We start from the raw sequence: 1,129,784 nt of genomic DNA, 5'->3' as shown, positions 1-1,129,784 counted from the left end.
GTAAAAAAAATGTTTTTTTATATTTTTGATACTTAATAGCGTGAGTGCTTCTTCCCTTATATTTCTCGGAACACAAATCTTCGTAAAGTTTTTGCCTAAAATCGGGGCTAACAAGATCCTTAGAATGGTACTAAACAAAAAAGTTGGAATAATTTCTTAGAAATATGTTATTATAACTATACGAATAATTTGAAAAAAGTTTATAATGGTCTACACGATATATAGAGGTATTATTTGAGGTAAAGGCCAGTCGTGATGCAGGGTACAAGCGTGTAACTGTAAAAGCGACAGATTGTAGGTTCGATTCCCACTCAAGGAAAATCAAATTATTAATATTTTCATTTCCTCGCTCTCGTAACGACTGTTCCGCCGTCGAGTTCCACAATTCAACATGCATTCCATGAATTCTGAAAGCTTTTTTCAGATTTCGGCGGATAGTGGGGAACGGAAGTGTCTTTATAGCCTATCCTGTTATGTACGGGAAACAGTGTAAAGCTGAAAAAAAAGTACATACAGAAAAAATATATACTTAACAAAAAAGTAGAGAGTGACTAAATATTTCTTGGAGATATTTATAAGTAAAAGAAAACAATGTTGGTTTTGGCACATTAACAGAGCGAGTAAACGAAAACATTAAATATTTAATTTCCCCGAGTAGGAATCGAACCTAAACCTGTCGCAATCACAGTCGCACGCTTGTACGAGTAACCCTGCGTCACGACTGATCTCAATAACTATAAACCATTAATATTCAATACTAAACAAATATTTGCGCCCGCCCATATTTTCATTAGGTCTGAGAATTTCAGTTTCACTATATAATAGAAAAGAAGTAACAAAACAAGTATAAAAATAATAAGTATGTATAATTCCCTTGTTTCACTCTCCAAAATAAAAGCTTCTCTATACATTAGGTGGAACAAAAGATGGAAGACGGTACGTTATGCTCTCGCAAGTTCGTAGCTGCGCCGCCGGCCGGCACTTTGTGGGTGTGCTTCATTCTACACTAGCTAGACATGGACCTAGACTTTCGATATCGATATATTTTTTATTAGCAATATATCAATTATTAGTTGAAAGTGGAATTAGGTATTTTTTGGGCAAATAATGGTCAGAAAAACGGTCTCTTCATTTGGGCGTGAAACAAAATGTTAATAAAGAAAACAAAGTGTCTCAAACTTTTATTTTTGTAGCAAAGGCTATTCCATATATGTTTTTAGCAGCTAGCTGTACTGTTAAAGCCTCACCCCGTGATAAAAATGATATCAACTAAATGATAAAAAAAGGTTGCAGTAGTCTTATATTCTAAAACAAAACTATTCATTTATAAATTTCAATAAATTATATTTATTTATATTTGTAACTTGAATTAGATATACACTTAAGATTATATTGAATTGTAAAATACATTAAAATCATTAATAGTGATAAGGTCGCCTTTGCATACTACTCTATGTCTTTTGTTTTACTATTTAGTTATGTGTTTGTTTATGTATGCAATAAAGAGTTTATCTATCTATATATCTAAAAATATACTCCATCATTTATTAGTATTGAAAAGAAATACTGCTTTTTTATATTTTTTTGTTATACAACGTTTGTTAATGTAATTCCGCATGTAGCAGAGTAGGCAGAGGGAGAGACACTTCGCTCCCGCCTTTCCTCCGAATTCTGGAGGCATTGCCTATTGAGTGGCGGAATTCAACGCCAGACACCCGAGCGAGAAAATGAAAATATTAAATACTTCATTTCCTCGAGTGCTCAAGTGGTTTAGCTTCAATTGCATTAATTTAAATACATATACCAACATATATAACGACAGAATAAATCAAAAGCTCTACAGCTGGGTAATCACTCGCCCCTCACTATCGCCCGCTCCTCCCTTCAGTCACTCTCGCCGGTCGGAGGCGTGCGGACATTTCTCTCGTTGCCGTAAAAACGCCATAAAGCAATTTCTACTTCCTTGTTTATCCGCACTGCTTAGTTATTGGAAAAACTGCTGTTAACCTTCTAGAAAAGGTAAGAAATCTTTTTTTATAACAAAAGGAAAGCTATGGTAAAAGCGCTCGGCAATTTTCAAGGACGTTTTATTCACTGTCTGCTCTACATTATGTACTATGTGTGTACATTGTACATATATGCGTTGAAACCAGCTTCCTAGTTATAGCAAAAATGAATGAGAGTAGGTATGTCGAGTATTTTTCACGAATGATTTTCGTTCAGATCATTTTAATTAGTGCAGTGTTTTTTTATCTAGTATATGACTTATAAGCCATATATACACATTATATGTATATATTTATATAAACTTGTATGTTTGTATATACTATTTTTACGTTTATGTAAATTTTTACCTATGCTTCAATACTTTCTTATAACATTTCATGAAACTGAATTAGCTACTATATAATAGATTGTATCAATTTTTGTGGGCTTTGCGATTACCATATTATGCTACTCAGTAAATATACGATAAAATCATGCAATTCTTATTTTCTGTTGACTTTAATGATAGCATAGATATGTACAAGTAACCTTTTAATATAATATAAAAACTTACTGTGGTTACTTCAGTGGTTAAGAAGCTGTAAGTGTATATAAAATTGTACATAGCGATTTCCCCCAATATTAAAAATCCAGTGGAAATTAATTATCTAAAAAGTTTTATTGATATTATAATTAAATTAAAATTATATTATCAGAGACATCTCTCCGGTTAAATAATTTCCATTGATGGATTACGTCGCACCACCGACACGCCCACCCGCGATCATCGAACCCCGTTGAAATCAGGTCATGTTCTCTGTTTACATTCATCTTATATTCTGTGAAATAATCTAAGCTATCAAAGCTTATATTTCTTTTGTTGTAATAATAGAGCAATATTCAATACTATTTTGGGTGTGTCTAGGGTAAAATAAAATGTTAAAACAAAAGTAGGAAGACATTGTATGCTTGTATATTCGCGTAAAGCATTACAAGTATGAAATCAATTATTATTATGCTTAAGATGTGTGAACATTCCTTAGATTCTGGATATTTATATATAATCAAAAAAATAATTCTAAAGAATATAATCAACATAACATATTATGTTGATTATATTCCTTAGAATTTGTGATATTTCATCACTCAGGAATCTAAACAAGAAGAATGCAGTAGCAGTTATTTGTGTCAGAACTGTTATCAGTTTCTTTATACAACCCCAATAAGAGATTATTATGCTGTGTACGTGACCTTCCTCTCGTATTATCGACTGTTCTTGCGGAGGTCATCTGAGACATCACATTTCATTTCTTGTCTTCAGGGATTTGTTTAAAAATTTTCGAATGCTTTTCCTCTCAATGTTCGTAAGTCACAATCGCTCTTTTTAAAAAAAAAACCTTTTAAAACTTTGCATTTTATAAATAATGTTAAATAAATAAGCTATAAAGGAAAGCATCTGAATTATGTAGTACCTAACGATTTTTATGTTTTAATATGTAATTGGACATAGGATTCAATATGTAAATATTATTGAAGGCCTTGGCGCATCGGCACAAGTGCGTGACTGTAAACTGGTTGTGGATTCAGTTCTTTGCCTTGTAGGTTCCTCTGCCTACCCCGCTATGTGCGGGATCCAGCGTGAAACTGATTTATAAATATTACGTGTATTAGTAGTGGGTCGGTTCCCTGTACAATAAAACAAAACTCAAAACGTCCAAATGTTTAAACCAAAATTAATTATTTTCCAAACAACCTAATTGTACCAGAAAAACGAAACAATACAAATCACAATTTTTATTTATACTCTGAGATTGAACTTTGGAATATAATGTAAATAATTTTCTCCATTGTTACGAATGTTATGCTTGAATAATTTAATTACGAGAGCTCTCACGTTTCACGTAGCTGGTTGCATGCAACCCACGCACCCAGTACTGTGGCGAACAAAGAAAAATATGCTGCAGCACGTATTCATTACTTCAATAGCGAAATGTATGTTAAACTAAATTCGTTTCAAGCTTAACCGTTCGAAATGGCTTTTCGTTGTAAAACTTCAAGTAAATCCTGGATAGATGTTTGTGGTTCTATTTTTTAAAGATCTTTTTAAAGGTTAGTAATACTTATAGCATATATAAGTTGAAAAGAAAAAAAAACGATCCCCTGTGGGACATTTTATATTATATTGCTGATAGTACGATACCATAATTATTATTATAGATAAAAAATGCTTTAGATATATATAACTTTGGATATGGCATTAAATGAACTTGGTTCTTATCTTCTGTGTGGTATATTCTAAACATATGTAACTAACTTTGCAAAAACAAGTTGTTTGTTACTTTACTACATGCTATACATTTTGTTTAATTATTTACAAATGATATAAAAATTTATCATGCTATAATAATATAAAAAAGTATTATATTATTCATATTTCTTAAATACGAGCATAGAGAATACGCTACGAGCTACGGTAGTGCTACGTCAAATGTCTATAATATTCTCTTACTTGAAGAGGCTTAAATATATAAAGAAATACATTGAAGTATTTTTATTGATTATGATAAAATATATATAAGAAAAGTTTATTAATTCCGTGCGATAAGTAGCGAATCGAGGAGTATTATGTATAATATTTACTTTTTCAACTACATAGTTCCATTACATCAAAGATTTTTATGGGGTGTTCATGGGATCTTTTATTTATATATTTTTTTATTTTTTCTTGAACAGATAAATATACCTTATTACATAGCGTATGTAACCTAGATTTGTCCACAGTATTCTTTAATGCCATTAATAGATTAAGCCTAACAAGTTAGACTTTAAGTAAATAGTTGCCTCATACTGAGACTTCATAGTAAATTAGATTTCCTTCATAATTTTACGAAGTGTACTTCGTAAAAAATACTACGTCAGTTTTTATTATATACGAGGATCGGCACTTTTCTTAAATCTACAATTGTTTTGTATAATGAACACGTTTTAGGCGTTTAAAAATTAATTATAAAATAATTATAAATAATATAATAAAATTAATAAAATAAAATAATAAAATTAATTATAAAATTTAAATATAAAATAAAATATAACTGTTAAATGTATATAAGTTTTAAATTGTTTTTATATAAAAAAAAAAAATACCTTGTGTGTTAGATCGTGTAACTGAAAGGTCATTTTGTATTTAACCCGACAGCAAAATATAGACATCAACATTGATAATAGTTAAATATTTGCTTACTACGTCTCGAATTCCACAATATAACATCAACCGATACTTTTAACTTATAGATAATTGACGGACAAATTGAATTTAATATTAGAGTTTTATCTGAAGTATAAGTAGTTGTATATTTTTGTTACAGATCCGGCAGCACCACCCCCACAGTGGAAAGTGTTTAGTGTTGTGTTGAACAAAAGATCAAAATGATAGACGATAGTTGAGCTTAAACGTTATATTTAAATTTTCATCGCCAAAATGTTTACAGAAGAGAAAATAATGATATCAAACAAGCACTAGAGGGCGCTACCGCTCCAAAACCACCTCCAAACTATCAATGTTAAATTACAGACTCGTCTCTACGCATTTCTTGAAGCAACCATAACTTTTCTAGACTCTCCGTACGTACTTACAGACAATAGTGCCGTACCAATATGTGCCGAGATCGAGATATGTCGGTGAAAAGTAGTGATATCATCAAATAAACACTTAGAGAACGCGTCGAGGCATCTAGTGTAGGTCTCCGGCAAGACGGCGCGCGTATTCGCCCCACCGTTTCGTTTTATTTCTTTCATTTTGTTTTACATCAAAGGATAAGCAATAGCCCAGTTTCATTGGTAGTCAATCACCGAGGGTCTCGGCCGGCTTCGGGACCCGGCGTTACACTGGCCAGTCAGAGCCGGCACAGCATTTCTAGGATCTTGGAGTCAATCGTAGGCGCTGCCAGATATTGCATTGTAAGTATTCTTCTTTCTCCGTTTATATAATATTTACTATAATGATGAGAGACTCCACGGAGCCTGTTGCCGACCTACATGTAATTGTTTGATGTAATACTCGACATCGTTTCTTATATCTCATTTGGAACACTGCCAACTACCTAATAAACAAAGGTGACTTCACTAAGAATATATGATGTTTCATTGAAGTGCTTCAGTGTCGGATGTAATTTAATTTCAGAACCACGTAACGGCCGATCGCTTTTGGAATTTGGGAAATTTAATTTCGAGTTAGAATTTAAAATCTGAGGCGAACATGGTTCTTTTGGAAATTAATCAGGTACTTGTAAAGACAAAGGCTGTGGGGTTTTCATTATTAGAATTTAATATTACTTAGTTATCTTAAACAATATATTATATACTAACTAAAGTTTATAATTTTTTTATTATATAATTAATATTTATATATAGCTTTATATACGCTTCGCTAAGAGGAGAGGTTACTGAAAAGAAGTAGTCATTTTCTGTAAAAAATACGGTGTTCTAGATATTTCAGTAGCCTTGCTTACTGTGTAGGTCCTTTTGTACAAAATGTGAGAACGCTTGGAACAAACATATAGATTGGTCACACTTAGAACTATTATTGGCTTTGAAAATGTTTAAAGTACACTCGTACAAGTTACTAGCGCTACACGACCATACCACATCAGACGATCACACGACATTGTATCATCCGCAAGAGGCTTAGATCGAGCACACTGTACTGACCTCACTATTCTAATACAAACACGCGGTAGGGCTACGGGCACGACTCTGAGTGCTCGAGCGAGGGCCGGGGTGTGATATCGGGGCTCGCGTGGCGTGCGCCCTGCTGCGAGAGCGAGAGGAGGAGAGAGGGAGACATGGCGGCGCCGGAGTGCGAGCGAGAGGCTCGCAAGCGCCGCGAGCGCCGAGACTCGGGCTGCGCGCACGAGCGCAAGGAGCGGAGGCCGCACAGCGAGGAGAGGACGCCGCCGCCTCCTCCGCCTCCGCCTCTGCACGACTACAACAGGCTCGAGGTGAGACACTTTAGTATTGCTTACTCAATCTAGATAAAACTGCCAAAAGTAATTGATATATCTAGAGTTACATAACTATTCAAACATTTTAATATTTTTTTAGTATAAGTACTCAATTTTGAAGTCCACGCAACAACCAAAAAAAAAACTCAGACCCCGAGGCTAGGATTACTTATAAATCAACTTTATTCTCAAAATTGTAGCTTAATATATTTTATAACTAAACCATTATTTATATTTTTTTTGTTATTTGTTTCAGTCTGAACGTCGAGCGGAGAGATTATCTCGAGCCAGACGTCCACAGTACGGCGGCAAGAGACGCAGAGCTACCGCGCGCCTCCCTCGCCAGCCTAAAGAGAACGACAGGCACACTGATGAGACTAGAAGCGGTACACCACCGCATTTTGAATACGTCGTGCAACAGAAACCTGAAAGTGAGCAGTTATTTTATATATTTTTTGTCTTTATAGACGTTTTAGTTTTCTTTTCTCTGCTCTGGTAGACAAAGGCGAGGAAATGATGAGACGAGGAAAAGTTAGTTTAAAATAACTTATATATTTCTATATTCAGTATGTGAAGAAACTGAGAGATCGTTCAACGTTGTTAGCGCGAGCATTCGCCATGAGGAGGCAGAACATGCGCGACGCGACGAAAGAAGTGAACCACCACGCCGCACTCAAACCAGCCCCAACCGACGTATTGAGAAACTTAGCAAAAAGGTAAAAAATATAATTATATTTAAAACAATTTATATGTCTTTTGGTTTCGTTGATTCAGAAGTTAATTTTTTTCTGTGCTCCAAGGAAGTTTATCCTTGGATATTAGATATTGATTTCAGCTTGTTTATAGAGATATCAACCTCCATAAACAAGTTCCTAAGACAAGACGATAGAAATATACTATAAGAGATGTGATTATTTCCTTTGTGGTTCTTACGTTTTAAGATATTAAGAGCGTTTAAAAAAAAGCTTTTCGCTTTTTGAAAGAGGACCGAGTATCAACAAACTCCGTTTTCAACACTATTTTTTTTTTCTTGCAACCTCCATTGTCAAATAGTATGAAGTCTTTTCAGCGTTATTGGACAATAGAAGAGGACTTAAATGAATTTTCCATCGAATTTATCCAGCTTCATTTTTCCTCGAAGCTATTAAAATATGTTCGATATATAATACATTTTGTTTAAACGATGCGATAATTATCTGTGGGTATTAGGTTACTAAGCTATGTCGCAATTATAACAATGATAATATTCGTATTTGATCGATCGGTGAAAGGGCATTGTGGGGTCATTTGAATGTACAAATATGGGCTTGTCACGAGCTCATATCAAACAGTCGTTTCAATAAAAATCGTTTTAAGTGCTAGTACCTAAATCAATAGCGTCATTGAGGATCACAGAGAATCAATTCTAGAAACATAAATAAATAAAACTAATTAAAAAAATCTCATCGTATATTTTATTTTTTATTTTTCATCATTACTTATTTATATATTAATTCTTTATAGCAAACCATACATTAAATTATATAACATAAATAATCACATGGTAATTTAAGTTTGTCTGTAATCTAATACGTCTAGAGAGAATTGATTGACTTGTGGTTGCAAGCTGATTATGCAACTTACATAACATGAGGGTAATTCGATACTTTTGCTTACATAAGTAGTATTTACATGCTACGTATATTTAGAGTACGTAGGTATATTTTTTTAGCTTCAGGTTGTATCCTGCACATAGCTGGGTAGGCGGAGGGAACGGCGAAGGGAGTCCTAGTGTTAAGACACTACAAATTCTAGAGGCATTGCGTGTTGAGTGGCATTACCAGAACAAGGAAATAAAAATATTACATATTTCGTCAGATATTATTTGTGCTATTCAAGAAATTCCGATATATTTTTTTAACAGGATAGAAATTGTATATATAAATACAATAGTCCCAATCGTTTCGAGAATCTTAAATATGATTAATACTTTCAAATTTTACAGAATCCATGCTGTTTACATCTTATTAATCATTAACATTCTCTATTTCTAGATAAATGTACTCAAGAAGAACATTGCTAAATACGAAACCGATTTCGAAGCTCAAAACGGGCATGCCATTACCCAGGGTGATCGTATGACGGACGTCCATCTGGTCCGGATGTATGAAACTGTTCGTCAGCTGCAAACCGAGAAGCGTTGTATCAAAGCGGATCCCGTTGAATATGCTTTGAAGGTGCAAGCGGAGAAATTGCAGAAAGAAAGAGATGATAAACTAGATGCGGCATTGAAGAGCGACAAACCTATGACAGAATTGGTACGGGATATAGAAGAGGTAAGCGTAATAACTAAGCTTCGTTATTTATTTTATATTAATTTTATTTATGTATGTTATAACTAGCTGCTGACCGAACAGTGCGGCCGATGCGTTGTGGCCTCATTGAAGTTAGGCTTTCTGAACTGTTGCGCATTGTTCATTGGGGAAGAAAGTAATCTAAAGTAAAAAACATGCCAAACTCAAATCTGCACAGCCGATCTATAGCTAACTTTAGAGCGGCCACGACTCATCGGCCGTACTATAACTTCATTTATGAGAACATTATGACTGCAGCTCCCACATAGTTATCTAAAATAATCACTAGGTGAGAAGTACTTTCATCTCACATACACTCGTATAATATTGTTATTAATTTAAAATTCAAAATTTCAATTAAATATTTTAAAATTCCAAGTGGGTAGAAGGCTGTCGACAAACAGGCGGCAGAGCTAACGTGCCGGAATCGAACTGGACACCATCGCAGCTAGCTGCAGAAAAGTCATGTGTACAAAGAGCACTCCTACGCTTAGAAGCAGCGCGTGGAAGACCTCCAGCACATTCGGAGGAGCGAGGTGCTGCAAGGCATTTGTATGAACGATACAGAGCTGTCAAACGAGCTTTGGCCAGCTTTAGACCGGACGCTGTAAGTATACAATTTTGAGTTCATATTATTTTCAGAATATCTATTTTCAGTTTGATAATTTTATAATAACATGTTGATTATGTTCAGAATATTGTAAGATAAAAATCGTAACATGTAATTAACAAGCGTTTACGATTTCAATTTCAAACCTTTACGGACGTGAACGGTTTTTTGGAATGTAAAGTTGCAGGATTTCGCCTTCATATTTAAAAGTGTGTATCATTTATGACACATTTAAGTTTACGAACTAGCTCTGACTGCAGGTACAATGGATTGTTTATACATATATAAGTGGAAGACATATTTATAGATACATCACTTCTTTCTCAACTTTTTACTAAATTCTAAACAATAATATTACACAAAGAATAAATTGTGTTAAAGTATTTCTTGTATATATTTCAGATTATTGGCGGCACCAACGGCGAGCTAGCTACCATCCACGAACACGAGACCATGCTGTTCAACACGAGCGTGGACAGCTCCAGCGACTCGCAAGAGAAACCTTCAGATTCTTCTCAGGTTGGATATATTATAAGTTTATTTTATGTAGTCTCTTATACGAAATTATATCTAACACGGTTATTATATCACGATGTATCCCGTTCTTAGCAATATAGGTAGAGGGAATGAAGTATCTTTACATTAGTGCCCATTAAGAAACTTCTATACCCCACTTTTCGCCGAATTCTCTATTATTCGCATTACTTGTAGAGTTGTGTAACTCGATGCTGCGCTTTGCCTCGTTACCAGAGTGAGGAAATGAAAATATTAAATATTTCACTCTCCCGAGTAGGAATTGAACCTACAAGCGTCGCGTTTACGGTCACATGCTAGTGCCCCTCTTCTGCCACGATTGCCTCTATTGTTTGATTATATTTAAACTATTTGCGATATTTGTAAGTATATACTTAACATATAAATATAATATTTTTTACTTATTTGTAATACATAATTTACAGGAAACCATAGACACTCCTCTCCAATCACCGCCAACGCGCGAGGGCGTGGAAGAGATGCCGTCTTCCACCTCGTCTGCCAAGTCTGCCACGACCAGCGAAGAAGCCCCCAACGAGGGCTTGCATTGTATGGGACTTGAAGATCTCACTAGAGCTCTGACAGAAGCTAAGATGCTTAAATATGTGAGTTTATGTTCCAATCATTATTTCTACCTTGATGCTGTATCTCGCATATAGCAGAGAAGGCAGAGAGAACTTAGTGTTCACACTTCGAGTTCACATTTCATGTTAAGTGACGGAACTCAACACTTTAAACAGAAGCGGGATATTGAAAATAATTAAATATAATCATTCACTCGAATGGGGATTCAACCCACAACCAACGTGCTCACAGTGAGGCGTTGTCTCACCGCACCATGATGGTGTCATTATTTGTTTATAATAACTTTATGATTGTATATTATAATTTGTATTTGGCGATGAATACATGTAAACCAATTATAATATGTGGGTATTTCGTTAAATATATCGTATAAAACGTATAAAAATTTGAACGTAACGAGACGGGAACCTCCGCGGCTGTTTGGAAACCGCCCAAGCACTCTAACCACCAAGTCATTTAATTGTTTTTATCAAACTACTTTTTTTGGCTAAGTTATTACACGGCTGGTTTCCAAAAGGTGCAGGTTCAAGAGTTACAAGTACGTTAGGTAGTAAGTATTTTAGATTTCCTAAAGTAATTTTAAAATAAAAAAAAAATCTTATCAGATTTTACGCCGAAGCATCAAGGAGTATGAAGTTAACTTTGAAATGCAGAACAGTAGAAAAGTCCAAAGAGACGACAAGAAAGGACACGAAGAAGAGTATCAACGGTACAAGACCATTAAAGCCAGAATAAAACTGCTCAACGCATTAATAAATAAACAAAAACATGCTTAAATTAACTATTTACAGTACATTTCCTTAGTATGCTTCTACATTTTTTTAGTTTTTTTTAGTTAGTTTCAAGCTGTATCCCACATATAATGAGGTAGGCAGTGGGAACCTAGTGTTAAGGCACTCTGTTCTCTTCGCGCACCGTCTAATTTTCGATGTGTGTGCTGAGTGACGGAATTTAACGTCCTCTTTAGCTTGTAATCAGGGCGAAGAAATGTATTTCTCCAAATAGGAATCAAACCCACAACCGTCGTATTTCCATACACTGTGCCGCTGTGCCACGATCTCTAATCATGCGATATATTTATTTACTTATTAATATTCTTCATGCAAATGATGTAACTTTATTTTATATTAGGTATATATAGATAGCCCTGTTGTATGTTATCTTTCAAAAATTTAGATAAAATAAGAGATATTTAATTTATATAAAACAAAAATCTGTAAGAATTGTTTTAATACAGCAATTTCAAATAGTTTTATTTGTAAAATTGTAGAAATTAATGTTTTTTATTGTAACAGTCGAAAGTTCTATTGCAATATCGATGCACCCATAGTGTAGATTATATAATAGTGAAATAAGATGGCAAAAATAAAATCATATTGTTTTTACTATGGAAAAATATGATTATGTATAACTCAAAAATACAACGAAATTATAATTCATCAAATTAGGATCAAAAATTGAAAAACATTTTTTGCCTAAAATTAAAAAAATACAAATATTCTTAATTGAACTGTAAATAGGTATAATTATTAATAATTATTACGTCTGTAGTATATACGTACTGTTATTATACTTACACCAAAGGTATATCTAAAGAAATTTTCCTTTCTTTTGTATTATTTTTTTTCTGGAGCGGACTACCTGCCCCCCCATTCCTATGCTATTGTACACTGCATGTTGTTATATAATATAACTAAAACCAGTAGATTTTAATACGAACGCGATTAAGAAAAATTATAATGTCATTGATGAGGACTTCTTATCTAGAGTTGTAGGTTCAAGGCTCGAGAAAAAAGGGGAAAAATGATAATAAATTATTACTTTTCCCTTTTACAAGAAAAATATGAAGATCATTAAAAAAATTTTCTATCTAAACAATTTTAGTTTAGAAACCATTTGTTCTTTAAAAATGGTCACCTGGTCAAGAAAATGTTTATATCCATCATTTAATGATATTAAGTATTATCTATGTAATATAGAAATACAGAAAAATACTTAATTATACGGAATTTGACGTGAGATAAAGCCTACATAGGTTTTAAATGATTTTAACTGACCAAAGTATATACGTGGATGTTTGTATGACAAGTGTATCGTACTTAGATCTCTACAATGAATCGGATTGCTTAAGCGTTTTTATTTATGTTTTAAATTTATGTCTTTAATTTTTTTTTTGTTATATTTAAAAAATATATTAAGTAGTTTTCCTAAAGATCTTATAAATATATTTAGGTGATCAATAATATTTTATTTGGAGAGGCCTATGTCCAGCAGTGGACGAGGACATGGCTGATGATGATGATGATGATGATGAATATTTAATTACGTATCTAATGTATAGATTAATAACATCATATAATTAAACTTTAACTTAAATATAAGGATAATATAAAGATGTGACATTCATTAAATACTTTTTAAATGTAAAGTAAATATATTTACACTTTTGGAGACTATGTGTGGTTGTAATACATTATTGAATGTACTGATACTTTTAAGGGTAGGTGTACTCTTGATAAAATGGTTTAAGAGCGGCGTTGAGTTTCGCCACTCAACACGCACTACCTCGAAAAATTGGATGTAAAGTGGGTCACTAAGGGTGTGTCTATCCTGCTAAATGCGGGATACTGCGTGAATATGATTGTAATAAGTGTACACTAATCCTTAATGGTTATATTTCATATACATATATCATATATGGTACGGCCGGTCTTCAGGAGTAACATCGCCTACGTCTAACAATAAGATCCAGTCCATACATCGCGTACCTTCTAAGCTAATAAGACTATGTTATATATAATTTACTATTTTATTTCACGTTAAATGTTTTTTCGTTGGGTTATATAATAAATAATATCGATACCCATATTTTTTTCTCTATAAGAGAAATGAAAATTTTAAATATGCCTAGTCATAAGAATTACCTGTGATTTTATAAATTATCGTATTGGATCTTGTACGACAAGACTTTGTTTTTAATCGATGTTGTAGTGTTTTTTTTGTAATATATTTTTAGTTTATTATATTAATTAATTTTATGGTAAACGGAATTTTCATATAATAGCATTATAATGTATCTGATTTCGCCGGCTGTAAATAAAAATATTCTTTTCCTGAGAAACAGTTTGTAGATCTATTGAATTTGACACTGATGAAATGTGAATTATATAAGGAATATTATAATATAATAATGATATATCAGTTACTCTCCATTTTCTACGTGTCGAGTTGTTGCCTGACTATAAAGTTGAAATACTTGTGTTATATTTATGAGAACTTTTAAATAGAATATGACTTGGTCTATTTTGTAGGAAGCAATACAAATAGATTTAATATTACTTAAAAATGTGAATGACTGATGAAAATACAATGCAATTTGCAATGCAATACAAATTTTGGCTTAGGCTAATCTCGTTATCAAAGTAGCGATTTTCGCACCGCCCGCTACTCACTTATTATATACAATACAGTTTTGGCTTAGTTGCTTAGAAATGTCCCTTCAATATTACATACTTACATACATTATAGATGAATAATCTATCATTTATTTTTTCACTTTTGAATATAATCATATTTGTAATTTAGCAAATGGCGGATTTGGACTCAATCCATGTATTAATTATACTGTAAGAGACAATTTTTTAAAGAACGATTGCATTTCATCAATTGTAATATATTTAAAATATACCTTAATATATACTGCAGTACCTATACTTAGTTAAAAAAAAACAGTATGTAGTGCTCCATCAATTTTATTAATGGATGTTCAAAATAAAATTATACAATAAATTTGTTATCTTTTATTTTCCATTTCTTTCTGCAGAGACAATATAAATTCTTATTTAAAAATAAAAATCAAAATTTGTTTCAAATACACATTTCAAAGTGACGGTAGCTATAAAAAAATATATTTCTAGGACATGCATTATGCGTTATATGTTAAAATGGAAAATCTAATATACATATAGTTAATAAAAGTAATTTGTAAATGTCCAATTCGTACTTTAACTAAAAAAATTGCCATAAAATATTGACATTTTTCTAAATATTAAAAAAGTATATAAAGTGCTTATGCAAGTTAATCGTTTCATTTTTACACTGAGAAATAGTAAAATGTACTTATTTTTATTATATTAATTTAATTCTTTTTTAGCAAAAATTGAATAGCTTAAAAATAAATACAATTAAATTAATTAATAAATGTATAAAACACAACATAGCTAAATAAAACAAAAACAAGTCAGCGCTCCGGTGGCGATGACGGTGTCGACATGTTTAAGGTCGCTTTAAGATAGTCCGGGGGCAGCATAAATGCTATGCGGACAGAGCCATCCATGAAAAAGGACTCTTCCCTATGAGCATGTGCCATTACGTGCTTCTTTGTCACTGTTTTTCGGAACACAGGCAGAACAGGATCCACTACTTCTTCACCATATTCTTCTATCGCGATGTTCACCATACCTTTAGGACGACAATCCACCGACGTCAGAAGCAACAAAACCACAGTGAAACGCCACATTATTTAATTCACTTCACATTAAATTTCTACTATTTAATTAATATTTAAGTATCGTAATGTCTTTGTGACTGCGCTCTCTTAGAGTTTCTAAGCTTATCGTTTCAACGCGATCTGTCGAGATGTCTGGAGAATTCCAGCCAATACGACGTTGATATTTGTAAATGAAATATGCTTTATGATAGCGATTGGTAGAAATTAATATATTATGTGTTATCAGTTCGTAATTGGAACTACGACGTTATATTGTCAAAATTATAATATACTTAATAGGGATAAGCGAAAGTTAGTTGAAAAACAAACAAACATTCTAAAGAGTAGAGTAAGAGTACCTAAGCCTTATCCTGAACTTTTATTTTAATTGTCATAGTTCCCCACTTATTGATGCTAGGTTTTAAATTTAAAAAACTATTTGTAAAAAATATCAAAACCTAATTGATTGATAATAATATTATTTGCTACTATCGCATATTCGAGCTCGAAGGAAAGCACTGCCGTAACATCCTTTTCTTAAACTATTTTGGCGTATTTTCGTGCCCGTATTTAAATCCTTCATTTAAAGCTTTTAAATGATCGTCTTTTAAAAGCTTTCGACACTGATTCACTCACGTACTCACTCACTAATCATCAAAATAGAACCAGTACTTTCCGTAGACTTAAACAGTTGATATTTGGTTGGTTTGGTATAGGGTTTAATGCCAACATAAAGTGAAAACTATCAAATATAGGAATATTGAAGAGCTGGAGTACCTTGTGACCCTGATGAAAAACTGTAACAGCCCCGCCAGGCTATTTTAGATACTACCTTTGCAAATTTATTGAACGTGTCGAGATTCTTCGTTTGATGTACAAAATTAAAGGTCGGGAGTATCTGAAGAATCATAAGAGCTGGGCTATGTCGCTTTAACAAAAAATGTCGCTTTAACAAAAAATATTCTTGAATTGAAATTGGAAAACCTAACATACCCATGATCTATAGTCACAAAATTTACATTCGCCAAAGAGAGAATCAAATCTATGTATATAATCATCACACGTACACTGTAACTGAACCATGATGGTGCTTATTAATTATTTAAATATGTTTTTATGTTATTTAGGTATTATTTACTGTCTGTTTGCACGAGAATTTCTACTTAAGCGCTTACACTGATAACCCCGGTGGTCGTAGACATTACTCTGGGGTCAGGTCGTTCTACAATATAGCGACTGTAATTCGCCACTTGAAGTACTCTATTCTGTAAGCACACGTCACACATTCATACGAATAGTGAATATTTTATATATATTTTTTTGTTTCATGCTGTATCCCGCACTTGACAGAGTAGGCAGAGGCAGAGGAGTTAAGTAGCGCAACTCAACACCGCGCTTTGTCTCTACACCATAGCGAACAAATGAACGTGGCGTTTACAGACAAATCTTTGTACCCCTGCGCCAAGATTGAAAATCATGTTGCTATTCCACATTTATGACTTGAGCAAATCAAAAAAACTGGACAAGCGCGAGTCAGGCTCGCCCGAGGGAACCGTACAAAAATTGGAGGTCTCGAGCTTTTTCTGAAATGAAGCTTAGCTTAGCCAGAGCCCTTTCATCTCCCACCTCACCTCACCTCACTATTATTTTTTTGTATTAAACCACAAATCTATAATTTTGAGTGTTTTCCTAAACCAGTATTACATGTATATGATAGCTGCCAAATTTCATAACTCTAAATCAATTGAACTCTATTTATTTATAGTGTCGTTTATTACGATATTATAAGTAAATGGGTTCCTTTTTTCCTAAACGATACGGAAACCTAAAAAGGAAAAAAATAGTGAAAATGTATATAATTTTAATTTATAACATAAATAATGAAATATGTAAGACGCGAATCTCAAGATAAGTTAATTTAGCCAGCCACCTTTTGTTTCCTTTTAATTTTTTTTTTAATTTACGTAACAATATTTGATGAATTAAGATAACTGTAGTGACATTTTTCATAGAGAAATGTCGATCGTTTTAAGAATAATCACATTTTATGAGTCAGCAGTCAACACCGTGTTAATATTATATATAACGACTAAGATCATGTAGAGCTTCAGTTGACATACGACTTCAGGGTACAAAAGACGTGGTTTCTGAGCAATTGTATAAAATACAACAAAATGATTTGGAAATCAATTATAATCGCATTCCTTGCAGTTGGTAAGTGTAAAATGTGTTTTTTTTTTACAATTTCATTTTAAATAAGTTACATGGATTGAAATTGTTAAAACAAATTGAAGTAATAACAGTTTTCTCAAAATATGTTTATTGTTATTGTAGTAAACGCTATATTTTTTTTAATTTCTCGAGCAAATTTGTTGACAATTAGGACTTAAATTACTTCAATCGGTCTAAGGAGGTAGGTAGGACTTAAATTACTTCAATTCGATCGGCTTTTTAATATTAACCTTGTAAGTATTATTAATTACGTACTAAAGGGCCAAAACATTTTTTTAAGTATATCAATGTATTGCAATCTATTTATGGGTCACTTTCATTCTCTGTTTGTTATTGAAAAAAATATATAAGTACCTTTAGAGTTAGAGGTCTTGGCGCAGGCCGACTTGACACAGGACACCAGCGTACGACTATGAATGTGACATGGTGTGGATTCCATTCCCACTCTAGGATATGAAATATTTTTTATTTTTCTCGATCTGGTTACGTAACCAAGCGCGGCGTTTAGCTGTGCTTACTATAAAACATATAATTCCAAATCGTATCGTATAGCAAAAATGTAAAATCCATAAAAACATATAATTTTAAAATGTTCAAAATATATTTTTGCCTCGAATTTGAATTAACGATCATAATGTGCAGTCATACACATATTACTGCCAAACGATAACATCAACAAGATACCTAGATACTAATCTCATTTCATCTTATTGTCTAATTTAGCGGACAACGTCTGGCTATAGGTAATTCACCTACGTACACTAAAGGGTCAAGTCTTCTAAATTCTAGACAAGCTATTTGAATAAAAAATAATTTGAATTGACTTTTGAATCATTAAATTATCAAAAAGCTCGGTAGGAAGTTTCTGACGAAACCTATTGCGTAAAAAATAAGATGGTACGGACTTCGATTTCAGCTCGAAGAATTTTTTCTACCATATTTTCTTTCTTCGTATCATCTACTTAAACAAAATTTGCTAAACACTAAATTTGCTGTCTCTACGGATAGGCTATTAAAATAATTTCAAACAATATTCAATTGAGTCCAACGTTGTTTATTTATATTTAATCTTCTAGTAATAATTTTTCTCAACTCTCAAGTAGGCCTGTAGTAGACCTGTCACTAGTAATCAACAAACACCCTGAAGGGTGAATTATTTAATATTGTGATAGCGACGACACTCTGCTACGTCCGAAACCACTTAATAAATCTATATTGGTACAACGGTCCATCTTAGCTCGTTCGGTGCATGGACCAGTCCCCTCTTCCTGTGCAACACTACAGACGATTTATCAATTTACCTCGACGACGACTAATATAATAATACCAATCCAAATGAGTTAAACAGACTATTTTACAATTGTTTCCTGGACCCTTTCTATTGTTATTTTTATATACTTATTTAATACTAGCGGCCCGCGTGAACTACGTTATTATTCATTTCTGTCTCCATGAGTACCTACGTCCTATAAGTGACGTCCGTGTAAAATTTGAGCCTCCTAGCATTTGTAGTAACGAAGTTTCATACAAACTTTCAACCCCAAATACAACCCCCTAGAAGTCGAATATTGCAAATTCCCGCCTTATCCTATAAATAACTCCTATGCAAAATTTGAGATTCCTAGCACATGTAGTTTCTAAGATTTTGTGATGAGTAAGTGACCTTTCGATTTTATTTTATACTAGGGATAATCGCGTTTTCGCTCGCTTAAAATTATTGTTATGTTATAGCCAAATTATACAAAATCTTTACATAAATTTATTTTTAATACTGTATAATTTCATATAAATCAGTTCAGCACTTTTTGCGCGACACTGGAAAAAACAGCCATCGTCACAAACTTTTAAATTTATATTAAGTAGGAACTACGGATGGTATTATAAATATTTTTTTATTGTTTTATATTTATAAATAATTGTTGGTAATAAGTATATATGTAAATGTCAAATGTCTCCCATTTTATAACGACACATCCCAAAAATTATTTAAAAAAAAAGCAATTTTTCGAAATTATTTACATTGGAATAAGTAAATATAATAATAAAAACATATTAAAAAGATACACCTTTGTAACCTCTCTATCTTAAGATTTCTAAGCTTTACGAGATTTATATAACGAAATAAACAACATAACATAATAATTAAGCGATTAACAAAAGCAATAACAAATATAATTATATTAACTAATAAATAAATAATAATTATTGATCACACAAACGATTGTTTGTTTTAGATAATCACTATATATAAAGGTTACAAGGTTGGTATTGTCGTATGTTTGCGAAGATAAACAATTGTTATTAAAAGTAGCTGATAAATCCGTTCCGATATATCCAATAAGTATAATTTAGCCTTTGAACTATTATTCTTTATGTAGTTATATCATCTATAATACCTATATTTAAAGTAATTATATATATTAATAATAAAAAAAATATTAATATAGTAAGAAGTATTTTTGTGAGTTAAGATAATGTTTTAGAGCAATATTTTGCTAAATAATTTAGAATTAAAACTAGCTAAATAACTTAGAATTAATAACTTAGAAATCTTTCGTGGTCAATCGTCCATTCTTGGACGTATGGGCGTAGGAACTGGGAGGGCCGGGTGGTTTGATGCCCATCCCAAAGTTTTTACTGATAAAAATTTATGCTGAAAAACTAAAATTATATAAAAATATTACTTTAAGGCTAAAGTCAGAGCCTTTTAGAAAATAATTCTAGGTAAGCACCTGCTGGGACTATTAGCGATTGTAAACTTCACGAGACATTCACAAATGAATCCAGATACGTTTGAGTAAATATTTTTGAATATTTGAATCATATTGTATTTATTCGATTATTCTGTTTGTTAAATTAGGTGTCCTCGCCGAGTACAAAATCAGTGAAGACCAACGCCAACAATTCAAGGAAATGCTTAAACAATCGTGTAAGAAATATGGCGCAGAAGACAAAGTAGATGCTGTGGAAGTAAGTTTTTATAATAATTAATTTTTGTTCTAATATTCATAATTATTTTTATGTTGTTTAATTGAATCATCGTCATAAATATATGTATAAGAATACTCTACAATTCTTGCTATATTCTTATTTATTATATTTTAACAAAATTCAATCTTCCATCTATATTAAACTAAGTATAATTTGAGAAAGCTACAGGTAAATATGAATAATATTCCTTAGTTCAAGGTTAACTGAATTCGAGACTTTCTTTCGCAATATAATCCCAGCCTTAGGAGCTTAAAGTTGTGCCACTCATGTTCTTAAAATTGTATGGAACGGGGAACTTTCGCTATCTACCGCTAGCAACCGTAGCAAAGCTACGCGGAAAAATCGTAAACGGAAAAAAAAATGGCGCTTGTACTAGTATTTGGTACTAAAACGAAATATTTCTCTAATAACAAAATGATATATCTTGAATGATACTTAATTCTTATAGTATACGCATTACATATTATACGTTTATTTTCAGGGACAAATCAGATCTTTCTTCGACTGTGTAAAGGGCTTGTTTGACGTTGAAACAATTAAGAAGGAAATTGAAGAAGCCAAGCCCAACGGTGCTCTTGATGAAGTTTTCAAAAAGTAAGTGAAATTTTCATTATATTTTAACCGTCCATTCCAAAACCTAGCATTTTTTATTTATCTAATTTTTTTTTGTTATTTTTAATTTAGTGTTATTATATGACTTTTGTGTTTTCAAAAATATTGTAAAGGTTTGTATATATTTCTCAAGGTATTGTGCAAAGTCACCACAACTGAAGGGCTGCCTGCACAGCCTCACAGCCAGCATCGCCCCCTGCGTGGACCCCAGCGTGAGGGAACACATCGGCGCCGCCGACAACGCCACCGACCAATTCATCGACTTCGTATGCTACAAGGACGGTGACAGAATTGCTTGTAAGTAACCCAATGTGTACCATTCCATACTTATTTACATAAGTATGGTTATTTAACATCTCTTCATAATTGAGCAATTCAAAAATGAATATGAATTCATTTTAAGCTTCTTAAACATAGACACCTAGCCCTTAACCCATATATAATCTCAGATACAACTTCAAAGTACTTGATTGACTGACTAGGTATAAAATAGTAATGTATACTTAGGTTAACTTAATTGCTTTTTCAGTGTTCATTGCGGAAGGCGGCCCTGAATGTTTCAAAGAGAAGGCCAGCTCTATCAACGAGTGCGCCACAAAGATCAAGGAAAGCGTTGGTGGTTTGGACGACGCCAAGAAATTGTCTTTAAATGTAAGTACTGTTTAAATTACTTTCTTAATACTTATCAGAATATGAATGTTTGTTTTTATCATAAGTAGCTAATTTTCGATTAAGCTCTCATACGTAAAAATGCTTTGAATTTAGATTTAAATAAATTAAACATATTTAAGTAGAAAGAAACCTTCGTTCTCCAATTTTCGCCCAAATTCTAGACACTGCGTAATCAGTAGGTGGGCCAAAATTGAAAATGTTGTTCTAGACGCCGAGAAAAATACGCCTGTTAAAAGTGCAACTCTCAATTTTTATATTTAAGTGTCTCATCACGATTTTCGATTTCGAACAGCGAGAATTTTGTATTTCTTATTTGATACTTTGTAGCAATTACACTAATAGTATCGATGTAAAAGTCAATAAATATTCTTGTAGGAAATTAAACGATCTACAAAAAAAGGTCTATTGTTTTTTTTTTTATTTGACTCACTTATAAATGATTCATTCATACCACAGCCGGAAAATGATAACAATAAAAACTATTTAGTCGACGAATCCTGCTCGCTGCGCAGATTTGATTTTAGGATTTACTTTTACTTTTGATTATTTTCTTCTCGAGTGAACAATGCGCAAAAATTCAGAAAACCTAACTTTAAAACGGCCACGACCCCCGTTATAGAGCACTACTATTGAAATTTAAGGCATTTATTTTTTAATTGCAGGACCAATGTGCGAAGTTCGACGAGCTTTCAGCTTGCATAGTGAAGGCATTGGAGGAGTGCAGCACGCCTACCCCAGGGAACATGGTGGAGTCGCTATTCCGATTTGTGCGCAAAACTACCCTCTGCAAGGTATAGTTATTATTTATATGTGTTATAGAAGTTTTTATTTTCCTCGGCATCAATTTATATTCCTGGTTAGATTTTTAAGTAGGTTTTTGAGATATAACTATTCATACATGAATCAACAGTGACTACCGCTTCTACAACTCCTCTTGGACGTTTTTCAAATTCTTTTTATTAAATTATGGTTTTGTCAGCACCAAGAAAACTGACCTAAAGTTTGAGGTCACTCAGTGTTTTAATCAGAAAAAAATTAAACAATTTCAATTTTCTTGCCTTTAATGTTTATGTATTTCATTTTTTCATTGCAGAACAAGTAAACAGCGCAAATATAACTGACAACTGTGAAGAACTGTCATTTAGTGCCATTTAAAGATCATGTACCATTATTAAAACATACAAAAATTTTAATTACAACTTTTATTAACTTACCTTCTGTAACTTACTACTAAGAACAAAAAATTCTGTACATTATAGGGAGAATTTAAATGTAATCGAACCCAAAATATTTTTTTGTAATGGACTTAAAAAGTTAGAACTAATGGCCAACTTTTAAGCAAAGTCCATTATTGTTTGTTATTTAAATCGGTTTATAAATAGAAAAATCAATATAAAAAAAAAAAATTTTAGCTTCACGCTGTATCCCGCACACAGTAGGGAGGAATCTAGTGTAAAGACACTTCGTTCCCCACTTTCCATCGAAATCTGGAGGCATTGCGTGTTGAGTGGCGGAACTTTGCAAACGCCACTCTTGGCCTCGACCAGAGCGAAGAAATGAAAATATAAATTTAAATTAATATTTCATTTCCTTGAGTGCCCCTGCGCCACTACAATAAAATTTCTATATGTCGCGCACCAATATTACCCGTCCTTAAGAAACTTACTGCTTGGACGATTTACCTAAATGGATATACCAGAAATAAAAAAACATCATAATAGAGGTAAGATTTGATTTAGAAATAAAACACATAATAACTTTTAACTCCCATTTTATAAAGCAACATACAATACAACGATCGCAATCGTTACTGCTAAACAGCTACACTCACGCTACAGTACTCGCTAAGTATAATATCATAGAAAAATAGCAAAATATCACTTCATACATTAAAATAATTATATTAATATATTAAAAAGAAATGTCAAGGAATGTTAAATTAGTTAATGTTTAATACAACGTAAACTTTAAGCGATATTTACTAGGCCGGTAGTATTATTATATGTACTAAAAAAAATATAATAAAAAAGTTTGGCAAAATATATTGACTATATAAACTTTTTTTCCATTTCAAGAGATTTCTTTCTTTGTCAATTTAATATTTAAAAAAAAATATTCAAAAACTAAAAGTATAAATATCTAAAGTAAATAAAGTTTAAAAATAACTGTTTAGAAAATAATATATAAACTTCAACTTTTTTAAAACCAAATGCCAAACTATTTTATACTATAAGTGCTATAGTCAAATCACAGAATGAATATAATATTATTAGATGTATATTTAGATTTATAATCTGTACTATTAATTATAAAATATATATTTTAAATTATATATAATGCTCAATACTTAACTAGCACTAGTAATTTAGTTAAAGTAATAGTCAAAACTAAGCTAAGCCTAATATCAATATGAAGTAATCTAAAACCACTACTTACATAAATATAAATGTCTTTCATATACTTTTAAAGCCTAACTGAGATATTAATAATATAACTGTAATGTCTGTCTGTTATATTTCACAACCCACTCAGGTGTGATTTAATCATAATTAATGCACCGGCCTAAAATAACGTTTTTTAATATATTACTTCACCAAAGTACGAGAAAACTTTTACTTGTTTTAGAAATAATAAAAGTTTATATAAGATTTAATTAAGAATACAAAAATTAAATAAAATTTAATACGATAAAGAAAGGTATAAATTTTTTAAAACAATATTTTTAATACATTAAAATTTGTGAAGTAATATACAATTAAAAAAATAAATATGTAATGGTAAATCTATACAAAATATAATAAAACAATCGGTTTAGCATCACACACACGTATATCGAATAGCTTTTATTAAAAATATCGATGCAATACTTATCTAATTCGGATGGAAGCGAACATTTGGCGAATTTGGCATATAAGAGTATTTGAATCATATAGAAGCAAATATATTTTTTTTTTTCAAAATGGACTTATTGATAGGGTTTTTGCATTAACAAGTGGTTATTTTATTTTCCACAAACAACTTAAAATTTCTCGATTATGGTGGATGTTGAAAAATTATAGAAATTAGAACGAAAACTGGTTTCCTTTAATTTTCCAAATATTGTTCTGATTGGAGATTGCTTTACTTGCTTCTATATGATTCATGTATTTATATATATGTATAAGGAAAAATTATATATTGATATTGTTATAGATATGTACTACTATGAATTTGACTCGGCCGTTCATGAAAATAGGAAAATCGAATATTTTTTTTTAATTTTTCGCACTAAATTATAATAATTTTAGTTACATTCAGTGAAGAGTTAAAATTTGAGTTTTTGTATATATGAAAGCATAACTGAGTGATGGACAATAAATGAAACCAGTATAAAGACATTAAAATATTATCAATTATATTGTAATTATATTTAAAAAAAAACTTTATTTTGAAATTAAAACTTCACTGAATGTTTCTTATATTTTCAATATAATATAATGAAAAAGTTTATAAGTAACTATTGAGAATATTAGTATTTTTTTAAACTGTTAAAAGCCGAGCCAAATATATGTAAAGCTGGTTACGCTTAAGCTTTCTAATACAATAACATCTTGTATCTTGCTAAATAATCTAAATATGTATTCAATTTTCATTTAGTTTCGACTGAAACAAAAATAGCTACAAAAATAGAAATATACTTAACTACTTTTATCTTTACAATAGCAAATTTTAGTAGATATTGAAGAATTTTGCTGAACTCCATGTTTCTTACATGATTTTAATGAAAATGGCAGATTGCTAACAAAATATAGGAGAATATAAAATATAATAAGCAAAGATATAAATACGTCATATAAATATAGGTACTAACTACTAATGGATATCAAAATTTGATTATTTCAAATTCAATCCTTTATTATAAGTTTAAGAACATAATAGATAAAGAATATAAATAATAAATTATAAATAAAAAATAATATTAACATATATTTTGACTAACAAGTCAGTATCGTACAATAGATTACTTTTGAACTAACTTATTATAAATATACATGTAATGGCAGTTCTGGCAAAATTGTTCAATGACCTTTGGCAAAGAGTAATGAAACAGAAGTACCGGAGCGTCACAAAGTACGTAGAGTTAGACGAAAAGAGCGAGCGCAAATAAACCCATTAATAGGGATTGAGTCAAAGCGTTGGCCGAATTTGGTAGACCCTTCATTGATTTTGGATCCTGGAATCAGAAAATATTTTTTTTATTTATTATTTTCTATAGCTTAATGTTGTTTCTAGCTTATTGCAGGGTAGGCAGAGAGAACCTACTGTCAAAACAGTCCGATGCCCACAAATCACTTAATTTTCGAGACATTGCGTACTGCGTATCGGAACTTAACGCCACGCTTTACTTCATTCTTCTCGTTACCAGAGCGGAAAAAAGAAAATAATTCCCTGTGATGGTCGAGTTTACAGTCAGACTCATGACGGCCTGGAATGTCCCTTAAGAAAGATATAATTTATTTTATTTAAGTACTATTTTGGGCCGTCAATCATGAAAAATCTGTATTTGGTAATTGTAACGATATAATATGCATATGAATTACCCTACAATTGTTAAAGAAAATAAATGAATATAAGTTTACGTCATAATGTAAGTCTTCAAGGACAATAAATATTTTTGGATAAGTAATACATTAAACAAAAACGTAGTATAAATATCGATGAATATTTATATAGTAGGTAAGTCCTAAACAATAGACTGCTTATGATGGAAGTCTAATTCGTTCATTTTCTTGGATTGAATGAAAAAATGTAATTATTAAAAATGAAATATACTACTAGGACTATAATATAAAAAATAACGACATGCGATACTATAGCGAAATAGTAAAAACAAAAAACTACCAACAATGCTTTAAGCACTTTTATAATATTGAAAACATATAACATAATTTCTTTTAATTTCTACTTATACGGTATTCTTAAGTAGGCTACTATTAAAAAAAAACAAAATAAAAAAGCTTTTATTAAAAATGTAACTAACTTCAATATCATTAATTAATTAATTGTGCATTGTTTTATAAAAAAAATAAACTACTAAAGCAAGTTCCTAAACTTACTGTATCCCTCCTCATATTGTCTTCTTCTACTTCCTAATAAAAATATTTATATAATTAATATTACTAATACATTTCCGTCCATTTTATTACAATAATACAATTAATATTTTTTTCTTCAACGAAAAAGAACTTCATAATATCCTATACATATTCATCGGAAACATTTGTCTAACGATATGTTAGAAATTAATTGAGATATGTTAGAAATTATTGTCGCATATTGCTATATGCGGGAATTGGCAGTCAAAGAATTCTAATGAACAAATACGATCTCGGAAATGATGTTTTAATAAAAAAACATAATTTCCGTTCGGAAATGTTAAAATGGAAAATTGTTCATTTTCAGAAAATTTAGTGTCAAGATAAAAACACTGCGTTCTCCGTTTTTCGATGGAATTCGCAACACTCTCAATAATGCATTGCATCACGCACTGTATGTACTGTGCGACTCGAACTCACAACCATCGCGCTTACACTTGAACATAGTCCTCTAATATTTAACTTATTATTATTACAACAATTTAGTCAACTTACAGACAATTCCTTGCACGGTGTAGATTTCCTCGCGTATTTGAATAGAGACTCTACGATGTTGGCCGAGGTGGGCGCGGAGCATGTTTCTAGGGCTCCAACTATGCATGTTTGCAGGTCGGCGAATTGTTTGCACTCTTTATCCTGTGAATATAAAGAGAAAATGACCTTTCTAACTTTTCTAGATAAATTAACGTAGCGGGATTAAAACCCCCGCCCCTTGGAAACCATCCAAGCGCTTTTACCACTGAGCCATACGTTGTCATCAAGCTATGTGTAGATAAATATGTTTTTGTTGTAAGGTTATTCCTTATTTTTAATTTCTTTTTTTTTATTTTAACACTTAAATAAACAAAATTCAATCGTAATAAGCCGTAGCTTTAATTGGCGAGATGTATATATTTACAGTAGTATTATAATTTTAATTTTTGACACCGCTTTATATTATGCAATCTGAATATGTCAATTATGTAAAAAGTCCTTGGTCAATATTTCAGAGTTATATGAAAAATGAAAAAAAAAAGGAAAAATATTCTATCTTACATAATGTATTGTTTTTATTTATAGTTTCATTTCAAAAAAAAAAGAATGCGCGCTTTACATGTACGCCTACGACTCATCTAATTGGCATTATATAATAAAAAATATATCACTTACATAATAACATAGCGTGCATATAAATAATATTATTTATTGTATAAACATTAGCCAGTTATGTGCATAACTTACTAATTGAATTAAATTCTGCTTCAATAATAACCGGTTATGTTCTCTGCCAGTTGACACGTAACTCGTAAGTCAATTAAGAAAAAATGGAAATTAATAGTTAGACATTGGATCTTGAAGGTTGTAGAAAAAAAAACCTTGAAAAATTAGATGTACCTGAGCAAGACGCTTGTGACATTTTATATTTATTAATCCTGATTGTTTTATGTATCGACTGCACTCAGTGTAGTTATTAAAATATATTTCGTCTCACAGAAATATGTATCAATTAAAAACAAAAAACATATTTTAATCTACAAAGAAAACCTTACTTAGGCCTTTATATTTATTAATTTTCATATCGATCTTGAGATACCGTTTTCATTCATGTAATTTATGAACGGAAACTACATCTCAAGATCGATGGCAGACTTGAGTGCGGTCTATAAATACGGGCCCTAGAGTTAAGAGGCTCCGTTTCCCACTTTTCGCCGAATGAAAATATAAAATGAGTAATTTCCTTGAGTGGGAATCAAACTCACTATCGTCGCGTTTATAGGCCCCTGTACCATTTCGCCACTACACATTATTAAAATAAATTTGAATACACTGAAAATAAAAAAAATGAATATATGCACACTAACCCCAAACTTAATTTCGGGAATGTTATCTAGCGACAACTTTTGGGTATCCACGTTCATCTCCGACACAAAGGTGCTGTTTAAACAATTTTCAATTTCCACCTTCTTCTCCTTGAAGCATTCCGGTCCGTTCTCCGATATGAATACTAATGGAAAAGAGAAATAAATCATAATTTATACTTATTTTTTTAAGGTCGAGTAAAATTTTATGTGGTACAATGTAATGGGAAAATATTATAAAGTTAAATTAATATCATTTTTTTTATTTTCTTTTCAATATTTTAAATTTTTTAACAAATTCACTGAAAACTGTAGAAAAAAATAAAATAAAAATATAATAATGAGTTATTAAATTAAAAAAACTTAAAAATAAAAAGTAATAACAGAAAAGACAACAATATATTGAGAAACCAGTGTTAAGAAACTTCAATCGCAACTATCTGCCTTTTATATTCAAAGAATGATAAGACACTCCGTCTTCCCACCTTCCATAGCGTGTTAAGTGGAACTCAACGCCGCCCTTTGGCCTTGATACTAGAGCCAAGAAATTAAAATAGTAATAAATAATAATCTTAATAGTAGTCACACTCTTGGGCCCCTGCGAAGGCCTCGACCACGAGGAATGTTCGAGTTAATTAGTGTCACTGCGCAACGATCGGAACAATAAAGTAGTTTCGAATCGTGTAATATGTACATATATTAGTTAATAGACTACATTCAAATTTCAATTCTTAGTATTGAATATTTATTATAATTGAAAATGTATTTCAAATTAATACTTTTGAAATACTTAAATAACTTTTCAAATCATCGTTTTTACATTTATAATAAAAAATATTTTTTATTTTTTTTTACTTTTTATATGGTCGTAGTGGATAGCAAGTTTAGTTTTCTAACAAAGGAACTAAATCACTATTTCTTATCTAATCTATGAATACTTAGTCTATTATTTTAGGTGCACCAAAAATCATTTTCGAAGATACCACATATACAGACATATGAGACATCGATTCACAATAAAGATATATTTAGTCGACCTCGTCCGACCCTCGCATAAATGGGACACATAAAGACAAAATAAAGGCAGAATTTATATAACATGGTACAAGGTAAGCCCATTGTGCTCTATTTCTCGAGTAATTTCCAACTATTTCCACAAAATGCGGTACTCACGTTTATATTCATACATTTTCTTTAGGTTTTCTCATAACTATAATTTAGTTAACTTCGACTGTTTCTTTTATCGTGAATATGTCGGAATATGCTGCTATTAGAATGAAAGAAACCTAGCTTTTTTCTTTTAATCCTGATTTTATTATGAAAGAAGCAAAATAATCTTTTTCAATATTCTATAATAGTTCCTCATAAATTGACACTTTTTAAATGAAATCTTTAGGTAAGTCTTAGGTTCTGTGATAAGTCTTTACAAAGAATACGTATTCACACTTAGTACATTGATTTCTTTCGCCACAAGATATATCTCTCAAGATCCACCTCTGTCAGGATGGCAAGTTGCGATCAAAATGCTATATGTTAAGTAGGTATAATATATAAATATTATTACAATTAAATATTCAGCCAAAAAAATTTTGAAAAGATTATCTATATATATAAAATCGAAAGGTCACTCACTCATCACGAAATCTCAGAAACTACATGTGCTAGGAATCTCAAATTTTGCATAGGAGTTATTTATAGGACGTAGGTGCTCGCTAATGCGGGAATTTGTAATATTCGACTTCTAAGGGGTTGTTTTTGGGATTTAAAGTTTGTATGAAACTTCGTTACTACAAATGCTAGGAGTCTGAAGTCACTTATAGGACGTAGGTACTCATGGAGACAGAAATTAATAATAACGTAGTTCACGCAGGCGAAGCCGCGAGCGGGCCGCTAGTAAATTATAAAAACTTACGGGCAATTCTATCGCCCTCCTTAAAACATATGAAGTCAGCCATTTGTTCGGTTATGTTATAAACAGTTCTAAGATTCTTTTGTTCTTCTACGGAGAAGCAAGTCTTGACTGTTTCCGTTAAGTTACGGAAACACGACTTAAATGACGGCGTTTTGTCACAGTATCTGAAATAGAAATTATTTTTAACATTTGTAAGCGGTATTCCACACTTAGGAAAAATTTATCTACTAGCGGGATTTGAACCCGCGCTTCATTAAAGTCCAACACATGCTAAGTTCAAATTTTTATACGTTTCGTTAATAAGTATTTTATATTTATACTCCCTTATGATTTATTACTTTTTGGGGCTTTAATTTACATAATGTTATTAAATTTGATACGCCAAATATTGATTGAAATATCATTGACGAGAAATATTATAAAATTTAAAATATAAACTTTCCCACATTTTATTGCAATAATCATTTCAACCATGTGTCAATGACACGTTTATCGTAATTAAATAAACCCCATCAAGTAAATTATTAAAGAAAAAAATAAGATAAAAGTTATATATAAAAAAATTATGTCTATACTTTATTTTTAGCGTTTCTTTTATTATATCTGAAGATTCTCTTTAATAAAGTACAATAATCTATGTCATATATAGATAATTTATAATAAGCTTGAGAGAGAGAATGCCGGAAAGCAGAGAATGTCGGAAAAACTACACTTTCCGCCCACATTCAAAACAATGAGTGTCATAACTCAACGCCGCGGTTTGCCTTCCTAGAGCGAGGAAATGAAAGTAATACATCCGTCCTCCCTCTCGAGTGGAGATCGAACCCATAATCATCCCTTAAATTCAGACGCTGTCCCATTGCGCAGTCTCTTAAATAACGTTATTTATGAGAATTAACTTCATAAGAATTAAATAATAATTTAGTTATCTTACTTCTTAAAGACTTCATCCACACGGCCGTTGGGCTTAGCATCTTCTATCTCTTTTTCTAACTGCAAAGGATCCACCAGCTCTTTCAAACATTCCATAAATCCTAAAAATGCTTTCTGTAACAATATTAAAAACTTAATATTAGAAACTTAATAAATTAGGTATCATGCGTATGAAACGTTCATATTAAGAATGGAATATTTTATAATATTAATTTATATAATAACTAAATCTACGTTGTTTGCGTAGTTGACATTACTTATTAATAAGAAATATGTAAATAAGTTTTAATAACATATAGATCGAAATAAAATAGAAATAACAACTGCCAAATCGACAATTTCCACAAACTGCGATTCCCACTTGAGGAAATTAAATATTTTATATTTTAATTTCTTCGCTCTGGTAACAATGCAAAGCGCGGCGTTGAGTTCCTCTTATCAACACGCAATGCCTCCAGTATTCGGTGGAAATTGGAACAGAGTGTCCTAACACTAGGTTTCCTCTGCCTATCCACAAACTTACAAAATAAAATAGGAATATCGATGAATCTCTAAAGGCTTCTCTACAAAACGAAAGAACCTGTTTTGCTCGTCTCTCAGTGAGTTAACAAGAATTTCACTTATATAGAAAATAATGGAATCTATTTTTTAGAATTTTGCAAGCATATTAAGGTATCATGTTTCTTCAGTAATGCGTCATTGTACTCTACTTTCCGCTAATATAGCATGTATTGCGTTTTTAGAAGTGAAAACGAATGCCGTATGTTATCTAACCAGACCGGGGTAAGACCTTCGTGATAAATTTGAATTTATATTATTGTTATCGGTTTACGTGAATTAAAATAGATAGTGCGTATACGCATGTACCTATGTATTATTACTAGCGGATGCGCGCAGCTTCGCTTGCGTATTTAGGGGGAATTCTAATAACCCATGAAACATGTGTTCAATGAAATATTTTTAAGTCTAAATTTCAAATTTTATAAAAATCGGTGGCGATTTAAAGATTTTTCCATACAAACTTTCAACCCCTTATTTGCACCCTTAGGCGGTGAATTCTAGAAAACCATGAAACACATGTTTAATTAAATATTTTTAAGAGTCTAAATATCAAATTTTATAAAATTCGGTGGCGATTTAAGAATTTTTCCATACAAACTTTCAACCCCTTATTTGCACCCTTAGGGGGAGAATTCTAGAAAACTATGAAACACGTATTCAATTAAATACTTTTAAAAATCTAAATTTCAAATTTTATACGAATCGGTGCCGATTTAAATTTTTTTCCATACAAACTTTGAACCCTTATTTCACCCCTTTAGGGTTAAAATTTTTCAAAATCCCTTCTTAGTGGATGTCCAGATTACGAAAGTAAAAATCTGTCCAAATTCCACGTTTCTACGCACAGCGGTTACGGCTGTGCGTGCGTCTTACCTCAGTCAGTGAGGACAAGTCCTTTTATATATATAGATTAATAAACTAAATAGGTATTTATATGGTTTTTTTTTTGTTAAAAAAATAACCTTTCTAGATGGGCGTAGGTATACAGTTAATTTATCTATTAATATATCCTAGTCTATACATTTCAGTTGTGAAATATATAGGACAAAACGGTCTTAAATAAAATACTCAAGGTAACTAACCTAACCTGACATGTAAGTATTTAAGAAAAACGTATTTGAAATAAATTTATTTTTAATAAAAAATCGATGAATTTAAATGTTTTCGCAAGTCTTAAAAGTTGAATAATATTTTTAAATATTAAAAATGAAACCTTAGTTATGTAGTGTAGTGGAAAAATGGATAATAAAAAATAAAATATATTATCCGGGACTTTTATTTGGGGTTTAGAAACGAATATAATTTTTATTACAATATATAAGCCAAAAAGACATAAATCGAATCGTCGTCTGAATTAAATAAGAATTATAAACGCTACAGGTTGTGGGTTCGATTGCCACTAGAAGTAATTAAATATTTAATATTTTCATATTTGCTCTGGTAACGAGGCAATGCCTCCAGAATTCGGCAAAAAGTTTGGAACGTGAAAAGTGTCTTAATGGTTAAGGAATGGTAAAGCTAAAAAAGTGACATTTTTGTTTCTTAAATGGTCCAAAAATCAACGTAATTTATCCATTATCTTCGTTGAAATAACACATTAATCTATATCGAAAATAGATTTATTTTTTTATCGCGGGAATTAAAAGTTGATAACATTTGCCCTTCACATATATTATGAGTAGATATTTTTAAAAACGATATTTAAGTATACATATAATAAATACTTTTACCTACAGAAAATTATTTCTTAGTGTAATAACTTTTTAAAAATAAAGAAATATTAGATATGTAAATAAGTTCACTCTGCTAGAACTTTCGAAATATATTTAAAAGTTGTAAAATAGGAAGTATTAAAACATTAAAATAAAAACATAAATTGCAAGGTTTACATTATACATATGTTTTCTTTAATTAAATCGAAACATAGTACAGCTATGCATAGTGTAACAATATCTAAAAATAATCATTTCTTATTTACACTTTTACAGTAGTCAACAATATATGAAATAGAACACACCTACAAGGAGAGGCACCAAATTACTTGACAGCACTAAGCTAACATACATTAACTTATTAATTGGCCTACTTGTATTGTGTAGACTAGACATCTCCATATATAGTATTTAATGAGAAAAATAATTAATTTGATCTACACATACCATAATTAATTGTAATTAATTACAATTGTCGTTGGCTAATTGAGATAATTATTACATTGACTAGCATTCTATGCTTAAAGTTAAAATTAAAAGAACTCCTGTCAAGTTTACCAAAATTTTGTTCGAAGGTGGATATTTGGACATAGCAAAAATAGAACAAAAACGTGGCTCTCAGGTAAAGTTCTCAGGTATGCCCTTGAAATCAATCTAAATTCATACTTTGTTTCGAATTTTTTTTTAAACTGTAATTTATAATTTTCTTCATCATCATTCATTATAGTTCCTTTAATGCATCGTTATGTCATATAATGATATTTGTGCATCTTAAACTATTTATAGAATGTAGAACGTAAAATATATATTTTTTGCAAATAAGAAAAAAAAAGTTGTTACTTTTGCGAAGATTTTTTTGCAGAAGAATTAAGAAACTTCTAACAAAATTATAAACTGTGACTGGAGGAAAAGAATAGAACTAAAACCTAATAACATATATCTTCTGATAACTGACGCGGTAAATGCAAGACGATAAAAAAAGGATAAATTATACATTTAAATAAGCCCAAAACTTCTTTAACTTTTAGATATACGAGTAATTCCCAAATATGAATAATATTCCATTTACCTATACGTAAATATATATTTATGTTGCATTTGGGATAATATGCTAAGGTCGTACAAAGCCAGTTCTGATGAGAGCATTTGGACCGGAGCCAACGCCACCCCACTAGGTTTATCTGAGAAGTGTAGGTACGAGTGTATACGTCGTTCATTTTGCAGACCTTTGTACTCTTTAATACTATATATTTTATTTTTACGTATTTTGAAACAATAACTATTGTTCTAGTTGACATTACAAATACATCAAATTCTGTATATTTCTAGACAGAAAAAAAAACATTTATTTTATTTTCCTTATATAGACGTTTAGGATTAAAAACATCGAAATCCTTTTACCTGAAGTAGCAGGAAAACCGTACTGTCTTGGAGGTATTTAAGAGTGTTAACGATCTTATTACAATACTTAAGGCAAATAAATGGGGAAGGAAAATTTATTAGTATTTAAAATTTTTGTATTGACGTCAATTACTAAGACAAGATATTTTTCTACTAATATTGTGTGAAACTTGGTATGTTTGGATATTTGTTAGCCAATCACGCTACGTCGACCTTCGATGAACGGATTTGGGAAGTCCATTAATTTATTTACACACGATATTTTTATTCTGTCAAATCATATAACGATTTAATTAAAAATATTATTTTCAGTATTTTTTAAATCTATATATATAAAATCGAAAGGTCACTCACTCATCACGAAATCTCAGAAACTACATGTGCTAGGAATCTAAAATTTTGCATAGGAGTTACTTATAGGACGTAGGTGCTCGCTAAGACGGAAATTTTCAATATTCGACTCCTAAGGGGTTGTTTTTGGGGTGGAAAGTTTGTATAAAACTTCGTTACTAATAAATGCTAGGGGTCTCAAATTTTGCATGGACGTCATTTATAAGACGTAGGTACTCATGGAGACAGAAATTAATAATAACATAGATCACGAGGGCGAAGCTGCGGGCGGGCCGCTAGTGTAATATAAAATTAAAATAATAAAAATCTGTTGAATAAATATAAATAAATACTTATATAAAATGTAGCATACGTATTTCGTCAAGTAAGTATCGAAGCAAAACAAATTGCGACATTAACGTGGCAAAACATAATGTCATCGACCTCTGGTCTGCTATGTATCTTACAAGCGAAACTTCTGTAGGTATTAGCAGTTCTCCATCGCGTAAATTATAATTTTTAAGTAAAAGTATGAATCCATCATGGCGCAGTTGTCAAGTTCTGATTGTAACGCGATGTTTGTGGGTTCAACCTCCTGGATGTTCAGTTCCATTGTTAAAACAAAGCGCGGCCTTTAGTTCCGCCGTTAACACACAATGCTTTGAAATCTGACGTGATCAGTGACATAAGATTATCACTGCCTAACCCGCTGTGCGTGATAGAACGTAAGGAAAGAAATTAACAAATATTAAAATAATATAATTATATGAACAAATTTATAATACAAAAAAACCTAATTTAAGCAATAAAAACCCAATTAGCCATTGTCTGCTATCGTTACAGTTAGCTTATATGACAGATCTATTATTATTTTTGTATTTATCGCAACAAAGAAAAGGCAGTATCAAACAGTACGCCAGGAAGTTAACGGTAAATTATTAGATAGTAGTAAAACATGGACTAACATTTTTATACTGTTAGTTTTAACGAGTGTTCCGTACGTATACGTAACGTAACAAAACAAAGTAATATAAGTTTATATTTAGTCTACCTGTAATAGAAGGTTCATTTAATAATTCACAACTTAAATATTACTATACTAATATACAAGAAACATACCTACAAAAAAGTCATACTTGTACTTTGGAACCGACATTCTTTGCGTAAATCAAAATTAATTTCGTAATACAAGGTTGATAAAACTGATTAAACTTTATCAAAATTGAGCCAAATTATAATCAATTCGACGAGATTACTTGTATTTTAACGATAAAATTATGCGTCATTTAAGCTGTTTATGTAGTTTACGATTACAAGGCTTACGATTTCCAGGAGCACCTATATGACTGTTTCTGTCTGCTTCACGTTGTATCCTGAACAAAGCAGGATAGTTCGATTGAATTTGGGAACCTAGTCTTGAGTCTCCGTTCGACACCTTAGTTCCCCACTTTCCGCCGAATTATGGAGGCATTGCCTGTTGAGTGGCGGAATTCAACGCCGCGCTTTCTTGACACCAGAGCGTAGAAATAAGAATATTAAATATTTCATTTCCTGGACTAGGAATAAAACCCAGAATCAGTCGTATTCAGAGTCGCACGCTTGTGCCCCTGTGCCATAAGTTGCCTCATAAGTTTGTTTAGAAAATTACCTTTTACACGTTGGAATTTCACTTTATTAGAAAAGGTAAGATCTAGTGGTTTCTTATATAAGGCTTCGCTAACGTAAGCATTTGTAAATTATGCAAGTAAATAGCAAAAACCCATAACGCGCATCCATCAAGTTAAATATCGTCATCTGAACTCGTTTGTAATAGACATTTAGAAAGTCTTCTATAACTTATAATATTAAAATGGTATTTTAATATAAGAAGTATAAATATTTTTATGGTAAAAAAATAATTATTATAAAATTTTAAATGACAAAACCCTTAAAAATCGTCCATCGACCATCTTTTTCTTAAAATTAAGTTAACTAATTAGTATTTGTTACAGAAACGAATATAACTGAAGCTAAAATATTGCCAAAAATGAGGAAGTCTCCCAAAGGTCAGTATGACGTACTTCAGCTTTAAGATTTGTATACTTATAGATATAGGTACATATCTCATATCTTACGTTGAACTTGACAAACGCCTGACCTAAAGACACTGCCTCGTAGAAAAAAGCTTAACCTTCAAAGTCTTTTACCTTAACTAAAAAATGTCGTCAACATGTCGACAACGAGTATGTGTAATGTGGTACAGTGATTCGTTGTAATCGCGGGAGGTGTGGGTTCGTTTCCATTCGGTTAAATATTTGTATTAATATTATTGCTTAACCGTCAAATGTCTTTATAAATGGATGAACAGTGGAAGACGGAGTGTTTTGATATAAGAAGGAGAAACGTAAAGCTAAAAAAGTAATACACACATACACGAAGTAAATATGTACACGTATTACCTACTACGTATGTATGTACGTGTTTGACAGGTTAAACTACGTTAATTTCTAATCTCACATTTAATATTCAGATTTAGTCTTGAGGTTTTGGTGTTAGTTTGTTTTTATAATGATATATAAATGATAATATAAATTTAATGTTAGCCAGTCGTGGCGCAACGATTGTAGGTTCGATTCCCACTCGGGGAAAATATTTAATAATTGCACGGGTAACGACGTAAAGTAAAAAAATTATCTATTGGATCATACAAATTAATGTGAGTAGGTCTATTTACAGCAGGTGGTCTTATATTGAAACAGACACGAGTTTTCCGCTGCCCGGGAAGACGAGAGGACAAAGCGTCTTGTGAATCACAATGACTTTACGAGGAAACAGCATTGAAAATTTATTTTTTGTCATGGCCTTAAGAAATAATGTCATACGGTAAGTGGTAGGTGTCATTATAACCGTAATGTACTTCCCCTAACGATGACACAATATAAGTTGGTAAAGGTTTTTATAATTTTTTGCTTAATAAGCCCACATCATGGATTTGTTGGATATGTACGTAAAAAAAAACAATTCGGAAGATAACTTCATATAATTTATGAGGCCATCGAAAAACAATTGGGAAATTTATAATAACACTCAATACTTAGTTGTAGTTTTAAACGAAACGAATAATGATTTAATAAAATATTTTTAATTTATGAAGCTGTCTTTCAAGAAAAGTGTCATCTAATTAATATAAAAATAGAAAGCTATTTTTTTTACTTTCACGCTGTATACCGAATACAGTAATATATGCAGAGCGAACCTTGGTAGACACTACGTTCCCTACTTTCCGTCCGTTGAGTGGCGGAACTCAACCCAGCGTTGAATATAAAATAATGAATATTTCTTTGAATATAAAAAGTGCAGAACAAATAATAAAAAATGAGAGTAGTTTCTCTATCTGCCACGCGAAATGCAGATGTGTGAAGAAAAAAGTTATTTAACCCGAAAACAATTAAAAAAATATCGATCTTGTATGGGGTTGTTTTTAACATTAAGCAGAATTTAAATTAATATATTTAATAATATTTAAAAATCAGAAGTTTGCATGTCGTCCTTACTCTTTAATATATCGAGTTACTGTTTCCTGGCCAAGATATAATTACACACTAACTTTGCATGTATAGAACACATGTCTTCAAAACTGAGAGTTCATTAAAACCGGTCCGATGACCCGTTTCCCAGCATTTGCCATTTTTATTAAAAAGAGCAAGTTCAATATAATTTTGGGCCAATACATGTTTTGGTATTTTAATGACTTATGAAGTATGCACAAAATACGTACATATAACATTTAAAAAAATAATGATATATCATAAAAGTAATATTTGTTTTTCGAGTTAATTAATCCAAGTAAGATCTTGTAAGGAGAATGTAAAATATACATAACTTTATGTTATTATATATATATATATATATATATATATATATATATATATATACATATAACATATATTACATACATATATTTAATTTTTCTATTTTACAGCTTCACGCTGTATTCCGTACATAGCACTACGGACTACGGACTAGTGGACTAGTGTTAAGACACTCCGCTTCCCTCCGAAGTCTGTATTGTGTGTTCAGTGGCGGAATTCAACGCCGCACTTTACCTCGACACCATAGCAGAGAAGTGAAAATATTTAAAATTTCAATTCTTCGAGTCCCTGCGCCACGCCTGTCCTTTAAATTTATAATAATAATTAATAAATAACTAAAGCCTAATATATTTCTTTGTCATTTTGAATAACCTGTAATTTACTGACAAGGCTATTTTACTTCTAAACTATTTTACTACTGAACCACCAACATATTTGTGATGCTTCTTTATTACATAAATCTTCTATAACTTCATCATTTCAAAAACTTACTTCTAAAAGTACTTCTTTAATTTAAAAAAAAAGCATTTTTTTTACTTTAAAGCTAATTCAGGTATAATTTACCAGTTCTTTAAAAGTATGCTATATCTTGAAGGTATTGGGACTTGTGGGAATCCCCGACTTTCAGTTTTGCAGACATAAGCCATTGCACAGGAAGTCACACAGATTTTGTCCCACTACACATAATCATAAAAATAACAATAAGAGTTTCAAAGCTTCTCTTCTAAGAAAGTTATGGTGTGCATAAACTTTAATTGGTTTTAAGAGTGTCGATTTAGATTATATCGTAATTTATTAGTAATTTTATCATTTTAAATATACATAACAAAAAGTTTATTATATCATTTTATATTTTACACATTTTTTACTTTTCTGCACTGAACTAGCTGGGTAAAAAGAAAAAACCTAATAACAGAATAGTCCATTCTCTATTTGCCTCTAAAATTTAAAACAAACATGTTCAAAGCCACAATTAATATTTTCATAGTAGTAGACTAATATTAATGAATACTTTAATTATCTCAAGTGATCCCAGGGTATAACATTCAATTAAAAAAATGAATTACTACCTTATTTTCCATATAACTGGTAACATGATGTTGATAATAAATGAATCATAAGATTAATAGATACAATAGCATGGAAGTGGAAAACTTGTTTGCAATTAAATGAACAAGAATACAAGAATCTAAGAAATAACATAAATGTTTTGTAAATTATATATTTCTAAATAAGTTTCTGTCAAGAAATACCATTGACTTGGGGTCAATGTTGAGATTCTATTATTTAATGCAAGCATACATATTTTTTTTTATTTATTTGACTTTGGTTTGCTAGTGGTTATTACCTTTTTAAATGAGTAATATTAAGAGTACAATATAGTAACAATAATATATGGCCCTTTCAAAGCAAACACAGCATGCATATATTAAATGAGCATCCATTTGAATTTATATACTTAATATAAAAGATACATTCTTACCTCCTTACATGAGTGATATAAGTGATGGCGGGAGATAGGAATTAGAATTAGAATTGGAGAGAGTAATTAACAATAGAATACCTTTAAAGTCAGTAGCAAATTATTGTACATTTATAATATGATAAATCACACATAATAAGCATTAAACATATATATTTTTCGTATAGTTTTTTATTTGTAAATCATTCTGAGGTAGTGATTGGATATTATTCATTATCAAATACTTATTTGAAAGTTGTCTTATGAAATATGACACATTTTAATTGCAGGAAATAACTATGCATGCACAAAACAATTAATGTGGTGTAATGCATTTTTTAACATTCTTGGATAAATAGACTCTTAAAACACAACACACTTGTGAGTTTGGTACCCATTTGGGGGAATTCAGTTTTATTGCCTCTCTGCCTGTTAACAACAGGATGGCATTAAGTTCTACCATTCAATATGCATTAGCTCTAAAATTAGGCATTAAGTCAGAAGCAGAGTATCTTAACACTCAGTTTACCCTGCTATGGGTTATAATGTAAAAAAAGAATAAAACATTTACCTCACTGGATTGATAGGCCTCAGGGCCACCATTATCTTCACATTTCTTCTTAAATACTTTCATAGACTTATTTGTCAGTTCTGTTACTTGTTTTTCATCAACTTTGCCTTGCAATTCAGGAGGCAAATTGTTTATGGCGTCCGAGAGTGATGGTTCACTTTGGGCCCAAGCCATTCCTAAAATAATTCGAAATATTTGAAATTATTTATTAATTGAGTCAATTTTATATTTTATTTTTTTAGTTAAGTAAATATTTATTTCATATAATATGAAATGTGCCTAATAAAACAAAGACCATTAAGTTTTTGTCTTAAATATCATTAATATTTACGTAAGAAAAATAAGTATCAACAATTATGTTAATGATATTTTTCTGTTGTACTTATATTTATACAATTATAAAAATAATGTCAGAAACAAAGTAAAAGTCACATTTTTTTTACTTTTATTTAATTGTTAATACAAACTTTATCAAATGAATCTGTTGTTAACGGAAGTAGCACTAGTTTTTTGAACTATGAACCTTTGGTATCTAAGTTGAATCAGTAATGGTTACGAAAATCATTGTCGCAGTATATCCGATTTTATTTTATATTTAAATTTTAATTGATATGTATATTTAAGCATTACCCCAATAATACATAGTTAAATTTAAAACACGTTTAAGTTCGATTATATTTTAATTTGACAAAAAAGAAACTTACCAATGCATACAACGAATATAATGTATTTTAGAGCCATGTTGTGATTTCTACAGGTCGGTTGCTGTAAATATTATACACACAAAATGGAAAAAACCAAAAGTAGCTAAACAAAAACCGGTTTCGTATTACATTAATGCACGAAATATAGAATACCGCGCGCGCGACCACTGCAGCACTTTCGAGTTACGACAGAACTGAATGATGACTAAGACTGAACAATAATTTCGATTCCGTTTAGCGAGTTAGCGACTGTTGAACGTTCGGCAACGTTTTCGTTCATTCTGTATTGCCATGTAGATTGCATTATTGTTTATTTGCTTATGGTAATATTGAATGAATCAAATTATATTTTTACACAAAAAATATGTTTCCATAATATTATATAACATAAGTTTTATTTAGCAGAAACAAGATTATTGTATTCTTGATTTTTATATACCGTAAAATTTTAATTCTAGCTTTTTACAATTACCGTTCTCTTATTGAACCTCTTTAAAATTTAGTATATAAGTCATAATATAATACAGTATTTCAACAGATTTATACATTGACATTTGATCTAAATTATGAGTATACATATAAATTTTATTTTAAAATTTTATTTAATAAGTTAATTTTTTTTCAAATAATAGCTTAAAACTAAGAAGAAACAATCTGTAAAAAAATAAAAATATGAAACCTTGGTGTCTAAAATACAATCAAATACATTATAGTGTATTTAATAATAATTTGTTTTTCATTTGGTTAGTTAATAAACATGGCTAAGAAAAAAAGAGATCAAAAAGTACAAAAGAATCTGCAAATAACCGATGCTTCTTTTGCACCACCGCCATATGAGAGAGTGTCACTTAAATCAAACACTGAATACTCTAAAAAACATAAATCTAAAAATACTCGTACCGATCCAAATCTTTGCAAATGCCATGATAATGGGCAGCCAAAAACTTGGCAGTCCATAGCTGATATGTATGGTGATCAAGATACTACTGAGGTTTGGAATAACAAAAAGCAAACACCTGTAACGGTATTTAAAACCTCACGGTGGAACAAAAAAGATAAAAATAAATATGCAAAAAAATCCAAAGGTATCTATTATAAGCAAAATGACAAACGAGAAAACGCTTTACATAGTGATAAAGTTATTAAGGACGAACATCCCATTATAGACATTAATTTAAAAAAAAATCAGAAATCAAAAAAGAAAAAAGCTTCGACTCACCCTGATGCAACCGGTGACTCTTGTGTTGGAGGACCTTGTAGGACAAGTTTAGCTTTAAACTACATTCCACAAAAAAGAGGAGAAAAACCAGTTAGTAAAAAGAAAAATGAAGTGAACAGGACGAATATTAATGTGCATAAAAAAGATCCCATGGAAGGCCAAGGTGATCGGACAGTTCCAAGTACCACAGAAAGGAAAGAGAGCAAATCGCGCCCATGTAATTTCCTAAGTAAATTAATAAACTTGGGGAGTACACACAAAGTCAATAGTAAAATACAAAATGAACTTATTAAAAGAGAACCAATGTTTGAAATGAAAGTTGATTCAGAAGAAATGCGCGTTTTGAACCCAAAAGAAGTAGAAATGAATGTAAAAAAATTTGGGACACTTGAACAAAAGCAATGCATTTGTCCTTCTCGGGTGTCTGCTTCAAAAAATGTATGCAATAGAGGTATCTGCGAACGAGCACTAATACAGAAGAATGGTAGATTCAAATGTAGGTGTGGTCAAAGACATTCGGTTGAATGCGAAGATACTACATGTGATTTAAAAAATAAGTCAATTAAAAAGAATAGACGAAAGTCTCCAAAATACGAGACCCAAAATAATCCCTTGCTTGAAGTAATGATAGATTCTAACATGAATGTTTTAAATTCGCATGAAATTAAAAATATATTGGCTGACGCTAACGATAAAATATGCCCAACTGGTGTTTGTAAGGTTGCTGCTAAGAAAAACATAAATTTAAATTGCAAATGTTTAAATAAAAAAATAATTCCTAATATCAAGGAATGTACGCTTCAAACTTGCCAGCGTCATAAAAAGTGTAAATTATCTTACTTATGCTCCCGCATATTTAGCAAGTCGGATAATTTATTAGATAATTATCAAAAGGCACCACGACGAAGGAGACGTACAAACTCATCGCGTGTGCCTAAAGAAATTAGAGGTATTGTTCCTTTATTAAAATTTGATTGATTATTTAGTTCTTCTGCATAATATTATTGTGTAGATATATGATTTCGTTTTACTATAACGAACATTCGAATACAATCTTTAACTTTAACTTATTTCATAAAATTCTTGATAATTGATAATTATTAGTATTCGTAGCGCAGTGGAACAATGTTCGTCTGTAAACGTGATATTTATGAGTTTGATGTCCGCTCGAGTAATTAATTATTTGTTCATCTCATCGCACAATGATGAGTCCGGTAATTAAGCAAGCAACGTTTTAGGCGGAAAGTGAAAACGAACTATCTTATAATATGATATGTTTATCTGGCATCTGCCTACTCTGCTACAACAACTGCTACAGGAATATCGTCAAATTTAAAAAAATATTTTGAAAACTTTTTCAAAATATGTATACTAGGTATACACTAGGTATACAGGTGGTCTGGCCTTACCATTTTGTCAAATTACAGATTGATTTCGATAATAAATTATCATGAAATCATCAACTTATAATTATTTTCCCAACATTGTTAATATGTTTTATTTGAGTCCAGCGATTGGTTGTGGGTTCAATCCCCACTCGAAAAAATTTAATGTTTATTGAAACTTATGTTTTTTTATTTCTTTCTCGTTTCAAGGCAAAGCGCGGCGTTGAGCTCCGCCACTCAACACGCAGTGACTGCAGAATGCGGCGGAAAGGGGTCAACGGTGTGTCTTAACATTAGGTTCTTTCTGCCTATTATGCTGTGTGCGGAATATAGCGTGAAGTTGATTTTTATTGAAATATATTTTATAAATATCCAGAATATATTATAAATTACTTATTATTTTATTTCATATTCATGGAAGAAGAAGATCAAATAGATATTTGCGAATGTAATAAATATAAAACGAGAGAAAGGAGAAAGTCTAAAAAAATTAAATCAAAGAGAGATAAAAAAGTTGTCAAAGAAAAAAAATATAAGAAGAAACCAAATCTTCACCGAAAAAAGATGAAACAACGAGAGCAAAGTTCACCAGTAATACAATGTATAATGAAATTCTTACGAAGGAGACGAAAACGATGCGAAAAGCAGATTGAGGAGAAAGAAAAAGAGTTCAAGGAAAGTGAAATGGAACTAGAAAAAATGCACCGGAAAGAGATTCGAAAGCAGCAAATGGCATTAAAAGAAGATGCTCATAACTGGAACTGTTTAACAAATTTACTATCTGGCCTTTTAAATTTATTGCTTAAATCAATAAAAAACATATTTTCAGCAATCTTCTCTATAATTTTTAACCCAATCGGAAGCTATGTCTACGTCAGAGAAAGAGTTACAAATCCCCACGTAACATTGAATAGGTTTGGCCAATGGCTAAGCAGAACGTGGTCAAATAAGACATCACAAATATCTCAAACAGTGAAGGAGTCCCACGCCCTGAGTGTAATTGCTGATCAAATTGAAGGTTTACCTGTGTACGAAACTCTATTTGCCAACAAAGGCAAAACTCCAAAGGAGAGAGCAGCATTTGAGAGACAAAAGCGTCTTAGAGAGAAAAGAGTAAGAAAAAGATATGATCAAGCTCTCTACGGATGCCGACATACGATTTTGACTACGTTGAGGAAGACTCCGTGTCTCTGGTTTTATTTCATCTGTCCAAACGTGTATCCACAGTGTCTTAGCTTAATAACCTTTATGAAAAACTTTTATTATTTAATTATATATATATTTGCTTTTATATGTTGGACGCCGTGTATCGTTTCTTTTGAACTGTGTCGGGCATGTTTGTGTTGTTTATTGTGCACATAGACTTTGTAAGTATTACTGTTGTCTTTGTAAAGTAAATTATAAACGTTATGTTTAATTTGTCTGTTCTTTCTTTTCCTGTATAATTTGAGCTCATTCACAAATAAGTCTTATTTATTACAAAATCCGAATAGGTCTAATTTATTAAAAATGTTGTACCTACAATTTTTTATTTACTCGTTACTACGTTAAATTAATTCCTCCAGATATAGGCTGTTAAGCTGTTAAGCTAAGCTGTTATGTATGGATACTTAATATCTTTACTTTCTAATAAGTAATCATGTTAAGAAATCAGTTGCAGCTTATTTGTTTTTAAGTACAGCATTGTACAATATCAGTTGTATGTTTCACTTGAGAACAGAATATTTTTTGATGAAACAAAAGTAAAAATATATGACAATGTTGTATAAAATTATATTGTAATAAGTAATCTTTCAGAAGCAAAAACATAATTTACAAATTTCAAAAGTAACAAAGAATGGACACCAAATTAGGAACGTGCAGGCCATACACATCATTTGCATACACTGTGTGAGCTGTAGTCGACAGAATTGCAGGCAATCAGGATAAAGTGGCCGTTTTCTTAGCATATGTTCGAAGAATTGGTTGCAGTCGTAGTCAGGACGTCTTCTTCTTTTACATTTGTTTTCCCGACACTTGCGGTACATTTTACATTTCTTTTTAATTTTATTGCACAAACATTTTAGAAATGTTATCATGCATTTGCACCTTTTATTCCGCTTGCATTTTCCACATTTGTGAGATGCACAAGAATGTTTTTTCATACAGTGTAAAAATTTCTTTCTCTTTGCTATACATCCTGATTTATATAAATTTGATTTGTTATGTAAATGGTCACACAAATATATTTTACATTTCCATAGTTTAAATGGTATATGTATGTATGTTTTATCAGGACGAGAACAAGATCGATGTCGTCGTGCTGTTAGTGTATTGCAAATTCGTGGATAGAGTGCGTGACGCTTGAGTGCGTTTCTATCCTTATTTGGATGAGATTGATTGTGATGAATATGAAAATTGTGTTTTTTAAATTGTGTAGAACAACTTATTTCTGCATTTCTTATAGGTTGTTCTAGTTGGAGATTTCTTAAATATTGACAAATTGGTTTAGTGTGATTTCTGATATACTTTTGGCAATATATTTTGGGTTTCCTTTTAATTAAAATGTCATCGTGCTTACAGCATGTAACAATATCTGAGCATACAACTTTGCAAGGTTCTCTTCGTCTTTTCAAAACAAAGTTATTTTCATTATAAATAGGAAGTCTGTTTTGTGTTGCCCCTAATTTTTGGTCTGAATACGATATTTTTTCATTTGTTCTATAGTATTTCGTACAACAATTTTCGTGTGGATTGCTATATGAACAATTTTGTATTGGGAAAACTGTTTCTAAAGGGATTTGGTAAGGCTCGTGTAACGCATGGATGTCATTATTGATTTTTCTTGCACAAATTAAATTTCTATGATCACAACATCTGGTCTGGATATGATTAGGACATTTGGCTACTTCATAATTTAAAAGTTGATTTATTGGTTGCTGGTTGGTATAAGAGCGTTTAATACAATTCTCAACATTTACATTACAGTTCTTGCTACTGTTTTTTATATTTATGTGTTCACATGATTTGTGACATACTTTATTAAGATTTTCAACATTGTTTAAAGAGTTTAATAGGGTCTTACTACACACATAATTTGATTTCTGTAAATATTGTTTTTCGTCTGTTCTTTTCCAATTATGACAAAATTGTACACCCACCTCATTTGTCTGCTTCATAACTTTAAGATGTTTACCTGGTTTAGTACATCTATCATGAACTTTTACAACGTGATGTTTCACAGGAACAATATTGATACTTTTTCGTCCATTCGCTGTAACGTTCTTTTTTTTAAGGGATTTTTGATTCAAGCAAGAATTAATTGATGCAGTACTTCTATTATTTCCTTCTGGAAAGTAGATTACTGGCACTCGCAAGCACATTAGATTGTGGACATGACCCTGAGACCGACATGATGTGGAAGAAATTCGATTATGAGAACATTGTAGCACAGGGTATAGTGTGTCTCCTTTGATAACTTTAGAATGAATGTCCGATCTATTACAGTGCATAATTATTTACCTCGGAACAAAGTCGACCATCGAAATTATAAATATTTTGCTGTATAAGGGTCATAATCAGAAAAAGTGTACTTTTTGTGTCTTTTCTTGTCCCGCTACTTTGAATGCGTTTTAAAAATACAATTTTAAAGATAATTTAAATATTTTGCCATTTACGATAAATTTATTTATTAACTTAAAGATTTTTGTAATATTTTAAATGTATTATGGCAAATAATAGTATTTTTTGTTAGTTGCAAAAAACTTTTCAAAATGCTTCCATACAATTTTTCGTGTCCCATTCACCACTTTACTTTTTAAAAATTGATTTGTTACGAATATTTATGGTTTTATTTGATTTCAGATATGTTTATATTACTTTACTTTATGCATAATATCAAATAGAACTATTTTTATTGATACATAATTTAATAAATAATATATATTAGTTAAGTAAATTTGTCCCAAAATATTGTCTTTTTCTTACTCAGGGTTAATAACGTACAATTAAATTATGAATGCAATTATTTTGGATGGTGTTTAATATAATTTTTTGTTGTGGCACCATAATTGTAAAAGTCAATACTGTCGTAGCTACAACAAGTAGTGTTCTCGCAGCAGTTGAGGGGTTCAAATGTTTTAGAGGGAATGCGTGAAATTACATCTCAGGGTTATAAACGGCTTTTATTTCGGTAAGTATTCTATAATTTCGTTTTCTTGTTTATGTTATTTGCTTCTTTTTACAAAATCTCAAAAAAGAACTTCAGTGCTTGCACATGCAACACGTGGCTTATGAGCAAATATTTAAAAAAGTTAGAATTTCTCAGACTTCATTCTCAATTTCGTTATATTTCGTTACGTAACGAAATTGAGAAAATATGAAGCCTAGTTCACAATTACGTTACCAATGTTTTCTTATATATGTTTATAATAATATTGTATCGAACCGGTGCTTGTATATGGAAGATATATATATAAGAAAAAAAAATTGCTGGCATATGAAAAAAAACTATTAGTGACTTTTCATAACGTAAAGTAACCAAAAATAATGATTTTTAAGTTTTTTGCTTGTTTGGTTGTTTGTCTATGTGTTTGTGCACGCTAATCTCAGAAACAGCTGAACCGATTTAGTTAAAAATATTTTTTTATTCTTCCTGAAATTAGTTGTGATTTTGTGATTATTATTTTTTGATAAATGTTTTTGTATTTTCAGTAAGCGTCATGGCTCCTATGTCAAATGCTGAAACACATAAAAGATATAGAGAACGTCTTAAAAAGACCAATCCTATTAAATATGAAGATATGGGGAATAAACACTTACAAAGAATTAAACTCAGTTCTCGTGATAACGACTCAAATTTTGATATATTTTAAAGTGAATTTAATTTTATCATTAACTTTGTGATCTTTAACCAGAAATATAAGTTTATTACGTTACGAACTACCATTATTATATTGTTAATATTGTCACTTTGTTATGTTTTCTTCTTACATTTATAATCTGTTAATTCAACGATTGAATCTTTAAAATTTTGATCTCTCATTAAATAAAAAAAAAACAATAGTTTTATTCATATAATATCCTTATTTTGTTGTGTATAATGCCTTATGTCATCAGTTTCGTAACAAACATTATCAGTATTGTTACTTATCAGTTACGTTACAAATTCGAAAATGTCCACTTTTCTGATTATGACCCATAAATCTTATTAAGCAAACAGTCTTGGATTTTTTGTGATTATCTTTATTATTTTATTTGATTATTTTTAATAATATCTTAATAACCATTACGGTAAATGGTGATGGTGAAACTCATCGAAATTTTTAAGTGAAACTTTTCAATCTTAGCGTCAAATTTGAAAATAAATTTTAGTAATCTTTACCAAAGTTATTCATTATATTTTAGAAATAATTTATAAGTAACACAACAGCTTAGTAACAAATAAAACTTAAAATGTCAATATAATTGTCATTTGAATTATATATTATTCGAACTCTTTGATAGGATAAGGCAAATCTCATATAAGTAATACGGTACGTCGTTCTTTCATAAATTTGTAGGTACAATTTCTCGTAATCCTAGTAATAATTAATTATTGTAATTCTAGTAATTATTAAGAAAGTTAATTTCTTAAATTTTAAAACTAATAATTAATAAGTAATTAGTAATAAATAAAAAAGCTTTTTTTATTGGGTTACTAAATCTTTTGATACATAGAAAACCAGCAAGCAAATAATTTATTACCCATTAAGTATTTCTTAATATTTTTTTAAGTATTTAAAACTTTTGCAAGATAAAGAGTTGCTATTCATTCATCAGTCGAGTAGCATTTTAAGTTTAGCTCAAACAAAATTCTGTCAAATATATATTCTGTTGATTATGGAGCATAGTGTGTTGAGTGGCGGAGCTCAACGCTGCTCTTTGCTTCTACACCAGAGAAAAGAAATGAAAATATAAATGTAAATAAATATTTCCTTTCATCGGGATCGAATCGTCGCGTTACAGCCCCACCCTTATGCCCCACACTTTGACGATATATAGGTGCATGAAAAGTTAAATAACATCAACTCAAGTTATTTATATACCATTTATTAAACTTATATTTTTTATGTTTACAACGCGTCATTGTTAATTGTATTATATAATTTTATCTAAAATTTTTTGCATCATAACTGTCGTATTTTGACTATTAAAGGTTGGCTGTGCAAATTTCTGAGAAAGGTTACTTAACGTCCCCGATTTTGTAACGGGAGCAGTTTCATTGTTTTTTCTTAAATCTTCTTCATTCATAACTTTTTCAATAAAATTCTCGAAATCCAATTTAGTTTTTTCTGCTTCATATTTTAACTGGTCCTCGTTTGCCTGATCGTGTCTTAGTACATCAATTGTTCTTTTATTTCCTTTAACTATGACACCGCCAGCGAGAGTTTTGATTTCGCTATTTAACATATTGAACATTTTCTTTAAATTGTTAATCAAATTACATGTAGCTGATGCAGTTTTTTCTAAAACGTCGTCAAATGAAAACACAAAAAATAATACTACAAGAATAATTATAACAACTACGAGAAGGGCAAAAGTGCATCCACAGCTGTGACATCCAGGAGAGCATCCGCTATGGAAGATATGAGAATGGCAACATTTGTTTACGCAGCAAAAGGCCATGCACATTGGAAGGATTGCAATGCACTGTAAACTCATTGAAATGTAGTTATGAATTGTTTGAATTGTCATACGTATGAGGTCTTCTGTGGCTAGTAATATAGTAATGATGATTCTCGATGCAGTTTGTAGAGTGCACACTATTGGCACGTACAAAAGGTAACACATATTTTCTTATTTTAAGCTTTTTTTTTATATTTTTTTAATTAATTTACATTATTAATATAATTTTAACGTTTTATTTTTGTACATTTAAATACATTTATACCTTTTTTATTTAAATTTTAATAAAAAAATTATAGAGTTTGTTTTGATTTCATTTAAAATGCCAAAATGACAGAGCACAGATGTACTAAAAATAAACGTTTTCGTTTTTTAATTCCACTGAAAGTATTACTGAGGAAATAATGTTCATTAAAAAGGATAAAATAAATTGGAAACTAAGTGTTTCAGTTTAGCTTCCTTATTGCTGCCTTTTAAAAAATCTTTAATATGTTGATTCTGAGTTATTTTATTTTTACTTATACTTGTGAGTAGGTTTTTAACACCTTTACTGCGGAACAGACTAATGTCGGCCCGTTCTATGACATGATCTTAAGCTGAATGAAAACATCACGGCAGGTCCCTTTTCGGCCTACGGTAAAAAGGGTGCATGTTGTGCTGCAGACTAGCTCAATACAATCAACAATCGTAGATAATGAAATAAAAATACTAATTGTACCAAAAATACAAACACACATTTTAAAACAAGTTCTAAGTTAATATATGCTCTTGTAGAAACAATGCTATGTCACATAGTTTAAAAATTGGTCTTTGTTTATTATTAATGTATGAACTATAAAAATTATATTGTAATTATGTTTAAATATATTATACACACTGATATATAATTAACAAACTACTTATTCTATGTATATATTTCTACCGTTTAGTTTATTTGACTTATAGTTGATGTGGGCTCATAATCTGGTGTAGAGACTGTGTTAATCAATTAACAATTTTAATTTTACGTATCTATTAAATATTTCTAAACTAAAATTATCAGGTGACAAAAATCCAATCACGGTGGCTATGAATTAAATTGTATATTTTCTCAAAAACAGTAAATATGACATTTAAAATATATAAACAAAAACATTTTAATTATTGTCATAAAACATAAGAAGGTAGGTCCATAAACGTTTTATTTCCACGCAAAAGTTGCATGAAACGTCCTTCTGTTGTAGTAGTGCTATATTCTGACATTGATTCTTCTGTAGATTCAGTATTTATAGAGAACGATGTTACTGCAATATCGTAAAAGCTTACATCGGACCCTGCCGTAGTCGATTCTTCTGTTGTGTTGACAGTACCATAATCACTAAAATCTTGGAATAATGATAAGGTTTCATTCAACATGATATCAGGTAAAGTTGTCGTGGTCTCGTCCGGATAATCCGTATCGTTTCTCGAACATTCTGTTATATCGCCAGGAGTGGGTACAAATCGGTGAACGACTGGTCTAGCTTTCGTGTAGCCTAGGCTGTAGAAGATTTTATCAAGGACGCCCGTTTCTCGGAATATGAAGAAGAGGATGGCTATGGCTATCGCTGACATTATACAGTCGCATGCACCACCTCTGTTGATGGGACATCCGCCACCTCCTCCACACATGAAACACTTCAACCTTGCAGTGAGAAGGAACACTACGCATATAGGTACCAAAGATATCATTTGCAACAAGAAAGAAATAAAATTATATAAAGTCTGTAGAACCATTCTTATAAGGTTTTCTATCATAAGAATAACTGTCATAAACACTCGAACTAACATCTGTATACCGCATATTGCGGTTTGAAGCACCGCGTGGACTGTTCGACACATTTTGGAACCTGAAACTATAAAAAAATGTTATAAAAACTTGTGCAAATTAGCAACTTGCAATTTATCAATTAATTCGTACCCCTTTTTAATAAATATCATATAGTTAATTTATTTGAATAGAAAATTTATGTATAAATACCACTACTTATGAAATGTCAATATAAAATAGTGTCAAAAATGTGTCATTTAATATTTTTAAATTTACATAAAAAATATCTTACATCATAGACATATAAAATTGCTTTTTGACTTCCAATTTCTTAAAACTATAATATAAAACTTTGGGATTATAAGTTAATCATTTTTAGCAGTAGTCCATAATCACAAAAGCTTTAGATTATTATTTATTGATACAATAATAAATAACTACACTTTAAACTTTTATTTTATGCTAGCAAGCCACTCGCGGCTTCGCCCGCTTGTACTACACAATTATTTATTTTTGAATTAGGTACTATCTTGATTTTTTTCAGCTTCACGCTGTGTCCAGCATATAGCAGGGTAGGCGCTGTTTATTTTATTTACTTAATTTAATAAGAAATAGAAATTATTTCATGCATATTTTCGTTTGCCACAAAGATATTGCCATATATAATCATTGCTACAATTTCACAACAAAAAGCTCTGTGTTGGAATCATTTAAATTTAAACGAGAAAGTAAAAAACAACAAAAAAAATCACCAAAAATCAAGTTAAAATATTTATTAACTAATAATAATGAATACACACAATAATTTAGTCAAACATTTGTTAGAATATCAAACGTGGTGCTATATATCCATCTTTCTTCCTCATCTTGTGTGCGAGTGAGACAAATATACAAGCAAGTTACAGCTTGTACGCCTGACGCATCATGAGGTCGAAGTAACAATCGTTGTCAATGGAGACGCTTATGCCGCTATAATAATTCATAAACTCTTCTAGTGTTATCTGAAAAAAATAACAAAATTAAACAAGTAAAAAAAAAGGTATTTTTGTATTTGCACTCCGATCAATGAATTCATTTTATTTCCCGGCTCTGGCAACACAGACACACGGACAGAGCGCGGCGTTGAGTACCGCCATTCGATCGATATACAATGACTCCAGAATTCGACGTAAAGTGGGAAACGGAAGTGTCTTAATGGAAATGGGGGTATTATAATAGGTATTAATTGTATGTATAAAAACAATAGTAATCAATATATATGATAAGAAAATTAGATATAATAATAATAAAGTAAAAAAACGGTGCGGGCCAAGTGTCTGTAGTGCTAAAATAAATAAAAAAATGGAAACGGAGTGTCTTATCACTAGGTTCCCAGGTATACTCTGCCTACCCTGCTTGAACAAATCAAACAAATCAATAAAAAAAATTACAGTACCAAAACAGCAAACAGCAAATGTACAAAATACAAACCTTCCCGTCCACAGAACCTTCAGTTTCAAAATTTGCGAGGAACTTGTTTAGGATGGAATCTGCTGACTCTTCGCCACTCATGTAACTAAAAAATTATAATGAAAAGAATAAAACCAATCTTGAACATATATGTTATAGGTAGTCTAGGTACCTACTCTGGAGACATTGTCTCGAAAATTAGGTGGAGCTTAGAGAGCGTATTGTCTTAACACTTCCGTCATAATGCGGGATATAGCGTGAAGTTGAATAAATATTTCTTTTTCTTAAATAAAAATATTCTTCATTCTTACCGGGGATGTGCAGTGGCAGAGTAAACACCGCGTATATCATCGATAGTGATCACTCCATCACCAGATTTGTCCAACTTCTTGAACGCTTGCTCTACTATAGCGCGACGTGATTCAGACATTGGCGGCTAAAACGAAATAATTCATTGATTAGTATAGAAATAATTTATAATTAAAAACAAATAAAGAAACGGATAGAAAAGAGCTGATAATCTTCAAACGTTTCTCTCTCTCTATATATCTCTATATACATATAAGAGTGACCTCCAATATAATTTTAAATAGTCTCACCCTGATCTGAATAAGGAACTCATTGAGGCTGATAGAACCGCTTTTGTCCGTATCGAACTTGTTAAACAGGTCTTCAGCTTCCTGAAACAATATGAATAATAACGATATTGGATTAAATATATAAATCAGCTTCACGCTGTATCCCTCACACAACAGGGGAACCTAGTGTCTAGACACTCCGTTCCCCACATTCCTGCCTACCCTACTATATATTGAACATATACAGTATATTGAACTGAATTACAACACATAATTATATTCCAATGTTACAAAACATAATTATATTCCAATGATTTAAGATTCGGGGATAAATGTATTAAAAATAATATACTCGTATATGGAGGTTTTATTTACAAATTAAATTTGATAAATAAATGGCAAACGAGTAGAGTGGTCTACCACTCTTTACTCTAGTAAAGAGTCTAGAAATAGGAAATAAATAAAATGTATTTATTTTATTGTATTAGGCCTTGTACTTACATCATTGCTCACTTCCAATCCTGTTTCTTTAATGCCGTTGACAAACTCTTCTTTATTGAGCTGCTTGCTGCCGTCATCGTCCATGCGGCGGAAAACTCTAAAGGAAAAATCACATTATCATATTTAGATACAATATTCTCAAGCCATTAATATAAGTTGTAAAATACATTATTATATAACACCACAGTGACAATATTATTTTTTATTCACAATTCAACAATTTTGAACTGTTTCCTATTCCATAAGAAAATCTGCTTGTAAAAATTATGTAGTACCTAATCAGATTTTGATTAAACTCGTTTAAATAACAAGATATTAAAAACATAGATTCTATAATCCCGATATTATTTAATATTTTATAGTCTTCTTTCTCTCTTTAAAGGTTAGAAGTAATAACAAAGGAACTAAATCTAACTATACGTTAACCCAAACAGCACATGTTTCATATTAACTTAATCTCACTTTACGAGTATGTAAACCTTCGAAACGTGACGTAATTAGCGTTCAAAATAACAAAAGAATATCTCGACGGTCCTAACATCAAAGAATCCTCCACAATGGCACTACTCTTAGAGCGAAAAGCGCTGAATAGTGTAGTATTCTTGCTTGACCCAATTAAATATACATAGTTGAGGCCAGTCGTGGTGCAGCGGCACTAGGGTGCGACTGTAAACACGACAGGTCGTGGATTCTCTCCGGCTTGGAGAAAAAAATAATTAAAAATTTCATTACATCTCTCTGGCAACGAAACAAAGCTTCTTAGTCCTTCCGTATATAGTAAACTACTAAGGAACGTTTATTCTAGCTAAACTATAATTTTGATGAATAACAATCAATAGTTTTCGCTGGACATATAAAATAGTATATATATGTATGTATGTGTGTAGTATGTTACATATTATTCGCTTGGTGAACTAAAAACAAAGTCCACGCAGTACTTTAATTAAGAGTGCTAATTAAAAACATACTATTAGTATAAACGATACAACGCGATAAATTTAATTGAATAAACACTTGCAAAGCGATCAAAAATCAGTTAGCGTTAAAAGTTAATGACAAAAATTAATATATCATTATTATAGAAAAGAAAATTACACAAAAAAAAATTATAACACAATAAATAATTGGGTTACTGATGTGAAAAATTATTGAGGAAACTAACTAACACTATGTAATTGTAACTTAACTGCAACTTAACTGTAACTTTACACTAGGTTCCCTCTGCCACTATATGCGGGATACAGCGTGTACCTAAAAACAGCTAACCTTCCAATGCCGACAATCCCTGAAGCACCACGGGACAAACACAAGAGGCGGAGTCTCTCTAACGGTTCGGTGGTATTGGCGAGGGCTCGGGTGCTCTTCTGAATAAGCTCTTCATCTACACGTGAAGACGCTGACTGGGGACGGTGCAGGGCTACTGTGGAAAATATAATTAAAATTAGGTTAACTTTACAAAGTTTCCATTACCGCCTTTAAATGTATATTTTATAGAAATATACCTAAGGAGATCAAAGTACAATAATTTAATAATAATAATAATAATAATAACTCTTTATTGTACACCCAAGAAAAGACCCAAAAATACAATAACATTATATAAATGTACAAAAGGCGGCCTTATTGCTTAATAGCAATTTCTGCCAGGCAACCTTAAGGCAGAGGACATAGCAAATTAAGATAGGGGTAGGGTGCAAAAAAAAAATATAATTAAGGGTATAAAATAAATAAGAATATATTTACCATAAATAACACATACAAAGCATACATAAATAAAATTTACTTTATAATTTACTTCTAAAATTAAATAATAATAAAAAATATAATAAACGTATAGATACAAATATTCCTATTAAAAAATATAATTATGTCATATCTCTCTGAATTTGAAAACGCAACAGCTTTCAGTTAACTCTATTTTCCCTGCAAAATTTACATACATTGCTGCACTATAAGAATCACTACAAAGAATCATTTTTACCTGTTTAATAATATAAACATAGGTACACCGAGGAAACCCTAAGGGTAAACCTACATATTTTATAGCACGAGTAAGCACACAGGCGCTCCTTTCTAACGTACACTTACTTACGCTTAAAAGTAAATTATCGCTTACACATGCAATGAAAAAAAAATTACCTAAGTACTATTGTACCAACATATATTAATCCGCTTAAAAGAAAAAATGTGTCTGTAAACGTTACAGGTTCTGGGGTCAATTCCCACTCAAGGAAACAAAATATTTAATATTTTCTTCGCTCTGGTATTCTTCTCAAAAATTTCGGCGTTCAACTCCGCCATTCAACAGAATTCGAGTACGTAATCTTATCATAAAGCACTCTCTGCCTACCCTGCTACATGCGGGATACAGCGTGAATCTGAGAAAAGAAAAAATATACTTGCTTTACTTTCACAAATAAAAAGTAAATAATTAACATATTGAATTTTGAGGCTCTTCCATCTAGTATATTTGACAGCCACACTACTTTTAACTTAACTAGACCATAAACTAATATTTATTAATATGTATGTAAATGTAAATATGTGAAGTCATGAAGTTGACTCATGAAAATGTTTGTAGCTTTTAAGTTCTGTTAAATGTAAAGCATTTAACAGAATTTTTTAAGCTATAATAATGGTAATAAACTGTAGTAATAAAATCGAAAGTTATTCTAATCGGTATGAACTTGATTTATTTTAACAGTACCCGTATATTAATATATACTTAGATCACTATACATTAATAAAAAATAGGTAGACTTATACTGCAGTTACACAATGGTAACAATATCTAAAATTATATCCTATAATAATATGCTAGTTCCCCTATTTGAGTTCTAAGAAACATTTTTTTACATAGCTTCAATAAATAAGAGGCATAACAACAACCTTCCTTTCGATTTTAAAAATTAATTATATTCAATTATAAGCCCCGTGTTAGAAAGCCATTAAAATATAATACCCGACATGAATACCTCACATGTTGACTGATCGATGTGCGGCAACCACCAATTTATCAATTATTTATTAATAATACCTTTATAAAATAAACAAATATACCCACAAATTTCATATAAAATAAACAGACATTCGTAAATACGAAATAAATACAAAATGTGGATAAAATATGACTAAAACGATTACAACTATAATAAACTAACTCACAATTAGAGGTTGTCTTCGATTTTCGATACATATTGGATATATTTGCAGGTTATACACGGTTCAGGAAGATGGAAACCATTTTAAGGAACAAAAGAAACACGTTCGCATCGTAGAGCGCGCTACGGACGACTGGCGGCTGACACACTCGCGGAATGGCCGACTGTCGTCTCGTAGCCCTTAACACGTAACTACGTAGCAGTCACTGACCCATGGAGCTAGTTTTCATAATTGAAAGATACTTAATGGAAATTTACCTTCGTAAGATTACCCTTATTAAAATAAACATAAATTAGTTTCGATATTTTTCTCGTAGTTTCTTTCATTTCATACATTTTTTGTCTAAATAGCGTTTTATTTTAAGATATAATTTTGGTATTGTTACTTTAAAGAATATTTGAGATTAATGTGGAACTAAAAAAAAAAAAAAACTAAATTGATTACTTAATTATAATACTTGCTCAGCTTAGAATTTTTCATTGTTAAACGATATCGCATATTAGCCCTTATGTAGGTCAAGTATATTGGCTTATTAAATTGGACTTCAAGGACAAGAAAACAACACAATCAATTAGCAAAACAAGGTCCATTATCAAATTTGTAATACGCAGAATAATGCAATTATGTACTGTTTTTTTTTTTTTTTTTTCAGGTTCACCCTGTAACCTGCATGCAGAAAGGTAGACAGAGGGAGCCTAGTATTTAGACACTGTGCTCCCGACTTTTCGCGCTTTGCCTCGACACTAGGACGAAAGAACGAAAATATAATTAAAATATTTAATTTCCTCAAGTGGGAATCGAACCCACAATCTGTCGCGTTAACAGTCACACGCTTGTGCCTAGCCTTCTGCCTGGGCTACGACTGGCCTCGTGACTATTTTTATATTAAACCTAAACTGAAATTTGGCACACGAATAGCTTTTAATGTAAGTTCTGATTCCTATAAACGAAATTACTTAACATTTTATCGATACAAGGCCTGTATTTTTCATTTATTGAATCTAACTGTGAAGACACAATAGAAATTACACATAAAAGTCAAAACAATCAAATCAAATCAGCTTCACGCTGTATCCCGTTTACAGGAGGGTAGGCAGACGGAATCTAGTGTTTAAACACTCCGTTCACCACACACCTAATATTCACAGGAGTAATAAAAACCAAAGTAAAGAAGAAAATTAAGAAACAGCTGCCACTAAGCCTGTGCGTAAAAACGAAAACTAACAAACTTTTTCATTATAAATTAATTTAGTTCGTGTAATAATTATAGTCTGTAAATCCCAGGATATTATTTCGTTTTATAAAGGATCTAAGAATTGTTTTCCATTTGCGTGTGGAAAGTCAGCCCGAATATAATTATCGACATGCAAGGGTAATATGATAGCGTCAACACTAACAAACTGTTAACATTTAATATAGCGACCAAATATTATTAAGTAATTTACTTAATATTATTACTTATTTAATATTATTACTTAAGAAATAATAGTATATTAATGAGAAATGGGAATATAAGCAGTAAAATTCCTCGTGAGAGCCTAACATATGGACCTTAATTGGTAGAACTAGAAACACGAAATAGACTGGTTTTCTAGGTCAATTACAAAGCTTTAAAATCGATATGACTTTATCAATATTAAATATGTAATGTTATATTATTAGAAAGTACATTATATACATTTAAATGTTTACTTAAATTAATTAAAAATTATAACTTTTGTTACTAAAAATATTTCGACTAAATTTAATATGGAGATATTATACCTATGTAGAATTGCATTGCAATTAACGAAATCGCCACTATACATACACATTTCTATATGTATTACTACAATTCAGCAGAGAGTTAGATAACAACTTAGTGCAAAATCACTCCATTCTCCGCTTTCCACCCGGAAACGGAACTAGTAGGCAGTACGTACAAACTTACTTTAAATTTAAACAAATAATTCTAGGTCTCAATTCCCGCGTTTACCCGCATTCCACCTCTACTTACATATCTAAACAATAATTTTACACACGTAAAACGGTATTTCTAATTTATGCAACACGGACACAGAAGTTCGTAGCGCATTTAAAATTGTACTCTACCGGAAGTATTGATTTTTAAAGCCAACCTTTATCCTTCAACTCTATCTGTACTCTATAGTAATTGGATGAGACATTTTAAATACAATGTATTTAGATAATTTTCATTTGTATTACTTTATCTACTTTTAATCTTTTAATTCAAGATGAATTGATGACTAGTGGAACTCTATTAAATAAAATAATTTAAATATGTGGGAAATCGAACCCGCAATCATCGTGTTTACAATCAGAGGATATCTCACAGAGCAATAACTATAATAACAATTAAGGCATTAAGTCCTCAGTCGTCTATTTTTTTATATAGCGTTTTTATGAGATGTAAGCCATTGTCCAAAAATTAATTTTAGCCTACATTTAGATAAAGATATGAAACTAGCAGAAAGAATATCCAAAATAGTAGTTATGTTTAGCCATAAAGAACATTTTAAATTTCTCTTTAAATTTCTGAACTTATTCCTTCAACTGTAAAAGGTTAAAATATGAAATGTGAACAATTAAAATATACTTATACGGTTAGATACTTACGTCCAACGTCCATTATATTCAAGTTGTTGTCCTTCTTATCGCCTTTGTTGATGTTAGGCGCGTCGCCGTAATTAAAGCAGGCTGTGAACAAAAATATTGTTAGTTAATGTTAATATAGAGTTTATAAATATGAAATACTTAGGTAAATTAAAATTGAATATATATTTTGTTAATTATAGTAAAAAATATGGTCGAACGAAAATAAATGGTCGAATTGTAAACGGAAATTAGGTACTTTAAGTATTAACCATTTTTGTATTACAGATATTTTTTATATTTTCCCACGATATGCTATATATTTGGGAGATTTTTAAAAGAGTTTTTATGAACATTTTTAATTTTTTAGTTTTTATTTACCAATAGTTTACCAATATTTGTTATTTTTAATTCCTACCAGAATATAGTTTATACCTATATCTTAAAGTTAGTGAAGAATTCATTTACATTTATATATTTTTTTACTTAACTACTTAATTATCAAATTTCATGTAAATAGTGGGCACTACGCAGTCGTTTATGTTGCTAGTTAACCTAATTCTAAATAAACGTCGAGGGAAATTAAAGTTAAACTAATTATGAAAAGTAAAGAAGTAAATATGTTACAGCTCTTGGGAATTTTCATTAACTGTATGTACGTATAACATAACAAATTTTTTACCTAAAATTATATCTTTAAATGCCTTTTATTATTAGGTAAATTAATACTCTACAACACAGTTCACGTTATATCACCAAAAATCTGGAAAAGTGTGTGATACCGGCCACACACCTCAGAAACACCACCTTTCAAGAACTATCCTTTTGAGGCAATGGCTCAGCACATTTAAGAAACATCCATGATATATTTGGATGAAGTCCAAAATGGAGTTACATAAGTCTTTGTATTACGATCTAAGGAGTTATGCAACTCGGCTTAGGACCCAGGAAGAAGTATATATTCAAACTTAGCTAGGATACGGCAAGAGTTACCTTTGTAATACCAAAATTATAAAACGAAGTATTTGTTTAGAAATGTAGAAGAAAAACGCCGTATTCTGAAAATAACAAGGTAATGTTGGGAATCTTCTCTCCATTCCCCACTTACCACCGAATTTTTGAGACATTTTATGATGGGTGGCGATTATTAGAGCGAAGAAATGGAAACAATTAAATACCTCGATTGGCAATCGAACCCACAAACTTCAAATTTACAGTCAGGCGTAATTCGATTCGCAATGAAATCTACACGAAAAAAAAAGAAAATCGACCATATCTATAAAATAAAATAAAACTTAAATATATTTTTAAGGTATATTAAAAATACAAAAAGCATACTTAATATACCTACTTAGTAAGAAATCAATATAAATATGTGACCTATAAAACTTTTATGGCGATTGTTTTGAATTATAAAATAGATTAATACGGCTGGCTACGTATGAGCTATTAGCCATCGATTGAGTTGTCATAATAATATACTCTACGCTCCCGCACGTATAAAACATTACCTATTCGGCAACACAGATTCGAATCTGTTATTGGGTGAGTTAGCACCATTACAAAAGACATACAAAATTATAACTTCACTATTAAATTACTAAAGGGCAGCATAATTATTAAGACCAAAGAGACCAAACCCACGTAATTATAGTTCATAAATACAAGAATTTACTCTGTGAAAACGGTAGCAGAAGTACAATAATATGCGGTATAATAAGCCGTCATCGTTTTTACACCTAAACGCGACGGAAAGCTAAAGGAAACGAGAAAAATATATTTCAATAATAATCAAACAGCTTCACGCTGTATCTCGCACACAGCAGGGTAGGCAGAGGGAACTTATTGTTAAGACACCCCGTTCCCCACTTTCTGCCAAATTCTGGAGGCATTCCGTGTTGATTGACAGAACTCAACGCCTTTGCTCGACACCAGAGCGAAGAAATGGAAATATAAACGTAAATAAATATTTCACTTCCTCGAGTGGGGATCGAACCCAAAACCGTCGCGTTTCAGTCACACCATAGTGCCACTACGCCATGACGGCCTCCAATATATTTTAATCTGTAAGTAATAACTCTACATTGCAATAAAACAAAATATATTTCAATTGAAAAATAAAAACAAACTGCCCTCAATAAAGATTAGCAATCAACCAAATGCAGCAACGGCAGATAGAATCTAGCAGTTGGTAAAGATAAAAGATCCATTGTTTCAATTGATGATTGGAGACACCAGTCACGGTCCACATGACTCAGGCCAAGCCCACGCCATAAACCATATTGGTTGATTGTTCACGCTTGAATTAAATATTTACATGTAAATGACTATAGGATGTCTATTTCACAAGGATATCGAAAATATGTTTTAAGATACACACTGTAACATTCATATAACAGGATATACAAAGCGAACCTAGTGTTAATACACTCCGTTTCTCACTTTCCGCCGATTTTAGAACATTTTCGCGTTAAGTGGCGGACATCAACGCCACACTTTATCTTGTAACCGAAGCGTGGAAAGGAAAATATTAAATAATTTATTTCCCCGAGCGAGAATCGAACCCACAACCGTTTGGCGTTTGGCGTTTAACACGCTGTGCCACAGCACTACGATAGTCATTAATTGGATCATTTAGTATTCTTAATAACTATACTCTTAAATTTCATTACGAATATAAAAACGATTTCAGGAAGCTGTAAATGTCGTATACGAGTATGTAACAATGTTACATAAAATTTTGCAGATAGTGCATGCGCGTTGGTCTCTAACAGAATAACTTATCTTAATTTTGACCGTAGAAAATCTAGAGTATGAATTCAATTAAGGACTTATTAAAAATAAATATGATGTAAGTATAGAATACCTATAGAATTGAAATATGTATCCAAAAAATACTGCAAATAAAATAAATAGAAGCAAAATAATTAATAGAATTTTAGAGTTAACCTTCCCCCAAACATGAATCAACGCTGCAAAAATTAATTTGGTATGTTAAAAAATTAAACATTAAAATTGGCTGATCTTTTAGTCTGGAGAAAAAAGCAGCTTTACCCTTTCCTCTGGGTAAGCAGAGGGAACCTAGTATTAAGATAATCCATCACTCAATTTTCTTGACTTTGCGAGTTTAGTGGCGGAACACAACTCCGCGCTTTGTCTAAACAGAATGCAAAAAGGAAAATAATTGAAATATAACCGCTTTTTCAAGTAAGAATCGAACCCACAGTCATGGCGATTACAACCAAACGTTGTCCCATAGCACTATGTCAGCCTCTAGTCTAGAGATAGATTTAGAGAGAGAACTATTATTTAGTTATTTTATGTATACACATTACCAACGGAATTGCTAGGAAGAAAATAAAGCTTTTTAGCTTAGATAACACGCAAATACACAAAACAGAACATAGTTATATATTACTTAATTTTATAGGTACGTTACCTAACCATACAGTTAAAAAAATAGCATTAACAAAGAAATTAGGCAAGTTAACAATCACTGCAAATCTTCAAATAAGTTAATAATAGTTAATATTTAATTACTAATTTACTAGAAAAATTTTAAGCACACATACGAAGTTAACAAACCCTGACGGACTTACCGTTTATTATTATTAGTTAATTTTTATAACGTATTTGCAAATACGAGAAGCCGCCTGCCGGTGCTCACTCCTGAGTCATTAATGATGGTTCACAATTGTCAAACACGGAACATCGATCGGTTCACTTAAATTATGTACCGGCTATCGTTGTATTGTTTTGTAAATTACAGTTATTTTAATTTCTATAGAAATTTGATAGAGCGTGAGATAGCGTAATTGATATGTATGTATCTACTAATAAAGCTTGTGAAATAAAGATAGAATAAGATAATTTATTTAAATAGTTATTTGCTTTAAAAGACACAGCCTCACTTTATACACTGCAATGCGTTGGTTTTACTGCTAGAGCATTATGACACAATGGCGGGGATAAACCAACCTTGCTCTCTTTTAGAATCGAATAAGATTTCCTCAAAATTTAATCTAGAAACTTACTTCACGCGTTAGCAATCATCTAAGTATACGTTAATTAAAATAATTAAGAAGAATATTATAAATATTTAATCTTCCGTATATTATATTAACGTTAAGAAATACTTTGAAGTTGTGCTCCACAGCGAGACTTTTTGCCTCTGAAAATATCTTAAATATTTTAAATTATATACTTTTGTGTTAAATATAATATTACGTACATGTACCTACATAAATATAATTACTAAAAAAACAGTTGTATGAGTTTCCCAAATTAATGAACATAATAAGAATTTTAATGATAAAGAACTCATTTCATATGAAGAAGAAATTTCATACGAGTATAAAAAAAATCAACGACGCTGTATCGTGCATATAGCAAGATAGGCAGAGGGAACTCAATATTAAAACGCTCTGTTCCTCACTATCCGTCAAGGCAGTGCGTGTAGAATGGGGCAGCTCACCGCCAAGCTTTAGCCTTGGTGCCTACTGCCTGAGCGCAGAAATTAAAATATTAATAAATAATAATTCATTCCCCTGAGTGTGGATCGAACCCAAAACGTCGTGTTACAGTCAAACGCTGGTGCCCCCGCGCTGCAACGGTCAGTCATATGAGTATAATATTTTTTTTAAATCCTATGATTAAATATTTTATAAGAAATAAAAAAACTTACCCCTAATATAAAAAAAACTACAATATGTCCTTGAATAACTAATGACATAGAATAAACGTGATTCTATATATCAACTTAGGTTTCATTATTGTTGTATTATTACGGCATAACTAATTATAATGAGTCACGAGACAGGCACACTTCGAATGTACCTACTTACTCCAATTATTATAGTCTATGTTAGAATTTTAAACAACTTACATATATGTGATAAAATATATCTTCAAGCAAATAACGAAAGAAGACAATGAAAGCTACATATTCCCAATATATTAAATCCTTTAAATATACATAATATATTTTTTATTGTTATATTTTATATTTTCAAACTCACCCGCCATTGAGGCGCTGCTCATCCTGCCCCGAGTAAAATCAATTTTGAAGTTATTCGTAATCTCCAAAATAAAAAATTACAAATGTGGTTTTCAATTTTTTACTATTCGAAGTAATGTATAAAAAACTGACAAATAAATGTCAGATAAACTGTTTTCTTTTTACCTGTTATTTGTTTTATTTTATTTGTAATAAACTAAAAAGATTCAAATGAAGGTCTATTTATTTCATGTTTGAAAGTAATAAAATTTCAGAACGTAGCCAGTATAGTCAACTTAAGAATTGAGATTTATTAGATTTGGTAGCTGTCACTGTCAAAGTCAATAATATGTGCTGAGTTTCAGTGCAATTCAAAACAAACTTAGCTGTTTTTTACTATACACAAATTTATAATATTTATTCTCTGCTCACCTAAAAAGAACAATTAAATATTTTTCTCAGATATAATGGCGCCTGGTAAAAAAGGAGCAACCCGTGGAAAACGGTCTAATCAACATGTTCAAAGAAACTATGCAGAAAGACTAAACGATTTAAGTATACAATCTTCAGATAGCAGTGATGATGGGACAGATGATTCTGAGGACGAAGGAGTCGAAGCGACATTTGCAGTAAGCATGTGGGACTTAAACCATTGCGATCCAAAAAAATGTTCCGGTCGTAAACTATTGCGACATAACCTTATGAAGAATTTAAAACTTGGACAAAAATTTCAAGGCCTAGTTTTATCTCCTGTAGGGACACAATGTGTTAGTCCAAATGACAAAGACATTATAGAGCAGTATGGATTAGCAGTAATAGACTGTTCATGGGCTAAAATTGATGAAACTCCTTTTGGTAGAATGAAATCTCCACATCCAAGGCTTTTACCATTTCTTGTTGCTGCTAATCCTATTAATTATGGAAAACCATATCAATTAAGTTGCGTTGAAGCTTTAGCAGCAGCAATGTTCATTACAGGGCATAAAAGGGAAGCAACTTTTTATCTATCAAAGTTTTCTTGGGGACATTCGTTCCTAGAATTAAATTCTGAAGCTTTGGATATGTATGCAAAATGTACAGACAGTAAAAGTGTACTCGAAGCGCAAAATAAATATTTGGAGAATGCAAGTAAAGAAACCGATACAAGAAAGATGTGGCCGTCAAGTGATTCTGACACTGAAAGTGAAAAAAGTCAGTAAAAATATTAACAACAAATTGATTATCTCCTTGAAACAGAAAAGAGAGAAATATAATGGAGTTATCTCTATTGCATTTTAGAATTCCTACACATAATTTAAAAAAAATTGAAGAACATTTATATAAAGATGAAACTTTCTTCAAAAAATACTGTACAGTATAATGTAAAATTAACACAAAATTCCCTCTGCCAACACTTAGGAATGCAATGCAAAGCAAAAAAACTTATTTGACTTTATAAGCACTTGGTTCAACGGCCATTAGAATGTGATGGACTGATTTATTTTATTTTTATTCAGAAAAGATGATATAAAAAAACATCATTATTGTTTAACATTTGCTATTGCATTTAAATAGTATTATTGCAATAATTTCCATCAGACTTAATAAAAGTAGCATCAAATTTTGTTTTCAAAAAGTGGTGTTAATCAATTTATGTAATTGCCTGTAAAAAGAAATATATTTATGCATGTTCATAAAAAAAAATTTTTTTTCTTTAACAGTAACTTACTATGTGTGAAATGTAAATAAATCTTTAAATATACGAAATTTTAATTAATTTATTCATACAAGAAATTAATAATTACAAATCGTTGTGCCATTAGCTCAAAGTGGTTTTAGTTAATCGCTTAAAAGCAGAAAGCCTGAATAACATCTTAAAAGGTTATCACTTATCTATTGGATTAAGAACCAGATGCAGAAGGCAGTATTACTTGAGACGGCATATATCAGTATGTTTCCAGAGACAGTAGCCACTAACAGCCTGGACCCTTATTCTAACATTGGAAGAGTATGCTTTTATTTTTTTATATTTTTAAATATAAATTAATGTAAAAGATATATTTATTTTTAAAATATATTTTTTACATTAATTTACATTTAAAAATGTAAAAATTATTGGTTTTATATAATAAAAGCATATAAAGAGCCAATTAATAACCTTGATTTCTATTATTTGCTATTTATTTTTTATATCTTGAACCTTATATTAAGAAATTTAGACATTGCGTGTTGAGTGGGATCAAACTCACAGCCACAGAACACATTTACTCACAGCCGTCACGTTTGCAGTCATAGTTTTAATATAATTCTTTTGCTGCCATCTATAAGTACAATGACTAAATTGCTCATTTTAGTTCTCACGATATTTATTAATTGAAAAGATGGCAGCGCTACCGCATCTATGGAAAGCTTTAAAGGAGTCATTTAGTTTATCTTCCAAATCATAGATGGCGCTACTATGACTTTGTTTTGAAATGACTTCACGAATGCAACGTGCTTAACTGCTTCGCTTGCCGCTTCCGTCCGTTATTTTAGTTTCCTATGAATGCTGGAGTGTGGGAGTTGTTTCGTCACGCACGGAGTTTTGTTCTGAACTCGCGATAAAACTAATTTATGACTTACTTTTAACTTACTTACGTGCGGTTACTGTGAAATAATAGTGTTGTGCTTTTTGTGTATGTTCTCTCATTGGAAAGTAACTTTACGGATAGAACTTTTAAACTTATAAGGTAAGTTTCGAGACTTAACTTTTGTGCAACCTGTCACGCAGGTGTCTCACTCTCAAGTCACTAACCTCCGAGATGAATAAATATATTTTACTTTCCAGATGCGTTGAAAAAAATATAGATTTATTTTTAAAAATAAATTGAAATTTTAAAACAATAAAAAATATTTTTTTAGACATTAATATCTAAAAAATAGTAAGCAATAAAAATAATAATCATTTAAATAAAAAAAAGACTTAACTACTACTGGCAGCTAAACATGTCATTGTTTTTTTAAAGCTTAGATAATAGTTTGAGATGCTTTATTAACACTATTATAGTATTTTTATTTGTAAATTTTTTGTAATTTCGTCGATTTTTGACGATTTAGGTATAAAATGTTTAACATTTTATAGCTGACAATGAAAGATATTAACTTATTTAAGACCTAATATGTATGTGGATTTGTCTTGTATTGTTATTGTTTGGTAAGAAGCAAGATTATTTTAAACGCTACATTTTTTTAAGTACACTAGATTCTAAAATCATATTTTTTTCATAAATTCGTTGGTATAAAATTTGTTGATGAGGCCAGTCCTGGCGCAGTGGCACAAAGTGTGTTGGGTTCGATCTCCACTCGAAGAAATTTTATATTTGTTGAAATTTATATTTACATTTCTTCGTTCTCGTGTCCAGACAAGCGCAACGTTGAGTTCCGCCGCTCATTCAATTCATTCGACTTAATTCATTCGTTGATTGCGATTTCATATTTTTATAAAGCCCTAAATATTACTTGTATTGTGTTTGTTCTTTGTAACTGTTGTTATTAATTACTACTTTACTCTTTGCATTTACTTAAAAATAATATTCATGATTAATTTTGTAGGTGTGTATTTCTTTGAGATGTCCTGTGCGTGTACAAATCCAAGTAACATGTACAAATAAACTTAAGTAATTTATTGGTGTTATGTATGTTATGTACGTCTATGTTGGAAAAGCAACAGCATGGGGTCTATTACTAAATTAAATAACGACTCCAACTGTTCGTGTTCTTCATGTATATTCAAAAGTGAATCGGATCGTCAATCAATAAGAAATTTACTTGCCCGAGGATCTAGAATTGATCGCCTTTATTATGGCAAATATATTCCACGCAGAGAGAAAAAGCTACTGAAAAGATTAGTAAGAACTAAAGCGGTGTACGATGACTTAAGAGCCCAAATTGTTTCTGATAGTACGCTTAGTACTAAAAGAAATAGACAGCCTGTGCCTAGGAATAGATTACTAGCAAAAACTTCGAGCGCATTATTACAATTAGCTAATATGAGAGATGAAAATGCGTTCAGTTCAAAAAATTTAAGTGAATGCTGTAGTTGTTGTAGTTGTTCTTCTAAAATTAACACCGATGATCAATTACCAAAAAGATATAAGCGCAAGCAGCCTTATATTGGTATGTCTAGCGATCGCCACAAAGCGGAGAGGGGTGTGTATGGCGGAAAGAGAGGAGTAAGATTTAAGACTAAGCATATACGATCGGATCCTTGTACTTGCACGTTTAAGTTGAGTGGTTTGCTAAAGAAGTATTCTAAGACGAAATTTAAAAGAAACCGTCCATCTTCGCCACTCCCTGCACCATTCGACTTATCAATGACAGATGAAAATATAAAGCCTAAACGAAGCTTATCGGCGACAGTGCACAAAAACATAAAACGTCAGAAAGAACTTGTGACAGACGCATTTTTGGAAGGTGTTAAAAAGTTAAGTGATTCCAAAACAAAAATACAAGAAAAATTAGAAATCAATGTGAAAAAATCTTTAGAAAAATTGAAGCAAACTATAGAAAAGACAACTAGTAAAAAACACAATAATCAAAAAGTCAACCCAGAAAAGGAGTGTGAATGTCCTGAAAAAGACTTACTGTCACAGATTAAAAAAGATTCCCTTATTAAATTTAAAGACGATTTAAGGAGGAAACAAATAATGAAAGAATTTGAATGTGAACCCGATTGTATCGAAGATACGTGTAAGCCAGAAGAATGCTACCTAAAACTTGGACAGAAGGAAATACGCAAACATAAGCCAAAATTGCGTAAGAATATTGATATTCAAAATGGAATGAATAAGCGTACAGAAATGGTAGGTAAAGCAAAGAAAATTCAAAGTCAACGACTAGAAGGAGCTGCAAGTTCTGGTAATTCTATAACCATAAAGACTAGACCTAAAAAACAAAGGCAAGCAGAAAAAAAAATTAAGAGAAATGTCGAAAATAATCAATCTATCAGAGAAAGAAATTCGAGACAGGCTGTTCGTATTGGATCTTCTTTCTCTTTCAATATCGAATTTTATAAAAATATAAATGCAGCAAATGACAAAATGCCTGCACCAGAATCAAGAGGGTCTCATTCGAGTAAACAATCTTTTCCAATAAAATATAGACAATATAAACCAAAAAAAATTAAAAACTCAAATAGGAAGCGTCGTAATCGGGGCTCACAGAGTGCGGTTAACGTAAAAAAGGCAAAGAAGAAGAGAACTAATTTAAAGAGATGTTTCTGTACTTTATCATTCAAAGGCAATAGAACTAATATCTTTAAAAATAAGGTAATTGATAGCACAAACTCACAAAGGCTAAAGCATACTCAAACTGATGCATATAACGAATACGTCGGTGATGGACTTTCAGAGTCTGAACATAGGAAAAAAAATTATAGAAAAGTAAAAAAGGCGGAAAGGAGTCAACAGGTTTTGCCAAGAGTATGTGATCCTGGTATTTGTATACCTGATCAATGCGATCCATTTAACTGCATAAAACTTATGACTATGAGACACGCAAAAGTCAAAAAACGCTCAGTCACATGTTTTTGTTCTAATAAAACTAAGTCGACTTCTAGTTTAACATCAAGGTTACCTACAACAACAAATTATGTACAGTCAGTTATTACATATACAAAAAGACCTAAAAATGTTAAAAAACAAGTAGTAGAGCCAAAATATATTAAAAAACATGTAGAAAAACCTAAAACTCCTCAAAAACCAATTATTGATGCTACTCGCCAAGCCGTCCGTATTGGATCTTCTTTCAGCTTTAATATCGAATTCTATAAGAATAAGTACCCTCTTTCTGAACAATCCACAATTCATCATAGCGTATCGATGAAACCAAAGCATAAAACAAAGGCTCAAAAAAAACAAATAATACAATACAAAATGATGTCAAAAAACCAAGAAACTTCTAGTCATCATATATCAAGAGCGGTGAAAAGTCGTAAGAACTATAAAAAACACGGATTGAAAAATGATCTTAAAAAATGTTTTTGTACATTAAAATTACAAGAAAATAATTTCTTAAAAAATAAAAAATATAAAAAAATAAGAAAAATGCACTCTACGGCAACTGCGACGGCAGAAAATTCATACTTCAATATTCTTATGATGAACAGAGGTACTAAGATGGACCAAAAGAGAATAAGGTTATTAGAGCCTTTTGAATGTGAACCTTTTGTGTGCGTTCCGGGAGAGTGTGATCCATATTTATGCTTAGAAAGAATAAAACAACGCCATGTACAACTGAAAGACGCCGGTGCGATTACTAAACCACATTTGAGAGAAGAAGGTTCAAGTACAATCCATTCGGAAATATCTTCTAAATTTATTCAGGTTCGACCTAAATTAAGATCAAAACATGAAAATACCTTTACAAGAGCAAAATTACAAAACGTGAAAAGACTAAAGTTTGATGAAAAAATTAGCAACGATTTGGGAGAAAAACAATCAGTAAATATAGGTTCATCGTTTAGTTTTAATATTGAATTTAAAAAAAATAGATTACCCACAACGCTACCTTCGTTACAATATTCTCCTAAAAGAAAAGCTTTGAAAAATAAGAATATCAATAATGAAATATTGAATATTTCCACTCATGACACACACATAGAAAAACCTAGAAGCCATCACAAATCTTCCATGATCCGCCCATTAATAAAGAGGTGTTTCTGTACACTGAACTTACAGAAAAAACATAAACGGCACTTATTGAATAATTTTTTCCCTAATGCAATAAGAAATAATGTTTATACAGTAAACAGAATCTTAACTGAGAAAACATGCCATCATTATAGTTATAATAGAAATAATGATAATGAAATGCATACAAACTATGTCTTTAAAAATAATAATATCATGTCAGTTAATAATCTTCATCCATTTCAATTAAAAGAGTCATCAAGTGTCATCAAAAAAATGTATAACAAGGGAACAATTAAATCTTTGCGTATGTTTCAATCTACGGTCCATATGTTGGAATCTGTAAAAATTAATTCAAAACAGATCTGCTTAAATAAAAACATGGCTCTAATTCCAAGAAAATCTTATCACGCACTTAGAAAATCCTACACTCCCAACCAATGTCAAGATATTCACCATTTTAATAATAGTGAAAACGCAGAAGAAATATCTATATTTTCGCCAGTATCAACTAAAATGCATAAAAACCATTTGTCACAATATTATAAAAAATGTTTTTGTACAATGAATATACATATAGAAAATAAATATAATCATAATAATCTGTACAATACAACATTTACCAATAAAAATCGCAGGAATTACATTCATCCTTACGAATGTGAACCAGGAATATGCGAACCAGGACAATGTGATCCGTATGAATGTATAAAGTGGATTATGAAAAGAGATAAAAGATATAAATCGATAGAAAATAATACTGGTAAAATTGTTAAGCATGCTGGTTCTAGTAATACTTATCCTTTTGCAAGTAAATCAACGAAAACTAGGAAAGAATTACTCTTAAGAAAGAATTTATCAGAAAATCGTAAGGAATTGCTTGACCGTAACAACAGCCGTGTCGTCCGTATTGGCTCTAATTTTAGTTTTGACATAGAGTTTTTTAAGAATTCTAAAATGTTAACAAATAATAATAACATTTATCAACGTACTTTGATGTCACCGTACTCACCAAAACTTAAAAATGAGTCATCAAGACCATTCAAAACTTTGGGAACAAGAATGAACGAACGCAATTATCGTAATATGCAATCACAATCACAACTAACTAGTGGAGCACATAAGGGGTCTGCTACCTTGCCTATGTTAAATAGATGTTTTTGCACTTTGAAACTACATAAAAAAGGAAAGATGTACAAAAAACTTGGACACACACAATATGAAAAGCCTACTCTTTTTTATGACCAAAACTTTAATAAAGTAAAAACTGTTAGTAAAAGTCAAAATACAAAAAAAAATAAGGCATTTACAGCGCCATATCGCCTCCAACCTTACGAATGCGAACCAAATATATGCGATCCAGATAACTGTGATCCATACCAATGTTTGGATATAATGAGAAGGAATAAGAGATATAAGCACGTTAAAAATTTGGGTGTCGATCCTGTAATTTTAAATAAAAATAAATCGGTATATAGTTTAACTACAAAAAATAAATCAAAAGGTTCCCAAGGAAGCCCATATCAAGCCCATATTCCAAAAACTCAACAAAAGTTAAGATTGGGTGGTGTTGAATCTAATTCTATTATTCCATCAAAACAAGCTGTACGTATTGGATCAAATTTTAGTTTTAATATAGAATTTTTTAAAGGTTCTTCTCTTGACGATCGAATTTTAAATGATAATCGCCATATAAAATATATTTCACATTCAAACAATGCGAAACAAGAATACAGTGTAAAGCCAACTAGAGTCCATGAAAAACCTTTAAAAGGTTTAAAACTACAATATCCAAAGCACAAAAAATCTCAAGCGCAAAATTTTGTTAAAAAAACTTCCTCGATGACATCTACTTTTGTAAAACGTTGCTTTTGCACCGCAAAGCTTCAGCGAAGTAACGATAAGAATATCGGTTTAAATTATAAAAAACATCCAAATACATCTTTTTTTACAAAATGTTTATGTTGGTTTAAAGCTCCCCGTTTAAAACAAAAAAACGAGAACATTAAGACTAGAACAAAGAGCATAATGACCGAATATAATACATTAACTACAGACCCCTTACTGCCTTACGAATGCGAGCCTGGTGTATGTATTCCCTATCAATGTGACCCACATAAATGTGATAAAATAATACAAGCTCGAAGAAAAGAAAACTATTTGTATAAGACGGGAAAACAAATTAAACCCATTTTACTACCATATGAATGTGAACCTCTAACTTGCATCCCAGGAGAATGTAACCCTATTGAGTGCTTACAAAGAATAAAGAAAAGAGAATATCAAACTAAGAACTTGGGAACGGTTGCTCGATATCATAAGTATACTACAAGTACAACAACTAGACCAAATACTAAGTCAAGAAATAAAATTAATCAAGTGCACATTAAAAATAATTTAGTTGCACCTAGCGCAACTACAAAGGAAATTTTGGCTTCGAGCGTACCTAATAAGCAAGTTGTAAGAATAGGATCGAAATTTAGTTTTGATATACAATTTTACAAAACTACAAATATACCAGCTTTAAAAGGCGATACGACAGATAAAGGTTTACGACAGATAAAATATAAACCAAAAACAATCACCAAGATACAGAAACCTCAACAAACTTCTGTTCCTCCTGTTATTACTCAGGTGCGTACTAAGCCTATGAACACTGAAGTACACAGTTCAGATCTAAAATCTTTTTATAAGAAATGTTTTTGCATTTTGAAACTAGACAAATTTAAAACCAAACCTAGACCCATAACAAAATCTCTTAAGACGGCTTATTCCAATACTGATAATAATTATTATAATAAACTGAACAAGCAGCAAAAACTACTACCTTATGAATGTGAACCTGGTGTTTGCATACCTGGAATGTGTGATCCGTATGAATGTATAAAACGAATAAATGAACGTAATATGAAAGAGTCCAAGCAACAGACAGAAAATATGTTACGTTCTAAACGAAGAGGAACCACACCAATGAGAAGAAAATCTGTTAAACTACAAATATCGAATTCAATGAAACAAAAAGAGAAACAAAATATTAAAAATTTTCAGAGTAATGATATCAACAAAAACGTTTGTCGTATAGGGTCAGAATTTAGTTTTAACATAGAATTTTTTAAAAATCGTGAGCAAAAACCCGACACACACATTAAAAAGGTTCTAGATAAAGAAAAACATGTTAATAAAATCAATCGAACATCAAATACTAAGTTAATGCGCAATTATGCATTACAATCCAATATACAGCATGAAAATCTTCATAACGTATCAATAGACTCTCCGTTAAAAAGGTGTTTTTGTACGTTAAGACTTAAAAAATTGCCATTTAAATATCGACACCATAAAAATAATTTGATGAAAATAAAACCATCACAAAGGTCCGTTATGTCAAATGTCACGCCTGCTAATTTAAACATATTAAATTCACCTGAAAAATATGAAGAACGTAAAAGAAAATCTCGAGATGCTACTTCCCAGGTAATAAGACAACGTTCTGATAAAAGTAATGGTATGAAAACTCAAAAACATAAAAAAAATATTCAAACAAATCTTATTAATAAGTTTTCAAAACAAAATAATCTTAAATCCAATAAAAGATCAATTGAAGCAAATGAATTTAAAAAACCTTCTAATAAGCAAGCCTTAAAAATAGGTTCAAATGTCAGTTTTCAAATAGATTTTTTTAAGCAAAGGTCACCCAAAACAAAATTTATGAATATCGATCACAATTATGATATTTCAAGGGAAAAGAGGGAGGGGGGCACCTCTAGTAAGCGACGCTATTCTAGTAGTCGAACTTCTCAAGTGAAAAGAATGCAGTCAATAACTAAAGGTTTGCAAGTAAATAAGGTTTTAAAGCGATGTTTCTGTACTTCAGAATTACAAGACAAGAAGTCAATGTCTATAAAGAAAAATATACCTAAATTAGGAATTCATCATTATCCGCAAGTTCTCGAAGTTAGAAGAGTATCGATTCAGAGACAACCAAAGCAAGTTGCACAACAAACAATGGCTCCTATCAGGACAGTTGCGACGCAGTCAAAGAATAAAGCAAAAAAGAAAAAAAGAATTAATAAACAACTTAACTGCTCTTTTTGTGGGCCTTGTGAACACGATAACAGTAATGAGATGGAAACTATTCTTCCTTATACGCCTAAAAAGTTCAATAGATCTAAGAGTAAAACGTTGCTTAATAAACAACAAATAGAAAGTTATCATAACGTTAACAAGAATGCTATAAACAAGAGATTAACCAGAAAAAAAAGTCATAAAGGGATCAATATTGTTAAGTATCCAAAGCACGACACAGATAAAAAAACTGTCTTCAACATGAAAAAATTTTTTTGTCAATGTTTACATTTATTAAGCACCAAAAAAGATGATATTCATCCAATTGAGAAGGTAACTGAAGATTTTGGTTTTTATAAAAATAGTATACCCGCTAATAAATCTAAAGAACTAACAATTGAAGATGCTTTAAAATTATGCCAAAACAAGCGTTGCCCTGTAAAAAAAGTAAAAGAAAATAAGCCATTTTTAAGTGCAAAATATTCTACATTTAACGATGATGACAAAAATTTAAGCTCTACACTAAGGACTAAAAAAAATGCGAATCAAATCAATACTAAAAGTGATTTTTTTCGAGAACAGACTAAAGATGATAAGACAGGGAAAGCTTTGTGTTTATTTTGCCAAAATAAAATGGAAGAACAGATTAACCGAAATAACTTGTCATCGCCCAGGCTGAACGTACGTTTTTTAGATTCTCTTGTTACATCACAGGTTGATTTTTTAGACAGAAAGAAAAGAATTAAAAAACATGTCAAATCAAATCACACTAAATCTCGAGTAAAGAAACGTTGCCGTTCTTGTGGTAGATTAATAAACACAGAAGAGGTACGAAAAGGAGCGGGTGATTATTCTGACACTAAAAGAAAACATCGTAAACGTAGTGAATCGCCTATTGATAAATTAAAACGTATTTTTAGATGTAAAAATTTTTGCAAAGTTCCTGACAACCAAAATACGCACAAACCTGCATTCGAAATGTTATTAAATTCGGATAATTATAATATTATAAATAAAGACGATGTTATGGGTAATTTTGTAAGTCTCAGTGTAGGTAAAAAACATAAAGAATCAAAAAGTAAAAAACACGGGGAGTCTTGTCGATGCTGTATATGTATGTCTAGAAAGAATAAACATATTTCATCAAAGCAAAGACATAATAAACCTCAACCATGTGTTTGTGGAAGCTTAATATGTGCGGAAAAGATTAAAAGTGTATTACCACCTCAAAATAAAAAAAGTCTTTGGAAACCTTGCGTATGTGGAAGTCCAATTTGCAATCGTGAATCTGCTGTTATGAAAGGGATTCCAGCGGACCCAGATCAAATAACGTGTCTTTGCCAAGAACTGGAAGATAAAGAAATTAAAAAACTCAAATCCAAAAAAGAAAAACAAGTATCTAAACAACTCAAGGCACGTTTTAAGCAACAACGTAAAGAAGACGAGATTCGCAGACGTAAACGTAAAGAAATAGACAAGGAAAGAGAGAAACAAATTAATAAAACATCAAGTGATGTAATTTTATTAGCTGAATCATTGATCGACATTAGTAAATTGGGTATTACCGCTTGTTCGGACATATTACGTGGAGTTGTCAGAGTTGCGTCCAATCCGAGACAGGCCATTCGTAGTCTTAAAGATATGAAGCGGAATCCAGAGCTGATTGCACGCAATCTAAATATCGCCATAAGTGACAGCGGTGTAGCGGGTACCATTAGACGAGTACGTCTTAGATGTCTGGCTATGAAAACAATGAAAAAACTAAAACGTCTACTAGAAAGTTTCGCTATAACCAAATTTTTATTGAACATAAATTCCAAGGATCCTAAAAAGCGAATTTTGAAGCCGAAGAGGCAGGTACGTCGCGGTGAACGTCTCGATTTTGGATGCAGCCTTTACATGAGCTCACTTAGAAAGAAGCCCTTCTTATGCCTTTACGATAAATGCCCTTGGCTTTATCCACACATTCTGAGTATTATTCAGTTATATAAACAGTTAAGAGATATGTTGTTGTTTTTACTGGCTGTTGTTTTTTGGAGCCCTTGTATTTTATGCACAGAACTGTGTAGAGCAATGACGTGTTGTTTATTATGCACAGGATAAACCTATGTTCATCATGTTGTATTATGTGAAATAAAGTGATATCTGTTGTTATATTTTATTTAATTGAACGTTTTGATAGTAGTTTGAAAGGTATTAGCCATTTGGTTATATTAACATCATTTGTTTTTTTAGTGTATACAGTGTATATAGATACATATCTACTACTGTGTGGTTACAAATGTGATTTCATACAAATTGAGTTCAATAATAAATGGTAAAAAATATAATGTCTTAAATTTAGGTATATTTGGTACAAATGGTATTTATCATGCAATTGTTCATTGATCATAAAAATGCACCCTATGGTTCAATGACCGAAGCCACGGAATTTCGGGGGTGGATTATAGTAGAACATTTATTAAAGTGACCCTTATATAAAAAGTATGCATGCATATTCATAAAACATATTACAAAGTAAATAAAAATATGTTTATTACAAAAAAATAAAATTATAAATAATTATATAGATAATACCGAATAGGCCAACTAGGTATTAAACGTATTATTTAGTGTTTGAAATTATAAAGACTACCCCTAATTGAAATTGAAGAAAATTGAAATTTTTGTGTATATTTTTAAAATCGTGAAATCTTTTCTCCAGCAAAAATTTGAAGCATAAATAACAAAATAATAATAAAAAATCTTGAAGAATAGAAATATATAAATGTATTCATAGGGAATAAATAATTAGGCACATAATAAAGTAGCATTAATTATTTAGTATGACCAAGAAAAAAGTTGGCTATCCAAAAATGAAGTCGGAACGAGACACAGTAAGTTGAAAGTGCGAAAACAAAAGAGAGGTATATCGACCAAACCCTCAAAAGTGAGAGGGAGCCGCCACCCTCTTTATAACTCAGAGGGGAGGACCCTTGCACGTACTACCCTTAGTACACCGTACCATACCGCATGCATTCACTATTGATCTGGGCTTTTTGGACCCATCTAATTTTGTTTTTGACCTATCAGTCCTCTTTTAGGGTTGTTCAGGAATACATTGAATAGTTTGTATAGTTTTGAATTTCAATGGATTTTTTTATTTGAAATAGATTTGTTTTATTTAGGTTCCTACTTATTTATAAAATATATGATTTGCCATTTTATTGATATTTGTATGTTTTGCCGTTAAATATACGGCAAAACCGTTTGAAAATGTTTGAAAATAATACAACAGCCTACTGTAATATTATATACAAAATATTATTATAATTAAATCACAATTAAGTAAACTGTTAGTGAACATGAGAGATTTCATTCACGTGGCGTCGGATCCCACAACAAATTCACAGATTTGTATAAATTTGCATATTGCCAGTACCCGCTATATAGTAACAGTGTACGCGTGACATTCTGGATTTACACTATTTTACATTAATATTCACACTACTATTAGTTATCTTATTTTTCCAAACTAAATATTGAAAATAAAAGTATATGTTTACACATAAAAAAAATCTAATATAATTTTGGAGGAAAGTGAAAAATCATGATTAATTATTATTTATTATTAATAATTATCACTTAATAGTAGAGTTTTTATTCAACAACCACGTACAAAATGTATTTATATTTAACACTAAAACCTTTATTAATTTATAAATCGTTCCCAACTCGGAAATCGATCTTGAGGTGTCATTTTCATTCATAAATTTTAATCTGTGAATGAAAACAACGACATCTTAAGATCGATCTCAGGGTTGTGAGCGGTTTTTATGTGTACATCAAGTCACTTTATAATAAATTTAAGCGTGTGTTAATTTTATTTCAGTTTAAATCGTACAAAATTAAATAATCTATAACAATAATGGTTTAATTATAAAACTAATTTAAAAAATCTTTCAAGTATTCGTATTTTTATATCCCCTATAAAGTTAACGAAAGTTGGCGTGATTCACTCAAATGAGTGAATGACAACACTTTGTTAAACTTGGGGGACTCGGAATTGGTGTTCGTTTTGCCATAACACTTAAGAATATTTGATTATTTTTAATTCACGCATCTCCTTCACTTTAAAAAGTAGGCAGAAAAATGAAATTACATACAACAATTCTCCAAATTCCATCTATTTACAGATTTGTTTAACTCATTTTAAGTAGAAAGATTCCGGAGGAACAGGTGAGTATATTAATTAAGTAACTCTGAAAGTAATAATTGTCGTAACCATGTTATTTCGACAAAAGAAACGTAATTAGTTACAATCGTACATCTCATTGCGAAAATCCCTTTTGCAATGTTTTATTGACAAAATTCAATTATCCTCGAATTATATATAAAATTTATACCATTTTACAGTAAAAACACTGAAAACGTTTGCGGTCGAGATGCCATGTACCGACTACCGACATGCGCGCAATGTACGGCGTTAAGAATTTATACCTACGGCTTATAACTCAATTAATATGGCTGTGTTCGTTCACAGTGAAATTCTGTTATAATTTTGCTTTCAATTAATTTAATTATTTATATAAATTGTGTAATTATACTGTTATACTTAGTTTTGTTATTTAAGTTTTTAGAGGAGCAGAGGGTTGTTTCTGTTGGTTATTTTAACTCAAATATTTAACCTACACTAATAGAAGAATAAGAAAGTCTGAAAGAACATGGGAATACAAAACAGACATTCCAATCTCGTAGCTTAACAAAAAAAACACAACCCATATTACAATTTCATTTTCGTAGCACAAGTTACCTACAGTTACGCATATATCTATTGCAAATATTGTTTTTATTTTATTTTATAGCTTAAAGCAGAATTTTAACTAGATCTCTTTTTAACATGTATTCTCTTATAGGTACATTCTTCTTCCTCCATTCTCTATTCAACGAGTAATTGAAGTTGTAGTCCTAACAACAGAAAAGAAGAATACTTGTCACTAAAAGTCTTCTCCGTGTCCATCATAGATAATTTAAACATGAATTGTTTTGTGTAGCAATAACGTCGCACGTCAGATGACTCTCGCCTAATACGTCCTCGGTCCACCCCATCACTTCGCTATATTTGAAAATGTCATTTGAATAATTTCTGCGGGGAATATTAATGGAGGCTCAATCCTTATTATAATGAAGTCTGGGAGGTTGATTAGTGACACTTCCACGCGTTGCCAGTAAATGGATTTGATGCGATAAAAAATTTAATCAAAGTTTAAATCTCACTAGAGATTTGGTACTTCAGGAGTAATCGTTGAATGGCTTAAGTAATTTTGCTGGCAATGTTGTTAATAACAAAAAGCTTTTAAAAAAATCTACTTTTAACAATAATAAATTACTAAATTACAACTACAATATTAACATAAAGCTAACATATTATTCTTGTAGTTCGAATTGAATAAGATTAACAATAACAATATAGCTATAAGATATATTGAAACAAAAACCATTTTCATTTATATAATTCCTAAAGGCTTAAGATAAGAAATACAAACCGACATTTGTATGCGAGCTGTAAGGTTCCAGATTTAATATTACCCAAAACGGCGTTGATGCGATAACTTCACTAAGTAGATGTGTAACTTACCAGATTTACTTAGTTTCTACAAATTGGAGCTTTGGGATGGAAGTAGCGGATTATAAATATTGTTCAGATTTTCTATACGTTTCTCCAAATTTAGCTTTAGTAGAACGTATAGTATATTTAAGTTTTTTTAATTTAAACAGGATCACTAAATTGAAATAATTTTTTAAAAAGATTTCATTATAAATAATGATATGGTCATAGCAATTTGTAGAGAGAACATAGTGAAGGATTTTTCCAATCTCTCTCCGCTTCAATTAAGTTTTCACTTAATTAATTAAGTTCTGTATAACTAAACTAGAGAGACGAAATATTTGTGTCAGTCAGATTTTAAAACAAACTTTATTTTTATTTAATGGAATAAAAGGGATATATTGCAATTTGATAGCGTCCACCAATCGTCAATTCAGTTTCTAAACACTATTCGTGTAAAAAAAAATAATAATATTAAAAATAGACTATAATTCTTGAAAATTAGACTACCATTAAGTAAAATTATCCCTTAACGAGTTGAGCTTTTAAGCATTTTGTTTTACGCCAACCAAAAACTTTCCTCCCCAAAAGAAACATAACTCTGAAGCGTTCCCGCCAAAACAGCCAACATGGCGGAGCGCGTCTTTTTACGACTTCCATGAAAATTATGGCCTTGTACGTACGTACGTTAACTTTTATACTTCGTGTAGATCCACATAGGGTGTTAAAGTTTTATTACTATAGACAAAAATATGCATCGCATTTTTTTTTATTTTCCCTTGTGCTTTACAAATTGATTAAAATATAAAAATGCTCACAATCTGGTGTGAAGGCCACGTAGCTCATAAGCTTAGAGTGAGCAAAAGGGCCGGTTCTATTCCTGCTAAGTTGAAATTAATAGTCATTTTATGTGTAAACTTGTAAATAAAGTTATTTATATGAATCAAAATTTCGGCCTGTATTTATAACACGCGCTCAAGTCTAAGATTGATCTTGATATGCCGTTCCCATCTCATCATCGTATTCATTAACCTTTAAGTATGGACGTCGGGTCTGACAGACCAGACAGTTCTACGAATTCTACAAATCGGCCACTTCTCGGTGACCTCCGCCACTGAGTCTCCCAGTACCTTTCGTATTAGTGACAAAATGAATGTAGATAGCAGTGGTTGTGTCTCTGGGTTCAAAACACGTGAGTATTTAACTTTCTAAACGCGGCCTGGGTCTGTCAGACCCGACGTCCATGTTTCCCATACATGAATGATTTCAAAAAGCCATATATTTTTATAATATTACAAAATATACTTTAATATTTTAATTGTATTATTTGTATTCAAATGCTTTTATTGTTATATATCATATATTATTTTGCTTTGTTTGTTATATATTTTAGTAATATAAATATTATTTACCTAAAAAAGATTCAATTTTTTTAGTTTTTATGAAAAAATGGAAAAAAATGATCGACCTAGCACGTCAGGGACAAAAATATCGGTACTTTATAATCAACATCAAACAAAAGAATTGGACGACGACATTTTATAAAGAAAATAGCACTTTATCAAATAAAAAGACGCGTTTCGTGTACTAAACTACTCTAAGAATTGAAAATGACTTTGACTCGCGTTTCGCGATCTGATCTATCATTTATTGAACATGAAGCTAAAAAAATAGTTTTGGGTTCTTGAAAAACATGTACACTTTGCCCCCAAAAGATATATAGAAAGACAACACATACTTATGTTGACTGCAATCGTCCTGTTAGCCTACAATGTTGAAAGCCATTGTGTATCGATGTTCAATAATACCTTATCTTGAGGTGTTGTCAAAATTTTTATTTTATACCATAAGATTTAATTTCTGTATTTTTTTTAATTGTTAGACTTTATATTTTGTTAAAAAAATACTTATTTTATTATCTGTCTTTTTTTTATAGTATTATTTTCTTAAGAGTCATCCCATGTGGCCAAAGACTGAAATTGTGACTTTAAGTTACTTAAATCGTTGTGATGCGTAAACTTTAATAAAAAGCGATTTTATTTATATTGATTTTGTTTGATTTGAGGCTATTCATGTAAACTAAAACATAAAATTGTCTTCTTCCTTTAAAAAACAGACGGAATATGACCAATAAATCCACTGGTCTGACAGACCCGACGTCCATATGTGTGTTATAAAAAAATCACGTCCATAGTTAAAGGTTAATGATGTATCATGAATGAAAACGGCAACTCAAAACCGATCGCAGATTTGAGAGCAATTTATAAAATGTAAGGTCTTACAATAACTTTCACATTTTCTTAAATTATTTAAGTAGCGTAATTCTCTTGCCAAAAACCACTTTTATATTTGTTATCTACACAGAGTCGTTAATAACACCTGTCTTCATATTTCACTCATTTCCTCGCTTAAAATGTTAATCGGGAAATACGTGACCATTAGCCGGTGAAAGTACTTTAGTCGACTAATGTTGTTTACAGACTATATCGATTGGATAATTTAATTTTGAGGTAATTTATGCGAAATCTAATATTTGGACTTGGATATATTTTCTTAACTTAACTGAATAAGTGAAATTTATTTAGTTGTTTATGAATATTTTCAAAAGATTTTTATCGTTATATGGGGAACGGAGTGTCTTATCACTAGGATCCCTCTGCCTACCCAACTGTTTGTGGGATACAGTATGACAATGAGCTTTGAATAGTGCTATAGAGCACCACACCTCCAAAACCTTCATCCTTGAAATATATATATATATGTATATTGCTTTACAAAATATGTATTTAGATGACCTTTAGACGACAACCACGTTGAACTTACACTTAAGGATTGTTTACACGCTACAAACATCGATTTTGTGATTCATTCGCGGTGTGGGTACTTGCGCCAACGGTCTCGATTCCCACAAATTGGATTTAGTTGTTTTTCTTTTATATTTCTCTTTATGCTGTTGCACTTTTTATTAGTGTTGGAGAGGAATTTACGCTTCAGTGTGGTTTTAACTACCTTTTTGAGTCGCAAGTAGATTAGTTATTTAGACGGAAAAATAATAGTGTCAATTGTAATTAAATAAGTCGCCAAGAAGGCTTCTTTTAACTATTTTAATTTAATAATAATCGTGTTGGATAAATATGAAAGAAATTGGATAAAATTTAACCTAAGCATGAAAACTTGATACGGGTAATGCAATTTATTATTTAACACAAATTGCATAATTGCATTTTGGTGAATAATTGCATCTGTAGCCACTTCTTATCAAAATAAAATGAACTACCAGAATACATGGATTATTTTACTAACTTATATTTACATAAAATAAGTGGAAAATGGAGAACGAAGTGACTTCATAATTAATTTAAAATTTTCTCTACTTACTGCGTAATAAAGAGAGATAGACGTGAAAAGATTATCTTGTTCCCCTAACACGTATTTAATTAAGAAACTATTTTTAATATTTAGACGTGTTTATGTGGGTTTATTCTACACTTATTTCAGTTGTCATCCGAGGAAAAACTGAAAGTAACAAGCTAAATAAAAGCTCACTTCACTCATGTGAAGCCATACAATGTCATTAATTTATTTTACTATAGAACTAACGCATAAGTATACTTGACGCTTTGTAAAGCTATATGTCGTATAATTAAAGGAGATTTTGCCGGTTCAAATTCCACTCGTGATTACTATATTTTGTTAAAGTATTAAATATTTCCTTGAACTCTTTTAGAGAGCGCCAAAAATTTAATTTTACAATCTAATATGTACCTAATTTTATTTATACAAGCGAACATAGTAGAAAGGAGTAAATGACCACTAACTTACTTCGTAAATTTCGTTTTATTATTTGTGAAATGCTTGAAACGCTAATTTCTAAAGCGTACTTAACACATCCATAAAAATAATTCCACTGAATTTATTTAATCCCGAAAATCAAAGTACTTATTTATAGTTCATTTCTATACACGCTCAACATAACCTCTAACTAACATCGAAAGCTATAAGCAAAATAGGTTAAAAACACAAAATTTGTATGCCAAACTACTTTAGCTAGTTCGAAAACTTCCGTGGAAAGTTATGAAATGAAATAGCTTTGAAATTTCTGCACGTTTATGAAAATCATGTTAGAATTTATTGGTTAGAAAACGTATGAGGTATAATGCTTCACCATGTTCAATTGTAAATGGTAGTGGCGAACAGATGGTGGCCTGTCTACCCACCAGATCGCTTTGACGTTGACAGCGTGACTAAAGATCCTGTTGAACTTGCACGTGCCAGTAATTGCTTGTGAAAAACTATTCAAACATTAGCTAACGAGAGCAGAGCAGGACATATCCTATGTAGAAGGGGGTTTATTAGGTATTATATAAAGAATAATGACCTACTCTAGATGAACTTGTAATATATTTACACTAACATACATAATTTATACCCTCTTTGTATGCATTATGGTTGCAAGTTTGTTTCCTGCTTTAAAGACTAAATTGTCGGTTGAATTAACAACTACGTACAAAAGTGAAAGCAAAACATTGAATGGTTACAATGGTAAATAATACCATCTCTATCAATAACCACATAAAAAACCAAGAGAAAGAGTTTCTCGCTCCGATAATAAGACTAAACGCACGTTTAGTTTCGTCGTTCTAAACGTTGAGTTCCGCCACTCAAGGCGCTATGTATTGAAAATTGTACGGAGAGTTTGGAACGGAGTGTGTTAACACTCTGCCTACCCTGCTATATGAATTATTTGATAATTTACCTAAACCGAAAAAAAACTTCTATAACCCATATTTATAGTAATACAAATAGGTACAAACTGTCGACATTGTACCGCAAAGTTTTTGTATTCCTTTGATTGATCATCTCAGCTCGATAATCTCGCGAACAAAACGAAAAGCAATCGCAACAGATTAAACTTGGATTGTGGTTGACGAGTTATCGTTTTATTTGTAGAACGTGAGATACGACTTCTTCGTTTAATATTTATGTAAATAAAAGAATATTTTTAATAGAATATCTTTATTATTAGAAAATAAATATTATTTTAATATTATATATTAGAGAAATCAGCTTTTTTTTTCTTATATTTATTACAGGCAGTCGTGGCGCAGCGGCACAAGGGTGTGACTGTAACGCGACGGTTGTGGGTTCGATCCCCACTCGAGGAAGCGAAATATTTATTTACATTTATATTTCCATTTCTTCGCTCTGGTGTCGAGGCAAAGCGAGGCGTTGAGTTCTGCCACTCAACACGTAATGCCTCCAGAATTCGGCAGAAAGTTGGGAACGGAGTGTCTTAACACCAGGTTCCCTCTGCCTACCCTGCTGTGTGCGGGATACAGCGTATTGCTGATACAGCTGATTTAATTTTTTTTTAATATTACATTAGTCACTGATATTAATATATTGGTCTGTCTAAACACGATAGTTGGTGGTTAGCATTTCATACCCTGCTATATGTTGAAGCTGAAAAAAAACGTTTTTTTAGCCGAAACCCGATGGTTTCGTTACCACTCAATGAGATTTGTTATGTTTCCCGCATAAAATATAAAAATTTGATCAATTATATTTTTTGTAAGTTCAAAAAGTTGATTTGATGGTAGTCTCATGTACCTACATATTTTACAATTTTATTTTTAGCTATAGAATAATCTTTAAAAAAATATAGTCAATTATATACTCGTATAAAAATAGATTATTATCATGAAGTTACCTATATACATTCGAATTTATGTAGTATAGAATAGATAGAAAATTTTATATGAGCACTCAAATAAAACTCACAATAAAAATATAATGGCTGTCATTAATTCGCTATATCGTTATTTCTCACGTAACAGAGAGTGGGGAAAGCAAAATAAACGTAATTATGCGTGACCCTCGTCCATATCCCTCTATGATTTCCATTATAAATTATTTATCAACAATTAAAGTTCAAGGATTAAAGCTTTGATGTTATTCAATATTTATATAATTTAAAAGAAACCAATTTTAATATATATACTTTAGAAATAATCAACTTCACGCTGTATCCCGCACTCAGCAGGTAGGTTAGGGAACCTACTGTTACACTTCGATCCCCATTTTACGTCAAATTCGGAGGCATTGCGTTTTCAAGGGTAGAACTTGGTGTTCTGCCTAGATACCAGAGCGAAGAAATGAAAATATGCTCGAGTGGGGATCGAACCCACAACCAATGGCGCTTACAGTCACACTCTAGTGACCTTGCTCCACGACTGGCCTCAGTCCTAGCCTGGTATATTACAAATAGTTTTTTTATTTTAAGTTATTATAAAAAAGCTATTACAATATTACCTACAAGTGTATTTCAGCTTTCCTAGTAATCATTTTAGAAAAAAAATGTACCGTCATCCCAAACATCGTTTTTTTCCGTACCATGAATAATCTCAGCCAAACATAGAACAAGTAACACTACATAAAAATGTCATAAATTTTTTCCACTATCAAGAGAGTGCTCCCACCAGAGCCGGAATTTTATTTGTAAATGGATTTTAAATTAAAACTAGGTTGGGGGATTGTCTAGCATTTGATTACGAGGGGTTTGTCTGGTAGCGATCATTGAAATCGAATATTGCACAGTCACTGACTGTGAAACGGTTGAACATCGGTTTTTAATAATATTTCGCCCACTTCCATTAATTAAAATAGCGTTTGATGCAGATATTTATGTATGTATGCACTTGTACAGTTATTAAAGTATCTTTTCATAATATCTGCTTCTATACATGTTTTTTCATAATTGGTTTGAGGTTCTTTTCATATATTTAATCTAACGTGCCTGTTAGAAATTGTATAAATATTTTATGTTATTTGAAACTTGCTTTTATTTATCACTAAGAGGAGCTACGAATCACTATATTATTTTTAACGCTAACTAACAATATGTTTTTTTTCTCTTTCCGGTTATTGGCAGCTAGCTATACTATATGAGTACAGTATCCATGTGAAATATACACATTTCTAACCGAATGTAAATCAGCTTCACGCTGTATCCCGCACACAGCAGGGTAAGCAGAGGGTACCTAGTGTTAAGACACCCACTTTCTGCCGAATTCTGGAGGTTTTGCGTGTTAAGTGGCAGAACTCAACGCCGCGTTTTGCCTCGACACCAGAGCGAAGAAATGGAAATATAAACGTAAATAAATATTTCACTTCTTTGAGTGGGGATCAAACCCACGACCGTTGCGTTACTGTTACACCCTTTTGCCGCTGTGCCACGACGCCTCTAACAGAATATCACTAATAAATACCTAATAAAGAAATAAACTTCCGTGACATCGATTGCTTACAAGCATACGAGATCGTCCGCAATTATCTTACGAAATAATATCGTAAAGCATAGCTAGTGCGTGTTCTAAGTTCTCACGCACAAATGCAATAAACTTTTATGTTAATGCTAACCGTTGGAATTGAGAGATTCATATTTGTAAGAACGTTAAGAATATCAATACGTCGAAGAGTATTTTTCAACGATAATGTTACTTTTTGTTAAACTTTGTATATTAACATTATAGCTCTATGGTTCGGATACTTATCTACTTCGTGGGAATGTCTATACTTATATAGAATATTGCTATCCAAATGGAAGAAGGTATATAATTGAATGTATCTTTATAATATCATCAATATCTCTTTATAGCTTTGAATTCAAATAAATAAAAGTGGAGAACGGAGTGTCTTAACATTAGGTTCCATCTGCCTACCCTCCAATTCGCGGGGTACAGCGTAACACTGTATTTTTTTAATTAAAGTAAATGATTAGAGACAGAAACATATAACAACACCCTATCCACACACAAAGTGCACAGAATTGCTTAATAACTATTAATTTACCACGACAACCTGAGTTCACTGAAGGACAAAGGGACGGGCACTGGGCACTGGGCACGGACATTGGGCACTGGGCATGGGCACAGTATTTACAAAGTGCGGACGAGCCGTATAGACGCGGTAACGACCAAACAACACATTCACCGCGTTAATTGCAACCATGACTCCGTGTAGCCGATATCACAATACATTAATAAACAATCAAATATAACCTCTATTCTATGTGTAGAAAGATCTATTTTTGTTTGAATTCATTAGTGTCCCCTGTGTAATTGCATGCACTTATTTGGTATGCCTAATATGTGATGTGAGACCACGAGTCAACTAATATTTCGACGCGACAGGGCAATCTACTGTGGATATTGTTAGCTAAATATAAAATAGCTCGTTCGTTTTGGCAATTTTTTTAATTTGTTTTACGTTTATGATTTTCTCGTTAGTTTAAAAAAAACTGTATATTAATTCAATTTATCTGTATATGAAGCTGATGTCATAGTCGTGAATTCGATTAACAATAGAAATTCGATTAACCGGACTAATTGTTAAAATCCGTATAAGTGAATATATAAAAGCAGTGGGCTTTGCGTATATGTTGTTCAAAATAATATGTGTTTATTAAAAACAACAAATATATAAATTAAAAGATATATATAGAATTATTAAGAGATTCTTTTTTCCATAAACGAGTACGAAAGACTACATGTTATAGTAGTCAGGGCTGGAGTTTCTACTATATAAAACAAGCCGTTTCTCTTTTCCTAGCGCAGTATACATTAGCACTTGTATAATCTCGTTGAGACCCCTTCCAGTCCTAGGCACAATTTATCTCTAATCTTGATATTTACTAAAACACCACATTACATAACCCTATAAGCAGCTGCTCCCAACCCTCATCAGCTTAAGCGAGGGTTCTCCAGTTCCGCTTGGATAACCACAGCCCCCTAGCACATATACTTACATAATTATGACTAGTAAAACTCATAGTTTTTCAAATATACGTTTTTTGTTTTAAAGCCGTAATTATGTCTACTATATTTTTTTTATTCATATATAAGCCTTTATTTTCTTAGTAGTAGTTAGAATATATTTTACTGTGTGAATAATAATTATGCAGACGGTATTTGGATTGATTGATTCGAGTAAGACATAAATATTCTTCAATGACACTTACAAACACCGTTGAAATAGTCATGCCTGAAGTGTTCAAATGGGATATTCATTTCTTTGTTCTTTGGTGAGGCGTTAAGTTCCGCTACTTAACACAGGTCCAGAATTATGCGGAAAGTGGAGAACGAAGTGTCTTACCACTAGGCTCCTTCTATCTGCTACCTTCGGAATACATTGAGAAGCTGAAAATTGAAAAGTCTGTGGTATACAAAAACACGAGCCTATAGATTAATGAGCGAATAATATTATAATGGAACGCTATAAACTTGCGCATATAATCCATTAACACATTTCAAACATTATCCCGGTATTTTAAATCTTCAACATACGGCCATTTCAGTCCTAATCCCCGCGATTCTTGTTTGGCCCTGGACAAAGGGCAGAATGGGGCCGGCAGATAAACGGATTAAAATTTTCCCAATTTATAGCTCTGCAGAATTAAAGTAACTTTCATATATTGGTGTGCTGTCCGTTTTAATACAACATTTAAGTAAATTATTATTTGTTGTGTGAAAATAAGCTTTTTTTCGCTTAAAAGCGGTTGACTTATGTAATATTCTTACACCGATATGATTATAGATATATTTGGTAATATAAATTAATTTGCGGTGTTGAGTTCCACTGCTCAACACACAATGCCTCCATAATTCGGTGGAAAGTGGGGAACAGAATTATCTTAACATTAGGTCCCCAGGTTTCCTCTTCAGGATACAGAGTAAAGCAAAAAAATATATATTGTCGGCATATAAAAAACTTAATGTTTTTGAAATTTTATCACATCTCTTATATTTTAACCGATCTAAATAAACAGATATTATCATTATTATGAAAAGAGGCTGAATGAGATCAATATGTAAATAATTTGACCATGTATAATTCCTGAATATTCATCGGAACATTCCACGATCCGTCCCTTAGAACCGCTCTCCCGTAGCGAACCCCACTAATTTCCTTTGAAACCTAGGCTTTCCGTACTCGTTTGTATGTAGGTACAAGTATCCGAAATGTAATGCGACGCTTGGTTGCGCCATTTGTACAAAATTACTTTACGGAACTCAATTTCAATGGATATCCCATTAGTTTCAACATTTGAATTATTTGTATACAAACTACATACGAGTATAATAAATTAATTTTCCTTCAATTCGCGTAAATTCGCTCAGTTTATTTATTATTGTCGTTTGGTCAAAAAGGTTTTAGAAGCTAGTATGGAGTAGAGTCTATCTAATAAGAGTATAATAAATATTACATTTATTTAATTGCATTATTCCTTACTTTTTATAACACTAATTAATACCTCCTCATTAAATTGTTGATACCTGTAAAATTTAATTAAAATTTACTTAGTTTTACTTACTAAATATTATTAATACACTAAGAAACCACTCCAATACAACACAAGTAAACTATCAAATATATCCAATATCGCAAAGCGAGAGTTTATCGAAGAGCTTCCTTAAGCTCCCACTGAATTGTATCAACAAAGTAACCTCATTAATTAAGCAATCATCCAAGTCTTTGACGTGGCTAGGTCCTAAGAGGTGCCTGGCATCCTTAATCACTATTAACAAGACTCTGATGAATTTTGAATAGATTACTCCTAAAATTCTCTTAAAGTCTTAATTTGTTCCTCCTTTCTGTACATATTGGGATTGACTTCAACTTCATATCTTGTTATGAGAAGTTATATCGGAATTTATTATCCTCTAACTAATACAATAGATTTAATAAGGTGTTTGTGTATAATATGGCTACACAATTTGTCTGTCGCAAAATTTATTTTTTCTATTTTATTTTTGGTGGTTTTAATCATAGAATTAAGGGGGGAGCGGAGTGTCTTAACACTATTCTCCCTCTGTCTACCTTTCTTCTTCTTCAGAGTGAAGCTGTAATTTTTCTATTATCCCTTAAATATATGTCGTATATCAAATATATGCAAAGCATCTAGAAAACTGTTTTTTTGTAGTTGAGATTGCAACTCTTTTAAATGTTTTTTTTTTGTTGAATTTAAAATTGAAGAAAACGGTGAAGTAAAAGAATCTATTCTTTGCTAAATTAATTACCACTCTATTGATTTACCACAAAGACCCCCAAAGTAGAATATACTCGTAGTTTTGGTTGAAATTTGGAAGTGTATGGACTTCTCTAATATGTATGTATATGAATATTGGATTAAGTTTGTTTGTTGCTTGTCTACAGTCTACGAGCTCGGTCTCGATTCTGTAGAGTTCCAGATACAGTGCGTGTGACGTGTGCACTAAGTCAGTGGTTACAGTGTTGCTAGTATCAATAGTTGTTCGTGTTTGATCTGTATTTAGGCAACAGAAAATAATATAATTAAACAAATTTTAGTTTATTGGTTTCTTAAAAAAATCGTTTTTAAGCTTTTAATATAGAATATTAAATAAAGAAGGAAAATATATTGGTTAATAAATACTATAAATATGCAATTCAGAAAAGTATGCAATTATTACACCATAAAGAAAATAATAATTTGAGTTTAAGCTCTCTAATTTGAAAAATGAAATAAAGTTAAAATCACATTATAAATTCATAATCGACTTTTATAATAATATTGAGGTATAATTTTTTCATCTTAAAATATAGGACCTTCGCGTGAATGGTAAGTCATTATTATGTGGGTACAGTAAATTATGAGAAACCTATAAAAACTACCTGAACCTGTTAATTTAAAATGCGGTTACACTACCTCTAGAAATAATGATTAAGAATATCTTATAGTTTTTATAAAAATGGATGCATATATAGATTCTCATATAAAAATAAAATATGGTGATATTTTATTTTTAATGAGACTCTATTTTAATATAATTTTATTCAAGATTTAAATAATTCTGCCGTCATGGCGCAGTGAAAGAGCATCTGATAGAAAATATGACGTTAAATGTATTTGTAATTACCCTGCACTAGCAAAATTTCAAAAATTTGGCGGATTGCGGTGAATGTGGCGATGACTTAAATTAAAAAACTAGTCATATTTCGTTATATATGTATAATTTTTACACAGCAGGTAGGCAGAACGCAGAGTATCTCCCCACTAGGTTCCCGAAAACCAAGTATGAAGATATTCAGACACGAGTTGATTATTCAAATATTATTTTACATATTTAATTACAAAAGCTTAAATTTGAGCTGATTTTACGATACTATTATTCTTTTTATTTACGTTTTAAATTATTATGGAAACATAAGAATGCTACAATAAAAAAAAATATCTCGTTCAACATCTGATACTTAACTCCAGCTAACCATTAATCTCGGTAATCAACGGTTAGAGCGCTACCTGCTTTAATTATTTTTAAACGAAACTTAAAAAATCTGTTTTGTAGGTAAAAAACCCAACGCATTAGTTGGATCGATTACATGACCGTCAGGCGAGGCACAAACTGGTTCCAATCCACTTGTTTTATATTTTTGTTATCTCTGTCTAATTCAGCGTACGTGATAGAGACAATAAATATACATTTCTAGGAATATATAATTGAAAATATAGTGTAAGCGCTAAAAATATAACAAACTTTGAAAGCTTAAATTTTGTCCTTATAAGATAAAATTGAAGCTTAATTTTATTTAAAAAAAATGCCTACACTTACTAGTACTTGGATATAGTATGAAATATATAAGCAAATTTCTAATTTCCAATAATTTTTACGTCGTCATATAGGTAAATATTCTTTCCTTGCAAAATAAAATTCTCATTACCGCGGTCGTTGTTTAAAATAACACTTCGATTGTTTTCCTCCGAAAACATAAAGGACCAGCCGGGTTATTTATAACGCGTTAGACCTCTGAGTTTTGGCTTTTTCGGCTCTGAATTTTTCTTGAGCTTTATTTGTAGAAATATAAGGTTTATATTCGATTAATTTATTTTAAATCTTTCGTTGGATCTGCCCTAAGGTAAGTCCCTTCCGAGGATAGAAAGTTTGGCATCGATAGCTTTATCGTGAAGTCGGGCATGCAAAAGTGCAAAGTATGTTTAACCTTTTTTGGAATGTTTCTATCTTATCTGTGGTAATATCAGATAGATGTTTTGATCGATATATTTTTAATCTATTATAATATATTTTTTTACGGTTAATTAGACATAAACTTACTAACTTACAATAATGATATTTTAAATTAATTATATTTTTTTATAAAAGTAAACTTACAAAAGGAAAAAAACAATTTCCAAACATCGCACGTATACAAATGAATATACGAAATTATTTCCCTAAAAAGTTGGTATAAATCTTCGGGCCTGAATGAGTAACGAGTCGATAAAGTTCTTGAGATGAATTGCCTACTTTTCATTGTGAATTTAACTTGAACGTGTATAGAATATTTTAAATTACAAAATTAATTATAATTTTATTTTAGGATTTTTAAATACAATACACTATTTACTCATTGTGTTGTCGGGAAATCCTATTCATCGTGTTCCAGTATAAGTAAATTCTAAATATTATTGAAAAAAGTTTAGACAATTTTACATATAAAATTAAATCACAGTGTCAGTTACTTCTTCATTTGCTTGAAGCCAGTACATACATCTATCATCTATGATCTAGCACGTACATTAAATATACTACTTACTAATAATAAATGTTAATATAATACATAATAATAAAAAAAAAACCATCTAACAAAACACTAATGAACTAAATAAACGAGATGAACATAAAATAAAGTGACAATAACTATATTCGTTTCAACTTTTTACTTTCATCAATGGAGCGCCTACTGGTCTACAATCATGTATATTATCTCAGCATCTCGCTATCTAAGGAATGATATATAAACCAGTTATCAAATATGCACGACCATCGACCGACGGGTTTAGAGCGAGCACTGGACCAACCACTTGAATGGTTCTCCATGCCTCCATGGGTAAATATTTGTATTACCATGTTTTCTATACAAACTTAGGTATTTATATTGCATAGTTTATTATGTAGTATATGATAATCTGCTATAAAAGTTGCATATTGTTTTTCCTTGTTTAGTTTGTGCATTCTTAGTTTGTATATCTTATATTGAGATTGGTTTCTTTATATTCTGTAAAGTAGCTATTATTATAAACACTAATATTTAAAATTTAGAATCGCTGTATTTCATTCTAATATGTTTTAAAAATGAGTAGTATAGAGAATACAAAAAAAATGAGTGAAATTTTATTCGTACTATTTCCACTCTTTAAAATAAATATTTAATGTCTTCAGAATTCGGTAAAAAAATAGGAACGGAGTGTCATAACACTAGATTCCCTCTACCTCTCTGCTGTGCGCAGGACTGTATCCCTAAACCCTCAAAAAATCATGCATAAACCTAATTCAAAGTGGACATATATGAAGATACAATCAATCGACTCACGATCGCTTGGGGCCGCCGCACACATGGCGCAGAACAACGCCGCAAACACCACAATCACACGTAAGCCCATTGTTAGTTCACAGTTAACTGTTAGTATTTACTCGATCAGCTTTATATATAATGGCCGTGTCTGCCCACGGCATCATTAGATCCATCTGAATCGGCCTTGACAATTGAATAATAACCTAGCTACCTCATTGTTGGTGTTTTGCTCTGGTTGGATCTGTAAATGTTTTATATATAGCTTCACGCTGTGTGCTTCCCACAACAAAGTAGGTAGAGGGAACCTAGTGTTAAGACACTCCGTTCCCCATTCTTCTTCCTCCTGGCATTAATCCCGGCTATTGCCAGGGTCTGCCCTCCTACTCAACCTACTCCACTTTGCACGGTCTTTTGCGTCCTCGGTGGTTAGACCATTGGCTCTCATGTCCTGCATCACGACATCCAGCCAGCGCTTCCTTGGGCGTCCAGGAGGTCTCACTCCAGGAACTGATATAGCAAGGCACTTGCATCCGACATAGTTCTTAGGCCGGCGCGTAACGTGGCCAAACCATCTCTGGCGGCGCTCTTGGAGCTTATCCGCTACGTCACGGACCCCAAGACTACCTCGAATGAATGTGTTGCGTATGCGGTCAGACCGCGTTACGCCGCACATCCACCTCAGCATCTTCATTTCCGTGACGTGAAGCTCCTGAGTGTGCCGAGATAGTGCCGGCCAACATTCGCTGCCGTATAAAAGAACCGGTCGGATGATGCTCTTGTATATCAGCCCCTTGAACTTGGGCGGTATTCTGCGGTCGCAGACCACACCAGTGACCTCCCGCCATTTGGCCCAGGCAGCGCTTATCCGCCCTTGGACATCGTGATCGATGCCTCCAGACTCGTGCATAACGGATCCAAGGTACCTGAACTTCTCCGACTTAACGGCTGGCTCAGGACCTATAAGGATGGTGCTCGAGTCCCGGCTCCCGCAGGCCATGTACTCTGTCTTCGACACATTTAGTTTAAGACCGCCGTTCTCAAGCGTACCCTTCCAGAGGTTCACTTTACGCTCCAGCGTCAGTCGGTTCTCGGCAATGAGTGCTATGTCGTCGGCATACATCATCAGCCATGGAGGCTGGTCCTGGATGTGAGCCGAGACAGTATCGAGCACTACATTGAATAAGAACGGACTAAGAGCCGAGCCCTGGTGAACCCCCACTGTAATCGGGAAGGGTCTAGTGTCGCCAACAGCAGTCCTAACCATAGAAGCGGAATCGTGGTACATGTCTCTGATAATCTCAATATAGGCCTCAGGGATCCCTTTGGATCGCAATGCCCACCAGATACACTGACGAGGCACACAGTCAAAGGCCTTCTGCAGATCTAAAAAGGCCACATGCAGAGCTCTCCTTTTTTCCCTGTATGCCTCCATCAAAGTTCTGAGGGCAAAAATGGCGTCCATGGTGCCCGATCATGGCTGAAATCCATATTGAGACTCAGAGATAGTACACTCTCGGCGGAGCCTGAGGTCGATCATGCGCTCGAAGAGCTTCATGGTATGACTCATAAGCTTAATGCCCCTATAACTACCAATAAATTTGTAAATAGGGGTAATGAAGCTAAGCCGCCACTGATGCGGCATCTTACCAGTGTTCAAGATATGGTTAAAAAGGTCAGTAAGCATGAGCACACCAAGAGAGCCCAACGATTTCCACGCTTCGATCGGAATGTCGTCAGGTCCCACCGCTTTTCCGTTCTTCATGCGTCCATTCCCCATTATCAGCATTATATAATGGCCTCAATATTTAAGATGGTTGGATGCAAAACTAAATTGATATTAAGTACAGATTAAAAGAAATTAATATTAATAGATAATTTTGAATTTATCGAAAAAAGTAATAGATGAACCTATCTAGCCGCAATGTAAGCAGAACCATTACTATGTTCTATTTATTATACAATCACCTAATAGTGGTACCAAGTATATGTGTATATTTTTTGTATTATAAAAAAAAACTGTTACAGTTAAATGTGTAAATTGATAACCCTGATTTAAAATAGAATACGCTCATTATATGGACATCTGTTCAGGTCCAGGAACCCCATAATCGTTGACAGTCGAAAGTTGTTAACCACTAGGTGGACCAATAAATTCAAATATATATTTACGTTTTCTGTAATATCAGTACTAAAAAAATGAATATATTTGTATTTCCTTAAGAATCATTAATTATAAACATACGAGTATATAAGGATAAATTTGTAACATAGTAATCTAAAAATGTTAACTGATATAATAAAATGGTTGTACGTTTTTCTACTTAGTGTAATATGTATAAATTTTTTATTTATTTAATTAATAGTTTATTTTTACCTATTATAAAATAAAATAGCCATTTACATAGATAAATTACCAATTTTCCACTCTAAAAACATGCACATTCGTTCATTAGACATTAAGCAAGTTTAAAGGGTAGCGAATACTGAATCGATATGCGTTGCTAACATCTTTTGTTGTTAGGGATCATCCCCTACTGGGCCTAAGCCACCCTAACGCGTACGAGAGGACTTTACAAAGCGGATATACATTTAGATATGCGTTTGTATTTGAATAGCAGTAGTTAATGTATAAATTGCAACTTATGTTTGTGTATATTCTGTTATAAACAGTAATGTGAAGTGAGCCAAGTTAAATGTTGAGTAATGCGTCGTTCTTGATTTCACCTACTAACCAATGGAGATCTATATGGGTGCCGAGTACTGATGTCCAGTCGGGATGAAATTCAAACTCTGAATTTCCTTCGATATTTTTTTACGTAGTAGTTTTAGTGTAGTCCTCCTTCTTTCAGTCCTTAGTCTTGTACTGGACTGGACGTAGGTATTTTATTTAGTGCCTGGTCGTAAAAATTTGGAGCTTTAAATTCTGAGTTTTTATTTCATTATAAAAAATATGATTTTCTTTTAAACAAACCAACTAAATAATTGAGTGATTTTTTGTCTCATCGAGGCAGAACTGATATCGATTAAACACAGTATCATAATAACATTCGATTCTAAGCTCAGCTAAATTTAAAAAAAAGAGTCTTATACAGATAACAAAATATTATTTAAAATGTAAATAAATAAAAAAATATGTTTATTAATGTAGGCGGCATTGTTCAATGCGAAAGGAACAATGAACTCATGTTTTCTACAATGTAAGGAATGTTTGTCGTTAACATTGTCTTGTACTAGTCTACTAGTCTACTAGTAAAATTGAGACCGGTTGTATCTCTTATCAGACTAGTTTTTATGTAAGTAATAAAATTTGATATTTTAATTTAATGATTGAAGTACGCGCTTACAAGTATATATTTTTATTATTAAAAATTAGGTAATATAAAGAATAATTTGTTTTTTAAAAAACTGTATTTTTTAAAATTTAATTTAAAGTTTATTTACATTGGTTTTGATATTGATACTTTTTGGTGGAATAATTTTTTTAACGATATGCGATTTAAAAAAGAATTAAAATATATTAAATTATTTTAAAATATATTCGATAATTTATTGACTCGGCTTGGTTGCTTACTGTAAAATAGTGCACCTGCAAAGCCGTATTTTATAGCTCGTATAGCTTATCTGTATAATAGAAAATAGATATTATTTATAGAAGCCACTCCATTTTAAAAATAATTGCTGAACACGTCTTACGAGTTTGTGTTTAACAAATTAGGTATCGAACTAGTTTCAGAACGGCTCTAGTAATTACAAGTAAGGCAATTATTTGCCGTTAATTAACAGTGCGTTCGTGGTAAATTTATTCCCTTTTTTTATCTACACGTATCTCATTTTCATGTTAAGTAGGAAAGCGACATACGAGTATCTACTTTATTAACTCTTTACTTATTTCAAAATATAATATACTAAATCAACTGACAATTTCTAAATGTACTAGGAATATATTTATTGAGGGTAGGTACTTGAAATATATGCTATATATTAATATTTAACATATATTTCAATTACCTAAGTCTATTTAATTGTTTAGTGGCGCAGGGGCACAAGCATTTAATTGTAAATGCAGACAGGTTGTGGGTTCGATTCCATTCGAAGAAATGAAATATTTAATATTTTCATTTCTTCGCTCTGCGGCGGGGTTGAGTTCCGCCAATCAACACTCAATGCCTCCAGAATTCAGCTGAAAGTGGGGAAATTGCAATTATTATAAATGCACTGCCCTTGATATTACTATAATTTTACCTTTTTAATTCAATAATATCACGATACTTCACGATTAAGTACGTCTATAGTACGTCGTATCGCCTCTGCAAAGAGGCAAGTAGTTTTCAGTTAAAACGCTAGCTGTGCCACTTTGCTTTGCTATGAACAGTTCCGTGAATAGCTCCTTTTACCTTTGAATATATCTTCCAAGACTGGTACTTGTTTAAATAGTTTTCCTTACGGTTTTGTAAAGATTTGTTTTTGAAAATAAAAACTATTTATTTGTTTTGTTTATATAGACATAAAACTATCATTATTAAATATTTCGTAGAGATTTATAATTGATTTTAAGGCTGTAAAAGACCCAGACAGATATTCTAAATTATTATAACATTAGCTTTAATTTATTGACACGGGTTATATGGAAAACAAGTCGTAATATTTTGAAAAATGTGAGCTAGTTTATCACCTCACTCCAGGGAAATGACGCAGAAACGTAAGTACAGTTTTATGAGAGCCCCGTGGCGAGGTGTTAGGCCACATTTCATACTAGTTTATACTACGTACTTTGTAATAGTGTTCTAACTACATAATTATTGTGTCTAACAAGGTTTTATATACACCAATTTCTTACTGAAACATTATTATTTTATGGTTTACTTAATAAAATTGAAAAATAACGTAACAATTAACATAAACAACCTGTTATAGAATAAAATTAGAATTTATTTTTATTCTTAAGATAATAACTTTAATTTTATGTATAATTTCAAGTAGACTATATAAGGCTATGATTAGAATAAATGTTTAAATTGTAGACAGAATAGGTTCGAACTATCTCTACAGGCGTTGCTGCGGGCGTTCTCCCTGTGAATTATAAATCCGAGGACCTTACGTTGAAAAACTTCCAATTGCCTTCCAATTTACGAGAGCTATAAATATTTTGTTTTCTCCCATTCAAAGTTGAAAGCCAACTTGCCTCATAATTCTGTCGTACGGTGGAAACTTCGTAAGTTAGAGTCGACGTGTTCATAGAACTTTTATACAGTTTTTATACATTTCAATTAGGTGCGTTCTCCATTTGTCTTATAGCTTTTCATAGCCAGCTCATTAATAAAGTATTGTTTAAAATTATCGCAATTTTATACCGCAGAATTCTGGAGGCGTTGCGTGTTAGGTGGTGTAACATAACGCCGTGCTTTGCCTTCTTATTGCAGTAAGAAAAATGAAAATATTAAATATTTCATGTCCTCGAGGAGGAATCGAACCTACAACCTGTCGCTTTAACCTTTTATATTTTCATTTCCTCGCTCTGGTGACGAGAAAGAGCGCGCAGCATTGAGTTCCACTCCACTCTAGGTTCCCAGGTTCCCTCTACCTACCCTGCTGTGTGCGGAATGCAACGTGGATATAAAAACGACAAAGCTACATTTTCCTTGGTCGGAAGCCAGCCTTACCAAGACGCGCTCAAAGGGGATGATTCACTTATTGAATAGGGAGATAATGGAATGAAACATATTTCAGAACTAAGTTTGTGTTCCTTCAAATACCTAAAGTTACAATAGATAATAGTATCCGACGTAACGTAAAGGAATTTCTTTGGGAACACCATAACCAAAATTGGATTAATGCACATAATAACTTGGCTCTTATGCTTTTGAAGGTAAACTAGTAGAGTTATTGTCGATTATAATTTTATTATAAAGTTATTTTGTTATTATTAGGTAAAAGGTATTTTTATTAATTTCAATTTAATAATAGGCAACTCTTTTTATTTACTTTGTAAATTTTCTTAAGTATTAGATTATTAAAGACATTTTTTTTCAATTTGATACTATTTATTCATTTAGAATAAAAATAAACTGCAGTAGAGTAGTTGTAATTTAACTAGTATTTTCATGCTGACAAAAAAGACTATAAAAAACCTTTAAAATTTCGTCAAAGATAAGATATGCGATAGCTTTAAACGTTGGTTTAAATATTTTCAAGCTAGGAAAGTAATAAAAAGTTCGATCGCACGAGTAGTTTTGGAGCAATATAACGGACGAATGAACACGGATATTTCGCTAATACTGTTACAGACAGCTCGCCAATATATATTTATTTTATTTTTTAGAGATGGTTTATTTAAATGTATTAGAATGGTGTTTAGAAGTTTAGAAAATTCAGCAAATTTGTAAAAATAATTAAATTTAGAATTTTGATTTTGGAACATTTATGAACTGTTAATAATATTATCTATTATTTTATTATCAGTCTTACCCGAAAAGACTAAGAAATGACACGATTTTTCTTTAGCTTCATGCTGTATCCTGCATATAGCAGGGTAGGCAGAGTAAATTAATGTTTTTTGTTAAATATTAGAACTTTTACACTACGGACGCGACCGTTTTTTGTAACTTTCGTTATTGTTCGTTTTTTGTACCAGCTGTAAATATTTTTTCTTTCATAATTCCTAAAAGAATCCACATATTTGAAAATAGAAATAATTCATTTCCCCATTGATAGTCTAAATAGTAAATATACGCTTACATATGTACAATACAAGATTATTTTTCTATCACGACTATGGAATAAATCCCAAAATAACTAAAAGCAGAGAGAGAGAGTCATTAACGATGTTAATCATAAATTTATCAATGGACCCCCAAAGTGCTCAGCGACGCCACACTGAGTATTTATGTCGCTACAATGAAGTAGTTGTGAAATAAATTACTAATGCATTATGTTACCTTACTAAATGTTGCTTAAATATTCTTTTGTTACAGATTTGAAGTACATTTCATTGGAAAGTTAATAAAAGGTGAGTTTAATCAGCATTTCCTTAATTTTCCTGCATTTTAATTATTAATTTTTAGTTTTTGCTTTTTTTCATAATCTATGCTTATTTGTATTATATATAAATATAACGTGAAAATAAATAAACATTCTAATAATATATTCTTATTTGAATGATACTGTACGTATATCTACATATATTTAAAAGCTCCAAGCGTTTCACGCTTTAAAAATCAAAACGATTTCGTAGAAGTAACACACTTAGCTAACATTTGTAGACAAGCATAGTACGAGTGTCATTTCTATATAAGTACGTGTCCTTACATAGTAGAGCTTGAGTTAGTGGTGAATCATTTAACACGACACTACATTTAACATTTTTTCAAGCATCACAGTTTTTCCTGTATATAGCAAGGTAAAACCTAGTTAGTTGAGACACTCCTTTCTCCGATTTACCCCCGAGTTTGCGACACTGATTGAATAACGGAAATCAACGTCGTTAGCCTTAACTTCTTCTTCTTCTTCTTCTTCCTGGCATTAATCCCGGCTATTTACCAGGGTCTGCCTTCCTACTCAACCTACTCTACTTTGCACGGTCTTTTGCGTCCTCGCTGGTTAGACCATTGGCTCTCAACGTCGTTAGCCTTACCATTGAAATAAAAATAATTCAATCTCTTGTATGTGGACTGAACTCCTACCATCGCGTTTGCAGTCAGATGTGGCCCCACTGCGCTACGACGGTCTCAAATATTTATAATTTTAATATAAATTAAATGTAGAGTTAAGTAAATCTTAATATTAGATATTAGTATTAATAATTATATCAAACAATTATAAATAACAAGGAATGTTTTCTTCTGACGAGTGTTGGAATTTTGCCATTTTTTCAATCCTGCCAGACTAGAGTTATTTAGTGTCGCTAAAGTTTACTAGCTTATTTACAAAACTATTTCATACTTTTTTCTTTATTTGCCTTAATTTATCCTATATTTCATGTCAATAGAGGCTAAATTGATATAAGTCCTTCCTAAGTAAGTTCATTCATGTAAACGACTTAAGCACTTAAGCCTAAGATAGACTATTAAAATTTAGTGTTTTTACCTTTATTTTTTATCTTTGGATGTTTTAAATTTACATCTCTCGACAAACTACAACTTTAGTAACTTACTAAAAATTTACAAAATATTTAAAGCAACGTGTATTATATGACAGAATATTAAGTAGGGTCCACTACTTACTTGTACTTACTACATCCTTACCCTCATATCATATAAAAATAAGGGTATTGCTTAACCCATAGGAAAAAAAAATACTGATTAAATATTCTAGTATATGTTTGTTAGAATACAATGGAAATGTAAGAACAAATTTTATAATTTTATCCACATTAAATATTTGAACATAGAAAAACTAAGTTTTAGTAAAAAAGCGAATTGAATATAGCCATGACTCTTAAATTAATTGGGTTGTCAAAAGCAAAACAAGGGTTTTAGAATGATTTTAAACTTTTTTTGCTCTTATTGTAAGATAAACGACTGGCCTTATCGAAGAGGGTGGCTCCATAATTAAAATTTAAATTCATGTCAGGCTTATAAATGTTCCTGGTTTCCAATACATTTAAGTGCTCGTAATTGAAATTTAGTGTTATATCATTTTTATGGTGAAATTTTAAAGTTGAAAATCGGAAATGCTGAATTGAATTCATAATCAATTTTATGAATTATATTTTCTGTTTAATTTAATTTTATAAATGAATCTAAAATTTATAAAACTTCACGCTGTATCCTGTCTCTTGTGCTGTCTAGTGTTAACACACTCCGTTTACATTAAAGTATTTCTTTTTCTCCGTTTCACCGAATTCTGGAGGCTTTGCGTGTTGAGTGGCGAAACTCAACGCTGCGCTTAGCCTCGTTACCAGAGCAAGAAAAAGAAAATACTAAATACTTCATTTCCTCGATTGAGAATCGAATCCACAACCTGTCGCGTTTTAAGTCGCTTTTTTGTGCCCGTGCGCTACGACCGGCTTAAACTAAATTACGGTATGCATATAAAATACAAGTAAAATTGTTATTAAACAGAAATTACAGAAAAAAATACTTTAACCACGAAAAAAGACTATATAAAAATACTTAAATATTAGAACTACATACATACTTATACGAGTATCAACCACACGTGAATGGAATAACTATTTTATGAAGGTTTAAAGATTACAATATAATATGCTATTCTTATATTCTTACTTGAAAATATTTACATATTATACTATGAAATATACTGGATTCGTAAAAATAAAAAAAAACTGTGAAAACCAGGCAACCCTTATTGCCGGGAAGAAGGAAGGCGACGTATAATTGCTCTGATTCATAGCTGTGTAGAGGTATCGATTAGCTTTTTGTGAGGCGTTTAAGACCCAACATGATAAATATCTAGAGCTGCACGTAGACTACGGCTTTAGTAAATTTTAGGATTCATATAAATTAAAATATTAAATGTTATCAAGAGTCGTATTGAATGAGTTTTAAAGATTACTTTTAATTTAGTTGATTTGAATACTATTAAGAAAATATTTTTGTTGGACCTTTAATGGTTAGTGGTTATCTAAGCAATTTAACAAAAAAAAATATTGAACATTTAACTTAGATTTGAACCTAAAGAAAATAAAAAAATACTGACATTTTCAAACCGGCTCTAAGTCCAGCTTTTTTATCAAAATACCACGAATACTTTAAAAAACCATTAAACTTTTTACGACGTTTAAAGATATTATGAAAACTAAAGTTTTCTAATACACTTGCCACCTAAAGATATTGAGTATCGGCTTCCACTTCCAGTAAGACTCATAACCATTGAATGGCGCAGACGTCGCACTCGCATACTCGGTGTTCGTGAGACGCATCCAAATAGCTCCTGTGAAGTAGACTAGGGTTCTCTATTGTAAACTTATTTAATCAGAGCAAACTGGAATCTACTTCTACAGCTGGTGAAATCTTTCTTTATATACTTGTTATAAAAGAAATATAAAATCAATATATTTCTTGATTTTTAAATACTTTTTAAACATTATTATCATTAGCATCATGGTGGATATTGGGGACTCATATAAATACTTAATCGAAGTCCGCAACTTTATTTGCATGGGCTTTAAGACGTAAAATGAAAGATTCCGTTTTCTCCATTTTCCCTTCCCTTACTGCTTTCCTCTATTCCATATCTTTAACCTTCCTTCATGCCAAATTTCAACTTTTAAAAGACCAGTGGTTTCGTTACGTTGTCTGTCAATCACTCAGTAACAGAAGAGAAGAGTAGAGTTTTATATATTTAGATATCATTATAGTACATGATGCATCAATGGAGGAATAATAATTTTAAATATACAAATATATGGTCAACTATTTTATAATTTACTTAAGTTCACCTTCATTACAGCTTCAGTTTCTCTGAAAAAATTAACACATAAAATACGAGATATTTTTACTACGAACAGTAGAATTCTCCTAATCGAATTACTTTCGTCTAATACGTCAATATTACTTAGCTCGGATTCACTGTGATACTTTGCAAACTTATTTAATCAGATAGTGCGACGTTAGAGTGGAAGCAGTTTCCTGTGATATTTTTCCAATAAAGCTCCAAGTATGAATTCTCAGAGGTCTTCTTGCTTTTATTTACTTTGGTAATTTTTATTCCAAAATTTTATTTACTGTCACAGCGTTGAGTTTCGCCACTCTACAAGCAATGCTTTCAAAACTCGACAGAATTATACATACCTATATTGGTTATCATTTTTATCCTACAAATAAATGTTGTTTTTAATATTATTTTAAATATAAACTGTTATAATTATATTTATAGCAACAAACATAATCTTGCCATATTTTTAGTATATTTAATATTATAATTTTCTTAGTAGCAGGTGGCAACCCTAGATCATTAAAGAATCCGTGTTCGTTACTTTTGAACGCGCGTCTCGGAACGACGCGACAAGGCGGGAATTATGATTAAAAGCGGTTAGCCAAGTGTTTAAAGTGGTTTACTCTAATAGATAAAAAATAATAATAAAATTGTCATCCTCTCTAGATAATATATAATATGTAAATCCAAATACTAATATAATAATTACATACAGTTGATTGGAGGTAAATGGAATTTAACGAGACTTCTCATATCACTGAGAGAAAAGTATGACTTAATAATATAACACAATAAAATCCCTAACGTTTACAGAGGTACTATTGAGAAAATAATTGAAGTTAAATAATTTGGGTCCAATCATTACAAGCCAGTCGTAGCATAGGGTCACAAACGTATGTGATGCGACAGGGTGTGGGTTCGATTTTCACTCAAGGAAAAAAATATTTAAATGTTTTCGTTCTGGTATTGAGGTAAAACACGGCGTTGAGTTTTGCCATTCAACAACAATGCTTCCAGAATTCGGCCGATAGTGGGATACAGAATAGACTTAATACGAACGGAGTGTCTTACCACTATGTTCCCTCCGCCTAACCTGCTTTGTTGAAACTAAAAAATATATCTTTAACACAAACGATATATAAAATGTAATAGTAATATTTGAATCACATAATTACAACATAAACATTCCGCTGTACTCCTTCGTATCTAGTCTCGTCAAAGAATTTGCAATTGTAATATGTTATCTAACTTCCTCCGCACGTTGAAAGCGATTTAAAGACTTTCTTATACATTCATACATATGTAGGTATAACAATAAAATGTTACATATGTAAGACTTGACTAAATAAAGACTAACTAAATATATTGCATAGAATGTAGTAATTTTGTATAGTTCGCCCATGACTTACAGAATCCACAACCCTTTGAAGTCAACGAGTCTATCATAAAATATATATTAATAAAAAACATAAGAAGTGTAATATAAAAAAATAATAAAATAAGAAAAGAAATTCGTTCTTACAATGTTTTTTTAATAGTTAACGTATAAAAAAAATCTCTACCATTTATAAAAAATCACTACTTTTCAAATCACTGTGATGACCTTATAATTTGTGGTTTATATCCTACATAAGAAACTTACATCTACTTTAAGTTTTGTTGAGTTTATATTAAATGCGTCTATAATATGTGGAAAAGGTTACGGGAGGTCTCCGGTTCCCAAAGACTTCCCAGGCACCGAACCGGAACCACCCCGCTATTGTAATAAATGTTTTTACAACAAGTGTAATGACCTCTATTTTTGTTAAAAAACATTTTATTATGTTTACTATTATATTATATTTACTAAAAATATAAAAATAATTTATATGAAGATATATAATTTTAAAGACATAGTATGTTTTAAGGAGTTTATTTTATTTAAAGAGAAACGAAAAAAAAATGTCGGTATTATAATCACGAATACTTTGAATATAATTCAACGCCAATTTCAGTTATATCAACTAATTTGAATTTTAAATGTTATTAATTAATTCACTTTTAACGACTATTGACAGACATTTAAAGACATCAATGCTAAGAAATCCGCTGGCAATTTTTTAAATTTATTTATTTAGCTTTACGTTGTAACCCGCACATTGCAGAGTAGGTAGGTAACCTAATGTTAAGTTTCCGTTTTCTACTTTCCGTCGAATTCTGGAGATATTGCGTCTCGTCCAGCATAGCCTCATTACCAATATAAAATATTTCATACCCACTAATTGAGAATAGAACCCTCAATCGTCTCATTTATATAATAGTCATACGCCTGCTCTAATTATGATAGAAAAATAAAAAAACGTAAAATTCAAAATAAATCGTAAAAGAATATGAAATTAATGAAGATGAAGATCCTAAAATAGCTAAGCAAACAATAAAGCTGATACACGACGTATTGTCTATGTAAAATACATAATATGTAAGTAGAGTACGAACAGTTTTATATTACAGAAACAAATTGTGTAATGGATTGAAACGAAATATATTGCTAAATCGAGTGTCTCGTCTCTTGTTAGAAAAGCAAGAGATTGTTTAGGAAATTTTTATTGTTACATTCGTATATATTTGAATAATTTTATAAAATCAGCCTTATATTTTTACGTCTAGTCTTCACTAAGGCACTTACCATATCGCTGTGTACTTTTCCAGTACATTAAATATTCCACGTGGCTATTTGTTGTATCCCTTACTCTGTTGGTCTATAAAATTAGTTCAAAATTGATTCCCCTATTTTAAGAAATTTTATTTTATACGTTAAACAGGTATGATATAATACTTAATACCTATTTAATTCCTTTTTTATTTTTAAACGCTTGTCTCGTTTTGGCAGGTTCATCTATATATATAAAATCGAAAGGTCACTCACTCATCACGAAATCTCAGAAACTACAAGTGCTAGGAATCTGAAATTTTGCATAGGAGTGACTTATAGGACGTAGGTGCTCGCTAAGACGGGAATTTGCAATATTCGACTTCTAAGGGGTTGTTTTTGGGGTCGAAAGTTTGTATGAAACTTCGTTACTACAAATGCTAGGAGTCTCAAATTTTGCATAACGTCACTAGGACGTAGTCATGGAGACAGAAATTAATAATAACATAGTTCACGCGGGTGAAACCGCGAGCGGGCCGCTAGTACTAAATATATGCAATAGGTAGTATTATGTAGCGTTATTCTAAACCATATAATAAATGATTGTATAGTAAAATATAAAAAAAAAACTTGCAAATATAAAATACTGAGTTTTAAATATCTATAACAAAAACAGCGTCTAACAGCTGAACGCGAAAAACAAACTTCGTAAAATGCATGAATGTACAATGAAGCTAAGTATTGTCAACAACATTCCTTACCGACGCGCGACGTGCACTCTCTGCATCTGCTCCTTCTTAGAATATAATGTGCTTCTGGTAAATACTGATATTGTAATATTACATTATTAAATGCAATTTTTTAATGCATTCTGTAAAAAGTTATTATTTGGCCTATATTTACGAAATAACTTTCAGTAAATTGAGGCTTTTACAATTAGATTTATGAGATGGCATTGTTCTTGAATGAAAAGCCAGAAAACAATTTCCAATATCGTTAAACATTAATTGGATAGTTTAATACAAATGGAATATTGAATGTCGTTTTCATATAAATTTGTCAAATAATAATTTAGCATATCTATGTATTTATATTATGTACCTTCTTACGTCAAAATTGGAAGTTAACTTAATGTTAACTAAGTTTTGATTTGAATTTAAATTTTACCTTTTAATCTAACTTCACCTTTTAACAATCTATTGTGAATGTGGCAGACTCGTATCTCGAATTGGAACGAATGAATAACTAATTCCAAGCTTAGACTACTAAATAGATATGAAAAGTTGAGTATAAATGTTTTCTAATTGAGAAACTTTTGTTTATAAATATTTGTAAATAATATAAAATTTAATGATACTTGTATATTATCATGTATGCTTTATCTAATCATATATATTTTACAAAAAGGTAATCTCAAAATCTTCAAGATGCTTCAAAAATGGAGAATTTATAGTAAGAAACTGAATTATACACCACATTCACCCATAATTCTCTTCAAACCCACAATAAATGTACCACTTATGTTTGAATAGTTTCCGAAATGCGTAATCCGATTATAAACTACGTACGAATCCCGCATATTTACCTAGTTACCTACAATTATATATCAAATAGAATCAAAACAAAGTGTATTCCACACTTTACCTAATTTGTAAATATATTTTTTTAATAAATTAATTTAATTTTGAGTGTAAATTGAAATTTACATATAAGTAGGTATTACAAAAATGTGTTAATAATATTGTTTTGTAATTTAAATCTTCCATTAGTATTCGATTCAAAATCTATAATACATATTAAAAATATTAAAAAATTAAGTAAAAAATATTGTAAAACATATATTACGTTTATAACAAAGCTGATTTCAACAAATCAGATTCGGTTGGGACTTTGGCGACGTTAAACCACTCATACAAAGTTATGTTCTCTTCCAGAGCTCTAAACTAGTTAGGAATGCCTGAACGTCTCCTCACCAGAGGTCGGGAATCCCACAAACTACTAACTTTATGGGACTTCTGAACAGATGTGACTTGTTTAAGGTTAACGGCGGGAAGGCCAAGGTAGTATCCTTTATAATTTATATCATATCACTCTCACCACAATGGGGACCGGAAGTGTCTTAACGGGAACAGAGTGTCTTAACACTGGGTTCCCAGATGCCCTCTCTGTACCCTGTTATGTACGGGATACATTGCGAAGTTTAGAAGAGAGAACGTTAGCCCTATATGCATACTTATATATTGGTTATTGGGTCTTTCAAACTAGATTTACTCGTACGTTACGACAATGACAATATACTGCTCCGAACTTTTATTTGCTGTGCATTCCATATGTCGTTATTGATCTTGCAATTCATACAAATATCTTCTATCTCTCTATTGAGCCCATCTTTATTATGTCGAAAATATAATATTTTATTGTAAGTAACTTTATGTTTTCATGATTTGCAAACGACCCTGCTCCAGCTTGTATTAAACCATTATTTATTTAGTAAACTGAATTGGGTTCGTGCTCTTTTACATATATACCTATACTAGTAGCCCCTGTGCGGATTCGCCCGCTTATTTCTTATTTAATATGATGTATGTATATTTAATGGTTAAAATTGGTTGGAACCTTTTAGTATATTTGTCAGGGATTCAGTGTGAAGCTAAAACAATATAAACTAATAATACAATAATTACTTTCATAAATATTTTATATGCTATATAAATATGTAACATATTTATTCTATAGCATTCTCTAAACGTTGCAAATTTTATAATTCAGTATAAACGTCTAATAAAACAGATCATATTCAATATTAAAATGCTGTTCCACTCGGATCTTACATGAATATTTATGAAGAAAACATTAAGCATTCATCTAATTACGCTATATCACTCAATTTTGCTGCTTTACATATTATTTAACCAAAGAAGTCAACATTCTTTGTGAATCTAAAGCAGAGATAAAACTGTCATAGAATAACTCAGAGAGAAATTTTTAAAAAAGTAATATTAATTTTAAAAGTTGTCATTTTATTACATTACATTACATTACATTTGTTGTATATGTTTGATTTCCAATCATCAAAGTGTGTGTCGAATTTAATTTCAATTTGATATACATAGGATAATGCTGATATGCAAAATTGACAATCTTTAATTTTAATTAATATGAAAAAAATACCAAAATTAAAAACGCGACAGGTTGTGAGTTGGACCTCGGTCTAGTATCGAGGAAAAGCGCTACGTTAAGTTCCGCCACTCAACCAGAATCCAGAATTAGACGGAAAGTGTGGAGCGGAATGTATTAACACTAGGCTCCCTCTACCTACCCCACTACATGCGCGAAGCTAATAAAATGAAATAATTAAAACTTCCATTACCGATTTCATCACTATAAAACTCAAGTCAAAACACAATTAGGCATATTCTCAACCCATCTCGGGTTCCAGTGAACTGGCGCGTCTGCATCATTCATTAGACTTAAGCCCAGTAGTTGGACTTTGGAGGCACCGCTTCTTGGCAAGCCGCTTACGTTCCGCCCGAAAATTTGCACAAACTTGAAAATTTAATGAACAAACCGAATGCGCTATCTCGAGAAATTACTTTTTCTCATTTAACTTTTTTTTCTGTGCATATTTGTTTTTGTTTGTTGAATTTAACTTGTTTCTCGGTTTGATGGGTTGGCGTGTAATCAACAACTGTGTGGACGCTTTTTATGTATTAATATGATATAATAATATTAATATATCTAATAATATATTTTACATCGTAATTCGGTTAATTTTAAGATCACTATTTTTATTTCTGTGTCCTGTTAAAATAGAGTTCATGAGTTCGATTCTTACAAAAGTAATTTATTTCGATATAAAGCAGCTATTATCGAACTCAACTATCAATTGTAACTTTATATAATTCTTAACAAATTATTACATCGGCAATAATATAAAAGAATATATATATGCACGAGAGGAATTATTTTAACCAGCCCGCACCTAAAACGTTCTAAAACAGATATAATAAACGAAATATTTAATAACATATAACCCTCCAGAAATATGAACATTAATAATCCATAAATAGAAATTCCAATATATTCCGTATATGTTACATACCGCTATATATCGAAACGTGGGTATGTCTGTCCGCCCACGCTACCTCGTAGTACTACAAAAAAGCTTTTACAATTTTAAGCTGCTTACTAACCGCTAAAGCGAGTTGGTTTGTTTATATTAAACCTGTACTATAACATAATGGTGCGAGTAATAAACCCAGCATTAGTTAGCGTCGGTCACGCAGCGTCGCGTGTAAAATTGAAATCGACGTATATAAATTATGGAATACTAGGAAAGTTGTAACTTATTTCATGTAACTTTTAGGTGATGTTTAGATTATGTTATTATGATTTATGTATTCATTTTTTATTGTAAATAGATTAATCGAATAACGTATAAAAAACTAATTCGTTATTCGAATAATTGTTTTTTGAATAAATACAATTATTTACTATTCGTGAATGATTATAGTAACGAATTTACTATAATACGTTTATATTTCAATTTCTTCGCTCTGGTGTCGAGGCAAAGCGCGGCGTTGAGTTCTGCCACTCAACACGCAATGCCTGCAGTATACGGCAGAAAGTGGGGGACGGAGTGTATTAGCATTAGGTTCCCTCTGTCTACACTGTTGTGTGCGTGAGGCTGATTTAATTTAATTTTAACGAATAATTCATTCGTTATACGAATATTTTTTGCCTAACTCTGCTACATACGTGGTGTACCACTTAATAAAATTTAAAAGCGCTAATTAAAATTTTGTTTTGTACTGTTATTAAAATACAAACATCAACATTTTTAATATAAGCTTATTAAGCTTATTACGCTCAATATGTCGGTCTAATGGCTATAAAGTTCCGCCGTTAATACATATTATATATTTTTAAAAACCTTTGCGAAAGCGAAAACAATTATTTTTTCATCTTTTATATTAAGATTTGATTCTGTAATTAAATTTATTGTTATCAATTTTAAGAAAGTTTCTCAATTATTGATTAAGAATATATTGTATTAATATGGTATGGTTCTTTAAATCTGGCGTTCCGAGCGTGCCAGTTGAGCACATATCACTTCGCCAATTGTATTAATAACAATGAGTAAGTTCAAGTCTCGCACAAAGGAAGTATTTACCTATAAAATTCGTATACATTTTTTTCTATGCGCTACTATCGAATATGTGTTACTAAAACGAGAAGCTTTCAAATTTAACTGACAATATTACCACGTCGGAATATTTAAAGTCGAATCACAACTGACTATTGTTGGCACGGTTCAAGGGCGAGACGCCGGCTGCCAAGGTCACTCCACGAAACCTGCGCTGGTAAAATGCTACTGTTTAAATTCATTGCTATTAAATAGGCACACAGTGAAACAGTGTCTGATTGTACACGTGATGGTTGTTGGTTCGATTCCCCTTGGGACAATAATTATATTAAAGTATGCACCATTTTCTCTTCTGTTAGATAAAGACAAAACGTTGCGGTAAGTTATCAATTAAAAAAATATTGATTATTGAGGATGGAGTGTGTTAACTTTTGATTCTCTTTGCTTTACTGGATTCATCTCTGAAATCTAAAAATTATTAATTATTTAAACATGAAGAAACTTAATTTAAAGTATATATTTTTTATCATTATATTGGCTTTGTTTGTTAAAATTACAATATTAGGTTGTTTTAATATCGACGTACAATATAGATACTAAAACCAAAATAATACCTCGTTCAATTAATTATATAATTTTATACTCGTACTCTGTGAATCATCATTTCAGTAATTTCTCACAATTAATGGGATAGAATACGATTATATTTAAGCTGTGAAGCCGCTTAAGAACAATTAAGCATTTCACGCTTGAGTCCCAGACACGTCGACAGCAGAATCTCAATATGTATCTGTGGATTTAATTGCTTATGTCGGGGATATTGTCGTTTAAATCCTTATTGTTTTCATTTTAATTTGACATATTAAAATCTTTTTTACGTTTTATAATTTATTTTATGAGGATTTTTTTATGTGGCAACATTGATTTAGTCTTAAACTTAAGTACTGGTAGGTACTAATGTTATAACTTTAAATTACTAGTGGTTATTTTATCTAATTAACAAAAAAAAAACCGGTCAACGGAGAGTACAATTGATAAAAGTTGTCAATCTTAAGTTGGAGGGCGTACGTATGCAATCGTTTTACATGAAATACAAATATTAATATTTTGTATATGAAATACTTATTTATAAATTTTCACTTTTCAGTTTTTCTCCTTATTTTATTGTAATTTCAACTTAATGCCCAAATTTCATAACTGTAGGTCCGCAGAAAGTAGGTATCCTATGCATTTAGTATGATTACGCGGCGAATTTCATACAAAAGGTAGCAAAAACGATGCATAAGTGCTTGTTTCTTTTGATTGTGTCGATTTAGAAGCTAAAGCTTTTTCTGTGCTTCTAATTTCAGCTCGGTACCTACACGCTATCTCAATACAAATGGTTTTGACGGACGGACAAACGTTTTTTATAAGTACTAATTTAAAAAACTTTACTTGGCGATCGTTAAACGAAAAAACCTTTACAGTTTCTACATAACTAATTATTTTTCAATGACTTTATCTCGCTCTTTATAATTTATTACCATTTTATAGTAATCAATCTAAGCAAACCATCATATTATATCAATTGCATCCTCTACGCGGGCTTCATCGATGGCTTCTTTTAATTAAACAACGACACACACCGATTGAGTAATAAATTATATGGCTTATTGACTTTAGACCCTACTGTGGTGTAACAGAGAATGAAATTAAATAAACTAAAGTAAAATGTTTTGCATAATCTGAACAGGTTTACGTTTCTACTTTTTTGTAGTCGGCATCTGCTTCGAGTTAACTTGATAGTCCACTATGTTTATATATATGAGCGAAGGCATCTATTGTTATTGAAAATATTCATTTTTTTTCTTTAAAAATATTTGAAATTGTATATTTATTATTTAATTGAATATTTGTTGTGTGTACGATACGTTGAAATTTCAAGGTATGTGGGTGATTCGCAATTGATTATTCTTACAGAAATTAATATATTAAAAAAAACGCGTCTGTCTCTTTTTGAAGACTGGTAAAGCAGCTGTAGGTCTTCTGGTGTTACGCGGGTTCTTGGACGGTGGTGGTTCTTATCATTAAATGACTCGTTTGCCGTGTTTTTTCCTTAAAAAATATATATTTCTTTCTCGTATTCGGTTATACAAAAGGCGTTATTCCGTGGCCCAACAGAGAAATGTCTCCAAAAGAGAAAAAAAAGCTACCCTCTCAGTCTACCCCGCATCATGTGAAGATGTGAAACAACCGCTGTGTGTGAATGCTATAATAACTACGATTTAAGAATATTAAAACCTTTAAGATAGCTCCTACAATACATATATATCTTCTATATATATAAAATCGAAAGGTCACTCACTCATCACGAAATCTCAGAAACTACAAGTGCTAGGAATCTCAAATTTTACATAGGAGTTACTTATAGGACGAAGGTGCTCGCTAAGACGGGAATTTGCAATATTCGACTTCTAAGGGGTTGTTTTTGGGGTCGAAAGTTTGTATGAAACTTCGTTACTACAAATGCTAGGAGTCTCAAATTTTACATGGACATCACTTATAGGTACTCATGGAGACAGAAATTAATAATAACATAGTTCACGCGGGTAAAACCGCGAGCGGGCCGCTAGTTATTTTATAAAAATATAGATTCTATATAATACATATAATGGGGTTCACTCCTTGATCGCATTACAGTTCATTCAAGTGTAGTAATATCCTGTTCCTAGGATAGACTTAAAGTTACCCGCTCGCTCACTTATTTTTTATGTAAATGTATATATATAAATAAAATACAAGTGTCCGTTTGTGATATGAAGGGAAAAGTGCTTTTAAAAACTATTTCTTTTAAAAATATATACAGATATTGCATGAATAAAATTGTGAATGTATGATCGCAGCGGAGTTTGCACCTGAGACTTTGCAAACAGCGCTTTTAAGTGCCTTAGCCAACTAGTTTTGCCCATTTTAATAAAGTTATTATAACTTTGTTGTTGTATTTTACTTTAATTTATGTACATATGTAAAAAAAACAATATACAAATAGAGTATTAATTCTGGTATCTATAAATATGACTAAACTATTGAAAATTCATAGAAGGCATCGCATCCCAATTTGGTAAAAGCACAGGTGGCAAGACAGCTGTGTAAATATATAAATGGAGATATTTCATATATTTTAATACATAAAATAACAACACAAACGCATTTGATGCTAACCATATTTGTTCTTAATGGGAAGTTACGATCTACAGCTTAGTATGTTGACCTATCCCCCCTGTCTTTTTTGCGCTGGTTCAATTATTTGACATTTAAAAATTATTTAAATAGTCAAAATAATTAAATATGGGCATTAAAATCGTAAAAGTAATAAAAAAATTTTTTTTTTTCTAAATTTCTGGACTAGTAATATTTAATTGTATTGGTCTTTCATCGCATCAGGGTGCATTCGCGCGCTTTAACTACTACTCCCAAGATAGAGTTACAAGTAACCAGTTTAGCTTAACCAGATCTAGAACTCAGATGCGCTTTATGCTGCTGACATTTCTTGCGTTATGTTGGCTTCATTAAAAACTTTGTTCTGAGTAAGAAGGCATCGCTTATTATAACTTATTCATGTTCAAGTTATTACTCAGTTTATATGAAATTAATTTGAAATTAATTGTAAATATGGAATTTTAATTTTTGAAAAGAATTTTATTAAACGTTGTTGTATGAAGAATATGAAAATATATTTTAGTTTGCTGAGACTAACGTTTAAGACTTTAAGTCTTGTTTAATATTAAAGTAACTTTAGCGTTGCAATTTTGTTCGGCACATCCTCTATAAAGATATACAAAGAAACTTATATTATATTATAATAATATTATTTTGAAATATACCTAAATAAACTAAGAGTAGTAGTGTACGAGAAAATTTTGCAAATAGATATAAGTAATTTTTATCTGCATCAAACAATTTAATTATAAACCTAAATATATTCAGGCATTTTTCTATTACAATATGAAAAAAAAAAATTAAAAAAACCACTTATTTAGCGTATTATTACCATGAGTAATAAAATTAGCGCCGAACTTAATAAAAATTCCAACACTACGAATCCTTAAACACTATGCATTCCCGACGATCCCAGTAATCTTAGAAAATACCCGGTATTTAGTTAGTAAATCTGTTTCTACCGCAGCTAACACAGCGTTAAACTAGGGTTTAGTATAGTGTAGTAATAGCGCTGTTTTAATTAAAACAGATCTCGAGGCATTCGCCACCTTATTTGTGGTTGAGACGGTCTTTGAAGACATCGCCTTTCTCTTTAATATAGCAATTTGTATGTCCTTTCTTCAATTTAGTACTAGTTGTGTCGAATATGATTATTTAATATTAGACAAAGTTGCATTTAATGCTGAAATAATTGTTGGACTGATGGTTTTTGTATGTATTATTCGATGAATTAAAAAAATATCTAATTTGATTAATTTAAGATCGTTTATATGTAACCTAAATTAACCTAAATAATCCTTAACCCAAACCCCCTACCCTAGAGTAGGACACATAAGACTAACTGTCTCTCGAATTCAACTAACAAATGACATTATAAACTTTAAAAAATAACTATACTTATATGATAATTTCATATTAAATAAAATAATTTAACGACCATCACAAATCTGTGCTTTAAAATATAATTATTTTTTCATTTGTGAATTAAATTGCAAATGAACACAACATTACATTGGTTCAATATAAAATTATATTTTTCCGCAGAAATTACATTCATGATGTAAATTTGATACTTCAGAATACTCGTTACCTCCACGAGTCCTATTCGAAATGATACTCGTTGACTTACTTTCCATTTTATTTTACTTTTAAAGTAAAATCGAGATTCCATGCTAAAAATGTCGTTTTATATATAAATGTACATCTTTGTAGGTACTGGTTGTTGATGTTACATTGCTTAATCTAAACATAGGTGTGGGTTCAAATATAACTCGAAAATATTCACTCGTTACTGAAAGAATTTACCTACTTTTTACTAGACTTTTGACTATTTCCCAAGATGGCAAAGGTATTAAAAAAATGAAAAACAAATCCTTAATGCAATATAGTACGTTCATTATATGAGAAACATAGTAGGTGCTTATATCAGCTGTTTGTAAATGATGTCATTCACGAAGTTATCTAATCGCCATCTCTCTATAAAGCGAGAGTAAATCCTCGCACTACTAGCCAAGCATACATCACACTCCCTCGCGCCATAAAAACAATAATAAAACGATGCTTTCGCTTTTAATTTTAAATGAACTTATACCGTGTATTAGTATATGATTGTTAAAGTTAAAAAAAATACGAATATTACTTGTGTTCTGTTTAATTTTTTTTGCTCTCATAATTTTGTTATAGTAGGAAATTAGTTGAAAAAGTTATGTAAGTGTGAAGAATTTATTATTAAAGTTTTTTGTCTCTATCGGGATTAGAATCTGTTGCCTTACAGGAGAATTTTGGTTTGTTTGGTATCAAATGACGCTACGTTAAAAATTTAAAAAAAAGAAAAAATCTAAAATGTATAACGAAGTATGGAGTTTTCTAAAATTACATGTCGACTGATACTGTCTTTTTAATGTGCAAAATTCGAGCGTCGCATAAAACTAAAACTTTGATACATAGTACAAAATAACTTTGTTCATTCTCATTATAAAATAACACATAATTATGCCTGCACTAGAGACACGTAATAATTAATTAAAACATAAATATAAACCAAATAATTATATTTTGTTACTTCTATATTCTATACCCTATTTCATATTCCTGTTTATAACAATTTATTAAATTTATAGCGCGCTAGTGTCTTAACAATAAACTAGTTATGAATTTCCCTGACAAAGTGTTCCTAACGAGGTCATGTCATACAGAGCCCGTGACGTGATGCTGCACCAACTAACCATATATCGCGTTGCCAATTACATTAGGTGTTACATAGCGTGTAATTTCTCAACTCATGATTGATGGATATCGAACCCTTGGCGACGTCCTTAACATCAATCTCTGACAGAGACTTTACGACAAATTTCCGCACTATTGTAAATATATCTATGTGTTTATATTTTAAAGTATACTTGACTTAGGTTAACACGTTTAGTGTTTCTTTTAGTCCAAGTCTACTATAAATATATGTACAAACGGGAATTGAACCTACAACCATCGAATTTATTATGACAGTCTCCACTACTTATATATTAAGTTTAATACACTTATGTAGCTCTAACGTAATAGCTATGACATATTTGCATAACGAGGTGAAGGGTATTCTGCTCCGCTAGCCAAGCATTTAACGTGATATTGTTAATTACTCATTTCCATACATAACTGTAACGCTTACGTTTTCTATGAACCTGATCATGGTCATAAGTGATAGTAGGAGCGTCGGTTAACTTTTAACAAAAAATAAACTTCACGCTGTATCCCGCATACAGCAGGTTAAGCAGAGGGAACCTAGTGTGAAGATATTCCGTTCCCCACTTTCTGCCGAATTGTAGAAGCATTGCGTGTTGAGCGGCGGAATTCAACGCCAGCAGAAATATAAACCTAAATATATATATATAATTTCCTCGAGTGGGGATCGAGATCGATCTGATCGATCGGGGAGAGCCCTACAAAATACTAGATTTTGCGTGGACGATATGTGTTTTATTTTTTTCCATTAAACAAATAGTACCGTTTAAAAAGTAATTGAGCTGCAAATAAATTTAACAGCCAGCGTGTTCGATCACGGCGTCCGCTCGTCGAGCTGACAGCGAAATCAATCAGGGCGACGCCACGTGTTTTTGTAGTTCAATCGGTTAGAACTGAGAGCATTCAGATAATTAAGAGTAAATTTTAATTCATATAGCCGCAGCTTTTAAAATGATTGCTGTGAATAAATTTATCAGTTATAAATAAAATAATTTGACTTTTTATGGTAGTTTTTACATGTGACATGCATATGTCAATATTATATTTCATAGTTATTATATGATTCTATCCCACATATAGCAGGGTAGGACCCTAGTGTCAAGACACTCTATTCTCAATAAGGCACTTTCGTTCCCGCAGATGTTTGGAGGCGTTGCGTGTTATGTAGTGGAACTCAACGCCGCGCTTTACCTCGTTACTAAAGCGAGGAACGCCCCTACGCCAATATTGGCCTCAAAGAAACCCTACATACTTAATTAGTTTTAATATAAATTGAGATAATTTAGTTTTAAACATTCAACGTTACATCATTTTAATCTATTCTATATGCAAATATTCCTACAAAATTAATACGCTTATAAACTTGTGTAATTACATAAAAAAGGGTAATAACTACATATATGCCTTATCTTATCATATAATCAAATTTAATGTAAATCAGTTTTGCCATCTCTGTGTGAATATCAAAAGAACAAATGCCATAAATATATAATCTTTTGCTGTAAATTTTGTTTAACCATCATAATATTCGATAAGTTTTATTTTAACGTCTATAACTAACTAATAATCGTGGGTGCCGACAACGTTGGCTCCCAGCAAATGCAGCAGATCCGTATCTCCCTACGACGAAGCAGCATTGTGCTTATGGGCAAGAACACCATGATGCGTAAAGCTATCAAAGACCATTTGGAGACCAACCCAGCACTTGAGAAATTGCTCCCTCATATTAAAGGAAATGTCGGCTTTGTGTTCACTCGTGGAGATCTCGTTGAGGTCCGTGATAAGCTTCTGGAGAACAAAGTGCGCGCTCCAGCCAGGCCTGGTGCAATCGCTCCATTGGCTGTGGTCATCCCGGCCCATAACACCGGTTTAGGTCCCGAAAAGACTGCTTTCTTCCAGGCTCTGTCCATCCCTACTAAGATTTCCAAGGGTACTATTGAAATCATCAATGATGTCCACATCTTGAAGCCTGGTGACAAAGTAGGAGCTTCTGAGGCCACTCTCCTTAACATGTTGAACATCTCTCCTTTCTCATACGGTCTTGTTGTTAAGCAAGTATATGACTCTGGTACCATCTTTGCCCCAGCCATTCTGGACATTAAGCCCGAGGATCTCCGTGCTAAGTTCCAAGAAGGTGTGGCAAACGTAGCTGCTCTTTCATTGGCCATCAGCTACCCAACAGTGGCTTCCGCCCCTCACTCCATCGCCAATGGATTCAAGAACCTGTTGACCATTGCTGCTGTCTCGGACGTTGAGTTCAAGGAAGCTAACACTATCAAGGAGTTTATTAAGGACCCAAGCAAATTCGTCGCTGCCGCTGCACCCGCCGCCGCAGCCGCTGCTCTAGCGGCCGCCGCCAAGGAAGAAGAGAAGAAACCCGAGAAGGAGGACTCTGAGAGCGACGACGACATGGGCTTCGGTCTCTTTGACTAAAACTACCATTGAAGTCAAGTTATTCATGCTTCACCATCTCATTATGGTGACAAGTTGTAAGGGGATGTTTGCAATGAAGGTACTCGCGCCGCCGGGTCTGGACACCCACATGGCGGCCATTTTGTATCTCTCATTGTGAATATACACTAACTATTATACTACTATTATAATTTTACTTATTCAGCTACTAATAACCAAATGAGATGTTTCTTAACACTCGCATTACAACACTAAATCAAAAGTCAAAAGTTAATTTCACTAGCTTTAGTCACAATTGCGAAATATTTATTTCTTAGTAAAAAGTCTTCCAATATTACTTTCTAAGAATTCTTACTAGCCCCAAATGTGGAAAAATTGTACAACTTTATAAACAAACCCCAACCATATTCGTGAACAGGTCCCATTCTAGCCGTGTGGTTTAAATTTAGTTCCCGCCCCTCATTCAGCGATATTCTGCTGAATTTTCCTCTCACCCTATTTTTTATTTCTTTCTCGGAATCCTTTTTAGGTGCTTTACGTCGAGATGTCTCTAAAGTAATTTAAATAGACTGCCTTGAAATAGTCTCTTATCAGTTTATTTGGTCTGTGAAATTGAATCGGGGAGTAAAATTGTAATATATTTACGATCTCATACATTATTGGGTGTTTGAAGTGATACAATATTATCATTATCTTTTATCGAAAATACTCAAGTCAACATTGTGGAATTGACACTCATAAGGTCCATTTAGTCATTTTTTTAACCGACTTCTGTAAGAAAAGGAGGTTATCAATTCGACTGTATTTTTTTTATTAGCGTAACGCTTTATTCCGTATTTGACAGAAGAATCTGAGAGAACTGGTATCAATACATTCTATTCGTATTTCTTCTTAATATAATACAACCCTGGCTTAACATAGTTTTTATATATATATATATATATATATATTTAGGTTAAACTCCTATTGTTTCTCACTACTGTGAATTAAAAGTTTTATCGTTTTATCCACTCAGCTTTACTTTCAATTACGTTCGCTAAGAAATCCAACACACCATAGTATCGGCTCAACGTGAAAGCTGAAGCTCGTTAGTTGATATGTGATTAATCAGGCAGCCGGATAGCCGGCGTCCCGTAGACAGGGATAATCCACCTCCCTAAGGTATTGTACGCTCTTTCTAAAATACACTAAGTAAATTAAAATACTTTATTTATATATTTAAGTGCATTTCAGTTCATGCTGTTAAATTGTTACTTAAAGAATTGCAATAGAAATTTTCCATTTATTTGTTTTGGTGTCGAGGCAGAGCGCAGCGTTAAATTCCGCAACTCAGTATGCAATGACTCTAGAATTGGCGAAAAATAGAGATAGAGAGTATATTAACACTATATTTCCTCTTCCCTGTTGTGTGCCAGATACAGCGTCAAGCTAAAAAAAGATTACTTATAAATATAGAGAAAATAATAAGGTAAAAAAAACCAGATGTAATTTTGTAAAGCACACCTGATTGACTCATTCTTTTTATCTGAAATTACATTTATTGCCGGAAATAGAGTCAACGATCGAATAACGTGATTCTACTTTTTTAATGAAAATATGCATAAATCTATATACGAGTACATATATTAAAACTTCATTGAAATCAGTAGGTGCAAGTACAATGTATGGAGGTATAACTGATTCATGTATTGCATGTTAAATGGCTGAACTTAACGCCTCCATTAACCTTATTACCAGAGCGAGGAAATGAAAATATTACATATTAATTTAATTCGAAATCGGAAATCGAACGCATAACCTACCGTATGTACAGTCGCACGCACCACGACTGGTCTCAAACAGTATAGTACAAGTGGAATTACATTCAAGGCAAAAGAACTTTAGCTTTGTACATGTCTACATGTGGATTTTCACATGTAGCGGTTAGCAATTTCCCTGGAACTTGTTCTGTAGAATTTGATACAGCCTCGTTTTTGCGCTACGAATCGGTGAAGTTTCTTAATTAAGACGAAGCCAACGTCCTTAATTGTCTTTATTGTAAAAAGAAGTTGTCTGTGTAATAATAATTTTGGAACCAATCATGCATTATATTTGTTAATATTCGTTTTTATATTTTTATTTTAATATTTACGAAATTTAAAAATTATAACGCTATTTTTTGCGCAAATGGCAGCATATTCATAAATATATATTGAAATAGCTGTTACCAAAATAGATAGGATATTCTTAATAAAAAATATTCCCGAGAATACTCCATGTTAAAAATAAATATGACAATTTTAATATAAAGACCGCTGTGACACAGCGTGTTACTGTAAATGTGATAGTTGTGAGTTCTATTTCCACTCGAGGGAATCAATTATTTAATATTTTCATTTCCTCACTTTGCTAACAGACATAGACACAGTGCGACGTTAACTTTCACCATTAAGAACACAATGTCTCAAAAAATCTGCGAAAAATGAAGAACGGAGTGTCTTAACACTAGGTTCCGCTTACCTTCCCTATACTATATGCAGCGTGAAACTAAGAAAACACTTTTTGATAAGCTATAGATTAAATATTATCACTTTATAACAATAATCGTTTTGGAACTTTGCCTATGATAGTAGTTGAAGCTTTTAAATGTATATACTACAAAGTATGGGAAACATGTCCAACCCCCCGCTGGGGCCCCTTGTCGGGGGTCCGGATGCTGGAGACGTGCACAACAGACTTTTCCATATAAATAGCACGACATTAATAATAATTATATTTTATGTGAACATGTTTTTCAAGTCAAGTTTGCTATTATTTTATAGTACTAAGAATTATTTGTGTTTAATAAATAATAATTCATATTGTCTACTTCTAATATTTAACAGTATAATAATATATGATTTCTTTCTTTCTATAATTTATGATTTCTTATCCCAATCTCCATATATTACAATTGTAGAAAATCTTAGGCCGTCGTGTTTCAGGGACACAATCGTGCGACAGTGCATTCAATTCCCGTTTGGGGGAATTCATTTCGTACGTACGTATTCTACGCTACGAAACAATACAAAGCGCGGCGTTGAATTCCGCCATTCAACACTGGACCTCTCGGAAATTGAGCGGAGAGTGGAGAATAGAGTGTTAACACTAAATACCCTCTATTAGGTAGAGGATAAGATATGGCATGATACTAACAAAAAAATACAGCCTGATAAATCTCACATATTTTAAATTATAAAGATATTTGATATACACTCGAAAATTGTGATTGTACCTCATGGGAAGCATAAACGTAAATATACATATCGAACGACGTCCGCAACGCGCCGTCTGTCCCAACATCATTCAAATTAAGCCCATAACTGAAGGGCCATGGAGTTACTGAATGTACGAAATTTTGGAACTGTTAATTAGTCTTTATATCTTTCAATCTAGATAGATTATTTTTTAATAATTTATTCTGATAATATGTTACAGAAGAAACATTGTATGTATTCTGTTAATTATTAGGATATTTCGCTGTTTTAAAAGATCCTACTTATAAAATCAAAAACATAAAGATAAATTTAAGCTGTCAATTAAATATTGTGTTTATTTAGAACAAACATATCTGACCGCATTTCCTTATTTTAGAATCGGCATTGTTCTAATGACTATCGATTTTAATATACTCGTAAATCAAACAACTCTATTTGTTTTTCACACAACTAAAACAATAAATTAATAGCGATAAATGACAAAGAAGGAAACTTCAATTAAAATGTAGACATTATCATTATTAAGTGTAGAGCGGAGTGTCTTAACACTAGGCAAGGCAAGGTATATTATGAGGAAATAATAGAATATAATTATATAAATGTATGTCCAAATATTAATATAATAAACATAAAGGCAGATTTTGCAGTGAAATTCAGCCTATTAGCCTTCAACCCTCAGATAGGTAATCGAAGTTGTACGGATTGTCTACGTGCCTACCATTACAATACGATTGATCCCGTATAGAGGTATTTACATTGTGTACTATACTATTTTATGTGTAACTTATTGCTATAGGAATTTTTAATATTTTTCAATTTTTTTTTCTTTCTTTTTGGCAAATGCCAAAGCGCGAGGTCATATTCGGACAGATATTTATCTTAAAAGGAAAAAAATGCGTAAACATGTTTAGGAAATGTATTAAAAAATTAAGTTATCGGGACTCGAACCCACGTCTCTTGAAAACCGTCCTTTCCCTCTGACTGCAAAACAATACGGTATAACAAGTTACGTCGATATTCTACACATATGATTACATTCGTATACACTTTTTTACTTAAAGTGTTAAGAAATTTTTAAGGGAAATTTTTATTTTATACACTATATTATTATTATTTAAGAAATTAGACATATTTATTAGTTAAAGATCTCAATTAATTTGTATCCTAAAGATATTCAAAGGTCTATAAATCTAAATCATAGTTCATAACGAAAATTTATAACTGTACTTTTGGTATTATGTAATTTATAATTTTTGTACTATTCAGGCAAAAAACAATTTTAGCAATGTTATGTATAATAGGAAAAATATAAAATCAAACTAGATAAAAATACAGTTTTAAACGTGACATACTTTATTGAAAGGTCAAGTTATTTTGTTTGTGCTAATCCTAAACATTTCGACCTTTTCAATTTATATTATTGGAAAGAGAACAATCGCTTTTCTATAGGATTAGATTAGGATAAACGCCTAAAGGTAAGCGTCCTCTTGCCCATATCAATTGTAGATGCCGTAGGTACAAGCACCATGTTCCTAATCGTGATTTGACTTAAGTTTAATTCTTATATACATACTATATATAATTATGTATTGAAAGCCCGGTACAAAATGCATCCAAAATTTGGCGGAAAGTGGGAAGCGGAGTGTCTTAACATTAAGCTCTCATATCTCAAATATTTGCAGAAAGTAGAGAACGGAGTGTTGAAACTATGGTCTTTGTGAGGGTAACTAAAAAATCTAAGTATATTTAAAACACACAAGTTTTCAAATCTCCATATGTCTACCCTGAAAATAAAGATTCCTGAGTAAATAACTATGACGTCATCCTTTTGTTCAGTCGGGACGAGGGAAGAAAAATATTTAAACCACCAGTAGGAAGCATTGTGCTTATTCTGAAAATAACGAAAATACGTTCGTTCTTCATGTACTATTCATCATCCAACTCCATCACAACTGCGGAAAAAGAAATATCAGTTTATAATATAAAATATTTTATTACTTCCAGTGGGAATCGAATCTACAACCTGTCGCTTTTTCAGTCCTTATGCCCCTGCGCCAAGATTGGGTTAATAATTTTGTGGTATTTAACATTGCTATTCATAAATTAAACCTTTTAAGTAAGTATATTATTTAAAAAACCCGCTTTCATGAAATCATTACAATTTCACTTTTTAATATTATAAAGCATAATATTCTATGATAAAGTTATTTAATAAAAAATCTCAGATCTAAATTCAGAATAAGCGCCCCGTATGAGTGTATGAATTATTCATAACTTGTCCGCGCTAACGAATACAGAGGCAGTTTTCAAGGGCGTCGTCGCACCCTAGAAGTTTTTCCAAATTATGGCCGTTGAAAATTTTAATTTTTTCTTTATTGATTTGATGAAAATTTCAACGTTGGACTTGATAAACGTTTGTATATGAAGTATAGATTATACAGTAAGTATAAGTGAGACTCTAACTGCGACGGGTTGTGAGATACCTATGCAAGGAATTAAAATATTTTATATTTTCATTTTTTAGTTCCGCATTTTAGTTCCGCTATTTAACATGCAATGGCTCCCATATTAGGCTCTGCCTAGTCTGCTGTCTGCGGGATACAATGACACCACGTTAAAAAAAAAGTATATAATATAGTTTTACCTTTCTATTGATTACTTGACAAATTATCTACAAAAGTTACGTTTTAAACATATATTAAATAATTGGATTGGATAATTTAAATAAAGAAGGCCAGTTTAATAATTTATTGGTTTCAAATACATACAAAATGGGGACTTATCGCGACATTAAATCAAGTTGATCCATTTCAATGTCCAAATCATCCAGAAAACTAATCAATAATGAACCCTTTTCGGCTTGTCATTCTCTATATAGGGAACATAAACAGGTTTTTATATTATATTAAAAACCTAATAAGGCTGTTTTAGGTGAAATCAAATGATAGAGACATTCTTACTTTATGCTTAGATCCCTTTCATATTGTATGTATCCCGATAATTTGTTATATCTTATATCGTACCTGTAATAACTTTGGATAAATATTTAATTTTAGATGAAATTCGAAGCTTAAGGGCTGTGTTTTCCTGCTGTGCTGCAGGGCTGTATCCAGTAGTAACATAACTTCGCTTTTTCTTGTAAAATGACTTACTTCTATTAGAAAAAATATATATTAGTTTATAGCGCGATACATGGATTGCTAATGCCTTAACGTTGCAATTTGCGAATTGATAAGAAAATATATTGTATGTAAATTCAACCTACAAATTATTTTATTTTACTTATTCTAGTTCGAAGCTAAGACATCGATGCTATCATTTCATGATGATGATGATGCTCATCGATTCGCACCACAAGGCTAACACGAATTTTAGCACCGTGAGGATAAAAATAATATTTTTTTTTGGAAATTAAATGATAAAATAAAATTACATAATAAAATGAAATAGGCAATTTTCTTGTAAGTCTACCTAGAGGCCACTTTTAGTCTTAACTATAGATACATTTCTAAGAAAAGTGGAGCGAAATAATTCTATGATTTCGTCCACCACTACAATTTGTGATGGTATTTTGTAGTCTTAAATTACTGTTATAAGAAGACTTAGAGAAGGCCACAATAAACAATTATTTACATTCTCTCTAACTTTGATTGTTTTGCTCTATCTTATTATAGTTTATACAGCGAAATGCTCTTAGTGCATCAAGAAGTACGACAGTTCCGTTGAAATTCTCCAATATATTACAATTACGACAGAAAAGGTCAAAAAATGTTTTTATTTTTTTAATATTGAAAATTTTAGGTTGCGCTAAACGTAAAAACATTTTGTTTCAAATAAAAACAATAAACAAATGGGCCTTTAAGTAGGTTTGAAACTATACATTTTAGTCTTGCACATTCAGACATTTCCAAAATATATTAGCTTAACGCCGCATCATGCATATAGCAGGGTAGGCAGAGGGAACCAGTAAAATTAAGACATTCCGTTCCCCTATTTCCAGACCTTACATGTGACGAAACCCAATGGGGATATATATATTTACCGTTATAATTATAATCAAGAAATGAACCGCAATCAGTATCTTAATCAAATTGAGCATTTAAATGTCACAAAAAAAGCAAAAGTCAAAGGGTAAAATGGTATCGATGTGGGTGAATTTTCCTTTTCCCAAATGGTCCCAGAGCCTCGAACGATGCGTAAAAGATGTTACGAAATTATTGGGTCCCGAGATATGTAGATTTCTTTCTTTTATCCTCCAAACGTTTTTTTTCATATTTATAATTTGAAACAGTTTTTATAAGATTTGTTGATCGTTAAGTTATATATTTTTTTATTAAAAAAAGGAAATATCAAAATTAAATGCTGTACTTACTTCAATTTAGTTCTTAAAAAACTATAATCTTAACTTACATAATATTTTAAAATGTTATATACATTTTAAAATATTATGTAAGTTATGAAAAGATAGAAAAACAGACGTTAATTGTAATAATAAAACTATTTTTTTATTTTACATTTTACATAAAGCTTATTTTAAATTCCGCTCAGAAAGTGAATGCAGTATCAACACTACTTAAAACTGATCCAGCTTCTGCAAATCAACTTTAACACTCCTTGAACTTCCGCCGTAAATAAAGTTTTAAGAGTTTTAATTGAAGGATTTTCCACAAGATTTCACGTTAATTAAAGTTTATTTTTAGATAAGAACCTAAACTCAATGAACGTAAATTGAGCTTTTATGATCCACATTACTCTCTCGTCCTTATACTACAATTTATAATCATTAAAAAAGTTTTCACCACTTCGTTTGTCACATATAGCAGGGTAAGCAGAAGGAACCTAGTGTTAAGAAAATGGGTAACGCAGTGGTTCCCCACTTTCTTTCGGCCCAAATCTCGAAGCATTGCTTGTTGAGTAGTGGAACTCAACGCCGCACCAGAGATATGAATATATTTACTAATTAAGAGGAGAGGAGAAATCAAACCCACAATCGTCGCGTTTATCGTCACACACTTGTGCTCCTGCAACACGATTTCAAAACAATTTCTTTTTTTTTCAATATCGTCTATTTTATGTAAAAAAAACCTTTTTATTCTTAAATTCTATTATATTTTAATAATACACCAAGTCAGTGTCAAGATATTTACCTCTACAAAGCCTTCTATATAGATATAAACTAAATTTACTTCAGTAAAAACTTTTTAATAAACCAATTTTTACGTCCTGACAATGTTTATGAAGAGCCAACCGACAATAAACAGGCACAACACTTTATGTTGCTTTTAATTAGTGGATGAAATAGGCATTCGTGCCATTTCGATCCTGCAGACAACACCACTCGTTTTACGGTCGGTAAAAGAGGATTACAATCGTAAAACCGGAAAAAGACAAACGCAACTATATCAGTATTCAACCCAGATGGAGGATATAGGCATTAAAGAGGACCACCGTTATGGAAATTGTCTTGAACGAATTCGAGATGGTCTTTTGGAGTCGAATTTTAATATATATTTTTCGTTAGTGTGGTATATTAGGTAAGTTGTAATTTAAGGCAATGTACTTTGTATATATACGTATCTAAATGTGTTTCCTTAAAATATAATAATAATAAGTAATATTTATGGAATGAATATTTTTTCTAACACATAATATAGCTTTTATTCTTTCTTTCTTCTTTCTTTTTCTTTATATTTTGTTCTTCACTTCACACTGAACTTCGTCAAAATTATATTTATTTAAAGCATGAGCTGTAAGGCTCATATAATAATAATAATAGTTGTTGCGACTTGATTGACGGCACTCAGACAATCTACCAATGTGGGAAAATATAAATACACGATTCCCCCAAAATGAGAATCGAACCTAGAACCTGTCTCACTACGCCACGATGGCAGCTAGTAGGAATTTACATAAGCTTATAACATATAATTCAGGTGATGTTAATTACTGAGATATTTAGTTTATTTGACACACGTAACATTCGCTTGTAGACTTTGTTTGCAAATGATCAATTTCAATCATTTTAATTACGTGTTATTGAATCACCATAACTGCTAAACAAGTTAGTAGGAATACAAACATTGAACGCGAAAATTCATATATACATAAAAATATGGGCTCTACATATAAGGTATATTTCAATTTCGAAATGTAGGTACACTCAACGCTCTAGTTGCTAAACAAATATAATATTTAGTTACTTTTATTAAATTGAATTCGATATATTCGTAGCTCTCACATTTTTCAAATATGTCTATATACATCTATGTATGTTTTAAAAACTCTTCCATTACAGAGTGGCTAACGTAGGTTGGTAAGATGAAATTCTAACCTATTGACAAAACGGAAAAACAATTTTCCATTTACGTGTTAAAGTGACCACTTGTATTATATATAAAACATAATAAAAAGTTTTTATGTCCAAAAGTTTTACGTTTATTTGAAAAGGTTAGTCGTTAGAGTCATTACGTGCTTGAGTTAAAAGCTAATTTTGAAGAAAGACGAGAGAAAGCTTTTAGAACAGTATTAGGTCTTATAGCCACATACAATTTAAACAGAAAACAAAGTTAAAAATAAAATAAAATAAAATAAAATAGCCTTTATTGCTGTTCTTTACAATTAATATATAACTTGCCTTTTCTAGAAACTAAATTGATTTTTAATAATTAATATCAATATTTTCAATAATAATAATCTAATTAATTTTATTTTATTTGTTTGTTTTTTTTTTTTGTTTATTCATCGGCAACTAGATACTTTTGTGAAACAGCTTGTCTGTCGACAAAGGCCTCCTCTAAAGAGTTCCATATTTTCCTGTCTTTTGCTAGACGGGTCCATACTGGACCAGCTATTTTTTTGATGTCATCTTCCCATCTTTTTGGTTGTCTGCCTTTATTTCTTTTGCTGTTTCTTGGGTACCATTCGGTTACTAACTTAGTCCATTTTTCTTTACTTTCCCTTAACATATGTCCAGTCCAACGCCATTTAAGCTGTCTGTAAGTTGTGTGTACATTTTTAAAATTTGTTTTCTTTTTAATTTCTCGTAAGTTCACTCTGTCTTTCCTTTTTATACCTAAAACACTCCGTTCCATTGCATTTTGGCAGACTTTTAATTTGCTTTCTTGTGCTTCTGTCAACGCCCATGTCTGGCAACCGTATAGTAAGCATGGCATAATGCATATTTCAAATATTTTCTTTTTTCCTTTCATTGGCATATCTTTATCCTTCATTATTTCCCTAAGAGACCAAAATCGTTTCCAAGAATTCGTTATTCTTCGTTCTAATTCCTTTTTCATGCAATCCTCTGTAGATATCAGTTGGCCCAAATATATATATTCTTTTACATATTCTATACTTTCGTTACTTACTATTATTTTTTCATTAGTTACAGTTTGTTGAGCGTTCGTCATAATTTTGGTTTTAATTAGATTCATTGTCAGTCCTGCCTTAGCGCTTTCATCAGATAGTTGCTGAAGCATTAACCCCAGAGTTCCAGCGTCCTCTGAGAACAAAATCAAATCATCTGCAAAACGTAGATTGTTTAGGTTTTCGCCATTTATATTTAGGCCTCTTTTGGTCCAGTTTAGGTTTCTGAAGATCATCTCCAGCACTGCTGAAAATAATTTGGGAGATATAGGGTCTCCTTGGCGTACACCCCTTCTTATAGGAAATTCTTTGCCCATAGAATCAAGTTGGACTTGTGCAGTGCTCGCTGTATAGACGTTTTTAATTATTCGTATGTATTTTTCTTGCACCCCTTGCTTTTTCAAAGCATCCCAAATATACTCGTGCTTCAGTGTATCGAATGCTTTATTAAAATCAACAAACCCTATGTAATACGTTTTATTATATTCTCTGTATTTCTGTAGTATTTGTCTTAGAGTGTGAATGTGATCTATAGTTGAGAATTTACTACGGAAACCAGCTTGTTCTTTAGGTTGATTTAAATCTAATGTGTTAGTAATTCTTTTAAGTATTATTTTTGAGAATATTTTATAAATATTGGACATTAGACTGATCGGCCTGTAGTTTCCTATATCGTCCTTGTCACCTTTCTTATGAAGCAGTATGATTGTGGATTTAGTCCAATCTTCCGGGATGGTTTCCGTTTGGAGAATCTCGTTGAAAAGTTCTGTAAGTCTTGATGCTAACACTGGTAATGCAGTTTTTAGTAGTTCATTTGTGATTAAATCTGATCCTGGTGCCTTATCTAGTTTTTGTGTTTGAATAGATTTTATTGTTTCTTCCTTTAAAATTGGTGTAATCTCCTCTTCATTTAATGACGTATCTTCCTTTATTACGTGTTCTCCATTATGGCTTTGATATAAATTTTGGTAGTATTCTGTAGCAATTTGTAGTATTTCTGGTCTATTGTTTGTTGTTTTACTATTTTTATTTTTCATATGTAGAATCCAGTCCTTTTTGTAATTCATTTCTTTTAGCGCCTTCTTTATTCCTCCTGTTTTTTCTATATGTCTCTTTAATGTCGCTAATCTTTTTGTTTTTCGTTCTTTTCTAAGTTGTTCGTTTATCTATTTGCTTAATTCTGCTATCTTGTGGCGATTATAATAATTTTTATTTCTCCCTTGTTGTAATAGTTCCTTCCGTTCTTGTAATAATTGCTTACTTATACATGATGTCGCTATCTTACTTGTCATGTTTACTTTCTTTGTTTCTGATTTTAGTTGTTTGATCAATCTGGTGTATTTATTTTGAGTCGATATATTTTCTTTTCCATTTTCCACTGCTTGCAAGGAGGTTTCGAGGTTGTTTAGAAGTATATTAATGTTACCAGTGCATTTGATGGCTTTCATATTGTTGTGAAATTGTCGTGCTTTTTTAGCACATGTCCCTGAGAGTTTTGCTCTAACCATTCTATGATCTGTGTTAAAATTAAAGTTGCTTAAAATAGACAGGTCTTCAAAAACTTTTACATCGTTAGACATAACATAGTCGATCTCGTTTTTATACCGCCCATTAGGAGATATCCATGTCCATTTCTTTGATACTTTCTTTTTGTAAAAACTGTTTAGGATGCTTAATTTATTTTCAATAGCAAAGGAAACTAATCGTGAGCCATTTTTACTTCTGTTGCCAAATCCATGGTTTCCTATAGTATATTCTTCTCCACTTTTTTGTTTTCCAATCTGTCCATTAAAATCCCCCATAACTATTATATTTTTGGAAACATTTGCAATAGTGAATTGTAGGTCTTCATAGAACTTTTCAATTTTTGCTATGTCTTCTCTTCTACTTGATTCTGTAGGCGAATACGCCTGTATAATAGACCATTCTTTCTCTCCCTCTCCATTTACAGGTAGTTGAATATTGAGGAGTGCAATCCGTTCTGAAATCCCTCTCAATTCCTTTATGTTTTTGGCAAAGTTTCTTTTTATCATAAAACCGACTCCGTATAATCCGGGCGTCTCCCCGATATGGTATAGTATATATGTTCCATGGTCTTCAATTCTTTCCCCGTATCTCCTCACTTCGCTAATACCAATGATATCCCATTTTATTTCATCTAATGCTAATTCTAGTTCTTGTAGTTTTTCGGTGGTTCCTAATGATCGACAGTTTATAGTTGCTATATATATACCGCTAAATTTATTTTTTCTGTTTTTATTTATCTTTAGAGGGTCGTGGTCATTTTCCCCCACGAGGACCAGTCGGCTTGGGGGAGGTATGTTGTTTCTATTGTTGCTGTTTTTATGCTGTTGTTTATTCCGGTTGCCGATGCCTATTTGCTATTGCCTATCGTCGACCGTATAGGAAGAGAGGGAGTTGGATCTGCCTCTCATTACATCAAAAGCGTTGCGCCTATTTTTTTGTGACGACGTCCAGGCTTGTAATTTTTTGGTTTGTGTATTATCCCGCGGCGGAGAAGATAAGTCTCTTTTTCTTTTTTCGTTGGTTGTATTATTTTCCTTTACTATTAGCTTGTCATGTTTAAGATACGCGAAATTTCCCTTCATTCTTTCCTCTTTCAATTTCGTTTGTAATATTTTCCTCTTCTCCAGAACTTCTTTAGAATAATCCTCTGCAATATATATGTTTTTGAGATTTTTCCGGGCTTTCATTATCTCATTTTTCTTCCATAAATTTACAAAAGAAAGTAAAACAGGTCTCGGTTTTCCGTCTGGGTATTTCTTACCGATGCGATAAATTTTGTTTATTTCAGAATCCTGAATGTTGATGCTTAAATCTTTATTGAATATCTTCCTTGCCGCTTGTATTAGTCCTGACTGAGAGTCTTCTTCCTCTTTTAATCCAAAAATAATAATGTTGTTTTGTCTCTTATCTCTTTTAAAATATTCCATCTCTTTTTCAAGGCTCATTATTTTTTCTTTTAAATTTTTGTTTTCCGCTATAATAGGCTCTATTTTATTATTAATTTTTTCCACAATTGAATTAGTTATAGACTCTTTCAATTCAGCCATCTGTTTCTCCATTTCGATTTTCATCTCTCCGAATAGAATTAGAAATTGATCCTCCATGTTTAAGTTTTAACTTTGCGTATAATGGAATACAGCGGTAGAGTGGTATTTTACGTTGGCAACACCGACGTAATTGATGAATGTCACTGACACGTCAAGTCCGTCAAGTCTATTTGACAGCGCCTAAAATCAAATGCAATGTGCTCTTATTTAATTATATCTCCTTATTTTCACGTTTATTGCACCAGATTTAATAGTTGTACAACTCCACAGCACGTATAATTGTGTCTTCCACTATTCACCGTGTCTAATTGCTCGTAAATTATTTTTAATCACAATAAGTTTGAGAGCTGCACTACAACGATGTTCACGCTTTGACAACAGGAACCGGAAAACAAAGTTATTTTCATATTAAATTCTCGTCTTGCCCTCGTTGTTATGTCAATGTCAATAATAAACTAAATGGTATGTATATTTTTTTTTTAATTACATGTAAAAAATATAGCTTATGTTTTATGATGAATATGGTATTTATAGTATGTTTGTAATTCGTATCTTATAAATATTGTAATTACGTATATCATATATATTCATAAGGATATCCTTTCTTGTGGTAATCTACACTCATCTATTAATATTGCATGGTAATAAAATTAATATTTTTCTTTAAAAAACATATGTATTTAGAATTTACATAGTAATAATATTTCAAACCAGCTCTAAATATCTTTCATTTCATCACTTTCGTTTATGTAAAATAGGAAAAATACACGAGCTCGCCATTCCGCTTATTCAAAAAGGAAATGCGAAACAGTGTGAAATATGGCGGGGTCTGAAACGTTTGATAATGCACTGGGGGACGGCCTGTCGGGGTAACTTTGTGGAATATTATTATCGTTTCAAAATACCTACTCTATTTTGATAACAGCTATCAGTGACGTTTCACCGTAAAATCGTTTCAGTTTTCAAGTTTCTCTCGTTATTATATGGCTATATTTAATGTACCTCTAAGAGAATATATTTTTAAATTAAAATTTGACATTTATTCGCTGTATTCCACAAATAGCAGGGTACGCAGAGGGAACATAGTGTTAAGAAACTCCGTTCCCGTTAAGACACTTCTGTTCCCCATTTTCCGCCGAATTTTTGAGGCATACTTATTGAGTGGCGGAACTCACGTGTTTTGTCTCGTATTTTATAGCCTCAAGTGGAAATCGAACTCACAACTTGTTGCCACGAACGGGATCAATCCGTACTCACTATATTTAATATTATTAAACTTTATTTTACAAAAAAGCAAATTACGTAAAAATGTCTTCTAAGTAGCCAATTCCTCTAATATATGCTATATACAAATATAGCTTATAGCCCAAAACAAAGGACAACAATGGTGGAAAGGGATAAAGACATTAGACATAGACATTGAAATATGCAAGTGATTGCCCTGCTCCTCTAATTAGAAACACAATTTTGTCCCCGGCGTCAGACCTTACGGTTATGGGTGAAAATCAAATAGCGGCCTAACTGCTTTAGATATAACGATTATCGTTCTATCTATCGGTTATAATTTATTTGACAAGATGAAAACTGTATTTGTAGTATATTTGGTTATGAGGTTCTTATGTACATGGAACTTTAAATTTATATTACTCTGAAAATAAAGGAAATTTGAGAAAAATTATATGCCTCGAGAACTTATCGGAAAGTGGCTTTAATTTTTTAAATGATATTTTAAGAAAATATTATTATTAATTTTATTGCGCAACGTCGAATTTTTTTATTTGTTCTTTATTTTACGGCTTTTAGACGTGCCAGTGGAGCACATTTACCTCACCAAAGTCACGTAGAACGAAGCAGGTTGGTTAGTTAAATATATAGGTATTACGAAAAGAAAATTAGAAAACTTAGGAAGACTAGATTCACGGCTTAAAAAAATGGTAGGTCTTATTAGTTGTGCCACAAACGTAGAGTTATGCCACTTAATACGTAACTGTCTTCATATTAGGTTCTCTATGCTACTATACCCTGCTATTTGAGGAATGCGGGGTAGAGCTGAAAGAAACTTCACAAAAAAAAAGCAAAATTGCACATACAATCGTACATCAGTGACACTTAGTACTATCTGACGTAACTACTAAAAACTTAATTAATCCACTAGTTAAACTTTCTAAGTATAAGCAAACAGTTTTTGGGTGTAATTTAATACTTCAAAACCTCACTAATTGTATACAAAACCAAGCATAATTATTCAGCTTGGAGAAGAAGACAAATAGGGTAAAACCCGGATAGTTGCCTCGGACGGATACATGCCTCAGTTTCAAATGCTCTATGTTAGACGTGTTGTCAGTGTTTCTTTTTGATCATAATAAGAAGCGTCCCTCGCGTAGGACTCGGTGCCGCATCAGCTGTCGAAGTAGGTGCACGAGTTTTGTCCTTGTGAGTAAAAATCTTCCGCGACGATACTTTGACGAGCGTCAGAATTATATTGGCAAGTAATCTCCGTTAAATATAATTATAACTAATTGCCGTTTCAGTAAAATAATTATTTCTTTGATTGCATTAGAGTTTAAATTGCACTGTAATAAACGTTTTGTTGTTAAATATGTTTTATTTATTTTGTAAATAAAAAGGGCAAGTATCCGTATCAAAAAGGATAGTTGCCTTACTGTCTTTTGCGGATTGTTGCCCTGGGGCAACTATCCGTAACTACACATTTTAACGAGCAAACAGGTTTTTTCCGAGTTATTTTTTTCATTTGGTTTTACCTTTTTTTCTTGGTGATATTTTTATTGGTCTTTACTATAGTTTATCTTAAATAAAATAAATTCTCAACAGCAAAATGCCTCGCAAGTATAAACGAAAGCCAGGCGTGGTGCCGCGCAACATCAGCTGGACAGAAGATACCTTAGCACTTGCGTTCGAAGATCTAAATAAAAAACAAAAAAGTATCAACGAAATATCCCGGATTTATGGCATATCCTCTCGAACCTTAAGAAATTCAAAATAGCAATATCAATTAGCAAATTCAAAAAAATGAAATACCAACAAAGAAGTTAAAGTTGATAATTATTGTGTAAAATGTTTTGAAAATTATAATTTAACTAAATCAAAATTAGATTGGATACAATGTGAGATGTGTCGAATGTGGTTGCATGAAACTTGTACAACATTCAAAAACCATTGCATGAGATGTGGCAAATTGAAAACCTTGGCTTCTGGTAATAATCAATACTAATGCCAAAGTTATTCCCATAATTATTTTTAATATTTAAGATAAATACTAATATTTATTTAATACTAATATTTAATACAAAATGGAAACTATCGGAATACGTGGCAGCGCTCTTGAAATCTTTCGCTCATATTTATCAAATCGCACGCAATGCACGAAAATCAACCAGTACGTTAGTGACAATACTGCAATCTGTTTTGGGGTACCACAGGGTAGTGTCCTTGGACCTACCTTGTTCATTTTATATATTAATACTTTATGTGCCACATCATTGCGTATGCAGATGATACTGCGCTTGTGGTTCATGGAAAAGATTGGAATGAGGCCAAACACTACGCTGAACATGCGGTCAGATGGATAACAGGCTGGTACAATGCTAATCTTTTAACTCTTAATATAGACAAAACCAAATACATCGCGTTCTCTCATCGCTCCCATTCCCAGCCGCCACCTGAGTTGTCGATTAGAGTACACACACATTTTTGCACTCTTCTGGATGACTGTAATTGTCCTAGCTTACCTCGCACTTCTAATATCAAATATCTTGGCCTTACGGTTGATTGCTACCTGAACTGGAAACTTCATATCAATCACATAACCGGCCGAATAAGAAAACTGATTCCTATTTTTAGGAAACTTACCTACTACTTACTAAACCTTACTTCTTGTTTATCATGCCCTTATTCAAAGTCTAGTCAGCTACTGCATCTGTGTATGGGGGGGTACAAGTAAAAACTCGTTGCTTCCCTTAGAACGTGCCCAAAGAGCCATACTAAAAGTCATGCTTGGAAAGCCCAGACGTTACAGTACCGACCTAGTTTATAGTAATAGCTCAGTCTTAACAGTTAGACAACTTTTCATAAAATCAGTTGTACTGCGGAAGCATAGGAGCACTCCTTTCAAGACCATCTGTAAGCGCAATAAGCCAAAGGTTTGTGATATCGAATGTTGCAAAACCAAGCTAGCTCGTTCTCACTTCTACGTCCTAAGCAGTCGCTTATACAATGATGTTAATAAAATTATCAACATTTACCCTTTGTCTTCTTCGAAATGTAAAGCAGTTATGAATACCTGGCTGCAGAAGTTGTCCTACTTGGATACGGAGAATCTTCTTCGTACCTAACTTACATTCATGACTCGTACATACATACACGTACATAAACACAAACACGCACACACGCACACACATTCACACACAAACACACATACACACACTTTTAACACGTGGTAATAATATAGAACCTAATTGTTTTTCTTTTCTTCTTTTTCAATAATTAATTTAAACCTTTTGTTATATCGCTTTATTTTTGCTTATGTCGACATAATAATATGTACCTAATTAATGAGTATTCTCACTTTTGTCATCGAAATAGTGTCTTAGGGGCAAAGATGCTGGCAGCTGTGACACAGTTTACACTAGTACGGCTGCCATCGCTCACCTCTACTAAATTGTTGTCTTGTTTTTTCCATATTCTAACGTAAATAGAGTGTATATGTAACATTTAATTACTGAATAAAGCATTTATTTATTTATTTAAAAAAAAAAAAAAAAAAAAAAATATTTTTTTAAATTAAAAAATTACATGTTCAAATTTAAAATTTTAAAACCTTAGTACTTTTAAGTGTTGTTTGGGTAATAATTATAAAGGATCTCAGTAAGTAATTAGAACTGAATACTTATTTAATAGATGCTATGCCAAAGTTAATTCTTATTTTTTTTGTTGTTCTTTTAAAATAAATAGTAATATTTTATTTTTATTTTTATACTTAATTACCATTTTGGAGTCTATTTTGTTGTAATTTTATAATTATATTGACTTTGATTAATACTTAATGAAAGATTGTGTTCAATAACAAAAAGTGATTATTTAAATTAATATAAGTTCGTTTTTATTTGAAAAAAAAATAGACAGGCAAGTATCCCCCGAACCATTTTTAACGTTAGGCTAGTATCCGCCATAGTAGGCAACTATCCCCTTTTTTAGAGGCCACATAAAACAGGCTGTACTCAAAATTAATAATATTTATATTTGAAAAAATTAGCTAAGTTAGAAGATTAATATACTATGTTTAAGAACACACATTGAATAGGTAATGTAGTGGTATACATTTCTAACAAAAGAGCTTTTTCAAAAAGTGTGGCAACTATCCGGGGTTTACCCTATATTTGACCTACTTATTAACGAGACAAAGCTTTCAACTTTAAACTCTAGGTAAAGATTATTTGACTTAGACAAAAGTAGTTAGACACCAAGTCAATTTTCTATTATAGGTAAATATTAAAAAATAATAAATAATGTATTTTTTTGTATACACTCAGATCTAAATGAAAATACCCAATATTACTTTTAATCACAAGGGAAATATTAAACAAAATTTCGACATTCTTGCGTAGACTTTGACTATAAAATTTGCTCGGGGGCTGTAATTACAACATTTGCCTGAAAGTATAATCAGCTCCAAAATTTCGCTACTTGCGGCGAGGTGAAATGTGAAATTTGGCTTTATAGTTGGATATATTCATAAATTACATAATTCGACGTCTGAGTGGCTTAGTGAAAAATCTGACAGGCTGAGCAGGCTTTGGTAGTGGGTTTATCTCCCATTCGCAGAAATGTTTTTAATAAGTTTTTATTTGATTTTTCGTATTAGTGTGTTAGTGAAATGAATATTACCATACCGTATGTACCATATGTACCATACCATACCATATGTGTAATTTGTATTAAGATTCCAGTTCTGATGTCATTAGATAAAATTAATATTATTGTTAATACAAAAGGGCAGCAGTAATAAAATGGCGAATTACATTTTTTTTTCCAACAATAGGTACACCATGAAAAAAAAGGTCACCCCAGTGTAGTCTTTTCACTACATTTTCCCTGCATATCCCGATGCGGGATAAAAATAAAGATAAAAACATACGTAATGTAACAAAGTCCGAATAATTTATTTAACATAGTATTGTTCATATAATTTAAACTTGCATGTGAATGTGTACTAGTTAATAATTCAGTGGTAAATAAATGGATAGTAAAGTTGAAAAGTTTATCGCTGTTTATACTATAAATTAATAGATATTGTATTTAGCTTATGTAGGGTAGGAAAAGGGCACCTGGGATCCTAATTAGACGTACTAAAACCTGTTAAGATGCTCCGTTCACATTAAGACACTGCCGTTCCCGACTTACAGCCGAATTTTTGAGGCATTGCTTGAGGAACTGAACTTCGTCTCGTTACCAGAGCAATGAAATGAAAATATTTAATATCTTATTAACCCGAGTGGGAATCGAACCCACAACTGTCGCGTTAACCTCGTAATCACTACACAATTAATGTATCAATCTATTTAAATTTCATTATTATGGCTCTATTTATTGTACTTCTGAATATATCATTTATTTATGCATTTAATAATTTAAATTTGTCTGCGGTTTGTATCATATATGTATAATTGCATCAAGTGACCGTTAGGGACTGTAAAGAGGTTTTTATTAATTATTGAGTGTAAATTTAAATAAAATTTTGCTTTACCCGTGTAATGTACCTATTATTATAATTAATTTTATTATTATTTACATTGTTGTTAGTTTGCTTATGGTTATACTCAATACTGCCTAGGAATTATCAGGCTTGTTTTTTTTTCAGCTTCCCGCATGTAGCCTAGTGGTAAGACACTACGCTCCCCACTTTTTTATGAAGGCATAGTGTATTAAGTGGCGGAACTCCGCGCTTCGTTCTATACTAAAGCGAAAAAATAAAAGAATATTATATATTTTATTTTCGGGAGTGGGAATAGAATAAGCAAATAAATTACATATTTAATTACATCTTCGTTTACATAATTCGACGTCTAAGTGGCTTAAATCTTCCAAATACAAATAATCGATTAATCTACCTGATACAAATCGTATTGGGAAGATTTATAGAAAGAATTCCCTACGTAAACACAATGTAGAGATTCGAGGTTCTATACAAATATTAATTTCCATTAACCTTATATTATATTATTCAAACTTATTTCCTTAATAAAACTGGCAATATTTATTTTTTGTGCATAAAAAAATATTTATTTTGATAGCATCCTTATTAAATATTTCGTTTATTTTCCCGGACTCTACAATTTGTTTACATTGAATCTCACGACTCGGTAATTAGCTAACATCCAGCCTGCTGTTTGTTCAGGATACTCAAAGCTAACAGTTTTCATTTCGCCCGTTTACCCTCCATTTTTATATAATTTATCTTCATAAAATTTTAAATTCCGAATTTTTATTTCCGAGGGGAGCGCCTTCAATGGGACTTTACTACTGCGTAGAGGTTTGACGACGCCGCTGAAACTTTTATGCAATTAACTTCTTTAAATTTTTTAAACATATAATAGTTTTAAATTTCACACTCTACTTTTTTGCCGAATTTTATTTACATATGTATTTCTTTAAATTTTCTATTTATATTTCAATTAAAAATATAGAGTAAAATTTGTTTGATCTGATTAAAGTGTTATTATTGTTATAAAATGGTTAAATATATGTTTATCTTTTTTATTTTTACAGGTACGGAGCTTAATAATTTATTTGGAATTTCGCTTGTAAGTACAATTGTTATAAGCTTCTACTATTATTTTCCACGTGTTTTTTTATAACCGTAAACTTCTATTATAGTTGTATTTTGTATAAAAATTTAAATATAATTATAAAGACTCATTTTAACCAACGTTACACAATAAAGAAAATTTCAGAGATATTACCAAAAAATCCACAATAAAAGTTAAACCTTAGCTTACAAAACCTATAATTACCAACATAAGAAAAAAAATACCCAATCATATATCAAAAGTTACTGGCGCAGTCGAAAATTACTTGACTTTTCGAAAATCCGTTAATAAGCTTCAGAGCAGACTGCGAAGAGCACTAAAATACCTCGTAGGTACTGTTGCTTCCCAAACAGCAATAAGTAAAAAGACCTACGTCCGAACAGCTGTAATGGACAGCCATGTTGGCTAGAGTTATTGCCTTCCATACATCCAAGAAAATAGGGAAAAGACATAAATAAACTTTTCAAATACGTAAAGTATAATTTATTTTTTAGACTTTTATACTATAATATTCAATCAATATTTCAACAGGCAAACAATCCGTTATTGGATTATTAACAAAAACATACATTTTTAATTTATTTAAGATTCCACATAGGTATAACTTTGTAAAGGATTCAATATTAATTATCATCAGTTTATCTTAAGACATTTATTTTACGTAGAATATCCTTACAAGACTGATCGAGCAATTAAAGTGCTCGTAAGGAAAAACATACATTAGGCCCTCTAAGAAAACATGATACCTTCCTTGTAACAAAATTAATCCAACCAAGGATAAATAAGCTCCACTTTGCTTCAATTACATGCAAATTGGTTACCATCGCAACTTCGCCGGGTTGAATGACACACTATTCCTGGTTGCCGTAAAGAATGAGTGCCCATAACTTTTTATAGGATCAGAATAAGGAGTTCGATCAAATTATTCAATGGCACGCAATTTGCTTAAATGTTTTTTTTTTTATTTTCGAAGATACCTTCATATCTCGATAGATATATATTAGTATACATAACGATAAGTGACTCAACTCTCCCTTTTTTTAATTGTTATATGACATTTTTTAGGCTGTATCCCGTACATAGCAGGGTGCCTACCCTGCTAGGTACGAAGAAGAAGTCTATGTAGAAGGAACTTGGTGTTACGACACTCCGATTTCTATCAGTGTCAGATGTCCCTGGTACCTATCCAACCCTAGGCAAAGTGCGGCAAGTAGAAATAAAAATATTTATAAATTCATTCCCTCGAATGGGAATTGAACCAACAACTGTCACGTTTACAGTCACACGCCTATGCTCCTGCGCCAAGCCGACCTCTATCATATTGATAAGTGACTCAACTCTCAGTTTTTTTTAATATTATATAACATTTCGTTAAATAAAGCTGCATCTAACGCTGCCTTGTTTAGTTATACAATGGGTCCACAGCTATTGAATTACGTTTGGCTGATTGTATGAATATTCCAACGTTACTACGTGGTGACGTCACCATGACGTCATTTACTGGACAACGTTATGTTTATTTATAAATGATGTTTTTTTTTATAAAAGTAGAGAGTATAGATATGAATTTCTAGATCTCTACAATTGTTTAAAAGAAAAGAAATAGTAAGATATTTATAGATATTTTAGGAGTTTGTTCAAAGACCTTATTAAACCTATGACCTGATACGATAATTTGTTCCGCCGTAAAGTACACACTATATGCGGGTTCCTTAACATGATGTAATTGCAGGATATGCTAATAATTGGCTAAAGACTTTAAAATGGCCAGTCTTGTTGACATTTCCCATACGACCTGGAATATTTGTTAACATAAGAAATTTTCTTATGTACTGTAAATTTTCTTGTAAAATGATAATAATATAAGTCAATATCGAAGAAAATATTTTACAATAATGAATATGAGATAGGATAGGAACGCGAAGGTTGTGGGTTTGATTCCCACTCGGAGAAATTAAATATTTTATATTTTAATTTTTTCACTCCGATAACTAGGCAAAAGCGCGACGTTCAGTTCCCCCCCTCAAAAATACCTCCAGAAAAAAGGCGAAAAGTGGGCAACGGAAGTGTCTTACACTAGAATATCCGGTCCTCATTGTCCCCCTGCCAAAAAAACCTAAAAAAAAACCAAATAACACGTAAAATACAGCAATATCACTTTCCAAATTTCCTAATAAACGCAATAAAATAATAAATCTCTATTTATTCTCATGAATACAAACAACGCTTATAAATCATTCAAAGACACAGAATAATGAAATTCTCTCAGCCGAATCATTTTGTCGCCTCCGAATACGTCCTCTCGAATTAAATGCTGTTGAATTCACGACCTCCTATAACGTTGTTTACAACGCTATAAAGTTATATATTTGGCGCCGTTACGCCGTTACTACCTACCGGTCAATTTCGTTATTCGTTAACTAGATGATAAAACACTTAAAATTAATTATGTTATATTATTTTATGAGTTTATGATTGATAATTTTGTTAAGCCCTTTCGATCTTTGTAACGTTATCCTTTTGGTAAGATGGTCGTAGAGCTGAAAAAACTGAATAGGCCAAATATAATTGTCTTTTTTCGAAAATTACAATGGGAAATAATGTTAACAACATCTTTTATTATTTATTTTATTTATGCAAATTTAAAAAAAAATATTGTAAAATGATTGTAATGTATATAATTTAAGTAGATTGTATATACATATCTATATAATGTTAAAACATTATCGTTACACACTACTAATATATTACGTAAATTTAATAACATATAACCAATTTAACAGCTGATAAATCTGAATTTTAAAACATAATATAATTTTACCACTTGTCTACTCCATAAATTTATTTAAATAATGATTCTCGTAAATATTGATGTCAAAGTATCAAGCGCTTGCAACGAGCTGTTGACTATTTTGTAATGTCTGACTAAATTGTTAGCTTTAAATACCTTTTATTATATAACTTTTAATTTTTGAAGAAAAATTAAAGAAATATCTCTTTCCTAAATTAATTAACAATAATGAGTCACTATGGCATTAGTTCTGCACTGTCATTACCTTACTGCTCTTTAAACAAATAATTTAATAATTATTTTTATAATTTAATAATAATAATTTAATAATTTAAATAAATTAATAATTTAACGAAATATTCTTTGAATAAAATTAATTATATGTCTGAATGGAAATTCATTTTCCAACTGCCATACTTATTTCAATATACTTTTAGACTTTCGTCCCGTATCTAAATATAACATTGGTAAGTACTTACCTTTAATAAATTTCCCAACTTAACCGTAATGACTACTTGAGCTGCCGAAATTCATGCTTCTAAGAGGGGACCTCTCAAGGATTATTTTATTGAGTATACTCAAAGAAACGTTACTTCTTAGAGGATTTATGTAGTGTATTAACAATGTAACTTTATCGAAAATATCCAAATTTATTATTTACCTATCGAATACATATATTATGCATACGAATTTATCACCGAAGACCAAATATTCTAAAGAAACAAAACAAAATTAAAATGTATCAACGAAAAAGCGACCCATTATTATCCGTAAACAAAAAGAAATACAATATTTTATAAAGTTTTGTATGGAAGTTGGACGATTTATTAGCTATGTAATTTTATGAAGGCCCATTCACTGTTCGCCTCAGTTACGCACACGTATTTGTTTTATGTTAGTAAATAATAAATATATATTTTTTATTATTTATAACAATTCTTTTTTTTTTTCATGAAAAGCTCAACTATAATTATTTGGCTTCTCGATTGTAGATTACTATATTTATAAACTAGCGGACCCGGACGCGGCTACGCCTGCTTGAAATATAAGAATATAATTTCTATTGAAATATAATTTCCATCTAGATGAAATGCTAAAAGTGACTATTATATTTATTTTCATAAGGATGAATATCAAAATGACGCGGTAACGCGGAACGCGGTCGCGTAGCGACGACGGTTGTTATTAACATGGCAGAATAAATTGCATGTCAAATTAGAAAGTATTTTAATTTATTAGTATATATATGTAATGTTATATTATATATGTGCCTATACAGGAACGGAGTATGTTAACACTAGGTTTCCATGTTCCCTTTGCCTACCCTGCTAAGTGCTTGATACAGTGTGAAGTTAAAAAAAAAAAAGTTATAAAATAATATTCCTTAAATAATAACTATAAAACAGCGCAATTTCCATGATTACACGTATCATGGGTATCATAAATAATAAAATATACCGCCGTCCCTTGACCTCTGTGTGAATGACGTATACTGAAATAAAATACGTATACTGAAATAAATAGATAGTAAAGCTTAAAATAGACATCTATACTATTATAATAAAGCGGAAGAGTTTGTTTGTTTGAACGCTAAGATCTCTGGATCTACTGGATCGATTTACTTTGTTTTTGTTTTGTATGAAAGCTGCATTCTTCAGAAGTGCTATAGGCTATATAACATTACATTATACATATAAACTAATATATTTTAAAGTACTTTCTAATTTGACATGCAATTTATTCTGCCATGTTAATAACAACCGTCGCGTCGCTATGCAAACGTTACCGCGACATTTTGATATTGATCCTTATGAAAATAAATATAATAGTCACTTTTGGCATTTTATCTAGATTGAAATTATAGTTTACTGTATAACATTCTAATAAATAATTAAGGAGATGTCACTAATTCGAAATGACCTAGCCTACGGGCACCATAGTATGACCGACGCGAACGGGCAGATGACGTTGACGGTTTTATAAATTTTCATACATTTTCGAACTATTGTTATTTTTTATGTAATTATTTGCTGTTTATAATTAATTTAAACTACACTTTGGTACTCTTCTTATTTTATTTGATATAGCCCGCTAAAATTATCCTATTTAATAGAGAGAAATGTTTAATTATTTCGTAGAGTCGATATCTATGTACGCACGCACGGAATACTTTAGGTACTTTTCCTAATATTAAGAAATACCTATCCTTTAGTTACTTTTAATCCTTTTGTTGGTTCATTTCAATAACTCAGATATTTTTTTCTAATAATATGTATCTACTTATTATTCTTTTTAATTATTCAGGCGTATATTTCCTTACTTAATTCTAATGAAAATTGAAAATAATTTCATGAATATATTTAATAAATATTCTTATAGTTGAAGCAGGCGTAGCCGCGTCCGGGTCCACTAGTATATTAATATACCTACTACTAATATTGACATAAATACAGACATACAGACAGATCGACTGGGGACAGCGTAAACTATTAATAGTCTCCATGCTACGTGCCATAGCGTAATTGGAGTCGGTCATGTACAAAGGTACATGAAATACGTGATATGAGGATAAGCTGATTACCCACCAAGTAAAGGACCAATAAATGGGCAAAACAAAAATACTTGTATTGCCAATTATTTTATAAAAATATATTTTATATGTTTTTATTACATATTATTGATGACGCAGTACAAATTTTATTTGTAGTAGATAATAGTTTTCTTTATATCTTACTTGTAGCTTGATCTAATCTGGTTGACAGTAACATTTTGAGGTATTCACAAGTAGTTTTTTTATTAAATCCGCTAGTGATAATAACACACAAACACGTTAACAAAGAAAAGAAATACAAAATAAAACTTAAAACTAAATGTATCATCTTTTATACTAGACGCTATATTAAAAAAAAACAACAGTTTTCATTTTTTTTTAGTTCACAAATTAATTAAACAAAGAAACATTTAAGTTACAATAAGTAAAGTTATAATAAAATAGTATAAAACACATAAAAAATAATATTACAAAATATACAAAACTTTAGTTTTATATTAGGAGTTTTCAATTGGTAAAAAAACATTTTTTTCGGGGTCTCATATCTTTACATCCGGTTCCTTCGTAAGTTCAGAAGACAAAGCTAATAAAGTAAAAATATTTGACAAGTAGCTTCTCTAATGTTATTTTGATATGTATTATAAATTCATAGCAAACAAGTCAACTACTCCTAACTTCAACATTATCTAAGTAATAATCTAACTTGTCCAACGTATATTAACTTCTTGCCTCACAAAATTGTTCTAAGTCACGTGGTTCAAATGCCGCCAGGAGCGCTCGGCACCTACGTAGATTAAGCATCTGTTGCAATTATAGGCTTTGGTATACATTTATCTTATTGTGGTAGTTAAATTGGCTTAAAAGTCCTTGTCTTGTGTTTAAGTATAAATTTGAGAAATTACCTGCTATTTTAAATTTAAAAAATAATTTAAATAGTAAAGGATAGAGTTAAATTACTCAGGCGAGAAAAAGGCTTTTTAAAAATTATTTATTTAATTTTATAAACAACCTTTCTGTTTTAAAGCAAGTTGAAGACAGAGAATCTTTATTAAAATTTTATATAATTCAAAACAGTTAAATCAGCAAAATACTACAACACTATTGTTCGATTCCGCGAGGTGCAAGTGCGGCGTCATGGGAATGTATCCTTATGCATTGTTAACTCCTCCCTCCTTAAGATGGAAGCTGGTCCTGCAGGTTCCTGAAGCGTCCTCGCTGCTGGTTTTCTCCGGGACTCTGGGAAAATGCTTGTAGATTTTCCAAAAATAACATTTATTATAGTGGTATATAATGATCATAGATCAGCTTGAAACAGCCAGGATAATAGACCAATTTATTTTCTCCTCTTCTTCTAGGGTTTGAATATTATATACAAGTTGATGTATATAATCGAGAGGTATATATTCTAAATCCTTCTTTTAGGTAAGAGTACTCTTCATTACCAAGTATAAGGGTTGGCATGAGGAATAATTAGGTTATATTTATGATTAGAAATGGAAGGAATTTCTAGGATGGAAATTAGGAAATGTTCTGTACTATATGCTTTCCTCATAATAGACACTTTGATTTATTTGAATAGGTTTAATGTTTACAAAATTAAAACTACATATATTTTTTATGAATTAATAAATTTCCTTATAATAATTAGTAGTATCTAACTACTATCGAAACTAAACCATATATAATACCATGATTAACTCTAGAAATAGTAAAAATATTTTTTTTTTTTGTTTTTTTATAAGTAAATCTAACTTATATTCTATTTTATTTCTATAAACCTTATATATCCTTTAAGATGAAGTATTCTCGCATACAACAAAATAAGTTCTTTAAAATAATTATATATTATTATATATAGTATTTATTTGTATGTAAAATTATTATATATAATATTTTTCTGTATATAGAACTATTATATATAATATTTATTCGTTATTAAGTAAGTAAAAGCAAGGTTAAACATATCATTTTGTATAATAGTTTTTCTTTAATTAATAAAATGTAAATAATAATAATATAATAAAATTCCATTATGTATGGGATCTAGGGTTATTTTGGCTCTTGTGTGGAACACGAGGGACCTGATGAGGCCTTCGTAGCAATTTATAACGAACTCTATTAGAGTTACAGTTAGGATGATTTTTTATAATCTCCGTTCTATTGTAAGGGTGCAAATTAATTATTTTATACGGACCTTTGAAATCTGGTATGGCTTCATCTCTGAGCGTCGTCTTAGCTACTTGCTCATAGACTGTTTCACCTACCTTATGTGGTTTTCTTATGTACTTCCTTAAAGATGATACAATTTTCTTCTCAGTATTATTTACTTTTACCAATATCCTAGTATTAGTTAATCTATTGTCTACTCTGTATTTCGAGCTGGGTGTTATTTTAGGGTTAAACTTTGAACTGGGCGTTATTTTAGGGTTAAACTGCCTAACTTGTCTGTCATTATCGTTATTTTTAATTAGTAAGCCTTTATTTTCGTTGTCTGGTTGGGAATGGTTAGTAGATACTAGATTATCAGGGTTGATTGTTATAATACTCATACTGTCAGTCTCAGTCTCTGACGGGATAATGTTTTGTCTGTCGTTGTCAGGCTCTATGTTATTATCGTTGTTATTACTAGATACAAGGGGTACCTGCGCTATGTTTACACTAGTTTGTGCACCTACGTCTTGGGATATACTGTCATTTATATTGTCGACTTTATTATTATTAGAATTTACGGTTGATAATGATTCTACATTATTATAAAATATTTCGTTCATAGGAAAGGCGTCGGCTTTTATATTTTGTTTGCCTTTATATATAACATTATATGGTCGTAATTTAAATGTACTTCTGTTACATATGGTTCGTCCTTCTGAATTGGTGTTAATGACTTTGGTTATAAATTTTCCATTTTTAACATTAATAATAGCAGCAGGGGATGTCAATCCCTTAGACCAAATATAATCGTCGTAGATATAAAATCCGTCAATATAATTTGTTTTTAACGTGATATGTTTTTCACACTTTGGTTCTATTTTTATAAGTTTCTTATTATAGTCGAAGTAAATAGGTATGTCGGCTGTCGCTGTATGTAATATTTTATTTTTCAAATTAATATTGCTAGATAATGATTTTAATAAATCTAGACCTATAAGTCCTTTGTATTTAGGGTCGAAATCAAAAATAAGGAATTTATGAAGAATGTCAGTATTAAAGATTGGGGGTAAGGGTAAATTCACTACATGACTATGCTGTGTTGTCGCATGGGCTGTTTTTATTTCAAATGGTTCATATTCTACAAGATTTTGAAAAATAGAATTAAATATAACTTCTGATGAAATAAGGGATCTAGAAGCTCCTGTGTCAATTAAAAACTTACCTTTAAATTCGGGAATTACTATGTAGGGTAAATGATCTTTATCATGATTATTTATTTTTACTGTCTCTTTACGTCTGGGTCTATGCCTAACGTAAAATCCTGCTGGTTACTTATTTCGTCATTAACTGGTTCATAAGTATCCTGCTCGTCTGGTATATGTATATTATCATAATAATACTCACCTGGGGTGTAGTGTTGGGAATACTCATTGAGTTGTTGCTCCTGTGGCTCGTCTGTGTAGAAGAGTTCCTCCACTGCGAACTGCGGCTTCTCTGGTTTATTTGTTGACCTCATAGTCACATCTGATATTTTTTGGGGTGGATTTATTTGCTGGTGAGGTATGTTACCTCTATGATTAATAAAAGGTCTATAATTACCTGGGGGTTGTCGGTTGGTTAATCTAAATTGTGAATTTGTAAATGGAATAAAGTTTCTATGATTTTCTTTAACCTTACTTTGGGGGTTTGACATATTAAAATTATTATTAAATCTATTGTATGTGAGCTTAGCTTCTTCTTGCCTAGCTTGTACAATGGCTAGTTCTAATGTGGTAGGCCTGGCTAGACGCACACCTATTGAAATTTGAAAGTCTAATTGGTTCGTATATTGCTCTATAACCATGTTTTCATAATATTCTTTGTTACTATGTTTACCTACGGACAAAAGGGTGTCAAGTATGTCTCGAAGGCGTTTCCCAAAAGTTTCCGCGTCTTCATTTTTATTACGTCGCGTTCGAGTTAGCTCTTGCATTAGTTGGATTTCGTTCCTACGTTCACCTAATCTTCTAATCAAAGCGCGTTTAATCGCGTCCCACGAGTCTAGAGACTCTTCGTATGCTATTGCATCTATTGCGGCTCCACTGAGTCTACTTTTTATCAAACACACAATAGCGGGGTGGTGTTTCGCTGCCCCCTCTATTAATTTCAATATATTATCTACTTCTCTAATATAAAAATTCAACGTTTTTGAATTACCATCGTAACGTGGCATAAAATCTGAAATTAACTTAAAACTAGAATTCTCGCAATTTTCAAAAGACATTTTATCTTTTAATCACGACTAACCTATTTAACAAAATAATTCAAACAAATAAAATATTTCAATTCAATATAATATTTATTAAAATAATATTTTATTATTTCATTTAATTATTTATTCATTATTTCATTTCATTTATTTATTATTTCATTTCATTTATTATTTCATTTATTTATTATTTCATTTCATTTATTATTTCATTTCATTTATTATTTCATTTATTTATTATAAACTTATTCAATAATAGTAAATGCCTATCGCGATTTGAGCTATATAGACAGATACAAAAATACGGAAGGAAATATAGCATAGGAACTTGGATAACAAAAGTACTCACCAAAGAAACCTCTGCATCTCCAACCGGGACTCAACTGCTTGGCAGAACCTCCGATGCTTAGGTGCTCCGCCGGTCTCGCCGTCGTAGATTCTTCTTAATAGATCGCGGTAATAACGATAGAAACCGTTCGCGGGCTTTAAGAGTTTGATTAAAGCCAAACACGCCGCGATCCTACCGACTGCGCCAGTTAAATTACTCAGGCGAGAAAAAGGCTTTTTAAAAATTATTTATTTAATTTTATAAACAACCTTTCTGTTTTAAAGCAAGTTGAAGACAGAGAATCTTTATTAAAATTTTATATAATTCAAAACAGTTAAATCAGCAAAATACTACAACACTATTGTTCGATTCCGCGAGGTGCAAGTGCGGCGTCATGGGAATGTATCCTTATGCATTGTTAACTATAGTCAGAACAATTAATTGTAAATCATTCTTTTTTCCTATTTTCGTCCATTTTGAAACGATCTGCGTGCCGTATAGCAAAATTTAACACCATGTTATATTTGATCAGACCGCAAAGTGACCGCTGATGGGCGTATTATATATCTTAGGTCTCCCAGCTCTCTCAGCATTGTCAGAAATGCGTGAGGATAAAAACATTATACTAATAAAAATATTAGCTCAAACACAAACATGCCCAAAATTAACATTATACAGAAGTACAAAAGTAAAAGTAATTGTATTCGATTGGGAAGAAATAAAGTTATTATCCCCGTTTTGTGTATGTTTTCGTATTATAACGACATTTATTTAGATGTTTTTTCCTTTTATTATTTTTAGTTATTTAAAAAATTACACATTCGTCCAAGACATATTAAACTTTACTTGTTAATTTCGACAAAATTGATCTTTTCCTAATCTAAAACAAATTGTGGGCGTGTTGCGCGTTGGTCCAAAACTAAAACTTACAAAATCGTTTCCAGAGTTGAAGTTTCCGAAGCGAATGGGTTTCGAAGCTACTTAATTAAAGAGTAAATTTTCGGTTGGAACTCGGCCAGTGTATCCTGAACTCTGACCAAACATCCTTTCATGCTGTACCTAGTAATTATCTTAGCCTACGATCCACTTATCTCCTGTCCGGACACGAATTAGGGGAGAATTTTGACTTCCAGTGGTTCCTTTTTTATTTTCTCGTTTTTTTATGTCCATTTTTTACCATTTCAGCGCACGTTTCGAATTACATTTGGTTTTAAAGAGTATCAACTTCGGAACTGACTTTTTAAGTTCAACTGCATTAACTTAATTTATACTAATTATATACATTGATTAATTGATGGATTTATAATATTAGACAGTCTTTTTTATTAAAGTTATCTAATTCCATGGAATAAAAAAGGTTTCTTTAATGAGCTGTGTAACACACAATTACAATATCTAGCATAACTGTCCTTCTGAACGTCGGCTATCTTTATTGAAAAACTTTTAATTTTATCATTTTTAATATCGAAGAAGGAATGTCATTTGAATAAGCAATTTAATTTTCTTTGCGAAATTGCGACCTAAAGACACTTTTCAATGTCCGCGCCGCATACCAGACGCTCGTTGCTAAGTCCTAACTTACTTTGCTACTGGCAATTTTGCCTTCTGTATTCTGAGGGTTGCCAGCCTATATTATATTTAACTTCACATTCAAACTAGGTTAATATTTAAACTTTTTACTATAAAATATTATTTTTATTTAGTATATTTCATATTTTTATATTTTAAAAATATACTGAAATGGTATAATTTCGTTAAAATGGCACTGGACGTTGTACAACCCTACTTAAGACATTCGTTCTTACCGCCTCACCGCGCCGGTGCACTGCCAACACTTTTGTTATTTCGCTTCCGAATGTAAAATGCAATATCGAGTGAATAATAAAATTTTGCATCGGAATTTATTGGTGAAATTGAAGATTTTATTAAACTCGAATACTTGGTATCGACAATTTTACGGTACATTTCATAATATAAAATGTTTTTAAATCTATTAATTATAACGACGCACCATGAAAATTAAATAAAAAAATAGAAACCTAGAAACAACTATTATAATATGTAAATAATATAAATAAGTGTGTAATATTTTATTCAAATATATCACCAACACTATTTCAACCTCTCCCAACCGACGATACATCTAGCCTAACAAATTCTCACAAATGTACGTTCAGCCTTCACAACGTATATAAACGTCATCTCCGTTAGAATACTTTCTGAGTATTATATATTGCGTGTAACGGCGTAACGGCGTAACGGTCCGTGGGTAGTTTGTCTCGGCCTTTGACTGTATACAGTGAGATTACAAAGGGATACATGTTTTCATACTTAGGCTTAATAAGTGGCTATTCACATTGAGGGTTACACAAAAAGGTTATTAGATAACGATTTTGTTAACAAATGTTCAATTTGTTGTATTATTGATTCTTTTCCATTTATTCCACGCCACGCTTACGCCAGTCGTGGCGCGGGGCACAAAGTGTGGCTGTAAACGTGACTGGTTGTGGGTTCGATCCTAACTCGAGGATATGAAATATTTATTTAAATTTATATTTCTATTTCTTCGCTATGATGTCGCGGCAAAGCGCGATGTTGAGATCTGCCATTCAAAACGGCGGAAAGTGGGGAACGGAGGGTCTTAAAACTAGGTTCCCTCTGCCTACCCTGCTGTGTGTTTGTAGGTATAATCAGAAAAGAGAAATTAAAATTATTAATTATCCCGAAAAAGGGTTAAACCCGTAACCATCGCGCTTACAGACATTGTTTCTCTCTGTGTGCCTCAATGATCTCATACAAAATTTCCCAATGCAAAAAGATCAGTAAACGAAATGATATTTCCTATTTTATCAAAATATTTACATCAAAAAAGTGGACGAGCCGTACAAATCAAGCAGATTTTGTCACTTAAGAATAAATCTGGCTAGCATTCACGCGTGTGTAACTAATGCCGCGGGCGTTTGATACCGAGTATAGGAATATAACCTTTATGACTTAGAAAATAAGATTTATCTCTTTTAAATTACTCAATATAAAAAAACTCAACATTTTCGATGGTTTATCGATAGATATTCGATGGTCCTAGAAAAAAGTAACGATATTGCCTATTTAGTTTATTATTATAACCATTAAACCTGCCGAATTCATCAGAAAATGTGGAACGAAGTGTCTCAACACTACGTTCCTTCTGCATATCTTACTGAGTGCAGGATACAGCGTTAAGCTGCAAAAACCTTACTTATTTCACTTCTCCAATTAAATAAGGATTTTGCCTGTAAGACTCAAAAATAAATTAATGTAAATTGACAAAGCGAGAGAGAGAGAGTAGACTTTTCTTGCTTATTACGAAATAAATCCATAATTTATTTCGTAATAGACAGAAATTAACAGGCGTTTAATTTAAATAAACACGCAGCGAACGTGTTAATCATACTGTTGCAGCCTTATTAGTTTTAGTCGGGTTAAATGTTGACTTTATACTAATTTAATTAGAAACTCTGTACGTTTGTTTTTGGTTACATAAATTGTAACACAGGCTTCTTCCATTCAACGTTTCCAACATCCCTATATGCAGAACAAGTAAAACAAATAAGTTAACTTTATTTTATTTTGAAATAAAAAAACTTTATTATCCTCAGTAGGAATCGAATCCGTATCCTTCGTTTGGACATTCAGATGCTGTCACAGCGTCAAGAGCTCTATTAATGACATGTTTAGAAGATCAAAAACATTTCCATTACTCACAGTAATATGAAGGAAGCTTAAGCCCTAGAAGTCTAGAGAGGTTCTTTTATTAATGGTCTGGGATTATGTAGAACATTGATTAATTTGTCTTATCATAAACAATATAGGTAAGTATGTACATGCATTATCTGTCCGTGTGTTGATTTACAACAGTTTGTAATTGTTGTTAAAGTTGGTGTACCAATAAATTATATTAAGCTCCAGCTTAGTTTATAATATATGTTTTTACTTATATGTCATTTTTCCCGACTGCTAAGGAAGGGTTATGTATTAATTAATTTTATTGGCTGTATGTTACATTTACACTGACATATAGGTACTAGTTATTACTTGACATATTTGCCATGTTCATGAGTTCACAATGTATTTTTTTACAATTTCACGCTGTATCCCGCATCCAGCAGGATAGGCAGAGGGAACCCAGTGTTGAGACATTCCATTCCCCACTTTACGCTGACTTGTGGAGGCATTGCCTCGACACCAGAGCGAAAAAATGAAAACATAAACTTAAATATTTCATTTCCACGAGCGGAGATCGAACCCACAACCATTCGCGTTTAAAGTCACACACTCGTGCCGCTTAATATATCCAGTACAAAAAAAACCTATAGCTTACCTATATGTAAGAAATTAATGAAAGAGGACTCCATTGCATACATATTAAACTATTCGTACTCAAAAGGGCAGTAAATCACAGCTAATCATGACCAGTTACACGCATTTATCAGTTCGTAATGGGTAGGCTTCAAGTTGGAGCACCGGATGCGGCCCCTGGTCCCTGGTCCCTGCCATATTTCCCGTCAAACCCGCTCGGCTCCTTGTTAGCGGCGTTTTGTGACTAATGTTTGTATAGGATATTGCTTTAAAGCAGTCAATTATCGCTTGTACGACCAAATTTTTGTTTGAACTTTTAACTGAAATAGGAGCTTTTTAAGTTTTTTTTGTTTTATGTTAGTATTGGACTGAACTGTATAAATATCATGATTACTTATATTCTTCGTTTTGAGTTGTAATTAATTGAATAATTAGTGTCTTGAATAAAAATTGGATTTTTAAATATTAAATACGTAATTATTTCACCTCTTGCAATGTGAGAAGTAACATTGAGAACAAAGTGACGCGACACTAGATTTTTTTAACTGCCTCATCCCTTGGGAAAGGATATTCCTATGATAATAAAAAACATCTGCCACTATTAGCAATAGACCTATAAATAAACATTTTCTTTCTTATTCTTTAAAAAATATTTTATTTGAAAGAGAGACGCAAATATGTCTATTTTCTAATAGGTACCTAACTGAGATGCATTAGAAATATGCGTATAAGAGAAACCAACAAGCAACGGAGGTTCCATCGAGCTGTTTACGGTAAAACCTTATAAAAAATATAACATGTATTTATTTGTCGTCTGCAATAACGGGTGTACACTGTAAAGGGTCCCGTGAAGAATGAAGAGCTTTTAATTATTTTACAGATTATTATTATTTGACTTTTACCAAAAAATACTTCGTCAATAAACATTATAGATATATACATATTTGTCTAGTTTAACTAAAAATAAATATTTTTTTATTAAGAGAAAAAAATATATATTAAACTTAAAGTAGCTTAACTGAATCACATTTTGGATTTAAATAGTGTTAGCGATTTTTTAAGTTCATTTTAACCACCCGTATTGTCAGAGCTTAACAGAGCTTTTTATTCGGGCTCTTCGCTTCTATTGAATTATAATTTACATATATGGAAGAGATTTATTTTGGTATGCTCCACGTTCAACTCTTTCGGAATTTACCAAGTAAATTTTATTATACTATTTTGTATATTGTGAGAGTTGGAGAAATAAATTTATCTTGCTATACTAGATACATATTATAAAATGTACATTGACCTAAAACCTTTTTTCTGTTATCAATTTTTTTATAATAAGAAAGAAAACGTTGGTACTGACATGCTGTAATTTGTCTTTGTTTGTTTGTAAATAAACAAAGAAAACAATTATAACTTTTTAAACTTTCTGTTTTTTATTAATATTGGATTGAACCATATAAATATATAATATTCCCTGTCCTAAGCTACAAAGTAAAGTCGTCCATAATTTTAAGCATAACATACTAAAGCAGTGAAACAGAACCTTTAAATAAATGTGATATAAACGCGTGCAGGTAAACGCCGACGCGACTGGTCGGTCCTCAGGCTTGCATTAACGGAAATTGCTTACCAAATTACTCCTTCTCCCTTTAAAGGAATCTACATCTTCCACCTTTTATATTACAGCTTCATTTGACAAATTGCAGTACATATAATGGCAACAGGACGTGCGTGTGTTTTTGCATTTAACAAAATAAAAAACAGAATGCACTAATAATGCACTAATAATGGAATTTTTGATAATAAATCTTGCTTTTATAGATAAGTTCAATACAAGTTTCATTAAGTAGTTACGCAAGTAATTGAGTTAAATTACATATAATTTACCGCCGCTTACTTCTCTGGTCAGAGCTATTAAGTCCGATGATTAAAGTGCCAATATAAATCACAAGATTACTAGGAATACTTTAATTTGTTGTATTAAATTATTTTTATCTTGTAACTTCGTTGAATTGAATAACTTTCTCATTTGCTACCACCTTGTATGTTATCGAGATTATCTATTTAAAGAGGCGTATGATATATTGCTACTATTTTTAAACGAGATTACATATTTATTTAATATATTTTTGTATGTTTTACATATTATTGCAATGTGTTTTTATTGATTTGAATTATAAAATAAATATTTAGTCCTTGCACGCGATGACTGCAGGTTCAAGTTCAAGAAGTGAAACTCTTTATTTGTTTTCACAAAATTAACTCGGCTACGTCATTATCGAGATGATAAAACTGTCTATAGGTTTAAACTGGCTCTATTTGTCATACCTACAGCACATTTATCACGTAATGTATCTAAAATTAATAAAGATATAATTTTAATTAACACTTGCCGTTCTTCACAGCTTTATTATAACTTACAACTTTAATTTAACATTGTCATACTGACAAAAGCATAATAATGTAAATTCCTCTGTTACCTCTTTAACTTTTGACTTACATAAAGTAACGTTTGAAACAACCGAAGGAAAATGGAAAAGCAAAGAAACTTAAGTCTCTCCAACTACAAACATGGTAGTTCCAACACAATTTCGAACGATTTACAACTAGTTCAAGTTTCTTCACGCTTTGTGCTGGAGCGTGCCACTAAGAGCTTCGTAAGGTATTTACGCCGGTTTCAAACTGGATGCAGTAATGAAATCACCAAATGAATAGATATTACTTGAATACTTTTTAAACAACAAGTTTTTGTTTTTATATAAATGAAGTTAATGTCACTAGTATTACCTACTTTGAAAGTAAGGATGTAATGTCGTAACACTGGGTAGTAGGTACCAGGCTGTGCAGTTCTTTTTTTAAAGACTAATGATCTTAAGTATAACCTTTAAAAGAAATACTTTCCCCACACAATATAAACTATATTTACTAGAATTATTCTTGATTTCTCAATATAAATCACTTTGAAAATAAAATTATTAAATCTCATATCTTCTTAAATTTCAATGACTTTTCATTAATTGTTCAAATTAACACAAAACATTGTTATTTTTTGGGCTTCTACTCACCTAGCATAATACATACTGGGTGGAAACGGTAAAGATAGCAAGCTGCTCTGCTCTATTATTTTATTAAATTCTATTTATAATATTTCTATGTTAATGCTATTAAGAGTGAGCAACCCTGAAAAGATTTCACTTGTAAGTAAATGGAATGTACCAGCGATACAAAGGACACTGTAAGTTCCACTTCAACAAATAAACACGAAGTTTAAAAGAGAAAAGTTAATTGTCTTGCAATAACTTCAGTGCAGACTTCCTATTGTCGTAGATTCCAGCTGATAGGTATGGCACTATTGTTTTCAGGTTTCTTTTCCAAGTCCTTTTAAGTATACGTACGAGTATTTCTAAAACTAGATTTAAATTGTATTTCTTTTTGAGAGAACATTACAATTTTGTATACCTATATACTAAATTGAACAGTAAGTATAGCGTACATTTACTTTACTGATTATATAACTTTATCAAATTTTCATTTGCTTGCAACAGCAACGAGCCAAATCACAGCGTTAAGTTGCACCATTTAACATACAATTCCTCAAGAATTTTCAGCAGAAAGCGGGAAATTGGGAAAGCAGAAAGTATTAATGGAGAACGAAGATATTTAGCACTAGGCTCCTTGGTTCTCTCTGCCTACCCTGCTATGTGCAGGATACAGTGAGAAGTTCAAATTAATTGGAAGGTTTATTTGTACACATAGGCAAAAGACAACTTTTGGCCGCCGAAGAGCCTCAAGCATGTATTAAATTACATTTTTTTAACAAATTATTATTAGAAGTGGTCCTTCAACGAGTTCACCGAATTCGAGCAGTAATGGAGAGCACTCGAAGGATAATCCGCGATCCAATTTGTCAGCCTCTTAAAATGGTCGCTTGTATTTCATGATTGCTATGACATATTATAATGATATATATACGTATATACTTTATCATATAACATAGCATGATGACATTTATATAGGTACTATATCTATATCTAAAGAGTAATATTTTTACTGTGCACCGTAGGCTGATTTTCACTTTATATTTATTTTTCTTGCTCGTTTGCTTGTTCTGAGCTCATTTAATGATACTAATCTGTTAAGCTAAGCTGAAAGAAACAAACCTATGGAAATTAGTACCATATGTTATTTGATTAATATTATTCAAATTGTTAAAAACTGTCAAACAGCCTTTATTTTATACTAGCGGACCCGAACGCGGCTACACCTGCTTGAAATATAAGAATATAATTTCTATAGAAATATAATTTCAATCTAGATGAAATGCTAAAAGTGACTATTATATTTATTTTCATAAGAATGAATATCAAAATGACGCGGTAACAAACGCGGTCGCGTAGCGACGACGGTTGTTATTAACATGGCAGAATAAATTGCATGTCAAATTAGAAAGTATTTTAATTTATTAGTATATATGTGTAATGTAATATTATATAGCCTATAGCACTTCTGAAGAATGCAGCTTTCATACAAAACAAAAACAAAGTAAATCGATCCAGTAGATCCAGAGATCTTAGCGTTCAAACAAACAAACAAACAAACAAACAAACAAACAAACAAACAAACAAACAAACAAACAAACAAACTCTTCCGCTTTATTATATTAGTATAGAAGTATAGATGTATATGCCTTGAACGAACTCCACACTTGTGATACATTATAAGGCTTTATATAACTTATTCATTTAACGATCGTAATGGAGAGCACTCAAAGGATAATTTGCGCCCAAATTTGTCAACCTCTTCGACCATGTCATGACAAAGCACTTGTGTACGACGTATGGTGCATGCTGTTACTAGTCAAGTGAAATAGTCTGAATGATTGTATGTATGTACGTATTGGAAATTAATGACAGGTGAATTAAAAAATATATATAATAGAAAAATATACGTTCTGTATTCTTAGAATGTGAGGAAAATTAGGATTTAGGCCCTATACACTAACTTTACTGTTCCGTCACGCTGTATCCTGTACACAGCAAGCTAGGCAGAGGAAACCTTGTATTAAGGAACACCGTTCCCTATTTTTCACCGAATTCTAGAGACATTGCATGTTGAATGGAGGAACTCAACGCCGCGCTTTCCCTCGTCACCAGTACAAAGAAATGACCTGTCCCGCTTACAGTCGCGCTTTTGTTCCTGCGCCACGATTCGCCTTATTTCACTGTTAACTAACTTTCCTGTTGCCTAACTTTGCTGTTGCCATTTAAACAATTTAGTTACAAACGGCGATGACATTAGAATCGAATTTAAATACAGTGTTTCGTATAAGTTAATAGAAATACTTATTATTATGGGTAAATATAATAAGTCAATAATAGTAAAAGCGTTTTCACTCACTTGACTTAAACACATGTCTAAAAAAAACTCTTACTAAATAAATATTGGTGATATGATGGTTTTTAAATCTTATAACATTATATAAAATATAAATGTTTCAACTATTATTTTTCAAGATGGATACTCTTAACAGTGATTTATCGGTATATCTTTCCGCTTCATCAACCTCTTCATACGGGTTCTCCTGGGATCCTTATGTTTTCTAAGTCATCTACTTCTATAGATATACTATTACTGCCTTGAGAGATTATCGAGATAGTTTTATTTTACCTGAGTGTGCAATTTAGCTATTTATTATAAAATACGACAAACGGTAAATCTTTCTTTTTAAAAAAACAAATTATTTATATTAAAAGTTTTTTTTTTAAATCCATTAAATTTGTCTATGTTTTATGACAGCAAAACAAACAAACACTGTCACATTAAGAAGCCATTTCATACCATAGCGGAAGTGCGTAACTTAAGAATGTATGTATGGTGTTAAATTATCTAATATAGCGTATTACTGACTTACTCTATACATATTACTTACTACCCGTATTACCTTTCAGCCCATTTACTAAATTTAGGTTAGTCATATCATAAGGGTAGGGCGGCCATATTGGTTTACTATTCAATACATTGTTTACTTGTATTTTTATTATCCGAACTGCATAAGTATTTTATTGATTAAGCATTTTTTTTATTATTACTATTAGCAATATTAAAGTTACATAAATTCATACTTACGATTCTTTTTAGGGTTCCGTTCTTTTTAAAGGAAATAGAAACCCTTATAAAATCACTCTGTCGTTATCTCTGACCAGGAAACCTGGTGTTAAGACAGTCCGATAATATTAAGAATTCTAAATGCATTGTATTGAGTAGTGAAATATTAAATGTTACATTTCCTCGAATGGGAATCGAACCCACACCTTGTCGCTTTTACTATCTCACGCTCGTGCTCATGCTTATAAATTAAAAAGTTTCATACAAATTATATTGTATAGATTAAAAAAAAATCTTACATCCTTGGTCCAACAAAAAATATATTTATTCAGTACATTTCCCTTATTAATACCAGCTTTCACATCACATCTGTCCAAGAGCTTTCATAAATAATTACGAGAAACGATATTTTATCATAAGCTAAATTAATAAGCGCCGCCGTTGTAGGGGAAACTCATAAACATAAACAACCAGTATATGAACACCTGTACCATAATAAGTGAGATTCTATGGCAACCCCCACTCGAAGGGAGAGTCTCACTTGACTCCTAGAGGAGCGATACAACGAACTCGGCCTGTAAGAAATCGATGTTGGGGACTCTACCTCTGAAACCTATTTATAATGTACGTATAGACAAACTGCTGCATAGAATTGAAATTTTAGTAATCTATAGGTATACAAGCTTACTATGGTTAATAAATATTAGGGCTATTTTTTTGCATCATCAGCTGGTGAACTGGAAGTAACTAAGAGTATGTCACAGCACATTATAAATCCCAAGATAGTTCTGCCCGTATACAATGAGCTTCTATGCCGAAATCATTAACATTATGAAATATAGAGTAGAATTCGTCAACAAATGGACTATCTAACAAAATAGTATTTTTTAATGCGAACCTGTAGTTCTTGAGATTAGCGCGTTCAACCAAACAAACTCTTCATAATATTAGTTTATAGCGTAGATAAAGTAATCTGAATTAAATATATATCTAATGAAATACATTATAAAAGAGAAAAACAGACGGAAGTAACAAACAGGGAACGGAAGTAACAAAATAAATAATAGCTTATCATTCCGCTTTCACAAAATATTATATTTGTATTGTATTGTCGATACGTTTAAAATAAAGTTAATAAAATAGATATTTAAATAGGAAAATTAAATAATATTATGGTTTTCATGAAAGTAACAATTGTATATTTACAAAAAGTAGACGTCTTACTTATTATTCTGTTTGTATTGTGAACTAAAATGTCATCATTAGAGTCCACACAATACTTAGATTTAAATATTGTAATTAAAGCGCTGCATAAGATACGTAAAAACAATTATTTTTAATGAGTATCACCCGTATGTACGTTGAAGTAAAGCAAATGGCGGTCGTGGAAATTGCATCAAAGGTTAAAAATAATGAATGACGCTGAAAGATGCAGTCTTAAACTCTTTGTGAGGATTTCTGGAGGTTTCACATCCTCTCATGTGTTCGAGATGTAATTTCAAATGTTTAATTGTTTATGAAAAATTCGGTAAAACCTAAAAAGGAGTTTAAGCAAGAAGTCGAGATCCTATTATATAAAAATGTTTCGTTGTCGCGGATGACTTATTGAAGTATCTATACGAAATTTCGGAGGAGTTAATTAATTTTTAAAGTACAATTGTGGCTGCTGATTTATTTAATTTTATTTTTCGATCATTACAAGCAGGGGGTTGCTGAGCAAAGCGAACCGGGGATAGAGCCCCCCAGATGTATATAATAGATAACGAAATTTATTATTAGCGACTAACACACGATTATTACAAATCAGATACAATATAATTCATTGCAAATTATAAAATATGTCAAATGAACAAAGAAAAATACCAATATAGGGTAAGCATACAGATAAATTTTGCACCTTTGTGTAGGCTGAACAAATTACATAGATGGTTGTACCAGTTTCTGTTGACCCACAAAAAGGCATGCGCTTCCTCAGTACTGTATCAATTTGCCCTATTATCCGGGGAACAGGAGGTCCAACGTAAATGGTCGGTATAGAATTGCTGTGATTCAGCATCGGACAATACATTGAATGGGGCGCCAAAGTACAATAGAATACGGATTCGGATATATCGGGATTTCAGATGGACGTTTTATTAGATATATTTTGACACTACAAATGAAACAATGAAACAAGCTGACTGTATGGCAAATAACATTTTAAATCATACATTATTAATTCTAGTTAGGTACGTGCAGCTTCACGCTGTATCCCGCACACAGCAGGGTAGGCAGCAACAGAGGAAACCTAGTGTTAAAACACTCAGTTCCCCACTTTCCGTCGATTTTTTTGAGGCATTACGTGTTCAATAGCGTGTGAATCAAACCCATTACCGTCGTGTTACAGTCACACCAGTTAATAAAATACGTACTTAATTAAAAAATAAACTGGTATTAACTACTACAATAACAAAAGCACAATGTTATTATTTACGAGATATTCAATTCATATTTATTCATATTGATGCAAATGAAATAATATTAAAGAATTTTCATTTAAACGAAATGAATTTCCCTTTGTACAGCTTATGGAACAAAACAAATTGATAATAAAACTTTTCATTCACGCTGTGCGTTTTTATTTTTCTGATCTCCGAATTAAATATGGTTCTGTTCTGATTCTTACCAGAATTCTTATTTATTAATCTCATAATAAATTTATTAAGTTAGAAGCTATATTTTATACTTTTATTTTAGTGACTAAATTAGGACTTTTGAGAGCTTTACCTCTTCGTTCTATACTTTTGACTTTATTTTTTCGATAAAGATTTCTACCATCTAACATCATCCTCATCCTCATGAAGTAAAATTGAACCTACAACCCTATCGTTTAAATACAGTTCAGTTCCAAGTCATGGTAACCTACAAAAGAAAAAACGCTTACAGAATATCATCTAGAATTTCCCATAACCCATTACTTGAAGACAGCACAAAAGAATTCATTGAATAGCGCCCCTTATGTTGGTTTAACGCCATGAAAAGTAACTAAGGTGAATGAATAGGATCCGATAAACCTCTTAGATCTATTCAGAAGAAATCTACTGTGTATGTTATATTTTTTGGTAGAAAATATTTCTAAAAAAGATTTTTTATAGATAAAAATTGTTATGCATTCAGATAACGTTTAGTTCTTGAAATGTTCGTATCATAATATCAATATTTAATATTAATTTGTGTTTTTATTTAAAATTCCATTATCTATTTATATATCGCATGCAATTAATGAAATTCAAATATTATCCTTATAATATCCACATCCTAATTTAACAGTTAAACTAAAGTAAATATGCACAAATATGCATTTATATGCATACAAATGCATACATTTAAATCATCGTACACAGTAGTCCCCAAAAAGATAGATTAATCTTATCACACTTTCAAAGGCATCAAACATTTCATCATGTTTGAAGTGGGCAGCTTCACACGAATATGAAAGCATTCCATTCAAGTTAACCAACAGTTTAGATTTCCATCGTTTCCACGTGGAATACGGATGCGGCGTACAATGAGGGCTCAAAATAACTGGTGTAGGGATAGGCATTGTGCGCGTCCTAGACGCTTCAGACCACTCAACGTCCCTCTTAATTAAGGGGGGCAATACTCAAATGCTCCTAGCGCGTCGAATAGCCCCATTCAGACATGTGCCGTCTGCGACGAGATAACGAACCTCTCCCGGTTATTACACTTCTGTTTCTTTTTTTATCTATGTTCGCAGCTCCACTTGTTTGCGATGACGGCTTGATTAAACAAGGCTGTATACAATTGTGTCATTGCTTCTTCAAATTGTTTTAAAAAAGTTACGCTTGTATTGTATTTTTTTTTTGTTTTTTTGCCGCCATCTCATTTGACGTAAGGCAAATAAAACATGGCTGCGGTCGTGATAATCGGATATTAACCGTGCATAACCTGAGATTGATGGTAAGGAAATAATATGTTATTTATATTTACCGCAGGTTGAGGACCGAAACGTAATTTGTATTCTTAACTAGTTATTTTGATGTTATATTATATGTATTTTTTGTATATTGTGATATCCACTTGAAATAAGTTATTTTCTCGTTTGTGCCTTAGTTTACTACTATTTTTTCACGTTTTTGTTCTTAAATATAAATTAACACATTTAGATTTAATTATTTTGTTTTATACATAGCAGTTAAATTGAATATTGTTTTTCATATCACTTAGGCATCCTACGTGTTAATGATTAAAGCGCTGTCATCTTATTTTATATGAACAAAATCAGATAACACACTCGCACATTAATAAATACTTTTCACTGTGATAATATTAAGAAATTTTTCATTAAGCTAAAACAAAATTTAAGAATTTGACACTCAATTAATCTAATGAAATCTGGTGTAACTTTTTACAAAATAAATTCAATGGGAAGAATTTAATATTTACTAGAGTTTCTTCCACTTAAAACATTTTATAGTATTATTACCATATTTGGATAAAAGACAGATCAATTCGAAATAGTTTAGACTTTACACCGTGTAGGTTCATACATAAATGTTTATACCACATTAAATTAACATGCTATATAACTAATAAAATTTTATGACCATCGCTCTAGACGTGATCCACTAAGGAGGAACATAAAAAGTTAAACTTACGACTGCCATATAAGTGGAAGACGTTTTTTCCAAGTTCAAAACTCTCCTTTTTTGCTTAATCGTCATTACTTTTAAATTACACTTAAATTTCATTCATACGGTTTGTAATTGCATAGCATCGAGCTAGATCTCGTTGTACCGTTAGCAGCCAATAGTTGAACGAGAATGCTGAACCAAGGCCGTAAAAACATCTACGCTTTTTACCCACAGTCGTTTCGTAAAGCCTTACTTACATACAAGTGCAATGTGGAGAGTTTATTGATCGAATAATAATGTCGCAATATAAATTATATTGGCATGCTTTTAATTTTAAGTAAGAATGCATTTTAAATCGAAATTATTGAGATGTATAGGAAGTGAACATGTCGATGAAATTCTGGAAATAATTTATTATGTAAATATTTTGTTAATTGAATTTTAAAGTATTTGCCTGGCCGAGGAATGAATAAAAAAATATATATTTTTTCTATATAAATATTTATTTAATGTGCGTAGTACTTTCAATGCCGAAGTATCTTAATACTAGGCTGTCTTTGCCTACCCAGCTACATGCGGGATACAGCGAGAAGCTAAAAAAGAACTTGTTTTTCTTGTTAAATTGAACGAAGAGAAAACAACTATTATAACCAAGTATAGCCTTGTGCGTATCATTATTAATAGGTAGGCACCTTTTATTACATCATTATCGCAGAAAAGCCCATCATTTAGGTTAAGATGGAGGAAAATAATAAAGACGTTTATTTAAAATCATGCCTTACCAGATCAGACCAGCTCTCATTATTTCGAACTCAAAGCAACTGCGGATGACTCTATCAAAGACCCTTTGACTATGAAGGCGTTGCGGAACAAAACATGATAAATGTTTTACACTTTCAGCAAATTTTGTAAGGAGATGACGGAAGGAAAATGTTTACTTTATTTACGGGAAAAATAAATAATTTTGCCAGAGAGGAAAATTAGACAGTATCTTATAAGTAAAATGAAAAGGTAGCTAGGTAACGTAATTAATTTAATATTGTATAATCAGCACAAAATATTTTTTGTTACTAAAAAAATTCAATGTTAAAATTAAAACTATGGTAAAAATTGCGTAATTATACTAAGCTTAAAATAACAGAAAAGTAGAAGATTATTTAAATAACTGAAGTAGATATAAAAAACTAAAAAGAAAACTTTATATATACTTATTACAAATATAATCAAAAGTTTTTGAATAAGCAAAGGGCAATAAATGTCTTTATAGTCAGTACGTCCATCAAATATCCAATTCCTTACACTGTAGTTGTGCCTGCTGCCTATAACTATGTAATGTGTTCCGGTCAATGACTCACCGCCTCTTCGCGTACAACCTCCGTAGTCCGTACTATTGACGTGAAATGGACACAGATGATTCATTATATTTTTTTCTTATACTAGATACCTATGTTTCATAAGTTTTTGATAAAAATGTATGCTTATTTTATTTATAACTTTATTTTCTATATATATTGCCCATGAGATGGTGGCGCAGGGGCTTTGTATGCTTGTGGGTTCGATTCCCACTCGAGGCAATTAAATTATTATTGTTTTCTATGGTCTCATTTTTACAGCAGTGTAAGGCTAATTTAAAAATAAAATAAATTAATTTCGAAATAGCACAAGTTAAATTAAGAATAATTTTGAGCAGATACAAATAATTGCAATATTCCATTTTTCTTGCGGATGTCAACATTGTTATACCTTATTGTTTGTTGTCTGTGTCTCATTTTCACTGGATTCATCTAGTTGTAATTGAATTGAGAATTTCATGACATATTCATATTGAAGTTATACAATTTATAAAAAACGTAGAGCGAGCTTTTTAATACCGAATATAATAATTATAATGTTAATCTTATAACAAAATGTAAAAAATATTTTCTTTACAAAGTTAACTAAGAATATCGCATAACCCATATTCTTTAGATCGATAGCATGGAAACTCACTTGTTTCTAATATTCTATTTTAAATTTCCCTATAGGTAAGTGGCACTGGCAGTTCGTCATTCACTGTAATCATAGTACGGCGACCCCACCGGTCGATGGGGTTTTGTTTTATTAATTTATGTACTCAGGTAATGCATTCATTGTGTAAGTTGCGAATATTTTATTTCTATTTATAGCTTTTTATAGCTTTCAAAGATGTGTTTTACAATGAAAAATTTGCTAATGTCACGTAAATTATGCTTTTTATATTTTTTTTATCCTTAGTTTTAGTGGTTTATATTCAAGAATTTTCAATAAATAAAAATAAAAAAATTATAAATTACTATTTATTTATGATATATGAGACAAAAAGCCTAGTGATAAATTATTCCTTTCTGTAGTTGCAGTCTATATAAAGGCATTTCATGCTGAGAAACAGAATATATGTATTTTATAATCATTTCGAGCATAAATGTTTTACTATGCGAGTAAAAAGTGTAAGCTTTGGCGTTAATTACTCCTATTTCCTAATATTACAAATTTTTTTTTTATTACTTTTGTATATACGCAATACCTCCAGAATTCGGGGGTAAATGGGGAAACGGAAGTGTCTTAACACTAGGATCCCAGGTTTCCCCTGCCTACTCTGGTATGCGCAGGATATAGCGTGAAGCTTAAAAAAATGTTGCATAGAAAAATGTCACCAAACTTACAAATATGGTTTTGTTTACCTTGAACAAAGTGCAGTGACTTCATCAGTTTGTACTACCACTCATACATACTTAACAGCTTGCATCGTTCTTTGTTTGCTCATCAAGCGTCTGATTAAACTTGCATTACAAAATGAAGTCAACACAAAAGGAAATTGAAGTTGAAGTACTATTGTTTTTTTTTATCTTTCTGTTTTTTTAATTACGGTACCACAAAGATCTCATTATAGGAAATTAACTCGCGGGAAATTTACCCATTTATCTGACCATTGATTGGTACATTTTCCATAAAATATATTTATTTTAATATTTTGAATACAGTGACGGAAATTAAAAGCGCTGTAATTAGATCACTTTTAATTAAATATAAACTGCTACTGCTTTTGATAGATCCTTTTGATGGAATTGGAAAATAATTAATTGTATTTTCAGTTTGATACATTTTAATTAATGCTATTGACGTTGAAACTGATGAATATCAGTGCTAACATTTTAAATAGTAATTTGGAATTTGTCTGTATTTCATAATCCGCATTTTTGAGTAAAGTCATTATTGTATACGAGGCCAGTCGTGGCGCAGGGGTGGTGTAACTGTAAATGCGTCAGGTTGTGGGCTCACCGGAATTCGACGAAAAGTGAGGAACGAAATGTCTTAATACTAGGCTTCCTCTACCTACCCTGCTACACTGAACTACCTACTACGTGAAGTTGAAGCTGTCACAAAATAAAAATAAATTCTGAAATCAATTGAATTATAGTAACCAAAGCCTCAATAAGTCAAATATCTTCGGGTAAAATCTATTATCCTCCATCTGCAATCTTCAAATGAATATATTACCTGTATTATTTTTATTATCTTATAAAAAAAATATGTCCACCGATTAAAATTTCGTTAAAATTTTCATAATCTGTGGTCATTTGTAAACGATGTCACGACGCGACGCAATAAACAGAGCACAAATAAAGCCGTCAAAATGCAATAAAACGTAACAGTCGGCGGCCATTAAAGCGGTAAGCGGATTTAATATTATAATTATTTAAACTTTTAACGACCCCCCCACCCCCCACTTGTGCTGCTCTTGATAAAATTAAAGTGGTCTAAACAAATTATTTCTTAATTTCAGATTTCATTACTTTATGATTAATTATTTTTTTTATGTTTTGAATTTAAGAGTTCATGAGTGTATACTGTTTTGTAAGTTACAGACAAAAAAATATTAATTGTAATTTTATGTTATTGAAAAATAATAAGTTAATTTAGCAAATATTTCCACGCAATTGTTTCGCAATTGTCTCGAGTTAAAGTTAAAGTTACATACTCTCGTTATATTGATAGGTGTACCTAACTATATGTATTAGAACTTGAAATAATAAGCAATTATTAAGCTTGCCTGCCTTATGTACTTACTGCTGTACAATCACATTTTAAAATGATTTTTTTAATATAAAATGTAATATTATTAGAAAAACTAATATAAACATTCTTTAGAGACTAACTCAATCGATTTTTCACCGGCGTCACAGTGTCGTTTAGATTATTAGATAAGACACTATGTGATGGATAGCACCTGTATAATGTGTATAAAAAACTTTATAGGCTAGCAGTAAATTATCTGGAAAATACAACTTTCTTTTATTATAAACTTAAACCTTATTTATAATATATTATAGATATTACGTTTTTTAGAGATTTACATTTAAAGTTCGATGAGTTGACTAAATAACCTTGGAAGTAAGGTGAACTGACACTAAGTTAAATCAAATAAAAATAAAGCGTTTTAAAGTTAGATTAAATAAAAGCCTCCATGTCAATATAAATAAGGTTTCTACAAGGTAATAAGATAGTAAATCACGCGGCGTGACAAACGATTTCTATTCCTCCCCGATTGGGTACAATACGTCAGGCTTACAGCCAGGCCTAGACCGAATTAGGATAATATCAACGATCTCCACACGCTTGCCACCCTATATGGGTTTGACAGATTGTGACTTGCCGAAATACATTTGATATCGACATAAGAAAGTATTATAACTGCCCATTTTGCTTAATAACAATTTTATTTCATCTTTCCAAGAATATAAATATTTTTAATATAATGTTGTTACCGTACAATCTCCTTTGTGTGTTTTCCATACAACGTGACATTGGCGAAGTGAATAGTGCTCAACTGGCACGCTCGAAACGCCATAAATAAAGAACCGAACCGAACCTATAATGTTGTTTTGTTTATTTTTATAAAATCGTTAAATATTGTTTTTTAAATAGTATTTAAAATATTTAGTCTTACTAATTGTATAATCGTCTTATAAAACAAGGTTAAAATTTCTAGTAAAAACCTAAAATGAAGCACGTGTAAATGATTCAACATAATTTTACTTATATTTACATAAAATTTGATCCCAACCGCTCATTTTACATTCGTCTAAAAACAATCATTAATTATATTCACAATCTTCCCTCTTTGTTCTCGTTAATTCTTGTGGATTTCTAGTTTCATTAAAGCATTACAAGGCAAAAATTTTCATCATTAATTTTGTTATAATAATATTTTCTAAATCATTATTTATTAATGAGCCCTCGTAGCGCAGTGCCACAAACGTAGACGCGACGGTTGTGGGTACGAATCCCACTCGGGGAAATGAATTACATACTTAATATTTTCATTTGCGTGCACTGGTAACAAGACGAAGCGCAAGTCAAAATTTGGCACGAAAATGGAAAAAGGAGCATATGCATATTGGTCTCATATTATCACGACTAAATCTAAAATAAAGCTTTAATAAAAAACTGTTTACTTGTTGCAGATAACAATGACTACATAACAGAAAAGAAGAACTTGCTGTATTAATATATAAGGTTAGTATATTAATAAAACAAAAGTATTGACAACTATATAGGTATATTTTTATACTTTTTTTACAGATTTTTATTATTGTGGCGCATCGGCACAGTGTGTAAACCCGGCAGTTGTGGATTCGAGACGCTACCCAAAAAATTGATTTGTATGAACTAAAACTGTTTAAAATGAGTCGCTTATTTTGAAACGACTTCGTGTAATTCGAGAAAATATTTTTTATAACAAAACCTATACTTCAGAGAAACCTATATTTTTTATTTCAGCTATCTTTCCTTCAGGCAACAGTTAATCATAGATAAAGTCTTACCCTCTTCATATTCTGACGCTCAAGTTCATACTCCTTTTTTAGTTTGGTAGGTATTTATAGACATTTTTTTCTTGTTTTTTTATTAAAGTGGTACGTTCGTTAACTCAAAAAAACCTTATTTTTTTATTTAATTCGACAATTTTATTTAATATTAAAAAATAGAAATATCACCCTACATAAAGACATTAAATCTCAATTCAAATAAAATGTATCTTTTGTAATACATATAGCGATATAAATGCGTATAAGATATAAGTACATATCAAATGCCCGACTTAGGGCGGGGATAGCCATTGAATCGGCAATTCCGAACACGTTTAATAGATAGCGCCATTAGCAATGGGAAACCATCACTTTTGGGGGACTTTTCTCCTTGTTCGTTTATTTTTTTCCTTTTTTTGTTAGCTTCACATTGTTTTTTGCATATAACAAGATAGCTATATAGATAGATAAGATAGGGTACATAGTGTTAAGACACTCCGTTTTTCAAGCACGGCCTAATTTTCGAATTTTCGGCCTAAGTCTCATGTTTATACATTAATGCTATGCATGTAATATATTTTCATATTTTTCTTCGGAAGTGTCGATATGAAATAAATTTATTATTTAAATTATTTATAAGAATTATTATTATTCGGTTGTTTTTATATAGGAGATAAAGGTATGGACGATACCATAATTTCTTATAAAAATTTTTTTTACAATTTATATTTGAAAAACAATTTTCAAGTATACCTACTTAATAGTAAGAAACGAAGAAGTATATCAATATCCGTAGTTTTAAATAAATCTTTGACACTCTACCTACAACCCTAGTAGATAGTAGCGAAAGCATTTTATTTTATTCCGCGAAATCGTTACTGATATCTATTTTAGCTCAATAATTTTCCGCTGTGATATTTTCCTTTTATAGTTTTATTTAGATTTTTGTAAAATCTATTCAATAGTAACTTGTATTTTTACTTAAATAAATAATAATTCTATTCTACTAATATCATAAATGTAAGAGTTTTTGAGAAACCTTAGATTAATAAAGCTTATACATCTGAATAACAAATATTTGACAATTTATGTACAGATTTTACATAATTATCGGGCGAAGCCTTGCGTGGGTCGATGGTAAACTATAGTGTTACAATCACTGATACTAAGCCTTTATTTTTATAATTTCCTCCAAAAAAATAAAAGAAAATTAATCTATCTAATTTGACAAATAAAATAAATATCTAAAGATATAACAATTTACAGAGAAGAGAAATATAATAATTAAATTTACTTTCGTTATTTTGTTACATATTATAAATTTCCCTTAAACTTTGAATTTATTTTATTCGCACGTTGCCAAAACCGAATTTTGACACCTCAATTTTACCGACAAAGTTTGTAAATGCCTGAAGCGTTCACTAAGCCACAAAATTTTCACGGGCAAGTTCAACATATTGCAAAAAAATATTCTAGTTTACCTTTAGTTTGCACAATATTTAATAAAAAAAAATAATCATCTATGTCTCTTCTCTACTTTTTATTAAATGATGAAATACTTATAAAAGAATCATATTCGTATCAAGTTAAAGAAAAAAAACTGTCTATCCGAAATATAGCAGTATATTCATGAAAACGACAAAAATACTAGACCCTTCAATAAAGGTGTTTCTCTATTACTGCCTAACGATAAAAAAAACTATTCTCCAGCTATCAAATAAATACATTGTAAACGGAAATTGCCACGCACTCCCATTAATTGCCGCCATTAATCTTGAACCTCGGCCGATTCCTGCTGAAATGGCCGAATTTTGCCGAAAACTCCCGATCTATATAAACACCGACAAATTAAATTGTACAAGGGATTAAGGGGTAGGGAATTCATCGACGTTCTAATCTCAGATTAGCTTGTGTTTGTTTAAGCTGTTTAGGCTTAAAGACACTGATATTTGACGTTTATTTTACAATTTTAAATTTTATGACATTTTTTATACTTTCATTTGAAACATTTCTTTAAATCAGGGCTTCTTAAACTTTTGTCATTCACGACCCCATTTATGATTGCGAGTTTCTTAACGACCCCGCATACAAATATAAAAGAAAAATAAATTAATATTTTTTGATGATTTATTTATTAGGTAACAATATACATATACATATGAAAATATATAGTTTTAGAATTCGTTTTAAAACATACAAAAATCTAAATTTAAAAATTGCACAAAAAATTATAAAGTTTTATTTATTATAGTTTCAAAACTAAAAGTGGATTCTGACCGTCTTAATTCGCTTGAATATATTCAAGTAGTTGCGTGGTAAGTATTAAATTAAAATATAAGAAAGAAATTTTATGAGATGGATGCGCCTGTTTTTTATTGCATAACAAATTAAATCTTGGTGGAATGTTTGAAACTGCTGGACGTAAGACCTCTTCAACATCTCTCTCTCGCGACCCCAGAATTTTGCTACGCGACCCCTTTTGGGGTCGCGACCCATAGTTTAAGAAACCCTGCTTTAAATGATATAAGATGACGAAGTGAAATGTAACTAAATTTCCTCCGTCACCTTCAAAACTGAAAAATAATTTAGCATTTTTTTTTTCAGTTGCTAGAAATCTATATGGCTGAGCTTTATGTAATTCACAATACTTTTTCGAAAACTACATAATTATTTTAAAGTAAAACAAGTTTTTCAACATAAAATCTAATGTTGGTTTTAGTATTTATGTCTGAGCTAATCTCATAAAGATTAACTGTTGCAAATTGATGCCTATTATAGCTTACCGTTATCGTACTCGGCTAATAGTAGAAATTGTATACTAAAACTTTACTACTGTTATAATAAAAATATTTAAAATCCGCTGCTGCTGCTACTGCATGCTGCATGCGGTATCCGTGACAGCAAGGTAGAAAGAGGGTATATTAAAGCACTCCGTCATTCATTCTTCGCCGAATTCTGGAGGTATTGCGTGTTTACTGGCGGAATTTAACTCGCGTTTCATTTCCTCGATTGGTGATCGAACCCACAACCAGTTACATTGACAGTCACAGTCTTGCGCCCCTACGCCACGACTGGCCTCGTAATAAAAATGTGTAAGTAAAGAACATGTATATTTTAATTTTACATTTTATTTACAGATGGGCAATCGAAGTTTATGGCGGACGAGGCGGCGTTGCTGTAGGTGAATGGCGAACAGGATGGCGCGATGGGCGCAGGCGGTCCTTGCCGCTCTAGCGCTCTCCACCGTGCACGCTTACCTCATCATCGTCCCGGATACAGCACCACCCGGACACATCGTTTTAGATGCAGCCGTATACAAACTGGGATCAGAACGAACTTACACTATCGACGTCCATAGAACTGCTAACTTTGTTCACCACATCTTGCGAGTCAACAGAACATCGGGTCTTGTAACTTTAAGAAAAAGATTGAGATGCGACGGTGTATTCTACCCCAATCTCTTCACGTTCTACGTAGACTCTACTTCCGAACGAATACGAGACATTGACTATTACAGTCTACCTATCAGAGTTTTAGTGGCTGGAGAAGATTGCAATCGGCGACATGCAGATTTGTATGATATTGATTTTGATCGAGTCTACGATCAGAATGACGCCGCTGTCCAGTATGAGGATGAACACCCTAGAGATAAACGAGAAGTATTTTTTTCGGAAAGTGTAGATTGGAGACTGTTAGAAGAAAATGAGTTGAGCTCTAGTCAATATAACGTATTATCCACGGCGTATCCATGGTCCAATGAGATGTTTGAAGACTTTGGAGCGATAAATAAAACAAGAAAGAAACGATCTCTATTAGTGCCGTTTGACATGGCCATAGATGTTAAAATTGCTGAAGCTAAACAATGGATTTCTGAGACTTACGCCAGCTTCGCAATTCCTACAACTGACCGATGGCAAGGAATTTGTTTAAAAAGATCTCAGTTTGTAAATTCTTTAACAGCTTTTCTACCTCGAACTGTTCAAAAAAAGTGTAGAGTTCAGTTTCTGGACGTGAGTGACCCGCGTTTCGTTATAGAAAATAGTCAAGGCGATTTAGTGGCAAGTGATGACGTGTGTATTCAAGAACCGATGTGGAAAGTGTCTGTTCTTTTTACGTTCAACTGTGAGCGGACTAACATTGTAGACTCTGATCATAGATTAAAAATAGTGTATCATCACCAAGAGCTGAATGATACCGATATAGCAAAACGTGTGAAGCGTGAATTACGAAATCAATCACCATATTTCGAGCAAGCACTTTACGTAGCATCCGTAGCCGAAGAACAAACTCCTGGAGTGATCGTCACAACCGTAAGGGCGCGGTATGTATACTTTTAACTTTGGCATTTTTTACCTCGTGTTATATATAAGTGCAGCTGTATACCACAAGCGTCAAATGCCGTTCCAGTCTTTAATCCAAATTGTACTAATCAATGAGTCATGAATGCCAAGGAAGTAACACCCCGATCGTAAACCATCTGCTTTGCTTTAATTGACTAAGCTGGCTCGTTGAGCTTTTATGATCTCATCTATTTTATGCGGTCCGGAAACAATGTAGTCGTGATGGATAACAATGGCGGAGGGTCATAAAGCTAAAATAACTCAATTACTATGAAGTTGACTCTAATCTAAAGCATTTCCTAACTATATTTTCTTTATAAAATCCATCTGTCATTTTCACAAAGCTTACACGAATTCTTTTTTCTGTTTTTATGGTTAAAAGTTTTAGCTTTGAAAACTTTTCAATTTCTTGTTTTTTCTTTAGTCTTTTATATGCATAGAACAAAAACTTTACATAACCATAATACAAATATTGTCAAGCCTTAATTTTATTCATAATTATCATTTCTATTAAGCTAATAATTGTGATAAAAAGGCACAAAGCAGGAAAGAAAGTTATTTATTTCTTCTTAAATAATTTATTAAATTATTCTCTGTGTAAATTATACATTTAATGTTGCCAACCTAAAATATTAATAATAATAATCCCATAGAGTTGCATTCGTTCCATGTAACATCGTGTGACATCTTTATTAAGTAGACAAGATCCGACAATTTAGTCAATTTCCTGGGTTCACCGCCGTGTGACTGGGTTTTCCTTTGCGGAGTTATTGCGCCGCCGCGCGCCGCCCATATAATTAGATGCGGTGGTGTAGGACTTGTATTCGCAGTTTTCTTCAGTTAATGCGGTTGTAACGTGTTTTTAAATGGAAACCTTTGCATATGCAACAGAAATGGGAATTTGAATTTAGTTGGTTTTCCGTATTCCTTAATTTTTTTCTTTGCTATGTTGTTTTTATTATCTTTATAATTTATAAATGCCTATATCTATCTTTACGATACATACATAAACATAAATCGCAATAAAGTATGATAATTTTCAGAACTTTTTGAAATGTAATCTACATATCCTTTCTCGAAAATCGCAAATTGGATTTTAATTTGCCTTATTCGAGATTGAAGGAAAATGCATTACTTTGAGCGCATATTCAGAAAGAAAGAGGCAACTGAAAGTTCCCTTTATCTGTTTGAAAAAGTAAAATTTTAATTAAAATGTTCATGCTGACCCATTTAGTGGATAAAAATTCATTAAAACAATACAAAGCTCTTTTTAAATTTATGATGATGCATTTTCATTAAATTTATTACATTTAACACATATATGTCCAACTTAAGAGCAACTTATTTAATTTTTAACAGTGATCCAGAAAACAGTCCAGTCACGTACTCTATGTCGAGTCTCTTGGACTCTAGATCAGCTGGCATGTTCGCGGTTGACACGAGGACTGGCGTTGTCACAACTCAGGCTCGCTTGGATAGAGAAAGGCTTGACGTTCACTACTTCAGAGTTGTCGCTCAGGATGATACGTTCCCACCGAGAAGCGGTACTACGACGCTTCAGGTAATTAATGTCGATTATTAAGTAGATGATATTTCATAAAAATATGAGTATAACATTATTTTAAAGTAAGTTTTACTTTAGAAAAAATATTTTATGGCCAGTCAGGAGAAAAAGTATTTCTAATCAACACGTGCCTGACTATACTTTTGTTCTACTGTAAATAAGAGAGAGAACTCTACTACTAAAATTCTTAAGTAGAGTTTAGTTCTACGACAAAATAAATATTAAATATATTGTTTAAATAATATTATAGATCAATGTATTGGACTGCAATGATCACGCACCTATTTTTGAGATGCAACAATATGAAGCAAGTGTGAGAGAAGGCGCCAGCACTGGCACCACGGTGCTGACTCTGAAAGCGACTGATCAAGATATAGGGAAGAATGCAGAGGTACGAAGATTAAACAATTTATTACTATGATATATTTAAACTATAGTTAGTATATATATAATACTTTTAGTAAAAGACCCATAAAAATATACAGTAGGTGCATCATATACTAATTGTTTTACTACTGCATCATAAATTATGGGCGTCAGCGTACAAGCACAGTCATTAACTTGTTTGACAACCAGTGTTGTTGGCTTGTTATCGCATAATAATTACTGAAAGGCTTGGAATAATAAAGATTCGTTCTTCATTGCATTGGTATTTATAGCTTCGCTGTCAGTAAGCGAAAGCAAATTTAATTTGCACATAGAGTAAAATGAGTTATGTTATTGATATAGAGAAACTTATATGGATGAATAAATCAAATGATTTTCTTTTTTATTTGAGTTGATTTACTCTCACATAGCAGAACTCAATATTTTATAATATTTTTACTGATACTATAAAAACTATAAAGTGTAAGCCCTTCGCGGCGCAGGGGCGTAAGCGTGGTGCTGTAAACGCGACGGTTGTGGGTTCGATTCCCACTCGGAGGAATGAAATATTTAATATTTCATTTTCTCGCTCTGACAAAAGCGCAGTGTTAGGTTCAGCAATAACACCGCTGTAAATATCTGATGGTGCTGCACCGCAAACATTGCGCTTTTAATAATGCAAGAAATAACACTGAAGACGAAAATAGGAACTTCTATTTCAATCTAAATGGGTCAAACTATGGCCACTCTCGATAATTGCCATTTACATATTTTCTTAAAAAAACCTTTTATCTTATGAAACAATATATAATTTATTATTATAAACTTTTTAGCACATACATATAACATTTATAAATAGTCTAGAAATCATGAGTTTTTTTACTTTGTAATCGACTTTTCTTAAAACGAGTAGGTACTTTGATTTGATTTTTTACATTTTTTAGGTACCTTGTGTATAACAAATTGTTTAACGTAACGGAATATTTCGAAAGTGAATGAATACTATATTCTATTTTATAAATGATCTAACATATGTCAATACTCAATTGTAATATCTACAATCGTTATTAATGTTAGTATATGTTACCACTAGAAAATTTAAAAAAAAACAACTTACAAAACAATATTATCACGTATTTGTTATCTATAGAAAATTTGTTTATTGTTTGCGATATTTTCGTCTTTAAAAATTATAAAAGAAATATTTATTTCAGGTCGAGTATTCCATAGACTCTGTGAAAGCGGAAACTTTGAATCCGGAAGATTTTAACGAATCTACAGAGACAGGTACAGAAGCTAACGCTCAAGACGTATTCAGAGTGGATGGTCGAAGTGGGGCGTTACTGACGCGATCATCTCTGGATAGGGAAAAGGTTTCAAGATACACTGTTATAGTAAAAGCTACGGATCAAGCAAGTCCGTTATCTGACAGACTGTCGAGCAGGTGAGTTTACTTTTTATCCGAATTCGTGATTCAAGTGTTTGTTTGTTTTTTTTATTTGTAACGGTAAACTACTACTAAAACTTTGAACATTGGATACATCACGGCGTATCGTACCACAGATACTTTACTAATACTTGTACATATTCATTTATATTTCTTGTAAATTATAAATTTAGGTAGGTAAAACTTAATTTAAACAAAGTCTTTTGTTTCACAGATTTATTTTAATTTATTTTTAAATCTATTTTTTGTTCTAGCGCAACAATTCATGTTAACATCTTGGACGACAATGACAACTATCCGCAGTTTAGTGAAAAGACCTACACAGTAAACGTCGACGAAGATATTACCGTCGCTGACAATCCTGTCATAGCCAGAATAAAGTAAGTTACCCCTCTTTTAAGGAAGATAATATAATCTAAGAGGTCCTCTAAAGCGCCTTAATAAAGCTAATAATTACATTTAATGTTTTTTAGCTTCATTCCGTATCCTGAAGCAGGGTAGGCAGAAGGAACCTGAGAACCTAGTATTAAGCACTTCCGTATGTCATTTTTAGCCTGATTTAATAATGTAAAATAGTTTAAACTTTAACATAGTTTTTTATATATACGGTACAGTTCGTATAAGCGTGCGGAACTAGAGCAATCTCGGTTAAAGCAATTAGAAGTCGATTACTGCCGCGCTATGTGTAAGAGTAAACAGTATAATTCAATATCAAAGTTGTTTGAATCCATTTTAAATGTTGTATTGCAGAAATACGCTGTAGGGGACTTCATTGAGACCATTTGTTGTTGTGAAAACTTTGAAATATTTTCTGATTCCTGATGTTTTAAACTTTTCTAAATAAATTTTCTGTTTTCTTGAAATATATAAAATGTATAGACAAGTTTACTAGTTTTTCTCGTGGTTTTGTCTGCACACTTTAAAATTATATTATTAACATTTGATATTATATTATTAACAATCTGTGGCGCAAATATCATATTAAAATTATAGCGTTTTATTACAAACAAATTGTTCATATTATTTTAAAGCAAAATATTATAAAAAAGAAGAAAGTATATTTACTTTTGAAAGAAAACTTAGTTTCAAGTCCATTAAAGCAGAAAAAGTAAATAATACTATCCAAATCAGTATAAAAATATGACTTATTCAATATGTAAATAATATAAGTTAAACTACAAAGCAAAGGAGATATGTTAGTCAATTTCTTTGCATCCTTTTAAACGTTAGAACGCCGTCTGCCTTTTCGTATTTATGGGTCTGGAATAAATTGTTGTTTATGGATATTGCGTTTTCCGATAGGTATGTGCTATGTGAAATATGTAGCTTAACATTTTTAGAAAAGTTTTGGTTCGTAGAAGTATTCTATTATTTAAATTATCTTGCCTTTTGTTATGAAAATTTAAATTTTATTATAATTATGTTTTTTAAATTATACTAGGTACATCTATTTAAACATTAATTGTAAAAAGAATACAGCAATACTAAAATTAAATTGTATATGTGTTTACAGAAGCTTTCAACAAAACTTACAAAAGTATAATGGATGGGTATACAATTAAAAAAGTTTTGAATTCGTTTCAAATACAATTGATTTCCAATTCGACCAAACTATTAGACAGTCGAGTAACTTTGTTAATTATATCACATTAGTTCTACTATTGTTGTTATTAAAATAGCTGAAACATGCAATGAAATGATAATAGAATACAAACAAAAGACTCTTATATTAATCACTAATTATAACTATCGTACTACGCCGAATTGAATTGTTTTATTCTTACTTATATAAATTCTACAATGTCTAGAAACGTATACCTCTCAGTTATTCTAGGTCGGTATGAAATCTATTTTAAGGGTGACTAGCCGTCGGGAACACTTTAAAGTTACGACAGCAGTTGTTTGGGTGTATGACGGCAACCAATTTCACTAATAGAAATATCGGATGGAAGTTCTATATTATTTAATATGATTGTATTTGATATTTTAGGAAGAGGCTACAAAATGTTTTTGTTTAAATGATTCTATTTTATAAGGGTTTTATAATAAGCTAGCAGGTTTACATATTTCTATAGAATAAAAAATGTTGAACGTCAGCTACTCAAATATACATAAAAAAGAATAAAAGTGAATAGTTTTATTACATGTTTTTTATGACATTTTGGGTCACTTAAAATATTTATGTCCATAATTTCGATAAAGGCTTTTGATTAGGAATCATAATCTTGAATATTATTTCATATTCTACATTACAATTATTTCTTATTCTATAATATATTTTTAGAGCAACGGACGCCGACGTAGGTGCAAATGCGGCAATACGGTACGCAATCATCGGCGGAAACACTCAGATGCAGTTTTCTATAGACAGTCTGAGTGGAGACGTTTCATTGGTGAAGCCTCTCGACTACGAGCAAGTGAGGAGTTACCGTCTGGTGGTAAGGGCTCAAGGTATGGTTTATTACGTTATCTTAAATGCTTAAATCTAATTTTTTTTTAATATGTTATAAATAGAATTTAGAAATATATTGTATATAATTATATATATTAAATATAATATATATTAATATTAAACTGTAAATAATAAAATCTATATCATGTTTTGTATTATAAATGTAATTGAAAATATACTTAGAATTATGTTTACTTTATTCGCGTATATGCATGTGTGATGCAAAAAGAAAAAAGGGTAACAGTACCAATGAACGGTATTTAATTAGGTACATAAATAACATTATTTATGTATATAGTATTCAGGACTATTACTCTATTAGCAACGTTTAATGATACGAAGAACCAGAACTTACTTACAGGTTTCTCCTTTTTTAAATTTACTAGTAAATAGCTAAAAGAAACTTTAAAGAACAACTGCTTTTTGCTTCCTTGCTAACCAGAATTTACATTCTGCGATGCACTGGCATGCGGTAGTATCCGGTGACATGTGACGTGACTTGAAAAACATTTATTTTATTTATTAAATAAAATTCCTTTTAATTTTCACGCTGTATCCCGCAGATAGTAGGGCAGGCAGAGAGAACCTAGTGTTACGACACTCTGTTCCCCTAAAATAAAAACGTATTTTTTGCTAAGCTAACTTAATCTTATTTTATTACTTTACATTTCTACAGTGACTCTTAGCTTAGTCCATCTCGTTCATAAATAATTTAGTGTGAGAATTACATTATTTATAAGCAGAGCTTCACACGGTACTGGCACTTGATACAACCAATGCGTTCTAACTGAACTACTATACTACTAGAATATAAGAAATATAATGAATATTTATGCTTTCACTATCTTTAAGTACTGCTTAAAGGATAGGATCATTTATACTGATAATTATTTGCATATTATAATTTTAAAGTTAATATACTAAGTGAGACGACTATATAGGGAATAAGTATATTTTTATTTAAATATTGATACATTTATTGAAATGATAAAACTTAGATTTTTATTTTTGCGCCTTATTTGTTTTTTTTTTATTTAAGACTTACTTTGACTCGACCTTACTGTACGTGACCTTACCCTGCTTTTAAAGTCAACCGAAAAAAACTTTTTGAATTATTAAAAGCAAATTATAATTATTCTAATGACCTATGTAACTTCGTTTCCGTGAACTATAAAACGTCAAATCTCACTCTTTTCCGTTTCCGTTGGAATTTCGAGAAATCCTCTCCTAGTGTAGACTGCGTTTTTTCTACTATACGTTGGCACTGAGTAACAGAAGAGTTGTATTTACTATAAAAATAAAGATTTATATTTTATCCCAATTCAGACGGTGGCAGCCCATCTCGTTCAAATACTACGCAGTTGTTAGTGAACGTGAAGGACGTGAACGACAACCCGCCGAGATTCTACACGTCGCTGTTCCAAGAGTCCGTCAGCGAGAGCGTGCAAGTTGGATATAGCGTTGTTAGGGTGAGTATTGGAAAAAGTTTAGATAGATTATATTTTTAAATAAAGGGTTTATTTATTCAATTTAATATTATGTAGTATAAAAAAATTATGTTTAGACACATATAGTATTAGTAGGTATATATTTTATTATTAAAAATATTTTTTAATTCTTAATTAATTCATAAAAAGATAACCAAATTTCAATACAATAAAAAACCTACTTATACATTTCTAGGTACAAGCCTACGACGCAGACGAAGGAGTCAACGCTGAACTAACCTACACGTTAACAGATAAAGATTATAATGGTAATAATGATTTACCAATCACGATCGACCCGCGTTCTGGATGGGTTTACACGTCGGCGCAATTGGATCGAGAAGTGCAATCGAAATATCAACTTCAGGTACATTTTTTATTATTTTTTTTATCTATCAACTTCAAGTATATTTTTTTAGCTTAACGCTGCATCCCACGCACTTGATAGGCAGAGGGAACCCATTTTTCACTGAGTTCTGGAGGAGTGGAAATCAAACCCACAACCCGTCGCACTTACAGTTATACGTTTGTGCCCTTGCGCTATGAGTGGCTTTTTTATTATATGGAAATATTACCTTCCAGTTCTTCTTCGTGAGCTCTCTAAGCTTAGCTCTGTCCAGCTAGACGATATAGTTATTCTATGGATTATTCGTGATTTTTAATTTAAAGATATATATATATATTATTTTTAAAAGGTTTTTAATTTAACAAACGGGGTGCCAAATAAGCCGTAAAATGCATCATACAATGACATGTAATGTAAATAAGGCACACTATACAATATCTCTGAATAACTGAAAACTGGACAGAATTTTTTTTCTTTGCCATGATGTTTTATGAGAGCGTAATTTAAGCCAAAAACCATACTACTTTTACGTTAGGCACTTCACCTTTGCCAAAAGGTCTACCAATATAAAGACAACAATTTCAAATGAATAGTAATTGTTTTGATGTGTTACTACACACAAAATGTACAAAACAGTTATATCATACCTTGCTCTATAATTGATTTAAGCTTAACGACCATTAAATATAAAAATTGTAACCAATTTATTAAATGAGAAGGGCTAATGATTGCGATTACATCGTATATGGTTTAACCCGTCGTGTATTGATCCGAGCGTCATTAGTCTAATAACGTAGATATACAAATGTGACGGACATTTTTAGAAATATATAATACCTTTTTTCAGTTTCCTTCTTTTTTTATTTATTCATTGTTAACATTATGTTGCTAATGGACGAATGGTATTTTTTCATTGATGGTTTTATAAATATCAATGTAAAAATCTTTATTTTGATATTAAAACGTAACACACCGTATAATGGTTATTATGAAGTTTTAAATAGTGGATATAATTGACATCAATTTAGAGGTGAACTACGAAATACCGATTGATATTTAAGAGATTTTTAATACGTACATACGTTTAGTATTAATTAGTGTTAAACTTGAAATGCTAAGAACCTTTCTTCCCATGTCAGGTGCAGTAAAAAAGACCATCTGGTCTTTTTTATTTACGCATACAAAACACAAAAGCCAATTTTTTATGATTTTACCAGGTAACAGCAACAGACAGTGGTTCACCACCCCGTTCAGCAACAGCGTCAGTCATAATAGTGGTGCAGGACGTCAACGACAACGACCCGGTGTTTTCGCCGCCGCAGTACGAGGTGGAGCTGGCCGAAGACGAGCCTCCCGGCACGCCGGTCGTGACGGTCACTGCGACGGACGCTGATGAGGATAATAGGTGAGATGGTCAATTTTATATAGATGATTTTTTTAGATTTACGTGTTGTAAGCGTCTTACGTTTCTAATTATATATGAGATAAATATTTGGATAGCTTGTATATAGCTGGACATTTCGTTTTGTTATTTTCTTCCTGTATACAGAACTAACTCAATACCACACTTTGGTTTATCAGATTAGGGAAATGAAAGTAATTATAATATGTTTATTGCACTGTAGCACGATTGTATAATTTCCTGATGTGCCTCCTTTCCTGTGATCGAAAATCTATAATTTCCTATTACTTTTACATTATAATAATTTATGAAATATTAACTAACTTCCTTTACAGGTTACACTATGAAATAACAGGAGGCAATACGCGTGGGAGATTTTCAATAACCTCGCAAAACGGCCGCGGTCTAATAACTGTGGCTCAGCCCTTGGATTTCAAACAGGAAAGGCGATACGTTCTCACCGTTACCGCCACAGACTCTGGAGGAAGGTCTGATACAGCGATGGTCCATATAAATATAACTGATGCCAATAATTATGCGCCGGTATTCGAAAATGCACCTTATACAGCTTCGGTAAGGTTCACTTTTGGAAATATAATATATTTTTCATTTTGTATCTTTATATCGATTTATTATGTGTAAAAGTTTAAATACATATAGATATAAAAACTTCCTTATATTCGTATTGGATGACGTGGATTTAGGTAATTAAAAATACATATTTCTTGCCAGGTCTTCGAAGATGCACCAGTCGGCACAACAGTGCTGGTAGTGTCAGCAACGGACAGCGACGTGGGAGTGAACGCACAAATAACTTACACACTTAGTTCAGAAATATCAAACGAAGCCGTCGCCCATCACGAACAGGAATTCCATATTAATCCACAAACTGGTGCTATAACTACTAATAGGTTATTGGACAGAGAAACTATGAGTGGTAAGTCATAGAATAATGTATTTTGTTGAAGTGAGTTGTCATAGTACTCGACAGGAGTATCTAATTACAGACATTATTGTTGTTAGTTCTATTCTCACTGGGAATTATATTTATAATTGATCTTTCTATTTATTTAATATCCTTAATGTAATGTTAGACACAGGGTTTGTGTTGAGGTCGGCGTCATCTCATACACAATATAGGTAAAAACGGAATAACATATAGCTAAGTTCTTGGGGCATATTGGAAAGAACTTAAAAATATTATAAATCTCCTCCATATTTTTTCCCACCACATATATACTTTGCTTCCATCAGAGAGAGTTTTGTCAATAACTTTAAGCTTTATTGCGAGGCGGAGTAATCATTGATAGCGGAACACTATGGTTTCTCCATATCCCTAGGACAAGCTCAGTGTAATCTTTGCATAAGTGCTCTCTAAAGTATTTCGTATTTGTATTTATTGAGCTTTAAAAATCTATTGTACCTAAATCTAACAACATTTTTCTCACAGGTTATCTTCTAACAGTGACAGCACGTGACAGCGGTATTCCGTCCCTCTCAGACACCACCGACGTAGAAATATCAGTGGTCGACGTGAATGATAACGAGCCGGTGTTCAAACAACAGTTGTATAGCGCTACGGTTGTGGAAGACGCTTTAGTTGGTAGGTTTTATTTTTTTTCGTCGATTCCTCTCATCAGAACTTCCTTTCGATTCAATGGTAGTTTTATATTTATTCGACGATCAAAACGTGCACATAAAACTCTATTAGAAATATTGGGTTAATAAAATAAACTAAATAATTATAGGTACATCAGTAACACAAGTGAGTGCAACAGATGCAGATGTAGGTCTAAATGGCAGAGTGCATTACGAACTCGAAACAAGAGATAGAGAAGAAGGTTCTTTCGTAATAGACCCCGCTTCAGGAGTGATAAGGACTAATAAAGCATTAGATAGGGAATCTGTGGCTATATACGATTTGAAGGCACTAGCGATTGATGGTGGTACGCCGCCGCAAAGTTCTACGGTATTTTTTTTTATTTTAAATATTATTCATATTCATAATTCTGTTTTCGGTTTTAGGCTGTAGTGACATACTGTCACAATTTGTAATGTTAACTCACCCACATTGGTTGTGGGTTCGACTCCCAATGGGGAAATAAATTATTGTCACAAATAATCAAATATGTATTTGAATTTATTAGTATTCCCATGTATTTTTTTACTAAAAATACTAATTACTTTCATAAATTTTAGGTAATAGTTCATATAAAAGTAGAAGATATCAATGATTCCCCGCCTGTATTTGAAAGTGATTGCCTAACTTTCTATATTCCTGAAAATAGTCCAATAGGGACGACTGTAGGAGAGATTTACGCTCACGATCCTGATGAAGGTGCCAACGCGGTGGTACATTATTCTATTAAAGGTACATTTTATTGTTATATATTTATTCTTAGTTTTTATCTTTACATATTCACTTCATGAGATTTGTAAGGAAAAAACGCACTACGTTTTTATAGACTTTTTTAAATATATTAAATAATTTTAAATGACACAATATAATTAGCTTATAAAAGCTTATTTATTCCTTTTTATAAATCTACCTAATTAATTGTATTTTCGGTTCGGTTCGGTTCTTTATTTATGGTGCTTCGAGCGTGAATTGTATTTTCTAAAAATTATATTTATACTATAAAAAATCTAAATACTGAACCATTTTAATATAAAAACAATATTCCGTAAGGCTGGAAAACGTTTTTATTTTTTTATAGACTTTTTTAAATATATTAAATAATTTTAAATGACACAATATAATTAGCTTATAAAAGCTTATTTATTCCTTTTTATAAATCTACCTAATTGATTGTATTTTCGGTTCGGTACGGTTCTTTATTTATGGCGCTTCGAGCGTGAATTGTATTTTCTAAAAATTATATTTATACTATAAAAAATCTAAATACTGAACCATTTTAATATAAAAACAATATTCCGTAAGGCTGGAAAACGTTTTTATTTTTTAATTAAAATCTTTTATTTTATAACAGGAGGAGATGATTCCAACAGCTTTTCACTAGAAACACGCCAAGGCTCAGATAAAGCTGAACTGGTAACCATGGTGGATCTCGACTACGAAAGCCCCAGAAAGAAATACGAATTAGTTATAAGAGCGGCAAGCCCGCCATTGTGGAATGACGTTAGAGTTGAAATTTTAGTCACCGATATGAACGATAATGCACCCATGATGAAGGATTTTCAGATTATTTTCAACAATTATAAAGACTGTTTTCCTGTTGGACCTTTTGGGAGGGTTCCAGCGTATGATGCTGATGTCACTGATAAGGTTAGTTTCGGAAAAAATATAGGCTGGGATAACCATAAATCATACGGTTTCTTGATTAATTGGGAATCATAGCTTTTTTTAATCTATTTTGTAAAACCGTAAACCATCACAGATTTTAGATGAACTGAATAATACTTGATATTAACTAAATAATATTAGATAAGTCTAGAGGTAAGCCTCTATTTAATAAGTTAATGTCTATTAATACAGTTAATACAACTAAATATTTTTTTATAATTTTAGCTACAATATCGTATCCTATCGGGTAACAACGCGAACTTGGTACTTCTGAACGAGACAACTGGTTCAATGACTTTGTCACCTCAACTGAACACAAATGTACCGAAATTAGCTACTATGGAAATATCTGTTACTGGTAAGTTACTGAAAGACACTGGAGTTTATTAAAATATAAATGTATTTTTTTTACCCTAATTAAATGGATACGAATAATGCTGGATTAACTTTTTTTGACCACAAAAACGGTTCCCAATACCAATACTATTAATAATAAAAAAAATAGTAGTTTATGTTTTAATATTAAAAAAAAATCATATTATCGACATTATATTATTTTTTAGACGGAGTAAACGAAGTTAAAGCAGTAATGCAACTCCTCGTGAGACTAATAACAGAGGAAATGCTGTTCAGTTCGATCACAGTTCGTCTAAACGATATGACTGCCGAACAATTTCTGTCCCCATTACTTGGGTTTTTTATTGATGGTCTAGCTGCTATTATACCGTGCCCGAAGGAAAATATTTATATTTTTAGTGTGCAAGTAAGTTATAAAGTAGTCGTTTTTTTTTGTATTATAATTTTGGGCTATGGTAATTTGCCAAAGAACTTTTAAGTAAAATGTAATCTGCCTTGACAATACTACCCAATATAAGAAAATAACCATTTTTACAATTTAAGTACAGCACTGGCATAAAAAGTCACTATTCAATATTACAAAATAATAATTGTCTGCAATTTCAGGACGACACAGACGTAACTGGCAACATATTAAACGTATCGTTCTCAGCTCGCCGACCGGAAGCGGAAATCGGTATCAACGGCGATACATCTCCATATTACTCGCCCACACACTTAAGAGAACGGGTTTATTTACATAGAGCTACGTTGGCTAGATTGGCTACAGTACAGGTACGGTATATATAATAACAATATTTATTAAATTAATATTTCATACTTAATATAACATTAATATATAACAAGATTCAGAAATATAATATAACATTAATAATGAAAATGAAAATTGTGTTTTTTTCAGGTCCTCCCTTTCGATGACAACATATGTGTACACGAACCCTGTCTAAACTTTGAGGAATGTTTAACGGTACTCAAATTTGGCAATGCCTCTGGTTTCATACACAGTGACTCTGTATTATTTCGTCCTATATATCCTGTTACTACATTCACTTGTCAATGTCCTCAAGGATTTACAGGTGAATATAACAATAGCCAAAAAGAATCGAATAATAATCAACATAGATACGAATATTGTACTTTCCGCCGAATTCCTTCCAAGAATTACGTGTTAGGTGGTGGAACAACGCCGGGCTTTTGGTACCAGAACGAAGAAATGAAAATTCATCATTTGATAAATTAATTTTATTTTTAGATTTAAAACTATTATATAAAATATTAAAATATTTTAAGAAAAAAAAATTAAGTCAATTTAAATTTCACTTTTAAGGTTCTCGAGACCACTATATGTGCGACACGGAAGTGGACTTATGTTATTCATCGCCATGTAAAAATAACGGCACTTGCATACGGCGGGAGAGTGGATACACTTGTGTTTGTGGGGCGGCTTACACAGGTAATAACTAAGATTATTGATTAATTCAAAACTAATTTCGAAATGATACTAATCGTACATTGAAAACTAATATTTACAAACTTTTTATTCTTTTGCATGACCCGATATAAGGAGAGCTTATATCTATTTATTATATAGAATAAAATAATAACGTTTGTTTTGAAAAGCAGTAAAACTTAAAAGTTATTTGTCTTCTAATTTCTCTGTATTGGTACAGGAACAAATTGCGAAACAATCCTACAAAAAGCAACGTGCGATACAAAAGGCGAAAACTCCATATGCCGCAGTGGGGCACAGTGTGTGACTCGACGTGAGGGCGGCATACTCTGTCAGGGGTGCTCAATAGATGCAGCTTACACTACTGATATGTGCGAATTGAAGGCTAGGAGCTTCCCTGCGACTTCCTTCTTGACTTTCCCTGGCTTAAAGAAACGACACCGTTTCCATTTGAAGCTTAAGTTAGTTTATTTTTCGCAGTATGTAAACTTATTGCTTGGTGCATAGTACTCTAAGTGAGGGTAGTTATAAATCACGCACCTACTCCATACTAAATAATAGTAATAATTAACAAAATTATATGTAAGTATCGTCTATCCTCTATGACGTCTGAATCAAGTTCATTACAATGTTACTAAGACATCATAACGTATCATATACTTTTATTTTTATACATCTTTCACAGTTCACACCAATGAAAGAAAGCTTAGTATCAAACACTCTGTTTTCCTTTTTTCTAATTTAACAATACTATCTCTAGATTCGCAACACAAGCCACCTCTGGGCTGTTACTCTACAACGGGCGATACAACGAGCGTCATGATTTCATAGCTTTAGAGATGATAAGCACAGGAGCAGGGCGCGGCGGGGGCACTGGGGTGAGGTTTACCTTCGCTCTTGGAGGGGGGAGGAGCGAGGTCACCGTGGAGGGGGCAGTGGGGGATGGGAACTGGCACACTGTGGAAGTGGAATATTATAACCGGGTGAGGGTAGTTGTTTATTTTTTTCCTTTTGTCTTACATATAAGAAGGTAGGGAGAGCGAACTTAGTGTTAAAACTTTCTTTTCAATTTTTGAGACATTGCGTGTTCAGTAGCTGCTGCAACGCTACAATGGATACGAACTATTCATTTAAATTTATCTTTTTTTTTTCTACAGACAGCAACAATGATATTGGATGGTTGCGACAAAGCTCTATCACTTGCGGGCGCAGCGGATTTCGGTGTAAAATATGCTTGCGCTAATTTTACAAGAAAAGTATTGCCTCCGCATTGTGATAATCCTACGGAAACTTGTCACAGGTAAGAAAGTATTTAAGTTAGTGATATATGTTATTTTAATAATATTATCTGTTACTTGGTGAAACTAATATTTGGTTTTAACTTTTTGGACCATTTTTATTTGATGGTTTTTTTTAAGTTCAAGAATCAAGCATACAAATATCGTGGATACAGCTAAGTTAGACTATGATGATGTCACTATTCTGAAACAATTTTACGGTAGCTTCTACGTTATAATTTTAAAAATTAAAAATTAATTTTTCTACTATATTTTAAGTTATCTTTTATTTTTTATAAACCTGAAAGCTTCTCTTGTACTATAATATGTATGGACAGTTTTTTATTTACCGCCAGATTCCTCGACTTAACCGGTCCATTGCAAGTGGGCGGTCTTCCGAACATTCCGAGCAGTTTCCAAGTAAAAAACAAGGATTTTGTTGGATGTATATCGGATTTATATATTGATTATAAATTCATTGACTTAAATAGGTGAGTTGTTAATAATTTACTCAGTCAAACTTCAGTGTCGTATGTAATTTGAACTGTTTAATCTCATACACTGAATTCATTCGCATTATAACATTACAGAAAACTAGTATAATATGTTTGTTTTAAATATACCCTAAATGGGTTTGAATTTGAATAACACCATCTCATTAGGTTAAATATTCCAATTAAGTACATCACGATGCTAGATCATACTATATTTTTGACAATAATTCATATATTTACTTCATTAGATAATTAGAAGATTCTTTAACTTTTTAACAGTTATGTAGCAGACAACGGTACTTTAGCCGGATGTCCAGAAAAACGATCTCAATGCAGTAGTGCACCCTGTTACAACAATGGTGAATGTATGGACCTTTGGGATACTTTCCTCTGCAAGTGTAATGAAGGATATACTGGCAAGGATTGTGCTGATTGTAAGTGTTTAGTTATTTTAAAAACATTATTATAATTAGTTAAAATCACTTTTGATTACAACAATTTAATAATATTATAGTACTACACGCAGCTTAACTCAATTTTTATATTATAAATATAAAGTAAACTGTGGGTAATCATAAAAAATATCAAAATACTAGTGGCCCAGTCGCGGATTCGCCCGCATACTACCTATTATATACTTTTATTATGCTGCATTTGCAACTGATTTATACATTCAATTATGGACAACTTATTTTCATAATTCTGAGAAAGTGCAAAGACATAAAAGCCGAAGGTTATCTTCATAAAAAATCTTTGTGTCCGCTTTATTATATTAGTAAAGATAAATTAATGGAACTCAATGCCATACTTTGTCAGTTTAGACATGAAAACTTCCCATATCTAAACATGGGAAGTTTTTATGATTCAATTATCAGTTCTGTACTAATACAGAAGTGATAATTGAATTTTTAACACCATCTCATGTAAAAATAATATTATTTTTAGCAACAACACCTCCATGGCGGTTTAGCGGCGATGGCATGCTGTCTTTCAACCCGCTACTCAGGCCGATACAACTGCCGTGGCTGAACGCACTATCAATAAGAACGAGGCAACAAGACGCCTTTCTAATGTCCGTACAAGTTGGACAAAATAGTTCGGTTGTTGTTAGTGTAAGTATTACATATAATTCATAAAATATTATGATAATAATAATTACATTTGAACGTTTTTTTTTGTATTTTGATGGAGTTTGTAAATATAGTTTCACGCTGTATCCCGCATGTAGCAGGTCAGGCAGAGCCCAGTGGAACTCGACGCGCATCGCTTCGCCACCAGAGTGAGGAAATGAAAATATTCAATATCTCATTGTTTCATTAAGAATTGAACCTACAGCCATCGTGATTACAATCATTCATTTGAGTTACGACAGCTTCTCTATTTATATCTCATCAAATGTATATTTAATAATTATAATTATTTTCCAAGTAAAATTGAAACATTTTGAAAAGGTTTTATCTAATCTATTGAATTTAGAACAATAATCCTTCAACTATATCTTTCTTTACAGCTAAAATCTGGCCTTCTCCACTATTCTTACAATGGAGAAACTATGTTTCTACCATCTACAACTTTAGCTGATGGACAATGGCATCGTATAGAAATAAGATGGCTAGGAACAGATATTTCAGTCAGTATCGACTATGGATTAAGAAATGCATTACTACCGATGCTAGCGAATAAAATACAGGGACAATATATTGGAAAAATTTTGATTGGTGGACTTGATACTACAGCGGGGTTGCTAGCTTCAGATGTTGGTTATTTTGAAGGTTGTATACAGGTATGTTTTGGGATGTTTTTCTTGTTTTTTTTTTGTATATTCGTTTACCTGATAGGGAGATAATATTCAAAAACAATCTGTTTTGCATTTTATAACTATTTAATATATTTATAAATTTACATTTTCATTTTAATTAAAATTTGTAACGAAAACATTCTGTGAAGTTTCATTATTTGAAATTTCAGTATATACAACATTTCTTTATTTAAATTATTTTATGTGGTTTACTTAAATATTTATATTATATTTAACAGGATGTCCGTGTAGGAACAGCACAATCTTTGCTAAATAGGCCGACGGTAAGAGAAAATGTAAGAGATGGATGTCAGTCGCGGGCCGACTGTATGCTGTCTATTTGTCCGCCGTTTGTGAGTAACGTTATTTGTTTTCAAATATACAATAAAGATAATTTCCTTTTAAAATATTTCAATCAAATCAATGTGTTCAAAATGCCAAACTCTGCACTTTGAATAAATTCTATATAAAAATGTAAGAAAATGTTTTACGTTGCCTACCCCAAAATTACACTGAAAAAATTTGGACATTTTTATATAATTTAGATATCTTTAACTGTTTCGAACTCTCGAACTCCTTTAAAGATTACATGGGTTCTGGTAAATCGTGTAACGAAAACATAAAAAAATCTACTTCAATTTCAACACATCCATCTTAAAATTATTTAATAACTTTGAAATAGTAAAACAAAAAAACAAATAAATGATTCCATTCTAGAGCAAATGCACGTCATCCTGGGACAGTACCCAATGTGTGTGCGAGCGCGGCCGCGTGGGCCCGCACTGCGCTCCTGTGTGCGATCTGCGCCCCTGTGGCGACGCGCGGTGCGTGCCCGACGATACCGATAAGGGTTATCATTGTGTGTGCCCACCCGGACATGTTATCAGCGGTAGGTTGATATGTTCTTATTTTAGTTCTTTTTATTTATTTTTCGATGGGAGGCGTGAAGCTATTTTTTCGCACTGTAAGGCTAATGTCGATGCTTTGCTTGATTAATTTTTCTAACATTATACACTCTACCCATGTTCCAGACGACACCTGCATACCGGAAGGTCACCAAGAGTGTCCTGGAGGATGGTGGGGCGCGAAGAAAGGGACGTGTGGGCCTTGCTCGTGCGCCGCGCCCGGCCTGCACCCGCACTGCGACGCGCGCACTGGGGACTGTAGGTGTAAGGTAGGAATGGATTTTATATGTCAATCACACGAAAAGACGCGTTAATAAAATTACAATATTTGAGATTTATGCAAAATTAATGTGGATGGATGAATGGTGGGATTTAAGTCATAGTGTACATTGATATATTTCAATTATTACGTTATCAAACATTTGTCTACAATTTAAAATAAACATTAAATTGTGTACTGAAAAGTTTAGTTAATTGAAAATATTTAATATTTAACAGTTTTTAAAAAATAAAATCTAATATCTAATCTCTAAAGAATCTAATATCTCATAAAAGTCATAATTAAAATTAAATTTAATTCCATTTTTAGGAGAACCATTATCAACCAGGGGGCTCAGAGGAATGCATCCCGTGCCAGTGCTACGCCGCGGGGTCCCTCAACGGGTCGTGCGCGCGCTCCGGACAGTGCCACTGCCGCAGCGGCGTCATCGGCCGCGCCTGCGACTCCTGCGCCAACCTGTACGCTGAGGTCACGCCTGCTGCCGGCTGTACAGGTATGATGAACGCTACCACTACTACCGTCACTATAACTAACACTATCACCACTACCATCAGTACTACAACCACTATCGCAATACTGCGGGCTGTAAAGGTATGATATACACCAGACGTAACGACTGTTACTAAACCTACCGACTGTAACGACTGCTACTAAATATTAGGATATTTAGCAGTTAGGCTGGTCCAAATATACGTCTTGAGTATACATTTTAAATATGTATCGATCATCACAATAATTAAGATTTCACTAAATAACCCATAGAAAAATTTATTACTGCAACATTCAAAACTTTTAGATGTTAAGATATGTTATCGTGATGATTTCTAATTTACGTACAATTTCCTTGCTAGTGATTTACGACGGATGCCCGAGATCGTTTGCGGGAGGAGTTTGGTGGCCGCAAACCAAATTTGGAATTGAAGCTGTAACTGACTGCCCTACAGGTAATTTTAAACATAAACTTTATATTTCAATTATTGTTATTATCTAAAAATCTATTCAATATCTTAAACAACCTAAATTACTTTATACTATAGGTATTTTTTTTTATTTAAGGTTCCAGTGGTAAAGCAACGCGTATGTGTGATGAAAGTCGAGTGATTCCTTGGAATGAACCGGATATGTTTAATTGTACAACTTCTACATTCTATCAATTAAGGAAACAAGTAAGAATTATGTTTTTTATATAACATCTATATAATAGGCCATCGTGGCACAGCGGCACAAACGCGACGATTGTGGGTTCGATCCCCACTCGAGGAAGTGAAGATATATTTACGTTTATTTTTCCATTTCATCGCTCTGATGTCGAGGTAAAGCGCGGCGTTGAGTTCTGCCACTCAACACGCAATGCCTTCAGAATTCGGCAGAAAGTGGGGAACGGTGTGATTTTCGAGACATGGCTTATAAATTGTGGAGCTTAACGCCGCGCTTTACATACCTAAATATATTATTTATACATTCGTCAACAGCTACATAAAATAGAAACGTCAGAGTTACAAGTGAACACATTCGTGGGTGTACGTTTGGCCGAGGATTTATCCTCCGCGTGTTCAAACACGCCCACTTTGTACGGAGCAGACGTGCTAGTTGCTGAGGGCATCTTGTTAGAGCTGATACAATATGAGCTGAAACAAGGCGGATTGAATTTAACTCATAGTCAGGATAAGGATTATGTTAGGGTATGTGTGTGTTTATTCAATATAATATAATAAAAAAATGATATTTATAAATTGTATTTTTTTATTAACCAACTTCTTAAAAGGAGTTTATGGGCTTGTGATTGTTGGAGTTGGATAATATTTGAATATGATGGTATATTTAGGCTATATTTAGGTTATGTATGTTTGTTTGTTCAAAACTTTCTCCAGAAGTTCATCAAGATGACGTCTTTGATTTAAATCAGATAAATTCCAACTTAGGAATCAATCGAAGTTCCAATATAATAGATTTTAATTTACGTACTCGTATATATAAACCTATTTTCAAAATCTAAAATTATAAAAAATTATTTGCACCATAAATACCTAATTATTATTGTAATTTTACATATTCATACAAATTTCAGAATATAATAAGAACATCAAACACAATACTAAATAACCAGTACAATAAAGAATGGAATCGCATAAAGGAGCTAACAGGACGGGGCGTGGAACACTTGTTGCAACAATTCGACAAATATATAGCAGTTTTAGCGGAAAGTCAACACGACACCTATACAAGCCCTTTTGAAATTGTTACATCGGATTTAGGTAATATATCGATAGTATTACTCTTTATATTAGATTTTTAGATAGATAGTATTAGTATTCTTCACTTTCTGTCCCATCTTCTCCGCTCTATTCTACCGCTCCTTTCCAAAGCGGGAAATTCAAGTAATATAATTTAAATATGAAAATTATTTCCAGTAATGATGGAACTCCAATCAGTTTTTCAGTAAATAAATGTATAAAGATAACTGAGATTATAATGTTGAAAGACGGATTTATACAATAGTTTTGTGAATCACTATATAATCTTAATAAATACTGAAATGTGTTATTTATTTTTAAATTAATTCTATATAAGTCTTAAATACTTTCAGTGATTGGTGTCGATATAGTAACAGCGGAATCGATATATGGCTTTGAACCTACCACCCTAAACCATTATGGGGAATCGTATACCACTGAGCGAGTCGTACTTCCTGATACATCATCTTTCATACATTCCCCATTACAAACACCAGGATATTATGGAATTAAAACAAAAACCAAGAAACCTTCAAGCCCTACTGTGTCCTTTCCAAAGTATAATAATTACGTAAAAAGTAAAAATAAGTTCGATAAATTCTCAAGAGTTCTTCTGCCATTGGATTTAATTGGTATTAGTAATGCTCAAGGTAAAGTTCTTAAATTAATTTTGTGGTAATCATAAGTAAGCACATATCTTTATTTATATATTTAAGAATGATTTAAACGCAATGTTATTATACAAAGATTTGTATATGCTTCTTGATATATATATAGTGTAACTAAAAACTAATATAAAATATAGGTTAAATGTTAAATCAACTTTAACTTTTCACAGAAAATCTAGAAACTAATTACGAATCACGCGCTGTCTTTTCCTATCTCCAATATTCAAGAAATACTTCTCAACTAATGCCTTTGCATATGGACGAATCGGTCAGTAGACGTTGGGGGGTCAATATAACTATAGGATCTCCGATATTACAAGTCGCCTTGTTTGTACCTGAATATGTATGGTATAGAGAGACTAAGGAGAGTGAGGAGGGTGAAAATGGTGATTTTGAAGGTAATATATTATAACTATTCATAGTATTTATTTTAAAGATTGATAACAATTAATGTTTTCATGTCGAATTACTGTAGGTAGATAAAAACAATATATGCCATAAGTTTAAATGAAAATTGTACTAATGACACAGAAAATGTGGATGTTTTCGATTTTTATTGGTTATATTTTATTCTGTCACAGCAGGAATTATATACAACAACAAAGGACAGAAACATTCCACTGAGAACCAAAACCCTAACGTTCATTCCAAACATCCGACATGGCCTCAAGCAGAGGATGAAAGTGCTAACGACAACCACGGCCCCGTAGTAATTCAACCCGCTTACAAAAAACAAGAAAAACCATACATAAATGATAATTACCAAGAGAACGATTCTTCGTACGTTGCTGAACGACAAGATAACTCGGAAGGCCCTAAAGTCATGGCGTTAGTAATGGATAATGATGTCAAAAGGGATAATTCAACTAAGGACATTGTAAAGAAAAAGTTGATATATAAAAGTTTAAATGGCGTTAGATTGAAGAAACCAATTAGATTGCAATTGTGGTTGGATATAAATAGGGAGACGTTCGGATCGAGAACTAACCCGCAATGTGTTCATTGGTCTACTTTGAGAGGGTATGCCACTTTTTTATTTTAATATAAATTTATCGAAATTCTTATAAAATTCTATTCAATCTGTCAATTAATCACCACATGAGTGTAACAGACTCATCTGACAATAAAAAAATCAAAAAAAATTAAAGTACAGGAAACATACTATTAAAATATATATATTTGTATCAATGTTATTAAAATGAGTAGCACTTAATACTCACGTTAGTTATTCAGCAATCCCAAAATAAAAGGAATAATTATATTTTACTTATTTTTAAAAATCGTATAAAAATTTGAATGTAGCGGGTTTCTTTAACTAAGTGTGGCATTAACACTTTAAAAACATTAAAAAATATATTTCATATATCTTACATTAAAGTTAAATAAAAGCATATCTCAAGACTATCTTAATATATGCGATTCCAAAGTTAAAAAAAATTAATAGCAATTGCATATTTACTTTCAGAATGGGAGAATGGTCCCGTGTTGGGTGCCACACTGAAATCGACTATGATTGGTCGCCGTATTCTAACGAACCTTTGCTTATCAATTGTACTTGCAATCATCTGTCTACATTCGCTGTTTTAGTCGACGATGTTGATATTGAGGTAAAGTTTATTTTATTTTTATCTGTTTTAAAAAATTGTAGGACTTATACAACCCAAAACGTGCCTATATTTAAATCTTTAAAAAATAAGTTATTTACAATTTATTGTAGAACCACCTGTAGTGGAATCTGTACAATAACACCACCAAAACCGACCACCGTTATTAGAGTAGAGGACCAGCAACAGTATATAATTTTATGCATAAACATTAGATTTACTGAGTTTTTGATTCATATGTAGAGCACAGCACAGCATATTTCAAGTGGAATTAAAAAAATACCTTTTTTTGTTCACAGTTTATTCCAGAACCTTCTCTTCTAGAATCAGTGACTTCGTACACTGGCTTCAGTATATCGCTGCCATTGTTAGTATGGACGTGGGTAGCACTGTGTATGATGCGAGGCGGCGCGGCGACAGTGTCCAATTCTATACATAAACATTTGATTTTCTGTGTATTTATGGCTGAAATGCTGTACTTGATTGCATTGAAAGCTAGGACTTCGTTGGTTCAGAATGAGGTGAGTCATTAGTTAAATCTTGTATATTCCTTTATTTTTTTAATTTATTAAATGGTTGATTTTCAAATTTATTTACGAAAATTTAAAGTACAAATACTAATGGAAGAGGTAAAATAATATTTTAACAAGAGTTAAGACAAAACACAAATTGCAAGTATATGTATGTATGCTACTATCTACTTTTTTGATTAGGCTATATTTTTTCCCAATTTTCCTTTAACTATTGAATATTGCTGTACCTATAATAAGATTAAAGCAGCGATGTATTTTACTTTTATATGATTAATCGTCCGCCTTGAAAATTAGGCGGAAAGTGGGTAACGGAGTATCTTCACACTAGGTTCCGTCTGTTAGCAGGGTGCTAGGTGCAAGTTCCGATTATTAGACTAAGTCTCCTTTCAATGTCTCTTTGACAACCACATTGCAGTTCGCGTGCAAGCTGACGGCGATGGGGCTGCACTACTGGTGGGTGTGCGCGCTGGCGTGGGCGGCGTGTGACGCGTGGCAGCTGCGGCGCCTAGTGCGTGAGCTACGCGACGTCAATCACGGCCCGCTGCTCACGCAGCTCGCGGTGGCCTATGCCGCGCCCGCCGTGCTGCTGGCGCTGGCCGCCGCCCACCACCAACACCAGTACGGGAACGCGCTCTTGTAAGTACACACGACACATCTTCATTTATCTTCACTTAAGAAGAGAATATAATTTTTAGAACATATTAAAGATACGACTGTAAGAAACTATAACTATAAAAGAAAAAAAACTACAATAATCCTCCCTTTCTCAGTTGCTGGGTAAGCTGCCACGAAGCGGTAGTATGGTGGGTAGTAATCCCGGCGGGCGTGTACGCGGCGGCCGCCGTAGTGTTTCTAGCGGGAGCGACGCGCGCCGCCTTCACTGTGCGCGATCATGTCATAGGATTTGGTAATTTAAGGTGAGAATTGTTTAAAATCCTTGGCTACGTTACCATAAGGAATAATGTAAACTTATCATCTTCTGTTGACTATTAATTTATATAATCTAGTTATATTGTAATCAGAAGCGATATTGTAGCAAATACATACTAGGTAATTAGTTACTTTATTATACTAACACTAGTAATCAGTATTAAACATCCATATACCGCTACATGTACTAAATATTACCAACATAACACACGCTCGTGTGTTTTTCATAAATAATCATTTCTAAATCCATAAAATACACACAAAACAGTTATTTCAGAATGCTACTAGCTGTCAGTATAATATGCCTCCCTCTCCTCTGCGTGGCGTGGGCGAGTGCCCTCATACTGGGCAGCGAGGCGGGCGACAGGCGGAACGTCCTAAGTTCAGTTCTGGCTGGTGCTGTAGCCTTACATGCTGCTGCAGCTTGCTTGGGATATATAGCTTTTAATATACGTGTACGGGATAATTTAAAAAGGTGAGTGTTATTCTAGTCAATTGTTTCGTATTTCAATGATTTATATGTAAAAAAAATGTTAAATTTAAATTAAATTTAGTTTTTTATTGTACTCAACCCTTTTTATTGTATTCTTAATTTCATCTTTAGGATTTCCCTAAGGCATCTTGTATTTGGGTCATCCTAAAGATGAAAAATTCGTTTTATATTATGTAAAATAAACAGCGAACTAGCTTATCTTTGGTTATATAGATGTGAAGATAAAAATAAATCTTATTTATGCCACATTGAAATATTTAAAAACGAAATATTTAGTAGATTTTTGTAATTAACTTCTCTGTATTTGTTATAGGACTATACTGAGATGTATGGGTAAGAAGGTGCCACTCGCAGACACTTCGGTCATAATCAGTACTAGCGCACAAAATTTATCACAAGTAAACAGGTAAATAGAAATACCGTATATAATTAAGACTGGTATGGTGCATTGCGACAGCCTCTGGCTCATGTGATGGTTGTGTGTTCGATTACCACTTAAGAAACTGTTTCTTTCCCATCTCTGACAAGATAAATAGCGGCGTTAAGTTCCGCCACTTGACAGGCAATGTAACGATCTCGAGTAGTGAACGAATTACTGTTTGACTTTGTGTGTAATAACAACTATTTTCCTGTTGTTAGATCCGCCTTAGCCTACCACAGCAGTACAGAACCTGGAAGACAGTTACGGAATATTGGCATATCCGCTTCATCTACCACATCTCGGTCCACGACCAAGACTAGTTCTAGTCCTTATAGGTTAGTTATTAGTATTATATTGATTTCGTACATATCTTTTAAATTCATTGTAATGCAGCTTTACAGCAACATGCAAGTATTTTATCGATTTATTTTATTACTATAAATATACTCTAAATAGCTAAACTCTATAGTATTTGAATTTTAAATGTAGCACGGTTAAAACCTAAATGATAGTGATTTTTCTTTGAATGATTAAATTATCCACTTGTTTCATTATATATAACAATTCTATTGTAAATCATAAAACTATTTTTTTTTTAATAAATTATGGAATATACATTTTGTAAATATATATAAAATTTAAATTTTAACTTTGCTTAACAGTCGTAGTGATGGCCAGCTTCGTCACACGAGCACTTCCACGTCCAACTACAACACCAGCGCGAGCGATATGCCGGCTTACTTGAGAGGATTTGATTCGTCTTTACGTACCAGAAAAGAGGGTAAATTATTGACAATTATTCGTATTAACTAAGTAGCTCTTTAGGGAAACCTTTTTAAAATATTGTAATTACCTTTATTTAACCCCTTCAAAATTTTATAATTGTTATTCCGTTGCCATGAAAATACCATATTAATTAAACAATTCTATAAACAATACATACAGATGAACAACATCGTCGTAAATCTCGCGCACAAACACAAGATGGCGCTGAGCCCGAAGGTACAGAGGCTACGGACAGCGAGAGCGACGCGTCTGCCAGGAGCCTCGACCTGGCGTCTAGCCATTCCTCTGACGATGAAGACACTTCACGGCGTTCCAGTCATCCACCATCTGCTCATCGTAAGGAATTTGTAATTGAATTAATAAATAATATCGTGTTTGACCTGTAATAAAATTATTAATATAATCTTTCTATATGTACAGGTGATAGAGGAACAAACAACGCGGGTAATAATTACTTACCCAACATTACTGAAGGCGCACCCCTAGCTATTTCATCAAGATGGCCGTCGCACGTTCGAGAAGGTAAAAAAAAACTACTAACGACCCAAACGCGACTTCGCCTACTTGAGCTTAGATATTATAACAAAATTAAACTAATTATACATAATTTGTAACCTGTGTTATTTTGATGTATAAGCTATATACTCTAAGGGTACATCTAAATCCGTTCATTTACTAATACCCTAATATAAAATGATAATTAACTTTCACATTTGTAATATTTTAAGGATAATCAATAAAAACAATTCGCAGATCAAAACCGGCCAGATCTCAACCGTTGGTCGCAAGAGACCGGTTCCGAAGAGGCTATGAACCCGGGACCAGCGACGCCTTCACCGAACCCACTTCCCAATCCCGATTTAACATCCGACGTTTATCAATTGAGTCGACATAGACTAAAACCATCGATTTTGGAAAACGTCCATGATACGTATGTGGCGAGTGTCGACGCGTCGAGATTACCGATTGATAATAGGTATGTTATTTGGTTTATTCTTTTTATATTAATATATAATCATATGTTAAATATATATTCGCAAATAAGAGTGATAGTTGAGGATTTGATTCCAATTTGGGAAAGTGTTTTTTAATATTTTTTATTTCGGGCTCTGGTAGGACAAGGTAGGCTATTAAATTCCTCTACATAACATGTTATGCCTCTACTTTGTATGTCTATGATGGAATCCGCACCCAACTAGAAGATCCATTTCCAAAGAGACAAATAAAATGTGTAATTTACCACTGCATTTTAAAAGAAAAATTTTAAGATAACAATAAATAAACCATAACAATATAATGTTTGTTATAAAGTATGAAATATTAATATTAACAAATATTACAACAGATATGGCGTCATGGAAGACGAGCTTATGTACGGTGTAATGCCAAATGAAACAGACAAACAAATGCCGTACGATCCCAATTATCCAATCTCCCCCACAATGTACCGACTACCAACAAACCCTTACGGTTCCAAAACTTATTTATCTTCAAGAACTTCAGATTATGGATACAGTCCCACTAAATATTTAAATCCCGATCCTAATGTATATGGATCCCGGGACTTCCGGGACTCTACGGTAACTCCCCGGGAACATGATGGCTACGGAAATCCCCGGGATTTCCGTGATTCCGGAATAGCTACGATGTTGAAAAATGATTATCAAAGAAAAATGGAGGGTTATGAATATAGTGATCGGATGTCGGACGGATCGGATAAACATCATCCGCATGATAAATACTTGTTCCCGTATACAGGTAGGTTTTGTAAATTTTTTTATTTTAAAGTCAATTTTGCAAATTTAATAAGTTTAGATTTTATTTTAATTTACTGTCTGATGTAAAAAAATCACAGGTTTTTTTTTCACCCACGTGTTGTCATTTGCACTTAGAGTGTTTTGAGTTCTTCATTTATTTCCTTTTGTTTTATTATAATTTAGGTGTGCTTTTAACTTAATTTCGCATATTATATGTATATTTTGCTTATTTTTGCTGTGTGTTTGCTTTAAATAGCGGAGGAAGATCACGCCAATGTACGGGCGACGCGATCCACACAACGTCCTAATAATGAACGTACAGGTAATATCTAGTAGGATATTGTTTTTCCATAATATTCCTTTCTTTTATGTACTATTTAGCTTTTCGTTTGAGTCAGTATTTTTTTGCTGTTGTTTCACTTTTTTGGTTCAATTGGTCTTCGACCAATTAAAACTTTTATTGTTTATCTGTATCTCTATGCCTACCATATAAAATTATTAAATAATTTACAATAAGTTTAAGGAAAGGCTTTTTGAAATCAATACGATTGTATAGTTGTTTAAAGACTCTCATAATGCTAATGTTGATCTTTTCAGGTGAAAACCAACAACAAATGGTAGCGCCATTAGCGAGTATGGGGGAGACGAGCGAGTAAGTGAACTTATTAATTTATAAATTTCTATCTAACTTCTATGTTTTCTCTTTACAATGATACGTTAACTGCCATGTAAGCTAGTCCTTGTATAACATGCAGAAGTCAGTCTTCAATGAGTGTCACATATAGGTATATAAAATTCTTCTACTAGAATAACTACTCTACTAGAATACTAGACTATTAAAAAGAATACCAATTATTGTTTCTAATATGAAAATGACTTTAGAAATAGTTTGGCAGTTAATGTGTTAGTGCCTTAATTTCTTCACTTTCTTTCTTTACAAAGCATGAAGAACTTATCTTGCATGCATTCAAAAAGAAGATGTCAGTTCTCATTACATCAATTTTATATCTTCTATATTTAATTAAAATTGAACTTGTTACATATTTCATATTTTTCACACCATTTATCTTTTCCTATTTATCTCATGAAATGATTTGTTTATCATGTTTATCTTCAAACTTGACTTTATATAAGCAAGATTACTGTAACGTGTCGGCCATTATTATATCACTTACATAATTGTTTTTACTATAAATTGTTAAAAATTAAACTTCTCATCTTCCCTTTTTTTCACACTCACTAATAATATAGAAATATTATTATACTATACTAACCTTATACATATTAAAATCTTCTATATGTAATTTGTATTAAAGATTATAATAACAAATATATCAGCGAAATACTAACAATACCGATTATCGCTGACTTACAAAACAACAATTAAGAATATTAAAGTTAAATTAACTTTTTAACATATACATTATACATAGATGGTGGCGGTTGTATGAGAAACACTCATTGTAAATCATCTTTTGCTTTGCTAACCGGTGATGCTGTCATCTCTCAACTTAGGGAAGAGGTAAATCATTATTTATTAGCATGAAATTATGCATATTTATTGTAGATATATATATTATGTACTCGGATTGATTAAGCACTTATCACTGTTAAATATTTTGGGATTCTTTATCAAAGTTGACGTTAATGGTGACAAAATGTACCTATAAGTAAGTGTTGTGTCACTCTATTTAAAAAAAATGTATTGTTAGTTGACGCGCTTACAGATTTCCTCTCTATAAGTATACACAATAAAAACGTAGTGGGTTGAAAAGTAAAATATTTTATAATTCATGCACACTCTGTGTGAGGTTACACTATGCCCTCGCTTCACCGACTCCAGCCTTTTGACTCCCGTCCAAAAACCAATGGAACAAGCTGAGTGACAGCGACTCAACGAGCGCGGCTAGTACAGACGAGCGCTTCTTCACTCCCGTACTCGCACTACAGTCCCGTACACTCACGTAACCTTATGGAGAGTGTGAATTGACATAACATTCCTGCAAGCTTCCACATTCGTTCGTTTTTTTATATGCGTTCAGCATATTGTCAATATAGAAATACGTTATGTTTCGCTGTGTTAAATATCGAAATTATTAAAGTAAATTCTCAAACGTAGAGGGAAACAAAGGTACGGTAAGGTACCTAAAGGTACCATTAAGAAAATACTTGAGATTAAATAAAAATGCTATATTGTTATATCTAATACTATATTATGCTATTTACGAATAAAATGGTGTAATCAAAGTCATTTTTAAAAGCTTGACAAAGAATCTTTCAAAAATTTCAAGATCATTTTCCATCTTCTTTCCATACTCCATACACATAAACCACATTCAATATTCATAAATGAATCCGAGTATATAATATATTATGCAAAAGAAGCAACGATTTTGTAGATAACATGCTTTTGAGCAATTAATTACATATTGTAGAATGTTAGACCCCATTATATCATAAATCAAAGGTAAGAAAGATAAAGTAGACAGTAAAATATATTTCAAAGTTGATAATATACTTTTAATTAAAAATGTACGTAGGGTAGATAATAAATTAAATAAATACCTATTGTATGCTTTACAACGTTTTTTTAATTTTATATTAATCTATATTATACTTAGTATAGTTTCTTAAGTTCTAGATATTTCTATATATAATCTGTTTTTTTTTTTAAATTTTTTAATAAATTAGTTATATTGAAGAATTGAAGTTTCTAGTACTAAACTTCAATTCTTATATATTCATTTAAACAAGAAAATTATTTCCACAGGAAATCTACTACTGAAGACGACGCAGAAACGAGGGTTTAAGACTACATAGTACAAGATTTCCAATGAATCTCAATTAGTTATTTAATTTATTTAATTTTTAATTGTAAAGTAATGCACATAATTATGTCATTAATTATTCCCGCAAGGCGCAAAGACTGTCACATCTCAATCTCAACGCTCACTGCCATAGAGTAAAATGACGGCTGTATTTTTAAATGTTTTTTGTCTATGCTTTAAATAGATTAAATGTTGCCATTACAAAAAATGGCACTTCTATATTAAGATGTCGATTTCACAAATAAATTTAGTTTTAGTAGTTTTTGAACCACCTCCACACTAACGGCTAACAATTTAATTTTATTTAGAATAAGATCTCAAGTGTTATTCAATTTCTATTATTTTTTGATGTATTATGTAAGTATATATATTTTAAACAAACTTATGACATTATGAAAGTCATTATTATATTATTATGACTATTTGAAAAATGCCTTTTCGTTACGTGCATAAACATCATATAAATGACTTAACTGGAACTTGAAATTTAGTCACTAATAGTTTACGTATCAATAGTGAAATGTACTTGAGCTAAACATTCATTATTGTGATTATACAATATTTAAAAAAATTAATAATGTCTATTAGTATAGTATAAATAGAATATTTTTGCAAATTAGACTGCTTTAGATAGTATAGCTTTTTATTATATTTCTTAAGTGACACCCAGAGTCAGTTGTACATAGAGTAAGTTAAATATAGATATGACATAGCTTATTATGAGATGTGAAATATTTTTTTATTAAATACCAAATCTTATTAAATGTACTAAGTAAATGTTCAGTAATCCCGTGTTTGTGTAAAATTCAAGTAATGAATTCTATTCAATTCATAGAGGTTATAGTATTTAGATTAATATTTGCATTGTAAATAGTTCGAGTACCTACTTACTGTCAAGAGTGTTGTGTGTTTGAGCGTTTTAACGAAGAGTCCACCTATTTTGTAAATAAATTGACTTTTACACTTTGTATTAATGTTAAGTTATATTTATAGGGAGTTGAAAGCTTTACTCGAATATCCCTTAATTTATGCCATATTTAAATGAGTTTTATATCTCCAACGTTTCTTGGATAATTTTTTTTTTCCTTTCTTTATGTTCATTAGTATAAATTAATAAATTAATCAGTTATGCATAATTGTGACATTAAATTACGATTAATATATATATGTCATTTGAATTTGAAAGAATTTTCCGGAATAAAAATAAAATTAACTAAGCACACGGAAATAATACATATTATGTATATTCTGCTTTGATGCTTATCACAAATATTTAAATTGCTATTTGGTAATTATAATTTTATTTAAAAATTGTATTACATTCCGCTTTGTGATAGATACTTTACACATTCCCTTTCAAATACTTTGTATAGACTATAGTAGCAGTACAAATGTAGCATCTGAACTGTTTTATATTAAAATAAAATGTTTTATTGCTGATTTATTGGTGTTTTATTTACATTTAAAAAAATATATCCATATTTTAGTTATAGTTTATTTATTAGCAAAGGAATCACGGCGAATTCGAAATCATAATATTAATTTATTGCCATCTTCAATTTAAAATAACTATAGGTACCTACAGAAAATTTAAGTAATAGATAATGCAAATTTGTCACATATCGTGTTTTTTTATTTCGCACATCCATATAAAAAATAAATAGGTAGATAGATATGTACTTATAGGCTACGTATACATTATCTTTGCTTGTTATTATTAATAGATTGTAAGTAATAAGTGTTCAGACCTTTGGCTTAAAATTTTAAAATTAACTAGAATCAAATATTAGGAAATCGCTCCCCCCTCAAATTAAATAAGATTATGGTAAAAAATAAATATTCAAACAAGCCAGCAAGTACATATAATTCAAAGTTACTCAAAATGAGTATAACATATTAATTTGTGTACATATTGCTTTAAACTTCTATCCAACTATTAAATATTCCAAAACTAGTGCTTAACTTACTTAATATAAAGGATATTAAACACCAAAGGCAGTAAATAACAGATAAAACTTTTAGCTATTTATTCATCAACATACATAATATCTACATTTGCACAAATGTTTAACTTATAGACGCATCAGTATAGTACTTAGGCTGACACAATAATACTTTAAGACATTTTGTTCCATAAATTATTGCACACTTTGTGCTGAATCGTAATATATTCGTTTACAATGTACGGCAATCATATAACACCTAATTTAAGTTAATATGGATATGAATTTACATATATATAATAAATTAGTGTGTATTTTTTTAAATATAAGGAAGCAAACTAATATTTACAAATTGAAATTTCATATAAAATAGACATCAACTTTCAAAAGATAATAATAAATGTTATTGAAATATTTTAGGCGACCATAAATGACTACTGACACTTTAAAAGATCATTTTACGTAATTAGTATTTATTAAAATATTGAAATAATTTTATGTAAACAGACAAACATGATTGGTCTTATATTTAATGAAACAACACAAGTTGTTTTTTAGTGAATGGTTGATAGGAAAAATATATTTACTTTATAAAGTGTCATTTATTATATACAGGCTATTTACCAATCAAAGCTTTCACAAATGTTGTATTAACATTTCATGGAATGTTTAAGCCTTATACAAAGTGACTACATACATACATGCATTATGTAAAATATGCATTAATTTGTTACTTTGTAACATTAAGAAATAGTAAATGATGAAATCTTAAATGCACTATATATGTAGTCAGTTAAGTTAGGACACTGTGATATGGTTAGACATTCATATCTATCGGTTACAAGTCTAAAAACACTCCAAAACAAAACAGTAAAAATATCTAGTTCTTAGCACGGCATAACCTTACAGTATATAATTTTATTTTAGCACAATGTCTAAGGATATTTTCCTATTTAATCAGCATTTTATTGAAACTTGATAATACAAAAAAAATACATACAGGGTATATAAAAGCATAATTAAACGAATTTAAATAAAAAATAGTGCTAAGAAGAAGATATTTTTGAGCAGTAGTAGTCAAAAAAACAGTATAGTTACATAAAATAAAACAAAAATTCAGAAATATTTAAGTCCAACACTTATTGAAAACTTGAAAGCTTAGTTGCTTGTTGGGTATATATTAATTAGCACTGCACTGGTTGCGGCAGGTGGTCGAGGTCAAGGTCTGGGCAGAGTGGTCCAGTGCTTTTGAACACTGAAAAATAAGAAATCATAAAATCAATTTTTTGATAACATATTATGAATTGCGGCCATCGTGGTTGAGTGGGATACATGTGCAGTATTTGTATCTAGATATATATTTCCAAGGTGAGTCTAGCCTTCAGTGGTCACATGGAAGTGATGATTGTCATACCAAAATTGAATTAATGTTAAAGTACCAAATGAAAACATTATTAGTTTCAAATTAACATAAAAACTTTTCAGTCTTCTCCTTATGTTATAAAAAAATTAATGGTACACTATTCTGCGATTCATCTAATCTTTTCTATGCCCATATTGACTTCTCTGTTAATACAATGGTTGAGAGTGCAATCCCTACTCAGGGGAATGAAAATAATTTAATTACAATCATTCTCTTAGAGTGGAGACTGAATCCACAACCACAGCATTTTCTTTAAGATGCTGTCCCACTGTACCACAATGGCCTAAGTATGAACTATGAATTATAGCAAAAACTGTACAGTATTTCATTAATGCCACTTCACCTTAAGTTATAAATAACGTAATATTATATTTTTTAAAAGTGATATTGAATAATGATAAAAAACTATATACTAGGATAATGAAATAAATGAATCGATATTTATATACTCACACTTAATTTCAAGTATAATTTTCTTCTTAAGTTACTGGTTGCCCATTTTGACTTTTGATGTCATGTAGATACCTACAATAAGGCCAAACAACCCTATGGCTGATCCAAAGATTTCTACAATTAGGATCTTTACGAAAAGGGCAGCATTGGCAGCATCGGCGAGAGCGGCACCTGAACCCACAATACCTACGGCGATACCGCAAAACAAGTTCACGAGTCCGACAGCCAGACCAGCACCGAACATCACATAGCCAGCCATCCAGTTTTGTTGCTTGATTGATATATCCAAGAATGGCTCTTTGTACTGTTCAAGCATACCAGATAACACGATAGCCGTAATTAGTCCATAAATGGCCACAGCTTCACAGAAAATAACAGAGATTAAATTCTTGGTCTTGATTCTTGGAGCTTTGACACCACCACCTACTATGCTCACTCCAGTTGTATGAATGCCCATCGCAGCGCCCACTACTGAGAAAGAGACCGCAAACGCAATGCCCAGGGTGCCCCACATGTAGGGGGATGTATTCTCGAGGAACCATCCGAAACTTATCTGCTCACCCTTTCCAGTCAGTAGATAGTATAACGAAAATATGGGTATGGCAAGCGACAACAGCAGCACAAACAGGTAAGTCAAGAAGTATCTCATCTTGGTGGTGTTTTTGAATCAATTGGAGTTCTTAAACCAGAGAATCCCAAAAGGGACGGCCTTTTTTTCTCCAATTTCTACCTTGACAGAAAACTCAAAACGGAGAAGTCTTGTGATCACAAGATGTCAGAGACAAGAAAAGTGTTGCCCTCGTACACATATCACATTATCCCCATAGAGATCAATAATGTGGAACCATAGAGGTGACAAATTGTTTCGAATATCTTCATAAAAAACTCGATTTTGTCACTAAAGTTCAAAATATAAAGTATTGCAGGTTTTTAATATTCTACATTGGATTCTCAGTATAATAAGATTAATTAATAAGTAACAAGGAGGCCAGTCGTGGTGCAAGGAAACAAGCGCGTGACTGTAAACGCAAGAGGTTATGAGTTCGATTCCCACTCCAGTGTCAAGGCAAAGCGCATCATGGAGTTCCGCTACTCAGCACGCAATGAATTCCCAGAATTCTGTGGAAAATGGGAAACGAAGTGACTTAACAGTAGGATCTCTCTGGCTACCATGTTATAAGTAGAACACACCATGAAACTAAAAAAATTACAAATATGATAATATTGTAATATTGCCGCAGAATATTAAAATTTTGTCATGTATGTGGAATTTGCGCAAAGTGGAGAACGGATAGGATATTATATATAATTTAAATCATAATACTTTTTTTGAGTAATTAAAAACTAAATTTAATACTGTACTGAAGAACACTTGAGTTCAATTTGAGCACTAGCTAACAAATAACAATGTTGCACGAGATAAAAATATAAGAATAGCAATTGGCAACTAAACTAACTTTGAAATTTGACAGTGACATTTGTATTTCTATTTTTAAAAACCATGGTTTTTGTCACTTTTGTGATAAATATTTGTGCAAATTAATCTAAATGTTCTTAAAAATGTAATCGTTGTAGCTCGTTTTATATACAAACACAGCTTTAACTGGAGGACATGACCAAATCTCACATGATTATACAATGGATTAGGCAACTAAATATGAGATCAATGAAGTCAAGGACTAAAAATGTTGTCTGCTTATGCCAGGTTTATTGTTCGTTATTCTTATTTTCTCCTCTTCACTATAGTTGTAACATCTACAGTCCTCACAGTCATTCCGCTAGTATGCCACGAGTTGCCTTCATTTTCCGACCCTGTAGTAGGTTTTGAAACTAGAGGAACAACTTTAGCTCACCGCTTTATTGCTTGGGATAACCTTATCGATGAGACAAGACCTTCCAAAAGGCTAGCTGTAAATCCTAAAGAAATAGAAGATCAGTTACGTATGAATGAATCCTATTATAACAATAAAATAAAACCAAGCAAAGCAAGATCTGGTCACAAACATACAAAAAAACAACATCATAAAAAGAAAAAAGTCAATAATAACACCTTTGCAAAGACTTTATACAGTTCACCAGATGCAAACACTACCTTAGATCATGTACATTGGGGATATGGCAAAAATGTTTCTATTGAGAATGAAGATGTAATATATATTAAAAATCACACCAGAAAGCAATGGAAATCACTTAAAAATATGGATAAGTATCCAGAGTTTACGCATCACAATTATGCTTCAGGTGTTTGTGGTGCACCAGCTGCAGACTATGCTCATTTGGTGGTTACTTCTACTCAAAATGAATCTATGCTTTCTTTTGAAAATGTAATTAAAATGTGTCAATTGCAGTCTTTGCTAATTGATTTGGGTGAGGAAGATTTCTATAATCTGTGCCAAAGGTCTGCTCACGCAGAAGATATTTGCTGCCCCATATGGAGTGTGCCAAACTATATAGCTTTAATATCTAGTAAGAACTCTTGTGAAAATTTAACTAGGGATGATGTTAAAAATGTGGTGAATATTTTAAAAAAATGTGCAGGATATTTTCATAATTTTACCCTAATGGCTTCATGTGAAAGGGACAGGTGTAGAGTTCCAAAATATTGCAGTCAGTATGATGCAGTTTACAATTTGTTATTTTATATAATAGACTCTGATGCCTTTGCTCCACCTATCTTTACTCAAAGTTTTGTAAAAAATGTTATGATATTTTTACCTTTGCCGACTAGCAGTACTATAATGCCATATTACATGAGATTGCAAGACTCTGACTTAATATATGACACACTTACTTTACCAGCTATGGATTTGGGCTTAAAAAATGCTTTATTTGACCTATGGATAATCGAAGATACCTGGTTAATAGGCCTCGGAGGCCTTTTCGTCTTTATGTGTGTCTGGATATATACTAAGTCATTACTCCTAACATTATTGCTGTTTACTGCTATCACTTATTCTATAGGTGTAGCATATTTTCTCTATATTTATGTTTTCAATTTGGAGTTTTTTCCATTTATGAATTTATTAGTGATAGTTGTGGTAATAGGAATTGGAGCTGATGATGCATTTCTTTATGTTAAAGTTTGGAAAATGATAAGTAAACAGTTGATTAGAGATAATGTAGTAAGTGATGAAAATGGACTGACTGATATTAAAAATATTTCGAGTGCAGGAGAAACAATACTTGTGCAGATATTGGAGGAAACCTTGAAGCACACTGTCGTACCTATCTTTGTTACTTCCTTGACTACTGCAGTAGCATTTTTTGCTTCTTATGTGAGTTACATTCCAGCCATTAATTGTTTTAGTGTTTTTGCAGGCACAGCAGTATTAGTTAACTTTATACTTATGGTAACTTGGTTACCAGTATCAGTATTTATATTAGATGTAAAACTATGTATAAATAAAAAAATCATGTTAGGCGCAATTAATAAGACTATTAATGAAATTGGTGAGGATATCAAGGTTATTCTTAACAGATTTATTATCACTTGTGTAATGAGGTTGCATATTTGTTTATTACTGATTTTGGGTGCTATTGGAATTGGCAGTTTTGTAGTGGTATTTTACTATCCTGGTCTTCAGCTGCCTGACTCCAAGCAATTTCAACTATTTCAAACGTCCCATCCTTTTGAACAGTATGATATTTACTACAGAGAAAAATTCCTGTTTGAAAGATTCAGCAATGATATAGGAATTGGAAGCAAAATGCCTCTCAGGTGGATATGGGGAATAAAAGCTATAGATAATGGTAATCACATGGACCCATTTTCAAAAGGTAAATTGATTCTAGATGATAAATTTAGTATATCAAATCCAAAATCTCAGGCTTGGTTATTAGAATTCTGCTCCAAAATAAAAACACAACCATTTTATCAGCAAATGATGGGTCCATTGTTACCGAATTGTTTTATTGAAAGTTTTAAAATGTACATGAGCCGTCGATGTATAGATAATATCGACAAGATAAACAGGACGCCTTGTTGCGAATCATCACAATTTCCATATAAGAAGGAAGTGTTTGACTTTTGTATTATTAAGGCAATGGAATCTCTTTATCAAACACCTCGTGAACTCTTCTTGCCAGGTGTTGCGGGGCCCAAATTTTTACGGACCGCTCATCCACCTAGCGTAGCAGCTTTGGTTGTGGAATTTGATAGTGTTGTACCATATTCAATGTCTTATAGGGAAATAAATGAGTTTTTCATTCAAGTCGAAAACTGGACAAGAAAGGAATTAGGTAATGCACCTTCGGGCTTGAAATGTGGGTGGTTCCTTTCAGATCTTCAATTTTATGATCTCCAAGGAACTTTAGCTAGTGGCACTGTGATAGCGATGATACTTTCAGCTGGTTTAGGGTTCATAGTCTTAATACCCTCGACGTTTAGTTGTATTGTTAGTTTTAGTGCACTATTAGCAATGATTTTTTCATCAACTGTTACAATAGCTATATTAGTTTTGAGTGGATGGAAGTTAAATATACTTGAGAGTGTTGCAATATCGACTTCGGCGGGATTGGCTGTAGATTTTAGTTTACATTATGCTCTAAGTTTTACAAATGCTAGCGGCACTAAATCTACTAGGGTTAAATTTGCTCTGTCGGCGTCATCAGGGCCAACTGCGGCCGCGGCGTTAACCACTGGTTTTGCTGGAATATTCTTACTACGCTCAAACCTCCTCCCGTATTACCAAATAGGCACATTTTTGGCATTAATTATGTCAGTTAGTTGGATCTATGCAACTTTTTTCCTTTGTGCGTTACTAAATACTTTCGGTCAAAAATCCTCTAGAGACACGCCGACGGAAGAGAGAAAATCAGTTTCGCGTGTAAGCTCTATTTGTTCTGTTGTTCCTAATTTAGAAAGTCATGAACTAGAGCATTTAGCAGATAGCAACCGAACAAACATCACCCACTCCCACAGCCCTTCTAGTATTAGTGCAACGACTGTTGTAATTCACGACGAGTATGAAAACTCGAATAAAATTGAGAAAAAACCATCTGTTGACTTAAATAACGACTGAAATCTTAGACTTAATAGTTTATTAAGCAGAGCAAAACGCTCATTTTTGAAGTATTATTTTCATTTTATTTTAACAGTATTATTTATATTGCTTTATATTTTCTATTTGTTACTTAACATTTTATGGTTAACTTTCAATATTTAAGAAATTAATTGAAATCTATGGAAAATCCAAAATTTAGAAATGTTTATCGTGACAATAACTATCAAATACTAGTTCACACGACAATACGATAGGAAGACCTAAACGAGCTTGGACACTGTTAACAAATGTGTTATGTTGTTTAATTCTGTAAGCCCGGCGTTTTCGTTCGATAGAGTGAGGCTATCTTGAGCCTTTAAGTAATTTAAGATAAGATTGATGTCAATTTGCACATATTATATATAATATTATTTTTAAAAAGTCCGGATAATTGTTTGTAGGGTAAATTATGTTGTACCATAGGGAGTGACATTGAATCTTGGATGACTTACGAAATTTTGTATAACGTATAATATATTATTAAGGAATTTACTATAAATAAATGTAACCTATTTAATTGTAAATATTACAAGTTTATTTAATAGCAAAATTGTTTATAATTCTTGACTTATGTGATAAACATACTTTCATTGTCACTCTCCCATGAGGTTGTTGTTCTTGCTAAATGACAGTGTAGGTACGCTCGAATGAAACTTAGATTTAAATTAATGGGAATCTTCAACTTAGCTATTAAGTGACGTTCACAAATGGGCCGAAAATGTTATACATATATTGTAAATTATGATATATTTTAATAATTCATTGCACAAATTGTATTATAACTGAAAGTATTTGTATGTAATAACTTAAAACAAAAAATCGATCCATGTGAAAAATTAATAAGATATTTTTGTTAGGACTATATTGTACCTAATTGTTATATATTTAAAACTGATCATATTGAAAATAATTAAATACTTATGTATTATTTGCATTTACAGTGTAAGAAAACTGTTATATTGATGTTAATATACGAGTATGTAGACACGGATCTTGTTCTTTAGTTTAATGTGTACTTAATTACTTCACAATATTTAAAAAGGTGTAAAAATAAAATGTTAATTTTTATAAAACTGTGTATTTATTCATACAATATATTTTCTTTGACCAAATGTAAGTTTTGAACGAACGGAACACATACAAATAAGTGCAGTTACGATAAGACTTAATTTGTCACCCAATAAATAATAGCATCAGCAAAAAATGTAACAAATAATAGATAAATAATACAGTTTATTGGATCGGCCACCTACTAGTGCATAAATAAATGCCTCAAACGCGTTACTCAGCAAATGTGTCGTTTCATACATAGTGATCGTCGATATACAGTCATTTTGAGTTCGTATTCGCTCGATCAGTTAACTTCTTAATATCCAGGCGAGTCACAAACTTGTAGTTGCAGTAAAATCGCAATATTTAGTTCCGATACATCTACTCAAAAATCCTAAAATGAAACACATTTTCAATTACATACTTCTTCCTTCAACTTAATGTTTATACTTATATTTTCATTTCTTCGCTCTGGTGTAGTGGCAAAGCGCGCTGTTAAGTTCCGTCACTCAACAAGCAATGCCTCCGGTTTTAGGCAGAAAGTAGGAAACGGAATGTCTTAACACTCCCTCTGCCTACCCTGCTGTGTGCGGCATAGCGTGAAACTGATTTTAAAAAACTTCTTTTTATCCAAGCAAGGAATATTTTGCTTTCTTAAATTTAAATAAGGCAATAAGATTTATCCTCATATTTCTTTCCTTATATTACCTATATTTCTCGTATTGATGTGTCTTAGGGCGTAGGCCTCCTCCAGCTGCTTCCATTGCTTTCTATCCGCCGCAATTCTATTCCAGTATGATCTCAGAGTTTGTCCAATGCACCAATTTCAAATCTCTTCGTGTGTATGATGTGAAACACAGGCGTCTTTTGTTCTGTTCATTTACTAGAATGAGTGGCCTAGTAAATATCTATATGTGATATACGGTTAAGATGAAAAGGACGACACTTGAATATATGTAGGTATATGATGACTAAAATCTTATATATGATGACTAAATCTTTTAATTATCTTATAAATCATAACATTAAATTTATGTAACTTAGAACAAATTACTTTTTATCTTGACCAATAATTTCATTTCCGAACGAAAGAAATTTTGACAATTAAACATGTTAAACGTCAATGCTGACATTTGACATTTGTTGTGATAGTATCTGGTGATTCATAGAAATTACAAACAACAATTACTTCGTTGTATTACTCATAATTAATATTATAATAAGTATTTTTTCTTAAATATTGTAACAAAAGTCACAAAAATGTTTTCCTCTAATCCAAATTATACGAAACTGAAAACTCATTTAAGATTAGCTATAAACAGACTAAAGTTATTGGAAAAGAAAAAAACTGAATTGGCTCAAAAAGCTCGGAAGGAAATTGCAGAATATATAGCTGCTGGTAAAAGTGAACGGGCAAAAATACGAGTTGAACATATAATAAGGTTTGTGATGCGTATTTATGCATAGATCAGTGCTTTTGCCGAAGTGACGCTTGTATTGAATTATCCATGTTCGTCACATAATTTATTTACGCAATATATATTAATGAAGTTATGATTTAATTTTTTTCATACATTCAGAGAAGATTATATGGTAGAAGCAATGGAAATTGTGGAAATGTACTGTGATTTGATATTGGCCCGCTTTGGACTAGTGACACAGATGAAAGAGCTGGATGAAGGCTTAAGTGAAGCAATATCTAGCTTAATATGGGTAGCTCCAAGGATGCATACGGATGTACAGGTAGACATTTTTATTGTATATTATTTTACATATATACAAATGTGTGATAAATCATTCAAATGCATCCTACAGGATTGTTTGCATACTATAGGGTCTCTCTCTACACTCTCAATTTCATATACTTCTCATATTCATATTACAATTCAGATTTTAAGCATTTTTTATCCTAGACCTTTTTTATCACTTGATTTGAAATGTAATTAAATTTCCACTAAAGATGTGTATTAGCCAGATATTAGCCCAGACAAACAGAAAGACAGACAAAGAATTTTGTGTTTTAGCAATGTGTAAATAACTGTATGCACTTGAAAAAATATAGTTATTTTCATATCACAGACAGAGACTTCAGTTTTATTAAAATGTCTAGATAAGTGTGTATCCAATTGTTATAATTATACTTATTTAAATTTTTTAGGAACTTAAAATTATATCAGATTTGCTGACATCAAAGTATGGCAAGATATATGCCGATGCATGCAGAAGTGAAAGTGTGAACACTATAAGTGACAAATTGAAACATAAAATGTCAGTGCAAAGTCCCCCAAAGATTCTAGTGGAGAGATATCTAATTGAAATTGCAAAGAATTACAATGTTGAGTACACACCTGATGAACAGGTCATGAGGGAGGAAGAAGGTAAGTAGTATTCCTTAGTTAGTGTAGACCTAGTTAACCGACTGCAAAATGTAAGAGCCCTTGTCTTTTTGAAAAAATCAACAAAAATAAAAAATATATATATTGGTGCAATTTAATCAAAAGTAGGATGATGGTTATATCTGCCTATATATATACACACCCAATGAACAGAGACAGACAATGTTTTAACTTATATAAATAATATTGACAAATTAGCACTTCTGTTCTTTTTAAAACTGTAAGTAGTTGTAAGAGCAGCAGAAGATATGAACAAGTGGATAATTATAATGCTTCTTCTTAAAGAAGTTCTAACAACAAATGATAATTTTGAATTGAAATTAAAAAGTAAAAAATAAAACACTGACTTCAAAACTGTACTTATATGTAAACAAAAACTATTGCCAAACTATTGTTATCAGCTATAAAAAAAATACAATAACAATACTAAGTACACCAAACAAAATATTAAAAAAACAACCTATTTTTACACCAACTGCAAAAATTAAACAGTGTAAACCTAAAATAAAATAACTCTAGGTGTTATTTCCAGGTCGAGACGCAATGCTGATAGATATAAATGGTCCACCGAACCCTCCTGGCTTTATCGGTTATCCTCCACCACCAATGGTGCAGATGCCTAACATGCCACCCCCACCACCTACTGTGACACCATTTAATTATCCTTCGGTTTGTATTTTTTCAATATACAGGGTGGAAATGTCTGGGCTCCTTTTACAGTAGTAGCATATAGGGAAAAATCTTTCAAACCTATACCTAAAAAAAATAATTAAGATATGTCAACAGTTAAGACAGGATTTTTTTTATTTCATGATGTTTATCCATTCTGTATTACGTGTGACGCAGTTACAAATAGATTATAATAACGTAAACGCTTACTACTACAAAAATACTACTAAAGGTTAAACAACTTTGAACTTTATCACCAATACCTAAAATTCGATTTCGGAATGAGGGGTTGATATGTTTTTGTTAAACTTAATTTTATAAAAATTCATGTACATGTCTGAAAAAGGTGCTAATTGTTTTTATGAAAATAATATTGATTGATTTATTAATAAAATTTTATGATAATAATGTATTGTCATATTGTCCAATTAATAAAGAATATAAACACAAATTCTCATCTAAATCAGTCTAGTTGTTAAGGAGACATAAGGTGATAATCATTCATACACCAGTATTATATATAATGTTATTTAACAGCTACCCTCTGGAGGTAAAGCCGGGGGTTTTATAGCGACTCCACCAGCTTACGGTGGACCGAGTCAACCTATGAACTATAAAGTACCTCCTGGTGTTGATTCAGCCTCTCTAAGCAATAGCTTTTTACAGGTAAATTCAATTCAAGGTTTTATTTTTAGTATTCACTAATAAATGTATTGTAGTTTAGTCTTAGTGTACAATTGAGTTTTTAAGTTTTATTTTCTTTTTCTTTACATTTTATTTGCTTATTTGCTTTTTACAGGTAATTTTATATACATATATTAGCTTGTATTTTATAATTTTGTTTAAGTATTGTAGTTTAGTTTTAGTGATTTATTTGAGATTTTAGATTTTTTTTATTTTCGAATATTTTATTTGCTTCTTTATGTAATATACATATGTACATTTATATTAATTAAAATAATAGAGACTCACACATATAACAATTTTACCGTTTTTGATTTTAAGTATTGCTATGTTTGTAAACATTAATAAAATAATTGATTTATATGGAAAGGTAATTACACAAGCCTAGGTTAAAGATAGTACTAATGTAGTTAATAATTAGTCACACATTTTGTACCTCCATTTTCAGGAGGAAATGAACAACTTGCCTCCTGCTTATGACAGCATTGCACATGATATGGTAAAAAAAATTTATTACTTAAACTTTTATTTTCATTACCGCTTGTCATAGTTTTTTTTATTTACTTATCTTTAGTTGCCTTAATTTTATTTCTTTAGTATATATTTTTAAAATTTTAATTTAGTTAAAATTTTATTTTATGTTAATATAAAATATACCTTTAATTGCCTTTTTGTATAAAGTATAAAAAATTATATATATTTCAATATTAAATTCTAAGTGTAATTAACCATTGTGATGCTAAAATTAGTGCATACTACAAAAATACAAGCTTGTCTTATTTGCTTAGTTAATGCTCCTTATCTTTCATAACTTAACTTCTGTTCTGAATGTCTTCCATCTATGATTGATTAAATTTAATAAACTTTTATATATAAAAAAGTAATCAAAGCAATAGCACTAAAATGATTGTGAGTGAAATAATGAATATACAATAAATAAGTTTTGTTTACAGCCAGCAGTACCAACGCCTCAGCCAAGATCTAAAGTTCCCAATGTTCCCAATTATTTCCCAGAGTTACCTGAGTTACCCTCTGTTCCCTCGGACCTGATATTACCCTCTGTACCCAATAGTAACACTTCTAATACAAATTCAACTGCAAACGATGCAAATGCCCCTGACGAAATTGATTTTGAAGATCTGAACCGACGTTTTGAGGAATTGAAGAAGAAGAAGTGATTTTTTTAAATGTTTTTTTCTTTACATGTATTATGGAATTCGTGTAATACACAAATCAAAACTCATTAAAATTGTATGATAATTTCCCACAAATATTTTTTTCAATTTCATTAGAGTACGATAGTGTATGAATGTTATTTATTTTATAACAATTTCTCATTAATACATAATAAAAAGTTGTTACTGATTTTTTTAATATTGTCATTATATTAATAATATTAGTTAGATTACATTTATTATGTATGTTTATTCATACATGTTTGAACACTGATAACTTAAAACTACCATTTTATTTACCTATTGTATACAAATTATGTAAAACAAGTTATTGTAAAAAATATTATATTGGAACTGTATAAATATTTATGAAATAATTAATATAGTATGGTTTAAGTATAGGGTGAAATGAAAGATTGTTTTAAAATTAAATTATATTCATTTTACTAAGGTCTGTTAACAATTAATTGTTCATATATAAATTAATGTTTAATATACTGTCCGATGTATAAGACTATTTATAAAATTAGAAATATTATTATTTTTTATTCAATAAATCACATCGTGAACAGCATGTTTTATTTCAATGCTAGCGAGATCAAATTTTGTGATACAAGGAAATTTAATAGAGAATATTTAATAAATTTGTATCATATAAAGTTAATATTGACAAAAACTACATATGAATTTCATAAACAGATGTTTATATAGGTTATTCACTCCGAAGTCATACTTTTACGCATCAAATTCGCAATTTTACACTTCAAATTCATCCTTTTACACATCGACTTCGCCATTTTAAACTTATACTTATCAATTTGATAATAAATTTGGCTTGGATGAATTTAAGGTAGTAATTTGAAGTTAAAAAGTACGAAAATCCTATATATAAAATATATTACTAATGATAAAAAAAGGTCAAAAACACACTATATTACAGAAAATTAGAAATATTTACCAAATAAAGGTGAAAGTAAAAAAATTAAATAACTTTTGACGAATTATCTCCATTAAAATATAAAAGTAAGCAGATTATATTGTAAGTTGTTGTTGGTTCACCCCATTCCCATTGACATTTTAAATAAAGCAACATTTATTGTAAGAGATAATCAGCCTTATCAACTATAAAACTAATTTCGAATTATAAATTCATAACAATCTCAGTATTTGCTGGGAACATGTTGATATTTTCTTGAAGTTGGGATCCATATTAAAAGTACCATTTTTAAGTTTATTATGTAGTTGTGTGTTTGATACTACTTTAGTTTGTATCACTAATTTGTTTGGTGACTCTGCCAGCAACGTGCCGAGCGCTACCAAGCCTCTGTAAATAGAAAAAAACTTAGAAATATATTAAAAGTTCATCTTTCTTTAATATTTTCCAAAAGAAAACAGTTAAGTCTTGAGTTAACTTTTGAGTCGCTTTTATCTTGTTAGAGCGAGAAAAAATCCGCGAGTGGGAACCGAACCTACAAACATTGCGTTTTAGTCAGTTAAGTTTTAGTTTTGCCGCTGCACCACAAACGCTTCAAAATATGAAAATATGTGGGAATAACAGGAAGCTGTTTAAACTCGAAACTCAACTACTCAGGAAAATGAATAATGCTTTCCCAATATGTAATGTTCAAATACTTGACATCGAAAATACCCAAAAGCCAACTGGTTTTCAAACTTGAGATGTATTTTAATACTATAGTATAATATAAACCACTACAATAAATTATAGAGCACAGTTACTGCAGACTTTTACAGTTACATAAAAGTTTTAGAAACAGTATAAATATTACCTGAAATATGCTTCGTTATCAGTAATTTTGTTCAACAAAATAATAACACACTCGGCAAGTTCCACACTGTCCGTCTGTTGCGCGAGCGCTACTGACAGATTGAGTAGGAGTGACGTTGCAGCAATCTGGAGTAAAAAAATATAATTCCGTATAGTCCAACAAAAATGTTTATTATAATTGTGAAGGCAGTGCATGATATACAGTATGGGCAATTCTGCGTCCTTTGTGTATAGTATCGTCGCGACTTTCGTCGTCGTACTAAAGTACATTAAATCAATAAATAAAATATTACACACACTACCATGCATTTGACAGTATTTACACTTTTATGTTTATAGAGTGGCATACACGTGGCTATGGCAACGCCAATTGGTTGTACAGTACTATTTAAAAGACACAACTACTATATATCCGTCTCGTGCTCTCACCTGTGTATTATTGTTCAACTGAGTGAGACAGATGATAGCGTGCACTAAGCTCTCCCTCGCGGCCAACACAAGCATTTCCCCTGGAAGGTCGCTGAACGCGTTCACTAACACACGCATTGCTAACATTTGGTTTGCTGGTAGATTATCTGAAGTTTTATTAGACATGGGAGTTAGTCACATTTTTCTTTAATCGATTTCTAATAAGGCGGTTCGGTATTCGATAAATATATACTATTTTAAATGTAAGTTTACTTAGAGTCGATATATATAATATATGTTGATATTAATTTATATGTAATACCTAAAACATTATTTTGTTCATCTTTACTGACTTATATTTTATTGAGATTATTTCATCAGGTCATAACAAGAATAAAATAATAATTTTTAATTAACAAACATTTTTTTTTATTTTATTACATACTATCGACCCCCTTGCGGCTTCGCCCGCTTTTACTACTGGATTATTCATATAATGTATGTTTGCAAAGCACTTAATATAATGTGAAAATTAATTAAACCCTAATGCAACCCGCATTTTCGTAGTTTCAATAAGGATTTTCCAATTGTTTTACACAGCAAGGATTTTTTAGTAGGTACCGTAATTTTAAATCTGTGCTACTAATCTTTTCAAGTACTTATTAAAATATATTTAAATGACTATTTTTAGATAGTTAAATGACTATTTTTAAACGGAAGAAATGCAGGCGAGCATTCTACCACTGAACCACCGATGCGTGTGAGGCAGGCGACGCGGCGGACGCATGGCGAGTGGCGAGCCGTTTCGCAGCAAGGATTTTTTGATATTGTAACAACTTCTAAAGTACTTATTAAAATGAAAAACAGTAAAGACAGTTTTGATCTACATTAAATGGCCAACGTAACTAATATACTTATTTATATGCTGAGACTAAGGGATAAGTAAAACTTGAGTCGATACTGCTGAAGTGTCAACGACGTGATGTGTCAACAATTAAATGCGTTTTTCTCTTAAACTATTCGCAATTTCGAAATTGTGTAAAAAGCAAATTTTATCTTCGTTTAACGTAGAAAATTAATAAAGTATTTTAAAGGATAAGGATTAATACCATTATGAAAAAATATCCCTCACAATAAAAAATATATTGAAATTATTATTTTTAGACAGAAATATGATCACTACACGTTATCCTTAAAAGATAAAAATATGCTCTCGCGGACTTTTTTGTAGATCTCATTGAGAGGAACAATACTCCAGTACATTTTTTTCATGTAGTACTTACCATTAAAGCAGCGCATGCGCGAAAGTATCTCAGCGGGTAGGACTTTATTCATATTTTTCGTATTTATGTTAATTTACATAAGAATGTACAAATAATAAACTATATATAAACCTTCTACGAAAAATACTCGACCTAATGGTGAAAACCGCAATAAAATCTGTTGGGTGGTTTAGAAGAAGAAGAGTTAGAAACAACAGACAGACACGAAAAGCGACTTTGTTTTATAAGATATAGGATAAAAAATATAACTCACCCGGAGTCAGTAAAGATAAAAGATATTTAACAAAGTCTGGCCCATATCCTGTATCAAATATTTGTCCATTGATTTCTTTCTTTCTAACTGCTAATCTAGTTATGTCTAGTACTGGGAAAATTATTTCTGAAAAGTAAAGAGATTATTAGAAAATATATAAATTTTAGAGATTTGAGACAGAGCGGGATTTGAACTCATTCCTCTTGGAAATTGTCTAAGCGCTCTGACCACTAAGCAATACATTCTCATCATACAGATATTTAAGGATATAAAGCATTATTACAACTTATTTATGTTGTTAGCAATTTTTATATGTATTTTAAGTTTGTTTAATTTTTTATAATGTAATTTATAGATTTTTATACATACCCTTTGGCCATTCTAACATTTTCTTTAGTAATGTAACTGTATCTGGGCTGAATGTAGTATTCTGCAATGTACAAAATTTAAATGCTTTAATAAATGGGGACACAAAGGGCTTTGCATCATAAATAACACATTTTAAGTTCTCAAAGTAACTCTACCCTCAGGTATAGTAGGTTACATCAAAACAGTAAACATATTGCAATACAGTCATCCTCCAGAAATTCCTGAGAATTATAGTGCGTCCATACAGACAAACATTTCATTTTTACAATATTAGTATATATACAAAATGTAGCTTACCATTTCACCTAATTTAACAATATTCTCTAATTGTTCTTCAGTGAAGGTGTTCAGCCCATCTCCAACTTTACTATTGAACTCTTTGAGCTTGTCAAGTATTGCTTTGAGGTTTGCTTGATCGAATCTGAAATAAACAATTTTATATAATATGTATTTAAAATTTTTGTACTTTTTTAATGTTATTTTTTAAACTTTATAATACATAGTAGATGGATAGAGAAAATCATGTCAAAATACTCCTTACTCCGTTTAGTCTGTCCTTGGTCTACCAAAGCGGGTAAGAGAAATGCCACAATTGCCAAGTTTAATGTATTATTTAAGAGGGTTCAATTTAAAGTCTTATTTTGAAATTACACATTTTTTTATGTTTATTAATATCCTCTAATTGTAAATAACACTCTAACGTTAAAATACTAAATCCTCCATAAAATTAAATTATATTTTAGTAAATTATCACCTACCTTATATAAGAATCATGAGGCACTAAAGGTTTTTCACTTTCATTGACGCTTGCACTAGCACTGGCTGTAGTGTATGCTCCAGAACCCGTGAAGGGATCGGTAGACGAGGGTGGAGGAAGCCCCGTCGCTGTCCCTGACCCCGGCACATAGCGGGACTCCCCCGTGAAAGGGTCTGCGTAGCTATGAAAATAAAAAAAAGGATTCGGCCCTCAATTGTACAGATATGCTATAACACTGCCTATTAAATGTATACAGTACAGTCAAAGAGTCATGGCCTCCCTGAAATTAAGTCTTCTGAACTGAGAAATATTATGTGTGACTGAGATATCATTAACTTTAGTAAACTGGTACATTGTTTGACATTAAAAAAAAAAGCACGAAACCTCTTATTTTTAATAAAATAAAAAACACTACAAGTTGGGGGTCATTTCTCACCCCAGGAAATGAAATATTTTATATTACTGGTATCGTAAAATGGGAAACGAATGTTCGATATGTGAGATAAAGACAAAAAAGGAAATTAAAACTTACCCATTGCTGGCAGCTGGTAAAGATTCCAATTTAGCATTATCAATAATAAAATTGGCTACTTTCTCTAAATATACTTGAGGTAGATCATGTCTGTAATAAAACACAATAAAAAGGACTTTATTAAATATTTATTGTATTTAATAAAAAGTCTTTTAGACATAGATTATCTGTATTATCATTTAATATCTGTAATAAAATACAGATAATAAATGATAATATTCAGATATCACTGACCAAAGTTTTAAATGGTAAAAACATTTCTTCCAAGTGAGAACTTAATTAAAATTTATATTAATAAAATATAGTTACTAACTTGTGAATAAAAGACTGTGCAGCCACCCAAGGGTCCTCAGTTTTGTTGAATGGTAATTTAAGTGGAGGGGCGCCATCTTTAATATCGACACTGAATACGAAATCATACTCCTGAAATGTAACCACTATTTATGTAATTTTATAAATGGAACTATACCTAAAACAGGTGCATCACTCAACATATTATGACTCTAAATAATGCAGTGCATGGGAAACAGACTGTCTTACACTAGGTTCCCCCTTCCTACTCTTTTATATCTTTTATATTGGCTACAAAATACGAACCTGCCCCTGATACATAGTTTTCCCCTCACTGGGAGGGTTAGCTCCCATAACATCCCCTATTTCACTCCAAGCATTCTGTGTGGCACTCCACGAATAGCATTTCACGTTGGTACCCCTGCGAACTAGTTTAGTTTGCCCATCGGATTTGCCTGGCTCTAGTAACGCTTCGGGACCTGGTAATCTGTGGAGTTTATTTATAATTGCAATGTTTAATATTATCTTTAATATATAAAATTTGAGGCCATCATGGCCCAGCGACTGGCGTGTGACTAAGCGCGACCGTTGTGTGTTCGATTCCCACTTGAGGGAATGATATATTTAATATTTTTACTTCTTTGCTCAAGTCACAAGACAAAGCAAGTGAGTTGATTTTAAGGTTTTTCTTAATTCTAATTATTATCTTCTCAAGTTATTTTTAGTTCAGAAAACCTTACATCAGGGCGGCCATGACTCGTCGACCACACTATATGTGTCTGGAAGAGTAAAGCTAGAAAAAAATACATACTCTGACAACTTAAATCCACCTATCTCTTGTTGATTGGCCGCCTGCATTTTTTGCACTTCTTCCTCAAATTGCTTGATAACAGATTCGTCTGCATATCTATTGGGATCTTTGGTAAATACTCTCACCAAGCCATCACTCGATCCTATTAAAATATACAGTTAAATATTAATTAATTGTAACTTATATAAAAGGTGTTTTGTTTCATATATCATGATTGTCATGTTTGGAGCGTTACGTTCATATGCATGTGCGTACAGTTGTGGGTTCAATATCTATTTGGTTGGTTATGGTTATGGTTTGCACCATAATGACCTCATAAATGTTATATCATGCAATATTCTTAATTAATTGAAATTAAATAAAACAATCGAATACACAATTTTACCAGTAACAATATCTCCATTGTCCAAGCAAGAGAGGCTCCAAACAGATTGTGCTGGAAGTCTCAATTCACATATACAATCACCGGCAGCCCAAATTCGTATGGAACCATCTTCCCCGCAGCTAGCAAAGCTGTGTGGTATACTTGGGTTTATTGCAATACTGGAAATGAAATTAAACATTAAAAAATATTTAAAACAGTTATCATTTATAAGTATATTCAAAAACTTTAGAGAAAGATGGAAAGGTACAGAAATTAATATAAGACACAGTCACATGCTCAAATATACAAACAATGAAATAAAATAATTTAATCACCTGTATATATAATTTGTGTGTCCATAATAAGTATTGAGACATTCTCCTTTGTTTGTCCAAAGCCTGATTGATGCATCATTAGAACAACTAAGGAATGTTTCTGCATTAGCAACAGCTAAGCCTCTTACACAATCTGTATGTCCTGGAATAATGAAAGATATTTAATTTTCTTTCTTCACATACCTCTTGTATGTTGGATAGTACATTTACACATTATTTTTATTGGATCCTATGCTTATAAATATATAGCAAGGTAGGCAGAGAGAATTATGTAATTGCCAAAACTTTATTACCCATATTTATAAACCACTGTCAAGTATGAAATTGATAATGAGATGCTATTTTAATAGTCTATAAATGAAAATAATGCTCTCAAGATTGATTTCAAAGTTGAAAGAAATATACAAATATGGGCCTGATTTCTGCTTTCTTCCTAAATTCAATGTTAATTGTGATAGAACTCAAGAATAAGAGTGGTCTTTCCAGAGCACAGACATAAAATTAATTAATATCAGAGCGGAGATCAAACCTGAAATGATAAAAATATTAATAATACACTGTTGTTACTTTACCTGTAAGTGAACTTATAAGGCCTCCATCTCTTCTCCATAGTCTTATAGTTTTATCTGCTGATGCTGTTGCATAAGTTCCATTTCCAAGTTCTAAGGCAGCCCAAACAGCAGCTTGATGTCCTTTAAGTATTATTGGTGCCAATTGAGGAGTATTTATATTCCATACTCGGGCTGTATTATCCCAACTTGAGCTAAAATTGAGATACTCATATAAGTCAGAAAAAAATAAGATATTAAGTATTTTCAAGGCAGTATTTAAATACAACAGTATAGAATGTAGTGTGTTTTTAAAATCAGATAATAATTTATCTATAAAGGGCAAACCTTATAAGGATACCAGAATCATGTCCAGGTGTCACACTGCACACAGTGTTCTCATGACCTTTTAAATTTATTTGGACAGCTCCGTCTTGCAGATTATAACCTAATATTGTGGTATCGTTGCTTCCTGTGATAACTAAGCCGTCAGGGAATGCTTCGCAAGGTGGTAGCCAACAGACACACGATACAAAATTGCTATGGCCTTTATATGTAACTACATTCACGAAATCCTTGACCCTGATATATAAACGTATTTAATCAATCTCATGTTATAAATATTATAATACTATAACATACTTTTATCTCTTGTAGTGATATACTAACCCCTCTGGGTGCCACAGTTTAGCGGTTCTGTCTCGAGACGCAGAAAGTATGCAAAATTCTTTAGTTTTTGCAACACATCGTACGTCCATAGAGTGACCACACAAAACAGTACTCAGTTTGTAATCAGGTACAGCCATTGCACACAATAAACCTTATTTTTAATATCGAGCAATTGCAAACAATCACAATTCACAACGAATGGTGTAACGTCATTTTGATTTTTGACGTTATTACAAAAATAAATTGTCATCTTTTAACACCGCGTTCAAATAATTTACATTAAACTTGATTCTTGTTTATGGATCTAATAACCTAATTTATAATATACCATTTATAATAATTTTGAGCAATAAACTGGTAATTCACCATAGATGTTACTAATGGACGAGCTATAAATGTGTGCTAGATAAACAAACAATTATATGAAACATTTTTTTTATATTTTCAAAGAATGCATGATAAGCATTAACTATAGCCAACATTCCGGATGCAGGGCGGGAAATTTATATTACTCAATATATTATGAATGTATTTTTATACAAATTATATATTTGAGTTGGATTTTTTGCTTATGCTTTTATGCTTACAAACATGTCATATTTAACTTAAGCATCGTGACTATGATATTGATAATGGAATACTACCCATAATGTCACTGTAGATATTATAATAGTATTATAATATAATAAGATTTGAATTTGTTAATGAAATATAACTATTAAAGATGAAAAAGTAAATATAATAATTATTTAAATGCAAAACTTCTGGTTCTTTTATGTTTCACCGGCAAAAGTTAAAAATATATACATCTACAAGCATTGATACCAACCAAAGTTAGCTATAGATGGAACGGGCGGGTGTACAATGTACATGAGTAGTGTAAAGATGGCGTCGACGGTGTGTGTGTCTAAGTGCCGACTCTTAGCTAAATTAGAAATAAATCGTAGTTTGTGTTTATCATCTATATTTAGAGATTTGTCTAATAGCAGGGTAAGTAACTAATATTTAGGCGTGGTTCTATAATTTTATTGAAATCATTTTCATATAAGATTGTCATATTTAGTAGATTTCGTTATGCACGTGTACATAAATAAATTGGTACGCGCTTAAGCATAGATATTTATTTTTAAGTATCTGTCAAATGTCATTTTACCGAATTTTGTGAACAAAAATTATAAAAATAAATCATTATATTAAAAGTACTTAGAAAACTAATATATTCAACACATTTAAGTTAAAAGTGATATTGAATAGTAAATGGGATTTTCAATCAATGTTATCAGTTTAAATTAGAATCATATAATCAGCTGTTTGTATTAAGATTCTGTGGTTATGTATACATTAGTGCAAATATATTTTCAATAAATAAATACACACTATATATAATTATATATAATATGTAATTTATAAGGTTTTATTGCTACTTTCCTTAAATATAATATTTTTATTATTTTATTAATTGTAATTATATTATAAAATATTATAGAGGTTTTAATGTTATGTGTTGTTAGTAAGTAATTTTAATATTTGTTAAACATTTGATATTTTATGTTGAATTTGATAAATTACTTTATGCTTTACTTTTATCATATTTTTGTTTTTGTGTATATACTAAATATTAATGATGAACATGTAAATGACATGGTAACATGTCATTTACATGTTCATCCTTTATTTCTTAAAGAAAACTTATCACATTGTCCAATTGAAATAAAGAACTTTTTGAATCCATTGCATTTGGATAAATAGAAATAAAACTTCAGTTTAGTCTTTTAATTATGGTGTAAAAATAAAACTTAAGAATTAATTATGTATTATATTTTGAGTACCTTCAAAATATATTCTTGCAATCCAAAATGTGATTGTCTTACAAATGAATCACTCAAATAAATTTTATTTAATGTTAGTCATGAGTTGGCACAGCAGATATAAGCTCATAATCACTCAATTGCCCAATTCACTATTTTATTAAATTCTTAAATGCTATGCTATGAAATAATTTGTTTTTATACTCATTTGAAAGAAATTTTAGTCAGAATTTTTAATCCAATTTCATAATTAGTCTTATAATATTGATCAAATTATATGGAGGATGTTTATAAGAATAAGCATTGGGCAATATAACTACTGTCAAAGTTAGATAAGTCATTTTATTAGTATAATAAAACAATTGAAATATGTATCTTATAGTGAATGATACAAGCAACAATTAAAATTTTTGTCTGGGACATAATTGATGTGGCATCATACATCATTGGGTGCAATGCAGTTGTTCATGCTTTTTTTTTGGTTCAATATGTTTAAATTATATTACATTTTACACTTCAAGACGAGATTAATAAAGACACCATTTTGTAATTCCGAAACTTAAAATAATTCGTATATATTTCAATAACATGTGGACCGGTAAATTGAAGTAAATTTGATAAACACGCGCGCCCTCGTAAGCGTCATGCTAAGCAGAGGAGTGACTATTATCGTATTTGTTCTTCGTAATATAATACGTTGACGTGACTATATCATTCTGCAAATACTAAAGTCTTTTCATGCTAATTTAAAAGATATGTAAAATATTATTCACGTTAGGTGTATGTTGTACGATATGCTCGCTTCTTTCATTACTGCTTAGTTTTCCATCTGAAAGAACAGTAATGTTAATATGTTAATATTGTACTTATGGGAGTGTCTACTGTGTGTGGATTTGGCTTTGAGAAGAAGCTTAGCTTAGCAGTATTTTTGAAGTAATCTTTTCATTTAAAGGTATTTGCAAATCGCGCTATATATCGAAATACGATTCTATATTAGTCTGAATTTAAATTATCAGTAATAATTATTAAAACAACATTGTTCTAAGAATCTACGATGACTCAAATGGGAAGTACAGTCCGCGAGGCATAAGCTGTCTTGTGTAATTGTGAGTGATAGTGTAGGTGAGCGACGACGGCTTGTAACGCGGTGCATCCCTTGCTTGGTTTAAACAGCAAGCATTAAAAGAACAAGATAAAAAATTTATCACTGGATTGAACCCACTATCAGTCGAGCTTACCGTCACACTTAGTGCCCCTGCGCCACGACTGGCCTCTGCATAATAGAACTATTCATTATTAACATAACACAAAAGAAAGGGAAAATTATGAGGATTCTAGTCTAGAGTGATATATTTATACTAGCGGACCCGGACGCGGCTACGCCTGCATGAAATATAAGAATATAATTTCTATAGAAATATAATTTCAATCTAGATGAAATGCTAAAAGTGACTATTATATTTATTTTCATAAGGATGAATATCAAAATGACGCGGTAAGGAACGCGGTCGCGTAGCGACGACGGTTGTTATTAACATGGCAGAATAAATTGCATGTCAAATTAGAAAGTATTTTAATTTATTAGTATATATGTGTAATGTAATGTTATATAGCCTATAGCACTTCTGAAGAATGCAGCTTTCATACAAAACAAAAACAAAGTAAATCGATCCAGTAGATCCAGAGATCTTAGCGTTCAAACAAACAAACAAACAAACAAACTCTTCCGCTTTATTATATTATAGTACATACATTTTTATTAAGGACTAATATTAAATATTTTTAAAGTTTTTTTTTCTATTGTCTCGTTACATTATCATATTTAAATACGTGACGTCGCTAACAGTACAGCAGGGTAGTTACGTCATATAAGGGATGCGCCGATACATATAAGGGATGATTCCTATACCTACTATCTGTATATATTATGTTACCGGCAATCTGTATAATTCGTTATTTTATAACACCTAGGCAATGTATAAAATACCTAAAAAGTGTAGGTAAGGTATGAAATATCATTTATTTTATACGTTGCCTAGGCATTCTATAAAATACCGAATGTGCAGGGGAATGAATGAGATTTTTTGCGAATGGGATTTTTTAAAATGGTACACATAAAATCAATTATTTTGCCTAGAATATAACAAAACATATTGATTAGGTATATAATTTACAAATTATTAAACAGATAATAATTAACATATGTTTTTTTCGACACATATATAAATGTGGTTTACTTTAAACAGGAATCGTGGTGTCGTCGGTGGCGGCCTTCACGTCGATCATTCTTCACAAGCGTATGTGTGTATGGATCCAAAGCTACACCTACAAAACTTGAATCTGATAAGTCTGACGGTAAGAGATAAATTAAAAGAAAATGTATATATAATTTATCATATTTAATATAAAGATTAAGAGACCATCACCAAGACTATAAATAATTATAATTTATATTCAAAAATTACTGTTAACTACATTACACATAATGTTTAATACTAGTAGATACACATATATGCGACTTAGTTAATGTACAGATAATAATTTAATAACATTTTTAAATATGTAGTCACAGATTGCAAGAAGGCGAAACTTTTTGGCTTTCTATGAAATTACTCCTATTTTAAAGACCTATTGCTATTTAAGCTATCAAAACAAGTTTCTAAAACTTCAAATTCTTCAAACACCATTTCTCCAAATTTTCCAGTAGTAATTTTACTTTGTTCGGAATTATCGTTGACATAGTAGAATTTTTTCTCGAAAGTAATATTTTCATTGGCTTGTTTATTTGTTTGATCGAGCTCTTTATCTTGTTCTATTAAGTTGTTTGGTTTATTTGTAGATTTTTCATCAAGCTCATTTGAGCTGTTTGCATCGTGCGTTATTAGCGAGTCATTTTTTCCTTCTAACTGGTGATTTTCTATTGTCATACTTGTCTTAAAATTTACAATTTCACATTCATTTTGTTGAAAGGGGGTTTTGACAATTCCTTTATTGTAACTTTCTAAACGACATATTTTATTTTTTACTGAGTTTTCATCATCATATAATAATGGAGGATCTTCTTTAGAATTTTGTTTTCTAAATTTATATCTAAGATTTTTAGCTTCATCTGTTCCTGTTAACTCTAGTCGACTGCTACAGCTATTAGATTTCACAAGTTTAAACTTAAAACCTGGAAAACCTTCCATACGTTTACTTTTATCCTGACTTTGGTTATTCCCAAATTCGGCAAAAGTTTCAGTCTCTGTTAACATTTGTTGATGTTTATTAGCAACTAAACAAGAACACTTTTCTCCCTTACATTTTGTTTGGCATGAGTAACAATCTCTGCTGCAGTTCTTTTGTAAGCTTTTAATCTCTTCCATTATGGCCTTAGTCATAGGACTCACTGCAGAGCTGGTTTTAGAATTCACGACCTTTCCACCATAGTAAGTTACAGAAGTACCACATTCTCTTATCTTCTTAAGAATATCTGGACTTACGTATTGACTTTCACAGCAAAAATCTTGACTTGCTGAATCACAAAGGTACTCGTCACTAGAACTATAAACATTATCTTTAAGAGTTTTATGGGAATATGGACTCAAACCATCTGTTTCGTATTCATTGTTAGAACTTAAATCGCCGCTGGACACTCCGCTCGATAGACTAGCGTTATCCCATTTTTTATTACCAAAGTTTGTGTCTATTGTCAACTGTCTGGTATTTTTTTTCCTACTACTGCCTTTACTGCTTTTTGTTTCTTCACTTAAATTTCTATACGATGTCGCCCGTTGTGTTAGACCAGTATTTTCTTCTAATAGTGGCGGATCATGAGTCATTGGACTTTTCATTTTTAATGTATCTTCAAATAAATTACGAACCTTTTTAACGGTGTCTGGATTAGGTAGCTCTTCTTCAATAATTTCTTTATTTACTCTTATGGGGTGGTAAAAAAAGTGTCTCCGTATCGCATTTTTTGATTTATCCACATGAGAAGAATACTCATTTTTCTTTAACAATGCCGGTGGTATTTTACACGTATCAGTGTTAGTGTTTTTTCTAGGAGCTGGTTCCACTTTCGTTCTTACTGGTTCAATAATGACAATATTGTTATTAACAAGTAATTCTTGAAAACTGTAATCCTGAAGATACTGTAACAACCCATCAAATTGGGCCTCCTTACGGTAATTAGCTATCATACTGTTTTTGAATAGTTCCGATTTCATTACTTTATATCTCACATGATCGAAATCGTCACAACCTTTGTCAAATCCTTTAGCTTTTATGAGTGTGGCTTGAGTTTTCTGATTTTTATTGTCATCACTGCTTAATTCTACTATTTCAATTTCAGGTGTGTCCCTACAAAGTTCTAATTCAACTTTCTTTATTTGTTTTTCAGGTCTCGGATTATCGTATATAGTACTAGTATTTTCTTTGATAATCTTTTCAACTGGCGGTTCTTCTATTTCTGAATCACTTTTAACTTTTTCAGTTTCATCTTTCCATAGGTTTAGCTTCTTTTGAGTTATTTTTTTAATGCTATCTACAATTTTTACATTTTCTAAAGTTTTAATTATACTATTGACTGAAACTTCCGAAACATTATCGATGTTCTTGATTTCTTCTTTAATATCTTGTTCTTCACAAATGATTTTGCTGTTGTCTATAATTTCATTTTTATCTATATCTTCTCGGTTATTACAATTTTCAGGCGATTTATCAATTAGCTTTGACCAATAGGTTTTGACTGAGTTGATTTTTTCTTGATATTCCATATCGGTCTTAATAGCATTGTTAAGTTTTTCTTTCACCGTATTTGTTTCAGGTTTAATATCTTTTGCATCTAGATTTTGGTCAAATTTTTGGTTACTTGATGCTAACTTAGATTTATCAGCATAATTGCTTAATGTATTTTGGCGTTTAGTTTTGGAATCTATGACTTGCAAAATCTGAGGTCGAGTCATGATGTCAGCCTTTTCAAACTCAAAGGTATTTTTCGAATAATCTTTACCGTCTTTTATAATAAGTCTCGGGGGTGGTCGAAGTAACTGTTGACAAAATGTGCCAGCGTCACAATGTACTGTGTTGAGTTTGGGTATAGTTTTCTTTACTACTTTTTTTAGTTTTATAGTTATGAAAGGCTCTTTTGTGATATTTTTTATCTCTGTATTTCTGTCAATCTCTTCTTCTTTGTCCGGAATATGTGCTGTTTTTGGAAGTTCAGGTTTCAATTTTGATTTACTATCGTGATCAGTATTTGTTTCTTCGCATTTAGGAACTATTTTTTTATTACAATCCAACAGCTGTTGATCTAGCTGTGGATCTATTACTATAGTTTGATGACCGCTAAGAGGTATTATCGCAATATTAGATTCAGCAGATGTTTTAAACGATTGCACTCTTGAAAGAAGTGAATGGTTTTTTATTTGTTCGCTAAATGACAAATTTCTAGTAGGCCTTTGAAGAGGTTTATTTACTTTATTTTCAACAGACGTAGGACTGGGAAGGCGGAAAATTTCATCGTCAGAAGGATTACGTTGACGAAGCGAGTAGTGCTTCTTTATTCCACACTTTGTTTTTTTATCTTTTACTGATTTGTTGATGTTATCATTTGAAAAAGATTTTAATATTTTTACTTCTGGCTTTAGTATTATTTTAGATGCAAGTTTCAAGCTTTCTGATTTCGTGATAATTTTATTATTTCTAATAGTACCTTCTATTTCATTTATTTCTCTTTCGTTTTGGTGATGATCTAAGTGATAAATGTTAGATTGACATTCATCAGCGTTAGAGCTTTCTATAGTAATTATAGATTTCAAATCGTCTTCAAGTTTAGAAAAATTTTGTATAAGTTGTGGTTCAGGTATTTCTGGTTGGTAACTGTTGCTTATATCGTTACAATTACTATCCAATTTTATGTTTATTTTATTCAAATGGCCATAATTTTCATTGCTTTTGGCAGATAATATTTCTCGAAAGTGTGTTTGCGCAACTTCGTATGTGTTTTCACAGGGTATGTCTTCAGGATCTTCTTTTCTTAACTGAGCATCTATTCGCTCAGATTTTCGTAAGCATTTACTTATGTTTATATCTGGTAAAGAATAATATTGATTCTCTACAAAAGTTGCTACAAAAGGTTCAGTCGTAATATTCTTTGTTGAAGTGCAGTAACTGTCTTTACTGTAATCATTACACCCTAAAAGTGTATTACTTACGTAATATTCTTTAGATTGTATAACGGTATTAGGAGAAACCTCTTTAGTGAATTTGGTTTTATTATTAGAAGAGTCTCTTTTAATATCAGCAAAAGTAGTTTTTTTATGAATAGGTGTATAAACTGGCTCTGGTTCAATACCCTTTTTGTCACTTATAAGAATGTTTGATTTAACTGAATTATTTTCTTGAAATTGTGAATCACAATATTCATCAATTTTTTCTGCTAATGAATTTGCTAAATATTCTAATTTGTGAGACTTGTCCGATGAAGCAATTGAAATGGATATATATGAAGTTATGCTGTCAGTTGGACTAGATATAGTTTCGTCGTTTTCAGATATAACAGATTGAATATCGCAATCTTTACTCAGTTTATCAGTATTATCACTGGTTGAATTTACATTTATGATAGGTTTTTCGTTTTCATTACTTTTGTTTGAAATTTCATCATACGTCGCTGTTTCGTTATTAGAATGCTTAGTTTGTTCGTCGCGAATAGAAGTACAACTGTGCACTAAAGATTTTGGACGATCTTCGATTTCGTTTTCACTATCGTGGTCGTCTGTTGTGATATATAATTCTTTGGAGTTATTTTGCGAAGTTATTGATCTTTCGGTTTCGGGCGAGCTATTATTGTAATTTTTTAAATGTGCTTCGAAATTGTAATGTTTTCTTACGTAATTAGAATCTAAGCTATCGATTTCACTTGGGTTATGAGAGTGTCCAATACTATCCTCAGAAAGATTTATATGTTTGGTATCTTCATTCAAATTTGGCCAACTTCCACCTATTGATTTCGAATTGCGACTTTCATTTCTTGAAACTGCGTCTTCATGGGTTATGTTGCTTTCTGTATTGTTTGGTAGATTTGGGGGCAATTCCTCTTCTGCAGTTTGTCTATTTATGTCTGCAAAGCAAGATACTGTGCTGTCTATATAAATTCCTTCTAATACTTCTTCTTTTGTCTGATATTTTGTCCGCCCGGTTAACCTGAAAATAATTAAAAACAGTAATATTATTAATAATATTTTATTTATGTAACCTAATATGTGTTAAGCATTTGCAAAATGTCCAAATTAAATTCACATATGTATTTTTTTTTTATTTTGTTGTAATTATGGTATATATTTCATTATTAACATTATGGTATATATTTGTTCCTGAAGTTTCATGTACTTAATTGAATATGTTAGGTTCTATTCTGTCTACTACATTATGAAAAAATAAGTAATCATACCTGTCTCTAAAACAAGGTTTGTCAAATAAACGAGCGCGCGGGATTAACTGCGACCTCTTTGTTTTAGGGTGATTTTGTATTTGCAGATCAGTAAAAGTTTCCTCTCTTATCACGGCCAGACTTCGGCTTCGACGTAAATTAGATCCTTCAGTTTCTTTATGCTTACATAGACGTCCGTAGCTACCACTAAATTCTGTATCGGAGTTTGAAAACCGATTTTGTAAAAATTCGTCTGCTGCCTTAGATCGTGTTAAGTGTTGATAAAATTCGTCCTGCGGAAGCTGAACGGGTACCTTGTAGTATTCTGCGAGTTTACTCTGATATTTCTCCTGTTTTTTATTTTTATTTTCACTATCTTTATATTTAGATTTCTTCTTTTTAGGACGTTCTTCTGAATTTCTTTTTATATCAAGAGTATTTCGTGGTTTATCAAATTCTAGTGTTTCTGTAGGATTTTCAAAATACTGTATATCAGCGACGGTGTTTGCTGCGGGTTTATCCTCTTGACTGGTTTTCCTTTCGACGAGATCTCGAAGGCGGCTTCGTGTGGAACTAGTAGAAGTTACGCTTTCTGGCCGTTTGATAGGATATTCTAAATTTGAAGATGACCTTCGGAAAAGACTTGTCTTGATAGATCCAAAGTCACAATCGTCTTGACAAGAAGCCGCTGAGAAATTTTGTGTCCTTATGCGGTCTACGTGATTCTGACTAGAATACGACGCGACCGAGTCCACCGAGTGTCTGCAACAGAGAAGAAAATATTTTAAAACATTTTTATTAATAATACTATACCAATATTAAATAGGATCGTAGTACCTAAAAGTAGTATTATACAATGTACATACATGTACTGGCAACAAGCCAGTACGCAGTGGACATTGACATCATATTCGTTTAACGTATTATTTACTCTAGCGAGAACATCTACGGGGCCGTTATATGTGGATTATTTTTTGTGAGCAAAATTTTCTACATTAGTTTTAATGCAATACAGTACTTTCTTTTCTTTTAGTTTTAATGAAACATACAATTACTAGATATAATGTACATAAAAAATAAGTGAAGGAGCACTAAATGAGTTTTAAAGTAGTCTAAACATTTGAGTCTCTGCCAAGATCGGCGCTTTGCCCCTAATGATTGTACATACATATACATATATTTTATTACAAGTACGTATGCTGATACATGTATATTATATATGTTATGTAAATTGTTTATCTATAACTTAATCATAATAATCATAACCAACAACGCAAGGAGACATCATTGACTGTATACGCGATAATTGTGGGAACCGTATTTACTTATGAAAATTGTTTCCGTTCCCATGCTCTGATAAGAGAAACTGGCGGCGTTGAGTTCTGCCAATCAACACGCAGTCTTTAATTTGAGTAGAAAGCGGAGAAGAGTATTTTAAATGTTAAATATGTTCTCTGCCTACGGGACATAATTATTAATTTAAACACGTTTATACGAAAAGAATTCTCCACAACCATCCGATACATGTTTTTACATGTGTACATGTTTTTGAACCCGAAAAAGGTTTTTTCATGGAAAATTGTCATTTAATATTAAAGAGACAAAGGGGATGCGGAAAGCGAGTTCATGGCTTTGGTAAGAATATTTCACATAAATATTCATTGCATTACCTATCCGCAGACACCATACTCACATACAATTATAACACATACAATTTGGCTTAATGGAAGAAATGAAATGAGGCAATATCTTTACTACAATTTTGATTGTAAACTAACATATAAATACACAAATTTCTGGATAAACAAGACACTTTAATAAATGAATAAATATTATAGTAAATAAGATTAGTTGTGCAGCGCAATGACTGTAACGATATAGTCAATACGTGCTATATGTTTAGTAAATCAGCTTCACGCTGTATCCCGCACACAGCCGGGTAGGCAGGGGGAACCTAGTGTTAAGACACTCCGTACCCAACTTTCTGCCAAATTATGGGGGCATTGCGTGTTGAGTGGCATAACTCAACGCCGCGCTCTGTCTCGACACCAGTGCGAAGACATTGAAATATAAACGTAAAAAAATATTTCGCTTTTTGGGAATCGCACCCACAACCGTCGCGTTACAGTCACACCCTTGTGCCGCTGCGCCACGACGGCATCTATAGGTATGTTTAATAAAAGCATTGTTTAAAATCTTTCCTTGGACAAAAAAATGTAATGTCCTATTTTATTCCGTTTCCCTTCTACATTCCAAACACCTTTGCCAGGGCTCTACTGAATTACCCAAGGAATTTACATACCAAAATTCAGACTTCTGCGTCCAGTAGTTTTAGGTGTGCAGTAGTCACTCAGAGACTAACTAGTAATTAATTTGATCTATAAGTATTAATTATATTAAAATTAAGAATTTATATATATTAAGATTCTTCTTCAATTTCATGTCAACTCAACCAGAAGGTGAAGAGATAAAATTCTGTGGCGATTTGTCGTAGTTTTAATTTTAGAGCGTGGAAATAGTTACGTATGGATCATGTCTTATTTCTGGCGCGGACAAATAAAAGTCACTTGGGTAAACATTTTGTGAACGCCCAGATAACAAACTGTTATTATACCGGCTGTCATTTCGGTTGGATTTGATTATGTTAGAAACTTAGAATTTCTGAGAAGATAAGCCTTTTGGTTCTTGGTCTAAGAAATTGTGTAGCTACAAATATGTTATTTTAATGATATTTTAATAAACACAATTTAAATGTAACGAATATGTAGTAGGACTTGCAATTTTAGTAAGTGTACATCCAAAAAGGAAAAAGGTAAAATCGCTAGCCAAATCGCAATAATCGCTTTCCGGCGTCGAATTATGTAAATTTGGTATAGTTACTTCTTGTCGGTTATTTTTTTCTTTTCATGAAAATATATAAAGAAGACAATTCAGGCAATATAAAATGAAATTAATATATTTACGAAATTTTATCTAAAAATAAGGACTATTTTGATCCATTGATAATAGAGAAAATCTATTCAGCGAGAAAATGGAAAACGGAAGTGGGATCGTAGTGTCTTAACACTGGGTCCCCAGGTTCCCTCTACCTACCCTGCTACTGTACGTACCTGTAGAACTGAAGTGAAGCTAAAAAATATATATATAAACAAAACATTTTCACTGTACGAAAATACGCAACTATTAGGTATTTTAGTGTAAGTATGTCTGACGTTGTTCTACAAACGGTTCTCAAGTACCTGTTTGTATTCTATAATTGCCGACAACGAGGTAAACGTTGCATTTTCATATTCATTGTGGATTTACTAGAAAACAATCTTTTTGAAAATAAGTAATATCAGGGTACGATTATTTAACTTATATTGACATGACGCCAATATAGCGTCGTCTTGACCTGGACACGATAGTTTTGCGTTGTAACTTTTAAAACAATATACCTATTATAAATTTATATAAATCAGGGATAAGTTGTCCTCAAATTAACAGTAATAACTGTAATTGACAGACAGACGTCTACAGGTTTGCACGTTACATATTATCTTTTTTAGCAGCATCCGAGTGGCCGCCTTTCTTTCGTGACAGTCTACTTGTCATGTTCACGCCGCATTTCATTCAATTACACACATCATCCACCGATAATGAATATGATTTAAACTTTTAATACTCACCTAATGAGGTAACGGACGCCTTATTCATGAGTTCTAATAACTATTATTATAGTTAATTAAATTTCTCTATCTTTCGTATATTAATAGGATATTCAAATAGGAAATACTTATCCTGATTTATTATTAATTTTAATTGTGTTTTCCTTATTGATTGTATTTATAGTTTTAAACAATGGTTTGTTTTTAAGATTAATTTATATAAAAAAACATCGAAGTATTAATTTACTTTTTTTGCGCAAACAACTTTTAAGATAAAATTCTAAACGTTACAGTAAACATCAAATGTTTTAAAAAAAATCAATATTTTAATTATTTCGTTATAAGTTATAACTGAACTATTTAGAGCGAATACATATATTTATTTACAGAAAAAATTACCGACTCAACAAAATTTTACAAATAGGGACTTCTGAAAACAGAATGAATCTCTTTGATCATTATTTCATCCATTTCTTTATTAATTTTATTTTGAATTATTATGCTATCTCAAACTTTCAACCACTGCAGCTGTCAAAGACTTCGATAGTTTGTCTAAGAACGTCTAGATTCTAGACTTTACTAATCTGAGCCATCAAAGGATAAATTTTCAAGTTGGAAGGGAAACTTCAGCTTCCAGTCTTCAACGTCCAGCTGCTATAATGTCTAAAATAAAAATGTTTATACTATAAATTCTATTTAGAAAATTTTAATTATTTGAAATAACATATGAAAATAAAACAAGACAATCATGTAAATTCATTGTCAGTTAATGTATTTTTTACTTATTTATGAATTTTATTAGCAAAATAATAAGAAAATTATTTATATTTTTATCTAAATACATACATAACGTTTTATTTTATGACTCGAAAACAATGATTACGAGCTATATACCTATGGCTATTATAATGGAAAAGAAAATTAATTACTATGACAAATTAGTAAATGTTTCACTTTTAACACAATATTCAAATGAAGCGTAAAAATACTATAAAACTAACCTTGACCTAATCAACTAGCGATTTTATAAAATGTACTGATTATTTAACTTAAATTATTAATAAGTATATAATTAATCATATTTATTAATATCATAAATATTTAATAATGTTATACCTATATCTTATTTTTTTATTTACTTCCAGGATTGTGTAAATGTTGTCGGTATACGTTAGGCGTGTTTACACGTAGTTATACTATTTTTATGTGCGAAAGTGAAAGACGCTGGAAAACGTCGAGAACATCACAAGACGGCGCGGACTATTAAATCTTATATATTGCTTGCAAAATAAACGGTAGTTTATGATTGAAAACTATTTGACGATGCAGCTATTAATGAATGATTATATGTTATTCTTATTTATTATAATATATAAATATAGATGTCTAAATATACGTACTTATATATATTTTAAATTTAAATTTATATAATTTAAAATTATTAGAAAATGTATAATATTCAATTAAATCTTTATCCTAATTACGATAAGATGTTAAGAAATTTAAAATATGAAAATAAATTAACTCTATGCTATACTTGTATTTCACAATTATTCTTAAAGAAGTCATTACTTTGAATGGACAGAAATACGTTTTTAACATAATATCTCGATGTTTGTGTAACATGTGGATATAATAATATTTAATGATGAAACTTATATAGATTTCGCACTTAATGCACGTTCGAAGTGTTTCGTAAAAATATTATTTTTAACACTCAGGTCATTTATTAAATATAAGGTTAAATTTCGTTAAAAAGATAATTTTTATAAATATATCAATTTATTTATCCAAAGACTTAATATAAATTCATCAAAAAATTATAATTAATTATTTCTTTTAAATATAAAAATAAATATGGCCGTCGTATCACAGTGGCACAAGCGAGTGGCTGTAAAAACGCAACGGTTTAGGGTTGTATTTCCACTCGAGGATATTAAATTTTTAAGATATTCATTTTCTCGATCTCGCAAAAAAAACAAAGAGTTCCGCCACTCAACACACAATGCCTCGAAAATTCGGCGGGAAGTGGAGAAAAGAATATTCTATGCTCGTAACACTATATTCGTTCCCTGTTCCCACCCTTCTATATGCAAGATACAGCGTAAAGCTGAATATAAAAAGAAAAAAAATATTATTACTAAATTCATTACATACGTTTCATTGCTTATCTTGTTTGTTAAAGATTATTTTGTTAAAGCTTAATAAGTTTCGTCAACATGAGGCATTTATTGGTATACATAAACACATATGTAATATAATATAATATAGTAAGCGCCACCTTCACCTCCTTTCGACGTTATTGAGTTCAGCTTTAATAACAAGTTTTAAGCCTAAATTGGAACATTTACAGCAGAGCTTTGAACTGGTCTAATTGGATTTTAATTATCAGCTGTCGATTTATCCCAGGTTGTCACTAATGTATGGAACTTTAGATAACGCTAATATCAATCTTATTATTATTAAACTCAATTTTATTAGTAATGTAATAATAGTCTAAACGCTTTGTGAAAATGCCTATACTCAGTTCTGCATTTTTGGTTTACTTTAAGGGTAGGTAAGTTATAGGATCCCCCTTTTGCCCGATCAAGGTGAAATACATAACTTTTTCAATATGCATTTTTCACCATATGAAAGGTGAACTCAAAACCATCGCGTACAGACTCTTCTCAACAGCGTCATAAAAGCGTCATAGATAAGATAATAATATCAACAGTCAAATAGACAAATTAGAAAACAATTTTACTTACCATTGTTATCTCAAGCACTGTATGACGTAAACTTTCATTATGACTTTAATATACACAGGTATCGTCACACTTGGTGATTTTTACATCGTCTATCTCATAAAAATATATACAAATTACGTTAGAGTAGCAGACTTTTAATAATTTTTGTTGTAATATAGATTAAGGCTATAATTACCATGTTGCAGATTGAATTTTGGGCAATAACTATTATGTGTCGTTTTCTAAATATTTTAGAATAATTATCCTATACTAAACTAAATTTACTAAACTACTTATCTTATTATAACTTGATGATTTTATTCTTAATTACAACTAGATAAACAAAATCGAAATTGATTAAAATTTCTAAAATAAAACAACACGCAAGCTTTTAATTTCAACTCTCTACGAGAAAGAAATGAGTTGATCGCTCTACCATTAGCTGCTATTGAATGTCTTTTGAAAACCAGTGCACGTCTTCCGCAATTTATTAGTAATGTTATTTTTTAATGCTAAAGGAAGGAAAAGATATCGGTATTTTTTGCACATAATAGTAATGATAATAATTAAAAAGAATTAATTAAATAAACTTCACGTTTTTGCCTCAACGCAAAAGCGAAGAAATGAAAACAAATTTAAATAAATATTTCATTTATTCGAGTGGAGATCGAACCCACAAGTAGTCGCTTTTACAATCACACCCTTATTATATAATATTTTTTAATTGTATTGTACGGAAGTTTGTACATATTCAATGTTAATGAATTTTTGATAACGATTATATTATATAGAAACGACATGAACCGGCATACTCTACATTGATAAAACACAGCCTTCCACTAAAGGGCACGTGATACAGACGGACCGTCAAATTTAATCGCCCGCATCAACGATTATTTATTGAATTGATCGGACAAATTCACAAGTGTGCTAAGGTCACAACAAATTTTAAATGGTAAACAAATTGAGATTGTTGTGGTTTTTTGTTATTGTTGTTTTTTTTTATTTTTCAATACAAATGAATTGCGGAACCTAATTATTTGTTATATAAGCTTGTATTCACAAAAACGAAGTTAAATGTTATAGATTAGATGTGTTTAGATGGTGTTGTACAGTAAGACTTAATAAACTTGCGAAGACTTTTGTTTACTTATCTGTTGAGTTTTGCAATAGTCATGAAGAAGCTAGTAATAAGAGTATTGATATATATTACTTTATTTATATATTACTGTTTTTGTCTATTTTATATATTTTACATACATTTAGACTACACTTTATATTCTCTCCATCAGATTTAAGCTCATAGTCGACACTTGCAGAAGGCTCTTTTGAATTTCATCAATTAAATTAGATTCTTTAAATAATCAGCTTCAACAAATTAATATGTTTAAATTGTAACAAAATTTTTTATTAATAATAATCCATAATGTAATAATTTATATACGACGCCGACCTCAGCTAACTGGGGCATATTAAAGATTGATTGACAATATTAGATTTTATGTAATAAATTTTCCATTACAAGTTAACATGACCTTGCTAATATACTGGGCATGTCGAGACATGAGCTACTTTTGTACTGAAAGTTTTATGATGGTTTTCTAGTATTTAGCATCACCGTGGTTTGCACAAGGTCTTTGCGAGTTCATCAATATCATCGATTGTCACGCTACTTGACGTCAATCGCAATTTATAAGACATTTGTTAGCTAAATTCATTTCTAGATGTTGCTATTCAGAACATAATAATTTTTACAATATAAATAGTTAATATTAAATGTAAATATTATTTCTTGAAGACAAATAGACCCAGTAAATTCATATGCCACATAAAGTTACTCATGTATTCTTACCAAATAAAAAATATACAAATTAATCATTTTTACATTTTTACGCATTTTCTTATCATATCATATTTTTCACTGTAGACAGAGAGAATCTTAAGATGTGGCTACACACGGAAATAATACATAAAAAACAAGACATTTCCCGGAGAGAAACCCGTTTCTGTTATTTAGACATATAATCTGTATTATTAATTAGCTATTTTTAAACGTTAATAAATTATTACCTTCAGATACAGACAAGTTACATAATTTCGAAATTTGTTAATTAATAAATTCCTTACATATAATATTAATAAACATCACCAAACCCTCCGTTGAACCACATCGCGGAAAGAGGTCAATATGGTCAATATGTCTTATAGAGGCTGAACGGAGAAAACTGAACAGTTCAACATTTTTATTGAGCACTAAATTCGACGCTACGTGAGCGGAGACCGCTTTCTTTAGCTCGAGACTCGAGCGTACCTGCATATTATATTGCTACGTTCGCCTTTAGCTTCCCGTCATGTTCGCTTTTATTACAAATATATTACTGTATAATATTACAGTGCACTTTTGTTGGGCGAAAAAGAACTTTCTTTTCATTTTAAAATTATATTGGAAACAGATATTTGGCTTTTTGTAAAAAAAAAATATTGCAATTACTTTTGAATTTCCTATATTATAAGGTGTAAAGGGATTGGTCACTACGTACTTTATTTCTCATCTATTTGCTTAGATGGTGTTTTCACATTGACGAGTGAAACTCAAATTAAGGAAACTGTTATTTGTAATTTATCAATTCAATTGCAATTTAAAGTAACAAAACTTGGAAAATTTTAACGCCAAGAGCTTTAAATGATGTGAATATGGAGTTCTGTTTTTTATCACTAAAGCTTTTTAAGCTCAGGGCTTAAAAGGCAAAACTTTTTTGATTCTTCAACAATTCTGATTAAACAGATATTTAAAGACATATATTATTCTTACCCTCGATTTTTTATATACCTACTCATAATTATGTGTGTTAAGTTTTAAAGTAATTATGTTATATATAAAGTTTGCAACTTTGCTGTAACTATTCTGTGGTTGATTTTGATAAATTAGACTTCAGCGGAACCGACTCCAAACTTTTTTCAATTTCGTAGCAATGTTTTGCATCTTTAAAACTTTTATTGATTGATTAATGACGAATGAATAAGGAACACGATTCGTTAAAGTGCGGCTAGAAAGTTATCATCAAGTCATTAATAACTTAAATCTTACCAACATTTAAATGTAACGCGTTATTATCAATATTATACGTAGCCAACTGAAATTATGCATATCCACAAATTATCATTAATTTACAACTAAATTAAAAATCATCTTCACGCTGTATCCCGCACACAGTAGGGTAGGCAGAGGAAAGATAGTGCTAAGACATGTCGTTCCCCAAGTTCCCGAATTTTTCCAGACATTGCATTTTGAATGGCGGAACTCAACGCCGGGCTTTTGCCTTGGTGCCAGAGCGAAGAAATGAAAATATTAACTAATAATAATTCATTTCCTCAAGTCTGGATCGAAACCCACAACCGTCGCGTTACAGTCACACCCTTGTGCCTCTGCACCATGACAGCATCATAAATTATAATTTAAATGATTTATCAAAAGACAACTAACTATAAATGAGAAAAACAGCATCAAATTCGGTTAGCTTATTCATCTATTCGGTTTTAGTTGAAACAGTCGTTGGCGATTGATAAGTAAACTGCTGAAAGTGTGTTAGTTTTTTAACCGCGCCCGTATCTGTCGTATCGAAAGTCAATTGTGTCATTGACCCAGACACCAGCTGTTCTTTATTTTTTTTATCATGTGTCGTTATTCTTATTGTTTTTAATTGTAAATACACACGTATTTTGTTTTTTCCTCTTAATTACGAATCGTATTTATAGATTTAATTGTTTTGTATTACAATTTTGAACTATATATTTTTTATTGAGACGCGATAGTCATAGTTTCGACTACCACTTGGGGAGGACGGAGTGATATTATTCATTCTATTATATGTTTAATTCTATTAGATAAACCAGAAGGAAGAAACTAGGAAGAAAAATTTTACCTACCTCATTTCATAATATTAAGCTTGTAATTTCAACGAATCTTATTTTGCGAGCCTGACCTCTAAGTGGTTTTCCTGTTAGGTTTACGAGATAATTTGCCGCGTGAAGTATCCTTGACACATATATATGTCATATGCCAAAATTTAACGAGCTCTTTAAAATATATTTTAAACATTCGAAATTAAAAAGTCCAATCGGAAAGGGTGTGGTTATTTTATTATGTAAGAAGGTTATTGAACTAAATTACAATACGTTATTTGAGTTTCGCGTTTAATTAAAATTGAAGTAAAAAGTATTTTTTGTGAATTTAAACTGTAAATACAGAGTGCTACTATATGTTATTTGGTAAAAAACCTTGAAGCCAGTTGCGGCGCAGGCACACAAACGTGTGGAAGTTAACGCAACAGATTGTGGGTTCGATTCCCACTCGAAGAAATACATATTTACTTTTTCATTTCTTCGCTCTAGTGTCGAGGCAAAGCAAAGAAAAGAAAATATTAAATATTCCAATTCCTCGAATAAGGCGGAAAGTAGGGCGCTTAGTGTTAGAACACTCCGTCTTAACATTAAGCCTACATGAGGGATGAAAAGAAAAAAATAATGTCAAATTATCTTAATTGTTTCAAAAATAGCATAATGTAAGTATCTCCTCTTCTCTGATAGATTGCTTATAAAGATTTTTATGTTAAGATCGTGTCTGTTTAAAGATGCACTCATCTTTCTTATCTCATCTCATAACACGTTACGTTCGAAGTGCGGTACTCGCACGTTGAGAACACAGATAAGCGATAAGCTTATCTTTTAATAACGTAACGAAAGTAGTTTTGTATAGAGTTTTTCTTTATAATATTAAAATATGTATTTATATTTCTTTAAATAAATATATTTTTTATATTTGTTTTTTTTTTTAAATTTAGTAATAACTATTATATGTTGTCTAAGAAATTGAAATAGGTTATTTTTGGTAATAATTTTACTGTAATTGATTTACAACGTACACGGTTAATATAGTGCTCTTTCAGGAAATTAAAAAAGCGTTCAAAGTAAATGCTTTAATATTTTACTAATAAAATTAAATATGTCAAATATTTTTTTTTGGAGCATTTATATAAGACATCCCTCTTACATATACAGACAATTTTTACTATACCTCTGTTACAATACATTACATAGAATTTTCGTCAGATTTCTTAGTAACTTTAAAAGTTTTTGTTAGGTTAAATTAACAATAAACTATATTAAGTCACATAATGTGAGTAATTTCGATACTTAAACGATAAAAATTAACACTACATGTTGCGTGACTGTATATATAATCTATACTTATTTATACATTACTTTTTACAGTGTTTGTATAGTGCAGTATTATTTTACCTTACAGTTTTATACTTTTTATGCTTGTTAACACACTTGACTATAATTTCACTATTACTTATATAATTCTTTATTGAAATTAAATTAAAAATATTGTTATTTTTCATATGTAAGTATAAACAAATAGAATCATATGTTTTCTATTTCTATGAATCTGAATTTTGAATATGTAATATGAGAAGAAATCTGAAGCTTCTCGAAACGTAATGATGCGTGAACGATTTGGAAACGCTCGATGAAACACCACTTGGTCTATTTATCCGTTCACTGTTACGTCTAGTCTGTCCGCGCGGGCTTTCAGCGTATCAGCAAATATTTGAATAAGCCTTTATGATTCATTGCTCTATCTAATCAGTATAGAACAAGAAGAAAAACACGTATATTTTGTCATTTAGTAGGGCTTCATCTAAAATCAGCTTCACGCTGTATCCCGCACTCAGCTGGGTAGTCAGAGGGAATCTAATGTTTAAACACTCCGTTTCTCATTTCCTGACGAATTCTGGAGCCATTGTGTGTTGAGTTGTGGAACTTAATGCCAAATTTGCCTTGGTACGACAGCGAAGAAATGAAAATATATAAAATATATTTTAATGTATATGTACGTAAACGGAAAATTTAGTATAACAGTTTCTTATAGAAAAGCTTTAAAGAGTGTAGGTCGTGCTATGATATCATTACCAACTTTTATTTACAAAACTAATCAAGGCACTATTACAAAATTGTATATAAGTGTAAAACGATTGGTAAACGCGCTATACTTTTTACCTTTTTTTCGACAATGTGCAATTGCACGGATTGAATTTCATATTTTTATAGTGTTAAAATACGTAACCTATTGCTAAATGTTCTTATAATTAAATAATTTTATGATTAAATAGTGGGGAACGGAGTGTCTTAACACTAGGTTCCCTATGACTACCCTGCTGTGTGCGAGATACAGCGTGAAGCTGTTTTTGTAATATAATACTTTGTATCACTTTTTTAAATGGTGGTGTTTGAGTAACTGACGATTTGAGTTCGCTAGTTATGCAAATGTTGCAGATTAGCAATTTTGTAATGTGGACATTACCTAGATCTCTTACATTTATAACGACTGTTAATCGTACAGTGTGGACCGTACGTAATGGACATTGTCGCGTGTTTATTGTGAATTAACTTATGCAATTTAATATAAAGTGGATAATAAGGTCATTTTTACTCTTATCGTAATACAGGCGTAGGAAAATATACCTTATTTGGCTACATTTCTATTTTGTTTTTTTCTGCGTCACGTTCTTCTGTATTCGGTACACAATAGGCTAGACAGAACGCAGGGTCAAGACAGTGGGTTCCTTATTTTCCGCCGAATTGTAGACGCATTGCGAATTGAGTGGCAAAACTCAACGTCGCGCTTTGCCTGGACTCCAGAGCGAAGAAATGAAAATATAAAAATTATTTCATTTCCTCGACTGGATATCGAACCCCAACTTGTTTACAGTCACGCACTCGTGCCCATGTGCCACTGGCCTCATATTAAAATGTTTACTTTTGATCACATGAAAAGTTATCTTATTATTGATTAAGAATTCATCGGAATCAGAAACCTGTTTTCTTCTTATAATTACTTATTAAAAGCTTAATTATACGGAACCATAATACTAGTGTAATATAAAAAGTCTTAAAATTATTACGTGATGTCAAAAAAAATAAATAAAATGACTTCATATTGTAATTACGGAAAAAAATACGAGGGCACGCACTTGCTAATTCTGACGTAAGTTTAAACAATAGTGGCTTTTATTTCGACCCTAATAAGGGCTATAACGTTAATAATGCTCATTAGCGTTTTGGCTCCAAGCCGTGGTTCCTGTCGCATTGTTTCCAACAGACCAGCGTCGATTATTATGTGTGATAAGATTACGTTGTCAAATGCATATTTGAATTTTGATTGTGGGACTCGTGTCGAACATGTTTAACATAGGTGGAAAAATAATTAAAGTATTTGTAGAGAAACTATTCGTAAAAAAAACTGTGTTATTATTATTTGGAAGGTTTTTTTTTGTAATATTATTGTATATTTTTCATATAGTATATATTATTACTATGTAAACAGCTAATGGATCAAATGATCAAGTCACGTTTTCTTTACATTAAGTATTAAGGAACATAATTATCCTTGTTCCATGACATCATTTTCAGAACAATCTTCTAAGATTCTTATATCAAGATTTTAATAAAAATAACGATAGTAAGATTTGTGCTACATAAATATAAAATAAAATAAACTTAATCTATAATTTAATAATTATAATGTTTTTCTGCGAAATACAACAATTGTTAAACAGCGATTAGAAAACGAGTAATCTCGTGAAAACGACAAAAAACAGAGAAACGTAATTATTTATCAATGTCAACGTGTAATAGGTATCACGGTACTCGAACAGTAATGAACTAATTAGACAAGAAGCGACTGTAACTTTAATTTGTATGCAGGAGTGGTAAAAGTATGTAACATGCGGCAGTAAAAGTAGGAGCCTAGCAACTATTAAGGAATGATTTGCATCTTGATTATGACGTATTCGTATCAAGATTGTTATGTAATTTTTTGTTATTAGCTTATTTTATTATAATAGCAGGAAGAGATACATTAGTGCGGGACACTCTGTTGTTTGCTAGAAAATTTAAATGATTCAAATGTATTTGTTCTCCAAATTCGGAGCTGAATCCACATTCCTCGTGGTTACTATAACCATATTACTATAACCATATTAACACCTAATTCTATATGAATCTCTGAAATATTGAAGAAAAACACGTATGTCTATATAGTATAAGCTTGTGATATCTGTTTGCTAACTTAACACGTACCCTTCACACACTTGACGTCACTCACGAAATTCAAGATGAAGTTAAGGACACGTCTTTCATAATTGCATTAGTGGATCTATAATAACAGCGAGATAATTATCGAGTGGAGTACATAATTGACTAGAATGTGTTAAGGCTGTTTACTTTGGTTCGTTTCGTATTGATAAAGCTTTGATAAAGCAATTAAATACTTAAGTGCTAGAAGTAAGTAAACATTGGTTATCGTGGGAACGCCTCAAGTTTCTAATCTTCTTATCAAGGAAATGGAAGTGTTACTCACGGTGTTGGAAATAAAAACTAGCTAACGTTTAGATGAGATGTCTTGAGCTATTAATCATTAAAGAATTGGCTATTATCTGAAAAACGCAAGCTGTTTTTATACGCACTTATGCATTTAACAAAGGTGAGGAAAACGATGTCAGCGGTAAATTGTAAAATGAAAGTTTGACCCATAACACGAGAAATACACCGGTGATAAATGCAGAGTATGCTATGTTATCAGTAGAGATAAGATATCCGAATGGGGTTCGAGAAAAAACTGTTAACAGATTTTACCAAAGCCAAATATTATTTAAACTCATGAAACATGTGTGTGTCGATAAACTTGTTTTACTTAATGCATGTTTGCCAAATTTATGTAAATTTAAAATGTTTATAGCGCTGAAACCGATATACATAAATTAGTTTTGCAGTATTTGTAGCATTCGCTTTCAAAATATATATACGACAATTTTTATTTTACGTTCTGTATACTCCACATATTCCAGTATTTTAAATAATAATTTAAGTTTTTTTTTTTCGCAAAATAAAATACATTTTTTTCGAAAGACCTCATTAGTAGATTTCCCTTAGTATACAGTTATATTGAAGGGTCGTTAGGTTGCCACGTTATGAACTCTTGCAATTGAACTCAAAGAAGAGCAAACTAATGCCGGTTGCCGAAACAAAAGAGTCTGCCTACAAAGGCTTGTTATCTATTGTTCAGATACTGCACGCGAAATCGTCTAGCAATTTACCCTCTATCCCGATTGTTAGCCTTTTTATTTATACAAATTATGTATTCATTATAAAAGTATGTGCTTCATATATTTATAAATTTAATATTGATAGAGGTGTTAATTCGTATGAATTTTTTAAATATATTTTTGTGAAATTCGTAAATAAATACAAAATGCAATATGTTTAAAATCATAAGTTCTATTTCGTGTTATTTTCATAATAACAAACTATTATAAATTTAATAAAATAATCCTGGTTAGAAAGTTAATATTTCATCATCTTATGCTAAGTTCAAAATAAGGATAATAAATATTATTATAAAGAGTACATATATACAATAATATATCTTAAATCCATATTTAACAAAATAAAAATATTATATTAATCTTACTATCGAGTAAGTCAAGACCGTCGATGAAGGCCGGATATAACATAAAATAAATTACCTTTAGAAACGAAGCCATTATGAGAAACACATGCACTTGTTTAATTGAACTGTTTTCACTTGGTCACACGCGTCGACGTCGAGTGTTACGGGCGGCGTGCGGCGTTGTGCGCGGAGGCTGTCGCGCGTCTGACAGGCTGCGCGGGCGCACGCGTCACGTGCGCGGCGGCGCTGGCGTGCCGGCCCCGTGCGGCCGCGGACGGAACTAACGGCACTTTTCACGCTTCAATAACCAGATATCAATGATTGCTATTCATTTTACTATTTTATGTAGCGCTGTTTAATAATAAATATAGAATTTGTAGTTATTGACATTTGCTTAATAAATAAAACTGTTTTATTTTAAATAAATGTTGCAATTTAAATCGAAGTTAAAGAATATTGTTGTCTATAAGGAAAGACTTAAGGACGAATGCGAATATCGCTTCGTCAGTGGAAATCTAAATATACTATTGTATATTGAATATTTGCAGATGTTGTGCCAATAAGCTCAATCGAGTCAAGTGTTAAACAGACCGTATTTGTTAATCCAATTATACGAGAATATTAATATAATAAAACTATTACAGAGATATTGTTAATTCTTTTTATATAGGACCTAGTTAGGTGTACATCGAATTCGAATTTCTACTTTAGATTAAACATTAAGATGTAATTGAGGTTATACGCTACCTGTATGAAATGCTGCAATGATAATTTAATATCGCGTGGACTAACGAATTTTCATAGTGCAATGAATAAATTGTTAGAGTAATCGAGTTTTTACTCATCTCTCGTTTTGTTTTAAAAACATCTTTAATGCGCTTGTATTAATTGTACGATTACTATAATAATAGTTTTATGTACAATAAAAGGTTACTTTTTTGTGAAATCATAAAATATGCATCCTTTTACAAGTTCATCCTTTCCTGTAGTGATCGTAGCCATTAACAATAAATTCGCAATATTTATTATTACACAATTTTTGGTAAAAAATAACTATTCTGGGAAGTTATACATGTATAGAAGATTTGTAAGAAGTAATAGTTAAAAGTTTCATTCAAATATACGTAGAAGATTGATATTTTTATGAGTGACTCTTATATATTTTATATATATATTCTATATTTGTATATTTAATAAATATGTTTCCGACTATTCGATTAGCAATAGACTTTGTTTGCTAGAGACAAGAGATGGACGGACGTAAGATGATTGTGTACTGAAAGTCACGTTTTCATTCTCTCCGTCACGCGGCTCACGATTGTTTATGACACTTATGAATATTTTTGTAGCCACAATGAAATAGCAAAAATAATTCTATATATAAATACGTCCATATATATATCGTTACAGCAAATAGTTATAGTCTTTCACCTTGGACGAAAAGACATGACAACATCATTAGATATACATGTCGAAATTATATACGACAAACGCTTGTTTAGTTGATAATTGCACACACACAGCAGGGTAGACAGAGGAAACCTAGTGTTAAGACACTCCTTTCCCAACTTTCCGCCGAATTCTGGAGGCATTGTGTGTTGAGAGTCATTTCCAAGGCTTCGTAATATTGTAAGGTTTTGTGATATGCATTATTACTGGGTTTAGGGGGTTGACTACTTAATTATGGGGTAAAACGTAAAGTCTGAAGTGCGTCGTATAATAAAAAGTTATGGTTGGGATTAAATATGTTGGTAAGGCCAGAAAAATACCTTATTAATTTTCATGAAAATTAATGACCGGATTAAATTTGTTTATAGGGTTTCGCGCTCTATCATTAAATTAGATTTGTGTAATTATTCTAAAATCTTGAAATAAAGCTTTGAAATATTACTATGTATCTGTACCTAGTTAAACATCTATGTTCTTTAGTTCCAGTTAATTTGGATTCTTTACCTCTAAAGGTAAAAACGGAACCTTTATAATCACTTTGTTGTCTGTCTGTCAAGACCATTTATCACGAGATCACTTGGAGGTATCAAGCGAAAATTGATATCATATATCGGTGCGTGTTTTTTCATATAATTAGTTAAATAGATTATGAATGTAATTACTTGCAAAGGTAAATAAACCAGTAACTACAGAAGGGAATGGGCCTCAAGAAAAGTTTTAGGGAAATTAGGGTTCTAGTTGTTTGTTATTCTGTTTGTTAAGCTCGAAACGTTGCCTTTGAACTGTTTAATGTTTTATTTGTTGAAATTTATCGATTTTTAAACAAAGGATTTTACGCGTAAATAAAATTTACATTTTCAGCGTTCATTCATACAATTTTCAATTTTATTGTTAAAATATGAACTTAAAAAATCTGGCACTATTGAATAATGTATAACGTTTTAATCATTATACAAAATCCATTTTCAACAGGATAAAATACTTAAAATGATTGGATAAAGTTACTACGACAAAATGTTTCGAATTTTGAAGCATTTTCCTCAATTTATATGACGTTATTTTGTTGATATAAATTCTGTTCCCTTGATTTAAAACATCATTTATGATCGTGAAATATTACATATTAATACATATATATATATTTTTTATATTTTATGTGTTTTTCCACACTTATGATATAAAAATATATATTACCTATATATCTACTATATAATTGTTATATTAAAATAACAAATAACTTAAATATATTTATACTTTGGAAATTGTAAAGCCAAATAAAATAAAAAAATCGTATTTTGGCAATAATCTCTTCTTAATAGACTCTACGTGTTTATTAGAAAAATATTAACAGTAAAATCTATAATTTTTCTTGTTTACTATCGTTTCATTTTGGTAGGTGCTATTATGGAAATTTTATTCATCACACATATAGATATAGATATATAGATAACTAATATACAATACTAAACAAGACGGGTATTAGTGTACAGCATGTTAAGCTTTACCCTAATGTTGTTTGACGAGCAAATCTGCGAAATCTCGGAAAATCTTAGCTAGTAGCTGATTGTTTACATGAGATTAAGTGACTGTCAGCTTTGCGAAGGTCGTCGCTGATGCGAGAAATAAGACAATGGACACTAAATTAATTGATAAATCTCCTTCGATAACAACGGTTTGTAATTACTTGCTATATGTACATATTGTCACGTAGGTATCAATATATTCAATGATGATTGTTTTTTTTCTCATAAGGTAAAAATATATTTTTATAATGTTAATAGATTTTTTGTATGTCTAGAATTATTTATTTTCTGGTTACGTTTTAAGACAATAATATTAAAGGGAGGAAGGAAGTATGTACTATTATAGAAAAAATATTATTTTTATTTATGAATAATTATTAATTCAAATATTTTTTCCAATATCAAGAATTGTAATTGTTTGGCCTCCATACATAATAAAGTACCAAGATATATCTAAAACCTTAATCAAAAGGTCAGTATGGCAGTCTTGAGTTAAGCCTTTGATAATATTGGTAGAGAATAAAAAAGCGGAAAATTAAGTTACATTTAGTTCTATTTGCGAGAGTGAGCTTCAGCTTTAAGGCCACCTCGTGGTTTTAATTTCTAGCCGCGTTAGGTCACAATGTCGCACGCGATTTTCTCTTTTAGTTCATTTTATTGTTTCCTACTAAACCCTCGCGGTGTTGCTAATTCTGTTGGTTTATCATTAGTGGTAAAAATTTTACCCAAACATACTCTTGTATAATTAAAATATTCATATTACAAATTAAAATGAAGTTAAAAATGCAAATTTTATAATTATCTTACGAGAATAGTAAAAATGAACATATTTTTTTATGTTGTCATAATTAATTGATCAGTAAACGAGTTAAAAATCTGTGTCTGTACACATTTTCATTGTTGTATGTAGGTTTAAATATTTACGGTTTTAATATAAAAATATATTTAAAAACATGAATTGGGGAAATACATTTATAATAGAGCTGGCTTAATTCATTTCTTTATTTATAGTTATTCGGCTTTTGAAGCTGGAGTATTAATTTGTTCTGCAATTATAGCAAAGATACATATTCAGTGAACGCAAATGTATGTAATTTCGGTTATTATGTGCATTCCATCGGTCGGCGTGGGCAAGTTGTTTCAATAGTGTTATTGTGCGAGCATCAAAGATATTTTTTCGCATTGATGAAATTTTCATCACGTACTTTTTAATACCTTTTCGTGTGTTGAAAATAATTTTGATAATTTTTAATCTAGATTTATAGAAAAAAATGAATTTATGTTAATATAATATTATAACTATATGATGATAATGATATTGCCATATATCATCAAATCATTATTAAAAATAATGATGACTGCTACTATTATTATGTGCCGCTTTTTTGTTTTCTAATATGTAGAGTTCCTAAATTTTTTATACATGCCTGTATAGAAGTATGAAGTATGTATATATGTATAGAGTGTATTTGTATAACTAAAAAATTACACATTTTTTAAGAAATGGTGCTTGTTGACCTTGCAACTGGTAGTGATAAAGAAATAAAAATAACTACAAAATAGGTGTGCTTAATACATAGAAGAACTATCATATTCCAAGAACAACACTACAATTTTAATTATTTATATTTAATTATATTATATTGTTATCTTATAGTAGCGTACTCGAAAAATGTTTAGAACTTTAGCAATACTGGAAACTATGCGTGACACGAACGTGACAATGTCGCGTGATCAGTGCTAATGAGGAGGGTATTTAAGGAATTTAAACGTAACACAGAATTAGCTAAGTGCGCAATTAAACACGTTGATGAAAACTTAATGTAGGTACATTGTGCAAAGTGAAGGATTTGTTAGTAGAGAAGTGATTATATACTATTTAATCACAAAAAAATATTTAAGTGCTTTCTTCATTAATGTCTTTTCGGAAATTGAAAGAAATTTATACATCTGATGACAATTATTTAAAAATGATTTTCCCAATATCAAGGAAAACAGAAAAAAAAATGTTTTATATTAGATTGTTAAAATTAAAAGCTTAATATTAAATCTGATTTTTATTTTAAAGAATATTACGTTATATTGGCCTTTTAACATAATTGCCTCGGCGCTCTTTACGAATGAAATGTACTGGAAACGATTTCAATAAAGCTTCTTTATAAAGCCTCTCAAGAAATATGACATAGGTGCTTACAAAAATAAGCGACAAAGCGTTTTGAGATAACGTGAAATGAAATTGTTATTTATATTATTATTAAAATGTTATGTTGACTTTATTTAGAATATTATTAATATCTGTTTACTTAACTTTACATATACCTATATATTATATAGGACAAACCTCCTAAATAAAAAATAGATATATTAAAAAGATATAAAAATTGTATACTTATCTATTAAACAATATATAATAAAATAATTTTCTTTTGTTTCAGGTAAATTAGCTTCATTATAACAAAGACCCTCTATTAAGTTCTTAAGCAGCATCTGGGTTAGGCTCTTGAGTAAGAATATTTTTATTTACTTAACGAGACGCCGGTAAGGCTGACCCTGATTGAACATCAAAGAAATCTTTCCTTGATTATATTGAATTTTATAAAACTTAAATATTATTAGTCTTGAAATTTTTATACTTAAAGCTTCTTTAGCAGATTTCTAAAGCTCTTAGCTGCTATCCCTCAAATAACAGTGTGGGAACAAGGAACCTATAGTTAAGACACTCCGCTCTCCACATTCCGTCCAATTTTCGATACATTGGGATTCAATGTCACGCTGTATCAGGTAATTCCTACTTCATTCTCCCGATTTGGACTCGAACCCCTATACTAGACAGATTTAATGTGGAAATCTTTATTCACATCTTTCACATAAGACTTCTTTGTGACAGCTTTATATAATGCCTTGAATGTCTCTATAGACGAAATACAAAGAGTAAAGGATGAATAGGATCCACATGAACAGTATCTCGCGTATGTACTTAATGCTAACAGCGTATGTGGACTTATCCACGTCATTATTATGAATGCAGTCTTAGGGGTATTGTGGTTTTAGAAATACACTCAAGTAGTTTTGTTTTTGAAGTTTTCTAAGTTTTGTAGAAATATATAATTTATAGTAATATATATTTTTTATTATTGCTCCTAAATGCTAAATATTAAATACAAAAATATATTAGTGATACATTTCAAATACTATAATGTTTAACAGAAGATAAATTTTAGGTATATTTCTGTATCGTAACTAATTTGTTTAGCATTGTTAATGTAGCCTTACACTTAACATTGAAAACTCGTAAAATGTCATTGGCAATTTGTATAAATCTTTGTTATGAAGTGTTGTTGTTTTTTTTTTCCATTTATTTTATAAAATGTCTACTTGTTTTATAAAATGTTTCAAAATACAGTTTAAACATTTATTTTGATTTGATTTAGCTGATTTTTATGTTATCTTAGAGACCATTGTGGTGCAGCGGAACACAGTTTCACTATAACCGCGACGGCTAGGAGTTCTATTTGCACTCGAGGAATGAATTAATCATTTCTTTGTCTTAGTAAGAGAAAATATACAATGAGTTCCCCTACTCAATATACAATATCTCGAATTTGGAGTACGAAGTGTCTTAATACTAGTTTCCTTCTGTCGTTATTAAAAATAAATCCTAAATTGACGAAAATAAGTTGAAATATTATTTTTAAATCTTATATTTATTTTTGAGAAACAGAGAAAAAGGCTAGCTTAGAATCGAGTGAAATTAAAAGCGACGTTAATCTCCACGGCAGTCACGTTCGTCACGTCCCGTAGATACGAGTACGTCCGGAAATTGTCGTAAAGTGGTCCGAGCGAATCTAATCATAGAGATGATTGGTTGTTACTCTTCGTCTGTATGTTTACAATGAGAGCCTGTGCTCAGGTCCAAGGTTTGCTTATAAGTTATAACACTATTTCTCTTAACGTAGATTGTCCTAATGTATGAATTATATTTATTTTTAGTAGTGTCGAAATGATAGCACGTTATTCTCAGATATATGTCACTAACTTTAAATGAGAAATTTTTAAAAAATATGGAAAATTGGGACGCTGCCCCTTTTCACTTAGGTATATAAAAATATTGTGTTAAGCGCCGGAGTTCAATTTGGACTTATTTCATGTGGGATTCGATCGCAACTAGATCCCATTTGTGCCATGACCAGTTTTGCAGTAATCGAAATATTTTTAATGAAATCAAAATAAAAAAATATCTTTGGAAATTCTCACGAAGAGATGACAAATAACAGATTCTTTTGTCGTCATGGCATAAATATTTTGAAGGTTAAAAGAAAAGATAATTTATACATTTGTCGTAGTATGGTACAAAATTACCTATTATTCATAATATGCAACTCACGATTTTCTTTCGTGACCGGAAAATTCTGTCACACGAGAATAAGCACTGGTTATATGATATTAGCAAAAATTAGACGTTTTATTTTATACTCAATATGTAAACTTATATATTTTAATAATATATTAACACTAGGGGTAAGTTATGTCTAATATTCTAAGGAAAAATGTATAAAACGAAAACATAAACTTAATTTATAGTTAATTACATACATATGTATACATTACTCCGTAACTACGTATACTTTATTAACATGTCAATTTTACGTACAAACATCCTAAGTTTGTCACAGCTAACCAGAACGTGTTCATCTTAAGCCTTAAAGTATTCATACGCGACAGACATTAATAGGTTAGCTTTCGCCCCCCCGGAATAGTTAATGTGTGATACTAAATTACGCTTTATGTTCTTGTTGTAAAGCTTACGTTTAAATAAGTAATATTTTAGAAAATTACTTCTTGAGTTTGTCGATATAAGAGTTTTTATGTTTGTTGAAAAAAATCAATATAAATATTATGGTTTTAAGGTAATGAATGAAAAATGCCAATAATAAACGCAAATTTTGTAATTTCCAACAAATTAAATTAACAAAAATAGTACAAGTACCTACGTACATTCCACTATAAAATTGAGATTCTTCACTTGATTTGAAAACGAAGGTTTGGTACTTTGAATATAATCTAAAGCTTAACTTGAGTAATCCCTTTTGAAGTTTACTTCAAGAAAGCAGATTTATAATATCAAAAGCCGTTATTAATCTTTGATAATAACTAACAATATATTGATGAAATTTATTTCTTAAGTACTAATTTATTTAGGACTACAGACAATGGGTGTGAATTATTATTAAGCAGTAATTATAATATACCTACTAGTAAAAAATTATATGAATTAATTGAAATGCTGTAACCATTTTTTTAAGAATGTAAACGCATTAGTTCTTGAACCTGCAAGCACATTTTAACTCCTGTTACGATTAAAATTTTATACGTTTCTAAATATTATCCCTTTCTTAGAGTGTGAATAACATTTTAAAAAGTTGAATGTTGTCACCCTATTGTTATTATTTTATTAAACTGAATATCAAGACAGCCAATTATTTTCTTGGAAGTAAGTTATATCTTCCTTAATTGAAACATTCAAAATATTTTATACTGAAGCAAAGTTTTTAAGTCTCATCCAGTTCGTTTACATCGAAATTTCAAATGCCAGCGTTGAGTGTTTGCGAAGAACTAAGCACAGACAAAATTATATCAAACGAATCTCTTCCATAAACATCACAAGTGAAAAGTATAGCGATAATTGAGAGATTTTGTTTCAAAACAATTTCAACGCATTTAGGATATTTTTTAATATGAATTATTGTAGTATATATTTGAGTTTGTGTATTTTAATTATTAAGACACTATCATCATCAGCGCAGATCAGAGCACATGCGCGCGACTGTAAGCGCAACGGTTGTGGGTTCGATTTCCACTCGGGTTACTCATACAATATTTTTTTTTTTGCATTTCTTCGCTTTGGTGTGATGGCATGAGGATGATGGAATGAGGCAAAGCCCAAATGCCACAAGAATTCGGAGGAAAATGAAAAAACAGAAGTGTGTTAAAAGCGAAGGGAGTGCCTTAGCACTAAGTTCCCAGGTTCACTCCGTCTACGTTGCATACCGGAAGATACAGCATAAAACTAAATAAGAAAATTCAACCATTCGGCAGAAAAGTAAAAATTGAGTGATAATCTTAATAAGAAGTTGAAATAGTATGATGATAAATTACATAATTAAAGAAAATAAATTGTATGAATATATTTTTACAATGAAAGAATCTTCTTGGTCTATAATATGTTCTATATGTATTATAATATATATGTACGACGTGCAAGGTCGTCGTCAATTGACAACAGAATTAAGCCAATTAATCTTATTGAGTTTGGTCGTTCCTACTGCATAATTACAATAGGTCGACGTGCGTTGACAATGTACATAATTATATATGTAATTGGTTTCTAAGCAACCACTACGTTGGTATATTAGATATATAATGCCTATTTATTATGTTATATGTCGTAAATGTCGAGAAAATTAGAAAAAAAGACAAGTTTAATATGCAAATATTGACTTTAATTTTCGTAATTTTTATATATGAATAATATTTTTCACTGGCAGTAAAGGAAGCTTTAAAAATTAAGTATATTTTACGTTATGTCAAGAATTGCGTCTTAATTTTGAAGTAGGACGACAAATTGAGTTATTTTTCCATCAATTTTACCTTTAACGTTCAAACTGATCGCTATCAACATCTTGAGTTTTATGAAAACACTCAGGGCCACTCGTCGTCTCCGAAGGTTTATATAGAATTTTCCTCGTAGCGAAGGTCAATCAATTATAAAAAAAACGTTTTAAAAGTATAATATTATCTATGAATATAACTAAGTTTATTAACAATCTTTGTACATGTGAAAGATGGGTGGAAAGTTCTCCCCTTGAAAGTAGTAAAATTATGCACCGGGCTCTCTCATAAAAGTTTGGAGTTCCTTGTGCTGATGAAGATATTCAGTAGAACGCGTATTCATTAAATATGCAATGGTTGTAGGTAGGTAATCAAAGAAATGTTATTTGAACTTATTTATAATAATTACAAGAACAAGTTGAAAGAAAAAAGATAATAAGAATGTTTACTTTATACATTTTTATTTTTGCCCATTATTGATATAGTAGCAACGTACCCGTGTTCTTGTTATTATGAAATAGGTTAAATGGATATTTACGTTCACATATCAATTAGAAGTATCAAGCTACAGTATGCCCTAGATAAACGAGAGACAAATGATATTTTTATATTATTAATAAATTGTCCATTTGTCCCATGGGCAGACTTCCGGCGCCTGCTCTAATGTAATATCTCTAAGCTTAGAGTAAATAGTGAATGATAGATGATAATAAAAGAAACATTATAATATTAAGTGTATACTAAACAGTACTTTTAATATAATTGTACTTTTAATAAAATTTCATTATTTACGGATTTTTTTTTTAAATTTACGGACGTTTTCTCAAAGCATTGCGTGTTTAGTGGCGGTACTCAACGCCGCGCTTTGCCTTGTTAATAAAGCGAGGAAATCAAAATTTTAAATTCATTTCCCCGAGTAACAATAGAAGCAATAACCGTGGTTTTTAAATTATTACATATTACTAACTACATAAATAATAATTATTATAGTTAAATGGCTAAATCTTATGGTTTTCGTATATAATGTTCATTACAATAGCAGTTTTAAAACAACAAAACCATTCTCTCGGCATAGTAGCGCCTGCTGCATTTTGTTGCTCTCGTATCTTATCGTCTATGCGGCGCATTGCGCTGTTAGAACTAGAAAATGGCATTTATAGTATCTGTGAAATATATAATTGTTTATATCGTAAATTAGCATTTATTCACGTAATATATATTTTTTAATAAAGTATATTAAATAATAAAAATGAAATAAATAAATCAGTTGCACGCTGTAACCCGCACTTAGCAGGTTACGCACTTTTCGCCGAATTAATCGAGGCATTGCGTGTAATGTGGCGGAAGATAACGCCGGGATTTTTGCCTTGGTGCCATAGCGAATAAATTAAATATTAATAAATAATAATTCATTCCCCATTAAGTCTTTCCCACAAATTTAGTGTAATGCATAAAATATTTTTTAAGTGGTCGTTGCAAAGTAGCGCATCATTCCATCGTTGATTGCCGCTCGGAAATATTCTTTGCCCAATTAAATGTTTTGCAAATTGAAAAAAAAAAATCTTTGCACTATATTCACTTGAAAAAATAAAATTGCAGGCTTTTGGGTAACGGGGCGTGTAAAAATTATATGCAATTAAAATCTAAAAATACAGATTGAAGTAGTTTTGAGTTAATGTATTTTATATATAGAAAATTACAAAACGCATCAAGCGCTGCGTTTAGTTCCGCCACTCAATTCGTTATGTAAAAAAATGCATTAGTAGATTACTTTATACGTAAAAGTTGTAGAGAAAGGAGAAACATATGTATATAATTATAAGTGTAAACAATATTAATCTTTTGATACTTTATATTTTTAAAGTTTTTACCGGTTATTTAAATACCCTTACAAATTTGGGTCCAAGTAGTTTGATCGCACTCCACCTGCCTGTCCAAGTGATAAATTTATCGGACGGCAGGGAAATCTGAATTTACGTAAAGGGAAGTGAAAAATAAAAGTATTTTTTTCCTTAAAGAAGTAAAGTTTAAAATTCAGGGATAATAGTAAAAAGGTAAATATCCTTTTTACTATTAATCTTGAATTTTAAATAAAGAATATATTTTAGGGATAATTTTGCTAACATATGTTCTTTATTTAAAATGACTCTATAAAGGAGTTGTGGGATAGTAATTAAATTAAAAAGATAAAATGATGTATATGTTAGAATTAAAGAAGAAAATAGAATAAAAAACAAGCTGTCAGGAGTACAACGAGACATCCTTTGGGATAAATTAAATAAAGAAAAAATATTATTAATTGTGATTGTTGTTCTTCCACCATTTCCACATATATGTATGCATTTATTAACGCCTCTAAATCTAGGTGAATAGTAAGTTCAAAATAAACAAATGTAGTATTTAGAATTACGTTCGGCAGTGATGTTGTTATGAAACACGCCATGCATGCAATGGTGAGCCTGCTAACTGAAGCGTATATCTGTGTGGCGGTTCATAATTCAGCGTTGAAGCTGACGCGCGACGCTGTCGCAGAGTAGCGAAACGAGGATAGGGAGCTGGATTGAAAGGTTGTGAATGCACCAGAGAAGGGATCTTTAAGTGCATAGCTATGCAACTATATTAACAAGCTTGGTAGCTCAGTTTTCATAATCTTGCAAAATTTTGCAAGATTATGAAAACCGAGCCTTATTGGCCCTGGAATATAGGAAAAAGTACATACTATTAGCGAAACGTTTGTCTAGAATATAAGAGTAAGCTTTTGGGTATACATAATATGAAAAGTACAATTTTATCGTATATTTCAGATTAGTAAATTGTTTTACAAAAGCTAGTCGTAAAGACTAGAAGTTATGCAGTAACGAACCAAAACCGTATAAAATTGAAAGCTTTCTTTTGGAAAGTAATAAAAAAATAGTGCACTAACGAATGAGCTTTGATTTTACCGTGCTCTAAAAATTTTAAGCTTTGGTTGAATTTTTGTTACTCAAAAGTGTTGTAAGCCTTCCCGGGTTGAAAACCGTCTGGCAATTTTATTTTCGTAAAAAAGAAAATTTGCGTGACGATAATCTTTTGAAAGGAATCTCATTAGTTTTTGGCAAATATTCATTCATTCATTTAAGGTTCCGTTCTTCTTTTAATGGTACAAAAGGAAAAAACTAAATCCTTATAGGGATTACTTCATTTTCCGTGTGTCAAGACCATCTTAAGATTGTGTGGAGGTAACATGCCGAAATCACTATTAAATATTCAACTTTACAGCCCCTTACTGCACAGAAAAAAACAAAACTTACGATTATTTATGCATAAATGCTGCGAATTTCAAACAACATGCAGCAAAATCGATGCATCGTTTAATATGGAACTCATCATTATCATCAAATCTATTGGGTATTTCCCTTAGAACTACAATTATGATATTGCCAGAAGTGAAAACTTGCAGTACAAAAAAGGAATATATATTATTTTCTCATTATCGATTATCATATGTGTGTTAAAAAATTAAATCAGTATCACGCTGTATCCCGCACCCAGCAGGGTAGGCAGAGGGAACCTAGTGTTAAGACACTTCCGTTCCCCACTTTCTGTCGAATTCTGGAGGCATTGCGTGTTGAGTTGCGTGGAGTGAAGAACATTTCGAGTGAGGATCGAACCCACAACCAGTTGGTTTTACAGTCACATTTGTGCCTCTGCGTCACGACTGGGCCCAACACGTTAAGTGACTGTAATAGTATAACAATGCCTAATAGTCAATCAGGCAATTTGCAGAGCGTAAGCTACGGAATACCATTGGCCTAATTATCATTCAATTTACATAATATGGACATTATTTGCTTTATATACATACGTTGAGGTTATGTGCTTCCATAGGAGGTACGTATTGATTATAATAGAATAAACATTATATATAGAATAATATATTTTTTATCAATTTTAAAGGTAATGTTGGTACTATTAAACGTGTTAAATTTAATATCATATTTTTTCGCTTTAGGATTTTCTTTAAGCAGATAAATTCCGATAAGTAACGCTTCACTCACACAATTCCTACATTTAAGTAATTTATATAAGTTAAGAAAATATGTTATTTATAAAATGTATATAACAATATAAAACTGTAAAACTGAACATATATATAAGATTATGAGAAATAAGTATATTGAATTTTCTTGGCACAGACGACAATACACCCTTATCTACGGCACGCTACGTATAGCGTAGCTGGAGCCTACGTGGTTTTATTGCGTATAATTTAAAAAGTATTGAAAAATATATAAACTACATTTGGCACTATAAAACTATAAGGTATAATTTATAATACTTAATATTTATTACAATTTACTTATAATGAATTTGTTACTTTTAATTTAATCATTGGTAATATTAATATGTCTGGAAAAGGAAGCTATTAATAAAAACTATATTATTACTAACAGTTAGTGAGTTAATCGTTGTATTTGCTATATTAAACCTTATATTTCCATAATTTATTTATCATACAAACAAACATTTAAATAAATATGTACAAAACGAGCCAATACATATGTAGGTACATCCAATATGCATATATTGAGGAGAGGAGTGTAAGATCTAGGTAATAAATAACAGGGATGTCGAATGTTTCTTATAGAGGTGCCATGTTTATGAGCCAGATGGTGACATCGAAGCGAGTAGACTCTGTCATGTCATGTCATGAGGATTTGTTTCTTTGTCAGTTTCTGAATGTATTGTATAGAAAATTTTACTCGTGCATCTCTACTGTATTAAGTTTGTTTACTGTTTTTTTTTTAACTTGGAGGACATGAAAATAAGTCATTACCAGAGTGGGAATCGAACACACAACTATGGCGTTTATAGTTAAACGCTGTGCCGCTGCGCTACCACGGCCTTATATTATGTTCTTATTCATTTATTAATAAAGTAGATACCGAGTAAAATTTTGTTCAATTTGATTGTGATGGATGACATATTGACGTGTTCCTTTATTCTCATCTTCGAGTAGGTACCTGGTTGATATTCAACGATTCTTGTCGACTCTGAGACAATTGGTGCCGGTAATTCACGTCTCGCTTTGTCCCACTCAGAGCGAAACCAATGTGAATTCAATATATGTAGGTATTTCATGTATTGACTTATCTCGTGTGAGAAATGACTCTATACCCAATATAGTGTCAGCAAACTGTAAGGCTTTTATTAGATTAAAATTGTAATGATTGTCAGGGTCTACGTATGTACGTTTAGAATTTGACACGAAATAAGAAATAAAAAATAAAAGAAAAAAAAATTAAGAAATAAAACTTTGATAACTATACATCTTCTATTTTATTTTCTTGTTTTATTTTATTTTATATAGAACAAGGTTCTGGCAAACTTTTTGCATCTAATTCTTACTATTAATTAAATAATAGCATGTCTATCGTCTACATACTTATTACAATATATACTTCATATACAAATATGTATGTCTATATTACATGTAAGTACTTAAGTAGAAATTAGGTAAACCATTGATATTATTTACAACAGAGAATAAAGAGTAAAAAGAAAAAATCCATTTAAAGACAGTATTCCAAAGGGAATTAAGAATTAACTCTGGAAATGTTTAGCGTTCAATTATCTGATATTCGCATTGGAGCACAAAGAGATTTCTAAATTTATTCTCCTCAGAATACGTAATTGAGCTCTAAATGTTCTAAATGTGGTTTTTATATAATATTTAAATCGAATGCTTGTTTCTTTCACGACTTTTTTATATTTCTTAAAGGAATAAAAATATCCTTTATCATATTATATTATTCAGATTTTTAATACTGCGATAATATTGTAGAAAATGACTAATCCTGACCTGAAAATTGTGAATGTAATTCTTACTAGGAAAAAAATCTACTTAGTTCTGCCAAAAAAGAGTATTAACGAATACCAATTAATTGATGGCTATGGTATATCTGTCTAATTTTAAACATGTCTAATAAATTTTCAGCTTTTCTGTAGATTTTAGAACATATTGCTCTATACCCTATTAGAGTTTACGTAATAAAGTTCCATTTCTGCTCGCTTACTCGTATAATGCCAGTGCGACAACATCGAAAGGAAAATTAGGCACATTTGAGAGCTAAGACTGTCTAAGCAGAAATTACGTGACTATTAACTTTGTTTCCAATTTGATAGTATTGAAGTTTGTGTGTGTATAAAATACTAATTTACTTGGCAAAATAATTATTGTACTGAAAACATGTAATATGTCTGCTATGAAACTGAGATTGATTATATTAAAATTTATTTGATTGATTCATTATCAGCCAAAGAATGTCTTTTGTTCGATGGTCCTGAAACATCGTACCAGTATAATTATAAAAAGTTTTTAAAGATATTGTCGAAAAGAAACATTTTATTTTAGTTTTCTCCCTACAATCCAAATTATGGATCTAATAAATGAAATAAATAAAAACTTGTGTAGGCATAGAAGTGATAACATTATTTTCCTATCTTTGCTTTTAAGAACATATTGTACTTTATTGTATCAAATGCAGTGAATTTTCTACTGGTTTCGATAAGGTGGAATAGAAATATCGGTTGGATAATAAAGTGAATCTGGACCGGACAGGCCACACGAGGCCAGATAGGAAATCATTCTATGTTTGCTATTTTCCGTTGTATAAAGTGGAGTAGATGCATTTTCCCAAGTCCAACATTAATATACATTTTCAGTTAATAAATTATCCACAAATGTACCTACAGATTAAAGCACAATAAAAGGTAATTAATTACCTTTTCAGTAAAACATATTATATTATACAGTTGTCGATAATTAAGGGTTGCCCAATTTTTGTAGGTTCGCTTAAATATTTTATATTTGAGATTAAAGTTTTAAATGCCATTATTGTCCACATCCCTATATTTCCGGTTACTCGTTTGTAACTCACCGCACTACAATTAAACGCGGTTTTTCAGGTTGCATATTTTATGGCACGATTGTTAATTTTAAATTAATTTTGTGATTTTTATAAATTATGATGAAGGCCGTCAAGAACAAGCCTGGAACAGTTAAATGGGTACCTTCAGGATTTATTTAATAAGACAAACATTTCTTTAAATAGAAAAAATAAATAAAATGAGTTTCTTTGCCTGTATCTTCTCATGAGCTCAACCATTTGAACGGGCTTTTTTCCAATAAAAATTGCACATTTTTTTTTTGGTTATATTGTTTTGCATTTTTTTCTACTTTTATGATATGTCCAAGTAAATGTTAAGCATTTTTATGGAATAAAGATATTTTGACTTTGACTTTGACTTTGAAAAAGGATTTTTATCGAATTTATATATATTTAATTTATAGCTATGAAAAAAAATATAGTTCGATAGATGCTGTATTAACGTCAGTACATTTCTTGTAGATATTTATTACATTTTTTATTAGATGTACGAGTATATCGGTTTTGAACTAAAATTTTTTCATGTTAAAAACGAATATGACAAATTATATAAAAAATAAACTTTTAAGCACATTTTACACTCATAACTTATATATTTAAGGCAAATATTTACAGCATATTACAATAGTTAAAATAACCTTCAGAAGACATCTTAATAAAAGTGGGGTAATCCTCCTCGGTGTTAAAATATAAGCTATTCATAAGTGACAGACGTTAAGTGGTAAACTCATAACCCTAGTGAGATGGTCTGGCTTTCTAATTTAACTGAAATATACCCTTTATCAGTAACAATAGAGATCAAAGTGCTGTACACCTAATGAAAATTCGATTTCAACTATAATACAGCAATGGCATAATATTAAAGTTAGAATGATATCTTGAACGATATCATCAATTTTTATATGCTTATGACACTTTGAATGTAAATTCATTGTTTGATAATTTTGAATATATATTAAGCATATATTTATAGCAAACATTTATAAATATATAGTAATTTTATCGGATTTACGTACGCGTCGCACGCTTGTCTCCTACGCCAGGACTGGCCTCATGATACTCGTATATGGACAAAATATAGATAGATATGTTTTTACTATATTTTGTAACTACCTAAAATAATTAGGAAGATATACCCGTATTCTAAAAATAGATTTAAATTTCATTGTTGATTAAGTGACATTAATATGTAAGTTTTATTTATTTAAGTATACTCAAGTATAGAAAGATTACAAAACAGGTGGGAATGTCGCATAATAATTCAATTTCTTGTACTTAACACTTTTGGAACGTTCCCAAATGTACACTTTTCCTCGTTTCTTATCTAAAATTATTTTATTTTGTCGCTGAAGAAATATTAAATCAGTTCTATAGAATAACGTATTTCCGTTTTAATGTTAGAAATAAAATATAAATCTCTTAGACGCCGATTTATCGCATTCATTTACAAATTTCGTGCTCGTTTCGACTATAAGAATTAAGGTTAATTCTGATATAGAATGTTCTTATTTTTCTATTGATAAAATCTTTATTAAGAACAAATTAGCACGTATATACGTATGCTTAGTAGCTCAGTTGTGTAATTTATAAAAAACTAAAACAAACCGCGATATTTTCAACAATAGCAACATTTGCCGTAAAAGCTTATTAAGCACGATATCCCATAACATATTTTGCTAAAATGAATTCGAGCCCGCCCATTAATTCTCATACAAACGACTCGTCAGCGTCAACTTGCTGTGATGGCCGCCCTCACATGCCGTGTCGACGATTATGAAGAGATGGTATGGGGCAGAATTACCTGAAAAAATAAAACAAAATTATTTTTACATTTTTGTTAACTTTTTTCTAATGTAAAATTTTGTTTAAAATGTAGATAACAAGTGTTGGTAAACCATTTTATAATCTACTTATAGTTAACATTAACTTGTTTAAACAAAATGTATTTAAAATATTTTTAGTATTAGCGGGATACTGTAGTAGAGATGGATACTCTACCATTTAAAAAACTTAAGACATCACACTATAGCTTATAAATATGGGATGTTTAAAAATTACCCAGTTGAAGAAAACAACAAAGTTATTATTTATGATTTTCCATGTGAAGCTTAAAACCTTTTGCCATTCACGATATTTCAATACATTAGGTACTTAGTCAGCTGTCGATGCAATCACACGCTGCTTGATAGCGAAGCAATTTGAGCGTGAACTGAACAGAATATAAATTATATTTTCATTAACCTTTAGATTAAAATTATTGATTTTCATTTAGATAAATGATAATAAACTTGTATTTTTCTTCAGCCTAGCGTAGTTATTAAGAGGCTCCGTTTATTAATAAAAGGTCCAGAGGGACTTGATAAATATAATAATTTAATAATAATAATAGAATAATATTTTACAGGCTGAGGCCTATCGTGTTATATGCGGCTCTACTTTCCGCCAAATGTTCGAGGCATTGCGTATTGACTGGCGAAACTCAACGCCGCCTTACGACCAAAACTCAGAAAAGAAAATATTAGTAGCTAATAATTCATTCCCCCGAGCGAGAATCGAACCCACAGCCCTTACGTTTACAATCATATACACCTAAGGGGATAAGTTCTCCCCACTTAGCCTCCTTGCTCATTGCTCAGTTACTTCTTTACATTTTATCAGATATTCGTCTTCAACACTCTACTTTCAAAATGCCATAAGAAAATTAAACTTGTATACGGTTACATTGTATTTAATTTAATTATGTAAATAAAGGATAGGCAAGTTTCTTACTACCGCATTGTTACTACGCAACGTTTGAATATTCATGTCGCAACCTAAAAGCGTTTGTTGATAACTCGATTTATAATAATTTATAGCAGACAGGGGTGTCAGGGCGGAGATGAAGATCAAAGAAAAATCATAAAATTTATATCTATCTATATTACTTATTTTTGATAAAATTAAGTAAAATGTCTATATTTTGATTTTATTAACTTTAATTTTTTTGGTTGCTCTGGGTACGATGTGGCCTATTTATAATATTTTCTGGGTATATAATTGATATTTCTCACTGTTTTACTAATACTCTTATTTTATGATAAGAGAGTATACTGATGGGTACCAATTTCAAATAAATACTTTCAGTTTTAGTGTGTAAATTTCTATAATAATGATATCTCTCAATAGTGTCGGATTGTCCTCCTACCTCTTGGTAATTTGTTGCGTTTGTTTTTTTTATGTTTTTTTAATATATTTTTCTTATATAATTCTTTGGAAACTTGAAAATTTTGTATTTTTAGAAATAACTAAAGCTTGGTTTAATATCTCTGTTACTGTTTAAAACTCTGTCGGCAAAATTCCAACAAAAAGTTATACACGAAGTATAAATTTATACGTGTGAAGACAGCGTAAATGAATAGAATCATATTTTATGCAGAGTTACGAGTACATAAATGCTATAAATTTTTAAACGCAAATTTTTATTTTAAAACTTTTTATAGCGTTGTACTCCATCTAGTCTACTATTGTATAGGTTTTGACATGGAAGTAAATGGGTCGTTCCAGTAGGCTGACAAAGTTTACTAAATTCAATAGTGGTGCTTTTGTTTTACATGTTATTTGTTTTTCCCGATTTTATATCGCCATAAAAGTTTTTTAATTGCAATTGCTGCTATATACCACTTGTAATTGTGTAGTTGTAGTGTACGCCTCTCTTTGAGCTCTTTGTCGTACAATTTTTCTCAATTTGCATAATAAAATAAGAGTGTTATTTGAGCTTGGCTTCGTGTCACATTCTATACGATAAAGCATTTTTTATATTGTAAGTGGTATAATTTTTGGAATACTCACACACTCATGTACCTACACATGTCTTAACTCATTTCGGGCGTGCTCCAGGGTGAACGATAATGTTCTAATAATAAATCAAATCTTTCTCTTCCCCCCGTTCAAGTAAAAAGGCACCAAATCTGGGTAGGGCGTTACCCAATATGAAAAACTGTATTTCCTTTAATTTTATATATTTTTTTTATTTAATACCAATCTCGAATACGAATATAGGTGTTTTTTTTCGTGAATTTGTTTTATATATATTCCTCGCGCGTCAACCCATATCTTAGACTCCCAATTCTTAGGGTTGAAAAGCTAGCTTATTTCTGCGTTACTCCACTTATCAGACTCATATACTCGCGAAGGCTGTGTATGCTGTGCATACTAATCATTTCAAGTATGGTATGGGATAACGTTATACCCCTACAATTCATATATACTACATGTGGAAAAAATCTCTCTCTTTTTTCATTTCTATATGTATTTGAATGTATTGCATATTTAATCATATATTTACTGACACAAAAAAACTTTTTAGCTAAATACTATTAAAAGGCTAATGGATTTATTGAAATATGACACTGTTACGTTTATCTTTTGATGGTTGCAGAATACAAACAAATACAATATTTTCACCTAGTAAAATTGGCTGAATCCATAACATTTAAATAAAAAAACACTAGGATTTGTAACCTGCCAGTGCAGTGATAATAACTTTGTTACTTTTTGGTAGATTTACATATCCATATACGTGCTCGTTTCACTTTTATTGACATTATACGATTGATGACAATGTCGATAGATCAAAGTCCACAAATACCTATAGCAAACTGAAACTGTGTAAAATATAATCGAAGCGGGTTCCGATTTCTTATGAAGGTGAAATAGGCGGGACATTGAACTATGGCTTTTGTTATGAAAATACTCGTTACGTATTCTTTTTTCATGTAAATTTATTTAAGGGTTATATTTTTTATCCAAAATATACGAGAGTTAGCAAAAAAAAATATAATACATTTTATGTTATTATTAACTTTTTTATTATTTTATGTTCGAAAATGTTCGAATCATAATTAAGCTTAATCAAGGTTCCAAAACACGGCTCCTTATTATTGTGAGTAATTTGAAACATGAAATTGTGTTGCTCAAACTAGCTTACTTGTAAACAAGTTGTATGTTGTATAATGAATAAACATTTCCATAGTCTTCAAATTAACTTATTTTCCATTTACGATTCAAAGTCTCGTGCCTGCCTCGTCGGCCTGGGTAATCATGGCTTCGTTTGTTTTATGATAAAATCAGCTTCACGCTGTTCCGCAGCGGGGTAGGTAGAGGAAACCTAGTGGTAAGACACTCCGTTCTCCACTTTCCGCCGAATGGAGGCATTGCGTGGTGTCATTATTAGATAAAAAAGTAATGAAACTAAAAAACCTTACACTTTGCCCTATGCTATATCTAGAAATTTTATATATGATGTAGAGGGTATACTACTAAGAACTATCCTTATTATATAGAAATTATGTTATTGCACTTTATATCTACGAAAATAAAACGGTTTCTCACACCGTATGTCGTATAAAGCTGCCTAGAATAAACAATCTAAGATGTACAATGTACAAAGCATTGTACGGGGTATTTTAAGCCGCTTTCGAAAATAGTCAGTTGTGTTTCGGCCATTTATATAAGCAGCTTTATGTAGAAGTCCCTATTATTATAAATATTGTTAATCCCAAATAAATTATGTCTACAAATTAAATTCGACTACACTCGTCGTTTGTGGCTTTCATCTTCTCTCGAATGAATTATTAAATTATTATATTTAAATAATTTTCGTGAGTCCGTGTTTTCGACATATAACTGCCGATATATAATTTTTCTGTCTTTAAAATTGTTCTGTTCCATATTTTACACCAGTCCTTGTAGACCACAAATTGTATAAATACGAGCTTATGTACTAGTTGGCACGCGTCGTAGCACTAAAGCTTTGATCTACAATGTGCTACGAGATGCCAGCATCTACGACGCCGGGCTCTACGAATATCCTTACATTTATGCTTACACTAAAATTATTCATGTTAATCGCCCGTAAAGGTTAGGTGATTGATAGGAATAATGTTAAATTTGTGCAATTTTTTATATTTTTGTTTGTAATTTAAAGATTAATTATTTTTTTCCGATAGAAATATGTAGCGCTTATTAAATAACAACTGTTGATAAGTTACTTTATATACCATATCTATGCCACAGTATTTATCAATGTCAAGATATGGCCTCGAATATCAAGAATTCGTTGTGCTCACTATGGAAAACTATTATTTTTTGTCATGATTAGGCTATTATTCATAAGAAAATGTATATTGGAATATATTACTGGTGTTTCTTGGTACTATATTTAGTTTTGAAGATAAATATTTATTATTTCTCTTTCACAATTTTCACGATTTAGAGTTAGTTTCACCGGTAACTAATAAAGTTTAGTTTAAATATTTGTATTTTTTAAGAACAAAAGCAAATAAATCCTTTTAAAACTATTCAAAATCTTCAATGTGGTAGAGTTAGTGAAACTTAATGACCTCATTATACGAGTTCTGTGGCAAACACAGAACGTTATCTCATCCTAGAGAACTAGAAACTAGCGCGTCGAATTAAAATATGAAGTCCAAAACATTCTCGTATAGTCCAGACCGCAATACGAAATATCAGTGCCAAGCGACCGACTTACGTACTAAATAACGAGATTTGTGTCTGCGGGCAGTTTTGCCATAACTGAGGTTCAATTTCGTTTGAAATTCTGCTCTATTTTTTAATTTTTATTATTTTTTTAGTTGAATGGCAGGTTGATATACAGTTGCCTTTGTTCGGATGAGAATCATTGAGCGAGCTAAATGGCGACTTTTATTATCGTTTCACAATAGGGATGTTATTTCGATACAATAACGTGGGTTGAGATTTGAGTTATTTTTTTATATCGATACTTTTTGTTCTCAACTATGCGTTGGCAACATAATTGTAAACTAAAAATCTGCAGAAAAACATTTTATTTTATGTAGTGGAAAGTAATTTTATGTGGAAATCAAGAATGTAGATTATTTTTTTAATTTGATATTTTTTTCAGATCAATCTTATAAATAACCTTACTAAATCGTTTCATATTTATGCAAAATAATATATTCGTTTATTATTTACGAGAAAATAATATTTAAATATTACATGAGGAAATGCGAATATTTTCCTTACGTTAATCAAACTTAATTATTGTTGATTTTCTACTTTCTATTCTATAGTATAGTACTACCTTTTTATATTAAAAATCCCTAATAAACTTGCATACGATCGCATTAGGCTTGATTACATAATTAACTAATACCTCCGATAAAATGTTTTCATTTACTTTGAAACAATTGCATGTGCTTTAATTGTGTCACGACGCGACGTTCCGTTTATTTTATACGTCCATTATAATACATTCTAATTACTTCTGTCTAATAACATTTAAATGTTAACAAAACAGACCGACCATTGATGAGAAACACTGAGAATTTAAATGGCATTATGAAATTTTGTAGTGAATAATTTTACAGCATCAGCTTATGCTGTAATTGGAGTTTTCGTGGTTAGTATTAATGAACCAAATTCGGAGTTGGTCCTCCAAATTTTTATAATGTATTCATATAAATTTTAAGTTACATTTATTATAAATGATTATAAAGTTTATTTAAAAAATATATTTTTGAGTTTAACGAATATTAACGGTTTATTTTAACGACACAATCACATTTCCCGCAAACACCCAATTTTAAATTTAAAACGGTATTCGTAATTCAGTTATTCAAACAATTTTATACAATAACTAGCGGCCCGCCCGCGGCTTCGCCTGCGTGAACTACGTTATTATTAATTTCTGTCTCCATGAGTACCTACGTCCTATAAGTGACGTCCATGCAAAATTTGAGACTCCTAGCATTTGTAGTAACGAAGTTTCATACAAACTGCCAACCCCAAAAACAACCCCTTAGAAGTCGAATATTGCAAATTCCCTTCTTAGCGAGCACCTACGTCCTATAAGTGACTCCTATGCAAAATTTGAGATTTCTAGCACTTGTAGTTTCTGAGATTTCGTGATGAGTGAGTGACCTTTCGATTTTATATATATAGATAATTAATTAATGTTTACTTGTTTCAGGTAATTATCAATTATGCAGAATGTTCAGCTTTTGTTAATTTCATCAGGAATGATGATGGGAGGATAGGTAGGCTAAAAGAGGTTATAAAAAATAGCATAATATATATATTATATTGTTAGAAACTATTGGAAATATTAAATAAAGTGGGAAAGGTAATGAATTAAAACAAGGCTTCAAATAATTATTAAACAACCAAAGGGAATTATCTAGCAGTCTAATAACAATATTTCGTTCTAAAGAATCCATCGGGCAGAGTGACGTTAGCGATCCTTTTCTTTCGGTCGCTGTTGACAGCCCATAAAAGTGCCAGCCAGCAATTAGAGCCGTTCTTATATAACCTCTATGGTCATTATTTGATTATTTCTAACAATATATATATTTTTAAAACCTTGCTTTGAATCTAATAATTTTATATTAATTATACGAATTTGAGAAAATTCTTTACGTAATTATACAAGCGTGTGTGGTGGTATTAACTGTATTAAATATTCATGAGTTTGTGCGACAATGTACGAACACTAATTGAATTTGAAAGATTTGTAAGCGTTATTAGAATTTCAATAATAATTATTGAACTTAATTATTATATAGTATCTAATACTTATTTACATACTTCATATGTCTACTTAATTGCACAAATTAAAAAGTTTTTTTACTATGCTTTTTGTTAATTTCATTTAGGACTAAAATACTTCTTCGATTTTGATGGCAGTATCGTTCATTGACAGTGAATTATAACTTGGAAAATTATTAATCTTTTTCGTATTCTCTGATCTAAATAAAGTTTTTATTATAATGTAAATTTTGACAAATCTCGTAAAAGCAAGTGCGTTTTATAGCGGGTTTAAAATGATACCTTAATGACGGTCGTTACGTATATCTGAACGTGGCTAATGGATGAATATTTTAATTCGATATTCTAATTGTGTATAGTGTTTGTACTCATTGTATAAATGGTTTTACTCATATCATTCATATAAACTATAAAAGGGTCAAAACAATCTTTAAATCTAAAACAAGTCCTGTAGTTAGTACGATAATTCCATAATTATTTCTTCATAGAAAACACAAAGCAGTCAGACATCGTTTAAAATTCTTTAACTTAACTTTTGAATACATTTTTCTAATGAAAATTATTGTCATGTCAAAACCAAAAGCGGAGCATAGTGACCTACATAATTTAATGCTGCTTTACGAGTATATATTACTAGTACGTGCACTATGTTGTTTTGAAGATGTGTTTTAATTTTTCCGCAATTTCTAAATAAAGCCTCGTATAAATTTTATAATGAATTCTTTTATTTCTTTTTATTTTAAAGTTTTTATTGTATTTAAAATATTTTTTATTTTCTTTTGCTTTAGACTATATTTATTAACGTGATAGTTCTTATTTTTATATAATTGTTTCTAAAAATCTCTTTATAAATTAGTTTTGATATGTTTTATAATAAAATTTGGGTTATATAATATGATAGAAATGTGAAGTATATAGTTCATCATAAGATGAAATAAAAAAAATCAAGATGTTATATAAATACAATGTATTAAAATCGTTATTGTAGTTATTAATTTTAACTGTAACCGTCTGATAGAAAACAGAGTTTAAATGAAACTAAATTAACTTTGGACAGAAACAGTCTTTGTATACAGTTATATCTCTAACTTTCTAACGGAACAGTGTCTTATCTTCTCTCAGTGGTCACCCAGTGGTAGAGGCAGATAAGAGTTAACTTGAAGGTGGAAAGTGGTTCAGCTGAAACTGTAGTAAACGCTCTGGGCATGGCAGGCACGAACTGTTACTGTATAGGTGTGGGTTCAAATTTAATTCCGGAGATAATTTTCATATACCTACTTATTTTCACGGTATTCCTTACAAAGCGTTATATTGGGTTCCACCACTTAGTAAAAAAGGTTATATAATGGGCGGCAAGTGGAAAACTGAGTAACAGGAAAAGGAATAACTTGTGATAATTCTGCAAATTGCAGACTCTTTTCCTTTTGGAGAATGGCGCTAATAGTGCTCTTTCATATACATAGGTACCTTACGAGGGCTGTTTCTCGTCATATCAACTTAATAATGTGATTTTCTTAATACCTCTTACGGATAATATTATGTAACGAACTTTCTTTCGTTTTGTTTGTATCATATTACTTCGATATTAGTATTCTTTGTCTACTAATGGCGTCGAAGGTCGTTTGTGATAACTTTTATTACCTACTTGTATTATATTTTATAATATTTTTATAATTAAATTACATTAAATTATAATGAAATAACTAAGTAGTAATAAAATTATAATATTTGTTATTTTCATACAATCTCAAGCATATATGTATTTTTTTTAAGTACGTAGAAGAATGTATTTGAAAAAAAATTAAACGTTTCTAAGCTTGGCAAGCTTGAAAGGCAAACACAAGCCAGAGCGACTGAATGACGGCGTCATTGTGATAGTAACGAGACTATTTCCCCTTAAAGGCGACGATGGCCCTCTACTTTAGGTGTTTACGCTTCGCTCGATTACCATTTCAGTCATGAGGCAATTCATTTCTTTACTTTGTGAATATAAAGTATTATTCCGATCTGTTAACACTGTAAAATAAAAAATCATATTTATAAAGAAACGACGTTAACGAGTTATGGCAAAGTAATTATTTAAAATACTATCTATGTAAACGCTAAGACATAAATTGGTAAAACAAGAGATAAATTATTTTTTTCTTGTTTTGTTCATAAAATCAAATAGATATGTAAATTAATTGATGTTTCATTATACACATTCAGTTTGTGTTTGTAAAGACCGCGTGCCAGTAGCACATGTTCGTGCTTGAAGAATATGAATTACTTTACTACGTAGAGATCCATAAATTTAGTTATACTTTCACACGTATTTAAAGAAAAACACCCGTTGACGCACTACAAATGCAGGACGCTTATACCAGATGTTTTTATTTTTCGCATAACTCGCTAAGTTTAGATTGGGTTCACTAACCGCCATGTATCACCATTAGCTATGCTATACTTCAAATTTATGGTATGAGGACTTTAATGTCTTTGGGTACAAATGTCTCAGTTAAGATAGTTACTGGTGTTTCCTTTGAGAAAACTGACAGAAATTGTTGTATTTATTTATTAGACGATTTTTTTTTAATTTAATTTAACCTAAATAATTATTCAAAAGGTTTTTTTACTTTCAAGTCAAAGTGAAAGCTGATATAACACTTCATGAGTAATTAAAATTAAACTCAAGCTAATCTAGTAAAATAACTTACAAAATATTCTTTTACACATTTAATATTATATAGTCAGTTAAATAATAAAATTTTAGTATTCTATTTAAATGTAGGTAACGTATAATTTAGAACAACAGAAATCAAGTTAATTAGAATTTTACTTTATATAATATTTCGACATCATTTTAAGAATGGTATTGTAGAATTTAACTGACTTAATTTATATATTTTTATTATTAAAATATATCTGTGGCATTGTTTATGTTGTCAATACTCTGCCGTCGTCATTGCGGCTGTAAAGCGAGGCCTGGCGAGGTGAAGTGTACTTATTACTTTTATGAAAGTGTATGAATTGAACTGTTTATTTATCTTGTGAGATGATTCACACTATCCTATCCTATCCTATCCTATATCTTATAAAACAAAGTCGCTTTTCGTGTCTGTCTGTTGTTTCTAACTCTTCTTCTTCTAAACCACCCAACGGATTTTGATGCGGTTTTCACCATTAGGTCGAGTATTTTTCGTAGAAGGTTTATATATAGTTTATTATTTGTACATTCTTATGTAAATTAACATAAATACGATAAATATGTATAAAGTCCCACTCGTTGAGACACTTTCGCGCATGCGCTGCTTTAATGGTAAGTACTACGTGAAAATAATGTACTGGAGTATTGTTCCTCTTAATAAGATCTATAAAAAAGTCCGCGACGGCATATTCGTATCTTTTAAGAATAACGTGTAGTGATCATATTTCTGTCTAAAAATAATAATTTCAATATATTTTTTATTGTGAGTCATATTTTTCCATAATGGTATTAATCCTTATCCTTTAAAATACTTTATTAATTTTCTACGTTAAACGAAGATAAAATTTGCTTTTTACACTATTTCGAAATTGCGAATAGTTTTACAGAAAAACGCATTTAATTGTTGACACATCCCGCCGTTGACACATCAGCTGTAGGTTACTCAAGTTTCACTTATCCCTTACTCTCAGTATATAAATAAGTATATTAGTTACGTTGACCATTTAATATAGATCAAAACTGTCTTTTGCTGTTTTTCATTTTAATAAGTACTTTAGAAGTTGTTACAATATCAAAAAATCCTTGCTGCGAAACGGCTCGCCACTCGCCATGCGTCCGCCGCGTCCGCCTGCCTTACACGCATCGGTGGTTCAGTGGTACAATGCTCGCTTGCCACGCGGGCGGCCCGGGTTAGATTCCCGGCCGATGCATTCTATTTAATTTTCCTCACAGGCAGCCACGTAGTGCTTGCTTTTCATCAGGGACAGAATACCCTCTTCAGCATTAACCACAAGCTCGAAAAAAAAATATATTATACATATTTTTTACACATATTTTTTGTAGTAGTTATTAGTAGGTAGGTTTTTGTTTATAATTTCTTCCGTTTAAAAATAATCATTTAACTATCTAAAAATAGTCATTTAAATATATTTTAATAAGTACTTGTAAAGATTAGTAGCACAGATTTAAAATTACGGTACCTACTAAAAAATCCTTGCTGTGTAAAACAATTGGAAAATCCTTATTGAAACTACGAAAATGCGGGTTGCATTAGGGTTTAATTAATTTTCACATTATCTTAAGTGCTTTGCAAACATACATTATATGAATAATCCAGTAGTAAAAGCGGGCGAAGCCGCAACAGGGTCGCTAGTATAGAAATAAAAAATAAATTGATGAAGTTGAAGTAAATCTATAGCTACAACTTTACCACTGTATACATTTATAGAGCAAATTATTTGTTATTAGTAATGAATTTAGACAGATTCTTTTTCCCGTCTATATTTAATTTGGAAATAGTCTTGATTTAGCCCTAATCTATCTTCTATCTATATATATAAAAGGACTTGTCCTCACTGACTGAGGTAAGACGCACGCACAGCCGTAACCGCTAATGGTAGAAACGTGAAATTTCGACAGATGTTTACTTCTGTAATCTGGACATCCACTAAGAAGGGATTTTGAAAAATTTTAACCCTAAAGGGGTGAGATAGGGGTAGAAAGTTTGTATGGAAAAATTTTTAAATCGGCACCGATTTTTATAAAATTTGCAATTTAGATTTTTAAAAGTATTTAATTGAATGCGTGTTTCATCGTTTTCTAGAATTCTCCCCCTAAGGGTGCAAATAAGGGGTTGAAAGTTTGTATGGAAAAATCTTTAAAACGCCACGGATTATTATAAAATTTGAAATTTAGACTCTTAAAAATATTTAATTGAACACATGTTTCGTGGTTTTATAGAATTCACCCCTAAATACGCAAGCGAAGCTGCGCGCGTCCGCTAGTATATATATAAAAGGACTTGTCCTCACTGACTGAGGTAAGACGCACGCACAGCCGTAACCGCTGTGCGTAGAAACGTGGAATTTGGACAGATGTTTACTTTCGTAATCTGGACATCCACTAAGAAGCAATTTTGAAAAATTTTAACCCTAAAGGGGTCAAATAGGGGTTGAAAGTTTGTATGGAAAACAAATTAAATCGGCACCAATTTTTATAAAATTTGAAATTTAGATTCTTAAAAGTAATTAATTGAACACGTGTTTCATGGTTTTTTAGAATTCTCCCCTTAAAGGTGGAAATAAGGGGTTGAAAATTTGTATGGAAAAATCTTTAAATCGCCACCGATTCTTATGAAAATTGAAATTTAGACTCTTAAAAATATTTCATTGAACACATGTTCCATGGTTTATTAGAATTCGCCCCTAAATAAGCAAGCGAAGCTGCGCCCATCCGCTAGTCGATCTATAATTAACATGAATAACCCACAACATAACTTCAATTTAACAGAAGGAAAGTGCTCTTAATTGATAAGGACCTGGACAAGGCAGACACTCATGTATATTATCTCGGTCTAGCCCTCTCACGCCATGTCAACCACCACTTGAAGCAATTTAGGCGGCCACTGGAATTGCGATCCTTGTGGACTACGAAATTTATGTAATGTAAAGAGATAACGAACACTTTTGTTCCTTATCATATGTTTTTAGGATACCTTTTTATTTCAAGACTTCTATTAATTAATGTTTCTTATGTTCAAAACAAAAGTAAGGTTTATTGTTTTGTAATTATATTATATAACTTCATATTATTATATTTTTTTTCCAAAATATAACTATGTAGGTATAATTTAAAAGGGTTTTTCTTACATACAATATAGATACATAGTATGAATATAGCACATACAAAACTATATTAATTACAATGTGGGAACTATTCGAAGGTGGTACAAATTGCAGGCTGTGTCTAATTGCTATGCAAGTCCAATAATAAATTTCCTCCTGCTACGAAATTGTATCGGTAGATACTCTCGAAATAGGTGTTTGCTTTGAATTTCTTAATAGCAAATATCTATCCAATAGTGATATACATTATCTGATATTTGTTTTGTCTCTTATTTGTTTTGCAGTCGGCTAATGGTACAAGGGTGCGGCTTAAGGTGACGTTTGTGGGTTCTATTCCCAAATGGGGGGAATTTATTATTTAATATTTTCATTTCCACTCTTTGGTGATAAGGACGCAAAGCCTTGGAAATTCAGCGGTAAGTTTGGAACGGAGGGTCTAAACATTAGGTTCCCTCTTTCCCTATTTTGCTAAATGCAAGATACAGCATAAACAAAAGAGATCATTAGGTCATGTAGGGTACATCTTACCAGATGGACTCATACGAAGTAACTACGAGTACTAGTAATTGACAAAAGAATAGAAGAAAATTAAGTAAAATAAACGTTTTAGATATAACTATCTACGTACTTGGCAAGTTCGTCTTTCAGAGAAACTCTGTAACGAAACTACGGTATCTGATGGCGACTACACACCATACTTTTATTGCTCCGCTCAGTAATGCTATTAATTTGCGCAATCAAAACTTTTGGCCGCTGAAAAAATAAATTAGACTTTTCTTTTGTAAGAACAAGTTACTTTTTCTTTGGATAATGAGAAACATGAATGTACATATGTGCCTACGGAGGAATTCACTATATCTACGATCAAGTTTTTTTTCCGCAAAATAGGATAATATTATGAGGTTTATTATAAAGATAATATGGGGAATAATGCATTATAGCTACTACAGTTTGATATGTATGTTTTACGGTTAAATGGTGAAACAATTCCGTTTTTTTACGTTGCGACGTACGTACATATATGTATACATGTACATAGTACCTACGTCGCCACGTAAAAATCGGATCATAAACTTCACGTTGTAAACGTTGAAAACATCAAAAGTTTCGAACAAATTTACGGAACATCGGAATATATACGAGTATATCTAAATGTAATACAAGTTTCAATAATGAAACAACGTTTTCTAGATAGACTTTTTTAATATGCATATATGTACAAGCCCATGGACATATTTATACATATTATTATTTACATAATGTTTCTCATAAACTAAGATAACTGACACGGACCCCTGACAAAGTAGTGAAACATTTTTTATAATATTATTATTGGTATACGTTTTTATATAATTTGATACTGCGTTAAAAGCCTAAGCTAAAAGCCGCTCTTAGAGTGGTTTTTTCACGGCAATTACAGCCATAGTGAATATTGATTCTAGTCTACATTCATCAACATAAATATTCTGATATTTATTTATTTTTAAAAGAAATCGAAGGTTTTTTTTTTAATTTCAAATATTAATTTTATTATTTTTCGTCAATATTTCTGATGGAGAAATGTGAATGTAAACGGTGAAGGCTGGTAAAAATTTTTCCTCGGTCAAAAATGTATACCGCAAGGGACGAATGTGTTTTTAGAGAGAATCGGGTAAAAGTTTGCCTTGTCACGGCCCCTTTGCTTTGGTGTTTATGGACAAAGTTTTCATTCATTTTCCAGCTTTCAAAACGCGCTTCAATGGTGGTTATTTATTTGTAAAAAAAAAGCTAAATTAATTAAAAATAATTTTTATTAATTTTTAATTTTTTTTTTATTTTTTAATATTAAACAAATTAATCATGAATAAAAAATACATTTAATACACAACACAAAATAATTTTAATTGAGTTTGGAACATTTTTATATAAAATGTTCCTTTCAAACATTTCGTTTTCATTTCATCTATCATCATTAACTTTCCATACTAATCTTTGATGCCTATTTTCGTTTTTACTTACAAGATACGCGTAATTTTCACATACGCATATGTTTTTTTACATAACTAATTTAATTTCAATTCTAATCTGATAATTTCGTTGCTTAGCTAGCGTGAAACGATTCAGCCGTTTACATATGTCTTAGTGGAAAAATGTAGTGTGGAGAAACGCGAGAGGCTCGCACGCTTCGTTGCGCACTTTTTACGTGAAGCGTCGAAGCGTTCGCGGCGGACGTATGAGTTACGACAATGATTCAAAAGACAATTGCGAATTGAAGTTTACGTCGAATTTGTCAACTTGTTTTATTAATAAGAGATTAACGATGTTTTTAATAGGTGAAGGCAGTATCTTAGCTGGATCTCTTTTTTAACGTGCATTCTCCTATTGCGTTATATTGTCTTTTTTACCGTACATTCTCCTTTGTGTGTTTTCCATTCAACGTGACACTGGCTAAGTGATTAGTGCTGAATTGGCACGCTCGGAACGCCATAAATAAAGCGCAACAACAACAACAACTATGTTTTTAGAGATGGAATGTAACAGCATCAAATTAGTTCTATATTTATATTGTGTCATAAGATATGAATCTTACGTATATAATAAGTAAAATATAAGTGTTCGATTCACTATATTTGGATGTTGGTTTGAATTTTTTAAAATTCATATAAATATTAAAGTAACAGCTTTATTAGGAACCGTCGGGTTATATAAATAAAAAAATATTGCTTTTAGTAACTCTATCTCGTGAAGTATCTAGAACTTAAAACTTTGTCAACCGGAACTTAAAGTAACTCGAAATAGCTTTTACTACGCCATTGGTATTTAAAGTAATACTTATTAATAATAATATAATGATTGGTAATTTCTTATTCTCTATTGGTAATACATATTTTCCTCTTATTATTTAAGTAGATAAAACTAAGAATCCATTATTAATAAGTTAGTAAATGATTTATTACGTGTGCAGTGAAAACAAAATGCTAGTGAATCTTAATTTGTATCGCATTATAGAGGAAGTGTTACAGTACTGCTGCTATAATAACTCTAAAATAATAATAGACTTATACTTAAAGGTAGCAGGCCCCACTGAAAAGAATATTTGATTATACACTGTGCCGCTTTATAACACTTTTATATTACTTTGTGTTGTTAAAACAACGTTGTTGTTTAATATACAGGAAGTATAATTTTTTATTCAAAACTTTTTACTTTATTTTCCTTTTTCGGAAGTTTACTTTCACGCTGCCGAAATTGTTCATGTCATTTCCTATCAATATTATTTTATCAAATGGATGATTTTGTTATTTGGCAAAAAAATAGCTTTTTTTAAAATGTATACTGAAATTTCTAGTACATATAAAGGTGCGACAGATAAAGGGTTATGTTTGCATAACTTATTCTGTTGTGGCTAAATACGCGACCGGTCTCTAAATTACTACTAAAAAAAGAGTAAAACGTCATCACCAACATCAACACCGAAAGATATTATAAAACTCTGGAGATGAGAGAAAGTAAGTAAGTTCATATTATCGACAAAAATAAAGTAATTTTTTAGATTAACAAATTTCGTACAAGTAAATTCTTTCATATAGATAAAATCTAAAAAAAACTTGATAACGGCGCCCGCTCTCCGGAGTTCCAGTTAGGATTCGCTCCAATTGCGCTGCACTGGCTTGCTAATCGCTACTGGACGCCAACACTGCAACACATATCTATATTTACTTTGTAAATTAAATCTTATATATGTCTTCTAGGGTCAGCTATTCCTGTGTTATTCAAGTAATATATTATATCTAAACAATAAACCATGTTTTATATTATTTAACACTGTATATAGTTTTATTATTTTTTGGTTATTGTTAAATTAGGATGACGATGATGTTTATGGGCTTGCTAGACTAATGGCAGGTAGACTAATGTTCTAATAGCAGTACTAAAGAATTAATTCACATTTTTCTTAAAATAAATATTCTTATTATATTTACTCTCGTACAAAAACGACATCGAGACGTCCAAGGTTGGTCCTTTTAATAATAATTACAGGTGTAAGTAAGTATACCTGTAGGAACAATTGTGGACGGCAAAAGGACACGTTTATTGGAGCGCGTTGACCATAAACTTCGTCCGGATCTCGTTGAAAGTATACGAGCTTTGTAAAATTGCTGCGGCGATAAATTATTTCGTCAGACCCAGACATATATTTTGCATTCGTGCCATACTTCTGAATATTGTCTTTTGCATTATTTTATAAATTATTAAATTTAAATGTTCCATTATTTTATATGATGTGAATTTAATATTTATTGTACATATATCGTTTGATATTTTTTAAATTTACTAGTATATTATTTATCATTTAGTTGATGGCTTAAAATAATGCTAATAAAATTATACCTAAGTCTTTAAAATGTTTTTTGTCTTTCCTATATATTTTATAGGTACGTCGTAAACTAAAAACGCCCGTGTTGTATCGTAAAATTTTACTGAACGCTTGTCTATATATATATATATATATATATATATATATATATATATATATATATATATATATATATATATATATATATATATAAAAGCCTGTGTTAAATTGTCATTAAAGATTCCACCTGCTTTTTATAAAAGCAGTGAAGTTTTCCTTTTTGGCCGATTCTCTCTCTGAAAAAATAATATTGAATAAACTTTTCATTTGATTTATGACTTCATTCGAGCAGGTAAAATTCATAAAAACTATATTTTATCGGAATGTCAATAACGGTTTCCTACTTTAGACATTTTCATTAAAGTTATTCCAATTTAATTCAGTAAGTCTGAAATTGCTTTTGAGGTATTCTTTTAAAGTTGCATTTTGCAATCAGAAACTTTTGTTCAAAAAATGTAAACAGTTTATCGTGGTAGTGTGGCGTGATTTATGTTCAAAAAAATATTGCATTTTAAGTAATGTAGTTCAAAAAAGGATATGCGGGAAACGCCGGGGAGATGTAGGTATAGTTACGTGTTTCAAATTTTCACGCACATTTGTTGAAAGTGTTGCTTTATTAATTTCTTCTTCTTCTAACAAAGATTCTTTACAATCGAAATTGAAATTGTAAAATTAAAATATTGTTATTTATTTATGACAGTATTTTTGATATCTTCAATTATCATTGTTTTACTAAATAGAAATATCGAAATAAGTGAATATTATTTTGTATTTTAATTTAATTTAATATAATTGGATATTGGTAAAGTTGCTTCTAATGCGACATGATTTTATGTTGTTTTTTTTATTTTTGAGGTTTTATTTGAGGTAAATAAATAATACATTTTTGATTATATATAAAAAAAATATTTTATTGCCGCCACATTATCATAAATATTAAGACAGTATTAAAGTAGATAGATGATGTAAATAAAATATTATAAGGTGTTTTTTCATTTATAAAATTCCAAATGTTCCATTCCAGTCTTTTTGTGCAATGACTGAGAAACTCACAGTTCCTTTGGATACGTTTTAATATCACTCGATCTCGTGAGGCGATGGTGAGCATCTACTGAATTTCAAATCACTGAATATGTTGAATAACTTACATGCGAAATTAAAATATGCATTTACCTATACGGCCTAAAAATATTTTTTTCCTTTTTTAGGCATATTCAGAATATTTTAATAATTGTGTTTGTAATATAACTCTAAAGCGAAATAACTTGTTCCGATTTTGTAAAGACAATTGTAAATTCAAGTAATCTTTGTCGATTAATAAATTTGTAAAAATTGTAAATAAATATTAAAGAAGAAGAAGTTTAAGTATTGGTTTTTACCCCAGATGTAACTACACAATACAATTACACCACTTTTAAATAGGTTTTTTTATTATAGTTACCACCTCTTTATTTAATCTCCAAAATATAGAAATAAGGAAGAGTTTGTCTAACAATTTTAGTTAACTAAAGTCTTTCTTATAAAATAAAAACAGCATAACTTATAAGTAGGCACTTCTTAGTGCCAACATATCTCGATACGCCTCTAATTTTAACTTTTGAAATATTTTCCTGAAAGTACCGCAACTAGGTCGTCATACATCTTTATTACATTTCACTATAAGAAAACGCGTTGAGAAAACATACATCCCTAAGGGGATATATTATGTCTTTAGGCATTTTGATATTGGCTCGTGTCTTTACTGGGGTAGTTACGTTATATTGTAGTCATTGTATCCGCTGATGAGTAGTATATGTATGTACAATGGATAATTGCGTAAACTAGAGAGAGAGATATCCCCTTGTCGTTTAGGTATGTTTTTGGAGAATGAAAAATGACAGATTGGCAATGATTCGAAGTATTTTTGTAGTTTTGCTTCACACTTAATATAGTATGTATAAAAATTGTGAAATGAGAATAACGATCCTACGTGTAAACTGTTAACGAATCTAAATTATTATTTTTTGAGCGCAGTCGCTTCTACCCGAAATTACGGAAGATATTTTGTGAATATTTTGCGGAATAATACAAAATCTCGTAAACCACATCCTTTTAGTGACATTACAAAATAAGTATCTTACCTATGTACAAAAAACTGTAAAATCATGTAAAATATGTATAAAAAAGATAAAATGCACGAACGAGAAACATTAATCTTCGTTTGAATCCACTCTACAACTTACCACAAAAATTGAACTTTTTTCGTATCACCAGCTTTCATTTTACGCAAAAGATTTTGTAAAGTAAAGCGAGTACAGTATTTAGTATGTTTAAGAGTTAAATAGTCTTGCATTCACTTGGTCTTAATTTTTTTTTTGGGTCACTCTGTATCCCCCACACAGCAGGGAAGGCAGAGGGACGTTAGTGTTAAGATACTTTGTTCTCCTTTTTTCAAATTCTTGCCTGTTGAGTGGCGGAACTCAACACCGCGCTTTACCTCAACCGCAGAGTGAAGAAATGAAAATATTAGGTATTTCATTTCCACAACCTTTCGCGTTTACAGTCTCAGTTTGTGCCCCTGCCCCCACGTCTGGGCTCAATAAATAAAATAACTGTAAAAGAAGAGTATATAACTCTTGTATAAATGTAAGTATCCTTCAATGTCGCTCCTTAATACATATTACTATTCAATATCAATATTCAAGTATCAATTTAAATACTGTAAAACATAATTCATTCATAAATTCCTTTGAAATCCACTACATCTCCATCATATCCACTCCTGTTAATTAATAGATGTTGCGGGCTTACGGCATAACCATAGTTAATACGATCCAAACCGCAGCTGATTAGCATATCGTATTATATTTATATTTATATTGGAATAAAAAATTGAGAAGCCACTGGTTGTGGGTTCGATTTCCACTCGAGGAAATGAAATATTTAATATTTTCATTTCTTTACTGTGGTGTGGAGGCAAAGCGTGGCCTTAAGTCCCGCCGCTCAACAGGCCATGCCGCCGTAATTCGGATATATTCGGCGGATAATGGGATAGGGAGTATGTTAAGGTTAGGTTCCCTGTTCCTGTTCCTAGGTTCCCTGCGGTGTGCATCATATTCTCTGTTGTAATCAAACAATATTCTTAATTTTCATAATATATATTCTTTTTGAATAAAACTTTAATATGTAAGCGATTTTTTGTTATAAAAAGCAATAAATATTTCAATTTTAATGCTACTTTAACATTTTGGAGTCAAAAGCCTTTCAAAACGAGAGAGCTCGAGTGTAATCCAGCGCGTTGAGAACCTCTACACTTGATGAGAATAATACACACAATTTCTTAACTTGTTATTATTATTTTTCTTCTGATATTTTCTTCTCGATATTTTTGTTATTTCTCTTCTGAACTTAGATTCAACTTAATTATAGGTAACGCAGGTTAATTTTAAGTCTAAATATAGAAATTTCTAAAATGTTTTATTACTTAACTGAGCTGAAAATATTAGCAAAAAACATTTTAAAATATAATTAAATATTAATAGGAGGAATACTTTAGGTATGTATTATAAAAATATTATACTTTCTTATAAATATTGTATTCTTTTGTAAATTACTATTCCTATTAAAAGTTTCCCTTTAAATAAATTGAAGCTTCTTTTATAAAAAGATAATGTCTATAAAAATATCCATATTTAGGTATCACGAACCAGTCATCAATCTTATAAGGCACTGTATTAAATGGAATATTATCATTTTCCTGCAACAATTTTAATATAAAATACGAAACCTTCATTTGTCAGTTATTAGTGCGGTATACGACGCACAGCTTAACTTAATGAATATATTAGCTTGAGCGCCCTTTTTCGGTACAGGCCTGTAATCATAATTAAAAATAATTTGTTCTCATATTGGAGGAAAAGTTTATTTACTTTATTTTTTCATTGTTTTTTGTATAATAAATAAGAATAGCTTAGATATAAAATGCTTTTTATAGGTTTTCGATTTCAGTGTCGTCTACCATTGGTATTTTATAATTATCAAATAAGTTTAGAAACCCGAACTAGGTCTCGCCTAGCGAGTAGATTTTGGGGAAGCAGTTGCTATCTGGCTTACAATATATACATTTTACGCCCTACCTACTTAATTGTATAACAGTGCCTACGTTCGTTGTTATTTGATTTACTATAGAAAGATGGCAAGAAAGATGATATTATAACCAATATTAAAATCAAATATAATTTATATTAACTCGTCTAAGATGCTCGGTAACGGTGGTAACGTCGAGTTCTAACGGCTATAAGCCGTAGTACGGGTGTTTTATATATATTTTGTCATTTTCAAATAATATTTTCTTAGTTTCTCTATGATATATAAAAGCTTACTTTGTAGGCTTAGGGATCGAAATCGATCTATGAAAGAATAATTACCCTAGGGACAAAAGTAAACTGATGTTGGTATAACGCATTCAATATCGTTTGACAGTTTTTCATACAGGAAAATAATAGGATTTTTCTTTATGTTCATACGTGATATTGAGATTTTGTAATATTTTTATCACAAAGAGTTTTATAGCCTATTACGTGGACTGTGGTGGAGGGTGGAGATTCAAATAGTATGTATATCGATTAACTGATTACTTACCTAAGTTAATTACTGTTTGAAGAACTTAATAAAGCTTTAAGATTAAAGAAGATTAAAGAAGATTAAAGCATATAAAATAACTAGCGGACGCGCGCAGCTTCGCTTGCATATTTAAGGGTGAATTCTAATAACCCATGAAACATGTGTTCAATGAAATATTTTCAAGAGTCGAAATTTCAAATTTTATAAAAATCGGTGGCGATTTAAGAACTTTCCCATACAAACTTTCAACCCCTTATTTGCACCCTTAGGGGTGAATTCTAAAAAATCATGAAACGTGTTTAATTATATACGTTTAAGAGTCGGAATCTCAAATTTTATAAAAATTGGTGACGATTTAAAAAAAACCTATACAAACTTTCAACCCCTTATTTGGACCCTTAGGGGGAGAATTCTAGAAAACGATGAAACACGTACTCAATTAAATACTTTTAAAAATCTAAATTACAAATTTTATAAAAATCGGTGGCGATTTAAACTTTTTTCCATACAAACTTTGAACCCCTATTTCACCCCTTTAGGGTTAAAATTTTTCAAAATCCCTTCTTAGTGGATGTCCAGATTACGAAAGTAAACTTTTGTCCAAATTTCACGTTTCTACCATTAGCGGTTACGGCTGTGCGTGCGTCTTACCTCAGTCAGTGAGGACAAGTCCTTTTATACAGGATGTCCCAGGAGCCAACGATAAAACGAAACCAGGTGATAGACCAAGTCGTGACAGTTATGAGAAAAATATAAAAAAAATTCTTTGTCATGTATTTTTCATATTATATTGATTTTAAAAAATATCGCAAAAACCGACACCCTGTGATGGTTTTTCACGTCCCTGGACTACAAATATTACTCTTTCTTCATTTTTTTTTCTGTAATGTAATCATGAGTAACCCTTCTGTGAATTACAGTTTAAGATTTAAACATACCTACATCAGTTTTCAATAAAATGTGGTGTTTTTGCCAAACATTAAATTCAAAATATTTACTACACCCAACTTTAACCGACTGTACTATAAAAAAAATGTACTACACTGTTTTTGCAAGTAACTTTAAAAGTTGGCGCATTTAATCTGGATTTCGAAATGGTACGACACTTGCTGGATTACTTCTTTGTTGAAGAGAGAAAAATCGAAATACACGATAATCGGGATGACGTTCAGCTTTTTGGTATATTTTCCGATACATTCTAGCTGCAGCATTTGCGTTACATAACCATTCTCCATGAATGAAATGCATATTGGCAATGTGTCAAAGACCGAGTATATCGCCTGCGAGACCCCGGACTCGAGCACTGTCCTTATAAGTCCTGGGTCCCCATCCCCTAAGTTGGAAAAGTTCAGGTACCTTGGATCCGTCATGCACGAGTCTGAAGGCATCGATCACGATCTCTATAAGACGGATAAGAGTTTGGACGGTATCCTGCGATCACAGACCACACCAGTCACCTCCCTAAACTAAACACTTAGCCCAGGCAACGCTTATCCGACTTAGGGGCTGGCCCAGGACTTATAAGAACAGTGCTCGAGTCCGGGCTCTCGCAGGCCATATACTCGGTCTTTGACACGTTGCCAATATGCATTTCATTCGTGGAGAATGGTTATGTAATGCAAATGCTGCAGCTAGAATGTATCGGAAAAGATACCAAAAAGCTGAACGTCATCCCGATTATCGTGTATTTCGATTTTTCTCTCTTCAACAAAGAAGTAATCCAGCAAGTGTCGTACCATTTCGGAATCCAGATTAAATGCGCCAACTTTTAAAGTTACTTGCAAAAACAGTGTAGTACATTTTTTTTATAGTACAGTCGGTTAAAGTTGGGTGTAGTAAATATTTTGAATTTAATGTTTGGCAAAAACACCACATTTTATTGAAAACTGATGCAGGTATGTTTAAATCTTAAACTGTAATTCACAGAAGGGTTACTCATGATTACATTACAGAAAAAAAAATGAAGAAAGAGTAATATTTGTAGTCCAGGGACGTGAAAAACCATCAAAGGGTGTCGGTTTTTGCGATATTTTTTAAAATCAATATAATATGAAAAATACATGACAAAGAATTTTTTTTATATTTTTCTCATAACTGTCACGACTTGGTCTATCACCTGGTTTCGTTTTATCGTTGGCTCCTGGGACACCCTGTATATATAGATAAAAATGTTGGATAGACTATTGATCACTTACTTCAGTCCAAGTAATTTACACACGTAAAATTACTATTTGCAATATAAAACGAGATAAAAGAATATGAATTTAAAATAAATATTCTATCAAAAAATCTCTACTAATATTTCAGGGTGTTAAATTGCTGAATCAGGCTGAATATGGTTTATGGCTCCCTATGGTGAAATAAGATGAAATGAAAGTAATCTTATAAATAATTTTAGGACTTTTAAAGTAGGAACCGTAAATGCCTGTTACGTTTGGATAAATAAAATTTTACATGAAAAGCAAATATTTTATTATATTCTAGTATATAAGTTAATGTGAAGTTAATAAAATGGTACAGTCTCTTAAATTTTATGTATATTTACTGGCATGAATTCGTCGTATTTTGAAGAAATAATGTAGAGATCGAAGACGTTGAGTCCCTTCTCAGTTCGTAGATATATATATTTCTATTTACAAATATTTATTTTATAGCTTAATTATTAGACTATAATAAAACTTAGGCCAAATTTTTGAATTAATTTAAATAAAAAAATACTAATAATGTAAAACATTCAACGCTTATAAAATTTTGTTTTAAATAAAAGACACTCTTTATAAAATAAATGACAAAATGAACTTCTTATATCTTGTTGTCCCAATGAATAAAAAATGAGAGTTATTTCTTTCTTCAATATTATTTCCATGCTTGAAGCATATTTATTTGATAAAGATAAACACAATTTACATGACGTTAGGCATGAAATATTTCTTGTACATGTTAGATCTCTATGCGTAGTTTCTATATTTTTTACTGGTTTCCATTATGTGTACTTGAAGAAATTGTTGTACCTCTCTTGAATTATGAATAGGGAAAAATATGAAAATCCTAGACGAACTATAAAAAATACTTTTATTTGCACATTTTTTTTTATAAAAATATAAAAAATCCTTAAATTACTGAAATTGATAGTCAAATTAGTTATTTGACTAAACACGTTGTGTGAAAGGAAGCTCAGAGATAATGCTCTTTGACATAAACACATAGCGCAGGTTTCCAAAGCTTTGTTTTCCAACATCGAATGTACGTAATTATCGGCATGAATCTGTTTGCTATAGTTAATTAACACAAAGAGTGATTGATTGATAACCGTAGGAGACTGTTAACATTCCATTCACCTACTCAGCATAAAATTACTATATATTAGCTATAATTATTTTATCATATTTAACCTACATTACGGCGAACTATTTCTTGCAACTCGAATTTCACTTCAGTTATTTGGAAACGTTGGATATTTTGTAATTTTATACCTAAAAGTAGAAAAGTTGGTGAATAATTTTAGCTAAAGTATTTCAACTATAAAGATTTTTAAATTATTAACTTTTAGAGTCATTTGCACCACTTCCTTCAAAAATTAATTACTTAAAAATTTAGCGGAGTCGTAAATAATATATGAAATATTTCATTTTGTAGTATCAGTTCGTATACGTGAAATATTATTTTATATGCCAAGCATTTTCTTCACGACTGAAATGCATCAAGCTTAAACGAAAAATTTGATATCACAATAAAGTTGTCTGAAACTGTGTGAACACCACCGAGGGAGTTTTGTGCGATTGTTTTGAAAAACAAGTTACTTTACGGTATGAACTTTCTATATAAATTTTAGAAAAAAAATATAAAAAATTCCTAATATCTAACGAACTTCTTTTCAAAAAAAGTAATTTAATAACTTTTACAGAAAATACAATAAAGCTCGTAAAACATTTTACAGCTTAATAAATTAAGATTAAATTATACTTTTATCAGAAATCTTGAGTTACTTTCGAGACGTAAATGTGTTATCTTTATAATAAAGTCGACCTAAAACTCACAAAGGGGGACTCTGTCTACAACATTCAATATCACATTTTGAAGGGTACAAGCTTCGTCACAGGTGAACGATCCCGTATTGTGTCGCCAATCCAATTACTTTCGTGATTCTATTGAAGATTTCAATAAAATCTATGTATGTACACTCGAGCTTTGGTAGGGTTGTTTATTTATGGAACCTATCTATTTGATTTGGTTTTTTGCCTAGCAAATGTATTAATAATTCATTGTTCTTTTCTTTTTTATTATATTCTAATAATCTTCTAAATAGTAAAGGAATTACTCAAAATAGAAATTCTGTCGAGAAATTATAGTTCACATTTACTTTACTTAGATAACTATTCTCACCTTCGCCTCTTGTGCGTTTTCTTCCTGTCGTGGGTAGGCGGGTCGCTAGAAGCGCCCACTTCGCCCTCTGCGCTATGTCCGGCTCCCATGCTATCCCATGCCACTGCACACACCGTCACTAATAACACACGACCTACGGCACTCTAAAACAACCCCTGAGTATGCACAACCCTTATTTTAAGGGTAACTTAGGGTATTATTACCCTTATAGGGGGGTAACTTGCCACTGTACCGAGTGCCGTGGTTAAGCCACGTTATGTCCGCGCGGGCCGCGATGTGAATGTGAAACGTACCGTCGCACGCGCATACCGCACACGTTACATTACTCTTAATTGTCCGAGTTTTCAACGAACCATCTTATGGTACTTCAAATTGAATTATCTCTTAGTGTATTAAGGACAATAAATTATATTGTCTTGATGTTTAAAAATAGAACGTGAGTAAAGTGGATTTAGCTGTTTGTTATTAGTGTCTTTTTTTTTCTGTAAAATGGCAAATGTTATTATTTTCTCTATTTTAACACTATTGCTTAATGCAAGTATGCGTCTCCGCAATTTCTCCACATTAGTGATTCTAAATAACTGTTTATTTATTTGCGATATCCAGAGTCCGTATTATTCATATTTTTTTCCTTATAAGAGTTAAATGCTCCCATTTTAGTAAACATTTTAATCTGCATGTTTAAAAGACTTAAAAAATGGGATGGTATTTTTTAATTTAGCAATCTGTGTTTTCCTCACGTAAAGCTCTAAGCAAATAAGCTCCTGCGACCTTGGCATTTCACAGCCGCGGAAACACAACCTGAAAGATATTTAATTAAATAAGTACATATTTGCTGTGAAGAGGGTACATACATATTTTTCACCCTTTATATTTACTTGTGGAAGTATATTTAAGAAGATAAATGTTGATATACTTTCCACATATACATGTGGGAGCAGAGATAAAAAGTTTCATACTGTAAAAATTGTTAATACTTAATTTTTCTTCTAATTATAGCTAAGTTAAAAATCATATATACAAAATTAATCTAGTTTTTTTTTCGTTTACGAAATATTTTTCTAAATAACCTTAATTGCATTACGTCAGTATGTATTACTCAAAAGTTCCGGGCAAATGTGCTACATGTTGACTCTATTTGAATATTTAAACATGATCCATAAATTTCTATATAAAATATTAAAATAACAGTAACTCTCGATTGATTGGGTTTTGTATAATACTACAAATTGATATAAAGATAAATTGATTATAATTTTTTAAAAGTTATTTAATTACAAGTTAATGATTCATTAATCTAACGGCGGAACTTAACAACGCGCTTTGCCTTGACACCAGTGCGAAAGAATGGAAATATGAATCTAATTAAATATTTCATTTCCTCGAGTGGGGATCTAACCCACAACCATTCACGTTTGCAACCACACTTCGTGTCCCTGTGCCATGACAGACCCCTTTTTTAATTTAATTTTAATTATATATTAAAAAAATAATTATATACTTATTGTTTGTTTGTTTCTTTAATAATAGGTCTAGTATTTCAGTAATGGTAGTTATGATTCGTGCAGGCTGGCTGTAGATAATTGTATGCAATGAACTTTGAAACCACTTCGCACACGTGAAAACTCGCTTCGTGCACGTTTCCGCCTCTACGCCTTTACGCCGGAAATTGTTCTCAGATTTAGCTTTTTAACGAGCATGGGGCTTAGAGAGGTGTAGTTTTAAGTTTTTAGTTTATTTGAATTTAATAATAAGTATATTCTCGTTCTTTCTATTACATATGGCAAATGATGGAAGTAAATATAGCTTATCTATACTATTTTTTTGTAATGAAATCTGAAATATTATGTATTGTCTTCATTATCTTTAATTTTTTTATATTTTAATAGCATTGATTTTCATCAAAAGTTGGGTCTCGACAATTGATGAAGAACGTCCGTTTTGGTTGTGGTAGAATTGGTAAAGAGGAAATTGTCTGACAACCCTTCACTTTTTGTAACTTCTTTGAAACCAGTATTATTGGCAAAAATATGAGTTTTCGCGTATAGGAATAAAGAATATAAAGTATCGTTTAATTTCTAACGGTTACTAAAGGTAATTAATTGATATATTATAAAAAATATTTAAATTAAATTTGATGTACTAACTAATAATATAATGATTGCTTCATTTAAATAACGCAAGTAAAGAACGATAAGATTGTAATCGCATATTTATGAACATCGTTAATTTTATTGCTATATTTGTTCACAGTCGACATTAGTACGTGAAAGAAATGCAGAAAACTGTTATAGGGCTTAACTCAAGTTATAAGTAACTGAGTCTTGTGTTAGAAAGTTAGTGACAGCTTATAATATACATAATCCGATATCGAAAAGTAATTATGTTTGTACTTGAAGTTAGATATTGCATTTATATTTTTGAAGTTTTCAATGATTTGTAATTTTTATGATAAAGAAAATTTCTTTCGATATTTTTTTTGTTATTTCTTATCCCTGCTTCGGCCTTTTGGAGAACATACAGAAAGTTATCGGTTTTAATTATGTATATTAAAATCTTTATAATAATTTAGAATTGTTTCGTTATAGGTATTAACTTACTTTTCTCTTCATGTGTCTCAAGAGAAAAGTATTGGGTTTTATATGTAAGTCTCAAAGAATATTACTACTCGACGTCGATATTAAATTAACCAAAACTAATCAGACCAAAACTAACGTTATGTATGTATTGTTAATATATGAATTTTATGTGAGATTCGAATGCTATCTGCAGAAGGTAGAGTTAGTTAAACTTCTTCTACTTAATCAAAATTAACTTACTTTTAGATATAGCTAAATGTATGATTTAAAAAACAGCAAAATATTCATAATTTTTGCAACATCTTAAATTTTTATAAAGTAGGTAAAACGTTACATTCTAAATTAGTAAAAGAAAACTGCTCATGTTGTCGCGCTTCAGAGACTACTTGCTGAGGATGTCTTCCGTTATTCCATCTCTGTTTCACAAACGACTACTGTATAGGATAGAAAGAGATGAAGCAATCAACAGTTGTTATTATACTGTTAATGTCTTATGATCATAAGTGATTAATGTTCGTTACCGTTTGTTGGTCAGTATTATATCGCGGGTTGTTGTTACAGACATTTTGTGACTATATGATGGTTTTAGTATGAAATTTGTTGTCGGGCGAGGTACCGAGATGTGTTTTAGTTTAATTCATACATATTTATGAGTAACCTACGTTTAAATGGACTTACTTTCCTTTTCAATTAAATAATTAATATTAATCTTACAAGAACGAACGAAGTTTATGTATATTTGCCTTTTTTTGCGTGTAGGTCGTTGTCATCTACTCCTAATATAATACTCGTTTGCTTTGTTTTTTTCTATAAAAAAAATATATTTCATTTTCCCGAGTGCGAAATGAACCCACGAATTGTCGTATTTACGGTCGCGCAACTCTGCCCCTGTGGCCCCAACTGGTCATATTCTAAAGCGGACGTTGAAATTATTACAAATGAAACAAATAGATTTTGTACCTACTTCTTATTTAATATTAAATTGAAGTTTTAATTTAATAATAATTTTAAATATTTTTTTTAATTTTCGAGTAGGTAAAAATTTTTACGAACTGTTATACCGAGAAAGTAGACAACATTTTTAGCTTCATAATGTTTCCTTAATTATGGTACCCAGTATGAAAAGAATATAAATTAACATTCTACTCCGTTTTGTTTTAAAATTTTGTTTCATTTTCGTGGAGGCATTGTTTGTTTACAAATATTATTAACGTTTTTTAGCATTGGTTTTAGGGAAAATTAGTACGTAGAGAAAACTTAGTGTCAAGACACTCTGTTCTCCACTTTCAGCCTGAATTCAAGACTTACAAGGTCTTGCTTGAATTTTTGATTGGCAAGGAAATAAAAATAATACATAACTCCTCATGGGAGCTTACAATCAGGATATAATCAGACCGTGATGGTCAATGGATGAGTAACATTTTGAGGCTATGAATAAGGTATTAAAATTTTCTCGCTTAAACAACCCGTATACTTCGGTAATCTATTTAATTAAACATAAGTATTTAAAACGCAGAAATAAACGTTTCCAGCATTCATAAATGTTTTCGCTTATTCCTAGGAGTCTTGAACATTTAATTAGATCATCGTTTATGCAGCATCCGCTCATAAAAATACTGAGCACAGCAAAACAAAATATACCAGACATTTTGTTTATAGTATTTATATTTTTGCTTGCTATGGTAATATTATTTGTACTATTTTAATCTTTACATATAAAAATGCAAAATTTTGATGACAAAGTTTTTTTTAAAATTCTTTTATAAATGCTTGAAGGAAATCGTTAAATTTCTCTTTATCTCAGCATTTCGTTCAGCTAGAAGCCACTAAGAAGTCTTACCGGCTTAGATTAAAATTACGGCGTCTTCAATCCTTAGTAATTTATGTATTGTGCGACAGTAATAATCAGTGGGTCTTAAAGTCCGACTTTATAGACGTCCATTGTTCTGTTTAAAATTATATTAATCAAGATTTATTGTTATTTTTTTATGCACAATATTTGTTTATGTTTTTATGCAGTATAAACTAAATTATTTATATGGCCTTATGGGTTATTTATAGTTTTTATTGAACGGAAACTGTAGTAGGGTTTTGATTCATATCAAAATTGATCAAAATTGATTTGCTAAATAGTACATAAAATAACAAGATATTACCAGAAATAAGCGAGAAAATTTTCTTGTATGGTACCTTGGAAGTTAAAGTATAAAAATATTATGAGGAAAAGACAAGACCTGAATTTCTTTAACTTTTATTTTATTCTACAAAAGCTCTGCAAAAAGCAGCGGTGACAGTTCCAAGCGACACTGCTGAGATTTTCTCTTTGTATAACTGCATAGCACTTCATCGAATAAGTTACCTGTCCACTAAGCTTTATTCACTAACCGTTCGAATACGTAATAGGATCAATTTGTACTCTATGCAATTTAATGCATATGAATGGGTTTATTAAGTACTAACGACCAGGTCGCGGCTTCGCCCGCTAGGACTACATAATTATTAATTTACTAATCTCCATTACTTTTGTTTTCTAATAATAATATTATTTTAAAAACGTAAAGCTTCAGACAATTCAATAAAACAGTTACTTATAGCAATTTTGCCGAAGGACAGCCTTGAAAATAGTTTCTATATTTTTTTTATTTATAAATAACAAACACTAAAAGTTAACGACGAAACGGACATGTACAGACATCGATCCGTTAGGATTTTATTATAATTATAGATTTCAATTACTTTTTGTAGCGTTCTTGTGTAATTTTGCATTATTATAATTTTATTTTTACTTTTGTGGTGAAAAATAATGCTTAATTTACTAACATTGTTGTAATTAATGCATAGGAAAAAAAAAAAATTGAAAAAAAAAAAAAACTAGATTATAATTATATTCAAAATTCTAACCGATTTCAATATCAAAGTTATTAGTGGTGGACAGTTTGCTGATGTCTTAAATACGCAACAGAGCGAAGTTATTAGCTGAAAATGAAATCTTTTATGTGAAATTTATTTTTTAACAGATTTTTTTTTTATTATACAAAATGATAAAAAAAGATTGATATTAAACACAGATTTTTATAGGAATTTCATAAACTGTCATATGACACGCATACAAAATACGCAAAGGCATTTTTAATATCCTTTTTTCCTTTATGAATTTTCAATAACACACAAGCTTCTTAATTGCATCCGACCCTTTTGTTGACTTCAATGCGACATAATTTAAAAAAAGTCAGTGTCACGTTGTATCTCGCACATAGCAGGGTGGGCAGAGAGAACCTAGTGTTAAGACATTCCGTTCCCCATTTTCCGTCGAATTCTAAAGGCATTGCGTTTTGAGTGGCAGAACTTAACGCCGCGCTTTGCTTCGACACCGGTGCAGAGAAATGAAAATATAAATTTATTTTATTTACATAATTTCAAAACCTATAAAATATTAGAGCCCTTATAAAAATACTATTGTTTTATATTGTGGATAGAAATAATTATTGGTGAATAAGTAATTTGAAAAATCTACGAATGTTGATCTACGAGTGCTATAGATATATATGCACATATTTATGTATGTAAAGCCAAGGTGAGCGTAATTTATACAGATACATACTCTATACATATGTATTAGGTCTGCAAGCCACGAAATTTGGGTATTACTAAAATGTTATAGTATAGACGTTGGAGCCAGCAGACATGCTATGTTAGTAGTTAGTTGCTAGAGAAATATGCGAATTTGTTTACGTAAATTTACGTTTAAAAACAAGTAGTTTATTTAAACTTTACTTACTTTAGAACTAGTATACTATATATATAACAACTAATATTGAAATCTGAAAGGTTGAATATTAAGGTTGTATATTCATTATTAGAAAATTATAAAATTCCTCAATTTATTGTTCTTCCTCTATATTCCTAAGGAATTCTTCTCTATGTGATTAAGGCATTTATTAAGGCAATACCTCGGTAAGGCGGTGTCCTTAAAATGCACTTAACTCATGAAGGAATGCCAGTAACGTAGAAGGTGAGAATAAAACGTGAGGCTATGGAGTGCTTTCACTGCCTCATAAAATATATAAAATTTTTAGTCTACATAATATTTATCTACATATAGCCTTCTTATAATAGAATACGGGTAATAATTATTTAAAAAAAATATATATGGTCATAAACATAACAAAAATTATAAAAGCGTTTTATATGTGTCTATTTATGACATTTCTAATATATTTTTATGATACGAAGCCTTCAACAATACGAAGGAAAATTGTTATGATCAATTTGAAACTTCTCGTCGATTTAACGATGTACTCGTAAGTCAAGAAGCATCTAATGGTGCAAGTTCAACTCCTGGAAATCTCACGTAGGAACTCAAACTCAAACTCAACCCACCCATAAACCTAACGTTCAATTTACTTATATTTGCTTTTTACCTGTAATGTGAAAGTAATCTCCGTAAAAATACACATTAATTATTATACTACCAGTTAAGCCTGAAATATGTCATACTGCGAAAGGTATCGTGTTAACTTTTAATAAAGCGCTTATCGGGATGGAAATAGTGTATGAACTATTAACACCTAGGCTCACTTATGATGAGGTAAGTTTGTTCTTGTTAAATTAAGTTATTTACTTAATTAGTATCAGGCATGTGGCCGGGTAGGTAGAGACAAAATAGAGTTAAGACATTACCTTCTCTGGTTTTCCACCCAAATTTGGAACATTATAATATGGTGAGTGGCGAAACTCAACACCGCACTTTTAGATGACTAGATGTAATTTTCAACTCTACTAAAACGCAGTGATTGTCTCAATATTCTACTTATTTCGTCATCACATGAACATGATACAGTTGCTTATTTACTTAGTTATAAGAATTTTTTTAGTTGCAAATATATATTGTTAAAAATAAATAGGTACGAGTATTTTCTTTTATTTTCAAGAACCTATGCTTAAGTTCCTTAACAAATACTCGAAAAGCGTGACAACTGAGTATATTTGAGTTTATAACATACGCTTGAAGATGAGTGTAGTTCGTTAAACTTCTTCCGCTTTACAGTAGGTACCTACTAAGTATATTGGATACTTTTACTTCTACGTAATGTAAATATTGGTGTTAAATATTTAACTTTAAAGTCGACCTAAAATTATAAATATACTTTATTCTCACCGAATGCATTGTGGGAAATTTTAAAAATACATTTTCTAAATGCTTTAAAGCTGCCAACAACAAAAGATATTACAGAAATCCTATGGCTTCAAAGACAAAGAAACGTTCGTAGAAAACAAATATTATGCTAAGTCATATCCTAATTTTAATATCAAGGAGACCACTTTAAAATTACTTTTTCTTATTATTATTATTGTTATTCACAAAGCAGTTTATGGTAGCACGATATTTTATTCCTATTAAGCTGGTTGTCTGCAATGATGTCGCGAAGACAATATTATATAAAAATGTCACGTAATTTCCGTGCTATTTTGTTTTTCAGTGAATACAAAGTAGATTTGCAGATTTTTCCTTTTACTATGTTATTTTTCAAAGGAAACCACGATAAAATGTTCGAACAGATTTCTTTTTTTTCTACAGTTTTACAATGTATCCCGCATGTAGCAGGGTAGGCAGGGGGAACCTAGTGTTATGACACTTCATTCCCCACTTTCTGCCGATTTTTGAGACATTGAGTTTTGAGTTGCCCATTCGTATGTTACCAGAGTGAAGAAATGAAAATATTGGTTAATAATAATTCACTCCCCAGAGTGAGGATTGATCCTACTACCTTCGCGTTTACACGTTTGTGCCACCGCGTCACAATGGCCTCAGTATAGGCACTTAAACATTGAAAATGTAAAACTTACATGCAAGTTCTTTGGTAGGCGTAAACTTCACTCAGTTCTTTTATTTTTAAAATTACCATAAAGTATTAAGTAGACTTTTAGTCGGTAGAGGTTGGAAAAGTTTGCATAAACTTCAGAAGGACTCTCTTCATAACGTGAAAATTAAAGAAATTATTGTAACAAAATGAAAATCTGGCTTTTTGTGGTTGCTACGGTGCTATACCTATTTATAAATATTATAGTTCTAAATACGTTAATGTTCTAAGAATCGTTTGCGTATGTGAATTATGGTATAAGTAACGTTTGTAATAAAGATCGTCACGGTACTAATTATATAGTTCACGCGGACTATGTCGAGACTAGTAATATAATATTCGCATGGTATATGTTTATAATAGTATACGTTTTGTTTTCACGCACAGTTCTTTACTTATAGATATTATTAAGAATTAAGTAATTAAATATACCAGATTATGTAAAGATGTTTTACTAGAACTTTAGAGGCTTTCGTGGGCCGGTGGCATAAAGGTGTGATAGTAAATGCGACAATTGTGGGTTCGGCTCCCACTCACGAAAAATAAATATTTAATATTACATAGCGTAGTTTTGAATTCCGGCACTCAGCACGCAATACTTCAGAATTAGGAGGAAAGTGGGAAGTGAAAACGCCTTAGCATGTGTTTTAAAACTCTCTGCCTACCTTCTTATGTGAGGGATTCAGCGTGAACCTAAAAAAAATTGTTACAAAATTTGTTTAGTATATATACATAATTTGTATATGAACAGAAACCTCTCTGTTTTGTGCTAGCAGCAAGACACGAGCGAAACTTCTTCCTCAAGACAAACTTTGTTGGTCTGGTAGGTACAGATTTAACGTATTATCGCTAACAAAAAAGCTCATAATAATAAAGAAATAATTCTTATGCTTTTTATTTTTAACACTTACATGTAAGTACTGAGGCGGTCGTGGTACAGCGGCACAAGAGTGTGACTGGAGCGCGACGGTTGTGGGTTCGATCCATATTCGAGGAATGAATTATTATTTATTAATATTAGGCGGATATTTACGGAGTGTCTTAACACTAATTTCTCTCTGGCTACCCTGTTATATGCGGTATATGGGGTGAAGCTGATTTTTTTACTTATTATATATATATAGCCTTTGCGAAATCCGGCCTGTTCGGCAGGTTGAAATTCATCGAGTCTACGCGCAAGACGATTCGTGATGACCCTAGAAAACAGCTTATAGACATGGCTCAACAAGGAAATTGGTCGGTAGTTTTTCAATAGGGTTTTGTCTCCCTTTTTCCTTGTGATTAGACTTACTAAAAGATATAATCTCAAGATAATTCAAGTATACGCACCGACTTCGACACACTCAGATAATGAAGTGGAAGAAATGTATGAAGACATCACAAAAGCCTTACATAGCACTCAAAAGGCCCACTTTAACGTTGTCATGGGGGACTTCAACGCCAAAGTGGGAGTACAACCTAACAGAGAATCGGTAGTAGGACCATATGGATTTGGAAGCAGGAATCACAGGGGGCAAATGCTCATCAACTTCCTGGAGAAAGAGGGGCTGTTTGTAATGAACTCTTACTTTAAAAAACATCCTAAGCGGAGGTGGACGTGGCAAAGCCCTGACGCTGTGACACGAAGTGAGATAGACTACATTATATCAGACAAAAGACGAATATTTAGGGACGTCTCCGTCGTCACTAGGTTTAACACCGGAAGTGATCATCGTCTTGTACGAGGCACTCTAAATGTTCACTATAAACTCGAACGCCTACGTCTCATAAAATCGACACTTCGACCAAATCTGCTTCAAACTGTTGCTGGGTCTGAACCATTTCAGATGAAACTGGAGAACCGATTTGCTGTCCTGGAAACTACAAGCGACGTTAACATTGACCATAAGCTAGACCAAGTGGTGGGAATTCTTCGTGATGAAGGGACAAAATTTTACCAGACGCAAAATTCTACTAAGAAATCCAAACTTTCGGGGGAATCTCTACGGCTAATGCAAAGGCGACGTGAAAATCCCACTGGCACTTCATCAAATTTGAATAAACAAATATCTAAGCTGGTAAGACGCGACCTCCGAAGCTCCAATACACGTTGTATAAAAGAAGCGATCGAGCAAAATCGGGGGTCAAAAGTCTTCGCTCGACGATTAGGCCGAAGTCATCTGACGAAGTTGACCAATTCTAATGGAGAAGTTGTCGCCTCCAAGCCGGAAATTCTTATGGAAATTGAGGATTTCTACGGTAAACTTTATGCTTCAAAAGCGTCCCGTCCCAAGCCCGAATCGGGAGATCCCAGAGCCACTTTATCACGCCGCCTCACAGACAACTTGCCGGAAGTAACATAGGACGAAATTTCGATGGCCTTGGGGCAGCTTAAGAATGGAAAAGCACCAGGAGAAGACGGAATAACGACGGAATTACTAAAAGCAGGCGGAAAACCTATACTTACATGTCTCCAACGTATATTCAATTCCGTCTTGTTTTCGGGAAAAACTCCAAAGGCATGGAGCAACAGTATTGTCGTCTTGTTCCCTCGCAAAGGCTATAGTACCATAGACCATATTCACACGGTACGGCAGATTATACAGAAGACCGAAGAGTATAATCTTCCCTTGTGCCTAACGTTTGTGGACTATGAGAAAGCATTCGACACCATTGAAATCTGGTCTGTTCTTGAGTCCTTGCAACGGTGCCAAGTCGATTGGCGATATATCAAAGTGTTGGGAAGCCTTTATAATGCAGCGACTATGACCGTCCAAGTACAGAATCAGCAGTCTAAATTTATCCACCTGCACCGAGGAGTGAGACAAGGTGACGTAATTTCTCCCAAATTATTCACTAATGCATTGGAGGATATGTTCAAGACGCTGCACTGGAAAGGACGGGGCATAAACATAGATGGCAAATTTCTCTCACACTTGCGGTTTGCAGACGATATTATCATTTTTGCTGAAACTGTGCAGGACCTGCAATATATGTTGAGCACTTTGGATGAGTCTTCTGCTCGCATCGGTCTTCGGATGAACTTGGATAAAACCAAGATAATGTTCAACGAACATGTAATTCCGGAACCGATTGCACTTCATGGAGTACCTCTCGAAGTTGTTCAGGAATATGTCTATCTTGGTCAAACTGTACAGTTAGGTAGAAACAACTTCGAGATGGAGGCTCGCAGAAGAATACAGCTTGGTTGGGCGGCATATGGGCAACTGCGTGATGTCTTTTCGTCATCAATACCGCAAAGTCTAAAGACGAAGGTCTTTAATGAGTGCGTCCTACCAGTTATGACATACGGAGCCGAGACGTGGACACTGACAGTGCGATTGGTCCACCAGCTTAAAGTCGCTCAGCGTGCTATGGAAAGGGCTATGCTTGGAATATCTCTGAAGGATCGAATTCAAAATGAAGTTATCCGACAGAGAACCAATGCTATCGACATAGCCCAAAGGATTAGCAGGCTGAAGTGGCAATGGGCTGGTCACATTTGCCGCAGAACCGATGACCGTTGGAGTAAGCGCGTTCTACAGTGGAGACCACGCCTCGGCAAGCGTAATGTAGGACGTCCTCCAGCTAGATGGGGTGACGATATTCGTAAAGTGGCGGGCAGCGGCTGGATGCGAAGAGCTGAAGATCGAGCTCAGTGGCGTGCCATTGGAGAGGCCTATGTCCAGCAGTGGACGAGGACAGGCTGATGATGATGATGATGATGATGATATATATATATATATATATATATATATATATATATATATATATAATCTGTGGATTCGTACATGCTTTTCACCGATCCTTTGTATAATTCTTTTTAAGTACCAAAAAAAAACAATAAAGGAAGTAATTTCCCATTCTACGTGGGCCGTGTTATAACTTTCAGTAAGTACGCTGTAAATTTTGTACATTAGATTGAAACTTTTTACCTAATAAAAACCTTAGAAATAAAAATCAATCAATTGCAAGTCGTGGTCGCTCACCGGGAATTCTGTACCAATTTCATGATTGCAGGTCAACGGGGACGTGACTTATAAAACTTGACAAACTTAAGTTTGCGGTCGTATGTGCTCATCTTGTATGTAATAAATGACAAATATAAATTTGAAATTATTGTTTCTATGGTTGATTTAATCTTCGTTTATTTTCGTTTATTCTATGATCAGAGGAATTATAGACCTGGTTATTAGAATATTAATTTCAGTTTATTCCTGCAATTGATCTTGAGATAAATGGTCTTGACAGACGGACAGACAGACGTATAACAAGGTTAAAATTATTATGTTTTAATTCTGTTCGTCTTCACAGGGATACGTTTACATTTTCAATTAAATAAACATTATAATATTTGTATACATGGTAAGGTATGGTTGAAGCTAATAAAAACGTATTAAAAAGTACTACTTTGCTCGCCACTTGGATTGTCAAGTAAATAGAAGAGATAATTCCCGTGTGTTTTCAAGATGTTATTTACTCAGTGTCTGCTACCTGCAACCTAACATTGAACTTTTATGGAGTACAATTAAATGTAAAGCAATTAACCAATTACGTTGCGTAGTATTATACGTATGTTTACAGGTGTAAGAGTACGGGGTGAAATTAATAATCCGTTAGGCGGTCGAAAAATAAAAACATACACCTACATATTATGTGGTCGGAAGTAATATAGCAAAAATATTTTACATTTTGTTCTAGTTTTTTGTAAATTCATTTTATATTTTATATTAACAGCATAATAAATATTAGTTTTTTGAACATTTTTGTATGTATACTTTTTTTGTTAATATAATTCCCCTTTTTTAAGCTTTACGCTGTATGCTTCGCGGAGTAAGCAGAGAGAACGGAGCGCCAAGCGCTACGGATATTTCTTACTACATGTTTAAGACAAAAGTAGATTAGGTATGTCATTTGAAACGTGATTTCTAAACAAAACCTTAGATAACCATAACAACATAACTGTCAGGCAAAAGTATACTATGAGGTCTTGAACGGTAGTCTGTCGTTTTCTCTATTCCATATAATAATACCCCTCTATAGAAAACTGAACTAAAGTTATTTCCTTTATAACAAATTAATAACATTACTTATCAATCAATAAAGTACATCGACATATTGCTACAAACAGTTGGCTATTAAACAGGCCATTTGCAACGCTCGTTGCCGATGAAGAATTGCTGTCTACAAGAAAAACTTTCTATGAATATATTAACGTAACTTTTTCGAAAACAAACCTATACATATAGGATATGTAAACTTGTTTGGTTCAGAACGTAACATTAGTTAGAAGCCTTATAAAGTTTCGAGGTGTTTTTTCATAAAATATTTTTTTCTTTTCTTCGAGTGGTAATTGAACCCATAACCTGTTGCGCTTACAGTCGCACGCTTGTGTCCTTTTGCCACAACTGGCTTTAACAATATATGTATGCATAAAAAACCTTTTATATTAATATTTTAAGTTTTCTGTAATACCAAATGAAAATGTATAAAATATCATTTTTTGTTTACATGCTATAGATTGTACGGTACACTTAATAGTATGTGAGATAAGTTGTGAGAAATAAAATAAGACATACGATCCCATAGAGGTGTCCCAAAATAAGTGCTTAATCGGGATTCCTAGTGAACTTATACATAAATTAATTTTTAACAAAAACAAAAACCGACTTCTAACAACGAACTAAAAAGTGAAAAATAATTATATAAAGATTTTATAATTTTGAAGTCGGTGCCAAGTAAAACAAACAGGCTTAGTAATTAGATATTGTAGTAAAGGTGTTGTAGCATTAGTTTGACACCGACTTCAAAATTATAAAATCTTTATATAATTATTTTTCACTTTTTAGTTCGTTGTTAGAAGTCGGTTTTTGTTTTTGTTAAAAATTAATTTATTTTACGATTTTTAGTGATGGGTAGATCTTAAAATGATGCTTCTTGAACGAGTGGTGATGGTGGTGGTAGTGGTTGTCAACGAGTGGTTGTGATTGTTCTATGTAAAACTTCATTTAATTAGCTATTATTTTTGTGCAAAGTTACATTTTGGTATATTGACAAGAACAAACATAAAAAGTATTCGGTTGAATTCGGAATCTCCCTTTTTTGAAGTTGGTTGAAAATGAGAACATCCTCTTTTTTGAGATTGGTTGAAAAGAAATGCAACGATCAGGAATCTCACTTCTGACATCAATTTAAAAAGTTTTTGCTTAACTATTACAGTATAATTAATTTTTGACCAAAAAAAACAAACTTTCTCAATTTTCTCCAGATTCCATAATCGAAACCTAACCAAACTTTCAACAAATTATCCTTGAAGTGTATCCTTTCAAATAAAAAAAGAATCATCAAAATCGGTTGGCGCGACATTGAGTTATTCGGCTATTAGTCGCGCACATGCATAATGCAAATTTAAGACTTATGTGATTTTCTCATGGATACCATTGTCAGATATGGACCAAAAAAAAATGGGACCATTCGGGAAGCTATACCTTTCAAATAAAAAAAAAATTATCAAAATCGGTCCACCCAGTTAAAAGTTATGAGGTAACAAACATAAAAAAAAAAAAAATAAAAAAAAAAAAAAAAAAAAAAATACAGTCGAATTGATAACCTCCTTTTCTTACAGAAGTCGGTTAAAGAAAAATTTATCGCATTCAATAGATACGGATATTGCGTAAAAGGTTATATTTATTTATGAATTCGTAGGTACGTAAGACGTTACGCAGTTAAGGCAAGATAAATGATAGGGAAACGTATTAATATATAATGATTAGGAAGTGAGATGAAAACCTTAATGGTAGCTTTGAAGCTTTCTTGCATAATGTAGACTTAAATTAAAAATGAGTTACGAAAACTGCATATTAACCTACTTACAGGGTAAATTTTAATAGAGTTAAAATATTTTACTTGGAAAACACCCTTCCCGCGGGAGTCTGGTTAATTTTGAGGAATGACGCCATTAATCGGGTTTATGCACGATGGAACTGCTCCAATTTCCGCCAAAGTGGCCGTTGGTCGTGACTCTAGATAATTTCTTTATGAACGCATTTTATCGACGCTTTGTTATTTAAATTATATTTATTATAATTTTTTCGTGTATTTGTTTCAATGATCAGTATGATTTTACGTATCTGTTTATGCTTTTACTAGTGGACGCGCGCAGCTTCGCCTGCTTATTTGCACCCTTAGGGGGGAATATTTTTTTACACGCACACTCTTACACATACCCCACATTCTGCTGAATTCTTGAGGTATTGCGTATTGAGTGGCAGAACTTAACGCCGCGTTTTGCCTTGTCACCAGAGCGAAGATTTTTTTTTCTTTTCCTCGAGTGCCATTTGAGTCCACAACCTCTTGTGTTGACAGTCGTACGCCTATGCTACAGTGCCACGACTGGCTTCAACAATATACTAGTATCAACTTTTTAGTTTTCTATAATAACAAATGCAAATATACAAAATAATATTACATGTCATCAGGCACTTTATACTACGTTTTTATAAACGTTCTATAAATAAACCAATTTTCAACATAATTAGTTTCATGAACACGACGTAAATAAAAGTCACATATCGATAGGCACTTCAAGACTCTATTGAAAGTAGTCGTATGATCGATAGCTATTGCTTTGTTAAATTTACTCGGGCTCTACCATCCATCATGCTGCGAATCGAAAGTAAACACAATGGATAATGTACTGCTTATAAAAAAGTTTTTTAATAATCGAATACTCGATGTCGTTATTCGTGTTTTCAAGCTAAGTTTCCAATACTTTTCGTATTTAACGTTTTTATTGTTTAAATTCAATCAAGTATTTATAATATTTACAAAATACCTATTTGCAATGTTACAATAAAACTTGTGATACCTCTAGTAATTATATAAATTACTGAATGTGCCTCATAAAGAATAAATATAGCAAGACTATCAACAACAGCATCAATAAGTAAAACCTACAATTAATACATTCATCGCGAAATAAATGATAGATATGGAAAAAAAGAACAAAAAATAGTGGAGAAACGTCGGTATGGCGATAATTAGGAAAGTGACAGGGCAATTACAGCGCCCGCCTGCGCACGCGCCGCGTCGCTCTCCGCTACGCATATTAAATGAACAAAGAGCAAAGTAGACGATAATGGCGGGTGTTTCGTACAGTATATTATTCATGTTGATGTAGATGTTAGATGTGAATATATTTTTACATAATAATTATACATTCACTTGTTTTAGTGTAGTGTTTTGTATCACTTTTCTTTGTGTGTATTTGACAGAGAGTTTTGAATGTTATGTATTTTTTCTTTTCATCTAATTCTCTCTCTATAGCATTGTAAACATCTCTCTCAAATATTCTATTTTCAAACACCGCGCTTTATCCAATAAAGTACGAGAAACAAAAATATTTTTGATATATCAATATTCTCTAGATTGTGCGTGAAATCTAAAACCATGCGATGGTTTGTAGTGCAGTATTTTTTCTAAATAAATTGATATAGTCTTATCACTCGTGCCTTGCACCATTTCAGTCACATTAAAACTATTAGCAGACATGAAAGTACATTAGTGTTTTGTACAAGCCTGTACGTATGTGAAAAATATTTTCTTTTATAGCCAAATATGTAATGTTTATATTATTATATTTACGCTTCTAAATTTTAATTACGAAGACACGTGAGTGAAAATGTTGGATGTGACATCTTTCGTAACTTACATTTCTGTCGTATTTCTACTTAACACCTATTAAAGAAAATATTAGTGCTGAATTAAGTATCATAAATAAAGCACCCAGTTTTTTGTACAACTATATACCTGTGGCATCAGAAAAAGTTTTTCAATATTCTGAATTGATGATAACGTGTAGAAGTAGTGTTCAAAAACAAATAATGAACTTCTTTGAGATCAACATTGAATGAACGCGGCTTAAGTTCAGTTAGAGCTACGGGCTTAATTATAATTTCAATACTCTCTTCGCAACTGCCTCGAAACTTTAATTAGAGTTTGTTTTTCCTTTATTTGCTTATTTTTTAGACTTTTTAAAATTATTCTTATTTTGTTATATTTATTTTAATGTATTAAGTAACCAGCTCAAGAGTTCGTATGAACTCTTGGTCTGGCTTAAACATGAAATATGGCTGAATCCATTGTAATATCTTAATGTATATGGATCTGCCTCGAAGGAACGATACGCAAACGCCTAATATACTATCATATGACAGCTCTAAATTGTAATGAGATAAATTATGTAGGTACGAGTATATATTTCGTATTAAAACTATTTACATCATCACAACATATTATATTTTTAAGTAATGTCTATGTTAAAAGCCCTTAGTCAATACATTAGTAGCAAAATTACTCAATTAAGATATTAATGATATATTTTCAAAGCATTGTGTATTATGAAGTCGATTGTACATACAGGCGAGTGGGTAAGTGGAGCGCGTAATCAGGCTGCGTCCGACTCCGGCGCAGGTATTGAAACACTGACTAAACATTGCTATGCTAGGCGAGAGCTTTAATATAAAAATATAGTTTTAAAGCTCTTTGAAGATAAAAATTAATAGTCTTTTCATATGCTAACCATAAGCCATATAAACTGACACAAAAAGTATCGCCTAAAATTATATGTACTTTTTCAATATAAATTTATTATAGCTTCCAATTCAGTGGACGTTAGGTTATCTTGAACATCTCTACTCAGTACCACCATAATGATGTTCTGTATGGTGTGATGTGTTGATATGATACATTTAAATTAGTTTCGTACGTAGATCGTCGACCATTATAATTTACGGAGAAAGTAAACACTCATGTCTATTTGATTAACATGTAGATATATGTCTGTTGTAATGGACTAGTGGTGTATTTAAGTGGCGAGTTTTTCTTCTAACATATTATGTATTTCGTGTTCAATATTATCAATGTAAGCTGCTATGCCTGCAATTATTAAATCTTTCAATGAGCATACTTTTAATTAGGGAAAATCAGCTTCAAGCTGTATCCCACACGCAGCAGGGTAGACAGAGAGTTAAAACACTCTGTCCGCCGAGTCCTGGAAGCATTGCGTATTGAATAGCAGAACTCAACGCCCCGCTTTGCCTTGACACCAGAGCGAAGAAATAAAAATATAAATTTAAATAAATATTTCATTTCGTCGAGTGGGATTGAACCCACAACTAGTCTGCGGCACGATAGGCCTCCATATTATGAAGATATTTTTGTATAACTATAAAATATATCAGTCTTTAAGCTTAAATACCAATTTGTTACATGTCACTCAATATATCGTGATATATCGCAGCAGGAAAGCGATGACTTCGCAGTTTACTTATGTTACTAAGTTACCTTAATATACAGTGAAACATATACTATACTACTATACTATTTTATCGTTTTCCTAGGACTTATAGTAGAGGTGTTATTGATATATTTTTTTCCTTTAAGGTGCTTATTATATAAAATGAAATTTTATAAATGTTTTTTTAATTTTTTAATAAATTATAAGTTTTCAAATTATATATAATTAAGTTGATTCTTTACAGATAAAAAATAAATATATGGAATTCATCCAGCTTGTTTTACTTAATAAAGGAAATTACTTTGTGACTTTCCCTTTCATTTTTCCGCATTGCGTATACATGGAACCCTTTACACGGCGTTATGTTATTTTGTTAACATTTACATATACGAGTATAAATAGAAATATATTTAGTTATATCCAAAGCTCATATACAAAAATATAACCAGTTATGACTGGTTTGGTTATAAAATTAATAAATAATTTTAAAAAATAAAATTATTTTTTTTACTTGTAAGGCGATTTTTAATATGTGTAATTACACATGTAATTTCAAATATTTTTACACATAAGTAAGATAAATAATTTTAGCTTTTGATATTTTCTATTAATTACATTTTATAGAATCTTGCCGGCTCCTCACAATAGAATTGCCTTCCGCCATTGTGAGCTTTATGTTTATTCGAATATTTAAAAATGTTTATAAAAGTTCAATTTGAATAGTAAAAAAAATACACATACATTTTTGTTGTTTACGTAAGTTGTTCAATACTTAAATGTTTTTGAGAATGTGACTGTAACGAAAATCAAGACAACTCTATTTCTTAGCACATTTTGAATTTGAATTTACCAATGGGAGCAAAGAATAAACTTTTACATGCAAAGAAACAAATCCGTGAGAAGATAAACATCTGCGCGCATATGTTGCGTGAAATAAAATCTTCTCAGTACATTGCCAAATGTCTCCCACCCACTCGTAGACCGATGTATTTTGGGCTTCGATATGTTTACTTCTTTCTTTGAAAAAAATGTCAGATAGTGTCTAATAAAAATATAGTATTTATTGTAGTGTGTGTTGTTGGTGTGTTTGATATTTTTTTCATTGCATTACATAAATTGCATTAAATAGTTGAACGTATTTATATGAGATATGACAATCTTCTATTATCCCGATCCTCCTGCGGCTTCGGCCGCTTTAACTTATAGTTCGGTAAATTATATAAAATCTTTCCATAAATTTTAGCCTGTATTTTAGCCTATATAAGGTAATTTACTGTAAAGTTTCACATTTATGATATTAGTGGGATAATTAATAACGGCAATTTTTTTATTGGTTCCAGAGGTCTCGGTGACGTATCGTCGGGGACTCCCCGTAATAACCGTACCACTGCCATCACGACGCGAACGTTGTCGATTTACACTGCGTCCAGTGTCCCAGACTGTCGGCGATTTGCTCGAACAGGTAAATTCATTAATTTTGTAGTGTTTTAATCAAATATTGTAAATCAATCAACAGCGATACTGAATTTATTTATTATGCATAAATTTTAATACAAATTGAACACTTTAATTAATAAAATATAATAGTATTTGTTGGAAATTCTATATTTATAAACCCTTGATTATCTAAAAAACTACTGCGGTCGTCGAAGTACGATTCCCATTTGAGGAAATGAAATGTTTAATACTTTCGTTGCGTCGCCCTGGTAGAGGTAAAGCGCAGCATCAAGTTCCGCCACTCAACACACGGTTTGGCGAGAAGTGGGGAACGTAAGTCTTAATGAGAACGCAGTGTTTTGCCACTAGGTTACCAGGTTCTCTCTGTTAACCGTGTTATGTGCGGAATGTTAAAAAGAGATACTACTTCTTTTTTTAAACGTTAAAAAAACTTATTTTTGTCTATCAAGGTGAAGGCCGAAGACCGCGGCGTAGAACGTGCAGTTGCCCTGGCTGCCGACGAGCGCGTCAGGATCGCGGCCAGCGACACGGTCGAGTCGCTGCTCGAGAATGACTTCCGACTTCTCATCAATGACATTGAGTATTACGTCAAGAGTCCACCGCAGGTAAGTTACTACTCTTTCTAAGAAGAAATTACTACTCTTTCTAAAAAGAAAAATTACCTAGAAAAATAAAGATATTTTTCTAGGTAATTTTTAAATAGATGAGGCCAGTTGTGGCGTAGACGCACAAAGTGTGAAAGTAAACGTGACTGGTTGTGGGTTCCATCCCCATTCGAGGAAGTGAAATATCTATTAAAATTTCCATTTATTTCCATTATTTCCATTTCTTTGCTCTGTTGTCAAGGCAAAGCGCAATGCCTCCAGTCCAATTCTGCGGAAAGTGGGTAATGGGGTGTCCTTACACTAGGTTCCCCCTGGCTATCCTGCTGAGTACCTAGTGTTAAGACTGTGTGCGGGATACAGCGTGAAACATTTTTTTTTTAAATAGATAAAATAATTAGGTAACTCATGATTTTGTCCTCCATATTCAAGATCAGGGGTTATTGCAAACATGGAGAATGCTTGAAAAAAAAAAGGAAATTTGGACCCTTCTTATAAGTGACCACCCACTAATAAGTGTCAAATACATGGCAATTGCGGTGACATGGGTCTTTTTATATTATGATTGCTACGCTATCTACCAACTTGTAGGAAATATCTGAGGATGTTAATATTTAATTTATATTATTATGACTTAGAATACTAAACAGAAGAAGGATAATTATTTAGTATTTACTTAAAATGGAATGAGAAAAGCCGCACAAATTATTTTAACTATAATTTAGTTAATAAAAAAATATGACTTCTACTGTAATATTATTTTAATTTTTTAGTAAGCAGAGGGAAATATATGATATTTTTCATAATTTACCTGCTCGCTCTTAAACCACTCCCATGATATATGTATATGTAACATTTGTACTCCCTAGTGCTAGTCGTAGAGTTTAAAGCAATAAAATAGAGTGCAAGTAGTAAAATTGGATTACATTTTCAACTTAGTCATAACATGAAGGCAATCTTACTAACTAAATGTGCTTAAAAGCTTCGTATATTAAAATTTATTATAAAGAAAAACGACTTATTCTTAAAAAGTATCCAAATATAAATGTATGCTTTATCTTATGGAATTCAAAGATACATACTATCAACGTCAAATAGGTACCAAGTATGCACAGTAAGTGCCTTTTGTCGAAATGTCAAAACGTTCTTACGAAGAAATCCATACAAATGGTATAGGAAATTCGAACTTTTGTAAACGATTTCCGTATTTCCATATGAAATGGGGAGAATCGTACTACAAATACTGTTTAATATTTTTATACAAAGCGCCAACATTGCCCAGATGAAAAGCATTTCGTAATGGTTGTGGGTTCGATACCAGTCGCGGCTAAAATTATATAAGATTTTTTTTAATTTTTGGAAATTATAAAACAATAAAATGAGAATACTAACCAAAAAATTATTTACTATTTTAAATGTTTTTGCGTTTAAAAATCTTTTACATGAAATCGTAAACGTATTACGAATAAATAGGGTTTTGATAATAGCCACGAGATAGCATTCGAAATCAAATCTAATGTGGTATGGCACTAGATCCCATTAAGTTTTACTGACCGAACCGACCACAAACAGACACATAAAGGACGTACCCAAAATTGCAACTCGACGGATATTTCAGTTCCAAACTAGCTAAATTGTTATAGACCCAAATGTAATCGTTCAATTTTAAGCTGATAAAGTAATATGCTTTTGCAGGAATTTAGATCATAATTAAAGATAAATATGTGTTTTAATAAATATTTATTTAATTTGTTTTAATTTATTAACTTATATCATATAAATATTTAATAAGATTTTTTAAAAATCTAATCAAAAACATAGTTTCGTTCGAAGAGTGCTTATATTTAATTTAATCTTTTTAAGATCTTCTTATTAGAATTTTGTTAATAGGTATATGTAGTTAGAAATGAATTGTGGCATTAGGTTACTTCGCATAACACAATATATCTCTAAGTTTACGGTAAGTAAACAACGGTTAAACTTATTAAATTATTAGGTAGGTACATTTATAATAACTAGGCCTATGTCTCCTTTATATAGTGTAACCATGGGGTAAAGAGATAGCAATTAGAATATTTTCCAAACTCAACTATCCATAATTTCGTACAGTCCACCCGGAAAACCCACGAATCAATGGTGTTTCTATCATTTCATCATGTGCTTGGAAACCTTAGTTGATTACACTTGTGAATTGCGGCCTCATTAGCGGCCCCACTGCACTATACCGACATGTTGAACTTTGACAGACGGATGTAATAAACCCTCGTATTAATATTATGTGCATAATGAGACTTCGTATTTGACATATTCTGTTGCTGATATTTACTTAGAATAGTAATAAAGTATGTATGTAAATGGTAATACAGAGAAAGAGATTAAATAATGATTGTTTTTTCTTTTTTTGGCCATTGATTGAACTTGTCACAATTTAAACTGTAATTGGATAGACGCAAATATTTCTATTGATTCCAACATTTAATTTCAATGTATAAAATAAAGCGGCATAGAACAAAATATACATAATTAGTTTACCATATTCCAAGTGGTTTCTTAAGCAGCATAATTAAGTTCACAAAGCAATACTTAGCAAGTTACAGTAACAAACACCACAAAGTGAGTAACGTTTTAAAACCGCCTCAAAAACTCGAAAACATCATTAATTCTAGTTAAAATGCAGTTAAACAAAGCGGCCATTTCAAAGCAATACTTAACCTAATAGCTTTCACGTAATTTGTGACCCGATTCCGTCTAAACAAGGCTGCTAAATGAATTCTATATAGGTACTGGTACTCGTATGCTCGGTGGTAGCTTAGCGATCTAATTGGTAAATAACGAGGTAATTTCTATTTAATTTAAGACAACCTGTATTGGTAATATTTTAATGGCATAAAAATATCTCTAATATATACTATTAGAAATAAAATTTTTACTACCTTGTGAGATTCTTAAGATATGTCAACGATGTATATTTGGTGGAATCCACCAAAATAAAACAGAAGTCCATTATAATTATTTTATGGCGCTATCGTTATTTATATTCGAGCGTAAAAAAAAATACATAATAAAATATAAAAATTAAATTAACTCACAGACATACTAGAAAAAATTTAATATAATTAATTCACATTAAATTAAGTTTCTCATGTTAGCATAATAAACTACTGGCGTTCATTACATCAGATAGCGTCCAGTAAACAATGAAAGGACAGATGAGATAATCTCGTTGAATACTTCTCTTTCCCAGGAGAACATGCTATTCAACTTCCGTACTGTGCAACGTAATTTCAGAAAATAAAATATAAACTTGTGTCTTTTGTTATTTCAACTGACAAACTAGATGTCGTTATAGTTGTTGAAGTTTTCAAAAAAGAAAAGATATATATTTTCCAGGTTATCTAATTTTGTTATGAGAGGAATGATTCTCGCTGTGAATTCTGTTAATGAAACAGGATAATCATTAATCGTTTAGTCTTTGTCTTTTTTATTTTTAATATTAAAATAAAAATCTAGAATTTTAATAGGTTTGCTGTGACAAAACATATTATATCACAAAATTATTTTAAGAAGTTATTTATTACAATTATGCACATAATTTTTATAATATATGTCGGTTCCGCTTTACTTTACATTTTTTTTTGTCTAAAGATGAATTCTTCTGAATGAACCCTCTCCAACACCACAGTAAAACTATTATTAAAATTTCCTAAGAAGCAATCTTTTATAGTGCATCATATATCTGTTAGATGTAATTACTTTTCCTGCGCTGCCAGCAATGCTTCACGCAGTATAACGAAACGTCACGTCAAGCAGCATTTATCACGAACAAAGGTTGGTTCGTCCCGTCCGGAGTCCGCGTCACCCGGCCGGAGAGCACGCGCGGAGCAAACACATTTATAACCTGGTCAATGTTATTTCAGGTTACACACAGCTGAAATGAACACGAAAACTTTCAATGTTTATTTCTTTATTATGATTCGTTATTGTTAACATAAAAGGTTATAGAATTGTTGTTTTTTATTATGTAGTGTTAAAACTTCAACTAATTCTTGTAAGTAAACATTAAAACATACTAATTTACTCAGTAGTGTAGTTTATATATTGGGATAATAAAAAAAAAACTGAATATTCTTAGTGTAGGCTATATTTTACGGCAACTTCTATTTAATTGGTTAAGTTTTAATTGAAGAAAAGATGGCAACCCTAAAAAGACAAAAAAAACTTTGAAAGTTATCTTTTTTATTTTTATTTAATGTTAATAATATTACTTACTAACATTACTCTACATAAACATAATAAAGCATATTTTTAATACATTATAAATAACGACGAATATACTGTCGGCGCAATATCTACTTTGTATGAAAACGTCAGTTACTTATCACCCAAATGATTAAATATCACGCGACCAAAGCGTTTCATGGTAGTATTTTGTTTTAATGATTAGCAGTAAAATACTAGCACGCGAACGAAAATCAAAATAGAAAATGTATCCATATATATATTATATATGAGGCTCTATATGTACTTCATATTTTTGTAATATGTTATTAATGTTAAACAAGTAATTAACATGTAAAAATTAAATCATAAAATATTCGTAAAACGCCCTTTTTTAATACTTTTTCTGATGAAAGGCCAAAAATCTTCTCTTTTATCTTATTCATATACCTTTCAAAATATTTTTATTCAATTATAAAGCCAAATATATAAATTTAAATGTTATTTACGAAAGTTAAAACGACGCGGGATTAAGTCGCCGCCTCTGGCGTAAATGTGAGCTTAAACCACCAGTTAAAGCTTAAACTAATATGCCACTGTCGAAAAATTAATAGGGTCGCGTGCCTGCTGCCCTACAAATGTAGGGTAAATAAAAAAATATAATTAGGTAATTTTGATATTAATTAATATGTATATATCATTTACGCGTTAATTATACATCAGTAAATACCGTACAGAAATGTCAAGTATTTTACAATGAGGTAATGGATGCTTTTTCGTTGTGTTTTGATTAATGATTTGTTTTCTTCAAGAAGTTCCAACTTCATGTCGTTGAAGTCGAAATATTGATTAATGTTTTATAGAGGAAAACAAAGTTACGTTTATTTTTGTTTTACGTATATTTTTGTTGTTTTAGAAGTAAATATTTAAAATAATATAGTATTTAAACAAAATTTAAGCTGTATTCAAATTATTCCGAATTCATTGAAAAAATACAGTGTAAAGTTTATTCGTTGAATTAAAGGAATTTCTTTATAAGTCCGTGAAGAATTTTGTATCTAGTCTTCAAAAGAATTTGAACGAATTAAGTGCAATGCGTTAAAAGCTTTTTATTTTTACTATAGTAAAGATAATACAAATTCATCTTTATTTTATAAAAAACTTCATAATTGACTTATATTTTTTGGAAGTCAGCTAGAAATATAAAGTTTTATAATAATACAAGTGTATATTATTTTTAGCAAAATAATATGGAATAATACTAATTTTCTTATCATAATATCATTTTTCATGTTCATTAATTATAGCCATCCCTACAGTCTTAACGCATTCGTTATAACGAAAATAGAATTCAAGAACTATAACCTCGTTAGGCAGTTAGAGTGCCGAGCTCGTAGTTCTCATAAAAATGTCATTATAATTCTTCTAATTAAAAATAATTGATTTACTTACATTGTTCGAAACTCTTGACTCTATTCCAATTTGGGGGAAAATATGTTTTGATTTTGTATGATCATTCAGATATTATAAAAGAAGGTTAAAATAAAATATAATTGAAATGAAAGTTTTTATTAATATATAACAAAAAATGTTAACCTTGTTAACCTTGCAACTAGAGCTTATCTTTATATCAAAGCTATTCATTTTATAGAATTATTAATGTGTACCTAAATATATACCTATCATAAAAGGCTTTATTACTGTAGTCATTATTTTCTTATGATACTATTATTTTAAATTTCTCTATGCTCATTAATAATATTTTTTACTCTTTTGCTGTATCGAACTGAATAATAAATATAAAAAGAGACCAGTCGTTGTACAGGTGCACAAGCGAGCGACTAAGCAATAAGACAAATTATGGATTCGGTTTCCACTCGGGAAAATGAAACATTTAATATATTTATTTTCACGCTTGGGTAACCAGATCCAGAACCAGAACACATAGGTTCCGTCTGCCTACCCTATAATGTGGAGCGAGAAGCTAAAAAATAAAATAAAAGATAAATCTTTATTTAAATTCACTCATTTTAATTTATAAAATCTGTGAAATCAGTATTCTGGAACGGTCACAAAAGTAAGCGTTAAACGAGCAAGTAATAAAAAAGTAATAGCTAATTCAAAAATAAATCGATTCAAATGTACCTGGAAAGAGAAGTGGAAACTCTCAATTGACTTAAACGTACAAACGCTAGACGTGAAATAGGTCAATACAATTATATGGAGAAAATACAAAAGGAGTTGTCGCCTCTCGTGAGAAGGCAAATAGAGAAGGCAAGAATTTATTCTTTTAAGAATGTTTTATTTATAATCTGTGTCGATATTTTACTTTAAAAATATTAAAAGTTATAAATTTTAAATTAAAGTCGGTATTTTACTTACTTTAAAATTAGACAGAGAAGATCTAGGAACCTAGTGTTAAGCCATTCCTTTCCCAATTAAGACACATCGGTTCTTCACTTTCCGCCGAATTCTTGAAGCATTGCATCTTGAGAAGTGGAACTCAACGCCGTGTCGTGTAAAGAGGCACTTTACCAGAGCGAGGAATTGAAGATATTAAATATTTTATTTCCTCGAGTGGGAATAAAACCCACAACCATCGCGTTTACGGTCGCTCTACGACCCCACATATCTCGGCCTTCTACCATATTTTTTTTATAGTATTTATGCATAAGTTAATGTATTTTAATTTGAAATTCGCATATTCACGAATATTTTGAAACGTATAAAATATGAAATACCTGCACAAAGAAAGATTATCTTCCCTTTTAATTTAAAACCCTTTTCTGTTCAGGGTCGGGATGTGATCCTGTAAGTGTCTCTATCTTAATTGCTTCTGTTAATTAATTCACGTACTTGTGATTAATAATAATAATGGGTTTTCAAATGATATTGTTATTCTTAAATTACAGAGCAATTTGGAAACAAGTCCCTATATATGGCTAAAGGCTTGTAATATTTGATTGGTTTACATTTTATGGCGTCATATATTGATGTATACTTTATTTAATTTCAACAAGTGTAATTCAATCGACGGATCAACTGTTGTCTATTGATAGGTCTATGAATATAAAATTTTATTAAAATAATATTGCATACAAGTACACTTGTCCATACCTTTCATGGATAATAAAGGTTTTTTTTTTCATGGCTATAATATGCTTACAAAAAATTTTTTACTACTTAATAATTCAAAGATTTTTTTTTCATTTCCTCTGTTTGAAAAATAAGATATTTCTTAAAAATCTCAACAAAACCTAAGATAGCGGTGCTTGTCTGAAACTTAGCAACACTCAGCCTTTGTTGAAACTGGGATTGTAGTAAATAAGTCCTTAACTTTACTTAGTGTACATCAAAGTGTAGTTATGTAGTGGCAACCTTTCTACTCTGTAAGCAATACTTTACATGCTGTGTTAGAGTTGGAAAATTTTATTTTTGAATATTTAATAATACTATTTTAATTTTTATTATTTTATTATATAGACTAGTGCCCTATGAGATACACATAATATGGATATATGTATGTATTTCTATATTTATAGGTAATGGAATATAGTCGAAGATATTGTAACGTATGCGTGGAACGCAGCATGGAGCGAAGTCTCCTAGTATTTTGTAGTTTTATAATGAAATAGCAGTTACAATATAGCATTTTATATATATAGAATTATTATTAGTAAAAAGCTTAACTTTATATAAATTACTATTGTTTAATGTGAAAAATTGTAAAAATCAAAGTACACTTAATTCCTGTTAAGTGTGCTATAATAGAATGAGCAGAACTAGAAGCAATTCTGCTTTAAAAGTTTTTCTTTAATCTCACTAAGAAGCTTGTATTCAGAAAGCGTTCGATAAAAGTTACATTTTGAAACTTTTCTCTATCACACGAATAACCGTATTTCATAAAAATCATGACAATGCTATCAGCCGAACCAATGAAGTAGAAAAATATGATGCGACAATACGCCATTTTCCAATTAAAAAAGCTCGAATAAATCGAGCTCTTTTCGAACGTAATACGCAAAAAAATAACTTTATATCATTCACACTTGATAAGTTCTATGTCGCAGTCAAAACATTACTTATTATTTAGATTCACGCTGTGTGCCCGCAGTAGGGTAAGTAGAAGGAACCTAGTGTTATAACACTCCGTTACCCAATTTCCGCCGAATTCTGGTGATTAAATTTAATGGCATAAATAATTGATAGAATCTTAGAATTTCCTTATGAAGCCGACCGTGATGTAGCTACGTATTACAATGTAGCTGATAAAGTAAGTTTTAAGATATTTCACGAAGCCGAAACGTAAGATTTCTAGGTGAACTTTCCGCAGATATCTCGGAGTTTAAGCAATAAAGTGCATAAAGACCGAAATTTTGTCGTAGCTTATGTTAAATAATTTAAATTTTATTGATCTAGCCAGCTTGTTCCTTTATAATTCAAAGAAAATGAAGTAGGATCATATTTTTATTATAACATTTGCATTATATGAGATTGACATCATTTTTTGTAATTTTTTTTCTTGTAAACGTGTATTTTTACTTTAAATAACACACTTTATACACGCGTATAAGAAATTCTACGTATATATTACAGTAGAATACGTTATATACAAGCAATTTCAACTGTTACATTGTGTTATTTGCCACCGAGGAGCTGATCTGTCTCTAACTAACCTGGACGGACGCCAAATACGTGTATAAATTGTAATAGAGACATCGACATGTCCACTGTCTACGTCTATATACGAGTATAAATATTGTAGTGTCGTTGCGGTAATCGAGTGAGTAATGAGTGTCAGTGACCACTATAAATATTATTACAAATAATAAATTGGTATAATAAATCGTTTAACATAGCAAATGATTTTAAAAGTAATAATATTTCAATATCTTTGAATATAACTCAATTTTAAGTTAAAATCAAATTGACGCTTTAAGATAAATCACAAATTTTAATATATTTTTAGAGTAAAGAGAATGAATTACTCTTATTTTAAAATTGGACGATTGCCATTTTTACTGCAAGTTTCTATCTGACCTCTTAAGTTTCATTTATTTGGTGTCGTGTCGTTCTATTTTTGAAGTAACATTTAGAATAGACTCACATACACTCAAAAACGTTATATATGTACGAAATAAGAAAAAGATATGAAATAAAAATTTATAGCTGAAATGAAAAAAAAAGAGAAGTCATAAGTTTATAGTTTTGATCGAATTATAAATGCTTATAAAGAAATATATGTATATGAAAACATTAGTGAAACGGCCAGCCCAGTAGCCCATGTCAAATTTACTACAGTATAACTTAATTTCTTTAGAAATATTTTTTTTGTAGTGAGCCTGAATTAATTTAAGGTTTCTTATTATAATTGTCTCCAACATTGAACTATCACAAAAATATCAATTTAATCCTTTTATCATTTAAATTCCTACATTGTTACTTTCAGGAGCGTCTCAGTACCGAAGAGATAACACGGCTAAGCGACGTACGCAACTTAGTGAACCAGCTCTATGAAGCCCTAAACGTCCGTGAACACCAAATACGCAAGGAGCGCGAATTGAGGGCGCAACTGGAGAAGCTGTCTGCTGAATTGCAGCCCATGGAAGAGGTAAGTTGCAATTCTGTCGATTATTTGCATAGATTAGTGTCTTATTAGGAACACTGTCAACAATTTTTACCAGACTTCGACCAAGCAAAAGGAGGGGTTGCCATATACATACATATTGTAAGTCTTGGTCCGCCATTCAACATGCAATATCTCGGAAAGGACAGAACGGTACACTGCACTACCTTAATTATAATATCTACATTGGTAGATATGAAATGTTAAAAATTAATACTTATATGACTAAAGTTTACGATTTTCTTAATTAAAAATTAAACATCTACAATTAAGCAACCAAAACAAATAGCATAATAGATCTAAATGATAAATTAGAATGCGGTTTATGTTCCTAGATACGTTCTGATTCACTTACAGCTACATATATTCTCAGTTAATACTAACTTAAACCAATTTTTAGTTAGCAATGTCGCATTAACTGTTAAAAGCAAAGTGTTCTATAAACAATTGCAGAAACTGTTCTCTCCGAGTTAAAAGACTTAAGTTTCCAGAGGGGAAATCACATAAGTCTTATAATATATCTAAACTGCAATATCACTTAAAATGTTTTAAGTTATAGTAATGGAATAAATTTATACATAAATCTACTGGTTTGTTAAAATTACTATTTTTATATCTCCGCCATTTTATCCCGTATACAGCAGGGTAGGCAGAGATAATCTAGTGTCAAGTCACTCCGTTTTCCGCTTTCCACCCGAATTCTAGTCTCAATGTTTCGACTTGAGAGTGGGGAAATAATAATAATTAGTTCCAAAGGAATCAAACCCACAACCGTCTTGTTTATAGTCAGACACTGGTTTGCTCCACCATAATGGTATCATAATATTTTAATATTATTAAATACTAGCGGACCCGGACGCGGCTACGCCTGCTCGAAATATACGAATATAATTTCTATAGAAATATAATTTGAATCTAGATGAAGTGCTAAAAGTGACTATTATAGTTATTTTCATAAGGATGAATATTAAAATGACGCGTTAACGAACGCGGTCGCATAGCGACGACGGTTGTTATTAACATGGCAGAATAAATTGCATGTGAAATTAGAAAGTATTTTTATTTATTAGTATATATGTGTAATGTAATATTATGTAGCCTATAGCACTTCTGAAGAATGCAGCTTTCATACAAAACAAAAACAAAGTAAATCGAACCAGTAGATCCAGAGATCTTTAGCGTTCAAACAAACAAACAAACAAACAAACAAACTCTTCCGCTTTATTATATTAGTATAGATAAAACACACCTACAAAGGACGTCAATTACAACACTGTCATAAATATTACATAATCCTGTAGCGTAAATAATATATATAACCGAAATCCTGAAATGGCAATGTGCAGTCGTAAAAATGATAAACAATAACAAAAAATGTTGAATAATATAAAATGTACTGTGATATTAAAAATTCCTGTGAAGTTATGAAATATTATCTACACATTTTGCTCTGTGGGGACTTCAATATCCTGCAATAAACTCCAACAATGATTTCAAATATTTAATATTATTATTATTGTTTCTTTATTTGTGAGATTTTTTGATAAATTACGTTTTTTATTCTAAAAGAATTTGCTATTTGTCGGAATTAGTAGTATTTTATTAAATTTACATTTTCGATTTACCTATACTTCACGCTTTATTCAGCAAGATAGAGGCGACCTAGTGCTTAGACACTCCGTTCCCCACTTTCCGCCCAATTTTCGAGACACTGCTTATTAATTGAGGGAACTTGACGCTGGGCTTTGTCATGTTTTACGTGACAAGACCCTGAGTCTATGTATCTCGGCCTCGGCCGTATATACGTATTATTTATTTATATACATATGGGTTTATTGGAAATCATATTTCTTATGGTGGAAATTCCAACGCTTTACAAACGAGATAAAGTCATCGTAAACTTAATACGGACACACTCGAAGCATTACCATACAAATGTGATTAGTTTACAACGCTCATAATACTATTTCCGCAATTAAACTTTGCATTAATTCACATCTAACTCTTGTGCACATTCTGCTTAAATATACTTATAATTATTTTAAATATTTGCCTGCATATTGAGATAAGTATAGTTTTGCAGGATTTACAGGTAAAATACATATTAAACTTTGTAGCCATATCGGCTTCGATCGAACTGAGCGCACGTTTTGGCAACCAAAGAATTTGGTTCATGTTTTGAAATATGAGAAAATGTTATACATTTTCATTTATTTTTATTTTTTACTTTTCTTTTGTATTATATTACTTCAACTTTTCTTTCTCCATTTTTCGTTAATCTTAACGCCGCTTTGTCTACCTTACTCTGGGATTTTTTTAGATGAATATCAAACACACAACTATCGATTATTCCTTTACACGTTTGTTTTTGCATAAATGCGCTTCAAACTATAAAAACGACATTTTTTACAGAAACGTATGAGCCTCGAAGTAGAAACCACTCGTCGTACATCCGCACTGACTTGGATCGGGCTAGGCTTAATGGGCGTACAGTTCGGGGTGCTCGCCAGGTTGACCTGGTGGGAGTACTCCTGGGACATCATGGAGCCCGTCACGTACTTCGTCACTTACGGTACTGCCATGGCTGCGTATGCCTACTTTGTGCTTACTAAACAGGTAATAATGATATTAAAGTTATTTGTTTTATAAGTTTTTGATACTTTGAATATTATTATTTTTTTCATTATGAAAAAAAATTGATGAATGGGTGAATGACATATTTCGGTTTTATTTAAGTTTTTTTCGAATTCCCAATGAATATTGGGTACGTACGTGCATATTACAATATGTTATTCACGTAAGTGAATAAATTCTTTTAAAAATAATCTAAATCAAAAATATTAGCTATCATATCACATCATATGTACTTATACTATATATGTCTGATAAAATTGAGAATATAATATCGGAATTAATACCTGATGTATTTTCAAGAAATTAAGAAACATTTTAATCTGGGCGTCGATTTCGTCTTATTATTGTATTTTTTATTTATTTCTAGGAATATATACTGCCAGATGTAAAGGATAGACAGCATTTAATTACTTTACACAAGAAGGCGAAAAAGATCGGACTGGATATCACACAGTACAATCAGTTAAAAGATGAGGTAATTAATTATTAAATGCTCTTTTATATTAAAGTTTTGTTTAATGGAAGTTATAAATTTAAGCCTTTTTCAGGCTAGTTGTTTTTGAATTATAGATGAAAATTGTTTTTTAATAGAATTAAAATACAAAAATATAATGTAATGAGAAATGTTAGAAAATATACTTTTAATCTTAATTTTTTATTACTTTAGTTTACATAATATGTATGTCTATATATATCTAGTTACATGTACAAAATTTTAAATACAATAAAAAAGTAAATTATTTTTGATAAGAAAAATTCATTTACTATAATACTAGTGGACCCGAACGCGGCTACGCCCACTGAAACTATACGAATATTTATAAAATATATTTATGAAATTATTTTCAGTTTTCAATAGAGAGATGCGTTAAGCAAGCTCATTTTGGGTGACGTTTTATAACAACAAACTTCGTTCAAAATCGTTGCTTAGCAACGCGACGGTTGTTGATAACATGGCGGAATAAATTGCATGTCAAATTAATAAGTATTTTAATATTTTGGTATATATCGAAAATATCACAAATATGAGCAAAAAAAGTATCCTATGTTCATCCCGAGAGCCTCAAGTATCTCTATATGTGTATTTTATCACAATTAAATTAGCGGCTTGGCCCTGATTGCGTAAAAGACAAACAGACAGACAGAGTTACTTTCGAATTTATAATATAGGTATGGATGACGTCGTTATTTTTTTACTCATTATTAATTCGAATATCATTATTGATACTAAACTAATTTATACGCATTTTTATTATTTACAGGTAGACAAATTACAAAAAGACTTGGCACGTCTCCGCGACCCTCTACATATACATTTACCACCAAACGTTAATAAGATCGACGACATCAAACGCTCACCTTTGACCAAAATAAAGGACATGTTAGAAGAGACCACTAAAAAGATGAAAATAACGTAATATTATTATTTTTAACTGTTACCATAGATATACAATGGCTTGTTAATTATATTTTGACAGATTTTTGTTTGTTTTGACGTTGAATTATAATAATCATTATGACGCGTCACGGAACTTAGCACAGATTAATACCAGTTAGTTGTTTTCCTAGGCCACAGATTATATTAAATATTTTTGTCACTATAATGTACTGTTATTTGTAATATTTAATGAGTATTCACCTACTGTTATTTTTTGTAGTATTTTTATGATGAATTTATTAAATTAATTGTATTATATATTTTACAACACAAGGCAACGCACATAAAATTGCACAAATATATAATGTTTTCTTATATACAATTACTTTTAAAATGGTTCCGTGATAGCCAGTATCATAGACTAGACTATATAACATCGAATTGCACAAAACCTAGATAAAGCATGTTAAATTAATGTTGACGAGAGAATTTAATTCTTTATAATTAATATATAGAACGATGTTTCATAGCGTTGAGGCTTTGAGAAGTCAGATGAAGCTAAACAATGATAACTGATAACGGTTTATTCGGCTTCAAATATTGTTGATATTTGATTAGTTTTGTTCCAATTTGAATATTAATTTGTTTTTTTATTATTATAACACAATTTTCGTGTGTATGTATAACAAAATGTTTTGGGCCAAAAATGTCAAAGCGATTGCTTTTTTCTGTCTTGTACATCTGAAAGGGATGGCGTTATAAAATTTTAGGAAAATTATTTTATACTTAAATGAATAGTAAATTTTATCATAAATTATTTGATTAATAGTAATTTGTTTTTACTTGTTTATAAGCCTATTTTAGCAATATTAAATTAGCAGTTTTGTTGTCATAAATATTGTGAGGCAAAAATAATAGTGTTTTTACGGGTAATTTATCAAAGAGAGATTGTGATTTTGTCTTGGACAATATTAATATTGCTATTATTTGCTTATAAATGAGAAGTATTTGGTGTATGGTTTAATTTATTTAGATAAATATATAATTTTGTTAGTGTTTCACACTTTCACATGCTCAGAATGGTTTCCTATACATTATAAGATATAATTTAGTATTGACTAACGGAAATAATAACTACGTACATCTGTGCCAATATGAAATTAACATGCTAGTATAAGAATTTAAGACTATCCATTTGCAATATAAATATATCTCATTTAATTTAAATAAATAACTTATTTTTTTAATTTAAATAATAAATATTTTATTACATTTAGTGAATTTTAATTGTTATTTTTAATTTCATTGTGAGACATAAGTATATTGTTAGTGGTAATTTATATTTATTCCTAGTAGTAAATCTAGTCTTGAAATTAGCAAATGTTTTCCTTTTTTGGCTTGCCTGTCATTAGTAACATAAAGGATATTTTTTTTATATTAATTAATGATAATATTTTTTGTTTAATTTAGATCAATGCACAATACGTTGAATATTCTCGAATTTTATTTTTTTATTGCTTTAATTTGTTTTAATTGTATTTTATTATCGCGAATTGATTTAATAAAATGAATTATTATCTCTTTTACTATGTATATTTTTTATAACTAACATGTTCTTATTACTAACTAACCTGAAAAAAGTATTTGACCAACATTCTATCTAATTAAAATTAAAATATTAAAAAATAAAAATTAAAATGAAGTCTTAATAATAATTGGCGGTTTTTCTAAATAAAAAAACTATATAAATTGTACTAATTAAATCTACTGCTTGAATCGTTAATACGTATATATGCTTAAAATGTACTGCGAATTTAGTAATAATGTCTTAATCGAGCCGTAGGTATAATGAAGGCTGTGAAATAAATGTGAAAAGCCATTTCAAAATAAAAATGTAATCTTAAATAAAAAAAAAACTCAAGTCATCTTTCATAATTTTATTTATTACTTCTTGCATCAAAATAGTTTAAAGGAAACGAAATGCAGTAATAGTTTTATTAATTATATACAAAATGGCATTAAATCTATTTATTCTACGTTTATTTACTAATTTAGTGAAATATATTTTGATATTATCTTTCCTAGGTCTTGATTTTGTTACAGTTTAAGTGAAATGCACGATTTTTTGTAAATACAATGTAAAATCTATACAACGTCATTGAAGGGATTGCGGATTTGGTAGCGCCATAGAGTGGTTCTTAAAACGAATGAAAAAAATTATACCTAATATCATTATAATCAATCAAGTATGACGTATTTTGAAGTCCTCTAAATACAATCCAAAAGACAATTTCTTAATAATTTCTGAGATTAACGTAGTATCAAAAATAAGTGATTTTACTCGTTTATTCTTTATCGGTATATTGGATGCCGTTATATGGAATGTACACTGTATATTTTTTATGCTGGCAGTACTGATAATATAAATAATTTACTTTATACATGACTGTTATCCATTTCTAATATTTATTTTACTTATTTTGATATATTTACCTCTGTATTTTTCATATCTGTCCAATTTCTCCACTTACACATTATATTATAAATAATCTAAGTAAAATGTAACCTAGATAAAGATTCTTATAAAATATTGTTATATAATAACTGTCACTCTAAATGAAGTTTTCTGGCCTTGAACTTACGGTCTAATATACTATGTATATATTCTTTATAGCTATAAGCACGCACACTGTTTCACAGTAACGAGTGTTTTGCAATTAAAATATTTCTTATTGTCAAAAAAGCATGTTTTTTGATTATTATTACATTTTAATCACGAAATATCTATATTTATGTATTTGTATATAGATATGTAAAAAAATATATCATTATTTATGTGCATAAATAAACAAGAAGATAATATGTACATACATATTCAAAAAGATTCCAATTATCAACACGTTATTCAGTAATTTATTGCCTCCAAGAAGAGAATTAAGGAATATAAAATACGGATACTAAAAAGGGGAACGTCAATAATAAAATTTTTCAAGTAAAAACTTTGGAGATATTCAAAACACTTATTAAACCTTTAATTTACATATTTCATTGCAAAACAATCGCCACTAAGCTTTTTCTTGTGATTTGCTATTTCGCCTTTTAGGGTCTCCAACATTTTCTCTAGTGAAATAAAATTTTTATATACTTAGTTGGTAAGTCGGAGCAAAGCTTCTGTTCAAATTATTTACTGTAGTACGAATTAAAGAGTTTTTGTAAGTTATTTTAGATGTTGAGTATATTTTTGAGAGAACTGTGTTAGTTGATTGTCTGTATTTGAAAGAACTGTCGTTATGTAATATTATTTGATACTCTATTTACTATCTGTCTATTATTCACTATTAGTTGTAATATTTATTAAAAAAATGTTTTATACCGTTAACTTTTCCATTAATATTTTATTTCAAGCTTCTTACCTATTTATTCTAAACACTTAAATCTCGCGTATAGTTAGATATTTAATAATATACATACATACATTTATATAGAAGTAATTATTTAACCACGTAAATTAACTTTCCTGTCGTTTCACTAATGAAAATTGCCAAACTAACCTTCCAATTTATGCATTTCTTGTTAACTTTGTTACACCTTTCGATATAAGTCTCGTCTTTATGAATATAATTCCTGACAGCCCTACACGAATACCTATCAATATATATTTTTTTCTGTAATTTATAGTTTTACTATTGTTAATTGAAATTATTTATTTTCATTGTTATACTATTGGGAATTATATTTGTATTTGAACCATATGTTATAAATCGTTATTGGTGGAGTGACATTCGGGAGCGCGGAGAGAAACGTCAGCCAGTCTCCTCGCAATAGTTACTATTTTGCATTTTGTTAAATTTACAGTCGTGTTCGAATAAATTTGTAAAAAAATTACGTTTTTCATTTACTGTGGATCCTCAAATTAAACTCTCGTTCTATTGTTAAGTTTTTATTCATTGAATAATTTAGATGTCCATTACATTTGCTGATTTGCTCAATTTAATATTCTAAATGTAATTCAGTTTTGAATTATGTTTTATCATTTTCCAAGGCTTCAGAGGGGGATATAGGTTTGGAACCGAAAGGGTATAAATCGATACTTTGCACGTGAGCCCTAACCGACACTCCGGGTGGAATACCAAAGTAATCTTCGCCTATATTTCTAATAATAGTGGTGCCAGGTTTCGAATGGTGAATATTAAATCCTATCGCGTATTCGGGTTTACTTTTATCAGCGTCGTCATCGAAATCGTCGGTTACGATAGTCTCTTGTGTGGGTTTTAAGGGGACGTAGGGTTTCTTCGACGGCGCGTAAGGTTTGCTGGGACGCCACGGTCTGCCTGCAAGTGAACCATTACTGAGTTGTGTGCGGGCGCGGTGCGAGGTGCCGACAGGTGTGGTGTAATAAAAACCAGTTTGTGTCTTTAATATTTATTGCGATCAAGCGTTCCTTATATAAATAATTCCAAAGTGCGTCCTGTGCAACTCGATTGATAATTGTGATCTTGTTAATAAAATGGCACATTAAATACGGAAACCGATCACTCTCCCTATGAAATGAGAGAGCGTAGGTTAAGCAATAAGCAATCCTCAGTCGATTCCGAGCATAAGTTGATGAGAAATGATTTCGGATGAACAAGATCACTAACGTCAATCACTTGCCATCATCCGTGCTATGCATCACCTGGTCCTTGAGTGGGCTTGGGGCCGGAGAAGCTTGACGCCTCCTCGTCCACGTACCCCGACTCCGGGAGGGACTCACTCGGAGGCTCTTGGACAAACGTCGGTCCTGGCCCGTATCCACCATCACTTTCCCCGTCCGATTCTTCTTCCGAGTGACTGATAACTGGTGTTAAGGGCTTACTAGGTCTATCTATGTCAGAAGTGGGGAAAGGAGGTGGTTTTACATGACCTGAAGCCGCTGTTCCATCTGGTCCTGGAAGTAGATGTTTTTTTTAATGATCTTACCTTTTACAATATCTGAAAAAGTATAAAGATGGGACTCAAAATGGAACTTAAAAACTAACCTTTAAACACATCGTCACTGCTTTCATCATTAGATGTGTAGACAGGAGGTCCTGCACTTCCTGCCGCGTTAAACGCAGGATCGTAAGGACTGGGCAGAGTGGGAAAGTATGGCGGTATGAATGGATCATTGCTGTTCTTCACAATACGGTACCCTATCCCTGGTCCAGCTATGTAGTGAACAGTTCTGTAGAAAAAAATAAACAGCTAAGTAATTTGTTCTGAATACGTAGTACTATCTTGAATGCATACTCGTATAATATTCAAATACGAAATGTTTCATATTTTTCGTATTATTGAGATGATGAATGATATAAAATAGCTTTTACCTTTGCACGCCTTTATCATCTAGAAACGTGTACGATCCTCTGACATTACCGTGGGAGTCGCTACTTTCTGTTCTACGCTGATCAGGGCCCGCAGAAATAAATCTATGAAAATGTAAATTGTATAAAAACTGTACAAATAGGCAAATTTAAATAAAGTTACTTCTACATAGTAAGCATTTGCTAAGATTTTTTTCACACATCGCCTATTAATAAAGATAAGGAAACCTATTCTACGTAATGATACATCGTTCTCCAAATAGTGTTCTAGTTCAAAGTGATCTAATTTATTTTGTGGATTTGAAGGCATTGTATGCTTATGCTAAGATTATAGCTTGACTTGATCAACAATCCGTTCTCTTGGATGTTGATATAATACTATAAACCATTATTTTGGGAATGGTTTTCAAGAATTTATTTGAAAATTATGTAGTCAACTTCTTATACCTGTATGAACCGTCAAGTCCCCGTTGTACAGCAGTTTTTCCCCTCGATTTACTCTCACCCCTAACAAGTGGTGCTCGATGGAAGGGAGTTCCAATGAGATTTGGGGCATCAGGATTGGCTGACGATACGTGGAACCCAGTATCCCTACCAGCAATGTAGGATACATCGTGTCGCTCTCCGACATCGTCCACGAATGTGTAATGTCCTATTAGATAAATTGTCAAAAGTTTCAATTATTACAAAAACCAAGGAAAATTGTAAAGGATATTATTGACATTCTTAAAGTGTTATACCATACTTGAAAAAGAAAATAGAAAATGTATAAAAATGCAACCGGACATCAACAACTCCGCCATGGCTTATTATTTTAATTACTTTTCCTGTCTTAATATTTACTCTAGTTGTTATGTAGCTATTGTATAAAAGTCGGCAAAATTTTTATTTATTCTTTTTCGTGCAATACAAAGTAATTGGAGTTGATTTTAAGCGTCTCTAGTTTTCAAATCGCAGTTATTCTATATAAATCCCAGTAATCCCAGTTCTTTACCCAAAATATAAATATGTTTGAATTTTACATGTATATTCTATATATTTACACAAATATTACTTACCAGTTACATCGCCTCTACTATCAGCGTTTTCGTTTTTGGAATAAGTCCTAGTATCTTGTTTGAATGAGTAACTGGGGTCTTCGTTGGGGTCGAAGTAGGGGTCGTCTTTATTACCTATGTTACCTCGTGGTCGTTGATCTAAATCTATTTTACGGTGCACATTTGGACCTTTTGCACGGAATCTATAAAATATGGTTATATTAAATTACCATAATTACTTATTATTACATTTATTTATGCATTAGTAGTAATTGTCGTAGATGTCTTTCTGTACAGTCTAAAATATTATTTAATAGAAAATGGTTATCTTTTTATTTGTATTAAGACAAAATCTAGAATAAAACATTACTAATTTCTTAAATATTTGAAACCTTACCCCCTAGGTCCAGCAGTGTAAATAGTCTCTTTCACTTCATCAGTACCAGCTTCCCTCGCACCGAAGCGTCCGCCCACCACGCCATTGGGGTTACCATGCGCTAAGTGATAACTGCCGCCTCTGTCTTTATTTGCATATCTAACAAGAAATTATAATATTATTATAACGTTATATATTGCATATATTAACTACAAATTTTAATTCTACTTGTATAGTAAAAACTTGTTGAAAGGTTAAGCTTAATTATATGAGAATCGTTGAAAGTTCAAAGTATTAATATAATATAAAAATTTACAGTAATGTATTTTTTCCGTGAGTAAATTTTTTTCGTTATACGTCATTGTCTGTCTTGCCAGAGCAAAAAATTATATCTTGGAATGTAGATCGAACTCACAACCATTGCGTCTACCGTTAAACAATGTCTTGCTGCGCCAGGATATATTTTGTTAATGAATTATTACACATTTTGGAGCATTACTATATTAATATATAAAATATACATTGTTTCATAAATAGACACCATTAATTGTTTTACGAAACAATACGTACATAAACAATCTGTAAGGGCTCTAGCTATAATATAATTTTTAAAATTAAATATTTGTAGGCAAGGTATTAAAATTTTGCATAAAATTTCATTGTTTTTCCTTTTCAACATGTAATTATGGTTTTTCCTAATATATGTATATTCATATTACAATGGAAGTATTCGCTAATTACGATGTAACGTGGTGATAAGTATCGTAAATGTGTGTTTAATGTAATTACGCCGCTAACTGCGGAATGAGATACGAATTTACATATTTTATATTAACTACTTATTGGATACTTATTATAGTTTTGTTATAAGAATATTTTGACAACTTATATATATAGTTTGATTTTAAAATAATAAATTATCCTTTACTCAAAAATGCTTACAAACAATGTTTACAAACAACCCTTAAACCCTTTATATTGATTAATTGACATCAAATTATTCAATTCTAAATTAAACGCAATGAATTTCAAATTACAAAATATAAATTTATTGAGTACAACATTATTACAAATTTGAAATTTGGAATCTAGACACAGATATTATATTAAATCAATAATTGCAATAATTACCCAAAATCGAAAGATCCATCTGTATTAACGCTGTTATATTCACCATCAGCAGCTCTCGACTTCCCAGGTATAACCTGAGTCCTGACCACAGAACAGCACACACACATAAAATATATACAATATAACCACGACATGTTGGCACGCTATCACCACTTCACCAAACCACGTTTGAGACTATGGAAATAAAAAACAATGATGCCTTATATATGGCGCTTAAAATGAGCGTTTGAAGTGGTTATACCGCGCGAAAACGACCGGATATCATTGTTATTAATGATGGGCATGTTGTCCACATTTAGAAGATTTTTTAGTTAAGCAGTTTTTTGTTTTTTTTTTAAAGGAAAAAGACAAACGAAAAGTCATCTGATGGTAAGTGATCACCGCCACCCACGACCCTGTGTAACACCTGTTAACACCAGAGGAGCTACGGGTGCGTTTCCGGCCTTTGAGGTGGACAACCTAAAGAACAGGCTCATTTGAATATATTGTAATGGTTGTATTGTCAACTTATAAATCTAAAATGAAATTAATGCTATTACTTATCAATAGAGATATTAAATATTCGTCATCATCATCCTATGTTGTTTATTATATGTATTGTTTGTGTCTTTCATAACGAGTAAAAAATTAAGTAGCCTATTATGAATTTTTGTCTATTTAAATGGAAATTATTTTGCATAGCTATGTATTGTAGCTACAATATTTTATATTATAGCTGCTACTGGAAGTAGGCACAACGACACAGAGATGCAGCGGCAGCAGACGAGGGCCGTCACATCCTCAGCTCTACGAGTACCAGGAACAAATTGCGAACTTATAAATATGTAAAATTCTATATTTCTATGAAAATTATATTTTAGCATTTAAAAAAATATATTTAGTTAATGAAATGTGTGAGACTTAATTAAATAATATATAAAAAATGCTATTTTCAAGAATATAATAAAATTATAAATTTTCGTAATATTTATACATTTTATATGATATAATATTATATTTTGGTATTAATAAATACTTTTTGATACTCCGTTCCCATTCAGACTTCCGTTTTTCACATTCTGCCGAATTCTGGAGGCGTTGCGTTGCGTTGAGTGGAGGAACTTAACGCCGCGCTTTGTCTCTTTATCAGAGCGAGGAAATGAAAATATTAAATATTTCATTCCACCGCGCGGGAATCGAACTCATTACCATTTACAGTCGCATGCTTGTGTCCCTACACCACGGCACTTCAGTCATACAAAAGACTTAAACGCGTTTCTATATTCATGAAAAAAATATATTAATCTGATATGTCAATCAATTAATTATAATATTATAGTATTATAAATTACAAGTTCTTCAGTTTCCCACACTGCCTAGTTAAGTGTAGAAAATACAAAGATAAAAATATATTTTTACCAATTAACAAATACTAAAGAACCAATCGACGCATACAATAAATACGCGTTGTCATAGCATATGTCATTTAACACAAAAGTGTATATTGGTAATGAAATAAACATAGCAAATAGTACCCTAGTAGTGTGTATTATGTTTATTTCACTAATTTTATGTATTTTTAAACATCGTTTTAAAATATATTAGTAGTCTGTACCCCTTTTTTTATATAAACTATAACTGTTCCAAATTAATTATTCCTCTTTCTGCACAATTTTCATAAAAAGATACATATATTTTGCTTCACGTATTAAATACAGATTTTTATAATACTAGGTGTGCGATTACAAAGTATAACAGTCAATCGATCATTCTTTATATTCTTTAAGCACTGTAGCTTTATAAAAATATAGCCATAAAGTTATAAAATTACAACAACATACATAAGTCATATAGTATAAGAAGTTTCAAAGTCAAAGCTCGGTAAGAGCCTATGAAAGCACATAAGTAAGATAGATACAGATATAGCTAAGCTCAAATTTTTGCGATTATTTTGGAATAGTTGAAATTTTTGAGGATGTAGTGACGCAGGGGCACCAGTGTGCGGCTATAAACGTGTCGATTGTGGTTTCGATTCCCACTTGGAGGATTAAAATATTTAACTATTTCATTTCCTTGATCTGGTAACAAAGCAAAGACTGGCGTCGAGTTCTGCAACTCAACGTGCCTGGAGAATTCAGCGAATAAGGAAGAACGAAAGTGTCTTAATGGGAACGAAATGTCATAAGATTAGGTTCCCAGATTTCCTCTGCCACTCTATGCTATGTGGGATACACTGTGAAGCAAGAAGACATAAAGCACTGTTCTTGAATTTAACGCAGATTTTCAATATATTGATATTTTTTGTACATCTGCTGAAATTCAATTAATTTAAATATTTAATTAAATTAAATAATAAAATAATATGTGACGTCATACAAATGCTGGTTGCTGATATTAGTGAATACACTAATATCCGCGTCCGCCGTTTGTTCTGCTTCCTCGTGCCTCGGGGATGTTTCACAACGCTGCTATAAATGTCTAATTGTGATGAGATCTACTGTAGTACGTTTCCATTATGGTATGAGATTTTTTATTATATTGTTAAATTATGCCATTTAAATGTTTAATTGATGGCTAATGAATATACGTACACATATATTTCATAATAATTTTTTTTTTAGCAAATTTTGTAGTTTAGTTCCTCCATTCAATAGTCATTGCCTGCAGAATTCGGCAGAAAGTGGAGAACAGAGTGTTTTTACACTAGGTTCCCTCTTCCTACCCTGCTTTGTGCGGGATACAGGGTGAAGCTGATTGTAGAGTAAGATAAATATATGTACATATTGTCAAGTTTAAAGTAACACCACACTTTATTTTCTTTTCTATGATAAAGATAAAAAAAATATATATAATTTCAGACGAAATATAATAAAACTACAAAGTGCTTTTTCAATAATATTAATTTTATTTTAACTATGTAAGTTTTAATATACGAGTATTTTCAACCTAGGTTAATTAAATGAACCTAGAACATTTGTAGAAACAAATAAATAAGAATATATATTTTTTAAATTTATTAACAGATAATTAAAATAAAATGAATGAGATACATAACAAAAGTTAAACAATGAGAACAGAACGACCGATGCCCGTTCCGGTGCGATCATCGCGGATTAAAACTGCCGAATTGTACTCGCTCAGATGTAACACCTAACAAACTTGACCCCTGAGGCCGAACTAAATAGAATAATATACATATATCTAAAGTTCAAGTTATATTGGTACATTTGCATACGTCCTTCCATCTGGCTATTGTGTTGTAACGATATATTAACTGCTAGAAGATACGCCGATACGCCTTTCAAAGACAATCGCGCTTTGGAAGAGGTACTATATGGTTATTTTTTATTTGGAAGCTTTTAGTGTGTGTTATTATTTTTTTATTAATTAAAATAAATTTAGATTTTTTAGGCTGAAAGTTGCCACTTCTATGAAATTAAGTTAATATAAAAGTAAAATTGGCTTTAAAATAGTTGATATATTATGTCCCAGATACAAATATGGGAGTTAAATCCACGTTATAATAAGGATATTAATTTTTTATTGCACTTCTCTTATTGTCATTTGAATGAGTAGCTAGACTAGGTACCTTGTTAAGCATCTGCTTAAAAAGGTATCTAGACTCTTTCCCTTAAGAGTATCTCAAATAATCATCGATATTCTATGCTATTTTCTTGAAGCTTGTCCAGCTCTACCGACAATTATTTATAGATATTTTGCGTAACTGCCAATTCCTTATCTAGATCTGTCTAGGAAAAATGATTGAATTCAATTAAGACTGGATAGTGAGTGTAATATACAAAAGCACGATATTGGTAGCGACCAAGGAATTGAGAGAAGTCAAGAGATCTTAGATGGGGGTAGGAAATGGCAACAAGTTATGTAAATTAATTCTTTCTTTCTTTGAAATGGGTAACATATTACTTAATAAATAAATTTTATAAGTAGAATGGTATAGTCTTGTAAAAATGGATGTACAAATATGTACATGTAACTTATTAGTAAGTGATGTAGGGAGGAGGGAGGAGGGCGGAGGTCGGAGGGCTCACAATGGAGCGGCGAAGGTCATCAGATCTTCACGGTATCCACCGTGAAGGTCTCGCTGACGGTTATTGAACAGTTCTTGTACCTATACGAGTCGAGATATATTGCTTTTAATTGCCTATCGGTGTATTTATACTAGTTGTACGATTTGGGTACAATAACTATATACAGAGTATACGTGTATATAATAAAATTCCGCAGTGTAGTCTTAGTTTGCCACTACAAAAATTTAAAATATCTGCAAAAAAAATTCTAACAAGTAAAGCGTATTACACTGTTCAAGAATATTTAGAGGATAAGCATGTATGGAATTAATGTCTATTGAATGTAATGCAGGATAGCTGCCAGCAAATGTAATAGATTGTACCATTGATTTTGAAAAGAGCAACTGTTGAGTTTCTTGCCGGCTCTTCTCAGCAGAACTGCCTTCCGAACCGGTGGTAGCTTTTTGTTCATATGTTCATTCGACGATTCAAAAGTGCTTGTAATAATTGCCTATTTGAATAAAGAATATTTTGAATTTGAATTTGAATACACATAAGTAAAGTATTACATTTACTGGCGTTAAAGTTATAAATCAAAATTATTTATTTGGCCCTAATAAAAGATGTTGGTGTTTTGCTTGTTATTCTACTATTAATAGTATTATAAATGTTATCCTAATAATCAAAATTAATTTCACTATTTAAATACATAGTTCAAAAAAAAATCATGAACAGCAAGTTTTTTTAAAATAAAGATAGTGGAAAATATGAAAGAATCATATGTTCTCAATTATTTTGTATTTATAACTTTTTAAGGATATTTGTTTTTTCAATCTTTAAGGAAAATCCTATATTGCTCCTGTCAAACTATTAAAACGTATAGATTTAGGCTTATCGTTCTATTTCCACGCTAAACAACTTGGACAAGAATTCTTGCAACATTAAAATGTTATCTATCCACCGAACCATTATGTACTATGAGAATTTTATAACAAAAGTTTTGTAAAAAACTAACATAAAAATTAAAAATCCCGGATTTGCTATCAAAATGTCTTGTTAGAAAAACCTGTAATTAATGGTAAGTTCACGTTATCTACATTACAATTGAATTTAGTAGGTATATACAAACGAATTGGGAGGTCGTGGGACCGACGGACAGACATCATTGTTGATAACGATCGTCAATTTTGTTCGCGCTTTGTATTTGCTGTGCTTTATGAGGAAGCGGGTTGATTATGAAAATTTTATTCCGCCGCGAAACAGTACTTCTTTGTTGGTCGTTTCTTGGTTTTGATTAATTAAATGCTTCTGATATCACTTTATAGTCTCGTTAGTATTTTTATTGCCTAATTAAATGTATTTTGTCGTTTGGAGGTTCCATACGTAGGCGAATCAAAAACATTGAAAACATTTCCGTATTTAAAGTTTAAATTTTAAACTACTCGTTGTTGTTTTTTATTTTTTTTCAAGGAGTTATTTAAGAAAAATACCTTTTTTTGAAGTATAGTTCAAATCTTGCTGCAATCTAATTTTTGTGCGGTTTCTAAAAAGGAATATTATTGTACTTTTTGAAGTAATGTAAAATGTTATGTTTATTATTAAGTAAGACACAAGTGTGTCTACATATTTAAAACAACAACTTTTCAGGAGGCACGTTTTTGGTTTGTTGTTTATTGTATAGAATTTATCTGAATTTAATTCAACAATAGTTAAGACTAATAATGAATAGTGAAATCAAATTATAATATAAAAAATATATTTTATCAAGAGGAAATAATATATATTTTTTTAAATTTTATATAAAAAAAAGTTATTAGTATTTCGGATTGGTTTTTGCCACTTATACTTGTGGAAATATATAAATATGTTTTGTGACATTTTATATTAACTGGATATATAAATTAATTAATATTTGAGCTAATTTTATCCATTAACTTGACACCTAAGATACTGCGCTCCGTCGCACGTTGGCAAACCTTGAGGGCGGACTTCTGTGAGTTATCTTCTTTGATTTTTATTTGTTATATTAATTTTCAAAAACATACTTACAAAACATTTTTGTAAAATATAAACATTCTTTTCTTTAGATAACTTAGACTACAATGCAAACGCCTATTAGATTTATAATAGCAAATTCATTTATAGACTACTTGATAATCTGTAAAGTCATAGGTGCAGACCACATTATAATTATTTGGTTTGTAATTTGAGGTTCATATTATTTTGAATTATTCTTATACCTTTTATATACACAATTGCTTAAAATAAATGCTCATTTCTCTCCTATTGATAATAATGGTATATCGAGGGATTTAATTTTCTAGTACTGTGTAGTTTTTAGGTGTATTTCTTTTCTTAATACCACAATTATTAGGTTTTACATTAAACGGTTTATAAGAGCGGGCACAATATTCAGTAAAGAGAGACAAGGCAAAGAAATTGCTAAATACCTTAATCGTATGAAAACAAATAAAACAACCTTTATTTTGAATATATATACATTTATTAAAATCTTAGAACTAAATTAATCTATCAGTTCATTATAAAGCTTTTAATTGTCTAGTAGGTAATAAACATATAAAATACAATATTGTAGTAGGTAACTAAACATGAATTGCACAATATTACTTACGTTTTACAGGATAACTGCTATATACTAAAGATTATTGAAATAGTACTTTGAAAATAAAGATTTGAAATATATTTGAAAAGAAAATTTAAGAAAAAAACTATAAAATTTGTGTAAAATTGGTTTTGAGTATGTTTAACAAAAAAGTTAGTTTTAATATATTTATAATTAAAAGTTAATGAGCATCACATTTTAGTAATTTTAATAACTATATACAAGCTTAATCTACAGTGCAGTAACATACTTAGAAAATGTATCAAGAGAATGAGAATATATACTAAAATTATATATTAGAAAAAAATATATTTAAATTAAATTATGTTATGTTGTGGTAACGAAATATCGTATATGCATATATATATATATGCATATATTTACGATATACATATATATAAATATTTAAGTGTATAAATAAGCCTTAATAAATAAGAAGAAATATATCTGTATACTGAAATAAAAATCATAGAACTCTTTATATTAGATAAAAATAAATACTATTATATAATTTAATATGTAATAACAGCAACAATAAGAACATATATAGTAATTTTATAATAAATAAATAATACCGCTACAAGGAGACAGTAGTAACAAGAAGAAGTATAATAAATACTGAAATAAAAAGCAAAGAACTCGAACAAAACCTTTTTATATTAGATCAAAATAAATATCATATTAAGCTAATATTATGTAATTTAATTAAAATAAATTAATTTTAAATAAAATAACAGCAACAACTAGGAAATATAAGAAAATATATAGAAAATATTATATGAAACAAAAAAATACATAAATAAATAATTTATTAATGATTAAAATATTTAATATCACCATATTCCATTCATAAGTAAATAAAAAATACACGTATTAGTGATTTTATAATACATAAAGAACAGAATGTGAAAAGAAATGATAAAATAGAATAATAAAATAGATATAGAAATCATGAAATAGAATACTAAAATGAGTATTTAAGTTCAAAGTCCAGAATTCCCGCAATACTCGCCGATGCGGTCAGAGATACACTCGAAAATGTCGAACGATATGTCGCAGTTGCGACCGTTGTCTATAAATAAAAAGATTTAATTATTTTATTTATTTCACCATTTGACGTTCGCTCCAAATAACAACTTGGTTTAATTTTCTATTTAATATATTATGGTATTTATATATGGGGACAGCGTCTGACTGTAAGCGCGTCGGTTGTGGGTTCGAGCCCTCTTGGGATAACGAATATATTTAAAAATTTTGTTTGTCTGTTCGGAAGTTTGTAGCGGTGATGAGTTACGCCATTCAACATGCAATGTCTCGAAAATTGGATGGGAACTCTGATGCGGAGTCTTTTCAGTTTAAGTTTAGTCTGCCTACTGCTGAAGCTGATTGTTATGTAGTCATCGAATCTCCGGGAATGTGAAATGAAGAGATCGTCATTATGTTCTCTCTGTATATTTTTCAAGATAAAAAATAGGAGAAAAATGTATATGACATACCCATAGGCACAGTTCTTGAGAACTTGTCGTGATTCCTCATAAGACACTCCCTGGAAGCTTCTAGAACTGCCATGAAGTAACCCCTCTCATTCACTCCGTCAGAGTAGAGTCCTACCAGACCTTCCAATGTGGGGAAACCATAGCCGTCCACCTTGAAAATTTATTTATTAATTAAAAATAAATAAATAAAAAATAAATTATTTAAATATACAATAAAAATCTTTAACCTTTTAAATTATAACAGTGTTATAATTTAAATACAAAAACAATATAGGTATAGGCAAAGGGAACCAAATGTTGAGACATTGTTAATAAACTGAATATGGACGTTTTAGCGTAAAATGGACCAAATACGACATTACAGTTGATTATATATAATATATGAGTTATATTTTATTAACCCATTACGTATTATATTTTATTACAAGAATAGAAATTTAAAAATTCGTAATCGCGTGCCTTTTACGAGCGACAGCTTAAAAGTTATTGTTCAAAGTAAAAACCGCAATACATCCTTTTATGGATTTATTGTGACTCATGAGTCATGTTTAGTTCTATAATTTCAGTCATTTTACAAGCCCTAATTTTTTATAATGACTCGATTCTTCACATTTTTTTTTATGTTGTTCTTTACCTTTTTTTTTAATTACTTAAATCCCACGTCATAGTAAATTTTTAATTAATTGATTATTTATATATTTAGTTCAATTTCTAAATACTATATACTTATAAAACTATAAAGGTGTTAAATCTCAAGTTGACAACCTTGACCTACTGATAAGCCCCGAATACAGAACATCTTAAAATGCGGTCATTTTAAGATGTGAACAGTAATGGTAAAATTATTGTAGATAGGACTGACCTGCATTTAGTTTAAAATTTAAACCTTTTAAAACTAACTAACTAAAAAATAATAATAATAGAAAATATACATTTACACTAAGTTCAAAATATATTTATAAAGTAACTGTATACAGTATATAAATATGTGTATGACTAAATAAATAAAATAAGTGAACCTTGTGAAAAAATGAACTTACCGAACGATATTAATGAAAGGCCTTGGCCTTCAGCAAAGCTCTAATAACAGGCTGCATCGAAGTTTATGACAGTTAAAAATTATTACACTTACATACATTCGTAAAGGGAATTTTATATTTCAAAGGTTATAAATAGATGAATTTCTGTTAATTTTTACGACCCCGTCGGTTTTATAGTGAACAAATTGGAGCAATCTTGCGACAGGATCATAAAACGTTAAGGATTTTTAAGTGGTTAGTGGAAATATGTTTCATTTAATACCAAAATTACCTCTCATGAGGATAATTATTATTAAATAAACAAACTGTTTTAATGAACAATTTCGAATTGTCTACGTACGAGTACGTACGAGTACGAGTACGTACGAGTACGAGTACGAGTGCGAGTGCGGTGAAATAAGAAATCATCTACACTGTATTTATTTTTCACCTGTTTAAATAAGTAAAAAATCATTTTCGTATTTTTTTTCAAAATCAATGAAAAGTCCAATAAATGAAGAATTAGAGAGTGAAAGTGGAAATAAGCCATGAAAATGAAAATAAATATATAACAACTTCGGAATACATAATTTCTATCTCAATAATTGAAAGACAATAGCAATTTATATCCAAAATCCTACCTACCTACAATTGCTTTAGTTTAAAAAATCGATAAATCTAAATTTCTAAATTCCTAAAACTAATAAGCTCTAGTAAATAACATTTAGAAAAATAATAATGAACTATATAATTATTAAGTAACGAAACGAAAACTTAGCATCAACTCATCTCGAATTAAACAACAAGCAATAAGAAAGTAAAACACAACAAAAAACAAAAATATTGACATAGATTTCCAATTTCACTAAAACTAGAGTAAACGAGATATTTATCAGTACAAAATAATTTACTTTTACTTACCGCTTTCACTTTCCGGTACACGCACTGCAGCAGGCACTGGAAAATAAGGGAATTGTGCGTTATACTTTATTTCTATAAATACGGCTTTGCGCTTGAGTTGTGCGTAAAATAACCTATTGTATGCTCAACGGGGTTACTACCATGAATTTAATACTGTGGAAAATTGTGAAATTATTATATATTCTTCTATATAAATAGGGCAGAATAATATTTAAATCAAATGCCAACATAAATTGCAATACTGATGATGAAAGTATGTATAATAAAAGTTTGCATAATATACTCGTATTAAGTAAATTATTGTTGATTTGTACTGTGTTGCTAATAAATGGTAGTGTTTATAGATATTGACATACCAAATGAGTTATCAGCTAGGACGGTTTCCAAGAGTCGCGGGTTTAAATCCCGCTACTTTAATTTTTTTATACGTTTTCTTTAAATTCTCCTGAACAAGTATTTTTTTTAGTTTTTAAGTCGCTATTTACGCCAACTACGTAAACCAAAATATATCTTATTCTTTCCTTAAGCGTAACAAATCAAATGTCGTAAGTAGATGCTATATTTTAAGAATCACTCGCACTAACACCTACAATGGACTATAAATGTAGCCATAAAGCCGAGTTACATCTTGTACTTAATAAAAGTTTCAATAATCCTATTTGTGCTAAATCTTTCAAGGCAGTGGATCTCAAAGTTCACTAGATTTTGATCCATCTAACAAAAAAAAATTATAAAACTTAAGTATGTTCTAAAAAATAGATTATGTTTTGTTAATGCTCAAACTTAATAACGAATGACAGAACTATTTAAAATCAAATTATTTGTTTTTAATGACATGGATAAGACATAAAATTAAATTGTTTTTCTTATTTAAAAATCTCTACTCATTATTTTTTATGAATCACTGGTGGACATGGACTTTGGGAAACGCTGTTGCAAGGCATTACGACCCGTTAACGTCCCTATATAAAAGATGCGTACTAACGAGAGAGCCCATCTTTACACGTCATAGAATTTTATTGGGGCCATAATAAATGATAAGCAAAACGATACAAACGCTTCGTTATTTTAGTTCGGCCATACTTCATCGTATCGCATTGACATTTAAGTTTTATATATATTTTATTTTAAAATACAGAAATGGTTGACCTTGCTAGTTTCTCAAGTATTCATTTAAATTTTAACAATATATTCGATGAAATTAATAACTTACACCAGCTATCCGCTTTTCGTCGTGAGTGAACGGGACTTCCCGCTTGTTCCTTCTCCTCTGCGCAGGCATCGTGTGCTCCTCCTTTATGACGTCTAGAGCCTCTGAAATTTTATATTAAATACTATTAAGTTGTGTTTCTTCACCAATTTTGAAGAATTTAAATATCTATAATTAACACAAACAGTTTGAACAAGTAAAACATTTCTTCTTATATATATAAAATCGAAAGGTCACTCACTCATCACGAAATCTCAGAAACTACAAGTGCTAGGAATCTCAAATTTCGCATAGGACTTACTTATAGGACGTAGGTGCTCGCTAAGACGGGAATTTGCAATATTCGATTTCTAAGGGGTTGTTTTTGGGGTCGAAAGTTTGTATGAAACTTCGTTACTACAAATGCTAGGAGTTTCAAATTTTGCATAGACGTCACTAGGACGTAGTCATGGAGACAGAAATTAATAATAACATAGTTCACGCGGGTGAAACCGCGAGCGGGCCGCTAGTATTTTATATGACGATTTAAATCAACCAAGCCTACTGAATGTTGATTGGAAATATAAGTCTCGAGCTAGATTTAAGAAACATGATCAAGGTCATACTGTGATATGAAATTCACCGCCTTATGTAATATGTATATACAAATATTATAAAACGAAATAGTTTGTTCGGTTTATGTTGCTAATCTTAGAAACTGCTGGTGGTGGTGGTGGTGGTGAACTCGATTCGATGCAATGCATGAGGGGACTACGCACGAGGGGAACATATAAAAATAATTATAGAAAATATTTTTTATCTTTCTATCAATACATAGAAATGTGTAACAATTAATTTATTTATTTATATATTATATGTATATGATAACGTGATTTTAATTTATTTTAAACTAGCGACCCCCTTGCGGCTTCGCCCGCTTTTACTACTGGATTATTCATATAATGTATGTTTGCAAAGCACTTAAGATAATGTAAAAATTAATTAAACCCTAATGCAACCCGCATTTTCGTAGTTTCAATAGGGATTTTCCAATTGTTTTACACAGCAAGGATTTTTTAGTAGGTACCGTAATTTGAAATCTGTGCTACTAATCTTTTCAAGTACTTATTAAAATATTTTTAAATGAATATTTTTAGATAGTTAAATGACTATTTTTAAACGGAAGAAATTATAAACAAAAGCCTACCTACTAATAACTACTACAAAAAATATGAAACCAAATATATCGCGCTGAAATAATACATTCAACTCCAATTATCCAATACGTGCAAACGCATCTAAATCTTCGTTGCTATGCCTCTATAGCGGGCGGGGTTTTTTTTCGAGCTTGTGGTTAATGCTGAAGAGGGTATTCTGTCCCTGATGAAAAGCAAGCACTACGTGGCTGCCTGTGAGGAAAATTAAATAGAATGCATTGGCCGGGAATCGAACCCGGGCCCGCGTGGCAGGCGAGCATTCTACCACTGAACACCGATGACTGCTCATGACGCGCTTGTATAAGCAAAACGTCGCGAGGCGCATTTCGCAGCAATGATTTTTTGATATTGTAAAAACTTCTAAAGTACTTATTAAAATGAAAAAACAGTAAAAGACAGTTCATCTACATTAAATGGCCAACGTAACTAATATACTTATTTATATGTGGAGAGTAAGGGATAAGTAAAACTTGAGTCGGCACAGCTGATGTGTCAACGGCGTGATGTGTCAACAATTAAATGCGTTTTTCTCTAATACTATTCGCAATTTCGAAATAGTGTAAAAAGCAAATTTTATCTTCGTTTAACGTAGAAAATTAATAAAGTATTTTAAAGGATAAGGATTAATATCATTATGGAAAAATATCCCTCACAATAAAAAATATATTGAAATTACTATTTTTGGACAGAAATATGATCACTACACGTTATTCTTAAAAGATAAAAATATGCTGTCGCGGACTTTTTTGTAGATCTTATTAAGAGGAACAATACTCCAGTACATTTTTTTCATGTAGTACTTACCATTAAAGCAGCGCATGCGCGAAAGTGTCTCAACGGGTAGGACTTTAGACATATTTATCGTATTTATGTTAATTTACATAAGAATGTACAAATAATAAACTATATATAAACCTTCCCTGAGAAATACTCGACCTAATGGTGAAAACCGTATAAAAATCCGTTGGGTGGTTTAGAAGAAGAAGAGTTAGAAAGTTCAGACAGACACGAAAAGCGACTTTGTTTTATAAGATATAGGATAGGATTATACTTAATAACTAAAATCAAGTGTGTACAATAGGAAACAAATCGTTTTTTAATTAACTTTTCTTAGATCAAGCATGCCCTACTCTTGTAACAAATTTAATATTTTATTTAAAAAAAAACACATATTTTAGTTTCAACATGGTAGGCAGTGGAAACCATACCAGGTACCTAGTTCCCATTAAGAACCTTTTGAATTCTGAAGGCATTGAGTGGTGATTGACGGAACTTACTTTACCTCATCATCAGAACGAAGAAATATTTAATTTCCTCCTTTCCTTATTTATAATATACTTGTGAATATACTCGTATTTAGTTTCTTAGCTATTAGTTAGTACTATACGCTTAAGTGCAAACCGCAATAGGCAACGGCTGAATGAGCACATATCCCTTATGCAAGGATTTGTTATGTAAAGCTATATGGGCCGTCGGATTGCACAGACTAGTATTTTAGTTACTTGTCTGTGTTATATATGATGAGTAATTTATTACTTCCTTTTGTTTTTATTTTAAATAAATTCAATTTTAAGCCTGTTTTAGTTTATTTTTATATTATAAGAAAGAATGAAATAATATATATTTTTTTAAATCGGTTTAATAACTAAAAAGGCCTTCGTGGTGCATTGAACAATGTCAATGCTGTAGGTTCGATCTTCACTCGAGGCAATAACTATATTTAAATAATATTATTTTTCATTGAAAGGGGGTCGAGGAGGTCTTAACATTATGTTACCTCTATTTACCCCGTTATATGCGAAAAAAAAAATACTAAAAAAAGCATATGGTAAAAAAATAAATGAAAAAGTATTTATAATAACACTGATAAAATTTATTACAAATATCTTTCAAAGATTTTTTAAAATCTATTATTTAAAAGAGTCCAAATTGTCGTTGGTATTGTTCGTTTTTAGAAAACAATATTAAAAATAAATAAATAATATTATTGCAAACATAAAGAAAATTAAAGTATATTTCAGTTATAAATGCACTGTATTTTTAAGTTATATTTCAAAGGTACAAAGTAACAGTAGAACAAGCGTCTGTCCCTTATGCAAGGTTTATGCAACTTAATATATAGGTCAATTGCATTCACTCGACGTCTTTGTAAAATGACCTGTTACTTCGCAATAGTCCAGTATTCTCCATATCAACCTACTTAAAGGAAATATTGCTAACTTGTATAATATATCTAGTCATTTCGAAATTAAACTTCACCATTTCTATATCAACTTCTTAAATTAGAGAGGCGATTTTGTGTAATATTTAATTTAATATCTCTATTTTTAATATAGATCATAAAAGGCTACATAAATAAATTTAAATAATTTTTCCTTGTATCTTAAACATAAAATAAATTATCTCAGTAGATACAAATCTAATCGAATCTGACAATCAAATGTAGTAAGTAAAACCACTAGGGTATAACAATAAAATAAAAATAAAAAACCCTTGACATCTTTACATATATGTACAAATATGCAATACTAATTATATTATTTTACTTAATTATTTATATTTAATAACATATTATCATAATTGTCGGTAATAAAAAATAATTTCATGTATGAGGATATCGCACAGGTCATTAAACCGTGCACTGCGTAAGCCCTTAGCGGTGTAGTCATTTTCGCATAATTATTGAACACACGAATAAGATATGGAGCATGACTTTTCTGTAACTTGAAAAAAAATATAATTACAACTTTAATTATATAGTTTCAAAATTATTTATTCAAAGTGGATGACCGCGTCGAGCCTTATAGAGCACTGTGCAGGCGAGTGGCCTTTACACTGGTCACTAGAATTATTACGATGTTTAAATTTTTTTACATTTTTCGAGTACTATATGGCAAATACGTAAAAAGTATATTTAAATGTCACATTACATAGAATCTAATTATAATATTGTAGAAAACAAATAAAAAATACTGAATGAGTATGACACATAATACCTATATTCATATATGTAAAGCTGTAAACCTATTTAAAATATTACTAAGGCAAAATAAATTCCATTTAGAATTGCTGTATGAATCACCCAATATGTAGATATATGTACAGTACATGAGAACTATACAGTACTGAGTAATATAAGAAGCGGTTTGGCACGACTTTGGCAACTGAAGGCTTTAACGCTAGAATAAAAGGTTAAGTCGGTCTTCCCGGATCAAATTATCTTAAATGTTAATCTTACATCACCAATATAAAAAAAGCCGAATGACTTATCAATTATCAGCCACTTTAAACTATTATTGTTTATTTTTTATTAAATACAATGTACGTGTAGTTTTATTGTATTTGATTGTTAGATTGTTATTTTTTTTATTACAATTTGTTTTTGGAAATAATTATTTTAATATGTTTTTATTAATAGGAATTTCATTAGTTAAATATGTTATTGTCGGTATTATTATTATGAAATAGTTGCCGTTTATTGAGTTTTGCTTCGTGATCAATTTTGGTGTTTGACTAGGATTTTTTTGTTTGGACAAAGAGGAAAATGAAATAATATAATAACTATTAATAAAATTAATATTAAAACAAAATTGTTAAAATACAAATTAATAGTTATTATTCTAAAGTAAAGAGAGAGGCTGTAAAGAACGTAGAAGTTACGAAGATTATTACATGTATCTGTAAGGACTCCATCACTAGTACCGACTTCAAAAGTAAAAGATTATAAATAATAAATAAGTATAATATAATTATTAATATTACTTATTATATTTTTATTATTTTTACTTCAAAGTAATTAAAATATTATTTTCCACAATTTTCTTTTTGTTTAAATTTCTGCATACAGACATAATTTTACAGTCCATTTTGAAAAATATTAGTTATAGTAAAGATAAAATCAGGCCGAAATTGAAACACACGCTTTTCCTGGCATAGCAGGGTAGGTAGAGAGAACCTAGTGATATGACACTACGTTCACCACTTAATTATGCAAATTTTTAAGCATTGAGTATTGTGTGAGAGAAGAGAGAGAAATGAGAATAATTTAAATATAATCAGACCTCCGAGTGGGGATTGAACCCGCAAACATCGATTCAATAATCACACGCTATCTCACTTCACCTCGACAGCCTCTACGTTCTGAATTGATATCGACGCATTTTATTTTAATGTCATACAAAAAATCAACTTAAGTGATTTCGACAAGATATCAGATCTTTATCTTTTTGATTATTTCATGTTCATTAATATTGCTATTTAAGAACATACGAGTTTAATAATTATTTCTTGTAATAATTAAAAGATGTGTTCAAGATGTAAAGTAAATATTTTATGGACTCCTAACCGTTAATTGAACAAGTATGTCTTAAATATACACAGGTCTTATCTCAATACTAGAATATATTAATTTAGAAATAAAAAGGCAAGAGTCCATTTGCATCGATTATTTATTAATACATTATAAACAAATTCGTATATCTTCTTCTCCAATACGTTCAATTTACAAAAATCGGCAAAATAAAAAAATTGTAACAAAACATTTTCTTACGATAAACGTAAATTAAATAATTAATAAAAACATAGATGAGGAGCGTCCACTGTAGTAATATGTATTCAAGTTCCTCAATAATAAATGTTATGACATTTCCTTATGTACTCATTAAAAATGGAAAAATGGAAGTATACTTGCATAATTCATAATTAATTTTCTATTGTTTAAATGTCAAAGTATGAAACTGAAATTAAAAACAATTTTATAATCAAATCTGAGTCACGCGGGATAAGCAGAGTTAATCTGGGAACCTAATCCTTTCGCATTAAGACACTCCGTTCCCAATAAGACACTTCCGTTCCTACTTTTCCACAGAATTTTGGGAAAAATATAAAATATTTCATTACCTCGAGTGGGAATGAAATATTTATTAAATTTTATTCCATACAAACTTTCAACCCCTATTTCATCCCTTTATATATAGATAAAGCCTTTATATATAGATTATCTATAGATAAAGATAAAAAATAAATTATTTTACATGACGCTTAATAGCTTATTGAGGAGTTGACATACACTAGCTAGTCATTACGCCCAAGGACTTCGATTATAGTCAATAGTTTATTTGCAATTTTTTACTATAATTTGCTAAATCTTATAATTCTGTTTAATATTTATTTATAAGGAATGATTGACATTTTAATTACCCATACGCACATAGCGTCGATTTTTCGTTGGGAAGCAAATTGAAATTAGGATATCATTTGGTTAGATAAAATGAATAATGTTATTTATCTACTATGTTATTGTTAAATTGAAATCGAAATTAAATTTCACTACTAAAATTTAGCAAGATATATATGTAATTACGTACATTTGCGTAAAAGTAGTCGTCTAGTTCAAGTTTTATAAGAGAAAGCCAATCTGTCACTTTAATCAGATGTGAGTATGAGATATGCGACAATTTGAACTAAACTATGTGATGTAGAAGTGGGGGAGATTAGGGTAATAGGAGTCACTTAAGCTGGATTTCCAACAAAATAATATTTATGATAATAAAAATATTGTAGCCGTTTTTAAATTAAAAATACTATAAAGCTAAGTTTAATTTATTAGCTATAGCGGAATATAATTTAAAAATAACTTCATAAACTTCTTAGGAACGGTTTAAAAACATATTTATTATTATTTGACGTTTTATGGGCTTATGTACTTTCCATTACATCGCCCTAATCTCCTCTTCATTTGCAGATCGGTTACAGTGTCATTACGTACGGCTATTGCCGCAATACTTTCACTGTTGACCTTGACTAGTGCTCATAGGAAAGCTATTTTTATTTTCTGATAATTTATATATTAAATTTATTTTAACAAAAGTAACCTTATATTTTCGGTAGAAGTTCTGACTATTTAAATATCATAAATAATTTACTAAGAAATTAAACCGAAATGCAATAAAAAAATTCCATCCATTTTAGTCATTTAACAATTTTTATGTCAAAAGCATCTTTATTTTATATATTGTCAAGCTTTGTCCCTTTTACATTACGACAGGTAGACAAAACTTAGTGTCAAAACACTCCATTTCATGTTATCTGAAGTTATTTTATATTTCTTTACTATATATACTCCGAGCTACCAAATCATACGTAACGACCTGTTGCCATAGAGCTCTACGTATCACGTGTAATTGCGAGTGCAGTACTTTCACTCTCGACCTTGGCTACCTGATACCAACTTTACTCACATAATGGTAACAAGAATCAACAAACATGTTTGAACTCTTTATATTATTACGTATTGTACCCTTTACTTACAGATGTATAAAATGTAGTGATACTGCACTATTTTTTCCATTTTCCAGTGGTAAATTATAATTTTGATTGTTTATTTTGTAAGCTTTCACATTTATCTTAAATGGTATGGTAATGATTTTATCATACCGTTTTTAATAAAATATTATAAAAAAGTCACATTTATGACAATAAATATTTACCTCTTAGTATTGAAAGTTTTATCTCTTCCTGGCAAAGGGAGATTACTCGTTCTATCTTTTGCGGTGCAGTTGGGGGATTTCGACATCTTGTTTCCTGTAAAAAAAAGTAATTTTTTTTTAATAATTATACAGTTTATGCAAACGTAATATATTAAGCTTTTTAATAACAAAAATATACCAAAAAGCCAATTTTTATATCTAGAGTTATATATAAAGATTGAATTATATTTATTGTCTACGTGTGCCTGGGCACATTTAAATACTAAAACCACTGTATTAAAGTATTTATTATTCAAAAATAAATATATCTTTCTATCTAACATCATCTGCAGATCTCTTAGTACAGAATTTGTTAGCAATTCTTCACACGTTGTGAACGTAAGGTTGTAAACAAGGTCTTACAAGCATTGAGCTAATTTGAATGTTATATTTGTTTGTATTTTTTTATTTTATTTTTTATGTTAATGGCGTCTTTAACGCAATGTGCATTCTTTATTATTCTTTTTAGTTATAGTTTATGAAAGATTCTTTGAAGAAAATTATATTCTATCTAATTAATAAAATTCCAGATTAGATTAGCTTAAGCCAAACGTATTATTATTTTCTAAATAACTGCCTTTTTTAGAATGGCTAAAAATATAAAATTAGCAGATTGTATATTTTAAAAAATAATTTAAATTATAAAATAAATATAAAAATTAAAGATATGGGTATATGATATTGGGCGGAAAAAAAATATTATTTACAAATTCATGCATATATTAATATAAATCATCGAATGTCCACAGTGCACAAGGCTTTTATGTCACGACCGACTCTCGATATGGGAGATTGAACACAAACACAGGCCAAATACAATAAAACGAATTTTATTGTTAAAATTCATGACTATTTGACCATTACATGACCCATATTCTGGTAGAATCCATTTCTATAGTTTTTCTTATTCAGTTTGTCTAAATATTAAAGAAAAGAAACACTGTGTGTGTGTGTTTAATTCATAATCATTCTCAAAAAATATTAATAATATGTAAGATATGTTTGGAGTATTAAAAAATATAACTCTAAATATATACAAAGACAATAAACGCAATAAAAGCTTAGATAATTAGAAAAAATAAAATCTTATACAATTTCTTACTGATCCAGCATTTCACATAGTAAAACCGTCGTAGTAAAGGGAAATAACCTTAACAAGACGGTTGTGGGTTCGATTTCCAATGTTGAAATTTTTTGAATTAATAGTGGGAAACGGAGAGTTTTAACACTAAATTTCCTCTGCCTACCGTACTTTAAGCAGGCATTTAATGTGAATCTAAAAAATATTTCCTTTCTCAACACTAGTAGATAACAATTTCAACAATCAACAATTCAAAGCACGTATCTACATCTTACCTAATATTGTAGACTCTTATATAGATTACGGTATTTAAAACAAAAAACTGTATCTCAAAGCGATTAGTAAGTTCAGTTACAATGTATGGAAATGGAGGTTATGTGAAAATTTGCATAAACTTAGTATTCATAGAAAGCATTAGTTTACTGCAACGGGGTATTGTTTGTTTATCTCCTAACCTGGTTAACTGCTAAATGAGAGAAATATACAAAAAATAAGTAACTTTTGAAATTACACATTCTTTTGCATATGTGAAATTGGTTGCTTCCAACGCGTCAAGAGAATCTATATTATATAAACAAATAAATGAATTAAAGCTCAAGCATTAAATGCAAATAGCGTAAAATACTTAATTAGTTAGAATATTTATATTTATACTTATAATAATATCTGTACATTTCTAATGAAAAATATTAGTGAAAAATTTATAACTTTTGATTTTTTTATAAATATTTATACAACCATAAGTTCTTTCGGTTCGGTTATGATCAAAAAAGCTTGAAGATTCGTTTTTTAAATATACAAAATATTTTTTTGTTTCTTCAGTTTGTACATTTTAACAAAATTGCCCTTTTGCAAGACATAATAAGTAAAGAATCACGTTTTTCCTATTTTTCCGTTAAATTCAAATTAAATAGAAATAAAAACATCTATTTTTACTATTCATTTATTCGATACTAAATTGACATTTTGGCTTTTAGTGTCGCTATAACATCTATTAAAACAAATAACTGTTTTCTAAACATTTACATTTAAAAAGTTTACATATTTAAAGTTATTTATTTTCATATAACCGCTACATTTACTTTCACATCAAAAAGATTCGACTCTCGTCCGATCATATGAGTTTGTAGAACATGTATCAAATACTGATATCCATTGGACGGTGAAAGCTGCATTTGAAGCAAAAACTAAATTACTTCATTAAGAAGTAATAAACTATAATGTATTGCACTTTATATTATAATTATGCATTAAATTTAAAGGCTAAGGACGTCGTGGCACAGTGGGTCGCGTATGACTGGAAAAACGATGCTTGGGGGTTCGAGTCTTACTCGATTTCAATTAAAATTAAAGATTGTAATCTTTCGGAAAATAGGGAGTGTATTAACACTAAATTAACTCTACCTACCTACTCTAATGCTTTGCGGGAAATAGTGTGAAACTTTTTTTAATAAGTTTAATAGTAATAAATTATTTACATATTAATAAATTATTTACTATGTAATTACTAAAATAAAATATTCATAGAAACGAGTTCCAAATATGCTGTAATAAAATGGTATTTAATTATAAATGATTGTCTCGATTTTAAAAGATGCATTATCACTTAATAGTTTTATTTGGTCTTTGCGAGAAAAATATACCAATTATGTTAAATAGTTAACAACCAAAGAATATACTAATTTAGATAAATTAACAACTTAGATATGCGTAAATAGAATTAGTTCAAAAGTCAAAGGTCCTTCGAGCAATTTTCTTTTAAATATTTCTTTTACGTTTTGCCTCGTATATAGAAAGGTGAGCAGAGATAACCTAATGTTAAGTTACTGGGGTCTTGTTTTCCACCTGATTTTAAGATAATGCGTATTTTGTTTTACCAGAGCAGGAAATGGAAATAATTAATTCCCCCGAATGTAAATCGAACCCACAAATGTAGTGTTAACATTTAAATGTAAGCTTAAGCCATCTCACTGAACCACGACGACCTTCAGCTAAGTGAACTATGTCCTATAAGTACCTATATTTAATCTAAGAAATAAAACTAGCCTGTTTTTTAACAAGGACTAAGATTTTTTAAACGAATTCTATTTGAATGATCGTGTATAGAACGCGAAACTGGTCCTAACCTAAATATTGAATGATTGCAAACAGACTGTTATATAAGTAATGAACCGTAAACTCTTAAGCAAGTTGCAGTCTTAAGATAATTCCTAAGCCACAATATTATTTACTATCGTTACGTAAGCTGTACCTAATTGAACGGAACGAGCTGTATGGAATTTGATCTTTTAGTATATTAATTTTGTTAATGCTTCTGTGGTATTATGAGATAGCCTTTTTTTCTCAAGTTCTAACTTTATTTGGAATATAGCAAGGTAAGGTAGGCAGAGAGAACTTAGTGTCGAGACACTCCACTCTGCGGCTTCTGTGGGAATTCGGGACTACATGACGTAACTCAACGTCGTGCTCTATTTTACATTTATGTCGCTTTGTCTTATGGTTACGTTGTTCTATTGCGCCACGATGCCTTTATGTATAATATTTATACTACAATTTTCAAAGTTAACAGAAATTTCTTTGTAGGTATATAAGAAAATTTTCCCCATTTGAATTTGAATAAAAAACTTTAACCTTCTTTATATCTACATCATAATATATTACTTACATAGTAGGGGAAAATATATATATTTTCCTTTTTTATGTATATTTGTTTATTTTTGTTGGTCAACAAATTTCTTATAATTGTAGTATTTTTTGAGTTCGAAGTTTCTGTACACTTGTTATATTATAAGATTCTCAGGTGAATTTTCCTTTTCAGTTGACAAATATTTGAAATCAGTATCCTTTAAAGTTTAAAATATATTTCGATTTGTTTAAGCTCCGATAGCTATAGCACAATCGAGTGCAAATATACAGAATTGTCACAATTGAGTCATACTAAGTGGGCGCAACCTTGCCAACTCATTTATAGATGTGTCTCCGTGTATGGTAATGTGTAGGTTGTGACGTTAAAGGCTTTTAAATCCGCTATGTTCCTTATAATCTTCATCTTGAGAATATGTAAAAACGATTTATTAAGCGAGAAAGACGCTTTTAGGTATTCGATCTTCACTACGATTATTTCAAAAATAAAAAAATCAAAATCAATCAAGTACAGCAGGTTTGGGGGGGGGGGGGGCTAAAACACTTCGTTCTCCTTTGGAGAGCAGAGTATATACACAATAGAGAAGAAAGAACTCTGAACCTCGTTAAATACAGTGGGTATATTGTATACTAGGGGTTTTTTAACATCGAATTTTTAATATATTTTACGATGTTTGTATATGTATAACCTTTCGCAAGTTTATATTTTTATAACTAGTTTTAAAATGTAATCCAATTATTGATTTCATTAAAGGAAATAATTAAAAATAACTGTTGATCTATTTACGTAATATTTTGGTTACACGTATAACAATACCCAACAAACAATAAAATTACTATAATATGCTACTAATATAAAGTTACTAGCATTATATTAGTAGGAAATTTATTTCAAATTATCATTAATTAAGTGTAATATAAAAAAAACTAAAAACACCTCTCATCGCCTTCTTGAAGAGTTTTGTAATCTACTGGAAAAAATGTAGGTATACCATATACGGCAACGTCCAGTTAGACAACATTAGACACCTACGAATTTTTGCAATGAAAGTTTCTGCCGATATTTCATTTTTTATCTATGTCTTAGTCAAGTTCAGACGGAGAGCGGAGAAAAGAGAGTCTTAACACTAGAACGAAGTCGAAAACAAAAACCGCAACATATTTTCTGATGGATTGCAGCATTTCCTTTAACCTCTTTCACTGATAGACTAAACGAATGTTTACGTAACTCGTTGCGTCAAACCTCGTCGTTTAAAAAACATCTTCCCGGTGTGAAATTGCCTATTACTTATTTAATTGACTTGTTACATGCTGTACAGTTTACCACTTTAATGATTATTGTAATAGTTATGATACAATCTAAATAAATATTTATATATAAATTTTAAAATGGGGAACGGAGTGTCTTAACACTAGGTTCCCTCAGGATACAGTATGAAGCTGTATATATATGCATAAATTTACCCGGCGTTGAGTTCTGAAGAAATAGAAATGTAAACGTAAATAAATATTTCACTTTCTCGAATGGGAATCGAACCCACAATCATCGCGTTACTGTCACACCCTTATGCCGCTGTGCCACGGCGGCCTCCAACAAGTAAATCTAGCAAAAGTCCGTTGCTTTTAGAAATTAATATCGACAATAAAACAAGTAAATCGTTGTAACTAGTTGTAACGGATAATCAGCTCAACTACCTTACAGTGAATTACTTTCCCTGGTCACATTTTCTCTCTAGTTCATTGTTATATAGCACTCTTTGCCAGTACTGTTGGAAAAAGTAACTATAACCATATATTTAAAGATTCTAACTTCATTTATTTAACAAAAAAGCTTACGTCATATGTAAAACTGTAAACTGTAATGGGACTTGTATTTGAGACGTTAATTTTTATAACTATTGATTTTATTAGGTTACTTTAGGGTAGACATAGAGAACCTCATGTCAAAACACTTCGTCATCCACTATTCATCTGAGTGGCGGAATTTAACGCCGCAGTTTGTTTCGCTATAATTTATTAAATGTAAACTTATTGAACTATTGATAATATCTGTCTAATATCTGTCTGTCTAAGTATTATTAATAAGTCACCAGCCATTACGTCAATAACTGCGGCTTATAACATATTTGTATATTTCAATATTTTTCTGTAAAAAGTCTTCTCCCAAACTAATGAGTTTAAACGTGAATGAACCCTAAATTTGACTATTTTGTGGTTATTTCAAAATTATTCCGTGCTTTGTTGATTAGCACAATCCTACATAGGTATTTGTATTTGTAGTTATGGTAAATGTAAAATGCAAGTTACGTTCGAAATGTCAACTTTTTCGAATTATTTTTTCAATGCAACCATTATATATAATATAAAAGTACAGTTTTATCTCAAATTTTATTGAGCTACAAATTTTTTTAGGCTGTAGTCGTTCAGTGGTACAACCACCAACTAGTGGCTGTAAAACAGTTGTAAGTTCGACTCCAATTTCAGTGAATGAATTATTTTCATTTCTTCGCTTGGATAAGCGGAAATCGGCTATGAGTTCTCATCACGTAATATCCCGCAAAATTAAACGTAATGTATTTCCTCTGCCTACCCTGCAGTATGCGAATACGGCGTATAGTTAAAAAAATATTATAATATTATATTTTGGTTTCCGAATAAATCTTAGATATATCGTACAATAAATCTTAATTGTTAATCTTTATTGTGTTACAGTTTTACAAATCTGAACTCTAATAATGAAATAGTGTAAATTCACATGTACGAGTACTATTTACACATCCTATAGCACCTTTATGTGAATTTAAAACAATGACTACGTATAATAATTGCTATTTATATTTAAAATACTATAATAAACCTTAAAAAAGTAGATTAAAATAACATTATAATGTTATATTTAAATCAACGTTTTGTAAAATTTATTTTAATACAATTATATTTAAGATAATATTTTTTTTATTTGCATATTTCGACAACCTTGATATTACATTATATGCAATATCAGGATTAAGATCATTCTCCTGCTATAAATTATTCTGTCAAAATGATATTGTGCAAATATTAAAAGATATTGCGAAAATTTGAAATGTAACGATTTACGTTAAACTTTTATAAAATTACGATTACCTTTTTTAATATTACTTTTATTAGTTATTACTTATAATAACATAAAATTAACTTTAAATGTTTGTACTCCTATATAGATTATAGATGTTACTAAGTTAGATTATATCATAATTACATATAGGTACGTGATTAAAATATACAGTCACAGTTCAGTAGTAACAAGTCACACGCCTTCAAGGCTGTCTAGAAACTGGAGCAGCTATGTGAATTGATTTTGTTGTCCAACATAAAATCAATTATTATTTTTTCCTTAGAAACCAGTCTTAGACATACATATACATATTTCGTATTAAGAATTAGTTATTATACATAATGCTAATTTACGAATAATATAACGTAATTCTGAATTTAGAGATATTTAAAAGATTTTCATTTAATTATATTAAATTAACATACGTTTTATTAATTTCTATATTTATTTGTTAATGATTTCTAAATAACATATAATAGAAATAAAATACTTACTGTTTCAGCCGATATAGCACTATCACTCAACGAAATACTAAAAATATAGAGACACCATAGCAATGCACTAATTCGCTGAACCATTTTAATCACAATCACCAGTAAAATTATATTATATTATACACGATTTTCCTATTTGTTTATATATAAAAATATATATTTTAAATCGCTAGCGAATTTCTTTATAGTATGGTAGCGAAAGGCGCGCGTCCGAACGCAATATGGATGTTGGATTGATCTTGCGCCGATTTTTGAAAGGCCCGCGTAGGAGGGTTTCGCGCCTATTACAAGCTGTCATGTTATGGCGTTCCGTTACAACATCACTATATTTTTTTAATATGCAATAATAAGTATATTTAATTAGTTTAAGAAAATATTTATTTATGTTATTCTTTATATTTCTAAACAATATGTTGTGTTATATTATAATATATTCTAATAATTTACATATATTTGCATTCAAGAAACGGTTAGTATAATTAATCAAGAATATTGTACTTGAATTGTAACGCTCGTTTGCCTTGTGCTTTTTCCAAAAAAAAAAAAATAGTGTATATGTCATTTGTCGATCAAACACGATGACAGATGAAGGATGACGTATGTTGGGTGGCCTCGTATATGTGGAGCCACTGCAATAAGTGCTGAAAAGTACATTTTACGTTATCTTTAAGAAAATTATTATATCAGTTTTTTAAAATTAAAACGAGCAGAAGTTAGCGAGCGAAATAAGGAGTGATGCCCACTTATTTTGGGTACTTTAACTTAAATTTGATAATTGTCAAAAAATTAAATGATTATAAATATACTTTAGCAATATAATATCAACATCAACGAATTTCTCTTGCACTAGAAAACTAATGTGGTAAAAAAAGTAGGCGATGTCACCATATTTATGATGCATTCCCGCGATAGAAATCTTGACATTTCTTATCTGGAGCACTTAATAATGGCAGTAATTACAATAGATAAAACAAAAAGTTGCACTGGAAACTTCACAATAATTATTTTTATTTATAATAAGACAATTGAATGCATTAAATAAATCTTTAATTTAAATTACAACGGTAAATGGCAAGAAAGAAAATTATAAAGATGCACCTACTCAATTTTAAGCTCTTCGTTAAATATTATAATGATATGATATAAATATAAGGTTTCGTATGAAAAGTAATGGCGGCAATTTATAGTCGAATCATAGACTCGGAATCTTGAGGATTAAACTTTATAATAAGTAAGCCGCTTTTTCATTTTTGTATTAATATGACATATTAAATTATTAACATTGTTTATGTAGTTAAATATTTTTATTGTATGTACTTCTCCTACATTCTACAGTACGAAGAAGTTTTATATTCCATATCACTAAAAATTTTCGAATTTTTATCTATTTGAAAGAACCTGTGGGGTTTCTTTGCCTACCCTAACCTATATTATTTAAAAAACGTATAAAATTACAATACTGGTATGTACTACTAAAATCGTAAAAGATGATGATGCAAAGTAGGATAACACGCGTAATTAAGTCTTAAAGAGTTTGTTTTATGAAACTTGTATGAAAGATAAAATCGCAATGAAGCAATCAGTCAACTAGGGCATACGAGGCTTATGAATCTAGATTTTCTCTGTGAAACCTGAGTATAGCACTAAATGATCGTCGCGATATAAGTATGTCTTATGAAATATGTTATGTGACACCCAATGGGAATAGTTTTAGAAATTATACTAACAAATTATCATATTACTGTTTTAACAGAAACTGTTTCAGCACGACGGGGAATGAGAGTCGAAAGAATGTCAAAAAAGAGTTATGAAATAAGAGTACGAGAGACTGGTAGTGGTAAGAAAGGCAGGGAGACACATCGGTTGACCATCGAGAACACAGTATCGATGATACTTGAAGTCACTTAAAAAGATGAGGCCCCCCTGGAGGGCATCTGCGGGTTGATGATAGTAGACGAGGCCAAAAAGATATGGAGAGAGTGTAGCGTTTGGCGCTTATTTAATTACAAGCAAAAATAAAAAAAAATCAAATCTTGGAAAGAATGAAAACATCCAGATGCTAAACATACATACCGGCACAAAATAATCTTTAAATGTAAACATTGAAATGTCAATGAAGTTTTTATTTTAAAATTACAAATATATAGGTAACTATACCAAAAACTGTGATCAATAAGTAATTAAAAAAACACACGCACAAGAAAACTTATGCTTTATTTATTTAGAAATATTATAGCTTTAACCATTACGAAAAGTCTCTTGGACGAAAAATTTACTTTCTGTCGATTTCTTTAGGATGGGACGAGTTCACTGCGCTTTTACTAACAGTATGTAACAACTGCATCGACATGAGTCTCCGTTGTGAAATTAAAGTTGATCGTCTGTCATTATAATATTCTTCGATCTCTTGTAGAGTCAAATCTTTTGTTTCTGGCAGGCAGAAGTATAAGAAGATACAGCCTGGAAGAAGAATCTGTTTCTTAAACACTATTTTTTTATATTACTTACTGCACTAAAAAATAAAAATAATAAAAATATATAATCACTCATTAAATAAGTTAAAAAAATTCAAATGAATGCAAATGATTTTCAAAAATATTCTGCGAGTATTATAAATATATAAATAAATTATATTATATATAAATATTATTTATATATATAGATATCAACAGAATAGCAGCAGCAGCTAGTTGGTTTTACGGACAATTGCTGTTAAATAAACTGATCAGAGAGAGAAGAAACTACTCTTAAGTAATCGATAAGGTGTGTAAAGTGATATAACCTAAATCATTTTTCTGCCTACATAGCATAATGCATGAGTTGCATGTGAATAAAAATACTGATAATAAAACTGATAGATATTTACCTAGCAAGGAGCAAATACCAAACGCTAAAATGGTATACGGAAATCCAAGAAAATCTCTTATATACGGATAGCACTTGTTAGCTGAGAAAATTAATAAATTCAAATTCATAAGCGATATCCCACCAAGGAGTCCTCTTACCTAAAATATAATATACAGAACAACAAACAACTTCTACAATTGTGCGTAGCATATTGGGGGAGATGAAAGTATTGCAAATTAAAAAGTAAATCAGCTTCACGCTGTATCCCGCACACATCAAGGTAGACTGAGGGAACCTAGTGTTATGACTCTCTGTTCTCCATTATTAACTGAATTCTGGAGGCAATTCTTCTTCAATGCCTTCAGAATTTAATGCAGCGCTTTGCCTCGACACCACAGCAAAAAAATTAAAATATTAAATATTTCATTTCTTCGAGTGGGGATCGAACCCACAATCAGTCACCTTTACAATCACACATTGTGCCCCTGAGTCGTGACTGACCTCCTATATAACAATGAAAATAAATATCAAAAGGCATACAAAGAGAAAATAGATAGTTAAAACTTACTTGTAAAGGATATAATTCGTACATAATCAACGGCGGTAGAGTATAGTAGCCGGCGGTAATAAACATGATGTAGAGCATGAAGCCAACTTGCGGCAATATGGTGGATTGCGTTTCATAATGGATCAGGAGCCCGAGAGACACGCATACTATGCCTACGCCAAGACCTGGATACAGTTGAAATATATTTAAAAAATTAGCGAATTTTTACTTTATTTTATAAAGAAATTAAGTAGCTTCTCCCTCTGATGAAAAAAGTAACAAAAGTTTGCTTAAAAAGTATCAATTTATACCAGAAGTAAGCGCTAAAGTTCTTCTCCCAACATGAAATATAATTACAGCCACAAATAGTCCCATAATTATTCTCGTAATGCCAAGTATAAAGTTTCCTACATCAGCATTGATGGATGACTTAGATCTCTAAAAAGAAATTTTAAAATATTAAAATGATTTCTTTGATTTTTATATGAATTTTCCGTATTAACAACTATAAATAGTCTGAAACAAATTAAAATAACTAGCTTTTAACAAGATTTAACAAATAATTTCTTATATTTCACTCATTTATTATTAATTAAGTAAAGCTACAGAAATGAAAACTCACCTCTAAAATATCAACGGTCCACATAAAAATAATTGATGAACCAGACAGTTCCGCTATAAGCTTATATATTGTCATTAGACAAAACGGCTTATACGCGGAAGGTCTTAGGAGTGCAGTCAGTTGTTCCACAAAGGTTAATCTAAAAAAAATTAAAAATAAATTAATAAGAAACTAATTTGAAATTAACTCGTATAGCAAAAATTTACCTACGAATTTCGTTGTCGTTCTTAAATTCAAGTAGGTCATCCATTTCCGGCTGAATATTGTATTTTTTGCTGCGAAACTTTTTAAGTGATTTAATAGCGTCTTCTGGTAAATCCTTTTGAATTAAGTAATACGGTGTTTCAGGGAGATGTAGGTTGAGAAGGAATAAACATATTGCGAATGCGCAAGCTATATAACATAAAACTGTCCATTTGAATACAGATCCTAAGCCTGCCTGAAATTTAAGTTAAAGTATATAGAAATAAATTAAAAATATACACAGGCGTCATGTATAAGAATAACCAAAATATCACCTGTACGGTAATCCCAATTGACATAGCAATATTGGGGAAGGAGCCGATAACGCCGCGCATATTTGGCAAAGATATCTCCGTCATATAAACCCTGGGAACGCTCATCACCATTCCGATGCCGACACCAGTTATTATTCTGCCTATAATGTTATTATTTATTCTTTTAATTATTATTTGATAAGTATTGTCGTAAAAATGTCTTGAGTTGAAAGAAAAGAATAGAAAGACAGAAAAATATATCAATGAAGTAAATGCCATATAGATAATTAATATATTGAAATTTCAACAATTGAATAATATTATGGAGCTAAATTTTAAAAAAGGACTATATAATCTAAAGGCTTACCGATAATGATTTTCTTAGCCGAATCCGCCAAACTGATAAATAACCAACCGAGGCACACCGGCAGTTGGCTGTATATCAACATAGTGCGACGACCAAACTTGTCTATCAAATAACCGCACAGTACACAGCCGAAAGGAGAGAATAGAGGCATTACACTGGCTGAAAATAATAACAATGCTTTAAAGGTTATCTTTAGTAAATTACTACTACATTTTTTATTAGATAGCTAGGTACAAAAAATAATATTTTTATAGAGTAAAAAAATATATATTTTTTTTATTATTTTGATATAAAATTAAACATTATAACAGACAGGAATACAAATAGATAATTTGATATTGGGCTCTGTATTTTCTCTAACAGACGCCTGGAGAGATGGAATTAGGCCCAAATTTGAAATAAACACATTTAATTACCTTTTTTATACTTTTCTCTGTTAGAAATAGCGAAATTGACATCTTTGTATAAATTTATCAATCATAAAACTAGTAGCTACAGATATTAATAATATTTATGAATAGAAAAAAATATACAAATGAAGTATAATGATACTGGGATAACTATACTTTACTTTTTTATGTAACTAGTAATTTCTTAGTATTCTCCTTCTACATACAAATCTATTCTCTATGTTATACCAACCAATCCAAGATTCATCGTCGATGGTCACTTTAATAACCGAATCAGGTAACCTCAGCTGCGGAAGAGTGACTGCTGAAAAGCCAAAAGCCAGTCCAATGGTCACCATCGACAGATTTATCCAAACGCCATACCCTAATTGGATCATCGACGTCGCCGTCCAAAACCCAGGATCTGGATAATTTACTTGTAATTCCGTGGGCATTTTTAAGTCATGATATTATAAATGGTATTAATACAGCCTTATGTTTAAAAACTGCTGTGACATCTATCACTCTAACAATACGTATACATGTGCTTATTTTTTTAATATAATGTCTAAGATTTCTGCATATAGTGCTTCAATTTGTTGTATGACAATGGTAAAGTAATTAAAAACTTTTTTTAAAATAAATCATTTTTTATTATAAAAAAAAATATTCTTAAAACACCAAAAATAATTCGAAATTTATTTAATGAACCTTTGTCATTTTAGGATACACATATGGTCTTGTATACTTGTTATTAGCAAAATCTGCGGTAAATGTCGCCTTTCCATTCTTTCCCACCTGACTGTGCACGTATTCTTCAAAGGCTGATAGTATTTGGAGGAGGGAACTCCTCGATATGGAATCGAATTCTATACCATCAGCGTCTCGAGTTGGGTTATTTCCTGTAAAGTTTTCTACTGTTATAATATATGTGGACATTTGTATTGTATACTATGCTGGAATATCTTTTAAACTCTAGTGTCAATGTTTTAATTAGAATACATTATAATTTATAATATCATCAATACTTATAAAAGAAAACTAAATGATAAAGCTGTTAGAATAACATTTTGGGCTGTAGTTAAAAGGAATTAAAAAAATACATTTTATGCAAGAAAATCATATAGAATTTACCTTTTTCCTTGAATAACTGAACTAAGTCCGCTCTGCACCAAGCAACAAGAAGGTAAAAGAAAACAATGCGCCACATTTTCGATTGAATTGGAACTATCGAGTCATAAGATCGTAAAAACCGTTCTTTTTTTGCAAAACGTTGATCACGTATGAGTATCGGCATAAAGTTAGCATTTCGTTTTCTCTAGTTCCTTTTGTAATAATTTTATGATATACTAGCCACCATCTCGCGGCTTCATGTCATCCATGACTTTTAATAAAAATTAATTTATATTAATATTTCATTTCCTCGAGTGGGGATCGAACCCACAACTTGTCGATTTTACAGTCACAGTTTGTGCCCCTGCGCCACGAATGCCTCAACAAACAATCATATATCAGTTAAATTAAGAATTTTCAATAAAACAACAAATTAAAACAATCATATTATTTTATTTCATAAAACATCAACAAATACTTTTAAGGTAACAAGTTTGTTCCAAAGTTTGTTATATCACAACATTTATTCTAAAGACTTATTTACAAACAAAGTCTATTTACATATTTGCTTTTAACGAAGCTGCCATTTTGTAAATGTTTTTTTTTTAATATAATAATAAAAATATATAATTTTCAATTATTAAAATGGCACTTCGTTTCTTTATTCACTTAACATTATTACAATAAATAATACTTTATACAAAAATACATGTATTTAGACAATTAGACATAAGCCATGCTTTTGTATAAAAATGATTCGAAAAATATTCAGTTTTGATAATTTCAATACTTTCAGTATTACAATTATATTAAATAATCTATATCCTATTCATATATAAATATAGGCGTTATTTTTTTTTATTTATTTTTATACAATTATATTTAAAAAATATTGACTATATGTAACATTCACCTAATTATATTTTTGAACTCTATTTATATAATTATATTATATATATATGTATGTATAATAAAATAAGTACATATTCAAAAATTATTTAAATAATTTCATTATAAAAAACTAAATTATTTACAGAGCACCAACAACTCTTATACATATATATACATTTATGTATAATAAAACACTGGAATATCTAAATAGATATCGTCAGATTTATCTTAAGATAAATCCTTTGATCAATCTTAAGATATTATATAACACTCTACTCTATATATATAAACAACTGATACACTGACCTTTTGTTTTATATTTATAAATATATTCCAAACTATCTGTTTAATTTAAATATTTTTTTTCACATAACTTTTAACATATGCATTTACTCAAGCAGTTTCCGTAATACTGGCTTTTTTAAGCTGCTTTGTTCTTCCACTGAAGTAATCTTCTATCTCTTGTAGCGTTCTTCCTTTAGTTTCTGGTAGGAAGATGTAGAAGAATGCCGTTCCTGTAAATGAAATAATGTTAGATATTTCTAAAAATAATCTAAATCCAGTCGTGGTGTAGGGGCACAAAGAGTGCCTGTTAATGTGACTGGGTTGTGGGTTTTATTCCCGCTCGGGGAAATGAAATATTTATTTTCATTTCTAATAATTAGCTTCCTGAGTGAACACCCAAAGCATTTAATTCCAAGCACATATTAAAATTTACATATTGCCATTATAGTAGTCTATATTATAAACTCTCTCTCCTATAATATATTAACAATATAAATTCTAAATGGTGGATAACGAATGGTATAAAGTAACCAAGTTATACATTTAAGTTATATAATGTAGTCTAACTTTTACTCATAGGTATATTTTTATTTAAGATGTAAACATTTATCCGTCCTTATAAAGCAAAACGTGGCATTTTAATCCGTCACTCAACACGTATTCAATTAATAAAAATGTTACAGAAAAGGAGTGACAGGTCACTAAACTCTTCCTGACATGTAAGGTAACATACCAGCAATAGACATAGCGCCGTACAAGCCGAAAGCTCCATAGTCGTTCAAAGAGTGCTTGATCAGCGGGAACGTCTTGACCACTGAGAATATAGACAGATGCGCAGCACACGTTGTCATACCGCCTATTATACCGCGGACCTAGAAAATAAATAAAAAATAGTTTTATTAGTCATGTCATATAATATTGCAAAAGTTATAAATTATTTAAAAAATATATACTTTTAATAAATCTTATCTTGACTAAAATATGTCATTTTTATTGGGGTCTTATTCCTTAGAACAAAAGTTATTAAATTAATGACTTTAACTACATATATGAAACTAATATATAAAAAAACCATACCTGAGTAGGATAAACTTCCCCTATCATAATCCAAGGCACAATCAGATACCCCAACGTGCAGAATATAGTGAAGGCGTAGATGCTGACGACCGGGATCCAGGAGTGTTGTGGCACCATGTCGTTCTCCTTCCAGTACTTCACGAAGTACAGGTACACGGAGAGAGAGATCATGGTTGACCCGCAGCCGAGAGCTAGAAAATTGTATAAATATAAGATAAGTAATCATTCAAGTATGAGTCGGACTACGAAGAATCTTTTGATTGCGTTGACTTAGAAGTCATTTTTTCTGCGCTCTGGACTCCAATTTCAGCTTCATACGAGTATGTCCACGAGAAAATGATTTTCATAAGCGGACAACAAAAGGAACCAATTGATTCCATATTTCTTTCGAAGTACTTATTGTAATTGTAAACCGTACTAAAGTACGGAACAATAAAAATATAATTACATTCTTATTTTCCGCACAGCAGAGTGGAAGTGTGTGCTCTATTTATAAGCATTGTACAACGAAATAGAGGTATTTAAAAAAATCATATTTATATAAAAAATGTAAAAAAAGGACTTACATGATACAAAAGTCAAGGGTCTTCTACCGCATCTCCTACAAAGTATGCACCCCACCACCGTGAATATAACACGAAGTATTCCCATAGAGATTGTCAAGTAATATTTGTCTAGAGTTGCGCCGGATGCCTGGAAAATAAAAAGAAATATCAAATATTTTAGTTGTTTTAAGTTTCGAATACGAAATTTTACACTAAATATATAATTTTTTTTTTATTTGTTTTATTAAATAAACAAAAAATATTTAAAAAAATAAATATTAAGCCTAATCAGTTTTAATTTTAATAGTTAATGAACAAATGTAACGTATCATATCTTCGTGCCCCACACTAAAGGTGCCTACATTTTTTATGATAGTTCGCAAAGAAAACCTAGTGTCAAAACACTCCGTTCTCCACTTTCGAAAACATCAGAACAACATATTACCTCAATAATTTAGAAAATATATATTTAGGTACTCACTTCAAAAACTTCAACAGCGTAGAAAGTGATAGTATTGACACCACACCACTGGTATATGAAGAAGTACAGCGCGAGGATTCCAAATGGCTTGAGCGCAGAAGGCGACATGAGAGCTTTGATTATTTGCTTTGGTGATTTTAAACTGAAAATTTATATTAATCATTGTAAATAAAAAAATACTTAAACAGTAGTATATTTTTGATTAGGGTAGGCTAGGGTTAGGTTTGTAAGGGACATTATATGACATTCCTTAAATGAGCCAGACATTTCTTGATCTACAACAAGAACGACGATATTATAAAATCGAGCGAAATTATTAATATAAATGGTACAGTTTTAAAACTTTACAAACTACATATAAAACAAACTTTGGCAAAGCGTATTTAGTATTTTTGGAGCAGTATATTATATATATTTTTGTATTTATTATTTATTAAAAGATTTTTTGTATTGATTCTTATCGATAAATTTAAAAATGAAATATAACAATCTGTCCTACCTATAACAAAACAGCTGTTAATCAAATTAGATAACCTAAGGGAGTTGTGGTTTATAAAACCACGCGAGCAAACAGATGTAAAAATAAACACCTTTGAAAAATGATATACCTTATTGACAACGCACTTATACGAGTATGTTAAGACCAAAGAGATCCTTAGACAAATAGATCTAAGTGTGGAATCTCACTTGCCTAGCTAGAAAATTATGAGCAGTGGAATTCGATCCTAAAACTATTTTGTATATAAAAAACCATTATAATTGCATTACAACAGACAAATTTGAAAATAAATTTATTATTATATAGTAGTAGAGCCCCTCTGACCCTAATTTCCGTTCGCCACTTTCCGCTTAGTGGTGAAACGTAACGTTGCATTTTGTTTATTAGAGCGGGTATTAAAAATAATTTTAAATATATTTCCCCGAGTGAGAATCGAACCCATTACTATCACATTTACGGTCAGATACTTCTACCACGCTACAATAGCGTAATATATTTTAAAGTAATATATATTGTAATATAGATCTAACAACATATTCTTTAAACGTTGTTCGCACTTGTAGAACAATTACTATTAGTACCAGACAATAGTTACTAATTTAATAGACTATTATAGACATTAATTTATTTGTAGTTCACATATATTATATTATATATGTATGTATGTGTATGGACTGTACATAAATATGTATGAAACAAAAACACACGTCGTGTTTGTATTAAATAAATGATGTAAATTGAATTAAAGATTATGTATAGCAAATAAACACATTGTTTAACTTCCTTTATATAAGCAAACTAGAAATAAGCATGCATTATATTTTTATAATATAAAATGCAATGAGCTTAAAGTAAAGAAATAATTTAAGCCATATTTACGTATTTCTGTTTTATATTTCAGAACAAAATATCTAAATGTCTATCGTTAACTTACGGTTCCACGTGATTCTTCTCTTTGAACGATACCATTTTCTGTATTTCATCTTGTAAATTGCAAGTAGATCCTCTGAGCTTTGCTAAAGAAGACTTCGCCTTTTCTTCTTTATCCTGAGTTAGAAGATAGTTTGGTGTTTCCGGTAAGAATATCATTCCCAATAACGACAGTATGGGCACTATTGCGCTTATTCCAGCCAAGATATTCCAAGAAGTCGCACTGCCTATTACGTACTGAAAATAAGAAATATCTAGTTAATAGCATACGAATAAATTTATAGTACAAAAATATTATTTTATTTTTACTTCAATCATTGTATTTGTATATTATAAATAGTTTCTTCGGGTTTTATTGAAAAAAATATAGAGAGCTGATTGCTTGAGAATGTTTATTCTATAAATATGTAAATAAATATATAAGTAATACTCGTATGTAAATTACTAGTATTGAGTTCCTCCACTTAATACAAAATGCCTCGAAAATTTACCGGAAAGTAGGGATCAGAGTATATTAAGGACAGTCATACGCTTGCTCCCCTGCAACAGGTCTTGCCTCTATTTGATAAATATTTCTTTAAAATATTACTAAAAAATTGTTTTTACGTATCGATCGACAACTAGCAAACATTAACAAAATGATTAGAAACGCTCACCACTCAAAAATTGTATAATTAGTCTCATTTCAACTCTCCGTCGTCAACGTCATAGTTGACGTTGTATGTAGTTAACTAATAAAGCTACGTCCGTACTGTTTGTCTCAAACCATTCTAATTTTACGCGAACAAACAGACTTGCCGTTCAATTACCGGTTATCAGTATCCACAATATGTTTACGGAAAAGGGGCGTAGAACGGAAGGTCGTGCAGAAATTAGCTAACATTGATTGTAAATATTTGTAGGCGTGACATGCACGGAGTATATAACACTATGTGAGAAGATAGATGACGATGATGATGATGATGATGAAGAATGGAAATATACGCGAGTTGACAGACTGTTAACGCTGAGATATACTTTGATATTTCTTATTATAAAAGGCCCGATAAGAATGGGAAAATTTAAGAGTAAGGGAGTTATGTCGGTAACAATCCTAAACGTTACAGTTTATTTCTCGGTATCTATTTCAGGTATCTTTATAAAATTGAAACTTCATTTTATTTTAAGATATATTCCACTACTTCTATTTAATACATTGCTTCTAATAAGTACATAAAATATACAATTTTGGTAGGCGTCACGGTGTGGAATATTTTCATATTCCACAAAAATACATTATTGTTTTTGTTAACATTTTTAAAATCAGTAAATGTATTGAAAATGTCGAAGTTTATGAATATTTTTTTATATAATATAAAGAATAATAACATAATTTGGTATAATAAATAATAAACAATACTTGGCAATGCAATAGATTATCGTATATTTTTCTACAATCATTTGATTAGTAAAACCCAATTGCATCATTAATTATATATAATCTTTGCCATAAACAAAGCTATCTTTGATATTTTTAATCTATATTACAGATAACAAAAAATAAAGTAAATAAAATATTCAAAAAACGTTTACGCTTACACAATAACAAACAAAATGATTAAGTATATTAAAGCGTCCATAAAAACAAGTTTAAACAATATAATATGTCCTATTTATATGAAGCATATTTAATTAATTAAAAATGTACACATCTTATCGTACGTCATTAAATGTAAATAAGAAAAATATACAGTAATGTAAATGTATTAAAAAAGTTAAAGCCAGTCGTAGCGCAGCTGCATAAACGTGCTATTGTAAACGAAATAGGTTATGGGTTCGATTTCCACTGAACTGAAATATATTTTAATAATTTTTTTGCTCTCGTGTCGAACCAGGGCTAGGTCTTGAGTTTTACCACTCAACACGCAATGCCTCCAGAATTCGGGGAAAAGTGGAAAACGGAACTCTCTTAACATTAGGTTCCCGGGTTCTCTGTGCCTGTCTTGCTATTTACAGGGGCTTACGGCGTATAGTATGAGCCCCTCAGAATTGGTAAAACGGTAGATTAAACTAATACTACTATTAAACTTTAATGCTTTTCATTTTATTAATTTAATAATAATACGAACATTTTTAATAATATCCCTATATTATATAAATATGACGAAACATCTATAAGATTTTATTTTAATTTCGTAAATATTTTATCAAAAGAGTCGGTTACAAAAGAAATTACAATGGACCCTCATAGATATTGATATAAAATAATCCCTAGATAAGTTGTTACTATATATATAGTGGTTATAATTTATCGGTCATTGCATATTTAATTGATATAGATAAACGTTGGCATTTGTTTTGATACTTATTGTTGTTATCTGTGAATTATGATTCCAATAATAGAAACAATGTACAATTTTAAGAGGTAATTTCTCTTAGTTTTAGAGTATTTTTAAAAACACTGTTACGATATTTAGAAATGGGGTTTTTTACCATAACCTTAAAAAGGAGGTTTTTAGTTTTATATCTGTTATTTGTTTAAATTATTTTTTAAAGTTCAAGGACATTTTATTAAATTAAATATTACGTAAAAAGACCTGCACTGCATAGGACTATAGTGGCTATACAATGTCTATAAGTAGTCATAAAAGTAAATAAAGTAATTAGGTATGTTACATTGATGTACTGTACACACATAATATTTATTATGATTAAGAGATAGTAACGAAAGTATAAGATAACGGAAATTACAAAACATTACGAAAAATGTTTTAATTTTTTTTTCATAACACTCTAACTAACTTCTATAGATATAGCTATGGTTGCTAATTCAATAAATAATTTCAAAGAGTTTTCTTGAAATCTTAAAAAAATACATATTATATTAACTTTCGCGACTTAAAAAACAAATTTGATATGGAAACGGGGAGAACGTAGAAATTAAGAATCATTCAGAAGATGCATAAAGTTTATAAACAATTTTCGAAGAGTGGAAATCGAACCCACAACCTGCCCCACTTTGTGCCCCGACGCCACAACTGGCCTTCATTTTATTTTTAATAAACATTTTTTAGATAAGAATTAAAATATATTACAATAGTGTAGAAAATAAGTGTTTGCCGTGGCTTTAACATGATTATTTTATTAATGCTATACGAGCACGTAACAATTTCGTTATATAGATGTAAACGTGGCATAAAAATGACGATTATTTAAGTTATTTAAATTATTTAATACGTTTTGGTCAGGTTTAAATAATATAATAATATAATAACATAATATAATTAATAAACATAATTTATCAATATATTAATATATGTGAAGCTAAAACTTTCTACCCCTTTTTACGCAAAAAAAAGGAAGGCGCAGGCGAAGGAGTATGGAGGCACAGTTATAGTTTATATACTGCACTGCAGTACTGCATTTTATTTAAATAATGTTTTAAGAAATACTTTAAATTAACTAAATAAAAATTACACACTCTACCATAATATGTTAAACAATCTAATTTGTATAACACATTTTTTTTGTGAAACAAACGTTGCTTATTCAATTGGTATTGTACGCGTCAATTCGTTCTCTAGTTTTGTTAAGTATGTAATGAGTACAAGTTAATTTATACCATTTTTAGTGGTGTTGCTAACTAGCTAATAAATATTTAATAAAAACTGTTTTATATTGTTTTTTTTGTAACATTAAAAAATTTTACGGAATTTTAATACTTAAACATTACAACAATATCTTTTTTAAAAGAAGAAATAGATAATTTTTTTATTACTTCACGCTGTATCCCGCAGGCAGAGTGAACCCGGTAGCACAGTGTTAAGACACTCCGTTCCCATCAAGACACTTCCGCTCCCCTGCCGAAATTCTGCCGAATTCTAAAGGTATTGCGCCCCTGGTCTCCTCGTGCTTTTAATGAAATATACTTACTTGTATTAAGACGCCAGTAGAAACACCAACAGACGCCATGGCCCCCAGCATACCTCGGAGATGAGGTTGAGATACTTCACAAGTGTAAACTCTGGCTGGGGCACCCACCATTCCAGATCCGAAGCCTATTAATAATCTGCCTATAAAGAATAATAATATTACCTACAGTAAAAAAAAACAATAACAAAAACGAAAGGCAGAGAGCTGAGAGAAAAACTAATACGAACAAGATCCGTTATACAATTGCCGTCTATTTTAAGACATTGTATGGTGAGTGAAGGACTCAACGCTGTGCTATGCTTTACTATATCGGGATAGTCAAAATAATTTAAATATAATCATTCCGAGTGAATATGAAACCCACAATTATCAAGATTGCAGTCGGCCCCTGTGCTACCGTGCCATGATGGTCATAATTATGATGATAAGTAAATAATAATTAAATCTCTCTTTATCTCCTCACATAATTAATTTCTAAGCGCATTGTAGGTACTACGCGTTGGAATGCGGAAATCTCCACGGCTCTTTACATAGTTAATATGGAACTAAAAAATATTTTAAAAATTATGAATGTATTTGTGTCGCGCCTTGTATATTTTATAATATGTTTTAAAAGACCATTTGAAATTATATACAACGCTACAATATACAATGTTATCTTTTTAACTTAAGTATAAAAATCTTAAATAGATAGATAAAAAGATAGACACTTGTTAAGTTGGTAAAATATAAGTAAAGCGTTGTTGTCAGTAATATATTAAATGAGTTTGAATACATGAGCCATCGCGTGACCATGTCCCAATTGCTCACAACGATGCCGCGAGTTGCATATAAATATTAATATTATGAAGAAAAACCAATATTAAATAAATTTTATTTTTTGATATAATTTAATAACAAACATATAAAGGTTGAATATATTTATTCTATGTATTCTATGTAATGTTTTAATAATAAAAAATATAAAATTTTATGCGAAATATGGCGAGCATAACAATATATTCACAGAGTTGTTTGCCTTGCAAATATCTATATCTCTATTCTTTAGTAGAAATGAACTGTAGCGCCGTTTTTATGAAATTATTTACTAAAATTGGGACAATTTTAAGGTTTGTTATTATTTAAATATTAAATAAACTTGTAATTCTTACAAATACTTATTTTTGCAACTTCATGTTTATCTAGAATATATAATTTTAAGACTCTACATTTTTCCGATTTCCGTATTATTGACACTACTCACTCACTCTCTCTTTTGATACAATGGATTTAATCAAATACACATTATTAGATACTTACCAACATAAAGCATGGGAACGTTCTGAGCACAAGATATAAGGAGCCATCCTATGATGAGCGGCACTTCTGTGATGATAAGAGTTCTCCTGCGACCGATGTTGTCCATTAGGTAACCGCTGATTATGCATCCTATTGGCGTACCGGCGGAACTTAAACTGGCTGGAAGTAAAAGTTTTGCAAATAGAAATATTTATAAAACTTAATTTGAAAGAATCGCACATAATTCTATAGATTCATTTTTTTTCATTCATTTTTCTGATACCTGATGTTAAAACCCTGTGTTCCCAATTTTCAATTACGTTTTGAGTGGTGAATCACCTTCGTGCTTTGGGTACTAAAGCGTGGAAAGTAAATATAATTTAAATATAATCATTTTTACGAGTGGGAATCGAACCTACACGTCATTAGTCAGACGACGCAATCAGAAAAATACTTAACATTTGTAAATATGTCAAGTACATATTATAACTAACACATTGTTGTTTTCCTATAAAACAGTTAAAATAAAAGTTAAAACGAGACATACCTATCCAACTAGCTTGGTTCTCCGTAATTTGTATACTAGACGTAGCACTCTTCAGCTGAGGTAATGCTGTTGCGGAGAACCCAAAAGCCATTCCCGTATTAATGGTGCCCAAATTTGCAATAAACGATGCTATAATTTGTCTAAAAGCCTTCCCTCTCCCTTCTTTACCCGGTTTAACCGACTTCGCCGGCTTGGAGGTCTTGGTGATGACTGGTGAAGGCCCATTTTTTATAAAAGGCATAGAATCGTTCCTGTAATATAAAAAACATATTTCAAAATAATAATTTAAATAAATATTGTAGTTTTCATGGCAATTAATTCGTCACGATATTAACGAGTCTACGAGTAGGTGTTAAACAAATTCGCTTATTTTATTAGAGTACGTACTATAATAGAAGGTTGGACACGCACCGTGACGCGTTTGTTTCAACAAGTAAATAATTGTAATCATTCTATTATTCTTATATATCTATACATAAAATCTGATATATTTAATACATATTTAATGTATATAAATAATATATGCATATGTGTGTTCAGCTATTATCATTTGGTTAGATTCCCTATCTAAGGTCGAACAGAGAAAGCACACTAAAAAAGAGAAAAGTTTTCGTTTGGGTCGCTCTACTACTCTAGCTCCTCACCCTGCATCGCGATGGACCTGGCAACTGCACGATACATCTATAGAAAGCTAAGAAGTTCCTTCAAATATCTTCTTTAAATAACATTTTATATAAAAATACTCTTAAAAAATATTTAAAATATCTATATCTTATAATGAATTATATCAATAAGTTTACCCTATAAATAACACTATCATCGACATTCATTATGAAGCACGTTGTTAGATACTACTAGTTACGGTTATCAACACTATCAGCTCGACCTTTATTGAGTCATATTGTGATATTGGCAGCTCTATCTAGCTAGCTTTATCATTTATTATATAGAAATAATAATAAATAGAAAATATTAAATATTTAATTTCGTCGAGTGGGAATTGAACCCAGAATCTCGTTCTCATCCTCGCCGCGTCTATTGACCGAGTATTTATATTATGAAAGTTTTATTTAAAGTATTTTTAAACGATTTAAGCCGCAACATACAAGTAATAGTAAGACGAAACCTTATCTTCTTATTTTAATTTTTTCCTGAATTTTGCACCCGAGATTTAAAATTCTTCTGAATTTCCAGTTAACGAAAATCCTTAACTATATACAACATATTATAATAATGTCATATAGTATAAGAAAATAGTACTAATTAATAAATATAGAAGTATGTATTTATTTTAGACACGTGCTGATAGCACGCCGCGCTGTTTACAATCCACTTGTTGGTGTCAATGACTTTAGATGAGCATTTAATTGATCGTTTCTGTGCCTCCTTTTCGAGGATAATTGTTCTGTTGCTAAAGTATTTATAATTTCTATTCATTTTTGTTTTATATGTTTTCAATAACATTGTTTATAAATATTATATTAACTTATTTTGTTTAATATTGCTTAAGTGTGTTTAGAGTATAAATAAATCGTAATTTTAATTTTTTGATTTTTTTTTTTATTTTGCTTACAAAAAATGTGGTATTTGATAGAAAAGTGTTTATTTATTTCATATCTATCTATAGGCGGTACGGTGAAGATTCTGGAATAAAAAGTAACTTAATATAGCTCCACAACCCCTCAGTAACTTTAAATGCAAGTCCCATAAACCGGTTAAGGAGATTAGCCCGGACAAACAGAAGGGCAGACAGACAAAAATTTCAAAATTGTTTGTTTGTGTTTTAGTATCGTTTAAATAATTATATAAAGTTGAAAAAACACGGTGATTTTGAAATCACACACAGACTTCAATTTTATTTATATGTATGTATATAGATGTACTTCATACCTATATATAAAATAATGACTCGTTTTATATCATATTATTCCAATAATTGTGATAACAAATAAATGGATAATAATTTTAATTAACAACTTTATCTTGCCAGACGAAATGACTCTACAACTTAGTATAGTCTAATTGTCTTTACAATGGAGTCAAAACCTATAATATTAATGAAATATTATTTAGTACAAATATATAAGTCAGTAGCCCTATCATTCTTTTCCTTTAATATGTTTTTTTTAATATAATTCATATGAATAAAAAAAATGATGAGTTCAAGGCTATAACGTTAATAATATCAGATATAACTCTAAATTTTACGACATAAATAGATACAAGAATGGGGAACCACCCACCACCCCATGTCATGTGGTGATTAAATGATCTTGCCCGATAACTCCATATAACAGATAAGCTGCCCGACCTACATTATCGTTTGTCATAATAAAACAAAACAATTGTTGTGACGCTATGACGCATGGGTGACTACTTGTTGCACGCGCAGTTTACGTGAAAGAATCCTGTCCATTTTTTTCCCTAAAAAGGATGTCTATAATAAAAAAAATAATTATTAATCGTACAGAAAATTTAAAACGTATATGTACTAATTCTACGTTATATTATTAAATTAAATCAGCTTCACGCTGTATCCCGCACAAAGTAGGGTATGTAGAGGGAACCTAGTGTTAAAACACTCCGTTCCCCACTTTCTGCCGAATTCTGGAGACTCATAGTGCTGTTTATCATACTATTACCTATCATAAAATCTTCAAGCGCCATCCCGAACTTAGTAGGGTAGATAAAAAAACCTAGTGTCTAGCGGGCATAACTTAACGCCGCACTTACTCTTGTCAGAGCGAAGACACAAGAACTATTTATCCCCGTGAGAGGAATCGAACTCACAATCATCGATCTAAATACGCCACGAAGACCTCATATTACATCAAACGTACTAATATTACACTAATAAAATTAAATATATCTAAATTAATTATGCATATTTATGCATACCTTCAACGCATCGTAAAATAAACGTTAACATTATTATTTATCTACCCATATCTTCCCTAACAATTTAAATGTATAGTGGGACAAGGCTTTAGTTGACCTGCTACGAATATGTAGATACAGGTGACATTGTATGTTTTACTCCTAATTAATGATTCGAATAGCTATTATTGTTTATTACTGATAGTGTAATCGTTCTTATCTCTTAATTTGCAATATCTAAATACAGAGATAAAAGGAATGAATATTGTTTTTTCTAAATATATATGCACTTTGGACGGATACGGTTTTCATTGCTATAAAAAATGCTTTAATATTTTTATTTTGCAATGTAGAGAAAATCTGATATCAAGACATTTCGTTGTTCGTTTTTCGTCTAGATTTTAGACATTGCGTGTTGAGTGGCGGAACTCTACACTGCGATTTGTCTTGGTAGAGCGTGGAAATTAAAATAATTTAGTCCTATACTAAATTAAACTATTACTTATTTTTATATTAAAAAAAAAAGATTCGGATTAATTGACAACCTCCTTTTTTAAAACCGGTTAAAAATAAACATTTATGGGTTACTTTTTATCATTTTTTTTATCTTTACGCTGTATTTCGCTATAGCAGGGTAGGCAGTAGAAACCTAGGAAACCTGGATCTGCTATGCATATTATAAAGGCATACTTTTTAATTAAACTTACAATTTTGTAAAGAGAAATATTTGAACTAAACAAAACAAAAACACAAAAACAACTCAAGTCATCCCCTTTTTATCAGTTAAACTATTGAAGCAAAATAAATTTAATCGTTCATATTTAAAATAATTATGTTGTAAAAATATTAACATTGCGAATTTTATCAACTTCGGTTCATATACTCGTGAGTACGTCGGGCCTTTATCGCTTGCTAGTAAATATTTAAATATACTCAATATTGTGGTAGAATCTAAAAGTTTTAATAGGTTATACGTTTTAAGTTGTTTTAAAATCATAAGTGGTTATTGTAGCCGTCGTAGTGCCAGTGTAAACGCAACGGTTATAGGTTCCCCATTTGGAGGAACTAAATATTTTATATTTTTTCTCGCTCTGGTAACGAGGCAAAGCGCGGCGTTAATTTCCGCTATTCAATTCGCAATGTCTGCATAATTCAGCGGAAAGTTGGAAATGGCAGTGTCCTAATAAGAACGGACGTCTTTACATCATAAAAAGTATACTTATGCAAATAATTGTCACATTGTTCTGCCTATAATATATTTTCTAGTAAATAAAACTTTATCCTTAATATTAATAGTCTATTAAAATTTAATAGGCAAAATGAGTTTATTGCTCAATAAAATAACACTATCTGTTTCCATTGAGGTCTCCAAAGTAACCTTAGAATACTTCACTTCGAACATAGTGAACATGTAGGGACGGTAAACGGACGATTGCGGGTTCTATTCCTATTCGGGGAAATGAAATATATAATATTTTCATCCTGGCCCTGGTAACAAGGTAAAGCGTGGCGTAGAGTTCAACTACTAAGCACACTATGCCTCGAACATAGGGAACAGAGTGTTTTAACACTAGGTCCCCTCTGCCTACCCTGCTATATGCAAGATACAGCGTGAACCTATAAAAAAGGATAAATAGACTCAAAGTGAGCTAGCGACGGAAACAGCCAAGATGACCGCCATTACCAATTGACCTACTACGTTATAAGCAAGAAATCAATCGTAGGACCATTCCTTACGAAACAGAAAGCATAATTTTAAAGCTGAAGTTGGATAGCAACTATCAATAAAAAAGGTATAAAATATTAATAATAAATAATATTCCAAAAAGTATGAGTGTAATAAAGATTATATATAATGTATAATAATAAGAAAAAAGAAATAATTCTTTTTTCACATAGTATAAAAATATAATAAAAATACTAAAATTATACGACGACAATTGTTTATAGAATATTATAGAATAAAAAGAAAACAACTTCACATAACCGCATGCATAACCTGCCTAATCCCCACACCTAAGTCGAAATACCCCCAAATAGACTTACATTGAACCATAATATGGTACTGCCTCATCTTCAGAAACGTCCATCTTCCTGCACCTGATTTAATTAATGAATAAATTATCTATAAAATTTTGAAAAATAACTTCATTTTGAATATTTGGTTGGCAGGAATAAGAGAACAGAGTGATGAGTCACTAAGCTCTTCCTATCTACCCCATCGTCACGTGCAAATAATAAACATATATCTAATATGATAATAATTTAATACAATTACAATTTATGTTATTTCAACATACATTGTAATCTATACTTATAATAAAACAGTAAATGAGCTACATGAAAAATATTTAAGAAATATCTTTTATGTAGAGCGATTAATCGAGGCATTTATCAATGTAACCCAAAACAATGATTTTCAAATTTTTAGACATTTTTCTCTTTGTCGGTTTGTTTGTTTGTTTGTGCGTTTGTACCTGCTAATCTCAAAATTAACTTAATATATATAAGTGCAGTTTATCAAATTGTATTGAGGCGAACTTTTCTTAAAGTTCGTGTCCGTGTTCCCTAAGTTACTGCAATTTTTTTTAACTAATCGGTTGAAATTTTAATTTTTGATTGTTTTAAAAGTGATAATGTTATTAGAACACGAAAGTAATTCAGATAAGTAAATAAATAATTGCATAATTCCAGCGGACGAAGCCGCGAGCGGGTGGCTAGTAACTAATAATCGTATCGTACAGGCGCGGCCGGGTTCAAATCCCGTTACGTTAAAATTTTTATACGTTTGCTAAAAGTATTTACCTTGTCAAAGTGACTGACATAACACTTTAAAAATCTTTAAAAACATCTTTCAATATAAATAAGTTAATAGGGCTTATTGACTATACAAAGTCTTAGAAAAACGCATTTAAAAAAACAATCTTCATACCAATAAAGCCTCGTGCTTGTAGGGCTGCTGAATAAATTGACATCACAAAACACTCGCGTTCAACGTGATGTATACACAGATTCAAATTAAACATGGATTAAATTGTATAGTTTACGTAATAAAGTAAAGTTTTTTATAAATTTTTAAAAGTGATAAGTAAGGCAGTTACAGGAACATGTCTAATACGTATTAAACTTTATCTGTTTACAAATACATAAAATACCTAATATTTATTTAACTTCCCGATTTAACCGGTTATATTGTATGTGTGTTCAATATGACACACATTTACATCTATAAGATTATTTTATAAAAAAATATATACCTTTCTTCCATGAGGCCAGTCATGGCGTAGGGGCATAAGGGTACGACTGTAAATGCGATAGGTTGTGGGTTCGTTTGCCACTCAAGGAAATATAACATTTAATATTATCATTTTTTCACTCTAATAACGGGACAAAGCGCGGCGTTAACTTCCGCCACACAACAAGCAATTCCTTTAGAATTCGGCAATATGAGGAACGGAAGTGTCTTAATGGGCATGGACTGTCTTTACACTAGATTCCAAGGTTACTTCTCTCATTTGAAAAAAAAAATGAACGTATAAGCCTTTGTAAATAATGTATATGAATTTTTATTTATAAATAGATATAATATTGAGAATGCTATCTATTACAGAAATGTAAATAAAAATATTTTACTTAAAGAAAACAGTTTTTTCTTAAGATTCATATTCTAAAAGCGTAAAATTTGGCAAACCACATAAACACGTGCACTTCTCCATTAGCACGATGTGTTAAATTAAAAAAAATACAAATGGTGCCAATTTTTGTTTTATTTTCAATATATTTATTTCAAAGTCAGTTATAATTGCGCCGCGTGATGAATGAAACCCAAGGACGCTAAAGTTACGAGAACTTTGACTTCGTAACAAGTTATATAATCTTTTTGCATGTCTATTTTTGTTTAAAAAGATATTGTCGAGTCATTATTCATCAGTTTTGTTATAACTTTTCTATATAAAAAATATCAGTTCCATGCTGATCCTGTATATAGCAGAGGGAACCTAATGTTAAGCCACTCTGTTTACCACTTTCCGCCGATGTTTTTTATAGATATTGCGTGTTGAGTGGTGGAACTCAAGCTGGGATTGCCAAAGCGAAGACATAAAAATATTAGTAAATAATAATAATTCCCCCGAGTGGGATCGAACCCGCAACCATCGCGTTATATTGCCCCTGTGCCTCTGCGCCACGACGGCCTTGAACGTGTCTATATATCCTGTAACATATTTTTTAGGGTTCTGAAACTCAAAATAAAAAGGGAACCCCTACAGGATCATTTTGTTTAATATATTATATCCATATTTAGTTAATGGTTTTTAGTTTTTTTTACAAAAATAATTTCTAAAAAACGAAAATTTATCTATAGAAGCTACTTTCATGAAAATAACTTTTAAATTCATACAGAGTTCCTCGGTCCACAATCGATAAGATAAATGTCAATAGAATAACAAACACTAAGCGCGTAGTGTCACCCTCGATGAGCATGATTATCACTTATTCATATATAATTTTTACAACCGATTGCTATCTGATACAAAAATATATTAAGATAGTAATTTTATTTTGAATTTATTATTTTTTATGGCTACTGTATGTAAAATTGTATTTATTGCTTTTTTTTCTACATTTATACGTTAAAATTATTTTTAGAATAAAGTAAGTATGAATAGTATAAAATTATTCTTACTGTTCACAGCAAACAATATTAGAAAGGTATTTTTTTCCAGAATTACTTACAAGTTTAACGAGTTTTTAAATTGTAAAAAGGGCCGGAAAAGCCGTAATTTCACGATATGGTAATTTTGAATTTTTTTTTTAATTGAAAGGAATAACTAACAAATATAACACTTATACAATTTTTAAACGCAAATTAATTTAATTTAATAAAAGGAATTTGTTAAACATTTTAAAAGTATTATTCGACATTTAAGAAAGAAAAATAGTTTTTTTTGTAAACGTATAAAAAAATTTTGAACGTAGCAAGATTAGAACCCACATTAAATATTATACACAGATTAAATATAATCTAAACACTTATAAATGCACTTAAACGAGACTTAAACAAAATTATTAGAAGGAAGATGCGCTCTAGATCTAATTCAAACCAAACTAGACTATTAATAACGTTAGAATTAATATATTATCATGTTCGCGATAAGAATATAATAATAATGTAGATTACACGTTTCATTAATGATTGTATTGCACTTAAGCTATACGTGATGTACGTAGATTATACAAAGTAAATATCCGTTATTTGGAAACATTATTTTCAAAAACTATGTTTATGTATTAATATTTCAGTGAATCTAAGAATATCAATTACTTATATTATACAAGTAAGTTCCATAATGTTAGCGCCAAAGGAATTCCATACAATAACCAATTCGAATTATTCATAAAAATTGCAAAAAAATATATATTTGCACTTCTTCTAAAGAAATATCACTATTTTCTACACAATTATATATTTTAACACAATGAAAATAATCTTTAACTTGAAAAACATTTTACGAAATAATTATTAATATAAAATATTATTCTTGTATTCAGCTCGCAAAGAAAATACAACAACAGGGACAACATTCGATCAACTATACACAACCCTTATTTTTTTAATTGACCACTGTGGAGACACCACACGTAAATATTTGTTATGAGCAAATAAATGATCCAGTGCATTTAGAATATAAGTTAAATAATTGAATAATATACTTATCTATACTTATAATAAATTTAAAATATTATTAACATTTTTAAAGTATTATTACACGCTTAAAAAAAATATTTATTTAGAAAATGCATAAAAATTTCCGTAAAAAACGTATAATTCAATATTATTTACATATTAAATTTTAAACATGAATTTAACCATTAAATATTTATAATTAATTAATTATTTATTACAGAACACTGTTAAGAACATTTACTCGTGGCGATAATGTTTCTTTATGTATGTATGTAAATAATACGAGTAGGAACAGCACGTGACAGACCGACACGTGATAGGTTATTATAATTGAATATAAAGGGATATTGTTATAAACCGTTAAAACATGTAAAGTAAGTAGCATAATATAAAGACGTTGACCGAGCAGTTGTCTCCTTAGTGTGGAGACACTGGCGGCGTGCCAATAACCTCAACCTTGCACTTTCAGGCCAAATATGTTGTGATTAATAAAGAAAAATACGGCATTTGCATATTTTTGTGTGTATAATTTAAAAAATATGTTAAGAATAAATAATTTTAATAACAACTTAATTTATTTTTGTTTCTGTTAAATTATTGCAATAAATTAAAGTCATAACATACCTATTAAGAAAAAGTGGTTTTTTTAAATGACATTAAGAACAAAGACAAGAAGAATTCTTGAAGAAGAATAGACTTTTTACATATATTTTAAAGCTATAAGCTTAACTAAGAGTATGCAGTTTTAACAGTTAATTTTACTGTACTTGTGACCTAACAAACAAATTGACATATGGCGTATATTTCATCCTAGAAGATAATTTCAGTCTTTATAATCTTTGTCACCATTTAAAGCTTTCTATGACCGGGAAAGCCACTTATTTCTAAATTGCATTAAAAAATATACTAATAATAATAAACCCTTAAATGTATTTAATTTATTTAAAAATATATTTAAATTGTAATATTTTCAAGAAAAAAAAACACAATTTAATTTTGACAGAATCTCACTTATTATGACTAATGTTTAATACGAATTATAGTATATGCCTAAACTTATTGGTGCTGCAGTGCGTTTGACCCAGAAATATTCAATGATAAAGTAGAACATAAACTACATATAAAATCAACTTTTTTATTAACTAAATTGCATCGAGGCCATAAAATACGACATATATAGCTACTGCCTGTGCTAAAAAATACGAATTAAATTTCAGACTAAAATATATTTTCTATTCACAGATGTGGAAAAAACACAATAATATTTAAATAAATAAAAAATATTTCATTTTAATTTTATTAAGAGCATTACCAAAATGATAAGTATGCAGACATCGCAAAACAAATTATAACGGTACGACCGCAAAAACTCGCAATTCCAGTTCGATCGGAATCGAATTCAAAATTAGAATCACTTGCTTTTTTTTAAATATATTTAAACATAGAATCTTGTTTAGCAAACTAGTTTTCTCGTAAGATGGCTTATTACGCCATCTTTAATGTTGTTATATTTTTAAACTTAAAATTCATTGAATATGTTTAGTTTAAAAAAGCTTAACCCAGAATTTATTCTAGCTCAAGAATTTTATGCACGATTACGCACATATCAAGAAGCAAATAAGTTTGCAAATATTATTCGTTATAACACATTTATATGCGACCTGATATTTATTAACATGACACCGGTAGATTGTTTTTCCAATAAATTTAATGCGTGAGTTTTAAATATAATTAAATATTAATGGACATATCTGTTTTTAATTATTATTTTGTATACTTATCAAGTACGATAATGGCAACAAATGAATTCGCATTTGTAAACAAATCTACCTCATTGTCATTCGAGTTGGTACTAGTTACTAGTACGAAGATAAAGGACGAAGTAAACAGAACCCAAATTCCTGGTTTCTATCTGAGTTCCGACCCTATCATTGTAACCTATTTTTTTGTTTATTATTCTTATTAAAATACTTGGTAATAATTATTAAAAGTTATTTGTAAAAATAATATAATTTGCCACATTGTTTTTAATTTATAAAAAATCAGAATAATAACTGAATATATTTTTCAAAATAATAAATATAATTAAAATATTAAACAACTTACTTTTCATCAGTCATTTTCACACTTTATGTATATAACGTACTATAAAAAAATGAAAATTAACACAGTATCACAGGAAAATAGATATTAATATAATAATTAAGTAATATCACATAGTTTTGTCACTAAAACACTAAAAGTTTGGGACGATTCGCGATATATTATTCATTTTTCTACGCGTCCTCTTCCTACAACAGACAAGTATGTACTGACTGGATATGTAGATTTTCCCGCATATATGGATACTTTTCTGCGCTAAGCATTTAGCACTAGTGACATTTCGTTGTTTTCCCGCCATTAAATTTTGCGTTGTCACATGAAACTTATTTTTCTTTATAATAAAAGCCATTGACATTTTTAAAGTATTTAAATTTTATTGGGGTAAGTCCTTTTATTTATATAATTATTATGAATTAGTGGTATTTACAAATTTATTATCACCTCATTTTTTAACCTGTTGGTAATATTTCTAATACATAATTATAAGCAATGGTTATAAAATTTAAAATTTCGGTTAGACAACGTGATTATTTATTGTTGATTCGATCTCCACACGGAAAAGAGAGTCTTGACACTAGACTCACTGCTTAAGAAAGCAATAGTAAATGTTTAAGTAAATATTTTAAAGGAATTAAGAGAGCAATAGTAAATATTTTTGAGGGTGTGTAGTGTATGTACACACAAATAGATGTCCATCTATTAAGAAATAGTCGATAATTATTTTTGATCATATTTATTTTCGTGATTTCAAATGTTAATATAAAATAGTTCGATAACATAGCAACGAAGTGCAAATAATGTTACCCCTAGGATCCTAATAAAGCATTAATCAAAGTAGGCAATATAAAACGTTAGACAAATAGTTTGTTTATATTTACAAATCCAGTTTCACGAGTAATTAGGACATATATGATCAAGAAAAATTATTTAAATATAATTTTTTAGATTATTAATTTAAATGTATTTCGTCCAATGGAAATCTCGCCTATAAAAAGAGAAGAAAAAGAAATCTTACCTATAAAAATAATTTCCACCATTTAAGGTTCCAGGACCACATTCTGGTTCTATCGGATAGTAAAACTTCGGATTAATATAAAGTTTTTCATAACATTGCTTATTTTATTAAAATAATAAAAGTATATTCAAACAATATCAATATTTTTTAAATGAATTGAAAAAAAAATTATAATAAAAACTTAAACGTTCTTTGGAATAAAAGTGAATTCAATTATGTGATAGTCTTTGATGTTACATAAAACTTATATACTTTTTAACCGTTATACACTTTTTTCAGGCCAATCTTTTCAGGGATTTTTTTTCATTTCCTCGCTCTGGCGCCTCATTATCAGCACGCAGTTTTCCCCCACTTACCACGCAATGCCTCTAGAGTTCGACAGAAAGTGAGAACGGAAGTGTCTTAATGGGAACGGAGTGTTTTAACTCACTCTTCTCAGATTCCCATTGCCTATCCTGCCATGTGCAGGATACAGTGTGGAGCTAAAAATAACTTTAACTGTGACCATTTGCGAAACATGCTTTATCTTAATCAACAACCAAGCTTTATCTTAAACGCGTTCCTCATTTATCTAGTTAAGTTACTTAACGGGTTAGTTAAGTTACTTAACGCGTTAGATAAGTTACTTAACGCGTTAGATAAGTTACTAAACGCGTTAGATAAGTTACTTAACGCGTTAGTTAAGGTGTCAGATTAATATATATACCAGGAAAATCCGTCAAAACAAAACAACAACAGAATCTTTTGATGTAAAGATATTGATTAGCTTGTGTCTGATAATTTCATTAACAAGTCGTCTCCTGTTATCTAAATTGGCGAATCATGGGCTGTGACGTAGAGAACTATAGACCATCTAGTTTGCATAAACGAGGTATTTATAACGTACAAAAGTAAACTAAATTATAGTAAAATCTAAATAATACATAAAGGAAAAAAAAAATAATTAAAATACGAGTCTTTCACCAATTAAAAGGTAGGTAGGGTAGGTAGGTTACATCGAAATGATTAACGTTAGGTAATATAAGCCTATATTAGTCTTCCTCGATAAATGGACTATCCAACACAGAAATGTTCTTTTCAATTGGAATCATTTGTTCCCGAGATCACTGCGTGCGTCCAAACAACCTTTTGAGCCTTATAATAATAGTATGTGCATGTATTATGTTTAAAATTCTTTCGATAAAACAACTAACCATCCAAAATGAATGTTATCTATATCTTTGATAATTTTATAGCCATTTAGAACTAAAAGATTAGCTTTGGTAGTATAGAAAATGTTTTCCTTGAAAATTCGCAGCCTTAAAATACGTATTGAATAATCATTGAAAATTCGTTCATTTGCGAAACTAATGAATTCAAAAGTCGTACGAAAACAAGGGAATGAATAGAAGGTTAAAGGTAAAGTAGAAGGTTATTTAAAGAAGCAACACCTATATTAAAATACATACCATTTAAACATAAATTATACGTCACATGCTAGTGATGTGAATGTTCGGGAAAATATTTAAATTGTCTGTCACGTACCTTATCCTTTCTAGGGTTACATTAATTATGTTTTATAAAAGTATTAAAATACATATAATAAATTGATTATTAAATATTAAAAAAATAACGCTTTAATGCAAATCGTTTTGAAAACTTCTTTAAAAAAAACTAATTCTTTTACATTATTTTAGAATTACAATTAAAAGTGGCCATTTAACAACCCTGGCATTAAATAATAAAATAACAATTTAGGAAAATGCAGGTTTCCCTTCGACCTGCATCGTTTATCACGTTTTATGTGCCGATGCAATTGCTTGGTAAAGGACGAAAACACAAGTATGAGCTTGGAATTTAAAAACCATTACATAATTAAATCAGACGCCACCATAACTAACACTGGAATATCTCTTATTAGAGATATTAGTCTCTAGTCTGTATTGATGTTTCTTTAATCACAAATTAGTTAACTAATTAATTTATTAATTCTATTTATTGATAATTAAATAGAAACTTTTAAATATTTAAACGATTTTGTTACCTTATTAGATGAAAAGTTATGGCTATGTGTTGTACCCCGCACATAGCATGGTAGACAGAGGGAATTTGTGAACCTACAGTTAAGACATTTCACTCTCACTAAGACACTTCCGTTGCCCACTTCGTTGAATCGCGGAACTCAGCGCCGCGCCTCGTCCCGTTACAAGAATGATAAAATTAAAATATTAAATAGGTAGTTTATTTCGAAATTACAAAAGTATTTAAATGGCCAAATTCCACTCTCAATTCATAAAATTCAAATAAAAAGACAAAGAAAATTTTCACAAAGAACAAGTAACAATAGTCTGTATTTTCATAGTAAATAACAAAATATGTTTTAAAAAAAAATATTATCAAGGTTTAAACTCGAACGAATAATAGATATTTTCAGTTTAACAAAGAGTCATTAGCACACATGCTGATATGTAATACCTAACATACTTATAATATACCTACATTATAATATAAACATATATATACATATATATCTATAATAAAACTTATAATTTTCACGTGATCCGTGTCATATGCCTGAAGCTTGATATATTAGACGCGTCAAACATTTATATTATGTAAAATGGCGTAAATAGCTACTCTCAAGGCTTAATTTTGTGTTCGCTACGGAAAGTCTGTTTTTACGTAAGCACTGACGGTTTAAGACAATGGGACAAGTGATATTGAAAATTGCGTCAATTTTTTTTATTTATAATAATCAATATAAATGATACGGAAAATATGTAATTTACGTTTTATATCCGATTTTCGGTCGTTTTCGAGACATTACGAAATGTCAAAATTTGACAGGCGGAACAGGAACATAAAAATAATATTACAAATAATTAACATTCTATTCCAGCCCTGTGTTACCCTGTTTCAGCAAATATTAGTTGATTTGTGATTTTTTGAAAAAACCGGATTCTTGAACTCAATTGGCAAATACATACTGACTGTTTCGTCTGGCGCTCGTGATTTTTTTTATGAAATAGCACAACCGTTTTAGCTAAAAAAGGGGACAAAGTCTTGTCAAATATAAAATACGTATTTATCTTAAAAAGTATAAATCGCTTTATCTTCAATTGTTTTATGTCAAAAAACATATATTATTTTAAAATGATTGTGAGAATATTAACTCTTATCAAAACTATCTTGTCTTATAAGCCAGAAAAACGCGTATTTAAAATTTTAGTAATAGCAAAAGCAGAATTCAGTTGTGGTCAAACAGTGTGTAGTATTAAATTCAGGCGGAACACGTAGAACGAAGTGTCTGTACTCTAGGTTATCCTACTAGATGCTGGGTACAGACGTCACAAAATTTAGAAAAATTACATTAAGTTGTTTAATCTAACCGACATTTTTATTGCAGATTATATAATTTGGAACGGCTGCACTAATATACGTCACACAGTAATCTCTTTATCTCAGTGATATACAAACAACTATGCCTAATGTCGTCGCTAGCCCGGAAAGATTAACACTTTTACTAAAAATGTATGTATGTCCATTTAGATATATTCGCGTAACGTTTAATATAATATCGATTAATAAGACATCGATTGTCAACAGTAAAGAACATATTTCAAAAACTTTAAAAAGGGAACCTAGTGTTAAGACACTCCGTTCCCTACTTTCCGCCGTTTTTACGAGGCATTGCGTGTTAAGTGGCGGAACTCAACCCCAGGTTTTTTGTCTTGGTGCCAGAGCAAAAAAATGAAAATAGTAAAAAATAATTATTCATTAATTCCCTCGAGTGGAGATCGAACGCACAACCGTCGCGTTACAGTCACACCCCTGTGCCCCTGCGCCACGATCCCCTCATTTTTTGTTTTACCAAACAAAATCATGGATTCTCATCACTCATACTCGTATTTTAATAAATAATTACTATTTATATGATAACACGTCTCTACGTGGTTCCCGAGTCGAAGGTGATAAAGGAGAAATGTGATGAACCGAAGTCAAGGGGACTTATTTACAGAAATAAACAAGGAAAAACAATTTACAAATTTGGCAAAATATCAACTTTTCATCAATTTCAAATATTTGCAAAAGTACGACCGCTTATTGCAATTCGATTTTTTTTTCTCCAATAACAAAGGTTGTACAGGAAAGTAACAAAAAATAAGTTGAATTTTCATTTTAAAATATTTAATTAAAACAGATTCACGATCTATCCCAGGGCTGGGCTAAAAGAACAAAAACTTATTTATTATTTTCATTTTCCAACTCTGCCACTTAGTGGCCACTTCACTCAATATGAAGTGGAGTAGAGAATGGAGTGCCTTGACCCTTGTCATTAGATCTCCTCTGCTACAGGTTGAAATTTAAAAACAAAACGAAATATACCTACTATAAACAAACATGGTATTTTATGCACAATACATATGTGTAAAAAGAAATGATATATCATAATAAAATACAACAGTAAATACTCCGTAATCCCTGATATGGATATCTGGAACCACTCGAAGATTCTCAAGTGCAGCTTAATATTAAAATGACAATAAAAACATTTTTGTAAGTAGTGCCGTTATCTATACTTTCTAGTTTATATTATGTATTCCGACATTTTAGACAGTAAATAAAAATTTTAATTATCAAAATTTTGAATTTACTAAAAAAATGAGAAGCTAAACATAAAACGTTGGCTAAAAAAAGCTGATCTTTTTGTGTAACGGTAACTGTACTCTTTCTTTAAAATGACATTGATTCTTGTCGGTAGGTGTCATTTGAAAGATTTTTGGCATGCTAATACAATAACAATTTTTTATGTTTTTTTTTTCAAATATACTACGGAAAAATAATAGCATGTGAAAGTATTATATTTCCGTGGCTTTGCTCATATTTAGTATTATTCATATATATATTATTTATATTAAAAGAGTCCCTTAGAGAGTTAGCGACTGTTACCCAACACGCCAAAGCTAATTATACCTACGAGGAATGTTAAAATTATGTATATTTAAAAACAATTGCAGAATAATGATACATATGTATATCTTTTTATTCTTTCGATAAGCTCATGATGTTATTTCCTTAAATTCTCTCGAAGGCTATTTTTCGGTCTCGTGACTTAAAGGATAATACGAAATAAGGAATATTATTTTAAAATTCCAAGCCCAAATAGGTATCAATGGTGACTTGCAACACATCTTTCTATCAAGTTAACCAGAGAACCTAGTATGAAGATTGAAGATATTCCTATTCTCCTCTCTCCTACCGGTTTCGAGACATTGCTCGTTAAGTGGTGGAACTCAAGGCCGCACGTTCTCTGATTTTTTTACAAAAAAACAAAGCAAATTAATAGTTTACAACCTATAAACCACACACAAAAATATCCAAAACAACAAACATTTTATAAATAAGATATTATAATATATTATCTATATATATTAAAGGACTTGTCCTCACTGACTGAGGTAAGACGCACGCACAGCCGTAACCGCTGATGGTAGAAACGTTAAATTTGGACAAAAGTTTACTTTCGTAATCTGGACATCCACTAAGAAGGGATTTTGAAAAATTTTAACCCTAAAGGGGTGAAATAGGGGTTCAAAGTTTGTATGGAAAAAAAATTAAATCGGCACCGATTTATATAAAATTTGAAATTTAGATTTTTAAAAGTATTTCATTGAACACATGTTTCATGGGTTATTAGAATTCACCCTTAAATACGCAAGCAAAGCTGCGCGCGTCCGCTAGTAATATATAAATTCGCATACAATAAATTGCAAATGGTCACATGATGACAGCATTATCGTTATCTCTTTATTGGTCCTGTTCACGCAGTTATTGAATGAATTAGAGATAGGAGCCTATAATATATTTAACAATGATTGTAATAATTATGCATTGTTTTCATTAATGGTTTAGTATTAATAGACTGCGATTCCTATTCATACTATATGGTGAGTTATGGCTTTTACATAACACGTATGTGTCACACATGTTATTTAATTTGATTTTTATGTGTAGGACTAAACGTAACGAATGTGAGTTTGATTTTCACTTGGGTCAAGTATATTAATTTCAAGGGATTATTCTCATTTCCTCAGTCTGGTAACAGGACATATTGCAGCGTTGAGTTCCATTATTGACGTTGTAATGCCTCAAAAATTCAGTAAAAACTGGGAAACGAAGTGTCTTAACACTTAGTTTTCTCTCTCCTTGCTATATGCGGGATACGGCATGAAGTTAAAAAATACGAAGTAAGTTGTTGTTACCTCAATGCATTTTGTGCTGAAGGTAATACAAATTCCGCCATATAGCAAATATAAAACACCACAAGTGCAGACTATTTTATTTATTTGAATAGTAAACATTATAATTACAGATAATACAATAACAATACAAAAAGATTAGCTTTATTGCTAGATTAATAGTCACGTTGAATACACTACCTACTTTAATGAGAATAAGCTTAGGTACTATATTTATAATATTTCTTACGTTATTGTCTTTTACATATGTTTAAATGAGTACATTTATTGTCACGATTAGTTATAAGAGTAACATGAAGGAGGATAAAAAAATAATGAAGAGCCTCTAAATTAGTAAAATTACTTGATTAATTATAATTTAAAATATTACTTGAATCAATTGGCAGTTGATGGAGTTAAATTATTTCCGATAAGATTAAATTAGATGAACGAATGAATGAAAACAAATCGTTCGTAGATAATAAAATCGAAAAATAAAATTGCAAAGAATGAGTATATTTTACCAAATGTCAGGTTAGTTACATTTTACTTTTTCTTTTATATCTATAGGTATGGTAGGACGGTTAGATTTTGTGAGTCTACTATGTTTGTACTTTTTATGATGAGTTACAGGCACTAAAGCAATTCATACGGAAACCCTCCACTAAAATAAAATTATATAAATTGGTGATAACTGGTCTTGTACCAATAATAATTATTGTTATAAGTAACCTATTACAAGCGGTAAAAGAAACTTACACTACGTTTAATTAACAAATGAATACGAAATAAAAACATAAAAAATATATGTAAATGTTAGATGAACCAATCGACTTTGGCTTGAATATTATATTTAACTTAATTGACTACGTTAAATCAACACAATTCACCTTGTTCACAAGTTCGTACTTCAAAATCTCTCACATACTTAGTTCCAGTTCGAAATAATGAGCTTCATTTAACACTTTATTTTAACCGAAGCATTTGTTATGTTCAAAAACTAAGTCCTTTTTTTAGTAAAACAATAAAAAATACTACTACTTATAGTTCCAATACGCACTTTCCAAGTCAACATTTTTTGCAAAAATCTGTTTGAAATTAACTCAATAATGCTTCTTGCATTATCATAGTAATCTAACTGACATCTCACGTTAAAATTTGAACTTATAATTCAATTTTACGTTGGAGGCCCTTGGTACGGGCCTTCCTGGGTTTGAGCACAGTTTTCGTCTTCAATAAGTTCATCTGAATTATATACAGTTCCCGGCAGCAAAATGTACCGGGCTTGGCTGGAACAAAAAATAGGCATTTTGACTTTGTCTGAATTTTAATCTATTTTTTTTAGCTTCACACTATATCCCGCATATAGCAGCGTAGATAGAGGCAACCAGGGAACCCAGTGTTAACACACTCCATTCCCACTTTCCGACGACAAGTTAACGACACGCTTTGCCTCTTTACTGGAGCGAGGAAATGATGGTATTTGCCACAACTACTATTTTTTTTTAAATTGTATTGCAAATATTTTAGTCATTATACATATGTTTTTTTTTTATCAATTTCTAATGTGACTGTAGAAACATTATTTTTAATTATTAGGTATATAAGTATATTAGTATTGATATTATACAGTTTCTATTTATATTTGTTTGTGACGCTCGACAACCAAACCATTCATATCTTTAACATAAAAAAATAGCTAATATTCGTGTATCATTTATATTTGATAGTTTATCTAGACAAAGAGTTTGTAAAGAAGCTTGAATATTAATAATGGTCAAAATGCTTTTTTTTATATGTTTATTTATTTAGTATATCGATCAAACTTGCTAAAACTTTTGTGTAAAGCAAATCACATCTGTAAAATTTTCGAAATTTTTGAAAGAATGCATTAATTTAAACTAAGTTAAATAGTTAAAATGTTTATACATGATTTTTGAAAAAGCATTTAATTGCACAAAGCTTCCAAAAGCATACTACATAATTTAAGTGCTATATGTTATTTATATGCTTAAGAACTATATTTTGGTATAATTGTATTATTATTATTTTTTATTAAATCTTGCATATGTAAATATTAATTAAATATATATTTTTTGTTATATAGGTCATTATAGTTTTAAATATTTATTTATTTATTTTGTTCACATATTTTTTACTTCTCGTTGATGTCAGCATCATGCTAGATGTTCGTTGTAGTTCCAGCATTATATCTCCTTGCTTTGTTGCTTGCATTAAATATTTTCAATATGTACCATAGTCAGTCATGACAGATTATTAACCATTTACTATTTATATTATTTTAGTAGTGAAATTAAAGGATATAAATAGAAACACAGCAAAGCCAATACTAGTTTATTGATTTAAAAATAATCTTAATCATAATAATATAACATAACAGAAATTAAATCATAATTAAACTTAAATTAACTTATAATACAAACAAGTTTAAATAAAAAAATATATGTCATTAATGTGTATGTATTTTTTGAATGGGATATATTTTAGATGCATTTATCGATGGAGGATGGAAATTAAAATGCCTTTTTTTAACGTAACTCACATTTTAATATAAAATGCGTTCAATTGATCACAGTTTAGAGAAATATTTGACTATGTCATAACAACAAAGATCAACAATATTATAAACATTATTATAGTATACAATCCCAACAAACTAACACTTTACTTTCAAAACCTTAATACTAGGAATATTCTTTTAGGCATTATTGCATTTTAGATCAGTCTATAAAAATATTGATATGGCGAGTTTAAATTGTTTTTTTTTATAAATATCTTTTGAAATTATTATCTAGTCTTTTAATTTAAAATATAATATTAGAGTTGAAATTCAGAATATTCAATATCAAAATGGCAGCTACTACTAATAGTCAAGGAAACGACATTTGAAACAAACTGTCATTAAGCAAATGAATGATAGTAGATCATTCATTTATAGATAATAAAATGCAAAAATTAAATGATACTGAATGACAAAAGATCATAATCAAAATAAAATATAAACTAAAAAAAATGGCAGGCAAGTTTGAAGCCAATCACGCCTTGGCTTCCAAATCGTATTTCTTTTCGTCGGCATCCCTAGAAAAAAAAATAACAAAATAGCAAAAAAAAATTTTGCAAAGAAAAGAAGTTGAACTATTTATTAAATGTTAGTTGATGGGTGTTTATATCCTGTCCACATACATACCAAGTTTTTACCAAAAAGTATTCACTCCCGACACCTGAATTCATCATACTGGCGCCTTCGTCACTACTATCGTCAGTTAAAAACCGTCTTTCTCTGAAAATATCAATCGAAATTCTTGAAATTACGTTTTAAAAAACCGCCATTTTGTTTCCCCGCGTGTAGGTTCCGTGCGTGCAAGCGTTCCCGCTAAGCGTTGCTTTAAATTTTGATGATAATTACGATGATGATTGCTGATGATTATTTTAACGATGATCATTCCATTAAAATAGTATTCGAGATAACAATTGTTCAATTTCTTTTAAATTATATTTTCTTAATTTTCATATTTATTTAAATACATACAACATACTTGAACAAATATGTTATATACAGCCGCCATTTTGTTTTCCCAAATGTAGTTTCTGTGTAAGCGTTTCCATTAAGCATTGTTTTGGATTGTGATAGTAATTGTATGATTTTATTTAATGTTGGATGATGATATAATTCTGATGATCATTTTGGTGATGATTCTTTCAATCCAGTCAACAAGTTGTTCGACTTTTTGATGATTAATGCATTTGTGTCAATTCTTCTTTGTACAGCTGTCTTCTTTGTGCTTTTATTTGTGTACTTTTTTGACGGTCTATAGTTTCAATGTGATAAGGTTTAATTAATGTTCTCTGTTTTGATCTTTTTGTATCATGGTACAAAAATATATTAATCTCCTGAATGATTCAAAAATAAAATTATTGTAGAACAAATTTCATTGATTATCTTTTTATTTTAGTTATAATAGTGTTCCTTGAATTCAGTCAATATATCATTTAAATTCAGTCAATTTATTAATTAATAAATTTGACATTCATATACCTTTTTAAATAATATTGTCATCTTCATATACATGAATAATACATACGTATTTAACATACGTATTTTTTTATGTAAATGTTCTCAGTAGCATTTTTTCTTGGTTTTCTTGTATCATTTTTATATGTTGTGACTTACTTATATATTATGATTAATGAGAAACTTATATTATGTTAATGAAACCCAAAGCCGAAGCAGAATATTGAATAAACGATAGTGATTTTGTAATATCCAATATTCTTATTTAAAGCATTCCAAAAAATATGGGTAAAAATGATCGTTATCTCGTCATTGCCAATTGAGAGTTGACGAGTTGTGGCCGCTATTAAGTTGGCGCACTCAGGGAGAAAATTAAGAAACAGTCCTCAAGTAAAACTTGTGCAGCAATCTACAGCTAACTTTAGAGTAGCCATAACTGGTCAACCATACTAAGTTATCAATATTTGAAAATAGTAAGAATTTACGTACCTGTAGAATACATAGTGTTGCAACATAAAGAATATGTCAAAGATCAAGCTGAACAGTCCCAAGCCAAATTTCGTTGCGTCCCCGAAAAATGAGATCCAATCGTTATAATTATACGCGTTGAGTGTCATTTGTAGGACAGAGAGGAAACCACCGATGAAGTCGAGGAAAATGTTGCCGATACTCCAACCGACTGTCGATTTGCGTTTGTAGTTCATGTACGCCTGGAAACATAAGAAAATTATTTTAGAAGTCAATTATCATTAATAAATACTTTATTATTATTATTAATTTCGCTCTCAGCGCTCAGAGTCGCAGGCGAGAAGATGTTATATATAATCACGAAATAGGCTACCATGGCGCAGTAACACAACGCAACGGTTGTGGGTTCGATTCCAAATCAAAGGATTTAATATTTTTATTTCATCCATGCAATATCCCGAAAATTTATTATTATTAGTTATTGCTATAATTATTACAATTAATCAACTATTATTCAATGTCATTGACTTCAATATTCTTCGATCAACTATACACTAGATTAAGGATTACAGTCTAAAAAACAGCTCAAGAAATAAGAGCACAAAAGGCGTTGTGTTCTTATTTTTATTTTAGTATGGTCCACCTTAGCCAACGTGCGGATGTGTTGAAATGTCTCTGTGTGCTTTATAATATCAGTAAGTCAGTTAAACAATTAAATGCAAATATTTCATCGTTTGGCCAATATTTGCGACTGCGAATATTGGTTGACTTCTAAGTTCTATTTAAAAAAAATCAACTTCACGCTGTACCCCGCACATAACAGGGTAGGCAGAGGGAACCCAGTGTTAAGACACTCTGTTCCCCACTTTCTGTCGAATTCTGGAGGCATTGCGTGTTCAGTGACAGAACTAGTACAGTATATTTGATCGAAGTCAATATCCTATAACCTATAACTACCCACATATCGTACCTGTGGAACATATTTAATGAGTGTGATGCACAGTTTAATATAACTGCAATAATATAGGAAGTCGAGCCAGGCTATAACGCTGGCGGCGCCGAGGCTCGCTGTTATTATGACGACGGCGCTGAACACCGCGAGTATACTGCGACCGGCTGTTGATACGCGTTGGTCTTCTCTCTGGAATGAAAAAAAAATATATAATAATAACTTTCATTAGGTGTCAAACCCACAATCGTCGCGTTAACAGTTAGACGCTGTGCTTCTGTGCCATGACAGCATTTAATTATGATACCGAATTAAAGTTATTAAAATATTAATAAAAAATATGATAAATAAATATATTAATAAAACTTACCTCATACATAAAACACTGTGCAATAGTAATAAGAGTCGCAAAAGCGGCGTGCAATGAAAAGAACACGTCGTTCAGTTGTACCGGGTTCAAACCCCGCGGGTGGCGGCTGAAGTATTCACTCTGGAAATAAAAAAAAACATATAATTATATCGATTTCATTAGATATGTACATTATATGATGTATAGTATACATGCATAATGCACATATAAAAAAATATATTTTCAATATCCAAAATTCTCTCGCTTCTTAATGCATATTACGTAATACTTTATTTATTTATACGTATTTTCTTACAAATTTTATCTATCATGTGAAGAAGGCAATAGTAACTTAGTGAAAAACCCGTTCCCGACCCCACTTTATACCTACTTTATGTAAAGTTTTTCCATAATATTATATGCCGTCAGACATTTACTAAGAACTTTATAATGTTTACTAAAAACTTTTAATGTTTATATTTATTGATAAATATTAACTACAGTAGGTACAGTCGATAAGTCGAGTCGAGTGGCTGCCCTGAAGTTAGCTGTCAACAGCTGCGCAGATTTCATTGTAAGATTTTTTTAACTTTTAATATTTTTTTCGTGAGTACTTCTCTCCGAAATTGTTCAGAAAACCTAAGTTTAGAGCAGCCACGACTCTTAGAGCGTACTATATATTTAGATTTTAAAACCAACCTGTATAGCTTTAGAGAAGTACAATCCACAGTTGAACAACGAATACATAGTAAATCCCATAATATTTAGAGCTAAGAAATCAAAGTTTAATCCAACGACGCTTTTTCTTTTGAAATTGATATAAATTTGCGGGTAGAAGGACACAGACCAAGCAATGAAGTAAATCCATCCCATTATATAGGAAATAATGTATATTGCGTGAGAATGCATCACTGTGATGCGTAGAAACACTGTATCCAAGCTGAAAATTAAAGAAAAAATATATGTTATTTAAATTATTTCCATAAATATATATTAATGTAAATTTGTTTTTTTTTAATATACGGGGCACTAAGATTTATTGACAAAAAATAACTTACTTAACAATCCCAGTAGGGGTAACATTGAAGGTGACTTCCGAGTGTCCCGGGCTCTTCCCGTACGCGCATATATCGTGCGTTATCTCCGCCGTGGTGTTGGGCTCGTCCGTACCCGGTATGTCTATTGTGGAGGGTATAAACTGTACTATATCCGGATGTTGGATTTGAGCAGCAACTTGGAGTGACGTGTTGTATTCACCGCTGAAACGTTGATTTACTTAATTTTTATCTGTTTTTTTTATTCATCTTCTCCCTGGATCCCGCATGTAGGCTAGGCAAAGGGAGCCTAGTGTTAAGACACTTCGTTCCCCATTTTACGCTAAATAATGGAGATATTGCGTCAAGTAGCAAACAACGTCACGCACCAGAGCGAAGAAATGAAAATATTAAATATTTAATTTCGAATGGGAATCGAACCTACAACCCGTCGGGTTTATAACTTATTATTTATTCGGTCAACGACAAGTGCAGCGTTTTATTGCGGCCCATAGCACACAATGACATACAAATGGACAGTAAATTAAGACCATCTAGCATAGACTACTTCGTGTAGACCCCCCAAAATGCGTATTGCATTTGTAATAAAAGTCATAGTATATCATTAACCTTTATATAATTTCACAATATTCATTTAACCAATAATTGTTTATAAATTTTAACTATCTGAAACTTTAACTCGTGATAACACATGATAACATATCATGTGGGTTTTTTAAAAAATATGACCTATTTTTGTCAAAATATTTATGAATAAAATATAAACTATGGATAAGAAAGAATTATGAGATAAGAATAAAAAAGCCGAAAGGAACTTACATTTGTACCAATTGAAACAATCTTGTCTCATCCACAATTAGATTTAGGTCATTTATATTCACATACATTTTCTCAATTTGACCCTGGGCCATGGGTAATCCTGAAAATTAAGAAAAATAACAAATTACTAAAGTAATAATATTAGGTATGAATATTTATAATTCATTGATTAGGAAACAATTCATAGAAATGTGATAAGTGAATATTAAAAAGTTAAGAGTGGCCAAAAATATTTAGAGAATGTTCACATTTTTGCAAAACATTTATTTGTATGAAATTAATAGAGTACCATTTTATGTTATAATTTGTTATTTTCATTCATTCTCCCTTATATGTAAAACCAATAAACAAAGTGTTTGACATTTTCAAATTATTAAATTCTTATTTTTTGTATATTTGTCAGTTTTTCAATTTAATTTTAAATTAATAAATTAATTAAATTTTTATTTTTATCTATAAAGATTCGATTTATAATCATAATGTTTACTTACCAAACGAAAACATGGCTAAGAGACAGAAGCTTAACCTATGACTAGATGTTCTTCCCGCCCTGCCCGAGAGAAGCGAATCGAAGCGCGCCATTTTTATTATTTTTCTATCTGCGGACAAGTATAAATATTTTAGTAAATAATTAAATATAATAAAAAAATCATAAAAATTGTAATGATTGTGAGATCCGTTCGCAAATGAAAAAGCAAATTAAAATACGTTTTTATGTTAATCTTAAAAATTTACGACAAACATAAAATGTCGATAAAAGTAACGAAGTAGTGAAAATGGTTTATAATACACAAACACATAAAATTTTCAAGTTGGTTTTCAAGGTTACAAAAGTAAGCTGTAGGGGATCTAGTATAGAGACATTGCGTTGTCCATCGTTCGATTTTTGAGACAAAGGGCGTTATGTGGCGGAGTTCAACCATCAGCCTTCCTCTCCCGGAGCTGATCAATAAAAAAAAATCATTCCTACGAGTGGGGGACTACGAAAACTATTGTGTTATATTGGCTAAATATAATTTTAAGAAAAGTAAAACTACGTTATACCTACAAGCAATTAGGATTTTTTATGAGAGATGGATGAGATTAAGTCTGAGATTTTAAAGTTGTTTTTCCTTATTCGCGTTTTGCTTTATCTAATTTCGCTTTTACGTTATCCACTATGTATATTATTTAATTGCTTATATAAAAATATATAAGGTATTTAAATATACCTATTTTATGGCTCAATTTTATACACAATGAACTCTAAAAGATGTCATTGAAAGAAAAAACCCACAACTTCCGTAGGAATGTAGCGTGACAATAATACAAAAACAAAACATCCTTTGTTTTTACCTACAAAGTGAAGCAGATCGCTTCAATTGTCACAAAAAATAACACTCGTTAAATTACTGAACAATTCTATGAAAAGGCAATCTAAAAAAAATGTTTTTATATTCTGATATACCAAATAATTATACAATTTCACTAATAAGTTTTACAAGTTATTTGTCATATTTAAGCAAACTTACCTAGTATTATATTGGCAATAATAGTAAATTTGTAACTACCGTCTCGTTGCAAATATAAACCGAAAACCCAAGTAAATTACAAAGATCAATTTACTTTACAAGAATATAATGCAAGTTAGAAAATATCTAAAGACATTTTAAAACACTAAAAGGCACTATACTAATATTTTGATACTTTTTTCCTACTATAAGTGACGTCAATAAAAACTAGTATCATTGAAAATAACAACGATCGTGACCGGTTTAAAGATCGCGAGTGGCAATGATTTGTGAACTTGATCGGAGCGACAAGTTCTCTTAACACATATACAAGAAATTATTTTTAAAATATGCATAAGTATATAGCTTAAAAAAGTAGTTGAAATATTATATTCAGCATTTTCTATGCAGAAACCTAAAAAACTAAGTTAAGTTAATAGTATTGGGGCATTAATAGATATAATAGAACCAAAAACAAAGAAAAAATATCTATATGTCGGCTAATCTCAAGAATGGGTTAACCGATTTAAATGGCGTTTTCATTTAACATAACTTAACATTTTATGTTTGTTTTATTTCAATCGGTTAAAAAAAAAGGTTATATCAATATAAAATATGTTATTCGATTAAACAAGTGTATATGTATAGTAACAGCTTGTTTTACTGAATTGGCACAGATTTTAGTTTTTATTACATAGATCTTGCCATAAAAATGATAATATTATTAGAACACGAAAGAAATTCTGATTAATGAATAAAAAATCAAGCGTGTGAAGCCACGAGCGGGTAGCTAGTATCCATTAAATATATAAATAGATTTCTAAACCTGCAAACGCGTTTCATTATCTACTATCTACCACATAGATCTTTAGCAAAATATAAATAAAAGATATTACTACTATATCTAATATAAAGACACATTAATAAGCATAACTGGTAATAATTGTTAGATTATGATGTAAAAATGCAATTTATTTTTATATTATAATGTACCTACATAAAAATGACTTATAATTAAGATAACAGCGGTCATAAGAACACACAATATTTAATAGCATTAAAAAACAAATATTTAAAAACTAAGATAAATGGACAATTACCTACAACTTCAATATTTCAGTTCCAAAATTAAATTATTATTATAAAAATCTGTCTGGTATTTTCCATAATCATATAATATTTATTTACGTGTTAAATTCTTAATTGTATGAATTATACTTTCAAATTCATCATATTCAAAATGTTTAAATAAGCATATAAATTTTGTTTGCAATCTATTGTGTATAGTTCATTTTAAAATAAGCGACTTTTAAAAATATAGGTACTAATATTATTTGTTGAGAAAGAAAAGGATAGGAATTATGGATAGAAATATTTCAGTAAATAACGAATTTCCACTGAATCTGTGGTTACGAATATCTAATCGTCTATTCTTTAATAACACAGATAACAAATGATAATAAGTTTAACTTTTAACACATGTTTTCTCAAGGCATCTTATTTAACATTCTTAAAGCCGATCACATTATTCGTTCGCGTGACCAATTTCCATCATTAACTAACTACAAATTGTTAATTCATATGACATTGCGTGAGTTAATCCTTACGCAGATTATACAAACATACAGGCACATGTATGTATATTAACTATCTGCGAATTAAACTACCAGTTTAAGATACAGTTTATTCTATACTGCTTCTTCTGTCTATTGATTAAATACCGTTTTTGCTTGAATTTGATAGAAGCTTTAATACATTTAGTGATGTGACACCATCGAGTGCGGTCCATCGACCTTGCTTGTCAATACACAACAGTAATTAGGCCGAATGGTCCTTAATATGTAATAAAGATAGCACAGATAATAATTATATACAGCCAGGAATAATAAAAATAATAGTGATACTTTTCTTTTTCAAACAGATTGTTATTTATAATTCCGGTAATTAAAACGTTTATCTAATATATTTTAAATGCACGAAACTATCTGTCTTTATCAATGTGATAAAATAAAAACAGAATTTATTAATGGAACCATTACTAATTAATGATAACGTTATTAAAAAAAATAATTAATTATTTATATCATAGTTCACTTCAGAAATTCGTCATAGTTCAAAATTGTAATGTATAGATTTATTATCCAAATTATTTATATAAAAATATATATTTAATCATTTATTATATTGGAGTGTGGGACAAAACCAATCTAAGAATCGAAAATAAACCATTTTATTTTATTTCTTTTTGTGAGATATGTGACAACCGTTATCGCGACCCAAAATCCAGTTTATAAGCAGAATGTCAGATTATGCTCTTTTCTTCTAATAAACATATGAAACAACCTTGTACAATGACAAGAGTTCCATAGATATTTACAATCGAGCTCAGATAAAAAGTATTTTATAAATTTATATCTACAAAATACATGCATATGTACATTACAGGATACTTCGAATATTGTCAAATATTTTTTACCTATATATTTCTATAGATAACATGAGAATAAAATGTCGCAATTTAATTAATCTCAAAGAAATATCTATATTTAAATTACATATAGTTATAAACACGTTTTAAATGAAAGACGCTAGGCTAAGCCGGCGTTGTTAAAATTCAATTAAAAGTACTGTGGTTTATTTTATGATCTTAGTTAGGTTAAACTAAGGTCCTTAGGTAATCTTGTTCGACAATTAGTAAATGTTAAAATCGCGACAGCTTGTGGGTTCGATTCCCACTCAAGGCGAGAGAAAAAAAGACAACAAAACATAAAAAGAAAACAATTAGTATATTAGAACAGGATAGCGTAGAACAGTGTCACCGCTATTCCTTTTAAAAAGATATCCGTTATGTAAACAAAAAACGAGTAAATGCTTGAACACCCATTTGTACTTAACAAGCGCTAACTGCGGTGGTAACACGGTCAGTGGAGGAAAGCGAACTTTCGCGACATCATCAGATACTAGTACATACCCTATACAGCTTTTTAGATTTTTCCAGTGATCTAGAACGTGTTTGTAGCGGTAATAATTAATTGGCTCCCACTATATTTCAAATTGCAACGACAATAAAAAAAATTACTCAATCTCGCGCTGTATCCCGCATACAGCAGGGTAGGCAGTGGGAACCGAGTATTAAAACACTTCGGTCCTACACCTTTGCGTGTTGAGTGGCAGAACACTACGCCGGGCTTTTTGTCTTGTTGCCAGAGAGGAAAAATTAAAATATTTATAAATAATAATTCATTCCCTTGAGTGGGGATTGAAAAAATGTAAAAATTTCGATACCTACATGATAATTATCATTAAAAGGATTTAGTCTACCACTTCAATAAATCTTTGATTGGTTGTAAATACAAAAAACTATACTAGAGACGCGCCTTAATTGAACAGTATTAAATTTCGAGAAACAAAATGAACTCAACTAGGTCGCCACCATGTTCGTTAGAAAATTAATTCAGTTAACAAGTTACGCAATGGAAAGCCTACTGACATTACATTGTTAAAAGGCTACGAAACTACTGTTAATTGAAATGCCATAATTTCTTAATTAATATGCAACTCGTGGCTACCTACCGCTTACTTACATGTACGATACAAATTTTATTAAAACTGTTACTAATTATTACTATATACAAATTATTTCATATACAAACTATCACTACAATTACATTACTTTTTGTTACTTTTACTTCTTTTAACTTAACTTCTTTAATCGTGGTATAATCAAAACTATTTTTTTAAAATTCCTTTTTTAATCGTGGTATAATCAAAACCTAGAAAGAAATCACATAGCAAGGTAGGCAGAGGAAACGTACTGTTAAGATTTAGGAACGGAGTATCTTAATACTCCGCTTCTCATTTTCCACCTCAACACATCGCCATGCCATATCTACCAGTACGGTACATTTTTTTTTAAATATAAATATTTCCTCGAATTCAGTCAGAACGAGTCCATATTAGTAGACTAATATGGATTCTATGTTAACTCCTAAATATTTTACATTTACTTGTCCTTAGCCTCATTACAGATGATAAATCTCGGCAGTTCAACTTGTAAAACCTTTTCATTATAATTAAAAGTTAATTTACTTTCATTAAAAAAAATACGAACGCCTCACGGGTGGGTACTTTTAAAAAAACTTAATTAGTTTCGCAATTAAGAATCGTCTAACCATTCCGTATTATCAACGACCAATTAAGTACAATAGCCGCAATCAATTGAGCACAACAAGTAAAAACGCAATCGAAGCGAAATTTAAAAGATTTCGATGACAGACTAAAATACAGATGCCACACACGCGACAAAGAAACTACTTGTTGAGTGAACAAAAACACGCGAGTCAACGAACCCGATGCGAATAATGACAGCCTTCGTTCGTGAAGATATTTAGGTTCTTATGTCAGAGTCGACATTTTTAGTGGAGATAGAATAGCTTCTTCGATCACCGCACACAGCGACGTACTACAAGACATGCAGTGCAAATAAAACATATAAAATAATATTATTTAATTGAAGAACCTTTTAGTTATTAGAAAAACATAATTCCTTTTATCATTTTTTTAAATAATTTCTTCTTATTACGGTTTTCATATTTAAAATTTCTAACTTTATCGGTTTTTAGTGGACGTCACCATATGTAGGTAATATGCAAACTAATGTTATTTAATATTACACTGGTATTTTTTTATTTATATCATTGCTTGATTTTCCTTTTTTTCTTAAAATTAATATAATAAGAAAAATAATTTAATTTAAACTGTTACTGTTATAAACAAAATAATTCCTTTCCTATTTGTGGTTTTGACCATATAATATGACCAAAATAGTCCAGACTGTATAAATATGTACATATTATTGCATTACATTAGTTGTATACAGTTGCCTGTCAAACTACGCATTAAGTAAATTTTAAATATATTTAAAATTATAATAAAAAGGATTAGTAACAATATGTACATATGCTAATTATTGCATAAGTTATTTTCTGAATGTAAACGTGCGCTACGTTTTTCCTATCGTAAAGTATAGTATACTTTTGTACTCCATACCCTACATACGAATATCGTATATGAGTTATATTTTGATCATAATACGAATACATTTATTGATTAATACTATAACTACAATGCCCTGAAAAAATTGTATCTTAACTAGGTTCCCTACTGTTTGTGGGATACAGATTCAAATTTAAGAATTTTAAGAGGCCGTCGTGACGCAGCGGCACAAGGGTGTGACTGTAACGCGACGGTTGTGGGTTCGATCCCCAATCGGGGAAGTGAAATATTTAATTACGTCTATATTTCCATTTCTTCGCTCTGGTGTCGATGCGAAACGCTGCGTTGACTTCTGGCACTCAATACGCAATGCCTCTACAATTCGGCAGAAAGTAACGAACGGGGTAACGAAGTGTCTTAACATCAGGAACATGGAATCCCTCTGCCTACCCTCCTGGGTGCGGGATACAATGTGAAGCTGTTTTATAACTTTGTAGTGTAGTGATGTATATTTATAATATAAAGTTACGGAATCATTATTCCATGATTGTCTGTATAACGGGAAATGCAATTATGTATGTACCAAAATTAAGGGTAACTACAGTAAAAAAACTGTTTGTAAATTATTATCACTGTAAAATAAAATGTTGCTGTTACTGTAAGATAAGAAAAAAATTAAAATATAAGTCGGTAATAGCGATCTTAAAATATAACATAGTTTTTAATTTGGGAGAATATTTGTACTATAAACATGTTCGTTTTACTATTATATTTATTATTTAACAAAAACCAATCAACAAGTATGGCTGTGAAAGAAAGCTACGGGAAGAACACAGTGACATATCACCAAGATCTCACTATCTGGCAAAAGAAATTAAAAAGTACCATTTGATCAATAACTTACATGAATAATTAAATATCATAAAAGTAATTAGTCCACTATAGCAGTTAAACATTATTGATCTACGTTTGTTCGAGTATCGCACCATAAATGGATTGGGTTTTTACCACATTATCTATACAAGTATTTTTTTATTAAAGCCTATATGACAAAACTAGTATTATATAAGTTATTTCTTGTTTTCTAATTTTCTTAAAATAGCGAAGAATATTTACGTAATTAAGAATAATCAACTCATTATTCAAAACTTATATATTATAAATATTATTTAAATATCTATTCTTTATTCTTTATAGATACTAGAGCTAGAGACTATTGGTAAAATTTTAAATATTACAATTTTTCTTAACGTTCGAGTATTTTCCACGGTTGGATGGTTGGAAATAATTCACTAGTGAAATTTTAACCTTTACTACCTACTTGATGTACCTGCCTACCTTGGTAGATGAATGTAATTTAAAACATATTATTTCATTGTGTAGAAGCGCCTAATATTTGAGCATCCTGTAGCCGAGGCAATTATGTGGACGCAGCACAAATAAGTCCAGTCTGGCGAAACAGGATTTCGACCTGTTCTTATTTATCTTTCATATAATTTAGCAATTTCGTATTTCTTTTTTAGTTTAAAATATATGAAAATAGTAATTGTGGCCGCCGCAGCACTGTGGGAGTTGGTTGTGGGTTTGAAAAAATTTACAGAAAATAGGGAACGGAATATTTTAACACTATTACTAGATTACCCCCGCCTACCCTGCAATACCCATGCGAAAAAAAAACATGAAATAATAATAATCTTTCTATGTGTATACTGACGTCAGATAATTCTTTATAATAATAATAATAATTTATTATTAATTTTCACCTACACAATAGGTGAATAAAATATGATTTACTCGTACACTTATTACTTTCAGTAAATTTATGATGAACATTAAATAAAAACTATTCTATGTTATATACTCTGTTATATACTCTGTTATATTCTCTGTCATTTCATGTTATCGTTCGCCATTACGTGAATGTCAATATTTTCACAAAGCCATAACAATCAACTTCCCTTGAATACAAACAATGAGGTAAAATAATCTGTGCTTAACACTAAAACGCAGACATATTAAGAAATTTATAAGATAAGCAACAAAACAGTATATTATGTTTATTATAATTGTAGTTTTACCTACTGCATTTTTTCTATATGAATTAATTTTAAGTTAATTTAGTATAATAAATATTAAAAATATACGTAAAAAATATTATGTTTGGAACTCATTCAATAATTACCATTCAAACTGCTGTACTTATTCTAATTATCATATCGACTGGGTAATACCTTTAGACGGCTAAACAGTTAACTTACTCTAAATTATTTCACAGACGCTATCTGTTTATATTTTTAGTTTTAACATGTAATATCTGTCAAATTTAAGTATTTAAATGTTTTTATAAGAAACAATATTATTAGTAAAGATATAACACAACAGCCCCTAAGTTTCAATTCAAGCCAGTATGTCCTGAGATTAGGGCGTTCAACCAAACAAACTCCCAGCTATGTTTACAACATTATTTTAGATGAATAAATAACAAACTTATTGTTTTAAGCAACGTAAATAAATTCGCTCTATTTTATATTTACAGTTCAAAACCTTGGATGTAATAAATACAGCTGGCAGTAACCGCACAGCAGTAATTTATTTAGACCGTCGAATAATTCGAATTATTATAAGCTAAGATACCTATTAAACGTGGTCAGCCACTAGTTTTACGTTGTATCTAGTGTCCTGGAACCTAGTGTTAAAACACTCCATTCCCCACTTCTCGCTGAATTTTTCGAGGCATTGCATGTTAAGTGGCAAGACTGAACGCCGAGCTTTTGCCAAAGCGAAAACATTAATAAATAATAATCCATTCCCCCGAGTGGGATCGGACCCACAACCATCGCGTTAAAGCCTTTGCACCTCTGCGCCACGACGGTCTCAGTATAGAATGAATCATGTAATACAGGCTATAATGAATAAGCTGTAACATACATAATATTTTCTTTGTAACGTAATTTTATAATATGACATTAAATACAGTTTTAAAAATAACAATAAAAATAGTATAAAATGATTAATTGTAATAATATTCACATATATACCAGAAAAGATATAGATATAAAAAAAAGATATAGGCTTAGTATAATATATTTAACCAAACTGAACAGAAACACTATGGAAAATCTGCAATGTGCGGTTATACTAATCATAGTTCAGTTCCAAAATAAACCTAGGAACTAGGAACACTATCGTAACTTCATTTATGTTTATTTCTATGTTTACTGCATTTTACCGCGCTATTTCACACTTCAAGTACACGTATAAATACAGTACATTATTAGAACATAAATACCAGATATAATTGATTTTTATGACAATATGATAAACGTAATACGTAAAGTAATTTAAACATATAAATAAAATATACAGATATTCTATTACGGAAAACATAGCCGTATATGCATTGTAATGCTTCTACACCGAAAGTAAGAGGGGATTAACCTTAATACTACAATATCTATAAGGGCGTGAAATCTTTAAAGCCTTGGCATCAATAATATATAGAATAATTATAAAATATATTTAACCACATAACAAGTAAATGGTATTTAAATATTTGTTTTTTAAATATTATATTTATTTTAAAATTCTGCAACGAATGCAAAACCGAATTTGTATTAAAGAGAATATGTGGAAACTTGAAGGTTTGTTAACCTTCTTTCACCAACCGGCCTGGTGAACAATTTCGGATATAGCGGGTCACCCTGCTTCACCCGAGGTGTCAAATTTTATTGTTGCTGTGCTCTGTTTATAAATATAGCGTAGTAAATTAATATAAAATGGTTCGATGTTTTGATTAAGGAAGTGTGAGAAATGGGGGGGACGATTTTGTTAAAGAAAATATGATTATTTACATACATAAGTAACTACAATGAAACACATATATTAATCATCAAAGGAAATTATAGGAATATTGCAAGCTTACAAAATACTCGTTACACAGGATGACGATAGGGAAACGATATTTATGAATGAGTCTCTTGTTCGTTGTATGTACGTATATAATTATTATACATAATATGTACAATCGTAAAACATGACGCAACTAGGACTAGCTAAGAATTGTTTGACAACACAGTTATCTATGCATTGGTATAATAAAAATGTAATCCATTCGCAGTCTATACATGGACGATATATTAGAATAGAACCCCAAAGCAACGATTTTTGTATCAGTCGGATTGTCTGTTGGTTTCTTCATACTAATATCAGAAACGGCTTGATAGTTAATTGGAAAAAGTGAGGGAAGAAATTTTGTCAATAAGTTCTCTATATGTGGGGTAAAGAAAAAAGGACACTCCGCTCTCCGCTTTCGGTCCGAATTCGAGACATTGCTTGTTGAATGGCGGACCTCAACGCCGCGTCTTTTCAACATATAAAATATTCTTGTAATAAATATTTCATAAAATGTAATACTTATAATGTTAATATGTAATACTTATGGTAATTGTAAAGGCTGTAGTACATCTTCAAAGTGCGTATCTGATGCGTTCTTGGCCAGTTTGTCTCGTCATATACTACTCAATACAATGCGGAACATAAATTTAAATTGCTAAAGATAGTTTTCCATTGTATGATTATCATCGCAAACGTGACTAAAAACCAAAATAAATACATTGAAGCTACAACTTTAAAATATGTAAAACATCTATTCTCGAAAATAATAATGAATGAAATGTAAGTTTTTATTTTTATTTATTGTTAAAAAAATCGTTAAGGCATCGCTAGTTAGTTTTAATATAAATTTTAGTAAATAATATTTAAAATAAATGTAGCAACAAATAAGCTATATGGAATATTCACGTAAATGTAAAATAAATATATCACAATTTAATTATAAAATACTTGCGGGCGCGCGCAGCTTCGCCCGCTTATTTGCACTTTTAGGGGTGAATCCTAATAAACCATGAAACACGTGTTCAATGATTTTAAGAGTTTAAATTTCAAATCTTATAAAAATCGGTGGCGATTTAAAAAATTTTCCATACAAACTTTCAACCCCTATTTCATTCCCTTAGAAGTCGAATATTGCAAATTCCCGTCTTAGCGAGCACCTCCGTCCTATAAGTAACTCCTATGCAAAATTTGAGATTCCTAGCACATGTAGTTTCTGAGGTTTCGTGATGAGTGAGTGACCTTTCGATTTTATATATATAGATATGCAAAGAAGTAAGGAAGGTAGCAAATGAAATTGCAAGAAAGTCCGTCTGCTACTACAATTGATACCAGCGCGGAATATCAATTACATATCCCATGGGTACTGCCCATATCGTGTTACTGAAGTCTAGGCTTACGAACCTAATGACTAACATGCATAGAATTACTTATATTATTTTAAAACCGATGTAAAATTATGTCTTTGTATATGAAATTATAATAAAAGATTTCATAAAAAAAGTGTATGCACATAAGCTTCTTTTTATACTATTTATTTAAATATCTATTTTTAAAATAGATATTTGTAACACTTAGATAATATTAATATTAAACTAGATTAATAGTTATTTCTGATAAGAATACTTATGAAATTCGATTATTAATTATATTATATTTCTTTAGTTTTACAAAATAATAACTATTGACGAAAGTTTTTTTTTTCATAAAATTAATTATTATTAATAATTTCCTGTTAAATCGACATGTTCTCGTGTAAATGCTGAAAATTAATATTTTAATTTCCCTGATTTGTTTTATAATAATGGAATTAGTTACACTAAAACGTAACAGCCATAATAGCGTAATGTGCATAATCGATTATGATTAGCATTTAAACAAAAAAAAATATAGGTGTTCGTTGAAATGAATTAGAATAGGTAGTTAAACTTTAGGTTAAACTTAAATCTAATTTAAATTAGTTCAAAGTCACAATTTAGCATATATTATAAGAGGCAAATGTGTATATATTACAAAAAGAAGCAATTTAATATTATATGTATAATTTAATTAATAATAAAGTGACTCTACCAAGATGTAGACGAACAAATCTGATGATGAAAACTTATCCCCGTGATAGTAATAGGTGCGAATCTGACTCGGAAAAAGGTCATATTTAAAGCATTATTATTTATTTTGTTCTATATAAGAAACATGAAAAGAAATATATATATCTTTATGCAAATTACACTCTTTAATCACAATCATTAAGTAAATAATAAGAAACAAAAAAACTTACGAAATTCCAAAACAGAAATAATATTCAGAAACCACACACACTTCACTAAAATATCTTAGAATAATTTTAATATTAATATAAAATATTATTATTAATAATGTTTCTGAACATAAAATTCTAAGAGCTAGGTCGGCACGGGCGTTCTGTATAACGGCAAGTCGCGGTATGATAACGTCGCGTTCCGCCAGCTTTAATTATATCACCTCGAGTCAGGTGTGTGTAAAGTGTGTTTGTAAACGCGACTGTTTGTGGGTTCGATTCCTATTCAAGCAAATACAATATTTATTTAAATTTATATTTCCACTCCTTCGATTTATTGTCGAGGCAAAGCGCGACGTTGAGTTCCGCAACGCAACACGCAATACCTCTAGAATTCGGTTAAAAGTGGGGAACAGAGTGTCTTGACACTAGGTTACCCTCTGCCTACCCTGATGTGTGCGGAATACATCACTAATCTTTTTGGTTTTCTGAGCAGTAAACACTGCTACGGTGTAAAAAAATGCTATAACTGAACTAAACATGCAATATAACTTTAAGAGTTTAAGAGGAATTAAAATTACTTTAAGAGGAATGTATTAGAAAGATAATAATAGTTTTTATAATGATGAAATAATCACTTGCTATTACTAGGTCTATCGCTAGTACTTTTATTATTATTAAATAAAATGCTGCCTATAATTTGTCTCTTTAATAAATTAAATTATGATTAATTAAAAATTTAATATAATATACTTAGAATGTCAACTATTGTGTCATTATTATTTTTATTTCGTTTTTAAGTTAAACAAAGAAAGTACGCCATATTTCTTTGAATCATGTTTTAGGTAACCAAGCCTAATTAGTCGCTTTAAAAACAACATGTTTTTAAAATGCCCAAAAACTAACATGCTAAAAAAATATCCACAATTGTAAATTCAAAATATTAATCTAAGACTAAGACGATGCGTGAATAATTATCATATTATTATTATGAAAATTATTTATCGTATAATATAATTATAGGATCTCTTATCGATTGTCGGTATCTATTATCTACTATCAATTGCCGAAGACAACTCGTATCGTTAAATTTGTCAATATAGTAAACAGATAACAAAAACAACCGATACGCCTCAAGTGCGGTTTTGTAGAGACCGTGAACTAGATAGAGAAACTAACACGTGTAGTGAAAGTGCACTAAGATAACATGTTAAATTAACATATAAATATATATAATCATTATACATAGATAAATAAAATTATATATAATAAAAAATATATGAATATATACAACCGAAAATATGACGAAAAAATATAGGTTTTCTTCATTTTCCGCCGAATTCTGGAAGCATTGCTTGTTGAATTACGGAACTTAAAGCTGCGCTTTTGCTTCGACACCAGAGCGAAGAAATGGAAAATATTTAATTTCCTCGACACGAGGGAATCAAACCCACAACCTGTCGCCATGGCTAGCATCAAATATAAGTATAAGTATAATGTAAATTATGAATATTATTCGTTCGTAAAGGTAAAGATAAAGGTTTATACAGACTATTTAATAAATAATTATTCTTTATCTGTGACTATGACGTATTTAATGTTATAATTTATCTGAAATCGTCATACGTAGAACTTAGCCTAATTTAAAAAAAGATAAGGTAACTGTCACCTGTTTGCATATACTACCGAACGATAAATATAAAATTGTATAAATGCATATATTTCAAAGAAACCATACATTTAATATCTTAATTTACATCTTAGTTATATTAAGTACTAGCGGCCCGCTCGTGGTTTCACCCGCGTGAACTATGTTATTATTAATTTCTGTCTCCATGACTACGTCCTAGTGAGGTTATGTAAAATTTGAGACTCCTAGCATTTGTAGTAACGAAGTTTCATACAAACTTTCGACCCCAAAAACAACCCCTTAGAAGTCGAATATTGAAGATTCCCGTCTTAGCGAGCACCTACATCCTATAAGCAACGCCTATGCAAAATTTGAGATTCCTAGCCTTTGTAGTTTCTGAGATTTCGTGATGAGTCAGTGACCTTTCGATTTTATATATATAGATAGATATGTATATTTTTAGATCTAACGAAATCATTAATGTAAACTATAAATGTGATTTTGGAACTTAAATTCGTTTCCTGATGTTACTACATTGTAAATACAGTCATATAATAACATTATATTCATCCATTATTACAAGGACGCAAACTAATGAGCAACAGATGAAAATTGGACAAAAATGTTTTCCTGTTTATATTTAAAGAAAATGGCAACTCATAAACTACGACAATAAAATATTTAAAACAACCAGAAATATATATATTATTAATAAGTGAATCATACAATATCGTCATTAATAATTGAGGATACTTGATTTATATAAAATGAACAGACACTTATTTGAAGTGGGTGACTGTGACGTCACTGTCATCGACACGCAGTTCAGTAATTCTAGCCGTGGATGACTTTGCGTTTCTCGAAACGCCATAGCTAAAAACCTGAAATGACAGACATTGCTATTTTGCCTCGTCATTTTATTTATAGAAAAAAATATGGCGCAACTCGGAATTTTATTTTGTGCTAATTGTTAGTATCTCTATAATAAAATGCTATAAATATTTAAATAAAGCTCTGTAGGTAATGAGAAATTGATACTGATTTTGAAATTTGTTAATTGTAACCAATAATTATTATAAAGAAATATAATATATAGTAAAAACTTTTTATAATATAATAATAATCGATGATAATCGATTTAAATCTTATGCGTAAAATAGATAACAATAAATAAATAAAAGATATTCGATAAAATGTACTCTAAAGAAATAACTTAAGCTTGAATAACTACATTTTTAAACTTTTGTGAACGAATGTGTATACGATGTTTCAGTCAAACTTTAAGTATAATTATTCTTAATTTTTTTAAAGGCTTTTAATATAACAAATAGTATTATTTCATAGAGTTATTTCAAATTTAGCATTATCATCTTTAACCAAATCAGTATCTTATAACAATTTTAATTACCATAAAAAAAATAGATAACTTAGAAGCGACAATTATAATTAATGTATTCGCTTGTATGAATGAAAAAAGCCAATCTATATAGCGAATGTCGTCATAAAATTCGAAGCGGACCAAGAGATGCTGGGAATGACTGTGCAATTTAAAATGGTCCAGTCATCTTTGATATAATAATGACAACGATTGTACAATTTATATAAAAGCGTCCTTAATTTTTATTAAAACAATCACTGATAACAATTAAACTTTCGGCGTTGACCATGACATGTGATAAGCATTAGATAACAACAGAAGCTTCTATTATATCATTTTTTAATAAACATTATGTTTCGATTATAGGGGTTTTATAGAAACGACGTTATGGGAGAATGCCTCGTACTCATATATAAAAATATACATCTAAATATTTTATTTCTGTTCATATAGCTATATATGATATAAAAATTGGATAACAAATGGAGTAACGCCCCCCACATTTCAAATAAAAAAAAATTCATTGTTTCATAGAGACGCTTAAATTAAATAATTTTTATTAAGGTACGCATTCAATAAAATCACTGTTTATGGTTGGTAGCCTAAAACCACTCAAGTCTCTCTAAATGCTTCTCTCTCTCTCTTTAAGCTTAATGGTGAAAATGAAAACACATCGAAAATATGCATGCAGACCATTAAATTATAAATAAAAAAAGGAAGGAAAAATTTTCACATTACTGTTTCCTGCAATTCTTGTAACGCGTGACGTCATGCGATTAAAAATTACATCAAGTAAAGATACAGTTTATTCTCAGAATATTATATTTAATTATTCCAGAATAAAGTTGAAATTATAGTATTTCTATAATTTGTATAAATTGTAAATCGTAACACGTGGCTAAAAATAACAATGTATTTTTTTACCACTTGTATTTATAACAAAATAAATTATATATCGACCATTCAAAGAAGTGAATCAACTTTAATTTTAAAGTATAGTATAGTATAGCAAAATTATAAATTACTTTTATACATATATTTATTTAGAAATATTTTATTGACCAAAAAATACATAATTTCCGTATACTACATAAGGAAAATGATTAACTTACTTGTTCATAGCTTCATTTTAATTGCTGTCTATCTCCTGGAATGCCATGGTATATATGTAATGTATCCTTTTCTTGGGTTTATCTAAAACAAAAAAATCTAAATCAGGAAACAACTAATAACAATGAACTGGGAGTGACGCAGGGGCACTAGCATGTGATTGTAACACGACTGTGGGTTCGATTATTTTCGTTCATGCAAAAGCGTGGCGTTGGGTTCCGCCATTTAACAACGCCTCGAAAATTCGTCGGAAATTAGGGATCGGAGTATCGGAGTGAAGAATATATCGGATAAATAATTCACAACTAATTTAAACAATCTTACAATTTTAAAAACTGTTTAATATTTAAGAATATGAATAAATTTTCGTAAAAGTTGAAGTTGAGTTGCAGCCTGACCCTGAGAATTATTTTTTTATACACAGTATTTAAAGCACGTTTTCGAAGATTTCGAACTTTTGCAATATTTTCATCGAGATTAGACGAGTTTCACTTTCAAGTATTTTAAAAGAGGCAGACAAGTAATATTACTAATAAGAAAGAATAGGGAGAAGTAGGTATTGTTATTATTAAAAACTCATTCAAATCACACTTAAATCCTACATAAAAACAGGCTTAGAAATGTCATTAAAAAACCCTTAAATTAGTTATATGAATAAGTAAATATCATTTTTTTTTAAATAACCAATTTTTTTGCTCTATATACAGTGGGTAAAAAAAGTATTTGCACACCTAATATTTTTGAATTTACACCTACAAAAAGCACAGAATGATTTTAGTTAATTATTGTATTTAATAGCTTAATCTATATATATTTGGAATCGATTATTAAAAATTGTTAGAAAATAGAAATAAAAAAATGAGATTGTAAAAACACCTTTCTTAAAGTCAAATAAGTATTTGCACACCAACCATTCTCTTGATACAATGTTATTCCCGCGACATTTTGTCACTTTAGGTAAAATTTGAACATCGCTTGTATACATGTAAACATCGGGAAACGTATCCTAATATCGAGAGTTTTGTTTAGTGTTCAGAAAAAATCTTGAAGCCAACATGCCGAAAGAACTTGAACTGTCAATTATTTTACTCCGTAATGAAGGTTGAAGTTATCGCTAAATCGGGTTAAATTTAAAGTTAAATTACTAAACTGTGTAGTAAATTATAAAAAACCGAAAAGAAATGGGTATTGTTGAAAATAAGGAAAGGTCCGGTCTTCCGAAGAAGCTCAGTACGAGAGAAAGGCGACAAATTTTAAAATCGGTACAAAAGAAACTATTTACAAGCGCTCAAAGCTTACCAAATGATATCGCGTCAAGTTCAAGTAAGGTTGTCTGTGCCCAAACTGTAAGAAACGTACTGGGTAATGGTGGTCTTCGCAGCAGAGCAGCGAGGAAATACTCTTTTATAAGTGGGGCCAATATAGCAAAAAGACTAACTTTCGCGAAATGATACGTAAATACTCGTTTAGAATTTTGGAATAATTTTATTTTTTTCTGATGAAAGCAAATTTTGTCTTTTTGAATCGGACAGAGAAAGATTTGTGTGGCCCAAGCCGAATACTGAACTGCAGGCGAAACACGTGCACAGCACAGTCAAACACGGCGGTGGTCATGTGATGATTTGAGGCTTCATGACAGCAAATGGTGTTGGAAATTTGATTTTTATCGTAGGAATAATGAAAGCAGGAGATTTAAAGTGTAGCGCGATATTTTATCTTGCAGCGCATCAAAATTAGGCGTATGTGAGACATACTACTTTCAGTAGGACGATGATCCTAAGTATACAGCTATGAAATCGTAAGGAATGGGCGTTGTACAATGCCCGTAGAATGCTGAAAACTCCGCCATAAACGCCAGCCATCAACCCAATTGAAAATTTATGGCATCTGCTGGATTAAAATGTGAGGAAAATGAAATTTTTAAATAAAAATTATGTGAAGAGTGCTTTGGTGGAGAAATGGGCTAAAATCTCGATTTAAACAACGTCCAAATTATTGGAATCGATGCCAGGGAGATTGCAAGCCATCATTGATGCTAATGGAATGTACACAAAAAATTAAGTGTCTTTTCTTTCATTTATTATTGATTTTTTTACAAAATACGTACAAGCTGGTTGGTGTGCAAATACTTATTTGACTTTATAATATGTGTTTTTACCATCTCATTTTTTAATTTCTATTTTCTAAGAAATTTTATTAACCAATTCGAAATATATATAGAATAAGCTATTAAATACAATAATTAAATAAAATCATTCTGTTTTTTTGTAGATGTAACTTCAAAAAATTAAGGTGTGCAAATACTTTTTTTAGCCACTGTACGTTTATAATATCTAATCAAAACGCATGATTAATTAGGTACCTACCTACCTACCTACTGATATAACGACAGTCTGCCCACTTTTAATATTAGCGAGGACACATCCTATGCGTAGCCGCAATGACTTTCTAGTGTCTATTAACCTATTGTCATGAAGGAAATAATTTGCGAAGAATGACCCCTTGTCCCATTATCCAGATTAGAGAGTTCGGCCCCAATTGGACAATTGTGGTTCTGGTTTGTACTACAAGTATTTGCAGTGCGGTTAGGGAATCGTGGCCGCACTCATGTCATCTGTAGATGGTCATCTACAAATTTAGTATTAATCCTACTTTTGATTATTTTCTTCCCGAGGAAACAATGCGCAAAAGTTCAGAAAGCCTAACTTCAGGGAGGCCACAACTCGTCGGCGGTACTGTATTTACTATTCGATACCAATGGGCTCGGGAGCCGGGGTCACTCGTCAAGAACGTGATACTAACGTGACCAACTAAAATGTTTGGAAATTCAATACACTTATCGTAATTTCTTAACGTGCGTTCATTTAGTAATACTGTAAAATTTAAAAATATACACACTTCATTTGTTTTCATTTACATGTTATAAATATGGAATGAATAAATTTAACTATGAATAGAGTTTTCAAGTTGTTTTACTATTCATTTTGGCTCTACTATTTTTACATATAGTTTTTTTTAAGTAAAAGTAAAAATTTAAGACTGAAAATTTAAAAAAATATATGTACAAACTAGATCAATTTAAAAAATGGCATTTTTTATGACCTAGCCTCAATGGCAAATATCTCTATCTAGGTAAGCCCATGTACCTAAGGGGAGAGTATTTGTGTACACAAATATTACAATAATGAAAAAAATAGAACAATCATAAAAAACTGATGTAACATGATTTATATATTACTATTATTGAAAATTATTGCATAAATCATTTATTTTCACTCCATTAGCATTCTAAAACGTAAAGTGCATGCACTTCATTTTATCTTGTATAGAAATTTTAAAAACATAAATATTTACTTAGATTAACTTTTGTTTTCATAATTAAGACTTGTTTTGTGTAGTATTAATGACACTAAAATGTATGCAATTTATGATGTTATTGCTTATTTGAGTATTTCATCACTCAAAATAATTTAAGAGAACTTAAGTTCCTTTTGTGTGGAACACACAAGGCAAACGAGCATAGGAGTCACCTGATGGTAAGTAACTACCCACAACCACATGCAACACCAGAGGATGTACAAATGCATTGCCAGTGTATCTACCTGGAAACACTGCTGCAGGTAGGCCATTTCAGTTGCGTGACATGTAGAAGGAAGTTTCTACGAAACCACACAGTACTGGAGGACCACATATCTAGATGGTGTGGATTGTATTTTAGTTGGTGACATACTGTGCAGTTACAAAATTCGGCAGCAGGTAACAGAACCATATCGTACCGCACCGTACTGAACAGTTGAATCTTACAAAAGTATATATTATCTGTGTAAATCTCATGATTAAAAGTATACCAAAATTAATAATCGACACTGTGTTTACTTATAATTGTTAGAAATGACTTCATTATTATAAAAAGTTAGCAAGTGCCTTTATACTTACATTTAAGATTTTATCAAAAAGTGGAGTAAATCGATTTGTCAGTGGATCATTTAAAAATAAGAGAGATTATAGAAGAGTATATAATACATAATTGTGATTCAATTATTATTAGTTTACTTTACGTATAGCTATATGCAATAAGATATTAAAATTATATTATATTTACTATTTTATAATTGCATAAAAGTAAATAAGACTTATTAAATAATACCTCTTCATCTTCCTGGACGTTCTACCATCCTCGAAATCTGTTACGCCTTTGTCTACATAATTTATCAATTAATAACGAATATTTCCATGTTTTACATTTTGCAAATAATAAAATACTTAAATTACAAAAAATAATAATAAGCAAATCATAGCTATATACTATAGAAATATAATTTTATAGATATAGAAATATGATATAATCACTAATCAGACGTCAAAATGACACTTGACAGTCGCTACCACAGACCACATTTACTCATTATCATACTCAGATTACTCAGCATAATGGTTCATCATCATCATCATCATCATCAACAGCCATCTTTTGTCCACTGTTGGACATAGGCATAATGGTTGCTACTTAATAATTATTGTAAAAGTGTAAAGCATAGTTCTCACTGCAATTGTTTTTGTTGCAAAATAATTAGCTAAAATAAATTATTTATTTATATTAGTAAATTGATATTATTATCGGTACCGTACGATACAAGAACAATGAAAACATTAACATATCTCATATTAAGAATATTTGAATCGATAGTCTTGTCATGCAACATATGGACCAGGTAGTGGCGTAGCTAGGGGGGTGCGAGCGGTGCGGACGCACCGGGCATCAAAAGGAAAAGGGGCATCAAAGTCGACGATCACTTTGTTTTTAGACCTTAGACCATTTTAAAGGGCATCAAGTCTCCTATGCCGCACCGGGCAGCAAATACCCTAGCTACGCCACTGGGACCAGGGCTTCTCAAGATAGGACTCTTTCTCTTAAAAAGAAATAAAAAAATATATAGATGATGCATTTCATTTAATTTTTCGGTTTCTAATATATTGTAAAACATTATTAAGGCAACCGGTTTCTAGTTTGTACTTGAAAAATCAGATCATTAAATATTATAAACTAGTTTAATACTATCTTTTTCTCTTTAAAGCTTTCTTTTCTTTATTTATTTTATATGCTGCATTCATTTTTTGTATATTTTCTTTATGAACTTTGTCATGATCAACAATTCTGTGTGGGTAATGTTCACCGACTACACAACCTGCTGTTCGTTGAATAGATTTAGGAGCCTTCCAAGGCTCATAAATAAATTCACTTGGATATTTTTTTAGCTCAGGTACATATTTTCTTATGTAAAGACCTTCTTTATCAGTTTTCTTACCAAAAGCAATAGGACTGTATACTCTATAATATTTATAAAAGAATGCAGAGGCTGATAGCCACATCCAATTTCCAGCATTTAATGACCAATCATAGTCCAGAAGATAGCCCTCAAATACTTTAGCTCCTTCTTCCCATGATATCCATAAATCTCCTCTGGTTAGGAAACATGCTACCATATGGCGGGCTAAATGATGTATCCAACCTTCTTGTTTCAATTGACGCATGATAGCATCAACAAAAGGATATCCAGTTCTGCCTTCCGCCCATGCTTTAAGATGTTCATCATTCTTTCCCCAAGGTATTTGTGTACAAACAGAATTTCCTACCATTTTGTCAAAATTTTTGGTACCTGCTCCAGCTGTGTAATAAAATTCTCTCCACATCAACTGACCCATGAGTGATACTGGAGGTAATGTATGTTTCATTCCACTCTCCACTTGCTTAAGTTTGTGATAAAACAGTTTAGCAGATAAGCAACCGTGACTTATGTATGGACTTAGAACAGTTGTGCTAGGTTCTATACTGTTAGGGGAAGAGTTTGGTTTCTCAAAACTACACACCCATTGCTTTTTTGCCATATATATATTGAGTCTTTTCAATGCTTCAGTTTCACCTCCAGGATATTTACATTCAGAGTCAAAATTGAAATCCATATCAGTAAGTGATGGAATATCATATTCATTTGAGGTAAAATCATCTGGTTTACATTCTTCGCTTATATTTTTAGTTATTTCTATGATGTCCTTTACTTGGATATCAGTAACCAAAGAGAGAAACTTTTGATATGTTAATGGTACAGAACCATTATTTTTTTTCAAGACACTATTAAAATCATAAACTGTATGTTGCATTCTCTTATTGATAAATATATTCTTCTCTTCACAATATTGTTCCACAATTTCATCTTGCTGTATTAATTCTGCATCTATATCAACTTGTAACGATAAGAACTTTACTTGCCATTTTTCAAAAGCTTGTGGAAGACATTCGGTACTATTGCCTTTAATTATGAAAAGACGAGTGTTAATTTTTCGAAGATTTGAATCTAAGTCTTCGAGACTTTGTATGAGGAATCTTAATCTGTTTGCGCCTATCTTATCTTTTATCTCAGGATCCATTACATAAATTGGCCTTAACAGATGTTTTCTATTTTCAGCCTATAAGTAAATAAAAAGATTAAGAAATAAATCGTTTAGATAATAAAAAATGACAACATTTTACCTTATATATAAAAGTACCTACTTCATTTATCGCGTTTCGTAGAGCAAGATTATCATGTAAACGCAAATCTAAACGAAACCAGTGAACTACGGATGGTATTTTAGTCATTTTATGATAAAAATTCTTCATAAATTATATAAAATTTAAAAATAAAGTCGCATACTAGAAAACAATTAATTGATTGTACTGAATCCTCATATTTTGGTATCGCAATATTGAGTTGTAATTATTTTATAGTTAAAGTACTAGGTTAAAGTTTTTAAGTTTCGTTTCCTTGTCCCTGGTTGAAATTGAAACTTGAAATTTTAGAAATTATTGCCCTTACAAAATATAAAAAAAAATAAAATAATTCATCACAAAGTAGGATCCAGGTCTATAAACATATATAAACATATTCCTATATGTCTATATATGTTTATAGACCTGGATCCTACTTTGTGATGAATTATTTTATTTTTTAATTTTTTCTATAAACATTTTTTTACATTTAAATTCTGTCGTTCAATTTTATACACTTAAAATAATACGTAAATTTATAATTTATAAATAGCAGATCTACATAAAAGATCTTCATAATGCTTATGCTAGATTAAAAATGGTATAATCTTACTTTACTTATTCACTTATTTTTTTTAAAAACTGGGCGGCAAATTCAAAAGTGGTAACTACTAGTACCTGCTGTACTTACATTTATTGGTGAATAATTCTACTATTTCCATTACATAATTATTAATGGAAACTTTCCAACAAGATCAATACGATAAATGTATCTTTTAGTGGTGCCAACTTCTTTCCAATTCAACTATTACATTGATCAAATATATTTAATTAAATACTATTTAAATATTTTTAAAGTAAGCCGTATTATTAAATTCACTCGAGAATATTAAATATAGAAATAAATCGAATAATAGTTTCTAAACATTAGTCTTTGGTTTCTATGGCAACCGCTTGACATTTTGACGATCACAACAAAACAAAATTTTTAATAAATAATTACTTAAATTTTTAGTCTTCACGACATTTTACCAAGTCTTTAACTATATGAAATAATGAACAATGACCGCTTTGGCTTTAATAAACTAATGCATTAGAATTTTTTAAATATATTATGATATTTTAATATGCCTAAAGTTATTGAATTAACAATCGAAATAGAAGTACAAAAAGTAAGTAAAAACTATTACAAGAATGAATAAAACAAAAAACCAATTCTTTATTTACTTTGTTATTTATAACTTTTTAATGTACCATACAAAGTATTAGCTTAATAGATAATTTTACTATAGTTTTAATGTTTTCTTTATGACACATTGTTTTTAAAGTAATTAACACAGTAATGATGATTTAGCTGTGTACATCAACATAAATATTTTATAATAGATTCGTTGTATAACTGATATTTAATATATAAATTGAGGCTAGTCTCGGCACAGAGACACAAGTGAATGACAGTATCATGTCAAAGCGTGGTGTTGAGTTCCGCCGCTCAATGCGATGCCTCCAGAATTCGGTGGAAAGCTAGGAACGGAGTGTCTTAAAGCAACATTCCATCTGCCTTCCCTGCGGTGTGTGGGATACTGCGTGAAGATGATGTTTTTTAATATTGAGGCTGTTCAAGTTGTTGTCGCAGTGGCTGACTTTAAACACAATGTTTTTGTGTTTAGATCTCACTTGGGGGGAATGATTCTATTTAAATTATTTTTTTTCTCTGCTCTGATAAATAAAGCATAATCTGGAGGTCCACCACTCAATACATAAAGTCTTGAATTAAATTATAATTTCATATGACTACTCCATGCATATCCTTCTAGGTTACCCATTTTCCGCCCAATTTTCGGGATATTATGTGTTAAGTGGCAACTTAATGCAGCACTTTGTCTTCTTACCAGAAAGAGAAAAAAATAAGTCAAGATATGAATACAATTTTTTTATTAATATTAAGTTCTATGTATTTATTCTTTATAGGTATCATGTCCAGGTGTATGGCTGTGTCAAGATGGGCGCGTTTCCCTCACAATGTTTGCATTGGGCACAAGTTACCAAACCTGTTTACTACCACCAGTATTTCCGCTCACCTTCAGAGATGTATTTTACTTCCGTAAAAGATTTCAAAAAAGTTGTGCCCTTAATAATGTGTGCTGTTTATTGAGTTAGTATTATTATTTATATAATATGTACTTTTTATTTATGTCTTGTATATTGTTTGGAATCTCTTATAGATTTTTAATACTCTTAAGATATTTACAATTAACTCATTTGAACCATCAATCTGCTACTTCTCTATAAACAAAAGAGTGAAAAGAACACTGAAAATGAGAAATGTAAATATTTTAAGATGCAGGAACTACATACCTAAAGACAATTAAGATACATCTTTCAGTTCTAATCTTATTTTAAAGGGCAGAAGAAAAAAACCATAAATTTATATCTACAACCATATTAAATAGATGGGGGGAGTTCTGTGTGTGTGTGTAGGCAACACCTTTTCTCCTGCTTAACCTGATATGTGTATTATACAGTAGTGAAAATACAAGATAAACAAAATTGCAGAGGGTGAAACAATCTACTGTGAGTTGGTTCAATGGTCTGAGGACTGTGACATGGGAGAGTGTGTGATATTGGCGCAATATCTCGGAGCTATAAATGATGTCCTCTTTCCACCTAACATGTGCTCCACTGATGGTGTTGATCTACTAATGAGAAGGTCTAAGGATTTTCCAGTAAGTATATATATTTTTTGGTTTCACGCTTCTATCCAGAGTATGTTTGTCTATGATAAATGGAACCTAGTATAAAAATTTTACTTTCTCCGCTTTCCGGATCCCTGACATGTTGAAATAATTGTAAAATAAACATTAAGTATCCCGAATGGAAATTGAACACACGACCGCAACGTTAATGGTCAAACGCCGGTGCTGCGCTGCGGTGCGGCATCTCAAGAACGATTTCAGAGTTGAGATCGATTTATAAAAAGGCACTTTAAAGATTTAAGATGTGCCTACACATTTATTCGTGCCTTTTTTGCAATGTGTGCTTGCACAGAAATTCAAATAAGTAATTACTTATACACATAAAATTTTTATTTCTCTATTAGTTAAATATGTTGCTTATATCATCTTATATACCTACACATAATTAGTATATAATTATATCTTATTTAGACCCAATTTTCAGGGTATTCTCTCCCCTAAAATAGAGATAGCAACAAAGGTCCGTATAGACGAAGTATGGAACCAATACTGCAATTTATCAAATGCGGCCAAAATATTAGGTTGTAAATGCAGTCCGAGAGACATGGACACTGCCAGGCAAAAGCAAGTGTGTCATTCCGCGCAATACCATAGGTTAGTATTTTTGGGAATGATTAATATATAAATCATTATATTATCTATATTTATGTATGATGTACCTATATGTAGTAGATGCCATTTTTTAAACTTTATTCGACTGTTTTTGGCATCGTCGTGGAGCAATAGGATTGCATTAAACAGTAACGGTGATGGTTGTGGATTCGATACTCATTTAGGTAAAACGTATTTTTGATACCATCGGTCACATCTGAATTCTGATCCCACATCCACACATGTCATGACACTTTCATTATTTACTTTTAAGCTCGGTCGTGCAGGGGGGCAGGGGCATAATCGTGCGATTGTAAACGCGACAAATTGTGATTTCGTTTCCCACTTGAAGAAATAAAATATTTAATGTATTCATTTCCTCGCTCTGGTTACGAGGCAAAAGCGCGTATTGTTACATAAAACTTTGGCCTAATTTTATTTCTATAATAATGTTTTTTATTACTAGTGATATAAAATAAAGGGTCACGTGCCTGCACTATATTACGTACTTAAATACCACCAATATATTTTCAGACATAAATGCGTAAAAACTTTACGTTCAAGATCCAGATCTCGCACGCGATCCGAAGAGTCAACATCTTGCTGTAGCCTGATACAAGGTGGTGATGTGTCCTCCAAGTCCAACTGTCGATGTTCTAAGTAAGTAAATAAAATAGATATCAGATACAATGTTATTAAATGTAATAATCGCTGTCTCTAGATAAAAAATGAATCTATTATTTATCAATGAAACCTACGCAACGATTTTTAAAATTTTCATCCGTTTGTATGTCTGTGTAAGCGGCAAGTAATTAATAAAATAGTGCCTTTTTATTTTCATAGAAAACGTATAAAAAAATTGAACGTAGTGTAGGATTTATTCCTGCGCCTCTTTGAAACCGTTCAGGTGCTCTGACCACTAAGTCATACGTTCTCAGCTAGCTACGTCAAAATTATACGCTTGTACGCTTGTTACAACTTATTTATGTTTGTTATAAAATGATTTTTATTTTCCGCTCTGGTAAGTAAAGCACAGCCTTAACACGCAAAGCGGAAAAAGCTTGAAACGAAAAAAAAATCAAAGTTAAATCTAATGAAACAATAGAATTAATTTCTCTTTTTTAAATCAGTCCCATGTCAAAGTCCCGAGGGCGTTTAGTCGATGTCACTCCGAAGTCCCCCCTAAAAGCATGTCCGTACCAATACACAGTGTGTCCAGTTGAGGTCTATAGCACATGGAATAAAAAACAAAATCAAGATAATAGTGTTTCTGATGAAGAAAGGTTAACACTTGAAAAAAAACATTTTCAATTATCGTTCATCATTTTAGTCAATTTTGTTTTTGTTTCATCCTTGTTTCATTAAACATAGTTAAGCTCGGTCATTAATATATATACAGTAGAAATAATAAAAAATATATAAATAAAAATATAAATGTACTGCATATCTGTATATCATATTTCCTTCTCGTCTTCGTCTTTTGGTAAAAAATATGCTTAATGTAAAATTTTATTTTTGTAATAGAAAAGCGAATATAAATCGAATGTACTTAAATAAAAAAAATATAATTTCAGAGACAATGAGCAAGCATCAGAACCAGAAACACTTGTAAATGAAGAAAGATTGAATAAACTTCTACTTAAAAGTCAATATGTTGAACAAGAATCTTCAGATAATACTAATGATAATACAAGTCTTAAACGAAAAAAATATAATATGAAGATAACTCCATGTATTTGTGAAATATGTAGAAGATATTATGAAATTTTCCATAGTAATGACGATGAAACGTTGATTATCACTCAAAACAAATAAATTATTATGTAAAATTTAAATGATGAAAGCAGTATGATTAAGTTTTTTGTCATAAGAAAAAATAAATGTGGAAATATTTTTTTATATGTTTAAGCATCATATGTTGATGATTTTTATTGTTGAATATTTGAAATTATATAGAGATTAATCACTTTTTTGTTATTGTTTATATCAACATAATGTTTAGTTGAATACATTTGATTACATTAATTTATTCATTATTATTAAATATTTATTTGTGAAACTAATGAAATCATGTTATGCAATGTATTTAATAAATAATTGTTGTTATTTCCTATTTATATTTAGTAAATTATTTGACGTGTGTGTTATTAAAACAAATAAAATGCTATTACATCTATATTTATTTGATTTCTTCAAAGTATGCAAAGGTAACTTAACAATAATATCGTCTAAAATTATGGCTCCTCATTATATTAGTTTTGGGGCCATCCATAAATAACATCACGAATTTAATGATTTTTTTACCCCGTCCTTGTCACAGCTGGTCACATTTGTAAGATCAATCCGCCAAAATTCATAAATTGGTTTTATTGACACGAAATTTTAATATTTTAATACATATATTTTGAAATGTAATGTTATGATGTTACAGTTCTTCTAACCCCATCACCTCACCTAACCTGTGACGTACTTTTTGGATGATCCCCTTATAAGGAAAAACATATGTATTATGTACTTATTAAATTAAAATTGACTTAATTGATATTGAACTCGATTTCAATTTATTAAACTATTAAAATTTTCCTACAACTTTATGAGCATTTTCCAAAGGCAGTGTTTTCAATTTAATTTTGAAATAGATATATATAAAATTTTGTATCTCTTATGTCTAAAATTGCTAGCTTGTCTAAATTAAGGGCTCAAAATATTAATTTCTAATGCCCATTGGGGCAGAACTGGATATTTTACTAAGGCACATTTTTTTAGCTTTACGCTGTATCCTACGGAACCTAATGTGAACACATTCCGTTCCCCACAGCCTTTCCAACTTTCGATTGCATGTCGAAGATGTCGTTCAATTTGCAGAACTTAACGCCAGGAATTGTCTTTTTTCCAGAGCGAGGAATTGAAAATATTTCTTTTCTCCGAGTAGGAATTGAACCCAACGCCGTCGCGTTTACAGTCAGGCGCAGTGGCGCAGCGCCACAGCGTCCTAAAAAAATGATTCAAAAATACTGAAATGACCTTAGAACTTTCACAACACAAGATAAATTTAAAAATACTATTGTGATACAGAACTTACACTATAGACACCATTAAAATTTTATATTATATTTATACATTTAAAACTGAATTAACATTATTTTATTAAAATACAATAAAGGATGGAAGACATTGGAATATTCAGCCTTCTTCTTATAATTAGAATTAAAAATTTCTTATTATAATATTACGTTATAATCGTTTTGTACATTCATTACAATAAAAATATAATAATCATATTATATTATTAAGAAAGATAAAGATAAAGCACAAACTCCTACATTTATATAGTTTAGACAAACTGTATAAATAAAAAGAAGAAATCATTAAAAACAAACATTCAAATACAATCATCTCATATCATTTATAATTAACTAAAATCACTAACACATAAATTGTAGCACCAAAAATGGCGGGAAAAGAAATGTCATATTTCGACGTTTCACATTCAGCCTTATGGCGTATTAGCTGTCACTTTATGACCTCTTCTGTACGCTTTTTCTTTGCTTTTCGAGTACTTTGTGCAATCAAAAACGAATGCAATCATGGCTATTAGGGCAAAAACTGCGTAGAAAATTGCCAAAGCCATCATAAAGCTATCTTCAGTCCATTCCCAGATGTTATCGGTTCTAAGATATTCATAGTTAGATAATACTTGAGTCCCGTTGGGGGGAGGGCACGGTGATTGTACTATTAAATCTAAATGCTGCAAAAAAATGTATAAAACATTATTATTGTATAAAAAACCAACAATAAAACATTTTAAAGCCATAGAGCACATACACAAAACGACCTGAAACTCAGAAAAAAGGGAACACAGGAGCCAAAAGATAGTAGGTATATTATTTTCATAAAAAAACTTATTAATAGATCTCATAATTTACAAAAAATACAATTTGATAACCATTCAAGTTAAGCAAATTGTCAAAATTTGTTCATAATTTAATCACATATAACAACATAGACAGACACGCCTAGTATTAAGGACTTATCAGTTTCGCACAATTTTTCAAGACATTGCGTGTTGAATGGCAGAACTTAATGCCACGCTTTGTCTAGTTACCATAGCAAGGAATTGAAAATATATATTCCCTCTGAGTGGGAATCGGACCCACAACCGTCGTCTATATTGTACCATGACAGCCTCAGAAAAATAACGAAGTATTTAAGAATTGCAAATTGGGGGAAAATAAAAAGACACGAACGCAATAATACATTCAGTTTTTATACTGACCTTGGTGCATCTCAAATCTTTACTAATACTGCTTCTCAAGGCAATCTCACTCAATTCGCGCCTTAATATTTCTGGAATGGTCCATTTGGAGGGCGATACGTATTCCAACCATTTCACGTAATACGGCAAGTCTTGTTCATGCAACAACACGCCGTTCACGAGTGTAGTTAGCAGGAAACAAAATCCTGATACGATTGAAGCTACCTTCTCCATTGGTATGATGAAAATAGACGCTCGACATAACATTTGTGTGCTTATTAGGTATAGCAGCATGTAACCTGGAAATATATAAAAATAAAAATTAAATTTTGTTAAAATATTATTTGCAATAAGCTTATAAAGAACATCTTTACATCTTAGATAGATATAGTAATAATAGATTCAAGCTTTGACTATGTCTAAGCGAGGCAGTTTGAAATCTTGCTATGTTTAAATTTTAATACTATAATGGTGACTCATTAGAAAACACAAAAATGATGTAGATATCATTTTTATGTAACTAAAATAAACAAAGATTGAATAAAAGGAATATAAAGATTATTATTTTATTTGAACCTCTCACTCTTGCTTCATATATCTACCCTCACTAAATCAAATATAATTACCAATACAGTACCTAAATAAACATAAAATCCGTCGAACGACCCCGGTGTCTGCGCGTACAGACCGCTCATGGCGTAGCTCGGCACTAAGTACGCGAGCCACGTCAATATGGCCAACCATATTTCTAAAAATTGCTGAAATAGGACATAATAGGGTAGATTATATGTTTAATTTAAATTCACATTAAATTATTTATTATTTAAACTCAGATAGATTTAATAGTTTTGTCTAATTTTTATTATTTTGTAGCTTCATAATGAGAAACTCAAATTAAATTTAATTAAAAGTTTGTGATTTTCAAATCTTCGCTCTTGTAAAACAAAACGCGATGTTCAGTTCGGCAACTTATAATGTTTCAATATGCAATAATAAGTTTTCTAAACTCGGTTGTTCGATATTAGTTTTTCTCGGTCTACGTTACTTCAGTAAGATCGACGTTGACTACAGATTTAATTTTAAATGCGAAAAGGCTTTAAAGCCGAAAAGAAAAACTCTAATACTCACATCAAACAAAATAAACATAGTTCTAGAATACAATCCGACAGCTATATCTCGTTCGACATGGCGCCGCGTGGCGCTCGCCTCTCTCGCGCTTAGCAGCAGCAGCGGCCACGCGCTCACGCACATCACTGAGTAGTGGTAGCCGATGCGGTCGTTTTGTGTTAACTGGTATAGAAGGGTGAGAGGATACGTAAATAAAATGTTTATAGCGGTGATTGCACCTCACTAGTATGAGACTTTATTAAGGCTTTCTTAAAAATACCCTCTTGCTGGACGACTTTTGCTATTAACGTGCTATTTCCACGCTACAAAGACTCGAGTTTGCCACGAGTTTATATGTTCCCGTAAATACTCATAAATAAAAGCGTAGGGTAGCAATAAAAAATATTTAGCATATAAGTTTTTACCTTAGCATCAGTGGTCGGCAGGTCCCAAAATATAGTTCCAGTGATGAGAGACATCAACGCCGCTATGATGACTCGAGTGATTACGTTTGATATTGTGCTCATTTGAGTGTACAGCAATGTTTTTCTGAAATAGTAAAATATGAATACAGAATAATTAATAATGTAACCAAATATAAATTTAAATATTCTGAAATGTCTTAACTGTGCCACGACTTAGATTGTATTTTGCCAGATAAATTAATCATTACAGATTCATTTAAACTAAAAGTTAATTACCATTACCATGCAAAACTACATTAGCACTGATAATCTATGCACATAAATAAAATTAAAATCTGTCTATTGATAGTGCAACTCCAGCATGCCGGCGAGGGACATGTCGTCCAGGGTCCTTTGGTGCACTGGGACATTGCCCGCTACTCACTCGATCAACACGAACACCTGCATGCCCCCTCGCGCCACTCCCCCTGCGGGCAGCGTGACGGGGGGTGGCGGGTCGGGCGCGGAGTGCGCGCCACCGAACACGCCAGCCAGCGCCTCAATGCGGCTGGACGACTCCAACATGGCGGCGGGGGACAGATCGTCCAGGGTCACTAGGTCCACTATAGATTATAAAAGAAATATGGTATATGATATTTTAAAATTAAAAAAAATATATTATCTTAATTCAACGCAGTATCCGCATGTAGTAAAATAGACAGAGGGAACTTAGTGTAAAAACACTCTGTCTTTTATACACCGACCAATTTTTAAAATATTCCGTGTTGAGTGGAGAAAATCAATGCTGTGTTACGTCTAATAATTTACGTTAATAATTTTTAGCTGATTATTAAACCCAAGTTATTTAAAAAAATGGTCAAGAAGAATGCTCGTTTATATGCGTTTATATGTGTTTGTAAGTTCAGTTTTCTAGTCCATAACACTTGTTTTGCTACAATAACAAAGGATCCTCATACAGGATCATCTCATAGACATTTCCTATATTAAATGTATTTTTTTTAAATGTTGTGTATGCAAACATGTAAAATAAACCAATGCAGTGTACACTCAGTGATATCAAACTATATATTTTAAATGCAACAATTACTTACAGTAGTAATCAGAAGGGTTCTTAAAAGCAGGACAGGGATAATCTATTGAGGCAAAATATGGCAACATGTCTCTTCTGTACCCGCTGAACATAGTGCGACCAGCGGAAATTAAAACTACCTGAAATATGAAATATTAACTATTATTTTTTCAGCTTCAAGCTGTATACCGTATGTAGCAGTACCGTAGCCGTATGAATACACTCCGCTCCCCACTTTCTGCCGAATTCTGGAGGTATTGCTTTGACACCAGAGATAAGAAATGAAAATATTAAATATTTCATTTCCTCGAGTAGGAATCGAACCGAAACCACGTGAAGCATGAAGCTGGAAAAAAAAGTCCATGTAGCATGTAGGCAAATAATAATTTAGCGTCCAAACACTCTTATCTAATTCGAGACATTAAGTATTGAGTATCAGAACCCAAAGCTTTTGTATATTATATATTTACACTTAAAGTGTATAAAAATAATTACTTATTACTATTACTTACTATCTTTTAGTTAGCTCATAAAATATAAATAAAACTAAACCAACAAACCTTAGTAAGCATAGCGAATATTTCATAAGTAGGCGGGTGTAGCGACATTATAACTACACGTCCAGTACTGGCCCAGTTCCTTAAATATTCCACTAAGAAGAACGTATCAAATATATCCATTTCCTTTGTGGGCTGATCTAGGATTAACACCGCCATATCCAGCAATAGTTGACAGGCTACGTTAAGTCTACGGATTTCAGAACGAGTCAGTCGTCCCACATTTGTATCTCTGACTTGTTCTAAACCTAGCTCTTCTATTAGCATGTTTATCTGGAAGAAAGATTTTTTTATATTATTTTTAGTTGTTTTCTTTTTTATGATATGATAGTTATCTAAAGAATAAATATTCTAAAGGCGAGATAATCTGTTTTAAAGTCACTTTGTGTATCCGATTGTATGTATAATATATTTGAATAAAAATTAGATAATAATATTGGCATGAATGACGCATTTCAGTATGAAGAAAGTAAATACAATTATCTAGAAAACTTAATGCATGAAACAAGTCCTTATTTCCTGAAGTTTTCAATAAAAAAAAATATAATAAAAAAATAATTTAAGTTAAATATTTATGCATATGAACTAAATTTACCAAATATTAATTCAATATTAAAACCTTACCCGATCTCTGTCATCCATTTTAACTTGTCCATGGTTATTCCTGGGCCTCCTCAACGCTGCATGGAATCGTAAAGTATGTTCCACAGTCATTGAAGGACATAAAGATGTATCGTTACGGACGTAGGCGGATATTTTACGTAATGTCGATGAGGCTACTGGTTGACCGTTTAACACTATGTCACCTGTTAATTTCTAAAAAATAATATATTTTTTAATGTAATCGGCCAAAATATTGATATCGTTAGTGTAAACCTGCAAACAGCCTTTTAGGGAAATTATAACGAGATAATAAACGTTTTTATAACTAGAAGTAATACGTTGGAAATAGTTCCCTTATACCATTTATTAAAAAAATACATAAGGGAACTATTTATAATGTACATTCCTTTTAAAAAACAAATGAAAATTCTAAATATCTTTATCTATCTTTCAACACTTACTTTCCTAACTCCAGCCAGTACATCCAACAAGCCGGTCGCTTCATACTGCGACGTCGCCAATACCGCTAGTATTTCACCCGATTTCACTTCAAAACTAAGTCCCGACACTAACAACGTTGATTTATTATCTGGAGACGTTATTTCTAAACTGTTTACCTGAAAGATGTAATTATTATAATTTAATTACTTATTTTATTATAGAAATATTATAATTTTAAATATCTAAATTTAACATACACTTACATAATAATTCGGATAAATATACGCGGAATGGGTGTATCCATCGAGATGGTCTCCGGGCCGCAGCGTGGAGTGCTTGCGGGACTGTGCCACCGACATGTGGCTGCCCGCCTTGGACATGCGACCGCCGAGGTGAGACGGCATCAGGTAGCTGTTAATAAGTTTGTTTTTTTGTAAGATATCACTACTCTGTTTAATTTTAAATCTAGTAGAAATTTGTCCTTATTTAATAAAACATAACAATGTATAGACTGGAATACAATTACAAAATTTGCTATGTAGAATTGTTCCTAACAAAAATTACTATTTAAAATTGTTCTAAGCCATCATATAAAAACCTCAAACCATGAGTCAAATAAAAACATAATATTTAACATTTAAATTGTAAAAAATCAGTAACAAATATAAATATGAATATTTTAACAATGCCATACCTTTGATGATCATTATCAGGAACGTACTCCGCAACGCTATTCCGCCTGTTTGTATTATACGTAGATCTGTTGGGTCTAGATTCAATTCCTAATAAATTTGCTTCACTAACAGATTTATTCCTAGAATTGGTCCAGTGCCCCTCGTTACGTATACCCGCTTGCTGCATTGCTACTAACGGTACTCCCGTGGCATGCTACAAAAATATAATTGTAAAAATAGTATTAATTATTATCTGTAGTAATTTTAAAATAATTTCTTTCCTTTATTTTTATACCTACATCCTACACTTATATATAATCTGTGTTAATATATTTTTTTACTCTGTGAAACTTTTAATGAACATTGTAATAATAATTGTTGTATGATTTTATAAACGTAATTTATTACAATTATAATAATTCAGTTTATTAAGTAAAACCGTCCTGAAGCCGGTGTTGCGCAAGCGTGCGACTGTAAATGTTATTGTGGGTACGATTCCCTCTCGGGGAAATCAAACATTAGTAGTAAAAGAATTCGGAGAAATGTGGAGAGCGGTAGCGTTTTAATGGAAATGGAGTGTTTTAACACTTCCCAGGATTCTCAGGCTCCCTCTGTCTACCTTGCTATGTGCAGGATGCAACGTGAAGTTAAAAAATATTATGAAACTGTTTTTAAAGATATGTTGAGAAAAAATATCGTCATAATTTTTTCAATTGTACTTATAAATAATACACTATAAATTCGTTTCAAATATTTTAGATTAATATATGAAATGGATGTGAAATTTCCACTCTACCATATCTACACAATAGATGTTTGCATGATGTTTTACAAACTTCGGAAATGGATTTGAAAACCAATAACTACGAGTATAAGTTAAACTATAAGTGAAAACAAATAACTATAAATAACTATAAGTTATTAGACTTATACATATATTCTTTTCAAAATGGAGAACTAAAAGCATTCAAAATTCAGCATTGTTTGTTAATAATTTACTTTTTTTTTTAAATAAATAGTATAATTTAAAAAATACAAAAATACATACTTGATACGACGGATGAAGGTTTTGCATCCTAAAATCCGGATCTGACCTGTATTTTCGACTGTATTTGTAATTTGTAGACGTTTCATTGTCCGAACTATCGTAGCCTGAGGAGTTCTCACGTACGCCTCTACTTTGTCTTTGTATTCTGAATGGAAAAAATGTTTTAATGAGGACCTAATTTACACTTGGATATAAACTAACAATTTCAAAGTAAAAATATGTAAGAATTATAATATATTGTTACAAATGCATTTTTTCATGATTGTTTTTCATTGTGTTGATTTTTTTATCTAATATCAACAATTTATTATAATAACTAAAATGTTAAATTAAATATCTACTCATCCTTTTTATATAAATTACAAACATTATAAATATTTTATATAATTATAAAGAAAAATGTAATAAATCAAATGCGAACGATATTGAATAACGATATTATAATAAAAACATTTAATTGCAAAATTAATTTTACAAGGTCTTTTAGGGAAAATTGAACAAATAATACCTCGGAACAGATTTCATGCCGCTTCCTATCGACGTTTTTGGCTTCGGTGTTCCAGATCTCTGCGAACCATTGTGATTTGGAGGGAACACACGCGGCAAACCGAACTTGAGGTATGTGTACATATTAGAGCCGAGAGCTGATCTGAAAGACATGTCCTCTTATTTATACTATTGTATTATTAACATATAAAGAAATCACAAAAATTAAGTTTTTCTTTACGTTTTGCTTTTATGCGTCTCACGGGAAAATAGTGAGAATCTATTGACAAGAGAAGTTTATATAATTTGCATTATTATAACGATGATTTTTCGTATGGGTATTGAACTCCCAACCTCATTTTAATAGTCTTTCTCATCAGTAATTTTAATAGTCTCATTTTAATAATAGTCGTTTTTCTTTTCAGTTATATTTTATGACCAATCCAGAATCAAAATGTTTCGACTTTTACTCAGCTTAGTAATTTATATTTTATTAATATAATAATAATTTATATTTCTATTAAAGATTTAGATATCTCAACTGACCATTTATGTTAATAATTAATAATACCTACTCTATAAACTTTATGAGAAAACTAAGTTTTATGTGAATTAAATTCACACGTATTTTCTTAGTAAAATATATTAGGTACTCAAGTATTTCATAAAACATTAAATCCTAGTTCACTTTAATAGTGGAAACATTAAAATCGAAACTGCTTATAGCACTATTAAATTAGATATTATTAAACATTAGGTAATTATTATTTGAATAAAATTGGTCTGTAATTTTGTAAGGTTAAGCAACATTCCATTTACTGCTAATGAAATGAAATGACAGGATATTGGTACTTACTTAGGTCCATATCGAGGGTGGGAAAGAATAGATTGTACTGTAGTATCTCGTAGCTGAAAGTTTCCATACGGCAAGGGACTCTTGTCGGTACTGCCTAGAGCACTGTCAGTGAAATCTGAATTTAGATTTTGCCTGAAAAAATAATAAAACATAGGTATATTTTTATTTCATTTACAATTATTTCAAGAAAATCGTTGTAATACCTGTATATAGACCAGGCGTGTAGATCTTCAGAGTGCATACCCCTTGGGTCTTGCATCATGGGATTGGAGGGCACTGAGTAGCGCCGCTCACCGCCTAAGCCCAGTGCCGACTGTGACATTCTTAACACTATAAAAAATATTTATAATAATTTTAAAACATACACATAATTACAATTACTCCATTTTTGTGCTTAAAATGTTCCTGTTGAATAAATATTAATAGTTTTTAATTTAGGGGAAATATAACGACCTTATTAATTTAATTTTATGTTTATTATTTGTACATATCCCGGGTATAGAGAAACAACGAGCTTTAATTTCACCAAGTAATAAATAATTATTTATCTCCTAACATTAATAGTAGCTATAATGATTAAAACCCTTTTTGCTTTACCTCGTAAATCCATGAAATACTTAAAGATAATTAAAGTAATTTTATCTTAAGAAAACATTACTACAAAACAGTTTCTATTAAAATATAGTACTGTAACAGTAAATATATTTCATAAATATTGTTATTAAAATAAGACTAGGCAATTAAGCGAGCAGCTTATTACTACTTTTATAAGCACTGTAACGACTAGCCATATTAGAAACAAAATGTTATGTCTCGTATGGTAAATAATTTCACTTATTTATTCAAGCTTGAATGGATATGATTTAAATTTACTTCTTAAATTAAATTATGAGATATACATATGTATAGATTTCGAAAATAATATTTAATATAATATTCGTATCGTCATTTTTTCCCATGCGCAGGTCTTAATTTTACCTGAAATCCAAAATACAGGTCCTACGTACCTGTCTGGCTACCTGCGGTACCTGGTCCTGGTATTGCATACATAAAGAAATTGTTATTATTAAAAAAAAGCTTACGTGTGTCATCGTGGTACTTTCAGAGAGCATTTCGAAAATTCACGTCTCTACATTCTTCATATTTGAGCTCATCTTGTTGCCTGTAACAAACGAAACATAACTAAAGTTAATATTTAATGATACACACAGCTTTAACAACTTCTACTATAAACGCTTATTGACTTAACGTGTATGATAATATGTGTAATAGCATATAGCATTTCTGAACAAACTTTGGAAAGTGTTAATAGGATAATAGGTAAAGAAATCTTTCTTCGCACCATCAGCATTCGCGTATCTCAATATAGGTATAGAGAAAATAATATAACGATATTTGTATGATTTTTTTTCTTCACTCACATAGGCACCTCTTAGCCTAATATGAAGACACTCCGCTCCCCACTTTCCGTCGAATTCTGGAGGCTTTGCGAATTGAGACAGAAGAGTGAAGAAATTAAAATATTAAATATATTATTTCCTCGAGTGGGAATCGAACCCACAAGCTATCGCCTCTACAGTCACATACTTGTGTCACGCGTCCTTACTGGCGTCTGTATATGTGTAACAGAACATAGTATCTATTTCTGAACAAACGTTTGAAAGTGATAATAGCTAAAGAAATCTTTCTTGGCGCCATCGGCAATCGTGTATCTCTCGCACGACGGAAAGTAGGTATGGAGAACATAACATAATATGACGATATTTGTATGATATGATGTTTATTAAAAGACTATCATGCATGCATGCATCTATTATGCATGTTATTTTTGGAGTGACAAGAGGTCAATCAAGATCGACTGTAAACGCGACAGGTTGTGGATTCGATTTACCGTCGTGAATTTAGTGTCGAGGCAAAGTGCGGCGTAGAGTTCCGCCACTCAACACCCAATGCCTTCAGAATTCGGCGGAAAATGGGGAACGGAGTGTCTTAATAATAACCTCCTTCTGCTTACCACAATACATGCAGGGTATAGTGTAAAGCTGAAAAAAATGTTATTGTTTATTATAAACAACAAAAGATTTGATGAAATTTCAAATAACGAACCTCGATTATCAATAACTTATTATCAAAAACAATAACAAAAGACGTGGCCATCACGTGGCCTCTAATTAATGCAAATGGCCAGTAAAAGTAAACTATGTCATTTCCACCTGTGAATGTCATTGAGCATGGTTATTCACCGAGCCGTCTGGTCGGATGTAGCGTCATGATGCTGTCGAAACATGATACCTACGCGGTACCTATTAAAATAAAGATTAAAAAAATAGGTGTTCCTAGGTAAATATCGCAAGTAAAGAAATGCAAGTATCTTTTATTGTTGTTTTGAACTATTAACCACATAAATAACTTTTTTTTTCATTGTGAAAATTGTTATTAAACCTACACTTCTTAGTAGTTTAAAAGAGCGATAATAACCCTTCCTTAGCAGTCGGGAAAAACTCTTTCGCTTTCGCTTTTAATACTTTACCTCTTCAGGTAAGCATCAAACAATTATAAAGTAGATTCTAAATGTTGCATAATAAATATGAAAATATATTTAAAATTTTCTTTGCTACTACATGTTGTGACGACTTGAGATCGGCCAATTATCATAGAAATCTTCATATCGATATAAGCTGAACCTGTTTAGTTAACTGGATGCTAACAAATTGTGGTTGTTGACGTTTTATGAATTCTATTCTTTCTTATTCAAGAATTACACATAATTAACTTAATGGCAAAAACTAAAATAATTATTAAAATGTTAATTGAATAAAATTTACCGTCAGCAATCTTGATTTGAGGCCGTCTGATGTTTGTGGGTTCAATTCCTACTCGAGGAAGTGAAATATGTATTTACATTTATATTTCCATAACACTAGGTTCCCTCTACCTACCCTGCTGTGTGCGGGATACAGGGTGAAGCTAATCTTGATTTGTTTGAACATGCTATTTGTCATTATAATTTGGTAATTCAAATGTAACCTCAAAAAGTAGTGTCTATCGACAACACGATCTGTTCGCCATTGTTTTATTATGAAAGGTGGTGTCGATGTGTATTAACTTAATTACGAGTATTGTTCTCATATGAATGAAATATCAACGCATGTTTCATATAAAATGCATTTCGAAAATTTTAATGTAAATGTATATTTAATCATTATCATGTATCATATATATTAAACCGACTTTTTATTATATTTCTTTGTAAAAATGATTATGATGATTCTATGTTATTCAAATACGTCTGTACAAATACACATATTTCACCTATATTGTGAAAAATAATATCCCGATATTTTCATTTTCATATTCATAGTATAGCCATAAAAAATTGATTTTATTGATATAAAATATGAAAACTAATATTATTATTTAAAAGTAATACCAGTAAAGCAATTACATTGTTAGTAGATTAGGTTTATGTAACACGTGTTACTTAGTTATCACGGAGTTCCACACATGATTTACTGGTGACATCAGCTAATGAATAGGAAAATATAGACTAGACAAAGAGTAATTTAAGCCTTGAACCAGACCTCTACACACGCTGAGACAACCGTGAGATCGCCATTGTTCTCTTGAAAATTCAGATCATATGATTCACATATAATGAAATCGTCAAGAAATAACTGGCGTGAAATTAAAATCTCTCGATACTTACTCGTATTATTCGATTCTAATAGCTTAGACGCATTGTGAGAGTGATTTGGTATTTCTATTTACCATAATAATATTGCAAATTAAATTCAACACTTTTATGCGTGATTGGACATTTTTTTACTATATGGCGCAGTGGTACTGTGTAACTAAACGTAAATGTGATGGTTGCTAGTTCAATACCCACTCGTGGGAATTAATTATTATTTATAAATATTTTTCTTTCTTCGCTTTTGTGTCGAGGTAAAGTTCGACGTTGAGTTCCTTCACTTTGAGCAGTGTTCACTTTAAAATATATATTTTTTAAGATTATTTTTTTCGAAAACTATATTCTTCTGTATGAACTTCTTTATGGTGTTCTAAGCTTAACCAGTTTAGCGTCATTAGCTGCGTCTTTCACGATAATCATACGTTTTGGGAGCTAGACCCTCACCTCAATACTACCGGTTTACTTTGCGTGTCATCAAATATGCGAGTCCACGCGAAGTTTGGTTGATTCATACCTTCTTGTTAGATGCTACCACCTATGTAGGTCTTGGACTTTAATTAAATCTGGTAATTATCGTTAGTAATTTGCTGTTAAACGCATGACTAGTTCTAATAATGATAGGTTGCGATATTTTTGTAATTCAATGGTTTGTCATTTTGTTTGTATTTATAAGAATTTTTCATTAAATGATAGAATTAAATTTTAACATATAAGGACTTTTCTAGAATCATTATGTTTGTGATATCAAGAATTTTTGACTCAACTTATATAGTTAAATATATACAAGTATTTTTAAAATATTACAAGCAACCCTCATATATCAAATGTCATAGTTTCATCACACACAGCGGCAACCATTCAGCATTGTTTATTATTATAATCGAAATCACCATCGACGTATTCGAACCAGTCTATTGTATAGTTAGATAAGTTTCTCAAAAGGTATTGACTGAGATCTAGAGACGTAAAAGGCAAGTCGAGAGTTGATTATGCCCAAGCCTCAGTGGGCGAGCCACCAGCGCCTTTGTATGTTAATTGGAGACGGTTATGTATAAGTTACGTGACATTGCCTTTCGTCACGCCAACCGAGATGTCCCTTTGATGATTGCGTGACTTATTAATGCAGTTTTGATTGTGTATGCCGAGGTTGGACTGTTGAATAATATTTAATGTGTATTTTAATGCATTTGTTTTTTTTTTCATATTTTACTAGAAAAAGTCGTAGGGAATTTATGAAGTATCAATTTAAATGCCAAATCAAGAGGCCAGTCGTGGCGCAAGGACACAAGTGTGTGATTATAAGCACGATGGGCTGTAGGTTCGATTCCCACTTGAGGAAATTAAATATTTAATATTTTCAGTTCTTCAGTCTGTTGATGCAAACTGCGGCGTTAAGTTACGCCACTTAACTCGCAATGCCGCCAGTATTCGTCAGAAAGTGGATAGCGGAGTATCTTAAATCTAGGCTCCCTCTGCCTATTTTCGATACTTTCATAATAATACTTATAGTAGACATCTTAAAATCAAATACTTGAAGAAGTTAAAAAAAATCGATTCGCAATTTCTAGGGCTCGAAGCATTCCTCGGCCATGCATTCCCGATTAGCAAGTAGGTACATTTGAGACGCGTGCGCAGGCTGCGGTCTATTTTTACTTGCGGTATGCGCGCCGGCGCCTTAAGGTCAACGACCGGCCCTTTGGTGAACCTGCAACCGCAGATTTCAATACTAACATTATGAACTTGAACGTGACTAATATTGCGAAAAGGGATTTGTTTATTATATTCCTATTCTTATTTGGTATTTTTTTCCTTTATATTCTTAATCATTTTTGGATTTAATATCGAAATAGTGAGTTTGTATGTTAATATATTCATATTAGCTTTAAAATAAAAACTATGTTTGAAATAAGGAAAATGCTCTCTTACTCATAAACAGGTGTCAAACACCCACTGTTATTGTCATACAAGTTTTCTTTTCCTCCCAGGCTAATTACACTCATGGTCTTGAATATTCATATGAATGCATCGTAGTGTAAAATTATCTGCATTTAAATGACTCAATTATCGCTTTAACTTGGATATTTATTTTGATAAAAAGAAAAACACGTGCAAATGTACACATTACACGTAGGCACAGGGAAGCTAGTGTTAAAACACTTCGTTCCCCACTTACCGTTACCTAGACACTGGATCGAATTGAAATATAAATTTAAATAAATATTTCATTTTCTCGAGTGGAGATCGAACCCACTAATCGGCTTTTACAGTCATACTTTGTGCTCCTGCGCCACGGCGGATGGCTTTATGATGAACTGATGGATTTAATAAATAATTAGTGTAGAATTTAAATAATTATCATCCAATTGAGATTTTCATACAAACAAATTATTATTGCATATTTAAAAATATCTTAAAAGTGTTAACTTACCTACAGTATATAACAATGACGGTGAAATATTTCATTCGCCAGTTTATCGGTGATTACACATTTTATGGAGTTCCACTATAAACACTTTACAATGACTTGCTGTTGACTTTCTACAAGAATACTGTGAGTGATATTTCTCTCATTATTTTATAATCTTTGCATCTATATGGTACAACTGTATTGTAAATATCTACGTTGGATATTTAGGTAAGTAAATAAATAAAATATAGGTATATGTAATGGTTTAAGTTTTATATGAAAACTTGCTATGTAGAAAATACATTATTTTCAATGCGTTACAAAAAAGAACTGGCCATTTCGCTTGCTTCTTTCTATTTGGATATAAATCCTAAGCACTCTTCAGATTTAGTCATTTTTAAATTATAAACGTCATTTTCTGTCATTATTTTTTTTAAAACATGTAATTTCTTTTACAAATACGAGGTCAACGACAAAATGTATTGAGAAAATTATACTTCTTTATATTTTTCACGACAAAAGGAAATTCGAAAATGATGACACCGTAAGCATGTACTTAATTAGTCATTAAGCGGGCTTACACAAACACCGTGTGATTTTTACAATTTTTGGAAACAGAATCTTATTTGAACTGAATGAACAACCTTGTTTTGTTATAAAAACTACTTCTTAATGTAATTTTAATGAAAATAATATATAACAGTTGAAATTAATAGAAAGAACATTCCATAAATCTTCACCCACTTGCAATTTTATATAATATGTAATTCACCTTCATACTGGTTACTAGTATAGAGCTAGTTTACGAAATTTTATTCTTTTTTGTTTATGCAATAAGATGCTATTTTCGTAATAATTGTAATAAAATGACGAAAAATGTGAGACTTGAACGTTATTAGTAGGTAATTACTTAGATATATAGACGGCTATTTTAATTTCTTACCTGGTGTTTTGATAATAAATCTATTAAATCAAACTCCTTATTACATATTTTTATATGTATCAATTAAATATAGAAAAATAGTGCGTCAAGTTATAACCGCTTAACTTAATGGTTTAAGACAAAAATAAAATAAAAATAAATAAATAAGACAAATATAAATAATACAATTAATATATTTAACGAGCCTATGTGCCTTTCATACGGTTTTGTAACGTTACAAGAACATGCCCACCTAAATCCTAGTGACTAAACACCTACAATATTTAATGATGTAATGTTATAAGAATTTTGACAGATTTATCACGTAATACACACAACACAACATTGAGAATAGTACTTAATAAATTTTCTTAAAATAAAATACTGTTCAATATCTAGTGAAAGTAAAAAAATATAAAATCGTCTTTTTTGGGTTTTGTATCCGAATTGCGAAAAGCAAAACCCATATAAATTCGTCATTTCTGTCTGTCCGTCCGTCCGTATGTCACAGCCACTTTATTTAAGTGGCAAACAACATACACTTGTACGTTATATAGGCTAGAAACCGAGTTACTTTTTATACAACTTTTCTTAAAATGTTAAAAGTATTTTTAAGAGCTACTTTTTTTTTATATCTTCGTAGAATGGTATATTGCGGTAAACCGGCTGGATCAATGACTAACATAACCTACCTCACGTAGTTAAGTTTATTTCTCGTTTTATTATCTTCAATGATACAAACGCAAATAACGTTCATTCAAAAGGAATGTTGTCAGAAAATCGCATCCGGATTGAAGCAAAATAAAAATTCTTAGTAAGTGAGTTCAATCGCCTACACCTTACAAACGGATAAATATTAGTGACTTATTCTTAGTCATGGCGATAAGTTGGTGGTAGCGGATATTTGAACTCTTGAGATTTCAAATACCCGCAATATATTTTTTAATGCATATTCATCATTTTTTTGGAGAGGAAGGAGAGGTGAAGGAATGCAGTAAAATAAATAAATTAAAAGCGTAGAGACTAACGAAACATCTCGTTGTTTATAATCCTCGAACCATTCTATTTAAAGTAATGGTAATGTGGTCAATAAACTATTTTTAACATTAACATTTTACTTTTTAGACATTTAAATATTGATAATATTTAAATGTCCAAAAAGTTACATATATGAATGATCATATAATATTTACATAACTTCCATATGGCTCGACTTACTTCACTTTAAACTTGCATTCCTTTAAAAAATATATTTTATATGGAATTAACTAATAAACTACAATCCAATCCCACAGTGGGTCAGCCAGTTTTTGTTTGAACATAAAATTGACATGTGTATGTATACAATACATATATTACGTATTACACAACTTTCGCTTTTATCTCAGTCATTATGAAATATAGTAGGTAATGTACGTGTTTTTATTATTATTTCCGTATTATTTATTAGCTTCAGGCTGGCAGAGGAGCACATAGCAGGGCAGAGGAATCATGAGCACCTAGAGTTCAGGTACACCGTTCCATACTTTCCACCGAGTTCTGGAGGTATTGGGTATATGTGGCTTTGCCTCGTTACCAGAAGGAAGAAATATTAAATATTAAAGATTTCATACTCCCGAGTGGGAATCGAGCCCACAACCAACACAAACAATCAACCCACGCTTGTGCCTCTGCACTACGACGACCTCATACTTTAGATAATTACTTGGAATAACGCCAAAGGTACGTACGTAGCACATCGGAATAGTAAAACTAGGTGCAATATGTACAATTGTTATAATATTAGATGATGATGAATCGTTTGGGTAAAAAAATCCCGCTTTATTTACTTAAAACGTCTAAAAAGCCTGCTTTTCCCCAAGGCAAACGCTGATACGATATGCTGGGGCTTCGAGCCCTTCTAGTTCCGTTCGCCTACCATAATAATTACTGAATTACTGTCTCAATTCATTCTTAAATCACACACCACACTTTTTTAAACGATAGAGAGAAATATAAATGACAAGTATAATTAATTAATTAATTTCTACTAAGTGTAATATTAATAAAATAAATACTATTACTTAATATAATTTTATATAAAGTTACTATAAAATATATAGAAACGGCCTCATTCCTGCCCATTTAAGAAAAAACCAAATCAAACGGTATCGCAAAGAGCAGTTAAATAAAAAATTGATGCAATACGTAAATAGTGTATCGGTCTCGTATCAAATCGTTTGCCATCCCTTCGTTACGGATACGGTGTATTGCTTGGTGACCAATCACTCTTGTATTTTTTTTAATTTACGAAAACAGCTTCATTGAACGACACGAAGATTGATTAGCTTTTCATTTTTTTTTCATCTTCACGCTGTTTCCCGCATATAGTACGGTAGGTAGAGGGAACTTAGTGTTACGTTACTCTGTTTTGAAGAAGATATGAAAATATTTATAAATAATAATTTATTTCGCCGAGTGTGAATCGAACCCACAACCGTCGCCCTTGATACGAGTAGGTACATACAGGAAAATAAAATATATATTTAAATTAATAATAATCAGTATATTCCTCGTTATTCTATAGATGAGATCTTAGTAGATATTTAATACTATTAATTAAGCTTAAAACTGTGCTATAAAAATATTTACGAAATCGGATTTCCCTTTTGCTTATAATTTGTATGAATTTATTAAAAACATAATTACAAGATAACTGTGAAGCAACTTGCAAAGGAAATATTTAAAACGTCGCTTAATATGTACAGAGGACATTTTTTTACACGGATGTTGCAAGAAAGGCAGTTTAGATTTTTAATAACTGTTAATTATTATTATTTATTATAATAAAATAAAAATAATCGTATCTGGAAAACGTTACATCTCAAGTGAGTTAGATTTTGTCAGATCGGATTTTTTTTTTATTTTATGTGAATTAAAAATAAAATAAATATATTATGATAAAATTACTTCATACTAAATCCCAATAACAGGGAATTCAGAGGGAACCTAGTCCTTTTCCCACTTTCCGCCGAATTGTGTGGGGGAAGTCAACGACGGGCTTTTGCCTCGGTGTCAGAACGAAGAAATGAAAATATTAATAAATAACAATTCATTCCCTCGAGTGGGAATCGAACCCACAACCGTCGCGTTATAATCACATCCTTGTGTCCCTTGTACCAGAGAGTATAATATAATAGTATAATAAAATAAATAGAATAATTATTCAACTTTTCTTATACCAATTACATTATTTGTCATTGTAATCGATATGGAAAACAATAATAAAGGCTAGTTTTAACTGCATATAAACATTTGCTTCCTGTGTATAATTAAATTTATCGATCGAGCACAGACACAGTGCGTGTCATCACTTACTAAGCGAACACGATACAATCACTAATGCACCGATAAATTTTATAATTTAAGATTTTTTTATAATTAAAATATGTTTACAAAAGAACAAATAGCAATTTTATTAAAAGAAACTTAAGTTAACTTAACTTAACTTAAGAAACAAAACTGTTTGTTATATAATAATTTCATTAATATTACATTTTTCCATGTTTTTAGTAATAATATAAAAACAAGTGACTGATAAAAGAAAATAACATCGACAGCTTAGAAAGGCGAACAGAACAAACTCACGAATTATAAACGTGGACTTAGGTATAATAAAATTATTCACGTACGAGGCAATTCCACGCATATCCCTGAAATAAAAGTAAGTTTAATTTACTTTAATTACAATTTAAATCCTATTTACTAAGAGATAAGAGCCAAAGTTCTGTAGAATAGCAGCCGTAAAGGCAGGTAGACTTTCATCTGTCACTATAATGCATAAAGCGACGTGATGGGTTATATAGGTGAAATTGTAACTTCGGTTCTTTCGAAAATGTTATTTCTGATGTACTTTCTTATATTCGTATAGAATGTAAGACATTTTTAGAATAAAATAAAATAACAGCATGAGACCGTTTTTAAGCTTCCGTTACCGTTTTTTTAATGATTCTGTAAAAAAAAAACTAGAAAGACGCTCTCAGAAATGGTCTGTATCAATAACTGTAATTGAAACAAGTTGTAATTAGCAGAGCGTTTAATTAGAGACGAATTAACAGCTGTCTGTGTATTCGATTGTGACGAAATGAAATTAATCTTGTTATTGCCTCTTAATAACATTCATTGAATTAACTAGAAAATATTTATACTAAAATTATGTTTTTTATTCTTTAAACATATATTTAAATACTATACAAAAATATAACATTTTTTAATTACAATTTTACTATAGTATTTTTTTCTTCAAATAAGAATGTCTCATGATTCATGACCCGCTGTAGAGGCTGTCATTAAAATACCCATCTCGTACGCGCCCATACCAGAGCTGCCTCAGGGTACGTTGTAGGAGAGAAGTCGTGAAAGAAAATTAATCATCTACTATCTTGATATAGGAAAAGGTTAATTAGTATACGAAATTAAAAAGAAAGTTACAGGTTTTACTGCTGTTGATAGACAGCCAGATAGGAACATTGTTGCTTTCGTTTGTAGGTTATAGTTAGTTCAGATAAAAGAGTCTTCATGATATTAGATAAATCCATAAACAAGCCTTTTGATCACTTGAAAAAACAAAATATTGCCAGCAACACGCTTTTCATCTTCCAACCATAGTATTTCCATTTTACTTTAGGCAAACCTGCTTGATTTCCTTAGAAGGTATGTATGCAAGAAAGTGACGATTCTATAGCATAAATAAACCTGAATGTACATAAACAAAAATCATAATCATAAAACGTAAATAACAACATATCGTACGTAGGTCAAGATTTTTCATTAAAAACGTGATTGAACTGCTGCCTCTACTTTGTTACACATACCTGCTGTCATGAAGAATAGGTACTCTTATTATTGTTAATATTAAGTGTATAACTGTTAATAATAATAAAAAAAATTTCAGTCTCACATTTCGAAAGAGATACGCGCGATAGGTTCTAAAATCTTACAAATTTAGAGGTTGAATTTTTCTTTTATATACGAGTATATTAGTTAATAGCGGAACGCTTCCCAATTGTTCTTCCATAGCGTTTAACAATAAACAAAACTAATATTTATTTCCTTAGTTTCCTTAGTAATACTCTTCCTTAAGTGAAAGACATAGCCGTAATAGACCACCAGTTACATATAAATTTTAATATTCAAGTAAGTCCTGACTGGCAATTCTGACGAAAAAAAAAGAAAGCGGCTTTAATCTTCTTCCTCTGAATGCCTATATAATGAACATAATATCTACATAGAATAATAAATTATAAGAAAGTTTAAATTTATACATGTTTATACATGTAAACTGTATACCTAACCAAGCTTGTGTCTACGACTTTATATAGAAGAAGACACAATATATGTATATGTATATACTTAACGAAATATAATAGACTTGCTACTGCAACAGCTTTATGACTAGAATTAAATTGTTTATTGATAACAATCTATATTACAACATGTAAGTATGTTGTATACCAGCGTGTGGCAACTTTAAGGCAATCGTTCTATCTTACATTCCATAATAAACAAACCGTTATGAATTTTATTATATTTAATATTTATATATACAAAAAAGTTTTTTTTTTATTAATATTTTTTTCAAACTTGTAGTGCTCAAAAAAGTTTATATTCAAGTATAGCTTTTTTTCTGAATCATTAATTGTAATCACATCATTATTATTACTAATTATAATATTCTTAATCGTTATTAGAATGCATTTCTATATTATATTAAGTACTAACAAGTAATAAAGCTTCATTTCGCAAGCCAAAAGCCTAGCATTTAGGCCATAATTCTTATTGACATTTACAAGCAACTTTGTCATTGCTTCTTTTGTAAGAATGAAGGTGCCAATTCGTCTACAAAGATTATGATATCGAATAGATACTAGATGATGACACAATTACCTTGGCCGAGCGTGACCTCGTGGGAAGTGATGGAGGTTGCAAATGATCGGTATCTTCCTTCCCACTGTGATTGCTTTACTAACCGCAATGCGTTTAACGCGTCTTTGACGCTCAAATATTTGGTGAATGTTGTTTTTTTTTTAGAATTATTTATGTTTTAGTAAGTAAATATATTATTTTGACAACTTGTTTTGTGTGGTTTAGTGGAACTACCTACTCGTATACACAATATTCTGTAACGTGAATTTATTTTAATTCATTTTGAAAATTATTCAGATTATTTACTTTATGATTTGAAAAATATGCTTTTAAATGAAAACAATCAAAACGAATTGATATAACGAAAATTAATACAAACTTGAGTACCTAATTACAAAATTACGTGCACTTTAATACTTCCCACATATGTATTCTCTTACTTGCCGCACAATAAATAACATATAAGTAAGATAGCAATTAATTAAAATATTGAAACCATACATCAAACTAAGTAAATAATAAATACTTGAAAAAAAAATACTGAAGCAATTAAAACTTCTATATAGGAATAATCACATTTATCTTTCGACTACAATCTAAGTAGTACAGAAAATAAATACTTTAATATAACCTAGATTTCTTATAGAGAAAATTAAACAGACATTGGTTTCCGCATAATCTATGAGTAAATATTGTATCTACATCCGGTGTTGTAAAAAATGAATGGATAGAGTAATTTGCGGGACAACAGTGCTCGTGAGAGTGTTACGCAAATTGCGGGACTTGTGACTTTGTGGGTTTTGTAGCGATTATTGTAGGAAGGAATGTATAGATTAATCTTTAATGCTTATGCTTGTTTACTTTATTTACAATTGCCTTTATTTTTTTATCAGCTTCACGCTGTATCCCGCACACAGCATGGTAGGCAGAGTGTTAAGACACTCCGTTTCACACTTTCTGCCGAATTTGTTGTGTCGCCTATAATCTATATATATAAAAGGACTTGTCCTCACTGACTGAGGTAAGACGCACGCACAGCCGTAACCGCTGATGGTAAAAACGTTAAATTTGGACAAAAGTTTACTTTCGTAACCTGGACATCCACTAAGAAGGGATTTTGAAAAATTTTAATCCTAAAGGGGTGAAATAGGGGTTCAAAGTTTGTATGGAAAAAAATTTGAATCGTCACCGATTTTTATAAAATTTGAAATTTAGATTTTTAAAAGTATTTAATTGAACACGTGTTTCATCGTTTTCTAGAATTCTCCCCTTAAGGGTGCAAATAAGGGGTTGAAAATTTGTATAGGTTTTTTTTAAATCGTCACCAATTTTTATAAAGTTTGAAATTCAGACTCTTAAACGTATATAATTAAACACATGTTTCATGGTTTTCTAGAATTCACCCCCTAAGGATACAAATAAGGGGTTGAAAGTTTGTATGGGAAAATTCTTAAATCACCACCGATTTTTATAAAATTTGATATTTAGATTCTTAAAAATATTTAATTGAACATATGTTTCATGGTTTTCTAGAATTTACCCCCTAAGGGTGCAAATAAGGGGTTGAAAGTTTGTATGGAAAAATCTTTAAATCGCCACCGATATTTATAAAATTTGAAATTTAGACTCTTAAAAATATTTCATTGAACACATGTTTCATGGGTTATTAGAATTCACCCTTAAATACGTAAGCGAAGCTGCGCGCGTCCGCTAGTATGGTTATAAAAATCCTTTATAACAATGAAGGATTTTTAACGTGAAATAAATAAATGGACTAATTTATGTAAGTTGTGTGTCATTTTTATTTTTATTACAACGTTAAACACAGCATACATCATTTAGTAGATAATTATAATATTTTTATAGGGTTTTTAATAAACATTAATTATTTTTACTTAAGTCTATCATAACATCATATAGAGTTATTACCAAAATTACTTATGAATATTCACGAAACCCAAATGACCACATACTCGTATCTATAACAAAGTATATTAACATAGTTACATTAATATTTGTAACGTAGACTGTATAAATTAATTTGGATTTACGTATCTTTATTTAACAAAACAAATCTCTCGTAGACGAAACAAATTTACTCGTACAGAGTTCAATCATAAAAGTTATGAATCCAACCGTTATGTTACGGTAACCATAACCTCATAGCTAACATGTTATAGGAAGTTTCTCAGTGTCCAAAATATGTAACCTTTTGTTTTGTGGCCTAGACAGTGATTAGTCACCAGCAGCTGGCAACAAGCCTGTTCTAGGACATAAGATATTACATATATCAAATGTTGTTAAAGTGCGTTGAAGACTAAATAGCACTTAAGTGAATGTTATAAATTTGGAAATATCAACAATAATATGTATATTTCCAATTTCCAATAAAATTTATCGATATTTTTATGAAATATATTATCTATCCATATATTATTTTATTATTTATCAAGTACTAATACCTTGTTTTCTCCTTCACTGATATAGTGAATTAGATTTCGCTCAGCCTAATTGCCAACATGTCACACAGAGTCTATTAAATAATACTTTAGAGCTTTTATTTTCTCCAAGTAACAGTTGTTTAATGAACCATCTAAATGAGTGGTCCGTTCGCTCTATAATTTATCATTTCCAAGCGACGCGACGGTTAAATGTTGAAAAGCCTGTAATTTGCTGTAATCAGACCGTTCTTGTTTAACTGTAACATGTGTAACTGTATTGAACCAGACCGAATACAGTTGCTGGTCAAATTGCGTAATGGAAACCATTCATGGTGGTAACATATTCTGTTGATAAAACATAATTTTATTGATAAAAATTAATAATACATACTTTTTTTTTCTAATATGTCTTTTCCTTAACGGTATTAATTTGAAATTGGAAGCAAAAGTAAATGTAATATTTTATTTAACTTTTCACAATATATTTTAGTCATAAGTTAAGTTTGAACCACGATCGTTGTCACTAAGATTCGAAAGTCGAAAGGGGGACGACGCGCCTCATCAAGCAAGCTTAGCATAGGTGAGAGCAGACTAACCTTGATAAAAAGCAGAAGAAAGCGCCCGGAACGTTGCCAATGTCAATTGTATGGAATACGACCGTAGACGGAAATAATCCTTAGTGGATCTCGTCACCTGAATACATATTGCCTTTACATTCTTTAAGGATAACGTCAGCCAGCTTACTTATTCATTTGAATGAAGCGCATCAGTTATCATCGTCGTCATTTTAAGACTTCAGTGTAAAAAAATTATTAAACGTTTAAGTATTTCCTCCTAGAGCTAACTAGACTAGAGGGAATTGAATAAAAGAAATAGCCCTAATGCTGAAATGTATAGTGCGAAAATCAGCGTCACGCAGAGGGAACCTAGTGTTAAGACACTCCGTTCCCCAAATTCTGTCGAATTGGGGACGCAATGCCTCCATTGCGTGTTGAGTGGCAGAACTGCCTCGTCACCAGAGCGAAGAAATGGAAATATAAACGTTAATAAATTTTTCACTTCCTCAAGTGGAGATCGAACCCACAACCGTCGCGGTAGAACCACACTTTGTGCCGCTGCGCCACGACGGCCCCACTTTGATGATGATTAGATTTTTGATTTATAGTGCGAAAAATCTCCTGTTTTATTACATTGTTTAAACTATGAGTAATAATATCGTAATGAACCAAGAAGTAATGAATCATCAATAAAATATTATTAATATTACTAACAGAACTGACCGCCACTCTAGTTCATACAGCGAAGAAATAACAATTTTTATTTCCTCGAGTAGGAATCGAATCCACAACCTGTGGTGTTTATATTTTGTATATACCTATATTTTTTTCATTATTTTAAAATATTTTTATAACATAACAGATAAATTTTATAATAAGTATATTATTTAAAAAAATAAAGGCCCACGTGAGATAGTTGTGGGTTCAGCCTTACCTCGGGGAAATAATTATTCTCATTTCTCCGTTTTGACAAGACACGGGGTTGAGTTCCGCCACTTAAATAAAAAAGCAATAAAATATACGTTTATATTATTTACTTAGCTTTATATAAATATCTACGTATTTGAGCTTAAAAATATCTGAATTTCTACATCACATACTTATTGTCACTTTCAATGCATGTATTTATATTTACAACGAACACTCACGTATTTCACTTATCAATTTGTATAACACAAAAGAGATGTCTTCATAAATTTCCTTCTTATTGGCACTTAATAATTTCTTATAAGATTTGTTGAATTTTTGAATTAAATATACAAAAATTTTATCAACGCAAGCGAACTCATAAAAACCTTATAAGTAGGCTCGTGATCGTAAAAATCTGTGTTTATTTGTAAATCAGTTGAAAATATAGGGTAATCCGTCATTGAAGCGATTTACTCATATAAAAAGTGCTCTTGGTTCTGACTGACTCTCAGCACAATCATTCGTTTTTACGCTACATTGAATTCAGTTTTTGTACGTTTTGCATTTTGCGCTGACATTTATAAACGCTTTCTTCGAGTATTACTAGCAATAACAAATGAAGTTTTAATAAGTGTAACGAAATAGTACAAAATTACTTCAGTATCACATCCGAGGTATATTGGTGGTAGACAGCGTTGCCAGACGTCCAGATGTTGGTGAGACGTCCAGATTTTTAGCCCAAGAGTCAAAGGTATGTTAAGGAATATACTACAATGTGGATTTAACTGTTCCAAGACATAAATATAAACGTTAAAATCATTATTACAATTAAATTATACTATGTACTAAAGTAGATCAGATATAATATAAGTAAAGTAGCGGTGTTTATGCATTCCTTGTAACGGATGTGAAGGCCAAATCATGAGTTTGCTATTTGGATGTACTTTACTATTGTTATAACACTCACTGTAATCATTAACTACTATCGTAACTTTTAAACAATTTGTTCTGCAATAGCTACCTTCTGGGGAGGTTGTCAGTTTTACATCCCATAGAACGAATAGTTAGAATACTGGTACAGAGAATGAGCAGAAGAGAACTCAAACTAAGACTTTATTCTCGTCATCATATTAAATGAGAAGCTGCTGTTACCATGTCTTTATAAATATATATTTTTTCTAAAAATAAGGACGACGTCTAAAGCTAGCTAAGATATTGGATGATGTGTCGAAAATTGCTATAATTCCGCTGCCTCGAGCCAAAGTGTAAATTAAAACTGGTTTTCAGCACCCACAGCAAATTATGCTGAGAAAATAATATCCAATCAATGGCGCAGTTTGGGGAACCATAAAAAACAAATTTGATGGTCCTAATTATATTAAGGTGATTTAAGCCGAATAATGCAGCGGCGGCGTTTAAAATTATGCATTTTACTCTGAGAACAGCCTAAAGTGGGTCTCATTGCCTCTCAATTTAGTAAATACCGTTCGTTTTTACAGTTGTAATGAGATAAATAAAAATTATACGGGCTACTCTGATTAATAAACTTGCTCTAAAAATTGTGCTTAGATGTAAGTCACAAGAGAAGCTTTCCAAATTAAAAAAAATATTCATAATATTGAATATATATTCTCAATATCATTTTTATTTTTCATTCTAGTATCTAAAAAGGCGAAAAATGCGAAACAGAGACAGAGAGCCATTAAAAAGGCTCAGAAATGCGGGCAAGGTTAAAAACAGATTATAAAATTCGATTAGGTTTTTTTTAAAAAACACGTTCCTAATTTTGTTTTTTTTCTATTTACATCTACGTCGTATATGTATAATTATATTTTTGAAAGTACTAAATACTGCGTACATCATTCGAACATTAAATATAACAAAGCGAAACTGGTTGAATCGGACATCGACACTAATCAGCTTGGATCTTTAGATAATATGTAAAACAATGGCGGCCGTTCCGTTCGGGTGCAACTCTTGCGCAGCTGCGTGCCTAGGATGTGTCGACATTACTATAGATTAGTGTAAATTGTAGATCACTTGTATGCTACATTTTAGTAGCATACAAATTATTATAGGTAGTTATTTACATGATTACTTTAAACTTTAAATAATTACGTAAAATAGAAAAGGAATTGACGTGTAAGATACGCGTTTCCATAGCTACGTGTATGTCACACAAAAGTTAGTTTTATACAAAAGTAGAATGGACAAACTTGTGGTAGTCAATGAGAGTTATAAATTTTAATGATTATTTTGACAAAATATTAATATTCTCAACGCCCCCTCTATGTAAACTAAAGCTGTGCCGAATTTCATATTCCTCTGTTCATACTACTTTAAACTTAAAAAGGTCGTACTAAAAAATTATATCGGTACAAATCCATTTATAAATATGAAATAATAAAGAGTGTTGAGAGTCTGGTATAGAAGAGAGTATGTCGAATTTCGACACCTACAATCTGACAAAAAAAGTAAAATTGTAGGAATGATTTTCCATCATTTTTCCAGATTATATCTCTACTACAGCAAAGCAGGTAACGCGTGAAAAGAAAAAATAACTTAGATGGCTAATTCATTTAGCAGCTACAATTATCACGTCGTCTACTAGCACGGTGCAGGTGACGTTTCGGCTGAAGGAACATCTTGTCAAAAAAAAAGTAATTGCCTTCTGTTAACTTTGTTAAAGCAAGCGCAACAATCCTCCGAGCCAGTGTTATAAAATAATGCTTACTTATTATATTATATTATAATACGATTCCGTTTCATAGAGTTCTGTACCCCAAAAAAACCCCCCTCTTAGAACTACTTTGGTGACTGTCTGTCATGTCTGTCTATCCGTCTATCAAGACCATTCTTCTTGTAAAATATTAAGCTGAAATAGAGTAGCTTCAGAAGATTTTAATGGCCATTTAAAATTGTAATGGAAGCTTTAATACGAACAAAAATATTTTGAATTTGGCACAACAAAGGCACCATCCGCCGCGACCCCGTCACATTTACCACTAAGGTCAAGAGATCAGATCAAAACACCAAAATTAATTGTACCACATTAATAACACTATCAAACTCTTTTACTGTCCATTGTTAGGCAGTTGCAAATGGTGCGAGTTTTATTTGAATAAACAAATGGGAATAGACAGTTTTATACATATGTATGTACAAACATACATTTAAATTGTGGACAGTGTGGGAATGCTGGCCGAAAAGTGATGGAAATAAGAAACAAGAGTACTTGAAAAATCCGTTGTGTCGGTATACAGCTCAAATAAGGTTGCTAGGCGGCTTAGTCATCATACTGTATATGACAGTGATGTATGCAAGTAGTTAAGTGTCCATAACCATTTGGTCCACAAAAAATACTGGAATTGTGGTCACAAAAACACACACAAATCGCTATAAGCACAGATAAATTTATTTGCCACATAGATATATTAAAGAAAAACAAATTGTTGATATAATTAAAAACATATGCCAAAAAAGTTCATTACTTTATTATATTTATTGAAAATATTCGTCTAATGATAAATAATTGCCACGATTGCTCAATTATTATAAAAGCCCAATCGACCAGAAAAAGGGTACCATACCCACTGTTACGCACATTGCATCAGCATATGATAGTAGCAACCGGAAGTTGGTGTCTATGGACATACTTCCTGTTGGATCCGAACCATTGGGACCTTATTACAAAACAAATATAGGTAATACTCTCCCTGAAGCATTAAATCGTATAAATCTATAATATAAAATCGAAAGGTCACTCACTCATCACGAAATCTCAGAAACTACATGTGCTAGAAATCTCAAATTTTGCATAGACGTCACTAGGACGTAGCCATGGAGACAGAACATTAATAATAACATAGTTCAAGCGGGTGAAACCGCGAGCGGGCCGCTAGTTATGTATATTATTATTTACCTACTAAAGATGTATCATATTTTGATGTCTTCGCTCTCATATCGAGGAAAAGCCACTCAACACGTGCCTCGAGAATTGGGTAAAAAGTGGGGAGCGGAGTATCTGAACTATAATATTTTCTATAATATGTAAATTATATGGTTCTCTTTCATAAACTATCATCTAATAGCACCCAGTGGCCTCTACGTATTAAAATATTATAGGCAAACAATGAGATTGTGCAAGGCTCTGCTGGACATAGGACGGTTGCCTTCACGCTTATCGGTCGTTTGTAGGACGCTACCTAGGCCACGTTGACGCTAGTTCTAAACATTGAGTTATCTGAACCAGGGTCGTACTCACACGTTACTATTAATTTTAAAATTATTAATATTTGCATCTCCATTTTAAGATGAACAATAGGATCATTAACAATATAATATGTAAATAAATTCTTTAGCATAGTAGCTTTGGTAAATTCCTTATAGTATGTTAAATAATACTCAGCTAAACTATAAATTGTAATGGACAATTGATGTTACAGTATAAAAAACACAAGAAACTCGGTTCACCCAGTCTATTGATAACCTCCTCCTTTTATAAAAGACAAAGTTTATAAAATTTGGAATACAATTAGAAAATATACATAAAATCCTTGATAAAACGTCATAAAATCAATGACTTAATTAATTGTTTTTAAAACTAAAAGCTCAGAAAAATATAATAAAGAAATGATATTTTTTCTAGGTTCTGTATTTTTAAATGCCTTATATTATGCCTACATATATTTACATTTTACAGAGACCAAGGGCGGTTGCATATCCAATTGCTAAGTGAAGATTTGACTATGGCTGATTTACGGTTACATAATGCAGCAGCAGTTGCATTATAACCGCCTAATGCAATACTGATGTTCATAAAGCGACACGTTAGTTTACAAGTTTGTCACGACACGTCACGTCGTTAGCACGAAGTTTGTTTTAACTACGTTTTTTTATTCTTACATTGTGGTTTTATTTCAAAATAAGTTCTCAAAATTTATTGTAAAGTCATCTTAGTTTATTATATCTTGATTTTAAGTGTTATTAAAATGTGTCGATATCATAATTTGATTACTAACCTTGCTACCTAATATGTTATTTGATTGCTAAAAATAAGAAATCGTGACAAAAATAGTCCAAGAGGTCGTAACTGGAAAAATATTAATATAATAGTATAATTTAAAATTGTTTTATGCCATGAAAACAAAGGCCAATTTTATAAATGTTAATTATAACTAGCCTGCATATCAGCTATAATAAATATAAATAACGAAATGCTATTAGACTAAAACGTTCTTAATGAAGATAAAAAGATTTATAATACATATATGTATGTTTCAGAAACAGAAACCGAAACATATTTTCAGGATGCCAACTTTTAAAAAAATGGCGAGCGTGAGTCGGACTCACGGTTTTTTATAAAAAAAATTCTGTGCTGCAAGGGTTAATAGACCTGGATATTTTATATACATTTTAGTTTGATTTAAGTGATCCTTAGTAAGGGTTTGTCTTTTTTTGAAATACAGAACTCTAAAAATAAAGATATTTGGTTATTTCATATGTAATTTATGCAACCGAAAGTCCGATGATGAAAGTTCTCGTACATGAAACACGACCGAAATACGTCAAAATTCCTTATCTTACCAGTTTTACAATTATTATATAAACTAAAAGCCTACATTTTTTCTTCATTTAAATTTTAAATTTTCCATATTAAATTTGATTCGACTTTTATATATTTAAATATTAAGTCATTAAGCAAAAACTTTTATATTGGAAGCTGGCTGTGTAAGCCATATTAGTTCAGATTTATTCACGCTGTATCCCGCATGTAGAGTGATAGGTAGAGGCCTAGTGTTAAGACACCCTGCTCCCCACTTACCGCCGAATTCTAGAGGCATTGTTGATGGGTGTTGAGAGCGAAGCGAAATATTATAAATTGAACTTCCCCGAGCGGGAATCAAACTCACACTTTTGCTCCTACTGGCCATGACTTCAATGACGTATTTTAAAACAAATTTTAAAACAATCTCGTCGTAATAATAAACGATGATTGCGGTCGACTGCTTTTGTAATATGAAGATTTATAAGCAAATTGCCATTTTATAATTGCTATTCGCTAAACTGTTTCATTATTTAATTCAAATATACATTCATATAAATTTCAAAACAAATGCAAGGTATAAGCAATTTTTACTAAGGTAATAAAAGATTCGAATGTATATAAAAAATATATATTTTGCTGTTTACGTAATGCAATTTGTAGGTTTTGTATTAGCTGTTAATATATAAGTAAGGTAAAAGCATCAAAACCCGACAGGGAGCCAAAGGAAGACACTTTCAAAAATAAACTTCTGTATTAAGAAACTTTTACCGAATACTTAATAGTTATCTAGAGTTAAGACATTCGGTTTCCCCTCTTAATTTTCGAGACATTGCGTATTGAGTGGCGGAACTTAAAGCCGCATTTTATCTTATTATTATATACATATATTTTTAAATAAGTAATCAATTATAGTCATTATTGATCCTTACAAAAAAATAAAAATGTTAAGCTGTTTTTTGTTGCGATCACTCGGCTAATCCTACGTATCCAAGAGTCAAGACTGAGTCATCGCATCCTAGGTCGTTACCTCTGGGCTCTGGCTATTGTTTTAGGTCTTTTTTACACAAGAAAATCCTCTTTTTCTTTTATTCGAACTTAGATATGACTTTACCGGATTCTTCGTAAACGCCTTTCGTATAAACATATTATAGTAAGTAGATATATAAAATTATATGTATTGTTTATTATATCGGCAATATTATGCATATTAAATAATTAAATTGTTTTTAGCTTAAATCATAATAAATTTGTATGTAAAATATTTAATTTATTTTAATTTGTACAAAATTTTGTAGAACAGAATTACAGTACGGTCAACAAATCGTGGCCGCCCTTAAGTTACTCATAGCTGTAGACAGCTACAAAGAATAAATTTTAGGATTTTCCTTACTTTTGAATATTTTCTTTCTCAGTGAGCAATGTGCATAAGATCAGAAAACCTAACTTCAGGGCGGCCAAGACTTGAATACTGTACTATACTTGCGAACCTGCAACCTGCTTGCCTGCTGATTTTTAAATTCATTTCATTCGTTACAATATTTACCTTTTAAAATATTAGTGCCTCTCTGATTTGGGTAAAAAATTACTCGTTGAGTTCCGTCACTTATCACGTGTGTGTTGTTTTCTATGTGGAACTCAAAAAATTACAAATTTCCGTAAAATCTAAATCAAATAAAACAAAAAAAATCTTCTTATTAAGCGCAGAACTACAATATTTTTTGCTTTAGTTGCCGAAATAGTATAGCCTTAATTAGCGTAGTAAAATATTATTCGATGTTTCTAAATCAAATAATTTTACGCTTTTAAATCAACCTTATTTTATATTCTTATTGAACCAACGGATTTCAAATTAAGTATAACTTATTTATAATTTAGAAATGGAGGTATATATTTTGTGACATTGCAAAAATCACAATTAGCGGCCTTGTTTTACATAAAATAAATTAAGTATAATTTAGTAGAACGGTATTTCGAAAAATTGCTTTCTATAATTTCAAATATCCAATAGAAGCCTCTCAAACCACCTACACAAATACGAGAATGTGTTTCATCAACTTACTTGATAATATACCGGCCAACGGGACTCCAGCGCACTACACTGCACACCATACACAAAAGCACACAAAAGTTTTAAATAATCTCTCACAATAACACTTATTTAATGATTTTAATAATATCCTAACTTATAATATTCGAATACCGTCGTTCGTTTAATGTCGATCGTTAGTAGGACGAAAATTTTATTTATTAATTTTTATATGGCAGCCAAACCGCGGCGACTGCGCTCCTGCCTGCTACTGAACTGTCAGTGACACTGCGCATTAGCCTTCTCGTTTCATCACCCGTTTGACCTATGGGTGTGAAAGGGAAAGCTACACTTTGGAATGTGTTAACATGCCTTTGATATATCTATTTCATTTTTGTATAGAGATGGCTTTCGTGTTAGAAAGAGATACATGTTAAAAGCCTCCCGGTGCATATGTGAAGCAATGATATATGGAAAAATGAGGCTTCTAATGTTAAGAGGTAGTTCATTCTTGTATAAGAAATAGATATTAGTTTAGTAAGTATGAAAATAAAATTATTAATGTCTATATCTATAATTTATAACGAGTAAAAGCAGTGATTGTTCTTTTTGTTATTATGTTTTTCACTTTTATTAAGTTATCATTCATGGAGTAAATATAATTCTTGCAATAGTTAATGTCGAATTATTTTCTCTAAGTATAATACTTAAAATAAACTGATTTGTCTTGAAAAAAAAAAGAAATATAGTGTTGAATTATTGATGCATTTTCAGTCTTTTTATTGTATGGAAAAGACAATGTAAAGCGCCCACTACACTACTCTTGAAGAAATGCAGTGACTTTGCATTGCTTCGTATAACTCGCCATTTCCATTCAGTGTCAGTTTTTGAGTCCATGTCAAATGACTTCGTGACACGTCTTTGAATTTTTTCGAGGATGCAAGAGTGTGTGGTGCAATTAATTTAATTTATACAGAACTTACCCTTAAGAAAACATTTGCTATCACTGTTTTATAAAAAATAAACCTTCATGCTTAGACATTTGAGTCCTAATTGCTTTATCTTAAAGCGTTAATGTCAAGTACAGTTAAAGCACTGAAGGTGGCTACAAGTCGAACTGACAACAGCGCAAGAGTAAGTTAAAACATGAAGTTACCCACATTTAGTTAGTTTGCGATTTCTTCGAAACGGAAAGGTTGTTTATATTTTAATGTAATTTATTGATTTTACTTTATTATTGTACAACTCGAGATATTTGTCATTTAATAAATATTTTTTAAAAATGATTGGTAGTGATTACACTTTGGAATTGTGCAATGTTTTTCACTCAGGGCAAGTAAGTATCACTTTTGCTATACTAGTTATATTAATATTATTTCATCAATTATTAAATTTGTAGAAAATTATGCAAAAATAAATAATATTTTATTTGAACATATTCTCACTTACCTAAAAATGGGTGTTTGATCCCGTTGAAGTCATTTGTACGGGAGATATACGCTATATTTTTGTGATTGTTAGTTATAACAAAATGACAGGCGCTTTTAATACAACAACAAAATGAAACAATAGAAACGCTTGATAACGAATATTCATATGTTATAAGTGTTTTATAAGTTTAGCTTCGTAGCTTTTACATTTTTGTTATAATTTCGCATTTAGTGAGTTTTAAATAATCATATTAATTTTAAAGCTGCACTATTATTTAATATAACAATATTGTTCCAATTAAATGTTTATAATTATTTTATTGTATGCTTTCTTAAAAATAATTTTATTATATGATATATGTATGATATTTTTTTTTTTTTTTTAAGGTCGAACCAGGCAATTTTTTCCAACGATTAACAGGCGGGGTAAAGACAGGAATAATCTTAAAAGATGTCTCTTTACTTACTCATAGTGGAGAGGTCACCGCTATCTTGGGCTCTAAAGGTAATATAGTTTTACTTTACTTTTACTTCACGCTGTATCCCTAGCGCTAGCCTAGTCCAAGAGAACGGAGCGCCAAACGCTACGATCTCTGCATATCTCTTTCGCCTCGGTGGCTTCTTTTTCGAACATTTTGTTTCAACTCTAAATAAACGTTATTTCACGTATTTAATGTTTAGAAGTGGAGGGGGGGGGGGACGTCAGTCCTAGGAGGCGCCAGGGTTTCATTGCACACGGGCGCTACAGCCACCCCTGGCGAGCAACCTCAGTAAACGATAACTTATTGGCAAAAAAGCTTTGTCTATTCCCTGAAATTGTTTATCCTTTCATATCTTTCTTTCTCGGACTTTTTATCTTTCTGCTTCATCTTTATCAGTGCTTTCGTTTGGTGCTTTTGCAGTTTATACTCTTTCTTTTTTATATCTCTCATACTTCCTTACATCCTTAGTATAGTTATTTTTTATAAAACATTCGTTTCATGGTACATAGTGTATTCACTTTTAGTCAGCATAAGGATCGTCCATCGTCGATAAATAGGGAAAGCATTTCGTTTAATACAGACTGGGAAAATATTATTTAAGTATTTTTATTTTTTAAGGTAGTGGTAAAAGGGCACTTCTGGATGTCATTAGCCGAAGAGTACCCTGCAAAGGACATATTCTACTCGAAGGAGTGCCTTTAGAAGAGGATCAGTTTAGAAATACTTGTGCATTAGTGCGTCATTCCACTAAACTACTGCCTGGACTTAGCGTTCAACAAACATTAGCTCTCTCGTTGACAAAGGTAAACAGAAATAAATTTAAAAAGTTAATAAAAATATTTCAGGACAAACCGACGTATGTACCTTATCAGCTTTTTTCTAGTTATTCGTTTACTTTTTAGAGCTTTTAGTGTCGGGGGTTTTTAATTATCAATAATGTACTTTATTTGTAGATATCCGGATACCTGAAATCGTCGAAAGTCAAACAAGTTATGGCCGACTTAGCTCTATCTCAGGTAAAGTCATCTAAGTTATTATGTATAATATTTTTTTTAGTTTTACTTTTATTAATTTGTTATTTTTATTGGTTCTAGGTCGCCCATAAATGTGTTACCAGTTTGACGAAAAGCGAATACCGACGATTAGTAATCGGGGTTCAACTCATACGAGATCCAAGTAAAATATTTATTATTTCATAATTGTACATTTAACATTTCTCTCATTTCTTTTATATGGAAATATTAAATAATAATTTTAATAATAGATACGATAAATGCAAAATTTTTTTTTTAGTTATTCTTCTTCTTGATGAGCCTACTTGGGATTTGGATCCTCTAAACACATATTTAGTAATTTCTATTCTTTCCAATGCTGCTAAAAAGTATGGAACAACTATTATACTGACCATGGAGAAACCGAGATCAGGTAAAATTTTTAATTAATATTTTGTAAAATATATTTTGTTTTTTTCCGCTAAATTCTTTGCGTGTAGAGTATATAATACATTTTTTTCAGACGTGTTTCCGTTCCTCGACCGTGTGGTATATCTATGCCTGGGCGACGTCGTATACGCTGGTCCTACGAGAAATCTATTAGATTACTTTGGCAGCATTGGCTTCCCTTGCCCTCAGTTGGAGAACCCTTTGATGTATTACTGTGAGTTTACATTTTTTTATTTGTTATTCTGTTAGAAATTGGAAACCATTCCAACAAGGGCAGTTGCTTGTAGGCAACTCCGGTTAACACAATTGCTTTTTCACCTACATTTACTTACCCTCTTTTACACGAGTTTGCTAACAATTTTGTAAAATGAGATTATTCTAAAGTATGTTATTAAATTTTATATATTTAAAAAAATTATGATACCTAAGTTAAAAAATCTTTCACACATTCGGATAAACTATTGTTAAATGCATATTCATCCTATATCTTATAATACAAAGTCGCTTTTCGTGTCTGTCTGTTGTTTCTAACTCCTCTTCTTCTAAACCACCCAACGGATTTTTATGCGGTTTTCACCATTAGGTCGAGTATTTTTCGTAGAAGGTTTATATATAGCTTATTATTTGTACATTCTTATGTAAATTAACATAAATACGATAAATGTGTATAAAGTCCTACCCGTTGTGACACTTTCGCGCATGCGCTGCTTTAATGGTAAGTACTACATGAAAAAAATATACTGGAGTATTGTGCCTCTTAATAAGATCTACAAAAAAGTCCGCGAGAGCATATTCGTATCTTTTTAGAATAACGTGTAGTGATCATATTTCTGTCTAAAAATAATAATTTCAATATATTTTTTATTGTGAGCGATATTTTTCCATAATGGTATTAATCCTTATCCTTTAAAATACTTTATTAAATTTCTACGTTAAACGAAATTTCGAAATTGCGAATAGTTTTACAGAAAAACGCATTTAATTGTTGACACATCCCGCCGTTGACACATCAGCTGTATGTTACTCGCCATGTGTCCGCCGCGCCCGCCTGCCTTACAAGCATCGGTGGTTCAGTGGTAGAATGCTCGCCTGCCACGCAGGCGGCCCGGGTTCGATTCCCGGCCGATGCATTCTATTTTCCTCACAGGCAGCCACGTAGTGCTTGCTTTTCATCAAGGACAGAATACCCTCTTCAGCATTAACCACAAACTCGAAAAAAAAAAACCCGCCTGTCTCTATAGCAACGAAGATTTAGATGCGTTTGCACGTATTGGATAATTGGAGTTGAATGTATTATTTCAACACGATATATTTGGTTTCATATTTTTTGTAGTAGTTACTAGTAGGTAGGTTTTTGTTTATAATTTCTTCCGTTTAAAAATAGTCATTTAAATATATTTTAATAAGTACTTGAAAAGATGAGTAGCACAGATTTAAAATTACGGTACCTACTAAAAATCCTTGCTGTGTAAAACAATTGGAAAATCCTTATTGAAACTACGAAAATGCGGGTTGCATTAGGGTTTAATTAATTTTCACATTATCTTAGCGCTTTGCAAACATACATTATATGAATAATCCAGTAGTAAAAGCGGGCGAAGCCGCAAGAGGGTCGCTAGTTTATAAAATATGTCCAAGCTAGGCTTGCAGCGTACGTTTACATTGTCATTCGTCAAATATTAAAAACCAAAATATATTTCTATCTTTACAGTATGTCTATCAACAGTAGACAGACGATCTCGGGAACGTTTCATAGAATCAAATCATCAAATAGCAGCATTAGTAGAAAAGTTTAAGGTGGAAGGTCAAGCTATTATGCAGGGGAACATGAACGAGCACAGTCGCATCATAAACCCTAATAAAATGCAGATGAATTATGGGAAACCAGGCGGCGTAAGAGTTATATGGATGTTGTATTTGTAAGTATCGTACTTAATTACTTTTTAGGAAATGTATAAATATTTGAACGAAGCGTGCAATTTTTTTCTTGCTTTCACAATAATTGTGGATAAAAATATTAGTACCATAAAATCATATATTTGAAATATAATGTCTGGATATTTTCACTAAGGTAGGTAGGGTAGGTATAAACAATTTTTGGTCTAAATTTTACTTATTATCCAATTAGCAAAATTAGATATATTTTATGCTTTCAGGCGGATGCTGGCGTCTATATTTAATTTAAAGAGATATGGACTGAAACAAATGTCAATGAGATTATTAACTCTACCGATATATTGTTTAATTTTGTGGATTTTTTACAATGAGGCTAAGGTAAAATAAAATTTATTGTAAAGTAATAATAAATAAACTGTGCCCTAGATGGCAGAACTTAATACCGTACTCTGTTTAAATTTATTCTACGTGGATTTAGTCCCAGTTTTTGTTGCCAGGGATTTTGTGCTTTGTTAAATCAAAGTCCGGCGTTGAGTCCCGCTACTTAACACGCTGTTAATCTTTCCCTGAATTGGAATCATCTCAATCTCTTGTACAGTCAGAAACTTCTCCAATGACACTTAAATATTTAATTATGATTTATGCTACTCACATAAGTATATTTATATTTTCAGGACTTTCAACGCGCTTTCATAACTAAAAGTGGTCTTATATTCAATGCTATGGTCGGAACTTATTTCATTAGCATTATGAATACTATATGCATATGTAAGTTATATTAATAATATTAGCTACTGCATGGTCAAGCATTCGTATATTCGAAGTTTTTAATTTAATATTACACATTGCATGCCTAGTCTCATTTGAATGCACAATTATCGTGTCTAGGACGTTCCATGGGTGACTTATTATTGCGCCATAAATCTTATAATAATTATTTTGACATAAATCCTATAACTTATTTAAGGATGAGGCACACGTGGCACAACGTCTAAGTGTAAACGCGGTGGTTGTGAGTTCGAACCCCACTTGGAATTAATTATTTCCATTCTCTCGCTCTGGTAAAAGGACAAAACGAGGTGTTGAGTGATGGCATTCAAAGTACAATGTCTTAAAAACTTAGTTCCCCTTTACTGTACCACTGTTATATGCGGGATGCAGGGTAAACCAAAAAATATTTTTTATATAAACATTTACTAATGTTATTTGTAGATGGTCCATACAGAACTCGTTACTATCAAGAGTCTCAAGAAGGATTATACAGTGGGGCAAGCATGTTACTTGCTTGGAATCTAGTTTCGCTGCCATTTTCTTTTATTACTACATTTGCTTCAGCTGCTATTATTTATCCGTAAATATATATTTATATTATTATTTCATTCTTTATTAAGCAACAAAATAACTTTAATGTTATTTTTTGCTTATATATATATAGATCAATATTTTTTTATCACGTCATAATTGATAAGCCATCGTGGTGCGCAAGTGGGAAAAACGCAAGGGCTGTGGGAATTCGGCAAATAAACTATATCAGCTTCACGCTGTATCCTGCACTTAGCAGGATAGGCAGAGGGAACCTAGTGTTAAGACACGCCGTTCCCCAATTTCTGCCGCGTTGTTCCAGGCGTTGAATGGCGAAACTTAACGCTGAGTGGGGATCCAACCCACAACCGTCGCAATGTTGGTCAAATTAGTAGTAATAATTGATTAAATTATTTCATTATACCAAAAGAATATAATAAAGATACAAATACAGTATAGTAGTATTCTTTACCTACCCTATATTCTTGTAATTAAAATTATACTTGTATATAATTTATATTTCAGAATACTCGGCGACATAACAGAAAGTCTGGACTATATATATTTTTCATTGATCCTCTGGTCATGCTATATTTACGCAGAACAGCAAGCTATTGCCGTCATGATGTTTGTAAAGAACGGCCTCATTGCCGCCATTGTCAATATTTACTTGTCTTGTATTTATATTATGTTGGCTGGTGGAGTACTAAGGTAATGAAGTAATTGCATAATGGTTTTTTAAGGTATTCTCTCTTTGTATATAGAATATAGTGAATAACACATGCTATGGTTATGAGTTCGATCCCTATACGGGGAAATGTTTATATTCCTATTTATTTTTTCTTGCCCTGACAAGTTGCCACGTCGCTAAAATTAAAGATGGTCTTAACACTGACTCTATTATACATACAAAATGTAAAATAAAGAAGAATATTTTGAAACTAATATTTTATTTAAAAATATTTAGTAAACAATATCGTTTGTTATCGATAAAAAAATTATCATTACAATATTTTCACTAATCTTTAAGTATGGATAATTTATTTCAGATCCTACAAAGGCTATGAAGACTGGCTACTCTATCTCACGTATCTTACTCACACAAGATACGCCTCCATTTTCTTACATAGAAGCATTTTCAAGCAACCAACTTTCAACATTCTTCCATACAGCAATGAAGAAAATTGCACATCAATTACAAATCTCATACAAACTGCTTCAAACATTAATACTAATTCTAATTCAAACTGCAGGTATCCTAGTGGTAAAGCATTTCTTACCGAGAGGTTTACCTCTAAAAATTTTGTGGGGGATATTTATCAAACAGGTGATTTTAATATGGATTTCAATTTAGGCATTACCTTTGCATTCTCTTTGGGCATTATTGTTTTTAATAAATTCTTGTATCTGATACCTTTGCCCGGATATATTTCTGACAAGTTTATAGAGTAATATTAATTTATTTAATATTAATTCCAAGATGGCGCTCGATTAGATAATAAGAAAATAAAAAAATATTTTTAAAAAAGGAGTTATTTTGAATGAAAATCAGTAAGTCTTCATATATCTCCCTTTTTATCTACACATTTTTTAAATTTTTATTATATGCCTATTCATTTTTTATGAATTTCTTGTTGTGGTATCGTGTTTTCTTCTTAAAAAAAATATATACAGGATAAAATAGTAATTGAAAGAAATAAAACTTTCTATCATAGATTTATTAAAAGATTATAATAATTATTATTTTTCAACTTCTCTGCAACAGACAAAGAAGTTCAATTCACTATTTATTTGTCCCATTTCAGTAATAAAGTAATGATTTTATTTTGTTTTTTGTTTTATTTTAATCCATAATTTAAATTTTCCTAATAAAATAGGATTTATGCAGGTAAAAATTTAAGGCAACTGTTATTGCTGTAATATAAGCTGATATTGCTAATATGGTATTAATTACTCGCACACTATATAAAATTATACCTACATTTTGATTGTATTAAAAATATATAAAATATCTAATTAAAATGCACTATGTATACAAATTTTATGCATGTACATAATATGTCTAGATATAGTGTTATTAATAAGTAATGTGCATAAAATACATAGTTCATAGTTCTTTTCGATATGTGGCACAGTTATGCATATTTAAAATATTTGTTTAATTTTTACTAAAATGAAGCGATTTCCAAAACTGTGTCGCAAAACTATCTTTTTATTGATAATGAAAACAATAAATTAAATATACAATATTTTATATCACTTTAAAAAACAATGCTATCTGTCTAGATAGTGTTGTTTTTATTTAGACATTAATCATTATTGTAGATGTTAAAAGCTGTATTATATATTATGCTAAAATACGATATTATTTGTATTGCCAATTTTTAAGAAATTGTAAAATCCCCCATTATTTTAGGATAACTATATATGACAGTTTCTGTCTGAGTCTCATTGTCGTTTTCACTTACACAGGGTGTTCCATCACCTGAAATAAAAAAAATCATTAAAAAACAAAAGCTATTTAAACATTATGACAAATATATTATCCATATTCACTGTAAGTCTCCAACTCTGGGGAAGCACATGCAAAAAAATATGTATTCACTATGAAAGATATATATTTTTTTAATATTCTTCATATTGTACCTACACTCAGTTCTATTAATAAGGTGTAAATAAAGAAATATGTAATTTAATATTCCAGAATTATAAGAGACAATATATATCAGAATCAGAATAGTAAGCATTACGGACATATTTATCTCACATTTAGTCAAGTTACAACATCCATTCATTAAGGTTGTCATGACAGAAAGGGAATGCATAAAACCGCAACTACTATGGTCATGGGTTCAATCATCAGAGGAATTAAATGTTTTAATTTCTCAGCTCTGACAAGATAGTGTTGCATTTAGTTCCACCACTTAAGTTTTTTCATCCATGGAAAAAGCATGAAGATGCTTACAATTTGAGTAAATAAAAATACTTACTGCCATACAAGACAATTGTTTTGCTTAACTTGTTTATTGTTACCTGTAGACAAAAGGTTATATATGAGTTTCTTATATATTTATTTACAAATAAAAACATATGCCCATGTTTCATGTTAGTATTATTTGTTTGTGGAAAAAAAATATTGAAATAAATCTATAGTGTATATACTACACTAAATATTGAAAATAATTGAAAGAAAAAAATACAAAGTGTTGATAGAATATAAATCAAGATGCACTTTTAATGATTATTTAGTAAATATTTTTTAAAGTTTATTATTATTTTGTAGTTTCAATTTCATAAAATGTTATTGGTCCTTGCGAAATATACACATACCATAAAAATATTTACAAAAGATATAATATAGATAATGAAAAAGAATGAACAAAAATTCCAAAATTTTTATATTATATATTTATTAATATTTTAACTTTGCACATAAATTTTATTTCTGTGATATATAATTTATTTCATTAAACTTTTTTTTATTTTTTTTTATAACAGTTTAACTATTGTTAATTTAATCATTTAAAACTAGTCAATACAGGTCAGGTTTTTTCAATATAAAACTTAAAAGCCTTAATTACAATGTTGAGTACAGATTTTTGAAATAATAATAATAACCCAATATTAATCACCATCTTTAATAAAGTTCTGAAAGTAACATACATTAAAATTATTAATGTTATATAATTAAAAGTATTTATATAAAAAATATATTGCTATACTTACAGGTGATAAAACAATTTCTCTATACTTTTTCAGATATACCTTTAATGGCTCTACATAGTTGTCAAAGCCTAGTGCATTCATTGCAAATAATACATCTTCACCATTAATTGTTTTTCTTTTCTCCATTTGGCAGCGGTCACTTGCTTCACTTGTTATGAATGATATGAACTCAGATATACATTCTTGTACACATTCTCGAGCGTCTTTAGCAATCTAATTGGAAATAAATAGCAACATTACAAATATCAAATCTATTTAAAATTTTACATATTGGGTAATTATTTGAACAAATTACTTACCTTTCCATTTTCTGGAATAGCTCTCTTCATAATTTTGGCTATGTTTGCTATGGGTAAAAAGCGGTCTTGTTCCCTTAATGGTACATTTTTACCTCCACTATTAGAATCGGAGTTATTTTCTTCTTGTTCTGGAAAAGATATTAACAGTATAAAATATTATAAACAGTATAAAATATACAATTGTATTAACAAATATTATTTTTCACTACCTAAGACATCGTCGGTATTAACGACATAAGTCTCTTCATCAACCAGAAATCCACCGTCTAATCTAACCAAGTCACCACCAAGTTCATCGCTTTCCATTATTATAGAATTTTCCACGTTTACTTTTAAAAATCTTTATGAGAACTATATTTTGTCACATCCAAAAAATATCACAGAAAGTACTTGATTATTTCTAATTCTATTTAGTGACATGAAATTGCAATAGAATTACAAAACATCACCTGCGACCACAATAAATAACACTCGTTCTGACTTCTGTCAAATATTAAATGATAGATGTCACAACATAAAATATTACTAATCTAAACGGAAATTTATTATATTTCTTTTCCTTTATTTACTAAGAAAAAATTGAATTATTTTATCGATGATAAAATGAAAAAAAAAACCCTATAGAATCTAACCAAGGGTGCATGAGTAATATTTTGCAATAGTAGCTACCGTATATATTCTATAGATCTTGCTTACAATCTGTCATTCTTATTTCTTATTCTTAATTTTTATCTGTGATGATTTATGTTAACAATTGGTTAGCAATCTTTGCCCAATCTTCGCTAATTTAGAAGAAAGAATTGCTTTAATAACTATGTCGGAGTAAAAAGTTTAATCTTAGATAAATTAAATATAAGTAGAAATTTTATACATTAAGATTATAGCTAATATAATTTTATTGATAAATAATTAAAACTAGGTTACTCCTATTAGAAATCACGCTAATCAACAGTTTTTAATACGTTTGTTGACAAGTTTCTGTAAGATTCATCAATATGGGAGTACCAAAGTTTTTCAGGTACACCAGTGAAAGGTATCCATGCCTCAATGAACTGGTTAAACAATATCAGGTATGTTCACAAAAATATACGTTAGCCCTGTACTACCGCCAGTATAAATACTGAATAAAAATACTTGCCACTATTTTATAAATTTATATAATGTACTATTGTTTAAATTAGTACCCAATATCACTTTCACTATAATAATTTTAATTTATTATTTTAGATACCAGAGTTTGACAATATGTATTTAGACATGAATGGTATTATACATAACTGTTCTCATCCAGATGACTCGAATCCACATTTTCGTATAACAGAAGAGAAGATATTTAAAGATATTTTCCATTACATTAGTATTCTATTTCAAATTATTAAACCTAAGAAATTGTTCTTTATGGCTATTGATGGTGTCGCTCCTAGAGCAAAAATGAATCAGCAACGAGGACGAAGGTAATATTTTCAATGTGATTTACATTACCATTTACTTTAAAATCTATAAATACCTCTTTAATTATTATAAAACATACATATTTTGATAGATTTAGATCAGCAAGAGAAGCTGAAAAACTAGAAGAAACAGCAAAATCTAAAGGTAATTAAAATTAAATATGACAAATTAGTTCTATATATAAATTCATGTTTTTTTCATTGCATAAAAATTATGATTTACATATTATTTAAAGGTGTTTGCTTTTTATTTTTCTCAGGTGAAGTTCTACCAACAGAGAAAAGATTTGATAGTAACTGTATAACTCCTGGAACAGTTTTTATGGTGCGTCTACATGAACAACTTAAATATTTTGTTAAGGAGAAGATATCTACTGACCCATTATGGGGTAAAGTAAAAGTTATACTCTCTGGACATGAAGTAAGTACTTTTTTATAGACATATGATTTTTATTTATATTATATACAGGATAGGAGTGTCTGCGCTTCTGTTACCTAAAAAAATTATTCAAGATTTGTCAACAGCTTACACATTGCATTTTTTCTTTCATTTCACGACTTTTATCCATTCTGTATTACATGTGACACTGTTACAAATAGATACCAATAATGTAAACACCTACTACTACTACAAAAATACTACTAATTGCCGATCTGCCAATTTTCACTCTTAAAAACCACATAAGAATGAGAAAGGGGTATCTCTCATTCTATTTTATGCAATTACCTATTTTCTATAATAAACAACATTCAACTTTATTTCAAATATGGTGATTCAATAATTTCACTTTTTTTATTATGGTTTACCGCAAATTCTTTTATGAATAAATTAAATACAAATATATTGTAATTACATAAAATGTTTATATTAGACATGTGCTTTCACATAGTCTTTCTTCTCAGACACCAGGAGAAGGAGAACACAAGATAATGGATTACATTCGTTGGGCTAGGTCTCAACCGGATTACGATCCTAACATTCGTCACTGTTTGTATGGACTAGACGCAGATCTGATCATGCTCGGCGTGTGTACACATGAGCTTCACTTTGCTTTACTGAGAGAAGAGGTTTGTTCAATGTAGATTACATGATATAAATAAATTGAAGTGTCTGTCTGTGATTTCAAAATAAATGTGTTTTATGTGCATATGGCTAATTATATAATACTAAAATACAAATAAACATTGTTAAGATTTTTGTCTGTTTGTTTGTCTTTTTTTAGTTTCATTATGTACCTGCACATAGCAAAGTAGGCTGAGGGAACCTAGTGTTAAGATACTCCTGTCCATTAAGTGTTTAGAGGCGGAACTCAACACTGCGCTTTATTTCATTACCAGAGCAATGAGATGAAAACATTAAATACTTCATTTCCCCGAGTGGCAAACGAACCCGCAACCATCGCTTCTATAGTCATCCACTTGTGTCCCAATACCACGACGGACACAATGCATGTATTTTAGAAATATTATCGTGTTTTAGGTTAAATTTGGAAGATCAACACAAAGAGCAACCAGTCCAGAGGAAACTAACTTCTATCTTTTGCATTTATCTTTACTCAGAGAATATTTAGAACAAGAATTTATATCCATAAAGGATAAATTGCCTTTTCCATTTGATATTGAAAAGATTGTAGATGATTGGGTTCTCATGGGTTTTCTTGTTGGCAATGATTTTATACCCAATCTGCCAAACATGCATATTAATAATGATGCATTACCACTTTTATATAAAACTTATATGACTGTTCTACCTACTTTGAGTGGTAAGTTTTATTGTAATAATAGTATGATATATAATTGAAATTGAAAGAATATTAACCATCTAATTATTAACTATTAGTGGAACTTGGCACAGTGGAACTTGACTGAGCGTGGATCCAATTACCACTGAAAAATATTATATTTTATGGCAATGCTACAAATTAGCATTGTAATTGTTTAAAGTTTGATTGGTATTTGGATCACTTTCTATGATCTGAAATTAAATAATTTATTGTACTGTTTGTTTCCTTATAAAAAAATATGCTTTTAGGCTACATTAATGAAGCAGGAGATTTAAATTTAGAGAGATTTGAAATATTTATGCAAGAATTAGCTAAAATAGATAAGGAAAAATTCCAAGATACTTATGCAGATCTGAAATTTTTTGAAGCTAAGACTGGTAGACGTCCTAATGCATTGGAGAGGAAAGAGGTACAATATTTTATACTAAATCTTATATACTATATAATTCCTGGAGCATTGGCTGACCAATTTGATATTTAAATAATTTCTTGGAAGTTTGGAAATATAGAAAATGATAGGTAGTGCTGTAGCTGATATGTGCTGTACTTGATTTGCTTTACTATAAGAAATGTGTATATCATGTCTATAATTATGTTTCCTTTTAACACTTTATAGTGTTAAAAAGATACAGGGAAGAAAAGAAGACAAGTTGATACACAATTGGACAGTATCTGGCTGAAAATGTGATAGTTGTGGGTTCAATTCCCACCTGGGGTAACAAATTATTTTCATTTCACCACTCTGGCGAGATACATCACGGCGTTGGGTACCGGCACATAACATGCCATATCTCTAATTTAGGGGGAAAGCGGAGGAGTAACATTATACTACACTATATATTTTCTACCTTAGCATAATATAAAAGTGAAACTAAAACAAATATGTTTAGTATTATTTATGTTATATACACTTCTTAATTTATGCTGATTTACCTTTTTTATTTTTCAGTACAAACCTAATAACGACGATACATTTAATATAAATATAGATGATATTAAAGCCAATAAACCTGATGATGAATTACAAGCATTAATAAATGCTACACAGGAGATGGTAAGTCATATTTATTATTACTGTTCTTTTAAATTTGATTAATTAGTTAAGTTTAATTGGTATATTATATCTTTTTTATTACTACATTGCAAATTTAATATAACAATAGGAACTGTCAGAAAAAGGAATAAAAAAATATTATTTATCATCTTTTGGTATATTTTATGATTATTTATTTTTGTTACAGTATATGGATGATATGGAGAATGATGATGAATATGAAGAAACAAGCGATGGTATTTTTTCTATTTTAGTTATAGAATATGAGGTAGTAAGCCGTTGTGGCACAGTAGGACAATGTCTGATTGTGAATATGCAAATGTTTTTGTAAATTTGATCTCCATTCATGGAAATGATTGTTGCAATTATTTTTATTCCCCTGCGTGGATAAACAAAGCGCGGTTTTCAGTTCCGCCAGCTAACACTCAATGTCTCATAAATTTGGCGGATAGTATGAAAAGGAGTGTCTTAACATATCATGTCTTTTATTATATGGGGGGAATACAATTATATAACATTTTATTTTAAGTTTAAAACTAATTTTAATTTCAGAGGAAGCAAACATTGAAATGGAGTTTGTTCTACATAAAAAAGATTACTATATGAATAAATTGGATTACTCCAAAGTGACAGAGTAAGTAGACCTTCTAATTATTATTAGTATTATCGGTACTGTGTTCTCGAAGGTTCACCGAGGCCACCCCCCGACTCCCCGACCACTCACACTTTATATGTTATTACTTTGTCACTCATTCTATCAAAGAGTCCCAATTATCTAAGCATGTGGTGTCTTTTATTCTTATTGCGAAATCCCTGTTACTACATGACATTTTGTATATTTGTTCATTGCGGATTCGATCAGCTGAGCATTACTCCTCCGCATATCTTACGAAGAGGTCGCATCTCCACTGCATTAATCTTTACATTAATCAAACATTGTTAAAAATTAAATTAAATACAATAATATTTTTCAGTGAAGTATTATTAGATCAAGCAGAAGGCTATGTAAGAGCAATTCAATGGAATCTATATTACTATTACAAAGGCTGTCCGTCTTGGTGTTGGTATTATCCCCACCACTATGCACCATACATATCAGATATTAAAGGATTTAAACATTTGAAATTTGAATTTGAACTTGGGGAACCTTTTAAACCTTTTGAACAGGTATATTTGTCTTTGTTTTACAATTTTATTGCGGCTAGTAGTGCAGTGGAAATATAAACAATGGTTGTGGGTGGGATCCTACAATCAAGGTAATGAATTATTTTCCTGCACTATTTTATTAAACTGGGTATTAAGTATAATTTGCTATATATATATATATATATATATATATATTTTTATATTCAATTAAATTTTAAATATAATATGTTAAAATATAGTATGTTCCCTTTAATTAATAATAATTTCGAAATAAAATAAAAAAGACCAGTAAGCCACTACTGGTCCACTAGTTAAAAACAGACTAGAAGTAGAAATTGAAGTCTATGGATTTGATTACCTCCTAGTTCTAATATCCTCCTCTTAATTTTAATAGTAATTAATTAATATTAAGAGCATCAGATTAAAAATATTATTTTATAGATAACATTAATCATTTTAGCTCCTAGCTGTGTTACCTGCTGCAAGTAAACATTTACTGCCGTCACCATTCCATGATTTAATGACTGATGAAGATTCACCTATAGTACATTATTATCCACTCAACTTTGAAACTGATCTCAATGGCAAAAAGAACGATTGGGAGGCTGTCGTCTTGATACCTTTTATTAATGAAGTAAGTTTATAGTTTTCAGATTTTAGTTTTCTTATAAAAACTGAAATGGTGTTGTGTTAGATAAAAATTTAAAAACATAAAAAAAATATGTACCCTTGGAAATTGTCTAAGCAATGCACTTAAGCTCAATAACAATCGAGATACGTCAAAATTCTTATATGCATGTTCCAAATTGTGTTTGTTTATATATTTTTCTCTTCTTAGGGTGTGACCTCGAAAATTATGAAATGTTGTTCTGTTATTTATAACATGTTTAAAAACTTGAAACTACATTGCTTTTATAAAATCTGTTTTTATTTCATATAAAATAAGTTAATCAATAACTTTTACATGTCTTTTTTAATGAATGATTAATCTTGTTGTCTATATCGCTCAGCTTATTTTATTATTTGACGTTATCATTTTAGACAAATCTTCTATCAGCAATGGCGCCTTGCTATCTGAGGTTGACTGAAGAGGAACTAAAAAGAAATATGCATGGACCAATGCTTTCATATGAATGGACACCTGATAGTTTAGGTATGTGATTGTATAACAATTCTAATTGTATATGTAAATTAAATGTTATTCTACAATAATTCTGTATAAACTAAATGTCAAATATAAACTGAATATGTGTACTAAGGTAATCAACCGGTTATACAAACGCACTGTCAGGAACCGTCAAATTATATTATGTATTCACACAGCCGTGGTTTATAGTACCATTGTTGTGACAAACACCGTGCGATGCCTGCAACTCAACTGATCGATGACTTCACGCTTCATAGTAATGGTACCGCAAGCGTCCCATTCGATTCTATTTTCTAACAATTACTTATAGGCTATTAAATATTTATTTAAATTAATATTTTTATATCGTCTCTCTGGTGTCGAGGCAAAGCGCGGTGTTGGGTTCTGCCACTCAACACGCAATGCCTCCAAAATTTTATTAATTTGTTCTACTTCTAGGTCCCACTAAAGCCCCACAATACTTCCCGACAATAGAACAATGTCACGCGTCAGAATTGCAAATATGGCGCTCTGAACTTGAGTTGAGTGAAGAAAAGCTGAAACGTGGTGTCCTCCCCAATGCCGATAGAGATTTACTATATCCAGGGTTCCCGACGTTACGCCATTTAAGATATAGGGTGAGTTAGTTGGCATATGGTCCTGTGACCACAGAAAACTGTTAAATGTTTCAACTGAATTGTTCAACTATTGGTGTTGTTGGGTGTTCTAAAATATATTTTTAAATAACAAAATATATATGATTTTGCCAGTTAAAATAATTTCCTTTAATTTGTTTTTATTTTGAGGTATTTTATTGTAGCTTATAAATCATTGAAACGAAAAAGTGACATAAAAAGAGATAAACATGTTTTCTGTAGGATGTAAACTAGAAATTAGTGAAATGGAATTTAGTATAAAATGTTGCTTAAACATATATTGTAAATTTTCAAAAAGCTAAAATTACATTGCATAATAAGAAGTAAAACCCAATGCCTCTTTTTATTAATAGAATTAAATATAATCTTTTTTTTATATATTCATCTCTTGAGTAGTGATGACAAAATGCTAATTATTTACAAGCAAAAAAAAAAATATTTTGAAAACATTCTACTTCATTTAAACATTTTTTTTTTATTTTAAAAATATATTAATATTTATTAATCTTACCTCCAGACAAGTATAAAGAAATGTAAGGTGAAAGTGTTTGACCAACCTTCTCGCAATGAGAGTATGATAGTTGAAGTAGTTCCCACTGAAAGTATCGACCCGCCGTTACAGCAACTTGCCCGCAATTTATTAGGCAAGGTCATATGGGCCGGATGGCCGCATCTAACTAGGGCTAAGTAAGGATTTTTATTTATAGCTTTTTATATAGCTTTTTAATTAAAACATATGTTTTATAATTTTATGCTATATTTGACATATGACAGAATAGGTAATGTAAAGGTTTTAAAATACTCCTTTTCTCATATTCGGTTGTAGCTTCCCTAGTTGTCAAGATATTATGTGTCGACTATCGAAATTTAGCGCTGCACTTAGTCTGCAGAGCGGGAATGAATATAATTATTCCTCCGATGGAAAAAGAATTCAGAACCTCGTTTAAAATTAGACACCGTTTCACTGTGCCACTGTAGCCCCATAAGAATGAGTTAAGAAATAATATTGTTTAAGATTCCATTATTGATAATAATATTAATTTAATATTATACACTACTACTTAATTTAATACAACATTGCGAAATAATTCATTTAATTAATAAAATGTTATCATTTTTAGAGTTATCTCAGTATCAAATGAGCAAATGCGTCTCAATCACATCGACAGTCAAAATAATAATGTAGACGGGCCAAGCTTCTCTACAGAACAAAATACAGGCAATTTGCATAAACAATGGATTTCTGAACGATCAACTATTATTGAACAGTAATTATATTTTTTTAGTTTATTTATAGTCAAATATATTATTTTGAAATTATATATAAAAGTTAATTGAATGTCTACTTGTCCTTTGTTTTCAGCAATATGAATCGCCTTGGCATTGAATTGAATGATGTCAGAGTTATTATACATGCTGTTAATTTGCAAGGTAATTTATTTTCCTATAAAATTTGCATATTGTTTTTAATATATAATAATTTGAATTAAAGTCATGTATTGCAGTGATGACGATTTTATAGAATAAAATATAAATCTTTTGCTTATACGACAGATTTGTATTTTATAGAATACAGAGGAAGTTTAATAAATTTAGAAGTAAATAAATAGTTTATTTTTAAAAACTTGTTTCTACTAGATAATCAGGGCGAACCTAATTAACAATATGCTCCGTTTCCCACAAACTGCTTGATTTTCGATACGTAAACGGCAACACTGCGTTTGTCATCTTACCAGAGTTCGATTAAGTAACAGGTACTTTTACAGACAGATGCTGTGTCCCGTAAGTAACTATATGTTTATTTTATTTCTGTAGTACATTACTATGTCATAAGGCTTACCTAGTGCATATTTTCCCAAATTTCATAATGGTTTAGGAGCGATAGCGTAATAGACAGACAGAATCAATTTCGCATTTATAATATATGGGTAATATATTAGTATGGGTTATCAAATCCGTCATGGCGTAGCGACACAGCGTCTCAATGTTCTGACCTTCACATGTTCCACATACGGAATATGCCGTGAAGCAAAAAAAAGTCAACACAATTTATCTCTCTTCAGGTTACAAATACATATTAGAGGAAGGTTCGTCACGCCTCACGCACCAGGAGCAGTGGTGTAGCGTGCCGTGCGGGTACGCACTGCAGGCCGTGGTGCGCACAGCGCGCGCGCACGCGCCCCCGCCGCGCCCGCTGTCCCCGCGCGTCGCCTTCCCCGCCGGGGACCGAGTGTTCCTGGTCACTAAGGGACAGTACTATGGATGTGAAGCTACTGTTAGTGTGTGTTTGTTGTGTTTATAGTAGAGCAGACAGAGAGAATGTAGTATTGTTACATTTCGTTGCATTTTTATAACAGATTTTATACAAATTTAATAATATTTTTTATTGGCATAACTGTAAATAATTCTGACAAAGTTCTAAAATGAATTTATGCTGCAACAGGGCTGAGGTCATTGCGACAGCTTAAGTAAAACATTTGTGCAGGTGGCGAGCGCGGAGGCGATACGCAGCGGGCGCGTGAAAGTGGTGGTGCTGGAGCGCGCCGAGCCTGCGCCCGCCGTGCATGCCGCTGCCTGCCCCTACCGCGCCGCGCACCACGCCGCCGCTGCCGTCGGTACGTACTACTTAGGGTGCAGGTCGTACGCACGGTCGAGCAGGTGCTGCAGCGCGCAGAGTCCGCGTTCGCCGTGCACATTTCAACTATTTTAATTCTGTATACTTATATTGCAAATTGAATAACGGGCCTCTTACATAATTTTTTAAATATAAAACTTGACGGGTACCAACTTGGCATTATTGCACGCTAATTTGTCTTCCGTCACCTTATTTCTTCTACAATTTACTTAATAAGAACAACGCAATTTATGTCTTTTTAATCTGTGGAAACTTGAAGGTTTGTATTACTACTGTATACTTTTCATAAAAAAAAAATTAAATTAATTTACAGGTATCTCAACTCAAATGCTGTCACGTATCACGGGCACCGTGTTAGTAGTAACCGGTGAACGTAACGACCTCCCCACTGAAAACCAGAACAAGCTAAATGTAGGACTGAACCTTAAATTTAATAAGAAGGTAAAACATATAAGCTTATGAACAAATGTTTGTTAAAAGTTTTAGGAAACGTTAATATTATTTCAACATTAAAATAACAGACTCCGGCAGCTTTAAGAATTTTATGAAAAAAATAAAAATTTTCTGTTTTTTCTGACCAATACAAAAAATATTTTTGTTTCTCTATTATGAAACCATTTTACAATAAATAAATAACTTTTAAATTCAAAACCAATACTAATATTATTCAATAACAAAGTAATATTTACTAATATTTTAGAACCAAGAAGTATCAGGCTACACTCGTCGCTGTAAACTAACCAACGCGTGGTTATACTCCGAACGCTGTATACAACTAGTGAAGGCCTATTCGAGGAAATTCCCTGATTTATTCGATAAACTAACTTATTCATTGAATAATGATATTTTCTTTGAAAGTGATTTATGGCCGCAGGAGGTTGGGTAAGTTCTTTTGTTTTTGTTTTTTTTAGGTAAGTTGGGATTTTTTTTTGTTTCACGCTGAATCCTGCATATAGCAGGCAGAGGTAACCTAATGTTAAGACACTTCCTCACGCACCGCCTAATTTTCAACATATTGTTTTCCAGTGGAAGAAGTCGACGCCGCCTTAACAATTAGTTGGATTCAATATTTAGTTTTTTTTTATTTATTCGAAAAAGCTGAAAGCGACAATATTTTTCATATTTTTAACATTAATTTGTATTCTGTACTTATATTTGTTCACTTTCGAACTGAATTGGAAACATTAAGGTATGAGTGACAGAACTCGCCATCACACTTTGTCTTACCAGAGCGGAGAAATGAGAATATTTCTTTCTACGATGACCTAAAAATATTTTTTTTATCAATTTATAGCAAAAACAAACCACAAGACGTAGTCCAATGGATTAAAAGTCAACCCCACGCTAACTCGTTAAGACGCGAATGCGGCTCAGACGCTCTCGAGCCTGAGGAAATGTTAGCTCTATCCAAGACATTGGAGAAACAGTTAGAGGAGTTGAAAGCTAAGGAGAGGAAGGTCACTTTACATGTTAAATGGAATTTGTTGTTTAAGGTTTGTGGTTGTTGACTTTTTTTTTAATTGAATTTTTTCTTGTGCTGTATAAAAGGTAGGTTTATTAAAGTTCACACTATTTTATTTACATGGATAGATATTTGGAATGGATTGAAAAAAATGCTATTGTTTTTATGGTTTTCTTTATGTATCAACTTATGTAATGCGGGAGATGCGTTAGGATATATTTTTTTATATTATAGTACAGTTGACGAAGCTTAAGTTGAGCTTTGCATTTGTTTGAGTGATCACAAAAAGTAGACCCTGGAAATCTTTTTAAAAATAAAGTTAATTCTAACATTAAAAAAATATATATCAATTCTTCTACACTGGAAATTGCATTGTCACTCTTGCCTGATGAGACGTTTGATTAATAGTCAATCGTCCCCTATAATATCAAGAACAGTGATGGGTCCACGACCTTTTCTTTTTTTTACTGCTTGATCACATATATTTTTCCATACTTGTGCAGCGGTAGTCCTAACATAAAATATGTAGTGCTGCTATCAGTAAACCGGTTAGGGCCAAGCAATTGTGGATACAATATTAAAAATGTTTTTAATTATGCAGTTATTTTCTCCCAAAATTTTTCTATAGTCAAGTTTTCAAATAATTATGAATTTGTGTACCACTCTAGAACAGATTAAAATGTAACAGCCCAAAATAATTTCAAACACAAACAAACAATATGTATATCTAAATTCAATAATGAACAACATCCAACAGCCAGAATTGCAAGACGGCAACGTACAACCAGATACAACAGCTGATTTCAAGATGTACGACCGCGTGGTTTGCGTGGCGCGCAACATGACAGTGCCGATAGGGGCGCGTGGTACCGTCACGGCGGTACACGCGCCCTCCTCTACCAACACGGTGCGCCTGTCCGACCGCCTGAACGCGCAGACTGCTTACCAGGTTATGTTCGACGAGCCCTTCCCTGGTGCGTTACAAGAGGATTTGTTTGAAGATGCGAGGTTTTATAGGTGAGTTAATTGTTAAATGTGCAAGGATATGGCTGCCGTATACGCCCCCCTCCACTAATACAGTGCGTAGGGCAGGCCTACCAGCAGAACGCCCACCACGTACAAACTGTTATGAGGCTTTTCAAATCAAAAGCACCAAATCTATTTTAATTAAATTGCATGTAAAACAATATGCCTAACAGAGAAGAGGAAGAACAGAAATGCGTATACAGCTGTAACATGGGTATACAGTGTAATTGCCACTTCTTCTTACACTTTACAATATGAATTTTAAAAAAATATATAAAGCACCTTACTAAGATTGTGTAAAATGAATCATTTTTTATTTTATAAAATGCTAATCAATTTTACATAAACCAGGATGTTACCAAGCAACATGTTGAACATATCCTTCGGACGCAAGCTGCGTGGTGCTGTTAGTTGCGCGGAGATGCAACCCTTCAATTACACACCATCTGTGCTAAGACGAGATCAACATCACTCTGCTTTTGCTAGTTACAGGTAATATATGTAAAAACAAGAAAAAATCGCACTATACTATAATATATTTATAGTATAGGAGGCAGAGGCACTCTAGTCTAGATTCTTCCGTTCTCTACTGGCCAAAAATTTTTCGAGAAAGCGTGTTGAGCGGCGTTATTTAACACTGTGATTTCTCATTTAACGATAAAGAGGAAATGAAAATAATTTCTTTGCTCAAATGGAATCGAAGTTACAACCTAACCTAACTTTACTTTCTATTTAAAAAAACCACCAACAATCATGATCACATGCGAGTCATTATCTCAGTACAAAAATTCAACATAACATTTATTTACACATTTTGTTTTGTTATTAATAAAAAATGCATGTATTTAATCTTAAGCAATGTTGCCATATAAAATATTTTCGTGAGATATTTATAATTTAATAACATTATTTTCAGCCCTCCTAGGGAAATCATATCTCAAGTGCCAGAAAATCGAAATACAACACCACCCAATAATAATATTAAAAATGGCCAACCACAGGTAAAATAAATACTTATTGCTATTAAATATGTAATATTTATCATAACTTTATATACATATTTTATTTTTATACAATTACGTTTTCCTATTATCCACAGGATAAAGCTACAAATTTACTAAAAAGTTTGCTGAAAATTAGTAAAGATGAAACGGAGAGCAATATAATAAACAATAAGGTAAAAAATATTCTATCAAATATTACATTAAACATTGTGATGCAGTGGGGCAGCGTGGATCAGAAAAAAAATACACTAACAAAACTCAGTTGTTCATTATTATCTCATCCAATGTTGACAATTTGTATTTATTATATATTCCTGCTATTTTATATTTTAAATCTAAACACTTCCCCAAGTATGTGTAGGTTAGGATTCAACAATCTCAAAAACTATGAAAACAAATTTTCTCACAACTTCTTATATATGATCGTTTATATAAATCTTAGAAATGAAAAATTGAAATACATATATTGTTTAGGTGCAAACTCCACCCGAGGCCAGCTCTAGTTGGCGAGTTAAAAACCAACAACAACCTATGCCTTCACCGCCAAGTAATAGGTAATTTATTAATATATCAATATGACACTGAACATTATACTGGAAATTGGAATGTAAATTCTAAGTGCCCAAGGTAACCTTGACCGCAGGGAAAGGGGCTTACATCGAAATAATTGACGTGGCTTCTTCTTTAAAAGGACTATCCAACAATTCCTGATATTTTTTGTTCATCAGTATAGAAGTATTGATTATATAGTTTGAAGTTCTGACCTCCAAGGTCAGTCGTAGCGCAGAAGCAACGTGCTACTCTTAACGTGACAGTTTGAAGGTTCGATTACCGCTCGAGGAAATAAAATGTTTAATATTTTCATTTCCTCGCTCTGACAACGAGGAAAAGCGTGGCGTCAAGCGGAACTCAAGTTCCGTAAAAAAAAACCAATACTTTTTATAGGAACAAAATTTGCTAGCATAAATAAATAATAATTGACAAATTCCTTTCGTATAGGTTTATTATTAATCTATGTACACTTTGAATAATTATTTACTTATAACAAAATTGACGTCTTGATGACATTGTACATACCTGGATGATAAATGTATGATTGTTAATATACATTGCAAAAATGATTAAATTCAATATAAATGGGTTGTAAATATTTCATGCAGCTTTATTCAACCCTTTTGGAATATGTTTGCCGGGTAAGATTATAATTTATATATAAAAATAAATAAGCCTAAGGCCGTTGCGTCTGACTATAAACGCAATGGTTGTGGGTTCGTCTCCCACTCCAATGAATAAATAATTTTTATTATTTCGCTCTGGTAACAAGATAATTCGCGGCGTAGAATTCCTTTTTGTAATGTAGGGAATATAGTATCTTAACACTAGGTTCTGCATACACTGCTATGTGCAAGATAAATAGTGAATTATAGCTAGTATTATTATATACTAAATATATATTTCTATAGATCTGCACAACAGAACTGGCGCAAAGACAACGTTTTTAACCGCCCTCATCCATCACAGAGCAATGAGTGGACCAATTCTTCTTATAAAGTAAGTTAGTGATGTGTTATTTTCGGATTTCTATATATATTGTATTTCTTTTATTTTGATTTATTCTTTCTATATTGTATTTCTTTTATTTAGGTTGGTAGAAAGAATGTGATTAATATGCTTGTGATAATTTATTTAACTAACATGAAAAAGATATAGCTATTATCTAAAAAAATTGACACGGTTTGAGAAAAACGTATGGTTTAAACGTCATAGCAGTTTCTTAGTAGCGTGCGCGCGTTATGTTAAATTGGAAAAAAAACAAATTCCAATAAACTTACAGAACCAGCAACCACCAATGCCGCCATTACCCACCTTCGGTCGGCCGTTGCCTTACCCCGAGGAACCTGCCGCGGCCTTCTTTACTTACCAACAGCAAGAAAGCGATGGTTACCAAGACAACCATATCCATGGCAACCAGCGTAACCAAAACCAGAACCACTTCCCCAAACACTTGCCCAATGTAGGCCAAATTATGTTGGGTCCAACTTGGAACAACCCAGTAAGTGATATAGTTTTTTTTATATATTTGATCCTCTAGCCCTCTCGCTTAAAAACGCTTCCTTGTTCTTGTTAAAGCGAGACACCCTCCACAAACTGAGATTGACATCATACACTTTACGCACGTTTTTACAAAAAGTTTATATACTATATTTTGAAATATGATTCATAAAATTTATGACCTCCTCACTTGTTATAGAACAATGTCACACTTTGTCGAACCCCTCCGAGGGGCTCCTTACCAAGTATTTTGAACTTAATTGTAAATTTGAATATGCCTTTGAATAATTATGACAAATTATCTATTATTTTTTTTATTTAGAATATGCCACCAACAATGAGTCCTCATCAACCTCCTAACAATAACCCCAGTGGAAGTGCCAGTGCGGATAAATTAAGCAATCCTTTTGTTCCGTTGCAAGTTCAAACTAGTCAGAGGTATGTAATAACTATTTAAAGGAATAATTTATGTTAAATTTATATACATATACGCAAATTCGTGTTAAATTTATAAAACAGAAAACCTTTTTCGAAATTATAATTATATTAACATTATGCAATGTTATAAGGCGAAATAATATACAAAACTAATTTCGTTGTAAAATAATTAGGTAATTAAATAAGTGTTATAAGGTTTTAAAAATTATAATTTATAATAATTGTTTTATACAGGCGAGTACAAAACACTGGTGGCCCGTCGTCAAGAAGAGATCTAGAAAGTTTGCCCGCGCCGAAGACGATGGAACCACAGCCACAGCCTCTTAACCAGCCTGTATGTACTATATTTATTATAGCTTCATGCTTTTTCGATCCACACCTGAAGGAATTATTATAATAAAATCATTTCATATTGAGGCCAGTCGTGGCACAGGGGCAAAATACCATTGACTTTGAAAAGAGCAACTGTTGAGTTTCTTGCCGGCTCTTCTCAGCAGAACTGCCTTCCGAACCGGTAGTAGCTTTTTGTCTATATGTTTATTCGACGATTCAAAAGTACTTATAATAGTCTATTTAGCTTACTAGCAGGATACAGTATTCGTCTTCCTGGGATTAATTCCGGCTATTGCCAGGGTCTGCCTGCAAGATAGTGTGAAGACAAAAAAAAATAAAATATTTTACTTTTTCAGGTTACACAACATCAAGGAACATCAAGACCGCAAAAAAAGAAGAAACCAAGAATAGCTGCAAATCTACCATTCCAAATGGATTAAACGTTATATAATTATTTTATTATGTATTAATGTCTATACATATTGTACTAGTTCTGGTCCGTTCTATTATATTCTTAGTTATTTAGAATTTATCTGTCTATGAGTGACAAATGTTATAGAAAATGAAACACGTTTTTTCAAGTGAAAAGTGTAACAATAATGTATGATTTTTGGTTTGTCATCAAATAAACAGTATACCTATTACTTTTCATTTAATTAATATTTAATAACAAGTCAGCACAGCGTTGAGATCCACCAGGTCCAACACTAGCGCATATACAATCGATTGCATAATATTTAACACGTGGGTGATGACGTCATTTTCCACAATCTGCAGTAAATATGATAGAAAGTGACATCAGCAGCATTGTGTGGGAGGATTGTCACTTTAGTGCCTGGGCTAGTCACGGCTCGTTCTCTGTCTGATTTATGAAAGCCGGAAGATCGAACCGAAAAGGAAAATTGCTATATTTATTTAAGTTTCATCGAATTTTATAACTAACTTCGTTATTTATACAACTGGTAAGCAATATTTAGATATATATTGCTAACAAAATTTTGTTTTATTTTTTAGATTGGACCATGACTGGTATTATAAAGATGAAAGAGTTTAAATATGAATCTTATCAAATATTATTATATTTATATACAATTTGAACTTAGATAGTGAATTTGGATCATAATATTTACATAGTGATGTCTAATAATCACAGATCGATATGTGATATTGAATGGAAAAACATTGATTTTACCAATTTTCACATATCGATTGTATTTTTTTCATACATATTTCCTAATATCTTAAAACAAAGTATATTTGTATATTTTGTAAATATTAAGTATTGCGTGACAATCTGTGTGAAAGAACTTTAATCCAAGTTCCTTATGAGTATTTATTTTTATATTTGAAGAATTATTTCATAACAATAATTGTATCGCGATCAACTTTATATTGTAGTGATGTGACAAGTGCAAAAACTTTAGATGACGATAGCGCTTGAACTGAGAGAATACAAATAAAAAGAAATCACTATTAGGCTTGTATATCATAAATGTAGACACGACATAAAATGAATAAAACTTACCAAATAAGGTTTTTAAGTTGTATAAAAAATATGATAAAATTTTCTTGTACATTGTATAATATTTTGAATTATGTTGACGCTTTTCTTCCAATCAATATCAACTTGGAAGAATAAGTAACAGGAATTAAAATAAACAGACGGAAACCAAATTATAACCTATTTGTTCTACTATTTATATTTGAAAAACTGAAAATACCGTACTACCAGAATACAAAAATATATGATTTTTGAAGCAATAACTGTTTCACTGATAGCAATCAGAGGCGCGCCATTATTCAATTCGTCAAACATTGTATAATAAAAAATACAATAGAAGTATTTACATTAATAAAAATATATATTAAATCAGGAAATTTTAATAAGAATCTATTTCTACTTTTTGTGTATTTATATCATTATTTTATTATAAAATTGCTCTATATGAGATTGCGTGTACATTGTTATTTTAAAACGTAGAGGATGTATGTCACTATTTTTGTCAATATTAGGATAGAAGTTAAAAGTACAATTGAAGCCTTCATTTTATTAAGCTATTTGCTAAGTGATAATGTTAATTTAATTAATCACTAGGTTACTTATTTGAAACTACCACTGAAGGACTACTTCTTACTTCAAAATTAAAAGTTTTAACAAAGTTTTAACAAGTTTTAAAAAAATATTGTAATTTGTATATGTATATTCCCAATTTTATATGTGCTATAGTTGCGTAAAACTATTTTTACAATAGTGTACAGTGAGGTTCATTAAAAGAAATATATTTAATATTCTAAGTGTGATTCTAGATGCTACTGTTTTAAAGATTAATTTAAGTTTTGTTTTTATTATATGTATGTAAAGTAAAATTAAGTAACTACTTTTCCTTTTCGTATAGATCAGTGCACTATGGTTTATTTCGTCATAAAAAGATATCTAAGTAGTAAATGCTAAGTGTCCTTTCCTTACTAGATATTAGAAATCCATACAATATTACATACATTTCACCAAATATCTGGAGTAGTATAAAATTTTGAATTGGCTATAATATTATGTGTTGTTTTTAATATTACTCCATAATAAGTAGATTTGATTAGAGGAATAGATTGTATTAGAAAGAAAATCAGTGTTTGTAAAGTAATGTTTCATTTCATAATTGAAAATGAATTTGCTGCCAATTCTTTATTTTTTTTTATTTAGAATATTAAAAATCATCATAAATGTATATTATTTTGTTATACTTATTTTACAATCGATATGGTGTTTAATAAAATGAATTTCTCTAACTTCATTTTCATTTGAACAAAAAAATAATAAAATTACTTTAATTTTTTAGAAAGTATAACTAAAGTGCATGTGACTTCGTCGACGTGGGATAGTAAATTTAAAGAATTCGGCTTAAAATTTGTCAAAATATGATCCGCGCTTTTCTTACTACTTTTGTTTTAAAACTAAATTTTTTACCGATAAAATGGGGTTTGTCTCGTCACCAGAGCGAAGAAATGGAATGAAAGTAAATATTTCATTTCCTCCAGTGGGAATCGAACCCACAACCAGTCAGTTTACAATCACACTTTGTGTCCCTGCGCCACGACGCTTGGCCTCATCAACATTTCATTAACAGGAAAAGAAGCGACAGGTAAAAACAAATATCAAATGAGTCGTATACGGCAGAAAATGAATAATTTTACAATGATAAGTACATTGAATTAATTAAAAAGAATACACTAATACCAGTTGTATACAGTGACGTAGGTACCTACGTTAATCAGGCAACCTGTATTTTATAGTACTTTTTAAAATTAATTAAGCACGATCTATTTTTTTCATTTATTTTTAGAAATTCATTATGTATCTACTGTACAATTTGGTTCAATGACGTTTAAGATGTATGCACAGCTATGTACATATGTTTCACGTGTCACTCGTCGATATCAATATCAGCGAATATTAATTAATATACACACGTATGGGCTATTCTTACCTCTGTATTTTATAAGCATCCAATTTTTTTTCACATACAGATCTGACTAGACCAAAAACTCTAGTTTTACGTTAGTTACGACACTCAGTTCTCCGCTTTCGGGCTCATTTGGAACCGTTACGTATTACTTATATAGCGAAATTCTTTACATATCGGGGAAATAAAATAAATATAGCCATTCTACCTAGTGACGATGGGACCTATAGTACACGTTCAGCCAAGCAGATAAGAAGAAGAAGAAAATTCTAGCAATGGTTTTCACCAGCGATGCTCCCTTTAAGGGTTAACTTGTTTAGTACCTAGTAGTAATTTATTTCATGGTAACAACCTCGACTTCGATCGACTCCTACGCATTTTTATATATTTTTTTTGTATCCAAACGACTTCTTTAAATCGTTATTGATTGACAAGCAACACGCTTTTAAAGGCTGATGTTATCTTCATATTCGATTTTAGAAAACCCTTGTGATAAAAATTGGAAATCTTAAATTAATATATCTACATATATTATTTGATATCATCACTTAAAATCGTATTTTTTAATATTTTCTTAAATTGTTTGAGAATGACCCTTATACTTACAAGAGAATCTTTATTTTTTTATATACTCAATAATAATAAATATTATGCAGTGACATAATGACACACATGAATTGGTGTCAATACTACAAGTGATAAAATTATACTGAATAAATTTGAAATACATTAACAGTCATCGGTGTCGATTAATTCAATCTTTGGAGAAACTCCTTGTGATTATTTTTTTTTATTTTATATAAATAATCTTTAAAAAATAATATGACCTGAATATCCCCAACCTCTTTTCCTAGATTATCTTCAATCATCAATACATGTTATATTAAAATAATATTAATAGAAAGATAGATATCACCAAATTCACGATACATTTAAGGTAAGTGACGGTAACTTCGTGATAGTACGTGGTTTCGTGAGTTTTGCTTCTGGCAAAAATAATAAGCAATTTAAGTATTATTTACGGAAACTATATATTGGTATATAATCTTTATACTTTCAACTGTCTAAAAACTAAGTAACAATATTTTAATGATAAAATTGAGCGTATAGCGACATTTTAAACGCAGAGTTGGCTACAAACTGCATTGTAACGTGTCTGCGATGCTTGCGACCGTAAGACTAGCGTAAGAATTTCTTAAGGTTGTAGAAAGACAAAGGTAAGTTATTCGAATAAAACATTGAATATATGCTTTTTTGTATTCTATAAAAAAACATTTTATTGAAAAAAAAAATAGATGGAAGCATAAAATTCTTTTAAAATTGCAATAAATCGATTCACGAAATAGCAGACATTTTATTTATCAAGTGTCCGCTATTTCGTGTTACTACCGAATTAGGGAAATCTTAGATACTTTTTAATAAATTTATATTTATGTTATAAATAAGATAATTTAAATTTAAAGCTTAAAATCAGTTACTGTATTTATTAAAGTTTCTCGTGATCGAAATTCGGTATATGTTTTGTCCACTTAAATTTCTATAATACTATTTTAAAGGTAACCTGAATTGGTAATTTTAAGCTAAATTCGTATAGGTACTGCCAATGTAATTTTATTTTTTAATCAACCTTTATAATTTATTTTTGTGTATTTTATCGAATATACGTGGTAGTTAATGATTACTTTACATAATGTAAAAAATACTGAATAAACAGAACTGCGGAAGTTACTAAAATCAGTAACACGAAATAAGATCCCCTACATTTCATTATTTTCTCTAACTTCGTGACAAATAAATCTACGTAAAATCAGCACATTGACTTCTTTGTCTTTGTTAATAGTGTTTATCTTAGTCTTGTTATAAGTCTAAATAAAGATCTTTTTATTTTTTCAAGAATTTTTCAAGAATATAATATATACCTACTAAACACAAAACGCCGTACAAACTGGTTGCGAAAATATATAGTTCTATAAACTGGCATACCTAGCTTCAAAAAAATTAATTTGAATTTTGAGTTTTTTTATATATTTTTTATAAAAAAAATATATATAAAAACTCAAAATTCATATTTTTTATATATTTTTTATAAAAAAAATATATAAAAGTTCAAAAATATAGTTTTTTTAAAACTGAGCTTATATAATTTGTAAATTATAAAAGTTGGGCTACTCGTGGCGCAGGAGTACAAAGTGTGACTGTAAAACCGACTGGTTGTGGGTTCGATCCCCACTCCAGGAGATGAAAATAGGAATAGTATAGAAAATAGAAAATATTTATTTAAATTTATATTTCAGGCAAAGCGCGGCGTTGAGTTGTGCCACTTAACATGCTGTGGTGACTCCGGAATTCCGCAGAAAGTGGGGAACGGAGTGTTTTAAAAACACTAGGTTCCTACCTATCTACCTACCTAGGCCTATCCTGCTGTGTGCGGGATACAGCGTGAAGATGATTTAATTTGATTTGATTTTTTTTATAAAAGTTTTAATGTCGTTAAGCTGATCTACCTATTTTTATTTATTTACAAATTCTTTACAATCAAAACCAATAAAGGTGTTATTTTTTTTATAAAACCTCACTCGCGAGGTAAAAACTTGTGACCCGAAATAGGGGACACAAACTCACGAAGTTAGAAACAGAGCTAAATTTTATCACGAAGTAGGGTTCAAATTAGAGGTCCACAAATAAATTAATATAAAAATTAAGGTTAAGTTAAACCGCATAATTCACACATTAAATTACTGCCAAAAGACCCACTTTGATCACACTAAAATTTGCAAATTCATATAACCTTTAATAATGTATTTACAATAGTTTAAAGTTATGAGAGCCTTAAACTGCCGAACTCCCGTACATTTACCTTAATCTAAGCAATTGTAAATAAACAGAATAAGTAACTGAATAACTACAAATTAAAAAAGCGTAAAGCGAGGGCGGCAACCGATTCACTGACTATTGTCGTTGTACAAACAGACAGACTAAAATTTTAAATTCATATATATGTAACTCTTTTCTTATCATTCTATCACTAAACTGTTGATGCCAGTCCTGGTGCAGGGGCACAAGGGTGCGACTGCAAACGCCACGCGTGGGCCCGATTCCCATTCGAGGACATCAAAATTTTCATATTTTCATTTCCTCCTTCAGATAATAAAATAAAACGCGGTGTGTTGCTCCTGAACAAGCAATGTCTCGAAAATTCAACGGTCAGTGGAGAACTGAGAGTCGTAATTCCTGCTAGATTCCTTATGGCAATCTTGCTATGTGCGGGATACAGCTTAACTGTTTTACTGTATGAGGATTGATGAATACTTCCCCAGAGTTGGAATTAATTGAGCCCAAACCGAGAGTAACTTTTTGGTTTGACATTTGCCAATAATGATATGGTAGGGATAAATAGAAGTTTAGGTTGCCATTAAACTAGGTTATTCTTAATTCTGCCAAATATTAGGTATATATGATATTTTTTTTAAATTACATTAAGTTTCAGAGTTTAATAATTAGTAATTAATTTATCAACTACTTATTTGAGAAAGTGAATTTCAATAAACATATTATGAATTTGAAGTGGTGGTGAGGTACCTATGTGTTTTATCGTGAACTCATATAAGTGTGCATTACTGAATATGGCTATTAAGTTAAAAGGAATCGTTAAAAGCTGATATTGTCAGTTGGTATTCATTGAGAGTTTGAGACACTCAGACACAGTCGAGATGCGCGTAGTGTTTCTTTACTTGGTCGTAATGACAGTGCACACTGCTGATGTAGACTGGTGGAAGAGTTCAGTAATGTATCAAATTTATCCGCGCTCCTTTAAGGACAGCGATGGTGATGGGATAGGCGATCTTAATGGTACGTACAAACATTGTTATCATTTTGCTTTATACAGGATGGAAGCATCAGCGCTCCTTTTACGGGAACAGCATGTAGGGTAAAATATTTTAAACCTATACCTAATTAATTAAGATACCTCAACAGTTTAGACGTAGGTAGACAGTCAATACCATTTTTTTTGGCGTCTTCCCTACCCCTTTGTCAAAACTAGAAATAACTAGTCAGAACTAGAATTTACCACTGATATATTTGATTAATGGTTATTTAGTATATTCGATGGTCTTAACTAACACATATAATATACACATTTATGATATTTTAAAAATTATAATTACTTTCAAATCCTAAATTGAATTAAAGATTGCAGGCCTAAGAATTTGAAAAGAATGTTTATATGTACCTATAGGTACTTATGCAGTAGTAATAACATAAACACATTAAATTTTATTTGACAATATTCAGCGTAGATAGAGCCAATTAATAAAATATAAGATTACAATTTTTTTAATAAATAGAACACACTTCATAAAAATATAGACAAATATTAAGAACAGGACATTCGATAATCTCAAAAATATTTTTCAAATATATTCAAGGTATTACTAAAAAACTGCAGTTTCTCAAGGAAACAGGAATAGATGCGATTTGGCTGTCACCGTTCTTCCTTTCACCGATGAATGACTTCGGCTACGATATAACGGATTATCGAACAATTGCACCGGAATATGGTACAATGGAAGACTTGAAAAATCTATTGAAGAGAGCTAACATTCTAGGTATTTACTAATTTACGTAAATCAATAAAGTGATTTTAATTAACTGATTAAGGTGCACGTTTTTATATCCCGAAAGTAGATGTAGTTATATGAAACTATATTAAGTTTAAATTAAAGCTTTAATTTTTTCTAAAAAGATTCCGCCATTATTGTGATTGCTCTCTCTGCGTTGTTGTTATTATTAATTTAGAATAATGACTTGTAAGTAGGTGTGACGAAAGTATTCCTAAAAAATGTTTTAGGCCTTCGCGTTTTATTGGACTTCGTACCAAATCATACAAGCAACGAAAGCGATTGGTTCCAGAAGTCCGAAAAAAGGGAACCTGGTTACGAAGATTACTACGTATGGACTGATGGCGTCATTGATAACAGCACCGGGGAACTAAAACCACCTAATAACTGGGTAATTTGTATGCTACAAAATAAAAATATATTTCATTTTTTTTCATAACAATGGGAACACGAGTGTAAATAGAAACGTAACAGGTTGTGGGATAAATTTCTACTCGAGGAAATTAAATATATAATAGGTACTTTCATTTTTCTCGCTTTTGCAACGAGACAAAGAGCAGCGTTGAGTTTCGTTACTCAACACTCTTACCTCCAGAATTAAGCGGAAAGAGGAAACCAGAAAGAAGTATCTTAGCGGGAACGGCGTGTCTTCACACTAGGTTCCCTCCGCTTACCCTGCTATATGCAGGACCCAGTGTGAAACTTAAATAAACAAAATGGCTATTTCCGATTCCGTATCTCAAAAGGAAAAAACAGAATCCTTATAAGATCACCTTGTTGTCCGTCCATCCGTCTGTCAAGGCTATTTATCTCGTGATCACGTGGAGGTTTCAAGCTGAAATTAATACAAAATATTTAGGTCTATGGTTTCTTTAAGAAAAAAACAAGCTTCTAAGTCAAGGTAATCAACAGACACGTGCATTTATGCACCGATTTTGCGGAATAAAATTCTTTCCGTGGACCCATAGTTATAAAGTTTGGAACAAAGTGAAAATTTGCAACTAAAATAAAAGAAAATATTAATTAATAAGTGCCTGCTGTGTGCTTAATAAGTGCCTGTGCCCTCAAGCTTAAGTTGATAAACTTTTATAAGTTGTAGGTACTTCCCGTTGACCTACAATCCTGAGATAGGTACGGAAGCCTCGTTAGGCGTGTCCGATTCGCACTTAACCAGGTTCTTTAGTATTTGACCAGGGAGTAAATAGTAAAAAAATGGTCATTGAGATTAATTCTGTTTTAAGATAAGTACTTTTGGTGGAAGTACCTGGGAGTACAGTCCAGTGCGCAAGCAATACTATTTACATCAATTCTTAATAGCGCAACCCGATCTCAACTACCGTTATGACAAAATTCACGAAGAAATGAAGGTATTTAATTATATTTATACAAATATTTACTATTTATAAATAATGAAATGATTAGAAAACTGTGACTGTTTTGTATTAGACCAAATGGAGGGTATCATTTCCCTCTAAATCATTCATTCCTCACTAAAATATACGACCTTAAAGGATTAAAGATTAACATATCGCTTAGGCTCCGAATTTAACTATAAAATACGTAGAGTTTAAATTGAAAATAAGCTTCTTTTTCCGTATTGGATACAATAGCAAATAATTATATATTTCTCTTATTTTAGGATGTGATGCGTTTTTGGCTAAACATGGGTGTGTCTGGGTTTCGAGTGGACGCCATTACCAGATTATACGAAGCTAATCCTGACAATTACGGTGGTGTTTATCCTGACGAGCCACGATCAGGTTTATATACCCATCTATAATATATACGACGCCAATGCTTCAAATTACTTTACTAAAACAAAAATACATCTAAAATATAATTCTCGCTTTCCAAATAGGTTTGCCTGGCGCTACTCCGGACGACTATGACTATTATGACCATATTTACACCTGGGATTTAGACGAGACGTATGAAGTTGTGTACAACTGGAGAGACTTTTTAGATAAATTTACAGAAACTCAAGGCGAATATAAACTTATGATAACTGAAGGATACACTAACTTACACAATATCATTAGGTATTATGGAACAAAAACGAGAAATGGCTCTATTCCTTTTAATACTAGATATATAAAAGATAAAAATCGTAACACTACTGCATTTCAATTAAAGAAAATTATAGATAGATGGATGAACTCTATGCCAGAAGGTAAAACAGCTAATTGGATAGTAAGTTTACCTATCTACTGATATAATTGTAATTTTAAAAATAATAATATAATAAAAAACTCTAGCCATATTTTTATTAAATTATATTGCCTATAAAGTAAAAAACAAAACGTTATGTCATAATAAATATTATATACCTCTTTTAGAACGGCAATCACGATGAACCCAGAGTGGCTTCTCGAGTTGGAGTAGGCCGTGTAGATGCTATGAATATGTTGGTTCTCATCCTACCTGGAATTGCCTTTATTTATCAAGTAACATACAATCTTTTTTTAAATATTTTCAATTCTTAAAGTAATAAGAATAAAAGAAAGAGCTTACGCATTAGTTATCAGACAACATGGAAGCATTTAACTTCGAAAAAAATCATGATTATATTTAATGGGTACGCAGTGTATAAGACTAGGTTTCCAGATACCTTCTGCCCACTAGCGGCGTTAGGGTAGGGCGAGCCTGGGCGACCGCCCAGGGGCGCCGGATAAAAAGGGCGCCGTAGACGCCCATTTAGGGCGCTTTGCGCAAAGACGTCTTAAAATGGTCTAAGATTTAAAAAAAAAAACAAAGTCACCGTCGTCTTTGATATCTAAAAAAAAAAAACAAAATCATCGTCATTGAAATATTTATCAACTTTGAAAATAAAATTGCAGAAAACATAGACTTTGAATGCCTAATAAAAGAGTTTGCAGATAGAAATGCTAGAAGAAGTGAAATTTTATTAGTTTTTGTCATTTTTTTTAAATACATGGTTATTTCGTTGTACTCATTCCCTGTTTTGTATATTATTGAAATGTAGTCAGGGGGCGCCGGTAGTGCTAAAACCGGCCCTGCTTCTGTCTACCCTGCTTTGTGCAGGATACAACGTAAAGCTAATATACAATAAATTCCTGACGGTACAGCGACTGACGTAAACGCGTAATTTATGATTTATCTATTTATTTGAGTTTTAAATAAAGCATTTAATAAAAATTAAATTAAATCAATACTAAATCAGCTTCACGCTGCACCTATCCCGCACACAGCAGGGTAGGCAGAGGAAACCTAGTGTTGAGCCACTCCGTTCCGCACTTTCTGCCGAATTCACAGCAGGATATGCAGAGGGAACCTAGTGTTAAGACACTCCATTCCCCACTATCTGCCGAATTGTGAAGGCATTGCGTGTTGAGTGGCAGAACTCAACGCCGCGCTTTGTCTTGACACTAGAGCAAAGAAAATGGAAATATAAACGTAAATAAATATTTCACTTCCTCGAGTGGGGATCGAAACCACAACCGTCGCGTCGCACCCATGTTCCGCTGCCCCACGACAGCCTCTAAATCTTTAATGGAAAAATGTCACAATTTTTAAACGATATTGTTAACAGCTGAAAATAAGCTATATAACTGCTCAGCATCTAAATAGTTTTATTAATGTATCTTAATCTCTAACATAAATATATAGTTATATTCTTACATTTTTTTATCATTTCTAAGGGGGAAGAACTAGGCATGACAAATGGATATGTGAGTTGGGAAGATACAAAAGATCCAAAAGCATGTAAGACACACGACCCTATTGATTATTACAAAGTTTCACGCGACCCTTTTCGGACACCGTATCAATGGGATAATTCGACAAGCGCGGGCTTTTCGACTAATAAAACAACATGGCTGCCAGTTGCAGATAACTATAAAGTATTAAATCTTGCGGAACAGATTAATAATTGTAATAGTCATTATCATGTGAGTATTATGAAATATACAACATTTTAAAAATTCTATGATTATGAAACTACAAACGTTAATGATCAATTTACAGTTTTTTAAAGATGTTATAGCTGCTAGAAAAATACCAGCATTACAATATGGGGACTTAGAGACAAGAGCAATTTCTACATCTATTCTAGTTGTCACTAGGTATGTTGAAATAGGATATAATCGTATGCCGTAAAATATTTTAATTTTTCTCGTAATATATTAACCTACACGATTACAGTAGCACGTTTGTACCACTGTAATCGTGTGGCTTCGATTCCCACTCAAGGAATTGAAACACTTAAAAATTTACATCTCTTTGCCCTGATAACGAGTCAAAGCGTGGCTTTGAGTTCCACCACTTAACACGCGAATCTTCACAATTCGGCCAGAAAGTGGCGAAAGGAAGTGTTTTGATGGGAACAAAAATAATATTTTTCAGAAGACTACAGGGTGCACCTGTTGTCTTGGGTATCATGAACTTAGAAGCTGAAGAACAATTTGTAGACTTATCTTCAATGAATTTGCTTTCTGACAATTTAAAAGTAATTGTGGCTGGTACTTCCTGTCCAATTACAAAAGGGTATGTATTATTTAGTATATCTGAAATAAAAAGTAATTTCAGAGTTTTTTTCTAATTTGTTCGGGTGTTTTTATTTTTTAACTTCACGCCGAGGCACTAGGCAAAGGCAACCTGCAAATCTAGTTAAGACGCTCCGTCTCAATTAAGACATTTCCATTCCTGACTTTCCGCCGAGCTTTGGAGGCATTACATGTTAAGAAGTGGAGTTCAATGCAGCGTTTTTGCGGAGAGAAGAAATTACAATATTTCATTCACCGGAAAGTGTATTGAACTTACAGCCATCGCGTTAGTTAATCTTCGCACGTTCTTGTCCTTGCGCCACGACCTGCTTGGCACTTTTAGTGTCTATGAAACATGTAGTGTCTATTAGTGACACGGTGTCCGAATGTCCAAATGCGACAGTTCTGATCCAATTCCACTCGGATGAATTATTTTCATTTCATGTAAAATTAAGTTCCGCCAATCATCACTAAATGTCTCAATTTGACGGAATTCTTATCGGTAATCGGGATGAAACCTGAAGTTGTGTTAATAAAATGTAATATCTTTTACAGAACTCTTTTGTTAAAGAAAAATATACATTTACCAAGCTTCTGCAGTTTGCTCCTACAATCAGTTCAAAATTGTTGCTAATGGATTGGATGAACAGTTGTTATGATCGCAAAATAATTTATTAATAATCAGTAATTTTTTTTAATATAAAATATAAGAGAGAGAAATTGGTATATATAGTAAATTTACATAAAAAAATATCTTCAAGGCCATATGTTAATAGGCCAGTTGTGGCATTGTGACAGGCCACAAATGATGTTCTTGTCTAAAAATTTAATTAAATAAAATGCTGTTTTATTAATATTTTTTATATAAAATGGACAATAATATTTATCATTCATTTCAGATTAGCTATTGACACAAAAGTTAAATTGATGAATATTGATGGTATTTTAATTAATGCAGTGCAATATTACATAGAAATTGGCATCAATGACATTCATTTCCATTTTTAATTTTAAGTTTTGAAAAAAATTATTAAGTAAGAAATGAAAGATTACTCTTTCCTAAAATAGAATATACTTATAAGTAAGAAAATTGGTAATTATAACTGAAGCAATCTAATATTCAAAATATATAAACAGTTGTAACCAAATCTTATATAAAGGTTTTGGATAGTTACAGATATGGGTAGAGTGAGATTTGATATGATCATATGTAAATTTTTACTTTTGTGAAAGAAATAAACAACATCATAAACAATTGCCACCATTACAACAATGTAAAACAGATTCTTTAAAAAAAAATTTTTTCTTAAATCAAATATGCATGATTAAAATAATCCAATACTAGCAGATAATCTAAAATATTTGTAATTATAATCATAACACTCTTCTTCCTCCTGGCATTAATCCCGGCTATTGCCATGGCTATTGGAGTAACTCAGTGATAGTAAGGATATTTTATGTACAAAAAAATAAAGTATTTTGATTTAAAATAAGTTATAATTAATTTACTTAGAGAAATAATTTTGTAGACTTAGTAATATCCTGTAAATGCTATTTTTGATAAAAAGCACATGTTGTATTTATACAATATTAAATCACATTTATTTAAATCCAAATTTAAGTCTAGAAGTCCATAGCACCCTCCAGGAAACACAGACAATCAACTTTATTAATCACTACATCTAAATCTTTCTTAGCAATTGTTTTCCTTTTATGTTGTGCTGTATATGCATATGCTTCCTTTGCAAATGTTTCTAAAAACATTTCCTGTAAAAAAATATTAATTAAATTAACATAGTGAGAGATTTTTAATTATTATGTAGTTTTATAACTTTTCCATAGTACTATGAAATGTATTTATTGGCACTACTACTAACCGTTGCTTTTGTAACTAAAAAAACTGCTTCTGCATTAACTATATTAACGTCTGGATCCATTTTCATTATATTTTTTATTCGCGCGATGGGAAGTTTAGTGGAACGAATTACTTCTACTTTATTAACATTTTGTGTTTTCTTTTCCGAATTATTCTGTTCCTCAGAATCTTTTATCATGCTTAATTCTGAGTCAGTGATTTCTGTTGATCTATAGTCATTTTCGAGATATGGCTCGGTGTCATCTACAATATCAGATATATCTATCTCTGGCTGGTGTTCTTCTTCTGACATTTTATTTTGATACGACTAGAGAATTAAGAAATATTATTATACTTTTAAAAATAATAAATATATTAAACTGGCGCGATTATTATCTAAATGTCAGATTGTCATCTACTGTCTGACAACTGTCAACTATGTAGTTTCAATAAATATTTTATATACTTTTATTAAATTAGTTAATAAATTTTACATTTTTAAATATAAATGATTATAAAAAATATACATTTAAAACATACATACATTACATTTTAGTTTCAATTATCATTAGTGTCTACAGATTATAAAAACTGTATATGCTATATAGTCCTAGCGAGAAAAAATATGCCCAATCTTGCCACTAGTGCAGGCCCGGTCGACTTCCTTAGGAGCTTGGGCGACATACCTACGGGGGACCCGTGTCCAGTTGCTATATTAAAGTAAAACTACTAATTAGTAGTTTTTCTAAGAATATTTTTCTAAGAATTTAATTTTAATTCACGATTTAGTCACTTAATGTTTAATAAATAACTTTCTTTATAATATTTCATGTATGTAAGGCACCGTGATAAAATGTTTTTCGATATGAGAAACATTTTATGTAACCGGTATTTAAAGTACAGTAGTAGGATTATGTTTTGATATGGCAATGGTATCATTAGCATTTGCAAATGGCGAACTTACTACTTGTTTTCGGCGCTTAAACAAGGAACCTGTTTTTAGTATTTTTGTTTCTCATTGCTTTTATATTCCCATTTCTTTTGTATTTTATATTTAGATTTCTATTGTATTTTATAATCCCTTTTCCGTTATTTTATGTTTCCTGCTTTATCACTTGCTCTCTTCATTAATATCTCTAAAATTAGTTAAAGATTCACTATTTGGTTTTAGGTGTTTGAATATTTGGATCCATGGGAGACAATTTGAAGCGTAGATGCCTCAAATGTGGACGAGCCCCTCGTGAAGACCCTGAAATTAAACTATATAGGTTCCCTAGACCTGGTCGTACCAATTCACACCGGTAAGTAATCATTAAGTTTTAACTACTCTAGATAAAGTCATATCTTAAATATTGTACCTTAATTTCAGTTGTGAAGATTGGGCAAAATTTTGCTTCCCTGAAGGCCCATGGTATTCTGTCGATTTTCAGAAAAAATTGTATGGTGAACATAGAATGTTATGTTACCATCATTTTGAAAGGGCTTCATTTGCCAATTTTACTGAAAAAAAACTGCTTAGGAATGCTGTTCCTGACACTACAAATATTGAGGTTTCAATGTAACATCTACGCTAGTCAATTAGTAGAATGTAGAACTACTCAAAATACGTAGTCATAGTCTTTCTTATATATTGTTGATTATACAGGGTGGAAGAGGCCGCGCTTCTTTAATTGAAACTGCATATAGGGTAAAATATTTCAAACCCGGAGCTAAAGAAATTAATCAAGATGCCTCAACAATTTGGACGTAGGATTTTTTTTTCATTTCACGGTTTTTCTCCATACCTGTATTTCGTGTCACGCACACATACATATACTACTACAAAAATACTACTAAGCGTTGCCAAACTTCTACTTTTCATTCGTCAAAACAAAACCGAACGAGAAAGAACGATATCTCGCGTTCTTTTTCACGCAATTACCTATTTATTATAAATCTAAATAACGTTCAAACCTCTTATTAAAATTGTTTAATAAAATCCTACTTTAAGTCAATTTATTATATCACCTTTATTATGAAATTATTTAGAAATACTGCATGGTTATTGAACCACCCACAAAATTATATTCAAAATTTTTAACACACAAAATGATATTGAACTACGATAGATAGGTACTTACATTTAACATTAGTTTTACATCGTCGTTGTCGCATTTTTCTTTTACTAGCACTAATATTTACATCATAAGTAATATTAAAAACTTTTAATATATTAACAACATTTGTTTGAAATGTCTTAAAAGAATGTACGTTTTGATAGTAGACTCAAATACTGACACAATAGTTTCTTATTTGAGAAAAATACTCAGTAATCACATCATCACGATCACGAAACATTTATCACGATTTTAGAAATCCGATTAATGATAAAATTAATCTTAAACAACATCCAAATAATTTAAAACACTTAATAATTATTCAACGTATAAAGTTAAACAAAATAATGTAAATACAACAGAACTTAGCCGTTCCGCGGCTAGGTTCTGTTCTTACACAGATAATTAAAAACATTGTAATAGTTGCCATTAACTAAAATACTTATCGAATATACTATTAATTTTTTTATTAAGATTTTCATTATTATTTATATTTGTATAATTATTTTGATAGAAAATCGTATAAAAATTAAATAGTAAACGAGTTTTATAATGTTACACGAGAACCTACGAAAACTCAATACGAAATAAATTAATATTTAGTAATTATTTGTAAATACTATTGATAATTTTATTAATTATTTTAATATCAAATCATGCGTAAAAAGTATAATCTACATTTATTATGAATTATAGTGTTATATTAAACAATCAATCAATATTAAAAATGCATTTTGTTATCTGCACAAAGACACCCCGCTCACGCCGCACCGATTACCGGGGATTCCCATAGAATCGGTGCGGCGCGTACATTCTGCGCAATAGTAGTTGGGTCGGACTATAGCTGAATGCTATTTACTAAACCATATAAATACAACGGGTTATGGGCCCAGACCACGTCGTAACAATAATAAAGAAGATTGCATCAATCGTAGAAAATTAGAAATACTGGCGAGATTAAAACAGCGTTACTTCACGCGACGCTTCGGCGTTGGTATTGAAATTTGGAGGTTAAGTTGCCGGGAAGGAATAAAAAAGAAAAACAAGCAAAAAAAACAATCACAATGGAAGGGAAACAGCACAGTAATAAAACTGGAAGGAGTAAAAAATTGGAATGCTTGGAAGTTCCAAACATCATCATCTGCAATTATTGTAAAAAGAAATGCTACAATTAAAAGAAATATTAAATGTTTCAAGTGTAATAATATGGGTCATTGTCGAGCTGAATGTAATGTGGACAGAAAATGTAACATTTATTGTTAAAAAAAGTGAGAAAAAATGCTATTATTGTAATAATTTTGTAAACATGTTAAAAATGAGTGTTAGTTTAAAACGGGAACATAAAAAATGTGTTTGTAGTGCAACAAAAGTAAAATTAAAAACCTAATAGAAATAATTCAATAAAAGTGTGTGTAAAGTGTATTCCTAAGTTAAGTTGCGTTAATTTAACATCAGCTCGCCGCCGTTGCCTACATACCTACGCTAGTTGCTGCGACTCGATTTCTTAAATGAAGCGTGTGCGACGTTGCCGCGCCGACAGGTAAGTGTGTGAGTGATAATATTACACTTTACAAATGGCGTTTTTTTTTGAAACGATTATTTTATTATTTATTTTGTTTGAAAAAATAACTTTTTCATTTTTGGGAATTATTTTTTTTCTGAATTATATTAGGCTTTTATAGAGTAGTTAAAACTGTGGTTTCATTTAAAGTGGTGCCGTCAATTCCACCCTGTATTATCTACATTTTCTAAATTTTACAGGAGAGCAACAATACTGTGAATAATCACCACATCTTATTATTTTATATTATTCTATTTATCAACTCATAAATAACACTGTGTTCCCTCTGCCTTCTCTGTGTGTGTGATGCAATGTGAAGTGATTTATTTATTTACATATTAGTAATTATACATTGGCAATGCATTTTCATCATCATTATATATTTTTTTCAGAATCAGCCAATCAAAGATTTAAGTTTAACCACTGAACAACCAGGGACATCATATTTATCTGCAAATGTCATACCTGGACCATTGCAAAGAAGGGTATTGGCAAGTATTCAAATGGTAATTCAAGTATATTATTAATTGATACTGGTTCACTTGTAATGACAATATATTTAAATTAAAACAGAAAATTTAGTGTAGTAATTATAAGCCATATCATCAAAATTATTTTTAGTATTAGAAAAAGTACACAACTATATCGAAAATATATTGTTATTTTTTTAGGTAAATGTTAGTGATGTGGGTGATAATATTATACTGGATACATTAAAGGATGAACCTCAACCGGGCCCTTCTGGTGTGTTAAATAAGAAAATAACAGAACTAGATCAAAAAGTATGTAGATCATCTTCTTAGTGTTTTGTTCTAATCTACTATTCTAAATAAATATTTTATTACAATTTCCTTTTAAGTACACGGATTTTTTTCAGACATTGCCTGTTAATGATCAATCTACAATGAGTAAAAAGAATTATATTATATATAAAAAATGCAGAAATTATGTGAAAAAAGTGCATAAGCTGAAAAACCAAATTAAAAACATCAAATTAAAGCATATGTTAAACATCCTAAATGATAATGAAGCAGTACAAGGTTTAATAAAACACCTAACCCCATCACTAGCATTACTTCTACAAGGGGAACTAAAGAATGCAAAGAGAAAATATGTAGCTAGAAGATGGGACACTGATCAAAAAATTATTGCACTAAGGCTTTACAAGAGATCACCATCCACTTATCAATTATTGCGACGACTTTGGTGCCTTCCAGCACCATCCACATTAAAACACATTTTGAGAAAATTTCACTTGAATGTGGGCATAAATGAAAAAATTTTTCTTAATTTAAATAAACATTCTAAAAAACAAGACCCAGTTAATAATGAATATGTGTTAATGTTTGATGAAATGTCAATAAAAAAACATTTGTCATATAATGTTAAAGAAGACAAAATAGAAGGTTACCAAGACCATGGTAAACATGGTAGATCTCCAAATGAAGTTACACATGCACTCGTGTTTATGCTGGGAGGCATAAGAAGAAAAATTAAGCAGCCTGTTGCATATTATTTGTCAGGCTCCAATGTGACAGCAGATAGATTATCTGTTCTAATAAAAGAAGTAAGTTCTAATTCTCATATATCAAATATGCCTATAAGCGAGAACTTGATTTATAAAATTAGTTGCTTTATTTATTATTTGTATTTTTGTTTCCAGATTATACAAAAATGTTTTGAAAATGGTTTACATATAGCAGCCACAGTTTGTGATATGGGCGGTGTTAATAGAAGATCACTAAAGATTTTGGGAGCTTCAAAAGAAGCTCCTTATTTTATGTTTCAGGGAAAAGAAATTATAACAATATTTGATCCACCTCACCTACTCAAATGCTTCAGAAATTTATTTTTAAAATACAATATAAAATGTAATACTAATATTACATCAAACAATGTTGAAGGACAAGGTAATTTTATGTTATCATAATTTACATAAAAATTACATTTTTTTTAAAATTTATTACTATCATAAATATGCATAAAGCACAAATATGCATAGTCCTGTCAAAAGTACGAGTTTCTAGTTACTAATAATTAAATGAAAGTTGAAAAAAATATTTTTTAGCATAAAGTCTCATTTATTACATTATAGGTATAGCCAAATGGGAACACATAGTAAATTTCTTCCAAATAGACAATGGTGATGGAAATTTTGTATTCGCACCCAAATTAAAACAGGATCATATGTGTCCAAATGCTAAGCAGAAAATGAGGGTGAACCTTGCTGCTCAAGTACTAAGTCACTCAGTTGCCGCGGGGATGTTTGCCAAAACATCTCAAGGTATTGTTTTAACTTTTTTTTCTGTTTATTGGTTCACAAAACAAATAACAATCTAAATAAATTCACATAAAGAAGAAATCACAAACATGGTAATTACACATGAAAACCTAAAATAGATAGATATATATATGTAAAAATAAAATATTAAATATTAATTAACATTTTTAAAACATAAACACAGAGAGAAATTTAAAAAAATCTTATAGTTACGACTAAAATTGAATTAATCTTAAAACTAAACCATTTCTTTAATTTTCTTTTAATTGCTTAAACAAGAAGATTCATCTAACAATGACATGTTGATTTTAGTTTCTGTAACATGATCTTTATTAGCTCTTGTAATTTTCAGGATTGCTACCTGGAGAGGCAACAGTCACTGCAAATTTAGTATCAAATATGGATAAATTATTTGACTGCTTAAATAGTGATTCTGCAGATCGAAAGAAAGGAAAGCCACACTGTACCAACATGACTGACAATTCTCCCCATTTGGATCATTTGAAGAAAATGTATGACTTTTTTGAAAATTGTACATTTGTAGGATGTCATAGCTCGCCCCCATGTAAGGAAGGTTGGATATGGACAATTAAAGGTATCCTAAGGTTGTATAATAATTTAAAAATAAAACATAAAATAAAAGCTTTATGTACTCGCCGTCTTCAGCAAGATTCTTTAGAAAATTTGTTTGGCACTATTAGCAGAGGGAACCTGGTGTTAAGACACTTTGTTCCCCACTGTAGAGTGACAGAACTCAACACCGCGCTTTGCCTCGACTGTATTAAATTCATTATATCTATTTTATTATTTTTATCATTATCTGTAATTGTTTTGTTATTGTTTCTAACATGTAAGGGCAAATTTGTCTTGTTGCAATATTGTTATCATTAGCAGTTTATTTTAATTGTTTTAATTGTTGTCTATTGAATATCATGCAAGATAGCTGCCAGCTAATGTAATAGTTAAATATACTATTGACTCTTCTCAGCAGAACTGCCTTCCGAACCGGTGGTAGCTTTTTGTTTATATGTCGACGATTCAAAAGTGCTTATAATTGTCTATTTAAATGTAAAATATATTGAATTTGTTTATAAGCAATAAAAAACATTTATAGTATTTATTCGTTTTATTTCTGCATTATTTTTTTATTATTGTACCATAAATTATTCAGACTCTTTCAAAATCATTTGGAGGTATTACATAATTTAAATAATAATACTTCCAAATGATTTTGAAAGAGTAGTAATTCTGGCTTTTGAATAAAAATCGATTTAAAGCCAAATTTTGAATTTCCCGCAAATTGTGTTTTGGGGGCAGGCACAGAGATGGCAGCAGCATCGTTTTGTCACCCATTTTTTAGTATGAAGTGAACATTCTTTGAGTAAATGTGTTCTGTGCACTAGTGGCACTGTAATTGTTTGACCATCTGTTACTTACATGGAAAAATATTCTTTCTTACGAGTTTTATACAAATTACGATAAAATACATCATTATTTAAGAAGTACAACGCATATTATTATTAGAATTAGCTCAAACGACTAATTGCAAAAAATATATAAATATTTTACACTTGTATTTAATTAATAATTACGGATCACTGTATTTTATAATTAAATTCAAATGAAACGTATGTTATTTATGATTGATTACATAATTATGTTTAATTTGGGCTACAAAACTCAAACGCAACTCTCGAGGAAATAAAATGTTCATTTAAATTTATGTTTCCATTTCTCTTTCTCTCGGCCTACCCTGCTGTGTGCGGGATACTGCATGAAGATGATTTTTTTTCATAATACTCTAGTAAGTACTCTATATAGAGAATTATGTTCTTTGATCATTAGATATGGTGATATATTGTATCTATTAAGATACAAAATATGAGTACTACACTTTTGAAAATAGTTTAGTAAATAATATCCTTTCAACTTACTACTTCAATAGGCTTAAGATTTTATAAATTACGTTCAAAATGTAGATAAAAAACAATAAAAATTATGACAACAAAAATGTTCTCATGACGCCATAGTAATTAAAAAGAGGACCAAGAGGTGAATCATTTAAATTGATCAGTTTAATTAAAGCACAGTTGATTTCCGAAATGGATAGAAAGTTAAACAGAGCGAACATGTTCGTACGGTCTTCTGCCTTTCTGCTAAATAATAATGCAGATTTTAGTGTTTCAAAAAATCTATATAATTTATTATATTATTGATTATAAAACCTTATTAGTCAAAAAAATAAGCGAAGGAGAATAATTAAAATATATTATAATATGTTAACATTTTCAAACATTTCCTAAGTTGTTCCTGATTTTTTTGTTAATATAAAATATATACATACATGTAGTAAAACTGTTACCCATCGCTGTATATACATGGAACAATTTGTCGGTTTGTCTGTGCGTTTCTTCACGCTAATCTCAGAAGCAGCCTAATTGACTTAAATCCAATTTTCAATATTGTATTTTGGCAAAATTAACATTTAGTATATTCTTTGAAACGCTACCAATGTATGGATATTGCCTTTAAAAATATAGGTAATGTTATTAGATCACGAAAGTAATTCAAATAAGAAAATATATAATAGTCTAATACAAGAGGGCCAAGCCGCGAGCGAGTCGCTAGTTCTTGAGGCTAAATATAATGGGATAAGTGAAATAAAAAAGACACGTCAATTGTAATAAAATATAATAATCAGTTCGTATTGAGTATCAAAACAACATTTACATATGCCAAGCTTACTATATACATACTATGTAACAATGAACATATAATTCATTAATCCTATAATTATCTACTTATACTGTACAAATAATTTTGTTCTTATTTTTTTAAAAATATTGACAAATTCAAAAATTTAATTTTAGTAAAAATAGAAGTCAAATTATAATGTATCCAACAATTACACTTTAATAAACTGTCTTTAGAATTTTGTTGTATATTTTGTAAGCTGGTAAGTATTTTACATACCCTTTAGGAATATTCTTTTTCTATTTGCCTTATCAATTTATTTCATATTAAAATAAAATTTTACACCATGTTAAAATCATTCATATTCATGTACCAACAATCATTAAGACTTACGATCAAAACTAATATAATAATAACATTCTTTCTCGCATCAGTCATAAGGCACAGACATTACACATTCTTCCTAACATCTTATTTACTACAAAACTTTTATTCTAAGCTTTGGAAGTATCATCTGCAGAGAAAACTATTCAGTTCATTCATAATAAATCATTCACACGATGAATTCTGATAACATCTATGTAAGGATTTTATAATATATTTTTTAAAATTTTATTATTATTTTTTAAAGATTTAATAACTAAAATCAATTTCAATTTATACATTAATCAATCAATTTTAATTTATACATAATATTTTTTTCCAAAGAGGTCGTTTACTCTTTATGACTGGCAGCCCAGCTAAAATGGCGGCGTCAAATGCGTCTTTTAATTGTTTCCTTGTTTTGGCTGAAGTTTCTACATATACTGCATTAATTTTTGTAGCTAAAGTCCTCGCTTCCATTTCTGTTACTGCATGTTCACCGCGACTCTGTAAAATTTTTATTATAAAATATCAAATTATCACTATTTTACATCTTATTCTGCATATCTCTATTGTGTAAACTTTTATGATAAAATTTCCAATTGCCCTTTAGATTTTTTTAGTGGAGCGATATCATAGCTTGCAATAATATTATTTAACTCTTAAATAATTTCAATAAATAAATAACTAAGTAACCAATAACATTTTTAAAAAGTTGTTAACAAGATGATGAGATTGATTCTGCGAATTCCATTAGCTTAATCAGAGTTATTGATGAATGAACGTATGTAATTGAAAAATATTTGTGCAATATACATATTGTATAGTGAGTGTTATTGTATCATATAAATTGGTATAAGATATAAATGCGAGTAATATAATTTGTTGTCAAAGTCTACTTCAAGCCAAAAACTGAGCGAAAATTTTTACATTAAATTTTCAAATTGTACATGCAAGGTAATTTGGTGAATTATATTATTTATGGAGAAATCCATGCCACAAAGCTGTCTGAAATAGTAAACCTAACGATCTTATTTTAAAACTATATTTGCACGTTCCGCCCGCATTATTCGGCTGTTATTATCGCAACCCCAATTCATATGATAAGAAGTCATTTTTATTGTATTTCAATTTAAGAAACTATTTTTATAGAAAATTTTATAGTTATATGATATATTATGCACATAATTTATTGTTTTATATAACATGTTATTATAAGCTATTATCTCTAATTTTACATTCACCATTTAGTATAATATAGGAAAAAGATCATTTATCTGTCCCTTGTCTTTTCAAGTCAACAATTTTCGTCAGGTACATATTTTATCTAATAATAGGTACATTTATGTATACAATGTTAGGGAAAAATATAAGACTACATTTTCTAAATTGTTGCTAATTTGTTATTTATAAATATTATTTAATATCGGTAATATAAATCGAATACGGGAAATCTACACAAGTGTAGAAGTTATATGTGACTGGCAAAAATCTGACACGCGTTAAAGAGATGTTATTTGATTTAACTTTCACATCTTTATGTCGTTTATGGTAAGTTAATAGCACGGTCTGTGGATTAAAATGAGAAAATAGCTACTGTAGCACAGTGTGTATAATCTTATCCTACAAATTAGGTATATTTATTATCATGTATATGTGAGGCCAGTGGTGGAGCAGGGGTCCCAACATGCGCCTGTAATCTCGACAGAAAGAAGAAAATACCTAGACACCTAAGAATAAATACATAATATATAAGTATTAACACCCACCCTTAACGTTTGTATCACTCGTCCGTCCAGTGCCAAGTCACTCTGAGTACCCACGAGTATTAAGGGCGCGTTCACACTAGCGACAGCGCGCGTCCACCGCTCGGCGACCGATCGGAATGTCTCTGGTCGCACTATGGAGAAACACAGCATCAGCACGTCAGTGCCCGGGTAGCAGAGCTCGCGGAGTTCAGACATGGAGTCCTGGAATAATATAATTTAAATGTTAATGGTTATAATTGTAAAAATATATCTTAGCTTCACGCTGTATTTTGCATATGTCAAAGTAGAATGGAATACTCTGTTCTCCACTCTCCGCCTTATTTCATTACATTGTGCATTGAGTAGATTTCAAGATGAAGCCGTATATCCAAAATTTCAACTACATAAAATATCAATTATCATTATAACTTTGTAAATTAAGATATTGTATTATTAATGATGCCTAAAACAACTTCATTATGTATTCTGAGAACTTGTGGTCACTTTTCGTAATACAGCTACATTTTAATAATATTGACTTAGGATAAAGTAACAGTTACTGTTAATTGTTATAGTAGTGTTATAGTCTAATTGATTTTATTTTGTGAAAGAGATTTGTGAAAGTTTGCTTATTTTTAAATTATTGTTTAGCTGCCTGCTCTACTATATGCGCAAAAATCACGGCCTGGCCTCTACGATTTTTATCTTACTTAATCAAATATGCAAATGAGTCACGAATATTTATTCGAGTACAATACAATTTAGAGTGTCTACGGTAACTAAACTGTCCACAGTCCAGTGAAAGTTGCTTCAGACATACCAACAATTGAATATCCACTTTTGGGTGCCACGAATCCATGACAGATGATATTTTGCTTTATAATACTAAACTAATATAATACTAACTAAGTACACAATCGTTCATTAACGCTTGCAATATGAAGACAAGAGCAAACAATTACATGTAAGTGCAAACCCAGATGCTGTTATATTTATTCACAACATTAAGCTAATTTCTTTTTTTTGGAATTTAATCTTTATTTTTGTATAGGTTAAATACTTGAAAAAATATTGTCTGTGAAAATTTTAATAGGTTCAATATTTAGTTAAGTTGAGCTAATGAGCTTTAGGCTGTACACCGGATATACAAGAGAGGCAGAGAAAATCTCGGCTCACCACTTTTTACCCGATTTTGAGACATTGTTGAGTATTAGATAGACAATAAAATATAATACATGATTGATTTATAACATATTTTAGCAAAGATTTTATATGTGCACGATCCATCAAGATCGAAATCGGCATTCACGGACGCAACGACAGGAAGAGCAAGGTTAGCGTTGTAGATATAGGAGACTGCGAGGCAGGATATATTAATCCAAAGTGCATTCTAGTGGGATACAAGTCCTTGAAACGTCATAACGCGATATATGTACGTACTCAACTCAATTACTTCATGTATGAGTGAATTTAAAAATTGGACAGAACTACAATGTTTCGCTATAAGGAAAATATTAAAATACTTAATTTATCCGTTTTCAATAACTATAATAATTTTAAATATTTTAGAAAATTTAAGTCAATAGAAAAGACACATATATGTAGGATTCACACTATACATCTCCGTCTCTTAAAATATTCTTATATAAGAAACAATGAAAGCAAATTACTGTTCCGGCAAAGATCCATTTCAATCACGCATAAAACAATATTTCTCATACAATAATAACAGACCGAGAACGAACCGTAATAGGCACTCTAGTGTGAATCCTCCCTTAACTTTTGCAATGATCATCCTACGTACTTGGTGAACACTACTTAGAACTTTGATAAATATCTATACAATTTATAAATAATTACCTAAAAGACATAGTAATAAAATTATATCTTGTACACTAGCACAGCGTAGCAAGCATCAATTGCAATATAATTGCAATTTGCAAGTTTATGTTAACACGGATTTTATCTTTCCCTGAAGTCTAAATAAATGGTTTTAAAGATAATTTCACTAATTTTGCGCTGCGTAATTTTAACTTGCATGTTGTTTATAGTATAATAACAGTCCTTTGCAAATCACTGTCGCATGTATAACGCGTAACTGTTGGTGTAGACTGTAGATTAATAAGTGAACATTTATATGTAGGTCTATGTATTTACTTAGTGTTCTAAATCGAGATTTTAATCTAATTTAATGTATTTTTGGGCACAGATAAATAAAAATACACAATATAATTATTAATAATTTATAAACCGTGTAAATCTGTACCTATTTTTAACTTATTGAATGTGTCTCACGTATCCACATGTTCAATATGTATGTTTTTGTAATATTTAAACAAGTATTACTTTGAAAATTTGCAGTACTTAAGTACATAAGTTTGAGTCGGAAGTTGAGGTAAACATAAAAATTAGCGAAGTCAAAAAAATAAGTTTTTTTTGCAATTATCGTAATTTCATAAGTATTATAGTAATGCGTTCTAACGATCAATTCCTTTTCGTTGTGAATTGATTGTTAAAACGCATTTCAAAGGGCCCCTTAGATCTACTTCGAAAGTCACAGGCACTGTTCTGAGCTCCTCATCCTGCAACGCGATAGGATTACTCACGAGGTAAATGCAGGTAACACTAAGTCATTTTTGTTCTTAAAAAAACTATAGCGCTATATTTGGAGACAAACGCTAAAAACTCTAGATCTTGATAATATTCATGAATGAATTAATTAATTTTATAATTTATGGCATATCTCCAATTAATGCTGTCGAGGGAATGTTTTCGAGGAATGTACCTTGATATATCTACATGTTTTATAAGGCCATAAAGCCTGCCGGCGTCTATTAAGGGATTAAGGTGTCGCTATTTTAATGTATCCTCTTCCTAACATTAACCTCATTTAGACGTGAAATGTCACCGAGGCCTAATTTTGTTTGTCGCTATTGAAAAACATTTTCAATGTACTGTCGAGGCTTTTATGACAGTTTAGTAGGACATAACTAATTATATTTTTTTTTCATTCTTAGACATTATCATAAGCAAATACTTAATATACTTACGTGAATGGTATCATTATTGGTGTGACAACAATTTTAAACGTAATATACATACTTAGTACTTAGAAAACATACATAAAAAATATCCTCTAATCTCTTAATATGCCTACGTTGTTAAAACATATATGTATATGTACATAGATATGTTTTATTTTTGAAAGAGTACTTTACCTTTGAAAATGAAAGAAAATGTTATACGTACCTTAAATATTAAAAGACAAGAACATAAAATTGCTGTTAGAAAATCAACTTTCTTGCTTTAGGTAGTATTATTACTTTGTCAAGCGTTTGTCAAATTGGCAATAAAGTTATATATGTTAGAGTTTACAGCCGCTTTATGGTAGAGTTCCTCTAACAGATTTAGACACCATTGTGTACGTATTATCTATCATATAGGCTTTATTAATAATTTTAAAAAAATGTATACAAAACTGTATATACTAATTCAAATAGCATCTTATACATTTGATTCTAATCTATAATTAGAGAAAAGAGTTAATTATTTAAGGATATATAGTTTTATTTGTGAGCTTCCAGCTGTACGCCACGTACGCAGAGCAGGCAGAGAGAACCCATTATCAAGACACTCCATCCTCCACGTTCTGTTTGAATTCATATTTCAACTGATTGGAACGCACCAAATTTTCATATCATCATCTATGTAAATAGTTAATCAGAACCCTTTTAATGTCCATAAGTATATTGTAAATATTACGTTTGTCAATTTTATCCCTAGTGTGTAAACCTTGAAGAAGCATCACAACAATCCTTAATTACCACTCTTATCAAGACCGTCAGAGGTTACTTTCTAAGAAATGACGTCGACTATTTATTTTTAAATGGTACGTTTCACACTCAATTCGCTTTTTAATATTTGCCTCCAGTATTTGACATTTTACAAAAAAAAGTCTCATACGATTTAGATAAGCAATTATCTCTCATCCATTTAAAAGTTAAGCCTTAATAAACCCGAAAGATAAAAGGTATAACGACGTAAGATAATAAGAAAAAAAAATGTTTTTATTTGTTTCACTTTGGATTTATAATATAATTTTTTATCCAATTTTTGTGGACGATAATTAAAAAAATACAAATTTAAATACGCAGAAAAACTAATGGGTGAATGATTTCAAGTATAAAATCATTATTAGGTTATACTGCAATACCTATTTATATACATATGTACGTTTTATATATTTAGCATAATTTTTAAATAAATAAACGGTATAAAGACAATGTCACTTACTACAAAATAATCGGAATTTCTATATATAACCGGCCTATTTCAGGTAGAGAAACTGTGAGAAATATAAATCTTTGTAATAGAAATTTAAAAAAATATAATCGGTCCATTCAATGACAATGATGCACGTGCTTTTTCGGTGCGAACGTGGGATTTCTGGCAGTTGCGAAGCAGGTGATACAATAGCAATGTGTGATCGTTTTTTACTGTGAGACTCGAGGCGTATAAAATAAATTTCATTTAGTATATAAAAAAAGAATTTATTAGCAAATCTTCAATATTTAAGGAAGTTCCGACCGGAATGGATTTAAAGAGTTTTTTTACACATACTTAACGCACATTTAAAATTGAGGGGCAGAAAAGAGCTTATATTGAAATAATCATAGATGGCAAAGGGTTTGATAATTTTTTTAAGGTGTCCAATTCTATATTATTTTTAATATTAGTACTTTTGTTAGAGATAGAATCTCTAAGAAAAATACTCAGTTGTCTTGCGAGAACATCATATTGTCTTTAAAAAAAAACAACAACAGATGTTACAAAAATCCGTTCTAGTGTAAAGAGGAAATATATTTTTTATATAATATAACGTATAAAAAAGCGTAGCGCCTCTTTTAATTCATAGAAGCGGGGTAGCCAATTAATTTCGTATATCCTACCTACCTACATTTACATTTTATTTTAATAATATAAATTTATATTTTTCTACCTTGCTTTATAACACTTTAAATTTGATATGTACAAGTAACTTATTATAATATAAATATATTTAAAATAAATGTTTATTTCGTACCTGACCCGCAGTATCACAGATTTCAACGCAAACCGGCCGATCATCAACATCCACCACAACTGGAACACAAAATGAAATACAATAAGAACATGTTTTAAATACAATGAAATATTAGAAAGTTAAAATAGTTATGATTTTTCAGATTGTGTATTTAAATTACGATTACTTCACAAAACAAAACTAAATGTGGTTTTTCTCTTGTATACATATATTATGTACAAATAATATTTACAATTGAAGCCTATTAATAGCTATTCAAAAGTAAATATACGTTTATTTATAATATATAGTCGATAATATAGGTTTATTTCTATACTTTGCACCAAGTAATAGTAAAATTTAAATGGGGGAAGTCTAAATTTACTATATTTAACTTCATAAGTATCGTGTTTTTTTATCAAATAAGAAACCTACGTGCATAAAGTTATCCTGACTTTACTTCAAAAAAAATATAAAAGTAAATGAAATGAAATTAACATTTATAAATGTGTAGTTAATATTTAAAATATAATAAATTATAACTTGACAATAAATATTTTACTGCGTATGTCAATTAAGCTTTGAATATAGAATATACACTATGCAGCTTACACAATAGCAAGAAAATATATAAAATGACAGAGGTACTAACGCAAACTGCCAAGTGGAAAACATAATTGAATGTTGTAACAACCGATGGAATAACGAGATGTGTCGTTTCGAAATATTTATTTCTATATACTTTAAGTTGACATGAATTTTTATTCCTAAAGTAATAAAATAAAAAAATACACTTAAATATGAAACGTACGCTGAGTGATAATTTTTCATTCATTCTCAAAAATGTTATTTACTAAAATTATACGTATAATTATTATAATTATAAATGTAATTAAAATAATGATTGATGATATTTTTTCTAGTATTAAATTTTTATCTTTTTTATTACTTGACGTGGTAGTGACGAGATTGACACAAAGATTACATTGTTTTCTTTTTAAATAAGTGAAATATATAATTTGATGAAAACGGTGCAAATACGATGATTTTGGGTACAAATAATGTTGGCCGGATATTACTAGCACTATAATAATCTGTTGTAAATTGTAATCATCTACATGAAAACTTAAAAATCCATTAACGATTCATGTCTTTTCGCTTTATTTCTTAGCTAATAAATGTCGATGATTATTTACCTATACTAATGACTAATTAATTTTATGATAAAGCAAAGTATAATTGTAATAAGAACTAGATTTGATAAACGCCTACATATCTATTAAAAACACAATTGTTCCCAAAACCAATGACCGATAATAAATAATTATAATTTGAAATATTTACTTCGGTGTATGATAAGTGATTTGCTAATTAGAGTTAATTTTTTAGAGTTAGGCAATTTGTAATCTAACTTGACCTTAGAAACATCCATAATATAAGTATAAAAAATCCTTTAACTTTTAAATTCCCTGTACGATACAATTCGTCGCAACCAGTGAGTCAAGCCAGACATGGAGCAGGGGCACAAGCGTGCGGCTGTAAACACGTCACGTTGTGGGTTCCATTCTCACTCAAGGAAATGAAATATTTAATATTTTCATTTTTCTTGCTCTGGTAACGATGCAACGTACGGCGTTGAGTTTCGCCACTCAAAAGGCATTGCTTCCAGAATTCGGCGGAAAATGAGGAACGGAAGTGTATTAACGGAAACGGATTATTTTCACAATAGGTTCCTAGGTTTCTTCTACCTACCCCAAACCTATGTGCGGGATACGACGTGAAGCTAAAAAAATAATAAATGAAGACGCAAGTGTGCTACATTGGTATCAATCTAAAGATAAAACTTGAAATTGCACTGATAGGAAGTAAGCAATAGGAAATATCTATACAGAATACATATAAGTCGACTCGACTTTTAAAAAAAATCTTATATGAGAAACAATGAGAGCATTCATACTACCGTTCCGGTCGAGCTCCGATCCAATCACGCATATAAGAATATTTCTCATATATAGTATGAGATTGGATAGAGAAAGAACCGCGACCGGCATTATAGTGTAAATCCTCACCAATTATGGTAAAATATATAACAATATGTATAATGACGTTAAGTTTCACCACTCAACACATAATGCCTCCAGAAATCAGCTGAGAGTGGGGATGTTTTCACTAGGTTCCCTCTGCCTACCCTGCTGAGTGCGGGATACAGCTTCCGTATCAAAGTATCATTTCATCCGTAAATATAACTGTAGGAGTGTAATGTTCGTTCAATTATTAATTATTATCCCGTGACTAACTTAATTAACAATTAATTAACGGTAAACAATTATGATCGGCGCCGCAACGGAACAATTGTTTTACTTACTAATGTTTTCTAAAATGGTATTAATTATAATATAGACATATTAAGTCCTGAGGCAAGAAATATAACACTAACAAACATGAAAAAAACAGAACCTGCTTTTCGAAAAAAGAATTTGGTTGACAACAATCCACTCCATTTCTTACAATGTGAACAAAACTGTTATGTATGAAAAGATCTTTAATATTTTTTTATCAGCTTCACGCTGTATGCCTTATATAGCAAGGTAGGTTTATATATTTTACTCTTACTAGATTTTTTAGTCTAGTTTTCAATCTTTAAAGTACCGTATCCACTAAACATTACTGAACATATAACATTTATTATTTTATAAATGTTTCAAAGCGAGCGCAGTATGTAGGGGCCGATACGTGATATTGCATTTTTTGAGCAGACGTGTCGGTTGGGCGAACGACCGGCTCGTTTCATTACCAACTTTATATTACTTATAAAAAAATCACATTAAATTTGCTATAGAGGCCCTAAAACTTCAAAAAGAACCTGACCGCAACGTGAGAAACCTTTCATCGTAACGTAACTGAATAATGATACAATAATTTTATGAGGTTTTTTGCGAAGGTAAGGAGTTGGTAAGGAGGAAAGATGGTAATGAGTTGGAGGGTGAGAGAGGCCTGTATAATTAGGCTACCTTTTGAATGTAGTTTTGTTTTGGCGCATAGTTTAAATGTACACCTGCAATGCATTTAACATTTACATTACATTTATTAATATCACCACTTTTCTAAATTCATACAATCTCCTATTTTCCTCGAGTCACGAGAACCCTACTCACATGTTTCGCTCTGTTTCCCTCAATATGTATATTTACATAAAAAAATGCTCTTCATTATGTGTGGCTTATGCATTGGCTGCTATACAAGAATTTAGTACAAAAATGCTAAAACAAACAAGAAATGTATATAATTTGAGTGATATGTTAGGTGTGTAATGTAATAGTTAGTCCGGATGCAGGTAGCGGGTGAGACGAGCATCCTGCTTTTTGTTTATAAACTTGTTTGTACTTTAACGAGGCATGTTGAGGCATATTTTCTGCCATTTGCATATCAAATGATTGCAAAGACAGACAGTCTAGCAATAAAATACGGTTCAGTTACCTCATATGCATATTATGAGTTAAAAAAAACTAATCGTAAGAATAAATATCGTTTTACTTATAAATTTATAATTAAACTATAAAACATATGATTAAGGCCAGTCGTGACTGAAAACGCGGCTAGTGTGGGTTCGATTCCCACCCGAGGAGATTCAATATTTAATATTTTCATTTCTTCGCCCTGGTTTACAGGCAGAGCGCGGCGTTAAGTTCTACCACCCAACACAATGCCTTCAGAATTCGGCGGAAAATAGGGAGCAGAGCGTCTTAACTCTAGGCTTCCTCTGCCTACCCATCTACACGTGGAGTTACAGAGTGAAGCTAAAAAAAAATGCTTTAAGGTAAACACGTTATGACCACCATAGCAGCATTCAATGTCAGTAGACATAGCGTTATCTCTTGCGCAAAGCAGATTACTTTATGCTTCCATAGAATGTTTGTGTGTATAGGCAACGTCGAGATAGTGCTATTTGTTTATTTAAACTTTTTAATTATTACATTCTACTAAGAATTGAAAACATATCTAGTTTTTAGAAAATTAATGTATAGGTATGTTGTAGGGTGGCGGATCTTAACTTTGCACTTTATCTAAACCGGTTAAAATGCAATTTTAAATTCTACAAAACCCAATAAATGATATGGATCCACATGTCCCATATGGTTGTGGACGCGTCTCAATTGCGCTACGTTCAGCCACGACTTCGATGTTCTTAATTACGTTTGATATTTAGTATTAATAAAAATGTTCTTTAAACGTTTGGGGCTAATTAAAGTTATTCAGTCATTTTTTTCACAAATATGTCATTATCTACACATTTACACAGCTTTGAGGTAAATAATTATGTTTTACACTTTCTCACATTGATTTCATTTTAATTATGCATATAAATCTGTACAAACTGGTTAATCGCGATATAAATCACGTTACTTAATGTGACCTTTTCAAATATTCGCATGAAATATTTTAATCGATTTTATAAGTTACGTTGTTAAAATTTATCACGCAATTTTTACTTTCTTTTGTAGCGTTCCTCGTATTAAACATTTTTAGCAATTCGTTAAAATTGTTGTTTATGGTTTTAATTTTAATATCATAAATAATGTCGCAACTTAGTTATCTTTTAAGCTTCATTATTTTCTTTTATAAAAAAATAAACTATTTATTATCTGTCCATCTGTTCATTATCTATAAAATATTTAAATATATGTATATTCGATTCGAAAAACAAGAAATTAAAAATTCCTCCACCATATTCAGAACTTTGTAGTTTGTAAACATTTACATATTCATTTTAATTATATTCCCGCCGCATTTAAAATTTTGCAAGCAATGAATAATTTTGTACCTGGCTCGCTAGTCCTGTGAAGGCGACGGGAGAATGACCTTACAGTATCTCAGACAAAGTAATAAGTTTTCGTGTTAAACTAAAATGAACCTTATTTTAGAAAGGATAAGATACAATCAAATGTGCTTGCCAGCTTTGTTAAGGTTCTATTGACTCCAGACGGTCGTGATAAGGCATTTAAGTCAGTTGCTTACTATGCAACTTGTAATAAAGTTTTCTCATTATATACCCTTATACAAAACAATTTTATTGAATACTTAAAAGTTAAACGAAAAATTTACGTTACTCTCTAAATGAATACTTTCAAAAAGATATCTTAAATCATTATTTAATACATAAGTATATTTATATTGATGAAGTCATAAATATACATTTATTTTTAACACGATAGTTGTAGGTTCGATCCTCACTCGCATTTTTAGCCTCGCGCATTTTTTTATTCGTTATATAGTAGGTGGTTACGAGTAAAGTAGATACGGAAAATAAGTTATATTTGAATAATTTCAATAAAGATTAAGAATTGAAATTTATTGTTCAACACCCAGACGGACGTGAATAACACAACAATAAGGACAGAAAGGAAAACAATATAAAGAGATAAAGTGCGATAACAGAGAAATAAATGTAGGAATTATGTAGTTCCGGAACTCGGAAGTGAAATTTGAGATTTAAAAAAGGTCTAGAAAATAAATTACTTTTGAGAATACAGACGTTTACGATATAGTCAGTGTATATAATAAAATATAGTCACTATCATTCGTTATTTAATATGAGAATTTTGCTCACCTTTAACTATATTTTTACCCTTACCCTTTCATCCTCAAAATTAAATTCGGTATCTCAGTATCCTGCATACAGCAGGGTGTTCAGAGGGAACATAGTGTTAAGACACTCCGTTTCCCATTTTTAGATTAGATTAAATCCTGTATAGACTGTAATTAACGTAAAACCAATTAAATTTAAGGCCAGTTAAAGCATAAATAAGCTACTTATCTAGTAACAGAAGAGAAAAAAGGTAGGTAAGTTATTCTATTGATATCTTCAATTGAAAATCTTTAATTAATTCGTATATAAAGTGAAGTGCGGTCCGTCCAATGCGATTACTAATGATTAAAGCACAGCAATATTTCTCGTTTATCAGAACATCCTTTCCGTGCATTGACGGCGTGAATTAAAACCCAACCATATAATTTACTAACTGAAATATTACCTTGTCACTATCGAGGTTATTTATGAAACTTTCTTCGTCTTAACTGATACCGTTTCTTCGGTATTTATTTTATTTTTAAATGTATTTTTTATGCACAGTGAGAAGTGAGAATGAGAATATTATAATCAGACATTTTTATAATTAGTTTTTACTTTTTATAGTTCAAGGTTAATAGACTAACAAGAACAAGAAACTAAAACTTGGTTACCCATCTTGTTTTCTGATTATCCCCTATCATAAGTATATTGATGTATGTTCGGTTAGTTAAGTAAATATTTCGATATTTTTTGTACTTAGCCAACAGTAGTCATTGTCCACTGCACTGAGCAAAAATAACCATCATTAAAATTTATTATAAATATTAGTTACAAATTTAATAGCCATTTTAATTAAGAAAGAAGTCTATATAAATATATTGTAGGTTCATTAAAGTGACAACTTTTACCCGTATACCTACATTGTTTTATCGTCCCATAGGTGAATAGGTTAAGTGGAATTAGGTCTTCGTTCTGCAAATGTGAGGAGCCTCGACCTAACAAGACATAGTTAAATGTCAATCAACTTCGCTTCTTTGATTATTTCCTTACATTTATAAATATACCTAAGTATTATAAGTATCTATATAAAATATTACAACACGGTTACACAAATTATTCATTTCCTCATTTTTTTTATAAAAGCTTTTATAATTTAATTTATAAATTGTAAGTAATAACAGTACATTATTATTTACACTTACCTTTACGCGTAGGTAAGCTGTCATTGATTTTAGCAGATATTATCACTTTACCTGAATATTTGACCACATTATTTATTTTTCAGTCCCAACCTCGTTTTAGTATGGTCAATAGTATGGTCCATATTACAACGTGGGAAGAAATTAAATAACTATAACCCATTCTTAAGTCCATGGTATGTTATAAAACATCTTATTAAACACCAGAAATTTAAGAATGACACTATTTAATACATGAATTCATCTTATTTCATTTAAATTTAGTTAGTACTTACTTATGAGAGTACTTATGTCGTATGTTATTCTTATCCTTCATATATATAATTTTAGCAACCATCCATCTCTTCGTTTTGTTTCCATTACCATCGATATGAGCAGATGTTTATAAACATGTCATATAACGCGCAGAACTCTTGCTATTGGCAAAGCCTTGTTTACACATCATTGTCCCAGAGTGCTATTTGTTTATGTATATAGCGGGAATATTTCCTACTAATGTAAATTGTACTTATTTTAAGAAATTCTAATGATTAAAATTTTATGGTATCATTAGTCGTATTATTTTTAAAACTTTTTGCCAAAGTTTCTTACGATAAAAAAAAATTATAAGACACAAATATTTTGATGGATTTTAAGGAAATTTATAAAATTTTAAATAACAGAATTATATAATTAGGTAAACTTAATTGTAAATAATATTTGATATAAAGATGAGATAAAAATACAATCCATAATAAATTTCGTGACGCAGTTGGGAACAATCTGTCAAAATAGTGTAGCATCTACCAAAATGTAAGTAAATATCAAATATTCGCAAAATCAAAGAACAACAATTACTAAAATAATAATTAATACAATTTATAAGTAGATAATAGAAAAATATAGCACGCTTCTTTTATAATGAGTTTTAAAATGGACACGTAGGCTCTATTGTATGTATATGTTAGCCTTGTAAAATTAAATACATTATATATATCATTCTATATAAGTATAGGTTAAAGTATAGCTTTATCAATCGGACTGAGGTCAATAAACGCTGCCTTATTCATTACTTTTAATAAAGTAGGACTGGCTTATTTTTAGACCTAATGAACCAATAACACTAACCACAGATAAAAAAGTGCAATTAATTGTAATAATAAAGTTTATATTAATTCTTAAATAATAAGTAATGAAAAAAGAACTATGGTTTATTTAATAGGTATTAAATTTAAACTTTCTATTTAAACTAAGTTTATTGTTATTACGATTTATTTCAATTTAATTAAGGAAAATTATTTAAAACAAGGATAAATAAAAAAATGGTATTTTGCAATAAATAAAAGTAATAGAATTGTTATAGACAAGCAACTTATACGAATGATGTAGGAAAAACGATAATCATAGGTCCTTCGATAAAATTATAACCTATAAAGTTGGATTAATTACATGGAAGTTTCTCGATACCAAATTAGGCGATCTAAGCCAATCATGTAATACAACCTATTTTTTCTCGTAACTCACTCATTCTTAATACTTAAGTAATAACTCATACATTAATACCACCTACGATGATGCCTTTTAAAGTAAAGCTTTTAATGTCACAGATGCCAAATAAGTATGTTAATTATAATTTATGCTTAGACTTTGTAAAAAAACTATTTCAAAAATCTTTTTAATTTATAAATTCTTTTTTCGTTTTCCTTCCCAGATTGGGGCTGATTATTGATATATAACTTCGTTCCAACATTTTTTTTAACATAAATATAAATTGCAAAAGCATGCTTAACATAAATTTGTTTATTATTATAAGTACAAAGAACATTCATCTGTATTTTGTTCATTAGAAACTTAGCTGCAGGTGTAAAACTAATTGGCATTTTAAAATTATTGTAGAAATATAGTTAAATGCTCAAGACTAGTTTTATCGCAGGTGGCAGTTCAATACCACCTGACGATTTACTTCATTTAGTTTTGTTAATTGTGTACAATCTATTCTAGTTACCTACACGTTTATTTAGTCATTTCTCGAAATACTTATAATATTTCGAGAAATTAGTAAATGAATGAGGCCGTCGTTACGCAGGGGCATAAGGGAGTGACTTACCTACAGAAAATTAAACCTACCGAATTCCCAATATACTCGTAGATAATATACATACAGAAAATTGTTTTTGAAAAGAATTTCTATTTCAAGTAGCATGGAAATGTGATAGTGAGCCTGAACGGAATATTTAAATGGACGTAAGCAATACGAAGTAAATAGCTCGTATTACAAACAATATTACTGTAATGGGAGCGAATTATTATTTTTTTTAATTTGCACCTCATGTAATAAAACACTGTCATTTTACACAAAAAAAATTACAACAAATAAATTAATACAAATACTTTATTCTAAGAAAATAGAATTCTTTTCTAAATTATATTTAAAATTTAAATGTGTATTATATGAAATGTATTTACTGAGGTTATTTAATATAAATTCCAGTCTAGACATCTTTATGTAATGTTACATATGTGGTGTTATGAACCGAAAATGGTTATTCGGGCATACTTAACGATAGCAACGTCTGAGTAATTTCGACGATAAGATAATTGTTAGCTACATCATACATGTCCTAATATTACTGTACTTGTTTTGTTTTTTCATACTCAAATAGCATATTGTACTTAGCATATTAATTGTAATGAAAGATTTTCTATTTTTATCTTATTGACAAAATTTTGTTTAAGTTTCTAAAATTATCGTGTAGATAACATATTAGATATGGTAATTAACTCTTTTGTCCATTTATCTATATATATCTTAATAAATATATATAATTCCATATATTTAAGTACAATTAATAAAAGGTAACCTTCTGAGTCAAGCTTTTCAAGTTCATTGTGTTGTTGCGTGTAGAAAAACTGGTTGGCGCCATATATAGATAATCAAACCAGCTCACAGATAACTAATATTATTTTCAGACCTTTTCCTAATGTATCATACTTAAATACTGATAGGTACCTACTATCAATTTGTGATTGTTTTTGATTGCATGGAAATTAAAAAGTATTTTAAGAGGCTATAGTAAATAATTCAGACAGGAACAACTTTAAAACACATACAAAACATACGAAATAATATTAATAATTAATTAAAGTTAATGTCTATAAGGAGTGGATATATTATATAAATACGAAGATCTTGGAACAAATAGAAAAAAAAACACGTACAGTGTGCAGTGAGGTAGTGATTATATCTCTGGAGGCCTATCCATTACATAAATATTTTAAAATCAAGATTACCAAGAAATAAAGTGATTCAAACATGTTAATAAATTTTAATGGTGACATAAAAAAGGAAGTTTATTCCGAAGCCATCTTTACGTATCTGTCTTAGTATAAAACAGCTTACATTCATAAACAGGATACTTGAAAATAAGTATTTCTCTAAGATAGTTATTCGATCCTAAGATATGATCCTATACAGATTTCATAATTACAATTTTTTTTCAGTATAGATTCAGTCTTTTTTAGTCAATTAAATTATGATTTTATATAGATAATATATTAACCATATTTAATACTAAAATAAACCTTCTGTATCTTTAAAACAGAAACTAGTATAGGTACGTACCAATTTGAAAATGTGTGGTGTACTCATATCTCTTTGCCCAAGTAGGGCACGAGCCTTTGTTCAGAAATGGAACATTAATAAGCGTAGACTCCTGCTTCACGTGGATAACAGCAAGCCACATATTGTGTGGCATGGGGCATAATTATAAAGGAAAAGTGAAATCTCAAAATACAATTGATAACATGAGTGGATGAAGGTGATATGTATATAATTCCAAAAGACACATAGTTACTGAATGCGTTTTATCATAACCTTGTAGATAAGATACCTTCTATCACTGTCACAGTAATTCTAAGAAATATCAATAACACACACCTATTATAACAATCTCCATTAACCACGAATCAACGAAGAATTCACGCCGTGAAGAATTACCAGAGAAGTCAAATGTGCAATAGCTACATAAAAGCAAATAATAGATATATTATTAATTTTGAAAACTGCAATAGATGTAAAATTGTTAAGATATTTACTTACTTATTTATTTTAGCTTCAGGCTGTATATCGCATAAAGCAGGACAAGTAGAAGAAACTTGGGAATCTAGTGTTAAGGCACTCCGTTCTCCACTTTCCGCGGATTTCTTGAAGCATTGCGTGTTAAGTTGCAGAACTCTACGCTTCGCTTTGCCTTGATGGCCTCATATTATATAAAATAAATGGCACAATACTGTTAGTGAATGCAACTGGTTGAATCCTTAAAAATGCAACCACTAACTATAGCGGTGCATGTTTACGACTAATAATACCATACGTTTAATTGTGATGACTCCTTATATTAGAAGACCATGTTTTAAATATTTAAAAGTAATATTACTTGCTTTTGTTTTAAGAATTTTAATATATTGCATAGATTTGTATTGGCACATATAAAATAAATATATATAATTAATCTAAAATAAAAAATCTTTATTTCATACCAAGCTAAAAAAAAAATTTATTCAATTTAAATGAGGAAATATATAATAATATATTTAAATAAAGGAATTTCACTCGAAAACTGGCGTTTAACGTTATCACGTAATATTTTTCTGTATGTAAATAATAAGTTAAAAATTATAATTAGATTAATTTATAATTAATTATGTTTAATGATATAAAATATTCAATCGTTTTACTTATAAAGCAATTTCATGATACGTAAAGAATATAAATATTTAACTTTTTCCGGAATATGTAAAAAATATGGGCACGTTAAGTTTTATTTAACACGAGTAACTCTGACTCACATTCATGACACACTTTATTTCTTTAAGTATCAAGCTTAAAATATTCTATATAAATCATAATGAGAAAATTTTACAGCAAACTGAATACCATTTTATGTAATTTATAACTCATGAACGTTGCACAGTGATAAATAACGTTGCTAAATATTACTTTCATATACGTTCAACATTTCTGAAAAATTTATATTTAAGTATAACTTTTTACGGCACAGCCATTTCATTATACATATTTTTTTATATGATATTTATTAGATAATAAATGTGATTGACCTTTTATATCTTATGCACAGACAATACGTAAGTAAATCTAATATAATGTACGTTGCAAGTTAGATCTGTTGGCTTGAGAGTCGAGAAAATTTGAAGAATAGGATACTTTTAGATCTTAACATTTTTGTTGTGCTGCAAAATACCAAATTATGTAGTATATCTTGGCATATATAAAGTAAAATAGATGAGAATATTCTTGTTTTTTAAAACGTACCACATGCTGGGAAATCGTAAGTTCAGAGGTGAGGACGTCATATCAAAATATGCGATTACCATTATTACGCACTCGGTACAAAGACGTTCAGTTCCAAAAGTAATCCTCACATTAATCATTCATTCGAAACGCATTTAAGGATCAACTTATTGGCGATTCCCCTCGCGACCGACTCGACAATATCGCGAACACTCCATACATGGCGTCCTTCTTAGTAGTAGTGAAGTATTCAATATGAATTTAATATGCTTGACAGCTGACAGAATAAAAAAAGTCGTACACTACGAGTGTTTAATTTTATGTTTATTACACTTTTGAGTTATTTTTTGTATATTCAATTTACTTAAGTATTTAAATACGAAGTTTTATTTTTTATGATATGATAGTGTCATTATAATATAACATTTTTAGGATAAAATCCAGTGAATAAGTTCTGTTTATGAAGCTCTTATTTTAAGCCCACATATTTTTTTTAAACCGAAAGATTAAGCCAAAATATATTTGTAGTATTTATACTAAGCTTAGCTTATTTAATTGATTCAAAGAAAAATATCGTTAGATGAACGATATTTTTTCTATGTTTACTTTATGTTATTTCCAAGAATATTTAGTGAAAATGTTGACCTAAATTCTGTGGCACAATTTTGTAGAGCAAAGAAATAATAAATTGTGGAACTTTTTCCTCCAATTATAAACTCGTTGAAAATAAAGGTGTGAATGCAACCGTACTCAAAGGATACTTAATGACCTTTGTCAACAGAGACCTTTTCTTGAAGAATTGGAGCTAAGTAACAACTCTACTGTAACTATAAAACTACCCACTAGTTATTCATTACAGTCAGCATTGTTTGTCACAATTTTGTCACTGGTACGAAATGATCCACAAGTTTCTTCACTTACTTATAACATAGATATTTAATTTTATCTCTAACTAGCCACCCGCTCGCGGCTTCGCCCGGTTGAACTACATAATTATTAGTTTACTAATCTGCAATAGTTTCGTTTTCTAATAATAATATCACTTTAAAAACAATTTCTTTTATTATTTCAGCAAAAAAAAAATTTTTTTTTTATTTATGGTCCGGTTGAAATAAAACAAATATTAAACGTACACTAGCCAAAACATTACAGTGAAAATTCCCAAATGCTAAATCATGATGATAATGATAAGTATAAGCTATTTCTGAGATTCGTGTGAACAAATGCACAAAAAATATTATCATTATTTTTGGTTCTATTACGTTTATTAAGTGCCAGCAATTTTTTTTCTTATATATCTTCCATGTATTGCACAGATAGCTATCTGTTATAAATAAGGATAAGTATAGATTATATGCATAAAAATAAATTAAAATTACAAAACAAATTTCAATCCATCAGTATAACATATACAGAGAAATGTCAACAATTATAAAATCCGCTGACTTAAGTCGTGCTTAAAAAGCTTATACATACTTAACTCACGTCACGTCCGCTAGTGACGTGCGTCAGAATTACTAAGCTATCGGCGTACGAAACAATTATTTTTTGTCATACCCCTAATTAGTTACGGCGACTCATATTTAATATGTTTTTAATGGATTTTGATAGTACTTTTATGTCGGCCTTGGATGATTTTGCATAGTAACCGGTCAAACCAATTAAAAACATATAACTGGTTTTTTTTTCAAACGTCTTATATATTTTCTTTGGTTACAAGTAACGAACTATTTTTAAACTTTTATAATTTGTAAGTTTCAAAAAGTTATGATTAGTCTATAGTAATAAAATATCTTATATCTCTAGGTCTAGCTCTGCTTGTGACCAGAAATAAAGCACTGCTATTGGTTTCTATAGTCGATACTATTATTAAAAAATATAAAATCTTCTAGGTGTTGTTTTTATTATTCGCTTTGTCAATATATTTCTATATTTTTGCCTTATATTACGTCTTTAACATTACGTGAGATTTCGTTCAGCAAAAAAAACCTTTCGTTGAATGCAATTTGAACTTACATCCAAATTGCTTTAGTAAATAATAAAAGATTAAGTAAGTAAGAATATAAGTAAAGTAATTAAAGTAAGAATATAATAAGAATTCGGCACACTTATCGTTAAAGGCTTACGTTATTCTTCATTATGGAGTAGGTTATTCAATTTCTAACATCCACTGTTAAGTAAGTATGAGAACGTATTTAGCAATTTAATTTGTCGATTGCACGTGATAAAATGTTTGTGAGTTTTGAGTTTTAAGTAATACATATAACGTAAGTTAGTCATATCCGTGCTAAATTCTTTAAAAGAAATCAAAAGAGAATATCAAAGTTTATAAAATTTAATTTCCAAAATTTTTTTTAAATATTTCCGTTTAGGAACCACATATTTGGTCTACTTCTTTCATATTTAACACTTATTGCCTCTAAATATTTCACTATTATTTATACTATTTTTTTCCGAGTATTAAAACAATACCTTGAAACAGTATCAATGAAGTATAGATTTGTCCTCTAAACAAGCGGTGGCATTCTCGTTCCTATCAATTGGCAAACAACTCAAGTGAGACTGTATTAGGAAACCAAGTAGCTAACTGACCAGCCTTGCGTTAATACCCTTGATTTTGATAGTAATTTGATATGTTACGTGTTATTTGAACTTCTTTATTATGTATCACAAGTTTTTTTTTTACAAATAGCTAATATGTTTAAAAAAACAAATGATATTAAAGACGCACTAAGGGTTTAAATTCGTAAATCCTAATCTTTTCCTTACTTCCTTGAAAACAAACAATTTACAAACAATTGAAATTAATTAATTTTTTATGTGAATTTCGTTTGTATTTAATTCCTTCATTTCTCTATAATATTACAGCAAAGTGTTTGTTTTCTATTTATTCTCTTATGCAACAGGTTGCAACGGCCACTTATAATTGTCGTAGTGACTCATACAGTTCTGCTAATCCACAGTCACAACCGGCAAACTAAGACACGATTGAAAATGACATACACGATGCTTGTGTAACGTTAAGCTCTTGACACAACGTGGAAAATAAGATGATTAACACAAGACAATTCGGAAAATGTATGTTGTTTTTGTTTTACGTTGCTATTAATAGTAGTAAATTCAAATAATTTCCTAATACCAAATTATTTGAAATTCATAGACACACATTTTAATTAGATTAAATAGCAATAAAAATATGCTTAATAGTTCGTTTGGTTGTTGCGGTAATCTCAGGAACTACGGCTTCGAATTGAAATATTATCTTTGTGTTAGATCCCACAGCACCTGCAGTCAGTTACTTCGAGAATTCTCATTTGAAGCTGTAAGTAAATAAAGTCTATAAATTAACAGGAAATTTTAAACAACAGGTACATAAAAATAGATAAGCCTTAAAATAAACACTTACACTTACACTTAAGATATTTCAATGACGCTTGAAATTTATAGTTTTATTAAATTTCGATATCAATGGGTAACTAATATCAGATCACTTGATGCACATATCGCCACAATAACGTGATGATAACATACTGATAACAATATTCAACGTTGTTTCTAGAAAATTGTTCTTGTGACCAATGGTTTTTACATTATTTTATGGTCACAAGGAAAATTTATTAATAATTGTTTTTTTTTAATATATTTATTGTCATTTTTTTATATAGAAACGTTTTTGTGTAAATTAAATACTTATACCTTATTTGACAAAGTAGTTATAAAGAATTATTTCAAGTTTTTAGATCGCACGCGAAGACTTTACGTGTATAACATTTAAAGAAATTAAAGAAATGTTTTTAATCAAGAAAAACATACGACAAAGTGGAGAGTCACTGAGTTCTCTTTATTAACTGAATGAACCGAGTGAAGAAACCAACAAAATATGAACATTTATTGCAACACATAATAACGAAGAATGCGTATATTACTCGCATGTCTAATTTTAGTTTACAAAATTAATATTACTAGTCTTATTGTTTTTGTTTTACATTTTAACAGTGTACTTGAGAAACTAAACCACAATATAAAATAAATGGAAATGATATAAAAACAAAGGCTAAAATGACAAATTCGTCACTGTGTTGCACGACCAAAATAACTATGCCGCAAATAATTAACTAATAGAGTCATAACAGGGAGACGATCGTCCGACCAAATTAAGTGACCTAGTAAATGTCAATCTTTCGCGCCATAACTGGAGATAATTGAAATTATCAGTGTTACCAACTGCTGTAATAGACAGTAATTGAATTATTATATAATCGACTTAATTATAAATATGGTAAATTAAAACTATTAAACTTTTCTCTACATTATAAATGAATTAAATATGAATATTATTCACATTAAACATTTTAAAACTGTCTATATTGCAATAAGAATAGTAATGACGAATATAACAGTAAGTTGCAAGTGAAATTATAAATAAATTAACTCGTTGAAACACTCGACGGTCTACGGAATACATAAAACGCCGTATTGGCGCCATAATATTTTGCTCTTGTTTTCCACCCAAATCGGCAACGACTTGCTTAGGATAATGAGTAATGAGTTAAAACAAAGAAACCACAAAGAGTTGTCACCGAAATAAACACGCGGTAGAGAGCATTTTGTCCTCGAGCATGGCGAGAGATTATCCTTAAAAGCATAATATGAATATTACTTGCTTTGAATGATCTCAATATTTAATTAAATAATTAAAGTATATTTAATCAAATAATTTCAACTTAGACCTATATGGTGTAGTGACATAAACTACATGAATTGAAATTTATGGGAATATTAAATAATTTATTTTAATTCTTATAAACATTTATATAAATTTCTAGTAAATTACAAATTTATTCCAATCATAAAAATTATGAATTTAATCATTTAGAAGAAAATACGATATTTTTATAAAAAATAAATTTTACAAAATGTTTCTTGCCATCATCATTTTAGTGAATCAAGAGAGGTCGACATACTTCGAATTTCCAAATAAGGCAAGTAAGGAAATGAAAAAATCTTAACATTTGCATTTAACACTTATCTGTACGTTAATGAATAAATCAATTGAAATAAATGCCATATGATAGTTATTAAGAACAGATTTTAATGAAATTGTATAATAATAATTGTGAGTATCAAACCTTTCTCTCGTTATTTTTTATAAATATATTTTTATATTATATGTTAATGTTATATTACGATATGAATTGAATTTTAAATTATAATTAGAAATATGTATATTTTACTATCTTTACTAATATTATAATGCTGAAAAGTTTGTTTAGTTGAACGCGATAATCTCAGAAATCAATTTCTACAAGTCGGTTCAAAATTAAAAATTCTTAATTAATTAAGGAATTATTTAATTTTAAAAATGTCACTTCATAAAATCTCTTAAAAATTTTAGGTGAATGTATAACAAATACACTTTAAATAAATGTACATAGAGCAATTCCCAAGCTGAGTTGAAACGTAATTTCATCATTAAAAATTTATTATATTGTCGTTTAATTTTTAATAACTCCGGGAAAGAAAGTGTAGTTTTACAGTTGCAATGCAATGTATGTTGCAAGCGACCACACGCGAGTGCAAACAACCTTTACCATTACATCTCAGAAGTGACAGTCACTGTGGGTTTGCGAAAATGTATTCATATTTAAATTAACTAAACAATATGTGCAATTTAAACACATATATTTATGCCCATAAAAAAGTTTTTTTTACTTCGCACTATATTCCGCACATATCAGCTTAGGAAGAGGGAACCTGGGAATCTAGTGGGCTCGGTTCCCATTATGACACTTTTGTTTCCCACTGGCCACCAGAGGTATAATGTATCGAGTATCTCGTTGCCAGAGCAAAGAAATTAAAATATGAAATATTTATTCTTTTCGGGTGAGATTCGAACCTACAACTTGTCGCGTTTAGTCGCACTTTTGTGCCCCTGCGCCCGGCGTCACAAGAAAAGAAATTTATTGTAATATATTTACAATTTATTTATTTTATTAAAATAGTCATTATGTTTTCTATTTGATTACTTACAAAAAAAGTTTAGTTTTTAAAAAATTGACAGGCACTTGTGAAGATATTGTTACAATCAATTTTACTTGTGCGAACTCTGGATCAAAGAGATTGTATGAAACTTAATAAGCTCTTCTTATTCATGTCGGTGCCAAGAATGCAGGGAACATGCAGCCGTGCAGCGCCTATAGGAAATGGTGTCCATCACACCGTCACGCTTCTATATCGACCGTTACTTCACAATCTAACACTACTATAATTTATCTCTTAGTTAACGCAACAAACACTAGGTATACTTATTTGTTTTTTATTTGGAAGATATACATTTTTATGTAAAATATTTATATAATTTTATTTCATTATTTTGGTTATCATTCTAATATTGTCATATTATAGAAAGATCTAGTGAAAGCGTAATGGTAATTGTAATTTACTCAAACTTTTTATATTTGAATTTGTATTAATTAAAAAGTTAAAATTCATAATATTAAATATATGTATACGGTATACCAACAGCAGATATTATAAGTTACGTAATATAACTGTAATTCACCTTTAGTTATAAAGCTTGTTTAAACTCTAATCAAATTCGCATCGACAACTGTTCAATGGATCTATAAATTAGATGAACAGATAAAAAATGTAACCGTCAGAACAGATTAAGTAGAAAACATGATATGGATTTATGTAATATTTCAAGACACCTGTTCCGTAGATGCCTTATTCATAAGAACGGAGCTGAATAACTTTTAAAGAAACTTGTCTTGTTTAAAGCTATGTGTATAATTTCAAGCAGGTGCAGTGTGTCTAATTGCCCAGGAATCATCAGTATAAAGTGAGGCCATTTTATACAAGACATTTGAAACGACTAAAGATTAAGGTCTCAATTTGTGAAAAATGTTAAGACCAGCAAATTAATGATTACCGCGTATTTTTTTGCGGTAAACGTAATTTGAGGTATTTACGATATAAATTTGGATTGCAACCAGTTTTGATGGCATTTGAGGTATATTTTACCAATTATTATGCATCATATACTTAATTGCTCGTAATGAAATTTTGGAATTATCGAAAATAAGCACTCTATATTAAGAGACGATAAAATATTTTGTATATAGTATATATTTAAGATAAACGTTTTACTACTTAAAACAGAAATCGGAATTTATTCTACATTTATTAGCTACGTTGATATTTTTTTAAAACTGGCGTCCTTGTTAACAATATTAAAAGAGCATTGATCTTTGGTATATCGCCATAATAAATGACCTGCGTAATGTTTTGGTTTTTATTATAATTATAATAAATCAGGCGAAGTAAATATTAATGTAATATTCATTTACTGTGTAGTTTCATCACAATTTTCAATTAAGCCATTATGCGAATACTTCGGTTCATTAGATAACGCGTGAACCCGGGACCCCGGCATTAAGCAATTTAACCCATTTAACTAAAACGGTATGCCCCTCTCGCACTCCATAGACATATCGAATACCGTAAGTGTATGTGACCTGATTCAAATGAAAATTATACACAGTACACATACATGTATTATTTAAAATGAAGTTTTGTTACTTTTACAATTATTTCTTATCAAATTTAGTAAATGTTAGTCATTCTCATTTATTTATATTATTATATATTTTTAAAATATTAACCTACCATTATAAATATCAAGAATATAATAATAAATAAAACTTTTGAATGTCTCGAGTTTCTTACAAGTGACAAAAGTCAAAGTTCGCTGACCCCTAGGAACACTAGTTGCCCGTACATTGCTAGGATCCGACACCCAGTAATAAATCATCCCTAAACCTAAATAGTAACAAAATATCTCGGCCCATACAAATGAAATAACATGGAAGTCACGATCAGAACGCACGTGTTCGTGAACTGGTTTGTCCCGCTGTATACAAGGCATACACGTTGATGGACTACGAACGTTTTAGATACCTCCATATTTTAATATTATTAGGCTTCTCGATCCTTATTCTTGTTAAGTTAGTCATTATTAGTCAAGTGGAAGAGCATAGGTTTAATTAAGAGACAATATTCAGTACATTTACGATATTTTAAAAGTTAGGAATATGAAAATCGTAATACCTAGTCCCTAATTTAAAAGAAAATGTCAAAATATTATCGAAAATATTTAAAAAAAATTAAAAGTCAAATATGCCCACAGATTATATAGAAATTAATAAAATGAACATAATAGATTTTGAAAATAAACAGACAATATATAAAAACAATATTTCAAAATATAATATCCGTAATTCTCGTATATCTACAAAAGTCTCGTAAGGGAGTGCATAATTTATAATGCGTAATATGTATGCACGGTATTAAGATAACGGTGAAACAGACAGACGGACAGCCCGCATGCTTTTTATTATGCAATACGATCATAGATTTATTTTGTTTAGCCAGATAACGGCCGTGAGAAAAATAATGAAATAATGTATATTTAGATTGGAAAACACAGTCGGAGAAATCGGAACATTTGTCTTGAATTAAACTTTTTATTACACCTTCGGGCGTCGATGTTAATGGTTCATAAACTTTTTTTAAATTTGTGACATATATTTTAGTTAAATGTATTATATATTTAAAGCTTATATGTTAAAATATTAAATGTAAAAAAATGTGAAATTTTTATAATGATTTTAACAAAAACTTGGTATTTCCATTTCGAAATTGGTGGACGTGCGAACAAAGAGAGGTTGTATGTAAGTATGTTTACCTGGAGTGACTTCTTTAAATATTTTTCACAGAAAACAACGTTAGCAACTAATCCTACAAATGGGTTAAGAATCTTAGAGAAAACTTGACTAGGCCATTTAGTATGCATCGATGATTACATTGAATGTAATGCCTCACCAGTTCTAGCACAATAATGTTAATTTTATCTATATAAAAATATAATATCTTAAATATTTCCAAAATGATATTTTAAATAAATTATTATTACATTTATTATTTCAAATTTCTTAATTACAACACTAGCACTATTCGTGACTCCATTACATCGGGTAGATGCCCATCCTAAACTGCTTGTCGATATGAATCACGCTTTCTCCAAATCAAAAAATGGCTACATCTTATAATGCTCGTGTGAAAGTATTCGAATATTCAATAAAATTGATTACATCATAGACCCTTTGATTTATATTTTGATTCAAGTTTCCAGTTACATAAAAACTTAATAGTTTTTACCGTTTATCAAAAATTATCTTTAAGTCCCTTATAAGGTTAATATTAAGTTACAAATATATTATTGTAGAAATGCAAAATTCTATTAATTTTTTATAGTATCTAAATAGTCAAAGGGTTAAATTTATACAAGAAATTAACTACAATTATAAGTTTGTAATTATTTTTTTCTATGAAATATATATAAATTTTCACTTATCGGATTTTTTCTTTTATCTATACCGTAAGTTCTCACTTTTTGAAAAATTTCATAATTGTAGGTCCAGGAGAAGTACCGTAAAGATTTTGGTTTGTTTTATTTACAAAATGCAGTAAAAACGATGCATAAACGCTCGTATCTTTTGATTGCTTCGGCTTAAAAACTCGATTTTATTTTGTGTTGCAAGGGACCATAGACCTTAATGTTTCATATTAATTTGAGCTTCGTAAGTACCTCTACGCGATCTCGAGATAAATGGTCCTGACAGACCTATAAAGGTTCGATTTTACCTTTTGAGGGACGAAACCCTAAAAATATGATTATGATTTAAAATATTACAATATGAAAGTGTTCTGTGTGCTGATAACAAACAAGCTTTTATCGTTCTTACGTAACGTGTATGTAAGCAAAACGTAACTAATTAAGCAAAAATTCTTTAAATATTATAATTTGCTACACGAAGCAATAGAGCGATTTCTTTTCTGGTTTTTAAACTCGCAATGTAGCGATTAGACTCATTAGCTACTTGCATAATTTGCTAAAAAGGTCGTCCACATTAGCGATATGGTAGTTCCTTGGTTGTATATCTCTTTTAAAATAAAATAAGTGTCATTTAATTATTTTTACAGTGTCATTTTAAGTTTTTGAATGGTGCAAAAAATTTAAAGTTGTACTTATATCACGTAGTTTGAATCTGTTTATATTTAATATATTCAATTCTCAAAAGTTTATTATGAGCTTATTCAAATGTATCGTGTTGTTTAAAATGATATAACTTCCTCCATTGTCTTTAACAGAAAGTATGTGACCTACATGAGGTAAATTCTAAACATGGTTCCGCACACATTACTACTTTACTAGACAATTCAATTATTGGTTTCGACAGTTTAATATAAATATTTTTTTGCTAATATACTATAAAATAATTTAGACTTTTCATAATGTTTTTATTAAATAGTAAACCTAAAGCATTGATTAATAAATTTGTGATCTTATTAGAAAAAAATTTCAAATTTAACATAAAAAAATAATAAACGTAACACCATTGTCAGGCTAAAGCAATTAAAATACCACAGAACAAGTACTTACATTTCTTTATCGGACATCGTTTGGAATCAAACGTACCGTCCGTAATGGCCGCTGACGGGGCTACATTAAAAAAAGTATTATCCCAGACCAGGGAACCTTTTCTAAAAGGTAATCTTTTTCTTTTTTTCGTGGTAGGTACAAAGAGTTGAAGCAGCTGCCAAGATACAGCTGGTTGCTTAGAGTTGAACCTATTGCGTGCATTTGTTTTTTATAGTCACCTGGCCACATTAAGAAGGTTCCATACCTACATATGTTTTAAATTATGATGGAATGCGGTTGATGGTATTGCTGGGACATTATTGTCGGTTCCACTAATTTGTTTAGTTAAATATGTGTTGTTACTAACTTTTTTATATTCATTCTACGTTGTATTCATTCTATCTTTCATTTCCTCGCTCTGGTAACGAGACAAACGGCGATGAATTCCGCCACTCGACGCGCTATGCCTCAACAATTTGACGGGAAGTGGGGAACGGAGTTTCTCACACAGGCTTTCCAGGTTACTTCTGCCTACCCTGCTATACGTGGGATACAGCGTGAAGCTGAAAAAAAATGCTTTGTCCCATATACTTGAAAAATATATATTTATTATTATTTTTAAATATATGCATTTCATAACTAAATAAAAAAATATCTCTTCAAAACGATTAAATAGTTGCAATCAATTATACGCCGCGTAGGTTGCCCGCTACGCCTTTCTGATATTTATCTTGTCGAAAATGTAAGCGTGTTGCAATCGATCTCAATATTGGAAACTACATCCTGTTAAACATTGTTATTATTTATATAAAGGATTCTTTTAAGTAAATTATAGTGAAATTAACTACTTTATGACAGGTATAAATAACCAATAATTGAATTAATCATGTATATCATATGAAACAAAAATTGCAATCTTTTATCATTGACTAACCTAGTGTTTAAGACAATCTTATACTCTGAACTAACTGACTAATTTTAATAAATTATAAAAGAATACAGAATAACAGTTTATTTTATCAAGAGTTTTTATTTTTGATGGCTTTTGAGTTTCTACTGTGCAATTGTGCATACAAGTAATCTTATATTGTCATCCTTAACTTATTCAAAAGGATTAATTTTTAAATAATAGCCAGCCTGACGACGCTTCTGCCTATTCTACATAAAAATAAATAAAAGAACAGCTCGTATGTTATTTAAAATGTAATATAGATCAAACTAGCAGTTACTTTTCCTATTCTAAACAAAAGAAGCGATGCGTGCTCACAATAGAGTTGTATTTCAATATTATATGTTTTGTTTTACCTTCAAAATGTAGAGCAGACCGGTTCTTATTTTAAAACTAGCTATAATTACAACTAATTCGTAATTTATAAATTACTTAAAAATTGTTAAACGTCTTGTAAAGTACACATTTTAAAGTAAGTTGCTTACTTTGCTTTCTTTTCATTTGTGTCAAGTTTTTCTTTTTATTAAAAATGACGAACGGAGAGTTGGTTTCACGAAATTATCTCTAGCTTTTTAAAAAAAATGTTATGTAAATTTAAATCAACATTAATATGTACCTTGCAAAAGGTAAATTTCATTTTTATTATGAACGGTTTATTTTTTTCCTCCAGTATGGAAATTCTTGAACTATTTTACTTCAAACGGAAATATTATGTGTCATAGTAAAGGATGTGACTCATTTCTTTTGATGTTAATATTCTTGATAATACTGACGAATGCCTGTGGTTCTGTTTATCTGAAATTATTTTTTGCTTATTATCTATAAAACGTGATTTTTGCACATTAAAGTAATGTACCTATTTTAATTACTTAGATATTTATTTTGTTACGAATAAAACAATTTTGACATAAAAGTGTAGTAAAGTATATACCTCCTAAGTATATACTATATATATTGTTTTAAAAATTTAAAGTTATTCAACAGTAAAGCAACAGCATTTTTTTGCTTTTAAAGGCACCATAAGATAAACCATTTGTTTATATATGAAAAAAATAAACTCAAATCAGGCAAAACGCGTAAGAGTAGGTACACATGATGTTAAGGTAGGCCCGGAATAGCCTTTTCGTGTGAAGGAAGTATGAACACTATATCATTTGCATGCAAATACAGCGGCGAAAGTACATTGTTCTAGGCTTTCACATCAGCTTCAGTGTTCAATGGTTTCTAGAAAATAGGTAAACTGCACTCTGTCTTGTAAAATATAATAGAATAATGTCCACTTGACTTGAACTTGGTGATATTTGGAACGTTAAAACGAAAGCTGGCTCAATTATGTAGTTAATATTTAGGAAAATATTAAATACCCTCTGAAGTATTGAAATATTAATTCATATTAAAATTATAATTTATAAGAACATTTTTTATTGCTTACACCAAATATATAATTCTTAATTATCTATGACAAACTTCACATGAATTCTCTGTAAGTATATGATCTGTCCTATTCTTAATTTAAATAGCTTACCTGTACAACATTTGAGTCCCTTCCAGGCAAACATAACAGGCGCCATTTTTATTTAAAAGCCTTACCCGTGCTGCTTCGAACAAAAGTTCTCATGAGATTTGTCTGCCGTCGGTGTGTTTAATATGACGAACAAAGAAAACCTTTATGATGTACTTAAACAATGTTTTCTAAAGTAAATGGATAGCAGTAATAATATGCATATTTTCGTTGTTAGTTAGTAGCTTTGTGGAACTGAAAGTTTCTTAAGACTCATTACTCTTACTCATTCTAAAAGTGGAAAGAATATTATGCCTAAGTTATATGCTTTTTATTTTTCATGTGTCCTTTTTTTAGCGTCATGTTGTACTACGCACACAGGGTAGACAGAGGGAACTAGTGTTAAAACACTCCGTTCCGGTGAATTCTAGAGGTAACTCAACGCAGCGTTTTGCCTCGACACCTGAGTGAAGAAGTGAAAATATTAAATATATCATTTCCTTGAATAGGAATCGAATGCACAACCTGTCGCGTTTACAGTCACACTTTGTGCCCCTGCGCCACTACTGGCCTAATTATGTCAATTTTCATAACAGTACCAATATTAAATACAAATAACCTACGTTAAGTATGTAAGATTAAGTTTTCCAAAAGTTTCCATTTAGATCGTTTAAATTTTGTTGCACCAGAAGAGAAAAAGGATAGAAAATTGGACAGAGAGTGGAGAACGAGTAAGTTTTGACTGAGTTTTCTCTACCTCTTTTGCTATGCGTGAAAAGCGTGAAGATGCTATTAATATACTAGATACATATTTTACAAATGCACTTCTTGAAACTGATAACAAGGAACTGTCATTGACGTGACAAGTAGGAACGCACTCACTACGTAATTAACATATTTCGTAATATTTCTAATTTAATTGAAAGTATTCACAAGTAAATTATAAGGAAATAAAATATTATAGTTATCGTTTGACTTATGTAAATTTTTAAAATTATATCCGTATTGGAGGTTAATATTGTGACTACTATATTAGTAATCAAAATTTGAATAATATGTTAAAGGGAAAACGTGGGCAAATTATAATTTCACTTGTGGAACATCCATTTTGTACTCAATTCAATGGTTGGCCTGCCGTGTATCCGGAGTCCTTTGTATTCATATAATCATATGAGAGAGACAGTAACATTAATTAGTCTCGGGTGAATAGGATCCATACTAAAGAGGTGCTTTGACCCCCGCTACGTGCAGAAATGTTTCTATTCAGCTGAACTAGGCTCTTCACTTCTCGAAAAGTACTATTTAATTGATGTCCGGAATAATACGCTAGCTTTTAATATATTCCATATCAAAGTAAATAAGATAAGTTAAAAATAAATATTTATATACTTGTCCAGAAATTGTTGGTAAATAAAAGAAAAGTTAGCAAAGAAATAACAATTAAACATGTAAGTTATATGATCCAAGGAAAACTGAATTGTGGAAAACTACCAAGCACTAAATTTAAGTGTTATATTTATTTTTTGCGAGCATTTCGTACACCGCACCGCAATATATGTTATCGCACATGTGACACACCTTTACAATCATATCTTGACGATTGATTAAAAAGAACCAAAGGCGGCATGTAAAGAGCTGATAATGCACCAAAAACATAGTGGAAATATGTATTAATTTACTATAAAAGCACCACAAATATAATAGAAGATAATATTAAATTAGTTTTTTTTTTCTATAATTGCATTAAAGTTAAAAGTTGAAACTATTTCTTAGGTTTCTTCAGTGTGCGGTGCGTTTCAGACATCGCCAACTAAAAACTGGTAGTAAATTATGATTACATTAATATTTACATCATAAATAAGGAGTGTTGTTGACAACTTCGCAGTCGACAAGTATGGCTTGAAGAGTTCCTATCTAAAAGAAATATAGGACGAGACCTAGAAGTATCTAATCGGAAACTAATGAAGTGATCGCGTAGATTAAGTTGACTTGCCTTTTTTAATTACTTATATGTCGATACACGACCACATACATAGCTTCCAACAAAAAAAATTACGTGTTTTTATATTAAACGAATATAGTTTCTTAATATTAGTATATCTTAATATATTTTTGTAGCTATAATTGATTCATACTGATAACGACAACGTTATCATTCAACACTAATTGCAGTGTAGCAAAGTCTTATCACTCATTAAATTAGGGACATTTATGATTTTATAAGTTAATTGTCGTTTTGTTTACCTTTCATCTGTTATATTTTTAAATATATTTCTACATAGGACATTAAGAAAATGAGGCTTACCATTAAAAGTGTCGTAAGCAGTGGGTTGATATTCTTCTCGGAAGGTATCCTGCGCGTATGCAGCTATTAAGGAACTCTTTCCAACAGCCCCGTCACCAACTAACACACACTTTATCTTCTCCTTCTTCCCACCTTTAACTTTCCGTCTATCTTTTATTTGGAACATTCGATTTAAAGTTCTTTTGCTTTTCTTGTCCCGTACTGCCCACTCATTCACTTTATCACAACAGTTCAAGTCCGTAGAGTCGTCATCTCGTATCACAGGTCGGCCGTTCTCCTCCGCAACCTCTGAATAGTCGTAGTCGTCGTCGTCCCGACGCGGGATGGGGAACTGGCTAGGGCTATGGACTCCGAACACAAAAGGGCCGTCTCTCTCCGGTAGACGGTTAGCAAACCCGTTTGCCGGCGTCGGGGGCTTTGCATACTGCACTGTAGGAGCTTGATAGTGACTCGATAAATATTCAGCGGACGCATGAGGGTCGAATCTAAACACTAATTCCGCCTCCCTACGGTCCAAATTTAACTCTGGTACTGTCACTTTGTCTTGAAAGTAACCGATCTTCTCCCGTGCTCTCGTCTCCTGTAAACGTTTTTCGATTTCGACGTTCGATGGCTTCCAACGATCCGCCTTATATTCGTATTGACAGTCCGTTGGTAAATTTCGGGGAGCGGGCAGGGGTCGATTTGGCCCATAGTCGCGAGGCGGCGCTCGTGGTGGTACCACCACGGGTTTTTGCGGTTCAGCAAGCAGCGGCCGCCGCGCTGACAGGTTCGCGTTCCTGTTGAACATGATCCCTTCTAGACTGGGAGACATTGGCACTGTCACGAACGGCTAGTTGAAGGGTTATTGAAGCGTGCGTTTGCGCACATAACTCGAATACGCGATATGATCGTCCGCGTGAAAGTCTCGCAGTGCACTGAGGCGCGAGGCGCGACACACACCCGAACGCTGTGAGAGGCCGAACGCGACTAGCCGTAGCCGAGCCCGAGTAGCTGAAACGAAATTCGAATTGAGCCGCAGCCGCGCAACCACCGAGCGCCGCGACCGTCAGCCGAGCCCCCCGCGCCTCTCTTTATGAAGTGACCTGTTGCTTCTATTACCTGTTCAGGTATAAACGGCCGTTTTGCGAGTGCAGCTGCTACCCGAGTCCCGACTACCCGTGAGTGTTGAACAAAGCACGTCATATGTGAAGCCAGCCGCTGTGCAGTGTGCAGGGCGACTCATTCAACGAATCGCTGGCCCGATGAATGAACACGACGTGTTTTGTTTACTTATGCCATGAAATATGGTGTATATTATATATGTATTTAGATTTATAAATGAAATAGGTTGAGATACTTAGAAATTCAGTTATACAAAAGATTTATAGCAGTTAACATGTTGCTGTAAAGAAGACTACGATGTTTAATGACTCAGATATTTCTTGACTATGTATATACAAAACAAAACAATAAATAATATAGGTATTGTCATGTATTATCTAAATATAATATAAGTAATAAGTTATCTATTTAAGACAAGTAAGTATAAGGTAAATGTACGGGAGTTCGGCAGTTTAAGGCTCTCATAACTTTAAACTATTATAAATACATTATTAAAGGTTATATGAATTTGCAAATTTTAGTGTGATCAAAGTGGGTCTTTTGGCAGTAATTTAATGTGTGAATTATGCGGTTTAACTTAACCTTAATTTTTATATTAATTTATTTGTGGACCTCTAATTTGAACCCTACTTCGTGATAAAATTTAGCTCTGTTTCTAACTTCGTGAGTTTGTGTCCCCTATTTCGGGTCACAAGTTTTTACCTCGCGAGTGAGGTTTTATAATAAAAAAAATTAACACCTTTATTGGTTTTGATTGTAAATAATTTGTAAATAAAAAAAATAGGTAGATCAGCTTAACGACATTAAAACTTTTATAAAAAAAAACAAATCAAATTAAATCATCTTCACGCTCTATCCCGCACACAGCAGGATAGGCCTAGGTAGGTAGGTAGGTAGGTAGATAGGTAGGAACCTAGTGTTTTTAAAACACTCCGTTCCCCACTTTCTGCGGAATTCCGGAGTCACAGCATGTTAAGTGGCACAACTCAACGCCGCGCTTTGCCTGAAATATAAATTTAAATAAATATTTTCTATTTTCTATACTATTCCTATTTTCATCTCCTGGAGTGGGGATCGAACCCACAACCAGTCGGTTTTACAGTCACACTTTGTACTCCTGCGCCACGAGCCCAACTTTTATAATTTACAAATTATATAAGCTCAGTTTTAAAAAAACTACATTTTTGAACTTTTATATATTTTTTTTATAAAAAATATATAAAAAAACTCAAAATTGAAGTTAAATTTTTTGAAGCTAGGTATGCCAGTTTATAGAACTATATATTTTCGCAACCAGTTTGTACGGCGTTTTGTGTTTAGTAGGTATATATTATATTCTTGAAAAATTCTTGAAAAAATAAAAAGATCTTTATTTAGACTTATAACAAGACTAAGATAAACACTATTAACAAAGACAAAGAAGTCAATGTGCTGATTTTACGTAGATTTATTTGTCACGAAGTTAGAGAAAATAATGAAATGTAGGGGATGTTATTTCGTGTTACTGATTTTAGTAACTTCCGCAGTTCTGTTTATTCAGTATTTTTTACATTATGTAAAGTAATCATTAACTACCACGTATATTCGATAAAATACACAAAAATAAATTATAAGGGTTGATTAAAAAATAAAATTACATTGGCAGTACCTATACGAATTTAGCTTAAAATTACCAATTCAGGTTACCTTTAAAATAGTAATATAGAAATTTAAGTGGACAAAACATATACCGAATTTCGATCACGAGAAACTTTAATAAATACAGTAACTGATTTTAAGCTTTAAATTTAAATTATCTTATTTATAATATAAATATAAATTTATTAAAAAGTATCTAAGATTTCCCTAATTCGGTAGTAACACGAAATAGCGGACACTTGATAAATAAAATGTCTGCTATTTCGTGAATCGATTTATTGCAATTTTAAAAGGATTTCTATGCTTCCATCTATTTTTTTTTCAATAAAATGTTTTTTTATAGAATACAAAAAAGCATATATTCAATGTTTTATTCGAATAACTTACCTTTGTCTTTCTACAACCTTAAGAAATTCTTACGCTAGTCTTACGGTCGCAAGCATCGCAGACACGTTACAATGCAGTTTGTAGCCAACTCTGCGTTTAAAATGTCGCTATACGCTCAATTTTATCATTAAAATATTGTTACTTAGTTTTTAGACAGTTGAAAGTATAAAGATTATATACCAATATATAGTTTCCGTAAATAATACTTAAATTGCTTATTATTTTTGCCAGAAGCAAAACTCACGAAACCACGTACTATCACGAAGTTACCGTCACTTACCTTATGTCTACAAGTATAGTCTTGACTATGAAAATTACAACTATTATCTTTATAAACAAGTACGGTTCAAAATGTATGTTAAAGTTTGCATAAAAAGGACAAAAAGTAATGAAAACATTTACTTACATAAATTATACTGTGGGTCATTGATATATAAAAAAATAGAAAAGTTTTTTATACATCGATGCTGTGGGTAGGTATAGGTATATTTTTAATGTACAATTAAGTATGCACAAATAAAATTGTTAAACGAGTAAATGCTCAATAAATTTGTTTTATTAAGTAATTATAAACGAAACCAAATGAGAAAAAATATTTAAGTAATTATCTTTAGAGCACTCGAAGAATATACTATACATCATTTATTGTAGATGTGTAAATAATTTTATTATACTTTTTCATTTCATAAGTTGTACACAATGCCATCTGTCGGATAGTATAATATCATTTTTATCAGTTATAATTTGTAGGTTAATGACTAAAGATTAACCGAATATAATATATATTGAAAGGTAATTTTATGGCATCTATTTAAGTTTACAATGATATAATATACTAAATAAGTTAATTTAATAATTTTACCCTTTTTAAAAGAACACAATATGTCAACTAAAGTAGATACGGTAACATTAATTGAAGACAAAACTTTTATGCAAATGGCAACAACAACTAAGCACGGCATGCACGTGTGATTGACTTTGACATTTAATGTCATAAATATATAAAATCGTGGTGCCTAGTGTGGTGTTGTTTTAATTTTTCTTGTATTTTAATCATTATTCCGACGATTAAACGTACTTGAATAGTCTGATTGAACAAATAAAATAACAAAATGGCAAAGTTTAAATTGAGTAAGTTTTGTATATTATTACAGTTTTTGATAGTTAATATTCTTATGTATTTTTATTTTTACTTTGTATACTTTAAATGTTTTTGTTTTTATAATTTTTGTTAAAATATCATTTGTAGTAAGAGAAACAATATGATTTATATATAAAACCTCGAAGTATTACAACAACACATCATTTTATAGGTTAGAAAAAAATATTGCAGTTATAAAATGTGTTATATTTCAGTGGTTGTATATATTAACTAAAAATTCTGTTTGAAATGCACAATATTTGTATAATGAATATCACTCTTGATGAAATTTATACTGTTTCATTGCTCCACCGCTTTAATTTATAAGGAAATAATTCTTATTTGTATAACTTTTATTACAGAAAAGCCATCAAAAAGGCAACCCGCACGCCTTCGATATAAAATAGAAAAAAAGGTTAGAGACCATAATAGAAAACTCAAAAAAGAAGCAAAAAAGAATCCAAAATCTAAAAGAACTAAGCCAATTCAAATACCCAATATTTGTCCTTTTAAAGAAGATATATTAAAGGAAGTTGAAACTGTTAAAAAACACAAGGAAGAAGAAAGACAAAAGAAAAGAGAACAAGCAAAATTAGATAAGCAAAAGAAATTAGAAGAGAAAAGTAATACTACAGTCAGTATGGATACCCTGGTGAGTGTTACTTTAGTATTTATTTATTTTTTTTATTGTGAAAAGCATACATATGACAGCTGACATATGTCAGGGTATGCATAGAGACATTTTGTCACAATATCCTTACATTTAATAAAATATTAATATTATCTTTTTTATTACCGGTCAATTTCCTTCGTGTGTTTTCCATACAATGTGACATTGGAGAAATGAATTGTGCGCAACTGGCACGCTCAAAATACCATATATCAAGAATTAAATTCTAAAATATTAATATATATCACTTTCATAAATATAGTGGAAGTTTTTGACTATAAATGTAACTCAAAAGAATGATTATTTTCTTAAAAATTATGAGAAACTTAAGGCCATTTTTTCTCTTGATAGTAAGCAGGAAAATGACATGGGATTAAAACCACAATCAGCACATTACAATTAGAATCAGTCTTACTGCTCCATGAAAGCTATAAGTCTAAGCTAAATATTGTAATAAAGTATTTGTATTTATTATAACAATTAGAGGCCGTTGTGGCACAGCGGCACAAAGGTGTGACTGTAACATGATGGTTGTGGGTTCAATCCCGACTCCAGGAAGTGAAATATTTATTTACGTTTATATTTCCATTTCTTTGCTCTGGTTTCGAGGCCTCCAGAATTCGGCAGAAAGGAGGGAACAGAGTGTCTTAACACTAGATTCCCTGTGCCTTCCCTGCTGTGTGCGGGATACAGCATGAAGCTGATAAAAATTTGTTAATGATAATTTTCCTTTAAGGTAAAAAATGCACAAGCAAGGGGTAAAGTTCATGAGGCATTTAAGAGTAATGAAAATGAAAGTGATGATGTACAATTTGGTAAAGACAAACAACAAGAGAACTCACTTAAGGCTTATTACAAAGAATTTAAGAAAGTTATCTCAGAGGCTGAAGTTATTCTAGAAGTTGTGGATGCTAGGGATCCATTGGGTTAGTAATTTAAAATTTCCTTTATTGTTTTTTTTAAGATAGTTTTGTCTGAAGTACTTCAGTTTGAAGTACCTTGGGTGCTTAAAATGTGTTATATGTACATCCACTATTCTTAGTCATCTATTTGAACATTTGGTTTAAGCCACAGGCAAAAAGTTTTACATATAACTAAACCAAGAAATAACATATGTTTTAATTATTAGGTACCAGATGCCTCCAAGTGGAAGAGGCAGTCAGAGAATCAGGCAAGAAGCTAGTCCTGGTCTTGAACAAAGCTGATTTAGTACCTCGTAACAATCTAACAGCCTGGCTTAAGTATCTCCGGCGATCAGCTCCGGCGGTGCCATTTAAGGCATCTACGCAAGACCAACAGCATAATCTTGGGAGGCGGAAGATGAAACATGTTGTTAAGGAGAAGGAAATGAAAGGTTAAGATACTTTTATGAATTTTATATACTATAATGATGTATGTAACATTATTTCTGTATCTTAGCAAAATATTGACTGAATTATCTAATATTTTTAGTTCTATATGCAAGGGTGAGGTTAAAAATATGTATACTATATATAAGTACGTTTTTGTATTAAAATATCTTCCATCTGCCATTGTCATGTAGTAGTACAGCATCTGACTGAAAAGCAATGGTTGTAGCAGGGATCTCCACTATCAATTTTATGTCACCACTCTTGTTAAACAAAATGAGAGTGTCTTAATACTATTTCAACTACTGTGCTTACTAGGAAGAGGGAACCCAATGTGAAAATACTGTGAACCCCACTTTCCGTACAACTTTTATCAAATTTTATATGACTATCGCGTTTACACCAGACTGGCTTCACTGCCAATGGCAATGCCCTCAATCATTTTATTTATATTAAACATTTTTACCTTAATTAATTAAGTGTCATTCCCCAGTAGGAAACAATTTTTTATAAATTAAAAATAATAAAATTTCCAGGTTCAGCCTGTGTAGGAGCTGAGTTATTAATGAGTCTCCTCGGCAACTATTGTCGTAATGAAGGCATGAAAACAGCTATAACAGTTGGAGTGGTTGGGTTGCCCAATGTGGGCAAAAGTTCAATTATAAACAGTTTGAATAGATCTAAAGCTTGTAATGTTGGCAGTACACCTGGTGTTACCAAGTATGTATAGCGTTTTGTTTACTTTTATTATGTATTTTTAGATACTTGACTATGTAATGTCACTGTAAATAATGATTTTGGTCTCTAATTTTTTTTTTTAGTTAGTTGGGTAAAGTGCAGTATTGAAATGAGCCATGAAATGAGTAACTACAAAAACTTAATTAATAAAATAATAGTGATGAATAAGTTAAAAAAGTATACAAAATGATTTCACAATAAATGTGTAATAAAGAACATCTTCTTATCAAAGCAAAGTGTGCCTAATAATTCACAAAAAGCTTATCATAATTTCTCTTTCCTACAGACAAATGCAAACAGTCCAATTGGACTCTAAAATAAAAATCCTAGACAGCCCCGGAATAGTTTTTCACACAGGATCTGACAATGATGCCTCAGTTGCCCTCAAAAATGCCCTACGAGTTGGTAGTTTAAAGGACCCAGTGACCCCCGCCACCGCCATATTGAAAAGAGCTCATAAAAATACTTTGGTATCTTTGTATTGTATACCAGAGTTTAATACTCCTCAAGTAAGTTATCGAATAGTATTGTTATGTATCGTTAATATTGTTCTTTAAGCATAAATTAATAATACATTTAATTAATTATTAAATATTTGCGTCGCCCGCTATTATGAATAAAACATTTCAGGTATAAAAAAATTACCCTCATGTGTTTTTCACAACACACTAATAATTTTTATTAATCATTACTTATAATTTTTAATTTAAATATTTACTAAAAGTAAGATATTTTCTAATTGTATGTCCCACGCAGCGCCTAATTTTCGAATCACTGCGTGTTAAAAACGTAAGTCTACACCGTATTTCGTCAATTTATTTTAATTACACATTATCGTTTATTGTTTAAAGGAATTCTTCGCAAGTGTAGCGTCTCGTATGGGGAGATTTAAGAGGGGTGGAGTACCAGACCAAGAGGCAGCTGCAAGAATATTACTAAACGACTGGAATACTGGGAAGGTGAGACATTTGTACATGTACGGTCAACAAGTCGTAGCTGCCCTGAAGTTAGCTGTAGATGGCTGCGAAGATTTGATTTTAAGATTTTTCTTCCTTTTGATTATTTTTTATACGTTACTTTAATATATATTTTTTTATTGGTATGTTTCACATATTTAATCACACTATGGATGGAAAAATATTTTAGAAATGTATATTAATGTGGCGGGAGAAACAAATAAAATGTCTCGGAAATTAGTCGGAAAATGTCTTAACACTGAATTTTCTCTGACTATATTGCACTCCGGGATGCAATGAGAATCACAAAAAATATATATATTTGTACTTTAATGATATTTTTATATTAAACTTATTAAAGTCCAAGTATAATATGTATAAACAATTTTAAATAAAAAGCGATATATGGTTTATATTTTAGGTTAGGTACTACACCGAGCCTCCAGAAACACCGGATTCAGAAGTACATGTCGGTGCTAAAATCGTTTCGAACTTAGGTCAGGATTTCGACATCAATGCATTTGAAGCGATGGAAGCGGAAACCATTGATACATTAGGCATAAATGATGCAGATGATGCTATAAAGGTAAATCAGTTTATTCAAAATAGGAAGTTTTATTTATTTTTCAGAACTTCAAATAATTTACCATCAGATTACTAAAGGCCTCAGATCTGAGAAGAACTGGCGCAAGAAATTCAGCGGGATTTTTTTAAAAATATAATAATAATAATATTGTTTTTTTTTGTTTATTTTAGATCACAAGCACAGGTCCAGTTAAAGCAGCTGACGAAGATATGCAAGTGGACGAAGATGAATCTAATCTTCTTCCCAAAACTTTAAACATAGCACCCAAAATAGCAAAAAGTAAAAAAGTTGAAGTAGACATTAGCAACACTTTAGATGGCAACACTAAACAGAACAAAATGAGAAAAATGCAATTTAAAAAGGATAAAAAGAAACGAGCCAGAGATGAGAAAAAAGCAATAGAATTATCAAACTTGATGGATCAAGCAATTGTGACAGTGAAAAATTGATTACTGATAAATAAAAGTATTGTTACTGGAATTGTCTTATTATTTAAAATTATTATAACACCGTAGACAACGTCATATTATCGTCCTAAATGAGCCACAGCGTCATTTAACTGTAAAGTATTTTTTTGGTTCACCTTATATCCTGCACATAACAGGTTAGGCAGTTCATAAAAACACTTCCGTTTTGCACTTTCCGCCGAATTCTGGAGGCATTGCATGTTAAGTTGCCGATCTCTATGCCGCGTTGGCGTGCGCGGGCGAGAAATCTAATAAAATGCTCAATATTTCATTTCTTCGGGTGGGAATCGAACCAACTGAAAAGAAGTATTAATACAATAAATAAAACTAATTTACTTATTATTATGAGATACCTACCTACTCATTATTGTCCTTTTTTTAACATCACCTGTATCTCGCACACAGCATGGTAGTGGAAAGTAGAAACCTAGTGTTAAGACACTCCGTTCCTCATTTTCCACCGAAATCTAGACGCATTGTGTTTTGAGAGTCGAAACTCAATGGTGAGCATTACCTCTACACCAAAGCGAAGAAAATTAAAATTTTAATTTCTTTTTTGTTACTAATCTATATATATAAAATCGAAAGGTTACTCACTCATCACGAAATCTCATAAACTACATGTGCTAGGGATCTCAAATTTTGCATAGGAGTTACTTATAGGACGTAGGTGCTCGCTAAGACGGGAATTTGCAATGTTCGATTTCTAAGGGGTTGTTTTTGGGGTCGAAAGTTTGTATGAAACATCGTTACTACAAATGAAAGCAGTCTCAGATTTTGCATAGACGTCACTAGGACGTAGTCATAGAGACACAAATTAATAATAACATAGTTCACGCGGGTGAAACCGCGAGCGGGCCGCTAGTTATTTAAATAAAACGTATAATTAACATAACATATAATTATATATTAACATTTAATTGTTATGTTAATTATATGTTAAATTATTAACATATAATTATATCTTACAAATTCTAACATTACTGTTTTCAAATTTAATATTATTTATGTGTATTTTAAGCATTTTTACAATATTATGCGACGATACTACACCTACTTATTTCATATACCTACCAAGTTTAAACAACTGATAAAGAAAAACTTGATATACCTACAAATATGTTATTTTCTTTTGCTTAATGTTTACTAAATATGTACAAACCATTAATATTAAAATTAAATAGGCACTTTTTCCAAGGCTTAGAAAACATACAAAATAAATATTATACTTACCATATTGTCCATAGCGAGACTACCATCTGTGACCTCAATATAAAAATTTACCATAATAAATTATTGGAAAATAAATAAATCAGCTTCACGCTGTATCCTGCTTACAGCAAGGTTGGCAGAGGGATCCTAATGTTAAGTCACTGTGTTCCCCATCTTCCGCCGAATTCTGGGGGCGTTGGGTATTGAGCAGCGGACTGAACGCAGCGCATCGTCTTGTTACCACTGCGAGGAAATGAAAATTCCTCAATTGTCCAAAGTGAGGAACGGTAGAATCTTAATGGGAACGGAGTGTCTTAAAACTAAGTCCTCTGCCTACACTGCTAAGTGTGAGATAGATGAAACTAAAAAAATAAATAATGTAAAAACCCTGGTGTATACAGCTTTTCGATACGATACGGATAACCTTTTCGTTATCAAACAAACGTTAACGTTTAACGTTCAAAAACATATTAAAAGTTGTTCACAAAAATATACATAGGTACTTAATTAAACTGTTGTGGCGCAGCGGCACAGCGTCTTACTATAAACTAGACAGTTGTGGGTTCGATACACACTTGGAGGTAGACATTTATTACCTCGCTCTGGTAACAAAACTCTGACTTTGGCCCTGGGTTCTGCTATTCATCATGTATTTCAAGAAAAAATGAACGTGGGGATCGGAGTATTCTATCACTTATTTTCTATTCTGCTAAATGCGAGATGTAGCGTGATGCTAGAAAAATAATTTACCCAATGGTACTATGCTAATTACGTTGTATCAAATTTAAAGCTTTGGTGAGCAAGTAGGTACCTTTATTAGCGTATTTAAAGATATTTTCTGGGAGGACCTTGCTAGACTTTAGCTTTGAACAGATATGTATCGTGTAAATGTTGTTTTTTGTAATTTTTAGGATCAAGATTGTTGTAAGTAAGATATTTCTGTCTATACTGGGGTGGGCACGGCTCACCCAGCTCCCGCCCTTCCTACGTCCATGAGTACCTTCCATTTTTCCTAGAGCAAGGAAGTAAATATCCTGCTGTTGTGTTAAATAGTTTTCCGGGATACATCCAATTAAGTAGTGTTATTAAAATTAAATTTTCTATTTAATATAAAATAATGAATAAATAAACATTATAACAGTAATTGTGTAACTTTAAAACATGATCTTTTATAATAATCATTACTGAAATATAAATATTCTATGAAAGAAAACCATAAATTTCTTATTTTGTTTTTACATTAACAATCTACTACACTACTAACCCCCGTTGTAGCGCAGGGCCACATGCGTGCTACTGTAAACGCGACATATTGTGGGTTCGATTCCCACTCGACAGAATGAAATATTTAATATTTTGGTTTCTTCGTTCTGGTAAGTGTTAACTGGGCAAAGGGCAGTGTTGACTTCCGCCCCTCAACACGTAATGCCTCAAAAGTTCAACGGAAAGTGGGAGAAGTGTAATGAGTACGGAGTGTCTTAACACTATATTCCTAGGATCCCTCCGCCTGTCCTGCTATGCGCGGAATACAGTGTGAAGTTAAGAAAAAATACTATATGTACCTCACCTATAGAAAAGATTAATTACCTGCCTTTAGTATACAATACTAAATTATGCTAGGTAGTTAGATAAAAACAAATCATATCTAATTTAAAGATATAATTTGAGTTAAAAATGATGTATAATTAAATTAATCTAAAGCTATTTTAAATTTATGTAAAGACAAATAATATAAATATAAATAAAGACAAATATTTCTAATATTTGAGAAAAACGAAGGACAATACAAAAAAGATCTTATTTTTAATTTAATTTATTGTACTTCATCAATTCATAGTCTAGTCCACGTAAAGCACATATTTTGTCTCTTTTACACACATTGAAGAATATATACACATCTCTTTTTGCTGTCATGTGTAACGCCGATTGGTGGATTGGTTACATGCGAAACTTCTAGATCAATGAACTGTAATAATTAGTTATTATTTTATACTCAATCACAGGAGCTTTAATATTATTTACTGAAATAACATTAATTACCTTTAAATCATGTCTGCAATTTTTTTGTAGTAAATGAAACGTAAATATAAAACTAGTAAAAAAATTGCGAAAATTTGTATTTTCGCGCCATCTTTATAAGTATTTTAAAACCCGTGTGTTCAATTTCTATTTGCTAACGTTGACCAATAGAATCGTTCCATCTGTCTGCGTAATGCGACGTCATTTTCCAAGGCTTCTTGTTTTAAGTCTCGTTCACTCTTGTGATTTTATTATATTTACATCTCTGTCTCATATTCCGTAACACTTATACCTTTCTCTTTTTATAGTGATTGTTACCTATGAGTGTGAATGAAATGGAAATACAACGCAATTAGCCGGTAAAAATTAAATAACAGTCGAGTCGCCAAATTCTGAACTTATTCGTGGCTTGTTCTTTACCGGAGAAGGTAGTGGTGACGTTCAAAATGAAATCCTTATTGTTAGCGTTTGCTAGCTTTTTAGTATTATGTTCTGTTAATTGTGATGTATATTTAGACGAAAAATTCCCTGATGGTAAGTTTTTTGTATACATATTTAATATATTATATACTTAATATAAATGTCGATACATGCCGGTCTTGATTTATCGATTTTCCGAATGCCGGCTTCTTTCAGAAATATTTAGCGTTTATCTTATAGGTTGTATTTCTTTTTAGATTCATGGGAATCCAAATGGGTATACAGTGAACATCCCGGCAAAGAATTCGGCAAATTTAGGCTGACCGCTGGAAAGTTCTTTAACGACCCGGAGGAAGATAAAGGTAGGTACTTATATGCGCCTTTCTAACGTGTAAAAAAACTATTCTTATCTTTTATAACGTTCTTTTATTATAATTTTATGATGTTTCTTTGAATATACTAGCACTATCTTTTTAAATTGATAAATAGTTGTATTCATATGTAGACGTGTCAACTATACTCATACACGCCTTTCGAAATCATCATTATCTATTAGTCTCAAAGTAAACATAATTACTATAACTTAATTATATTTTTATTTAAATAGGTTTACAAACATCTGAAGATGCTAGATTTTACGCATTGTCCCGCAAATTCGAACCTTTCTCAAATGAAGGCAAGAACCTCGTGGTTCAGTTCTCAGTCAAGCACGAACAAGACATTGATTGTGGAGGCGGTTACTTGAAAGTATTCAATTGCGATTTAAACCAGCCTGATATGCACGGAGAGTCCCCATACGAAATTATGTTTGGACCTGATATCTGCGGACCTGGCACCAAAAAGGTAAGTTACTTAAAAAAACCTATTTTTCTTCATAAGCTACTTGATATTCAGGTCATATAAGTCTATAATCTACATATGTATATGTAACTGGTTATCTTATACATCATTATGTCACTGCTGTAGTATAATCGGCACTTATCAATGTAAATTTTAAATTTTAAAAACAAATTCTTTGGATAAGCCAAAGAATAATTTTATTTAAATTATTAAATATACTTTTCTTTTTTCATTATAAAATTAACATATAACTAAAAAAAGCAGTCTTGTTGCCCATATCAATCTTTTTACCAGAGTGATGAATTTAAAATAATTTATACTCCAAATTGAACCCACATATGTTGAGTTGAAAGCCACACACTGTGTTACTGCAGCCTCATTAATAATTTAAAATATTCAATTCTTTATAACATAAATACATTTTATAACATACAACTATATGCACCCTATTAATATTAAATAGAAAATAAATGGTTTGACTCGACAATTTCCCATGAAAGGAAACATGCAATTTAAATAAATATAGTCATATTTACAATAGAAAATGTTGCATGTCATATCGGCATTGAGATTCATATCAGCTATTGTAGTATTTATATAAAATTATAATGAAAGCTTTTAAACAAGTACTCGAATATTTAGTCCATGGTAGCACAGTGTGACGTCAGTTTGTAAGTGCAATGGTTATGGGTTCACACACGCGAACTTTGGTGGTAAGGCAAAGTTACCATACAATTTCTTTGATGTAAAACAGTGAAATTAGAGATGTTAGTGTGAGCTTTAGTAATTTTTTTTATTTAATATATTTTTTAAAATATTTTTACTTGCACAGCTAATGAGAGTAAGCATATATTACAATAATATATATAATTTGGATATGTTTTAAACAAAAAATAATTGGAACGTACCATACTCATTAGTAATGCCAACTTAATTTCTCTTATCAGAATTTTTTATAAGCACATTGTACCTATATGATAGGCTATCACTTAACAACCTACAATTTATTAGATTTTTTTTTAAAAAGAGTTAATAAAAAGCTTTTCATGGGATGAAAAAAAAATGTTTTATAATATAAATTTCTATTTTATTACTTTTATTAATGACTTTGCTTAAAAAATAATTATATCCTATTCAAATAGAATAATATCTAATGAAGTTTTAATTGGAAATTATCCATTTCAAATTGTTTTCTTAAAATATATTGTGATTAACTAATTGACTGCTTAATAGGAGTTAAATTAATAATTAATAAATTCATTTTAAAATTATCATTTATTTGTGTAAAATAATCATTGACATATAAAAGTAAGTGTTAAGTAATTTATCTATTGAATTGTAAAGATTGCTTATCTTTACCGTTTACCGTTTTTGCCTTTGAGTGCTTAAAATATAGATATTATTTTCTCTGTCAGGTGCCAAATCTATATCAGTTTATTATATAAAAACTGAATAACATGTCAATAAAGTTACTTATGCTTATATTGGACTTCAAGCATATTTAATTTATAAGTCGAAAACTTAAAATGTGGTCAACAAGTAGCTAGAATATTTGCTTATATGACATGATATGATGACATAAAAATAGTGTTAAGTTTACCGGTCAATAGTGTAATATAATATCAAAAAGTCCCACAGTAACAGTCATATGAGAGGTATTTTCCGGGGGAGGGGTCTGGCGTGAAATATTATATATATATAATGTTGTATAATAGAATCTTTAAATCCAATCATGTTTTAAAAATTTTTTTTTATAAAAAATTTCAATGCCGATTTGGGGTGGGCATGGACCACTCAATCTCTAATCTCCTACAGCCGAGACTGATGCTCTTGAAATTGTGTTTTTTCTTCAATAATCGCAGCTTGCCTTACAGTATTTAAATTTATCTTAATGACAACATTATTTTTGTCCTCAGGTGCACGTCATCTTCAGCTACAAGGGCAAGAATCATTTGATCAAGAAAGAAATTCGTTGCAAGGATGACGTCTACACACACGTCTACACTTTGGTTGTCAAACCTGACAACAAATATGAAGTCCTCATTGATAACGAAGTTGTTGAGTCTGGAGAACTTGAAGCTGACTGGGACTTCCTTGCACCTAAGAAAATCAAGGTTTGTGCAATTTCTATTTGTCTAATACACAGAACTATACTAACTAACTACAGAATATTGTATTTTCATATGAAAATATAGGATTAATAATAAATTATATATAATTAACCTACTCAAAAAATGTATAAATATGTACATACTTTTTTATTATTTTATACTTGTATATTATAAGAGAAGCATACACATAATTATATGCTTATAAATTTATATTTTATGTCAATACCAAAGCGGCACTGAAGGACCAAAACAAAAATTTCTTAAATATTCCCCACATTTAAAAAATTAACATCCACAACCATATTCCAGGACCCAGAAGCCAAGAAACCAGAAGACTGGGATGACCGTGCCCAGATCCCTGACCCTGATGACAGTAAACCTGAAGACTGGGACAAGCCTGAGCACATCCCTGACCCTGATGCCGCCAAGCCTGACGACTGGGATGATGAGATGGATGGTGAATGGGAACCTCCCATGATTGATAACCCTGAGTACAAGGGTGTTTGGGCTCCTAAGCAGGTAACTATTATATTTTTTAGTTTCATGGTGTTGTGCATTTAGCAAGGTTGGCACTGGGAATCTAGTGTTTAGACACTGATTCATGCCCACCTGTGGGAACTGTGTCCTCAACTGTTTCCTTTACTGTCAGGTGCTGTGGTGCTGTATCACAACTACCTCTTACAATTTTTTGTTTCTTTTCATATAGAAAATATATATTTTATTTAACTTTATTAATGACAGGAAATATTAAGTAAATGATAATATATAAACAAAATAGATAAAAATGTTTCTGTTACAAAGGAAATTACTTTCTAATGTATGTAGTAATTCAAATAAGAAATTGAACCATTTGAATATTGTATAAAATTTGCACAAATTTAAATAAGTTGTATAAAAATTCTACAAAAAATCAAATGACTCATACATACATTAAATGATAGAGCGATAATGCTAATTTGTAATGTGCTTTCCGTAGACGTAGTTCGTTGCCCTCCACCGTTATGTTTAACTTTCGACGTCTAATTCCGTTTCGTAACGTTTTCAGCAAACATACTCGACTCTCGATTGTTCCGCGGTCGTTGCCTTTTCAATTTGAATTTTTCTATGTATCTAGCTGTTTGTTGTATTGTATATAGAAATGAAAAGATTTTTTTCTCAAGCACATGACACTTGTTTTTCTGTTTCGTATTTTATTTGATTACATTGTTCCTGTTCACCCTGTTACAGCATGATAAAATAATAATTATTTCCTTTCCTACATAAATATTTTTTCTATAATTTATAATTGTCATATTCATAAAATTATATTTATCAACAGATCGACAACCCTGCATACAAAGGTCCATGGGTCCACCCCGAGATCGACAACCCTGAATATGTTGAAGACAAAAACCTTTACAAACGCGATGAACTTTGCGCAGTCGGTCTCGATCTTTGGCAAGTCAAATCTGGTACTATCTTTGATAACGTCCTTATCACTGATGACATTGAACTGGCCAAGGAACGAGTGGAGGCAGTCAAGAAGACCATTGAGGGTGAAAAGAAAATGAAGAGCGAACAGGATGAGGCTGAAAGAGAGAAGGATAAGGCTGAAAAGCCTGAAGATGAGGATGACGAGGACTTGGATGATGAGCTCAAGGAAGGACCACCTGCAGTAAGTTTCTCACAATTGATGAGTTTGCTATATAATAGTTTATTTAACTTGAAAATTGTCAAATCTGACAGCCTTCATAGTAAGAAGTTAATTTTAAACAATTCACAATATGTGATGTAGGTTTGATTCCCAATTTAAAGATATTAATAAATATTTTAGTTTCTGCTTTTAGGTTGGTGCAATAATTAAAATGTCAATATTAATAATTCTGTAATGACGTAATTGTATTGATATGTTGTTTCATTGATAATACTATGCAATTGAACAATTTTTATTTATTTTCAACCCCCATTTTTTGCTAAACATGGTACAGTAAAATTAAATATTCTGATCCTATATTGTCTCTTTGCAGGATGACCACGACGAGCTGTAAGAGTGTAGTGCCAGTTCAAAGACAATTAGTACCGAACGGTACAGTGTGCGATACGCATTTATCCGGTCGAAATAGATTTAGAAAATCATAGCGTGTGACTCGAATTCCATTTTATACTATCGGCCAACGTCATAAGCGTAATTAGAATATGGAGAACGTTGTATAGTACGGGCGTCGTGTCGTGGCCGCTCTAAAGTTAGCTGTAGATGGCGCGCAGACTTGTTTTTAGGAATTTTCTTTTTGATTATTTCCTTTTCTAGTGAGCAATGTTCGAAAGTTCTAAGTCAAACTTCAAACGGCCACGACTTGTCATTCGTACTGTACTAAGAGCCTATTGTAGGTCTAAGAGTAATTCGCCATAGGAGTACACGTTTAACAGTAAATTCCCTAGTCTCATTTGGGGTCCTTTTCCCCCATTCCTCTATATTCCATTTACGCGTATGTAAGTGCGTCTGTGTACTGATTTTTGTATATAATGCGCTCAGTTTTGTTATTTATATGCGGCACTGTGTGTCGGGTGTATGTGCGTTTGTGTCACAACAACAACAACAAAATGGCGTTTTGTTGTGACACGAGCGAGTGTGTTATCAGTTTTAAATGAGTCTGATTAAATTAATATAATTGATTTTTGATTGTTTTATTTTATTTTTAGTTAACCTCTTAATCAATGAATAATGATGATAATTAGGTATAATAATAATCTGGTTTGGTTGTTTTATGATACAAAATTAATTTTAAACTTTGTTTATACACATGTTATGGTAGTGGATTTGGTTCCAAAAAAAAGATATAAAATAAAAGAACTACTTTTTGGTCTTCAGTCATATGTGGGAAATGTGTGACAGTAAAACTACGTACTTTACTTTTTTACTCGCAAGGAAGTCAACATTTTAGACTTAGAATTGTAAATACATTTTGAAAGTAATATTCAATTTTGAGATAAAAACGATAAAAATTAAAGAAAAACTTAAATTAATTCAGTACAATTTAATCACATTTATTATAATGAAACAAAAATCATAATTGCATTAAATATGACACGAAATTAACATAACTTTCTACTAGCTGCTGAAATACTCCTTTGCTCTCCTCCTCTTTTTCCTTCTTATGGTGCTCCTCCCAATGTGCTAATTTTGAGTGAAATATAAATATTTTTATTCAATCAAGTACAAGTTGTGTATTCTTATAACTTTTGGAAAACTAAATAAAGCAAATATAAAGTGATTATTACAAATAATTTAATACTTTACTGTGAGTCAGTATAAGAATTATAGTGGTTAGCACTATGCGTGTGACACTTAAAATTAGAATATTTGCAAAAATATTCTCTTGTTGATATGAATATTGAATAGTGAAAACTTTATAGGATATTTCGTTGTAATATTACATTATAAATTAGTAAATGTTAACTTAAAACAATGATAAAAAAGTTTGCTGAGAGTAATAGTATGCAAGCAATTATTGCATTAATTTAATACATCTATTTTTTAGTATAATTATAATTACTGTTATTTTTGAATCCCCTATAAAAGAATCCTAAGATTTCTATTCTATTTCGGAGTGTGCTAAGACGCCATATTAGTTATATTCGCATACAGTAATTATTAGTACAGCTAATCAATAATAGATGGCGCCACGATACAATTTTTCTAATAAAATTCTAAATAATTTTAATTAGTAAAGATAATAACCAAATAGTATATTTATCTATAATGAAGGCAAGCAAATATAGTCTCGTATTTTTCATATTAAGAAATCAGTCTACAAATACAGTTTAAATTCTCCTTATTTCTTCTTATCCAATCATTTCATTTCAACTGAAAGAAATTTACATTTCATTTTAAATATATTTTGATTATATTATAAACTTTTAATTAAGTCGTATACGTCATATTTTTTTTAGCTGTTAAGTACGTAAAAAATTAATAAACAATTTTTTTCGTGCATTTAGATAAAAAGAATATACGATTTAATATAAAAAAATGAGTTTTTGATATACTTACAAAGAGACTCCAACACTGTAACAAAAAAGAAGTTAGTGATAAAAATTATATACAAAATTATATTCGTAATTTTGTTAATTTTATAAAAAAAAACATTTTCCAAAAAATTTCATCACCACCATCGTGGCGCAATGGCATTTTTATATAAATATTTCTATGACTGAATGCGTGGCGTTTATGGGTTCCATTCCTATTCGGATGAATGATTTTTTTTTATTTACTAGCTCTTTCTGCAAAAACAAAACGCGCCGTTAAGTCTACCACCCAACACGTCATGTCTCGAATTCAGGTAGAAAGCGGAGAATGAAGTGTTTTGACACCAAATTTTGTCTACCATTCTATGTACCTAATGGTAGAAGCGTAAAACTTAAATGCGTAAACCTAAGACAGGAATTGAAAAATAAGGACGAATATTTAATATTTTCAATGATTAGGTTATTTAACAGCAACATTTAAAGGTTTATTGTTGTGATTGTTTATATGAATACCAAATAATATTTTTAAAATAGTAAAATTATACTAACTTTTCTCTAACTTCTTGATCTGTTTCTTTTTCTCCTTCTTTGGTTTCTCCAATTCTTCGGACACGTCTTTTTTGTCTTCTTTTGGCTTCCTTAATCTTTCAGGCTTAAAGAGCATGTCGAATATCTCCTTGCAAGGTTCTGGAGCGGCGTCAACTGCAAATATTTTAAATATTTACTTAAGAATTTATGCGAAATTTTTATTTGATATAAACTGAGAGTTTTTAATTACGTTACGTTCATTTATTAAGATTTACAAGTAAATAATACCTTCATTATCTGCCACCAAGGTTAAAATCTGAAATAATGAGTTAATCAATTTAATTTTACATTTATTTATTTTTTGCCTTTTAAATTCTTATAAATAAATAATTGTACAATATATTTACGAATGCTTGTGCAAGTATTTGGTACAATTATTTTTTTATTTATAAATAATATTGGATAAAATATAAATTTACTATAGATTGTATTTTACTAAAAACAATTAATATACCTAGTTATGCTAGGCCACCAAGCTTGGCCTTGGGAAAATGGGATCCACATTCTATATAAGCATGCCTGTCTATATAGAATCTGGATCCCATTTTACTATTTTTTTTATTTAATTAATAAATATATGATTTACTTACCAAGCTAAAAACGACTAGGGCTGTGGAACCTAACATGTTGACACGTGAATTATTAGCTTTAACTATTGTATGTCCAACATAGAAGTATTCTTATATATGGAGTTTCTGTCATGGCGCGTTACACGGTTAGTTCTTACAAAGAAGAATATTTAATTTTATATTCTTGTTTACAATGGTCATATCAGTTACGGGGAAGAAGAATGTTAAAAATATTTGGAATATAAATAAAAATTGTACAAAATACTTACAATGTCCTTTGTCCAGTGGAGGTACCTACTGTTTGTTTCGGGCTTCAGTTATTTTGAAGCGATGAACTCTTCCGAATAATAGAAGATAATAAGTATTGAGAATAATACTTGGTTTATTTTGGACTGTTTGTTAGTCACTGATTACTTTAAGCCGGATGTTGCGGATCCTAGGTTTATGCTTTTACTATTATGACCAGACAATGATAATTTAGTGTAAAGTGAAAAGACTCTCTGTTCTCCACTTTTACACACGAATTCGAGACATTATGTATTAAGTGGCTTAACTCAACCCAGCACGTTATCTATCAAAGCGTGAAACGAATACAATCTAAATATAATCATATTTCCCAGTGGGTACCGAACCCACAATCATCACGCTTACAACGTCGTTTTTATGTAACGAATACACTAAAATATAATTTGCTTCTAAGATTTATTGACATTTTAAATGCAAATTATATTTAAGCTCTTTCCATTGTGTTATTTAAACTAAATTCTCAAAAACCTTATCCCATATAACTAACTATATCAACTGTTTTATCACAGAGGTAGAGGTATATGATGTTTATTTTCGGTCGCCTCTAGAAAGGGCGCGTTGTTGTCTCAGCCACCCCCTTACAAGCCCCTACAGACATATGGAAGGCAGTCTACACCATTATGGCGAAGGCGTAAAGACGAATCGTATTTTTAGAGTGAAATATAATGATTTCTGGAGGGTTCTGTATGATAAGGATGTGTCAACAGACCACTCGCCCCTCGATCCGGTGTTGAAACACATCACCGGTGTGTTTTGAGGTGTACTCGTATAAACAAAGGTTTTATTACTCTCGTCTAAACTTAGGAAGTCGGGGACCTTCTTTGGGTTTGTTTATGATTTGTTACTTAGTAAAACATTAGCTTTATTGACTTGTTGATTCGTTTAGATTATTTTTGTTTTCACTTTTTGTTTAGTTATAAGCTTTACCATAGCGATATAATTATAAGGGGCCAATTCTAAACATAATTATCACTCTGATGTCGAGGCAAAGCGTGACGTTGAGTGCCGCTACTCCTCACGCAATGCGTGAATAAAGAAGTTTCTGAAGGGGTAACGGAGTGTCTTAACACTATGTTCTGTAATCCCCTCTGCCTACCCTCTTATGTGCGGGATACATTATACAAAAAAACTGTTTATTTTTCATTCGATTTAAATAATTAAAGTTAAGACCTACAAGCATATAAAACATAAATAAATATGTATTTATACAAGGAAAGCCACTAAAACTTGTATAAAAGTAATCTGTAAGTACCAGCAACTAGACTGACTGCCTGCTTAGCAAACAAGACGGCGCAATTTTAAGTGCTGTGTAAATCTTAATTTTATTAAGTCGAGCGAGCGATCGTAAACTACTCTTCAGGCTTCCATCACAAAACATCAACAAACCGAGATACTTCTCCAGGGAATTGAACTAAAAATTGTACTATTACTGTATATCTAGCATTAAAAATGTTATTATTGAAATTGGAAATAAGTAATATATTGCATTGTATAAATGACAATAGATAAATAGAAAAAGATATAAGGCCAATCGTGTTGCAGGAATATAAGCGTGCGGCTGTAAACTAGACAGATTGTGGGTTCGATTCCCACTCGAAGAAATTAATACTTTTATTCTTCGATTTGGTAACGAGGCAAAGCGCGGCGTTCCACCACTCAACACGTAATGCCACCAGAATTCGGGAATGCGGGATGTGGGGAACGAAAATGAATATTAAGACCTTTAAGAATGATAATATAAAAAAAGAAAACTGAACTAAATGCAAAAAATTACTACCCGCATGCTGATTTAGAGCATATTTGCAAATCATTGTTTATATTATGTGAATATATGAATAAAATGAATATATGTATGCTTACCACAGAACAAATACGTGAAAAATTAATGAATAATATACGTTTCATTTATATTATATAGTTTTATATTAAAAAAACTGCAATAACCTTTGATTTTGCCCGACACAGTAGACTGTAAAACCACATGACGGACGCCCTTAATGGAAGCTTTCCCTCTTATATTCTTATAATTTCAACTCAGAAATCGATATGAATTCGATTAGGGGAAGGAAGGACATATTAATGCAAGTCGTTTTATACGTCCTGAAACTCTTTGGTAGAGATATGTTTGGAGTTCTGCACGATAGATGGAAAATAAATACTTTTAACATAAACAATATATTATTTAATAATCTGTGAAAGTAAATTGATTACTACTAAATTTTCATATTAATTTAATTGCTGTTTTTTTAAAGACAAAAAAAATCTTTACCTTCTCTTTCATCGTTAGGCAAAGGGTACGTGGTGAATCAAAGCAAGCAGCAATACCAAAGAAGAAAGAGAGGGAGATTCTGCTCTCTGCTTTTCGCTCAGCTTTTAGCGGAGAAATGAATAAAATTCAAATAATTTAATATTACTAATACAGCATTCTGCATGCATACTAAAGTATAATGTCGATTTACCACGCGCGATTCGTTTTTTAGAAGGAAGGGAGGAATTCTTTAATATCATTTCCCGATACAGCCTGTCAAACACGTTATTTATTGCATTAACCGTTACGATTGAAGAAAACTCAAAGGGGACGCTTATTCTTATAAATATCCGCGTATGTAGTATAGTATAGTGCAGTTCCCATGTAGATAGATATAGCGCAGCTCCCAGTTGAGGAAATATATTATTTAATATGTTCATTTCTCCGCTCACACGTTTACTCTCTCTGGACTCTCTCTAGAACCTCGCAATTACGCAATGGCTCTAGAATTGGCTGAAAAATAGGTAACGAAAGTGTCTTAACGGGAACGAACCGTCTTAACTCCCCTGGTTCCCAGGTTTTATCTGCCCACCCTGCTTTGCGCGGAAGATAAAACATTAAATAAACAAATATATTGTTATTTATACTATCTGTATGTGATTTGAATACAACAATCATAATTTATGTCTATTTCCTTTCCTGAACATATAATAGGTCTCCCCCAAGTATCTCCACAACTGTCCTACGAAAAAATAATAAATATGTATATACTAAAATTAAATAGATAAGAATATTTTCCTCCACATATCATGTACATAAACAGTTAATTAACTATATGTAATAGTCGTGATAACATGCACGGTAGTATGTAAATATTCTAATTTCTATGTAGGTATTATAATAATTGCTCGTATCTATGGATGGGTATTTCCCTGCTGATAAAAATTAATTATAGTTTACTTACTATTCCTATATCCGACGAAACGTTATGTAAATAATGATAATAAAACGTCTAGATATTATTTAATAATGCATTTTTTTTCATGACGCTGATCCCACATGTAGCAGGGTAGGCTAAGGGAACCTATTGTTAAGAGACTGTGTACCTTGCTTTCCAACTATTTTTGCGTTGTTGACGTGAGGCGTGTTGAGGGGCGAAACTCAACACCTCGCTTTACCTTAATAATAGAGCGAAGAAATGAAAACATTAAAAAAAAGTAATTCTTTCTCCAGAGTGGGAATCGAACCCACAATCGTCGCATTATATATTATATTATATTAGTTACATGCTAGTGTCCCTGTGCCAAGACTTGCCTCTAATAATAGGTACTCAATTCAAATTCAAAATTCAAAATATTATTTATTTAAATAAACTTATAATAAGCACTTTTGAATCGTCGAATGACAAAAAAAATCTTTACCTTCTCTTTCATCGTTAGGCAAAGGGTACGTGGTGAATCAAAGCAAGCAGCAATGCCAAAGAAGAAAGAGAGGGAGATTCTGCTCTCTGCTTTTCGCTCAGCTTTTAGCGGAGAAATGAATAAAAAAATACATGCTAGTGCTACTCAATTCAAATTCAAAATTCAAAATATTCTTTATTTAAATAAACTTATAATAAGCACTTTTGAATCGTCGAATAAACATATAAACAAAAAGCTACCACCGGTTCGGAAGGCAGTTCTGCTGAGAAGAGCCGGCAAGAAACTCAACAGTTGCTCTTTTCAAAGTCAATGGTACAATTTATTACATTAGCCGGCATCTATCCTGCATTACATTCAATAGACATTAAATAACATATTTAGGTATTTCAATTTTATTAGCTTAAAATTTTTAATCTAAACAAAGCATACAAGAACCAAATCGTCCGAAGACATCACTTTACGTAACCTGAATGTAGCTTTCGTGAAAGTAGTTTCACTTTTTAAATAGGTAAATAAAACCATTGGAAGGCTGGAAGCACTTACAGCGGACGCTCCGTGACAAATTACAGTAGTTTATTCTACCGGTTAGTGAACTACGTAAACTGAGCATAGTAAAATGTTAGTGCCTCTTATATACAACGAGACGATCACGAGAAAATCCAAATACTACTTTATATATAGCTATATCTCATACACATTAGGGTAGGCAGAGGGAACCTGTTGTTAAGACACTTAGGTATTTTTTTTCAAATTCACGCTGTATCCCACATTTAGCAGGGAACGCGGAGGGAGCAGAGTGTTTTAACACTAAGCTCTCCTAGTGACACCAGATGGTATATCATGTAATATTGTAGCGCACGTATATATGTCGTATACGTTTCTTAAATTATAAATATCTTTCCATAGTAAAGTTGGTAAGACGAAAGCATTTGTTCCGGAGAACAGACCGCTGTCAAGGTCGCGCGACCTCAGGTGATGGATGGATGATGACGTAATTCTTATCATTTAACCGACACTTATTCTTCTAAAGATTTAGAACTTCAATTGAGTTTATTTCCCAAAAAAATACTCTTACAAATCAAGGTGCATCTATGGAAATGTATATTGGACTATTCATATTGTGTATAGAAAGTTACTTTAAAGATTGCTAAAGTTACTTTTGTATGATTTATTTACCATTGTAAGTATCTATACTTAATATATTAGAAACTTTAGTAATAAGATACTTTGCCCTTTACTGTAATAATAAAACTTTATCTATTGATATCAGTGGCGGATTTACCAGCAGGCTGCGTAGATTATATCATAGGAGGGCTGATTTTTTTTAAAAATCGTATAAACATAGAAATTGGAGAAATACATTCTTTTTTATTGTTACAGTAAAAAAGAATTTACTTATTTATTTTAAGAATTTACTGCGTGAAACATCACGCTATATAATGGCGATTCTTTCAGAAATCAAAATTGTATTCAGAAAATATATGCGTAAGTATAGGTCGTTAGAATACACTTTCAAAAGTCTAGAGAGTCTAGACCATCGATCATTGTGTTAGCTCAAGTGCGAGAATATGCTGGAGGGTGATACTTTGACAAAGTACTTGTATGAGACGAGGATGCTTCGTCCTTTGTATGGAAGTGTAGTTTGACGCGTGAAAATACGTGCAATCAATATGTTTCACACGTACTTAAATAAAGTTAGTTTTATATTTTAGGTAATTTTTCCTTTATTATTTAAAAAATCTTCAATGTTATATAATACTAGCGGCCCGCTCGCGGTTACACCCGCGTGAACTATGTTATTATTAATTTCTTTCTCCATGACTACGTCATAGTGACGTCTATGCAAAATTTGAGACTCCTAGCATTTGTAGTAACGAAGTTTCATACAAACTTTCGACCCCAAAAACAACCCCTTAGAAGTCGAATATTGCAAATTCCCGTCTTAGCGAGCACCTACGTCCTATAAATAACTCCTATGCAAAGTTTGAGATTCCTAGCACATGTAGTTTCTGAGATTTCGTGATGAGTGAGTGACCTTTCGATTTTATATATATAGATACATATTTGAAGGCAATCTGTTGCCTTTAATTACAAAAAAATCGAATCCGAATAGGTTCGTCAGATACTAAGATACTTACCACTAAAAGTTACTTTTTTTTCGTAAATCAGGATATCAATACCTTACAAACTACTACTACAATACTTTTCAAAAGTAACCTGTTCCAATATAAGTTCAATCAACAACAGTCTTTTTGCTAATTTTATCAAAAGAATAGGTACCTATCCCATTTTAAGCATTCCAACTTCATATATGACTGTATATATTCATACTTCTCTGTAATCGTTTGACCTACTGTCAATTTAATTTTGCCAGACACAAAGGGTGCCGCCTTATCGCCATGTTCTTCTATTTGGGTCAAATGTGATGGGTGGTGATCATAATTAACTTTCGTACAATTACGATGAAAAGATTCAAGCAAATACAGCCGTGACAAACTTCCATAGAACCGACTATTTCTCTAATTAATTGAGAAAACGGAGAACAAAGAAGGTTTCATTTCTATATCGGTTATTTTAATATGAATTTTATAGACAATTGCGGTTTATTTTTTTAGTGTAGTGACTTTTTTGAAAGTACGATTAATTTTAGGGTAGAACTAATGAAACGACTATTAATTGTTGGAACTTATAAAGAATCAACACTTCGAGTAATGAAACTCAAAAGGGTTCAAGAGATGAGCCAATTTTTGTGGAGAATGTTAACTGAATTCCTACTGACATTCGAACTCTGTAATATTTCTTAAAAATGATATGATATGACAAAGACAACAAGGGTTATGTCTGATTAAATCAGATAAAAATATTGTAAACCACTCATAAATTATTTAAAGGAATGAATTATTCATAAATAATAAATCTTCAGTTGTGAATAATGTTTTAAATCTCATTAGTCGGCATGTCGCTTGGGTAGTTCGAGGGGGGTGCAAGTAATTGGAAAATGATGTTTATTTTAAAATTTAAACTATCAATATACTTTACTTAAATGATCTATACAGTAGGTACATAAATATGTCCAAATATTTATTATTTCTATAAAAATAATAGTAAGTAATTTATTTAAATTAATATATTCTGCAAATTTTTGATTTCTTTCTTTATGCTGAAAGCTTTATGAAAATACAAAGATAAAGAAATATCTTATTTTCTTAAGTCAATGTTTAAAGAGAAATCAACTTTTTTAAGTCTAAAAGAATCAAGATATGTGTGTTATAATGACAAAATAACAATGAAGGTTATGCAAGTAATAAAACGATTTATTTTTTTCTGCATCATAAGTTACAATGATAAAACAAAGACACAGATGGAAGGAAGGTAATACTTAGATCACCATATAAGCGTTTACAGCTAACCTTTTAAGCATGGAAAAATAGAAATAATCTTACTGTGTTGAATTCTTAAGGATTTTCTTTAAATAATTGAAGAATATTTTGTAATAAAGTATTTAAAGTTTAAACTAGTTAATTTATGCAACGTGGCTATTGTGAACGTACAAGCAACAGTAAAAATTTCGTGATTTTAATTAAAAACATTCCACAAACAAATATTAAAATATCCAGTTCAATTTGTCCATACTAACATGGAGCGACGGAATTTTAAATACTTATATTGTGTGAAGGTGGGCAAGTTAATTCACACATTTTGGTTAAAGTTCTTTTTGTGCTTTACATTCTATAATTAACAAGTTTTTTGTTTTTAAGTAATCAACAAAAGTTTCATTAATAACATTCAGTATTTATATTTAAAATAATTGTTTAAGTGCGAGTCGGATTCGTCCATTGAGAGTTCCGTACCAATTTCAGAATTATGGGTCAACGGGACCTACAACTTATAAAGGTTGACAAACTTAAGTTTGCGGATGTATTCTCTACAAATAAAGGAAGGATAAATTACGATAATTAATGTTACTTTTAAATAATTATAATGTTAAAACATCTAAACTATTTAAATAAAAATGGCAACTTAAGCATATTTCTACACAAATGGCAACTTAAGCATATTTCTATTAATCAATCTACAAATCTTCATCGTATTAAATCTCGCGCAGTATTGTGCACCTGCACCTGCGTAATGGTCTGGCGGTCGTGTGTTTCCTTACAGCACCGCTAATTGTTTTTATCTATATACTTTTTTTATAATATATTAATTTATTTAATTTATAAAAATGTAACCACTTATTCTCTCCTCCTATTATATATATTTAATTTAAATAGAATGATGTCGAAATTCCTTGAGTTAATTCCTCGGACCCTGGAGACCATCATTGAGTCCTATCGTAATTGAATTCAGTCTAGTCATTTATAATTGAACACGCCCTAAATTGTTTAACTACGCTGTTAATTCATATACCCTAGTCATTTGGGCTTTGAATAAAATTATATAGGCATAACACAAATTTCGGTTAAAATATTTCAATTATTGAGGCTAGTGGTGGCTCTAGTGAAAACTCGAGGAAATGAAATATTTATTTTAATGTATAGTTTCATTTCCTCCCGCCCCTCAACACAAAATGCCTCCAGGATTCTGCGGTAAGTGGGGAAGGGAGTGTCTTAACTAGGTTCCCTCTATCTTGCTGAGAGTGGGTTACAGCGTGAAGTATTTCAATTTTCATTTTTAAGCTATCATAAATCCCTTGTATATCCTAAAGATCAACTTCATCACTACAATCTGTCCCTGGCTTATCACTCAGAACCCCTAGACCAATAAGCGTTTTAAATATACATATAATTATGTTTTATTAATATCATATTTTGTATTGAATATCAGGTAATAACCTTCTGTACTCGTAATCACGAAGCAATATAATATTTCATTATCAACTTGTAGATTCAAGGCAATGTGACTTAGCTCGCCTTCATTTAATATTTCACTATGGACAAAATTAAGAAATATCGATATGGCTTAATTTTGTCCATAATGCCATAGTGCAGCAAAAAGATATAAAAAGCGCCAAAAATCAAATATTTGGCGAGCTTCCTGACGAGTAGCTGAATATTAGGGCAAAGTGTTTGGCCGGTGTGTGTGTGGCTTCAATCATATTTTATGGATTGCTTCATAGAGAAAATATACCGCAATAGTAATTCATCAAAAGAAAACAGTAGAGGTGGTTGTTATTTTAATAACAAGGGATCACGTTATGACAAAAAAAATATGATTTTGTTGAAGATTTTAGATAAATATTTGTCGGTGCCACAAAGCAGTTTTCAGAGCATCTTTTCCCTGAAGCTGAGATGACTATAGACTTATAAAAAAGAAGTAAATCACTTCCTGAAAAGGCAGAAAAAATAAGATGTTATAATTATGCAATTTTTACTTAATTTATAATGAAAAGTCCGGTAAAAAATGACAACGCCGCGTGCAAGCGTTGGGTTCGCCACCCAACACGCAACGTCTTTTAAATAAACTTTAATAATGTGGAGAACGGAAGCCTGCCTCACTAAATCTGGGAGTACCCTGAATGTAAAAATTTTGTTGAGACTTTAATACTTGTAATACTTCTAAGATTATGTACAGAGAGTACATAGAAATAGGTCCATACCTTTCATTTTGTATTTACAGAAACAAATACAATATTAATAATATGGGCCCATTCTTTTAACAGATCCATGTGAAGTAATTGGTAAATAGTTATCAGATAACATTTATTGTTTTTTAGAACACCTTGCATAGAAGCGATGTACACGTAAGCTAAGTAAGCGACTATTAAGATTAATGTGGTTTCATAGTACGCTCATACGCTGTACGGAGGCTCTGCCCCTCTTCCCTCTTCGAGAGGGCGCCCTCAGTTCTCTTCGAACCTCTAACGTGAGCGGATGTTTGGCCGCGCTTAAAATAGTGACGAATCAAGAGTTGACATTTTTCTATAATAATCGTGTTGTGACTATAGAAAAGCTGTGAGCTCATTGGATTTATACTCCTGTAAGTATTTCAATAATGATTTATCTAACCAAAGTTCAAAGTTCAAAGCTCTCTAATGTTTAAATAACCGGAGGCATTCGGTAAATGTTTTGTTTAGTTCACCTTCATTTATTTGGTAAACTCAGGTGAGGTAGAGTTGAAATCTGAAAAATATCCGTATTCGTATAGCCCTATAATAGTTTCCTTATATGATTTAGATTGAAACGTTTTTGCGGTACACTGTTTTATTTTTAAAGCTTGCGAGTGTAGTTAAGTTAGAGACAATAAAATTATAAAAACGTGACTATTTCTTCATATCCTGTACGTAATTGAATTTGCTTCATTTACATTGCTTGTGGCCAAGGTTTAAATCAACTTTATATATAATATATAAAATAATAATTTAACGACTTAAAAAAAACTATAATAAAAACTACTTCAGTATACTTGATGGCTTCAAAGATAACAATTATTTCTTGGAAGTCTTATGAATCATACACGACATTGGGATTAGTGATTCTGATTACATTTTCACATTTAGAACTAGGTGTCTCCATTAACTTTTTGTAAGCTAAAAGTAAGTTAAACGAAGTCTTTAAATTATGTTAAATTATTGTATTTAGTATAAATAATTAATATATTCATCCATTAGGAATTGGCACATTTAATAATTAACAATAAAATAAAGACATTTATTTTGAATTTTTAAAAAAAATATTTTATAACGTAAGGTGTCCTTCATACATAGATTATTTCGCAATTAAATCTTAGCAAATTAGCATTAATATACTAATTAGTGATTTGAGATAAGGTAATTTAAAAGCAACACTAAAGTATGGTAAATTTGAAATTTTAACAACTTTGTACATTTGACTATGTCCAATTTTTTCGGACTATGTTGAATGAAGAAATACTCGTATATCCACTAAATCCGAATTCCGAAAGTCTATCTTGCACACACATTCATTAAAATAATAATTTAAAAGCCTTTAACTCCGTTTTGATCTTATCCTTTATCTATTTTGTCTAAAAATACAATTTACTTAAGCATATAATTTGATGGATTCTACAAAATTTTTACTAGTATACAAGTATGTGACATATATAATATTTTTACTTTATTATTGGGAAAGAAATGAATAAATATATAATGGTGTCACACTTTTTATTACAAAATATCTTTAGCATACTTAAAAACATCAATATCAATAGAAATTAACAAAACAAAACCATTAAGGACGCTTTTTTGTTTGATCTATGCCCGACATTTTCCTGGTTGCTGCATCAAAAGAAGCAAATTTTATCCTTTTGATAGTTTTCCTTCATGGCGTTGTTAATGAATTCTAAACACGAATTTCGCGGCTCATAGTTTAACAAAAATGATTGATGAGAAGACTGAAAAAAGAAATGTATTTGTTCGATCGGATAAAATAGATTGGGAGGTGAGATAAAGGCTGAAGAGCGCCCTTGGGAGGGCCTACAGAATCTACAGAGTATTGGAATTTATGAAACAGGTATCTAAGGGGCGCAAAATTAATAGCGCGAAGGTGTTTATTCTGTTTTTTGAATATAACCTTTAGAAATCTTCAATTACGGTACGTTATCAAAATAACGAGGCAAAACCTTCTGAATTCTGAAGGGAAAATGGTACACAAAAGTGTCTTAATGGGAGTGTCTTGACATGAGGTTCCCAGGTTCCCTCAGTCTACCCTCCTATGTTCAGTATAAAGCATGAAGCACAAAAAATGTAAATAAAATGATATATGTGTCAAAAACATATTAGCTTACGCCTTTCTTTCAAGTTCCAATACACGAGATAAGTGTAAAACTTTGAGTTACGCCGCCGGAAGCAAAACATTTTCGTTAAAAGAAAATGATATCGATAAAGTGAAAATCCTTGTACAGCAAAATACACAAAGATGTTATGTTACATATAAAAATACATAAGTATATAGGTTCTATATTATTACCTATCTTTGCAATTTTTATACTCATACTTAAATAAGCTATTATGTTAAATGGAAGTACAATTATTTTGAATCCGTCTGTTAAAACTTGTATAAAATACTAGTCTGAATGTTTACAACAATGTTAGGTTATTTCTAAAAAACTTAATAGTTTGAAGCACTAATACGATTGACTAATTAATATTATTTTCAACTTTAGGAACAGGAAAAACATGTTTCTTATTTTTGAAGATCTACTACTATTCGTATAACAAATTATCTGATGTGTTATTTTAGGAAAAAAGTCAATTATTCATTTATATATATGCTTTAATGTTTTTTTATAAAAAAACTAGCGGCCCGCCCGCGGCTTTGCCCGCTTGAACTACAAAATAAAATAAAATGATGAAAAAAAAAACCAAAAAATTAAAATGTTAAGAGTGGACAACCCATATCACTTAAGGGTATGAAAAATAGATGTTAGCCGATTCTCAGACCTACTCAATATGCTCACAAAATTTCATAACAATCGGTCAAGCCGTTTCGGAGGAGTACGGGAACGAACATTGTGACACGAGAATTTTATATATAAGATAATAATTTAATTTATATAAATCAAAAATAATGAAAAATGAAACAATGCAAAAATAAACCAAAAATATTGATTCAATTTATAGCGCGTTTGGAAATCGCATCTATGAAGATGCAATAATATAGAGTATTTGAAAAATATGTAGGTACATACATACCTATATTTTTACTATTAAAGTTAGACAACGGGGCTAAAAGTGGAACCAAATAACTAGCCCATGCTTTGGTAATATGATTAAAATAATTTATGTCATACTTTATTAGCTTGAGTTTGACCAATCGCTATCCTGAATCATTTTTTTATACAATATATTGCGTGTGCGTGTTTACGCAGTTAATTAATAAAAAAATGTGTTTAATTTTTAGGATCAAAAATTAATATTCATTTAGTATCTTCTAATGTAGTCACGCAAACAGCATTTTAATTTTTAACACATGTCACTTTTTACAAACATCCATTATCGTAATAACGTTGGATATTAAATTAAGGTTTTAATTAATGATCGAAGCTCCCTCCAATTTGACCCTTACGTTCCCAATTTATATTGCCTTTATATCGTGAGTTTGGGATAATAATTAATTAAATTGATAAAATGAAGCACGAACGGGGTCACAGAAATGGCTGACCTTTTATATTTATAACATACAAAAAATTTTATATTGTGCAAAAATTTACATAATCTTTACATACTTTTGCCTAAAAAAAACTATTTTCTTTATAGTATTAATAATTTCATCGTCACAAATAAAAATAAAAAAAAATGTACAATTCAAATATGGCTGACATGTCTTTATGACATATCACGTCATATTTTTTATTGTGATTTCGTTAGCTTATGTTTTTGAAATTGCAATTACAATGAATAAGATGCAAAAAAACCAATTTTAAACAAAATGGAAAATAAACAATTTTGTTTTTGTTAATTTTTAAAGTGCTTTGTGTTAATGTGTAAACGTTTCGCCGCGCCCCGGGATTCGTTCCGGGGTAACTAGGTCAGGCAATTTGTCCCGGCCATCTATCTCACGGGAAGCTCGGCTATAACTTGATTATGACTCGGTTTGTATAAGTTATTATACCTATTTAATATATTTTTTATAAGAAACAGCTCAAGGCAATTTCAATAAGGTAATATTATATGCAGTGCATTGCTTTTGCATTTTTATTACGTGCGTCTGTATATGTTGAAGAAATAATACTTTCTGTAATATTTTTATTTTAAGGGGAACCTAAACATAATTCAACTTAGTAACGTGTTTTGATTGTAAAATACTTTTGTTTGGCAGAACCCAATGTCTCACTTTGTGTAAATAATTTCAACGATTAATAATAATTATTTTATAATGATTTCAACAAAGTGTACTCGCGTTCAACCACACAACCAAAACAAAAAGGCGAAGGTGATACTGATACCATAAAAGCTTTCTATACTTTTGAAACTTGATACTATAATACAAATATTTGCAACGTTACCCTATATCGTGCAACCAACGCACAAAAGAAAATAAAATAGGTCAAAATACAATCGTGGTTTCCTCGAAGAAAATTCTCAATAGTAGTTGGACTTCATCTATGTTGCTTTAATAAAAACCTAAGCAAACAAGACTCGAGAGCTCATATAAAAAGCGAAGACATGTACTGGTGCCCGGGATTTGATAATAAAAGCGGGTCGAGAAAATCGTCCCGGACGTAATCTTTCTTATTAGGAACGTGGTCAGCATTGACCTAATGAAGTACATATTTTGAATGTCTTTTAAACTTCATAGTTAAAATGAAAAGCGAATTTATTGTTTGTTATTTCTTATGTCGTATGGTTGAAGGGGTGTTACCAAGAAGGGGAGGTTTTTTAAGAAGATAATTGTAGTAAAAGATTCAACTTCATTGATATATATGACTTAGTTAACTAATTTAGATTTTAATTTCTTTATGTTTTATGTATGCTGGAAAATGCAATGCAACATTTTGTATGTATATGTAGATTAATCTGGTCACATTTAAGCTTAACCACGATAATATCTTTGTTTTTTTTTGTTTAGTGATTCTTAACCTTTTATTGAAGTAACTTAATTGATTTTTAAATTTATTAAAAAGCTTATATATAGTCAAACTATCAGATTAGCAGAGAAAACTTAATTAAAAGTTAATATAGCATTACCCACAAAGTAAGCAAAGTGTAAACTAATCAAGCGACTGGCTAACTGCATGCTTTTGTCATCCAATTAGTTCGTTGACACGCTCGACCGTCGACCGTCGACCGTCGACGCCATAACCCATTCACAAACGTAACGAAGCCGCAGTAGGAATGCTAATTAATTGTACACAATAAACGCTACTTAATTGAAATACTCTTGATAGATTAGGATTTACTGTTTTCTCAGCCTTGCCTGAGGTGTGGTGGCCGTAGGTCGGGGATACTAGTTATTATTTAAACAATAGAAAAATATAATTGGGTTTAGTTTGAAGTTGAGTTTTATTTCATTTTTATGGTTCCCTACCTCAAAAGAAAAAACCGTGCTCTCAAGTGCGACTCGCACTCAAGTCACTCGCACTTGACCGATTCTTTACATTTTCAATTTTCTGTTTATAAAATAGCCTAAACAGAAAATACAATAAATTGGTGTCTCTGACATATAACAGGTAACGTTACAGGTTTTATTTTTATGATCTTCTTGTATTTATAAAAATCGTTATTGATTTTATTTATGTTTGAAAATTGGTTTTGTGGTTATTTTTTTAAAAGGTAAAATCTTTTTTAACATTATGCCTAAAGCTAGCAAGCTGGGACTTGTGCTAATGAGGCGGATCGCTCACGTTGCAGCTGCCCACACAGAAAGCTCTACACATGATAATATAACACAAGTTCCACATTTTAAAGTGTTATTTACACATTGAGGGTAACTAAAATTTGTTAAGTTTTTATGACAATTTACGCAACAGGACGTAAAATGACAAAAAATGTACCAATCATTAGTTTTAATTATATCAAATTGAAATCGAAAAATATATACATACGCATATATGTAAATATGTACATCGTATTCCTTAGGGATCTCCAGTATATTTATTTTCATTAAATTACATTTTTCACAAGAACGTCACTTGAGAAAAACTTATTTGACCTTGTGTTTTATATTAATAAGAATATTTTATTATGTCTGCAATAATATTATTTATTATTACAATAGGTACGTACACTTAATGATAATTATCTACTATTTTTCTTTAAGATTTTATATGTTTGTTGTTACTTTTTGTCGTTGTCGTAAGTGCACTTCGTTTGTGTCAATACGTTGTTTTTGTACTTTTTAAAATGAATCGACAGCTTAATGGTTACAGCGTATATTACTTTAGCGCGATATTTTTAGCACAGCATGTTAAATTGTTCCAAGGGCTGGCTGAAGGAATTTTATCATGCTTTAATTTAGGTTAGATTGTTGCAATTACAAATATTAATCGGTGTCGAGGCAAAGCGCGGCGTTGAGTTCTGCCACTCAACACTCAATGCCTTCACACTCAACTCACAATCGGTAGAAAGTGGGGGACGGAGTGTTACAGTAGGTTCCCTCTGCCTACCCTGTTGTGTGTGGGATACAGCATGGAGCTGATTTATTTACAATGTTAATAACAATTCATTCACTCATGTTGATATTTCTAAACTGGTTATTGTAACTATGTTTGCACAACTGGGTGCAAGGTTGTGTTCTCGTTTAGGTCATTCTATGTCATAAGGCATCACGTTCATTATATGACTGTTGTTCAGTCTATAAATAAATATATATATATCAGTTTATAAATGTACTTAATTTTGTATTTAGTTAAGCTTTTTTATGTCAAATAATATCCAATATATGGGAATAATTTATCAAATAATTAAAGACGTTAGTCAAACGTGTTAAGAATAGGCAATTTTTGATAACGTTAACCTAAATTCCATTTAAGTACTTATATTTGAAAAAAATTTTAACTAAAATAACAATAGGTACATCGCATTGGAAGAATACGTATTATTAAAACAAAAAAAACTTGTAGTGACTGTACGATTGTATCCAGCTAAAGAAAAATATATTAAATAAGTTTCCTCTTATTGTGATTCCTCTCACGTTTGTTTTTTATATCATGAAGCCTATTGAAGACGTTGTAATTGGAACGTTTAGCTAAACTGCTATTGTAATTCTTTGCATTTCCCGCATTTTTTACTGGAAAAAAGAGTTTGAACTTCTAACTTAGAAGGTAGTTAAATGGCGCATTTTGTCTGATTAATCCAAGAAAACACTATAAAATAAACAAAACCATTTGTGGTTTATGCTTCATCTTTTTACTAAAGCCTTGAAGCCCTACATTGCACGTGACTTAATTATAAAAAAATATATATTTTATTTACTGCATTGGATTCGGCCCAACAAAAATTGCAAGTGATATTAAAATAACGAAAGGAAAAGACTACATTTCCATTTGACCATGTCTTATTATTACTTTAAACACATATGTAAAGATAAATGTGTATTTATCTTTATTATATCTATCTTTATTATATATATCTGATATTATATGTGTATTTACATATCACATATAATATCAGATATATATATAGAAATTGAAAGAACATTTGGTTTCACTTATCGTGTGCTAAAAGCAGTAGTATTTTACAGTTCACTGGCTGCAGTATGAATTACAAGCGGGAGTCATAGCGAGGACGCAATGGACCATGAGTACCGCTTCTGACGTTAAGCTTCGTTTATTTCTCGGTATTAAATCCAATTATTTGCAAATCGTATATATATCTTGATTTTTCTATATGGATGATCGTAGGGCCTCTTTTCTGCATATAATATTTTATTTTTGTTCAAATATAACTTTGACATGAGAATTATTAAATGTTAACCTATTAATATAGTTGTAACTGTTATTTCATTAATTATGTATCAAACTCAGTATTAAAATTACCATTTTAGGAGTGACTTCACTTTAAAAGGTTATATATCTAACAAGATTTCAAAAAAATAAGATATAATAAACTTACAAGTGGTTTTGCTACATCGTATATGGTAATGTTACAAGAGTTTAAGCAGCCAGCTTGCAATCTACAATCCTTTCTATATGTTTGTATACATAGAATGTTTGTATTGTTTGTCTGTATGTGGAGAAACCGGTCTCCAAGTCACCGGGTTATTGTAGCTATCGCACGTTTCCGTTTAGAGCTCGAAAGTGTGGCAACGAAAGGGTTGAACACACGCCTATAGAGTTCAGGCTAATAGGATGCTGTGCCTCTTTGACGGTTTTCATGTGGCTGTGACGTCTCTTGCTGATTGACGTCCTCGTTTCTAGTTCGCACTATTAGCGAAATTGTAATGTAGATATGGAAAGTTCTTGTTTACCATACTTCTTTATTCCTTGTTAACGTTTGTATATAAAAAAAGTATTTTTATTTGAATATTGACTGAGTACTTATATTAAACTAAATACTTCAATTTTATAATAATTTTCTAAGATATATTTCATTTTCGCATAATAATTTAAATGATCAATGAAATTTGCTGAAAAAGATAGTGTAATCTCTTAAAGTTAACTTTATAATACAAAATGGAGTCGAGAAAAATATATAAACTCCATAAAACATTGGCACAAAAAGAAATATAATAACAGAGTATATTTTCTTATAATTAAACGTTATATTAAATACCACAAAAAAACTAAAGAAGATTAAATAATGTCGTTGTAGAGTTTTGATAACTTTGCTTCGACTAAGAAGCTCGAAAGTTGAAAAGCTGCTTTGTTACTTCGAAGCTATAAGGCTAGTTCAACGTCTAGTTACTTGTAGGTATATATATTTACCTGCAAAGCTATCCTGACAATGAGTCACCGGTCATACACAGATTCCATAGATAAGTATACTTATATAGTGTATACTGCATAAGTATGACGCATGCGCCTTGCACTGTGAATCAGGCTGAGAATGTCCGCCGTGTTTTTTGTTTGTTTGCGAATAATCGCAGCTCTTACTTTAAACAGCGTTTCTAATTGATACTGTCCTGATTGTAAACTGTTCCAAGTACCTAGAAATACATGATACGGTCAATTTGAAGTTTCTCAAGTCTTAGTATAAGTAATGCACTTTAGCGAACGAATAGAGAATATACGTTTAAGTTCTTATGTTTTAGTATATATTAGATATTTTAGTGCATATGTGAGATTTTTAATAACCTTTTGATAAATTTATTGAAAATGTAATAGATTATTAAATATTTATTTGACATTAAATATCACAATAAATATCTTCTGCCATATTCTCTATCCATAATATCGACAATATATAAGACAGTACAAATTTAATATCGTCCATATAGCGTGCAAATGCCAGTTTACTGACACGGAAGAACCCTCGGTCACACTTGACCCGTTTCAAAACTATTTGCTTAAATTTATTATAGTGTCGAGATTGACGAATACTATTATTATATTGCGCTTTATGTTAACTTTATTTTTTGTTATTGTTTTAGTATTATTATTTAAAATATTATTTCGAAATATATCAATAAACTTACATGTACGTAGGTATCTAAAAGACTAAAACATAAGAAACACCAAGAATATACTAGATAGTCTCCCAAAACAATTAAAATAAAAGGTAAGAATTGTATTAACAATTATATTATTAGCATTCCTTCTTACTTAGACTAATACTTTTATTCTAATAATATAATATATATTTCATTCATACACTAAAGTAAGGAGGCACCATACCAAGTCTTAGCTATTGTGATGTTAAAACATACGAGTATGTTATAATCATTTCTCATTATATGGCTTAGTAAGCCAGAGTGTCCTCACGCCTGACCTATTTCCTTAATCCACAGTTTGAATAACTTTAATAACAATAATTGTTAGAAGTCGTCAAAATATAAAACTCTGCTAATTAAAAAAACTGTTTGTGAAATATTATTAAAAAAGTTAAACTAATTCTTCTAATTTGTACTATTTCAAATGATGTATCCTTTTAATATATTTTTTAATATGTCAGTAATACTAAATGTGTAATAAACTTTATATTATAAGCTCATTTATTCAGGCCGCTCCGCCTTTTTTGACCTATTTCCGTTACAATATACCCAACTTATAATGGAGTCACCATGATTCACGAAACTTTGCGGGTCCACAGTTCATATCCCGTTGAAGGATCAAAGTTACAAACTATTATCAGTTTCCCTTCATCTGGGTTGTTGTGAAACAAGATTAGGACAATATGCTGAACATTTATGACGAAACTTTGTGCTTTGGGCAATCCATTATGTGTTCATATATTGAGATAAAAGGGTCGTAGTGTTAGTCATATTTCACGTTTAAAAAAAAAAACATCAACTTCACGCTATATCCCGCACATAGCAGGGTAAGCAGAGGGAACCAAGTGTTAAAACACTCCGTTCCCCACTTTCCACCTAATTCTGGAGGCATTGCATGTTTCATTTTTATTGTATCCATATATAATTCACCAAACTAATATAGTTTAAAATATGGTCGTGGCCACACTTGTAATTAGATGATTTCGAACGACCATGGTCAACTAATGTCATTTAGAGTGAATGTCCTTCTGTAAGCCTTTGTTAGGTAATTTTCATGTGTTTTTAGTAATATTGTCGTTTCCTCACAATATTCAATGAAATCTGTTGCAAGAACGCATTTTTATCTTCTTTTCGAAAATACTTAGTTACTTAATGTGTTGTTTCATTATGTTTTTACGTTTTATGTTGTATTTTAAAGCGATATATGTTAGAAATACCGCTCTTATCTAGCATTAGCATAAATATATACTAACTTTAATTTTATCTCTGAGCTACTATAGCAAACGTTATCTATATACCTAGTCAAGGTAAACCGTATAAAAAGGAAATTAGCATTACCAATTATATTTACAGTTAATATAGAAAAAAAACTAGAAATTTGCCGCATCACCTTTGGAGTCCTAGCTCGTGTAAATATGTACCTCTATGTATGATAATTAATATAGAAAAATATAAATTGTAATGTCACTTTCATTATTTATCTACCAAGATTAAACATAAAGTTTGAGCGTATATTTCGTTTTAAAGAGACTATAAAAAATACACACAAAAGTTTTATTTTTAATTTAGAAAGATTGTCTAATACTATAATTCTTCAAATATGTCCTATTTATAATAATTTCGACAGTAAATTCACTTGTATTTGCGGGTATCTAAAAGATACAAGTGCGCGGGATCGATTTCTTAGCAACGTGACACCCTCGTATCTAATGACACCGTTCATATTTGCCTCGATCTAGTTACGTTTTCTAATTACTTTTCATTCTATGTTCGAGATTTTTCGTTCAGAAATATTAAATTAATGCGTTCAATATTTTTATATTTATAAATTATATTATTTTTGTATAATATATAACCTAATGTTTATAGGTGTTTTAGACAAAATCTTAAAAAAAAAATTAGACTTATTTATAAAAAATCTATTAACTTAACAAAAAAATCACTTCGAAACGGGGTTATTAAAAAGCATAATGGAGATTTTGCATTTTTTTTCATCTATACACTGTATCCCGCAATTAGTAGAGGCTAGTGTTAATACTCTCCACTCTTCACTTCCCCAAATTCTGGAGGCACTACATTAAAACAAAAAATTAAAATATTTAATATTCGTTTACAGTCACACGCTTGTGCTCCTTGAATGGCCGAATGGCCAATGGCAATGGAAGAATGGCCTTAAATTTAACTTATAAATTATATTTTAAATTTAATAAAATGGAAGGTACGCCATGGCATCTGTTCAAGAAATAGCCATGTAAATCCCATAAATCCCCTTAGTTGAGAATAGTGCGGAATTTAGCGTGAACAACAAAAGGCGATGCGACAGACCGAGACGTAGACAGACAGACGGCTGCAATCGCTGACTATTCCGAATGGATTACTATTTTTAATTTGTCGTGCCTATTTAATACCTTTTGGCTTTTATGTGATAAAATTCACTGTAGGTTTTAATTATTTTTTTACAGTGAACTTAATTATAATATTATTCTTTTCTTTTTGTTTATTCCTTTTTGTCGTTAAGTTACATTCAAATTCTTATAGCATAAAAATCTTATAGCATAAAAAATGGGACAAGAGAACATGATCGTCATTTGTTTGGTAAAAAATAGTAAAAAGAAGGGTAAATTGTTCTGTAGTAATAAAACTCAATTCTAAATTAAAAACAACATAATTAACTAATTGCACTTGGGAATATAAATAAGAGGTGATTTTTTACAATTTTCTTAAATATTTTTTCTACATTATTGTGAAAGATTAAAAGAAAATATTTTGTATTACATTTTATAACACCTTTATTAATTATATTGCTACACATGCTGAAATTTGATTACAATACACAACTAGGTTTTGTTAAATATGAAAAACTAATTCAGCATAAACTACAAAAACAAGTTGCAACACTATTCATTGCTTACTGGTTAGAAAATAGAAATCTGCTTTAAGGTTGAAATTAAATACTTATGATAATAGCCACTATATGAAATATAAATTAATAAATAACACAATTGTGTCAATATACGTTGCTTTTTACAAATATTGTTTATATTACAGGTAATAATGCCTACTTGTTTTTATATCAATTGATTTAATATTATAATATTAATATAGACTTAAAAATATAACCTCAAAATCATTAATTTCGTTGTATTATTACTATTTCTCATAGAAGTACGCGCTGCATTGAAATTATACTAATGTTGTAAATTTTTATTTATAGATATTAGTTATAGAGTTATATTAGTTATTGAAGTAAAACAGTTTTTTTTGTAGATAGAATATATGAACACTGAGTGAGACATTACCCTTTTTAATGATGAGCATATTATATTATTGAGACTGCAAGGAAATAATAATAACAGATTTTAGTTTTACCTCTTTATTTTAATTGTGAAAGAAACATCTAAAATAACATATTAATGTCAGCTTTACTACGATTTTCATTTTTATTATACTAGTGAAAGATGATCGGAAGTCAGAAGTTGAGGTAATTCCGCCATTAGTTTGGATTACTCTCTGTAATGGTACTGGAGTGTAAAAGCTTTAGACATCTATAGGAAATTTCTCCACTAAACCTTTTTATGACGAGTAATGGCGGTTGAAAACATATTCCGTTTTATATATTGTACGACAATATATAAAATGGAATATAATGGTATTGTGACGATTATTACTTTATTTTCAGTATACTGACGCTTTCATGGCGCAGAGGCACTAGGGTGTGACTGTAACGCGATGGTTGTGGGTTCGATACCCACTCGAGACAATGAACTATTTAAATTTATATTTTAATTTCTTCGTTCTGGTGTCGAGGCAAAGCGGGGCGTTGAATTCCGCTTCTCAACACGCAATGCCTTCTGGAATTCGGCGGAAAGTGGACAACAGAGTATCTTAACACGGGGTACAGCGTGAAGCTGATTTATATTTGTATATTTGATATATGTTTATACTATTATATCCGTTTTAGACATATTGTTAAGGAAATATTTTGGTATCTACATTATTATAAAGCTATATAGAAGAAGCTTTTATAAATCTCCCGTATGTACAAACTAAAGTATCATTTTCTATACTAAACTTTGCTCGCAACTTCTCAAATATGCTCGAGGTATTTTCTTTCAAAGCATAATATGGAACGTACAATGTATGCACAACATATGAAGTTTCTCATAAGTTACCATTAACGAGAGCGGAGAGCGCACACAAGCCTCGCTTAACTAGGTCTTTTATTCGAGATATCCTGAATATTATATAGACACAAAACCAGGCCAGTAAAGTTCATCGTCCAGAGCAAAGACCTCTTATATCGATCTAAGTTATTAATGAAAATTTCAACTCTACGAGAACACTTCACTACTTACCTGCAAGTTTGTTGAAGCTTTATAGTCGATTAATATTTCTAAAGTTTCTGAAGTTGGAGACAAACGGTACTTGTGGTATTAATTATTGGTTTTAACGTTCAATAAAATTATAATATAGTATGATAAAATAACTGTAAAAATATAGTAGTAGTGACTGGTATTATAATAAACTGCATACGTATACATAAAAATATTAAAATTTTTAGAAGTCATTTGTTAAAAATATCGATATCTATAAAGATATTCTGCAGGTAGCGTACTTTATACTTTAGTGGATTGACTAATATCGGGAAGAGGTCTATTGATGAGTCCCACAGCACCATCTATGCGTGGTGTAAAAACAGCTGCACTTTCAGCACAATTGACTGATCTATATAAATGAGAGATTGTGATAAAAAGTAAGAGACATTTGTTTTTCTATTGTATGTGATATATTTTAGAAGTTATCAAAGAATCTATTTGTAAGACCGTTGTAGAGCAGCGGCGGGCCATCTCACTGTGGACATGACGGTTGTAGGGGAAATAATTATTTTTATTCGCTCTGATAACAAAACATAGTTCGGCGTTGTGTTTGGTAACTCAACACGCAATATCTCGAAAATTGGACGGGTAATGGAAAAATTGGGGAAAATAGAGAAAAGAAAATCTTAATACTAAGCTTTCTCTGACTATTCCATTTGCGGGATACTGCGTGAACTAAGCTAAATAAAAATAAACATTATTATGATATAATTTTTTTGTGTCAATACCGTGCGTTTACAAGCTATTAGCAAGTTGATATAATAAGCAAAAGCAAACCTGTTCATAATGCCAACATTGGAGCCGGTTTCCACATCTTAAAATAAGTGCCATAGTTAATAATACAGTACGCATGTGTCAACAAAAATATATCTGTTTTAAAAATGGTTTACATCTAAACTTATTTTAAGAAAAGCGTATGATAGCATATTTTTGTTATCAATAACCTGAAAAAGGTTAAAGGTTAACGTAAGACATTTGTTATTGCAAAAGTAGTATGTATATTTTATTAATATCAATAAATCAATGTCCTTAATTTAGGTTAGTCAAGGGCACAAGCATGTGAGCCTCTAGTATTCGGCCAAAATTGGGGAGCGGAGTGCCTTAACACTAGGGCACTACCCTGTTACGTGAAAGTGCGTGAATCTAAAAAAAAACATTGTTTTAAACAATTTACAATTTAACAGCATAGGTGTAGATCCGACATTAATCTACCTAACTGTGTGTAGATAATAAATGGCGCCAATTACTATTCTAGAAGGCTCCTATTATGAATGGAGGTGTCTTCCGTTGGCTGCTGACTGTTGGTATCATATTCATTGTTACCCGGCCTTGGCGCCTTTCACTTGTATATTGTAATTGTATCTGGAGGAACTGTGAAATTTTGTAATATATCAACTAATTTTAGCTTCAAAATGGTATTATACTGTTTTTAATACATTAGAATATATAAAAAATAGCGCATTCGGTGATAAATCAGAATTATGCATATTAAGCATATTATTAAGAAGTTAAGAAGTACTTCAGCTCTTCATTTCTGGAGTTTCCAGCGTGCCAGTTCAGCACAATTCACTTTGCCAGTGTCAAGTTGTAAGGAAAACACACCAAGAATTGGTCGATAAAAAAAAGAGATAACTGTACACAAGTATAGAATATGTAAAATGAGATCTTGTAACTTAAGAAGTATGTAGGGTTCAATTTCATTAGCTTGTTGTAATTATTATTTTTTAATAAATCAATAGAAAATTTAAATTGATCTAAAATTGACAAATACAATATTTTAATTCAGTGTGCCTAAATTCTGGCATTTTTGTGGTATAGTTGTGATGCGGTTGTCGGCAGTACATGAAGGTTGTAGCGCCAATTACTAATATAAATGTAAATCTGAGAGAACGTTTAAGTTTGTTTATTTGGTGTTTGTTTGTTTGGTGGTTTCCCTATAAGGTCAAAACAAAGGAAAAAAATAGTTCCGTCAGTCCAATACAATTCTTTTTAACGTGCATAAAATGAAGATGCATAAGGATAAACAATATACGAATATAAAAATATAAGAAATAACGTTTGTAACATCAACTTCCACCAAGTTAAATAATGTGGGACTTACAGAGCAATAACATTGAAACGGTGAGAGTGAGCTTGCAGATAATTTACCACATTACGTATTCGCATCACAAGTATTTCTTTGCGGATACTGTCGTTTTTTGGCATTAGTAGTAAAATGTCTTTATAAGTCGAGTTTATAAATAACATTCAGGAAGTATTCAGAGGAAAATCTGGGTACAAGGGTACAAGCGTGTCAGTAAAATGCGACTGGTTGTGGGTTCGATTCCCATACGAGGAAATGGAATATTTAATATTTTCATTTCTTCGCTCTGGTGTAGAGGCAAAGCGCTACATTAAGTTCCGCCACTCAACAGGCAATGAGTGCTAGGCTCCCTCCCTCTACCCAAAAAAATATGAAGAGGTAATATTTTCCGAGCAAAATACGTTTCTTTTTCCTATTTAGTATAATATCATTTTGATATCTGTTATGTACATATATGTATGTAATTAATTAATATCAATGTGATAATATTACCACACTATACTCGTATTTCATTATGCTAATGTTTTTTTCTATTACAAAAAATAATAATTTTAACGATGACGCATTTAATTAAGCAATTAGTTTTTTTATGTCATTTATTACTTAGCACGTGACAAAAAAACGTTAATAGTATTTAATTATCTTAAAATTGAGAAATATTAAATTATTAAAATAATATTTAATTGATTTATTATATAATAAGATTGGCAAAAGAGTTCTGAATGTTCCGTTATCATACTGGTTAAAAACAATATTGCAAACAAGTCATGATTCGCAAAACAGGTTTTAAGATTTTTATATCCAATAAAACGTTAAAGTTATAAGTATACTTAACTTATATGTAACTCATATCTAGGTATGTATAAGTTAAGACATAAAAATTTAACGAATGGAAAGTTCTGGTAAAACAGCCGAAATGGAAATCTCTTATTTATACATTCAAATCCTTTTTTAATTGCATCATGAAGTAAATATAAAATAAACACGAATAATTTAGGTATCATAAGCTGTTTTTGGAGTATGCTTTAAAAATTCTTGTGTATTTCAAAATTCTTTCATTTTCCTAACATATAGGTAGGTATACATTTAATTTTTATGAGTACCTTACAGCGGAGATTGGAGTGTGTTGACATTAGGCTACTAATTTCCTTTAATGTGCGGGATAAGGCGAGAATCGGCTTAGCAGTATATTATAACAGCTATTATATTTTTATGTTGTATATTGATTGATTAAATATCTATACTATATCTATCTGTACTAAAACCTTGTCCTGACCTGGAGCCGCTTAGTTGGTGATTTTTACGAAAATAAGATTTTATGAGCAAATACATTCCTCCTTTTTAAAGATATCCTTTTTTTCATGTAAGAAGTAACATTTTTTTTATTTCTTTAGAAGTAATGTTTCTAAAAATTCTTTCGTAGTTTATATTAATTTTATAAAATAATACTTTTCTGTGTTTATTTAAGCAATTATTAAGTTACTTTAATAGTCCTTATGGGACGCTGTCAAATTGAAGACTCCATTAGAAGATGAGAAGCCCACTTGGAAACTCGAGAGCGCACAGCCAACCACAAGCTAAAAGATATTCTTCAGCATTCCAGTTTCACTTTGAAATAAGTTGAAATATAATTATGAGAAAATAATAATATAAATAATAATTGTGAAAAAATAATATAAAGTTGCTTACTGGCAAATAAATTGATTTCTTAAATATAGGCATTTATTTTTAAGTAAACCCTGATCTATATCTCATAGGAATATTAAAGAAAAACTATACCTACTAATATTAGTATTGATTTGTTCAATAATTGTGAACACAAGGTAATGCCTGCCTGAATTACACAAAACGAAAGGTTGGTTCTTTATAATAATTGTTAAGAAATCCTTGCTACGTTTATTGTTCATCGTTGCAGCGAAGGCCATATTATGTCAGCGTCAATCGCCTTTCCAGATCGCCAAACTTGTTTTTAAGCAGCTGCCTCTTTAGGCTCTTATTACACTAATAAACACGTTCTTAATGTATATACAGATTAAAATTAAATATTAATTAACAATTTCTCGATTGTCTTTATATATTTTTATACAAATACATGTGTATACCTAATTATGTGCTTTCCAAAAGAATTTAGGTAATTTCCATTCAACCATATAACATACAATAGCCTCTATATTTGTTAAGACACTATATTCCTTATCTGCTCAGTGCATTATAGATGAAGGGAATCTAGTGTTAAGACACTCCGTTCGTTCCTCACATTCTCAATTTTTTATATTGCCGTTGAGTGGCGGAACTTGGTCACTAAAAATCTTACAGTGTGTGCAAAGCTTAAAGTTGAGGAAAGGACTCATTTCTGGGTACCGTTTTATCGTGATTTTATTATTTTATTTTCTGCGCTAACCTTTTTTGAACAAGATCCCTAACAAACAAGATCTTATTTTCTTTGATAATAATGTTTACATTTTGATTGTATTGTATATAAAAGATTTTTTATTTATATTTGCTTAATAAAATAGGTAAATAGTTCTCAAAGTACTTATAACTTAGCTTTTTAGATAAAGGTGCAACCAGTTAAAAAAAACTTTTATAAGCATATGCCATTTACACAGTAATGTTCTATATAAATAAGAAACATATTTAATATATATATTTTTCTTTACAGATCACGTCAACGAGCAAGACAAGGATTTAATGCAATAACTGTTACTTTTTGTAAGTATAAATGTTTTAGCTTTGCAATGTATCCCGCACATAGCAGGGTAGGCAGAGGAAATCTGGGAACCTACACTACAACCCGCCAGGTTCCCAGGTTTCCTCTGCTGCTCATACTCCGTTCCCACTTAAACACTCCCGTTCCCCACTTTTTCTTTTCACTCAATTCTGGAGGTATAGCGTGTTGAGTAGTAGAACTCGTTACTATTTAAACTTATTTTAAATAACATTAAGTCTACAAATCTAGAAACTTATAAATTGTAATAATTAGCTCTGCGTTAAACACTTTTGAGACAGACGGCAAACAATAATATGGCAAGATCAACAACTTAACTTACATAAAATGTCCACAAAGTTTTTAAAACCTGCCTTAGCAGAGATGGCTTACTATAACATGACTTCTACCAGTCAATATAATAAATAATTAATTTACTAGATTTATTCTGGTAGTTTTTTTTACTAAATATTAGATAAATTCTTTTTTATTATATAAACGTATCCTTGTATTATTAAGATCTTATTATAAGAAATTGTTTTTTTTAAAAAAGCAACTACATTATGGAAATATAATATTGGAATCGATTAGTTTCTCCATTTGGAAGCGTGACATTTGGGTATTTTCGAAGAGACGTAAAAACAAAAGTTCATATTAATATTTGGTGATACGGTACACCGTCACTAACTTAGTGTCACATATAATATTACAATATGAAAATATAATTACTAACAAATAATATATTGTTTGAAATTATATTCAACGTATATACTGGGTAATTAATTTTACAAAAAAAGGAAAACTGTTAAGACACTCCATCCCCCACATACCTTAATTTAATTAACATTACATGTTGAGTAACAGAACTCGTCGCGCTTTGTCTTGTTACAAGAGCAAGGAAATAAAACTAATTCATTACCCCCAGCTGGAATCGAACCCACATACATTTTATTTTTTATATATAAACAATGTAAATTTACCGTTTGCTTACTGTATTTATCCTTCAAAATATCCACCACCTTTAATTCTTTATATAAATAAGATAAAATTTTAAGTTGTAGTAACAAAATCGGGTTTACCCTATACTTTACACGACCTTCAACTGCGTTTCAACCGCAAGGTCTAAGCTCAATTTACAAACCATCTCTTTGTCTGCACGCTGAATTTATATACACTCAAATAAATAGGGCAAGGATGAATTAAAAAAATATTCAAGGATATATTATATCTATTACTTTTTTTATATTTAGGTTTCCTATTACAAATTATGATTAAAATGTTGATGTCGAAAATTAATTAAAAATTCAAATATTTTCCCTATCAAATACCTAATATCAACATAGACGCCATCGTGGCACAGAGGCTCAAGGGTGTGACTGTAATGGATGTGGGTTCGATCTCCACACAAAAGAAAGAATTATTATTTATTAATATTTTCATTTCTTCGCTCTGGCACCAACGCAAAATGCCTGGCGTGGAAATTCGCCACTCGACTCGAAAGAGTGAAACAGAGTGTCCTAACACTAGGTTCCCTCTGTCTACCCTGCTGTATACGGAGTACAGCATGAAGCTGATTTTATTGGATTTTTATTTCAAATATATTATAATTCATATTAAACGTACCTATATTATTTCTAAAACTTTACAAATAATTAATCACAATCGAGTAAGCATAAAGTTAATTTTCAAATAACTCATTTCCACAACCGAGTTTTATTACCATCAGAGTTCGATACACGAACTGAATGCCTAAAAAGTGAGTTATTACTTTTTTGCTGCTGCTCCTAACGTCGACATTGATTTATGCTCGTATGTTGGACTAATTGATTCTGTACCCATGTAGTACTGTAAAATTTCAAATACCTATGACAAGTTTCTTCATTAATTATGAAAAATTTAGTGAACAATATTCGTAATTATTTTATGATGAATCGTGGACTTAGCGGAAGAGAACCTCAGAACTTAAATCTAACCGCCATTTAAATTTTCACCATTTTTTTTTAAATCAAAATGCAAAAAAACAAAGAACCATAAAGGTAAATCGAAAATACATACAATTTTAAATATTCTTAATAAAGTGGAGCTTTTATAAAAGCTAATATAAAAAAAAACTAAAATTAATTAAAAAATATATTTTAATGACTTTAATATTAAAATAAAATTAAAGTTAATGAATTTATGTACTTCGTGCATACTTTAGTACAAATTATATAAAAAAAAAATAAACACGTAGACATGTAAAATGTGTTCAACAGTAATATTTTTATCAAACAAGATCTTCTTGGATATCAATGCTAATGTCAATTTGCATACACTTTTGGCCGGAGTCTCCGGACCGGTTGCCATAAGGTCATGATCGCTTTAGTTCGCGAGACAATTAGACTAACTTCCTTTGAATAATAAACTTTTAGCACGTTTGTAAATATTTAAAATTATGTTGTTCATGTTTTTGTTGTGTGATGAAACGTGATGGCTGCGGTTAGGTCAAAGCTTTTGTCTTCATAATGGTTTCACATTTATATTTATGACAAGACATCTTCTGATTATAATGTGACGGAACCCCAAGAATACTTTGTCTCACCAGACCGGGGGAACGCTATATATTTTAAAAGTAAACAGTTCTGAATAAACTTTCCAATGACAACTAAAATATTATTGTAGATATCGGCCATGTTTTTGCTAATTCATACTAGTTTTGCTTAGTATTTATTTAAAAACCGGTATTTTGTAAATACGTAGCAAACGCTAGACAGTTTAAAAAGGCAACGTGATCATAAAGTGACATTTTCCTTTTGTCAGACATACATATATGTATGTAACATTAAAAATATATTTTGTTACGTTTGTATGTAGAATACAATAAATGGTTATATGTAACAATAATTACTTATTCTGCCCTTGGGAAGTTTATACAATATTTAAATATAATATTATATCAACCAATTGGTTGATATTTGAAACCTTTTTATTACAAGGTTGACATCACTACAGAGTAATGTAGAGTTATAACAGTAGTAAGATATGTCGTATAAAAATAAATATGTGTAATTGTGTAATTATTATTGTTTCTAAAAAATCATAATATTCATTCTAATTTAATTTAATATTATGTCAATATATGAGTAGAGTCAATTTCAGTTTGAACTATTCATAAAATATTAATATTCTCATTAAAAAATATAAAATTAAAAATAACCTTCACGTTGTATCCCGCGCCGAATTCTGGAGGCTTTGAATGGCGAAACTCAACGCCGCGTTTTTGCCTCTACCAGGCTGAAGAAGTAAAAATACAAATTTAAATAAATATTTCCTTTTCACGAAAGGGGGATCAGGGAGGATTTCAGTCGCCTTTACAGTTTCTGCCCTTGCTAAAATATGAATATTCTCATACTAAACGTATTCTAGTGGTTTTCTTTACAAACTATTTTTAGAATAAAACAAACATAATGTAATATGCGGCAAATGATGAATTAATCACGAGTAAGGGCGCACCTTGACATGTGCTAACTAAATTCACGCGGCAGCCGTTTGAAGGAAAGGCAGTGGTAGGAAGTTCATGTTCAAATGTTGTATTACATATTAATAAGTATTTACTTATGTTTGAGCTATATGACTCCTGTGGCAATATTAAAAAAAATGAGACTTTTATATATTTATGATATTTTACCTTTTTTTATTTGTTTTCACATTAAAGTTTCAATATTACTGTTACAGCCTAATCTATACTAATATAATAAAGCGGAAGAGTTTGTTTGTTTGTTTGTTTGTTTGTTTGTTTGTTTGTTTGAACGCTAAGATCTCTGGATCTACTGGTCCGATTTACATTGTTTTTGTTTTGTACGAAAGCTGCATTCTTCAGAAGTGCTATAGGCTATATAACATTACATTACACATATAAACTAATATATTTTAAAGTACTTTCTAATTTGACATGCTATTTATTCTGCCATGTTAATAACAACCGTCGCGTCGCTACGCAACCGTTACCGCGACATTTTGATATTCATCCTTATGAAAATAAATATAATAGTCACTTTTAGCATTTTATCTAGATGGAAATTATAGTTTACTGTATAACATTCTAATAAATAATTAAGGAGTTGTCACTGATTCGAAATGACCTAGCCTACGGGCGGCACAGTATGACCGACGCGAAAATATTCTTATAGTTCAAGCAGGCGTAGCCGCGCCCGGGTCCACTAGTATTATATACTAATGTAAAAATATTGAAGAGAAATAAGTGCCTTTTCAGTATTTTGAATTTACTTGTAATGAGACTGTTTTACACGAAACACTGACTGCGGAAGTTAGCTTAAGAAAATAAACTAACAATTTAACCTTCTAACCGAGAAACCTGACAGGTACCTCGCGTCCTGCGCTGCACGCTGCAGCTGGCACGGCTCCAATGCAATTTCTTTAAATATTCAAAATCCACTGCAGCTTAGTTCTTCAGAGCCCACGTTTTAAGCTAAGTGCTTGTTCTGGTTTTGTACCAGAGTAATTGCGGTTTTATTTACTAGAAAGCACTCTCTGAAAAAAAATAAGGATTAAAGTATACAGAAAACTATGACTTATATAGGTAGTAGGTAAAAATATGAACATAACAACGAATGAAAATGTATTCATACGAAACTTTTATAATTTCTTTCTTTCTTCATTAAATCAAGTTAATTGCGAGTTTTCACTTTCTTGGATTTTAAAATCTAGTTGTCTTATTGTTTTCGTAAATTATTATATGAAAATAACATTGGTCATAGTTTAGGATTGAAGGTAGATATTGTAAGGTTTAAACTAACAACATTCGTGTATAGGTATCTTTATATCTTATTTTCTCTTTGAGGCCACCGTGGTGACAACTTTTGACTGAACGCGATGGTTTGTTTGTTTCATCCCCTTTTTTTTTCTCAAAACAATTAATTATTCAGAAAACTATTTAGACAAAAAAGTGGGGGTTTTAGAAGTGCTACTTATACACGTACATAATAAACATTTTATTTTTTCTGATATTTATAATTTTATAATATATTTAGATTTCCTAGCTACTAGAATTAACTACTGCAAAAGGCAAGCATTAATTTTTAATTGCATTCTAAGATAAATTATAGAGTCACCCATTCTCTAGTCGCTGGAAAAAGTTAATTTGAAGTTCTCTTTGTGTGAAACACAATTATAATTCTTACTTTCAGCAATTTCAATTTAAACTTATCCGGGGAAAATAAATTTAGACAAAGGAAGTCTAAAAGGTCGCAAGCTTGCCTTGGCATTTGAGGGAAAATAATAACGTCAACCTTATTGAAAAGAATAAAAGGTTTGTGCTTTATGTATTCAAAATTATACTACATAATACCTGCTTTAATTAAAAATATTTCCGGTATAATATATTTTTCTTTAATAATATATTTTAAAATTCAGTTTATCCTGATTAACTTACACTTTTCTAATATTTAAACAGTATAAGTGGTGGTCATTGAAATTACCTTTTATTACAATTAAGAAACATAAATATTATAAATTCCATATTGAATAGTAAAGTAAAAAAAAAAAAATTATTATTTTGCTACGTGTGTTATCTAGTCGCTAAACAAATGTTACAAGTTTTTTTTTATTTCATTACGAAAGTTACGTCAGTTCTATGTAAGCGATATTAATAGAAACGATACTAAATATAGGTACTCCACCTATATGTACATATGTGGCGCAAAACAAAGTTGTAAAAGTAATTATTGGAGTAACCAAAATATGTATAATATATATATATATTATATGTTTAATTAATATTATTTAATAATAATAATAAACACTTTTACAAAGTATAAAACAAAAACACTTAGAAAACAGCTAAACTGTATCATTTAAAGTAATGGCTGCCAATTTTTTACCATATGTTTGTTATCTTATCGGAGATTCTCAAGCAAATTTAGTCACGAAATTTAATTTGAGAGCCTGAGCCGGAGCGATTGCATCAGACGCTTCCTACATTTGAGTAGAATTAAAATCTAACTCGAACTAAATTCAACTCTACTGCTACAATTAAAGAGGCAAATATCAGTTCGCAGTAGAAATTTCATCGTTTCGTGACTCGGTGTGCACACAATTGTAACAAAATACAAATGCATTGAAATGTATCTCTTTATAGTTAGGAAACGGAGAGCACGACGACTTTGTCGAATTCAATGACAACGGAGATTTTATCAGCTTTACCATTTTTCAAAGAAATCGTAAAAGCTATAGAAGTAGACGAAAACTATTATAAATTGATCTTTTATTAGCTCTGTATTTATGTAATGGCAGATTGTGTAAATTATAAAGATTTATTAGTAAAGTATTATATGTGGTTTTGTTTTAAACACATTTACATATAGAGATGTTAAAGGACGATAACTATATAAACTATTAAAAAAAGGTATCCCACAATTAATAAATGATATTTTTATACTAGCTAACTGACTAAATTTATCATTTTACGGACATTTGTCCGCTATACTTATTATTTCTTGTTTAGATGTACCTTAATTGTCTTATTTATGTAAATGTACAAAACTAACACGCAAGAAAACCATCATTTAAGAGAGATCTACCTATCTCTCTTAATTGTACATTTAAATTAATCTGAACAAATAATTATGTTCTGTTAGTAACTCTTTACGTTATTGTCTTTAGTTAGGTTTTTTTATTATTAAAGCCTACTTTCCTTTATATAATAATATGAAAAAAAATATAAAAAGATTTGTTGATAAGCTTCTATATGGAATAAGTATATATCTACTTGTTCTTTATTATTATGTATGAGATCTCTGCTATGTGAAACAATCCCCTCACTTTTGTCGTACTTTCACTGTTAGATGCGTTTTTCACTTCTCGGCTTCGATATTACTATTATATCGATCTAATAGACAGTATTTAACTGTTTTCTAACAATCTCTCAGTTCTGTGTATTTTACAAAGCCCTCCCTTTCTCTTTATATTAAAAGATAAAATGAAACAACGCCATATTGTATTTTTTAATTAAAAATAACAAACATTGTATCCTTATGTTTCATAATATTGTACATTTTATTATAGTTCATATAAAATTTCGTTCATTTATTGGTAACGCATGGATGGAGCTCTTATTAAACCATGGCTATTAATAATAATTGAACATAATTTTATCAATGTCGATTCGATAAAAAAAATATCTTTTGTTAAGTATTTAGTTTCGTTAATTTCTTTAAAACTATGAATCGTCTCAATTTGAGTCAAACTACCGGTATCTATTTCAATAAAATAAAATTATCTCAGTTCAGTTTTAGACATTATACTTATTGTACATTTTACTTCTAACATTTTTATTTTAGTTTCATATTACGTACTTGACACATGAATAACATAATTAATTATCTTTTTGTATTTTATAATAATTAATTCTCCACATATTGTAAGCCCTCAGTCAATGTTACATCAATAATATTATGAACATAAAGTAATAATAAATAATATTATACATAATGAGCCATAGGTACCTGGATAAAGGAAATGACTTCGAAATTGACTTCTTCCGATGTTATGTTGTACGTGAGCCATTCCACACTCCACACTCCATGCTGATTGTGGCACGCAACAGGGCAAGATGTTTGATACATTACGCTTTCATGTCAGAAGCTACGAGAACGATGATTAATTTTTGATGTAGTCATTAAATACTTCATGTTTACATAATACTATTTCGGTATTTATATTATTATGGGGACAGTCAGGGCAGAAAGAGGGGAACGGAGTGTCTTAACACTAAGTTACCTCTGCTTAGGGTAGGTAGTGTTGTGTGCGGGATACAACGGGAAGCTGAAAAAAAATATATAACTATTACCTGCCTTGGTGTTACAAAAACATTAAAAATATGATAAGACTTCAGTTGCAATAACTGCCACAATATATGAAGTAAATATATTAGTATAAAAAGATAATTTTGAAATAGTTAATGTTTTAACTCGCATACATCTATAAGTGACTGCGCAATGAGGCGATGACTTCACACGTCGTGATCGATGACTCGGAAAGAGACCCATTAGCTCGAGGAAGCGGCGCCAGCACAGGCAAGGCTAATAAAAACTTAATAAAAACAAAAAAAACATAAATAAAAACTTTGATTATATTTTTGTATTATATAATATCAACCTTTTTATGTTGTAAAGATAATTATGTTTTATGTTAGCTACTAATGTAATAAAAACATTGTTTGCGCGTAAATTATAATAGCATTGAAGTTTCAAATAAGACAAATTCAATATTTTTATCATAGGAATTATATTTATTTATTTTGATTTTTGTTAACTTGGACTTAAAACTTTGATGAATAGTACTTATCTATTAAAATTGCGGTGGTGTAGGTACTTTAGTCAAGTGTCAGAGTTATTCAATTCTATTTCAATATTAGTTTTAGTTTTTAAACATAAAATATTTCTGATGAAATATGTGTGATATATATTGTAATTAAAAATATTGTTTTGTCAGTAGGTATCCTATTACACAAATAAAAAACGGTCAAGTGCGAGTCGGGCTCGCCCACCGAGGTTTCCGTACAAAAAAAGACTAATAAGAAATAAGCTAAATACAAATATTTCTTTAATGAACAATGAGAATTATATACCTCTTTGCTCCACGCTCAGGAAAATATACCATCCTCAGCCTCATCATCTAGATACATGGTTTATATCTGACATGCGTGTGTCGTCATTCCTTTCACGTAAACTGTGGAACGATCTTACTCCTATGGTTTTCTCTGAGCGATACAATTTGAGGGATTTCAAGCGCCGTGTTTGCAGATAGATACCTTTACCCTCCACGCCGGGAACGTACCAACCATTTGGTGCATGGACTCTATCTCTAACCATCTTAGAGATAGAGTCCATGCACCAAATTAACCATTAATTAACTTACCATCAGGAGGTCTTTCAACTCGTTTGCCTCCTTTTTTCAAGAAAAATATAGATTGAAAATTAACATAAAAATTCCTCTTTTATATTATTTTGAAAATATATATGTGAAAGTAATAAAGTGACAGTGATAGAGTGTGTATAGACGCAATAGCGGTTTATAATTTTTTAGGACTTTAAAAGCAAGTAATTTATTTTTTAGCTGATAAGCTATTAATTGTCGATCTGTGAAAAATAAAGTGTTTTCCCACGATAAATTTATCCGGCGATTCACAAGGAAGAATTCGGACTGATGTCGCGGGCAGATTGTAGACGTTTCTTACAAGTAGGTAACAATCGTGACGTCGAACATGTGGGAATTTTTATTCTTTTATTTTACAATATATTTTTTTTATTAGTGTTGCCATGTTGTTATTCGTTGAATACATCAAAAAAAACATGAAGCTTCTATAATTTATTTTATAATTTAGCATTTATAATTTATTTTTAAATAAATAAAATTTTATACAAGTAATACTGATTACCTGAGTTATTTGTTGTCTCATAGTAAATATACCTCACATTCCGTTGCGATAACAATTATTAGTTTAACATACGAATGTCTTTATCACCACATTCACCGCGATGCATGAATTGAAAAAAAATCTGGTTAGTCTTGGTTTGTGTAAATATAAACAAATATTACTTGCTCATTTTTAAAGTGAGTATTTTTTGTAAAAATTGAATAGGTTGAAAATACGTCAAAAGCTTAGAATTCTCTGAGTTTTATATTAAATATTTTATTGTTAAACCTAACCCTCTAGGGTTAAAAATTAGACAAAGTGCTCTACTCTGGAACAATCCACGCCTTGACACCGCGATAAAAAAATTAACATTAAAACGTAATATCATTGGAACATAATGAGCATAAAACAGCAATTAAAACGGTCGGGTGGCTGTAAACTTGCTTATCTGATTGTACCATTCCGAATTATGAAGAAACACGAGGTTGTGAGACTATGTATTCGTATATATACTTATATAGATATAACTACGCAGTATAATAACGCATTCATATTTTCACTGAAACCTTTTCACACGTTTCGTTATGTCACTTGATGCATCAGGATTGACCCTGACTGCTAGACGTGGGATTTTACTTCGTCAGGTTTTCAAAGGACACGAAATCTTAAATAAATTTAAAAAAAAAATTGTTTTCACAAAGAATTACAGATTACATACGATCGTCCTTGTGCTTAACGAAATAATACGGTTATAATATAAGTTTCCTATTATTGTTCTACATTGGAATTTTAGAAACAACAAAAAATATGTATAGAGTTTTAAATATTTTGTATACGGTCTAGTGGTTTCTTGCGGCTTACATTTAACGAGAAGATAATTTATCTACTTATTTATTATACACTACCGCTAGTTTTATTGCTGTTTAACATTAGAATTATAATTTTATGACTTTTTAGTTTGTACTATATTTGAAGGAGAAGATTGTATTTTTCTTATTTTTAAGGGTTGTTATAAATTTAACTGGATTGTAAATTAATTTTGAAGACATTTATATCCTCAAAATTTCTAAACATAAAGAACATATTATTTTTTCTTTACAACTAACAATGGCATGGATTCAGGCTATATATGACACAGTATTGAACTGAGAAGCTTCTTTTAAGTGATGATTGAGTACCTATTACAGTTTTGACATATTTGTAGGAGTATACCGTATAAAATTAGGTAAAGAGTACAGGATGCTTTATATGTAAAGGCAGTCTTTTAACTGGATCTCTTTTTAACATACATTCTCCTATTGTGTAAAGTTCTTTTTTTTATTATAAATAAAGAACAGAACACTATAGGATATTAATAAAATATCTACATAAATATATTTTAAAACTTGTGCGTCGAAAACACCTAAGTAAATCTCACATTTAGTAAATAATTTCTTTATAATATACATACATAGACATTGTGGTAGGTATTATCACACGACGGGCCTTGATTTGCGCAACAAGTGAACAGAGAATAGTTAAGTAACTATTATTCAACCGACCCGTGGGAATTATCGTCCATTGGCAGCTTTGTAAGCCGCTGGCACGGATTCCAGAATCGACATGAAAAACTAAAGTTCACCGCGCTTTGTTTCTTTTCGGTAGATACAATGATGTTTGACCGTAAAACATAATTGTTATTGCAACATTACTTACTCGTAAGTAAACATTTTTAAGCGTTCTACTTACTGTACACAGTATAAAAAGTAACTCATTATATGTATAAGAATTCGGAGTGAAGAGATGAACCATTTTAAAATTATAATAAAAACATATCATAATGTAAGTAGATATGTAGAATACAATGTGGAAAAATAAAAAATATATAAAAATGATAAAATGAAATTTTCAAGTTAATTAAAAACCAGAAGGAAATTACTTAATACCCAGAATCAGTATGACGCAGAGAAAAATGAGGGGGATTTATTACGAGCAGGGCCATTCGTTCGCCTGTCCGAACAAATCTTACCCTCATTTTTAACGAAAAGAATAACGAATTGTACGGGGGTGTTTATTAACACGCATTTATCAGGCTTTATAAAGCTATAATAATTAATATAGTGAAGATACCCATAAAATGTATTATACATATAAAATGTATTCTAATGTAATCTCCATATATATAACTTACAAAAAGTAATTACATAATTAATTAATAATAATAACTATATTAGTCGTTATATATGTTAATGTCGTTGAAACCTGATAGCTAATCAAACAATCACTTAAAGTATAACCACTGCTCGTTGTCATCTGTAGTCTGTACTAAGCTGCGGGTAGGACGCGGACCGCTTCCATTAGCTGATTGCGTGCAGAGATGAATCCTCGTCAAAAGGAGGGCCACCACTCACCACTCACCAGCCACCATGTGTTGATACAAAACGTATAACTCTCACAGTATTGACATAAGGATAGTTTTGGTTTGAGAATAATATTCCATGTCTAATAATCTTAATGAAGGCGGTTTAATAACAAGAAATCGTAACGTTGAGTGTGTAATTTGGCTCTTATTGAAATTTATTGATTGTTGAAACACTTAATTGTTTGAAAGTAATTTTGTGTGCTTCTTATAATATAACGTAAAATGTGTTTTTTTAATAAACGTATCTATTATTTATTTTTTTATTTTTTGTATTTAGTTTTAATCCAATTTTTAATATTAATAGAGAAAAAAATAAGATAAATATACCTTAAGCTATAGTATTACGTGTACCTATAATCCAATGTAGTATTGACATTATAAAGGGAGAAAGGTTTGTTTATACTCGCCCGCGTGGAGTTGAATATGAATGAAGGAACAAAGAGAGTGCGTATACGCAACTTCCGGTGTGCAGCGCCGCGCACGTCGCGCCGGGACGCAAGCGGCCTATAGGGTGACAATTACTTGGGGACATTAGTTAATTAATTTAATTAATTCTGACGTTAAATATGATATATTGCTAAGTTGTGAAAAACGTGCTATGAATATTACTTTATTAAATTATTGTTTAATGATTCTGAAACTGCTGAGCTATTATAAAAAGAGTATTTCGTTCTAGGAATCCCCGTAAATATTTCAAAGAATAGCAAGGCTTGTGCTACAGTGGTCCATTAGAGGCAATAGCAAAAGCTTGTTAGTATAAATCTTGGAGCAAAGCTCGGCTCGGCTCTGCGCTAGTTTAACCGTAAAATACATAGTTGCTTTAAAATTATGATGTCATTTGAAAGTACAAAGGGGAGTAAATGTAGAAGGCAAGCCCAATTTCGAACTAAATGTTCAATTTGGTTATAATGAGGTTTTGAAAAATGATTCAATATTTTGTGAGATAGGTAAATACAACAGATGTCTACTGAATGGCGGAACCTTAAGCCGTGATTATATAAAGTTCAATTTTATATTTGTTCTGCAAATGTGCACTGCATTACGGAATACGTCAAGCAGTTCTTTCACTTAAGCAGTTAGTCACTTTTTGTTTTCTCTGTAGATCTGTGCATCATTCTTTTTTTTCAGCTCAACACTGTGTTCTACTACTACTCCGTTCCCAATAGGACAGTACCGGTCCCCTCTTTCCGCCGAATTCAATGCTCCCAGCATTGCGTGTTGAATGACGAAACTCAACGCCGCAAATCCTTATGCAATTGCATGCATGTAATTTCTTATTAAATGAAAAATTATGCTTACTCATATTAGTCTCTCTTAATAATTCTTATAATAATAACTCTTAATACTCATATAAATAAATTATACGTAAAATTTGTTGCTCCAATAATTCAAATACAATAAAATGCCAGAGGTGCAAATAACGTTTGCAGTATACTCATTACTCGTAGAGTTATTTTCTCAATATGTGTTGCGGTTATCAGGGCGCGACGCTGACGCTACTATACGTTTGTTATTTAGGTATCCTGCAGTGTTTTTATATCATTCTAGTTTTCTGTCGGAATATTTTCTTGCAATTTCTAAAAAAAGAAAGTTGGAAGTTGATTTATTTAAGCTTTTGTAATGAAATGATGATGATAATGATGATACGTATTTTCTGTCATTGAAACGAAAATGTAGGACTAGCTAAATTATCAACTTTTTAAATAAGTAAAATGTATTGTTACATTTCAATACAAATACATCTACACCGCGTTTTTTATTTTTCTTCTTACACCATAAAATAAAATATAGTACAATTCCAATCTTTAAATAAAAATTTAAAGGAAATATAATATATTTCACATTATAAATATTAATTGTTATGGGATTTGAAAGGTTCCGGAAAGTTACATCACTGTGTTAGATAAGCTAATGTACGAGTTCACGACGTCAGTGTTGCATGTGAATGTAATAAATGTCTTACTATATGTAAAGGAGATCCTTTAGGCTTAGTAGAGCGAACGTGTTTCAAAATAATATCTGTTTCGTTTTTATAGATATATAGTAGCTAAAAATTTTTTTTCTTCTTAAATAAAGAAAAATATTAATCCAAAAAATACAAAAAAAAATTAAAAGTCCCCACATAAATTACGTCCAGTTACCTAATGAAAATCTCAATGAGTGAAAATCGAGAAAATTCCGGTGACAGATTTTTTTTTCAATTATAAATGTGTAATATTCGCGTTAAAGTTTTGATTTCACATATTTGAATAATAAAATAATATGTAATTTGAAGGATGGTCCTATAATTTTTTTTACTTAATTTATTTTTATAAAAATACTCACAAAGTACATCACTAACAAAAGCTAATAATTAATAAAAACTACTTCACTGTTAACTATAAAATGTTTTTTTGTTTATCGTCACACCTAATAGCTTACTATTATATTATCTTCATTTCCATTTTGTCCTCTAACAGGTGTTTTGTTGATTGTAAATTGACAGCCATTATGTTTTCCCAACACTTGAATAAATATTAGCAACATTATAAATTTTATTATTATGTTATTGTCGTGAAGAAAATTTTGACAAGGACACATTTGTTCTGCAGTTTTTATATAGTTTTATTTATGCTTTATTCAAATGTATGAGAAATTTTACGCGTATGACATCAACCTTCGTTAAAGGTAATATTGCATCTATATTAAATAATATCCATTTATGTAATTTTCAATAAATATATTAGTATCTATAAATTTTTTGGTCTTAGATTATGGATATTTTTCTAAATAATCTAAAAAATAAAGGCATGGGTTCGATTAGTTTCTTAATTTGCATATTATTACGTTTATCAGTCAACAAGTAGACTTTTCCTAGTCACGGATGCGTAAATATATGGGAATTATCTAAACGTATATTTATATATTATAAGAAGTATAGATGGAAAAGATCATGCAAAAAACCTTTCCCTTATATATTGTTAATATTTTAAAAATAACATTTTTAATTAACTCATGGCCGCAAAGTTTGCGCGGTTACAACAAATAAAAAAACTCAACGATGACGGCCAGCTTCACAATTGGGTGCCCTCGTTACTCACAGACCTACATTAAACCTACTTATGTGTTACATAGTTTATATGTTACAGCTTACAGTACGAGGTTCCATTGCATAAAGGTGCAGGTATCTGTTTTTTAATAAAACTTATTTTTAAGAATGATATAGGGTTGCCTAGAAAAATTGGGCCGCAATCACTTTTAATTAAATTTATGGCAATAAATTTGCACGGACGTGTTTTTTATATGAATCTAAAATCATTTGAACGAAAATCGCATAAGGAATTGCAAAAACAATGATTGCCGCCTCTCAGTCAGTCACAACCCCAGAGTTGCCAGGTTTAACCAGGTCATTTAAAGTTGATTATTTGCATTTACGTATTGTTCAAGTGACTTATATATCAAGCTGGTTGACTGTAAAATATTTATTATAAGATATTTTAATATTTTTTTGTTATTTCTATATTTTATGTTAAGCTACGCTTATCAAAAACAAGTGTACGAGTATGACAAAACATATTCAAAGGACTTTTTAACACGCTGGATTTCTGTAAAATATAACGTTAAAATATACCGTCACGTTGAAATTTACAATGGGTCCTCCCTATCTGTCACGGTCTTTTCATGACAAGAAGTAAAAAAATATTCTGTGTTTATATTGTATGTTGAAAATACAAAATATGTGCGAAATATGCTATGTATATGAAAATAATTTAACCATATTTTAAAAATTTGATATATTATATCGTAAGCTCACAAAAATATATAATATTCGTATGATGATATGCTAGGTACTTCGTTTAGAAAATATTTGTTTAGTAATTCAAATATCTATAAAGTACTACTACTAAGGAAAGCTTTACTAAGGTATGTAAAGTAAAAAAAACTGAGTTTTGTATACATATTTAACTTAATAATTGGTACTGCCTTACTATGAACATATATAAAGGAATTTCTATTTCTACTCTGCAAGTTTCTTGAATCCGAGTTGAGTTGGTACTCTTAATAAATCTGTTAATAACATCATTCATGTTTTAAATCATGAGGCCGTAGATCTGAGTATATGGTTTGAATTTCAACTCGATATCTCCAAGTCTGAGACTTCATCTCAGTCTTGACATACAGACGGACGGATGGACCGCAGAGTGATCTTATAAGGGTTCCTTGTTTTCTTAACAAGTATGGAACCCTAAAAATGCATGACTTAAACGTGACAAAAACTTGTCAACGTAAGTTATACACATCTGAAATAAAACAAAACACGTATGTTTAGACGTTTATGACGTCACGCGGAGATGCTCGATGCTCCATGCTCGATCACATGTTAGGCAAAGTACGTTGACCCCCTCAATGTTAATGTCAGCTGTTAGACTTGTCCGAGGCGTGTTTTATGTGTTTGTTACATTTAGTTATTTTTTGTTGATATTTTTAAGTACTCTAGTAGGTATAAGAGTATTGAGACAATCCGTTCCCCGTCTTCTGCCGAATTTTTTGAGGCTTTGCGTGTTGAGTGAAGGAACTCAACGCCGGGTTTTTGCCTTGATGCCAGAGCGAACAAATGAAACTATTTAAAAAAATATTTATCTAAAATATATTAATTAAAAAACAATTAATAATAACTTGTTATGTACAATCTTGTTTCTTTATCTTAATGAAATAATTAAAGTGAAAATTTATAAACTTACATAAATATGGAATTTAAACGTTACATGAATAAATACAGATTGAGAAGGCAATGTCTACAGAAAACTTCAAAAATACTTCGAACATGTTTCTTGTAGGTTTAAGTTAAGGCCCATAGGCTTATCTACCAGCATTGTATCAAAAATACTTTACGGCTATCATAAAAGTAATCCGTGGTCTCCAGTTCTCCAGCGTGACATTCAGAATGAAGCTTGCTGAGTGTGGGCGTCATATATGATTCGTTTCGACTCGTAATATCGCTGCTATAATACTCCATAATTGAAACGGTTTACCAATTTTGGATTTCTGTATAACATTTGTGCCGTGCGCACAATTACAGAGAATAACTCGCCGGTACACAATGTTAGCCTATTTAAGATGTAAAATACAAACTGGGTATTTTTATTTATTTTAAGCTTTTCCTATGTTTAATAAAAGAGGAAAAATATATATTTTTTTTAATAGATTTAATAGATCACATAACCAAAATATCTACCTACTGACATCTAAAATAAGAAAACAGAAAATTGATTATTCATTATGGAGACAGATATCAATTAAGTTTCGTTTGCTTTTGTTTAATACAGTAGCTTAATGCTTACGAGTATTTTCCATTGGGTTTTAAATCTTAACCTACTAAAAATATACTATTATATAATAATAGAATTGAACACACTTATTATAAATCAGTATAAAATGTGCTCTCAACACCAAATCGGCTATCGTTTTGAATATAATCTCTTCGAATATTTATACTTGCCATCGATCATGTCTAGTCTAGTTTTTAAGTGCTTCCACATTCAATTACCCTAAAAGTTAGAGAAAGTTTATTGTTTCACACAATTTACGACGCGTCGGCCTATATTGCCTATAATATACATGGCAACAAAAATCTTAAATTCCGTTCAATTTTAGCGATCGGTAGGTACGAGAAAATGGCAGTCGAAATGAAATAGTGAACGCATTGTTCGTCCGGTGAGAGGAGCTCTCGGAGAAGCAGTGGAGCGCACTTTATTACATTTAGAGATTTAGAATACAATGAGACGTGCTTCCGCAAGTCGAGTTACGTAGGCGCGAGTGCAGTCGGGGCGGCACCTTGTTTCACGGCATGGTTGGACGTGGACGTGCCGCGTGCGTCACAAAGAAAATGTTTTTGAATTGTTCTCGACGTTTGCGACGTTCTTGACGTTTTTGTATCGCATCCGAGTTGATGCGTCTTGTCTACTTGTACATGTGTTGCTTAGGTTTTTTTAATGATTATTAATATTATTATGGTTATATGTCGTTTATTAATAACAATATTTGACACAGATAATAAATAAACATCCCATAGAATGTTTCTATATTATAATTTATTCGTAAACATACGAAAATATGGCTTAATTAACAAGTCTCTAGTCCTTTTTTTATTTTATTAATAATCATGGTTATCTAGCTTTATAAAATGTGCTTGTGGACTCATTAATCCACCTCAGCTCCCAAGTGAAGTTATAACAACACTAGTGTACTGTATAGTGTATAGTGTATAGTAGCGCAGTCACGCTACGCAGACTCCACTTATTGTTGTCTTGCGCCTTATGTGCTTTGACGTGTAGCTCGTATAATGCATCCTGATTAAAACACCTTTTAAGTATTATTTTTTTAATCTAAATTTGTGAGTAATTACAGAAATATATATGTAATATCGATATCATTCCGTTTCTTGTCAGGAAAACTAGAAGGAGTAATAGGATTGAACAGATTTTAAGACACTGCGTACCCTGTCAATTGTCTGAAGATAAATAGAAATTGCAAGAAGAATTATTTTGCTTGGTAGAGGAAAGATTGTAAAGTGCTTACCAATTCATAATTTTCTGGCAATATTTCCTAAAAATGGAGCGAGGAGCCTTTGTCTACTTCATACACAAAATAAAATGTGAACCCAAAAGATATTAAATGAAAAAAATATGTTCAATTCTTATTATAATCACACAATTATAATAACTCCTATTATACTTCTTATCTTTCAACTAGAGGAAGTTATTATGCGAGCGCGGTCACGCTACCAAGCGTCCATTTATTCTTTAAATCACTGCACCTGATGCACTTTGTTGACATACATATTTTGTATGTACGTATAATTTTTTTTATATTTATCGTTACTTCATAAACTAGATATAAAGTTCTTACTAAGATTGTATTGTATTGTATTGTATTGTATTGTATTGTAGTTCCTAACCAGGCTACCAAAAAAGACTATTTTATAATTTAATTTATATTTAATTATTTATCATGTAAGCTAATGTAAAAATGTTGTAATTTCCTATTCAAATGATGGTCTCATTTGAAATATTCTATGAGAAACAACAGAGTAGGTCACGCTGAGATTAACAATATCCAATGTACCATGACATATCATCTGGCTTCCATCTTCATTCGTTGTGCTTCCGAACTCCTAGCTTTCAATGCAACACTTATACGTGAAAAAATGTTTTACAGATATTACGTGTACGTACTTTAGATTGGGATATTTGAATAATTAAAATATTAACATTACCTTGGATCAACTATTACACTTATTAATATATATTTTGTCTCATTTTCAGATTCCATGATGAGCGGTCTATGATCTACTAACACTCGGCGTGACAGGCGCCTGCACACGAAGATGACTTCTGAACGAGCTATTCCGCACTTGCGCGATATCTTCGGCATCAATCAACAGTACGATGGCAAGACCTACGATGAACATGAAGACAAATCAAAAAAATCTGGGAAAAAGAAGAAAGAAGACTATCGCACATACGCCAATGGCGACGTCAAAACTCTTGAAAGACATCTCAGTATGAAAAAAACTATACGCAAGAAAATAATGCGCGATCTTCAACAGGCATTTGTAGAAGACCCTAACGAGTTTAAGGTCGAAAATACAAGTCCGGAGAAACTAAAAGCGGAACTCAGCGCAGAAGCTGTGAAAATAGAAAAGAATGTTCGAAAAAATGATCCAACATTCTTAGATATGCTCCGAGGCGAGACAAGGGGAGAGGAGGCTAGGGAAGAACAGCCACCGGCGGAGAAGACCAGTTTCTGGCGACGTCTTACCATGAAGAATAAAAATAAAAGATAATCTGCTTAAATTCGCCGTGAAACACGTTACTCCGTTTATTACCCGCTTCTTCTCGACTAATCAGACAAGGCTCTGTTATTTAAAAGGAATCAACAAACAGACCACGTCCCTTTGTCCCGCGCTCGCTAACCGATTCTGTTTTTGTGATTCGAAATTAATGAAATGTATACAAAAACTGAAACAAAATTAGATGTCAGTTATTTTAAGTGATGATTCGTACATTTCAAACTTATTTAGATGGTGCTGAGTGTAGTTTGCAATTTCAGCCAATATTTATTAAAAGTTTCCGAGTTTCTAAAAATTATCAAACAGTTTTGCGAATTTAATTTAAATGAAATTAAACATAAAATAATAATGACGGTAATAACTAAATAGTTATTTACTAAGTTTTTTTTTTTTTCATTTAATATCATTTGAAGTCAAATGCAAATAAGGTCAGAACTGATATTGAAACCAACAGTTTTTTCTTTTCTTGCATTATACGTTAGAATTTCAATATTGCAAATACGTATGAAAGTTTCTAAATACCTGAATAACATAAAACTCTATCTATTTAACAAACAAAATAGAGAATTTTACGAACCAGGTTATTTGTATAGTGTATATTTGTTTTTATTATTGTGAAATCGTTTTTATAAGAAAAAACATGGTTATTCATATTTGTCTTGTACCTACCTATAATTTTAATTTATGGTTGCTAGTTAAAGTTTAACAATAGGATGTGATAAATGAGTAAAATTAAATGCACAGAATTTGCATATGCAATATAAATTATTTAAAAATGACGCTACCGTGAGTGAAGAAAAGGAAAGTCTAGACATATTTAACTATTATTATCTACAATCTACGTACTATCATAATAATAAACTTGTAATCTATTGATATTATAAATATTGGCTCCTATGCATTTAAATACTATAAAATGTCGATTTTATTGTGTTTTTATAAATAAATACATTTTTACATTTTTACATTAATACATTTTTACATGCATATTATATATTAAGTATAGCATAATTAAACAATTTTTCAAAGCTTTTACAGGTTTTATTTTTAATGTTTTCTATTTTGGACTTACCTCAAATAATAAAGGAAGACTGTATTTACACTTCAAACAAATTTAATACGTTTACTTTTTCTGTGTACTTGCATGTTTATAACTCTTTTAATATTTAAATATATCTTGTTGTATCAATATTGTCTACATGTAATTAGAAGGTTCTAGAAACAATTGTACGCATAATATTAATAAGACATCTGTTTTTAACATAATTTATTACCTAAGTGTCAATATCTTGTATGGTAACGGAGTAATGTCGTCGGCCATTGTTACTTATAAAGGAATATCTCATTCTATATGTGATGTAAAGTTTAAGTCTTATAGGAGTTAGTGCGTAGAATAAGGTTCTCGTGAGAGAGGTGTATTTGTGTAAGGTAGCGTGGCAATCTCTTGTTGTGACAGTTTATAACTATAATGCTATATAAAATAATTTTACACATTTATTTATTTGTTTGATTTTTCACCTCATTATTTCCTATTACGAATTTAAGGATAACTACAATTTTTGATAGATTTTTTTTTTATTTAGTTAAAAGCCAGTCGTGGCGCAGGGGCACAAGTGTGACTGCAAAGGTGACAAGTTGAGAGTTCCTACTCCAGAAAATGAAATATCTAATCATTTATTTTAAGAAATACACAAAGATAGATTTAAAAAATATGTCTATATATCCAGTTTGGCAGATTTAACTAGAGTAGAAACTATACCCTTTATTACATATTATACTTATAACCTTTATTCCTTCACAAATATGATTATGATAAATTGACATTACAGTTAATAAAATTTCAATATTGATTTCATGTAAGAATTCTGAAGCGAAATTACAAAAAGCTCTTCAAAAATTCAATCGAAAGTGTAGTAAGTGCTGCCATCTGACGTGCAATATCTGAACTTGATGGCATTGACTTTTAATCTGCATTGTAATGGTGCCATATAAGAAAATAATAACAGCGTTTCATTTAACGCCATTACAACTTTAATTAAAATTTTACGAATTTCATTATTACGTCACAACACGAAAAATCCTAACATAATAGTTTTTATTTTTTTTACAATTATGGTTCCGGCAATATATCAAAAAAAATATTCTTATATTATACACTGCCGATAATGTCATCAACAAAGCCTAGTATAGAAAGATTTTGGCGGGACGTTAAGATTTTATAGCTCGAGAATGACGATGTCCGGAGCGGGACAGGCATGGTCCCGCTTTTCATGGTTTATTCCACGCAGTGAGCGTTGTTTTTTTTATAATAAATTATTATAATGATTAATATGTAAAAAGCTCAGAGATATTGACTGTGAAGATTTCACTGCCTTTGGTAAAGAGTAAACCAAACAGTTGTTATAATAAATATAATTATATAGTGTTAGTAGTAGTGTATACAGGTTTTCCATAAATCGTTTGAAAATTCCGCTTTTCCTCAAGGAAAATTTGACGTTATTGTTGATTGGTGGCAGTCGGAATTTAGCTTCACATTTCCACATCAGCACAGATATAAGAAAGCAGAAATATTTAGTTTCCTCCAGCGGGAATCGAACCCACTAATACCTATCGCGTTTACAATAGAACTCTTGTGCCCCTGCGCCACCTATCAACTTAGCTTCACTCTTTTATTGCATAGTAGATAAAAGTCAGAATACCTTGACCATATCGATAGGTACCTAATCGGTTTCTTCGAGACATTATATAAGAGACACAACCCAACGTCGCGCTTGTATATTTCCCTAATCGGGCATCGAAGCCTCGATCAGTTTCGTCAAACCGTTCCATTACGGTAAGTATGAACACTAATATATTCCAAAATATATTATTTTCTTTATCGATGTAACTACTATCGACTATGTAATCAAATTAACTTGAAAGTACCTAGGCAAGTACCTAAATTATATCAACAGCTAGCCATGTTATTTAATCGTTAAAATATTCCAAAATAAAAACAAATTTATTGGCTATATAAAGTTACTTGGTGCAATATTTGCAATTCAGTATGGAACATTTATGGTAAAGGATAGGGTAATAAAACAACAGGGTGGTTAAAAAGCATTTTTTAATGTTTAGGGAAGATAAATGAAACGAATAAATAGGCAAAAACATTTTTTTATTAAAAAATTTGCCTGTTGAAATTGTAACATTTTCATTTATATTTTTATTTATAATTTGAAAAAAATCTACCACCGCTTCGGAAGGTGTTCTTCTGTGGAGAAGAAGCGGCGCAAGAAACTCCACAGGCATCACCTTTTTATTTGAATTTAATGCCAATTATATAATTTGTATAAATTATATTTCATATATTAACCTACCTATCTACCTAATTTGATAGATCAAATCTTCTTACCGTCTACATCTACCTACGTCATCGCCCGGTTTTTAATCATAATTTATATAATCCTGGAATAATATCAATTAATATCCTTAAAATTAAATATAAACTAAACACTATTTAAATCTTATCATAAACCTATGTGGCAAGTCATATAACTAAAGTATTTTACTCTTAACCTAGCCTATAATAATAGCATTTATTTACAACCTAACCCTACACCTAAAATATATTTACTATATGTTTAAAATAAAGCTATTATTATCCTAACCTAAATATTACAAAAAAAACTACGTAGGTACCTAGATTATAGAAAATACGTAGGTATTGTAAAAACAGTGGTTTATAGGTATATTGTGTTAAAAACACAGTGGTAACATAGGAAATGAGAAACTTGCATATATACAGCCTTTACAGCTCATACCCATAGTAAGAAAATTTGTTACTTCGATTTATAAATATAGTAATTTATATAAGGAAGAATACATTTACAGCACCTAACACTTATTAGGATTTTTTGTTTAAACGATTTTACAACATTTAAAATTATAACAAGTTGTGTTTAGTGTGTATAGTATTAGTAAGAGTATTCAAAATAATCGGAACTTACAATGAATCCTAAAAATAAATAAATCGATATATATATAATAAGTACATACCAATAAATCATAAGCCTTCAGATAATATTTGAAATATAAATGAGCAGTACATACGAAATAGCATTCTGCTTTCATCCGAATTCAAGTCGTTCTTGATATTTTGAAGTAATATTTTTTGACATTGGCTGGTAGCAACAATAAGTTTTCTCACTCTCTCTAGTAGTAAAACCTGATTTGCACATCTGGGTAGACGTATACGCACTTGATATTAAATACTTCATTCTGGATATAAGCACACCATGCCAAATTGATGATATTCCGACCTAGTTTCAGGCAAACACACTAAGACCACATAGTTATAGCCAAAGCGACAAACCCAAACATACACACCAATAGACAGTACAATATTCAAACGAAATATTAAATAATTATCAAATATATATATTGAAAAACAAAAAAAATACCTATTATGCAGTGTAGTTCTCTATGAAATAAGGTATCCCAATGGTTGACGGCACACGCACCATTTTCCAAAGTCATGACGATTCAAATGAGATAAATAATTTTGAATATAAAAATTAAAGGTATAGGTGAAACTTACAGAAATAGGCAAAATTGGTGATCATCGTTTCAAGTTTTACCAATGCATCGTGGGTATGCACTGGTACTAACTGTAAAATTAATATCCAAAAAAAAAAACAATCTCTATACCGATGTATCATAAGGTGAAGTGTACTGGATAGTCATGCGTGTATAATGTCTATTGTAGCCATAGGCTGAACAGTGGAGTCCTCTACCGCTTGTTACAAGCTCAATCAAGTATGGTGCATTTTTGCTGCTGACTTTCTTCGTGAATCTGCACATGTATTAACTGCAAGATATTCAAAGGGACACACAAAAAACTAAGTTACAACAAAAAATCATTTATTGTGATGAAATATAAAATAATTGCATGCTTTTATTTTTACAGACAACAATTATTTCTACAAGTAAGATTAAATGTTTTCGTACCAATTTAGAGGCAATTTATAAATTAATGAAGGTAGAAGAATAGCTGCAGAAACCATCAACTGTGAAGAGATCAAACAACACGAGGACAAGCAAATAATAATTGATAATATACTTAAAATCTAATTATTTACTTATAATACGATGGTTTGGTTTTATATATAGTTTTACCTGGTTTATGTTACGCCTATTTTCGCGGTCTGTTAATTTTTTTGTCATATCGTTATATCTATCAATTCACAAAGTAGAACTTTGTAACTGCAAAAAATCCGTTGATATACTGGTTGCTAAATACTATCCACTGGACTTCATTTAACGCATGAAACGACGCCAGCAACTGCAAAAATTACATTAGGACACGGAAAACTATTTACATGCCAAAAAACTTACCCTATTGCTAACGATTAATTATTATTTCTATATTTTCCCTTTCGGTATTATTATTATTACGAACGTTACTACTGCCATCTCTGGTAAGTCGAAAAATGTTAACTAAATATACCTTTTATAATTGTGCTTCAACCATTTGTATCCGCAACTTCACGACGCGACGAGATAAGGAGACGTGCAGGCGGTAACTGCAAAAACTACGTAAAGACACGGCAAAAGATTATGAACAAATTTGAAATTATCTAATTACCCCACCTGTACCTTTAGAATTAAACAACTGCCACGATTACCTTTTAGGTATTTAATTGAGTATATCTTTTATCTCATTAATAAACAGACAGTGTCCATCGACATCACCAGTCAGTCACTCGGTTAACTGCAAACTAAGATGCAAAAACACCTATACATACATACATACACATATATATATATATATTACTAAATGTTGATTATATTCTAATTAACCTAAGCGTATGCGTTACATATGCATTGTTTTAAATACATGCCATTTCTAAAAATTAATATACTGAAAACTTCATATGTATATTGCTTTGTAATTAATTAATTTACATAATTTATACCTGACTGGACAGAATTTACCTTAGATCAGCACCGGAACTTGCGCGGAATCTTTCAACTGTAATTTGATGAAAAATGCGTAGATTCGAAAAAACAGCAAAAATATATATATTTCGAATTTTTATTCAATATTTTTTTGTACACAAAAATAGATTATAATATATTAATACCGATATTATCGCACCCGGTTTTTGGAATACGTTCCATCTATAAGTGAAGACTAGACCCTGTGAACAGGTTAAAATCGAAGAATATAAGCAATTATGCTGCGATTGTCACACTGGACTCCGAACGCCGGGTAGAACTGCAATAAGATATAAAGACACGAAAAAAAGAACAGTTAAAATTTAAGTTCAATAAGTATTTTACACTACTTCTGTTAATATAGATATAATGAAAATGTAGTCAAATATTAACAAAATCAAAACGCAAAATTATTAGAAAAGAACACAAACAAAGAGCAGATTCTCCTAAAAACATATTCTTTAGTTCTATAATAAGAGCGTCAATAAATTTAGAAAGCTCTGTCTTTATGCCTGCGTCGTTTTCTTAACTTGTTTATCAGAACAAATAATATTTTAAAGAAATGGCTGAAACTAATAAATAAATACAGGAATAATTAATGAATAATAGATAGTAATTTAAAAACGTATATTACGAGATTTTCCAAATTTATATAAATGTTATGTTATAATAATATCTTTCGAACGTAACTTGTACTTAGAAATATATTTAAATACAAACTATATCACCATCCACTTCCACATGATAAACATAATACATATAATACATTTTGCTAATATCAACTATATTTGCCAATAAAAAACTAGAAAACTTTTCAAGACTCCACTTCACACCACGACACCAATAAACCACTACATACAATTCATAAATTAGTTAATTCGGTTTTTTATCTAGAAAAATAATTAAACATTGAAATTAATTATTATACACACCGTTACGGCATTCCTATTTAATTTTGTGTGTTAAATTTCACTAATTCACAATCACAGCAAGTAACTATTACATAATATTCCTATCACAAACAAATAAAACCAATAACACTATCCGACAGACAATAATTTAATGCAAAATATTAAATCAGGCAAATTTAAAATAATTTTACGATTTCCGTTCAGTTGTTAGAGCACTTCTACTTAAGCACTTAAAGCGTAAAATTGACTTGTCCCGAGCGAATAGCAAATTTACGCAAACGTATATCCTAATTATCTCCCAAAAGCATATTTGATGCTTGCCATGATATATGTTATCTATTGTACAACAAATGTGTATGTTAAGTAAAAATACAAATTATAAACTGATCAACAATACTTCACTAGTTCGGAAGTCGACAACACTCCACTAATACGGACAGAATTAGCCACAGCAATTAATTGTAAATAATTTCAAAGTGACATTCCATAAATCATCAAAGCCTCTATTAAAATAAAAAGCGTTTAGTACAATAAAGGGGATAAAGGTCTGTATATTACACAAACACCGATGAGTAGCGATAAAATGTATAAAAATTAAAAGCACATTTGTTGCAAAAGTCATGAAATACTTGCATTGCTTCTATCGTACCGTAGACAATGTGCTTTAAGAATAATAAAGTGATAAGAAAACTATCACACCAGCTAAACCTGCAGTTCTCCAACTTATAGAACCAATCCATCTAGCTCCATGCTCATTCATCATGTTAAAAAGTTAGCAACAATGGTGCACAAATTGAAATATCACAGAACATTTTGAATTCAAAATAAACTGTGTCTACTAAATTATAGTCGCTGAAATGCAAATAAAAGCATCTATTTTATGAGAGAAGACCTGGACAATGCAACACTGAAGCGAGGGGAAACAAAATGACACTTATTGGATTTATTAGCGTTTTGAGTCATTCACTCATGGTGTATTATCAAGGGAATACCAAAGAAATCATTTTTGTCATGATAAGCAGCAGTTAGGACGATTTTTCGAGCTAACAATTTCATTTGCAAAGAATCTAATTGGCATGAGTCAGTGAACATTGAAGCAGAGTTGGTGCAATTTGTTGTTTTCTTGTAGTTCAATGAATTCGATCTGTTGGTTTGAAGTACGTTAGTTCAAAGTGACATATTCATTAATCCTATTAGAGGTGATATTTTCTCAAACGATTTAGTTGATCTGAAAATAAAATATTGATTGGCCTACTACGTGCTTGGCTACAGATATAAACAATGGTAAGTTGAAGCGAATTTGATATCACAACAATCATTATTTGAATCAATAACTACTACATCAATTGAGAAGTGATTAAAATTGGAATTATATCTAAATGTATAGTAATTAAAATATATACGAAATATAATTTTTTGAGTAATAAATTGTTTTACAAAAAGCATATATTATTATACAAATGTTATGGATATATTACAAAAACCTTAATATGGGAAAACACCTGGGATTTTATTAACAAGATATAAATATAATATTTGTACATATTTTACGTACCGTATGCGTTTGCCGATGGTCAAATGATCCTAATAACTTTAAAAGGCGTAAAAAGCATCTAGTATAGTCAGTCGGCAGACAATATATGCTGTATAAAAATGCAAGCCTTTTCACACTTTATAGCAAATATTTTACCAAACTCGTGACCATGTCTAATACCGAATAACCCCATCTAGCCTCATGCTTGTTTAAAAAAAATGTTATCAATTGCCGATGCTTTAGACGGTTAGCCACCACATGTATCGCACATATATAAAAAAACCTATATCCATAGATATCTTGTCTGAAATAAATAATTATTTAACTTATATGAAGTAAGCGTTGTTAAGTTGATCTACGCATTCTGTGTATCCACATGAACAACACGATAAACTATCACGAGACGCTTTAAAACAATTTATTTACAAGCTTGCAAAACTAAAACAAACCTTCACTCATCAGAGGCATCCAAGTGCAATCTGTGCAAACCGTGAAACGTGATGACAATCCCTATTATGTAAATACTAAAATCCATGCTTTACCAGGTTTACCCATATATTCAATTCATAAGAAACGTAAATTATAATATATACTGTAAGTAAAAGTTAAAATTAATGTTATTCTGAAAAAAAATATTTAGTGTGTATAAAGATTTCTTGAATTGTGTAACACTTGCCTCACAGAATATAAAGCAAACATAAAATGATAGAGGTAAGTAATGTTAATAATTAACAAGTAATATTTAGGATTAAATTGTGTCAAAGCTTGATTCTTCTCTCTTCACTCACCTTTGATAATATTAATTGTTTACCTTTCATTATTTAAAAAAGAAAATAAGATCTTGAATATTGTAGTAATATAATATAAAAAAAATTTAAGCTTTTGTTTTCTGTTTTCTATTCCTTGTAGTGAAAAATTTCAACGAAATTTCTTTGTAATTAAAATTACATTTAAATCAATCCTTTTAATGTATTACTTTGTTTATAAAAATATCAAATTTTCTTTTTTCTGTTTCTAATTTCTTAAATATTAATAATCAATATTTTATATCAATACGTATAATTTTCTTCATTCTTCTGATATCTGTAATCTGTTTGTAAAATAATACGTAGATTTTCAAGCGTTTTACTATTGGAGATTTTTATTTTTTTACTATTTGTACTCTCAAGTTGTTTAATATCAAAATAAAATATTCAGTATTAAATTCAATTTTAATTGAAATTTGACTAGTAGTGGCCTGGAGGGTAAAGCTTACTGTTTGTGTTTAATAATTGCATTGGAACTTTTACATTCAGCGTGTAAATAGTACTGTACTATCTGATAAATATATAATTGTATTCCGAAATGTTAACGTATCAAATCTTCTTATCTTGTAACGATAATACTAAAACACTTGCACTAAAGATAAACTGGCACTGGCTCTCTATTCTATTAGTATTATTCTTCCTTTTCACGCATTTTCAAAATTATCAAAAAACGTTTAATAAAATATATATCCTCGGATTTAAACTTCTCTAGAAATCAATTTTCTTTGTGTAATATTTGCAAAATATGCTTGTAATAATATTTTGAAATGTAATTGCTGAGTATAATGTAAAATCGAATCCTCTTCTCTTTCCACATACATACTACAAATATATACAGTAGATAGATATCCAACCAAAATGAAAGAATTATTTCACCACAAAACACTCGAAACTCAAACTCGCGTAGATATCAAACATTATCAACAACCACTACACATATTTTTTTTGTAACAATACGAAATCCTATTCGAATTTTCATTTTGTTTTAATGAAGTGATTAAAAATTTCAACGTATTTTTTAAATACTTCATATTTTAAAATTCATGTCGTTCTTTGTGAATCATTTATTTCATTTCTCTTGTTTTTATTCTTAATTTTATATTAATGAAGTTTGTTTAAATTTTTTGGCATCTGACGTAGTTATAGAGTAAGTATATGGTTGAAATATTTCAAAAGTTTATGTAATAAATAGAAAGAGCTAAAAAGAAAAAAAGATTAGTTAAGTAGTTGCAAAAATAAAAAAAACTGTATTATTAATTTTTGTGTTTTATTTTAGTTGCATTCACAATATTGTAATTTTGTACATAATGATTTTTAGGGTCTTAACAAAATTTTAACAAATTATATTTTGTAAATATTACAATTTTCTGGATAATATTCTTCTTTACAATTAATTATTTTCACGTACATAAATCACCGATTACGAGTTTTAAACTCTTTTACCTTTAAAATTGTCTGAGCTCTGCCTGTAAAATATGCCCGGAGCAATGACTTTCGTTTAAAAGTCGACATCTTATCAGTTTTGTTTTTTTTATTTTCAACTGCTTATTGTGTTGTATACTTTGTCTTAACATTTAAAATCATAGTTAAGTTTTTATTATTTCTTTGTTAAATTTCCTCATCATATCGTATCTATCAGCATTGAATCATTTTTTAAATCCATATAATCCAAAATCCTTTTAATTTCATTTAATGTTTCATTTTGAGGTAAATTTAGAAACAAAATTGGAAGCATAAATCGTCTACTAACTAGCCTAATAGGTGTTAGGTTACTTTGCCTATAAAAAATATTAATATTAAATATGAAATTATGCTATCCTATAAACCTTAAGATTAACCTATACTATGTATGAGTCTTATAACATAACCTAACCTAGCCTATTGTTAGATCTATAGGAATACATCTATAAATAAAGTATTGTCAAATGCTGGATATCATAAAATATCTTAAATATTCATTCTAATTCTAGAATTTGGCTAGCCTAATGTAAACTTATATACTTCCGTCATCGTCCGGTTAACGCATTTTAAAGCAATAAATAAATGAAATTATTTTTGTGCCTAACTCGCATCTAATAATTCATGTACGATATCATAAATAGAATAAAAGTTACCTAGATATAAAAAAATAAATATAAATATAAATTAGTATTGATGAAATATATATACAATTTATGTAATATATAATATTCGTATATGTAATATGTAAACAACTAACTTCTTTCTTATTTATTTATATCTAAATACTAGTAAATCTTTAAAACAGAATACATAACAAAATTTGCTAGATTAATGAACTTACGAAATAGACCTGCTTTAATATCCAAAAAGCTTTAATAGCGAAGGAGCTTTAGTTTCCATACAAACTAATGATAATAACTAATAACTTTACGTAATTAGCTAACTGCCAACAAGCCTGCCAGAAGCTCCGACTCACTAAACATCTGAAAATCAATCGATGATAAACCATTACTGATATCAGTCCTTACATCTAACATTTTTACCTAATAATTCTAGGTGTTATTTTTACGAATAAAATTTGATACCTTAGTATGTAGTTTTAAATTATATTATAAGTATATATTATAAAAAGTGGCACGTCCCAAACTAACGAGTAGTTTATAGATGAACGCGTATATCAAAATTTTCATAAGTCATTTAAATTTTAACTAATATAATAGAAACAAACAATTCTTAATTAATTAATACCTGAGCAACTGTTACTAGAAAGATCCCTAATCGGGGACGTTTCTACTGGAGACCGGCTATCCTGAACGTACCAGCGCAAACCATTCGATTCGACAAGCATTATTCGTGATGCTAATTGTATTGGAGTCTGTCTGTCTATTGTAACGTACGTATCGACGTATGACCTGCCACCGATGTTCGATGAGTTTAACCGACTCTGCAGAACAAGCGTTGACATTTTTAATCAAGATAGATTAGATATACATTAAGAAGATAGATTACATATACATTTCCTGAAATATAAGTCATTTCGTATTAACAAAGTGCAAATAAATGTTTAATTTATACTAGTGATAATTTATATTAATGATGTACATACTTTATCAAGTATTGTTATAATGTTTTAAATTCGTATGTTTTAATAGATATTGCATAACGTTGTGAGTGGCCGTAAATAGAACTCGTATATATAATAACCTAGTCTTTTCAGAAAAATGTTATTAAAAAAGACGTACGCGTATGTATGCATTCGGAGAATTCTCTAAAATAAATAAGTAGTTGGAAAAATTCAACTGTATTGGATTTTTGTTATTTTCATAATGTTCTATATGATATTGTTAGAAACCAGAAGTGAAATATATTTAAAAAAAACGACACAAAGAAGCACAAAACACCTGTTAACACATCAGAAGTAGATGGTAGTTACAACTTATTATCCACGGTCTTTAAATGAGGTGGAGCATGGAGCAGCGCCTGAGACTTGCAACCACAGGTGTAGGCTACAGCCCAGTGTGATTATAAATAGGTGCTAACCACATTTATAATTAAAATAACAAATAAATAATTGTCCAAATAATTGAGTCCGCCAACAATATGATAACAAGTTTTTCGTGGCTTAATCATTGTACCTAATGTTAGACAAAAATCTTACATAAAATTTCTTTAAAAATATTTATATGTAAGTAGATTTTAAATACTTAATAACCAAGTAGCTTTAATATAACTTCCTAATTCTTTAATTAAAAAAGCCTATTTATTTTTATTTATGTTAATTAATAATAAATAGCAATTTTATTGTTTTCAGTATATAATAATGTAAATATTAAATTTCTTTTGATATCTCTCATCTCTTTTGCCAGAAGAAATAATATGTTGACTTCAATAATTTTATTTTTAAAGATTTATTGTTTACATATAACTTTATTTTAATTGAAATGCGTCCAGTAGTCGTTTGGACGCTTGAAAACTTATTTGGGATTTGCAATGAATCATAGCATACATTCCGTTTGTAAACAGTTACTTATTTCCAAAATGTATGACCACTATACAAACCAATCGGGGTTTATTTATTGTGTACCTATTTGTCTATTCATATTAAAATTATAATCGATTGATGTCTTTTCATGGAAGATATATGAGAAAATCTACATTGGTGGCGTTTATCAATGTAATAGAACCTAAAACAATGATTTTTTAAATTTTTGTTCTTTGGCTGTGCGTTTGTTCAGCCTAATCTAATTAAATAATCGATAACATACTTAAGCGCGACTTTCACTATTGTAGGTATTTTGGCAAACTTCCCTTTACTTTTATTTTTTATTTTATTTCAATCGGTTCATAAATAAGAAGTAAAAAGAGTTATTTAAGTTATTAGAACATGAAAGTAAATTAGAAAATTAAATTAAATAAAAGTGAAAAGTAAATAATTACATAGATCTGCTGGGCGATTTTTACTTTGCTTATGCACTCTCTTCAGATAGAAGTTCTTTAAAAATTAGATTAGCTGTAATTTTTAATATCTAAATACATCATTAATATACTATATATAGATATAATAATAGTTTCTTAAATTCTGATATTGATTCTTATTTAAAACCATAATTAAGAAAATCATATTAATACGCGTATTTTTCTTCTAATACCTGTAATCACAATGATTGCTAGAACAAAATAAAACGATTTCTAGTGTATTTTACTATTTTATTTTATCTTTTACTGTTAAGTTCTTTAATATCCGAATTGAACATATCAGTTGTCAATTACTTTTAATTCTAATTGAAAATTGGCTCAGCCCATTGTTCAAAAGCAAGTACATAGAAACTTATATATATTTAACTTATATATTCACCGTGTTATATTCTATAGGATAGGTTTACAGGCTAGTTTTCAACCACAAATTTTGTATTTATTGAACCTAAAAGTAGTAAAAATTCAAGCTTTTGTAAATTATGCTAACTGAAGGCTAATTATGTTAACATTTATGCTTACGTAATTTTATTTACTTGTAGCAGAAACATGTGACGTCACCTTTATATTTGTACCTGTTGTGTATGAAAAGCCAGTTGTTTGCATTTATAGTCAAGGTTGTCTCATTTTGGTATTTATTCTTTTATTATATAAATGATAAAACCAACGATAAAATAAATGTATGCAATTAAATTGTTAATAAGGAAGAATTAACATATCGTTATTTAAATTTGTTCATAAATTATATGTTATGACGCTTTAAATTTAAAATAATCTCTTTAAAATATGTAATAAGTTTAAAATATGATAAGTGTAAAATTTTTGGAACCTGATCCTATACATTATTATTATAATTGTCAAATTTATTGTAATCATTTTTATTCTTATGCTACGAGGACGACAGACATTAACGTCTTAACGTCTAAAAACGAAAATCTTCGTTACTGAAAATATTTATACAGGAATAATTTTTAAAGACTTTAATATAAAAATAATATAATCACTGCAATTAATATAAAAATTAATCAAGTGTTAAAAAAGAAATGTACCTACACCCATTTTATTTTTTAAAACATACTCCTATTTTTAGACCATAGACTCTTTCTACCATATAGTAGTAGTGTAATTTAAAACAATTCCCATTTATCATATATTTTCATTGTATAAAATCATCAAACATTTTAGTTTTTTCATCTGCTCCATATTTTCATTTATACATCATATCGTACACTATTGCAATTTACTTATACTTTTGGTGTCTTTTTATACAAAATCTATGTTTGTCTAAAATGCAATTACAAAACTATCAATTTACATCTGCACAATCATGGCAGGTTTAATTATTCTTAATATTCCTTCACTTGCAGAAAAGTTGATAATTATTAACTTCGTTATAAAACGTATATAAATAATTATTGTATTTTTCTATATAAATAATGTATTTATATCTTTTTATACGTACAACTTAATTAAACAATACAATACCCTTAGTTTTATATTTGTTGTTATACTTAAAACCATTTTTGGAACTGTCCTGCAAATCTATCTACTAGTAGTACCAAAGACACTCGTTATCTTATAAATACCAAAGAAAATATCGACTAACCTGCGTACTCAAATTAGTATTTTAAAGTCTGCATAATGACCGCTATATATAATCATATATTTCAATAATCATTAATTTCATCCTTGTTTGATATTTCAATCAAAATATAAAAAAATACATTCATATAATAAGTATATTATGTAACGATTTTATAACAAACAAACGTATAGTTATTTAATTACTACATTATCTTTTAGGGATCTTTTTTAGGAATTTAAATATTTTCCCAAATTGAAAATTAATCTCTTTTCTCGTAATTAAGATTGTTTTATAACAAAGTCATTTGTTTTTAGTAGTACTAATTAATTTTATAATAGTTTTAAAGTTGTATATTATATATGTATTCTTTTTTACTTTACATATTTCTGTCCGATTCCTGTTTTCTACAGTAGTTTATTCTTTACTATACCACCTACGTCTTTCACTATAATTTGTCATCTATTCTATTCATTAATAAGTATATAAAAGCTTACTTATTACTTTACTTAGCCTTACTTATTTGTCTATTAATGAATTCCTGTATCTATCTGATCTATCTTTTTTTTTCATTTCCATAATAAACTGTATGCAACAGAAGCAATATTGTATTTTGATTATTTTGCTGAACCTGCATTTAGCAATGCTAATAAGCAAGCAAGGTAACAACCTTATAACCATATTTGTTTTCTTAGTTTATTAAAATAAAAGATTTAGGATTAAAATTATTTTATTTCATCATTAATTCATTTTGGTTCATGCTCTCTTGTATTTCTCCAAAATTTAGAATGTTATTATTAATTTAACAAATATTAAATCCCTAAGCCTAATTAAATCTTAATCATTTTTTTGGTTTCTTAGCGTTTACTAACAACTATTAATTTACTACTAATCTACTAATAGATATTAGTGATAATCCAAAACATTTTTTTAGTAATAATAAAAAAAAAAGTATGAAAAGATCGCATAACGTATCAGAACAACGAAATATTTATTATGGGATAATTGTGATTTCACAATAAATCATGATAAATTGTTATCATTGTGTTACATTATTAATAATCACAATGTTTTCTTTTAGAATAAAAAAGTAATTATGTTTTGCTGATTTGATAGTTATAACAAAAATACAAATATATATACAAATGACGTATTCTATATTGACGTCGTTGACGACTTGTTTCGTCATTTGTTGTAGTCTTTTAACGTCTTTCTTTGAGTTTTCCTTTTTTTTTTATTTTCTTTATGCAAATTAATAAATATATAAATATTTTTATGGTAACGTTTTGTTATATGTGTTTTTTTTTACTTCTTATATTTCTTTCTAATTCCCGTTTTCGACAGTAGTTTATTCATTACTATACCGTCTACGTTTTTCACAATAATTTGTCATCTATTCTATACACCAATAAACACACAAACAAGATTCTACTATTCATGAATTATCATTATCTCTATCCTGCATTTTTTTTTCGTCTCCATATTTAAACTGCACGCCACAGAATATATGTATATAACGCAATTATTAATGCTATTATTTCGTATAAACATATTTATTTCCTTTATTTAGTAACAGATTTGGGAATCTTTTTTTTAAATTTAGGCTATAGTGCTTTTCACAACAATCTTTCTAATCGTTAAAGAGCTGATCATCAAGGCATTAATTCGTTTTGGTTCAAGCTGCCTCCTGTACTATTCAAAAATATTAAACGCTATTAAATAAGATCATTATAAATAGTTTATACCCCACATAGGTACTGCTTGGGAGGGCTTTAGCTCTCTCTGTACAAGCTAATCTAAATTTGATTTCCATTATCCTTTATGTGTTTAAGTGTGTTATTACGTACTAAAGAAAATATATGAGAAATGCTTATTGCTTATGATTTCAAGAACAATAATAATAATAATCTTGAAACTCAAATCTTAACACTTATAACAGTAGTACACGGTTTTGTTTTATTATCAGTATTTTTGCAAATAATACATTTTCGAACGTTTAAAGTACCAATATATTTGGTAGTAATATCATAATCCTTAAACGTTTTGTAGTTTTTTTTTTGAGGTTCTTTTTTCAATTGAGTTGATTTCTTGGATAGCTATAATCAATTATTTACGTCACATAATTTTATTACAAATATTTATTTTACCTTTTCTACTATAAAAAGTAATATTTCCAATAAATAATGAATCTCTTCAAATCTATTATTGAAAATAGTTAGAACTGAAGTATCTATTTGTTTTCGACTATCGTCAAATAACGGCTTCGCATATTTAGTATTTTATAGGGAAATTAAATTCTTACATTTTTTCTTTATATGTTACATTTATATAAACTATAATAATATATTTTCCTTTAAAATTACTTCGCTTATCACAATTTTATCTAAATAATAATTCTTTTCATTATTAATTACATCCATTAAGAATTTTTAATGTGTTATTTTATTTGTTGCTTATTTTGTTTTAGTTTAAAGTAATTTAAAACCAATTAAGTTTTCTACAAAAGCAGTCAACATAGTAATCAAATAAGTACAGCATAAATTACGCATCCTCATATGCTATATTTTATGCAGAGTTAAGAACAATATTGTAATATCTATTGAATTGGATGAGAAAAATATTTAAGCAATAATTTTCTGGTTAAGATTAAAGTTAAAATGATATCCACCTCTAAATCCTACAAAAGCTCAACTTTACCTAGTTGTAATAAAATCTTTCGTTATGATTTCAAGCTGTAAAGTCTTCAATAAAGAACTGTAACAGGATTTTTTGTCCTGAATTGAGCGATGACTCTTGTAAATTATATTATATTTTTGATGATTTCTTTTAAGACCGTTATGGTATAATGCCTACTACATTTTTTTAAAAAATTCTTAAACATATGGAGAAATTATCAAAACTGTAATAATTTGTTTCAGAGAGGAGGTTGATATGAATTTCCCATCCAAAAGTCTAATGACTAATCTAACTGGTAAATAAGGATAACAATTCCACAATCCCTTACATTGAAAAGAGTTGCTATCTCTTTAAGAAGTTATTATTTTACGTTTACTTTGAAATATTTGCTTTTAATTTATCTGTTAACACTTGAAAAATTGCAATTATTTATTCAAGGTCATATTACAACGCAATAACACTACTTCAATGAGTATATTCAATATTAATTTAGTGGTAACTATCTGTGGTACCTAAAAAATGGAATCAAATAGTACCCACCTTATGTTTTATCCTTGGTATTTCTCTTGAATTGATTTTCAGGTCAATTAAGGATCTACGCGTCAACCGGGCGATGACTCTGCCATTTTAGATTCTAACGGAACTTGCCACTTCTCTTAATAAACTCCAATTCCCCAGACATATTATAAATATGTAATATAAGCTAAATACTACATTAAAATAAGTAAATAGCCTCAGCCTAAACCTAAATTATAAATATCCTAAAATACATATCGTTATATCCGACCCTCAACACTACACTATAGGAAAAGGTATCGTGGCGAACGGCTGGGAACAAGGCTTTTATAGTAATCATTTGATACGCCCCAGCAGCTACAATCCGTACAAATGAAAGAGTCCCCAAATAGAATACTATCTGCGCAGACTTGACTGCTTTTTGAATTTAGGAGCATAGCTATTCTAGAATGTTCTTTGTCTGTTGAAAAGAGATAATGCTATAAGACTAAAAGAGACAACTTATAATTTCTGGAATATTCCATTGAAATTATAGTCCAAGAGCCACCGCCCATTTCTTAACAAAAGATAAAAAATATTATTTTATCGTGAAACACTGGTCAGCAGTACTGCAATGCAGTACTGGTAATACTAGCACATAATAAGTTAAATTATGTAATTGTACACAATTTTAATAATAATAAATTTCAACAAACCGGCGTTAAAACAATATACAGCAATTAAAAAGCAAACAATATCTATAAAGCATCATATTTTTTTTATTATTTTAAAGTTATATTATTGCTTAATAAAAATGTATATTTAATAATTTAAAAGAAGTTCAAAAAAAGTTACTCTGAAATTCATAACGTTTTAAATTATTTTTACAGCAGTAATAAGTTACAGTAATAAATGTTTAACTAATATATAAATCTACTATTAAATGCTTCTGCAAACTTTTCATATAAGTACAATTGCTTCATAATAATTTAATTAAAAGATGATTTTAATTGAATAGAATAAGAATATAATACTACGGTCGACAAAGCGTGATCGTCGTGGTATATTTTCTTCAAGAGTTTATGCAATACAAATATTGTGCAGAAAATCTATGTGATTTTCTAAAGAATTGTGTATTCCATGGTTGACCGTGTTAATCTCAAAAACAGTTTATTTGTCGAGAAAGGCTATTTCCTGATTAGATGTACTCAATAATATAGAGACTTATGTAGCTATGTAGATATTTCGGTTAAAAAGCAAAAAGTTAAAAACCGCTAAATCTTCGTAAATACAGATTATGGTAGATAAGATGTAATATAAAATAACTTATAAACCTAATCTGCCCTTAAAACCGAAAAACGTTAAACGTTATAAATATATAAAAAAGAACATGTAAATTTATAAACGTAATAAGACACGTTGGCTCTTGGACTATAATATGAGCGAAAAAGACATAAGTAATGCTGTTTCATATAGCTCGATCAATACTCAGCAAATGCGCTTCGAGAGCATTCCACGTAATGCTGCGTTGAATTGGTGCATTTATAATGTTACCAGTGTAAATGTTCATTTTCCACTTTCAAGAAATATATATATGTCCCAAATAATAATACATCGAATACATATTTAAAACTGGAATCATTATTAAGAAGCAAATTCTTTAAAACATATCATAATTTAAAATAAAGAAGTTAAAATACACCAATATATACATATATACCTAATATATTCAATTTTAATTTCCATTGTACATAACATTAAAAATTAATCACTTATTTATAAATAAATAAAAACATATTTTTAAAGAACTATTAAATATACTTATTCACTACTTTACATTTTTTATGTCTATAATTACTAATTTGGCCAATTTATATAGACATACATATACTCCCAAAGAATAAAAATTGTAAATAATTTTTAAATAAATTAAAATAATAAATTAATATTTTGAAAAATCAAGATCTACGACATAAATTTATTTATTTATTTATTTGTATGTCAAATATATATAGCAGGTACCAAAGGTATTTAAAAAGAAACCATGATAATTCCCTCTAAAGTTATGTCATTAAAACAACACAAAAATAAAACAAAAATCTAATCAACAAGGAAATTTTACTGGTACGGTAACACCAAACTTCATAGCCCCACTTTAGCGCAATTTCTGGAAAACTCGAAGTTCATTGGTTGAAAAATGACGCAGTGTTACTTACCTTATCGCACACATACATTTTCTCATATAATAAATATATAGCTATGCTACTCATTTTGCTTGAAGTAATTGTATTGGTCGATTAAATAATTTTGCTAGAATATTCTACCCCTGCTTTTCTCTGATTGGCCATTGCAGAATTTTTCGAGAAACTTCTCGAATCTGATTCGTTACCTTCGTTGGACTATATAAACGGGTTGAAGTGGCGGCAACGCAAGCATTATTTGAAAAACTAAAGCGAAGATAACAAGTGAGCTCGGTGTAAACATCAAGTGAATTTTACTGAATAGCTGTAACTGTAATTGTGAAGATTGTAATATTTTGTAATTATAATAGAGAAGTTTTTTTATTAATATGCCTGCGATTGGAATTGATTTGGGTACCACGTACTCTTGTGTCGGGGTATGGCAACATGGAAACGTGGAGATCATTGCTAACGACCAGGGCAATCGCACTACCCCTTCATATGTCGCGTTCACGGACACAGAGCGACTCATCGGCGACGCAGCCAAGAACCAGGTCGCTCTCAATCCTATAAACACGGTGTTTGATGCAAAGCGATTGATCGGCCGCAAGTTTGACGACTCCAAGATTCAACAGGACATGCAACACTGGCCCTTCAAAGTTATCAATGAATGCGGAAAACCTAAGATCCAAGTTGATTTTAAAGGAGAGGCGAAAAAATTCGCCCCCGAAGAAATCAGCAGTATGGTTCTTACAAAGATGAAAGAAATAGCGGAGGCTTATCTGGGAACGCAGGTGCGTGATGCAGTCATCACTGTACCCGCTTACTTCAACGACTCTCAACGCCAGGCTACTAAAGATGCGGGAGCCATCGCAGGCCTCAACGTCTTGCGAATTATCAACGAACCCACAGCTGCCGCACTGGCTTACGGTCTTGATAAAAACCTTAAAGGAGAACGAAACGTGTTAATATTTGATCTCGGCGGGGGCACATTTGACGTCTCTATTCTTACCATCGATGAGGGATCGTTATTTGAAGTGAAAGCTACTGCCGGCGACACGCACCTCGGAGGCGAAGACTTCGACAACAGACTTGTCAACTACTTAGCTGATGAATTTAAGCGCAAATATAAGAAAGACATACGTGGCAACTCCAGAGCTCTACGTCGGCTACGTACTGCTGCCGAACGAGCAAAACGCACATTGTCATCGAGTACGGAAGCAACGATAGAGATAGACGCGCTCTACGAAGGAATTGATTTCTACACGAAAGTTTCGAGAGCTCGGTTTGAAGAATTAAATTCCGATCTGTTCCGTGGTACTCTTGAGCCAGTGGAGAAAGCTTTAAAGGATGCAAAGATGGACAAGAGCGCCATCCACGATGTTGTACTCGTCGGAGGTTCTACTCGAATTCCCAAGATACAAAGCATGTTACAAAACTTCTTTTGTGGTAAGAAACTGAACCTCTCCATCAATCCAGACGAGGCGGTGGCTTACGGGGCTGCGGTACAGGCTGCTATATTAAGTGGCGAACAACATAGCAAAATTCAAGATGTATTACTAGTGGATGTCGCGCCGTTGTCTCTGGGCATCGAGACGGCTGGAGGTGTCATGACGAAGATCATCGAAAGGAACGCCAAAATACCTTGCACGCAATCCCAGACATTTACGACTTTTTCGGACAACCAGCCCGCTGTCACCATCCAGGTGTACGAGGGCGAGCGAGCAATGACCAAAGACAATAACATGCTCGGCCGTTTTGACCTCACCGGTATCCCGCCCGCTCCTCGCGGTGTGCCCAAGATCGACGTCACGTTCGATCTCGATGCGAACGGTATTCTTAACGTTTCTGCGAAGGAGAACAGCACCGGTCGCAGCAAGAACATTGTCATCAAGAACGACAAAGGAAGATTGTCACAGGCGGAGATCGACCGCATGCTGGCGGAGGCCGAGCGCTACAAGGAAGAGGACAATCGTCAAAGAGAGCGAGTATCTGCTCGAAACCAGCTAGAATCGTACGTTTTTAGCGTTAAGCAGGCACTGGACGAGGGCGGTGACAAGCTGAGCGAGCAGGATAAGGACACTGCCCGCAGAGAATGCGACGAAGCACTAAAATGGCTCGATAACAACACCTTAGCCGAAAAAGAAGAGTACGAGCACAAATTGAAAGAAGTACAGCGAGTGTGTTCGCCTATAATGAGCAAGATGCACGGGGCGGGTTCGATGCCTGGCGCGCACCAGCAGCGCTCCCAAGCGCACAGGGGTCCCACGGTGGAAGAAGTTGACTAAGTGATAGTTTTTAGTTTTGCAAAAGACTGTTACCTGATTTCTATAAGTTGATCTATTAATTGTAAGTTGTAAATATTGTTTGTAATTTATTTTAAGATTATACTGTCGGAATCCAACAGATAATAAGTTCACAGTAGGTACCTATATACAATTAAATAAAACTTTTTAATAAAATATTCAATTCTTTTATTTGTGAAAACATAAATTTGCTTCACGTTGTATCCCTTACCTACCTACCCTAATGGTTTATAAACTTATTTTTTTATTTTTTAGCTGTCTGGTTCTAAATCTATATATTTTAGTTTTGATTATCTGGCAGCACTGGTAAATTGACATTCGTGTGTGACAGACTCGTCTGACGTTTACACTTGGCAGTTGGCAACCACCTTTAGCGAATGGCAGTTGTCGTTCTTTTAGTACTTTTTTAGTGGTACGCAGTTGTTTGTAGTTGCTGCCTTGGTGGTTTTGCTATTTATATATTATTAATATAATTGCGTTTGATCCAAATAATTTTAAAACTTAATACCAGATTTAACATTTATGCTAGCTTTCATATAAGTGAATGAATAATCACGTGTTATTGTGATATAATGTCACGATAAATATCGATATAGAAACAGTGTTTTTAATTTATAATTTAAATAACATTCACTATGGCGCCGAATTTAAGTAAAATAACATCAAGGACAGATGTAAAACTAGGAATTGCTGCTTCTGCAGCTTTAAGTGCTTGGATATTGAGAAATTACTTAAACTCAAGGTATATCCTTTAGTTATGTTTTACTAGTTGCTATTTTTTGATAATATTATATAAAAATATTATGTACATATAATAACACATATAAAAATATTAAATTCATATTTAAATAGTGTATTTTCTACTTAAATTGTATCATTTTCAGACCAAAAAATGTTAAATCTGGTCAGCTATCTCCTGAAGAAAGAGTTCAATACATGATAACAGATAAAAATAAAAGAGAACCAAAAGCACAAGTCGATGCAAGGTTCATTGCTGAGTTAAAAGTACTATGGTCTATTATGTTCCCTAGCTTATGGAGTAAAGAGAATGGATTTATGGCACTGATAGCTCTGTCTCTAATATCAAGAACACTATGTGATTTGTGGCTTATACAACATACAACATTAATTGAGGGGTAAGTTATTTCTTAGTACTACTATTAAGACAAGAAAAGAATAAAGGGGTCAGGGTGCAGCAGTTTTTCCCCTCTGGAAATTTTATTATTATCATTTTCATGTTCTGGTAACAAGACAAATTGTTATATTCTGCCATTCAGCATTAAATATCCCAAAAATATTATAGAAACACTAATTTCAACACTAGGTTCCTTCTACCTACTTCTATATGTGGGATACAGCTGTAGCTGAAAAAACAAAAAAGGCTTTACGGCTTATTTTTTATGTATAAAATTTAGATTGTAAAATACCAAGAGAAAAGAATAATAGGTCCATTAATTGCATGAGCATAGTGCTCATGCATTTGATAGCTCTGACACACAGTAGCGCTTTGTCTTGTTATTTGAGTAATGCAATGTAACAAAAAAGTAAAGTAAAGTAAAGTAAAGTCACTCATTGAGTTTTTTCACTCACCAAGCAATGTTACAAAAATTGGGTGGTGCTTGGGGCGTGTCTTGGCTCTAAGCTCTGTCTGCAATTATATCTGTGTATTTGGCATACAATGTAAATATTACAATAATTATAAATATAATTTTAGAAATATCTATTTGTATGTATATTTTTAAATAAGAATTTATTTAAAATAAATGAAAACTGAAATACTTAAGGTAATAATAGTATATTAGAAAACACTTTTTGTTTATTTTGTACATAAAAAACTGAACTTTGATATCTATCATTGAAGAAAATATTCGGCTTGGAAATATATTTGAATTAATTATTGCATAATTATATGACTGTGCTACTTTAAAACATATTCATTTCAAATAAACTGTATAAGCTACAAATTGAATGTTATCTTACATACTTACTATAATGTTACAGAACTATAAAGTAACAACTTAACTTTAAATTGGTAATGAAAGTTGACTCAAGTTCATAAAGGCATCCATTGTATGCAAATAGTAAACATATTTTAAATTATTTTTAATTGTGATACAAATTTTTTTGGTTGAAACATTTACCATAATATCATTTTATTGTTCATTTAGAAAAAATGTGTAATTTACATAAATGCATAATCTCCATAGATTACTATTGTGATATTAATTTAACACATAATTATATAAAAGATTTTATTATAAGTAGGTATAGATGAGAAGCAAACATTTTTATCCATCCATCCATCCATATCAGCCTTTCAACAACCACTGCTGGACATAGGCCTCCCCTAATTAATAATTTTATAGTTATAACATTAACATTATTAAGATTTTTATAGTATAATGTAAATAAATGGACTTATTTAACTGCAGCTGTTTTTAGTACATAATATAAAAAACAAATGTTTTGTATAGGTACTGTTTCTCAATTTTAAATATTATAGTTAAAAAATAAAAAATTAAATCAGCTTTACGCTGTATCCTGCACACAGCAGGTTAGGCAGAGGGAACCTAGTGTTAAGACACTCCGTTCCTCACTTTCTGCCGAATTCTGAAGTCGTTGCGTGTTGAGTGGCAGAACTCAACGCCGCGCTTTGCCTCGACACCAACGCGAAGAAATGGAAATATAAACGTAAATAAATATTTCACTTCCCCGAGTGGGGATCGAACCCACAACCGTCGCGTTACAGTCACATCATTGTACCGCTGCGCCACGACGGCCTCAATATTATAGTTACTTTTTTATAGTTCTATAACCAATTTTAAAGTGCAATTAAGCAAGATTTTTTTATTCTAAAGCTTTATAGGCCAATTAAATGACCAAAAAGGTTGAAATTTTTGTATAGCAGTTTAAATTAAAATTAAGAAAAGTTTAAAGGAGGAAGTAAGGCGATGTCAGCGTTTTAATACAAAAAATTACATCATCGTCCTCCAGTTTTTTTTATATAGATAGCAAATAATCTACAAAATAAACATAATTAGTTTCGTCAGTCTTTAAAGAATTACTATCGCATGTACCGGACATAAACGGTGTAATAATGACGTTTATATGTATAGCAAAATAATTAAATATCAGAATATTAATGATATTAATACAAATTTTAAATATGCATATAATAATGAAATGAAATATCTTTTATAATAAATAACATTTAAATTTTTAGTTTCCCTATGAACAGGTTAATTTCCTTAAATGAACTAGAAGTCACTTTTTAAAATCCATACTACAACTATAAAACTCTGTCTGGTACAACTATCGGTAATTTGCATTTATGATTTCTTTTCCCATCTACATATTATAAATGCATGTACCTATAATGTTCGTTGGTAGAATATTTTAAATGAGTTAATATTGAACTAAATGTTTTAAAGTTTTAACGTTTCATTGACTGTCATTCAATATAATGTCATGTAATCATGTTAAAACAACGCTGTATTCTGTACATAGCAGGGAAGGCAGAGCGAACCTAGTGTTAAAACTCTCCGTTTGCCTCGTTACCTAAGAAATATTTCCCCCCGAATGGGATGCCACTAGCGCTACGACGGTCTCGAACTCCATTCGCAATTATAAAAAATAAGTTTGTAGGTATATTCAGCAGAAGTAAATTGCATAACAAAAGTCATGGCACTTTTATACAAGTCATCTTTCATACAATGATAAATGAAATGAAGTTGTCTATAGGGCATCAATCGACCTAATTCCAATGGCGTTTATTTAATGCGAACGGTCTCGCGCGGCTTCGCCTGCTTAAACTATACGAATAATGAATCAATATTAAGATAAAATTATTTTATTATTACGATGTACGGTTATCTATACTTCTATGCGTTCATTAAATAATTAAGTAATTTAAATCTGTTTATTTTTTGAATGAAATGAATGACGCTGATTTCAGGCATTCGATAAAAACATAAATACAATAATTCCTACGGCTCAGCACGGATATGAAGCCACGTACGAGTATGTAGTTATTGTTGTTATGCTTCATGATTAAAACGGTAAACAGATCTTTACGAAAGACTCACTACCAGTATGAGCGAGTTAATTTTGCACACTGAAAATTAACCTTGAATATTGAACTTTATACTTTTATTGGACTTCACAAGAATATTTACAAATTAAATTTTTGAACATTTAAAAAAAAAATCGATATAAGATTTTTTGCACTGGGAAATATTTAATACAAAAAATTGTTAAATATAACGCACAAATATATTTAAAGCCTTCGGTATCCAGGTTCTGGACTCTATGGCGTGGTCCAATGACTTACGTATTTACTAGGTAGTACTTTGTTGCTGTATTGCCAATAATTATTGACGATACATGTGTATGTCTGTCTATACATCATCTATTTATATTACGCAATTAAAGAATATTTATATTTTTACTTCTACACATTACGACATTAAAGCAGGGTTTTTTTACTATTTATTACACATGTTGAAATAACTAGTTACGTCAACACATCCTTGCTATTTTAACTAAAAATATAAAAGGTCTGTATGCAAAATAATATAACTTTATAGTATCTGGATTATAGAATTTATTTATTTCTTGACTTACACGTGTGCGGAACTGGCAAATATTCGATAAAAAAAAAAATGAATCATATAACTGGTTTTCCTTTATATTGGTTTGTGCACGAGGCAGCCATCATCTAACAACGTAACTTTTGTCTATTACATCATTAAAATCATGCATTAAAAAGTAAAAGTTACTCAAAAAGTGAAACCTATTCGCTGCGTATCTAAATATGAGATGTCTTTGACTTTGCAAAATGATTGAATTTCTGCTAATTGAAGAATGAAATAAAGGAATAATTTTTCGAGCTTATCTACTTATGCCATAATAATAATTTATCACCAGATTGGATTAATCGTCACCACATATAAGTAAATATGTAAACTCGAGAACGTTTTAGTTACTACAAATGCAAATTACGAATCATTTTAATTTTATGCACGAAAATAGTAAAATTTTTATTAGCTTACGGTTTTTTGAACGAATTTATATTGTTACTATACGATTCGAACACGTAATCATAAAAATATGTTAATATCTATAGTTGACCTTTTAAAATATATGAATAATATCTGAAAATAACTAAATATTAGGTGACTTATGTTAATTTTTTTTAAATGCCTGCCATAGACGAAAACTCGTGAATGGCCCTGAATTAAGTTAATAAAAACAACATGGAATATATATATGTGAGCCATACGGCCATACGGCCAAAGTCCACGATAATTTCTCTAGCGTTACTAGATATATATTCTTGTATGTGAAAATCGCAATGTTCGATAGTAAAATAAATAATTTTCTCGCTGTGTAATGCTCGCGTCGAGTGTGTTTATCGTGGTTGGTACTAATGGACTTTGCTTTGGCACTTAGAACTGTAGGGAAATGTATCGCTTTGCAACGCGAGTTATAGATAGATAGCAAACGGGGAAAATAATATTGTTTTCCGATTATTATTACTGCGTTTAATATTACAAGAAATTTAAATAAAATATAATTTTAAAAAAATATCAATACAAAATAAAATATTTTGTTACTTAAATAAAATTACAAAGAATATAAAATAAACTAAATGTCTTAGCGTTTTTAATATAATTTTTTAACTGTTTTGTCGCTAACAAAATACAGTCGAATTGATTTCCTTCTTCTTTGCAGAAGTCTGTTGAAAAGTATGATCCGGTATAATGACCTAAGGAGTGTTAAAGACACATTACTAATAATCGTATGCATTTGTCTCATTATCCACTAAAGCCTTTTTAAAAATCCTGATATTGTAGTTATAATTTAATTTTATTTATTCCTTATTATTTTATTACTAAATAATAACTACCTATTTCATAAACAACTTTAGAGGAAGGTTATTAATTCAATACGTGTATAAAGGAAATACAATACATTTATATATTATATCTATTTATTATTACCTAAGGCTTATACAAATATATTTGAGTTCAAGCGTGTGACCGTAAACGCGACAGGTTGTGGGAATTGAACCCACGGACTTCGAGGAAATTAAATATTTAATATTTTTATTTCATCGTTCTGGTATCAAAGAAAAGCGCGGCGTTGAGTTTCGTCACTCAACAAGCAATGTCTTCAGAATTCGGCGAAAAATGGGAAACAGTGTCTTAACACTAGGTTCCCTCTGCCAACCCTGCTGTGTGCGGGATACAGCGTGAAGTTGATTTATTTTAAACTTTAAAGTCAAGAGAGTCGTTAAATACAATTTGCTTACTTTCCTTTTCGTGAAAGTTATTTAACCTATAAAATATCTGAATCAACACATGCGATTCAAACTCATATTGTTCGTGTTTTAGGTAATTAATTCATTTTTTATTTTCATTCAACATCTAAACTAATTATTATTATTAATTAAATTAGATGCTGAATGAAAAATAAATATGCATATTCAATAGCAATAGCGTTTTAACAGTAATTTTAAATGAATATTATTATTTTATTACTCACATTACATTTATATTAAGTTTTGCGTATAATAAAAAATCATTTTTCTCATGAAAAATGTTAAAATATATTTTTTATAAAACACTTGCAGCTTTTTATGTATATAGATACATAATTCATTAGGTAAAGTTTTCCACTATAATTGAATACGTAGCATTTTTATTTATTTCTTATTAGTTTTATATTTGATCAGCAGTCAGGTCAGCACTTTCTTAAAAAAATATTTATTTGTAAGGTGTAGAAGAATATAATTCCGACCAGAATCAGATGTTGGCCTTTTTATTGGAATACGTTACATAAATAAAATTAATGAAAATAAATTTTAATTCATATATAAATTCAGAAGAACTCCGCTACTCAACACGCCTCCAGAATGCGGCGGAAAGTGGGGATTGAAGTATCTTAATACTAGGTTTCCTCTGCCTACCCTGCTGTGTGCTGCTGATACGGCGTGAATCTGAATTATTGTATTTTAATTTTTAATTATTCTTTGTTTCAGTTCCATTATTTCTATGAACAAGACGGAGTTTAAGCGACTACTGATTCATTTCTTCTCATATATGCCGATGGTATTTATGCTATGCACAGTATATATTCTTATTGTTAAAAATAACAAGTTTATACTATATTCTATTAATGGACTTTTACTTTTTCAGATTTCTTTAGTGAACAATGTTTTGAAATGGAGTATAGGAGAACTTAAACTAAGATTAAGGACTAATCTTTCAGTATATTTCTATCAGCAGTATTTAAAGTAAGTTTTTTAATTTTTAGACTAATTAATTATTTGTAATTTTTGAACTTACTTGGTATTTATGGTTCATTGCTGAATCGCCTTATATGCGTTTGTGCAAGGTTCTCTCAGAAACAGTTTAACCAATTTAAATGTAGTTTTCACTATTGTATTTTGGCAAACTTTCGTTAAAATGTTTGTTTTATTTAAATCGGTTCATAATTTAAAAAGTTACAGCAATATAAAATATTTTGTTTGACAAAATTGTTTAGAAAATAGCTATTGTATGTAAATTGTCTTATAATAATAATGTTATTAGATTACGAAAGTAATTCATATGAGGAAATAAATAAAAATGTGAACAACACAGCAAGTGTTTCAACCGATTTGATATGATTTAATTGATAATTTATTTATTCATAAGCAAATTTTGTTAAAACAGATAAAGTTCTAGATATAAATTATAATTAAACGTTTATTTTTTATTTTTAGAGGCTTCACATATTACCAAGTTACGAATTTGGATAATCGAATATCTAATGCTGACCAGCTCTTGACCACCGATATAGATAAATTTTGCGACACAGTCATTGATTTGTATAGTAACATAAGCAAGCCTATATTAGATATATCTATATATTTGTATAGGTTAACCGTTAATTTGGGACCATCAGTAAGTACTCATATATACTCGAGTAGCTTCACTCGCTTTTACAGCGCTCCCCAGGCGAACACAATATCATTTCATATGTATGTTTTAATAGTTGCGGACTATTTGGCGCCCCTATATGAGCGGCGCCCGGGCCATGATGCCTCCGCTGACCCCCCCTCACTACGCCACTCTAACTTTTTTTATAATTTTATGTTGATGTTTACACTCATAAACTTAGCAATTTATCGAAATTCATTAGTACCTGACTAATGATGGTTTTTTTTTACAAAGAATGATCAATAGAGAATGAACTTATTTCATTATATAAATATAATGTATACATAATAATTTCGTCAATGGCACTTATACAAATAAGAATGTACTGCTATTTAATTTTTTTATATGGAACGACAACGTGTTTTAAACATTTAACAATGGAATCATCACTTATCGCAACAAGTACAATATATATACCTACGTATAAAATATTAATTGTGTAATTATCTATATATATGTTAATATATCCATGTATAATTTTAGTAAAAAATGTTAATTGTTTTAGACACCAGCAATGATGATGGGTTATCTCTTCTTATCGGGGTTATTCTTAACCTACCTCAGAAGACCTACAGGTAATATTAATTATGCACTATATGCATAGCGTTTCTTATTATCGAATATTTTTTATGTTAATTTTTTTTTTCTCAAGCGGGAATATAGATATTATATTCTCTTTATACACTATGTTTTCTTATTGATACGTGGTATGGTTAAAAGCTTTAAGCTGCTCTTTTCTTCAACAATTTCGTGTACAATAGTTTAATGTATATTATTATTTATAGAGTATATTATGTTATTTAGGTACTTACCACTTTTCTTGTTTCAGCCCGAATGACAGTTCGAGAACAAAAATTAGAAGGAGAATTTAGATATGTAAATTCAAGACTAATTACCAATTCAGAAGAGATTGCTTTCTATCAAGTAAGTCCGTTAAATTTCTTTCAATAAACTATTATAGAGCATTGCATAGAAAAAAAGTGGAAAATTATGTACCTAGTGAATTTGATACCGAAAGTTATCTGTTATTATAATTTATACATATAATTATGCTACGGCGGAGTTGATGCCTGATGCCTGATATATGCAGAATAAAGCAATAGCAAAGGCTAGCTAAAAAAACAATATTGGTAATATTTAAAAAACAATAACGATCAATTCAAATCGATGGATTTTACGGTTATTAAATATTTGCAGTATTGCAGATAATGTCAACATCTCTATTTTTATAACTTAATATATTTTATTTATGTATTATTTTTCCTCTGTTTTTATACAAGCACATATTTCCTTATAAATATATAATATTTTGTTTTTTCACAACGCTGACTTTTAAATATTACACACATTGCATAAATTGGTTTTACGTGGTCTTTTAATAGTGTTTTTGTATTTTCTATTAAAGATTCGAAGCAATAGTGGATTAAGCGGTTTATAAATTAATTTTTAACAAAAACAAAAACCGATTTCTAACAACGAACTAAAAAGTGAAAAATAATTTTACAAAGATTTTATAATTTTGAAGTCGGTGTCAAGCTAATGCTACAACACCTTTACTACAATATCTAATTACTAAGCCTGTTTGTTCTACTGAGCACCAACTTCAAAATTATAAAATCTTTGTAAAATTATTTTAAGTGATGGGTAGATCTTAAAATGATGCTTCTTGAACGAGTGGTGATGGTGGTGGTAGTGGTTGTCAACGAGTGGTTGTGGTTGTCAACGAGTGGTTGTGGTTGTCAACGAGTGGTTGTGGTTGTCCCATGTAAAACTTCATTTAATTAGGTATTATTTTTGCGCGAAGTAACATTTTGGTATATTGACAAGAACATACATAAAAAGTATTCGGGCGAATTGGGAATCTCCCTTTTTTGAGGTTGGTTGAAAAAAAATGTAACGATCAGGAATCTCACTTCTGATATCGAGTTAAAAAGTTTTTGCTTGTAACTATTACAGTATAATCAATTTTTTACCAAAAAAAACAAACTTTCTCAATTTTCACCGGATTCCATAATCGGAACCTAGCCAAACTTTCACCAAATTATCCTTGAAGTGTATCCTTTCAAATAAAAAAAGAATCATCAAAATCAGTTTGCGCGACATTGAGTTATTCGTCTATTTGTCGCGCACATACCTAATGCAAATTTAAGACTTATGTGATTTTCTCATGGATACCATTGTCAGACATGGACCAAAAAAAATGGGACCATTCGGGAAGCTTCACCTTTCAAATAAAAAAAAAAATATCAAAATCGGTTCACCCAGTCAAAAGTTATGAGGTAACAAACATAAAAAAAAAATAAAAAAAAAATACAGTCGAATTGATAACCTCCTTTTCTTACAGAAGTCGGTTAAAAAGGGATACCTACTTACATTCGCGATTGATATTTTTCCATGCAATTCTAACTTTTTGTCAGGTATTTCGAAAATTCGATATCAACAATTCTCTAAATATTTAAAAGCATAAAAGAAGCAATATGTATTTTTCATATTGCTATTTTATAATTGTGTCCCTATGTGCTTAACCAGTGGTCATAGATTCAATATCCAAATCTATGGTTATCAGTCAATTGATGTTTGTAACAGAAGATTTGTTCTGTTATTTGATTACGGTTGACGGAATTGTCTCTTTTCCTAGGTTCCCTCTACCTACTCTGCTATATGAGAGAGACAGCATAAAGGACATAAAATGCCAATATGTTCCTAAAGGCAGGCGCAGTACTTATTAAACGACGTTATTCAAGTCCTAATCAGGTTGCAATTTGGTTGATACTAAAAATTAATATGTATTTTAAATTTCAGGGCAACAACCGCGAACAACTAACGATACTAGCCAGCTTTTACAAATTAACAAAACACTTAAGAAGTTTCCTCAATTTCCGCGTAGCTATGGGATTCATCGACAACATTGTCGCTAAATGTAAGTGCTGAATACTTTTTATAACTGTTTTCCCGACTCTCTGTATATATATTTTTTCAGCTTCAGGCTATATCCCACATGCTGCAGGGTAGGCAGAGGGTGCCTAGTGGTAAGACACTCCGCCCCCTTCTTTACTACGAATTGTGGTCGATACTATTTCTATTATTTGGTTATGGTTTCTATTACCACTCAGGGAATGATATATTTAATATTTTCATTTCTTTGTTCTGGTAAAAAAGCAAAAAAGCGGCGCTAAGTTCCGTCACTTAACCAGTGACCATTTTTCCACACACTTAGCATTGTAGGCTAAAAATAGTATTATAAAATAATGCTTAACTATAAAGTGTAAATAAGTATTTTATATGATGCTTAAGAAATAAATAAAATTATATTTATGTTTCTTTTCATAATAATATTTTAAATATTTTCTATTATATATATATATATATATATAAACATTATAATTATAATTCACAAAAGCTATTTAACTTTAATATCTCATATTGCACCGAAGTAAGATGTTGGCAGACATTCTATATACAGTTACGTTTTATATTCGGTCACTATGCGATTTTAATTTTATTTCGCCATTACATTAATTCTTAACAAAAAAAGGTAATCAAGTATTTTAATAGCATATAAATGTATAGTAAATAATAAATGTAAATCAATTATTTAAGTAATTAACATTTATATGTAAATTTATTCATGGTTCGGTTATAATAATGTACAAAGTTTTAAATTCACGGTATCTTTAAATATAGAGTTATAGACTATACTGTTATCTACACTTAACACTGTTATTTTTGCGTAGGTAATTGTTTTAATTAGTTTTTTTATTATAAATTTATTGCTTACTTAACTTTGCGAGCGTATGAATTCGTATAAAACTACAATTATAAATTTGTAATACTTTTCATATGTAATAAACTCCTATAAGTTCTCGTCCCTTCCCAAATTCCATAATTGTATACATATATGCTTAACATCTTTTGGTTGCGTTGACTTAGATCAAGCTTGGTTTTTTATGTGCTCCAAAGTACTGTAGACCCAAGTCTACAATACTATACTATCCAAATACTGATATAAAAAATACACTTTAATAGATACATGTATCCATAGATTTCTAACTATACTTTAACATATATCATATAAAAGTATAGGAATCTTTCATAATTAATATTAAGCTTTTTATATGAAAAGCGCAATAAAATGTTAATTAATTAACAATACGTATAAGCTATTATAATTTTATTATTATGATGTTATCGTAGTTACAGTAGTAAAATGCTTTCCATGACGCTATTTTATATCTACTTAAAAGTTATTTGTCACTAGTTATTTATTTTTTCGATCTCGAACGGAAAATGGAAACGGAGTTGCTTAACAATAGGTTCCGTCTGATTATCCTCACATAACTAGGATAAAAGAGTGAAGGTAAAAAAATTGGGGTATCCAAATGGAATATATGCGAGAAAATAGCATCCATGTGCCTGTATATGAGTTTATGCATTTATTACAGTTATTATACAGTTAATTTTTTTTGTACCTTCATATCAGGGTAGGCGAAAGGAACCTGGGAAACTACACGACACTCCGTTCTCATAGAGACACTTCGTTTTCCCACTTTCCGTCTAATTGTATAGGCATTGCGTGTTGATTGGCGGAATTCGAGGCTGTGCATTGCCTCATTACAAAAAATTAAAGATTTAATTTGTTTGAGTGGGATTCGAATCCACAACCTGATGCGCTTACAGTCATGCTTATGCCCTTGCGCCAGTTAGTGCTCGCATATTAATATTCAAAATATAGACTTGTAAGCCATTTAGAATAGACAATGTATAATGTTGTATATAAAATTTATTTCCTATACAAATGAAGTAATATTCCAGATTTCGCGGTCACTATCGGTTTCCTTGCCGTATCGAGGCCTTTCTTCGTTAAAGATCACAATTTACTAACTATAGGCACTGAACAAGACAGGTTTAGGGTAAGTTTTGACTTTATTAATGCAATAATGTTATTTACATGTATGTAATTTAGACAACGTAGTAAAAAAAAGTATAGAATAATGTTAGTTTTTTTTCATGAACACGAATAATATCTACCTATATCTTATACATGAATTAGTCAAGCAAGATATAATTTAAAAAAAGACATACATTTAAATCAATTTAATGACAAGTCATTTTTAATTGTCTTTTGGAGCCGTCAGTACTGACGGCTCTTTGACACCTTATTAAATAAAATATTATTTATTTGCAGCATTACTATACATACGGTCGTATGTTAGTCAAAATGGCGGAAGGTATCGGCCGGCTCGTACTCTCCGGTCGGGAACTGAGTAAATTGGCGGGTTTGACTGCCAGAGTCACTCAACTAAGGATCGTTTTAGAAGACATAAACAGAGGCAACTACACGAGGACGATGGTGGAAAAAAATAATATTGGAAACGGTCAGTTTGAAAAGATAATGGTATATCCTATTTGATTTCTACTTGGTCCTGGTAAGAAGACAACGCCGTGATAACTACCTCTTAACACGCAATGTTTCGAAATATAGCCGGTGCATGTCGCGAGGAAGAAAAGAGGTGCAGACTGTCTTAGTCCTAGGTTCCCTCTGCCTACTCTGCTACATGTGAGATACTGATGAATAAAAAATATATACTAACACTGACAGAACTATGTTGTTGCGTACTATGTACCTATAGGTATTTAAATTTGCTTCTGTACAATCTGTATTCAAAATCATGAAAATTCATCATAACGACAATTACATTTAAAATATTATACAGAAATTACAAACAAGGAAATATTTATTTAAATTTTACAGACCAAAGAGTTGTAAGATTATGCATTTTCGAAAATCTTTAAATCCAACCAACAAGTGATGATTTTTATTATAATATAAATATTTAAAATCTTCGTGCTACGTTTTTATTCGTTCGTGTAACGTTATTTATTTGTTTATTGTAAACGACTTAAATCAAATATGCACAGACTTGTTTGTGGTTAAGATTCGCCGCTCAACACTCCATCCAGATCGAACGAAAAATGGGGAACGAAGTGTCTTAAGTTACTTCATAATGTCTTAATCTATATATGTGATATGATTTTTACATTTTGAGCATATATTTATTTGTTTATATGATGTTTTTTGTAGGAACTCCAATGATCCTAGCCCCCGGCGCCGGCCGCATTATATATCAGGATAAAATAATACGTTTCGACAAAGTGCCGCTCGTCACGCCTAATGGAGACGTTCTCATACAAGAATTAAGCTTCGAAGTCAAGTTAGTATTGCTTATACTGCTATCTGATTGTTTTTTATTTCTATTTTTTTAAGATCACATTTGGTTCCCTTGTCCATCAATTTTTTGACATATATTACGTTTTGAATTGAGACACAAAGCCGCGCTTTTTTCTTGCTTAAGCGAGAAAAGGAAAATAATTCATTCTCACAAGTAGTAATCTAACTCACGGTCGTCATGTTTATAGTCAGAGTTTCTCTCGCTTTGCCACCATCGCCCGTCGACCGGTCGCAGATTAAAATCTTTGGCTTTTTCTTTTATCATTGGTTGTCAATTTTAAAGTTTTTAGTTATCATTATTTTAAAATTAAATATTTTAAAATAATTTATAAGTGTATCGGAGTATCTTAACACTAGGTTCCATCTTAGGCAGATGGAACCTAGTGTTAAGATACTCTATTTCCCATTTTCCACCGAATTACAATTTTTTGAGGCATTGCGTTTTGAGTGGCGGAACTAACGCCGGGTTTTTTAAAAAAGCTACATTTTTGATTATATTAATAATTACGAATTTAATCTTTAAATTATTAAGGATAAAAATCTAAAGACTAAATAAAATAAAAACGTGGGAATTTTAAACGTCTATTTTAACCATATTTTTTCCTTAAAATGAGATAAATTTTTAGTTTTATTATTTAACGAGCAATATATTTTAAATATAATTTTTCAAGTACTTCATAGGTTCTTGATATGTATATAAATACATTCATGACTTTAATGTTAACTCATCTACCTTTATAATTAGCTAGGAATAATTTATATTACAAGTTTCTTTAAATTCCGTCAGGTTGACCTTAGTTGTACTACATACATATATTGCTATTTAAAAGTATCATACTATATGAAGAAAAGGCTATCTGGAAAATCATTTTTTCAAGCATTTTTTGTAATGAAGAAGATTATTTGATATAATTGTAAATTAGTACTACCTTTTAATACAATGAGCCATGTTATTTACTATTGTAAGATACCTTTATAATAAATGAAGGTTTTAAAAAATCAGATTGTTTTTTTAAGATATTGACGGAGAAAAGAATTAAATAAAAGTAATAATACTAAACTATTCCTATTTAAATTGGGTTGCTATTATGTAATGAGGAATGAAATTTGTCCCGATAAAAAGTTAAATGGTAATATTTTATATTTAATATGAAACACACACTCTTTAAGGCCTGTATTTATAAATCGCTCTTAATTATGTAATTGACCTCAGACAAAAACACGTATAAAGTTAAACGTAGCGAGATTCGAACCCGCGCCTCTTGGAAACCGTCCAAGCGCTCTGACTAAACCATACGTGCTTTTAAGTCACGTCGAATTTCTCAAAATCACTTTAATTACGTGAAGTAAGTCATATCATCATACAGTAAAACTAGAGTAGCGTTTCATCAAATTTCGTTGGATTAACTATGAAAGTAGTATTTTTGACGTAATATATGCCATTTTTATATTAGATAAATATTTATAGAAATAAATAAATATGCAATAACATTATTTTGATTTTAATCCTTAGGTCTGGTATAAACGTACTCGTGTGCGGACCAAATGGTTGTGGAAAGTCATCAATGTTCCGTATGTTGGGAGAACTGTGGCCGATATTCGGAGGAACATTGACGAAGCCGCCGAAGGGAAAACTTTTCTACGTACCCCAAAGACCTTATATGACACTTGGTACATTTAGGGACCAAGTGAGTTATCTTTTATTTTTTTTTATTTATTAGACTATTATTATATAGAGGTACATATTCATACAGCGACCATTGGGTTATATTATGTTTTATTAAATTTTTACCGAGTCCTACCGATAAAAACATAAACATATATTAAGTATTCATTTCCTTGAGTAGAAATCGAACCTACAACTATCGCGTTTACAGTCAAACGCTGTACCTCTGAGCCAAGACGGCCTCTAATGCATACATATTCATAAGTAATAATAATTATTATTATTTAGGTAATCTATCCACAAACTCGGGAAGAAATGAGCCGCCGTGGCCGTACTGATGAAGAACTCAATAGTTATTTAGAAATCGTTCAGCTCTCATACTTAACACATCGAGAAGGAGGATGGGATGCTGTAGAGGACTGGATGGACGTACTCTCGGGAGGGGAGAAACAGAGGATAGCCGTATGTATACTTATTTATATATTATTTGTAAGACAGGGAGGACGGAATGCAATGTCAGTGTGAATGGTAAAATATTAGAACGAAAGTGAATGAGTCCCAAGTATACTACATACTTGGGAAGTATGTTCAGTAGAGATGAAAGATACGAGATGGATGTGGAAAGGCGTATTGCTGCCGGTAACAGAGTTAACGGAGCCATAGCTGCATTGATGAGACGGCGAAACGTCAGCATAGCTGCGTGTTTGGCCATACACAATGCAGTGTTGATACCGACGGATATCACCACTGCATTAGTTGGTTGGTATAATTTCAAATATTCTATACATATTTATGTATCGCAGATGGCGCGCCTGTTCTACCACGCGCCGCAGTTCGCTATCCTGGACGAGTGCACGAGCGCCGTGTCCGTGGACGTGGAGGGGCACATGTACCAGTACTGCAGAGAGGTCAGTTTTGTTCAGTTATTAACGCTGTATTTCGTTTGTAAACGCCGTTCTTTGCATTACCAATGCGGAATAGTGTAAATAAGTAATTACCCCAAGTGGAAATTAAACTCACAAAGTGTCTTTATGACACGGACAACTATGAATTTTCTGTAATTGCTTCATTTATTAACAATTTTTATGCGATTATGGCGTTTAAATAGACCGAAAAAAATGGACGTACCATCCGTTTTATTTTTGTTTAGTGTCAATATACATCTCAATTCCCCCCACTGGATTTCTAACCCACAACCATCGCTTTTACAGTTTACAGACGCTGTAACACTATACCACGGCTTCATTTAATTAAGCAAATCTATTTTTATAAATTTCAGATGGGCATCTCGCTATTCACGGTCTCACATCGAAAGTCTTTATGGAAACATCACGACCACTATTTACAAATGGACGGACGAGGTGGTTACGTTTTTGGCGAAATTGACAACGAAACACAGGAATTTGGCTCGTGATATATAATATTTGAATACCTAAACCACTAGTTAAGAAAATAACAAAGTTTTGTATTTTTTAATTACCGCTAAAAGTTAATTAACTTAAGCAAAACATCATGGCGGTACATGTTATCACAAATTTTTATAAGTCTTTAAGACTCTCATTATCACAAGTAATATTATAAACATAATTTAAGAATGTATGAATATTAATGTGGATTAATAAAATATATATTTTTTTTATACTTATATATTATTATTTACATTTAATCATTTTTATGGTTGTAAAACAATTATTTATGTAAATGAAAATGTATGTACATTTTAACGTTGTTTATTAATAACACAATAATTTATCAAGTTACCCATATTTTACAATTGTATAAGAGTATGAATTTTGTAAAATTGAGTTTTTATTTCATATACTATTCTAAATATAAAAGCGTCTGTACGTACTTTCTGTCCTATAAGAATTAAGTTATAACTAAATCGTTATTTAAACTTATTAATATTAACGAAGCATAATTTCTCAATTCATATTTTTAATATATCTATTAAAATGCTCTAGATACATTCAAATGATTATTCTTAAAAAAATAAGTACAAATTTAAAACACCTTTAGGGACCACTAGGAACACAAAAATCGATGATATTTTGAAACATATAACAATTTTAAAATACAGGGTTTCTAATGCGTGTCTTTTGGAAACCCATAAGCATGGTAAAACTGTGTTTTATATGTACAAAGGTTTTTCTTGCATCCCGCTAAGTAAACATTTCTATATGTTTCTAAATATTTTCTTTTCTTAATGTTTGAAAGTCAATATTTTAATTGAGCATAGTAGGATTTGCTTCACTGTATTCCGCATATAGCAGGAAAGGCATAGGGAACCCAGTGTCAAGACACTCCACTCCATGCACTGCCCAATAAGTAAGTGTTAAAGAATTAATAAGGGTATGAAATATCACTTTAATCTCCATGCTTCTGCAATTCACCAGCTATAGTAGTAATACAATAGTATATTCATTTATGCCATTTGATAATTATTTGTTTGTCATTTATTATATATTATGTATTTAGTAAAAAACGCTAGAAGAAAAAGGTTATGAAATATATTAGAATGTACTAGCAAATATTTATCTTGCTTCTTAATAATTATTAATAACTAAGTTTATAATTTTTATATCAAGTTGTTGTGATAACATGTTGGTTTGAAACCAAAGCACCTTTTAAAGGACACATTAATAAAAGTTATTTATATATTATAATTTCATACAATACAAAGCACAGCACTAAAAATGGTTACAAAATTGTATTTTTTTTTTTATTATAAAATGTTAAAAAAATCTTTTATTTAATTCTTTAGGATATTTAATATTCTACTTAAGAAATAACAAAACTAGTTATTACGTTTTTAGTCATATAGAAACAATTTCCATCTATGTTCATTAATTAGTCTTTAAAAAAATACTACTTAATTATACTAAAATATCCTATGTACAATAGAAAAGAAGAGAAATGTTATGTGGTCTACTTATTCTAATAATCAAGGTTGTTTATTTTTTATTTAATTATATTAAATTAAATCATGACATTTGTTTATAAATTTATGACAGATTGCTTTGAAATTTTAGATCCTTTTACATTGTGCTAAATCATATTCATCTGTAATGACTTTAACTTTTATTCGTGTTATTTGAATATGTTATGAATGTAAAAGTTGCTGTGATAGATATTTTGTTGAAAATCGGCGGGTGCTGGGTCAATAAAGGTGGTTGATGATAATTAGTGTTTTTTTTTATTAGACAGACAATCGTGACATTTCTTTCCCCAATTACCGCCCTTAATATCCGATATGGTATGCTTATGGGCGGATCCCAACGCTGCGCTTTATATCATTACCAGAGCGAGGAAATAAAAAGAATTCATTCTGAGCACTCAATAATTTTTTAGCTTCACGCTGTATCCCGCACATAGCAGAAAAGTCCAAGGAAACCTGATGTTAAGACAATTCCGTTGCCATGCTCCGCCGAATTTCGGAGGAATGCCGTGTTGAATAGCGCAACTCAACGCTGCCTTATGCCAGAGCTAGGAATTGAAAATATTAAATATTTCCCCGAGTGGAAATCGAACCCACAACCTGTCGCATATACAGTCCCACTCTTGTGCTCCATGACTGCCCCCTATAATTAAAGTAATTAAAAACATTGAATCATATACTTTCCTTATTTTTATTGTATAATATATTATATGTAACGAGTATGAGCATGTGCATCAATTCAGATTTAAATCTACTTTTGCTTGCTTCAGCAATATAATCGCGATAGTACCTGCCGCCAAATTTTCTAACGGCACAAACAAGTAAAATATTCTCATTATCTGGATACGTGGCACTTGGATAACAGACAACATTTTTTGCAGTCTGCAATGTTAATAACGGGTTTTATTTCGCTTACCATGCTAGACGAAAAGAAAATAAAAAAAACACTTTTTTATTTCAATTATTGTATAAGAACAATAAACTAAAATGTACTACAAGTAAAATGGATATAAAAGACTTAGGTAAAATTTAAATAAACTTCGATAATGGCAGAGATTAGTATTAATTTTCGTGTATTATTTCCTTTTCGTGTATTTAGTATTAATTAATAATTGTTTATAATATGATTAAAATATGTTTTCAAATTTACCGCACAAAGCCTCAATGACATTTATTTTGTCTTTGACGAATTGCTTCTGTCAAAAATGTTTCGTTGCGTGCATTCATAATTGAAATTATTTTTTTAATAATAATTATAAGATTATTTAATTTTACCTGTTGTAGCTTTATTATCATAAAACACGTTAATATGAATATATACATAATTTTCAACATAATATAAAATAACAAAACTAAATTAATATACTTTTTTATATAAAACGGAACGTAAAGAGAACATCGCTTCGCATCAGCTGTTGAATAAAAAAAATAACGGGAAATCGACGATGGAGATTGGTCACACCGACGGCCACATCAAATCTGGGGGTCTAGCGTGTGACCCTGTTATTTCTATCCTGCAATAAAATAGCTGTGTAATCCTAGATAAGTTTTGCATTGTTCAATTAGTGATACAAAAGTTGTAGTGTAATTTATGTGTAAAATATGGAACGTGCAACTGGAACAGAAGTGTACGGGTGTGGCTCGCCCCATTCTACGGACATAACGCTAAATATACAAACGACAACGGGTGGCAATTTCTCTATCAGTCTGAACGGTAAAAACACAGTTGAGCATCTCAAAAAGCTTGTTTCGAAGAAACTCAAAGTATCAAAGGATCGAATATGTCTTCTGCATCGGGAAAGGTAAGTACGGAGGCGTCAGACGCCAAGCTTCTATTGTTAAACATAGCTATCGCGGAAATAAGTTGCGTCGATTTGATGACGCATCGCGTCCTCTGACATGATTATTGATAAACGATTTCGTCCACAGACAACTGAGAGATGGAACTTTAGAAGAAAATGGTTTACTAGATGGATCTCGGATAATTTTGCTGCCGAGCGTCGAAACGGGCCTTCTGGTGAGTACGTCACGCAATTTCGAAACTCCATCAATGCTTCATGATTATCACGTGTTTCCCAATTATGTTAAGCTAATCAATAAGATATTATCTTTGTGATGCATTTGTTTTTTCGTTTTTTAGAGTCAAAGACCCGAAAACTCCGTGATGCAAGCATTGGAATCCTTAAATGATACCCAAGTAAATGATTTCTTGAGTGGTAAATCACCTCTAAATTTGACCATGCGACTTGGAGACCACATGATGTTAATTCAGTTACAACTGTCAACTCTTAACTCAAGTTCATCTGGTAGCACTAGAACCATCCGAACTTCCACTCCTACAAAGAGTTCATCTATAAGAACAAAATGTGACTCTAGGGATGTTCAAAGTACTCAAACGGCCCAAAAGTCTTCACATTCCGAAGAACCTACACTAAATAGTGAGAAGCCTAAATCAGAAAACCCTGCAAGTATTTTACAGAAGCAAGACCTCGATATGTTACAGAATGCTTTTGAATTATATCGTACTATGGCAGAAGAAAAATTTGCAGAAAAACCTGCACAAAGTAAAAATAAAGAAGATCAGATGGACACCTCAAACTGCACATTATCAGATCTGTCCGATACATCTTTAGAGAGTGAACAGTCCCCTATAAAATCTTTATCAAATCTTGTCTCTAGTCCTATAGATGCAACTGCTGAAAATAGAGATGCCGCTATAGCAAATACAGTAAAAAGTAGTTTAATAGATTTATTATCTTGTAATAAATTGACCGCAGAGGCTGTGCCCTCTACAAGCAATATGAGTGAGAAACTGTGTCCTTCAACTTCACACACCCCAGACAGTTCAATTAGTGATGATAGTGATAATTTCACAGATCAAAGTTCATTTTTAGCAGAGAGTACCATAGATGAGTACCCAATGGAAAATTTGTTTAATAGTGCAGTAGATAAAGGTCTGTTTGATGAACAGGATGAGTCTATGATGGATAGAGAAATATCAAACCTGGCGACAACCAGTCATGGCACACAGGAATCATCTGCTACTTTACCTCCCTTCCAAAGTTTAAATGAACCATTAAAGAATAAACGTTTTCAGTATTTACTACATAAAACATCAAAATTTAAACATCCTATCAGTCACAATAAACAGAAAGCATTCTTACAGTCTGTTAATAAACATAAGAAAAAGATTCAACCAACATCAACACAAAATCATAGTGAAGCCAATCCACAACCATCTACCTCTAGGACAGAACCTTTTATGAGTGCTAAGAAACCTGTTCAAGCTCAAGAAGAGACTGCAACGCCATCTACATCAAAACAATCATTTAAAGCACCAGATGCTCCTAAAAAACCCCAACGGTCTTCCCCAACACCCCCCATAGACACTAAAGCCCTTATAGAGGCTTCTAAGAATTTAACACAGAAGCTTAAAAAGTTGTCAAAGGAAGTTTTAACCAATAAAATTGATCTCAGAACAGCTGAAGAGTCTGTGCGCTCCAAGATTGGTCCCGGAGCTGTGATAGAGTCCATGAAACACCATGGCAAGGGAATATATTCTGGGACCTTCTCGGGAACACTAAATCCGGCTTTACAAGACAGGTAAGAGTTATGTAAATTTTTTTTTTGTAAGAATGCTTCTATTTACTTGTTTAGGTTCAATTTTTAAAATGTATCAAAGAGAACACTGTCACTATTATATTTTCTTTCTGTATTTTGTTACATTTCCTAATTTTTAACTACATGTTTTACATTCAGACTGATATGGGCCAGTGACACATAATAAGACTATAAAAGTGATGTTTATGCATTTGATTCCCACTTTGTTCCCTAAGTATATATACCTATATAATTATAAAAAAAATATTTAAAAGTGAGGGCACTTTTGTACTTTTGTAAAAATTGGCCGGCACATGGGAAATAGAGTATCTTAACACTACATTCCCTCTGTCTACACTGCTACATGCAGGATAGTGTGAACCTCTTTAATTTACTTGTCTAAAAATCCATTTTTAAAATTTGTCATAGAAAATACTGTTACTATAGCTACTCTCATACCATAGTTACATTTGCCACTTGTTATTTTATATATATTTTTTATGTTATTATATGTCTTTACATGATTATATGCAATAATTTCTAGAATGCATTTCTAAGATCGTGTTTGTAGGATAATTTCAAGTTTGATTTGGAAGGGAGAGAAACTCAGACATTGACTTCACTTTTGCTTATTTTTTGCACCAGGTCTCAGATGACATAAATGAACCATTGGTAGATTATTATGAAAATATTGATATTAATAAAAGCATACAACCTCTTATTTTAACAAAAATTATTTGACTTTGGCTGCAAGTGTTAATACATATTTTAAAGGGGCCTTCTCTTGTTCTCTCTGTGTGTTGCCTTTTCTTAGGTTGCTAGTCCCAGGCACTATTTTAAAATCTTTTTACATAGCCCACATGGTGATTCTATGTAAGAGTTTTGGTGTTCTGAAAAAATGTGAAAGTTTATTCAGTTCCCTTATTATTATTATTTTTATTAATTACTATGGATATATAGTCCATACTTCTTACTCTTTGTAAATTCTTAGCTATTTGAACATATATTTTTATATGATATATAATATAGAAATAGAACTAGACATAATCATCTCTAGGCTTCTAACTATAATTAATAACTATTATAATTATATTATCTTAAATTATTTATATACACACAATACTTTATTTATTATTTTTACAATAATTCATCTTAAAATTGAGATTCTTTTGAAAAAGTTAGTGTCAAAAAAGAAGCTTCAAATATACTTTAGCTCTAGCATCTATTTTTTATTATTACCAGAGAACAAATTAATTAGAATTTGTTTCATCAACATTTAAACAATTTTGTCTTGGCTCAAAGAATTATTTAAGTACTTACATCTTAACTTTAGAGATTAGAATTAGTGTTTTTAAGAGCTGAAATAATTATAACATTACAAATGTTTTCAATAACCAGCATTTTTAGACTGTTCTATCATTTTATTGTTCTTTTTACATGATATAACAAAAAGTTAGATAAGTGAACAATATTATTAACATGGATTATTATTATCTGATACAAAGTCACTATCTCCTATATTTTGTTTAAACTATCATTAAAGTATAGAATATTATGAACTATAAAGTTTTATATGTTGGGGCACAGTGCGGCGTTGAGTTCCGCCACTCAATATGCGTAACACTCAACTCGTCCGGAATTTGGCGGAAAATAGGGAACGGAGTGTCTTAAGCTGGTTCCTCTGCTTATCCTGTTGCGAAAAAAAATCTTGTATATCAATAAAGAAGTAGTAGTATTTGGAAAAAAGTGGATAAAGCAATTTCGTTCTGAAAAAATAAATGTTATATTTTGTACGTACTTTTGTACTTCTATTATATTTTGTTCCGTGTGACGTTTTATTCTAAGGTGTGTACGATAACGTTAAATTAGTAATGACAGGGGCGCATCACTATTCACTATTAAATGTATAGTAAAGTCTTAAAATTACTATTTTTAGTAATCAATGTTTATGAATATTTACAACTTTCAACTTTCTTTTCTTTTTGAGATGTTGTAGGAATTGCATATTTTATATTATTTTCATAAATTTTTAAAGTTATGATGTCATAATATGGATCTTAACCTGTCGCCATTGTTATCTGACAGTTAAATTCTCTGTGTCATAATAATAATACCTTTTTTTATATCTTCTGTTTTAAATTGATATGGTCGAACAACGATTAATATTAAAATATGTGTTTATTTAACAACTGCCTATTTTGTAAAGACAAAAAAACACATAATTGGTTTCTTTATAAAATATTTTTTTACAGTTATTGCATATGTTTAATATTTGCTATCAGTTTTCACGGTAAATGCGGAAAAACGTATACTGCTTAGAATTTAACTGATTTGCTGTAGGTTATTAATGTTTGGTTTCATTGCAAACTTTTGATAGAAGCTTCTTGTTCCTTATTGCATAGCAGAGCAGAGGCAGAGGAAACCTGGCGTTAAGACTCCGTTCCTTACACAACACAATGTTTGAGACGTTGCCTTTTAATAGACTGAAGTTCACGCCGCGCTTCACTATCAGAAAGGGAAAATGGACATAATTAAAAGTAATCATTCTCCCGATTAGGATCCATTGCGTTTACTATCTGATGAGATATACATAGACTAATTAGTATTGCGTATGAAAGTTCAGCTCTTACAAAAATCAAAATACCTAATATCTTCTCAAAAATGTCGTTAACTACGACTTTTATTTATGCTTTCCTTTAAACTCTTATTATTCCATTATTAGAAATAGGTACCTATGTGTATAATGCAGTCCGTTTGATGTGAACAACATTCATTGAAACATATCATCTTCGGTTTATAAACAATTTATTATCTACTGATTTTTTAAATTTTATATAAAGCTGTTAAAACATGGTTGTAGTTTTTCTATATATATATATTTCTAAATGTTATATATGATTGTTTTTTACATTTTGCAGATACGGACGACCAAAAAGGGATATATCGACAATAATCCACATATTGAACGATTTGCTGTGCGCCGCGCCGCCCATCGCTTTATCACAGGTAAATATTCTATATTTATACGTGCACAAACTTTACACAGGTGTTTTAGGTCTCTGGTTAATGACCTACTTTAATAATGATTAATGAGAAATAAAATAATAACTTCACGAGTATGTTAAACACGTTTTAATTGTGATCTAGATTAAATTAATTAAATACTTAGTATATTTTTTTTGTAATAATCACACATGCATTCAACAAAATAACGCAAACGCAGCATAATAATATATATGCAAACTTTTCACTACAAGAAAAACTTGTCAAAACCTGCCTTCCGTTTTTGCGAGTCTTAATTGGAAATATATAGCATAAATCATTTAATAACTGTTATAAAAAGATAAATTAATTTCATTAATATCGTCATTGCTACTGAGATTTGAGATTTCGTTTAAATAAAATACACAAAAAGAATCTATCGCAAATGCAGAATACTTTGAAAAAAATCGAGAAGCTAACTAATGGATAATTGCATAAAATAGATAATTGAATGAAACTAATGGAGAGATGAGTTTTTTATTGATTTAGGTTTATTTATCCTCACGAATCTACTCATTGTTTCACTAAAATGAACTACCTAATGTTTACAAATTTAAAAATTAAATCATTCTCCAATGTGAATCAAGTCTACAGGAATCACGCTCCCATTGTACCACAACGTGTCAATAATACATATAAAAAATAAATTATTACAAATAATGTTATATCACTTTCAGAAAGAGACCAAACACTCATGTTCAACAGTGACCCTAGAAGAGACGCCCAAGTGTCCCACATGTCAGCCGTGTTCATATGGTCAGTGCAACGGACACACCAGCAAGCAAACCTGCGAGAAGTCATGCACATGTCGACTTAACCCACCCACCGACTGCAAGAAATGCAACATGGCAAAGACCCTCGCATTGGAGAACTCCAAAACTAAATGCAAGCTTGAACAACTAAGACTTGTGATGCAACAGAAGAAACAGAAACGTGAAGCTCGTAAATTAAAAACGTTACCGTATACGACTCCTCCTAAATCGTTGTCACCGGACCAAGCGGCTATACAGGAGGAAATAGAAACTGTTGCTTAACACCAAATCATTACACGTTGCTAGTGCGCTTCAATAATAATCAAAATAAAAATTATTATTAATAATTACTTGATAACATTTCGTTTTGCTCTTATTATTTTTTTCTTTTTTTGTATGCTTAATTGCCTATTAATTGATACATTGCTTGTTATTGACAAGTAGTTTTTACTATGCATTGTGTAATGGCGAACTGAGTTCTCTAAACCCTGTGAAGTTGATAATATTGTCCCAATAAATGTATAATCACCATTTGCAATATAACAAAATGTCATTGCATTATTTACAAATTTAGCGCACTAGCAACGGTCTCTTTGTACTATCGTTCTGAAGGCAAGTACGATATAATCTAAATAAATCACCATATTTAATAGTTTTGGAAATTAGATGTAAATTTTAAGTGCTATTACGCATGTACAAATGAAAATAAATTAGCTAAATCCTAGCTGTAGTGTAACATAGGGACAGGGCGATGCGATGAGGATATATGGAAGAATGAATGTAATATAATTGTCTATAACTAATATACGGACGGATAAGGGACGTTACGGAGCCCTGCAACTGTAACAAAAAGTATTCGTAACGAAATCTGATATAAAAGGTTCGTGTAATTTTGGAATATGGGCGCTTATTATTAAATGAGACATGTTATAGAAGTATTATTACTTAGAACATTCGTTGTTCGTAAAATAAACAACAGATATAACATACAGCGTAACAGTACGGGTGTCACCCTTACAACAATGTAAAAAATTACCAACTCATTGTGTAATATAGCCGAAAGTACTCGAAACTGAAGCTTCACGCTGAATCCCGCACACAGCAGGGTAGGCAGATGGAACCTAGTGTGACACTCCTTTCCTCACTTTCTGCCGAATTCCGGAGGCATTGCGTGTTGAGTGGCAGTACTCAACGCCGCGTTTTGTCTCGACACCAGAACGAAGAAATAGAAATATTAATTAAATAAATATTTCATCTCCTCGAGTGGGGATCGAACCCACAACCAGTTGGTTTGTGCCTCTGCGCTACGACTGGCCTGAAACTCAAGGATAATCTTAAATTATATCTCAAACGATACCGATGTAGTATTCTTAGTTCCGAAATGTTACATCCGTGACGTCTCTGTTCTTCAATTGCCTATGTTTCAATGGCTATATGATTTTTAACATTTTGTGTATTCTTTTTTTATTTATATTGAAAACGAGTGAAATTGTTTTCTAATTATTTACAAATATAACAGTTTAAAACTGATCGTTTCAATTTTTGTGTGATACAGTTACTTAGGCTGTTAGATTCGTTCTTCCGTGTATGGCCGTTAGTGTGGTAGCACGGCTATTGGTCGGGAAATGATTTTTTTTGTTGTTATATTTTAGATTATATTTTATTTTATTGGGGCAGTCGACTTTTAGACACGTGTTTAGTTAATTTTGGAGATCGCTGTTGATGTACATTTTTGAAATTAGTTTAACGTTATTTGTCACGGATGTGGGGTCCACTTCCGTTCATTTTTCTGACACGATTTTGACTCCCATGTTTCTTTAGGAAATAATTGGCACTGTTATCTTTAGTTTTGTTTATTTTCCATTTCAAAAAAAATGTTGTTTGAATAAATGTTTTCCTCATTATACCTATTTTTTTAGTTTCTTTTGGTTCTAACGACCCGATTAACACGAAATGCAATATTCTAACAATCCTATGAGAATATATTATATTAGCGTTTACAAGCTTTGTACATAAGTAATTGATAGTGGAAATAGAGTTGCTTTTTATCTTATTTGTGGATAGAAATGTACTAATGTTTATGGATGTTTAATCAATAGAAGTTGGGGGTAAAATGCCTTTGATTCAAATTATTTGGATATAACTTTGATATAAACTCGGCTACGCCAAAATTTCATCAGGAACTAAACTTACAATAGATGAAATTAATTAAATTTATTAAAATACTAAATAATATTTTTGTTATACAAGATATATTTTTATGAAATATAACAAATATTACTGACTGATTTAATTTTGGCATAATTGGAATTATATCTACATAAACTTGTTGACCTTCATTTTTCGCCGATGTACGAAGTGTGAGATAATTAAAGAAGACTATTTGTTAAATCAGGCAAAATATTTGTTAGAAATAGTTTGAAGATTGTTATATTAATTTTTGTTATTATAGGAAGAGATCTGATCGCTGATGGAGCGAAACTGTTTTTTTTAAACAAAAGTTTAGGTTGTAATGATAATTCCTACTACGCAATAGGAAACCCCTTCCATGAAAATATATAACACTATATTGTAAAATTATTTCATACAAATAGCATTAACATAAGAGTTTTTTATTTACCAGATCTCTTCCCAAAATAATGGAAGTGTAAACCATTTGTAGCGAAAGGTAATGACTTAGTCTTCCGTAAAGTTTCATTTAGCAGAACAAATCCAACCTTGGCGTGGGACCAAGAGACAGGATAACAAGTTCGAAGCAGGATTGTTAAAGCAATAAATGTTTCCTTACATTGCCGTTGAGTAACGCAAAGTGCCTATTGATGTGTAGTAGAATATACAAATAAGTGTTGTGCCATGTGTATTATTACTTATTAGATTCATTTTTAACGTTTATAATGTGGCACCTTCTTGCTTTGGTTCAACTATTGTTTAACAGTTGTCTAGAGTATCGAGATCTCAACCTTTGTATATATTTATTAAAGCCGATAATAAAATGTTTGCTTTCGTTACCATATTTCCCTACATTATTTATGAAATCTGTGTTTTTTGGATATAACGGCTATAAGTTCACAGGGTTGCAAAAAAATTGTAATTGTTTTTGTCCTTGTATTTTGCATGTCTAGTGAGGAGAATAAAGTTGAATACAGAAACCGACTTGTTTATTCACCTTGTTTGTAAGATATCCCTACTGAATTCTGATCTGGCTGGTGGATTGTGACTTTCCTATTTGAGTTATTATTTAAAAAAATTAAAAGGAATATAACAATGAGACAAATTAACGAAATTCTTTGGCTTAATGCCATGAAACTTTATTATTTGATATTTTACAAATTCGAATCAATATAAAAGAAACCTATGTATTTAACTGCGCTTAGCGTAAACTATAAAATTAACTGAAATGCTCACACTAAGCATGTATCGAATAGGTTACAGAAATTAAAAAATAAATGGCTTCAGAGTACAATAACACTCAAAAATTAAAAATATATATCTTAAACTTCTTAAAAGTATTTTCATTAATTGTAGACAGTATTAGATGATTAGATTTAAAGGAATTGTATGGGAGGAATAATAAAAATAGCGTTTTTCTACAAAACATTTAATTTTGGACATGTCTAAGGTAAACTGTATAACTATTTATTGAACAAATCAACAAAGATATTTGAAACAATTGTATTAAAATTTCACTTAAAACTAACGATATGAACTGGAATATATCACCTGTACTATCAGTGTTTTAAATTAACCAATACAACTTAAATATAACTTAAGCTTGTAAAAAAGCAATTTTTAAAAATTATAATCTGTGTGATCCAAGAGAACTGTTGTGGAGAGCATTGTCTTACAATTGTACGTTATAATAATTACTAGACAATAGACATCGAACATCTGAAGGTTTTTGAGTACACTGCGGTCTGCGAGTCGTGGCCGCCCTGAAGTTGCACTGCTCATTTAGTAAGAAAATTAATCAAAAGTAAAAAAAATCTTAAAATTAAATATGCATAGCGTTCTACAGCTAACTTAAGGGCGGCCACGACTTATAGAACGTACGACTTAACAGTAGAAAAATTTAATAGAAATAGTGAAATAATCGAAAGTAGCATCAATACAAACCAATGTCATTAATACATAAAAATTATATGAGAACAAATAGTCTCGGCAGAAATGTAGCGTTGTGTTTAATAGGATTTTAAAGAAAAGTCTGTACTTCACGTAAATTATTATTTATTATATAAATTTCATCTCATATAAATAGCACATAACCCACACAACTGCGTTCAACGAAATGATTGAAACACTGAGAATAAAAGAAAATGAAATTCGATGCGCACTCCACACTTGACATTTTCAGTCATTTCGTTGAACGTGACACTTAAATTTAAGACGAAAACTCTTAATTTGACTACATACGCCTAAACTCCTTGAAGTCTCATTCAATTCTATTTAACTACGTAAGTATAAGTTCAGATGAGTGCAATACGAATAATGCTCGTCAGAACGAATAATGTAAAACTCACTTTGACAAGCACTCTTTATTTGAATTCTTATTCATATAAGATATTAGTAATTTTGTCACAAGAGCTTATAATTTAGAGCTAAATCAAAAACAAACCAGTGACAAATCAGTTATGAAGACACCAACAATAAAAAAAACACCACATATACCTCACAACTGTGCTAATACAGTGTAAAATATACATTTATAATAAAGGCTGTAGTCAAATGGAGCGGCAGTCTTAGAATAAGAGAGTGCTCATGCCACCCATCTCGGCTTGTTCTTTAACAAATATTTCAAAGTACTGGTAAATGATGGTGACGGCTAATAAAATACCAGTTCCCGAGCCTATAGCTCCTAAGAAATCTGCTAAAACAGACAGAGCTCCGATACAGAGACCTCCAAAGGCAGCTGCCGTTGGTATGTAACGGTTGAGCTCGTGGATCATTGAGTTGTCTCTGTGTCCACGCATCACCATTTGTTGTTCTTTCAGCTGTTTCGCTACCTGAGATTGAGATGTATGAATGAATAATTTTTTTTATATATTACATTGTGAGACTTTGTCTGTGTTAAGACAACAAGAACTATAAAAAAAAGTCAAATATGAATCAATCATTAACCTTTTATTATTAGCTTCACGCGTTATCCCATATCATATGCATAAGAGAATTCTTGTGAAACACACATTATTATCCAACTTCCACCTAAAATTTCAGACATCAATAATCCAGATAACAATCTGGTGCTCAACACCACGCTTTCCCTTTATAGAATAGGGAAATGAACATTACTAATTCACTAATCACAATCATTAAGTTTACACTCAGACATTGTACTGCACCACAATGGACTTAATTGTGTTGAAATTAATTTACTGAATAAACTTTATACAAAAAACTTGAAATAAAAAATAAAATACTCACATCCTTAGCCGACGATCCTGACACATCGATCCAAGTCTTGGAGAAGAAAGCACATGAGCCCAACATGAATATAATATAGAGGACAGCGTGCACGGGGTCATGGGCTATATGGGCTAGGGATTCGGGTGGGCTGAAGTAGTAGCATAGTCCACCGACTGGATAAGCACGAGCGGGACCACCACCGCCAACGTCTGCCCATACACCGAGGAGATTTACTAAGAAATTGCCACTGAATTTTACTGCTAACATCTGCAAAAAAGTGGTTTAATTTTTATTTTGTATAAATTACTTAAATATTTTCAGGATTTATAATGTAGATACTTTATCAATTTTATTTTAAAGATTTTATATAGAAAATACAAATATTAAAAAAGGAATGTTCCTTTTTATTAAATATGAATTCTATAGACACAAAAAAAAAAATTCAAAAGCTAGCTTAGTAATGTTTTGTTTAAAAGGGAATTTTAAACATATAATAAGATTAAAATTTTTCAAAAGTGTTATACTCCATTCTTACCTGAGAAATAACATAAAGATTGGAGACCAACGCAGATTGTAGAATGATAGGTATATTTGAAGTGTAGAACAATTTGATTGGGTATGATGAGTATTGACCGCGGTAACGGGCGGACTTGATGGGTAGATCCACTCTGAAGCCCTGCAAATAAATAATGATTAATATATTATAATTTCATATAATTATTTTACTATACTTTTATAGAAAAAAATTCCAGATGATATACATATTATTCTTTATTGTAATGTATCTTCTAAATATTATTTTCCCTTGTAAATGAATAAATTCAAAATAAAATTTATTGTATTAAAATTGACAATCTCGTAAAGATCATCTGACTGTATTGTGACGGTTTTGAGTTTGATATCATGCAATTAAATTAATTATTTTTATTTCCTTGTTCTGATAACTAGCACTAGCGCGACTTTAGATTGTCTTCAGGCTAAGATTAAAAAAAAAGAAAGCACATCTCACCTGGAAGTATATAACAATAGCAAAGACTAGAACAGTGGCCAGAAGGTTCATCAAGTTGGGCAGGTTCTGCCTGTAGAAAGCCTCTCGCAGGGCGCGTACTTTATCAGGTCGGGTCGCGAGGAGGTGGAACAGTGCTATCACTGCACCTTCGAATTCTGTGCCGCGACCTTATTGAAAGAAACACTTTGTTTAATAGTTTTATTAAATCAATATTATGACTCATAGTATGACTTTTTCTCATTATAAATGTCAAGTATGTTATGAGTATACTTGATGTTTCAATATATTCTCTTAAATAAAAATCTATTCTTACGTATCTCTTTTTTATCTACACTTTTAAAAATTTGTTAATAAATATACTGAAATTTTTGAAAAATTTATTTCAGCTATTTTAGTATAAACAATAGTTGAAAAAAAAAGGTCTCTTACATATGAGCATATCAAGTGAAATAATTGCAAGCATTTGTTTTTTTTTTCTATTATCAAAGTAATTTTGGGATTTTCTTTAGTGATGATGGTGTTGTATCTTTATCAGTTTGAGAAATTTTCCTTGTTTAAATTGTAGCCGACTATATTTCCTATGGGTACCTTGTTATTTTAGTTGCTTTTTGGTGCTACCGATGGTATTCTATTTATTTACTTACCAGTGTTAACGGTAGCAGGAGAGAATGCTTTCCAGACAATTGTTTCACAAATGTTCGTAGCGATGAAGAGAGAAATACCAGATCCAAGACCATAACCTAAAAAAAATTTTTTCTTCAATATAATTACAGTTAGATTCCAAAAAACCAATAAGTCTGTGACATATATAATATAAATATTCATATGTCAATTAATCTCTAAGTACTTCTATTAAAAATAAGCAAATTAACTAATACCATTAAAAATATAATTACCTTTTTGTAGAAGCTCATCAAGCAACAGGACAATCAAACCAGCGACAAACAGCTGAATAATAATAAGCAGACATACTCCAGCACCGATTTCACTTGGTTCTCCATACATTCCAGTCATAACATATACAATAGCTTGACCCACTGTTATCACCATGCCAAATACTGTTGACAAAAGAATAATAGATGTTTTTAGCTTCAAACTATAAATTATACACATTAGAGTAGGTAGCGAGAATGTAATGCCTGGGGACACTGTTTATCTCTTACCACCCTAATTTTGGATGTTGAATTGTGGAACTCAGTGCCTCAATGACATGACTTTAAAGAGTAAAGAGCAATTACATAACTTAATAATTAATAACATGCCTTAACTTTATTTTGCATATATTAACAATTCAAAGCATCTTATTTAAAGAACAATTTAGATGAGTTTGGATATTGGCTCAATGCCTAAATCATAAATATGAAAAAAATTGGCAAATTGCCTTTAAATATTTGACTAAAAAAATATTTTTCTATCATTATATATAGTAATACAATCAGTTTTATTTAAATTTGTTTGTATTATGAACTTAACAAATAAATTTAAAAAATGTAATATTTTGAGTAGCTTAATAGTCTTACCACAGTGCAATATTTTTATCCATGAGCGCAAATTGAGCACAAAACTATGATATTTACAGCCAGATAGCTGATGAATTGAATATGCGCAACAATGGCCTCAAGGTACTTTCTTAAATGAATACTAACAGTAAACTTACATTTTTGAGCTCCGTTAAACAATGCCCTATCCTTTGGAGTGTCACCAACTTCAATAATCTTAGCACCGGCAAGCAATTGCATGATGAGACCTGAGGTTACAATCGGAGAAATACCAAGTTCCATGAGGGTTCCTCTATTCGAAGCCAGGATCACTCGGATCCAGTAGAAAGGATCTGCACTGTCTGATGACATTATACCGAACAGTGGAATCTAAAATGTTTAAAAAATATTAACTATCTCTTTATAATTTATAAATAGCATATAATATTATAAATATTTATATTACATTATTGAGTTTATTGGGGTAATAATTGATTTTATTTAGATATTAAAATATCTAAATAAAATCATAAATACTTGAAACTTTATTAATTTACTTTGGTCTACTTTCACTAGATAAGAACAAAAAATATTATGAAATACTTCTAACGCATTGTATATTTGTTCGATAATTATATTTATAACAAGTAGCAAGATATATTTAGCATATGGATAGGTTATAAATTACATTTGATTGTGTGGCACAAATATTGCTTACCTGGCAGCATACTAAGAAAATAAATAACGTAATTGCTGTCCATAATACTTTTTCTCTGAATTGGATCTGAAAAATAAGAAATGTAATTTATATTTATGTAATTTTAATACAACAATTAATGTACAGTTATTCTTGAAAGGAATTCATACAACTATAGGTTAGTGATACTTTCACTTATGTTGTAGCATTTTTTATAATTACTTTGCGAAATCTTGTCACAAATTAATACAGAAATGTTCCAATAAGAAATTGATGTAAAGACAAACGATAACTACTGTTACTTCCGAAACTCACCTTTCTCTCCGGTTTCGCTATCTCCGGTAATATACTGCAAAATGGTTTTATAACTTCAAGGAATTTTACTGAAATAGAAAATAAAGGGATTATTTTACACGTTTATTACAATATGCAATAATTTAACAAAAAATATTCGGGTAAATGGAGAATACGTGTCTATTATTACATATATTCACTAATTTAAAGGATTAATATAAAAGATACTCACTTCCCATTTTGATTTACTGTGATTTTACTATCCTAACTAAAATATCAACCGATTTATTCGAATGAAACCATTCAACTTTTGTTCAATAATAAGACTCCAACTGCACTTTTACAAAAATGAACCTGCGCAACGCCACCAACGAGCAATTCTCAAATGACACGTCCACAACGTCACGTCACGTGACCTGTGATGTTGGCGTGGAATATGTTGCCATAATGTAAATCTTCTTTAACATTGAAATATTTTTCTTTTTGTAATAATATCACTTTATGCTGAAAGTAAAAAATATTTTACATTATTTTAAGACACCGTTTATATTATAATTATTACCTATAACCACATTAAAATAGAATTTTAAATGAAGCAAGCCTCAAGTATACCAATATTTTTTATGATATGATAATTATATATTATTATAATAATACGATACATATAATCATAATGTATAAATAAGCATTTAAAATATTTCACTTGAACTTTATTCTAAATATATTTGTTTCCAAACATAGATGAATACTAATTTAAGGGAAATTATTAAAATAATCAGACCCCGAGACATACATATAGATTTTCATAAAAAACTAATATATTTGTTGCTTTTTAAGGAGTTTTTAAAAAATACATTAAGGGTAACTTATTTTGTTAATTTTATTATCATTCCTGATTTCATAGCCGTCACTTTTACAATGTTATGTCAAATGTTTTGTAGACAAAACCATGTGAATTTTGACATATAATTTGGAATAATATTGTATTATTTATTTCTCTTCTGATTTATATATTTCATATTTAAAATGCAGCAAGCTCATCGTTCCGGTACCTTAAAGCAAAGTAATAAAGTTCATAAATCCCGCCATCGATCAAAACGCGGTATTTCAGCTGCTGTTAAAGGTCAGGTTATATTAATATTTTAATATTTTATTAGTATTTTTTGTACTAACTTTATATTTTAAATGATATTACAGGCAAAGTAAATATAAAAGAAGTCGTTCGTCGCAATCGCCACATACTAAAGAAAGATGAACGGCGTCACCAAGCTTTACAAATACGTAAAAACAAACGAGACGAAGTTTTGTCTAAGAAAAGAGCTATTGGACGGAATCGAAATCCTCCTTTCTTAGTTTGCGTTGTACCTTTGAATGCCCAACTTGATGTTCAGTCAGCATTAGTTATTCTTAAAACATGTTCAGAAGGAGCCACTGTGAGTCACTCACCAAATGGTATTTTACATCTAGCGTAAGTATTTTTTTATTTTCTTTAAGTATATTATGTATATACTTGTAGTTTTATTTGTGATTTATTTAAAAAAAAAGCCTTATTTATTTTCAGCTTACCAAACTTTAAGCAACGGTTTTCATTTGTATGCCCAGAAATAAATGATGAATTTGGTTTACTTGATGCCTTGAAAATTGCTGATACAGTATTGTTTGTCAGCTCAGCTTTAGATGACCCAGTGGATGAGTGGGGAGAAAAAGCTTTGGCTCTTTCAATGGCACAAAGCATGCCAACTCCTGTTGTTGTAGCTATGGACATAGAAGGAGTTCATCCTAAAAAAAGAACAACTGAAAAACAAAATGTGCAGAAACTCATTTCTAAATGGTTACCAGAAGAAAAAATAATGCAACTAGACAAAAGTTCTGATGGTTTAAATGTGTTACGTCGTATTGGTAACCAGAAAAGAAATATTTTACACCATAGAGAAAAAAGACCTTACATGCTTGCTGAAAACATTGAGTATATGCCAAATGCTGATGATGATAGTGGTGTATTAAAAATTAGTGGCTACCTGAGAGGAATGCCTTTAAATGTAAATGGTTTAGTTCATATAAGTGGTTTAGGTGATTTCCAAATGATTAGGATAGATGGTCCAGAAGATCCACACCCTTTAAATATAGGGAAAGAAAATGTGAAATCAGATGCTATGGATGCAGAATTAACAAAAGTTTCTGTATTACATGTCGCAGATCCTTCTAAACAAGAGTCTCTTCAATCAGAAAATATCCCTGACCCAATGGATGCTGAACAAACCTGGCCTACTGATGAAGAAATCAAAGAGGCAAACATTGAGACCAAGAAAAGGGTTAAAAAGGTTCCTAAAGGTTGGTCTGACTATCAAGCGGCATGGATTGTAGAATCTGATGCTGAAAACTCTGAAGGATCTGATAATGACAATGGTGATAATGATGAAAATGATGATAATGAAGAATTTATGTCATGTGAAGATGACAGTTCAGATCAAGAAGCAAATAAAGACAATGATTTTGAATCTGTGGCAGAGTCGGAAGTTGGTCCTACAGATGAAAAATATAATGATACTGTTGATGCATTTGAAGAACATGAAATGCTTAAGAAACTAGCAGCGGCTAAAGAAGATCAGCAGTTCCCAGATGAGGTTGACACTCCTCAAGATATCCCAGCGAGGGAGCGATTTGTGAGATATAGAGGCTTAGAATCATTTAGAACATCTCCATGGGATCCTAAAGAAAATTTACCAGAGGAGTATGCAAGGATATTTCAATTTGAAAATTATGAAAGGACCAGGAGGAGAGTGTTTAAAGAACTTGAAGAGAGTCTTGAATATATGGTAAGCTTCACACATGGTAGGCTGACAGAATCAGGAAACCTAGTGTTAACACATTCTGTTCCCATTAAGACATTTTGTTCCTCACTTACTGTTAAATTCTCTAGGCATTGCATGTTCAGAGGCGGAACTCAACTCTTGGCTCATTACCAGAGCAAAGAAATAAAAATATTAAATATATTTCTTTTAAGTGGCAAATGAACTTACAACCTGTTGTGTTTGATTATGCCCCTGCACCACAACTGGCCTCTTAAAATTTTTAAAAATGGTCCTCATAAAGTGCAGGTTCAGTTTTACTGTTTATATTTTTATAACATTCTCAATATTATACTTTAATCTTGACAAGTGAATAACACAAAAAAAATTAAAATATATATTTTATTTAATGTTTAAATAAATTGTTATTTCCCTCATAAATATTATTTATTTCCAGTATGGATACTATATAACAATCCATGTGAAAGGAGTCCGTCAAGATTTATGGAAAGTGTATAGGACTTCAAATCCTAACACACCAATTTCTGTGTTTGGTCTTTTACCACATGAACACAAGATGTCGTTGATGAATGTTGTTTTGAAGAGGACGGGTGCTACAGATGAACCAATAAAAAGCAAGGAAAGATTGATATTCCAAGTAGGATATCGGAGATTTATTGTCAATCCTATCTTTAGCCAACACACTAATGGTACTAAGCATAAGGTAATTTGAAATTGTTATTAAGTTTATACACATTATTGAGGCCAGTTGTGACACAGGAGCACAAAGTGCGACCGTAGACCCAACTGGTTGTGGGTTTGATCCCCACTTGAGGAGATGGAATATTTATTTGTTTCCATTTCTTCGCTCTGGTGTCAAGGCAAAATCAGGGCGTGGGCTAGTTCCGTCTCTCTCCGAAAATGGGGAATGGAGTGTTTTAACACTAAGTTCCCTCTGCCTACCCTACTTTGTGCAGGATACAGTGTGAAGCTGATTTAATATTTTTTTACTTTATACCAGTTTCTAGCATTAGCAACAAGCAATATTTGGAAGATAATAATATATTTATGCTAAGTTCCTTTTGCCTATCCTCTTATATGTTGGATACATCATAAAGCTAAAAAGAGACACTTAATAGTACAAAAAAACAAAACAAGGCAAAACTAGTTTTTGTATCAAATTCCAGTCGTATCGCTAATTTGTGATTTCTTCCAGACAACCCTTTGTAAATTGATGATTTTAATAATTTATATTACGTTTTGTTTCAGTATGAAAGGTTCTTCCAGCCGGCCTCAACTTGTGTGGCAACATTTTTTGCCCCCATACAATTCAGTCTGTCTACTGTTCTATGTTTTAAAGTAAGTAAATATAAAATAAAAATATCTCTCAAATTACTTAACTCTTTTAAAATGTCTGCATCACATTTAAAATCAAAACTATTAATTTTTTTGCTTGCCTGTATGCCATATTAGTATAATATTTTTGCTGTTCCTTTTTTTTTCCTAGAGGAAATGAATTAAATCATTGCTCTTAGTGGGAATAGAAACAACAATGCGATAGTCTCATATTCGAAATTCTATTAATTTTTTTTTACATTCCATATAAACTTGCTATAATTGATATGGACAACTATTGTTATATATATTACAGGAAAAGAAAAATACGAAATTACAATTAGTAGCATCAGGTGTGCTACTGTCGTGTAATCCCGATAGATTAGTTGTTAAGAGAATAGTGCTCTCTGGTCACCCTTATAAGGTAATTGTATTTATTTTATTAGGCTTACTGGTTATCCTGTTGAAAGTTGATTTTCATAGCGCATATTAATTTATAGTGACACATTACTATTTTTATATTTATAAATATATTTTTTCTTACAGGTTCATGAAAAATCAGCAGTGATAAGATTTATGTTCTTTAATAGAGATGATGTAGTATATTTCAAACCTTGCAAACTAAGAACGAAGTATGGACGAACTGGGCATATCAAAGAACCCTTAGGTGAGTAGCAATTTAGTACCTTTTTTTAGCTTTATTAATGGAACACCCATCTTATATATTATGTTTTTTTTTTTAATTGTAAAGGTACTCACGGTCACATGAAGTGTGCGTTTGACGGTCAACTTAAATCTCAAGACACTGTCCTCCTAAATCTTTATAAGCGAATATTTCCGAAATGGACTTACGAAGATTGTATTGTTACTGATAGAAATGAAAGCGAAGTCATGATGGAATAAATATATATGTTTCAATAAAATCAATAATACAAAATGTGTTTCATTTTACTAATGACTACCAAGCAGCCTGCTTGTGGCTTCAGCCGTTAGAACTCCACAGTTATTTATACAAATCTGAAGTACTTTTGTGTTCCATTTTCCGCCTATTACTGGAAGCATTGCGTGTTGAGTAGCGGAATTCAAAGCCGCGCTTTGCCTCGACACTAGAACGAAAAAATTAAAATATTAAATATTTCATTTCCCAGAGTGGAAATCGAATCTATAACTTGTCGCGTTAGCACAGCACAATCACTGCCCCTGCACTACGAGTGGTCTGAAATAATCTTATAACATAGAAAAATCTAGTAAAGAATAGCAGCTTAAATTGAGAGTTCAATGTTTGACAAAATCTTTTCTGGGCTTACGAAAAGAAAAAATCATGGGTTATAAAAATAAAACTCTTAATGATTTTCACATGTTTACTGACACATGAAGCAAACCTACATGATAGGAGTCCTGCTAGCCTACTAACTGATAATCTCTCTGAAGGCAGTGCGTACGACTACGCGTGGCCACTTTGGTTTCGCATAAAAGTTATAAAACATATCTTCTACAACTTGAATTATTATTTACTTTTGGAAATAGCTCTGCTCCTTTTTTAAAAATAGCTTCAGTATTGCAAATCCGATTTATCTAAATAAATGTGTTTAATGGTCATATAAATTCTGCTAAGTATATATGTAAATTAATTATTCTAGAATATTTCTTTTTTTGTTAGATTATACGACAATTTTGTCAGTAGTTGAACAATGTTTATAACTTTTATGCCACCAAAGTGTTCAAACAAATGACATAAATATAAATAAATTCAATTCATTTGCCTCGAACACTATACACATTAATACGACATTTGTTAGTACATTATTTCATTAGTTTTAAAATGACTTAGTATTTTTTATGAACAAAATAAAACTTAATTATAATTCAAATCCTCTTTGTGTCCTCGAAAAAATCCTGCAAATGCCAAATAAACATTTATTAAAATGAATAGCCATTTTTTTTTCATTTTGTTTTTAACTTATATTATTAACGCATAGTTTTCTTTGTATTATAATAAACTGTAATCAAAATGACTTATATAAGCAAATAATAGTCTTACTAGTTGTATGATGGTTTGAAACACGACAGTTGTGGGTTCGATTCCCACTCAGGAAAAATTGTCATTTTGATTTTGTCACGTTGGTAATTAGACAAAACCCGGCGTTGAATTGTGCTACTTAACGAGCAAAATCTCTGTCATATTTGTGACATTCTTAAAATAAGATATAATAAATTATATAGTTATATTTGTGACAATATTAAAATAAAATATAAGAAGTAATGGCTATATTTGAATAAATGTTGATAATTCACAATATAATGAATGCACTTACAATTGTACTGTTAGGTGTTACAACAATTTTAATAAATTTGAAAATCCAGAAAAATATTTAAAGTCAAAATGTTAATTTAAAACTATTTGGTACTTTACACTAATAATGTAAAACATAAAAATTAGTCACTATGACTCAATTGTTTTGTATTACAAATCAATATATTTGATTTTTAAAGTGATCCTGAATAACAGACAAGTGTCAACATTATTAATGATTATTATAAAATAGATTTTTGAACACAATAAATATTCCATGATTAATTATCTGTAAAAAGATTGAGAAAATTGAAATTTCAATTATTTTATATCAGTGTTGTCGTAGTAAAGAAATTTTAAACGTGCTAATTATAAGTAAAATGCAAATAATTTCAGGAAATGAACATTTCAAAAATATTATTATTACATATTTAAATCTAAGCAATTTGCAGAGACACGCATTAACACTAATAAATTTACTAAAAACGCAAAGATCTACACTTATCTTATGAAAAATAGATATTTTTTAGTTTCACACTGTATCTTGCATATAGCAGACAGACAGGGTAGACAGAGAGAACTTAGTGTTACGGCATTACTTTTCAATCACCGAGTAATTTTTTGCGTAGCAGAAGTCAGCGCTGCGCTTGTTCTTGTTACCAGAACAGCAACAAATTTACAGCCAGACGCTGTGTTGTTACGCGATCGTGGGTTTGATTACCACTCGGAGGATTGAATTATTTTCATTAGCCCGCTATAGTAACAAGACAAAACGGTGCTAAGTTTCGCTGCTCAACACAAAATGTCTCGTAAATAGGGCAGCGTGTGTGGAATGGAGTAGCTTAACACTAGGTTCCCTCTGCCTACCTTCCTATACGCGAGATACAACGGGCAGCTAAAAAAATATAATCTAAGCAGGCAAGATAATAGTAGATCTCCACGATTCAAGCGTGCATCGATAGCCATCTCATTGTTTATAATTATTTTTTATTAAAATCCGTTTTCAATCTATTGTAGAATAGAATTTGACAGAATATTTCTTTTAAATATTATATATATTTTTTATCAAAGGCATGTTTTCACAGATTATATTATGACGGTGCAACAGAATAGTAAGCCATATTGGTATCTCAATCTGTCAGTGTGGAAAGATTTTTTAAAAGTTATTTATCGGCGGCAGTTTTCATTTCTTTAAGGTTTAATTAAGTTTTAGGTTTTTTATTGCGTCGCTTTTTCGCATCTGCTTCGTTAGACTTTGACATTGACGCGTTTGGAGACACTCCAGATTTGCTGTACAAGTTATTGAGAAATTCTTCGAGATTAGGATCAGGCCTGAAACCAATTAATTAATGTTAATTATTATACATATATTAAGTAGAGAATAACATAAAAATCGTTTGTAAAATATCAAAAAATATAAAACTATATATATATTTAGCATCAAACCATTACAAAAGTCATATAAATCATTTAATTCTTACAAATTACTAATTTCTTCAATAAATGTATTTTTTAAGAGTAGATTTAATAAAAAATAATTTATATAAATTTGAAAAATCAATGACAATAATTATTAACATTCATTCATAATCATAATGTTGATAATACTCATTCAATACATGAATGTTAATTTAAAAATATATTATATTGAAATTTACTATACAATTTCTTAAACCAAAATAAACAATAAAATCCTTAAAATTTTCATAAAAATATAGCTTCAATTTACCCGACAGTAGGTCGCTGCGCGTCGTTGGCGGCCGCCTTGTTGCCGAGCACGATGCGGTACTGAACCACGTGACAGTCCGGCCGCAGTTGTTTTAAATTTTTCTTCTACGTAAAAAAACAATAAAAATGATTTATCGAAGAATGGATATATTTTTAGAAGGTTGTGGGTTCTATTCCCATTAGAGGGAATGAAAGATGTAATTAGATCGTATATCAGCGGGGGTTCAAGGTCAGTAAGAACAGAGGAAACTGGCAATGCCAGGTGTAACAGAGTGCATTCTAATCGCAATGTTAGGCAATGTTAAGCAATTTTTTCTTTCCACAGCTACATAATTTTGAAGCCTACAACATCCTTTTTATTGAGTCTTTAGCATTTGTAAACGAAATATTTCGTGGGAAACTAGAATCACGTCGAGGGGACATTCCATGGCTTCCTCGGTTAAAATGTCTCACATTTCAGTGATATTCATTTTAAAACATAAAATTCCCACGTATTTGTTTTATTAACCAAAAATAATTTTCTATTCTATGATATATAGCTTTTTAAAATCTTTTTTAATAACTTAATAATATCAAGTGTATCCCACTCAACTTAGCTCACTTCTTTTTATAAGTAGTACACAAAATAATAGTAGAAAATTTAAAAATAACTTATTACACATATTTTAAACTTAAAATATATAATAAAACAAATGCCAACTAACCTGACAACTGGCCCACTGCGTGATCTGGTAGACGGCGCCATCCATGCACGCGTAGTACATCACCAGCAAACCCATCATACTGGACTCCGCCCAGATGTCACCCTGGAAATAGTTTACGAACTTAATAGGATGTTATAATAAGTGTTCTATGAAATTAATATTATATGAATATGTAGTTGGTATTTTAAGTAAATATATATTTTTTTTGTATTCTGAATACTACAGAACTTATACTTCATAAGTAAATTGAGTTAGATTAGTAGGTTATGAAGAGAAAACATGGTGTCCAGTTGTGCAGACACACTTTGTTGTCTGTATTGCGTCTATATTCAAGACATTGAGTATTGAATGAAACAATACAATATTTAACCAAGGAATTACATTTATGTCTTAACACGTTTGTTACTAAATCACTTTTTCGCATATATAAATATTTTTAATATAATTTTAAAATTTACACACCGTTCTCGTAAGAAAGTAGTAGCATCAAAATAACGTACCTCCTTGGCGGAGTGTCGTATCTTGCACTGCGCGCAGTACCGCGCGGCGTAGCACGGCCGCTCTGTCGCCACGCGTTTGTGGCGACGCCCGCAGTTCGTACATCTGCAAGACGAACACTTCCTATAATTCTAATTTATTAGGCAATATGGGAAATAAAAAATGATTTTTAATGATATTTTTTTTATTAAGACTTGCCTTCCACTCATTTGCTCCTATGAGCAATAGCCATCTATTACGGCTGATCGCACAACACATTTTTGAAAATGCATCATCATGTGCCACATTTTAAATTTTAATATAAATAGAAATATAATAAAAAAGTTTTAAAAATAATCATTGTTCTACATTAAGTTATAATATAATATAGGAAATTTCCTTATAAAAATAAAGGTCTTTCTACAAATATTATTCAAAATCCTTATAACAATGATACACACCGTATAGTATTAGCCGCAAATTCCATTTTGTCATGTAACTGTGCGAGCAGCACGCTGAGCTCGCCCCACGCCGCCTCCGCGTTGCGCGACTCGAGTCTAGCACGCTCGTAGGCCTCTCGGCGCTCCTATAAATACATTATATTTATATTTTTCTTCTTTACACTGCCCATCTTAGATCAACAGCAGTATAGCCCATTGGAAAAAAAAAGGTTTTTCCCTAGTTACACGCTGTGCCACACAGGGTAGGAATAAGGGGGTTCCCATGCCCTATTTAGACACTACCCTCCCCACTTTCAGCCTAGGTAGCCCAGGTATTGCATATTAAGTGAACAATGATACAGCGATTCGTGGCGCTGGGGTACAAAGTGCGGCTGTATAATCGGCTGGTTGTGAGTTTGACCCCACTCGAGGAGATGAAATATTTATTTAAATATAGGGAATATTTATTCCCTTTAATAAAATGTAATAATGCAAAAATAAATTAAATTTATCTAATAGTTACATCAAACACCATTATCAAAATTATTAAACAACAATTATTAATAGTAATTAAATATAAAAAACGATATAAGTCTCACCGGTTCCCCAATAAGATCGAAGGCGTGTTGTAATATCTTAAAGGCCTCCTCAGCTCCGGGCTGTTGGTTCTTATCGGGGTGAACTAGGAACGCTTGTCTGCGATAGTAGCGTTTTATTTCTTCATCTGTACACGACACGCTTACGCCTAAAATGCTGGAAATAATAATAAATATGAATGTATAAAAAATATTTTATTTCCTCGAGAGGGGATCGAACCCACAACCGTCGCATTACAGTCACACTCTTGTGCAGCTGCGCCACGACGGCATGTAAAATTACGAAATATAACATTTTTAAACAGCAGAATTTGAACCTCTGCAAATAGTCGAAATAGTCGAGCCAATTAAGAATATTAATTTGCACTATGTTTCAATTGTTATCTACACATTTTTATGAATATATATTGTAATTTTTTTATAGGAAAAATACTTGAAACATATTAAATGATTTAATAAATTGAATTCTCTGTTGCTAATTAAAAAAAACTATAAATTTTATGGACCATGTATTAATTTTAAAATGTTAATTTAACTGCATAAATTAGAATGTATTTTAAAGTTTGTAAATGCTAATGAAAAGAAGATTTTTTATAATTATTTAATATTAGTAGTTGTATAGAATAAGGCTTTCTAAGGCTATATTTTTTAGGATTTAACCACAAATGTATAGTTTTCAGATTTTTTCCTTAAGTTTAACTACTACCTGTAGATGCCAGCTGCCAAATTCTGGATCAACCAGAAGTACCATATCAATTTGGTTTCCTTTATAGTGTTGAAATATGAGTTTTTTGCTATATAAATGGTCTATGGCCGGTATATCATTTCTTTAAGTAAATGTAGAAATACGATTTTTTCAAGATCCTCAATGGCCAGTTTATTATTAGGGTAAAATAACATAATTACCTATATGGATCTTTTCCTTTACAAGCAAGCAATCGTTTCATAGCTTCCTCCCCTGTAGCAGGCAGCGGTATATTCGAGTTAAGTTTTGTTTCATCACTGGCATCTGATTCAGTTTCTAATAAAATATAATAACACCTAATACATATAAATGGAAACATTTTTATAAATTGTTAATTTACACAATAAGTATTTAATTATATTAATTAATTTATATTTTTTGTTGTATAAGAGAAAATATATGCAAATTGTGTTTTGATAGTTATATTCAAAGATAATCTAGTATTAAGATACACCATTCACTACTGTTCATTCTAATTTGGGACACTGTTTTTGAGAGGTGGAACTCAACGCCGCACTTTCCCTACCTACACTAGAGCTGAGAAATGAATATAATTAACTATCTGAATGGAAGTCCCACATAGAATCATAGAATTTGCAATTAGTTAATGTACCACTGCACCAAAATGGCCTCAATTATTAGTATGATAATTATTCACAGCAAATAATTGTTTTCTAAAGGAAAACAGACTTCTCATAGAATAAATAGCATGAGGTAAATTTATTTTTTTATAACAATATAATTTTAAGTTAACTACCACAATGTGTTTATTAGCAAAACAATCCTTTTAAAACACAGAAAAAAATTATCATTTTTTTTAACTACTATTATATTTTATATAATTGCAGGTGATGAATATATTACTGTATTAAATTTATAAATTGTTAAATTAATTATATACAATATTGAAAGCTATACCTTTTTTAAACCATTTCAATTTTCTCCAAAAAGCAAACTGAGTGTGTCCAAATTTTCTGTCAATATACATCAAGTATTTATTTTCACTGAGTTTCGAGACCCATTCCTTGCTACTGCGCCATACTGCTTGAGAACTTACATATGTTTGGGTAAACACTGATGTGCATCTGAAATTTCAAAATTGTTATCCTTTTTTAGTTACCCTTTGTATCCTGCTATATAGCCCTCCTCATATAGCATAGAGGGAACCTTGTGTTAAGACAATCTGATCCCAGTGCACCACCCAATTTTGAGACATGGTATGCTGAGTGGCAGAACCTAATGCTATGCTTTGTCTTCTTAATAGAACAAGGAAATAAAAATATTTCGTTCCTCTGCCTGAGAATTGCATTGACAGCCATTCTGTTTACACTCAGACACTGTGTTAAAACAGCCTCAATAATAATAAGCTTTTATAAGAAGCTAAAATATGCACATTAACATAAATATAATTCAATAACATAATATTTTGGAAACAAGCACACCAACTATGTAATTTGATATGGTATTGAAGGTATAAAAAAATTGTATAATTCATCTAGTTGATAGATCATTAGTATTTTGCATAAAATAAAAAATACTTATTTCTAATGTGAATTTTTTTTGCTTTATTTGTACAGCCTACTCGGCTTAGTGAACCTAATGTTGAAAGTCTATCCTCCATTTATTGCCTAAATTTGGGACATAGCATGTTGTGTAGTAGAACAGATTGTTTTATCACTAGGCTACTAACCTGCCATATGCAGGATAGTGTGAAGATAAAAGAAAAAAGGAAGACTTACAAATCAAAAGTAAGATGGAGACTCATTCTACATATATCAGAAAGCAAGTAAAAGAACCATATTATAGCTTTCCATGATACTTCTATCCAATGTTCCAAATAATTTTGCACTAAGCCCATGTATCCAGGTTTGTTTTTTCTCAATTTATTTTGATTTACTTTCTTCTTATCTTGTAATGATTTAGAAATTTTGTGATGATTCCTGTCTTTCTTTTTTCTGGCCTTTATATTATCATTTTGACTTTCTTGAAGTATAAACTGAGAATTTATTTCATCATCATCAAATTTAAAGTCATCTTCATCCCCACTTTTTTCATCATCTATAGGCTTTTCATGTTTTCTGTCACCTTTTGCTAATTTTTCTGATTCACTCTTTATGAACACAAATTGACTTTCATTATCTTGGTTTCCTTCTTCGTTAGTTATATCGTCCAGCGATGACCATTTTCGTGACATATTATTTCGTTTATTTTTAGATTTTTTTGTTGTTTTTTTATATTTTTCTGTATCATCTGTATTAACATCACCAGATTCACTTCCAGAAGATATAGTACTACTTTGAGGTTTCTTTTCATTTTTTAATTTCTCATCATTTATATGTTTCATATTGTTGGATGATTTCTCAAATTTATGTGTAGGTTTGTTTGGTGTTTTGTTTTCTAAGTTATTATGTGCCTTAACCTTTTTAGTAGTATCTGATTGAGGGTTTTTGGCATTTTTAGCTAATACATCTGAGTAGCTTGGTCTCATAGGTCTAACTTCAGCAACTATTCTTTTTTTATTACTTGTGTCAGACAAAGGAACATTTTCATTTCTTTTTGGTGAATGCTCTGGTTTCACTTGAGTCATTACTGCTTCTACTGAAGATGTATTATTGGATATAGTTGGAGCATCTGGATGATTAAGGGGATAATTTTGACCAAATGGAGAATAAGTACCTGATGAGTTTGGTTCCCAGTTACCAAGAACCTCTTTTAAAAAGTTAGAGGTATTTGATGTTTGATTTCCATTTTCTGGGTTATAAGAACTAGGTTGAATAGTAGCAGTTGAAGGAGACACATGAACATTATTGTTTGCAGTAAATTCTTGGTTTAATGTAAATAAATGAGATGGCTGCGATTGTAAAGGCACATCACACACATTTTGATTGTGATTAAACAGTTCATATTGACCAGACATAGGAAAAATCAATTGTTGGTTATTTTCATCATAAATCACTCTAACTACTTGTCCATTGCCTAAATTAAGCATAGCATTGCCGTAATTTTGACGGTTCATACGATTTACATTAGGCACGCTGTTAAAATTTATTTTATCGTCTTTATTTGGCATGTTGTCTCCACTTTGCATGTTAAAAGGCTTGCTAATATAAACATCATTGTTAAAATTAGATCTTCTATATATGTTTTCAGGTGAAACTCCAGAGTTCCCTGATATAGATGTTTGTTTAATCTCATTTATTCCACCAGGTGCACACTTTTCACCGGTTTCCGCATGATAATTCCATGTATTGTCATTAAATATTGGATCATCCTTTGACGACCTTGCCATTATGACAAATGTTATATTCGCACAAAGAAAAATTTAGCTTAATATTCAGTATTAATTAAAGATTTAACATGGTTCTAGTTAATAATTTGAATTTAAAAAATAAAATATGAAGCAATAATGTTTCAGAGATTTTTGACAATAAGTGCTATTTTCGTTGACATCCATTAGCCATAATTGACAGATTAAATAAACCAAAGCTATAGAGTATAAATACAGATAAAATATATCAAACTATATCCTAACTATCCAGGGTATCCAGTAAAATTGTTTTATAACAAAAATGGTTCATTCTAGGCTTTTAACGAATATAATTTAAACGAATAGAATATAAAAATAATATTTTTTTACTTTTTATTCTGTTTGAAGTCGTTTTTTTAAAAATTATGTTTATTAAATATTTTACAAAAAAAATGTTGATTATTACATCAATATTTCTTTTGAGTTAGTCGCATGTGCCATGTTGACCATAGTAAAAGCTAGACAGACCTCGATTTTTTGGTACATTTACACAGATTTACACAGAATTTACTTTTTAAGTAAACCCGATAAAGTCTATTTTTATATACTTATTATTACTTACTTAAAGCTATATTTATATATTTTACTTAAATTACGGTACGGTAATTGTCATGTAAAGATTTTATTTTTTTACAATATAATAAACTTGATTTTAATAAGATGATCATCGCTTCGAAGTGACCACTTAAGACTAGGGAAGAACCCTGTAAGATATGTCTAGTTATGCCCGTGAGTAGAGGTCAATTTAAAGTCATCGTTACCGGCAGCAATATGTCTTTCTGCATCCATCTGGTACCTTTCATCGAACACACTTCCCAAATATACCACTTCATTCACTTGTCCTAATATCTTTTCTTTTTTTTCCAATACCAGAACCTTTGGTATAATTTGTACGATAGATTTTCGTTTAGAAAAAAGCTTTAATGAAAAAAATCGTCATCAAATGTACGTAACATTTGTAAATTTAATTTTATAAGATAAACGATATCTGGTAGGCTTAAGTATTCGTATCTACATAATTCGTATCTAGATAAATTATCTTTATAATGTTTCTAATTTAATAATATTGTTAAATATACAAACTGAATAAGCGACATTTAACAATTCCGTTGATTCTATTGTAATGTTTACTATTCATAATTTTCTATATTTTCTTGTCATATTTTTATTATTATACAATTTTTTATTGAACTTAAGTAAGTATATTTCTACTTTCTACTTAATAGAATTTAGGTGAAGTAAAAGTATTCGCTATAAATGTATTTAAATAAACTTTCCACTTCAATCGTCTCAAAGATTTAATGTTCTCATAATGTAGAGCTCTTATTTGATCATCATGACTCAAATTAAGTAAATGCAATGTAAACAGATATCGGCACGAAAATCAATGCGCTTGACGTAACTCAATTTATCATGACTAAATCTAGTTCTTACTCAACTATAAAGTAACACAGATATTTTTTAGCTTATTTATCTGCCTCACCTCATAAATATCACGAAAAAGATTGACTTTTGGAAGAATTACGATATTTTCTCTGGTTAACATAACAATCACATAATGATTACTGTTAATAAACATAAGTTATTATTATATTTTTAGGGCTCCGTATATCAATAAGAAAAAAACGCAACACTTATAAGATCACTTTTTTCGTCCGTCTTTCAAGCTTCTAAGTTACCTCAATATTTTTTTTTGACTGATTTTGCTACATTTACTTATTTGAAATTCGCCGCGAAATCGACGCATATACGGTAGGTCCCGTGGACCTACAGTTATGAAATTTGGCATGTCGTGAAAAAAATCGTAAAGTGATAATTTATAGGTATTTCATAGAAAAAAATAATTACAAACATATATTTTTAGTTAATTTCATACAAAATTAGTGTATATGCTTTACGTAACGTAGTGTTAAGACACTCCGTTTCCCACTTTTCACACACCAACTTCTGGGGATATTGTGTGTGTAAGTGGTGGAACTCTACGCCGTGCTTGGCCTCGATACCAGAGGTTAAATTTGTTGTCCGTCTGCCAAATGGTGTAAACAGACGGACAGCAAAATGATTCCATTTTTACATTTTGCGTTACGGTACCCTAAAAAAATGCAATAATTTTAACTGCATTTGAAAATTGCATTCATAGCTAACGAATTAATTGATTATGCTGCAGGTAATAAAAATAATTGTGTCATTATAAAAAAGCTTTCATTTACATGCAATATTGGTCAATTGAATTATAATATAATAGCGCTTACTGTTTTTAAATAATTTAAGATTAACAGGATTTTTTTGTAAAAAAATTGCGTTATGGCTAAAAATAAACCATATGCGCGAAAATCTATTACATTATTAGTTTTTTTTATGACTTTAATCTGTTATAGTTTACAACGAATATTTATGACAGTATAACTGTAATTTATTGTTATGTTATTGATAGATTTTAATTGAAGAGGCTTACGTTTACAATGGTCAATCAGCTACAAAATACTTTAACCAAACCTATTGTTAGCTCTTAGGCGTTGAGTAATCGTTGCGGTGTCTGCCTGGCTCGTAACAAGGTCGCAACATTCAGAGCATTATAAAGACGGTGCTTGGCAGTAAGAGAAGTTGTTGATTTCCTTCGTTGCAAGTGTATGTGCAAAAATGTTACTACTAGCGTTCTTGGTTGTGGGCACTGCGGCTACGTTGGATAGAGACCCAGCCTCCCAACAAATTATAATGTTCAAAGAGAAAACCTCGGTATGATAATTAATTAATTTTTGTAGTTCGTAAATATGTGTTTAATTCGTTTTTAAAAAGTGTCTTTTATTAATATTATATTTTTTATTTATTTTTACTTGCAAATTTCAGGGTCCAGTTGGCATAATAACTACTAGTGCTGGATCTCCTGTTGAACATAAAGAGGCTTTAAACACTTTGAATACGAGGTTACTTTTCAATGAATATTTTATGGATACTATGACGCATCTTGTTCGAGAGAGAATCCCAGAAAGATTAGTTCATGCAAAAGCCGGAGGCGCATTCGGATATTTTGAAGTAACTCATGATATAACAAATATTTGCAAAGCTAAATTATTTAGCAACGTGGGAAAGAGGACACCAGTCGCGGCCAGATTTTCTCCAGTTGTTGTAGAGAGGGGTGGCAGTGACACATCGAGGGACGCTCGCGGGTTCGCTGTCAAGTTTTATACAGAAGAGGGAAATTTTGATATTGTTGGATTCAATACACCAATGTACGTCTACAATGATCCCCGTCTTTTCCCAACATTTGTGAGGGCACAGAAAAAGAACCCTGCAACAAATCTGTTTGATGGAAATACTCTTTGGGATTTTTTAACTTTGCAACCAGAAAGTTTGCATATGTTTTTGTTGGTCTTTGGTGATCGTGGGATCCCAGATGGTTATCAACATATGCCTGGATTTGGGATACATTCTTTTCAAGTAGAAAATGAACATGGCGATATCCATTTTATAAGATTTCACTTTATGCCTGATGCTGGTGTAAGGAATTTGAGAGCAGAGGAAGCGAGAAAAATTGGAGCAGAGGATCCCGATTACAATACAAGAGACTTATACAGAGCTATAGGAAATGGTGATTTTCCTTCATGGACTGTCAGTATACAAGTCTTATCTATCAATGATGTCAAAAATGCTGATTTTAACGTGTTTGATGTAACAAATACTATTCCATTAGATGAATTTCCATTACGTCCAGTAGGGAAATTTGTACTTAATAAAAACCCTGTTAATTATTTTGCAGAGATAGAGCAATTAGCTTTTAGCCCTGCTAATTTAGTTCCAGGAATTTTAGGAGGACCAGACAAGGTATTCGAAGCGCGTCGTTTAGCTTACAGAGATGCTCAATATTACCGCTTGGGAGCTAATTTTAATAGAATACCTGTCAACTGCCCGTTTCGAACTTCAACTTTCACTTATAATAGAGATGGTCTGCCTCCAGTTCAAGATAACGAAAAGGATATTCCAAATTATTTTCCAAATTCCTTTAACGGACCTGTACCTTACATTGACAAGAAAAGAACAGAACTTATAGAAATTTTCGAACCAGAACCAAATAACTTTAAACAAGCAACAGAATTGTATGTAAATGAGATGACCACGGAAGAAAGGGCTAGATTGGTTGAAAATATTCTGTACAGCTTGGGGCCCGTTGCCCCTTTTCTGCAACAACGAGCGGTGAAGTTCTTTTCAATTATTCATCCAGATCTCGGTGGCCGCATAGAACAAGGATTATTAGCAAATTCGACAAAAACAATCAATCATAATAATTTCGACTATTAATAATGGAATACGTGTAACAATTACTTACAAGCTTTAATTAGGTATGACTTTTGCAAACTTTGTTGTTTATTTATTTATGTTAATGTGAATTATAAATTGTTAAAGCCCGCTCAGAAACGTCATTTAGCTTTTAACTGTTATAAAATCCACAAAGATATTTGTAACAATTTGATTTAAGGTGTGGCCCAATTGACGTTTCTGAGTGCAGCTTAAGAACCAAAGATTTATACAAATATTTCAGATTATGTCACATTTACCAATTTGTTTATATTTATATAAATTATTACAATTGCAATAAAAAAATATATTACCTTATAATCGTAATCGGTAAAATAAAAAAAAAAGATCTTTTTGGACCGTAGAATTTGATTAATGTTAACAATATGGATATTTGAAAACCTTGCTCTAGTTCAATTAAATTTTATTATGACCTTTATTTTCTAAACTTTCAACTCGCATAAACTAGGCTTAGTTTTTTGAAATTGTAAGAACTATTTAATTTTTTATAATTTTATTATAATTAAGCCTAAAAATTATTTGTAAATGATAGTAATTTCAAGGAAACAAAAAAAGTAGTACGTAAAAATAACAAATTTAGTTAATGTTTACGTTGACAGCTGGAACAAGTCACACAATGGTTATTGTAGGCAAGTTTGCTCTTTACAATGTCGACGGTTTCCATAGATGCGTCAATCTAGAAAATATTCAACGTTCACTGGAACTTTCACGTCCAAGACAATATTATTAGAATGTAAAATGAATATTTTATGTCTTAAACAAGGAACTATTATTATACATTTACAATCTCTCCTTAGGGATTATTATTTGGAATATACCTAAGTTATTTAAATATAAGCAGGCTGAAGGATTAAGGTAATGTAGCTATAATACAATAATATATCAATATAATAGCTTTGTTTATCTAATAAATAACTTTATATATCTAATAAACGTTGCCACAGCATCGTGGTGTAGTTGGTAGGTGTCAAATGAATACGGGGCGGTTGTAGATGATATCTACTAGGCAGAGCGTTTACATTTAAATAATTTTATGTTAAACTAGCGGCTCGCGCGCGGCTTCGCCTGCGTGAAGTACGTTATTATTAATTTCTATCTCCATGAGTATGTACGTCCTAGAAGGGACGTCCATGCAAAATTTGAGACTCCTAGCATTTGTAGTAACGAAGTTTCATACAAAATTTTCAACCCCAAAAACAACCCCTTAGAAGTCGAATATTGCAAATTCCCGTCTTAGCGAGCACTTTTGGGATTCCTAGCACATGTAGTTTCTGAGATTTCGTGATGAGTGAGTGACGTTTCGATTTTATATATATAGATTAATAAATTCCCACTCGAGGTAATGAAATTTGTAATATTTTCGTTTCTTCGCCCTGGTATCGAGGCTAAGTGCGCCGTTGACTTCCACCACTCAACAGGTAGCAATGTCTCCAGAATTCGACGAGTACCTCGGGACCGGAGTGTCTTAACACTAGGCTTCTTCTGCCTACCCTACTACAAGCGCGATACAGCGTGAAGCTATGTATAATAAATTAATATATCAATTTATTTTAGACATCTCTATGTGGTTCTAGTAACATATTACTTTGTTTTTACTTTCAATTTTGTCGTGTCTAGTGTCGGTTAACGAAACCCAATGCCGTATTTCGTTTAAGAATATTAGAAATAAATATCTTTAAACTTTATTTTTCCAACTGGAAAACTAACAAGAACGAATAATTTTCTACGTACCTAATTGACAGATTTAGACCTATTACAGTGTTTTTTTTCCTATTATCCGTAAAATATGCATAATATTATAGAAATATTATTAAGATACAATGATAAATTTCGACCATAAAAGAGATAAAGTAATGATAGTGTTATTTAAACACACAAGCAAATTTTATATCTGTAACATAACTTACAAAAAGATATAGGCGTTCTGGTAAAATCTTTAATGTTTTTATGAAATATAATATATTCATACGTAGATATTTAGAATAATAACAAAAATAAATAATTAAAATAATTTTTAATTGTGGATTCTTTAATATAATTCATAAACTTTAAAGTTTTATCCATACCCTTGTTGAGTAGGTCTTTGGTACTCTCTTAAATTTAAATACTAAAGTTCACATGTACAAACTTTAAACTTATCTCAGTTAGATTTTCCTATACCTAACCTAATTACAGTAGAAACACCGGTATGTGTTACCTAGGCAAGCATGCACCACCTTCGTTCGCATCGTCGCTTACCGCCAGGTGAGATAGCGGACAAATGCTTGATAATATATATTTCAATTTTTTTCAGCTCCACATTGTATCCAGGATATAGGGTAAGCAGAGTTAGTGTAAAAATAGTTATTAATGTCGGGTGTCCAATCAAAGAAAAAAGAAACATTTTTCCGTTCCAATAAGACTAAATTGCCACTCAACCTGGAGTGCCTTGAATTTACATGGAATGTGGAAAACAAAGTGTCTTTAGGCTTGTCACTGGGCTCACTGGTTACCATATATGCGGCAGGTGTATAAAGAGCACCTTTACAGTTTATCCCGCAAATAGCAGGCAGAGGGAACCTTTTCAACACCATTGCATAGATCGTAGAGTGGCGGTACTCAAAGCTGTGCAAACATAAATAACATAAAACACAAATAAAATATATTTTTTCTCTGAGTGGAAATCGAACCCGAAACCATCGAGTTTACAATTAGATGCTCCACTGCGTTTTTCTGTAAAAACTAAAATAAATAATATTTATTAGTATTTATAAGTGTATTCAGCGAAAGGGCGTGAAAGACTAGGCAAGTGAGTGGACCACTATGCGTGAAGTGTATCGTATTATAGCAAAAAGGAATATTGCGACCATTTCCCATCGACTTCTAGTGTTACACATATCGAATCCAGCTTTCTAGTGAAAACGGAGCGTTTGTGGTGGGTTGTGCAACGTACCGGAAGACTAGGGATACCGTCGGCAAAATAATTCATTTATTTATATTATAAATGGTCGTATGATTTTGTGTATTATTGTATTGTAAGATCTGTTATGCAATTTTTTTGCATTTTAATTAATTATTGAATAAGTGCATTTTAATTTAATTAAAGTATTTTTTTTGAGTCTTTATCAAGAGATACAATTTTAGTATCCAATTTGTAAATAACTATTTTTTTTTAATTTTTTCTCTTCATATTTAAACAAATAACAAATATATGTTTTCATATTATTTGTTTGTTGAGACCGGCCTGGCAATGAGACAAAACGCCGCAGTGATTTTCTTAATTCAACACGAAGTGCCTCGAAAATTCGGTGGTAATGGTCGGAAGTGTTTTTATGGGAACGGAGTGTCTTAGCGCTAGGTTTTTAGACTAGTAGGTTCTTCTCTCTACCATGATTTGTGCATTAAGTTTATTATTTTTAATTATTAAATAATATATTTATCATTCATTATATTACACAAAACATGCAACAAGACACATCCTTCACATTTTATCATTATAGTCACCAAAGCGAATAGGGAGGAAACTCTCTTTTATTATTAAATCAAAAAAGATTCACCCAACACTTATTCTGCTATCTCTACAAAATCTGTCTCAATATGAAGGGATCCGCAACAATAGTAACACATTGGTGTCAACAATTTATGTGAAATAGCGACGCCCCCCTCCCCTCCCCCATCACCGCGAGATGGTATCTCTCTCATTGTTGCCAGTGCATCGCGGCTAATTGCCAGTAATAACAATACGTAGGTAATTAAAAAGTTCGGAACGGCCGCCGGCCCGCTTGGGAAGCATTCACGTTTAAGTAGGAAGCTAAAACCTTTTATTTTAACAAATTTTTAGTTTTATTATTGTATTTTATTAAATTTGTGTTACGGTTACTGTTATTTGGAAATATAATTAGACGGCCGTCACGTAATTGTTGACGGTAACAAGTTAGTATTTAAGTGAAAGAATTATTATGATTTGAGGCCTGTCTTCGCGCAGGGGCACGAGCGTGTGACTGTAAATGCGACAGGTTCGATTCTCACCCGAGGAAATGAAATATTTAAATTTTTATTTTTTAGTTCTGGTGTCGAGGCAAAGTGCGTGGTTGAGTTTCGCCTCTCAACACGCAATGCCTTCAGTTCGGCGAAAAGTGAGGGAGCGGGGTATTTTAAGACTACCCTGCTAAATACGGGAGACAGAGTAAAGCTGAATAAATTATTATCATATGCCTAAAAAGCAATTGATTGACATAAAAATAAATATTTAATATCTTTTATTGTATTCTACTTCTGTTAGAGAAAAACTATCTTAAATAAGTTATGAAGTCATTTATGTCTTAATAGCTTTCGCTGTGTGATGAATGTCGTTTTGATTAACCAGATACCTTGATTACCGTCCACCGGGCCCCAGGGGGTGTTGGGGGGCGTGGTCTCTAACGACGTACGTAAATCTCAAGTAATTAGTCGTGGAGAGCAACTAAACGCTTTTTTACTCTATCCGTATACTACTATATTCCAAGATTACATAAGGTAAAAAAATACCTAGGACATAGCTATGGTCATATATGTGATTATTATATACATTTTATAGGGAATCGGGTTCCAATATAGAACGGATTGCAATAACTCAGCATTAGGTTCCCTCTGCCTTCCCTTTGCATGTGGCATACAACATGAAGATAAATAAAATCAGCTTCTTGCGTGTATTAAATGAATCGTGTATTTTTAAGCAAAGTGCATACGTAAAGGTATCTAGTCTTTTTAAATTACCATTTAATTACGAAAGAACTTAAAATTAAATGTAAAGTTTCAGAATTTTAAACTTTTTTAAGCAATGTTATTATTAAGATTTTATTTAAGAGTTAGACAATTTTCACGATTATTATACATTTTAAACTACAAATTCATTAAGTGTTAACTTAACGTATAAAATTAAAAACATGTACCTACTCATAACTCAATTGTGCAATCTATTTTGTTTTGTCTAAAATGTAAATTTCATTCCAGTGTTTCTAAACTAAAAAAAGAATAATTTCAATCTTTTAACAAATATTTCTTCTGAAGAAAAGTAAATGTTAGACTCAATACTAAGCTGTACCAGCAGTGGGTTAAAAAACTAATAAAAATTCTCTAGCAAATTGCCTTTTGTTACAATTGCGTTATGTAAATTCTATTCAAATATTTTTTAACAAACTTTAACAATGCACCAATATTCTCACGTTACTGAACTATTTATAGGAAACACGTTTCTACGTGAGTTTAGTTTTGAAAAATTCTTCTAAAAAATAATAATAAGTTCATTGTTCATGTAAAAAGAGAATAAAATAATTGGAGAAAAGTTTATATATATTTAGTAAGTATGTATATGTTTTTTTTTTAAGTAAAATATTATTTTGTTTAAGGTATTTCATGTTACTTCAAATTAAATCAGGTAAAAGTTATTTATTGGGATCATTTTGTTTTTATTACATAATTGCATCGCATGAGAAAAGGCTAAAGTTTGTATTCGTGTGTGTCGCATTATGGCGGTTAGTCGAGTGATGAAAAGTAGCAAAGATTAACCAGTGAAAGGACTATTTGACCTCAACTGGGTTAGTCTGCATTCATTTAAATTTGAAAATAATTGTGAGATTTTAATTTTAAAACTATAAAGTAAATGTTACATTCCGTTAGATATTGAATCATTTAAGAGGTATATAAAATTTAAATAATGTAAGTACAAAAAGTAAATTCTGACGTGAATTAAATGATGAACTTTTAATTTAATATACAAAAAGCCATCAGACATTGTTAGCATAATAGACAACTTGTCGCGACGGAGAGTGCCAGACTGCATATTCTAATTTTATTAAGAAAATCCATTTATATTTCATATATGCGAGCTATGTAAGGTTCTGTAAAATTTATTACATTAAGCTTTCAATGGTGCTAGTCTTGACATTTATGGCTGAAATTGGTTTAAGTAAATCGAAAATTAAATATAAAAATTTCCTTGGAAATGTTTTGGAATGGACCATTATTATAATATGAAAATACAGTTCGTGCGTGCTTTAGCCGCGCTAAATGCTAACTTGACGGAGTGAACGCTTCAACGCGGCTCGCGGCTCGCGGCCACACATGGCGTCGCGTTCGGTGGTAATAAACTACTCTCTTTATTGGTTTAACTTGCTAACTTAACCAATATGTTAATATAGATTTCAAAAATTTTACTTAATATTATGAAATATTTCAATAGGTAGATACGTGGAAATGACATGCATTTTCCTATTGAATAAGAATATCTCTTTTTTTCTTCTATTACCATAGAATATTTTACCATCTCTCCTGTGTTCTGTTACAACGTGACATTGGCGAAGTGATGTGCTCAACTGGCATGCACGAAACGCCATAAACAAATAGTGATATAAATTGTTGAGTAAATATGCAAAAAGCTCATTACAAACTGATTAGGGGAATTATTGATCTCTTACAAATCTACGAAACGTATGTAGGTAATCGTAGCTATCCTTGTTTCTCATTCAGCTTCATGCCTTATTCCGCATAGCAGGTTAGGCAGAGAAAATCTACTGTGAAAACCCTTCTCTAGACGTCAACAGAATTCCAAACATTGCGTGTTGAGTGGCGGAATGTAACGTCGAGCTCTTTATCTGAGTGTGGATCGCATAGCTGACCATTGCGTTTTCAGTTATGCATTGTCCCCATGCGCAACTATGGCCACAATATTGTAAAAAAAATATATATTTTTAGCATCACGCTGTATCCTGTACATAACAATGTAGACTGAGAGAACCTGAAAACCTAGAGTTAGGACTCTTCGTACCTATTAAAACATTTGCCTTTCCCTCTTCCCGCCGAATTCTCGAGGCAATGTGTGTTGAGTAGCTGCATTCAACGCCGCGCTTTGCCTTAACACCAGAGGGGCAAAATGAAAAAATAAATAAAAAAATTATATAATGGTGTCGTGGGACACCAGGTAGGAACGAAGTTCCTTCGGCTAATGTAGAATCGACACAAATTGCAAAAGAAGTCGTGCTCAATTTTATGTAGGTTTTCTTGATTTTTCTCTTAAATTTTGCTGATTAGTTTTTATTTAAGTACAAGAAAGTATTAAGGAAATTCAGTATTTTAGGAAATAATAAATTACTTAAAATAAAAAAAAATCGTAATTCAAATTCAATCAACTAAAAAAGAAAGAGGGAGAAAGAGAAAGGTATTATACACTACTCGTCTGTGTATGCGACTGTCGCGCCTGGGCACGTCTCATTTAACGGATTTATTCCACGCATTTTTCTTACGGTTTTACTATCACGTTTTTCAGTTCGGTCACGCAGCGATCCCGAATCCCTCGCGAGCGAATCCCTATCCCTTCCAAGCCTGCCGTAAGGAACTTCGTTCCAATAATATAACATTTTTTGCTATACATAATATATCTATATAACGTTTAATCACAGCTCAATCGACTCGTTACTTAAAAAGGTCGTTAGAGATTTTAACGGGTTAACGACGTTAACGGCCGCTGAAAGGCCGTACCATTAAATGTACTGTAAAACAACCCACGCACTGACGACAGTGTTGCAAATATTGTGCAACAAACGCATAATTCGCTTTTATTACTTTCATTCTGGGATATCGTTGCAGTGTCCGTATTGCGTCCACTAAATAACCTTGCTAAAAAGGACAGTCACCGAGTAACGGGTGTTTACTTTAAATTTAGAACTGTAGAAGCTATTTATATGTAGGTTGTGTGGAGTTAGCTTAGTTAAGAAAATCTTTGAAGAAGATATCTACATTTTATGTAAAGAAAGAAAAGTTAGAAAAAAGAAAGATTTGGAAATATTTAATAAATATAAAAAATATTTACGAGAATTCTCTATAATGCAAGTAAGGTTGATGGTACAGATATGTGAGTATACTATAACAATTAATGGTGTATGCCATCTGTAACTGACCTTCTGAAGCCTTTGTTAAAAATCCGTTATTTTAGGAAAGTTTTCTGTTGTCTGGTAAAAGTAAATAACAAATAAATATATATTAAAAGATAATTTATCAGATAAAAGCAAGATTTAGTGTTATTTCTAAGTAATTATTACTAGATAAAACAAGAGCATAAACTCTCGTATCTTACACATGTTTTCTTGTAGCATGCGGATTACTATCATAATCACTAATTGTTTACACTATTTAGTATGTACTGATTTTCTATATAATAGCCTTATGCAACAAATACCAATAAGTAACGCTAATTAAATGTAACAATAACGTTTTCCAAAACAAAACAAAGGCGTACGAAACAGTCCCCTTCCTGTTTGCATTCCGTAACCCGGCTATCATGGGAAAATATACTCATTTGAGATTTAGGCTGAATGTTTAAAGAATGATAGAGACGTTTATTTTTGGATTTTTTTACATAAAAATTATATATCAGTATATAGAATACTGAAACAAAAAATATCAAGTAATATTTTGGCGCTCAAAATATAACTCGTAAAAGATACAATAAAAAATAATAAATCTCTCTCTCCATACAGCCAATGTCACCAATATTCCTACAGTTATATAAAATATCACTTAAGAGATTTTAAATCTTACAATAATATTATTAACTAATATAATAATCTGACATAAAGCAAAATTATAATTCATATAATAATTTAGCTTTTACTAACAGTAGCTAAATGTTCAGTCAGTAACTAGTCTTAGTCAACTAAATTGTGATATAATTGTAATAGATTTTACGCGCATAATAGGCTTTATTTTGTTCGTATGAAGGTTTAAATATTTTATATATATAATATATAGGAACATCTACTTTTACTCTTAACATATTTTACATCGCCAACGTGACAATAGGCCATTTGACCATGTGGAGGGCTGAATAAGGCTACATGTTTTGCTATTAGGTCTTGGAGAAAGCTCGGTAATTTTGGTTAAATATGTTCGATATTAACTTTTATGTGGAACGCCTGTTTCAATTTAATACTTGTTATTTTTCTATTATATAAAATGTTATAGATATACCTAATAAGATTTATGGAATGTTAAGAAAATTAACGTCACACTTTTGACCAGATCTGCGATTGAAAAAAAAACTATAATTTTTATAAAGTTATGTGACATTTAAATTGACAATCAGCGTAAACGACGAAATTCGACTTAACTGTATTTTGACAGGTTCTATTTATTTTCTTAAAACATTAACTTCTAAAACAAAATTTAAGATTTAACCTCTACATGGTTTCTTTATTTACTATTCAAATGCAAAATCTAAATATCACCGCAGTAAAGTATTACCGTTAAGAGTTTTATTAACTAATAGCATAACGATTTATTCTAATCAGCATTAATTACTCGACGGTATCGTGACTACATTTCACTTGGCCTGAGCCGTCTATAAGTGTCCACATGTCATAGGTTAATTCGTTGCTAATTTAATTCATTTATTATCTGTCTCTTCAAATGTAATTATTTTTTTTAAATCTGAGTATAAATAGCTGAAGGATAAATTTATAGCTTCCATTTAATTTCTTTTTTAACATAATATGTAAATGAAACATAAAATGTATTCTTTATTTGCTTAAACAATATTTGTTTTTAAGGTTTGGTTTTCAAGCGTAACTTTTATTGTAATTTATTTTAATTATTTTGATAATTAAAGAATTTGCGGTATTTTCATAAATTATTTTAAATAAAGTTCGTATCTTTTATATATGTACATATGTATGTATGTTTAGCATAATTAAATACATAAGGAAGCAATCACTTCAAAGTGGCCAGCCGTGCCTCGCTCAGGCGTGAATAACCGATATAATTATGCAAATTTTGCAATTTTACTATTGACACGCTCAGTATAGTGTTAAATGATGCTTTTTCCGTGTTATTAAGTGCACTATTGAGATTCTATACGACCGTATTAATCAAATATGTCTAACATTCGAACGACACCTATTATTACTTAGAATGAGAATCATTTATTATATTGCAATATAAGATTATTCTTTTTACTAGTATTCTTGTTAAATGCTATAATTTAAATTGGGAATAATTAATTTCAGAGTAAATTAAGCATATGTAAATATTTGTAAATGACGAAGCTCGTCTATAGTAAACTACAGTTCTTACAGTGCGTCTAATTGCTACATGCGCACACGCACTGTCGATCTGGATCTAAGATTAATTACGAGATAGCGTGGCGTTGTCGCTGACACAATACAGGCTACAGGGTTTATGTAATGAAGCACACATTGTACGGCCACACTTACACCGAGGACTGCGGCAGGAAATGAATGTCATTTTTCTTTATTGAATAATCGACTTCGTAAGGAATGATAGATCTTTATGATAAGAATTATGTTTATTAATAATTACTCTAGTTGCTTAGGAAAGGTAGTAGTCTAGATAATGTGCTGTAATAATTTCTGCAATGGGTTGGAGAAACAAACATGTGTTAGGTCACACGGGGACACAATCGACAGGAAGCTATAATAATCGATAGACAGCACTTAAAAAGAGTAAAATTAATTTTTGAAAATAAATTTCCTTTCAGTTACAGCGAGTTAAGTAACGATTGCGTTTATCATAGTAGATTTAGTTAATAAACAGCCTACATTTAAATAAAACAATAATAATATGAGTTCATTTTATCAATATTCAATTGTTATTATAAATTAAAATAAAATATGTACATGTACAAATTTTAATAAATAAACTTTATAGTCGAGTCCATTTACAATGAAATGTCTAAACAAATGGCTTGTGAGATCGTTCTTCATATGCATCAGCCTTTACTATTATGAAATGACTTCACGATTGTTCCACATCCTATGACCATGGTGAGCTCCTCATCAATACACATCACAGTATGTTTGTTCCAGCAAATTAGAGGTTAATGGCGGACAACGTGATGCTGTTTGTTTGCCTATTAGAGTTTGACCGGTGATTTATTTGTGGGAATAGAACTGATTTATGATATTTTAGACTAAGTATACTTATTTATTGTGTGATTGATACCTGTATTATTTAAACTTGTAATATTAGTTCATAGTTGATTTCAAAATTGCCTTTACTGTAAATGTCAAAGTGTTATTTGACGAAAATATCTGAATGAAATGTACTGTCAATTGTATATAACATGTAATCCAAAAAAGGACAGTCTTCGTTTCATATCGATAAATTGCATGATTTTGCTAGCAAATTATTTTTTAATTTATAAGTCTACGCATGAATGCTAATTGCTAATTGCTTAATTAAGTAATAATGCTAACTCTAATTCTTTAGATATCCTATCTTTAATTTTTTTTATGGAAAAAGGACAAGGCAAACGAGCGTTCGGGTCACCTGTCGGTGATCACCCCCGCCCTCGACCCCGTCCAGCACCAAAGGAGCTACAGGTGCGTTGCCGGCCTTTGTGGTGGAGATAGACGCGCTTTTTGAAGGTACCCATATCGTATCGACCTGGAACGATATGGGTACCTTCTATCTACCCACGGGGTCGTGGGCGGCGGTGATCACCATCAGGTGACCCGAACGATCGTTTGCCTTGTCCTTTTTCCATAAAAAAAAATCTATTATCTATAATAAGGAAACACATTTGGATGAAAAGTATATATGTACATACAAATACACTGTAATAACATAATATGTAATCTAGAGAAGTCTTTCTCTTATATGATCGTAATATAGCAAAAATTTTTTTTTTATATATATATATATATGTGAAGTGACCCACAAAGCATTGGACTGTATGTCTGTGGTTTGGGGCCGGTTTGCGAATACCTGTCCTTATTCGAGCTGACTGCACTCCATTCATCACGCAATACGTCATCTCATTCACTATCGTCCGTATCTAAGCCGTCACAATATATCAATACAAATTTATCAATATTAATAAATGGTTATAATAGAAGTGGTATCTTTGTCCTTTTTTGTCAACAAAAAGATTGGTGTTTTTCTTTTCTACATTGTGCCGTTTTTTATTATTATTATATTTCTTGTATATTTTTCTGTGTACATTTTTTCCCTATATAAAGTAGATAATTTTCAATTTTTCTCTTATCTTAAAAAAATAAAGAAATGGAATGGTATGATGGATTGTAATCACTCAAATTAAGGCAACAGCAATTGGAGGAAATAATAAAAATAAAGAAGGTAAAGAGATGATGATACATTCATTATTTTATATATTGTTATTGAATAATCATTTAAATTCTTGCCCCAGCTAGGATGATGGACATTTTTTACATATTTAAAGCAAGACATATAAATACCCTTACTGTCTTTACTATTTATTCTGTGAACAATCCGGCCACCGGTGTCAAGAGTTAAATAATTAGTTAATACTCGTACGTACCGAATTTCACAGTGACATAACGCAGCGTTGAGCGTAACGCAAGTGGATTGTATCGTTTTGGATTGAATATCATTCGCACTTCCTCTGTTTCACTTAATAAGTTCCCATACAAAGATTGCCTAAATGGGAGTATTTTGGAGAGTAAGCTTATACTTATACCTTAGCCTATTAACCTGCTTTAAATTTGACTGCTTGTTAACAATTAATTATGTTTTTTTATTTCTTGATCTTTATATATAGGTTCATTATATTATTCTTTCTTTAGATTTATAATGTAGATTATACCAGTGGAAACTAAGATTTCTTATTCTATTCATGATTTCTAATCTTATATATTTTCACACACTTTTATAATAGTTTCGTAATTTTATCGTATTTTTTTGTGTTTTTCTTCCGTCCGAATAGTTTCCAGTGCCTATCCCACTAATTTTGATCAATAGTAACAGTAGGTGATCCTTGTATTAAGCAATACAGATAGCATAAATTTACATAAAAATATTTTCTTGCAAATTTATTAATTGAAGAATTGTAAAAACAATTGAAGTTATTGATTGAAAAAAACATACAATAATATTAAAATAATAGTATTATATACAAAATTGCACCTATATTTATTAAATTTGGCAAAATATAAGAATTTATAACTTGAAAATTTGTTCTATATTAATTAGGTAAGAAAAATACCATTACGAACTTTTATTTGTTATTTATTACAAAATAAATTAGAAATATCATACAAAATAAATGCAAGCTCAAAGTTGGCAACTTTTAAGCAATATATTAAGTTGTACCTTCTGTTGACCTGAAATTGTTTGAATTGGTACGGAACCTTCGGTGTGGGAGTGCGACTTGCACTTGACCAGTTTTTTCCATATTTCTGTTTAAAAAGATAACAATTTACGTGCTTTTATAGTAAATATATGACACAACGAATGACCAATTTGCATAACTACTGAAATCTCTTCAGCCATATGTGGTCATAGCATCGGTCTCACTATTCGGAAGTTTTAAAAGAAAGTGCTTTCTTTTTAAGCGTTTCGCTTGATAAGTTAAACAGTTGTTAGATGTTTATAATTACAACTGGCACAGGCACAAGTGTGCAACTGAAAACGTGACGGTTGTGGGTTTGATTCCCACACGAGGAAATAAAATATTCAATATTTTAATTTGCTCATTCGGGTAACAAAGCATTGAGTGAGCTTCTCCACTCAACACTCAATGCTTCAATAACTCAGTTAGGTTAGGTTCCCAAGTTCCCTCTGCTAACCTGTTATGTGCGTAAGCGTACGTAGCGTAAGCTAAGCTTCTTTAGCTTTTTAAGAGGTCTAAGTAATAGTAATTTTTATTTTCGACAGAATAACTTAACACTAAGTCCTCTCCGTTTATTCCATTTAACGCTACGATAAATGCATAAAAATGAAAAAGTATTACAATTACACGGATATAAAACATTTAAATTGAATGTTTTTTTTGTTTCACAGTGATGGTTTCTGTATTGGTGCAATTTTTGAGTGTGTGAATGAGGTTATGAGGATATTGTAATGAATGAAAGCAGAAACCATATAAAATGTATAAAAATGAATGATACGAAAATAATCAAAATAAAATTCAAAATGGTTACAATCATTTTATCAAAACGAAAAAAATACGTTCCCTTTAAATCAATTTTGGTCAAATCGAAAATTATCGTGTTCAAATTTAGGCGCCGTCAAATTGCGAAGGGTCCCCCCCTTCTGGAATTTCTGTGATGGTACAAGACTATTCTCGCGGACCACTCGCTTCCTCCAATATTCCTATGCCCATAAGTACAAGATGTGGCAAAATGAAAAAATAATAAACTACCTAAGTAATACCCACGTTTACGCCTTTTGATTAGCAAAAGCTATTAAGAAGTTAGCACTTCTGTCCACATGTTTGAGCAATACAATTAACGTTGTTGAAATAAAGGTGTAAACAAACACGATTGGGAACATTGAGTAAAGACGCTAATAGAAATATTAAATACGATTTAAGCAACTTAGTTACTTATATTTTAAAAAATTATAAGTAATTTCAATAATTATGAAGGTTACAACAACTATTAAACACGAATAAGAACGATACGTTCTAATTTGAGAAGATTTTTTAAGAGTTTAATTCACATTATTTTAATTATTTAATTTGTTTAATTTAAGAAATATTTAATAATCTCAGCTTTAAAAATAATAGTTGGTAAATAGACGTTTGTAGAGATAATTGTAGAGCCTTTGAACGAGTCGTACGATATTATTAATTACATTATTTTTATTTAAAAAAAATCTATAGGTATATCTACTAGGAATGGCAAAGCGCGCGTTGGTATTTAACAAGAATTAAGAATAACATAGTGAACTGCTCTAATAAAAAAGAAAAATTTATTGTTTGTTCTTCTTGATAAAATTTATTGAGTATCACATAAAAACTCGTAGTGGCACAAGTTGTTACCAGTTGTGATAATGAATTATTATTTATTAATATTTTAATTTCTTCGCTTTGGTAACAAGGCAAAGCGCGGCGTTGAGTTTCGCCACTAAACTCAACATGTAATGCCTAGAAAATTCGGAAAGTGGGGTTCGAACTGTCTTAATACTAGGTTCCTTCTGCCTACCCTTGACTTGCCTGCGTGAAGCTGAAAAAAACCACACAAAAAAAAGGAGATTTTAGTTAAAAATTATTTGATTAATGAAAGAAAGTTTATTTACATGTGACAAAACCATTTTTCTTTATCCACATCCGGTCCGTCAGAACAGGTACTTCTTAATGGTTCTCTAAATTAGGTGGGCGGCGTTTAAAACCGAAGATGTGTTTAAAAAAAAAGAAATGTTCACTTTCATTACTCTATAAATCTCAATCGACTCGTCTATAAATACAGCTAATGGTTATCTTATTGAAAGAAAACTATAATAAATTAACCTGTAACAACTGTCTTCCGTCGGATGTTAAACAGACTGTAATCAACGAATCTATTAGATGGCAGTGATGTAAGGTTTCGTACGCACTATTATATATATAAGGCTATCGCTACAAATAGTCAGTCATATCTAGAGTAAATATTATTTGTATTTTTTCATTTTATTTATATTAATAATATATAACATAAAGTTTAAATAATAATTTATATTAAAATTAATTTATAATATCATATAATGTAAATAACAATGACTTTTTTTAAATGTAAGGATATCTTGTTTTCTCAGTTAGGACACTTGCGCTAGGACTGTATGTAATAGGCGACAATCTCATTTTATATACATGTTCAAATAGATCGATCAACGAAATGATTTGCTTATCTCTTATATAATTACCTCACTTTAGTTAGTAGAAAGGATCAAGATTTATCAACGTTTAATACGACAATAATATATTATTTTAATTGAATTGGATAAGATAATTTTTTTGTATTTATTATTCGTATGTTAGAAAACAACTGGACAAGCGTGAATCGGGCTCACCCACCGAGCGTTCCGTATAAACATTGGAGGTCTCGAGCTTTTTGTGAAATTCAAGCTTAGCTTAGATTTTTCATCTGCTATTTCACTTGAACTAGTGGCTTTAATATCAAACTTTGCCCCCCTTTTAAGACTATTGTTTTTTATGATTTAGGCACAAATGCTTAGTTTTCATTATTTTCTGAACTAGTATTACCTGTAGATGCTAGCTGCCAAATTTCATAATTTAATTTTGATTCCCTTTATTGTGTAGAAATAAGAGCTTTTTTGCGATATAAACGGCCATATCTTTTTTTTAAGTAAATTTAGAAATAGGTTTTTTTTAGGAAATCAAGGGACCGTAGATCTGATATGGCTTGAATTTCAATTCGATATCTTCAAGCGTTCCTAAGTTAAAGGGTCTTGACAGACGGACAGACAGGCGGACGGACAACAAAGTATCTTATAAAGGTTCCTTTTTTCCTTAAAAGGTACGGAACCCTAAAAAATACCATATTCTAAGGTAATAAATTTCAGGTAGGGAATAACACCATACTTTCAGTACATAGTAACTGTACCCATATCCGTATGGTATCCGAGAAATGGAAGTTATATAAGTATGACAAAGAAGTCTTTCTCTCTTTCTTAAATCCTCGAAGCGCCATAAATTAGGAACTGAACTGATCTTTGTTCTGTTCTGTTCTGTTCTGTTCTTTTTATTATGGCGTTCCGAGCCAGTAAACCGATCTTTCTTAATGACAGAACATGTAGGTATCTGCCTAGTTAGCCTTCTAGCATTTTTCACGTTTAAAAAACTTCACGTAACTCAGATGTTGAAGTGAGTTATTAAATATTATGCATCCACATAAGAACAGGTTGTGGTGTCGGACACACGAGTACCTATAATATAAAAAGTAAAAGTGAAACAATTATGTGCCTATCATTGAAATTGGTTTCCGAATAAGCCAATTGACCTCTCGTTCGACTATAAATAATTATGGTGCAGTATATTAGATGTTCATGTTACGATAATAGCCAATAAAGCTCTTTAGTTAAAACATTGCTACGTTTAAATTGGGCAATCAAAGACAACGCGTGCTTTTTTAAAATCGCATCGGATGTGTAGCTTTTGGTTAGTTTTTTTTTAATTATATTTTTTTAAAAACATTTATGGACACCAGTATATTTGTAAATTTTATTACATTGATTGGTGTTGAAGATAGTTTAGTTTATTCTTTAAAAGGATTAAAATATAGGTTTTCAAAGTAAAAAAATAAATAAAATTATAATTATAGAAATAACAATATGCGTGGAGTACTTATATTCCTATAACAATAACTCTCTATCTGTCTTTTGGCTTCTCTGGGCAAATCTTCGTAACAGCTGAACCGATTTTTATGAAACTTTACCGTCTACCAATATAATTAAATGTGAAATAACTATTATTTTTTTATTAATATGATAATTTTTATGCCAGAAAATTAAATATAACAATTTTTAAGTGCAATATAGTATAATACATAACCATACTAAAATAATGAACAAAATTTTACCTGGATTTTCGTAAATAATATTAAATAAATAAAAGTATAGCAAAATGCATAATATGACATTTTCTTAAGCAAGTATCGCGTGTTTCCGTACACTTCGTTTATTTGGTACATTTGAGAAATGCGTTCTACCTACCGCCAGATATTCGGGTTAACAACGTACGAAGGTGAAACTGAAACGAATCGACGATATCTATTATTTCTCTGATACTATGGGAAGGAACTGTGTTAGTCTTTTAATGATTTCCTTGTTTTGTTTATTGTATCTTTCAATTGCTATGATATATTTTGATATGTATTGTAATTGATATTGGTGCCATTTCCTATGACTATTTGTTAAATAATCCTAAACAGGATATTGGAAGTATGTAATATCACTATTTATAAACACCCATTTAAATATTTGAGGCCTGTCGTAGTGCAGGGGTATAAGCGTATCACTGTAAACGTGACAGGTTCTGGGTTCGAATCCTACTTGAGGAATATACAGCCTAAAGTAAAAATAATAATAATATTATTATATTTAAAAAATATATAATTTTTTTACTTTAGGCTGTATGCTTATATATAAAAAAATGTGGTTTTCTATGAAAATATATAAAAAAATATTGAACTGAATCATAGTTTTTGAAGATTATTTAAAATAATTTTTTATTTAAAACTAGCGACCCTCTTGCGGCTTCGCCCGCTTTTACTACTGGATTATTCATATAATGTATGTTTGCAAAGCACTTAAGATAATGTGAAAATTAATTAAACCCTAATGCAACCCGCATTTTCGTAGTTTCAATAAGGATTTTCCAATTGTTTTACACAGCAAGGATTTTTTAGTAGGTACCGTAATTTTAAATCTGTGCTACTAATCTATTCAAGTACTTATTAAAATATATTTAAATGACTATTTTTAGATAGTTAAATGACTATTTTTAAACGGAAGAAATTATAAACAAACACCTACCTACTAATAACTACTACAAAAAATATGAAACCAAATATATCGCGCTGAAATAATACATTCAACTTCAATTATCCAATACGTGCAAACGCATCTAAATCTTCGTTGCTATAGAGGCAGGCGGGTTTTTTTTTCGAGCTTGTGGTTAATGCTGAAGAGGGTATTCTGTCCCTGATGAAAAGCAAGCACGACGTGGCTGCCTGTGAGGAAAATTAAATAGAATGCATGGGCCGGGAATCGAACCCGGGCCGCCTGCGTGGCAGGCGAGCATTCTACCACTGAACCACCGATGCGTGTAAGGCAGGCGGGCGCGGCGGACGCATGGCGAGTGGCGAGCCGTTTCGCTGCAAGGATTTTTTTGATATTGTAACAACTTCTAAAGTACTTATTAAAATGAAAAACAGTAAAAGACAGTTTTGGTCTACATTAAATGGCCAACGTAAATAATGTACTTATTTATATGCTGAGAGTAAGGGATAAGTGAAACTTGAGTAACATACAGCTGATGTGTCAACGGCGGGATGTGTCAACAATTAAATGCGTTTTTCTGTAAAACTATTCGCAATTTCGAAATATTGTAAAAAGCAAATTTTATCTTCGTGTAACGTAGAAAATTAATAAAGTATTTTAAAGGATAAGGATTAATACCATTATGGAAAAATATCCCTCACAATAAAAAATATATTGAAATTATTATTTTTAGACAAAAATATGATCACTACACGTTATTCTTAAAAGATACGAATATGCTCTCGCGAACTTTTTTGTAGATCTTATTAAGAGGAACAATACTCCAGTACATTTTTTTCATGTAGTACTTACCATTAGAGCAGCGCATGCGCGAAAGTGTCTCAACGGGTAGGACTTTATACACATTTATCGTATTTATGTTAATTTACATAAGAATGTACAAATAATAAACTATATATAAACCTTCTACGAAAAACACTCGACTTAATGGTGAAGACCGCATCAAAATCCGTGGGGTGGTTTAGAAGAATAAGAGTTAGAAACAACAGACAGACACGAAAAGCGACTTTGTTTTATAAGATATATAGGATAAAATAGCAATAATAAATCTATATTTTTGCCCCGGGGTACTAAGAACCAAATTTCAAATTTCTATTTATACAATTTTACATAGCATGTAAATAATTATAGAGCTTATATTTTAATTAAATCGTGTATAATTTTTGTTATGCAAAAGAGATATTAAGATGACTAAACAATTATATGTAATAGACTAATATTGTATAATAATTAGATCAGTAATGTTATTACTGAATTGTCCTACTTTAAAAAATGTTACATACGAGTAGGTACATGTTCAGTTAATTGTAAATCAATTCAAATATTTTTTCGTTTGTTTTTTTTTCTTTATTAATAGGTCTAGTCATTATAATGAATTTATTTTTTTACAATCGATGTTTGAAGAAAATATTAGGAACTAGGTCTACAACCGCCTTCAGTCCGGCAGATCTCTACTAAGCAATATTTATGTATGTATTTATAATTATGCTAATATTTATCAATTATTTATTTTATTAGGAATCACCACAAACGTTAGGCTTAATGAAAAGTAAAAAAAATATATACTCATAATTAAATTTAATAAAACTAAAGTTAAAGAAAAATAAGCAAACATCAGTTATTTATCGTATAGTAAGTATGTTAATAGCATTATAGACAAGTGGACGCCATTACAAAAGTACGCCCGCGCCCGCGGCTCGATCCTATTTAATCTGTACTATTACGTGCATTGTACATGTATTTCATTTGCTGATAACGTGTACGCTGTACGCTGTACGACAAGTGCGTACCTAATTCGATATCAGTTAGTTTTAAAACACCGACATTGGAGACACACGGTAGGCTGTATGTTTTAAGCTACTTTTTAAAACTTTAACTCTATTTTTTTATTTCAACTTCACGTTGCATTTCGCTTGTAGCAGGGCATTGAGCCTAGTGTTAAGACACTCCGTTCGCCACTTACCGCCGATTTCGGGGGGCATTGCGTGTTGAGTGGCGGAATTAACGTCGCTTTTTGCCAAAATTTTTGCCTAAATGCCAGAAATGAAAATAGTAATATATTTCATTTTCTTGAATGGAATCGAACCTACAACCTGTTGCGTGTACAGTCACACGCTAGTGCCCCTGCGGGATTTTTCTAATATAAATTATTGCAATATTTATACGTTTTTTAAATTATAATTTACTTTTTTAAATTATAATAATAATCTTTCTCTCTCTCATTCTCTTTAACCACTCTTTTTTTTTATAGCATTTAATGTCCTTAAATTGTAACAATTTCAACCAACTGTGTGTGTCAATTGTTTTATATGCACCGACACACAAATCTCACTCAAACCGTTGTATCACTTTAAGTAGCAATCACATTAAAGGCACGCCCGACATATTCTATTATGTCATATTATTTTGTAGGCCAGGACTAGGTGATAGTAAGAACTGTATAATATGAATAACTGAATAGAAAAATAAACCAAAAAACACTATTGACCAAAGTAATCATTAATTTTTATGATAATTTAAATAGAAATAATGATTTTCACCTCTTTTTCCCACGGATTTTTTCATGGATATGGGAAAATATAAAATGTAATATATATTTGTGGAATATGTAATTTTCTGGTGTGAAATAAAGAGTTTTTATATTATGTTATGTAATATTTAATATTTTTTGCTAGAACGGTGAAATAAAGTTAATTTATTTCTTCACGGTGTCCGACTCCACAACAACCACGTTTAAAATAGACTATTTACCACTGAACCGCGATGGTCTTGCAATGTATCAATTATTGATACTATAACTATAATCCACGTTTCACTTATATGTGCAATAATATTGATATATTGATTACTATTATCATTAATGTTGACATACTCCTACGAATATACGATAGATATTTAAATGAAATGGTGCAGGTGTGTGATAAATTTGTATTGCGATTTATATAATTTTAATAAATATAACTTGAAATATACATTTAGATGTATTCAACTCTACGCTGTTTCCCTCACATAGCAGGTAGGCAAAGACAATCTGGGAACCTAGTGTTAAGATACTTTGTTTTCATTAAAACACTTTCGTTGTCCACTTTCCGCCGAATTCTCGAGGTAGTCCCATGTTTGTGGGCGTAGGCGACTACGGTCGTCATTTAGATGATATAGACATATTTTATATATTTTCATAAATGAATTGGCTATCTAGAATATATATTTTTCGATGATCGCAATTTTGACCGTAGTAGCAAACTGTGGAAACGCCAATTGAAAAAAGAAGTAAAAAATTTGTAAATTGACGAAGATGCATAAAAATAAAAAAAACTACCAAAATTAATAAAAAAATTGTTCCTTAGACTATTTCCAACAAAATGTATTCAATAGAAAGCTCTAAAGATAACAATTCATGGGAATTAAAGTTAATTTATATTTTAAAAGCATATTATGTTATTGATTTTAATATTATTCGATATCGTAAGCATTTAGATAAGCAAGTATCACGAGAAGGTGACAATTGTTGACACGACCCCAACTTAACTCTTGTCCAATTTGTATATACATATATACATTAGAAGTGAAAGGTAACGTTAAATACATTTTATATATTTTACAATCGAAATACTATATTTAAGTCAAAATTAAGAGACATGAGGCAAATAAAAACGGTAAGAGAAGTAGGAAAAACATTGCTTTAAATTAGAAAATAATGATGATTGAGAAGAAATTGGAGGCTCGACTAAATATCAAGGAACTCTGTCATACGGAATAAGAGAGAGAGAAGTAAAAGCGATTTTCTTAATCTTTATACGATAAATAACGACATTATTGTTCTGCCTTCCAAACCTCAACAGTACAACCGGTGTTACATAACAATTTGTCGTACTGTCCGTCTGTTTGCACAATCGTAGGAACATATTTTAAATAATTAAAACACGCATTGTCAGAAGTTAATTACTTCTCGTTACCGCCTTATTAAGTAACGTTTACAATAGTGTTGATGTACGGGATAACAATTTGTAGGCCAGTGTTGTGTTTTTATAGGAAGTTATTTCTTTTAGTTTAATTAAATTCGTCTATTAAATGCTCTTATCTTGATCTTGTATATTGACAGTAATGACGTTTATTATTAAATAGAATTAGGATGTACGCTTTGCTTTGAGGTCGTCGTTGTGAAATAGAATAGATAGTGTTTGACTGTAAACGTAATGGGCGGGGATTGGATTCCCCGCGCCAATATTTAAGTTATTTTTTCTTTCTCCGCTCAAATAAACAAATTGGGCGGAAAGTGGGAACTGGGTGGATAGTACTAACACCGTTTTAATTTAAAATATTAAAGATATTTTTTTTATTTTCAATTTATAAATCACCCAGAAAAGTTTTTTGTTTTATTAAAAAGTAATAATTTTACGTAATATGTGATTGTTAAAAGATTAGATTGATGCATGTTCGTTTCAATATATTTGGCAATAGGTCTCATTGACTTATACTGAATTTAAGGCGTTATTATATTAATTAGTAGGTAACTTGTTAGGATCCAAATATTTTTTTATTAGTATGTTATTGCAATCTTTACACTTTTCAATGGAAACAATTTAACAGGTGTGTATAATAGAAAACTATAATATAAGTATAATCTTAAATATGAAAACGAAATATATTTATTAGGAATGTACTTTTCAAATAAAAGTTATAAGCACTTAAATTTATATTTGATAAAACAAATTGTTTAGTAAATATTGTATGGTATTTCAAAATATCAGTAAACTTTACGGTGTTGAGTTGCTTCTTACATAGCTCTTGACTTCGACTCTAAGGTCGATAGCGAAAGGAGATGTCAATATTATGTCGGTTACTCACATTGCAAACTTGCCCAATATTTAGTATTAATGTTACAAGTGCGTTACTACCGTATGTGTATTTTGTTAAGTGTAAGTTAAGTCAAGGTTCGCAAGGATGTAATGACATTTTCTAAATAAAATTACGTAAAAGCGAATTTATAATTATTTATAGCTACCAGCTTTTTTCCGTATTTAGAAATCCATGGGAAGATCCATAGGGAACTTAATGTCAAGACATGCCGTTCTTCATTAATTAAATAAAAAAAGATAACGCTACACAGACAGCAATTGTCCAGATATGCTACCAATAATATTTTTATAACTCAAGCAATTTGTTGAAGCTCGAAAAGAGAATGATTTTGTGTTATTGTTTCACCTCGCAATGATTGTGATAGATTCACACCTCCTCGGAAGCAGATACATTTTCTTAAGCTTTAGTACCACAGATACCACTTTCTATTATGTAAGAAAAATATTTTTTTTCTATAATTAATAATGACGAACAAACTAAAATACGACATCATCAAAACATAGATTGCCATGTACACCGTACAATTACATGGATTGAATCCGTGACCGTCGTTTAAGAAGACTCTTACGTGAGTATCACTTAACGAGCAAACTAATATGAACACATCGGTCTGTGGATGTTCTGTAACAATATGAATTAGCCAGGGGAGTTTGTAATTTTTCAAATTTCTAATACCTGTAGAAAGGAGCAGTTAGTATATTATACTCGTAACTTTGAAAATGATGTCGCTTTAATATCAACTTATGTCATATCCATGCCTATATTATAAATTCAAAAGTAACTCTGTCTGTCTGTCTGTCTTTTACGCAAACTACTGGGGCCAAACCGCTAATTTAATTGTGATAAAAACTCACATAGAGATACTTGAGGGTCTCGGGATGAACATAGGATACTTTTTTTTTCTCATATTTGTAATATTTTCGATATACACCAATATATTAAAATACTTTTGACATGCAATTTGATCCGCCATGTTAATAACAACCGTCGTTGCTAAGCAACGATTTGCAAAGTTTGTTGTTAGAAAACGTCACCCAAAATGAGCTTGCTTAACGCATCTCTCTATTGAAAACTGAAAATAATTTCATAAATATATTTAATAAACATTCGTATAATTCACGCGGGCGTAGCCGTGTTCGGGTCCACTAGTTATAGAATATATTAGCTTTAACTTTAGTATGTTCATTGTTCATATGTAGATGACGCAGGTTGAAATATTAGACAAAGTTTATTGTTATAATAAATTACTAACCCGTCATTTTTTCATAAATACGAGTAGTATTAGAAGATTCTTCAGTTTAATATTTCAACACATACATGTTTTTAATTATGCCTAAGCTTCATCTGATTCTGATGATCTGTTCTGATTCTATTGATTGATATTTTTTTCCAGTTTCACACTGCCTAGTGTTAAGACTCACCGCTCCCCACTTTCTGCCTAATTCTGTGGCGGAACTCAACGCTGCGCTTTCCTCTCTATACCGAAACGAAGACATTAAAATATTACATATTTTATTTCCTCAATCACACGCTTGAGCCACATGCCACGACTGGCCTCAAAAAATATAAAATATATATTTCTATAATAAATACGGTTTATAAAATAAAAATGCAATCCATTACAAAACAATGTGTAATACGTTATATAGGCTATAATAGTTAAATCAGTGAGTGCTACGAGAATATCAAGTGATATAACACTTAACGTTGAATACAAGAGATAGTGACTGATTGTGATAAATTGTAGAAATACGGAGCTTTATGGCCGGCTGCTTATAAGCGAACATGATTTACTGGCTCTTACACTAAATCGATTTTAGCTTTATCGACTATTATGTTGTGAATTTATTACGGAATAAATCTAAGATTACCAAACGCGGAATATTTTGTGGGGGGCTTGTGATACATCACTATTACCCTTTTGTTTTATTTAGTTTGATTTAGTGAAATAGTAGTAACAGTAATAGTAAAATAAGTTTAGTAATAGTAAAATAAGTTTAGTAATATCTGAATTTACTCATTTGGAGGTATGTAATAGGTTATGAGGAGCGTTTTGACAGTAATATAAATTGTTGCAAATTCTGTATGTATGTATACGCATGAGAGTGCAAGTAGATTCACTTCCAGCTCTACGACATGCACATATTTTTATATATCTGTGTTGTTGATTATTGGTTCGATTCCCACTCGAGGAAGTTAAATATTTAATGTTTTCTATTCAGATAATGAATGAATTTCACCATCGAATTCCGCGACAAGTGGGCACCGGAAGTCAATTTTATTGAAAAACAGAAGATGTGTAATATTTAATACACAGCAGAGGAATGTTGACAGTAAATATCTTTATAAAATAACTGAACAATCAACGATGACACATTTTCAACGTTTTTCTCAGTATTTAGGTTAATTAATAATTTATAAAAGCTGTATGAATGAAGAGAAAACTAGCAGGAAATGAAAGCGTATATAAACATATTCTATACATTTGTAACAATATTTTTTCATATAGAGCCTAGTTGTTGTGAAAATATTTTTTATAATATACAATTTGCAATGTTTTAAATAAATTTAAAGAAAGATAGATGTAGATACTCATAATATGATGTGTTTTACATTACGGTACGTATCATATATTCACGCTGTATCTCGCACGTAGCATGGTAGGGAGAAGGAACCTAGTGTTAAGACACTCCGTTCCCATCAAGACACCACCGTTTCACACTTACCGACGAATTGTCGAGGAATTCCGTGTTGAGTGGTTGAGCTCAACGCCGCGATTTGCCTCGTGACCAGAGCGAAAAAATGAGAAATAAATACTCCATTCCCCCGAGTCGGAATCGAACCCACAACCGTCACGTTTACAATGGCACGCTTGTCTCTCTGTGCTACTAGGACCTCTTACTAATTTTCGCTCAGATCGCTAATTTGAAGCATTATTTCTATTAAATGTTTACATAGTTTACAATAAATCTTATCTAAAGTTTACCGAATTTAAACTTTTTGGACAAAAGTTTCTACCGAGATTTTTACATATTTTGTTATGGTGCAGTATAGTTCAAGTAGTTCTGTCCATGTGCGGTGATATTATTCAGACTTCTTTCGCTTCGAAATCCTATTTTATATTATTAAATGTGACTAACAGGGATCCCCATTTCATCTGTGATTCAGAAGGAAATTTCCAATTTCATATATCCTCAAAGAAAATTCATGGAATTTCTATTTTTTTCGTCTATTCGTCATTATAGGAAAATTGACATTATAGAATTATTACGATACTCGAATAATTCTTTTAGCTTTTTTTTAAAGTAAATCACTTCTAGATTACTATTCACAAAACAGTTCTTTGTACATTTTTTTTATGAAATATAAACTTTTTGTGATCTAATAACTATTATCATTAACGGAAGTATTATTAAATATGTTTGTGAGAGGCAAAAAAAGACAAAAATAAGAATTAAAAACTGAAGCGTTCTTCAGAAACAAACTCGAGTATGGGTCAAGTGAGTGTTGTCAATCAACACATACATTGCGAAGAGCTTTTGTAGCTAAATATGTTATTGTAACCTTTCTATGATTGATCTTAAGTTTAAGAAAAAAAATATACATACACAAATTAAACATAATTATATACACTGATTGATATAGTAGAGTATAAATGATACTTATTTATTAGAGAGTTATAAAAGCTACATTATATTTTAATTAAAATCAATAGCACAAGCGTGCGACTGTCAAATTGATAAGTTATGGGTTCGATCTACATTTCCGTCCATCAAATTCTGGAGGCATTGTATGTTGAGTGGCATGATGAGTGGCGGAATTTAACACGAAACTTTGCCTCGTCACCAGAGCGCGAGCGAAGAAATGTAAATATTAAACATTTCCTCGAATGGGAATCGAACCCACAACTCTTCGCGTTTCACAGTAGCACGCTTGTACTCCTGCGCAATCACTGACCTCTGATACTGATCACTGATGACGTTCTAACGTTTGTCTTATCTAAATATATAGAGATTGACGCTGTGATGCTATCTGTCTTTATTGAAACAATATTTTTTATATAAGTACATTGAAGGCACATTATCACTCTCAGGTGGTAAACCAAAGAATAAAATAAATGTTAATTATTTTCCTTTTGAAATGCAAGCGATGTGTAAAAATAAAAAAAAAGAATAATAAAAAAGTTATTTACAAGTCTTTGTTTATGAAATGCCAAGCTATACACAGAGTTATTGCCATAAAATTAATGATTATTCAACAGTATGTCATGTTATTTGCCAATCGGCGGAAGAGGCGGCTTCTCATTACACTTGCCTATTAAAGATTATAGTGATGTTGGTACAAGCAATTTTAATGAGGAACACAAATATTTATTATAAGTCCTAAGTTCAATTTTCCTTTGTAGAAGAAATATGTAAACCTGAATAAAATCAAGCTTGTGGTTTTAGTATCGGCGCCGTGATGGATGCTATTGGATATTTGCAATAAGTCTTTATAAAATAATGTTTTTGTAGTGATTGGACTTTTATAATAAAAATTAAAAAATATTATTATAATGATAAAATACATAACGAAAAATTTTAATTCTTCTGTAAATAATCTATAAATAAAGATACATTATAAAACAGTATATAAGACTATATACAAACTTTAAGAAAAAAATCATAAATAATTTTCAAATTTATATTCATACAGAAGTGTGCTAATTAAAGAGCATAATTAACTTAAATATAAAATAAATAAAAAACATAACTTTGCGTAAGTTACTGTATGTAGGGTTTCATCACAGATTAAGGAATAAATGTAAAAAGCGAACAACGCCGCGGGCCAATATTAGTCAAATCCAATTATATAATGAAATATTGCTTTTTCTGCTCTGCTTTCATATGACCCAGTGCCTTTAGTTATGATTAATGCTATCATATTATGCGCGTTACGTCTCAATCTCATTAATATAGCACGCAATTTTATAATATCTATTGGATGTACTAACGTCTATGTAATCTGTTATGAGGTGTGAACTATAAATTACTATAATATCTATATAAGTATTTACAATAAGAACTATCATTTAATATTTAAATTTTGCAATTCGTACTTTTTGATTTTTTTTGTTATAAATAAGTAAGTTAATGTTTAATTACTTTCTCTTTCGACAAAGTTGAGGTGTTTCACTAAATCTGGAATTAATGTTTGGCATTCATAATACTAAGTCCTCCCTGAAATTAATCTGAAAAAAATGAACATTCATATACAAATATCCATGAAAATAAACGATAATTAGATAAAAACATTTTAAATGACTATAATTTGTTTCCAATATTTAACAGTCTTATTCTGGCTGTATATCATGGATGTAAAAAGGAAAAAAAATAGAAACATCACGTTCATCCTCGTTTGTCATCTATAAAAAACTGTTTATACCATATCTATTATTTAAATCTATTGCAGTTTCTATACAATTTTAGAATAATTACTTTTGTTTGATAACACAGTCATTAATACCACATTCTCTTGCCCGGTCACTGCCCAATTTGAGACAGTTGAGCAGAGGAACTCAACGCCGCGGTTTGTTTTGTTAGTAGAGCAAGAAAATGAAAATAATTCAATTTCAAGACACTGTGCCGCTGCATCAGGACAGCCTCAAACATGTCTTTTGAACGAGTGTACAGGATTTTGCTTCAGTATTATTGATTACTTTTTCAAAGATCATAATCTTCAGAAGAAGTTTTAGGTAGTCTTCAAATAATATTATATTATAGATTGTCTATATAATATTACTTGAAGACTTTTATTATACAATAGTTGTATCTATTTCTTTTTTTTATAGTATCATACACTGAAGTTTATTGAGACATACCCACCAATAAAATGATTATCAATCAAAAGAGCCATTGAAAAATGCCATACCATTAAATAGTATGTTTCTTTAGCCCTCGGCAGCTTTAGCTGGTAATTTGACGATCTCAACACCGCACCTATTGCTTGACGTAATTGGTACACTGAATAGAATCCCATGGAAATGCTTTGTAATACATGGACTTCATTTGATCTAATATTATAACTTGGCGGTATTGGTATTGAGGCTCTCGTGGCGCAGCGGCACAATGGTGTGACTGTAACGCAACGGTTGTGGGTTCGATTCCCGTTCGAGGAAAGAAAATATTTATTTACGTTTATATTTCCATTTCTTAGTTCTGGTGTCGAGGCACCGGTGATGAGTTCTGCCACTCAACACGCAATGCTTCCAGAGTTGGGCAGAAAGTGTTAACACTAGGTTCCCTCTGCCTACCCTGATGAGTGTGGGATACAGCGTGAAGCTGATTATAACTTGGCGCGCCTAAACAACAGTCTTATAGGATTTTCATTCAGTATACAAGTATCCACTTTAATATTTTGACATCATTTTAGTCTTCTTTAATTGTATAAAGACGCAATGATTAAATTACGAAGAATTTACACGTTAAAGGAATATCTAAATATTATCTATATAAATATTCCTAAGTTAAAAGGTATATTAATAAACTATAATATTTATAACAGTTTGCATGGTGCAACTTCTAGTCGATAAAGTCGGTCTTTGAGAAACTCAAACGTGTAAATGTAGCCGCTAGAATGATATTAGAAATCTATACAAAATTACTTGCAGCCTCTGGATATACCGTCTAATGATAATTGACATGTTACGTTGTTCATACAAAGATATTATGTTGATGTGAATTAAAATGACGTGATTTTAGTTTATGTTGATTTTATTGGATTTGATAATAATTATGTACATAATATACCTAATATGGTTTATTATCAACTAATACATTTAACTTTTATTGTTTAATTTAATTTTTTTATTGTTGATCTGCCCTGGGGGTAAAAATGTGCACTAGAAGTAATTTATTATTATATTTCTTTTATTATTTGGAATGATTCAAGCTCTATGGGATAAACTCATACTCAGAAGAGAATCAGAAGTTCCCTACCGGATGAGACGAATTATTTTCATTGGTTCACTTTGGGAAATAAAGTACTGTGTTGAGGTTCCCCATTGAAAATGGGATGGATTGCAGAGAATGGAATAACATGACACTATGTTCATATGTACCTACTATCATTACTATTATTTCCTCATATTTTCAACGAAGAACGAACGACGAATACGAAGATATTAAATAAGAGCAGTAGTTAATGGAACCAAAACATTAGAAGATCGCCGCCCAATTGGGTTGTTTAGTTAATAAAATTCATAAAATTATAAACAGCTCTAGTCTCTTATTTGAGTGCTAATCAAAGCACGACAATCTCTTTAATCATATCAATTATACTTTTACATTCCGTTTTCTCAACACAATCATCATTCAACCGTGACATGTTCAGTCAACTGCAAAGCTTTGCCTAAAGTTTAATCCGATTAGATGAAACAATAAAGCTTTATTACAATGGAATAAGGATTAACATCATAAATATCGACTGCAGCACGTATGTTTGTAAGGCTCAAATATAACATAATATTAGATTTGCGCGTGCGCATGCATTCGTCATTCATCATCCTAATGTTGGGCATTAATGGCCAACTTATTATACATAGGGTTGTAGAAAATTTAGAAAAAATAAATTTCTCGTAATACTGTTTGTTCTTGCCGAATTTAATAACTAACTTATTATTCTTTAGATTTTATTTTTTTTACAAATTTTAGCTTCATATTAGTCATTCACGTCTTACATAAATACACATTAATAACGTATTGTGTGTGTTGCATTCGTAAAATTGCATCACTTATTTATAAATTAAATTTTAAAACCAATATTTTAAGCATATATGAATATAGTAAGTATACAGTAAGCGCCAACCCTTATCAAACGAATGTCTTACTTAATAATTATAAGCAAGTTTTTAAGGACATTTATTTCTCTGAAATCTATCTACGTACGTACGTAGAGTAGGTATATAATATTTTTTTCTTTTTATTTAACAAAACAAAGTTCTAATAAGAACTATATCTTGGATCATAAATATGTTTTAAGCTTTAAAATATAATTTTGTAAACAAATAATTGAAGACAGCGGGAAACCCCTGGATTCAAAGGGTGCCAGACCGGACGGAGTGACGATCATTAGGGGAGGCCTATGTCCAGCAGTGAACTTTAAAAGGCTGATAGATGGATGAAACAAATATAAATTTATCTATAAAATTTTCTTTTTATGTACATTCTTAACAATTTGAAGTACAGATTATAAAAAAAAAACATAATTTTGATACTAACGAAATCAAAAATTTCATACTGGTTGCGTTCATCCATTACAATATTTTGATTAATTAAAAAATGAAAAATATATCAACATCCGAATGTGAGCTTATCGGAAAAATAGGTTCACATTGTTTTTTTTTTTTTTAATTTTATTCACATTTTGTGATCTGTGGATATAAATATGATATTATTGGACATTGACTGATGGTAGAAGATGGTTAATGTATGGAAATTTATTGTTTTTTGTTTGCTTTATTGTCAAAATAGTTTAATAAATAAAGTCGTGACGCATTTATACAGCGTTTGATCGTAGACATCATGTTTGTAGGTTCAATCCACACTGTGAGAATGCTTATTTTTAAGTTATTCTCTTGGACCATACAAAGTGTGGTCTTGAACTAAATGAAGAAAAGAAAGAATTGAAGAAACGTGAATCTGAAAAATATAATAATTATAAATAACTTACTCTACTAAATTGAAAAGTATATTCTATGGAGCGTCTATAGATTTTTTGCTTACGTACTTTCGACGGGTCCATGTGATTCTGAGAATAACCTGTTTGTTGGCGGGTGGTCTTAACGTGTCTTTAGAAAACATTAACTATCTACACATTTGCTACCTAAGTTTTTTATTTTGTATAAAATTTACACATAAAAGTTTTTATATCTGAATTTTATTGCTTAAAAGATTTTTTTAGCATTACATAAGTACTAAGTAAATTTTTATAAGCCTAAAATGCGGCAAGACTACAATTTGGTTATAAACGGAATAAACATAAAATAACTCTATATTTGGATTACCAAAGAAGTTTCTCGGGTGGTTCCGGTCTCTGCTTTTTGTTATTTACGCAGTGTCACAGCAAGAACTTAGTGACATGTCAGGCGACGAGTCAAAAACGGATATTCAATATAAATTTTAGCCAATTTTTTATACTTTTATGCGTATTACCTATTAAGTGGTATAACATTATAACACTATGCAGATTATTTCACATTTTGTATATATTTACAACTTCCTTCATTCAATGATATTGATTGCTTTGAAATTGCAATTGTATTTAAAAAATATTTGTTATCTTCACAACCATATATTTCCTCATTATGTTTAAGTATGAATGGGCTAGAAATATTAAAAAAGCCCTTAAGAAGTCTAGACGAGATAAACTTTTCAAGTTACGGCCAATTTTCTTCTCGTGTCTTTGTTAAAAGGCTCAATTATTAGCCGACTTTATAGACCATGGACATAAAATTTAAACACATTTTTGTTTTTCTTAACTCTATTTTCTACTTTTTAGTTTCAGTTTATTGTTTGACATATTTAAAAGATTACTTTAAGTATATATATTGTCATCACCCTGTTCTTTTTCACTATTGAACGTCTACTACGTTCATTGAATAAAAATATATGATATTGATATGATATGATATATGAGGAATATTGACAACCTTATTTCAAAAAGTGCTGAACTAATTGCGATAGAGTTTATATTGAACCTCCCATACGAATAAAAGAATCATAAAAAAAATAAAATAAACCCACATACATACAAAAAACTTCGGATAAAATACGTTAATAATTATATTAATGACTGCATCAACTAATATTAAATAATAGTAATAAAGAAATAAATTTAAAATGTTAATCTACAATATTTCTAGTCTTATAAAGGTACTACTGATGTATAACTTCAATAGAATCTGCTCTGCAATTGAATACTATTTTCACCTTTACTTTCTCGGTATAAGATATCAGTAATTGACACCTGATAATATATTGAATCTCAGATATCAGTCTGCGTAATTGTTATTTGATGACTTTTGCTGCTACTATTTTAATTATTGTATGAGCTCGACCTATATACCGGTTAATGTAGATTTTTATTTAAATCTGTGTAAACATTATCCTAATTAATTATTGCAGTAATGAATTCTGCCAGAGGTTCATAGGTTCCCAGGTCTCTTTTGCCTACCTTGCTATTTGTGAGATACAGCGTTGCTAAAAAAAGAATATAATAGTTCATTGATGTACATATTAGTAAGTATTTACTATAAGTTTAAATATTAAACATTTTTATTGGTTTATATAGATTACTGTATTATTTGTAATAGCACAATTTTCGAATTACACAACTTATTATTTGTTTATAAGTGTGAGGTATATGGGTTCATTAATAGCGAAACGTAGGGAGCATGTAAAGGCAGGTTTTGAGACCTGTTCGTCGTACACTCGACCTACTAAACCTGTTGCCGTGAGTGTCAGGGCGACTATGTTACAGTAGTTTTAAATATATTTTTATTAATATAACTTAAAATTAATTTTTAAAAACAGCCAAAAAGATTTAAAATGAATTATTTTCATTACACTGTGTCCAAAAAAGAAAAAAATAATTTTACAAAAAAAATAATATAATTACGATTTTTTTATAAATAATCTATATATATAAAAGGACTTGTCCTCACTGACTGAGGTAAGACGCACGCACAGCCGTAACCGTTGTGCGTAGAAACGTGAAATTTGGACAGATGTTTACTTTCGTAATCTGGACATACACTAAGAATGGATTTTGAAAAATTATAACCCTAAAGGGGTGAAATAGGGGTTCAAAGTTTGTATGGAAAAAAAATTAAATCAGCACCGATTTTTATAAAATTTGAAATTTAGATTTTTAAAAGTATTTAATTGAACACGTGTTTCATCGTTTTCTAGAATTCTCCCCCTAGGGGTGCAAATAAGGGGTTAAAAGTTTGTATGGAAAAATCTTTAAATCGCCACCGATGTTTATAAAATTTGAAATTTAGACTCTTAAAAATATTTTATTGAACACATGTTTCATGGGTTATTAGAATTTACCCCTAAATACGCAAGCGAAGTTGCGCGCGTCCGCTAGTCTATAATAATTTTAACCGATTTCCTAAAACGATTCGACAATCATATAAGCTTGTGTGTATAGCAAAGTTTACCTAATCAATTACTCACAATATAGTGCCATCCGAGCGAGCGCTCAGCGCTGGTAATCGAATTGGGTACATTGATTAAGCCTTTCGTTCATTCACGTTCTGCCTGTTAGGCATAAATTGGACGAAATTGCAGTGCTATTTGCGCTGTGTGATACTTTTTTCCTATGAGAAATATGAATTCAGTGTTCCATTGAAGATTTTTTGTATTTGGACGTATTTTATATGTATTCAATCCTTTTTCTATTTTTTTTTAAAAAGCATGATTAATACTTCTAGTACTCCGTTATCCTATTATTTAGACTTTTTAGTTAGTTTTAATATATGTAATTTTATGTAGTTTGAGGAATTCTAATTTTTTTATTTAAAATTTTCTTCTATTGTTATTTTTACTTGGTAAAATAGAGAACATTACGTTTTTCCTAAAATTTCTATTTTAAATACTTAATTTAATTTCGGAATATTACTATTACAAATTGTTAAAAACGAAAAATAAGGAAGTTAACTGATTAAAAAAAAATTTCAATAAATTTTCAGGTAATCGTTTAGTAAATTTATTTTAAGTTATAGTATAAATAAAATGAATAAATTTAAATATGGTCACCCTACAAATCAAGCGGCGGTTTGCCTTGTCCGGACGTTCTGCGCGCGCGCAACTCAACACCGGACACTCGCGTGCGTGATAACCCGACTACATCGACCTGTCGTACAATGCTCTTAATTTCTAGACTCTCTCCCTTCAAGGCTGAATGCTTAAACAATTATATGATGACAAGTACACAGATATATCGAATTCTTTAATTGAATTTTATATTAGTAGCCATATAAGATGAACCTTTTGAGTTATAGACTTATTTAATGACCTACAACCAAGCTAACTATATAATATTACAAATATTCTGTTTTATAGGATGAATGGGAGCAGTCAGTGTGTGTTGAATAGTATTTACAGTACCTAGTGGGACAAGTAGTTTTAAACTTATTGTAGTGGGGATTTTGAAACATTTAATTACATAACCAATAAACACTGAGTTTAAATTTCATCATTTATTTATTTATAGCTTACAAATAATTTGAAGGTTTTTGATACATTCAAATGTAAAGTTCTGCAGTAAAATTCACTATATTACATGCAAATAATGTACAATTGAATATTATTACCATCTAAATCACTCGTAGCTTCCATTAAACCTAATAATGATGTTTTTTTCGTATTTCAATCTGCGAACGATACCTTTATGAAAGTTATACGACCTTTCTAACGTATTATACATATATATTACAGAAAGTAAGAGATATTATAATCTTATGCGAAATATCCATCAAGTTAATCAATAGTTTGTGGCGGTCCACTGATGAGTAATAAGTAGATGTCTACCATATATCTAGATAACGAATATTATAATGAGATTTGAAGCAATAATTTTCTAAGGACGGAATCAATAGAGACATGGCTATCGGCTTCGATGGAAAACGGATGGAAATTTATATGACCCGAATGGGAAACGAAAGCGTATATGGTCGTTACAGTGACCCAGCCGACACGTCGCGACGTGTTGATGCACTACATCTTGGAATATACTGGTGGCTGTGAAAGATAAAGTTTTCAAGATCAAGGGATTTATAACTTTGAAGTTTATTATTAAGTATGAAATAAGAAAGTGCATAGAAAATATTTATGACATAAATATATCTTGTAATATTTTTACAGAAACCTTTCTATAACATTTTGATGTCTCTTTTTAAAAATAAATAAAAAAGTAAATAATTCCTTTAAGAATGTTAATTTAGAGTATATTTTATAAAGATATGTATTTATAATACCTATATAATTTTGTAGACCTTTGAACCTAGAGTGTTGCAAATTTTTCGTTTTACCTGTAAGAATGGAAGCTGTCACCAGTCTGTTTTACAAGAGCGCTAGGAATGTTAATGAGTAATGCTCTCGCCCACATCCGCCAGCAGATATTGTATGGCGTTGTTGGTTGACAAAGGTCAGGCCCCGGTCACGAGTTGAACCCGCGACCGATACTCATGGGAACAGCTGCGACGTTACTATCGGTTCTGTTTAGCTTTGAGAAGTCGAATTTAAAGCTTTTTATTTTCATATAGCAAAGATCATTTGGGGCAGATCGTTATAATAAATAGATTTATAATTTTTGTTAGTGTTTTACATGTATAATTACTAGGGAATTAGCGTTTAGTCCATTCGCCACTTTCCCGTCTTTCCTATTAGATTTTGAAAGTGTAGGCACAAGCTAACGCCGCACTTTACATTCCTGACTAAATCCAGAAATGGTATAGTACGTAACTAAAAATAAATAAAGTATGAACTATATACTACAAAATAAGTGCAAGCTTTAAAAAATACCTCTGAAGGCCCCATTTTATATATATTAAGCTAGTAATCCCCAAAATTTCAGCTTTGCTAAAATTACGTAGTTCTGAGGGCCCTGGGATCTCAGTCTATAAGATTGGTATTGAAAACTTAACTGAATATCAAATAAATATATAAAATTGTTAAAAAAAAAAAATAACGACAACAAATACAAACAGTAGGAGACGCGAGGTTGTATCGACCAATGGCGCCTCGCCCTCTTGATACCCTATAACGTAGATTGTACCTGAATTATGATGTCTCGGTACTCCGGGGCTCCGGTGCCAAGCGAAAGCACCAACCATTGTTTTTGTGTTGCCGTAAATTTATATCTAAATAGAGCATCGTGTGGGACTCCTTGTCTATGACTTATGTCGTGCTGAAGAAAATGAAGGTAGTATTCTAATTTACATATAGCCAATTTAGTATGTGTTACGTTTCCTGCATGAGGCTTATGTAAGGTTATGTATATCTTCAATCTAGATCTTTGTATGTTTTAAGAACACAGTGTTACAGAAATCAATTGAGAAATATAAATGTATTTATATATTTTGTTTTCATGAGACTCTTTGATTTTGATTTTTAAAAGTAGGCTCAGCCAGAGAGAGAGAGAGAGAGAGAGAGAGTATCGAGAGCTGAACATATTTCGATCTTTTCGTAAAGGTTAACTTGGAAAACGAAATCAGAAAACTATTAAATAACCTAGTATTAAATAAAAAATATTAAATAAAAATGATATAACTTTTACTATTAATCTATTACATTATAGTATGTCGATTGCTCTGCATAAAGAATGTTAAAATTAATATTATTAATCCTTTGATAAGTAAAAAGTGCAAAACTAACGACCATCTTAATTAGTTACAAGTATTATTTTTTAATAAAAAGGTATTTGGTGATTGATTGCTTCGTGTAATTGTATCTTCAATGAATAGAAACGGGGTCACTCATCTGATTATTACAAAACTTCAGCTTTTAGCATTACATATATAACTTTCAGGGTTACGTTTCAATGCAATAAGTATTTACGTGTAAAAAGATAGAAACAACTAAATTTGGATTTTTTCTTTTTTTATTACTATTAATAACTAGATATAGAATAGACTATTAATAACTTTGTTAGTAGTCGTTGGTTTTATACCTGGGATACTAAAATTCATAAGCCACTCAACATGCAGTATCTCTAAAATTAAAAATGAAAGGGAACGGAGTCTCTTAACACAAGGCGTGAAGCATAAAAAAATTAAAGTGCCTGGATTAAGGATTAAATATATTAAAATAAGGATTTAATTCATGAGCTAGCAGTCCGGGACAACACCAACAGAGTGTAATGCTACAGCTTATTTATAAATTAGATTAAGTAATAATAATAAAACCTTATTTTAATATTCAATAGTATTAATGACATGCTAGTGGTACTAAACTACCTTGCAAAATAATTAAGTTTAGCCGTAGTAATTGATTTCTCATTAGCTTTCTACTATGCACTTCTACTATGCTCTGATTAGGCCGTATACAAATATGCAACCTCTTGCCAATGTGAATTGCCTAATATATATATATTACTAGCGGACGCGCGCAGCTTCGCATGCTTATTTGCACCTTTAGGGGTGAATTCTAATAAGCCATGAAACATGTGATCAATAAAATAGTCTTAAGAGTCTAAATTTCAGATTTTATAAAAGTCAGTGGCTATTTAAAGATTTTTCCATACAAACTTTCAACACCTTATTTGCACCCTGAGGGGGAGAATTAACATAAAGCATGAAACATGTGTTCAATGAAATATTTTTAAGAGTCTAAATTTCAAATTTTAAAAATATCGGTGGCCATTTAAAGATTTTTCGATACTAACTTTCAACCCCTTATTTGTACCCTTAGGGGGAGAATTATAGGAAACGATGAAATACGTGTTCAATTAAATACTTTTAAAAATCTAAATTTCAAATTTTATAAAAATCGGTGACGATTTAAATTTTTTCCATACAAACTTTCAACCCCTATTTTACCCCTTTAGGGTTAAAATTTTTCAAAATCCTTTCTTAGTGGATGTTCAGATTACAAAAGTAAACATCTGTCCAAATTTCACGTTTCTACGCACAGCGGTTACGGCTGTGCGTGCGTCTTACCTCAGTCAGTGAGGACAAGTCCTTTTATATATATATAGATTACATTTCAGTTAGGCTTTCCTTTAGAACTTTCAGTGTCATAATATACTGATTCCTTCTTTTATATTTTCATTTTTTCGCTCTAGTGTCAAGACAAAGTGCGGCGTTTAATTCCGGCCCTCAACACGGAATGTTTCCAGAATTCTGAGGAAAGTGGGGAGTGTCCTTAACATTAGACTCTCTCTGCGTACCCTGTAACACACGGGATACAGCGTAAAGCTGAAGAAGAAGAAACATGCAATTTATCACATGCTCTATGACGGTGTAAATATTTAAAAGAAATGTACGACTTATTTTATTTCTTTTTTGCAGATGTAACTAAGAACGACACCTTAAAGTGCCCCCAGAATGGCGAAAATCTCACCAGACTACATATTTTAGAAGCGCAGACTGTGTTTATCTTTTTAATGGAGCGGATTTTTAGATTTAAATATTTGCGAGTGATTCTTATTATAGGATTCTATTAAAATAAAAATGCTTTTAATGATTTTAATATATTCGAATTTAGATATACTCGGTGTATTAAAATACGTTTGTTACACTGAATACTTCTGGAATATATATTTGTATTAATTTGAACCCAATCAATAAATATTGTGAAGTTGTTAATTTCTAAAAATTTACTTGACTCTATTGCTTACTTAACAGATACGTATGGTTAAACATAGTTTGTTCTACATGGAAACTATACTACTTTATAAGAAAAGATAAAAAATATATATAGATGTCGATCGTAAATTTTTAAATACTATTAACTAATAACTGTTAAAAACTGAACTGTAAAAAATAAACTGCAAGTTCAAATCTTGAAGAATTGAGAATATTTTGAATTCACAGATAAACGTTAACGTAAAAAGCGCAATACATATTAATTGATCGCTTAGTTGTGTATTTAAGTACCGCAAGATGGACGTCAATATTAGTAAATTTTAATTATAAATTATGGACTTCTCGAGTTTAATAGCTCCCGTAATAAGCTTTTCACTGTGAAGCTTAAATTATGAATAATAATAACAACTTTATGCCACATCAACTAAATTACTTCTATTACGTATTTGTTTACATATTTATAGGCTTAACGTTCAATTTAACGAGGTTATATACATTATACCTATGTTTGATATGTAAACTGTTTATATTTCATGAACCTGTAACATAATACAAAGTTAATTACAAAGATACTTTCAGTTTTTTATATTAATTTGTACGTTACAATAAAAATAATATTTTAAGATGAAAGATATTGGTGTTTTTTTATTTTCACGTTTTATACCACCAAATGTGAAAACACTTCGTTCCCATTAAGACAGTTCCGTTCTCGACTTCTCGCGGAATTATTTGATTTACTTATATTTTATTATTCGAGCCTTTAGGCGCTTGTCCGAATGACATGGACTGCTTCATAGAGTTGCGGATTCGAGTCCTTTTACGTTAAATATGTAAATTTTGATGTTTCTAAATACTTTCTCTCCATAGTGATAAATCACTAGTTTCAATTTCTTATTCATTTGAAGACAATATATGTAAAAAACATATTTTTTCATAAATATAGTTCGGCATATTTTTCAATTTCAAGTTATTGCAGTTGCTTTGGTAAGGCTCTATGCCGCAATGACGTAGAATATATTAGCACAGAGCATAGTCCTTTGGCGCATGTACGAAAAATTGGAGTGCAGTTTTCAAATGTTAGCTTTTTTTTTATTTTGTTTATTTTCTTTATAATTTTCATATTCTTTTTAGAAGAAGAAATGACATGCAACCAATATGATCTTAAAAAATATCTCTCTCTACTCTATAATAAAACTAGGAGTGTTTATCGTTTTATGTAAATAATACATAACATAAAAAATTAAAGATCAATTTTAGGTCACTTTTGAACTCGACAAGAAAAAGAAGAATGTTTAAAGCAGATAAACAAATACAAAAATAGTTAAAAACGTACTTTATTATAATTTCATAATATAAAGTTAAGGTTGAAATTAATTTTAAAATTAATATAACTGACAAAGCACAGTCGATACTCGTCTTTTGTGACATTAATAAAATTCATGTTAAGTATAGAGTTTAACCACTCAGTCACGAGTCTCTTACACCAAGTGGGATATTACGAAATGGTACAATAATTCATTTTAACCATAGAATTGTTGCCATGTTAGTTTCGTTTAACAAAGGCAGCTTTAATAAATGTAACTGAGATCCGCCATATCCGCGTGATAAACGCTGTGAGCGCAGGACATTTAATGTCATTATTTATGTCGGTCTGTGTTTCCATAAATTAGTTGGCTGTTACTATTGATTTTAGATTGTTTTAATAATCGAGATGAGATCGAGTTGATTTTATATATATTTTTTTGTATATATATATTTTATATTATCTTCTATGTATAAATAAGCTTCTTGCAACGCTATTTGCACAGGTGTTCGGATTCCATACAATAGGTACATTATTTTCATAACATAAATGTGACGACCTTGCCGGGAAGACAAGGACAAAAAAAATCTTTTAATAACGTTTCTTTTAGTTTTTATATTTGTGTTTATAATCTGTGGCCCCCGTGAGTATCGGCACGTCCGTCTTAATTTATTTCAAACAATTCAGATATTATTTGAAAGTTTTAAATTAATTTTTAAATTTTTGGTTATATTTAAATGTGTTTTTTATTATTTGACTTATCAAATGACATTTGACTGATTCATGATTATTGTAATAAGTAAATCTCATAATGATCACATGCAACATAATATATACAGAATCAACACAATATTGAAGTTATTATAAAACTTGATGATGTTATTAAAACAACAAGTTTTTGTTATATTGTATGTGGAACTTGGAAACATAATTATGTTATAATAAAAGGATAAAATATTCCAAGGTTAGATTTGGCTGAATTTTAATCAATATCGCATCAACTGACGCGGCGGCAAAGTTGGTAAAACATCAAACAAAAACGTAAATACAATATAAGTACGAATTGATATTTATTAATCTATCCATCCCATTAATATGTTAATTTACCAATAAATGCAAGCGCGCAAAAACCATTGAACGCGTTTTAATGAATCTTCACGGCTTTGCGCTCTAAAATATCGTTTGATAATCGCTTTGGATTCGTCCACGCGCTGTACAAAATTATAAAACAATGGCGGATCTGAAAATATATAAATTTGCTTGTACAAATGTTTAATTAATATAGAAAAAAATATTATACAAGGTTATTTATCAGGTGTTTATATTAAAATAAGAATAAAATACATATGTCCAAACAAGTGAATAAAAGAAAAGTAAATATTAAATATACTGTTTTATATTCAGAATCGAATAACACTAAATATAATTAAATTGAACAAGAATCAGTATTTACATTTATTATTTTCCACTTATAGCTTCTATTATTTTTTTAAATTTATTCTTATTGCTATTGATATTTATCACAGTATTAACAACTAATTGAAATTATAACAACTATATCGAAAGCGTAACGGAAAAATTGGGCCTAATTTTTGATGGTACCCCACCACCCGTGGTAGTGTTAGCCTCGTAAGGTGCGGGTTATCAGCTGCTAAATGTTAATCGTGCGAACTGAGAGAAGGGCCGTGCGAATACTAGAACATTTCGTCACACAAATTTTCCATACAAACCGACTAACAGTTATTGTAATACTTTATTCTAAATTATTTATTTACGGTTATAATTGTTTCACATTCAATTTGTACTATTTTATTTGTTTTTTCTTTTATATTGAACACATTTTTTTATGATAAAATTTATGTCAGAAAAGGTATGTATAAATGATGAAAAATATCTTCTTTTCTTTCTTCTGTTTCTTTAAATTACGTTTAGTATCGTACTTTGAAAATTATTTCTCATCCATCACTAGTATTGTAGCTGCATACCGCAATCGAGGAAAATTTATCGCGTGCAGAAAGGAAATTGCTTTTGAAAATGAATCAAAAAGTACAGAAAAGAATTATCAACAACGAAATACTACATAGCTTACATTCATACCAATAACACTATTACAGTAAATGTCCCTGCATAATGAGCTGAAATGTAGTTTGAAAACAAAACGCTAAACAACAGAAACATGGCGAAATAACTATCAAAGTTCAGCGGCCCCATAAAGCGACTCGAAGTTCCTTTGGGAGTAGTCGCCAGACGGCGAGAACAAAAAACCAATTTCATAAAACTATGCACCCAACTGCACGCGGGCTGCGGGTTGCGGGTCCACGGCAATAAATGAGCAAAGCCAGAACCTGATGTTTAGTGCTAATATTCCAGCTCATCGGCACCCTACAGCGCTACAAAGCTTTTATAATTACAAAGCTTTCTCCATATACGTTGTAAGTTTTTAAACGTTCGGAAACCAGCAATGGATGCGGAATGCTTATTTATATCGCGCTCTCGTAGTGGAATCTGCAAGTTCGTCACTCACGCAGAAGTGTGTGTGACGTCGGAGGCTTCGACTGCACACTTGTTAAGCCGAACGTCGCGTCAGTCTGCACCGAGCCGCCGCCTGTGCCGCGCGTGTTCCTTGGCGCCGCGACGCCGATCCTCCGATCGCGAAAAAAGTTTAACACACGAAACTTTCTTGAGACTTTCCTTTCAATTCGAACACTGTTGAAGTGGAACTGTCTGCTTTTGATCCAAGTTGAGAGTGACCTTACCTCGAACCGGAATTCGGTCCCAAACGGGTTTGGCCTCCGTCCCGGACAGGACATTCGTGTAGTGATAACTTGATTTTCAGTGCTGTGTTCAGTGTGACTGGATTTTTCATTGCCGTGTGAGATCGATATAGGAGCTGGTCTCTGCCTCATCAGGTCGGCTTTAGATAACAGTGCTGTCAAACTTTACAGTAAGTATTCACTTGTCCATGTGTAGAAACTACTTAGAAAATCTTATTGACTTCTTATTGGTAGAGTTCTAAATTTAAACAATCTCTGTATCTCATTCAATGGATACGAATTGTAAGACCGATAAACATTGAAATATATCCTTGTGCCGATAACGTGACAAAAAACGTACTCGATCGTTTTTTAATAAAAATAAAATACGACACTTTCAATCATTAAAACAAGTCTGCTTCCGTTTTATAATAACAATTATTATATCGGACGTCTTAATTAAAGGAACTAAAGTATCGCGGGATTACATGGAATCAATGTGGTATTAGAGAGGAAAAGTGTCATTGGCTCGGTCGATTCACGTAAAAACTGATCGAGCACAGATGTCATTTTTATTTAACAGCTGTACTGAGTACTGACTGACTGACAAGCAGTCTTGGAGGCCGCGTTTCATATCACATCCGGACTAAGATAAGTCAAGTTAGGTTACGAGTGCAATTATAAAAATTGCTACGGCTACGTAAATAAGGCCATACCGCGTTAAGTTTACGTAAAATTATTATATTACGAGAATTATAAAAACTTCGCGCATTCGATACCTAGCCGTATGAAACTAATATGCATATGATCTCAATTACGTTTAAATACGTTCACTGGAACGTCTTCCAAAGTAATGAACGAATAAAATGTAAGTGGACCGCGTATACGCGATTTGCATGTTTAGATTTAGATGGCCTCGACCATGCCGTATTTTGAGCGAAACTGTCCATGTATCTAGCTAGTGAAGAGTCATTCCGAACAGATGTGCAAAAATCAATCAAAAAAGACAATTGAACGCGATAGAAAAAAAAGATTGCGACGCTACTAACTCTATTATTTTTTACTGCAAAGCAGAATTCGCTCTCGACATCAAGCGTAAGTGTGGTTTAAGTTTTTTTTCTACTAAGAGAAAATATTCTTAAACTGTTATGAACTTTGCTTCATCCAGTGGACCTCGCAGTTTTTGTCCATTTCGCTTGGCCTCGATCGTCGTCGTATCACTATATAACATCGGAATTGAGATTTTATTTCATAAGTCATAACTGATATCTTTCTTGTTGCTTTTGTTACGGTAACGGTTTGTTATTCACCTTTATTCGTTAGATGTAGTCTGAATAGAGTAGTTTAGATTTTTTTTTAAGATTTATTATTTGGGACAAAGATTTGGCTTTTGTCGTGTTAGTTAAAATATACTGTTTAGAAAAATGTGTGGAGTGGAACTTAAAAAGGTAAATATGTTTTACAGTAATATAGATACGTATAAAGAATTACGATGAGTTAATTGCCTACGGTAACTTTACTAATACCATGGTCTTATTTCGTAGTGTGATATCAAATAAATTATAAGGAAAGGACAAAATTGAAGTTTTAATGAAAATTAAATTTAAAAAGTCAAACGATCCAAAGATGAAATTTTCTCGTATCTATTTCATATTAATCCAAAATTAAATTAAACAAATATATAATTTTAAAATAAACATTACGTAAAATTTTTTAAGTGGCATGTCATATTGTATATGTCACGGTCGTGTGTGTATATTTTGCTAAAAGCTGTTATATTTGTTACTAAATAATTACTTTTTATATAACATAATAATTGTCGCTAGCTTTACTTAATATACAAATTGTAATAATTCATTTTAAAATTGTTAATAATTCTTTCAAATATTTTTAACGCCATCGCACGTATACGTTTTGGTTGTGAAATTGAATCCTATTCAATCTATAAAAAGGTAAATGGAAGAAAAGTGAAAATAAATAACATTACTCGAGTTAGCAATTAAAAAAAAAACAATAAAATATAGAGACATTCCCTTGACATAGACATTTGAAAGAGTGGCATTGGTTCAGTTCATTTAGAATTAAATATTAAAAAAATAATAATTAATTTTATTTATTGAATATTAATTCAATAAATAAAAATTATTGTTTAAAATTAATATTTTAAACTGCCGCCTTATTAGTTTAACAGTATATTATATTAAGAAATGACCACATTTATCAAGATTTTATTGTTTAAGTAATATATTCATGTACTAATTATATTTATCTTTACCATATATCAATTATTGTTACATGTTACGTCAAAATTTGTACGTTTTGCACAACGATTGCAAATATTGATTTTGACAGTGTATCGAATAAATCCTTAGACTTGCTCAATTAATGCTAAAAGTGACACGGTTTTCTTAAAGAGGTGGGCGATTACGTATGACTGTAATCTGTAATTGATTAAATCGATAATTAAATACGAATAATAATTAATCGATTATAAGTGGCGTGCTTTAATCGCTAATCGTTTGTTCTTTATGTTTTTAATATTAAACATTATGATAATTATGACACAGATAACTAGTCATTTTACGTTTATATGGCTATAGGGTTTAATAAATTGAATAATGTTTTAAAAATGTATTGCAATTAAAAAAATATTGGTAATTTAATTGCTAATGTTAAAAATGTTTTAATAATAATAGGTCATTACAATAAATATTATGTGACTTTATAGAAAAAATACAAAATTAAAGAAAAATCTCTCGTATCTAGTTCATGGCGAATCCATATACGTTGGAATATTGTGATCGCACAAAGAAACGGATCTTAGGGGAAGAAAAGTTTTATCTAGGTCTTTCTTTTCATCATAGATGTTAAGGTTCTTGGTAAAGCTTACAGCAAAAAATATTTAGATTTATATGAACAAATATGAAACCAACCTTACAAATATATATATAAAAAAATAGATATTTAAAATGTCACATCAAAATTTTATTCGATTTCTCGGATCAACTAGCATTTAATTTGGTCAATTAAATGGTTCCTTAAGTGATCTTTTACGTGTTCGTTATTGTTCGCTTTCGGTTTTTAGAAGCCATATAAAATAAAATTAATTAAAAATAAAATAAAGTTTAATAATAGGATTAATATAAATTTTATTATAAAATTCTTGGAAGTTTGATGATTGTCGAAAAATTTAAATACTTTTAGTGTGATAGAATCATTTATCCTAGGATTATCCCAGTAAATATTGAAAAATGTCTTCGACCAACAGAAAAGTGTTTGTAAGTTTTACAAAATAATCTTTTTATTGTCTTAAAAGTAAGCAACATTTTCAAATTGCGAAACAATAAGGCCGTTGAAATAATATGTAAAATTAGGCCAAACGTTTTCAAAAACAAGCCTCTGTAAGGTTACTTAGTAACAGTACAATGCTCTCAACAGAACCTAATTGTAAAGGTCATGAGCAACTACAATGGACGCACACTGTAGAGACAACACCGTTAACGTAATATAAAAAAGGTTTCAAATAGTTATTGATCTTTTTAAGTCCTTATTGATAATATTCTTAAGATTGTCATTGAAATATTTGTATGAATCATTATTATGAGTACTTATTAGTAATACATACATAAGTATCAAAAGATGTTATTTCTATTCAAAACGACTGAATGAATTTGAATTGAATTGAATTAAAACAAGTTAAACGTAAATAGAAATTGTTTATCCTAATTAATTAGACTTGATTCCCATTTGTACTGTTCTAGTACGAAGTTTAACATTTGAGAAAAATATGCGAAGGAGTATTGGCGTTAACTATCGTGCTAAAGCTAGGTGTCGAGACTCGTTCAATCAATATCTCTCAGTGCACTAGATGGTAATAGTTAATTTAAATAAAACATTGTTTTATTCAAAATAGAGATTGTCATTCTAGTACCATTAAAATGAGATTGGGTGTTCGGTTTCGCAACTTTAAGTGCAATATTCATATTTGTTAGAATGGTTTATCGTCAAATGGTCCGTGTCTGAAGAAATATTTCTGTCATCTTGCACACGTACCTAATAAAAAAGATTCCTAAAATAATATAATAAAAATATGAATAAATTTGTATTGCAGTTTATTTAGAGTTCCGTACATCAAAAGGAAAAAATGGAAGTTTTGTCTCACTTTGTCGCATCTATCAAGACCACTTTTGTCGAGATTAGAGGGAGGTATCAAGCTGAATTTAATATCAAATTATCAAGCCTATGGTCACTCAGAGCACAGAAAAATTTATCTTATGGACCGACGTAATCAAAAAATACGAGTATTTATGCATCGTTTTACTGTATTTTGTAAGAAATTCGTAATCGATTTAGGGTACTTCCTGTAGACTCACATTTATGAAACTTTTATAAGTTGGTCTTCTCGACAATCTTAAAATCGGTACGGAATGCTCGGTGGGCGAAACAGGCTCGCACTTGACCAGTTTTTTTATAACTAAACGCTTGTAATACTCAAATCGGTATTGGACATGTTTATTTAAATATTAACAAGTGATTTGTGGCGCAATTGTCAGATCATTACAGCTTAGCATAATATTATGAGTTATGTTGGCGATCAGATCAAATATTGGCGACCTTGTGCTTATTATTTACCTGCACTCGTTGAGTAACTTGACAAGTTACTTCGTCATCGCCTTGGCACATGTAAGTGCGAAAACCATTTTGTCTTAATAACTGTGTTTTTTTAGCCTATTTAAATAATTAATCTGTAAAGATGGCTTTAAGAATTTTGACTATTTTAACGTTACATTCGATTCGAATAAAAAGTATATTTCCTTTTATAAAATATAAATTATAGATAATATTATGTTCAACTAATAAATATATTTTTCTTTATCTTAGGAATTGCATATAATTACAAATTATTTATTACTTTATAATAATCCTATATCTTATAAAACAAAGTCGCTTTTCGTGTCTGTCTGTTGTTTCTAACTCTTCTTCTTCTAAACCACCCAACGGATTTAAATGCGGTTTTCACCATCAGGTCGAGTATTTTTCATAGAAGGTTTATATATAGTTTATTATTTGTACATTCTGATGTAAATTAACATAAATACGATAAATGTGTATAAAGTCCTACCCGTTGAGACACTTTCGCGCATGCGCTGCTTTAATGGTAAGTACTACATGAAAAAATATACTGGAGTATTGTTCCTCTTAATAAGATCTACAAAAAAGTCCGCGAGAGCATATTCGTATCTTTTAAGAATAACGTGTAGTGGTCATTTTTCTGTCTAAAAATAATAATTTCAATATATTTTTTATTGTGAGGGATATTTTTCCATAATGGTATTAATCCTTATCCTTTAAAATACTTTATTAATTTTCTACGTTAAACGAAGATAAAATTTGTTTTTTAAAATATTTCGAAATTGCAAATAGTTTTACAGAAAAACGCATTTAATTGTTGATACATCCCGCCATTGACACATCAGCTGTATGTTACTCAAGTTTCACTTATCCCTTACTCTCAGCATATAAATAAGTACATTAGTTACGTTGGCCATTTAATGTAGATCAAAACTGTCTTTTACCGTGTTTCATTTTAATAAGTACTTTAGAAGTTGTTATAATATCAAAAAATCCTTGTTGCGAAACGGCTCGCCACTCGCCATGCGTCCGCCGCGCCCGCCTGCCTTACACGCATCGGTGGTTCAGTGGTAGAATGCCCGCCTGCCACGCGGGTGGCCCGGGTTCGATTCCCGGCCGATGCATTCTATTTAATTTTTCTCACAAGCAGCCACGTAGTACTTGCTTTTCATCCAGGATAGAATACCCCCTTCAGCATTAACCACAAGCTCGAAAAAAAAACCCGGCTGCCTCTATAGCAACGAAGATTTAGTTAGATGCGTTTGCACGTATTGGATAATTGGAGTTGAATGTATTATTTAAGCGCGATATATTTGGTTTCACATTTTTGTAGTAGTTTTAGTAGTTTTAGTAGGTAGGTTTTTGTTTATAATTTCTTCCGTTTAAGAATAGTCATTTAACTATCTAAAAATAGTCATTTAAATATATTTTAATAAGTACTTGAAAAGATTAGTAGCACAGATTTAAAATTACGGTACCTACTAAAAATTCCTTGCTGTGTAAAACAATTGGAAAACCCTTATTGAAACTACAAAAATGCGGGTTGCATTAGGGTTTAATTAATTTTCACATTATCTTAAGTGCTTTGCAAACATACATTACATGAATAATCCAGTAGTTAAAGCGGGCGAAGCCGCAAGAGGGTCGCTAGTTACTTATAAAATGCTAAGCTACGTAGTATAAAAATGAAATAAAACTATATTTTCCTTTTTAACCGAAGAGGAAAGAATCTATTTGAAGTAGCTAATTGTAGGCGGATCTTGAAACAATGCATTGATGCTGTGGAATTTAAAAAAAAAAAAAATATCAGATTTTTAATAGTTTCTTATAGTCAAATAACATTTAAAATTTATAATTATATTTACCACGTGTAGTCCATACAGATGCTTTATAGCTGAGGCTTTTAAGACGCTTAGTGTATTTACATCATACTCGTATGTATGACTAATCCAACGCCTTCGTGGCCGTGAATTCGATGATTGTTCGAATCAATGCATGTTGCGTAACGACATGTTAAGTATTTAGCACTTAGCACTTGCAAAAACTTAAGTACTTTTCAGAATATCAAAATTAATAATATTTTATATGTCCATTCTGATATATTATACACTTTTAAACGACCATTTACTGTTGTCTTAACATAAAATAGAAAAAAAAGGTGTGTACCTTAAAATACTTAACGCATATTTAAAACATAAGACAGGTCTACGGCTATTATATGTAGATTAGTCATAAAGAATATTTTTATTAATTGTTTATCAACATTCATAGTAAAATTTACATTTCACCAATAATATTTATTGCGATATCTAACACTTTCACCAATTAAGAAGAAATTCATGGCTCGATAGCGTTGCCATCCATCCAGTTGTAAACACCTCTTATGATTGAATGTTTGACCAGAGATTTTAGATGGGTCCATAACATGGAATACATGGAAAATAAAGGAAATGCATGAAGAACAATTTCAATACAATAGTTTCCATTTTTAAAAGAATCATATAAAATATTATGGCATTCTTCATCACTGAACTCCTTAAGTATCGTTATGTTTAACTCATTTTTCATATTTCAAAAAAAATATTGGAAAAAGGTATTTTGATTTTAACGTCAGTATCTTACGCTGCTACTAAATAAGCTGCTGCCGTTTAAATATAAGTATTTCTTTAAGTAGACCTACCCTCTACTTCTACTTCTACTTCTACCTCGCTAGGGTGAAAGCATATAGCTAAAAAAAATGGTTCTATAATCCTTATCAGCTTGAATTGTCTTACAATTGAAACTCGATAGTCGTCTTGATGTACACAAACACATTAAGAAGAAGTTACAGCGGCGCAAGACAAGCGTTATGCGTTATGTAAATTAATATTAGACTCTACATATTAAGTATAATTAGCGTTATAGAATGTTCGAAATAAATGTTTGACTTTGCTCGCTACGCTTGTGGTTGAAATACTATATATATACTATTAATAGTAGTTTCGGGCGAATGTTGTCGTTCTTTAAACGACTTTCTCTAAAAACGAAAGAAATTCAAGTTAATATAAGTATATGTATTATTTTTAATAAAATATTTAAAATATTATTATTGCTAGTCATGTATGTCTTAGATTTGAACACTAAAGGCCATATTATGTTTGATTTATCTTAATGCGACACGAATTGCGACTACCATGAAGTTTTTTGTACTACTTCCATCTTTAGCAGCAACCTCTTGTAATATTTAGTGAAACCGGTCGTTGTCATTTGGGAAGGTAAATTTGAAATTAACAATACTTTAGAGTTTTACCTATTTTTTAGTATCACAGTTTATGAGATTAGGTAAATTAAATATACGCCTATAAAAAGAGTTTTATGCTGTTATATGTTAATTCAGAATACTTACGAGTATATGAATTAAGTACAATAAATTATAGAAAAACTAGATATTAAACATGTTTATTTTATATACTTTTATATAATAATATTATTTACCTTGATGATATCATGGCTAAACTCAAAACGATCAATCAATTCATCGCCTAATAATTGAAGTCAAATTTGTAAAATTTAGACATTCAAGGTTATTTGAACAATATTGGCCTAATCTAATCTTTCATTAAAACAGTCACTTGGCCTTTAGGGTTTGAATCGATAACCGATTGTAGGAATCGGGCTCAGGGTGAAATGCACTTACGACCTTAATTTTCTTTGAACCATGGACCGTGGTGCCGCCGATTGTGAGTGCTCCTCATTGTCTTACTGAACACTGTGCGAGTCCAATCACGTTCTAGGTTTCGGTTACTAACTCAATTACCACCTTTCCGGCCGATTTACTTGAGAATAAGGCCATAGGGATAATTTTTCTTGTAAACTAAATGGTTCTCACACTTTGGAATATATAGAAACTATAGCTTTATTTTAATAGTTGTGTATACGTGACATATGTAACGTGCATTTGTAGTTTAATATATTTTTTATTATGTTCTTATACCTAAATAATATGTATGGTTAGGACGAAATGTGTTCTGTTGAAGATATAATCTAAATTTTACAAGGATTTTCTGATTGTAAATGTTTAGGTTGACCTTAAGACGTTATAAACTAAGATACTACTTATTCTAGTACCGATTATTCTTTTAAAGTTAACAAAATAGATGAAGGTTAGGAAGGAAAATATGTCTAGGTATACAAAGTGTCTCTGGACGCGATATTTATAGGAATTTTAATTTTAATTCGGTCAATGTTTTAATTAAAAGAACAGCCTCGTCCTTGTAATATCTACGACAGTTACCAAATTTCCATACTAAATACGCTGTCAGCATCTGCTACCCAACATGTCATGTTTTTAAAAATTGATAAAATTATTTTGGTCAAGTATTAAAAGCTTGATGAAAAAAAAACATATCTGAAATTATCGCTAATGATATTTAAAAGAAATATGTAGTAAGAATATTAATATTTTGTTATTATTATAAAATATGTTTTTTTTATAAATCTGCTAAGAGTGGTACAAGGTAAACCTGACAGGTCTGACAGGTATAGGAATCATTAATCAAAACGAATAAATGAAATAATAATAAATTATAAATATTCATTATACATCTATATTTTCCATTGACAAATTATTGATGTCACTTTGAAGACGAATAATCTGGTTGTCATTTATGGCCAGAACTTGCGTCAAAGATAATTTAAAAAAAAAACAACAAATAAAAAACATGTCTGCTGTCTCTGAATTTTAGACATTTGCTAAGTAGGCATAACTGTAAAGCAATATTCAATTAAGTGGGACAATTCTTTGTAATTTACATATTGTATTAAGTTTTGTGAAACAAACTCTACCGTTAAACATACTAACTATTGAGAAAAAAAGGTTAATTACCGATTACGTTACTTAATTTAAAAAATTGACCCAATAATGTCGAAAAAGACATAAGCAAGGTCACTTGAAATCTAACAGTTACAATAGTCATTGTTTTCACTTAGCTTAGTGGCCAACAATGGATTGAATTGATATTAGACAAAAGTCAAACAATATTGAATGTGCCATGTTTATTTTTATTCCAATTTAGTCATTTTAGTCTTTCTTTGTTGTTTAATAGATTTTATATCAATAACTGGCTCTAACCAGATATTTCTCTTCTAAGCTCTCTCGTTAAGCGTTTAGCTATCGTATTTTTTTATATAATTGAGTCCTTTGTAAATTGACGACACCAATCAAATATTTATCCCAAATTAAGAACAAATATTGAAGATACTATCTTCACGCTAAATTTAAGCTTGATTCATCGAGGTATTTGAACTCTCCAGCGATATGCGAGTCAGCCACTTCTTTATATTTATATATTTAGATTACATATAAATTATTATAATATTAGATTAATATATGTTTTTTTAAATAATTACAATACATAAATTAGAAATAATAATAATACATACATATGTTTATAAAATAACTTAATTGATGTTTAATATTAATATATATAAATCTTTTGGAATTATAAAGATGTTTCTGGTATGACAAATATGTAAAATAATGTATTAAATATAATTATTAATTTATTACCAATACTCACCGCCGCACCAGTGCGATGAAGGAAAACGTCGTTAAGGAACCTGTTATTTAGACGATTCCAAGATAATATTCATATTCTACAATTTTAGTCATCAATTTGTTTTCATTTTACATATTATTTTATATATTTTGAATTGGTTTCCATTCGCAGTGCAGTATTTTTCAGTTAAACTTTATTTTTTAAATTAAATATTCCATTACACTTTATTAAAAGATCTGATTTTAATCTCTAAAGTTGTTATAACAGCCTGATTACAGATTTCTATATAATAAATTAAAATAATTAAATATTATCAACATATTTTGTATTATTTTTTTGAAAATTAATTCTATTTACAGTACCTATATACTCGTAATAATGAACTTAATTTTTCTAAGAAAAAGCCCAATTTGTTTCGGGTAAGCGCGCTGCTGGGTTTTAGAATTAGTTAAGTCATCAACAACGTAACCGTTAAAAGAGAAAACAAATCTGTTTCACTTTCATTTCTCACTTGACGCGTTTTCAATATCAAGGTCGTTATGTCTGTGAGAGACGCAGCAAGTGCTTCATAGAAAAGTAATCTATTCTATAAATAAGAATTTAATTTGTTACAATAATATTAATTATAATTGTGTTCCATTTAGTTTGGGATTGCTTGGCTTTTTTAAGTCGACTTTTTTAAATTCAACGCATTAGTTTCTATTATTTAATATCTTGAATGAATCTTGATTTGAAAATATGCTTAAAATTTAGAACATCAAAACAATACTAATCATACTAGGATATTTTTTTAAAAAAAACAACTAAGAATGATTATATGAGACGTGTGTCGTGTGTATAGAGAGATGTGTGGGGGAACTTAACTTTTCCCAAATTCATGACATTACTATATTTGTATTGTATTATAACTAAATGTTTATATCTTATAAATTTTACAAATGTTGACTTATTAGTAGGTATCTAGTCAGTTTCTTTATTCCTTATACATAAATAAATACCGTACATTCAGCTACTAAACGCAACGAGAATGCAGCAGACATCACCTGTTCGTTTGAACTCGAATAATTAAAAATCGATATTAATTATAAACGAGTGGTGGAGGTGGTATCTGTTTAATATTCAGTAACACACTGAATCGCGAATCTAATTAAATCTAGCATCCACTCAACTGGCTAGATTACGTCTCTCTGAAACCAATAACGACGCATTGTATTGAAACACACCATTAGTTCCGCTCGGCTTTGCCTCAGCCAACTTTACGGACCTTTTCAAATAAATAGCTTTCGCCGACAATATCTATTTGGAAAAAATACATTGCGTTTTTACTTTTATATGTAATTTAATTATTTCGTACTGTCGATGCAATGTATGTGGGGTTATGATGTGTGAAGTTGGATTGTTCATTATATGTATAGGTTTAATGAGAGAACGCCAGTATGCCAATAGAAGCACTGTGTCATTACAATCTCTATTCTCTACTGTCATTACGATGCTGCTCCGTTTGCATTGGTAATTGAATAGTTGGTAGGAAACAGACGGCAAGTACGTATTAGAGGAATTTCTCGTTAATTTCACTGTACGTGCAGTTTGTTTCGATAATAATTTGGGATATATACTTTTGTATTTTATTTTAAATATATCACTTCTATATCCTTATTTAGAATATGTTCGTTCGTCTTCCCACATAGCAGGATAAACAGAGTGGGGAACTTAGTGCTAAAACACTCCGTTCCCCATTTTTGAATTTTCCAAAAGATTGCGTGTTGAGAATTCAACGCCGCGATTTCGTCTCTACCAGAGTAGTTGGGATCGAACCTACGGCAGTCGCGTCTACAATCAAAAGCTACCCCACACCACGACTGCTTCTCCTTTATAATAGGGTATAGTTATAAACTTTTACGTATATATTTCAACAAATTTGTTTATTAATATCCATTATACGCAGCCTGCTATAGTTAATTTGCGTTCTTGTCCAGCGGTCCAGGTCTATCTGTTTAAGGAGAGAGATTTCGCTTAATGCGGTAGGTCCGAGATTAATATTTGTAATGGTTGTTACTCTCAATTCATTGCCCAGTGAGTGTTGTAAATAAATTAAGTAACTGCAAGCTCTCTCGTCTGTCGAATTGCTTTAATTCGTGTAGGTACGCTAAAGTATTTAGCATTTTGAAATTTGTTGTGTAATTAGAATAAACTTATGTATGAGAAAATAATGTTTTTTTTTTGTATTAAATTATTATTTTCAACTAATTTAAAGGTTTTATACGGACTTTTGTATAAATATTGTGTATTATATATTTGTTTTGTACATGTAAAACAAGAAACAAATTCACTTCTTATGCCTTATAATTAAATTTTGAAATAAAATTATCTTTCAAAATTATAGTATAATTATATTTGAACGCAACCATATTTCCTTACCTATCTATCTGTAAAAAATATTTTAAATATAGTGACGTACTTTATCTTTTTTAACACATAAGAAATAATCATTAGAGTTTTCGGTGACGTCAACTTTATCGATTAAAAGAATCATAAGATTTATTTCAATTAAGAAACAATTAGCAGCCAAGCATATAGCGTAAATTATATAACATTGGAAATACAAATGCAATATTGAATTTTTAATCTGTACTTAGTTTGCATTACCTGCGGTTACTTCTGTTCCCTTAAGACTGCGAAACTTGGAAGTACTTTTACCCTTTATTACCTTTGCAACTGACATCTGTCAACCCAATATCTCAGGTCTGTCAATCTAATGGCACAGCGTGGCAAAATAGGGGAAGGGTAAATAAACAATATCAAGTTTTGTTATTATATAATATTAAGAAAATATATTTTTAAATAGAGCAGTATAGTAAACAACGTAAGGCCAAATGGAAAATCAATGTTTATTTTAAACTCAAAAAAAAACTAATTTTAATTACTGCCGTTATTTTAAAATTATTTGTAGCTATTATTGAAGCAACAATAGTAAAAGTTGTAGAGAAAATGTAATTTTATATTTTTTATTTGTTTTAACATATTTCTTGATTTTTTTCTTTAAGAATATTCGAGCTTATAATAAATTTAGAGATTCATTAGAAATAATTATTAGTAAGTTTGTTTTTCCTGGAGAACAAAATATACGAAACTTCAATTCATATATAACATCCGGTCGCTTTTCTTCCATTAGCAAATATAGCCGTGACACTTTCATTTATTTGAGCGATGGCCACGACGAATCGGCGAGATATTGACTATTACAGTATGGAAAGAAAAAGGTTCCGTACAAAATTAAATTGTATATTTTCGACATTCTATATTTTGTGTAGAAAGCAAAAATTTTCTTCGTATAATATTCTTATCTTCCGCTGAGAGTACACACTTACCTATATCAAATTATATTGAAAATTATGAAAAATAACACAGAATTTACAATCCTGAAATGACACCTACGCAATATAATTTAATTTCAGTACGACTAAGACTCGTATTCATCGGTAGTACTATTTCTTTAGTTTAGTTCTCGTTAACATCTTAAATTTGTTAACATGCTCGTAAATCAGTGTAGAGAAAGCAATATAAAAATTTAATTTTCTGTCGTAGTTACAACTGGATTATTGTTTCTATCTTTTTAATCTTGAATTTATCGCAATGAGGTAAGGTAGGGATATAAAGATATTACAAAATTATTGTGATAACTTTCGATAAACAAATTACTGAAATAAAAATAATTAATTGAAGTCCACATCAGTTACGTCTTTTGCAACTGTTTTAGTTTAATTTAGTATAAAAAATACATATTGTATAAAATAATAAAGGCTGCTGGCTCCTAAAATATTTATATTATAACATAATTTTATTACCTAACTCCTTTTGTAATATAACAAAATACATTAGTCTCGTTTTTTATACAAGTAGTATCAATAAACAAAATGCTTACCTCGTAATTGATTGTTACAATAAAATGTATGATGTCTTTAATATTTCTTAGTGGTCATTTGTTTGAATCACTTTTTTTCTAACTAATGATGATAGATATTTATTTCATTTTAGTTGTAACCCACATTCTAAAACGACCTTGCATAATGGTAATGTAATAAGAGGTACTAATATATCTTTTTCATATAAATGGATAAAGAAAACGAAGTGAATCTTCAAATATTTCGTCGCGATATAAGTCTCAAGGGAGATTTTTTGAAAAAAAGTAAGATTGTACACGGATTTAAAACTGAATCAAAACATGATATTTAAAATATTGAAAACTTTTGTTACCTTTTTTAAGGAAGCGTGACATAATGTAAAAAATATTTCTAATTATTCTTAAAAATAATATAAGATTTGAGTGGTATGTGCAGCGTGCATCACGTAGGCGATCTCCTTCTTAGAAATCACTACTAAGGTTACTAAGAAAAATATCTTGTTGGCCAATATATCAAGAAACAATAACAAAGTGTCATTTTATCTATGTATGCAGATCTTGTATATACTAGTAAATGATTATTGTAAGAAATCTTATCACAATAAACTACTTGGATGAAGATTTTATATAGCTTTAATAGAGATTATAAGCATTAAATAAAGAACACTTTAAAAAAATATATAAAAATCTAAATAAATAATAACATTAATTGTTTGCTTCGCAATTTCACATATTTTTTTAAAGACATCTAGCTTTCTTTTTTAAATGGAATTTGAACCTAACAACTTATATAAAAAGTATCTCTACGTCCAATCATAGAGCAAACTCTTTGATACTAAAATTCTACTACGATATTAAATATTAAGAATGGATGCCATACGCAATTAAAATGTTAGAAGCATACATAATATAATAATATTCTTGCATTGATTGACAACAATACATACATTTAAACTAACGACCGTCCTTGAGAAGGTCGCCTATTAACAATCATTAAAAACTACTTAGAGTTTGTACCAGTGGAGTACATAAGAAGCGTGGTTGAACCTCAGGGAGAAGTTACATAAGCTTTACAGATGCAATTTGCAATATTTTGTTAAGCTTTACTGTGGCTAAGTTAAGTTAAGTTTAAGTTTATTTTGATAGGTCTACAAGTAATTAAAAGTTTAATATAAAATGAACATAAATATTTAATACCTAGTTCTTTAATTGAGTGCGGTTAATAATATTTTTGTTTAGAATAGTTGAACTAATAGTCAAATTATAAATATAAATAATATTATATAATATTTTTGTTTAATGTTTGTAAAAAAGCAACAATGGTTTATTTTTTATTCTACCAATGGAAAAATATTCCACCTTCTTGCACTCTCTTAGTTTGAATGAAAATCACACGAAAAGCATTGCAAAATTGGGTATCTTATTATAATCATAAAAATCTTAGATATATTGAAAAATTAGTCTAGGCAACTAGTTTTGAATATAGAAATGATGAATCCTAATACCAGTCCTTATTTTCATGTAAGCTCAAACAGCCGGAGGCGCGGTAAGCTTTAATAAAGGGCTGTCCAAACTGTCAACTGTAAAAACGAAATGCATGCAATACCTCGGCATGCACAATGTCTAACGAGTAGGGCTTCGCGGCTTTCTGCGATATGCAAAGTATAAGGGAAACGCTAATCTAGGATTTGGCCTAAGTTAAAGGCATTTCAAATAATTTATAATCTTCATATTTCTTTCATTCCCAGTCGCCAGTCGCCAGGTAGTGGCCATTCGTGACACAGGAGTTCGAGGTTCAATGCCCACTTGAGGAAATGAAATATTCATTTAAATTTATATTTTAATTTCCTCTTTCTGGTGTCGAGGAAAGGCGCGGCGTTGAGTGCCACCACTCAACACGCAATGTCACTAGAATCCACAGGAAAGTGGGAAATGGAGTGTTTTAACACTATGTTCCCTCTACCTTTACCTTTACCGTCGTATCCCGCACACAGAAGGGTTCTGTGTGCGGGGATACAACGTAAAGCTGATTTATTTATATTTCAGTCATTAAACTATTGTTATAATATAAAAGCAACAAATACCGGTAGTTAGAGTCACTGGTTTCTGAAACGCCATTGAGTATATATTCTACACTGTTGATGAAGGAATTAATTGGAAGAGTATGCAAGTAAAAGTGAGTTTTATTGTTTTATTATATTATTTTGATAGACAGACAGATCATTTAACTTTTGATTAATAATTAATATAGTAATTAACTCTACAATGCTAATATAATTGATGTTCTAATATAAAGTGTGACTGGCTTTGGTTTTGGCTTTCTTTGTATAGAAAAATCAATACTAAGCCGTAGAGATTTCAGGGAATTTTGTTAATAAGCAAAAAATTCTCAAAATATTAAAAAAAAAACGGAAAAAATATAACGCAAAATAAATTAAAATGAAAGTAAAATTTTAAATACAAACGCTGTCGTTGCATAAAGGCCTCATTGTTTTGCTATTTGCGCCACACACCACTCCACTATGCTCTAGGCTTTGTTGATGTACTGTCCTCTTACTTTCACCGCAGTATCACTCAAATCTCCTATCTTATTAGAATACTGCTCTAAGCTATGAGTTTTAATCTAAACGAAAATTGTTACATAAAGAATATACATATTATTTTAATTTTTTAAAGTACTTAAAAAATTAAATAGATATTAATAAATGTTTCTATTATTATTCTTATACTGGAGTAGAGTAAGCGATCGTATAAATTTAAAATATTATAAACACTATGATAAATAAATATTAAAAAAATAGTTAATAAATGTAATCAAAGGCTTTCTAGTACTGCACGATCGGTTAACGCGTAGTTAAGACTAGTCTAAACTAGACCTGCCACTATTGGAATTAAATGGAAAAAGTAAATAGTTATGGATAGATAAGTTTTTGCTTAGTTTCCAAATCGATTCTCTCTCCTGTCACTTTTCTTAAATAAATCATTAATTCAAACCCGACCTAATTATTACTACTTATATATATCAACTGGTGGATATGTCACAAACAAAAAAAAAACTAAAATCAAGAAATAGTTCAACTGTATAACCGACTAACGTCCTATGTTAATAATCAATTTTTAAGTTAAGTCCAAATTTTATCAAATTCGGTTTAGAAATTTTAGCGATATCCATCCATTTCTGGAACCGATTTTACCTTTTCAGTTGACAGGTAGAAATCGGTTTCATTTCTAAAATTATACTTATATCTTTCATTACTTTTTTCTTATATAACACTGTATTATATACTAACAAAATATATCAAGGAAATCCTACAATCAGATGATCTAAGCTTAACGACGAATCTGCAAACTTGTACCAATCCTGCATAGCATTGGTTAGAGATTGAGTTAGTAGGCTTTATGTAAATGTGTCCAACGCTTCATTTAAATATCTTTGGTGGACGCCGCTTATTCTTGTACGTAATAATTCAAATGAACATAAAATGTTATCGTAATGTTTAATATCTGATTGTAAGGGACTATTATGTCATATATTTATAGCCAATCATCGTCTCCATATCGCCGTCGCAGCGCAGGTGCCTGTCTCTGAACACAATAGGTGTGAATTTGCTTCCCGAGATATCGATATCGGTATCGAAATTTTCTCTGGGCAGAGATTATTTTCATCTTCCTGATCTAATATGACTAAATGTTACGTACATAATTAATGTAATATAACGTGCAATGTTCCTATAATAGGTGAGGAGATGTTTAAAAAAAACTATGCTTGTAAAATTCGACTTTTGCTTAGAACTTTTTAAATGCGCAAAGCATCGTTTTTAATGTAAATTCTCACTGTGGCAGGAAGTTGTAAAGGCTTATCATAGCATTAAATCAAAAGTAATTATAATAATTTCTTTACTTATTGCGATGATACATACAGATGTAGATACAGATCTACAATAATAAAACAATAAAAAAATACATTTATTCTGTCCCTCAACACAAGCAACCCGTCCCGGCTCTAAGATTCAATAAATTAAAAATAGTAAATAAATAAAAGTATTATCAACATGATTTTAAAGTCCAAATGAAGTAACAAGTAAAATAACAACACACAAAAAATAGCTATATAACAAGAAAAGTTTAATCAAAATCCGTCCAGTAATTAAGTGTTAAAATCCCGTGTTAAAATTTTTCGTCCGTCCGTCGTCTGTATTATATACGTCGTATATTTACAAATAGGTATATCCGTCCATGTTGTAATCCTCTCCCTATGCGAATTAGGCAGTGTTCATTCGACATCTGCCCTTATTGCATTATATAGGAAATATAATATCTTTTGTAAAGACATCTGGAGTATGTCATATTAGCAAAATCGCAAATAGTGATGTGGCACTTAAGTTACACGCTTAAAATAGGAGGAGAATCTTTCTTACCATCACTTATTAAGAAATATTTTCGCCCTTAAGTCTTTAGGCTGTTTGATATTTTAAATCGGAGCTTAATATTGTAAAAATATAATTATTGTTTAGTGAAATTTAACTTTAAAGCTCAAAACTGTGTCGATTAGGCATGTTTTGGGCCAAGTTGTTAATATGGCCTTGAAGACTGGTCACGACGCAACGGTCACTAGACTAAAACTGCCATATTTGGTCAAGAAGTTGATATAACGTTTAATAAAGAATATACAAACATCGCGCTTAAATTACGTCAACTTATGACATTGTAAATGCCTTGGAGTTTATATACGGATCTCTTTTTAAGTCAAAAACAGTCTAATATTTTTTCTTTTTTGTGCCTTGTACAGATTAGTTTAGTTTATTATAATTATGCATTATTTACTAAATTATCATTTAAAGTTTCAGCTAATACAATAAAAAATCGTATCAATTATATATATTTTTTAAGCAAAATACTTTAATTTTTTTTATTTATGTGCCGTTTGAAATAAAACAACCGTTAAGTAGATTAGCTTACACAAACGCACATACAAACAGAAAAAAATGTAAAAATCATACAGTAGTTTATGAATGTACCTATACCTGTACTGATCACTAATAATATTCCATGTACAGGTAGCCATCAGTTACAATTTTAGTATATATGAATAGATATGGCGGAAAAGCGAGACTTCCTATAAACACGAAAATTACACACATATATTTTTATTTAAGTTCTTCCATTACGTAATCTACATACATTAGCTTGTAGCGTAAATTTCTAAAATAAATATTGAATATTAAGTAAATACTAAAAGTGTTTATTGCACTTGAGTTGATGTTATCGTTTATACGTTTTTATTTTTGACGATGAATTATCGAGCGTGCTCAAACACTCGATATTTCAATAGAAATAATTATATAGGAAATCAATAAATGTTCAGGTATTTATGTCAAATGGAAATAACTAAAAGTTTTATATGAGACACTAGCGGCCCACTCACGGCTTCGTCCGCTTACATTTATTGTTATAATATTATAGCCTTACTATACAAAATTCTTACACAAATCGTTACCTATATGTTATTCTGGTGTGAATTTACATGTGAGGAAAAAACAATTATTTGATACTATTAAATTAAAAAATATATAATAGATCATTGATTTTAATAATATGTATTTTTAAATTGTTATGATAATTCTTTATGGATTTCTAGCTTCTAGGCTGACAAGGTTAACAGTGACGTGTACTTTAACAATCTTAACCTATCACAGTAATGCTTACAGATAAATTAGCATTTTAGTGACCAATTATTAAATTTAAAAAAATATTGAAATCATTGTCAATTCCTCTTAATTTATAATTTTTATAACAAATTTTATATTAATAGATTTTTATAATAATTTATTATTCTGCGTTTTCTTGCGTTAGTGTGAAAATATTTTATTGTTATGCTTCATTGTCAGCCTTGAAACTGTGTAAGGACAATCAGAAACGTTACGTATCTAAATATGGCTCTATTATGTTATATTTTTAAATGATAATTCATAAGTAAAACTGTTTATATACTAAAATTAGCATTAAATTTAGCATAAAAACCGCTACTAGCTTGTAGAAAGAAATACTTTCAAAACATTTGCAATACTTAGATTGTCAATGTTTTTGAGAAAATCCTTTGAAGATGCGTAAACAAAATTATTAACAATTTTATGTAATAATTGAGAAATATTCATTGTTTCTTGTATTGAAGTTACAATCACTTGATCTCTGTAACCTTAAGAATTCCAAAATCGTATACAAGTTTCATTGAAGTGAACAATGGTCAGTAATTGGCGTATATTGACACCTTATTTAGAAAAGTCAGACGTGCCTCGTTTGACCCTAGAATAGAACCCGGTACTTTACGCCACAACCAATTAAACCTCTTTTAATGTTTACTAAGGTTATTAGCTAATCAAACGATTGTATAACGAAAGGTTAAGCTGCAAATAAACGGTAATTAACATTAATAATTAAAAATCGGAAATAATTTGTAATGATTAACAAAATTAAAGTCATATTATTAATATATGATAGTTATATAATTGTTAAATAGTATGAAATCAAAATTAGTTAAAACTGAATAATGATAGTTGTTTAACATATAATTAATGAAATAGCTTTAATACCTAATTAACATTCAAAATGGTTTACCTGTATAACCATTATCTTTTTTAAAAAATACTAGTATACGTAAAAATTACTCACAAAAATTGCCCCAAAATAGTATGTAAATGTAGTGTGTATGTAACCACAGCGTGTTTTATCTTGATTAGCGTGTAGAAAACTTGGCACTCGCAGTCTGGGTCATGTAAGAGGATATACGGATATATTCCCAAAGAAAAGTTCATTTCGTATTCCATACATGATGCTGTACAGATATGAATACGTAATATCTTATTTTGTATTCTTAAATGATATAGAATGATGTCAATCGTGATATAATTTTTATACATAAATAAGTATTTCTGACAGTTGAAAACTAGGTTAGATTAGATTAAATGCTTTAGCTTTTTTTAATTAAAAATAAATAAATAATGATATGGGCGGAGATTAATAATTTTCAATTTTAAATGGAATTTTTTTGTTAATTTTAATTAGACTATTTCAGCGAATTTTCTTTAAGTACCTTAGTCTATATAATTGTAAAATGATCTACCGATACCTAGCAGTTGACAAGAATAGGTGAGGTCATATAAATCATGTAAAATATTTAAATACAATACTCTATATGTAATATAATAGAAGAGTAGGATTAAATCAGGTAAGAATTACTTCCTCTTCCTCTCTCTCCAAGTTCAATATAAGCCTCGAATGATTTGTTCGTAAATAAAAACAGACTAGGATGGGCTAATACCTATCACCCCAGCCACCGACCTTGACAGCAAACACCCATTTCTCATTTACGTTGAACACCCCGATCGGTAGTGGGATTAAAAATGACATTTTACATCATACAAAGGTTTATACGACACGATTATCGTATAGCTCGTATGATATTATTAAGAGAAGAATTAAAGTTGACTAACTAGGGTAACTTTTGGTACAGATTAGTAGAGGTTGAGTAAATGGACTATTTATACTGTTATGAATTTCACTATGAAAATTCCATAAAAATCCATCTTAAAGTAAAACGCTGCTCCACTGTGCCACAATCGCATTTACTTTAAGTACAAAATTTTAAGAATATTTGTGTTCAATATTATTTCAACGATATATTGTGCTTATCATTGAAGAAAAATAATACGGAATATAATCTTTGGAGCAAAAAAATAATCTTGTTATTATTTTTAGAATATAACTCATTCGTTTCGCATATTTTTCTTACGATACATTTATCGTATAAATCGATAACGTCAAACTATGAGATAAGCATGTAAATTTAAAATCGCATCCCATAGATTATCTGACATATGATAACATGTCAACGCTAATAAGGCAGTATCTACGTGATGTATCGGAAAAAGGAAGACAATAGATGTCAATGTCACTCCGTCTGTTTGTCAAATTATAACAAACGTCATAACACTTGCGCAATCCGTCAAGAGGCTTAACCTGATATAAATAATTCATACGTTCCTTATTTGTTTCCTGATAAATATTTATTATATTGAATATGCATTAGGATAAATATTAGCTACTGGTCCATACAATGTGGGTTTTTGTTTCCGCATAATACAGGCTATTCAGCGAAAATTAAGATAAATCTTGTTCTTTTTTTCCCTTCATTATAGAGGTAACTCGTTTTGTGTATAAAGATAGAGTTAACGTTTTCGTAATATAGAAATTTACGTAATTTATTTATTTATTTCGTGAGAATTGAACAGACAACCATGTGCACTCTTCAGTTATATCACGAACATGGTTATCTAATTATAGAAACGTCTTTAGATATTTAATAATATTTCATGATATTGCAACATAATATTGATAATCAATACCAATTATAATTATTATATTGATTACTTAAGTTGTTCAAATTATGTACATTTTTATGTTTTTCAACTAGAGGTGTGGAATGCGGTTAAGACCAAAGCTGGTGTTAATATCCTTATATGATTTAAATTTCCTTAAACGAATACTATAAAATATTCATAATTATCTTTACTGGACAATTCTTTAGATAGTAAGTTTTTGTCATTAAAATAAGACTTGACACGAATGTTACTTCTATATTAAGTCTAAAACTATAAACAATATTATTATTAAATAATAATAAATATTTAACAATTTTCATCTACGTAAATATGAAAAACAAATAAAAACTATACGCCAGACTACACCACATGGGAAAAGCAAAAGTAGTTAGCGTAAGCTTCAAATTTAGGTGTCTGGCCGTTTAAAATTCAATACAGACACCGGCAGTCTAAAGAGCAGTCGGCTCCCTTAATACTAGAGCTTTAACGGGCCAATATCGCCCCGTCCGCGTCCGTGCAGTATAAAGACGATGCTTTTGGTAGGGTTGCTAACTAACGTCCTTTTTAACTTTTGACTTCCTTTTTTTAAATGAAGAAGAATATTAAAATTTTCAATCGTATAAGTTAATAGTTTTAATGTTTAAATTAATTAATATCGATTAGTGATTTATTTTTTAAATAACATAAAACCTTTTGATATCTCATATTAAACTTAGTGAAGTACCATTTTTTCGCAAAAAACAGCAAAGACAAGCAGACATCCTAATTGAATCAGTAAACACTATAAAATTCCAGTCTCGCAGCAACCCTAATGCGGGTGGTGTGTGCGTTGCAGACGCGTTCGTGGATCGATACCCCCGTCTGCTCTGCACTGCGGGCTGACCTTGTAGCCGGGTTGTGTGTGCAGTGATATCTAACTTCCAAAATTGTTATTTTCTGTTAGGAATTAATTTTTGAACTATAATTACTTTTTTCACAATTCAGTATTGTTATTATAATACAAATTTTCTCCTAGTTTCTTCCATTCCTAAGATCATTTAGTTTTACAGAGAGATTTTCCGCGAATCCGCCCCATTGCAGTGTTCAAATAGAAGAAATAGGTTTATTTCACGTCACATCTATGAGTCTAAGGAACTCTGACCGCAAGTCAGACGCTAATATAGCTTATAGTCTTTCTTGATAAATAGAGTAGGTATACAATACAAAAAAAAACCCCAGACCAGTAGTTTTTGAGATAACGCAATAAACCGTTCCTACCGATAAGTGTTCCTCTTTTATTTCCTCTTAATGATATTAGTATTGATATATGTAGAAAAGCTATTTATCTGTTCCAAAAAAATGTACTTTGGCCTAGTTTATTTAATTTAACTTCTAGAAACAATTATATTTATAGTAATTTAATTACAATTAAAGAATAGAGTATGATATAATATACCTAAAGCATATTTCACCACGTTAGAAAAACTTTCAACTTCTACTTTGATTGTTTGTTAAAGACTTTAGGCACTTACCAGAGCTACGACATTTTTCCTCTAAATAAACTGTTGTTCAAATACAAAGTTATTTTCATAATTTTAATAACTACTTATATACTCAATATGAAATAAAATTTTAAAAGTTAAGTATAATTGTACATTATAACGTGACTTTAATTCATAATTAAATGCAATTGAATTCGCGGCGGCAATGCCGAAATACTGTGATATAACACAATTATGCTGGCACGCGAGTAAAGTGGGGCAGGTGATCTAGATAACGAGAAGAAACCGTTCTTTCATTGATATCATTTACTGTTTTAACTATTTTATAATACGAAGCATCTCTTACGAGGCTTGAAGCAAAATGTGGCTGTAAACGCGACTGGTTATGGGTTCGATCCCCACCTGAGGATATGAAATATTTCTATTTCCTCCCTCTGGTGTCGAGGCAAAGCGCGGCGTTAAATTCCGCCAAGCCTCGCTAAACATTAGGTCCCCTCTAGCCTGTTGTGTGCAGTGCAGCGTAAATTTTAATTTAATCTCTTATAATCTCGGTATCATTTGCAAATTTATTTGACAATAAAAATGTAGTGTTACAGCACAAAGAGAGACATGTGCAAGTCGAATTCTCACATGTACTTATTTTTTGGAAACACTTGCACAAGTGATTTTTGGCAAGAGTTACCGTTTTATTACAGTTATGATACCGAGCTTTGAGTTTGGCAGTCGTAAAATGCAGGTCGTTGTAAACCAAGTTCGGTGACTTAACTTATATGTCTTTTCATTTAATAATTGCCATTTGATCGATATAAAGTTTAAATAATATCTTTTTTCTAAGTTCTAGAAGAAAAACTATAAAAATATAAGTATATTTTTAATAATACCGTTTAAAGCGGGTCATATTAATGACGTTGACTTATCAACAAACATCAAAATAGGTACATTCATCTGGTTTTCATAAAAGGGGCTTTGGTTTTGGCTAGTGTATAAAAATGAAATACGCTTTAAAAATATAAATAATATTACATAAAAGTATGTAATATAATTATGTTTAAATTTACATAAATTTAGAATATTATTCTTCGTGTCACACCTTATTAATATTTCATGTTGAAATTTTGTAGGCAACATGCATCATACAAGTAACATGAATGAGTTGGTATATACGTTTAATAAATATTTTTTGGATTCGTTACGTATTTGTAGGTCTTGTCGTAAAATTGAATTAAGATATAATAATGAAAACAAAACAGAGAAGATATAAACAAAAAAATTTGACGCTATTACGGTAACACACTGTTAAGACACTCTTTGTCTTATTTTTGAAACGTTGAATCAGCAGAGTAACTTTTCTCCGAATTTATTTACACACAATTCCCTCAAATGGGGACCTAAGCCACAACCATCGCGCTTACAATCCAGTGCTATACCCACTACACCAAACGAACCTCTATCATAAGGCAGATTATAAAATTTTTATACTATAAAATTTTATTTACAAAGTTAACACTTACCATATTATAAGCTAATACCACTTACCATACCATATTATAAATATTTATAAAGTTTAATAAAAACTTTATTATGCACCTTTGAACTCTAAAGGATACTCAACACACCGTTTCTTTAATACCGTTAGTTTTCTTATGGCATAAGATATTTAAAATTCCAATACAAACATAAAATTTATCGAAGTTTTCAACTGCGATTATCAATAGAGATTATCGCGCGAATTTTATGACTTCTTTAAACGTTCAACTGAACAGTTCCGCAGACCATATAGGTCAAGTACCACATTCAGATATGCAAAAAAGATAAACATTGCTTAGACTAGTTCAGAACGAACGGAGGTCACGTACAGGAAGCAAAGTACTGGTCTAAATAATAGCATTATTTATAAAATTATAGTCCTTATTTATATAAGAATAGAATACCCACGTACAGTCTTACGTGGCATTGTTGACATCCTTGTAGGCGAACAGAAATTAGTTGTGGCTTAGCGGAAGACTACTAAATTGGAAACGGAGGAGTAAAAATTGTGTTATTATTTATGGTATAAGTAACTGCCGTAGTAATGCAAGGTCAAAGGGCTGTAAGCGTTTGTCGGTATTTATGTATAATCTAGGAAATGGATGGTAAAGTGGCTATGTCGTCGTATATTATATAATTATTGACTAGCTACCTAATTATAGTTTGTGTTGTTTTGATTTAGTGTTAGATATTTAATTTTTAATTGATGTTATGTTTATGTTATGTGTGAAATAATTATACATATTTTTTTGCGTGGTTTGGAAATAAAAGATTAAATATAAAAAATCTGTAAACGTCTAGTGTAAATTATTCTTTAATTAGTTTTAATTGAAAATACTTATTTAAGTTTTAGGCAATAGATTAAGAAAAGTAAATTTAGTGTTATAATAAAATTTTCAATCAGAATACCTATAGCGTTTTATCATTCAGTATGGTGCCACAGCATATGACTTTAAATGCGACGATTGTGGGTTTCCATTGAAGAGAAGAAATTATTTTCATTTTCATCGCTCTGGTAATAAGGTTGCAAAGCATTGTGTTGAGTTCTGTCACTCAACACGTAATACTTCCACAAATTAGATGAAAAGTGAGGGACGGAGTATTTTAACTAGGATTCTTTTGCCCTCTATCAAAGATACAGCCTAAAGCGTGAAAAAAATAATTCTGCGTCTCCATACAAAGCTTCTGTTTCTAGTACTCAATAATAACAAGTAAATAAAATCACGTAGTCATTCTTTTAAATATATAATCATAGAAAAACTAAGCGGTGTCATGTAAAACAATGGCGGTCGCGCGTCGCTAGCGTCCTTGGCGGGCGACTGTCGCGTGACTGACCCACGCGACTAATTGTACGCACGTCTGCACTTCCACGGAGATGAGGTAAACTGATATTTCGTAGCTTCTTGCAAATTACAGAAGGTTTATCTGTAAACGTTGCTAAATTCAATTGCTATAAATAGTATTGTAGATGTTTTCTTTTCTTTAAAGTATTTTTTTAACAAAGATATAATAATTACACCACTAGGTACTAATTCCTCATGACTTGTCCATCCAAATGTATTCAACAATTTTTATATATATGTAACCTATATGTATGTGACAAGAATTGGTATATGTTACATACAACGTATGCAATTTTAAAATATAAAATTAAACAAATATCGTTTTGACTTTTCAAATAATAATTTTTGCAATAACGATTCTGATCACGTTTAAATTTTTACATACAATTTCAATTTAATCCTTGTGTGGAAATAAGGCTTCGAAATGTGATAAAAATTTTATCAATTATAATTTTTAAGTAAGTATGTTACGAAAATCCTAAGATATTTCAATATTCAATACACTTAACATATAGTATTGTAATGACCGATTTGTGTAATGAGTATACAAAACCAATATAACGAACTGATTATATTCTTTTAATAAGTAGCAAATTATCATTATGGCCAATTTATACCACCTTTCCGCTCCACATTGTTTTATATAACACTGTATTCTTTTTCACAATCGGATCGCTTTATGCGTAATTTATTTTGTAAGTGTTCCCACGGCGTAGGTACGTATAAAAGATACATTCACTTTAAAAGATGTCGATGTGCGTTAAAATCGTTATATACACACTAAATTGAAGAACTAACGGTTCCTCTTGCTACGGCTACGAGTTTAGTTAGCCTAAATTATTTTGAAGTAGAAAAGTTATTATTGTTTTGTTTGTGCATTTCAGTCGGTGATAGATAGAAAATATAAAATAATTAGATTAATACAATTATAACTATTAAATTAGTTCTAAGTTGGTTTAATAATTGAAAGACACTATAGTGCAATTCTTTTAAATACAATTTAAACTTGCCAAATAACATACTATAAACTTAAGCAGTAATTAATAACGTAATTAAAAACTTCCGTCGCTACTGTCTGAACTCATTTTGTTTATAACGAATTTTATGGTGGCGTTAAATCGATAACGTACTTTATAGTGCTCCTTGGCAATAAAAAATTATAGATATAAAGTTTGGCAAGAGATTCAGGGGAGAACCTCGGTTGATATTTGAAAATACTACTTTGGTGTACCAGTCTCTTTTTAGCTAATATCTATCTTCATTTTTTAAAGGACTATTGATATTAAAAATAAACTTTTATTTCAGTACTTTAGATTGTTGTTAGTTTATTTCTCATCAGTTGTTTGAGGTCTCTGTAGCCCGCCTGCCTGCTTGTATTTACGAGACTTACTTTACCTAATAGAGAGCTTAAACGATGTCTTACATACACTATCAACAATACCATCAAAAATCCTCATTTGCGTTAAAATGCGTTTTTACACCAACGCGTTTAGCGTACAAATAAAAATTACTTAAGTCCGAGCAACCATGACGATTGTGTAAATTACGGACCTAGAAACGGTATACAGTTTCTTGATAAATGTCAACTTTATGCTAAACTACTATGAGTTGAGTTTATCTGAATAGCTAGTTAGATTTACTAGAAATGAATGTTCATATGTAAGTCCTTTTTATGACAGGTTTTTATTGCCATATTCTCAGATTTAATACTGCAAATTGCTGAATAAGTATACATAATATAGGAATAGACGTGTCTTATTAATAGCCTTATATAATAACACCGTTACCATATTATTTTAAAATTTATGACAAAATTAATGATTTACATTTATTATTTCCATTTGTTTATGTTAAAATAATTGTCATTCAATTTCTATGATATATTATAATTTCAAGTGATACTTAAGATGCAAATGTAATTACAGAATCGAGTCCTTTATTATATGTATTGTATAATTAATATTAATATTAATATTAATTTATTTATTTTGTATTATAAATATAATTTTATAATACAAAATAAATAAATTAATATTATTAATTATATTGTATTTTGAAATTTTATAACTGTTTGCAATTAATGTAAGTGTGACTTAAAATATAACCCATATTTAAATCAAATCATAAACAAGAGTTGCAACAGAATAGATTGGAATATTTGAAGAAATATAACAGGTATGCCTACGAGATCTGGATAGATCAGATGTCGCTCGACATAGTTGTGTCAATGGCCGCCCACCTCTCGAGTGTTTTGGAATTGGTTTAATGCAGGCGAATCGAAATGCTTCGAATTTTAGACCGTAACAGGTAGGAAAGAGCTATTTTTTAAATGTCCAGAAAATCTTTAATGGATTGCTTATTATAATTTTCATTTCAAATTAAAATTCTCGCTAGATTCTTTAGTATGATGACCACATGAAATCTATATGGTATCTATATATACAATATTTTTTAACCGACTTCTGTAAGAAAAGGAGGTTATCAATTCGACTGTATTTTTTTTTTTTTTTTTTTTTTTTTTTTTTTTTTTTTTTTTTATGTTTGTTACCTCATAACTTTTGACTGGGTGGACCGATTTTGAAAATTTTTTTTTTATTTGAAAGGTGAAGCTTCCCGAATGGTCCCATTTTTTTTTGGTCCATGTCTGACAATGGTAACTATGAGAAAATCACATAAGTCTTAAATTTGCATTAGGTATGTGCGCGACAAATAGCCGAATAACTCAATGTCGCGCTAACCGATTTTGATGATTCTTTTTTTATTTGAAAGGATACACTTCAAGGATAATTTGGTGAAAGTTTGGTTAGGTTCCGTTTATGGAATCCGGTGAAAATTGAGAAAGTTTGAAAAAAAATGATTATACTGTAATAGTTACAAGCAAAAACTTTTTAAATTGATGTCAGAAGTGAGATTCCTGATCGTTGCATTTCTTTTCAACCAATCTCAAAAAATAGGATATTCTCATTTTCAACCAACTTCAAAAAAGGGAGATTCCGAATTCACCCGAATACTTTTTATGTTTGTTCTTGTCAATATACTAAAATGTAACTTTGCACAAAAATAATAGCTAATTAAATGAAGTTTTACATAGAACAATCACAACCACTCGTTGACAACCACTACCACCACCATCACCACTCGTTCAAGAAGCATCATTTTAAGATCTACTCATCACTAAAAATCGTAAAATAAATTAATTTTTAACAAAAACAAAAACCGACTTCTAACAACGAACTAAAAAGTGTAAAATAATTATATAAAGATTTTATAATTTTGAAGTCGGTGTCAAACTAATGCTACAACACCTTTACTACAATATCTAATTACTAAGCCTGTTTGTTTTACTTGGCACCGACTTCAAAATTATAAAATCTTTATATAATTATTTTACACTTTTTAGTTCGTTGTTAGAAGTCGGTTTTTGTTTTTGTTAAAAATTAATTTATTTATCATATTTAGATACTTAACTTACTTATAATAATAGTTACATAGATAATTTAATATACAAACTTCTCGTTGTCTTTGACATTTTTGTCACCCATAACAAATTAAAAATCAAATAAAAAAAATAAAATGAAATATTTTTTTCGTCGTGCCAAAGCAACGCTAAATGCTTTAAAGCTTGTGCAGTGCTCGAGGTTAATTAAGTTTAAATATTCCTTTTTTCTATTTGCGCTATACGATATCAAAAGCTTTTTTATTTGATATGCCCATCATGGGGTGCATAAAGAATTCGATGTCCGCCATTTTTGAGAGTTCGCCATATTGGTCTTAGGAATATACCATCAGAGATCACCAAATTAAACATAAAGATAATTTTGTTATAAACCGAAATCATAAATATTTGTAAGTGAAAAGTGCATATCGACGCCGCTATAGCGTCTAATTATGTTTCATAAACGTGCCACGTCTCCGATTAAGAAGGAAAGAAAAGAAATGAGTGTATTGACACTAGGTTCGTTTTAACTACTCCGCTAAGAGATACAGCGTAAAGTTGAGAAAAAGTAAAAAAATTAAATGCAGAATTTAATACAGCCAATTACCCAGTGGACAAGATTGCCCATAATAAGTGTTGTAATTTCGTTATTCTAAAAGAAATCGAGCCAAGTTTCAAACGATTAAGTTAAATTTACTATGACATCGTGATATTGTAACAGCAATTGTTTGGCAAAGAAGGTAATATGACTAATTTAAGTTAAATGGTAAGCCAGTGACTGTGAATTGCCCTATAAGATGTGACTTGTTTATTTATATTTGAATATTAAAGTTTCTTTATTGCAAACATTTTATAGTTTAGTTCTTTAGGGCCTTGTTTTGTCATTTTATAGAGTATATAGGTATAGTTTATATAACGAATGTAGAAATTGTCTTGTCATAAACATATTAAAGTTGCAATGCATTTTTATCGTAAAATATATTTGGAGCAACGTACCTAACCCATACCGTACCCAGGGTACCCCTGTATGCCGCACATAGCAGGGCAGAGGGAAACTGCAAACTTAGTGCTATGACACTCCGGTCCCATTTAGTCACTTCGGATTCCTGTTTTCTTATTATCTAAATATTTATTCAGTTATTATTATTAGATAATTATATATTGCACTTTTGTATATAAATTTAGGTCACTAGCATTAGCTCTATTTTTAAGTATAAATGCAATAGGTCAGCGACAACAAAAAACGATTATCTTTTCTGTCATAACAAGTAGGAAATAACACTTTCTTTATATAACTCACAACGGATATGCAAACGATCAACTGGAGCATATATGGACAATGTTATCATAATAACTTATTTAGCATTCTGTAGACGCCGGTGAATTAAATGTAACTGTTTCTGACATAGATACGTTACTTATATATATTTATGCAAGTTCAGTGACTTCCTATTTTGAAATATAAAAAAATATTTATAAGTTTTTTTTTTAATAATGAAAGTTGCCCCCTTATTTAAAAAAAATGCTATATTTATTTTTTTCATTAAATTTTTTTGTTATTATATTTATATAATATTTTACATAATCACATTTAATTTAGAAAATATATTTTTCTTTGTAATACAAAAGGCTGCAATATAATTACTACCAGCACGCACAGGCTACGCGCTAATCTCCAAAGCCTGCGTAACCGACGTTTCCGTACACTGCCGCACTTAATGTCAAGTTCAATTATTTATGTATCGTATATGGTATTTGAAATCTCTTGTTACTTATTATTTAAGTGTTTTGATCAGGTTTATGGCAATTTATTATGTATTTTTTTCCATATGGTAGGTAAACCAATATTAAGTTACTTGTGCTTCATTTGGCGTTAATCTTTTGTAGGAAATGAGATTTTTTGGAAATTTGTTCTTAATATAGCTTTTTTTTTACAAAATTATACATATATAGATAATTCATTTTTAAAGGATGTCGTCATGTGGCTGGTATGGATCTGAGATGCCCAGGACCGGCAGGATTGGCACTCTATGAGGGAGACATGTAGAGCAGTGGACGACGATAGATTGAAAAAATCCTTTTAAACATCCTACCTGTTACGGTTTAGATGGAGAACATTTTGTGCCAAATCAGCCGGTTCTCCACTTTACACAAATTAAGAGACGTTTTATCTAACCTGAGCGGAGAAATATAAATATTCAACAATTAGAACCGCAACCATTGTGTGGAGCTGAAGTCTATAAGTGCCATTTTTAGTTGGCAGATTTGGATTTAAGAAACTTTGTTCCCCACGCACGGCCGAATTTTTGTGATATTGCTTGTTGAGTGGTGGAACTTAACGCCGCCCTTCATCTTCCTAGAGCGAGGAATAGTAACTAAATTATTCTTTCGAGTGGGTCCACCACAGCTGTCACCTTACAATCAAACGATATCCCACTGCGCCATGACAGCCTCAACAGTTTTCTCAATACTTACCTTTATAATATTTCTTATCTATACCAAATGCTCAATAAGGCGGTACAAGATGTCGTTCATAAATAAATTGCATTACTAACCTATGTTTACACGTGTCGGTAAAACTTAGGCCTCTTACAACCAGGCTTTCCCGCGCGATTACTTTCTTCGAACATCTTTATGGTATGAACGATGCAAAAAGTGATGAAAGTTCGATCGTGTCTAGAAACTAGGTAACCAGGCACATTAACTTTATTGTATATTTATAATGTAGAAACGAAAATAAGAAAACTGCTCGCGAGCCATGTTTTCTTTTGTTAATTATCTTTTAATAGTGGTTGCCGATGGATTTTACACGTTTTAGTTTTATCTGTGGATACGTAATATAATAGTGTTATGCAAATAGGTAAGGTTATTTTTTTGTTTAAATCGGTTGCATTTACAAGACAATGATGAGTCGACAAGTCCAAGGTATTTTAACTTGAAGTTATTTACATTTTTAAATATCAATAAATTAGTAGGATAAATGAAAATATTTAAACAAATTTATAAATAAAAATTCTAGAGCTGTAGACCCATATTGCCCATATATAAACTTTTTGAACTATTTACTTACTTAAATTTAAATTAGTATAGGTACTTCGACAAGTGGCCGTTTCCTAAATATTTATGCTATGCAGTTATTTATGGGTAGCGAAAATTTCTAAAAATATTTCTACAAAGATAGAGATGCTAATAACTTAAATAAACAACAAGAATAGTAAAATGACGAAGAGGCTTGATAAGAACGAATAGCTTAGCGATCGAAGTACAATTTTACATGTTTTCTAAAAAAATATTAATAATATTTGAAATTCAGATCAGCATTTACTAAGCGCAGCACGCCTACCGCTTCCTAAAAGTCAACAATTTTCTAACACCTAATAGGTTTCCTGAACGTAACGAGGGGACCATACAATCGGTGATGTAAAAACATTATTCGCAATGGTTACACAACCAGAATAGGTGATGCCGTTATAATGACTGTCAATAGACAGCTCCGTGGTGGTGGTGTGCCACGGCCTTAATTCTTAAAATGGAGTACTGCAATTTGTGACCTGGACACGCGATGCCGAAAATACGATTCGTTTATATATAGTTCTAGTATAGAAACGGACATGTCTATAGCTCTATGGTTTTTTATTATATCTACTAATATGCATCTTCGTTGCTAGGTTATGCTAGGTTGCTAGGTTGCTAGGTCTATTTTTCGTGGATTTAGAATTATTCTGTGATGAGTGTCGTAGGTGCTGGCCAAGCTGTTCCTGTATGAATCATTTCTGTTTATTCGATAATGAGACCCTAATTATTAAAACATTTTAATAGATTTTCTTGAATATAAAAGCTGATTGCCTCATTTTCCATAAGTATACCTAAGCAATTTTGACGATACGACATATTGCGAGAATATAACTAGATTTAATTTAGATTAATCACTGGGTAAGGAGTAGTTATGCTATAAAGATATTTAAGTTACGATAGAACATAATATAATTTTTAAAATGTGAAAAATCTCCTTTTTAAACTGAAATGAAAAATGACGTTTTCACTACGTCTCGGGTCGTGCGATGAAAAATGAGCTCAATTGATCTATCGTCCTTTCCGCGGAACATTTAGATGTCGTTTATCATTGCAGCGTACCTTTAGTGTGAAAATATTTAATATCTAACAATATTAGTAAGCAAATATTTGTTTAAAAAACCAAGCATTTATATCTCAAAGCATGAGAGAGAGAAAAAGACCTAAAATTGACAGAAAAGATTTAAGACACTACGTTCTCCGCTATCCGCCACAATTAACAACATGGCGTCTTGAGGACTGGAACTCAAGACTGCAATTTGTCTTCTTTCTGTCAATGCGGGATAATAAATATAATTCATTGCCCCGAGCGGAGATCGAACCTGTAACTATTTCAATGTGTTACATTAATTTCTAATATTTGTTTATTCGCATATATATTTCGTCGATATCATCTACGAATATATCACTTTAAATCTCGGTAAATTTTTCGAATGGCAACATTTTGTGCTCTTTTCGTCTATTTATTTTATATATCTTAAACCATTTCAGATTATCTTAAGCTTATCATAGGTCAAATCGTTTAACCCCCCATAACAACGTGACAACTCCAATTGTTTTCCAGTAGCTATTTAATAACATCAGGAAGCGAGCGTAGACCATTTAAATAGAATCCAACATTCCTATACAATAATAAATAAATTTGCGATTGTTGATTTTATAATTGGTTCGTATCGGCCGCTTTATTCCGTGTTGGAGCAAAACCTTGGATTAGTATTCATTTAATTCATGTGATTTCAGGAATGCTGAATATGGAATTCTATTGTACGGAACACGTTTTTGCCCATAGTAAATACACAAGGTTGTTATCGACTTGTTATCAGTTTTATTCCTTTAAAGCTGGCAGGCTGATGGAACCTAGTGTTAAGACACTATGTTTTTCGCCAAATTCTCAAAACCAGAGCGAAGAAAAGAAAATATTAAATATCACATTATTGAATAGGAATCGAACCTACAAACTGTCGCGTTTAAAGAATGCTTATGCTCCTGAGCCACAACTGGCCTCATTAGATGTTTTGTGCGATCAAAAAATCTATTCTATGTGTTAATAAGAAAATAATAATTACGTAAAGTTTGAGATGTGAGATGGTATGAAAAAATATAAGGTATTATGGAAATATTTGTAATTTCCATACTATCAATATTTCTGAATATTCTATAAGATGGGTAGAAAGCGCATTGAAAATGAATGGTAAGTAGATAAAGTTTTAAACTTACGTTATCTTCTAGATATTTCGCAACTTCAGAAGTCGTAATTATTATAAATCTCGTCGGGGGTCCTTACACTTTTAACCTGACACCACTTGGTATGCTGTTCATGGCTTCACCTCGCTTTCCAGTCTGCTTATTTATTAATAATTTCTAGCTAAATTATTCTACTAACACAATAAACAAGATTTTAATCATAAACAACAATTATTATTTGAAATGTAAACGTTTCTTGCTAAGAATGTTGCAGAATACATTTAGCCGTCGACGGTTACGGCTCATTACTTATCCCAGTAATGGAATAATCCATTTCTGCTCTCAATTTGCACCAATGAAATATTTTATTTTAGCTTTACGATATATCCCACATATATAGGAGGGTAAGAAGAGGGAACCTGGGAACCTAGTGTTAAAACCCATTAAAACCGTCCATTTCCCACTTTTTGCCGAGTTCTGGAGGCATTGCTTTGTTGAGGGAACCATTAGCACCAGAATAAAAAAATTATTATATTCTGGTGCTAATGGTTCCCTCAAAATATTTGTTGTTTAATATTTTAATTTGTTCGCGTTGGTGTTGAGACAAAAATCGCGGCGTTAAGTTCCGCCACTGATACAGAGTATAGCTGTTTATTATTAATCTTTCATTCCAAGTCAGCATCGAATCCACAACCTGTCGCTGTGCAGTCACACGCTAGTGCCCCTGTGCTGTAATATAAACAATTTGTTAATAAACGTATATTTGTACAGTACTTAAAGCAAAATCTCTTCACGACGCGGAGAAGAATAAATCAACAAAACGTTGTGCAACATGATTCAGACAGCATTGTACTGGCTGTTAACTTGTAGTGTCCATAACGTGAGCGTTTGCCTTTTAACTTACTTATGTTTAACTCATTAGAAAATAGATTCTACTATTATTAATTTAAAGTTAATTTTCGCACTAAAAAAAAATATATCAAAGGGATGCAAAGTAAGGTAAAATTTCCGATTATGGTAATGCGTTGTCTAAGAACCGTTACTGAGACGCTGAAATTATGTCGCTTTATATAATTATACCACTTCCGCTATGAAGCTTAGTGTCTTTGAGTACCGTATTCGTTGTAGGGAGAAATTAATGTATTCTATTATTTCCTTGTTTGTAGTAAATAATGGCTCAAGTGCTGTAAAAGGCTAATAAGTGTTTGTCAATTAGAAATTAGTTTATAATTGTATTATATTAGGTTCCATTTGTCACGTTGATATCCTTATAGCTTTATTATGTGATTTAATTATGGTATTATACTTTATTCCACTTCCAATTTTTATTTTGTTCAGTGTTCATATATGTAATACGGATTTGCATGATTATTGTATCAGAAAAGCTTAATTTAACGGTTATTTTCGCAATGGAGAAATGATATTAAAAAAAAGCTTTTAATTATGATTATGCCGTGTGAATAGAGTCTACTTTCGTCTATTTTAGCAATTTTGGATTGAAAAACGAAAATGTTTTAAATATGACTTCTATCAATAGCAGGCGTTTAAATACTTGCCAAATTCTGATGCTACTTAGTTTTTTTTTTCATTTATCGACTGAGCAGTATGCCATGATGCCATGATGAAGTGGCATGCCACTTCAATCTTTCATTGTTCTCATTATACAGCCAAAAGAAAGAAAATGTTTCTCAAGCAAAGTCTGTATTTATATTGAGTGTTATATAATCGATTATGTTTAACTAAGCGTTAAGTAGTGGTATCCTAATTCATAGTATATTTGCTCACTTAGAGGTTGGTTTTCCAAACCTTTTACCATATTTCGCGCGGTATCTTGTCGACAAGTTATTAACTCGGCTGTTGACGGAAGTTATTAATCCAATTACCGCGTGTTGCTCAACACAGATATGAACTTGTTACCTGTTAATTTAACAAAATATGGTATGATTAAGATGGATCTTTTTGCTTGGTATTATATCTTATTTATAATATACTTTTTCGGTATTTTTCAAAAATGTATATGTTCAATTAAATTAATTATTTTATATTATTAGAAAAAAAAACACGATTTTATATAATAATATTTTTAGTACAATTGAAATTTACGCCGTCTTTGGAGATCGCTGTGTAAACAGTATAACTGACGAAGTATTGCGTGAAAGGACACGGTATGGTTATTAGCTTACCGCCTTGGTCTAAAACCATCATGTCAAGGGCTTTACCTGTTAAAAACTTATTTGTTTAGCATTTCATGGTGTACACAAGGTATTTACGTAAAACGTTGTCTTTTAGTTACAAGGCTTTTCTGTTTAACGTATGCTTGTTCTGTTGAGTGTTGAAATGCTCAATTTTTTTTAAAAATGTGACTGAATTGAATAATATACAATATAAATACTGTATATTATTTTATGTACATATTTTTAGTGTACCCCGCATATGTAGCAGGGTAGGCCAAGGGAACCCAGAGTTAAGACAATCTGATCCCCACTTTCCACGGAATTTTCAAGGCATTGAGTGTTGGATGGTGGAACTCAACGCCGCGCTTTACCTTATTGGGAGAGCGAGAAAATGAAAATATTAATATTAGTGTACGAAATTATTTACTCGGGAGAATGAAATATTTATTAGAAATATTAATATGAACCTAATCTAACATACATCTCTGAATATATTTTCTTTTTTCTCACAGTATAAATTAAAAAAAATAAACGTGAATTTGATAAAGAACCTATTACTATTATTAATTTACACGAGATTCCTAATCCATTTAAATAAGTGTCTTTTCTCGCAAATCAGCCAAATCGCCATATTTCCCCGCAACCGGTCGAGAATGCGGCTCGCACTGTCGCAAGTGTTACACAATCCTCTAAAGTCTGAGATGTGATATAAATAGTGGCCATACACTTTATTGATTCAGGTGTCCCTATAATGCAATGACAAATGGGATAAGTCCCGCGTCCACCTCCGTGCTTACGTAAGCGTGGTCACGCTACACGTCTTGTTTGCGAATAAATATAAATTATTCGTGATATAGTTTTCATCATTGCACTTTAGTGCTAATCTTCGTAATAAAATAGGCTGTTTGTCTGTTTGTTTGACTGTATTTTTTTTTTTAATTTGGCTTAGGAATAGGCAGAGAGGATAAAAGATAAAGGAATTTAAGGTCTCTCTCTCTAAAAAATCTTTTAAAAGCTTTAAATAAAATTGGACTACAAATAAAATTGTAGAGTATAATGTTTTTGTCTTATTAATCCTTTAAAATATACGTAACATGTATCAAGAACTCTGAATTATACCTATACTAAGGCTTTATTACAACATCGTATAAATTATCAGATTATTATATTGAAGTGTGATCGAAATCTATGCGTATTTTCATATAAATAGTCCAATTATTTTGTCGTTACTGGAGAACTAGTGCTTTACTAACTGGTTATTTACAGTGCTGTCCTATTAAATACTTGTGTTTTGTCATTTTAACTCATATTTTCATTAGAATGTTTATTTATTGTATAATTGCGAGTATTTCAACCAAATATGCTAATCTATAAAATTATACAATCTTTCTAATATGATTTTATCGCGTGTTAGCCGAATCAGCGACCTGCACTAAATAGTTATTAGGGGAGTAAAATACCACCCCTAATTAAATGTTTATTCATACATATATTCTTGAAGCATGTTATTTTTCATAGTTTTTTTAGTTTCATTTTAATAAAATAATGAAAAATTTGTAATTTTACATTTTATTACCCTGAATAAGGAGCTAGCTCAACTACAGCTACGACATTTTTATCTACATCTTGCATCTCATCTATGTTTCTTTTTTTTCACTATAAAATACTATATAAATGGTTCTAACCTATATACTTTCGTTCCAGAGCATGCCACCGCCCGCCTAAGGCATGAGTGGGCGCGGAGCGGGGGGGCAGCGCTGCCAGCTCATCTTGCAGCGTTGCCTCGCGATCCATCTCACCAAGCCGGGCAACGCGCCAGATGACTTCTGGATGTACGACTCTGGTTATCTACTGTTCCAGGTTTGTTGTGTTTTTTTAGTTTAAGATGTCTTTAATGTTATAAAATGCGGAATGCGAATGAAAATAAAAAAAATCAAACTACTTATTTCGAACAGTTCGCTTTAGAACTTATAATATATTGTATTTTTTTTTATATTAATTCGGGTCATCATTGTGGGCAAATAATGGTAATCAAATATATTGGTTTATGGTTTTACCCAACTACGTCAAAAGGAGAGTAATATCGTTGAATTAGCAGGCGAGTTTTTAGTTTAATACTAATAATTTTAATAGAGAATTTAACATAAATCTTTTGAGATAATTAACAATTATGTTCTTTGATTATTGGAGTGCGTGCGAAAGAAAGGGAAGCGAAACTTTATGAGTGCTCATAGTCATAAAAAGTACACATGAACCACTCATTTCTATACTGTTTTATTGCACTTTCGTTTTCCGATGCGTGAGGAATTACTCTGTTAGTATCAATGTTTATTCTATACTGAGAAATATACATATGTATGAGTACATTATTTTGATTACTTACAGATCGGTTGTTAATTATGCTAATGAAAGTTAGATAATATTAAAAGATTTAGTCAGACTTTAATCAGAATTAAAATAATAATTAGCTTATATTATACAATATCTTAAATTAACTTTGCGTTGTAAGGTCTGAAAATATTAGAGCTTTAGTTTACTTTTCCAAAAAAAATCTTTCGCTATAAAATTTTGGATGGATGTGCTTGCCTTTCAGTTGCAGTCAATTAACCATTTCCTTATATCTAAACAAATATTGTTATTATTTTCTGATATCAAATTATAAAATTAGAAAAATAGAAATAAAAGGTAAACTCTACTGCACAGTCAACTTAATGAAGGTCTTCGTTCTAAAAGGAATACCTACTTGTCCACAAACGATACCCCCCCTTTATCTAGTTAGGATGATATCTCAATCACTGAGGGCTGTCTGAGATAGCAGCTGCATTTGTAGAGATTCTGATTAAAACCACATTCATCATTCGTCTTACTACAGATTGCAAAGCCACAGATGCCACGTCTAGACGTATACGCGTCATGCAGCTTCACGTTAAAACTTAAATTTTATTATTAGACTAGTGGGCGCGCGCAGCTTCGCCTGCTTATTTGGACCCTAAGGGGTGAATTCTAATAAACCATGAAACACGTGTTCAATAAAATATTTTTGTCTAAATTTTTAATTTTATAAAAATCGGTGACGACTTAAAGTTTTTCCATACAAACTTACAACCCCTTATTTGCACCCTTAGGGGGAGAATTCCAGAAAACGATGAAACACGTGTTCAATTAAATACTTTTAAAAATCTAAATTTCAAATTTTATAAAAATCATATGCAGATTTAATTTTTTTTCCATACAAACTCTCTACCCCTATTACACCCCTTTAGGGTTAAAATTTTTCAAAATCCCTTCTTAGTGGATGTCCAGATTACGAAAGTAAACATCTTTCCGAAATTCACGTTTCTACGCACAGCGGTTACGGCTGTGCGTGCGTCTTACCTCAGTCAGTGAGGACAATTCCTTTTATATATATAGATAAATAAAGACTTCTTGTTGTTTCCATTTTTTAGTAGTACAATAAAAAAAACATTAAGTAAAGCCTGGCAACATTATGTTTTTTATTTTTGACCGGAATAATTGTTGTCAGTCGATGTTTATAATTTACTACCTAATTGCGAACGTAACTCTTCATATTTGAAATCACAATTACATTTCAAAAACACCTCTGAAATTTAGTTACCGAAAAGGCGTTTAATAGACTATATTAGCTTATTGAAAGATCTTAAATATAGCTTTGCTATCTGGTAGTTGTATTTATATAGTACATCATAATTGCATTGCATTACATCATTCACCGCAATCAAGTGGTTTCAATAATTAATTTAGATGTGGGTTTGGGATAACTATTTAAGATGTGATATCTTTAAAAAAGCATATACTCGTTTAGTACTACAGAAGTATTATTAGATGTAATTAACTACAGTCCACCTTAATTTCATACGAAGAATTAAATAATATTTAAAAAAATTATGCAAATTCAATTAACAATTTGAAGAAAATGTACTGTTTATATTCTATTGAAATGTGAGAAGCTCATAATAATAAAAATAATGTTAATTTAGTAGCGTTATATTGTAAAAGAACTTTTACAACATCGTTAGTGTAATATTACATCATAATATAATATATTATAGCCCTTGTATAATACACGGAAAAAATGCAATAATTTCGGTTAGTTATTGCGTGTTAGGGTGATATTTTTAACGTCTTTACAACCATAGTATAGTCGTAATGCTTGAAAATGTAAGTGCCGCACGCAGGTCGACACACATACGGAGTTACCGCCGCCGTTGTATTGACATCTGGGCTACCTTAATTAAAAGTAAGAACTTTATTATCATATGCATGTTTTTTAGGATTTTGATTAATACGAGGGGCATTCAAAAAGTAAGTTTCGCTGGTCTGGCATTTTTAATGAGCACCATGTAGCGGGCTCACACTGAACATAGTTTCAGTTCTGGGTCTGCTGGTAAGATCGGCACCGATATTTATGACCGAAAATAGTTTTTTTAGCAGTCTAAGCTTGATAACAATGGAAGTACCATTGGAAAACGTGTCCAATATTGAATTGCGTGCAGTTATTAGATTTTTTACTGTAAAAGGACTAAATGGAAACAATATTTACAGTAAATTAGTGCAAGTTTACGGTGACAACTGTATGAATGTGCAAATGTGTGACGATGGCGTACGATGAACAGCGTACGGGGCGGTCAAAAACAGCCACTACAGACGAAGCTATCGATGTTGTTGAAAAAATCATTCAAGATGACAGACGACTGACTATTGATGATATTCTTGTATTGATTCCTTCTGATATTGAGATTTGCCGAACTTCAATCTTTACAATCTTGAAAGACAAACTGGGTTACCGCAAAGTGTGTGCAAAACAGGACACGTCTTTTTTAAGGAAGGTTTGCTTAAACTTCAATACAGACATAAAAAATGTATCCAAGTCGAAGGCGACTATGTAGAAAAATAGTTTAAAGTTTTAAATAATAAATAAATATGCGTTTTTTAATTTAAAAATTGTTTTTAACATCATTCAAAAAATAGGGAAACTTACTTTTTGAATGCCCCTCGTAGAAGCCGTCTTGGCGCAGTGGCACAAAAGTGTCATAGTAAACGCATTGGTTGTGGGTTCAGTTCCCATTTGGGGCAAATCCCACTGGGACGTTTAATTATGTTTTAAATATGTTTTGTTTGAAACATATACAAATATGATATGATATTTACAAATACGTTTTACGGCGTGGTCTTCGATTAAATATTACTTTTCAGCTATTTAAATTTTTTCCTAGAATGACAGCTGGCTCGTTTTCCTTACCATCAGTTTTATACTGTATCCTGCACACAGCAGGATAACCTAGTGTTAAGACATTCCGTTCCTCATTTTCGGCCGAATTCTGGAGGCATTGCATGTTGACTGGCGGAACACGACGCCGCGCTTTGCCTCGACACCAAAGCGATGAAATGTTATTTCCTCAAATGGTGATCGAACTCACAACCAGTCGTGGTTACAGTGTGCCGAGACTGGCTCCAGCCTGGCCTATTTGCTTAAGATACAGATTGGGAAAAAAGACACGACAATATAATAGTTATTGCATAAATATATTAAAGAAATATAAATAACATTATAACTTAAAGCAGTTACGTTGGACAGGTGATTGCAGAAATTGTAATTTATCTCTATTAAATTTGCAGAAGCTCAACAAAATTGAACCCGCACGTTACGTGAGATCACGAACGTAATGTTTAAACGTACCGCGTCGGCGTTGTGATGCTTTGATAGTTTGTTTTTTAACGTTTGTTTGTTTTTACTTTTTTTGATAAATTTGGTTTGCTGTTTGTATGTTATTTCACTAATAGGGAAAATACCATAATTTCCTTTTTTTATTGCTTTCCTGACAATATTCTTTTAATCAAAAAGAAAATTACCGCCTGAAGAGCCTGCAATCGTTTATTCAATGTTCTATTAAATTTATAAAAATATAAACTCGTTACAGTAAATAACTTAAATTCGATTCTGGTTCTATATATAATAGTGACAAATTTCTTATAACTCTAGTGATAAATTTTCGCAAATTTTAATATGAAACAATAAAATACAAGAATATTTGCTAAATATACTCCGCACTTTACTGTATTAGAAAGTAAGCGCGGGTCATTCGGTCCCTAATAAATCTTATACGTACGTTGTTGCGCGTCATCTTTTCATTCAAAATAAATGGACTTTATTGTAAAACTTTGTGCTGAACAGGAATAATACGGCCTTTTATATATACGTATAGGTATAATGTAGCGTAACAACTAAATATGATTCGTCGTCTTTACGACAATGGCTCGAAAATTAAGCGGAAAGTAGAGAACGTAGTGTCTCAGCACTGACTCAAACTTCGTCTGCCTATCCTGAAACAGAGGAAAAAATAATAAAAAAGATACTTCATTCATAGTCTTCAGTTCCTTCAGATCCTGGGATGTTTATATATATATTTGTAGTATATTTTTGAAGTAATTCGTGTACAGATAAGCTATTTTATATATCGCTTTTTATTATCTTTTCATTTAGCTTCACGCTGTACCCTATATACAGAATAGGCAAAAGGAATATAATGTTAAAACACTTTCTCTTCTCTTTCCGCCCGCCGCCGTATCTGCTTATCAAATGGAGAAAATGAAAAAAAAAATACAGTTCTCCTTCTTCTTTTACCGCTGTTTGTTTCGACTTAAAAATTACTTGTAGTTAAATAAGTACAAGTATATACAAAAAATATATGTCACTCTATATAGCGGAAATATGAAAACGAATGTATTAATGTAAAAGTGTTATGTAGAAAGAATACAAAAGTAATACAACAAAACTGAATGGATCGTTATTTTCAATTTGGTTCAAACAATGGATCTCTCGGTCGCTTTTGTTTGTTCACAGATTTTATCTGGCTGTGTAGAGACTAGAGACACCAGGTTGGGAGACTTTACTTGGATTTATTTAAATGTGGATATAGGAATTTAAAAAAAAAAAATAAATCAGTTTCACGACGGGATACACCCGCACACAGCAGGGTAGGCAGAGAGAATTTAATGTTAAGACATTCGGTTCCCGACTTACCGCCCAATTTTTGTAGGTATTGGGTGTTGAGTGGCGGAACTCAACGCCGCGCTTTGCCTTGACAACAGAGCGAAGAATTGAAAATATACATTTAAATAAATATTTCATTTCCTTGAATCGGGATCGAACCCACAACCATTTACAGTCACACAAATGTGCCCCAGCCCCACGACTGGCAAGCCTTTAAGACTTATGTTTTTTTATATTTAATTTTTTTAATATAAATTATAAATATCCATTCATTTCTATAGATAGGCATTGATTGAAACATAAATCTCAATTAAAACTTTATAAATATGAAAAAATCTCAGATTTTCTTTACAACTGGAAACCCTGGGGTGTCGCTCCGTAATTTCCTCTGCAGACGAATCCGGGACACTTGTGAACAAAAATAGGAAAGGATCAAGTTTCTATTATGATTAGATGAGATTGTCCAATGGTTTTATATTAGAGCGCTGTAATAAAATAGTTTTAGAACAGTTTTATTGGTCGGCGGTCTCGGTCTCACACCAATGTTTGTTCTGACAAGGAATTAGCTTAAAACGTTACTGTCTCGTGGTTTATAAATTTCACAAGAGCTTTTAGTGCTTACAGTAACTTTTAGTGTGAAGCTTTCGATATAACATGTAGTTGACAAAATTACGCTTGTAAATGTAAAACACTCTAATTTACCAATCTAAAGGACTATGTAATGGTAGAAACAGATAATATTATAATATATTTCCAATATTTGTAAATAGTTGTTCTTTCAGCAGAAAATAGGAACATTAGTCATTTAACACCATGTTTCCTTTGATAAATATCATTTAGTATTTTTTCTATTAGTATTTCTTCGACTACTGTTCAGACATTCCTTGATCCACGCATCGACCAAGTTTTGAGACATTGCTTGATGAACGGCGGAACTCAGTGTAAGACATTGTGCCGTGCTTAATATTGTTACCAAAACGAAAGAATAAAAACAGCTCACTCTTCCGAGTGGGAATCGAAGGCACAACCGTTGTGTTTACAGTTACGACGGTGTCATATATTTAGTTATATGAAATATACATTTGAAAAAAAAAAAGAATATAGTGAAAACAGGTAAATTCGGTCATGCGTCTAGTATTGCTATAAGAGGGAAATATAAGATCGTTTGAGGTTGACACGTTATGCTGAGATGTGTACGCTTCTGTAAGTGGTACATTCTGTCGACCACTTCCTCGTCGAGTGTCTCTATTGCGTTAGTGTTCTACATTAACTTGGAAAAATTATATTATAATATAATTATTATATGAATAGGCATTGTGATCACGTTTTACAAAAACTTTTGTAAATTTCATCTTGGTGGGCGTAACTGTAGTCTATATATAACAATGATAATATTCCAAGGTAATTGTTTGTTGATCGGAATATTCCATTTATAAGCCAATTAAGCTTTACTTAAAAATTACTTTAGGTGTAATTCATTCTAATTAGTTCAATAATTATTATATTATTAGTTTATTTAAATATTTTTGCAATGTTTTACAGGTGAATACAAAAAGTGTTTTTTTCCAATTTAATGTTTATTTTATACATTGTACCTACACGGAATACGTAACGGGCCAGCAGGCATGCACATGCTATCACTGTGCCAGAGGAACTGCAGCTAAAACGATCAATATCTATTTCTTTGATCCATTTAAATTGCATTCTTAAAAGGGTCAACATAAACCGTCATCGTCTACTCCACTAGTTTATTATTGAAAGAACTACAAAAGAACTAAAGTAGTGTTTTTGTACCACTCCGGTATTGCCGAAATGTTTACTTTCCGTTCTACAATATTTTCTTTGTTCTTCCACCAACTGTCTCATAAAAAGGTTAATTGAAATTTGGCAATTTTTCATGCCGCATCCTAAAATATCAGTGCTTATAGCTTACAAAACTTCTTACTTCTATTACATTTAATGGAAAAAAGGCAGTATATCTAATTTTTAATAAATTTAACTGATTACTTATTGTAATACAAATTGAAATAAAAAAGAGAAGTGTGCAAATAATAAAGAATTGCTCGTCGTTTGTATAAGACAGTATGGTTTTCCTTAACGCTTCATCAAAGCTGATTATCGAACAATGTGGAAAATCTGTGCAATAATGCTATTATCTAAAATTAATTGAAAGTTGTGTTATCGTATATCTTTTCACACGTGACCGCCTAAAACCTTTCGTTTTTCTAGTAAACTTTTATTCGATATAAAAGCTTTTGTAAATTGCGATCGTAATCTACGTTCGAGTGGTTTCGAAGTTATTGTACTGTTGGATTTAATTTGTCATAGTTTAAAGTAACTCAGGTGTAAGCTACGTGAGAACTGTAAGAACCATGGAAATTGGATAAGTGTGAAGATGAAGTGGTTACATAAGATAATTTATTATAAGTAAATTAACAAAGATATTATGAGAATGCTTTAGATTACTCTCGCTATTTAGCTTTCTGGATATATGTATGATATTGATGTTCAGTAAAGTCGTCGTCGCACAAGACCCCAAGGAACGCAACGGTTACAAGTTCGGTTCCCATACGGGACGGGATAAATATTTAATATTTTCATTTTACCGCCGTTTATGTAAGTCAGTTTAAAAATGATAAATTTTAAATAATTCTATGACTAAAGAAAGTAAACCTAATTATTTTTATTAAAAAAATAACCATTCGTTTAAACTAACTTCAGCATTTATGTTATGCATTCGATATTAATCACAGACATCGCTATAACATTATATAAGCTAACAGCTACGAGTACGTATCACCATTAGTACGTAGCCCGGAGCGAAGATGGTAAAGGGCTTTAGATTACCCATATAAATCGAGTTCGTTAAAGATTTTTAATTGATAACTTGGGAACTTTGAGGATATAACTCTTACTTTCTTTATGATGCCAATCTCAAATAAGATAGGCGTCGCTAGTTGTTTGTTATTGTTTTGCTAATTTGATGTTTTGTACCGTGGTGGTTGATTGTATGTGATGGTGGTGGTTTCAAATGCTGGTCTGGTGGTATGTTTATGTTAAAATTTTTGTCGTTAAATGTATTCATTTGATGTAACTAGTTGCTTTTCTAGTGTCACACTGTAATAGGGGAGCCTGTTGTTGAGACAATTTACACAACAAAGAAATTTCCACACCATAGAGAAAAATTTCTAAGTTAAGGTTTAAAGCAGAAAGTAGAGAACCGAATAATAAAAAATAAAATTGAGTGAATTATTAGGCACGACTGTATTACAACAGTTATAAACAAGTAAATTAGACCCCACAAGTCTACTTGAGAGCCGCCACAAAGATTCTTACGACAATACGTACGCAGTAACATCAGGAAGTTAATATTTTATTATACATACGTACTACTTAATGTATGTGAAATGTGATTTTCTAATAACTGTTGTAAACGTGTACTGATGCTGAGTGCTGTTAGACATTTTACTTACTAATCATTAGCACTAATACCGGTGCTAATGATTAATTACATGGAGTTACTGGTGAAATTATGAACAGAATTTTAATGAAATTTTCTTAAGTAAGTTTCATATGTTATTCAATATGTCAAAGGTATACAGTTCATAGAATATTATAAAATATATAGATATTATTTTTACAATTCTACTCAACCCCTAACTTCATTTTTTAAGGGTGAATTGATTTGGAGACCGTCGTAGCCCAGCGGCACAGTGTCTGTAAGCGCGACGGTTGTAGACGCGATTCCTAATCGGGGTAATGAACTATTTTTATCTTCGTGTTATGGTAATAAGACAAAATGCAGCATTAAGTTCCGCCACTCCACACGCAATGTCTTGAAATTTATATGAGCGTGAAGCTAGAAAAAAAATAAGTTTATTTCATAACATTTAGTTTATTTTCAAAGCTTTTTAAAACAAAACTCTACAAATAAATCTTCATTAAAGTAAATTACCTAAGTAAACTTATCAAATAAATTGTTATTGGCAGATTAAGTATTACTTAAATATCTACTATAAATATGCATATATGTATAATTAAGAATATTTACGCATCAATTACTTAGCTCGTTATCGTTTTAACTTAATTTAATTCTATTGATACGATAATAGAAATCGTAATATACGTTACGTAAATAAGCCCTTTCTATTGGAGAATAGGTTAAAACCAGTAGTGGTTTATATCTAAGCTTTCCTTGAAGCGATCGTGATTTGTGACTGAGTGAAAAATAATAAATATACAGATGGATCAATTGTTTTATATATTTAATTAAGTTAATTTTAAAAAGATTTATAATTTTTAAGCTTTAGAACTTTATAAAATTTTACTTGAGATGGATGCATAACATTGTAGGCTAACAGAGAGGTCTCAAGATACTGCGTTTTCCAATTTTCGCCCGAATTTCTCGAGACATGTCTTAAGTGGCAGAACTCAAAGCTCTGCTTTCGCTTACCAGAGCAGATGGATTGATTCCGTAATTTTTTTGCTGTTACCATCTTTTTAGGTCCCATTATTTAATAGATTTAGATACACGCTGTAAAACGTGATTGTTATTTTTTTGTTAAATTAATTATATCATTATTAAAGACCTACGTCATTTTTATTAATAAATAATATGTACTTTGTATAAAAGATGTTTAACGAGATGTCGACAACAAATGACTACAAGCAGAAAAAAGCCAATCAGTACAATTTAATATCGTCATTGTGTGTATCTTTTAAAGTTCATATGTTACATTACAAAGGTATTTGGAGATAATAACTGATAGAATATTTTTATGTCAAAATGTTATGTCATTTCTATTGTTGATGAATGAAAAGTTTCTTTAAAATTAAAGTATTATTAATGACTGTTTATAAGAAAGCAGCTCTACAATTGCATTTATAATCTAAAAGAGTATGTATTACTAATTTGTCGGTTCTATCCCTATAAGGAGTACTGGTATAGAACTTGTATATATTATAAACTATAGCTTAAGTGGAATTTAAGCTCACAATCTATTGCCTACAGCTAGACACCTTTCATCCGTAACACCAAAGTCGAGCTAAGGTATTGTAAGAATGTGTAAACAAGCCTAGTGTTAAGACACTCCGTTGTCTACTTACTTCTTCATTTTAGACACATTCCATAATACAACGTCACCCTTAGTTGTGTTATCATAGCGAAACGAGGAAAATCTATCATTCACCTGATGAGCATCGAACTCACAACTTTCGTTTACAGTCAGGCGCCGTTTCACTGTTCTACGATAGCTTTATTATATACATACATACATACATACATACATTAATTACATATATTAAAACAAACAATACAAATCCACAATTAGTTCTGTTAAATAATCTAGACATTCCAGTTCCAGACCACAATAAAATCACCCAGTAAGCTCACGTGGGAACCTATCATATCTTTGGTTAGTTGGACAACTATTCCTTTATGTTTGTACGAGTATGTAACAGTGTCCACCGTGGACTGTAACATGAGTCTCTATTGCGGTTGTATAGGGAAATTATTTAATAGCAAACTTCCGTGTGCCGCAATCTCCATAGGATATCAGGTATAAATTAAAGTTTTTATAACGCCGACTTTGTAATATGATTATATCGTTCATATTTATATGTCGCTGAATGAGAGAAACTCTTTGATGAAATGATATTTTTTTGCCTGGTTGGTTCGTTTTGAGATAGTTTAGTTTGGATATTTTTCATCTTTTCGCGAGGCAGACAATTTTCCTTAGATATACTGTGGGGGGGAAAAAGTGTGAAGTCATCATGTTATTTGCAATTTCAGTAACGCCTGAAGCTGGAAGTTGTTGAAATAAAATAAAAAATATAAATAAATAATGTTTAAATTTTAATTGTTGTGATGGTGGACATAGTATACATACTGTTGGCTTTAAGCTTTAAGAAAAATTAATTATAATAGCAACTAGCAAACTTTTTATGAATAAATATTGTTGATTTATTATTGAAAATACGATTTATTATATTTTAAACAGGCGTGACATTCTGGTGTTTCAACGCAATAAAGGAAAGTATATTTATAGAAATAAAAAGCTTATTAAGCAATCACTTTACATGCTAATTTAGCTATAAAATTCTTATTATCAATTTGTAAACAAAAACGTAATCTATTATTAAGCAAGAAAAATATTTATACTATTGTTATATTTTTATTGCAAAATAGATAATTTAATAAGAAAAGTAGTGTCTCGAAATAGCAATAATAAATTTAATTCAACGTGATCTTTCTTGATATTATTTCTGAAAATAATATTGTGTAGTAATGTTTCAAAATAACATTTTCAATTAGCTTCTGGCTGCATTTTGCATATGGGAGGGAAGAAACTTATTGCCAAGACTCTCTGTTCTCCACTTTTTTAATATGTTGCATGTTGAGTGACAGAACTTAATGCCACATTTTGTCTTGTTGCTAGAGAGAATAAAATAATTTATTCCCCCGAGTGGGAATCGAAACCACAACCATCGTGCTTCCACTAAGACTCTATTTTGCATTTGTTTAAAATATTTTACGTGTCTATCCTCATACCTCTACCTATACGTTTGGCAATAAAATTGACATTCTCCTCCACCAAGTTAAATTAGGCGAAGGGAGTCCCCGGAGCTTCGTGTCTGCAATCTAACTTTTGTCGACTTTCGACGCCAATTTTACGTGTAATTTGATTTGTAAAAAAAGGGAAAAGAGTGTTCCAAAACTTCTTCCTTTAGTTACTTCGATTTCGATTTATTAAAGCATGTCTTCTTTTATTCTTACTATTTATATAACATTTTTATATTTTTAAATAGTAATTCACAGAAATGATGGATGTCTTAGAAAACGTATAAAAATTAAACTTAATGGGAACTTAACGGAACAGAATGGAATCATTAATATATGGACCGTTTATTTTGAAAGTGGTGTAAGTCCATTTTTGAGAAAAATGAGGTATCACGTAATTCATGCTTAATTTAATGTAATTTTTTTATATATAACTAGTCCGTGTTTAATTTCTCAAAAAAATCCCATGTTTTGAACAACTGAAAATCAGTCGGTAAATGAAATTGCATAATCATCGATATACTAACCTTTAATTTTCTCGAAACAAAAGGAAATGGACTTACACCACTCTCAAAATAAACGGTCCATATGTTAGTTCTATGGCGTTTTATAATACCAATACGGTACTTTGATATTATAATGGTATGATCATCATCATTCTGATTTCAAAGTTAAATCTTTTAGCTTAATTAATTTAAAATATATTATTATATTAATTTAGATAAGCTCAATAAACTTAACTATAAATGATACTGAACAAGAACTATGCCTGTGGATGGATGTAGGTTCAATTCCTATTAATTTATTATAATATCCATAATTAAGCTATCCATAATTAATAAGCTCTAATAGCTTACATTTAAAATGTTACCCACTCCTTATTTCGTTCAATAACGATAAATTATTATAATATCCATAATTTTATAACTTTATTAATATTATTAGGAGTTCGAGTGTTATCTACCAATCATTCCAACGAGACAGGTCTCAGCTGAGCTAAGATGACGTAAATTTTTAAATTCAGATATTTGTCGTAAAAAATGCAAAGTGCATGCAAAAATTAAATAAAGTTATTTCACGAAGTTGTCGTTACAGCTTTTACGAACCTATAAGTACTTCCGGGACGAGATACAATCTACTTCTATAGTATTTCCGAATTGGTTTATTTGTAAAAACCGTTTTGTAGTATAAGAAATATATAGATTTTATTATCTATATATATAAAAGGACTTGTCCTCACTGACTGAGGTAAGACGCGCGCACAGCCGTAACCGCTGAAGGTAGAAACGTTAAATTTGGACAAAAGTTTACTTTCGTAATCTGGACATCCACTAAGAAGGGATTTTGAAAAATTTTAACCCTAAAGGGGTGAAATAGGGGTTCAAAGTTTGTATGGAAAAAAATTTAAATCGGCACCGATTTTTATAAAATTTGAAATTTAGATTTTTGAAAGTATTTAATTGAATACGTGTTTCATCGTTTTCTAGAATTCTCCCCCTAAGGGTGCAAATAAGGGGTTGAAACTTTGTATAGACTTTTTTTTAAATCGGCACCAATTTTTATAAAATTTGAAATTCAGACTCTTAAAAGTATTTAATTGAACACATGTTTCATGGTTTTCTAGAATTCTTCCCCTTAGGGTGTAAGTAAGGGGTTGAAAGTTTGTATGGCAAAATCTTTAAAACGCCACTGATTAGTATAAAATTTGAAATTTGACTCTTAAAAATATTTAATTGAACATGTGTTACATGGTTTTCTAAAATTCATCCCCTAAGGGTGCAAACAAGGGGTTGAAAGTTTGTATGGAAAAATCTTTAAATCGCCACCGATTTTTATCAAATTTGAAATTTAGACTCTTAAAAATATTTTATTGACCACATGTTTCGTGGTTTATAAGAATTCACCCTTAAATAAGCAAGCGAAGCTGCGCGCGTCCGCTAGTATTTTATAAAATATTAAGTTAATTTCAATAACAACAAAGTATATTTTGTAGTTGTTAAATTAAAATATGTTTTTTTCAGCTTCATGCTCCTCGCATATGGCAAGATACGCAAGAAGGCTCTATTTCTTAATTTTTGGCTGAATTCGATATAATGCATGTGGAGTAGGAGAACTTGACACTACACTTTGTTTACTAATGTACTAATGCGGAAAAATAATTAATTTCCCCTAGTAGAGATCGAATGCACAACCATCGTGTTTACAACAGACGCTCTCCCTCTGTGAGTCGATAACCTCAAATAAATTTAAGCATAAGCACTTAAACAAAATATTCTTACCGTAACAAGGAAATAAAATAAAAATGATCTCAAACCCGCATACATTCAAAATTAACATATCGTTCACATATAAAAATGTTACAAACCAAGAATAACGGTACAAGGAGGTAATTTGTAAAATCGCAAAAAACCTCTCTATTGTTTGAATACCGTTATATACGTTACATACGTATATATATGAACGTATGATGTCTGGTACTGTAACGTGTTACCAGCATTACGTGTTCGTAATAAGTGCTTAGACTAGCATTATTATGGAAAAGGTCAATTTTAATAATGCCTTTTTCATAATATAAAGTTCAAAGATGAACAATTAAGGAGAGAATTATATTATGTCGCTTTCGTTTATTTAATATTTGATTAAGGAACTAGTGTTGTCGTAGCATAAGCATTGACTGTAAACCCTGGCATAGAGTTCAGCCACTCGGGACGGTGTGTGGGGAAAGTAGTGTCTTGTCACAAGGTTCCCTCTGCCTACTATATGCGAGATACAGCGTGAAGATGAATTAAAAAGTAGTGATAATTGTTTATTTTAAAAACTTTGGGGTCACAAGGTGAATGCATTCTCCTTATTTACAGTTATTTGACCTTTCCATCATTTTCAAAATATTTATATACGATGAGATATTTTGATTTTTATGTCGTTAAATTCAAAATTTTATTAACACATACATATTTGATTTACGAACTATCCTTTTTATTATCCGTTTACAACTTCAATTTGTAACTTATTTTTACAAGCCAAGTAACGCGCTATAAAAAGCTAACTGAACTCTTGAGGTTGTGCAATCATATTGAAGTTATTAAATGTAATCTCGATCCTTTGAACCTTGGCACGACCGAGTTATCTCTGGTCGGTCTTAATTGTATTTCCTTACTCGTTTCAGTTTAGAATCAAAAATGTTTACGTATGATTTCGATATCCATATTTAGGACAATGACAACAATGGATAGGGTTTAGCTGTTGCATTATAGTGGTTCGACAATGCGAAAAAGAATAGAGTATATTTTTATTAAGATATTTTGCAGTCTTTAAACTGCATTCTAACTTTTTTAAAGGCCTCTAGTTGGTTTAACTGGCCTCTGATTGTGGGTTCGATTACCACTCGAGGAAATTAAATATTTATTTAAATTTATATTTTCATTTCTTCGCTTTGCTTTATTTAAATTGTTACTTAGAAAGAAAAATATTTTTATTTAAAATATTATACATTTTCTAAAAAAGTATGCGTTCTAACTATCCTAGGCTTTTCCTAGTTAGGACACAGTTTCAACCAAATCATAACGTACATATGTGGATTTTTATTTTTTTACAAAAAAACATAAGAAGTAATGGCGACAACATTCTAAATGCTCAAAGAATGCAAAATATAATAACTAAAATTTGGTCACTTATTTCTAAAGAATGCAACGAACACCTCAAATTGATTTAATACGCGAATATCGCGACCGGATGCACTTTGAAACAATATATCAAATTCAATCGCAATAAAACACGTTTTTGTCTATCAATGACAGATATTACTTTACCACGTTCCGTTCAAATGTCCGAGATGACTTCAAGCAATTACCGACCTTACACTCTCCACTCACATTATATTTTCTCTAAATTGTATCGAACAATAAGTCACGACCTATAAAGCGGTTGTAAGCATTCTGTTATAACACTTATTCAAATTACTATAGAGTTCTTATGTTGGTAAAGATTTGGATCTTACCGATTCCAGTACAATTTCTCGGTAGGAGTCTGCACGCAAATTCCGAAAGGCTGATTGATGACCATATTATTATTTACTTGCAAATATTATATGGGAAAATTAAAGTAAAAATCGAATTAAGATGAACTTTCCATTGTCCAAACTCACTTTCAGTTGTAACTTTCTTTGTGCATCAATTTGTTGGATTTCTTTATTTTGTCATAACTATTAAATTTGTTTTTATATAGACGTGTAGATTGCAAATGAAATGTATTTGGCCTCAAAGGTAGTTTTCAAGTATCCGCTGCCTTAATTCTTTTGCATGTGAACAGATCCTCATAGAAGCATTTGCATGGAATATCAAATTTAGTCTAGGGAGAAACAAAATATTCATATATTTATTTTAATGTAAATTGATAACATGCTATATGTAAGGTGTCGCAACTCATTTAATATACAACAAAAGTAATTATATTGAAGGACTGTCCTTTCTTCATTTTTCAAAATTAGCGGAACTTAACGCCGGGCTTTGTCTTGCCAGAACGAGAAATAATAAGAAGTGAAATTTGAATATATTGGCTTAAAAATGGTTTGTCTTCTACTATATATCTCAAGGATAGAGTTCGATATGTAATAGAGCACTTAAAGTTCAATAACATTTATAGTAACACGATATTACAAAGACGAATGTTGTAGTTGAACTGAATTATGAATTTTAAAATTGATTGACATGAGAATAGTTCAAACGATTATTTTTTATGAATAACAGATTGAAATATTATGTTACGTACTTTTTTATATCTGCTTTTATGTTTTAGGTACATTCACAGAACATATTTACTGGGTACATTATACGAACATTAAAGAAGAAGTTTAGTAATAGGTCTTTAAAACGTAACTGGTTGTAGATTCGATCCCATTCGATTTAAAAATAGAAACAAATAGATAATAATATATTTTTTATTCTAGTTTCAGAATAAAAACGAAACTTGTATAATAATAAACTATTAACGTTACCTTCTTAACATAATTATATAATTTCTCACACTGAGTAATAATAACAAATAATAATAAATTAATATAAATATGACTCGTACTTAAGACAAATAAGCATCGATGTTCTTGTATGATGTAGAGATATAACGGACAATACCGAATATTCGCACGCGGTTACTAACTTCATGGGATTTTTCCACAATAACGGTTGTTCTATTGTTTTTCGCGCGCTATAACATTAAGTAATCGGGGGATTACTAAACGGTAGAACAAGTGCCTGTAGTGTTGCTTAAACTGTGAAAATGTACATCCTTATTCTGTGATAAAAAAAATTATAGATTCGATTTTATATCGAATAAGATTGCATGTTCTCGAATTCTTTTCTTGAAATTCAGTTGTCATTCCCACGTCGCCGTCTGGCGGAGGATTTCTGAAAATATTTTTATCATATGCACAACAGGATTTTTCAAGAATAAATCTTGTATCTGTGTATTCATGTATATAAAGTAAATATTTAGATAAAAATGTGTAAATAAATATATTTTATCTATTTTTTACAGGTAATGAACGTTTTATTCATGGTTCAACTACATAAAGGGTAGAGTATGCTTATATTTATTTTTTCACACTAATATGTACACTATTAATATATTATTCAGCATACGCAATCACCCCTAGTAGGAATAGAACCCCTAACCATTACTTTTACGGTATAGTGCTTACAGTGAAGTTTTCGTCTACAAAAATATAACAATAAATTCTTTATATATTAAAATTATATGACACAGTTAAAACTAAATACAATACAAAAGCTCTAATAGATTTTCATAATTTCTCATTAACGCTTATGCAAAAAGGAAAAGTAGCATGAACAAACATTATTTTTTTACATTTTTGCATATTAAGAATACAATTACGACACAATATACAAAATATTACCGACATTGCAAAAAGATACTAATTTAATGATTAGTTCGTTCCATTATGGTACTTACGCTTACATTGTTCGGTTTTGTTCTTCTTACAACACATGTCTTTGTGAATAAATTAATTAAATTGCTTTAAAGAAAGTCCATTATATATTAGCCCAATATGCGGTAGTATAAGGAAAATGTAACATTGACTTATTTACTTTATAATTACATTTAACTTTTGTAAGAGAATCGTATTATTTTTTATTGTAATCTCAACGAATGAGTGTTTTCTATTTATGTTGTTCAAATAGTGAGTGTATTCTATTAATTAATTCGTATTTAAATAACGCCACTTGCAAGAGTGTTGGTACATTATTTTATTTTCATAAATACTGGTATTTGGTGCGTTACTTATAGAGAGAGAGAGCTATTACGTCTCATTTTTCGCTTATTCGATTTTGAGTATTATTTCTTTTTGTTACTACATCTTTGTTTGGACTATGTTAATTTTCTTTATTTAACATATATGAAATATGAATATATTTAATAACTTCTGGGAGTTCCCTCTGGAGGGCTTCCCTTTTCCATGCTAGCTAGATAAAAATGATCTACATTGTCAATGTAGACATTTAACGTAAATAAAAATCAATATTCTTTCAAATTGGAACCTACTACTTTTGTAGATTCCAACGCGTTGTAATAGAACTGTCGCAATGCACTTGTTAATTTAAATTCATAACGCGTATATCATATCAGCTATACAACAGGTATCACTGGTGTCAAGTAAAACCTGCCGATTTTAATTATTTTTGTACGAGTGACAAAGCTGTTACTTTATATAAATATTGGTTATTAATCAAATATAATGAAATTTTCATTCACTCCTGATACTCGATTACATTTTAAATTGATTTTGATATCGATACGTTATTTACGTTTAATCGAAATTCATTTATGTGTGGTGCAATTGCTATTTTTAAATTACGCATTTATTTATTTGTTTTTATCTTGTATTAGAATTTAACATTAATTAAGATGCTAATATAAAAGATTTAAATATTTTTTTAGTAAGATTTTATTAAGATACAAATTACTTATTGAGTCTGTCATTTTTGCTCCCCGCTGTATTTAAATTTCACCGGAAATAGATAATAAATAAGGAGAATCCCTCTGCTCTCCGTCAAAGGAAACGGGAAACACCTAAAGAAAAAAATATATATATAGGTGAAATGAGCAATAACACAATAATGAGTCAGCGGACGTTAAAAAACAACTCTAGAGCCTTTTTTATTAATTTATTATTAGAAGGTCGTTTAACGTTCATACGAGTGTGTCTTAAAAGGAAACTGGAAACTGTACAGTTATCATTATAGTTCGAAGAAATCGTGTTATATATATAGGCAGGATAACTGTTATTTCGATAATTGCTTAGTTTTAATATGGATAGGTGAGATTAGTATTGACATTAACTTGGAGAAAATAGAAATACATGCTTATATAATACGGAGAAACTAAAATAGACTTTGCGATAATGTTTTAGACCTAATAATAGAAAGTAAATATAGAAGGTATTTCGCGTGCAATCTTAGAATAATATATAATTCTGGAATCTTGAAATTATTTTAGAGGAACATTTAGATAATTTAAATACATATATCGTAAATATCTTACAATTATTTTAAGCACAATTTGATACTAAATCCATTATCAGGTAGACAGAGAAACTATCGACAGCAATTTTGAAGTTACTTCGCGTACGGTACTGCCCTGGTTTCATGTAGAATAACTCTACTTTGCCGACATCTGATTCAATGAGTGATATCTAAAAGCTTTCGTTAAGTTAAATAAATCTAGAGTAACATACGAGTATAACAATGTTATAGTACGAGTATCTCTTGTTCTACAGTTCGTTTGTTCTGTGGTGATCTTACCTCAAGCTTTGTTAGGTGATAGGGTAGGACAAATATACATATAAGTTCATTAACATTTAAAAAAATCTTCCCGCTTTATCCTATCCTAGCAGGGTAGGTAGAGATAACCTAGTGGCAAGACACTTCATTCTACTTCTATTCTTCCATTGAAGTCGAAGCAAAGCGCGGTGTTAGGTTCCGTCACTCAACACGCAATGCCTTCAACCTAACACTAAGTTCCCTTTATACTGCTGTGTGCGAGAAATGTTTTTTTTTCATCCTTTTACAAACAAATAAATATAACCTGCCAATTAATACGTCGTCGTATCATTAATCGCAAGTACGGTCAGTGACCTTTTACCAGCGCATATCTGATCAAGGACAAACAACTTACTCAGCCTTTCTATATCTATATGAATTGCAAAAGATGTTTTAACAATAAGATTTATGATGATTCTTTAAGTACTATCACAAGCTAATTTAACTGGCATTGTTAAGATGGGAGCAAGGTCGATTCTCATGTATAGTAAAATTATAAGCAGGTATATATCGGATTGTGATTGTAAACACCGTGGTCGTGGGTTCGATTTCAACTTGGGAGTATGATTATATTTAAATTATTTTATTTTTTTCGCTCTGCTATATAAAGCTCGAATATAAGTTTTATCGCTAAACAGGCGAAAATAGGAAAAAAATGGAAAACGTAGTGTCTTAATATTAGGTTTTCTCTGCCTACCACTACTTTGTGGGAAAAACTATTAAACTGCTATATATTTAAGATATTAAATTATACATTTAAGATGTGGAAATTTTCAATATTTATAAAATATATTTTTACTCATTTTAAAGTGCCTTCATTTTGTTTTTTTTTTATATATTTAATAGCCTTAAGTGCAAATACTGTGCAATTATTATTTCTCATGAGAGGAATATATGTGTGTACTTACCTACGCTTCAATTTCCGTATTAACAAAACAATAAATAATATATACTTCCGCATTACGTATCTAAATAACTATAAAAGCTTATATTTATTATAAGAAATATATATATTCGCACCGTCTGACTGCTTTAAACGGGTAAACAAACCGCGGCGTTGAGTTGAAAAACACACAATATTTTGAGGAGCGTAGTGTCTTAACACTAAGTTACCTATTTCTACTTTGCAATGCGTAAAATTGTAGTTATAGTAAGATTTCGAAATAAACGCCCTTGAGACTAATAATGGATTATACCACTCGATTAGTTTTAATTATAAACAACATAATGGAATCAATAAAGTTAAGCTTTAAACAATATAATTAAACAGACCGACCCACTTTCGTAAAGTTAGTAAACAGGCATAGATAGTTCCAACGCGGCAACCTGAAGGTTGTCTCGCAATTTGGATATTGCAGATTCGATTTTGAGATAAATAAATGTAATCTTTACAGTCATCTAAAACCTATTAAAATACAAATGTTCGATAATAAACTAGTATATAAGTGTTTTATTAAAAAGGTTAAACTATTGTTTAATTTTATTTCGTATGTTATTATTAAGCTTCACGCTTTTTTCCTTTATATTCCGGTAGATAATAGGAACCTAATATCATAATAATAGGTTCCATAATTTTCACCTCATTTTCTTGTGTTGTGTTGAGTATAAATAAGAAACGTCGCTTTGGCGCAGTTAAAATTAAAATAGCACGATAGTTTTGGATTCAAATACCACTCCAAGATTAAATTATTAAGATTTTAATATATTAAGGTTCCAAGATTAAATTATTAAGATTTTATTAAATTAATAAGATTAAAGATTAAGATTAAATTATTATTATATACATTGAAATATATCTAAACAAAATGAAAATAACAAACAATTTTATTGATTAGTCTTCAACTATATAAACATGTTTAGACGCGTAACGTTACCGGTACGCCAAGTTACCGGTAGACGTAGAGTAACAACCATTTCCTTCAGGATATTATTAGTTTGATATTCCATATCATTAAATCTAATACGTCATAATGTACCGAGGACAGGCCCGTGATAGAAAGCGCAGGGCGAGTCACGACACGCCGCGGGAAAATCTTACTTCGCAACAAATTGCTATGGATAATTGCATGTAGACGCTGCTCGGGCGAACTGTGACATCATTAACTGGCTTTTGTAATTTTAGAAGGCTTACTACTAAATATATTATTATTAATTATTTCCGGGTTCTGGGGGGGGGGGGGAATGTGGCGTTTAGTTCCGTAGTTTGACGTTGTCTCTGCCTATCTTATGCGTTACCGAAATGCTCAAAAAGTATTAAGCTGAAAAAACGTATATTAAATGTTAGAAAATGTATAATAATTTTTCACGCTCTATACTATATATAGCAGAGTAGGCAGAGAGAACTTAGTGTTAGGACTCTCTGTTTCCGCCAAATTTTCGGTGCATTGTGTGTTGAGTGGCCGAACTCATCGCTGCATTTAGCCTCAATACCAGGACAACCTTTACGCCCGGCACCACGATAGCCTGAAATAAATAAAACTATAATAATTATAATATAGGTAGTGAAATATTATATTCTAAGCCTATAAATGGTATATAACTGGGTTGATTAAATTATTGAGAAACGTGATGATAACTTAAAACGATTTTATTATTATTAATATTTATTTTATGACATTAAAGCTCGTGTAGTGTACACAAAATATGTAAGACATAATACTTACTATAAATGTGAAAGTTTGTTATGACACTTGTTATATTGGATACTCAAGTAGATCGTAAATGCTGAATAAGATATGAACTGGGCAAACTAGTAGGAATTTAGTCAGATTCAAACTAAAATGTTTCAAAAACCATTTTTTAGCTCACGCTGTTCCGCATGTGGCAGGGACCCTAGTGTTAAGATACTCCGCTCTCCACTTTCCACCTAATTCGGGATGCATTGCGTTTTAAGGGGCAGTATTCAACGCCGCACTTTTGCCTTGATACGAGAGCGAAGAAATCAGAATATTAAATATTTTATTTCCTCCAATGAGAATTAAACTCACAACTTTAAGCCGCTGCGCCACGACTGACGTCATACCAATTTTTATATTATTAATAAAAAAATGTATAGTTATTTTATTAATAAAAAGCGAGTGAAGGTTTAGTATTCAACAATTTATTAAATGTGTTAAAAGTGACTCTATTCAATAAACAATACAATACGTATTCTTCATATATGTATATGTATGTACGTCCGTAATTCCCAAGCTTTGACATCCTGAGAACCAATTTATTGTTATCAATTTTCCGTAAGTGATGGCTTTCTAGAGCAAGCGTTATGACACGCTTGTTTACTTTGTAGCTCTATCAATTTGGTTAGATGCAGGTAGCCTAGATAGCCATTAGTTTGCTTTTATCTTCACTTTAGTGAGGAGGTTATCAATTCGACTGTTTTTTTTATTTTATTTTTTTTTATTTTTTATTTTATGTTTGTTACCTCATAACTTTTAACTGGCTGAACCGATTTTGATAACTTTTTTTTTATTTGAAAGGTATAGCTTCCCGAATGGTCCCATTTTTTTTTGGTCCATGTCTGACAATGATATCCATGAGAAAATCACATAAGTCTTAAATTTGCATTAGGCATGTGCGCGACTAATAGCCGAATAACTCAATGTCGCACCAACCGATTTTGATGATTCTTTTTTTATTTGAAAGGATACACTTCAAGGATAATTTGGTGAAAGTTTGGTTAGGTTTCGATTATGGAATCCGGAGAAAATTGAGAAAGTTTGTTTTTTTTGGTAAAAAATTGATTATACTGTAATAGTTACAAGCAAAAACTTTTTAAATTGATGTCAGAAGTGAGATTCTTGATCGTTGCATTTCTTTTCAACCAACCTCAAAAAAGAGGATGTTCTCATTTTCAACCAACTTCAAAAAAGGGAGATTCCCAATTCACCCGAATACTTTTTACGTGTGTTCTTGTCAATATACCAAAATGTTACTTTGCACAAAAATAATACCTAATTAAATGAAGTTTTACATGGGACAACCACAACCATTCGTTGACAACCACTACCACCACTATCACCACTCGTTTAAGAATCATCATTTTAAGATCTACCCATCACTTAAAATCGTAAAATAAATTAATTTTTAACAAAAACAAAAACTGACTTCTAACAATGAACTAAAAAGTGAAAAATAATTTTACAAAGATTTTATAATTTTGAAGTCGGTGTCAAACTAATGCTACAACACCTTTACTACAATATCTAATTACTAAGCCTGTTTGTGTTGTTTAGAATTCGTCAGTTAGTGGGGAATGGAAATGCCTTAATGAGGATGGAATGTCTTAATTTTAGGTTTCCAGGTTCCCTCCCAGGATACGAAATGATATAAAAAAAAACTAATTCTTGAGGAAGGTTTCGAGCGCGGCGTTGAATTTCGCCATTTAATATGCAATGTTTTGACAGTTTAGATTTCCCCTGCCCACTCTGCAGTATATAAAAACAAAGTATAAAGCAGGAAAAAGAAGTTAGTAATGCACATAATGCAAATTTAGAACAAAAAACAAACGCATAGATTCAACAAACAATAAATTTATTTTCCTTATAAAGTTTATGTAATAATTGAATCAGTAACTCACATAAGTGAGTCATCTTTACACCTCAAGGCATTGAAAGTCTTTTGAAAGTATTTGCGGACTATTATATTACGTCAACGCAATCATAGCAGATTTACACATTAACTTTAATAAGATTTTTTTTATTTGTATCATTGGTTTGTATAGTGTATAACATATAATGAAAAATACGAAATTAAATTGTGAATGAAAATTAATGAAACTTTAATAAAATTTAAAATTAAACTGTTAGACGAAGTGCGTTAAGCTCCGCTACTCAACACAGCGGAGAATCGAGTGTCTTAAAATTGGATTCTCTATGCCTTGACGTGCTTATTATGTTTAAAAAATAGTATATTCCTGTATTTGGAAGTTATTTACAATTAAACTATATATAACTATTATCAATACATATTTGTATGTAATCTATTCACGCAGCCGAGGGCTATATAGCGAGTCATCCACAATCCACAATAAACATTAGTTTGGCTTGATTTACTGAGCTCAATACAGTTCGGCCTTTTTGCTGGACTGGCTCCAAGTGCATATCAGAATCGATTTATATTTCCAAAGTTAAAAAGAGTAAAAACAATGTGTCAGTGACATTTTCATTTGAACGTATTTTAATACTAAGTAAGCTTACCTAGAACTTTTTTACGTTTTACATCTAATTTTGGAGGTGTTGGGTGGCGTCACTTATAATAATTTTATGTTTATTCATATATTATATTTATTTTTTTATTTTTTTTAAACATTTGCACTATTTTTAATATTGTAGGTACTAGTTTAATACGAGAAATCCCTTCAAACGAATCTAATAAGATTTATAGCTTCTTAACTAACTTGTATTGTCTTAATTTCATTATTACCATAGATAAGGTTCCCAGACAGAAGCAAATTACTAATAAACTAAGTTTGTCTGCCATTGCGAGACTGCACTCTAATGCTTTTAATACTTCATTACTTTTTAATAGTGTAATAGAATATGTAGATTTACTTTGCGAAATTGGCTATAAAAAATATATACGTTAAATTTATATTCTACAGTTTTTTCGTCGGTTAAAAAAACAGGTTGTTCTAAATTTGAATTTCATATATTTTTATAGGCGCTGCATTGAAAATGATTATTTAATTTTATTTCTACTTTTACATATATCTCCTACTATGGCAGAGGGTTAAAGTGTTACGACACTCTGTTCGCCGTTTACCGTATTTTTTTTACCTTTAGGTAATATTTGTTGTACCTTTTTACTTTTACTTTTTTATTAAAAATATATCTGATGATAAAATAATGTATATAATTATAACTTAATTATCTCAGAAATATGATTTTCTAATGGCAATAATCGTGAAAGCTGCACACAAGTTTCTATAAAAAAAGTTGCAATATGTCTACGCAACATATAATAATTATCGGAGTACATATTAGAAATAGAGCAAAAACACCACTAGTTGATTTGAACCTGTTATAAATAAATAAATAAAATATAATTATTTTAAGCGCTTTATAGATAGCGCTGTTCGAAGTCTAATGATAGTTTTGGGTCCTTACAACATCTAGGACATATTTTTTATATGTTTCTAATTCAGAGTAGAAAAAAAATTGGCTCTTGACAAAAATTGGAAATTATTTAAGCGGTCTGGACAAAGAATCTAATACCAGAACACATTTAAAAATAATATTTTTTTATTTAAATTCTATTATGAAGCGCTTACGTATGATACTAAATTTCAGGTGTATTTTATGAATTTAATTATATGTTTGCTTGAATGATTGTCATTAATAAATGTATGAAAAACCCGGACCCTTTTTATTGAATAAACCATTACCCCAAAATCGCGTCCCTTGCAATTATTATAGAATTTGACAAGTCAGCCATTTAGAGGGGCTCCAGATCTAACCCCTATACTTAACGAGAATAGAAAAAGTTGGAATTTTCATGTAATTTGTGGAGAAAACGATGCAGTAATAAATGATTGGTATAATAGGGACAACTGACTTGAGCTTGTTCCGCAAGAATTAGGCAGAAAATACAAGTATATTTACATTTATGCTTGCCTAGAAAGTATGGATAATTTAATATAGCTATTAATATTGTAAGATCCGACATTAGAAAATGCTTAGTTTACATATATCAGTATTTCCTTTTACAAGGAATAAAGATATAAATAATCTTGTTCTATCTTCATGAACCATCGAACAAAATATAATCTCGAACTCTTTCACTCACACATCATTCTGATCTCTACTTTTCATTTATTATACGTAAAAGAATGCATACTTAATTTGGGAGAATATTTTAAATCCCAAAAAAATTAGACAGAGAGAACCTAATGCTTAGAGACTTCTTTCCACACACATCACCCTATTTTCAAGACATTGCACATTGAGGGGTGAAACTCAACGCTGTGTGTTGTCTTGTCATCATAGCGAGAAAATGTAAATAATTCATTCCCTTGAGCAGGCATTGAATCCACCACTGTCAAGATAAAAGTCGGCTAGCGTCTGCGTCTCGAGGACGGCCTCAGTGCTAAATACTATAACGTAAAGTATTATTTACATTATGATATTATTTATTTTTATAATTAAAAGCTTTTGTCGTACTCTACGTGAAAAAATGAACTAAGCGTGCCGTCTTACATAATTGTTTAAATGGAGGGTGTTGGTCCTCGAGTTGAGTGACAGCGTTAATTACTGTTCGGAGCTCGGCGAAATGTCGCTCGTTTGCTAACTTGCTTCTGAGATGCTTATTACATTATTCGTCATTTTCATACGATTTCTTGTGTTATATGTGTAGTTTCGATACAAGATATATATTTCTTTTTAATCTAATACAGGAACATTTTCTTTTAAATATAATTTTGTTAATAGAGTGTGACAATATAATTGAAAAATTATAAAAAATATGGGCACTTTCGTATTTAAAACCACACTGATACCTGTTTTATATTTAAGAAATATTATTATCAAAAATAATTTCTCAATACAATATCAATAAGATAAACAAACTGTATTAATCGATAACAAAAGTTACACATACAGAAAGTAAAAACAAATATATTATATATATATATTTTAAAGTAATGCTACTGTAATAAACCAGTTGTATTTATCTATATAGTACAGTGCAATATTACAAGTCACAAGGACAAGTTTTGTTGGTGATAAATTGACATGCAGAGTTGTTTCGTCAATCATTGCTTTCATCTTTTCTGTAATGTTCTTATATGAAATTGTTATTTGATTTATGTTCTATCTGTACGAGGCCGTCTTAGTGCAGCGGCACAACGGTTGTGGTTTCGATTCCCACTCGAGGAAATGTTTATTTCTTCGTTCTTCTTTATTTCTTTCTGCCACAGCACAACACGCGATGCCTTGAAAATTCAGCGGAAAGTGAGAAACGGAGTGTCTTAACACTAGATCTAACGTCTACCACGTTGCATGCAGTTAATTTAATCAGTAATATTAATGTTATTTTTCCTATTGGACCCCAAGATATTTGAAGTTATTGCCACAAAATTTTATATACTCAGATATTAGCTAAATTTAATGTTTTGAAATTACTATGGTAGTAGATAAAGTGCAGTATATTATTATTTGATTATGCTAAGAGCGCCTTGTCTTTTGTAAGTAAAATGTCTATCTAATATAATTATTATTAAAGTAACAATCCTGTTCATATTGAATATAATTATAGTTGTTTCGAGTAAAACACTGTGTTATGAAAAGTGACGTAATTTATCATGGTGCTAGGATTTATATAACGAAATTCATAAACGACAAACGCAATTCTTTGTGAAAACAGACATCGGTCGGTAGCGGTGTTCTTTTAATTTTAAAAGGTTTTAGTGAATATAATTTGTTTAAAAACTTTATTTGTCTCACAAAATCTTCCTAAAAACGTTTTTTGCCTAATTTTCGATTGTGTGCTATTTGATGGAACTCTACACCGCGCGCTGTTTTTCCAAAACGGAAAAAAATCATGAATGAAAATACTCACTTTTAATTTTAAACCTATATTGAAATGACAGAATTGTTTACATTATATTAGTAACATATTTTCATTAATATTTATTTTAAATCTTCTAACATATGTTAAAAAATCTGAATCTTAAATTAATTTAAAGCACACGAAAAACAATAGTACGTTGGAACTTTTCGTACAAACTCACACTTTCTACCAGTTCAATACAAAATGTCGTTTTAAGTTTCACGTTTACATAGCTACTGGTTGTTAGGAAAAGTAGTTTGTTTTAAAGATACCTGTTGGGCCACAAAGAAAGTAAATCTGGGCACATTTGCATAGACCAATATTGAACGGTACGTGGTCGCTTTGTGGTCAATTCGTCGAGAAATAATGAATATAAATGTAATAAATATAAGAAAAAACAATTTTACTGTAATTTCAGAAGGTATATATATTTAGTAAAGTAATACTTATTTAGATATAAATAATTTAAATTTAGTAATGAATTTCTGTGGATTTAATTAAAGGTGAATTCGCACTCTAAAGTGCTCAAAAGCTTTATAAATATATATTAAACAATATTTCAGTTTGCTTCTCATTTTTATTTTGCATTATTAATAATTATACAAATCTCAATGTAGCATATTCTATATAAAATATATCTATATATGTACACAATACAGATAAAACATAAGTACAAAAAAAAACACTTAATTACAATCTTAATTAAAAAGTACATGTGTACTTTCTCTACCTAAGTTTATTTTTATCTATGCCATTAATGGTTGTTTTATTGGCAGGAGTAGAGTGAAAGTGCATTGGTTTTAGCGCAGGTGCTGCTGGTAGCCAGTAGTTACTTGATGGCTGTCAGTTTTTATGAGCCTCTACGTTACACATATAGAGTTGTTTCTTACTATGCATAAAAACTTTTAAATACTGAAAATAACGCTGTTCACGCTGTAAAAATTGTGAACCAGTAGAATGAAAACGGGATTTAGGGGAAACTCCTACTCCAGCTCGAAGGGCACATGATGCATTAGTCTCAATGTGTTTGACGTAAGGGGTGTCCTTACCAACATAACCAATACGTCTTGGTACCCGCTTCCTTATATCTGGTTTCGATAGCCCTATACATCATAGTGGGGTAATGTATCGCTTGTAAATCTTTAGAATATTTCTGCTTTTGATTTCTGTAGTACATTACTATGTTGAACTAAAATTATCATTATGAGTATTAATATTAGATGCTATTTTATTTAATATATAAATAATATATTTATTAGCTTAGAAGCGTAGTACATTTATTGGATATGGTTTTCATATATAACAATGTAATATGCACATCAAAAATAAATAAGTATACAATAGTAATAGTTATTATCAGCTATAGATTTATTTACAAATCTTTAATAAAAAAATTAAAAACTAAGAAGTCCATAAAAGACGTCTGTGCTTTTGATTCCGTCATTAAAAGTTCAATGTTTTTCTTAAAGAAATATTATTTCCAAACTTTATCGGCTCGGGGTAGAAGCTTATTAAAATCGAGAATATTTGTTTACTGCAGCTATTTGAACGTTATTAGACGCTGATCAAACAAGGAGAGCTCATTATATGCTGGTGTCGAGGAAATATTTACCAGACTCTCAGGACCGATAGATTATAGTGGATATGACAGGATTTTGTGGTAGAATTTATTTTCTTGACTTCATATTGTTTTTAAAACATCTATCTTACGGATTCGGATGGAAAGCGGTGAATGGAGTATCTTAAGTCTAAGTTCTCTTCTATACGGACATAATAGAGAGAACGTTGACTCTACGAGTATATAATTGGTATCAAACCTGCAACCAGAACAAAGTGGGACACACAGCACAACTTCACCATTATGTATACGAGTATATCAAATCTGAATAAGGAATGGCACCGTATTAGAGAAGAATTTCCGTGATATAAAAATACATCGCGTGAAAATAGATGCGTTGAGTAATTTTTCTTGTTAAGAGGAGATTTATGTTTGTTGGCCCGAAATGGTGTTTGGAATGTCCGCTTGTGTTTTTTTACGCTTATTAACACTGGGCTTCCGACTCATATTAGTTTATAGCTTGACGCTAAGGCTATTATCCAGTTAAGAATAATATATAGCTTTTGGGCAATATGTATAGAAAAGTACAATTTTTTTTCTAAGTTTTATTTGCTCTATATAGTTATTGCTTATATTGTATGCTTAAACATAGTTTTTGTATATTGTTTATATACATTACTATATTAAGATTATCCACACTATACTAAATCCCGTTTGAAGACAGGTACATGTATGTGGGGTCCGATAATTTCGTAAACTCCTCATGCTGAGAGCCCTTCATGCTGTACTAGGTAAATAGACCTCGTTTGCAACTAGTGCTTTTCAATACTTGATATCTTTTAAATTGTATTAAAATGTAAAACAAATTAAAATTTATGAAAAAGTTCAAGTAACCTCTAATATTTATTGTTGTCATTACTAACGTTTAGGAAACATTTTTATACGTAATATAAAGATAACAAGTAACTAAGTAATTCCTTTGTAGGAAATCATTAAAATCAAATAATTTACAAAAAAATTGCGGTTGTCAGCGGTGACTAGCGGTTTTGTAACTGTTACATAGTGATTTTCAACATCTTATTGACTGTCTCTTCATTTTACTTTTCCATCTATTTAAAGGTAGCTGCTTGAAAAACTTCAACGTTGAAGCTTAAAACCTATTGAGTATACTTGTATATATAATATTAATCTTTTTATTTTCTACACGGGCTCGGAGCTATAGTGTATATAGAAGTGAACAGAGAAGACCTAAGCTTACGAATACTTGCCAAATTTCATGATGCTACAGTTATTACACACTTTTATTACATAGTTACGTAGTAACAAGTCAACCTAAAATCGTGTAAAAACTATACATTTATACCTATATATAAAGTTTATAATACTTATATTCCTTATATATAATCATTCAAATTACCAATAACTATTGCAGTACACTTGCCAAAGGCCGTGAAAGTCCTCTAATAAATAATACATTTCGTGAATATTGCCACCTTTAAACTTTAAATTTGAATGTCACAAGTTTTTGCGTTCTAATATATTTTGTATAAATCATTTGGTAAATATTAGGTGCATATTTTAAATTACTTTCGTTGTTTTCCCATAACGTGTAGAGTACGGACAGGTATTTGTATTTTGGAACGAAATACTAAATATTGATTTGAAATTTCCCGCATATGACAGTGTAAACAAAGGGAACCTATTGTCAAGATATCCACTCCGTTCTTCATTTTCTGGCCTGGTCCTTTGTCTTGTTGTCAGAGCGAGGGTATAAAAATAATTCTTTCCCCCGAGTGAGAATCGAATCTAAAACTTTCGCGTTTCGCACAATCTGTTTTAATACTGATGAACCGATAAATTTCCATTCCATTGGTCAAAACGTTTAAGAAGATGACTAGAAAGTCAAGTATGTTTTAAAAATTTATTTTTATATTAGTTAGGTTGATTCGTCAAATCATGAGTGAATGAAAGTAATTATATTTAATTATATATTTGTATATTGAAATTCGTGAAATGAAGACCAAAAATCTTTACTATAAAAGACATTTTCTAAGCAATTCGACCGGGCGTCTTTCGATTGTTACTGTGACATAGTACTATTGGGGGAACGACAATTTATTTGAAACACTCATTCGATTAAGCGGTGTGCTACACTACTAATGAAACGGTGGAATGAAACAATTTCACATTTCTCCCGTATTTCCAAATTGCTCCAGTAAATGTTGTTAGCTTTTTCAATGCTGTTAACAAAGCTACTAACTAGACAAGTTAAATTGTGTCAGTTGACAGCCCAATTTTTTAATTAAATATGGTTAATTTTAGTGCGCGAATGTATGATGTCGAAAGAACTTTGTGTTTTATTTATTGCTATTTGAAAGTTAAAACTTTATTTAAAAGTAAAAAAATTAAAGTTATAACTTTTATTTATCTTTCAAATTTCATGTCGTATACCCTATGAATTTAAATAAATGAGGCCATCGTAGTGCAGGACTCGTTATGGGTTCGATTCACTCAAGGAATATTTAATTTTTCAATTAATATTTAATTTTTCATTTTCTCGCTCTTGTGTCGAGGCAAAGCGCGGCGTTAAATTCCGCCACTCAACACGCAATGCCTCTAGTTAGAGCGGCAATAGATCACAATAAAGTATTTAAATGGTTATTGATCAAATGGATCAAGCAAAATATATACTATATTATATTATTCATATAATAATTTTACTACGAATTTGCTCAATAATATCAACGGAAATAAAAATTACATTTCATCATAGAAATGTTACTTTGACCTAAACTCTATCTACAACGGACGTTTGTTTTCTCATATCATGTAACAGATCTATATTAGTTGATAACAACTGCATTCTACAATACCTCTGCTTGAATGGAACGTATGAGAGCAAAAGTTTTCCTTTTCATAGAACTATAATGCTATTTCCATCCTATCGTTTAAAATAACTTAAGGTACGGTTTTCGCAAAAAAATAAACATCATAAATTAATTATAAAATTGAATGAGTGTCTAAACACTAGGTTCCCTCTGTCTACGTAGCTGTGTGCGGTGCAGCGTGAAATTGAAAATAAAGTAAACGAAAACTAACGAGATGAAAATGAGATGAAAAATTTCTTTTTTAATTTATTTCCATGGAAATACTACGCAAGCTTGTCTTATGGGTAAATTATATTTTTTAACATTATATGGCTTGTATATAAAGCTAACTTAGCTGAAACAAAGTGTCTGAGTCAGCACCAGAGCTTTGAAGCGTATTTTGCTGTTGTTCGGACGCGTATAAGCATTAAAATTTTAATCTCTTTTAGCTTAAAGTGCAGTGTAGTTGACCAATTTACTAAGGAAATTAACATTTTATTTTATTATATTGAAATATTCTTTCATAAACATATATGCATCATTTTATTGAAAAATAATAAATTATAAGGTTCACGCTTTTACCCGCATATCAGGGAAAGTAGAGGGTACCTAGAGCTAGGAGACCCTTTTACCCAATTAGTTGAATACCCGCTTCGTCTACCAGAGGAAATGATAATAAATTAAATATAATGATTCCCCCTAGTGAGGATCGAACCCACAACCGCCGCGCATCAAAAACATTAAAATTATTCTCAATATAACAATATTATTATAATCTTCAATCTGTACAAACCTTTAAATGTTATAAAATAACAATTACATAAATGTCTAAACTGTTCTTAGTCAGTCATATTTAAACATGTTCTAAGCCATTTATACTCTCATTGATACATTTTCAATACACTTTCCCTCCTATTTATGGCTTAGTTGCTTTGTAATAATTATGTGTGGGTTTAGCTTAGTGTGCGACCGGATACGTATAGATTATAATGAATAACATTTTACGATATTAATTATATTAAAAATATATATATTTGAGGCCAACGTAATCTCTCTTTCGGTAATGAATCATTTTCAACAAATTGCTGCGTTAAATGACACCACACATCTTAATGTCTGGAATTCGGACGGAAAGTGGACAACGGAATGTCTAACACTAAGCTCCTTCTTTCACCGCGTAATATACGAGATACTGGGTAAAGCTTAAAAAAATATGCATATGCATATTAATAACATATAATATTAATATGCATTATTTCATCGATTTGAGAATAAATCGTAACAAATAAGTACCTAGTCGCAAAAAACTTGCAATTGCATAAATAGCTGATATAAATACAGTCATATAGTAAGAGATTTTCCAAACTTTTTCAGTTTCAGTTTTTAACAGCTTCAGATACAAATCCTATATTGAATAAGATATATTCATTTTGGGTGTTATTATCAATTCTCATAAGGACAGTACGCTATTATAATAACAAAGCAGATATTTATATGCAAAATACGCGTGTATTGTTAGAAATTTCTCACGGTGTGAAAGAATATTCCTTTTATTGAACATTCTCACACGCGTCCTTCGAACTGTCTGTCGACTTCGTTTATGGGAATGGAGCTTTTTGTGTAAACTGTACGGTTTATATTGCATGCAAAAAGTTTTTCTAATGAACTATTTCCTGTTCACTTCATATAGATATGCGTTACAAATTAAAGTTAAATATAAACACTGATATATCACTATGTTTTCAAACAAAATATAATATCAATATTTATTTTACATACATTCAGCGACATTCTATGTCTTATCGGGAGTTAATTATTCATATTTATTGTCTTATTGGAAAACTTAGATAGTTTTAATTCATTACATAGTATTAAAATGATAAAGTGTCTAAATAAATAAGAAAACTACGTATCGACCTAAGACTGCCATCATATACTCGTATATCATTTCTATTATCAATTGCAACTCTATGCAACGACAACATTCATAAATCTCAATCACAATAACCGCGGGTATTATGGCAGCAGTTGCTTCAACAGCCAATTTATATTACTCGTCTCTGCTATAATAAACTGTGTAAATAATAAAGTACTAATTTAGTATAGCTTTACTAAGTTACTAAGATAAAAGCTAACGAATTATACTTTCATTAAAAAACATCAGCTTCACGCACACAGCAGGGTAGGCAGAGGGAACCTAGTGTTAAGACACTCCGTTCTCCACTTTCTGCCGAATTCTGGATGCATTGTGCGTTGAGTGGCAGACCTCAACGCCGCGCTTTGCCTCGACGCCAGAGCGAAGAAATGAAAATATAAACGTAAATAAATATTTCACGCGATATTTTGCGCCACGATGGTCTCTGCTTTCATTAATTATATATATATATATTGATATAATATATTAATTTGATTTCAGCAAACAGTCATGTTTAACATTTTTTACATAAACAATTTTCCAACATAAACATCTAATAAAAACAAGCTAATTGCAAAAAGTAAACATACAAACATGCCTTTAATAAATTCCCGACCATTACCGCTAAACAAAAAATAAATTAATCATAGTTTTTATCCATCAGTTTCATAAACACTGGTTAATGTTAATTAGAAATTAATTCGCTTAATTAACCGTGTAACTCGGAAATGAATAGCCATTGCTATCTTCATCTTGAGACTTTTCACTGCACAAACATTGTGCACAGACATTGTGCAGGTCATGCATCGCTGACGCGGTTCCCGTGTGAGCTCCCAGACTAGACGACTTTATATCATTATCGTACAAATTCTTATAGCAAATTTTATAATCATATTATATGTCTGTCGGTCTGGAAGCGCTTGAAATTAGACTATACTAGAAGTTTTTTACAATAAATTTAGCATATTTGACGTTACTTTGTTAATTTATAATTACTGTATAGTTTTTCTCAACTTTTTTTTAAGTATAATGGACGTAATATAACTTTTTTTGCTTTAAAATTGCATAATATTAATTAGAATAAATTATACATATTTAACACATTGAATAATCTCACTTGAAACAAGTACATGCTACGAAGATGACTTTTAAAAAACAATGTCAAACGCGCCTATGATCTATAATCTCTGTAGTTATTCGAAAATCATAAAATTTGCAACATTTTACTTCCTCAAAAACATAAAATTATGCAATTTATTATTACGTATTTATATGTGATGTACAATTCACACGTATAAAGGAAGGGTTTCAAGTGTCATCTCATTAGATGCCTCTAAAAATCGTACTTATTTTTGCTTTATTAACATCCTTTTTTACAATTTTCAATATTTATGTATCTCGGTCTAAAAAAAAATTTTAAAATGGTATTCTATACATAAATTATGTAAAGAATAGTTATTGAACCCTAACGCTTTTAAAAAAATAGGTTACATTTTTTTAATAATAAAAAAAAAAATTACCATTTTTTTAGAAGCGTTAGGGTTCAATAACTATTCTTTACATAATTTATGTATAGAATACCACTTTTAGATCTTTCTCTCAGATAGAGACCACGAGTAGGACAAGATGATATATTTATATCAAGCATTTCTAGAAAACGATTTCGTCGATTTCTAGTAACTCTTGAACTACTTTGCTAATGTGCCAGTATGTTACCTAAAATTATTATAATAAGATTATCCAAGTGAATTATGAGGCTGTTTTCGCCTCACAGTTATGTGAATGACCTTTAACTACAGCATAAGAAACTTAAACCTGCCGCATGACATCATACAAAATTGGATGTATCACACGATGACATCAAGTTAGAACATTTATGTTAGAAAAGTGAAGTGTTAGATTTTTAAAAAATACAGACAAATTTGATCTTTTTAGTACAGCTTTTAAATAATATTATTCTATAGACGGTATAAATTTTAAGTTGAAGTTTACATGACTTGTTTAAAAAGTTTAAACATATTCGTTTTGTTTCTTGTATTATGTATGATGTCATTTTCGCAACAAGTATTGTGCTTGAGTAAACACTTAAGCGAAAAAATAAAGAAATTATTAATCTATGGTAGAGCAAGTGATGTAAATAATTGTTACTAGCGTACTACTAAAAATAAAAAAATATAATGCGGTGTTGGGTTCCGTCAACTTAATGAACATGATGTGGAGAATGAAGTATGAGATGTAATTAACATTTTGTAAAATTATTATGTGAATATTATACTAAATACTACATACTATAAAGAATTTAACGTATGTTTAATATGCAGTTAAACCTTGTCCTAATATTAACATGTTATTCTTACTGGTGTAAACGGTGTCAAATACGCTGTATATTAAATATAAATTAAGGATTAAATTATACAACAAGTATATATTTATACGGTTAATGTTTGATTTAATCCGTCTTGGCGCACTTTAATAGCTCTCTCTAAAATCGCGATGATTGTGGGTTCGATCCCCACTCGGAGAAATGATTTATTTAATTTCTCCGCTGGTAAAACAAACCGCGGTATAAAGTTCCATCATTTTGTTCCAATGAGTTTTGAATTCAAACAGAAAGTGGAGAACGGGATATCTTAACTCTATGTTCTCTTACTATAATCTATTTATCATTTATAAAATGTAGTGTAAAATATTAGTATTACAAAGCTATATCTTTAACTTTATAGCATGAAAAAATATTTTTTGTTACTATTTAAAGTCGTTTATTCTTAATCTATATCTACCAATGCTAATAAAGTCAATCCATTCGTGACGATTAGCGTTAAACTGTAATGCGATGAAAGTACCGTATTTTTACTCTCGTCTTAGAAATATTATTAATAATTGCTTCACACGCGATGTGGTCTCATCAATGCATTTCTTGTGATTTTTGCCACAAAAAGAAGTATGCATGTGGCTGACTGCAAAACACAGTATGTTTAAGAACAAATTGTATATCTTTTGAAATTAAATATAAATATATTTTTATTCATCATTTCATCATGTTAAATATATTTTCATTTTCTTCGCTCAGGTATAGAGGCAAAGCGCAATGCCTCCAGAGTTCGGAGGAAAGTGAGTGTCTTGATGGGAACGCAGTATCTTAACACTAAGTTCCCAGTTTCCCTCAGCCTACCTTACTATGTGCGAGATACAGCGTGAAGCTAGAATTTTTTAAATTAAGTGGGTGTTAAGATCATACAATTCTACGAATATGCTCGTGACCTTTCAATATGATAAGGCAGAAATATCCTGAACTTCTCACTAAACTACCTACAAGCGAGATGATATAAGGTATTATAATTGAGTTGTTCAACATACAACGTAATTGCTATTCGAGTGCAAAGCGGAGTGCATATATTACGAAACACGAAATGCCAAACGGTTGCAGGTCAAGGGGAATAGCCAGTACTGTATAGATATAGAGAAATTGCAATGCACTTTTTTAATTATATTTTTATTTTCAAGGCTTTGAAGGTTCTTTAAAGAATGTTTCAAGACACTAGATTGATAGATATTTAGGGACAATGCGTGTTGAGATGCGTAACTCAGCGCTGGGCTTTTACCTTAATGCTAGAGCGAGGAGATTAAAATATTAATAAATAATAATGCTTTCATCCGAGTCAGGATCGAAGGTCGAGTTATAGTCACACCCTCATTCCTCTACGCCACGACTAGCTTCATGAAGAATATGTACTATTTAATAATTACATTTTTGAAGTCTAATTTGTTTAGATGTTTTTGCGTGATCGAGTAATAAACATCCGAACATACATACTTTCACATTTATATTATTACCAGTATTCCGTGGCATGTGGCCGCACGCGGGCGGTTCACGCATCGCCGCTCGTATCACGTGAGATGTCACATTGCTATGCATTATGCTAAACACTCGTTGTTATGAGTTAAGTTGAGACAACTTACATGCTGTATGAGAAATCTTAATCTGTTTACTTTCTTTTAATCTGTGAATAGAATTAGATTTTCTTTGAAGAGTCTCTGAAGGTCGTGTTGCAGCGGCACAAACTGTGACTGTAAACGCGACTGGTTGTAGATTCGATTTCCACTCGAGGAAATGAAATATTTATTTATATTTACGTTTTTATTTCTTCACTCTAGTATCGATGACCGTCAAGTCAACACGCAATGTTTCCGGAAATCGGCGGAAAGAAGGGAACGGAGTGGCTTAACACTAGGTTCCCTCTGCTTACCCCACTGTGTGCTACAGCGTGAATTTGTTTTATTTTTTCAAATATGAAAATTATTTAGTACCACATATACCTACTTCAAATAAGGATTTATCTCTAAACTTTTCATTTTCCAATGTATAAAATTTAATCAGTAAATATAAAAACTAAATACATATTTAAATCGTGTTGCAGAGTTTCCTAGCGGCGAATGCCAAATGCTGGTGGGCGGGGGCCCTCGCCGCTGCCACGGCTGAGCTCCGTTACGCCGGCTACGTGTCCCCTGGGGTGCTCCTTGTAGCGGGGGCCCCACGCGCCTTGGAGACCGTTCGGGGGGCCTACTCGCGGTCTGTGCTGAAGCCCCCACCTACTTATTTGATATGTGGACTTGGTATGTACTAATCCTTTATCCTTTATATTATTCTGTAGTAACGTTTATGCTTTATTACTTTTTCTAAATCCATTTTGTGGTTATTGCGTGAAAGGGAAACAAACATCCCTTTTCATCTTTCACAATTATAGTATCCTATCCTATATCTTATAAAACAAAGTCGCTTTTCGTGTCTGTCTGAACTTTCTAACTCTTCTTCTTCTAAACCACCCAAGGGATTTTTATGCGGTTTTCACCATTAGGTCGAGTATTTCTCAGGGAAGGTTTATATATAGTTTATTATTTGTACATTCTTATTTAAATTAATATAAATACGATAAATGTGTATAAAGTCCTACCCGTTGAGACACTTTCGCGCATGCGCTGATTTAATGGTAAGTACTACATGAAAATAATGTACTGGAGTATTATTCCTCTTAATAAGATCTACAAAAAAGTCCGCGATAGCATATTTTTATCTTTTAAGAATAACGCGTAGTGATCATATTTCTGTCTAAAAATAGTAATTTCAATATATTTTTTATTGTGAGGGATATTTTTCCATAATGGTATTAATCCTTATCCTTTAAAATACTTTATTAATTTTCAACGTTAAACGAAGATAAAATTTGCTTTTTAAACTATTTCGAAATTGCGAATAGTATTAGAGAAAAACGCATTTAATTGTTGACACATCATGCCGTTGACACATCAGCTGTGCCGACTCAAGTTTTACTTATCCCTTACTCTCAGCATATAAATAAGTATATTAGTTACGTTGGCCATTTAATGTAGATCAAAACTGTCTTTTACTGTTTTTTCATTTTAATAAGTACTTTAGAAGTTGTTACAATATCAAAACATCCTTGCCGCCCCGCGACGTTTTGCTTATACAAGCGCGTCATGAGCAGTCATCGGTGGTTCCGTGGTAGAATGCTCGCCTGCCACGCGGGCGGCCCGGGTTCGATTCCTGGCCAATGCATTCTATTTAATTTTCCTGACAGGCAGCCACGTAGTGCTTGCTTTTCATCAGGGACAGAATACCCTCTTCAGCATTAACCACAAGCTCGAACAAAAAACCCGCCCGCTATAGAGGCATAGCAACGAAGATTTAGATGCGTTTGCACGTATTGGATAATTGGAGTTGAATGTATTATTTCAGCGCGATATATTTGGTTTCATATTTTTTGTAGTAGTTATTAGTAGGTAGGCTTTTGTTTATAATTTCTTGCGTTTAAAAATAGTCATTTAACTATCTAAATATAGTCATTTAAAAATATTTTAATAAGTACTTGAAAAGAATAGTAGCACAGATTTAAAATTACGGTACCTACTAAAAAATCCTTGCTGTGTAAAACAATTGGAAAATCCTTATTGAAACTACGAAAATGCGGGTTGCATTAGAGTTTAATTAATTTTCACATTATCTTAAGTGCTTTGCAAACATACATTATATGAATAATCAAGTAGTAAAAGCGGGCGAAGCCGCAAGGGGGTCGCTAGTGTGCAATAAAATACTTAACGACGAACTAACGAAATTCTTGTCATTCAATATGTTAGTATTTTACTTAAAAGTATTATATAGCGAGATTATTCAAAAGAAGCATAAGCTAAGTACAATACAGTACAAATAAAAAATCTCCGTAAAGCCTTTACGCATATGTGATTTTTCAGTGAGGGATGATAGAAAGGGGTTATAATCTGTGTATAAATATCAGTCAAAAATTTGAAGAACCTCCTCTTACTGAGATGAAAACATAAAAAAGGTTTTAATACATCTGTCTTTACTGAAAATATAAATTATGCATCGCTCTGGTGTAGAGGCAAAGCGTGGCGTTGAGTTTTGCAACTCAACACGCAATGCCTCCAAAATTCGGCTGAAAATGGGGAACGGAGTGCTAAACACTAGACTCCCTCTGCCTAACCTGCAACATGCGGGATAAGCGTGAAGCCAACAAAAACGTAATTGTAATATTAGTACGTATTCAGTAAGTAAGGTCAAGTAATGTATCCAACATTCTCACGGCCTACAAAGCAGAGCTAAGTGCGTCCTACGCGCCGGCCCACGGCCTTGCAAGGACATCCTATTGTAATAGCAGCTTTGTTTCGAGCCACGGGACCGGTAAATGTTTTGTGTTTAACTTATATTGTAATGATAACTGGTTTTCATTGATTCTATATATATTGCATATACATATGTATATTATACATACATACATTTGAAGTATGTGACTGTAAATGCGACATGTTCTGGGTTCAACACTTCTGGTGGTGGTTCTCCGTGGAGTTCCGCAAGTCAACACGCATGCTTCTAGAATTCGGCGGAAGTATCTTAATGAGAACGGAGTGTCTTAACTCTAGTTTTCCAGATTTTAATGTAACTTACACTATTGAAGTAGGTACCAGAAGCCTATTTAAACAGCGACTTCGGGTTATATTACCCTTTAGGTCGATGTCTTTTAACAAGGAGAAAATGGAAAATGTGATTTATGTCTAGTTTTTGCTTTCCCATAAAATGAAAGAGATGCGTAATGTAACATTCTAAAACGACAAAATAATATATTTACTGCTACAAAAGATTTTAAAGAACATATGAAACTCTAAGACCAACTTTGTAAAAAGGCATCTCCAATAATTCACTAACTTAATAGTGTCACGTGCTGTTTGTCGCTCAGTGCCTTGAATCGTATCTGCAAAGTTTCCCAACATTTTTGGCATAACATCAAATCTATACAGCTCGACGCAGAACGATAAAAATTTAGTTTAAGTTCCCAACTTAACCTGAATTTAAAGCCGTTATTGCAAATTGAAAACCGTAAATCACTAACAGGAAAGCCAGCAACTGCAAATACCTTAAAGCACTTGTTCGACAAACATATTGTTCCGAACTAAGTAAAGAAATATAAAGTTACTTACTCATCAGATACTTTTGCATATAATATATTTTTCTTCTGATTCTCAAGAGAATTTCGAAATAAATAAAATTGAAAATAAATAAAAAAATATTAACAACATAAATAACTTGTAACAAGCGTATAAGAATTTCGACGTAGCTTGATGAGAACGACGACGTATGGCTTAGTGGTTAGAGCGCCTCACCTGTTTCCAGGAGGCGCGGGTTCTGTCCCGCTACATTCAAAGTTTTATACGTATTCTAACTAGGTAAAAAAAGTATTTCCATATAAAAATTTATTCATTTGTAAAAAATAATTGTAAACACATCTTTATAATAAAGTATGGCAACTTTTAACAAACAGTCCTACGGAAATGACTCTTAACCGCAATGTCTCATTGTAGTAGACAAGTTTCCAAATAAATCTTCGTTTAAAGTTCACGACCCGGTGACAGGTTTCAACTTCCAGTACTACATTTGCAGTTTGTACTTTACAATTGGTGTTTATTTTTTATTATTTTACTAGTACTTACGTTAATAAAGAAGAATATGTATATTTTTTTATTTTGAAGTAAAAACTGTACTACTTTTTTTGTATAATGGAAATACCTTAGTACATGGTACTGATTATAGTTGATATTTTTTTAAGCGTAAGGTCTAAAAGCCCAGCCTAACACTAAGTAAAAGAAAAACTATACGAAAAACTATACTTCTATTTTATAACTTACTTATAATATAGAAGTAAAATAGTATTAATAAGATAGTTATTTCGTTATTTAATTCGTTTATCGCTGTTCTTGGCACGGAATGATGAAATTACGTTCATTTTATGTCAAAAATTTGAATTTTTGTGTTATTATAATTTTTGGTGATTTCCTCCAAGCACCAGCTACACATTCAGTATAATCGATGTGGAGCGGAACTGCATAGTTTTTTTAAACTGGTTGCGAATATTTACATTTACTTTCTTCGATATTTAAGGCCCTTATGTTCGCATCAGATCACGATATATGTATTTATAATTAACATCTCCTATAGAGAGGTAAAAGAAATCGGTTCAACTTTAAATATAATGGAATGGAAAGCAATCGAAATTCCATTTCGAAATTAAGCTTGTTCTTAGAAATTGGGCCAAGTGCAGTTGTCATTTCCTAAGTGTTTATATTTATAGCTCTACGTAACTTTAATAATATAATTAATATTATTTTTGTTAATGTACATTAAAAAAAATGTATATAAGATTATTACGCCTAAATATGTCAAAATAAAAGATAATAATTACTTATATAAAACATTTTTTTTTGTTTTCACGCTGTATCTCCCACACAACAGTTCCCAATTTTCCGGCAAATTCTTCAGACATTGCTTGTTGATTGGCGGAACTCGACGCTGCAAAATATTTAAATGAGTATTTATAAAATGAAAGATCTATTCAACGCTCAAATGTCATTATTCAGGAGAAATCCCAACATTATATGAAAAATGCCGATACACTAAGCAGAAATGGATAGGCTGTAACGGCCAGTTTGTTATAAACGTTATTAATCTGACTTACGGGCTTAAACATATAAATTTTGGTATTATTTATCGCGATATCTGACACGTGAGTGGGCATGAATGAAATAGTTATCCTGGTATTATAGCTTACTTTACAAACCGACACGTTCCATTCATATTGTTACATCTCAGTTCGTCGACACCCACCATCGGCTTATATCTACCATTTAATATTATATTGGAATCAATTTATCTGGCGACAGTTTAGAATGACTGAAAACTTCCATGGCTAACATGGAACAGCCTAGCAGGGCCTAAGTATTGGTTATACAAAACCTTCGACTCTATGCTTCTACAGATAGAGTTGTTCTATAGAGGTAGAGGTAGAGGTAGTCGCGTGCGTTTTGAACCTAAATAATTTCCATTTCATAATACTGTAACACCTTTCTTCGGTTTCTACTTGAGATTTATGAACGGATTTTCGCTTGGAGCCTAAACGGAATTGATGTTGTAGAGTTTTCATGTTGAACCTCGTTCGTTAAACAACGCGAGTGTTTACTTCAATAATTCGAGATGCTTTATTTTGCCCCTGGGCGATCGCTTTCAGGTATTTTAACGTGTAGTTTATAGGAGATTATGGTTTGTACATTGTAAAGTGAATTAATGTAATGGATTATTTACTTTATTATAGTAACATACATATATTTGTGGAAGTTTTTTATTTATTTCTATATAAACGTTTCTGAAATTTAATTTGACTATGTCTATATAATATTATATGTTATATTGTGTGCCAAATTATATTAGATTTTTTATTATTATAGATTTATTTCGTTAAAGTATGTCGTTAGATATAAAGACATACATAATATTGTAATTGTTATTATATATTTTTTAATCTTATACTTTAAAATTCTATATATATTAATTTACTACTGTAAATATGAAAGGCTTATCTTTTATCTATATACTCATAAAGTGCGCGTTTAGGCATCCTAAAATTGGACGGAAGGTATGTCCAAGTGCGCTAATGTATAACGAAATATTTTACTAGGTTCTTCCCCTTGCCTGGCCTTGCAAAGAAAGCTGCAAACTCCAAACCCAAAAAATGTCACCAATCTTACAAGAAACCATACATTCATCAAATTTATTATTATAAACAAAGAACACCTCATGAATAAAATTTCAATTGAGATACAATCTTAACGGTATTGCCAGTATTAGTTCCACAAATGCAAACAAAGTATTATCCTTTAGTCATTGAAATATCCGTGTGAGATATACAACGAGATAAATGTAATCCATTCCGCTTGCAGATAGCACGTGACATATCGAAAATTGATCGCTATTGTTTTGACTATGTCAATATTGCACTTTATAGCTTTTAAACAACGTGAAATGGAACTCATGCGTAATACATAATAATTGTTTTATAAATAGTAAGATTCTTATTATAATTTTCCATTTATCTGATGCCTTTTAATGTGATAGTTACAATTTTTTTTAGCTTTACGTAGAACTAAAATGTAGTGTTTAACCACTCCGTTCCCATTAAGACAATTCCCAGTTTTCTGAAAAGTTGGCGTAGTGGCGTAGTTTAACGCCGCGTTTTTCCTTATCTTTATGTATTGATGAAATACAATGATACAATTAATTTTACTTAAGAAACAACTGATATTTTGGTACTTTAAAGATATCCAACGTTCCTGTAAAGAGGCTAATGTTCAAATAATGTTCTCTAGCGTAAGTACTGCTCTAGAAAATTATAATAAAATAAACTCATTTTCTATATTTGGCTATCAAACGTATTTTAGATATCAACGTGTTTCAGCATTATCTGCCTGTATTGTCAGTTATCTAACTGACAGACAGACTGTAGTACAGACTTTCACAAATAGTAAGGAAATTAAATACACTTATTAAATTTATTACAGTTTCAAATTATCACTTATTCGAATAAATAAATATAATATGTATATAAAAGTTTACAAAGCCATCTTTTATTACAGTTCTCTAAATAAAAGTTTTTATCGTAAACAAGTAGCTTTTAAAAAATGTATTCTAAAAGGATGTTATATTTATAATATGAAATGTAGGCTGTAACAAATTTGCGTTACAATGGATAGTTAGGTAAGCCATGAGATTTATATAAACATAAAAACTCCCTGACAATATGATATAAGATATTGTTGCGAGTGGACTGCTTTTCCTTATTCACAAAGTAACGTACGTTACGTTTTGATGTACGGAAATATATTAAAAAATATTTTTACGAAATACGTATACGTATATGAATGCCTTAACTATGTCTTTATAATAATTATTATTACTAGTCATCGCCCGCGACTTTGAATGAGTAGACATTAAGATATAAAATAGAAAATCCCGCAATTACCGTAGGAATTTCGAGAAATCCTCTTATAGTGCTTCCCTCCTAGAACCTAATTATATGTCAAATTTCAACTTTTTAGGCTTTATCAGTCAATCAATAACGGTAGAGTATTATTCATATATAAAACACCTGTTATTAGGCAAATTAATAATTTCGTAACCGAACTGTAAATCAAAGAGTACGATCGTGCACATCCTGCTTATAACTGGCTCTACCTTTCAAAACCACACTAAATATTCCGCTGTCAATCATAACTTCCTGGCCTTGCCGATGATGGTGACGAGGCTGTAGTCTGTACCACTAAAGTACTTAGATAATTGACACTTTTATTGCAGGTTTATTGGCACAAGAAAATTATACTTATCACGTTGAACTAATTGGATTACGTCGGTTAATTTGCTTAATTTCGGTTCGTGATTTGTTTTTCTTATTAAATAATACAAGTTGTACAGCGGATATTATAATTTAGTTGAAACTAGGAAAACAGTTGACAACACTTCAATCGTTAAGTCGGAAATTTTCGAATTTATTTTCCAACAAGACCAGTCTAGGATATTTACAAATGAAATTAAAGTAATACCTTATTATTTAAGGTTTCGTACCTTTTAAGGAAAAAAGGAAGCCTTATAAGATCACTTTGTTGTCCATCTATCTGTCTGTCAAGAGCCTGTATCTCAGGAACGATTGGAGATATGGAATTGAAATTTACACCATATACTCATCTTCGGCCCCATAATTTCCTGAAAAGAACGTATTTATTAAAAAAAAAGATATAGGTTGCGTTCACAGCTACATTTGTAAAAGATTCTCTTCGTCTAAAAGATATATAAAAGTAATTAATTAATTAGTCATAACCCAAGTGAAGTGAAAACAATAATAATTTTAAATGAAGTGTTTACCAAAGAAAGCATGGGAATCACGCCAATAATAAAATACATCCGCGTTAAAGATATCGCGTCAAAGATCGAGATGCAAACAATGACGGAGATGGTTATCTGCCGTCCTGATAAGCTGTGAATGGAAACTGTGGTTATCGTAAACTATCTAATTTAATAAATTCAAAGTTTGAGCATTCGCTTTTTATTGCTCTTTGCGTTAGAAATGGAATTATGTAATTTTTGTATTATAACTGCTCAGTACTTATTACATTGTATTGCCTATTAAGTGTTAATTAAAGCTTCACGATGTTATGCTTAAAGTAGGATAGGCGGAGTGAACCTAGAGTTAAGACACTCTGTTACCCATTTTTCCTCTCAATTTTCGAGACATTACGGGTTGACTAGCTAGTCAGCAGTAACTAGCTAGCTAGTTACTAGAGCGAGGAAATGAAAATAATTTGTTGTTTCAAATGGGAATCGAACCCACACTTGTCGAGCTTACACAAATAACGAGGGTATATTTATAACAGTTTAAAATTGGCATTAAAAATATATAAATTTGAACATTGCGGGATTCAATTTGGCGACTTTTGGAAATATTCCAAAAGCTCTAGTCAATTAAGCCATACGTTCTTATACGTGTATTCTGCATTTATTATACGTTTTGTAATTATTCCATATCTGACTCATTTTTAAGAAGAATAAATAATGATAATTAGTTGTAATGGAATAGCCCGAAAACTATTTAATCATCCAACTTTTTTCAAATTTTACTAGTGAAATAACATAAAAACTCTCTAATTTCAGTGTATCTATAGCTAGTTAGCAAAAACATCACAGTACATCCCTATTACAACAAAAATATAGCACCAACTAGTAGATAAGTCTCGTTGAAGTCAGTATAAGGAGATTACATAAGTAATTCTAGTACTTAAGTGAGCTCCATGGCGAAACTGAAATTCTAAAGTAAACTATGATCACAACTAACAAGGCGGAATAAATCTCCGAGTAAAGTAAATACATATAAGTTACAGCAAACTCGTTATGTAGAACTGTACTGCTGGAGTCAGACAGACATCCGTCCCATGAAGGAAATATAAATCAAGAAAGGATGCCGATGTTATATAAATGTGGAGAAGAACTATTGTTGATGAATAAGAATTTGAAATGGGAATTGGGTTAATTTCACTACACTGAGTTACGCAATCACATATTAATATTTAATTTATTTTTGTGCCAACGTGTAATTTTTCGTTTTTTTGTTTTTGATTTTTTTTTCTTAAAAATTGACAGTTGTAATAAAAAGATAATAATTTTTAATTGGTAAATAAATGTACTATTTAATTAACTTTTAAAAATATATAAAAAAAGTTTTGTATATCTCATTACATTGTTTACTCGCTAATTACGAATATGGTCAGTTGTTTATTTGACCACACCAAAAAAACATTTCCTCAATTAGACTAATATATAAATTTAAACAAATCCTGCCTCTTCTAATTATAAAATAACAATATTTCTTAATATTTTTCTTATCAACATCATAGATTAACCTAGATTACAAAACAAACCCATGTTAGGCTCAGGGCTGAGACAATGCTATTGCAAATTAAACAGTACGTGCAGCACTAATGGCTGGTATTTGTTGGTACTTGGCCCTGACTGTGATATATGCTGACATCGTGTGGGAAAATTATAAACTAGCGATTTATTACCATGAAACGGCTATGTCAATGTAATGAAGTGTACTGTCGCACTCTATTATGTAAATAACGATGATAGAACCGCCTGGTGCCTTGAAAACGTGGTTATAAATCCTTTTGTATATTATTATCTAGATAATCAATCTTTTTGATAGAAATATTCATGACGACGGTTGAAAAGTAATTGTTTTGTATGGATATTGATAATTTATTTATTTGCATGCCTATCTGTGGGTAAGTTGGTTAACGTAATCAATCATTTGGACCTACAGATGTGTAGTTCTATATCGCCTTTATATAATTCTATTTACCTCTTTGTGGTTGTAAAAACTCACTTATGAGAATATTTATATGTATTAACCTCAGTTAACTTTTTATTATAATTCATTCACCATAATGGGAATCGAACCGACGACCCTCGCATTTACAGTCAAACGCTTATACCACTACCCCACAGAGGCAAAGTTATATTAGTACTGAAATTAAGTGAAATTACACGTAGAGTCGCTTTATGCTCATTACTTTCACTACGACGACCTTCATGGACCTTGCGCTCCTAATCTCGCGCCCCAAATGCGGATGCTCTATCATTGATCGCACTTATATAATGCTTTTAAGTTTTATTGTAATGAAATTTACTAATGAATTACATAACAATTTGATGCACTACTTTTAATTTAGATTTAATTTATTAGTATTCTTAAAAATCTCTCAAACGATATACGAAAGATTTTTTGATTTATTTTGAGATTTCATTGTTTGTCGAAGTAGTCAGTATGTTCCTTAATAACCCCAGTCTCATCATTTAGGCATTGTCTATAGCAGTCTCTTAGGTTACGACATACCACTTTCGTTTCATACATCGTCATCAACCTCCTCATACATCGTCCATGCTTTGTAACTTTCAGTATCATTGAAACGTACATTGTTACCGATGTCTTCATATTTCTTCTTAATGCATACTCTGGGAAATTAAGAAGAGAAATAAATTTAAGAAGCTTTAAAGTTGGCAGAAAATTTAACAATATCAGGTTTTTTTTATGGAACAAGACAGGTTCCCTTTTACTCTGTTATATGGGACGCAGTTAAAAAAGATCAAAACAAATATTATTAAAAACCATTAATAAAAAATCCTTACATTTGATAATACTTTTAATTGTCTAGTTAAGTCGTATTATGCAAGTTATTTAGTAATATAATACAATCTCGTTATAATACCCGATATTACAGGCACGTAAAACATGAGTCTAGAAATGAATTTGCTGTCGCATTTGAATTGCAAATGTCCGCCGCTAAACTACAGTATCATCTAGTTATATTTTTATGATCGTGGTAAAGTAAGCTAGAAACGAAGCTGTTCTTTTAAAATAACTTTAATTTATTGTAGAAAAAGTAGAAAAAGTAGATATAGTGGTAATACAATTGAAACAATCATAAGAGGATGCTAAACGTATCTGCTTCGAAATTTACATGCGGAAAATGTTATTATAAAAATAATAAGACAACAGTAAGGTTCTAAGATATCGTACGCACATTCTTTAAATAATAAATTTATTTATTTATTGTTTATTTTATTTTAATACTTTATTACACCATAATTGATATTAAATAACTAAAACACAAAACGAAAAACAAACAAAAAATAAATTAACTTAAACAAAAAACAGAAAAAAAGAAACAAATGAAAAAAAAAAACAAAATAAATTTGTCATTAATACCAAAACATATTCTTCAATGATGTATAATTCTAATACAAATAATATAATTAGACATTTTCTTAAGGATATGGTCGATCCACACACTGTGCACTGTGCGAGTGTGTCGTGACTGCACCTGACCTTCAGTGTTACATACTGTTTTATGTTAAACAAACCAGAATGCGTATATAAATCCGGATAGCACGAGGTGTGGTGCTTTGTTAAAGGTCAATTTATATATTAGACTAGCGGACGCGCGCAACTTCGCTTGCGTATTTAGGGGGAATTCTAATATCCCATGAAACATGTGTTCAATGAAATATTTTTAAGAGTCTAAATATCAAACTTTATAAAAATCGGTGGCGATTTAATGATTTTTCCATACAAACTTTCAACCCCTTATTTGCACCGTGAGGGGGTGACTTCTAGAAAACCATGAAACACATGTTCAAATTAATATTTTTAAGAGTCTAAATTTAAATTTTTATAATAATCGGTGGCGTTTTAAAGATTTTTCTATACAAACTTTCAACCCCTTATTTGTACCCTTAAGGGGAGAATTCTAGAAAACGATGAAACACGTGTTCAATTAAATACTTTTAAAAATCTAAATTTAAAATTTTATAAAAATCGGTGCCGATTTAAATTTTTTTCCATACAAACTTTCAACCCCTATTTCGCCCCTTTAGGGTTAAAATTTTTCAAAATCCCTTCTTAGTGGATGTCCAGATTACGATAGTAAACATCTGTCCAAATTTCATGTTTCTACGCACAGCGGCTTACGCTTTACGGCTGTGCGTGCGTCTTACCTCAGTCAGTGAGGACAAGTCCTTTTATATATATAGATTAAGTACTTATGACTCATATAAAGAAAATAAAAAAATGTAAATTCGTGAATATTTTGCATTCAGAAGATAAAAATAATTGTAATAAATCACTTAGGTGGGGTGGGTTTGGTGTAGGAAAATAGCGCTTTCCTAGTAAGAATTCCAATTTCATAACACTATATAAATATTTCAAACAAACATCATTCATAATAGTATTTTTTTAATCGCAATTATTATTTAAATCAATATGAAGGTATAATTTATTTATAAAAATTCTATTAAGACTGCAGAATTACATCTGTATTAAGGAAAAACTACTAAATACCTCTCATGTAGAGTTTGCAATGTATACCTAGAGTCGGTAAAAAAATCAGCAAATGAAGCGTCTTTTTATAGTAGTCAATCTTACTAAAACTGTAATAATAATGGCTGTTAAAAAACTAAGTTTAGTCCTTTTTTTACTTACAGTTTAATTAATATATTTCTTTAGATTAAAACTCGTACATGGTAAGTAGTCAGAGGGAAGGAGGAAGGGTAAGCCACTCCGTTCCCTACATTCCACCTAATTTTCAAGACATTGTGTATTCATTGCACTTAACGCAGCATTTTGTCTTGTTACCAGAGCGAATAAATAATAATAATTCATTTCCTCAAATGAACTGCGCTACAAAAGGGTGTCATTTCCTTACAGGTTATTTCATATAGGTACATAAAGAATACAATTCACCTTTTCAAATTAAAAACGGTATAAAGTGTAAATGTAATTGGAACCGTTATTGTCGAATTAAGTAGATAATTTAATTTTTTGAATGGAAATTTATTTCGATTTCTTATTCACTTTAATATGCACTTTCTTTTTATAATGTTCGATGTTTGAGTAGATAATAATGAGAATACGTGTTAAACAAATTTCGCAAAGAGTAACAAAGTATTATTTATAAAATTGAAAATGGATTCTGATTAAGATGCTCTAAATTTTTGGCCAAGATCTCTATAGAATGAAATTTCATAGAACATTGTATATTTGAATTACGTTACGTAGATCGTTTAGTAAATATTTAAGTGCATATAAAGCAAAGTATTTATACATATAATTATCATATATTAATACACCACCAATTAAGCTATTGCTTTATCTATCTACTTCCTAAATTTTAGAAAGATATGTGAAAATAAAAAATAAAACAACAATAAATAAAAAAATCTACAATCATTCGTTGTTAATATAATATTATAACCCGTACCCGTATTACATATACTAACATCCGGTTCCTATTTCATAATTCACACGTCATAAACTCATACTAGCGTAAATTTAACAATCAGTGACAGTTACATCAAATACGAGAGGAATAAAAGCCCCCACACGAATAGTACTCAAGCCTGACGAGGTTCAGAACAGCTAAGCCAATACTATCTCTCAAATCAACAATCACCTGTTGTTATTTGTATTGAAAAGTAATCAATCAAATTGATACTTAAAAATAAAACACAAATATACTTTATAATACATTTATATAAAGTTCATAATAGTAATTAAAAGAAGCTTCCATATACTGGTAGTAAATCTCGATAGGATCTGAGCGTGACTTCTGGTCGCAATAGCATCTTTGATCTTTGATGCGAGCGTCGATCGTCTATACCGAATTATACGGCGCACCGAAGTCATTAGCGGAAATAAATAATAAAATAAGTAATAAATTGCTTCTTCTTCTTCTAAACTTCGGGTGATCGGACTTACTGAAGGTTATTTTTTAACCATCTCGAGGTGTAGCTCTGTAATAAGAATAAGACATTATCATGTACGATAAGTTCGCTTTCTTTCCATTCACGTTTATATTTTTTTTTGTATGACGATTATATAGCTAGTGTCTTACTTTGTAAGTGTGGTGTAAAGTCACTCCTTTTTCTTCGATTTAGAGACTTCGATGTAGATATAGTTGAAAGTGATATAGCACTAATATGTATTTGTGTAATTGACAGGGATCAAATCTTCACAATTTTTCCCGCTTTTAATGATTTTTATAAAAACTCAACGCTCTTTCCTGTCAGAGAGAGAAAATAAAAATAATTACCCGAATCGAAAGGAATCGAATCCACAATTATCGTGTGACAACTATTGCTACTACACTACATTACTACATTACTACAACTATACTACGTACGTTGCAGGTTATAATTGTATAATCATAATAAATGACAAATGTAAAACAAAAAAAATATTATGATTCTCATAAATTACTTAATATTACAGTATTAAAAACGTACAGGTGATTAATTCCAAATGTCGCTTCGCTTATAATTGCATAAATTAAACTTGATTATAACCTGTATTAATGTAATTGATAACTTTATCCGGTATCGTTATAATACTTAATTCAAATCGATAGTTTGGTTAGGCAAAAGCGACGGCGTAGAGTCGGGTATCAAATATAATGGTAAAATAATAAGTATAGCACTAACTAAAGCGAAAGTGTTCTTAATGAATTGCACCTCGGGCGATACACACATACACCACTGGCTTCCAAACATCAAATTGACGCTCATTTGACACTCTTGTATTTAAATGTTAAGTTCTGTTATTGGAAAAACAACCTTGTACCTTAAAGAATAAAGTAATATTTAGACAAACATGCGCACCGGAACTGGTAATAGATCTACGCTAGAGTTCACTATCGTTTGTCGTTTGAGACGATTGTGTGTACACAAGCGACTCAGATCGCTGTTGATTATTTCATACTGACAAGCAAATTAGCCAATTCTTTTGTCTAGTTCAGACGTATTAACCGTGATACGTGATTGAAAGAGTCCAGATAAGGAACCTGACGTAGTGTTCAATTAAACAGTTCATTTGATCTTATGAATGAATGGGATTGTACGGAGATATGACCAGGTTGTTACCCAATGTTGGTTAACTGGTGAAACTTTCTTTAATCGACAACACATTGTCGAAATGATTGTTTTTGTTTACGATTATAACTTTCACATTAGAAAACACATTTGTTTTTATTGTAATATTTACGAATAAAACGAAAATCTAAAGAAATAATTAAGAAATATCATTCATATCATTAAAATAATAAAATAATGAAATATGTGTGTGCGATAAGTATAAACAAATTTCTCAAAAGAGAAGAATACTCAATTTTGGGTAAAATATCAAGACTTGAATGCATTAGCCTGATTTCCCACAATAACCGTAAACAACAAATAGCAACTACCATAAAAGTATGAGACCATCACGACAGCGCACATGACCCCGGGCTCACTCCGCAACTACAAACGTCCCGCTGAAAGTTTTCCGACGAGAAAGCCGAAGTAATTGTGCAAAAATAACTTACTCCCATAATAATAACATTCCTCGAAATTGTTAATTAAATATGCATACGCCTTATATTTTAAGCGTCTTTTATTCCGCTTGACATACTTAAATGCGTATCTTATTGAAAAATTTAAATGCTATTGAAATAATTTTATTAAATGCAAAACTTCTAATTGTGCTTTTACCGATATTCATTCAATTAAATGGTGATTAAGCTTAAATTAACAGTATATTTAGAACTTTTAATTTGAAAATCTTTTAATATTAGTAATGATGCCCTCCATTCATGTTAAAAAAGATTAGATTTTGTAAGGAAAAGAGGGTATTCTATTTCGTACTATAAATCTGAAAAGTTCAATGTTATTATTTTAAGAAAATAAAAAAATTATATTCTTAAATACTTAATTTATTTGAGTAATTTATACATTTTTAGTAAGAAAACTCATAAAGCCATACAGCGTTATTGAATTGCATATTAGATCTGAAGCTTACAAACTAAGTAATATAGTAGTTTATTTTAGTTATATATTAAATTTATTATTTATTAGAGACCATTAACTGCCTGTAGCAAACTGAATGACTTCATAACTTTATCGAACCTTTTCCTTGTATTACCTAGGCTTTTCCTGTGCTACGACTTAGAAGTATTTATAATATGTACTTATATGTACATATACTATACTTTTAGTACATGTAAATCGAGTCAATTTAATCGAGCATTTTCAATCATCAACCTATTTTCAGCAGTCAATAATTGAAACGAGAATCGATATTAATATGATAGATAATTATGTAATTTAAACGAATGTTATTAATGATTTATTTATAGCACAAGAATACACAATCTATATTAAATATGTACACAACTTATAGATTTGTTTTTCCCGGCTACTCTCAGTAATTGACAATTCTCTAAAGCTAATAATATTGACATTTGCATATTAATTGACAATAATTTATTCAATTACTTTACATTATTGAAAGATGAAAAGGTTTTACTTTCGATTTTTAATTCTACCTTCACCATCAATGAGGTAAACTGAAATGCAAATGTATCATTAGAACAGAACAGTGGTTGACGAACATCGAATTGATATCGATCTGACGTACAGACAGTCGTAATCGATATTTACGAAAGTGAATGTGAAATGCACCATACTAAAGAAAGCAAAGGTTAACTATTACTTAGCCTATAAAGAAGCACGTGAGCTTCAACCTGCTGTTAAAATGGCACAGAAATGGTTGACAAATACTATTTTCTTCAAAAACGGAACATAATAGAAGCCAAGTAAAAGTTTTTCTGCGAAATATTATATTTTAAACGTATATATTGAGATATGTTTTATTAGTACAGTAACTGGTAGACATGAACGGGTTTCCCGAGGTTGACATCCGGCCACCGTTAGCTGTGTACCATTGACCCGTGCCTTTCTTTGTCTGGTCACATACGTAGCACAATTAACAGTTAACAATCGTATCTAATTTTTGTATCTTTTGTATAAAATCGCTCTCATACTTTCTCTCGAGTTTCTTATGAAATTAAGTTTGTTTCTGTTTCCTGATTTTAAACAAAAGTTAATTGAAATTTTGGATTATACTTTCAATTGTATGTTATTGTGTTGCAATTTAAATTATTTGTTTTGTTTATAGGATTTTAATGTCCACTTAGATATATTTCAGATAAGATAGCTTGGATATAATAAATAATAGTTAAATTTACACAAAATTAATATCTAATTGTAACCACCTATTCTCAACATCTATATTTTAATTTTACAAGAGCTCGGCAAATATGATTATCATTTACTATTCAGAGAACTCGCACAAATCGCTACAAAAACATGTCACAATTACCTATATAAAAACAAGAATATTTAAAAACATATAAAATTAGAAAATTAGTTCTACATCTATTAGCTACGATTTCTTCACTATGGGAACCCACAATATCTACAACTTACAAGTCACCTGTCATTCCTTTGTTGCTTATTGTTTTATTTAGGTCGTCCACAGTTCAGTGAGCACACTTAGAGTCAGTCAGTCAGCCCGCGTGGCCTTGTATTGTGTTACAACCGCAAGAGATATCATGAACGCGCTCTTACCTACTCCTCGATCGATGCGAGACATATGAGATATGGGTCGACGGGGTCAAGGTTTACATTACAACTTCATTCATCGTTCCGGAATAAACGTTCATTATATATTACCATTAATTTTAAATGAATTATATGGTTATAAATATTTTTAATAATTGTAGGTTCGAATCCACTACATTATTTATGATATAAACATATATACACCGTATAGGAAGTACTAATATTAGTATTTCTTTAGATTTTATATCCCGCACATAGCAGGTTAGCCAAAACGATGCAATTATATATTTTAAGTTTAAAATTACGATTAACGAATGTTGTCTCTTTACTCCAATTTCTAAATGTGTATATACCTGTATTGTAACTTTTACTTTGATCTAATATTATTTCCTTAACCTGCTGTTTGACGATAATATAAAACTTGTAATTAACTAAAAACTGTGAGATTTAAACCTTGGCATTGACTTTCATCAACCTGGTTCCCAAACAACCAGTTGGATTCTAATTATTTGTTTATAATTCGCTTTTTAGTGTCACTTTTTCCGGTTGCTTTAATTATGTATATTATATAATAATTATTAATGATAATTATAACGTGTTGGACAAATTTAGCATATTATATTGATTGCTAAGATGTATAAAACTTGATATTATAATTGAAACTATTATAAGACAGCGGAAATCGGAAGTTAATTTATTTTACCAATAACAAATAAATACTAATTACTTATATTTAATTTAAATACATTTATAAATAACATTATTTCAACTATATAAATATTTATCGATAAATTAAAGAAAATTTAACATTCAAAGTAAAATTTTAAATTTAAATCACAAACACAAAACGAATCAATTTAGGTTTTTAGGTTGAGGATTTCAGAATTGCAAAATCATCGCCGTTACGTGCTAAAAGTGCAAAACCCACTGAGTCTTACCATATAGAGATTAAGCTAATATTGTATTTAAAATATCTTATAAGTTTCCTCTTTCTGAAAATCGCCTAAAGTGACACCTACTCAGTACTCATATGTATATGAATGAGTACATTAGCGAACCAACTTTTGACACTTTTAAAATATTAGCTTTTATAAGTAAAATAGCTCGAAATCATTAAAATTAACCCACAACAAAAACAAAGAAATAATTCTCACAGAAAATAATCGTAAACTTATTTTTAATTGTTTTCGTGAAAGTTGAAACACAAAACAATAATTCACAAAAGAACCAAATAAAAATGTAAAAAAGGCTGTCATTAAAAATTAATTAAGAAAATACAGTTTATTAAAATTCCGATTAATTTGTAAACATTATTATCCCATATGAAAAATACTATCCCAATTGACGCGTAGCAACCTGTATGTCACTCTATACAAAACTTATTATCAAGCATATGGTAACATGCGTTAGGTTTACTTTATTTATTTAGTCTCCGTATGTGTTAGGTCTACTTTATTTATTTTGTTTAGCATTTTCTCTCCATTTCTATAGCAACTATAACTGCCAAAACCATAATTTCAATTTTCTTAAAAAACAAAGAATTAATTTAATTTTCGCTTTACTTATTAATATACAGGGTGGAATTGTCAGCACCACTTTAAATGAAACCACAGTTTTAACTACTCTATAAAAGTCTAATATAATTCGGAAAAAAAATAATTCCCAAAAATGAAAAAGTTATTTTTTCAAACAAAATAAATAATAAAATTATCGTTTTAAAATAAAACGCCATTTGTAAAGTATAACATAGGCACGCACACACTTACCTGTCAAAGCGGCAACATCGCACACGTATGTGTGCGTCACACGAAATACAGGTATGGATAAAAATCGTGAAATGAAAAAAAAATCCTACGTCCAAATTGTTGAGGTAACTTGTTTAATTTCTTAGGTGTGGGTTTGAAATATATTACCATATATGCAGTTTGAATAAAAGAAGCGCTGCCTCTTCCACCCTGTATAGACAAAAGACTCCAAATCACGTGATAGGTAATATTGATGGTGCATAGAAAGTGAGAGCTATAAAAAATAGGAAGAAGTTTCTATTGGGGTAAAAGAAATGATAACGAATACAGCTAACAATAGAATCGACCATCTCGCTCCAGTTCCCATTGGAAATTTTCTAATCCCAAAACATAATGAATGTATCATATTCACACACTCGAGTAAACGCTTGTCGGTAATTATATTTTTTTGCACTAAACTTGTAATTATAGTTTATGTTAAAGCAACGTGATAATTAAAATTGTTCTTTTCCAATGTTTATTTGCTTAGCCGCCGTAGTGACAATAGGATGTAGGTTCGATTACCGTTCAGGGAAGTGAGTTTTTCTTATTCGTTGAGTACCACTACTCAACACGAAGTATCATGTGGGTCTTAACAATAGGTTATCTCTGCTTGCCCTTCTGTGTACAGGATAGAGCTATAAAAAAAAGAAATTACAACATAAAATTAATTAACATGAACGAGTAATAGTCCTCAAAGTAGTCTATCCATCAACTGAAGCAAGATAAATAATAACGTTTAACTTGACACGCGGAAAGAAACGTATTAGCTTAATGTGTATTAACTCATACAGGAAACAAATAGAGATTTTGATTGCTCGATTACTAAATTTACTTTCTACTGTCGTATAGATAAAGTATTGGATATCAAATGGTGATGCCAAACCAGAATATATAGTTTTAAAAAGTTATTTCGTAATAATATTTACAAGTTGATAAGTAACTGCAACAATAATATAAAGGAACCGTCAATCTGTCTCCGTTTAGTATTGAATGAATGACTGTTTGTGTATGAAATAGAAGAATCTGATTTCATAGTCCGATGCTTTCGCCAGTTAGTTATTCTATGCAATATACACAAACGTGGCAGAAAAGTGCGAGCGTTGACCTTGTTGATGCTGATAGAAGAAACGAAAGTAATCCCATTGTACGTGGTTTTCGCGACCTGGGGTCAAAGATCTGTCGCCGGCCATCCGTAAGGTCTCATCGCGCTGGCTCACGACGTGACATCACGATATAATTTCACGAAACCCGTCTCACGGCATCTCGAACGAACCACCGTGAATAATTTTGGAATTGGCAGCAAAGGTTATCAAGATTCAAGGCTGTCGCATCTGGCACATGGCTGTGTATATTAAGTAATTGATATTGCTCTTCTTTTGACTTGTAATTTTACTTTGAAGGTATAAATAGATGATAGTATTCGAGTTTCATACAGTTACTAATAGAATTAAGTCATGCACATAATATTTATCTCTTAATCATTCTTCTATCAGCCAGCTCAATGGACGCAGCAAAACTGGAAATTCTTCAAGCGATTAAACGCTAAGTAGAACACACCCACGGCTGCAATTAACTACTATATTGGTATCTAAAAGTAAAAGTCACCCGTAAACTTCCGTGCATTAAAAGATTCTTAAGTAAAAAGTTGATAACACAACCTTTTTTTTCATTTTTAGTATCGTTATTACTTGCAGTAATTGATTTATTTCTCAGTCGTCACTTTTTGTTATATCCTTTGTAAAGATTAAAAATATCACGTTTAAAATGGTGTTATAAAAATGGTTGTTGTTAAGATTCTTTTGTGAAACAATTTTGTTCAATTATTTGTCTATTTACATAAATAACTTGTTAACATGTAAACATTCTATATAGGAAAATCTTTTGTAGGCATCATGGATCAGTGCGATAACATATTAATGTAAGCACAACGGAATTGGGTTCGTTTCTCACCCAGAGTTACCTATATAAAGACAAAAGCGTGGCATTCATTTCCGCCCCTAAAAAGGAAATGTCTCGAAAATTGGGAGGTTCGTGGAGAACGGAGTATCTGTAACACCATGTTCCCCTGATCTTTCTTTCCTGCTTCGTACGGGAAAAAGGGAGAAGCAATTTATTAAAATTTGATATCTGATCACTCAGACATCATTACCATTCCTTTCATTAAATGACTACTTAATAAGTTTTTAATGATACAGATTTATCTGACTGTGATCTGACTGACTCAAACAATGCTTCATAGTAAAACTCATGACTAAGTAAATATTGAAATTAATCTCATCCTGTTATTATGTTGCTTTAAGAAGATTGCGCGTAATTTTACTGGGAAATGAATGTTCGTGTTATTTTGTCATACTTTATTTGCTGTTTATATTTTTTAATTTTTTTCTATTTTTATATTAGTTGACCCAAATGTAGTAGCTTTCTGCACTCTGAACCTAATGGTATATTATTCCACCCTCCAACTAAATTTAACTGAATTTGATTAAAGTAACTATTAATATAATTAAGCTAGTACCAACTATAAGTAAGTACCAGCTTGGGGTATACAGAAGTTCCGAGTACCTAGGACTCGTGAAAATTAACTCACAAAAGGTATTATTCGTTTTTTAACTTTTTTACATCACTTATGATTTTCTAATTCTAATTAAATGTGTAGTCTAGATCGAAGAATAATATTTATTTGGTAAATATATCATAGTTACTTCATTTAGGATTTGAACTATGTGACAACTTTTACAAGGCCAAGTTTATCCCAAATCTGTCTCTCTGTAAAGCAAAGTGGTAAAATGAGTATTCCTTTTATAATTAATATGCTACATGCGATTGATTTGCATTTAAAACAAAGTTCAACAATATTAAACCGTTACATAAACTGACCTCCGGTTTCACCTCAAACAATACGCAATTAGAGAAAGGTCACTCCGCTTAATGAGATGAGAATCAATTTCTATACCTGCGGCGACAACGTTAACACTTTCCGTTGGTGTTTTACGTTAACACTTACCTAAATACTTTCCGTTGGTGTTTTTAAGTAAATACCGATTACCGTTGGAATTATAGTGCCCGTAGGCACGATTGTATATCTATGGTAAACACGAGGAACCAACGAGAAACCTCGTTACGTTACGTTATGTTTGATGTAAATGTTTCAAATTGTATCACTATTGATACAATTTAGCAGAAAATGTGAAATGAATGTTGTGAATTCACTTTTATATGTTATGTTAGGTGTATAGTGGAATAATAATATGATATATGTATTTTAATTTATAAGAGGTCATTGTGGTGTACCTAGTGGTAAAGCATTTGATTGGAGAGGCTTGTTCGACTAAAGGAAGTTAATTATTTTAATTTTCCTGCTCTAGTAAGTGAACTTCGCCTATGAGATTGTCAGAAGTCAGTCAATACGAATTTAGACAGTAAGCAGAGAACGGAGTATCTTGATACTAGGTTCCCTCTAGGATAAAGCGTACTTAGGTACCTATATGCTTAATAAAGCTGGAAGCTAAAAAAAAGATATACTCGTAGTCATTATAACGGAAGATTTGGGTAGTGTCTGGTCACATAATATCCGTAGTAACCGTCATCGATTATTGTGGGTTCTATTTCCAGTTTGAAAACGTTTATATTTAAAGTATTCTCCTTTTTTCGGTATTGATGGATAGGTAAGTGTCTCAGGTTCTTGTAGAAAACTGAAATCAACATTTTATACCTACCCACATAAAATAACTTTCTAATTAGAAAAAAAAGTGTTAGACAAATGAACCAAAATAATTTAGAAGTGGAATTTCCACGTGAAGAAGGTAGTTTTTGAGACGCGAGTGTAGATGCTCTGTAGTAGTTTTCTTCAGGTCTTCACTCGCCTAAAAGTGTTGCTTGAAATTGTCTCAAGGATGTGCTGGAAATTTGTTTGTAGTACATTTGAAAATTTAGGTTTGTTTTTTATTTTGTCTTAGAAATTTTGTATAAACTAACGACTTCACACTTACTTGACTTGTTTTCTGTAGTTGTATTTGGACCATGTCTAACTAACGACATATCAATGAAATTGTTCTATATAGCAACAATTATTAGAAAGAATCAAGTTTGTTCAGAATAAATATTTTATTATGAAATTATTTAATGTTCTTGAGACAAGATTCACAATTTATTAGGGCTTAAAATGCATTTTTTTATATATATAAGAAAAAGTGGATAACGTAAAAATAAAAGAGAGTAGAGAGAGAGAGAGAGAGAGAGAGTAATCATATGGGCAATTATTAAAAGCAAATTACACAATACATTATATTTTAATAATTTTTAAAATCTAAATATCCATATTATATAATATGTAGTCTATGATAAAAAGCTTTGTTTTCTTAGTTGCAGGAAACGTTAGTGGAGTAATGATGATGACCGATGTAATGTTTATAGCCGTATCGTATGAGGAAAGGCAGAAAATGAAGTCACTATATAACTCGACTGCGTTTGTTTCCTCCTTACCGTAGTTAATGTTAATTGGCTTGACTTATAAATGTACGCGAAGTAGTAACTATATTATTAAAAATTGAAAAATAAGTAAAATTTTCAAATATTTATGTTATAATTTATTTGTTATAGTAATTCTATACCTATTTGACGCCATTAATCAAATTATTCAATTGATTTTATAGTGCATACTCATATCGCTGCTAAAAGACGTTATTTTTGATAGTAAATGAATATTATATTTTTTCTACTAATAATTATACAACTTCTCGCATACAGCGGAACAGGCGGAGAGAACCTAGTGTTAAGACACTTCGTTCCCGCTTTTCCATTCAACTTTCGAGTTATTATGTGTTGAAAGCTGGAAGTCAACGTCGCTGTGCTTTTCTTTCTACCAGAACGGGGACATGAAAATAGTTCATTTTTCCGAGTGGGAATCGAACACGTAACCTTCGCAGTCACATTCCGTCACTACCGTTCCAAGTTCTATCAATTTTAGTTAATAGTATTTATATATCCATACAAATATATAACTAACACCAAAACTGCATCTCACGTTCATTTATCCATACCTATATTATAAATTCGAAAGTAACTCTGTCTGTCTGTCTGTCTGTCTGTCTGTCTTTTCCGCAATCAGGGCCAAACCGCTAATTTAATTGTGATAAAATACTCATATAGAGATACTTGAGGGTCCCGGGATGAACATAGGATACTTTTTTTTTCTCATATTTGTAATATTTTCGTTATATACCAATATATTAAAATAATTAATTCGACAAGGAATTTATTCCGCCATGTTAATAACAATCGTCGCTACGCGTTGCTAAGCAACGGCTTGCAAAGTTTGCTGTTTTAAGAAAACGTCACCCCACAGTGAGTTTGCTTAATGCATACATGGTGCGCGCCGATATAGATTTGTACAAATCTCTTTATACAAATCATTAACAAAAATTAGATGATTTCTATAATTTGATATTCATCCTTATGAAAATAAATATAATAGTCACTTTTAGCATTTCATCTAGATGGAAATTATAGTTTACTGTATAACATTCTAATAAATAATTAAGATGTGACTGATTCCAAATGACCTAGCCTTCGGGCGGCATAATATGAGTATGACCGACGCGAACGGGCAGATGACTTTGATGATTTTGTAAATTTTTATAGATTTTCGAATTACTATTATTTTTTATGTAATTATTTGCTGCTTATAATTAATTTATCTCAGTTCGGTTATCTATACCGATGTTATACACTTAAAATATCGTAATTTTAATCATTTGAGATTTTATTTAATATTGTTCGCAAAAATTAATAATTATTTAATATAGAAAAATGTTTAGTACGCGCGCACAGCAAACTTTAGGTTTTTTTTTCTAATATTATTAATTTCCTTTAGTTACTTTTACTTCTTTGGTTTGTTCATTTCGGTTACTCAGATATTTTTTCTAATAATAAATCTCCACTTATTATTATTTTTTAACTTATTTGAATGATTTAGGCTTATATTTTCGCGGGCGTAGCCGCGTCCGGGCCCACTAGTAATTATATAAATAACAGAGGCGTCAAACGGCGCTTCACTGTAATGCTATGCGCTAATGATTTACAAGACAGCTTAATGATATATGCGAATTTGAACCCACCATACCTTTTGTTTGTAAATTATTTATTGAAGTGATAATTGTTTTTGTTATGCGTATGTATGTAAATAATAATAATAAATTTAAATTCCTATTTGAAGAATATGTTGTAAGTTTCGAAATTGATGCTTGACTTATGTATTTTTTTATGTTAAAATTTAAAAGAAAAGTCTAAGAATTTATGCTTTTTATAGCGAAGAAAGGATGGCTATGCTAGAAGTATTTGCAAAAGGGAAGTACCTTGTTTAACAACAGTTTAATATATAAAATAGATAAAATATTTGTCTGCTTTGTATAAAGCATAATTACTTTAAATGAAAAACAGAAAAATATAAAAGGGACGCGATACAAACTTTCAAATTTACTATAAAAATCAGGACACTTTTGTACCAGCGCACTAAAAGCTTTTACTTTGTAGACGCCGTGTCATTGTTTTAATTTGTTTATAAAAATATTTGTTATTCTTCTTCTTCTTATTATTTCAAAGCCAGTACCTCCTTGCCTATTAATTAATAAGAAATATAATGCACTATACATCACATAATATCGTCTAGACTAAATACAGGTTTCTCTCTTAAAAAACTTTTCCAATTTAAAATTAAAATTTGTAAAAGCAACGTAGACGATACTACTAGAATATTAATTTATAACAACAATTTTGTATGGTATTAGGGTCATAATCAGAAAAGTGGACATTTTCGAATTCGTAACGTAACTGATAAGTAACAACACTGATAATGTTTGTTACGAAACTGATGTCATAAGGCATTATACACAACAAAATAAGGATATTATATGAATAATTAAATTAAAAATAAAATATTGTTTTTTTTATTTAATGAGAATTCAATCGTTGAATTAACAGATTATAAATGTAAGAAGAAAACATAACAAACTGACAATATGAACAATATAATAATGCTAGTTAGTAACGTAATAAACTTATATTTCTAGTTAGACATCACAAAGTTAATGATAAAATTAAATCCACTTTAAAATATATCAAAATTTGAGTCGTTATCACTGGAATTAAGTTTAATTCTTTGTAAGTGTTTATTCCGCATATCTTCATATTTAATAGGATTGGTCTTTTTAAGACGTTCTCTATATCTTTTATGTATTTCAGCACTTGACATAGGAGCCATGACGCTTACTGAAAATACAAAAATATTTATCAAAAAATAATAATCACAAAATCACAACTAATTTCAGGCAGAATAAAAAATATTTTTAACTAAATCGGTTCAGCTGTTTTTGAGATTAGCGTGCACAAACACAGACAAACAAGCAAACAAGCAAAAAACTTAAAAATCATTATTTTTGGTTACTTTACTTTATAAAAAGTCACTAATAGTTTTTTTCATATGCCAGCAATTTTTTTTTTCTTATATACATATCTTCCATATACAAGCACCGGTTCGATACAATTTTATTATAAACATATATAAGAAAACATTGGTACCGTAATTGTGAACTAGGCTTCATATTTTCTCAATTTCGTTACGTAACGAAATATAACGAAATTGAGAATGAAATCTGAGAAATTCTAACCCTTTTAAATATTTGCTCATAAGCCACGTGTTGCATCTGCAAGCACTGAAGTTCTTTTTTGAGATTTTGTAAAAAGAAGCAAATAACATAAACAAGAAAACGAAATTATAGAATACTTACCAAAATAAAAGCCGTTTATAACCCTGAGATGTAATTTCACGCATTCCCTCTAAAACATTTGAACCCCTCAACTGCTGCAAGTACACTACTGGTTGTAGCTACGACAGCATTGACTTTTAGAATTATGGTGCCACAACAAAAAACAATATTAAACACCATCCAAAATAATTGCGTTCATAATTTAATTGTACGTTACTAGCCCTGAGTAACAAAAAGACAATATTTTGGGACAAATTTACTTAACTAATATATATTGTTTATTAAATAATGTATCAATAAAAGTAGTTCTATTTAATATTATGCATAAAGTAAAGTAATATAAACATATCTGAAATCAAATAAAACCATAAACATTCGTAACAAATCAATTCTTAAAAAGTTAAGTGGTGAATGGGACACGAAAAATTGTATGGAAGCATTTTGAAAGGTTTTTTGCAACTAACAACAAATACTATTATTTGCCATAATACATTTAAAATATTACAAAATTTCTTTAAGTTAATAAATAAATTTATCGTAAATGGCAAAATATTCAAATTATCTTTAAAATTGTATTTTTAAAACGCATTCAAAGTAGCGGGACAAGAAAAGACACAAAAAGGACACTTTTTCTGATTATGACCCATTAACTTTTGTATGGGTAAATAAGGTAAATATAAGCAGTGTACTTAAAACCTGCGTAAACTTTCGTAAGTAATAACTTATATTAGTTAGTTATTTTATAGCACAGTGGAATAGAGACGGAATGTAAATGCTATGTAGTGAGTTCGATTACCATTCGGTTAAATATAATAAATAATATTTTCCCGCTGTGATAAAGTGCAGTGCGGCGTTGAGTTCTGCCACTCAACAATGTCGACAATGAAAATTTTGAGACATTACTCCGGAAAGAAGATAACAGATTATCTTGACATTTGGTTTTCTAAAATGACAAGTTAGTGATATTTAAAAAATGAAAATGCAAAATTTAATAAAATTCTTAAAATGATATCGTTTTTCAACGCCAAATTTGTAAAATAAACGTAGCCCTTTAACTGGAAGGTTTGAATTAAACTTGTAAACGAGCTATCGCGTGCACGTCAGGCGTCAGTTACTAAATAGATTACCTCGAAATCCTTGCAGTTGAAAAAAAAGGATAAAGATATGGTGAAAATGCAAATGAAAAAAATAAAAAGCTTAACAAAATCTTTGTGAAACGTTTATAACTATTATTTTAAGTTGATGTCTTTTTTACGAGTCCGGATACTAAATAATTTCCACAGGTCATTGTAATTGGAATTATATATATGTATATAAAATAAATTGCATTCGGCAGAATTCAGCAGAAAGTGGGGACTGGAGTGTCTTAACACTAGGATCCCTCTGCCTACCCTGCTACATGCGGGATACAGCGTGAAGCTGGAAAAAAAATATAAAATAAATTACATTTACCTTGGTATTAAAAAAAAATTAATCCCTTTTCTCATTATGAACAGAACTTTCATAAGTTTTACCTTCATAAAATACAACAAGTTAATACTAATCTTAAGTACACGTTTTGCATTTCTTATTTTCCTTTCTGGTGTTATGATGCGTAATAAAAATAAATTGAATTTTAAATGATAAGTGAAACTCGCTTAATTCAATTTATAATATATCGTAATCAGTACTAACAATCATTTAAACTTCCCATCAAGTCATTAAGCCGGGCAATATTGATTAACAGTTGTTGTGGGCGTGTCATTAATTATATAAATTAAATCGTTAAAATGACCCGCTCACTGGACCTTGGGTTCAATATCGATTTTGGTCGGTAATCGATTTATTTGTTTACTCGTTTTAAAGTACAGTGCTTCTGAACTGAAGAAACACTGTATTTTAAGGTATTTAACTTCCAAAGTTTACGGTTATCGATTATAATAAAATTTTAAAGTGCATTATTTGAATATAATATTTTAGTTTTATCATGACTTATAATGATTGCTTGCTTCTTCTCTTCTGCTAATTACTTTTTAATGTTATGCAGTTTATTTTAAGATGGCGTAGAGAGAGGTCGTAATATTGACAGTCAGCATCTGGCTGTGCTGGTGATGGTTGGAAGTTTGAAAACTGGGAAAATAGTGGAAACGGAAAAGCGTGGAGCTAAAAAAGGAATTAACAAAGTTTACTAAGTACGCTACTTTATATAAGTTAACTAGCGGATAATAGCAATTCCAGTTTCATTCTACAGTACGTAGTAATTGCTCAAAACTAAAAAATTAAATAGAAGGTAATTTTTCAAAGCTAAAAAAAGCTTGTATAATGTTGTAAATTTATTTAAGGACACCGATGACACAACTTGTTAACTCTGTAGCCAGCGCTACGTAAGAGCATTAACAAAAAACTTATTAGGTTTATTTTTTAGTAAGGAGTGCGATCGTAAAATAGTATTTACGATCTCGAGTGGACTCCCACGACGTTCATTACAAGATTGTAAACACACTGTGTTTATCTGGGTAATAGAATACTTTTAGTTACTTGTATAACGAAATTTTATTTTTGGCTTCTTTGTGATGGAAATAATTCATTGATTTGTATTATCAATAAGTATAAAAACTTTTCGGATATTTCATAATCCCAAAATAGGCACCCCAAGGACCTCCAAGACCTTCAGTTTACTTAATAATTAGTAGTTGTTGGTACGTAAAAGCCGTCGTGGCGCTTCAGCACAGCATCCGACGGCGGTGAGTTCGATCCCCATTTGAAGCAATTAATGATTTTCATCCCTCCGCTTTTTGTAACAAGAAAATAGGGGAACTCCGCTACTGAACTTAAAATCTCTCATCTTTTTTTCCTAAGTGTGGAATAACACTTTAATAATGTTAAAAAAACACAATTTCTTTTATTTTATTTGTTTTAGCACTAGGTTCTGATTGCCTCCCCTATTAAATGCAAAATACAGTATGAACCTAAAAGAAATAGTAGGCATAAATATAATATTACTAAATTTCAAATTTTCAAAGGATAATTTGAAACTTCGTTTGTTACCCAACCTTCGGCAGTCCCACACACGCCATGTCCATAAATGAATATCCAAAGTCGATCGGCGCCTTTACACCCACGCTACAGTTAAGTTTTATTAAACTATCGCAAAATATTTATTGTAATTTATTACTGTTTATTATTATCTATATATATATATAAAATCGAAAGGTCACTCACTCATCACGAAATCTCAGAAACTACATGTGCTAGGAATCTCAAATTTTGCATAGGAGTTACTTATAGGACGTAGGTACTCGCTAAGACGGGAATTTGCAATATTCGACTTCTAAGGGGTTGTTTTTGAGGTCGAAAGTTTGTATGAAACTTCGTTACTACAAATGCTAGGAGTCTCAAATTTTGCATAGACGTCACTAGGACGTAGTCATGGAGACAGAAATTAATAATAACATAGTTCACGCGGGTGTTACCGCGAGCGGGCCGCTAGTCTATATATATAAAATCGAAAGGTCACTCACTCATCACGAAATGTCAGAAACTGCATGTGCTAGGAATCTCAAATTTTGCATAGGAGTTATTTATAGGATGTAGGTGCTCGCTAAGACGGGAATTTGCAATATTCAACTTCTAAGAGGTTGTTTTTGGGGTGGAAAGTTTGTACGAAACTTCGTTACTACAAATGCTAGGAGTCTCAAATTTTGCATGGACGTCACTTAGGTATAGGACGTAGGTACTCATGGAGACAGAAATTAATAATAACGTAGTTCACGCAGGCGAAGCCGCGAGCGGGCCGCTTGTTATTAATATATGAGAAAGTATGCCATACTGAAGGTAAATCTTACTCAACAAAAGTTTACTCAATATAGTAGCGTATTGGGATGTTTTTATTGTAGGTAGTAAGTTCGATTCCCAATTAAAAGATTGTTGATATTAAATAAAATAATGATAAACAAATGATTACAGACACCAAAGCGAATAAATTAAATATGAAATATTTTATTTCCTCGGGTGGGAATCGAACCTACAACTTGTCGCGTTACTGTCGTACACTTGTGCCCCTGCGCCTTGACTGGTCTCCAATTTAATATTGTTAACACATAATATTCCTATAAAACAAAACTAAAACCAGAATAAAATAATATTATGCACCAAAAAAGCAGTCAACTCTTCGTGCTAATGGAAAAATGTAATTGAATTTGGCAATTCGCTACTTAAATATTCTGGCACGTCGCGTATACTCGACGCATGAAGCGCTCATATACTCGTGAGCCAGATTTAGGTTACCTGAGTGGCTCTGACGTGGTCGTTATATTCAAGTACACTCCAAGGATCTTAGTGGCGTAAGAAATTTCTTATTGGGGCTAATGTTTACCGAACATTTCCATTTAGTTTTAAGTTCTTAGTTTCATTATGTGTTGTTCACTTTTTGTTTTTGTGGCATTAATGTTGATTTTAGCTAGGTCATGTCGCGTCTTTAACAATTTCAATTTCTTTTTTTACATTTACGCTGTATCCCGCGCATAGCAGGTAGGCAGAGGGAACCTGGGAACCTAGTGTTAACTCACTCTGTTCTCCATTAATACAGTTTCATTCTCCACATTCCGCGGAATTCTTGAATTTCAAACTCGACAGCAAAATCTTTATTAAATCTGTGTAAACACGTAACGTGCTGTATTGGTGTTAAATTATCACATTGGCATATTATTGTATTTTACGACAGCAATAATATATTTATTATTGAAAAGATTTAAAATATTATCACCGTATCGTGTATTATATTAACCAATACATTATGAATTTGTCAAGAATTTGTTTGTTGGTACTAAAGAATGAAACATTCACTGTAATAAACCTTTTATTAACAGTTCCACATATTGATTGAGTAGTTGTTCCCAAAGAAATTTTACTTTATTTTATAATCATATAAAAAAGTAAAATTAACATTTACGGAGCCAGAGTATGAAATCTTAAAATAAATAGCGTCCTTTTTTCAATAATTGCATTGAAACACGCTATTTTAATAGGAATTTTAATCAATTATTAAATAAATGATTACTAAGCATGTGAATGTAATACAATATTAATGATAACGAGATAAAATTACATTTGCATGGAATATAACGGATGAAGTCGGGTGCAAAAACTATGTGAGCTAACAAGGAAGTACCACTAATATGCCGTCCCTGATACGCTCAATTTACTTCAGTACACGCATGTTTAGTGAAAATGAATAAACATTTATGTATTATCCTTATGCGTCTCGCCGCTTATTTTGCTAGAGAAAGCATATCCTTGTCTATAATAAAGCTCTGTTATTTTAATAAATCGGTATTATAATGGTTAGCTTCACGCTGTATCCCGTTCCGCAAAATATTCATAAATAATAATTACCTCAAAAGGGAATCGAACCTACAACCGCCGGGTTTCAGTTCACGCCCTTGTGCCCCTGTCTCACGACGGCTTCAAGTAGTATTAAAAGGATTAAATTAACAAATTTTTACTTTTTATTAACTTACTAAAGAAAGTTAAATAAACTAAAAGTTAGGTAATTCCGTAAATATCATATTGTCAGTGTGAAATTATTACTCCATTTATTATTTCAATTGAATTAACTTGTTTATTTTGTCATTTTATAAAGTATTTACAACCACTTAAATATCTCAATTCGCAAAAGGGATTTTTGATAGGGTGTTAAAAATTTGATTATTTACTTTTCCTTTACAGCTTCACTAACGACATCGTATAAAACTTAATAAATTATTTAATTGTATAACAGCAGTGACATAAAATTTATAGTGTCACAATAAAAACTACAGAAATAACGCTGTCGAAGTTCAGTTGCGACATGTTTCACTATATCGAAAGAAATTGCATTTTTTCACTGCTTTTCCTAAGGTTAAAATAATTTAAATATAATCATTCATCATAAATAATATTTTGGGCTCTAAACTAAGGAAGGCATGTGCATTTTAAAAAAACTTTGTATAATAAATATAAAAATTGGTAGAATTTTTATCATGTAATTTATCACATATAGTTCTATCATAGATTGTTTTATTTTTAACCTTGATATTAAACGCCGCCGTTTATCTTAACTAAATCAGATCGAATTTAATGTAATTATGTATTTGCATACTGATACAAACATTCACACGTTAATTTATTTGAACCTGTTATCTTCATTGGAACTTTCACTATGACTCTTTTCTTGTAATTAATATTCACGTTTAAATTATCTCTTTAATTTAATGCATTTAATTAATAATATCTATAATTTAAATATTTTTATCTAATTATTACTTTGTATTTCGAATTATCGAAGCTTTACATAATTTTGTAATTTATACGAGCTTCACGCTTTTTGTCGAATAGTTAGGAAGAACCTAGTGTCACACCGTTCTCCACTTTCCGTCCGTATTTGAGACATTGTGGTATGTCTCGCGGAACTTAACACCGCACTTTATCTTGCCAGAGTGTCGATCATTTATTATGTGATCGCCACGAGAAATTGAATGGTACCGCTACAATGAGGCAACAAAAAATAGCCCACTATCAACAACAACAGAGGATATCTTTTAAAAATAAGAAATAAAAATTAATTAACCCAAAGCATTTTACCCCACATATAATACCACGAAGCTACTCCAGTTCACCTGAAACCGCTACCGCCTGTACCTGATACCACTTTGGCACGAGTCCAAAGCGTGGCAAGTCCGCAGTGGCTGCATTGTGAGCGCAATTTATGGACGTCCGCACTGACTCCCGTAGACATTAAAAGCTTAGCAGAAGTGACATCTGCAGCTCTATTATTTGGAGAATGAATGATCATTCAGATCATACAAATAATTATCATAATGAATGAAAATAATCATACGAATATGTATATGTAGAATATATTAATGTACGTAGGAGGATTCCTCAACACGATTGGAGAGCGTCTGACTTTAAATACTACGGATGTGGGTTCAATTTCCAGCCTGGAGAGCGCAATATTTTCATTTTCAGGCTCTCATTTCTTGTGAGCAAAGCGCGGAGATGAATTCCGCTACTCAACACTCAATATCTCGAAAAGGGGTAGAAAAGAGGGGAACGGAGTACCTTAACACTAGGTACAGACAAACCGAAACTAGTACGGAGAGCGGAACTTTCCCACCCACTTCCGTTTCACATGCCTGTTTTATGGGGCAAAAAGCCTAAAGTTATAGAAAAACCTAAGCCTAAAGTTGTAAAAATTTTAAATAACCTATAAAATTTTTACAACTGTTTTTAATGTTTTTCAATATTTACGTGAAGTTTAATAATAAAAGGACTTGTCCTCACTGACTGAGGTAAGACGCACGCACAGCCGTAACCGCTGATGGTAGAAACGTGGAATTTGGACAGATGTTTACTTTCGTAATCTGGACATCCACTAAGAAGGGATTTTGAAAAATTTTAATCCTAAAGAGGTGAAATAGGGGTTGAAAGTTTGTATGGAAAAAAAATTAAATCGGCACCGATTCTTATAAAATTTGAAATTCAGACTCTTAAAAGTATTTAATTGAACACGTGTTTCATGGTTTTCTAGAATTTACCCCTTAAGGGTGCAAATAAGGGATTGAAAGTTTGTATAGAATTTTTCTTAAATCGGCACCAATTTTTATAAAATTTGTAATTCAGACACTTAAAAGTATTTAATTGAACCCATGTTTCATGATTTTCTAGAATTCTTCCACTAAGGGCAAATAAGGGGTTGAAAGTTTGTATGGAAAAATCTTTAAATCGCCACCGAGTTTTAAACCACCGACTCTTTTAGACCCTTAAAAATATTTCAGTGAACATATGTTTCGTGATTTATTAGAATTCACCCCTAAATACGTAAGCGAAGCTGCGCGCGTCCGCTAGTCTTAAAATATATACATACTTATAATATGCCCATGGTACCATTTCTACGACATCTTCACTTCCGCATACTTCCCCTTTACAGGATATGCGCATTACATGAATAGTTTAATAAAGCACCGATGTTTATGGATGCAATGGGATTATACCAGCTATCATTTAGATAACACGTAGATAACTTGTTTGTAGATTAAATTATGTTCGTTTATATTATACTACTAGCATAGCATAGCTGTTATAATGACAGGTTATAGGTTCAACACTATTTCGGTATACTCAAAAATTTTATTATAAAGATTTTACTGAAATTTTTAATCTATATAGTATAACTGCTATTGTAAGTGAACTGGTCACCTATTTCTTTAACGTTATTGATAAAGTTGAGTGAGCTTTGACGTTTAATTTAAATATATTTCATCGCTTTTGAATTCCAAAATATTTATTAATGTTTTTTTACATTAATTTTATGATATAATTAAATAAATGGTACAGTATTAATTAATGTCACTTTTTTAAAATTGCGTTTTAGTTAGCAGAAATTAATACTAGAACACTAATAGACCAAAGCAGTTGAAATTTCTAGAGTGTTCAGATCTATTTCTACTACAACGGTTATTAGAAACCTTCCACAGTTCTTCAATTAGTATACTACTCGTGTTAGTTTCAACAATGCCTTAAAATTAAACTTTAAATTGGTTTCAAGTATTCCTATATTTGACTAAGACTTCGCCATTAAAGCTCTTCAACAACTTTAGTCTTGTACCGTTAACATGAAAATCGATAACCGCTCACCTGTACGCTGCAAGCTTATATGAACAAGTTTAGTTTTAGCTAACTTTGAGGAACTCTATTATACCTATCTAAATACATAATATTATGATATTTAAATATAATGTTTGTATAAGTGTGCTTTTATTTTATGCTTTGGCAAATTAATTTTGTTGTTAATAGTAAATGCTAATTATTGATTAATTTATTTTTTTAAATATTTAAATATTATTCATTAAAACTATTATTTATAACGTTATTTATTATTATTATATATATATATATATATATATATATATATATATATATATATATATATATATATATTCTATACAAAATATTGTAATCATGAAACATAAAGAAATCACAAACCTTTTCGCTTTTAAAAAAAATACAAATTTTATACAATTTTTTCTTTATTCCAGGTGATATTGAAGATTGCATAGTGACGCCAGCATATCAGGGGCAGTTCACGCCGCTACCAGAGGCGCTATGCGATTGCATTATGGACCTTACGTCACAGGTAACTAAAATTTTACTTTAGTTGCTAATAAACAATAAAATTATTATATATATCTAAATGTGTATGGATTTACATCCATATACGAGTACTGGTGTGATTGTTACAATTGCAAGTAATGAATTTAAAATATTATATGTATAATTATTTTCTATTCACAATTGAACTTTTAGTAAAAAGTAATAACTGACAGTGTCTATGCGAAAAAATAACCCGAAAAGTCAATAAAACCCTGCTACGCTTTATTTATTGTCATATACAACCTTTTTAAAATCAGAAATTATTCTAGTAACGCAAGAAATTTTCAAATTTTAACTCAACATTGCAAGTTATTTATTATAATAATATTCGTTAACATTATAGAGCTAAAACTAAACTTCGGCTTAAATAATTATAAGAGCTGCGCCTTACAACCTAAGGGCAGGCTCTTATTAAATTATACGTTCCTTTATTCAAATGATGTAAGCTGTAAGCAATTTGCATATTGAGTATCGAATGCTATATTCAGTTATAACAGGATTTTTGCATTCCGATTCCGTTGAGCACCTAATACCGGAATGATGAGGTGGCCGTGAAATGTGGAAAATAAAAATACCAGGCCGGTTTCGTGAGCCAACCTGCCCCGTCGCATATTTTATACTCTGGTCCAAGTTTAAGCACCTAATGCTGTGATAATGCATCTTTTGTTGATTTTTTATACTGGAATCCAATAAAAATGTAAAATAAAGATTTTTTTTAACGACTTATATGAAGATCACATTTTTCAAAATATAAGAGAAACATAAAACTTGAGATAGTTTCCAGACAATATAAATACGTATGTGTAAATTAAAAAAGTTTTACAGTAGATAATAATAAATATTTAGAAACGTATAAACATTTTAATATGGAAGGACTCAAATCCACGGCTCTTGGAAACAGTCCAAGCGCTTTAGCCAATAAAGACTTACGTTTATCGAGTTGCATACGTCGAAATTCTTATATGCTTGTTACTGCCTATTTTTGTATCAACGTCTAAGGATAAAAAATTTGTAATAAATTAATTTTGCGCGACGTTAAGTTTCGCCACTCACCACACATCGGCCTAAACATGCGATGGCTCCAGAATTCAGCGGAAAATTAGTAACGGAGTGTCTTAACTCTAGGCTTCCTCTATCTACCCTGCTAAATGCGGAAAGCTAAAAAAAAAAGAAAAATATCCTTAGGTTGCTCTAAAAAATATTAAAATAAAAAAAAACTTTATATTTAAAATCTTGTACCACACCATTGCAGTCGTGGTCTTTTTCACAAGGCATCCCTAAATAACGATGCTGTGAGGTCAGCTTTTGTGCTCGCCGCGTTATGGGACTATCCTCTATTATAAAACTTTATATATATGCGTTAGTGTTCTGAATATTAATCACAAGGGGAGACGAAGGGAGACCGGAATGGTTATTAGAAAATAGAAAAATATTTTTCTTATTTCGCACATTTTCCGCATGATGTAAGGTAACTTGAAGAAAAATGATGTTAAGAATTAAAATGCTGTGACATTGTTCTTCATTTTCAATTATAATTAAAGTTGAGCATCGGAACTAACGCCGCAACGTTGATCGGAAAGTGGAGAACGGAATGCCTTAGCACTGGGTTCCCTCTACCTTCCTGGAAACCTGGACTATGTGGGATACAGTGTAAAGCTTCTTTGTTTTTTAACCGACTTCTGTAAGGTTATCAATTCGACTGTATTTTTTTTAAATTTATTATCAGAATGAAGTCATTTTTTTGCAAATGGCAAAAAGTACTTTCAGTGGGTCACATATAGAAAAAGAAAGCTAAATTGAATTAGTGGATGTATATTTTTTAAAAATGTATAAGTATATTCCTATATTCTTAAAATAATTTATTAGTTTTATTTCTTAAATCAATAGTTAAAACTGGTTCAGTGCTATCTATTAGCTGTATCTACCAACTATACTGATGCATAACTCAGTAAATTTGTCGAGCTCTTTCACAAGCCTATTACAATTGTCACAATAATCCAGCTGTGTCCAAACGACGTACCTGTTAACAACTCCTATTTTTTTTCCAATATCTAAGTGCAGGCAGAGAGATCCTAGTGTCAGGTTATTCCATTCGCCATATGCAATGAGAATATTTTGACACAAGATGCTAGGTGTTTTAATGAAAATGATTTTAATCACATATATTTTAAAACACAATTTATATTTATTTAGCTAGAATATATTGCATAGGGATTATTATCATATGTAAAAGAAAATTGAAAATAATTTAATAGTTTATTTTCTATTACTTTTTTTGTACTATTTCTATATCGTAAATTATAAGTTTCGTCTTGCGGCCCCATATTTAAACCATCTGCATAGAATGTCGTTTGCAATCCGCAAGTCGCACTCTAAATACCAAATGTGGGCAGGAATTTTAAATCTAATGAGGCATTTATATTATGTAATTTCAATTCAGTTTGTGTTCTTATAGTTAAAGTTTTTGCATAAATATACAACTATTAACAATGGTTTAAAAATATGTAAAATTTTATTAAATAAAGATTTTGTTGTTTGTAAAGGGGCAAAGGAGCTCAACGCCGTACTTACTGAAATTAAAAAATAAAATTAAAATAATTTAATGATTTATAAATAATCCTTCAAGTACAAATATAAAAAAACAACTTTTACATACAATAAAAAAATCTTTAAACTGCCCGACTTTGTCGCTAAACGTATTTCTAGCGCACTTTATGAAAAGAGAAAGTTTATGCAACATTAATAAATGAACATAACAAGGGTAGAATACTAGTCTTCAATAAATTAATGTATACAAGTATGGCAACGAGTAAATCACAACCGGTTCATTTTAACTAAGGCAAGCTGCTTAGACGTCGTTTCTCATTTAATTATATACGCGACCGATATGTATCCACGCACCTTTCCCAGAAATATGCTATATACCTACTTTATCTGCAGAATTTATCTTAGACCTTTTGATCAGTGCAGATACGATTTTCATCGCCAATTTTGTTAATTGAGAAATCTCTATTATATTATAACAAATTAGTTTAAATATTTATAAAGAAGTTTTAATAATAAATCTTATTTCTATGAATCTAAATTTGATAATATTATATTTAAAAAAATAAGTCCAAGGATACACGTAGTTCGTAGAACAGTCGCGTCAGCAAGGAGTGCCTTCCCCACTAAATAAGTATGAAATAAAATCAGTAGGTCTTAAATCTTACGCCCACATATTATTTTTCTAGATTACTAAAAATATCACTAGGTCAATATAAATTAGTATTATATACAGTTATATTTTAGGCGAAATGGTTGACGGCCCCTGCTTTACGAGTAACAGCTTTAAACGCGTTAATTAACGCATGTGTTGGTATTAAGTACTGTAAGATAATATCGCGATAGATTAAACATTTGTCTATTTTATGTGGCGGTGTTAGAAATCCTTTACTTTCTTAATGTAACCTTTATATATTGTAATAAATTTCTTTAAATTATTAATATTTAAACTATGTTTTTTATTTCCATGTTAGAATGACGTTACTCCGAGAATTTCAATATTTTCATTAGCTTTGATACATAAAGCTGTTCAAAGACCATGGAAGTGAAAACGCAGTAAAAAGCTAGTTTTAAAATAAAATAAGGATGTAAACAAGTTCTATGTTATATTGCACTCATTAGAATGTAAATATATTCACTTCCCGGTTCTTAAATGATCAATTATGTAAATCTATGGTAAAGGTTATATTTTGACTTTAATAGTAGACAAATAATAATTAAATTATTATTTTTCTTTTAATAACACATTTAAAATTTGTATTCCTAATATATTACGAGATTACAATTAAATACATATACAATGCATACGTATTATAAGAAATACAATAAAAACTAAAAACTCTTTGAAAAAAAAATACCTACCACATCGACATTGACCGATCAAAATGGCAAATTAACTAACAAACCGTCCAGATTGGCCAATTCTGGCGATAATTTAAATATTGCCGTTATTTAGGTAGATTTATAAAATTCTTTAGCACGTGATATTTCGTATTAGGCGTAAAATTACTTTCGTAAAATCATTTTCCATAAAATTACACTTCCGCCAAAATCGAATTTCAAACTTGTGTTTTTAATACACATAAGTATAAGTAAAATAAAACTACTGATATCTAAAGAAGCAAAAAATATTAATAAAATATTATTCAGTTCCTTCCATCCTTGAAATTTATTTGTTTATTTATACGCACTTCACAAACAAAGTTAATAATGAGTTAATTAAATTAAATTATAAAAAAAAAGACAAAAATATATTTTTACAGCTAATCGAAAAAATTATAAACGACAAAAACTATATAAATCCTTCCTTATTCCAACAAACATTTTATAATAAAAACTGCATGAAACTTGGAATTCTTAAACAATCATTCCGGATTTACGTTAAATTCTTTTGATCTGAAAAGGCTTCATTAAAAGAGATAATGAGGGTAAGGAGCAAGGCAAATTGCCTCAATTATGGAAGAAGTGAATGGGGAAAATAAATATTTGCACAGACTTGTGAATCTTTTATTTCTTTTTATAGTAAGTATTTATAGTAGATCGAGAAGCCCTCGTGGCGCAGTAGCTTATTCGCCACTAGGTCTAAAGAAATATTTTTATTTCTCCACTGCAAAGTTCTGCTTTCAGTCCACTGCAAAGTTCTGCTTTCAGTACACTACCACTCAAAGCGGAGAATGGAGTGTCTCAATACTAGATTCTCCTAGCGTAGAATACGTTTTATGTATATAGTGTGAAACTGGAAAAAAACATTGGATTGTGAAAATAATTACTTAAAAATAATATTGGTTTTATCATCACGTCTCTTGCACTTAGCGGTGTTTGTAGAGAGATCCTAGATCCTCATATTATGCGAGCTTAGCAAAGCCTTTAAATCCCGTTATAAATTATGCAATACCCACCCTGGACTTGTAAAATGTCCATTTGTTTTTTTTTATAATTTAAAATGTAATTATTCAAATTTATATTTTTTTTACTGTTCGGGGGTAGTAAAATAAATAGAACAAAAACAGATTTCATATTTAAGAAAATACCTAAACTATTGAACCTTTATTTAAACTTATGGTTCATACTAACGAGTAACAGGAAATAAATTTACATAATACAATTTAATATAGCATTTATGATCTTATCTCTAAATAATAAGAATAAACTTCTATTTAATAATAAGTAATTTATAAAGAATAATATTAGTACTGTCTGTTTCTATTGCAAATTTCTTTTTAAGTTTATAAACCTTTTAATAATATCTCCATACAAATGTGTGGCGAATAACAATGACCAATCAAAAGAAGTTGCGGGCACTTGTTAGTATATTATAATTAATAAGATATTTTCAGAATTTTTAAAATAAATATTTTTTTGTTACAGGGACAGTCCGCTACACTGGAAAGCATAAGAACGTCGCTATCCTCAAAGTTCCCGTCGATGCAAACCCCCTCCCACGAAGTCGTCTACGACACGCTGTCCCAGCTGATGCAGGAGACAAAGATATACCAGACGTCGCGAGGATTCTTTATTGTTACACCGGAGTAAGTATGATTTACCTCTTTCTATTTAATGTTATTGGAACTGGAATTGGAAGATTGCTCATATAACCTGAAACTGCTTACTAGTAAACATATCGAGTTTGTCCTCATTACAGTCGTCCCGTCCTTTTAATTAATTCTGTAAAAAAAAATTTTCAACTATTAATTCGTTTTACAAAATATCCTTTAGGTACTTGTCTTTCTTAAGTAGAAATATAAATAAAGAAAACACCTATTGTATTAAATTATTAAAATATCTACGAAAAGTATGCGTTTTATAATTATTTGAAATGTTGTTGTAAAAGTGGTGAACAAGTTAATCTCACGCACAGTTATGTTTACTTAAACATAATTATTCTTTAAAGAGTTATGGTTAAATCCACTGTTATTATCATTCGCAAGGCCTTTTCTTCGCATACATACATCAATGGGTTACTTTCTTAAGCCCGCAAATCCCGTTCTAAATTATGAAATAACACATATTCATGTCATAGTATTTCATCAACAATATTAAGCTTTGGCCTGCAATGCTTGAGTTCCAAAAAGTGCGGAAAATGGGGAACGGAGAGTTTTAACACTATGTCTCCTCTGCCTACCATACTGTGTGCGGAATCCAACGTGAAGCTGACATATTTGTGTCAGAATATTTCATCAATAATATTAATTAATGGTTTAAGCTTTGGTTTGCAACACTGGTTGTCTACCCCACGGTCTCTAGTGATTGCGTTGGGCACGTGTCCGATATTTTGATTAATGTATGTAAGTATGTAGATATATGCATAAAATAAATATATTAATTCATCTTACGCAAAGTAAATACAGTTAAAATGTTAATTAAACTACTGTTAGTGCAAGAATATGTAATGTAAGAATATATTAATGACTTCACGCTAATTTCATTACTTTTACAATAATTATGTATTTATATGACATATAAATATGAAATATTTTGATTATTTCTAACTTTTATATACCAAAAAGGATAATATAAAGAGGATATAACTAAAGTGCTTAATAAATGTTATAAATAATTTAAAACGTCATCCAGGGCAGTAAAAAACCCAAAATATATAATTCAGAACGTGTAAAAGTTGAGAAATACCGCTGTCCTTATTCTAAGAATATAGCTAATATGTGATGTACATTTTTATTATAAAGCGAATTCGAACTCGAAGTGCGTATTACTTCACACTACTTTAATTTGATGCGACTTTTGATAAGCTTTGTCGGGTTTTTTGACATGGCACTTGGAAATATTTCTGTGAAACCAACAAGATTTATTGAATAAATTTTGTATACATTTTAATATATTAAGTAAAAATAGCTGAGTTATGTTTGTTTTCTATATTTTTCAACATTTATTGTGACATATGTGCTGTTTTGTGGTGCCACTACCATAACGATTTTGAAGTTATCTTCCTCCTTCCTCCCTCTCAATCAGAGATTTCCCTTTACCAATCTTACCACTCAATTAAATGTCTATCTATATCTTTTTTACCATTTTCTCATTAATTTTGTTCTCAAAAATAATCGTAACTTCCGTTATCCGTTTATATCCCTTACTTTCCTAATAAAACACTCTGTATATCTTTCCTAAACATTTCCCTTTCAAGCTAGATAGTATCAAATCACTTTACACTTTGAATAACCTGAGTGCTCGCTATTAAATGGTACGATATCAAGATCCTATGATAATCCTCAACATCACTGTTAACGCGACGGGACCCGCGTTAATTGGCTCGTGGGCGTTCGTGTAATGATAATGCTATACCCACTGATTGTAGCGTTGATTCATTATATAACGTTATTAGTCAATTTTGATATAAATCAACTAAGATTCTGAGAACATGGGTAAACGTGGCCTATGTTATATATATATATAGGTAATGTTATATCATTATAAAGAGAAACATATAAAGAAATAACCTAACGACTAACAAAACGATTCATAACAAATTCGCTTCTTTATCCATGTTTTGCTTATTTTGATAAATTATTTATGTAAATTGTTAGGTGGTGAGGACTAACCAGCCACAAGCTGTTTACAACCCACTCGGATATATAGTGTTTAAATCCCAAATATTATATTCAGTCGGGCATATATCGATTTTTTTAATGAGCTGTAAAAAAAACTGATATTTTAAAATCATTTTTAAACCAAACGGAACCCTATACATTAAATCCTTGAGACATTTTTCATCTAGTTGCCATAATATAAAATAAAGGCAACCAAATGAAATATGACATGTGAATTAAGTTTATCAAAGAGTAAGGTCAAATCAATTCATAACCAATATTACGTTATATTATTTATACTGTTCGTTCATATATTGTTTGAAGATTGTAGCGATAAGCCCCAGTGTGCAAAGCTTGGCCAATGTGGCTTTTGTAAGAATTACAGTGTGTATAAAACATAGGTTTCGTAATGAAATGATAAATACGTAGGTACTATCGATTTAATTTTATCTCATAAATTATGAAATTTTTATACGGCTGTAGCGTGAGCATTATGTTGTAAATTGCATCGTTAAATAATGGTATTAAAATGTTTAAAATATTAATAATTGTAACTGGTTTTTTTCTTTAGTTACTTGTATTAATTGTGTATATATTTTTTATTGTGACAGATGATAGCTATGGTAGTGGGTAAAAATATCTATTTTTAACAGCATACGTTTCCTAATTTGATTTGTTCTGGTTTGGGTGGTAATGTTAATTTCCTTCACTCTACACAATATTTAAAAAATTTAATAGAGAGTAGAGAACCGTCCGGTAACCATGTCAAGCTAACTACTAAGCTAGCAATAGGTTCCCTCTTCCTACAACCATATACACGGGATCTGTATCATGACGCTAAAAAATTAAAAATGTATAATTAGGTTTTTAGGCACACCCAAAAAAGCGGGAGAAGCTTAAATATACGAAATAAAAGTGTAAATACTAAAAAAATATATTTTTTAAATATTTTAATGTATTTTTACTAAATTAAGTAACCTTATTTTACAAACAAAAAATGAACATAATTATTGACCGTCTAAAAAAACAAGACCTCCGGCGTATTTGATAAATTTTTTAAAAGCTTCTCTAATAAAAACCTTAAAGTTATAAGTGACAGTTGTTCTTGAACAAAAAACGACACTCGATGAGAAACACAACAGAGTCCGGTTAGGACAAACGATAAAAACGTGTAAATAAGAAATTTATAACGTTGTAATAAGTCTTAAACTCACGTAGACCACTCTAGAGGTCATAAGTATAACGTGAACTTGAAAACGCAAAAAAGATGTCCACCAGTGCAGTAAAATGCTTAAACGTTATTTTTACGGTCTAGCTACTGTCTTGAGGAATTTAAAAAATATTTTAATATTAATAACTCCATCATGGTGCAGTTGTAATATGCATGACTATTATGTGAACTACAATTAAGTTGGGTTGAGATCAAACTAAAAAACCATAAAATGTTAATATTTAATTTAATTCAATTTATTTTTTTAATAATAATTATAATTGCTATAAAGTAGGAAATAATAATTGACAATATGATAATGAAACATAATACATTTAAAAATTTATTATTAAAGTTCTATCTGCGTCTAGCTTTACAGCTGTTACAATGTATGCGATCTACTTCTCAATTACGATGCTAATAATAAATTTTTATTATTAAATATCTAATAATTACACCTAATATAAGTTTATAGTATCAATTTCGTGCTGTAAATTGTTATACAATAAGTACTCTTGATCAACAGACGCCGTCGGTCTCGCTCGCGATCTTCCTCTCGACACCACTCAACAGAAGATGAATGCAGTTCACCCAGAACTATCCTCATGTCAGATCAAGAAGCTCTTCATCAGCTCTACGGGGAAATAACCACTGTAAGAGACGGCGCGATCACGCACCAGTGTGTACAAACCAACTTGGCTGATGTAATTTGTGGAGGTCAGTATAAAATATATAAATATATATATTTGGAGAAATAAACACTTATAGCGTATACCATACACGTAAATTGTTATTTTAAGAACTCTTCTCATTAAAAGTTCAAAGAAATCGTCTTGACACCTATTTTCCAGACCTATACTTAGTTATTTCGACTGTAAGTCTGTGAAAGTGCGCCTGGCAGATCCACAAATCCTCGAATCTTATAACTGCACGAAATAGTTTCCCGAAAAGCTTTCAGTGTTCAAGTAGATAAGGGCTAAAATCCTTTACACTCGCTGAAACAACAGAATGTAGGGCGGCCTGCAGTGTCCTGATTCAGTGTGGTGACGCTTTGGGCGTCCACAATTTGCATTTTACAGTTTATGCAAGTAGAGCATTTTAGATTGATTCATTATTATAATGAAAAAACTGTTTTAAAGCTTTTGTATTTATTTGAAAATAAATAAATGAATAGTAAGTGTATTTTCTTTTGAGAGTATCAGGGTTTTTCTTGGTTGCCTATCTAAATCTAACTTCAACTTCAACAATTACTAAAAATAGTTAGGTGAAATACAAAATATCAACACATTTAAACTTTAACATGCAGCAATAAATTGTCTAATTATCTTGTGTGTTGTAACTTTACAAGACCACCAATGAACTTAAAGCAACTTAAAATCTATTTTGAATAATGTAAAGAATATAGCTAAAATGAAGTGAAAAAACATTTTTTGTCTCTTTTACACCAAAAGTTTATTTTTATCCGACTACGGGGAAGCAAAAAGAAGGGTTTTACTTATATATTTTTAAATTATTATGATCTTAAATAAAAACAATGACATAACTACATAAATACAAACAAGCAATGTTATCTCACATAACTCAAGTCACCAACAAATCTCAGAGCCTGGGAACAAACGAAGCGGTTACATTGACAATATTAAACGACAAACATTACTTTGAAATAGCGCAGATATGCTTCTGATGTCCGATTGAGCCAGTCCTTGTGGTTGCATCAAGCAATTGTGGGCACAACGACTTTGAACTTGAAGATGATAATCGTATGCACGTATTACTTTATAACTAGTTGCCAATTAGGGTATGTGGATCATTTTATGCCCGTTACTCCATCCTTGTACGGAGGACGGCACTGACATTGTATCTTTTTATGCTTATCAGTAAAGAAGATAAAATTAGATTTTGCAATCCCATTACCGTTGCAATAAGCTTCGTTTTTATTTGAATAATTGGACGTTGTGCTGTTCTTTGAATTCATATCCGACGTCTCAAAGGAATTCTTTGTATTAAATTAAACTAAGGTCACTAGATCTTATCTAAGCTTTAGTACAATATCGGGTTTAACCACTGATTGTGTTTAATAATAATGATGAACGAGGTCGTGTGTTACATTTTACCATATTATCTTTCACATATAAGACATTGAAAGACGACAAATATTTATGTCTGACGTAACAGGTACTTTGGTCCTTATGTTGTTTGCAATACGTTTCACAATTAGATGCACTACTTAATGCATGGACAGTAAATCTTGTGGACATTCAAGTCACCTTATCTGCCAAACGAAGTATCAAACCCTGTGTTTTTGCACCACGCGCCTTAACACATCTATCAAGTCAAACGCGTTATCGGGATCTACCGTTTATCTTTATAGCCCTTATTGCAATCGTTTAGAGGCGATAATTGCACGTTACATAAGTGCACAGTACAAGATTGATTAGAGCCGTTTCCTGTGCTTTGCGGATTGGCTTTCCACTGATCTCTTTACTTACGTGCTGGTTTTATACGACAAATTTAAGTTGCACTTAAACTAGTCTTTATTACTTACTAGGTGAGACTCTATTTCTTTGGCATCGTAATCAAGGCTAATTTGTAGTAGATGTGTGTGGCCTTGGTAGGTTAAAAGCGCTATTAGATATGGACAAGTAAATACGATGAGTTATTACAGTATTCAGATTTAAGAGACAGTATAATGTTTATCGTGAGATGCAGGAAATATATTTTATACAAGTGATCGTGCCCATTCGCGTCAGGTTTTTTAGTGTGAATGTGTCCATTTCACCTTATTATTGAACTCCCGGACGTACGTGTTCTGGTAAAAAAATGTAATTTATATTTCTGTTCTTGAATCTGAAAGTAAATGTGATAAATCAAGTAATATCTTATATTTAATTAAAGACATAGAGAATTCTTTACTTAAACCAAACTAGGGAAACCCTTACTTATTTTTTTTACTTTTCTTTAATATAATTTCCTTCGTCATCACACCTTTATATGCAACTATATACAGAATCATCGCTACGACGGTGTCAATTAAGTCTTATTATTATAATTATATTTCATTGGAAACGTCATATATATTTAAGCGAAAAAACTAAAATTTCACCAAACAAATTCAATAAATACAAAAATATAATATTTAGCAAATTCCCAATAAGAAAGATAACCGAATAACCAATACTGTTAGTCCTAAAAACATGACTCCGTACAACTAAATAGTTTATGCCTATCAATCATTTTCGGTCAACAATCAACGCTAATCGGGCAATCTAACAGTAAATAATCGGATTTATTTTATTGCGGCGGTTCCGTTTCTGTACATATTTCACAATACCGCTAAGTTTCCTAAACAAATTGGCGAAGTCACGAACTCGTGTGACCGCGGCGACCTTTGAGGCTGCCTTTGAGGCTGATATGGTACAATGTCACTAGAAAATATATATCTCACTGCTGACCTAATGCCGCCAGCAGGATCTATCCTGAGATAGTGAATTCAAAGGGCAGTTACTATACTCGTATATTCAAAGTTCATTTGCAATTAGACACGGTATTGTCTAAAGATAAAGGCTATTTTTGTCTATTATGTTCAATTGTCTAATTTATACTCGTATATATAATAAATACCATATGTGAACAATTTAAAATTTTATTATTACTTGAAAATGTAAATATATGATACTGATTCAAGCTTTACTATTTGTAAATATCATAAAATAAAAAAGTTAGTTACTACTTAAATACAAATATATAATTGTTTATAAACACACGTATCTGGATGTATATATATATTATGTAAATAAATAACTTAGTTTTTAATCATTTTCCGGCCAAGATTAAAATTAACGGTACTTTCTCAGTATCTACTCCAATTTGATTAGAAAGCTACATAATAAACAGCTTTTTGTATATTTTCATAAATTTTCTAATATTCTGCATATCTTGTGCAGCTTCTAAAATATTAATACTTCCTTTTAAAACGGAAGATAATCATAAAAATATTATTAACTTTCTACTTATATACTGTTGCATGTTTACAAAAAAACTTAACGACAACGTAATTATTTCTCTACAATTAATAATTATGATATAGTTTTCCTTTCTGATTGATTCAATACAGCGAAGCCGGCCTTTGATGGGTAACGCTAATGGTATGTCGTTACTGTGACAGCTATATGAAAGTGAGGTGTCTTTCCCGACATTAGTGCTTTCCATGTGAACAAGAAAATGCATGTGTATGTTTAATCACCTATACCTCATGACAAGGTCTAGGCCGTGAGATTTATTATTTTTATTTTTTATAAGGAATAGCTGACTGCAGCGTCAAAGCTCTCATTGATAAGATGTGCCCCGTTTTTATTAAAGAAATTTTAATTTTATTTAATCAAGAATATGTATATAAGGCCAATGATGGCGTAGGGGCACATGTGTGCGATTGTATGTGCGGCAGGTAATGGGTTCGGTTACTATTCGATAAAATGCAATTATATTTTAAATTCCTCGCTCTGGTAATGAAGCATACCGCGGCGTAAAGTTCCGTAGCTAACATGCAATGCTTCCAGAATGGATGTCTTAATTGGGACGGAGTGTCCAAAGAATCTGAGAATTTAGTGCTAAGCACTACGTTATGCGGGATACTGAGTAAAGCTAAAAAAAGAATATATATGCTTGTTTTTTCTCTTCCTTAATATTATTAAACGATTTTGAAATTTAAGTATCTATACTTATCATTCTGCTTTCTTTAATTCTTAACAAAATACATAGAAATTCTTTATTAATATTTGTAACGATCATTATTTCTAGCACTAAGTTTAACTAAAATAACAGATAATAGCTGTCGATAAGTATGTCACTTCGAGGCTAGAAAGCAAGTGTTTGTTTGTATACTTAATTTCGTTAAGAGCCTTTCACAATCCAGATCCTGTTAAAAAACATCAATTGATTGCCAATTGTATTTAGTTAATGTGAAAATCGTAGGTTTCTATTTAAACGTTTCTTTCATTAATATTCTAAGAACGTTCTCAAGTGATTTGTCTAGATTCTAGTCTAATTATTCATTCATTATACAACGTTTATTGGTAATATGTACAAAGAGCAATTTTAAATAGATTGTTAAAATTCGGAAGTAACTCGCGAGTGAAATTAGTTATTTATTTTAGTTTTTTTTCAGTAAAATGTCTAAATAATGTAAATCATCTGTGTTAATGTCCAAAAATAATATACGTAATAATAAATCATATATACTACAGGATGTTTTAAAAGATTTTCCTATGGTGCAGTAATAAAAAGTGTAATAAAAGTGACCATACACTTAATTTTCTAAAGTGTTTACTCACTTGGTCGGTTAACCACAGCTTCTTCCGAGTCAGTATTAGTGGTCAAGCAATGTGTGATAAATATTATTTCTACGGAGAACTTTATACAATGTATTTAACGGATACATTTGTTACACTAATCGCACTTCTGGGAACTGAACCTGTGATATCACGCTTATTCCACTTTTACTGTATTGCATATTTTATATAAAAAATACCACTTGCACCACTTTCCTCATCTTTTAAAGCTATATAGGCCTATTGATCATTAGTTAAAGTCAATAAACACTAACAAAATTCATGTAATCATTAAATTAGATACTCGCTGTCTATAATCAACGTTAAACTCATTTACCTATTTGTCTGTCAAGCAGATACTACGATTTACCGCGTTTAGTAGTTTAAACTTTAAGACTTATTGAAGCATATTCTAGGTAACAATCAAAGTTTATTTAATTTGAAAATATTTAATTATATTGTAATTATTAAATTTATATTTATTTTTAGCTTGGCTTTACTTTGCTATCTATTAGAGGCCACTGATACACATACCTATTTGTAAGTACTTACTTATCTATACTAATATAATAAAGCGGAAGAGTTTGTTTGTTTGTTTGTTTGTTTGTTTGTTTGAACGCTAAGATCTCTGGATCTACTGGTCCGATTTTCATTGTTTTTGTTTTGTATGAGAGCTGCATTCTTCAGAAGTGCTATAGGCTATATAACATTACATTACACATATATACTAATATATTTTAAAGTACTTTCTAATTTGACATGCAATTTATTCTGCCATGTTAATAACAACCGTCGTTGCTACGCGACCGCTACCGCAACGTTTTGATATTCATCCTTATGAAAATAAATATAATAGTCACTTTTAGCATTTTATCTAGATTGAAATTATAGTTTACTGTATAACATTCTAATAAATAATTAAGGAGATGTCACTGATTCCAAATGACCTAGCCTACGGGCGGCTCAGTATATCCGACGCGAACGGGCAGATGACGTTGACGGTTTTATAAATTTTCATACATTTTCGAACTTTATTTATTGTTTATTATTAATTTAAAATACACTTTGATTCTCTTCTTATTTTATTTGATATTGCCCGCTAAAATTATCCTACTTAATATAGAGAAATGTTTAGTTATTTCGTAGAGGCGATATCTATGTACGCACGTACGGAAAACATTAGGTACTTTTTCTAATATTAAGAATACCTATCCTTTAGTTACTTTTAATCCTTTTGTTAGTTCATTTCAATAACTCAGATAATTTTTTCTAATAATGTGTATCTACTTATTATTCTTTTTGATCATTTGAGCTTATATTTTCTTACTAATTCTGTTGAGAATTGAAAATAATTTCATGAATATATTTAATAAATATTCTTATAGCGGAAGAGTATGTTTGTTTGTTTGTTTGAACGCTAAGATCTCTGGATCTACTGGATCGATTTACTTTGTTTTTGTTTTGTATGAAAGCTGCATTCTTCAGAAGTGCTATAGGCTATATAATATTACATTACACATATATACTAATAAATTAAAATACATTCTAATTTGACATGCAATTTATTCTGCCATGTTAATAACAACCGTCGTCGCTACGCGACCGCGTTCATTACCGCGTCATTTTGATATTCATCCTTATGAAGATAAATATAATAGTCACTTTTAGCATTTCATCTAGATTAAAATTCTATTTCTATAGACATTATATTCTTATATTTCAAGCAGGCGTAGCCGCGTCCGGATCCGCTAGTATTCTTATATTCTTGAACACTAGGACATTTTTGTGCTATAAATGCCATCAATGTATAACACGTTGCAGTTTGATGGCTTCATATTTCGACTCTACGTCGCATACCGAAGTATAGTCAGGCGGAACTTAACGCCGCGCTTTGCCAGCATTAGGTTATTCCCCTAAATGGGAATCAAACCCGCCAGAGGCACCGCGTCTGATGGTGATCATCGTGTTAACATTCAGACGCGGTGCCTCTGTGTCACCGACTTTTATTTTTACTTCTGTTTATTAGAAACATTTATATTAGTATGTATATTTATATGTTTTTTTACACGTATATAATATCTTTAACTATATAAGCTTTCATAGTCATCTTTTAAATTACAATTGACGATTTTATATAAACTTCAGACTGATTGGTTTTATCCAATAACTTATCGAGAATAGAACTAGAACTGCCAGTAAATAAATAGCCTGGGACAGTAATAAAATGTAGACTATATCGGGGTAATCCAGGCTAATAGTGGGTCTAATGTGTTTAGATCTAGATTGTATAATTATTTAGTAGGGTAATGTTCGTACTTGAGCGTATAAGAAACTTTGTTAGCGTCTAGGTAGTTAAGTTTTAAATTCTAATGCATTTACTTTTTATTTGTTTTAAGCATGTTGTTTACATTATTTGTTTAAATAAAGTTGATTTATTATTAGAAATTGACAGCATTAGAAATTGACAGTATTGAGATTTTTACAGCCGAGGTTCGTCTTGGAAAGTTTATAAAATATTTATTTCAGAAAGCAGACTATGATCGTATAAAGAAGGAACTTTCTTTAATTAATTGGAATATTATTTTTCAAAATAAATCAGTAGATGAATCTTTAAATTGTTTTTACGAAATTTTATATAAATTAATTAATGATTTCGTGCCTAAGCATGCCGTGGGAGGTAGACACAATTATCCTGTTTGGTACTCTAGGGCTTTAATAAATGTCATTAGGGAAAAATATAAAATACACCATAAATGGAAAGTATATGGTAATTTATTGGACTATGATGAATTTAAACTTTTGAGGGATAGGCAAAAGCAGATGCAAAAAACATGCTTTAAGCGTTACATACTTTACATTCAGGATCATATATTGAAATCACCGGAAGTTTTGCACACGTATGTTAGGTCGAAACGTAAGAAAGCATCGAATTATCCCAGCATCTTGTATTACGACAACGAAATCTATGACGACGAACTAAAAATTTGTCAAGGTTTCAATAAATATTTTAAAAGTGTCTTTATTGATTCCACGCTAAATTATACCGAACAAAGTTATAATGTTTCCTCCTTTTCAGACGAAAATTTATATATGATTAGGCTTACAGAGACAGAAATTCTGAAGGTATTTGAATCGCTTAATATACGAAAAGGTCCTGGTAGTGATAATATACCTTCAGTATTTTTCAAAAACTGTGCTAAAGAGGTTGCTTTTCCTTTAATGCTTTTATATAATAAATCACTGAGTGAAGGTATTTTCCCATCTAAATGGAAAGAAGCACACATCATACCTATACATAAAAAAGGATCCGAAACTCTAATTATAATTTTGAAATACATGGACGAGGGATATCAGGTTGACGTAATTTATACAGATTTCGAGAAAGCGTTTGACCGCGTGGACCATGTTATCCTTATGAAAAAACTATATGCCTTAGGTATACGAGGAGATTTATTTCGTTGGATGAAGTCTTATATATCTAATAGAAAGCAAGCTGTTAGATTGGGGGGGTCTCGATCTGATTACGTCTGTATCACTTCTGGAGTACCTCAAGGCTCACATCTAGGACCACTGCTTTATAATATATATCTTTTTGATATAAGAGATTGCTTTAAGCATTCTAAGTTTTCAATGTTTGCAGACGATAAGAAGGTGTACATGAAAGTGAACAGCATTACAGACTGCTTATTGATCCAAAGCGACTTAGATAGGTTAAGTCAATATTATAGAAACAATAGGATTACTGTCAATGTCGAAAAATGCAGTCAAATTACTTTTACACGAAAAAATACTTTAATCGATCATGCCTATATTATTAATAACTCTCCGATTAACAAAACTCATTTGGTTCGTGATTTAGGTATTTTATTGGATAGCAAATTGCAAATGAATGAACATATTAATTACATTACGAATAAAGCTTACAAATATTTAGGTTTTGTTATTCGTTCATGTAAACCCTTCAAAAACATTAATTGTATAAAGAGTGTTTATTTTGCGCTTGTAAGAAGCATATTAGAGTATGGTAGTTGTATCTGGAATCCTCAGTTTGCTAAATATATAAATGCTGTTGAAGCTATACAAGTAAAGTTTATTAAACACCTGAACTTTAAAATATATAGGAATTTTGGGACCTATGAGGAAAGCTGTAAACACTTTCATATTGCTTCGCTAAGTGATCGTCGTGAATTATTGGACTTGATGATAATTTATAATCTTCTGTCAGGCAGCATTGATTCACCCGAATTGCTTTCATGTCTAAATATCAACGTACCTATAAAAAGAACTAGAATAGCCCAGTCTAATCTATTTTATGTACCTACATCACATACTAAATACGCGGATAACTCTTTTTTCTCTCGTGTACCATTATTATACAATAAAAAGTATGCTCATATTGATCTCTTCCATTTATCTGCAGATTCTTTTAGAAACCAAATTAAACGGTTTCAATCTACATAATTGCTTATTGTTATACGCACACACACATATACATACACACACATACATACACACATAGATACACACACAACACACACACACTAATGGGGCATTTTATCTTATTATTATAATTTTTTTTTTATTATTTTTGGTATATATTATTACTTTTTGTTTGGTTATTTCTTTTTTTATTTAAATATTTAAATATGTATCTTTTTTTTTTTTTTCTAATAATATGTTTAAATTTGTGTAGCTCTGTACTGTACTTAGATAATATTTATAAGTAGAAAACTATAATTGGCTTTATTTTTTTGTATAAGTTTTTTTTTTATAAGTAGTTATTAATATGCTGTTGTTTTCTGTAAAATAAAATAAATAAATAAATAAATAAATTATATAATATATATATATATATATATATATATATATATATATATATATATATATATATATATATATATATATATATATATATAAATAAATGAAATTTGGATATATTAGGAATATTATAAAATAAACACTTGCAAGTTGGATTACAATTTTCACTATTTAAGGGATGGGACGTTAATTAAATGATTAATTTACAAGAGATGTCACCATATGTTTGTTTTTGTTTAAAATTATATTTTTTAAACATCAAACTTTTTCTCGAATTCTGGAAACTGTGAATAGGAGAATTTCAAGGCACAATTTCTTACTGAAATTATTCTAATTTGATTTTTGATATAGGGATTATAATATAAAGCCAAACATTTAAATGAATGACATTAAGAGTATAAAATATATTTTATACAAATTTATTTAGGTTATAACATACTTCATATAGAAATTATTGGCATGCAATAATGCATGGCAAATTTATTTAGGTTATAACATACATCATATAGAAATTATTGGCATTTGTATCATTATATTAGCGATAATAATTCTAATGACACCAAATCAGTCCAAATCTAGGAGAGCGTGGGTGAAATGAAAGTTAACGAAAGCAATATATAACATTTTTAAAATCATTTGTAACGATGACTAGTAGGTGTAATGTAACAAATGTGGCACATTGATATCTCTTCGAATTAAATCCACTATTTCGGTTTCTAGGTAAATCGGCAGCGATGCGATTCGTAAGCCATAAATAATAAATGTAATTGAAATTCATTCATTCACTTCATTCGCCACTTTCTGCCTATTTTTCGAGGCATTACGTGTTGAGTGGCGGAATTCAACGTCGGGCTATTGGCTATTAACTTTGGTGCCAGAGCTAAGAAATAAAATATTAATAAATAATAATTCATTCCCTCGAGTGGGTTCGAACCCACAACCGTTGCGTTACAGTCACACCCTTGTGCCCATGCGCTACTACGGCCTCAATACACTATTATCATTAAATTAATTATCAGATGACTTTAAACTTTTGCTGCTTTCTTTTTATGTAGGTAAATGAAAAGCTAAATGAAAAGAGTAAATTGATACTTAATGAAATAATTTTTATTATCAAAAATATTTCTTCTCATATAATATTTTTATATCTAAATATAAAGAAGCTAGTAATGATTATATAACTGTAATAAAACATGAAACTGAGGCAAAAAATATAATTTAATTTGATTCCCAGTAGCGGAAGTGTTACAAAAAAAATCCAACACCTTCTGGTTAAATTACCGAAAATATTAAGCAGTTTTTAGATTATTTTTTTTTCTAATTGACATTGGATTATCTATTCAAAGATGGTCTGTTTTTATTCGAGGTTATTGTAAAAATAACTGATAATAATATTTAATCTGTTTAAAATTAGCATCGTAAGCCAATTAAAAATTATGAAAAAAATGTTTTACGAACTTGATTAAAAAAAAAGTGTTGGAAACTTAACGAAACATACTCGGTCCTTAATTACTGATAATTTAGGAATTGTGACACTTTTTGTTTTATATATTATTTTATAATTTGCTTCTAGTCTAAATTGTTATAAACGAGTGATAATAATTATACAATTTACACTCACCTTATAAATTGTTAATTTATAAGATTGCTAATAAACTTCCGTATAACAAGGGAGGAACCTAAAAGTAAAAGTAAAGACACTCCATACCTCTAGAATTGAAATATTTATATAATTATTTCTTGAAGTGGAATGATAGGTTCATACTCTCACGTTCGCCACAGCCTCAACAGATAAATAAAAATGCACAAATTTCTAATTTAGACATTTTAATTCACCTCATAAACATAAATAGTGGGCGTTTATGTTTAAAACATACACAGACTATCTAAGCTTGGCGCCGCCCCATATTTAGCTATAAGTGTCTGACCTGGAATTGAAGTGAGGACCCAGTGAACTAAACCAGTGACATGGTATCTAAGGCGATGTAAACGCAAGATCTTGCTTACCATTAGTGTATCGCACATTTGCTTGTGTTTAGTTTATATGTAGTTAGTTGTTTATTTTTTAGTTTCCCGTTGTTATCCCGAAGATAGCAGGGTAGGAAATGAAAAAAAAATATATTTCAATAAAATTCGTAGTCGTAGAATTTGTACATATCAACAAATTTTTACAATAAGCTTCGCGAATAAAAAAATGACAGGTACTATTATTACACACAAAATAAAAAAAAAATAATAAGAAAAGAAATAAAAACGTTATTATATTATCTGTATGAAATATTTTTTGCGATAAATTTAGGTTCCGCAATTAAAATGATGACTTTTTTTAAAAACCACAAACTAATTTACGATGATTGAAAAATTGAGAGTCACCTTGACAGCTTGTGGTTGGACCAAATTACATATTAGCATACAACCAAAATATGGTAATAAGTTACGCGTTCAGTAATAATATTATTTATTTTTTATTATTTAACGTCGTTATCTTTGTGTTGAAATGAATAAATAAAAAAAAATAAAAAGAAAACATTGTAGCAGAATTTAATCTTAATTTATAACTGAATGTTTATAGCCTTAAACCCTCCTATTGTACATACTTATTTCTTATTTAAATTGTAGTACACAATTAAAAAAGTGAAATAGTGATGTATATTTGGGACTTCTTTCTGATTACGAATTATATTTGTTGTATATATTTATTTATTCGGTTAACCAGTAATTGTTACAAAAGAGAAAAGTAAATAATACAACAGCACGGACATATTTAAAATAAACACTGTATATAAGAAATTATTTTTTAATATTGTAAAGGCGGATGAATATGTTACCGTCTTAGTCCAATACATCTCTGTCCATGTCCATCATTAAAAAAAAACATCCCAAATTGGACAAGAAACGTCAACTAATTTTATTGCCCTGTAAATAAAGATGGCAGATCAAAGTGTAGGAAGGGCATAATCCAATTTCCTGTCCAAATTATAATAAGCCACAGCTAAGATTAACCTAAAAAAAACGCGTAAACGATACGTCTTAAAACTTTCTCTACAAAAGACTTTTTTAAATTCCGCTTTGATTGTAACAGAATTTATAATTTATGCTAAGTAATTTATCGAAACTGATACTTTGTCAAATTAATTGATGATTGATCGTATTATGTGGAATATCTTAACGGATTAGTGGGTGGCGCTTATGCTGAATTTTGAAAGCTTACATATACTTTCCAATGACAAAGTTTTAAATCTTTGCCAATTTTTGCATTTTTAACATACAGAATATATTCCCATTTTTAAAATTTCTTCCTTAACATCTTCTTAACATCTTCCATAACTTAATTGAATTAAAACGTTAAATATATAAAATAATTTAAGTGAAGATATAGTTCAATTCAAACCAGTATTTTCTATAATTAGTTATACTTATAAATACAATATTTTATATTTATCTATAGTTTTTTTCTAACCTCTAAAAACAGGCTAATATAAAAACTTCTTTTTTAAATCCTTAAATGAATACCCTTATATAAACTAAATGTTCTTTGTGTTATTAAAATTCAGCCTGTGACCGTTTTGGTAATAAAAGTTACTTACTTTATATTATTAATTTATCATATTTGTATTATACTGTTTAAGCTTTTTGTTAATCATCCCACGAGAAATACTTATCGATATGATCGATAAAATTAATTTCTTGTATAAATTCGTTATATAATTTTTGAACGGATTTGAATCTACACTTCCTGAATAACAAGTTCAAGACCTTTGGGCCAATTACGCTATCCGTTCACATTCCGTTACGATGTTCTATACGGGAATTGTAAAAAAAATATAATTAAATATTTATATAATATATTTGTAATTATAAGCGTGTGAACAACGCTTTTTTGTATTATAAAATAATATAATTACAATATTATAATTTTTTTAAGCCTCTGTTATGACACTTGATGGTAAAATTTTCCAATTTTTAATTAATAAATCCTGTGTAAGACACATCCGTAACGCGGAAGTCTTTATGACATCCGTGGAACTGCTTGTAATTTGCATCCGAGTAACAGTACAGATACCTTATAGATATGAATGGACGTCAGTTTTTATTCTATGCGATAGGGTTAAAATGTTTGTATTATTAAGTTAATTTGGTTCCCAGGTTACCTTTGCTTACCCTGTGAGTATTGTGCTATGTGCGGGATACAACGGGAAGCTAAGCTAAAAAGATAGTTATAACTTAAATTCACGCTTATAAGCAGGGAGTGCTTAGTGTTAAGACACTCTGCGCTGCCTGATTTTTGTGACATTGCGTGTTGAGTGGCCACGAAGGCCCTTATTGGACTGTATGATATTTTTTTCTTAACAAATAATTATAAAATGATTAATATTATATGAAACTTTGGATATTACAAATATTTTTTAAAATCATGAAACATATAATACCATACTTGTAAAATCCAAGGTAAAAATGTTTACTATAAGGTCACGAATTCAAAAACATAGTGGCAAATAATATAATAAAAATTTCAATTGCATACTCAATCACATATTACCCAATGCAGTAATTATAGACTTTAAAGTTTAAATATGGCTTATTCATAAATGAGTACTTTATTTTTAATTGAACGGATACGGCTGTGGTGCATGTACCCGTATATGGGTCAGCGATGCAGCGAAATGCGTTTATTTGAAGTGCAAACACGTGCTGAGCTTACAAGTGGTGTACATATTTATAAATGGTAACTACTTAGTTTTTAAAGTATATGAATTTAAAAAAAAATACGTTTTGGTTTCCACCGCGAGCGGAGCGGGACCATTAAGGGCTACGTTTGTACCTACTTGGATGAGGAACCTGCATACTTGTGTTTCCATCAATAAATAATCTGAAAAAAAAAAACAAATTAGAAAACTATTTGTTGGTGGTCCACATACGCACTCGAATTTCAGTAAAACAATATTATATTGAAAACAATATAAGTATATTAAAATAACAAATAAATGACGTAGTGGAATTTAAATGTGCTAACATTTAAGCACTCTTATTGTTACCTATAGCCTAGGGGTACCGCGGAAAGCAATGTACGGGACCTTTGTAAGCTTGTCAAAAATTTCATATTAACCACATGAAGCTTTCTTTCTTATTTAGAGTTTATACATTATCATCTCTCATCAATGAAAAATATATGTGTACATCTTTTTTTTTAAATGTTACTCTTTATAGAGTTTGAAACAGGGGTTGAAAATTTATATACAAGAAAAGCACAAGCAGGGCGTTTATAGCTACAATAAAAGTCGATTAGAGAGATTCGCAACGTAGAACAAGATAACGTAAGTGCCTTATCACTCTCGCAGATCCATTACATTGCAGAGGAATGCATTAATGTGTATTTATACCTTTAATGTCATGATGTGTTTCTATTTGTGCACTTAAGCGCTGTTATGATTGGAAGCGAAGTGAGGCGAAGTGAGGCGAAGTGAAGCGATGTATGTTTGATACGAGCCACTGTAGGAATGATTTGAAATGTTTACGACGTTGAGGTTCGAGCTTTTAATAGCTTTGATGAGCTTTTTGTTTTTAAAGCTTACTGTTTATAGAGTTTATAGAGCTCTGAGTATACTGGAAGTTATTTAGAATTATACTTATTTTATTTTATAATCACAATAGTTCATTTAATCAATATTTCTATTGTTTAAAATACGGTCAGTTGATTACCAAAAAACAACGCCTTTTTTAAATCTAAAACAAATTTTGCCTATTTATTACTAGTTTTAACAGCTACATGCTTTGTATTTCATATACAGAGAAAACTGGTCAAAACACTTAATTCTCTGCTTTCCGGCTGAATTTCTCGAAATATATCTACAATTGTTACGCTTGCAATCAGAATAAGTATATTTAATGCAAAAAATATAAATACATTTAAAATTTTATTATAATAAACAATGTCATTACTATTTACTCTTGTTGGGTTGTTAACCTCTGGACCTTTTCCTTATATTAAAGGAAGGTCGCGAAGTTGCGTACATTTTTTTAGTAAAACCTTATTGTTATTGCGGACTCTATAAGGCAATCTCGAGTTTATATTATCTCCTAATGAGGTGGTTAATTTAAACAATAATCATTTTAAATCCAGTCTTTATATAATTTATTTATATTATCAATTAACCTTCATAAGAAATGACCGCATAATAAACGACTTCGGCGCCACGTTTTTATTGAAAATTGAGAAGAAATATGCAAAGTTGCAACACAAAAAATATTAGGTAAAGCTGCAGTCGAATTTTATTACTATTTAGTATATTTAATTAAAATTTCTTATCGCAGTTTTTGAAAGATAACGTAGATGTAGAGTTGTACAATTTTGTAGAATTTATAGTTTTTTTTAAAGTTAAAATATTTGTTATAATAAAATGAGAACCAATCACTGCGTGACTTTTATAATGTCGTTAACCCGATTTAGTTTTATATGAAGTCGTATTATTTTAAATTTTTGTCTTTTTTATATTTTAAGTTAATAAAAATTTCAAAATAAACATTTCAACATATCAAGATTTTACTTTATCTCTTAGATGGTATTAAAAAGGCTAATATTAAATAAATCTATAGATTACCCCAAATATACCCATCTTTATATGCCTTCATGTTCGTCTAACATAAGTTTACAAGAGTTGGAGACAGGACAGGTAATATCCTATTTTATCGCTTCATAGAAATAACTTTAAAAATTTGCTTATAATATTATAGTAGAAAACTATTATATCTTTCTTCAATACCTACCTATGACATAACAAGCACAAAAAGGAAAATGCATTAGTTTGTCTGAAACGCTAAAGGGAACGCCAACATTGTAGGGACTGGAGTCGAAACACTTCAAAGCCTCGTGGAGGGCTCTCACAAGTGAAATGGCAGCGACACGACTGTCAATAGTTGATGGTGACAGCTTATTGACTCTAGCTCTAGAATACGTAGAGAAAATTCTATCTAAGTCGGTGTGTACAGCTAATATTATGTTACCAGTCTTTGCTTCATAATATAAGTATTTAGTTGTTATAATTATTTATTTATGAAGGTGCGTAGTGTCTCTATTATTGTCATAGTCGGGGACCTAGTGCGAAGACACTGTTCTCCACTTTTCAAATATATATTCTCAAACATTGCACCTTGATTGATTAAACTCTACAACGCGCTTTGTCTAACTGAGCGAGGGAATGAAAATTAATTAAATATAGTCATGTTTCACCATCGTCTCTTTTTTAAAAATGTGCTTTAAAATACAATATTTAGCAAAAAGTGAAACATTGATTAGTTATTTTGCTTTAACTGCAAACCGGCGTGTGACATACCGGTCTATTTCTGTAAGTGTAACGGAACGCAGGACGTTATTTTAATGGAGGATTCCATTGGAATTACGATTTGTTGTTTGCTGAATATGCAAATGGAGTAGGTATATATTTTATGAAGTCTTGTTAAATGTATATTTTTATTTTTTTATTATATATGTCTCATTCAAATACTTCTACTTACTTTTTAGAAAAAATATAAAAAATTGATCGTAGCATAATTTGGATGGTTTTCAAGAGGCGCGGGTTCAAATCCCGCTACGTTCAGAACTTTTAATGTTTTCTTAAAAAATGTTTTCTTTTCTAATTGTGGAATACAACAACACATAGCTTAGGTACTACACTTTAAAAATATAAAAAATATTTCATCTATTTGTTGTTTCATTTTAATAACTTAAATATTTAGAAACTGTTTTTCATAGGTACCTAGTTGTAGTGTAAACGCCCAATTACTTTTTTGTCAACATTAATTTCTAGACTTCCATGTTCTGAACTTATCACATTTATAAAGCACATCACTACTTATTAATATAACTATTAAATTTAAATAATAAGTACAACCTCGACGTTACACTCATTTCATGCTTACTTTATTATTCACACATAGCAAATAAAATACAACAAATAATATGTGGAATCGACTGTCAAGTTCACGGGTGATATACGAGCGTCTGCGGCTCATTGTGAGTCACGCGTGAGATGCATCAGCTGCTTTTGCTCTTGGAGTATTTTTGGAAGTACTAAAATTTCATTTTAATCGATGTTAAGCTTTGAAACTTTTTCAAGTATTGGTAGGAAAATATGTAATAAATTTCTTTTTTTTGACTTTACTTTGAATTATTGAGCTTAGTCGGACATATTGTGAATTTTTATTATCAAAGTTTTTAGATAAATATCGACTAACCACTACATTTTACGTAATTTATCGTAAATAGAAACGGTCCCTTCAAATGCCATCGTGTCTAATTTTAACTTAAAAGCTATTAACATTTACTTACAAAGTAAATCCGAGCATGTCCAATCCTGTGAAAGTATAGTCTATTATATTTATTTCTTTTAAATAAAAAAAAAACTATTTAGAAATAAAATAATTACTCTACAGTAGGTAACGTTTATAGAATACCTATTATTTAAGTATCGGGATGAAAATTAAAAGGCATTCATATTGCAATCAATAACTTCATGTTTCATATGCTCTGGTACGAAATCCAATAATGTAAGCCTCGAGCTGGGCTCGTAAAACGTAAATCTTTATGGGCCAGTACGGAATTTCCCCACCTTTACAGTTTACGCACTATACCTACATTGCATATTGCACACACAAAATAAATATTTACTCAGCCTTGTTCCATATGAATTGTGAATAATAAAATATTGCAATAATTTTAATTTATATCGATTATGCTGCGCAATCGAGTCGATTTATTAGCTTTGATATAAATAAAATCGATACCTAATGATTTGCTTTACTATGAGTAGGTACTTACAATATTTTTTCGTAAGCACTTCACACACTAGAAATTTGTAGACGCTAAATGTTAATTTTGATTTATTTTTTTATATAAATCGCTTATGTAAGTCCAACAGAATGTTTATATTATTTAAAAGTTTTCTTAATTGAAATAAAATGTATTATAAAAAAATATATTCCTATGTCTATTTTAATTTTATCTAGAATAAATCGATAGATTAGTCGTCTAATTTTATTGATTTCAAATACGAAGATGCTATGTTTTTAATATTGGCATAAGTAATACCTACGTTTTAAATCATCTTTAGTGTAAACCGACAAAAAATATTATAAATCCATGAATTTTGTAGAAAACCGAAAAGAAAAAAAAACACCTAATCAAAGTAATTGGCAAATATTTTTTTTCCATTAAAGGAAATCCCAACGACAAGATCTTGTATGGGAGACCAAACAAGCGTCGCAGCGCCTCCTTCCCCGCCCCCCGGTCGCTGGACCGCCGGCACTCCTTGAGGATCTTCGGTTCATCTAGCAAGTACTTGCAGCGATGCGCTTCAACACGCAGCTTACACCATAAACACGCCAACACCACTGATAGCTCATCTTCCACCGATTACCCACCAAGTGTAGAATCTGCGTCGCCTAGTAAGTAGTTTTGCATGGATTTTTTTTTTTTGTGTTTATGTTGCTGCTATCGCGCTGGTATTCGTAGATAGTAATAGTAGATAAATGTTTTATGTTCTATATAAGACAGTTTTAATATTCTATGTAACTATTATCTATTATTTAAAAATGTATTATTATTTAATATTTTTTCGGTAATATGTTCCCCATTTTAACAGTGTTATCAATATTTCCAGAGAAAGTGTCGTTGCTCTCCCGCTTATTCAGACGAAGCGGCCGCAGCAAGCAGACCCGCGCGATGAGCACCTTCTCTGCCCAGTTCCCGCCCACTGAGTGGTTCAACTCCAAGGCGGTACATCTGCACTGTGTCGCAACGCAAACAGACTCTAAGGTCATTATTTATACCAATTTTTTATGTAAAATAAGAATAATCATTTTATTAATTTTGATATCATTAGTGTTTTTCTTATGTCACATGAAGCTTAAAATTCGATTATTACGTCAAAAGTCCTATCCGATTCGTATTTAAATAGCATTTGTCATTTTTTTTACTTTGATTCCATTTTTTATTTATTTATATTAATATTTTTTATAATCTATTTCCAGGAGTCCCTGCAGAGTCAAACATCAATAGTATCATCGTACTACGACGGTTCCGAGATCAGCAATCGGTCATCGACACTACCACGGAGGCACAAAAGACATCTCTCTACTGAATCAGGGTTAGCAACGTCCACGCAATACGATCATTCACCCGTAAGGCAATCAAGCCCTAGTTCTGGTAGTCTTCCAAGATCATCGATAAGCAGAAGTTCCACAAATAAAACAATTTTAGATCATTTTGGATCTCCGCAACGAAACAGCGAGCCAAAGTTAAGAGACAGTCCTAATGGGAGTTTAAGACGTGTGGACTACTCTGACAATGTAATGTCCACCAGCGGTCCATCTAGTTTGGAATCAACCCACCATCGAACACCGAGGAAAGAAAGCAAAAACGGTCCATCAGATCTAAATTCTACCATAAAAAGGAGCTATCAAACAAGTAGCAGCGGTCACTCCAGTCTAGAGTCGCACATATCAGATCGAACACTAAAACCTTCACCTAGTCATAGTAATGGAACAGGTTTAAGTCGAGCACAATCACTTGTCAAAGTTCAAAGCTTACAAAGTTCCCCTAAAAGTTTACATAAATATAGAACCAAACCTCCAATCGCTGGCGGTGAAATAAAAAACGGCAAAGGTCCCTCCCCTAGAACTTCACCAAAAAACTGTCCAAACACACCCAAAAAAACCGCTACCCCTCTACATAATAAAGCATTAGGAGCAAAAGTTGAAAATCCTGCGACTGCAATGCTCGCCAGTTCGAATTCCAACAACTCTATCACATTAAAAGTGACTACTAATACGATGTCACAGAATGGCGGAACTAACACCAAAGTATACGTACAAAACTCTCCCGTACGATCTGTCATAACTTTTGAAAACGGAAAAGTCACTGAGGCCACTAATGGAAGTAATATCTACATAATCAACGACGACAGGCAGGTCGTGTCGGTGTCGCAAAACGGAGTTGCCAGTCAAACCTCAAAAAACCCACAGGAAACCTCATTTGACGTCTGCGTCGAGAAAAAGAAGCAAATGTACCAAGAGCCGGAATCTGTAAAAGTACAAGAAAACAAATTCAATAAGAATTCGATTAATGACACGGGGATGAACAACAATCGAAAACTATCATTACAAATAGGTGGGGCGGCGAATAACAATAGTTTTATATATAAGAATCAGTTGAATAATACCAATGAAGTCGCTTCAAACCCGGCTTCGCCAGCCATACATAATAACATTCACAACATAGAGACCAGCACGAACAGCAATCCGTCGACACCGACCAAGAGTTACGATAACGTTATCGGGTCTCTGGGTAATTTAAGATATCAAAAAAACTCCCTCACGTCGGCCAACAGTGGACTGCACACGAATATAAATTCGAATAGCGAATTAAAAAGCGTCGACTTGTTGAAGAAGGCAGCTGCTTTACAAATGTTAAACGGACTTCCAAATGTCCATAACAGAATGAGCTCAGAGTCGATAGCCAACTTGCTAACGAAGGGTATCGATCAAAAGCCGACGGTGTTGGGCTCGGAGCCAAACCTAGCGCTGAAGAACCAGGAATTGATAAAAGATATCAACACATCGAGCGAGAAAATAAACTGTTTGGAAAACAAACAGAAACGATACAGCCTAAGCCAGGATAGCAAGAAAGATCAAGATTTTTATAACTTTCCCAGCTTAACCGATTTGAGCTTTAATTTCACTAGTTTAGCTGCACAAAAGATATTAAAAGGGGTCAGTATAAATAGCGTGGACACGTTGGTGGAGTTAAACATGGCGGCCAACGGTACCGAGAAGCAAAACAATAGAGACGTAGCTGCAGTATGCACGGACTTCGGTCTTGTATAGTATAAAGTAGGATAGGCAGTTTATTTTGTTTAAATGTACAATAGTAGTATTAATCAATCAATATAAGTTAGTTAGAACTTATTTGTAACAACTTCATAACACTAGTTACACGCTATACTTAGTTCGAACTTTGTACTCATTTGGAATTTTTATACTCTCAACTTATTAAAATTGTCCTAGAATTTTTTTCATGTATCCCTTTTATGAATTTTAGTATACTAACCTATCCACGATATTAACGTAGAAATTTATATCATTCAGTATTCATATTAACATTTGGTAAATTCTTAGTTTGTAGTTCACTGTGAATGTATTGACTAGTATCAGTAACACAACATAAAAATAAATCTTTCTAAAAGTTAGATTTGTATATTCCACTAATTTAATTATTCAACAAATTTTCAAAAAGCACATATGAAAACCCTATGAAACCCAATGTTACATAAATTAATGCACATAAAATTCATATTAGAAAGAAAACTACTGATACTAGGATTAAAAGTAATGAGTATGACAATAAATTACTTCTTGCAAATCAATGGTGGCCTAAGAATACCCATCCAAAAAGGAATTTAGTGCCTATTTCAATATTAGATTATAACCCATCACTATATTATGTACTATGTAGTACTAGCATACTCTAAAATATAGCCTTTAGCACATATCTATTCACTTCATTAAAGTAGGCACTGATTGACACTATGAGACATATAATGTTATACATGGCAAGTTTGTGCATTCAGTATAGAAAAGTATATTATTATAAATGTCAACAAATCAGCACAGCAGTTTATCATACACAAATAAAAATATAAACAACTTGTGTATAATACATTTCACCTCATAATGTCAGTCACTACCCATCTTTATAACTTACCTTTTCCAAACATATGCACTTCTGTTTGTGCCATCGCAGCTTCAGTGAAAAAGTTGAGTACAAACTAGAATACATCTCTTTATGAAAAAACAGATTCCATCCAGGGATGGGAATTTATAGGGGTGTTATGTAAAATGTATGTCATGTATAAGTGCCATAAATAAAACTGTAATGTTATGAAAGAATCAAACTGGTGGTATGATTTTGGAAGATTGGCGCCCATTATGTTTGTGTACTGCACTTTAAGTGTAGTAGAAATAAAGGGTAATATTTATTCATTAGAGAATATAATCGGAAGTCAATGCATACTAGAGTTAAGTGTTCAGTAACGCCATTTGTAAAAAATGTATTAACAATATAAGTTGATGCTTTAATTTATTTGTTTCATTTATTCCTACACCTTGTGACATTGAGTTTTATAAAATTAAAAAAAAATAAAATCCTTTTAAGCATAAATTACATAAAATAGAAAAATTTATTAAATGCATTCTAAAGTATTAGTTAATTAATATATACTGTGTTAAGAGCAAGTTATAGTACTGTGCTCCATTACATCATTTACTTGTGACGGTTCAGTTTCAGTCTGATTTTTAATAGAATTTAGCCAGTCATCAGTAGGATTATTTTTTTTTAAATCTGTATCAGAACATTCACTTGTTTCTTCATCAGTATTAGTTTCTACACACTCTGGTTCATTAAGAATATCAATACAGTCTTCATTTTTACATATAGAATTATCTATAGGAATTACATTAGTATCTAAATCGCGAAACTTTTTGGAAACTTCCTGTGTTTGGATATTAACATAACACACACAATCCTTAGTTTCTGTTATTTGTTTCAATGCAGCCTCTTCTATAGCTTCTATTTCTTCTACGTCTTCTTTCACAGTTATATCCTCAATCGTTTTATAAGAGTACATATGATCATCATTCGGGCTAATATAATCTTCTAATATAAAAGTGTTATTATCAAAACTTAGTCTCTTAAAATCAATAACACCATAATTGTTAATATAATCTAGTAAACTGGATTCATTTTTGTAGCAGATTTTAATATTCTGAACACAATTTCTTTCGAAGTCTTTGTTGTCCTCGCATTGTTTTCTAATAGCGTCAAGTTGCCTTAATGTTTTAAGTTCCCTGGCTTTCAAAGTCGCGTATATGTGAGCAAAAGATTTCCTGACTGTTGCCTTTATCTAAAACAACAATAATATAAAATATAATTTGTATGATTGGAGGAATAAGGTTTAAGTTATATCCCAATGACCCTTACATTTTCAATATTTTTCTCGAAATCGTCTGAATCACTCGCCATATTTGTTGTTGTTATGACATTTTTTTTAACTTTAATGAAATGTCAAGGCAAACAACATGTTTGGAGTTGGACCTTAGTCTTTTAATCTACAGAGCCACAGACTGATTAAAAAACATAGTACCTACATTGAACTATTAAATTATACGATATCATAAAATATACGGCACCGTAGTAATATTATTGAAGTTATTGAACTATCATGAAGCAAAATAATATTATTGCCAGACTTATAAATGTTATTGACGAATACGCAGGATTATTTTGATTTTTTTATATTATAGATATAATATTACCATATCGTAACTTATTATAATTTAATAGCCATATATAAAAATTGCTCACTAACAGACCAGTAGATTTCTCAAAAATATTCAATTTGCAATAAAATCATATGAAATATATTTTAATTTAGCTAAAAAATTATATTAATTATACAATAGTTTTATAACATAACTCTAAACTGGCAAGATTAATTAGAAAAATAAATGTATTGATTTTTCGTTTGACAGCTCTAAGGTAGCTTCAAATGGAAAACATCGAACATAGTTTTGTTCTAAGCAGCAAATAATTTGTTTGCATCCAAAATTATCGTTAATTAAGTAATTATAGCTTGAAATTTATTTAACGAAAATATGAGTGAATTGAGACATCGTCGGGGAGACGGTGACGGAAACGAAAAAGTGGAAACTGCTGGAGAATCCGATCATGTATACATAATTATTAATTTTATTCTCATAAAACCAGTTTATTCTGTAGTTCTGATGTTATAAATATTATTGGTGATATTTTAACAGGTTGATTCAGAAGAAGAGAAGGTTTTAGAAGAAAAGTATGTGGATGAAATGGCTAAATCTCTGCCTCAGGGTACTGACAAAACACCTGAAATTCTGGATTCCGCGCTCTCCGGTCTATCGTCACGGTAAGCGAATATTTTTTTAATCGTAATTTATATAGCTTCTTTAAATTAAAAACTTTGGAATTATTTTAAATATGTTGATATTTGTATAGAATTATTTTGATATTAATAAGTGATATGTAACAATTTTAAAGATCCTTAAATATAAAATATTTTTCTCATATAAAAATGATCATGTAAGTTGATTTTGTTAATATCTTATTTAGATGGCGGAACTGGGTGATTCGTGGAATATTTACCTGGCTAATGATTGGTGGATTCTGTTTACTGATTTATGGGGGGCCATTGGCTCTAATGATAACGGTAAGCACTTTTCATCTCCAGATTGTTTTTGTCTTATTTTATTGGAAATAATACTAGCTATTGTATATTATTATAAAATATATTTCTTTTTATGATATTCTTATAAGTCTTTTGATATAAAAAGATTTTAGTTATCACAATTACTATAATTAAAATAATTATAAGTTTATTTCTACGTAAATAATAAAAGTAACCTGAAGTAGATTTTATTATACTCTAATAGTTTAGTCTTGTAAACCAAGTTTTGCTTTCGGTACATCAAAGTACTTTTTTATTTTTATTGTTTTATAGATCTGAGATGAAAATCCTTTATGGAACAATGCTTAAATTGTAAAATGTACATGTTTTATAGCCTAATATCCAGTATACAATCACTGACACTTCTAAATGAAAATGATTGAGGACATTGGGAGTGCCTAATGTCCTCTGTTTTGGCTGCCTACCATGCTATATATATACATATATTTTTGTTTTTAGGTACTTTGTGTGCAAGTGAAATGCTTTGAAGAGATCATCAACATAGGTTATGCTGTGTACCGTGTCCATGGATTACCATGGTTCCGATCCCTCTCTTGGTATTTCCTATTGACATCAAACTACTTTTTGTATGGGGAGAATTTAATTGATTATTTTGGTGTTGTTATCAACCGAACGGTAAGAATATATTTTTTGCTGTTAAATAAGTTTTATTTCTTCGAGTGGGAATGGAACCCACAACCTGTTGTATTTACAGTCACATACTTGTGCTCTGCACAACAAAGGCCTGAGTTTAATTGATATATTACAATTACATTAATTTTATTAGAATTTAATTGTTAGATAAGATTAACTAAATAGGTACCTAGTTAATAGTACCTACTATTAGACTCTAATAGTAGTTCTTCATTTTTATTAATGCATTTAATATAGATAGATCCATTTTTATAATATAATAAAAATATAATTGTTTTCCTGCATTTAATTAAAGTGATTTAATAAGATTAGATTTGAATTATTGTGGCTTTATAAAAGTTCCGGCGTTAAACATTGTTTTGGACTTTGTAAAAGTACAAAGTTGTAGAACATAAAGAGATTTCTAAATAAAACAATTATATTTTATATTATAACTGACAAAAACGCAAACGCATTTACGTATTACTACAGTGGGGTGCAAGTCTAGTACTAATAGTTTAATATTAAAGATAAAAGCATAATAACACCTTTATTACGTATGCTACTATTACTCGTAAATAAACATCGCGTGATATAGTCTGGGCTGGACTATATCTTACATATATTTATGTTTATAGTTATTGTTCATCCAAATGCAATTTGATTTTTTATTCTTATCAGATATTCGCGAATTGCAAATAAATGCAAACATTTATCTTGCAGTCGTGGTTGTGGGTTCGATCTCCCACTTTGGTTATGAGGGAAAGCGAGGCGTTTAAGTTCCGCCACTCAACACTTTGTCTCATAAAATTAGGCAATGCGTGGACAACGAGTCTTTAGCACTTATTCTCCTTTACTGACCCTGTTATCCATCAAAAAAGAGTGAAGTCGCTTTTTTCATTAATATTTTCTTGTGTTAGTTTTATAATAATAAAATTACACAAGAAAATATACATGAATATTAATCGTTGGAATGAAAATATTGTTAATATTGTTGTTTATGATCAAATTTGTACTGACACACAAACGGGATAGTCTATTTCATAAACCGAAACGCAACTCTAATATCTATTGATCGGTAACCCGGTTACCTTTTCCCTATGCGCACTTTGTCGTTGGTATTTACGAGTATGTACTGTACTAGCAGCGTTAGAAATATTAAGGAATAATAGTAAGAAAATATTAAATCGATTTTCAGTTGATTTTATTTTATATTCGATTCTGATATCGGTTGTTTTCGATAATTTGGTGGTCCATGTATATCTACCATTGTTCTATTATTTGTCATCTTGTTATTTTTTTATTAGGAAATGTAAATAATCCCCTTTTTTGTGATATTAACTTAAACTTAAATTCAAAACATATACCTATTGCAAAGATTTTTATTTCCCTGAACATTATTATTTTATAGGCGGTTGTAATTCAACATAGCTATATACATTTTATTGCAATCGTATATTTATAATAAGAAATATTAATTGCCACCCATATGCCAGATTTATGGATCTTGCAGTATTTTTTTAATGCATGAAAAAACTTAATTTGAAAAATATATTTCTATCTTTGGTGTAAAAAAATATTTTAGATTTAATCTTCGTACATGTGTAATTAAAATACCTAACTATACTTTTATATAAAATCATAGATATATGTGAAGGTAACATCATTTTCAAATTTATATATTGAATGATTGTTAGGCTTATTAAAAAAAATATTAAGCCTAATAGTAATTTAATAAATAAATTGGCTAATATCGCTTTGCTAGCCTTCCATTACTATGATTAGTTTCGGAAAGTAATATTAAGTATCACGCGAATACTTACCAAAAAAATAAGCTACTTGATGACATTATGTATGTTACGTAGATAAAAAAAAATGATACGATATTACCAGACTGGATTTCTAAAACTTTTTTTTTTAAATATTTTTTGACCTAAAATGTAAATCAAGATTCAGTGACAGAGTATTAACCTTATTGACGACGCACTTATTGAATGTCATTCAAATTGTTTTCCATTACGCTGCCTATCGCTGTTCAATTTAGTTCGTTAAAAGTAATGTGCATATATATTTTTATTTGATGGAATACTCTATAATTATGCTGCATTTGCAGTGATAAAATGCATTTTTTATATAAATATTTTTAATATATAATTTATATAAAGACAAAAGAGGACTCTTTATCCTCTTTTGTCTTTTATATATAAATATTATAATATTTCTGTTATATATAAATTGAAAGTCTAACTAATCTAATTTCGATACGTCGAGCACGTGGTGACTAAAGTAAAATTGACACTTCGACCTTAACGCCGTCAAAATACTTAAATTAACTTTGTCTAGATAAAAGAATCGAGGTTAAATTAATTAACGGGATTCGAGCCAAATCCGATAACCTTAATGTTAGGTAGGTATGGTATCAGCGTGATTGCAAGTTTTCAACAGTTTCTTTCAAAATGGATTAGGTTTAGATGAAATACATATTATGTCTAAATACAAATAAAATATACAAATAAATAATAGCTGACTTATCAATTACTTTGGGTAGACAACAGGGAACGGAGTGTTTCAACACTAGATTTTCTCTGCCTACCCTGCTATACACGGAAAAAGCGTGAAGCTGCATGCATATTTTTAAATCATACACCAATATCAATTGTATTAAGATATGCACAAATTTTACTATATAATTTGATTTTCTTCTAGGATTATCTCCGCTTCCTAGTGACCTATCATCGTTTCATCTCGTTCAGTTTGTACTGCGTGGGATTCGTCTGGTTCGTTCTGTCTCTGGTAAAACGATACTACATGCGCCAATTCAGCCTCTTCGCCTGGACCCACGTTGCTTTACTAATTGTCGTCACTCAGAGCTATCTCATTATACAGAATATATTTGAAGGTAAACTTGTATATTATAGTTATTATTAATATAAAATTATTTTTAATTTTATTATTATAGCTAAGAATATATTTCGGGATTATCATGGATCTCTACAGCAAAAAACAAACATATTGTTTTTTGAATGGTGTTTATATCTAAAATGATTTCTACCAGTCAACATGCCACAGCAGCTTATAAGTATTTGTTGTTTATCTACAAATAATATTACAATATATTGTTATGTCTAGAAAATTTAAAATGTGCTAAAAGTCGACCTTTTTAATTTATGGTGTCGTACGTAGTAGGTATCATACTTAGTAATGATATGTAATTACACATATATTCAACCTCTTAATAGACGAGTAAAAGAGTGAATGTAGCAATTACACAAGTACTGGCTATGCGAGGCTGTCGGTGTGTCTGATTACGAAACCTTTTATGAGATTATTCGGACAATATTACAGAAACAGTAAAATATCGAAATGTACATTGTTTTATAAAAAAATCGTATATTTAGTAAAAGGGGGAGTAAGACATTTATTCTTATTTTTCCGATTTAGTAAAATAAAATGGCATGATATACGACACTTCCACTGATATTTGCAGCATAATAATAATAGTAGTTATTTCTTTAGACCATTAAGATTCACTTTTACTTATTTTTCTGACCACGAAATGCTATTTTAATTTAAATAACTTTTACTGTAGAGACCGCGTAATATAGTAAAAATAATGTTGAAACCATCTATAAGGAGAATATTTCGTTGGTTAAAAAAAGGTCTTATCCGTTATATGAAGGCCAATCTTGCACAACACGTGTTTGTATGCACACGTATTACATCTTTAACGAGAATAGTTTACATTTTTTACTGCTGTGTTTGGTCATTCCTGTTAATATTTTTTTCTATAATTATAATAATGCATGTCTGGACAAAGTTTGAATTTTTCCAAGTAGGTATATCAATACATAAGAAAAAATATTTCGTTCGACAATTAATTCTCGATATCTTAAATATATAATTTAAGTAATAATTTCTCGATATCTCTATCAAAGTACAAAATAAACCCGTGCTGCATTACGCTTTTCCATAGATTAGCATAGCAGGATAAGCAGAGGGAACCTGGAAAGCAAGTGTTAAGACACTTTGTTCCCAGTAAGCCCCCACTTTCTGCCGAATTCCGGAGGCATTGCGTGTTATGTGGCGGAACCCAGCGCCGCGGCTCGTCTAAATACCAGAGCGAGGAAATAGAAATATTAAATATTTTATTTCCTCGAACAGCAATCGAAACCACAACCTGTCGTTTACAGTACAGTTACGATCTTGTTTGATTTTAGTGTCTAAATAACATATCACTAGCTATTAACAGTGTAGTGTGAATTCTAAACTACATTATTAAAGAATAATCGTCGAAAAATAAATTTATATTGCTTAGACCGTCGCGTCGAGCCGATGCAACGATATTACGTAGTTATGTTTACAAGGAAAATCTATTTTTGTATAAATCGTATAGCAAGGTCAAGATTTAACTGATTTATACATATTTATAATTCATTACGTATCAAAGTTAATAATTTAATTATAAGGCTATATTAAAAAATACCTTAATGTAATTTGCTTAAGGAGTATCATCAATAGACATTTTTGAGATGATTATTTTGGATATGTAACTTTTAGGCAGAGAGATACTACTATTAAGTCACTGGGCTCTACAGCTTTGCCTGTTGGGTGGCGCAACCCAACACCGTGTCTCATTTAATAAAATCGAGGGAAATGATGTTTTATTGATATTTTTTTTGTATATTCGTTTTTCTCTGTACCCCTAACTCTGGTATTTAGTCGAGTCGAGTATTTAGTCAGACACTAACTGCTGTACAGCTATGTCCCTATGTAGTTTTTGTATGATAATAGTTTTGAGTGGGAATCAAACACGCTACAATTCCTAGGTGCAATGACCGGAAAGCTATTTGTAAACAAAACATATTATATACAGTCTCGTGAGATAACATGATATCATCATCTGTAGTATCTTTTTCTATCACTATATGAGTGTAAATTATGTCAATTTAAATGTCTCCAAAATTTATTTAATTAAGTAGATACTGTATCTATTATACTTTAGCCAAATTAAAAGGAAATAGTGTTTTTAACTCTCTCCGTACTCTTCATGCTGTACCTTTTTGTAAATATGAGAGTTTAAACAGCTTGAATGCAGTTATTTATAAAAAATATTTTTCTGTTTTAAAAAAAGTTAGTTTCCACCCATTGTAAATAAACCATTTAATGTCAGTTACTATCTATAGATAATAATCTGACACATCGTCGCCGCGTGTACGCTGATTGTCAGGGACGGGAAGCCTCTCGAGCTCGACTCAACCAGGTCATTTAGTAGGGTTGCCGCTTATAAATTACTATTATTTTTTTAATGTTTGTGAAAATAAGTCTATCGTGGTGCAGGGGTAACAAGTATGCGTCTGTAATCGACGGTTATGGGTTCGATTCCCACTCGGACGAATGAAATATTTATTATTTTCATTTCTTCGCCGTGGTAACGTTTCAAAGCGTTGAGTTCCGCCACTTAAAACAACTTGAATTCGCAATACATCAAAATGCCTAAAAGAATTCGGCGGAAATTGGGAAGTGTCATAATGGGGAACAGTATCTTAACATTAGGTTCACAACTTCCTTCTGCCTACCCTGCCATTTCGAAGATACAACATGAAGCTATAAAATGTTTTTACATGACTAATATATAAAAATAAATTTCCGATAAGGGTAAATATTACTGAGTATTATGTCTAATAATAAGTTTAAGGTTATCCGAGGTTATTTTTACGCGTTTATAAAGGTGATAGACAACCCTATAGATAGAATGGACGTTATTGGATATAGGATAAATGATTTTACCCACGCCAACCATATTTTTGACCAAATAACATATGATAAGTTATGTATGGAATACTGAGATGTGTGCAATATTTTTTAAACATTTTTTACACTATTGACTTTTTGTCACTGTGTTATACTTAAATTTTTATTTAATGTAAAGAAGGAAAACCATAATAAAAATCACGTTCGGGAAGTTTGATACATGTGTGTGTACTTCCTTCCTTAATGTTAATGTAAATATTTCAATGATCTAGTTAAATAATGTACGTTATTACTAGTCAGTTACTATTCAGCAGCTCTAAGCTGGAAAATAGAGAATGGAGAGTCATAGACAAAATTCTAAGAGAGATGATGGACGTTTGGATACTAAACTGGTTTTTTATACAATTTGTATATTGGGGCTACATAATAAGCAATAATTTCAATTGCTTTTATTTTTTTGCTGCACAGTTAATAAAATTGATTGCACATGTAATGGAAATACAGTGTTATTGCCTGATATTTGCATTTTTTTGATGTTCGTCTATTATTTTGTATAAAGTGGCGTATCAGCAATTCTTTCAACATTTTTTTTACCATGTGCTAACATTATGCTTACAAGATGAATTCATCGGTATCTCAAAAATATAGTTAAAGCAAAATATTGTTGGGAGTTAATTTGGTGCATATGATTTTTATGGATTTTTATTCTAATAGTGTACACTATTAGAACAAATACTTATAATATAAAGAAATAGATATATGACTTCGTTTCAGATTTTGTATTATTAGTATTTTTGCAAAAGTGAAAGATGGAATTAAAAATATAATGCATTTTTAAACCCAATTTCACTGTCTCTTTTTTTATTAATTTTTTTTTGCTTACAATTAGTTTTAGCATTCTGGTAAATATAGGCAGATTTCCTGTGTAATAACTAAACATTTTTAATATCCAGAATATGTCGTAAATAGCAAAATATTTTTTATTTAATCATATAATTCTCTACAGAGAATTATATGATTAAAATATTAATTCGAATAAGTATAGAATAGGCCAACCACAGTTACGTTCTCACACTGATAAGGAGTCAATAGCCTTTAACTTACAGAGAGATTTTAGTTTAATTGTAATATTTCTATGTTGTTCGCCGACACGTAATGTCTCAAATTCAGGCGGAAAGCGGAGAGCGGAGACTTCTGACACTAGGTTCTCCCTGCCTACCCTATTATGCGTGATACAGCTCGAAGTTGAAACCAGAATGAGCTCTAATTGTAAATTTATAATCGCGTAGTGACGTTATTTGAATAGAATATAATAATAGTTGTACGTAGATACTATAGCTTTATGGTATAAAATAATAGCATAGCAGTCAAGAAACATATACATATAATATTACTTATTTGGTCGTAATATGCCATTATTTCTTTCAATGGAAACTAGCTTGCAATTTGGATCTATAAATTAATTTAACAGCGGCAGCCGTTTATAACGACCACATGGATTGAAATAATATTACTGATAAATGTTGTTTTGCATAATGTCGTTTTCCACTAGAGATTGAACTGTGATTGTCCTCCAATTGTTATTCATTTGTTGATATTTTATAAAAGTACACTATACTAGTACTTAGTTAGGTATAATAGTATTATTAATAAACTTTATAGTAGTACTTAAGTACTTAAAAAAAATATATATATAATATAGCCAATAACCTACATTCACTGTAAATTTTGCTAACACACCGATTTACAACTTGTATTTGTATGTAATATTTTCCACATATTCAAGCGATGATGAAGCAGTTTAAATCGGTGCGTCCGTAGTTACATTATATTTCATTTTCATACAATACTGCTTCGTTGCTTCACAAACAATAAGCTATTCTTAGACGCGGTATGGTTTTCTCTTCTTCTGTATTCTTATTGTATTATTAATGAAAGTGTTACAATTTTCATGTTACGGTAGGTATATACAATGATTAATTAGCTGAGAATAAAATATATTTTGTTTCTTTGTGAAAACAATTATAGTATTAATTATTATATGTAGAGACGCCAATCATGATGATTGTGGGTTCGATCTCTGGAATTAATTATTTATATTTCTCCGGAATAGCAAGACATAGTGCTCCGCCACTCAGAGCGAAATGTCTCGGTATTGGTTAAAAAGTGGAGGTGGAGTGTCGTGACACTATCTCTCTCTTTTTACCCTTTATTTGCTAGATAAGACGTTTTTCTATATAAATTATTTAAAAAACACATAGGTTTTTAACCTAATTAAATATTGTTGTTTTCTGACTAAAATTGAAAACTTAGCGTTTATTTCGTATATAATGGATTCTCGAGTTTACAATAGCAATATAAAAACAGCAACTCGTTATATATGCAGTAGTAATAAAAACAACGTACCTATACATGAAACGTGTAGATATCTAGTACACTAAAACATGAGGACGAATGATAAGATGTACTAAAAATCTAAAGATATAATTGATTTATTATATGGAACATTAAAATAGCTAGTTCCTTAGGTGTTAACTGAATTAATAACGTATTATAATAGTATTATATTATATATAATACATTTTATAACTGACATTTCGAACTGTTTACGTTTACGGTTGTCCATATTTCAGTCATTCTGTGACCACGACCACGTACTCTAGCGTCCTATAAAATTTATGTTTGTGATATTTGTTGATTTTTTTTGCGTCCAACCCTATTTTCTATTAAAAGAGCCGGGAAGGCTTTTATGTTGTATACAATTTATTGTTTGTTTACTTTAAGAATCACTAGTAGCGGACGTATACTGAACGACGCATTCAAGTGAACGTTTCATTAAACTGTCAATTACTTTGCTCTACAGCTATCGAGTTTTGATATGGATGTCTTTGAAGTGGTTATTTGTTGACGGTTGGTTATTGTAACATATTATGTAAATATATATAAATATAATATGTTCGTGTATTTGTATGTTTATACTTAAATTATATAATTTATGTAATATAAAATTATAAACTGGACGGCTTCGCTTGGACTATATTTATGAAATTATTTTCAGTTTAAGGGGTGAATTCTAAAAAAAACACGAAACACGTGTTCAATGAAATATTTTTAAGTCTGAATTAAATTTTTTATAAAAATCAGTGGTAATTTAAAGATTTTTCCATACAAAGTTTCGTCCTCTATGTCGTCCCTTTCATGTCACGTTATGAAAATAAACATCTGCGGTTACGGCTGTGCGTGCGTCTTACCTAAGTCAGTGGGAACATCTAATTTTATATAGGTATCAATCAATCAAATCAGCTGGGACCACTGCTGGACCCAGACCTCCCCCAGGGGAGGTATATAGATTATTAATTTTTTTTAGGCCAGTTGTGTTTGTAAACGAGACAGGTTATATGTTCGTTGCCCACACGAATAAATTAAATATTAAATGTGTTTTATGTCATGTTGATGTCAGTTCCGCCATTTAATACGAAGTGCCTCCAGAATTCCTTATTTAGGTACTTAAGGAAAATTAATATTAATATAAAAAATATTTTTATCATTTTGATTAGCTTTGCTGTGTTACATAATTAAGTAAAATTGTAATTTATTTTTTATCGCTCGCTCTAAGTTACATTTGGTATAAGGTCTGGCAAAGTAATTTGAGTAATTTGAATTTAAATTTATTCAAATAACAGACGGTCGTGCATCTGTATTGTATGTTAATTGTATATTGCTTTATGTAAACTCATGGTAGGTTTTTCAAAATTATCAAGTATTTTATTTTCTTCTATTGTGTCGTAATATTTATTATGCTGTAGGTAAAATTTTAAAAAAAAAGTAGATTTATACAGGTAATCTTTAGTTAGTATTTATTTTCATTTCTTCACCTTAATATAATATTATAATGCGATTTTACCAATATTAAAAGATTTGATAACAATAAACTATTGTTTTAAAACAGTGTTATTCTTTTTCTAGGTCTAATCTGGTTCATAGTGCCGGTGTCTATGATCATTTGCAACGATGTAATGGCCTATGTCTTCGGTTTCTTCTTCGGCAAGACTCCTCTTATCAAGCTTAGTCCCAAGAAGACCTGGGAAGGATTTATCGGTGGAGGTGTATCCACTGTTGTTTTTGGCCTTGTGGTATTTACTATTGATTATTTATGCATATTATTACCTACGAGCCGGTTGTAGCTTCCCGTAGGACTGAAATTACTGACATTTTCTACGCATTAAACAATAAAATAAACTGCTAAAAATTAATTATTGGCCTAACAGATAAAGACTGCAAGAAAATTATTTTATTCTCTACTTTACTTTACTTTTGGATTATTTTTAAATATTGTCTTTAGATGGCGTAACTAAATTTAATAAGACTTAACAAACAAATACAGTTTTTCATGAATAAATGATAATTTTCCATGCGATTGCGTGCATTTAATGAATCTTGGATATTTTATAATAAATACTGAACAATAATTATTTTTAAAATTATGAAAATTCCTTTTTAATATAAATTATTTTTATTGACTATTTAATACGAAGTAATTAGTTAGTATATATTATTTATATTTTATTAAGAAGAGAAAGTTAATGCTTATTCAGTACGGAGTCTAAGAGACGCAGGTTAAAATCCACGTAGTGTTTTTAATTTCAACAGCGATATTAAGTTATAAATAAAAAATTTCCAGCTAGCCTACATGATGTCTCAATATCCGTACCTGGTTTGTCCTATCGAATACTCGGAATCTCTGGGACGTATGACAATGGACTGTGAGCCATCTTCCCTCTTCCGCCTTCAGGAGTACAATCCACCGCAGTTCTTACATTCCGTTATGAAAGTTGTGAGTTATTTCATTTAATTTACTTCTTTTTTTAATTATTTTTATATATTATAGCTTTTATTTTTACATCATCAATCATAAATTGCCATAAATTACCCAATATTCTTAGAAATATTGAATATCCTCGGGAGTATTGTATGATCTGTGTTCACCTTTTGGGTAATGGTAAAAAATACATACAAATATACTTCTAGTTAGGTTTCGATATTTTAACTGCAAAAAATGTAAAAAAAAAATCTTTATTATTCATTTTTTATTTAATACATAAAAAAAATATGAATTTTAATTTGATATATTTTTTAAATGCTTATATTTTATTTGTTACTTTCAGTTCGGCCGCGACAAATTGATTATGTACCCGTTTATGATTCACTCCTTGGCTCTCAGTATCTTCAGCTCTGTCATTGGACCGTTTGGAGGATTCTTTGCTTCGGGATTTAAGCGCGCTTTCAAGATTAAGGTTTGCTTATTAAAAGTTTTTATAGAATGTGTTACGTAACTCTAATTATAACACATATAGAAGCTGGCTTGAGTCAGCCGCACAGCGTCAAGTGCGGCATTTAAACGCGACAGATTGGGGTTCGATTTCACTCGAGGGAATTAATTATTTTCATTTCCTCGGTTTGGTACCAAGACATAGCCTGGCGTTGAGCTCCACTACTTAACCTGCGATGTTCCGAAGAGTAAACGGTGTGTGGATAACAAAGTGAATTAACATTAAGTGAGCTTAAAAAAATTGTAATTCAAACTTATTAAGTAATAATTCGACTGAAAGAAGCGGCAGCATAAAGATTAAGTAATAATTCGACTGAAAGAATTGTAATGTGATATCCATGTATACAATATATGTAAATTTCAATTTATTTTAACAAAAATTTTTATTTATTTCTTGTTTCCAGGACTTTGGTGACGTGATCCCCGGCCACGGTGGTATAATGGACCGTTTCGACTGTCAGTTCCTAATGGCCACCTTTGTCAATGTCTATATAACGAGCTTCATCCGCACGGCCACACCGCAGAAGTTGTTGCAACAGGTTTGTTAAAGTGCTTTGACAACTAAAAATGCATATTCAATGGCGTAAGTCAAAGCCGCGGTTTGCCTCGTTACCAGAGCGACGAAATGAAAATATTAAATATTTCATTTCCTCGAGTGGGAATCGAACACACAACTTGACGGGTTTACAATCGTTCACTTGTGCCGCCGCGCCAAGACTGGGTTCAACTAATAATAATCTCGTAACTAATATCCTCAACATAATTTAAATTGGCTTTTTCCTGTCGTACTTAAAACGATAAATTTCATTCATTAAATTTTTTAATCAATCTATAATCTATATATATAAAAGGACTTGTCCTCACTGACTGAGGTAAGACGCACGCACAGCCGTAACCACTGTGCGTAGAAACGTAAAATTTGGACAAAAGTTTACTTTCGTAATCTGGACATCCACTAAGAAGGGATTTTGAAAAATTTTAACCCTAAAGGGGTGAAATAGGGGTTCAAAGTATGTATGGAAAAAAATTTAAATCAGCACCGATTTTTATAAAATTTGAAATTTAGATTTTTAAAAGTATTTAATTGAATACGTGTTTCATAGTTTTCTAGAATTTTCTCCCTAAGGGTGCAAATAAGGGTTTGAAAGTTTGTATAGGTTTTTTTTAAATCGTCACCAATTTTTATAAAATTTGAAATTCAGACTCTTAAACGTATATAATTAAACACATGTTTCATGGTTTTCTAGAATTCATCCCCTAAGGGTGCAAAAATAAGGGATTGAAAGTTTGTATGGAAAAAATTTTTAAATCGCCACCGATTTTTATAAAATTTGAAATTTAGACTCTTAAAAATATTTCATTGAACACATGTTTCATGGGTTATTAGAATTCACCCTTAAATACGCAAGCGAAGCTGCGCGCGTCCGCTAGTATTTAATACTTATATCTAATAAGATGCAATTATTTTTAACGTATAAATATTTTCATATTTTTTTATTATATTCTATTTTTTTTTATCACAGGTGTACAATTTGAAGCTGGAACAACAATTGCAACTGTTCTATGCATTGAAAGAGTCTCTTGAGAACAGAAACATACTGAATACGGTACCCTAAACATATATTAGCAATTATAACGTTGACAGTTAATGACAGTAATTTGACAGATAATGTGAATGTAGTGTCACACTTTACAATATATTCAATTAAGGCAAATTATCAATATTATACAGCCATAATTTTATATTTTTTAATACGTGTTTTTCGCAATGTATATAGGACTTTAATTTATAAATGCTTCTATTAGTACATCTTACTATTAATATTTTTTTTTCCTGTGAGAGTAAAATAGTAATTTTCATGATAATATATTTATTATTTAGTTTATTGATATTTAAACGCCCACCGAATAAATAGTATATGTTATAGTATTTTTTAGTGTGACACTACACTACACAGTAAGGTGTGACATATCCTATACGGTTCATTGAACGGTACATTCTAGTCTCTTTTTGTGTACTCATTACAATCCATCTTTAAATACATTTATATGATATTATATAAATAGATACATATATCCTATGATCTAAATAAATTAAAACTTGTATTATATACTTCAGCTTCTTCGTGGATTTTTTTTTTCTTTCTTGAATTCTTATAAAACAATAAAAAATATATATTTACTTGCCAATCTATATTATAATATATAGTTTAAATTTCACCATATAAATCATATATCACCATATAAATGTTACTTTTAATTTACGCTATTTTTTGCTAATTAATAATTCATTGATTGGATTAAAACAGGGAATATGCATTTGTTTTTTATAAGGGGCCATCCATCAATGATGTCACGTCACACGTCAAGGGGGTCGACGATGTGCGACGTCACATTTTAAAATATATGTTAGTATTAAAATATAAAGAGGCCGTCCTGGCGCAGTGGCACAGTGTGTGACTGTAAACACGGCGGTTGTGGGTTGTCTTATACATGCGACTAGCTGTGACAAGCGGAGAGGGAGTCAAAATAACGTGAAATTGGTTTGGTGTAATCTACAAATGGCCCCTTATTTAGACTGAAAATTGACTGCTTAATTATGTGGTAAATGTTCCACCTTACATAACTATTTTTCTATGTAATTCACTTGGAACAATCTCATAGAATTTTCTTCATAATTCATTTATTTATTGATTTCTTGTAATTAATAATATCTTTATATTGTATAAAGTATATGTATTTTTTTATATTTGCTTTGGTATACGGGTTGAGATGTTCTTTTTATTTACTAAGTATCCAGCATAGTTAACATATAATAATATATTGTACTTGCTAGATTTATTATTATTATATATTTAATTTGAATACACTTTTGTCACTAAATTAAAATTATGTAAATGTTTCATTTCTCAATTTTTTTTATAATTTAATTCATCAAACAATATTTAGAAAAAAAAACATTAGGGGATTATTTTAAAACAATGCTTTTAATAAGTTAGTTAATTGAAAGTTTCCTTAAAAAATTCAATAGTTTTTGAAGGAAACTTTCAATATTTTCTCTCAATAGAGAGCAGATGATAAGATATGAATTAAAATAAAAAAAATGATGTTTGTCTAATATATCTCTTGGTAGTTTTTTGTTTAAATAAATATTTGTATTATAGAAATTTGTTAAGTTGTTGTGATTTATTTATGTGATTTTAAATTACGATATGATGTTTTTTGCTTGATTGTACGATTAAGTTAGATAATACATATATTACTATATTGTATATCAATGATCTAGATTTTAGATCCAATGAATCATATAGAAGCAAATAAAACAATCTCAATTCACACTTGGAAAATTAAATAAAACAAGTTTTTGAAATAATAAAACTATTATTACCAAGATATAATGATGGCATACGAAAATAAAATAAGCACTTTATCTATCTTAATCTAGCTTTACGCTCTATCCCTAGCGGGGTAGTCAGAGTGAAATAAACTTTTTAATATGCAAAAATATCTAAAAATTAAATATAATATTGTTGTTAACTTAGAAAAAAGGTAATTGCTGTATTAGCTTCTATATAATTCATATTTATATTTTTTGTTTATAATTGGCTTAAATTGATATTCCTATACATTCGTCCTCACACATTGTATAAAGAGATAATTCATGTTTCTATAAATATTTTTAATATGTATAAAAAATATATATAACATAACAGTATTTTACGTTATGTACCTTGTTTACTCAAAAGTATTCTAAGGACCAAATCTTTTTTGTTTATTGATTGTTATTCAGTTATATAATAGCCTTTAAACTTATTTGCAAATTGCAAAATTTTAAAGTTTAATCGTGCGAAAGATTTATTTGTCGTTAATATAAAGTTAGTCGATATTTGTTAGACACAGCATTAGTGGATTGGAATGATTATGTATAATATTTTTGATCTTTCAATTTGTTTTTAATATTTAAAATACATCATGATAATTCCTTTTATTTTTCTTCATGTTCTTATTTTTTGAACTGTTTATTTTTGAAAATAAATTATAAAACGAGATTTCAAACATTTTCCTATTTAAATAAATTATATAATCTTTTATACTATTATGTACGACTTCTTAACAAAATTGTCAAAATTATATTTGAAAATTGTTTCAGCATTTTCAGCATTGTCAAAATAAACATATAGTTTATTTTTAATCTTTTAGTATAAAAAAAAAGATTTTAAATAATTATTTCACATCCCTAGTGCGTTAAAACTACATATACGTCGTGTTAGTATTTAAATTGATGTTCTTCTAGCGTAGTGTTGGAATGACGAGTGCTAAATTTTTAAGATAGATAATGTATTGTTTTGTTATGACATGAATGTTGCCATAATATGCACTACAGATAAAAATATTCTGAATACAGTTTTTTTTTACTACTAAATCAAAGGTCGGGCAGCACTTGAGGAAAATTATATAAGAAAATTATAATTATAAAAATATTTCTCTATAAAAGGATAGCTTTTATTCAAACTTTTTTGGTCACAAATGTACAAGTAAAAATATTATAAAGATCTGATATATAGTCATTAAACATTTTTCGATTATAAAAATATAACTAGAGAGCTTTATTGTTAATTAATAAATCCTCTCCAAATATAATCTTTGATACAAATTTAAACAAAATTAAGAAATATTCCTAAACATCTTAAGATTTTTTTATCTATATTACAATAATACTATTTATATATGTCTATGTTTTTTTAGTAAAATTAATTTTGAATAGAAATCGAAGAATGTTTTTTGATATTTTAAATTACAATCTATCTGTACCTTAGTGTTAGATACGTGTCTAATTAATAGATAATTTATTGTGACTTATTGTATTGTAATAAAAATAATAAATAAATAAATGATTCCTGATTTATATGTTTTATTTAACAAAAAATTAAAAGTTGTAGTTCCTACCTACTGACAGTCTAATACAATTAAATAAATGAATACATAAAAATATTCAAAGTATCACCTTTATTCAGGTTTTTAACGACAATTTCACTAAACACAACAGAAAAAATATTTTTTATTTCAAAATTTTTGATATATGGGACAGGCCGTAGGATCGTGCCCGATGGTCGTAACTTCGATTGTTACTTGGAGAAATTAAATTTAAAAAAATCAGCTTCACACTGTATCCCGCAAACATCAGGGTAGGCAGGGCACACTCCGTTCCTCACTTTCTGCCGAACTCTGGAGGCATTGAGTGTTGAGTGGCAGAATTTAACGCCGCGCTTTGCCTCGACACCAGAGCGAAGACATGGAAATATAAACGTAAATAAATATTTCACTTCCTCGAGCGAGGATCGAACCCACAACCGTCAAGTTAACAGTCACTCGCTGTGAGCCACGACGACGCGACGGCGATAAACGGATATACGGATAAGCAACGTTTGCTAGAACAATGATATTTCTTTACCATTCATTCACTTCCGAATAAAGGATGCTAATTGAAAGTTGAGGTCATAAAACAAAGGGAATATTTGTGACTAAGGTCAAGAAAGATTCTCGAATCGACATATTTGTGAATTTATTTTTAATTGTTTATTCAGTTTAATTTTATTACTTTGAACTTGAACTATTAAAATGAATTATTTCCTCATTTATTTCTTCGTCTCTCCAGTAAATTATTTCAATCAGTATATTTCAATTCAAAAAGAGATATTTAAAATTTAAAAATAAAACGTTTATATTCCGCGATACATTTCTATGCACGAGTCGGATGGTAGTTCCGGCGGTCTAGTTCTTGCATACAAACGTACGCCGTACATGCGTTCCCACGCAGTTTACATAAGTATTGTTAGTCCACATGTTTTGATACGATACGAGATGTGATAAAAGCGTTGTTTCATATTTTTTCCCTAGTTTTTCATAGTTCCTAGGGAAATGTATCTATTTAGTATTATTATAGCTTCATGCTACACGCTGAGGCCGTCTTGGCACAGTGGCACAAGCGTGTGACTGCAAACGCGATCAGTGTGGGTTCGATTTCCACTCACTCGCTCTGGTAACAAGGCAAAGTTTTTTTCAACTAAAGACAGAAGGACTAGGTTCCTTAACAGTAGTGTTTCCCACTTTCCACCAAATTCTTGAGTAAAGCTTGTTGAGCGAGCTCAACGCAACGTTTTGCCCCGATACCAGAACAAGTATATTAAAATACTAAATATTTCATTTCCTTACGTAGAAATCGAACCCAAAACCGCGGTTGCAGTCGTACTGTTGTGCACACATACACATACTACTACTGGTTACTAATACAGAATATAGGTTAGGCCATAATATAGGTTTCCAAGACTATTTTATTGAAATGTTACGCGAACGACTAAAGCTTTAGTTCAGCTTATTTATCTGTGTCTAATTCTAAATGTTAAACAAATCCTACTGTCATGAGGATGAGAATGATGAAACATTTAACGCTAATAAATAAATACGGGAGGCCAGTCGTGGAAAATGAAATATTTAATATTTTCATTTCTTCTTACACGTTGAGATAAACCACGGCGTTGAGTTCCACCACACAACACACAATGTCCCCAGAAATCTGCGGAAACTGAAGAACAGAATTGTCTTAATAGGAACAGAGTTTCTTAACACTAGGTTCCCTGGTTCTCTTTGCCAACCCTGTTTGTCCCAGGAATACTAAAAAAAGTAAGCACATATTTTGAAAAGACATTTTATGATATTTTACCAATATTTCTAAAATACGGGTACGGGTACGAGACTTAAAATTTTATTTAGACTGCCTATCACTTTATAATAATGGCATTAATAAATAATTCATCTAGTATATATAACAATAGTGCGTTTTTTATATACAATGGAAACACGCTGGATGCACGAGTATTGCAAAGATGATACATTTATTATTCACAGCGCGTCAATACGACTGCGATCTGAATAAAAAGGGAAAGTCATTTAACTCCTTTTATAGCTATGTTATTAGAACATCTGAAGAAATCCAACTAAACCGCTTTTATGAATAAAAAATAGTGACATTTTTGAAATTAATTAATTTATTTTAATGTATCTCATGCTTACAAGTATAGTAAGGTAGGTAGAGACATCAACATCAATATGCAGAGTATCATATTGCAGAGTTAACAAAACTGAATACCGGTCTTTATTTTAGCATACCAAGGAAATTAGAATAATTCGTATAAAGTGGGGATATATTCACAATTAATATAATTAATGTAAATACAACCACAAAATGTACCTGTAAGCTAAAATGGCCTCTAGTATAATTCAATTTTCCTAAATTGTTTATTGATACCACTTCTACTATTACTTATGACAGATTGAATCTTTACTTAGAGAGAGTTCTTAGAGGCACATGTCTAATTTTACAAACATTCACACAAGGAAAATATTTATATTAGAAACACATACAACAAAAATTTGTAAATGAAATTCCAAACCACAAACGTTGCATATATAGTATTATTATAAAACTAAATACTTATGTATGCACACTTACCGCAGAGTTTGACAAATTTCTACAAGCTACACTAATTCTTGTTCAAAGATTTTCACAATTTTCCTCGCTAATGAGTGACTGGCACTGATACTTTAAGAGCTAGAGAGCTAGGGCTTAAACAATACTGTTTGGCAACACCTAGGCTTTATTTAACATCCTTAACATGTTTCACACTCATCCACTTATCTATAATTATTATTATTCTTTTAGACCTACTTATATAAAGTCGGTAAATGTTTATTATACCACTTCAAATACTGTCATGTAAGGTACGTATACAAATAAAAGGAATATTTTAAAATATTTAATATTATTTGTCACTTCATTTTATTTTATTAGGTAGGTAGGTAATGAAGAAAAGTAAGGTCGGGGAATACCCTTATATTTTGACATGTATTTTAATATTAGGTATCTATCTATAATAAGTTAAGATCTTAAAGAAATCGTATAATATTTTCTGTATCAATGTCAAGGCTTTGAGCGACATTATCTTAAAGATACATCTGAAATACGAGTACAATATCCGGGCGTATTGGTTATACAATTTAAATACTTTAATTTTCATTTTATTAGCGTTACGTTGTATCCCGCACACAACAGAGTAGGTATGCTTGGCTATAGTGTATGTAGGCTTGGCTATAGTGAGAACCTAGTGTTAAGACACTCTGTTCCCCATTTACCGCCGAGTTCTGCGGTCTTTGTTCGTGTATGCCTTATTGTAATTTTCTGTAGATATTTGAAATGTACATACAAAAATGTCTGATATTTCGTATATGAAGATTGTGTATACGGTACATAAATTACACACAATTTTTTTAATAACTTAAATAAATATTCTAAACAACTAATTATTAATTCTTAATAATAACCCTAATTTTTTAAAGAAAATTTGTTTCCCAAAATCTAAATATGATTACAAAATTGTAAGGATAAAATAAATTATTATAAGCGTGCCTGTCTGACATTAGTCAAATAGTCTAATAACACGAGACGAACCAACGAACCGACGACCTTGTGTATTTACGTAACGTCACTTTTGCAGAGATGAGCAAACGTGTTAACTGATCGCCAAAACTTGATTTGCTACTCATTCATTTCTAAATATATTTACTATGAAGTGTAAGTAAATATATAAAAGTTGCGGCGTTAAGTTCCGCCAGTCAACACGCAATGCATTCAGAATTTGGCGGAAAGTAGAGAACGAAGTGTGTAAGTATGTACTAGTATATAAAAGTACCAATGGGATTTTTATTATTTTTATTATTATCTAATCTCATAGATCAAATGGTTCAAGCGCGCTTTCATCTTAGCCAGATATTTCTTGTAAATTTAAATAAATTTGAATAATTGTTAATTAAGATATTATTTATTTATAAAATATACACAAACAAATTCTACAATAGTTATTCAGTAACAGTGCCTTTATGGCGTTGAATACGTATACTAACAAAAAATAATAAAATAAATCCCTGGTCCTGTACTGTATATCCTTGGATTGCTAAGGAACTTCTCTTAGTAATTCCCATATATTTTAATGTTTTTTTACTAGTTAATTCATCAAAACGCCGTAATAAATGTCATAATTCAAAAGCTAAAGCACTCTATCGCTGTAAAGGAAGCAATTATTTAATTTAAATAAAGCTTCACGCTAGCAGGGTAGGCAGATGGAACCTAATGTTAAGACACCTTTATGTAATAAAAAACATATTTATTTGGAAATCTCCTATCTTACAATATTAATAATAATGGAGCCTTGAGGACAGTACTTTCTTTGTCTAGTAATTAAGTAGGTTGGCCGGTTATGTCAAGTGTAGGCGCAGAGCTAGTCGACTATGAAGCACATACATAGATTGAAGTGTAATGTACTGTCACATGAAACAATTTTATTATAATTTTTTAGCCTCAGGGATGCGGGATACAGTCCCGCATATAGGAAAGTAGGCAGAGGGAACCTGGAAACCTACTGTTAAGACCTTTCAGGGCAGGGTTACCGTTATTAGTGGTGGATATCAACGCCGATTTTCCTCGTTACGAGAACAAGAAAATGAAAATATTAAATATTTCATTTTCTCAAGTGGGAATCGAACCCACGATCTGCCACGTTTACGGTCGCACGTTTGTGGCTCTGCCCGCCACGACTGGGCTCAATTGAAATAATGTGTTATATTGTTATAATTTATCTTAATGTAATATTAAAAACGAAAGCGAACAAGTAAGATAATTTTCGTTTTACTTCGCTTATACATAAGGATTTTTGTATCTTTTAACAAAATAATAATCATACATTTTAAATATTTTAAAAATATAATTCAAATAACAAATAAATGATACTGATAAAAAAATTAAACACATTAGTAATAACATTTACTTATCATTACTTAATAATATAGTACATTAAGTATTAAATAACAGTAAATATTCTAAACAAGAAAAGAATATGTTAATATTGACATCGAATTTATTTATACACTCGATAAAAATATCAAATATTATAATGAATGAGATAAATTTCACTGCATTTTTATGTATCAAGACGAACCTAAAAAGGAAATTATGATACTAAATCATATTATATTTAAATAAATAAATACATAACCTTCCCTAACTTAGCCATAGCCAAACCACTGCTCCTAATAAATCTAACCCATCTGCATTCTTCTTGCAAAAATTAGGCACTATTGGGTAATTCACACAAAAATATATCATCGAGAATACTTTCTCTCATGATTATGCGTTTAGATGGACCTGAGACCTGCTGCTCGTTTCGTTGTCAGTACCGCGGCGCGCCGCGACCGGGTTGCTTGCGTGTGGACTTGCCAAGCACATGCAATGTACGATCGTAAACTTGCCGTTATCAAATTCGACTTCGTTAGATCTGTTTTAGACGTCTTTGATAAGTCTATTTAAGTGCTTGTGTAGTGTAAGGACGCTAGTACGGAGTGCGGACTAGATAGGTATGGGTGTAGTTTATTCTATGGATAAACATTGTTGTTAGCTAAAGTTATTTGTTTCAACTTTTTTGTTTGGAAGTCGATACGATTGTACGTCTATCTTTTAAATATATCGATTTTTCTATCTATATCTATTATAAATATAAAATATAGACATAAATTTGTATTACTATTATGCTTATTATGTACGTATTCGCTTTTAATTAATATTTTCATTATTTTGCTTCTCTTTTATTCTGAATATTTTTATTTTATAAAATATTTAATTTGTTTTTATTAAGATCCGGCACAGATATGATTTATTTGCAATTTTGTATGTTTTTACGATTCCACTAGAGTATCACACGGTAATTAACCGTACACTAACTTCGCATCCGCGTGTTTGTATACAGTTCAGTGTACATAATTATATATTTCGATAAATTTATTCAAATGTATTTCAATTATTTTTAATAATTTAATATCTAAGTATCTATTGTCTTTATTTAATATTTCATTATATTAAAAAAAATATACGGTTGTAATAATAACCTGTACATAACAGGAATATAAAAAGTGAGCGCGTTGAAGTCTTTTCTATGAATTTATAATTTTAATACAATAAAGAATATTTATTATAAGCAATACAATAGGTAATTTTGATTAGATTTTATTCTTCCACATTCTTTTAAATTACTTAAATTTAAAAGCCTGTATATATAACCTTAAAATCTAATTACCAGTGATAGTTGTTTTTTTTTCTTGCTCATCAACGGTATCAATAAAATAACGTAAAAACATAATAAACTTTATGAAAATCTTTATATCAAGTAGATAAAGTCGTGTGTGATATTTTCTGAAACAAATTAATTAGATATTAGCAAGCCTATTCAACATTTAAAATATATATTATATAAAATAATTATGTTTACTTATTCCACAATTAAGAAAGAAAAATATTTTTTAGAAAACATATAAAAATTTAAACGTAGCGGGATTTGAACCCGCGTCTCTTTAGAAACAATAATTTTGATTGCAATTGAAATTAATTTTCCTCATTTAAAATGTAATATGATACATGGACATGGACAAATGAAGAGTAATTAGTATATATTTAGGTGCTAATAGCGTGAGAAATATATGATACATTGTTTCTTAATATTTACTCTTAGTTTATGACCTGCCTCGCGAACCTATTGTTAGTTTTATGATCCAAAATCTATTACAAGAACCTCCTACTAGTTATTAGCTTGCTGCGTTAAAATTAACCTTTTAAAATTATAATTATAATTTTATGAATATCGCTAATTTAATAATTAATAAATTATAATTAAGTTTTTAAAGGTTAAAATATATATACACGAATACTTGAAAAATGCGTTACATCTTAGTTTTTTAGGAAATATAATAAATAGTTAAAGAAATTTAGACTATAAATTAATTTCTACGTCATTTCGCAATGACGCAGCTTAATTCAATAAACTGATACTCGACCTAGTAGTAATAAAATATTATATTATGTTATAAAAATATATAAAAATCATGTGTCGTGTTCCGCTCGACTCAACACGTAATGCCTGCAAGATCTGGCGGAGAGTGAAGAACAGAAGTATCTTAAAGGGAACGAAGGGCTAACATTAGGTTCTCAGCTTCCTTCTGCCTGAAAAAAAAATACATATATTGAATTAGATATACTTTCATTTTAGAAATTGGCAAAAAAAAATATTAAATTAAATGTAATAAATGCTTATAATATAATTTACTATAAGTAATACAGTAGTATTATAAAAGCTTAACTATAAAAAGCAAGAGTTACAAAAGACAATGGGAGGTGGTCGTTAAAAATGTAGCAGAGGTTTATTGCTGTAATACCCACAAAGTTAAGGGCAGTGACGAAAAAACACGTGTGGTGCATAATGTAGTTGTTATAGATTGTCCTTCCAACGACTGATTACATCAAATATGACCTTAGAACAATAATATTAAATGAGTTACTAGTTTTAGTTCACTGTGAATTATTTTTATTTCGGTAATCTTAGCTTAAAATATAAAAATTCATCGATATTAATAGTACAGGATTAATTTGTTAAATGTTATTTATACCACTACTTTCAATTAATTGAAAATATACTATGTACTAACACAAATTCTCTTTCAATATAAAAATATTTGTATTGTATATTGAATTTGTGCTAGTTTGATATTATATATCAATGTATATACTTAATTATATATACATACAGAGATATATAAGTTATATTAATTTCTCCTCTCTGCTATGATAAAGAGCGGCGTTAGGTTCCACACTTAATTTATTTCTAAATTGGGCCAAAAGTAAATAAGTGTCAGAGATAAACGAACAGGGAGATCTGCTCTAGCAATTTAACGTAAAAAATCTTAATATGCCAAACCAAAAATGTACTCACTTATTATCTTTTCTGTTTCAGATTATTTGTTTATAAAAGAGACTTCAACATGTCGGTGAAATTTAAGAGGCTTACTCTTCATTTAAGGACGTTTCTGATGGTAAGCCTATTTAACTTATGTAAATAAAATTATTATCCTCACCTCAAACTTATGCATGTTAAAAATTTATCTTAAGTTAACTTAATCTTAAGTTTATTCTAAGTAAATTTTAAAATATTAGTTTGCCTGTGTTTTATATATCAATTAAAAGAATTCAATTAAAAATATTGCTTTTCATATTTTAAGTGATAAGGATTTATGAATTATTTACCTTATTTATTAATAAAAATAGTAAATATAAATAATGGATTGAATAAAAAATTATATAAAATTAAACACAAATCTTTAATTTCAACAGAAATTCTAATGGAATTTATTCCATGTATATACAATGAATATTTTACAGGATAAATCGGATATATCCTAAGAAATATATTATTTATCTAACATTAAGTAGATAATTATCTATACTACTACAGTAGTCGTATTTAGTTGTTTTGTTAAGTGTCTCTATCGCATCATTTCGTTATTCGTAGTGACATTCACGTTATTTCACCGTTAGGTACATTGCGTCACGCTCGCACTTGACATGAGCCGCAATGGTTTATAGGTCAGATATTTAAATACAAGTGGATATTCGAAATATCTATACAATTTACTTACTGTTATTTTTAAATGATTTTCTATGTCTCAATTGTTCAACGATAGATACGGATAAATTAACTGCCCAATTTAATATAAATACAAATATAAATCTGCAATGCTTCATAGAGATATGATATGAATGAAATATAGAGGCCGCCGGCGCAGAGACGTAAGCGTGTGACTGTCAACGCGACGGTTCTATGTTCGATTCCTCCTTGGAGGAACGTATTATTAATAATAGCACGGCGTTAAGTTAAACGAAGTCTCTTAATGGGGAACGGAATGTTTAATACTAGTTTCCCATGTTTCCTCTGCGTACTCTGCTTCTACGCACGGAAAATATAATAGGTATATCATATTTCTCTCTTCATCTTCCATAATATATAATTACTTATTTAATTTTGAACCACAATGTCATATTTAACGTATTTCCTCACTCGCACTTGACTTGGCAGTTGCATGAGAAATAGAATTCAACTAAATATGATAATGATGGCTAAATAAATATTAGTATATTGTGCTTGTTGCACAAAACATATGCGTTCACGTTAAACGTTACACCCTTTTAATTCCCAAACTAGTGCCAGTTTATTTTTTATTCTAAACAAATGTTGTAAATAATAATCACATTTCTTTTGAGGCCGTGGCACAGGAGCACAAGTGTGATTGTAAACAGGTTAAGGGTTCGATGTTCCAAATGAATTATTATTTTTTTTTTTCTACGCCTTGGTGTTGAGGAAAAGCTCGGCGTTGAGTTCCGCCACTCAACATGGAATGCCTCCAGAATTTGGTGGAAAATGGGGAGTATAGTGTCTTACCACTAGGCCTCTCTCTGTCTACTGTGGAATACGGCGTGAAGCTGAAGAAAACAAGGAAAATTGAGATAATTATATGTACATTGATTAGGAAATATAAAATGATTGGTATATTTATACCGATTATATAAATTCAACAGTAGGTACCTAAGTTTCATAGAAAAGCGTGTACTTATTTAAGATTTTATCGCGGCGACTGTCAAATTTAACTTAAATCTTACTGCATAAAGTTAAAGTGCAAAACAAACTTTCAGTAAATTAGGCTTGAATAATCGACTGCTGTACTTATTATTGACATCATAAATAAGTATATCTGATCGTAGCGCTACAATTTTACGGATCTAAATTTTGTTGTGGCTACTTATGTACTTTATCTTATTTGTATAATTAATTAATGTATTGTTGATGTTTAGTAATACTTAAATCCAATCATCTAATGTAGATGAGGCCGTTGTGGGTTCAATTCCCGCTCGAAGGAGTGGTATCTTTAATATTTGCTTTTCTCGCCCTAGAGACGAAAGTGTGGGGTTGAGTTTCGCCACTCAACACGCAATGCCTCAAGAATTCGACAGAAAGTGGGGAATGGAAGTGTCTTAATGGCAACAGAGTGTTTTAACATTAGGTTCCCAGGCATCCCCGTATTGTGCGCGATACAGCGTGAAGTTAACAAATATTAATGTAGTTGCACGACTTATTACACAGCATTGAGAGGATGAATGGGGATGGGGCTTAATGTGATTTATCTTATTAAAAACGGGAAAAACATGAAGCTAACTTAATAAATAAGCAAAATATGTATTTATATCATAAAATATTTTTCACATTTTGTAAAAAAATCCGTAAATACTTTTGTTTAAAACTTTTTGTCACTATGATCATTTTTGTAACTATGATTGAAGATTTCTTTCATCTTACTAAACGTGATAAACAATTTGAGCAGACAAATCATTCTATTACATTATTATCACATCACACGTCCAAACCGCGCGCCAAGCGTGCGCCCGCGCATCTTTACGTAACCCATTGACTCATATTTCATATACATATTTATGTTGATATCAAAATTATGTTATAGCATCGTACTATGTATATTAAAAGTTTAAGGAGATTCCCTCTCGGCTTAGTGACGGTATGACGAGTATAGTATCGTGTAGAGGTTTTCCTTTATTACCTTTTATAAACTGTCATGTCAGAAAAGGATAGTGTCTGGCTGTAGACATTGATAGGTAATGGATATTATATACATTAGTTTTAATTGAAACCAGCATATCAATAATAGGAATGTCTTAACAAAATAAGCATTTTTCCGTAACTTTGTAAAGTAAAGTAGCAATTAAAATACAGATTTGCTATTACTTTAATAAAAATTCCAAAAATTTATTGTACTTTTTATACTTTTATATTAAACTTCTTTTATTTAGTTTCTATGGTAATTTCACACATAGCAAACGAGTGAATCGTTGAACTTGTTTATATCAAATTTCATGCTATGAACCTGTGTTTTGCTACATTTTATTAAGATAATACTCAAATTTATTACTTTTGGTAATTTTTATAGCACAAATATTCATGAAAAATTACAAGTAATTCATTAGTAGTAGATATTTAACTAAAATGTCCGATAGTGACATTTATTATAAAGATAATTTCTTATTTATTTTCATAATTGACTACTATAAGGGGATATTTAGCTACAAATTATATTAATAATGCCATCAAGATCTAATAAGCCATAATATAATAATTATGTAAATCGTTATTATTTTCCTAAGAACTGGTCTTTTCCTAAGAATATAATCTAATTTGCTTGCTTTGACATTTTTCTTAAACTGTTTTCAATATTATGAGTAAACGTCTTATATATGATAATAAGGTAACACATGTAGTCATTTTTCAACCTCGATCTTGACCCCGGCTTATACAGGTTGTTTTAAAAGAGTGCGATAATTTGAAAGTATTAAGATCGATGAGAGTGCTTATTATTATCTTATATTTTTGTATTTGTATTTTTTCGTTACTTTACTTTTTATTTTACTTCACTTTTATGTTGCATATAAGATTAAATTTAACTTTTAATGAAATAACCACTAATGTTAACAAAAAATGGAAAACATAATATTTTTAAACACGTAAAAAGATGCGTTAGTTAAGACTAAGTTGGAATAAGTTCCACGTGTAAATATAAGAGATGCATTAATAATAATCCCTCATGGAGCAAGATAAGCAGAGGGAGCCTAGTATTAAAACCATTCGCTCTCCACTGTCCGCCGAATTCAGAGGTGTTGCGTGTTGAGTAGCGGATCTCAACGTAGCGCTTTGCCTCAACATCAGAGCAAATAATGAAAACATTAAATATTTCATTTCCTCAAACCCACAACCTGTCGCATTTACCATCACATCCTTGCACCCCAGCGCCACGACTGGCCTCAAATGAACTAATACATATACTGTTTATATAATACTACACATATACTGTTTATATAATACGTGAATTAGTATAAAATACATCCTAGACGCCAAATTCTTAGTTAGAGAGCTACGTTCTTGACCGTGTTTGAAGTCGTGACCCAGCGACGCTGCTCCCGCCCTTGCGTTGCCGCGGCGCGACGACCTATTGTCTGCTAAAGGTCTGGCTTCTTAGAACAACATTTGCAATTTGGATATCGGTAATACGGAAAGTTTATCCTTAATTGTGTTATATTTAGAAAAGAAATTAAATATTAGTGGTATATTTACGTTGCGAAACGTTGAATAATAATTGTTGTTGTTTCTTATTGTAAAAAAAACACCTATAAGAATGTCTACATAAATTTTAACGCGGTAGCAGTAGCAGTAGTGTGTAGGGTAAGGCAAACTATACGTAAGCTATAAATGTCATTCATTACATAAGTATTTTTCATAATTGCATTTCTTAAAGTAAGTATAATTTTTAATTAAAAAAGTACTTGTTTTATTAAAAATAGTAAAGTACTTATTTTATTTTATTAAAAGATCTTATTTAAAAAAGTACTTATCTAGACGCCTTTTTTGGTACAATCTCAATGGTGGCCATAGTTTGGCAAATAGATTTATTTCGTAAGCGATAATAAGAGACGGGCAGACAAATTATGACTATAGTGAATTTGATGGATTTCTAAAAAAGAAACTACAATGTCAGAGTCGCTATAAATCTTTTTTTAATTTATGTTTATATATTTTCGTCGATACATAGATTTCTCTCGAACTTGATTACAAAGAATTACAAATTCGATATCCATACATCTTATCGATTTTCATACGATTACAATAAAAATATATGTTTATTTATTATATACATCCATGTACCTAATGTAATAATTTTTCAATTTTAGTTATATTTCTTTAGGGTTTTGTACCTCAAAAGGTAAAAACGGAACCCTTATAGGACCACTTTGTTATTCGTCTGTCTGTCAAGGCCATTTATCTCAAGATCGCGTGGAGGTATCAACCTGAAATTATTGTCAAATATTCAGGTCTATGGTCACTTGAATAAAAGAAAACAATTAAGCTTCTAAGTCAACGCAATAAAAAGATCATTTACGCACCGTTTTTGCTGCATTTTGTATGAAATTCGCCGCGTAATCTCTTTCGTATATTTTCTATGGACGGACGGTTATGAAATTTGGCCCGAAGTGAGAACTTACTTAAGAAATAAAGAAAAAATTCAAAAAGTAAAATTTTATATATTATATTTCATACAAAAAACAAACATTATTATAAACTCATATTTGTAGTTCATTTTAAAAAAAATGAGTGCATATGCCCACATAATTAAGTTTGTCAACTCTTATAAGTCTTACTTTTCGTTGAACTACAATCCTGAAATTGGCACGGAAGCCTCTGTGGGCGAATCGGACTCGCACTTAACCTGGTTTTTTTATATAAGCTGAGTAAAATCATATATTAAGATTTCTAATCAAATTAGTTGGTAATAATCAGTAAAGTCTTTGAAATCTATGAAAACCTCTAGACAGGATTACGCATAAAGCTTATGTTATGTACTCTATTATTATCGAATTCCATTGAAAGTGACCACCTTGGCCGAAATCATTCAAGAAGATTATTTATTACATACAAGACCGTTTACAGGCCGTAAAAAATAATAGAATTACGTAAAATCCTCATTACTTTCTTAATAAGCATCTTCTCACCTAATGTCCATTATAATTGCGACAGACTTTAGTTGTATGGTAGATAATCATGTTTATTTTATTGCACAAACGAAAATATTATATTCGAGGCCGTCGTGGCACAGGTGCACAAGGATGCGACGATTGTGGGTTCTACCCCAGCTAGGGGGAATGAATTATTATTAATATTTTCATTTCTTAGGTCGGAAACCAAGGCAAAAGCTCAGCGTTGAGTTCCGCCACTCAACAAGTAATATCTCGAAAAATTTGGCACAAAGTGGGAAACGGAGTGTCTATAGGTTCGGTCTGCCTACCTTGCTGTACGCGATACAGCTAATTTATTTGTTTTTAAAATATTATTTGTGAAATGTCATTTCAGCATCAACATTAGATTAGGAGACCTTGAGATATAATGTACGAAAGTGTAATCATCGCTTGCGTAAAGATTGGCTGTAAATCTTCTTCATTCACCTTTCATTTGATAAATGAGGTTATTTTATAATCCGATATATGTATATTTAGAAACATATGAGAAACAGAATAATACAATTAGAAAATACTCGTTGTAGGCCGCAACTCTGTTTGAGTAACCTATACAAAAACGTATACTTGTATAATCTTGATTTTTTCCATTTCTCGTACGAACCTACCCAAATTTCGACTTTCCTTAGAAAGTTCAGTATTTTCGTCTACTAGTCACTCAGTAACTGATATCTATATATTACATAGATTTTTATAAAGTCAGCTAAAACTAAGATCAATCATTATTCGATTATTATCATTATTTTTTATAACACAGTACAGTTCACATTCACATCTCGAAAATTCTGCAGAAAGTGGAGAACGGAGTGTTTTAACCAACACTAAAGGATTTCGATTATTTTTTGAAAATTTAATGATAAATTCGATATTCATAAAACCGATATGTCGAGTCTATATTACTAGTAATATTGTAGACATTTGACCCCATATATACTAATAAAACTATAGTAGTCATATTATAATCATAACCTTAATAAGTACTGATAATAATACCACTGTTGAAATATTAAACCAAGGATCTCGATACAATAAACGTATTGACAGGTCACTGTGAGGAAATATAATGAGACCTAATAGGAGCGAAGAAACACATGGCGCCTTTAATTTTTAAATCACATATATTGATTAATGACGCTGACGTACCATGTAATCATGTTATTCCTATTTATAAGCTTCGTAACATTTGTTGAAATAATTTAGCAATTAGTCAAATGATCACTTAAGAATACATTTCTCATCTGCTTACGGAATATAAAAAATATTAAAAAAATAGATGAATTGGGCGCTGCGATATTGAAAGCTAGAACTTTTTTATTTATGAAACAATTTTGTTTCAAGGAATTTTGTTTCTTTCTTCTTTGTTTAAGGAATTTTCTTTAATAAAATATGTTTTATTTTATCCCTATCCTTGATATAAAAGTCGTATTCTATAGGAAGTTACTAGTATTGTGCCTTGTAATAGTACTATATTTATCTATCTACAATATGTCGTGTAAATTTATAAAGATTCTGCTTATTAGTCTTCATTTACATTTAACATTAGCTCTTAATGTCAATCCGCGATTTTAAGTCAGACATTGACACTAATAAGTCACACAGATATCGCAGCCACATTTGTTTTCTGTTCCGACTAAAAGACGCCGTCGCAGGCGCCACCGGTGTTGCCACCTGACATATTTGAATATTTGCCTAAAATTATTCTTCTAAAGCTATTTATTAAAGTCTTTTTTATTACATGTTAATTTTTTTATGTTAAAAGGCGCGATGAAATCGATTTGTTCCGGATTGCCAATTTGTTGCATTTGATTATCATGCTTTGGCCTTCAAAATATTTATTTTATTCTATAGGTATATAAGTATAATTATAGTAAAGTTTAACAGTATATATTTACAGGAAATAAGTATGTATATGTATGTGGTTAAATAGTAATTTGGGAACACAAAAATCTTTTAATATAAATGTTATATTGTTTTATAATTTTTAAATTATACTAATTAATTTTACAAATATTACCAAAATAAAAAACTTCTATATAATATCTTAACTTTATCTTTTGATAACTTTTAACATTGACAAAATAAATTGGCTACAGACGTAAAAATAAAACGCAGGCTTTTAAAAATTCAAGGGCTTTAAATAGATTTAAAACTAAAGTTCATTGTCTTTCAAGCTTATTAAATGCTTTTTACCAGATTAAGCATTGTATCATTTATTCGACAAAAAAGCGTAAGTAGTAACGAGAAGGTGTTAATGAACTTTAAAACCGATGTTTTAAAATGCTAAAATATCGATAAATGCTTAATTTTAAAAGTTATACAGGATTTATTACATGACGCGTAATATATTTTAACAAGCTTGTTCTAGTGTTGATCTAATTAAATATACAAATTAATTTATTGTTATTATTATCGATATGGTCACTTCAAGGATTTCCTTCTAGGCTTTGTTATTGTAATCAGAGACATGAAATCAGATTATAACAAATCAAATATCGTGACAGAATAGATAATATCGATACACGATTTTGAAAGTAATTACATGCTAATTAAAACCGAATTACGAAATCCTTGGGTTAAATTTTTTACAACCAATATTACAACCAATATTTACTTTTATTTATTTTAATATTTTTTTTTTTTATGAAATAGTTCTTTAACCTCTCAAGCGAAAAATCGCGAATGACTCGCTTTATAAAATATCAAAATAATATTTATATAATTTATTCGGGTGTATTTATTAATATTATTAATTAATTTCCAAATGATCGCCTCTATATATAGAGTAGAATTAAGCAGTATAATTTTAAATGATTTCTTATCACACTAGATAATCATAAATCGAATTAAAACCAGCGATAATTTGAAATGTGTGTCATTAAGAAACATTTTCACGATGAGTAACCGTCGCGTCGGTATCGCACTATACAAATAATTAATATGCGTTCTCTATTGTAGCCTAATACTACTATGCATGTAGAGCGAGGCTGTACCTGCGCGCGCGCAAGTGTCAAAGTTTCCTAATCTAAATATGTACATAGACATACAGATATAAGAGCTAAGTGTGAAATTATATTGTGCGTAAAAATAGAAGTTTAATTTTCATTCTCTAAACGAATGAAAACGGCAAATAGTACAAAATAGTTTGTTTTAAATTAAAAAATACGTGTGTATTTCTTTGAGGCCAAGGCAGAGGAATTGTTATGATTTTGTGTCTCGAATTCAACTGGAAAGTGGAGAATGGAGTGAATTGTAGTTCTGCCTGCTATATGCGGAATACAGCATGAAATAGATTTTTTCTTATTTTTCAAGCATACAATCTATTGTATTTTTGTTCTAAATATATACGTAAAACCTTAAATATAAATATGTACCTTAAATATCTCTTAATTACTGCAAAAAGATTATTTATTAAATAAAATAACTTACGAGTGTTTCTCGCGAATGTGCACAATGGGAAAAACAACAAATTTACTCCAATCCTTAGAAAAATTTAGAAAATCCTAGGAAAACAGCATATTATATTTACTTCGCCTTGTGACTTTATACAGTAATTAATAAAGACATTCTTTTGTAGTTTTGTATTAAAAATAATCCTATATATATATAAGAATACGTGGAATTTATATCCATTTATTATTTTAAAAAATATGTTCTAGTTTCAAATTCCATATTCATATACCTTATATACCGTACGTATTACATATATCCGTAATGTATTAATTGTAAGATTTATTAGGGTTCTATACTCATAAAATAAAAACGAAACGTTAGTACTAAACGAAAACATTTCGCAAGTTCTAAGTTCGCAACTTTAGTTATGATAATGAAACTCTATTTATAGGGTTTTGGCTTTTGAAGACGTAGGTATACTTAGATGACTTTGTACGGAACCCTCTAAGCGTAAATACAACTTACATTTTTCCGTTTGTTTTTTATACATTCCGAGTATACCATAAATTATCTTATAAAAATGTATACAAAATGTCATATTTCATATTAACTTGTCACTCATATCGACTTTAATTGAGGTATTAGGCCAGAGTTTTTAACCGAAATGATTAATATTCTCTAATTATAACATAATACTAGGTAGTATGTATTGATTGAACTATCAATTCCATAATGTTTTTTGAAATAACAATAAATAATATCTTAAATTAAATATATGAATATAAAATGTAACATCAGGATCTATTTATAATGTTTATTATTAATTTGGTTATAGAGTTATAAATATCAGGTATACCGGAGTTCCTTGAGCTGCAACAATCGCTTTAGGTAATTAGAAGAAAAATTCTAGTATTGCTGAATTCACCGAGCAGGTTGTTGGGCTCATTGATAATAATTTAAATTAAGGCTATCAAAAAAAAATGATCGTATCGTACCTATTTAACGACATATTCGATATATTAATAGTCGTGACTGAGGGCAGAGAGACAAGGCATATGTAGAGCATTGATTAGTACGGAAGTGTTTTTTTTTCAGTTAAATACCATTAATAATTTACTTAGTATGTACATAGGAATTTCTAAGTGTTTTCGTTATGTCAATAACTTTTGATATTTATTAGTCAAAGTTTTTAATGAAGTTTAGTTAAATTAATTTAAACAACAGCTTGCCTTATGTATCCCCATATAAAAAGACAATTATCACCAGAAAAAAACGAAACAGATATCTCTATGTTTTTCCTCTGTTCATCTGTTAAAACTATTTATATCGAGATCGCGTGGAGGTATTTACCTTAGATTAATATCGAAAATTCCTAAATAACTCCCGGTCCCTTGAAACATAGGAAAAAGCTTCTAGTCGACGAAAGTTATCGGTTGATTCTTTATTTAATATCATGATTGATCTTATTTAAAGCTGTGCCAACGGCTTCAACGGAAACCGCAATGGCTTCAACTATATTTTCAATATATTATGTTAAATAATTTCAAAAATGTCAATTATATCATTATTTCTTATTAAAAAAGATAAATGATTAATTATTATTTTAAAAGCTTTTTCAAAACACAAGTAAATCCATATCTATTGGTAGTTATACAAGTGCGTGTGCGCACGATTATCCTTGATTTGTGTAGTACAGCACTTTCGTTTCGCTACCAACGCCTGCCCGCTGTCACGAGGTGGGTGTGGCTGGCAGCAAATAAACTGCGCCACAAGGAACTGTGTTAATTACCAATAAGGAAAACTATAACATTGTTAACCAAATTACAATTAAATCAATTAAATTTAAAATAAATATCTAGTTTTGATTCTCACTCGAGGATATGAAATATTCATTTCTTTCTTTGGTGTCGAGGCAAAGCGCGTCGTTGAGTTCCGCCACTCAACACACAATGCCTCCAGAGTTTACCGGAAAGTGGGGAGGGGAGTATCTTAACATTAGGTTCCCAGGTATGCAGTTTGAGCCTTGCACAAAACTCTGCTAAATTTGTTAGTTGTATAGTATTACGGAAAATAAATTTACATCATAATTTTTTCCGCATATAATATCAGGGTAGCCAGAGAGAACTTAGTGTTAAGACACTCCGCTCTCCACTTTCTGTTGATTGACACAACTTAACGAAGCGCTTCACCTACTAGAGACGAGAGAGGGCAAATAAATTTAATTTAAATATAATCAATTATTCCTCCGTATTTTTACTTCTACATATATATTACTAGAATATTTTGTTAGTTAGGATTCATTACTTTTATTCCTTTTAATAATTATTGTCATAATCACTAGTCAGTAATATGACTATCGTAAATTGTAAGTGCAGGTTTCCTCCATTTAGACCTACGAAACATAAACAAACCTTTAACTCTGTTAATTTCTTGTTGACAGATTTCGTAAAGTGGGACGAGGATGACTCAAGAGTTTACCCATTTAGTTCCTATATTATATACCAGAGTCGCTTAATAAGTATTATTATAAGAGGCATTATAATATATTGTCTTTCATAATAAATGCGTAAAACGTATTTTAAAATTTCTCAATACTAATAAAAATATGTGTAGATATAGTAATTAAATAATACTTGTTAGTTAACACATTCACTATATCCGAAGAAGACAAAAGAAACCCGTAAAATGCCACTTACTCCCTAAACAAAGGCATTGTCCACAGAATGGCGTTATTCATTTGTCTTACCACATCTTACTAAGCAAATGTTTTAAATATAAACATTTCCTCGAGTGAAATTTACAAAAAACATTTATTACTATCTATTTACCTTCACGTTGTATCCCGCACACATCAGGTTAGGCAGAGGGAAGCTAGTGTTAAGACACTCCGTTCTCCACTTTCTGCCGAATTCTGGTGGCGTTGTGTGTTAAGTGGGTGGAACTCAACGCCGCGCCTCGACACCAGAGCGAACAAATGAAAATATTTAAATAGTTTCATTTAAAATGTGTAATAATCGTGAACCATAGATCTTGACTATGAAAATATAAATTTAAATGTTTCATTTCCTCGAGTGGGAATCGAATCCACAACCAGGCGATTTTACATACACACTTTGTCTCCCTACGCCACGACTGGTTTCAAAAAAAAATTTCAATTCATCAGAAGCAACTATAGGGTAATTTAATTTAGGCACAGGAGAAAATCCGTTTTAAATAAACATATAACTGAATTAGAAGGCATTTTGCATTCAGCGTGAAGACAGATTTTATCTTCGTTGCGCAGTATCTGAGTTATCGCCAGCTTTAGTCGCTTTCCAAAACGCTTCTGCCATAAACATTATGTGAAATAAAGGATGTGATTCTAATTTGTCCCCATAAAAAAGATATTACATAGAGTAGTTAGTTAAGAATGTTTTGAAAAGTAATTTTTGGCAATTTACAATTTGGATAGAGTTTTAATTAATTATCTGAAGTTGACACAATAATTGTGAAAGACAAGTCTAAATAATCAAAGTATAGACATGAAACCCAAAAAAAAGTATTTACTGAAAATATAATATTAGTATTGTTTAAGCTATGTACTTATTCGAGAAGTCTAAATAAGAAGACTATAAAGATATTGGGACCATTTAAAGTTTTATAACTTTTATAATGAAAATCTGAGAAACTTAAATAAAAAATTATCCTATATAAAATCTTGTAAATAAAAAATAATCTTCAATACTCGAAAAATTATACTGGTTTACATGCATGCTTCCTTTATAAAATGTAATCATTCACTGCCTCGCTTCATTTGCGAAGCAGAAGTGACAGGTTCTAGTACACGCACGTACCACATACAGTTACCACACAATGCCTAACGTAATTCTAACGTAACTTCCGATTTTTTCCCATCATTAATATGACAATATTGATAGTGACTGATATAACAGTGAAATTTTATGATTTCCTCCTGCAAACTTACGTACTGAAAAATACTAATTACGCTAATTTCACTTGTTTTTTTTAACGATGATTATGAATTCAAATCCTAATTGTCTTTTAAAATATTATAGTAGGGGATGCAGAATATATTTTTAATTTTCCTATTCTCACAAAATACGGAAAGTATGTGTAAATATACGTATTTTTTAAAGTTTACAATGTCCCGAAAATTGGGCGGACAAAATAGAATTGAGTGTATGTATATATTATTGAATTGTTGAAGTCTCATTTAGGTACTTAACGTTTTATTCGATATATATTAAAAGATGTTAAATTAAAAAAAAATACTATTTTAATCATAAGAAGAAAAGAAGAAAATTCAAGCGACTTTCTTTAATTACTTGCTTTTTTTTTTAAATTATACTCATATCTTATATTTATTATTGGCTTAATAGATCATTTCTATAACAAAATATTGTAATTGTATGTAAACGCTTTTATTATGCAAAAAGTAATTTATTGTTATCATTAAGTGACTTGCGGTGTTGCGTTTCATAAATAATTAAACATAAATAACCTAGACAAAGATATCATTGATACAATATACATGCTTTGACATTGTTTATAGAATAATTTACTTTTGAGGCCACTCGTGGTATAGGGAGACAAGAGTGTGACTGTAAACTCGACAGGTAGTTGCTTCGATTCCCATTCAAGGAATAAAATACTTAATGCTTTAATTTTTTCCTTCTGCCTCCAGAATTAGATGGAGAGTGGGGAACGGAGCGTCCCATTCGGATTAGGGGAATCGAACCCACTGGCCTCTGTATATTTGGGAAGTTAACTTTTCTCTGCCTTCTCTGTTTAATAAAAGATATGTATAAAGATGAAACAAAATATTATTCTAAATTAACAACTAATACTAATACTTTTGTTGAAGATAATAGCTAAGTAATTATAAAATTTATTAAAAAAATATTATCATAATAATTTAAAATATTGAACAAAGTTACTACCGTATAAAACTATACTACTTTTATACAAAACTTTTTAAATATAGCATATTATAAATTTAAAATATCATTACATAGCAAGTAAGACAAGGAAAATGAAGGCTCATAATCATATTTTTGCCATTGTCTTTAGTGTAATTCAAGCAGAAAAATATGTATATTATGTAAATGAGATACACAAACTAAACAATGGCGCCCTGTTCGTTCTGGTTCCACATAAATTAATAGCGAGCTCCGCCTATGTACTTAGTTGGTAAAGTATAATATTATTTAACTTAAATGAAGCCCTCGTAGTGAAGTGGAATTGTGCCCGTGCAATGGTTTAAGGTTCGTTCCCCACTCAGGAAAATGTTTAAATTTGATGGCAGAGGTAGATCTCCCTCTGGTAGATAATTTTCTGCCACTGTACTGTACCTCGAAAATTGGATATTAGGAAACAAGACAAGTTTCCTATTATTTAATTTTATAAATTTAATAAAAATGTAACCTACATACATAACGTTAAGTGTACTTCAAGGAACCTAGCGAACATTAACACATAATTTCTTCAAATATCTACAGGAACCAAAAAAAACGGCTTGTCTTTTACCAGGCCGTTGGGGCGACGGTTGTAGGTTCGATTTCCTCTTGAGAAAATAAATTATTTTCATTTCCTTGTTCTCGTCCACAAACCTAGTACGGCTTTTAGTTCCGCCATTTAAAACGCAATATCTAGAAAACAGGGCGAAAAGTGTGTAACACGCTATTCCTTTTGCCTTCCCTTCTTTATCAATATAAAGAAGCATAAATTTGTACCTGCTACAAACGAAGAAGTCGTTCAAGTCTTTTTCACCAGTCATCGATACTCTCGATCTCGACACCGATGTTTAATAGATCATTCCACTAACAATAGTTCGCTTTAATTCCCAGTAATAAAATGTTGTATGATCATTGTTGTAAATCGACGTGATTATCTGACATTACACAGCCTTGCCCCTAAAGTGACAAGTCGAATTAATTGTAAGACCTTATTGCAACCACTCCTACGTCTAGCTGAATGTAAAGTTATTATGGTTGTGAAAGACAGGCCGAGATATATATGTATGTATTTGGTTTAATAATCTATGAGTTCAAACGCACGTATTTCAGGAAGTGCTTGTTCGAATTGAAAAGATGAAAGATGAAAGCTAGTTTTGAATAGCCTCTTTTTAAAGACTTAAAATATTAAATATAAGTTTCTTTAACAAATACTCAACCTCTTCCAAGTTACGTTATTTTTCAGAAAACTTAGTTATAGAAATTTCGTTTACTCCGGAACCCTTTGACGATTTTAACTTAATACTTAAGTTAAATTTTAACTCTAAAATTATTGAGAAAATGACATCCAGTACTTTACTTGTATTTTACCTTACCAAACTACCTAACCAATATCGAATGAGTCAACACAATTAGTTATTCGTATCACACAAACGAAAGCGGCTCGTCGCGCTAATCTGAATCGCCTGTTGAATATCCACACATGTGGTGTTAGCCGCTATCAATGTAAACAAAAGCTACACTGGTGTTTTAATCACGTAGGAAGTGACGACTTTCTCTTAAAATCTTGGTTTTACGATGTTTATATGTTTTTAATGTATTTTTTTTATTTAGCTTCATACTGTATCCCGTACACAGCAGGGTAAGCAGAGGGAACCTAGGAACCTATTCTTAAGACACTCCGTTCTCATTGAGACACTTCCGTTCTCCAATTTCTCCCGAATTTTGGAGGCATTGCGTGTTGAGTGGCATAACTCTACGCCGCTTCTTGCCTGTCGAGGCAAGTTCTTCGTTTTGGTGTCGACCAAAACGAAGAAATGAAAATATTAAATATTTAATTGCTTAAGTGAGAATGGGACCCACTATGTGTCACGCGAAGAGACACACGCTTGTGTCTCTGCGCCACGCCTTCAACTTTTCTCATTATTTTATATGAAATTAAAATAGATAATGAAAAGTATCTAATTCACCCTTTTAAATGTTTCATATTTACATATATTTATATCAAAAATAATTATGATATATAAATTGATATGAGTTATAAATATTCTTACCACCTTAAAAAAATATATTTATGTCACGCGCGTCAGGCCGTTGTTCTAAATAGAGTAGGTACCTATATACCTATATAGTCAAGGAACGTTAAACTGTTTTTCGCGCACTACAGGGTAATCAGAACCTATAGTCAAGGCATTCCAAATGCTATTTTCTGTTCAATTACCAAATATCATGCCTTGAGTGGTCGACCTCAATGTCGCTCTTAGTATTGACATAAGTAGGAAAATAAATATATCTCTTTTCCCGGGTGGGAGTCAAACTCCCAATAATAGCGCTTACAATGAGATGTCGTCCTCATGTATTTTCACGTATTTTATGGGGCCATCGAGGCCCAAGTCTCCTCGATGGCCCCATAAAATCCAAAAGGCAAAATTTGCATGTCAAATATGATATTATATTAAAATTCGGTACAGATTATTTCGCTACGTTTTTTTTACTCGAGATCGGCTGCCGATGAATAATGATGACATTGACATTTGTATTTTGTATCCGAACCGGTGGGCGTAACAGCAATGCAGGGCAGAGATGGCCGTGCTACGTTTACATTTATTATTTACCTTGCCATTGACTATTCAATAAACTGATGACTATATATATAATTTTTATATATATATATTTGTCTTCCGTACTAGTTTATAGTATATAAAGTTTATTTTTTGTTAAGAAAAAATAATAATGATTAAAGCTTTAAGCTTCAAATATTTTCTCTATTATATGTGAAGTAAAATCTTAACCTGGTGGTCCAAGCTGACTCTTCAACTTCAAAGTGTATTTTAAGTTTATTCTGTTTACAATGTCTTCATGTTTTAGAATTCATTCATATCTCCATATCATTTATATAGTTAATAGTTAGTAAATTTACATATTGTTTAATATTTCTTTATAGATAATCTGGGCCGCAAGAGGCGGTGCAGGCTACAACTGCCCCTACGGTCAGAACTGCGCGTTCGAGCCCGCGCCGCCGGGCCGCGCGCCTGCGTGTGCGCAGCCTGGACTCACTTATTGCTTACATCCGGAACCATATCCTGAGTAAAATATGTTTTAATATTGTACTGAAATATTAATAACTATTTAAAATTTAACTTTAATAGAAAATTGGAAAATAAAATTTTGTAAGCTCATAAATATTTTGTTTGTGAACATTATCTGCATAACTCACCATAACATAAGTTTAGAACTAATTTATATGCGATGTATTATGTAGATATATGAGCGAGAGATGCAACAGCGAAATTTTTCTATATATTTTTAAAAAATCTCAGCGTGTATAGGTCTATTCTCTAGAAGAATTATTACAAATTGGGCCAGGTAGAGCGAGAGCAATCAACATTTTGATCGCAAGTCCCAGACACTGCTCTGACTTTTCACTCGATAGGTCCGACATCCGAACAGTGAACTCTAATGCTGAAAAGTTTGTCATTACAATGATGTCTTAATTAAACCTAAAATGTTATATTTTCAGAAAAGTAATAAGAAAATTAGTTGAAGCGGGACAGTACGATATCAGAACTCTCTTATCTGATGAAAGTCGGGATGACTTCGATTCGAACAAGAAAGGCAGCTACCCGTACGGATACGGCCCAAACTCGCTGCCTCATGTCGACCAAATCTCTTTGGTTGATGACAGCTTGTTCCACAAGGATTATAACACAAAGTTTCATACAAAATATAATCAAGGTAAGCATATTAAGTATTAGTAATTATAATTAATTAGATATACAATTGTAGATGCTTTTAAATCCAAGTGAGAGACAGGCAAAATCCTTTTTTTTAATATTATAATATAAGTAAATTTTTTAACCTTGACATCCTTACACGGATCGAACACCTCTTAACTAATTAGAAAAGTAATATTCTCTAATTGCTCATCTACAACTATTTAGATAGATTCTTCTATTCGTAAGTTAACTAATATAAGTTTCCACGAACATTAGTTCCACATGGTGATAAGTAATGTTCTGCAAACGCAAACACGAAAAGATGATTAAGGTCTTTGTCATTAGAAAGTAAATACCTAAAGTTCGATAGGTTGTAGTGAAACTTTTAAAGTAATTTGTTAACGTCTTTACTGTGGGAATCGTTTTAATATATATTTTTTTTAAATATAAATAATTTGACTGATATGTTTCTAAATTTTAAAAAGATAAATGAGAAGTGTTTTGGTTTCCTGTTTCTTTTTATCATTAAAATTGTTACTTAATTTCAATTTTAAATAATATCTAACATTAAATATATTATATTGTTTTTAAATACATTATTAATTTTAATTACAGACATATACTCAGATAAGACGCCTCTCCAGCCACCTTCTATAGCTGGACCTGCGCCATATAACGTAAAGGCTTATCAGGCCTCAAATTACTCTAAATTCGGTTTTCAAGGCTACCAGAGCAACCCATACTGGAACCCATCAGAACAATTTGGCTACGACAATAGAAGATTACGGCAAAATAACGAAAATTTAAACGTCTACAATCCAAATTACTTTAACCCGCAACAGTACCAGAACTATGATTCGGACTGGCTCAGAGCGTCCAGCGGAGTGACCCAGTATAACCCGAGTGAATGGTGGAAGTAAGTGGCTTTACGTTGTTTGCGTGGGTTGATTTATGGTAACACTAAGGTATTTCCGTTCTAATATTCAAATAGGCTTAGTATAAGATATTATTTCGTGATTTGATTCGATGGTAAGGATAAGGGCATTTTTGAAGTTTGTTTATTTTATTTAGTTTACTAACGCAAAACCTTTTAAAATAAAAAAATAGAAATAATTTAGACTAAAATTAAAGAAGTATATACTTCTAAAGAAGAAGTAGAAGTTTGAAGTATATTCCATTATATATGCTATTACATAAATTACAAATAGTCATTGCTCACATTTGGAATAAACCCAAACACCATGTACGTTAGTCAACGGCTAACAACATAAAAATTAGGATTAACAGAATTTTATGAATCACATTTTCATTGCCGAAGCTTTCAGTATGACTCACATACTAGAACAATAGGTAGTAAAAATATATTATAAAGAATTATTTTTTGTGAGTATGCGTGAAATTTATATAATGATGATGTGATTTATATCCTAACACAGTTCTAGGGTTACTGTCTTACAAATATAGTGTGAAGACACTCCGTCCCACTCATATGTTAGTCGATGTTACTGATGGCACAGCTCAAGGTTCGGTATTAGGCCCCCTTCACTATATGTGTGCATATGTAAATGACTTGCAGCATGTAATAGGTAATTGTCAACTGTTCCAATATGCGGATGACACTTGCCTCGTAGCAGCAGACACAGATATTAGGACAGCTGAGGAAAATCTTCAATGCGACTTTAATTTGCTCTGTAAATGGTCACATGACATAGGTCTAGTAATAAACCCACAAAAAACAAAACTGCTGCATATATGCTCAAGTCACAATAGATTTTTGGGCGAGTACAAAATTATATCTCACGACCACGATTGTATGCATCGTAATAGTATGACCTGTAACTGCAAGGCCATTGATCAAGTTGAAGAGCATTTATATCTAGGGCTTATTATAGACAACAGATTTAATTGGGATAAGCACATTGAATATATATGCAATAAACTACGGCTTATTACAGCAAAACTCTATTTAGTGAAAAACAAACTTCACTTCAAAAATAAATTACAATTATATTCAGCTTTAATGGATAGTATAATTTCATATGGGCTTAGTAGCTACGGTCGAACATTCAGAACTCATCTCAACAAAATTTATAATATTCAATTAAAAACACTTAAAATAATTGCACCATCGTCAGTAAGACAAAAATTCTACCACAATGAACATAAACTTTTCGAGTATTGCAAAGTATTACCAGTACAAGATAAAGTAAAACATATTTTACTTAAAGAAAATTTCTTTTATCACAACAGAAACTTCAAAGAACACAAAATATTAACGAGATCGATTTCAAATAATACAATTGAAACAACTGGAGCAAACAATTTTTATGGTAAAAGGACAACAAACTATATAATCCCAAGACTGATTAATGAAATACCGAAAACCCTCAAAGATAAAATTACTATACATAATATAAAATATAAAATAAAAGATTTTTTCTTATCAAATTATTAAAGTAAAACAATATAAAATAAATATTTAAGAAATGAAACAAAAAAAGTATAATATATATTTTTTTCTTATAATAAAAGTAACACACTGTAGCTCGACATTTAAAACGTACGCGTAGTTACAAATACGCATCTTTTTCCAACCTACCTCACAATCACATTTTTATTTTTTGTTTTGTTAGTAATTTTGTTTATGTTTGTGTTTGTTAAAAATATTTGTATTTTTGTACAGTTTTTATGTTTTCTATAACTTAATGTACTTAGGAATGTGCAGTGGTCACACAAGCCAAATCGGGCTTAAGACCGCGAAGAATAATTAATTTTAATGTACTTTGTTATAAATAAATAAAAAATAAAAATAAATATTCTCAACGCACCACACAATTTTCAAGTTATTTTATTTGAATGAAGAAAATCATACCGCGCTTTTTGTTGTTACCAGAGCAAGAAAATAAAAGTAATTCAATCCCCTGAGAGGAAATCGAACCCAAGTCGTAACATTTTCAGGCATGTGCTATGACGGCCTCAGATTCGAATACATATGGAAAATGTATGATGTAGCTATGATATAGATATGCAATAGACTGAATGCGATGGTTATGGTTTCGAATGAAAAACAAATACAAATGTTTTCTTTATTATCAGCTTAGACAAATTTGACTGAGCCAACTTTCTTAAGTAGAAAGTACGGAATCAAATTATTAATAACATTTTGGGATACGTTAGAACTTATAAAACTGAACCTTATAAAATCTTAAACTATTGTATAGAAATCTAGAAGTAATCTATAACCAAAACTATCTAATAACCAATATTTTTAACTATTTCAAGATATATATCACCGTCCAGATCAGATTCGGGCGTGACAATACAACGTTCTATAACGTTCCCGACTCGCACCTCCACGCTGCACGCGCGTCGTCGTCGCAACGCCGAGCTCGTGAAGGCTTCTGAGAGCAGAACCTTGAGTGGAGCTGAAGCGTTACGGATAGCTTTAGGTTTGGCTAAGTGAGTTATCGATTACTTGTATTAATATTTCTGTTGTTGTTGCCTTTTTTATAGCTTTACTAAACCCAAAGGCCTATCTATCTATCGCCTGTTCCCCTCATCGACAGTTGTCGTCACCGTACGGGGAATCCTCATGCTTTTTACGTTATCCTTCTCCAGTTTCATGGATACTGTGTTGACGGATTGAATTAAATGATTGTATTTAATATAATAATAAATAAAAAAAATTACAGATGACAACTATATAATTTGAGATAATTTGACTTTTAGTGAGTTCTAAGTTTATGATAAGTCTAAGTTTCTGGCTACTGCCGTTAATAGTGGTAGTAGTAGTAATGACAGCTGAATGTTTTTTTGTAATAGCGAAGACGCGTCAGCAGAGCGCCCGCGACGGCAGGCGGCCACCACCGAGGAGCTGTGCCAGGCGCGCACCCAGTTCATCCAGCCCCGCGCCGCCCTCAACAACAAAGGGAGCTGGCGATATGTTGTTAATATGCCCGATAATATGACACAGCTCGTGAGGGCTGAGATCTGCACGTAAGTTTCAGTGAAGTTATATAGAAATAATAATACAATGGTACTAATAGACTACGACAGAACAACACAATTGTCAGACTGTATGTATCTCTGCCTATCCTGCTATTGGCGGGATACAGCGTGAAGCCGAAAAAAAATTTTAATAAAATTGAAATAATGATTAATATGTAAATAGGACATCCGAATTTGAGACTTAAGTTATTATAGTTTTCACAAGGACTCAAATATGGTTATAAAGATTTAGGGACGCTAACTAGATAATATTTGTGTAACTACTACATTTATCACAACGCCATCTATGATTAAATAGACATGCAATTCGTTTTTTATATTTTAATATAAGAATATTATTTTTTCAATATCTCTTTACCAGGTCAAATGAATGCAGTGGAATTTGTACACTACCAATTGGATATACTTCCCGTTGCGAGCAAAAGTACATACAAAAACGCTTAGTGGCCCTCGAATCGAGCGGCCAAAACTTGTATACTGACGTTTTCTGGATACCGAGCTGTTGTCAGTGCACTATTATGAATAATAATTAATGATTATGTTCTTTTAAATTTTGTGATTTAATTTTAAGATTTGATGTGCTTGTTTTATATTGAAAGCTTCTTAGTTATTGCTACCCGCCACAAGATGGCGCTGTACGCTTGAGCTTTCAATTGCTGTGTATGTGACTAAAAGCTTGATGTGACAGGCAACTAGCGCGACAGCGATTTGTATTAATTTTGTCATTTATTCTACTATTAAATGAAATTTTATTTTGGCTTATTCCTATGCAAAGTCATGACATTAACTATGTAATATGTTTTTATGTAATGGTGCCGTGTGTTTCTATTAAGTAAAATTTTATAAAATTAACGTAGAATCCAAGTGACAGAGTATTGCATGTATATAAATATAGATTAATAAGAATATTTCATCGAGTATTATTTTTTAATTTAATGTGAAATGTAAATATGAAAGATATATATTAAAATTATTTAATTATTATGTACAGGAAAACCCTGATAAGAATTTCTATTTTCTTTTATGTTTTTAATAATTAATAATATATTGTAATATCGTTTTTGATTTATGTTTAAATGCTTATTTGCATGATCTCTCGCAATTGTGAGCTCATGCCTAACTCTCCAATATTATGTTTAGTATTTTAATATAATTTTAATATCGCAGAGAAGTGTAAAAAAATAATTATAAATGTTTATATCCCATCTCTGGATGAAAATATATTAAATACCAATTTTTTCCATCAAATTATGACAGATGATTACATATATTCTCAAATTAACAATTTTAAATTAAATTGACAAAAAATCTATTATTATATTAAACTTGTATTATTTATGAGCTACAGTTTGGCCTCTTAATCGATATGAATTTATATTTAACTATGAGAAAATATTATTGACAATAATTCGTTCAGTAGTTGCGGATAGAAATAACTGCTGTGCATAAGTTACTACATTTTTTATATAAAATTAAAATAAATTATGTCTCCAATTTTTGTAATAATAAATACATGTAAAATATATGTTTGTTTGATATTTTACAACACAATTCGAATTTCTGTTAAAATTTTATTGATATTTACTTACTTGAGAATGGCAATAATTATTTTTTTCAAATGGTTATAGTATTATTATATTCACTCTAGTGTCGAGGCAAAGAGCGGAGTTAAGTCCGCCTCTCAACACTCTATGCGTCCAGAATTCGTCGGAAAATTGGGAACAAATTGTTTCAATAATAATAGTCTTCTTCTGCTTATTCTGCTACATGTGGGCTACAGAGTGAATCTGAAAAAAATATGACTTAGGAAGGTCATAGATCATTGCGTTATTAAATAGTATTTACTTGATTTATTTAATATTAAAGTTTCCTTATTATCCATCTAATTTAACATGCAAAGCTTCCAGAAGTCGGCGAAAAATAGAAAACGAAACTGTCTTAATGCGAACGGAGTGTCTTAACACCTACCTAGTCCCTCTGCCTACCCTGCTCTATCCCGCACAACGTGAAGCTAAAAAAAAACTTATTTATGCCCATCACTAGCAGGATGTAGTACTCGATCAGAAGCTTATTTTAAAGAAATTATCACTTAAGTATTGTTTAAACAAGACAACCGCATATTCTATGAAATATTTATGAAATTTTTCACTTCAGATAGTGAGAAATTGTTCCGTTTGCACAATCTGTTTCTTTATAGACTCTTCGTTGTCAGGCAATCTTAGAAACATGGAGCTCTAAGTGGGGCCCGCATCTACAGCATTTTCCTCAGATTGAGTTAACAACGGAGTTAGAGGGTGAAAATCCGGTTGCGAGGGACAGCAGGGGCCCTCGGGTTAACGGGCCTACCTTAACTTATTCCGTCTTAAGTAACGAAATAATTTGTTTATGTAAATAGAAGTATCGTATGGTATATATTTTGCTATTGATAAGTTTGTTTAAAAGTTAATAATATATGTGATATGTGAAAGCTCTAAAGTGTAGGTTTTCATGTAAAAGTAAATTATTAATTAATTTACATATAGTAATAACTTATATAGTTTTTTTCAATAAACAATTAAGGTAAAAGCTATAAAAGGAAAAAAATAACAATGCTCAAAATAAAAAAAGGAATACCAAACGTTTAGTGTCTCACAAACGCTACAACCCGTTCAAATAACCGAGAGCACTCGTACACAGCGCCAAAACTCGCGCTTTTAAAATAAAAATCCAAGCAAAAAGTCGACACGCGTAAAAGTAAAAGAGGAAGCGGGGAAAAAATCAATGCCTGCGTTTTATGTTCTGTGCGTGTGACAGATCGGTTGTCATGGCAACCACGGAGGGGGGAGCGCGTGGCGGGAAAAAAGGTCGTAAAGCGGCGGTGGGAACAAAATGGCGTTTGTGTTGGGCGCGCAAAGTTGACGTTTGGATGCGTTCCGTTTTACGATGTTGTTCGGTTGTTGTCGGAGAGTGCGTCGAGGCGGGCCGGGGGGAAGGGGGGCCGGTAATCGATATTACGCACTTTGTATAGCAATGAAATTGGCGCGCTGCAAGAACGCTTGCACGCACTGCAACTTTCAAGTTTTGTTTTTTTTTTTCTAGTTTTATGTTTTTGGGAATGATTTTATAGTAATTGCGGTTTGGTTGTGTTTATAGTTTTAGTTTGTAAATATGAAGTTTTTGAATAATTTTCTTAAGATTATACAAAAACTTCGCATATACAAACTTATTAAAAACATAGTTAAAACTTGGTCCTAAAAAATATTTAAATAACACAACAAAATAATAAAATATTTATTTAAATAATTTTTTTTGTATTATTTCAACGAACCAACTAGTTTAAGATAAGAAGCGATTAAAATAATAACTAGATATTATCCTTAACATAAGCCTTAATAAAATAAAATTTCATAATCATATACTATACTTATCATATTGGAAATTCACAAAATTGACTCCATTCAAATTGGATTCCAATTTTCTCCGCACAAAATATTAGTCAGCAATAAAAATATAATCAATAACAGTGCACAGATGGCGAATGGAAACGCATGCATAGAAAAAGTAATGACGTCGGGACAGTTAGTAATTCGTTTGTGAAAATTTGATGAGTCACTCGGGCGCGGTGCAAACACCGCAATTATTGTAAACGCACTAAATTTAAGACTTTCTTAGAAAACTAATACCCTAAGTAGAAATAAACCGTCATAGTCTGTGTAATTAAAGATAATAAAATTATATTTGATATATAATGTCTGTGGAAAATTTAGTTTTTTTATGTATATAAAATTTAATATAATTATGCATTTCATACAGCGAGACTTGGAGTGACTCATGACGTGAATAGCGGACTTTATTTTTTGCCAATTTCGTGTAATGCGTACTGGTCATCGTCACGCTTGCTTTAACTATATATTATGTACATAATATGTATTCTATATACTAGTATAACTAATATAAAAATGAGGTTTTAAAAAAAATACACTAAGCATAATATTTTAGTGAATTTTACATGAACTTAGAGCTTAAAGTCCAGATTATATTTATTGTTAAAAACATAAAAAAATAAATATTTTTGTAGGTTTACTCTTAATAATACGTACATATAATACTCCATTTAATTAAGTAACATCATAAAAATAAGCTATACTATTTATTAAATAAACTATAAACGACTCTACAAAGCTCTTGCAAAGACCCTGCTCATATCGATCGCGCAACCGAGTTTAGTATAGCTTGAAGTATAGTATAGTTTTTTTTGCAATTATAATTCTTATTTGGAAAGAATTAAAAGTTATAATCGTACGCTTAACATAAACTATTGTAAGTCGCGTTATAACGTCGTACTTTTAACGACGGTTTTAGTAATATATCAATGTTATTATTTAGCATTGTGAAGACTGAATAAAATAATAATGTTCCGTTATTATTTTATTCACATCAGTCTCTATGTAATTTTATATTTTTTAAATTTATTTAACATTAATATCCTACGCTACTTGCTGGTAGTGGGTTTTTCCAAACGTTTATTTTGAATTTGTTCGCAGTTCATAAAATCATAATCGTATAAGGAAAAACCTCAAGGTGAAAATGTCTTAAGGATAATGAACAGATTTGATTACTTTACTATTGCAATTTATCTAATTTGAACAATTCTAAACAGTTCAACACAGATGCCAGTCGTGGCGTAGCGGCACATAATGTGACTGTAAAACTAGCTGGTTGTGGGCTCGATCCCCACTCGAGGAAATAGAATGTTTATTTAAATTTATATTTCCATTTCTTCGCTCTGGAATAAAAAAAAAATTTCCTCCTAATTTATATTATAGGAGGAAGAGAATTTGGAACTATAGCAAAATCTTTCTAAAATTGGTAAGCATGTTATCTGTAACACGATTCACGTTAGAGCTTAAAAGCTATTCCTATCCACAATAAGAAATTAATTAGTGAAACAATGACAAAGACGAAGCTTAGATAAATAAGTATAAGATACTTAATAATTTCTTTTCCCATTTCTTAGAGACTATTAATCATAACTAATGACCAGATAGAATATTTACAATACAAAGTAAATGTAAGATATGTAAGTTTTGCTGAATTATCTTCTTATTATATAAAAAATATTTTAGTAAGCGATTTTTATAATTTATATTACAATGTGAAGTCTTCACTCCGTTTCCGGTCGTCGAAGTGTCAACACTATTCTTAGTTGTCCGTACGAATTCGTTCTAAAAAAATCATTTAAAAGATTAAATTGGAGGAAAACGTAGTTAAAATAACAACACTAGAATAGTAGAAGACATAGATGATACAACTCGTGAATTTTCTCAAGTTCTATTCCACAAAAAGAAAATCCGAACATCCAAGTCAACAATTTGAGGTTAGAAATCCCAGTGTCATAAAACCAGCATAACGCCAGTTTGACAGCGTCAGATTTCATTTTGGAAAGTTGGCATTATCACAGTGCTGCCATTGCATTATACGAAACAAATCATTCATTCTTTACGTTCGGTTCTACGTAATTTATTTTAAGAATATGGAAGGACAATTTCAATTACTATTTGAGAACATGAAGCTAGAAATGCAAATACAGTCCGCCGAGCTAACAAAATCTCTAACGCAAAATATAATGGACCGGATGGACGAAAAGCTCGTTCCTATTATGGAAGAAAATAATCTATTAAAACAAAAAATCAGCAACCTAGAGAAAGAAATTCAAAATCTAAAAAGAGGAAGTAAAGATAATAACATAATTATTTTTGGTCTAGAAGAAACAGAGAAATCGGCTGACGACTTATTTGAAAACATTAAAGAAAATTTCAAAAGGGATTTAAATATAAAATTGGACGAATACGAAGTGAATAAATTACATCGACTTGGAAAGTTTAAAGCCGAAAGCAAACCGAGGCCTGTTTTATGTTCTTTTATAAACGGCTGGAAAAAGAACGAAATTATGAAAAATAAAAAAAGCTTCAAAAAACTATTTGTATCAGAAGACTACTCAAAGGAAGTTTTAGAGAAAAGAAAGGGTTTACAACCAAGGTTATTGGAAGAGAGAAAGAAAGGGAACATCGCTTTTTTGAAATACGACAAACTAATAGTCAAAGAGCCAACCTCAGATAGAAGGAAAAGAGAATTATCTAGCTCTCCACAGACAGCCTTGGATACTCGAATCCAGCCTAAAAAGCAACCAACGCTAAGCTCAATCAAAGCTAGCAGGATGAGCGCCTTTGATGTTAGGAGACCCCGATCAAACTCATTGACGAATGTATCAAACAACAATGTAATTCACGATTGCCAATAGCAACTAAAAACCGACAAACGGAAAGTTCAATCAAGTTTAAACAAAAATAAAGTTAAAACAAAGCTTTCTCCCCCAAGCCGACTGGTCCTCGTGGGGGATGAAGACCACAACCCTTCAATATTACCGGAAAGTAAAGATAGTTATAGAAGTCCTAAGATTTATATCGCAGCCCTAAACGCACTTACACTTAAAAGTGAAGAAAATCTTTTAGAACTAACATACGCCCTGAATCAAATCAAATGGGATATCGTCGGCCTCAGTGAAGTAAGAAGGATAGGAGAAAGAATTATTTCTTATCCAGACTTTTTATTATATCATATAGGAACAACTCCTGGTCATCACGGCGTGGGTTTCATTATCAAAAAATACCTCATAAACTACATAGATGGATTCATAGGAATCTCAGAGCGGATAGCAATGGTAAATTTAAAGTTACCAGGATATAAGGATGCTTGGTCCATTATACAAATTTACTCCCCTACAGAAAAATCAGACTTAGCAACTATAAATACTTTTTACTCAGAGCTGAACAAAATAATCCAAGAACACGCTCACAAAAACCTCATCGTAATGGGTGATTTTAATGGGCAAATTGGTGCAAGACGTCCTGAGGAGAACACAATAATTGGACCGTTCACATATAGCAATAAACCGAGATCTAGAAATGGGGAAAAAATCACAAATTTCGCAAAGGGAAATAACATAATAATTTTAAACACTGTGTACAAGAAGAAGAAGAAAAAGATGTGGACCTGGACATCTCCAGATGGGAAAACAAAGAATGAGATTGACTTTATGATGACAAATAAAAGTAACTATTTCACTAACTTCAACATTATAAGCAAATTTAACTTTAATACAAACCATAGACTGATCAGAGCTGAATTGAAAACTAGGCAACCAAAAAAATCAAGACCAAGACATAAACTAGAAAAAGATAAACTTAACAAACATCAAATGGACCAAATAGAAGCGGCACTCAGGGAAAAATTTAAAAAATTCAAAGGGGAAACCAAGAATTTAAGTACACAAGAGAAATATGATTGGATAGAAAATACAATTAACACCCAGATAAAGCTCCATTCAAAATCAACAGAACAAAAAAATTGGCTATCAACTAACACTATAAATTTATTAGAACAAAGAAACAATTTAATAAACTCAAGGGACGCAATTGATAGGAGAAGTCGTCTGACGGAAATCAGTAAGAAAATCAGAGAAAGCACAAGACTAGATAGGAAAAGACATAGATTAGAGACTATCGAATATTTCATAAAGGAATCAGGAGGTGTCAAAAAAGCTTTTAAGGCTCTAACAAATTCTAAGGACTGGGTTGTAAAAATTAAAAATAAAAGTGGTATGTATAACCAGCGAAGAACAGGCATATTAAGTATTGCTACAGATTATTACAAAAAACTATACGAATGTTGTAATTTGCAAGACCTAGCAGATCTAAAGGACAATTCAAACGTCCCGTGTATCCTTCAGGCCGAAGTTGAAAAAGTTATAGATTCTCAACCGAAAGCCAAAGCACCAGGGCCTGATGGAATTAGAAACGAAGTAATAAAACACTGCAAAGAAGTCCTAACGCCAGTACTCACTGATATATTTAACGATATAATTAACACGGAAATTATTCCGCAACAATGGACCGAGTCTAATATTATCTTACTGTATAAAAAAGGAGACAAATATGAAATTGACAACTATCGCCCTATTAGCCTTATGTCCAACTTATACAAGATATTCGCTTAAACACTGCTGAAACGAATTGAGGGACCATTAGACGAGCAACAACCTATTGAGCAAGCAGGATTTCGCAAGGACTTCTCAGTAATCGACCATATTCATGCAGTGCGCCAAGTTCTTGAGAAATACAAAGAATACCAACTTACCTATTACATGGCATTCATTGACTACAGCAAAGCTTTCGATTCTTTGTACCATGGAGCGATTTGGGAGGCATTGTCAGAACAAGGAGTAGAACACAAATATATCAGGTTAATAAGAAACGTATACCAAAATAGTTCAGCAAAAATACAGTTAGAAAAGACGGGTGTACCATTTAAAGTAGGAAAAGGGGTCAGACAAGGGGACCCTCTATCGCCGAAACTATTCTCGGCGGTACTTGAATCAATTTTCAGATGCTTAGATTGGGACAACCTGGGCATAAATGTCGATGGTAAGTTACTAACGCATCTAAGGTTCGCAGATGACATTGTATTATTTGCTAATACCTCGGAAACAATCTGTAGTATGATAAATGAATTAGCAAGAGAAAGCGAAAAGGTGGGACTGAGATTAAACCCTGATAAAACACGAGTGATATCAAACGGAGAGGAACATCCCATAAAGTTAGGAAAAGCACAAATAGATTACACAGACGAATATATCTACCTTGGGCAATTAATGACTCAAAATAATGCTGTGAACAAAGAAGTGGAGAGAAGAATTACTAATGGCTGGAAACGATACTGGAGTTTTAAAGAGGTCATGAAAGATAAAAAACTTAACATTCAAATTAAAAGTAAATTATTTAACACTTGCATACTACCAGTACTAATGTACGGTAGCCAAACTTGGACTTTGACACAGAATAACGTAGGAAAACTCGCAAACTGTCAACATGCAATGGAAAGAAGTATGTTAAGTGTAAAGAAATCTGATAGATTGAACACCCAAGTGATCAGAAATAAAACTAAGGTACATGATATCACACATAAAATCAAAAGACTCAAGTGGCGGTGGACTGGACACATGGTTAGAGGGAAAGACAAATGGAGCAAACTAACAACACAGTGGTACCCTAGAGAGGGGAAAAGGAAGAAAGGTCGACCTCAGAAAAGGTGGGACGACGATATTAAACAAGTAGCTGGTACAACGTGGAATAGAGTAGCTCAGGACAGATATGAATGGAAAAGGTTGGAGGAGGCCTTTGCCGACTGGCAAACTGACCTGCAAAAGACGAGGAAATACCAAATACTCGATTAGTTATAATTTAGGTTTATGAGTTTTAGTTCATTTAAGTTTGGATTGTCAACTAAAATTGTAATAGAGGATAAGCAGTTCAGAATAAAATGCTTTATTATTTATTATTATTATTATTATTATTATTACAATGTGAAGTCAAAAATATCATGGCATAAGGAATCACTGTCGTAAGCGCTACAAAAAATTTGATCGTTGTTTTTCAATTATTTTTTATAGGTTTTATCATTACAGCGAGCGAAGCGAAGTGAGGAGGAGGAGGGAAGAGGTGAAAAGGTGGCTAATTCCTTTAGTAACTTTTATATTTTTTACAATCCATTAAAACTAGTGTCAAGACACTTCGTTCTCCACTTTTCGAATTCGTGAAATGCAGTATTGAGAGGCAGAAATCAATGTCCCCAGAGTTCTTGAAGGAACCATTTAGCGACTGCAGTATTAAAGCTTTTATATAAAAGGCTAATATTATTTATAACTCTAATAGCAAATATTTTTTTATTAAAAAATACAAGTAGTAATTTTTATCTGGTATTACCATAACATTCATTTTTCTCGTGATCTTTTAGCGCTTACTCTATATTTCACGGTCCTTATTATTATCTATATATATAAAAGGACTTGTCCTCACTGACTGAGGTAAGACGCACGCACAGCCGTAACCGCTGTGCGTAGAAACGTTAAATTTGGACAAAAGGTTACTTTCGTAATCTGGACATCCACTAAGAAGGGATTTTGAAAAATTTTAACCCTAAAAGGGTGAAATAGGGGTTCAAAGTTTGTGTGGAAAAAATTTTAAATCGGCACCGATTTTTATAAAATTTGAAATTTAGATTTTTAAAAGTATTTAATTAAACACGTGTTTCATCGTTTTCTAGAATTCTTCCCCTAAGGGGCATATAAAGGTTTGAAAGATTGTATAGGTTTTTTTTAAATCGTCACCAATTTTTATAAAATTTGAAATTCAGACTCTTAAACTTATATAATTAAACACATGTTTCATGGTTTTCTAGAATTCACCCCTAAGGGTGCAAATAAGGGGTGGAAAGTTTGTATGGGAAAATTCTTAAATCACCACCGATTTTTATAAAATTGGATATTTAGATTCTTAAAAATATTTAATTGAACACATGTTTTATGGGTTATTAGAATTCACCCTTAAATACGAAAGCGAAGCTGCGCGCGTCCGCTAGTTGTTAAATAAAATATTTCTAAATTTGATAATGATGGTATATATCAATATTCAATTTAATAATTCTACCATTTGAACGAGTCTAATTAGAAAATTTTATAGTTACATAATTTCACCTTCCATTGCGTATTTAACGCCACGCCTTGTCCTAATGAAACTATAACGTAGATTGGAATTCTCTACATAAAAATTGCAATTAATAGATTATGTATATTTATTGTTTATTTTTCATTGTTATATTGCAGATATCTAGTATTAGTAATAATAGTAGTAGAAACAGTTGTAGGTCAGCGGTACAGCGCCTAACTATAAATGCGATAATAGTTGCTTCGATTCTTTTGATTATTTTTTTTTATTTCTCCGTTCTGTTAACAAGACAAAGTGTAGCGTTAAATACTATTACCGTACATTACCATATATTTATTTCTCAATTAAATAAAAACATTACTACAAATCAAACTTTCTTTATAAAGAGTTGATAGCAAACTTTCTATAATGAAAATTAATAATTAAATTTTACAAACAAAATATAACAAATCTATTTTTATATAAAAAGTTATACTCGAGCTTTCTATTGTGATCAAATTGTCAACGTCGGCGTAATCGGTATAAGCGTATCTTAGACCTTTTGTCGTTGCATATGTCGTGTAGCATCTGCCAACGAAATAGTCCATTTAAACTGTTTCAGCTGCTTCATAGGATGATAGCGAGTTTGATTTCTTCAGTTATTTGAGGTGATATAAGTAATAATTTAAACATATATTTTTTGTTTTCCAATATTGCAGATGCATGAAAAAGATAACGTAGACTCTACATAAATAAGTGTTAAAAAATCTGCTAACTTGTTAATCGATTTTATATTGAAAGATGACACCGATTACCCTATATTTTGCCACCGTATGTTATTGTAATTTAGGAAGGTAGCAAGGTAAATGTCGAGATAACGAGGGTGTATTAACTGGGTGAAGGGGATCAGCTAGGAGTCTGTCAAGTGTTTCACTAACAGGCCACGGGGCACCTCGCGAGGGGCCAGCGATATAGGTGAGCAGCATGGGGAGCAGCTCTACCCTCCTTACACCTTACGGCACGAGCAAAACAATCGGAAACACAAACCTGTCGCAACACGCACCCTTGCCAAAACGGCGAAATAATTCCATTACTGGGCATCAACTGAGGAAACGATATGGAAATGAGCGTGGAAACCGAATATACGAAAACGCGAACGACCGAACGTGAATGCGAAAGGCGATCGATCGAAAGCTTGTTGCGAGTTGTAAGTAAACAGATCGAAGCGTTGCCTCGAATCCCGCCAAATGCAACGACAGCTGTGCGTAGCTCGTAGCGCGTAGCCGCCGCGCGCTGTAGAGGCGCCACCGGCCCTATTATTATTATTTGTAAACAAGCTGCGGGCGCGCGGGCGGCGGGCTGCGGGCGGGGAGCGCGCGGGCGAGAACGGGCGAGCGCGGGCGGCGGGCCGGCGGGGGGGTGGTCACGTGACCCGCCGCCATTGGCCGCCGCGCCGGCAGCTGCATGCCCGCGCTAGTCCGCCGCCGACCGCCGACGAGACTGCACGCGCTTTCACTCCCGCGTCGCAACACGCACCGACGCGATCGCGATCTGCAGCCCTTTTTGTTTATTTTTCGCGCGCGTCCTTCGGGCCGTTTTGTGTTTCGGAGCAGCGAGACGAAGAAAAAAAGGAGCGGATGGATCAAGCGACCGGAGAAGGTAGCGCGAGTTTGTAAAGTTTTGTGCGACTTGGAAAGTTGTGGAAGTGTTTGTAAAGTAGTATAGTGGAAGCTTCTGGTTGTTTTTGTGATGTTAGTTGGGCAGGACGACGGCGGTGGAGCGTGACGCGGGCTCCGGTGCCGGCTCGCGCGCTTCCGCCAGAGCTTTCGTTGTGCTTTTGCGAATTGATCCCCGTTTTCCTGCCGTGGCCATGCCATTGTCACAACACAAGGATTGCAAAACATCAACAAAAATTATGTTTAATGGTTAAATTAACTGTTCTATATAACATACATATATTCAAGTAAAACTTTAATAACCTTATAAAAGAGGAATGTTGTTTGAAACGTTGTTGACAAGATGAGTATGCGCAGGAACACGGGGTGTAGAGTAAATTAGTGCGATGATACATCGGCATGTCATAGTTATTACGCATGATTCGCTATTTATCCTTTAATTTTATTAGTACACTCAAAATGTCATGTTGTAAAAAAAGTAGAGATATTAAAAAAATAGTGCATTTTGCTTAGATATCAAATTAGTTAAATAAATTCTGTGCAATGGATTGAATATTTTTAAATTTTAATTTACTACTACATAAATCTAATAAGATGCCCGAAACTGAAAATGATCTTACTTCTCATTAGATATGTAACTAAAATACTACGCTTATTTTGACTTAGTTTCTTCTGTTCTGTAGAAAATTCTGTATACTCTAGGCTTTAAACGTGTAGAGACTACTATTATTCATTGTAAATACAATGTAATTCTAAAAAATATATCCTCGTTTATAATAATATGTTTTGTATACATACAAGTATATACTTGTATGTACTCGTATATAAAATAAATATTAATACATAGGTAATAAGTTTCAAATTGTTTAAAAAATTATATTAAACATAGCATGCTCTATGCGTATAATATATTAAAGAGCATAGACCACTACATAAGGGATTAGAAGAACGGTCATAGATCGTAATTTCTTTCTAACTGTAGTAGTTGCTTTTTCAAATGAAAAAATCCTGTTGTTCATTTCCCTTTGAAAATATATTCCTATAAAAGTAATATAACTATACTTCTACTTAATATCATTCACTTCAATTGTAAGCAGCACCACATATCTTAAAACAATGCCAAGACAATTGAAAAATAAAATGATTCCTGTCTTTGATAGTTACAAACAAGTACATACATAGTGCGCGCTCTACATACATTATTTACGATAAGAGTCTATACGGACGAGCAGTTAACAGCGAAGACGACCCGGACGGTCCCACGGAATAATCGAATAAATAATACGCCTTCCTCCCGTGGATGCGATAATGGCGAGTCAAGTTCAGTGCGGCCAATGAAAACAAATAAACAAATTGGCCAATTTCGCCGCTGACTGCCGCTGACTGTCGCTGTTGATGGTGAATGGTTGTGCAACGTACTTCCTTTGGGCTATGCTTCCTTTTTCTAGATTTGTGGGTTTTGGATTTTGTTGTCTATGTGTGTTAGAAGCTGCTGGTTTATGGTTCTGCCGGTTAAAATTTAGGTGTAAGTTCCATCTTGCAAGGCTATTAGTTTTTTTAATAGCTAAATGCTACTTTATATTTCTTTGTATATTTGTATATTTCTCTGATTGCCAAGGATATGTATTTTTTTTTATAATTTAAGCATAGCTTGCTTCCTAAGACACAAGTTTGTCAGTTTGAGCTCTATTAAAGATACGAAAAAGATCTTTATATATATAAATATACGTATATTGTTATTTTCTAAATGTTAAAATATATTAATTGAGGTTAAGATGTATTATTTAAGGATATCCCGTTTTGAATCAACGTTCAGTCGTTTGTAAAACATTCATAAGACGCGCTTATAAAGTACCAGTAAATACCTACCTTCCAAAAGTTAAAACTTTTCCTTCTCTACCTACGACATACAGACTAACATTGAATTATTGTACAGACCTATCCCATCTCTATATTTAAAGCTCGTTTATTACTCTTATTTATTAACAATGTTTAATAAGAAAAAGATGAAGATAGTTCAAAACATTTGTTCCGAAAATTTGGAACGAGTTATCACAATTTACTGATTTTATTAAACGGTTTTATCCTATTTCTTTATTCGGTTATCCCACAATATCACTAAATAATAATTTAATTTAATTATCACGGCTTACCCTGTTTGGAAAAATTTGCGATCACTCTTGATACTTCTGTTTTCGTGAACTTAATTATCATTTTAAAAACAACGATCTAAATACAATAAATATCCCCCCGAGTGAAACAAACATTGTTGACAACCAGAATCAATTTTGAATTCAATGGCAATAAAAATTGACTACAAGAACAACAATTTTTGCTAATGTGCCATTTCTCATTAATTCTTGCACTTTAGCTAGTAAAGTATGTTTCTCTTTTAAATGTGTCAAAACTCTATTTTTTATATGTCAATGAGAAATCCATAACACGCTGAATAATTTTTGTTAGAAGACATTTCATTATATCTCATACCTCAGCTGGACTACAATGGTTCTACATCAATTGTAACATTAGATTCTACCCCCTTAAAATTTATACATTAAAGAAAGTGCAGTAGTTCCAAAGATGTGCGTGTACAAGCAGATCAAGCAATTAAAAAATTAAACCTCGAATAAGCTAAATCTAGAATTATTAATACAAAATATTTATAATTATAAGAACACTATAACTTCTAAATACCTTTCACTTATTAGAAATGTTGCCATATACAAATAAATGTCAATCTTCGAGCCGTCAAATCGACAAGCACCTAATATGTACAATATATTAAATCGATTCATATTTTCTTAAGGATAATCCGCATCTTATTGCTCCTAAGTAAACTAAGGGTTTCGGTTTTCATATTGAATGTATAAAAGCTTCGCGTTCAAACATTCGCTGGACAAAGTTTGCGAGTAATTGACGATATTTTATTTAGACGGAGTCTCGCCGGTGAACGTTCGGTGGCATTGTATCAGAGATCGCACTCCTCTCTATTTCGGTGCTCATTCAATATATTCGCGGATCGTTATTGGTAATAAGTGGCGTTGTAACGTCTAGTGTGCTCGTAGACTAATTATGTGTTGCTTTTTATTCTTTTACATAGATTATATTGATCGGCCTAACAGTTATAGGATTGTATTTTATATATATTCTTTATTGCATAAAATAAACAAACATACAGTAATATAAAATGAAAAAATAGTTGACAAGGGTGGTCTTATTTCTAAAAGATTTTATCTGGTATTGAAAGAACAATTTTTTAAAAATTCTAAAAAAATGATTTGAAACAGTTAAAATTTGTGTTTTAAGGTAATTTTTTTATACTTATCACTTGTGTGTTTAAAAATTAGAGGCTTTTGTAAATAATGTAATTTGCTCTATTTTCGCTATTGTATATAAAAACTCTTAGAAATTTTCAATATTCTTTTGATATTATTGATACTAAAATATAACTTCAAAAGTAGACGTTTAACTAATGAAATTTAATATTATAATTTTTATATATTCTATTGAAATTTTACCTTGCACTGCATCTATACTAGGTTTGTATAAAGTTACCTAAATGAGCAGATGTAAATAGTTACTTCGGTAACATAGTAAAATTTAAATAATGGCTGTAATTCAAAAAGGAAACAATACTAAATCATATAGTGCATGTGTGACTTCCTTCAAATTTAGTCAGTCTCATAGGTGTAAGTACAAAAAATACTCAATTTCCGATGTCGCATCTGATAGTAAAAGACGTATGCACAAAAAATCTTTACAAAACTATAACAAACAGAGTTACTAATGCGTTTGAATTTCTAAAACTATTCAAATTAGAACTCTATCGTGTACACAATAGAGTTTAAAACGTAGAGATTTAATTTTGTGCATTATAAGTTAATATTGTGAGGTATTAAGGCATAAGAAAAAGTGGTAGTGTGGGAAAGATTGTTGTAAAAAACGCCACATCTGCGTCTCTATTCATAATTCGAGTGCCTCAATGGGATGGGACGGTAACTCTATATCGGTATTCCTATCATTGTACTGTCTTAATCACGGGCCGTCTTTTGTTTTATATGTCACGTCGCCGGCGTCACGTCACTGACGTCACGTCACACTTTAGGTATGAATTTCGGTGTTTTTGTACAGCGAGACATGTGCTCATAATTTATGCACGCGATTCACTTTTTGCTTTATTAAAAGACAAGATGTATTTGTTTTATTAAAATATCTTTTCGAGGAATATTTTTAAACACAAAGATGTTCGTGTCATTGTCGTGTAGAGTTTTTTGTACTAAAGTGCGATAAAAGGTGTGATATGTATGCTTGTATTTTGCTTTAGTGGTTTAACTGTAGGTAATAGTTCTCAATCACTTTGAATTAACCTTTTTTACTGATTATTTGAAAATTGAACAGTTCCGTTAATAAATAACTAGAAATTATAAATTTTACTTAAAGCTTATTTATTTAATGTTGACCTGTAAAACAAACGTATATAAATTAAATTATAAAAAAATATTGTAAAAATATACAGATATGTATATTTTGTGTGAGCTTTATAAAGGCGGCGTTACAGCTGACTGTAAACGCAAATATTGCGGGTTTAATTCAAACATAAACATAAAATAACATTTCTGCCACTGAATAAACAATTTCTCGAAAATATAGCGGAAAGCGACGAACTTAGTGTCTTAACACTAAGTTCTTTCTGCATTTTCCGCTAAAGTTCCGCGTAAAGTTACGTTTAATTTGCATAATAAAAAATATTGCTATTGTACATATCAAAAGTAAAATTAAGTATAAACCGTCTTGAAATAGTGAATATTATTATAGTTGCATATATAATAGCATAAAACAGAGTCTATACTATAATAATGTGATGTACGTATCCTGTGTTTGTGGTTAATACGAGTATATTGACGGCGTTCGCGGGAGCGGTCAGAAATTGCTGCGCCATAGAGATTATACGCTTAAATAAAGGCTGACAGTATAGAAAATTCCTTATTCATCTATAAATATATACTTTTAAATTTTCGACAAAGTGTAATTTAATCTGTATTATTATATTATATCGAAGTCCCAGTCTCAATACCTCCTATAAGTAGTATAAAGTTTGCATGATTGATAGATATAGCGATCGATAAGTTTTATCAGTAAAAAGATCAGTGTAACGGAGATATCAGTTTCCGGCGCAGGTATTATGCGCAGGCGCCGGATGTGATACTTTGTATAACACAGCCGGTAGTGCTATAAAATTTATTTAAGTAAACCAATACTTTTAAAACTTTATTGCTTGGAGTAGGTGCGCAGCAATTCATAAGCCACATTACATTTTAAAATATTTTTTTTCATTCTCTTCAAAGTTCGCGACAAAAGAATGACGATAAATCTGGCTGCATTACCAAAAACGCTTACATTAAAACATCTGTGAAACAATGGGTATTGCATTAACGCGCGCATTTCCAACGGCGTCGCAAAAGCGAAAACATGAAAATAGCGAGCAAACTTCAAGTTCAGCTTTCAACATTCAAGGATTTCCGAACGTCATCTAAACGTGGTGCGTCGTTGCGCCAGAGCGCGCCACAACGAGCCAGGACAAAAAGGCGACAACATCCGATGCTAAAAATAAGCCGTATAATTACAGCGCAAAGCTGAAAGCGCAATGCTTTCGCTGCAGCGGTTGTACGGTTGCCCTTGACAACCGAGACCCAGATACTATCGCGTTCCGCACGCACACGCGCGCCGCTCACGCACACACGCGCGCCGCCGCATGCACACACGGGTCCTGGCGCACACAAACGCGATCGCCAAATAATAAAGCACGCACACTAGTCCGTAGTTGCGTTCCGTTCCGACTGAGCTTTTTAATCTTTTTTTTCGACGAACACTCTTTGTGCGCATCTACAAAGAGTTTCGCCTTGTGATTACTAGTCGGGACATTTTGATCGCACTTTTAAGGCTTGATGACGCAATGTTGGAGTGATTTTCTTTTGATTTTTAGAAATTAAATAAAGGCATCAAGGCTGTGCAAGGATTATAATATATTTAAATCCCTTTCGTAGTTTCTTTCAACATGACCGCTACAAATCCGCATTTAAAAACTAATTTAATGTTTAATATTTTCATCACAATTCAAAATACTACGTTTAAGTAGTAATCTTAGCGAGAATCGTTCCGACTTTAAATAGAGGCTTTGATGGTCCTTACGCGAATTCTCAGTTAGTTCCGACTTCCGAAAATGTTCAAGTGGCGTAAGTTGTAGATGTATAAAACTTTCCTTTCCCCAGGAAAATCGACTCGAGGGGTTGAAAAAGTTGAAACAAGCATGTTTGCAATTCAGCTTCTTTTTGTAGGATAAATAAAAGACATGTTTTCAAGTAACTAATCTCAATTTCATGATAGGAAAAAGATATTCTTGTACTAACTATAATATTACTTGCATGTTAATAATACATTGATATATTTAATCATAGACCACACTGAACCATTTTTATTAAAAGCTTTTAATATTATAAATAAATTCCTATTTCTATTTTAGAATTAGTTTTAAGTAACATGTCAAAAACAATACAGTTAAAAATAAAATGCTATCAAAAACGCGGTTTTAAATTGAATTCTACCAAAATAGTTGTCTTAAAATAGTGGCTCCGAAATAGAGCGTAGCACTAGCGTACCCTTCTATTAATAGTTTGTTTACAACAGCAACACGTGACGAGATATTTCAATAGTTTGGGACGTACAAAATATTTTGTGAAACATGTAAATTATATGAAATTTTCTGAGAAATTCTGCACTGCAAGATTGATAAAAAAGTCAATTTAAGAGATGTTTTAGTTTTTTCATGAACAGATTCTAGGACATAATCAGTATAGATTTTTTGTATTGTAAATATTTTTTGTTAGGACAGCATCTATTTGAATTTAGGCGGAAACTTGGGAAGTTAAGAAGTAATTATCTTAACATAGGGTTTTTTTCAACTAACTGTGCTATTTACAAGGTACAACATAAAACTAAAATAGATACCTATACAATAATCGTCAATAATATCAATATATGCAATCAAAAATCGACGTCATCAAGTCCTTTAAAATAAAAACGGGGTTATATCTTACGTTGATTGTTGATACTATTTACATCGCAAATTGGTAAAACAAATGGTTTCATTAAAATTTGTAAATAAAAATTTTGAGTTGAAATTCAAAAAATATCTCTTTATTTTTTTTAAATGTATTTTTTAATACGACCAAAATTAACTAATTAACATTAAACTAGTGTCAGTTATGCAAGCATGCTTCGCGCCATCGATTTATGCACGCTTCAAAACACAGCATACGCATGCGCTCTCTCGTGCGTAATAAATATACCTGAGCGTTGCCATATTTTTAAATAACAACTCGATGTCATAGTTTCACAAAGAATTAGTACATTTGATGGTTTATTGTCCACAGACCGGTGCAGGCCGCGCGGATAACACCGGCCAGCCTCCGCCCGCCAGACACAGAACTGAAGAACAAAATCAACCAAAAGCCACAAAAGCCTCAAACCAAAGCCTCCAGTCATATCTTTCGTTTCAAAAAAATTATATAAGCACTATTTTTTAATACCTTTTAACGATAAAATTTACGCAAATAGTATACGCTAACTCCCAAACAGTACAAATTAATTTAAGTCTGAAGTGATCGGTATTTACAATAAAAGAAGCCTTCAAAAGTTTAAAAGAGAATCTATCAACGACCAGTATTTTAACGTTCCAAAATAAAATAGATCGTTAAATGAGTGCACAAATATTTTATTAATAGTTAAAAATTTAATACAAAAACGAACCAATTCCTCGAGCATTTTTTAAAATCAGCCAAAGATTTTTATAAGCCTTAGATATAAGATAAGATAAGACTCAGATAAGTTAACTGCCTGTTGTTAAGGACTTTTTATATAATTTATTTGATAGTGAGAAATCGAAGATATTGTGATTAGTGTAGTGTCAACCAGTGTGCCGTATAATCGTAACTTAAGTGCTATTTAATATATCGAGGACGTAACGAAGCCAGTTCAAAGAGTACAAATTATCAAGTTCCAGTTCAGTTCCGAGTGTTCAGTACAACGTAAATAGACTTAGTAGAGCTTATTTTTTCTAAAGATAGGTGTGAATAAGAGTGACGCGATGAGGTTGCGTCGAGGTAACACGTCATGAGCGAAACGCTCCGTAGTGAGGCGGGCGCGGATAGCGCGCATTTGCCGCCTTTCTCAACCTTCGGCGAGATGGCCGAGAACGAGCAACGGATACTCACCGCCGACACCCGGCTCCTCGACCCGGGCTGGGAGTACTACGAGAGGACCGGCGACACGGTGTCCGTGATCGCCAGCCAGCCGCAATACCGGCCGTGGGAGTCTATGCCTATCACCGTGAACTCGAAAGATGCAATACTCCGGGCTGGCTTCTCATCCCCTCTTGAATATCAGTCTGTTACGCTACAGCCAATAGCGAACAAGCTACCGTCCTTCCAAAGCCAATTTCAAACATTTCCAGAAACCACAGTCATACCAGAAACGGGGCTCCCAAGTGTGACGCCAGTGCCCGTCACAACCAGCCCAACCCCTAGCGCGAGTCCTAGTCAGTTAACCCAGCTCACGCAACTCACAACTCCTTCATCACCACATCTGACCACTCTGGCACAGGTGGCTCCTCTATCTACAACGCTAACGACACTGTCACCTGTAAATGCCACAACATTCCATACTTTAACTGCTGTAAATGCTCGGAGCTATCCAATTGTCCCCGCGCCTTTGCAAGCACGAGAACTAGCACCAGCTGGTCAAACATACATCGATGACCGGCACATACAGCTGTACCAGCCAAACATTGCGACAATAAATGCGTTTCCTACACAAAACGGTATATTACATCAAAACGGAACGCTTCTACATCAAAATGGCAGTTTAATACAAAATATTCAAAGCCCTACCGTTGTTCATGTATTGAAAAATGAACCATTCGATGTGAAATCTCTACAAGACAAGTACACACCGAACGGATTACATCATAGTAATTTCCAAAATCCCATGTTGATAGACAACGGATATGACAAAAAAAGTAACGGTTTCGGAAGTGGCTCTTCACCAACACGATCAGATTTTCGAAAGAAGGAGAGACGGAAAATGCGAGCAAATAGTTCTGAGTCCGACGGCTCTAACATGGAAATGGGGTCAGAAAGTAGTGGCCAAGTTGCGGCAGTGTCATCTACTGCCGGCTTCAAATCTCCGATGCATGGAGCACCGCCAATGAACACTGGACCAATGGAACTCGATGATATATCGAGTGAAAAACAGGTGAGTATCTTAATATTTTAATTATGAAATAAGTTTTCTATACAAAATTTATAATTATTTGTGTCTGCCAATCTTAAGTAGGACATATTGGCAGTCTGCTTTCGTTGTTGATCTAACATTAATGACAAAACTACATTCGGTTAAGAACGTACCAACAGGTAGGGGGAGAGCTATATTACACCAGTCAATATAAGCTACCTCAGAAACGACCTAACTAATACATTGAGTAAAATATTTAGTAGTAATAAACTAGTTAAGCGCGGCGTTGAGTTCTGCTACTCAACACATTAGACGCCTCTGGAATTCGGCGGAAAGTGGGGAGCGGAGTATCTTAAGACTAGGCTCCCTTTTCCTAGCGTACTACATACGGGATACAGGGTGAAGCTGTTTAATAAATTATTTTTTACTATTTCAACTCTGTCAAAAATACAAATGAATAAAATGTGAGTTATATTCACAATAATTGGGCCAATAAAATTAGACCAGACAACAAATCTGTTTCCGGGAATTGGCAAATATAGATAGAATATATAGAATAGCGAATAGTCGACGCAAGATATGAGGATTCTCTGAATCTCATCCGATAACACGGCGACGGCTCCGGCACATATTCGGAACTTCGAAAAAGGGAAAGTTTTCCAGTAATTCCACCTTTTATTATTCGTGAAGCTGTTTTTATTCTCAATGCCGTGTTCAAAATGGCCGAACTCTCTGTCTTCGCGGCTATAAATTTTATAGTTAGCCGATTCGCTTGCTCCTCCGATAAATTAACTTCCTCTCTCATTTAAAACACAAATTAAAGTACGACGGACGATTTACGCGTGTCCTGCTTTGAAATTTTCACGAGCTTTTCTACTTTTTTCTTTCGCTAAGCTACCTTAAAATAAAAAGCGTGCCTCTATAAATATTTAAAACCTTCAACAGGCAGAAAATGTTTATAATAATTTATTATTGTATTTAAGAATGTGATTTCAATATAATATTAACGCTTAATCCAACAGAAACATACAAAAAGAATTATTACAAACTAAGACTAATACCAATTGAATATTTCTTTTAATAACAAAAACGAAGTTACAGAAATCAATTAAAGACATAAGAAAAACTTCTAATTTCTAGAAAAGGTTCATACTAGTGGCATTCCATTACAAATGTCAGCATTTCCTAGTCTAATAATGAACACCTTTGCCTGCGCGCAGCTGCTCACATCTATACTAGAGTAATTACATGCGGCGCGTTTACCTTACTATTAGAAGTTTGTTAAATAACTACAACTTAATTACAATAATATGAAATAATTATTACGAAATTCACATTAATGTAAATATCACCGGTTTTTTGCGGGGTAGCAACAGACTTATTATTATTACAACTTTATTTCTCTTTTTTCAAATTTATTTAAATATTGCTGGGTGGGGGAGTCAGGATCGATTAAAACAAGTATATTTATGTATATTTAAACTAACATAAAAAATTGGTAGTTGCAATCGTAGGTTAGTTAAACACGCCCCAATTCTAGGATGAAAATGAATAATTAAGGTAACATTCTATCTTAACAAATTAAAACTGACACTGTATCAATTGTTTAAGAAAATTAATAAAACTAAATAAACTAGGTATTTTCATAAAAGAAAAACAATATTAAATTTATACATGTTTTTCTGATTATAACGTGTTTAAATGTTTAATAGTAATACAATTGCGTAGTATTTGATATAAAGATTTTATCGAACACCTCATTAGCAGCACGCACATGGTAATATTAAAATTAAAATTTTATAATGACAATACTGTTAGGCTATTCAGTTATATCAAATTTTCACGTGATGCCATTGTTTCTTAGGACTGTAAACCATTGTAATTACTGACATATAAAAAACAAGACTTTAGTAATTATTTTGGAATATATTTAATATTTCCTTAATGTGAAACATTCCTTGGTTAAAATGTAACCGACTTCCTTTCATAATTCTTCAGAGGGAGGCTTTTATTTTTCGGTATTACAAACGATATTACAATAAGCTTTGAGTCGTACGAATGAGTCAAGCTGGGAAAACCAAAGTTTCCTAGAAACTGAACTCATAACAGGCAAGGGACGATGTAGGATAGATATATTTAACATTTTTAATCAACACAAATATTAAACTAATAGATGATAAATATTCTGTAATAAATAAAAGTATAATATAATTATAATGTACTTATTTATTAGAAGTAGTAAATAACCTAGTTAAACTAAACGCTAATATAAAGTTATAGAAAATGTGACATTTGTACATATATTTTATTTTTCTATTAATACATCCTATATAAAAATTGTAAAACTATGCTTACTGATATTTAAAGTGAATGCCTTTATATTTATATTATTAAGTTTAAAGTTAGACCCATAGTTTAATGCTTTCAAAATGCATATGTCTGGTGCAAACGGGTTTTATTAGAATATTGTTTATTGACTACCGTGACATCTGCCGTAGAGCAAAGGTGTTAGAATTTGAAAAGATAAACGCATATAGTGTTAATTGAATAAAAATATTTTACAATTTAACTAACTTTTATGGTTTTACTTTAAAGTAAAATACAATAAAAAAGTAAATAATACGTGAATTTTTAAATTACCAAACTATTATATTATTATTAGTATGTAAAAACAAATTCCCTTTTTATAACGCGTCAGCTGTTTGTCGGGAACAATCGAGCGATTTCAATCGCGATAGTAACATGGATAAAATGGCGGCTTCGCATCACAGCTGTATATAATTTTTATGGTTATAAGTTTATTCCGTCTTGTTTATAGATAACTATGGAATAAGTGCAATAAGTTGATAATATGTTTGCTCTAATAAAATGATTTATAAATAAAATATGAAGCCGTAGTGACGCATTGGGAAAGCGATGGTAGCAGTTTCCATTACCATTCGGGTGAATGCATAATTATTCGGAATAAATATATGATTAATATAAAATTTCTTGAGGACAACAGGATTTCTTAACAATTGATTCACTCTGCCTTCAGGATTACTAAATGCTGGAAAAACATGCATCTGTAAAAAAATACTAAGAGAAACAAATTTTGTTCGCCCCGATTGGCTTAATGTCTCTAGCTAGTGCGGGCTATGTAGTGGCATCCAAGTTTCGCCTAACTTGACTAGAGAATATATTAAAATAGGTTATAGAGTGAGTTTCAAATCAATAATTTTACCTCTACCCAAGCTTATATCTATGACGCTAGAATAATATAAATAACAAATTATACAAAAAGACTCATAATATTAAATTTGTAAATCTTTCTAAAATTATATGTCTTCTTAGCAATATATATCTAATTTATCAAATTGTATAGATCAGTGATGATATCTTAATACAGCTTTAACACTATAATTCAATACAAACGTTAACAAAGATCGATATCGTCGCCGTCACGATCGAGCGCAGGCGCATGACGCGAGCCAGACGAGTCATTAACGAGCTCAGAATGCGCCGAAATTGTTGTCTGACTTTGAGCATAATTGCAATCTTTGTGTCTATACGGATGTTTCGACACACAAACCTAATATTGGGAGCGAACCGTTTCAATATGTCAAAATTAATCAGTTTCTCTATTTTCCCTTTTTTTTATTATATTTTTTCATTAAGAGTTAATATATATATATATTTTTAATTCTGACAAAGAAACAATAAATTTATATAACCTTGTACTCGCCCACCGAGGGTTCCGTGCCAATTTTAAAATTGTATGTCAATGGGGGATAAAACTAATAAAAGTTCACTAACTTGCAGTTATGCACTCATTTTGTATGAAATGAAGTGTAATTATATTTTTCTATGAAATACCTACAAATGCTGACCTAAAGCACCCCTGTAATCTCATTGCACTTACGATATACTTATCTTCCTTCCGATATAAGCTATTACTGTATCCACAAACTGCTTAGACAATTTATAAGAACTTTATTGCCCCTTGGATGGTAAAAAGCTAAACTAGCTTCAACTTTAGTCAAATTGAGATAGTGAAGAGCTTAAGATGTGAATTGATTTTTTCTTCACCGTCCATGGGACGAACGTTTACGTTTTTAACTACTAACGACTTTATTTAGTCGGTAAAACAAGTAACGTCTGTCATTAATGTTAGATCTACCAGCCAACTGACTGCTTAATAATTGCTGCCCTCAATGAAGTATCCGTATCAACTATTCGTGTAAGTTGTAACACCAAAATATTATAAAGGATAAAATTATTTATATCAATTTTATCAGAAACTAGACTAACAAATTGACTCAATTCTAGTACTTCCCGTCACAGACAAAGAAGAAAAGAAAGAGATGTGGCGAATGCATCGGATGCCAAAGGAAAGACAACTGCGGCGACTGTGCACCGTGCCGCAACGACAAGTCCCATCAAATATGCAAGCAACGTCGGTGCGAGAAGTTGACAGAGAAGAAGGTGAGAATTTTTATATTATTATCTATAATATTATAAAGACTATTCTGCTTTTAAAGCTGCATATGTTATGACAATCAATATTCATTATAAAATTTTATTTACATTTGAATTTCTCAATTCAACGTCTATCGATGATAATAACATACATATAATATCCACGATAATGGCGGCATACATCGATAGTTTCACAAAAAAAACGATACAGGTGATATTAAAAAGTATTTTCGTTAATACGATGTGAAGTCAACTGAAAAAACTGAATCGATTTGTGAATGACGCAAACACTTTGTATGACTTATTTACGAGGCACCATTTACATTAATTTATTCGTCTGCATAGATTAACGCCATCTTGTTTTGCGTTGTCGGTTTCGCGGTCTTTGTAAAATGGCGGAAGCAATGTGTTTCACTTTATAACCTGTATGTACAGACGCTATGACATCCTCACAAATATTATATTATTAACGGCTATTGTAATATATTTCATTTTAAGTGAAACGAGCGTCCACTTATTTTCCAAACTAAAATTAATGTAGGTATAGATCAATTTAATACCTAAACCATAACCCAAAAAAAAATGAATTGAAATTATCGGGGATATTTATTTAGCGACAACTTTGAAAGTATATTTTTCGATTCGAAATTCAAAACAAAGACTGGTGATTACCATAAAACTGTAATAAAAACAACTGCAAAGTTAATAGCCCATGAAAAATCGTAGGCAATCTCTTTTAGCGTTATTTTTTTTTCTGAAATTGATATTGTGATAATGGTAACGTTAGTTGCGCTATATTTTGGTTTTAAAGTAAATGTAACAGTCTATATAAAGTGAACAACTGTTTTGTATGAAATAAAGCCTTTTTTTATTTTATTTATTTATTTAATTGGGATGTGTCATAGTCATAAAGATTATTGATTTATTTCGTATAACTACAAATTAGACTTCATAAACACGCTTACTAAAGTTAGTTGCTTATGACAATTATATTTCAGCTAAAATATATATCATTTTAGCAATATTACCTGTTACTTTTCAATCATAATATTTCATATATTATAGACATTTGAAGGAATCAATCTGTAAAGAAAGAACGACACGTGAAAAGTGGATATTAGGAACCAAATTGCTTCGTAAACAGGATTCACGCTATACGTACCTAATGGTTATATTTATACACGTTGGCGATATTTTAGAACAAATTTCAGAAAACATTTTTAATATTTACAAAAAAAACGGTAATAATAATAAAACTATTTTAATAAAATGAAAGAAAAAGTATAATAATTAATATTGAGCAGATTCCGAAGGAAAACTTTCGGCAGAAACTTGAGAGAAGAAACCTACTTGACTTAATTTACGATTATAAGTTAAGGGCTGCAAAGTAACTTAAACTTAGCAAATTAGTTTTATAACAACCGCCGTAAAGCCGAGCCAGGGAGAGAAGGGAGACATTCCCTGTTCTGTTCACCTTTATTTAAAGCCTTCTGAAGCAATTATGCTGTGCCTGACGTTTTTACTAGTGTTCTCATTATAATGGCATCAATTTATGTGGATTCTATGACTATTAAATGAAGAATTGTATTATTTATGAGCTTAAGTGATTAATTAATTTTGGGGCAGATAATATAATGTTACTAGGAATTGTGATATCTTATTTCATTCAATCATTTATTTTCTTAACGATTCTTCATATTACAAGCGCTGTATGCGAATTCAGTGTTAATGTAACTTACATTAATGGTCCAGCATACTAAAAAATATTTAGATTTTTTGTGAAAACAGTTCAATATTTTTTCGCACAGAGTTTTACAAGGGAAAATAGATAGTTATAATTGAATGCCTATATAAACTAAATAAAGAAAAATATTTAAAAATACCAACATATGTAGGCGTTGACATATTATTCAATACGTTGACATAATAATAATTAATTAATAGAGAAATTAATAATAACTACATACATATTTATATAGATCGATGTTTTTTCTATAGCGGCGTCACAGGAACTAAGTAAATCTTATTTAAACAAGCTGTGACGTCCGTTACCGTCTTTTTTTCAAGTTTAGTAAAACCTCACAAGATTATTTATATTATGGTTCATATGTCGCCCACATTATCCGTGCGCACGAGTCGCGCAATGTGCTCGCCAGCTGCGCGCGCGCTCCAATCAAAATCGATGCAGTGGATACACCTCTAGGATCTTTATCATAGGCCGATCCTACCTATTGTCGACCAAAGGTGCCTTTTTGTTAGTGTTTTTGTATCAGGCAGATGTTACAATTGTGTACACTTTATATAAAATTATAATCTTTTTTATCAACATGATTGTGATTAAAAATCTTTGAGCTTAAGTGTGAGCATGTTTCGTTACTACTGAATGAACACGCCATTCACATTTTTAAGTTTTATGCATTTTGTTTTTGAATACGTTTTTCACTAATATTGAACAAGTAAGCTTACTGAAACTTTTAAATACGTTGAACTAATTTAGGTCAACAGAAAATAGTCTTAACTAAATAAAAACCAATGAATTCTCGCTTTTCCTGTTAGAACTTCACGAACAATATAGCAATAAACATTACTGACAAACTTTCTTACAAATCCACTGCTTTTATCGCAGGTTTTAATGGCTTTTTTGTTTTGTAGATTGTTTACTTTAATCGACAACCTTTTTTGCACCTAAAATAATGCCAATGAATACTGTCGCGACATCTTGAAATTAAAGTAGATTTATTAACAGAACATTATATTGTAGGATACCCCAATTGCTTTGCGCTAATAACATTATGTCTAGGTCGTTGATATTTATGAGAATAATATTGCTCGGGCCTTACTTGTATAGTTTTATGATTCCTTAGGCTGCTATAATCAAATACTAATAAACATAAATATAACTTATAAAGAATACTTACTCTTATTTTATGACGTTTTGCAATGCTTCTACCAAATAATTGTATATTAAATCAAGATGATTATAATTTTATTCATCTTTCAAATAACGTATTATAAAAAATTGGAATTAAATGTTATTGAAAACTATTGAATTGATATTAAAAGTAATATGAAATCAAAACTTAGCTTTATAGCACTTTGACAGATCAAAGATATTCCCGCCAACGAGTAACACAGATAAAAAATAAAGAAAAAAATTCGCTATGTCGTGGCACGAAAAAAAATCGATTTTACAAACAGGGGTCCTGCCACGTGGGTGGACCACGGATATAACGGTTGAGTTGTTTTTTTTTGGCACGCGCCAAGGGCCGGTGATTCATGGGCCGGCAGATGGTTCAGGTTTTTGTGCTATCAGCTGATGTAACGGGCAGATCGATGTTAATGATGCATCTTGCTTTCTTAATAAAGGTTGTGTAATCAGCTTTTTTTTTATTGTGGATCGAGTACGTTTTAAACTTTTTATTACTGACAAGTGAAAATTTTAATTGAGATGAGTTTTTAATGGACCCGTACGTGCAAATATTTATTATTGATTTTTAATTTTATATTAAGCTTTTAGTTATGTTTTTTAAATATATATTTTTTCTAATATAAAGTCTCTATGCTTAATATTTAGTTTATATTTTTTTTTATAAAAATAATTTTATTCCATGCGTACTTTTTTATCTGTCATTATAAAAACCAAATGAGGTATATCCTAAAGAATATAACTAGTTTTATTGAAAACAGTCTCACAAAGCACGTTCGTTGGACATGAGACATTGTTATTCGATTATAATTTAAAACATTTATAATAGTATTCTTTATATATTAAAAAGAAGGGTACGGACAATCAATCCTCTCAAACAGGTTTACGTATCAGCCCTGTTTTATAATTTAAAAATATCAAGTCTACATTGTACGTTTAACTTCGAAAAATCTCAAGTAATCTTAAAATTGCGAAAGCTCAACAAAACTCTTCCAACGAACAACAAATCAATACTTTTTCCTAGCGAAGACTACCCCAATGCACGCAACTAATTCATATAGCCTAGACATAAATAACTCTATCTATACGACCTCCTTTCTACACGAAACAGGTACACATACATAGAAAGATCTCGACCAATCGCGTCCCAGTTTCATAATATAGGTGCACTGTGTGTACAAGTGTGCGTAAGTGCGTGAGGGGTGCGTTGATGCACCCCTACTACGCATTCAGAACTATACAAATGCTGCGTTTTATTTATCATATTACTCTTTGAAATTTCATATTCCATAATCATTTATTAGAACTGACCGTGTAAATTAAAGGATTGGATAAAACGACATCGTTTTATACTTAAAAACGTATTTTCATTTTTTCAGTTAATAATATAAGCTTTTCCTCGGTTAAACTTTTTATTAAAGCTGTAGGTATATTATGTTAAAAGTTATTATTATAATTTTCCTTTTGAAACGACACGATAAATAATTAATTATAATTATTTTTGGTGCATTACGTGTGGATGGGCACGACCTCTTGCCATTAAGTAAAGCGGTGGTAGCAAGCGATGCGTTCAGACGCAATGCGGTGGTAAAATCGCGCGTGGCCACGCATACGCAGTTCCGCGCCCCGGGCTCTAACTATTCTAATGTAGCTTCAAGTACTTTTAACACATATTTAAAAAATATATTTTTCCTTTAAAGTGAGCGTGCTTGATGACTATGTTTGAAGTTTCATATAGTAAATGTACGATATAATATGAATTTGCTGAATTATATTTTTATAATTATTTAGTAGAGTCGGGTTGAAGCAATTATTGGGTGTTTTAAACATATTTTTTTGGTTATATTGTGATATATATTTTCACAAACAAAGTATAAAATTAGAATATCGTACAAATTCTATTTTTTACTATAATCTCTTTATACTTAACGCATTAGTTGACATTTTGATTTCATCACTGAATTCTTTTAAAATAAACTTTGAATATTATTTTTCTTCAAAAAAATCAATATCATTATTTTAATAAACCAGGTCATATATTTTTTTATTATAAAATAAAATTAACTAAAAAAAACAAAGGACTTTCCAACACCAAACAAAAAACCATTATACGAGCTTTTAATTTTTTAATGTCATCGCGTAGCAAGAAAGCTTAGCATAAAAATACCAAGTAAACATATATAACATTAAAGTTGATGTACGTGACGTGGTCTAGGCACAGGTTTCTACGCAACTTCTAGTTCATCCAGTTCATTAGAGGGTTCCCCACAGGCACGCGTCGGGGGCATGCAGCGTGAACGCCTCACCCCCGATATCTAATTCTGTCCTTAGAATCTATGCCTGCTATGTGCTATGAGAGCTATTGTTTTGATGGAATTTGCGTTATGACTACATTTATAATAATTATGTTTGTTGAGAAAAATTTAATAACTCTAGGTTATGAAATATTAGTTATGAAAATTTACAATTCTTAGTTTAGATATTATTTTGGAAATTATATTTTATAATCGAAATCTGATTTCAATCACGAAATTAAAGAATATGAATATGTCGTATATATATACAATATGATGTTTTACATCATGTTGTAAAATTTAATTTATATTTATATATTTATATATATATCTAATACATATTAAGATTTCTATAAATACTTTGCTTACTTAAATGTCTAATATTAGAAATTTGAATATCTCAATTATTTATTTCTTTTTTCGTATACAACATTTTCATTATAAAAAATCATTTTTCTCTTTATTCTCATGCAGTTATAATTAATGTGATATTATAACACTTAACACACCCACTCTAACATATTTATATTAAATAAAACCATTCAAATGAATAAAAAAAAATAAGAAAATATATAAAAAAAATAATTTCATATTTCCCTTCACGCAGCAACTTTTAATGGCAATTGTAACTACATCTCAAAAGCTGGAGTGCCATAAGCTACAGTACATACATAAGCACATTTTCCTACAGGAAACTGAGAATTTCTTTCTAGCTTATGTACTAGCTATGTGCTAGACGCTCCGCCCCCAGTGTACGCCTAACCCACATCTGCTGACCTACGCCTCGAATTGTGTCATATAAACACGTATTTTAATTCGATACGGTATTCATATTTAATTTTTTAGTTTTAATATTTGGTAACGTAAAAAAATTAATTAGAATAAATAATAATAATTTAATTTTAAAAAACCTAATTACTGTTATAAAGTATACATACTTGTGGTTGCTCTACAGTATTTCAACTCGGCAAACACAATTTTTCAGAAAACGATTTATAAATTGACAAAGAGATTAATTAATAGCACAGCTTAAGGATAACAGTCGTATTTTGCATATTAAAAGGTATTGTTTTTTTTTTTTCAAATTATTTTTGAAAACATTGTTTTTCTTTGCATTGATTTTGTAAGACTTAATTTCAATAAAAGTCTATGTAGTCTATTTCTACTTTTGGTAAATATTTTAATTAACATTTAAAATTATATTAAAAACACAATACAAAAAATACTTTTATATCTTTTTATATTTCAATGAGTCTAGTTTACTATGATTAGTATTATTTCCTTTATAATATGAACTCTCTTGGTTCGTTCACCCAGTCTTGTAATGAAAGTACATACTTTACGTATGTGATGCACTTAGAAATATATACATTTATCGTACATGAGTTTAAAGACCGAGATGTATTCCTTTTCACCCCGTTACTCCTTGGCAGTACGTACAAGATGTTATTTAACCGTTTACCTCAGGCGATCCAGGTAATGAGAGCAAGGGTTAAAGATAGTTTATTTACTATGTAAAACTAAGCAATGCTTATGTACTGGCTAGAAGTCGAAGGGGGAACGCATAACCTAGTGAACGCACTGCCTACTTTACAAGAGGTATATAGGGGCGAACGGGGAAAAGCAAATACATACGATTCTTACGTGAACAGCCTTTTATGTTTCAACTCGTACACGCATTTCAAAGAATATTCTATTTCCTAGTAAATATAGGCGTCCCCATCCTACATCGTTTACTAGTATATCGTCAAACGAAACGCTTTTCCAATTTACAACACGGATTAACATACAACTTCTAATGGCACTACTATAAAATAAACTTTTTCATAATAAAATACACCTAGATATCTCACTATTATTATAATTATCAGCATATATCATGAGAATTACATTTTTAATTCCCGTCACTAGTAAACTTCCCGTTTATTTACGTCAACAAGTGACTTATTGCTGTACTCATCGAACAATCAAAGCTAGGCTAACGACCTCCCAGCTTCAAGCCTTTTGCCCCTTCAGCTTTCACCATTCACACTCGAGCCCCGTATCTTCGTGTTCCACCCTCTCGTTTAACCAATCTTCCAAGTAAGCAGGAGACGAGGAAGGTCAGATAAGGCTGGTTAGGGCTTACTTACCATTGTGAGTGATAGGTGATTGCAGTTTTATACAGCGATGTAGGGTAAGGGAGAGCACGCAATTGAGGTAAATAAAATACTCTAATGAAGCCTGATGAAGTGCTAATTACTAAATGAGAGTAATTTCGTATGTCGATGTTTTTTATGATGCTTATTGTGGTCGTTGAAAACGTTTTGTGTTTAGTACTGGCGAGACTGATTTATTTATGTATTGTTTTTTTTTTAAGATATTTACGAAACCTTATGAAATATGTTATGAATAGTCAAACTATTAAATAATATTTACAATGTCATTATTCTCAATTGACAAAAAATAATGTGATTTTACTCTCCGTTAGGCAAATAATAAAAGGACATTGAAATACGAGTAATTTTGTACCCTTTATAAATATTATTATTAAATTTAACGTTAAATTAACATTGTTAAAAAAACTATTTAATTTTAAAGATCTAAATTTAACTCTACCTTGTATTACTAACCATCAATTAATATAATACTAAAATATTTAAAATGCATCTTATTTAAAAGCTTCTAAGCTCAAGCACAAACGTTTAAACTTTTCAAAATTACAAAACCTAATTAGGAAAATAGTCCACATGCGCTCTAAATCAGAGCAGACCTGAAGCGCAACCGTTCTCACCGATAATCACAATCGAGAAGCGATAATCGTAATAATCTAACGTAACTGGATCCCGGCGGGAACAGTAAAGTATAATTTATGGTGCAGCTCCGGTTCCGCGCTTCCGCCGCGCCTCGCTCAAACATTGTAACGCTATACGGAGACACCTTTATTTGATTTATGCCTAGTTTTAGCTTTTTTTTCCATTCATAAAAAGCTATGAGAAAATTGTTGACAACAGAAAATTATTTATTTTGTTATTACGTTTCAATTATTTGAAATTGAAATATGTTATTTGCTAATAAGTAGATACTTAATTGTATCGTATTTTTTCGTTCAACCCTTAAATCGGTCAAGCGTGAATTCAGAAATTAGCATATTGTGAAATTCGACAGATAAAAAATTATATTCACATAGGAACTAAACAGATAATTAAAATTTTACAATAGGTGACTTAGACACGCATATCATTTGTATGGCACCATATGTTGCGGTTGTTGTTGTTGTTGTGACAGATATGTCATCAACTTGTGAAATAAATTGTGAAATTATAGGATATTTGCTCCTATTTGAAATATAATTACAGACTGAATTAATGTTATATTAAGTAACAAGCACCTTTTATGTTTTATGATCTATTTCATTGTTTAAAAAGTATCAATACCTATCTATGTAATTATTATGGTACTAAATTTTAGACAAATAGTGTAATTTTAATCAGAATTTGGACAAAGTTTTAATCATTTGGTTGAACATATGTGCAGATACAGTCAATTTAACTTACATAAAACACATTCCAAATCGAATTTAACATTATCTTGTTTTTTTTTTTCATGATTGTAGTCACCCCAGAAACAAATCATCATGATTAATATTATAAATGTGAATGTAAGTTTATTTGTTACGCTTTCACACCAAACCTACTTAACCGATTGTTATGAAACTTTATATACATATTCTTAGAGGTATAAGAAAGGATATAGGATTCATTTTATTAAAGTAAATTAATAAATTTAAGCGAGAATAAGTTTAGTGCTAGAGTCCAGTATGTATAATGAAGTAATGAAAACTAATCGTTCATTCTATACAGCGTGTAATTTTGCGTTATATCGAAATAAATCCAATTTACGTAAATACAAGCGCAATTAGCTGCGATAAACCTACACGAATCTAACAAATAACGCACAAAAAGTACAATTTAAATTGAACATATATTTTTTAATAATTTATTACAAACACGTTGTGTTAATTCATAAAAATGCAAGCCACGATGCATAAAATCTCAATTCAATTCATATGAAACCGGCGTGCATTTATTAATTTTTGACATAATGCCGCCATTTTGAATTGGAGCAGCTGTTGCATTGAGTTCGATGACCCGTTTTTTATACTCCATCCAGGTAGACTCTTCTAAGGCCGACCGTATTTTGAAACCTTATGTTTAGATATCAACTTCATATTATGAAATTTTTAACCACAAGTTTATATGTTTTTTTTAAGTTTAAAATATAAACATTTTTAATTTATTATTAGTGTACTGAGAATATTTTTATTTTAAAGTAATTATTTTGAAAAAGTTAATTACTACTTACTAGACAATAATTAAATAGTTCAGACATACCTACCTGCATCTGTACATACAGTTGCATATATAAAATGATACTATTTATAAATAGATGCCAATATAAGTCAGCAAATTATTTAGAACATTCTTTTATTTCCATTACAGTCATATCGAAACTACAAACAGTCAGTGTATTTCAATGACTTGCTATCGAAAGAATAATCAGCTATTTAATTCATTCAAGACTTCTTTAACTCAATATTCTATTTTTTTTAAATAAATATACAACTCTTATACAGATAATGGGGTTTATTTCTCCAAATACAAAAAGTCCATGGTATAAACGTCACGTTTACAAAAGATATGGGATATCTTCCCTCGTTAATGGATTCGTGTGAAATAATCTTCTATGCTATCAATTAAATTGCATAGTGTCGGCGCAAGTTAGCATGCACCTTCATAAATTATTACCGATAGGAGCTTCTATTTTAACAGTTAAAACTATATTTAATTGTAAATGCAACAATTTTAAATATAAGGTTTTAATTTGAAAAATGTTTTCTTATTATTTTTGTTCTATATGAATGTTATTATTTTTCTTGTGTTTTAAATTGCAAACATACATTAAGCATTATAAAGTATACCTACAGATATTTTTTCATTTAATTGCTTTCCCTATGAATATATGTATGTATATATAAAACTCTTCTATTACTAAATGAAAGACAGACAACGCACATACAAAATTACTGAAATTAAAAAGTTACAATTTTTCATATAGGTAGGTTAGGGAGTGTAGGGGAGCACTAACGGAGTATTTCTTGATTTTTTCACGGGAACTGAAAGACATGATTTTAATGTTTACGCCTTAAAGTCCGCATAAGCAAAGTTGTAGGTAACGGTTTGTTTTACGTAATATATTGATTTTAGAAATGTTACCATTATTTATTTAATGAGAAATTATGTAAATTTCTAATTATATTTATTATCATAATTTAGATTTTAAACAAAAGAAAAACAAAGTGTTTCTTGACAAGTTGACGTCGGCAAAAGAAAAAAACTTTAAGCAGGCAATCATACTAAGTGAAAAGTTTTAGTTTCTTCCTTTTTACAGTTAATGAAAAATTTAATTCCGTTGTCTTTACCTTGAAATGTCAGAACGATGTCTCAATACTTGACACAATTTATATTAATAAATTATAAAAATACTTATTTTTTATATTTTTATTTTATAATAATTTAATATAATAAAAAAATAATTGTTAAGTAAGAAAAATGATGACCTTTCTGGTTGTCAGTCATCATAACCTTTGACGCAGCTGCCTGGAAGTAGGCACCACATGTCTGCATGTCAGCTGCCTCCGCCGATGGATTTATCGTATTGTTCCATTAATCCAGCAAAAAGCGCGTGCCTTAAAATGTTAAATCAGTTGTATCGACTTCATTATTCTTAATTAATATTAAATACCAGCTCGTGGCGCAGGGGCCCAAGCGTGTGAATGTAAAAGTAACGCTTGTGGGTTCGTTTCCGTTTCGTTTCCACTTAAGGAAATGAAATATTTAATAATTCGTTCTGGTGTCGAAGCAAATTGCGGCGTTGAATTCCGCCATTCAACACGCAATGCCTCCAGAATTTTCCAGAACGTGGGCATCAAGAGACTAGTGTTTTAACAATAGTCTCTCTCTGCCTACCATGCTAGATGAGGGATAAAGCGTGAAACAAATAGAAATATTAAACAGTTAACTCGTTGCTATAGGTACTAGCAATATATTGTTCACGCTTCACTTTTGTCTAAATAAGTAATTTTATAACGTTAACTTACGTATTTCCAATAGTCCGATTTGCTTGATAATTTACACACGCATTAGAATCTAATACAGTATAATGTTTTAATATCATTGAACCGCGTAGCCCCTTCAGGACTAAAATAAAGATAAAAATATTTTTAGTTAGATATAGCAAATATTTTTTTTTATTTTAGGCAGAGGCAAACTAATAAGTGACTCTAAATTTAGCTCTAAAATGTTGTGGGCGCAGGGTATTCGATCTCTGGTCATGATTTAAATCAAAACGTCTAGTATTGTGTATTTAGACATAAGAGTATACGATTCTACTTACATCGTTCTGTTATCTTACAGTCGTTATTATGTTATACCGAAATCGAAAAATAAAAATAACAATATTTTTCTATCTAATTTTATATTTCACTTATGTAGTTCCGATTATAATATTTAATGTAGGCATTATCGATGCGGACTACGGATCGCTAGTAATTCTCTAGGTATATGTTTTAGTTGACTATATACAAATATTATTAGACATTTTCTTTGTTACAGGTAAGATTACAATAGTTTTTTTCAGAATCACCATGAAACTATACGTGCTGGTTGGCGTTCAACAATAAGGTAACATAAATTAAGACGTAGACTGGGTGAAAGTCGACAGATTGCTACGTTTCAAATAAATAATGCATAGTTACTTAAATTATTGCCAATACACGTTCATATAATCACTTCTAAAGTATTTTTAGTGATATCAAGCTGCTAAATTCGCTTATGAATAATAATTTTTAGGCGTAAAAGAAACTATCTTTTTTAATTATATTGATAAACATATTTATGCGTATTTAAATTTCGGTCGTATTTTACGTTTTTCGGTGATACAGGCTTCAAAAGATGTCTGTCTACCCGCATCGTTGTACCTCTAAATAAACTGATTTCAATAGAATAAAAGCGCGTGCGACCTACTCGACATAGGACACTTTCAATAATATTCAAGTTATTGATAACAAAAGATGATAAAAAGGATTATAGATAGGTATCGTATTAATTACGTAGGGTAGTTGGTTCATATGTCCAGTACTTTAAAATAATTTTTTTTGTATCTAAATACGTACGCTTCGTAAAACACATAATCGACATATTTTAAATAGGTACGATATACAATAAAAAAATATTATAACCGTCGGTCATATTAATAAGAACCCGTCGTGGCGGAGCGGCACAAAGTAGTGACTGTAACGCGACGGTTGTGGGGTTCGATCCCCACTCGAGGAAGTGAAATATTTATTAACGTTTATATTTCCATTTCTTCGCTCTGATGTAGAGGCATAGTGCGGTGTTGACTTCTGCCACATGCCTCCAGAATTCAGCAGAAAATGAGGAACGGAGTGTGTTAACACTAGGTTCCCTTTGCCTACCCTGCTGTGTGCGGGATACAGCGTGAAGCTCATAATAAAAAAATAATAACATTTTGCTTACAAATTTAAAAAAAAATAACTAAACTATAATCTCTGTTTATTATTGTTTCTTGGAATTTTGTTGCACTATACTGTAATTGAGTCGAAAACCAATGGTAGCGGTGCAAAGTTTGAATGAGTCACCGCGAGGGAGTGAGAGGGAGTGAGAGGGAGCGCGCCGATCCCCGCCTTTACTCCACACAAAATCTCTCTTCGCCCTCTAATTACTAAGGATTGTTTTGAAACGCAAAGAATATTCATATTATATTGCAAGACGCTTTGAGATGAAAGTGGTTTACGTAAAAAAATATAAAAAATCTTAATTTACCATTAATTAAAAAAATTTTTAGTTTTGCTTATAAGGTAAAGTAATTATAAGTTTTTATCTTTAAATTTAAACGAGTTTCTATATTTATACCTATAATTCAAGCACATGGAATATACTGTAGTATGTAGGTACCTACATAAACCTACCTCGAAAGTTCGAATAGCGAATCTAAATGCTAATAAAAATAAAAAAGAGAGAATTATACATATAACCAACGCGAGAATGTTCTAACAGTTTACATGAAAAAGAAATCCTAATAAGAAAGATTCACAAAGTATACAAATTTATATGACCTTATATCACTTGACATTTACCTACATGTTCGTGTAATGCTACTAAATCGTTAATACGATATTCAGTTAGTCTAAAACGACGTATTGAATATCATATTAAGACGTCCATATAGAATGAATATTTCATATAGGAAATATTTAAATATTTTGTATAGTTTATCGTAAAATTGATTATCAATGATGAATCTTATCAAAAAATAATGCCAATACAAATAGCAAAGTTGTATGTTTGTCTTCTATCAAAGAATAAACCAAAATTTTCGGTTCCAGCTGCAGAATTGTTAAATTAGCGAACGATTTATCAGGCATTGTGTAGAATGCGAATAGCAGCTTTCGTTGCACAAGAGTCACATAACAAAAGAGACTACCTGGCTCTTTATTTTTTAACAACAATACGTTTATACGGTTTACTGAGAAATGTCAACTTTGATTGAGTAACCTTTATTATTTTAACCAAAAAGCTTATAATCGTTCGCCAAAATGAACAGATGCACGCATTAGTTGCAATGTCGCATATCATAATATATCGTTATTGAGATGAAAAGGAATCACTTCGATCCAAGATAACAATAAATTAAGACTTACTTTCTTTCATTTATCTCTAACAATAATAATGTATGGGAAATAATGATAAGTTGAATTCACGCATAACCATAATCCTAAAATAGTTAGGATTATGTATATTAGGTATTTTTATTACTACTAATTAAGCGATCGCTTAGTCAACTTAAAAAAAAACCTAGACTTCTAAAGCCATACAAATCCGACAAAAACCTATTTTCAATGAGACTCGTGTACAAAAACGCAATGCAAACGCAAGATGGCGCGCGTCCTGTACTTCCGCCGCATCCGGCGTAACTCGACTCCTGCGCAGCCTGCTTAGCCAATCGATTTATGCCGTGAAGCCTTTACAGAAAAAAATGTTTAGTACGAGTCCAATTGGACGGAAACGGAAATAGACACCTAAGTGAGCCAGGCTAAATAAAAGGAATGTATGAACAGTGCTATAAAACATGTGCACCTATAGACTTAAATAGCCTGGATACGCGCAGCATAATAAAAATATTTTAACTTTTTTTATACCTTTTTCATATATTAAGAAAAGGAAAATTAAATGAATTTAGAAACGTATCGTGGTTATATATAGGTGATAATAGAGCATCATCGAAACATTTGTAAGCAAATTACATTTTTTTTTATTGACAAAGCGCGGCGTTAAGTTTCGCCACTCAGCACACAATGTCTCAATAATTTTGCAGAAAATGTCGCCGAAAGTGGGTAACAGACTGTCTTAGCACTGAATTCGTTATGCGGGATACAACATAAAACAAAAAAAAATCTTATATAAATAGGCAAAATCTGATGAAATACTTATAGCAAAATATTGAACCAATTTTAAATCTCTTTGACTCTACTTCATGACCTTGTGGCATAAGCCGGTGGTCGCTGCATACATTGCTCTGATGCTAAATAATATGCGAACCTCGTTGGTATGGTGAATCCATTTAGATAAAGACAAGGACTTACATAAAAAATGAAGACGGAGATATAAATTATTTAAATGTCACGTGCTTGGCACATTGGAAATGGAAAATTGATATTTGTTCAGAAAAGACATTTCGAACAAAAAAAATTACGATGTCTTGGCGCAATCGATATTTCCTATTAATGGATGTGATTTTAATTAGGCAATTATTCGCTTATAATATTGTTTCTATGATCTATTTAAAGAAACTGAGGTTGAGTTTTTTGAGTTGAACTTGAGTTTGAGTGAAGAATGTCTAATAACATTAAGCAGCTTTTATGTCCTAGTAATAACAACATACTTTTACTGGCATTTTCTTTATTCGAACTTTACATTTATAAAAAAGATATAAGTTTTAGATTGTTTATTATTAAAGAGTTTTAGATTTGGTAAATAAAAATTATGTAATAATTTATAGTACAATTATTAATTGTAGTTTTGTAATTAATTGAATGTTTTTATGAGATATTGAAAGTGTTTTGCTCTAATACTGTGTAATTAATTAAAAAAAACTTAAATTGACGTTTTGTTTTGTAACATAATAAGAGGTTCTTATAATTACGTTCCCAATTAGTAACTTTTACACAGAAATATGTAAACATAACAATCATTCCAAGTTAAATGAGATCAAAGCAAAAATAACAATAAACTAAAATTTAAACCACTTTGTATTCAAAACTAAAGGCGTAGGGCCTTTATCAAAAGATTCTAACGCATAGTCATTACTTTCAATTTCAACATTCGCGAACAGAATTATAAAACTCCAAAACGGAAAGTATTCAACTCGCGTCCCTTTGCAAGTCGATAGTCGTGAGAGGGAGACGGAAGGTCAGTTGCACTCTTCCCGCATTCAAGGATGACACTTCCGAGAATCGTCTGAGCTTTGAAGTGGTGTATTCGAAATGCCCTACACACTATACCGTTAGTTTACTATAACTTTCACTTTTTATATGATTTTTTTTTTATTTGTAAAAAAAATATATATATTAAAAAAGTAATTGGGTAACTGCTGTATAATTAAATTTAGGCATTAAGGTTTATCCTTAGATATAAAAACTACTAACTGCTATAGCTTACTTACTTTGAATTTAATAGATTACGAGTATATGTATATGTATTAATAATATAATAAATACTATTTTTCTAATTTTAATTTAACATTTTACCGCTTGGAAGTCAGATGGCAACATTAAAAATGTAAATGTCGGTTTCGGAACGAACTAGCCGCACCACCCCCTTTTAAATGTCGACGAACGGGGGGGTGCGACGTTGCCAAAACGGAAAGTGAAATTTCGTCACACTCTCTCTCTCATTCACGCACACAACCAAAGCTCGGAATGGTGCTACGCGTGTGTGAGTAATTCGGCAGACGCACGTTCGATGTGTGCGTTTGTTTTGATGAATACTTGCGTTTGTGTGCATCAAATTCGTAAGAGCATTGCAGTACCTACGACGCTTCCGTGTTCGATCGACTTTCGTAGACGCCGACTTGTAGAGACAATTAAAGACATCACGAACAGTATAATAAAAATTTAGCTTTTTTTTGTATTGTTTTCTAAGTCGCTCCTTTAATGAAGATAGTTTTAATGATCTACTAGTTATTCTTTGAAACTTTATTGTATAAGTGTCTAATAAATCTATATATATTTCTCAGAGTGCTCCAATTTGTCTCATATATAAAAATGCTGCCAAAAATGTTAATAGTATTGCCCATTTAGATAAAACAAACAAAGCAATAATAATGTATCAAGGTATAAAAAACAACGCTAAACAAAATTGAGCTTTCAAGTTCAATCTGCGTATCTAAAAATATTGTTCCAATTCCAACTTACTTTGTTTTTCTTTATAAGGTTTATATTTTTACCGTAAAAAAATCTGTTATAACTAAACTTCGTAATAGAAAAAAAAAAATATTTTATGAACATTCTAAATAAATTATTCAAGATTATTCCGACTGATATAGGCTTATAATCTATAAGACGTTAAAGTTATAGCTAATCTGTAAAACCGTGATAATTTATTATCTGTGACAGTTGACTTTGGCGATATTATTGTCTTGACAGATAATTATTCGAGCGATAGTGAAATAAAGCTGTTAACCTTCGTACTGATTGCGCCGAGCTCACGGCTGGAGGCGCGAAAATCCGATAACTTTCGTACCCCCACCTCCCTAGCTCCTCCCCCATCTTTAATGGCATAAAAAATCAATTTCCCGCCCAAATTACGCCGAGTCGACAAATTGCGCGTCTAGTCTATAATCAAGTATTTCGGTAACGTCTACGTTTATTGAGAAAAAAACTATTTGGCAAAATATAATGGTATTTTAAAAATAATTGAATTCTTTGTTCTCATAGTTCAGTGATTTATAATTTGTTGTTTTATTTTTATTATTGTTTTAAATTATCACTGTAAAAAATATCGTTTTTACTTTTTAATTATGCTTTTAAATATTATATGATATTTAAACATTAGCTTTAATAATAATAATAAATGGTAAAGTCCATTTATTAATATATTTAAAGCTTATTTTGAATAAATCTCAGTATATTTTGTAATTCGAGTTTAAAACCCATAGTAAGTTCACTTTCGATTCTACGTAAACACCCGAATTCGTAGCCGAACTGAACCCACACTGGCACCCTGTGACCTTGGCGCGAGGGTGAAAGTCCCCCACGTGTCTTCCGCGTCTATTTCCAGCTTACAATACTACGATATTGTTTTATTCTACCTATGATTTAGGCTAAAATTGTAAATATTTTTCTATCCGCGCTCGTACAAACTGATTTATATTTTCTATTTGCCTTATTTATATAGCAGACGTAAATTTATGATTGCGTAGAATTTTATTAAAAATAATCGTCACTTTTGTATTGTATAGCATAGTATAAAAAAAACAGCTATCGTGTTTTTTAGGCTAGATTTAGTACCCACTTAAAACATCCCCTGCCTTTATCTGTAGAGACTAAAAGAAAGACAATTAAGAATATAAAAGTACTCTAGAACAAAGGAATCGTTTTTATGGTCCAAAAATTGTTTATCAGTTTTATCTTGGATTTAATCAATTTTTGGAGTTATTTTGGTATATAGATGTTTTATCTATATATTTCATAAATATTGAACTGATGGCACATTAATAAAATACTAGTATTATAATATATAGCTTTTTAAATTCAAGATACAGTAATTGCAGTAATTACAGCGTATTAAAATATATACAAAATTAATATCTAGTCATTATTATATAGATAAAAAGATATATTTAAAAATAATTCAATTAAGGCATAAGATATAGATTAAATATACACTCACACAGATAATGTCATGCATTTTTGTAATGTCAAAGGGATCGCAACGCGCTCGGATACCCACACCTGCAGCCCTGACCTTGAGTCAATAGATAAGCATTAATCTCGATAACGTATCCAGACGCGCGCCAGACGGTCCGAAGGGACCAGCTCCGGATATTCATAAACCCAAGGGATGGTAATGTCGTAAAGGAAAACATCGCAACGGCAACCTTTTACTTCACTCCTCTCGTCACTTACGTCACGCCTGAGTTTTACAGCTGAATGAAATTGAAATCGTCGAAATGTTGTTTTGAATTTTACCGAAAATTTGCGGTGTTTTTGGCAAAAAATAATACTTTAGTTAGAAACTGTACAATAATTATGACATTCAATAAATATTGATGTTTGCATTAGAATTATGATATCAGTGCGATAATTATTTAACTCTCAGGTTATTTTCATTCAATTTGTGATAGTGAAAAGAAATGACTTAGAGACATTTACTCATTGGGATTTTGAGACATAAGAGGCACAACTTGAATATCACGCGTTGCTCTTGACATTTAATGTCAAGGTACTGTAAACTAGTATAAAAACAAGAAACTGTAATGTTACGTCCGTAACAGTGTAGGCGTGTCTGGTCGTCTACGAGCTGTCTACTTGACCGGGATTAAGGCCGTTACGTCCGGGGTTCCCGCGTAATCCCGGGACACCGCTCTGAGGTCAGGTTCAAGACCACACTCCATCGTTTACATCTATTTTGTTATACACAAAGAAAAGCGCCCAAGCCTTTTAAATTGCATACAAAGGAACGTTTTACGTTTCTTTCATTCGACGCTTTCTAAAGATGGATTTTGTTCAGCTTTTTTTATATGCTGCTTCAATTTATAGATTATTAAAAAAGTAAAACAATATTCATATAGTAACGAACAGTGTTCAGTATAGAAAAAAATCGTATATTGTATTTTAAAGCAAAAATATCAATATCTGCAATGCCGGCCTCTTAGCCACGGGATAGCCAAGTTATTTATTATTTAATTTATCAAAAGGATAATTTATTTTCAAGTTGATTTATATCAATCATTAATCAATGTGTTTTGAAAGAGGGCTGAGGGTGAATGAAAATGCAATCTTGCAACAGATAGATCTGAGAGGGCACAAATCATTCGAAGTATATGACATCCACAGGGAATAATATTATTTTGAAATATGTCCTCTTTCGGATTTCAAAATCATGATAAGAGAGTGCTCTTAAGCTCTCACGCAAAATATATTATGACAGTTTTTCTTGTTCTTTGTAACTTTTTCAAAATATTACTTTTTCATAGTTAGTTTTTTCTTTTTTAACCGGCTTCTGTAAGAAAAGAAAGTTATCAATTCGACTGTATTTTTTTGTTTGTTCAAAACCGATAATGTCAATAAATACATGTAAATGTAGTAAAATCTAGTAATACGACTTAATTTTTCTATTAGCTTTATATTTATTATATACTTTTATAATTTGATAAAAAGAAATGCGTAATTCGCCGTGTTAATGCTTAACCAATGTTTAGTCATAGTAGTCGTATGTTTAATTTGTATTACATACTTACTTTACTTACAGAAGTATTTTAGTATTGGTCACTATGAAATTACCATGTAAGTGATAGCATTTTATTGCCTTGACACCACTGACATATAAGAGCCGAAGACGGGGGCTCGATTTTATAACGTCTAGACGGATTTATAGACTACCTCATATTATTAGTAAGCAAGAATAATAATTACGAAGAATATTACGACAGAACACCTACCAATTTCTTTATTTTCATAATTATCAGACATATTAAAAGAATTTTTTTTCCTAAGTTTATAATATTCTGTGTTTATATTTTTAAAATTGTTAATTATTTATATGAAAACAAATAATATTTTATTACATAAATGGTTGTAGTTAATTACTATAGATATTGAAATGGCGAATTAATAGCAATCTGCTACCAGTGGATATCCCTGTCGCTTGATACGATTATTATATTAAACTGGTTCAAATGATTTCGTGCCTACTGGTGTCTATTCTTGCGTAATATACTGATAGAGCCTTGATGAGTGGTGAATCCAAGTAATAGAAAATTTAAGTAACATGTAGAACAAAATATTTGTAATATCTAGAATATTTACGGTATTGTTTGGAATATCTGTCGCTGATGCGAAAACATCATGTTGGTTATTAAACCATAGAGTTCTTTTTTTGCAATATTTTGTACCTATGTATGTATGTTTTATTTATTGTCTTTATTTGTACAGTAGCAATAGAAAATTCATTCCGTTCTCTACTTTCTGTCTATTTAGAGAATTTAGACGCTAGATGATAATAACTAAAAAAAAAGTATACTTGTATTTTATCAAATATTAATAATATCATCTTATTTATAATACGAATTCTTAAAATCCACATGAATATAAATAAAACTCTAAACATTAAAAAAATCTATAAAATTATAGTTGCGTAAGTGAATTTTATCTTATTGGCCTTTAGATTTATGTGACCTTAAGGGACTGAAGTGTTGCCTTTCCGCAGTATCATGAAAAGGTCGTAGAAGGAAAATGGCCGAGTCCGAGTTGAAATAAACCGGTCACACAAATACCCACATATGCCGAAGGTCAGGCACGTCCTTGAACTTGATAAGAAAATGAAATGTTTACAAAATATGCACTAGTTTTTTATCCTGACTTGATTTCATTGTTATTCACAAGGTAAAATTATTATTAATCAAAAAAATATATAAAGTGACATATAGAGTTTTATCAATATCATCTCTGTGTTTCGTGATACTTTGTAAATCAACCCAATAATAATATTTACGAAAATAGTACAAAGATTAAGAAAAGTTAGTAAGAAAAAAGATCATTTACGTTAGTGACGCAACAAATAGGCGATGTGTGTGTGCCAATTAAAATTTACATTTTTTTTTCCTAATGACAAACAACTTTTTTGAAGAATTATAATATATTATATACTCAAATATAGTTATTTTCAATTATAATAAAAAATGTAACTTAACTAAAAAAACTAAAACTCGACTTTAATTGTATTTTTTTTAGCATAACACTATATTATTTAGTTTCAACAGAATTAAATTGACATTGATAAAGTTAACTAAATGTCTTAATTTTAAATTTCGTTCCGCATAAAGTAAACAAGCTCGCTGCGGATGTATGAGTCAATGTCCAGCACAATGTAGCTGAATCACCAGTCGTTTTTCACGCGAATTCCAAATTTAAATTATCCCGCCATCGCGTGATTGACATTTGGCTTTGTGAGTTTTTTTTGTATCGCGATGTCAAATCAAAGACTTTTGATCTTTGACAAATAAATGGTTGTGCCAAAATGTCATTGATTTATAGTAATTTCCAAATAAAATATTTTTTAAATGTACAATTCTTTATATTTTCCCCATTCATTTGAGTTTTAAAAAATAATAACAAATACAAAAATTGTACATCTGGTAACATTTTGACAACTGTCCAAAAAAACAGCATTCATATAATTTGATATATAATATTATTGCCAGAATGAAAAATGTTTTGTTTCTGTCTAATGGCTGTGTACGTAATGTGCGTCATAGCGCGGCATCATGGCGTATCCGGCACTTGGCTCGGCGGAAGGCGCTTCAATTTGTTAAATTAAGCGCATTTGCTCGTTGCACAGATTCACTCGTGAGTGGATTATGAAGGATGTCAATGATTTTCGCGCATTGTTCCTTGTGAAGTATCTGTTAGGCACGGGATGGGTTAATCGCTGTAAACGGTGCCGCTTGTAATTGCATGAGAACTCGTTCAGTCGATGTTCTATTGCACTCGTTGTTTTATCTGTAGTATGATATACTCATTGTGAGGTATGAGCGCTATTAGGTGTGGGGACACACAGTAGTCATTGTTTCTCTTTTAAAATTAACAGTCTAATATTGTAGCACTAATAGTAATAAAACACATTTACTTATATTTATTTTAATTAGAAAAATCCTTAAGAAATATAAAGAAAAATCTACAAATATATAAAATAGTAGTCCACCATTGTCGTCAGTAGCGTCTCTGTGACGCAACTACAGTGCGTACGCGCCTGATTGCGCTGAATTAAGCTTCCGTCGACAGGATAAAAGCCCGGCCTCTAAACAATGCCAATCTGACCGACTATTCCACTCACTCAGTAATTGAATTGACTGACGATTTTTTTTTTGATATTCGATCATAATACAACATTGTCTCAGTAATGGGGCTATATAATTCTATTATGGCCTTTAGTAATTGGGATGTGTGTGCCTGTAGATTGAATCAAGTATTTTTAAATTGAACTTACACACTTATATAAATGTGCATGTAAATAAAATAGACATATGGTTTCAATAAAATATTGATAAAATTTATGATTTTGCACATTTCTAGAATATTATACTAATAATTTCGCGGCAGAGTTTCTAGTTAGAAAGTATCTAGCGTTTTGTGATGTTTTTTTTTCTTCATGTTGTTTCCCGCACTCGTTATTCCGCCCCTTTATTCATCGGCAAAATTCAACGACACAAATGTGTCTCGTTCTGTGATAATTATAGGTCGAAATTTCAATAGGAAAATACAATAATATATTTGCGTTGTTCTGAATAAAACAAAAAACACCGTCAAATCGCTACCATGCCGTTAAATTAAAGAACGTTATGATATCTCTTTCTTGAATTTCAAAAAAAAATTTTTGAACACTATAAAAACAAAATTATTCAATTATTATATATATTTTTCAGTAATTTCAAGGTATTTAAACATACGTGATGGTTATTTACGAAAAGTTTCTGGGCGATTTAAGCCCAATCACTGCTCGCCCCCGGCGCCCTCGCTGTCACCAGCAGTTAAGCAAATAACACCTCTAACCTTGGACTCCTATATACATACCCCTACCGACTCTTGCAATGCAAAATAGTATAGACAAAAAAGACAGTAAGCTATTTTATATTTTAAATCGATCTGTATGATAATTTTAGGTTAATAGATTCCAACTCTCTTCTAGTTTTGTAGAGAATGTCAAAAATATATGCTTTATCCCAATATGATTACAAAGATAGTAATTTCATCCCCAATATTCACTTCTTGTCTAAAGAGTGATAAGCCTTATATGGGTTTTCTATATTTTATATGTAATATTATTGTCGCAATGGTTTAAACTTGAATGTAGTATATGTCTTTGCTTCACATTCTATCCTGAATAACAGGATAAGTAGAGGGCCTTAATTTAAGACGGAATGTTTTAATACGATTAATAGAATGGATCTCCACTTTCCGTCCAATTTTAAAGATATTGATCCGAAGAACTTAACGTCGTGCTTTGTTTTTTACCTTATCTTACATTTTCAAGGAGTGCGGATTCGAATCCCGCGTTTAAATTTTTGTACGTTTCCCAGCACCAAATAACACTTTAAAAATGTTAAAAATAATAAAATTCTACACTACTTGTGTATGACCAAAGTCTAAAATTAATACATAAATTTCGTTCACGCGTGCCGAAATATTTTCATATTTTTATTTCATTTTCGAAATTATTCAGACATCTTAAAAATTTCGATAGAACGTTACAATTTTCTCCTTGATTTAACATTGTCGTGACAGCGATGCGTCAAATCGCATTTCGTCCAACATATACGTGAGCACTTATTTACAGCCATTGGCAACTATTTATAGCTTTTAAATAATCTACCGTATAATTTTGTTTTTATATTTATTATATATAAGGAGATGTCATGGTGTAGTAGTAAAGAGTCTGAATGTAAACGTGACAGTTGTGGGTTCGATTTTCTCCCGAGAGAATAAAAACAATTTTCATTTCCTCGCTCTGATAACTAGATGGTTCGCAACGTTGAGTTCCGCCACTCAATATTCAATGTCTCGAAAATTTGACATAAGTTGGAGAAAAAATACAATATACTCGCTTACCCTACTATATGTGGGACACAGATTAAAATCTAAAATATTTATATACTCATATTTTGTACCTAACACAGAACGATATATGTAAAATAAACAATAAACTCATGTGCGAACGTTTTTATCAAAAAAGAAAATAATACTTACAATTTATTTAATAATAATTTTTCATTATTATTAAACTACCAGGATTTTATATTAATAACAATTTTGACACCATATGTTAGTTAAATATTTTAAATTTTAAACCATATGATGCATAACCTCATTTAGAACATTATGCTAATAAATATTATTATTTAAGCTTAACCCCTATTGTAATACTGAATACTTTTAACATATTCCGCCATCTGTCGTCAAATAGCGGAACTAAATATTGCGAAATTTACTAACGGTTACTACGTCGTACTAAAATACGGTAAAATAAAACAAAAACGTATTCTAATTAACTGCCTCAATTTTACTACAAAGATTAACTGTAGAGATTATCTCTTCCTTTTATCTTGTATATTGAACACACCTGCCGTTTTAACCGATTTTAAATAACTGCCACTTCCATCCATCATGGAATGACAATTTACTGAATTATTATTGCAAACGGCATGAAATTGCTAAGTAGATCTAAATCAGACTTTTATATGTTTTCTGTGCATGTTTTTATTTGAGATATAAATAATAGGAACAACAATAATTTATAAAAAAATGATTAATTAATTCAGCTTTTAGTTAAAATTGTTTAAAGCGAAACTTTGTATCATTGTTAAATTGTCACACTTCTTCTAAGCGTTGGGATCAATGGAGCAATCAAGGTTTGCGTGTCATGACCTGCCCCAACAAGCGGCCCACGCATTACGCACATTCTCATTATTACGTTACACACGCTAGAGTAAAATGAGCTTATAAGCGGAATTGTAAGCGCCGGATTTTGTTCTCGCATTCCATAATTATTTTAAATGTTATTGTAGAAAGTTCTAAGGAAAGCTAATACCATACCATTTTTTATTTTTATTTCGAACATGTGGATAATGCTGTTAGCCCTATTGGCTTTTACAGCGACACCGGTTGGGTAGGGAAGAGGGTACTCTGTCCCTGAAGAAATGCAAGCACTAAGTGGCTGCCTGTGAGGAAGTCGACGACTGTAAGGGCGCCCCCTGCGGGACTCGAACCTCGGCTTGCGGCCGTCGAGCGGACTGGGATTTTTATGCTAAGCAAACCAGCCGCGACATGAAGTCGCGACTGGGGACAAATTAGACTACTCTAAGGGAGCTAACGGTCCCTAACCGCTGGGCCCGACCGCGCCGAGACGCGATCGAGCCGTTGAATAAGCTGGACTTCGTCGTCGATTCCGTCGACGACGGTGTTTGTGTCGTGTGTGAGTAGTGTGTTTCCTACCTACATACGGGGCATTTGCTATAGTAATGGCGTCATCGGAGTCTAAAAGGACGCTGCGCGGGCGTCTACGTCTAGGGAGTGCGTTAGGGATGTAATCACACGCATTAACGATGAGGGGATTCGTGTGCGAGCCTGCGCGCTCAAAGTAGCGCTTCGCTAAACGTTTGCAATGCTCGTGAATCGATTCCAGTTCAAAGTCTCTATGTAGGTCGACGTTACGCACGAACCAGGGACAACCTGATGCGATACGTAAGAATTTATTTTGTACCTTTTGCATGGGATCTAGCTTAGTGTGCGCGAACGCTACACAAGCATAAGAGAGGACGGGTCTTATACAAATTTTGTATAGTGTCAGCTTATTTCTAAGTGACATTTTACTACGCTTGTTTATGAGATAGTATAATCTATTAAGAATGAATTTAGCTTTGTTGCAAGCTTTCGTGACGTGGAATACCATACCATATTAATATTTTTTGTATGCAATTGAAATTGTGTTAAAATGTTGTCTAATATTTACTTTTCGTATTATCGCTCGCAATTTATATTAATTTTACTTAACAACAGAAATTTAATAAATTAAAACGAATATCGTAAGTTTTTAATTAAGCTTTTAGTAGATATTTACCTGAACTCACAAGCTGCAAGTCCATTTATACTATATAGTGAAAGCTATTGAATAAAAACTGTAATAAATCTTCTCAAATTATTTGAAAATTTAAAATTTCTTGAATATATTACACCATGAACGTAAACGTAGCATTTTACATTAGAAATTAGGTGCCCATGTTTTATCTATTCTAATTAAGTTGACGATAACCGGTTATCTACTTAACGCAGCTGCGACGTAACCGTCGTACTTGTTGATGTGATGTAGGCGCTTATTATTCCTTAAATCTTGTACACATTAAATCATCATCTGACCTCGCAAGGATAATTACAAAACCTGCAATTTGAATGAGAATAGATAGAGAGCTTTCATGTGAGAGAGAGGGACAGAACAAATGTCGTGCGTTCTAACACAAAATAGGAGTAACGAACTAAAACGCCAGGTGTGAACCGATGCCATGTGCTCGGCAACAGAAACTACATTTATTTATACGTATCAGAGTTACGTTCTATCTAACGATTCCATATCGAACCCATAACAACTGACATTTGTGTGGCATTTGTCTTAATTCTCCAACTGTTCCTATTATAGCATTCTGGCTATTAGACTAAACTATGATACTTATGTAGATAATTAATGTTTTTAGCTCAATAAACGGTAAATTTATACATTTATACATTTTAAAACAAAAAGATAAAAAGAAATCCGGAATTTCGTTAGGCAGTAGGAAATTTAGTTATATTTACGAGAAATATAAAAACTATCACATGAATATATTTTTAATAGAATATCAAATATAGTTTTCAAAATATATATTTTTTATTAATGCAAAAGAATTTCTTTAATTATCAGCGCCATCTGTTAGGACACATTACAAGTTAGAAACCTTCGCAAAACTGCCCTCTAGCGTCAAATAGCATTACTATTAGAGGTAGCAAAAGAGCTTAGATTAAAATAACAATAGATGGCGCTTTATAATAAACTTTGATTCAAACCGAACAAATTCTTCATAATAGGTATAATATTATACTAAAATCACTAATCTGTCGCCATCTAACCCATCCATTGCATGATTGTCTATTAATTTTCCCTTATTTTGTGTTAACGTTCTGTTTATTTTTTACTTTATTTTGCTTTATGTTAAGTCTGTGGTGTGTCTTTGTAGCTTATTTTGGCGCCGGACGGGACGTTGCAGACGGTCAAGAGCGAGTCGCGTCGAGGTCGCGGAAGAGGGCGCGCTACGACGACACCTGTGAGTACTTTCTTACTTTCCTTATTTCTTTTGTTTTATCCCTTCCTTTACCATTAAACATGTGTTTGTGACTAATTGTTATTAACACTTAAACTTTAAACAGCTTTACTCTTTGAGCCGAGCGCTTAACTGTTTTTACGATATACACGAGTCGACAACGATGACTTCAATTTGCGCGAATATAAAATATTTTTACGAGTTTTAAAATAATATAATATTTTGGTTTAATTAAAGTCTTGTCGTGTCAAAACGGAAAATCAATCTTCAGCAGCAGGTGCGGTGACGTAACACGTTATTATTTATTCTTCCAATTATTGCATAATCGGAAATGATAAAGTGGAAATTGACCTAAAATTGTTTTATTTTAAATTTGTTATGCAAATATGGAAACCATAATTAGTAATTCATTATTTATGACAAACTTTCTATGATCGTTACAAAATTGGGCTACCAGCTGGAATCAAACGATCGAGGTCGCCAAACTCGGGCAGTGATAAATCAACAAAAACCGGGTCGCTTTCGCTTTCCGTCCGAATGTAGGAATAAAGTGTAACCCGCGTGTCCGCAGAAACAAACACCGTTCACTAATATTAACACCCTGTGCATCACTACGAGCGGGACTCAGCGCAATTCGAAATACTTTGCTGTTTTTGTGCCGATCCTTCAAACTCAGTTCGAAGGACACAATGTATGAATACAACGTTATAAATAGTATCGCATCGCAGTCCGCCATTTCACAGCCTCCGGCCTGCCACCTGTAGTTCATTCAGTGGCGGATTTTGAATTGCAAATTGTAATTCAATGAGTGAAAATTTTCTCATTGTCAAGCTTTGTCCTCGTATTACCCTTTCGTTTTTACAGATACAATATTTCTTCAGCTTTTTTATTTGCTTTTTAACAGCCTCTTCAGTTTATTTCATTTAGTAGCTTATTTTTCTTAGAAAATATAATTATGTGTTAATAAATGTAAATACAATAATAAATAAACTATACCGTATGTTTCCATTATGATTTCACATAAACAGAAAACGATATGAATTGAAAGGGGTTGCCTATACTCGGTGCGTAGTACTTAGAGTTCCAATTTACTTTTGTGTAGGGGAAGGCGTAGATATATGCCGTGCTAATGTATGCTACGTAATGCTACCTTTAGATGGGTCTGAACGGTGAAGTAGGTACAATACTTTTCAATTCTCATTGTTATACTCGATTATTTGCAATGACGACAATTTGTTTAAAACCATATTTATTATTCATTTAACAGTAAATATACTATTTAGACAATTAAAAAAAAATACAATTCTGAGAGACGTTTGTCAGTGTTTACAAGATTTTTATGAAATTATTACTTTAACCCTATTAGAGACTAGAACCGATTAGGAAAAGTATAAAATTTTTGCATTTCTTCTGTCAGAAATTGAGCTCACAACCATAACGTATACAGTCGGGTACTTTTGACTTTACAACAATATCTTCTAATGTCCTGTACAATAAGTTTCTACAATTGTTAAAATATTTTACGTAGGAATATAAAATATAAAATACATAAAATACATATACATATATAAAAAACATAAAACTCTTCCAGCAAACTATAAGCAAAATTATTACAACCAGACTATCAGCTAATGTATTTTCAATCTCATAATTTGGAAAAAGGAAGTACCTAGTCTAAAAGATGATGTATTCCGCGTATAGTGTAGTGATACATTTTTCATCGCATCGATAATCGACAAATCAAATTATGAGCTTATTTTTGTATATATTTTTATTTTTCAGTCTTCTTCTTATGTTTTTACGATAATATATTATATATTTCTTTTTTCAATTAATATTATGTATTGAAAAATATGTTTTCTATTTTTAATTGAAGTGTAGAATATTTGCGTCTCAGTTTCGTACAGTATAGTTGGTGTAACGGAAACATGTGAATAGAAAAATACGTAGCGTAAAGTTTAAATTTAAATTTGTTCCCAAAACTATATTTAATTTAATAAGCTTCCCTACTTTGAGAGTAAAGTAGCTACACTAATTTACTCAAACACATGCGGGTGCATGAGTGAAGGTTTGGCAAAGATTTTTTTTATTATTTTGTCAGCAGGAACGTGGGAATCTGGTGGCAAAACGCGAAGGCAGTGTTCCCATTATGACACTTCCGTTTCCCACTTTTCACCCTGGCGGCACTCAACGCTGCTAGATATTTTATGACAAATTATTATTTAGCTAAGTATAAGTGTCAAGACAGATAAACAGATTATTTTATTTATTTGCCTGTGCCTTTAGATTTTTCGATGTCAGGTGCAAAATTTGGATAGTTTCCAGAAAAACATCTATTTAATTTTTATCAAACTTAAATATTGAATAAAAATAAACTATTATATTGCCTTATTTTAACGCAATATCATAATTGCACTTGAGGCCGTATTTAAATATAACGCGGCGTTAAGTCCCGTCGCTCTGCACGTAATGTCTTGATAATTGGGCAGAAAGTGGAGAGCGAAGTGATATTTAGTATTATGCTACTTTACGTTTCGCTATGTTTATCCGCTATATACAGAAAACAACGAAATTAAAAAAAAACTAAAGTATAAATCAAACGCCAAAATAGAAATCCTTTATTAAAGTACAAAAGGCAAATTAGAACAAGAAGTTCAGTTCTAGGTCCATAATGTAATGAAAATAAAGCCTCTCAGATATTCTTAGGCACTCGTTTAAGTGCGGTGAAACTGTTTTCTTTCAATCATCTAAGTACGTTTGAAAAATGAACATTTCTCATTTTCTTGGAAATTTTGCAATTTCTTTACAATTACAAAATTGCCATTCATTTTCAAATGTATTAATAAATAATTTAAACTAATTATTTGTTTGAAAGAACAAAAAAGACAATTTATCTTCTAATCACTATTGCTATTCTTAACTTACTAAACAAACCTTCGACCCGCAAACAAACATATTCTCTAAGAAAATGGAAAATAAAATGTAAACTTATATAAGGCGAATGTAAGTGCATCTAACACGTTGCGTAACAGTTGTGACAGACTTCTTAAAGATAACATACACACTAAAGTTTACAAAGCAACCTTTCAAAACTACAGAGGCGAAACTAATACAAATTCTAATCCGAAGTTCAATTCGGAAATAAATTGAAATCCGACATAATGAAGACGGTGCGCATAAAGCCTGCAGACGTAGGTACTAATTTCGCGGAGGCCATCTTGCGGTTGCCATGGCAACCAGACTGCGCCCCCTCCCTCCCCCGGGGGCCCCACACCGCTCCCCCCCTCTACCCCGGTGCACTCTAAAAGCTAGACTATGTCTAGGTACGTTGAGATGGTTCGCCTGATTAGCCAATTCGGACGCCACCCACCGATGCATTTTTAATCACTTTTCGTTTCACTTTCCTCTGATGCTTTATTGCTTTTAAAAATTGTACATTAAATCAAAATATTTGTTTTTCGTTATATCTTGAGAGTTATAGAAGAAAGTAAAATTTGCCGCCTTATCGAATATTTGTGGGAACGACATGGAGATCTTTTCTCACATTTACATACATCTACATACATAATGGTGAATGTATCGGTTTTTTATTTTCCCACATAATTAATTTAATTTAAACTATAATTAATATAATAACTCACTGATATATTAAGAAAAAAAATAATAAAACTCTACTGCCTGTAATAAAAACTATCTCTATACTTAATTACATTTAAAACAATTAATGTAACACAAATTACTCTCCTATGACGGTCGAAACTTTTTTAATTAAAATATTTTTACAAAGGCGAAGGAATGTGGAAATTTTGAAAGTGGCGCATCTACAATATATTTTCAATATGTCGTTGCTACGCTTGCCGTCGTGAAGCAAAAATCGCCGCTAAAGGCCACCTCCGAATTATAAACGCGGACGAAATTTGCACAGACCAGTTTGTAATTGCAAATTTCGTTGTTTTACGCATGCGCGGCGCGCCGATCAATACACAAACACTTTATTATTATTTTTTATAGAAAATACATTTTTACCCGCCAAAATATAAAAAAGCGTGTTTTGTATACTATGGAATTTAATAAGCGAGATTAGATATTTTTTATTAAGGCGAAAACTTAGAGTTTCCGTTTAATTTGTGTTTGGGGGTCGTAGGAGGGGCGAGTGGGGTCACGACGCCCGCCGCTATTGGATAGTTTCTCTAAACTATTGCCTGAAAGTTTCATTAATGCATTCTATTGCCTCGTTATGCATTTTCGGTGTCCCTTTGCCGTTTCAATAGTGTTCTAACTTTGAAATAGTGGTATTGTTTTGGTTATAATTTAATTTAAACTTTATTAATTTATAGCTCTTTCGCTGAACTGGAAATATAGTATTCGTTTCATTAATTATTATAGTTGAGGAAAGTTTTTTGAGGATAAACTAAAATTAACACTAAGAGAATTAAATAGAATTTGATTTTGTTTATTTGAAATAGTATTGAGATAAATGAAATTTATAGAGATCTCTTTAAATCATTTTATCTCGATCTTTTAGAGCTAGTACAAATATTATCAATATTTGATGAATGAACACTTAGCGAAATATTAAGTAAAATATGAACAAATTAAAAACGAATTTGTGGATATAAAAAAACATGCTCACATCGCATTTCTGGAATTTCTCACAGCAAAGCTTAATTTCCGGATATTTGAAAATTTCATAACTTTTCAAACGGCTGTTACGAAGAGACGTTAAATATTTTATTCGCAGTCGAAATTGCTCTTTTGATTACAGAAACAAACGGCTACGGGAAGGTTCTCAATTGATTTCGTAAATATATAATATTCTTACCTACTTACTAAATTTCCCCAAATTCACGTTTTAATATAAAATATTGTTACAAAATTTTCTTTAGTTTTGGTTTTGTTTTGTTTTTTTTCGTTTTAAAATAACGCACTAGCGTTTTATAAAATTATAATTTAATGTAAAAGGAAAAATACATACCTACCTAGAGACTAGGTATTTATTCTTGTATGAATTATGCTTTTAATTTTGTTACATATATTTTCATATAATTATGAAAATTTTAAATGGATCTATTTCTGAACATAGCTGGAATATAAGGTAATGCTCATATTATAAATCTCTTGTGATTGATTCCTCTTTAAATAGTCATATTCACTTTACTTGCTTTCGACTAAATATATTAATTTTAATAATGATTAAATACGAAAGATATTATAACGTTTAAAAAAATTATAAAATATAGAATTGTCAACATGTACATATACTGTATAATAGCGTTTAAAAAAAAGATACCAAAAAACAATTTTCATCGAGTCAAAACACATCAGATATAAAACCTTTTCCGTGCCGAGTTCCGTTAGTCAATTAAGTCAAGGCTGGCAACATTCGGAACTCAAAAAAAGTACTTAAAACAATGCCCTATTGTAACCCGTCTGGCACGCACACGTGCATTCAAATACACACACACATTGCAATCATTTTCTGCATTCTACGTACAGGCCATGTGGGTTTTGGCAAAAGGTCTTTATTGCCAACGAGACAGAGCTTATATTTTATATTTGTGTATGGCACTAACGAGCCAATATGCTGATGTGGACGTCTGCCGCTAAGAATGCCTTGTATTCCTTTGTACCAGCATATGAAAACGGGTGTTTGAATCGGAAAAATCCGATAGAAAACGCTATTACACAGTACACTCGTGTAGTGGACGGTGTTTAAAGATATACGTTTAGCGATTTCTCTTGAATCATTTTTATTCTGTTACTTTAAGATGATCTGTCTATTTATAAGTATTTTTATCATATATAACTTATTATTACTAAAGCAAAGTGTTCTTCTATTTTAACCGGAAATGCAATATCGTTATCAAAAAAAAAATAACAAAAATAATTGGAAAATATAGGAGTACTTGTAACAATTTAGAATGAAATGTCCACGAATATATTTCAACTGCTTCAAAATATGCAAAAATATGTTTTACTTGCTATAATCATATAACATTATAACATATTTTAAAATAAAATAAAATGTATACATCTACCCTATAACGTTATTTTCTAAAATAAACCTACAATCTTATTTCTATAAACATTCAAAATAAATAGTACTGGGTTATCTGCAATCCGGTAACCCACTGAATGTCACGCAGCGGGATTTGCGGCGTCCCGCGAAATAAGCCCCGAGAGAAAACGATTGTTCAACAAGTGAAACTAAGTAAAAAAATGTTATTCAACTTTATTATTAAAAAATGCCTAAATTAATATAGAAATATTTGAGTTTTAATTGATTTAATTTCATTAAAAGATGTGCAACAATTAAATATTTAGAACTTGAGTACATATCTACTTCACAAATTGTAGCTTCGAATTTCGATAATCGTATGAGGTATGCACCCTTTTTTAAATAATACTATTTATTCAAAATTACTTAGTAAACTCCCAACTTCGATCACAATATAAGAATTTCTATAACACAATAAACTGTTTAATTTTTATATTTTCATTTCTTCGCTCTGGTATTATAGCACAGCACGTTGAGTTACGCTACTTAACACGCAATGCCTTCAGAATTCGTTGGAAAATGGGGAAGGAAGTGTTCCTTCTACCTACAAAAATGAACCCTTTATAGTATAATAGCACATATAAATAAAAAATAAAGGCAATACTGAACTGAATAAAGCAAACGCTTACCAAAGTAACACAGTACCCCGAGCCAATCCCATAATTTGTTCAGAAGCAACAAGTGGATCGACTTCTGAACTCGACACTAATAAGACACTGTGACAAACACCAGACCGTTTAGTACCCTCACGCCCAACGGGATCGCGACAAGTGGGGTCGGGTCGTCGGATATCCCACTGACATCGAACTTCAGAGCTTTTATTTACAATAATAAAAGAAATCTAATAGATTTTCTTTTAATTTTGTGTGTTTATCTTTTTGTATATAGTAAAGGAATTTTGCAGGTCTAGATTATTTATAAAAATGTTAATAATTTTGAAACTATGGTGAAATTCTAACATATTTTTGTAAATTGGATATATTTTGAAATATCGTATCTTTTCCTACATTTAATTTTTAATATTTAAAAAATCTTAGTAGAAAATACAAAGACAACTAGATAAAACACTAATATAAACGATGAGGCACAGGCGTGAAGCCAAACAGCCCTGCGATATGATCTGTGACACAACCGCGGTCGCAGCGTGAAAGAATCCGAGCAACAAGTACCGTAAATCCTCCCCCGATAACGACTAGTGTGTTATTTCAAACTGTAGTCGAAATCACATTGTGGAATATAGGAAATGAAAAATGAAAAAGATAAATGGAAATGTTATCTTTTGAAAGAAATGCAGAAAACTATTTATCATTAAATTATACACATATCATGTACCTATATTGTATATTTTATACATGTCGTTGTTAGTCAAGTTGAATCAAGATTAAGTAATGGGTCTTATCCACGGGTACTTTTATATTACGGATATGAGTTTAATTATATACTGAGGTAGGTCGTCATTTGATTTAACTTTACTGGAAGACTTTATTTCCCACTACAAAGTATCTCTCTTGAATTAAAATCTCGTATGTGTAAAAATAAATAAATAATTTTATCAACTTAAAATATTATCGAAGACCTCCATGTAACCCCCTTTACGTGTTCAGTGCACATTTGTACGGTTAAAGAGCCAAGCGTATATCACGTTCGCGGGCGACACCACAATGTTGCAGTGAAAGAATCTGTGCAACAAGTGCAATAAATCCTCCCCCCCTTCTCCCTCCTCCTAGCAGCCAGTGCGTTGACAACGTGCGTGTCTGAAATAAAAACACAGTTACCCTACGTATTGAATTGTAATGAAATTCAAGAGAAATAGGGCTAATATTGTCTATGGGAAATGTTTTTTAGTGTTTTTTATAGCAATAATGCTGTGGGATCTCTTAAATCATTGAAATAGAATAATTTATTGAAATTAGACCAAAAAATAAATTCTAATGTTAAATTAATTAATGTTTCTTTTGTGTTTAAGAAAAGATTTTCCATGACGTCGATTTTGATGCTCCTTTTCTTTTTATATTATGTTACATAATATAATATTTAGTTACTTATACCATAAATAAAATAATATGTTTCAAATAAACTCTTTCAAGATTTCAATATCCTTTTGAAAGACTATAAATAGTAGAGTAGAATTTAAAATAGCTTTCAAAAAATATATTTCACGTAACATATCATATACTTACATAAATCTTTTTTTTCATACACCTTTATAATTATAAAGGACAAAGTACTTACTCTGTAAAGCGACCGAGAGCATAGATATATTATCAGAAATAGATCTATTACATAAGTAATTCAATTTGAAGTGAATAGAGCGACCGAAAACTTCGTAGCTTACGTAAAGCTTCGGTAAGTGAAAAGCTTTTTTTATTTTGCTGTCACGAGTACAAGCATGAATAGGGAACATCTTGATATTGTTTCTTTTTAAAAATATATTTTAATTTATTAGCGTATTTTTATTTAATTTTGAAAGTTTATTTTAATTTATTTGTTTTTTTTTAATTATATTGTTGCATTTAATTTTTTAATTTAATTTCATTACAATTCTTTAAATATGATTAATGTGACTCAAATGTCATTGAGAACATAATGATGAAACACCTGTTTAAACGCATATGTTTTTTTGCTAAGTTTAAATTAATTGAATATATAAAACAGTACTCTGTGACCATATTACCGTGTAAACAAAAATAACCATAGCATTGCTGAAAGATAATAAAATATACATTATGTATTACAGCATACATTATTCATGGACGATGTCAATTTCCAGAAAGTTCCCCGGCAACATTTACATATTATCTAGTTCAAGAAAAAACTTAAGTTTAATTTAAATATGCCATGTGAACTTGTATAAACTGTATTTAAATTTAAAATATTACTTTAAAATGTAAAGTTATGTTATGTGAGGTTTTATTTTTAAGCTAACATATTCACTTTACGGAATATAAAATAATCATAAAATTAATTTTCTGTAGTTCAACGGATTTACAACTAATAAGAATAATATGATTTCAAAGGATATTTCAATATAGATAATATTATTAACGAAAATACAAGAAGTTATTGATATTTTTTCTAAATCTAATATTAGTTTTATATTTCATATAGATGATACATAAGTTTTGTAGCACGCATGCTTAATGTAATAAGGGTATGTAAGGGCGGGGTGTACGGTAAGAGGCTTATCCGACGACTTTTAATATATCGCGGATTACTCGTCAGAGCTCTAAAATCTGCTTTATAGCGAGATTATACTTCCACGTGGCTTACCTATACGTTTATAGTCAATCCAATATTTATTGTAGGAAATTTGCGTGTCTTTTATTCAACCCGTAAAAGTCTAAGTAAAGATTTACGATCATGTCGAGTTTGATATTACTGTTTTAATTAGGTATTTTTTTAATTTTACTAACTCTATTATTTAACAGAGATAAAATAATACAAAACAAACAAATAATATAAAACAAAAAAAAGTTATTTAAAAAATAAAGAACCGAATCGAGTTTATAAACAAAACAATATTATTAACTTACAAAAAATCCCATTATTACTATAAAAATGTATTCTACGGGAGTATTCTCAGGTATTTCATGTTTTAGGCGTATAGCTTTTTCCTTGAGCGTTGAATTTAATTTACCGTAGAAATTGCTATCCCGAGGCATAGCGGCGCTGCAGTAAATTGAATTTAGCCGATAAAACTTCCATAAATACAAATTATGAGAAGCTCAGAATCAAATAAGATATTTTAAAGACTCTTTGTTTACATTTTTGAAGTCAAAAATTATGTTTATTATGTTACCTTCTATACTAACTACTTCACTTGGCTTCATTCCATTTTGTGTTCCATTTTGTGATTCATTAATCATTTAAGAATTCAGAATTATATAGAATTCTTTTGAATATTATATAATCTGGTAGTCGAAGAAAGACAAATCCCAAAAATTGACCATATGATAAGGAATGAAATATTTTAATACTAGGTTTCAGAAATTGACCACTGTATTACAGTCCATATAGATGTAGTATAGTGGTAATATAAAAAAAAAAGTTAAAAGTTAAATTTACTTACTATTTATATACTTTATTAAAAGCGCTATTAAATTATATATAAAAAAATGTTATTTCCTTTAAATTATATTTATAAATAACTTCATCTATATCAATGTAAAATATCGAAAGTACTTCGTACCAATAACTTATGTAAGCTCTAAAATTCGTATTGTCATTTCATTTTGCAAAGCTATATACAATGATAGGTTGCGTGACCAACCGAAAATGATCCGCTGTAAAAACACTGTTGTCAAGTGAATAAGGCATTTAGCTCTAGGTTATAACAGAAATTGAACCTGCACCTTTACCAGTAAAAAATAGTCTAAGCTTCGAACAATTCACTGTGTTTTAAATTAAATAACACAATCATAGGTGATATCGCTTACTAAACGTAAGCGTAGGAAGTTAGTGATGTACTAGAAACTCTAGATGATCTATTTAATATAGTGCATATCCAATATTATAATAAATTCTATTATAATAGCTATTTATAATAATCGTAATAATAATTTGATAAAGCGCAGTGTTGGATTCCGCCAGTCTACACACAATGCCTCCAGAATTCGGCGGAAAGTGAAGAACGAAAATGTCTCAATTGAAGTGTCTTAACTCTAGGTTCCCCGAATCCCCCCTCGGCCTACCGTGATATGTGCGGGATACAACGTAAAGCTAAAAAGGCACTGTTCATAGGAATTGTTGTCGTCAAATGTCTTGAATTCCGGCGGTAATAGGACAACGGAATATTTTAACACTTTAGTATACAACACGTGTGTGCAAGATAAATCATTAAATAAAAAAAAATAATGAAATAATCTAATCAGTTTCACTATTAACATTAAAATTTATTAATATATCTATAAATAATATATAATGAACATATCTACATATATTCATTATATATTATTATAAATACATATAGAATCAATAATATAACAACTAACATTCATAAATTCGAGATAAATCAACCTTGAACCGCGCTTCAACCAACAATTATCGACACTCGTAAATCACTAAAAGATATTTTAATTAAACATCCTCTATATATCAGATGGCGGGTGTGAGGCGCAAGGGGGGCGGGGGCGGAATTAATTTAATTTTAACTTGATAATATATCACCCAGCGTCTTCGCTAATAATGGAATTATGTTTGTTCTTCCAGAATCCATTTGCATTCTTATTAGACTTGTTATGAGAATCGATGAGTATGTGGAAATTTAAATATAATATACTTCACATGCCTTTCGAGCTTTAGTTTTTTCTTATCAATTATTTATTGGCTAAAATACTGTAACTATTGTGTAATATGAATCCATTTATATATAAAATTACATAGCCGCGACAAAAAACTAAAAAAAATCTATAAAAAATGTAACCAAATTAAATTTTGTAGTTAAGTTATAATAATTATAATTTAACATAGGAAATACGCTCAGTATTTTACAGTACTAATTTAAATCTAATGTATTTTCGTAGTGATGGCCAGCCAGTAACGCCAGGTATTCCATTCAAGCGACCAGACAATTCAGGCTCCCTAGATTGCTATTCTAGACCCCCACCTTCCCCCTACACCCTGGGAGGAACGTCTACCCCTCTTCCCTATAGCGCTTAATTTCCGTATCGTATGGTCATTAATTTGTAAAATGATACGTTAGATAATTAAATTTGTATTTTACTGACGCAATATAACGATGAATTTTATTATTGAGTACACTATTAAAATGATTTTGAAAAATAAATAATTATTGACTAAGCCTTGAGCTTGTTCAATATTTTTAATTTTTAATACCTACCTAGTATTAAAGTAATTCATTATAATATACAGGTATACATCGATATAACTGTATCATAAAAGTAACATTTAAAAGTCTTAAATTATTAACATCTTTACGGGGTGTCCTATAAAAATAACCTATAAAATAACCCAAGGAAATAATAACGTTTAGATAGAAGCAAGACCTTGACTTTCACATTTTAAACTCTATTAAAACTGAGAGCTTTGATCTTTCAAATCGCAACAAAAAGGCGAGAAGTTGTTTATCTGTGGAAGTTTGGCGCCCTTTTCACCGACGGCCGAGACATGGTGGATTGCTGTCACCGCGCAGTGCTACCAACTTTTAATTACGACCATTGTGCAAAAGTTTAACTCGACGACAAAAGACTTTTTCTAATGAAACTTGGAAGTCGTTACTTCCTAAGCGCTTGCCCGGTCCGCTATTTTTATAAACAAAATTTAAATAAGGTTTCTACGGATTCTTTATAATTTCTGGATTGTTTAAGCGCATATTCTCGAACGCAAATTGAGCTCGTTCTTGGTGTTTACACAGAAAACTGAGACACGGTCCTGCATAAATTGCAGAGCTCTACATAATTAAAAATCAACATTTACTTTCTATTCAATTTCTGTGCTCTCTTATATACATGTAGATGTTGTATCTACTGTAGCAAATATTTTAAAATAATACCTGTTTTCATAGAACAACTTAAAAAGTAAACTAATAACATACAAATAGAGCAAATAAAGCATAAAATATATATTGTGAAGCGGCCGATGATGGTATACAATTTGAGTAATTGCAGTAATCGCCTGTAATCATCTATAATCATAGGTCGAGCATGTTTATTCAATATGTTACCGGTCGTAAGATCGACAATATGGCGGCCGCAGATTAAATATTAAAATGCAAAGTGGACTTTCAATAAAAATGCCATGCTACATGTGATTAAAAGTCTCAATAGTCGTAAATAAGCAAAATCAATTATTAGTGTAATATAAATAAAATAACAAAAAGAATTTATTACATATTTATTTAAATAAACTCCGTTAACGTACTGTCTCAAAATATTTGTATTAAAAGTATGCGAAAAAAATAAAAAATAAACTTAGAAATTGTTCAATTACGGAGAATAAACATTATTTCCAAGCGATAAAGTGGAAAGTTCTAACTTTAACAAATCTATTTGAAGCAGAAGAAACTGGCAAAGCAATAAAAGCGAAATAATAGTTATGGAAATAGTCTTTCATTTTCCACGAAAGAAAACTCCGCGAAACTACCGACAATATGAATGAAACTATAATATTAGAAAAGTTTCGTCCCGGGAAATGAGAAAACGCTGTACGAACTCGTTCGTCTAATACACGTAGTTATAAACTTGTTCAATATAATATCGAGTGGTGCGCCCTCTCGCTCGCACCCGCTCTCTCCGACTGCCCTCGTTTAATTGCATATTCAGCTGAATAATGCAACCACGACTGTCTATAGTTGCACTTTACGAAAATCAACAAAGACAATATAATATTTTTAAGTATACCAAAATCTGCCAGCCAAATGTTAATAAAACATGTTACTTGCCCTTAAGCGAAAATAACTCAAAAAAGAAAAAAAACAGAAAATTTTTTTATATATTTTTTTCAACTGGTAACATTTATCAGTACAGATCGTGTCGACGAAAAAAAAATTGACCGCTAAGATATCGTCATCGTCAAGATAATGTCATATATGATCGATTATAACAAATCGATTAATCTAATACAAAATTCGAGCAATATCTTCTCTTGATATAGATGAAATTATGTATATTACGAGGTCCACGTGCATAAATTCATAGAGCCGAGCAAAACGCTTAGCGGAGGCCGCGATTGTTATGATAATGTGGACTGCAATAGACGGGCGGCGATGAAATATCGGCCTCTTTTGCATAAGCACCGCGTAGACCGGAACGCGTCTACGGCGCTACGAGCCGCGGCCGGAACACGTAGCTAGTTAATTGTTCATTAAATCACTTCACTTATATATAAGGGCTAATAATTAGCGTAATAACAAAGATCGAAATAGCTGTTTTATTATTTTAAATAAAAATAAATATTTAGATAAACAAAAGCTCAATCAGTATTAAGTCTGTTACTAGGACCTGATACTTTTTGCACTCTTCTGCCTTTTCTTTTTTGTAATATTCTATCGTACTTTCATGGTCGCTTAGAAGAATAAGGCCGCCATTGCACATATTATATAAGCTGAATATGCTTTTATTTTATGGCAATTTGTTAGTTACTTTGTTTTTCATTTCATTTCAAAAATTCCTATAATAATGCTAAAATGAACATAATATATTTAAAAATAAAATTTGCACTAAATTTGCACTCTAAAACCATTGTATTCAAATATCTTCTATGTAATTGTGTCATGCTTGTGTCAAGAAACTTTTTTACATGAAACATACATAAAAACTTACTCACAAAACACGTCCTAAGTAAAATACATTAATTATAATATATAAGACAGGAATCGTAAACAATATTACTCCAGGTAACTTATCGTAAAGTATTGAGGGAAGAAAGTACATTCATCATGTAGAGATGCGCGATAATTAACATGTTCGAGCGCTCTCCGATACGGAACTTCTCCGGAAATATCATGAGAAAACATAAATATTATAAACTTTATATTACCCAAAGTAAATGAACTTCATGTAAATTATTTTATACCCTTGGATGGTGTCCATGTTAACACTTAAAACTTATAAAGTAAGTAAATTTAATTTTATAATATGCTTATAGCTACAAAAAAGGATAAAAATATACTAATAATAAGAAATAAGCGACCGAAGTAATGTCATTAACATTTAACGTCTTGTGGTGGCAACAACAAATTAAAAAGTTTTAATTAAAAAGCACACGCTTTGGTAGTGTTTCGTTTATTAACTTTTTTGATAAATTTAATTAAAATATAATAATAAAAAGATTTCAATTATTTATGTTTTATTTTTCACGCTGTGTGCAGTGTGTGCAGGAGCACATAGCATAGGCTTAGGGAACCTGGGGAGACTTTATGCTAAGACCCACTTACGTTCCCCACTTTTCTCCGAATTCTGGAGGCATTGCTTTTAGAGCGACGGAACTTGACGCCGCGTTTTGCCTCGTTACCGTTACTCCAGTAGAAATCGAACCAACAACCTTTGGCGTTACAATCGCATGCTTGTACCGCTGTTCCACAACAGACCTCAATATTGGTTTTTATATGAAAAAAACATTATTGAGATCTATCGCCTGTTATATACTAATTATATATTGTGATTTTGTTACATGTTTAAAAATATGACATTTTATAAATGAAAAACATTGTATGTATTATTTAAAATAAAATTAGGGCAATTTCTTTTATGGCAGCCATTTGCATGGAATATTGCACTCAAGCAGCAGTCGCATCAAATATTTGTGTAGGCCACGCGCAAGCTTGTCGATAACATTTTTTAAAGTTCAAGAACGAAATAAACAATTCATGTCGAGTATTTTTGTATTTGATTGTTACATAACAACTTATTTATTCTTAGGATGCGATAGATGTAGGTTTGAATCAAACTCTAGGGACATTACTTCATGTTTTTGTTTCGCTGGTCTAGTTAGATTACTATGATCTGTTACTATTATACAGCATCTATACTAGGATGCAGTATTACAGTAAAAGATGGATATAAAGATGAAATTATTTCATGAAATTTTCCATGCCTAGTCGACAAAATACTTATTTTCAAGTATTTATTTTTGGAGCAGTAGATTTTTCACTTGCTCTTTTTAAATGTAAGAAAAACATAAGAACAACAATTCAGTCTTTGATACATTTACGAGTATGCTGACGCATATTAAAATATTCAATTCAATTGATATTATAAAGATCCGATTCTTTCGATTTGCTTTACATTTTCTTGTGATATTTAACATAACAATGGCCTATTATAAATGATTTATGACCCAACTTTAAATGTCGTATAAATAAATCATATCGTTTTTATAATAATAAAATATAACTTATTCATTTTTGTACGTAATGTAATGTACATAAATTAAAAAATAAAACATAACTAATATCATGACCTTTCTCATATATATGTAAGTAGGTATAATTATTATTATGGAGTTAATGATAGTGTTTGATTTCTACTAACATAATTGTTTCATATTGAACTATCAATATTAAAAATTAACATTTCAGTATAAAAATATTTTGTAAGTAACAATAAGCTCTACCAACAGTACCAACTCTACATATTATAATAGTACTACACACTATGACCTTCCACAACTAAAAACTAACATAATACTAAAATATTTTAAACTCAACAAAGTCAAATAAACGTCAAACCATAAAAATTCCTATACGTCCATCGCATCTCGACATATCTCGACGTATCTACAAAATCGTAATTTGTTTACGCGGGGCGGCGCGGGGGCGCGCTCGCTCGCTCAGTCACGTGCGACGTTCCGGACTCGCCACGCGCCTATACGAGCGACTGCAGTCACTTCCCGCGCGAATCACTTCGGATTATTTTAAATTTCGAACGTGTGTGAACTGTGTTTGTTTTTATTTTTTTGAATCTGTGACTGGATTTTCGGCCATCTCGGTTTTGAAATTTTGAGGTTTGTTTTTTTTTTCAATATTTTTCTTGTATTAATAGTTTTCCCAATTATCGTATATATCTATCTACAAAAAATATTATAACATAAATGATAAAACTAATTAATATTGTGTATTCATTATAATAATCCTTTAAAAAAACAATATTATAAGGGTCGATAAACTTTACGGCACGCGACTAAGACGGTAAATGTAGAGCGTTACCGTCCGATCTGATGGATGACTGATGCTTGACCGCTTATCACTACGTTAAATGCTTAATTTATTCAAATTTTATCAACATTTCTATTGCTTAATTGTATTATATAAAAATCTCTATAATTTTTCCTGACCGATTTCTATTTCAGATCTACTACTCCGTACTTTGAAAATCTAAGCTAAATTTAACTACAGTTATACTTCGCTCTCTTTGTAATGATGAATTATATTTTCTTTATATTATCATATTATTATAAAAATGCTCCGAAAACATATTTTAAACAATTTTAATTAAAACTTTGCTAGAAAGTTAAATTACTACAAAGTTCTGTAATCTAAATCTAATGATTACAATTTAATATTAAATATTATACAATACAATTTAAATATTAAATATACTCATTTTATTTTTTAGCGTCTTGCTGCAACTAAAAATATAATAATCATCGTAAAAAGAAAATGTATGATTTGATTATTTATGAAACTAATCTGTTATAACGTTATTACAAGGCGTTATTACATTTGTAATGTTCATGATAATTTTAAATTACTTTTTTATCTTTTAACTGTCCAAGCCTAATTAAAATCTCGCAAACAAAAATATTTCCAACAACTTATAGACAGGATAGGAATAGATAAGATACAAAAGTGTTCCGAGTACAAAACTATAAGGCAATATCAGTTATCATGATAGTGTTGACTTTACTGAACAAATAATAAAAAAATGGATAGACAATTTGTGATCATACTTTTTTATTTAGTGAACATTTAAAGTGAAAGCTTTTATGTTTTAAACAGATTTTTATTTTTGATTTCTAGTAAAATTAAAGTAAGTAAGTAAGTTAAATTAAAAACATTAATAATTATGTTTCACTGTACGTATCATATCACATTTTTTATCTTCATCAAAGCCGTGATTCTATTTTTAAATGTGTTCCGCGTCACGTGTGGCAACGCATTAACATATTTACAACCATATCATTATTAAGACGTAGTACATGTTGTTTAATTAGTGAAAATTAAAATTATTTATGATTGGTTATAAAACATCTAAAAATAAATATCTCAATATTAATTTTTATTAAATAAAAATTGAATATCTGTGATATTAATGTATTATGTCTATATAGTAGTAAGAAAATTATAATTACTTTAAAAGTAAGTTACATACTACGGGAAAATCTAAATAAGATTCACCATTTTCACTTTCAACGATCCACAAGAGCCTGAAATATACCGGTCAATCTCTTCAAATTGCTAGTTTTGGCAATGACGAAGCCTGACATTTGAGTCAATTGACGCCCACACTACGCACAGCGTATCGCGGCGAAAAATGTAGGTCATTCTGGCCTCGATCCATTGAGAGCCGATAGCTGTTTGATAGTGGTGTAAATAAAAACACGTGGTTTTCACGCACGCTCAATTTGTGGAACCGTACAACTGTTAACATTCCGACGCTAAATAAACGACTCTTGTATGATAACATCCGATTAATATGAAACAACGTTAGATTTAGCATATCGTCATGGGTCTTTTGCGTTGCGGCAGAGAAAATTTTGTGAAAAGACAAAATATTTTAAATTTTCCGCTGATTTATACATGTTATGCTTACTATAACGCAATCCAAAGCTGCAATTTCTCTAAGCACACATCAAACACTTTGAAACTATTAAAATTAACTTTAGCCATATCCTGGTATTATAATTGTTGTTATTGCTTATCTCTTAAAAAATAGAGTACAGACAAGTTATAATAAGATATGTGAAAACTAAATAAACTTATAGTAAAACAAGAGCTTTGAGAAATTTAATTAAAAAACGGCTAATAAATAATCAGCGCAATCAATTCAAAATCAATCAATTCTGGTCAAGCATGGCCTATAAAAATATCTTCCAGTAGAGCGACGGGAATTGTCATTTGAACTTGGCCATAAATAAGGGCGACCCTGAAATTACAGTAAAAACCTCCCTTGGCGTCCACGTCCTGTGACAACACATGGCACAGCGACGGACGCAGGGTTTTAATAAGCGTGTTTTAAAGCAGACGGCCGCGGAAGGGCAAAAAGTGAAAATCAATAATGGACAGGCAGACGAGATAATTGGAATACCGTGAAACCCGTACATTTTTACTTTTGCACGTTGCCAGTGACGTGTACCTACAATGTAGGTACATTTGTTTACAACTTTTGATTCGTATTCGCAAATTAATATTGGTTTAATTAAAAACGGTCTGTTAATTAAAAACGTCCAATATGCGACGGGGATGTGTTGTTACAGAAATGTAGAGACATTTTGTTTTTTATCTAAAGCAAAATAAATATATTTTCGTAATAGTTTCAAAAGTAATTATATGAAAAATACTAACATCAATTAACTCTTATTCAAAATAGACTTGAAAGTTTCTAGACTGATAACGGTATTACAATCTTTTACACTGAGTCTAGACTATTATCGAACGGTGTGTAAAACTTTCTTTACTTATTAAAACTATCGCAATATAAGATTACTTTAAGAAAGTATTTGTTCTCATTTTCTCGTATTATAATTTATAATTTTACAAAATTACTATTAGAAGATAGTTATACTTACGTATTTAACTTAACATTCTACACCATATTTTTCTATAATGGAGTCAACATTATAGAAAAATATGCTAAACTAGCATCCGTTTAACTGATTTAGTTAAGTTGTAGTCTGATTATAATTACTTTTCTTCCTAAATAAATGCTTTATTATTTCCTTTTTTACATTGGTATATCTAGTATGTACCCGACGTATTATTTCATGTCATGGAAGCGCCCGTTTTACGACAATTTCCTCCCATATTTAAATATTAATTTGGTATATCACCTAATCTAAAATATTTAATACGTCAAGCCATCTTAAAAAAGAAACACTTTAATGTGTCGATGATTTTTTAATCAAACATTAAATCAAGGAATATAAAATACTTCTCTATTTAAAATTTCGATCTCTACAATTGAATTTCCATTATATAACAAATGTACGGGAATGTGAACAAAAAACGTAATTTTGTAGTCATCCATTACACGTGGGGCTTTTACGGCGAGTGTAAATTTTAATTCTGCGCGTAGCGAGCGCCGTAATTGAGTTTACGACTCATATCAGGTACAATTAGCCTGTGTCATGCTTTCCAAGGCACATTCTAAAAATTAAAAACTCTACATATTTTTTATTTTTATATTATTATAAAAAATAATTTTATTTTTCATATGTTCTATTGAAATGAATAAAAAATCACTTTTCATATCGATTTTTAACGTAAAAAAATATTTTTTATCTGTAATATGGTTCAATCACATTCAAATATTGAAACTAACATATAGTTTACCGCTTATTATTTAAAATTTCACTTGGACTCATTTAGTAGACATATCTGTAACTTTCTCTTATGCTTTCTACTCAAAAATGAAACGATATTAGCAGTATTGAGAAACAATAGGACAAAGGAACTTTCTTGAACGGTCTTAATTCACATATGATAATTATGTTGTATGTAATGATTTTCATATGTCGTGTATATTTAAGTTAATATTTACACACTGTAAAGTTATTTAAAATGAAAAATTACATATTATATAGTACATTTAATATATTCTAAGAACACATAAAATTTTTACATATACCAATCAATGGTCTGTAGGCTACATAGATAAAAGGAATTTTAAGGCAATTTTTCAATACAATTTGACTTTACCAAACGTCTTAACAACCGAAGTTGAAAAAAAACATTAATTTATTTATCTTAATGTTTTAGTTCATAACTTTTTATATCAAAAAGATGTCATTCGTGTATCTAGTGAGTGGGTACTTGTTGATTTGAGTGTTATTTCAAGGGGTTCTTATATCAGAGCGATGAGATGGCGCTAGACGGCGCGCCGCCGCTGTCACCTTATGATCCTACCATTTAGTACAACGATAACGTTTGTTTGTAAATTTACTATTTAAATGTTATTTATTTACTAGGAATTATTTTATAGAATCTGAAATACTTAAATAATTTATATGTAGATTGTTTTACATTCTTTAAAAACTATACAAGTACGTAATATATAGATAGATACGTAGGTTGTTTGTATTTTTGTACATTTATCGAAATTAAACGGTGCGTTTATATAGTAAATATCGATAAAATAAACAGAAAGCCACGGAATCTCGGAAATAAAAATAAAATTCCTTAGCTTACCTTTCTTGTGAGCATTCTCGCCTATGAACGTGACTTGCGTTGCGGTAGGTTAGTACGAGCGTGGTGATCGTTTTACTAAAAACTAATATATGATATATATATAAATTGAATTATACTTGCAATGTATTTTTTTAGAATTAATATTTGAATTTGCTAATAGACATTGAAAATATACCTATTTTATTCTTTAATTATATAGTTAGTTATACGCTGTTGAAAAACAAAAATAATGCTACAAATTAAATATTTCCTCATTACCAAACTTACAGAAACCCCACAAAGACGAAAGATCGAAAGCTAAAAGTCCGACAAGTTGTAAACGCGTTTAAAACTTTACTAGCAGTACAAGCATCAATAGAGAGCCCTTAGTGAACTCCAAACAGCCAGAACGTTGAACTCAATTCAGGTGTAAGGCTATTGAACTTACAATAAAATGTAAACGTTGTTTACAAACAAACCTAAGCGCTCCATTCAGTGGCTGATCGCGAGCCCTCGGGACTGCTGGATCCCGGTGAATCCCGCCCTTGAACTTGTGCGTGACGATACCTCCTCCAGACCCGTCGCTCGCTGGGGACCCGGATCTAAACTGGGATCAATTATTGTAATGCAAATTGTTGCCGTTTTATCCGATATTTCTGCTATTTGACTCGTATTTGCGTTGATTACGTTACAAGTGTTTTAACTATAAAGTGTTTGTACAATGTAAGAATATTTCATAATAAAATGAAACGTGATACAATATTAGAAGTACATAAAACGTTTATCGTACTCGCCTAAAGATTTCTTCATTAATTTTATGCAAAGCAATTCCGTTACAGAAATCGTTAAAACTTGCAATTTTACGCTCTAAGAAAAGTTAATATAATGTTTTACATAAAGCTATTAAACCGCAACACCCTGATGATTCTACAATTTTGTAATAAAAAGAATATAAAAGAATGGTTAATAAGAACTTTTATACATTTTACATATTAAAATAATTTGTAAATTGCTTCACATTAATATTTAAAAACTTGTACAATTTTAACATTCGAATTAAAATAACGAATGCTATTTATAATTCTCAATGATAAAATTAGCATATCTGTAACATTTTTAGTTAAAAAATTCCTCTTACATTAACATTTAAAACTATATTCTTTATTTTAAAAACACAAGGTCACATCTAATAATATTATTTAAATTACATATAAATTAAATTTTATAAATTATTTAATATATTAATGGAATTATGAAATAAGCAGTTTGTTAAACACAAGTAGGTACAATAGTATACACGACGCCATTTAGAGCGATTTAGCACCTGTTAGCGAGTGTTGTACAATGATTATTACCTATGATAATACATGTTATGGTGAATTTAAAACCTCTAACAGAAAAACTTTTGGATTCGTGTAATAGAAGTTTGTGTGTATTTTTTTTAAATCTTGAAACTCGTCAGATTCATCAGACAGACCAGACGCAATATTTTGTCTTAATATGATAGGGAATTAAAACTATTTTATTTCCCCAAGTCGATAACTATCGCTTTTATAATGTCCCACGACGGCAATTCTCGTCAGGAACATATTTGCCTTAGTTCTATAGGTGTTGTATATACCTTTTTACATCTATAACCTTTAGAGGTGAAAATAAAAAATGTCAATGGGCGTAATCCCGTCACTTACTCAGCCATCTTGGCGGATAAAAATAACTAAATTGTGATTGTATAATTTACACTGATCCTAAAATATTAATAATTTTTACTGCACTAACAAAGTTGCCATATATTATACAGTCAATGTAATATAGAAACTTGAACATCTTCAAATTTACTTATTATTTTTATAAAACAAAAACAGAATACATTTATTATACATGTAATAGAAAAGCCTAAAAAATGCATCGTTGTTTTTACGTAAAATCCGATATCAAATTTGATTCGACTCCAGTTCGTTTGTTTAATCGATAAAAAACTAACACACCTGTTCGGCTTAGCTCTAGTTCAGCACTTGTTTGAACAGCGATAGTTCACGCGGATCGTGACGATAAATGAAACTATTATTTATTATCCGGATGTACGTATATCTGCAAAACTTCTCCATTATGCAATATGGGGTATTATTAATGTATGCGTCTATTTTGGTCCTATAGAAAACTATGCTCTATCAATACAAAGTACGGCATTGAGTTACGCCATTCATAGTGCAGTATCTCGGGGAAGCTAAAGAAATACTTAAAATTTTATCCAGTCTCAGCAAACAAAGAATCTAAAAAGAAAAATTCATATATATTCAATGAATTTCATAATTTTTTATATATATATCAAAATTAGTAAACAGTTAATAAATTTTCAGTATATATAAATACATTGTATATATAAACTTGACCTATCTCCAACAGTGATCGCTTAAATAATGACCAAGACCTCGAATCCCTTTCGATCGCATTCAAATTATTCAAAATAAACTTATACTGCGAAGTCAAACAACTCTACGAATAACATAGAGTGAACGAATAACGTAGTGTAAACAAACCTGACCTAAGTCCAAACGATGATTATCAGGGCTGGGTCACTCTGAGACGGCGACCTTTACTTTCTTAGAAACCACTCAGAGCAATTTCTGTACTTTGGAGTAAATATAACTTACGATAAAAGCTTAATAAAAGCTTACTGACAACTTACGTGATACAGATAATTTTAAAACTGATTGTGAAATTGTTTTCAAGTTCTATTATGCTTTACTATTTACTATTATTTGAGGTCGACGTGGCGTAGTGAGTCACCGTCTAATAGACGCAGCGTTTTCGGTTTGATTCCCACTCAGGGGAATTAATTATTCTTACCTTCTCGCTCTGATAACATGTGTGGCGTTGAGTTCTGTCACTCAACATGCTATGTCTTGAAAATTAGAAACGGATGGTAAGTGTGGAATGGGGTGTTTTAACACTAGACTCCTATTGGTCTTTCATGCTAAATGCAGGATATGGCTTGAAGCTAAAAAAATCAAATTATAATGATTTTAATCAGTCTGCTGGATAGACGGAATAAACTTCTTGTTTGTGACGTAACAAGAAAACTACCTATATCTCTAATAACTTTAATATTTATATTCATCATCGTATGAAAAGTATGAAAATTAAATAAATTATACATTAAGAATCAAAAAAATATATTAGACTCTATGCAATAAGAGTTTCTTGGATTGTTATAATATGTTTATTTTTATATAACCAACGTATCTATGCATTTATTTAAACTTTATTCAACTGTTGAACAAAACTATAAGGCCATCCAGTCTTCGTCATTTCTGTCGATCGACGTCCCGCCGCCCGCATTTGATTGCCTATCTTTCTTTACACACTACTGAGTAGCGTCGGTTTCAATGGTATTTTAAAATATATATCTTTTCTTACTTAGAAATTTCTTACAGGATGGCAGCCATCAACCATAATTTAATATATTTTATATTATATACATAAGTCTGCCATATTATGTTTTCTAAACTAATATGAATCTAATTGTTTACAGGTCTTACAAGACATCAAGGTAAATATTGTAGATAAAACATTTCTTTTTCTCTCCTTAGCTGTCTCTATTTATTTTTCGTACAGCTTTTATTTTATGTTGCATTTTACCTGTGCTATTCTAATTTTCATTTCGCGTTGTTATTATAACTTTTTTGTTATTAGCAGAGCTTCCTTTAATTTACTAATGTATATGACCACGAACAGTGTAGTTATCACAGTACTTATAAACTAACTTCTTTTTTGTGTGTTCTCCAACATTGAAAATATTATTAAAAATATGAAAAAATAATAATCGCTGACATTTCGATTCAGAGTAGACTGTACATTTATTTACCATGCCTAAATAAAATAACTAAGACATATCACATCCGCGAAGGTTCGATACGACTGGAGGGTGTGGGGGGAGTGGGGGGGCGGTCGATGTGTCGACGACCCCGGCCTGAAACCACCCCCCGCCCGCCACTTATTTATTTATTATTTCGTATATATTGACGGAGGGGAGATGAAATTAGGAGTATCTAATATTTTTCAAAATCATGTTGAATATATTTCAAGCTATAAATATATAGTACATTGGGTTTAATATAACACTGTAGTACTAAATATCCTCTTATATAACCCATAGTGTAATATTGCGTTAACAGAATTAAAGTGCTCTTAGTTCGCTTCCTTTACTCCTATAGGAAGCTGTCATAATTTGGAATATAAATAACAGGAGTGTTTCTCTATTATTCTTACAACTTTTTCAATAATAGTACAAATAATAATACAGAAAATTGTATTTTCCTGTCCATTTAGTAAATACAGTTTTTTTATAAAATTCAATTTCTTCCAAAGGGGACGTTAATAAAGAACCAACAATGAGTCCAAGGACGACATTGTAGCTAAAATAGCTAAAAGATTGCGAAGACGAGATTACGCAACGTTAAACATTTAATTAACTTTGTTGGAAGAAAACTTCACGGATGCGTTAATCTATTAATTAATCAGTCCGTTGCAACTAACGTAATAAACGAAAGAGTTGCTGATAAAGAAATATTACTCGAAGCTTTACACGCGCAAGCGGCTCGGAAATATCCTAACTGTACATAAAAAAACTCCAGAAACATATTCTGAATTCCATAATTCTTGCCCATAGAGTTCAATTTTGTTTTTTGACATGTTCTCCGTCCCTTTCGTTTGCATAGGTGCGTCTCGCTCTTACAACAATCGTTCTATTTACAAAACATTTTAAGCGAGGTTGCCATTCTGCGCCCGCGCCGGTGACGTCACGCGCGCTGTCCCGCTCCCCCACATATCGTGCTTCCCGGTTACTCACCAGCCACTACTACGCTGTAGTCGTGGTTGACAGGAAAAATGTACCATTATTTTTATTACGACGTCGTAAAGAAACTTTCCTTTGCATTTAAATAAAATAGTCACACACTATCGTTTAAATAGATTAGATTTTAATACTTCAATTAAAAGTAAAAATAATATAATGATAAATGAAGGATTTATTTAACTTTAACTTTGAGTTAAACGTTAAAACAAACCAAAAGGTTCAGGTTAATTTAAAATGGTAACCGCAACACAAAACCAAACTGTATCTTCTAGTTCCCAACTCCATCTCAACTTGCTTGTATAGGTTTCAGTGTTTCACAGTCTTTCATGTGACTTGTTCCATTGTGCAATAACTGGGGAACGCCGCTCGGGGCGTCTCTACTATACAATTTATACTTCACATGTAAACCTAAGGAATTTGCATCTTGCATAGCAGTTATGTAAGACGTATTGCCCAATATGTGGTTACAGATAAAATATATAATCGTGTTTAGATAATTAGATAAAAATCATTATCATTAACCAATGCTTTCAAATGCTGGAAGCATTGGTTAATGATTATATTTGGGGAACGGAGTGTCTTAAAACTAGAGTTCCCTCAGCCTACCCTGCTGTATGCGGGATACAGCGTGATGCCGATAAAAAAAATGCCGATGCCGATATGAACCCGCTAGCTGCTGCACCAAGCAATGTGTTCCTAATTCATAGAATAATCCAGTATATTTCGATATTATTGATCAAGCCTGATTCACAGTCAAATAACATAGATGTTTTGATAAGAGGAGCGGATGTTTGGAATAGCCGCGAATTATTACCGTTCGCAATGAAATAATATTTATTAAACATTATCATTATTTATATAACAATCGAGGAATCGTTATCGAATAACGTATGTACCCAATACATCACTAATAACATAACAAATTCAAAGCTTTTACTATGAAGACAATGAACATATGAAGTAATCGCTGTCAAAATATTTTATATTGTTATTAGCTAGCTAACTCTATAGAACAACACCTAAGCGTTTAATGATATAATAAGATATATTTAATATACCTAGGTATAATTTTTAACCTATATAGAAAAAGGCCCACGTGTCCGACTGAACGTGGTTCGAATCTTACTATGTATAATAAAAGTAATTTCCTGAACTGATCTAAGTTCTGCCGTCTAACATATCTTTCCAAACGTAGGGATCACTTATCACTAGGTCTTTCCTTACAAAAATAAAGAGAACAAAGTCAAAGATCACTCCGCTCTCCGTATATTATTTATATTTGTTATATTTTATATTCATATATATAATATTTATAATTATATAAATACGTATATTATGTATGTACGTACTATTTATATGTAGATCTTGCGGAAGTAATCAATTCAAGAACATAATAGGCTCAATAAGGAAGGTGAGGAGTCAATCGCGACACAGCACGGTTAACCTTCAAGTTATTTAAATTATATCGATGTTTGCTCAGATTAATTTAAAATGTTTTAGTTTCAATAGGAATTCATAAATATTTTTATATAGGTATCTTTTTAGTTTTACGCCGGACGGTTCGATTTTTATCATCTAAACTATTAATTATAGTATGCAATGTATTATAATAATCAGATATTTTTCATTCAAATACCGAGACAAAGCAATCAAATATAATAAAATCGTATAATAATATAATTATGGGAGGTCCAATTTGAATCCACAGAACCATTACTATTTTAAAGCAAGTATAATAAATGAGTGCACTTAAGTAGGACGTATATTTATGAATATCATTTGTCACGCACGTCAAGAATTGATCGTAATCTATCATCTATTATTATGTAGATACTCCTTCGCTTGGCCTCTTTGGTTTGGCCTCTTTCTTCTAAAACACTTTTTACCAAGCAACCAAGTAAGGTTGTTGAAAAACCCAGTGTATCTGGCATCTGTCTTTCTCATTCATAATACATCAGACAGAGATAGCATGACACGAAAGATAGTCGGCCTGATATACATGACAATAGCCATGGTACTTTTCATAACATGTATTTTCCCTAGCATTTCCAAACAGTTTGTATGTAGAGATAGTATGTTTTTAAATACAAAAGTAGAATTTATAAGTCGAGTCGATTACATTTATGGGTATTTTTTCACGGATTAGCCATGCAGTTTGAGATCAATTGAAAAAATTATACAATTTCGGCCAATATCTCAGCAGAGGGAACCTAGTGTTAAGATATTCCGTTCCCCACTTTCCGCCGAATTCTGAAGGCATTGCGTGTAGAGAGGCGGAACTCAACGCGGCGCTTCGCCTCCACACCAGAGAAAAGACAGAATTAGAAATCTAAATTTAAGTAAACAGTAAATACCTAAATATTATACAATAATGATTTTAAAAAGAAGATAATGACGTACCTCTATATTACTGGTATTATTCTACCTGCCAACAAAGTAAAATTTTCTTATTAGTATTAATATATATTACAATCAAATATTAACTGAGTGTATGACGTGCCTACACTCCCGCCTCGGGCAGGAATAAATATCGGCCAACGTGGTGTAACACGTGTTCTGACCGAGCACTTCTAAATCACGTATACACTTCCATGTTAACTAATATCAAACTTTACCCCTTTGTTATAAAGTTAAAAATTATATACAATGCTCGCATTAAGTATGTAATGTAGGTTACATTTTATCATAGTTATTGGTGATAAGTCACTTTCAGGGCTTCTAAGAATAATATATAAGTTTTCAAACGTGAAAATGTTTTTACAGTCTGAATGATTTCATTTTTTTTGTATTTAAGCTTCTATATATGAGAAGCTCTTGCCTGGTAGATAATGTTATCATTCCGAAAAGCTTTTTTTATTGTAAAAGTGCTTATTTCTGTAATCTATACTTTAACGCCATTGTAAAACAGTTGGGTTGACTACACGAACAATTGGTTGTGTCTTTGAATTCCAGCTATGAAATTTTAAAATATTTTCGGCTACCCAAAACGCGGTGTTTAGTTACGCGATGTAATACACAGTTTTTATTTGTACTGGAATGAATATTTAAATAAACCACAACTGAATAAAGCAAATTTTCCTACGATACCTTGCAGAATACAACAGATGTCTAAAGAAAACGAACAAAAAATTAGTTATTTTATATAGCTGAGAAAAATATGTAAATTTATGTATGCCGTATATAATAAATAACACGATCAAACGTAAGACAATAAATTATGGCACACGTGTCGACACATTGTTAAACGTTCCTGAGTCTTGATTTATCGGGAAAGTAGATTGGTAAGCTCTCGTACACTGTTATCATAAGCAAAAATATGGAGGAAATGTTCTTAATATTATATAAAAACTTTAATATGCCGTAATTTTGTTTTAAATATTTAGATACGGTACTTCCCCTACCGTAGTAGGGAAGTATTAGTCACTTTATTACTCATGGCCTGAACTTAAAATATTACCATACTATCAATGTAATGGTGGTGACCGTCGATAAAGTAATGAAAAAAGAAATTGATACACACATATGAGTTGATTAGTAATAGTTTTAAATAAATAAAAACATTTAAACATCTTTTTGAGAAATTCTTAAAAAAATCCAATCAAGAGATTTTACTTTATTACACAGTTTTTCTATATTATATTTTTTCATTCGAATATAAAATGCAAAAATACACTTAAAAGCAGACAAAAACGTTGAAATCGTTATTTTCCATTTAAAAACATTCACGGGATAGCTGAATAATATTTTTGTAATGAGCTTCGTTTATTGCCCGCGGCGCACTTTGCCTAAAGTATTGCTTTTCTCTGCCGCTGTATTTACATATATTTGCCGTTCCGAGGTTTTTACAAGCCTGTTTTATCAGATATCGTGAGGCCAGATTAGCATTTTCCCTAAAACATATGAATTTAAAACATTGTATAGTCATACAAAAATAAAATAAACCTTTTGTTTTGATGGTTCAAACTCGTTCTTTACATTTCCCTTAAGTTAAAAGAAGAAATAACATTCTATGCATAGAGTTGAGAGAAAAGAGAGAGAAAAGTTGTATGACTGAAACTTTTTGTTTCATATATCGATTAAATACTTTAATTTTAAAATTTTTGTCGATATCACTGATATGGAGGGGTATTCGTGTTTGTGTATACGCGTCTACGTTTGCTTTAAAAATATTTGTGTACCTACTAAAGAGATATGATAACGTTGTTTGATCTAGATCTATAAACTATTGGAGAGTTTTTCGAATGCATTAAAAGTAGATGAAATTTTCTTCTTAAACATATTTTTACTACTTATATAATATATCATAATAAATATTGTATATTATATCAAATAAAAATATCATTCGACTTGAGTTTGAAATCTATATGACTATATTTTTTTTTATATTTACTAATATAACTAATAAATACTATATAGTTATATATAAACTGTAAACGCAGCAGGTTGTTGGTTCAATTCCCACTCGAAAAAAAAATGGAAAAATATTTATTAGTGTACTATAGATACTAAAGTTATTGCTATTAACTAACATCCATTATCGATCGATCATATAGTAACTTCATCGATGAGTTCCGCACCCAGCACGCGATGTTTAATTAGACTATTAATACGAAATGCGGAGAGCTGTAAATATAAATAAAATTATTAAATAATAATATGATCAATTAATATAAATAATATCTAAATTATCCATTATATAAAATATGACACGCTTACTCATATATAGCAAAATAATTACAATCAAACATATAAATAAAATATTAAATAAAAAGTATTTTTTCTTTCTAAATTTATCGCGACCTATTTCCTCGTCCATGGTGATTAATAATTTGTTAGGACGGAAACCATCGCTCTGATAACACTATCTAACGAGGCCGCGGGTGTGCCTTCACATCTCTTTCACTTAAATTGATTATAAAAATAAACTTACGAACCACTTTTAACACGAAACTAATCACGCGATGAACACGAAAGCTTGTCTGAAATAATGAGTTAACAGTTGATAGGAAAATTTTTTATGGTATCTTAATGGGAACGGAGTGTGTTGACACCAGGTTCTCAAGCCAAGTAAAAAGTTTGGCAAAAGATCAATCTACTTAAGTACTATATGAATCTTTTAACTAAAATAAATTACACGTATAATATTTAAAAACAACACTACCAATATCCAGGTGTTAAATATAAGAAAAAAATTATGTTATATTTTAATTATATTAAAAACACCTTGAAAACAATTTCCTGTGGGAAGCATTGTTCGGTCAGTAGGTAATAAATCTTTATGATATACAACGAGACCGACCACACATCATATTCTAAGAACAAACAAACGCCCGCCTAAATTAATTCGAAAGTCACACAAAATTATTAATTTACGTGTTTTGATCTCGCGCCAAGAAGATCAAACGTTTGCGTGACCTTCGGTTCAAACGATTTACAATACAGTTATTATAGGAATATAAAAATTACATTAAAAGTTTTAATTTTTTATATTAAATTAACTATAAATATAAATGTTAATAATGCTTTTAAATTGAATAAGCTTTAAAAGCTTCAAAAGTTTGTTTCTATGCATGCTAAGATATTCGTATATATAACGTATGTTTTGTTAGTTCATATAAGAAAAGAATATCATCTTAGGCAATGACAGTTTCATTAGTCGATTTATCATAACTGTTATTAAGGCAATTAAAATGAGAGCTAAAGGCGCTTACACAAAGTTACACAAAGCGGTTTACAGCGAGTTGTGGCCCAACAATGAGCTTTTGTTTGTTGGTAATGGACGGCCTTTGTCGCAGCCCTAAAATTTGACTTATTGTTCACAGTGTGCATACACCTTTACAATTAAATTTATGTTGACATCAACTTTTAGTTAATCGTAAGATTCTGTATGTTTTACATACTAAATCATGTGAGAAATTACATTTGTGATATTTTAAGTAATTTGAAATATATTATTGTAAATATACCTATAATTAATATAGATGTGCCACGTTTCTTATCAGAAAGAAATTGTGTTTTAAATATCTGTGGAGGAAATAAAGTAACTAATGTTATTAAATTCAGTTACTCTTATCAATTCATTACATTCAGAATATGCGAAAAATAAAAGGAATATGCAAATTAAACGTTAATGTCGTTTTTAACATTGTACCACCACGAAACGCCGACTCTATATCTATATATATAAAATCGAAAGGTCACTCACTCATCACGAAATCTCAGAAACTACATGTGCTAGGAATCAGAAATTTTGCATAGGAGTTACTTATAGGACGTAGGTGCTCGCTAAGACGGGAATTTGCAATATTCGACTCCTAAGGGGTTGTTTTTAGGGTTGAAAGTTTGTATGAAACTTCGTTACTGCAAATGCTAGGAGTCTCAAATTTTGCATAGACGTCACTAGGACGTAGTCATGGAGACAGAAATTAATAATAACATAGTTCACGCAGGTGAAACCGCGAGCGGACCGCTAGTCATTTATATATTTACCTAAATAAAATTTCCAAATACACAAAAACGTATTTTAATATGTGAAGCTCCAATAAACTTTACTTATGCTTTATAGTAAACTTACTTTGCGTAATAACACAATTCATATCAAGAACCCCAGGTAAAAAATATTCAACACATATAAGCTTAAAATTAAAAACCTTTAAGTTCTTTCTATAATATATCTTAGAAGTTAACAAAAGAATAGAATGAAATATAATAACTCAGTACTTATTAATATTAGAGGAGATAAAGATTTAAGGAAGTTTATGCAGTGTAGCGGCAAATATTGAACCCGCAGCTGCTCCTAGTTTGTTGTTTAATGAACCGATATAAGTTTTAACTTATCGAAATCTTTTATTATACCTTTTATATTAAATAACGTTCCTGTTCTTTAAAAGTTTTTATATTACATACAGCTTAAAAAGATTTTATTTTTTTTAGGGTTCCTTACCTCCTTAGAAGGTAAAAACGGAACCCTTATAGGAGATATAAAGCTGAAATTAATATCAAATATTCAAATCAAGAGACCCTAGTCTCTTGAAGCATAAAAAACTAAGCTTCTAAGTTAATGCCATCAAAAAATACGAACACATCGATTTTGCTGCATTTTGTACAAATTTGAAATTTTGTACGATTTTGAAAAAAAAGTATGAAATTTGGCATGAAGCGAGAACTTGGTATACAAATAAAGGGAAAAATCAGAAAAGTGAAAATATGTATGGGTAGGTATTTCACAGAACAAAACTTCTGATTCTGAAGAAAAGAACCCTCGATCCTCGCGGGCACGACTTGAAAGTAAAAGGTTTTTTTATAAAATATTTTTAATTCATATTATTTATCAAAGCTCTTTTCTATAAGATTCTTCGTTGATCCAATAGACGCGACTTCGAGTCCCGCAACGTTATATTTTCCTTAACAGATAAATAACACTTTAATAAAAGGTTAAAAAATAATATAGAACTGTTGCACCACAAAAGCTCTCTGCTAAGAAAACTTTACCTTTTATTCCTAAAGTCAAGAAATTAGAACTAACGTTTAAAGTTTAGTGTTAAAAACAAACTAGTCTTCCTGAACAAAGTCTTTGATCTCTCTACAAATGAGCCAATTTTTTTTTGCGACTTTATTTGGAGTAACTCATAATTTCAGTGATATTATTATAAGTAATTTTAATCTTTATCTACCGATACTATTAGCTCTAGCTAAGCCGGCCCATAAATGGGATTCTATGGGATCTAATTACTTATATTAGATCCCCATCCCAGGACGCAGCTGCGTTGAGTACCGCTACTCATAACACAATATTTTTACCCGGGCTGAAAGTGGAGAATGGAGTGTGTTGACACTAGGTTTATCCCGCTAAGTGAGGGTTTAGCGTGAAACATACTAACTATGCTATGTATATTGTAACATGTATATAATACCATATAAGAATAGTAAATATATATATGTTATCGTATCGAAGTTGTAAGTCCAACGATCCGGATCAAAGTTAATCGTTCCACGGTGAATGAACATTGTATGTACCTAATATTATTTCAATCGCGTCATTGTTCTCAACACGCCGCGTGTATAATAATGAATACGTTTAAACATAATTTGGTTTTGTTTTTTTTATTTTGCAAATTACTGCACTAAATTTGCGTGAAATCCTATTCATTCAGACAATAGAATATCTGATGGCCGTTTTGTTTTTTTTATAATAATGATTTTTTATCTTTTGCCTTTTCCGTTTTTAAAATGTAATGTTTTTTGTAAAATAAAATAATATTTGTTGAATTGAATAAGTATGTAGTTTTAAATTTACTTGAGATAAACAATTGTTTGTCTGGAACTGTGTGGGCGGTAGTGGAAAGTAGAGCAAGTTAGTCGATACAAACGATTCCAACTGGTAGTAATATATATAAACCGAAAAAAATCGATAATATCTACTGACAGTATCGAGCATTATGGTAAAAAAGTTTCACTATTAATTTCTGAAGTTATTAAAATTTAAACTTTTCTGCATATTTTTTAAACAGCTAAAAACTTCTATTAATGATATGGAGTTACGTTACTTCATAGAGTTATTCATTAAAAATACATAGTTAACGCTGTATCCAGCACAGAGCAGGGTACTTAGAGGGAACCATGGCCGCCAGGTTCCCAGTCGTGCCTCAGGTGGGCATCCAACCCACAACTATCGCGTTTACAGTCACACGCTTATGCCCCTACGTTACAATTACAAACGTGAAATTACTAAAACAAAAGCTTCTATTAAGCCCATATTCAATATAAACATCGTGATTAAATAACACGTATTACCTATTATTACATGAAAATGCTCTTCCTTTATTTTACACTGTTATTTGAGGAGTTCAAACAAGTTTCTAATGACGGCAAATTAGCCTCATTATATCTGGTAATAGAATATAATGACATAGGAATAGTAATCATCAATTTTCTATTTCCAGTTTGAAATAATTTCTGATCGTGCATCTCTCGCAACGGTTGTGTTGAACCGGTTACTTAAATATTTCTTAATTATTTTATAGGTTCCGTACTTGCGTTTACATAAATTGTTTATATATCAGTAAAAATAGGTAAATTTATGATTAAAAACGAGTTAATCTATGCAATAAATCATTATTCTAATTTTATGTTTTGTTATGAAAAGCGATATCTTTTCTGTCTAACACGCTCTGCTCTTTCCTTTTTTTGCACTCTTTGCATAATTACGTTAAGTTAGAAAACACAGCATCACATTTAATCTAACCATACTAACGAAATATCTTCATATCTTTTGAAATATACACATCCTTCTTATCAGAATGAGAACCTACGAAAATCATAAATCACCAATCAACAATGAATACTTTGAAATTGGGCATGAAATGGAGAACGTAGTGTCTCAACACTAGGTTCTCTCTGCCTGCCATGCTACAACAGTACACTATATTCCAGAGTTACCGCGGTCGCAAGCCGCTAGGTGGAACAGTGTCGGTCGGCCTCAGCCCCGGGTTGCCCGCCGCCGCGTCCCCCGGTCCCGCGGCGCCCGCCGCCCCCAGCCCCGCGCCCGCCACAGCACCAGCTATGAAGCAGGAACATCCTAGCCAACCCATGGTAAGTTAAGCTCTCCATTATAGTAACTCAGATAACCATATCGTACGTTGCTTCATTTTGTATATTGTGTAAGACAAATAGATTCAATAAGTTTTACTTAAGTTACAAAAATATTACGGGATTTATGCCATGTTATATACCAATAGAACAATTTTCACAATTTCTTCGTAACTAACATTAAAAAAATTTATATCCAAATAATATTTAATATATCATAATTGATAAATAAAACGATTCAAAGATTAAAATTAAGTATATAAAAGTTAAAGTAATTACACAAACTCAGAAATTGTTGTCTACAAGTACTCGAGGACGCGACGTTAAATCGAATTCTTAACAAATAAAATATGCGAGGTCCCGTCAAAGAAGTTACTTAATTTGTTTATCTTTACCCCATTATATCCTTCCACAGAACGAAACAGGTTTTCATAATTATAATCAACTTAAGTTTGTACTGCGTAATTGTGTTTGTGTCTTTGGTAAATTAATTTTATTATTCGTGTAACCTAATTAAGAATAAGGTTCGGTCTTAGAACATTCTCATTTAAATTAATAATGAAATATCTAATTAAAGAAAATGCAAGAATGGAAATAATATAAACATACTAGAAGAATATTGAGGCCACTCGTGGCGCAGGGGCACAAAGTGTAACTGTAAACGCGACTGGTTGTAGGTTCGATACCATTTGAAGAAATTAAATATTTATTTAAATTTATATTTCCATTTCTTCGTTGTGGTGTCAAGGTAAAGCGTGGCGTTGAGTTATGCCGTTGCCATTACCAACACGCAATGCCTCCAGATTTCGATGGACAGTGGGGAACGCAGTGTCTTTACACTAAGTTCCCTCTGCCTACCTTGCTGTTTGCGGGATACAGCGTGAAGTTGATTTGATTTATTTATTTACTGGAAGAACTTTCTTTAATATACGAATACCATACCACTATTTGTATAAAGTAACAGCTTTCCTCTATTTAGCATATCATACAATTTCATCAAAAAGTAAATTTAATTCCAGTTATTAAACAGCAATGATTAATTGGCATTATTACCTATTATTTTTATATCACATATGTATGTGATGCATCTACTTGAAGTTTTACTCGATAGGTAAAAATTGTATTTGCTATTGACACTTACATATAAACTATGGGAACAAGTTGAAAAATGTTTGAAATTCAAAGGCAACTTGAGCAATTCAGGCACAGTGGAGTCGCAACTCGCGTCCAATTTATGATCCCGATTGAAACTACGCGTTTTATATCGCACTTCACAAACGAACGCATTTCAAACACTTGCGAATAACACTCGTACCTTGGCAACTTTTTAAATGTATTGAATACTTTCAAGATATTATTTAGATCTTTATTTAGGTATAGTCATTTTTTGTATGGCTACTTGTATAGGTACTTACATATTATAAAATAAAAAATCTGCAGAACAACAATAATATTGGCTTAATTTAATTATACGTAAACACAAAATAACACCTTTATTAACCATGTTAACAATTCGCTCGTGTAGCGGCGGAACGTTGATTAATGAAATTTTCAACTTTGAACTGCTCCTGGCTTGTAAGAAATTAAAATCTTCGTCAAAGTTCAACTGTTTCAAAGAACCTTGTAACATTATAACATATTTGTAACGCGCTTTCATTTATTTATGAAGTTTCAGAATTTAATTAGACTTTTTACCTTAAAAAAAAATGTTAAAAGATATTGCTTATTTTTTTAATAAGAAATAACTCCTAATGCATAATTAAATAATATAGCAGCAAAATCAAATAATTTGCACAAAAAATGTTACGTAAGACGTAAGGAAACATGTTTAAAAAGAAAAATTAAATACCAGTTCATATAAAAACTTGTCTCAAAAATGAGAATAACATTTTTCAAGGAATATTAAACTCTGCTTATGAAAACTTGTGTTAAGTTCTTTTTGTTCACGAGAAAATATCTCGCTATAGGTCAACGACAGAATATAAATTAACCGCGTAATGTTCCGGGGTTTTACATTTTTATAGCTTTTAAAAATGAAATATCCTTTCCGTAAAATATAGACTTCAGTTATTTTTTTTATATTAAACATATTTGTTGTGTAATTTTTAATTTTAAAATCCTTAAAATATCATATTATAAGAGTAATACAAAATAATCAACAATAAATTCATTGTAACGTAACCTTCTCAATGTGCCCTTGGTTAAAAATGAGTTATAGTATTTACTCTTCATAAATACATGGTGTGTCGACCTCGATGCGTGATTGCGTTGGGCAGTTCATAGGTAATTAGGTAAACAACGCCCGAGGTCGCGTACCCTTGACCAACTTACACCATTGTTCACATACTGACTATTAGATATGCACATTTTATACTATTATTACTTGAAAAAAATAATTATTTATAGTTATTTTACATTTATATATATATATAATACATTATATTTAAATGTTAATTAAACATTTCAACCATCTGTAAATATTTTTGTTTCAGGCACCGATGCCGTTCTACGCGGGAGATCCCAATAGATTCCCCACAGCCTGGCAAACGGATCCTTCGCAAGGTACGTGCCAATGTTTACTATTCATTAAAATGTTGTTAGAGTAAATTAAAATTCGCAGAGTTTTAAGCCCACCGAAGTAAAAAAATGTTTTAACGAGGACGTGTGCTTTTCACAAAATTCATAATTAACGCTGACAGCGGATTAGCGGTCCGACCACTCTAATGAACGGTTTTAATTACAAAATTGTTGTAAAGCTACATCAAATTCTTTTTAAATATACTTAATATTTTAATTAATATTTATAATAGGGATATTAATAACTATGTAACATTCTCCTTCCAGGTTGGCAAAATCAGTTCATCCAACAACTCCCAACACAAACGGGTCAGACAACTTTAGATTATCAAGGCAATCACACTCCCTACGCAACTTCTCCTCATTACCAAGCCAATACTACATACACCGTCCAAAACGTTGCAACCACATTTGATGTTACAAGCAATACTTACTATCAAACCGGAGTTCAAGCAGTCCCAGCACAAAGACCGCCATCAAATCGAGGGGCATATACTCCAGTGCCATCTCCAAGGGCTCCTCATTATGCGACGGAGTATCAACAGCAATACGCACAACAAGCTCCCACACCTGGAGCTACCTCAGGTAATGACTCAAGACCTGCATCTGCTGCGTCATACCAAAGCTCCGTTCCAACAACTGCGGCGCCTGTTTACACAGTAAGTCAACAAAACTATGAACATTCTGAAGATTATAATAGCGGGGAAAATACAGTTGAAAGTAATGAAGGCGATAGGCAAGAACAAAATGCCTCGAATGGTCAGCATTCGGGAAACGCCGAGCCTGGATACCTGCAGGGGAGCAACGGTCCGCGAGCTTCACTAGATTGTAACGGGTATCCGGGCAACTATACAGGCGGACAGTATACAGAAAACGGTCAAGCGCAAAATCAAAATGATTGGCAGCAACGCCAATGGCAACATAACCAAAGAATACAAAATCAACAATTACAAAACCAACAGATGCAAAATCAGCAACAGTTACAGAATCAGCAACAAAATCAAAATCAGCAACAAATTCAAAACCAACAAAATCAGCAGCAAATCCAAAATCAACAACAACTACAAAATCAACAGCAACTACAAAATCAACAACAACTACAAAATCAACAACAATTGCAAAATCAACAACAGATGCAAAATCAACAACAGATGCAAAATCAACAGCAGCTTCAAAGTCAACAACAACTGCAACATCAGCAACAATTGCACAATCAACAGCAGCTTCAAAACCAACAACAACTAAATCAATTACAAAGCCAACAACAACAAATGCAGAATCAGCAGCAACAAATGCAAAATCAAATTCATAATCATCAAAATCAACAGCAAATGCAAAACCAACAGCTTCAAAATCAGCAAATGCAACAACACAGACAAGAAGAGTCTGAGCAGCAAATGTTTTCTCAATCTGATAGGGTTAACTTGAACTCTAGACTGAAAACAATGATATTAAATAAGCAAAATCATATACGAGATGGCACAAATACTCCACCTGACAAAGGTGACCCGGGAGAGGGACCTCCACGCGTAGATGATAGAAAAGGAGCAATGACCGATGACAGAAATACTACCGGTCATTTTTTATCGTATAGCCACCATCTCCGAGATAATTACCAAATAGGCGAACAGGGTTATCCTGTCGCTGGTAATTATTCACAAAACACTCATGCTTATGGCGTGAGTGGATTCGGAGGTGGTGGCCACCAAGTATGGGAGGGGGGGACAAATGTCTCGAAAGCTTATGATAAACATAGTGTATCCAAGAACGTTTCAAAAACTCCTCAAAAATTACCGTCTTATTCAGATATGAGAGGGCAGTACGAAACGCATCCTGGCATACCATACGAAACACATAAATATGCAGAAATGTACGGAAATGATTCGAGTTATAATCAACAAAATGACAGCAAAGATTTTCAATCAAAAATGCTTATTGGACCAGTTTCTGATGTAAACCAACAGAATTCTACACGTGTAGCAAATGTACAAAAGAAAGCTTACGATAAAGAACCGTATGATCCTAAATTGAGACATCCATCAGCACCTTTAATACCCAAACTAGAAATACTTGAAAATCATCAATATTTTGGGGATCCTATTAAATCGGAACCTCAAAGAGTTCCAAATCAAAATTACTATACAAAACCAAATGATTCTATTAATTTGCCATATAAAGAATATCCAAATGGTGTAGCTCACCGACAATCAGTTCCAGTATTGCCACCTATATCAACAATAAAACATGAACATTTTACTCAAAAACCGCAAATATATCAAAATTTTCAAAACGCTGCTTACGACAGAAAGTCTACTATTGATAACTTTGCTCCAATTCCCCGAATGCCGGAGAGCTTAGCTTTTCAAAAATATAACAGGAATTATAACCCTAGACATCATAAGGAAGCAGAGAGCCGAGACAATTCCGAACGCAATGCACCAGTGGATCCAAAACCATATTACATAGAACAAATTAAATCTGAGCACTCGCCACCAGGACATAAAATATATAAAAACTTAAATTATGGTCCACCAAGAAGTGAGCCCTATATGTACGCTGGCGAAGGAGGTCCAGCTTGTATCAGGAACGAAGTGGGCTACGCTTGCTGCAGACAGGGCTCCACCAAAAAGCCTCCACCAGAACATTTACGAGATGGCGCTTGCCCCGGACTGCAAACTAAAGATGAGGTTTTGGAAGATGATCCAGATAACGCTGAAAAAAGTGATCCTAAGCGGCAGTCTAAGCCTGGTACTCCTGTACCAGATCCATACGTCAAAAATCTGAAAGAAAATCAATTTAATTACTCTAAAGAATATTTAGAAAACTTAGAAAGGTTAAGAAACAATTCAAGAACCGAAGTACCTGATTGTAATTGTTTTCCTGCGGACAAGAATCCTCCAGAACCTGGCAGTTACTATACTCATTTAGGTAATATAATTTTTTGGATTCTTTTTCTCTACTACATAGTTAAATTATATATTAATTTTCGAGTACACTTCTTCGTTATTTGTAATTTCACTTTTTTAATAATTTCTTAAATAATTATAACAGGAGCAGCAACATCATTAACTGAGTTAAGAAAAGATTTTGAAGCACGGACTGGCTTAACAGGAAAAGAACTGAGGATAGAGAAAATATGCTACACTGGAAAAGAGGGCAAAACTGCTCAAGGTTGCCCTATGGCTAAATGGGTGAGTGTATGGATCGGAACAATTGATTTTTCATATTCTTGTAAATAAAAAATAGAGTTCTTATCCACATTGTGCTGTTGTTGATGTTCTAATCCGCAATGAGGCCGTCGTGGCGCAACGGCACAAGGGTGTGACTGTAACGTAGCGGTTGTGGGTCGATCCCAGTGAAAGTGAAATATTTGTTTACGTTTATATTCCCATTTCTTCTTTTTCATGGAGGCATTGCGTGTTGAGTTCTGCCACTCAATACGCAATGCCTCCAGAATTCAGCAGAAAGTGGGAACGGAGTGTCCCTCCCACTAGGTTCCCTCTGCCTGCCCTGCTGTGTGCGGGATACAGCGTAAAACTGATTTTTTTTTATATTTTCTATACGTTAGATAAATACAATTAATCATTGATTTCGTTTACAGGTTATTCGCCGATCAAATTACACTGAAAAAGTTTTAGTAATTGTCAAATTTCGTAACGGTCATAAATGTCCTACTTCCTGGATAGTAGTATGCTTAGTCGCATGGGAGGGAATTCCGCAATCAGAAGCTGATTTAGATTACACTCTACTATCTCATAAATTAAATAGATATGGACTACCAACCACACGTCGATGTGCGACTAATGAAAACAGAACATGTGCCTGCCAAGGTAAGTATTGTGTCACACTCGAATCTTTTTTTATTTATTGTTCTGAAAATAAAATATTAGAATTTTCGTTGTGATGAAAAACAATATTTTAATAAATAAAATATTTGTCTAACTCTATTATGTTCTTTTAAACGATATACATCTTATTAAAGTAACAATTTATAATTACTCAGGTCTCGACCCGGAAACATGCGGCGCTTCATACAGTTTCGGCTGCTCCTGGTCCATGTACTACAATGGATGCAAATACGCCCGTTCAAAAACCGTCCGGAAGTTCCGACTTTCGGTGAAAACTGAGGAGAGCGAAATTGAAGAACGCATGCATGTTTTGGCGACTCTGCTGAGCCCTTTATATATGAACCTAGCTCCGAAATCATTTGACAATCAGTGTCAGTTTGAGAAGGAAGCATCAGATTGCCGATTAGGTTTCAAACCAGGACGCCCATTTTCAGGTTATTTATTTATTATATACCGTTTAAGTTAATTATTTTTATCATTTTTTTTAGTTTAAGAAAATTATATAATCGGAATATATGCATAACATAATAAAATTGGCCGATAAAAAATTTAATAGTATCCAATGATCTGATGAAAATATGTTTGTCCTACTTACAGGTGTTACAGCATGTATAGATTTTTGTGCACATGCACATAGAGACTTACACAATATGAACAATGGCTGCACCGCAGTTGTGACTCTTGCCAAACATCGTGCACTCTCCAAACCAAACGACGAGCAGTTGCATGTTCTACCATTGTACGTTCTCGACACAACAGATGAATTTGGTTCTAAAGAATCTCAGGAAGAAAAGATCAAAAGTGGAGCTTTAGAAGTTTTGGACAAGTGAGTGGTGATGTACAAATTTTATGATACTTACTTAATATATATGTATTTGCACAAAATTATAATCAATAATATATTTGTAATATAAAGCAAAACATATTGTTATTAATCTTACTACTTTTTTAATTGAAAATATTTTATATTTTACAGATATCCAATGGAAGTAAGAGTTCGATCGGTTCCGTTACAGCCATGTAGACGACACGGGAAAAAAAGAAAAGATGAAGATAACTCAGAATCTAATAACTCGACGAATACTCCGCAACAGAGCCCAGGGAATCAGAAGAAACCTCAATGTACTACACCTGCGCCTAAAACACCACAACCAAATGACATGAGAAACAATGCCAGTCCACGAAGTCAAAGCAGTGCTTCTCCCAGAGCTACAACACCTGCCTTAAATCAACCGAATACTCAATTCTCGAATAATCCACATTATAATTCTGCATTTGTCAATCCTAATATGCACAATCCTAACTCGGGCTTAATGAATCCTAATTTAAGCAACCCAGCATTACTTGACATGGCTTCTATGATCGATAATTTTACTGATGCACAATTACAAAGTAATCAGATATCTAGCACTGTTCTAGATTCTCCTTATAACTCATACGATCAAAGCTATAATTTACATAATCAAAATCCTATATACAATCCAAATCACGTGCCGCCTTTAGTGGAAAATAATTGTCCTAATGCAAACTCTAACCAACTTCCAAGTTTTGCTCCCACATTGCAAAAAAGAGAACAACAGTATAATGGACAAAATCCTGTATCAGTGAATCCCCAACAACAATGGCCAGAATTTGATAATCCTGAAATGTTTAATAATGTTGTTAAAGACGATCCAGATTCAACTACAGCACATTTAAATATTCCACCGAATAATTATAGCCCAGATTCTAACAGAAGCGAAACAAGTTCAGACCAAATTCATAGGAGTACCTTAGAACCAGACAAACAAAAATTGATCGGTGAAGTAACTCAAAAGATGCCCGAATTTGACATGCCGAATTCTCCACGACTGACAGAAATCTCTCAAAAGACACAAAGGACGCCAGAGTCGCCTATTCCTACAAACGACTTAAAATCACCAAATAATGACGTTAACCATAATTCTGATGTTCGTAAAACCGTATGGAGGTCACCAGAATCAAAAAACTGGGAATCACCAAAACCCAAAGAAATAAATGAAAATGAAGGTGCACTATTTAGAGTTCCAAAAGCGCGACCACCTTCCCGCTCTCAGTATGTAAACCCTGCGGAAAACATGGAAAATTCTACTTTCCTCAAACCTTATCCACCGTCAGAAAGACCACCATTGAACCAAGGATATGAGAACAGAAATCCTTACGATAACACAATGAATACTGCACCTCCAACATCGACACCCCAAACAAACTATACTATTAGTCATGATGAAAATCAAAATAGCGAAAATAAAGTTGTTGCAGAGTTTACAGGAAACAACTTTCACCCAATTAATCAAAATAATTTTAACAATCAAGCTCCAGTGCAAGGCTACGGAAACTATCCGCAAATTAGTAACGCTTATCCATTTACTTCAAATCCTTATGGCCATTTTAATCCTTATGAAAATACTTACAATGATTATAATATCGCTTACTATAATGCTGAAAAATACAAAAGAGAGGAGCTTATAAGAAATTCACATTGTTACAATTCGTATGGATATCAATATAATCCCAATTTTGCAGCAAACTTCTACCAAAATCCAAATCCAAATTGGTGTCAATCTTCACCTAATTGGTGTTTATATCCACCTCCTTTCTCAATTCCATATCCGCCAGAACCACCCAAAGCCGAACCTATAGGAGAGGTTACCGGATTAAGTGACAATTTAGAGTGTTTCAAGGACAGTCAAATGGGTGGCGTTGCAATCGCCTTAGGCCATGGGAGTGTTTTATTTGAATGTGCCAAGCATGAAATGCATTCTACAACCGCTGTTAGGAGTCCAAATAGAGTTAATCCAACTCGAATATCACTAGTGTTCTATCAACACAGAAATTTAAATCGCCCAAAACATGGACTTGAAGAATGGGAAGAAAAGATGCGGCTAAAGAAATTAGGTTTAAGTCCTTCTACGCCGAGTACCCCGGGACCTAATTCAAATTCAGTTTCGCCGGCAACCACACCCGGGCCCGAACAAAGGCAGGGCCCTACAAAAAAATGGAACAATAATGAAAATAATATTCCAGGAGGCTACAGTTCTTTGTCAGCCTTAGTGGAGGCTACGAATGTTGCTAAAAGAAGCGGTCAAATAAGATTAAGAACCGACACACAAACCACCATGTCCTGGACGACCTTGTTCCCCATGCACCCGTGTACTGTAACTGGACCGTACCAAGAATCTGGTACTTGACGTAAACCGGGCCCGGTAGGGCAATGTTCTTCCAAGAAGCGGAGTGAAATCCCTCCCTTAGGCATTTAAGGTCTCAATTGCCTTTTGATCTAAGTCTTCTATGGCACGTGCTTTCCAAAATCGTTTGTAGTTCCTGGATTTTAGAATTAAGCTCTCCGATCCTCGAGACTGGTCCATTGTTCCGATGACTATTGCATTTACATTGGAATTGACTACCGTTTTACATGTATTTTTCAAACCGAGTGAGTTTTTAATCAAAGATGTAATTTAAGTTTATATTTTTAATAGTGTTTATCGCATTTCAGCTAGTCTTACGTTACTACGTTAGTGCTATGGTATTTCTTAGGCCGTAACTGTAGAGCTATTTGTATATTGATGTATTTAGTTTTACCGGCGATTTTTCCGAATAAGTTTATATTTTTACATGCTCTGTAAAATGACATTAGCGTACGGTTTGTCTACATATTTTGACAAGTTTCTAATTAAGCGCATAAACGACGTTTCATGCGACTCAATGATCTCATAAAATACTAACTACGATGTAATCATTATATTGTAATATTGTTTATTCAGAGCGAAAGTACAAAAGTCACAGGAAGGCTACGCTAGCCCTCGCCTAGAGGAGTCACGTTCGACGATCGTGTTTATTTATATTTTTGTACCTTTGTCTATTAGTTACTTTGTATTTTAATGGTTTTTATTATCATTCCTCTGTCTTTCCGGTTGTTTGTTTTGGCATTTTGTTCTTGTGATGGAGTCACGCGCGTGAACCACAAGCGTAACGAGTGCTTTTATATTATAGGTTAAGAAGTGTGTATTTTTAACTTTTAGAATATTTAACTTATTTATATGTATTACGTGAACCATTATGAAATCATTTTCTTTGTAATAATTTAGCGTAGGTATTAATATTTAATATATTTGCTTTACAATTTGACATTAAATTATTGGCAGTTGTTTTATGCATGTTTCGAGAGCCTTTACTTTAACTTGAGTGCCTGCGTCTGGCGAAACCAGAGAAATTCTTATTTGGTAACTTTTGAATATTGAATGTGACCTTATTTAAGAATCGAGTGCATCTATTATTGTTCTGATATATAAGCGATTGTGAAAAGTTAGTTACGTTCGTACATAAAAAAAAGAAAAGAAGAGTAATAAATTACATACATTTATAAGATAGAGTATTTGCAAAAAAATCAGGCGCTTGAAAAGATTATAAAGTAGGCATATTATTGAAAATGATCGAAAACATACTGATGAATAGTTATTAATATATAAATAGGTTAAGGAGAAGTTTGTTTTAAAGATTAAACTATTGATATAGTTTATATTTTTTACGTGTACGTATTTATTGAATGGTAAATTTATTGGAACATGAAATTATTTATAGGTAGAAGTTTTGAGAACAAAACTTATAAAAACTAAGCAATAATAGACGTCGGGGTCTATGTAATGTAGGAGTGAAGAATATTAAATAGTTAACGAATGGTGCGACTTATCGTCTGTCTTATGGAAATACTTACTCTTACCAGAAATTGCCTAAATTTTAATCTGATATTCTTTTGTCATTGGTGAATGCCTGAACTTGCCATTAGTTTTGTTTTTGTGTAACGTCCGTACGTGGAGATGCATTGTGTGACAAGACATATCAGAAGCATACACAGTTAATTACACTAATTACACTAATTAAATTACACTAATATTTATTTCGGAAATGATATTATGGAAAATTGTAAAAATATAATTCAAACTGCACTAAACTATTTATATATCGCGTCATAGTTGACTACTTAATTGTATACTTTTTATAGAGTCTAAAAAATTAAGAGATTATATTCACGCGTTTCCATTTTGTATTTTGTGTAATAAGTAGTCGATAAAATGGCGCGAATACTAAAAATATTGTTTCAATGACAGTGTATGTCAAAATTGGACATTATAAAGTATAAAAAAAAGAGTTTGAATTATATTTAACCGCCAACAATAAAATCCATTTTTAATTATGGCAACTTTAGCAATTATGTTTATGAATTAAGTATTCGGATATTATATTACGTTATTTTTGTATCAGCAATACCTGCATGGATGCAATTCGGAAGGTTGTATTGTAGATGTAACTGCGAGCTGTTTTTATAAGAATCATTTAGGCAACATTAGGAACCTGTGATATACCATTAACTCACGAGTGCTTGCTTGTATGGTATGTATGTCTGTTGTCGCGACACTTACTGACAGAACGCAAAAAAAAATATTAAAATTAATTAAGTATAGTATATTATTGTGTATCCGATTGCCACAAACCAAAAACGACCAGTATTTTCTAATATTGTAACCAAAAAGTTTTGTTTAAGTATGTTTGAGTTTGCGTTCTCGCACGTGTTTCCGAACGACGTTCGTTGCGTTTCAGTTACAACGGACATATTTGTGTAATATTTTGTCTTCTGCCAAAACAAAAGAATGTGTCATGTAAATAGAACTACCATTATTTATTAATATAATAATTTAAAAAAGACATTGCCTTGTGTTTTATTTTTATTGTTTTGTCAAATATCTAATTTGAAAAATAAAAGATATTTCTTTTTATTTTATTTTATTAAAATGAGCAAAAAGCTCATGAATACAAAAGTGTAAAATACTCAATAAAAAGGTACAGTTTGGAATATTTGTTGCTTACGAACTAAACTTAAATACCTTATGACCTAGTAATCAACATTAGTTATCATATACTCGTCAGTTTAAAGATTTTTTTTAACATATAAAATAATATTAATCATATATGTCGGCTGGTGACAATTTATTTCAATATTAAGAATAAATTCATAATTAGTTAATTAATTACAAAAGATGTTTTAAGGAGTAAAATTAGAATTAACATTTAAGAGTTAATAAAATGCTGTAATTATTGAATTGATGTATTTGTCAGCTTCCGGTGGCGCCACTTTGGGCGCGTCACCGTTGTCAATGTCATTGTTAATTTATAAAAGGCCGTGCGGGTGTTGTACGCCCAGTCGAGGCTGTGCCACGGCTCGGAGCACTACTCGTGCTTCACCGCTGGTTAACCTCGACTATTTTAATTATGAATGTTGTTAAGACCTATTCGTAATTATACTGGACTGGAGCAGTGAAAGGCGAGTGTTGATATATCGGAAAGGGATCCCTTAAGCCTACTCCTGGGGTCACAAGTCCCAGGCACTGCTCCAAGCCATCATTTAAAGAATAAGATAATGTTGTTATTATTTTCCTTGTAATTTACTATGTTTCCAGTTATTATTTGGTTCATTTATTTGTTTTAGATTTACTTATTTGTTTAATTTATTTCGAGTAAAACCAAAGGCCAGGACATGGTCGGAGGTTCTACTCGTTTATTTTTAATATCTATTACGCCTTTTTATTTCCGACATCAGAAGCGGGATAGATCCAGAAGGTCCATCCTTTCACATCTTCTCAACAAACAAACGTGCCAAGGCATTCGGAGACACTCTTGCTAATAGAAGAGATGAGAAACGGTGTCTAATCAACATCGGGCTAGTAGGTAAGTTAGTCATGAGTTACTTGCAAGTTTATTTACTAAATTCAACTACAACAATACTATGACTAAGATTGAGTAATATTTATATCGCTACATTCAATCCAGAGGAGGACGTACTTTTAAGGAACTGGCGTGATGAGGACTGACGCTGAACAAGTAAAAAAAAAAAAAAAAAAACATGTGTAGTGAATAGAGATTTACAGATGCGGCCAAGGCAGAGTTTGAATGTGTGAACAATGAACTGGCCTTTATCTAGTGAGTGTGCGTCTAGTGGGTGTGCAACTATTCCCGAATTAACCGGTCACATCTACTTTTAGGCCTCGAGAAGTTGGATCACGTAAACCACCCATACCTCACTGGCGTCCCATATGAGCGATGAATCGTCAGGGGTCTATAGTCTGCTTTGGGTATGAAGGGGCTGGACAAACTCAATTCAGTTGTAATAGACTGACAAATAAAGTGAGTGACCACGGACCATTTTTGAACTCAGATTCTGCTTTTGAAGCTAGTTCAGACAGATCAGAAGAAGCCTGGGCCTAAATGCAATTACTGTGGCAAAGTTGGGCGTGTGGAGTTTGAGTGTTTCAAAAGAATTGGTGATGATTCTAACATAGTCAACTTGGTGAATGAAAGTAATGAACTATTTTTTTTTATGGAAAAAGGACAAGGCAACTCTTTTAATGCTGAAAGGAATGGGTAGCAGGAGCGTTTCAGTCTTGTCTTTTCAACAAATTGAGACTGTGTGTGGTATTAATAGTGTGTTTGTCGAGATAGAGTTTCGCATTATTGAAGACATTGAAACTCCTTGTGTCGTTTTTAATTGGTGCGGATATAGTTAAGGGAGAAGGGCTGAGTGTACTTTTACCAAGCAGGGTATCACTGTGGTAAGAAAATTTTGAGAAGCCATTTCGGGATATTGACGCTGACTTGATCGACTAAACGAAAATTAATGAATTTACGATTTGATGGCCGATGGTGTGGCCCGAGAGTGCTTCTTGATTCGCGAGCCCGGTAATTCGATAGAATGTGCACCGATTGTTGCGAGCTTAATAAAAATACAGTTTCTATCAAATTTCCATTACCTATGGTTTCGGATCGGCTCTGTGAATTGTCAGACGCCGCATACTTATTATATGCCTCGATATGGCGCAGGAATTTTGTCTAATACCTATTGGTGGGACTTTCATTCCTAGAACTGGTCCAGCTGATTTCTTTGAATATGCAGGAATGTCTTCTGGATTGACTAACGCCCCGGCGGAGTTTTGACGGTGATTATGACTGCTCTTCGACCGTTATGGGTAACATTTTCGTCTATATGGATAACGTTTTCATGGAGTATGGAGCTTTTTCGGAAGGTTTCAGAATTTGCAATTCTGAACGGGCTTTTGGTAGCTTTATCCATACCTATATTATAAATTCGAAAGTAACTCTGTCTGTCTTTTACGCAATCAGGGCCAAACCGCTAATTTAATTGTTATAAAATACTCATATAGAGATACTTGAGGGTCCCGGGATGAACATAGGATACTTTTTTTTTTCTCATATTTGTAATATTTTCGATATATACCAATATATTAAAATAATTAATTTGACAAGCAATTTATTTCGCCATGTTAATAACAATCGTCGCTACGCGTTGCTAAGCAACGGCTTGCAAAGTTTGTTGTTTTAAGAAAACGTCACCCAAAGTAAGTTTGCTTAACGCATACATGGCGCGCGCCGATATAGATTTGTATACGTTAACAAAAATTAAATGATTTCTATAATTTGATATTCGTCCTTATGAAAATAAATATAATAGTCACTTTTAGCATTTCATCTTGATGGAAATTATAGTTTACTGTATAACATTCTAATAAATAATTAAGGAGATGTCACTGATTCGAAATGACCTAGCCTACGAGTGGTATAGTATGATCGACGCGAACGGGCAGATGACTTTGATGATTTTGTAAATTTTTATATATTTTCGAATTACTATTATTTTTTATGTAATTATTTGCTGCTTATAATTAATTTATCTCAGTTCGGCTATCTATACCGATGTTATACACTTAAAATATCGTAAATTTAATCACTTGGGATTTTATTTAATATTGTTCGCAAAAATTAATAATTATTTAATATAGAAAAATGTTTAGTACGCGCACACGGCAAACTTATTTATTTTAATTATTTAGACTTATATTTTCGCGGGCGTAGCCGCGTACGGGCCCACTAGTATATTATATATATAGAGGCTGGATTTTCTATAAATGCCGGGAAGTATTTATTCTTCAAAGCAAGATTGAATGCCTAGGTGACCTAATGTCTAACGGTACTTTACGCCCGGGTTCAAGAGGGGTTGAGCCGCTTGAGGGGTTGCCTGTGCCAGCCAATGTCGGGCGGTAGCGTCGGTTCTGTAACCCAGCGGGTCGTTTTGGACGATTTATTTGAAGCTTAATTTATTTGAAGCCTTTTTAAAGCGTATGATGCTGCTTTACAGCGTGACCGGGAAGGAATGCTAGGTTTGAATCGACTCCTGATTGTGGGAAGTGCTGGACTTGATGTGATGCGGCGCCTAGCTTTGGCTTTTTAGCTTTTTTTTGGGCACCAGTGCTAGCGGTTTTTGGGGAGGATTGGCCGATCGAGCTGCATGCGGATGCAAGTAACACGGGACTTGGAGCTGTCCTTATTCGGGGACATGAAGGTGGTGCTTATTTTTAAAATAATTTAATTTCAAAAATTTAATATCGACAAGGGAACCTATTTCATTTGATACAATTTACATGGATGCTACAGGACGTTTCGCAGGGAAAGGTGTCTAACATTAATGTGTGGTCATGCTGATCGATGCATACGCGAAATATATAACTTTGGCATATGACAACTGATGCGACGGCGAGCGCAATGCTTCGTACGCTAGAACGTGGTTTTGTCGTTTGGGTTACTAAAGACAAATTATAAGTGATCAGGATGCGGCCTATGGAGTTGAGCTTGGGAAGTTATGTAAAAATTATGGCATTCATCAGCATTACATGGCTCTCGGCGTAAGCCATACTAATATACAGATTGAACGTGTCATGGCAGTCCAGTGGTTAGGAATGGACTGGCGATTATCCAGAATTGTCATAAGGGTTGGAAAAGGGGATTAGGTGCGCTTTCGTTGGCAATTGACTGTTCTAGGCACAGAACTCCAAATGTTGGTCCTGAAGGGGATCTGGCTGATTCACTGAGTCGGACGGACGGGGATGATTGTATTGGAAGGAGGATTGGTACTGGAAGTGCTGAGAATAAATTAGGGTTCGACGGAGGAGAAGCTAACGTGGAAGGATTCCAAAATAGACGAAATAGTTTTGTTCAGAGCGGGACCTAGTACTCAAATTGGATTAGAACTTAGGTGCCCTGATGCATATGAAATCTGAAAAATGTTACGTGAAGTAGAGGGTATGTCTGGAGGAGGAGAACTGACGGAGGTTTCTCATGAACAACTGCGATTGGCGCCCAAACCAGGTGAGAGAGTGATGGTGCAGGATTCCGTGTCGGCATCGGGAGAGGTGACAGATGAAGGACCCACCTGAACCTACTTATCAAACTTCAACATAAAATGTTAATCATTCTATCAATACAAATGACTTTTTGTTTATAAGTTATTGCTCATAAGAAAGTTGTTTGACTATGTTCATTATTATTGTTATTTTTGTTTTATAAAAAATAAATTTTAAAAAAAAAAGGTTGTTGAGTTTTAATAATTTTGTTGAGGACAGGGGCCTCCAAAATTTGTGTGTGAACAATTTTGTTGAGGACAGGGGCCTCCAAAATTTATGTGTGTGAACAATTTTGTTGAGGACAGGGGCCTCCAAAATTTGTGTGTGTGAACAATTTTGTTGAGGACAGGGGCCTCCAAAATTTGTGTGCGAACAATTTTGTTGAGGACAGGGGCCTCCAAAATTTGTGTGTGTTTGTGAACAATTTTGTTGAGGACAGGGGCCTCCAAAATTTGTGTGTGTTTGTGACGAATTTTGTTGAGGACAGGGGCCTCCAAAATTTGTTTATTATATTTATTTAATATTTTATTTTAACTGCAACGTTGACAGCGTTTAAGTGGTAGTAATTTTGTAGAGGACAGGGGCCTCCAAAGTTTACTTGCTACTTGAAGGTTTTCAATATTTATTAATTTATTATGATAAAGGTCAGGGGCGACCTTATTGCAGAATGGCCGTGTCGGCTGGTGACAATTTATTTCAATATTAAGAATAAATTCATAATTAGTTAATTAATTACAAAAGATGTTTTAAGGAGTAAAATTAGAATTAACATTTAAGAGTTAATAAAATGCTGTAATTATTGAATTGATGTATTTGTCAGCTTCCGGTGGCGCCACTTTGGGCGCGTCACCGTTGTCAATGTCATTGTTAATTTATAAAAGGCCGTGCGGGTGTTGTACGCCCAGTCGAGGCTGTGCCACGGCTCGGAGCACTACTCGTGCTTCACCGCTGGTTAACCTCGACTATTTTAATTATGAATGTTGTTAAGACCTATTCGTAATTATACTGGACTGGAGCAGTGAAAGGCGAGTGTTGATATATCGGAAAGGGATCCCTTAAGCCTACTCCTGGGGTCACAAGTCCCAGGCACTGCTCCAAGCCATCATTTAAAGAATAAGATAATGTTGTTATTATTTTCCTTGTAATTTACTATGTTTCCAGTTATTATTTGGTTCATTTATTTGTTTTAGATTTACTTATTTGTTTAATTTATTTCGAGTAAAACCAAAGGCCAGGACATGGTCGGAGGTTCTACTCGTTTATTTTTAATATCTATTACGCCTTTTTATTTCCGACATATATAATTTTTGATTTCCATTTCGTATTGGTAACTATAAAATCGTATATCAAATATTTAATTTTAAATGACATAAAAAATCTATATATAAGTATAAAAATATACTTAATATTATTTTTACAATTTTCGTTAATCAAAATAGATGCCCAGCAGCTACTATCATAATGTCAACATAACTTTAAAACGATATCATAGAACAAAATCTATAATACAGTTCCAATAATTTAAATTAATGTTTACTTTTTATATAATTTGAGTATATTTTTAATTTACTTACAGAAATAAATTGTATCTTTTTTAGATAAAATGTACACAACACAAAAAATATAAGGGACTTTTATGATATATTTTTTCCCTATTACGATTGATTGACTCAATAAATTCAAAAACGTAGAAGAATATACTTACATTTTAATTGAGCTAGATTACTAATATAAGTACAAATATATTTTTTTTAGCATTTATTTAAAAATTTACACTAAGCAGTTTAGTGACGGTTTCATTTTTCGATTTGATTATTTTATTAGTTCATTTCTTTGCAATATTTAAATGTTTTTAGTATTTAAATAGAGTGTTAAGGATGCATAGCAACAATAATATTAGACAATGCGGTCCTCGCGTCGCAGTACGGGAAGAACTCTAACACTTCTCGCGCCCGCGTTATGTGTTCACGTATTAGTTGTTTTGTTTGTTCGATACCGTCGCCTTCTACCACTGCTTTGTAGAGCTGAAATGGAAAACATATGTTTTAATATTTATTTTATATTGTTATATTTTAATATAAATATATTTAAAGGTCCATCTTGATGTTATTTTATTTACTAGATACTTAACTGATATAGAATAGGGAATCTAGTATTAATATATTTTTTTAAATTAAACTACTAGAACTCTATTAAGTCATTGTGTTGTGTGTTTGTCTTACCAGATTAGGAAAAAATAGTCTTTCTCCAAATGAGGAATTGAACTGGAATATTTTATTTTATGTTTTTACATCCCTATCATGTAATACAGAAAATAGAACTTTTCAATAATAAAACTAAACAGAACTTTTTCATAAAAAACAAGCTTTTCCTATAAAGCGAAATTTGAACCCGTTACATACTAATCACACCCCATGGTTTATTATCTACAATATCTAGACAAAGCTTCTCAAATACAAAACACAATATGACAATTTCGCCACTGTTATTAAAATGTAATACACAATGTGGGTTAACTTTGAAATCGTTCGCAACCTTTACAAAACACGATAGTTACACAAAGATGAAAATCATGTAATTTTGCCATTTACTAAATATGTTTGCGTTCTTATTACTATTTCAATGATAAATATTTTTTACACTTTGCTCTTTGCTTTTTTATCTGTATTTTTATTTTATGCGCACTTATTTTGTTTATTAAAATAAAATGGCGTACAGTGTCCTTATATACATTATATACAAAACGTAAATCAAATTAATTTTGAGTAGTGTAATTGTTTTGTATAATTATTAACAAATTTTCTTTTTTTATCAAATAGAAATAAAATATAATAAAATTAAACTTACCGCATGATAATCGACATCATGGACACTCTTTTTCCCTGCTTCTATATACGAGTATAACTCGGGCCTGTCCTCTAAAGTGAAGGCAAAGGGTGCCCCTACAAGGGAGAAGTTAGTGGGTTCAGGTCCCGTAAAGGATTCTAAATCCAAAAACGCCTGCCACGCCAACGCTAAGTGACAACCGAAGAGGTAGCCCTGGAAAATATAAAATATTCTCTGTAATGTGCTTATATTTTAATTGGAATAATCATTGTTAGAACATATTGTAAACAAACAAAAATAGAGCAATTTTTTAAGTTCGAAATTTTATGTACTTTTTTCAGCTTCACGCCGTATCCAGCACATAGAAACGTAGGCAGAGGGAACCTGGAAACCTAGTTAAGATAAGTCACTCCGTTTCCATTAAGTCACTTCCGTCCCATACTTCCCGCTGAATTCTCGAGGCTTAGCGGAACTAAACGCTGCGCTGCGCTTACCAGATGAAAATATTAAATATTTCATTCCCGTTTTTAGTATTACGCCACGACAGCCACTTCAACAAAATTGTTGAACGAACAAAATATATATTATGTATACGAGTATATAAGATGATATCATCATACAAGAATAAAAAAAAACAACATATTATTTGATTATTATAAAAAAATATATAATTTGTTTATTAATGGAAATTAAATGACAATGAGAGGTTCATCACACTTTCTGCTATTCATCTCTCAAAGCCATAAATAATAATGTATTATATACATGTCACTACAACCATTTGAATACACGATCTGACCTACACAATGTGTTTCTCTAACGCTATTTGAAAGTGAACATGATTCTTAGAATCTACAAACATTCTCTTGTAAGGAATTTAGCAAGTACACAAGTAATGTGTGAAATACCGAACATGAAAATGTCCGAAATAATTTGGCTATGGGAGTTTGCGATCAAACTAGATCCAGAAATTATTCTAATAGCCTTTCAAAACTAGTTATGTTACTAGAGAAGCCCATTTACAAAACTGTATGAAAAATAAAGAGATAGGAAATAGTAAAATTGTTTTTTTTTTTGTGAAATGATGAATAGGTTTTTAGTGATCATTTTGATTCAATATTTTTTTTATTTCTCCGAGTCGTTACGATACGTTGTATCCAAACTAAGGACCAGATGTAGTGAAAATCATAAATTAAAATAATTAAATGGAACTTAAAAAAACATGAATTAATAATAATTAGTAGAAATAATATAATAATTTAGTAGAATTAATATTATTAGTAAAATAAGAAAAATCTACCTTATCCTAAAGAAATTGGAGAACTACTAAAGTAATAAACAAACCTGTGTCTGCAAAGCAGGTTTATGCCCAGCCAGCTTCAGCGCGGCGGAGCAGCTCTTCCCGAGCAGCGCGCCGGCCGCCAGCACGTGGCGCGCCGACCACTCGCGCCGCGCGCACCCGTACACGCCGTGCATCGGTAACGGCGAGAGGATGCATTCCCATTCTGTCATAAAATGACAAAATTATGTCTTAAATGTTTTTCTGCTTTATTCCTAACGGATAAAAATAATAATATTAGTTGATATGTTCTTTAAGTTAACAGTGAATTGTTTATTATATTGCACAAATCATCGGTCACAGATGTAAAATTGACGCTACCAAAATGTAGTTGACTGGAGATGCCTGATGGTAAATGGTATTTGTAGGGCCAAATTTTGTTTTTTCCCTAGCCTAACATTTCCATTCCCTAACATTTTGTTCCCTAGGTTTAGTTAGCCATAGTTTTAGTATTTGGAAATGTCCAATTTACCGCTTTGAGGAAAATGGAAAAAGGAAGAAAATATTCCTATTACCGTTCCGTACCGTACCGTAACCCTCGATTACCCACAGAAAAAGTGAAATTTAAAGATGTGGTATACTTCACTTTCTATTTAAAGAATTTGGAAACTTCTACCATGATAAACTTCTATCATGACGATAACTCATTGTAAAGCTTGTGTAACAATAAAATCATTTATACATTCTTTAAAATGAATTATTTCGTAAGAAGCACTCACTATCTTAAAGTATTGTATTGAATTTGTTTTAAGTTGTAAAATGGTAGTTGTATGCGCTCGATACGCTATCTGCTTCCACATTAATGTTAAAACTAAACAATTGTTAATTATAAATACAATTGCACATTATTTTATTTGTAAGTATTTGTATAAAAGAGTAAAAAAAATTTTAGTTAAAATTCTATAATACATTTTATAATATCCATTATATGACACGATATTATAGACCTACATAATATGCCCATGACTTTCAATTGAAAAGAAAAACTTTATAAAACTTTTCGGAGTATTTCTCTTTTTTTACCGTACAACCTCTTTCGTGAGTTCTCCATTCAACGTGACACTGGCGAAGTGATTTTGTGCTCAACTGGCACGCTCGGAACGCCATATTAGAAAGGACAGAACAGAACAGAACTTTTCAGAGTTTTGGTTTATCAGAAATCTACTTATGTCAGCTCTAAAAAATATTCAACAGTTTGCGCTTAGTACCTTAAGGTAGTTACCAACTTACACATACTCGTATATGAAAATAAAATTGTAATAAAGATTTAATCTGTACCCTGCATGCACATTTTATTTTATTTTTACAGCAATCGAAGTATATAAGCTTCAACTTGATTGCTTGTATATTGTCATATAAAAACTTAACAATATGCATACAAAAAATCTTCAAACGAAGAACGAAGATAATATTGCAGTAAGATACGAGTACAACAGAAGATACCCATATTTTATACTTCTACTTTCATGTAAATATGAAGAAGATAATGGATAAAACTTAAAAGTAACCGATGATATCAAGTTTAATTGAACGAGGCAGAGAAAATTAAATGCGTAGTTAAAATTCAAATTAATAAGAAAGTTTCTATGAATGTATGTAGGTATATAGCTCCATACGAATAAAAGCGATGAAAAGGCGAATTTATCGAGGGCATCGTAACTGTTTATAGGTCCGTTGTTTTTTAGTCACCGGTTCATCAGCGAAAGCATGTCCTTTTTAGTGTCACGGAATGATTTGCGTATGGCAATCGTGGCATAGTGGCATAATTGTGAATGTAAGCGATTCGATTTCCACTAAAGGAATTGAACTATTTAAGTAAAATTTTCATTTTCTACTTCTGGTATCATATTTTGTTATGTAAGCATGGCGTCGAGGCCGCCATTTAATACTTTGCCTATAGCCAGAAAATTTAGAACAGTTGGGTGAACATTAGGTTCCCTGCCTACTCTCTGCTATATATGGGACACAGAGTAAACCTAAAAAGATTGCGGCATTAGTACTATATATGTTTTAAAAATAAACATTATGTGTACAAATAAAAAGAAAAAGCCTATAATTTATTCTTGAACATATTACAGGAGAAAACATTATTGATTATTATTCATATTTCCTCTACGTTTAAGGAATAACACGTCTATAAATATTAATAACCTCTTTTTCCTCAAATGCTGTTTTAAACAAGTAAGAGAACCTAGTGACTAATCTCTACATTATCTCTACTGTTCCTCTATTGAAAAAAAGAGTCTTATAATATTTTTTATACTTATTAAACTATTAAAGATTAATTTTAGTTTCGTTTTAATATTACAAGTTTTCGATTACATATAAGAGTGGAATTCCATCTCATAGGCCTATAAAGAAGCAGGTTAAAATCAAGTGTTGTCATAGATACATGTATCAATGTGCGGACCGCTCCTAGCTGATATTGAATTCAAATCACACGCGCTTCGCGTACGCGCGTCACAATTCCTACACAATAGTTTAAACAAAATTAAGGCTATCGGAATGAGTACGGACAATTGGGTTTGTTTGAAATTATTGATTTTCTGTTCATTTCTTAGATAAGGAAAACTTAAAAAAAAAAATCTAAGCCAAGAATTCTAACAGAAAAGGTAATAAAAGTTTCTAAAGTCCATAGTTGCAATTCTAAAAGAGGATATCTTTAGCAATAAATTTATATTTCTTCTTTTTCCTTCTTTGAGTATTTTACTTACGTAAGCAATATATTAGAAATATATTATTATAGATACGCGTGAATTTTGATTAAATACACTTCATGATATGATTTATATTTACTTTTGTTACCAATGAAGATATAAATTATATGTATAAAGATGAAAAACTATAGCAAGAATTTGGAAAAATCATTTCTTCTGAGTTAGTTACAATATATAGATCATTGAGAAGATTATTAAAATATTAAAGACAAATATATAACTATGATTCGAAAAAATAATTTCTTGTACTTTCCTAAGAAATACTAAAATAACTTTATTCTCAATTAATTTAAACTAACATAGGAATGGAAATATATGTGTCGCTTTTATAGTCTATGCCTGTTAGTATTAGCGTAATTTTATATAAGGTGTTAATGAACTCTCAGGTGTATCATGTTTTAGTAATAAGATTCTGCAACATTTTCTTATAGTATTATATATCAATATACTAACTTAAGAATCAAGTAACTAATTAATTTGGCTTACATCTAAATCTAATTGTTGGCTCTACCACCAAGGCAAAAGCCTCTCGACTTAACACACAATGCCTCAAAAAGTAGGGAACGTAGGTTCTTAACACTAAGTTTCCTCTGCCTACCCTACTATATGTGAGATACAACGTAAAGGTGACATTTTTAACTCTTCTTTTATCTACATATGTTTGCAATCGAACATAATTAATTTCTTAGGCATAGTCTTCAGTTAGCGTGTAACAAATTACTAGGTTGCAGCTATTACGGCTTGTGTTCTAGTTTAGATCGATTTAAACGCAACTTGAAAATCAAAGTAATGCTTGATAAGGCCTTAAAAATTATGTAATTCTTTATGTTTAAATGTACGAATTTAAATTTAAATAATTAAAACGTAGTAATTGCACTATAGTATTGTAACATATATTTTTTCGTATAATTTGTTAACCCCTTAAACATTTACACATACCCACATTTTCCTTAGTCTTTTTCATTTATTCTTATTGTTTTTATTAATATTGATCACCACTAGTCATCAGATACAGCGTTTATGATAACTTTGTAATGCAATTTTAACGGTGTAAATAAAACGTTAGTCATTTAAACGTATGACATTAATTGTACCGACAGATACTTCTCTATATAGTGTGGGCTTGAAGTCCAAGTGACTAGGCCTACTTGTACTGGTAATAGCGTCACTCGAATAATAAATTTATACTAGCAAGAAACACAAACAAATTCAATATATATCATAAATATTCATAAAATATTTAAAAATATGGATATTCTGAACACGGATTAACGGATTATCTAAAGATAATGTGTGATCACACTTGACGGATGTGAGCACGTCTCATTAATTCCAATGCAAATATGCTCGAAGTTAACCTATTTGTTCACATATGCAAACATGGCTAGGCTTAGTTTACTTGAATATTTATTTAAAGTCTATGAGAAGAATACCATAAATTTAAAGTCTTACATCTAATCTACATATTGCTTACCTTACTAGATTAGATAAAGTAGTTTTCAATTATCTTTAAAATTACAGTAAGAGAAACAAAAAACTCGAAATATATGTACCAAGAGTTACTTGAGTGTAAATCCTATTAAAAGTCTTAATTGCCATTGAGACGCCTCTTATAGGTATAATATATCTAAAAATCTACAAATTTGAGAGAAAAAATAGAAAAAATTGTATCTAGTTAATTCAGATTAGTAGTAATCGAAGTATTTAGTGAATATAATCCCCATTACCTACATTTTGCAAGATATGACTAAAATCTAATAACTAGCTTTATTAAACATTTCATGAATGTGTTTAGACAACAATTAATTAATTTTAATGGTCTTCGAGATTCAGGAGAAAGTTATATCTAGGTACACCGTATACCTTTCGCTTGAATTCAATTAAAGGTAATTTTTATTTATTATGTAATTAAAGCTAATTTGCTTGCTTGTCGGGTGAAGCGACTCTTTACTGTTCTTTAACTTGTTTAAACTAGATGAAATGTATTTATTTTTTAATAGACCCGAAAATTCAAATTCGTATTTTATCCTCTAGCTATAATAACAAGAGAAGACATGACCAAAGAAAGTTGATAACTTATTAACCATTTATTTAACGTAACATAACCACTAAATTGTTCCTACTAAATCTGTAATAGTATTTGTTTTTTTTATGGAAAAAAACAAGGCAAACGAGCGCACGGGTCACCTGATGGTAAGTGATCACCGCCGCCCACGACCCCGTGTGACACCAGAGGAGCTACAAGTGCGTTGCCGGTCGCCAAGTTGGAGACAGACACGTTTTATATGTTGGGTAACTTATATTTTGTTTTTCTACTTTCCCTTGATCTATTATACAGAGGAACTCCAATAATTGGCTGAGCAGTTTGAACTTACATATATTTAAAATTATGTACATACCGGATGCAGCTTCTCGTTGGTCTTCTGGCAATGGTCGTGAAGGCAAAGGGTTGTTTTGTTCATCTCGGTCTCCAAGAAACTCCGCTTCGGCTAGATCTCGCACTGCTGATGACATCAGCTCGACCAGCTCTTGGTTTCTATTGGGAAATGGAATTACTGTTATAAAAGATGATGACAATTTTTTATAATGCGGCATAAAAAATACGTTAAATAGAGTCAAAGCAACTCTACCAACATATTCGTTATCGTACCATTTAATAATATTATAACGGAAATACGCAAGTAAACAGGTAAACTTTTAACCTAATGTAACATTATACATACGATAATTACGAGTTAAGACTCAAATTTAAAGGAATATTTTTTTATAAAACCTATATTTTCGTTTTCCTGATATATACCTAGATAAAATCCTTATAAGTAAATCTGTTGAGTTCTTAGTTCATTCAATATATCTCTTAGGTGGTAACTGGATAAAGGTCATTTGGCTAGTTTTTTCTTTACCTCACACACAAAATACTGTGATACTTTAAGATAAACATCTGCTAAATATTGCGCTAGTACTTTTGCACAACCTAAAATTTGAAGATGATTTCATTGAGAAATCGTCATAAAACGATTACCTATATTATTCTCGAAACGCAGTCTTGACCACTATTATGAATGTATCTGTCATCTATCAATTGTTCAATAGAATATAGTAAGCATTACAACAAATATACCTACTATAAAAAAGTAAACCTAATAATAAATTATCGTTCATCTTAAATTTTATAACTTAAGTACGTATTTACATAACAAAATTATAAAAAAAAATTGTTGACATTTTTTATAACACAAGCTACTAAGAAAATGTTCATATAACTATGTAATAATTTAATAGATAAATAAAGGTCTTACGCGTTCGAAACTATAAAAATTACCAAACGACCGCAGTACATAAAGCGGAACTATTAAGATATTCTTTTGAGCAATATAAACATAGCGGGTGTGGCGAAAGTAACCCGTTTGAGACCGGTCCGTACATACCGAACTTACATATATGTGAACGAGGACGACAAAAGAAAACTTTTACAAAAAAATAAAACACGTATGGTGTGATTTACTTGGAAAAACACACGATAGCTTTCTTGATGTTATAAAAATTGTGCCAAGCTTAAATTAAACTTGTTTCTTACATAAAATGTCTAAATTTCTATATATTCTGATATTTATTAATTTTAATTTATAATGATTGATTTTTAATCGTTATAATTTTTTTTAAACTGATTATCAATTTTTTATCAACTTTTTAAAACTTCAAATTTAATAACATGCTACATTAAAAGTTACATGGCAAATACACAAAAAATATCGTAAATATTTCTAATATTTTTAATTGAGAACATTTATATATCCGTAACATGAAACTATTTGTACGTTATAAAAAAATTGTTTTAATTATTTAATTACACCTTTTTAACAGATTGTATATATAACAACTTTGGTATACACATTTTAAGTAGTAAATGATAATAATTAATATTTTTTCTTTTATTACAAAAAATGACTAGATATAGACACATATACATATACGTTTCACATATATATACATTTTATTACATTTAGAACGTAAACCACAGTAATTTCGCGTTTCATTATAATATAATACACCAATGGGCCAGTTGCCTCACGGGTAATTTGATGTGTTTCATAGTCCACGTTGCAAAACATGTTATTGGCATGTTAAAATGCTTGGTACTGCGTATTGCGTACTGTTGACCTCCAGACCGTTAGTACCGCTAGAGATGTTAAATTGTGTTTGAAGATGAGTTTTACAAGATATATTGCAAGTTAATTTAATAGATAAGGTAGTAGTGGTTTCGATACTTAAATATTCATATGTATATCTTATAATTATTATCGAGCACGCAGAGTCCTCTAAATGTGAAACTTTAGAGTTGCGTTACATGAGTAAATGTACTTATAAATTTAAAAAAAAAACGGTTTCACGCTGTATCCCGCACATCCCAGGGTAGAAAAAAGAGGGAATCAATGTTAAGATACTTCGTTGCTTATTTTCCGCCGAATTCTAGAGACGGAACGCAACGCCCCTATTTTCCTCGATACCAGAGAAAAGAAATGAAAATAACGCTTTAAATAAATATTTCATTTCCTCAAGCGGAGATGGAACCCATAACCGGCCACGTCTATGGTACACACTTGCCACTACGCCATGATAAATAATAAAAATAGATTTACATCAAATATGACATTTTTACGTAATAAATTAATTATTTACTAATATTGTTACGTTATTTTTAAGCTCAAACATTTTGTAAATCGTTATATATTTCTTACGTCATAATGATGCATGTCTATGCATCATTGGCTCATCATTATTAATGTATAGAGTTATTTATATCTATTAACATAGATTTTACTTAATTTATAAACAATTTTAATTTATAAAGAAACTGCTGTAAGAAAAGGGACAAGTCATACATAATATTAATATTAATTGAAGTTTAAGTTATAAATTTAATAAGTGTGACAAACTTGTTATATTATCAAGTAATAGGGGAAATTTAAACAAAAAACAGTTAAATGAGTATTGTAAGTCATTATTAAACTTAGATATAAGTAAAATAATTTTGTTTACATTTCCTTATTGTAAAAATCAGCCAGAAGCGGAAAATAATTACAGATATAAGCTAAACTCTACTCTGCACACAATAAGTACATATAATGACAAATTTCATTTAATTGACACTAACAAAATAGTTAGTAAAACTTTATTTTTGACTCAAAGTAAATATTATTTTGGTCATAGGTTTAAGAGACAGATAGCTTCTGTGCTATCCTATTATTTTGACTTATCAGCCAAGAACTTGGCTACTACTTCAACTGCTTCTATTGAGCAGACTGACATTCCAATTTATTCTGACATTATGTCTAATAATTTACACTCTGTTGACATTTCTCAACATTTAAATTAATTTCTCAGACAACAGAGGTAGCAACCTCTAGCTCTAATTTATTATTAAATATCCATTTGATCCAGCCAGCTTTACAATTAAATTACAATAATCACGCACATTGCACATCATCACAATATCCGTGCAAAAATAATAATAAAAATATTAATTCTATTAGATTAGTTCATCAGAACATCTGTTGCTTGACGGGGGGCAAGCAGCTAGAGCTGGAATTATTCATGAACTCGGAGGAAATTAGTATTTTGTGTATTACTGAACATTGGTTAAAGGTGAACCAGCTCATGTTTAATTTCAGTAACCACCGGGTAGGAAGCTCATTCTGCAGAATCAACACAATACACGGGGGGTCGCTTATAATATTAAACAAGAACCTTAAGTTCAAGGAACGGAAAGATATTGTGTCCCTTTCTGTAGAATGTTCTATCGAATTAGCGTGTGTTCAATTAGAGCAATTCATTGTTATATGTGTATACAGACCTCCCTCCGCCAATTTAAAATTATTTTTAGAAGTAATGGATGAGGCCTTAAGCAAACTTACCAAGTCGGGTAAGCCTTTGTTAGTGTGTGGGGACTTTAATGTTAATATTTTGGAAAGTTTTAGTCCCACCATTAATTTATTAAGTCTTTTTAAGTCACACAATTTACTTAATTTATTTATGGAGCCAACCAGAATAACTCCTACGACTAGTACTTGTATAGATAACATATTTACTGACATTATTCCATGCTACAAAAGCATTATTAATAAATTGGATTCTGACCACTCTGGTCAGCTAGTAGAATTCTATAGTAAGAAAAAACAGGTGGCTAAGAAAAGAATTGCTGTTGTACCTGTCACAGCTAGTCGTTTGGAACGTATGAGAGTTAGTTTACTAACTAATTTACTAGTTTTAGATATAACTTTACCTCCCAATTCTTTATACAATTCTTTTTTTTACTCTTTTATTAATAAATTTCATTCAATATTTACTCCCAAAGAGATTACAATTACTGATAGTCCTATCTTTGGAGACTGGGCCACAGCAGGTATTTATAAGAGTAGGGAGACACTGTATATGTTATATTATGAAAAACAGTTTAATAGTTGTGAAGAGTTTAAAGAGTACTTAAAATCTTACTCTAAAATTTTCAAAAGAGTTTGCAAAATTGCTAAATCTTTATTTATTAAAACAAAAATCAGAAATAGTAATAATAAAATTGAAGCCACTTGGAAGGTTGTTAATGCCGAGACTGGGAGAACTAGGGTGAAAGATTCTAATTTTAAACTTAGTATTGACGGTCACATTGTTGATTCCGATTTGGAAGTGACCATTGCATTTGAAAAGTTTTTCTCTACTTTCCCAGTCAGTCTAACAAACGATTTAGGTTCTTCCACCACTATTGCATAATCGTTAATTAAAGACAATGTTCCCGAATTTTATAATGGTTTCGTTTTCCGTCATGTAAATTATTCAGACATTAGTGTAGCTTTCAAATCAATTAGTATGAAAAAGACAGCCGACTTGTGGGGTGTCTCAGTTAATATCATAAATTCTTTAATTGATATTTTGATTCCTGATTTAGTTACAATTTTTAATAGATGTATTGATTGTGGAGTGTTTCCTGATTTGATGAAATATAGTAAAATAACTCCATTGTTTAAATCAGGTAGTACGCAAGACCCCACAAATTTCAGACCGATTTCAGTACTACCTACGTTTAGTAAAATTTTTGAAAAGCTGATACTCAGTCAGCTTCTTACTTATTTTAATAAAAATAAATTACTGCACACAGGTCAATTTGGTTTCACTCGTGGAAGGTCAACATCTGATGCTGGGGTCAAATTATTAGAGAGTGTATTCGCGGCTTGGGAGGAGTCACGTGATGCCTTTGGGGTGTTTTGTGACTTATCCAAAGCATTTGATTGTGTGCAGCATAAAACTCTTATCAGGAAGCTACACCACTATGGTATAAGAGGCATTGCTTTGGATCTTCTCACTTCTTATTTAAGTGATAGGATTCAAAAGGTAAATGTCAACGGGAAACTATCACACGGGTCACCTGTAGCATTGGGGGTGCCACAAGGCTCTATTCTGGGTCCGTTTTTGTTCCTTTTGTACATTAATGACTTACCTCACCTTATGAGAGATATCTGTGAAATGGTGTTGTTTGCAGATGATACATCTTTAGTTTTTAAGGTTAATAGACAGCAATTGGAAATTGACGATGTAAACAATGCTCTTTCTAGGATATTGCACTGGTTTAGTGCCTATTGGCACTTGCTTTTAAATAGTAGTAAAACTAAATGTATCAGGTTCTTTACTAAGAATGTTCAACAAGTAGAAACCAGGGTTTTGATGAACAATAAGGAACTTAAAGTAGTTAATGAAACGGTTTTCTTAGGTATAACATTAGATGCTAAGTTACAATGGGGTCCGCATATAGAAACTTTATCTGGTAGACTTAGTTCGGCAGCGTATGCTGTCCGCAAGATTCGTCAACTGACCGATGTTGACACCGCGCGTTTAGTATACTTCAGCTATTTTCATAGCATTATGTCTTACGGCCTATTACTTTGGGGTAGTGCCGCTGACATAGATACCATTTTTGTGCTCCAAAAACGGGCTGTCCGAGCAGTCTATAAAATGGGTCCACGGGAGTCACTAAGGAATAAATTTAAAGACTTTAACATCCTCACACTACACTCCCAATATATTTACGACAACTTAGTATATGTGCATAAGAATATTAATAAATTTAATAAAAACAGTGACCTCCATCAATATAATTTAAGAAATAAAAATAAGCTTGCTGTGCCCTTCTCTAGGCTCCATAAAGTGTCTCACTCATTCGTAGGTCAAAGTATACACTTTTATAACAAACTTCCAAACGACGTGGTTAATTTATCACTGAACAAATTTAAAAAAGTGGTAAAGCACAGGCTCTGCCAAAAAGCTTATTACTCTGTTAAAGATTATGTTCGCGATAAAGATGTTTGGAAATGAGTTGCTCTATTTCTAAGTTAAAATTGTTAATTGTGATTTATAACAAATGTTGGCATTTAAAAAGAGTGGCCATGAGTTTCTTTGCCTGTATCTTCTCATGAGCTCAACCATTTGAACGGGCTTTTTTAAAGTCAAAATTGCACATTTTTTTTGGTTATTTTGTTTTCCATTTTTTTTTTTATCTTTTATGACATGTCCAAGTGAATGTTAAGCATTTTTATGGAATAAAGATATTTTGACTTTGACTTTGACTTTGAATTACAAGTAGATATCTATATTTTTTTAATTAATTATTTAATTAAACATCTCTAGCAACTAATTCATTTACCTTACAATTATACTCTGTTACATTTAAATGTTTTCAAGATCATATTTTAATAATTTGCTCTCAAACTTTAAAATCATGCAATCAATTACCATACGTTACTACGTATAGATTACTATCCATACCTATCCATACCTATATTTAAATTCGAAAGTAACTCTGTCTGTCTGTCTGTCTGTCTTTTACGCAATCAGGGCCAAACAGCTAATTTAATTGTGATAAAATACTCATATAGAGACACTTGAGGGTCTCGGGATGAAGATAGGATACTTTTTTTTCTCATATTTGTAATATTTTCGATATACACCAATATATTAAAATACTTATTAATTTGACATGCAATTTACTCCGCCATGTTTATAACAACCGCCGTTGCTAAGCAACGATTTGCAAAGTTTGTTGTTAGAAAACGTCACCCAAAATGAGCTTGCTTAACGCATCTCTCTATTGAAAACTGAAAATAATTTCATAAATATGTTTAATAAATATTCGTATAGTTGAAGCGGGCGTAGCCGCGTTCGGGTCCACTAGTATAGGTATATATTAAACTGTCATTGTTATTAATATATTCTATCTTTTTATTATTCGTGTTGCATTGTTTTTTAGCTATCTGAATATTCAGACTACTTTGGTTCTAGTTTTAAATTTTTGATTAAATTATCATGTATAGGGTTTCATAATTTATATTGAACAAAGCAACTGATAAGTTTCATGCCAGATTTTCACAACAGAACTGAAGGCAGTTAAGCCGATAGCTTTACATTTATTCGACGGTTTAAAACATGCTTGCAAACGTCTATTTATTTCAATAAAATCAAAATAAAATATTGCTTAATTTTTTATTATTTTGCTTAACTCTCTATTTTTGACACAATAATTATTTTTTGTAAGAATTGTTATTTTCTTCTCTTATAAGGCATCTTATGTTCACATTTTAAGTTATAACATACAAAAAAAAACAATTTAAACGTGTTATTAACTTTACTGTTTCTCATAAAAGCGCAATTTGATTGCTAAGGAAGAGGCATCGTAATTCGTAACCATAATAAAGACGAACAACAGTTAGTTACAGCATCGATACTTTGGAAAATTTTAACAACCAGATACGAGTTCATAACGGTGCTTGGAAATTAAATCAATAATGTGGAAGTTACGCGTGGACCATCTGAAGTGGTAGGTAATATTTTATTGCGTTATATATAAATAGTGCCTTAAATTACTTTTAGCATGCAATTATAACTAATATTGTTATGAATAAAAATATAAAAAAAGCAAATTAAGTCAGGTTCAAGCTGTATCTCGCATATAACAGGATAGGTAGTGAGAACCTAGTTTTAAAACTTTCCGCCGAATTTTCCGAGGCATCACATATTGAGTGACGGAACTCAACGCCATGCTATTTGCCGTGGTGCCAGAGCAAAGCAATGAAAATATTAAGAAATAATAATTCATTCTATTGAGAGGGGTTTTGCCCCTGCGCCATAACGGTCTAAAAAATATTCCTGTTATATTATTGTTTTATGAATTATTTAATTGAAAGATTTAAAATGACACAACACTAAAGAAAATATAGTACAATATAAAAATTGAATTTGGCATGCAATCGGACTCACATTGGATTCCCCGAGATCTTGAATTGAAAGAATCGTAATTTAAACTTTTTTATATGAACTGGATGATGAAGCGAACAGGAAATTCTTATAACTGTTGTTATAATAAATGTATGTAATATATTATAGTTCTATATTGCAATTCACCTTGTGGTAAAACATTATCAGCTATAGTTATCAACAGGGATGTAAAGCAAAATATATATCAAAAAATGTTTGCTCCAGAAAATCTAAAAAATCGTTTCAAATAAGTCCACTATTATAACTAAGTATAACTAATTAATAAAATATATAATAACGTAACTCTTCTTCTTCCTGGCATTAATCCCGGCTATTACCGGGGTCTGCCTTCCTACTTAACCTACTTAACCTACTCCACTTTGCACGATCTTTTGCGTCCTCGGTGGTTAGACCATTGGCTCTCATGTCCTGCATCACGACATCCAACCAGCGCTTCCTTGGGCGTCCGGGAGGTCGCGCCCCAGGAACTTGAATAGCAAGGCACTTGCGTCCGACATAGTTCTTAGGCCGGCGCGTAACGTGGCCAAACCATCTCAAGCGACGCTCTTGGAGCTTATCCGCTACGTCACGGACCCCAAGACTACCTCGAATGAATGTGTTGCGTATGCGGTCAGACCGCGTTACGCCGCACATCCACCTCAGCATCTTCATTTCCGTGACGTGAAGCTCCTGAGTGTGCCGAGATAGTGCTGGCCAACATTCGCTGCCGTATAAAAGAACCGGTCGGACGATGCTCTTGTATATCAGCCCCTTGAGCTTGGGCGGTATTCTGCGGTCGCAGACCACACCATTGACCTCCCGCCATTTGGCCCAGGCAGCGCTTATCCGGCCATGGACATCGTGGTCGATGCCTCCAGACTCGTGCATAACGGATCCAAGGTACCTGAACTTCTCCGACTTAACGGCTGGCTCAGAACCTATAAGGATGGTGCTCGAGTCCCGGCTCCCGCAGGTCATGTACTCTGTCTTCGACACATTTAGTTTAAGACCGCCGTTCTCAAGCGTACCCTTCCAGAGGTTCACTTTACGCTCCAGCGTCAGTCGGTTCTCGGCAATGAGTGCTATGTCGTCGGCATACATCATCAGCCATGGAGGATGGTCCTGGATGTGAGCCGAGACAGTATCGAGCACTACATTGAATAAGAACGGACTAAGAGCCGAGCCCTGGTGAACCCCCACTGTAATCGGGAAGCGTCTAGTGTCGCCAACAGCAGTCCTAACCATAGAAGCGGAATCGTGGTACATGTCTCTGATAATCTCAATATAGGCCTCAGGGATCCCTTTGGATCGCAATGCCCACCAGATACGAGGCACACAGTCAAAGGCCTTCTGCAGATCTAAAAAGGCCACGTGCAGAGCTCTCCTTTTTTCCCTGTATGCCTCCATCAAAGTTCTGAGGGCGAAAATGGCGTCCATGGTGCCCGATCCTGGCTGAAATCCATATTGAGACTCAGAGACAGTACACTCTCGGCGGAGCCTGAGGTCGATCATGCGCTCGAAGAGCTTCATGGTATGACTCATAAGCTTAATGCCCCTATAACTACCACAATCTTGAACACTGCCCCTTCCCTTGTAAATAGGGGTAATAAAGCTAAGCCGCCACTGATGCGGCATCTTACCAGTGTTCAAGATATGGTTAAAAAGGTCAGTAAGCATGAATACACCAAGAGAGCCCAACGATTTCCACGCTTCGATCGGAATGTCGTCAGGTCCCACCGCTTTTCCGTTCTTCATGCGTCGAAGGCAATTACGTGTTTCGTCTAGGGTTATTGGGGCAATAAGTCCGAGGTTAGGCGGTGGGTCGTGATGAAGACTGCATGGGTGCTGAGTATTCAGCAACTCCTGGAAGTAGCTTCGCCACCTGTCCTTCACAGAGTCATGATTACAGAGCAGCGTGCCCTGGGAATCTCTGACGCAAAACATTTTGCGATATCTTGCGTCACTTTATCCCGGGAACGTGCCAGTTTGTAAATGAGCTTCTGCCCCTCCACAGTTTCAAGTTTATCATACAATGGTGACAAACTCTCACTGCGGGCTCTGGCTACAGCTCTTTTACTGGCACGTTTAGCTACTGTGTACTCCAGTCTGTCTTCAGGAGAGTTGGATTCCTGCCACTTCTTAAAGGCAGCCTTCTTTTCACAAGTCACCTCCTGGACCTCGTCATTCCACCACCATGTCTCCTTGTCGATGACACGTCCTCCCCTAGAAACGCCAAGAACTCGCCTGCCTGCCACAATGATTGCCGACTGAGCCCGATCCCAAGCCTGAGCAGTCTCGGTGTTAGTCGAAAGATCGTGACTTTTCACCTCTGCCAGGAAGTCGGTCTGCATCGGTTCATTCAGCAACCACCACTTGATGCGAGGCCTACGTTTCTCGGCTACTTTCTTCTTCGGAGTGACGTTAAAGTCCATGACAAGAAGACGATGTTGGGCCGTTAGGCTTTCGCCTGGAATGACCTTACAGTTAGTTACCCTGCCCATATGACACCGTCTGGTCAATAAGTAGTCTATTTGAGTTGAGTGGGACCCGCACTTATACGTGATAAGGTGCTGAGAATTCTTTTGGAAGAACGTATTCACGACGGCCAGATCAGACGCAATACAGGTTCTCAGAATGTTTTCTCCCTCTGCATTGCGAAGACCGTGCCCAAAACCCCCGTGAACACGTTCATACGGCTCAGCAGCCTTACCGACGTGCCCGTTCAAGTCCCCCCCAACTAAGACCACTTCGGTACACGGCACAGCAAGTAGCACCCCTTCATACTGCTCCCAGAATGTCTCCTTTTCGGCCGCGCTACATCCCGCCTGGGGAGCATAGGCACTGATTAAGTTTGTGATAACGCCCTCAATCAGTACCCTCACTCGCATTAAGCGGTCGGAGCGACGGTCAACTTCAAGGAGCCCATTCTGAAGCTCTTCAGAAAGCACTACCGCTACACCGTTTCTACCCGAAGGTGACCCAGTGTATATAAGCCGGTAACCCTGTCCGATGTTACGGGACTTATTGCCCTTCCAGCGTGTTTCCTGGAGGAAGGCACACTGGACCCGACGTCTCAAGAGTACATCTGCGAGTTCCCTGCATCGTCCGGTCAGAGAGCCAATATTCCACGTTGCAAAGCGGAGTTTCCGGCTGGGTACTAGCGTCTTTAGCCGTGCCCGTACATGACACGGTAGCCCTTGCCCACTTGTCGCAGGTGTAGGGCGATGTGCCTGCGCGTCGTTTTGCGGCGACGCCCTAGCCGTACCCAGTCTTTTGCTTTTTCGGTCCATTTAAGTGGCGGTTGGCGGTTTTTAAATGGAGCGACTGCCGTCTGACCTCCAAAACCCCTTTGTGGGGAAAAACCGAGGGGAGAGGAAAATAGAAGGGGTAGGATAGGTAAAAGGAGGGAGCTAAGGAAAAGAGGAGGGGAAGGGGGGGGAGTTAGGACACCATTCTTACGGACTGGATGAGGATGTAAGAGTGGCGGCTCGAGGATCCGGGGTCGCGTACCCGTATGCCCACAAACAAATATCGGACAGATATTAGTCAGGACATCCTCTGGATAGATATAATAACGTAACTATAATATATAATAACTAATACGATACGAATAACGATAATAACGTAACTATTTTCCTTATATTACATACAATAATTGCAGTATACAAATGTTGACATTTAATACATTAAACTAGTACGGAATTGAACCCGTGATACAACGTCAGTCGTTACTAATATAGTGTATACAAAACAAAATAGTATATACAGCTGTCTACACATTTACTGTTGCTTATTTAAATAAGGAAGTATATGCATATATTGCGAGTTGCAACCCATTAAGCGCATCCATTATATCATTATACGTGCACTTTCCGTCACGGTCGAGCACAGCCTTAATGTTTTATTAATAAAATAAATAATATGTTATATTATGCTTTAAGTATTTTTTTATTACATTTCTTATGAGTTTTAACTTTTATGAGGGAAGAGTTATCGTATTCTTTTTATCTTTCTTTATGTATTAATTGTATTGAATTTTATGTTGTTTCTCTGCTCTCCGTCTGTATATTTATATTGTACCTGATACAAATACTTTATACTTTAAAGTAGGAGAGAAAGGCCATAAAGTCTAAGAGAAAATACTTTATATTATAAAGTTCTTACACTGTTATTGCATCCTTTGTAACGATTATCATTGCAAACATAACTATTTAATAATTTCCTTTATAATAAGAGATATATATATATATATATATACAGGGTGTCCCAGGAGACAACGATAAAACGAAAACAGGTGATAGACCAAGTCGTGACAGTTATAAGAAAAATATAAAAAAAAATATGTGTCATGTATTTTTCATATTATATTGATTTAAAAAAATGACGGAAAAACCGACACCTGTGATGATTTTTCAAGTCCTAAGACTACAAATATTACTGTTTTTTCATTTTTTTTTCTGTAATGTAATCATGAGTAACCCTTCTGTGAATAACAGTTTAAGATTGAAACATACCTGCATCGGTTTTCAATAAAATGCCGTGTTTTTGCCAAACATTAAATTCAAAATATTTACTACACCCAACTTTAACCGACTGTACTATAAAAAAAAACTACTACACTGTTTTTGCAAGTAACTTTAAAAGTTGGCGCATTTAATCTGGATTCCGAAATGGTACAATACTTGCTGAATTACTTCTTTGTTGAAGAGAGAAAAATCTAAATACACGATAATGGGGATGACGTTCAACGTTTTGGTATCTTTTCCGATACATTCTAGCTGCAGCATTAGCATTACATAACCATTCTCCATGAATGAAATGCATATTGGCAATGTGTGTCTTTGAGACCGAGTATATGGCCTGCGAGATCGCGGACTCGAGCACTATCCTTATAAGTCCTGGGTCAGCCCATATATATATATATACCTATAATATAGTCATTAAAAATTCAGGTACAAATAAGTCACGGTCCATCACAAGCCATATATTAATGTTAATTTTGCCAAATTTGTTCTTCCGCAAATATGGGACGGAATCTTAATTTTAAAAATAGCCTCGATTGTCCGTATTTTTTGTGTGAGCGTGTGTTTCTCGCTATATCCCACGCACAACAATATAAGCGAAAGGAATCTAGTGTTATGGCACTCCGTTCCACACAAGTGTTCTTCCTTTATACTTAATTAACTAATCTTCATCGTGTTTTCTCCATTTAACGAGACAAGTGTTGTGCTCTAGCTTATCTTTTCTGGGTTTGTCTCACTAAATACCTACTATATTAGCTACTTTCAATATCTCTGTCGGTATATTCACCTAAAACGATTGAAGAAAGGACACTAGTAGGAACACTTAATTATTAGCAAGTGGCACAGACCGCAACCTGCCACCTATTAACCTTTCACTTAAGAACATGCCGCCTTTGTAACTGTACACGTAAAAGGGCTTTCCTGGCGTTGTTTATAAAGTAATTTTGACTCATTAATTAAAATTATACTGTACTGGCGGTACTGTCATGGCGATTCTGACGGAAAATAAGTGGTTGTACGAAGTGGGAATTATGACTTATTATAATAATATAAGTGTCCTAGAAAAAGAATACAATGAAGTTGTTAATTTTAATAATTTACGCCATGGTATAAACATGTATACACTTTTATAACTTTAAATGGGCTGGAATAGACATACAACCATTAACATTAGGTATACGTTCCCCTCAAATTCGGGACAGCGCGTTCAATGGCGGATCTTAACGCTACACTTTGTCTTTTGCGTGGCCTTAATACCTGAAATCCTAGATTTCTTCTTAGTTTTAATCACTATGTTTGAAATTTTGGTCGTTTTATGATTACATTTTCATAATTTTATAATTTTAAAATATCACCAAGACCACGAAATATTTAGATAACGCCATTTTGTATATGAAACTGGGGTAACGGCAATAAGTAATTTTCCCAAGTAGCCATAATTGCCGCCTCAAAAAAATCAATACAAAAATACAAAACGACTGAGTTGAATTCAAACCTACATATAAATAACTACATAAAAATTAAATTCAAAACTCAAAGCACTTAACTCATTCGGCAATACCAAGATAAAAATACATGTAGGAATACCCCGTAACATCATATAAATATTAAACAAGTGGGCGAGTTCGACGCTAAATAAAAGACACGGATGTTACTTGTGGCATATAGATAACTTTCACTTACGTATTGTAATGCAAAGCATGAAATAGGCAAGTAATGGTTAATTATTCTATTTTCTTTATTAATTATATTATTTTCTTTACTAATTATTTTATTAAATTTAAATATATATATTTTTTTCTTTATTAAGTCACTCCGGTATTCGTTTTATACTCATTCTGGAATCTAAAGCTTCGAATTGCCTAAGGGGACAGGAAATTGAAAATAGTTAAATGCAAGCACTTATTCTCTTTACTTAGATTTGAACCTACATCTATCGCATCTCAACCTCGGTACAATTTAAATTGATTGAAAAAAAAAACTTCTTATTATACAAATAAGGAAATTAAACACAAATATTATATAGTCCATCGTTCGCAAACATATTCATTAAATATAAGAATTATATATAGTTTTTAGCTTTCTACTATACCCAGCATACAATAGAAAGTTAGTAGTTACCAGAGAGAACACAGTGTCAAGACACTCCTTTCTACACATGCCACCTGAATTTAAGATATTGTTGAAACTAAAAACGTTTCAGCCAGGCGCTATCCCTCTGCTTCACGATACCCTCACTCAAAGTACAATTATTATAAGGAAATAAAAATAATCAAAACCACTTTGATAAAAAATCTGTAAAAGACCTATCGATATATAAAAAAACAACAAATGTCTTTAATTAAAAATTAGTTATCCTCAATAGGTACACTAACTAGTTGCACGTTCGAAGGAAAAAAACATACAAAAATAAAAGATTAACTTTTGGGTCAGATTGGATGTCGTCCAATAAAAAAGGCTTAATAAATCAAAAAGACAGTTCATAAAATGCTTTTTGCGATACCTATCATTATTGCGTTAGTCAAGCGTTAATAAATCGTTTTCAGGTTTCCCATGGGCATTCAAAAAATATTTTTAACATTTTACTTACAGGTAGGTAGGATTAAAAATCAAGTTTATACTTTATTCTCTGGAACCTGAAGCAATAAAGACACTTGCGCCATTGCGCCAATTTTACTAGTAAATATTTAAAAAAATATTTTTTAAAATATCTTATAATAATAAAGATAGATATAGATTTAGATTTATAGATTTCGTTATTACATAGCAATTACCTGACAATTAAAAGTAAAGTAATTATCTACATGATATTGTGTGTTACTGTAATCATGTGCGTTACGCTCCGTGCTTTCAGCGTGAGTCAATATACTCGACGCTCGCTATCGAGAACGTAAAAAATAATATTTTACTATTACTAATATATAAAACGAAACAACAACTATAATAACGCTTTTTTGTTACAGAAGCGAACCTAGACTTGTAAAAAATTTGTAGTGGACTAGTTTTAGGAGAATTGGTGCAAAAACTCCACTGTTACCAGATTACAAATACAACTTTTTTACCCGACTGCGGCGAAAACGAAATAAGTTATATTTCCAGTGCGTATGTATGTATGTATGCATGTATGTCCGTTCCTTTGATCGCTTGGTAACTGTTAAACCACTCCAGTGAACCGATTTTGTTAAATGATCATCGTAAGTCTTACTGGATATATTGATTTAGTATATGCAGTTGAGTTTTTTTTTTAGTTTATATTTAAGTAAGTTTAGTTAGTTTAATAACAAGTTTTACGTTTAATATTGTAAAAAAATATATTAGGTAAGTTAAGGAAACGTTAAGGAAACCTTACTGAACCAATAAATCAATTTACATATTATAATATCAAAAACATCCGAAATGGAAAGATACATATTACCTTTATATAAATTTAAATTAAAAGCTTTTAGTTAAATTTAAGAGAGTCCATAACCGGTTCTTCACTTGCAAGCGTGGGATGTGTGTGTTTTATAACCAAAAATGCATATATCTTAATTTATAAATTCAAAGAAGGCAATGTGAATAACCTGCGCTTGATACTTCGTCAGTCTATAGCTTATTGACTCTTGTGTACCTGCGCCAAGTCTCTAATGATAATATAATAAGTATGTTTAAATCACTATTTAGTGGAGAACGGAGTTTGTTAACACTAGGTTCCCTCTGGCGACCCTGCTATGTGCGGGATACAGCGTGAACCTTATTTTTTTAAATAAAATATGCGATCACTTACCTCAAACTAGCGAGTTCAGAACAAGAATTGGCCAATAGATAATCGCCGCTTAGCAAAGCTATCTTATTGCCAAACATCATGTCGTTGGGCTCCCCCGCGACCGCTTGTCGGGCGTTCATGTTGACTAGGCCTTTGTGCACGAGGTGAGAGGTTCGAATCATTTCTGTCACTTCTGCTAACGCGCGTTGGCTGTTAGGAAAATCATAAAATATTTTGAAAATCTCAAAACCCTTAGAATTACTAATTTACAATTTAGATATTTTTGTGATATCCATTTTTATTTTTATAAAAGTGATCAATTTTATCAACCTTTTTAACCTTATATATAAAAGTAACTATCGTAAGTATAAAAGCTACTTCATGTACAAAATTACTTAATCAGGATTTTTGAAATTGTGCAGATACAAAATAAGAAGAAAGAAAGAAGAAAGAAATAAATAAGAAAGTTGCTCAGCAAGAAATCAATAATTGATGAAATTATTTGATAAAAGACCGCTACGACGTCCTTTTAAACATGATTTATAGCCTAAATTCGAAACCTTCTTTCTCTTCGATCATATTTCTGCTTAATAAAATACATTCAAATATTGCTCGCGCTCGAATTTTTGTAAATTCTTCTATGTTAATATTTTTAAGAGAGTAGTAATACTTACCTATGCAACACTCCAGCCGCCTTGTCTTGTTCCATGTCGGGTATTTCCGGACTGTGTCCAGCAGCCTTTGACACCAATAAAACGATGAGACCCCACGCTTGCATATTGTTTTTTCCATTGTAAATGAGATTTCTAAAAATATCACGTTTTATATTATATATTATATATTTCACGCTTTGCTTTATCCCGTACACCTTACGTTACAGAAAAAATGCATTATTTTATTTCAAAGAAACATATTTTTAAAGATATAATATAAGATATTTTTTATTTGTTATCTAATCGAATAGGTAGTTAAATATAATTACAACTGTTAATAACAGTGTTTAATAGAATATGCCACGGCTCAATACAACTTGTTGATTACTTGCAGTGACACGCAATAATGCAAAGTAATAATTACGAGTATTATGGAAGACTACGTAAAGTAACTAGCCATGTAACGAATCTATTTATTTTCATTATTTTAGCTTCACATTGTATCCGGCACATAACGGCAGATTCGGTAGGCAGAGGGAACGGAGTGACTTAATACTGGTCACTATGTTCCTCACCTTCCGCCTAGCCCTAGAGGCATTGCATGTTGAGTGGCGGAACTTAACGCCATGCTTTGCCTCATGCATGATTAAATATTTGATTACTCGAGTGGGAATCAAACCCACGAACGATTGTTCCCGTGCACCACGACTGGCCCCATCAATTCTTTAAATAATTAAATTATGTATTTTTTAACAACTTCTTGGCGCAGTTATAAGATGTCTTGTAAGTTGTAACCTACAGGTGCAGATTCAAATCTCATTACTGTATATATATACCTATTATTAAAATATAGATAATAATACCGCCAACTTCATTATCCCCGAATGATGCAATATACTTTTCCTAATTTTCTAACAAATAAAACATTAAAACTCAATAATGAAGTGACTCATTAATTAGATGTAGATGTTAAATATATTTTGTATCGGGGGAGATGTATTTATTTATATATTTTATCAAAAGTATTTTGTAGATACTTACTTTGCAGTTTTAAGTAGTGGATGGTTACTACCAACGAGTTTCCGCAAATGAAGAGCAACGTTTGCTATTTCGTCGCTTAATACCCATCGTAAACTGAGAAAAGATGTTGGGTAACCGACGATCTTCTCGGCCTCGCTGACCGCCCTGTTCCAGTCAGGCTTCGTGTTTTGTTGTGCAACGGCCCGGTGAGAGCTACTCGTGGCCACTTCCCTGCCAATGTGAGCCCCCCAGAGCTTCGCAACTAGGGCGCCTGAAGGACATGCTTTCACTAAATCATATCTCACTGCAGATCTCAACCTGCTTAAACTCATTTTTGAACTTATTACTTTGATTTTTTTTTTAAAAAATAGGCAAAATTTATTATTTACACAACGTTTTGAAATACACTTATAATATTCGTGTTCATAACAGAAAATATTCTTTAAATTCACTAAGTAGAGTTTAAGTAACACAGATGATTATAAAACTATATCCATCTACAATATTTAAATAAAATATTACACTTTGTATATTGTTATAAGCGCGCCACAATACGAACGTTCAACCTTTGCCGCTAAAACGTTTAACTGATGCGGATTGGTTGCTATTATGTTTGATGTTAAATGACAATCGCCATGGACGACTACGAAACCGGATGTTAGGGAAAATCTGTACTAGCAATCATAACATTAAATAATGAGGAAAAATAAATATTTTTAGTATAATTCTATATATGCATACTATTTTTTTTTTCTACAATAAATATATATATAAACAAATAATAAATTCATACTTTACATTTTATAAATATATTTTGTACGATGGCAACATTGTACCCTTTTGACATTACCATTTACCATTCAATATTTCAACAGCTCAACAGTTCACTCATTGTTCAGTGAGGATTCAACTGATTTAAGAATCAAGTGACAGATAAAATTTCCAGATCAGTCAATTGTATATCACCGGCCTTTGTAGTCGACTGCTAAGGGTCACTATAAATTGCCGGCTTTTCGAGTGTCTCAGATATATTAAATCTTAACTGAAACTTTTGTGTTTCTTATTAACTACATAATTGCTCTGTGAAAGTGCGAAGTTTACGGAGTGCATTTACCAAGCACAGTTTCGTTCTATTACCGAACTTATTTTAAGGTAAGTTCGAGGTATAATGCACTTTGCAATTATTCCTTTTCCCTTGATCAGATAGAGATGTCCGCTGTCCACGTGTAGTGCATACGTGGGCAGCAGCCGGCACTTATTTTATTTATATTTATACCAAAGTTAAAATAATTATAACATAAGAATAATCCATTACCATGGGACAAAATAATCTCTAGAGAATTGTCACGTAGGTACATTGTGGATGTTGTATCAATAGAAACTGCGTAGTTGGGTTTCTGAATAGCCAACTCACGAACTTCTCACATAGAAGTAAAATAGAATTATAAGCCAGTTCAGAATCAGAATCAATATTTCAGTCTTATCATTTAGATTTATCATTTAGATACAAACACAAAAAATATAAATTCTTGTTTATGTTTCTAAATTGTATAATTATCTTTGAAGAATATATTATTATAAGCTATTAAAAAGAAGAATATTTAATAGATACATCAAGATAATGTCGATTAATAAATCTTATCGAGTGCTAATTATGGTGTTAACTTGTATAGAGGCTATGTTTACTAATCAATTAATTATAATCACTCTGTCACCATTATTATTCTAATAGTAAGCTTTTTTTCTTACAGTTTTAGTAATTATTGTGAAATTATTATAACATGAAAACAGTGACTACTAAATAGTATTTTTAAATCATTATATGAATGATAATAGTACAAAATTTAGATCAGATTAACATTATGTAGTAAAATTTTTGAAAATATGGATGAACTCACATACTGAACCCACTGATATCTATAATATATGAACTGAATGTTTTTTCGTATAAGAACATTAAAATAAAACCAAATTACTATGTTTATTCATTTAAATATTCTTGAACTTTGATAACAAATTAAGTACAATTTTAGGGCAAGGTGATTAGGTATTATACTTTTAGCCTTGGAGTGTTATATTGACAGAATTAAATTAGTAACGTTAACCATAAATTCTTTGAATTATCTAAGTGAATGGTATAAAAAAAATATTTATTATTAAAATGGAATACATAATTAAATGTGGTTTTTTACATGTATTTCATAATATCATGAACTCTATGTTACATACAAATATAAAGGGACTTCTTTGCGTTTTTAATATTTTTAATGAATTATAATATAAAAATATATTTCAAAATATTAAAAGAAAAGACTCTTTCAATAGTAGGAAATGGGTTTAGGCCATCAGTTGCTAGGATTTAAGGATGAACAGCCTCCTCCGAAAATGTGCTGTCTTAAAGCCTTCTGCATTCTGTTCTCGACCCATCAGCTAAACGGCAATCATATGCGTCAAGGGTTTTAACTATTAAGACATTAGCCATAAACTCAGACAATTCAGTATAGTGATAGTTGTCTATTCTATTATGGTTCCATGTACTTACATAGAATCATTATTGGAACACTAATATTTAATATTAGCTTGTGTTCCATTCATAGCTTTGTCCACTTCAATTACACTACAGTATGAATTTTATAAAATAAACCTCATTCTATCTACTGGTGAAAACCACATTTAAATCTAGTGTGCAGCTTAAAAAACTAAATTGTACTATACAATGTAAAAGTACTGCAGGTTCTGTTCTCTTTCTTATTTTATGGCTTTTAGGTGTGCCGTACTGCAGGTTGCTGATAACGCTTTTTTACTGCCAAAAATATATATTTTTTTAAGTATTTTTACATTATTTTTCTTACTGAGAGAAAATCTATCAATGATGGCCTAAACGGTATTTTATTTATATGCTTATGAAATTATAATAACTTTTCAATAAATTAAAAAGTATTTTTTAGGTATGGAGTGGGAAGGGCCGCCCAAGCAAGGCTTGTACGACCCTCAGAACGAGCACGAGGCTTGCGGTGTTGGTTTTGTAGTTGCTATCGACGGAAAACGTTCTCATAAAGTAAGTTCATCTTAATTATTTATTTTCTATATGTTAATTTTATTTTATATCGTTTTATTCTTAAAAGTTACATAACAGCAGGTTCTACGGTCTGAAATCTAGAATCTGCTCCTTCTTCCTCTCGTTCTCCTTGACCATCGAGTCTAAAAACATTTGATACTGGTTTAGTGATGATTTTAAATATAAACCTATATAAATATTTTTCTAGTAATTCAACGCCACTAGCTTTTGTCGTTTCTACTCCTTACCTTCCTTTTCTTTAGCTAAATGACTACCAAAAGTCCGGTGTTTGTTTCCTTCTTCTCTTACTTCAGTTTTTTAAACCCGGTAGCTGCAAGTTTTACATAAAATGCTCGAAAAGTTTTCTTTATACGTATTTATTCGTTTAATCTACTTAAACACTCCTATATATAAAATTAATATTAAGATTAAAACAGAAATTGGATCTAATTAGATCGCGTATTAAGTCATACCGTGTCGGTGTATGTAATGAGTCGCATATTATATGCGACATTGAAATAACTTCGGTAGCGTCATTATGATAGTGAAATATCGGTACCAGTCAATCGATACGACCATAATTTCATATACTAATAAAGTATTATATGTATAATTTTCGAATATGACATGGACAGATGTGCAGCTATTTCCAGTTACCTGTATATAATACAGACTCTGAGATGCCTATATCCAAATCTTGATGTTTGGCACCGGTATTATTCAGATAATATCATTATTCAAATGTTTGAACAACAATGTCACCTGTAAATGTGAAAATTTAGATATAAATACTTGTATGTGATTATTGCACATTTTAAATTCTATATAAATTTTGTAGAAAAATCTGACTGCAATGGAAATTCGCAAGTTTAAATGTACTCTTTTTCTTAAAAGGTTATATTTGTTCCGAACATGGAAAAACTCCATTAAATTAACTTTTCATGATATAGATCGTACGCGATGCTGAAACCCTCGCAAAGCGTATGGAGCACCGCGGCGCATGCGCCTGCGACAACGACACCGGCGACGGCGCAGGAGTACTGACAGCTATACCGCATCAGTTCTACTGTGCTCAACTTAGGTAAGTGTTTTTATTAGTATTTACCTGTTAAAAGGCTGTTTCTTATTCTAAAATATAATGTGTGTATTTTATATTATTTATTAGATATTACCACGATTTACTATATGGCACATAAGATCATTCGTATCATCAGGGGTAAACCAAATTATTCTCGTTTCTGTTGTATAAATATTCTGTTTTTACAATTAATTACTAGACTGTTGTTAATTTTATTCCAGTCCCATTAAAAGTAAATTAGGTCTTCAATTGAATTTATCCGTAGTCATCCACCTTAATAGACCTGTAAATTTGTAATTTCAAGCGCACATCTGCTTATTAGTCAATTCTAGTGGATTCATTCCATTAGAACTATGTAAATTATAAATTTAGCAAAAAACCGACGTTACTTCAAGCATTAAACAACTTACATAGTCGTTTTTGTGGCGTCTTATGTGACGTTCTTTGCTATCTATTTTTTTGTTCATTTTACGTTACTTATTATTAAATATTATTTATTTATTAATAAATAACGATGCATTAAAATTTCTGTAAATATTACTTTTGGAATCCTTATTTCTCTTAGATGTGTAATCTTATTACCTAGTTTTTCTCAATTTTACGATAACCTGTAATGTGATTATTAAAACCTTAAATATTTTCATACTCTATTATAATTTATAACATTACATAACGTGTCAAACGTGTCTAAAACAAAACTAAATCAAAAGGAAACCCTGGCTCTCACCCAAATATAGGTTACAATGGGTTCGTATTACTTGGCGAGCTTCCAAAGCTCCTTTGACAGATCGATTCTGTTGAAGCTGCGGTTTAGTTTTTCGAGACTAAAATCTTGCGTCGTTTTCTATTTTTAGCATTAGAACTATTTACCTATATGCCTTTAAACAAAATATGCAAAAATGTATTTTATTAATGACAGATATTATAAGACTTCTGTTATATATTATTTAATTAGTAATCTTCATACAAAAATTAATATATATTTCAAGTATTTGGCTTTTATTACATGTTTTTATTAACTTCTTCATTCTGTATGGACTTGTTCTTGCGTGTAACACCACGATCAATGTATCTACTCCAGGATAAGACCCCATTATTATTGATCAAATATTCAAAATGTGATTTGAATTTACAATCATAATGTTCAATCAGGCACATCTCAACTGCTCCAAGGTTGCTTTGGCGTTTAAATAGTTTCATATATGTATTACTAAAACTAAATACCCACTTATTTACTCTAAACGTCGCATTACTTTAACGACACGTAAATGTAAATAATATACACAATATTATTGTAAATCATCTTGGCATTGTAAAGTATAGGCTGTGGTCTACCAATCTATTATATTACAATGCATATTAAATCTTCGCGTGTGTAACGTTTTGATATTGAATATGAGTACAAAAGATAATCTAAGATAAGAAAGGGAAAAAATTGTCTTTAATGACAAATCATTATTTTCAAGTCATTATGCCTGCTTTTATTCAAATATTGAGATATGCTAGGTTAACTGATAAGTTGGATTAATCTAGCAATTTTCTATAGGTATAAATTTTAGTCTTTTTAGGGTGAAAGGCAATAGAAACTTAGTGCAAGTCGTTTCTTTCATAATATTGCGCAATTTTTCGATTATTATTTGAAAATACTTTAAATAAATATGTAATAAAATGTTTGAGTCTTAATAGGCAGCTTCAAACTCACTAAGTAACATTTTATCATCGTTTTCAATACTGATCTAACATATTGTTTTTCCAGGGCGTTACATTTATTTTATCTAATTTTAAAGCTTTTATTATGCCACAAAAAATATCTAGCTTTATGTCTTAACCTACATACACCTTGGAAAGATAACATTCTGATGACGTATTTGTTTAATAAAGAAAAATAGCATGCCATTACTTGAGATCGGATGACTGTCATCCGCATTCCTCGACCAGCAATTTTAAGAACTGATAAGCTAAACGGTGTGTTGTTTTAACATTCGATTTACTTTCATATTCATTTAAAGAAAAAGAAATATTAAGTATATAGACTGAGATTAGTGCGTTTAATTTAACTAACTATTTCCTTTTATAATATTAATATAGTTATTTTAAATACTCCTGTTAAGAAAAAGTAGGTATTTATACAAAAAAAATAAAATATTTTCGTTTAGAAATATTTTTTCATCCATTATTACAATTTTAAAAGCGATTAGGTATAGCGATATTATAAGGAGATTGCGTGGTTTTTTTACTTAGACTAATTAGGCATTTAAAAATATAGGATCATTTAACTTTCCATTGTATATATTATATAGGCATCACAATATGGTGATATTTATTTTCTCCTATTAAACGCATCTGTGTTCCATTTTATTTCGTCATTCTATACTGTCGACCTGTCTCAATCAAAACTATTGTCGTCTGACCCACTCTACAAGTAGATAACAATCTATTGCGATTTTAGATTCGTAACTACGCAGTACAAACGCTAGGTTATTTGTCAAATGTACAGAAAAATGTGTTTAATCGTTCACAAAAAGAGCTTTTGGTGCTTAATGAATGAATGAAATGAGCTTTTAGTTCAAGTTAGCTGTAATGTTTCTATTTAACATACTTATAACTTTCCTTCTTTGATCATTTTAGTTATTCATTCATTCATTCATCATTATATTCCTAAATACATTACATTCTTTTATTTTTTAATTAAGAACATGAGCAAAGTATCTTGATACTGAGTTTCCGCTGCCCCGCTGCAGCTTATATGCTTAATTAAAGCTTGGACCTAAAAAAAAGAATATAAGCATTAAAATCTCATTGTACATTTCTCTACCCAGTTCGTTCGTACTACACTATACAAACTCACACGGTATCGTGAACGTATAATTCACTCACAACAGCCGTTGCTAATTGAGTTTGCACTGTTATAGTAATTCAAGGACGTATCGGACACTGTACTTGAAATAAACGCTTGATATAATAAATGGCTATATAATTTGTAAGAATATTATATAATTATTTATCATTTTATGTGTTAGTATTACGTGTTATAAATATATGTTTACTATTTTTTTTGTGTTTTCATCGGTGTTTCCTTAATCATAGAGATTTAATTATCCATAAATAATAATATTTTGAGATTGTAATCGGCCAGGCGTAAGGGCATAGGCGTGCGTGTGGAATGCGTCCAGATTCAGCAAAATTAATGGCAACGAAGTATCTTAACTAGGTACCCTGGTTCCCTCTGCTTACCCTACTATGTGCAGAATCCAGCTTGAAGGAAAAAAATCTAAATATACATCTATACCTAGATATACATCGAGGATATGAAGTTACAATAAGTAAAGGGGACAAGGCACCCCTTTTACATTATTCAGGTCACGAGTGTTATAATCTCTAAGTGGTTTGTCATACAGGACACTGTTCTCATATTCCTTGCCATATTACAAACAATGCTGGCTTATATGACGCGTATATTCATAGAAATGTGCATTTCCTCTTGTTTATTGCATGCATATACTAATAATTACTAAAAAAAAGTAGCTTAAAATAATTTAATTCATTATAGTTCACAAATATATTTTACATTGTATTCAGAGTCGACAGATATGCCACGTTTTTACCATGAGAAACTCCTCAGGAACTCCACCTAGGTACATTTTACGTTATTGAATGAGGTTAGTTTTGCAGAGCAGGTCTGCAGAGGAGACATATATGTAGCAGTACTTACTTATTTTGATAAATACTTGTAATCAGTTTTTTAGAGTTCTGAGGAAACGATCAATCCCACAAACATACAAACTACCCTAGAATCAGTCTCGTAAAAGATATGGCAAATAGAATAGTGTTTATTATCGGCATTATAATCCGTCACGGTTCTACTCAATCTCATTAAAAATCAATTCAATACAATTACCTGTTTCTTGATGGACAATATCGATTTTATTACAGTCCGCAACGGCTAATAAAACATCAATCCGAGGTATTTAGATTTCAATAACAGTTTAACGCGGCAAATCTAATTTTCAGTTAATTAGTTCACATGTTTTTTGTATTTTTTTTATAATTAACCGTTCCTGGAAAAGTGTATATAAATTTTATATAGTGACATGTTTGATAATAAAGGCAGCTAGCTTAACGATTTCTTTCTCATTGTACAGGAAACCCAGTGTTAAAACATCACCCTACTTTCTAGCCAACTTTAGACCTACGTATTATGTGGCGGAACTCAACGCTGCATTTTGTCTACCAATGCGAGAAAATGAAAATAATTAATTCCTCCAAGTGGAGATCCAACCAACATTCACCAAGTTTGAGGTCAAACGGTGTCTCCCTGCGCCACGATGGCATCATTGTAATTTTTTTCAATGCCAATGGTGATGGCAATTTTATTCCGTAGACACATACATTTTAGCAAAATAAAGATAAAAAACTTAATATGGAATATATAAATTAAAAAATGATAAAAAATGTCAATACCGCTATTTATTTGCATACATATCTGTTTACTATTCGATTCCAATGTTGATTATTTTATAACTTCAGATAAGAATAATTGGTACAATTATGTATGTTTTCTCAGTGATAACGTAGAGTAGTAGAAATGTACTCAGCTCTTAAGAGGGTAAATATTTGTTTTCCCAGACAATAGCCGGAATACAAAAGCGTTCGTTACTGCCTTTGTTCCGACTTCACAGTAATTAGTGATATTAAACATATATATGGGAAAAAAGTTCAGAATTGTATTTTATATAATAACTAACTAACTGGCACTCCTTACTATGGTAGTGATTGCAGGTTTGATTTATCGAATATATTGTAAGTAGTTTTACTTAATTTTTCGGTATTATTTAGATAAAACTGAATTTGTACATAAATATCATCTAGCTAAAAGTGGAAATAAAATAAACAAGAAATTGTAATTAAAAATACATACGTATAAAAAATATCTACTATGAGATAGCTGAGCCATCTCAAAGCAATTAACTAAATAAGGCTGTTTGTTAAGCAAAAATGTAGAGACATCTAGTTTATATCTGGTTAGCACTTCGTTGAATCGCTTATTCTTCAAATACAATAAGCCGAGCGATGACATTTGCGTGCAATGTTTTATCTTTATAGAGGTACCATTACGTATTACATACTGTATTATTATTATAATATGCAGTAATAAAACACAGTATAAGTTTTGATATTAGCTGAAATTGTAATGTCTTTGCTGTTGCTTTGACATTTTTTTTTTTACAAATTTCGTATATTTGGTTTATTTGTATTTTAAATAATTGAGTTACTACTTGCATTGAGTATAAATTATAGGTTTGAAAAATATTATACTTTTACGAATATCTTATAAATCAATACATTGAAAGTAAACTAGATTGATTAACAGACAACGCACAGAGGAAACAACGGGCAGAATAAAAATTTACGTGTAGAGCAAGAGAGATTTCCAGATATTACTACGCCAATGAGAAAAAACGAGATTAGTTGCAGACTTGTAAAAATATACTAAACTAAAAGAACGTTTCCAGTTAATAAGCATAATATTTTATTTTACGTCTTTACACGAGTCATGTAGAGTGCCACATTGTACCTATGGATAAATTTATGGATTTTCAGCTCATGCACGAGTGGCGACCCTGAACTACAATGTTTTTATCTTTCCAATATCTGTTTCATATGCTCGTACCTGTAACAATACCTTGTCATTAATAATATTTGTATAATAGTGGAACTATTAATAGATGTATCAAATAATGAACTCCCCGAATCAACTTATGTAAATTAGGGAGATTACTCCCTCCCTCCTCCCTTTCTATTAAGAAATTATATGATATTAGACTAAAACAAAAATATCTAAATAATAATTTAAGTTTCGAGTTTCTCATCAAATATTAACGTTTAACTTTTTTTTCCAATAAACTATAAAATCGTTTTTTAAGGAAAATAAATCTATATATTATACAAGGAAGTACCGGCCTTTATCTTGAACGTAGCTATGTTACATACATAAATTGACTTGGGGTATATATAATTCAATAAATCCGAATAAGAGCTTAAGCCCTAAGATATGAGATAGTAAACGATAATATCGGTTATATCTAGTAGGTACCACGAGGTTGTCGCGTGACCTTTTTCGGCATATATGCACTTTATCTCATGTTTACATTTTAAATTATGAGGTTGTAGAACACTACGTAAGTAATTGACATTACTATCATATTATTTTATTGATATATACGTTGTCATCATTTATGTTTTTATTTCGTAATTTCGGTTGCTAATTCATATTTGCCTAATACAATTACATAAGAAAAGTAATATTTATTAAAAAATATGATTCTAATACTATACTATACTTTAATTTCCCTAATAGCATTTCGATGTTAAATGAATCATCGAGTGCTTTCTTTGCTTATTGATTAAGTATTAATCTAGGAGCAATCTTAATTAAGTGCCTCGTTAATTAGTAACTACGCGTCTACCCACCGGCGCCGTAAATCAACAATCGCTCAATCAATACACAAGTTGTGATAACATATCATTATATCATTATACGACCGGAATTAAAAGTTTAATGATCATATAGATCCAAGATATGATTTATCTTCTATACTGTTTTGTCTCACGATCGTTCGGCATGTTTTTGATAATCATCAAAACATCTATAGACGGGGCTTTAGATAAAATATGTAGTATCTAACTATAAATATATACAATGACAAGTTAATTTTGGAAAACATAACTGTTTGAGGATGGCCTCATATTAAATTTGTCAAAAAAAATTTTTTGATTAATAAAATTTAGTTTTTTTTAGGGTACCGTATCTTGTAAGAAAAAAAAGACAGAAAAATATTATCACTTTGTTGTCCGTCAGTCCGTCCGTCCTTCTGTCTATCTGTCAAGAACCTTTATCTCAGGAACGCTTGGAGATATTGAGTTGAAATTCAAAACATATACTCTGAGTATTTCAGGAAAGCAAAGGTAGATCAGATCTACCTTTGATTTCATGAAAAAAATGTATTTCTGCATTTACTTAAAAAAATGGACGTTTAATTCGCAAAAACGCGTATTTCGATACTATAAAGGAAATCCTTAAAAGGGGGGCAAAATTTTGTATTAAAGATGCTAGTTCAAGTGAGGTATCAGATGAAGAGGCTCTGGCTAAGCTAAATTTGAATTTCCGAAAAAGCTAGAAACCTCCAATTTTTGTACGGAATCCTGTATTTTTTAAATAACATATTGGTTTCTTATTTCTAAAAAAATATATAATTATGGACATAACATATCTAATTTGCATTCTGTAAAAATGCAATCTAATAGGCACGGAAGTGATAACAATAGTTAAATTGTAATGCAAGAGTGGTAAAGATAACAACACACAAGTATACGACAACACGCTCGCTGCACGTGATCCCGTGCGGTATCAAGGCTGCGGTAATAAAATCAATGAAGCCAAGAAAACTTGTATTACATCTCATTGGATTTTAATTTGTATGAAGCGGGAAATTATATAAAGTTATTTTTAAACTTTTTTATCCTTAAATTTTATATATAATCGTAAGTTATATTGTTAATTTAATATTGTAGATAGGCGCGGCGTTAAATTCCGACATTCAACACGCGGTCGTAAAGCGGAGAAGGCAGTGTCGCGACACTAAGTTATCTATGTTTGTTTTTTTTTAGAGCAATAATAATTTTAATGCGCAGTTTCATATACTTGTTAGTCCTCGTATCGGAGACCATTGTTTTCAGAGATACAATTCCCTATGGGTACCAAGACCAAATACAATATGACTAGAATTTCAATGTAGATGTGATTTAAATATTATCTAGATCTATGAACATTTTTATTGTAATTGGTACATACATATTTATTATATATAGTTTTTACTTATTACATTAGGCTCCTAGATAGTTGTTCAGTAAAAGTCACGAAATGTCAATATAAAGAGCAATAAAAATATTTTCGACTTTTGGCTTTCGATATTTTACCTAGGGACCGTCGATTTATCTTGCAAGGTGCTTGCTAATCCGTGATCCGAGGACTAATACATAGGTACACATGTTTTAAGCTTAATTACACTTTCATTATTATAAAGATAATATTCTATAAATGTCAAGATTTCGTTGTAGATATTAAAAATACACGTGAGTTAGAGTGGAGGGGAGGATAGTCTCAAAACTCTATCTTCTCAGAGAGGGTAAAAAATGATAAAAAGAACGTCATATGACTAAAGAACGGCCCCTTAGATGGTCACTTTAAAAGATAAAACTTCATGAGTCTATTGACACCATCTCACCTTCATTCTTATAAATATTTTTTTATTGTCCCTTTAAATAGAACACAATATTAATAAATATAAAGAATAGATGTCCATTGGCAAACGATCTAAGTGGTTGATTGTTTATTATTGAAAGCGTCTTATGTGGATTCCTACGCAGTGTCGCATATAATTTATTTGATAACAAAACAAATCTATATAAAGATTATTAAAAATAATTATTAATATGATATAGCGTTCTGCAGCGAGTGTATGTAATTTCCACATTAGGGTTACTCATTCCAATTCTGTTGTAAGTTAGATAAGAGTTATGCAAAATTAAAGGAAAATATTGTTTGTATATTTGGGTAACATCATCAGATCTCCTAATTATCTCTTGTATAAAATATTATCAATTTAGGTATAATTAAATACATACATATATACTTACTAGTGGACCCGGACGCGGCTACGCCTGCTTCAACTATAAGAATATTTATTAAATATATTCATGAAATTATTTTTAATTTTCAATAGATTTAGTAAGAAAAGATAAGCTTAAATAATCAAAAACTATACTACAATAATAAGTAGAGACATATTATTACAAAAAATTATCTGAGTTATTGAAATGAACTAACAAAAGGATTAAAAGTAACTAAAGGATAGGTATTCTTAATATTAGAAAAAGTACCTAAACTTTTCCGTGCGTGCGTACATAGATATCGACTCTACGAAATAACTAAACATTTCTCTCTATTAAATAGGATAATTTTAGCGGGCAATATCAAATAAAATAAGAAGAGAACCAAAGTGCAGCTTAAATTAATTATAAACAGCAAATAATTACATAAACATTAACAATAGTTCGAAAATGTATGAAAATTTATAAAACCGTCAACATCATCTGCCCGTTCGCGTCGGTCATACTCGTACTGTGCCGCCCGAAGGCTGGGTCATTTGGAATCAGTGACGTCTCCTTAATTATTTATTAGAATGCTATACAGTAAACTATAATTTCAATCTAGATAAAATGTTAAGAGTGACTATTCATAAGGATGAATATCAAAATGTCGCGGTAACGGTTGCGTAGCGACGCGACGATTGTTATTAACATGGCAGAATAAATTGCATGTCAAATTAGAAAGTACTTTAAAATATATTAGTATATATGTGTAATGTAATGTCATATAGCCTATAGCACTTCTGAAGAATGCAGCTTTCATACAAAACAAAAACAATGAAAATCGGACCAGTAGATCCAGAGATCTTAGCGTTCAAACAAACAAACAAACAAACAAACAAACAAACTCTTCCGCTTTATTATATTAGTATAGATACATTCAATATAATCTTAATCTATAACAATTATTATCTCTGTCAATTTGAATAAACTTTAAGGAAAAATACGACGACGTACTATTTTGTACATTATATAAGGAAAAATGTAAAAAAAACAAACAAAACAAAACAGTGGAGTTATGAAATAGTTTTCAACTTTGACCTTTCGCTAACTTCAGCTATTTCAGTATCAACCGCTCGTTGTGCATAGCGTGTGTGTGGGTGGGTACGAACTTTGAGCCTTTGATATATTTATAACTTGATAGTATATTTTTTATATATAGGTACGTTTCTATTTTTATTCCTATGTTTCAAATTTATTTTTAATTATAGGAACTAAATATAATTCAACAATATTTTCTATTTATTTAAATATTTTAAAAGCTTGACTGAAATGTTAAATGAAAAATGATTTTTATTACCTACAAAGTATTTGAAAACGAGTTCCATTAACTGAATTAAATTTCTTACGATTTTAAACCAAAAACCACTGAACTTCGCTAACTTTATTATTTCTCAGTAAATTGTTATTTCATAGGGTTTCATACTTTGAGGACATTTTCTTTAATCTTGTTTCGATACTAAACTAGTGTGTTATAAATAAAAAACAAGTTTGTTAATGAATATTTAATTCATTCGCCTAAGTTCAGCGGCCGGTGTGAACGGTAAATATCCCAATGCGTCCGCTATGTTGGCAGCACTCCAGCTGTCGGCATTTCGTATAGTAAACATATAACCATGTGCTTACCGTTTCATTTCATGGTGTCACGGGATGCCTGTTCGTGTCAATGGAATTACATTTACACTTAGACAAAAATCTTAAGATGTTCTCAATATAAAACTCAAGATTGAATCAAGTCTTCTGTTACGCAACGTTTCCAAAATTGGTGGAAATTGGGTAACAGAGTGAGAGAACTCAACACCAGGTTCTCTCTACCTTATCCCGCTAATGTTGTTGTATGTAAAATAATACCTAGCTTATTAAGTTGTTTTGGCCTTTTCTAACGTTATTCAGGCTTATTCCATCCACTCATTTGCCCCAACATTCACGGCGACCCGCCTCGTATTGGAAATCAATGAGCGCGAAATATCACAAAGCGATGTGATTCCAAGTAATATGAACTATTGTGTTGGTATTGCGTAATAAACTATATCTTTATATATTATACAGGGTGGAAGTGGCAGCGCTTCTTTTATTGAAACTGCATATAGGGTAAAATATTTCAAACCCAGAATTAAAAAAAATAATCAAGGTACCTCAACAGTTTAGACGTAGGATTTTTTTTTCATTTCACGATTCTTATCCATACCTGTATTTCGTGTCACGCACACATACGTATGCGGCGTTGCCGCTTTGACAGGTAAGTGTGTGCGTGCCTATGTTATACTTTACAAATGGCGTTTTATTTTAAAACGATAATTTTATTTTGTTTGAAAAAATATTTGAAAAAATTTTCATTTTTGGGAATTATTTTTTTTCCGAATTATATTAAGCTTTTATAGAGTAGTTAAAACTGTGGTTTCATTTAAAGTGGTGCGGACATTTCCACCCTGTATATAGGATATATTTATTTTATACTAGTGGATTAATATAACTGTTATCTCGCGTATTGGTAATTTGATGTATTTATATATACATCTATTTTTAAATGTCGTCGGTGTCATCTTAGCGCTGTTCTGCGAGGGTCTGTCTAACTCAACGTTTTGAGCCTGAATTTAAAATATATTATGTAGGATTATGAAAATATTAAATATTTAATTTACTCGAGTAGAATGGAACCCACGATCAGTCGTGTTTACAGTTGCATGCTTGTGGACCTGCGCCACGACTCGCCTTAATTGGACTGGTGTTTTTATCTTAAATTATATTTACAAATGTGAAATCAGTACGATATAAAATACTTTGACAATTTTTTTTAATTATATTTAACTTCCAATTGACCTTAATATGGTAAGATTGCAAATGCGAACAAGGCATTTAATAGAAATAACGTTGACTTGTCTCTTGTATGACCTCAAAATTGTAACAAATCGTTATTTTTACTGAGTTTAATATAATCGAAATTAGTAATCATTTAATTACAACTTAAATAATAACTATCTATGAATGTATAATACCTCGGCTTTCCGCCGAATTCTCAAGACGTTGCGTGTTGAGTCTCGGAGCTCAACGCAGTGTTTGCCTTGCAACCAGAGCGGAGAAATTAAAATATTAAACATTTCAATTCCCCAAGTAGAAATCATAGGTAGCTTGTGCCCCTGCACAATGATTATGATAATCCTTCCATCCATCAGCCTTTCAAAGTCCTCCCCTAATGCTCGCCACTCCGTCCAGTTCAGCGCCCTTTGAATCCAGCGGGTTCCCGCTGTCTTCTGTAGGTCGTCGGTCCACCTGGTTGAAGAGCGCCCTGTACTACTTTTTGTCGAGACATGGCCGCCATTCGAGGACCTTTCTTGACCGTCGGTTGTCGGTCCTCCTGAATCCTCCTGGCCTGCCTATTGCAACGTCAGCTTGCAATATTATAGTGACATATCAACACTAAGACGAATACCTAACATTTTTGGAAAGAGATTATAGTATGATTCTATGTATAGCACGTAAGACGCGCTAAGGATAAAAGGCGTACTAGTATTAAGCTTTTGAATGTACATTATCCGCTAGAATTATAAGGAACTTACCTGCTGGTTATTTCACAAAGGAAATTCCTCAAGTGCCGGCTGATTAATGAATAATTTCTATACATACAGCTTCACGCTGCATCCCGCAAGTAGCAAGGTAGGCAGAGGGAGCTTGGTGTTAAAACACACCGCTCCCTACTTTTCGTCGAATTTTGTTGCCTGCGTGGAGTGGCGAAACTCTATGTTTAGATAATACCCGGAAAATATTTTAACAAAGTTCCATAGTTGTTGGTTTGGTATGAGTACAATGACCCGATTATACTTTATCTTGACACAGAATAGATACGATATTGTTGTTATTTCTAATAATTTTTACAGTAATCACATGGATACGAGGAAAACTCGATTATTAAAACAATGTTTTACATTTTAATGAGCTGAACATTAGTTATTACTTAGGACTAGCTTGATGCTATACGTAATTACGTTATTTATACTGTGATATTAAAATCAGGTTTGTCATAATTGGCGTTTTATAATTTAATAGGTACGTTTTTTACATTGCTCTTAAAAAGTAAATAATAATCATCATTTGCCTCGTTTTAAAGGTTTTAACGTATTTTCAACATTGTAAATATTACATTATATGGTTGTGACGTAATAATTTATATAAGTATAGCAAATTAATGGCAATAGAGAAAGAAAAAATATTTTTTCGACTCAGTGTAACTTTTAAATTAAAATACACTTATCTAAACGGTAAGTAAAGTACGATTAACATCTCGTGGCCGCCCTGAAGGTAGTGTTTCTGAATTTTTGCGCATAGTTCACTCAGAAAAAATAATCAAAAGTAAGAAAATTCCTAACATCAACCACTTCTTATTGTATAATTGTATACTATACTGTATAATTGTAATTTTTATGTTCTTATTTTAAATAGTAAACGTTTATATGTGTAATTTATTATTGTTTGTTGAAATGAATCACCAACAATATTATGAAAAATAATTTTAAAATATAATCTAATAGTAATTCAAGTCAAAATTGACAAGGTCATCGGGATCATGAGCAATTCGCCCATACCAACTGAAAGGTGAAGATTGCACAATAATGTTCGCAAAAATTACGTGTAACCTCTCTTTATCTATTTACGTCACTACATTGCCGTAAAGTTTTTTTCCGCTATGAAAATATTACTTTCAAAACAGTATAATCTATATATAAATTATGATATTTAATTATTATTTATTTAATTATGTATTTCGATTTATTTTGTCACTTAATTTAACCTACCATGTTTCACCTTCACACTATATTAGTTACTGAAAGACTTAGCTTATTTTGTTTTGTTTATAAAAGCAAAAATTCTGCAAGGACAAGTCAAGGTTAAGTTCAAGTTCATACCAATCATCATCAAACGTAATAATACCTAGGTAATATTCAGTAATTGCCTAAATTTTAATCCGTAATCGGCTTTCAGTAGTTTTCCTACTGCGTGTCACCTTGCGAACCAAAAGTAAGTAAGTAGCGTCGTTGATGTAACCACGTCTAGGCGTAGAAGATTGATGCGACGTTGGCTTGGTCAATAATGCTGGTTGGTGACGTAGGTGTGCGCGCGCATCTTCCATCTCTTTTTGCTCCTTTGACCTTTAAAACAGCACTCTGCTGAATAAATTCGTGTTTGTTTTTCATATTTTTTTTGTTAAAACAAAGCTGTTTCAGCTTCAAAGTAGTTGGGACTCAAAAAGCCTTACTTAGTTTTTTGTCACACCAATATATTATATATTTTCAAGCCTTATATATATATATACTGATAATACACGTGATATCTTTTGCCATATAAATCTAGGGAAAGGGTCGTTTTTACATGTTTAAATACTTATATGAACACACATTTTACTCTTTGTCGTAATCTAATATCCTCCTTTAGCGTTACTGCGAAGTACCTATTGATTTCTATTGACACTTCATTTCTTCATTTATTATGTAAGAAGAACTGTACAAAAATTACGATTTCAATTATTAATGTATCCAGAAAGTTAAAGTGTGTCTAGAAAGTGCACATTTAATTACAGAAACTCTATACTTAAACTCTATACGTAATTAAACACATGGGTGGGCCTAATTTTTACAATTATATATATTAGCCAAATACACAATGTTATTTTTGTTCGAATTCTGGAGGCATCGAGTGGCGCTCTGCTTCGACACCAGAGCGAAGTAAATGAAAATATTAAATATTTCATTATATCGAATAGAACCCACAACCTGTCGCGCTTTACAGTCACGGCCTTGTAGCCCTGCGCTACGATGGGCACCTCCGGTATACCTCAAATGTCATAGAAAATCACTTCTACAATTAAAGAAGTAATATCTAATACTAAGTATATAATTGGCTTATTTGTATACTTATAACAAACGACACGAATTAGTAATTTATTACTTTTAATTTAAAACTTAATTCCGAGTATATATGTATAAATTTCAACAATTTTCTGATTATTCCAGAGACAGCCACCAACTAGACTTACCGGCTTTCGGCCACTATGCTACTGGTATCTTCTTCTTGGATAAGCTTCACCATCAGGATATTGAAAAGAAGTTCCAAGAGCTCGCTGAGAACGTTGGACTTCGTGTGATTTGTTGGAGAACTGTACCAACTAATAACGCCACCATTGGTAAGTCATATTTTAGTTTTGCTTTTATAAATGTTTAATGTTGATTAGCATTAGAAAAGACAAAAGGAACTTTTAAAATTAAAGCCTAAATACTTTCACAAAATTATTCATTTTGCATTAAAATGTTAACAGTTGTATTATTCTAATAATCTTGTAGAAATATCATGTTATTTTTTCGTTTAACTTATTTAAAAAGATGTTCAATATTTTCTTATGGGTTTCTTTCATATATCAATTAACAACAATTTGTATATAATATTTAGTTTGGCAGTACATTTGATGGCCAGTGAAGGAAGCCCTTATGCCCATATATGATTGTTGTCATTTTATTTTGTCAATCAAACGTTTCGATCACCACCATCGAACATTTGTCCAGCTTGTTTGTGCATACGGGCAGTTTGCGATTTGCGACTATCATTCCAGGTCGTACACGTAGTCTAAGTCGGTTGGGTCGTTAACGCGGCCGAGCGGTCTTGCGATGCTTGACCATACGGTTTGTTTAATTCTAAAAATATGAAGTGATCTGGCATCAGGAATTCGTTCGATTCTCGATTGCGTTGTAAAGTTAAAGTGGTAAATGTATGAAAACCACATTCCAAAGTTATACTGGTACTGTAACTACGTACCATATGGTATTCATTTTGAAATGTCAAAGAACTTATGTAACTAATTATTTTGTATAGCCTTTTATACAGATCGAGAATGACACGAATTTTTCTTGCTATATTTGGAAAAGAATTTCATTAATTTGCACTGATATACATACAGTAAAGCACACATTTTACAATTCTAGTTTCTTTGGCAAAGTGCAAATTGATGGTAATATGGCTTGTTATTAAGGTGGTTATGGCATTTACTCGTGATTACTGACAGTATTATAAATTTATTGAAATTTATAAATTACTTTACTATTTATGATTTACAATTAATCAAATATTTATAATACCGAGTCTGTGCCAAATAAATGTAAATTTATTTATACATTTGTAATTAGCTTGAGATGTGTTTTTGTATCTTATATATATTTCAAATGTGATTCTCAAGTTAAACTATGTTAGTTTATTACGCTTCGATGGTAAAACTCAGAACAATTTACGAACTATTTAATTAAATAATAAAGTTATTTCATTTAAAAGGCATGTTACATTGCAGCTTTGGTAAATCTATTAGCACATATTCATAATTACCATCAGGGCGCGTTCCTATAGTATCATTTAGATTTTCCTAGGTTAAGTGATGATAGGGGCGACACAGAGATCAGTCAGTAATGGCCTTATTTGGCTCGCTTTCAGGTCAGGTGGCTCGTAACTCGGAGCCATATATGCGTCAAGTGTTTGTTACCGGAGATATCAGCGACGAAAACCAACTCGCACGACAGGTAAGACCTTGGACGCGAGATGACAGAACGAAACGACGACACTAAACGTTGTAGCAGATTCGAGTATGAACTTGCAATGATCACCAAAATTGCAATTTCAAACTCGAGTCATACATTTTCTAGGACCCAAAGCACTTTTGAAGCATTTTTTTCAGATCGTTGTGTCGCGCGCCTGCTCGGAGGATCTACGCTCCACGTTGCGAACGTAAATTGAAGTAAACTTATATACATATACCGTATACATTGCAGTTTACTTTCGTGTGTTTGTTTGTGGGACGTTTTGTGGAATGGTTTTACGATGTTCGCAGATATTCGTGTTGCGTAAGCGAGCCTCCCACGAGCTGGTGGTGCCGGGTGCACGCTTCTACATATGCAGCTTGTCTTTGAGAACTGTTGTGTACAAGGGTCTGTTGACTTCGAACCAACTATGGGTAAGTGCAAAAACAAATTGTTTTCCTTATTTTTATACATTTCTTTATATTAAAATGTCAATAGTTTTCTTTAAATAATATTTATAATTGTGTTGTTTTAGGAATACTTCAAGGATCTAAGCAACCCAGCGTTTACCACCTACTTGGCACTAGTGCATACTCGTTTCTCGACCAACACCTTCCCGAGCTGGGAGCGCGCACATCCTTTGAGGTAAAGTAAATTTTATGATATCTTATTTTGTAAGCACATTTATATTATCAACATTTCGTATAAAACTTGTATTTTAATGTGTATTTCAGAGTGCTTGCCCACAATGGCGAAATAAATACATTACGAGGTAATGTCAACTTGATGAAAGCTCGCGAGGGAGTCATGAAAAGTGAATTGTTTGGAGATGGTAAGTTGTTATTAAAAAAATGTATTCATATTTAAGTGAATAATGGATATAACTTTATAATTAGAACTATTTTCTACAATGAAAATAAAATTAAATGCACTCAATTACTCATACGGAGCGAACGGTTTAAGTCATTTCACATGTTTACGCTTCATTTCTACGATAACCGCGGAAAATGTTATTATTGACTAATTGAAAAATGCATATAAATTGCGTTGTATTTTTAAGTCGTATTTTTATCTTCACGCATCTCTTGCGTAAAGAAGTAACTGACAGGCATAAAAAACTGAGTTTAAGGACATTGTGTTTTTTATCCGTGCCTCCTCAAATCCGAGAAATAAAATAAATGATTATAAACATTATTAATCATTTTACAATACATTCTTTTCTTTTATTAAATTAGATTTATGAACAAACCTCTTGCAAACCTTATGATTGTCTGTATACATATAATGTTTTTATAGTTAAGTTAGTTAAGGTTCTAGCTATTTGGTCTATATTTCCTCAAATAACTGACTGAAAAAACTCATCCAAAAATAAATGAATCCTTGTAATAACTTAATTCACGCACCACAAACATTTTTGTCTGCATATATAATTTTTTTTATAGTTAAAAGGGCTAGATGACCCCGAAAAGATATTTGTATAGGTCTTGGTTTATATTTGAAATAAATCCTTTATTCTTCCAATAAATCGTTTTCCACAGATCTCAAAAAGCTATACCCAGTAGTGGAACCAAATCTCTCCGACTCAGGATCAGCTGATTGTGTCCTAGAATTCCTCCTACACTGTGGTAACAGATCTCTCCCTGAAGCCGTGATGACAATGGTGCCCGAAGCCTGGCACAATGACCCAACAATGCCTAAGGAAAAACGTGATTATTATCAATGGGCCTCGTGTGCTATGGAACCGTGGGATGGACCGGCTTTAGTGTCTTTTACCGATGGACGGTATATTGGTAAGTGAATTTAGTTTGTTACTTTGTTTTTAGATTTCCTGCAAAATCTATGTATTTTTTTATACGTTGAGCTTCTAGTTCACTTATAATCATAAAATAAATATTTTTTTACCTTATCTTTTATTATAATTTTTTTTTGCATCATTAATATTTAAATTTACACTTATATGACCAAAAGTTTTAAGTTACATAACATAATTTTTTTTAGGTGCCATTTTAGACAGAAATGGTCTAAGACCGTCGCGTTTCTACGTTACAAGCGAGAACGTACTTGTGATGGCGTCCGAAGTGGGCGTATATGATGTCGACCCGGAGAAGGTCATTCTCAAGGTCAGTGTAGAATTTTCTTTTGTTTTAGGCTTTAAGTTAACTGTGCTAATTTTAAACTGAATAATGTCTTTATATTTTTTTATGAACTATAAATTAATGCAACTTTGATTATTTTAATAACAAAATTATTTCAGTGAAGCTAAAAGAACATTATTTTTTTATTATTTATTTTACAGAGTCGTCTCAAACCTGGCCGTATGTTATTAGTTGATACCAAAGACCAAAAAATAATTCAAGATGTCGAATTAAAAATGGAAATTGCTAGAAGCAGACCTCACTCACATTGGCTAGAGGAACAGGTAAAAAATATTTGAACTATAAGTATTATTTAATTATAATATTATTATTTATATAATTTATGTTAAATACGATTGAAATATTTCTATGCCGCGCTTTAAATGGAATATTTGTGGCTGATTACAACAGATGGTAAGTTCTATGCTGAAAAACATAGCGGCATTCAAACATTTTATAAATTTTAATTCTATTATTTCGTGTATATTTCCTTTTATATAAAAGGTAATATCGAAGAAGTATTTTAATTTCTATCTTTAAATATTTAAAAAGTATAATTTTAGTTCTGAATTCCATATAGGTAAGATTATAAAAAATCTAATTTCTAATTAAACGTTTCAGATTACAATGGAAGATATACACAAGTCTCTACCTCCGTATGAAGGTGTTACAAACGGGAATACCAGCGCTATATCGGGGTTGGGAGATAAACGACTTGGCCTATTTGGATATACTATTGAATCTATTAACATGTTGCTGCTGCCTATGATTCAGAATAAGTAAGTTTTTTGTTTATATATATGAGATGTTTCTTAAATAAATGTTTGACTTATATATATTTTCATAAAACAATTATGAAGTTTTAAGTGAACTTTTGCTTGATAAAGTATTGTACAGAAAGCAAATTTTTACGTAAAATATATTTATTGGTCGTGAGATGTAATTATTTTAAGAGTTGGTAACTATTTTTCTAGTTATAATATTTTTATAAAAAACATAATTAAGTTCAAATTTACGGTAATATGATATACTACAACTAAAAAAAAACACTTATTCCAAACAGGAAAGAAGCTCTAGGCAGTATGGGTAACGATGCGCCTCTGGCTTGCCTGTCGCGGTTCCAGCCTCTACCCTATGATTACTTTAAACAACTGTTTGCGCAAGTTACGAATCCACCTATTGATCCTTTCAGGTAATTGTTTATTTGTTTTTTTAGTTTAAATAAGAAAAATGCTTAATACACACAGTAGCCATCTTGATAAGAAACATATAAAAATATGTTTATGTCTTGTAAGTTTAAATTTATGATTAAGCTTAAATTCTTTTTATGCTATTATTTGATGAGATAGAAATGTATTAGTTCAGCTACAGACTGTATTTGTATTTGTTATTAGAAATAGATGGAAGTGATTTTTTCCTCGCTATACCAGGTGATTTTATAGATGCTACCTAAAAGGGCTGTCTACTCTTCTTATCCTTAACTAAAATTTTGTTAATACGAATCATCGAGTTTTCTTTTTACAACTTTTAAGTGTATTTATATTTAATAATAATTTTTGTTATTTTTTTTAAATCAAAGTAACCTAGCATTTAGGTAACTGATAATAGACATATAAAACTTATTTTATTTCTTAAAAATTAAAAAATAATATATTTCTACTAACTCCTCAGAGAAAAAATTGTAATGTCGCTTTTATGCCCTATCGGGCCAGCGGCCAACATACTGGAGCCAAGCCCGGAATTCGTGCACCGCCTGTTCCTGCCCCAGCCCATTTTGTCTATACCTGATCTGGAAGCTTTGAAACGATCTTCCCATAGAGGATGGAAGGTAAAAATTATTTAAATACTTTTATTATACAAGAAGAAAGTTTTACATTTTTAAATATAAATGAAGTTATGAAATATACATTTTCCTATATAAAAAATACTTTTGCAAATGCAGGAAAAGGGTCCAGGCAATAGGTGGCTAAAGACTGTGATAATTTATTACTTGCCTCCTTATCAAATATTACTAGATTTGTGTATGACATATTAAACATTTTGAGTATCTGTTGTAATTATCCCCAGAAATACAGTCGAATCTACAAATAGTCTAGATAGACATAGTTCCTAAGATAAATGCCTTCAACCAAACTCTTTAGCTTTATAATATTGGCGCGTTGGTATACAGCTTAAAGATAAAATTTATTAAAGCAGCTTATATAATATTTTCAAACTATATTCTTACTCCACAGACACAAATAATAGACTGCACATTCGACACATCAGACGGTCCTCACGGCCTTGAAGCGGCTCTCACCAGAATCTCTTCGGAGGCGCTGTCGGCGGCGCGCGCGGGCTATCAACTTATAGTACTGTCGGATCGTAACGCTGGGCCTCGACGAGTGCCTGTGTCGTCATTGTTAGCACTTGGTAAGCATAATTTACTATTTTTTAAGCTGTATCCCGGTAAGCACATGAAAACTACTGTTAAGAAACTCCGTTTCCCACGCCATGCCCAATTCTGATACATTATTTTTTTTTTCAAATGATTTGATGTCCTAATTTAGTGATTACATAATTCTATGTTCTATGCAGTACTTACGATGATTGTCGTAATTTATATATAAACTACGTCCCGCTTTACGTTCTAATTCGACGCTCCATGTTGAGTGGGGGAACGCAACACTGCACTTTGATATTAAATAATAATACTATATAATACATTTAAAGGTGCCGTCCATCATTATTTAATTGAAACACGCCAGCGTATGAAAGTCGGTCTATTAGTTGAAACGGCTGAAGCAAGAGAAGTTCATCATATGTGCGTTCTTCTTGGTAAGTCTATATCTAATGTAACTGATAAATTATATTTTTTCGAATGAAATAAGAAATTTATAGTCTAAAATTTATTTTGTAATTGACACGTATGCTATTTTAAACTCGAATATTTAAACATTTTAAGGATATACTTTAATATTTAATATACGAGAATCGTACTATAAATATATTTATTATTATGATGTAAGACTTTAAACAAATATTTAGCTGACTTTAAATAACTGGCAATTATCTATTTTATTCTATTGCATGAGTATTGTAAAAAGTAATTAACCGATTTTTATGAAACTTCGAACTTTGATAAAATATATAGCTGAATTTGTTAGACATTTGCTCATTTTGTACTGTTTCAATTTTTTTTTAAATTTAAAGATTGGGGATTTCACTTTTAAAGATGCTAAAAATCTAGTTCTTTGACTTAAAATTCTTCTTAAACAGGTTATGGAGCTGATGCAATTTGCCCATACTTGGCCTTTGAACTGGCTTTCTCTCTTCGCAACGACAACCTCATAGATTCGAACTTGACAGATTCAGACATTTACTTGGCATATCAAAAAGCTATAGAGACAGGCTTGGCTAAAGTCATGGCCAAGATGGGTATTAGTATGCTGCAGTCATACAAAAGTGCTCAGATATTTGAAGCGGTCGGTTTGAGTGAGGAAGTTATTGATAAGTGTTTTAGAGGCACTCAGTCTAGGATTAGTGAGTATTTTCTGCATATGTATATAATAAGCAGGTTCATGCTTTTTTCGTATAGCCGTTCTCAAGTTTCCTGTAGAATCCAAGGGTTTTTGATTGGATTGCATGTTGAATAGCAGAACTAAACGCTGTGCAAGGAAATGAAAATAATTCTATTCTTCGAATGAAGATAACTAACCAATAACTAATAAATGATAATAATACTTTAATAATGTTTTTTCTAAAATTTATAATGTTTATGATATAAATTCAACCTTTGTAATTCTAGGTGGTGTTACATTTGAAATTTTATCAAAGGAAACGTTTGACAGACACGCATTGACTTATGGCGAAAATCAAGATATGTTGGTGTTAAGGTATATCATATATAATATCTTTTTAAAGGTTTTCATAAAAATAAATTTAGAATATTTTTTATGTGAATTTGACAAAAACGCTGGACGCCATGATATTTTACTGTGTCACAGTTCATAAGTTGGTGTTGTAATCATATGCACTGATATTGGTGCACAGTCACCACTGTAGGAAATGAAATAATTAATATTTTTATGTCCTCGTCACATTGCAAAGCGCGGGGTTGCGTTCCGCCATTCAACACTCACACTCGGCGCAATGTGGGGAACGAAAGTTATTACAGGAATCTACAATCATGATATTTAATTGTGCACATTGTTTTACTAATAAATAAATAATTATAACCTACGCCGATATTTTTATTAATTAATATATAATAATAACTCAGGAACCCAGGCAACTACCACTGGCGTGCGGGAGGCGAGAAACACATAAACGATCCCATGTCCATCGCCAACTTGCAAGAAGCTGCTCTTGGAGATAATAAATCTGCTTATGATAAGTATAGGTATGAAATTTTTGAAAATAAAATGTTTTTTTAATTATGAACCCCTAAAAAGTAAAATGAACGATAAAGTGGATTTTGAAAACATAATATGAAATTAATAATGATAACCTACATATTTTATCAACAGGGAAAGTGCTCTAGAATCAATCCGCGATTGCACACTCCGTGGTCAGCTTGAGCTCGTCCAGCTGGATGAACCATTGCCTCTGTCGGAAATCGAACCTGCTTCTGAGATTGTCAAGCGTTTTGCTACTGGTGAGTATAAATATTGTATATGGAAATACTAAACAAATTAAATATTTATATGTATTTTAATCATTTAAAACATATGACCGCTTACTGTTCTATAAGTTCAAATATTTAAAAACAATTTAAATAATGTTGTTTTAAACATCCCATATGTTTTTTTTTTTCTTGAAATAAAAAACTTTCGAACTGACAAATCCCGTCTACTTAAAAGAAAAAAAATAATATTCAAGAATATTATTACAAATTGAGTTACTTTGTGAAATGCTTTTATGAGCTTACCTAAAATTAACTTACCTTTTTTTTAAATTGTATTTTCTTCGGTGATTTAATTTTTTTTTTCTTTATACAGGTGCAATGTCATTCGGTTCAATCTCATTAGAGGCGCATACAACGCTAGCAATTGCTATGAACAGAGTGGGAGGTAAATCCAATACAGGTGAAGGAGGAGAAAACGCTGACAGATATCTTAATCAGGTAGATTTTGTATGACTATTTGTTTTCTAAAAAGCTACAAGTAATGAATAAAGACACTATTTTACAATACAAAACATAATGTATTTTTTTGAACGACTGTACAACGTCGGCTTCGCTAATAAATACAAACTACAACCCAATAATCTAAAACCTATTTTTTTTTTCTTCCATTTTACACAGGATCCCGAATTCAACAAGCGTTCAGCTATCAAACAGGTGGCATCCGGTCGTTTTGGAGTTACTGCATCTTATTTGGCTCACGCCGACGATTTGCAAATTAAAATGGCGCAAGGAGCTAAACCAGGAGAAGGTGGCGAATTGCCTGGTAAGTTTGGATAATTATTTTACTAGTGAAATAAAGAATTTGAAAAAAAAGCGTATTTGTGAATGTATGTTCCCATTAGGGTACATTTCTCTCCTCTTTCTCCACTTAACACGTAATGCCTCTAGAATTCGGCGAAAAATGAGGAACAAAGTGTCTCCACAATAGGTTTCTTCTGACTCTTTTGTATGCGGGAAACAGCTTCGAGCTAAAAAAAATCAATATTATAAAAACATATTACATTTACAACACTATTATAAAAATAATCTTTTCCAGGTTACAAAGTAACAGAAGAAATAGCTAAAACTCGTTGCTCGGTGCCCGGAGTGGGTCTCATATCGCCTCCGCCGCACCACGACATCTACTCCATAGAGGATCTGGCGGAGTTAATATACGATTTGAAATGTGCTAATCCCAAAGCGAGGATTTCAGTGAAGCTGGTGTCTGAAGTGGGCGTGGGTGTGGTAGCTTCGGGTGTTGCTAAGGTATTGTTATTAATAATATACTATATTATACGGTCAGCGAGTTGTTATTAATCTAATGTGTTGAGGTATTACTTCGGATAATTGATGCTGCATTTAACAACGATTTGATATTACAAGGAGTGTCTTTCTAAGATTCCAATTAGCTCAACCAACTACTATGGAGAGGATATTTCGTATTTTTTTAAAAATAACTACAAGATAATTATACTGCACAGGGGAAGGCCGAGCACATCGTCATCTCTGGGCACGACGGTGGCACGGGCGCGAGCTCGTGGACGGGCATCAAGAGCGCCGGCCTGCCGTGGGAGCTGGGCGTGGCCGAGACGCACCAGGTGCTCGTGCTCAACGACCTGCGCTCCAGGTACGTACTGCGCTTAATTCATTTAAAATTTCTTGTTACTTTTGATTGTTTTTTTACTGTAATGTATGCCATTAGTCAATGACTTACTATTTCTCTGACCTCACGGCTGAGCAAACGTAGATGCAACATATATTAATGTTAGCCGATTCTACGTGTCTATAAACACATAGACACCAACACCACCACCAAAATATATAAAACCACATTATTTAATAGTTATTTGTTTTACATATGTATGTAGCGTCATATTATTATTATATTTACAGAGTAGTAGTACAAGCTGACGGTCAGATCCGAACTGGGTTTGATGTAATGGTGGCCGCGTTGCTAGGAGCAGATGAGTTTGGATTCAGTACCGCGCCTCTTATTGCTTTAGGTATGGTATAAAACTACATGCATATTAATAATGGTTTATTTTTATATACTATTTTAGAGACCATATGTGCTCAGTGGAACAGTGTCGTACTGTAAACGTGATAGTTGTGGCTTCGATCCCCACTTAAGGGAACAAATTATTATCATTTCTCTATTATGGTGGTATAAAAGGCGGCGTTGATTTGCACTACTCAACACGCGAGGACAATCAATGCAAACTAAAACTGTAAAATCAATACAAACTAAAATAACTTCTGTATGCAGGTTGTACTATGATGAGAAAATGCCACTTGAACACTTGTCCCGTTGGTATCGCGACCCAAGATCCAGTACTGCGCAAGAAGTTCGCGGGGAAGCCTGAACACGTCATCAACTACTTGTTTATGTTGGCTGAGGAGGTACAATAACATTATCACTAAAGAAAATGATAAATATCTGGACAATATTTAAAACAATAGCTTATTTATTACTGTCTTTAAGTGATATACTTGTATAAGTATATAAAAATGTACACACAATTATTATATTTTCATGACTTTTCTACTGACTTCATTAAAGATGTGATTTTCTCGTAACAAAAATATTACTAGCACAAGCCAAAGATAAAGTGAAGTAAATTGAAGAACATTAAAAAGTCATATTTAAACGAATAAATTTTAAATATAGAAATAGATTAATTTTAAATTGTTTTAAATAAAATTTTAACATTTTATTTTTCATCCTTAGGTCCGGATACATATGTCCCAAGTGGGTGTCCGTCGTTTCGGAGATCTTGTCGGACGTACAGATTTATTGAAAGTTCGTGAAAACAACGATAATCCTAAGGCTAGGTTATTAAACCTATCACTCATTTTGAAGAATGCTTTACACATGAGGCCCGGAGTTCATATTGTAGGAGGATCTAAGGCACAAGTTAGTGTTTTTTTTTTTCTATTTTTATAGTTTTTTATATTGCGTTGTGTTTACTCTAAGTAAACACTTTATATTTTGAACATCTTATAAGTTCATCTCTATAGGACAAAGGACATCGTTGCATTCCGCCATCCTGTACTCGATAATAAAAATATACTTAATGAGAAGAAACCGCATATAGCATTTGACAAAAGTAAATGGGTAGTAAAAGGTTATTTTAAGTACCTTAAAAATTATTCAAAACTTATTCCGTCAGTTATTATTTATTTCAACTTTTGCATTTAAGAAAAATTGATCGTAAAAATATTTATTTTTAATGGACTAACAGGACTTCCAACTTGAGAAACGCTTGGACAACAACCTCATTCAGCAATGCAGCGGTATTTTAGATGGAAGTCAGAAATCTGTCAATATTAATATGAAGATTACTAACGAAGACCGCGCATTCACCTCTACGCTGTCTTATTATATTGCTATGTATGTATACATTTTATCTATAATAGTAGAACTATATTAGTAAAGCAGTTTCACACTGTTTCTCACAAAAGAGACCTAATGCTAAGCCATTGCACCACAACAACTTAACTAGTAATTTTATTATCATTACAAATGTGTTATAAAAAATATTTTTTTTTTATATCTTTGTATCAGTATTTGATTCCTTTCTGATTGTGCATGAACGGAAAGTAACTAAAGACATAACAAACAAAACATAGTACAGGAAATTTATGTTGTTTTTTTTGTAAATGATCTTTACAGTGTCTAAATTTCAAGTTAAACAAGTTTTTTTTAATTGTTTATATAATTTTTTTATTGAATCTATAATATTTATGCAAATTTTACAGGAAATATGGCGACTCAGGTCTTCCAGACGGCATGTCTATCGATATTGACCTCAAAGGTTCAGCCGGACAGAGCTTCTGCGCGTTCCTCTCTAAGGGGACCACTGTCACTCTCGAAGGAGATGCTAATGATTATGTCGGTTAGTTACATTTTCTATGTTTATTTTTTCAGTTTCACGCTATATCCCGCATATAGCAAGATAGTCAGAAAGAATCTAGTGCTAGGACATTCCGTACGTACCGCCCCATTATCGAGGCAATGCGCCGAACGATTTGTCTTTTTACCAGAGCCATAAAATCCATATAATTCAACCCCTCGAATGGTAATCGAACTGTCTCTTATGGCGATCTAATGACCTTAATTCATACATTTTTGATATTTCTCTCACATTAAAAAAATCATGTCAAACTATTGCCAACGATTTCTTAATGTCCTCTATTTATTAATTGTTGGGTTTGGGAATTTACAGTGGGTCTCAGTGGAGATGGAAAACTTCATTAAAAAAATCGCGAAAATTAATCTCTCTTTTATTCTTCAGGTAAGGGTTTGTCCGGTGGTAAAGTGATTATCTATCCACCAAAAAATTCACCGTTCGAGTCGCATTTGAATGTGATCGTTGGAAACGTTTGTTTGTACGGTGCCACTTCGGGCAGAGCGTATTTCAGGTAATATTTCTTCTTTTTTTTCAGCTTTTAATTGTTTCAGAGAAGGGATGGAACCCATTCTCCACTTTAAAGTCAAATTAAGTTATTACCTAACTCAATATTACCCTTCATCTTTGAGAGTGGGGGAATGAAAAAAGAATCCTTAACTATAGTATGGCTTTCAACAAAATATTTTCACCTATAACAACACTATGTTTCACCTGCGGCTTCAATCTCATAGTTAAATAGAAATAACTAATATATATACAGACTATCCAAATCCCAACACTGAACGATTATTTAAATTGTAGCCAGTTCCCAAGATTAGCGCATTCAACCAAACAATATATTCCAGGGGCATAGCGTCAGAGCGGTTCTGCGTGCGCAACTCGGGGTGCGTGGCCGTGGCGGAGGGCGCGGGCGACCACGCCTGCGAGTACATGACGGCCGGCACCGTGCTCGTGCTCGGCCTAGTGGGAAGGAACTTCGCGGCCGGCATGAGCGGTACGTGCGCACACACAGATACACAAATGCACAAACATATATGAAAAAAAATGTATTAAATTGCTCCCATATTTTATTATTGATTGTTAGTGTATCTTGATACTTTGGCGTTATAGTAGTACTATCATTTTGTTTAAAAAACAACTTATTGAGAAAAAATCTATCTTCAATGAGGTCAAAAACAGTATTTTTGTCAATCATCAAGTTACATTAAGAAATCTTTTTTTATCAAGTTACATACAAATATAGTAGTACTACTTTGATGGAAAATTTTAAATAAATAAAACTAAAGAAAATACATAAAATGATTTATATTCACAGGTGGTATCGCTTACGTGTACGATATAGACGGCTCGTTCAAGAGCAAGTGTAACCTAGAAATGGTGGAACTGCTGCCTCTGGAGAAACAGGATGACCTGAATGATGTGCAGAAACTTCTGGAAGAATTTGTTGAATATACTGGGTAAGTGTGTTTGTTTGTTAAATTTTCTTTTGATTTAAAATCAATCAGTAGCTACAATTAAATTACGACGATATTGATTATTCTTTGATATATGGATATATGATGTGTCATTTCTTTTTCGCCGAATATATTAATGTAAAACAATATTACGATTGTGTGAACCGTATTACAATAATATTGTATATATATAACAATATTGATTGATATTGATAATTACAACAATATTGATGTTGGGTCAACTTTCAAATAGTTTTGCAATAATGTAATTTTTAATCTGATACCTTATTTATAGAAAACATTGTAAAACTAGTGCAGGATCTAATACATAAAAAAAATTACAGATCTATAATAGCCAAGAACCTACTAGCAACATGGCCGGAACCAGCAAAGATGTTTGTCAAAGTATTCCCATACGAATACCAGCGAGCGCTTAAAACATTGGCTCTTAAAAAACCCACGCCCAAAGTGGAGACAAACGGCAAAGTGGAGGAAAACGGAGTCGTCGATATCGAAGAGGCTGTCAGGAATGTGGAACTCGATAAAAAGAATTTGGAGAAGGTTCTAGATAAAACCAGGTGTGTACTGTACATATTAAATCGGATGTCTAATATGATATATATTTTAAGTAAAGAATAAAAGTAAACACACGGCTTTTTAATATCTGAATTGAAATGGTCCATTGAAATGGAAATGTTTTGAGACATAGCGTGTTGAGTAATGAAAATCCGAATAGCACTTTATATTACTAAAACACGGGAAATGAAAATAATTTATTGTAAGTGTTAAAGTGTTTAATTTATTTATTCCAACAGTGATGAAACCCACAACCATCATGATAACACTTAGAAGTTGTTTCTGTGGCTTCAATATTTTGATCTAATAAAAAGTAACGGATGCTATTCAGGTCTCGACTAAACTTAAATGTTTTTGCTTATCACAGAGGGTTCATAAAATACCCACGCGAAACAACCCTATACCGTCCAGCGGAGAAACGTCTCCGGGACTGGGACGAAATATACAGCTTTTCCTCAGTACGTAGAGGTTTAAGAGTCCAAGCGGCAAGATGTATGGAATGCGGAGTACCCTTCTGTCAGAGTGGTCATGGATGTCCCCTGGGTAATATTATACCCAAGTGGAACGATCTAGTGTTTAGAGGGGATTGGAAGCAGGCGTTGAAACAACTGTTGCAGACTAATAATTTCCCTGGTATGTTGTTTATGTTGTATCGTATTAGTCGCCTCGGAGTTTTTGCATATTGTTTACATATAAAATCCAAAGAAGCACTGATGTGCATCAAAGATTTGATAATCTATATCATCTACAGATAACTTAAAAGCGACCCATAACTCGTCAATCGTCATTTATTATGTTACTTTTTTGCAGCACGCTTTTCTCTCCTTAGAAGACCTTTGTCTAAAAAAATTTGTTTTTTCGGTTATATTTAATCAAATCGGTTCACAAAAAAAGTATGGACCATAATGTAAAGTATTTTTTCCGTCAAAATTTCTACAAAATAATCGTTTTATTGAATTGGCTGAAACTTAAGATTATAATGTATGGATATTATCTTTAAAATAATAATATTATTATAACACGAAAGTAATTGAGAAGCGGCAATTTTTGTGTAGTTCAAGCGAGCATAGTCGCCAGCGGGTCGCTAGTACAATAATATATTCATTCTAACTCATGTTTTTTCTTCCAGAATTCACGGGTCGCGTGTGCCCTGCCCCGTGCGAGGGTGCTTGTGTGCTCGGAATTTCCGAACCCCCTGTTACTATTAAGAACATCGAGTGCGCTATCATCGATCACGCGTTCGAATCCGGGTGGATAGAGCCTGAGGTAATTACTTTTTTATGGAGGATTTTTGGTATGAGAACATTTTTATTATGTTTTCTTTCATGTGAAACAAATGTTGTTGATAATATCTTAATTATAGCGTAACAGTAGGTCAAGGGCTTACTAAGTGATTAAAATTGTATTAATACTGGAGGAACTGAAATATTTAATGTATTCATTTTCTTCGCTCTTGGGATCCGCCACTCAACCCGCCAGAATTCTTCCAGACTTCCAATACTTCCAGAATTCAGTGGACAATGGGGAACGGAGTGTCTTAACACTAGGTTAATGTTAACACCATTTCAATTTCATGCCAATGGAGTGCCTTAACATTGGGTTCTTTCTGCCGATGCTGCTATATGCAGGAGAAAACGCGAAGCTAGAAAAAAACAATCTGTTACAGATACCTGAGTACAGAAATGGCAAGACTGTTGCTGTAGTCGGTTCAGGACCGGCCGGCTTAGCGTGTGCACATCAACTGAATAAGGTAAAAAGCTTTTAAAATAGCCTCGTTCGTTAATTTATGTATAACCTATTTTATACATGATTTTATATATGATTTTTTTTTAAGTCATATAATGTTTCTTCATTTCACACGTCGAAATACTTACTTGCTTGTTATAACTTATTTTTATTATTCATAGTACTTTATTCGACAAACAAATTATAACAAACAAATTATTTTCATTTCCAAGGAGGTTACTCATACTCAAGATATTTTTCCTTTCCAGGCGGGTTACTCAGTGACAGTGTTCGAGCGCAACGACAGACCCGGTGGTCTGCTGCAGTACGGCATCCCCAGCATGAAGCTCAGCAAGGAGGTGGTGTCGCGGCGTCTGCGACTCCTCGCCGACGAGGGTATCTCCTTCAAGTGCAACGTCGACGTCGGCAAGGATATATCCGCTTCGGACCTGGCTAACGAGTTAGTTTTGTTTTTTCTTTATTATCATTCTTTATATATTAGTTAAAATAAACTAATACTAAAGATACGTGCTCCATATCTTTTTTCAACATTTTTTTCAAAATTACTATTTTCCTATTCATATGCTACTTGAAACTAAGCTTATAATTATGTCTAGATAATTTATTCCTAAGGAACCGTTTATGTGTAACCATTTGTGTAGTTTTTGGAATGTTAATCTTATCTCGAAGACTAGAATTAATTTTAAAAGGGAACATCTTAACCGATTTAATCGCATATTTTTCGTATTACACATTTTTGTAACCAACATTTAATGTCATTTCTTACCAGATATGACGCTTTAGTCCTATGCATGGGTGCAACCTGGCCTCGCGACCTTCCGCTAAAAGGTCGGCAACTAAACGGTATTCATTTCGCTATGGAGTTCCTTGAAGGATGGCAGAAGAAACAAGCGGGTCCAATACAAGCACATGTTAAAGAAACACCCGTTTTGTCAGCGAAGGATAAGAATGTATTGGTCATTGGTGGAGGTGATACTGGGTTAGTAACATTTTGTTTTTTTATTGTTTTATTTTCGATATTTCTCAGAAGTGTTAACTGAAAATCTGTTTTATGAAAATTTTGATTTCTTAAAACAGACATTTGAACTTATAATACTTGCATGTATAATAATCTTTACATTAATCATATACCTACACATAATTAAAAAATGTTATTAATAAATTTATGCTTAAGACATTATTTAACAATTATTTTCTTTCACAGATGTGACTGTATAGCAACATCGTTACGTCAAGGAGCTAAATCTATAACGACATTCGAGATACTTCCCGAACCAAAGAAAGCTAGAGGACAGGACAATCCATGGCCACAGTGGCCGAGAGTGTTCAGGTATTTCTTTGATAAAATGCTAAAAAAAAATGCTAAAATTGAGCGAAAAATATATATGAGAAATCTAAAATATATTTATTTAATAACATCACTTTAAATATGAATATTTTTAGTGTAAGTAAAGAGTCGTCAGCGTTACTTTTTCCTACACCAGGATAGACAAGAGAAAAAAATCGCGCGTGGAATAAATAAAATCTTGAGGCGCTCGTGGCGCGGGGGCACAAGCGTGCGAAGTGACGTTGGAGGGTTCGATTCCCAATCGTGGGAAAGTGCAACGTTTAGTTCCGCCACTCACGTAATACCTGGAGAATTCGGTGGAAAGTGGTGAAGAGAGATGTCTTAATGGGAACGGAGCGTCTTACGCTAGACTCCAAGGCATATAGCATAGCAGGGTATGTGTGGGATACAGCGTGAAGAATTTAAAGTCATAATTACTGTGAACACTGCAGTGTTTATACTAAGTTTTTTTAATTAATGTGCAAAATATATTAAAATATTTTAAGCACCTTTTATTTTATAATTTTAGTTGTTTATATTTTAGAACTTTCTTTTAAAAAAAAATATAATTTTTTAAAGAGTTGACTATGGACATGAGGAAGTAAAAGTGAAATTCGGAAATGATCCTAGAAGATTCTCCACTCTCACTAAAGAGTTTCTTGATGACGGTAAGTTCTTATAAATATAAAAAAATTAATAGGAAAGGTAAATAAAGGAATAAATAAATGTTCTAAATTCTAATGCCTCTCAAAGCATGATCAAATTAATTGATAGATGCAACTAAAAATTGTTATTCTAAGAAATTATTTTCATACTAAGTAATTATTTTGAGATCAGTTGTGGCGCAAGGGCACAAGCGTGCGACTTTAAATACGACAGGCTGTGGGTTCGTTTCTCACTCGAGGGAATGAAATTATATTTAATATTTTTTATAATTTCTTCGTTCTGGTAACGCTATGTTAAGGTCTGCCACTCAACACGCAATGCCTCCAGAATTCGGCGGAAAGTGGGGGACGTAAGCGTCTTAACAATAGGTCATATGTCAAATATGATCGGTGTTTTAACAATAGATTTCCAGGTTCCTTTTGGCTATTCTGCTGGGCGATAAATAAAAAGAATGTGAAACTGTCTGTTGTTAAATTACTTGTTGCAATCTATAAATACTATAAATCGATTGTACTAACAATATAAACAAACATAACACAGAAAATATAACATATTATATTGCTTTGTACATTCCACGTAGCTATTTGTAGATCCGCCTTCACCTTCCGTGCACTCTGTCTACTCTGCTACTCGAAAAGTGCGTACCTAAAAAAATATCTTTGTAACCAGGTGAGGGGAACGTGTGTGGTGTATCAGCAGTGGAGGTGGAATGGACGAGAGGCGCGGGCGGCCGCTGGGAGATGAAAGAAGTTGAGGGGTCGCAGCGTGTGTACCCCTGCGAGCTGGTGCTGCTGGCCATGGGCTTCCTGGGCCCGGAGAGATATGTCGCTGGACAGCTGGGTAAGACACAGATACACACATACAAACACACACGCACACATAATAACAGATACACACAACTACACTAGAACTGTGCAAATTTTAATTGCAATAAACAATTAAATACTATCCATTTTCCTTATCCAAGCGAGAGCGGAACGTGACAATTAGTTAAAAATAAATCTAATTATTAAGATATGTGTGTGATTGACCTTTTAAATTAAACATTGCTTAGACTAGACATATGTCACACAAATTCTATATTTTTATATGCCTAAAGCGTTTTTAAAACACATTTTATTTTGGTATAATAAATTAACTAAGTATATTTATTTAATAATAAAATCCTTTACAGATCTGCCACTAGACGCTCGCAGCAACGTGGAGACAAGCAAGGATAACATTTACCAAACTCCATTGAAGAATGTATTCGCTGCAGGAGGTAAATTATTAAACATCAATTATAATTAATTTGTTAAAAATTATTCCATAAAAGTGAATGCCTATCTATCTATACTTTTTTATACACGAGTATGTGCAATATAAAAAAATCAACTGGTTTTTAATCTATAAATAGCACAAGAGGAATCCAATACAAATTCAGTTGATTTCCAAAATGTTTATACCAGAAATTTAAAGTAATTGTTTTTTGTTTATGGTGGTTTATAATTTATTTATCGAGGAATTTATGTAACCCACAATACCTGCTTTCAAAGTTACCTACCGCTCTTAGAATATATCATTATCACTATTTCTATCTGGCTACAGAGGCGAAGCCGCAAGTAAAAAATAGTACAATAATACAATTAATCTTTCTAGATTGCCGTCGCGGTCAATCCCTGGTAGTATGGGCGATATCTGAAGGCCGTCAAGCGGCACGAGCGGTTGATGTATATTTATCTGGTAAATCCTATCTGCCCGGTCCCGGTGGAGTTATCTACAGCCATCAACCGAATTAAACGTATCAACCTATCAACGGTTGTCAATTTATCAACCTTTCAACGGTTATAAAGTTATCAACGATTGTTCTATCAACGATACCAAACTCAATGCCATCAACCAAGTAAATCAATAATAAATAGTGTGAAGCGCAGAAACATATGAAAGTTATTTATTTAGTAACGTTTTGATTATTTATATTTATTATGAATATTTAATATTCATAGTTTTTTTTTTGTTTAAATCATTTTGAAATTATGTAAAGAAAATAATAAATGTAAGAATAATTTGTTCGATATATTTAGTTTTATATAACAATGAATAAATACGAAATTGTGATAGACATGTAATTATTTAATATTATTATTTACATTTTAAGTTTCAAAATTTAAACTTTTGAGAAGATAGTATATTATTCTAAGTATATTTTTATTAATGAATTATTATCTCATTATTGCTATCATTATTTTGTTGAATATTAATATATTCAACTTTTAATGAATCTTTAAATTTATTTTATTTATAAGATTTTCTTGTCATAAGCTCTAAATAGTATCGAATATTATACAAAAACATATTTAAAAAATAATCTATTTTTCAATATACAATTTAAATAAATGTCTAAATCTATACAAAAAAAATAATAAAACAGATAATATAACATATTAGAACTGCTTTATTTATATGAAATAATAAGAGATGTAATTGCCATCTATGAATAATATATTTACTTAGAAAAACACATTCCTATTCAATGTTTTATATATAAATAAATATTTTTAGTTGTTATTTATTTCGTATATAATAAATAACAACTAAAAATATTTTTCCGTTACTAGTAATGATTACTCTCGTACTTGCTATATGTTAATTTTCGGGTAGTTATAGTTTGTTGTGGGTGTCGAACCCACAATCTTTGCGTTGACTCTCGCTTGCGTCCCTGCGCTACGACGGCCACATATTTTTATATATTATATTTTCAAACGCAATATCTTGAAATTTAGGACCCCTCCACCCCCCTAACGTGTGGCATAATTTATGGATACAAAACAGATTCTTGCACAAACCTTACAGGTTATTTTATTCTTGAAATATATATTTTTTGCTTATACATAATATGTATTTTAAAACAATTTTCAAGAATATTATTATTACTATATTGTGCCAACTTCAAAAAAATACCTTTACGATACCCTTATATGTAAGTTCTAAGAAAATAAATAATAAAATTGCCATTGTAAAATAATTTCTTAAGAACGACGCACACCAGACACAAACATCTATCCATAACAGCGTCACACGTAATACACACTGTATTATACAAATCGTAAAATAAAAAAATCCGTTTAAACTGTTGGCGTATCTTGATTATTTTTCTTATGTATAGGTTTGAATCTTATCCCTACATGCTGTTCCCGGATACACATATTAGAATTTAAAACTTATATAATGAAGATCCTTGTAATATATATGTTTATATACAGTAGAGACTCGATTATCCGATCCCCTGTTATTAAAATTCACTATTTTCCAGATCATTTACCAGATAAATTAAGCATTAGATGCATGATATTTGTTTAAAATGTAAACTGACAAATTATAAAAAAACATTTGAGTATCTCTTTAGATTCTTAATAAACATAACGAAAGAATCACTTGTGAAGTTTAATTTGATATATAGTAATATAAATTACGTAATATTATTTTATACATTCGCTTATCCGGACTTTTAGCCTTCCAAAGTATAATAAATAATTATTCTGGTCAATTGGATTCTTACTCTACGAATGTACAATAAATAATTATATTTATGTATCTCATTGTTTTAGAACAATTGATTTTAGATAATTAAGTAGAGTTGCTTAGTCATTTTTTAAAAAGTTTTCATTTTGTATGGAAATTACTTTTTTAATTTTCATTTATTGAAATCTAAGATAGTAGTTCCGCAGAACGATTTATATTTTAACTGTGATTAATGTTTTATATTTAATTCGATGGTGTTTCGTTTTGACGTAGTGTGTGCGCGCTTGAAAAGTTCCTACGTTAATTATATTTGCATAAAAAAAAAATTCTGAATGTTGGCGGTAACATATTGAGTTTTTTTTAATTATGTGTATTAATTGTTAGTTAAACTACAGCTTAATTGTTTATTATCCATAAACAATTAAGCTGTAGTTATAGGTAGAAATTATATGTAAATTTATCATCTATTAAATGATTATTATTAAAATGTAAAATTACATAAATGTTTTTATAACTACTTCTTAAAACAGATGTATCTATTGTAATTGCAATGATATTATAATAACTATTTAAATAGATGGAAAAACCATTTTAAATAGAACAATATTCATATATGTTTATTTGCCTTTGGAATTGATTATTCTTACGTAATTCTAATTTCAAATATTGTTTTTAATGTACGTGTGTATCTAATTTTTACTTTACACTCGGGGGAATGAATTTGGGTAACACCAAAGTGAGAAAATGAAATAGACAAGGTGCCGCGTTTAGTTCCGTGACTCAACATAAACAGGTGCCTACGAAACGGAATATTTGAACACTCGGTTTCCGTAGCCAGGTGTGCAGACAGAACCTCGTGCTATATGCGAAATATATCTATAAATACTTTTTTTTCTACGTTACCGCTAATATTTCGAAAAAATTAGTAAGCTTTCGTAGGTTAAGTTTTGATTCGTAATACAAAGTAATGTTTGCAAATTAAATTATTTACTATACGTACAAAGTAATGTGTGTATAATCTATAGTTATATAATATTAATAAGTGATATCCCATAAAGGTTAAATATGTTAACACAACTAAAATGAATAAATATACACCTATAGCTTAATACTTATATATGTATAGCAATATATATAGAGACCAGCTTCGATTTGTTTCGTTCAAACCTGTATATTATGTAATAATGACGTTGAAAATTATAATAGAAATAGTTGTGAGCTATATGATATGAAATATCTTTTAAATCATTTCTTTATGTACAGTGTACAGATTTCTTAAAATATTTCTAAATTCTTTTAAAACTCCTAAACTAAAAATCGTTTTTTTTTTCTTTACTATAGAATGTTAATTGCCGTCTTTTTTTATAGTAATTCTATATACATATGTCCATATACATTTTTTTTGTATAAATTTTTAATTGATATATAACTATGTTATTAACTTGAATTAAGTTATCCGTGCTTTAGAAATAGACTTGAACAGTATTCGTTTACATGCTTTTATATATTTTCAATATTCAATTTAGTTTTTTTTTTCTGTATCTCATTATATAATTGTTTTTTATTTGCAAATAAATGTTATTATTATTTATATATTTTTTTTATTTTTTTACCCCATTCTTAAATGAATTTTAGTTTATCTTTGTTTCATTTAGATAAACAACATTGGGTATATACATAAATAATATGATGGTTTTAACTTCATAGCTTTTAATGTAGTACTTTTAGGCCAAGCTTGTCGCCTTAAGCGAAATCTGCTTTAAAATATTCCTAAGATTAGATATCTCGTGAAAGATTATCAGTAGAAGAAGGTAGTATGTATTAGTTTACTTGTTGAGAGTTACAATTATTTAAATTATCATTGACAATAATAAATGTCTATTGTAGCGGAATACAGCGTTGGTGTACTATTAATGGATATATTAAAATATTTCAGCACATCATTTAGTTTTATTTAAATAAAATTCAAAAATGGCCCTTTTATAATCATGCGCACCTACACTAAAACTTAAAAAGTTCTATTTTGTCTTTTTTATATAGATAAATAAGTATAAATAATAAATTAATAACATACATATCAATATACAATATAACTGAAAGGTCTGTCTGAGATTTCAAAATTATAGAGTTGTTTAAGTGTATGTACTTAGTTATTTGTAACATACCAAAACAAACAAAAAAAAATTGTTTGTCTGACTTTCTGTTTGTACGGGCTTATCACCGGGACAGCTGAACCGATTCGGTAGTTGAGCGACTATTAGGGCTTTAGACTTTAGGGCTACTTTTTATCCCGCAATTCTCGCGGGATCGGAATTTGCACGGCGAAGACTGCGTTTGTTGCGGACATGGATTTAATTTAAATTGCATTTGATCTGAAATTTAGCAGAAACATAAATTTAAATAAAATAAATATAAATATTCATATTGAATAGTGCTTACGTACTAACCAAAGTAGGAATTAATTAATAAATTAAATCAAAATAAACTGATTGCCTGTAAAGTCAGCAACGTCATAAAAAAACATTGATCAAAAACTTATGCTTATGAGCTGAGATCGTACCATCAACCTACTACCTCTAGAAAGCGTCATTCCCTAGAAAAAAAGCCTTAAAGTAATTCTATAACCACTTTTATTCATTTAAAAAACAAAGTAAATAACATAAAGTTACTGTCATCATAACAAATATTTATAATGCGACATAAATAAAGGTGACTACACGGATAACGTGTACTTACTCGATCGTACCTCGTATGTACTTACCTAATGCAAATATTTTGTTTGTTATATTAATTTACTTTGACGGCATCATGTATTCAATGGTATGGAAGTATCGTCTCCTATTTGCGTGACATGCGTTCATACATAATTATTTTGACATAAATGATTTATGGTAAATTATGGTAAATTGAATTGAAATAACCTAGCGGTAACGGTCTCCCCTTTTACCCCAGTCTTTATAGTGACTTCGGTGAAAGTGGAGGATCCATTATGAAAAACTTTCTTGAATCGTGTAAGTAATTACTTTGTGATGGATATTTTTGGTATGATGAATTAGATTTTTCTTTTAAACAGAGTTCAGTGACATATCGCTATCTCTAGTCACTCCCAAATCCTCTATAAATGTCTGAGAAACGTGAGAATAAACTATACTAGGATATTGCTGCAGTTTCATCTTAATATACATTGCTACTGAGCGAGATGCATAGGTACCTTTTTCAGCTACTTAAATATATATATTTAGTTTTAAAGTACGGCATTCGATTTTTCTCTAGTCAATTTTATTCAAAAAAGCGAATAAATGTACTGAATAATAATAATTTACAACAATCTCCTATAAACAAGGTTCATATAGTTTGTCGCCCAATTTACTAAAAAATATTTAACTTTTTCCGTGAAAGCAGTAGTCTAAAGTTTCCGAGAAAGTGTAATCGTAAGTTAAATATGGATGAAAAAATATTTAATATTATTACTTATACTCAACAAAATTTCAGGCTTCAAAATAAAAATATGGATTCAATTTTTTCTCCAAAAATTAACTACAAAATTTCAAGAACAATTTGGATTTCACATAAATGAAATATCGATTATGAAATTAAGTCAATATTTAAATGCGCCTAAAGATTCGTCCAGTTTAGCGATAACAAGAATATTATTTGGTAAGTTATTGTACCTGTATGTTAAATAAAATCATCCCGCATACAGTACGGTAGGCAGAGAGAACCTAGTGTTAAGACACTCTGTTCTCTACTTCCAGCCCACAAACGTCGTGTTACAGTCACGTCACACCTGCGTCACGACGACTTCTATGTTAAATATTTGTCGAATTTCTGAATTTTAATTTGTTTTTTAATTACTTTTAATCTCAATCTGCACACATTAATTGTACATGCAGTTTGACTAGAAGTCTAAACTAAAACTAAAGTAAAAACTACTTAGGTAATAAAAAATAGAGATAAAAACTAGGCACTTTAAAATTTGTTTATTAATTTAAAAGTGTCTCGCTTTTTTATCTTTATAAGGAACATAAATATACATTTACAAAAAGGCAATTCAAATATCCGGACTCTGTTAGAAATTTAATATCTAATTATTATGAAGATTATGTCTAGTTCTAAGTTAAGTAGCAGATAAAAACAAATACCTAATGCTAATAATTTTGGTAATAGTCAAAAAACAAACGTGTCGGTAGTATTTGTTTATAAAATGTACATAAAAAAACTATCAACTCTATCAGGAATCGCAATGTTATTTGACATACCAGACGAGCGTGGCGGTGCCTTTATGGAGAAACGTTGGGGGGAATCCACTACTTGTCGTTATCCTCTCATCTCCTTTGTAAAGGCTGTACCAATGCCCTACATGGCGCTGGTTTATGCAGGTCTTTGGATTGGTAAGTACAATTTATATTTTAATATTCACTTCTTGCAGGATCTTGACAAGGGATTTAACTAGAAGAGTCTATAATATAACGTGTGACTTAAAATACTTGATAATTAGAGAAAGAATATTCGATTCTCTGAACCTGTCTATTAATTATTTTTTTATAGAAGAAACTCGAAACACTGGTAAAATTAAAATATATTTTTTTAATACAAGCATTCTCTCGAAAGAACATTGAACTTACAAGCATTACGTTTACTAAAAATCCCCTTTTTTAACCGACTTCAAAAAGAAGGAGGTTATCAATTCAACTGTATTTTTTTTTTTTAATTTTTTTATTTTTTTTTATTTTTTATGTTTGTTACCTCATAACTTTTGACTGGGTGAACCGATTTTGATAATTTTTTTTTTGATTGAAAGGTGCTTCCCGAATGGTCCCATTTTTTTTTATCCATGTCTGACAATGGTATCTATGAGAAAATCACATAAGTCTTAAATTTGCATTAAGTATGTGCGCGACAAATAGACGAATAACTCAATGTCGCGCCAACCGATTTTGATGATTCTTTTTTTATTAGAAAGGATACACTTTAAGGATAATTTGGTGAAAGTTAGGTTATTAGTTATGTTAAATATGATGTTTTTTTTAGGCGCTTTAGGTATAGTGTTGGGCTACAAGTACCGCTGGAGTGCGTCCACCTTCACTATTTCTTATTGGTATTTGTTCCTAATTGAAAAGAGCTATTGGAACAACCATAGCTACTTATTTGGGGTCGTAGCCTTTTTGCTCACCTTTACTGAAGCTAATTCTTATTGGTAAGTATTTTTTTAGTTTCACGGTACTACTAGCCCGAATACTTTCCGCCGAATTGTCAGGTCTTGGCATGTTAAGTGCGCTTTGTCTAACAAAATACATACATTCCCCTGAGTGGTCAAATCGGTGAATCAAAAAGAACATTAATATAAATACAATTATAAAACCCATTTAAAATAATAAAATATGTATTCTTTAGCAACTTTTTCTGTTACTAAGAAAATATTTTAAGTATCTCAATTTTATATGTTTAATTAAAATAAATTTTAAAACAAGTACTTAACTCGTAACTAATCGATAATAAACAAAATTATTTTAGGTCCTTAGACGTTTATTTAAATCCTTCTCAAATGAAGGCGACGGTGCCATATTGGAATTATTTTATTTTAAAATATCAATTTTTCATACTTTACTTCATGGCCGGCTTAAAGAAAGGGACTGCAGAGTGGTTAACAGGATATTCGGTGCAAAACCTTAGTGAACATTGGGTTTTTAATCCTTTCAAGTAAGCCATCATAGATCTATAATTTTCTATTTTTTTATCCATAATTTTCATTGTGTGGCATATCAAGTAGTATAGGTAGGTAGGTAATTGATATGTATTATACAAATATACATTTTATTCTATTCCGTAGGCTAGGCTAGTACAAGTTACAACCTAATTTATAAATCACTTTATTATACGTTTTTAGATTTCTAATTGAAAAACGTTGCGTGTTGGGCGACGGAACCGTGTTTGAAAACCAGACCGGGAAATGAAAATGTTCCTTTTTGATTTTTAATAGCACGAGAATGCACTAGTGCGTATTTCAAACTTTTTTTAATCGCCAAAATCGGCTGCGGTCGCTAATTTTATGCATCGCCACAAAAAATACCTACATACATTAATATAATTTCTAAATAATTTACATTTTTCTTGTTTTGAAATTATTATTTGTTGCTCGAAGAATTTTTTTTTTAACACTTTTAAAATATATATTACCTACCTTTTTAAGTAAATGCTAATTTATTTAAATATATTTTTTATTTTTCTTACTCATGTAACAAAACAAATTGGAAAATTTATATAAAACATTATAATTGTGCCTTATGTTTTTATAGCATTAATTCAAGATATGTTTTCAGATTGTTTTTAACAGTTTCCCAAACAGATTTTCTTATAGTTCACTGGTTTGTTTTTGCTTTCGACCTGACCGTGGCCATTTGGATGATGTGGGCTCGCACGCGACATGTCGCTATGGTTTTTTGTTCTTTATTTCATTTGATGAACAGTAGATTATTTAGTATCGGTAAGTATATTATTAAGTTTTAAACTAGTATACATTATAGTATACAGGTTCAAATAAAAGTTTAGCTTTGTATGGTTTAACTCATCTCCTGGACTCTCCTCTCAAATGGAGGCATTGCGGGTTGAATGGACGACCTCAACGCCGTATTGACCAGTGGTTACTAAAGTGAGGATATAAAAATAACAATTTAAGTAATCTTTCATCCGAATAGGTTAATAGATGAGTAGGAATGGGTAATAGTAGGTACTCGGTACCTCTAAGGATGGTATGTAATATTTGATCTAGTTATTTTGATATGATGATTTTATATGGATAAGTATTATATCTACGTAATAGGCAGAGGGAACCTTGTGTCAAGACACTCTGTTCCCCATTTTTAGTTTAGCGGCGGTAATCAATGACGCGCTTTATCTTGTTACGACGATGAAATTAAAGTAATACACTCTCCCGACTGGGAACGGAACGGAACTATATAGATAATTAATAATAATTTAAATATTATCAATCCCCGAGCTGGAATCTACCTCACAACCATCGCATTTACAGTAAAACAACACAAGTACAAGTCAAACTACGCTACAATGGCGTCGGAAATTAAGTACATATAAGATGTTTAAATGTTATAAGTTAAGTTGTTTAATTAAATTAGTTAGTGTGTATTATTTCTAATTTAACTTCGAGTTTTTTCAATTTCAATTATTTTTCTTAAAATAAAAAAAATTTAAAAATCATAACCAACGTTATAAAATCATGTAGCTTGTCTTGTAATGTAATTGCCCCTAATTTATAGAAATAAATTTACCCATAATATTTTAATATATGCATGTAAATTATTCACTATGTATGCATATAAATATACAAATATTTTCCGCTTCTTTTATAAAATAGAAGAATAAGTATATTTGATATCTTTAAACTATGATATAATATCAAAAAAATAATCAATGAACAATTATCGCAGGTATGTTTCCCTGGGTGTGCTTGGCGACAATGCCACTGTTTTACCCGTTCGACTGGCCGAAATTTATCATAACATATGCGGAAAAGACCTCAGTAACAGTGAAAGGAGGAATTCGTAATTATTTATACAAATTGAAATGTACTATAAACATTTGTCAGCGGAACATGACGAAATTACCAGAAAAAAATATCGCAACGGAAGAAAAAACTGTGCGTGACAATGAGAATGTTCTTAAAAATGATAAAGCTAAGATTGTTGAAGAAAACGAACGAAATGTTGAGTTGAAAGAAGAGGATGAACAGAGAGATAGCACAAATAGGAATATGAAGAAAATAACGTTCGCTTTAATAATCTTCCACGTTGTGACACAAGCATTCTTGCCATATTCACATTTTATTACGAAGGTCAGAGTTTAACACATTAAAATTTAACATTTTTATTTTATTTATTTTTTACTTTTTATTAACATGATACATAATAGTAACGCAATAATAAGAAATGATGAATGAATACAGTTTCGGTCCTCACCTTGATCCATCAATCGAATATCAGCAAAAAGTTTATATTTAAATTAGATTAAAAAAAAATAAGATTATTTACCGTATTATATTTTATCTAGGAGCTACAATACGACAAAATACTCTTTAAAAAAAGGAAGTCATAAAGGATAATGACAACCAGTAACTACTGAAAGTCAAGATATAAATAAGCAAATTTCTTAAATTGTCAACACTAAACTAAATGTACATACTCGTAATATACTTCCTGATGATATTTAACACAATATACATGTTCCCGCTATTTTATTTGAACATGGCGAATTAAAACGTACATAGAGCATTGAGCGAAAATATCTGCATTTCTTAAGCTAATTGTTGAAAGGTTATGCGCAAGCTGAAGCGTATGTACCTAGTATTTTTTTAACTATGACAGCTATTTTTATTGTAGTAACAAATATCAATAACTGGTTTCTCTAAACTTTATCGAAAGCTTAGAGGAACCACATTACAATGATTTTTATCTAAGATATAGGTATGCTTATGAGTTAAATCTCCACTCGAGGAAATGAATATTTATTTAAATTTATATTTTTATTTGTCAAAGCTGCGTGTAAAATGTCTTAACATTTTTACTCATTTCCAAACTAAGAATAGGCTATAGTTGATGATTAAGGATTTGTTAATTAATTACTTATTAGTAATTTATCCTACATAGTAATATTTTATAACTTAATCATGTCTTTAAATTTCATCAGGGTTACAACAACTGGACCAAAGGTCTCTACGGATATTCTTGGGATATGATGGTCCACACATGGGACATAGACTCTGTGGTCGTTAAAGTCGTTGATAATAATAATCAAGAGACATTTTACGTGGACCCTTACATATATTCTCCAAACGACAGATGGACAAGACATGGAGACATGGTGCACCAATATGTTAAGTGTCTAAAGAATAATATAAAACTAAATGATAGACGTTTCTCCCAAAATATATCCATTTTCGTTGATGTTTGGTGTTCAATGAATGGTAGATTTACACAACGTATGTTTAATCCTCACGTGGATTTGTTAAATACATCCTGGTCGCCGTTTGAGCCAGTTTCGTATCTAATGCCGTTACTGGATGAAGCATTGGAGTGGCGGGGTGTTTTGCACGAAATAAAGGCGGACGTACATGCTTGGAATAATCATAGTGATGCTATATTTATAGCTGATTTTCCAGGTGAAGTATTCATACAAATAATTAAGTTCTTTATTTGAACGTTCAGATACTTGGACTAATATTTCTGTCCTGCTATTTAATAATAAAAAAAGGGTACATAATTCATTCAGTAACCGCTTATCTGTCGAACCGATATATGCCATGTGCTCTCCATAAAATGTGACATTCCCGAAGTGATTATTGCGCAATAAACTAAAAAATGAAAGGAACCGGAAATTTATAATCATTTCTTCACTTCAGTCAAAAGAAGTTCTCCCACTCACCCGACAATTGTTTGAACGTCAGTTATTATAATTGCATTCAAGAACTGTTTTTTTTTTAGGTTATATCCAAGAAAAGTATATTCCAATAGATCTATCTAACGTCACTATGACTGTATTAGACGGATTGGTGGCATATGAACCTGAAGTTACTATATTGTTGAACGGACAGTCTTATCAATTGGAAAAAGGAAATAAGATAATGCTGGCTTCTGGAACGTTCCATAAAATTAAAAACATTGGGAAGACACCTGCATATTATATGTACACATTCGCAAATATTACTGAAGCAACCAGCTTTGATACTCCTGCGCCTAAACCAAAGCTACCGATTAGTCAAGAATTATTGAGACGGTTTAAAAACATGATAACTTTCGGAAGCTTGGTCGTGACAAATGTGTTCCAAATATTGTTTCAAACAAAACATTGTTATTAATAATTAATTATAATATAAAGAAGTATCTAAATTTAATTCTCTTCATAAGACAAGGGTAAATTATTTATCAACACGTTCATAAATAATAAAATATAAGTAATAATTATATAAGTTGTTTTATTTTAGTGTAACTATCTATATAGACTCATAATTTTTGTTCAGGTAATGGTTAGGCTTAATTGTAAAAAGTAGTCAAATTAAGACACCGAAAATAGGGTGTTAATCCAGTCGTCTATCGTTCCAAGCAGAGTTTAAAAATCATATTAAATTGAATAAAATTATTTTAACATTAATAACAAAAAATATATTAAAAACTTGTATGTTATGTTATTCATCTTATATTATTATTTAATGTTGCA

At 31.1% G+C, this 1,129,784-nt stretch overlaps 51 protein-coding genes, 1 long non-coding RNA gene, 1 other non-coding gene and 2 pseudogenes across 84 annotated transcripts; 31 read left to right on the top strand and 24 right to left on the bottom strand.

Annotated features, from left to right (window-relative positions):
* Positions 1-1,887: 1,887 nt before the first annotated feature.
* On the top strand, positions 1,888-14,837 carry LOC146532467 (protein FAM13A). 2 transcript variants are annotated; one of them, XM_085196953.1, is made up of 11 exons: positions 1,888-2,019; positions 5,352-5,943; positions 6,167-6,265; positions 6,723-6,983; positions 7,243-7,417; positions 7,554-7,702; positions 9,020-9,301; positions 9,699-9,926; positions 10,332-10,448; positions 10,889-11,068; positions 11,654-14,837. In XM_085196953.1, exons 3-11 carry the CDS (start codon positions 6,242-6,244, stop codon positions 11,822-11,824), a joined length of 1,587 nt encoding a protein of 528 aa, XP_085053079.1. In that variant the 5' UTR covers positions 1,888-2,019; positions 5,352-5,943; positions 6,167-6,241; the 3' UTR covers positions 11,825-14,837. The 2 variants fall into 2 exon arrangements, with proteins under 2 accessions (XP_085053079.1, XP_085053080.1); XM_085196954.1 differs by lacking the exon at positions 6,167-6,265.
* A 2,763-nt stretch (positions 14,838-17,600) lies between these two features.
* LOC146532466 (27 kDa hemolymph protein-like) lies at positions 17,601-23,237 on the top strand. Its single transcript, XM_085195945.1, has 7 exons — positions 17,601-17,751; positions 20,630-20,739; positions 21,242-21,354; positions 21,506-21,669; positions 21,902-22,023; positions 22,707-22,835; positions 23,138-23,237. Exons 1-7 carry the CDS (start codon positions 17,712-17,714, stop codon positions 23,144-23,146), a joined length of 687 nt encoding a protein of 228 aa, XP_085052071.1. The 5' UTR covers positions 17,601-17,711; the 3' UTR covers positions 23,147-23,237.
* Positions 23,238-23,798: 561 nt separating this feature from the next.
* On the bottom strand, positions 23,799-42,661 carry LOC146532465 (27 kDa hemolymph protein-like). Of its 2 annotated transcripts, XM_085195943.1 has the most exons (8): positions 42,455-42,656; positions 41,751-41,926; positions 31,864-31,976; positions 30,930-31,093; positions 29,021-29,163; positions 27,675-27,815; positions 27,141-27,173; positions 23,799-26,257 (listed from the first exon to the last, which is right to left on the bottom strand). In XM_085195943.1, the coding sequence occupies exons 1-8, from the start codon at positions 42,489-42,491 to the stop codon at positions 26,165-26,167; spliced, it is 900 nt and encodes a 299-aa protein (XP_085052069.1). In that variant the 5' UTR covers positions 42,492-42,656; the 3' UTR covers positions 23,799-26,164. The 2 variants fall into 2 exon arrangements, with proteins under 2 accessions (XP_085052069.1, XP_085052070.1); XM_085195944.1 differs by lacking the exon at positions 27,141-27,173 and having other exon boundaries at positions 42,455-42,661.
* Positions 42,662-43,053: 392 nt separating this feature from the next.
* Positions 43,054-46,475, top strand: LOC146532464 (uncharacterized). Its single transcript, XM_085196471.1, has 2 exons — positions 43,054-44,622; positions 45,480-46,475. The coding sequence occupies exons 1-2, from the start codon at positions 43,212-43,214 to the stop codon at positions 46,418-46,420; spliced, it is 2,352 nt and encodes a 783-aa protein (XP_085052597.1). The 5' UTR covers positions 43,054-43,211; the 3' UTR covers positions 46,421-46,475.
* Positions 46,476-51,116: 4,641 nt separating this feature from the next.
* On the bottom strand, positions 51,117-53,576 carry LOC146532463 (uncharacterized). Its single transcript, XM_085195940.1, has one exon. The coding sequence runs from the start codon at positions 53,561-53,563 to the stop codon at positions 52,850-52,852; it is 714 nt and encodes a 237-aa protein (XP_085052066.1). The 5' UTR covers positions 53,564-53,576; the 3' UTR covers positions 51,117-52,849.
* A 674-nt stretch (positions 53,577-54,250) lies between these two features.
* Positions 54,251-97,589, bottom strand: LOC146532460 (calcyphosin-like protein). Of its 4 annotated transcripts, none has more exons than XM_085195935.1 (8): positions 97,458-97,589; positions 61,799-61,879; positions 57,287-57,440; positions 56,021-56,117; positions 55,541-55,621; positions 55,253-55,377; positions 54,963-55,047; positions 54,251-54,493 (listed from the first exon to the last, which is right to left on the bottom strand). In XM_085195935.1, the coding sequence occupies exons 1-8, from the start codon at positions 97,525-97,527 to the stop codon at positions 54,392-54,394; spliced, it is 795 nt and encodes a 264-aa protein (XP_085052061.1). In that variant the 5' UTR covers positions 97,528-97,589; the 3' UTR covers positions 54,251-54,391. The 4 variants fall into 4 exon arrangements, with proteins under 4 accessions (XP_085052061.1, XP_085052062.1, XP_085052064.1 ...); XM_085195936.1 differs by lacking the exon at positions 97,458-97,589 and adding an exon at positions 66,793-66,829; XM_085195938.1 differs by lacking the exon at positions 97,458-97,589 and adding an exon at positions 65,374-65,690.
* Positions 67,093-68,511, top strand: LOC146532462 (18S rRNA aminocarboxypropyltransferase). Its single transcript, XM_085195939.1, has one exon. The coding sequence runs from the start codon at positions 67,238-67,240 to the stop codon at positions 67,967-67,969; it is 732 nt and encodes a 243-aa protein (XP_085052065.1). The 5' UTR covers positions 67,093-67,237; the 3' UTR covers positions 67,970-68,511.
* stan (Protocadherin-like wing polarity protein stan) lies at positions 69,289-213,384 on the top strand. Of its 9 annotated transcripts, XR_014878629.1 has the most exons (57): positions 69,289-69,478; positions 104,411-104,445; positions 176,080-176,131; positions 179,559-180,742; positions 182,121-182,322; positions 182,576-182,716; positions 183,906-184,135; positions 184,393-184,518; positions 186,423-186,589; positions 187,917-188,059; positions 188,274-188,444; positions 189,641-189,828; positions 190,161-190,398; positions 190,558-190,762; positions 191,276-191,428; positions 191,574-191,794; positions 192,025-192,196; positions 192,816-193,111; positions 193,355-193,487; positions 193,693-193,892; positions 194,093-194,260; positions 194,388-194,562; positions 194,814-194,939; positions 195,157-195,397; positions 195,697-195,919; positions 196,094-196,236; positions 196,552-196,704; positions 196,987-197,141; positions 197,653-197,819; positions 198,218-198,490; positions 198,745-198,858; positions 199,223-199,394; positions 199,537-199,679; positions 200,000-200,183; positions 200,542-200,634; positions 200,747-200,856; positions 201,163-201,372; positions 201,759-201,945; positions 202,278-202,574; positions 202,763-202,990; positions 203,174-203,612; positions 204,058-204,199; positions 204,496-204,717; positions 205,145-205,365; positions 205,500-205,646; positions 205,928-206,134; positions 206,466-206,558; positions 206,792-206,908; positions 207,236-207,354; positions 207,519-207,695; positions 207,780-207,881; positions 208,113-208,335; positions 208,705-209,117; positions 209,373-209,438; positions 209,714-209,768; positions 210,550-210,638; positions 211,887-213,384. XR_014878629.1 is itself a non-coding variant. In XM_085195932.1 (56 exons), the coding sequence occupies exons 4-56, from the start codon at positions 179,607-179,609 to the stop codon at positions 211,924-211,926; spliced, it is 10,449 nt and encodes a 3,482-aa protein (XP_085052058.1). In that variant the 5' UTR covers positions 69,289-69,478; positions 104,411-104,445; positions 176,080-176,131; positions 179,559-179,606; the 3' UTR covers positions 211,927-213,384. The 9 variants fall into 9 exon arrangements, 7 of the variants coding, with proteins under 7 accessions (XP_085052058.1, XP_085052054.1, XP_085052053.1 ...); XR_014878630.1 differs by lacking the exon at positions 209,373-209,438; XM_085195932.1 differs by lacking the exon at positions 210,550-210,638 and having other exon boundaries at positions 196,570-196,704.
* On the top strand, positions 70,368-79,585 carry LOC146532461 (uncharacterized). Its single transcript, XM_085196623.1, has one exon. The coding sequence runs from the start codon at positions 70,460-70,462 to the stop codon at positions 79,583-79,585; it is 9,126 nt and encodes a 3,041-aa protein (XP_085052749.1). The 5' UTR covers positions 70,368-70,459.
* Positions 123,116-124,117, top strand: LOC146532459 (large ribosomal subunit protein uL10 pseudogene; annotated as a pseudogene). Its single transcript, XR_014878682.1, has one exon. The product of XR_014878682.1 is annotated as a large ribosomal subunit protein uL10 pseudogene (transcript).
* On the bottom strand, positions 133,775-138,020 carry LOC146532457 (uncharacterized). The gene has a single exon (XM_085195620.1). It carries the CDS (start codon positions 137,685-137,687, stop codon positions 136,938-136,940), a length of 750 nt encoding a protein of 249 aa, XP_085051746.1. The 5' UTR covers positions 137,688-138,020; the 3' UTR covers positions 133,775-136,937.
* On the bottom strand, positions 135,723-136,589 carry LOC146532458 (uncharacterized). Its single transcript, XM_085196209.1, has one exon. The coding sequence runs from the start codon at positions 136,587-136,589 to the stop codon at positions 135,723-135,725; it is 867 nt and encodes a 288-aa protein (XP_085052335.1).
* A 572-nt stretch (positions 213,385-213,956) lies between the features above and the next one.
* VhaPPA1-1 (Vacuolar H[+] ATPase PPA1 subunit 1) lies at positions 213,957-216,582 on the bottom strand. The gene is made up of 2 exons (XM_085195941.1): positions 215,764-216,582; positions 213,957-215,142 (listed from the first exon to the last, which is right to left on the bottom strand). Exon 1 carries the CDS (start codon positions 216,410-216,412, stop codon positions 215,795-215,797), a length of 618 nt encoding a protein of 205 aa, XP_085052067.1. The 5' UTR covers positions 216,413-216,582; the 3' UTR covers positions 213,957-215,142; positions 215,764-215,794.
* A 643-nt stretch (positions 216,583-217,225) lies between these two features.
* disp (RND transporter family member dispatched) lies at positions 217,226-221,878 on the top strand. Its single transcript, XM_085195836.1, has one exon. It carries the CDS (start codon positions 217,449-217,451, stop codon positions 220,782-220,784), a length of 3,336 nt encoding a protein of 1,111 aa, XP_085051962.1. The 5' UTR covers positions 217,226-217,448; the 3' UTR covers positions 220,785-221,878.
* Positions 221,879-222,988: 1,110 nt separating this feature from the next.
* On the top strand, positions 222,989-227,348 carry Ist1 (increased sodium tolerance 1-like protein). 2 transcript variants are annotated; one of them, XM_085195840.1, is made up of 7 exons: positions 222,989-223,297; positions 223,436-223,598; positions 224,014-224,233; positions 224,784-224,920; positions 225,458-225,586; positions 226,053-226,103; positions 226,558-227,348. In XM_085195840.1, the coding sequence occupies exons 1-7, from the start codon at positions 223,116-223,118 to the stop codon at positions 226,780-226,782; spliced, it is 1,107 nt and encodes a 368-aa protein (XP_085051966.1). In that variant the 5' UTR covers positions 222,989-223,115; the 3' UTR covers positions 226,783-227,348. The 2 variants fall into 2 exon arrangements, with proteins under 2 accessions (XP_085051966.1, XP_085051967.1); XM_085195841.1 differs by lacking the exon at positions 226,053-226,103.
* Positions 227,197-235,415, bottom strand: Plap (phospholipase A2 activator protein). The gene is made up of 16 exons (XM_085195837.1): positions 235,186-235,415; positions 234,865-235,098; positions 234,541-234,731; positions 233,969-234,110; positions 233,655-233,812; positions 233,270-233,411; positions 232,765-232,945; positions 232,481-232,590; positions 232,168-232,257; positions 231,637-231,816; positions 231,176-231,299; positions 230,879-230,939; positions 230,510-230,635; positions 228,995-229,140; positions 228,567-228,691; positions 227,197-228,103 (listed from the first exon to the last, which is right to left on the bottom strand). The coding sequence occupies exons 1-16, from the start codon at positions 235,320-235,322 to the stop codon at positions 227,929-227,931; spliced, it is 2,322 nt and encodes a 773-aa protein (XP_085051963.1). The 5' UTR covers positions 235,323-235,415; the 3' UTR covers positions 227,197-227,928.
* A 616-nt stretch (positions 235,416-236,031) lies between these two features.
* Positions 236,032-340,779, top strand: MCU (mitochondrial calcium uniporter). The gene is made up of 8 exons (XM_085195839.1): positions 236,032-236,175; positions 239,240-239,348; positions 324,621-324,742; positions 325,188-325,343; positions 335,008-335,169; positions 337,597-337,800; positions 338,186-338,293; positions 339,081-340,779. The coding sequence occupies exons 1-8, from the start codon at positions 236,050-236,052 to the stop codon at positions 339,234-339,236; spliced, it is 1,143 nt and encodes a 380-aa protein (XP_085051965.1). The 5' UTR covers positions 236,032-236,049; the 3' UTR covers positions 339,237-340,779.
* jv (javelin) lies at positions 239,374-304,775 on the bottom strand. The gene is made up of 3 exons (XM_085195835.1): positions 304,565-304,775; positions 244,429-245,169; positions 239,374-244,181 (listed from the first exon to the last, which is right to left on the bottom strand). Exons 1-3 carry the CDS (start codon positions 304,651-304,653, stop codon positions 239,609-239,611), a joined length of 5,403 nt encoding a protein of 1,800 aa, XP_085051961.1. The 5' UTR covers positions 304,654-304,775; the 3' UTR covers positions 239,374-239,608.
* A 339-nt stretch (positions 340,780-341,118) lies between the features above and the next one.
* Cpr73D (Cuticular protein 73D) lies at positions 341,119-347,271 on the bottom strand. The gene is made up of 8 exons (XM_085195838.1): positions 347,083-347,271; positions 345,973-346,110; positions 345,597-345,778; positions 344,986-345,190; positions 344,542-344,643; positions 344,215-344,399; positions 343,872-344,123; positions 341,119-343,527 (listed from the first exon to the last, which is right to left on the bottom strand). Exons 1-8 carry the CDS (start codon positions 347,214-347,216, stop codon positions 343,217-343,219), a joined length of 1,509 nt encoding a protein of 502 aa, XP_085051964.1. The 5' UTR covers positions 347,217-347,271; the 3' UTR covers positions 341,119-343,216.
* Positions 347,272-353,569: 6,298 nt separating this feature from the next.
* Positions 353,570-373,658, bottom strand: Obp73a (Odorant-binding protein 73a). The gene is made up of 6 exons (XM_085195834.1): positions 373,397-373,658; positions 366,043-366,136; positions 358,362-358,462; positions 357,149-357,184; positions 355,209-355,359; positions 353,570-354,784 (listed from the first exon to the last, which is right to left on the bottom strand). Exons 1-6 carry the CDS (start codon positions 373,478-373,480, stop codon positions 354,696-354,698), a joined length of 555 nt encoding a protein of 184 aa, XP_085051960.1. The 5' UTR covers positions 373,481-373,658; the 3' UTR covers positions 353,570-354,695.
* A 1,955-nt stretch (positions 373,659-375,613) lies between these two features.
* Positions 375,614-379,146, bottom strand: LOC146532447 (facilitated trehalose transporter Tret1-2 homolog). The gene is made up of 9 exons (XM_085196650.1): positions 378,919-379,146; positions 378,277-378,435; positions 377,931-378,070; positions 377,619-377,851; positions 377,413-377,551; positions 377,102-377,228; positions 376,812-376,975; positions 376,263-376,401; positions 375,614-375,856 (listed from the first exon to the last, which is right to left on the bottom strand). Exons 1-9 carry the CDS (start codon positions 379,118-379,120, stop codon positions 375,669-375,671), a joined length of 1,491 nt encoding a protein of 496 aa, XP_085052776.1. The 5' UTR covers positions 379,121-379,146; the 3' UTR covers positions 375,614-375,668.
* A 1,065-nt stretch (positions 379,147-380,211) lies between these two features.
* On the bottom strand, positions 380,212-401,113 carry LOC146532446 (trehalose transporter 1-like protein). 3 transcript variants are annotated; one of them, XM_085195830.1, is made up of 11 exons: positions 400,893-401,113; positions 395,147-395,200; positions 390,224-390,474; positions 389,698-389,856; positions 388,399-388,538; positions 384,491-384,723; positions 383,058-383,199; positions 382,598-382,724; positions 382,032-382,222; positions 381,688-381,826; positions 380,212-381,184 (listed from the first exon to the last, which is right to left on the bottom strand). In XM_085195830.1, exons 1-11 carry the CDS (start codon positions 400,904-400,906, stop codon positions 381,063-381,065), a joined length of 1,572 nt encoding a protein of 523 aa, XP_085051956.1. In that variant the 5' UTR covers positions 400,907-401,113; the 3' UTR covers positions 380,212-381,062. The 3 variants fall into 3 exon arrangements, with proteins under 3 accessions (XP_085051956.1, XP_085051957.1, XP_085051958.1); XM_085195831.1 differs by lacking the exon at positions 400,893-401,113 and adding an exon at positions 398,094-398,109; XM_085195832.1 differs by lacking the exon at positions 395,147-395,200 and having other exon boundaries at positions 400,893-401,112.
* Positions 401,114-408,211: 7,098 nt separating this feature from the next.
* On the bottom strand, positions 408,212-436,907 carry Ctns (lysosomal cystine transporter cystinosin). Of its 6 annotated transcripts, none has more exons than XM_085195824.1 (11): positions 436,694-436,907; positions 432,549-432,630; positions 416,287-416,394; positions 415,796-415,895; positions 414,980-415,180; positions 414,621-414,861; positions 413,943-414,062; positions 413,594-413,764; positions 412,645-412,865; positions 411,331-411,423; positions 410,464-411,221 (listed from the first exon to the last, which is right to left on the bottom strand). In XM_085195824.1, exons 3-11 carry the CDS (start codon positions 416,375-416,377, stop codon positions 411,179-411,181), a joined length of 1,281 nt encoding a protein of 426 aa, XP_085051950.1. In that variant the 5' UTR covers positions 416,378-416,394; positions 432,549-432,630; positions 436,694-436,907; the 3' UTR covers positions 410,464-411,178. The 6 variants fall into 6 exon arrangements, with proteins under 6 accessions (XP_085051954.1, XP_085051950.1, XP_085051952.1 ...); XM_085195826.1 differs by lacking the exon at positions 436,694-436,907 and adding an exon at positions 434,921-434,937; XM_085195828.1 differs by lacking the exons at positions 410,464-411,221; positions 411,331-411,423 and adding an exon at positions 408,212-409,411.
* A 573-nt stretch (positions 436,908-437,480) lies between these two features.
* Positions 437,481-439,428, bottom strand: phr6-4 ((6-4)-photolyase). The gene is made up of 2 exons (XM_085195823.1): positions 439,097-439,428; positions 437,481-439,011 (listed from the first exon to the last, which is right to left on the bottom strand). Exons 1-2 carry the CDS (start codon positions 439,202-439,204, stop codon positions 437,602-437,604), a joined length of 1,518 nt encoding a protein of 505 aa, XP_085051949.1. The 5' UTR covers positions 439,205-439,428; the 3' UTR covers positions 437,481-437,601.
* A 587-nt stretch (positions 439,429-440,015) lies between these two features.
* On the top strand, positions 440,016-444,591 carry LOC146532443 (uncharacterized). The gene is made up of 6 exons (XM_085195822.1): positions 440,016-440,244; positions 441,044-441,227; positions 441,629-441,798; positions 442,253-442,422; positions 442,954-443,079; positions 443,994-444,591. Exons 1-6 carry the CDS (start codon positions 440,200-440,202, stop codon positions 444,232-444,234), a joined length of 936 nt encoding a protein of 311 aa, XP_085051948.1. The 5' UTR covers positions 440,016-440,199; the 3' UTR covers positions 444,235-444,591.
* LOC146532442 (broad substrate specificity ATP-binding cassette transporter ABCG2) lies at positions 444,582-478,633 on the bottom strand. The gene is made up of 18 exons (XM_085195821.1): positions 478,379-478,633; positions 455,023-455,102; positions 454,144-454,270; positions 453,941-454,072; positions 453,107-453,247; positions 452,599-452,743; positions 451,571-451,764; positions 451,140-451,287; positions 450,897-451,052; positions 450,457-450,648; positions 449,836-450,105; positions 449,298-449,415; positions 448,631-448,808; positions 448,207-448,330; positions 447,803-447,964; positions 447,312-447,432; positions 446,696-446,973; positions 444,582-446,167 (listed from the first exon to the last, which is right to left on the bottom strand). The coding sequence occupies exons 3-18, from the start codon at positions 454,260-454,262 to the stop codon at positions 445,916-445,918; spliced, it is 2,730 nt and encodes a 909-aa protein (XP_085051947.1). The 5' UTR covers positions 454,263-454,270; positions 455,023-455,102; positions 478,379-478,633; the 3' UTR covers positions 444,582-445,915.
* An 869-nt stretch (positions 478,634-479,502) lies between these two features.
* On the top strand, positions 479,503-486,724 carry LOC146532441 (ATP-binding cassette sub-family G member 5). The gene is made up of 13 exons (XM_085195819.1): positions 479,503-479,681; positions 480,163-480,280; positions 480,876-481,060; positions 481,211-481,273; positions 481,352-481,433; positions 481,551-481,682; positions 481,773-481,913; positions 483,411-483,618; positions 483,856-483,973; positions 484,270-484,363; positions 484,808-484,946; positions 485,423-485,608; positions 485,947-486,724. Exons 1-13 carry the CDS (start codon positions 479,628-479,630, stop codon positions 486,347-486,349), a joined length of 1,923 nt encoding a protein of 640 aa, XP_085051945.1. The 5' UTR covers positions 479,503-479,627; the 3' UTR covers positions 486,350-486,724.
* Nf-YB (nuclear factor Y-box B) lies at positions 485,831-489,400 on the bottom strand. Its single transcript, XM_085195820.1, has 5 exons — positions 489,132-489,400; positions 488,923-489,050; positions 488,624-488,836; positions 487,888-487,930; positions 485,831-487,382 (listed from the first exon to the last, which is right to left on the bottom strand). The coding sequence occupies exons 1-5, from the start codon at positions 489,226-489,228 to the stop codon at positions 487,282-487,284; spliced, it is 582 nt and encodes a 193-aa protein (XP_085051946.1). The 5' UTR covers positions 489,229-489,400; the 3' UTR covers positions 485,831-487,281.
* A 267-nt stretch (positions 489,401-489,667) lies between these two features.
* On the top strand, positions 489,668-507,873 carry pcm (5'-3' exoribonuclease pacman). 3 transcript variants are annotated; one of them, XM_085195798.1, is made up of 33 exons: positions 489,668-489,992; positions 490,150-490,376; positions 490,466-490,518; positions 490,634-490,794; positions 491,277-491,441; positions 491,854-492,136; positions 492,406-492,566; positions 493,107-493,211; positions 493,399-493,447; positions 493,764-493,845; positions 494,186-494,378; positions 494,818-494,991; positions 495,399-495,510; positions 495,943-496,121; positions 496,657-496,826; positions 497,261-497,407; positions 497,503-497,570; positions 498,203-498,414; positions 498,625-498,754; positions 499,088-499,215; positions 499,475-499,656; positions 500,069-500,267; positions 500,994-501,253; positions 501,614-501,754; positions 502,179-502,263; positions 502,362-502,439; positions 502,741-502,820; positions 503,427-503,459; positions 503,730-503,817; positions 504,101-504,319; positions 504,641-504,756; positions 504,991-505,090; positions 505,446-507,873. In XM_085195798.1, exons 1-33 carry the CDS (start codon positions 489,918-489,920, stop codon positions 505,527-505,529), a joined length of 4,539 nt encoding a protein of 1,512 aa, XP_085051924.1. In that variant the 5' UTR covers positions 489,668-489,917; the 3' UTR covers positions 505,530-507,873. The 3 variants fall into 3 exon arrangements, with proteins under 3 accessions (XP_085051924.1, XP_085051925.1, XP_085051926.1); XM_085195799.1 differs by lacking the exon at positions 503,427-503,459; XM_085195800.1 differs by lacking the exons at positions 489,668-489,992; positions 490,466-490,518 and having other exon boundaries at positions 490,239-490,376.
* Positions 507,874-512,041: 4,168 nt separating this feature from the next.
* Positions 512,042-519,284, top strand: LOC146532438 (maltase A1-like). The gene is made up of 11 exons (XM_085195818.1): positions 512,042-512,396; positions 512,975-513,154; positions 513,397-513,557; positions 514,408-514,533; positions 514,806-514,926; positions 515,025-515,356; positions 515,503-515,610; positions 516,826-517,074; positions 517,151-517,248; positions 517,529-517,669; positions 518,224-519,284. The coding sequence occupies exons 1-11, from the start codon at positions 512,258-512,260 to the stop codon at positions 518,300-518,302; spliced, it is 1,734 nt and encodes a 577-aa protein (XP_085051944.1). The 5' UTR covers positions 512,042-512,257; the 3' UTR covers positions 518,303-519,284.
* Positions 519,146-519,958, bottom strand: LOC146532437 (DNA polymerase epsilon subunit 4-like). The gene is made up of 2 exons (XM_085195815.1): positions 519,546-519,958; positions 519,146-519,435 (listed from the first exon to the last, which is right to left on the bottom strand). Exons 1-2 carry the CDS (start codon positions 519,834-519,836, stop codon positions 519,292-519,294), a joined length of 435 nt encoding a protein of 144 aa, XP_085051941.1. The 5' UTR covers positions 519,837-519,958; the 3' UTR covers positions 519,146-519,291.
* Positions 519,959-522,283: 2,325 nt separating this feature from the next.
* ko (Stork-head domain-containing protein knockout) lies at positions 522,284-898,187 on the top strand. 2 transcript variants are annotated; one of them, XM_085195802.1, is made up of 9 exons: positions 522,284-523,159; positions 790,911-791,066; positions 829,915-830,110; positions 866,001-866,098; positions 871,528-871,688; positions 875,438-875,628; positions 894,270-894,497; positions 894,713-894,867; positions 895,083-898,187. In XM_085195802.1, the coding sequence occupies exons 2-9, from the start codon at positions 790,935-790,937 to the stop codon at positions 896,934-896,936; spliced, it is 3,015 nt and encodes a 1,004-aa protein (XP_085051928.1). In that variant the 5' UTR covers positions 522,284-523,159; positions 790,911-790,934; the 3' UTR covers positions 896,937-898,187. The 2 variants fall into 2 exon arrangements, with proteins under 2 accessions (XP_085051928.1, XP_085051927.1); XM_085195801.1 differs by lacking the exon at positions 522,284-523,159 and adding an exon at positions 751,363-751,732.
* On the bottom strand, positions 528,136-563,918 carry LOC146532436 (uncharacterized). Its single transcript, XM_085195810.1, has 4 exons — positions 562,628-563,918; positions 535,350-535,408; positions 530,288-530,488; positions 528,136-529,025 (listed from the first exon to the last, which is right to left on the bottom strand). The coding sequence occupies exons 1-4, from the start codon at positions 563,439-563,441 to the stop codon at positions 528,834-528,836; spliced, it is 1,266 nt and encodes a 421-aa protein (XP_085051936.1). The 5' UTR covers positions 563,442-563,918; the 3' UTR covers positions 528,136-528,833.
* On the top strand, positions 566,728-571,676 carry Ns1 (Nucleostemin 1). The gene is made up of 9 exons (XM_085195808.1): positions 566,728-566,887; positions 567,260-567,549; positions 568,304-568,493; positions 568,697-568,921; positions 569,453-569,636; positions 569,941-570,163; positions 570,506-570,613; positions 571,032-571,196; positions 571,367-571,676. The coding sequence occupies exons 1-9, from the start codon at positions 566,869-566,871 to the stop codon at positions 571,643-571,645; spliced, it is 1,683 nt and encodes a 560-aa protein (XP_085051934.1). The 5' UTR covers positions 566,728-566,868; the 3' UTR covers positions 571,646-571,676.
* Calr (calreticulin) lies at positions 575,268-580,917 on the top strand. The gene is made up of 7 exons (XM_085195811.1): positions 575,268-575,428; positions 575,572-575,676; positions 575,922-576,157; positions 578,071-578,268; positions 578,575-578,784; positions 579,584-579,919; positions 580,272-580,917. Exons 1-7 carry the CDS (start codon positions 575,341-575,343, stop codon positions 580,290-580,292), a joined length of 1,194 nt encoding a protein of 397 aa, XP_085051937.1. The 5' UTR covers positions 575,268-575,340; the 3' UTR covers positions 580,293-580,917.
* LOC146532433 (uncharacterized) lies at positions 580,267-584,063 on the bottom strand. 2 transcript variants are annotated; one of them, XM_085195816.1, is made up of 5 exons: positions 583,449-584,063; positions 583,087-583,114; positions 582,820-582,972; positions 582,296-582,310; positions 580,267-581,419 (listed from the first exon to the last, which is right to left on the bottom strand). In XM_085195816.1, the coding sequence occupies exons 1-5, from the start codon at positions 583,482-583,484 to the stop codon at positions 581,310-581,312; spliced, it is 342 nt and encodes a 113-aa protein (XP_085051942.1). In that variant the 5' UTR covers positions 583,485-584,063; the 3' UTR covers positions 580,267-581,309. The 2 variants fall into 2 exon arrangements, with proteins under 2 accessions (XP_085051942.1, XP_085051943.1); XM_085195817.1 differs by lacking the exon at positions 580,267-581,419 and adding an exon at positions 581,978-582,109 and having other exon boundaries at positions 583,449-583,543.
* On the top strand, positions 593,221-632,759 carry LOC146532432 (uncharacterized). Its single transcript, XM_085195813.1, has 3 exons — positions 593,221-593,378; positions 611,571-611,620; positions 630,736-632,759. Exon 3 carries the CDS (start codon positions 630,798-630,800, stop codon positions 631,254-631,256), a length of 459 nt encoding a protein of 152 aa, XP_085051939.1. The 5' UTR covers positions 593,221-593,378; positions 611,571-611,620; positions 630,736-630,797; the 3' UTR covers positions 631,257-632,759.
* LOC146532431 (uncharacterized) lies at positions 634,403-650,047 on the bottom strand. 5 transcript variants are annotated; one of them, XR_014878625.1, is made up of 5 exons: positions 649,725-650,047; positions 643,202-643,397; positions 641,936-642,936; positions 639,708-641,690; positions 634,403-639,380 (listed from the first exon to the last, which is right to left on the bottom strand). It is a non-coding gene; the product is annotated as an uncharacterized LOC146532431 (long non-coding RNA). The 5 variants fall into 5 exon arrangements; XR_014878626.1 differs by having other exon boundaries at positions 634,403-639,990; positions 640,136-641,690; XR_014878623.1 differs by having other exon boundaries at positions 634,403-641,690; positions 641,936-642,270; positions 642,795-642,936.
* LOC146532430 (heat shock protein 68 pseudogene) lies at positions 652,094-654,323 on the top strand (annotated as a pseudogene). Its single transcript, XR_014878621.1, has one exon. The product of XR_014878621.1 is annotated as a heat shock protein 68 pseudogene (transcript).
* Positions 654,505-673,228, top strand: Abcd3 (ATP binding cassette subfamily D member Pmp70). The gene is made up of 15 exons (XM_085195807.1): positions 654,505-654,907; positions 655,050-655,301; positions 661,208-661,277; positions 661,365-661,462; positions 661,934-662,114; positions 662,656-662,725; positions 662,980-663,074; positions 664,953-665,070; positions 666,963-667,060; positions 667,336-667,525; positions 668,233-668,362; positions 669,893-670,067; positions 670,334-670,507; positions 670,849-670,953; positions 671,325-673,228. The coding sequence occupies exons 1-15, from the start codon at positions 654,801-654,803 to the stop codon at positions 671,457-671,459; spliced, it is 1,998 nt and encodes a 665-aa protein (XP_085051933.1). The 5' UTR covers positions 654,505-654,800; the 3' UTR covers positions 671,460-673,228.
* On the top strand, positions 674,407-683,526 carry stx (ubiquitin-like domain-containing protein stuxnet). The gene is made up of 5 exons (XM_085195806.1): positions 674,407-674,785; positions 674,913-675,000; positions 675,124-676,586; positions 679,502-679,589; positions 680,303-683,526. The coding sequence occupies exons 1-5, from the start codon at positions 674,586-674,588 to the stop codon at positions 680,657-680,659; spliced, it is 2,196 nt and encodes a 731-aa protein (XP_085051932.1). The 5' UTR covers positions 674,407-674,585; the 3' UTR covers positions 680,660-683,526.
* On the bottom strand, positions 684,585-689,661 carry Sec61alpha (SEC61 translocon subunit alpha). The gene is made up of 10 exons (XM_085195809.1): positions 689,488-689,661; positions 689,277-689,344; positions 688,983-689,048; positions 688,444-688,654; positions 687,683-687,844; positions 687,431-687,526; positions 686,787-686,953; positions 686,313-686,453; positions 685,796-686,044; positions 684,585-685,377 (listed from the first exon to the last, which is right to left on the bottom strand). Exons 1-10 carry the CDS (start codon positions 689,492-689,494, stop codon positions 685,114-685,116), a joined length of 1,431 nt encoding a protein of 476 aa, XP_085051935.1. The 5' UTR covers positions 689,495-689,661; the 3' UTR covers positions 684,585-685,113.
* Tsr1 (Tsr1 ribosome assembly factor) lies at positions 690,160-694,316 on the top strand. The gene is made up of 8 exons (XM_085195804.1): positions 690,160-690,378; positions 690,453-690,723; positions 690,817-692,071; positions 692,502-692,768; positions 693,314-693,403; positions 693,696-693,803; positions 693,926-694,046; positions 694,131-694,316. The coding sequence occupies exons 1-8, from the start codon at positions 690,282-690,284 to the stop codon at positions 694,280-694,282; spliced, it is 2,361 nt and encodes a 786-aa protein (XP_085051930.1). The 5' UTR covers positions 690,160-690,281; the 3' UTR covers positions 694,283-694,316.
* On the bottom strand, positions 694,727-703,822 carry LOC146532425 (uncharacterized). The gene is made up of 9 exons (XM_085195803.1): positions 702,102-703,822; positions 701,281-701,447; positions 700,524-700,638; positions 699,621-699,774; positions 699,043-699,167; positions 698,605-698,707; positions 698,105-698,206; positions 697,402-697,505; positions 694,727-697,004 (listed from the first exon to the last, which is right to left on the bottom strand). The coding sequence occupies exons 1-9, from the start codon at positions 703,649-703,651 to the stop codon at positions 696,875-696,877; spliced, it is 2,550 nt and encodes an 849-aa protein (XP_085051929.1). The 5' UTR covers positions 703,652-703,822; the 3' UTR covers positions 694,727-696,874.
* On the top strand, positions 706,202-708,321 carry LOC146532424 (catalase-like). The gene is made up of 2 exons (XM_085196357.1): positions 706,202-706,405; positions 706,517-708,321. Exons 1-2 carry the CDS (start codon positions 706,310-706,312, stop codon positions 707,963-707,965), a joined length of 1,545 nt encoding a protein of 514 aa, XP_085052483.1. The 5' UTR covers positions 706,202-706,309; the 3' UTR covers positions 707,966-708,321.
* TRNAG-GCC (transfer RNA glycine (anticodon GCC)) lies at positions 757,227-757,297 on the top strand. Its single transcript has one exon. It is a non-coding gene; the product is annotated as a tRNA-Gly (tRNA).
* An 82-nt stretch (positions 898,188-898,269) lies between the features above and the next one.
* LOC146532421 (uncharacterized) lies at positions 898,270-899,318 on the bottom strand. The gene is made up of 2 exons (XM_085195812.1): positions 899,089-899,318; positions 898,270-899,011 (listed from the first exon to the last, which is right to left on the bottom strand). Exons 1-2 carry the CDS (start codon positions 899,128-899,130, stop codon positions 898,334-898,336), a joined length of 720 nt encoding a protein of 239 aa, XP_085051938.1. The 5' UTR covers positions 899,131-899,318; the 3' UTR covers positions 898,270-898,333.
* A 309-nt stretch (positions 899,319-899,627) lies between these two features.
* Positions 899,628-916,982, top strand: Cds (CDP-diacylglycerol synthase). The gene is made up of 10 exons (XM_085195796.1): positions 899,628-899,837; positions 899,925-900,049; positions 900,253-900,349; positions 900,827-901,003; positions 903,707-903,899; positions 910,718-910,884; positions 911,433-911,585; positions 911,917-912,045; positions 912,485-912,619; positions 913,604-916,982. The coding sequence occupies exons 1-10, from the start codon at positions 899,763-899,765 to the stop codon at positions 913,694-913,696; spliced, it is 1,344 nt and encodes a 447-aa protein (XP_085051922.1). The 5' UTR covers positions 899,628-899,762; the 3' UTR covers positions 913,697-916,982.
* Positions 916,983-941,927: 24,945 nt separating this feature from the next.
* spz5 (spatzle 5 Toll-1 receptor) lies at positions 941,928-948,225 on the top strand. Its single transcript, XM_085195795.1, has 6 exons — positions 941,928-942,065; positions 942,499-942,713; positions 943,310-943,610; positions 945,995-946,153; positions 946,517-946,690; positions 947,064-948,225. Exons 5-6 carry the CDS (start codon positions 946,647-946,649, stop codon positions 947,233-947,235), a joined length of 216 nt encoding a protein of 71 aa, XP_085051921.1. The 5' UTR covers positions 941,928-942,065; positions 942,499-942,713; positions 943,310-943,610; positions 945,995-946,153; positions 946,517-946,646; the 3' UTR covers positions 947,236-948,225.
* A 3,637-nt stretch (positions 948,226-951,862) lies between these two features.
* LOC146532418 (uncharacterized) lies at positions 951,863-952,983 on the top strand. The gene has a single exon (XM_085195794.1). It carries the CDS (start codon positions 952,215-952,217, stop codon positions 952,980-952,982), a length of 768 nt encoding a protein of 255 aa, XP_085051920.1. The 5' UTR covers positions 951,863-952,214; the 3' UTR covers position 952,983.
* Positions 952,984-953,726: 743 nt separating this feature from the next.
* LOC146532417 (uncharacterized) lies at positions 953,727-954,737 on the top strand. Its single transcript, XM_085196205.1, has one exon. The coding sequence runs from the start codon at positions 953,727-953,729 to the stop codon at positions 954,735-954,737; it is 1,011 nt and encodes a 336-aa protein (XP_085052331.1).
* Positions 954,738-967,448: 12,711 nt separating this feature from the next.
* On the top strand, positions 967,449-1,047,538 carry Tet (Ten-Eleven Translocation (TET) family protein). Its single transcript, XM_085195791.1, has 11 exons — positions 967,449-968,207; positions 972,510-972,650; positions 1,024,482-1,024,499; positions 1,035,237-1,035,395; positions 1,037,885-1,037,954; positions 1,038,237-1,040,897; positions 1,041,021-1,041,160; positions 1,041,571-1,041,799; positions 1,041,973-1,042,251; positions 1,042,415-1,042,643; positions 1,042,794-1,047,538. Exons 1-11 carry the CDS (start codon positions 967,941-967,943, stop codon positions 1,045,024-1,045,026), a joined length of 6,426 nt encoding a protein of 2,141 aa, XP_085051917.1. The 5' UTR covers positions 967,449-967,940; the 3' UTR covers positions 1,045,027-1,047,538.
* A 6,232-nt stretch (positions 1,047,539-1,053,770) lies between these two features.
* Pdss2 (Decaprenyl diphosphate synthase subunit 2) lies at positions 1,053,771-1,079,807 on the bottom strand. The gene is made up of 7 exons (XM_085195793.1): positions 1,079,223-1,079,807; positions 1,078,203-1,078,334; positions 1,077,550-1,077,738; positions 1,061,364-1,061,500; positions 1,056,253-1,056,413; positions 1,054,930-1,055,121; positions 1,053,771-1,054,106 (listed from the first exon to the last, which is right to left on the bottom strand). Exons 1-7 carry the CDS (start codon positions 1,079,531-1,079,533, stop codon positions 1,053,954-1,053,956), a joined length of 1,275 nt encoding a protein of 424 aa, XP_085051919.1. The 5' UTR covers positions 1,079,534-1,079,807; the 3' UTR covers positions 1,053,771-1,053,953.
* A 327-nt stretch (positions 1,079,808-1,080,134) lies between these two features.
* LOC146532414 (uncharacterized) lies at positions 1,080,135-1,121,148 on the top strand. The gene is made up of 43 exons (XM_085195792.1): positions 1,080,135-1,080,353; positions 1,082,150-1,082,259; positions 1,083,210-1,083,340; positions 1,098,052-1,098,221; positions 1,099,514-1,099,599; positions 1,099,908-1,100,030; positions 1,100,132-1,100,241; positions 1,100,331-1,100,428; positions 1,101,135-1,101,386; positions 1,101,595-1,101,716; positions 1,101,893-1,102,015; positions 1,102,353-1,102,510; positions 1,102,795-1,102,923; positions 1,103,403-1,103,559; positions 1,103,966-1,104,143; positions 1,104,444-1,104,548; positions 1,104,990-1,105,253; positions 1,105,519-1,105,606; positions 1,105,993-1,106,112; positions 1,106,240-1,106,367; positions 1,106,711-1,106,835; positions 1,107,016-1,107,160; positions 1,107,434-1,107,642; positions 1,107,858-1,108,003; positions 1,108,270-1,108,379; positions 1,108,643-1,108,776; positions 1,109,105-1,109,290; positions 1,109,619-1,109,767; positions 1,110,136-1,110,272; positions 1,110,672-1,110,798; positions 1,111,133-1,111,281; positions 1,111,603-1,111,744; positions 1,112,086-1,112,319; positions 1,112,685-1,112,950; positions 1,113,447-1,113,583; positions 1,113,984-1,114,067; positions 1,114,312-1,114,502; positions 1,114,833-1,115,042; positions 1,115,268-1,115,393; positions 1,115,970-1,116,058; positions 1,116,726-1,116,896; positions 1,117,231-1,117,317; positions 1,117,695-1,121,148. Exons 2-43 carry the CDS (start codon positions 1,082,152-1,082,154, stop codon positions 1,117,832-1,117,834), a joined length of 6,144 nt encoding a protein of 2,047 aa, XP_085051918.1. The 5' UTR covers positions 1,080,135-1,080,353; positions 1,082,150-1,082,151; the 3' UTR covers positions 1,117,835-1,121,148.
* Positions 1,121,149-1,122,678: 1,530 nt separating this feature from the next.
* GC (gamma-glutamyl carboxylase) lies at positions 1,122,679-1,129,533 on the top strand. Its single transcript, XM_085196203.1, has 9 exons — positions 1,122,679-1,122,691; positions 1,123,050-1,123,214; positions 1,123,793-1,123,948; positions 1,124,589-1,124,754; positions 1,125,072-1,125,257; positions 1,125,878-1,126,041; positions 1,127,003-1,127,406; positions 1,128,258-1,128,729; positions 1,129,052-1,129,533. Exons 1-9 carry the CDS (start codon positions 1,122,679-1,122,681, stop codon positions 1,129,423-1,129,425), a joined length of 2,100 nt encoding a protein of 699 aa, XP_085052329.1. The 3' UTR covers positions 1,129,426-1,129,533.
* The last annotated feature ends 251 nt before the right edge of the window (positions 1,129,534-1,129,784 follow it).

This window comes from Heliconius melpomene, chromosome 13, assembly GCF_056956725.1.
Source record: "Heliconius melpomene rosina isolate 202511_hmr_F chromosome 13, ASM5695672v1, whole genome shotgun sequence".
NCBI lineage: Eukaryota > Metazoa > Arthropoda > Insecta > Lepidoptera > Nymphalidae > Heliconius > Heliconius melpomene.
The sequence above is the reverse complement of the archived record's forward strand: the minus strand, read 5'-3'. Positions and strand labels throughout refer to the sequence as shown.

Coding starts and splice junctions, on each gene's coding strand:
- LOC146532467 (XM_085196953.1), top strand. CDS start 6,242: ATGGTTCTTTTGGAAATTAATCAG. Junction 6,266..6,722: donor TTCTTTTGGAAATTAATCAG/GTACTTGTAAAG, acceptor AACACGCGGTAG/GGCTACGGGCACGACTCTGA. Junction 6,984..7,242: donor ACGACTACAACAGGCTCGAG/GTGAGACACTTT, acceptor TATTTGTTTCAG/TCTGAACGTCGAGCGGAGAG.
- LOC146532466 (XM_085195945.1), top strand. CDS start 17,712: ATGATTTGGAAATCAATTATAATCGCATTCCTTGCAGTTG. Junction 21,355..21,505: donor CTTGATGAAGTTTTCAAAAA/GTAAGTGAAATT, acceptor ATATTTCTCAAG/GTATTGTGCAAAGTCACCAC. Junction 21,670..21,901: donor GGACGGTGACAGAATTGCTT/GTAAGTAACCCA, acceptor TTGCTTTTTCAG/TGTTCATTGCGGAAGGCGGC.
- LOC146532465 (XM_085195943.1), bottom strand. CDS start 42,491: ATGGCTCTAAAATACATTATATTCGTTGTATGCATTG. Junction 41,927..42,454: donor TATATTCGTTGTATGCATTG/GTAAGTTTCTTT, acceptor GAATTATTTTAG/GAATGGCTTGGGCCCAAAGT. Junction 31,977..41,750: donor AGGCCTATCAATCCAGTGAG/GTAAATGTTTTA, acceptor ATATTGTTACAG/AAAGCATTTTTAGGATTTAT.
- LOC146532464 (XM_085196471.1), top strand. CDS start 43,212: ATGGCTAAGAAAAAAAGAGATCAAAAAGTACAAAAGAATCTGCAAATA. Junction 44,623..45,479: donor TGTGCCTAAAGAAATTAGAG/GTATTGTTCCTT, acceptor TATTCATGGAAG/AAGAAGATCAAATAGATATT.
- LOC146532463 (XM_085195940.1), bottom strand. CDS start 53,563: ATGTGTCGAACAGTCCACGCGGTGCTTCAAACCGCAATATGCGGTATA.
- LOC146532462 (XM_085195939.1), top strand. CDS start 67,238: ATGGCGCCTGGTAAAAAAGGAGCAACCCGTGGAAAACGGTCTAATCAA.
- LOC146532461 (XM_085196623.1), top strand. CDS start 70,460: ATGGGGTCTATTACTAAATTAAATAACGACTCCAACTGTTCGTGTTCT.
- LOC146532460 (XM_085195935.1), bottom strand. CDS start 97,527: ATGGGCTTACGTGTGATTGTGGTGTTTGCGGCGTTGTTCTGCGCCATG. Junction 57,441..61,798: donor GAATATAATGGACGTTGGAC/GTAAGTATCTAA, acceptor TATTTTCCACAG/TAGCCCTGCACCGTCCCCAG. Junction 54,494..54,962: donor AAGGTTCTGTGGACGGGAAG/GTTTGTATTTTG, acceptor TATTTTTTTCAG/ATAACACTAGAAGAGTTTAT.
- LOC146532458 (XM_085196209.1), bottom strand. CDS start 136,589: ATGATAAAAAGAAACTTTGCCAAAAACATAAAGGAATTGAGAGGGATT.
- LOC146532457 (XM_085195620.1), bottom strand. CDS start 137,687: ATGGAGGATCAATTTCTAATTCTATTCGGAGAGATGAAAATCGAAATG.
- stan (XM_085195927.1), top strand. CDS start 179,607: ATGGCGAACAGGATGGCGCGATGGGCGCAGGCGGTCCTTGCCGCTCTA. Junction 188,445..189,640: donor AATCGAAATATCAACTTCAG/GTACATTTTTTA, acceptor TGATTTTACCAG/GTAACAGCAACAGACAGTGG. Junction 196,237..196,551: donor CCTACGGAAACTTGTCACAG/GTAAGAAAGTAT, acceptor ATGTATGGACAG/TTTTTTATTTACCGCCAGAT.
- VhaPPA1-1 (XM_085195941.1), bottom strand. CDS start 216,412: ATGAGATACTTCTTGACTTACCTGTTTGTGCTGCTGTTGTCGCTTGCC.
- disp (XM_085195836.1), top strand. CDS start 217,449: ATGTTGTCTGCTTATGCCAGGTTTATTGTTCGTTATTCTTATTTTCTC.
- Ist1 (XM_085195840.1), top strand. CDS start 223,116: ATGTTTTCCTCTAATCCAAATTATACGAAACTGAAAACTCATTTAAGA. Junction 224,234..224,783: donor GGTCATGAGGGAGGAAGAAG/GTAAGTAGTATT, acceptor TGTTATTTCCAG/GTCGAGACGCAATGCTGATA. Junction 224,921..225,457: donor CACCATTTAATTATCCTTCG/GTTTGTATTTTT, acceptor GTTATTTAACAG/CTACCCTCTGGAGGTAAAGC.
- Plap (XM_085195837.1), bottom strand. CDS start 235,322: ATGGCTGTACCTGATTACAAACTGAGTACTGTTTTGTGTGGTCACTCT. Junction 231,817..232,167: donor TTACCAGCTGCCAGCAATGG/GTAAGTTTTAAT, acceptor TTATTTTCATAG/CTACGCAGACCCTTTCACGG. Junction 230,940..231,175: donor TTGTTAAATTAGGTGAAATG/GTAAGCTACATT, acceptor TGTACATTGCAG/AATACTACATTCAGCCCAGA.
- MCU (XM_085195839.1), top strand. CDS start 236,050: ATGTACATGAGTAGTGTAAAGATGGCGTCGACGGTGTGTGTGTCTAAG. Junction 325,344..335,007: donor ACGTCAAGAGTCCACCGCAG/GTAAGTTACTAC, acceptor TGTTACTTTCAG/GAGCGTCTCAGTACCGAAGA. Junction 337,801..338,185: donor ACTTTGTGCTTACTAAACAG/GTAATAATGATA, acceptor ATTTATTTCTAG/GAATATATACTGCCAGATGT.
- jv (XM_085195835.1), bottom strand. CDS start 304,653: ATGGGAGCCGGACATAGCGCAGAGGGCGAAGTGGGCGCTTCTAGCGAC. Junction 245,170..304,564: donor AAAACGCACAAGAGGCGAAG/GTGAGAATAGTT, acceptor TCTCTGTTGCAG/ACACTCGGTGGACTCGGTCG. Junction 244,182..244,428: donor AAACCTTGTTTTAGAGACAG/GTATGATTACTT, acceptor AATTATTTTCAG/GTTAACCGGGCGGACAAAAT.
- Cpr73D (XM_085195838.1), bottom strand. CDS start 347,216: ATGTCGTGGTTATATTGTATATATTTTATGTGTGTGTGCTGTTCTGTG. Junction 344,400..344,541: donor GATGATAAAGGCGTGCAAAG/GTAAAAGCTATT, acceptor TTTTTTCTACAG/AACTGTTCACTACATAGCTG. Junction 344,124..344,214: donor CAGTGACGATGTGTTTAAAG/GTTAGTTTTTAA, acceptor ATCTACTTCCAG/GACCAGATGGAACAGCGGCT.
- Obp73a (XM_085195834.1), bottom strand. CDS start 373,480: ATGGTTCAGCGAATTAGTGCATTGCTATGGTGTCTCTATATTTTTAGT. Junction 357,185..358,361: donor ACGAAAAGCGGATAGCTGGT/GTAAGTTATTAA, acceptor CTTATTTTCCAG/TGCCTGCTGCAGTGCGTGTA. Junction 354,785..355,208: donor CTCAAGAACTGTGCCTATGG/GTATGTCATATA, acceptor TTTTATTTATAG/ACAACGGTCGCAACTGCGAC.
- LOC146532447 (XM_085196650.1), bottom strand. CDS start 379,120: ATGCCCACGGAATTACAAGTAAATTATCCAGATCCTGGGTTTTGGACG. Junction 377,552..377,618: donor AACGACAACGAAATTCGTAG/GTAAATTTTTGC, acceptor AATTTTTTTTAG/ATTAACCTTTGTGGAACAAC. Junction 376,976..377,101: donor AACTTTAGCGCTTACTTCTG/GTATAAATTGAT, acceptor AACTGTATCCAG/GTCTTGGCGTAGGCATAGTA.
- LOC146532446 (XM_085195830.1), bottom strand. Junction 388,539..389,697: donor CGTTCCCATGCTTTATGTTG/GTAAGTATCTAA, acceptor TATTCTTTATAG/GCAGATTATTAATAGGCTTC. Junction 381,827..382,031: donor GGGAAGTTTATCCTACTCAG/GTATGGTTTTTT, acceptor TTTATTTTCTAG/GTCCGCGGTATAATAGGCGG.
- Ctns (XM_085195824.1), bottom strand. CDS start 416,377: ATGGCGCGCTTCGATTCGCTTCTCTCGGGCAGGGCGGGAAGAACATCT. Junction 415,181..415,795: donor TTGTTTCAATTGGTACAAAT/GTAAGTTCCTTT, acceptor TCAACGTTTCAG/CGGTGAATACAACACGTCAC. Junction 413,765..413,942: donor CACAGTGTTTTATGTATGAG/GTAAGTTTTATT, acceptor TTTTCATTCCAG/AGAGAAGACCAACGCGTATC.
- phr6-4 (XM_085195823.1), bottom strand. CDS start 439,204: ATGAAGAATTTTTATCATAAAATGACTAAAATACCATCCGTAGTTCAC. Junction 439,012..439,096: donor TACGAAACGCGATAAATGAA/GTAGGTACTTTT, acceptor ATTTACTTATAG/GCTGAAAATAGAAAACATCT.
- LOC146532443 (XM_085195822.1), top strand. CDS start 440,200: ATGCCTAAAGTTATTGAATTAACAATCGAAATAGAAGTACAAAAA. Junction 440,245..441,043: donor TCGAAATAGAAGTACAAAAA/GTAAGTAAAAAC, acceptor TATTCTTTATAG/GTATCATGTCCAGGTGTATG. Junction 443,080..443,993: donor TCCAACTGTCGATGTTCTAA/GTAAGTAAATAA, acceptor ATATAATTTCAG/AGACAATGAGCAAGCATCAG.
- LOC146532442 (XM_085195821.1), bottom strand. CDS start 454,262: ATGTCACAGTCGGCACTGGGCTTAGGCGGTGAGCGGCGCTACTCAGTG. Junction 453,248..453,940: donor CACCCTCGATATGGACCTAA/GTAAGTACCAAT, acceptor CATGTCTTTCAG/ATCAGCTCTCGGCTCTAATA. Junction 451,765..452,598: donor ACCTTCATCCGTCGTATCAA/GTATGTATTTTT, acceptor ATATTTTTGTAG/CATGCCACGGGAGTACCGTT.
- LOC146532441 (XM_085195819.1), top strand. CDS start 479,628: ATGATTGGTAGTGATTACACTTTGGAATTGTGCAATGTTTTTCACTCA. Junction 483,619..483,855: donor GTTATATGGATGTTGTATTT/GTAAGTATCGTA, acceptor TTATGCTTTCAG/GCGGATGCTGGCGTCTATAT. Junction 484,947..485,422: donor TCAGCTGCTATTATTTATCC/GTAAATATATAT, acceptor TTTATATTTCAG/AATACTCGGCGACATAACAG.
- Nf-YB (XM_085195820.1), bottom strand. CDS start 489,228: ATGGAAAGCGATGAACTTGGTGGTGACTTGGTTAGATTAGACGGTGGA. Junction 488,837..488,922: donor CTATTCCAGAAAATGGAAAG/GTAAGTAATTTG, acceptor ATTTCCAATTAG/ATTGCTAAAGACGCTCGAGA. Junction 487,383..487,887: donor AACAATTGTCTTGTATGGCA/GTAAGTATTTTT, acceptor TTTTTATTTCAG/GTGATGGAACACCCTGTGTA.
- pcm (XM_085195798.1), top strand. CDS start 489,918: ATGGGAGTACCAAAGTTTTTCAGGTACACCAGTGAAAGGTATCCATGC. Junction 493,846..494,185: donor GATTACTCCAAAGTGACAGA/GTAAGTAGACCT, acceptor AATATTTTTCAG/TGAAGTATTATTAGATCAAG. Junction 497,408..497,502: donor CGATCAACTATTATTGAACA/GTAATTATATTT, acceptor CTTTGTTTTCAG/CAATATGAATCGCCTTGGCA.
- LOC146532438 (XM_085195818.1), top strand. CDS start 512,258: ATGCGCGTAGTGTTTCTTTACTTGGTCGTAATGACAGTGCACACTGCT. Junction 514,534..514,805: donor AAATTCACGAAGAAATGAAG/GTATTTAATTAT, acceptor CTCTTATTTTAG/GATGTGATGCGTTTTTGGCT. Junction 515,357..515,502: donor GTAAAACAGCTAATTGGATA/GTAAGTTTACCT, acceptor TACCTCTTTTAG/AACGGCAATCACGATGAACC.
- LOC146532437 (XM_085195815.1), bottom strand. CDS start 519,836: ATGTCAGAAGAAGAACACCAGCCAGAGATAGATATATCTGATATTGTA. Junction 519,436..519,545: donor TTTTAGTTACAAAAGCAACG/GTTAGTAGTAGT, acceptor ATTTTTTTACAG/GAAATGTTTTTAGAAACATT.
- LOC146532436 (XM_085195810.1), bottom strand. CDS start 563,441: ATGTCTCCCAGTCTAGAAGGGATCATGTTCAACAGGAACGCGAACCTG. Junction 535,409..562,627: donor TGCTTACGACACTTTTAATG/GTAAGCCTCATT, acceptor TTTGTGTTCCAG/TTGTGGTGGATGTTGATGAT. Junction 530,489..535,349: donor TCTGTGATACTGCGGGTCAG/GTACGAAATAAA, acceptor ATATTATTCCAG/GACTCCATGTCTGAACTCCG.
- Ns1 (XM_085195808.1), top strand. Junction 569,637..569,940: donor AGTACACCTGGTGTTACCAA/GTATGTATAGCG, acceptor TCTTTCCTACAG/ACAAATGCAAACAGTCCAAT. Junction 570,164..570,505: donor CAGAGTTTAATACTCCTCAA/GTAAGTTATCGA, acceptor TATTGTTTAAAG/GAATTCTTCGCAAGTGTAGC.
- Calr (XM_085195811.1), top strand. CDS start 575,341: ATGAAATCCTTATTGTTAGCGTTTGCTAGCTTTTTAGTATTATGTTCT. Junction 576,158..578,070: donor GCGGACCTGGCACCAAAAAG/GTAAGTTACTTA, acceptor TTTTGTCCTCAG/GTGCACGTCATCTTCAGCTA. Junction 578,269..578,574: donor TTGCACCTAAGAAAATCAAG/GTTTGTGCAATT, acceptor ACCATATTCCAG/GACCCAGAAGCCAAGAAACC.
- LOC146532433 (XM_085195816.1), bottom strand. CDS start 583,484: ATGTTAGGTTCCACAGCCCTAGTCGTTTTTAGCTTG. Junction 583,115..583,448: donor CCCTAGTCGTTTTTAGCTTG/GTAAGTAAATCA, acceptor TCATTATTTCAG/ATTTTAACCTTGGTGGCAGA. Junction 582,973..583,086: donor CTTGGTGGCAGATAATGAAG/GTATTATTTACT, acceptor AAATATTTGCAG/TTGACGCCGCTCCAGAACCT.
- LOC146532432 (XM_085195813.1), top strand. CDS start 630,798: ATGACTTCTGAACGAGCTATTCCGCACTTGCGCGATATCTTCGGCATC.
- Abcd3 (XM_085195807.1), top strand. CDS start 654,801: ATGGCGCCGAATTTAAGTAAAATAACATCAAGGACAGATGTAAAACTA. Junction 662,115..662,655: donor CCGTTAATTTGGGACCATCA/GTAAGTACTCAT, acceptor TAATTGTTTTAG/ACACCAGCAATGATGATGGG. Junction 663,075..664,952: donor AAGAGATTGCTTTCTATCAA/GTAAGTCCGTTA, acceptor TTTAAATTTCAG/GGCAACAACCGCGAACAACT.
- stx (XM_085195806.1), top strand. CDS start 674,586: ATGGAACGTGCAACTGGAACAGAAGTGTACGGGTGTGGCTCGCCCCAT. Junction 674,786..674,912: donor TGTCTTCTGCATCGGGAAAG/GTAAGTACGGAG, acceptor TTTCGTCCACAG/ACAACTGAGAGATGGAACTT. Junction 676,587..679,501: donor AATCCGGCTTTACAAGACAG/GTAAGAGTTATG, acceptor TACATTTTGCAG/ATACGGACGACCAAAAAGGG.
- Sec61alpha (XM_085195809.1), bottom strand. Junction 689,049..689,276: donor TAGCGAAACCGGAGAGAAAG/GTGAGTTTCGGA, acceptor CTTATTTTTCAG/ATCCAATTCAGAGAAAAAGT. Junction 687,527..687,682: donor TGATGAGCTTCTACAAAAAG/GTAATTATATTT, acceptor AATTTTTTTTAG/GTTATGGTCTTGGATCTGGT.
- Tsr1 (XM_085195804.1), top strand. CDS start 690,282: ATGCAGCAAGCTCATCGTTCCGGTACCTTAAAGCAAAGTAATAAAGTT. Junction 690,724..690,816: donor AATGGTATTTTACATCTAGC/GTAAGTATTTTT, acceptor ATTTATTTTCAG/CTTACCAAACTTTAAGCAAC. Junction 694,047..694,130: donor GCATATCAAAGAACCCTTAG/GTGAGTAGCAAT, acceptor TTAATTGTAAAG/GTACTCACGGTCACATGAAG.
- LOC146532425 (XM_085195803.1), bottom strand. CDS start 703,651: ATGGCAAGGTCGTCAAAGGATGATCCAATATTTAATGACAATACATGG. Junction 701,448..702,101: donor CTCCATCTTACTTTTGATTT/GTAAGTCTTCCT, acceptor TTGAAATTTCAG/ATGCACATCAGTGTTTACCC. Junction 698,708..699,042: donor TTTGCGGCTAATACTATACG/GTGTGTATCATT, acceptor TTCGTCTTGCAG/ATGTACGAACTGCGGGCGTC.
- LOC146532424 (XM_085196357.1), top strand. CDS start 706,310: ATGTTACTACTAGCGTTCTTGGTTGTGGGCACTGCGGCTACGTTGGAT. Junction 706,406..706,516: donor TGTTCAAAGAGAAAACCTCG/GTATGATAATTA, acceptor TGCAAATTTCAG/GGTCCAGTTGGCATAATAAC.
- ko (XM_085195802.1), top strand. CDS start 790,935: ATGAGTGGGCGCGGAGCGGGGGGGCAGCGCTGCCAGCTCATCTTGCAG. Junction 830,111..866,000: donor TTATTTGATATGTGGACTTG/GTATGTACTAAT, acceptor TCTTTATTCCAG/GTGATATTGAAGATTGCATA. Junction 866,099..871,527: donor TTATGGACCTTACGTCACAG/GTAACTAAAATT, acceptor TTTTTGTTACAG/GGACAGTCCGCTACACTGGA.
- LOC146532421 (XM_085195812.1), bottom strand. CDS start 899,130: ATGGCGAGTGATTCAGACGATTTCGAGAAAAATATTGAAAAT. Junction 899,012..899,088: donor TCGAGAAAAATATTGAAAAT/GTAAGGGTCATT, acceptor TTGTTGTTTTAG/ATAAAGGCAACAGTCAGGAA.
- Cds (XM_085195796.1), top strand. CDS start 899,763: ATGAGTGAATTGAGACATCGTCGGGGAGACGGTGACGGAAACGAAAAA. Junction 899,838..899,924: donor CTGCTGGAGAATCCGATCAT/GTATACATAATT, acceptor ATATTTTAACAG/GTTGATTCAGAAGAAGAGAA. Junction 911,586..911,916: donor TACATTCCGTTATGAAAGTT/GTGAGTTATTTC, acceptor TGTTACTTTCAG/TTCGGCCGCGACAAATTGAT.
- spz5 (XM_085195795.1), top strand. CDS start 946,647: ATGCCCGATAATATGACACAGCTCGTGAGGGCTGAGATCTGCAC. Junction 946,691..947,063: donor GTGAGGGCTGAGATCTGCAC/GTAAGTTTCAGT, acceptor TCTCTTTACCAG/GTCAAATGAATGCAGTGGAA.
- LOC146532418 (XM_085195794.1), top strand. CDS start 952,215: ATGGAAGGACAATTTCAATTACTATTTGAGAACATGAAGCTAGAAATG.
- LOC146532417 (XM_085196205.1), top strand. CDS start 953,727: ATGTGGACCTGGACATCTCCAGATGGGAAAACAAAGAATGAGATTGAC.
- Tet (XM_085195791.1), top strand. CDS start 967,941: ATGTTGATAGACAACGGATATGACAAAAAAAGTAACGGTTTCGGAAGT. Junction 1,041,800..1,041,972: donor CAGAACATGTGCCTGCCAAG/GTAAGTATTGTG, acceptor ATAATTACTCAG/GTCTCGACCCGGAAACATGC. Junction 1,042,252..1,042,414: donor ACCAGGACGCCCATTTTCAG/GTTATTTATTTA, acceptor TCCTACTTACAG/GTGTTACAGCATGTATAGAT.
- Pdss2 (XM_085195793.1), bottom strand. CDS start 1,079,533: ATGAGTTTAAGCAGGTTGAGATCTGCAGTGAGATATGATTTAGTGAAA. Junction 1,077,739..1,078,202: donor GCGGCTGGAGTGTTGCATAG/GTAAGTATTACT, acceptor TTTTCCTAACAG/CCAACGCGCGTTAGCAGAAG. Junction 1,054,107..1,054,929: donor ATGATGTCGATTATCATGCG/GTAAGTTTAATT, acceptor TTTCCATTTCAG/CTCTACAAAGCAGTGGTAGA.
- LOC146532414 (XM_085195792.1), top strand. CDS start 1,082,152: ATGGAGTGGGAAGGGCCGCCCAAGCAAGGCTTGTACGACCCTCAGAAC. Junction 1,100,031..1,100,131: donor TGACTTCGAACCAACTATGG/GTAAGTGCAAAA, acceptor GTGTTGTTTTAG/GAATACTTCAAGGATCTAAG. Junction 1,102,511..1,102,794: donor CTGCCTATGATTCAGAATAA/GTAAGTTTTTTG, acceptor TATTCCAAACAG/GAAAGAAGCTCTAGGCAGTA.
- GC (XM_085196203.1), top strand. Junction 1,123,215..1,123,792: donor GATAACAAGAATATTATTTG/GTAAGTTATTGT, acceptor CAACTCTATCAG/GAATCGCAATGTTATTTGAC. Junction 1,127,407..1,128,257: donor ATTCACATTTTATTACGAAG/GTCAGAGTTTAA, acceptor AAATTTCATCAG/GGTTACAACAACTGGACCAA.